Source organism: Taudactylus pleione, unplaced genomic scaffold (assembly GCF_031769625.1).
Source record: "Taudactylus pleione unplaced genomic scaffold, aTauple2 ptg000043l, whole genome shotgun sequence".
NCBI lineage: Eukaryota > Metazoa > Chordata > Amphibia > Anura > Myobatrachidae > Taudactylus > Taudactylus pleione.
This window is the reverse complement of record NW_028284445.1, coordinates 13,404,072-14,557,504: the sequence shown is the minus strand read 5'-3', so window position 1 is coordinate 14,557,504 and position 1,153,433 is coordinate 13,404,072. Positions and strand designations below refer to the sequence as shown.

The window sequence follows — 1,153,433 nt, the reverse complement described above, 5'->3', positions numbered from 1 at the left end:
CCAGTAGTAGTCCCCCCCTTGTAGTGCCCCCATTAGTATTCCCCCCCTTTTAGTGCACCAGTAGTAGTTCCCCCCTTGTAGTGCCCCCTGTAATAGTCCCCCCTTGTAGTGCCCCTAGTAGTAGTCCCCCCCTTTTAGTGCTCCCAGTAGTAGTCCCACCCTTGTAGTGCCCCCCCTTGTAGTGCCAACAGTAGTGGTCCCCCACTTGTAGTGCCCCCAGTAGTAGTCCCCACTTGTAGTGCCCATAGTAGTAGTCCCCCCTTGTAGTCCCCCCTTGTAGTGCTCCTAGTAGTAGTCCCCCTTGTAGTGCCCCTAGTAGTAGTCCCCTCCTTGTAGTTCCCCCAGCAGTAGTCCCCACCATGTAGTGCCCCCAGTAGTGGTCCCCCCCTTGTAGTGCCTCCAGTAGTGGTCCCCCCCCCTAGTAGTGCCTCCAGTAGTGCCCCCCCCAGTAGACACACGTAATAAAAATTAAAAATAAACACTTACCTGAATCCCCGCTCGTGCTCCCGCCGCAGCCATCCACTCCTCCGTCCGTCCTCCTGGGCCGGCCCGCGATGCATTATGGGAGAGACGTCATGACATCTCCTTCATTACCCACTGTGGGAGCCGGAAGATGGAGCTCATGAGTGAGCTCCACCTCGGCTCCAGCAGTGGATGCAGCAGTCATTGAGAGTCTGACAGACTCTCATTGGCTGCTAATTAAAACAAACACACTGCTGCCAGCGCCAGCAGCTGTGTGTTTGTCACTCACTGTGTAGTGCTGACCGAACTCCGTCTGGTCAGCACTACACTCGCGGTGCAGCTGTGTCACAGAGACACAGACTGCTCATGGGCCGGGACAGTATATAGCGCTGAGGCCCGGGGGGCACATGGCACCCTGCCCCCCGGCCCAGCCCACCTCTGGATGGGGGGCACCTATACAAGGATGACCCTATCATCGTTTGAGATAATCTGCTCACTGTATGTGCTGCTTCTGTTCCATGGAAATCAATTGTGTTTAAGCAAGTATCACTTTAAGTCATACTTTCTTACTTTCCCAGAAGTTGCGGGAGACACCTGAATTTGTGAGCAGTCCCTTGCACCCCTGGAAGAGTAGGCGGTCCTCCTGCATCCTGACCACTTCCTAACGAAGTGGGCACTATGGGGAAGGATAATGCTGCAAATTGCAGGTAAAGGGGGAGGGGACGGGGCCAACATGACATGTTTTTATGCAAATCACATCATATTGGGCTCGCCCCCTCACGATTGACCCACGAATTGTGGCATTCCCCGTGAGGGGGCATGGCCTCTCTACTCTCCCCCTTAACCTGATCTTCATAACATATTGGACAGTAAGTAGGTTGCTGGGCCAAATGGATGAGTTGGATGGTGTATACAGAAAATCTGACAATAAAAAGGTGGAGCTGAGGTCTTGCCCCCGACACCCCTTACCCCGCACCCTGTCCACGCCTCATGTTTGGAAATCTAACTACCCTAACCACCTGCAAGCTGATGTTAAATATATGACTTTTGGCACAGTCCAATAACTTTGCACTGTCGACAGTGTCGACTAGATAATTACTGTATGCATATGAAACATCCTGATCCGCCAAAACTTTCCAGCTTGACAAAATCAGTATTGTCCTTCACATCGGTGTAAAAGCAGGCAGGCGGGATAATATGGCCTGGATTTGGTAGCTATTGCATAGTCGGGCATTGCACGCTTTTCTGCCAATGCACCTAATTTGCTATTAGGTCCAGCTTTCCTAGGGTTTACATGTTAGGTTGTGGGGACTGTTATACATATGACCATGTACTGTATGACAATTTTTAGAAAAATTACCACAGTTCTGCTTATTATCATTGTTGGAGCACTTCTTAACCACAGCTTCCTCCTAAATACAGCTCAGAGCCTTAAATAACTCACTTTAGTGAGGGGCTGCCTACTTCCTGTGTACATTTTAATGTCCAAATTACTTTGGTTTATGTGTGCAGTTAAATACCCCTCTCTCATATAAAATGGGTATAGATGATGCAAAAGGCATGGGGGAACGACAGTCGGCTGCTTCACAGGTAAGAAGCTGATTGCTTCCGTTTCTCCATGTTTTTATCCCACACTCAGTGTGTAGCTCTGCGGGGAAATTAAAACCACTGAATGATTGAGAGTGTGTCACTCGTTCAATGTTGTAAGGGGCTGATGACTAAGCCTAGGGTTGCCTAAGTGTAGCACCGGCCCTGCCCTATATTCACAATGAGGTAATGCAATGAAAATGTTTCAACTCACCCACTTGAGAGAGGCTATCACTGAAATCAACAAATACATATTACCCAACCTTAGGGATGGCCATTGGTTGGGTGTTCATCGGTGGTTACCATTGATGGGTCCATCGGAGGTTCACCCCTTGCACCCCTCATTGCACCCCTCATTGGCCACCGCTGCGGTGGGGAACGGCAGGCTGAAGGCCAATCAAAAACAGGGGTGGGGCTTAGCCGGTGCTGGGGGGGGTGGGCAGGGCTAAACTCCGTCCCGGCCAGAAAAAAAATTGGCGCCTACCCATCCACCATTGGCTCTCTGCCATAACCATTCCTACTAAACATTCCTGGATGGAGGCTCAGACCACACCCTGGATTATCAAGCCCCATCCTCAATTGACCATGCTGAAGCCATTCCTAAGTAGCCACACCCCTTTATAACAGGCCAGTCCACTTCTGATTATGGGACTAAAGTAGAGATGGCCATCAGTGAATTAACCATGAATGGTGCCATTGGTGGTTATAACATCTATGGCATGAAACCATCAAGGGAGAACCATCAAGGGTGGCCCCTGCTATGGGAAATGACAAGTGGCAGACCAAACTGGGAAGGGGATGAGGCTATGTGGTGCACCGAGAGGTGGGGCTAAGCTTTGTGTTCCTGGCACTGAGAAAAGAAAAACCAAAACATCGGAGCCTCATGGCCATCAATGGTGGAGAACTATCAACCATCGGTGGCAAACCATCCCTAGGATAAAGTATAATTTAACATCAATTGCTGGTGGGTATAACATGTAGTCCTAGTATAATTTGCAGCTGTCATCCACACTATTCAGATTGGTTCAGTAATTTTGAGTTTACACAAAGGATATATGCATTGAGTAACATATGTAAACAGGGGCAGCGGCCATTATCCCAGCAATTTCCCTACTGCGCATGCGCAAAAAAACAAGAAAATGGCCGCGACGGCCATTTTCCAGGTGATTTTTACAGCGCTGATACCGCCGACAAGGGACTCTGGAGAGGTATAAAAGAATGGGTTCAGGGTGTGTGGGGTGGGCCCCCCTGGACCCAGGGACCCGTGTGCCGCACACCCTACAGCCATTATAGGTACACACCTGTATGTACAGTTCCATATATATTTGGACACTGACACAATTTTTGTAATTTAGCTGTTTACCAAAACATATTGAAGTTACAGTTATACAATTAATATGGTTTTAAAATGCAGACTATCAGCTTTCATTTGAGGGAATTCACATCCAAAGTGGAGGATGGGTTTAGGAATTACAGCTGTTTAATGTGTAGCCCCCTCTTTTAAAAGGGACCAAAAGTAATTGGACAATTGACTCAATGGCTGTTTCATGGACAAGTGTGGCAATATTCCTAACTTATTTCTTTATCAATTTAGCAGGCAAAAGGTCTGGAGCTGATTCCAAGTGTGGAATTTACTGTACATTCGGAAGCTGTTGCTGTAACTCCAAAACTTGCGGTCAAGGGAGCTCTCAATGCAAGTGACACCGGCCATCCTCAGGCTGCAAAAACAAAACAAAGCCCTCAGAGAGACAGCAGGAACCTTAAGAGTGGCCAAATCTACCGGTTGTACATTCTGAGACAAAAAGAGAGCACTGGTGAGTTTGTCAACACAAAAAGGCCTGGACGTCCACAGAAGACAACAGTGGTGGATACTTTCCTTTGGTAAAGATACACAACATCCAGCCAAGTGAAGAACACTGTCCAGGAGGTGCAGTAGGCATATCTTTATCCAAGTCTACCATAAAGAGAAGACTTCACGAGAGCAAATACAGAGGGCTCAACCACAAGGTGCTAACCATTCATAAGCCTGAGAAATAGAAAAGCCAGATTAGACTTTGCCAAAAGAAAACATCTAAAAAAGCCAGCCCCAGCTCTGGATCAGGACTCTTTGAACAGATGAAAGTAAGATTAACCTGTACCAGAATGATGGGGAAAAAGTACGGAGAAGGCTCATGATCCAAAGTATACCACATCATCTGTAAAACACTGTCTAGGCACTGTGATGGCATGGGTATGACTGGCTTCCAATGGCACTAGTCACTAGTGTTTATTGATGATGTGACAGAAGACAGAAGCAGCCAGGTGAATGCTGAAGTGTAAAGGGATGTTCTGTCTGCCCAGAATCAGAAAAATTCAGCGAAGTTGATTGGACGGCATTTCACAGTTCAGGTGGACAATGACCCAAAACATACTGCAAGAGCAACACAGGAGTTTTTAAGGCAAAGAAGTGGAATATTCTGTAATGGCCGAGTCAATTGCCTGATCTCACCCAATCGAGCATGTATGACAAAACTAAAGGCAGAAAGACCCACCAACAAACAACAACTGGAGACAACTGCAGTAAAGGCCTAACAAAGCATAACAAAGGAGGAAACCCAGCATTTGGTGAAGTCCATGGGTTCCAGACTCAGAGGATTCTTGACAAAAATTAACATTTTATTTATGATTATGTTAATTTGTCCAATTACATTTGAGCCTCTAAAAATAGGGGACTGTGGGCCTGATTCATCTTGGATCGCAGTCGCTAATATGCACGCAATCAGGCGATTGTTTTGCGTTCTGCACAGGAGTATGCATCGCAGTGCTCATACATGAACCAGCCACTGCGATCGGGACTGCGATCGCAGTGGCTACGCATGACCCATCGCAAAGTGTATGACAGAAAGTGCCATTTGTGGGTGGTTGGGGGGTGGGCGGCTGAACGCATGCGTGCCTGTGCGTTCGCAACATCGTTTCAGGGGCTTGCATAAATTATCCACTGTGAAGCCATACACAGTGTGAGGTCTCATAGCATGCGTGGCTGTTAGCAATTTCTGAGTGAGGTCAGGGCTTGTGCAAGTGTGCGTATGGATCCGATGTTACTCGATGTTACCGATTATTTTGCTACTTTTGCTCAAGTATATGGATGTGAGTAAGGGGAAGTGGGCGTCCGTATGTTAGGCTGCGATCACAATGCGAATGCAGTCATTTGCATATCACCGCTGATATTAGCAACTTACGTGCATTTTAGCAGAATAGCGATACTTGCTGAATCAGGCCCTGTGTGTAAAAATGGTTGCAATTCCTAAACGTTTCATACAATATTTTGTTAACCCCATAAATTAAAGCTGTAAGTTTGCACTTCAATTGCATCTCTATTGTTTCATTTCAAATCCATTGTGGTCGCATACAGAACAATAATTATGAATATTGTGTCAGTGTCCAAATATATATGGACCTGTGCATATATATATAAATACTCGTATATATATTTATTGTTTTTCCTACGCAGTGTTAACCAGCTATATACTAAGTTACACCATACAATATGCAGTACATATCTTACATAACTGTACGTGGATGTCCTTCCACCTTCCCCTCCCCTCAATCTCCTATTTCCCTGTTACCCTTCATCCTTCCTTTTCCCATAAACTGCTCAAAATGTAACAACAAACAAGAACAAACAGTAGACTTCAAAGTATTATTCCAGTTTCATGCACAGCTCTCAGAGGTCTTCAGGAGATATGGGAAAAGCTTGGTACCACAATGGTATGCACTAAGAATTATGCTCCCATACATCCCTGTTTTTCTAGAACAGTCCTGGCATTTGACACAGAAAGTCTTAAGCTTGCCGTGTTATATTGTTTGTAGGACCTGGAAAGGATTATCAGTAATTCAATAGTACTAGATTTATGGAACAGTGGGCTTGATTCAGACCCGGATGCTAAGCTGCGTTTGCTCGCTTTGAGCGATGGTCACTCGTCTGCACATGCGTATGCTTCGCCGTGCGTGTACACGAGCAAGTCACAGCGTTCGGGAATCGTGCGCTCGTAGACCAGAGTTATCAACGAGTGATATTCTTCTTATCACTCGTTACTAATATTAAATGATGCTCCAGCCAATCAGCTCCTAACTGTCATGAGTTTGAAAAATGACAGTTAGGAGCTGATTAACTGGAGCACCGTTTAAGATTAGTAACAAGTGATAACAAGACTATCACTTGTTGGTAAATTTGGGCCATTATTCCAGCTTGTCCAATTATGAAAATAAAACAGTCCCTATTTAATTTTTTATATATTTTTACGCCATGCATATTCAGTTATCTTACAGTTTTAGGGACCCATTCAATTCGATGTGAGCTTCTGTTAGAACCTTGTGCAATGTGTAGCTGTGCAGATATTCGGACATTGTGATACAGAAATCTTGCAGTTGTTTTGCTCGCACCTCTATGTACTGTATTACAATCACCCCTTCAGACTTTTACTTTATTATAAATTCTTGTTTTAGAAAACTGTACTTTGACAACTCCATACAGAAGAACAGAAAATTATTATCTATCACTTCATTTGGCATGCTCAGGATCACCAAACCATTGTATAAAGCAAGATCGGCACATAACTAATCCACTGCCAGGATCCACCAGCACCTGACCCGTTATCACCGGACCCTGTCCATTTCTGCCAAACAACCATCTCAGAGTCCACAAATCAGTAGACTCCTTCCAAAATAGGCAACCAATAGTCACATCAGTGGTACCCAAACTCATGTAACATGCAATAGGCTAAGCTTATGGCACAAATAAATGCACACTGTTTCCATGTACACTAATACAAATAACAGTATTTCTCGTACTTTTAGATTATGGGGATAGTGTTGGGGGTACATGGACTTATTCTAGGTCTTTGATAGGAGTCTCAGAAATTTAACATGATGTAAAGTTTGCTTAAAATCCAACCAACTTAATTCAATTTGTCAATTTGAATTTAGGGGCATTTTACACTACGTTCTAGTTGTAAAATTAGAACTAGATAAGAAAACCCAGAGCCTAAAGGAGCCTAGTTGAGTCAAGTAAGGTTTGTATTTAGTTCTACGTCATAGGCAAATGTTAATGGACAAAGTTATGTCATTGCCGTGCGTTTACAATTAGGAAATTATATTAAATAATTTTTATATTGAGCAGGGGTGTATCTAGGGGTCTGAGAGCCCCTGGCAGAGTAAGGGACTGGCGCCCCCCTCCCCCTGCTAGCAGTTAGTATACCTACACCTCCTCACCCCTCCTTCACCGTCCGGCAGTGATGCTTCTGACTGGGAGATCATCAGCAGCACAGACTTTTGACAGGCAGAACAGTGTGCTGTAAATAAAAATAGTAATACACCTTACCTATATGGTGGTTTGTCTGCGATGGGGAACCTCTGAAGAAATTGGTCCTCCTTGGGCAGACAGTCGGTATTCACTATTCATGTAGGAAATCTCATTTACCGGAAGATGCCTGTTTGTGTAGGAATATAACCAATGTCATTATCATACAACAGAGGTTCAATGAAACACGTGTCTCATGTCCCCTCCAGCCTCCTACCTGTGTCACTCCAGTCTCCTCCTCCGTGTCCAATTTATCCATGTGTCTTTCAAGCTATATGCCCCGTGTCTCTCAAGTCTTGTGCCCCGTGTCGCCTCCAGCCTCCTGCTCCATGTGTTACCTCCTGCTCCAAGTCCCCACCAACGTTCTGTGTCTCCCCAACGTCCTGCTCAATGTCGCCTCCAGCTCTGTCACCTCCTGCCCCATGTCCCTTCTAGCTTTCTGTGTCATCTCCAGCCTCCTGCTTTCTGTATCATGTCCTGCCCCATGAATCCCCCCCATCCTCCTACTCCATTTTGCCTCCAGCTCACTGTGATATTCCAGTCTCCTGCCCCTATGTCACTTGAGCTTCCTGTCCCACTCATTCCTTCCTCTGCTACCTGTCTTTCAAGTCTTCTCCCCCCACTTTATTTCCAGCCTCCTGCTCCCTCTGTATTTCCAGCCTCCTGCTCCCTCTGTATTTCCAGCCTCCTGCCCCCTCTGTATTTCCAGCCTCCTACCCCCACTTTATTTCCAGCCTCCTGCCTCCTCTGTATTTCCAGCCTCTTTCCCCCCTCTGTCAATCTTGCCTCCACCACCTCCTGCCCCGTCTGTAATTTCAAGACCGCCCTGCACAGTCTTACCAGCTTCCTTTCTGTCTCCAGTGCAGCCTGCATGGTCCTCTCTGTAGCCTGTGTGGGGCGTGACGTCGTAATCCGGCTCCCATGCAGTCCCGGAGGTAGGAGGTGCTGTGACTGTCATGCCGCCGAGCACCATGGTCCTGCTCGGCGGTGCAGGGCACTCTGGGGCTGGAATGAAAGGGAGAGACAGGAAACGAGCCGGGGAGAGGGCGGAGCACATGGGGCAGACAGCGCAGCGCTGCCCAGTCAGTGCCGCCGCTGTAATTGTAAAGTGTATTAGTAGCGGTGTGCCCGGCAGCAGATGAACCGGGCACACCGCTGCCTATATACATGTAAAAAAAACTAGTGCCCGTAATCGGGGGTTGTGGCGGCCGGTTCTGCCCGCAGGACATGAGCGGTTGTGGCGGCCACACCTGTTACGGCCCTGGACTGGCACTGCCGGGTGGCGCCCCCCCACCGGCCGGCGCCCCTGGCGAGTGCCATCCCGGCCAATACAAAGATATGCCCCTGATATTGAGCTGATCAAGAGATTATTATTAGTGCCAGCTGGCTCTTCTTTTAACAATTTCATTTGTGGTCCTTTAGCAGCTATTGTCTGCGGAATACCAGACAAATCACCTAGTGCTACAGAACAATGTTGTTTTCTACAGATTGAGGGGGAGGGAACATAGGGCCTGATTCAGAGCGGTCGCTATTTGCGGTAGTTCGTTCAAAAAAAAGGGGTGGCTATTCAAATGAACCATTCGCTCTTTGCGGTCTGTTCCCGCCTCTAGGTCTGAACGAGCGAACAAAACTTGCGGTCGTTTTTTGGGAAACTACGCCCCCTGGCCGCTCGCATCCTACGTCATGTCCGCTATTTATTAGATTAATCGAGTACATCGACCAGGGTATGAGCTGCTCGCTATTCTTGTGGTTGGTTTTTGCTACCACAATTTTGTGAGCAGTTCCGGCTATAAAATAACCCAGTGACGTGCACAATGACGCTGCTGTTTTAATTATGCACACCCATAAAACGCCCGTTTTGACCTTTAAGCACGCCTGCGTTCGGATCTCCACTCCCCGTTTTCAAGCACCTTCCCCTGTTACCACCCACATACGCCTCTTTCTGTCACTCAAATTATCAGGCATTCGCTATTTTGCGAGCACATGAATTTCAGCCGCACTGACTGGTTCGCGCATGCGTATAACGATCCGTACGCATGCGCAGTTGGGCAAACATCGCTTGGAGCGAACGAGCGGACGCTTACGAGCGGCTCTGAATCAGGCCCATAGTGCCCTATCTCCCCCATACTGGCCCACACACGTGGAGCAGGGGCGGATTAAGAGAGGAGGGGGCCAGTGTGCATCGACCTCCTCTCTCCCCGATGCAGTTGCGAGTAGACTTGAGAGATGTACTAAAGGCTACTAAAGGAGAGAGATAAAGTGGACGGCAAAATAAATAATGGGGCCCTGAACACACAGTTTTTAGGGGCCCCCCATCCCCGTTTCCCTGCAGCCAGCAGACGTCACGCGCTGCAGCGCAATAAACAAAAGAAATACTTTATTGCACCATGGTAATGATATTATTGCATTGTTATAGATATTTTAGCTAAAGATACAATGCATAATAATAAAGTGTAAAAAACTTTTGTACTTTATCTCTATTTAAAATATCTATATAACCATGTAATAATATATTTGCCATGACCTGCAATACCTTTATCCCCACACCAGTGCTAAAAATTAGGGGTGAGCGGGTTCGGATTTCTGAAATCCGAACCCCCCCAAGCCCCCCCGATCCGAGTCCGATCCGAGTCAGGCTCGACTTTTCCCGCCTGACTCGGATCTGAAATCGAGGCAAAACGTCATCATCCCGCCTTCCGAGTCTCGCGGGTTTTGGATCCTATATAAGGTACCCGCGTCGGCGCCATTTTCTCACTCGGCTGTGGACAGTGAAGAGGGAGGGTGGGAGTTAGGGCTGTGTAGTGTAGTGTAGTGTAGTGCTGCTGTTGTCCACTACTTCAAAGTCCATAGGGGCTGGCTGTGTTGTGCTGTGCTGCTGTTGTTAATAGGGGCTGTGTCCACTACTTCAAAGTCCATAGGGGCTGGCTGGACTGTGTTGTGCAGTCAGTTCTCCATAGGGGCTGTGTCCACTCCAAAGTCCTGTGCAGTGTCCCAGTCCTAAAGGGGTGCTGTAGTGTTGTCCAGGGGGTGCTCTGTCCATCAGGGGTGCTCCCCCCAAGTGCTAAAAAAATTATATATTTTCTGTGTTTGTGAATTGTGTGCGCAGTAGCCGCACGTGCATCAACAAAGTAGTGCCAAGCGTGCGCCTGTGTCATAAGTAAAGGGCCGGCTGGCTTGACCGTTAAGGGTGCTGTAACCCCCGAAAGTACACTCCAGTCCAAACCAAAAAAAAAATTATTTTCTGTGTTTGTGAATTGTGTGCGCAGTAGCCCCACGTGCATCAACAAAGTAGTGCCAAGCGTGCGCCTCTGTCATAAGTAAAGGGCCGGCTGGCTTGACCGTTAAGGGTGCTGTAACCCCCGAAAGTACACTCCAGTCCAAACCAAAAAAAAAATTATTTTCTGTGTTTGTGAATTGTGTGCGCAGTAGCCGCACGTGCATCAACAAAGTAGTGCCAAGCATGCGCCTGTGTCATAAGTAAAGGGCCGGCTGGCTTGACCGTTAAGGGTGCTGTAACCCCCGAAAGTACACTCCAGTCCAAACCAAAAAAATAATAATTTTCTGTGTTTGTGAATTGTGTGCGCAGTAGCCGCACGTGCATCAACAAAGTAGTGCCAAGCGTGCGCCTGTGTCATAAGTAAAGGGCCGGCTGGCTTGACCGTTAAGGGTGCTGTAACCCCTGAAAGTACACTCCAGTCCAAACCAAAAAAAAAATTATTTTCTGTGTTTGTGAATTGTGTGCGCAGTAGCCGCACGTGCATCAACAAAGTAGTGCCAAGCGTGCGCCTGTGTCATAAGTAAAGGGCCGGCTGGCTTGACCATTAAAGGGTGCTGTAACCCCCAAAGTACACTCCAAACAAAAAAAATATATTTTCTGTGTTTGTGAATTGTGTGCGCAGTAGCCGCACGTGCATCAACAAAGTAGTGCCAAGCGTGCGCCTGTGTCATAAGTAAAGGACCGGCTGGCTTGACCGTTAAAGGGTGCTGTACCCCCCAAAGTACACTCCAGTCCAAACCAAAAAAAAAATTATTTTCTATGTTTGTGAATTGTGTGCGCAGTAGCCGCACGTGCATCAACAAAGTAGTGCCAAGCGTGCGCCTGTGTCATAAGTAAAGGGCCGGCTGGCTTGACCGTTAAAGGGTGCTGTAACCCCCAAAGTACACTCCAGTCCAAACCAAAAAAAAAATATTTTTTCTGTGTTTGTGAATTGTGTGCGCAGTAGCCCCACGTGCATCAACAAAGTAGTGCCAAGCGTGCGCCTGTGTCATAAGTAAAGGGCCGGCTGGCTTGACCGTTAAAGGGTGCTGTAACCCCGAAAGTAGACTCAAGTCCAAACCAAAAAAAAAATTATTTTCTGTGTTTGTGAATTGTGTGCGCAGTAGCCGCACATGCATCAACAAAGTAGTGCCAAGCGTGCGCCTGTGTCATAAGTAAAGGACCGGCTAGCTTGACCGTTAAAGGGTGCTGTAACCCCCAAAGTACACTCCAAACCAAATAACAAAATATTTTTTCTGTGTTTGTGAATTGTGTGCGCAGTAGCCGCATGTGCATCAACAAAGTAGTGCCAAGCGTGCGCCTGTGTCATAAGTAAAGGGCCAGCTGGCTTGACCGTTAAAGGGTGCTGTAACCCCCAAAGTACACTCCAGTCCAAACCAAAAAAAAAATTATTTTCTGTGTTTGTGAATTGTGTGCGCAGTAGCCGCACGTGCATCAACAAAGTAGTGCCAAGCGTGCGCCTGTGTCATAAGTAAAGGGCCGGCTGGCTTGACCGTTAAAGGGTGCTGTAACCCCCAAAGTACACTCCAGTCCAAACCAAAAAAAAAATATTTTTTCTGTGTTTGTGAATTGTGTGCGCAGTAGCCCCACGTGCATCAACAAAGTAGTGCCAAGCGTGCGCCTGTGTCATAAGTAAAGGGCCGGCTGGCTTGACCATTAAAGGGTGCTGTAACCCCGAAAGTAGACTCAAGTCCAAACCCCAAAAAAAATTATTTTCTATGTTTGTGAATTGTGTGCGCAGTAGCCGCACATCCATCAACAAAGTAGTGCCAAGCGTGCGCCTGTGTCATAAGTAAAGGACCGGCTGGCTTGACCGTTAAAGGGTGCTGTAACCCCCAAAGTACACTCCAAACCAAATAACAAAATATTTTTTCTGTGTTTGTGAATTGTGTGCGCAGTAGCCGCATGTGCATCAACAAAGTAGTGCCAAGCATGCGCCTGTGTCATAAGTAAAGGGCCAGCTGGCTTGACCGTTAAAGGGTGCTGTAACCCCCAAAGTACACTCCAGTCCAAACCCAAAAAAAATTATTTTCTGTGTTTGTGAATTGTGTGTGCAGTAGCCGCACGTGCATCAACAAAGTAGTGCCAAGCGTGCGCCTGTGTCATAAGTAAAGGGCTGGCTGGCTTGACCGTTAAAGGGTGCTGTAACCCCCAAAGTACACTCAAGTCCAAACCAAAAAAAAAATTATTTTCTGTGTTTGTGAATTGTGTGCGCAGTAGCCGCACGTGTATCAACAAAGGAGCAGCGCCAAGCGTGCGCCTGTGTCCCATAAGTAAACAGCCGGCTGGCTCATTTCTTAAGGGCTTGTGTAACCCACAAAGTGCACTACTCTCCAGCAAAAATAAAAAAATATTATCTGTGTTTAGCCGCACGTATATATCAAATCGATATAACATAAATGGAGGACCAAACTTTCTCCGATAAAAATAAAATAGAGAAAGATCAAGAACCACTTCCTCCTAGTGCTGAAGCTGCTGCCACTAGTCATGACATAGACGATAACATGCCATCAACGTCGTTTGCCAAGGCCGATGCCCAATGTCATAATAGAGGGCACATACAATCCCAAATGACAAAGTTCAGGAAAATGACCTTGAAAAAAACATTTAAATCAGCTGAAGAGAAACGTAAACTTGCCAATATGCCATTTACGACACGGAGTGGCAAGGAACGGCTAAGGTCGATCCCTAGTATGTTCATGACTAGTGGTTCAGCTTCACATGACGATGGAAGCCCTCCTCCCACTAAAAAAATCAAAAGAGTTAAGCTGGCAAAAGCACAGCGAAGAACTGTGCTTTCTAAGAAGATATCACAAATCCCCAAGGAGAGTCCAAGTGTGGTGGTGGTTGTGATGCCTGACCTTCCCAGCACTGGACGGGAAGAGGTGGCTCTTTCCACCATTTGCACACCCCCTGCAAGTGCTGAAAGGAGCACCCACAGTCCACTTGCTGATATGCAAATTGAAGATGTCACTGTTGAAGTACAACAGGATGAGGATACTGGTGTAGCTGGCGCTGAGGAGGAAGTTGGCGAGGAGGATTCTGATGGTGATGTGGTTTGTTTAAATCAGGCTCCGGGGGAGACAGTTGTTGTCCGTGGGATGAAAAAGCCCATCACGGTCATGCCTGGGCAGAAGACCAAACATTCCACCTCTTTGGTCTGGCAATATTTCTATCCAAATCCGGACAACAACTGTCTTGCCATATGTACCATATGTAAACGAGGAATAAGTAGGGGTAGGGACGTTAACCACCTAGGAACATCCTCCCTTATACGGCACCTGCAGCGCATTCATAATAAGTTACTGTCAAGTTCAGAAACTTTGGCTAAGACCGTAAGCAGTCCAGGGACACCTAAATCCCATTGTCCTGTTGTATCCAAGCGCCTGCAAACCACACCGTCAACTCCCTCCTCGTCAATTTCCTCCTTAGTCAGGATCGGAAGTAGTCCTGCAGGCCATGTCACTGGCATGACTGACTCTCCTATCCAGGATTCCTCCGGAGGATCCTGCATTGCTAGGCCTCCTGCTGCCGCTGCTGCTGGTGCTGCTGCTGGGAGTCATTCATCATCCCAGAGAGGAAGTAGGAACACTACTACTTTTACTAAACAATTGACCCTCCAACAGTCCTTTAAGTACGACAGCAGTCATCCTGAAGCAAAACGTATAACTGAGGCCTTGACTGCTATGTTGGTGTTAGACGTGCGTCCGGTATCCACCATTAGTGCAGTGGGATTTAGACAATTGATGGAGGTAGTGTGTCCCCGGTTCCAAATCCCGTCTAGATTCCACTTCACTAGGCAGGCGATACCGAGACTGTACAGAAACGTCAACAAAAGTGTCCTCAGTGTCCTGAAAAATGCCGTTGTACCCAATGTCCACTTAACCACGGACATGTGGACAAGTGGAACAGGGCAGACTAAGGACTATATGACTGTGACAGCCCACTGGGTAGATGTATCACCTTACGCAGCAGCAGCGTCACCAGTAGCAGCATCTCAGAAACGCCAGCTCGTTCCAAGGCAGGCTACGCTGTGTATCACTGGTTTCAGTAAGAGGCACACCGCCGACAACCTCTTAGAGAAACTGAGGGAAATCATCGCCCAGTGGCTTACCCCACTTAGACTCTCCTGGGGATTTGTGATATCTGACAACGCCACCAATATTGTGCGGGCATTACATCTGGGCAAATTCCAGCACGTCCCATGTTTTGCTCACACAATAAACCTGGTGGTGCAGAATTTTCTGAAAAGTGACAGGGACGTGCAGGAGACGCTTTGGGTGGCCCGAAAAATTTCTGGCCACTTTCGCCATTCAGCGACTGCGTGCCGAAGACTGGAGCGCCAGCAAACACTCTTGAACCTGCCCTGCCATCATCTGAAGCAAGAGGTTGTGACGCGGTGGAACTCAACCCTCTATATGCTTCAGAGGATGGAGGAGCAGCAAAAGGCCATTCAAGCCTATACATCCACCTATGACATAGGCAAAGGAGGGGGTATGCACCTGACTCAAGCACAGTGGAGAATGATTTCCGTATTGTGCAAGGTTCTCCAGCCCTTCGAACTTGCCACACGTGAAGTCAGTTCAGACACTGCCAGCTTGAGTCAGGTCATTCCCCTCATCAGGCTTTTGCAGAAGCAGCTGGAGAAAGTGAAGGAGGAGCTAAGACAGAGCGATTCCGCTCGGCATGTGGGACTTGTGGATGAAGCCCTTCTTTCGCTTTGCCAGGATTCCAGGGTGGTCAATCTGTTGAAATCAGACCACTACATTTTGGCCACCGTGCTCGATCCTAGGTTTAAAGCCTATGTGGTGTCTCTCTTTCAGGCCGACACAAGCCTGCAGAGGTGCAAAGACCTGCTGGTGAAAACACTGTCAGCTGAAGCGGAACGTGACAAGTCAACAGCTCCTTCTTCATTTTCTCCTGCAACTGGGGCTGCCAGGAAAAAACTTAGGTATCCTAAGCAACCCGCTGGCGGTGATGCAGGGCAGGCAGGACCAAGTTTGGACATCTGGTCCGGACTGAAGGACCTGGCAACAATTTCTGACATGTCTACTGTCACTGCATATGATACTGTCACCATTGACAGAATGGTGGAGGATTACATCGGTGACAGCATCCAAGTAGGCATGTCAGACAGTCCGTGCCTGTACTGGCAGGAAAAAGAGGCAATTTGGAGGCCCCTGTACAAACTGGCTCTATTTTACCTGAGTTGCCCTCCCTCCAGTGTGTACTCCGAAAGAGTGTTTAGTGCAGCCGGGAACCTTGTCAGCGAAAGGCATAGGAGGTTGCTTCCACAAAATGTGGAGAAGATGATGTTCATAAAAATGAATTATCAACTCTTCCAGGGAGACCAGCCTCCAGAAAGTACAGAGGGACCTGTGGGGGTGGATTCCAGGGGGACGAGTTAATACTCGGTGAGGATGAGGATGTACACAACACTGAAGAGGGTGAGGAATCGGTGGATGAGGACGACATCTTGCCTCCGTAGAGCCAGTTTGTGCAGGGACAGATTAATTGCCAGCTTGTTTTGTGGGGGCCCAAACGAACCAATCATTTCAGCCACAGTCGTGTGGCAGACCCTGGCGCTGAAATGATTGGTTTGTTAAAGTGTGCAAGTCCTATTTATACAACATAAGGGTGGGTGGGAGGGCCCAAGGACAATTCCATCTTGCACCTCTTTTTTTTTTTGAATTATGTACTGTTTGGGGCCTAGTTTTTCAAACTGCCATCCTGTCTGCCACTGCAGTGTCACTCCTAGATGGGCCACGTGTTTGTGCCGCCCACTCGTGTCGCTTAGCATAGTCATCCATCTACCTCGGTGCAACCTTTTGGACATAAAAACACTATTGTGAGGTGTGAGGTGTTCAGAATAAACTGGAAATTAGTGGAAATTAAGGTTTTTGAGGTTAATAAGAGCATAGGAGCAGAAAAATCAACACATTCTGTGATTTTAGCTATTTTTATGCTTTTTTAAAAAAAATACAGATCCAAAACACAAAACCCAGAACCCCTCCCACCCACCCTTATGTTGTATAAACAGGACATGCACACTTTAACAAACCAATCATTTCAGCGCCAGGGACTGCCACACGACTGTGGCTGAAATGATTGGTTCGTTTGGGCCCCCACAAAACAAGCTGGCAATTAATCTGGCCCTGCACAAACTGGCTCTACGGAGGCAAGATGTCGTCCTCATCCTCCTCATTCACCAATTCCTCACCCTCTTCAGTGTTGTGTACATCCTCATCCTCACAGAGTATTAATTCGTCCCCGCTGGAATCCACCACCACAGGTCCCTCTGTATGTTCTGGAGGCTGGTCTCCCTGGAAAAGTTGATAATTCATTTTTATGAACATCATCTTCTCCACATTTTGTGGAAGCAACCTCCTACGCCTTTTGCTGACAAGGTTCCCGGCTGCACTAAACACTCTTTCGGAGTGCACACTGGAGGGGGGGCAACTCAGGTAAAATAGAGCCAGTTTGTACAGGGGCCTCTAAATTGCCTCTTTTTCCTGCCAGTACATGTACGGACTGTCTGACATGCCTACTTGGATGCTGTCACCGATGTAATCCTTTAACAGACAGACGCACCCTTGTCGCTGCTGCTTTGAGGATGCAGGTGCGGCTACAGCCCACACAATTCACAAAGACAGGAAAAAAATAGAAGAATTATTTTATTGTTTGTGGAGCGCACTTTGAGGGTTACACCACCCTTTAACAGACAGACGCACGCTTGTCGCTGCTGCTTTAAGGATGCAGGTGCGGCTACAGCCCACACATTTCACAAAGACAGAAAAAAAAGAAGAATTTTTTTATTGTTTGTGGAGCTCACTTTGAGGGTTACACCACCCTTTAACAGACAGACACATGCTTGTCGCTGCTGCTTTAAGGATGCAGGTGCAGCTACAGCCCACACATTTCACAAAGACAGAAAAAAAAAGAAGAATTTTTTTATTGTTTGTGGAGCGCACTTTGAGGGTTACACCACCCTTTAACAGACAGACGCACGCTTGTCGCTGCTGCTTTGAGGACAGTATCATATGCAGTGACAGTAGACTTGTCAGAAATTGTTGGCACGTCCTTCAGTCCAGACCAGATGTCCAAACCGGCCCTTGACTTATGACACAGGCGCACGCTTGGCGCTGCTACTGTGTTGGTGCACGTGCGGCTACATCGCACACAAGTCACAAACACATAAAAAAAATAGTTTTTTATTTTTTGGAGCACTTTGAGGGTTACACCACCCTTTAACAGACAGACGCACACTTGTCGCTGCTGCTTTGAGGATGCAAGTGCGGCTACAGCCCACACAATTCACAAAGACAGGAAAAAAATAATTTTTTTATTGTTTGTGGAGCGCACTTTGAGGGTTACACCACCCTTTAACAGACAGATGCACGCTTGTCGCTGCTGCTTTAAGGATGCAGGTGCAGCTACAGCCCACACATTTCACAAAGAGAAAAAAGAAGAATTTTTTTATTGTTTGTGGAGCGCACTTTGAGGGTTACATCACCCTTTAACAGACAGACGCACGCTTGTCGCTGCTGCTTTGAGGATGCAGGTGGAATCTAGACGGGATTTGGAACCGGGGACACACTACCTCCATCAATTGTCTAAATCCCACTGCACTAATGGCGGATACCGGATGCACGTCTAACACCAACACAGCAGTCAAGGCCTCAGTTATACGTTTTGCTTCAGGATGACTGCTGTCGTACTTCATCCTCCTCGCTAAGGACTGTTGGAGGGTCAATTGTTTAGTAAAAGTAGTGGTGTTACTACTTACTCTCTGGGATGATGAACAACTCCCAGCAGCAGCAACAGCACTAGGAGGAAGTGGTTCTTGATCTTTCCCTATTTTATTTTTATCGGAGAAAGTTTGGTCCTCCATTTATGTTATATTGATATATACGTGTGGCTAAGGCGCACACAAACACAGAAAATATTTTTTTATTTTTGCTGGAGAGTAGTGCACTTTGTGGGTTACACCACCCTTTAAGTAATGAGCCAGCCGGCTCTTTACTTATGGGACACAGGCACACGCTTGGCGCTGCTCCTTTGTTGATGCACATGCGGCTACAGTGCACACAATTCACAAACACAGAAAATATTTTTTATTTTGTTTGGAGTGCCCTTTGGGGGTTACAGCACCCTTTAGCGGTCAATCCAGCTGGCCCTTTATTTATGGGACACAGGCACACGCTTGGCACTACTTTGTTGATGCACGTGCGGCTACTGCGCACACAATTCACAAACACAGAAAAAATATTATTTTTTTTAGCACTTGGGGGGAGCACCCCTGACGGACAGAGCACCCTCTGGACAACACTACAGCACCCCTTTAGGACTGGGACACTGCACAGGACTTTGGAGTGGACACAGCCCCTATGGACAACTGACTGCACAACACAGTCCAGCCAGCCCCTATGGACTTTGAAGTAGTGGACACAGCCCCTATGGACAACAGCAGCACAGCGCAGCACAGCACAGCACAACACTACACTGCACTACACTACACTACAACACTACACTACACTACACAGCCCAGCCAGCCCTAACTCCCACCCTCCCTCTTCACTGTCCACAGCCGAGTGAGAAAATGGCGCCGACGCAGGTACCTTATATTGGATCCAAAACCTGCGAGAGGCGGGATGATGACGTTTTGCCTCTATTTCAGATCCGAGTCAGGCGGGAAATGTCGAGCCTGACTCGGATCGGCCTCGGATCGAGGGGGCTCGGGGGGGTTCGGATTTCCGAAATCCGAACCCGCTCACCCCTACCTAAAACATTACAGACTGCCTGTCACTAACCTACAGTAAACAGAAGAGCCTCAGTCCAGGAGTCACAGGCTGTGAGCCAGGGCAGCAGTATAAGCCGGGAAGAGTAGGAGGGGGCGGGGCCTCACGGCTCTGTCAATCACACTGAGACTAGCAGCAGCACAGCATGGGGCCGACTGTGCTGCTGTGTAAGGAGGCAGAGCGCGGCCCGATCAGCTGACTTGCTGACGGACCATCCGCCCGTGGCACCCCTGCATCAGCGCCAGTATTAACTGTGGGCCCCTCCAACTTCTGGGCCCCGGGACAGCTGTGCCCCTAGTCCCGCCCTGTCGCCGGGCCTGCCAATCATCTCCTAGCTGTCATTTTTCAAACACAGCCTCCAAAAAGGACAGTTAGGAACTGATAGGTTGGTACAGTGGCGTAAGTTCATCCCAGATGCCCGGAGGCAAGTTCTTACCTGGTGCCCCTCTGTCGCAGCAGCTGACACTGTAGGGAGGAGTGAGTCAAAGAGTTGTGGGTGAGGGGGCTGCTGAGGAGCACCAATGAGTAGGGACAGGCTATAGATAGACGGAGGCGGCAGCTGATGGTCTGACACGGAGCTTTCCACTAGTGTATACTATAGTGGCTTCTCATTTGCCAGGAAGAGGTGCCGCGTATTTTGCGGTCGTAACGGTACACTACAGCCCTAAGGGCAATATATTGTGGACAAAGGAGGAGGTGCCCCTTCAGTGATGGAGCTCGGCGGCAAGTGCCTCCATTGTCTCCTATAGTTCCGCCCCTGGGATGGTACTTTGGACCTCATTCAGAGCCGGACGCTATTTGCGGTCGTTCGTTCAGAAAAAAGGGGTGGCTATTCAAATGAACCGTTCGCTCTTTGCGGTCTGTTCATGCCTCTAGGTCTGAACGAGCGAACAAAACTTGCGGTCGTTTTTTGGATAATTACGCCCACTGGCCGCTCGCATCCTACGTCATGTCCGCTATTTATTAGATTAATCGAGTACATCGACCAGCGTATGAACTGCTCGCTATTCTTGTGATTGGTTTTTCCTACCACAATCTTGCTAACAGTCCTGACTATAAAATAACCCAGTGACGTGGTCAATGACGCTGCTGTATTAATTATGCACACCCATAAAACGCCCGTTTTGACCTTTAAGCACGCCTGCGTTCGGATCTCCACTCCCCGTTTTCAAGCACCTTCCCCTGTTACCACCCACATATGCCTCCTCCTGTCACTCAAATTAGCAGGCATTCGCTATTTAGCGAACAAACGATTTTCGGCCGCACTGACTGGTTCGCGCATTCGTATTACGATCCGTACGCATGCGCAGTTGGGCAAACATCGCTTGGAACGAACGAGCGGACACTTACGAGCGGCTCTGTCTGAATCAGGCCCTTTATCTCCATCCACTTTATCTCTCTCCAAGGCTTAGTACATAGACCCCCCCTGGCACTGTGTTGTGTTAAATAATTTATGTGGGTACTGCATAAACACATTATTGCTCTCAATGTTGAAATGTGATGAGCGCAAATGTAAAAAAATGGCTACAGCACAGGGGTGAGAAAAACCCCAGCAGGAGATGAAAAGCCTTGTTCCCTCTGCAATGTAAAATTATTTTCTTGCCATAGTGCTATTGAAAAGGGAGAGTTTTTAGAAGTGGAGATGTTGGCCCATAGCAACCAATCAGATTTTAGAAGATAATAGCTAGAATCTGATTGGTTGCTATGGGGCAACATCTCCACTTCTAAAAATTCTCACTTTAGTAAATTTGCCCCTTGCTGTTTATGTCACCTGGTGTTTCACTTAATGCCCTCCTCAATGTACTATGTTTTCAATCTTGATAAATAAAGATAAATAAAGAATAATAAAGAGGGGAAAAAAAATCTTTATTCTCTCTCTCCGGTCGGAAGGATAAATTTGCTCAAAATACCTATGACTCTGCTTATTCCTGAGCATGCACAGTGTGACTATACTATATTTGCAAAATAGACCCTTCAGAGTTTACTAATCATATTTAACACAAAATAAAGGTTGTACATAATACTCCAACCCCTTTAATGAACAAGCACAGGATTCCTGACTTTGTGCAGTGTCATGCCTACATTGCCTATCTGTATGCCATTTGCAAGCCATGATAAACGTGCCATGGCCTCAGTATTATACCGCTGGATTGATATCCATACAGATTACAATGAAACAGATTCTTTCCTACCATTGTATAGCTTTATTGACTTATTGTTTATTACTTTTATATGTTGTATCGTGGGCCAAATGTAATAGGGATACGATTTGGCAAAAGTACTGATTTCTGTGCGGTTTTGTTGTGGGATTTAATTTTAAAGCAGCGATTTTTTTAAAGGCAAAACCTTTACATTTGGTCCTTTGTCTTTCTGACTTGTGACAGAATTGATTATTTTTGTTGCCCAGAGATACGACCCAGGTTTTACTTTGCTGTCTGTCTGGGATAAAACTGTATGTAGACAACATACTTCTGCCCTTTCTGAGTGCAACAAAAATAAACAAATGGTCCCATTTCAAGAAAAGGAATGGCAGAGACGAGAAGTGTCTGGATCTCACAGTCACAGTGATTTAAAATCAGTCAGTAAATATATATATTTGTAAATTTGTGCAACACTCATCCCTGAAGTGCACTGCAAAAAAACGTCTGTACTACTCTGTCATGGATAACGAAATCCTATTTCTGAGAACACTGAAGCACACTAAAAAGCCAAAATATCTGCTGCTGTGAAGGTCCCAATGAGCACAGTGGCCTCCATCATCCGTAAATGGAAGAAGTTCGGAACCACCAGGACTCTTCCTAGAGTTGGCCGGCTGTCTAAACTGAGCGATCAGGGGAGAGGGGCCCTAGTCAGGGAGGTGACCAAGAACCCAATGGTCACTCTGTCAGAGCTACAGCATTCCTCTGTGGAGAGAGGAGAACCTTCCAGAAGGACAACCATCTTGCAGCAATCCACCAATCAGGTCTGTATGGTAGAGTGGCCAGATGGAAGCCACTCCTTAGAAAAAAGCACTTGGCAGCCCGCCTGGAGTTTGCCAAAATGCACCTGAAGGACTCTCCGACCATGAGAGACAAAGATTGTACTCTTTGGCATGAATGCCAAGCGTTATGTTTGGAGGAAACCAGGCACCACTCATCACCAGGTCCATTACCATCCCTACTGTGAAGCATGGTGGTGGCAGCATTATGCTGTGGGGATGTTTTTCAGCGGTAGTAACTGGGAGACAAATCAGGATAGAGGGAAAGATGAATACAGCAATGTACAGATACATCCTGGATGAAAACCTGCTCCAGAGCGCTCTTGACCTCAGACTGGGGCGACAGTTCATCTTTTAGCACACAGCCAAGATATCAAAGGAGTGGTTTCAGGACAACTCTGTGAATGTCCTTGAGTGCCCCAGCCGGAGCCCAGACTTGAATCCAATTGAACATCTCTGGAGAGATCTGAAAATGGCTGTGCACCAATGCTTCCCATCCAACCTTATGGAGCTTGAGAGGTACTGCAAAGAGGAATGGGCGAAACTGCCCAAAGATAGGTGTGCCAAATTGCTGCCAAAGGTGCATCAACAAAGTATTGAGCAAAGGTTGTGAATACTTATATACTTGTGATTTCTTCGTTTTTTTTTTAATTAAAATAGCAAAAATCGTAAAAAAAACTTTTTACACGCATTATGGGGTATTGTGTGTAGAATTTTGAGGACAAAAATGAATTTATTCCATTTTGGAATAAGGCTGTAACATAACAAAATGTGGAAAAAGTGAAGCGTTGAGAATACTTTCCGGATGCACTGTATGTTATTATGAGGTCTATTTATCAAGCAGTGAAAAGTGTGGAGAAGTGGACCAGTGGAGAAGTTGCCCATAGCAACCAATCAGCTTTGAAGTAGCATTTATCAAATACAGTCTATAAAATAATAGGTAGGAGATGATTGTGTGCTATGGGAAACTTTTCCACTCATCCACTTCTCCACACTTTTCACTGCTTGATAAAATAGACCCGTCGCTATGGGTCTCGCACCAAAGGGGGCGTGCTGTCGATGGTGAGTGACAGCATGCCCCCTTTGGTGGGCCTACCGTCTGGGTCCGGCCCCACTGACATCACTAGTGATGTCAGTGGGAGTGCTTTTGGCTCTGATAGAGGGGGTCTCGTCGCAAGCCCGACAGTTGTGATGGTCTTGACCATCGTGACCATCTTTTTGGCAGCTCGCATAAGCTGTGGGTGGTCACCCACAGCTATGCGAGCGGCCGGGAGGCCGCTCCAATTTTAGGTAGGAGGGCCCTGATTCAGAGCGAGCGCTCTTGTCAGAGCGTCCGGCTCTGAATCAGGCCCTGAGTCTGCACATTGGCCCCCTCCTCTCTTGAAAACACCCCTGCTCCTATAATAACTGTGCAAACAGAATCATGTAATAGTTTAAGTATATTATGGGTGGGTAGTGGGTACAGGATCCCGACAGTCACAATTCTGACAGTCAGAATATCGACAGCAGCATCCTGAAGGTCAAAATCCAAATGGATTTTGGTAAATATTCCCACCCTAACCCATCTCTCCCCTGCAACCTAATACTAACCGTCTCCTACTGAAGCCTAACTCTAACCCTCACACTAGTGCCTAATCCTAGCCCTCCCACTAATGCCTAACCATAAAGCTAACCCTAATTCTCATACTCACTGTCTTAGGCCCCGTATTCAATTTGATGGCGAAAATTCTGACATCATCGCAGGTTTGTCAGGGATAAAGTATCGGGTGCGTGCCCGCTTTATCCCCGTATTCAATTAGGATCCGGCAAAAACGGGACCCAGCGGAAAGGTAAGTATCGAAAAATTCAGGGAATTTTCGGGAAATGTTCCTGATCACTATGGGTACCCCCATTTTTGCCTGCTGAAGGTAATCAGGGTTTTTAAATAGCCGCGGCAGGCGCCCATGGGGTCACGGTGCTTATATACACGGAGGGCTAAGGCCCAAGGAGTCACGGTGCTTGTATACACAGAGGGGTAGAGCCCAAGGAGTCACAGTGCTTGTATACCATATATACAGAGGGTTTCAGCCCAAGGAGTCACAGTGCTTGTATACACAGAGGGCTACGGCCCAAGGAGTCACAGTGCTTGTATACAGTATATACAGAGGGCTACTGCCCAGGGAGTCACAGTGCTTGTACACAGAGGCCCTGATTCAGAGCCGGACGCTTTGAAAGAGCGCTCGCTCTGAATCAGGGCATTTTTTTGGGGGGGGGAGTGGCCTCCTGGCCACTCGCATAGCTGTGGGTGAGTCTAGACATAACCACTTTAATCAGCAGAGTAGTGCAGCATACATCAGCATGCAGTGTGCCCCCTATACACAGTCACTTAACAGCACAGCAACTAGTGAGTCTGGAGGCTGGACACAGGCTACAGCCACTTTATTCAGCAGAGTATAGCACAGCATACATCAGCGTGCAGTGTGCCCCCCTATACACAGACACTTAATAGCACAGCCACTTGTGAGTCTGGAGTGGACACAGCCACTTTAATCAGCAGAGTAGCGCAGCATACATCAGCATACAGTGTGCCCCTACAGTCACTTTACCAGCACAACCACTCTGCACACGGCCACTTTAACATATGCAGAGGGACATTGCAGAGCAGTGCACAGTGTGCGAGTGAACAGTGAAATGGTGCCGAGTCCCGATTGTGGCGCCTTATATAGAAACGAACTCTCACAAGAATGCGACGTCGGGAGGATGACATTCAGCCTCAAAGTGGGATCCAAGTCAGACGGGAACACCCAAGCCTCGGCTTGGGTGGACTAGGATCCCCGGTGTTCAGAGCAGAATCCAAACCGCTCATCTCTAAGCGTTACGGAGCATTTTCACCATAAGTCATTGGGCACAAATGACATCATTACTCTCCCGATATAAAGATATATTTTACTTCCATTTTTCTATATAAATACTACTTACGTCATTTAAGCACAACCTTTTTTCTTCTTAATTACATATACTAAGAAGGAAGGTCTTTTAATTTGCTGCTTCTAAAGGGTTAACAGAGAGTATGCAATGACTCAGCCCCCCACTGTCACCTGTGAGCAATGCAGAGGTCCTCCATGTAGCACGTACATTATAATTTTCGGACTCCTCTGCTGTGACTGTGTTTCTGCAGAATAGGGAACTATGGATAATCTGGGTGAGCCATTTGTAGTAATAGAGAGAGTCTTATACTAAATGTCAGGAGACGAGAGGAAGTTAGAGTGAAAAACATCTCTCTGTGGGAATGAGAAAGAAAGAAGTAGGAAATGAGAGGAAGGTGACAGTGGACAGAGGGAAGGATGGAGGTGAGGAAAAGATAAGAAAGCAAGAAACATGGGAAAGGACGGCACAGTGCTAATAACAGAACATGCTTTCTGACACTTACCATCAAACCGGCTCTACAGTAGTTACAGGAAGTTACTGCAACACTTTTCAGTTATTCATAGATTCAGAGAATTATTGTCCTTTACTTATAAATTACCAACAGATTACTCAGCAAAGTACAGAGAAATTGTAATCATCAGTACCTGCTCCTCTGCAGCTTACACTAAGGGGTATAGGGGGAGATGTATCATCGGCAACATCGCCGATGAGGTACATCCTCCCCGACTTCGCGTACATACCGCAGTTAATTACCGCGGCATGTACCAAGAATATAACAAAGAACAGCTCTCTCGATGAGAGCTGTCCTTTGCGATGCTGCCGGGCAGAGGGAATTCCGGGTTTAACACCCAGAAGTCCTTCTGCGCATGCGCAGAAGGCCGCGGGCCGCAGGGGCTCATGGGAGGGATCCGTCCGGATCCCACCCAGCCGCGAGCGTTGCGCTAAGAAGCCCATAGCCCTGAAGGTGTCGTTACCTAGCAACCTGAAGCAGCAGAATGCGCTTAATACATACAGGGAATGTATTTTCGGGGGTTTTACCGCATGTTTGCCGTTAATACATCTCTCCCATTTTTACTAAAGGTCATCAACACCATCGATGTTGTGTTTGTGGAGCTAAATCACACGTTTAATAATACTTAAAAACAAATTAAAAATTGTCTGTTAGTAAATGTGGGATTTAGGGGCCTATTCATCATGTTAATTATCAGGGTCCGGGTCCCTCATAATTAACATCCTAACTCGCCGCAGCTGCCGGAGCAATTAATTATTGCTCCGGCGCGGTGGCAGCTGATGTGATATCAGCTGCCCCCGCGAGCGGCTTCACTGCTCCTTTTCGAAGCAGTGAATCCTTTCACTGCTCCTGCCGCAGCAGTGACGGGAGTGCGCACGCGCGATCTACAGGTCACGCATGCAAACAAGAGCTCCGACATCTGGCGGAAGTAGCCGGACAGGGGCGGATGGATCCTAAAGGATCACTCTTCGCAGTCTGGACCTCCTTCCCATAGGGAAGGAGCGGGTTGCGATGCCGGAGCAGGAGCATTTCCCATCTGAAGATGGTGAATGCTCCCGCAATCAAGCTCCGAAAATATTATATTTTCGGAGCTTGATGATTCTGTCCCCATACTAGTGTATGGGGGCAGTGGGCCATTCTGACAGGGGAGATATCTGTGATACTAGTATATGGGGACAGCTGACCATTCTGCAAGAGGAAGGTAAGTAGGAGATATCTGTGATACTAGTGTATGAGGACAGCAGGCCAATCCACAAGAGGATGGTAAGTAGGTGATATCTGTGATACTAGTGTATGGGGACAGCTGACCATTCTGCAAGAGGAAGGTAAGTAGGAATTATCTGTGATACTAGTGTATAAGGACAGCAGGCCAATCCGCAAGAGGAAGGTAAGTAGGAGATATCTGTGATACTAATGTATGGGGACAGCTGGCCATTCTGCAAGAGGAAGGTAAGTAGGAGATATCTGTGATACTAGTGTATGAGGACAGGAGGCCAATCCGCATGAGGAAGGTAAGAAGGAGATATCTGTGATATTAGTGTATAGGGACAGCTGGCCATTCTGCAAGAGGAAGGTAAGTAGGAGATATCTGTGATACTAGTGTATGGGGACAGCGGGCCATTCCGCCAGAGGAAGGTAAGTAGGAGATATCTGTGATACTAGTGTATGAGGACAGCTGGCCACTCTGCAAGAGGAAGGTAAGTATTAGATATCTGTGATACTAGTGTATGGGGACAGCTGGTCATTCTGCAAGAGGAAGGTAAGTAGGAGATATCTGTGATACTAGTGTATGAGGACTACACTAGTATCACAGATATTTCCTACTTACCTTCCGCAAGAGGAAGGTAAGTAGGAGATATCTGTGATACTAGTGTATGAGGACAGCAGGCCAGTCCGCAAGAGGAAGGTAAGTAGGAGATATCTGTGATACTAGTGTATGGGGACAGCTGGCCATTCTGCAAGAGGAAGGTAAGTTGGAGATATCTGTGATACTAGTGTATGGGGACAGCGGGCCATTCCGCCAGAGGAAGGTAAGTAGGAGATATCTCTGATACTAGTGTATGAGGACAGCAGGCCAATCCGCAAGAGGAAGGTAAGTAGGAGATATCTGTGATACTAGTGTATGAGGACAGCAGGCCAATCCGCAACAGGAAGGTAAGTAGGAGATATCTGTGATACTATTGTATGGGGACAGCTGGCCACTCTGCAAGAGGAAGGTAAGTATTAGATATCTGTGATACTAGTGTATGGGGACAGCTGGTCATTCTGCAAGAGGAAGGTAAGTAGGAGATATCTGTGATACTAGTGTATGAGGACTACACTAGTATCACAGATATTTCCTACTTACCTTCCGCAAGAGGAAGGTAAGTAGGAGATATCTGTGATACTAGTGTATGAGGAAAGTGGGCCAATCCGCAAGAGGAAAGTAAGTAGGAGATATCTGTGATACTAGTGTATGGGGACAGCTGGCCATTCCGCCAGAGGAAGGTAAGTAGGAGATATCTGTGATACTAGTGTATGGGGACAGCTGGCCATTCTGCAAGAGGACGGTAATTAGGAGATATCTGTGATACTAGTGTATGAGGACTGCAGGCCAATCCGCAAGAGGAAGGTAAGTAGGAGATATCTGTGATACTAGTGTATGTGGACAGCTGGCCATTCTGCAAGAGTAAGGTAAGTAGGAGATATCTGTGATACTAGTGTATGGGGACAGCTGGCCATTCTGCAAGAGGAAGGTAAGTAGGAGATATCTGTGATACTAGTGTATGAGGACAGCAGGCCAATCCGCAAGAGGAAGGTAAGTAGGAGATATCTGTGATACTAGTGTATGAGGACAGCAGGCCAATCCGCAAAAGGAAGGTATGTAGGATATATCTGTGATCCTAGTGTATGGGGACAGCTGGCCATTCTGCAAGATATCTGTGATATCTCCTGCTTTACCTTCTTGATGAATGGCCTGATAACTAAATTTTCACAATTGCAGGTGAGAATGTGTATTTTCACCTGCTTTTGTGAAAATGAAGTGATGATGAATAGGCCCCCCAGCCCCAGAAATACAACTTCGATTTTGATCGATTTTGAAAAAAAATATATATTTTTTTTAAATATTTTTTTATTGAATACCATGAAGGCAAAACATACATATTGTAACTGATGTCATAACAGCTGATCATTGAATAAAATGAACAATTATATAAGTTTACATTTTGTATCTGTGAATATTTAAACAATTTGTATACAACAAGATATACACAGATATCATGGACCAAAAGCTTGTAAAATATAAAACAATGATACTTGTTGTACTCTTATTCATCGTTCTAATGATACATATAGCATTATGTATCAACCATCTAAATTAAAAAGGAAAGGAAAGCGGCTGCAAGGACAAGACGCCAATGGGGGAGGACAGGGGGGGAAGGAGGAGGCTCAGGTAAACAAAGCATTCTCCCTTAAAAGTCCAACCTAATTGGAGGATCACCAGATATGATTCGATGACAATTCCCTTGGGTAAATTTGAATGATTCATAAACTCTACGGGCCAAATGTAATAGGGTGAGAGTTTAGAAAATGTGAGAGTTTAGCAGTAAACTCTCACATTGGTTGAGTTTCATCTTCAAAATGGGAAAACATCTGAATGAGATTTTAAATCGTGAGAGTTTTTTAAATCTAAAAAAACATGCAAGTTCGCTCTGTTACTTTGTTTTTGGACTCTATTACATTAGCAAAGTTTAAAAAGTGTCAGAAACTCTCACTTTTCTAAACTCTCACCCTATTACATTTGGCCCTATGTCTCTGAGCTGAGGTCAGAGCTCCTTTATAACTCTCCCAAGAAAAATTTTCCCACATGAGCCTTTTTATCTATCATTGTCTCAACCAAATCCATGTTCAATACATGAAAGAGCTTTTCCTTAAAAAGACGAATGTAGGTTGAGAGGTTTCAATTCATGTCTGGAGTATTGTCTTACGAGCCACCGCACTAACAATGAGCAGAAGTCTTCTACAACCCCTCGCCACTCGCTGACCTTCCGGAAGTATCCCAAACAGAGCCCATATATCAGTGAATGGTACATAATTCACCAGGTGCTCAAGGACGTGTTACCTTACTTGTAGCAAAAAAGTTCTTAAAAGAGGATAAGACCAAAAATAGTGGTACAAATTGGCTATGGTGGACTGACAATGAGGGCAAGAGGCCGAAGAGGAACACGGGCCCCTGGGTCCAGGGGGGCCCCGCACTGCACACCCTGTACCCATAATAATACTTACCTCTCCAGAGTCCCACGTCAACGTGGGCATCCGGCGCTGTAAAACAACTGGAAAATGACTGCGGCGGCCATTTTCCCATCATTTGCGCATGCCTAGTATAGGGAAGATGTCCGCCGCGCCCATTTTCCTGGTGACCTGTGCATACACTATAGACTCTGGGCACACTCTAGTGCCCAGAGTCTATAACTCCGGCACTGGCTGCGCACAGCTCAGTGCACTCCCGGCCGCCGGCCGGAGAGGAGGAGGCCCATGTCGGAGACTGCACACAGGCCCCCTCCTCTCTAGAAACGCCCCTGTGGGGAAAAGTATGCTTTGTGAAAAATATTCAGAAACATTTCCTGGTATTGACTAGCTGGGAGTAAATTACGTGATAGGAGAAGAGCTTTGTTTAGAATTTCGCATGATAATGAGGGAATCACCTGCACCCACCTACTGATTTTGATAAATTTTAAATTAGTCAAAATCATTTAAAAAAGACCTTTAGTAAATTTACCCGTTTCTCTACACACACATACTAACATTTACCACTTAGCTACAGCAAAAACAAATATGGAAGCTACCAGACAGATCATACAAATTTTATTATTAAAAATATTAGCAGTAATACGCACAGATATCACAAAATAAAATCATAAAATTACATTTAAGAACAATATAATCCACTACAACTTCTATTTATTCTACATATAGCTACAAAAATATAATATTCTGCATTTCCTTACGGCTTCAAATTAAATTAATCACAGTTTGGTTGCCCAAGGTGCATACTCCACTTTTAACCAATTATAAACAATTAGTATACATAGGGAGAGATGTACTAAGCTCTGGAGAGTGAAAAAGTGCAGAGATAAAGTACCAGCCAATCAGCTCCTAACTGTTTGAAAAATGTCAGGAGCTGATTGGTTGGTAGTTTATCTCTATCAACTTTATCACTGTGCAGGGGCTTAGGGCCTGATTCAGCACAGATCGCCAGGCTGCGTTCGCACGCAGCTGGCCGATGTTTGCATTCTGTGCATGTGTATCGGGAAGCGTTCGCAGTGAGCACTCAGAGTTTTCACAGAGTGATTGACATGAAGTGACTGTTTGCGGGTGGAGTGGCGGGGTGGTCAGCGGAACGCAGGCATGCCTGTGCGTTTGAACGCTGATACAGGGGCATGCATAACTAAGTAGGGATGAGCGAGTCGGATTCTATGGAATCCAAACTGATCCGAACATCGGGGATCCGAGTCCACCCGAGCCGCGGGTCGGTGTTCCCGCCGACTCGGATCCCACTGCGAGGCCAATCATCATCCTCCTGCCGTCGGATCCTCGTGAGAGGTGAGAGTTCATCACCACATAAGGTGCTGAGACCGGGACTCGGCGCCGTTTCACTTACACGCTGCGCATTGCTCTGCTGATATTCTGTTCACTGGCTGTGTACAGGGAGTGGGACAAGTGGCTGTGCTGGCAAAGTGACTGTATATATATAGAGGGCACACTGCACGCTGATGTATGCTGCGCTATACTCTGCTGATTATAGTGTCGAGACTGTGTACAAAAAAAAGTTAAAAGTTTAAAAAAAAAAAAAACTTATTTTTTGGTGCTGTACTCCACTGTGTATACAGACACCATGACTCCTTGGGCCTTAGCCCTCTGTGTATATAAGTACCGTGACTCCATGGGCCTTAGCCCTCTGTGTATAAATGAAAAGAACCGTGACTCCATGGGCCTTAGCCCTCTGCGTATACAAGCACCGTGACTATGTGTGCCTTAGACCTCTGTGTATACAAGCACAGTGACTCCGTGGGCCTTAGCCCTCTGTGTATATATTAAAAGCACCGTGACTACATGGGCCTTAGCCCTCTGTGTATACAAGCTCCGTGACTCCATGGGCCTTAGCCCTCTGTGTATACAAGCTCTGTGACTCCATGGGCCTTAGGACCTGATTCAGACCCACTCGCAAGCGGCTGTCCGCTCACAAGTGGGTCGATGTTGTGCACTGCGCATGCGCACGATGGCGGGAGCTCCGTCGTGCGCATGCGCCAGACGTGACGAGCGAAGGACTTTCCTTCGCTCGTTGTGTCTGATCAAAGGGGGCGCGCTGTCGATGTTGATTTGGTGGGCGTGCCGGGGCGTGCCTCCCTGACGGGGGCGTTCCCAAGGGAACGCTTACCGTCAGAAGCCGGCCCACTGACATCACTAGTGATGTCAGTGGGAGTGATTTTGGCTCTGATAGAGCCAAAATCACTCCGGACCTTGCGGTTGAAAAACTCAACCGCAGGCTCCGGCTCGCAGTGGCGATGGTCGCGATGGTCAAGACCATCGCGGCCATCAAACTGCACGCTCGTATAGGCTGTGGGTGGTGACCCACAGCTATACGAGCGTCCAGGAGGACGCTCCATAATTATGGAGGGCGGCCCTCATTCAGAGCGTGCGCTCTGCTCAGAGCGTACGGCTCTGAATGAGGGCCTTAGCCCTCTGTGTATACAAGCTCTGTGACTCCATGGGCCTTAGCCCTCTGTGTAGCCCTCTGTGTATAAAAGCACCGTGACTCCATGGGCCTTAGCCCTCTGTGTATACAAGCACCGTAACTCCGTGAGCCTTAGCCCTCTGTGTATAAATTAAAAGCACCGTGACTCCATGGGCCTTAGTCCTCTGTGTATACACACACCATGACTCCGTGGGCCTTAACCCTCTGTGATACAAGTACCTTGACTGCTTGTTACTTCCATACGCTAGGAACAAAAAAAAGCCCAAATTATCTGATTTTAGCTTTTTTTGTCAATAATTGTAAAAAATCCAAATCCAAAGCCAGTCACGGCAGGTTTGGCAAATCCTAATCCGAATCCAAAACCGGACAACGAATCAGAGCCAAATCCAAATCCAGCAAAAATGGTCCGGCGCACATCCCTTAAGGCCCTTCGATTGTATATGCTGGCAGAGGTCTAGATGGCGGCAGGAAGTTTAGCAGTTTGTGAGGTAGGGTCAGGTCAACAACAACTGTGCGAATGGTTCCGATGTTACCGATGTTTTTGCTGACTTGCGGATGCATGTCATGGGAAATAGGCAGCTTTATACAGTGATGGGCGTCTTGGTATAGTGCTGCGGTTGCCGTACGATTGCATTCATTAGCATATTTTGGCAGCTAGCGTGTGCGTGTGAATGCAGCCGTGCAATCCGTGCTGAATCAGGCCCGTAGTATCTGGTGATTGCTTACTTTTGTACAAAGGGCCTGATTCAGATCCACACTCACATTTGCCATCGCAGCTGCGATATCTAACGGACCACAATTTCAAAAATATGCTAATGACTCACCCTTTGTCCAGTGCTTAGAGACGCCGACTGAAAGCATCTCCCATCCGCCTTGACACACACAAAACCATTGAACGTAGATCAGGCGGCCATCAGCCTTCTAAGCAAGTCTAAGCTGTCGCAGACACAGCAGGTCTCCAGACACGCAGAGGGCTCTCCTGCTGCGAGCAAGGATGCAGTGGCTAATTTATACACTCCCTGAAACCCAGTGGAAAACGCAAGATTTTGAAAGGGGGCTTTCCAAATCCTTGGTTACCGAACCAATGAAAAGACATCTAGCCACAAATAAATAGATAGACAGACAGAAACAGCTTACACAGGATTTAGGACCACTACAGTGACGGGGTACACACTAGAGATGTGCTCCGACTCGCGTGTTTTGGTTTTGGATCTGTATCTCCCTTGGTTTTGGATCTGAATCTGGTTTTGTATTTTTTTTCCTTGGTGTTTTGTCTTTTTGGTTTTGGTTTTGGATCTGTATTTTTTCCAAAAAATTATATAAACAGCTAAAACCACATCATTTGGGCCTGTTTTTGTTCCTCTAGTATTTATTAACCTCAATAACAAATATTTGAAGGCATTTCTGGGCATTTTAACCACCTCACAGCTCACAATATTGATTTCACTATTTTTCACCAATATAGGCCAAAGGCTGCAGCGAGCTGGCTGGCTAAACTAAGCAACAGAGCAGCGGCACAAACGCACAGCAGTTTAAAAAAATATAGGACATCTATGAAACATTGCCACACAGCAGTGGCAGACAGGATGGCAGTTTAATAAACTATAATAATGTCAGTCGGCAATGCCCCAAATTGTGCAAAATGTAAAGAAAATAGGTGCAAGATGGAATTGTCCCTCCCACCCACTCTTATGTGGGATATTAAAAAGGACATGCACAGTTTAACAAACCAAGCACTTTAGTGACTAGGATTGACACTTTTGTGGCTGAACTCCTTGGTTTGATTGGGCCCCCACAAAACATTTTTTGGTAGGGCTACCTTCAATTATTAAGGAGTAGGTTGATGATGAGGGTGTTGATGGTGGAGATTGCATGTGCTGATCCAAACTGCTAGTAGTTGATACTGGACTCCTTGTTATTAATTTACAAATTATTATAATTTTGTTAAACAAATTAAACAAATTGCATGAACTTGCTGCAAATGACGTACGTACAGTTGTGCCTTCACAACTGTTGTCAGAATTTAGATTAAAATAATTACACACCCAAGATGTGGCTTTTCTGGCTTTCTTCTTATCATGAGCAAGAACTGCTGCCACTGGTGGCTGATTTACGCAAACAACATCCTCGTCATCAACATCCTCTTTAGCGTCAGATAGGACACAAATTTCCTCCTCATCCTCCTTTTGCACTTCCTTCACACTATCATCCTCATTTTCTATTATTTCACCATATAATGCTAGTTCAGCCGTCATGGCATCAGTGATCCGCTGTGAAACTGGGTGACAGCTGTTATACTTACTTTCTCTATCAAAGGACTTTTTAATAGTCAATTGTTTTTTTAAATTACTACTAGTAGTAGACTTCATGGTCCCACCCCCAGCACCAGCAACAGGCGTAGCACTCAAGGATCCTTCTGAGGAATCACGGATAAGAGAGGAGTCAGTCATGCTTTTGAAATTGGATGCAGGACTACTTCCGATCACGTTTGAGGATGTTGATGATGATGCAGGTATGGTTGGAGGAGATTGCATGCACTTGGATCGAGATAGAAGGGAGCAGCTAGGTGACACTGGACTGATTGTTGTTAGTTTTTTTGTCCCCAAAGTTTCAGAATTTGAAAGGTCCTTACCTCTATTCACTGTTACTTGGCAACGGTTACAAATGGCTTGGAAAATGTTGTCCGGATTTGGGTGGAAATGATTCCACACATGAGATGTGGATTTTTTGGTCCTTTGCCCAGGCATGACAACAATGGGATTTTTCCCACCTTGGGCAACAACTGTTGCCTGATTTACAGTTTTTACACAAACATCCTCGCCATCAACATCCTCATCATCATCAACATCCTCATCATCCTTGTTGTTATTGCCAACTACATAAATATCCTCTTCATCCTCCTCGTGCAATTCCACAGAAGCATCCTCGATTTGTACGTCAGCATGTTGACTTGTGCTGCTCATCTCCACATTTGCAGAGGGCATGCAAATGGTGGAAAGAGGATCCTCTTCAAGTACAGTATTAAAAAGGTCAGGCTCATACATGGCAAATGCAGACACACTTGGACTCTTCTCAGGGATTTGTGATTTTTCGGAGCACACAGTTGGTTCCGGTGTCTTACTCGTCTTAACAATTTTAATTTTTTTGGTACGTCTCCTATAAGCAGAGGGGCTTAAAGCATCACTAGAACCACCAGTCATAAATAATAAAGGCCTTTCCTTGCCAGTTCGTGTAGTGAATGGTATATTGCCAATTTTTTGTTTCTCTAAATCTGACTTTAGATTTTTTTTTCTTTAACAGGGTAAAAGTTGTTTTTTTTACCCTGACTTTTTGGCGTAACTACTGCCCCTGCAGCCCCCGCGGTGGCTTGGAGGTGCCGGGTGGCTTGGGGATGCCGGGGGCCGTAGCTAATGAAGCCTCCAATCACTTCAGAGGCCAGCATCCCCAGTAATGCAGTCGGCCACGTCTACTGGATCAATTTAAATCCAGTCAGCATGGCAGGAGAAGTGACAGCCCGGATGACGCGCAGAGTGAGGTAAGTACTGGGGTGGGGTGGGTAGGGGGCATGACTACAGGAGGCACTACTGTAATGGGTACAACTACATGGGGCACTACTTGAAGGGGCACAACTACAGGGGGCACTACTTGAAGGGGCACAACTGTAGGGGGCACAACTACAGGGGCACTACTTTAAGGGGCACAACTAAGGGGACACTGCATATGGCACATCTCCGGGGGGCACTGCTTATGGGCACTACTTTAAGGGGCATTGTAAAAGGGGCACAACTACAGGGGGCACTACTTTAAGGGCACAACTACAGGGGCCACTACTTTACTACTACAGAGGGCATTGCATAAGGGGCACTAGTTCAACTGGCATTGCATAAGGGGCACTAGTATAGGAGGCATTGCATAAGGGCACTGCTACAGGGGGCCCTGCATAAGGGGCACTGCTTCAGGGGGCCCTGCATAATGGGCACTACTACGGGGGGGCCCTGCATAAGGGACACTACTACAGGGGGGCCCTGCATAAGGGGCACTACTACAAGGGGCCCTGCATAAGGGGCACTATTACAGCAGGCATTGCATAAGGGGCTCTACTACAGGGGGCATTGCATAAGGGGCACAACTACAGGGGACACTGTATAAGGGGCAGTAACTTGATATAAGCATTTTACAGGTTATAAACTATGTTCCCAATAATCCGGTTCTACACGGACATAAAACCGTGCAACCTGTCTTGAGCTGAGGTGACAGGCTGGCAGGAGCGGAGAGAAGGGTTGGTGAAGTAGACCTGTCAGGGTGGGATGTAATGGGATGTAATTACTGTGTGTCATTATGTGTTATATGTAGGGGTGAGCGGGTTCGGATTTCTGAAATCCGAACCCCCCCGAGCCCCCCCGATCCGAGTCCGATCCGAGTCAGGCTCGACTTTTCCCGCCTGACTCGGATCTGAAATCGAGGCAAAACGTCATCTTCCCGCCTTCCGAGTCTCGCGGGTTTTGGATCCTATATAAGGTACACACGTCGGCGCCATTTTCTCACTCGGCTGTGGACAGTGAAGAGGGAGGGTGGGAGTTAGGGCTGTGTAGTGTAGTGTAGTGTAGTGCTGCTGTTGTCCACTACTTCAAAGTCCATAGGGGCTGGCTGTGTTGTGCTGTGCTGCTGTTGTTAATAGGGGCTGTGTCCACTACTTCAAAGTCCATAGGGGCTGGCTGGACTGTGTTGTGCAGTCAGTTCTCCATAGGGGCTGTGTCCACTCCAAAGTCCTGTGCAGTGTCCCAGTCCTAAAGGAGTGCTGTAGTGTTGTCCAGGGGGTGCTCTGTCCATCAGGGGTGCTCCCCCCAAGTGCTAAAAAAATAATATATTTTCTGTGTTTGTGAATTGTGTGCGCAGTAGCCGCACGTGCATCAACAAAGTAGTGCCAAGCGTGCGCCTGTGTCATAAGTAAAGGGCCGGCTGGCTTGACCGTTAAGGGTGCTGTAACCCCCGAAAGTACACTCCAGTCCAAACCAAAAAAAAAATTATTTTCTGTGTTTGTGAATTGTGTGCGCAGTAGCCGCACGTGCATCAACAAAGTAGTGCCAAGCGTGCGCCTGTGTCATAAGTAAAGGGCCGGCTGGCTTGACCGTTAAGGGTGCTGTAACCCCCGAAAGTACACTCCAGTCCAAACCAAAAAAAAAATTATTTTCTGTGTTTGTGAATTGTGTGCGCAGTAGCCGCACGTGCATCAACAAAGTAGTGCCAAGCGTGCGCCTGTGTCATAAGTAAAGGGCCGGCTGGCTTGACCGTTAAAGGGTGCTGTAACCCCCGAAAGTACACTCCAGTCCTAACCAAAAAAAAATTATTTTCTGTGTTTGTGAATTGTGTGCGCAGTAGCCGCACGTGCATCAACAAAGTAGTGCCAAGAGTGCGCCTGTGTCATAAGTAAAGGGCCGGCTGGCTTGACCGTTAAGGGTGCTGTAACCCCCGAAAGTACACTCCAGTCCAAACCAAAAAAAAAATTATTTTCTGTGTTTGTGAATTGTGTGCGCAGTAGCCGCACGTGCATCAACAAAGTAGTGCCAAGCGTGCGCCTGTGTCATAAGTAAAGGGCCGGCTGGCTTGACCGTTAAGGGTGCTGTAACCCCCGAAAGTACACTCCAGTCCAAACCAAAAAAAAAATTATTTTCTGTGTTTGTGAATTGTGTGCGCAGTAGCCGCACGTGCATCAACAAAGTAGTGCCAAGCGTGCGCCTGTGTCATAAGTAAAGGGCCGGCTGGCTTGACCGTTAAGGGTGCTGTAACCCCCGAAAGTACACTCCAGTCCAAACCAAAAAAAAAATTATTTTCTGTGTTTGTGAATTGTGTGCGCAGTAGCCGCACGTGCATCAACAAAGTAGTGCCAAGCGTGCGCCTGTGTCATAAGTAAAGGGCCGGCTGGCTTGACCGTTAAGGGTGCTGTAACCCCCGAAAGTACACTCCAGTCCAAACCAAAAAAAATATTATTTTCTGTGTTTGTGAATTGTGTGCGCAGTAGTCGCACGTGCATCAACAAAGTAGTGCCAAGCGTGCGCCTGTGTCATAAGTAAAGGGCCGGCTGGCTTGACCGTTAAAGGGTGCTGTAACCCCCAAAGTACACTCCAGTCCAAACCAAAAAAAAAATTATTTTCTGTGTTTGTGAATTGTGTGCGCAGTAGCCGCACGTGCATCAACAAAGTAGTGCCAAGCGTGCGCCTGTGTCATAAGTAAAGGGCCGGCTGGCTTGACCGTTAAGGGTGCTGTAACCCCCGAAAGTACACTCCAGTCCAAACCAAAAAAAAAATTATTTTCTGTGTTTGTGAATTGTGTGCGCAGTAGCCGCACGTGCATCAACAAAGTAGTGCCAAGCGTGCGCCTGTGTCATAAGTAAAGGGCCGGCTGGCTTGACCGTTAAAGGGTGCTGTAACCCCCGAAAGTACACTCCAGTCCTAACCAAAAAAAAATTATTTTCTGTGTTTGTGAATTGTGTGCGCAGTAGCCGCACGTGCATCAACAAAGTAGTGCCAAGAGTGCGCCTGTGTCATAAGTAAAGGGCCGGCTGGCTTGACCGTTAAGGGTGCTGTAACCCCCGAAAGTACACTCCAGTCCAAACCAAAAAAAAAATTATTTTCTGTGTTTGTGAATTGTGTGCGCAGTAGCCGCACGTGCATCAACAAAGTAGTGCCAAGCGTGCGCCTGTGTCATAAGTAAAGGGCCGGCTGGCTTGACCGTTAAGGGTGCTGTAACCCCCGAAAGTACACTCCAGTCCAAACCAAAAAAAAAATTATTTTCTGTGTTTGTGAATTGTGTGCGCAGTAGCCGCACGTGCATCAACAAAGTAGTGCCAAGCGTGCGCCTGTGTCATAAGTAAAGGGCCGGCTGGCTTGACCGTTAAGGGTGCTGTAACCCCCGAAAGTACACTCCAGTCCAAACCAAAAAAAAAATTATTTTCTGTGTTTGTGAATTGTGTGCGCAGTAGCCGCACGTGCATCAACAAAGTAGTGCCAAGCGTGCGCCTGTGTCATAAGTAAAGGGCCGGCTGGCTTGACCGTTAAGGGTGCTGTAACCCCCGAAAGTACACTCCAGTCCAAACCAAAAAAAAAATTATTTTCTGTGTTTGTGAATTGTGTGCGCAGTAGCCGCACGTGCATCAACAAAGTAGTGCCAAGCGTGCGCCTGTGTCATAAGTAAAGGGCCGGCTGGCTTGACCGTTAAGGGTGCTGTAACCCCCGAAAGTACACTCCAGTCCAAACCAAAAAAAATATTATTTTCTGTGTTTGTGAATTGTGTGCGCAGTAGCCGCACGTGCATCAACAAAGTAGTGCCAAGAGTGCGCCTGTGTCATAAGTAAAGGGCCGGCTGGCTTGACCGTTAAAGGGTGCTGTAACCCCCGAAAGTACACTCCAGTCCAAAGCCAAACCAAAAAAAAATTATTTTCTGTGTTTGTGAATTGTGTGCGCAGTAGCCGCACGTGCATCAACAAAGTAGTGCCAAGAGTGCGCCTGTGTCATAAGTAAAGGGCCGGCTGGCTTGACCGTTAAAGGGTGCTGTAACCCACAAAGTACACTCCAGTCCGAACCAAAAAAAAATTTATTTTCTGTGTTTAGCCGCACGTATATATCAAATCGATATAACATAAATGGAGGACCAAACTTTCTCCGATAAAAATAAAATAGAGAAAGATCAAGAACCACTTCCTCCTAGTGCTGAAGCTGCTGCCACTAGTCATGACATAGACGATAACATGCCATCAACGTCGTCTGCCAAGGCCGATGCCCAATGTCATAGTAGAGGGCACATACAATCCCAAATGGCAAAGTTCAGGAAAATGACCTTGAAAAAGACATTTAAATCAGCTGAAGAGAAACGTAAACTTGCCAATATGCCATTTACGACACGGAGTGGCAAGGAACGGCTAAGGTCGATCCCTAGTATGTTCATGACTAGTGGTTCAGCTTCACATGACGATGGAAGCCCTCCTCCCACTAAAAAAATCAAAAGAGTTAAGCTGGCAAAAGCACAGCGAAGAACTGTGCTTTCTAAGAAGATATCACAAATCCCCAAAGAGAGTCCAAGTGTGGTGGTGGTTGCGATGCCTGACCTTCCCAGCACTGGACGGGAAGAGGTGGCTCTTTCCACCATTTGCACGCCCCCTGCAAGTGCTGAAAGGAGCACCCACAGTCCACTTGCTGATATGCAAATTGAAGATGTCACTGTTGAAGTACAACAGGATGAGGATACTGGTGTAGCTGGCGCTGAGGAGGAAGTTGGCGAGGAGGATTCTGATGGTGATGTGGTTTGTTTAAATCAGGCTCCGGGGGAGACAGTTGTTGTCCGTGGGATGAAAAAGCCCATCACGGTCATGCCTGGGCAGAAGACCAAACATTCCACCTCTTTGGTCTGGCAATATTTCTATCCAAATCCGGACAACAACTGTCTTGCCATATGTACCATATGTAAAGGTGAAATAAGTAGGGGTAGGGACGTCAACCACCTAGGAACATCCTCCCTTATACGGCACCTGCAGCGCGTTCATAAAAAGTTACTGTCAAGTTCAGAAACTTTGGCTCAGACCGTAAGCAGTCCAGGGACACCTAAATCCCGTTGTCCTGTTGTATCCAAGCGCCTGCAAACCACACCGTCAACTCCCTCCTCGTCAATTTCCTCCTTAGTCAGGATCGGAAGTAGTCCTGCAGGCCATATCACTGGCATGACTGACTCTCCTATCCGGGATTCCTCCGGAGGATCCTGCATTGCTACGCCTACTGCTGCCGCTGCTGCTGTTGCTGCTGCTGCTGGGAGTCGTTCATCATCCCAGAGAGGAAGTAGGAACACCACTACTTTTACTAAACAATTGACCCTCCAACAGTCCTTAGCGAGGAGGATGAAGTACGACAGCAGTCATCCTGAAGCAAAACGTATAACTGAGGCCTTGACTGCTATGTTGGTGTTAGACGTGCGTCCGGTATCCGCCATTAGTGCAGTGGGATTTAGACAATTGATGGAGGTAGTGTGTCCCCGGTTCCAAATCCCGTCTAGATTCCACTTCACTAGGCAGGCGATACCGAGACTGTACAGAAACGTCAGAAAAAGTGTCCTCAGTGTCCTGAAAAATGCCGTTGTACACAATGTCCACTTAACCACGGACATGTGGACAAGTGGAACAGGGCAGACTAAGGACTATATGACTGTGACAGCCCACTGGGTAGATGTATCACCTTACGCAGCAACAGCAGCAGCGTCACCAGTAGCAGCATCTCAGAAACGCCAGCTCGTTACAAGGCAGGCTACGCTGTGTATCACCGGTTTCAGTAAGAGGCACACCGCCGACAACCTCTTAGAGAAACTGAGGGAAATCATCGCCCAGTGGCTTACCCCACTTAGACTCTCCTGGGGATTTGTGATATCTGACAACGCCACCAATATTGTGCGGGCATTACATCTGGGCAAATTCCAGCACGTCCCATGTTTTGCTCACACAATAAACTTGGTGGTGCAGAATTTTCTGAAAAGCGACAGGGGCGTGCAGGAGACGCTTTGGGTGGCCCGAAAAATTTCTGGCCACTTTCGCCATTCAGCGACTGCGTGCCGAAGACTGGAGCGCCAGCAAACACTCTTGAACCTGCCCCGCCATCACCTGAAGCAAGAGGTTGTGACGCGGTGGAACTCAACCCTCTATATGCTTCAGAGGATGGAGGAGCAGCAAAAGGCCATACAAGCCTATACATCCACCTATGACATAGGCAAAGGAGGGGGTATGCACCTGACTCAAGCGCAGTGGAGAATGATTTCCGTGTTGTGCAAGGTTCTTCAGCCCTTCGAACTTGCCACACGTGAAGTCAGTTCAGACACTGCCAGCTTGAGTCAGGTCATTCCCCTCATCAGGCTTTTGCAGAAGCAGCTGGAGAAAGTGAAGGAGGAGCTAAGACGGAGCGATTCCGCTCGGCATGTGGGACTTGTGGATGAAGCCCTTCATTCGCTTTGCCAGGATTCCAGGGTGGTCAATCTGTTGAAATCAGACCACTACATTTTGGCCACCGTGCTCGATCCTAGGTTTAAAGCCTATGTGGTGTCTCTCTTTCCGGCCGACACAAGCCTGCAGAGGTGCAAAGACCTGCTGGTGAACACACTGTCAGCTGAAGCGGAACGTGACACGTCAACGGCTCCTTCTTCATTTTCTCCCGCAACTGGGGCTGCCAGGAAAAAACTTAGGTATCCTAAGCAACCCGCTGGCGGTGATGCAGGGCAGGCAGGACCAAGTTTGGACATCTGGTCCGGACTGAAGGACCTGGCAACAATTTCTGACATGTCTACTGTCACTGCATATGATACTGTCACCATTGACAGAATGGTGGAGGATTACATCGGTGACAGCATCCAAGTAGGCATGTCAGACAGTCCATACCTGTACTGGCAGGAAAAAGAGGCAATTTGGAGGCCCCTGTACAAACTGGCTCTATTTTACCTGAGTTGCCCCCCCTCCAGTGTGTACTCCGAAAGAGTGTTTAGTGCAGCCGGGAACCTTGTCAGCGAAAGGCGTAGGAGGTTGCTTCCACAGAATGTGGAGAAGATGATGTTCATCAAAATGAATTATCAGCTCTTCCAGGGAGACCAGCCTCCAGAAGGTACAGAGGGACCTGTGGTGGTGGATTCAAGTGGGGACGAGTTAATACTTTGTGAGGATGAGGATGTACACACTGAAGAGGGTGAGGAATCGGTGGATGAGGAGGATGAGGATGACATCTTGCCTCCGTAGAGCCAGTTTGTGCAGGGACACATTAATTGCCAGCTTGTTTTGTGGGGGCCCAAACGAACCAATCATTTCAGCCACAGTTGTGTGGCAGACCCTGGCGCTGAAATGATTGATTTGTTAAAGTGTGCATGTCCTGTTTATACAACATAAGGGTGGGTGGGAGGGCCCAAGGACAATTCCATCTTGCACCTCTTTTTTTCTTTGCATTATGTACAGTTTGGGGCCTAGTTTTTCTAACTGCCATCCTGCCTGCCACTGCAGTGTCACTCCTAGATGGGTCACGTGTTTGTGCCGCCCACTCGTGTCGCTTAGCATAGTCATCCAGCTACCTCGGTGCAACCTTTTGGACATAAAAACACTATTGTGAGGTGTGAGGTGTTCAGAATAGACTGGAAATGAGTGGAAATTAAGGTTATTGAGGTTAATAATAGCATAGGAGCAGAAAAACCTACAAATTCTGTGATTTTAGCTGTTTTTATGCTTTTTTTCAAAAAAATACAGATCCAAAACACAAAACCCAGAACCCAAAACACGGAAGGGTGGTTTTGGCAAAACCAATCCAGATCCAAAACACGAAGAAAGATCCAGATCCAAAACCAAAACACAAAACACGAAAAGTGGCCGGTGCACACCCCTAGTTATATGTGGCATTATTGTGTGGCATGTGTAAAGGGCATTGCTGTGTGGCATAATGTGCTGTAAGGGGCATTACGGTGTGGCATAATGTGTTATAGGGGAATTCCGGTGTGGCATAATGTGTTATATAGTGGCATTACTTAGTGTGTCATAATGTGTAAGGCAGAGGTTCCCAATCACGGTCCTCAAGGCTCCCCAACAGTTCATGTTTTAGTGACATCCATGGTTGAGCACAAGTGACTTAATTAGTACCTCAGTCATTTTGATTTAACCACCTGTGCTTAACCATGGATATCACTAAAATCTGAACTGTAGGGGAGCCTTGAGGACTGTGTTTGGGAACCTCTGGTGTAAGGCACAGTACTGTATAATGAAACCAACAGCTTAAACGTCATCTTGGGGTGTGTTTGTATTTTGGGTGGGGGGGGGGCGCCTGAAACTTTTTTGGCATGGGGGAGCAAAATTTATAGTTACACCACTGGCCTGACTTTAGCCCTGGAACATCGGCCTTCATAGATGACATTGAAGGCCTTGCATCGTCATCATGGCTGCTGCCGGCAGCTACAAGACTGGTATGTGGATACTGCTCTCCTGTCATGTGACTGTCCTCCATACTCACTGCGGTCTTGCAGCAGTGTCACCAAGCAATTATAGCGCAGCTAAGTTGCGGTGAACACACACAACCAACCACACACAAACAATATTGTTTTTATTTGAACACTGGTAGTGTGTGGCAGGCTAACACGCACACAAAAAATTGGTTTTATTGGAACTCCCTTATATAGTGTCCCAAGTAGTAGTCCCTCTATCAGTGGCGTAACTAGGGTATTTGGAGCCCAGGGCAAATTTGAAAAGGGAGCCACCCCGATGGGCGTGGTCACTTAAAAATGTGTCGTGTCAACATTGCACACCCCTTTATTTTCACGCTGAACATTCCTATCCATATGCACCTTAACCCCAGTAGTACCCCTTATACAGTACCCCCAGTATGCAGTTGTGGTCTCTCTTATGCAGGCACATAGTAGTACCCCTTATACAGTATCCCCAGAAGTGGTCACCCTTATAGAGCCCCCAATTAGTTCCCCTTACTCAGTACCCCCAGTAGTGGCCCCCCCAAATGCAGTGCTCCATGTAGTGTTCCCCCTTATGCAGTGCCCCCAGTAGCAGTCCCCACAATGCAGTGTGCCCAGTAGCGGTATCCCCGGCGCTGTGTTTGTTAGTGTGTAGTGCAGACCGAATTCAGGACCTGATTCAGACCCACTCGCTAGATGCGTTTGCATGCACCCAGCGTATGCAAATTCGGCTAAGTGACGGCACGGCAGGCATAAGCATGCCCACTATGTATTGGCATGTGATCACTTTGTGTATGTAGATGCCCACCAGCCTGTCTTAAGGTGCCCACTTGCGCACTTCATCTCCAGGAATTGTATGCAACCATCGGTACATCGGGTATCATCGGATTTGTTCGCAGTGCTTGAGGATGACTATACCCTGCCTCAAGCACTGTGATCACTTCAGTGTGAAATACAACCAGGTGACATGTACAATGACGCTGCCTGTTAATTATGCATGCCTCTGAAATGGCGTTGAGACGCTCAGGCACGCCTGCGTTCAAATGTCCACTCCCCCGTTTCTAGCAGCCAGCCCGTCACCACCCACAAACGGCTTCTCCTGTCACTCACTCTGCTGGACAGTCTATGCACAGCGAGCGAACGCTTTCTAATATTTCACACTGGATTGCGCACGCGCACTGCGATGCATACGCTGCGCAGATTGCGAACATCGGCGAGATACAAATGAACGCTTCATAGCGTCCGGGTCTGAATCAGGCCCTCACTGCGGTCTACACTACACTTTGTAATCAGCGGGCAGGGGGCTTTCTGGGTACTCACAAACCCCCCTTCCATGCAAGCCTGAAACCAGTGTGTAAACTACCCGACACGTCTGCGTTTTTCTTGCCCCTCCCTTGGTTACCTCTCCCAAGTGCTGACTACCTGCAGACCCTCCAACATGACCCGTTCCATTAGGTACAAAATGCTCTGCTCCTGGACTTCTTTCTTAATTTATGATTGCAGCCACCTGTGGTGAAACACTTGTGTCATCAATAACCTAGTTCAACACAGTCGCTGCAATCATACATTAGGTGGGAAGAACAGGAGCAGAGCATTTTGGACCTCATTCAGAGTCGGTCGTTCCAGCCGCTCGGTAGTAAAGTAAAAGGGGCCGGATATGCAAATGAAGCGCTCGCAAGTTGCGTCGTTAAGATGGGATCGTTAGCTGGACGAGCGAGGGAAGGATGCGGCCATAAGACTAAAAATAAGCCCCCTTCTCGTTTGCATTACACGTCATCTCCGGGCATATAAGGATTAATCGAGACCATCGGGAACCATCGGAGCTGGTCGTAGAGCTTAAGGTTGACCATACCCTCTCTTAAGCAGTACGATCACGTCAGTGTAAAAAGCTCCCATGTCGCATGTGCCATGACACTACTTAGTTAATTATGCACTCCCATAATACGCTGTTTGCATAGTCAGGCACGCCTCCCTTCGGATCTCCACTCCCCCGTTCACAAGCACCTTCCCCTGTTACCACCCACAAACGCCTCATCCTGTCACTCAAACTAACGACCTGGCCAAGTTGAAGGAGAGAGAAATTTCTGATCATAAAAGCTAGTTTGCGCACACGCATTGCGATTTTTACTCATGCGCAGTTTAGCGAACATCGGTGGCATATGACTGAGCGGCCGCAATGACTGACTCTGAATGAGGTCCTTTGTACCTAATGGAACGGGTCATGTTGGAGGGTAGGTACCTGTCACTCACTTTGCAAGTGAATCCTCTGTGTGTGCATGATTGCAAAACAATTTGGACTCATGGCCAGTGTGGCTTTCACACATGAGCAATGGCTAACAATCACGCAAACTTTGTAAATATCTGCATTGCATGAAGCCCAAAGTTCTTAGTGCCAACCACTTTAACAGACCCAAAAAGCCACAGTTTTAGTCGGTAGCAAGTAAAAACAGCCACAGGTTCCGACAGCCAGGGATTGTGCATTAAAAACACAATAAAGTTTTTTTTTATTCAATAAGCTGTGGGTGCCACTGGGAGCAGTGGCATTTCTAGAGAGGAGGGGGCCCGTGTGCAGTCTCCGACACGGGCCCCCTCCTCTCTGTCCGGCGGCCGGCAGCGCACTGAGCTGTGCGTGGCCAGCGCCGGAGTTATAGACTCTGGGCACTAGAGTGCACCCAGAGTCTATAGAGGATGCCTAACCCTAAGTTCCCCCCCGGGAGCCCCTAACCTTACCCCCGCCCCCCCGCGTGGCTATCCGCGCCCGGCTTACCTTTAATCGGTAAGCCGGGTGTCGGGCTCCCGGCGTAGATCTAATGACAGTGGTCGGGATTTCGATGCCTGTCACTAGACACTTTCCGGGATTAGACAGTCCGGATGCCAACGGTCGTCATTTAGACCGTCAGCATCCCGACTGCATACCCATACAAGCATAGCTGCCATGATAATAATTATTCAGAATGATAGATGCAAAAAACTAGAACAAAGGTGTGAAGACTAGTGCATCAATGGTTTTCACCAGGGACACCAGCAGGATGGTTTGGGCTTTGCTGTGTCCGTTACGCATTTTGTGGCCCCCTCCTAGCATGTTCAACAAGCAGGGTCAATACACGGAGTGGTGTCGTCAATGCCAAAGGGATTAGACTGAGAATGGTCAGGTCACATGTTGGGGTCAAATCAGGAGAAACAGGATGCAACCAAAAGGCTGAGACACGTAGTAGGTCAGAAAACAAGCGGATCCAGTATACAAGAGTCTGAATGCATCTTATTCTGACCTGGATATAAGTGAATATATGACTGTTAGGAGGTGTATCTTTTGTAATTAGCATAGGTCAGGTGCAAGTACTCACTAAGGATGATGACTTGAGGCAAACCAGGAGCATATGCTAACTATGCAGATGCATACAGCTCTATATATGTGCAAATATATGCATTTTTCCCTTTGATTTTGCCCAAAGTATGCCTGATTTACTTTCTTCCCTGCATCAGCCTCTATAACAGGCAGTGAGTGAGGCCCCTATACACCAGCGACGGATCGCACCAATGCGGCGATCTGCAGATGCCGGGTCGGAAGATCGGTGAAATCCAACATGTGATCCAACATCCATTAAAATATGCAAACGAAAAGTATGGTGGTCACTCACATCAGCTTAATGACATTGCACAGGTGCTTGTAAAGGGTGGGGTTTACACTGAACCACAGAAAAAAAGGAATATTCCCTCCAGCACACTGCAGCAATATCAACAAAAATACTTGAATCCTACATGATAATAGAAATTCAAAGGTATTTGTTACATACATTTGCAAATATATGAATAAGCGCTGGGCCAGCGTCAAGGCTCCTCTATATCGGTGACCCTAACCTTAAGGGGTTCACGTCCGAGGCACGGGGTACCCCAAAAGAATCCAGCCAAAGACCATCCCCAGGGCATCACACGGAAAAGGGAAAAAGGTGATAGTGAAGTGTAAAGTATAGATGTGTAAAGATAATCAATAAGTGTTAATATAATGAGAAGGAATTAAAATTACATAAATAATAAACAAACAAATAGAAAGGTGATGAAAATATATCTATGTGAATTAAGTGGTGATGCCCTGAAAATGGCCCAGCCAGAGCAACTCCGGGGGTCCCACACCCAAACGCTCACCCCAAAATAATTATTGCTACCTAATAGTAGTACTCACTCTGGGTCATATAATTACAAATTAATGTACTGCATAATAACAGCACATCTATAAGCCAAGAGTTGACTCACCTAGGAGGTACCCCAGAAACCTCCAAATGGCACTATACGGACCAGCACATTCTCCCAATGCTGGCTCCCTTCATGCCTCTCAGACCTGCAAACAAAAAGTATGGTGGTCACGCACATAAGCTTAATGACATTGCACAGGTGCTTGTACTAGTACTAGCACAGCCGTCATTGCGTCAATGATCCGCTGTGCAACTGGTTGACAGCTGTTATACTTACTACCTCTATCAAAGAATTGTTTAATAGTCAATTGTGTTTTTAAATTACTAATTACTACTAGAAGTAGTCTTCTTGGTCCCTTTCTGGGATGAAGATCCACCCCCAGCAGCAGCACCAGCAGCAACAGGTTCAGAACTCATGGATCCTTCTGAGGAATCACGAATAGGAGTGGAGTTAGTCATGCTTATGAAATTGGATGCAGAAGGACTACTTCCGATCACGATTGAGGATGTTGATGATGCAAGTGTTGGTGGTGGAGATTGCAGGCACTTGGATCTAACAGAGAGAAGGGAGCAGCTAGGTGACGCTTGACTGATTGTTACGTTTTTAGCCAAAGTTTCGGAATTTTGCAAACACTTTGGAATTTGATGAATGCGCTGCAAGTGACGTAACAGGGAGGATGTTCCTAGATGGTTAAGGTCCTTACCGCTACTCACTCTTGCTTGGCAAAGGGTACAGATGGCTTGACAACTGTTGTCCGGATTTTGGTGGAAATAACTCCACACATGAGAAGTGAATTTTTTTGTCTTTTGCCCCGGCATTATAAAGGGAGTATTCATACCATGGGCAACAACTGTTATCTGATTTACACAAACAACATCCTCGGCATCAACATTCTCGGCATTAACATCATCATCATCCTTGTTGGTGACAACTACAGAAATCTCCTCCTCATTCTCCTGGTGCAATTCCACAGAAGCATCCTCGATTTCTACGTCAGCATGTTGACTTGTGCTGCTCATCCCCACATTTGCAGAGGGCACACAAATGGTGGAAGGAGGATCCTCTTCAAGTACAGTATTAGAAAGGTCAGACTCACACATGGCAACCGCAGACACACTTGGACTCTCCTCAGGGATCTGTGACTTTTGACACTTCTACAGGGAGAAGGGCAGTGTCACCAAACAATAATATCGCAGACACACACACAGACACAAAAAAAATATATATTGTTTTATTTTTTGTGGATTGATAGTATTTATTTTATTTCACTTTTTTTTTTAACACTGGCGAAGAGCACCCCTGAATGAGGCAGCCAGGGCTGTAACTAGGGGAGTGCGACTAGTGCCATGGCACATGGTACCGCAGGACAAGGGGCGCTGTTCGGGCCTGTCAGTTTTCCTGTTTATTATCATTCTCACATGTAGCTTCCTCTTCTTTTATCCCCAGCATCTCCTGGCCTACCCTATCTCTTCCCTGGCCCTTCCCAATGAGGCCATGGCCCTTTTTCAGGTGCACTATCTTATGTCTGTATTTAAAGAATAGGGGGGGGGTCGCCAGTGCTCTCTCTCAGTGGCATCCCTCCCCGCAGTGACACCTGGTGCGGGGAGGGCTGCCTTGTGCGCGGCTAAGCAGCGTGCCCTCAAAAAAGGGGTGTGGCCTCAGGTAAGGGGGTGTGGCATCATGTAAGGGGCGTGGCCTCACGGCCTGTACCCGGTACCCGGCCCTTCTAGATTATGGAGAGTGGTGGGGGGTGCCGGAGGTGCGGGCAGTGCAGGCTCCCTCACTGTGACAGGAGCCGAATGCTGCACTTAATGATACAGTGCAGCACTCGGTTCCTGTCACTGAGCAGAAGACTGCACCTTGGTGTCCCCGGGAGTTTCCCGGGAGAGTAGGTAAGTAATCATATAATACATCTTTGATAACAACCACAGGGGCTGATTAAGAGAGGAGGAGGCCCATGGCCAGCCGCCATGCGGGCCCCCTCCTCTCTCGTTGACACATATGCCATGTAGACTCTGGCACTTTGCTAGAGTCTACTGCATATGCACTGATCCCTGGGAACATGGCGTCCGCTCAATTATCCCAGTGATTTATGCAGCAGTGTCGGACAGGTAGGTGCAGGGAGTGCGGTGTTGGCCCCGAGGGGCCCATTATAGATTTGCCCATGAACCACCACCTTCTGTGCATATAGGCTGCATGCGGGGAGAATGAGGCTTTGCGGCCAGCTGCCAACAAGGAAACACAGCGTATAAATGTGCCTTCTCCGTGGTTTGAATCTAATTTAAATATCTTGTTATACAAAACAAAATTTTAGTTTGTGCCTGTGTGGGCACAACGAGGGGCAGCCACGTGCCCAGCCCATATTTGTTATTATTTATTTATTAACAGTTTCTTATATAGGCGTTATGTACTCCTGATGTGTACCAAATGTGCTGAATTCGCAACTCCCACTTGAAATATTGATCTGTGCCATAAATATCCCTTTATAGCCAGTACATACAAAGCACAAAAACAGCATATGCACTGCTGGACAGCACTTCTGCATGTTCATCTGTACATGTCTGACTTCACCCCTGTGCGGCAATATACAGTCAGGTCCATAAATATTGGGACATAGGCCCTCATTCAGAGCAACTCGCAAACAGCAGTACGCTCGTTGCGTTCCGATGTTGAATAACCGCGCATGCGTCGGTGTAACACTGCGCATGTGCGTACGGCAGATTGCGAGCTTTTTTGGTCTCGTTCGTCAAATAGCGTACAGGAAGTGACATGTCAAATGTGATTGACAGAACAGGGCGTTTTTGGGTGTTGACGGGGGTGGAGATGGAAAAACGCAGGCGTGGCGAGGCGTTTTTGGGGCGTACATACATTAGCAGATGCGAGCGTAAAATGTGTTCGGACCGACTCATACGTCACTGGATGATCCTCTTTCCCTTCAAAATGCTCGCACAGCTTAGGGTCTGGATTACTCGACCACATTGGCGATGGCCTTCTCCTCCGTCCCGGGACTCCACGATGTTGTTGCGATTAATCGCGGGAGGGCTGAAAAGCAATTAGTGTTGGATTGAAAACCGGCTTGGTATGTGTTTTGAAATCAGTTTTTTGGGATAGCACAAAACCGTACGCAGGTGGAAATCTGAGCTGCTAATGTCAGGATGACACAATCAATTTGCGTACATTTGTGGGGGTTTATTTTGCCCTCAATTTGGTGGTTAGAGCCTATTGTAACAATAATGTCATCATGTTTTAATTTTCTCACCATTTTATTTTTGCCTCTTGAATTTGCCTCGTTATATGAATTTTTAAACGTTCCTTAAAGAGCCCTTTTTTTTATTAATTTTTTTTTTTTTTTTTTGGCAATTTTTTGCCTTTTGGTCCAGGATTAAATGTAACCCATTTGTACAATAATTTCACAATCCAATGTCAGATTTTTGGTGTCAATTTATTGGTCAAACAAAAATTAAATTAATAAAAAATTTGGGGACATCTTTTTTTGGCAAAGATCTGTCCCAAAATCCAACAAATTGGCCCAACATAACTGTTGACATAAACATACAACAAAAAATTAAAAACATTTCACAAGAAAGGAGAGGGAAATTTTGACCAGAAAGGAATATGAGCCAAGCACAGAAGGATTGTGGGAAAAGTCGCCATTGCTGTCACCGTTTTTTCACCCGTTTGGATGGGGGAGGGAGGGCGCCAGACCGGGTCCGGGATGTCATCGGGCTGGCCTGTCCAGAGGCAGATGTTGTGGCCTCTGCACTAGGCACAGGGCTAGGCACATTTGGAGGATTGGCTGATGTTGTGCCAGAGGTGAAGGATCCTGATGTTCCGGCAGGAAGGGAGGTCGGCTCCACCATGTGCTGGCGAACGAGCTGCTCCAGGGCATTGGCGATGCGGATGTTGGCCCAGGTATTTTCCGCCAGGGCCTGACCAATGGTCACGTTGGCCGCAGCATTTTGCTTCAGGGCCTCAGCCACCCGTACCAGACTGGCGTCCATCCTCTGCAGAATCTCCGTATGGAAATCCGATTTGAAATTGAGTTCTGTGAGGAGGTACACTGCCTGCGAGGGGGATTGCCCTGGACTGGCTTCTGCAGGGTCCTCAGCCGGATGTACTGGTTCCTCCCCTGCCGAACCAGCAGAAATTCGGCGGCCAAGGCTCCCCTCTGGAGCAGACTCATCCGCCTGTGTCTCTGTTAGGAAAAAAGAGAAAAGACTCACATTAGAATCTACATATTGGCACAATAACATTTCAGAGTTGGTGACATCAAAAGATTTACCTGGGACAACATGAGGAGCCGCAAAGTCTGGCATGTCCGTATCCATGTTGGACACGCCAAACACCTCCACAGGCTGCACACACCCCTGTGCCAGCTCTTCTAAATCCGTCAACTCCAATGACACAGGGGTGGGACCCCCACCTGTCCCCCTTGCATGCCTAGCCCTGTCCGCGAGTTTTTGCTTTAGGCGATATTTGAAGTCGCCCCATCTGTGGGAAAAAATGGAAGCCATTATCCTTTTGTTTAAAATGGTGTTTGTTTTTTGGGGGGGCAAGTGTTTACTTACCGCCGTTTGACATCCCGGGCTAGACGGACATAATCACCCACCCTATTGACAGCAACGGCTACCTCTTCCCACATTCTCCCCTTCTGGCTTAGACTCATATTCCTGTCTGCCTGTGGCAGTATGTCCACACACTTCTGTATCAAAACCTCCTTCTCTTTTCTTGTGAAATGTGGCTGCCTTTTTTTTTGGCAGCTTTGGCCGGAATACTTGGCCCAGCAGCCTCTTCCATGTCATCCTCCTCACCTATTTGTGTAAATATTCAGATTTCACAAATTCACAACTTGCCCAATCTTATGTTTCAAATTAATCATTGATACAAAATGCATGAAAGACTTACCGCCTGACTCTTGGGCATTGTTTCCCTGGTCTGTCGCCATGTCTGTGGTCCAAACAAGAAATACGCCAGAATTTTAATGTGTTTTCGTGACGTATTTATACATGCGTCCTTATTTTGCGGCCGCATCATTGATTGTGCGTTCCTATGATCCCTCCTTAATTTGTGCGGGAAACGAAACACTATTTATGGCTTGGTGTGTCTCGAGTCGAGGTGGCGTTTTTGGATTGTTGGAGGTTACCTTGGCTGGAGTTTCTTGTTTGCGGATAAAGGAGTTGGCGTTTGGAGTTTATTTTGTTTGCTAGATTTGCGTTTTTATTTTCCGTTCTCTTTTTTGGTATTTATTTTTTTGGCCTCGTTTCTTGATTTGGTAAGTTTTGTGAAGTCTAACTTTTGATCAATTGTTGTCTCATTGTGTTTCTTATTGTTTTTAATTTTTGGATCCATAATTTCATATATTTTAGCTTTTTATTAATTTCGGACCCAAAGACCTTTTGATTTGGACTCTTATATATTTGCTCTTGGTAAGTCCATTTTTTTTCTTGTATTTGTGAACTAATTAGCGCATTTTTCTCAGTTTGTATAGTGACTTGGATTTGCGAACTAATTAGCGCATTTTTACTACTTACTATTGTGACTTGTATTTGCGAACTAATTTGCGCATTTTTACTACTTACTATTGTGACTTGTATTTGCGAACTAATTAGCGCATTTTTACTACTTACTATTGTGACTTGTATTTGCGAACTAATTAGCGCATTTTTAAATGCTTATTAATCCTGTAAAATTATTTGTGGTTGCCCTTTCGCTTTTTTGGCAAACATTTCAACCCATTTTGATGTACTGTGTGCAATGTCGTTTTGCTCTTTTGCCAAATGTGTGTTTCGCATATTTTAATTTTTGTCTAGCACAAAATTTAGAAACAAAAATGCACAGAGTGAAATTTGTCAAATTATTTTTGTGATTAATTTCAGTTTGGACGTATCATGACAATACCCCGGCATGTAAGTAGCAATGGATGGTATCATCAAGCTAAGTTGTTTATAATTTTCTTTTGTGGTGGGTCCAAAGCCTTACATTCCAATCTTGCCATTTCAGGTTGATCTTGGGCGGATTGTTCTGGCCATGCTCCCGGAAGCCGACCAACCTCAATCTCGTCCCAGGCGTAGGCATCGTAGGCGTGCAAGGCCCCAGATATTTCGAACACGTGTCACCCTTTTTGGAATGCCTGATGATGAGGTTTTAAGATGCTACCGTCTTCCTCCCAAAATCATCATAGACACTCTCTCATTAATAGAGAGTGATCTTGAGCGGCAAATTGACAGTCCAACAGCAATACCACCACTTACGCAATTTATGGCGGTGTTACATTTCTGTGCCTCAGGATCGTTTCAAACAACGGTGGGAATAGTGGCGGGCATCTCACAATCCTCCTTTTCCCGGATCCTGAGGGCAGTGATGGAGGCACTTTTCAAGCACCTCCATCATTTTATTCAAATGCCTTTGGATATGGGTGCCCTTAGTGTGGCCAAGGCCAATTTTTACCAAATAGCTGGCTTCCCACACATCATAGGGGTAGTGGATGGTACTCACATACCACTTCAGCCTCCAGCACGGCTGGAGGCCATATTTCAAAACAGGAAACACTATCACTCCCTGAATGTAATGGTGGTATGTGATGCCTCCCTCCAGATCCTGTCCCTGAATGCAAAATTACCAGGAAGTGCACATGACTCCTTCGTCATCCGGCAATCAGGGATATGGCACAAATTAACCAACCTACAAGCTGGTGATGCATGGCTTCTGGGTAAGTGGAGACCTTTAGTACATAACAATGTTAAGCTTGATACACAGTGATCCTGATGTTGTCTATTCTTTTTCACAGGAGACAGTGGATACCCTTGCATGCCCTGGCTGCTCACTCCTTATTTGGCTCCCACACCAGGTCCACAAAGTGAGTTTAATACCGCACTTACAGCCACCAGGCAAGTGGTGGAGCGCTGTATCGGCCTTTTAAAAGGCCGATTCAGATGCCTCCACCGCTCTGGTGGCAAGCTCATGTATTTGCCGGATATGGTTTCGAAAATTGTGGTCCTGTGTGGGATCTTTCACAACATCGCCATAAGGAGTGGTGTTCCAATGCAGCCAGAGGATGCCTTACCTGAGGATGGCCCCCCCGAGGTTGGTCGGAGGTCAGTATGTGGGGGGGCCATACGCGATGATGTGGTGGCCCGATATTTTAGGTAATTATCGATCAAACAACAGTGTGTATACCCAATGTGGTACGGTTTTTTAACGTTCATCTTTTTTGATATTAATTCTTGCACCATCTTCTGTTTGTTTGCATAATCTTTGGCACTCCCACGATGACTACTTCCTGCTACCCTTCAAAAACCTTTCTGTTGAAACTTCGGGAATATATTCTGACACCAATATTGCAACGCCATATTTTTGACATCATGTGGGCATGGACCTTCGTCAACCAGTTCTTGATTTGTTGTGTGTTTGTTTAGTGTTTTTGGTATGTGGTGTATTTCTGATTATCACTGTGTGTTTGTTTGTGAGTGACCACTTTGTATTTTGATTTGTGTTGGGCACCTTAGAAGCAAGTGTAAACAAACTCCCAAACGTTAATTTTACCTAAGGGGTAACCCAGTAATGAAGCAAGTGGAGCTAAAATGTAATATGTTTTCGGGGTACTAACCAACACAACAAGGAATCGTGTACAATCAGTTGCCTTCGTAAGATTGTCCTAAGCAGTTTGGCCACCAAATAGGAACCTGAAAAATGGTGTAAACTATCATGTTGACCACCACAAAAAAGTAAAATGACATTGGTACTGGGAGGTGTTTCTTGTGCCTGTTTGCATTCAAAATACAACACACAATCTGTAGTGAGATTCTGTGGCAAACCTTGCTTGAAGAGTCTACTTATGTCAGTGTAAAGAATCTTGGATTTACTCCAAACGCATGAGACAGAGCTTGATTTAAAACTGATTTATTAAGAAACAATTTGTAAAAAAATTAAAAAAAAAACGAATTCCTAAGGAGGACCAACAGATGGTCAAGGGCCTGCATCAGCCCGGTGACCTGCTCCCGCATACGGCCCACACAATTAACGATCTCTTCCCGACGCCTCTGTTCCTCTGTGGGTGACAAAAGTTTGGGGATTAATAAATCGATAATGAAGCAACATTGTAAAAAAACACAAAACAAGCAAACCAAAACTTACAAGCTTGTGGGCCAAAAAAACATTACACGGATAAAAGCCAGCACCCCAAAATGTCTAAGGGCAAAAATACAAGGGCCCTAAAAAAAGGCACACAGGTGTGATATGTGTATGGTGACATCAGCAGGAACAGGTAAAGACAACCCCCAAAAATACCCTAAGGCGACAAAAAGTCTAAAAAAATGGGGACGACACATGATTACATACAAACAGTTTGTGGTGTCCAAAATAAACTTTAAAAACATACCGTTCTCCAAAACGACAGAGCCAGAAGCCACTCCCTGGACCACCTCGGAGGTGGCTACATTCCCCAACCCGAGGGGCAAGGTGTTTTCAGGATCCTGGGAGGGGGTATTTGGAGGAGGGACGGATGGAGGAGAGGGGGAATTGGGCTGGAGGGAAAGTAGGCCGGAAATTTCGGCCACAGGGTCTGGGGAGGAGGGGGTAATAGAGGAATTGGGGGTTGGAGAGAGGGGCCGGGACCGGCGTCTTGTGTGGCGATGCCGCCGTAGTGTTTGCTGTGCCCCTAAAAAATGACAAAAATATTGTGGTTAGTTTCAACAGGAAACCCAAAAAAAAAAAAAAAACGCAATAGGACAGACATGAAAACATGCACATGCAGATATGACTACAATGACTCAATAGGACAGACATGAAAACATGCACATGCAGATATGACTACAATGACTCAATAGGACAGACATGAAAACATGCACATGCAGATATGACTACAATGACTCAATAGGACAGACATGAAAACATGCACATGCAGATATGACTACAATGACTCAATAGGACAGACATGAAAACATGCACATGCAGATATGACTACAATGACTCAATAGGACAGACATGAAAACATGCACACGCAGTTAGGGCCCACAAGATAAACTTGAAAACCACAGTCCAGAACACTTACTTTCCGCAATCTGCATGCGAAAGCATGCCAGCAAGCGGGGCGTCCGCCGGTGCAGGTCCGACCACCTGCGCTCCAGCTGGCCAATATGTCGGCATGAGCCGAAGGAGCGCAGGCGTCGACGTACCTCCGCATATGCGGAACGCTTGCGCCTATTGGAGATGGGTGGAGGCTGACTGGTGATCCTCCTGTCCATCACCTCCGTCAGCACCAGCAGTTCGCGCCTGGTGAATGCGGCGGATCTCATGATGGCAATGGTGTTTTTTGGACAAAATATTTTTAATAAAGCACCACAAAACAATTTGATTGGCTAATGTATTTGGGAAATTAACAGGACAAATTCTATTGGTTAGTGTATGAGTCATGTGTTCGACAGGGCCACAAATCTCTTGAGAGTTATGATAGGCTTGATGCAGTGACATGCGTAAGCTAATTTAAATAAAGAAATGAACCACAGAAAAATTGTGGGGAGACAAACAAATAGAACAATTGTTTAATTGGGGCTAACATGTCTTTTGAACAATAAAAGCGAAGGTTTCAGCCGTACGTATTCTGCGAGCAAATACAAACACGGACAAGATTAAAGTTTATTGCATTGTGTTGAAAAAAAAAAAACAATTAAGCTAATTGATACATTGATTGGCATGATACGATTGAGGGAGGTATGCCGAAAAAACGAGCAGGTAATCGGAATCTGACAGTCCCACTTCCGGTTTGTACTTGTGCGTGCGTTCCCTTCAAGGCATTTCGGGGATGTACGCTCGCTATTTGGCACGCTCGTTAGTCAGAGGAGGGGTCGCCTGAGTTTGGGGTGGATTTTTAGCTGCGTATGAAAATACGAGCGAGGGCTTGAATTTAAATATTTTTTAACGTACGCCGAACGTGCGTACGCCCACTTGCGAGTGGGTCTGAATCAGGGCCATTGACAGAATTTTCATATTTTGGCCTCTATTCACCACCACAATGGCTTTGAAATGAAACAAACAAGATGTGATTTAACTGTAGACTTTCAGATTTAATTTGAGGGTAATTACATCCAAATCAGGTGAACGGTGTAGGAATTACAACGGTTTCTATATATGCCTCCCACTTTTTAAGGGGCCAAAAGTAATGGGACAAACTAAACAATCCTAAATCTAACTTTCACTTTTTAATACTTTGTTGCAAATCCTTTGCAGGCAATTACAGCCTGAAGTCTGGAACGTATAGACATCACCAGACGCTGGGTTTCATCCCTGGTGATGCTCTGCCAGGCCTCTACTGCAAATGTCTTCAGTTCCTGCTTGTTCTTGGGGCATTTTACCTTCAGTTTTGTCTTCATCAAGTGAAATGCATGCTCAATCGGATTCAGGTCAGGGGATTGACTTGGCCATTGCATAACATTCCACTTTTTAGCCTTAAAAAACTCTTTGTTTGCTTTTGCAGTATGCTTCGGGTCATTGTCCATCTGCACTGTGAAGTGCCGTCCAATGAGGTCTGACGCATTTGACTGAATATGAGCATATAATATTGCCCGAAACACTTCAGAATTCATTCTGCTGCTTTTGTCAGCAGTCACATCATCAATAAATACAAGGGAACCAGTTCCATTGGCAGCCATACATGCCCACGCCATGACACTACCACCACCAGGCTTCAATGATGAGGTGGCATGTTTTGGATCATGAGCAGTTCCTTTCCTTCGCCATACTCTTCTCTTCCCATCACTCTGGTACAAGTTGATCTTTGACTCATCTGTCCATAGGATGTTGTTCCAGAACTGTAATGGCTTTTTTAGATGTTGTTTGGTAAACTCTAATCTGGTCTTCCTGTTTTTGTGGCTCACCAATGGTTTGCATCTTGTGGTGAACCCTCTATATTCACTCTTGTGAAGTGTTCTCTTGATTGTTGACTTTGACACATATACATCTACCTCCTGGAGAGTGTTCTTGATTTGGCCAACTGTTGTGAAGGGGTTTTTCTTCACCAGGGAAATAATTATTTTGTCATCCACCACAGTTGTTTTCCGTGGTTTCCGGGTCTTTTGGTGTTGCTGAGCTCTCCGGTGCGTTCTTTCTTTTTAAGAATGTTCCAAACAGTTGATGTGGCCACACCTAATGTTTTTGCTATCTCTCTGATGGGTTTGTTTTGATTTTTCAGAATAATGATGGCTTGCTTCACTGATAGTGACAGCTCTTTGGATCTCATATTGAGAGTCGACAGCAACTGATTCCAAATGCAAATGTCACACCTAGAATCAACTCCAGACCTTTTACCTGCTTAATTGATAATGAAATAATGAGGGAATAGCCCACACCTGTCCATGAAATAGCTTTTGAGTTGATAGTCCCATTACTTTTGGCACATATTGAAACTGTTGTAATTCCTGCACCGTTCACCCGATTTGGATGTAATTACCCTCAAATTAAATCTGAAAGTCTGCAGTTAAAGCACATCTTGTTTGTTTCATTTCAAAACCATTGTGGTGGTGAATAGAGGCCAAAATCTGAAAATTCTGTCAATGTCCCAATATTTATGGACCTGACTGTATGATACAAATTGCACATGGAATTAGACAAAGGCGCTGACAGGGTTAAACATCACAGCTACAGTATGAGTAGACATATCTGCAGTCCTAATCTAAAGGGATGTAATAAAATATAATCATTGTTCAAATTTGAGAGAATCTTTTGTTGTATGGACAATATAAACGCCTGTAAGGATGTGAATAATAAGGACTTGTACTTATATAGTAACACTTTTTGTCACAAACACAATGCATCTTCATTCACTGAGCACATTTGTTCTGTTGTATGATACTGAAATATGTTATAATTTGCATAGGTGATAACAATGCATAAGGAATATGCATATGTACTAACATCACAATGTTTCACATCTGCTTCCGAGCTATGACCTTCGTTAGAGGGATACAATGATAACATTAAAAAAAATAATAGTTCTAGAGCCTGATTGTGAGTTTGCACCTAATGCCGATGATCATGGAGTTAAGCGGGTTGTTGCTACTGCGCATGCGCACAAAGCCATAAAAACTTGTGCGGAGCCTGCGTTACACTATGAGTACGCACAGAGGCGCAGTAACAATTGAGACGCATGTGCTGGGCAGGGCCATAGGGAGGATGGTGTGACCGGTGCCATCACACAGGGCAGAGAGCACAGTGGGCATCACTGTCACAGCCCTTCAGCTCCTGCACCTGGCAGCCAGTTTCAGTGCTGCAGTGCTGGGTGAAGCGTACTTCAGATGCTCCGGCCACGTACCCTAGAGATGAGGTGCTCCAGTCATGGCACTTCCTCTCACCAACTCCCTGGGACTCAGCCTTATGACGGCATGTGGTTAAGGGGAGGGGGCTGCAGAGCACAGGGCGCTTCGAAGACCTGTTACGGGGCTGGTGCTGGGCGTTCCTGGGCAGTAACTACTCAAACGCACTGAGTTGGGCATGTTATGGGCATGTTATGGAAGTGTTACGGGTGTAGCACTCAACTCAGATGTCTAATTGCTTATATTGAAGGCCATACTATGACGGAGACTCTACACCTAGTATGGGTCTGGTGGAAGTTTTGATAGTGCGTAAAATAATAGCATCTAAATATGCACAAAGTTGGCATCCTAGTCTTTGCGTATTCAGACACTAGGATGTACACAAGGGGTAGGGCTTATACTAGCATTAACATAAAATAAAATCTCAGATGTGACTATGACAAAAGACATTAAAACGGTTGCAGCAGTGCACAACTCAAAATCAGTCCCCTAGGCTCTGTTTGATCATTCTGAATATTTACTGCAGTTTGTAATAGATCCACAGCCCCTTGACTGCCCACAAAGAAGCCTAGGCAAAGCCCTAGGACAAATGAAGGAACATGTAGCCTTCTCATGAGAACAGTGCAGACACACAATGACCAGGTCTATGTTTCTGCTGATACAGATTATGCTGCTGTATAAAGTCATTAACACTGGCAATAGAAAAGTGTGGGAAGCCACAAAACATTATTTGTCAGAAAGGCGCTGTGTTTGAAATTGAACCATTCCAAAATCTATATCATATCTGCTAGATATTTATTAACAACGGCGGCTCAGATCTTCCCACCTGACTTGGATTCCACTTTGAGGTAAAACGTCATCCTTGCAGCATCGGATTCTCGTAGATTTTGGATTCTGTATAAGGTGCCTCAGATGCTGCTGTATGCTGCGCTTACCTCTGCTGTATAAGCTGTGCTGTTAGTAAATGTGTATATATATATATAGGGTACACGCTGCTGTACTGTACTCTGCTGTATAGGCTGTGCTGCTTAGCTAATGTGTATATAGGGGGAGGGGTGCACGCTGCTGTGCTGTACTCTGCTGTATAGGCTGTCCAGACTCCAGACTCACAAATCACAAATGACAGTTTTGCTTAGTCAATGTGTAGTGTATAGGTGGTGTACACTGCTGTATGCTGTGCTGTACTCTGCTGTATAGGCTGTGTCCACACTCACAAGTCACAAGTGGCTTTGCTGCTTAGTCAATGTGTATAGGGGTGCACACTGCTGTATGCTGTGCTGTACTCTGCTGTATTAGCTGTGCTGTGTCCAGACTCCATCAGTAAGACATTCATGAGCATATATAAGCCCTGTGACTCCATATAGTTTGAATAGAGCTGTGCCTGTGACATAAAAAAATTAAATTAAATAATTGTATTGTTTGTACTGGTTGGTGTGCTTTGTTTTGCTAACGTGTTTATTTAAGTCCTGTGGCTCCAGTCCATGCAGAAATAGAACTGCGACATAAAAGAAAAAATTATAGTATTGTATATTGTTTGTACTGTTTTGTGCACTTTGCTTTGCTCCCATGCATATAAAACCAATGCAGTGATCATATAATTGAAAAATGGATAACATATCGTTTAGAGAAGATGAACAACCAAATACTGTCGCTGCAGTTGCTGCAACCAGTAATGATGACAATGCTAGTCCTTCAACGTCATCTACTAAAGCCGATGCTCAAGGGCATAGGTCATCTATAATAAAAAATATATATATTTTATACAATATACAGTGCTAAAGAAAAAACACTAATAAAAGGAAAGTGTGTTGCAGAAAAACATAAATTTGCCAACTTGCCATTCACCATACACAGGGCCTGATTCACTATGGATCGCAATATAGCGTATATGTGTGAACAGTCTCGATCGCAATGACTGGTTCTCGCGCACGCACTGCAATGCATACGCATGTGCAGAACACAACAATTGGCCGATTGCGTGTGTATAAGCAACTGCGATCCAAGTTGAATCAGGTCCACAGTGGCAAGGAAAGACTGAGGCCTTGGCCTTTATTTATGAGTGGTGGTTATGCAAGTATCAGTGAGGCATCTTCCTCTGCCTCTCATGACGATGCAAGACCTTATCACTCAGAGTGTAAAAAAAAATGAAAACCACTAAGGCAGTAGAACAAATTGTGCGTTCAGAAACAGAAATGTCACAAATCACTGAGGAGAGTCAAACGGGTAAATTTACTAAGCTGCCGATTTCTATTCAACATCATCTGAGATCAATCTCGGATGACATCGTCCGTGTCCCCTACGTTGTTTGACCCTTGTATTTTGGCAACCAGGACTGGTTCTGAATAGCCTGGAGCTGGTTGTGCTTAATACAGGGGACCCCTATGCCGTTTGTCCCCTGTATTTAGCACAACCAGTACTGGTTCTCCAAAGCCTGGTGCTGGTTGTGCTTTGGTGGGGGGGGAGGCACACCTTTTAAAAAAAAAAAATTACACATGTTTTAATTTCTTTAAATACAGAAGGCACATATACGGATCTCACATAACCATCCATGCATCTGTGTCAGCTACAATGGAGTTGTCAGTGATGGGTATGTTGAGATGAGAAACTCGAATAGAAAAAGGTGTTCTATTTGAGATTTCTATTTGGGTTTCGTATTGGCATCTATTGCTGCCAATTTGCACTATGTATCAGCTGTGATGACAATACGAATCCTTAGAAAATTTCAAGGTCCTATTGCTTTCTATGTCAAAAGGCTGCCCAGTTGGACCGATAGTGTATGTGTTCAAAAACATGTTACCATCCTATTTGCGAGTGTTCTTGGCCAATATTAAGACATCAAATGGAGCAAAGGAGCTCATTCAGACCTAATCGCTAAGATGCAAACGCTCGCTGCTGCCGATGGTATGCATTGTGCGCATGCGTATGCATCGCAGTGCGTGTGCGCATACCTTAGCGAAAGTTCACAATGCATTCGCTCACTGCGCATAGACAGCCCAGCAGAGTGAGTGACAGGAGAGGCCGTTTGTAGGTGATAACAGGGGCTGGCCATTAAAAACGGGGGAGTGGAGGTGCAAACGCAGGTGTGCCTGAGCATCGCAAAGACGTTTTAGAGGTGTGCATAATTATAGGACAGCATCATAGTACACGTCACCTGGCTTGCTTTTACACTGATGTGCTCTCAGTGCTTGCGGCAGGGTATGGTCAACCTCAAGTGCTGAGATTGCATCCGATGTACCGATGGTTGCATACACTTCCTGGACATGACGTGCACAAGTGGGCTTCTTAAGACAGGCTGGTGGGTGTCTGCATACACTATGTGATTGCTCTTTAAGAAATACTGGGCGTGCTAATGCATTGCTGTTCGATTGCACCGCCTACACAATTTGCATACACATCGTGTGAGTGATCGCATCTAGCGAGCGGCTCTGAATCAGCTCCAAAGTTGGCAGAGTTTAGCCTTTAGTAAACTCCGAATATGCAGTTCATGGCCGATTTTGCCCAATTCAATGTAATTCGAGCTTAGTAAATGTATCCTTAAGTGTGTCCACGAGTACGATGTGTGAGCCTGACCTTTCTGATACTGCTGTACTCGCAGAGAAGCCGCCTACCACTATTTTTGCTTCCTCTGCAAATGTGGGGATGAGCAGCACAAATACAGCTGATGACCATAGGCGAAACTAGAGTTCTGGTAATGGGTTGTCTCAGTTTTAGCATATTATGTATATTTAATATAGAGTTGCAGGGGGCAGGGTGTGTGTTAGAGAAATGGGAACTTTTGCGTGGGTGATTCGTCTTTAGCAGCAGCAGAATCTAACAAACAACACCAGCTCATTCAGAGGCAGTATACTCTGTGTATCACCGGCTTCACCAAGAGGCATACCGCTGACAACCTCTTAGAAAAACTAAGGTATGTCATAGCAAAATGGCTTACCCTAGTTGGACTCCACAGGATTTGTGACTTCTGAAAACACCACCAAAACACCACACAATCAACTTGGTGGAACAGGGGTTTTAAAAAAATGACAGGGGTATGCAGGAGATGCTGTCTAGGCCCGAAAATTTTGGGACATTTTTGCTATTTAGCCACAGCATGCAGGAGATTGCAGCAGCTGCAATCGCAGTTGAATTTGCCCTGCCACCAACTAAAGCAAGAGGTGATAACCAGGTGGAATTCTACCCTTTTAAGGTGCTCAGACTCTTCAAAGTAGCCACCTGTGAAGTGAGTTCAGACACTGCTAGTTATTAGTCAGGTGATTCCCCTAATTAGGCTTTTGGTAAATCAGCCTGAGAAATTGAAGTTGGAAATTAAACAAAGTGATTCCGCTAAGTAGGTCGGACTTGTAGATCAAGTCCTTTGTTCACTTCGCCAGGATCCAAGGGTTGCCAATATCTTGAATTCAGATAACTACATTTTGGTGACTGTGCTTGAGCCTTGGTTTAAGTCATACATTGTGACTTTCTTTCCAACTGACCCAGATGCAAAGAGATCCTGGTGAGCAAGTTGGCAGCTCAAGTTGTGCAAGACAGGATTACATTTCCTCCATCAGTTTCTCTGGCAGCTGCCAAGAAAAAACTCAGCTTTCCCAAAAGACCCAGTGGTGATGCAGAGGAGATCATTTGTGACATCTGCTCACCACTCCATCTGATATGGTCCTATTGATACCTAATTAAAACCTCTATGCAATCCTGTCTATACCTTCTAAAATCCTGCCTATACCTTCTAAAATTGTCGCTATTTAGTGTAATGAGTCGCACAGTAAATAAATGCTTTCAGACTTTGAATGTGGTTCCAAAGCACAAAAAGTTATTATTCAATATAAAAACAGATGGTTACACGCTGTGATCTAAAGACAATTAGCGCAAATAAATCATACAGACCCAAGGTACAGTTGTTACATACGCACGCGCTCTGGGACCCAGATACCGGCATCAGCAATAGAAACCTCCATCAACAGCACAGCAAGAAGACTCAAGACTGGGTTCAGAGAGCGCACATATATACTCTTTACAGTGATAGTCAATACAATAGACAAGTTTCTCATGATTCCATTGGTTCTTCTTAAAGGTGCTTCTGTTACAGGATAGTTCATAGGTCCATTCGAATGGACACAAACAGCCTCCAACAACCCTTTGTGTCCTTTTTCCCGCTGCATGCTAATCTAAGCTGATAACATTACAGAGTACGTTTTAATGTTTTAACTCTCTATAGTCCATAGTTTGCAGATGCATGTTGTGATCTTCTCGCTGATGATACTGGAAATCTGTTGAGACACAGTGGATCAGTACAACACCAAACACAGTCTGCTTACCATTTACTAAACCTTAGATATCAAATAACCTTTATTACACAACATTAATAATTACTGCATGAACCTTGAATATTACACTTTAATGCTAGGGAACCTTTTATGTAAGTGTGCAGTGTGTAAGTATTGGGGAATTGGGAAAAGACGCTAGTTAGCGCTGTGCGACTATGTGTTTTGTGGAGTACACCATGGTACGTGTTTTTTAGGGATAATCAATTTATATGTATTAGTGGCTGTCTGTATTTATGTGGTGGGGAATTTTAACTTCTTTTTATTGCGTTGGAATCGCACGACGCTAAATAATAGCATCGCCGTATGTACTTATAATGGCGAGTTTCACTAAAATGGCACTGGGCGGCCAGTCGCAAAATGGCGTCTCATTGCCATTCGCAAAATGGCGTTGCCTCGATCTAATTTTAAACCCGATCCTGTCTCAGCCAATTATCCGGCTTCGACAGTACACATCCAAAAATGGTGGAGGATTATTTTCACACCGTACACATAGGCATGTCACAGAGTCCCTTTGACTACTGGAAAGACAAAAAGGCAATTTTGAGGCCCTTGTAAAGACTGGCTTTGCATTACATAAGCTGTCTACCCTCCAGTCAGTACTCAGAAAGAGTTTTTAGCACAGCCGGGAACCTTGTCAGCAATTGGCGTAGGAGGCAAATGCCTCAAAATGTGGAAAAGATGATGTTCATCAAAATTAACTTGAAATTCCACGAGGAAGACCTTTACCGCCAATTACATCAAAAAAATACAGAGGTACCTGTAATAGTGGATTCCAGTGGTGGTGAATTAATAATGTGTGAATATGTACACACTAATGAGGGTGAGGAATCAGATGAGTAGAATGACCTCTTCCAGTTCCAACTGTAGAGAGGATCAGGGGTGTATCTAGGGGTCTGAGAGCCCCTGGCAGAGTAAGGGACTGGCGCCCCCCTCCCCCTGCTAGCAGTTAGTATACCTACACCTCCTCACCCCTCCTTCACCGTCTGGCAGTGATGCTTCTGACTGGGAGATCATCAGCAGCACAGACTTTTGACAGGCAGAACAGTGTGCTGTAAATAAAAATAGTAATACACCTTACCTATATGGTGGTTTTTCTGCGATGGGGAACCTCTGAAGAAATTGGTCCTCCTTGGGCAGACAGTCGGTGTTCACTATTCATGTAGGAAATCTCATTTACCGGAAGATGCCTGTTTGTGTAGGAATATAACCAATGTCATTATCATACAACAGAGGTTCAATGAAACACGTGTCTCATGTCCCCTCCAGCCTCCTACCTGTGTCACTCCAGTCTCCTCCTCCGTGTCCAATTCATCCATGTGTCTTTCAAGCTATATGCCCCGTGTCTCTCAAGTCTTGTGCCCCATGTCGCCTCCAGCCTCCTGCTCCATGTGTTACCTCCTGCTCCAAGTCCCCACCAACGTTCTGTGTCTCCCCAACGTCCTGCTCAATGTCGCCTCCAGCTCTGTCACCTCCTGCCCCATGTCCCTTCTAGCTGTCATCTCCAGCCTCCTGCTTTCTGTATCATGTCCTGCCCCATGAATCCCCCCCATCCTCCTACTCCATTTTGCCTCCAGCTCACTGTGATATTCCAGTCTCCTGCCCCTATGTCACTTGAGCTTCCTGTCCCACTCATTCCTTCCTCTGCTACCTGTCTTTCAAGTCTTCTCCCCCCACTTTATTTCCATCCTCCTGCCCCCTCTGTATTTCCAGCCTCCTGCCCCCTCTGTATTTCCAGCCTCCTACCCCCACTTTATTTCCAGCCTCCTGCCCCCTCTGTATTTCCAGCCTCCTACCCCCACTTTATTTCCAGCCTCCTGCCTCCTCTGTATTTCCAGCCTCTTTCCCCCCTCCTTGTTTTACTTAGTATGACCCCTCCCTTTCATGCACCTGATTAGTACTGCTAGATTGATTGTGCAGCTGCCATTTTTGTTTGTCTTTCCCCCCTCTGTCAATCTTGCCTCCACCACCTCCTGCCCCCTCTGTAATTTCAAGACTGCCCTGCACAGTCTTACCAGCTTCCTTTCTGTCTCCAGTGCAGCCTGCATGGTCCTCTCTGTAGCCTGTGTGGGGCGTGACGTCGCAATCCGGCTCCCGGCAGTCCCGGAGGTAGGAGGTGCTGTGACTGTCATGCCGCCGAGCACCATGATCCTGCTCAACGGTGCAGGGCACTCTGGGGCTGGAATGGAAGGGAGAGACAGAAAACGAGCCGGGGAGAGGGCGGAGCACATGGGGCAGACAGCGCAGCGCTGCCCAGTCAGTGCCACCGCTGTAATTGTAAAGTGTATTAGTAGCGGTGTGCCCGGCAGCAGATGAACCGGGCACACCGCTGCCTGTATACATGTAAAAAAACTAGTGCCCGTAATCGGGGGTTGTGGCGGCCGGTTCTGCCCGCAGGACATGAGCGGTTGTGGCGGCCACACCTGTTACGGCCCTGGACTGGAACTGCCGGGTGGCACCCCCCCACCGGCCGGCGCCCCTGGCGAGTACCATCCCGGCCAATACAAAGATACGCCCCTGGAGAGGATTAACACAATACTGTTAGCTGCCCTTATGCCCATTGATAGCTTGTTTTGTGGGGGCCTAAACAAACCAATCACTTCAGTCACAAGGGGCAGTCCCTGTCACTGAAGATATTGGTTTGTTAAACTGTACATGTCCTGTTTAATATATAGAACATAAGGTTGGGTGGAAGGGCCCAAGGACAATTCCTTCTTGCACCTCATGTCTTTGCATTATGTGCTGTTTGCTGACTGACATTTTTATAGTTTATTAAACTGCCATCCTGTCTGCCACTGCTGTGTGGCAATGTTTCATAGATGTCCTATATTTTTTAAACTGCCGTGCATTTTTGCCACTGCTCTGATGCCTACCTTTTTTGTTTGTTTGTTTCAAACTGTATTTATTTCAGCTACAATCTTAAATAGATATACTTGCAAAATACTCTGATGCCTTTTTCAACCTTGATTTGTAGATACCAACCTGGTTGCCTTTTTTCTTAAACTTGCATTCTAATGTGTAACAACAGATAGGCTTGGCTTTCCTTGATCATAACAGCCATGTTTGGTCAAATGCAACTCAAGCACCAAATGGAGAGGATATTTTGTGATGGTATCTGGAGATGTTCTCCCCCCTCCACTCCCAGCCTTCCCATACATAGGGGTACATTTACTAAAGTTTGATTTTGCTTTTTGAGTGATTCGGCGTTCGATTTGCATTAGATTTTCATTCGATTTAGCATTTGGGTATTTACTAAGGACCAAATCGAATGTAATTGGTACTTTTGCACACAAATCCCTTATTTACTATCATTCAATTTGAAATCGAACACAAAATCGAACTTCAAATCGAACTTCAAATCCCAAAAATGAATAGACCTGCTTCATGCTTTCGATATGAGCATGAGCAGGTTGGGTTGACACAGATACATGCATACTTCAGTAAGGCTTAGTACATAGGCCCTCATTCAGAGCCGCTCGTAAGCGGCAGTACGCTCGTTCACCGAATGAGCGAGAAAATGTAAATTCCAGCGCTCGCTCGAAAGTTCGCTCGTAGCTATTCTTCCGTCCCAAAGTCTCCCAACCCCTCCTCTAGCTAATGAGCGAGCAAAATTGCGACCGTCCATCTCCCAATTTGGTTGCAGGGAACGCTCGCACAAGTCCAAACCGGAAGTGGGCCTGTCAGATTTCGATTACCTGCTCGTTCATTCTGCATACCTACTTTAATCGTTTCATGCCAATCAATATATTAATTAGCTTAATTGCTCTTCACATGTTTGCAATCCGTTTTTTTTTCTTTTTCAATAAACTTTAATCTTGTCCGTGTGTCATTTTTCCCGCATTTTTCCAACAATGTGTAACTTTCTTAAAAATACATGTTTGAACCAATGATCCTCTTGTTTTCCTGTGTTTGTGCTAGGCATATTTTAGTTTTTTAATTTCTTTATTTAAATTACCTTACGAATGTCACAGCATCAAGCCTATCATAACTAACATTATATTTTTTAGCCTGGAGGACACATGACTCATACACTAACCAATAGAATGGTTCCTGTTAATTTACCAACTACATTAGCCAATCAAATTTTTTCTCTGGCCTTTAGTAAAACTGTTTTTTTAAAAATCAACCATTGCCATCATGAAAGCCTCCGCGTTTACCAGGCGGGAACTTTTGGTCCTAACGGAGGTGATGGACCGGCGGATCACCAGCCAGCCTCCCCCCATCAGCAACCGCCAGAAGCGATCCGCCTATGCGGAGGTTCGCCGCCGCCTGCGCTCCTTCGGCTCACACCGACAGATCGGGCAGCTCGAGCGCAGGTGGTCGGATCTGCACCGCCGCACGCCATGCTTGCTGGCCTGTTTTAGACAGCGGATAGCTGAAAGTAAGTATTTGTTTGTTTTTTTTCCTTTATTTTTTGCGGCCCTATCTGCGTGTGCATGTTTTCAGTCTAGCCCTGTTGTGATTTTTTGGAAAGGCCTGCGTGTGCATGTTTTCAGTCTAGCCCTGTTGTGATTTTTTGGAAAGGCCTGCGTGTGCATGTTTTCAGTCTAGCCCTGTTGTGATTTTTTGGAAAGGCCTGCGTGTGCATGTTTTCAGTCTAACCCTGTTGTGATTTTTTGGAAAGGCCTGCGTGTGCATGTTTTCAATTTTTAAAATGTTCGAACATTTGTGTAGTTGTTAATTTGTGAAAAAAAATTACAAACATTTTCCGCTACTCATTTAGGGGCTGAACACAGAATCCGCCATCGCCGTAGGCACAGACGCCGGGCTTGGGCCCTCAGTCCAACGCCCAGCACAGCAGACACTCCTCAACTTGCTCCCAATTCCCCCTCCACCCCTGACCGGCCACTTCCTGAGGTACCTCCCTCTGGAATTTGGAGCCCCCCACAAATTCTCGACTCCACTCCCCCCCGCTTCTCTTTTCTTCACCCTCCCCTCCCCCCCCCGGCGCTTTTCATCACCATCAACCTGCTCCCAGATCTCCCCTCCATGGAGCCTACGTCACTGTCCCACCTCCGAGGAAGAGGAGGATGTAGGGCCTACAAACCCCCAATTCCCGATGACCGGTAGGTTTCCCTGTTATAAATTTTTCCATTTGTCGTGTTGACCTTTTTTTTTGGATAGACAATGTATTGTTTTTTTAGCCATGATACATATCACACATGTCCAAACACTCATACTTGTGTAGTTATTGTTTACCCTAACAAGGCTACTTCTTATTGTTTGTGGTTGCCTTTTTGTATTGTATTGTAATTTAGTATTTCTGCCATCTTTGCATTTTCCATTACTTTTTTTTCATCACAACTGGATCTTTGTTTACACTTTTTTTTTGGCCAGAATTGGTTTTTGAAACTTCTAACTTCTGTTTTTTTCTCTTAGTTTTTCCAACAGAGGACCAGAGGCGGATGCATTGTATCCAGGAAGGATTGGCCGCTTTGCGTGGCCACATGATTGCCATGTTTGTGGTCCTTGACCACATGGCGGCAGCCCTTCGGCGTTAAATTTTGGTTTTCCATGTTTTTTTGTGTTAATTTTTTGTATCGTAATTAAAAATGCGTTGCATTTTAACGAGTCTCATTCATTGTCTGAAACAATTACATTGTTTAACCTTCCATAAGTCCACTATTTGATCATGTTCTTTAAAGTAAGGTAAATTATATTGTACAAAGCGCTAGTTAGTATGTAAGCTGCCACATTAAACACCTCAACATACCAATAGGTTATTACCAAATCAAACATTTTCTTGTTTTTCTTTGGGTGGGTAATGTTTTTTTTTTCTAAAAACTGCTTAGGCCTAGTTTTTTAAACCTACTGATTCAACATAATACCTTTGAGGTTTTTGATACGCCAAAAAGCAGGTTCAAACACTGAAACATTTCAGACATTACAGGATTAGGCATTACAAAAGTTGGCCTTTTTTGTGCCAGGTTAAACGTGACTAGAATGTAGTGAAAAACAGTCTTTTTAATGACAAACAAAAATTTAATACACACCAAACACATACAGAAAGTGAATTGTGTCCAGCAATTCACACAGTGAAAAGACAATCCCCAAAAAACCCAACACCAAAAGCCAAAAAAATAAGAAACAATCAAGAACTGATGAAATAAGTAGCAGGACAACATAAAGCCACAAATGAGGCAAGGACATAATTGATTCCAAAGTAAGATCCAATGTGGCCACATGTACACAATTTAGTGGAGCAGGTAGTAGGCATCGTTTTGTCGTGGTGTGTAAAGGAAGACAAGAAAAGTTAAAATTAAAAAATTAATTTCAAAAAGGAACATTACAATGGTACATGTCGACATTGTGTCAATTAAGTTAATGTTTGACAATAATTACCTGAAAAAACGGGCCACCACATCATCGCGTATGGCCCCCCCACATACTGACCTCTGACCAACCTCAGGGGGGCCATCCTCAGGCAAGGCATCCTCTGGCTGCATTGGGACACCACTCCTTATGGCAATGTTGTGAAAGATCCCACACAGGACCACAATTTTCGAAACCATATCAGGCAAATACATGAGTTCGCCACCAGAGCGGTGGAGGCATCTGAATCGGCCTTTTAAAAGACCGATACAGCGCTCCACCACCTGCCTGGTGGCTGTAAGTGTGGAATTATACTCACTTTGTGGCCCTGGTGTGGGAGCCAAATAAGGAGTGAGCAGCCAGGGCATGCAAGGGTAGCCACTGTCTCCTGTGAAAAAACAAAAACAACAATCAGGATCACTGTGTATCAAGCTTTGCATTGGTTTCAACTAAAGGTCTCCACTTACCCAGAAGCCACGCATCACCAGCTTGTAGATTGTTTAATTTATGCCAAATCCCTGATTGCCGGATGATGAATGAGTCATGTGCACTCCCGGGTAATTTTGCATTCAGGGACAGGATCTGGAGGGAGGCATCACATACCACCATTACATTCAGTGAGTGATAGTGCTTTTGGTTCCTAAAAATGGCCTCCAGCCGTGCTGGAGGCTGAAGTGGTATGTGAGTACCATCCACAACCCCTATGATGTGTGGGAAGCCAGCTATTTGGTAAAAATTGGCCTTTGCCACACTAAGGGAACCCATATCCAATGGCATTTGAATAAAATGATGGAGGTGCTTGAAAAGGGCCTCCATCACTGCCCTCAGGATCCTTGAAAATGAGGATTGGGAGATTCCGGCCACTATTCCCACCGTGGTTTAAAAGGATCCTGAGGCACAGAAATGTAACATCGCCATTAATTGCGTAAGTGGTGGTATTGCTGTAGGACTGTCAATTTGCCGCTCCAGATCACTCTCTATTAATGAGAGAGTGTCTATAATGATTTGTGGAGGAAGACGGTATCGTCTTAAAACCTCATAATCGGGCATTCCAAAAAGGGTGACACGTGTTCTATATATCTTGGGCCTTGCACGCCTACGATGCCTACGCCTGGGACGAGGTTGAGGTTGGTCGGATTCCGGAAGCATGGCCAAAACAATACGAACAACATCAACGTGAAATGGGAAGCCAGGTAGTTAATGTTTGTTGAAAATGTAAAATCAAAAATATACTTATCTTAGGCGAAAAATCCAAAGATGCTTACATGCCGGGGTATTGTCATGAGTGCACCAACCTACATTTCCAAATTTGAAATTCAGGTTAGATTTTTGGGGGGCCATATTTGATTCTTTAAAAATACCAAAAATGCGTTAAAAGATAGGGGGGAGCACACATTATTTAGAAAATGCACCCTACATTGAGTGGACAAACAAGAATGGCCAAATTTATACCAAAACAAACATTAGTGCGCTAAATAGTTCGCATTTTTACATGGAGAATAAGGAAATATTAGTGCGCTAAATAGTTTGCATTTTTACATGGAGAATAAGGAAACATTAGTGCGCTAAATAGTTCGCATTTTTACATGGAGAATAAGGAAACATAAGTGTGCGCTAAATAGTTCGCATTTTTACATGGAGAATAAGGAAACATTAGTGCGCTAAATAGTTCGCATTTTTACATGGAGAATAAGGAAACATTAGTGCGCTAAATAGTTCGCATTTTTACATGGAGAATAAGGAACCATTAGTGCGCTAAATAGTTCGCATTTTTACATGGAAAAACCAAGGAAATATATTTGCCAAAACCTTACGCTATATTTAGTGTTAATACATGATAGATAAAAATATAAATAAGACATTAATGGTCAAAATATATGCGAAGACCAACACATCAAATTCTGAAAATAATGAAAAAATACAAACTTACCAAAAGTCAAACAATAAGTCACCGTCCAAAAACTTCTATGGGGCCCAGCCAAAATAACTGTAAAAAACAAACATAAAAATAAAAATTAATAAATTAGGTTTGTAGATCCCTTATTTTTAAAAGGACTTGTAAAAAATACTTACTCCAAAAAAAAGCAACAATCAAAATATCTGCAAGAGAAAAAAACGAACGGAAAATACCAAAAAAAAACAAAACACCAACTCCTCCTCCAACAATCCGCCTCAAACCACTAATCCCACCAACAATCCACTACTACACATGATACCTCCAACAATCAACACCCGCCACCTCGACTCGCGTCGCCCATAGCCATAAATAGTCTTTATTTTCCCGCTCAAATTAAGGACGGATCATAGGAGCGCACAATCAATGATGCGTACCAAAAATAAGGACGCATGTATAAATACGTCACGGAAAATCTAAAATGGTCTGGTGTAGTTCAAGTTGTTTGGATCAAAATGGCTACAGACCAGCAAAACGATGGCCAAGAGGCGCCCGGTAAGTACTTGTCTCTTTCTGATTAAAGGATTATTTACACCCCGAATTTAGAGAAAGTTGGACATCTAAATGTAAAAAATGTTTTTAAAAAAAGGTGTGGAGGATGCCATGGAAGAGGCTGCTGGGCCGAGTAGGCCAACAAAAGAAACCAAAAAAAAAAGGCAGCCACCATTCACAAGAAAGGAGATGGAGGTTTTGGTCCAAATGTGTGTTGACATCCTGCCACAGGCAGATCGGAATATGGGTGCAAGCCAGAAGCGGAAAATGTGGGAGGAGATAGCCAGTGCTGTCAATAGGGTGGGTGAGTTAGAACGTCTACCCCGGGATGTCAAACGCCGGTACGTAAAAACTACATTTTTAATATAAGTGGTTACAGGCCCAAATACTGCAGGAATAATGCAATTTTTTTCGCCCACAGATGGACCGATTATAAATATCGGCTGAAACAAAAACTGGCAGAGAGGGCTAGGCATGCAAGGGGGACAGGTGGGGGTCCCACCCCTGTGTCATTGGAGCTAAATGACTTGGAAGAGCTGGCACAGGGGTGTGTGCAGTATGAGGAGGTGTTTGGCGTGTCCAACATGGATACGGACATGCCAGACTTTGCGGCTCCTCATGTTGTCCCAGGTAAATGTTGTTATGTTACCAACTCAGAAATGTGTTTGTGACAATATGTAGATTGTAATGTTCCGCTTTTCTCATTTTACTCACAGAGACACAGGCGGATGAGTCTGCTCCAGAGGGGAGCCTTGGCCGCAGAATTTGTGCTGGCTCTGCAGGGGAGGAAGCATTAGATCCGGCTGGGGACCCTGCAGAAGCCAGTCCAGGGCAATCCCCCTCGCAGGCAATGGCCCTCCTCACGGATCTCAATTTTAAATCGGATCACCACACGGAGATTCAGCAGAGGATGGATGCCAGTCTGCTACGGGTGGCGGAGGCCATGGAGCATAATGCTGCGGCCAACGTGACCATTGGTCAGGCCCTGGCGGAAAATACCAGGGCCAATATCCAAATTGCCAATGCCCTGGAGCAGCTCGTTCGCCAGCACATGGTGGAGCCGGCCTCCCTTCCTGCCGAAACATCAGGATCCTCCACCTCTGGCACAACAACAGCCATCCCTCCAAATGTGCCTAGCCCTCTGCCTAGTCCAGAGGCCACAACATCTGCCTCTGGAGAGGCCAGCCAAAGGACCCCGGACCCGGTCAGGCTCCCACCCTACCCCAGCCAAACGGGGCAAAAAGCGATGACAGCACTGGCTAATTTTCCCACAATCCTTCTGTGCTTGCCCCATATTCCTTAAGGGCCAAAACTTCCCTCTCCTTTCTTGTGAATTGTTTTTAATGTGTGTTATTTTATTTTGGCCAAATGCCACTCTTGTTTTTTTTAAATTTTGTCATTTTTTTGGACGTTAGCCAGACCTGCAAACTGGCAAATGCACATGAAAATCTAAAAATGTGTGTAAAAAATAAAAACAATTCAAAATCTTCTCCATTGTATTGTGACATTATTCTAAAAATGGTTTTTAGGTAATCCCATCCCCAAAAAACAAAAAGAAACAAAAAAAAAATTTTTTATTCAGATTCCAAAGGGTTAAAAACCATTTAGGCGTTTAAAGGAACACTTTTCCATAACAAAATGGATGAGAAATTTCAGGGAACATTAAAAATGTGGCAAAAACACAAACATGATGACAATATTGTTGCAATAACAGAAAACCAAAATTAAAAATCCCCCCCAAAAAATGGTACGCTAATTGATTGTCTAATCCAGAAATTAGCAGCTGAGTATTTCACCTGCGTACGGTTTTGTGCTACAAAAAACAAACTAGTTGCTAAACACATTACAGGCAAGTTTTCTAATCAAAGTTGATTGCTTTTCTGGCTAAAATTGATAAATCGATGAAACATCGAAGAGGCACGGGGAGGAGGACGAGACCATCGACATTGTGGTAGAGTATACCAGACCACAAGCTGTGCGAGCAGTTTGAACGGAAAGTGGATCAGACAGTGACGTATGACTCGTTGCGATCACATTTGCCGTTCGCATGACATAATTTAGGGACGCCCACAAAATGCCTCGACACGCCTGCGTTTTCCCATCTCCACCCCCATCACCGCCCAAAAACGGCCTGTTCTGTCAATCACATTTTACATGTCACTTACTGTTCGCTATTCGACGAACGACTTAAAAAAAGATCACAATCAGCCGTACGCACATGCGCTGTGTAACACCGGCGCATGCGTGGTTTCACAACATCGGAACGCTATGAGCGTACTGCTGCTAACGAGCGGCTCTGAATCAGGCCCATAGACCCTTTAACCTTGCTTGTAAAATATCAGAATATTTGTAAATTCTAAATCGAGCGTCACAATTTGTGATCCCGCTCCTGACCCAAGTGTGACTGTGCAGTTTTGGCTGTGTCATGTAAGTAATAGTTAATTTCTGACTTTATCTATGACATATTCATGTGTACGCACAATCACAGGACAGTTAGCACTTTTTCGGAAATGTATTTCTCTATGCGACTGATCCTGTCAGAGTAGAGGAATAGAGGAAACAGAACAGAAACGCCTTAAGCAAAGTAGATAGTCCTTTTCCATATGACAGCTTTCATCAGAGTCTTATCATGAAGCTAGAACACAACTGGAATGAGTATAGGAAAAGAAGAAATATGTACGATGACCACGCCATCCTCTAACACCCAAATAATCTAAAGTACACAAGAAACAAGATAAGATGTTACTATCAAATGAGATGTGGTCAAAATAGCATGTAGCATGTAACAAAAAGAAAACAAGCAGTACAATGGGCTTAGGCAATTGGTATCTCTCCTGTTGTCGAACTACATATGACACAGCGGTTGGCTGACTAGTGGGATATAGTTATATAACAACTATAAAACCACAGGCGATCTATCCTTACTCATATAAAGTACAGCAAAGCTGGGTACACACTTGAATGTCCAAGCGATGTTGCGACGGTCCGATACGATGTAACAATATATATCGAGCTAACGTAAATACTGCATGACACGATATATTGTTACAGGAGTAATAGTACAGCTTCGCACGTCGCATCATCCCATCTGATGTGCAGCACATCACAAGGGAAGATATACGATGGTATTGTATAGTGTGTAGCCAATTAAAGGATTCAGGGCAAAATTTACTAAGCGGCAGGTTCTAAACCACGGCGGTTTGGTGGTGGTTTGACGGCGGGTTGTATTCGGTTTGGTGGTGGTTTTGCAGCGGTTTCTAAATAGCCCTATTCTATTCTAAAATGTGTTTTGACGGCGGTTTTGCAGCGGTTTTGGCCTTAGTAAATCTGCAAATAGCAAAACCACTGCCAAACCCCCGGGGTTTAGAACAGAATAGAACCCGCCGTCAAACCGCCGCTTAGTAAATTTTGCCCAATGTCTCAATCATCTGACATTAATATTTTGGTTTGGGTGTAGACTGCTAATAATCCTGAGATCACCAATTCACTCCATAGCTCTAGCTAAAGCTGCATACACACACAACGATTTTGTTACCAACGATTTTATGAACGATTTTATGAACGATTTTCTGTCAGATTATCTGTCAGATATTTTTAAAGTGTAATGAACGATTTTTTTGAACTGCAAACAATTTTTGCATATTCCCATAATGAAAATCGTTGCGTTGACAAGTCTGACTGAACTACAAACTGCAAACTACAAACTACAAACGTCAATGCGCATGAACGATAATCGTTCATCGTTTGACTCAGAAAGTGAACGATTTTTCCAAACTTTTATCGTTAAACGATATCGTTTAACGATAATCATTCAAAAAATCGTTGTGTCTGTATGCAGCTTAACAGTTCAATTGTTAGATCTCACACATCTTCAGCTTAGTAAAAACATATTTTTATAACAATAAAGTGGTGAAATAAGAAACAACTTAAGATAAACAATTCACTTTATTAAGCTAAGGAAGATCGGAGTCCTCCTGAAAGATTTAGGTGTTTTTTTTTACAATGTTATTCTACTTAATAAATTTTCCACTAAATTGAAGGTGCATCACCTGCATTAAATGTCAAGAAAGCACCTAGTCTGCCGGCAGACTCCACATCTACCGTATCTACCGCTGAGGAAATATACCCTGAATAGGAAGGTAAACCATTCCGTATATTGTATATCAATGGACTGGATCTTGGATTTATTGAGGTAGAGATATATATACGTTATTATCTCCCTCACATCCACACAGGATTATTTGGACACATTTTTATATACTGGGAAGAGTCCTTATCGTTAATGGACATTTGATACAGATGATAAGGAATCAATCACCCTGATCATCCTTAAAGGTGGCAAGTAATACGCATACACTACCAATTTGCCACTCTCTACATATATCTTATAGGTTAAATGTTATTCGTTATTGTCTTTATCATTTTTAGTAGTTTTGTTGTATACCGGTATTAGGACCACTATTGATTTACTATTTATACATATATGACTTGTATGCACTAATCTAATCATGCGTTTTATATATAATAAAATACAATATTTCTATTTACTACGATTTATCTACATTTTACATTGTATTGCGCTGGAAGTAATTTTTATTTATCCACATATTAAATGTTAGCTGTCTGCTTTTTGGAGAGGCAGTGCCTATTGTGCAGCTATTCCTCCTCACCTGCTCTTACGGGTCATTGTACAGGATGGATATCTTTGGATAAGCACTTTGCTTTGCCATCTTCTGTGTGTATTGTATTGTGGTATTTACAGATGTCCGTAGTGAACGTTCAAAGGTGCCCAAACACAGTGTACTCGTACTAACCGTCCAGGTCTCTCGAGGATTTTGGCATAAAGAGGCATATGCAGTTGTATGGCCAATTCTAAAAGAGGCTGCCGGATCTTATTGGGTAACATCTAATAACCACAAATGCAATCAGCGGCATCCAATCACAATTGCTATCTGTTCCCATCATAAGTCAAATAGGAAATATGGCCTTTTTAGGCCGATACAGGCCTAAAGCCGGGTACGCACCATACAACATATCGTCTGATATATATCATCCTGATGCAGATCAGAACTATATATATATATATATATATATATATATATACAGTGTGTGCACCTGATCCGTCGTTCCTGGCCATCTATCATTGAATGATCCCATCTGCTGTGCTGCACACTGCTGTGCTGGTATACGCAGTATGTAACGATACATTGCGCCATCATACGACAGATTGTGCAGTATGTATAGCGTGATCGATGCATCATAACATCGCTCGCTGCAACGCTGGGACGCACAGTCATAAGGTGAGTACCCAGCTTACAACATCCTAATTGGCTTGGCTGTTAAAATTGTATCATGTGGGAGCACATTAAAGTCTGCCAAGGTGTGTGACCTGTCTGTAATTGAAGAAAGAAGTATCCAAGAAAGTATCCATTTTCCAAATGTTGATGGGAATGTACCTGTGAAAGAGATGATTCTTATGTTATCTATAAACCTCAATTTATCAAAGTCCTATGCTAGTCAGAAGGTGAGAATCCTATTAGCAGAAATGTTACACAGTAGACCACTACACTTATTTCTCTTTCTCATATGCTGATATTTTGGCACCATTCTTTATTTATGGCTGTGTTCTTAGGCAAAATTGTGAGTGAGCCCACTCCCTTGGCTGAGAAGCAACCCCACACCTGAGTGTTCTCAGGATGCTTTACTGTTGGCATTACACAGGACCGATGGTAGCCTTTCCTTTCCGGACAAACGTTTTTCCAGACGCCCCAAACAATTCATCAGAGAAAATAACTTTACCCCAGTCCTCGGCAGTCCAAGGTCATGGACCAGCGCTTGACCAATACAGTGACCAATACAGTGCCCCCCATCACCAACCTTATGAAGCGGCTGGCATACATGGAGGTGCGTCGCTGTCTGCGTTCCTTAGGATATCGCAGGACCATCGGCCAACTAGAGTGGCGATGGTCGGACCTGCGCCGCAGGTCACCTGGCCTGCTGGCATTTCTGCGGCTGCGGATCCGTCGCAGTAAGTGTATATGTGAATGGTTCCATGTCTTTGCAAATTTTATTTGCATAATGTACTTTGCTAATGAAAATTAGCCTTAATGCGTGTGCAAATGTATATAAGCCTTAATGCGTGTGCATGTGTGCAGTATGGCCTTGTTTTTTTTTTAAATGAGACATTGATGTCATTTTGAATGATGTTTTATTTTTGTGCTTTTATCTTTTTTGGGATTAAAAGTATGTGAATATGTTTTGTTTTTTGTTTCTCAAACTCAAAATTATGTATTAATTAAAACTATGCATCATTTAGGGCAAGAGTGGATACAGAGACGCCGGAAAAGGCCTGCACGCCCACTATCACCCACTCCACCAATGCCATCCCATGCCCACTCCTCCCAAATTTCGCCAACCTCCCCTGACCTGGACATCCATAATTCCCCCCCCCCCTCTCCTGGACCATAATCCCAAATTACCCCTCCCTCTCCTGACCAACCATCCCAATTGTCCACTCCCTCCCCTTTGTCTGCCTCCCAAATTATCCCTCCTTCTTCACCCCTGCATTGGCCGACGTCCCCTTCTGAGGATGATTCGGCCCACTCTGCCCCTGTCCCGGAATCCTCAGGTAATTATTGTGCCTTTTTTTCAAGTTATTACAGTAAATGGGCCCTATATGCATACAATGTTGAATCCAGTATTCAAATGTAAGGCCATTCAAAATCAATTACTTTGTTTGGTGGTGGATTATCCATACTGTTTGGTTTTTCGAGTTTTTACTTTTAAAGAATTGGTCACATGGAGGCACTCACAATGTGATATTTTTGGTTTTTTTGCACCTTAATTTTGCATAAAATATGACCCATTCATTTTTTTTTATGTGGTTGTGTACATCCAAATTACATTGTTTTAAAATGCGGCATTTTTCTAAATAGATTACTTTGAAAATTAAAGTGACGTTTTTACATTGTGCATATGACACAGCCCAATACATGACTTTTGTGGCTGGCCCAGTTTTTTATTTTAAAAAAACATTGCTAATTGTGTTAGGCTTAGTTCAGATTCAAAAGAGATTGGTCTACCCACTCTTATCATGAGGTAATGCTTTTTAAATTTCTCTAATTTAATAATATACTGTTATGTAATGTTTTTTAAAATGGGGATTTTGCAGATTTTTGCCATTACTGGGAAATGGGTAACACAATTGGCTTGGTATGTTAAAATGTTTTCTTTGTTAATCATACTGTCCTTTTCAAAATATTATATTGTATTGTTTATTAATAAACAAAATTCTCTTTCAACTGAGCCACGGATGCGGGATGAAGCCATAGCGGCACAATTGCAATGCCTTTTAATCCAAATGGTTGTTTGTTTGGACCATGTTATTTCATTGTTGCACCATCCTTAATTTTTTTGTTTTGTTTTGTTTTGATTGTTTAAAAAATGTTTTGTTTTGGGAAAAAGTCTCATTCACTGCCTCACACATTAGAAACCAAGGGCAAACAATATGTTGGTATGTGTAGAATGGGTTTAGGTTTTTAAAAAAAAAATCATTTGAAAATCCAAACAATGTTGATTATTTTATTTACAAAACAACTTTGATATTTTTTAAACAATATCTTTACATACATTCTGGTTCTGTTTTGTTATATTTTGTTTAAAAAACAAAAACACATCATGGTTGTATTTGACATTAACTCCATATTGGTACTCCCTAATACCCATATGTAGCTAATGCATTGTAGACGCAGTTTTTTTGTGAAATGTGTACTCCAAAATACAAATATGTCTTTCGATTTTTAAAAACATGCTTAGAAATGGCAATTAAAAAACATATTACACAATTAAACATGCACATTTAGTAAAATCAGTTTACACTAGGCCCCAAACTACAAAGGTAAGGACAAATTGTTTTTGTGGCTTGTTAAATTTTAAGTAAAATTAAAAATTACACACAAGGTTTTTTTTTTTAATGCACACAACGGAATCAAACAGGTTTAATACACACACCAAAATTTTAAAAAATCAAGAACTGGTTGGAGATGTAGCATGCCAACATGTTGTCCAAAATCAGGCCAAAGTCACATTTGTCCAGGTGTAAAGTCCAAAATTTGGTCATATTTGTCACAGACGGTTTTTTTCAGGTAGTATGCAGGTTGTTGTTATGTGATGGAAAAAACACAAAGTTAAAAAAAAAAATTAAAGTCAAACATTGGAAAGTGAAAACACATAAATGTCCTTCTTCTATATGTATTAAAATAACAAAAAAAAATTATATTACCTGAAAAAACGCAACACAGCATCATCGCGTATGGCCCCCCGTACACTCTCCCATGACCAACCTCAGGGGGGCCATCCTCCGGCAAGGCATCCTCTGAATGCATTGGAACCCCACTCCTTATGGCGATGTTATGCAATATCCCACACAGGACCACAATTTTGGAAACCATAGCCAGCAAAAACATTAGGTCGCCACCAGAGTGATGGGGGCATCTAAATCGGCCTTTTAAAAGGCCAATACAGCACTCCACCACCTGCCTGGTGGCAGTAAGTGCAGCATTAATTTGACTTTGTGGCCCTGGCATTGGGATCAAATAAGGAGTGAGCAGCCAGGGTGTGCAAGGATAACCACTGTCTCCTGCATGAAAAATAATCCAAAATTAGCAACACATACCAAACAATCAATGTAAGGTCATAAATTTACGTGTCCAACTTACCTAGAAGCCACGCATCACCAGCTTGTAGGTTGTTTAATTTGGGGAAAAGCCCTGATTGCCGGATGACAAACGCATCATGTGCACTTAGCATTCAGGGACAGGATCTGGAGGGATGCATCACATACCACCATTACATTCATAGAGTGAAAATGCTTACAGTTCCTAAAAATAGCCTCCAGCACTGCTGGAGGCTGAAGTGGTATGTGAGTGCCATCCACAACGCCTATGATGTGTGGGAAGCCAGCAATTTTGAAAATTTTTTACTTAACCACAGCAAGGGAACCCATATCTAATGGCATATGAATAAAATGATGGAGGTGCTTCAACATGGCATCCATCACGCACCTCAGGATCCTGGAAAAGGAGGCCTGTGAAATTGCAGCCACTACTCCCACTGTTGTCTGGAAGGATCCTGAGGCACAGAAATGTAACACCGACATAAACTGCATTAGTGGTGATATTGCTGTTGGATTGTTAATTTGTCTTTCAAGATCACTCTTTATTAATGAAAGAGTGTCTAGGATCATTTTTGGTGGTAGGCGGTAACACCTTAACACCACATCATCTGGCATTCCAAAAAGGGTGACACGTGCTCAAAATATCTGGGGCCTTGCACGCCTATGAGGCCTATGCCTAGGATGATGTACAGGTTGGTCGGGGGCTGGTACCATCGCCACTATGATATGACCAACATCTATCTGAAATGTTACCCAAAAATGATTTAGAATCAAACTTTTAAAAATTATAAATAAACTTATCTTAGCAAAAAACAGGCAGAATCTTATAGGGTTGGGCAGGGACATCTTCATGAAACCCTACATGTTTTTTTTTTTTAAATTTAAAAAACAAAAGACTAGTGACATTTTTTGAATTATCAAGGCAGGCTAAGCCCACATCAACACCACTGCATGCACTACACAGATGAGGTTAAGATATGTTGTCCAGTAAAATCAATAAAGTACGCTTGACCTAAAGACATGAAAACGCAAAAAACAATGCCACAATTCCTATTATCGCATCATAGTACGCTTGACCTAAAGACATGAGAAAGCAAAAAACAATACCACAATTCCTATTATCACATTATAGTATGCTTGACCTAAAGACATGAGAACGCAAAAAACAACGCTACTTGATTACGCAAAAATTAATGCCAACACTTGTTAAAAATATAGGCAACACAAATTAGAAAATATTTGCAAAGAAACATGTTTTTAGGTACAACAATCTGCACAGGCTGATCATGAACAAAATATGTATAATTTATTAATATTTAAAAAAAAACCCTCATCTACTTACCACACCCAGACGAAACAACAAATTCCAAACTGGACAAACAAAAATAGTATCTTCGCCAATCCAACCACTAAAGAAATCAAAGTTAAAACTTTTTTTAAAACATAACAAATAAACACCATTCTAAAAAACAAATAAACTAAAAAAAAAACATGTACCTACCTTCAAGAGAACTGACAATACTTTTGTGCCAACAAACTCTGACCTCGACCAAAACCACACCAAACAACCTCATCGCACACCGAAAGGCTGAAACAAAAAACCCTTAAATAGGCTTCACTTTCCCGCACAAATCAATGATGCAAAATAGCCGCACACACAGCATGATGCGGGCGCATAATGCACACGGATCTCTAAATACGTCACGACAGGCCAAAATTGGTCTGCTTATAACATTTGAGGAAAAATTACCACGGAGGAGCAGCAAAGCCAAAATACAATACCTCCAAGTAAGTACACAGAAATGTTTAGCCCATGAATGAAAAATACACAAAAAATAAAAAGATAATCTTTTTTTTTTTTTTTTAAGGTGTTGAGGCTGAGAATGAGGATGCTGCAGGGGTCCAGTACCCAGGGAAGGCAAAAAAAAAAAGACAGCCACAATTCACAAGAAAGGAGATGGAGGTTTTAGTAAAAATGTGCTTTGATAACTTATCGCTGGCACACAGAAATATGGGTGCAACACAGAAATGGAAACTTTGGGATGACAAAGCGAGTGCTGTCAATGGAGTGGGCAATTTATACCGGTCGACCAAAGAAGTCAAAAGGCGGTACGTTAATGCAGTAACCAATTTGAAATTTACAAATTATATTAAAAATGTAGAAATAAAACACATTTTTATATAAACAGATGGAGCGACTTCAAATACCACCTCAAGCAAAAACTGGCTGATAGGGCTAAGCATGCAGGTGGGACAGGTGGTGGGCCAACCCCTGTGTCACTTGAGTTGACGGATTTGGAGGAGCTGGCACAGGAGTGTGTGCAGGACGAGGAGGTGTTTGGCATGTCCAATATGGACACAGACATGCCAGACTTTGCGGCTCCACATGTTGCCGCAGGTAAATGTTGCATAATATTTATATTTTGTTTAAAAACATAAGAATAAAAATTTTTTTAAAAAAATCTGTTTTTTACAGGCACAGAAGAGGAAGAGTCTGCTCCAGAGGTGACCTTTGGCCGCAGTAGATCTGCTGGCTCCGCAGGGGAGGAACCAATAGATCCACCTGGGGACCCTGTGGCGGCCACTCCAGGGCAACCTCCCTCACAGGCAGTGGCCCTCCTCACAGATCTCAATGAAAAAACTGATAAAAACACAGAGATTCTGTTGAGGATGGACGCCAATCTGCTGCAGGTGGCGGACGCCCTGGAGGAAACTGCTGCGGCCAATGGGAGAACTGCAACAGCCCTGGAGCAGATCGTCTGCCTGCACATGTTGGAGCCACCCTCCCTTCCTGTAGTACCATCAAGGCCCACCACTTCTGGCATAACATCAGCCATCCCTCCAAATGTGCCTAGTCCTATGCCTAGGCAAGAGGATACACCATCAAACAGGTTTAATACACACACCAAAATTAAAAAAAATCAAGAACTGGTTGGAGATGTAGCATGCCAACATGTTGTCCAAAATCAGGCCAAAGTCACATTTGTCCAGGTGTAAAGTCCAAAATTTGGTCATATTTGTCACAGATGGTTTTTTTTCAGGTAGTATGCAGGTTGTTGTTATGTGATGGAAAAACACAAAGTTAAAAAAAAAAATTAAAGTCAAACATTGGAAAGTGAAAACACATAAATGTCCTTCTTCTATATGCATTAAAATAACAAAAAAAATTATACTACCTGAAAAAATGCAACACAGCATCATCGCATTTGGCCCCCCGTACACTCTCCCATGACCAACCTCAGGGGGGCCATCCTCCAGCAAGGCATCCTCTGGCTGCATTGGGACCCCACTCCTTATGGCGATGTTATGCAATATCCCACACAGGACCACAATTTTGGAAACCATAGCAGGCAAAAACCTTAGGTCGCCACCAGAGTGATGGGGGCATCTAAATCGGCCTTTTAAAAGGCCAATACAGCACTCCACCACCTGCCTGGTGGCAGTAAGTGCAGCATTAAATTGACTTTGTGGCCCTGGTGTTGGGATCAAATAAGGAGTGAGCAGCCAGGGTGTGCAAGGATAACCACTGTCTCCTGCGTGAAAAATAATCCAAAATTAGCAACACATACCAAAAAATCAGTGTAAGGTCATAAAATTATGTGTCCAACTTACCCAGAAGCCACGCATCACCAGCTTGTAGGTTGTTTCATTTGTGCCAAAGCCCTGATTGCCGGATGACAAATGCATCATGTGCACTTAGCATTCAGGGACAGGATCTGGAGGGATGCATCACATACCACCATTACATTCATAGAGTGAAAATGCTTACAGTTCCTAAAAATAGCCTCCAGCACTGCTGGAGGCTGAAGTGGTATGTGAGTGCCATCCACAACGCCTATGATGTGTGGGAAGCCAGCAATTTTGAAAAATTGTTACTTAACCACAGCAAGGGAACCCATATCTAATGGCATATGAATAAAATGATGGAGGTGCTTCAACATGGCATCCATCACGCACCTCAGGATCCTGGAAAAGGAGGCCTGTGAAATTCCAGCCACTACTCCCACTGTTGTCTGGAAGGATCCTGAGGCACAGAAATGTAACTCTGACATAAACTGCATTAGTGGTGATATTGCTGTTGGATTGTTAATTTGTCTTTCAAGATCACTCTTTATTAATGAAAAAGTGTCTAGGATCATTTTTGGTGGTAGGCGGTAACGCCTTAACACCACATCATCTGGCATTCCAAAAAGGGTGACACGTGCTCGAAATATCTGGGGCCTTGCACACCTATGAGGCCTATGCCTAGGATGATGTACAGGTTGGTCGGGGTCTGGGACCATCGCCACTATGAGATGACCAACATCTATCTGAAATGTTACCCAAAAATGATTTAGAATCAAACTTTTAAAAATTATAAATAAACTTATCTTAGCAAAAAACAGGCAGAATCTTATAGGGTTGGGCAGGGACATCTTCATGAAACCCTACATGTTTTTTTTTTTTAATTTAAAAAACAAAAGACTAGTGACATTTTTTGAATTATCAAGGCAGGCTAAGCCCACATCAACACCACTGCATGCACTACACAGATGAGGTTAAGTTATGTTGTCCAGTAAAATCAATAAAGTACGCTTGACCTAAAGACATGAAAACGCAAAAAACAATGCCACAATTCCTATTATCGCATTATAGTATGCTTGACCTAAAGACATGAGAACGCAAAAAACAACGCTACTTGATTATGCAAAAATTAATGCCAACACTTGTTAAAAATATAGGCAACACAAATTAGAAAATATTTGCAAAAAAACATGTTTTTAGGTACAACAATCTGCACAGGCTGATCATGAACAAAATATGTATAATTTATTAATATTAAAAAAAAAAAAAACCTCATCTACTTACCACACCCAGACGAAACAACAAATTTCAAACTGGACAAACAAAAAAAGTATCTTCGCCAATCCAACCACTAAAGAAATCAAAGTTAAAACTTTTTTTAAAACATAACAAATAAACACCATTCTAAAAAACAAATAAACTAAAAAAAAACATGTACCTACCTTCAAGAGAACTGACAATACTTTTGTGCCAACAAACTCCGACCTCGACCAAAACCACACCAAACAACCTCAACGCACACCGAAAGGCTGAAACAAAAAACCCTTAAATAGGCTTCACTTTCCCGCACACATCAATGATGCAAAATAGCCGCGCACACAGCATGATGCGGGCGTATAATGCACATGGATCTCTAAATACGTCACAACAGGCCAAAATTGGTCTGCTTATAACATTTGAGGAAAAATTACCACGGAGGAGCAGCAAAGCCAAAATACAATACCTCCAAGTAAGTACACAGAAATGTTTAGCCCATGAATGAAAAATACACAAAAAATAAAAAGATAATCTTTTTTTTTTTTTTTTAAGGTGTTGAGGCTGAGAATGAGGATGCTGCAGGGGTCCAGTACCCAGGGCAGGCAAAAAAAAAAAGACAGCCACAATTCACAAGAAAGGAGATGGAGGTTTTAGTAAAAATGCGCATTGATAACTTATCGCTGGCACACAGAAATATGGGTGCAACACAGAAATGGAAACTTTGGGATGACAAAGCGAGTGCTGTCAATGGAGTGGGCAATTTATACCAGTCGACCAAAGAAGTCAAAAGGCTGTAAGTTAATGCAGTAACCAATTTTAAATTTACAAATTATATTAAAAATGTAAAAATAAAACACATTTTCATATAAACAGATGGAGCGACTTCAAATACCGCCTCAAGCAAAAACTGGCTGATAGGGCTAAGCATGCAGGTGGGACAGGTGGTGGGCCAACCCCTGTGTCACTTGAGTTGACGGATTTGGTGGAGCTGGCACAGGGGTTTGTGCAGGACGAGTAGGTGTTTGGCATGTCCAATATGGACACAGACATGCCAGACTTTGCGGCTCCACATGTTGCCGCAGGTAAATGTTGTATAATATTTATATTTTGTTTAAAAACATAAGAATAAAAATGTAAAAAAAAAATTCTGTTTTTTACAGGCACAGAAGAGGAAGAGTCTGCTCCAGAGGTGACCTTTGGCCGCAGTAGATCTGCTGGCTCCGCAGGGGAGGAACCAATAGATCCACCTGGGGACCCTGTGGCGGCCACTCCAGGGCAACCTCCCTCACAGGCAGTGGCCCTCCTCACAGATCTCAATGAAAAAACTGATAAAAACACAGAGATTCTGTTGAGGATGGACGCCAATCTGCTGCGGGTGGCGGACGCCCTGGAGGAAACTGCTGCGGCCAATGGGAGAATTGCAACAGCCCTGGAGCAGATCGTCAGCCTGCACATGTTGGAGCCACCCTCCCTTCCTGTAGTACCATCAAGACCCACCACTTCTGGCACAACATCAGCCATCCCTCCAAATGTGCCTAGCCCTATGCCTAGGCCAGAGGATACACCATCTGGCTCTGGCCAAGCCAGCCGCAGGACCACAAGGAAAACATCTTGTGGCCAGCAACAACAGGCCAAGCGCCCAAGAAGGCATTGACAGCACTGGCTAAATGTCCCATTTTTCATCTCTGTGTTTGCCCCATATTTGTGCCAAAAAAAACCTCCTTCTCCTTTCTTGTTTTTTTTTTATATTATTGTTTATTGTTTTTTTAAAAAAAAAATGGCTTTTTTACAATAATATTTAAGTTACAATTGTCTACAAAGAAACAGAAACTGACGTGGTTTATAAACTTAATTTCCTTAAAAATATAAAAAATATAATTCAAAAATTTGTCTTAAAATTCATTGACAACTGGGTAAAAGTTACTCTATCAAACATACTTAAAAAAATTACAAAGGTAACGTTCAAAAAATAAAAAAAAATAAAAAACAGAACTTTATGAACCAAAAAAAACTATCCAACATGTGAACGTAAGTTAACAGGTAAGTAAAAAAAAAACTACACAACAAGCTAACCAATTATTAGGTGAATGAGTTTGTGGCATAAAAAAAAAAAACTTGCGATCGTAGGTTAGAAAATACAACAGGTAAATTTCAAATGACATCATAACAAGCTAACCAATTATTAGGTGATTGGAATTGTGCCTTTTTAAAAAAAAAAAAATAGCATTGATTCCCTTAGGTAGCTACGAAGACACTATCGTCTTTGCGAGATCCAATACCCTACCACAAGCTGAACGAGCAGTCAGAATGGAAACCAGATCACAGTGACGTAACACTACTTCCGCTCACATTTTCCGCTCGCAGCAGATAATAAATGTACGCCAAAAAACGGCTTTGCACGCCTGCGTTTTCACATCTCCACCCCCATCACCACCCATAAACGGACCATTCTGTCAATCAAGTTACACAGGTCACTTCCTGCTCGCTGTGTATACAAGTGAAAGAAAATTGACCGCAAAGATACGGCCGCACATGCGCAGTGATACCCGGACGCATGTGTGGTTTAAAAAAATTGAATGCGTACGAGCGAGCGGCCTGAATCAGGCCCAGAGCCATGAATAAAGAATGGTACCAAATCATCCTCCAAGAGCAACTTCTCCCAACCATCCAAGAACAGTTTGGTGCCGAACAATGTGTCTGATTCAGACCGCTCGCTAGATATGATCGCTCGCTCCCAGCATATATGGAAATTCGGCTAAGTGACGTCAAGGCAGGCGATCGCACGGAAAGTCATAAGCCCGCCGACTATGTCTTGGCGAGCCATCACTTTATGTATGCAGATGCCCACCAGCCTATCTTAAGATGCCCACTTGCGCACGTCATCTCCAGGAAATGCATGAAACCATTGGTACATCGAGCACCATCGGATGCGAAGTGGACTATATCCTGCCGCAAGCACTGCAAGCACTTCAGTGTATATTTCAACAAAGTGACGTGTCCTATGACGCTGGCTGTTAATTATGCACGCCTCTGAAAGGGCATTAAAATTCTCAGGCACGTCTGCGTTCGCACCTCCACTACCCCGTTTCCAGTGGGGCTGTCTATGCCTGGTGAGTGAGTGTTTCCAGATCGCTCGTACTACTTTGCGCACGTGCAATACGAAGCGTACGCATGCATACATTGAAAAACATCGCTCGCTCCGAGCGATCGCTTGCTAGCGAGCGGGTCTGAATCAGTTCCTATTCTTTTTCCAGCATGATGGAGCATCTTGCCATAAGGCAAACGTGGTAATTAAGTGACTCGGGGAACAAAACCAAGAAATTTTGGGTCCATGGCCAAGAAACTCCCCAGACCTTAATCCCATTGAGAACTTGTAGTCAATCCTCAAGAGGCGGGTGGACAAACTATAATCCACAAATTCTGACAAACTGCAAGCATTGATTAGGCAAGAATGGGTGGCCATCAGTCAGTATGTGGCCCAGAAGTTGAATGACAGCATGCCAGGGTGAATAGCAGAGGTCTTGAAAAAGAAGAGTCAGCACTGCAAATATTGACTCTTTGCATAAACTTAATGTAATTGTCAATAAAAGCCTTTGACACTTATGAAACGCTTATACCCCAAAATCCTAATTCAATCCTGAACTCTATTTGGACTGGCAAATAATTTGGCCATCTGGTGACACCATTTGCCAGTATTTGTGGTCATTATCTGACTACCACAAACCAGCTCTCTAACCTTGAAAGGGAACGCACATTACTTCATTTCAGTAGCAAGTTACATGAATACATTTAATCAATGAAATAGACATCTATCTGTAATAACAAAACAGTTGGACTAATAAACAAGCATTATAAGTTATTATAACAAACAAATATGACAACAAAGTAAGAATGAGCTGGAGGCTACTAGTAAAATCTTTAATGGCCGCCTGTTGCTCATCACTGATATAGTCTATGTATGCAAAGTCCTGGGTAACCTAGGCACTCCCCCGTCCCTTAGATGCTTTAACTCATTGGGTGCATCCCCTCAGGACTGTGATTTCATAGCCCAGTGCCTCATTTCCAGCGTATCACTGAGGTGAAGCAGCAGGCAACTCCACAGGTGAGATTGTGCCGAGTCCTGCACTCAGCGTGGGAGGTGCTGTTTGGGAAATAAAAATACTGAGTGAGTGGCATAAGCAACCGCCTAGGTGTGTCTAGTGGCAGCACCGACCATGTACGCTTGTCACTAAAGGGACATATATGCAGCCAGTGGACTTAGCATGGAAAGTGTGTAATTGTGATATGATCCTCATGCAGCCTAAATATGAATATATCTGATCAATAATTTTTGGCTTTTAAGACCAATTGATACTTCGCACAAAGAGCCAAATAGTAATGGATGCCAGGGATATTAGCTGTGGAAAGATTATGGAATCTATTGTGTTCTGCTATAGTAATGGTAGTATTATACTTGCCTACTTTCCGGAATGGCCAGGAAGCTCCTGAAGCACTTGGAAATGTGGACAAATGGGCGGACTGTGGGCCGTCGATGCAATTCGCGCTTAATCATGTCATTATTGCCCCGCCCCCTCTATACAGTGCCTGTTTCCTCAGGTGATGCGATCGCGCCGCCATGCTTCTTTCACAGCCCACCTTTCCGGCCACCACGCCCTTTCTTTGCTGACCTGGCTGTCCCCTCCCAGAGGAAGAGGCAGCAAAGTCAGCAAATATGATTAATATATATAACATAATTCTGAATTGTAGACCAAGCACTTACTATTACAATACAAGTATACAACCCCAACTATTGACGTAATGTAGAATGCACAATAAGGGGCAATGAGAATTGTGGGGGAGTTACTCTTTGCATTGTTTGAGGGCTTACAATAACACACTTGCAGGGCTGGACTGGCCCACAGGGGTACAGGGGAAATCCCCGGTGGGCCCACCCACCCCCCTCTTCTAAGTGTCAGGTTCCAGACCTCAAATTATAGATTGCTACTCTATTAGACGCAGTTACCTCGAGGAGCATTGATCAGCATGGGGCTTGGTTCCCTTTTATAGAATCTACACCAAGATTTATCTAATGGTTAGCCAAGCATCTGTGGTGGCTGGCCAGACCCCCTCTGGTCCCTTAAGCAAGGGCCCCTACCACTGCATTCCCCTGGTGGGCCCTTCAAACCCCAGTCTGACATTGCACACTTGTATGCTCTCCACTCTTCCATACAGTCTCTAATGTTAGTCAAAACACTGGACACAAATCATTTATTTTCCTTAAGGAGTGGCCCCCTCACTTATTACTGTATGTCCTAGAACCTGACAGCAGACAAAAACCATTCAGCGGACAAGGTAACTTTCCATGCCTGCTTCAACCCCTCCATCTGTAACATATTCTCCTTCTATAACCAGATCTTTTGTCTGTATTCATTTTATAAAGTGATATAACAAAAATATATTGTATATATTTATAATATTAATGCTGCAGGTCATAATGACAGACCAGATTTCACATGTTGATTCAATTTTGAAAAATGTTGTATACTTGTTTACTTTACGAATCCCTGCTAATCCTTAAATGTATTTATTTTGATACATTATTATCCTTACACCCACCCACCATGTATTTAAAGTGTGGATGATCCGGCATTAAATGCAGCCACCGTTTTTGTTTACACTGCAAGATATGGCAGCCGCACATGCAGTATACCTCCCAGCATTCCAATATCTGGGACTGGAATGAGGACACCTGGCAGGGTGTGTGGTACTCATGGGCCCCCAAATCAAGGAGAGAAAAAGAAAACCCATGACTTTCAGCTGTGTATCACTCTGCCCGTGCATAGATGAATAATAGAGCTAGCTGAAGGAATTAGTGTGAATTGCAGGATACATTGATCATCCACACGCCCTGCACCCATTCAATATACAATATATAGCTTGTGCCCGCATCTCTGGGAAAAATGGAACTTGTGAATAGCAAACTTGAGAGAGAATTGTTTAGTGCAGGGTTAAGCCGGGTACACACTGGAGCGATGTCGGGCCGATATGCCGTTTCGTACGGCCTACATTGCTCATTGTGTTCCGGCAATTGTGTGCGCCCGCGGTCGCTAGCGACGGTCGCCAGGTTTGATGTGCTGCAGTCAGTGCATTGCTAATGAATGACATAACAGTGATCGTTCCGTCATTCATTAAAGTCATCCAGTGTCATGGGCATTCGTTCCCATGTCAGAATGAATGCCGCTGCTCCAGTGTGTACCCAGCCTTTGACTAACCAAGACCACCAATCTTGTCTCATTGATTGGACTCCAAGTTAGCTAACTTTAGAAGCTATGGGTTCACATAATTTTTTAGAAGCTATGGGTTCACATACTTTTTCCAAGCCACACTTTGAATGTTAAAAAATATGTATTGAAAATACACAAGAAATTTCCTGTGACTTGTGTGTTATTACTTTAAGCAGACTGTTGGCCTAATTCAGAGATGTATGCTAATGCCGCCACCGCAGCTGCGAATTTATATGAAGCGGTCGTGTAAAAATATGCAAATGTCGCAACCGCCGGGGTTTGTCTTGAGTTGCCCATCAGCGACTTTGCAAATCCAAACAACTTTGTACAAAGACGTAGTTCGGTCGCAGGTCAGCTGATAATGGGACTGCTGAGTAACCTTATGATCAAGCAGATAGGCCAACAGGACTGAGACGTCGGAGCCATTTTTTTTGTTCGTAAATGGTTGTGACAAGACTGCATTTATGTTGCCACCCACAAACGTTCCTGTCAGTTACCTTGCAAATAAATCCTAACTGCGAGCGAAGATGGTAATGGAAACTGACGCATGCGCATTGCGACTCAGACATATGCGCAGACCACGGATAATCGCTCAGTTGCAAACACATCGGCCTTGCATCCATCTCTGAATCAGTCCCTGTGTTACCTCTCAGGAACAGCCAATGAAGTCCACAGCTCTTGCTATGCTGATCTGGCTGCCCTCTCCTGGAGCCAGAATGTCAGCAAGCATGGTCATAATGTGTATAAGGAGTACTACTTGGTGGTATAATGTGTATAAGGAGTACTAATGTGTAGTATAATGTGTATAAGGAGTGCTACTGTGTGGTATAATGTGTATAAGGAGTGCTACTGTGTGGTATAATGTGTATAAGGAGTACTACTGTGTGGTATAATGTGTATAAGGAGTACTACTGTGTGGTATCATGTGTATAAGGAGTACTAATGTGTAGTATAATGTGTATAACTATAAGAAGTACTACTGTGTGGTATAATGTGTATAAGGAGTACTACTGTGTGGTATAATGTGTATAAGGAGTACTAATGTGTAGTATAATGTGTATAACTATAAGAAGTACTACTGTCTGGTATAATGTGTATAAGGAGTGCTACTGTGTGGTATAATGTGTATAAGGAGTACTACTGTGTGGTATAATGTGTATAAGGAGTACTACTGTGTGGTATCATGTGTATAAGGAGTACTAATGTGTAGTATAATGTGTATAACTATAAGAAGTACTACTGTGTGGTATTATTATTATTATTATCATTTATTTATATGGTGCCACATGTGTTCCGCAGCGCCTTACAAAGTACATAGACAAAAAAGTAACCATTGACTTACAATACAATACAATACAGGACATGGATAAACATTGCTATATTAGTGACATTAACGCCCGCATAAGCAGCCAAGTGTTGGTTGCCCTAGTGGCTAGTAAGAGATAAATTAAATTACAGTAGGGAGAAGCACAAGAGGGTAGAGGGCCCTGCTCGAAAGAGCTTACATTCTTTAAGGGAGGGGAAGACAAACAGGAGTGACACAGAATGGGGTGGGCCGGGAGAAAGGAAGATGTAGCAGCAAGTTAGGATGAGAGCGGGAAAGCTTTAATGAAGTAGTGGGTCTTAAGAGCTCGTTTGAAAGATGGTAGAGAGGTGCATAGTCTGATAGGGAGAGGGAGGGAGTTCCAAAGGTGAGGAGCAGCACGGGCAAAGTCTTGGAGGTGGGAGTGGGAGGAAGTAATCAATTGGCATGAAAGGTGGCATGTATTAAGTGAACGAAGAGGGCGGACAGAAGAGTGAAGGGAGATGAGATCAGAGATGTAAATGGGAGAGGAATGGGTGAGGGCTTTGTAAGTGAGTGTAAGAGCCTTGAATTGGGTTCTGAAAGGGAATGGGAGCCAGTGGAGGGCTTGCAAAAGAGGGGAGGCAGATGTAGAGCGTTTGGAGAGGAAGATGAGCCGAGCAGCAGCATTGAGCACAGACTGGAGAGGAGAGAGATGGGATTTGGGGAGGCCAGCTAGGAGAAGGTTACAGTAGTCCAGTCTGGAGATGACCAGTGAATGTACAAGGGTTTTGGTAGCATCCTGGGTGAGAAAGGGTCTGATCTTGGAAATATTCTTGAGATGGAAACAACAGGACTGTGAGAGGTTCTGAATGTGTGGTTTAAAGGAGAGGGAAGAGTCCAGGATGACTCCAAGACAATGCACTTTGGGGCTAGATGAGATAGTAATGCCATCTATTAATAAAGAAATAGTGGGACATGATGATATGTGGGAGGGTGGGAAGACTATCAGCTCAGTCTTAGACATATTAAGTTTGAGAAATCGCTGGGACATCCAGGAAGAGATAGCAGAGAGACAGTTGGAGATATGAGTCAGTATAGAGGGGGAAAGATCAGGTGAGGAAAGGTAGATCTGAGTATCATCAGCATAGAGATGATAATGGAGGTCAAAAGAGCTGATGAGTTTACCTAGAGAAGACGTATAGAGAGAGAATAGGAGAGGTCCAAGAACAGAACCTTGGGGAACACCTACTGTAAGAGGCTGTGGGGGGGAGGAGTCACCATGAGAGGAAACAGAGAAGGAACGGTCAGAGAGGTAGGAGGACAGCCAGGAGAGAGCAGTGTCACATAGACCAAGGGAGTGAAGTATATGCAGCAGTAGAGGGTGGTCCACAGTGTCAAAAGCAGCAGAGAGATCAAGGAGAATGAGCAGTGAGTAGTGGCTCTTGGATTTGGCAGCAAGGAGGTCGTTGCTGACTTTTGTGAGGGCAGTTTCAGTGGAGTGGAGAGAACGGAAGCCAGACTGAAAATGGTCAAGGAGGGAGTGGGAGGAAAGAAATGTGGTGAGGCGGTTGTAAACAATACGCTCAAGGAGTTTGAAGGCAAAAGGGAGGAGAGAGATTGGACGGTAGTTAGAGAGAATGTTAGGATCATGGTTAGGTTTTTTAAGAATGGGGGAAACACGGGTTAGGTTAGGTTTTTTAAGAATGGGGGAAACACGGGCATGCTTGAATGCAGAAGGAACAGTGCCAGATGAGAGGGAGAGATTAAGGAGGTGGGCAAGATGGGAGCAGGCAGAAGGAGAGAGGTAGCGGAGGAGGTGGGAGGGGATAGGGTCGAGAGGAGAGGTGGAAGGGCGGGAGGACTGGATAAAGGCCTTAACTTCCTCTCCAGTCACAGGGGAGAAGGATGTCAGAGTCTGTAAAATGGATGGGGAGGGGTGATCCGGGAAAGGAGGAGGTGGAGAGCTGGGGGACTGGTTGGATATGATGTCCTGATGTATGGAATCAATTTTAGATGTGAAATAGGTAGCAAAGTCAGTGGCAGAGAGCAAGGAGGGGAGACGAGGAGGGGGTGGACAGAGGAGGGAGTTGAAGGTGGAAAAGAGACGCTGGGGATTTGAGGACAGGGAGGAGATGAGATTCTTGAAATATGACTGTTTAGAGAGGGAAAGGGCAGCACTGTAGGATGACAGCATGAATTTGAAATGGAGAAAATCTGCCTGAGAGCGTGTTCTTCTCCACTGTCGCTCGGCGGTTCGTGAACATTTTTGCAGGTATCTGGTGCATTTGGAATGCCAGGGTTGAGGTGTGAATTTGCGAGGGTGAGTAGTGATCGCCGGAGCAACAGAGTCAAGAGCAGAAGTAAGGGAGGCATTGTATAGGGAAGCAGCTTGTTCAGCGCAGGAGAAAGATAGGATAGGGGAGAGAAGTGAGTCAAGTAGGGAAGAAAAGAAAGCAGTGTCGATAGCTTCAATATTACGCTTAGTGATGGTGGCTTTCGGACGTAGTGGAGGGGAAGGAGAGAGGGATAGGTTAAAAGAGAGGAGGTGATGGTCAGAGAGGGGAAATGGGGAATTGGAATAAGCAGAAATATCACAACGGTGAGTGAATACCAGATCAAGCAAATGCCCACTCGCATGGGAGGGTGAGGAGGTCCATTGGAAGAGTCCAAATGAGGAAGTGAGGGTGAGTAGTTTGGAGGCAGCAGATTCTGTGGGGATATCAATAGGAATATTGAAGTCACTGAGGATAATAGAGGGAAGGTCTGAGGAGAGAAAGTGAGTGAGCCAGGAAGCAAAGTTGTCAAGGAACTTGGAGGGAGGGCCAGGGGGACGGTAGATGACAGCTACTCTGAGGTGTACTGGTTGGAAGAGGCGTATAGCATGAACTTCAAATGTGGAGAATGTAAGGGATGGTTCTGATGATATATGTTGGTATGAGTAACCAGGGGATAGAAGGACCCCAACACCACCACCATGGTGACCCCCAGGCCTGGGGGTGTGGGAGAAGGTGAGGCCCCCATAAGAGAGAGCTGCAGGAGAAGTGGTGTCAGAGGGTAAAATCCAGGTTTCAGTAATGGCCAGGAGATTCAGGGAGTTGGAGATGAAAAGGTCATGGGTGGGGGCCAGTTTGTTACAGACTGATCTGGCATTCCAGAGGGCACAGGATAGAGTGACAGAGTTGATAGGAGAGATGTGAATGAGATTATCAGGGTTGCAATAGCGTGGAGATGAGAATACTTTGGGAGACCGAGATGAATAGAGTGTAGGGATCATGCGTGCTCCTGTGCTAGGAGGGGACCCTCTAGGAAGTGGGCAGGGAGGGACGTTAAGGAGACGTGAATGAAAGTGGGGCGAAGTGACAGGGAGATAAGTAAGGGAAGAAAGATTATCAGTGGGAGAGTAGGATCCTTGGGGGGTATAAGAGAAAGAAAATGGAGTAATGGGAGAAGAGGGGGAGGAAGGCAGAGAGAGAAGGGGAGATAGGAGGAGGTGGAGGAGACCAGGGGGAAAGGATAGAGGTGGAGTCAGAGGGCAGAACAAAAGATTAGTTAGAAACTGAGTGAAGGGAGGAGACAACATGGTCATGGTAAGGATGAGGTACAGTGTCAGCACAACAAAAATATATTATAGAGTTTAGAAAAAGTGGAGATAAGATGGGAGCAGAAATTGAATATTAGAGTAGAGAGTAGCAGTAGCTAGATCATGTAATACTAGACCAAAGTGCTAATGTAAAAAGACATTATTACAGAGTTAAGCTGATATTAACAGTATTCAGTAAGATTATCTGTTAAGCACGGAGTCAGCACAAATAGTAGCAAGTGATGGCCAGAGTTTTTGTAGCAATCAGAGTTCAGTTTTGAAAGTCCAGGTTATGCAGTCAGCAGGAGTTTGTAGCAGTGAGATTTTAAAATCACCTTTGTTGATGGTTTTTCTCCAAATCTAGATCAGGTTTCTAGAAGTGCAGATCGGTTGTTTTCCTTCTGTTCCACTTCGGTTCAACGCTGGTGTAACCCTAGTATTAATGTTAAAATGCACTTTTGAATAGTGCACTTCTGAATGGAGCAATTCCAGCCAGGCTATTCCAGCCTAATAATGTGTATAAGGAGTACTAATGTGTGGTATAATGTGTATAAGGAGTACTACTGTGTGGTATCATGTGTATAAGGAGTACTAATGTGTAGTATAATGTGTATAACTATAAGAAGTACTACTGTGTGGTATAATGTGTATAAGGAGTACTACTGTGTGGTATCATGTGTATAAGGAGTACTAATGTGTAGTATAATGTGTATAACTATAAGAAGTACTACTGTGTGGTATAATGTGTATAAGTACTACTGTGTGGTATAATGTGTATAAGGAGTACTACTGTGGCATAATGTGAAAGGGGCTTTACGGTGTGGCATCATTTTAATTGGTACTATTGTTTAGCCACACCCCTTCTCTCTGTGAGGCCATGTCCCTATTTTTGGCATGTGCATTTGACGCAAGTTGTCCATAATTAAATGGTTGGGGCTATTTCTGGCACAGGGCACCAAAATGTCTATTTACAGCTTTGCCCTGCGGTAACCACAGGGACGCACATGACACAGCACCGGCCAACTGCGTGTGGCAACAACACTGCATACTGTGTCATTAGGGGCAGGGCGAGACAGAGCGATCGCATCATCGTAGCCCCGCCCCCTTTTCACAATGGAGCCAAAAATTGCATTGTAAAGCAGTGGGCGGGGCTACTATGACGCGATTCAGTGTCACTCCCCCCCACCCCCCCACCCCAACACTGCTGGGGTTTATACAGCTGGCTCGCTGGGGCCCAGGAGGCTTGCCTGCCTTTCCGGGGAGCCGGGAGCGGCACCCGATTTTTGGCAGGCTCCCGGCGAATCGGGTGGGTAGGCAAGTATGGCCTGCATTGCATCACCATACTATTGTATGGTGAGTGCGATTCATAAAGGAATGGAAAGCTCAGCTTTCCGTTCCTCTCGAGCGGTACAGATTGGCCATCTGAGGATGGTGTAGTTTGTACCGCAAGCCGAACAGAGCAGGTAAGCTGTATACTTCCCTGCTGTCTACCCGGCATCCGGAACTGGCTCCGCCCCCTTTTCCCAGCATCCATTGCAGCAGGTCTGACTTGACCTGCTGCTCTCGGATGCCGGGGCATGCGCAGTGAGGAACATGCATATCGGGTTCTAGATATGTCTGTATCTCACTGCGTACAGGGATCGTGGAGGGGCCGGACAGCTCCCGAAGATGTCGGAGAGGTAAGTGTACATGAATGGCTACTAAACATCACTATATAATCGCATCGATCTTTTAATGTTGTACAGTACATGAATAGACTCCCAAATCTCAGAACGAAGCAAAGCATAATTTTCTCAGTAATGTGGGATCTCACGTGTTTTGGATTGGTTATAAAAGTCCCTTTCTCATGATCAGGTGCCATTTCACACAAGAAAGTGGAGGAAGAGGGTGTAAGATTGTGGTCTCTGCATAAAAAACATCACTAGGACACCTTTAAGGCAGAGAGAGTTGTAGTAGGTAAATAGTAATTGCAAAACAAAATATCTTTTTTTCCTGTTGTCTGCAAAAAAAAACTTAGTTTTTTCTAATTCAATTTAAATTGTATTTTTCAAGAAGTATGTGTTTTTGAGACGCAGCCTATATTACTGTTCTATCTGTGTGCATTGGAATCTTCATCATCTGCACCCCAAAATATTTCTTACAAAGACAGGCATGCCTGTGCCTAAAGGCCCTGAACAAATAACAAACTGACTCACAGCGCTCCTAGTATTAGGGTGGCACACTAATGATGTTATATTTTTTAACACAAAATTTTTTTTGTAGAATGTTTTAACTGTGCCTGAACAGAAAAAAGTGCCTTAGTAGGCTTATTCTTTACAGCGCTGCCGTTAATTCCTATGGCCTTTCTTGTGCCTCACAGAGCCCCTTATTCAGTGCTGCAGGCCCCACACCCTCTCTCTCCAGTCTCCACTGTGAAATATGCAATCCAAAACAACACGTGAAATCCGATACCAGAAAGATGAGATCCGAACATGGCGGGAACACCTGAGCCCCGACTCGGTTGGACTCATAAACCCTTTGGGTGTGTTCAGTTTCCATGGAGGTCAAACTACAAATAAAAAAAAAATACAAAGCACCAATAAAACGTCCATACAATGCAACATCCAACCTGGAGAAATATCTAAAAACTGTTTTTTCACAGTGCATAACGGTGGGTTTCGTTCTGATCGGAATGAAATAGTACACATGTGACCAATATGAGTGAGTACAAATGAACACACTTTATTTACAAGTAACAAACAAACGATAAACAAACAACATACAAAGTATACAGTATACTCAACTTTTGTCTAAGTATTCAGATGACACCGGTAAATCATCATCTTCAGCATAAGATGTACTTCATCTTATCTTCTCTCTGGGGAGCCCTCGTTTTCCAACGCCCAGATAATTCACTTTACATTGCAGGCACCTCTACTGCAGAGTCTTAGGTCCATACATGAGCTAATGGGTCCTTTGTGTACCTCTGGTTTTTATACCCTAAAATGGGGTGTTGGCTTGCCGGATATTAAGCCCATATCAATTACATACAGTGCTAGGTATCAAGCACTCATTGGTCCAGCATAGCATTGACCAAACTTATCTCTCTTGCACATGCTCCGTAAGCACTAAGATATATACTACCAGACAAAGACATACAGTAATGACGTATACTAATGTCTGGAGCTGGACTCTATTTCAAGGCTCCTTTGTATAGAGTCTGGACATCAGTTAATTACCCATAATGCTTAGCATCTCTACACAGCTTAGAGTGGAATGTGGTTCACTACTGATAAGAACATGTAGGCTATGAATGGCTCATTATACTTATAGTTGTAGAAATGGCAGGTAGAGCTAGGCCCCAATTTATGTCTTCTTTGACCCCAAAAGGTCATTTGACCATTCTATGGTAAAACAGCAACTGTATTAAGACAATCTCATTTCAAACCTCAAGAGGCCTAGCAAGGGATATATATGTGTGTTACAACTTACAACTTATATGCCTATGTAGAAATTAACTATTTAATCCACTGATTACACACAGTGTGTACATTTTGCAGAATTCTAGAAACTATTTAATGCAAATTTGTAAAAGCCTGTTGATTCACATATACAGTTGATTCACGTATACATGTAATGTAGAGCCACAGGATTTCTATCTATAGTTGTACAGGTTTGGGTATGGGATCCCGGCGTGGCGGGAATACTGACAATGGCATCCCGACAGTCAGAATCTTGACCCAATTAGGTAAGTGTCCTAACCCTAACCCCTAAGCCACCCCCTAACACACCTTTCCCAAAGCTTATTATTATCCTTTATTTATATGGTGCCACAAGTGTTCCGCAACGCCTTACAAAGTACATATATAAATTAGTGACCACTGACTTACAGTACAATACAATACAATGCAGGACAAGGACATGGATAAAATACATTGCTACATTGGCAACCATAACACCCAAATAAGCAACAGAGCATAAGCAACCAAGTGTTAGGTGCCCTAGTGGGAAGTAAGAAGTAGATGAAAGTAAAGTAAGGAGAAGCACTAGAGGGTAGAGGGCCCAGCTCCTAAGAGCTTACTTTCTAAAAGGGAGGGACAGACAAACAGGCTGTCAGGATCTGCAGCTTCTAGCCTAAAGCATTGCATTAATTACTGCCTGTCTGTGTGCAGTGTCAGGTGCATGCTAATTAATTCTCCTGTCTGTGCACAGCAGCACACTGGTCTATCATTAAGGGAGACTTGCTCTGTTTGGCCCTTGTTCCTGTTAAATTCCAGCTAGTCCATCACTCCATGCTGGTGATAAAAGTTTTTTCGCACTTCCGGTTCCTGTCTCCTGCATGTCAGTCGAGTTTCTGAGTCAGTCTAGCTGTGTTTCGTGTGTGCCGTTTACTCCATCCAGGTGACTCCACCTGCATCCCATCTACACGTGCTGCTTGTACCATCTGGGCAGCATGGAGTGCTTCCTATCCAAGAAGCGTCTGTCACAATCCGGTGGCCGGTGTCATCCCGGTGGCACTGGTAGCAGCTCTGCGTTCCAGGTGCGCAACCTCACACACCGTCGCCAGTGATATCTCGGCGGCAATGGTAGCAGCTCTGCATTCCAGGTGCGCAACTTAGCACATCGTCGCCAGTGTCATCCCGGCGGCATTGGTAGCAAGTCTGCGTTCCAGGTGCGCAAACTAGCACACCGTTACCAGTGTCATCCCAGCGACACTGGTAGCAACTTTGCGTTCCAGGTGCGCTGTTAAGCACCCCGTCACCAGTGTCATCCCAGTGGCACTGGTAGCAGCCCCACGTTCTTGTTGCATACCTCACCTGAGTGTCACCAGCCCAAAGGCTGCTTCACACCATTAGTCCCTTGGCCACAACTATAAAGGCCACAATCAGCCCCCAAGGCTGCTCTAACAGCCCAAAAGCTGCTTCACACCATCAGTCCCTTGGCCACGACTATAAAGGCCACAATCAGCCCCAAGTCTGCTCCAACAGCCCAAAGGCTGCTTCACACCATCAGTTCCTTGGCCACGACTATAAACAACCAGCCCCCAAGGCTGCTCCGACAGCCCAATGGCTGCAACCAAATACTTAACCCTTGGCCACGACTAGTACATTACATTCCAGCTCTCAAGTCTGTCATCAGTTGGCTCTACATTAATACCATTGATTCCCTCCAGGAATCATAACACAGGTGGGGTAGACAGGGAGGAAGGAGCATGTAGCAGCAAGTTAGGAAGAGAGCTAGAAAGGCTTTGATGTAGTAGCTCTTGAGAGCCTGTTTGAAGGATTGTAGAGAGATGGAGAGTCTGATGGAGAAGGGGAGAGAGTTCCAAAGGTGGGGAGCAGTGCAGGCAAAATCTTGGAGGCGGACGTGGGAGGAGGTAATCAGTTGGCATGAGAGGCCTATCCCTAACCCTTGTAGCCTAACCCTAATCCCCCCCTAGTACTCTCCCCCTAACCCTAATGCTTACCATCGGGATGCCGGCAGTCGGGATTCTGGCACTGGGATTCTGACTGCAATCAGGATTCCAGCACCGGTATTCTGAGTGCTGACAACTGGGATGGCCGGGATGGTAACTACATCCCCTTCGTACAGTGTAATACAGGACCATAGCTAGGGTAGTGCGGCCGGTGCCATCACATAGGGCACCACAGGTCAGGGGGCGCTCTTTAGGCCTGTCAAATTTCTGTTTATTATCATTCTCACTTGTAGCTTCCTCTAATTTCATCCCCAGCATCTCCTGACCTCCCCTATCTCTTCCCTGGCCCTTCCCCATGAGTACATTCCCCTTTTTTGGGTGCATTATGTCCCTTTGAAAAATGAGGGGGGGGCCAAAAAGTCTAGCTACGGCTCTGGTGTAATATACGACTTCTTTCAATATATCATGCATACTTACATCTGAGGCATTTGGGAAGTGTGTTAACTGTTAAGGATGAAACTCATGACAACAGCAGGAATAGAGAACGAACTGACAGCTGAAGGTCCCAGCACAGTGCCCGCACACTCGCAGCTGAGTTGTGCATCCGATGAGAGCAACTGGTGGGTCACTGGCCGCGGTGAACTGTAGATACATTAAAACGGGGATTTAAGGGTGGACAGGGAGCAGGAGGGGAGGATCAGATCAGCCTTAGGCTGCATACACCTGGGCTGGCTGGTCTATGGGGAACGGCCACTCCAAATTTATTGAATGTTGGATCCAACCACTTCCCAATTTGTCCTTTGGCAGAAACCATCTTGCTAAGTGCAGGGGATGTGGCCACCTACATAGCCTGGAGACTTAGGGGCCCGCACCCAATGTTGTTATCCCTTCGGGGATTAGGGCACAAACAGCAATAAATCTCAGTATAGGCCTTTTCCATGGTGTGTACAACACAATGCACCTGAAAAGCAGACAAGAAGCTTTCTCACAGTTGTATAGAATGTTGCAATTCTAAACATGTTAATTCAATTATACTATAAATTCCCAGATTTAGCAAAATGCATTGTCAGGACGAGCAGATGTTGGACATGCCATTTTTTCATCAAAACGGAAAATAACGTTAATTAAGAAACAGCCGTTGTGTTTTAGGACAGATGTTTGTCTGAATCACCTGCATAGTTTTATTATTTGTTTTTAGCATCAACAAAAAAATATTTGCAATAATTAACAACAGGAACGACATCCTTTGAAGATGATTACATATACAATGTGCAAAATATCTTGTGTAAATATAATTTTACATAAAAATGTTTTACATCATCACTTCTCTGATTTACAGAGCACAAACCATTTGCTGCGCAGTGCAATATCAGCTCTAGCCCTGCTACGTCCATCAGTTTGTACAAGTGTGGCAAGACTGTGCCAAGATGGATGTGTAGCAAGAGTTTTATCATTATTATGATTTTTTTTGTCTATGTTATAGAACCACAAGGGTTCCGTAGCAACAAGGTAATACAGAAATATATACCTTTGGCGGGGGCATACTCTCATGGCACCGTGGTATGTCTACACATCCTGCTCCCCTTTTTTGTCACTCTGAAGGCCTTCCGAGGGCTCCCCAAGCTGCTGGGCTGCACCCAGGCTCTGTCAGCACTGTCTAGATGCCACTGCAGCCCACAGGTGCAACCGCAGGACAGTGCCGAAAAGTGGGACTGTCCCAATAAAATCAGGATGGTGCGAGGATAGGTCCAAACTGTGGTTTTTCAGAAAAAGTTCCCTGTTTTTGAGTTTGCTAAGACTTTAGGTATTCTGTTTTTGCCAAGTACCTCAAAGTCACAGCACATATATAGGTGTACCCAGGGCTGTAGCTAGGGTAGTGCGGCCGGTGTCATCGCACAGGGCACCACTGGTCAGGTGGCGCAGTTTGGGCCTGTCAAATTTCTGTTTATTATCATTCTTGCTTGTAGCTTCCTCTTATTTCATCCCCAGCATCTCCTGGCCTCTCCTATATCTTCCATGGCCCTTCCCCATGAAGCCATGGCCCTTTAATGGGTGCATTATGACTCTTTGAAAAATGAGGGGGGTGCCAATGCTTTTTCTGGCTCAGGGCACCAAAAAGTCTAGTTACGGCTCTGGGTGTACCTGGCATCACTCACACTCCTGATATAGGCTTTGCTCCATTATGCAGGTGCTTAGATCTATTGCTGTGGACTCCAGTCTTGAAGTACCCGCAACAGGTCATGTTTCCAGGATTCCAGAAAAATAGATCAACTCACCTGTGCCTGATTAAATAAATCCAGAAAAGATGACCTGTTGGGGGTACTTGAGGACTGGAGTTGAGAAACATTGCTATATTGGATAACTGTTGTTGACCCTTATTTTGGTGTCCTGTCAACAGTCTTATCTCTTACAAGCGGTCAACCTATGAATCAATGTGGGCAGGGATTAACATCTGTATTCTTAAGGAGACAGTGATGACAAGTCAGATCCACTCTCTCAATTTCCTACTTTATATTAGGGATTAGTGCAATCAATGGAATCCCATACTTCTGGAGAAGTTAACTCCTTCCTCACATGTGGCAGATGCTTAAGCTGGCCACACACTAGACCAACTTACATTCAACCATCCAACTAGTTGATCGGTTGAAATGAAAATCTGGTAAGGGATGAAAGTAAATGACAATCAGCAATTTGCTCCCAAACGCCGGAAAATGGACTATAAATGGACTGTTGTTTGAACAAATTGTTTAGATCAAACATTTAACAAAATTGTCTGACGACCATTTTCATCTGTTTTCTGGCATTTAGGAGCAAATTACTGATCATCATTTACTCCCATAATTTACCAAATTTTCATTCCAACCAATCAACTAGTTGGCTGGTTCAATGAAAGTTGGTCTAGTGTGTGGCCAGCTTTACTCTGCTGCATCCTCAAACACATTACATTTGCTAAACCATTTATGCTATTAGGGCAGGGGTTCCCAAACGCGGCCCTCAAGGCTCCCCAACAGTTCAGGTTTTAGAGATGTCCATGGTTGACCACAAGTAACTTAATTAGTGCATCAGTCAATTTGATTTATCCACCTGTGCTCAGCCATGGCTATCTCTAAATCCTGCACTGTTGGGGAGCCTTGAGGAGTGCATTTGGGAACCTCTGTATTAGAGGTTTATAATAACAACTCGAAGATGGTCTTGCAATATGTATGTAAGCTTTTTCTAGTGTTAACCACTTAACTGGCTAATATTTTTCCCAATATATGTCCTCAAAATTGTTGATTTTTTTTTATTATTATCAGATTATCTAAATAATAGCTATCATTTTAAACCCGATTCAGTGTAGTTATATTAACAAATATGTAAAATTTGTTAATAAAATTATACTGAATAAGGGCTGAATACCTATTAATTACATAATTTGAACATTTAAGAAAACAATTCAACAATTTTGGGGAAGTTTTTGGAAAAAAGTGTTTTCTACAGTTAATAAAAAACTTGATATATACTGTCTAATATATATATATATATATATATATATATGTCAGTATGCAAAGCCACAATGTATGGCAGAACACAACGCGTCACTCCAGGATTTGATACAAAATATTTATACTGTAGCTTCATAAAAAATCTTGTGACACTGTAGGTCATTGATACCCCTGTGCAACATTTAAAATTGGTACAAATTGATGTGTGTGCTGTACCCCACTTCATTCGTGTTTGTTGATATGGAGAAGGATCAGTTGAGACTTGAGAGGAGAGCAGGAACCACATACTAGTGTGAGAGATGCTGCCAGTGCCACCAGTCATGACGATACTAATCCATCTACATCATATACTAAAGCCGATGCCCAAGAGCATACAGGGCTTAAGTCAGGGCATCTAAAATCAAGAACCAATCTTTTACAGTGGTAAAGAAGAAAACATCAAAGGGAAAGTTAGCTGCAGAAAGACATAAAAGTTTCACCACATGAAGTGGCAAGGGAAGGCTAAGGCCTTGGCCTTTATTTATGACTGTGGTTCTGCCTCTTATGATGATGTAAGCACAAGTGAACATGCTGACATAGAAATCGAGGATGCTTCTGTGGAAGTGCACCAGGATGAGCAGGATATTTGTGTAGCTGATGCTAATAAGGATGTTGATGCTGAGGATGTTGATGATGCTCCTGCAAAATTCCTCCATCACTTGGCTTCCTGGCTCTTAATCTTCAAATGGGCCCTCAAGACCCATTTCTTCCTCAATGCTTTCCAGCACTCATCCTAACCCACTACTCTATGCTCCCCATCTGTGTCACCCCTGTTTGTCTGACCCTCCCCTCAGAATGTAAGCTCTCGCGAGCAGGGCCCTCTTTCCTCACGTGCTTCTTCTTGCCTTACTTTTACTTTCATTTACAATGGCACCTAAAACTGCTTACTGACACCCTGCTGCTTATTTAGGTGTTATGCAGCATTGTTTATAATTCATGTACTGTACTGTACTGTTAATAACTGTCTTGTGTGCTCATTTGTTTCTGTACTTTGTAAGGCGCTGCGGAACCCTTGTGGCACCATATAAATAAAGGATAATAATAATAATAATAATAATAATAATAATAATAATAATAATAATAATAATAATGAGGATGTTGTTGATGAGGATGTTGTTTGTGTAAATTAGGCACTAGTGGATGAAACAGTTGTTGCCCATTATAAGGAAAAGCCCATTGTCATGTCTCGGCACAAGACTAAAAAACTTGGTTGTGTTGACTCATCTGCATCACCAGTGGGTTTTTTTTGGAAAAGTTTAGTTGTTTTTTTTTCAGCAGATGCTGGAGAAACTGACAGAGAAGCCACCGCTGCATCACGTGCCACTTGAGCTGACAATTTGCATACCCACAGCTCTTTGCATCTCTTCAAATCTGTGTCCATTGGGCAGAAAGACACAATGTCTTCATCCCTTCTGGGATGAAAATCCACTCCCAGCAGTGGCAACAGTAGGTGCAGCGCTCAAGGATAGAAAGATACAACATAAGACTTATACCTTAAATCTTGCATTTGCTCTGTTCAGCTTGTCCTGTGTTTAAGTGGACAGTGGGTACAATGGCATTTTGGAGGCCACTTATTAAGTTTTTTTTATTGTCCCTGTACAGGTTGGGAAATGCTTTTATAGTGAAGTGGAATCTTTGCAAAGGATTGTTTAACAGTCAATTGCTTTTTAAAGCATACTAGTAGTCTTCCTGGTCCCCTTCTGGGATGAAAATCCACTCCCAGCAGCAGCAGCAGGCATAGTGCTCTAGAATTCTTCTGGGGCAAGGACTGATGTGAACGAGTAAAATATTTTTTGTAAATGTCTCCCCTCCTCCCTCATAAATTGGCTTTGGAATCAAAAAATGAAATTAAATTTACTACCAATCAACCCTTCCTGTCCCTGCCTTCGAGCTACATACATATTCCAACTCCCTCCGGCCTCTTGAATAATAAAAATATTTGTTCCCTGATGTGCCATGTTGGTAGTTAAACTACCACGTGTTTGTGCCGCGCACTGCTGCCGCTTAGCTTAGTCAGCCAGCTAGCTTGGCGCAAATTTTGGGCCTAAACCGGATAAAAACAATATTGTGAGCTGTGAGGTGGTCAAAATTGTCAAGAAACCAGTGGAAATTAATGTTATTGAGGTTAATAATACTGTAGGAACAAAAATAAAAAAGCTAATTATGTGATTTTAGCAGATTTTATCAATTTTTAAAAAAAATACAGATCCAAAAACAAAACACGCAAGGGGCGGTTTTGGCAAAACCAAATCCAGATCCAAAACACAAGAAGATAAAGATCCGATCCAAAACCAAAACACAGGGTCGGTGCACATCCGTAAGTTATATGTATAATATATATTATATATATATTTATATATATATATATATTAGGGGTGAGCGGGTTCGGATTTCTGAAATCCGAACCCCCCCGAGCCCCCCCGATCCGAGTCCGATCCGAGTCAGGCTCGACTTTTCCCGCCTGACTCGGATCTGAAATCGAGGCAAAACATCATCATCCCGCCTTCCGAGTCTCGCGGGTTTTGGATCCTATATAAGGTACCCGCGTCGGCGCCATTTTCTCACTCGGCTGTGGACAGTGAAGAGGGAGGGTGGGAGTTAGGGCTGTGTAGTGTAGTGTAGTGTAGTGCTGCTGTTGTCCACTACTTCAAAGTCCATAGGGGCTGGCTGTGTTGTGCTGTGCTGCTGTTGTTAATAGGGGCTGTGTCCACTACTTCAAAGTCCATAGGGGCTGGCTGGACTGTGTTGTGCAGTCAGTTCTCCATAGGGGCTGTGTCCACTCCAAAGTCCTGTGCAGTGTCCCAGTCCTAAAGGGGTGCTGTAGTGTTGTCCAGGGGGTGCTCTGTCCATCAGGGGTGCTCCCCCCAAGTGCTAAAAAAATAATATATTTTCTGTGTTTGTGAATTGTGTGCGCAGTAGCCGCACGTGCATCAACAAAGTAGTGCCAAGCATGCGCCTGTGTCATAAGTAAAGGGCCGGCTGGCTTGACCGTTAAAGGGTGCTGTAACCCCCAAAGTACACTCCAGTCCAAACCAAAAAAAAAATTATTTTCTGTGTTTGTGAATTGTGTGCGCAGTAGCCGCACGTGCATCAACAAAGTAGTGCCAAGCGTGCGCCTGTGTCATAAGTAAAGGGCCGGCTGGCTTAACCGTTAAAGGGTGCTGTAACCCCCGAAAGTACACTCCAGTCCAAACCAAAAAAAAAATTATTTTCTATTTTCTGTGTTTGTGAGTTGTGTGCGCAGTAGCCGCACGTGCATCAACAAAGTAGTGCCAAGCGTGCGCCTGTGTCATAAGTAAAGGGCCGGCTGGCTTGACCGTTAAAGGGTGCTGTAACCCCCGAAAGTACACTCCAGTCCAAACCAAAAAAAAAATTATTTTCTATTTTCTGTTTGTGAGTTGTGTGCGCAGTAGCCGCACGTGCATCAACAAAGTAGTGCCAAGCGTGCGCCTGTGTCATAAGTAAAGGGCCGGCTGGCTTGACCGTTAAAGGGTGCTGTAACCCTCAAAGTACACTCCAGTCCAAACCAAAAAAAAAATTATTTTCTGTGTTTGTGAATTGTGTGCGCAGTAGCCGCACGTGCATCAACAAAGTAGTGCCAAGCGTGCGCCTGTGTCATAAGTAAAGGGCCGGCTGGCTTGACCGTTAAAGGGTGCTGTAACCCCCGAAAGTACACTCCAGTCCAAACCAAAAAAAAAATTATTTTCTGTGTTTGTGAATTGTGTGCGCAGTAGCCGCACGTGCATCAACAAAGTAGTGCCAAGCGTGCGCCTGTGTCATAAGTAAAGGGCCGGCTGGCTTGACCGTTAAGGGTGCTGTAACCCCCGAAAGTACACTCCAGTCCAAACCAAAAAAAAAATAATTTTCTGTGTTTGTGAATTGTGTGCGCAGTAGCCGCACGTGCATCAACAAAGTAGTGCCAAGCGTGCGCCTGTGTCATAAGTAAAGGGCCGGCTGGCTTGACCGTTAAAGGGTGCTGTAACCCCCAAAGTACACTCCAGTCCAAACCAAAAAAAAAATTATTTTCTGTGTTTGTGAATTGTGTGCGCAGTAGCCGCACGTGCATCAACAAAGTAGTGCCAAGCGTGCGCCTGTGTCATAAGTAAAGGGCCGGCTGGCTTGACCGTTAAGGGTGCTGTAACCCCCGAAAGTACACTCCAGTCCAAACCAAAAAAAAAATTATTTTCTGTGTTTGTGAATTGTGTGCGCAGTAGCCGCACGTGCATCAACAAAGTAGTGCCAAGCGTGCGCCTGTGTCATAAGTAAAGGGCCGGCTGGCTTGACCGTTAAGGGTGCTGTAACCCCCGAAAGTACACTCCAGTCCAAACCACAAAAAAATAATTATTTTCTGTGTTTGTGAATTGTGTGCGCAGTAGCCGCACGTGCATCAACAAAGTAGTGCCAAGCGTGCGCCTGTGTCATAAGTAAAGGGCCGGCTGGCTTGACCGTTAAAGGGTGCTGTAACCCCCGAAAGTACACTCCAGTCCAAACCAAAAAAAAAATAATTTTCTGTGTTTGTGAATTGTGTGCGCAGTAGCCGCACGTGCATCAACAAAGTAGTGCCAAGCGTGCGCCTGTGTCATAAGTAAAGGGCCGGCTGGCTTGACCGTTAAAGGGTGCTGTAACCCCCAAAGTACACTCCAGTCCAAACCAAAAAAAAAATTATTTTCTGTGTTTGTGAATTGTGTGCGCAGTAGCCGCACGTGCATCAACAAAGTAGTGCCAAGCGTGCGCCTGTGTCATAAGTAAAGGGCCGGCTGGCTTGACCGTTAAGGGTGCTGTAACCCCCGAAAGTACACTCCAGTCCAAACCAAAAAAAAAATTATTTTCTGTATTTGTGAATTGTGTGCGCAGTAGCCGCACATGCATCAACAAAGTAGTGCCAAGTGTGCGCCTGTGTCATAAGTAAAGGGCCGGCTGGCTTGACCGTTAAGGGTGCTGTAACCCCCGAAAGTACACTCCAGTCCAAACCACAAAAAAATAATTATTTTCTGTGTTTGTGAATTGTGTGCGCAGTAGCCGCACGTGCATCAACAAAGTAGTGCCAAGCGTGCGCCTGTGTCATAAGTAAAGGGCCGGCTGGCTTGACCATTAAAGGGTGCTGTAACCCCCAAAGTACACTCCAGTCCAAACCAAAAAAAAATTATTTTCTGTGTTTGTGAATTGTGTGCGCAGTAGCCGCACGTGCATCAACAAAGTAGTGCCAAGCGTGCGCCTGTGTCATAAGTAAAGGGCCGGCTGGCTTGACCGTTAAAGGGTGCTGTAACCCCCAAAGTACACTCCAGTCCAAACCAAAAAAAATGATTTTCTGTGTTTAGCCGCACGTATATATCAAATCGATATAACATAAGTGGAGGACCAAACTTTCTCCGATAAAAATAAAATAGAGAAAGATTTAGAACCACTTCCTCCTAGTGCTGAAGCTGCTGCCACTAGTCATGACAAAGACGATAACATGCCATCAACGTCGTCTGCCAAGGCCGATGCCCAATGTCATAGTAGAGGGCACATACAATCCCAAATTACAAAGTTCAGGAAAATGACCTTGAAAAAAACATTTAAATCAGCTGAAGAGAAACCTAAACTTGCCAATATGCCATTTACGACACGGAGTGGCAAGGAACGGCTAAGGTCGATCCCTAGTATGTTCATGACTAGTGGTTCAGCTTCACATGACGTTGGAAGCCCTCCTCCCACTAAAAAAATCAAAAGAGTTAAGCTGGCAAAAGCACAGCGAAGAACTGTGCTTTCTAAGAAGATATCACAAATCCCCAAGGAGAGTCCAAGTGTGGTGGTGGTTGCGATGCCTGACCTTCCCAGCACTGGACGGGAAGAGGTGGCTCTTTCCACCATTTGCACGCCCCCTGCAAGTGCTGAAAGGAGCACCCACATTCCACTTGCTGATATGCAAATTGAAGATGTCACTGTTGAAGTACAACAGGATGAGGATACTGGTGTAGCTGGCGCTGAGGAGGAAGTTGGCGAGGAGGATTCTGATGGTGATGTGGTTTGTTTAAATCAGGCTCCGGGGGAGACAGTTGTTGTCCGTGGGATGAAAAAGCCCATCACGGTCATGCCTGGGCAGAAGACCAAACATTCCACCTCTTTGGTCTGGCAATATTTCTATCCAAATCCGGACAACAACTGTCTTGCCATATGTACCATATGTAAAGGTGAAATAAGTAGGCGTAGGGATGTCAACCACCTAGGAACATCCTCCCTTATACGGCACCTGCAGCGCGTTCATAAAAAGTTACTGTCAAGTTCAGAAACTTTGGCTAAGACCGTAAGCAGTCCAGGGACACCTAAATCCCGTTGTCCTGTTGTATCCAAGCGCCTGCAAACCACACCGTCAACTCCCTCCTCGTCAATTTCCTCCTTAGTCAGGATCGGAAGTAGTCCTGCAGGCCATGTCACTGGCATGACTGACTCTCCTATCCGGGATTCCTCCGGAGGATCCTGCATTGCTACGCCTACTGCTGCCGCTGCTGCTGTTGCTGCTGCTGGGAGTCGTTCATCATCCCAGAGAGGAAGTAGGAACACCACTACTTTTACTAAACAATTGACCCTCCAACAGTCCTTAGCGAGGAGGATGAAGTACGACAGCAGTCATCCTGAAGCAAAACGTATAACTGAGGCCTTGACTGCTATGTTGGTGTTAGACGTGCGTCCGGTATCCGCCATTAGTGCAGTGGGATTTAGACAATTGATGGAGGTAGTGTGTCCCCGGTTCCAAATCCCGTCTAGATTCCACTTCACTAGGCAGGCGATACCGAGACTGTACAGAAACGTCAGAAAAAGTGTCCTCAGTGTCCTGAAAAATGCCGTTGTACACAATGTCCACTTAACCACGGACATGTGGACAAGTGGAACAGGGCAGACTAAGGACTATATGACTGTGACAGCCCACTGGGTAGATGTATCACCTTACGCAGCAACAGCAGCAGCGTCACCAGTAGCAGCATCTCAAAAACGCCAGCTCGTTACAAGGCAGGCTACGCTGTGTATCACCGGTTTCAGTAAGAGGCACACCGCCGACAACCTCTTAGAGAAACTGAGGGAAATCATCGCCCAGTGGCTTACCCCACTTAGACTCTCCTGGGGATTTGTGATATCTGACAACGCCACCAATATTGTGCGGGCATTACATCTGGGCAAATTCCAGCACGTCCCATGTTTTGCTCACACAATAAACTTGGTGGTGCAGAATTTTCTGAAAAGCGACAGGGGCGTGCTGGAGACGCTTTGGGTGGGCCGAAAAATTTCTGGCCACTTTCGCCATTCAGCGACTGCATGCCGAAGACTGGACCGCCAGCAAACACACTTGAACCTGCCCCGCCATCACCTGAAGCAAGAGGTTGTGACGCGGTGGAACTCAACCCTCTATATGCTTCAGAGGATGGAGGAGCAGCAAAAGGCCATACAAGCCTATACATCCACCTATGACATAGGCAAAGGAGGGGGTATGCACCTGACTCAAGCGCAGTGGAGAATGATTTCCGTGTTGTGCAAGGTTCTCCAGCCCTTCGAACTTGCCACACGTGAAGTCAGTTCAGACACTGCCAGCTTGAGTCAGGTCATTCCCCTCATCAGGCTTTTGCAGAAGCAGCTGGAGAAAGTGAAGGAGGAGCTAAGACGGAGCGATTCCGCTCGGCATGTGGGACTTGTGGATGAAGCCCTTCATTCGCTTTGCCAGGATTCCAGGGTGGTCAATCTGTTGAAATCAGACCACTACATTTTGGCCACCGTGCTCGATCCTAGGTTTAAAGCCTATGTGGTGTCTCTCTTTCCGGCCGACACAAGCCTGCAGAGGTGCAAAGACCTGCTGGTGAACACACTGTCAGCTGAAGCGGAACGTGACACGTCAACGGCTCCTTCTTCATTTTCTCCCGCAACTGGGGCTGCCAGGAAAAAACGTAGGTATCCTAAGCAACCCGCTGGCGGTGATGCAGGGCAGGCAGGACCAAGTTTGGACATCTGGTCCGGACTGAAGGACCTGGCAACAATTTCTGACATGTCTACTGTCACTGCATATGATACTGTCACCATTGACAGAATGGTGGAGGATTACATCGGTGACAGCATCCAAGTAGGCATGTCAGGCAGTCCATATCTGTACTGACAGGAAAAAGAGGCAATTTGGAGGCCCCTGTACAAACTGGCTCTATTTTACCTGAGTTGCCCCCCCCTCCAGTGTGTACTCCGAAAGAGTGTTTAGTGCAGCCGGGAACCTTGTCAGCGAAAGGCGTAGGAGGTTGCTTCCACAAAATGTGGAGAAGATGATGTTCATAAAAATGAATTATCAGCTCTTCCAGGGAGACCAGCCTCCAGAAGGTACAGAGGGACCTGTGGTGGTGGATTCAAGTGGGGACGAGTTAATACTTTGTGAGGATGAGGATGTACACACTGAAGAGGGTGAGGAATCGGTGGATGAGGAGGATGAGGATGACATCTTGCCTCCGTAGAGCCAGTTTGTGCAGGGACACATTAATTGCCAGCTTGTTTTGTGGGGGCCCAAACGAACCAATCATTTCAGCCACAGTTGTGTGGCAGACCCTGGCGCTGAAATGATTGGTTTGTTAAAGTGTGCATGTCCTGTTTATACAACATAAGGGTGGGTGGGAGGGCCCAAGGACAATTCCATCTTGCACCTCTTTTTTTTCTTTGCATTATGTACAGTTTGGGGCCTAGTTTTTCTAACTGCCATCCTGTCTGCCACTGCAGTGTCACTCCTAGATGGGTCACGTGTTTGTGCCGCCCACTCGTGTCGCTTAGCATAGTCATCCAGCTACCTCGGTGCAACCTTTTGGACATAAAAACACTATTGTGAGGTGTGAGGTGTTCAGAATAGACTGGAAATGAGTGGAAATTAAGGTTATTGAGGTTAATAATAGCATAGGAGCAGAAAAACCTACAAATTCTGTGATTTTAGCTGTTTTTATGCTTTTTTTCAAAAAAATACAGATCCAAAACACAAAACCCAGAACTCAAAACACGGAAGGGTGGTTTTGGCAAAACCAATCCAGATCCAAAACACGAAGAAAGATCCAGATCCAAAACCAAAACACAAAACACGAAAAGTGGCCGGTGCACACCCCTAATATATATATATACACACACACACACATATATATAAAATCATAAACTTTTTTAGTTGCATAAAACATAATTATACTTCCACTTCTTGCAGGACTTTACAGTCCTGCAAAAACATCAGGCTGGGGGCCATGCCTGGCGATCCACATGCCAGGCAAGTGGTTAATGGATATACAAGGCTAGACATGGATGTTAGCAGATATATAAAATAATTTGATTTCTTGAAGTCTCAAATAAGAGATCAGAACAATCAGGAAAAAAGTGAGGTTACCCAGTCAAATGTCAGGGCTCTGCTTTGGTAATGTTTGCCCAGAACAAAAAATCTTAAAAAGAAACTGAAATATATCAGCACATAATAGAAGATGTCCTAGACATATACGGGTATTCAATATGGGAGCGATAAGTCCTTTTTTTGCGTTAATATCGCTAATATCACTTTTTTGCATTAATATCACTGGTTTTAGTTTTACACCGTATTCAATTTCAAAGTCTTATCGCAGTTTTGAAAAGTCTTTGATAAAAACGGGGATAACTTTTCACCATTGAATAGGTGTCGAAAAAAAGTGCAGAATTGGGGTTTTGGGGTGCAGGCTTAAAAAAAATAGCCTGCACCCCTGAGAATGACATTTATAAAAGAACTGTGTCAAAAAAAGTAAAAAAAAAAAATAGGGACACCCCAAAAAATTAATTTAAAAATTGGGGTGCAAAAAACCAATAGGGAAATAGGTTCAGGGCTATTCTGCAAGTATGCGGCAGATGTTTTCTAGAATAGAATTATAGCGGCAGGTGCACAAATGCAGAATTTTTAAAAACTGACTTTAGGGACACCAAAATATGCTAGTACCCATTTTCATGTACCCCAAATTTGATGGGACCACTTAAAAAATGAAAAAAAAAAACCTAAGTGCTCTTCTGCAACACTTCTTCAATGTCGGGAAAAAAACATCTGCTGCGGCTATTTAAAATCCCCGACTTTCAATTAAAGGCTAAAACGGGGGTACCCATAGTGTTCCCCCACATTTTTACAACTTTAGGGGGGTCTTACAATTATTTTAAGGAAAAATTCGTAACTTTACTTAAATCCAACTTCGGAGTTTCCCGTTTTTGTTAATTTGATATTGAATACGGGGATAAGCGGGAGCGCGCAGCAGACTTAACGCAGATAAAAACTCCGATATGAAACGTTAACTTCGGCAATGAAGTTAACGTTTCATATTGAATACCCCTCTAAGTACGTGAAAATCAAGTCTTTATCTGCTAGGACACTATCTGACTTTTGCTTTCTAAAGAGAATTGTATTTAGTTTCCTCATTCACAGAATGGGTATGAACTCTGATGACTGCTTTCGGGTTTAGGAGGAGGAAAGTGTATTCTCATCTGTTTCTGGAAGCTGGAAGAAAAACTTGAACAATCTTCTGTGAGGATATTCTGTAATGCACTACAGCAGGGCCGTAGCTAGGGTAGTGTGGCTGGTGCCATCGCATAGGGCACCACAGGGCAGGGGGCGCTGTTTGGGCCTGTCAAATTTCTGTTTATTATCATTCTTGCTTGTAGCTTGCTCTTATTTCATCCCCAGCATCTCCTGGTCTCCCCTATCTCTTCCCTGACCCTTCCCCACGAAGCCATGGCCCTTTTTTGGGTGCAGTATGTCCCTTTGAAAAATGAGGGGGGCGCCAATGCTCTTTCTGGCACAGGGCACCAAAAAGTCTAGTTACGGCTCTGCACTACAGTATTACCATCTAATGTCTTCAGATCTGGGTGTGATGAAAAATTCTTCCAGCGATAGTGTTTGGAATAGTAGGTGATAATCCTTGTTTATTACACATGAATGTGAGACGGGTGTGTGCAGTGTGTGGTACAGGTGTAGTCGTCACTTAGTTTCTTCAGCCGCTCTCCCCTTTAGGACAGATGTGAGGACTGGGCAAGCACAAGATTATATGACATTGACAACATAAAGGTGACTGTTTATTCAGTAGGTGGGTCAAGTTATCATAATCATCGTCACAAGGCTGTTACCTCTGTAGGCTCGTACACACAAAGGTGACAATTGCCAGAAGCGCCCATCTGACTACCCAACTGACCTACAGGGAATGCCTTCAGTCTGTCCTAGCCATATGCATTGGACATTCTTTGCCTGCAGGGGGAAGACACACAGGGGTAAAGAAATGATCTGTCATAGCTCACATGTGCTTCAAGACAAGGCCTACAAAGAAAAACACACAACATAGACAAAAGACTCACACAGGTCACCTTGAATGATGTCAACTTCACCTGGAGCGAAACACAAGCAGCCCACACAGAGTGGCTACTACACCATAACTATCCAGATAGTATGTGTCACCCACCTAGCCAACTACTCAACAACAGTACACGGGCTCTACAATACTAACTGGTCCTAGTGAATATAACAATACCACTTTGATGCTCTATATGCTCTACCAGTACAGAAGCAAAACACACAGTACAGTGGAGAATATGATCAACTGACAAGACATGCAGACAAGAGGACACAACCAACACAACCAATATTACACAAAACACACTGGCCATAAGGAAAGGGGAAAAGAGCATGGCTCATTAGATCAAGACCTCTCTAAGCCTACACTCTCTATGCCCAGCGGCCAGGGGTGTTATGTTTTAGTGCCCAGTGCAAAATAACTGGGGTCACTTCCAAACAGTGACCAAACCTATATACCTTCTCAGTATAGTAGGCCTAATACCTACTACATACAGTAATTACCAGGGGGCTTTGTAAACTGTGCCAATGAGGCCTTAGGGCCAGCTATACTTAGGCCATGCTAACGCCTGAACCTAACCAACGGGTCCATGGGCCTAGTTCCCGATTATACAACAAAGTCTAATGCCCAGACTGGTATACAATCGGGAAACCGGCTGCCTTAATACCGACAGCCGCCTGTCATTTCCCCGACGCCGGGAGACAGACGCCTTGCATCCCGATCGAAGGGATTGCGGGCACCGCGAGCGGACAGCCGCAGGGGGGGAGGGTTAGGTTTAGGGCACCCGGGGGGGACTTAGGGTTAGGCACCCCCCCAGGAGGGTTAGACTAGGGGGAGGGAGGGTTACAGTTAGGCACCCCCGGGGGGGACTTAGGGTTAGGCACCCCCCCAGGGGACTTAGGTTCAGGCAGCGGGGAAGGGAGGGGTTAGGGTTAGGCACTTAGAGGGGGCATTAGGGTTAGGCACTTGGGGGGGAGGTTAGGGTTAGGCACCCCTAAGGAGGTCGGCGGTATTTCATATCGATTCCCCCAGACTAGATGCAATGGGCTTGGGCCTAATGCCTAACAAAAGTGGTGGACTAGTGAGTGGTTTAAGAAAAGAGGGTGGAAATGAAGAAACTAAAGGGACAGTGGACCTATTTCAGAGTCGGTCTTTGTGGCCGCTCGGTCGTAAGGGAAAAGGGTCCGGATATGCAAATGAAGCGCTCGCAAGTTGCGCCGTTAAGATGGGATCGTTAGCTGGACGAGTGAGGGGACGATGCAGCCGTAAGACTAAAAACACGCCCCCGTCTCGTTCACAATACACGTCATCTCCGGGCATATAAGGATTAATCGAGACAATCGGGAACCATCGGAGCTGGTCGTAGAGCTTAAGGCTGACCATACCCTCTCTTAAGCACCACGATCAAGTCAGTGTACAAACCTCCCAGGTCACATGTGCCATGACACTACTTAGTTAATTATGCACTCCCATAAAACGCCGTTTGCATAGTCAGGCACGCCTGCGTTCGGATCTCCACTCCCCCGTTCACAAGCACCTTCCCCTGTTACCACCCACAAACGCCTCATCCTGTCACTCAAACTAACAACCTGGCCAAGTTGAAGGAGAGAAAAATTTCCGATCGCAACAGCTAGTTTGCGCACGCGCATTGCGAAACTTACGCATGCACTGTTTTGCGAACATCGCTGGGTACGACCGAGTGGCCGCTTACGACCGACTCTGAATGAGGTCCAGTGTGCTGCCACATCCATAAGTCATGGCACTCAATAGGATGTATTAAAAACCAACTATGGTGCTAGTAGAAAAAGTGTGTGCCAAGTGTTACATTAAAAACAAGAAAAGAACATAACAATCCACTGTGCTTATTGATTAATAATTAGTTGCTATATAATATATTATATCTGCGTTCTGGATAAATACACCAGGATTTTCAGTTGAAACTTGAAATATGACACATTAATAACTGAAACATATACATGAATGAAAACGAATTAGATCAAATGCTAAATTGTAGGAGTAGCACTTCCAGTGATGTGTATAGAGAGGGATGCATGGGCTGTGGGAATAAATAAATAAAGCACAATAGTTCAGCACCCCTGAGTGTGTTAATAATATGTACAAATAGGTGTCATTGTGTCAATGTAGTTGTGTTGCACCATAAAAGTTTTACAGTTTATAAATGACTATGGAGGAGATTTAATTGTTCTTCTGTCAACGACTCAACATTAAAATAAGGGAGAAAAATGGGTCAAATGTTCTAATGACATTTCCAGAACAGACAACTATATTACCCTTAACTTATATAGAACCAATGAAATATTGATTCTACTTAGTATTTTATCTCTAGTAGGAAATGGGGGGATTTCTCACCAACATACAACTCACAGAGCGGCCAGGCAGTGCCGCGATGCCGTAATGGCACTGACCGTTCTTGTCATTTACACCATCATGACAAATAAACTCTTGTGCTTTAATAATAATTCTAACTTGTTAACCTCCTAGTTGACCATCAAGAATAAGGGGTCTATTTAGTAAGCCTTGGATGGAGATAAAGTGAATGGAGATAAAGTACCTACCAATCAGCTCCTAACTGCCATGTCACAGGATGTGCTTGAAAAATGACAGTTAGGAGCTGGTTGGCTGGTACTTTGGGCCTGATTCAGAGACGGATGGTAATGCGATCGCAACTGCATATGTGTATGCAACACAGGTGCGAAAATATGCAAATATCTGCAAAGGTCACCTGAGCATTAAGACGCCCACTGCTGCCTTCTCACCTGCGTGCGACTACGCATACCTACATAAACATGGGTAACATCGAAGTACATCGGCGGCCATCTTACCCTTGCGGAAGGTCTGACCTGCCGCAGGCTTGGGTGCTCTTCTGACACGCAGAGCTGCGTATGCAAATGCAGTGGCTAATTTATGCACGCCCATGTAACAGCATTTAAACGGACAGGCACGCCTGTGTTTGTGTAACCACTCCCCATTACCAGCCGGAAACGCTGGCAGTCTGTCACTCACTTGGCGATGGATTCCTCTGTGCGTGTGTGATCACAGTGCGGTGCATACGCATTCGCAATGGCAAACAATCGCTCGATCTGCGAGACAATTACATTTGCATCCATCTCTGAGTCAGGCCCCTTATCTCCATACAAGGCTTAGTAAATAGACCCCTAAATCACTTGCTCTTCACAATGTTTTAGACCGTCACGTGTAACAATATATAATAATGTCTTTCTCAATAACAACTCCAAGATAATTGGCCACAATAATTTTCCCAGACTCTAGTGTATTTGTGACCTTCATTTAACCTCCATTGTGTGTCTGTTAACGGAGAGGATGAGAGCTAGTGCATTGGCAGAGGGTGATTGGTGTCTTTTCCTGATAGTAGCAGTGCAGCACGGGTCATCAGGGAGGTGTTGATATTGGACCATATTCATTACAATTTTTTCTGTAGTGTTCCCCTCGATAGCTCCAGCAGGTCATGGTGAGCGATCTGCTCAGTCATCGCCTCCTGTTCCTTGGAGCTTTATTCTATTTCCCTCTTTCTTCTGGCACTCAGACATTTAGCGCTACAAGCTGTTATGAATAGCTTAGTGTTGAAAAACCTGACCATTCTTACTTCCTTATATTGTATTTAGAGTATGGTCCACACTCTCCGATAAGAAACAAAGAAAACATCTCCACATCTATATGAAATGGCAGATAAAGGAGTGAATATAGAACCTTGTATAGAGCCTTTTTCAATAATGTTTACATCAGAACAGATCTGTAAAGACTGTAATGCTGGGTACACACTACTAGATATATTGTTTGTTTGATCGGCGGGTGTGTACACCCAATATGTCTGTGAATGTCGTCGTTCACAGACATATCAAGTTGGTCCTGCAGCACAGCCGATGCCGATATATCATACAGATATATTAGTGTATCTGCAACCCGTTACCGCCCATTCACTGGCTGCATGGACTGCCGCATTGACAACACAACCGAGCGCAGCGGCATCACTAGAGGGGTGCGGGCTACTCTGCTATTTTGCAGAGCTGCTCCGCTATTTTGGTGTCACTTCCTCGTATGGTGTCACAAAGCGGCGAGCAGTGGTGATGGATGATGCACACATGCACTCGTCATCAATTCCTCACCCCTCTGTGTCTGGAGAAGCTGCCCCCGGAGCCTGGGCAAGACCCCACTGTGAGTAAGAGGTCATGGCCTCGAGGGAGTTGGAGGTGCCACACCAGAGGTGACGCCTCTGACTGAGCAGGCAAATTTAAATGCCCACTTTAGGTATTATGTCTGGCCAGACATATCAAACGCCTAATTGGTATGTCTAGTGTGCATAGCTGACCAAATCGGTCGTTCGGTCGGGGCAACAGCCAGTCAGCTGTTCTGTCAGGTAAGAGTGTACACACTTCTGCTGGTTATAATATTATAGAAAAGAGTTCCTTCATAAACCATTGATTGAAAAATCCTTAGTGCAAACTTGAATGTTGGATGGATATATAATTTTGTTGCAGTTTAATGTCGAATAAGGGGAACCAACATCCAACATATCAAACAATAACAATGCTTAGCTTTGTTCTGTGGTAATGTTAACTGTGGAATGATATTTATTTGTATTAACTTTTATGTATAAGGCACTATAAAGTGTATGCAGTGCCATACAGGGGAAATATAGATAACAGGAACAGGGTCTCTGTGCATATACAATACACAGTGGGAGACCATAGCATAAGAAGATAGAATAAGAACAATGAGGAGGGGTATGGAATCAGTAGTCCATAATCCTGTACCCCACACATGGGCAAGCAAATGGAATCAGAATCATGGAAGGAAAGAAGGAGACAAAGGAGGGGAGCACTGGTGACATGAATAGTGCTTGGGAAGATGGATGCCCCTGCCTGTAAGAGCTTACATACTAAAAGATACCATCGTTCATTCTGCCAATGCATACCTCATTATCCATACCTCATTATCTCATACCTCATTATCTCATACCTCATTACCTCATACCTCATTACCTCATTAGTTTACTAGTTCACTTTATGCAGGTTGCCAGACAGTATTTGCTTTAGAGGTATCATGTAATATACACTATTAGAACTATAGACTGAAAAACGCTACAAAACACTTTACCATATTGCTGATATTTAGCCAGCAGTAATATTCTGAGCGGTTCTCTCTGCCGTCTGCGCTAAACCCGACCTTTTATCTGCAATAGTTGCAAGTTCTATCATTATGAAATTGATGTATATTCTAGTTCCATCTGCTGCTTGCTATGTATACCCTTTCCCCTTACTTTCACTGTGACCCTGGAATCTGATGATACCTACAGCATTTCAATATCTATATTTTCTATATGATCTCTATAATTCTATCTATATTGAGGCCAGTCAGTGTAATAGGGATTTTACACATAACAAAGGACAAAAGGACCATTTTATTCACGATCTTGATGGCAGAGCTATAACTAGACATTTTAGCACCCTGTGCGAGATCGTAGTTTCAGAGGAGATGTGGCCAAACTACAGTGGGGGCCTCTATAAGCGCTAGACCCTGTGCAGTTCTCTTTCCTACATGTTCTCCTTGTTTCGACTAATGTACCTGAGCGCTCGCAAGCAGGTTAATCTTGAGGCCCTGCGCACACGCAGCAGCCGCACTGCGCGTGCGCAAGCCCCGGAGCAAGAGAGAGAAATTCTCTCGCTCTGAGGCTCACTACAAAAGGGGCGGCTGTCGATGGTGATGTTTTGTCGGTGCGGTGGCTTGCCAAATGGAGGCGTTCCGGAAGCGATGACAGTGGTGTCAGTGATGAGCTTTTGACTCTATTAGAGCCGAAAGCTCACTGGGGCTTGCGACAGACGAGACCCTACCACAAGGGTCTCGTTGAATGGCCCCGATGGTCGCGATGGTCTTGATCATCGCGACCATCAACCTGGCCGCTCGCTAAAGCTGTGGATGACCAGGAGGCCGGCTCATTATAGAGCATTTTGCGAGCAGCTCTGAATGAGGTCCCTGGTGCAGATGCTGGTGTCTTAAGCTCAGTTGCTGTTTAGCTGGATCCAGGAACATTGGTGCCCTGTTTAGAAAATATGTTCTGATCACCTCCTGCAAAACAGAGCAATGAGCTGACCAGCCTGACATGAAATCACTAGCACCCACTTTTAATATTTAGGGCATCTACTCTACATGCTGTAGCAGATCTATATTGTCATATTGTGTTATTTTTAAGAATTGTTACAATGTTTATGGTGATTGTTTAGTTATCTTGTAGCCACAGGTTTATACATTTGTACATGTGTTTCTTTTGGTAATGCATTACAATCACTAAGCTGGTTGTGAGGGTATTTAGGGCCTCATTCAGAGGCGGTCGGAGGATGCAAGCGGTCGCTCAGAAACTGGGCGGCCGCTTGCATCCTGACCGCCCGCCTCTGTTTCGGTCATTAGGCTGTGGTTTACACCCACAGCTCTAATGACCGCTAGGGTGATGGTCGCGATGGTCAGAGACCATTGCGAGCATCGGGGCTTACGATGAGACCTTAGGGTAGGGTCTCACTTGTCGTAAGCCCCGGAGAGCTTCTGGCTCTGTCAGAGCCGGAAGCTCTCCACTGACATCACTAGTGATGTCAGTGGGGCCTCCCCCAAATGGTAGGCGTTCCCATGGGAACACCTCCGTTTGGGCTGCCACCCCCCCGGCCCGCCTTCCAAACGGGGCGACAGCTCGCCCCCTTTGGAAAGAGACCCGCTACGACCGGCGCTGTCGGTCGTAGCGGGTCTCACGCATGCGCACGAAGGAGCCGGCTCCCTCGTGCGCATGCGCACTTGACAAACATCGAGGTGGCCGTGCGGTTGTAGACCGTACGGCTGCTTCTGAATGAAGGCCTTAATCCTGATATGGGCATTTGTTTGTTGTGCAAAGTGCTCCGGTGCTTAGTGCAAAATTTCTGTGTACCTGAATGAAGAACTTTCAGGCTCATCAGCTTAGCTGGATGTACTGTAAGGTGTATCTCCTCTTTAAAGATCTTAGTACTTCATAGGCACGTACGATACATATAACAAAAGACATGCTCCCATAGTGTGATAGAGTATAACATAAACAAATCAATTTATTTCACACATGTCCCGCGGGTGGGGGGGGGGAGTTGGGGGGAAGCACTGCTGCACACGGGCATCTACACAGTGCGGAGGAGTGTCTGGGGGCAGTCTGGTGTCTTTGTGAGTGCTGGGCATGCCCCCAGAGTGATCAAAACGGGAGCGTGCCGCGTGGCCATGGCCCTTGTCCATGCAGTCACACCCCTTATTTGGGCACGCACCGAATGGGAGGGGGCCAAAGCATATTGTTGAACCTGAGCCCCCTCTCACTAATTCCATCACTGATGCTGAAGTTTAAGTTTTAAACTTTAGGTGATTTGAATTGGGTTTGGGCTGCTTACCAATCCGGGATATGCTTATCCCCTTAGAGTCTATGAAGTGATTCTTTGCCCATGGCCCCCTCTGCTGGATCCTACTTCCCAGCTAGCACTCTTGGCCAGTGATCCATGACAACACTTGAACCCCTGCCAGATGCAAGGTAAGCTCCAAGCAAACTGAGCACTCCTCTCCCAAAATCCAGGCAAGCCAAATAGATACCACTGACCTCAGTCACTAACGCCGTCAGGGGAGACAATCTGTACACTCCTCTACTTTCAAACCTCCCTCAGCAATTGCCAAATGACACTTGGTGGTGAAGGTATCCATCACCTCTGACCCAGGATACCCTTATCTTCCCAGCCAATGGAACATGCCGGAACATTCCAGCCTTTTCAGTAGCTCACGCATGTCCTGAACCATCAAAGTATTTCTTTACAATTAGAAGGGTCAGCTGTGGCCCTTGGGTCAGCTGCATGTGGAAAGATACAAAGTGTGGCAAGTATTAAGTGTGATATGCATAACAGTTAAGGTGGGTATCCACTACCCAACAGTGAAAAGACTGAATGATAACAATATTGTTATCGTTCAGTTGTTCACTACACTGCAGGGTGCCCACACTGAACGATATGTTGTTCAGTGCAGGCACAATCAATCATCTGCAAACATGCTGAACCTGACGATATTGGCAGGTTGACCAGCATGTTTGCATGATGATAGATGTCTAAAAGACCAAATTTTCAAACGATTTTCAAATGATGTTCAAACGATTATCGAACGATTATCAAACGATCGAACGATATCGATATCGTTATCATTCAATTGCTCATTTTAATCGTCTAGTGGATAGGCACCTTGAATCAAACAGTTGAACAAACTTTGAACAACATTTGAGACCAGATTATGGCCCTGATTCAGACCCACTCGCGAGCGGCTGTCCGCTCGCAAGTGGGTCAATGTTCTGCACTGAGCATGCGCACGACGGAGGGAGCTCCGTCGTGCGCATGCGCCAGACGCGACAAGCGAAGGAAAGTCCTTCGCTCGTTGTGTCTGATCAAAGGGGGCGTGCTGTCGATGTTGATTGACAGCATGCCCCCTTTGGTGGGCGTGCCGGGGGCGTGCCTCCCTGACGGGGGCGTTCCCATGGGAACGCCTCCCATCAGAAGCTGGCCCACTGACATCACTAGTGATGTCAGTGGGAGTGATTTTGGCTCTGATAGAGCCAAAATCACTCCGGAGCTTGCGGTTGAAAACCTCAACCGCAGGCTCCGGCTCGCAGTTTCGATGGTCGCGACCATCGCGGCCATCAAACTGCACGCTCGTATAGGCTGTGGGTGGTGACCCACAGCTATACGAGCGTCCAGGAGGACGCTCCATTTTTATGGAGGGCGGCCCTCATTCAGAGCGTGCGCTCTGCTCAGAGCGTACGGCTCTGAATGAAGGCCTATATCAACTAAATTTGTCATTGTTTTATGTGTTTGCTGAACATGGTTTGGACTACAAGATGCCCTAACAAAACTCTTAAGACCTCATTCAGAGTCGGTCGAAGCGGCCACACGGTCGTACGCCACCAATGTTCCCTATACTGCGCATGCGTAAAGTTCGCAATGCGCGTGCGCAAACTAGCCGCTACGATCAGAAATTTCTCTCTCCTTGAACACAGCCACGTCGGTAGTTTGAGCGACAGATTGAGGCGTTTGTGGGTGGTAACAGGGGAAGGTGCTTGAAAACGGTGGAGTGGAGATCCGTACGCAGGCGTGTTAAATTATGCGAACGGCGTTTTATGGGAGTGCATACGGTTTATGGGAGTGCATAATTAACAAAGTAGCGTCATGGCACATGTGACATGGGAGGTTTTTACACTGACATGATCGTAGAGCTTAAGAGAGGGTATGGTCAACCTTAAGCTCTACGACCAGTTCTGATGGTTCTCGATGGTTTCGATTAATCCTTATATGCCCGGAGATGACGTGCAATGCGTACGAGAAGGGGGCGTATTTTTTTTAATTCCGGCTGCTTCCTCCCCTTGGTCGGCCAGCTACCGATCCGAACTTAGGGACACAACTTGCGAGGGAATCATTTGAATATCCGGCCCCTTTTCCCGTACGACCGTGCGGCCGCTTCGACCGACTCTGAATGAGGTCCTTAGAGCTTTGTATGCAAATGCTAGGAGCTGTGCTGATAAGATTTTCAGAATTAACTGCAATAATAACAAGGGATGATCTAGATATTGTGGTTATTACGGAGTCATATCCTGGATACACTCATCAGCTGGAACTTGGTGACCTGGCCGTGAGTCTATCCTCCCCGTCTACCCCATATGTGTCACACCTGTTTGTCTGCCCTACCCTTTTAGAATGTAAGCTCTTACGAGCAGGGCCTTCTACCCTCTTGTGCTTCTCCCTACTTTACTTTCATCTAGTTCTTACTCCCCACTAGGGCCCCTAACACTTGGTTGCTTAAGCTCTGCTGCTTATGTGGGTGTTATGGTCGCTAATGTGGCAATGTATATTGGGCCTGATTCAGAGCCGCTCGTAAGCGGCCGCTCGTTCGTTCTGACCGATGTTCGCACATCTGCGCATGCGTACGGATTGTAATATGCATGCGCGAACCAGTCAGTGCGGCCGAAAATCGTTTGTTCGCTATATAGCGAATGCCTGCTATTTTGAGTGACAGAAGGAGGCGTATGTGGGTGGTAACAGGGGAAGGTGCTTGAAAACGGGGGTGTGGAATTAGATCGCAGGCGTGCTTATAGGTCAAAACGGGCGTTTTAAGGGAGTGCATAATTAATACAGCAACGTCATTGACCACGTCACTTGGTTTTTTTTTACCCCGAACTGCTCGCAAAATAGCGGTTGAAAAAACCAGCCACAAGAATAGCGAGCAGTTCATACGCTGTTCGATGTGCTCGATTAATCTAATAAATAGCGGACATGACGTAGGATGCGAGCGGCCAGGGGGCGTATTTTTCAAAATTACAACCGCAAGTTTTGCTCGCTCGTTCAGACTCAGAGGCGTGAACAGACCGCAATTAGCGAACGGTTCATTTGAATAGCCACCCCTTGTTTTAGAACGAACGACCGCAAATAGCGAGCGGCTCTGAATCAGGCCCATTATCCATGTCCTTGACCTGTATTGTATTGTATTGTACTGTGAGTCTTTGGTCACCTATTTGTTTTACATACATTGTAATAAGGCGCTGCTGAACCCTTGTGGTGCCATATAAATAAATATTAATAATAATAATAATAATTATTATTATTATTATTATTATTATTATTATTATTATGTACCTCACCTCCTGCAAGAATTTTGAAAGTAGCACCCACATCTCATTTCACACAGCAAAGGCTGCTGGGATTTGTAGTCCTATGTGCTATTATTTTAACCAATCGCACATTGATATGTACTCGTATCAGAGTATATCAAGAGTATATCAAGTAATACCCCCTTATGCTACAGTTTTATATTCTGATCAGTATTCGTAGGGGGTGTTACCACGGACAGCTATGGAATATTACAGTAGACACAGGAGAAAGAAAGAGTTGTCTTATGTGGTGCACTGTGTAATATAAAACATAACTTTTAATATATTTTTGTTAATATAGAATAAAATTAAAACTAGCAATATAAAATTCAGAACATAGTTGAATTTTTTAGGCTGGTACCAGTGGCGGCTCCTACTCTTTTTGACGAGGGGCAGTGTCACAGCACCTGCCAGGTCCACTGCACATGCACAAGGGAATGCACAATGGATCTGACAGGCACCAGGACCGGTGGATGTGCACATATACTGGCTTCTAGGGACTACATCAACTGCAGCCCCTAGAAGCTGGGTAGGGCCCATGGAAAGGAAGTGGAGTGGCTAGGTTGTTTGGTTGTTTCCAAACTATAAATTTGCGCTGTACTCACCATCGCACAGTGATTGACAGGTAGTTAGCATTTAGGGGTGGTGACAGGGTTGTGGTCAGAAAAATGCAGGCATGCCAGTTCGTTCGCACGGCATTATATGGGCATGCATAAATTAGACACTGCGAGTGCATGTGCAGCATGAGAGCCTTCTGCGCGTGAGGAGAGCTGCAGAGTCTGTGGCTGATTAGACATCCCGCAATGGCAAGATGGGCGCTCGATGTGCGTCGATGTTACCGATATTCATGCGGGTATGCAGGCAGAAGTGGGCGTTTTTATGCTCAGGTGATCTTTGCAAACATTAGCATATTTCCGCAGCTGCCTTGCGTAGGAAAACGCTGCTGCGATCGCATTAACCTCCATCTCTGAATCAGCCCCAGAAGGCATACATGAGCATGTTGTACAGGTGCTGAGAGCGTCTGAAGATGAGATAAGGAGGATTCGCTTTTTCAGTTTAGCATTTTTATATAACACAGCAAATGGTTCTATAGTTGTTAGACTTTGATAAATTGCATATAGTAATTTACCAAACCAATGATTTGCTTTACTCTCTTAAGGTGCCCACACACATACCGATATACTTATGATCCGACGATGTGTCCGATTTGCCTTGAAATTGTCCCCGGCAGCTCAGCACACGATCAGCACACGATATGCACATGATATGCACATGATATGCTGTCCAATCTTCATACGATCTCTCCTGCAGCCAGACTTTTTTATAGTGCATTGTGTCCTAGATTGTCAGATCTGCCGTACTGCACGGCAGATCTGAAGATGCGATGTGCGACCTGCGGGGGCGCGCATCGCATCGTGATCGTGAGTGGGGACTCACAATTTGGGTATTTTTTACCCAATCTGTCGTTCCAATGTGTCGGAATCGTCCAGATCAGGTAAAAAGAATCGCTATGTGTGTGGACGCCTTTAGATTCATAAGACAAACCCAATCTGACTGGATCCATAAGAGAGCTGTGTTTTGCAACAATGAAACCTACAAGCTTCATGAACAAATTTTTTAAACTTGGCAAATAACATTAATTTATTAATACTAGGACTGATTGTGTGCAGTACTCAGACAAGGCAGGATGGGATTATCACTGAGATACAATACCACAAATATTATTTTATAAAGATCTTGAAAACCAATGCACAACTTTTATCTACTTCACAAAAATAATCCTGCATGCCCTCTAGACCTTTCAGGTTAGTTGGTATAGAGAAGACAAGTCAGGCCCCCAGAACACAGAGCCAATCAGGAGGCTCAAACTAGTTGTGTGATCACACATTGAGTCCTACACACCCGACAGCCTACCTGTGGGTGCTCACGAACATACAGTAACCACACAGGCACATAAGACCGGACTGTGACATTAGTACACATTAGAGATGAACAGGTTCGGATTCCAGAGTTCCGAACCCACCCAAATTTAGCATAACCGAGTCGGATCCAAGCAGGCTCGGAGTTTCCCGCCTTACTCGGAAACCGAGACAAAACCATAGAGACGGAAATCTCGCGGTTCGCGAGCTTTCGTCTCTATGATCAAAGTAGTACATAAGGGACCACGCGACGGACGCCATTTCACTCCGGCTGTGGAGACTGATCAGGGAGGGTGGGTAGTGTAGGACTGGGAGAGGTGCTGGTGCTATGTGCTGGGCTGGTGACTGCTGATTCATTCTGGTCTCTACGCATAAGCACATAATACATATAACAATGCAAAAGCTTTCCCACACTGGTCCTACTAATTTTCTCAACCATGTCCCCCACAGGGAATTGAACACAGTACTTTTTCAAGGGCTGTGCAGTATACCCGGTAATTGAAGTCACATGTTGTGTTGGCTCAGTGACAGTACCTTCTCCAACCTGAGCTGAGATTGTCATGCAATGGGTGGGCCCATATGCGATAGAATTGTCAGACGTGTTATGAAATCCCTTCACTTGATGTAATTCCAGCATTATCTCATTTGTATTGAAATGTTTGTTCCCTGATAGAAAAAAAAGCACAGTTCACAGTAGGATCTCACTCAGTGTGAAACTGTATTTATTTAATTAAAGCTCATTTTACAATAGCTTGGCAAAAATCAGAGAATAAATTATCCAAACATGAAATAAAAGAAAAATAGGCACATTAATGCAATCATATCTCATAGCTTCCTGAAACACAAAGTACCAGGATCAATCAAATGCAGCAATATTTCTTTTAATGGTTATTAAAGTTTGGCACCATCAACTATACATCATATTTTATAAAAGCAAATGAAGGAACGGGTTTTGCAGTGATCATATTGGGGTACTTGTTGTTATTGTTAAGTCATTGAGGATCATAAAACAAAAGTGTAAATATGTACACAGAGGGCCTGATTCAGACCCGGTCGCAAGTGCTGAGCGCTCGCAACTGGGTCGATGGTGGCCCACAGCGCATAGAGCCGGCTCCGTCGTGTGCATACACGAGACCCAGCTAGCGACGGTCACTCCGTCGCTCCGGGTCTCGCACCAAAGGGGGCGAGCTGTCAATGTTGAGTGACAGCTCGATCCGTTTTGTGGGCGGGCCGGGGGGTGGCTGCCCAAATGGAGGCGTTCCCATGAGAACGCCTGCCGTTTGGGGGCGGCCCCACTGACATCACAAGTGTTAGAGCCGAAAGCTCTCTGGGGCTTGCGATGAACGAGACCCTACCACAAGGGTCTCTTGTCGCAAGCCCGATGGTCGCAATGGTCTTGACCATCGCGACCATCATTATGGCCGCTCTCTATAGCTGTGGATGGTCACCCACAGCTATGCGAGCGGGCCAAGAGGCCGCTCCAAAAAAAAAAAGCCCGGCCCTGATTCAGAGCGAGCACTCTGTCAGAGCGAGCGGCTCTGAATTGTTACTTTTAATAACATGTGCATTGATTGCTGACTGCAGCAGGAAGAGGCTGGATTTAGGGCCACATGGGCCTGGGGCTGAAATGATCATATGCCTATAGTGAGAAGAGGGTGTGACCAGTGCCTTGTTTGCATGTACAAACCCCAACACTATCAGCACCAATCTCTCTCTAAATACATAAAAGTCATCATGCTGTCATAATGATGTTGTTACGAGTCACCACGGATCATAACTCCCGCGGGTCCCGGCCATCACTAGGCAGCTGGGACACCGTGTCTCTCCGACCGAACTGGTGCCTGGAGGGGGGAGACTGGGAGCGTTACCTGCCACACCACCTGTTTGCGTATCGGGAGGTGCCGCAGCAGTCTACTGGTTTCTCACCCTTTGAGTTACTATATGGTCGCAGAGTTCGTGGACCCCTCAACCTGTTTCGTGAGTCTTAGGAAGGGAAGCTGACTCCCCAGGATGCGTCCATGGTATAGTATGTGTTGAAGCTCAGAGATCAATTAGAGAATCTCATGGGGCTTGCACAAGCGAATCTTGCGAAAGTGGAGACCAAGCAGAAAACTTGGTATGACCAGGCTAGGGTCTTTGAAGTAGGGCAGAAGGTGCTGGTTTTGGTGCCCACACACCAAAAAAAAATGCCTATGTGGTGTCATTGGACAGCAAGGGTAGGAGGCAGCATACCTACCTTGTGAATATGTTGAAAGCATACCACAAGTGTGTGGAGGTTGTAGCTGCCGTACGTTGCTTATCGATGGAGGAACCAGGAAATGATCCAATTCCTGACCTCCTCGCGGATGCTAGAGGTGAGTGTGGTGTAGAAGTAAGCTGGAGCAAGGAACTTGGTAACCTCAAAAGGGAGCAGCATGAGTCAGTGCTGCAGTTCCAGTTCAGTAGGAAGCCCAATCTGACTTTCTTGCATGCACACCATGTAGACACTGGTGAGCACAGGCCGAATCGGCAACACGCGTATCGGGTCTCACCAGAGGCCCAGGTGAGTATTTACAATGAAGTTCAGGACATGTTAGTGCTAGGCATCACCCAGTTGCCTATTTGAGCAGGATACTACTATTGTGGGAGGTAGGATATGCTACAATTGGAATACAGTGGTTGGCAATTGTTTCGGTATTGTACCAACTTTAGCTCTGTGTGTGCAACTGGCTCCCCACAGTGGTAACTGACCAGCAACCTTTTCAGTGGCTGCAATCTACCTTGAGGGCAATTGACAGACTGTTGTGGTGGAGCCTGGGACTATTTAAACATTGTTCACCGGCAACGAAAGGCCCACTGCAATATGAATGAACTATCTAGGCCGGAGCAAGAGCCCCCGCAGGTAGCTTCCTTCATCAGAAGAGACTGCAGGACCAGGAGTCAAATCATTGGGACATGGTCATCTGGTGGCCCCCTTGAATGGGGGGGGAGAAGTGTGTGTAAATGGCCACCGCGGCACTGAAGGGGTCAACCCCTCTGTTGCGACACCATATTTAAAATGTGTATCGGTGCCAGGCGCCCATTTTAAATGTGTGCTCGGCGCTAGGTGCTGAGCATTGTAAAATGTTAATTCAAGCTGTTTGATGTGCAGTACTTGCCGACGATGGGTCAGACGGAAGGGAGCTACATGTTATGTTACATTCTGCAGCATGGCATCGTTAGCGACATTCCCCGTCGGCGCTGCAGCAGGGCTGATGGGTGATGTCGCTAGAGACTCGCAGGAGCGCACATATCATGAGTACATACTAGACGATGTACCCAATATGTAGCTACAATCCACGGGATCAGGAGACATATCGTCTAGTGTGTACCCAGCTTTAGATGCACCTTACTGATCACTTCGCTGGAGACCAGAAAAATAATTTCAACTTCAAAGAAAGTTGCAAGTTATACTTACGATTAAGGCCTAATTTTTCTGGTTCTGAAACCCAGAAAGTGGGACTAATTATTGCCTTGTTACAAGATGATCCGCAGACTTGGTCCTTTGGGTTAACCCCAGACCATTCAGCCTTGTAATCGATAGATGCCTTTTTTGAAGCCTTAGGTCCCTTATATGATGACCCAGACCGAGTTGCTTCAGCAGACTCACATTTACGTGCTCTAAAACAAGGCCAAAACTCTGCAGAAGTGCACCGAATTCAGGCACTGGTCCACCGGCAGCTGATGGAATGATCCAGCTCTCCATAGCCAATTCCGTCTGGGCTTAAGGAGCAAATAAAGGATTCTCTAGTCTAAAAATCTGTTCTGGAATCCTTAGACAAAGTCATGCAGCTCAGCATTAATTTCGATAGGCGTATCAAGGTACGGAAGATGGAGAAGGAATTGCCTTTCTATTTCCCTTGTGCTGCTATTCGATCAACTATGGAAGATGCAGTGTAGCATTCAGACTCAATGCTGAAGAGAAGATCAGAAGGCAGACTCTGGGGCAAAGGTCATCTTGCTTGTGACTGTCCACTTAAGTTGGGAAAAGACGAAACCTAAATGATGTGGAAGAGGACCATTTAGGTGTACATTTAGTCTTTCAAAACTCTGTATTAATACCTATTCAGATCTCCTTCAACAAGCATACAGCTAATATCTCCGCCTTCTTGGACAGTGGATCTGCAGGGAACTTTCTGGATGTCAATTTCACCCAGTGTCTTGGCATTCTTTTTATTGACTTAACCCCTACAATTACTATCTGTGGCCTCAATAGTAATCCTCTCTTGAATGACAAGATCACCTCACAGTCTCCTCCAGTCCATGTAACCATTGGTGTGTTACATACAGAAACTTTAGTCTTCTACCTCATACATTGCCCTATGGTCCCTCTCGGTTTAGGCCATCCTTAGCTAAAACAACACAATCATGTTTAACTTGGAGACTGGAGAGATTGTTCAATGGGGTTCAAACTGTGCTGCTGAGTGGTTGTTCTTGCTGGTATGGATCCTGCAGCAGATTATGGAGGATTACCTACTCAGTATCACAAATTTGTGGATGTAATTTCAAGAACAGAGCTGATACCTTGCCCCATCATTCTTGCTATGATTGTGCCACTGAATTAATGCCTGGTACCAGGTTGCCTAAGGGAAGGTTGTATGCCTTGTCCATTCCTGAAACTAAAGCCATGGACAATTATATCCAGGAGAATGTAAACAAGGGCTTTATCAGACCCCCTATCCGTGGGTACAGGATTTTTCTTTGTAGCTAAAAAGGACGGAAGCCTCTGACCCTGCATTGATTTCAGGGGTTTAAATAAAATCATGGTCAAAAACACTTAGCCATTATCTCTGATCTCAGTATAATTTGACCATCTCAGAGAAGCTACCATTTCCTCCAAGATTGATCTGCGGGGAGCATACAATCTTATTCGTATCTAGGAGGGTGACGAATGGAAAACAGCATTTAAAACCGAGTCCAGACATTATGAATATCTTGTTATGTTCTTTGGTCTCTCCAATGTACCTGCTGTCTTCCAAGACTTAATCAATTATGTCCCACATGAATTTCTGGGGAAATTCATATTAGTTTATTTGTGTAACATTTTGATCTATTCCCAGTCTTTGAAGCAACATCGAAATCATATCATAACCCCATAGACTGCTTGTCCTACAAATTTACAAAAGTGGCTATAAACATCATTTAACCACCTTCTTTTTTACAGGTATTGTGCTACACATTTGTTACACTATTCGATTTCAAGTGCTTGATTTATCTTTTATATGGTTTTTAAAAAATTTGTGAACAAGCAGCTTTTATTTTTCTTTCATATATACCTCATTAGCGCAGTAATTATAACACTAATACAGCATCGAAATCATGTCAAGTAGGAACTGAGAAAACATAATTTATATGCCAAGTTTGAAAGATGTGAGTTTGAAGTTGAAAAGGTTTCCTTCCTAGGATAGGTCATCTGCCCTAAGGGGTTCTCAATGGATTCTAGCAAACATCAGTCCATTCTTAATTGGAAACTCCCACAAACCTGAAAGCCATCCAAAGGTTCTTGGGCTTCGCAAATTATTATAAGCGGTTAAATCTTTAAATTTGTGTGCTGGCTTCTCCAATCACCACCTTAACCGAAAAGAGAGCAGATACCTTCGGACTATTCCCCACAAGCTATATAAGCTTTTGAAGTCTTGAAACAAGCTTTCATTTAGGCTCCACTTCTTTGACATCCAAATCCTAACTGACCTTTTATCATTGAAATGGATTCCTCTGAAGTAGGTGTTGGAGCTATTCTCTCTGAGAAGGACTCAGGAGTTAATAAGCTGCATCCTTGTCTCATAAATTCTCTAATGCAGAGGCAAATTATGATGTTGGAAACCTAGAACTACTCGCTATCAATGTGGCCTTTGAGGACTGGAGACATTGACTGGAAGAAGCTAAAAACACCTCATCATGGATCATATAAATTTGTTGGATATTGAGTCAGCCAAAAGTCTTAATTCTAGACAGGTACGTTGGGCATTGTTCTATACATGATATAATTTTGTCATTACCTACAAGCCTGGGTCAAAAAATGTCAAAGCAGATGCCTTGTCACGTAGTTTCCTTCTGGAGCATGAGACTACTATTACTAAAATATCTATCATCTCGGCAACTCCCATTCATCTAGCACAAGACTTCTCCACTCAGCTTCAGTCTATGCAAACTCAGGCTCCTTTTGAGACTCCTCAAGGACTTTTGTATGTTCCAGAATGATTGAGGGGAACTGTGTTATAAAACTTTTATTCTAACAAAGTGTTCGGTCATCCAGGGATTTCTAGGTCCCTGGAACTACTGTCTCGTTCTGTTTGGTACCCACAGCCCAGGGATGCAGGTAGGAGCCCCGGGCTTCAGACCAAGCCTGGGGTGCTGGGGGGACCCCTTCTTGGGGGTGTCTCCACCTCCCCAGAGATTCCCAGCTTCGCTTCAGTGGCTTGGGATGATAATGCTTTGGCCACGGAGCCCCAGTAATCGGGCTGTGGCATTATAGCCTGGCTGTTTTGGGTCCGGTGCTGGTTTTAATTTCAGGGGGACCCCTACGCAATTTATTTTCCCATATAACCAGACTGGTGTAGGTACCAAAATTACGGTGGAACCCTACTCGTTTTGTTCCCCGTAAGTTTAGGTACTAGAACAGGCTGACAATTCCGGGGCTGGTTAGGCCTTTGGGGGGGGACCTCACGTCATTTTTTTATAAAAATTAACCCTTTTTTTCTATTTACTGCCAGAAACATACATGGATCACAGTGATCTGTGTATGTTTCTGCCAAACTCGCAGATCTCAGGCAGGTGAAGTTTTTTCCCGAGTTTTTACAGAAGAGTTGTCCCTTCTCATGAGAGTTTAGAAACTCTCTGCTTGGTAAATTCCAGAATCCTATCTTCACTAGTGAAAAGGTTCTCGAGTTTAGCCAATGGTGAATTGCAGAGAGTTTGCTAACTCTCCAGTATTTTCCCGTAGCAAAGGAGATCTCTCTCCCAAGTTTGACATTAGTAAATTTGCAAGTGGAAAAAAATTCCCAAACTCTCCAGAAATAGCAAACTCTCACAAACTTGATTCTTAGTAAATTTACCCCCTACTGTCATGAAAGTTAAGACCTGGTGGCATCCTAAGTACCAGTGAATGTATCCAACTCTAAAGGAGCGCATCCACCAGGCGATGGGGCAACGACAGTACGATTACAACATTGTAATCATACAGTCATTCCCCATCCCCTGTAGTGCCTACACTGAAAGATTTGTTGTTCAGTGCAGGCACCCTCCTTCATCCCTGAACATGGCCAATCTGTCGTTATCGGCAGATTGACCGGCATGTTCAGGCAATGATTGATGTTGGAAACGACCAGCGGGGGTGCGCATTGCTGGTTGTTTCCGACATTATAGTGCACTATTTGTTCCCGATAAATGAGCTATTGAACGATTACGATGTTGTAATAATTCAATCGCTCATTAAAATCGCCTAGTGGATGTGCACCTTTAGGGAACAATGGGCGGTAGGTATAGGCAGAAGCCCTTCCTAATGTGACTCTAGGGGTCTTATATAAATTATTCAGTAGTATTATAACAGATGGGCCTATTTTTATACAGAGGCCTGTATTGCCATCAGTCACCTTGATAATCTGACCTTGCAGAAAGAACACATTTGTTTCATATTGTGATGAGTGATTCTGGTGAGGCATGGTAGAATAACTGCACCCCATACAGAATGCAGAACATTGGTAATAACATGGCTGATTGTGTGTGCAAATACAAAAAAATTATTATTTTATGTGGGACATTATATATTTATATTTTATAACATTATGAGGGGTGGATATGTAGCTTACTTCTAGAGCAATTAGGGGTCATTCAGTTTTTTAACACATGGAAACTTGAATGAAAAACTGATTTCATATGGAGTCATTCCCACTTAAGCCTTGCTGTACATTAATTTTTAATTAGTCTTGCAATTTGCAGCCATCCTCTTTTAAAAATCATCTGTTAATTTATTTAAATTTATGTAAAAAATATTACTTTCTTTATCAAAATGTGTCTGGTATACAAAATCGATGTCATTTACAGTTGTCTTCAGCTTCTAGGAGTAGAAACATCTATGTGTTTCTTTTGTGTAGAGCATATCAAATACTGGCAAATCAGAATAAGTCACCCATTTGTTTTACTATTCCTTTTGTTAACTTAACTCAATCCTAACCTAGAAATAAACACACTAACACATGTATATGGAATTAAAATAGGTCACAGCCAGAATTTATTGATCAAATTGAAATTAGAATAGGTGGCAAGAAAAAAGCAGTGCTCCGAGGCCACAGCCCGATAGAGACTAATACTAAATAATAGGGGCGGATCCCTGCCCTGCGTAGACTGACCTGAGGCAGGACCATCCTCCCTTAATTGGCACAGCTTAAGCCCCTCCCTTGAAATGGAGACCCGGTCCCCCCTTTAGGTCGGTGACCAATTTGCCACTCTCAAAGGAAAGATGCTACCACAGGCACTCCTGCGCTAATAATAGGCCGCCCAGGAGCACTGTTTCCCGCCAGGCTGCACCTCTATCTGTTGGGAGAAACCACAGACAAATACACAATCCAACAACAGAAAATTATACAACCCAGCTTAAACAGATGGGTGAGTGGGGTTGAATAAACTGGAAAGAGGAAGATGGCTCCACTCACCAGGCTATTTATATGGGACCTATAAGTCCTCCCTTAAATCCTACAATAGGCTTATACTCCTCAAGTGACCAATAACTAACCGCACCCCCCCTCCAGCATTTAACCCTTAACTTAAGTAACAAAATTACATAACAAACAGGTTGCTCATCTATCCTCAAACTTATTCAAGTATTCGGATGCATGAGTATGTTAAATGCGTTTGCATGAAGATATGTTTGAAGGGCATCAAGATAAACTTTAATCATATTATCATATATTGGAGATGCCAGTCATCATCATCAGCCTTGGCTCCTTCCACCTCTCTAACAAAGGGAGACATAAGTCGGATATATATGCAGAAATCTTAAATGTACACACATGCATTTTTATTGCCAATAAGAAATACCTCTTAACTGCAGTGTTGTGACCCTTAACATTCATTTATACACCAGTAATCACTATGGTTGTACAGTTTTTTCAAGATTACCAAGAGCAGGAGAGAAGACAGAGACTGTTCATCTGGAAAACATTTAAATAAAGTAAACATGCAAATAAACATTAAATCAAATAGAACATGGAAATCAATGTGAATAAAGTAAACATAATTAAAAAAACACAGCCAGTTCCATAAGAAACGGATCTATCGTAAAAATACATAGTATGAAACACTGTATTAGACATTAGGGGTAAATCAGATTTGGACTATTTTGCACCAACAATTATACAATCGAGGTAGGCTTATCTCTGCACAAAATTCCATAGACTGCAAGCAGAGATCTGCCTCTGAGACATATCCCGCAAAACTGCCAGACACTATTCTAGCGGGATGTAGTCATGTGACCGGGGTCTCCAAGGCCACCGGTCACAATCCCGACATCAGAATGCCGGCTATAGATTTATGTAAGTCCGGGGCACCCTTAGCGTTAGCCATGGGGAGGAGGGTTAGGATTAGGGAGTCTAGAGGGGCTAGGGTTAGGTTTGGGGGTAAGATTAGGGTTAGGCACCCCTAGAGGGGAGGGTTAGGCACCTCCAGGGAGAGGTTAGGGCTAGGCACCCCCCGGGAGGGTTAGGTTTAGGGAGTGGTAAGGGGGGGTTAGGGTTAGGCACCCCCCGGGGGTAGGTTAGGGTTAGGCACTAGGGGGGAGGTTAGGGTTAGGCACCACTAAGGGAGGGTTAGAGTACTTACCTGCCCCAGTCGTGATCTTGATCCTGTTGGCCATTCGCTGTCGGGATTTGAACCGGCTAAACAGCCGCCAGCATTTCAATACCATTCCATTCTAGCTGTGCTCACATAAACTGAATGTAGCCCCTTAGTGTGTTCATGTGAAAATCTGATATAGTGCAAATATATATGAAGTAATGAACTCAAGTTGGTTTAATTAGAGCTTGCCCTCATTATGGGGTGTGCGTGTTAGGCTTAGACACACAAGATACAGCAACGCAACCTAGTGCTGCCAGACTCCAGTCGTCATCAATCTGTGCTCTGGGCCCAAGTTCTGTACCTGAAAGAAAAAAAAAGAAATTGTCTTTTTTTGTCTAATATTTGTCGCTGTGTGTGCATGTTAGGCTTAACCGCACAAGATACAGCAAGTCAGCAATGCCACCTAGTGCTGCCCAACTCCAGTCATCATCAATCGGTGCTCTGGGCCCAAATTCTAGACCTGGAAAAAAAAAAAAAAATATATATATATATATATATATTGTCAATTTATCTTTTGTGTGTGTGTGTGTGCGTGTTAGGCTTAGCCGCACAAGATACAGCAATGCAACCTAGTGCTGCCCGACTTCAGTCGTCATCTATCGGTGCTCTGGGCCCAAATTCTGGACTGTCAAATAAAAATATATATTGTCAATTTATCTTCTGTGTGTGTGTGTGTGTGTTAGGCTTAGCCACACAAGATACAGCAACGCAACCTAGTGCTGCCCAACTCCAGTCATCATCAATCGGTGCTCTGGGCCCAAATTCTAGGCCTGGAAAAAAAAACTATATATATATATTGTCAATTTATCTTTGTGTGTGTGTGTGTGCGTGTTAGGCTTAGCCGCACAAGATACAGCAATGCAACCTAGTGCTGCCCGACTTCAGTCGTCATCTATCGGTGCTCTGTGCCCAAATTCTGGACTGTCAAATAAAAATATATATTGTCAATTTATCTTCTGTGTGTGTGTGTGTTAGGCTTAGCCACACAAGATACAGCAACGCAACCTAGTGCTGCCCAACTCCAGTCGTCATCAATCGGTGTTCTGGGCCCAAGTTCTGGACCATCAAAAATAAAAATATATATATATTGTCAATTTATCTTCTGTGTGTGTGTGTGTGCGTGTTAGGCTTAGCCGCACAAGATACAGCAAGTCAGCAACGCAACCTAGTGCTGCCAGACTCCAGTCATCATCAATCTGTGCTCTGGGCCCAAGTTCTGTACGTGAAAAAAAATAAAAATAAATTGTCTTTTTTTGTCTAATATTTGTCGGTGTGCGCATGACTGCACATGTGTGAATTTTGTAACTGCATCTTGGCTACACTATTGGTGCTTGTGACACTGCTTCAAGACCGCAGAAAATATGGAGAGCTGTCACATGACAGGAGAGCAAGGCCAAGAACCACATGTTGTAGCTGCCGCCAGCAGTGCAAGGCCGTCAACTTCCTCGTCCTCTATGAAGGCCCGTGCCACAGGGCTTAAGTCACGCCATCGATATGGTAAAGCTTCTTTTACTGAAGTTAAGAAAAAAAAATTGAAAGGAAATTTGCCTTTAGATAAACAAAAAAATGGCAATATGCCATTCACTACACGAAGTGGCAAAGAACGGATAAGGCCTTGGCCTTTCTTTAGGAAGACTGCTGGTTCTGATTCTGATAGCACTTCTGCTTGTAGTAGTAGTGGTGGTGGTACCATTAAAAAAATTGAAAGTTGTTAAGATGAGTAAGACAGCTCCAGAAAAACCAACTGTGTGCCCTGAGAAATCGAAATCTCAAATCCCAGAGGAGAGTGCAAGTGTGTCAGCAGTTTCCATGTGTGAGCCAGACCTAAATACTAGTGTACAGTTAGATCCTCCAAGTTCCAACATTTGTGTGCCCTCTGTAAATATGGGGAAGGGCAGTCAACATCTTGAAGATGTAGTCATCGAGGATGCTTCTGTGTAATTGCACATGGAGGAGGAGGATATTTTGGTAGTTGAAGGTGCTAAGGATGATGAGGATGTTGATGATGAAGATGTGGGTGATGAGGATTTTGATGATGAAGATGTTGGTGATCAGGATGTTGATGCCGAGGATGTCCTTTGTGTAAGTAAGGCAACAGCTATTGCCCATGGATTGGAAAAGCCAAAGCCCATTTTTGTCATGCCGGGGCAAAAGATAAAAAATCCTCACGTGTGGAATTATTTCCACCCCAATCCGGACAACAGTTGTCAAGACATATGTGACCGTTGCAAAGCAAAAGCAAGTAGAGGGAGGGACCTAAACCACCTAGGAACCTCCTCCTTATTACGTCACTTGGAGCGCATTCATCAAATATCAAAGTGTATGTCGCCAAGTTCCAAAACTCAAAACGTAAAAAGTCAAGTGTCACCTATCTGCTCCCTCTCTGTGGGATCCAAGAGCCTTCTATCACCAACACCTGCATCATCAACATCCTCATTCGTCATCGGGAGTAGTCCTGCTGCATCCAATGTTGTTAGTCGAAGCATGATTGACTCCTCTCCTATCCGTGATTCCTCAGAAGGATCCTTGATGACTACATCTGTTGCTGCTGCTGTTGCTGTGAGTGGATCTTCATCCCAGAAGGGGACCAGGAGGAAGACTACTTGTAGTGTATCCTCCAAAAAACAATTAACTGTCAAACAATCGTTTGCAAGGGCAAACAAGTATGACAGCAATCACCCAGTTGCACAGCGGATTACTGACGCCATAACAGCTATGCTGGTATTCGATGTGCATCCAGTATCCGCCATTACTGCAGTGGGGTTTCAATAGTTAATTGAGGTCCTGTGTCCTCGCTACCAGATCCCTTCTAGATTCCACTTTGCTAGAACAGCAATTCCAAGTCTGTACAAGGACATTACAAAAAAACCTTATTAATATCCTCAGAAATGCGGTCCACTTGACCACTAATATGTGGACAAGTGGGACAGGACAAACTAAGGATTTACATGACTGTGACAGCCCACTCCTCAGGATTTGTGATTTCATATAATGCCACCAATATTGTGAGAGCATTACATGTGGGCAAATTCCAACACGTCCCATGTTTTGCTCACACAATTAATTTGGTGGTGCAACATTTTTTAAAAATGACAGGAGCGTGCAGGATATGCTCTCGTTGGCCCACAAAATATCCGGACATTTTAGACATTCGGCAAATGCTTGTCGAAGATTGCATGACCAGCAGGTGCAGTTAAATTTGCCCTGCCATCAGCTGAAGTAAGAGGTAGTAACTCGGTGGAATCTACCCTCTATATGCTTCAGCGGATGGAGGAACAGCAAAAGGCCATCCAGGGCTATACAACGGCCTATGACATAGGCAGTGGAGGGGGAATGCACCTTACTCAAGCGCAGTGGAGAATAATTTCCGTGTTGTGCAAGGCTCTCAAACCCTTTGAACTTGCCACACGTGAAGTTAGTTCAGACACTGCCAGCTTGAGTCAGGTCATTCCCCTCATCAGACTATTGCAAAAAACAGCTGGAGAAACTGAAGGAGGAGCTGAAACTGAGCGATTGAGCAAAGTATGTCGGACCGGTGGATCAAGCCCTTGCTTCACTTCACCAGGATCCAAGAGTCCTCAATCTATTGAAATTTGAAAAATATATTTTGGCGACCATTCTGGATCCTAGGTTTAAGTCCTACCTTGTGTCACGGCTGCCGACACTTGAGACTCCTGGAGGGAGGCAGGCCTTCTAGGCACAATAAACTGGGGTGGTCTTAGGAATGACCTTTTCATAAAACTCAGTAGCACGGTATAAAAGTAAAATAGAATTTATTCACAACAGAAATATAATCAGCAAGGTCTCATATAAAGTCTCAAACAGCACAGAGGTTCACATATGCAATAATAAGTATAGGAGAAAATCCCCAAATATATATATGCAGTCTTTAACATATAAGAACTAACATGGGAGGGAACCCTGAGTCCAGTATGAGGCTAACACCTCAGGATGGCATTGAGGACCTTTGCCAGGGTAGAAATCTGGAGCAGAGCGAGCCCTGCAGAATAATATAGTTCTGGGACAGGGCCAAGCCCTGCATTGCAGTGAGAGATTAAGCAAACTTGAGCCTTGTGGTGTAGTGAAGTCGGAGCAAGGTTAAGCCCTGTAAGGCGATGAGATTCCATAACAGGGTTGAGCCCTGCGGCGTGGCTAGAGTTCAGAGCGGTATTGAGCCCCGTGATGCAGAGAAGATTGAGCAGGGTTGAACCCTGTGATGTGATGAGATTCCGGAACAGGGTTGAGCCCTGCGACGTGGCTAGACTTCGGAGTAGGGTTGAGCCCCGTGATGCAGAGAAGATTGTAGCAGGGTTGAGCCCTGTGATGTAATGAGATTCCAGAACAGGGTTGAGCCCTGCGGCATGGCTAGGGTTCGGAGCGGGGTTGAGCCCCGTGATGCAGAGGTGATACTGTAACGGTGCAGTTGACAACTGTAACAAGGATGAGATCAATATCCACAGGAACGGAAAGACAACAGGCAAAGTAAATAGTGCAGCAAATGATGAAACCACAGTGATGGAGCAGTAAGCAATACTTAGGCAATAGGAATGCTGGGCTCTGTAGTGCAGCGGGTAACTGGCATTAGAAGTTCATCTGGAATATAACAAAGTCCACAGCAATCCACAGGCACAGCGGGGATCTATCAGGAGTCCAAGAAAAGACCTGAAAGCAATGTTGCACAGACACTGAGACACATTTAGTAACAGGTTTTATACTAGAGGTCTGTGATCCATAGGAAGTTTCAGAACATGTGAGCCAAATGGAATCAGGTTTGAAATAATGAGCAATCTAGGAATCCCACAACCTGACGACACATGGGAAACAGATGATCACTTTAACACTCTATCCCCTGAATGAGAAGCATGCCAGCAAGCAGGATAGCGCCTCCAACGACCACAATGGAACTTTGGCAAAATAGTCTATCTTTATGTACTGAAATAGTCGCAGTCCTGACACCTTGTGAGTTTTTTTCCAACAGACCGAAATCTAAAACTATGCAAAGAGCTGTTGGTAAAAAAAATTGTCAGCTGCAGCCGTACGTGAAATGCCATCATCTCCTCCTTCAGTTTCTGCAGCTGCCAGGAAAAAACAACATTTTCCTTACAGAATGTCTGCTGGTCATGCAGATAGTTCACCAAAAAATTACTTTACACACGCAGCTGAGATTACTGCCTTCTAGTGACATGTCTTCTACCATGACTATGGTCCTGATTCAAAGCCGGACGCTCTGACAGAGCGCTTGCTCTGAATCAGGGCCGTCCCTCCTACCTTTTGGAGCGGCCTCCTGGCTGCTCGCATAGCTGTGGATCCGAACCCACCCAAACTTAGGGGATCTGAGTCAGATCCGAGTCGGCTTAGGTTTTCCCGTCTTACACGGATCTGGAAACGAGGCAAAACGTCATCATCCCGCTTTCGGATTCTCGCGGGTTTTGGATTCTATAAAAGGTCCCGCGCTCGCCGCCATTTTTCATTCCGGCTGTGGAGATTGAAGAGGGAGGGACCTGTGCTGAGGGAGCTGTGCTGTTCTGCTGTGCATAGGGGCTGGCTACTGTTGTGTCAGGGGCTGGCTGCTTATTATGTCCATATGTGCATAGGGGCTGGCTAGGCTACTATTGTGTCAGGGACTGGCTGCTTATGTCCATAGGGGTTGGGGCTGGCTGTTGTCCATATACTGGGGCTGGCTTGCTGTTGTTCTGTCCACTCCATAGGGGCTGGCTGTTGTGCTGTCCACTCCATAGGGGCTGGCTGTTGTCCTGTCCACTCCATACGGGTTGGCTGTTGTCCATAATATCCATATATACTGGGGCTGGCTGGTTGTTGTCCTGTCCACTTCATAGGGGCCGGCTGGCTGTTGTCTATAGGGGCTGGCAGTGCTGCTGTGTTGGTCAGGGGGTGCTCTGTCCATCAGGAGTGCTATTAACCCCCAGTGTGAAAAAAATTAAGTATTTTATTTTTATTTCTGTGTGTGTGCGCCTGTTAGCCACACTTATCTGCAATGTAGGTGCGCAGGGGTGCTGTGCTACCTTTGTCTCATATATCAAGGGGCTGCTGCCTCTTTCAGGGGTGCTCTTCACCCCCAGTGTGAAAAAAATAAAATACATTGTTTTGTGTGTGCGTGTTAGCCTGCCACACCACCAGTGTGAAAATAAAAACTATTTTTTGTATGTGCGAGTTATCCACACCACCAGTGAATAAAATAAAAGAAAAATGTTGTGTGTGCGTGTGGCTGTTAGCCACACCACCAGTCTAAAAGTAAAAACAAAAAATGCAGAGATTACCGGCATTGTGGAACAGGGGACGGGGCCACGATGATGCGATTCAGTGTAAATGTACCCATTCTTTCTTAATCTAACCTGTGCTATCAGCACAATATAATCAGTGCTGTCAGCACAAACTGTTAGTATCGCATCTTTAAAATTGTTACATACACAATAATATAAGAAGAATAGAAGGCTGTCGTGGGTTAAACCACAAGGCTATGGGTGGCTTGCATGAGGTCACATGGGTGACTTTTAGCCAGTTAGGTGTTAGTGGGTGGGGTTAAAGGTTAGAGTATTTAAGGCTTGGGGTCACATGGTACAAGCCTCTGTGAAGAATTTCCCTCCTGCGTGCCCTTTCGTTTAGTTAGGTTGTCTATTTTCCAGTGGCAGGAAATAACGGCAGGTCATCAGCTTGGGTGCAGTTGATTTGTATTTGGATTAGGGGTGAGCGGGTTCGGTTTTACTCGGATTTACTCGGTTCTTATCGCCACTTTACCGCAAATTCGGATTTATTATATTGGCTATCCAAAACACATGATAGGCGATAGCCAATAAAATGCCGTTTAAATATCCGAGTAAATCCGAGTAAAACCGAACCCGCTCACCCCTAATTTGGATGCACTCAGTGCCTGATTCAGCAATGATTGCAGTTGCAAATACGCACGCAATCGGTCGATTAATTTACATTGCGCATATGCGAACTAGCAATTGCGATGGGAAATGCGTTTGCAGAGGCTACGCAGACCCCGAACACAGTGATTGACAGGAAGAACCATTTGTGGGTGGTGACGGGAGGGGTGGTCGGGTGAATGCAGGCGTGCCAGTGCGTTGGGACAGCATTGCAGGAGTGTGCATAAATTATCCACTGCAATACCATCGCAGCCTGAGGCCTCATAGCGTGACCTGAAGTTAGCAAATCCTGAGTGAGGTCTGACCTGCCTTAACTGTGCGTATAGGTCCGATGTTACTCGATGTTACCAATTATTATGCTATGTTGCCCAAGTATACGGATGTGAGTAAGGGGAAGTGGGCTGTGATCGCAATGCGAGTGCAAACATTTGTATTTCACCACTAATAATAGCAACTGCAGTGCGTGCGTTCTAGCAGAATAGCGATCCTTGCTGAATCAGGCCCTCAGTTTTGTCTGAAGTCTAAACCATGCCACCGGGGGGCAGCACTACACCTTTCCGGGTGATTTTACTTATGTTGCAAGGTTGAGTTGGATACCCCTTTTTGTTAGTTGTGTTTTGTAAGCACCCATATGGCAGACTCCACCGGCAATGCATGTTTTGTGTTTGCGTTGGTGCATTTTGGGCTGCGATGATTATTGCTCGTCAGTTTTTTATTTTGTGATGTTTTCAATAAATAGCTGACCTTTTTTAATGCCATTTATGTCTCAGTGTCATTATTTTATATAAGTTTAATGTTATTGGGACCTAAGCACAAAACACACATCAGCCGTTAGGAGGGTTACAGGTAGATAGATAGATAGATAGATAGATAGATAGATAGATAGATAGATAGATAGATACTGAGTGCCACCTATATCCAGTTCCTTCATACTATTCTGTGACGTTCTCTTAATCTATCAGCAGGGCAATGAGGAGCAGTATTTTGTATGCAATCATGTGACCGTTACTCATTTGTTTTCATATAAGGAAAGGTGCTGTCTCTTTTAGTCCATAAGCTAGCAGACCTAAACCTATGATAAAAGCATACTTTGTGCATAAAATCTGTGTGATACCTGGTAGCAAAGGTATTTGTGAGACAGAGGGCCTGATTCAGAGATGGACCCTAATGCGATCGTAGCTGCAATTTCATACGCAAAGCAGCTGCGAAATATGCTAATGTTAGCAAAGATCACCTGAGCATAAAGACGTCCACTGCTGCCTTCTTACCTGCGTGCAACGACGCATACCTACGTAAACATCGGTAACACTGAAGCACATCGGCGGCCATCTTACCCTTGTGACAGGTCTGACCTGCCTCAGCCTTGGGTGCTCTTTTGACTCGCAGAGCTGTGTACGCAAATGCTTGTGGCTAATTTATGCGCGCCCATGTAACGGTGTTTAAACGGACAGGTGCGCCTGCATTTTTCTGACCACTCCCCATTACCACCCCTAAATGCTGACAGTCTGTCACTCACTTAGCGGTAGATTCCTCTGTGCGTGAGTAATCGCTATGCGATCGCAGTGCATACACACGCGCAATGGCAATCGTTCGATCTGCGTGAAAATTGCATTAGCGTCCATCTCTGATTTAGGCCCAGTGTATGGAGCGGCTCGAAGGGGAGACTATGACGCAGTTGGCCGGTTTGATAAATTATTGCAATTTTTTGGAACAAACATTCCCTGAATTTGAATGAAATATAGTTTGGAGTGTAATTAGGTGAGTGCAGAGCATGTATTATCACTCTGCAAAAATGTGTCTACAATTTATTGGTGCCAAGTAAAATATGGAAAACATACTATATAGTAATTGGTAATAAATTCAAAAAAAAAAAATTTCAGTGTCGTCCAAATAATTTGGATGGTCTGCTGTATAGGTTACAGACCTCTGGCCTGAAGTCAACCTTGACTTCTCAATTGCAGTTTACATGTGTTTCGGTTGTGACTGTACATATTTCTGTATAATTGCATCGCAGTTCAGGAAATGGCTTAAAATGTTGTTGTGGAAAAGGGAATTTGGGTGAGTCCTATTAGGATGTACTATTGTCTGTGGTGTCGTTTCCTTGTTATTTATATGATTGTTTTATTGTTTGTTTTTGGTCAGTTTCTATTCCGTGTCCTGGGGTGTCTGGATGCAGAGTGCTTTAAACTTGCTGCAAATAAATAAATAGCATTAATTGTTATGACGCAAATATCGGACCATGCATTCAGAGGACCAATGGCCACGGTCTTAACCAATTTTTTGAGAATATATTTAGTGACTTGGTTTTGAAAATGGGATGCGGCATGACGGGTGATAGATTATTTTTAACTCAGTCTTGTTTCATAATCAGTGTCTATGATTTTGGATAAACAATATTCCTATTTATATCAACATTCAGCGTCAGGTATGGTGATAATAAAAAAAAAAAAACAATCATTTAAATTTTTTTTAAACATTTATAAATTATAGAACAGTTCTCATACAGGAGGTTATGTAATAGGTTCCGAGATTATGGAACAGGTGTGATTTTGGTAACTTTGCCACTAAATTTAAAGCGGCAATCAGTTAAGGCAACACCAGCCTTATAACTGATAGTTGCTTTAAATGTAGAGGCAAATTTGCTGATACTGTATCTCGCTGGTTCCGTAATCACAAAACCTATTATAATACACCATATAGGGGTCTATTTACTAAGCCTTGCATGGATATAAAGTGAACGGAGATAAAGTACCAGCCAATCAGCTCCTAACTGCCATGTCACAGGCTATGGGCCTAATTCTATTAGTTTTGCATCAGCGAGAAAGTTTTGCTTGCCTGACTTTTAGATGTCTTCGCGTGTTTCGGACATGAAAACTTATCGTGCACGCTCCCAATTTACTCCGTATTCTATTGCCAAACAGGCGAAAACGGGACCCGGCGAATGTGAAACAGGCGAAAAGTGCAGAATGAATTGGGGGAATCACTTTGTACCCCAGAAAATGATGGGCTGACTTGGGAAATCATTATGGTAGTTTAGTATTAACCCTAATTGAACTAGTTAGGGTAATTAAGTGGTGGTAATTGCTTGCTATTAGCGTCATGGTAAATGTGGTGAAGAATGGCATAAAGCAGTGTTTTTTTGGAGAAAATAAGTAGTTCCATCAAATTTGGGATGCTTGAAAATGGGTACTAGCATATTTGAATGTCTCTAAAGGGAAGTTTTAGAAAAAGTAAAATTCATCCGTCATACAAGCGCCTGCAATCCCCAAAACCCTTGGCCCCTTCTAAGAGCACCCCAGAAGCTTATTTCACTAGTTTTTGAAGTTGTCCCCCCACTTTTTTAATTTTCGTCCCAAATTTATAATGCGATTTTTGGTGTGTTCCTGGATTATTTTTTTTTTTTTTACTTTTCTTGGGTGAATTGTCCTTTGGAGGGGGTGTACCAAGGGTTCTGAGTGGTTTCCCAACATCTGCACTCCAAAATATAGATTTTGCACTTTTTTTCTCCTGCTATTCTGTGGAGAAAAAGTATCGCCTATTTCAGTGCAGTGACTTCCCGCATAGGCGAAAACGGACTGGAATTGAATACGGAGAAAAAAAAAACAGGCAAAATTTTCTCAAAATAACATGCGAAAACAGCTTTTCGCTCCGAATTGAATACGGCCCTATGTTTGAAAAATGACAGTTAGGAGCTGGTTGGCTGTTACTTTAGCTCTGTCCACTTTATTTCTTACCAAGGCTTAGTACATAAACCCCATAGCAGGGCTTAAAGTGCTCCTGGAGAGGCGGTGTAACTCATCTTCCCCGCTGTCTAGGCCCAAGAAGCTTTTGGGGCTATGACAGTGTGAAATACATTTTAGATGCTTTTATTTAGCACTCCTGCCATTAGCTGAGACTACAATGTTAGATCACTTATAAAGAAAAAAAATTTCTATATCATCAGTGTTATTATTCTGCCGTGACTCTGAGTTTTTTTTATGGGGTCTTCACAAACTAGTCTATGTCACTTGGATGCCCAATGTTTTTTGCAACTATATGCTGGTTTCTCTGAAATGAGGGACCTCTGAAGAAATTGAGACTCCCTAGGTAGATAGTGAGTGTCTCTCTGTCTGTGGGACCTCTGTACAGGGACTTTGTGGAGGTGGAACTAGTTCCACCTACCATTAGAGGTGTCGGAACTCAGGGCCTGATTCAGAGCCGCTCACTCTGACAGAGTGCTCACTCTGAATCAAGGCCGGGCTTTTTATTTTTTGGAGCGGCCTCTTGGCCGCTCGCATAGCTGTGGGTGACCACCCACAGCTATAGTGAGCGGTCATGATGATGGTCGCGATGGTTTTGACCATCGCGACCATCGGGCTTGCGACGAGACCCTTATGGTAGGGTCTCGTTCATCGCAAGCCATCAGCCTCCTGATGTCAGTGGGGCCGCCCCAAAATGGCAATCGTTCCCTTGGGAACGCCTCCGTTTGGGCAGCCACCCCCCGGCCTGCCCACCAAAGGGGGCGAGCTGTCACTCAACATCGACAGCTCGCCCCCTTTGGTGCAAGACCCGGAGCGACGGATTGCCCGTTGCTAGCCGGATCTCGCGCATGCGCACGACGGAGCCGGCTCCGTCATGTGCATGCGCTGTGGGCCACCATCGACCCGGTTGCGAGCGATCAGCGCTTGCGACCGGGTCTGAATAAGGCCCTCAGTTCCACCCCACTCCTGCCCACTTTAACCCCTGCCCCATAGTCTTGGGCAATTCCAGTTTTATGTAAATAACAAATAGTTATGTAACAGTAGTTACTGTCTGTCACTACTACTTGAATATTTTTTTGTTTGATCAGACTTCCATTATAGTTCATCTTGCTATGAGGTCACCACTCCCAGCCCACAATTCTGCGGTGACATTCGGGACCACAGAGAGCTTGTATCACGCTGCCTACAGCAGACCCCAAAGTATAGTACCCTACATCTATAGACACGCCGCACACTGGAGGAGAGATTCCCAGCCTGACCATTGCACACAGGGAATAGAACTGTACACAACACGGATAGCATAGTGGTTAGTATTACTGCCTCACAGCATGGACGTCTTGGGGGTTCTATTCCCTCCCAGGCCCTATCAGTGTATAGTTTCTACCTTCTTGCTGTGTTTGATATCCTCCTACAGTCGAAAAACATACTGATAGTTTCATTGGATATTGACCAAAAAATTATTCCTAGTGTGTGTACATGTGATATGGAAGCTGGAAAGATGTGTGTGCTACATAACCAACCAGTAATAAATAAATAATACATTTACCCTCAACTATCCGGTACATGGGCATTTCTAGAGAGGAGGGGGCCCGTGTGAAGTCTCCGACATGGGCCTCCACCTCTCCACCCGGCAGCAGGCAGCGCACTGAGCTGTGTGTGGCCAGCCGGAGTTATAGACTCTGGGCACTAGAGTGTGCCCAGAGCCTATAGTGTATGCACAGGTCACCGGGAAAATGGCCGTGGCGGCCATTTTCTCTGTACTGTGCATGCGCAAACGATGGGAAAATGGCCGCCGTGGCCATTTTCCAGTCGTTTTACAGCGCCGGACCCCCGCGCCGACGTGGGACTCCGGAGAGGTAAGTAATATTATGGGTGCAGGGTGTGCGGTGCGGGGCTCCCCTGGACCCAGGAGCCCGTGTTCCCCGCACACCCTGCACCCATTATAGATACGCCCCCTGATCCGGTAATACCTAGCATACAGCGCAGTGCGTCTTTACACGGTGATTGATAGGCCAGTAAATCTGTGTCAGAAGATGAAGACACTGGCCCCTCCACTCCGAGAAAACAGGAACGACACGCTGCGGCTTAGGAGCACTGCGGCCATAGTGGCAGACAGAGACCAGCACTTGCGCAGATCTCCAACAATCAGAGTTGTACACAAACCATCGCCTTCACGTAAAACACTGAATATGGCCCTATAATTGGACAAAATGTGTTCCCCCTTTTAAATATTAGTAGCACATACACTTTACACTAGGGGTGGTCAATAAGCAGCCCCCCAGCTGTTGTAGAACTACACATCCCAGCATGCCCTGCAACATTTTTGCATGTTAAAACTGTTGCAATGCATGCTGGGATTTGTAGTTCAACAACAGCTGGAGGGTAGCATATTGCCCACCCCTGCTTTACACCATTATTGTGGTACTGAACCAGTTTTTAATCATTTACTAAATATAAGAAAAAAGTAGTACATCACTGATCTTAGGGCCTGGTGCAGAGTTGTACATATGCCAATGTTTTTGCAGTTGATCGATAATCGGCAATCTGTGCATGTGTGTAAGTTGCACTGCGCATACGTCAAGGTACATTCAGGGTTGTCTTAACAGCAGTGTGGACCCTGGGCAAAGCAATGCACTGGGGCCCGTACCCATTTTCAGGAAAAAAATTTAAATGGTCAATAAAATTAAACCCTCCTGCATGCCCATCAGACCTCCCACACATGCAGAGAGACTCTGTCTGACTGATCTGAAGCCGGCGGATGAAGTGAAACTGGGACTGAGGTGAGTACTTGTCACCGGGGGGGAGGTTAGATCGGAATACAGTGCACCGGCGGCCGTCTTATAAAAATATCACAAATTTACCAACTGACGGTGGCTGCAGGGGGGCAGGTTGGTGGGCCCCTACAAGCTTCGGGCCCTTGGGCAACTGCCCAACAAGCCCAATGGAAGAGATGGCCCTGGGTACATTACCATAGTCGCTCACAACGCAATGTGATTGATAGTCATGGAGCATTTGGGGGAGTTAGCAAGGAGTGGGCGGCAAAGGACATAGGTGTATCGCGACCGTTTCAGAGGCATGTCACATCCTGCGACTGCAATCCTGTACGTTTCAGTTCCCACGCCATTCTGCGTGACCATAGGCTTACTCAGGACTGCGACAATCTAATGATCTGTGACCTATGTTGCGTCTTTATACGCAGATGCTGCAAAATTTTATGCAGGTGCTTGGATTTGCAAAGCCGGAATTAGGTGTCTCAATACATCTCCCAGCGCCTGTGACATCTGCATATGTTAGCATCGCATCTGCGTATAACATACAACTCTGAAATCAGGCCTTTAGTTCCTTTACACACGTGGGTGGATGCCAACTGGTGCTTTATTAGTTTTAATCTTGTTTAGGTGTAACTGTACTTCAGCCTGTGTAATGCTGGGTACACACTGGCCAATATATTGGCCGATCGATTCATCGGCCAATCAGAGCCGTAACTAGACTTTTTGGTGCCCTGTGCCCAGGGCCGGCCCAAGCCTGAAATTTTTGGTAAGCAAATATAGATTTTGGCTCCCCTTGGTGAAATAAACCCTCATATATCAGTGCGGGCTCGCAATGATGCGATCGCGAGGTTACGCCCCCGGCCCACCCTCAAAACTGACATGCCCTCCAGCTGTGCCAAGCTGCCTGCCTCTTCCGGAAGAGGCAGCCAGACAGTCGGCAAGCCTGGTGTAACAGAGGGCCTGATTCAGAGCCGAACGCTCTGAATCAGGGCCCTCCTCCATGAAAATGGAGCATCCTCCTGGATGCTCGCATAGCTGTGGGCCGGCTTCAGATGATAGGCGTTCCTCCGTCTGGCAGCCACGCCCCCGGCACGCCTACCAAAGGGGGCGTGCTGTCAATCAACATCGACAGCACGCCCCCTTTGCTGTGAGACCCAGAGCGACGGAGACCCCGTCGCTATCCGGGTCTCGCGCATGCGCGCGACGGAGCTCCCTCTGTCGTGCGCATGCGCAGTGGGGTAACATCGACCCGCTTGCGAGCGTCCTGCGCTCACGAGCGGGTCTGAATGACCCCCAGAGTGCAGTAACTCATGTTGTCACCCCACATGGACTTTTTCCTGCATCAGACCATACAGAATCCTTGGTAATAATAACAATGGTCCCAAAAGGGGAAAAAAGAGACACTGCGGGGGACCCCACATGATAAAACACACATACATGTACAAGGTTTTAAACACCGGCAGTTTGGTGGTTATTTTGCTATCCACAGATTTACTAAGGCCAAAACCGCTGCAAAATCGTCGTCAAAACAAATTTTAGAATAGAACAGGGCTGTCATTTAGAACGCGCCATGAAACCGCCACCAAACCGCCGGAGTTTAGAACCCGATGTTTAGTAAATTTTGCCCATAGCCACTGCATGAAAAAAATAAAACGCATTAGCCTCCATGTGAAAATAAAACACATAGATCTTTGCAGAAAAAAGAAAACACACATAGGCCCCCACATGAAAAATAATAATACACATAGGCCCCCACCAGAGAAAATGTATGAAGTGTTATAGGGACATTGGGACCACCCTAGGTGCTATACCCAAAGATCCATACTCAGAGAGAGGGTGACAGCACTGAGTGACAGGGAGAGGGTGACAGCAGTGGGTGACGGAGAGGGTGACAGCAGTGGGTGACGGAGAGATGGGTGACGGCACTGGGTGACAGGGAGAGGGTGACAGCAGTGGGTGACGGAGAGGGTGACGACAGGAAGAGGATGACAGCAGTGGGTGACGGAGAGGGTGATGACAGGAAGAGGGTGACAGCAGTTGGTGACGGAGAGATGGGTGATGACAGGGAGAGGGTGATAACTGGGTGACAGGGAGAGGGTGACGACAGGAAGAGGGTGACAGCAGTGGGTGACAGAGAGAAGGTGACAGCCAGTGGATGACTATTATACAGTATTTCAATTATCTTACCTGTGCCCAACTGCAGTGCAGCACGTGGATGGCAGCCTCCTTACCAGCATCTAGATGCCCCTTCAGGTTGTTACTAGATCCAAGCGGACCCTGACGTCATCAGTTACGTGGCTCCTTTTTGGATGTAACGCCGGGGATGGTCACGAGATCGTGACATCAGATCCCCGGTGCCCAAGCACAGCCATCAGAAAGGGAAGGAAGCAGGGGAACATAACGTGGAAAGGGGAGGAGCTGAAGCGCACAGCCCTTCCTCCCCCTCCCGGCAGGCACGGGCTCCAGTAAGATGGCTAATGTCACTCTCGGGTAAAAGAGCTGAGGAGAGGGGAGGAGCAAAGAGGGCAGTCCCTCCTCCCTCTCCATCCGTGCCTGTACTGTGTGTTCATGCCGCGGCTGCAGCACTGTCGGTGGGCAGCGCAGCGGCATCCAGAATAATAAGTAATTGTGACTTATTGTAATGCCGGCTCCTGTGGGGGACAGCGGCAGGAGATGGCGCCCTTACAGCCTAGCGCCATACGCGGCTGCGTACTTGACGTAATGGGCCGGCCGGCCCTGCCTGTGCCAGAGAGAGCATTGGTGTCCCCCTCCCCCATTTATTTAAATAGGGACACCTGAAAAAGGGCCATGGCCTCATGGGGAAGGACCAGGGAAGAGATAGGGGAGGCCAGGGGACGCTGGGGATAAAAGAAGAGGAAGCTACAAGTGAGAAGGATAATAAATAGGAAAACTGACAGTCCCAAACAGCGCCCCCTGCCCTGCAGTGCCCTGTGCCATGGCGCTGGTCGCACTACCCTAGTTACGGCCCTGCGGCCAATATATTGTGCCCCCTTCGGCCAGTGTGTACAGACGATATGTCTGTGAACGACGTCGTTCACAGACATATCGCATTGGCTGTGCTGCACAGCCGATGAACAGATATGTCTGCAGACATATCTGTCCATCGGCAAGTGTGTACGGACAATCAGTCAAACGCCTGTACACACACAGTGGCAGCCGCGGGGAGGAGGGGCAGGGGCGGCCGGACCCACTGCAGCATGCAGATGATGGTCGTTTAGTGTATATGAACGACCATCATCTGTAGATATATCGCTATAGCGTGTACCCACCTTTAGACCAGTAACATGTAATCGTGTGCATAGAATACTGCTATGTTATTAATATAGACAAAAAAACTTGTTCATTGTCTACAATTATTTCCTTCTATATCACTTAGTGGCAAAATATTATTTTCTTTTTTTGTTGTATTCTAGGAAAAATGTTTTGAAATCCATTTCAGCTGCGATCTTTGTTAACCCCATTTCCTATTCACATATTTTGCTACATTCCTTGAGTTTCCATACTGCATTGTTAGGCCCATCTAATTTTAACAATGTAAATACTTTATTTTTTTAACCCATTGGATGCCTTTAAGCCTTGGAAATGTTGTTGCCATTGAAAGTATTTACTTAAAATATTGGCCCTCATTCAGAGCCGTACGCTCTGAGCAGAGCGCACGCTCTGAATGAGGGCCGGGCTCCATTTTCATGGAGCGTCCTCCTGGACGCTCGTATAGCTGTGGGTCACCACCCACAGGCTATACGAGCGTGCTTTGTGATGGCCGCGATGGTCGAGACCATCGCGACCATCGAAATTGCGAGCCGGAGTCTGCGGTTGAGGTTTTCAACCGCAAGCTCCGGAGTGATTTTGGCTCTATCAGAGCCAAAATCACTCCCACTGACATCACTAGTGATGTCAGTGGGCCGGCTTCTGACGGGAGGCGTTCCCGTGGGAACGCCCCCGGCAGGGAGGCACGCCCCCGGCACGCCCACCAAAGGGGGCGTGCTGTCAATCAACATTGACAGCACGCCCCCTTTGATCGGACACAACGAGCGAAGGACTTTCCTTCGCTCGTCGCGTCTGGCGCATGCGCACGACGGAGCTCCCTCCGTCGTGCGCATGCTCAGTGCATAACATCGACCCACTTGCGAGCGGACAGCCGCTCGCGAGTGGGTCTGAATCAGGCCCATTATTTTTAGATGTCCATTTTGGTCTTTTATTTAAGAGTATTCTTTACCTGCCCACAAGCTGACATGCTGCTCTAAGCTGAATAACGTTTGCAGCTATAAAGCTTATAGTTTTTGTAACTCTGTTACAGAATGTTTTATTGAAACTAATTACGAAGATTACTATTTTGTGATCATTAAGAGGTCTATTTATTGGATGGAGATAAAGGGCTCGATTCAGACCCGCTCACTAGATGCGTACGCTCGCACCCAGCGTATGCAAATCCGGCACACACCCAGCAAGGCAGGCGATCGCACGGCATGGTATAAGCGCGTCCACTATGTCTTGCCGTCCGATGGCTTTGTGTATGTAGATGCCCACCAGCCTGTCTTAAGACGCCCACTTGTGCACGTCATCTCCAGGAAGTGGATGCAACCATCGGTACATCGAGTACCATCGGAAGCAAAAGCAGCGCTTGAGGTTGACTATACCCTGCAGCAAGCACTGCGAGCACTTCAGTGTGAAATACAACCAGGTGACGTGTACAATGACGCTGCCTGTTAATTATGCACACCTCTGAAACGGCGTTAAGACGCTCAGGCACGCCTGCGTTCGCACCTCCACTCCCCCGTTATTAATGGCCATCCCCTGTCACCACCCACAAACGGCTTCCCCTGTCACTCACTCTGCTGGGCTGTCTATGCGCAGCGAGCGAACGCTTCCCGATCTCTCACACTGGTTCGCGCACGCGAACAATGCAAAAATCAGCCAGCTACGAGTGAACGCATCCTAGCGAGCGGGTCTGAATCAGGTCCAAAGTCCCAAACAATCAGCTCCTAAGTGCCATGTTACAGGCTGTGTTTGAAAAATGACAGGAGCTGGTTGGCTGGTACTTTATCTCCGTCCAAGGCTCAGTAAATAGACCCCTAAATCCTCTCTCGCCTCTACATTGGATATAATATAAAGGGCCTGATTCCGAGTTGTACACTAATCCTGTTGCAACTGCAACTTTTTACGCAGATACTGTGAGTTAATATGCAAATGTCGCAGCCGACGGCACATGAGTGAGACGCCCACTGGCGTCTTTGCAAGTTCGTGGGTGCATAAAAAAGTCACAGTATCTGCGGACTAAGACGCAGCATCGGTCACAGATCATCAGACCTATGGCTACTCAGAATGACTGATGGAACTAAGGGCCTGATTCAGCTTGGATCGCAGTTGCTAATACACACGCAATCGGCCGATTGTTGCGTACGCATCGTAGTGCACGAACTGGCCACTGCGATCGGGACTGTGATCGCAGCGGCTATGCAGACCCATTGCAGAGTGATTAAAAGGAAGTGCCATTTGTGGGTGGTGACGAGGGGGTGGTCGGCCGAACGCAGGCCATTAGCGTAAATCTCGGAATCAGGCCCTGTGTACGTTTAATATAAATAGTATTCGTGCTTATCTGGGTGGATCCATGATTTTCTCCATCATTTCTCATTGGCAGTGAGCACCAGTAGTTATACATATTAGGGACAGAATAAAAAGGGTGTGGGTTGATAGACAGTATCTAAATAGATCCCAGAAGGTAGACAGTAAATAGGTCGACAGGTTTAAAAGGTCGACAGGTAAATGGTTGACATGGACTTAGGTTGACATTGTCAAAACGTTTGACATGCAAACGGTCGATACAGAAAAGGTTAACCTTTTTTTCTTATTTTTTTAACCCACATCTTTGGAAGGTGGTGACTGCCTTCTTTTTGGCCCAGCATCCAGACCACCTATCCATAGGTGTCTTCAATCAGGACTTACAATCGCTGTAGGCATCTGAAATTGCTGCCACATAGTGGGCCTGATTCTGTGTTGGACACAAAGCCCATCTGTGGCTTTATTCAAATCCTGCTACAAACTCCTTCCCTTGTATATATCCGTGTGCCCGAATGTGCATGGGCTGAGACGCCCACAGTGTCAGCATCCCTGTACGCTGAAATACTAATTGGGGCGTTCTTAGGGGCTAATTCAGAGATGTGCGCTAACCCCATGCTTAACGCTCGTCTCCGATTGTGCCATTTTGCGCCGGAGCCAGATCTGTACTACACATGTGCAGTACAGGTCCTGCGTGATCGCACGCAGAGCGGCAGCAGACTGTCAGTGATTGACAATCTGCTGTCGTCTCTGGGTGGGAAGGGGGCAGTGACGGCCTCCGTCTCCCCAAACGGAGTAGCGTTTCCGCCGTTGGGGTGGAGGGAAGAGGCCAGGATCTCTGTCAGCTGACGGAGATTTCCTGGCCTAATCTGAGCAACTGCGTTCACTGGCTTGAGTGACCCCATGGTCACTCAGACAGCAGAGAAACACACAGATGTTCCAATGCTGCATCCATGGATGCAGCTCGGAACAGTAATGCATTCCTCCTGCTGCATTACCATAATAGTGCTATTGCAGCTTGTACCATGGTAGCAGCTGCAATAGCATTAGCGTTGGCCCTTCAATCACCCCCCGTGGTCGCATCATGCCGCTGGCCATGTTTCCTGTCATTATTCTACAGCGCATGTGCAAATTGTTGGGAAAATAGCCGCTGCACCATTTTCCCAGTGATTTGTGCAGCGCTGCCCACGCGGGACTCCGGAGAGGTGTGCGGTGTGGCGCCCCCCTGGACCGATTATTGATATGCCACTGGCCATGTGCAGTGACACATGGCCAGTTATTTTTTTTACTTACATGTTAAAATCATCCATGAAACAGCTATTGTATATTTTATCTTATCCGGAGAATATAGAGAAGGGGGCCCTAGACTGCACACCCTGAATATATATATATATATATATATATATATATATAAAATGGGCAGTGCCACCTGTGGAGACTATTGTTGCAAACACAAGAAGAACAAGTACAAGTGCACAACTCCAACATTACTAATTAATTATATATAATACATAATGCAATAACATTTTGCAATAAATAGAGGTTTTAGCATAATCATGGCCATGGTTGTGGGCCTACCCACCACTACCAGGTAGGTCCCTGACATACTGGGGTTGAAACCCAGAGCGAAGGACACCCCCAAACAGGCCCAGCTGAGACACTAAGGAGAAAAGGTGAAGTGTAAAAAGTGTAAGATAGATAAGAGCAGCTACTGCTGCATATATAAGAAGGTGAAAAATAGAGGTTTAAAAATAATACATATATATTAAACAAACAATAGAGGTGCTAAAAGTGGAAAAAAAAGAAAAAGTGTTTATAATGCGATGCCCTGAAGCAGCCCAACCAAAGCAATCCAGGAGCCCAATCCTCCAAAAATTAACCCATAGCTGCACTGCAGTATAACAATTTACAGGACTTACCTAGGATTGTGCATTGTACTAAGGTGCAGTCAAAATGCCAGAATCCCTGCTTAAAACCAATGGGGGAGGGGTGCTAATCTAGGTTGAAGGCATCTCATACCTTCAGGTGTGCATGGGAGCACACTAAATAGAGTATTGAGAAGTCAGAAGAGAATATGCAGGACTGTGGCGATAGGGGCAGGGCCAGACTATTCGTAACTTTAAACCCCACCCCCGAGATGATCATAGAGTTGCGTCATTAGGCCCCGACCCCTCTTCACGGACTAGGAAGTGAGTGGGATGCGAGAGTTGTGCCTACTCTTCCAGGAGTCGGGGCTACCAAAAAAAATAAGGAGCCTCCCACAGGTTTCTGGAGAGTAGGCAAGAATGCATAAATTGCAAATGCAGAATAGGTTCACATAAATAAATGTACAGTTACGTACATAGGCTGAGTACTAAGTAGGGAGGCCAATCCCATGATCGTCGGAATCCTGGGATTTTGTCCTAAAATTGTCGGGATTTGAGCTTCCAATCTCGGGATTTCAGGATTAGTGAGCGCATTTACAGTTTTGTTTTCTTGTGCAGTTCAGTTTTCTTTATACCAAGCAACGCTGTGCACAGCATGACGTGGCATTAGAGGTCACGCTATGCAGCCCCACGCCAGCCCGCCCCTTTAGCCGTGGCCGTCTGCCCCATTGACCAACTCTATCACATTGTCTTCTCTAGTACTAAAATACGTGCAAATCAATGTATGTGATTGTGCGTGAATATTATTAAGTATATCACTATTGTGATATGATCGGGGTAAGGGTCCCTCTCCTGGGGTAGATGGACACCTCCTTACGCACAGCAGCCACGAAACAGCACTCTAGTCATGGGTTTTCGTGCAAGCTGGTTGGCACCAGTTTTTATTGTGCAACACCAATAATCAAATAAAACAAAACATAAAATTAATCCTAGCCCGTCTGGGCTCCAACTATATAGTAGGTTCCCTCACTAACAGAGCACAAAACAAGTTCACGTCCACAGTACCTTCAGGTTTGTATCAAGCAGCGTCTCAAAGCAAGCTAACCTGCGGCCTGCTCTCCCAGGTGTGAGACACTGCACCAAGACATTACACAGCTCTTATGAGCCACTTCCAGGTGTAATCACTCATTAGCCTGCTCTCAGGCTGAAAGGCCTAACACAAGAAAAGGCCCTGTGGATGGAGCCCTCCCTTATCTCTCACATCCACACCCCCAGGACCCATTCTCTGGTTTTTACCAAAAGTCGACACTCAAATCTGTTTGTAAAACAGACTTCTCCTGGGGGCTAAAACACATAGGACAGGAACCTGGGACACACATATAAGCCATTCCACACTTCTCCAGGGCTTCTATCACATATCCCCCCCTTTGTTTCAACCTATGAGGCGGAACTGCAGCCCCCAAACAATGGACACATGACAAAGCATCTGCATTGGCCAGCTGGCTTCCTGGCCTGTGTTCTACTGTGAATTTAAAGGTTTGTAATGCCAAGAATCACCTCGTTATTCTCGCATTGCTGTCTTTGTTTTCTGACATCCACTTCAAAGGGGCATGGTCAGTGATCAACCTGAACTTCCTTCCCACCAAGTAATACCTGAGAGTTTCTAATGCCCACTTTATGGCCAATGCGTCTTTCTCGACCGTAGCATAGTTTCTCTCATGTACATTTAATTTCCGGCTTAAAATAAAAAATTGGGTGTTCTTCACCCTCTTAGCTTTGGGACAGGATCACTCCTCGCCTACATCTGACGCATCAGTTTGTACAACAAACTCTCTGTCAAAATCAGGGGTCGCCAGAACTGGTTGGGTACATAATGCTATTTTTAACTCCTGGAAAGCCTTCTCTGCTTCAGGACTCCATTCCACCATGACTTTCTGTTTGACTTTGGTAAGGTCAGTCAGTGGGACTGCAATGGTGGCAAAATTGGGTATAGACCTCCTATAATACCCAGTGATCACTAAGAAGGCTCTCACCTGCTTCTTATTCAGGGGTCGTGGCCAGTTTTGGATTGCCTCAATCTTATTGAGCTGTGGCTTTATCAAACCTCTGATAATGGTGTATCCAAGATACTTTACTTCTTCCATCCCTAGACAACACTTTTTTGGGTTGGTTGTCAATCCTGCCTTATAGATGGAGTCCAACACTGCTTGTACTCTGGGCAAGTGAGACTGCCAATCAGGACTATGAATGACCACATCATCCAGATAAGCAACAGCATACTGTCTATTGGGCTGTAGAATCCTATCCATCATTCTTTGAAAGATAGCAGGTGCCCCATGTAGCCCAAAGGGCAACATCTTGTATTGAAACAACCCCTCTGGTGCAGAAAAAGCTGTCTTTTCTTTGGCGTTCATAGTTAACGGCACTTGCCAATACCCTTTGGTTAAGTCAAGAGTGGTTAAATATCTGGCTGTCCCCAGCCTTTCAATTAGTTCATCCACCCTAGGCATAGGGTAGGCATCAAATTTTGACATACTGTTCAATTTCTGGAAGTCATTGCAGAAACGCACACTCCAGTCGGGCTTTGGAATAAGCACAATGGGACTTGGGATTCTTCAATTACACCCAACTCTAACATTTTTTTAATTTCCTTCGACACTGATTCTATTTGGGCTTCTGGTAATCTATAGGGCTTTATGTTAACCTTAACCCCTGGGTCAGTGATCATGTCATGTTTAATGACCGTGGTTTTCTCTGGTATGTCAGAAAACAGCACCCTATTTCTGATCAGAAATTCCTTAACTTCCTGCTGTTGACTTGCTGACAGGATTTTTGCCACTGTCACTTTGGGAACCACGGGCCCTGGGATTACTGGAGGGGCTCGGACGGCTGACAGTGCTGCTCTATCCTTCCAGGGTTTTATACGATTTACATGGTTTATCTGTTCTGGCTTTCTTTTCCCTGGCTGGTAATATAATTTATAATATATATCTAATTGACCTGCCCCATTTTTTCTAAGATTTCAAAGGGTTGTCATTTAGCTAAAAGTTTACTTTCCACTGTGGGAACCAACACCAAGACTCTGGAGCTTATTCAGACCCGGTAGTTAGCTATACGAGCTCGCAACCGGGTCGATGTTGCTCCAGTGCGCATGCGCATGACGGAGCTGGCAACGTCGTGTGCATGCGCGAGACCCGGCTAACGATGGGTGATCCATCGTTAGAGGTCTCGTAGCAGACAGGGCGAGCTGTCGATGTTGAGTGACAGTTCGCTCCATTTGCTGGGCGGGCGGGGGGAGTGCCCGGCCAAAAGGAGGCGTTGTTGTCGGAATGCTTGCCGTTTGGGGGCGGCCCCACTGACTTCATCAGTGATGTCAGTGGGGATCTTCCTGCTCAAACAGAGCAGGAGGCTCCCTGGGGCTTAAGGTTGACGAGACCCTACCTTAGGTACTCGTCGTAAGCCCCGATGGTCGCAATGGTCTTGACCATCGCGACCATCACCCTTAGCGGTCGTTAGAGCTTTGGGTGTTAACCCACAGCCTAACGACCGACATGGAGGCGGCCATTCAGGATGCAAGCGGCCACCCTGTTTCAGAACGACCGCTTGCATCCTACGACCGCCTCTAAATGAGGCCCTCTGTCCCCAGGAGCAAACTTGCGTAATGAGCATTGCGGTTGTATACCCTCTGCTTGTGCCTGTTGGGCCTGTTCCAAGTGCTCTCTCACTATCGGCACCACAGCAGCAATTCTTTCTTGCATTTGGGAAACATGCTCAATAACTGTTTTATACGGACTGGACTGCCCCTCCCATGTCTCTTTGGCAATGTCTAGTAACCCCCTTGGGTGTCTCCCATATAACAAATCGAAAGGTGAAAACTCAGTGGAGGATTGGGGAACCCCTCTTATGGCCAACAACAAATAAGGCAACAAGTAATCGCAATCTCTACCATCCTTGTCGACTACTTTTCTTAACATAAGTTTTAACATCTTGTTAAACCTCTCCACCAATCCATCGGTTTGGGGGTGATAGACCGAAGTTCTTAACTGTTCAATTTTGAACAGGTGGCATAACTCTTTGATGACTTTTGACATAAATGGGGTACCCTGGTCAGTGAGTATTTCCTTAGGTATCCCCAACCTGATAAAGACATGGACTAACTCTCTAGCAATGGTCATGGTTGACGTATTGTGCAATGGTATCGCTTCTGGGTACCTGGTAGTGTAATCCATTATCACCAGAATATATTGATGGCCCCGGGCAGACTTCATTAAGGGTCCAACCAAATCCATAGCTATTCTTTCAAATGGCACCTCTATAATAGGTAATTGTCTGGGAGCATGATATTGACATTCAGGGCAGGATGCACAAAAGTCAGATACCTCTTTCGGGACCCAGGCCAAAAAAACCTCTGCAAAATCCGCTCAGTGGTTTTCTCTACCCCCAGGTGGCCTGCCGTTATATGACCATGAGCCAGATCTAACACTGTTCTTCTGTATGCTTTGGGAACTAACTGTTCCACAATATCTTCCCCTGTCTTAGTCACTTAATACAAAAAATCCCGACATACTGCCATGTGAGGATATGACAGAGGACTATCGGGGTGTATGGGTGTACCATCGATCACTTTGACATTCTCCCTGGCTTTTGCCAGAGTAGGATCAATTAACTGCTCAACAGCAAAGACCTCTCTTATGACCTCTAAATCAGGCAGATGATCAACTGGCTCACTAACACTTCCCACCTCAGTGGGAGGCGCATCACTTGGCGAGCCACCATCATGCTCGCATTCTCTAGTTCGTCAATCATACTAGAAAAAGGATACATCTCTGACTCTAAAGAAACTTCCTTTGCTACTACACCAGTAACCGTCTCAAACGGGTCAGGGTAATTTAGCTCTGTTCAAAATCGGCTTTCCCACAACTTCCAGAAGTGAGCAAAGTCTCTCCCCAATATTGCATCATACATTAAGCTATGTACCAAACCCACAGAGACTATCGCGGAACCACATGGTGTCTCGATGTTCACTTCTGCAGTAATATAATCCCGAGTATCCCCATGTATGCAGGTCACACCAACAGTTTTCCCCTAACACTTCAGGGGGTTCACCAGTTCAGCTTTCATAAGTGTAACTAGGCTACCAGAATCTAACAGCGCTTCTACTCAGTTGCCTTCTACAGTGAGTACACAAATGTGTTTATCTGTCTCAGCCTGCCGGTCAGCAGTACAGGCTGGCTGTGCAAAGAAAAACACCCTGCGGTTGATATGAGCAGTATCACATTGCATAGGTTCAGAGGTAAGTGAACAATTAGCTGCAATATGGCCGAAGCCACCACATCGGAAACACTGAATCATATTATTATTAGGGGTGAGCGGGTTCGGATTTCTGAAATCCGAACCCCCCCGATCCGAGTCCGATCCGAGTCAGGCTCGACTTTTCCCGCCTGACTCGGATCTGAAATCGAGGCAAAACGTCATCATCCCGCCTTCCGAGTCTCGCGGGTTTTGGATCCTATATAAGGTACCCGCGTCGGCGCCATTTTCTCACTCGGCTGTGGACAGTGAAGAGGGAGGGTGGGAGTTAGGGCTGGCTGGGCTGTGTAGTGTAGTGTAGTGCAGAGTAGTGTTGTGCTGCGCTGTGCTGCTGTTGTCCACTACTTCAAAGTCCATAGGGGCTGGCTGTGTTGTGCTGTGCTGCTGTTGTTAATAGGGGCTGTGTCCACTACTTCAAAGTCCATAGGGGCTGGCTGGACTGTGTTGTGCAGTCAGTTCTCAATAGGGGCTGTGTCCACTCCAAAGTCCTGTGCAGTGTCCCAGTCCTAAAGGGGTGCTGTAGTGTTGTCCAGGGGGTGCACTGTCCATCAGGGGTGCTCCCCCCAAGTGCTAAAAAAATAATATTTTTTGTGTGTTTGTGAATTGTGTGCGCAGTAGCCGCACGTGCATCAACAAAGTAGTGCCAAGCGTGCGCCTGTGTCATAAGTAAAGGGCCGGCTGGCTTGACCGTTAAAGGGTGCTGTAACCCAAAAGTACACTACAAACCAAAAAAATAATATTTTCTGTGTTTGTGAATTGTGTGCGCAGTAGCCGCACGTGCATCAACAAAGTAGTGCCAAGCGTGCGCCTGTGTCATCAGTAAAGGGCCGGCTGGCTTGACCGTTAAAGGGTGCTGTAACCCCCAAAGTACACTCCAGTCCAAACCAAAAAAAAAATTATTTTCTGTGTTTGTGAATTGTGTGCGCAGTAGCCGCACGTGCATCAACAAAGTAGTGCCAAGCGTGCGCCTGTGTCATAAGTAAAGGGCCGGCTGGCTTGACCGTTAAAGGGTGCTGTAACCCCCAAAGTACACTCCAAACCAAAAAAAAAATTATTTTCTGTGTTTGTGAATTGTGTGCGCAGTAGCCGCACGTGCATCAACAAAGTAGTGCCAAGCGTGCGCCTGTGTCATAAGTAAAGGGCCGGCTGGCTTGACCGTTAAAGGGTGCTGTAACCCCCAAGTACACTCCAGTCCAAACAAAAAAAAATAATACTTTCTGTGTTTGTGAATTGTGTGCGCTGTGGCTGCACGTGCATCAACAAAGGAGCAGTGCCAAGCGTGCGCCTGTGTCCCATAAGTAAAGAGCCGGCTGGCTCATTTCTTAAAGGGTGGTGTAACCCACAAAGTGCACTACTCTCCAGCAAAAATAAAAAAATATTTTCTGTGTTTGTGTGCGCTTTAGCCGCACGTATATATCAATATAACATAAATGGAGGACCAAACTTTCTCCGATAAAAATAAATTAGGGAAAGATCAAGAACCACTTCCTCCTAGTGCTGTTGCTGCTGCTGGGAGTTGTTCATCATCCCAGAGAGGAAGTAGGAACATCACTACTTTTACTAAACAATTGACCCTCCAACAGTCCCTAGCGATGAGGATGAAGTACGACAGCAGTCATCCTGAAACAAAAAGTATAACTGAGGCCTTGACTGCTATGTTGGTGTTAGACGTGCGTCCGGTATCCACCATTAGTGCAGTGGGATTTAGACAATTGATGGAGGTAGTGTGTCCCCGGTTCCAAATCCCGTCTAGTTTCCACCTGCATCCTCAAAGCAGCAGCGACAAGCGTGCGTCTGTCTGTTAAAGGATGGTGTAACCCTCAAAGTGCGCTCCACAAACAATAAAAATATTCTTCTTCTTTTTTCTGTCTATGTGAATTGTGTGGGCTGTAGCCGCACTTGCATCCTCAAAGCAGCAGCGACAAGCGTGCGTCTGTCTGTTAAAGGGTGGTGTAACCCTCAAAGTGCGCTCCACAAACAATAAAAATATTGTTCTTTTTTTTTCTGTCTTTGTGAAATGTGTGGGCTTTAGCCGCACTTCCATCCTCAAAGCAGCAGCGACAAGCGTGCGTCTGTCTGTTAAAGGGTGGTGACACCCTCAAAGTGTGCTACACAATCAATAAAAATATTGTTCTTTTTTTTCTGTCTTTGTGAAATGTGTGGGCTGTAGCTGCACCTGCATCCTTAAAGCAGCAGCGACAAGCGTGCGTCTGTCTGTTAAAGGGTGGTGACACCCTCAAAGTGTGCTACACAAACAATAAAAATATTGTTCTTTTTTTTTTCTGTCTTTGTGAATTGTGTGGGCTGTAGCCGCACTTGCATCCTCAAAGCAGCAGCGACAAGCGTGCGTCTGTCTGTTAAAGGGTGGTGACACCTTCAAAGTGTGCTACACAAACAATAAAAATATTCTTCTTTTTTCTGTCTGTGTGAATTGTGTGGGCTGTAGCCGCACTTGCATCCTCAAAGCAGCAGCGACAAGTGTGCGTCTGTCTGTTAAAGGGTGGTGACACACTCAAAGTGTGCTACACAAACAATAAAAATATTCTTCTTTTTTCTGTCTTTGTGAATTGTGTGGGCTGTAGCCGCACTTGCATCCTCAAAGCAGCAGCGACAAGCGTGCGTCTGTCTGTTAAAGGGTGGTGACACCCTCAAAGTGTGCTACACAAACAATAAAAATATTGTTCTTTTTTTTTTCTGTCTTTGTGAATTGTGTGGGCTGTAGCCGCACTTGCATCCTCAAAGCAGCAGCGACAAGCGTGCGTCTGTCTGTTAAAGGGTGGTGACACCTTCAAAGTGTGCTACACAAACAATAAAAATATTCTTCTTTTTTCTGTCTGTGTGAATTGTGTGGGCTGTAGCCGCACTTGCATCCTCAAAGCAGCAGCGACAAGTGTGCGTCTGTCTGTTAAAGGGTGGTGACACACTCAAAGTGTGCTACACAAACAATAAAAATATTCTTCTTTTTTCTGTCTTTGTGAATTGTGTGGGCTGTAGCCGCACTTGCATCCTCAAAGCAGCAGCGACAAGCGTGCGTCTGTCTGTTAAAGGGTGGTGTAACCCTCAAAGTGCTCCAAAAAATAAAAAACTATTTTTTTTATGTGTTTGTGACTTGTGTGCGATGTAGCCGCACGTGCATCAACATAGTAGCAGCGCCAAGCGTGCGCCTGTGTCATAAGTCAAGGGCTGGTTTGGACATCTGGTCCGGACTGAAGGACGTGCCAACAATTTCTGACAAGTCTACTGTCACTGCATATGATACTGTCCTCAAAGCAGCAGTGACAAGCGTGCGTCTGTCTGTTAAAGGGTGGTGACACCCTCAAAGTGTGCTACACAAACAATAAAAATATTGTTCTTTTTTTTTCTGTCTTTGTGAATTGTGTGGGCTGTAGCCGCACTTGCATCCCCAAAGCAGCAGCGACAAGCGTGCGTCTGTCTGTTAAAGGGTGGTGACACCCTCAAAGTGTGCTACACAAACAATAAAAATATTCTTCTTCTTTTTTCTGTCTTTGTGAATTGTGTGGGCTGTAGCCGCACTTGCATCCTCAAAGCAGCAGCGACAAGCGTGCGTCTGTCTGTTAAAGGGTGGTGTAACCCTCAAAGTGCGCTCCACAAACAATAAAAATATTCTTCTTTTTTTTTTCTGTCTTTGTGAATTGTGTGGGCTGTAGTCGCACTTGCATCCTCAAAGCAGCAGCGACAAGCGTGCGTCTGTCTGTTAAAGGATTACATCGGTGACAGCATCCAAGTAGGCATGTCAGACAGTCCGTACCTGTACTGGCAGGAAAAAGAAGCAATTTGGAGGTCCCTGTACAAACTGGCTCTATTTTACCTGAGTTGCCCCCCCTCCAGTGTGTACTCCGAAAGTGTTTAGTGCAGCCGGGAACCTTGTCAGTGAAAGGCATAGGAGGTTGCTTCCACAAAATGTGGAGAAGATGATGTTCATAAAATGAATTATCAACTCTTCCAGGGAGACCAGCCTCCAGAACGTACAGAGGGACCTGTGGTTCCAGCGGGGACGAATTAATACTGTGAGGATGAGGATGTACACACTGAAGAGGGTGAGGAATCGGTGGATGAGGAGGATGAAGATGACATCTTGCCTCTGTAGAGCCAGTTTGTGCAGGGACAGATTAATTGCCAGCTTGTTTTGTGGGGGCCCAAACGAACCAATCATTTCAGCCACAGTTGTGTGGCAGACCCTGGCGCTGAAATGATTGGTTTGTTAAAGTGTGCATGTCCTGTTTATACAACATAAGGGTGGGTGGGAGGGCCCAAGGACAATTCCATCTTGCACCTCTTTTTTTTCTTTGCATTATGTATAGTTTGGGGCCTAGTTTTTCAAACTGCCATCCTGTCTGCCACTGCAGTTTCACGCCTAGATGGGTCACGTGTTTGTGCCGCCCACTCGTGTCGCTTAGCATAGTCATCCAGCTACCTCGGTGCAACCTTTTGGACATAAAAACACTATTGTGAGGTGTTCAGAATAGACTGGAAATGAGTGGAAATTAAGGTTATTGAGGTTAATAATAGCATAGGAGCAGAAAAACCTACAAATTCTGTGATTTTAGCTGTTTTTATGCTTTTTTTCAAAAAAATACAGATCCAAAACACAAAACCCAGAACCCAAAACACGGAAGGGTGGTTTTGGCAAAACCAATCCAGATCCAAAACACGAAGAAAGATCCAGATCCAAAACCAAAACACAAAAAGTGGCCGGTGCACACCCCTAATTATTATCTAGTCTTTTACAGGGTAGGAACCTTCCTGGCCTGGCTGGCCTGTCTCCAGGTTCCTCACCCCCGGTCTTAGGTACATTCCAACGCCCAGCACCCTTCTCCCTTGCAACAGTCTTACCAGTGTCGATGGGAGTTCACCGACGCGCCTTCGGGGCTCGGTGGGGTAGACTCAACAGCTCCTCGGCCACCACATACCTCTCCACCAGTTCAACTAACTGGTCTGTGGACTTAGGGTCTGCATGGCTCACCCACTTGCACAGAGTTGCAGGCAGTGATCGCAGATACTGGTCCATCATGACTCTTTCCATTATCTGTAGTCCTGTCAGCGTCTCGGGCTGTAGCCATTTTGTGGTTAGATGGATGAGGTCATGCATCTGTGAGTGTGGACGCTTTTCCATTTTGAACTCCAGCGGTGGACTCATTGGTCACGCACAAATGTGGTGACTCCCAAGCGAGTTAGGATCTCTCGTTTTAATTTTACATAGTCCTTTGCATCAGCCAGGCACATAGGCCTTTTGTGGTTCTCCAGACAGGAAGGGTGTCACAAGACTTGCCCACTGTTCCTTGGGCCAACTCTTCCTTTCTGCGGTTCTCACAAAGGCCGTGAGATACGCCTCAACATCATCACTTGGAGTCATCTTCTGTAAAAAATGACTGGCGCGTATGGAGCGAGCATGGGTTGGAGGGTCAATGGAAGCATCTCCAAACCAGGCTACTAGGTGTTGTACCACCTCCTTTAAGGCCTGGCTGTTTTCCGCTATGGCCTGGTGGGTTTCCTTGATGGTGCCTCTGGACTGCCTTCAAGGCCAATAGTTGCACTTGGGTGGATTCTTGCTGAGCTCTGGTAGCTTCCTGCTGAGCCCTGGTATCCTGAAGCAAGGCTTTTACAATGTCCTTCATGTTGTCTTTAAGAATAAGCTGAAAGCAGAACCTGGCCTCTCTGAGCATATGTTGACGCCGCCTTCATGGATTTCACAGTTGATATCTAACACAACAAATTGTAGTCTGTCACTTTAAATTTTAAATGTAGAACTTTTCCTCTTGCTGCAATTTCCGGTGTGCATTGCCCGCATTCTCCACCAATTGTGATATGATCGGGGTAAGGGTCCCTCTCCTGGGGTAGATGGACACCTCCTTACACACAGCAGCCACGAAACAGCACTCCAGTCGTGGGTTTTCATGCAAGCTGGTCAGCACCAGTTTTTATTGTGCAACACCAATAATCAAATAAAACAAAACAAAAAATAAATCCTAGCCCGTCTGGGCTCTAACTAGACAGTAGGTTCCCTCACTAACAGAACACAAAACAAGTTCACATCTACAGTACCTTCAGGTTTGTATCAAACAGTGTCTCAAAGCAAGCTAACCTGCGGCCTGCTCTCCCAGGTGTGAGACACTGCACCAAGACATTGCACAGCTCTTATGAGCCACTCCCAGGTGTAATCACTCATTAGCCTGCTCTCAGGCTGAAAGGCCTAATTCCTGAAACGGCCCTGTGGATGGAGCCCTCCCTTCTCTCTCAAATCCACACCCCCAGGACCAAAAGCCGACACTCAAACCTGTTTGTAAAACAGACTTCTCCTGGGGGCTAATACACATAGGACAGGAACCAGGGACACACATATAAGCCATTCCACACTTCTCCAGTGCTTCTATCACGCTATGCTATTATTATGCCAGACATTATCATTTTGATGATGATAAGTGTTTTGTTGTAATTAAAAAAAAAAATTATAATATTTTTTAAAAGATACAAGACCTGCTTCAGACCCGCTCGCTAGGAAGCGTTTGCTTGTAGCTGGCCGATCTTCACATTCTGCGCATGCGCACACATCGCAGTGCGTGTGCACGAACCAGTGCGAGCATTTGGGAAGCGTTTGCTCACTGGGCTGAGTGAGTGACAGGAGAAGTTGTTTGTTGGTGGTGACAGGGGCTGGCCATTGAAAACGGGGGAGTGGAGGTGCGAACTTAGGCGTGCCTGTGTGTCTTAACGCCATTTCAGAGGTGTGCATAATTAACAGACAGCATCATAGTACACGTCACTTGGTTTCTAATTCACACTGAAGTGCTCACAGTGCTTGCAGCAGGATATAGTCAACTACAAGCTTGGCGATCGCATCCGATGGTTCTCGATGTACCGATGGATGCATATAGGTCCTGGAGATGACTTGTGCAATTGGGAGTCTTAAGACAAGCTGGTGGGCATCTGCGTACACAGAGTGATCGCACGCCAAGACATAGTGGGCATGCTAATGCCTTGCCGTGCGATCACCTGCCTTGCTGTGGGTTGGCTGGAATTGCATACGCTTGGTTCTAGTGGACGCATCTAGCCATACATGCCTACTCTCCCGGGAATCGCGGGAGGCTCCCGATTTTTCGGATAACCCCCTCGTACCTCCGGAAGAGTAGGCATAGTGAAGTGGGCAGGATGGGGAGACTTTACCGGAAGTTTTTGGGTTCGTAGGGAAGGGGCGGGGCTAAGTTACGCTAATCGCGTCATTTAGCCCCGACCCCTCATCACGGATCTGCAAATCGAGGGGGTTTTCTGTAAAGGGGTGGTCCTAATGCCGTCTATCTGGCCCAGCCCCCCAAAGAGGAGAGCAGCATGTCCCCTCCTGCTGCTCCAGGGAAGCTGCCCAGGAATGTCGGCAAGTATGCATCTAGCGAGCGTGTCTGAATCAGGTCCACAGTGCTATAGTCAGAGGGAAAGAAAATGTTCCCCCTAACATAAAATTTGTTACCAGTGGCGCCTACAGGTGGATAGCAGTAGATCCAGACCCCCATCAACCTTTACACTAGCAGCTGCGGAGCTGAGGATGAGCTGCCCTGCAGACAGGAGAAGGGAAGGAGGGGTGGGACTACACAGGACAGGGTACAGCCACTGATTCCTGCCTGCACCATGGTGACCACTACCCTGCCTGTAAGGTAAGAGGGAGAAGGGAAACCTTATTCTGTGCCCCAATCTCTGTAGCGGTGTGTGTGAGAATAAATAAATAGCAAGAAAAGTGAGCGGAAATGGGATGAATATAGAAAGAATATGTATTTATTAGTATTAAACCATATACTGTAGGTTTCTTGCAAATATGTAATACAATATGAACTGTATATCTATTGAACTGACATATGTAACCATACAGTAAAGATAATGGCCCTGATTCAGAGCCGTTCGTTAGAGGCAGTACGCTCGTTGCGTTCCGATGTTAAGTAACCACGAATGCGTCGGTGTTACACTGCGCATGTGCGTACGGCAGATTGCGAGTTTTTTTTGTTTCGTTCGTCAAATAGCGTACAGGAAGTGACATGTCAAATGTGATTGACAGAACAGGCCGTTTTTGGGCGTTGACGGGGGTGGAGATGGAAAAACGCAGGCGTGGTGAGGCGTTTTTGGGGCGTACATACATTAACAAGTGCAAACGTCAAATGTGTTCGTACAAACTCATACGTCACTGGATGATCCTCTTTCCCTTCAAAATGCTCGCACAGCTTAGGGGCTGGATAACTCGACCACAGTGGCGATGGCCTTCTCCTCCGTCCCGGGACTCCACGATGTTGCATCGATTAATCACGGCTTGTCAGAAACTCAATTAGTGTTGGATTGTAAACCGGCTTGGTATGTGTTTGGCAAGCAGTTTTTTTGGATAGCACAAAACCGAACGCAGGTGGAAATCATAGCTGCTAATGTCAGGATTACACAATCAATTAGCGTACATTTGTGGGGGTGTATTTTGGCCGCAATGTGTTCGTTTTTGGACTATTGTAACAATAATGTCATCATGTTTAGGTTTGGTCCCTCATTTTGTGTTTGCAAGGTGTTTTTTACTCCTTAGGTAATGTTTTAAACGTTCCTTAACGAGCACTTTTTTTACAATGTGTAATTTGTGTTTTTGAACGTTGTTGGCTTGTGGGCCCGGATTAAAAGTAACCCATTTTGTTAAGAATGTCAGAATACAAAGTCGTACATTTCTGGAAAATTTATTTGTATCCACCCATAAATAAAAACACATATTGAACTACAAAATTTTGGGCAGTGTTCCACAATATTTATTAATTGTGCAAACAATAATTTTTGAATAAACGTAAATGTAAAAATTAAAAACAATTCACAATAAAGGAGAGGGAAGTTTTGGCCAGAAAGGAATATGAGGGCAAGCACAGAAGGAGTTTGGGAAAAGTAGCCAATGGTGTCACCGTTTTTTCGCCCGTATGGCTGGGGGAGGGAGGGCGCCAGACCGGGTCCGGGATGTCATCGGGCTGGCCTGTCCAGAGGCAGATGTTGTGGCCTCTGGACTAGGCACAGGGCTAGGCACATTTGGAGGATTGGCTGATGTTGTGCCAGAGGTGGCGGATCCTGATGTTCCGGCAGGAAGGGAGGTCGGCTCCACCATGTGCTGGCGAACGAGCTGCTCCAGGTCAGTGGCGATGCGGATGTTGGCCCTGGTATTTTCCGCCAGGGCCTGACCAATGGTCACGTTGGCCGCAGCATTTTGCTCCAGGGCCTCAGCCACCCGTACCAGACTGGCGTCCATCCTCTGCAGAATCTCCGTATGGAAATCCGATTTTAAATTGAGTTCTGTGAGGAGGGACACTGCCTGCGAGGGGGATTGCCCTGGACTGGCTTCTGCAGGGTCCTCAGCCGGATGTACTGGTTCCTCCCCTGCAGAGCCAGCAGAAATTCTGCGGCCAAGGCTCCCCTCTGGAGCAGACTCATCCGCCTGTGTCTCTGTTGGAAAAATGAGAAAAGACTCACATTAGAATCGACATATTGGCACAATAACATTTCACAGTTGGTGACATCACAACATTTACCTGGGACAACATGAGGAGCCGCAAAGTCTGGCATGTCCGTATCCATGTTGGACACGCCAAACACCTCCACAGGCTGCACACACCCCTGTGCCAGCTCTTCTAAATCAGTAAACTCCAATGACACAGGGGTGGGACCTCCACCTGTCCCCCTTGCATGCCTAGCCCTGTGTGCCATTTTTTGTTTCAGGCGATATTTGAAGTCTTGCCATCTGTGGGTTAAATTGGAACCATTACTTTTTATTTGATTTGGTTGTTGGTTTTAGGGTGGTCAAGTGTTTACTTACCGCCGTTTGACATCCCGGGCTAGACGGACATAATCCCCCACCCTATTGACATCCACGGCTACCTCTTCCCACATTCTCCACTTCTGGCTTGCACTCATATTCCTGTTTGCCTGTGGCAGGATGTCCACACACTTCTGTATCAAAACCTCCATCTCCTTTCTTGTGAATTGTGGCTGCCTTTTCTTTTTGGCAGCTTTGCCCGGATTACTGGGCCCAGCAGCCTCTTCCATGTCATCCTCCTCACCTATTTGGGGTAATTTTAAGAAATCTCAACTTCCCAACTTGCACAATAATATGTTTATAATTAATCATTGAGTCAAAATGCATGAAATACTTACCGCGGGACTGTTGTCCATTGTTTTCCTTGTCTGTATCCATCTGTGTTGTTCCAACTCCAAATACACCAGAATTGTGTTTTTTTCTCGTGACGTATTTATACATGCGTCCTTATTTTGCGGCCGCATCATTGATTGTGCGTTCCTCTGATCCTTCCTTAATTTGGGCGGGAAACTAAACACTATTTATGGGTTGTGGCGTTTCGACTCGAGGTGGCGTTTATTGAATGTTGGAGGTTACGTTGGTTGGAGTTGATTGTTGGCTGGTTTAGGAGATAGCGTTTATTGTGTTTTTTTCTTGGGTTAGCGGTTTTTCTTGGTTTTCCGTTCCTTTATTTTCACTTTTGTTTTTTTGGCTCGTTTCCAGTTTTGGTAAGTTTGGGGAAGTATAACTTCGGGGAAATTTGTCTCTCATTGTGGTGTTCATTTTTCTAATATGTTTTTTCCGTCATTTCATCTCTCTTAGGTTTTTTTTTGGCTCTGCCCCAAAGACATTTTGGTCCGGTTTCTTAGCTATTAGCTCTTGGTAAGTTCATGTGTTAAATTGTTTAGGGAATGTTCTTGTTTGTCTGTACGCAACTTTGGTTGGCCTTCCACATGTTACGTTGTTTTTTGCCAAATCGAACTCTGTGTTTTTTGTTACTTTTTTTGGCGGCGTTATTGTGCCCTGTATTTGCGAACTAATTAGCGCATTTTTACTACTTGCTATTGTGCCCTGTATTTGCGAACTAATTAGCGCATTTTTACTACTTGCTATTGTGCCCTGTATTTGCGAACTAATTAGCGCATTTTTACTACTTGCTATTGTGCCCTGTATTTGCGAACTAATTAGCGCATTTTTACTACTTGCTATTGTGCCCTGTATTTGCGAACTAATTAGCGCATTTTTACTACTTGCTATTGTGCCCTGTATTTGCGAACTAATTAGCGCATTTTTACTACTTGCTATTGTGCCCTGTATTTGCGAACTAATTAGCGCATTGTGAAATGTGTATTCATCCCTTAATAATGTTTTTTGTCGCCTGGAGCATTGGTTGATTACATTTGGCCTCTATTTGACGTAGTGTGCGTAACGTCGTTTTGCTCTTGGGCCAAATGTGTGTGTGTCCCCTTTTATGTTTTGTGTTGCTTAATTTTGTGATAATGACATGGCCAGCATAAAATGATGTATATTTTTGATGTTATTATTTGCAGTTACAACATATCATGACAATACCCCGGCATGTAAGCATCAATGGATGGTATTTGAAAGCAAAGTTACATATATTTTTATTGGTTGTTGTAAAAAGGCTGACCTTCCAATGTTGTCATTTCAGGTTGATTTGGGTCGGATTGTTCTGGCCCTGCTCCCGGAAGCCGACCAACCTCAATCTCGTCCCAAGCGTAGGCATCGTAGGTGTGCAATGCCCCAGATATTTCGAACACGTGTCACCCTTTTTGGAATGCCAGATAATGAGGTTTTAAGACGATACCGTCTTCCTCCAAAAATCATCATAGACACTCTCTCATTAATAGAGAGTTATCTTGAGCGGCAAATTGACAGTCCTACAGCAATTCCACCACTTACGCAATTAATGGCGGTGTTACATTTCTGTGCCTCAGGATCGTTCCAAACAACGGTGGGAATAGTGGCGGGCATCTCACAATCCTCCTTTTCCCGGATCCTGAGGGCAGTGATGGAGGCACTTTTCAAGCACCTCCAGCATTTTATTCAAATGCCTTTGGATATGGGTGCCCTTAGTGTGGCCAAGGCCAATTTTTACCAAATAGCTGGCTTCCCACACATCATAGGGGTTGTGGATGGTACTCACATACCACTTCAGCCTCCAGCACCGTAGAAACCGTAAACACTATCACTCCCTGAATGTAATGGTGGTATGTGATGCCTCCCTGCAGATCCTGTCCCTGAATGCAAAATTACCAGGAAGTGCGCATGACTCCTTCGTCATCCGGCAATCAGGGATATGGCACAAATTAACCAACCTACAAGCTGGTGATGCGTGGCTTCTGGGTAAGTGGAGACCTTTAGTACATAACAATGTTAAGCTACATACAGAGTGAGCCTGATGTTGTCTTTTCGTTTTCACAGGAGACAGTGGCTACCCTTGCACGCCCTGGCTGCTCACTCCTTATTTGGCTCCCACACCAGGGCCACAAAGTGAGTATAATTCCGCACTTACTGCCACCAGGCAAGTGGTGGAGCGCTGTATCGGCCTTTTAAAAGGCCGATTCAGATGCCTCCACCGCTCTGGTGGCGAACTCATGTATTTGCCGGATATGGTTTCGAAAATTGTGGTCCTGTGTGGGATATTTCACAACATCGCCATAAGGAGTGGTGTCCCAATGCAGCCAGAGGATGCCTTACCTGAGGATGGCCCCCCCCGAGGTCAGTATGTGGGGGGGCCATACGCGATGATGTGGTGGCCAGATTTTTTAGGTAATTATTTGCAAAAAACCAGTGTTGATACCTAATGTGTTTGGGTTTATTTGAGAGCATCTAATTTTTTGCTAATTTGTTTCTCCCTCTTCTGTTTTTTGACATGTTTGGCACTCCAACGATGACTACTTCCTGCTACCCTTACCAAACCTGTATGTGGATATTTTGTGGCTATATTCTTGAACACTTATTGCCACGCCATATATGTGGAATCATGTTGGCATGGTCCTTCGTCAACCAGTTCTTGATTGTTTTTTTTTTATGTTTGTTTTTTGGTATGTGTTGTATTTGAGATTATCACTGTGTGTTTTGTTTGTGAGTGAACACTTTGAATTTTCTGTTAGGTTGGTAATAAATGTTTTTAGAGTGAAATGTTGTCCCTTTTTTGTAACGTTACCACCAAGTGTAACCAGGTTCACACACGTAACATTTGACTAAGGGGTAATCCAGTACTGACGCCATTTGAGCCAAAATGATTCCTTTATTCAGGGTCCAAACCAACACCAAAAGGAAGCCTGTACAATCCTTTTGCTTCGTAATATTGCCCTAAGCTGCTTGCACACCAACTAGGAACCTGGAAAATGTTGAAATATCTAATTGTGACTACACCAAAAAAGGGAAATCAGATTTGTACTGTTAGGTGTTTCTTGTGGCTGTTTGACCCAAAAATACAACACACACTCTTATTGGCCCAAATGTGAAATCCTTGCAGGAACACTCTACTTATGTCAGGGTAAACAATATGTGTTTGGGACAAAACGAATGAGCCAGAACGTAACTTCAAACAAAACAATTTATTTACAGAATGTTGAAAAAAAAAAAAACTACTCCCTAAGGAGGACCGACATACGGTCAAGGACCACCAGCACCCCGATGATTTGGCTGTGCATCTGGGCCACACATCCGGCTAAATTTGCCCGAAGCCTCTGTTCCTCTGTGGGTGAGAAAAAATTGGGGATTAATACAACAATAGTGAAACCACATAAAAAAACAATTAATAAAAAAAAAACAACAAAAAACATTTTTACAAAACTGCATTAAAAATCATCAGACTAAAATGTTGTAGGGCAAAAATACAAGGCCTATGTCCAAATTCAGACAGGTGTGCTATGTGTATGTTGAAAAAAGCAGTAACAGGTTACGGCAATCGACCAAAACCACTTCTTTTTGGATTAAACACACAAACAACAAAAAAATATAAACAAAAAACAAACAGTTTGTGTCGATAAAAACCAGCAAAAAAAAACATACCGGAAGACCCAACGCCAGCTACAGAAGGCCCTCCATCGTCCTCCTCGGAGGTGGGTCCATTCCCCAAAGATCGGGGCGGTGTAATGACCGACTCCGGGGAGGGGGTCATTCGAAGATGGGGAATTGGGACGGAGGGGAAGGAGTCCAGAAAAATCTGGCTGAGGGTGTAGGAAGGCTGGGGAGGAGGGGGGAATAGGGGAAGGAGTGGAGTTGGAGTGTTGGCTGGGGGTGGGGGAGAGTGGCCGTGCTCGCCGTCTGGCGGGACGCTGATGGCGTAGTCTTCGCTGGGCCCCTAAAAGATGGAAAACAAATTGTGGTTAGTTCCAACACAAATCCGCAAACAAAATCTATTTCAAATGCACCCCCAAACCCAAACCAAAAAAAAAAATAGAATGAATACATCTGAAAGACAGGGAAAACATGGCCATGCAGATATGAGGAGAATGAATAAATCTGAAAGACAGGGAAAACATGGCCATGCAGATATGAGGAGAATGAATAAATATGAAAGACACAGAAAACATGGCCATGCAGATATGAGGAGAATGAATAAATATGAAAGACACGGAAAACATGGCCATGCAGATATGAGGAGAATGAATAAATATGAAAGACAGGGAAAACATGGCCATGCAGATATGAGGAGAATGAATAAATATGAAAGACATGGAAAACATGGCCATGCAGATATGAGGAGAATGAATAAATATGAAAGACACGGAAATCATGGCCATGCAGATATGAGGAGAATGAATAAATATGAAAGACACGGAAAACATGGCCATGCAGATATGAGGAGAATGAATAAATATGAAAGACACGGAAAACATGGCCATGCAGTTAGGGCCACAAAGACAAACATGAAAACCACAATCCATTAAACTTACTCGCAGCGATCTGCATGCGAAAGCATGCCAGCAAGCGGGGCGTCCGCCGTTGCAGGTCCGACCACCTGCGCTCCAGCTGCCCGATATGGCGGCGTGAGCCGAAGAAGCGCAGGCGGGCCCGAACCTCCGCATATGCGGATCGCTTCTCCCGGTTGGTGATGGGTGGAGGCTGGCTGGTTATCCGCCGATCCATCACCTCCGTAAGCACCAGCAGCTCGCGCCTGGTGAATGCGGAGGCTCTCATGATGGCAATGGAGTTTTTCTAAAAAATCATTTTTGATAAAGTGCTCAAAAATTTTATGATTGGCTAATGTATTTAGGATATTAACAGGAGCAATTCTATTGGTTAGTGTATGAGTCATGTGTTCGACAGGGCCAGAAATCTGAGGAGACTTATGATAGGCTTAATGCAGTGACATGCGTAAGCAAATTAACATAAAAAAATAAACTCCATGAAATATGCGGGGCTAAAAACAAATAGACCAATTATTTAATAGGGGTTAACATGTATTTTGACAAATAAAAGCGAATGTTTAAGCCGTACGTATTCTGCGGGTAAACACAAACACGGACATAAATAAAGTTTATTGCATTGTGTAAAAAAAAACAAAAAAACAATTAAGCTAATTGATATATTGATTGGCATGTTACGATTGAGGGAGGTAGGCAGAATAAACGAGCAGTTAATCGAAATGTCTCAGGCCAACTTCCGGGTAGTACTAGTGCGTGCGTTCCCTTCAAACCACTTCGGGGATGTACGCTCGCTATTTGGCTCGCTCGTTAGTTAGAGGAGGGGTCGCCTGAGTTTGGGGAGGATGTTTTGATGCGAATGAAAATACGAGCGTGTGCCTGAATTTAAATATTTCTTTACGTTCGCACAACGTACGAACGCCCACTTGCGTCCGGGTCTGAATCAGGGCCAATATGTATACAATTTTACTGAAGTATATAAAAAACTTCTCAAATATATAAAAAAACCTGTCAATTCATAAATTCTCAAAAGACCCTATATAGGTCAGACTCTTTGGGCGGGATGTAATAGGGTCTGAGGGTTTTTTTGCGGGATCAAACTCGCAGCCTCTCACACATTTGGAAGGTGCAAATTTGCCCCTAAGCTCACAGATGTAATAGGATGCAAGTTTCTGGGTCCGAGTTGAACTGATATGTGAGTTAAACTGCAGTTAAACTTGCACCATGTAATGCAACTTCCATTACAAGGTGTGAGTTACACAGAGGCATGCACAGATCAGTGTGATCTGTGCATGCTTCTGTGTGAAAATAATTATCAAAGTGTAAAAAAAAAACATGGTGTCCCCCTCTGAAAGCACAACCAGCACCAGGCTTTTTTGAGCTGGTCCTGGTTGTGAAAATATGGGTGGAAAAAGACATAGGGGTCCCTCGTATTTTCATCAACCAGCACCAGGCTCAGTGAGCCAGTCCTGGTTATGGAAATACGGGAAACAGAATAAGTAGGGGTCCCACGTATAAGCCACAGCCACACCGGACTCTTTCTAGCATGGGTGTAATGCCACAGCTGTGGAACCTGCTTCACCGGGTCCACTGGCCAAAGCATTCGCACCCCACGCCTGTCAGTCCAGGCCGGAGATCCCTGGGGAGGTGGGGACCCCAAAAAATTAGGGGTTCTCTATCGAGTCCACCCCAGTCCCTGGGCGGTGGCAGCCGGGTTGATTGTGTAAAAAAATAGAATAAATAATATTGTCCTTTACAGGACCACCCCCGCATTCTGGTACTGGGAGATCCACAAGTGATCTGCATCAGCCAATGAAATGAACATTTAGCCAATGCATTTCTATGGGAAATGGCCTTAGTGGACAGTGGTATGTCCGCTGGGTCTGGGCTTGCTGTTTTTTTATTTTAAGAACATGGTGGGTACCTACATGGAACAAAGAGGACCGGAACCAAGGGGTAGGTGAGTATGGTATTTTTTTTACAGGTCCCAATCAGGATTCTACTGGACAAGGGGACAGACCAGAGCTAGGGACAAGGTAAGTATGTAGTGTGAGTACAGGTGAGTGAATGTGAGTGTATGTGACCTGTTGTTTTTTTTATATTTCTTTTGCAGGTGAACTAGAGGTACCAGCGGGCCCTTAATGCCCTGCAAGCTGGTACTTGTACTTCTCCAAGTACCATCATGTAGGAGAGGCTTGCTGTGACCTCTAGTTCTCTTATAAAGGACAATATTATTTATTCTATGTTTTATACAATCAACCAGGCTCCCACCGACCAGGGGTGCCGGAGATAGCCCTGGCTATCAGTCCAGGCCTGGGGTGCCCTGTAGAGGGGGAACCCCTTTATTGGGAGGTCCCCACCTCCCCAGGAAATACTGGCCCAGGCTGATTAGTGTGGGGTACAAATGCTTTGACAGGGGGACTCCATTTTCATGGGAAAACATCTGGAATGCGAGTTTCAGCACTGCGAGTTGCAAACATGCGAGTAACATGTGAGTTTGCATGTTCTTGCATCCAGGGGCGTTACTAGAGAGGAGGGGGCCCGTGTGCAGTCTCCAACACGGGGCCCCTCCTTTCCATCCAGCAGCCGTCTGCACACTGAGCGGTGCATGGCCACTTATAGACTCTGGGCACTAGAGTGTGTGCAGAGTCTATAGCGCATGCACAGGTCACCGGGAAAATGGGCGTGGCTGCCATTTTCTGTCTTCTGTGCATGCTCAAACGATAAGAAAATGGCCGTGGTGGCCATTTTTACAGGTGCAGACACCAGGGCTGACGTGGGACTCCGGAGAGGTAAGTTTTATGGGTGCAGGGTGTGCGGTGTGGGCCCCCCTGGAGTTCAGGCAGCAGTGGGCGTCCCTATGCTCAGGCAGCAGTGGACGTCCCTATGCCCAGGCAGCAGTGGACGTCCCTATGCTCAGGCAGCAGTGGGCGTTCCTATGCTCAGGCAGCAGTGGACGTCCCTATGCTCAGGCAGCAGTGGACGTCCTTATGCTCAGGCAGCAGTGGGCGTTCCTATTCTCAGGCAGCAGTGAACGTCCCTATGCTCAGGCAGCAGTGGACGTCCCTATGCTCAGGCAGCAGTGGACGTCCCTATGCTCAGGCAGCAGTGGGTGTCCTTATGCTCAGGCAGCAGTGGGTGTCCTTATGCTCAGGCAGCAGTGGGTGTTCCTATGCTCAAAGAAAACATTTATGTAACCGGCGCCAATTAAACTACAAAACTAGATAGTCTGCTGCTTTCCAAAGAAGGGGATTTACTCAATCCCTATAAATAGAAACTAAAAAAAGGAAGGGAGAAGGAAAGCGCTAACTCACAGTTTTTATATATAAGAAAAAAACATTTATTAATAACTTTCCTCAATGAAAAGATTTTACCAGCTATTTAGCAATTGATACTAAAAGAGTTTAGAAAAGCATACTGTACATTCACCATTAGTAAAAACAGATCAGAAAGAAATACTCAGAGAATATTTGCAGTTTTCTATTGTCCTTTTAAGGATAAAAAACAAATATAACATCTGGGTATTTATTGTATAGCCACAAGATCCTTATTATTATAGAACCCTTAGCAAACTATTACCTATGAGTCACAATCACAACTGTGATCTCTTTAAAACATACACTAGGGAGCAACAGGTTCAATTTGTAACTGTTATCAAAAACTGATTGGTAGATGATTATAAAAACCAACATACAGGTTCATCATTTCGGCAATCCTAGATGACCAAAGGTTGGTGGTGCACCCCTAGACTTTGTGCAGGACACATAAAGAAACACTTTTGCTCGAAGCAAAAGCAGAGGGAAAGACAAATAATGTCTATATGGGGGCACTCTTGAATATAATATAATAGCAGTAGTATGATGATATGAAAAAAAGTTTAAAATTTAACTTTTAATAAAGAACCTTAAAAGAGAAAAGAAGGGGAATCTGAAAATACACTGGTTTGACAAATGAATAGGTAATTAACTAATTATCCTAGTCATGGAGTTAGTTAAGAAAAAAGAAGCAAATTAAACATAAAGATATGTCCAGTGAAATCCATAATAATTGACATACACATTTAACACAAATAAGTATACGTCATCTTAATCAAGAAGATAACAATCAAACTTGTGATACTTAAGTATATAGAGATAAATTCTAGTCATGGAAAAAACATATATTGTGACACACATATAATGACTCTGTTGTACAACAATTACAAACATATGAATGAGAATAAAGAGTACATTTATCTCATATAGATTCAAATCATCTAATCAGAGTGATGATAATCAAATTCATGGTACCTACAGAATTTCACCAAATTCTAGTCATAAGAGAGACAATTATTATGACACATACAATGACTCTGTCGCACAACAAATGTCAAAACATATCATAAGGCGAGAATATTACTGATGCGACCCTCAAAAAGACCATTTGTATAGGTCAATTTAAATGATACCACACAAAAAATAGGGACATGTAATATGTAAAGTGCTGCGAATAGGGATCATACGCAATTTTGAAAAAATATTCAATAATAGATGTACTTTTGATTAATACATTAATTTGAAAATAAATGTTTTGTGATCCCTTTAACACATGTTGATAACCTAAACCAGAGGAAGAAAGCAAGACCTGGGATGAAAATACAGGTACAAAAACTCCCCCCTCTCCTCACATTTTGTTTGTCATTTTCCATCTTCTTGATATGTTTTCTCTTACATTCACCTCAACACTTATCTCCTTGCACCATAGGTCTCATGAGAACATTAATTACAATTGGTCATCACGGACTGATTACACATGTCCTTGTTCGTTTCAAGATTTTTTCCCCTATATCTCTTGGTATGGGAGCCTCGTTCACATTTACACATTACTTTTCCTTTCTACACAATTCTCCCAATTCCTTCATGGTTTTCACCTTTTAATATTTTGTTTACAACTATCTACAATTAGTCACATCTCATCTTTGAGCCTTTTAGCTCCATATTATTATTAACACATTTAAATAGTCCCTTCACTGTTCCCTCTCCACTCATCTTTTTTATTTAGGTTCACCCATTCTATTTTTCTTTTACCCTCCTTTTTCCCTCATTTTTCACTTTTGTTTAATTTTTATATATTTCCTTTATTTATTTATGATTTTTTTATATTTATTATTCACTATTTAGTTTCAACATTTATATATTTCCACCATATAATCTTTGGTAATAGTAAGTTTATTGCCCTTCATTAATTGTATTTTAAGAGATATATATACTCTCAACATTATCACTTCAACAATACCATGCTCTCATTTAATTAATTTTCTTTAATAAAAAATCTTTTTAATTGTTAATTTTTGGACTTTTGCTATATATAGCTCTTATTATATCCTTCTTCCTTCTAGCATAATGGGTTAATTATCCATTTGGATGATGATCCTCTTAGATTACTTTCTTACGATTACGCAGTTTCTATCTATGTACCACATACTTAAAAATAGTTTGTCTTCGAAATAACCCTGCATAGGAAGCGCTATTTGTTTACATATGGTAATTCCCTTCTGCCAGAATATTTTCTCCTCCCCTCATTGTTTATAGGCTGATTAACCTGCCTATACTCTATTGGCTGCTGGTGCAGTCACTCCAAACTTATAGTAAAGTGATTGGTCATTCAACAGTTTAAACAGGAGACGCTGTAAAATGCTCAGCAATCAGGTGACCGAGCTCTCCGGCGAAACGCGCGTCCTACGTTTGTAACCTGCATGCTGCCCTCCACACACTCGTGCTGCTCCTTACCTTCCAGACCACAGGTACTTATCTATCACTCCACTGCGACGCTATACTGAGGACATCGGCGGATGACTCCCCCCTGCAATGCCCGACGGCAACAGGGTAGAGACACAGCTGACATCTCTGTTGGTAGCGGCGCCACTTCTTTTTCTCCTGTGACGCTGGCGGTTACCTCTCTTCGTGTCTCCCGTTTGATATAGACTGGGGACATTGGAGTGGGCCCCGCTTCTCTATGGTCACAGGACTTACTTCTTTCTTTTTTTCTTCCCATTACAAAATTGTCATTTGACGGTATTTTTTATTTTTAGTCTCCCTCTCTATGTGTGTCCCTTATTTGTCAATCATCAGTTGCACATATACATAGTCCCTATTTTTGGTGATAATATCCAACATTCTGTACCAATATGGTCTATTAACTCATTTTATGAGACCACAAATTCTCAGGTGCAGTATAGCACACATCTTCATATCTTCTCTATCCCTCTAACAAGCTCTCTCATCTGGGTTTCCCTTTTGTTACTCCCTCTGCAATGCACATTGTATCAGAGGAGAGATACACTCAGATATCCCAGAAAGCAGAAGCGTTGCCTTCCTCTTCACCTGGGACCAACGCATCAGACACTCTCTCATCCCCTGTCTGATATAGACAGGTGACAGTAGAAGTGTATATGCGCTATTTTCATCCCAGGTCTTGTTTTCTTCCTCTGGTTTAGGTTATCAACATGTGTTAAAGGGATCACAAAACATTTATTTTCAAATTAATGTATTAATCAAAAGTAAATCTTATTGAATATTTTTTCAAAATTGCGTATGATCCCTATTCGCAGCACTTTACATATTACATGTCCATATTTTTTGTGTGGTATCATTTAAATTGACCTATACAAACGGTCTTTTTGAGGGTCGCATCAGTAATATTCTCGCCTTATGATATGTTTTGACATTTGTTGTGCGACAGAGTCATTGTATGTGTCATAATAATTGTCTCTCTTATGACTAGAATTTGGTGAAATTCTGTAGGTACCATGAATTTGATTATCATCACTCTGATTAGATGATTTGAATCTATAAGAGATAAATGTACTCTTTATTCTCATTCATATGTTTGTAATTGTTGTACAACAGAGTCATTATATGTGTGTCACAATATATGTTTTTTCCATGACTAGAATTTATCTCTATATATTTAAGTATCACGAGTTTGATTGTTATCATCTTGATTAAGATGACGTATACTTATTTGTGTTAAATGTGTATGTCAATTATGGATTTCCAAGGACATATCTTTATGTTTAATTTGCTTCTTTTTTCTTAACTAACTCCATGACTAGGATAATTAGTTAATTACCTATTCATTTGTCAAACCAGTGTATTTTCAGATTCCCCTTCTTTTCTCTTTTAAGGTTCTTTATTAAAAGTTAAATTTTAAACTTTTTTTCATATCATCATACTACTGCTATTATATTATATTCAAGAGTGCCCCCATATAGACATTATTTGTCTTTCCCTCTGCTTTTGCTTCGAGCAAAAGTGTTTCTTTATAATGCTGGAAACACACTGGCTGAAATATCGCCCAATATATCAGGTGCCGGTTGGCCAGTGTGTCCCAGCAATATGTCTGTGAACAACGTAGTTCTCAGACATATCGCAACGGCTGCACAACCGATGCCCAATATATCTGCAGATATATTGGGCATCGTGCTGAATGTACGGGTAGTCAGCCGACTGCCCCTACACTTGCAGCAGAGGCTGCGGGGAGGGGGGCAAGACACCCCCCCAGCCAGCGGGACTGCGGCCAGATGACAGTTGTTCAGGGTGTATGAACAACCATCATCTGCAGATATATCTGTAAGTGTGTACCCAGCTTAAGGCTACTCAGCATAGCCGTCTCATCTCTGTAGCCGAGGTCTGTGTTGGAAGACGCAGACACTGGCCTCGGCACTCCCACAAAATTTAGAAGACAACTTCATTTTGGTAAACAGTCCTTTTCACTGCCCTCTCCCTGCCCCCAATGGCCTCAGCATGTCCATCAAGTGGCACATGTATGGACAATGTAAAGGGTATTTCCACTAGCAGGGGCGTAACTAGAACTAGGGGGGTCCCATAGCAAAATTTTCTTGGGCCCCCTAGTTCCCCCCCACCTTCCGCACTCTCCCCGACTTACATCTGGTGGATGCGTCCTCCTCCAGCAGTGTGCTGCGCAGGGCAGGCACACCTCCTCTCGGACGGCTCCATCTCTCCTTACTGACTGATGCTGGGAGCAGGCAGCCAGGCCTCCTCCCAGTATCAATGAGGAGAGCCGAAGGCAGAGCCGACCAGGAGGGTAGATGTGTCCAGGACCGTAGCTAGGGTAGTGCGGCCGGTACCATCGCACAGGGCACCACAGGTCAGGGGGTGCTGTTTGGGCCTGTCAAATTTCTGTTTATTATGATTCTCACTTGTATCTTCCTCCTATTTCATCCCCAGCATCTCCTGGCCTCCCCTATCTCTTCCCTGGCTCTACCCCATAAGGCCATTCCCCTTTTTTGGGTGCATTATGTCCCTTTGAAAAATGAGGGGGGCGCCAATGCTCTTTCTGGCACAGGGCACGAAAAAGTCTAGTTATGGCTCTGGATGTGTCTGCCTTGCTCAGCACACTGCTGGAGAATGCAACCAAGGCTGACCTGGCACAGTAGGTGCAGGGGGAGGGCCGGGTCCCATAGCAGCCGCACCCCTTGCACCTACGGTAATTGCGCCAGTGTCCACTATCATAAAAACTTATTCCATCCACTGCCTGAGGTTTAGACAAACATTTTAGTGCCCCTTTTGAGACTCAGCAGGTAACATTTCTTCACATGTGTAACATCTGTTGCTATTATATACATCCCAGGCTTCTGCTCTCTGCACCCAGGAGATCACCCTGCATTGCCATGCTGCTATGATGTGTTGGGTAGAGGTAGTCTCCTGGGCAGTAGCCTTGGATGTACACACAGTAAGGAAATAAAAACAGATGTCTCCAGTATAAAACAAATGTTATCTTGTTGTGAAAAAGTGGTTGATATGGTGTGGATGAGAGAGGACTGCAGCTGCAGGACATTCTAGGAGAGGGCTGCGGGGCATTCTAGTAGAGGGCTTCGGCCTGCGGGGCATTCTAGGAGAGGGCTTCGGCCTGTGGGGCATCTAGGAGAGAGCTGCGGGGCATCTAGGAGGTGATGTCCAGCAGTTAGGCTTTGCCTACAAAGCATGGTAATATTACCTCCTAGACCCATACATTAACTAGGCATAAGAGAGCAAAACATTCCAAAAAAAACTACTTGTGTACTTTACGGTCCCAAGTGTCCTACACTCATTATTATTATCAATCATGACAAAGTCTAAGGGCCTGATTCAGAGCCGGACGCTCTGACCAGAGCGCTAGCTCTGAATCAGGGCCCTCCTACCTAAAATTGAGACCATCGCGACCATCGGGCTTGCGACGAGACCCTGTGGTAGGGTCTCGCTGCCGCAAGCCCAGGAGTGCTTTTGGCTCTATCAGAGCCAAAAGCACTCCCACTGACATCACATTGGAATGCCTCCGTCTGAACAGCAACGCCCCTGGCACGCCGCCCAAAGGGGGCGTGCTGTCACTCACCATCGACAGCACGCCCCCTTTGGTGCGAGACCCATAGCGACGGCTGGCCGTCGCTATGCGGGTCTCGCGCATGCGCACGACGGAGCTCCCTCCATCATGCGCACTAGGGCACCATCGACCCGCTTGCGAGCGCTCAGCGCTCGCGAGCGGGTCTGAATCAGGCCCTAAATCCCCTTCGCGGAGGACTCTGACGTCATAAGCCAGTGTCCAGCATCATTCCCAGTGTCCAGCGTCATTCCCTACCATCCAAGTGGGCATAGAGGGGGAATATAACCTTGTGGCGAGCGCAGCAAGTCACCAAGCCCGAAGCGTGGCGAGCGCAGCGAGCCCGCGAGGGGACAACTTTCTTCTTTAGGTGGGGACAACTTTCGGTACTTGTGTACATAAAGTACACAAGTACCATTTAAAACATTCATTGGGTTCTCTCTGCAATGAGTCCGTAAAGTACACAAGTACTGAAAAAAAAAAATATAGCCTACTTAAAGTACTGCTGTTCACATGTACAAAGATCTATGGGCCTATTCATCATCACTTAATTTATAAAAAAGCAGGTGAAAATTAACATTTTCACCTAAGCGTCAGCCCCATTCATCAATCATGTAACGCAGGAGATATCAGTGACATACTTTAGTATTGGGGTGTGGAAATTGTGTAATTCATCTAGTTCCGAAAAAGCATTTTTTTCGGAACTTGTGAGTGATACTGCACGCCACCCTGAGATGGCGTACAGCATCCGATAACATGCACAAGCTGCCGTTTACACAGCAGCTTGTGCAAGAGAAGTGATCTATTCAGATCCCTCCAGCTGTCTCTACTTACCACCGGCGTCTCTGGCTGTCACTGGCTGTGTGTAAAGAGAGGGAAGGCACGGCGGGGCAGATGCTGTGGGTAAGAAGAGGGGTGACACGGGGAAGAGACTACGGGCTGGGAGGGAGGCAGCACAGATAAAAGAGAAAAGTATCACAATTCCAAAAAACTGACTCCGTAAAAAGAACAGCTTTTCAGAAGTGATACTTTTGTTAATGAGGCAGCGAGTTTAAAACATAATTATCACAAATGAAATGATAATGATGAATAGACCCACTAGAAGTGACTTCTATGACTTGTTTGTTTTCCGTAATATGCTTTGTACTGTAGCTCTCATTTGTTGATTCCGCACTCCCTCTAGTGGTGAACAGTATTCATTAATGTTCTACTTGAAAACTACTGTACCATGGCCTTATAATAGAGATGACCATAGTGTTTCTAGGATTTGTACCCAGGCCTCATCCTTTATTTATAAGGCGCCACAAAGTTTCTGCATCACCATACAGAACATATAAATAGTAACAGTAAAACAGATCAATGGTAAAGTAAGTGTAAAATAACATATCATTGGACAAAACAGGAAAATAAAACTGACAAACCAGGTCAAGGCACGGACTATAAAACAAGGGTTAGGAATCTACTGTTTCTGGACAGGTAAGTGGGGGCAGTCAGATCAGCACTCCATAAACCTGTATCCATCGAAGGGCAATCACACAGAGACCGAGTCACTGTAAGGAACAAGGAAACAAGGAACACTGGAAGCTTGGGGTGAACATGAGGAAGGAGGGTCCTGCCTGTAAAGCCTAAGGATACTGCCTTTGAACCTCTATATACCCCTGTCTATACCTTCTAATATCCTGCCTATAAACCTCTAAGTATGACGCTAATTTGCGTACGCAGTCATACAGTAAATAAAGACTCCAGACCTAGAACCTGTGGTTCCAAAGCACAAAGTATTATTCAAGTAAAAGTACAGCAGTTACACACTATGATCCTCATATAATCTTAGCGCAAAGAGATTATACAGACCCAAGTACAATTATACATACGCAGAGCTCTCTGGTCCAGATGTTAGGCATCAGCAAGAAACCCCTTGTCAATCAGCACGAAGACTAGGAACCCAGGGTCAGAGCACACATATTTATACCCCCCAGGAATAAACAACACAATAGAGAAGTTTGTTGCTAATACCATTGGTCCTAAAGGAGAGGGCATATGTTACAAGGCATTTAACAGGTTGGTTCAAATAGACACAATCCAGCCTCTAACAACTGGGGGTCTCTGGTTTCCCGCCTCATGCAAATCCTAACAGTTGTTCATATAAGAGAATGAGAATGCATGTTGCGATCTCTCCATCGATATTCCCGGAATACTGTTGAGAGAGTACGCATCAGTACAATACCAAACATGGCTTACTTATCACGTATAACACCTTAGTTACGAAATAACCATTATTTCCTAGCAATGATAATAAATGTGCATACTCGAATCTTATACCTTAAAGCTTATGGAACCTTGTATGTGAATATGTAATGTGTGAGTATGTGGGGTTTGATGTAAAGATGGTAGTTAACTTGGGGCAGATGCGTGTGCATGGAGCTAATATTCAGCGTTTTCATACAGGGTCTTATGCATTCGCTAATATGCGACTAGTTAACAGCACAATTGTGCGTATTAATGTGTGTATGAGAAATGGTGCACTTAAACTCACAGTGATTACGCAATTATAGCATGAGCCTCTACAGGCACGTGAATTCATTAGAGCACAGAGATAACGCTGATATGAAGTCTTAGAGAATCTGTGTGGAGGGAGACCACCATAGACCGACATGGGGAGCACTTCTTCGCTCTCAGCTATCTCTAGAAGTGAACACCTAGCAGTGTGGAATGCTGAGCATTATAGTTCCATGACTTGCTCATGCCCCAGCAGCCTCCACCCTTTTCAGGCTCCAAAATACTGGTCTTTGTTCTCCCAGGGCCTGTGTAGATGCAAATTAGCACAGCTACAAGACCCGAACCTCAGATACCACTGTTGGCTTTGAAGGTATTTTATTGTAGGAAGCCTGCTAATGTAAGGTGCTACAAACGACCCTCTTGCTGTATTCGAGCAGGGCCACCTGGAGTGAGAGCAGACGTTATGTCCATGAAGCTTGTCTTCACAGGCTAGTTGTCACGTGGCCATTTGCTCTGTTTAGCTAATGCAATCCAATTTTGACATACTGTACACCCATTTCTGAAATATGGGGGTTATTCAGACCCGCTCGCGATCGCAGGACGCTCGCAAGCGGGTCGCTGTTCCCCCACTGCGCATGCGCGAGACCCGGCGAGCGAAGGGCTCTCCATTGCTCTGGGTCTCGCACCAAAGGGGGCGTGCTGTCAATGTTGATTGACAGCACGCCCCCTTTGGTGGGCGTGCCTGCCAGATGGAGGCATTCCCATGGGAACGCCTACCGTCTGAAGCCGGCCCCACTGACATCACTAGTGATGTCAGTGGGAGTGATTTTGGCTCTGATAGAGCCAAAACCACTCCAGGGCTTGCGGCAGCGAGACCCTACCACAGGGTCTCGGTCGCAAGCATGATGTTCGCGATGGTCAAGACCATCGCGACCATCATCATGGACGCTCGCATATGCTGTGGGTGGTCACTCACAGCTATGCGAGCGGCCAGGAGGCCGCTCCATTTTCATGGAGGAGGGCCCTGATTCAGAGCGAGCGCTCTGGTCAGAGCGTTCGGCTCTGAATCAGGCCCTATATCCTTTAGGGGAATTATAATAACACACACACTTTATCCAGAGCACCAAAACTACGTAAAGTCATGAAATGGGCTTTTGATGAATCGCTGTAACTTATGGCGATGGTCACAGATGCAATCGCATGATGCTAATAGTAATATCGCCACATGTACTAAAGTGTATCTAAAATGGCGCTTAGGCGGCCATTCGCAAAATGGCGTCTTGCGATCTAATTTCCAAGATAGCGTCTTGCGGCCAGTCGCAAGATGGTGTCGTTGCGATCCAATTTTAAACTGATCTTGTCTCAGCCAATTATCCAGCTTCGACAAGCCATGTATCCACTAGCAGATATTAATGAGCGATTACAACTTCGTAATCGTGTAATCGCTCATTAATCGTGAATGAATCGGGCATGAAAATGTCAAACGACCATCGATGCACGCTCCAGCTGGTTGTTTTCGACATCAAACATCACCTGACCATGCCGGTCAATCTGCCGATAATGACAGATTGACCATGTTCAGGGATGAGGGAGGGTGCCTACACTGAATGACATATCGTTCAGTGTAGGCACTGCAGGGGAAGAGGAACGATTGTACGATTGCAATTTTGGAATCTGCTAGTGGAGGATGAACTGAGGAGAAGCAAAATACAGGGAGGAGAGAAGAGTGAGGGGTTAGGAGGAGGAATGGTAAGCTTTGATGAAAAGCTGTTTTGAGTGAACATTTGAAGCTAGAGAGATTGGAAGAAAGTCTGATTTGGCAAGGGAGAGAGGCCCTGATTCAGAGCCGTACGCTCTGACAGAGCACTTGCTCTGAATCAGGGCCGTCCCTCCTCCTTTTTGGAGCGGCCTCCTGGCCGCTCACATAGCTGTGGGTGACCACCCACAGCTATAGCGAGCGCCCAAAATGATGGTCGCGATGGTCAAGACCATTGGGCTTGCGACGAGACCCTCTATCAGAGCCAAAAGCACTCCCACTGACATCACTAGTGAAGTCAGTTCGTCCGGCCCCAGACGGTAGGCGTTCCATTGGGAATCACCATCAACAGCATGCCCCCTTTGGTGCGAGGACCATAACGACGGCTTGGGCAAGATCGACCCACGCGCGCCCAGCGCACGCGAGTGGTCTGAATCAGGCCCAGAGTTCCATAGAAGTACGGGAGAAATCTTGGAAGCAGACATGGGAGGGGGCAACTAGATTGGAGGTTAGGTGACAATCGGTAGATGGGAGGAAGTGAGCGCAGAAATTAAGCTGGACATGTAGAAGGGACAGAGCTATTGAGTGCTTTGTAAGTGAGGGTCAGGAGTCTGTCTGAACTGGATTTGGAGGGGGATGGGGAGCGATGCAGTTTAGCTGGTTGCAGAGGGGGGAAAACAACACAGAGCAGTTAGACAACAAAATTAATCAGTTTATGATGGATTGATACAGGGAAAGGTGACAAGTGGGGAAAGCCCACGAAGAGGTGGTTACAGTAGGCAAGGCGGCAGATATGAGTGCGTGAACAAGGGTTCTCGTGAGAATGGGATTGATCTTAGAAATGTGTCTGAGTTGAAAATGGCAGGAATGAGATATAGATTAGATGTGCAAGCATAGTTGCCAAGTCCGCTTATAACAAGTGGAATTGGGCTTGTTTTGTTTTTGCAAGTTGCTTGTTTTTGGGCTTGTTTTTTTAAGGTTGCTTGCTTTTCGGCTTGTAATTTTTGTGTATTGCCGAGGCACCCCTAGAGGTAAGTAAGTGTGTTTCTGTGTGTTTTTTGCACTGGTAGTGACCGAGGGAGGGGGGAAGGTTGTGTCTGGGGAATAGAAGGCAGTGGACGGGGTGAAGTTGGAGGGGGCAGGCATGAAGGAGAGGAAAACTAGATGATAGAAATGAGGCAGGTACATGGGGGTGAGTTCAAATTACTGAGGCTGTTAAAAAGAGGGGATAATGGAATTAGACAGGTGACAGGAATGAAGGAGGTAAAGAAGAGGGGTGAGAGAAATGCGGAGAAGAAGAGTCAGGTAAAGGAAAGGTGGGTACACGCTAGACGATATGTCGCCTGATCCTGCTGATTGGGCCAACATATCGTCCACATCGGCCAGTGTGTACCCACTATGCATGACCCTGCGCACTCCTGCGGGTCATCCAATTGGGTCTGCATGTAGAGCCGATGGAACGACCCATATGCCGATGCTGGCATAGTGGATGGAGCCGGTGCCCAACATATCGGGCGTTCGGTCACCACATCGTGCAGTATGTATCGACAACCCAATATATATTGCGTGGTTGGGTGTCGCAACGCTGGATACACACATCGGCAAGTGTGTACCCAGCTGAAGACTGGCAAGGGAATGAGGTATGAAAAAAGGGAAGAGGCAAAAACATGGAGGCTGGTGTAGAGGGAGAAAAGCAGTCTAGGCAGATAAGGCTGTGCATACACTAAAATATTTAGGTTAGAGAAGAGGGGGAATAAAGGAAGTTAGGCAGGGAGAGAGTGAGGACAAAGAGACACACCCATAAATTGGCCTTTTTTATTGGGCTTTTTAGGATTGGTTTGGGCTTATTTTGGGCTTGGTTTTTACTTATAGGTTGCTTGTTTTCCATTTCAGAGTTGGCAACACTATGTGCAAGGTGAAGGATAGGGAGGAGTGGAGTATAACACCCAAGCAGCGGGCTTGTGGAACAGGAAGGCAGGAGATGTTGCTGACAGAAAGAGAGAGAGGGGGTGTGAGGATGGTTCCTTGCAAGGGGGGAAATGCTGGGGGAAATGTAATAGCCTGTGACTTGAAGACATCCGCAAGATTTCAGCTGGTCTGCCCAATGTTTTAAACTGGTGTTTTGCCTTTTAAATGATTGTCACTTTAAAACATTGGGCAGACTCAACTGGATCTTGGCGATGCCTGCAATCCGCAGGTTATTACACTTCCCCCGATGAGTTCTGATTTGGACATAGAAAATGCGAGACATTCAGGAAGAGATGGCCGAGATGCAGGATGAGAGGCAGCGCTGTACTTCTTATAGTGAGTGAGCAAGGCTACTGCCAAGTTGCCAATAGGGAGCAGGCTGGTTGGGACATTATTTACAATTAGGGTTTATTACCTTTTTGTTGGACAGGGAGGTATTACCCTCTCTGTGGTCTCTGCCTGTCCACTGATCCCTCTCCTTTCCATGCTCCCCTCTTCTGTTGCCTCCCGTCTAGGCTGCAGGGACAGCAGCTGCAGGAGCTTAATACTGGAGTAAAGGCCTATTATAATCTTATTCTGAGGCATTCTGTGCAGTGTAGTCTCTATAGTCTATGTCGACCAGTACTAGGGTGGGCTCTGCATTAAGTATTGTTTTTTTGGTGAGTGGGAAGAACTTTTTCAAGCTTTACCCTGGGAGCCAGTTTGGCCAGAATCTATATTAGTCAACCGTTTTTAAGACTGTGTCACTGGAAGGAGGTGCCTATGGCTCATATAGGACACATGTCATGTGACTTAGATACTGGCCTGAACAAAAAAAAAAGCAGGTAACAGATAGTGGAGCCCAATTTGCCATTCATCTTCTTACATTTTCAAGCTTAAAAAAACCAAAGCACTACCATACTGTACTATGGCCCTGATTCAGAGCCGGACGCTCTAACCAGAGCGCTCGCTCTGAATCAGGGCCCACCTCCATTAATATGGAGCGTCCTCCTGGACGCTCGTATAGCTGTGGGTCACCACCCACAGCATATACGAGCGTGCAGGATGATGGTCGCGATGGTCTTGACCATCGCGACCATCGAAACTGCGAGCAAAAGCCTGCGGTTGAGTTTCTCAACCGCAAGGCCAGGAGTGATTTTGGCTCTATCAGAGCCAAAATCACTCCCACTGACATCACTAGTGATGTCAGTGGGGCCGGCTTCAGACGGTAGGCGTTCCCTTGGGAACGCCTCCGTCTGGCAGGCACGCCCCCGGCACGCCCACCAAAGGGGGCGTGCTGTCAGTCAACATCGACAGCACGCCCCCTTTGATGAGACACTCCGAGCGAAGGAAAGTCCTTCGCTCGTCGCGTCTCGCGCATGCGCACGACGGAGCTCCCTCCGTCGTGTGCATGCGCAGTGCAGACCATCGACCCACTTGCGAGCGGACAGCCGCTCGCGAGTGGGTCTGAATGAGGGCCTATATACACTATTTTGGCATTTGAAAGTACCTGCTGTAGGTAGGATTAAGGGGAAAATTAAACTTATACCCCTTTTACACCGGAGCTAAAATCCAGGTTATTGCATGGTTAACCCGGGCAGCTCCTTGGTGTAAAAGAGGTGAGGGTTGGATCGCCGGGTCGAGTAACCCGGCAATCCAACCCAGGTAAATAGCAGGGTTTAACACGGGAGTAACCCGTGAAACCCTGCTGTGTGTACGGCGCACTCCGGGTCTTGATGACCTACAGTGCGCCGCAAGCCGGCCGATTGGTCCGGCTTCAGTGGCGCTTGGAGATGACGTCATCTCCAAGTGTCCACTTTTACGCCGGTAAAGCCGGGTCTCTGCAGACCCGACTGCGGTGTGAGCGGCGCCAACTCGGGAATATCCCGTGTCGGAGCCAGCTAAATTCCGGGTCTTATCCGGATAGGAACCCTGGGCCTGATTCAGAGCCGGACGCTATTTACGCTCGCTCGTTCAGAAAAAGGGGCTGGCTATTTAAATGAACCGTTTGCTCTTTGCGGTCTGTTCACGCCTCTATGTCTGAACGAGCAAACAAAACATGCGAACGTAATTTTGAAAAAAACGCCCCCTGGCCGCTCGCATCATACGTCATGTCCGCTATTTATTAGATTAATCGAGTACATCGAAAGGCGTCTGAACTGCTCGCTATTCTTGTGGTTGGTTTTTCCTACCATAATCATGCGAGCAGTTCTGACTATAAAACAACCAAGTGACGTGGTCAATGACGCTGCTTTGTTAATTATGCACACCCTTAAAACGCCCGTTTTGACCTTTAAGCACGCCTGTGTTCGGATCTCCACTCCCCATTTTCAAGCACCTTCCCCTGTTACCACCCACAAATGCCTCATTCTGTCACTCAAAAAAGTAGGCATTCGCTATTTAGCGAGCACACGATTTTCGGCCGCACTGACTGGTTCGCGCATGCGTATTAAAATCCGTACGCATGCGCAGTTGTGCGACCATCGGTAGGAACGAACGAGCGGCCGCTTACGAGCGGCTCTGAATCAGGCCCCCTGTTCCAACTCCGTGTCAGACCCGGAATTTTGGTGGAAAAGGGGTCTGTTAGTAACCTATGCGCAAGGGGGCATATTCATGAAGTATTGCAAATATAGATGTGTGCGCTGCAGAATATGTGTGTACGCTATATAAATAACTGGTAATAAATGATAAATAATATGAGATATGGTAAGAACTTACCCTTGTTATCTCTATTTTTACGAAGTCCATAGGGTTCCACAGGATACCTTGGGTATAGGTGTGACGTCAGTCGCTGGGCACCATAGAGTTAAGCTTTTCAGCTTCCCAGGATGCACTAGGGTCCCCCTCCTATACCCCGCCCCCGAGCCAAGGCACCTCAGTTAGTTATCAAGCCATAGGCCGGAGGAGGAGAAGGAAGAGAGAGAAAAAAGATCTGGACACATACAAGAATCACATTCTCACCAGAGGGAGACGGAAAACCGGTGACCAGAGCAAAGCCCATCTGCAGCACAGGTGCGACAGGACGGGAGTCCTGTGGAACCCTATGGACTTCGTAGAAATAGAGATAACAAGGGTAAGTTCTTACCATATCTCATATTTTCTACTTCAGGGTCCATAGGGTATCCACAGGATACCTTGGGGATGTCCCAAAGCAGTATCCTTTAAGGGTGGGGACGCTCCTGTGCAGAAAGGAGAATCCGCCGCCCGAAGGAAGCATCCTGAGAGGCGAAGGTGTCAAACCTGTAATACCTCACGAAGGTATGGACAGAGGACCACATAGCAGCCTTGCAGATCTGAACTGCCGAGGCACCACGTCGAGCTGCCCACGAAGGACCCACAGACCTAGTGGAATGAGCCTTCAGAGAAGGAGGGACCGGTAGGCCTTCATGAAGATAAGCTTCAGAAATAGCCATACGGATCCAGGCTGCCAAAGTTTGCTTTGAAGCAGGCCAACCCTTTTTACGGAAGCCATAGAGGACAAACAAAGCGTCCGACTTCCTAAACGAAGAAGTGCGGTCAACATAAGTCCTTAAGGCCCGCACAACATCCAAAGAGGCCTCACCCACGGAAAGACCCGGTGAGTTAAAGGCCGGAACAACTATTTCCTCGTTAACATGAAACTGGGAAACAACTTTGGGAAGAAACTCGGGCCGAGTGCGGAGCACTGCCCTGTTCCCATGAAAAACCAAGAAAGGGGGTCTACAAGAAAGAGCCCCTAACTCAGAAACACGTCTGGCCGAAGCAATGGCCAGAAGGAAAACAGTCTTAGCTGTTAGCCATTTAAGATCCACTGAGCCCAGTGGTTCAAACGGCGGTCCTTGGAGAGCCCTCAGGACCACAGCCAAATCCCAAGGCGCCACAGGTGGAACAAAGGGCGGCTGAATGCGGAGAACACCCTGCATAAAGGTGCGCACATCCGGGATTGTAGCAATCCTACGGTGAAACCAGACAGATAGGGCCAAAACCTGTACCTTCAAAGAAGCAAGGCGAAGCCCATGATCTAGTCCCGCTTGCAGGAAGGCGAGAATCCGAGACAGACGAAACTCCCGCGGTGCATAACCTCTCGGTCGACACCACTGGAAGAACGTATGCCACACGTGATGGTATATCCTCGCGGAAGACGGTTTCCGAGCTCGTAACATGGTACGCACCACAGAGCTGGAAAACCCCCGGGACCTCAGCATGGCCGTCTCAACAGCCACGCCATCAAAGACAGCCGAGTCAGGTCCGGGTGAAGGCAAGGACCCTGAGACAGAAGGTCCGGTCGTAGCGGCAACCGCAGAGGACTGTCCACGGACAGACCCTGAAGGTCTGAGAACCAGTGCCGTCTGGGCAACGCGGGAGCTATCAACAGGAGCGTCCCTCCTTCCTGTTTGAATTTCCGGATTACCCATGGAAGAAGGGAGACCGGAGGGAACAGGTATGCGAACCGGAACGTCCACCGGACGGACAGAGCATCCACCAGAGACGCCCCTTCGTCTCTTGTGCGAGACCCGTACACCGGCAACTTGTTGTTGTGCCGGGACGCCATGAGGTCGATTTCTGGAAGACCCCACCTGTCCACCAGTAGTTGAAAAACGTCCGGGTGCAGGGACCATTCCCCCGGATGAACGTCCTGGCGACTTAGAAAGTCCGCCTCCCAATTTAGCACTCCCGGGATGAAGACCGCTTATATGGCCGGAAGATTGCGCTCCGCCCAAACCAGGATCCGAGAGACCTCTACGAGAGCCGCCCGACTGCGAGTTCCTCCTTGCCTGTTTATGTAGGCCACGGTGGTAGCGTTGTCCGACTGGACCTGCACCGGGCGACCCTGGAGAAACCGCTGTGCCTGCTGGAGAGCATTGAAGACCGCACGGAGTTCCAAGATATTTATTGGAAGCTCCGCTTCTGTCGGCGTCCACCTGCCCTGGAACAAGTGTGGACCCGAAACTGCTCCCCAGCCCCGAAGACTGGCGTCCGTTGTCAACAGGACCCAATTTGGAACCCAGAACGGACGTCCCTTGTTGAGGTGGGTCGTCTGTAACCACCACGCAAGGGACAGGCGAACCTCCTGGGTGAGCACAATCGTCTGGGACTTCAGAGACTGAGGCAGCCCGTTCCACTTGGACAGGATCAGGTGCTGCAGAGGTCTGGAGTGAAACTGGGCGTATTCCACCATGTCGAACACCGACACCATGGAGCCCAGTAACCTCATCGCCGAGTGTAAGGACACCCGGCGGCTGTGCAGGCAACTGCGCACCCTTGACTGTAAAGCAGAGATCTTGTCCTCCGTCATGAAGATCCTTTGCTGTCCCGAGTCCAATAAGGCTCCAAGTTGCAGAATCCTCCGAGACAGGATTAGAGTGGACTTCTGCCAGTTGATTAGCCAGCCGTGCCGTTGCAGCAGTGCAATGGTCAGGTCCAAGTGGCGTAACAGGAGCTCTGGAGATCCTGCCACCAATAACAGGTCGTCCAAATACGGCAACATGCGGACTCCCTGCAGCCGCAGAGAAGCCGCCATGACCGCCATCACCTTGGTGAAAACACGTGGTGCTGTTGCCAGGCCAAAAGGTAACGCCCGAAACTGGAAGTGGTCGCTGCGGATTGCAAACCTGAGGAACTGTTGATGGCGCAAAAGAATAGGGACATGCAGGTAAGTGACACCATGTAGTCCCCAGGTTCCAGCACCAGAATGATGGACCGTAGGGTCTCCATCCGAAACTTCGGGACCCGCAAAGACTTGTTGAGTGCTTTGAGGTTGAGAATCGGACGATATGACCCATTGGGTTTCTGTACCAAAAATAGATTTGAATAGAAACCCTGGCCCCTCTGGGAGAATGGAACAGGCACTATAACTCCAGCCTGGAGCATAGTGTGCAATACCTTCCGCAGCTCCGTAGCCTTGTTCCGGTCTGATGGTAGACCCGTGGTGAAGAAGCGAGCCGGGGGTCTGTGCCGGAAGGAGAGGGCGTATCCGTGGGAAACCACCTCCAGAACCCAAGTGTCTGTCGTAGTGGTCGACCAACACTGGGCGAACTGTAGCAGGCGGCCTCCCACCCTGGGATCCCCCAAAGGGAGGCCCGGACCGTCAGGCCGCAGGCTTGTCATCTGGCTTGGGGGCCGGACGTCTGGTACTCCATGCCTGCTTCCGGGGCTTGACCGATTTCTTAGGGCCAGCCTGTCGAGGAAACGACTGTGGTTTGGGCCTGCCCTGGGCCCTAGATGACCGAAAGGACGATGGTCCCGAACCAGAAGGAGCAGCGGCCGACGGGAGACAAGCAGATTTGGCTGCCGCCAGCGTGGCCACAATCTTATCCAGATCCGGACCGAAGAGAACTTCTCCGGTAAACGGCAACGCTTCCAGACCTTTCTTGGAATCTGCGTCCGCCTTCCAGGATCGCAGCCACAAGGTGCGACGAGCAGCTACCGCTGCTGAAGAAATTCTAGACACCAGAGTACTAATGTCTAGAGCTGCCTCGTTGATGTAGGTGGCCGAATCACGGAGATTGCCAATCAACTCCGCCTGTTCGGCCAGACAGTCGGATTCAAAAGAAGCCTCTAATGAATCCGCCCAGCGCTCCATCGCTCTGGCAACCCAGCAAATGGCCATAGCCGGCCGTGCTGCCCCCCCTGCAAGGGAATAAGCGGACTTCAGGCAGATTTCTACCTTGCGGTCCGTAGCATCCTTAAGGGAGGACATGGATGGCATCGGCAATGTGGCACTACGGACAAGACGGGTCACGTGAGAATCCACCTGTGGAGGGGATTCCCACTTAGCAAAATAATTATCCGCGAACGGATAAGCCACCGCCAGGCGTCTCTGCGGCTGGTATCTTTTGCAAGGTTGTTTCCACGCCTCTTCTAAATGGTCCACCAACTGACCCGAAAGAGGAAAGACTGTGGCATCGCCCTTCACATCTTTGAAAAAGGCATACTTAGATTTAGCCGCTGGGGGAACTTCGTCCTCAATCACCAAGGCTGTGCGGACCACCCGAATAAGTCCAGGAATATATACTTTGGACTTAGCATCAGCGTCCTTAGTATGGAGAGGTTCCTGATCGTAAGGATCCAGAATCTCCCCATCATCAGACGTCCCTTCGTCATCCTCATAAGGAGCGGACAGAGACGCCACCGGCCTTTTATGAGGCCGCATCACAGACTCCCCTTGCAACACATCCGACAAGTGCTGTACAGAACTCGTCAGGGAGTTAACCCACGCTGGCTCCTGAGAACCCGGGAGCGGGGAAATAGGGAGACTGTGGGGTACCACCAATTGTCGTGGGAACCCCTGCATGGGTGACGACACCACAGACTGCTGGGACAAACCCATCGGAGTAAACGCGGGCTGCGGAGCTAACTGGCCCACTAAAGCTGTTAACGCCTGAGCGAAACAAGCCCAGGGCGGCTCCTGTACCGGTGCTGTAACCGTAATAGGCCGCGCCATGGACAAACACTGCCGGCAAAGGCCCTCCGCGCTACCCTCCCCCTCCGCTAATGGTACTTTGCACGTGGTACACTGTAGCCGGAGGGGAAAATCACTTTCAGACATGATGGCACCACGTATGTGACCTCTCTCACCAATTAAGTATTAAATAGGCGAGAGACCACCCTGCAGCACCGCACCGCAAGGGCTTTAGCAGAAAGAACAGGGACAGTAATAAAGCTGACAGTTTAGAGAAGAAAAGTTACAGGCAGCGCTAGCACAGTCACATACAATGCAGAGAAATAACAATTCCTGCACTACCAGCGCTGATCACTCAACTACACAGACACAGGGCCTGGTAGGACACAGCGCTGCATACACAGACCTGAGCCACAGAGGAGGAGAGGTATGCGGGGGGACCCAGACCACGATGCTTCCGTCCAGCGCTTCCAGCAGCGTTCACCATGCGTTCTGGAGAAGATGGCCGCCGAGGAGCAGAGAGGAGGCTGGCCTGGGGGAGGAGCGCTGCCACAGGACCAGTCGGCAGCATGCAGAGAGGGCTGTGTGCAGCGGGGGAGGCGCCGGCTGTGAGACAGGGAAGGCGCGCTCCCCTGGCATGCATTTAACCCCTGGGACGCCGCAGCGCTACCGCTCTGCTGCGGTCCGCTGTCCCAGGGGGTAGTGGAAAGCGCAGGTTGGTCGCCTGGCTCCACGCTGCAGCCAGTCCCCAGGGACTTAGGACCACCGCGGGACCCCGCTGCTTACCTTTGTCCCCCTTGGATCCGGCCATGGTCTGGAACATCTGGGGTCACCGCTAGCTGTGACCCCAGATGCTCACCAGCATCCCCGGATCGGTACCGGCGTTTTGGTACCGGCGGGGGTGTAGGGAAGACAGCATGGACGTCAGGACTGACTGTCCATGCTGTACATCCAGATGTGCAGCCACAGCTGCACTGAAGAAAGCTTCAGGGGCTCTTCTAGCCCCCCACTCCGACAGGTGCACCCGACGCCGGCCGGGCACCAAACTAAACTGAGGTGCCTTGGCTCGGGGGCGGGGTATAGGAGGGGGACCCTAGTGCATCCTGGGAGGCTGAAAAGCTTAACTCTATGGTGCCCAGCGACTGACGTCACACCTATACCCAAGGTATCCTGTGGATACCCTATGGACCCTGAAGTAGAAAATGTGTCTAATCTCACCAAGTAATCCTGTTTGGCGCACTTTGCGATTTAACAGTACCAAGGATAATTTTTCTTAAAATTTGTCTTATTCGCACCACTATAGGGATACAACTACATTACAAGCGTACACTGACCGCGGGGGCAGGCCGTACTTGTACTTCTGTGTGCTACTAAGCAACAAATCTGTGTCAAAATGGTTCCGATACAAGTGGCTGCGACCATTCCTCTCGCGTTCCGTTGTGCTTAATCTGAGACTTTATACAGACGCTAGGTGTATGAGGGCACATCTGTATGCCCCAATAAATATCAACCGTTATCGCCACGATTCTCATTCCCATGACATAAAGGGCACATTCTGATGACATAAGAGTATATTCCTATGACATAACGCTATATTCCTATGACATAAGAAGGTGCAGTCCCACGATATAAGGGTGCTCGCCAATGATGTCATTATTCGGCTATGTAATCCTGCTATACCTGGGCTCCTCTATCTCAGCAACAGGTTGTACAGTTATTTTTATCTGTTGCTTTATTTTCAATCACATTCTCTGCAAATTCATCCATTACAATAGAGAACCATAGACAAGTAGGGTCTTCTCCAGTAAAATCTGCCATCTTCAAGCTCATTTGTTTCTAAACTTTATGATGATGTTTGATATTTGGTCAGGTCCTAATACATACATATGCGCAATGGCTAATAAACGCTCAATCTGCATAGACAGCATTTGCATACAAACATGAGTCAGGCCCTCTACTGCCAGAAAGTTTGCCATATGTCAAGATTAGGGAGTGAGGCCTGTGGGACAGACAATGTCAACAATACGTAATCTGCTAATTATATTTTATACAGGGTGTTATCAATAGGGATACTGAGGTTTAGGGTCTCAATTAGACCCGCTCGCAAGCGCCGATGCGCTTGCAAGCGGGTCGCTCCGGGGCTTACTACAAAAGGGGCGGCTGTCGATGGTGATCGACAGCTTGCACCGTTTGGTAGGCGAGGCGGGGGGGGTTGGCTTGCCAAACTGAGGCGTTCCCGACGGAACGCCTGCCGTTTGGGGGCGGCCACACTGACATCACTCGTGATGTCAGTGATGAGCTTCCGGCTCTAATAGAGCCAAAAGCTCACTGAGGCTTGTGGCAGACGAGACCCTACCACAAAGGTCTCATCGCAAGCTCCGATGGTCTTGACCATCGTGACCATCATCCTGGCCGCTCGCTAAAGCTGTGGGTGGTCACCCACAGCCTAGCGAGCAGCCAGGAGGCCGGGTCGGAAAGTAGATGCGGCCGCCCTCATTCAGAGCGAGCGCTTGCATTTTGCGAGCGCCTCTGAATGAGGTCCTTAGTCTGATTCTTGAAGCTATTGGTTAAGGTATAAATTAGTGAGGCCATTAGTGGAGGCAATGGAAGACATGGAACTGTTTTCCAGGAAAATAGAGATGGGTCTATAATTATTTCTTGTCCTTGGGCCTTCGGCATGACAACTATAGTTGTACACGTAGTATCTGTGCGGAAGGAGCCACCTCGCTTGATTGTATTAATCAGAGCTACCAAATGTCTCAACAAGCCTGCATGAAAGTTTATGCCATAAGAAACAGATAGGCCATCAGGATCTAGGGGTTTGGAAGATTTTTTGAGATGTCAGCATGTCTGCCATTTCCTCCTACCTCAGATCAAGAGTCAGTTTCAGGAGATTACAAGGAGCAGAAGAGGAATGGTCAAGGAGGTTGTATAAAGAGCTGTAATAATTATATAAGAACTCAGTAATAATACCTGGGTCGTAACTAAAGCAACTATGTTTGTCTCTAAGAGACGTTATGGGCCGCACAGTTCTCTTGGCGGTCAACCTGTGTTAACCAGTAAAAAATTAGCCGCAATGAGTTCTCAAACAAAATTTGAGTCACTACAGGGCCCTCTTTGTTTTCTCAGGGCCATTCAGTTGAGGTCAAAGTATTCCGGAAGCTGGGAAATAATCTGGTCCCTAAAGTGAAACAGCCTTAGCAAGGTCCCATTAAACCTCCAACCTGGGCAGCCGCTAAGACTGTGTACAATAGTAAAATCGAGTACTCAAGCTGCGTATGCCGTCGCAGTGGCCAATTTCTGCACACCCATGCAACGGCATTCAAACGGACCTACGTTTCTTCAACCACTCCCCCGTCACCATACCGAAACGCTGACTACCTGTCAACCACTCTGCTATGGCTTACCGTGCTCTGCGTCATCGTAGTGCGATCGCAGTGTAGCCATCACACATGCGCACTGCGACGCATACACATGCGCAGTATCCAACAATCGGCCGACTGTGTATTTTGTTGCAGTTTAGAGCCGTAATGAATCAGGACCTATGGCCCTCATTCAGAGCCGTACGCTCTGAGCAGAGCGCACGCTCTGAATGAGGGCCGGGCTCCATTTTCATGGAGCGTCCTCCTGGACGCTCGTATGGCTGTGGGTCACCACCCACAGGCTATACGAGCGTGCTTTTTGATGGCCGCGATGGTCGAGACCATCGCGACCATCGAAATTGCGAGCCGGAGCCTGCGGTTGAGGTTTTCAACCGCAAGCTCCGGAGTGATTTTGGCTCTATCAGAGCCAAAATCACTCCCACTGACATCACTAGTGATGTCAGTGGGCCGGCTTCTGACGGGAGGCGTTCCCGTGGGAACGCCCCCGTCAGGGAGGCACGCCCCCGGCACGCCCACCAAAGGGGGCGTGCTGTCAATCAACATTGACAGCACGCCCCCTTTGATCGGACACAACGAGCGAAGGACTTTCCTTCGCTCGTCGCGTCTGGCGCATGCGCACGACGGAGCTCCCTCCGTCGTGCGCATGCTCAGTGCATAACATCGACCCACTTGCGAGCGGACAGCCGCTCGCGAGTGGGTCTGAATCAGGCCCTATATTCCCTACCACATACTCACACTATGGTTAATTTTTGTGAGGAACCAATTAGCCTTCCAGTATATTTTTGGAGGAAACTGGAGCGCTCGGAGGAAACCTAACACAAGCACGGGGAGAATATACATACTCCACACAGTTTTGGCAATGGTGGGAATCAAACCCTAGACTTCAGTGCTGTGGGGCAGGAATACTAACCATTACACCATCCGTGCTGCCCAAATTCAAAACTGACAATATTTGGGATGCATACAAACTCTGGGCCTGATTCAGAGACAGACGGAATTCCAGGGTCACACACAAGCGATTCTGCAATTCTGTCTATCTTAAATGCAAATGCAGGAGGTGTCGGACACCTCCTTGCTGCATCTGCGTGATCCCAGCACTGCGACCGATGTTCTCCCTTTGGCCAGGCTGTGGTAGCTAAAGCCTACCGCAGCCTGACCGGGTCCTGGAGGCTTGCGAGAGCAGGAAGTCTGCATCTATGGATAACGAGGACGATATGTTGCAGTTTCTGGGAGTGCTGCCCCTGCTCCGCCCCCCAAATGGGAAGTTCTGCGAGCGAACCCACAGATGGAGGCCTGCACATGTGCAGTACACATCCTGCGCATGCGCAGTCCTCCCACAATCAGAGATGTGCGCAAACTCTCGGGTAGGAATACATCTCTGAATTAGGCCCTCCATGTACTGTTAATAGGATGCAATATTAGCCAATAATGTTTTATACTAAACAATAAGATATTTGTGGGCATATTCAATTAGCCGCGAAAAGTCCCGGACTTTTCGCATGCCGGACTATTCGCTGACATCGCTGGTTTTGCAAGGGAAAAAGTATCGCGCTCGTCCCCACTTATCCCCATGTTCAATTCCAAATCAGCAAAAACGGAACCCGGCGAAATCGAAACCAGCGAAAAGTGCTGTCAGATTTGGGAAAATCAGCCTCACACTCCCCAAAAGATGCACTGACATTGAGGATCACTCTAGATACCTCCAAATAGCCCCGCTGAAGGTATTTGGGGTACTTAAATGCTCTCAATAGCTGCTAATTAGCGTCTTTGCAGAAGTGGTGAAGAATAGCATTTAGCAGGGCTTTTTTGCTGAAAATAACTAGTCCCAGCAAATTTGGGGTACATGAAAATGGGTGCAGGCATATTTTAAAGTTGCTAAAGGTTTTAAAAACTGTTAAAAATCCACCTGCCGCAACCACCTGCAAACGTAAAAACACCTGGGGCGTACTTGGGGACCCTCCTGGAGTCTATTTCGCTAGTTTTTTAGTTTGGCCCCCAACTTTGTTTTTTTTTTGCCCCCAAAATGAAAGTACTTTTTTGGGGTGTTCTTAGGGGTTTTTTTTTACTTTTTCGACCCAGTTTACCTTTGGGGCTGTCCCAAGGGTGCAGGGTGGTTCCCGCAAGTTTGCACCCCAAAACCTCAATTCTGCACTTTTTTCCGCCTAGTTTCATAAAATTCATAGGCAAATCTTTGAAATTGAATACGGGAATAAGTTTATGCCTGGCGAAATGACGTCACCGGCGAAAACTTTTAGCCAAAAACGGCTTATCGCAGCTAATTGAATACGGCCCATAGACATAGGCAGACAAAATGATCTATAACAATATCCAGTAGCCATAAATTCATTGGAATTGCATTATCTTTTCTTGCCGTTTATTTACTTTTTGTTTCTTCTTTGTTTTTGTCTTGCTGTACTCATCAGCAATTGTAAAAGATCACCCTATTCATGTAAAAAAAAAAAAAAAAGATAAATTATAGTTGAAAAGCCTCTACTTCAACTTCTGGGTTATATAACCTATCCTATTATGGGATATAGAGCCTGATTCAGAGATGAACACAGTGGCTATTACATACGCAGATCGAGTGATTGTTTACCATTGCGCAAGCGTAGAAGATACACTGCACGTGCGCTCCATTCACATTGCGATTACGGATGCACTGCACAGTGATTGACAGGTTGTCAGCGTTTGGGGGTGGTGATGGGGGTGTGGCAGAAAAACGCAAGCGTGCCTATTTAAACGCCGTTACATGGGTGTGCATAAATTATCCCCTGCGAGTGCATACTCTGTGTGAGAGGAGAGCTCCTAAGTCTGCCACAAGATGGCCAAGCTGTGAGTCAATGGTACCGATATTTACGCAAGTATGCGTCGTCACGCGCAGGTAAGGAGGCAGCAGTGGGCGTATTTATGCTCAGGTGATCTTTGCAGACATTCGCATATTTTCGCAGCTAAGTTGCGTATGAAAACGCAGCTGCGATCGCATTAGCCTCCATCTTTGGATCAGGCCCATAGATGGATACTTGAAAAAGCCTCAGAGCCACTCAAATAAATGTGTATGTTGCTAACTGTTATCCAATTAATAATGTGGGCCCCTACACTTAGGGGTATATTTACTAAAGTGCGGGTTTTTAGAAGTGCTACTTATAATTTATCTAGCACCTTCTAGAAGATAATAGCTAGAATCTGGTTGCTATAGGCAACAACTCCACTTCTAAAAACCCGCAGTTTAGTAAATATGGGATGGGTACGGGATCCTGGCGGTCAGAATTCCGACGTTGGCATCTTGACAGGATTAGGATACCGACACCTGTCAGAAGGTATCCTAACCCTCCCTCTATCCCTACTCTAACCCTCCCTCCCCGGTGCTTGTACCTAACCACCCCCTCACTGCACCCTAAACCTAACCCTCCCCCTTTAGTGCCTAACCCTCAGAGATGTGCGGTGAAGTCAGTGGCTGGGGAGGCACTGGCTAGTATCAGAGCCAGATTCACACACACATATTAACCTGCCCCACTTGCACAGATCCCCCCCACACACAGATTCCCCGTAGCACAGATACCCCTCATACACATCTCCCACTAGCACAGAAGATCCCCCCTAGCAAAAAAGATTTCCCACACACACACACAGATCTCCCCTAGTAACGAACCCTCCTCACCTTTTTCTCCTTAGTGTGTTTCCTCTGTCTGCATATGCCAATTTCCTTCCCTCCTCAGTGCTGCCGCTGAGCTCTGATGCCTGAGTACTTCCTGGACTGGTCACCTGATCGTCAGAGGTGTCCATCAGAGCTCAAGTAATGCCCCCTCAAAGTGAGGCATGCCTTCATTAGCTCTTTTTCGCTGTTTTTTTGGCTGTTTTCGTGGCCCAGTCCCCAGCTCCAGGCAGTGTCTGAGCTATCAGAGATGAGGCTGAGCTCTTACTGCCTCATGTCTCGTCTCTCCCTGTATTTCCAGGGAATTCTGCAATTTTGGTGAGTTCTGCCTATAAAAAGGATCAGAATAATACAAAGAAAATATTTATAAGTTATAAATATCATCTTTGTATTATTCTATTCATTTTTATAGTCAAAACTCTGCAGCCTGACAGGGAGTATGACAGGGGGGGGGCTCTGCCTCCCCTGACTGCATGTCCCTGCTAACCCTCCCCATAGTGCCTAAACCTAACCCCTAACTCTAACCCTCCCCCTAACCCCGATACTTACCTACAGGATTCCGGTGGTGTTAAGATCACAGGAAACAGAGGACCTGATTCAGACCCGGTGGCTAAGGCACGACCACTCGCTCTGAGCGTTTTTCGCCCATCTGAAAATGCGTATAATTTGGAGTGCGCGTGCGCAAGCCATTCATTGCGTTCTGATTTTGGTTGCACGTAAGTCACTATCAGGTCGCTGCTTTGAGTGACAGATAGTGCCGTTTGTGGGTGGTAACAGGGGAAGTGCTTGTGAACGGGGGAGTGGATGTGCGAACGCAGGCGTGTCAGGCCGCCCAAACGCTGTTTAAAGGGCGTGCATAATTAGCAAAGTAGCATCATTGTACACTGCACCTGTATGTATTTCAGCCAGCACTGATCGCTGTGCTTGCGGCAGGCTAAGGCAACCCCAACGGCTGCGAGCAGCTCCGATGGCTCTCGATGGTTCCGATTAATCCTTCATTTCCCGGAGATGACGTGTGTTGCGAGTGTCAAGGGGGTGTCTATAGACACTTGCGAGCGGACTTTGCTGTAGCTTGCTAAAACATAGTGGGCGTCCTTGCGCGACGCAGTGCAAGCACTTAATTTAAATATCCGGCCCCTTTTTGCCAGCGAGCGGGTCTGAATGAGCTCCAGAGTCTGATGTCAGGCCTGAGACTTGATTCGTTTTGACTAGACGTGGCCAATGGTCAAATGGTGTGATGCAGCCTTTGGGCTGAAGGAGCAGCCTTGAGGGCTGGTTTGTATTGACTAGTTGTGGCCAAAGGTCTAAAGCTGTGATGCAGCCTATGGGCTGTTGAAGTAGCCTTGAGGGCTAATTTGCCTTTGCTAGTCGCGGCCTGTGGGCCGAGGGTGAGATGCAGCCTTTGGGCTATTGAAGCAGCCTTGAGGACCGATTTGCCTTTGCTAGTCACGGCCTGTGGGCCGTGGGGGAGATGCAGCCTTGAGGGATGATTTGCCTTTGCTAGTCGCGGCCTGTGGGCCATGGATGAGATGGCCTTTGGGCTGTTGAAGCAGCCTTGAGGGCTGATTTGCCTTTGCTAGTTGCGGCCCGTGGGTGAGATGCAGCCTTTGGGCAGTTGAGTCTGTGATGGAGTGTGCACACTGACATGAAGATGCTACCAATGTCGCCGGGTTGACACTGGCAGTGATGCGCCAGGTTGCGCACTTGGAATGCTGAGTTGCGACTAGTGTTGCCGAGTTGACACTGGTGACTGTGCGCCGGATTGCGCACTTGGGGCGCTGAGTTGCGACCAGTGCCGCTGAGTTGACACTGGCATCGGTGTGCCGGATTGTGCACTTGGGATGCTGAGCTGCGACCAGTGCACTGGCGACCATGCACCAGATTGCGCACTTGAGACGCTGAGTTGCGACCAATCCCGCCGGGTTGACACTAGCGACGGTGCGCCAGATTGCACACTTGTGATGCTGAGTTGCGACCAATGCCGCCGGGTTGACACTGGCGATGGTGGTGCACTGGATTGCGCACTCACGTTTGAGGAGTGCAGCTGGTGTCGCCGGGTTGACACAAGCCGCCAGATGAAGGTAGGCGCTTCAGGACAAGGAAGCGCACCGTGCCGCCTAGATGACACAAGCAGCACGAGCAGGTGGTAAATGGACTGGGCCGTCTGGATGGAACAAACGGCAGCAGACAAACACAGCAGAACTGGACTCTGGAACTCGACTGATACACAGGAGACTAGAACAACCGGAAGCCCAAGCAACTCTATCACCGGCATGGAGTGTAGGGCTGGCTAGAATTTAACAAAAACAGGGCCCAACCAGAGCAAGCTTCCCTAATGAGAGACCAGTGTGCACCTGGACTGTGCACAGACAGGAGAATCAATCAGTGTGCACCTGACACTGCACACAGACAGGCAGTAATTAGTGTAGAGCCTCAGCAGCAATCAAGACTGGAACTGCAAACAAAATGCTGCTACCACAGAATCTAACAGGAGGAAGGAGGAGACTTCAGCGAATGCTTGTCCAGCATTCACCCCGCACAGCATTGGCAGCACGGCGGCTTGTGACAGTACCCCCCCACTTGACCAGGAGTTAAGGAACCCCTAAACCCAGGTTTGTCAGGAAAGTCCTCAAAAAAAATTCTCCTCAGGATAGGAGCATGCAATGATCTTTACGGAATCCAGGAGCGCTCCTCCGGTCCGTATCCTTTCCAGTGCACCAGAAACTGGAGACAGCCTCTGGAAATACTAGAGTTCAGGATCTTTTCGACGACAAACTCTTGGCACTCCCTGAAGAACTGGTGGTGGTCTGAACGAACGTCTGAGAGAATATCTGGTGAAGAAGGAAACTGGTTTCAGAAGGGAACAGTGGAAGGTGTTATTGATCCTGAGAGACCAGGGTAATTTTAGATGGAAAGCCACAGGATTTATATGAGCAATGATTGTGAATGGCCCGATGAATTTGGGTCCCAACTTCTGTGATCGTTGGTGCAGATTGATGTTCTTGGGTGACAGCCAAACCAAATCCCCCACCTTCAGACTGCACGGCCTACGGTGCCTGTCTGCCCAGACCTTGGAACTACCAGACACCTGCAGAAAGGATTTATGTACTTTCCTCCAGACAGATCGCAACCTGGAAACAGATGAAGATGAAGGAACTGTGTTAGAAGAAATCTCAAAATAATTGCTCCTGCGATGAATCCTGAAATTACAAAAAAATGGAGACACTGAGGATGTAGAGTGGCAGGAATTGTTGTAGGCAAATTGAGCAAAAGGCAAGAGAGAGATCCAGTTGTTCTGAAATTTGGCGATGAAGCAACAGAGATACTGCTCCAGAGATTGATTGGCCCGCTCCATCTGCCCATTGGATGCAGATGATAACCCAAAGACAGACTGACCTTGATGCCCAGATCAGCACAAAAGCACCTCCAGAACCTAGCCACAAACTGGGTACCACGGTCAGAGACGATGTCCAAAGAAAGTCCATGTGTTCTGAAGACATGCTGAACAAAAAGAGCTGCCAGCTCTTTGGCTGAGGGTAGTTTGCCGAGAAACACGAAATACACCATCTTTGAAAATCTGTCAACAATAGTCCAGATAACAGTACAATGAGTAGAAGATGGAAGATCCATCAAAAAGTCCATTGTCCATATGTGTCCATGGTTTAAGGGGAGTTGACAATGGACACAACAGACCTGTAGGCTCAGTACGGAGAGTCTTGTTCCTAGCACAGACATCGCAAGCTGCCACAAACTCGCGAACATCTCGAGGCATGGACTGCCACCAAATGGAACGTGACAGAATTTCTAGCATCCTGGTAACACCTGGATGACCCCCAGCCTTGGACGAGTGGAAATCCTTAAGGACAGCCTTGCGGGATATTTCCAGAATAAACATTAATCCTCTGGGCATTTCCGGAGGAGCTTCAGCCTGAGATTGTCTGAGAGAGTCTGCCAAGGTTCTCATCATGGCCAAATGGATCCTGGTAGAAGGAATGATGGTCTCTTCCTTATTAGTTGAACAATGATCACCAGGAAAACTACGAAACAGGGCGTCTGCCTTCACGTTCTTAAACCCAGGCCGAAAAGAGATGGTGAAGTTGAACCAAGGGACAAACAAGGCCCATCGCACTTGCCTGGCATTCAATCTTTTGGCGGACTCAATATACTCCAGGTTCTTATGATCCGTCAAAACAGATATCACATGGTTAGCTCCCTCTAACCAGTGTCGCCAATCTTTGAATGCCCACTTAATAGCTAGGAGCTCTCGGTTGCCTACGTCATAATTTATCTCCGCCGATTTAAATTTCCAAAAGAAGACGGTACAAGGATGTAATTTATTGTCCTTCATGTCCCTTTGGGAAAGAATGGCCCCAACTCCAACTTCAGAGGCGTCTACCTCCACCACAAAAGGAAGGTCAGGATTGGGATGACGGAGGATAGGAGCACACACAAAGGTTGACTTGAGATGATTAAATGCCTCTATGGCTTTGGGAGACAAATTGCAGACATTCGCCCCTTTCTTGGTCAATTCCACGATAGGAGAGACGATAGTGAAGAAACAGTTGATGAAGTGGCGGTAGTAGTTAGAGAATCCAAGGAACCGCTGTATGGCTTTCAGGGACGTGGGTGGTTCCCAATCTAGAACCTCCTTCATCTTACTTGGGTCCATGGAGAACCCCCGAGAGGAAATAATGTAACCCAAGTAGGAGATCTTTTCCACCTCTAATTCACACGTCTCCAACTTGGCGTAAAGACTGTTATCCAAGAGTCTTTGCAACACCTGCCTCACGTGTTGTCGATGTTGTTCCAAGGACTTCGATAAAAATGAGAATATCGTCCAAGTATACTACAGCGAAGATTCCCAGGAAATCTCTCAGGATCTCATTAATAAAGTCTCGGAAGACAGCAGGGGCATTGGACAGACCGAATGGCATTACTAAGTACTCAAAATGCCCCGAGTGGGTGTTGAAAGCTGTCTTCCACTCATCTCCTCTGCGGATGGGGTTGTAGGCTCCACGCAAGTAAATTTTTGAGAAGATAGATGCCTCCCGTAGTTGGTCAACAAGAACCAAGATCAATGGCAAAGGATATACATTTTTCACCGTCACTTTATTAAGCCCACGAAAGTCTATGCAGAGTCGGAGGGACCCATGTTTTTTCTGAACAAAAAAGAAACCGGCACCTACTGGAGATTTGGATGGCTGAATAAATCCATTCCCAAGAGCGTCTTGGATGTATTCCTGCATAGCCTTATCTTCAGGAATAGACAAGGCATGCAACCTACCCTTAGGAAGTCTGGCATCAGGTAGTAGGTCAATGGCACAGACGAAGGGGCGATGAGGTGGCAAAACTTTGGCTTTTTTCTTGGAGAAAACTTCTGCCAGATCGCGGTATGGAGCAGGAATCTTAGGAGTGTCTGCTGAAATGACTGCGGCAAGACGAACTGGATGGGACAAACAATGAGCAAAACAAGATGAACCCCACTGGAGAATCTCCCCAGTCTTCCACTGGATAACAGGGTTGTGTTTTTTTAGCCAGGGTAAGCCTAATACAGCAGGAGCCATCAGACACTGGAGGAGAAGAAATGAAAGCTCTTCCTGATGCAGAGCACCCACAGTCAACTGTATAGGTGGTGCCCAGAAAGTTATTGGTACTGAAGAAAGACCCTTCCCATCTAGAACAACCCAAGGTCTCGAAGAATGCCTGGTCCATAAAATTTTCTGCTGCCCCACTGTCGATAAAGGCAGATACAGGAATCTGGCCGTCTGAAGATTTAATCAAAGTCGGGAAAAGGATTGATTTTTTGGAGAGATGGACGCAAGGCCTAGATGTAACTCTCCACCAACATTTAGACCTTGTCTATTCCCGACTTGACAGGACAGAGTTGAGCCATATGTCCTATACCTGCGCAATGCATACACAGTCTTAGTATGTGCCTCCTCCATTTCTCTCCTGCAGGAAGACTGTAAGCCCCCAACTGCATCGGCTCCTCCTGTTCTGCAGCAGGAACCCAAAGCAGGGAATGAGGAGCTTGTGGTGGTAGACTCTTTTCCAACCTACGCTCCTGGAGACATCGGTCTTTACGAATAGATAAACTCATAAGGTCATCCAGGGTGTTCGTGGTGGGATGTTGGACTAAGATGTCCTTGATCTGGTCTGACAACCCCCATCGGAACTGACTCCGCAGTGCAGGGTCATTCCATCCAGAGTCCACGGCCCACTTTCGGAACTCGGCACAGTAATCCTCTGTGGCCCGGTTGTCCTGCTTCAGGGACGGAGGGCTAGCCTCAGCCATAGCTGTCTTATCTGGGTCATCATAAAGCAGTCCCAAGGCAGAGAAGAAGGAGTCCACCATCTGAAGTGCCGCAGAAGTAGAAGGAAGACCAAAGGCCCAAGTCTGCGGGTCCCCCTGTATGAGGGAATAATAATCCCATCTCGTTGAACCTCGGAGCCAGAGGAGTAAAGCCTGAGTCTGAAATAAAGCTTGCAATCTTCTATTAAGAAAGTCTTTACGACTCCCTGAAAAATGGTTTGGGCTCGCACAGCATGGGATGAATGTGCGCTGCGAATGTGCGAAAAGGTTCCTGAACCTTTTGGGTTAGCACCTGAATCTGGGCTGCCAGAATTTGTGCTGGATTCTGTCCCGGTTCCATGACTACCCTGTATAATTTTGGCCGGTGATAATGTTAAGATCACAGGGAACAGAGTCTGATGTCAGGTCTGAGACCTGATTCGTTTTGATTAGTCATGGCCAATGGTCAAATGGTGTGATGCAGCCTTTGGGCTGAAGAATCAGCCTTGAGGGCTGGTTTGTATTGACTAGTTGTGGCCAAGGGTCTAAAGCTGTGATGCAGCCTTTGGACTGTTGAAGCAACTTGAGGGCTGAGGGTGAGATGCAGCCTTTATGCTGTTGAGTCTGTGATGGAGTGTGCACTGACATGAAGATGCTACCAATGTCACTGGGTTGACACTGGCGGTGGTGCGTTGGGTTGCACACTTGGAACGCTGAGTTGCGACCAGTGTCAGTGAGTTGACACTAGTGACAGTACGCCGGATTGCGCACTTGGGACACTGAGTTGCGACCAGTGCCACCGGGTTGACACTGGTGACGGTGTGCTGGATTGCGCACTTGAGATGCTGAGTTGCGACCAATGCCGCGGGGTTGACACTGGCGATGGTGGTGCACTGGATTGCGCACTCACGTTGCAGTAGTGCAGCTGGTGTAGCTGGGTTGACACAAGCCGCCAGATGAAGGTAGGCGCTTCAGGACAAGGAAGCGCACCGTGCCGCCTAGATGACACAAGCAGCACGAGCAGGTGGTAAATGGACTGGGCCGTCTGGATGAAACAAACGGCAGCAGACAAACACAGCAGAACTGAACTCTGGAACTCGACTGATACACAGGAGACTGGAACAACCGTAAGTACAAGAAACTCTGGGCCTGATTCAGAGCCGCTCGTAAGCGGCCGCTCGTTCGCTCCGAGCGATGTTCGCACAACTGCGCATGCGTATGGGTTGTAATACGCATGCGCGAACCAGTCATTGCGGTCAAAAATTGTGTGCTCGCAAAATAGCGAATGCCTGCTAATTTGAGTGGCAGGATGAGGCGTTTGTGGGTGGTAACAGGGGAAGGTGCTTGAAAACGGGGAGTAGAGATCCGAACGCAGGCGTGCCAAACGGTCAAAACGGGCGTTTTAAGGGTGTGCATAATTAACAAAGCAGCGTCATCGACCACGTCACTTGGTTGTCTTTTAGCCTGAACTGCTCGCATGATTGCGGTAGGAAAATGCTACCACAAGCACTGCGAGCAGTTCATACGCCTTTCGATGTACTCGATTAATCTAATAAATAGCGGAGATGACGTAGGATGCGAGGGCCAGGGGGCGTTTTTTTTTAAAAAAGCGAGCGCATATTTCGTTCGCTCATTCAGACATAGAGGCGTTAACAGACCGCAAAGAGCGAGCGCTCTATTTAAATATCCGGCCCCTTTTTCTGAGCGAGCGCAAATAGCATCTGGCTCTGAATCAGACCCTCTGTCACCGGCATGGAGTGTAGGGCTGGCTGGAATTTAACAAAAGCAGGGCCCACCAGAGCAAGCTTCCCTAATGAGAGACCAGTGAGCACCTGGACTGTGCACAGACAGGAGAATAAATCAGTGTGCACCTGACACTGCACACAGACAGACAGGCAGTAATTAGTGTAGAGCCTCAGCAGCAATCAAAACTGGAACTGCAAACAAAATGCTGCTACCACAGATCCTAACAGGAGGAAGGAGGAGACTTCAAAGAACTGTTGCCCGGCGCTCACCCCGCACAAGCAATGGCAGCGCAGTGGCTTGTGACAGGTGGACAGGATGATGGCGCCAGGATTCTGACCAGTGTCGGGATTTTGGTGCCGGCATTATGAGTGCTGAGATAACCGCAGTCGGATTATATTGACCGCATTCCATAAATATACCCCTTAGCCTCTCCACACTTTCCAGATGCGTCCTCTCTATTAGAGGGGGAGAACAGGTGCGTACATGTCCCGAGTCCCATTGTGCATGTCTGACTCGAGACAGACTTTGTTGAATTATTATATAAACCATAACTATCATTATCAGTTATTCTTCTATGGAAGCTTCAAACGCAGCCTTCACAAAGAAAGAGGTGATTCCCAGCAAGTGACCTACAGATGGAGTTGATACGACACCATAAGAAAGTTTTTTTATATATTGCATCAGTCTTCCATCTTCTAATGTAGCCGTGGATGATACCATCTTCTATTGTTTTAAACCTGGTAAATTTCATTCAGTGATGACCACAAACACCTGCCTACTAAGCTTGTCCTGTAAGAATGGAGATACCATTTTGAGAGGACATCTCATCCCATCGACATTTACAAGAATTTGTTGAACCATTAGAGCCTGTTGCCGAGTAGGAAGAAAATCGGCCATATGTGGTCCCACATTGCGTGCACCAACATAAATGTGTATATTCATCCGTATGCATAGTCAGACATATCTTGTGGTGCACCTGCTCCCTATCCATACACTTGGGGCCTGATCAGCAGTGCATGCTAACTGCACGCAATGCCAATGTGCACACAGTTGGCCGATGCTGGAAGTACCGCACATGCCTGGAAAAAGAGGTATTTACGTCCAACTCTGCATGGTCCACCCTGTTCCCACATCCAAAATTACTATCCTGTTCTCACAAATCTAAATTTGTTGCACAGCCAGGAGTTAAATCCCTTGACAAACTCTTCACACTGTACCCATAAGTTACTGTGGCCTGGCCTTTGAATTGATAATTAATTATTTATTTCTGAATGAGAACTACACAACACAAAACTTACTCCCAATGATCTGCTGGTCCTTAGCGGCCTCTTTCTGTGCCTAGCAAACCATGGACTCACATTTCATTGGATTATCACTGATCTTCCCTCTTCAAAGGGGTTTACTGCTATATGTGTAATTGTCAAATGTTTCTCTAAGACGTCCCCTGCAGCAGGGAAGGAGGGAAAGCCTGTGCTTGGCAAAATCACAGTAACAAATTCAGTTTTTTTTATGGTAGACTTGACATTGCTCTGGGGATAGTAAAAGTCTTTGAAATGTCCTTATTTCCTTCCCCTGATTGGTGCTGTTCAATAAACATTTCTCAGATTTTCTTTGAACGTTTGATCTTTATGATGCAGCTCTTTCTAGGAAAGGCAGAGAGCATCTGTAAGGTTCTGGTAATTGTAGCTGGTAGGTTCCAGTTGTAGAAGAAAAACACAAATCCTTTTTAGGTATAAAAGGGTTTTAATAAAATATCATCAGAGTTAGACAAACATAACAGCATTCATATATCTATGGGGGGGAGTTCAATTATTTTTCAGCACCCGTGCGTAATGGGTGCCCGACCGGCTATATTCAGTTGTTTTGCTGATGGGCACGAGTGCCCCGTATGCCTATTCTGTATTGCACATATCGCTCCCATATGCACCGGGATTAGATGCACATGCAAACTACTGGGTGCCATGAGTTTGGGCATCAAAAACCCAACTTTTGGTGTATTTCTGCCAACCACCTCGAGAAGAAGTGAGCAGGAACGATGGGCGTCTGTGGCAATCACGCCCAGTGGAACAAACAATTGAATAGCTCCCATCACTTTAGATGGGATCTGCAGTCATGTTTAGACAATTGAATCCCCCCTATATATCTCTACTGTATACATATTGTAGTTATGGTACTAGAGTGTCCACAGAAAGAATATGTATCCAGGAGCCAAGTTAGAAGGGAAGGCAGGGATTAATGAGCTAGTAAAATAGCCATCCATAGCCAAAGTCTAACACAAGTAAGCAATCTAAAGCCGGGTACGTACTAGACGATGTGTGTATCCAGCCATGGCAGATGCGACGGCACGATATATTGCGCGGTCCATACACGCTAAACAAATATTTACGTTTCTGCGCTAGTAGTAATCGGAGTCTGGTATAGAAGTAAAAAGACACACGTGTTCCAATGTATATAAAAAAATAAACAGTTTAATAATCCATACAATGGCAACCAGCTGCAATACCAATAATCAATATATAGTATATTAATACATAAATTGCTTAAAAAACAAATATTAAATTCAATTCATTAAATTACTCCACTGTTGCACAGGTGAAAAAAAATTATTTTATGTATTGAGTTTTTGTCCCACTTGTGGATGGAAATTACAAAGTCCACATATGAATGATAAAGTGGTATAATGTCCATACCTATATTGAAGAATTTTTTGCCTGTAAATTCTGGCGTAGATCGTGTCCTTCTCCAGGTAAATGGACAGTAGATGAATAAATGTAATGGTCCTGTCCTCTGTATAGTTTAATGGCTCCAGCAGCCTGCGCTGTAAGAGGAAAGTCACTCTCAAATGACAGGCTGAACTATCTCTATCCGGCTCCAGTGCTATGAGGGAGAGATAACCGGCTCTCATTAGCGTTGGAGTTTCAATGTCTCCATGTCATATCTCCTAGGGCTCAATCTCCAAATCCTCCAGGATGAGCACTCTTTCAGAGGTACAGTATTATAGCCTTTCTCCGCCTTTGGGGGATACCAGTCTAGTGGGCAGCTAACGCGTTTCGCTCCTGTAACGGGAGCTTTATCAAAGAGTAATCTTGGTGAGCGTTATGTCTCTTATACCCGCTATGTCCGAACACACTGCACGTTCTGGTGTACAACTGCCCGATATATATCGTTCCCCCGCCACATCCAAAAGCATGGTGTCGGCCGCCTGATCTTCAGATTGGCCTGCACTGCAGATACGACGAACGATGCACAGGAGCGCGCAATAGTGCGTACACATTGGATGATTTGTCATTATAACTTGCCTCAAAACGAAAAATCGTCCCATATATTGTCTAGTGTGTGCCCAGCTTAAGGGAGTCTTTCAGTAGATCAGGTCCAAGAATTTGAAACAATAAATTGGCAGCTTGCTTGTTCCCAGAAGCCTGTTTATATAATCCTGAGCCTGTGGTGACAAGCTGCATTACCAGAAGCAGATCATAATGTCATTCATAAGGTAGGGGGTCCTTGGATGCTTTGCCACGGTGTTCCCTCCCTGCTTCTTTAGGCCCCCTCTCTCATGGGTTTGAAACACTGCTGTCCAGTTAAATTCCCCTTCTAAACACAGTATGACAGGTATCCCCCTTCACCCCTGTCTATTTGTTTTTGCTTCTCCTTCTCCTGTCTTATTTGCAAAATTGTTTATTAGTTTTTCGTGTGGGTATTGTCACTCCTTTCTCTGTGCACATTTGCTTCTCCAATAACTAATTTAATACTGTTCTTATGAATGTTATATGTTATATATTCATGCTCCTCTGCATAGGAGCATAATACATTATCTGGCAATTTCTGACTGACTACACATGTGCAGTACGGATCCTGCGTGATCGCACGCAGGCCACCGTATACCTCTGCCTAATTTATAGGTAGAGGCATTTATGGGGTGGTGCGGGGGCAGGGATGGCCTACATTCCCGGAAACGGGGTCATGTTGCCACCGTTTTATGGAAGGGACAAGGCCAGGATCTGCGTCCATGAACGCAGATCCTTTGCTTCGCATGCCAGCCTGCGTAAGCCGAGGCTTATTCAGCTGGCGTCAGCATCCAACATCATGACCGATGGTCGCGATGGTGATTACAGGCTGTGACCTCAGTAGCAGCGCTGCAGCCAGGTGTCAAAGATTTTAGCAAGGATGGAGTGGCAAAGCTGCTTGTGTGCGGCTTTCGTCCTATGCTGAATCAGGCGCTATGCCCTGTACCTTTCTTGAAGCCCTTAATAAAATTTATTGGAAAAATAAATGTGAAAAATGCCAGAGGGGCAAGCAAAGACTAAACAAAGGACATTAGAATTGTATATGCAATGTATCTTCCAACATTTTAAATATCCCAATCAGGGGCAAGGCAGCATGATGTTATGGGCATGTCTATAATGAGGATGTGTTACCGGGGCATGTATACCGCTTCTCAAGTGCTAGACCATACCCAACTTTCATCACCTGAAAACACCATTGAATTGCATCATACACTGGGAGCACCATGGTGAGTAGGAACGTAACTCCCAACCTCCTGCAAGTCAGGACACGCATATCTGTCACATGATGGTTGGACAGTGCTACTTTGAGGATATTGGGACAGTTAGGGGAAATCCAGGTTTTAGGGGGTCACTTGCACTTTGATAGAACAATATAAATGCTCACTGTGTTTTTACTTTGAGATTGCCACTGCTCTCTTGCACGTTTGTGCTTGCAGGTCCCGCTCCCACCTGAAGTAACATGTAAATGCTCTATTAAAAGATGTCCCATGTGGTAATCAAATAGTTAAAAATATATCTGTAAACATGTTGCAGTTTAATGACCACTGTGACAATTTTCTTCTCAACACTTTCCCCAGTTTCAGGAAAGGGTGGGTCACATTTAGGGGTTTCCTGAGCTTTTTTATAGCTCGATCTGTAACACAGACACATGAGCACCAACACCCCAGAGAATCTTGTTTTGGAACACACAGACTCCCACACACTCTGTTATGCAAGGATTCATTCTACACTTTTTCAGCTTTTTTGCATTTTTGAAATGTAACACATACTCAACGAAAACATATTGGGTTCAGGTTTGCCGCAATCTCACTTACATTGCGTGCGCGCAACTAAATGTCCATATGCTGAGATGTACAGTATGCATTTAAGCAACCGCCCCGGTCCTGTCCATATCCTTGGTATCATTAGTATCACCATACTTGCACTGGCCCTATGTTTGGTGTATGAGATGACTTCTGAACACAGATGAATTTCTGCATATGGACAGCTTTCCACAGAATTGAACTGAAAAGCAGACAATAAACTTAGACTGACGTGTATACAAAGCAGAATCTCCTGAAGACGCGGCCGCTCGGCTACAGAGCATGCTCAGTGCTAGAAACAGCAAGATTCATCCACAAAACAGACTTGTGTATAACTGCGCATCAGCCCTATTGTGTCCGGGCAAATAACAAATTGGAATTACACAAATAACGTAATAGTAAAATACTAGACACACAGTAGGCTGTCATTTTGAACATAGGGGTAAAATTACAGTCACAAAATAGCCCAGTCCAAAGTGCGTATTTTGATTTGCAAAATGTATCTTAGGATATGTACAATTGTAAATACTCAGGGACTGATCTGAGTCGTATGCATCTGCAGAACAGGCGCATCTAGAACTCCAAATGGGGTCTGCACATGCATCGTGCAGCAGTAAGTAGCTCAGCCCATGTCGCATGTGGAGCGGGCAGAGCCTAGTGTGACATAGACATTTCTGGGCGTCATTTATTAGGAAACACAGAACTGCATCGTCTCAATTGCCTTTGTCTTTGGTTCTGATCTTCCTGGTAATATTCTGCTGAATGATAAGAATATCTCCGGTATTCACGCTCTCACTCTACTGCCCTTCAGATCTATACTCCACCTCCTTATCATGCCCCATCTGGACTATTGCAACCTTGTCCTTATTGGGCTTTCACTTAACTGCTCCTTTCCAGTACATCCAATTATCTGTCTCACAGTCTGCTTCTTTACTCTGCAATCTCCTGCAAAGCATGCACATACCAAATTAAAGTTTTAACAATAACCTACAAAATTGCAACACACTTCCACACAGGACGGAAAACACATTTCTCCCCATATAAAGACAACACCTCCCCCTACTGGTAAAATCAAGTTCATTTCGTTCAGTACAGTCTGAGATTCAAATCAGTTCACAACTACTGGGAACAGAAGTAGTAATAATAGTTAGAGATGTGCGCGGACCCCCTTGTGTGGGTTTGGTTCTAATTCATCATCGAGTTTTGGTTTTGGCAAAACCACTCACAAGTGTTTTGGGTCAAATTCAGCCTTGGTTCGGTTTTGGATACTTTCAAAAATCGATGAAAATCAATTAAAAAAAAAATCGATACAACAGCTATTTTGGACATGTTTACATGCAATCCAAAACCCGAGTTCGGTTTTTAAATCCAAGTTCCAAACTGACTGAAAACCGAACTGGGACTCGGTTCGACTCGGAACCCCAAAGTGATTCCGAACTAGGACCTAGGACTCAAAACCGAACCACACAGCTCTACTAATAGTTATACTGAATTAGGTAATAGAATGATTTTCTTAACTCAGTCACAAAGTGCCTGGTTTTGCACTTATGTGGATTTCCATAGGGCTAATGCGAGGCTCCTTGCGGCTTAAAGTGGGCAGCAGCTCCGCCCACTGTTTTTCTATCCACAGCTGCAGCCGTCATCAGTGGTATCAGCACTTGCACCAGCCTCATGCTATGCACAAGAGCTCAGACTAGAACAGGCTTCCCCATATGCAGGACTCCGAATAGCACAGAAATCTAGCAACATTCCCGCGGCACCACTCCCACTAGATGGAACAGTACTGTGCGATCACATGGATGCCGCCCAGTACCCACCCTGACATGCCTATTTCACACAAAGCAAGATCTGCCTGGAGCATCCACCCTACAGCCTGTACTCACACTCAGAACATCATAAGGACTCTCTAGGCAGTGCTGTATTACCTAGGGCCAGTCCTGCTCCGGCACTGGCAACTGGTTATCAATCATGCTGCCGACATTATCAAGTGAGAGATACAGAGGCATGGCAATATGAACTGTAACCCCCCCACTCCAACAGAGACTTTAGTAGCGCTAAGATGAAGATATATTCATGAGATGAAAATAAATAACATGTTACTTTAATATACTAAAATTCCAATAAAATCAATACAAATTAAATATATAATATAAATGCGAGCAACTATCTCACCCTAGTGAAAATCCACACAAACACAATGCCTGTTCATATATACTAACTTCCAGATATATAAAGATAATTGTAGATGGTAGTAAATAACCCTTTCACAGTTTGGAATGGGACTGTCCAGTATAAATTTACCAAATCCTTACACCGATAGAGGGGTATTCCTTCTGACATAAGAGTTCCATATGCAGCACTTAGAGCCCTCGAAAGTTCACAGCTCCAAGTGCCGCAATATGGTGATAGTTCAAAAGCTTACCCGAGCATAGGTACGCCCACTGCTGCCTTCTTATCTGTGTCCGACATCACGTACCAGCGTAAATAACTGTAACATTGATGCACATCGACCAGCCATGCAGCAGGTCTGCCCTGTCTCAAATACAGTGGCTTTCCTGACATGCAGAGCGCTCTCATGCTACGTATGCAAACGCAATGGCTAATTTATGGATGCCCATGCAATGGCATTTAAAAGGTAAGACACACCTGTTTTTTTTGCGCTCCCAGTCTCCTGCACACGCCCCCTTCACCCCAACCGGCGGCTGTCCACACCAAAAGTCGCCCATTTATCGAGCAAAAGTGGGCATTCCGTGGAACGATGACTCGATTTGTGCTTAATCGCGTCATTGTAGCCCGCTCCCCATTTTACAATGCCTGGGATGTTGGCACTAAATAGCGGGGGGCAGAACCACAATGACGCTATTGCGCCACCATGCCCCCCCCCCGCACCACCCACCAAAGCTGCTGCCACATCCCTTTTTGTGCCATCCAGGTTGCCCCCTCCAACAGCAGGCAGTCAAAAAGTCATCAAATATGCCATAGACCCTGCGCCTTAGCAGATGGCGCCACTCCTTCCCCTCCAGGATGTAGTTAATATACCTACATGTGGCATCCCGGCTGATGAAATCCCGGAATACCGACAGTAGGTGACATGCCGACACCGGACTCCTGATAGCTGGGATGCCGAACGTACGTATAGCGAGCTTGTTAGGTCTTAGCCGCGGGGGGTGGTGGAGGCTTAGGTTTAGCCATCATGGGGGGATTAGGCTAGGGGGATGATAGGGTTAGGTACCCCCAGGGGAGGGTTAGGTTTAGGCACTAATAGGGAAGGTTAGGATGGGGTGGAGGAAGGGTTAGTGTTAGGATGTAGGAACAGAGGGTTAGGGTTACCATACATACCGGACCCTTGTCGGGATCCTGAGCATCGGGATGCCATTGTCGGTATATTGACAGCAGGCATCCCGACTGCCGAGATTTCATACCCATTCCCTTCATCCCTAGTTACTGCCCTGGTATAAGGCATACATGCCTACTCTCCCGGAAGTCGAGGGAGGCTCCGGATTTTTCGGATAACCCCCCCGCACCCCCTGTAGAGTAGGCATTTCTCCCCCATTCTGCCCACTTCCTAGTGAAGTGAGCAGAATGGGGTGAATTTCCATGGCGATCGCGGGTCCCTGTGTAGGGGATGGGGCTTAATGACGCGAATCTTCATGAATCGCATAATTTAGCCCCACCCCTATTTAAATTTAAATAGTAGGAATAAAAATATTCAGTTTATTAAAATAAATAAAACTAAAATAACACACATTTCATATATAAGAATAATAATTCATGTTATATATATATATAATATTAACACCTGAATCTTTAGCACAATACTTCCTATATATAAATATTTAGAATAATTCCTATACAATTTTATACTCAATATTTCTAGTGCAAATAATTCAAGCTTTTATAAATAATTTTGTTCACAAAGATACATTTTCCAAACACTCATTAAGATGCCTTTAAAAATAGCATGCTTATGATTTGTTGCAAAAAATAAAGGAAGGACTTTCTTATATTAAAAAATAGTCACTTTGTAACCATAGGCTTACAATATCCTTTTATCCAATTATTGATTGTATATTTATAGTTATTTTATAATACTGCACTTTACGATAGAGATATATCATCTATTCTCTGGCAGGTTCCTTATGGTACAGTAGCTGTAGAGGAACACAATCCAGACTCCCATAGAGTACTTAATCAGTCACTTATACTTCCTGCTGCTGGTTGTTTGTACCAGAACACACAGCCAATCTGGAGTAAATTTACAAAATATAGTGTATACTTCTCTCCTGGGTTTGGTCATCTGTTTAGTAATCCAACTGTGCAGTCTCCTGTGGATAGTGGGCTTGATAACGTGTTTCTCCACCTATTTGTGATATCAGCGGATTCTTCAGATGTAAAACTAGTCCCCTCTGAACCAGTATTTATAGCGGGGGTCTGTCCTTCCTTGTTAGCCAGTCTTACGTTATGCGTTCCAAGCCTCGCTTTGAATGCGGTCCTTAAATAAACTCCGGCAGCCATCTTGAGATGTACTCCAAGTCCCATTTTCAAGCTCAGGCGGCCATCTATAAATGTACTCATTTTGAAGCTCCGGTGGCCATCTTTATCTAAATGCCTCGTGTCGGCATCATTATTGGACTGACTCCCGCGGCCATCTTTGTATGTTTTCCAGGCTTCGTTTTGGCACTGTAGTGGCCATTTTTAATTTCCAGGCATCACTTTTACATTAGCACATTCCGGATCTGTGTTTGGAAAATGCTTATGTATCTTTGTGAACAAAATTATTAATAAAAGCTTGAATAATTTGCACTAGAAATATTGAGTATAAAATTGCATAGGAATTATTATAAATATTTATATATTTTTATATCCTTATATATGAAATGTGTGTTAATTTAGTCTTATTTATTTTAATAAACTGAATATTTTTATTCCTACTATTTAAATAGCGCCTTCACTTCTTTTTGAAGTTTTTCTGATTGTATTATTTAAAAGGGAACGAAGGCTGCAATTTGACTAGTAACGATTGTCACCAGATAGACTAGCGCCCTAATAATTTCTTGATTGTCTTGGTGTACCGATTTAAATTTGCATCAATAGCAAAAATTTACCGCGAAAGGGGCGAGGCTTAATGACGTGAACCGTCAGGCCCCGCCCCTGTCGCAACGCACCTGCTGCTCCTCCCTGGGCTTCTCCCAGGAAGGAGAAAAAAAAGTAGGCAAATATGGTATAAAGGAAGGTGTTGCTATAAAGACGCGGCTAACTCTGAATACAGATGAAGATCCACATTAAGTTAAAAAAGTGCAATATGGCCACATTACTCTCCAGGAAAAGCTGCTTGAGAAGGATGATGTAGGATGGTAGGGAATGACGTTGGACAGTAGCTGATGACGTCAGGGTCCTCTCCGCGAAGGGTATCTAAACACTACCGATGAATGAACGTGAGGACAAATGCAAGAAAAAAACACCTAAACTACATATAGGTTGGGAATGCCGGTTCCGGTTTGATGGAGTGAGAAAGCCGCTGATTCGGGCTCGGTCTCCGACCACCGGGATATACTTGTTAAAGGCAATTATCTGCCTCCACCTGCCGCCCGTATCACTCCCTACCTTCCGCTGCACAGAATGGACCGCTACGTCCTCTCCGTCTCCCAGACGCTGCAGCAGCAGAACCGCCAGGAGAAAAGGCGCGCGTCTGGCAATATGGCGCCGACCACGGGTCCCGATCCTGCCTCTCCCAACTCCAAAAAAACAATAGTGGAGTCTGACATTTCAACAGCGCCCCAGGTAAGCCGCCCACCGGACTCCCCTGTCACATATGGGGATGTTGTGGAGGCTATACCATCGGCCATGGCCCCGCTGTTACACAAGCTGTGCAGGATATATCACAGCAGCTGCAGCGCTTAACAAACAGAGTCACACATGAAGAAAATCAGATGGGAGCGACAGTCCATGAGGTTGAGATATTGAAACAATCTGTACAAAAGCTCACCGTGGAAAATCACCAAATCCATAATAAATTAGATAATATGGAAAGCCGTCCCCGTAGAAACAATATACGCCTAGCGGGACTACCTGAATACGTAAAAGGGGCCTCCCTGGCATACTTTGTGCGTAACACATTACCATCCTTATTGGTGATCACTCAAGAATGTAGTGACTTAGTCATTGAAAGAGTCCATAGGGTGGGACCCCCTCCTTCTCCAAGCAAGACACACGCTCCAGAGTCACCCTCTTCAAGTGCCTTAACTATCTGCATAAGGTAGCATTCTGGTCAGCTTCTCGCCGTATCAAAGACCTGACATGGGAAGGCCACAAATTATGGGCCTGATTCAGAGCCGGACGCAAGTGGCTGCTCGTTCGCTCCGAGCGATGTTTGCCCAACTGCGCATGTGTTCGGATCGTAATACACATGCGCGAACCAGTCAGTGCGGCCGAAAATCGTGTGCTCGCAAAATAGCGAATGCCTGCTATTATGAGTGACAGAATGAGGCGTATGTGGGTGGTAACAGGGGAAGGTGCTTGAAAACGGGGAGTGGAGATCCGATCGCAGGCGTGCTTAAAGGTCAAAACGGGCGTTTTATGGGTGTGCATAATTAAAACATCAGCGTCATTGACAACGTCACTGGGTTTTTTTTTAGCCAGAACTGCTCGCAAAATTGTGGTAGCAAAAACCAACCATAAGAATAGCGAGCAGCTCATACCCTGTTCGATGTACTCGATTAATCTAATAAATAGCGGACATGATGTAGGATGCGAGCGGCCAGGGGGCGTAGTTTCCCTAAAAACGACCGCAAGTTTTGTTCGCTCGTTCAGACCTAGAGGCGTGAACAGACCGCAAACAGCGAACGGTTCATTTGAATAGCCACCCCTATTTTCTTGACGAGTGAGCGCAAATAGCGACCGGCTCTGAATCAGGCCCTATATGTTTTTCAAGATTATTCTGTGGAGCTCAATAAGGCTAGGAAAGCGTTTTCGCCCACATTCTCAAAGCTAAACTGAGAAGGCCACAAATTCAGTTTATTGTATCCTGCTCCCCTACGATGGATCTTCACATGTCGATTTTAATACCCCAGCTGATGCATCAGGGTATTTAGAGGAATTATCCCAAGCTGCAGATGCCGATATTGGTGACTCTCCTACGGGCTAAGGCTCATCATACCATTTAATCCACGAGTTTCTTCCATAATATTGTCTATATCCTCAACTTAATACCAATCACGGTATTGTGATATATTTGTCCTCTTTCTCAGAATGCTTAATGCACAAATTATTGCATTTTAGTTGTTATAAGAACAGATATCTACTTATTCTGTGTCTAATAATTTATAATAATATTTTGTGGCTGACTCATTTGTAAGCTGATGCTTAAAGTTATACTTATGACTCCATAACTCTTGTTTAAGCATGGGCTGGTGCTACATGTTAAATGTTTTATGTTAAAATCCTGGTGGTTGTGATGGAACCGGACCTCACACACACCGGCAATTTGTATTACAGTTATTATTTGTTAACTATTTCTATACAGTCTTGTCTCACGGAAGTATAGGGTACTACCCGTATAACATTGTCAATTCCATATTCTTTTTTTTTTTTTATAATAATGTTTTTGCTCTTTTTGTCTTGTCTCCCCTTTGACCCCCCTTTCCACCCTCCCTTCTTTCCATTCCCTTCCCCCCCTTATTGGTATGCTACTTTTTTCTTGAATGTTGATTGGCCTATGACACCATTAATCTTATTACTATATTATGACTGACCTAAAGATTGGTACTTTAAATGTAGGGAGTTTCAATTCCCCGGCAAATCGGAGGAAAATACTCCTCTATCTGAATAAACAAAATGTAGATTTGATCTGTCTACAGGAGACACATCTAGTCCCCGGGGAAATCGCGAAGCTGAACATACTTAATTGGAAGGTTCTAGGGTCCAGCTCTTTTAATTCCAAAGCCCGAGGAGTGGCTATCTTAATAAAACGCCACATCCCTGTGGAAGTTTTCCAAACTCACACAGACCCACATGGCAGATTTGTGACTCTGTATATTAAGATCAGAGGTTGTGCATATATTCTTTCTAGTGTCTATGCCCCAAACCAATACTCCAAAGTATTTTTCCAAAAGCTATTAGCTCATTTATCTCCTCTCCTCCAGATCCCCCTAATCCTATGTGGAGATTTCAATCTAATTTCCTCTGAAATTTTAGATAAATCCCAACACATACGGCGCCCCCCTCTCTTACCTAAACTGGGCATTGCCTCTATAACACAACATCTTCAAACTATAGATGTCTGGAGAGCCCTACACCCGATAGATAGGAAATATACCTGCTTATATGCAGCACATCATACTCTATCTAGGATAGACTACATCTTCATATGACAGGTATTGTTTCCTAATATCACAGACTCCCAAATAGAAGCTATCTCGGCTTCTGATCATGCTCTGATAATGGCCACCCTGCATATCCCTGAGTCATCTGGATCCTCAAAATCCTGGAAATTTCCATCCTACCTAGCAAAATCTATTAGATTCCAACAGAGGTTGGAGACAGTGTAGGAGGAATACAAAAATGACAATATCTTACACCTTGAGAATGACCCACTTTTGTTTTGGATGACGGCAAAAGCTGTTATAAGAGGTGAAATAATCTCATATGTCGCAGACATAAACAAAAAATATGCCACGCAATATTTGAAATAACAGTCAGATCTCACAACAACATACCAACAATATAAGTCCAACCCCTCCCCTCGTACTAAACAATTTTATGTCTTGGCCAAGACACACTTTGATGAATTTTTAGGGGGAATGGGGGAAAAATATCTCTTTTCTGTAAATTACCGATACCATAAATTTGGCAACAAGACGGGGAAATTCCTCACCAACCTACTCAAAGGATCCCGTCTTCCTGCAGTGGTCCAGCCACTCATAAATGATCAAGGCTCTCTCACAACATCCAACAAAGAAATAGTAGAAATACTACACTCCTTTTATACCAATCTCTACTTTTCCACCACATCCAGTAATCACACAACTCCCTCAGATGCTCCAACCCCTCCTGCTTTCTGGGACTCCCTGCCTTGTCCTCAAATCACTACAGACATGTCACAATCTCTTATGGCTCCAATAACATTGGAGGAAATACAACACACTGTCCAACACCTCAAAAGTGATAAAGCTCCAGGCCCAGATGGGTACAGCGGAGATTTTTATAAAATATTGTTGCCCCGCATAGGTGATTCACTAATACTAGTACTAAACTCCCTGCTCAAAGCTGACACCTTACCTCCACATTTTAACTCCGCTATCCTAAAAGTCCTTCCAAACCCTGAAAAAGATCTCTCTCCCAGGCTCTTACCGCCCGATCTCCCTTCTAAATTTGGATTATAAATTATTAACGAAAATCCTTGTGGACCGGGTTAAAGTTATCCTCCCACACATAATCCATACAGACCAAACCGGTTTTATATGGGGAAGGCACTCGGAAGTTAATATCTGAAGAGTAATCTCAGCTATATATGCATCCACCTTGAGCAAACATACACAAACGAATGCAACCCTATCCCTAGATGCCGAAAAGGAGTTCAACCTAATCGAATGGGATCATTTGTTCAAGACACTTTCCACCTTTGGATTCCCCGAGCCTCTCATAAAAACACTGAGAACTCTATATTACAAGCCCCAGACACAAATTATCTGTAATGGTTTTACATCCCCATCTATCTTCATTCAGAAAGGGACAAGGCAGGGGTGTCCTCTCTCTTCATTTGCGGTAGCATTGGAGCCATTGGCGATAGCCCTTCGGGCTTCACCTTCCTTTACAGGTATAAAAATTTCAAATGTCCTTCTGAAAGTATCCCTATTTGCAGACGACATGCTTCTCTTCGCCTCAAACCCTCTATCCTATATTCCAGAAATCCTAAAACTGATAAGATTCCTTTAGTAAAATTGCGGGATACCGTAATAATATTTCTAAATCCGAGTTATTATACCTCAACCAACCCAACGACACAAATCTTCTTTGCTCCCATCTATTCATATTCAAAATGGCTCCTAATAAACTCACTTACCTGGGAGTCCAGATCACAGCCAATCTCTCTAAACTTTATGAGGAAAATTTTTCTCCCATGATTTCCAGGGTACTGGGGATATTAAATAATTGGAGATTACTCCCTCTCTCACTCCTAGGCAGGGTAGCGATACTCAAAAGCATTATCTTTCCAAAAATCTTTTACCTCATGAGAATGCTACCGATTTCTCTGAAAAAAACAGGACATTTTAAACCTACGCTCGGCTATGAATAAGTTTATGTGGCGTGGGAGAAAACCAAGAATTGCTATGACTAAACTTATAACTCCCAGAGGTAAAGGGGGAATGGGAGTCCCAGATTTTGCTTCCTACTCTCTCTCTGTGCTATCTAGATATGCGATAGACTGGATCTTGGAAAAAAATACATTCACTGATACCCAGTTAGATGAGACTCTTTTTTACCCACTGTCCCCAGGAGCTTTACTCCACTCAAAACCCTCGCTAATTCCCTCTAACATTCTCCAAAATGTATTATTTTGTGACATTTATTATACATGGATCTCTCTAAACAAGAAACTTAAGCGAAACCCACTCTACTCCGCATATATCCCTCTATGGGGCAGCCCGGCCTTCCCTCCCTCCCTTTCCAATAATAATTTCTCACTCTGGAGAGAGAAGGGCCTAACAAACTCATCTCAAGTATTTGATCCGGGAGGACAAATATACCAATTTTCAGATATTAAAGAAAAACTCAACTTACCTCAGTCACACTTCTATATGTACCTACAGGTGAGACATTACCTTTCATCGGTACAATATATTAAATGCAGATATTCCACAAATCCCGACTTATTACAATCCACCATAAGCCTATGCGAAAAACTCACATATCGCATTCAATTTATCTACCTCCCTCTAGTCAACAGCTTCGCCAGTTCTGGTGAGAACAGAACATTCAAACAATGGCAGAGAGATCTCCCAAGTTTATTGTCTTCAGACCAATTGTTTGATCACTATGACTTGACGTTGAAAATCCTTAGCTCTTCGTACCTACACGAAGTACATTTGCGTACTATACAAAGAGCATATACTTCTCCTGCACAACGCTCCCATTTCACCCCACACCTTACAGGAGAATGCCCTAAATGTCAATGTATATCTGCATCTTTCTTTCACTGCTTCTGGACATGCCGGAAAATCAAACGTTTCTGGAATAAAGTTGTAGCCTATATTAATGAGTTATTATCCACACGGTTTTTACCTGACCCTCTGGCTTGTCTATGCGTAAACGTCTCTCAATGGAACACGACCTCCCCCATTAGCCCTCATATCCCTATTATTACTATGATAGTGACGATATCGAAAAAAATCATACTGACACATTGGATTTCCAGATCCTCTCCCTCTCTTGCTGAAGTTAAGGTAAAACTTCTCCAATTTATGTATTTTTATAGGAAATCCACACAACCACACATAGAAAGAGGGGTTGTGTGTATTTTTATAAAAAAAATGGGGTCTCTATATTGATAGATTGGAACAATCTACTCAAATCCAAATCTATATAATTTTTGAGACAACAGAATGGTTTCTTTACCGGCAAATATCATTAGCCCCCTTAACAACCTCAACAATCTCTAGAGCATTGTATATGTGATTATTCTTCATTGTATGGTCACAATTGTGGAATTTCTCAGGCCTTATGTCAAACAATTTTTGTTAATATAATCTCAATCCCCTATCTTCCCTTTGTGTTCTTCTCTACCCCTTCCTGTATTTGTGTATATGTTGCTTTACTACTCTGGGTATCTTAAACAATTACTTCAGAATATTGTTACGGTACTTCTTTAACATTTTTTCTTCTTTTTCTCCATAAGTTGGAGTAAAGGATGATACATGCCAACGGGGAATTCAAATACCATCTGTCTTAGCTTACACCCTATATCCCCTTGTTGCCCTATGCTCATTAGAAACAAACGCTTAATAACAATATGATATTATATTGTACAATATTTTTTTTGTTGTGGCTTTTAAGCAATATCTCAATCGGATATGCAGATCCCATAGTAATTGTAACTTATTTGTTTTTTCCCCTTTTTTGCTGTATGTCTTATATATTTGAAACACTCAAATAAAAAGATTTAAAAAAAAAAACTACATATAGGTTTCACAGAACAACTCACTCACTTATTCCTCAGCCATCACATGTGACCACTCAAGAAACCCGCGCCAGTGACTAACTGACCATACAGCTTCATAAATGAGCAAGAAAACCCAGCCAACAAAATGGAGGCAACCGTGGAAGCGACTATTTTCAGCAGACCCCGCCCACCTGTACGTCCTGACGTACTCGAGGCATGACTGAGATCTACGTCTTGCACATGCGCGGTGGCAGCCGGAAGTGAGTCGGTGGTATCTGCATTATTGCCGCTTGGTACCGGAGCCGTATATAGTACACAGCGCAGTGTTCCCGGCAGCAGCATGGTGAGCGCAGCCCGGTACCCCGCCACCGGGGGTCCCTCCAGATGGCAGGATGCAAGGAAGAGGAGACCGGGCTCTGGTCACCGGTATTTTCCTGCTGTGTCACTGGCCTGGTGTGTGGGTGCCCCGGGCTGGAGACACGGCCCCCTATGTGCTGTACACACCACTCAGTCATCCCTGCAGGCAGCCTATATAGCATATGATTATATCTATATATCATTGTACAGCAGGCAGCCTATATAGCATATGATTCTATCTGTATATCATTGTACAGCAGGCAGCCTATATAGCATATGATTATATCTGTATATCATTGTACAGCAGGCAGCCTATATGTATGATTATATCTGTATAAGATTGTATGGCAGACAGCAGCACCTAGGGCAGATAACAGGAGGGTTAGGTGTAGAACGAGGTGCTGTAAAGGACCTCTGTCACAACCACTTGACCCGTGGCAAAAGGGGGAGGAGAAAAGTTCAGAACAGGGGGCCAAAATTGTTTACTCGCCACGCTTTGGGCGTGATGGGTTGCTGCTAGATCCTATTTGGAGAAAGGACCTCTGTGATGTATCAACCATGTGACTGCTGAGGGAGGGCTGGACCGCTCCTGTGTTACCATCCACGTGGGCATAGAGAGGGAATAAACTTTTGTGGCGTGCCACCGTAGCGAGCTCGCGAAGGGGCACTTTTGGTCCCTCGTTAGCAGCCCCGCCCCTCACCCTTTGATGCTGGGTCACGTGGGTGTGATGTCACTGGTCCATTAGAGCTCTCCAGTCTAGACCTAACTGGGCACGGTGGCTTGCTTCGCTCGCCACAGGCTTATATTCCCCCTCTGTGCCCACGTGTATAGTAACACTGGTAGCTGACTGGCCCTGCTGTAGTGTTCACGTGTTTTGTGATGTCAGAGGTCCTTTCTCCAACTTGAATCTAGCAACAGGCATAACGGGAGTGACGATAGCACTCATGCCAGGCACTTTCACTTTCATTTTTAGACTGTCCCATTAGCTGCAGTAGGTAATCGTTATGTTTCACTGTGAGCTACTGATGGGCATCTATTGACGCCATAGAATTGTTGTGGTGTTGCTGCCATCGGAACATTGCTTTATGATGGCATGTATGCCAGTGCCTGTCAAACATTCAGGGGTCTATTTACTAAGCAGTGTTAGGAGACAAAGTGATAAGGTTTGAGCCAATCAGCTCCTAACTGCCATCTCACAGGCTGTGTTTGAAAAATGACAGTTGAGAGCTGATTGGCTGGCACCTTATCACTTTCTTATCACTTTTCACTCTCTCCTAACACTGCTTAGTAAATAGGCCCCTCAGTAGTTTCAGTATTGATAGTATACTAGCGTGCACTCATGATGGAAAGCACTAGCTTGTGCTTGTTCCAAGGATCTCTGATACGGACACACGATTTCTCCTTCCTCGTGTACACAACAGGAGTGATGCCAGCTGCCACTGCTACGAAGCAGGTGATGGTGGCATTCCTGGAATCATCAATGTGTTGCTAACCATAGGTTTCAATGGACATCCCTACTATACATTATTAGGAATTAGAAAATTCTACTGTAGCATTGAATATACTATTTAACTATTTATATGATACCTACTTGATCTATATTTCTCAATATAAAAGCTGCTTGTGTTTGAATTTTACAACTGGAGCCTCTGTACATCAAGAGCTGGAGATAACTAACATTACAGCATTTTGGGGACCGTAATGGGCGACTATATAAAGCCTCTTGTTTGTTAATCCCATCCAGTAGTTACTTAATAGCAGGAGAGCGGTTTTCCTTCTCCCCTATGCAGTCTGCCCAAAGGTTATTCTTCTCATCCAGCTATTAATAGAGACCCTACTGTAAATCATGTATGTAGTTTTGTTTGATGCATTGTACTGATACGTGGCTTGTTTGTTTTTCAGAATACTAAGGCACTTTCATCTCAGCTAAAGGACAGTATCCCAATAGCTGAACTCTCTACTCAGTATGGGGGGTATGGAATACAGGACACCATCCGTACAGGGTATGTGGTTATTTGTTAATATGTCACTATTTTTTTATTATTATTATTCAACTTTTAACATAAATATATTTGTAATGTTTAAATTAAATACAAAACTTTGGGTCTTTTTGACTGTTCAGTATGTCTAAAGGGCCAACATTTTACACAGAGCTGTACAATGACTAAAATGCATCCGATTCGCGAATAAGACGCAGAAGCAGACTACACTGATTAAACACTATGTGACGTGTATGTTCTGTGTGCGACTGCAGCTGTATCTGTATATGAATGCTACATTACAGTGTAAGCATCTGTTTTCCACCCCACGTTCCGTTGTGATGATTTTACAGACTCAGACGAGTAGAAAACAGCCACTGACACTGTAACGTATCACTACGGACACAGTGGCACACAGAACATGCACATGCCGCATATCATTTTAATCAGCAAAGTCTGTGTGTGCGTCTTATTCAGATGGCATTGCGAATAAGATGCATTTGTGGCAAAAAAGACTCATGAAAAGATGCTCGGCATGAGTAAACTCACGCGGGATTAGGCGCGACTAGAAGGGACTGGTTAACGCGACTGCAACGACAAAGACAGAGAACACATCTGTACCAACCGATCGTCTTTTGTCATTTTTCGTATACAGCCTGTAAAATGGCAGTTAGAAGCTGATTGGTTGGTACTTTGGGCAGGATGTACTAACCCTAAAATGGGATCTAACCTCCAAAAACTGGCAGTTTGCCACAGTCCTCATATGTATCAAGCACTGGAAGGCAGAACTTTTTGTTTTGAAGCTTGTGCCTGATAGGCAACTCCATCTATAGATGGCATTGCCTATAGAAGCATATGGGCTTTTTTTCGCAACAAGGAATTCCTCTGTGCCCCTTTACCCTCCTTGCGGCGCTCTCATGCACTGACCAACGCTTGCGTAATGGGACTCCCAGATCATAAACCCGGAAGTCCTCTCATTGTGACGGACAGCTCTTATCGGAAGAGCAGTCCACAGCAAAACTGTGTCAATATTCATGCATATGGCTCTGATAAACACTGCTATACATGCCATAGGGATGGGATTTATTGTATAGAATATGCAAGTCATGGTACATCGTGGTTTGTTTGTTTTTTTACTCTCTCCAAGATTTGATACATCTCCCCCTTAGATGGAACATAAAGTGGTTTAAAAGAACATTAACAGCAAGAGTTAGATACATGGAGCAAAGTAACATGGCAATTACCATATTTTATTTTCTTACATCATGTAATCAATATGGATTTGCCCATTTTTTTACTACTGATGAGCACATAATACTCTAATCAAATAATCATAAAGAATAATGTTTAAAAAAATTAAATAAAATACAAATCTAAAAACTCTAAAAGATAACATAGATATTCTCCCATTTTACTAAAATAAATCTAAATAATTAAATGACCTGTGAAGCCAACTGAATCCATCAGGGTTTAAAAGTCTGGAGTCCACTTGTCTTTTAATTAAAGTCTTTTAGTTGATTTTAAACTAAATGACACATTTCCTGTGAGAAGCTGCACATGTGCTTAGTCCATACAAGAATACATTAAGAAGACATGGAGTTGTATTCAATTTGAGGCGAAAAGTCCGGATCCGCAATACTTTTTCGCCGATGGCATCATTTTCGCCTGTTTTGAGTTTCCTTCGTATCCAATTTGGAAGACTTTTCGCCTAGGCGGAAAATCAATGCAATGTAATAGGTGAAAAAGTTTCGCCTATGAATAGCAGGCGGAAAAAAGTGCAGAATTGCGGTTTTGAGGTACAACATTGTGGGAACCCCGTGCAGCCTTAAGACAGTTCCCTAAAGGTAAACGGCATCAAAGTAAGTTGAAAAATATTCTGGGCACCCCAAAAAAGTTTAATTTTGGGGGTAAAAAAAATAAATAAATAGGGGAACAAAGTGCCAAACTATCTAAATTAATTCAGGTTTGGTCCCCATGTATGCGGCAGGTGTTTTCTTCATTGCGGGGACAATCGGCAGGTGCAATTTTGCAGATTTTTAAAAATAACTTTAGGGACTTAAAAAAATTGCTTACCCCCATTTTCATGTACCCCAAATTTGATAGGAATAGTTATTTCCCCCCCCCAAAAAATCTTAGTACTATTCTTTACCGCTTCTTCATAGCTGCAAAATTGTACCTTGCGCGGCTATTACAAAACCCGACTTCCTTCAGCAGGCAAAAATGGGGATACCCATAGTGATCCCCCATGTCTGGACATCTTTAGGGGGGTCCCAGGCATATTTCCTGAAAATTCCCGTTTTTTTTATAAATGGAGCGAAGGGTCATTTTAAAAAAACAGGGATCATTTTTCAATTACCTATAGCAGGTGAAAAAAAGTGCAGATTTGGGGTTTAGGGGTGCAGGCTTAAAAAAAATAGCCTGCACCTTTGGGAATGCCCCGTTAAAACGAATTGTGCACAAAAAAGAAAAAAAAAAAATCGGGACACCCCCCAAAATATATATATGGGGGGGGGGAGGGTGAAAAAAAAAACTAAAAACTACTTTTCTAAAATAGACAAATTAAATCCACAGGGGTTCCCTTATATGCGGCAGGTGTTTTCTTCATTGCATAGAGTAGCGGCAGGTGCATTTTTGCGGAATTTTAAAAAAATTAGTTTAGGGACTTAAAAATATGCTAGTACCCATTTTCAAGTACCCCAAATTTGATGAGACCACTTTTAAAAACGAAAAAAAAAACTAAGTGCTCTTCTGCATCACTTCTTCAAAGTTGAGGAAAAAAGCACCTGCCGCAGCTATTTAAAAACCCGACTTTCTTGTGCAGGCAAAAACTGGGCTACCCATAGTGATCCCCCAGGTCTGGACATCTGGGGGTCCTACAATTATTTCCCAAAAATTCCCGTATTTTTTCGCTGATCCAAGTTTCGCCTGTTACCGTTTTCGCCTACTTTGGAATTGAATACGGGGAATAGCGGGCACGCGCGTGATACTTTTCCACCTGGAAAACAGGCGAAGGAGACGAAGAGTCCAGACTTTTCACCTCAAATTGATTACAGGGCTTTGTCTCAAAGCAAATCTGAGTCCAGGTTATTAATAAAGCAGCAATTGGCAGAAGGATATAGGATGTTTTAAAGATTTTTAATATCACCTGGAGCTCTATGTCAAGTGTGTCATATCTAAATAGAAATAACATGCCACCAGTGGGCATTTGTCTAGGTCCTCCAACCAAAACTAATTGGCTACGATAGATGTTGTGTATAGCTAAAATGTAGTCTAAAATCGTGGTCACTCCCGGTGGCTTCCTCCTATGTTACTGCCCATCTCCTCTGTGAGTGTAGGTGAGCACCTCCAGGAAGCGAGCAGGTTACTGCACACAGCGTTTCTATATATAATATCAATATCTCTCTATTAAGCATAGGAAGGATGGGTAACTTTAGTTTGTGTTAAATATAATATATATTTTTTAAAATGACAAGTTCTTCTATAAAAAATGACAAACTATTAAAGTACATGCCTATTACATTACTTTATGTCACTCATGTAATCTCCCATTTATGAACTTTTCTAATTGCAGATTTACCAGTGCTCAAAGTGAGCTATTGCCAAGTCATCCTTTAGAACTGTTAGAGAAAAATGTAAGTACCTGAGAGCCTCTTGTGGATGTACATGAATACAGCACCCACCATCATTTGGGACTTGTAGATAGTTGTCACATTCTGTACTGATGAAGACAGCCTGCTTGTATGTTCTGTTTGGAGATGTTCATGAATTAAACACAGGATGTTAAGATCTCCATTTCAGATCACCTTCGCTAATCCCAACCATGTACAATAGCACCTATGCCAGTGCACACCTTGATATGAGAGTTGCTGCTTACCTATAAAATAATAGAATTCTAGGATGTGCTAGAGAATATTGCTCAGCTCCCCATGTCTCTGTCTAGTTCCTGTGTATTTTCAATGCAAGTAGAGATTTTATTTTCAGAGTCTGTTGTCACTTCCCCTTTCGTCCAACTATTAAACTGTAAGGAACCCAAGAACTGGTCTGAACATTTGACTGGATGTCAGAGAGCAATCTGTGTGTTACAATGTAGTATTGCAAGTTTTCTTTTTAAGTCACTGATGCACTGTTGTTGTTTATCAGTAGCTCCTGAAAAGTCACTAAGCAGTGACCACTTATTACTTTGATCTGCCACCTAGATCGTGTACTTAAAAATTGGGCTTGATTCAAAGTCGTGTGCAATCCCCATGTTCTCAGTTCAGCAATTGTTTTTATTTTTTTGCTACTGCGCGTGCACAAAAATGTATGAAAACTCATACGGCACATCCATTACACTGTCACAGTAGCAATTGGGACGCAAAGTTTGGGAAATGTATTGGAAATGTGCTGAGCGTTCCTGGGTGACTATGCAGACATATGGATATGTGCAGTCTTATGGGAGTGTTGCAGGCGTGTGAACTGGTTACGAACTCGGATGGGTAATCGCTCACATTGGGGGCCATAGTTCAAAGCACAATCTGCACCTAGAATGGGGTTGGTATAAGTTTCGATGGTGCTAATGATGGTTGCATTTAATGATGTACCGAGCGGGATTACCAAATCTATGTATCGAACAGTGAAAAGCGTGGAGAAATGGACCAGTGGAGAAGTTGCCCATAGCAACTAATCCGCTCCTATGATTTTTTAGACTGATCTTGATAAATGCTACTTCAACGCTGATTTTTTTGTTATGGGCAACTTCTCCACTGGTCCTCCTTCTCCAGGCTTTTCACTGCTTGTTACACAAACCCCTTAATCTAAAGACGCTCCTAGTAAGCGTCCCTGTCCTTGCACACTTGTGCACCTGGGGAAGGGCTGATATTAGCATAAAGTCGCAGGCACAACTACGGCGATCACATCAGCGTGCCAACTTTGAATCGGCCTCTTAAGGTGCCCACACACATACCGACTTTACATCCAATTTGGCCGATTTCGACGAATCGTGACGACAGATCATGTAAAAAATTGCCAGATCGTGAGTTTCTACTCTTGATCACGATGCCGATGCTCCTCCCCGCTCGTCGTACCTCGCATCTTCAGATCTTCCATGCTGTAGGGCAGATTAGCCAATCTGGGATACAATGCACTGGCTGCAAGATAGATCTTTAGTCAGATTGGACATTTTTAACGCCAAATTGTGACCACAACTGCCTGGGGAGAGTTCAGGGGAAATCGTGTACATCGGCTGATTGGGAGCAAGTCGGTATGTGTGTGGGCACCATTAGTGTCTTCTGAGCACTCCGTCCTCCAGCGGATTGTAGTAATGCAAATCTGCTATTAGAGCAAGTGATATTAGTGTCTGAATTACATTGGCAGTCCTATATAAACATGAAGAAACCTAATCATGTTGGTAACTATTTTATTTACTAATAAAGTTAATATTTTAGTTTCAGTCAAACAAAGAGAAAGTCAGTATGTCTACTCTAAGGAATATCCAAGGCTTGCACGCTCCTCTGAAACTACAAATGGAGTTCAAGGCTGCCAAGCTGGTGAGTTTTATATTGTAATAGTGTAACCTGTAGTGTAAGTGATTGGGGTGATGGAAGTCGCTGTGGAACTCGAGTGTTTCTTACAAACCACTAATTGGGCGACCTTTGTAAAGTTGTTGTTTTTTTTTTAATGTCAAATATTTTGCATGTAGCTAATGAAGGGCAAACAAAAAGTCTCTGAGCCCTTTATATATCTCACTATACAGGCTGTACATCTAATAATTCTACTACTTTATCCATTACCTAGTGATAGTCGGAGATGCTTAGAGAATATCTTAAATTATATTGGGGGCAGCTCAGAAACAATAAGGGGCCTCCACCATATTTGTACTTGGAAAACCCTTGTTTAATTTACAAGGAGCCTAAAGCTGTGTACACACCTATACAGTTGTCTGATAGATCATACGCACCCACAGTCATGTTTTATCTCAAGAAAATCAGTTGCATCTGCTAATCTGGTTTATGGAAGTCCTAAAATGTATGCAACGTAATTAATCCTTCTGTCCAATTCTTCTGCTGAAGCTCCTGCAGTCACAAACTTTTCAGCAGATGGTTTCAGGAGATGATGGCACAGATTGCATGGTAAATTGTAAGAGTGTGTACAGCTGAACCTGCATGTTCCTCTAGACTTTCAATCATAAAGCTGGGTTCACACCTGAACGATGGAACAAATTATGCGACTGTCATTCCAATTTCACTTACAACCATACGGTCTCAGAACACACAATTTTGGGCATGCACACTATGCCACCTTCTGGACGACGGCACGCTATATCGTGTCGGGTGATTGTATCCAATTGTTTCTACTGTTTACTATGGGCCAATGGTCTACATACAGTGTTTTCCGATCTGCGCATGCACAGAATCTGTACTGCACGTGTGCACATAGGTGTCTGATATGACGGTCGCAGTGCCCCCTAAGCCGCAGCAAGATTGACATGCTGCGGATGTTTGGGGTAGGGGGAGGTGACGGAGTTCATTTCATTAAAAAATGGAGTGTCTTGGCCCTGTTTTCAAGGCGTGCTGAGGCAAGGATCTGTATCTCACAACGCAGATTTCCTGGCCTCTTCAGCATGATTACACCGGACATCCTGAGTAACCTGAGGGCCTTTGTGCGGAATCGCACCTCAAGTATGATTTTAAAATTATCTACCAAGCTTAAGGCAATACAAATACAAAGTTTTCAGTATAATGCACTAAATATGTATAATTTGTCTGTTGCTATGTGTACATAACACTTTATAATAAGCATGCATTTGCTGTCCTAGTTAAGTGAATAATAATGTCAATATCCAGTTTAGTACTGTATTTGTTCCCCATAGTAAAACACTGCAGAATATTCTGGTCTGTGTGAATAAATGAAGAATAATAAGCATTTGCAGCCATACTTATCACAAAATGCTAATAGGAAAGTCCAAATGTGACTTTAAATGTTATATCCAAAAACGTTCCCCAGCCTTTCCATGTGCACAAACACTTACTGTGAAGTGCAGAAACCCTCTATAGTAATGCACAGGCGCTGCAGAACCCTTGTGGCGCCAAATAAGTAAAGGATGATGATGATGGTAATACTATTTTATCCCCTATCACATTGCTAATGTTGGTGTAGAAGCAGAGCAGTTTTAGCCTTTACGTAAAGCTTGAATCAATGTACTGACATTCTACACTTTGCGATCTGATACCCTGTGAATGAATCCAAACTTTACATAGAGCATTTGTTAATCGGGAGACTGCAAGTTTACATCTTGGATTGTGAACTGCTCCTGAGTATTAGAAGGCAAAGGAGCTATCTACTTAATGCAGGGATTCTGACTTCACTTCTTTGTATCTACCAAACACCAATCTCGCAGCTACTCTATGTACTGTAGGTGTACAGTGCAGGGGTTACACCTATCCTCAGTCTGCTGTGTCTGGGTTAGGTGCCGAGATGTGGTCTCCTGATACAAGGGGAGACAGACCATGTGACTATGTGCCGGTGTATATTGTAAACAATAGGTTTGCTCACTGAGGAATCCTTCTCAGTTGAGTTTCCTCCTTCATGTTTGCAATTGCAGCAACTAAATCTAGGTACACATCTGAGCGATTTTACTTACAATCCGCCACTGTTTTTATTTTTTTAGTCCCCACCTCCTAGGTGGCAGATTAACTATCTCCAATACCTGCCAACATATCTGTGACATACTATGTTTACTACTGAAGAAATGTCATACGACCGGATTCTCCTAGTTTGTTTGTTTTTTCCTCCAGTCTAAGAGGGGTATTCAATATGAAACGTTAACTTCACTGTCTTTTCTGCGTTAAGGTATGGTGCGCGCTCCCGCTTATCCCCGTATTCAATATAAAATTAACGAAAACGGGAAACTCCGAAGTTGGATTTGCGTAAAGTTACGAATTTTTCCTTAAAATAATTGTAAGACCCCCCCTAAAGTTGTAAAAACATGTATGGGTACCCCCGTTTTAGCCTTTAATTGAAAGTCTGAGATTTAAATAGCCGCAGCAGGTGTTTTTTTCCCGACATTGAATAAGTGATGCAGAAGAGCACTTAGGTTAATTTTTTCGTTTTTTTTAAGTGGTCCCATCAAATTTGGGGTACATGAAAATGGGTACTGGCATATTTTTAAGTCCCTAAAGTAAGTTTTAAAAAATTCTGCATTTGTGCACCTGCCGCTATAATTCTATTCTAGAAAACACCTGCCGCATACTTGCAGAATAGCCCTGAATCTATTTCCCTATTGTTAAACAATTTTTTCCCATTTTTTTTTTTTTACCCCAATTTTTTAATTAATTTTTTGGGGTGTCCCTAATTTTTTTTTTTTACTTTTTTTTTTTTTTTCAACAGTTCTTTTTTAAATGTCATTCCCAAGGGTGCAGGCTATTTTTTTTAAGCCTGCACCCCTAAACCCCAATTCTGCACTTTTTTTCGACACCTGAAAAGTTATCCCCGTTTTTTATCAAAGACTTTTCAAAACTGCGATAAGTCTTTGAAGTTGAATACGGTGTAAAAGTAAAACCTGCGATAATGACGTCATACCTCCGATATTAACGCAAAACCGATGTTATCGCACCCATATTGAATACCCCTGTAAATCTGATATTTGATTTATGCCCTGTGAGCCTTATTTTTATAGCTCTAGAAGTTTGTCCTACATACCAGAAACCACAGGGGCTTTTTTAACATAAATATTACAATTAATGTCTTTTTTTTTTTTTTCAACCGGTAGTAGTATCCGGTAACACTGTACTGACAATGATGTAAATGCTTTTCTCACATGTCCTATATGCAAATGTATCAAATTGTGATTTAAATGAAAATCTTTAATTTATTGTATCCTCTTTTATTTGAGAATAATGGCCATCCATAGATCATTTTACATAATGAGAATCCACTTTCATCTGTTTGTATATAGTCTCTTTAATATATTTAGATTAGCGGTCTTAATGGCATTCTAGTCTAAGGGGTCAACCCAATTTCCGCTAAAGGTGCAAGCTTTTGTTGCCATGGCTTTAAAACGCCGGCAATGGCACCTGATCTCGGCTGTTCCACTGAATTCCAGCCCCCCAAGCAGAAGTGATGCCGGCTGAGTGACAGCGAAAACTGGGTGCGTCTTATAGTCTGTCCCTGATGGAGAGCTCCCTGATTGTGACGGGTGTAAATCCCTATTTCTGCTTGTTCTCCCACAGGTTCAGCGTCTCCCTTTCCTTCCAAGCTCTAACATTGCCCTGGACACCTTGAGAGGGAGCGATGAGTGTATTGACTTTGAGGATGTTCTTAATGGTAAATATTCTACGTATTTCAGTGCCCATGCTACTAAGGTCGACAATTCTGTATCCAAGTTGCTTCTATACGTTCTGCTTTTATAGTCACGTAAGTTTTTGTCTGTGCATTGAAAACAATTGGACTTTATTGAAACAGCAAAGACAAAAGAGTACAGTGTAAAGCTGGCCACACATCTAAAGATTATCTGTCCAACCAGCCAACTAGTTGATTGGTTGGAATGAAAATCTGGTACGGTATGAAAGCAAATGACAATCAGCAATTTGCTCCCAAACGCCGGAAAATGGACCAAAACTGTTGTTTGAACAAATTGTTTAGATGAAACATTTAACAAACTTGTCTGACGACCATTTTCATCTGTTTTCTGGCATTTAGGAGCAAATTGTTGATCATCATTTACTCCCATACGTTACCAGATTTTCATTCCAACCAATCAACTAGTTGGATGTAAGTTGGTCTAGTGTGTGGCCAGCTTTATTATAAGCACAGTATATAATTATAGTATATGTATGTGTATGTATGATATATTTGTATGTTTAATATGCCGAACCATTATGACTGGTGGACACATTTTGCTTCTAGATGGAATAATATTCTTATTATTATTACCAGTTATTTATATAGCGCACACATATTCCGCAGCGCTTTTACAGAGAATATTTGGCCATTCACATCAGTCCCTACCCCAGTGGAGCTTACAATCTATATTCCCTATCACATGCACACACACATACACACTAGGGTTAATTTGCGTTGAGAGCCAATTAACCTACCAGTATATTTTTGGAGTGTGGGAGGAAACCGGAGTAACCGGAGGAAACCCACGCAAGCACAAGGAGAATATACAAACTCCACACAGGGCCGAGGTGGGAATATATTTAAAGGAGGCGGCAATGATTATTTCAAGGGTCAGAACATGCGTTTTTTTATGTCAAATGAAATGTTAAGAATAAAATGTGATTTATTGCAATGGTGCAAATTTCATGTAGTGTTTCTACTGCCTCAGTGGTGTCCTAGTCACTTCTTATTCTGCGTTCTCATGAATATTGATGCCAGACAAACTGGCTGCATCCACAAGGCGTGAACGTTTTCTAGGATGCCCTCCGTAAACTTCATGGAGTTATCCAACATATGATTAAATGGGACAATTGCTTGTTCAGTTTGTCTCAAAAAGGTTTCCAGTTTCTCTCTCTCTTTCCCTTGATGTGTAAATGGTGAAGGCTATCCTCTGGGTAAAGTGCTGTGTTTCAGGTCATGAAATAACCGGTTTAACAGACAACGGCCACTAACTGTGTGTTTCTGTTTGCGCTGCAGATCCTTCTCAGAGTGAGGTAATCGGAGAACCGCATATGATGATGGAATACAACCTGGGCTTATTGTAACTTATGCTTTCAGCTGCTTCTTAAATAAAATGTCTTCAGTTCTTTTGTAATTGCCTCAGGTCTCCATTGTCTATAGTCTTGCTTTACGCTGCACTATATATAAACTGTTACTTGTTTAGTGCAGCATATTCCGTTGCGCTTTAAAATTGGGAACGAACAGTAATAAAACAAGACTGGCTAATAACACACAGACATAGAGGTAAGAGGACCCTGCTTGCAATCTTACAATCTATAGGGAAATAGACATTGATACACAAGGATAGTTGCTACCTATTGTGTAAGGACCAGCCAGATTGCAGAGGTTCTTGGTGGACTGTATGACCCAGTCGCACACAGGATGTGAAATTGAAGAAAGAGAAATGTGTGCACTGTATAGTGGGATGTAATTTGGAAGAATAGCCTATGTGGGTCGTTGGAATTTGATAAGCTTGTCTGAAGAGACGAGTTTTCAAGGAACGCTTGAAGGTTTGAGACTAGAGAAGTCTTATTTTGTGTGGAGGACACTCCACAGAGTGGATACAGCCCAAAAAAAGTCCTGCAACCATGAAAGGGAGCAGGTGATGTGTGTGTATGAGAGGTTCAGATCTTGTGCAGAGCAGAGAGGTCGGGTTGGGAGATATTTTGAGATGAGTGAAAGAGATGTATGTCGGTGTAGTTTGTATTTTATATTGAATTTTGTAGAATACAGGTTACCAATGGAGAGATTGACAGAGCGCATCAGCAGAGTATGAACTTTTGGCGAAGATCAGTCTTGCAGCTGCATTCAAAATGGATTGTTGCGGAGAGAGTGTTTTGGGGAAGACCAGTATGGAGACTTGTAGTAATCACTGCGGGAGATGAGTGCATGAATTAGAGTTTTTGCAGTGTCTTGTGTAAGATGGGGCCAAATGTAATAGGGTCAGAGTTCTGGATATGTTTTTTTTAGATGTATGTAAGAGGATTTGGAGACATATTGAAGTGGAGAACAGATGATGGGGTGGGTTTGATTGTCGAGTAATCAGTGATAGAAATATCAGGTTGGTAACTACTATTGGCTGGTGGAAATAATATTATTAATTCTCTTTTAGAAATGTTACGTTTGAGGTGGCGAGATGACCTCCAAGACGAAATGGCAGAGAGACATTCAGTAATGCTGACAAATCTGGGGAGGGTTGAGTATCATCCACATACAGGGTACTGAAATCCAAAAGAACTCAGAAGTTTCCCAAGCAATGTGGAAGCAGAGGACCTAAGACTGAGCCTTGTGGTACTAGAACTGATAGAGATAGGCAAAAAGGGGGTGGATTCATAGAAAAGAACATTGAAAGAGCGATTAGATAATCGGATGAGAACCAGTGTAGGGCTATGTCCTGCAGACCTAGGGATTGTAGTGTTTGTATGAGAAAGTGGTCAACAGTGTAAAATACAGAGATCCAGAATAAAGGTGCATACACACGATTTTTTGAACGATTATCGTTAACGATATTGTTTATCGTTCAATCGTTGAAAAAAATCGTTCACTTTCTAAGTTAAAGCGATGAACGATTATCGTTCAAGCGCGCTTGCGTTTGTAGTTCAGTCAGACTGACCAACGCAACGATTTTCAGTAAGGGAATATGCAAAAATCGTTTGTAGTTCAAGATATAGTCATTCATTATATTTAGTAAATTAACGATTTTCGTCAACTATTTTCTTTCATTTTTAGTTTACTAAAATTGTTCATTTACAAAATAGTTTGTGTATGCAGCTTAAGAAGTAGGTTATGGCCTTTAAGGTGCATATCCACTACACGATTAAAATGAACGATTACGCCATAGTTATCGGTAAATCGTTCATTAATCGTGCAGTGAATATGACGGCAGCGACCAGCGATGCGCGCTCCCGCTGGTCGTTATCGGCATCTGTCATAGCCTGTACATGCAGGCCAACCTGCCGATATCGACATGTTGTGCTTGTTCGGGCATGAGGGAGGGTGCCTACCTATCGTTCAGTGTGGGCACAATATCTATTGAACAGTATGATGAACGATTACGATGTTGTAATCGTACACTCGTTCTACACTCGTGTAGTGGATATGCACTTTTAGACTTGGCAGTGATCAGATCATTCACTACCTTAGTCAGTTCTGTCTCTGTAGTGGGGGCCTGATTCTGCAAGGATCGTAAATGCAAAACTGCACGCAGACAGCTTTGCAATTGCTGTCCTTGCAAATATAGTAATGCAGCCGGAGGCATCATGCCTCCTGTGCATTACTTATCCGAGCTGCGTTGTCCAACGCAGCATTGGATAATCTGCATACCATTGGCCGGCTGCAGTGAGGAAGAGGCCAGGAAATCTGTCAGCCGACGGAGATCCTGGCTTCTTCCCACCCCCGCAACTGCGCAACACGTCTGCGAGGGAGTTAGCAGGACCCATTCTGCACTCGCAGAATGGGGCCTGCGCAGATTCCCTAACGTGCACTGCTGGATCAGGCCCTGGGAACGAAAGCCTGACTGAAGTGCATCCAACAAGTTGTGTGAGTTAAGAAAGTGTGTGAGGCAAGTAGGAAAGTCTGGAGGGGCATGGGAGCTGAGATATTGGACGGTAATTTGAGAGAGAGTTTGTCAGAATTGTTTTTGGTTTTTTTGGCTTAAATACTAATGGAAATATACCAATAGATGGAGAGATTACAGATTTTAGTTAAGGTTGGGGTGAGCACAGGAGGCAGAGCTCTACTGATTTTGTGAGGGTATAGGATCAAGAGGAGAGGTAGTAGAGTAGGGATCAAGTGAAGCGAAGCTGCCAGAGGGTTCAGGGAAGCAATTGAGCAGTTCGCTGGCTGAGGAAGAGCATATCATTTCATTTTGGTTCTTATCAATCTTGTCCTTGAAATAGGAAGGAAGATCTTGTGCACTGATAATAGCTGGCGGGTTTAGTGTGGGAGAGGTAAGAAGTGATTTAAATGTATTAAATAGTCTCTTTGGGTTAGAAGCTTGATTAGAGTTTGGAAATATGTTTATTTGGCTGTGTCCAGAACTGTACGATAGGGGTGGTAGATAGTCTTATATGTGACTAAGTCACTTGGAGGACGAGATTTATGCCACTGACTATCTGCTTTACGTGAGTTTTTGCAGGTATCTTGTTAATTTAGAATGCCATGGTTGACATTTAATTCCATGTGGAGTGTAATGTAATGTGTAGTTGGAGCCACTCCATCGCGGGCTATGTTTAGAGTCTGGATCAGGTGTGATACAGCAATCTCGGGAGAAGTAAATGTAGAAATTGTGAGTAGTTCTTGCAGAGAGGTGGAAAGTTGTTGAAGATTAATAGCATTAATATTTATGCAGGTTTGAAGAGACTTGCTAGACTTCAGTGACGCTGAGCTTGAAGTGATGGAGGAGTGGTAATGAATTCAGAGACTGAGAATAGTCAGGTGAATACCAGATAAAGGCAGTGGCCCTCCTGATGAGTAGATGAGTCAGTCCACTGGGAGAGGCCAAGAGAGGAGGTTAGAGAGAGTAGTTTGGAAACACAAGGAGATTGTGGACTGTCAACAGAGATATTGAAATCACCCATGATGATGGTGGGGATGTCTGATAAGAAGTGAGGGAGTCGGGCAGAAAAGTGTTAAAAAAATTGTTGGTATGGCCCAGGTGGGCAATAGATAGCATCAACACGCAGAGAAAAAGGGCTGAAATCCAGCCCCACCTCCTTTACGGTGACCAGGCCTGGAGGTATGTGTGAAAGTGCTGCAGGGGAGACAGTGTCTGATTGTGTGAGCCATGTTTCTATTATTGCCAGAAGGTTGATGTTGGAGATAAAGAGGTCATGGGTGAATGTTAATTTGTTACAATGGGCGGTATTCAATTGTTTCGTCCCTTTATACACCCGACAGGAGCTATTCAATTGTTGTTCCTGTCGGGCGCGATCAGCTGCCAGCGCACCATTTCAGCTCGCAGCCCCAGGAGGGTGCGAGTTGAAATGGGCAAAAAGTGACCTTTGTGATCGCGCCCAGCACTTTGGTCGGGAGTAGCCATTTCACGCGGCTAAACCCAGCCACTTTAGGCGCGATCAGCACGAAAAACAGCAACAATCGAATAGCGCCCAGTGATCTCCCGTCACTTTAGACGGGAGATTGGGCACGCTATTTCAAACGAATACCGCCCAATGTTACAAACATTTGGATTTGGAGGGTAATGGGACACACATGATGTTTATGAGGTTAGCTGGATTAAATTTGAGTATCAGCTGTATGTGAGTGAGCCATGTGTGTGGGGCCAGGATTTGGTAATATGTCACCAGCTAATAGAAGCAGAAGGATAGCGAGATAAATATAGTTGTAAGGTTTGGAAATAGTTTATGGCGACAGTTTGAGGATGTTGTAGTCATTGCATAAAGATGAGTAAAAAGCTCATGAGTGTTAATAAGAGAGGAGTGGGTTATTGAGGAAGCAATGTGCACAGATGGGTGAGATGTAGGGGGACTGAACGATGCTATAGCCTTAGAGATGATATGAACTTTGTAAGGGAAACAGTCAGGAAGCCGATGGACGGATTCCCGACTGTATAATACCGGCAAGGGTTAAATGACAGGTGTCGAAATCCTGACGCCTGTCATTTTTTCCTACGCCGGGAGCCCGACACCTGGCTTACCGATCGAAGGTAAGCCGGGCGCGGACAGCTGTGGGGGGGGGGGGGGGGTTAGAGTTCCCAGGGGAGACTTAGAGTTAAGCACCCCCCTGGGAGGTTAGGTGTAGGCGGTGGGGAGGGGGGGGGTTATGGTTAGGCACCCCTAAGGGAGGGTTAGGGTGTAGAATAGGTTAGAGAATACTTACCAGGGGACCATCGGAATTTTCAGTGATGCCGCTGTCAGGATTTGAGCTGAATCCCTTTGTACATCCTCATCCACCACATGTAATGGTTACATGCTGCAGAGCTTACTTACATCCCTGCCTTCTGTATGTGTCTTACATCCAGCTGTTTAGAATTCATTGTGATTGTAGAAACTGCTGACAAATCAGCACAATTGTTTGAATTGTCCTCTTTGGGACTTTTTCCTCTTCATTACTTTTTTTTTTAAAATCTAGTAATCCCTGTCAAATACGGACCACCAGCCAATTTAGACCTAAATTCCAGGTCTGACCCGGAGGTTGGAACAGGGTTCCAAACCGGATCAGACCCAGATTTTAGCCAGCATCGACCCAGCTCTTCTGGCGTGGAAGTGGACACTTGGAGATGACGACGTCCGCTCCCAGCGCCACCGGCATACGGTGAGCTCCAGGTCATCGTGACCCGGATTGCGCCATTTACACTGCAGAGTTTCATGGGTCATTCCTGTGTTTAAACCCTACAAGTTACCTGGGCTGAATTGCCGGATCACTCGACCTAGGAATCCAACCCTGTCCCCTTTTACACCAAGGAGCGAGCTACCCGAGTTCACCCTGCAATAACCCGGGTTTTAGCCCTGATGTAAAATGGGGTATAATACAGGATGGCTCCAGTCCTACACATATTCTCAATTCTAGCCGTGTGCCTAATCCCAGGATGTCTGTGCACGGCTCTGAGTCTCTGGACCATCTTTCCCCTTATGCTTTTATATACAAGGATACTAGTTGTCTTCATTAATATTTGACACTTATCTAGTTAAATAGTTTCTATGTATTTTAGGCATGGCCTGCTAAACCAAAATGTCCTTTGCTCCAGATTCCGTAGGTAAAAATGACCGTCACGGTGGCTAATTAGCATTACTGCCTCTTGACACAGTCTGAATGAAATTATTATTATTCTTTATTTATATGGCGCCACAAGGGTTCTGCAGCGCCTTACACAATACATAAACAAATGAGCACACAAGAAAACCGATATTAACAGTACAAACAATGGAAAACAATACATGATTTATTCATTGCTGCATAACACTTAGATAAGCAGCATGGTGTCTGTAACCAAGGGTGGGGTGCAGTTGTAAATTAGAGTATAATTAAGTAAAGGAGAAGCACATGAGGAAAGAGGGCCCTGCTCGTGAGCGCTTACATTCTAAAGACATAGGGGGGCAGCCAAACATGGGTGACACAGATGGGCTGGAATCAAGGGTCACAATAATATAACATCTATGGAGAGGTTAGTCTAAACTTAAGAGTAAAAAACAATAAGTAGAGCAAAATTGCACCATGTCTCATGATTTGGGGGCCACAACCGAGGTCCATTTGAGGGGTCATCTTGCTGCGTCGTTCAGTATGGCATAGTTGGAGTGGATAAGCAGATTGCATGGGGAGATCAGGAGGGATGCGGGCAGCATTGGAGGTCCAGGTAATCCAAGTCATCATGATTTACATGGCCTGTACCCGTGTTTGTGCAGATGTTCTTGTGTATTCTGCATGCCTGGTTCTACACACATGGTATAAAAGTAGGTTAATTTTTTTCTAACTCTAAAGATGCATACGGAATCGGTATGACATACCACCGGGCGCATGGCCGACAGATGAGCAGAGCCTGGCAGCGGAAGCCCGACAGCGCTGGAAATCCTGATCGTCGCTAAGGTAAGTATATACTACCCTAACCCTCCTTAGGGGTGCCTAACTCTAACCTCCCCCCCAAGTGCCTAACCCTATGCCCCTCCCTGGGTGCCCTAAACTTAACCCTCCCCCCTCCCCGCGGCTTTGGGGAAATGTCAGGTGTCTACATCTAGACGCCCGGCATTTCACCCTCGCCGGGATATGACAGTCGGGAAGCCGGCTGCCGGTATTAAGGCAGCCGGTTTCCCGATTGTATACCCTGCATACACACACAACAATTTTTTTGAATGATTATTGTTAAACGATATCGTTTACCGATAATTGTTTGAAAAAATCCTTCACTTTCTGAGTCAAACGATGAATGATAATCGTTCATGCGCGTTCACGTTTGTAGTTCAGTCAGACTTGTTAACTGAACGATTTTCATTAAGGGAATATGCAAAAATCGTTAGTAATTCAAAAAAATCGTTCATTAAACTTTAAAAAATCTGACAGAAAATTATGTATGTATGTATATGTATGCATCTTGATGGTTTGCATGTGGAAGGGAAATTAGATTGTCAGCTCAGGTGGGGCAAGGGCTGATTGGCCACAGGTAACTTCTGTCCAGCACTGCAGAACTGAGCATGCTAATCCAGATGATTTTTTGTATTTTATTAAGGGTGCCATGAATTTATTAGTTTATTCTACTGCATGAAAGTAGGCAGGTATTCATAGATAATACTGAGCTAAGCCAGATTGTCTGTCTACTTTTAGTATAAATGAGATACATTAGTAGGAGTTAAATGAGCATAAGACCGAAGTCCTTATTATCGGATTAATTTACTGCAAGTCATTATTCAGTTCCCACGAGAGGAGAACCATATTTACACTGGTTTTCTTTTCAATTCCGAAGCTCTTTGTGATTCTGCAGATTGCATATCTGCAAGGTCATCTAAATTTCCTGGTGCATGAACTGCTTAGTCACTGCTGTGTAAGATGGCTGGAGACCTCGGCTAATCTATACAGGCAGCAGGACATGTTTCTTACTGTGATTAATCAAGCAGGTGACCACAGAATTAAACTGCTTAGTAAGCACATTTCTTTCAATTCAGAGTGAAATTGGGATTCAAAACAGCTCTTGTGCTGCATAACAGCCAAAGTAAGGCAAGTGGCAAATTGATAGAATATTTAATTAGACGTGTAAAGGTGCACAATTTTATATTCTTTCGCTATATATATATATATATAGTCAAAACAATAACCTAAATCCATGCAGATCTACCAGCTATGGCAACGCAGAAATGCTCTAGGGTGAAATGAAAGCAGCGAGGGGAAGCGAGGTAAAACACTATCCTCTTAGTTGAGAAGAACTTGTGAATGTATGACTCAGGTTTTATGTGATCATGCTTTTGGGTCATGGTAATATGTTCTCAAACATCTTTTATACATAGATGCCTACCAGGGACTTCATTTTATACTGTCTGTTCAGGCTAATCTCAAGAACCACTGGACGGATTTTGATGCAACTGTCACTATTCTATAGAACATTTGTTGAGGAAGGTTTAGGTGTATGAAACATTACTGTATGACAAAAGGGAGCTGAGCAGTGACTATTTTAGTGGAACAGGTCAATGAAAAAATGGATGTCCGAGCGCTTTCATGCCTTACGCTGCCTAAACTGTTAAATATAAATGCACTTTGTTATACCATGTAGAGATTGATACAGATTATCCTGGTTTCTACTGAAAAATGTATGTAAGCCCTGTTTACTGATGCAACTTTAAGTTTCTTCTTCAGGGTCCATAGGGCTCCACAGGGAGACATTGGGGTGTAGGTGGGACCTGGAGGACCGGACACCAACAGCAAAGCTTTATGCTCCAGTCCTTCCCCCTATACCCCGCCCACAGCCTGAGGGCACTTCAGTTTCGTTGGTGTCCAGCAGGAGCTGGACCACCATTATAATGGGGCTGCATTAAGCAGCCCAAGCTGATTTATTTTACTTTTATCATAACGGGTGAGCAGCACCAAACTGTCCTCTGGACGTTTGTGCTACCGCCCCATCTTCCCTCTGCAGCGCCATGACGCCAAGCCTGTGCTAGGTACTCCCGGCAGGGCTCCGAGGGGACTAGCTAGCAGGCTCCCCAGACTGCAGCCTGGAATGCAGAGGACAGGTAAGGCGGAACCCCGTTTGCGGGGACCTGCCTATTTGGTGCAGTCTTGAGAGAGACCGGAGGTGCTGATGTGGACACTGGTTCGCTCACAACTCCATTAGACCACCGGGGCACAAATATATTGGCACAGAGGCATATTATAAAGGCCAGGGGACCCGGTGGTTAACGTCAGCCAGAGGATAAGGTGCTCTCCCTGCAGCCTCTTCTCCAGCTCAGGGTGTCTTTCCACTCCGGTCTTGGTGTTCCCTGAGCTGCTCCTCCCTCACCCTCTGCCCCCTAAGACATGCGGCAGCCATTTTATGCAAGCAGGTCTCCGGGAAACGCTGGGTCAGTCTCCCTGTATACCTCACCCATGAGCCAGGTTATACAGTGCTATATCTTACCAGCCACTGCAGTCTGTATAGTTGATTTTAGTGCCCATTGCAAACATGTAATGTTTTTTTTCTGCGTTTATGTCACTTGTGCTAGCGCGAATCTCTATTTCTACTTCAGGGTCCACAGGGTTGACCTTGGGGTATAGGTTGGGAACCAAATCCAGGCACCACGCAGTTAAAGCTTTCAGCTCCCAGGATGCACTGGGTCCACTCTCCCTATAACCCTGCCCCCAAGCCAGAGGCACCTCAGTTTTAGTTGGTGCACAGTCGGAGTCGGGTACCCTTGGTGCAGGGGGGCTGCTTAGCAGCCCCTAAGCTTAAATTTTATTTTCAGATCCGGCATCCCGGGGGTTATTTGCTAGCCAAAGGAGGCAACCTTCCCTGTCTAGCGGCTCCTTCCCTCAGCTCAGCGCGCCTTTCCAGCGCATGGTCCGGTGTCCCTGAGCTGCTTCCTCCATGGGCCACGCTTCCTTTGAGGTCTCCAGGCGGCCATTTTCCTCTATGGATGCAGCAGATATCCGAGGATGTCAGTGAGTCCAGTCCTCCTGCGTACCTCACCATTTAGGTCAGTGTACACAGCGCTATAGCCTTCCCAGACACTGAAACTGGGCAGTTGAATGTAGCAACATCTGCAGCATATTATAAAGTATGTAATGTTTATATATATTTCTGCATTGTACGTGACTTATGCTAGTGCTGACTGTCTGTGGTTTTTCTCTCACTTGTCAGTGTGTATCTATCCCTTTTCTTTACAATTTGCCCTAATACAGGTGTACCTAGGGTGGTTCTGAGACCTCACATATATAAACTGTATGTTCAAGCAATGTTGTTTTTGCAATCTGTTTTGTTTTATAGATGTGCCCACTAAGTTCCTCATCGTCATTTGCTGGATCCTCTTCAGTTTGTGGTGTTTCTTAGTGTGAAGGACATGTTGATTAAACACTGGGAACATATGAATATTTAAATTTACTGTACGCTTACTAAATTAAATATTTCATAGCCATGGCATATTACCATATGTACTGTATGTCAATCTAATTGCATTGATTTACACACATCTATATTATAATGTTATATTCTTTATAAACACAAAGACGTTACAATTATAAAGTACATACATATAACGATAAACAGTCATGCATATCAGCGTCTTCCAGGATTCTCTGCAACTCATATTCCAAAATGCTGGTTACACACCTGCAGATAAGATTCTGCAGATCCAATAAACGATCTGACCTGATTAGTGGTTCGGTGTGCACCTGTACAAACTGAGCAATGTTTAGCTCAGTGTGTGTTGCCTGCAGATATCTTCAGTGGTATCGGAGGTCAGGTACGAGATAGCATGTGCAGCAAATCAGATCCCAACCTCCTGATCTGACCGTCGCAGGAGCATTAGAAGCTGTTTATCAGCTAACGTTCCTGCATACCCGTTATACAATTACCAGGCTGATCATACAATTACCAGTTAATTGGCCCCATAATTGTATAGTACAGAGGTTCCCAAACTCCAACATTACAATCCACATTTTAAGGATATCTTGATATGCTTGAGCACAGGTGACTCATACCCCTTTTACATCAGAGCTAAAACCCGGGTTATTGCAGGATTAACCCGGGTAGCTCCTTGGTGTAAAAGGGCACAGGGTTGGAGTCCCAGGTCGAGCAATCCAGGTAACTTGCAAGGTTTAACACGGAATGACCCGTGAAACTCTGCAGTGTAAACAGCACGATCCGGGTCACAGTGACCTGGAGCGCGCCGCGTGCTGGTCGATTGGCCGGCTTCAGTGGTGCTTGGAGATGACTCCTCTCCAAGCGTCCATTTCCATGCCGGAAGAGCCGGGTCACTGCAGACTCTGCTCCGGTGTGAACGACGCCGACTTGGGAATATCCTGGGTCGGCGACGGCTAAATTTTGGGTCTGATCCGGTTTGGCACTCTGTTCCAACCTCCGGGTCAGACCCGGAGTTAAGGTATAAAAGCAGTATAAGACAACTCCGGATTGCTATTTGGAATTTGTAACTGCATTGTAACTGTTATTTGAGTTTGAGATGAATTTACATCTCTATAACAAATATATATTGCTGTCACTCGGCAAAGTAATATTCATTAGAACTGTACTACCAATTCTAATACAGTAATTCAATAACTTCTTACTAACTGACTTGGTGACCGTCTGCTGCGACAATATTGGAGCATTTGTGCTTCGGGATTGAATTATATTGGCAAAAATATTCTCATTGCTTCTCTTATATTAAGCTATTTTTGTTTTTACTTTTATATGTCGGTTTGAATATATTCTTTGAATATTTAAATGAATTATTAAAAGTTAAGTTTTAAATGCAATAGATAACGAGTGCCCCACCAAAAAAGTAGAGTTCCTTTTCTCCAATTCTTTGTTCTGTTCCACATTTTACTCTCAGGAGTGCACCCACACATGTGTGATATTGGTGATAGATATTTGCCTAGGATCCATCTTGATTAGAGGGCAACTAATAATTATGATGTAATCTGTATTACTATCTTGTCATTTTATGTGACCCGGAATTTAGGTCTAAAAGCAGTATCAGTTAGTTTTAACCATCTGGTCTCAAGTATGGATATCCTTAAAACCTGGACTGTAATAGTGGAGTTTGGGAACCTCTAGTATAGTATATACCTAGTTTTAAGGGACCCATACATCCGCAATCACAAAAAAGATGCACAGATTGTTTTTTTTTTTCCCAAATCCACCAATCTGCACCCACACATTACAGATAGATTTCAGTGATTTGTAGATCATTTTCAGGAAAGACAGATCTGCCACTCATGAAAGGGTAATCGTTTTACTAGTAACGGTCTGAAAATCAGCTGATTGTTACCATACATACCAATATACAGCCCCGATTGGTCTGTGAAATCCACCATGTTGGACAACATGTTTCAGTAATCCAGTCACTTTCTGATCGGAATCTGTGAGCCTCGTATATTGCCGATTTTTTTTATTTTCACATCATCATCATCTGCAGAACACAGAATTGTCCCAATTGGTTGCTGATGTACTGTATGAGGGGCCTTTGGGCCTGATTCAGACCTGGTCACAAGCACTGAGTGCTCGCAACCAGTGGCCCACAGCGCATGCGCACGACTGAGCCGGCTCCGTCGTGCGCATGCGCGAGACCTGGCTAGCGTCGGGCACTCCGGGTCTCGCACCAAAGGGGGCGAGCTGTCTATGTTGAGTGACAGCTCGCCCCCTTTGGTGGGCGTGCCGGGGGATTGGGGTGGCTGCCCAAACGGAGGCGTTTCCATGAGAACGCCTGCCGTTTGGGGGCGGCCCCACTGACATCACAAGTGATGTCAGTGGGAGAGCTTCCGGCTCTGTTAGAGCCGAAAGCTCTCTGGGGCTTGCGATGAACGAGACCCTACCACAAGGTCTTGACCATCGCGACCATCATCATTGCCGCTCACTATAGCTGTTGGTGGTCCAAAAATAAAAAAGCCCGGCCCTGATTCAGAGCGAGCGGCTCTGAATCAGGCCCTTTATCCTCACAGAGATTCTTTCTCACCCCACCCCTTTTGATGACTGAATGTTAGTGCCCCACAGTGTGTTTTAATGCCCTAACTGCACTGACAGCACTGTACACACCAGTCTACAACTGCTGTTGTATAATGTTTGAAGCCTAGCTCCCTACGCTCTGTGTGTAACAGGCCACTTTGCCCAGTTCAGAGTTGTATGCTATAAAAATTGCGGCTGCGGCTTTGGACACAGCAGCAAAGCTATAATATGCTAATGCCGCAGGTATGTGATTAAATGCCTCCTAAAGGCTTCTCTGATCCGGTTCTGAGTCCGATGATGCAGCCATCGGATCGTTTGCGTGAACATTGGCCATAGAGTAACCCTCGTGTTACGCAAGATGGGCAATATTTTCACGCAGCCGGGGCCAGTGAAGCTGCATCAGAAGACACATACACTGGTCTCAGCACACCCAGAAAGTGGGGCCGTCACGCCTCGGTTTTCTGGGACGCTGGTCGTCACCCTTTCCCCACTGCCCACTATAATTAAAAAACAAATAAAATAGTCTTCCTGGCTTCTAATTTCCATTTAATTGAAAACAAAGTAACACAGACAGAGGATTGATCTTATGTGGTTTAATAAGAATAATTATAATTAAAAATACGTATTTCATTTGACAATTACTTTGGCTTTATTTTATACATCATCTTTTTACACACACACACACACACACACACACTTTCTTGTACATATCATTTGTGTTCATATATACAAGTTTAATCCTCTTTATCCGTAAATAACGCTTGTATTAAACAAATATAAAATGCGCTCCAGTTTACATAATGTATTTAAAATCTTCGGCAAATAAATCCAATTACCACACTCTGAGCTGAATCATAAGCTCTCACCTCCTCTGGGGCTTATGTGACAATATGGTGTAATGTGCAATATTTGTGCAGTATGATAAAAAGAATATAAACTGTGGGAAAAATGAGACCTGAGCTTATAAACCTCATGATGAGCCTGATCACTGTATTTCCTGCCTGCAGCGTGTGCACAGGAAGCTTACTGTAAGTGCCCCATTACCACAAGTGTGCAGTATTCTCATGACTGAGACAGCTGGCTTAGACACGCACTACTATTGCTGGTGACAGAAGCGTTACATCACTGGGCAGGTGACCCTCCAGTAAATGTTTTTGCATAGGTACAACAGTGCACGTCTACTGTTAAAGTAGCAGTATGGATGCAATAAAATTAATAAAATCATCTCGATTTAGGTTATTACACGGTCTACTTTGGGAGACGTTCTGGTATGTTTCATGCAGGGAAAAGATGGTAAAACACTGACTTAGAGCCGGATTCAGAAATCTACGCAATGCTGATATTTGCACAGTTGAGCGGTTATCGTCTAACTGCGCATACGTCACGGTCGCACTGCGCACGCACCAAGGCACCTTATCAATGCCACTCACAGGGGTCTATTTACTAAGCAGTGTTAGGAGACAAAGTAAAGGGAGATAAGGTGCCAGCCAATCGGCTCCCATTTTTCAAACACAGCCTGTGAGATGGCAGTTGGGAGCTGATTGGCTGGCGCCTTATCACTTTTCACTCTGTCTCCTAACACGGCTTAGTAAATAGACCCCACAGATTGGATTGTGATTGACTTTCATGAACCGTTTGGGGGCGGTTAGAGTAAATGGCTGCAAAAACGCAGGCGTGTCGCAACCCTTCTTGGGGCATTTCAGCCTACAGCTGCGATCCTGTATGCTGATAAAGGGGTTCCGACTTTTCAGTTCAGGCGGCCATTCTACCATAGGGCTACCCAGCTGGCCGAATACCGAATGAGCTGCAGCAGCGTATGTGTACGCAGTTGCTTGGATCTGAGATAGCCCAGGTGGGCGTCTAATTACATATCCCGGCGTCTGTGACATTTGCATATTATCGCACAGCAGCTGAGAGCAGGATGGCAGCTGCGATTGCATTAGCGCACATCTCTGAGTCAGGCCCTTAGTCATGTCTGTATAGTGTGCTCTAAGTATTTCAGTATAAATGTCTCCATTAAGTAAGGAAGGGTCACTTTGTGTATACTTGATGGCGGACATCACATCGGTCACGGCCATATATTCCTCTGCAGATACCCGTGTTGCAATACTTCATATTATACATTGTGCTAGGAGCTCTCCTAAGGTGCCTTCCATCCAGCAATCCTATAAATCAAGATTCCTCTTCATTTACAAGAAGAACATGGTCCCTTTCCTGGTACCCGATGCACAGCAGGAGCCTGAAAATAACCAGATAAGTAGCGTTTAATGGTAATATTGTTACTTTTCGGTTGAGGTGACAAAGAATCTACTCCAAATAAATTCAGCTTTTCCTTTTTATTTTCCGTCCATGAATAGGTTAACACCTTAGCTAACTTAAAACAGGAAAAAGTAAAGAACCCTGGCTGGAAGGTATATAATGTGACTCCTTCTTCTCTTTGGGGTCTCTTTCCTGTGTCACAGCTGTGTAGGGTGAGTGTGTGACTGTACCCGGTGAGACCTCCAGCAGTGCAGGCAGGGACAGGGCGGCTTCCAGGGAGTTGCTACTTTTAAGTAGAGATGTGTGGGTTCCATTTTTATCCGGTCCTTATCGCAAGTTTGGATTAGTTCTGATTTCTCTTATTGGCTATCCAAAACACGTGACAGCCGGATAGCCAATATGATGCCGTTTTTGATATCCGAACATACCCGAGTAAAACCGAACCGCACATCTCTACTTCTAAGTAGCAAACCTGGGGCTGGCGATTCCAGCACCTACTGTACATGACTTCACTACTGGGTAGCACCACTGTGCTGACAGCTGGGAGGTTGTGTGCACACAAACTCTGCTGAGAGGTCCAGCAGCAATGAAGATTTCTGCACCAATTCTGCCATCCCCGAAAAAAACAGAGCACCATTTCTATGTAAGCCCTTCTTAGGGGCGCTGCATTAGAAAAGCAATTTTAGTATAGTTTAGTGAGCTGTTATAATCATCAGATCACAATACTTGTATTTCACATTGCCAAATCCAGGTCAACAAGTGATTAATTGAACAGGAAAAGAAGGGGAGAAGAATACAACTGTAACAATCTAAGGGCCTGATTCAGACCCGCTCGCAAGCGGGTCGATGGTCCCCCACTGCGCATGTGCACGCCGGAACCGGCTCCGGCGTGCGCATGCGCAAGCCCCAGCAAGCGACGGCAGCTCCGTGGTTCCTGGGCTCACTACAAGATGGGGCGACTGTCGATATTGATTGACAGCTCGCCCAGTTTTGTAGGCAGGGAGGGGGGGTGGCTGTGCAAATGGAGGCATTCCCGAAGGAACGCCTGCCGTTTGGGGGCGGCCCCACTGACATTACTCGTGATGTCAGTGGTGAGCTTCCGGCTCTATTAGAGCCGGAAACTCACTGGGGCTTGCAGCAGACAAAACCCTACCACAAGGGTCTTGTCGCAAGCCCGATGGTCAAGACCATCACGACCATCACCTGACCACTCGTAAAAGCGCTTAGCGAGCGGCCAGGAAGCCGGCTCCAATTTTAAAAAAACGCCCTGATTCAGAGTGAGCGCTCTGAAAGAGCGTCCGGGTCTGAATCAGGGCCTAAGTTCAGAGCCACTGAGAAAGCACATTGTTCAGAAACGCGTCTGCAGTATTTGTGGATGTCACTGAAACTTGTGACTCTCACTTCCAGTTTCGGCAGGGACAGGTAGGCAGAGCCTCTCCTGTCATACTCCTGAGATTTGATATACAAATGATTGGAATAATACAAAGAAGATATTTAGAACTTATAAAGATCTTCTTTGTTTATTGTAATAACTTTTATAGCTAACACTCACCAGCTTTGTGGAGCTCCCTGGGACTGCAGGGAGACGAGAGATGAGGCAGCAACAGCTCAGCCTCACTTCTGTATAGTCAGCCACTGCTTGCAGAGCTGGGGGTGGGGCCACAACATGGGCAGTAAGCTGCACAGAAAGGGAGCTAATAGAGGAATGCCTCCGAGTATGGGGGACGTGCCTTGAGCACTGATGGTCACCTTGGATGTGTCATGTGACCAGGAAGTGCACTGCAGTGTTTGGAGATCAGGGGCCAAATGTAATAGGGTGAGAGTTTAGAAAAGAGAGAGTTTCTGATACTTTTTAAACTTTGCCAATGTAATAGAGTCCAAAAACAAAGTAACAGAGCGAACTTGCATGTTTTTTTAGACTTAAAAAACTCTCACGATTTAAAATCTCATTCAGATGTTTTCCCACTCACATTTTCTAAACTCTCACCCTATTACATTTGGCCCCTGATCTCTGTCAGCAGCAGCGAGAGAAGACAGTGATACACGTAGGAGAATCAATGGACACTGAAGCTTAGTGTAGTGAGGGGAGAGTTACAGTGAGTAGGGGGAGAGACAGGCTCCAAGCACTCAGACCCATCTCCATGTGTGCCTCCCCAGCCATTAACCTCTCCACATGTCACTGAGATCTGGGTATTGGCTATTACAGCATTCTCACAACTATTTCCAATGATGCAAACACCATGGAGTAAATGTAATAGTCTGCACGATGCAGGCAACTGCGAGTTTCTGGGAAGTCTGTTTTAAAGTGGGCAATCATTTAAAAGGCAATTCCAACCTGGTCTTGCCTTTAAAATGATTGCTCCTTTAAAAAAATTGGGCAGACTTGGCAGAAACTCACCAATGCCTGCATCGCGCAGGCAGTTACTTTTATCCCCATGTGCATTGTATTGTTTTTAAGATGTATGTGAGATAATATATTGTTGGTAAATACATTTTCTCCTTTTTTACAATTGGCTTATTTTCCCTCTTTTCCCCATTTAAATATCCGTTGACTCCGCACAACGCCACTCTGCACCATATGCCAAACAAATGTTTTGTAAGACACTTAGCAGAATCCATTGACTTGAAAGGATATTAGCTATCGTAATGGCTGCCTCCATTGTGTATACCTCACAAACATCCACATTTTTGTAGCACAATCCTAATTTGAGGGCTCTATCCTAAAGTCACGATCAGGAGTGCATTGTCCTGATTGGCCTGACAGTGGATGAGGTATGTTCCATTTACTGCCGCTCTGCATAGCGCGTGATAGTGATACTGTGATTGGCGGGGACAGGAGGGTGATAAGGGGCAGTCTACCAAACAAGTGCCCATGTGAGTAATGCTTGTGACATGGACACGCCCCCTGTCTCAAGCTTTTAAAAATATCTTTTACGTTAACTGAAAAAAAGTGTTCAACGGCTTGTAAGACTGGACGTGCAGTGTAACATTATGCCTTTGCTGCCATAGGAGTTATTAGATTGTAAGCAGCTTGTTTTTATTGTTATCGTCAGTGTATGGGGACCAGAACCTACTACCTTGAGCCTGCTGTGTCACAATTGGTGTCTGCGAGTTACCTGTCTCAGGTGGTGATCGGATTTCAACGGAGGCCGGCATGACTGGAATCACAGATAATGTAAATAGCTCTATTTACAAGACTTGGGTAGCAGTGAAAACTGCCTTTGATGATAAATGACAGGAACTGGAGGGACCGGACTGGGACCGGCAGGAAGACTTGTTGAATTGAACTGATGAGCTTGGAACTTGACTCTGGACTGGAACAACGTGGACTGAACTGATGAGCTTGGAACTTGACTCTGGACTGGAACAACGTGGACTGAACTGATGAGCTTGGAACTTGACTCAGGACTGGAATGACGTGGACTGAACTGATGAGCTTGGAACTTGACTCAGGGCTGGAATGTGACAATGGCTGAAGGGAAGTCAGGTAATGCTGAGACGAGGGCTAAACAGGGTAATCTGGAATTACTATGACAAGGCTAGAACTCAGGTGCAGGCTGGACAGGATAATTGGAAATAACAGGTTTCAGGAAGGATTGGGTAGGTTTGGGAATTTGCAGGCTGGACAGGATAATTGGAAATAACAGGTTTCAGGAAGGAATGGGTAGGTTTTGGAATTTTAGGTTCAGGGAGGGAATAGGTAGGTAACAGGGGCAGGAGTTGATCCACAGCAGGAAGCAAGGCAGGGTGACACGATGCAGGTTTACAGAGTGCCAGGGACCAACCAGGAGTAGGACTAACAGCATAGCACAGGCCAGGTATGCTGTAACAGGACGTCTGGATGCCAGGTATTACTGTAGCAGGTTTTCGGAATGCACCAGGGGTTGCTGTCAGCAGGCTTACTGGATTGCCAGGTTTGGCTGTAACAGGTTTTCTGGAAGCATCGGGGGTTGCTGCCAGCAGATTTACTGGATTGCCAGGTACAGTTGAAACAGGTTTTCTGGATAGCGCCAGGGATTGCTGTAACAGGTTACAGGGATAGACTTGAATGCAGGAACAGCATGAACCATACACCACGGGAAGACGAGATGTTCAGGCCCAGAATGCTATCAGGAGAGGATATATATATATACCATGGGTCTGGCAGCAATTGGTGGATACGGACAGGTGGTCTGGTAGTAGCATTCTGAGTGGTGGAAGGCACAACATGCAGAGGGAGTATTCATCTCTGCAGCTCTGAGAATCAGAACCACACCTGTGATTCCAATCAGGGCTAGCAGTGCTCTCAGACAGAGGAGAGACCAGGTGCAATAATCAGAGCAAATCCTCCAGGCAAATTACACACACAGATCCATGGGGGAGCTGACAGGGGTAAGTCCCAAGGCAAAAAGGTGACAACTAGACAGGGTCGTGACAGTACCCCCCTCTTTATGGGTGGACTCCAAACACCAAAACAAAAACTTTCTTCAGACATCTTCCCAATTTCTTGGGATACTTGGAGTGGAAAGTCTACAAAGGAGATAGTTCAAGACCTTCGCCGATTCTTCTTTTTGCTGCGAGAACGTTTTGTGCCAACCAATGGACCAGGAATCTTTGGTAACTCCTGTGGAAATATGTGGCTGGGAAGGACAGGATCAGAATTTTGGGAGGAACAGTAGCAGAAAGGGGACAAGGAGGTGTGTGCACAAGTCATGTTCTGGGTTACAGATTCAAAAGTGCTGCTCTCTTGGGATGCCTGGAATTCGGCACGCTGGCCCTTGAAAACTTGACCTTGTTCGGATTTCAGAGGAGTGGAGGACGAATTCTTGGTAGCATAAACAGAGTGCTTGGACAATATTTTGGAACTGAGAACTTCACTAGAATTTTGGTTTACAGGGTAAGGACCAAATTCTTTGACAACAGCTTCACTGAAAGTCTTTATATTTTGAAGCATTGGATCTTTGGAGTTATAAATAGGGGCAACCCAGTCCCAAGCTTTACCTTGAAAAGATGAGATAACAAACTCTACAATATTAGTAGACTTGACTCCACATGGCAGAGAAGAATTCATCATACCGAAGAATTGTTTCAATAAAGCATAGTATTGAGTTAAGTCCCCATCAAAATAAATGCATGGTGAAGTATCTGACAAATCCTGTGTGTTCAAGGATTGTGGAGTACTTTCAGGTGCCTGGCAGGAGGAAATTTGAGGATGCTCCGATTGATGAGGAGTCGAAATAACTGAAGCTGACCGATGTTCGGAATTCGGACCAATTGATGGAACTGGAAGGAGTCCTGGGGAGCTAGAGACAGTAGCATCAACAATCAAAGCTGAGAACAGACTACAGAGATTGTCATCTTCTGGAACAATATATGCAGGAGACGGTGAACAGGAACCATAATCAGATTTTGTAGCACAAGACACTTCTCCCTGATAACAGGAACTTTAGACCCCCTCCTGGGGCGCGAGACTTGAAACCCCCTCCTGGGGCACGAGACTTGAAACCCCCTCCTGGGGTACGAGACTTGAAACCCCCTCCTGGGGTACGAGACTTGAAACCCCCTCCTGGGGCACGAGACTTGAAACCCCCTCCTGGGGTACGAGACTTGAAACCCCCTCCTGGGGTACGAGACTTGAGACCCCTCCTGGGGCCGCTGACTGGAGTCCCCTGCTGGGACAAGCAGAATCCAGGCTGGAGCCGGAACGGGCAGAATCCGGGCTGGAGCCGGAACGGGCAGAATCCGGGCTGGAGCCGGAACGGGCAGAATCCGGGCTGGAGCCGGAACGGGCAGAATCCGGGCTGGGACCGGAACGGGCAGAATCCGGGCTGGGACCGGAATGGGCCTGGGGTACGAGACTTGAAACCCCCTCCTGGGGTACGAGACTTGAGACCCCTCCTGGGGCAGCGGACTGGAGTCCCCTGCTGGGACAAGCAGAATCCGGGCTGGGACCGGAACGGGCAGAATCCGGGCTGGAGCCGGAACGGGCAGAATCCGGGCTGGAGCCGGAACGGGCAGAATCCGGGCTGGAGCCGGAACGGGCAGAATCCGGGCTGGAGCCGGAACGGGCAGAATCCGGGCTGGGGCCGGAACGGGCAGAATCCGGGCTGGGACCGGAATGGGCCTGGGGTACGAGACTTGAAACCCCCTCCTGGGGTACGAGACTTGAGACCCCTCCTGGGGCCGCTGACTGGAGTCCCCTGCTGGGACAAGCAGAATCCGGGCTGGGACCGGAACGGGCAGAATCCGGGCTGGGACCGGAACGGGCAGAATCCGGGCTGGGACCGGAACGGGCAGAATCCGGGCTGGGACCGGAACGGGCACTGAGACGTTGACACTTAGAACCACTGCTGGAGTTGCAAAGGAAACAGTCTTTAATGAAGTGGTCAGAACTCCCACAATAGAGACAGAGCTGTAAATCTTTGCGCCGCTGGCGTTCGGCCACAGAGAGCTTGGGGCGTGGGTAACTACGATGTCTGACAGTACTTGGTTCAGAAGAATCCTTGTTTCTTAGGGATTCCAAGGCAGAGGTTTTAGTCGGGACAGAGGCAGCTCTAAGAAATTCAGGAATGATCTGAAAAATTTTGGTGAGTAGAGCCTGAAGCTGTTTCAGCAGTCGATGGAAGGTAGTTAGGGGTTCAGGTAAGGTTTGGGTAACATCTAGCCGGCTATTCAGGATTTTCAAAAGCTGTAGCACTTGATGCTGTACGGCCTCCTGTGAATCCAAGCGGGTGACCAGGTTACGGAAAGCATCTAGTCCCTTAATAGGTGCTTGATCCGCCACCATCGTTGGGCCTGAACATTCTGTCACAATTGGTGTCTGCGAGTTACCTGTCTCAGGTGGTGATCGGATTTCAACGGAGGCCGGCATGACTGGAATCACAGATAATGTAAATAGCTCTATTTACAAGACTTGGGTAGCAGTGAAAACTGCCTTTGATGATAAATGACAGGAACTGGAGGGACCGGACTGGGACCGGCAGGAAGACTTGTTGAATTGAACTGATGAGCTTGGAACTTGACTCTGGACTGGAACAACGTGGACAGAACTGATGAGCTTGGAACTTGACTCAGGACTGGAATGACGTGGACTGAACTGATGAGCTTGGAACTTGACTCAGGACTGGAATGTGACAATGGCTGAAGGGAAGTCAGGTAATGCTGAGACGAGGGCTAAACAGGGTAATCTGGAATTACTATGACAAGGCTAGAACTCAGGTGCAGGCTGGACAGGATAATTGGAAATAACAGGTTTCAGGAAGGATTGGGTAGGTTTGGGAATTTGCAGCCTGGACAGGATAATTGGAAATAACAGGTTTCAGGAAGGATTGGGTAGGTTTGGGAATTTGCAGGCTGGACAGGATAATTGGAAATAACAGGTTTCAGGAAGGAATGGGTAGGTTTGGGAATTTTAGGTTCAGGGAGGGAATAGGTAGGTAACAGGGGCAGGAGTTGATCCACAGCAGGAAGCAAGGCAGGGTGACACGATGCAGGTTTACAGAGTGCCAGGGACCAACCAGGAGTAGGACTAACAGCAGAGCACAGGCCAGGTATGCTGTAACAGGACGTCTGGATGCCAGGTATTACTGTAGCAGGTTTTCGGAATGCACCAGGGGTTGCTGTCAGCAGGCTTACTGGATTGCCAGGTTTGGCTGTAACAGGTTTTCTGGAAGCATCGGGGGTTGCTGCCAGCAGATTTACTGGATTGCCAGGTACAGTTGAAACAGGTTTTCTGGATAGCGCCAGGGATTGCTGTAACAGGTTACAGGGATAGACTTGAATGCAGGAACAGCATGAACCATACACCACGGGAAGACGAGATGTTCAGGCCCAGAATGCTATCAGGAGAGGATATATATATATACCATGGGTCTGGCAGCAATTGGTGGATACGGACAGGTGGTCTGGTAGTAGCATTCTGAGTGGTGGAAGGCACAACATGCAGAGGGAGTATTCATCTCTGCAGCTCTGAGAATCAGAACCACACCTGTGATTCCAATCAGGGCTAGCAGTGCTCTCAGAGGAGAGACCAGGTGCAATAATCAGAGCAAATCCTCCAGGCAAATTACACACACAGATCCATGGGGGAGCTGACAGGGGTAAGTCCCAAGGCAAAAAGGTGACAACTAGACAGGGTCGTGACATGCTGGACTCATAACCTGTTAGCAGAGTAGCGGTAGTGAGGATGTGCAGCAGAATGACACTGGGTTGAATTAAGGTTATGTAGATAGTCTAGTGTTCCCTTTAGGTCCGGCACCATAGAAAGGGCACTCCAGCGCATGTCCAAAAAATGGACGTAACCAAACCTTAAGACACACACCCTTTTATCACTCTTGTGGCATGCCCAGCACTTACAAACATGCCGGGCTGCCCCCAGCTCTCCTCTCTCTGTGAATAGATGCTGTGCACATGCACACGGCTTCGATGCACCGCAATTTTTCCCACCCGCGGGGCGCATTCTGCCCTTTTGAAATCAGGCAGGGCGAGGCCCCACACTAAAACAGCCTAGCGGGAACGCTATAGTCCCACTAAATAACAGCCAATACACTGGGCCAGAGTGCATAAGGTGGCAAGTGTGCTGCGCAGGTGACCTGTGGCGATTAGTCCACACGTGTGGCACAGCTTAACTAGGTCTTAGGTCTACTGAACTAGGTAGAACAACAAGTAGCATAAGACACCATGGATATATTAGGTGTTCAAATAGTAGTATTGATGCAGCCTGGTGCATTACGGTATTGCTGAGCATTGTAGTACACTAGGAGTCAAAGTGGTAAAAACACATGCGTATTGTAGTACTCTGTGGGCTCTGCAGGGATAGTATATCTGTGGGAGTCCATGCACTAGGAACACCAGGAAGGAAAGACTTGAGAACAAGGTGCGAATGTTGGAGGTCATGCCTCCTGCTGAGCTCCAGCAGGTTCTAGAGACCGTCGGCTCTCTTGCGTGGTTGCACTGAGGATGGAGGCAGTGCAAGTGAACAGTTTTCGGTAAGGAGGGCTTACATTCGTATGTGCATTATCTTTAACAATAAGCAGCTATTCCAATGCCCCCTACATGAAGCATTTCATGGTAATGCCCCCTAATCATCTCACTGTTGTACAAGATTTATATTCAAATTCTACAGTCTACAGAGAATGTACAGTACAAGCAAGTATAGGTACAGTACACAAACTCTCACTTCTGCATTACATATGTTCTGTATTTATACAATGTGCTTCTCCTTCCATAATGTAATCAGGAATAGAAGAAGGAACTTCTCTTTCCATAATGTAATAAGGAACTGAGTGCACAGCTCGTGCTGGCTGTTCATCATACACAACAATGCTTTCATTATCTTAATTTAGTCATATCATCTCCAGCAATTAAAAAATAACTTGGTTTACTTAATGAAGCACGTCAATGAATAAAGAATTTTGCAGACAGAGATTAGAAGGTTCTAAGCATAAGGTTTTCTTACCATACTACACCGAATGGAATTAAGCAGAGAAGAGCTGATAACAGGAAAGAAAACCCGGGGAACCACAGGATTGTGGCTGCGTAGATGCCATTGAAGACAGCAATCGTGATGCTTCCGGTTAAACTCTCCAGACACGCAATGCAAGCAAAGAGTGCTCCTGTAATACAGGAAATACGCCAATAGTGTTATATAGGGCAGAAGGTCAAGCGTCTAAAAGACTAAAAATGATCTGTTCAGCTGCTGACTGTACTGCGGTTGGAAGGACCCATAGTCCAGCACTTCTGAAATTAGTTGAAGGAGATGGGAATGGAAACATAGAATGTTTCGTTTTCATAGAACTATTGAAACTCTGACAGCTGCAGACAACCATTTTTTTCCCCTCAAGTATCGTTCTTTTATTCAAAGAATTAAGTTTCTGTATATCTTCTCTAATTCCAGAGCAGGGTTCTTCTCTTCAGAGTTTTCCATATCAGGGTATTAGCAGATATCAGCATATTCCAGGCCCCACTGAATATTGTTTGGAACTTATAGTAACTATATATGTATCATTTCATATTGTGATGTATCAAGGAATAGAAACTACGGTGTAGAGATTATGCCCTTTAAGCTAAACTAAAGAGGTGGCTTATTTTTAAATACTCCCTTCTGGGAGATCCTTAAATGGAAGTAGAGGTGGTAGGGGGGGATAATAGCGCACAAATATCATCATCATTGACGCATCTCAAGCTGTGCAATTTTGCAAAATTTGGGCCATGATGATGTGATTTGCTGCAAAGCGCGTCATCAAGCCCCTAGAGTTCCCACATCACTGGGGTAGTGGGCTGGATAAAGGAGGCTTGTATACTATCCAGGGAGTATTGGTGAACACCAAGACATTTGGGAGTTTCCTGGACATTCTGGGAGAGTAACCAAGTATGCTGACAGTGGGTTGGGTATGGGGTCCCGGTGGTCGAGATGCCGCCAGTCACAATGTCGACAGCGGCATCCCGACAGTCAGAATCCCGACACCTTCAGGTTTGTTCCCTAACCCCTACCCCTCCCCCTCCCTGATGGCTGAACCTAACCTCCCCCTAGTGCCGAAACCTAACCCCCCTTCCCCCTTAGTGCCTAATCCTAACTCTCCCCCTAGTGCCTAAACCTAACCCTCCTCCTAACCCCAGATACCTTCGGGATGCCGGTGGTCAGGATATTGGAGCCGGGATCCTGACGCCTTCAGGATTCCGCCGCCGGTATTTTGCAGGTAATGCACGCCATCACAGAAGTAGTATTATCAGTGAGGGTTATAGCCTTTCACATGACCCATTATGTTCTCAAAAAACATTTTATTTTTATCTCTATGCGACTGTATATACAACTTTCATGGAAATTGATTTGACATAGCAAACATTTTTTTTACAATTAATAGAACCACAGTGTAAGACAAATCATTATAAAATACACACATTAACCCCATTTTGTCTGGTCCTGCATCTTTCTTGCATGTTGCGAGCTACCTCATTTGAAGTATTATGTATCAATAATGGACGTTGTAACCGTTCTATCTTAGATTTAATTACAAAATGTCTGATTATAGTAGCTTTACATGAAACAGGAATTTTTTTCAAATGGTCCCATTTAAATAGGGAAATTTAATTCAGTGCGATGTGATGATGCCGGGTTTGGCGGTCCACATTACGGCTTAATACAGCAGCCAAACATTGGTCATTTTCCTGCACACCACTATGGGAAGCAAGGGAAAATTAACAATGTTACTGGTGCTCGCAGACCATTCCGGAGGCACTTTGTGGCCATTGCGCTAAATTACATACCCCGCTCTCTTTTTTTCTATCATGAGGTATAAAAATACATACAGTTGTTTCTGATAATACCTTGTTCATTTTCTAAAACCACTTTGGACATCACTGACCTCATCACAGGAAGAGGCATTGCAGAAAATAGCATAGGAATTCTCACTGAAAAACACAAGTTGGATATGTGAACGTCCCAATGTATAAAAATACAATTAACAGCACAATTATCCCACACACAGATCCTGACATCAGTTCTGTGATGTTTGAGAAGCTTGTTCACTTTCTAATTCTCAGTCTGTGGCTTTCTGGTTACCTCTTCACACGGTGGATCTAGTACTCTCACATGTAACCCTGTCCTTAGGACATGAGGGGGACACTTTACAACAAGATCAGCAAGCCCTTGCTTCTGGCTAGCAGACCTTCTCACATGCCTCATTATGCCCTTCAGACCTGCCTTACATACACATCAGACTAACCCACATGCCACTAAGGGCCATATCCAAGTAGCCCCGAACACTGTTCGGGCGCTAATTGATCCCCGCGATCGGCGAAAAACAGGGATTTTTCGCCGATTATCCCCGATTTTCGACGATATTTTTTTTCTCTCCCTATCCTATTATTTTGGGCGAAATAATAGGATAGTTCACACGTTAACACTTAGGAGCCGCTATAAGGTCGCAGACCTATGTGTTCTCTCCCTTTTTGGGCCAAAAGAACGGCACTTATCGTGGATTATTTTTCGGGACACATCAGGTCCCGAAAAAAGAACCCTGATAAGTGACGCTGTCAGGCCAACTTCGGGGCTAATTGGATAGCCCCGGGCGAGCTAATTAGCCGCGGTAATTTACCACGGCTAATTGGATATGGCCCTTAATGTCCTTCAAACTTACGAATATGACCATCAGACATGAATCTATATGCTCCTCAGACCTTCCAACATGCCATAAGGCCTCCCCAAATTGCTACATACTCACAAGGCCTCTTACATGCCATTCAGACTCCCTACAAGTCCATAAGAGCTCCCCTTATGCCTCTCACACCTCTCCCACTTACCTCTAGAAATTGAGCTCACAGAGCAAAGGGTTACCTAGCAGTTCTCACCATTGAAGTCAATTGTGAGAACAGTTCATTGGCTGAGAGAGGCACATGCTCGCCTCTCTCAGCCAATGAACGCTCAGCCCATGCATTTCTAAGTGAAATGCCGCAGCTGAGCTGACATTCGGGAAGTACTGTCCTTAGAGGACGGTACTTATGTCTGTGGGCCGGGACTTTGCATTTTTTTTATTTTAGGAAGACGTGGATGTGTACATGGAGGGTGTGTTATAAGAGATAGACAGTAATTAGTTAGACAATGTCTAGATAGACACCAAATGTTAAGGCCCCCATACATCAGAGATTGATTGCAGCAATCGTGCAATTTGCAATCGATTGTGTATAAAAATCTTTGCCTTTTTCAATCGATTGCAGATTGCAGAATTTCCACAATTGATTGAAAAAGGAAAAGATTTTTATACACAATCGATTGCAAATTGCACGATTGCTGCAATCAATGTCTGATGTATGGGGGCCTTGAGACAGTGAATAGTTAGACAGAGACAAAAGTTCAACAGGGACAAAAGTCAGACACACTAAAGTTAGACATGTAAAAAGGTAAACAGGTACAAAAGGGTCAAAAGTTCAATATGAACATGGTTGATACAAAAATGGTAGACAATTAATATTATTATTTTTTTTAGCCCTAATCTTCACCCTAACCCGAACCCTCCCCTTGGTGCCTAACCCTAACCCCCCCTCCAGGTGCCTAACCCTAACCATTGGGGTAAGTGCCTAATCCTAACCCTCCAGTAAGTGCCTAACCCTAAACCTAAAAAATGTGTCGACCATTATCATGTAGAACTTTTGACCCTGTCAACCTTTTTACATGTCTAACTTTAGTGTGTCTGACTTTTGTCCCTGTCAAACTATTCACTGTCTAAAATCTGGTGTCTATCTAGACAATGTCTAACTGATTACTGTCTATCTAAACTCGGGAACCCGTACATGGATTGTAGGTGAGTATGTGTGAGTTGAATTTTTAGTAAGTTTTGGGATTTTGTGAGTGATATATACATTCGATTTAATTTGATTTTAAGTGAGTTAAACATAAATAAAATCTAATGCAAAATCAAACTTTGAGAAATATACCCCTTAGCCTCTGCTCTATTACAAAGCATAGAAGTGATATTTGGAATGCTGCCAGGGCTGTCTTGGCCCAAGACAGGCCTGGCAGCATTCCTCCCATGCCACCATCCAGAGTACTACATTTCTGCTCCCAGCTGGAAGCCAAGCAGTAAGTATACTTGAGTTTTGGTTGTTTTGCAATTGCACGTACAGTTATGGTGTGCAGCTTATTTAAACATTTCGGAGGCATTTGTTGCATTGCATTGTTTCTTTTGTTTTGTCTTTAATTACAAATGCATTTTTGACTAACATTCGTAACAGCAAGAGCACAGTGTGGTGTAAAAATCAAGGACACGTGTTTTAAATTCTATATGTCTACTTTATATAAGTTATGGTTTGGGTGGCTGGGATGAATTTTGGAGTCTGTAATACATGTTGTATTGGTAAAGATGTCAATGTGAAAACTGTCTCTGCCACTTGGACTTCTTGCTGCAATAGGCTTAAATCCACTCATTAGATTTATATCTATTGTGCTATGGAATATAGGGGCAATTTGTAAATAAATGATGATAATGCACAATACTTATTGCATGAAGATTTAGGGCCTGATTCAGACCCACTCGCAAGCGGCTGTCCGCTCGCAAGTGGGTCGATGTTGTGCACTGCGCATGCGCACGACGGCGGGAGCTCCGTCGTGCGCATGCGCCAGACGCGACGAGCGAAGGACTTTCCTTCGCTCGTTGTGTCTGATCAAAGGGGGCGTGCTGTCGATGTTGATTGACAGCACGCCCCCTTTGGTGGGCGTGCTGGGGGCGTGCCTCCCTGACGGGGGCGTTCCCAAGGGAACGCCTACCGTCAGAAGCCGGCCCACTGACATCACTAGTGATGTCAGTGGGAGTGATTTTGGCTCTGATAGAGCCAAAATCACTCCGGGCCTTGTGGTTGAAAAACTCAACCGCAGGCTCCGGCTCGCAGTGGCGATGGTCTCGATGGTCACGACCATCGCGGCCATCAAACTGCAAGCTCGTATAGGCTGTGGGTGTGTGACCCACAGCTATACGAGCGTCCAGGAGGACGCTCCATAATTATGGAGGGCGGCCCTCATTCAGAGCGTGCGCTCTGCACAGAGCGTACGGCTCTGAATGAGGGCCTTAGTTAGCAGCAAATCCAGCTGAAGGGTGCAGTTTTGCACCTGGACAAACCAAGTTGTGATGCAAGGTGTGCAAATGCTAGTTTTGCACACATGTAGCACATAAGTACTGGACAGCTTTAGCATGGCAATTTAGAGTTTAGCTTGGAAGAGCCCCCATTTAAACTCTACCATTGCGGAATAACATGGTTTTGCCAAGATGCTAAATTCCTAAATATTGGTTTATCAAAGTCATCAAGATAAAACGGTGATTGTAATACACACAAATTCGGCAGCTTTGAAAAAACAAAGGGCCTAATTCAGACTCACTCGCGAGCACATAGCGCTCGCAAGCGGGTCGATGGTGGCCTAGTGCGCACGTGCGGCGTGCTCAAGCCCCGAAGCGAGTGAGACCTTCACTCACTCCTGAGCTCGCAGCAAAACAGGGTGGCTGTCGATGTTGATCGACAGGTCGCCCCGTTTTGTAGGCGGGTAGGGGGGTGGCTGAACAAACTAATGCTTTCCCGAAGGAACGCCTGCCGTTTGTGGGCGGCCCTACTGACATCACTCGTCCACTTGGCATTGCGAGTGCAGAGACCCTACCACAAGGGTCTCCTCGCAATGCCGATGGTTGCGATAATCGCGACCATCGCCAGGCCGCTCGCACAAGCTGTGGGTGGTCACCCACAGCTATGCGAGTGGCCTGGAGGCCGGAATTTAAAAAAATAGGGACGCCCTGATTCAGAGCAAGCGCACGCAAATAGCGTTCGCCTCCTAATCAGGCCCAAAATCTTTAGTAACTATACTGACAAGTACAAAAAAAAAATCATATTCAGTTGTGCCTAGATGGAAAGGGCTGGTTAATCGTTTTTCTGTAAATAAATTACCTTTCATTTTTCATGCCAGTCAAGAGTAAAATCAATAAATAACATTTATATTCCGGCTTGAAGTCTCTGTAAACTTTGCAAAACACAGAACACTAAAGTTGGGTACACACCTTTTCTATCAGCTGATCAGGTTAAACTCTTCCGATCGGCCGTGCAATGTGTCCCCAGTGTGAGCGCATCAGCTGCCTGTGAGCCCCGTACACGCTGTGCAGACATAGTTCAGTGTGGATGTGTTTCTATGGGATCGGGAGGTTGGCCCGACAAATATTAAACAGCCCATAAGATGCAACCTCCCGATCCCAACAGTTGTAGGAGCGTTATAAGTCATTAATCAGCTAATGCTCCTGCAACAGTACAGCAGACACACCTATACAATCATCGTCCCGATCACTCAATATCCCTAAAAGCTAGATAATAACAGCTGGGCCACTTCTCATATATCTGATTATGTCTCTATGGCATTGTTAAGAAAATATAAATTGGTTTTGATAATGCATTAATATGCTTTAATAAAGATAAAAATGAAAACACTTCTGTACTTCAGGGAGGTAGGAACCGTATTGTTTAGGGCTTGTCAAAATCTTTTTGCAAGGGTACAGTAACATGTCGACTGGAAAATCCACCACGGAAAACTGGGCTACAGGGGGCAGCCAGCCCAATCAGCAATCAGCAACCAGCCCAATCAGAATGAATCGTTGCACACGGATTCACTATCAGCCTGTCACTCACATCCAGTACTGCGGAGCGACATAATCTGTGCGAGACATGAACACAGTCTCACATTGTGATCCTAAATGTAGAACTGCAGTAAGATATAGCTAAAGCTTCTTCTGTTTAAAAATGGGCTGCTCCAATTAAATAGATGGAAATTCATGTTATCAGAGGGAGTGGCGGCAATAAACGAAGGCAAAAATGCAGCATATAGTATATAAAATAATAATTAAAAAAAACACAGAAATAATAATCAATAGAAAGCACGGAACATTATACAGTCATTGCAAACACAAGTCTGTAGGTTGTATCCCTCATGTGGGGTGCTCACCGTTGTTTAAAATCCAAAAAGGTTGCTGAATGAAAAATGCATACTATTTATATGAACAAACTTTTAAAGGATCATTCATACATATCAAACACACTGCTGCTTACTGATAACAAGGTGCAATATGCAAAAATGTGCAGTAACCTACAACATCCACATGGTCATTTTAATTTTCTAAACTTTGCCAGAAAGATTACAACTATGCGTCTAATTAGTACTGGTTAGCCATCAAATGAGCCCCACAGTAAGTATGGTGTCACTACAATGTGACTGCACCTAGAACACAGCACGCCAGGAAACTGATCAATGTGCTGTTCCCAGTCTGGATGGGTGTTTGGGGGGGGATGTACATCAGTTATGCAGGAGGGAAGCTATCAGCTCAATGCAATACGTTGAGAAGCACAGCTGTAATTGAACCCTAACGGTAATTTATTAAAAAAAAAAAATAGGTACACAGTGTGGGAGTTGTTCCCAACTCTCTGGGTCACTGGCTGAATGTTTTAAAATGTTTTAAGGCACACATCCACTTGCAGAGCAAAATACGACTGCACGATTACGACATTGTAATTGTGCAGTCGTTTGACAGTCTGTGCTGTGCCTACACTGACCGAGCAGTCGTTCAGTGTAGGCACATCAATCATCCCCTAACATGTTCAGCCTGACGTTATCGTCAGGTTGTTCAGCATGTTAGGCCGATGACTGATGTCGGAGATGACCAGCAGGGGCGCGCATCACTGGTCGTTTCCTACTTTAATGTGGCCGAATCATGCACGATTCATGAGCGTTTTAACGATAATGATATCGCTCATAGAAATCGGCTAGTGGATGTGTGCCTTAAGGCCTGTGTCATACCTGCCGATTTTGACCGGCCAGCAAAAAACCAGGCAGAAGCTGGACGTTTTTTTCAGGCACTCAGTGCCTTTCACAAGCAGCGGCTTTGAGCCGCTTTTATGTTTGTTTGTTTTTATTTATCTATTGGGCATACGCAGCAGCAGCAGTTGCTGTACACGCCGGTCGTTGTGTGTGAAAGAAAACATTGTTTCCTATACACTACTGGCTTGCAGGGACGACCCAGGCACGGCATGGCAGCCGTCCTTCTCAGTGGATATTTCCGGCTGTAACACGGCATCCGGGCAGTGTGAAAGGACCCACCGGCTTCCCTGCATTACTACATTTCACACCCGACAAAAAAACAGCTGTTTTTTTTTACCGGCCGATCAAAACCAAGAAGTGTGAAATAAGCCTTAGGGAGCTGACTGGCACATTTGGTTCACTATTTCATTTAGAAAGTAGTAACAGACAAGGACTAGAATCTTGAAAATAATCTGGTACAAGAAATCTTGTAGGGACATAGGTAACACTAACTGGCTTATCTTTACCGCACTTTGCACAGTATTAATTGCTCGTATACGAGTATAGAATTATGTTAAGAGCTACATCTGATTGACTTTGACACCTGGGTGCATATAATTAAATTAGCAGCTTTGGAAAGCATTTAATAACCATGAGGATCTAATCCTATGGTTTAGGAGGAAACGCCACACAGATGTTCAACCTGATATATCACACTACTACACAGGTTCTCAAATTCGGTCCTCAGGACCCCAAACAGTGCATGTTTTCCAGGTCTCCTCACAGAATCACAAGTGAAATAATTAGCTCCACCTGTGCATCTTTTAAAATGTGAGTAGTGTATACACCTGTGCACCTGCTGGGTGACCTGGGAAACGTGACCTGTGTGGGGTCCTGAGGACCGAGTTTGAGAACCACTGCCCTACTACACTGATATAGCTTTGGACAGAACATTGGTAGAACTTAATGATACATAGTATCTATATGTACAGTATAACCTTGCATTGTTATAGTGTATGAGACACACTGATAAAATGAATTAGAAACATTTTGATGTAAAGACCACACAATTATTTTGTATATATAGTGAACCTTTTTGTTGATGATAAGAGCAGGTTGTTATTTAAATACACTGATTTCTATTCTTTTCACTTTCTGTCATCTTTATTTTATATCTCGCTTGTGCCTAACGTGGTTGTGAAACCATACTTGCTTATAACAGCATTACATATTTTCATATGAGTTTGATTTCCCATGACATTTGAATGTATATAGAGCTAATAAATGGCATGGTTTAATATTAGATTGTAGGGGTGTGTGCACCCACACAATAACTCTTTTTACTCTGTGTATGACTTTGATACCTGTACACATACTTTACAAATCTGAGGAAAACACCTAGTTGTTTAATGGCTGCTAATGGCTTGGTGGCTGTCTTGCCTCTAAAAGACTTGTGTGCAGATGAGCTTCCAGCCAGGAAGAACATCTTAACCGATGTACTGTGTCTTTGTACGCAGATGCTGCAACTTTTTACGCAGATGCTTGAATTTGCGAAGCCGCAGATGAGCGTCTCAATACACGGCTGTGAAATTTGCAAATTTTCGCATAACAGCTGCGTAAAATGATGCAGTCACGACGGGATTAGCGTACAACCTTAAATCAGGCCCTACATGTCTTGAATTTTCACTAATTTATTGAAGGGCCTTATGTATAGTTTTGCTTTGTCCAGCATTATATTGTGTTACAATTTCTAATACCCATGATGCCTATGTTAAAATAAACCCAAAACTTTAGGTGTACCTTTAAAAAAATTGCTGCAAAAATTGGCCAAATTCATTAAATAAGCCCCTATAATTCAGCACATTAAGGGCTAGCAGCGTCCTTTTTTACAGTTGCTGCCTTTGAGCGCCAGAGCACCACTTAAGGTTATTTGTTCATTGTGTAATACAACATTTCCGTTGTCTTTAGCAGTAAAAAGTTAGACCGTACCAGGGACATTATATTAACTCGACATGTATTGATCCGCTCAGCCGCAATATAATAATAGGCCTGAATCAGAGTTTTACGCTGTATGGTAATGCCGCACTGCTGGCATTGCAGATCCGAGTGCTGTGTCCAAAGAGAGATCGGAAAACACTGAAGTTGTGCGTTAACCATCGGGTTGAATCAGGCGCAATGCCAACATTAGGATTTAAAAAGAAACTTAAATAATGGGTTTCAGGCAAATCGATTATGCAACACTACGATGAATGCTGTAGAGAATCCATACGATAGTCGCAGACGCAACTACGGCAGTAGCCACTAAAACGGTCGCAGCAACATACCACTCAGAATTAGGGAGAGATGTATCAAGCTTTGGAGAGAGATAAAGTGAGGAGATAAAGTACCAACCAATCAGCTCCTGTCATTTTCCAAACACAGCCTGTAAACTGAGTTAGGAGCTGATTAGTTGGTACTTTATCTCTCTCCAAAGTTTGATACATCTCCCCCTTTAGGTTCTAATAGCAAAAGGGAAACAATAGATAAGATTTTGTTGGCCAAATCCTAAAGATTGAGTTGAACCCTAGAATTGTATCTGTATTTAATGTGTCCTCCTATTTGTTTCCATTTTCCAAATTTACATTGTTTTTGTTGTTAATTGCAAATGAACAACTCCCCCTTTATGCTGCAGCGTGGTGTCTTATTATAGGTAGGAAATATGCTTTTAACAGATCATTTAAAATTGGATTTGCATTTTTCATCTCTAGTGAGTGTTAATGGAAAGACCTCTGGTCTAAGCCATTATCTGCATTCATTGGGGTCATCGGTAATAACTAGTCAGGAGCTTATGTCACATCTCTTGTGTGGCAGCACAACGTGTATATTTGCAAGCAAAACAAAAAGTCATTAGACTCCTATGAAGATGCCCACAGGCTGCAGCGCTAATCTGTTAATGTACTTATTAAGATGCACCATCGGCTGCACCAGCCCTATGGAGAAGCAGATTTCTGAATATGGCCGCCTGTGTCAGCTGACCCCTACTTTACCCTGCCCCTGCCCGAGGCCACCCTGCCATGCTTTTATTTTTTTTTATAAAAACTTGTCGGGGCAATGGGCCTGCCAAAATGGTTACTAGGCAAGCTGTGCACCCAGGCCAGCTGTCACCGTCTACCCAACCCGGTCTCCTCCCCCACTCGCTGCAGCGGTGATTGTGACAGACTGGCCTCATCTCCCGACCTGCAGTGACAAATTGAAGAGGACATAAGGTTAGTGAAGGGGGATGGTCATAACTACAATAAATATATAAAGGGGGCACAACTTAAGTTCTACGGGGGGGGTCAGGTGGTACAACTTAAATATATAGAAGGGGCGGCAGGTGGCACAGCTTAATTAAACATGTAAGGGGCAATGTGGCATAAATTAATTAAAAAACACATTCATTAGATATAAAAGGGGACAGGTGGCACACATTAAACACTCAATGTCTCTCCCTGCCTCTCCATAGTTACCCACTGCCTCTCCCTAGTCACCAATTGCCAACCTGTTACCCTCTGCTTCCCCGTGCCACCCTGACTCTCCCTAGTCAACCACTGCCTCCCCATCACCCTCTGCCTCTCCCTGCTTCCCTCTGCCTCCCCAGTCTCCCACTGCCTCTTCTTGCCACCCACTGCTTCTTCCTGTTGCTCTCTACCTCTGCCTGTCACCCACTGATTCTCAGTTACCGTCTGCCTACCCAGTCACATACTGCCTTCCCGTCACCCTCTGCCTCTCCCTGTCAACCTCTACTTATCCATTCACCCACTGCCTCCCTGTTACCCTCTGCCTCCCCCTCCCTCTCCCTGCTTCTCACTGTTTCTCTCTGCCTCTCCGTCACCGAATGCCTCCTCCTGTCACCCTCCACCTCCCTAGTCTCCCACTGCTTCTCCCTGCCACCCACTGCCTCTCACTGTTTCCCTCTGCCTCTCCCTGCCACCCACTGCTTCTCCCTGTCACCCTCTATCTCTGCCTTTCACCAACTGCTTCTCCCTGACACCCTCCACCTCCCCCTGTTACCCGTCCCAGTCACTCGATATCTCTCTCTGCCACCCCCAAGGCCTGCACAGGGGGTATACATGTAACATTCTCATAAATGTATCAAAAATCACATGCAGAGACAGGGGCTCTAAAAGGAGCTCTACCCGGCAATGATTTAGAGATGTAGTGACTGCATTAGTGGTCACTTCACTTCTGTTTTGTGCCTGTGCAGCGCCATTGTGCATGCGCAATCTGCCGCACCCATGTGTGATGGCGATTCTGCGGCAACTTGCTGGGATCCTGTAATCATTTTTATTTATTTTATTAGAGCAAAATAGTTTGAGAACCACAGCCTAGATATAGATATGGCACTGGCCGTACGTTAGGAGTGATTCCTTACATAAAAGGTATAAACATGCAGCTATTCATTGTTAGTAATGCTCTTCCATATTAAAGTGTATAGAAGTAGGAACATATTGAGGCGTAACACTTTCGCCTGTGCTAGGAGTGCTGGTAATCACAGATATCTGATCTGCATTTGGACAGGGAAGAGCGATAACATAACGCAACTGCCTCAATGCGGTGTAAGTGTGTATTTATTAAAACTGGTGCAGATATAACTGTAGAAATAATCTGTAACCCATAACAACTAAACAAATGGGCACACTGAAATGAAAGACATATGTTTTGTCTATGGAGTTTGATATTTTCAATCCAGATAATACATTGGCTTACAATATACAGTCATTTCTTCAGTTCGTTCACCAGTTTTTATAAACGCTCAACTGAAATGCACATAGGAAGTGATAGCAGGTTTCTCTAATGGCAGAACTCAGCAAGAACACATAGCAGATTCCAAAACTTACCTGTACTTTCAGCAAGGGGCACTGAGAGGGAAGTGGGGCAGGTACTGATTACCCAGGCTTGTCTGGGGGGCCAGGGCTGGCCATTGAGGAAACACCACCCCTCTGCGCGCACTGTAGACTCACGGCACCCGACATAAAGCAGTATTCAATGTGAGGTGAGCCGCGATACTTTTGTGCGGCCCGGACTTTCTGCCTACTTCGCCTGTTTGGCAGGTGGAAAAGTATTGCGCGCGTGCCCGCTTTACCCCGTATTCAATATGAAAGTACGTGAAAACGGCACGCGGCGAAACTGAAACAGGCGGAAAGTGCTGTCAGATTTGGGGAAATCAGTTTGATACCCCCCAAAAGATGCTCTGACATTGGGGTTCCCTATGATACCCCCCGATTTGGCTTGCTGAAGGAATTTGGGTTTTTTAAAAGGGCTCAATAGCTGCTAAATAGCGTTTTTCAATACGTGGTGCAGAATAGTATTCAGGAGTATTTTTTTCTGAAAAATAACTATTCCCATCAAATTTGGGGTACTTGAAAATGGGGGTCTACATATTTAAAAGTTGCTAAAGTGAAGTTTAAAAAATTGTGAAAAATCCACCTGCTGCAAGCACCTGCAATCCAAAAAAAACACTTGGGCATACTTGGGGACCCCCCAGAGTCATGTTCGCTAGTTTTTAACTTTGTACCACAATTTTTTTTTTGCCGCCCCCTTTTTCAAAATAATTTTTTGGGGGGGTCCTTAAGTGTTTAAAAAAAATTTGACACAGTTTACCTTTGGGGGGACTGTCTGAAGGCTGTAGGGGGGTTCCCGCAATGTTGCACGCCAAAACCACTATTCATAGGCAAAACTTTTTCGCCTATTACATTGCATTGACTTTCCGCCTAGGCGGAAAGTCCTTCAAATTGAATATGGGGTAAAACCAAAACAGGCGAAAATGACGTCACCCACGAAAAGTTTCGCCAAAAACACTCAAACGGCTTTTCGCTCCAAATTGAATACGGGCCATAATCTTTATAGTGAGTCTTTTCCCAATCAGGCATGTTCACGCTCCCTCTCTAACGACAGGGTGCACTAGAAGTCTCAGTGGCCATGCTTTCAGTGAGGGGCACAGGAAGACATAATGCATATTTACATACCGACGGAATACTGGGAGTGTTAGAAATGTGTGCTATTGTTAGGTTTGAATCTACAGCTTAAGACTTTTTGTTATAGGTAATCTGTTTTAAAAGAGCCATTCTGTCCTCTCCCCAAATAAACACAGATATAGGTACAAAACCCCCTCAGCACCCTATTCTGCTGCCAATTTTCTGTAAATGACACATAAATGACATAACAAATACAAATTAATTATATCAATGAAGAAGGGCAAGAAATTCCTCCTTGATTAAACCCAGATATGTACATACACTTTTAATACAAAAAGTCCTGAAAAGATAAACCATCATTATGAAATCTTATCTCAAACATATAACAGAACAGTCATTTCAGGCATCTCCTTGGACAAAGATCAACATGTTAGCACCTATGTAACTGGGTCAATGTAGTTAAAATGAAATAATCTGGGTGTGATCTACTAAAGGTCGTAGAAAACATTATTAAACATTTGCTTTTATGTGTGCTTTACAGATTGATTTTCCTAACCATATAATCTATTAACCAACGGCATATCAACCTATAAATCACATTGCAATAAACACAATTGCAGGAGTAGCAAATGCTTGCTCTCAAATTCTGTACATTTATTAAGTGGCAGCTTTCCAAAGCCACCGCCTGTCAGGGTTCAGGTTGCGGGATTTAAAACAGCAATAAGAATATATGCAAAACACGTCTGGTTTTGCATCTAAGATTATTGCCGTTTAAAATCTCCATGGCCAGAACAGTCAAGTGGTGGACCAGAAAAGCTGCTCCTAAATCCATTGGTATCTACTGCCTGTACATGTAATTTAACTTCAGATGTTTTACCTGTACTGAAATTCATATGTAGACCATCCAACCACACTATAACTTACCTAACATCATGGTGACGGTTGTTGTCGCAAACGCAGCCATAATAATCCCTGCAGTCCACGATGCTATTCCAATGAAGACAATGTAAGCATCTTTCAGGCAGCGGGTAAACAAGTACACGCCAAGGAAGCTGCCCACAAAACAAAATGTGGACAGGGCGGACCCCCATCCAACAAGGACTGGATCCCAGCAGAGAGGAGAGTCCAACTCGTAAAGAGTAAAAAGGCCTAAGGCTCCAATATTTGCAAACAAATATGCCATAAAGGCAAACAGCAGGAGGCTGACGGCAACCCGTTTTTTGCCAGACGCATTCTTAAAAAGTAAGTAAACTCCAGAAAAAAGTTCCTTCACCCCTTCTTTGCTCAGCACACGCTGCTGAAAGTCTGACCTTTTCACAGTTTCTTCCAAGATAAAAATTGTATACAAAATGTTTATAATGTATAGAGCTACTGGTATGGCAAAGGACCATCTAAATCCTAGTCCTTTAATAGTGTACCCCGATGTGATCCCAGCAATGCCACTTGACACCCCCAGGACCATGTCCAGAAAAGCTATGCGTACATTTTTTTTCCGGACATCCTTAGCAATGTCGGCTATATAAGAAAAGCAGCCTCCAATTATCGTTGCAAAGCCGCCCAGGAATCCACTGATAAATGAAGACAGGTATAAGATCTCAAGAGGCAAGTCAAAGAACGAAGCTGCAACAAATCCAGTGATAGACAGTAAGCCACCCACGCATGGCAGCAATATGGATGCTTTACGGCCATGCTGGTCACCATAGGATACCAGTATTAAAGCCATTAAAAGACTTGGAATGAGTGAACTTAAATCAAGTGTTGTAGAGAAAATGGACGCCCGTTTTTGAACCACCTAAAGAAAGAAAACAGAGAATGGATTAGTCATGTGACTTTAAACGTTCAACCGGCTACAAGTTCAGGACCACCACCCATTAGTCATTTTAACTCTTTTGATTTTCTCCTAAAATCCGTCTCTTATTGACTTCTGTTATGCATTAAATTATTTAATAAAGACATGATGAATCAATACTGCATTAATTATAATTTGTGGGTTAAGAAAAAGTTTGTTGCAGTGGGGTCCAAATGCAGTTTCCCAGTAAAGTAGAACCAAAAGGTTCAAAGTCTTTGAGACCTGATCTCCGTGACCTCTGAGGAACCCAAGGTCACAGAGTTTAAGGTCTTTTGAAAGAATGAAAAGGCATTTGCCCTCTAGAAAATTTTGAGAACATCCCTGAAAAGGTGCCTTCACTCAATTAACTAAACTTTAATACCCTCTTGGCCTGCTGAGCCATGTGTTCCCCTTGGAAACAACACTACGTAGACAAGGGATCCGGTCAATATTCCTGGCACATGGGATGCTGGCGCTTAGAATACCGGCACCGGAATTCCGACACCTATCAGAATCCCGGCACCAGCAACCTGAACGCCGGCATCCCAAAGGTAAGTAGCCGGGTTTAGGGGGAGGGCTAGGTTTAGGGTGCTGGGAGGGGAGGTTAGGTTTAGGCACTACAGGGGCTAGGGGTAGGAGGAGGGTTAGGATACCTACCAACAGGTGTCAGTATCCTAACCCTGTCGTGATACCAGCGTTGGGATTTTGATCACCGGGATCCCGAGTGCCAGCATCCCGTACCCAACTCGTAGACAAAAGTGATTGGACACCCCCACACAAGCGAAATGCATACCATTGCCCACAAGTTCAAATGGCCACTAATGTGGTGGTTTCGATAAGAACACTTTGTAGGGAGGCCCATGCACTTGCAGTTCTATGGAAACAACTAATGTTTTCATGATGACAATGTCACCTGTTATGTTTCCAGGGCGACGCTGGATTGGTATACAGAAAATTCAGTAACCCGGATGGACTGGCTAGCTCAGAAACCAGATCTTAACCCCATTGAGAACCTCTGAGACGAATTGGAGCGACGGGTATGTATAAGGCCGACTTAACCTTCTTCGGTATCACAGTTGGAATGGCAAAACATACCGCCTGCTGTTGTCCTGGAACTTGTGGACAGTTTGCCTAAAAGGGTGTCTGCAGTAATTACTGCACGTGGTGGACCTACAAAGTACTGACGTCAATAAAATCTTGTTGATCTATTTGCTGTCAGTGTCTAATCACTTTTGTTTACATGAGAACAAGAGCCTTTGCACCAGATACGTTCACTTAGCAGCTCACAAAATGACCTTTGGTTTTTTTTCTGTTTAATTTTGAAAGTGAAAATATACATTTCAGCCACAATACAGGTGTTTTCCAGTTCTGCTACATTGTCCTCATAACATAAAACAGAACAGTAACAGAGGCGCTTGGTACTGTATTAGGTTACAAACTTCTTTGCCCTACACATAAACAGTAACAAGTATTATGACTTGAGAGCCAAATTAATATATTTTGGTGTTGCAATTCCCTTCCTGACATTCAGTATTGGTTATAGACCCTGTATAGCAGAGCCACTAATTGTACATGTATTTTTATGGGGCCTATAATATAATGCTTTTTGTGGGGAAATAGCTGGGTGTAGTAACAATACAAACTGATGTGTGATATTAAGTGGGGGTACAGGCTGGCATGTAATCTCTGCCAATGGGCATGGCTCCCTACCCTAAAAAATGTTCTCAGTATTGCAATTATTTTACTAAATGCTGGCTACTAACCTTTGAAACTGAATCATAACTTTTGGATACTTTTATCTAGGCCTACTATAATGATCCATTGTATTAGTGCAGGAATTCTATAGTGGGTTAAAAGAACTGGCATCAGGCCAGACAGTGTGCTAGTGGAGGACAGACTTATTCAGGGTAAATCATTCAATAACAGGCCCCTGTAGAGCAGAGATTATATAAATGGGTACCATTAGAGCCGCTCTCGATTATAGAATCTAACCAATAATAAAAGATAGTAAAGAAATTCTATTTACAAAATAGTGGACACGGGGGGTGATTCAGCAAAGATAGCAATTGCAGGCAGATGTGCAAATAGGCTTGCTAATATGCACAACCCTTCTTTCTCTCATAATATGCAAATGCAGCAGGAGGTGTATGACAACTCCTGCTGCATTTACGATCCCAGCACTGCGACGGAGGTTGAAGGCTGGGATCACCATCGCGACCATCGGTGGTCAATGGTCGCAATGGTGCCTGGCCGCCAGCCAGCTGAGTAAGCCTCAGCTTACTCAAGGATAAAGCAATATGTGAGGCGCTAGTCAGTAAAAAGGTGTATTTAATTCATATATATCACATAAAAATACCATATAAGAATAAACTATATCAAAAAAGTAGAAAAAATATATTTAAATAAAAATAAAAACATGAGAAATAATAACCAATATATCAGATAAAAAAAATAATAAAAGGAAAAATGTTTTAATTAATATAAAGTTGACATGTACCAGCTTACTCAGGCTGGCCGGCTTGCAAGGCCAGGAAGCTGCGTCGGACGACACAGTCCCTGGCCTTGCTATTCCCGGAAAACGGGGCCATCGTACCTTCGTTTCCTGGAGCGCTGGCCGACCCCGCTTCTGCAACGCCCCCTAAATGCCCCTGCCTGTCAATCAGGCAGAGGCATCAAAGGGGCTGAATGCGACTACGCAGGATCCATTCTGCACACTCGCAGAATGGGTCCCGTGCACCTGCAGATTCCCGATTAATTGGGAATCTGCGATCAGCAGTGCACGCTGAATCAGGCCAATAGCCTTTATCCTCACTACTGGACATAACTTTATACTGCAGCATGTGCATTACTGAGTTAACATACCAAGGATAAATGAAGAGTTTAAACTATATACAGGGTCGGACCTGCCCAAAGGTGTACAGGGGAAATCTCAGATGGGCACCATTTTCTGAGGGCCCCACTCCCTCCTCTAGCGATCAATAACTTGGTGAAACAGGATCATGGATGAACTTGGGTGCTTGGTTGGTTTCTATGGAAACTGCACCAAGATAAGTCTTCCTGCCAAGCAAGATGGGCAGTCCTGAAACACCCCTGTCGCCTCCTTTATAAAGGGCCCTGTTCTTGGCATTACCTCTTTACTAGTTGGTCAAGTCTCTCTGTGGTGGCCGGCCACACCACCTCTGGTGGCTGACCACATACTATAAGCTTGGGCCCCTACCACTGCATTCCCTGGTGGGCTCTTCATGCCCCAGTTCAACAATGACTATGGGGCAGATTTACTAAGCTCTGGAAAGTGGTAAATTGGAGAGTGTTAAACTACCAACCAATCAGCTCCTAACTGTCATTTTTCAAACACAGCCTACAACATTCTCCAATGTATCACTTTCCAGAGCTTAGTACATCTCCCCCCAAAAGTACCTTATTTATTTCATTCCCCTGCTGACGGTTATGTTGTGCCTCCCCATGCGTAAAGGGGACAAGACAAAGGATCTCTCCCCACTGTTAGCAGCCTAATAGCCAGTACCATTGTACCGGTATCTCGTGACACACTAATTTTTCAAGAATGGCTATCTTAAAAAATGTGTAATCTTTTGGTCAGTGTTTGGAACAGTTGTCAGCACATGACTGGATAGCCAGGACACCATGCCAAGACATTAGTCATCTATGGTGTTCTTGTTCTCTATATGTAGTGAATAGTGGGGTAATAGAGGAATGAAGTGAACTTCTATGGTAGTTATTTGGAGTGGGGAAGTCCTTAGCTGGACAAACCCTTTGTTTGCTGATAAGTGCATCTGTTGTACAGAAGACAATGCCCACTCTACTGAATGATGTACACTACCGTTCAAAAGTTTGGGGTCATCCAGACAATTTCATGTTTTACATGAAAACTGACTTTTATTTATCAAATGAGTTACAAAATGAACAGAACATATAGTCAATACATTGGCAAGGTTAGAAATAATTATTTTTATTTGAAATAATAATTTTGTCCTTCAAACTTTGCTTTCGTCAAAGAATGCTCCTTTTGCAGCAATTACACCATTGCAGACCTTTGGCATTGTAGCTGTTAATTTGTTGAGGTAATCTGAAGAAATGTCACCCCATGCTTCCTGAAGCACCTCCCACAAGTTGGATTGGCTTGATGGACACTTCTTGCATACCATACGGTCAAGCTGCTCCCACAACAGCTCAATGGGGTTGAGATCTGGTGACTGCGCTGGCCACTCCATTACAGACAGAATACCAACTGCCTGCTTCTTCCCTAAATAGTTCTTGCATAATTTGGAGGTGTGCTTTGGGTCACTGTCTGTTGGAGGTCGAAATTGGCTCCAATCAAGCACTGTCCACAGGGTATGGCATGGCGTTGCAAAATGGAGTGATAGCCTTCCTTATTCAAAATCCCTTTTACCTTGTACAAATCTCCCACTTTACCAGCACCAAAGCAGCCCCAGACCATCACATTACCTCCACCATGCTCGACAGATGGCGTCAGGCACTCTTCCAGCATCTTTTCACTTGTTCTGTGTCTATGTGTGATCTAAACACCACAAACTTCGATTCGTCTGTCCATAACACTTTTTTCCAATCTTCGTCTGTCCAATGTCTATGTTCTTTTGCCCATATTAATCTTTTTCTTTTATTGGCCAGTCTCAGATATGGCTTTTTCTTTGCCACTCTGCCTAGAAGGTCAGCATTCTGGAGTCGCCTCTTTACTGTAGACGTTGACACTGGCGTTTTGCAGGTTCCATTTAATGAAGCTGCCAGTTGAGGACTTCTGAGGCGTCTATTTCTCAAAGAGACTCTAATGTACTTGTCTTCTTGCACAGTTGTGCACCGGGGCCACCCACTTCTCTTTCTACTCTGGTTAGAGCCTGTTTGTGCTGTTCTCTGAAGGGAGTGGTACACACCGTTGTTGGAAATATTCAGTTTCTTGCCAATTTCTCGCATGGAATAGCCTTCATTTCTAAGAACAAAAATAGACTGTCGAGTTTCACATTAAAGTTCTCTTTTTCTGGCCATTTGGAGAGTATAATCGAACCCACAAATGTGATGCTCCAGATACCCAACTAGCTCAAAGGAAGGCCAGTTTTATAGCTTCTCTAACGAGCAAACCCGTTTTCAGCTGTGCTAACATAATTGCACAAGGGTTTTCTAATTATCCATTAGTCTTCTAACGCGCTTAGCAAACACAATGTACCATTAGAACACTGGAGTGATGGTTGCTGGAAATGGGCCTCTATACACCTATGTAGATATTCCTTTAAAAACCAGACGTTTGAAGCTAGTATAGTTATTTACCACATTAACAATGTATAGAGTGTATTTCTAATGAATTTATCTGACAAAAACAGTGCTTTTCCTTAAAAAATAAGGAAATTTCTAAGTGACCCCAAACTTTTGAACGGTAGTGTACTCTGCATGTAGACTAAAGCTATGTACACACCTAACAGATATATATGCAGAGGATGGTTGTTCATACACACTGAACAACCATCATCTGGCCGTTAATTAGTCTATTATCTGATGGTCAAGATGGAATTTCCAGCCAAAAGCAGAAAAACACGTATGATTAATGTCTAACATCCTTCTTATAGTACAGTATCCAGGCTTCCCCTGTACAGGAAAACACGTATGATTAATGTCTAACATCCTTCTTATAGTACAGTATCCAGGCTTCCCCTGTACAGGAAAACACGTATGATTAATGTCTAACATCCTTCTTATAGTACAGTATCCAGGCTTCCCCTGTACAGGAAAACACGTATGATTAATGTCTAACATCCTTCTTATAGTACAGTATCCAGGCTTCCCCTGTACAGGAAAACACGTATGATTAATGTCTAGCATCCTTCTTATAGTAACATATCCAGGGTTCCCAGGCATAGAAAACACTTATCAGCCAGCAACACCGCAGCTTTCAGTGTAACACTCCCTACTGCTAACCGCCATAACCACTGATTACATAAGACACTGTGTCTTACAGCAAATAAACATGTAGGGCCAAATGTAATAGGGTGAGAGTTAGAAAATGTGAGAGGTTAGCAGTGAACTCTCACATTGGTTGAGTTTTATCTTCAAAATGGGAAAACATCTGGATGAGAGTTTCTAAACGTGAGAGTTTTTTGAGTCGAGTGGGAGTTTGCATGTTCTCGGACTCTATTACATTGGGCGAGTTTAAATAGTGTGAGCGTTTACTGCTAACCTCTCACATTTTCTAAGCTCTCACTCTATTACATTTGGCCCGTAGTCTCCCTAATACTGTACTTTTGCCCAGATAATATCTGCTATGCAGCCTCAGAGCATGATGGTTTAATACATTAATATAACACATCAAATGACTTTACAGTGAATCATAATTATTTAACTGTCCAATTACAGATTCAACTCTACTTCTGGACAATCCCACTTTGCTACAATGTGCATTATAGGGGAAGGCAACACCTTGGAATATAACCAAAATGTGAAATAGGTTTTTACTACTGTTTGAGGCATACACCCACACCTGTTTAGCACACATTATCGGGGAATAGGCACAGATGAAAGGGAAAATATTGAATTCTGCAATCTCCTTGGCCCAGGCACAAAACAGATCTGTGTTTTGGGAATGTGATCCTTTTGTCTTTACACCTTAGGATAATACAAATGGATGATACAAATGTACTGACTTGTACATATCTTCCTTTACGTTTTACTAACTACATTACACTATCTTTTTGGATTAAGATTTTGTTTCATCTGTGTGTTTATGTCATCAGGCAGAGCTGTTTATTTTCATTGCCACGGGATACGTTTGCTCTCTATATGGAATACAGCTGTGGTATACAGGGCAAACCACTCGCCCCTGTGTTTACCTCTGGCATCTTCTCCCCAATGGCAGATCCTTCACGCTCTGTCTTATCCCCCAATCTCACTTCCTTAAACACTAATATTTTCACTGGCTATTTTAGTACATGTAAAATGTATGTTCTTTACTAGTATGCATCAATTGTAATGTTTTGAAAACAATGTCTAAGGCAGATTTAATTAGCCGTGGGTTGCGTTGCATGGTCTGTTGCAGCAGGTAAAACGTCTCGGTGGCCATTCCATCGCTGAGAACAAAATAAGCGTAAACTCCTGCCTTGAGGCTGCACGACTGTTCATTGCAGATCTGTAATAGCATAGCTTCGGGCATTTTTTTACCTGCGGGAACAGACAGCGCGACTCAAACCGTTAATCAAATCTGCCCCTAAATGTTTTGGATAATACCAATCTGGAAATGTAAAACTGAAAAGAAAATATTTTGGCGCACTCTTACCTTTTGATGTATATAGTTGGGGTTACTCTGGTTTGTTTCGCAACCAGTTATGCTATTATTGAACATGACAGTAGTATTAAACTCGTCCTCCCACAGCCTGTGATAAACATACTGCTGCATTAATGGGTAGCTCACAAAACTTGCAAAGCAGTAGATTGCCATCACTGGCTCCACCAGCTGTAGCTTTCCCATTTTTAATTCCTTTTCCGTGATACTAATTCATGAGGAACATTCCATTATTCCTGAAAAGAAAAAAAAAAAAAAGACATCCAATGCAATTTCCAATACTAAAAACATGACATCTCTAAGGTTTCATTCGCTGTTGGGACTGAGAAAAACGGGAATGAATTTAAAGTTCATGCTATGCCCATTGGCTTTTCAGAGCATTTAAACATTTTCCTTAAAGTTTGTATTTATTATTTTAAAGCAATAACCACATCAAACTATAGACCTAGATTATCATTCACTCTTACGTACATGTGAGGCCCTTATTTGACTGGAAACCTCCAAACGTAATTTGAAACACAGTTCAGGGGTGGATGTTAAGTATAGCGATTAAATCTTAATTTTAATGGTTTTAAAGGTAAGCCATTCTAAAATAATGACTGTCACAAGTACGTGAGTACATTAGTAATGCCGTCACATCATTCCAAACCTGCCCCTTACCCAGAGAATAAATGAGCACCCTTGCAGAAGACTGTATATTCTAACGAAAAAACATGCTTATTCTATGTTGCAATATATTAGTGCTGTGTCCTAAGATATAAGTTCAAGTTCTTAACCAAATATAGAGGAGTTTAATGTCTGATACACAATAAAAGTGTCAAATCGATAGGATATCCTTCTATTGGATTGGTTATTCACCACCGGAATTCATATGCAACATCATATATGTAGGAAAGCGGAGTGAAAATATTGAATAATATAATAGAACAAATTGTTCTCAGTATTCATAGACCTCCAAAATGAATCTTTGCTGTATACAAGGGGTACATAAATGCTCACCAACAGTAAGTACCATAGAATTCTCGTTCATATAGTATATATAAATAAATATCACTCTCAAACCCACAGCGTTCCTGTAGTCATGCATGCAGGGACACACAAACATATAATGATGCGGTATACTGAGTTTAAGGATATTTTCTCATATAGAACCAGCTTAATGGTACAATGTTTTTTAGATATAAATGTATGGATAGACAAGCATATAGTGGTAGAGGTAGTATTATGCTATAATTTCTCTTCTCTTGGAGAAATATTATCCAACCATCTAGATGACAATTATGCATATATTTTCTTACATATATGAGAAGTTAATCAATAATACAAACTTAGGGTCTCATTCAGACCCGCTCACAAGCGGGTCGATGTTTCCCAAATGCGCATGCGCACGACGGAGGCGCCTCCGTCATGCGCATGCGCGAGACCCGAATAACGACGGGATAGCCGTCATTATGGGTCTCGCACCAAAGGGGGCGTGCTGTCTATGGTGATTACAGCACGCCCCCTTTGGTGGGCGTGCCGGGGGCGTGACTGCCCAGACGGAGGCGTTCCATGGGAACGCCTACCGTCTGGGTCCGGCCCCACTGACATCACTAGTGATGTTAATGGGAGTGATTTTGGCTCTGATAGAGCCAAAATCACTCCAGGGCTTGCGGCAGACGAGACCCTACCACAAGGGTCTCGTCACAAGCCCGATGGTCGCGATGGTCTTGACCATCGCGACCATCACCATGGAGGCTTGCATAAGCTGTGGGTGGTAACCCACAGCTATCCACAGCTATGCGAGCGTCCACGAGGCCGCCTCGCTAAAAAAAAAAACACGCCCTGATTCAGAGCGGGCGCTTGTTCAGAGCGTCCGGCTCTGAATCAGGCCTTTATATCAAAAATTGGTTGAGCTATGCATTACTTCTAACACTTATCCTCGTGTTTACTGCCTACATCTGTGTCTGGCTGGTGCACACGCCGACCACCTCCTCCTATCCTGGCATGTATAAAGGGTAATCGTATCACTTCACCCAGACCTCCGTGTCTGCACCCTTGAGTTGTTATGTTTTTGTTGTCTTGCCTCAGTATCTGGACAATTGTCACATGTACACACTCTGTGGGTGACTGATGATGGCAAGGGCATACCTTTATTATACACACTCTGTGGGTGACTGATGATGACAAGGGCATACCTTTATTATACACACTCTGTGGGTGACTGATGATGACAAGGGCATACCTTTATTATACACACTCTGTGGGTGACTGATGATGACAAGGGCATACCTTTATTTATACACACTCTGTGGGTGACTGATGATGGCAAGGGCATACCTTTATTATACACACTCTGTGGGTGACTGATGATGACAAGGGCATACCTTTATTATACACACTCTGTGGGTGACTGATGATGACAAGGGCATACCTTTATTATACACACTCTGTGGGTGACTGATGATGACAAGGGCATACCTTTATTATACACACTCTGTGGGTGACTAATGATGGCAAGGGCATACCTTTATTATACACACTCTGTGGGTGACTGATGATGGCAAGGGCATACCTTTATTATACACACTCTGTGGGTGACTAATGATGGCAAGGGCATACCTTTATTATACACACTCTGTGGGTGACTGATGATGGCAAGGGCATACCTTTATTATACACACTCTGTGGGTGACTGATGATGGCAAGGGCATACCTTTATTATACACACTCTGTGGGTGACTGATGATGGCAAGGGCATACCTTTATTATACACACTCCAGTAGAAATATCATACAGCAGTTGTGTTCTGAATGTGTGCACTAACAGACTAGTGCACATATAAAGAGACCAATAGACATCAGAAGCTACTCTATGGAGAGATAGCCCAGACATAGCACTTCATTTCTACAAATATCGTGTGCATATATACAGACATTGGCATTAAGATGGGTGATATATGTATGGGCACACTGACCCATACAGATGTAGGCAGTAAACACGAGGATAAACCGTGTTAGAAGTGATGCATAGCTCAACCAATTAATTTTTGATAGAAGTTTGTATTATTGATGAACTTCTCATATATGTAAGAAAATATATGCATAATTGTCATCTAGGTGGTTGGATAATATTTCTCCAAGAGAAGAGAAATTATAGCATAATACTACCTCTACCACTATATGCTTGTCTATCCATACATTTAGATCTAAAAAACATTGTACCATTAAACTAGTTCTATATGAGAAAATATCCTTAAACTCAGTATACCGTATCATTATGTTTGTGTGTCCCTGCATGCATGACTACAGGAACGCTGTGGGTTTGAGAGTGATATTTATTTATATATACTATATGAACAAGAATTCTATGGTACTTACTGTTGGTGAGCATTTATGTACCCCTTGTATACAGCAAAGATTCATATTGGAGGTCTATGAATACTGAGAACAATTTGTTCTATTATATTAATTCAATATTTTCGCTCTTCGCTTTCCTACATATGATGTTGCATATGAATCCCGGTGGTGAATAACCAAACCAACAGAAGGATATCCTATCGATTTATCACTTTTATTGTGTATCAGACATTATACTCCTATATATTTGGTTAAGAACTTGAACTTATATCTTAGGACACAGCACTAATATATTGCAACATAGAATAAGATTCTTTGTATTGAATTGTCTTGTATTGTTTTTTGTATACCTTGAGATTCTATTTTAATGGATCATATTAAAAGCTAAATTTTAATTTTTAACAACTACACATAAAGAGTGCCCCACAAAGAGAGCCTTCTTTTCTCTTTTCCTCTATTTACACAAGTGCACTTTGGCTCTGGGGAGCACCACCAACAGGAGCTAATTTCTAGACCCAATTTTCTTTGGGTGATAATTGTTATTGATGTTGGTAATTAACACATTGTAATATAATTAGATACTCTTCTGTGCGGATAGAACTCTCCTTTCCCTCGAAAAAACATGCTTGTAGGTTTCATAGTTGATGCAATAGAGAACACAACCATCAATGTACCTAAAATGATTACAATTAAACAGTACAAAGTTAGTAATTGGTAATAAGAAGCTACTCTTGTATGATCCTCGCCAGCTGTGGATCTATGGAACAAACACAAGACAAGACAGGAAGGCACTCATATAGTATCTAAAACACCACTTTCTGTTTTTTAAGGGTGAGCATTAAGAGTAAAATAAAAGTGAAAATAAGCTTATCTGATAGCACTCCACTTTAATTTATGAAATTCAATACAGTCTTTGAATGGAACACTTAAGGTGCCTACACACTAGACGATGTGCTCACAATGCATTATCGTGAGCGATTTCCCTTGAACTCTCCCCGGCAGCCCCCCGGCACTCCAGGACACGATATGGTGCTAAAAAGTGTCCAATCTGACTAAAGCTCTATCTTGCACAAAATCGTGTATGAGATTGGCAAATCATGCCTGCAGTAGGCAAGATCTGAAGATGCGATGTACAACCAACGGGTACGCGCATCGGCATCGCGGACATATTTTACATGATTTGTAGTTCCAATCCGTCGAAATCGGGCGTATCGTGTAAAATATCGTCTAGTGTGTATGCACCTTTATATGGAGATTCAAAGGTAGACTCAGGGAAACCATCAGGCGCAAGGATTCCCTCTGTCACATACAGATATACAAGTATTACATATAAAATGAATCAGCACAGTCTCCTGGTGCGTCCCAGTCTAATCAAATTACGACTTAGACTCATTTTCGACAAATAAAGATGCAAAAAAGACACCCAGTGCTACAGAGTCTCACGGGACCTGGCACACACAGAGGGGCTTTTTACAGCGACTGTAGCAAAGATGTATACGGACAAATCCGTACTTCACATACAGATGTGTCCACATACATCTTACTTCCTTGCAGGTTAAACTGCCCTTATAGTAGCGCCATGTCCTGACTCTGTATCGCTGAGCGTCTTTGTGTGAAAATTTCTACATTCAAATGTGTTTTATATTTATATCTATGCGAACAGGACGCAAAAGCAACTTCTGCTGATTAAAATGATATGCGCCATGCCTATATTTTGTGTACAACTGCGGGTGTATCTGCATGCAAAATTATACGTTACAGTGTCAGTGGCTGTGACACTGTAACGTAGCATTTTGCATGCAGATACAGCTACAGTCGCACACAGAATATAGGCATGGCGCATATCATTTTAATCAGCAGAAGTTGCTTGTGCATCCTATTTGCAACGCTTTGAACATAAGACACATTTGAAGTTAAAAAGTTTCACGAAAAGACGGTCAGCGCTACCGAGTCGCATGATGCTCACGCGTTATGTTGCAACTTGTAGTGCACGGAGGTAAGATGTATGTGGACACATCTGTAGGTCGCTCACTGCAGAATTAAAACACGGCATCCACGACTTGCTGTTTCAGATTGCACTGCATGAAAATATCCCGCAAAATGTGTGTAATGTTAACCTGCGAGCATAAGGCACAAAAGTGCAGCTAACTGAAGTGGCCCCAAAGACAAAGATGATATACAAAAGGAGATTGTTAGCCTTGCTGTTAATAAAACAAAGCATCAAATAAAAATCACAGATAAAAAAAAAAATCTAAAACTAAATTAATCCCACTAATTATTGGGTTTAGCTGTAACGAGAAAGATTTGATATTGGTGGTGTATCCGCGTTATCTCCTTAAATGATGTAGGAAGATGGGGGGAAGGAAAAAATAATGGGGGGAGGAGGAGGGAAAGGAAGGGGATTTGTGTTCCTCTAAGGCTGCCACAGACCTCTGTGATCCCTTTCTAGATCACTAAGATATGTGGGGTGGGTCTTATAGGGCGCACAGAGGTGTATTCTACCAATAGAAATTATGATATATAAGTGAAATAAATGTTGTTAGATGAATTAATAGTATATTTTAATGTTTTCCTGATAAAATGTGGTCAAGAAAAATTTGTACATTGATATACACATTAACATAAAATCAAAATTTATATGTGCAATACAGGTGTCAATAGCAAAATGACAGCAATATAAATATAACGTTTATAGCAGTATGCCCAAATGTGGACAATTAGGTGTGTACCAAATGCCAATGTCAGTAATAATCCATGTAGTAGGTTCTAATCCTTAATGGAAGAACCTGGAATATCTTGAGTTAATTGTAGGAGGCAAATAGTCTTTTGATGTAGACAGGTGGTATTCCAAACGTTTCTGTTACTCACAGAAGAAAATGGCAACTTTGTATCTAGAAATGAAAACAGTGCCGAGTGTAAAATAAACCTCTTTTTGTAATGAGAAAGCTATTAACTGAGACTTGAAGCGTGACATCTTATTAATAGACCCTCTACTGGTCAATTTACCCCACCCAAAAACCAAATTTTTTTAATAAAGGAATCTAAAAGACGTAGGGGGGAATTCAAGCTACGTGCTGTTCCGGTACAACAGATAGTGTCCATCGGCATCAGAAGTTTCCCCGTAGAGGTGTGAAGGAAAACTTGCGATGTCTGTCCTACCGTAACTGGCCGATATGTTCACAGCTGGGCATCGCAAAGAATGTAATTCCCCCAATAGTATCACTTTGTATGCTTAGCAATGCGATGTAGTTATAATCTCGACAGTCGGGAATCCGGACACCTGTCAGAATCCTGGACAACAAGGATCCAAGGACAACACAGAGACAAATAGTATATTGTATATATTTCTCAAGGGTTTCTATGTCAGAACTAATATACTATTTGTTTGTATTTGGTGCTTGAGTGCTGCTGGGCACTGGGCAAAGTATTCATACAAAGGAGTGGAGTACCAACATTAACTTTGACATATACATTTTAATAACTGGCTTGTATATTGTTAATTATGGAAATTTTCTTAGAAAATGTGTGTGGGCTAACAGTACATTGCATCATTACATCGGGATATATACACTATATACAGTATAGTATAAGCCTATTTACCTTGCTTTTATGTATGTGCAATAAAATGATATTACTTTGCTACACGACATTGCTGCTACTTTTTCCTGTGTTCTGCTATGTGCCCGCGCCGAGGATGAGGCACTGGCATATCAGACAGTCAGACACAATAAATGAGTAAATATTGACAACAAACACCACTTTTTTGCTATAAACATAGTCACAATATTAATGAAAGAATCACGTACTCAGACATCCGTTCCAAAGTGTCTTTGAATACAAACTGGTTGAGTTTACAAGCTGGAGCCTATAAATGTGGTAATTGTGCCAATTGCAGATTTATGCAGACTAGAGAGGTCTTTCGCATACCACACGGGGCAGCAGATATAAATTACGACACAGAATGACATGTGAGTCTAAATCAATTTGCCCCTGTAAGAAATTATACGTGGGCAAAACGATTCGCATGGTGATTCACAGAGACTTCTGGTGCATACACACGGTACAACCTGCACAACTATGGATATCGCTGATAGATTTCCCTCCAACTTTCTGTAGTGCAGGGCAAACGAATTTGGGTAGATATCTATGATAGATATTTCAGTGAAGTCATGTCTTTACAGGCAATTCTTGAAAAAATCGTCCAAGTTGGCCTGCATTTACGGTCAACCATAGATATCGTTATCGTACATGCGGGAACGCCCATCGTTGGTCGATTGTTCACCGCATAAAAGTGGACGATATGAACGATTTATCGTTGAATGATATCGTTAAGGAAAGTCGTCCAGTGTGTATTCAGGGCCTGATTCAGACCCGTTCGCTATCTGCGTACGCTCGCTAGATGCGTATGCAAATTTGTCAAAGTGACGCCACGGGAAGCGATCGCACGCCAAGGCATAACTACGCCCACCATGTCTTAGCGAGCGGCCACTTTGTGTATGCGTAAGCCCAATTGCACAGGCAGAGCCGCCCACCAGCAACACGTCATCTCCAGGAAGTGTATTAGAACATTGGTACATCGAGCACCATCGGATGTGAACGCAGTGCTTGAGGTAGCTTTACCCTACCGCAAGCATTGCGAGGAAATCAGTGTAAAAATATGGCAAGTGACGTGTACTATGACGCTGCCTGTTAATTATGCATGCCCCTAAAACGGTGTTGAAACACTCAGGCACGCCCTGCTTTCGAATCTCCAACTCCCCGTTATCAGTGTCCTGCCCCTGTTACCACCCACAAACGGCCTCTCCTGTCACTCATTACCCTGGGCTGCCTTTGCTGGGCGAGCGAATGGGTTGCGATCGCAGTGTGTAGTTCGCGCACGCGCAGACCGAAGCGTGCGCATGCGCGTACACAGAACAACGGACCGCTTGCAAACGCACAGCGCGAGCGAGCGGCTCTGAATCAGGCCCTCAGTATTTCTTTCTAGTACTCATCTCAATAGGACTGAAGGTTTTGAATTGAAATACAAAGGTAAACATGGAGATTAAACCATGATGTGTTTCTCTGTATATTGCCTGTTTTATGTGTTGGTGTTTACTCTTTAAGATCGAGAATGTTAGCTGTGGTTTTTTTCCTACCCTATGGGATTGATGGGGGAGAAAACTTAGCTTGACGCAAGGCAGATTTAGCACCTCTCTTATCTGGTTCATACTCCCTATATCTTTGTAGTGTGTGATTTACTGCATTGGTTCAGCTTACTCAGATAAAGACCGCAAGCCACAATAATGGCAATAATACCAGTCACGGTGTTGTGCCTGTAGTCACAGCATAATAAAAAAACCAGAGTGTTTTTTGTTTTTTTTTAAAACATTTGGTTTAAACCATGGTTTAAACGGCAAGGCCGCCAGTCTCAATACCGACATCCAAATCCCAACAAGGGATTTAAGATAGGCGTCGAAATACCAACGCCTATCTTAATCCCAATGCCAGTATGCCGAAGGATGCCAGATTGAACAAGGTAAGTCCGGGCACCCTTAATGTTAGCCGCGGAGGAGGAGGGTTAGCTTTAGGGAGTGTAGCAGGGTTAGGTTTTGGGAGGGGGGAAGTTAGGGTTGGGCACCTCTAGGGGGGAGGGTTAGGGTTAAGCACCCCAGGGGGGAGGTTATTATTAGGCACCTCCCCGGGAGGGTTAGGTTTAGGGTGCGGTAAGGAGGGTTTAGGGTTAGGAACCCCCAGGGGGAGGTTTGGGTTAGACACTAGGGAGGGGGAGGTTAGGGTTACGCACCACTAAGGGAGGGGTAGGGTTAGGGGGGAGAGGGGTAGGGATACTTACCTGTCCTGTCGAGATCTTCTCCCTTCAGGCTGCCAGTGTCTGGACATGAACCGGCCGCCGGGATTTCATACCCATTACGTTGTGATACCTGGCTGCTCTTGTATGTAAAATAATATATGTTGTGATACCTGGGTGCTCCTTTATGTAGAGTAATATATGTTGTGATACTTGAGTGCTCCTGTATGTAGCATAGTATATAGTGTGACACATGGCTGCTCCTGTATGTAGAATAGTATATAGTGTGATATATGAGTGCTCCTGTATGTAAAATAGTTTATGTTGTGATATACAGGTGCTCCTGTATGTAGAATAGTATATGTTGTGATACTTGGCTGTTCCTGTATGTAGAATAGTATATAGTGTGATATACAGGTGCTCCTGTATGTAGAATAGTATGTGTTATGTTACCTGGATGCTCCTGTATGTAGAATAGTATGTGTTATGTTACCTGGATGCTCCTGTATGTAGAATAGTATGTGTTATGTTACCTGGATGCTCCTGTATGTAGAATAGTATGTGTTATGATACCTGGATGCTCCTGTATGTAGAATAGTATGTGTTATGATACCTGGATTCTCCTGTATGTAGAATAGTATGTGTTATGTTACTTGGATGCTCCTGTATGTAGAATAGTATATAGTGTGATATATGAGTGCTCCTGTATGTAAAATAGTTTATGTTGTGATATACAGGTGCTCCTGTATGTAGAATAGTATATGTTGTGATACTTGGCTGTTCCTGTATGTAGAATAGTATATAGTGTGATATACAGGTGCTCCTGTATGTAGAATAGTATGTGTTATGTTACCTGGATGCTCCTGTATGTAGAATAGTATGTGTTATGTTACCTGGATGCTCCTGTATGTAGAATAGTATGTGTTATGTTACCTGGATGCTCCTGTATGTAGAATAGTATGTGTTATGATACCTGGATGCTCCTGTATGTAGAATAGTATGTGTTATGTTACCTGGATGCTCCTGTATGTAGAATAGTATGTGTTATGATACCTGGATTCTCCTGTATGTAGAATAGTATGTGTTATGTTACTTGGATGCTCCTGTATGTAGAATAGTATGTTTTATGTTACCTGGGTGCTCCTGTATGTAGAATAGTATGTGTTATGTTACCTGGGTGCTCCTGTATGTAGAATAGTATGTGTTATGTTACCTGGGTGCTCCTGTATGTAGAATAGTATGTGTTATGTTACCTGGATGCTCCTGTATGTAGAATAGTATGTGTTATGTTACCTGGGTGCTCCTGTATGTAGAATAGTATGTGTTATGTTACCTGGGTGCTCCTGTATGTAGAATAGTATGTGTTATGTTACCTGGGTGGTCCTGTATGTAATATAGTATGTTTTATGTTACCTGGATGCTCCTGTATGTAATATAGTATGTGCTGTGATACTTGGATGCTCCTGTATGTAATATAGGGGTCTATTTACTAAGCAGTGTTAGGAGACAGAGCGAAAAGTGATAAGATAGTGATAAGGTGCCAGGAAATCAGCTCCCAACTGTCATTTTTCAAACACAGCCTGTGAGATGACAGTTGGGAGCTGACTGTCTGGCACCTTATCGCTTTCTTATCACTTTTTACTCTGTCTCCTAACACTGCTTAGTAAATAGACCCCATAGTATGTGTTGTGATACCTGGATGCTCCTGTATGTAATATAGTATGTGTCGTGATACCTGGATGCTCCTGTATGTAGAATAGTATGTGTACCTGGATGCTATTGTATGTAGAATAACAAATGTTTTGATACTGTAGTCTGTGTGACTTATATTAAGGGACACATGGGTGGTATAGGAATCTAGCTACAGAACCATAATAGCTGGAAAAAAGTGCAACAGCCCAGGTCTATCTCTATCATACATACATACATATACATTATATATTTTATTAGCGCACATTCCGTTGCGCTTTACAACTGAGCACAAACAGTGAAACTGTGTAATATAGACAGTTGAACAACAGTAAACACACACACACATACAATAATATGCACCACCATGCTATACACCACCTGTAACCCAGACAGCACCATGTCACCCTGGGGTACTTACTTACTGCCTCTGCCAGCCTGTGCCCAGCGGGGTAGTAGTGCGCTGCTGTTACCCTGCTGCTGCTGCTGCCGCCACCATGTAGTGTAGAGCGCTGGTGACCAGCAACAATCGTCTATTCTGCAGCACAGACAGCGCCGCGGGTTTCAGCACATACACAAGTTAAAGTCAAGTACCCAGCATTTGGCAATTTAGCTGTCTGTCCATGTCATTGGTGCACTAAAATCCCCGCCTAGTCAGCTCAGCTTATACTCTGCATTCATAGGATGCTGCCGGTGTCACTCACTGCAGACCGGCCCCAGTGTTGTGTTCAGTCAGTGTGTTCCTGTTGACAAGTAGTTGACATACACTTTATCTATATAGCTGTGTGTGTGGGTAGTACATAGGATTCCTATGCTCTGACTATAGAGTAGACTCACTCGGGCGTGTAATATAGAAAGCGGAAATGGAGGCAGACAACGCAGGGAAGCGCGTTAATTAATCACTACTGAGGGGCCTATTCATCATCACTTACTTTTTACAAAAGCAGGTGAAAATGTACACTCTCACCTGCAATTGCGAAAATTAAGTTATCAGGCCACTCATCAAGAAGGTAAAGCAGGAGATATCACAGATATCTCCTACTTACCTTCCTCTTGCGGAATGGCCCGCTGTCACCATACACTAGTATCACAGATATCTGCTGCTTACCTTCTAATTGCGGAATGGCCCGCTGTCCCCATACACTAGTATCACAGATATCTCCTGCTTACCTTCCTCTGGCGGAATGGCCCGCTGTCCCCATACACTAGTATCACAGATATCTCCTACTTACCTTCCTCTGGCGGATTGGCCCGCTGTCCCCATACACTAGTATCACAGATATCTCCTACTTACCTTCCTCTGGCGGAATGGCCCGCTGTCCCCATACACTAGTATCACAGATATCTCCGACTTACCTTCCTCTGGCGGAATGGCCCGCTGTCCCCATACACTAGTATCACAGATATCTCCTACTTACCTTCCTCTTGCGGAATGGCCCGCTGTCCCCATACACTAGTATCACAGATATCTCCTACTTACCTTCCTCTTGCGGAATAGCCCGCTGTCCCCATACACTAGTATCACAGATATCTCCTACTTACCTTCCTCTTGCGGAATAGCCCGCTGTCCCCATACACTAGTATCACAGATATCTCCTACTTACCTTCCTCTTGCGGAATAGCCCGCTGTCCCCATACACTAGCATGGGGACATAATTCAACAAGCTCTGAAAATATAATATTTGTGTATTTAAACAAACCAAGGACCCAGACACACCATCAATCCCGCCCAGAGGAAGACCCCACGTGGGTCGAAACGCGTTGGCCACACTATCTCTAAAGAATCAAGGAAGCAAGGAACCGGACACCACAAGGACACTACACGCGAGCAGACAGCGCCTAGCGGATATCCAAACCAGCAGCTGACTCCGCCGAGAGACACCGGAGAAGAGGAGGACGCGATTACAACACGCCGGCAAGGGGAAGAGCGGACTCTGCTGAGTCCCTGGGAAGTGAGTCCACAGTGGAGGTAGGGGAGACGGTGTCTGGTTTCCAGCACCACAACCGTCTCTCCTCCTCCTGCTGCATACCTGATTGCGGACCGGCGGGACACATTGCAAACTACCTAGTACTGATGGGTGAGCTGCGGGTGTGCTCTGCGGCCATAAAAAGGTTTGGATACACACCTCCACACACTCGGACTAGGGTCCGTACTACTTACCCCGGGAAGATCTAATTAATAACAGCCAGCTGTGGATCATCCATCAGCAGCCCCATCTATTTAATTATTTATTTACAAGTGCGGGACGCCGCACCAACATTCAATCATATCACAAAACTGATTGTGAACTTTATGGTCTCCAGTTCCTGCTTCACCACTGAAGCACCATTGCTTCAACAGAACAATTATTGATTGATTTTGCTTTTTTTCTTGTTTTAATCAACCCCCCTCTTTTTGCCTTCAGACACTGAACATTGCCAGTATACGGCTTATATCCCACAAATTGACTGTCATATTCAGTAAATGAACTACCATCCTTTTAGTTTATTAGCTTCCATCTCTACCCTAATAAAGTCTTATAACAATAAATCTAGTTTCGAAATATCAGTAATTCACATACCTACAACTAAACACACACTATCCAGTTATAGGTTCTGAGCGCATTGTATTGATCTATGACCATAGATCAAGTATTTGCATGTTTCTGTTTACTCCTGGCATAGACCTGGCGCATACAGTATGTTTCTGTTTACTCCTGGCATAAACCTGGTGCATATGCTTCTGTTTACTCCTGGCAGGGCCGCCGTCAGAGGGGGACTGCCGAGCCCGGAATTCCGGGCCCGGAGAGAGCGGGGACCCGGGTGACACTGCAGAATATATGAATGGACAGCCGGGGAGACACAGTACTTATAATATAAACCTGGTGCATATGCTGCTGTGTACTTATAGTATAAACCTGGTGCATATGCTGCTGTGTACTTATAGTATAAACCTGGCGCATATGCTGCTGTGTACTTATGGCATAAACCTTGTGCATATGCTGCTGTGTACTTATAGCATAAACCTGGCGCATATGCTGCTGTGTACTTATGGTATAAACCTTGCGCATATGCTGCTGTGTACTTATAGCATAAACCTGGCGCATATGCTGCTGTGTACTTATAGCATAAACCTGGCGCATATGCTGCTGTGTACTTATAGCATAAACCTGGCGCATATGCTGCTGTGTACTTATAGTATAAACCTGGCGCATATGCTGCTGTGTACTTATGGTATAAACCTGGCGCATATGCTGCTGTGTACTTATGGTATAAACCTGGTGCATATGCTGCTGTGTACTTATAGTATAAACCTGGTGCATATGCTGCTGTGTACTTATGGCATAAACCTGGCGCATATGCTGCTGTGTACTTATGGTATAAACCTGGCGCATATGCTGCTGTGTACTTATAGCATAAACCTGGTGCATATGCTGCTGTGTACTTATGGTATAAACCTGGTGCATATGCTGCTGTGTACTTATAGCATAAACCTGGTGCATATGCTGCTGTGTACTTATAGTATAAACCTGGTGCATATGCTGCTGTGTACTTATGGTATAAACCTGGTGCATATGCTGCTGTGTACTTATAGCATAAACCTGGTGCATATGCTGCTGTGTACTTATAGTATAAACCTGGTGAATATGCTGCTGTGTACTTATAGTATAAACCTGGCGCATATGCTGCTGTGTACTTATAGTATAAACCTGGCGCATATGCTGCTGTGTACTTTGTATTGATCTATGACCATAGATCAAGTATTTGCATGTTTCTGTTTACTCCTGGCATAGACCTGGCGCATACAGTATGTTTCTGTTTACTCCTGGCATAAACCTGGTGCATATGCTTCTGTTTACTCCTGGCACGGTGCCGCCGTCAGAGGGGGACTGCCGAGCCCGGAATTCCGGGCCCGGAGAGAGCGGGGACCCGGGTGACACTGCAGAATATATGAATGGACAGCCGGGGAGACACAGCGCCCCCAGCGGTATTTGAAATATGGTGCCGGCTGCAAGACATTACAGCTTGCAGACCGGCAGCCAATCAGGAGCAGCCATTGCGGCCGCTCCCCAGTCCAGCCTTCCCTGCCAGGTGCCTCCCCCCTAGTCCAGCCAGCTTTCCCTGCCCTGTGCCCCCCAATTAAGGTCCAGCCTTCCCTGCCTTGTGCACCCCTAGTCCAGCCTTCCCAGCCCTGTGCCCCCCATGCCCAACTGGGTTATGCACAATTGACGTTCAACCCCCCCCCCTGTGTAGCTCCTCCCATAGCTCCACCCACCTCTGCGCCATCCCTCGGGGAGCCCGGCTTTCTTTGTCAGTACCGGGCCCCACGATATCTGATGGCAGCTCTGACTCCTGACATAGACCTAGCGCATACAGTATGTGTCTGTTTACTCCGGACATAGACCTGGCGCATACAGTATGTGTCTGTATACTCCTGACATAGAACTAGCGTGTACAGTATGTGTCTGTTTACTCCTGACATAGACCTAGCGCGTACAGTATGTGTCTGTTTACTCCTGACATAGACCTAGCGCATACAGTATGTGTCTGTTTACTCCTGACATAGACCTAGCGCATACAGTATGTGTCTGTTTACTCCTGACATAGACCTAGCGCATACAGTATGTGTCTGTTTACTCCGGACATAAACCTGGCGCATACAGTATGCTTCTGTTTACTCATTGCATAAACCTATCAAAATATGTTAAACTCTCTATGGTTGATATGTGCATTATACCTTACAGACTTAACACAACTAAATACTTATCTAAAATAAACACACGGACAACAGGATTTGGATTTAAAATTAAAGGTCAAATTTATTTGACATCAGATTATTAATATTTAATTAATAATTAATAAAATATTGAATTTGGGCTATTTAATTAGATAATTAGAAGTTGCCCATTGAAATTCATTGTGAGATTAAAGTTAGTATGGTGGCGGACAACAAAGAACGGACACTCCCACAAAACACACGCAGACCAAACACATCACCATTGGTGTTCAACTCTCCAGCAAAAAGCACGCCCGGACGGGCTGTGTCATTTCCCTGTAGTGACTTTTCTGGCCTATCATTGAACAAGGAGAGCGCACCCATCTAATTTGTATAACTAAAAACACACTACCGTTCTTTCCGCCAAAGCAAGGCAACTCAAGCCGCAGCCCGCCACCAAACAAACTCAACCAACTCCACCATCACCTTAAAGAAAGCCTCCACAAACATAAGCAAAACTGCCTCCGACAAATGGTCCCCGTCAGACCTAAACAAACGCACGTCTTTGATCCTGAGTGCACGATGAACCACAACTCCACCATTATCTCCATACAAGTGCACGATCACTTTAGGCCAACCCAAACATTCGCACTGTAGGCATCAGACGCCCCTTCAATTCACACCACAGCATTCCTCTAAAACCCAACCACCTAAACCATGGGCCGAAGCAACGGAGCTTAAGTCATGTGCAGCAAGCAGACTTAACGTCCCAATAAATCAATGGATGGCCAATAAACTAGACTGTTCTGTCATCATACAATCCAGTAAGAAAATAATAATATAGTTTATTTAAGAAAGGTTTTGAAGAAAACACAACACTCAAACCACACCATGCACACCTGCCATTCGCAGACATGACAACATAAAACCACAATAAGGATGTTAGTGAAAAACACAAGCATGCCAACCAGGCTGGAGGTAAAAACAAAAACATACTAGGATCTTTTCTACTTATATGGGAAAACTATTTGTTGCCTCCGTAGGAAAAAATAAAAATCCCTCCAAACCCCTGAAAGCGAGTACTCTAATCCCCTGGTTAGCATGCCAAATAAGTGCTAGCAAGCACCCTGACCGGACGCACATAAGGACGGAATGCTCCGGATGTCCACCTACCCAGAGCCTGAATCTCTGACAGTGCAAAATCGGAAGCGGCAGCAGACGTGGCATCCCCAATTCATAACGAATGAGTGCCATATTCCTGCGAAGGGAGACCGAGAGCTACAATACACCACTGCAAAAACTGACCAAATTGGTATTTACTAACTGGAATCATCCTGATGCACCAACCACTCTTCCCCACACTCTGGACACTGCTGCAAATATTCATGCTCCAAAAAACACCGGGCAGATCCCAGTGTCCTGACACTTCTGTAAAGCTAGCCAGCGACCCCGGCCAATCTGGTCAGTTTTAGAGCGATGCATTTTGCGCAACAGAGAATCCTCGCGCACAATACGTCCCGACGCAGCATCACAGACGCCGAAGCGCGCGCAGGTGCCACCAACTCACGAAATGCACCGTGAACGCCGTTGCAAATGTCACTTTGAGCAAATGAACTGCAATAGGGGACAGTTAAGCTCCAACAAACTAAAAGGTAAGAGGTAGAGTAAGGCATACCTCCAACTGTCCCGGGACAGTCCCATTTTTCTGGGACTGTTCCGCTGTCCCACCCTCGGGCCACAGTGTCCCCCGGTGGGGGGAAGTTGGGGGAAGCATACACCGCAGAGCAGCGGGTATACAGCATAGCAGAGCAGCGGGTATACAGCATAGCAGAGCAGCAGATATACAGAGCGAGAATAGATGCTGTGCGGTACACAGTACGGGGGAAGCCCAGGGGCAGTCCAGCAGCTCGGAGATGCTGGGAACGCCCTTTTTCGGACACGCGTGGGACTCCGAATTTTGGGAGGTATGGTAAGGGAAAGAGGATAACAAAAATACTGGGCACAAAAAAGACTGGGACAAGAGGAAAGAAGAGAATAGAAAGGTTAGAAAAGAAATAAAGGGCAAGAAAAACAGACTATGCACAAACTTTATACAAGCAAATTGTACAGACCACTACCCTGACTCCTGGGCTAGAAATTTCCAGAAACAAAGAGGCTGAGTCTTTGGATAACGAACATAATAAACCTGACGCATATGTTTCTGTTTACTCATGGGATAAACCTGGTGCATATTTACTTATGGCATAAACCTGACGCATATGCTTTTATTTACTCCTAGCATAAAGCTAGCGTATATGCTTCTGTGTACTCCTGGCATAAACCTGGCGCATATGCTGCTGTGTACTTATGGCATAAATCTGGCGCATATGCTGCTGTGTACTTATGGTATAAACATGGCGCATATGCTGCTGTGTACTTATGGTATAAACCTGGCGCATATGCTGCTGTGTACTTATGGCATAAACCTGGCGCATATGCTGCTGTGTACTTATGGCATAAACCTGGCACATATTCTGCTGTGTACTTATGGTATAAACCTGGCGCATATGCTGCTGTGTACTTATGGTATAAACCTGGCGCATATGCTGCTGTGTACTTATGGCATCAAATTGCTGCTGTGTACTTATAGTATAAACCTGGCGCATATGCTGCTGTGTACTTATAGTATAAACCTGGTGCATATGCTGCTGTGTACTTATAGTATAAACCTGGTGCATATGCTGCTGTGTACTTATAGCATAAACCTGGCGCATATGCTGCTGTGTACTTATGGCATCAAACCTGGCGCATATGCTGCTGTGTACTTATAGTATAAACCTGGTGCATATGCTGCTGTGTACTTATAGTATAAACCTGGTGCATATGCTGCTGTGTACTTATGGCATAAACCTGGCGCATATGCTGCTGTGTACTTATGGTATAAACCTGGTGCATATGCTGCTGTGTACTTATAGTATAAACCTGGTGCATATGCTGCTGTGTACTTATGGCATAAACCTGGCGCATATGCTGCTGTGTACTTATGGTATAAACCTGGTGCATATGCTGCTGTGTACTTATAGCATAAACCTGGCGCATATGCTGCTGTGTACTTATGGTATAAACCTGGTGCATATGCTGCTGTGTACTTATAGCATAAACCTGGTGCATATGCTGCTGTGTACTTATAGTATAAACCTGGTGTATATGCTGCTGTGTACTTATAGTATAAACCTGGTGCATATGCTGCTGTGTACTTATAGCATAAACCTGGTGCATATGCTGCTGTGTACTTATGGTATAAACCTGGTGCATATGCTGCTGTGTACTTATAGCATAAACCTGGTGCATATGCTGCTGTGTACTTATAGTATAAACCTGGTGCATATGCTGCTGTGTACTTATGGTATAAACCTGGTGCATATGCTGCTGTGTACTTATAGCATAAACCTGGTGCATATGCTGCTGTGTACTTATAGTATAAACCTGGTGAATATGCTGCTGTGTACTTATAGTATAAACCTGGCGCATATGCTGCTGTGTACTTATAGTATAAACCTGGCGCATATGCTGCTGTGTACTTTGTATTGATCTATGACCATAGATCAAGTATTTGCATGTTTCTGTTTACTCCTGGCATAGACCTGGCGCATACAGTATGTTTCTGTTTACTCCTGGCATAAACCTGGTGCATATGCTTCTGTTTACTCCTGGCACGGTGCCGCCGTCAGAGGGGGACTGCCGAGCCCGGAATTCCGGGCCCGGAGAGAGCGGGGACCCGGGTGACACTGCAGAATATATGAATGGACAGCCGGGGAGACACAGCGCCCCCAGCGGTATTTGAAATATGGTGCCGGCTGCAAGACATTACAGCTTGCAGACCGGCAGCCAATCAGGAGCAGCCATTGCGGCCGCTCCCCAGTCCAGCCTTCCCTGCCAGGTGCCTCCCCCCTAGTCCAGCCAGCTTTCCCTGCCCTGTGCCCCCCAATTAAGGTCCAGCCTTCCCTGCCTTGTGCACCCCTAGTCCAGCCTTCCCAGCCCTGTGCCCCCCATGCCCAACTGGGTTATGCACAATTGACGTTCAACCCCCCCCCCTGTGTAGCTCCTCCCATAGCTCCACCCACCTCTGCGCCATCCCTCGGGGAGCCCGGCTTTCTTTGTCAGTACCGGGCCCCACGATATCTGATGGCAGCTCTGACTCCTGACATAGACCTAGCGCATACAGTATGTGTCTGTTTACTCCGGACATAGACCTGGCGCATACAGTATGTGTCTGTATACTCCTGACATAGAACTAGCGTGTACAGTATGTGTCTGTTTACTCCTGACATAGACCTAGCGCGTACAGTATGTGTCTGTTTACTCCTGACATAGACCTAGCGCATACAGTATGTGTCTGTTTACTCCTGACATAGACCTAGCGCATACAGTATGTGTCTGTTTACTCCTGACATAGACCTAGCGCATACAGTATGTGTCTGTTTACTCCGGACATAAACCTGGCGCATACAGTATGCTTCTGTTTACTCATTGCATAAACCTATCAAAATATGTTAAACTCTCTATGGTTGATATGTGCATTATACCTTACAGACTTAACACAACTAAATACTTATCTAAAATAAACACACGGACAACAGGATTTGGATTTAAAATTAAAGGTCAAATTTATTTGACATCAGATTATTAATATTTAATTAATAATTAATAAAATATTGAATTTGGGCTATTTAATTAGATAATTAGAAGTTGCCCATTGAAATTCATTGTGAGATTAAAGTTAGTATGGTGGCGGACAACAAAGAACGGACACTCCCACAAAACACACGCAGACCAAACACATCACCATTGGTGTTCAACTCTCCAGCAAAAAGCACGCCCGGACGGGCTGTGTCATTTCCCTGTAGTGACTTTTCTGGCCTATCATTGAACAAGGAGAGCGCACCCATCTAATTTGTATAACTAAAAACACACTACCGTTCTTTCCGCCAAAGCAAGGCAACTCAAGCCGCAGCCCGCCACCAAACAAACTCAACCAACTCCACCATCACCTTAAAGAAAGCCTCCACAAACATAAGCAAAACTGCCTCCGACAAATGGTCCCCGTCAGACCTAAACAAACGCACGTCTTTGATCCTGAGTGCACGATGAACCACAACTCCACCATTATCTCCATACAAGTGCACGATCACTTTAGGCCAACCCAAACATTCGCACTGTAGGCATCAGACGCCCCTTCAATTCACACCACAGCATTCCTCTAAAACCCAACCACCTAAACCATGGGCCGAAGCAACGGAGCTTAAGTCATGTGCAGCAAGCAGACTTAACGTCCCAATAAATCAATGGATGGCCAATAAACTAGACTGTTCTGTCATCATACAATCCAGTAAGAAAATAATAATATAGTTTATTTAAGAAAGGTTTTGAAGAAAACACAACACTCAAACCACACCATGCACACCTGCCATTCGCAGACATGACAACATAAAACCACAATAAGGATGTTAGTGAAAAACACAAGCATGCCAACCAGGCTGGAGGTAAAAACAAAAACATACTAGGATCTTTTCTACTTATATGGGAAAACTATTTGTTGCCTCCGTAGGAAAAAATAAAAATCCCTCCAAACCCCTGAAAGCGAGTACTCTAATCCCCTGGTTAGCATGCCAAATAAGTGCTAGCAAGCACCCTGACCGGACGCACATAAGGACGGAATGCTCCGGATGTCCACCTACCCAGAGCCTGAATCTCTGACAGTGCAAAATCGGAAGCGGCAGCAGACGTGGCATCCCCAATTCATAACGAATGAGTGCCATATTCCTGCGAAGGGAGACCGAGAGCTACAATACACCACTGCAAAAACTGACCAAATTGGTATTTACTAACTGGAATCATCCTGATGCACCAACCACTCTTCCCCACACTCTGGACACTGCTGCAAATATTCATGCTCCAAAAAACACCGGGCAGATCCCAGTGTCCTGACACTTCTGTAAAGCTAGCCAGCGACCCCGGCCAATCTGGTCAGTTTTAGAGCGATGCATTTTGCGCAACAGAGAATCCTCGCGCACAATACGTCCCGACGCAGCATCACAGACGCCGAAGCGCGCGCAGGTGCCACCAACTCACGAAATGCACCGTGAACGCCGTTGCAAATGTCACTTTGAGCAAATGAACTGCAATAGGGGACAGTTAAGCTCCAACAAACTAAAAGGTAAGAGGTAGAGTAAGGCATACCTCCAACTGTCCCGGGACAGTCCCATTTTTCTGGGACTGTTCCGCTGTCCCACCCTCGGGCCACAGTGTCCCCCGGTGGGGGGAAGTTGGGGGAAGCATACACCGCAGAGCAGCGGGTATACAGCATAGCAGAGCAGCGGGTATACAGCATAGCAGAGCAGCAGATATACAGAGCGAGAATAGATGCTGTGCGGTACACAGTACGGGGGAAGCCCAGGGGCAGTCCAGCAGCTCGGAGATGCTGGGAACGCCCTTTTTCGGACACGCGTGGGACTCCGAATTTTGGGAGGTATGGTAAGGGAAAGAGGATAACAAAAATACTGGGCACAAAAAAGACTGGGACAAGAGGAAAGAAGAGAATAGAAAGGTTAGAAAAGAAATAAAGGGCAAGAAAAACAGACTATGCACAAACTTTATACAAGCAAATTGTACAGACCACTACCCTGACTCCTGGGCTAGAAATTTCCAGAAACAAAGAGGCTGAGTCTTTGGATAACGAACATAATAAACCTGACGCATATGTTTCTGTTTACTCATGGGATAAACCTGGTGCATATTTACTTATGGCATAAACCTGACGCATATGCTTTTATTTACTCCTAGCATAAAGCTAGCGTATATGCTTCTGTGTACTCCTGGCATAAACCTGGCGCATATGCTGCTGTGTACTTATGGCATAAATCTGGCGCATATGCTGCTGTGTACTTATGGTATAAACATGGCGCATATGCTGCTGTGTACTTATGGTATAAACCTGGCGCATATGCTGCTGTGTACTTATGGCATAAACCTGGCGCATATGCTGCTGTGTACTTATGGCATAAACCTGGCACATATTCTGCTGTGTACTTATGGTATAAACCTGGCGCATATGCTGCTGTGTACTTATGGTATAAACCTGGCGCATATGCTGCTGTGTACTTATGGCATCAAATTGCTGCTGTGTACTTATAGTATAAACCTGGCGCATATGCTGCTGTGTACTTATAGTATAAACCTGGTGCATATGCTGCTGTGTACTTATAGTATAAACCTGGTGCATATGCTGCTGTGTACTTATAGCATAAACCTGGCGCATATGCTGCTGTGTACTTATGGCATCAAACCTGGCGCATATGCTGCTGTGTACTTATAGTATAAACCTGGTGCATATGCTGCTGTGTACTTATAGTATAAACCTGGTGCATATGCTGCTGTGTACTTATGGCATAAACCTGGCGCATATGCTGCTGTGTACTTATGGTATAAACCTGGTGCATATGCTGCTGTGTACTTATAGTATAAACCTGGTGCATATGCTGCTGTGTACTTATGGCATAAACCTGGCGCATATGCTGCTGTGTACTTATGGTATAAACCTGGTGCATATGCTGCTGTGTACTTATAGCATAAACCTGGCGCATATGCTGCTGTGTACTTATGGTATAAACCTGGTGCATATGCTGCTGTGTACTTATAGCATAAACCTGGTGCATATGCTGCTGTGTACTTATAGTATAAACCTGGTGTATATGCTGCTGTGTACTTATAGTATAAACCTGGTGCATATGCTGCTGTGTACTTATAGCATAAACCTGGTGCATATGCTGCTGTGTACTTATAGTATAAACCTGGTGAATATGCTGCTGTGTACTTATAGTATAAACCTGGCGCATATGCTGCTGTGTACTTATGGCATCAAACCTGGCGCATATGCTGCTGTGTACTTATAGTATAAACCTGGTGCATATGCTGCTGTGTACTTATAGTATAAACCTGGTGCATATGCTGCTGTGTACTTATAGTATAAACCTGGTGCATATGCTGCTGTGTACTTATAGTATAAACCTGGTGCATATGCTGCTGTGTACTTATAGTATAAACCTGGTGCATATGGTGCTGTGTACTTATTGCATAAACCTGGCGCATATGCTGCTGTGTACTTATAGCATAAACCTGGCGCATATGCTGCTGTGTACTTATAGCATAAACCTGGCGCATATGCTGCTGTGTACTTATAGCATAAACCTGGCGCATATGCTGCTGTGTACTTATAGCATAAACCTGGCGCATATGCTGCTGTGTACTTAGAGCATAAACCTGGCGCATATGCTGCTGTGTACTTATAGCATAAACCTGGCGCATATGCTGCTGTGTACTTATAGCATAAACCTGGCGCATATGCTGCTGTGTACTTATAGTATAAACCTGGCGCATATGCTGCTGTGTACTTATAGCATAAACCTGGCGCATATGCTGCTGTGTACTTATAGTATAAACCTGGCGCATATGCTGCTGTGTACTTATGGTATAAACCTGGCGCATATGCTGCTGTGTACTTATAGTATAAACCTGGTGCATATGCTGCTGTGTACTTATAGTATAAACCTGGTGCATATGCTGCTGTGTACTTATGGCATAAACTTGGCACATATGCTGCTGTGTACTTATAGCATAAACCTGGCACATATGCTGCTGTGTACTTATGGCATAAACCTGGCACATATGCTGCTGTGTACTTATGGCATAAACCTGGTGCATATGCTGCTGTGTACTTATGGCATAAACCTGGCAAATATACTACTGTACAGATCTGGAAATATTTTGAGATACATTTTAGGCATACTGTATATGTATTTATCTGCCGCATTTTACACCTTTTGTTTTTAATGTAAAATGCATCTAGCTCTACAATATTAGCCGCACAATAGGGATAATATTACGGATCGCTATTGCGATCGCAGCTGCAATTATGCATGTAGTCCCACTGCGAAAATATGCTAATGAATGCTATCGCAACGTCATCGCAGCCTAACATAAGGACGCCCACTTACACACATCCATAATACAATAGTCATAATACAATGCAAGTCTGCTAAACCATCGGTAACATCGAGTACCATCGCAGCCTCACGCACACTTGCACAAGGTCTGACCTTACTCAGGAATTGCTAACCTCATCACGCGCTGTGTATGGCATCGCAGTGCCTAATTTATGCACGCTCCTGTAACGGCTTTCAAACGATTTGGCACGCCTGTATTTTGCCGACCACCCCCCCGTCACCACCTCCAAATGCTCACTTCATGAGTCTGCATAGTCTGATCACAGTGGAGCCTTCGCGCAGGCGCACTGCGATGCATATGCATGCACAGAATGCAACATATGTCCGATTGCGTGCGTAATTGCAGTTGCGATCGGTAATGAATCAGGCCCAATATCTCATTTCTGACTCAAGATGGCTGCCTTTATGAAGTTGGTCAAGTCTTGGGAATGTATATTGATGAGCTCTTGTACATACATTTACTAAATGAAGTGTAGTGAATGATAATCACTGTCTATCCTGTTAACTCATTACTCTAAGTATTAGCAAGTGCAACATGTTTCCTATATTCAGTTAAACTAATTGGTGGCACACAATTCTCTTAAAGAATAAAAAGAGTTGTTCTATATAATTAGCCAGCAGTTAAAATAACATTACAAAAAAAAAAATCTGTGAAGTAGGGGTGAGCGGGTTCGGATTTCTGAAATCCGAACCCCCCCGAGCCCCCCCGATCCGAGGCAGATCCGAGTCAGGCTCGACTTTTCCCGCCTGACTCGGATTCTGAAATCGAGGCAAAACGTCATCATCCCGCCTTCCGAGACTCACGGGTTTTGGATCCTATATAAGGTACCCGCGTCGGCGCCATTTTCTCACTTGGCTGTGGACAGTGAAGAGGGAGGGTGGGAGTTAGGGCTGGCTGGGCTGTGTAGTGTAGTGTAGTGTAGTGCAGAGTAGTGTTGTGCTGTGCTGTGCTGCTGTTGTCCATAGGGGCTGTGTCCACTACTTCAAAGTCCATAGGGGCTGGCTGTGTTGTGCTGTGCTGCTGTTGTTAATAGGGGCTGTGTCCACTACTTCAAAGTCCATAGGGGCTGGCTGGACTGTGTTGTGCAGTCAGTTGTCCATAGTGGCTGTGTCCACTCCAAAGTCCTGTGCAGTGTCCCAGTCCTAAAGGGGTGCTGTAGTGTTGTCCAGGGGGTGCTCTGTCCGTCAGGGGTGCTCCCCCTAAGTGCTAAAAAAAAAAATATTTTTTCTGTGTTTGTGAATTGTGTGCGCAGTAGCCGCACGTGCATCAACAAAGTAGTGCCAAGTGTGCGCCTGTGTCATAAGTAAAGGGCCGGCTGGCTTGACCGTTAAAGGGTGCTGTAACCCCCAAAGTACACTCCAGTCCAAACCAAATAAAAAATTTTTTTCTGTGTTTGTGAATTGTGTGCGCAGTAGCCGCACGTGCATCAACAAAGTAGTGCCAAGTGTGCGCCTGTGTCATAAGTAAAGGGCCGGCTGGCTTGACCGTTAAAGGGTGCTGTAACCCCCAAAGTACACTCCAGTCCAAACCAAATAAAAAAAAATTTTCTGTGTTTGTGAATTGTGTGCGCAGTAGCCGCACGTGCATCAACAAAGTAGTGCCAAGTGTGCGCCTGTGTCATAAGTAAAGGGCCGGCTGGCTGTACCGTTAAAGGGTGCTGTAACCCCCAAAGTACACTCCAAACCAAATAACAAAATATTTTCTGTGTTTGTGAATTGTGTGCGCAGTAGCCGCACGTGCATCAACAAAGTAGTGCCAAGCGTGCGCCTGTGTCATAAGTAAAGGGCCGGCTGGCTTGACCGTTAAAGGGTGCTGTAACCCCCAAAGTACACTCCAGTCCAAACCAAATAAAAAAATATTTTCTGTGTTTGTGAATTGTGTGCGCAGTAGCCGCACGTGCATCAACAAAGTAGTGCCAAGCGTGCGCCTGTGTCATAAGTAAAGGGCCGGCTGGCTTGACCGTTAAAGGGTGCTGTAACCCCCAAAGTACACTCCAGTCCAAACCAAATAAAAAAATATTTTCTGTGTTTGTGAATTGTGTGCGCAGTAGCCACACGTGCATCAATAAAGTAGTGCCAAGCGTGCGCCTGTGTCATAAGTAAAGGGCCGGCTGGCTTGACCATTAAAGGGTGCTGTAACCCCCAAAGTACACTCCAAACCAAATAACAAAATATTTTCTGTGTTTGTGAATTGTGTGCGCAGTAGCCGCACGTGAATCAACAAAGTAGTGCCAAGCATGCGCCTGTGTCATAAGTAAAGGGCCGGCTGGCTTGACCATTAAAGGGTGCTGTAACCCCCAAAGTACACTCCAGTCCAAACCAAATAAAAAAATATTTTCTGTGTTTGTGAATTGTGTGTGCAGTAGCCGCACATGCATCAACAAAGTAGTGCCAAGCGTGCGCCTGTGTCATAAGTCAAGGGCCGGTTTGGACATCTGGTCCGGACTGAAGGACGTGCCAACAATTTCTGACAAGTCTACTGTCACTGCATATGATACTGTTCTCAAAGCAGCAGCAACAAGCGTGCGTCTGTCTGTTAAAGGGTGGTGTAACCCTCAAAGTGCGCTCCACAAACAATAAAAAAATTCTTCATTTTTTTCTGTCTTTGTGAAATGTGTGGGCTGTAGCTGCACCTGCATCCTTAAAACAGCAGCGACAAGCGTGCGTCTGTCTGTTAAAGGATTACATCGGTGACAGCATCCAAGTAGGCATGTCAGACAGTCCGTACCTGTACTGGCAGGAAAAAGAAGCAATTTGGAGGTCCCTGTACAAACTGGCTCTATTTTATCTGAGTTGCCCCCCCTCCAGTGTGTACTCCGAAAGAGTGTTTAGTGCAGCCGGGAACCTTGTCAGCGAAAAGCGTAGGAGGTTGCTTCCACAAAATGTGGAGAAGATGATGTTCATAAAATGAATGATCAACTCTTCCAGGAAGACCAGCCTCCAGAACGTACAGAGCGACCTGTGGTTGTGGATTCCAGCAGGGACGAATTAATACTCTGTGAGGATGAGGATGTACACAACACTGAAGAGGGTGAGGAATCGGTGGATGAGGAGGATGACGACATCTTGCCTCCGTAGAGCCAGTTTGTGCAGGGACAGATTAATTGCCAGCTTGTTTTGTGGGGGCCCAAACGAACCAATCATTTCAGCCCAGTCGTGTGGCAGACCCTGGCACTGAAATGATTGGTTTGTTAAAGTGTGCATGTCCTGTTTATACAACATAAGGGTGGGTGGGAGGGCCCAAGGACAATTCCATCTTGTACCTCTTTTTTTTCTTTGAATTATGTACTGTTTGGGGCCTAGTTTTTCAAACTGCCATCCTGTATGCCACTGCAGTGTCACTCCTAGATGGATCACGTGTTTGTGCCGGCCACTCGTATCTCTTAGCATAGTCATCCAGCTACCTCGGTGCAACCTTTTGGATAAAAAAACACAATTGTGAGGTGTGAGGTGTTCAGAATAGACTGGAAATGAGTGGAAATTAAGGTTATTGAGGTTAATAATAGCATAGGAGCAGAAAAACACACAAATTCTGTGATTTTAGCTGTTTTTATGCTTTTTAAAAAAAAAAATACAGATCCACAACACAAAACCCAGAACCCAAAACACGGAAGGGTGGTTTTGGCAAAACCAATCCAGATCCAAAACACGAAGAAAGATCCAGATCCAAAACCAAAACACGAAAAGTGGCCGGTGCACACCCCTACTGTGAAGTCTATTCAGCATTTCTGTAAGGTATTAAAGCAGTTTAATTTTCTACTCCCTCGCCTCTGTAGTAATACATTATCCTTGCTCACCACTGTAGTAACACATTTCCCTCCCTCGTCCATGTTACTTGTAACACATCCAACATTCCCTCCCTCACACCTGTAGTAACACATTATCCCCACTCACCCCTAAGGTAACACATTCCTCTCCCTCGCCAGTGATGTAACACATTAACCTACCTCACCCCGTAGTAACACATTTGACATTCCCCTCCTTCACCTGCGTAGTAACACATTCCCTTCCCTCACTTTATAGTAACACTCCCTTCTCACTGCTGTTGTAACACATTTTTCTCCCTCACCTGTGTAGTAAAACATTCCTTCCCTCACACCTGTACCCTCCCTCACCCGTGGAGCCACACCAACTTCCAGTAAAATTTGGCAGCATTCAGGGGTGGTATCTGGTGTGGCTCCACTATTTGAATATTGGATGCGCTGCAGCCACAATGAGACAGTCAGTCAGAACATTGCACAGGGGGAGGAAACATTTTACCCCTTTTCACACCCTTAGGAGTCAAATTTCTAAACTCCTTGCTTAGTGGGTGTCTACATCATGGAGGGAATATTCTGCCCAATTTTCATGTTTCTAGAATTAATGAATCAGTCAGGACATTTGATTTTATATATATAGAGATATATAACAAAATAATTGGCAAAACAATGTATGTAAAAGACATAAAGGTATAAGGCAGGATGGACTCATACCCATAAAAAACCTAAGAAATATTGTAATAATACATCTGGGTACCTCCTGGATGTGGTCACATAGTCCCAGTCTCCTTCTGTAAGGTCTACCACCACAAAGCCAACACGTTTCATTGTATACTGGCCCTGATTCAGAGCCGGACGCTCTGACAGAGCGCTCGCTCTGAATCAGGGCCGGCCTTCTTGTTTTTTAGAGCGGCCTCCTGGCCGCTCGCATAGCTGTGGGTGACCACCCACAGCTATAGCGAGCGGCCAGGAAGATGGTCACGATGGTCAAGACCATCGCGACCATCGGGCTTGCGACGAGACCCTTGTGGTAGGGTCTCGTTGCCGCAAGCCCCAGAGAGATTTCGGCTCAAACAGAGCCGAAATCTCTCCCACTGACATCACTCGTGATGTCAGTGGGGCTGGCCCCAAACGGAGGCGTTCACATGGGAATGCCTCCGTTTGGGCAGCCACTCCCCCGGCCCGCCCACCAAAGGGGGCGTGCTGTCACTCAACATCGACAGCACGCCCCCTTTGGTACGAGACCCGGAGCGACAGTTTGCCCGTCGCTATCCGGGTCTCGCGCATGCGCACGACGAAGCTGGCTCCGTCGTGTGCATGCGCACTGGGCCACCAACGACCCGCTTGCGAGCGCACAGCGCTCGCGAGTGGGTCGGAATCAGGCCCACAGTGTGGCAGCTCTATCCCAAGGCATAGTGAGATGGTGGTCGATGGGGCGTTACATACCCTAATAGTTATTTACTTCCGGTTCACAGGTCCCAAACCGGAAGTGATTCACATAAGTCAGTTTTTTGTATAAAAGTTTGTTTGTATCTGTAACATTGCAACGTTCAAAGTTCCATCTCTAAATCGACACCTTCATAATTGGAGTATGCATGGTTTGCGTCACTGGGTGGACTTCCGAAATATGTGGTTTGTGAGTGTTGACATGGCCATGCCTCATCTGGTGCCCTGTGCAAAAGCGGCCACATCATCTTGGGGCATGATTACACCTGATAGGCCTCCTAGAGAGGTCGACCCCTCCTCTTGTCTGTGCCAATGCATAAATGTTTTTACAGCTGTAGATTTGCCCCCAGGGCTAATGTGCTGTCCATCTCTTACTCAGGCTCCTAATTTATACATTCTCCAGCAACAAAATGGTTCAATGCAATATAGAACAACTTGCTTATTTACCACTACAAATATTCTGTTTATTTCACGGTTTCTTAAACATTTATATAAGACATTTTGGACAATTTGTGTAAACCGAATGGTCCATAAGCTGTAAAGTATTCTAATGTTTAGGGGAATCCTTGCCGCCTCCCAGTAGACTGCTCTGCGCATCACATAAATTTAATGTCACTCATTTCTCTGTTGACAATTGGTTTAAACTTTCTGAAAATAAGCAGCACCTCATTATAATAGTCATAGACAGTGCTCAATATAATGAGTGAATAAACAGAAGTACAGTAATGATGATGTGAATACTCAGAATCACAGTTAAGAGGGTGGGCGTATATGAGAACCGTTAGCCTTGTGATTCAGCACTGCCTATATATAGTTCTTCTCTAACATGACCTTTAAATTGGAAAAAATCCCTTCACTAATCACTAATCACAAACATACCCTGAAAATGCTGCACACTTGAACCAGGGGTAGGAAGGAGAGAGCTTGCAAGCAATTGGTGAAGGAACGTTCTTTGATGTAGAGAAGCTGGAAATACTGGTTAGTTTTGTAAACGGAGAAAACTAAAAAATGTTCCCTGGGAAAATAGGTGGCTGGAAAAACTGAACTAAAGAAACATTGGAGAAGATTTATCAAAGTTTGGAGAGAGATAAAGTACCAACCAATCAGCTCCTAAGTGTCATTTTACAAGCTGTGTTTGAAACATGGCAGGAGCTGATTGGTTGTTACGTTGGGGTAGATGTGCTATGCCTTGGGGAGAGATAAAGTGGAGAGAGATAAAATACCAATCAATCAGCTCCTGTCATTTTTCAAACACAGCCTGGAAAATGACAGTTAGGAGCTGATTGGTTGGTACTTTATCTCTCTCCACTTTATCTCTCTCCAAGCTTTGTAAATTCCTGCCATTGTTATTTTTGAATAGGTCTATAATGGGTGCAGTTTACCTGCAGAATTAACTTTCATGTAAAACATGAAAACTGTGATAATAACTGGTTGATGCTTGCAAAATATATGCAGGGCCGGATTAACAATGGGGCGGATGGAGCTTCAGCTCTAGGCCCTCCAATGAAAATAGGCCCACACCACAAGGATCCGCAGGGAGACAGGGTTGGCAGGTAAAAATAAATTCCTGTCACAACCAGCGGCCATTTGAGACTGCGCCCATTCCATCCCCTTGGGCCCCCCCCCATGAGAACCTCTCCGTACTTCCTTAATCTCAGATACCGGTGCAGTAGAAAGCTTCAGAGGCCCTCCTTGCCCGCATACTATCGCAGCCTCAGCGCGTGCCTCGAGCTGGCACGTTGAGTGACGTCACTTAAGGGGCGGAACTAATGGACATGTGTCTCCTCCGGTGCCCCAGATACTGGAATTGATTTTGCACCACAATTAGCGCTGTGTAATCCAGGCGATTGGCTGAAGAGGCTCATGGGTCCAGGCTCCCCAACAACACCTGACATCATCTCTGCTATGATGAGGTCTCTACACTGCTGCTGCCTATCGGACGAACCCTTTCAATGAGGATAGAAAACAATACAGCCTAAGGTAAGTTACCTACTGGAGAGCTGTGGGACCACAGTATAGATAGAGAAGGAGGAGGGGGGGGAGTTAAACAACACAGTGGGGAAAATACAGACACTGGGGCACAATACATTACATATGGGTGGTTAAGAGTCACTAATAAATTTATAGATGGGGCTGGCGCACAATAAGGAACATACTGGGGCATTACGTACACAATAAAGAATATACAGATTGGGATGCGGAGCAAATTAAGGGAATGAAGAGCTCAGAAAGGAAAATACAGGTGGCGGTGATAAGGAGTACATATAAAAAAAAACAGATGGGGAACAATAAAGAACACAAAAAGGGGGAACACACTACAGAACGTGGAACAGAAGGTAGCACAATAAAGACCATATAGGTGGGGGGTGGGGCGGAATACAAGACATACTGTAGAGGGTCACATATGGACATAGAAGCATTTACAGACATACAAGGTCACATCTGGACATATAGGGGCACATACAGACATAGAGGGGCACATACAGACATAGAGGGGCACATACAAACATAAAGAGGCACATCCAGATATATAGAGGCACATACGGACAGTGAGAAGCATTTACAGACATACAGGGTCATACACAGACATAGAGGGGCACACACAGATATATAGAGGGGTACACACAGACATAGAGGGGCACATACAGATATATAGAGGCACATACATACAGACATAGAGGGGCACACACAGACATAGAGGGGCACACACAGACATAGAGGGCACACACAGACATAGAGGGGCACACACAGACATAGAGGGATGCACAGACATAGACGGGCACATACAGATATATAGAGGCACATACAGGGTCATATACAGACGTAGAGGGGCACATACAGACATAGAGGGGCACACACAGACATAGAGGGGCACACACAGACATAGAGGGGCACACACCGACATAGACGGGCACATACAGACATAGAGGGGCACATACAGACATAGAGGGGTACACACAGAACATAGACGGGCACATACAGACATAGACGGGCACATACAGACATCGAGGGCACATACAGACATAGAGGGTCATACACAAACATAGAGGGGAACATACAGGCATAGAGGGGCACATACAGACATAGAGGGGCACACACATATATATAGAGGCACATACATGGTCATATACTGACATAGAGGGGCACATACAGACATAGAGGGGCACATACAGACATAGAGGGGCACATACATATATATAGAGGCACATACAGGGTCATATACAGACAGATGGGCACACACAGACAGAGGGGCACATACAGATATATAGTGGCACATATGGACATAGAGGGGCACACACAGACATAGAGGGGCACATACAGACATAGAGGGGCACACACATATATATAGAGGCACATACAGGGTCATATACTGACATAGAGGGGCACATACAGACATAGAGGGGCACATACAGACATAGAGGGGCACATACATATATATAGAGGCACATACAGGGTCATATACAGACAGATGGGCACACACAGACAGATGGGCACACACAGACAGAGGGGCACATACAGATATATAGTGGCACATATGGACATAGAGGGGCACACACAGACATAGAGGGGCACATACAGACATAGAGGGGCACACACATATATATAGAGGCACATACAGGGTCATATACTGACATAGAGGGGCACATACAGACATAGAGGGGCACATACAGACATAGAGGGGCACATACATATATATAGAGGCACATACAGGGTCATATACAGACAGATGGGCACACACAGACAGATGGGCACACACAGACAGAGGGGCACATACAGATATAGAGGGGCACACACAGACATAGAGGGGCACACACAGACATAGAGGGGCACACACAGACATAGAGGGGCACACACAGACATAGAGGGGTACACACAGACATAGAGGGGCACATACATATATATAGAGGCACATACAGGGTCATATACAGACAGATGGGCACACACAGACAGATGGGCACACACAGACAGAGGGGCACATACAGATATATAGTGGCACATATGGACATAGAGGGGCACACACAGACATAGAGGGGCACACACAGACATAGAGGGCACACACAGACATATGGGAGCACACACAGACATAGAGGGGCACACACAGACATAGAGGGGCACACACAGACATAGAGGGGCACATACAGATATATAGAGGCACATACAGGGTTATATACAGACAGATGGGCACACACAGACAGAGGGGCACACACAGACATAGAGGGGCACACACAGACATAGAGCAGCACATACAGATATATAGAGGCACATACAGACACAGAGAATATTGTAAAATGAAAACAATAATTCAAAACAGAATATATATTATGATTACATTGCTAATGTTAGTATAAAATATAGGCTACCTATTGAAATATATAAACATCAAAGCATATAGGTATACATGGTCTGTATATAGAATAGATCAGGGGTTCTCAAACTTTTTTGCTCTGGGACCCCGTCTAACAATAAAAATTATTATAGGACCCCAGCATGCTACTGCAGAATGACTGCCACACGTGTGGTCAGCAGACCGCTCATGCACAGTAACACTATGGAGACACAAAACTGTAAGGTGTCCGATAATGCGATCATTTCATTTTTTACACATTGCAGGGACGAGCTCTTTTCGAAGCCCCTGTCCATGCAAGACTGAGGAGACAGTGGGTTACTGGTGAGGCAAAGGGTGAAGTAGGAGGAGAAACTGTGGGTGACAGGGAGAAACAGAGGGTGATGGGGTGAGGCAGAGGATGGCATGGAAAGGCAGAGGGTGACTGGGGAGGCAAGAGGTGATGTAGGAGGCAGTGAGTAATAGGGAGAAGCTGTGGGTAATGGGGAGGCAGAGGGTGCCGGAAGGTGATGGAGAGGCAGGGAGTGGCAGTGGCTGGCAAGGAGCAGCATAGGGTGGCAGGGGAGACAGTGGGTGACTGGGGAGGTGGTGAGAGGCAAAGGGTGACATAGGAAGCAGTGGGTAACAGGGAGAACCAGAGGGTGATGAGGTAGGCAGATAGTGGCTGAGGGTGAAGCAGAGAGTGGCATGGAAAGGCAGAGGGTAACTGGGGAGGCAATAGGTGATGTAGGAGGCAGAGGGTAATAGGGAAGAACGGGGAGGCAGAGGGTGTCTGTGGGTGATGGAGAGGCAGTGGGTGGCAGGGAGAAGCAGTGGGTGACAGGAAAAGGGAGTGGGTTGCAGGAGGAGGCAGTGGAAGGCAGCAAGAAGCAATGGGTGACGGGAGGATGTGGTGACAGAGAGAGGCAGTGGCTGGCAAGAAGCAGCAAAGGGTGGCAGAGAGAGCCAGAGGGTGGCAGGAAAGACAGTAGGTGACTGGGGAGGCAAATGGTAACATAGGAGGCAGTGGGTAAGAGGGAGAACCAGTGGGTGACAGGGAAAGACAGAGGGTGGCAGTGGGTGACGGGGAGGCAGAGGGTGACAGGGGCAGGCAGTAAGTGAGAAAGACAGAGGGGGAAGTGCATTTCAGGGGGGAGGCAGTGGATGACAGGGGGGAGGCAGTGGGTTTTTAATAAATTCATTTATTTTCTGTTTTCCCCCCTCCAGTTCCCACACTATGTGTTACCCCATGGGTCTGTGCTCAGCACTCCCCTCATTCCTCATGCTCCCCTGCTGATGTTTCTTCCCCTTTCTTTCCTCCACAGCAATCATCACACATTCTGTGTCCCCCCACCCTGGCAGCAATGGTCCCCCAGGCTGCACTTACATAAGAACATCTGCACAGACTGCAGAGAGAGTCCAGCAGATGGCTCCTCTGGGTCTGTCTGCTGCTGATGCTTCCATCCTGTGTGTCAGTTTCTGCTGCTGGGCAGGAGGACAGGAGACGCTGAGCACTGGGGTGGGGGCGGGGCTGCCTGATGACTCCTCGGATCTCTCAGCCAGTGATCCGAGGTGTCTGAAATAACAGACAGTTCAACTGGTTTCACTCTCCTCAGATCACTGGCTGAGAGATCAGAGGAGTCATCAACCTGACCCCATGTGAGTCGCGACCCCAAGCTGGGATGGCCGCGACCCACTTTGGGGTCACGACCCACAGTTTGAGAACTGCTGGAATAGATAAATGACAATTACTAATGTAAATATCCTTTCTAACTACAGAACTCATTTACCTTCTCTATAAGATGTTTAGAGATTAATACTGTATGTTAGACAGCTATTATACTAACTTTTTGCAATCAACATAACTATTGCAGTCATGTTATATGTTCAATTTATGTGTATATTTTACATTTTTGTCTTTTTTGAAGCCCCCCTCTGTTTTTTTACCAAGGCTGGTGCTGGATAGAGCAACAGCGTCAGAGAAATGGAGTTCCATTAGGAGGCAGAAAAATGTAATTAAAGAAATAAAAACATTTTCTGTAAGTTTTTTTTTTTTCCCGGGGAAGTGTGGGGGGGAGAGCAGCTCTATGTAGGTGACATCCTTGTGACTGGGTATGTATGTCATCATGGTAATTCCTGAGATCTAGGGGTAATATATTACATTAGGGCTATCTGCTGACTCTCCTAGGTCCTGAGAAAGTCAAAGAAAAGCCCTAATATAATACAAGCAGTGCTCACAATAGGCCCTTTTTACATTTCAGCTCCAGGCCTATGTGGACCTTAATCTGGTACTGAATATATGGTAATAGACTATTAACTAGCCCAATAAAGGCAGTAAGATCTTGCATGCAGGAAAGTATGCAGAAAATACACACTGATCCTCCATTAGTGCGAAAGAAAACAATGGACATATTACCAAGTCAAAATAACTTCAAATATACAGTAAATGTCCATGTTTCAGACATAAGATGCAGGTATAATGATAGAGGAGATGGGGCTTCAGTCATTCCTATGTCATGATAAACAACAAACAGTAATATGCAAGTAATGTATCCGTTACAACTTTTTGATCACCCTGCAAACTGTCAAATCACAATCCCTTAGGTCTCAATGTATTTCCCCCTGGGAAGCCTGAAATCATCTGATCTTTGCTAATTATTCAATCGTTTTGATGTTGTGTCCTGCAGTAATATTAAAATGCATTACTTCTAATTCAAATTATAGCACGTCTGCTTCAGTAGACTCTATACACCCATCCTCTGTAGAACTGTCTTTATAGGCTGCCTCTTGCAATTACTAACGCAATTCACAGAAGCCGGCAACATGCTGTTTCTGTGCAGGCTCCACTTGAAATACATGATATATTTAAAAAAGAAAAAGAAAAAAAAGATTCTAACTTCAAATGCATTTGCTGATGAGTAAGTTCTTTAAATATTTGTAAGTGTATATTTTCTAAGACACAAGCTAGGAGTTTATAATTATCGTTAGCCAGTACATTTTGCCGAAAGAAACAAGAAAAAAAAATAAGAATAATCCAGTATTGTAAGTTAACTAAAGGTGAAAATGAAAAAAAGGAAATCAACTTTAAAAACTAACTTTTTTTGTAATTTGTCAGGCCATCAGTAACTGTAATGATCAGATAGCTGCCCATTATTATTAATATTCAGTATTGCTAATGACCAGGAAGAAGTTCCCTTATGATGTACAGAAGTGGTTTTGCGCAGCTCAAAGCAGGTTCCTACACTGTGGGCCGTTACAGGGAACAAATGCCCCCTGTGGCAGTCTTGCCCCCTGAGTACAAAAGGGGCTGGGCTGGCAGCACCAGTAAGTGCAGCGATGACCGGGCGTCCTGAGTACGCCTGGTCAGCTTCACAAGCTGCAGTGTGCCCATCTGGCTGCAGGGGCCATGGTGCGGAGACAAAAAAGTACAGAGTATCCAAAATGCATTAAGTGGGACAATCTCACCTGGGACCTCCCTGCTGGATTCAGAACCATTGTTTGCTACCTTTGAGAACAAGGGAAGGACTTTTGCCTACTGAGGTTTGTCTGATGTATTTGGGACATTAGATTATTTGTTATATATATATACTGTACCTTTATTACATCTTGTAGGCATAATACCAAAAGGTCATGTGTTTGATCATATGGATGGTTTAGGTTTTAATCTTATTTTTCAAGTGTTTTTGTTATTAAACAATTTTAATATGCAGTATTGCACTATTGGAAGTTTATTTTCTCTCCGAGGGCGGAATTCAATTGTTTTCGCGGCCCGCATCTCCCATCTAAAGTGACAGGAGATCGCGGGCCGCTATGCAATTGTCCAAGATTTTCATGCTGATCGCGTAAAGCAGCTAAACCCGACCAAAGTGCTGGGTGCGATCGTGAAAATTGATGTTTGGGCGCCCAAACATGTCACTTTTCGCACATTTCAGCTCTCATCCCCCAGGGGCTGCGAGCTGAAATGTAGCGCTGGCAGCTCATCGTGCCCGACAGGAGCAAGAATTGAATAGCTCCGTCGGGCGCGATAGGGGCTGGAAAGAATTGAATTCCGCCCCATATGTTTATGAGAATATGGTGTGATGTTATATAGAGGAATATCTGGAATTATTATGATGTACTCATTATAAATAAAATATACTTGTATGGATTGAAGATCACATGTTTTTCAGATTAGCATCAGAGTAGAGATAAATACCCTTTTTTGAAAGAATTTATGTGGTCTCAGCAGTAATGCAAGTAAAGCGGTACAGGCCGGTACGGCGTACCTTAGCCAGTACGCCAACCGATCACCTTACCATTAGCTGAACACCTGTGCCGCTGAGCGAGTCACAGCACTCAGTGCTCCCGGAGTGCAGAGAAACAAAGCATGTCACGCCGCCATGCTGTATGGCCACGCTCCTTGTGATTTGTGGCTTTGCCCATTTTGTGTGTGCGCCTTTACCACAAAGGAAAAGATTTTAAGGGATCCAGTGAGGCTCAGGGAGTATTATCAGTATTAAGTTAAGGCAGTGTCAGACTGGGGCATAAAGGACCCACCGGGGAATGCAATGGTAGGGGCCCTGGCTTAAGTGTGTTACCAGTCACCAGAGGGGGTGTGACCAGCTACATCAGAGGGACTTGGCCAGCTATTAGAGAGGACATAGCCACCCTGCGAAAAACAGGGCCTCTTTATAAAGGAGGGGACAAGGGTGTGTCAGGACTGCAAACTTTGATTGGCAGGAGGGCTAATCTAAGTGTACTTTCCATAGAAATGAACCAAGCACCATACATGGACCTGCTCCACCAAGTTACTGACTTGGGAGGCCAATTCCAGGATTATGATTGGCGGGATTATTTTGGCCCAAAAATGCAAGGATTTGAATCCTGGGATTGGTGCTTCCAATCCCGGGATTTCTGGGATTACAGTGCGCATTCGCAGTTCAGCCGGGCAGCGCTGAGCACTTGGTTTACAGTAAGATATGCTGCCCTGGCCCGGGCAGTCTGTGCGGGCTGTGGATGAGAGGCTATGCATGATCGTGACATCAGAGGTTACGCTGCGCAGCCCCATGCCAGCCTGGTGCCTGCCCCTTCAACAGCCACACCCTCGGTGAGGTGACATAACACAGTAATGGTGCGTACACACTGGGCGATTAAAGTGGACGACTGAACGATAACGATATCGTTATCGTTCAGTCGTCCACTTTATCGTCCATTTTTAACACAAAAAAGATGAACGATGACGACGACGCGCGTTCCCGCGGGTCGTTCGTCATCATCGTTCATCGCGCTGACATGCAGGCCAACCTGACGACCTCGTCAGGTTGCTGCATGTCAGGGAATGGGTGAGAGAGCCCGGCGCTGAACGATATCGCTAATGATATCGTTCAGCGGCTGTGCTCAATGTCATGAACGACATTGAGCACAGCCTGCCGGGGACACACTAGACGATATCGCTCAGGGAGCATATCGTCTAGTGTGTATGCACCTTAAGTGCCGTGGCCACATGGTAGGTGACACAGTGAGTGACAGACACTGTAACTGTGTCACAGGCAGTTAGTCACCGCCGGGTACCACTACCTGCTGCCTGCAGTCATGCGCCAGTGAGTGCCTGGGCTGGCCCTGTCTGCACTCTCTCTGCTGCTCTGCCAAGGACCAAACTAAGTAGACTAGTGGAGCTGATGCTTCAACTGAGGGTGAGTCTATTTTCATTGATCAACTCAATACCGTGTATCCCAGGAATCCCGATTGAGATGGGATTTTTTCCCCCCTGGAACCTGACCCCTAGAGGAGGTGTTGTGGCCCTTAGACAGTGGGGCCCACCAGGGATTTCCCCTGTACACCTGTGGGTCAATCCGACCCTGAGTGGAAGCAACAGGGATCAAGAAGAACGAACAGTGACAGAGAGAAATGAATATATATTATAGATAAATATTATAAATATAGAGTAACAGGGTAACTTTCATATTCAAATCTTCTTTAGCTTTGTTGTCGGTTGCTTTTCTCTGTAGTGTAAAGATTTGTCATTGCAGAGTAATTTCTATAGTCAGATTTATTAAAACCTCAACATCTCCAAAGCCTTCATCCATAAAATATAGCCATAATGAAAAGGATAAAAGACGCAGTAATAACCAGCAAATGTCGACTGAGCTAAAAACGTGCATAAATGACAATAATTGTCTGGGTGCGATTTTACAGACAACTCACAGCAATAGCAACATTGCCATAGTTCAGTGTGCACAACATTATGAATAACGCAACACTGCCATATATAAATATATAGTTCAGTGTGCACTATAGATGAGCGGGTCTGGTTGTACGAAAACCGGAACCACCCAAACATAGGGGATCCAAGTCAGGCTCGGGTTTCCCACCTGACTCAGAATCCAAGACGAGACAAAACGTCATCCTCCCGCTGTCGGATTCTCGCAGGTTTTGGATTGTATATAAGTTCCTCCCAGCAATGATCGGCGCCATTTCGTTGCTGAGTCCTGGGCTGTGCTGTGCTCCATCCAAAAGGGGCTGCATGACAAGGGAGCTGTTGTTCAATCAGGGGCTGTGACCAATCCAGGGGTGTGCTGGCAACGTTGTTGTCCAAAACAGGGGTGTGCTGTCGCTGCACTCTGTCTGGTGGGCTGTTAAACCGGGGGATGCTGTGCTCTGCCCAGGATGGGGGGTGCTTTTCAATCAGGGGTGGCGTGCCCAATCCAGGGGTGTGCTATCCGTCCAGGGGCAGGAAAAAAAAAGTTACTAAAAGTTTTTTTTTTAAATAATGTTAAAAAAAAGTGATTTTTTTTTTTGTGCTGTACCCCAGTGTATCCATATAAGCACTGTGATGCTGTATGCCGTACTTCCCCCCCAGTGTATCCATATATAAGCACTGTGATGGTGCTGGACATACCACAGTGTAATAATCATAAAAATATTGTGACGCTGTAGGTTATTCATACCGCAGTGTAATATTCATAAAAATATTGTGACGCTGTCATCCATACCGCAGTGTAAAATTCATACAAGTATTGTGACGCTGTAGGTTCATCATACCGCAGTGTAAAATTCATAAAGTATTGTGAGTGACGCTGTAGGTTCATCATTTTGCAGTGTAAAATTCATACAAGTATTGCGAGAGACGCTGTAGGTTCATCATACCGCAGTGTAAAATTCATAAAAATATTGTGACGCTGTAAGTCATTCTCAGACCGCAGTGTAATATTCATAAAATATTGTGACGCTGTTGGTCAGTAATACCGCAGTGTAATATTCATACAAGTATTGTGACGATGTTGGTCAGTAATACCGCATTGTAATATTCATAAAAAATTATGACGCTGCCATCCGTACCACAGTGTAATATATCCATAAAAATATTGTAACGCTGTTGGTCATTCATACTGCAGTGTAATATATTCATAAAAATATTGTGACACTGTAGGTCATTCTCATACCACAGTGTTATATTCATAAAAGTATTGTGACGCTGTTGGTCATTCAGTGTAATATTCATAAAAGTATTGTGATGCTGTCGGTCATTCAGTGTAATATTCATACAAGTATTGTGACGCTGTTGGTCATTCAGTGTAATATTCATAAAAGTATTGTGATGCTGTCGGTCATTCAGTGTAATATTCATACAAGTATTGTGATGCTGTCGGTCATTCAGTGTAATATTCATAAAAGTATTGTGACGCTGTAGGTTCTACTCCAGCGCATTCACATAAGCGCTGTGACTGCGCAGTGTCGTTTGTGAACAAAGTTTACAATAAAGTTAAAATTTTAAATTTTGGTACAAATTGATGTGGTTGCTGTACCCCACTTTGTTCCTGTTTGTTGATATGGAGAACGATCAGTTGGGAGGAGAGCAGGAACCACATAGTAGTGTTGGAGCTGCTGCCACCAGTGATCATACTAGTCTGTCAACGTCATCTACTAAAGCCGATGCCCAAGGGCAAGGAGGGCTTAAGTCAGGGCATCTAAAATCAAAGAACCAATCTTTTACAGTGGTAAGGAAAAAAAAATCAAAGGGAAAGTTAGCTGCAGAAAGACATAAAATTAGCAATATGCCTTTTACCACACAAAGTGGCAAGGAAAGGCCTTTATTTATGATTGGTGGTTCTGCCTCTTATGATGATGTAAGCCCTTCTCCTTGCAGACGTTTCAAAAAAATTTAAATTGTTAAGGCACAGGAACAAACTGTGTGCTCAGAAACATCACAAATCCCTGAGGAGAGTCTAAGTGTGTCTGTGGGTGCCATGTGTGAGCCTGACCTTTCCATTACTGTACTCAAAGAGGAGCCTTCGTCCACCATTGTGCGCAAATGTGGGGATGAGCAGCACAAGTCAACATGCTGATATAGAAATTGAGGATGCTGCTGTGGAAGTGCACCAGGATGATTTAATTCTTAGGTGTGGAATTATTTCTAAACAACTCTGGACAACATTTGTCAAGCCATCTGTACCCTTTGTAAAGCCAGAGTAAGTAGAGGTAGGGACCTTAACCATCTAGGGACCGCCTTCCTGCTATTTTATTTGCAGTGAGTTCATGGAACATTTTTGGGAATATCAGAAACTGGTGCTAAAAAAATAATGACAGCATCAGTTAGCTCCCTTCCCTCAGCTACATACCAGCACCTGCAATCTCCACCATCAACACCTTTGTCATCAGTATGCTCACTAATGTTCAGAGGTAGTTCTGCATCCAGGATAAGGGTAGGTGACTCTTCCCTTATCCAGTATTCCTCAGAAAAGTCCTTGAGCGCTAGGCCTACTGCTGCTGCTGGGGGTGGATCTTCATTCAAGAGAGGGACCAAGAAGATATCTACAGTAGTAGTAGTAGTTTAAAAAAACAACTGACTGTTAAACAATCCTTTGATAGAGGAAGCAAGTGTAACAGCTGTCACGCAGTTGCACAGCAGATCACTGACGCCATGATGGCTGTGCTAGTATTACATGGTGAAATAATAGAAATTGAGGATGATAGTGTGGAGGATGTGCAAAAGGAGGATGAAGTGGATATTTATATCCTATCTGACGCTAATGAGGATGTTGATGATGAGGATGTTGTTTGAGTGAATCAGCCACCAGTGGTAGCAGTGCTTGCTTGTGATAAAAAGAAAGATATTGTCATGCCTGGGCATAAGACCAGAAAATCCATGTCTTGTGTGTGGAATTATTTTAACCCAAATCCTCAAAACAGTTGTGAAGGCATCTATACCATTTGTGAAGCCATAGTTAGTAGAGGTAGGGATGTTAACCATCTAGGTACCTCCTCCCTGTTACGTCATTTGCAGCGAGATCATGCAATTTATTTAACAAAATCATAATCATTTGTAAAGTAATAACAAGCAGTCCAGTATCAGCTACCAGCAGTTTGGACCAGCACATGCAATCTCCACCACCAACACCCGAGGTAGTCCTTCCAAAAAAATGTTTTTTAGGGGCCCAAACAAACCAAGGACTTCAGCCACAAAAGTGTCAGTCCTTGTCGCTAAAGTGCTTGGTTTGCTAAACTGTGCATGTCCTTTTTAATATCCCACATAAGAGTGGGTGGGAGGGACAATTCCATCTTGCACTTCTTTTCTTTGCACTATGCACTGTTTGGGGCATTGCTGACTGACATTATTATACTTTATTATATTTCATAGATGTCCTATACTTTTTAAAACTGCCGTGCATTTGTGCCGCTGCTCTGCCGCTTACGTTAGCCAGCCAGCTCGCTGCAGCCTTTGGCCTATATTGGTGAAAAAAAAGTAGTAAAAACAATATTGTGAGCTGTGAGGTGATTAATAATGACTGGAAATGCCTGAAAATATGGTTATTAAGTTTATAATACTGTAGGAACAAAAACAGGCCCAAATTATGTGGTTTTAGCTGTTTTTATTATTTTTTGATACAGATCCAAAACCAAAACCAAAACATGCAAGGGCAGTTTTGCAAAACCAAATCCAGATCCAAAACCTCGAAGGAGATACAGATCCAAACCCAAAACCAAAAAACGGGGGTCGGCGCACATCTCTAGAGTGCACAACATAATGAATAACGCAACACTGCCATGTATAGATATATAGTTCAGTGTGAACAACATAATAAATAAGGCAACATTGCCATGTATAAATACATAGTTCAGTCTGCACAACATAATGAATAACACAAAATTTCCATGTATAAATACATAGTTCAGTCTGCACAACATAATGAATAACACAATATTGCCATGTATAAATACATGGTTCAGTCTGCACAATATCATGAATAACGCAACATTGCCATGTATAAATATATAGTTCAGTCTACACAACATAATGAATAACACAATATTGCTATGTATAAATACATAGTTCAGTCTGTACAATATCATGAATAACGCAATATTGCCATGTATAAGTATATAGTTCAGTGTGCACAACATAATGAATAACACAATATTGCCATGTATAAATACATAGTTCAGTATGCATAACATAATGAATAACACAATATTGCCATGTATAAATACATAGTTCAGTCTGCACAACAACATGAATAACTCAATATTGGCATGTATAAATACACAGTTCAGTGTGAACATAATAAATAATGCAATATTGCCATGTATAAATACATAGTTCAGTCTGCACAACATAATAAATAACACAATATTGCCATGTATAAATACATAGTTCAGTCTGCGCAACATAATGAATAACGCAATATTGCCATGTATAAATATATAGGGCCTGATTCAGAGCCGGACGCTCTGATAAGAGAGCTCGCTCTGAATCAGGGCCGTCCTAACCAAAATTGGAGCGGCCTCACGGCCGCTCGCATAGCTGTGGGTGAGCCACCCACAACTTATGTGAGCGGCCAAAAAGATGGTCGCGATGGTCAAGACCATCACGAGCATCGGGCTTGCGACGAGACCCTTGTGGTAGGGTCTCGTCTGCCGCAAGCCCGGAGTGCTTTTGGCTCTATCAGAGCCAAAAACACTCCCACTGACATCACTAGTGATGTCAGTGGGGTCGGCCCCAGACGGTAGGCGTTCCCATGGGAACGCCTCCGTCTGGGCAGCCACGCCCCCGGCACAACCACCAAAGGGGGCGTGTTGTCACTCACCATCGACAGCACACCCCCTTTGGCGCGAGACCCATAGCGACGGCTTGGCCGTCGCTATTCGGGTCTCGCACATGCGCACGACGGAGCTCCCTCCATCGTGCGCATGCGCACTTGGGCACCATCGACCCGCTTGCGAGCGCTCAGCACTCGCGAGCGGGTCTGAATTAGGCCCATAGTTCAGTCTGCACAACATAATGAATAACGCAATATTGCCATATATAAATACATAGGCCCTCATTCAGAGCCGCTCGTTAGCGGCAGTACGCTCGTTCCGAGCGATGTTTGCACATCTGCGCATGCGTACGCTTTTTAGTACGCATGCGCGAACCAGTCAGTGCGGCCGAAAATCCTTTGTACGCTATATAGCGAGTGCCTGCTATTTTGAGTGACAGAATGAGGCGTATGTGGGTGGTAACAGGGGAAGGTGCTTGAAAATGGGGAGTGGAGATCCGAACGCAGGCGTGCTTAAAGGTCAAAACGGGCGTTTTATGGGTGTGTATATTTAAAACAGCAGCGTCATTGACCACGTTACTGGGTTATTTTATAGCCAGAACTGCACGCAAATTTGTGGTAGCAAACACCAACCACAAGAATAGCGAGCAGTTCATACGCTGGTCGATGTACTCGATTAATCTAATAAATAGCGGACATGACGTAGGATGCGTGCGGCCAGGGGGCGTTTTTTAAAAATAAACGAGCGTATGTTTTGCTCGTTCGTTCAGACTTAGAGGTGTGAACACACTGCAATGTGCGTACGGATCATTTACATAGCCACCCCTTGATTTTAAACGAACGACCGCAAATAGCGTGCGGCTCTGAATGAGGGCCATAGTTCAGTGTGCACAACATAATGAATAACGCAATATTGCCATGTATAAATACGTAGTTCAGTGTGCACAACATAATGAATAACGCAATATTGCCATGTATAAATACGTAGTTCAGTGTGCACAACATAATGAATAACGCAATATTGCCATGTATAAATGCATAGTTCAGTGTGCACAACATAATGAATAACGCAATATTGCCATGTATTAATACATAGTTCAGTCTGCACAACATAATGAACAACAACATTCAATATTTTGCTGACAATTCATAAGGGTGAAGATTTCTATAACATCTATTTTCTGAACAATGGGTCATGTTCTTTCTGTGCGTTATAGACCATGAAAGAAATATCTGAATTATTTAGAAACCAGTAAATGTGGGCTCTTCAACCAGGGGAAATAACCTATAGTTCTTCAAAGGTGGAATGTGCCGCCTCATCTGTTTTACAGTTGATTCTGTTTCAGAAATTTTAATTTAAACCATTGATTTGATGTGTATGGTGACTTTTCTATCCTTTTCTAGACATCTTGTGACTTTACTCCTATACACCCTTAATGGAGTTGTCGTATAACATTTCCGATGTCAGTACTTCCTTGAAACGATTTAGAAATCCAGTGATCTTTTTTTTCAAAGCCACAATAATCTGAGTGTTCAAACAGTACTTTTGCTTGGATGATCTCTCATGTACTTTTAAGTGTCCTATTCCCCAAATACTTTCTGACACCGCGAATATTTTCCAGCCCACTGCTTGGAAAGACATGTGAGTTATGGCATTTGCCATAGCGGTTCAGTTTGCCAGCACAATGTCCAAATCATTTAATCACGTCAACTATTTTTAAAGAAACATTAACTGTTTTACTATTTAAAAATTGTAGCAGAAACCTTGTGTATTCTCTGTATTTGCAATACCTGAGATACAGCTCTGTGAAAGTATTTCAATAACAAATAAAAGAAAGATACATCAAACCTGCTAATTAGGTTTAGCCTTTTATCTCAATGGGTTTTCAAATTCAGTTTTTGATGTTTTCCTGACGAAATCCCGACCGCTGGCTTTCCGACTGTCAAATCCCGACAAGGTACTAATGACAGGCGTCGAAATCCCGATGTCTGTCATTAGACCTACGCTGGGACAGCTGCGGGGGGGAGGGTTAAGTTTTAAGGCTCCCGGGGTGAATTAGGGTGAGGCGACCCCCCGGAATGGTTAGGTTTAGGCTAGGGGAAGGGGGGGTTAGGGTTAGGCATCCCCAGGGGGAGGTTAGGGTTAAGCACCCCCCAGGAGACTTTGGTTTAGGCTGCGGGGACGGAGGGGTTAGGTTTTGGCACTTAGAGGGGGGTTAGGTACTAGGGGGGAGGTTAGGTTTAGGCACCCCTAACGGAGGGTTAGGGTTAAGGGGGGAGATTAGGGTTACTTACCTTTTTCAGCAGTCGAGATCTTTACCCCTGCCGGCGGTATTACATACCAATCCCGTTTTTCTGTTGGTGTGTTTTGTAGTATAGTATAGTAGTAGTATTGTTTTTATTATTGTCTTAGGGCCTGATTCAGTACTGATCACAGGTGCAACTATGGATGCACATCGAGCGATTGTTTGCCATCGCACATGCGTATAAGCCGCACTGTACGTGCGCAGTGATTGCACTGCGATTATGCATGCACAGAGGAATCCATCGCAGAGTGAGTGATAGGATGTCAGCGTTTGGGGGTAGTGACAGGGGAGTAGTCAGAGGAACGCAGGCGTGTTTGTCCATTTGAACGCCGTTACCTGGGCGTGCCTAAATTAGCAGCTTCGATTGCTTATGCAGCTTGAGAGTCCTCTGCGTGCGAGGAGACCTGCAGTGTCTGCGGCTGGTCATACCTACTGTAAATGCTGTATGAGTGGCCATTGTGCGTCGATGGTACCGATGTTTATACGGGAGTGTGACATTGGATGGATGGGAGAAAGCAGTAGTGGGCGTCTTTATGAGGGCTGAGCTTTGGCAAACATTAGCATATTTTTGCTGCTGCTGTTCCGTATATGTATTCGCAATTGCGATCCATACTGAATCAGGCCCTTCATTAAGATGGATTAATTTTTGCACCCATTCACGATACTTACCTCTCCATCGGCACCGCTCCCGAAGATCTGCGCATATGCAGTACTGATCACTGGGATATTGTGCAGTCGCATGTTCCTAGAGTTTGGCGCAGTAGATACTAGCACAGTGCCAGTTCACATTATGTCAAACAGTGCCTCCAGTCCACATAATGTTACACTGTGGTGCCCCAGTTTACATTATGCCGCACAGTGCCCCCAGATCCAGTTATGCATCCCCACTGCTATTCACCTCACTCAAATCTGGGAATCTGCAGGCTGCAGCAGGATCTTTAAAGGAGCATCTGTCACACTGCAGCCATACCACTGGTGCCACCTGGGACCTTCTTGTTATTCCTCCTTGCCCTTCCCACTCTGCTCCTCCTGTCGACAATAACATTGTTGCCTATCACAGCGTCATATGTTGCAGTCTGCACCCTACTCCCCAGAGTGTGGACTGCCCAGTTCCACTTGTCGTCCGGCCCACTCCCACCAATCATCTGGCCAACTCCCACTCATCGACTGGCCCACCCGACTTGTCATCCAGCCTCAAACCCAAACACCCACCTCACACACACGCTTGTCCATCACTTACAAATATTGATATGAACTATTGTTGTAGCACACAGGTCAGTGTGATAATATTGTAATCCATAGCAATCGCAATGCAGCTGCAGCACTACATAAGGACGCCCACTTTACTTTACACGCACATCTGTAATGGTTAGCAAGACTGCGAAAACATTGGTACAAATGAGTACCATCTGACCCATGTGCATAGTTAAGGCAGGTCAGACCTCACTCAGGGGGTCATTCAGACCCGCTCGCGAGCACAGCACGCTCGCAAGCGGGTCGATGTTACCCCAATGCGCATGCGCACGACGGAGGGAGCTCCATCGTGCGCATGCGCGAGACCCGGACTGCGACAGCCAAGCTGTCGCTCCGGGTCTCGTACCAAAGGGGGCGTGCTGTCGATGGTGACTGACAGCACGCCCTCTTTGGTGGGCGTGCCTGGGGTGTGGCTGCCAGACGGAGGTGTTCCCATGGGAACGCCTACCGTCTGAAGCTGGCCCCACTGACATCAGTAATGATGTCAGTGGGAGTGATTTTGGCTCTGATAGAGCCCAAATCACTCCTGGGCTTGCGGCAGCGAGACCCTACTGCAGCGTCTCGTCGCAAGCCCGATGGTCGCGATGGTCAAAGACCATCGCGACCATCTTTTTGGCCGCTCGCATATGCTGTGGGTGGTCACCCACAGCTATGCGAGCGGCCAGGAGGCTGCTCCATTTTCAGGTAGGAGGGCACTGATTCAGAGCGAGCGCTCTGGTCAGAGCGTTCAGCTCTGAATCAGGCCCTCAGGCTGCGTAGGGTATCGCAGTGAATAATTTATGCACGCCCATGCAACGGCGTTGAAACGCACTGGCACGCCTGAGAAGATTATCTTCACTGCTCCTGTACTGTACCCTCCCTATGGTTCTCATACCAGCCTATTGATTCTCTCATCAAGTTGTCCTATACCATAAGGCAAGACAAATAAAAGCAGAGATTAGGGCTTATGAAGGGAACCATAGTTGACTGTTGTTTCTAGAGGTGATGGCACTAATGGATCTCACACTTTTTCTCCTATTATTTTTGTATGTTTTATGTAGCACTTTGGATTGTTAGAATCTAGATTTAATGTGTATTTACTTACTGTATGTTGACACTGTCCTTTCACCCTTTGTCATAAATTTATTGTGTTTCTTATGAGTACATTTTAAGTAAACTATTTCTAAATATTAAAACTTGTTTTAATTTTTAATTTATATAAATCTTCAGATGTAATAAGAGAGTGCACCCCTGAAAGTGTACTTGTGTTGGGTCCCCTTTTGAACCCACACCCATCTTTTCTCGATTAAGGTTTCTAAACTCTGGGTAGCACCATCACATCCATGTATTAAGACAGCGTGGACCGCTATTACAAGCAACAAAATACGGTGGTAATTACATATGCATATAACATCCTCAGACAAATCCTGTTGATTGGTGCAGTGATTTCCCCTCCTCCCCTTGTTACCCTATATTTTATGACTTTCTCATGGCCACTAGCCACCTTATTTGCCACTTTTTGGAGGGTTCAGGATGTTTTTCTCATTCTTTCATGCACTTTGCCTAGATTGCACACTGCAGAATTAAGGTGCGTGATGGACACACTTTGATCTTTGTAATGGAATCGTACAACTTGTTTTGATATTAAACACATAAACACATAAATCTAAACACATAACTCTAACGCATAAATCTAACGCACACATTGCAGAACTTGCAGGAAGACAGTTTTGCCTTGTTGCTTATTAAGGCGCAGACGCCTTATTCTTAATTCGGAACCCTTGTGAAAAGCAGCTCAGTTGGCCTCACACAGTTCCTCTAAGAACACTGTGTTACTGACTGGTTGAACTCCTCTTGGAATTACATAGGCCAGGAACGGTTAAGTCCTTTTTGTTTTTCTGCAAATCTGCGTCTGTCTACAACCCTGTGTTAAAGGGTCGATGTCCACAGAGTATTTGCTGAATAAAACATACCTGAGCCTGTGGCTGCAAGTGCCCTGTTTTCAAGTGGAAGAAAAGATACAAAGAACTAAGGTACAATAACCATTTAATTTTCCACAGTATTAGTTACATTTCTGTGTGTGTTTTTTGTTAATTACAGCCGGGTACATATCAGAATGATGGCCAATCGTGAAGGTGGTCGGGGGCAATTCCCTTCACTCCGGACCATCACGCTACATGATTTAATGAATGATGGAATGATAACAGCCCAGTATAGGAAAAGGTCTGATTGACTGTGCAGCACGGCCAAATAAAAGATCTCGTATGCAATCTGCGGGATCGTGCAATTGTGGGTACACACTAAATGATGTAGATAATAAGTTGTTCAAATATGACACATCGTCCCAATATTGTCATAGCGTGTACCTGGCAGCTACAAAGCCCAGTGTGCCTGGAGGCCATTGGGGGCCAGGGGGCCTGAGTCCAGATCTGCAGGAGGCAGGGAGGGCCGAAAAACTCAGACTCTGTATGTGATATTGAAGCAGCTAAGCTGCAGGCTAAGGAAGCCAGAGCCTATACCTGTAGGAGACAGGGAAGGCAACCAAGACTAACTGTGGTTTGTGTAGCTGTGACAGCCAAGCCAGGCTGGAGCCGCTGATAAACCTGCAAAGAAACAGGCAGAGACTTTGTGATGCAGACTAGCTGTCAAAGGTAGTCAGGGGTGAAGAAGTGAGTCAGTGTCCTGAATGGGGGCTAGGCTTTTGTTATTTTCTTTCTACAGTATGCTGACAGTAAAGCACTTTTATTTATACCTAAAAAGATGTGTGGACCCTGACTGAGCACCTGTTATGGCTGTCTTGGGGGTCCAGACGACCAGAATACCTTAAGGAGAGACACCAGGAGACGTAGGGTGAAATCAAAGTAAGTGACTTTATTGTCACAAAAAACAGACAAGAACATATAAAAGAATAGTCCAAAGTACAAATGGTGTGGCTGAACGCCGATGGTGCAGCTGAATGCCGATGGTACAGCTAGGGAGCTGATGGTGCAGCTAAGAAGCCAATGGTGCGGCTAAGGTGCCGATGATGTGGCTGGAGAGCCAGTAGAGTGGCCGGAGGCCGATGTTGTGGCTTGGGAGCCGATGATGCGACTTAACAGTCTGTGCACTGGTGAGGCTTGGAAGCCAATGAACAGTGGGGGTCATTCAGACCCGGTCGATGGCCCCCCACAGAGCATGCGCACGACGGCGCCGGCGTGCGCATGCGTGAGGCCCGCTACGACCGACAGTGCCGGTCATAGCGGGTCTCAATCCAAAGGGGGCGAGCTGTCGATGTTGATTGACAGCTCGCCCCATTTGGAAGGCGGGCCAGGGGGGTGGTAGCCCAAATGGGGGCGTTCCCATGGGAACGCCTACCGTTTGGGGGCGGCCCCACTGACATCACTAGTGATGTCAGTGGAGAGCTTCCGACTCAGACAGAGCTGAAAGCTCTCCGGGGCTTACGACAAGGGAGACCCTACCCTAGGGTCTCGTCGTAAGCCCGATGGTCGCGATGGTCTTGACCATCGCGACCATCACCTTAGGCGGTTAACACCCACAGCCTTACCACCGCAAAGGAGGATGTCTTGAAAATTCAAGACGTCCTCCCCTCATTCAGACCGACCGCACGCTCTGTGCGACCGGCTCTGAATGAGGTCCAGTATGTGCACTGGTGCAGCTTGTAAGCTGAGAAACAGTCTGGGTACTGATGTTTAGACAGTATAACTGGCACAGAGTGCAGGGCTGGCTGTAATTTAAGAGAAGCAGGACCCAATCAGAGCCGTCTCCAGCAGATAGTAAGTCCTGATTATAGGCTGGTGTGCACCTGAGATCTGCAGAGAGGCAGATGATTAGTAGCACCTGAGAAAAACACACAGACAGACAGGAATGACAGGCTATGAACTGAACAGAGACAAAACAGGATTAGATGCAGTCTCCAGTAGTAACCAAGAAAGCACAAAACAGCTATGTACAACACAAAAACAAGACATGCACTTTAATACACAAATGTGATTTAAAAGAAAATTGCAACAATGACTTGGTTGAAGTGTGCCTAGGAATTCAATTTTACACAAAAGTGTAACTGTAAGTTGTAAAATGTGTTTCACTGAAAGTATAGGGCACTACCCAATATCCTACAACTCAAAGGTAAAAAAAAAAAATAATTAATCAAGTCCTTTTGTGAGTAGTAAAATACTACGCAATGTGCTGCAAGGCAGATAACTTTCTCCCAAATGTTCCCTCTACGTCACTTTATATCACCTAAATAATCACATCCAGAAAACCCAAATGTTCCCTCTACATCACTTTATATCACATAAATAATCACACCCAGAAAACTGAAATTATAATTTTATTTGTTGGTGCAAAAGTAGACTCCCTTGATAAACATTCATCATGGATCCCAAACTCGCCAAGGACCTTCCTTGCTCAGAGATGCTGTTTCTGTGCACAAATACATTTGGTTATCTACTACTATTGGTGCATTTGTGTAAAAGTAACATAAGTATACATTCTCAAAATAGTATTTGTACTGTTGCAAAAGAGCCTTACTGGGTTTGCTCTCCCAGGGTTTCCCTTCAGTACCATAGTTCTCAATCATTTTCCACCTGAGTAGCTTCTGGTAGCCCATTTGCATTATTTGTACCCTCAAATTTGTGATATTTGTACCCCAAATAAGATATTTGTAGTGAATATAATTGCTATTCAAGTAAATGTCTAGGCATCGCTATATATAAAATAAATAAATGTGTTATAAAGAAGATTTAAAAAATTCACAAGAATAGAGTGAATTATAAAATATATTTCTCATATATTACAATGTAAGAAAATGTAACAGTGATAATAAAGCTACAATCCACATTCAGTATGCTTTCTCACTATTTTTTAAAGCTATGCTATGTTCTAAATATTACATGGATGCAGGGATGGACTTTTACACCGTCCACTGGACTTAGGTTACTAATAAATAGAACGTTAGCTTGCTATTATATAAATCTGCACCCATGTCTTTTTGTGAAAGGAAGGATTGTCATCATTTATTTGGAAGGCACTGGTCAGATAGAGTTATAAAGAATACAAAATGAAACGTGAGCATAAAATAGATAGAGCTTAAAATATTGCACTGTGGATCTGATTCGGAGTTGTACACATTAACTATGCAAATGCTGCTTGTGTAAAATAGACCTCCTGCCAGCTTCTGTGATCCGCTGCTGCGTCTGAGGATCATCTGTGAAAACATTGGCAATCTGAGTAACCCCCAGGATGCACAAGATGGCTGGTGTTTTCACTCTGCCAGGGTCAGAAAACCTGCGTCTGGAGATGCAGACACTGATCTCTGCACGCCTTGAAAATGGGGCCGACACTCACCCGTTTTCAAAAACGCTGACCATCACCGTCCCTTCCCTGTCCCCAAACGATCGCGGCATGTCAATCATGCTGCAGCTTAAGGTCGCCTGTGACCACTGTTGCAGTCAGTGATCAGCACATGTGCAGTACAAATCCTGCGCCTGCGCTGATCATTAAACATCAGAGTTGTACATAAACCATAATGTTTACATACAACTCAGAATCAGGCCCTATAATCATAAAACTTCAACTTAGACCTAAAAGTGAACATAATAGGTCAGGTATATATATTTATACATATACTGTGTATTACAATCAATTTGTATAATATGTCATTTGGATGCTCTCTTTATTGTAATATACTCACTGAGGTGCTCACTACTGTATGGCGGTTATTGAGATGGTCAATATATTTTATGGCTATCACTGGAATGCTCTCTATACATTGTGGTGGTCACTTGGATTCTCTCAGCATTGAATATATATTACTGGGATGCTCTCTGTATTGTATGGCTCTCACTGGAATGTTCTCTATTGTATGGCTGTCTTTGGGATGCACTCTGTATTGTATATCTTCAAGTGATTCTGTAACAGTCGTTTCTCGGTCATTACTGAGTGTCAAGAAGGCGGCAACTGGGCTTACGCACGTAAGGGAATCATCCCCAGGGAGTGCCATGGGCGTGTAGTGGGCATGTAGCTAGATTAACTATATTCTGAGTAGTGCTTAGCATGGGGTAGATATAAGTGCTGATAATAATGATAATGGCGGCTCTAGTGGAAGGAGGTGCTGGGGGTGGAGCAGTCACAGAACTGCATATAACTCTGAGTGCCAGCGGGTGTACGGAGTACCAGCGGATACTCACGTTCTGATCACATCGGGTGTACGGAGTACCAGTGGATACTCACGTTCTGATCCCATTGGGTGTATGGAGTACCAGCAGATACTCACGTTCTGATCCCATCGGGTGTATGGAGTACCAGCAGATACTCAGGTTCTGATCCCATCGGGTGTATGGAGTACCAGCAGATACTCACGTTCTGATCCCATCGGGTGTACGGAGTACCAGCAGATACTCACGTTCTGAACCCATTGGGTGTATGGAGTACCAGCAGATACTCACGTTCTGATCCCATCGGGTGTACGCAATATTGGCATGCGGTTCAGAACCAGCAAATCTGTTCAGATCAGAGTAAACTGATTTGAACTGATTCAGTCACCTCATTAGGGATATATATTCATCCAGTAATTAATGCCAAACGCTGACATTCAGAAAACCATAAAGTTTGGCTCAATGGTGATGCCGGGAGAAACGGTGATTAATACAGTAAGCTGGTTGGTAAAATGTACAAGTTCAGTTTGATGAACCGGCAGAGAAGCTGGAACTGAACATAAAGCATATAAGTGTTGCTGTGGGAAGGTGACAGCATATTTGTCTCACAGCAGGATTCTTTTATATCTTGCACTTCTGCATTTTAAACAGTCAGTAAAACATATAAAGCAATTTACAGCCTTTAATGTCTTAGCTGTGCAGCATCAGACTGTGACACTTCTGAGAACCCTCTTCATGTGCACTAATATTCAGTCATTCATCTCTTATATGCTCGTTCTTATACAGGCAGAACAAACCATACCAAGCGCACAGCATTATACACGTCATACACGTATGAGCAGGTGTGATTATTACATGCTCTGCTTATTTCTTACTGGAACTATAAAAAAAAAACAAAAAAAAAACATACTTTATGGGCCTGATTCTGATTTGCATGAAATCGATGTTTTAAAACTGCACGTGCGTCTAAGGCGCTAAAAAGTTGCACAGCGCCTGCATCCCGTGCACATTCCTGGCTGGTGCATGTGATGATGCACCGATGGTGGATTGTCCAGAACCATCTGCAGTGTTACAGCGTGCACAGGTGCCGCTTGCAAATTCCTATGCACGCTAGTATACAAGGGGGAGGCTGAAACTAGCATTGGCAGATTATCGCTCCGGAGACCAGCAAAATACACAGGTGTGACAGCTTGCAAGACTGAATCAGGCAATAAATGTTTGTTTATTTTCTTTGCCCTTGTCATGCTTCTTCTTCACATTGCCAAGATTTGTCCTTTCCTCTCCCTGGTTGTCACAAAGTTCCTCAGCTACACTCTTATATTCTCCTGCCTTGATTATTTTTCCTCTTCTCTGTCCTATATATTATACATCAGTTATTTCGTCTTGCATTCATTTATGTACTGATGCCATTTTTTCACTTGGTTTGATTGGACAGCATTGCGGAATCGGTGGCATCTTATAAATATATTATGTTGATGTATGGCCTTATTCAGAGCTGCTCACGAGCGCACAGCTCTCGCAGCAGCTCAATGATTCCCCCTGCGCATGCACCGCATTTGGCGTGCGCATGCGTGAGCCCCGCCAAGCGACTGAACTTCAGTCGCTGTGGGGCTCACTACAAGACGGGGCAGCTGTCGATGATGAGTGACAGCTCGCCCCGTTTTGTAGGCGGGGAGGGGGGTGGCTGCACAAACTCAGTCGGTCCTTTAGGAATGCCTGGCATTTGGGGGAGGCCCTACTGACATCATTACTGATGTCAGTAGTGGACTTCCTGCTCTATTAGAGCAGGAAGTCCACTCGGTCTTTCGGTAGCCTAGACCCTACCACAGGGTCTCATCGCAAGACCGATGGTCGCGATAATCGTGACAGCCTCCTGGCCACTCGCATAAGCTGTGGGAGGTCTCCCACAGCTTAGCGAGCGGCCAGAGAAAAAAAAAACACGCCCATCAGACCCTGCAAGCTGCCTCCGGCAGTGAACGGGTCTGAATCAGGGCCTATATGTATCTGAAGGACATAAATTTGTGTCTTCAAAAATTATGATGGTTGGGTGTTAGCATGATTGTACATTTGTTATTTATTCAACCCGCCCCTTGCCCATAGGTTTTGTGCCTGGCATACATAAGGTGTATTATAAAGTGTGTAGATTTACACCACACGGTGGCATAGGTAAAGCGACCTTTTACACCAGAGCTAAAACCCGAGTTATTGCAGGGTTAACCCGTGTAGCTCCTTGGTGAAAAAAGGGACAGGGTTGGATTCCTGGGTCGAGTGACCTGCAATCCAACCCAGGTAACTTGCAGGGTTTAACACGGGAATAACCCGTGAAGCCCTGCAGTGTAAACGGCACTATCTGGGTTACGATGACCTGGATCGTGCCGCATGCCTGCTGATTGGCCGGCTTCAGCAGCGCTTGGAGATGACGTCATCCCCAAGCGTCCACTTCAACGCCGGAAAAGCCAGGTCACTGCAGACCTGGGTCCGGTGTGAACGGTGTTGACTCAGGAATATCCTGGGTCGGCGCCGGCTAAATTCCGGGTCTGATCCGGTTTGGAACCCTGGGCCTGATTCAGAGCCGGACGCTCTGACCAGAGCGCTCGCTCTGAATCAGGGCCCTCCTATCTAAACTTGGAGTGGCCTCCTGGCCGCTCGCATAGCTGTGGGTGACCACCCACACATATGCGAGCGGCCAAAAAGATGGTCGCGATGGTCAAGAACATCGCGACCATCGGGCTTGCGACGAGACCCTGCGGTAGGGTCTCAGTGACCGCAAGCCCTGGAGTGATTTTGGCTCTATCAGAGCCAAAATCACTCCCACTGACATCACTAGTGATGTCAGTGGGGCCGGACCCAGATGGTAGGCGTTCCCGTCTGGCAGCCACGCCCCCGGCACGCCCACCAAAGGGGGCGTGCTGTCACTTACCATCGACAGCACGCCCCCTTTGGTGCGAGACCCATAACGACGGCTACCCCGTCGTTATTTGGGTCTCGCGCATGCGCACGACGGAGCTCCCTACATCGTGCGCATGCGCACTAGGGCACCATCGACCTGCTTGCGAGCGCTCAGCGCTCGCGAGCGGGTCAGAATCAGGCCCCCTGTTCCAACCTCCGGGTCAGACCAGGAATTTAGGTATAAAAGCAGTTTAAGAGATGAGGCTTGATCATTTTGGAAGTATGTGCTAAAGTTGTGTTATTCTATTTTTACATAATATATTATGTAATGAAGCTTCATGTACACAACAAATAATAATGTCATGACAGAGTAAATAATGAGGGGTCTATTCAGCAATAATCACGATATTGTCCTAAATATTTTCAGCCAATATTGACACGATTATTACCATTTTTCACTTACTTTTATCCCCCTGTGCAGCAAAACACTTCACAGGGACAGCGTTTTACTAACTCGAAGTCCCTACAAAGTCACCGCCAGCAGTCTTTTCTGACAAATGAAAAGACTGTCCTATCTGTCTCAGGCAGAACATCCTGATGCCATATATATAAATAAATATATACTGTACATATAAAAACACTCACCCAATCCAAATAGATAAGGCAGAACCAGAACTTACTTAAATCAATGAAGAAGCTTTATTCACATGTATGCATTATGGGTATACATTCAGAGGGTGCCCAACGGTCCTCAGGGGCCACTGGCAACAGTTGAAACAGACTGTTGGGCACCCAGTGAATACCACCTCTGCATGTATACCCATGAGGCATATTTATATGTGAATAATGCTTCTTCATTGATTTAAGTGAGTGCTGGTTCTGCCTTATCTGTTTGGATTGGGTAAGTGTTTCTATGGATTATGGACCTCATTCAGAGCCGGACGCTATTTGCGCTCGCTCATTCAGAAAAAGGGGCCGGATATTTAAATAGAGCGCTCGCTCTTTGCGGTCTGTTGACGCCTCTATGTCTGAGCGAGCAAACGAAATATGCGCTCGCTATTTTGTAAAGCGCCCCCTGGCCGTTCGCATCATACGTCATCTCCGCTATTTATTAGATTAATCGAGTACATCGAAAGGCGTCTCAACTGCTCGCAGTGCTTGTGGTTGGATTTTCCTACCGCAATCATGCGAACAGGCTAAGAGACAACCAAGTGACGTGGCTGATGACACTGCTTTGTTAATTATGCACACCCTTAAAACGCCCATTTTGACCGTTTGGCACGCCTGCGTTCGGATCTCCACTCCCCGTTTTCAAGCACCTTCCCCTGTTACCACCCACAAACGCCTCATCCTGTCACTCAAATTAGCAGGCACTCGCTATTTTGCGAACACGCGATTTCCGACCGCAATGACTGGTTGGCGCATGCGCATTACGACCCAGACGCATGCGCAGATGTGCGAACATCGCTCGGAGCGAATGAGCGGCCGCTTACGAACGGCTCTGAATCAGGCCCTAAGTTTGAACCCTGCACTGTGCTGTTTTGCATTGGATTGAGTGCTACCCATACTTGCCAACTCTCCCTGATTGTCAGGGAGACTCCCTGAAATAGCACCAATATTCCTGACTCACTTAAGAGTCTACCAATCTCCCTGATTGCACCTTAACCTTATTATGAAGCTGTTATATATATATAAAAAAAAGAGATATTGTAACCCCCCTTTACCCTCTAAAGGGACACCAGGTTACTAACTCCTATGTAATCTCTTTTTCCCACCCTTAAACTCATTGTTAAGTGGTGTACCTCCTATTACTATTAAATCAGTGCCTCCACCCAAGTATTGGTAGTAGACTGGGCCTACTTGGGAAAACCCATATGAGGATAAACTCACACTTAAACTATATCACTGCATGTTTATAATTTTACTTAAGCTCACAACTGACACTCGCAAATAATAACATCTTGTATAGAGTTAGACATTATGGAATCACATAACCGAATTACAATATGAGTAGTAAAATTTAACTGAACAGAGTAACACTCAATCCTTGTATATAAATGAATAACTTAGATGTATATAGTGGTAATACAAGTCATATTTTACTGTAACACCTGTGGTCATAAAGTAGTTGATACATTGCAAGTCCTCAACTTGTTTAATACGGGGTAAGCACTTTACACCACTGTAAGTTTGTAGTCCCTTTGACACTTGTCGATAATATGCTGTTCCTAACTTTTAGTTTATAAAAGTTCTGTTGTCGGAATATCCTTTGACGGTAACTTTTCCTGTATGCTGCTGTCTATGGGCCTGATTCAGACCCACTCGCGAGTGGTTGTCCGCTCGCAAGTGGGTCGATGTTATGCACTGAGCATGCGCACGATGGAGGGAGCTCCGTCGTGCGCATGCGCCTGACGCGACGAGCGAAGGAAAGTCCTTCGCTCGTTGTGTCTGATCAAAGGGGGCGTGCTGTCGATGTTGATTGACAGCACGCCCCCTTTGGTGGGCGTGCCGGGGGCGTGCCTCCCTGACGGGGGCGTTCCCACGGGAACGCCTCCCGTCAGAAGCCGGCCCACTGACATCACTAGTGATGTCAGTGGGAGTGATTTTGGCTCTGATAGAGCCAAAATCACTCCGGAGCTTGCGGTTGAAAACGACCATCGCGGCCATCAAAATGCACGCTCGTATAGGCTGTGGGTGGTGACCCACAGCTATACGAGCGTCCAGGAGGACGCTCCATTTTCATGGAGGGCGGCCCTCATTCGCTCTGAATGAGGGCCTATATCCACTGAAGGATAAATAAAGTTGATACCTCTGTTGCAAATGTTTCTAAGAGAATAGCATTTAGTTATAATCCACCTCCTGAGTTTTGAAATATTTCCTGAGTTGGTACAGTAGTTTGCCTTATACCTTCAAATGTATTATTATCCATATATATATATATATATATATATATATATATATATACAGTATATGCATTTCTCCCTCCCCAGCTATTTGCTAAGGCTAGTATTTTAGGGAAGTCTATCCAGCTCAATGGCTGGTAGTACAAATGTCAGCCATCAATACTAGTGTTATTTTTCCTACTTGCACTCCTGTGCTACTAATGTACAGTAGCTATGTATGTGCAGAGCTTGGAGTCTACTCTCTGATCAGCATTAGTATTCATACCACCGCCTTTATGGAACTGAGGATTTCTCTGACGGGGCTCTGCTGCCATCACTATCCCAGCTGCCGATTAAAGAGCATATGGTGAGGTTTCAATACACTAACAGCGTAACCCCAGCCTTGTCCGATAGTAGCCTGCCTCCTTCCTACATCTGCCACCTCTCATGTCTGGTTCCACACCTCCGCTGGCCGCTACTGCTGCTATTCTGCCTCTGCCTCAATTTTATGACCATACGTGCCCACCTTCTGGAATGCAGCCACTCAGCTGCAGTAATGGGCCATGTCTCCGGCCCCTCACAGCCTCTGCTCACCGCCGATCCCACCATGCAGCTCCCCCATTGGGACCACTGCTGCTGCTCCATCCCCATGACCTCGGCCTCTGACCCGGCTCCTGGGACCAACACTACCAGTCACTCCACTAAAGTGCCGCACGGTGAGCTGCTTACTGGGATGCCACTGTCAACCTGCTTCCCCAGCTCCAGCTGGGCTCCCTCTCCAAATCCACCCCCCTGTGCCCAGGAGCCTATCTACCACTCAGCTGCCACCTGGGACACAGGGGGTGAGAACTCCAGCCCTCTCAGTCCGCTGGCAGCTCCTCCTCTCTGTCTCTGTCACTGCCCTTCTTTTTCTGACAGGAACCAAACCACACCTATCTAAATCACTCTGCCCTTCTTCTAGTGTGTGTATCCCATACAATGAGAAACATCCCCACCAAAGAAAGAAGTACCATATAAATTTACATGTAACTACATGAATTAGATATACTGTACCTGTATACATAAATTATAGAAGGGCCATGTACATGAATACAATAAATACATCTATATACATATACTTTACCTCACAAATTGTACATTTATAAATATTACAATCATTTATGAGTACAGTACTTATTTTAACCCTTAACCAGGGTTACAATATAAATCATATTGGGTCATTAGTATAATTTCTCTGCATTGGTTATAAGGCACAATGGGCCCGATTCAGACCTGCTCGCTAGGCTGCGTTCGCACGCAGCCTGCCCATGTTTGCAATCTGTGCATGTGTGTGCATCACAGTGCGCATGCGCGAACTAGTCCATGCGATTGGGAAGCGTTCGCTCGCTGTGCATAGACACCTCGCTAGAATGAGTGACAGGAGAAGCCATTTGTGGGTGGTGACAGGGGATGGTTAATAGAAACGGGGGAGTAGTGGTGCGAATGCAGGCGTGCCTGAGCGTCTTAATGGCGTTTCAGAGGTGTGCATAATTAAGATGCAGCGTCATAGTACACGTCACATTGTTGTTTTACACACTGAAGCATTCGCAGGGCTTGCGGTAGGGTATGGTCAACCACAAGTGCTGCATTCGGTTCCGATGGTACTCGATATTACCGATGGTTGCATACACATCCTGGAGATGACGTGCATAAGTGGGCGTCTTAAGACAGGCTGGTGGGCGTCTGCATACACACCGCGATCGCACGCCACGACATAGTGGGCGTGCTAATGCCCTGCGATCGCGGATTTGCATACTTTCGCTGCGTGCGAACGCATCTAGTGAGCGGGTCTGATCGAGCCCAATGATCCCTATGGCTACTTGCATTTTCTGAACGTATCAGTGTGTTTTCATCAACAAGTAGATCGTACTAACTGCTTTGGGGCTCATTTATATGTGGATGAAAGTCAATTTTATGGCACGTCTCACAGATGTAACAGTACTCGCCCACTTTACCGCCACGCTCATAGGTGTCGCTTTCAAATCTCCCTGAAATGCTAAAAGCAAGTAGGCAAGTATGGGGCTGCCTCATAACCCATGTACAGCTATCTAATAAGCAAGAAAGTCTGTCTGTCTGTCTGTTCGTATCTGCATGATTTAAGTAAAATTGTGCTTGTTGAGTAGACCCCTTAAACAGTGTATAAAGAAGCTCATACTGTAAGTGCTGTATGTTTCTCTGCTATAACTGCTCCTGCTTTGTGACTATACAGTATTTCTCTTATGGGCTTATCCACCAGCGTCTGATCTACATTTTACATTATCACCTCTTCAGCAAATCTCTGCCTCCACTCACATCCTTTGTCTGACATGTCCTCTAATTCCCTGAGATTATAAACACCTGTGGGCAGAGACCCCCATGCTCTGGCTTGTGCTGATTGTTAGAATTGTTTGTGTTTCAGGGGCCAATTCATCAACACTAAAATAACGTTTTTAAGGACATTTTCCTTAAATAATGTTATTTTAGCATTCATGAAGAGACTTAACACAGGAGATATCACTGATTTCTCCTTGCTAAGTCCCCCTGCGTTAATTTCCACACTCCCCATACATTAGTACATTAGTATGGGGATATGGAAATCATGGTATTCATCAAATTCCGAAAACTATGTATTTTCAGAATTTGATGGAGTCACTATTCGCCACTGTGAGGTGGCAAATAGCAGATAACACTTACCTGTGTCAGTGTGGGCAGGTCCCCTGGCGTCTCTCTCCGGCGCTCTGGTCTCTCCTCTGGCTCCGTCTGCTATGCTGTCATTGTGTTCTCCCCAGCAGAACACAATAAAGTTTATAAAAGACAAAAAAAAAAAATTTTTTCTAAACAGTACTGTGTGCTGTTGGGAGACCACATGACAGCATAGTAGACGGAGCTGGAGGCTGCTGCGCGGACAGGTAAGCGCTGGACACGGGGGAGGTGAGCGGGGGAGGAGGGGGGGCAGGTGAGCGGGGGGGATGGGGGGCAGGTGAGCGGAGGGGGGGACACAAACTTACCATATCTGTAGGCAGTGCTGCGCTCGTGCTGGTTTTACAGATGTAACAGCGCACGCGCAGCACTGCTTCCAGCTGCGGTAAGTTAGTGTAGTGAGGAATAACTGTCTATTTCCTGAAAAGCTGTCATCGCAAACATGACAGCTTCTGGGAATAGATAGTTATGGGGAGGAGGAATGATGAATTCCTCCGGTAATTAGGTAGAACTCCATGCGAGTTCTAAACCTAATTACCTCCAGAGAAAGTTTAGTTATGATGAATAGGCCCCACAGTCTCCAATACTGAACCTCTATGTGCTGGTATTTTGTTAGCGCTATAATAACTGTAATTAGCTGTTCAGTCATCATAAAATAGAAAGATCACATAATAATTTTTCATTTATAAAACCTAGAAGACAATATTTGTGAAATACCCCTTGTAAGAAACATATATTGTCATGCAGTACAGTACTGTACTCCAGTGCTTCTCAAATCCAGTATTTGGGACACACTGATACCCCTTTTACACCAGAGCTACACACGGGTTATTGCAGGGTTAACCCGGGCAGCTCCCTGGTGTAAAAGGGGAGAGGGTTGGATCACCGGGTAGAGTGACCCGGCAATCCAACCCAGGTAAATAGCAGGGCTTAACACGGGCATGACTGTGAGAACAGCGCACTCCGGGTCACGATGACCTGGAGTGCGCTGCTAGCCGGCCGATTGGTCCAGCTTCAGTGGCACTTGGAGATGACGTCATCTCCAAGCGTCCACTTTCACGCCGGGAAAGCCGGGTCTATGCAGACCCGACTCCGGTGTGAGCGGCGCCGACTCGGGAATATTCCGAGTCGGCGCCGGCTGAATTCCGGGTCTGATCCAGATAGGAACTCTGGGCCTGATTCAGACCCGCTCACGAGCGCTGAGTGTTCGCAAGCGGGTCGATGTTGGCCTAGTGCGCATGCGCACGACGGAGGCGGCTCCAAAGGGGGCGTGCTGTCGATGTTGAGTGACAGCACGCCTCCTTTGGTGGGCGGGCCAGGGGCGTGGCTTCCCAGACGGAGGCATTCCCATGAGAACGCCTACCGTCTAGGGCCAGCCCCACTGACATCACAAGTGATGTCAGTAGGTGGGCTTCTTGCTCTGTAAGAGCAAGAAGTCCACTGGGACTTGCGGCAATGAGACCCTACCACAAGGGTTTCGTCGCAAGTCCGATGGTCGCGATGGTCTTGACCATCGCGTTCATCATCCTGGCCGCTCTCACTAGCTGTGGGTGGTCATCCACAGCTATGCGAGCGGCCAGGAGGCCGCTCTAAAAATACAATAGGCGGGCACTGATTCAGAGCGAGCGCTCTGAAAAGCGTCCAGCTCTGAATCAGGCCCTCTGTTCCAACTCCGGGTCAGACCCGGAATTTTGGTGGAAAAGGGGTATAATACCTCTTTTCCACCAAAAACCTGGGTCCGACCTGGGTTTTCAGACATGGGGCCTGATTCAGAGTTGGGAATAGAGTGAGATATCTCTCTCAACTGTGAATCTGAACAAACCATATTGCAATGCAATGGGTGTAAATACATAAATTTTTTTACATGTGGGGTAAATACTGGCTGATTTTGCATGTAGCCCACAAATACTGCACAGCTTTATTATTACTCTACAATTTAGATGTCAGTTTGGAAACACTCCTCCCAAATCTATATTCTCTCTGCATATTTTAAATCTGCCCCACCTGGGACCATTTTAAACTGAGCTGCGACCTGGGTAGACCCAGCAAAAACCCAGGTTTTTGCTCTGGTGTAAAAGGGGTATAACAGTGCATGTTTCCCAGGTCTCCTTACAGAATCACAAGTGAAATAATTAGAGCCCTCTGTGGAACTTCTAAAATGTGTCAGTGAGTAATGAATATACCTGTGCTCCATCAAGGAGATATGGAAAACATGCACTGTTCATGAGTCCCAATGGAATTTATACAGTAATTGAGTAAAGTCTGACCAAGCATATACAGTAGTTTGCAGGAATCTATGACCTGCAAACTTTCTTTGTTCTAGGGAATAGGATTGCCACCTAGCAACAGCCAGGGGCGCCGAGAGGGGGGGGAACGGGTACAGATTACCGTGGCCAGGGCTTCCTGAGGGGCCCGGCGGGGGCCCGGGTCCGGCGCCGCTCCCCCTCCCTCACAGCAGCCCAGCACACAGCGTGTGCTGAGCTGCAGTGGAGACTGCTCGTGCCTGCTGAGCAGCAGCCACAGCAGTCTCCTATGCCTGTGGGGGGGAGCGATCACACTGATCGCGCCGCCCTGGCTTTGAGCAGGGCTGAGGGGGCCCAGAGCACCCCCCTCCCCAGCGCGAAGGGGCGCTGCAAATCTTTTTTTTTTTTCGGGAAGGGGGCATGGCCATGCCTCCCGCGATTAGGCCCCGTGGCTCTCAGCGGGCCTGGCAACAGCTGGTGGCTGGATGAGCAAGCTGCCCGACTATCGCTGGAACAAGGTAAAGTGAAATTTTTTTTTTCATTTACTAAAGGTGCCCATCCACTAGCAGACATGAAACGACTGCACGATTACGACATTGTAATCGTGCAGTTGTTTGTCAGTCTGTGATGAGCCTACACTGACCGAGCAGTCGTTCAGTGTAGGAACATCAATCATCTGCAAAAATGCTCAACCTGACGTTATCGTCAGGTTGACCAGCATGTTTGCATGATGATAGATGTCTAAACGACCAGCGGGAGTGCGCATCGCTGGTCATTTTAGACATTTTTGCAAACAATTTTCAAACGATCTATGAACGATTGAACGAATGTTATACTCCCCTAGTTGCGGCCCTGCTTTAAAACCTGTCACTCGCATGTGAACATAAAGATTAGTCAACTTCAGGGCAAATAGTGTGGGTGTATCTGGGAGCCCTGTATTACTCCTTAAACCCAATTTGTTATTTTTTACTAGGGTTGCTCTGCAGCAGGGGTGGGAAATAAATGGCTCCTTAGACGCTGCTTAATCACACACCCTGCCACAGCCTTAGCATGCCCTTATAGCAAAACTGAGGCAGGGTGTACTGAAATGCACAATCCCACAGCAGCTGGAGGGCAGCCACCCACCGCTGCTCTACAGGCAAGGCTGAAGAGGCTGAAGACCTAGTCACCTTACTCACAGCCCACTGAAGAGGGACATTGTAAACATACATACTCGGAGAGTTTAATAGTGGAGCACTGTGTTGGGGATCCCTTCTGTCTTAAATGGGTGCCCTAATAGTGCCAGCTTCGAGCAGAGGTACTGTGCAGGTATGTGCATGAGAAATGTGTCTCCGGGCAGGGGCGTAGGGAGGGCGGTTCCACCGGAGCGCAAGCTCCAGGTGCCTTAGTCGCCAGAGGGCGCCCTGAAGTCGGACTCCCGAAGCAGCTGTCAAGTAGCTAAAAGCCTGCCGGGTGTGTGTCCAGCCTGCCGGGTGCTGTGATACAGAGCAGCAGCACCTCCTGTCCTGCCTTCCTGCTGCGGCTCTAGTGAGAGACTCCGTGGTCAGAGGAGCTTGCGCTGAGCCCTGATTGGTGGAGCTTAGCACATGTTCATCTGACCCCAGCAGAGGGCGGGGCTACAGCTGCATGTCGACGAGGAAGCATCTGCAGGGTCCTCATTAAGGTGAGAGAGGTACCCCAGTTATGTCTATCACACTCCCTGCCTGTATGTGTGTATGTGTAACCCTTCATGCCTGTATGTTACCCTGCCTGTATGTGTATGTATGTATGTATGTGACCCTGCCTGTATGTGTGTGTTTGTATTTATGTGTGATCCTGCCTGTATGTGTATATGTATGTATAAATGTATGTGTGACCCTGCCTGCCATGTCTGTATGTATGTATGTATGTGTGACCCTGCTATGTGTGACCCTGCCATGTATGTATGTGTGTATATTTATATATACATACAGTGCCTTGCAAATGTATTCACCCCCTTTGCATTTTTCATGTTTTGTTGTCCCACAATCTGGAACTAAAATGGATTGTTTGAAGGTGTGCATCGTTTCATTCACAGAACATGCCTACAACTGTGAAGTTGTGTTTTTTTTTATATTGTGAATCAGACAACATTTAGGACAACATAATAGAAAACTTCAGCGTGCATAACTATTCACCCCCCTAAAGTCAGTACTTTGTCGAGCCACCTTTTGCGGCAATTACAGCTGCAAGTCGCTTTGGATAAGTCTCTATGAGCTTGCCACATCTTGTCCCTGGGATTTTTGCCCATTCCTCAAGGCAAAACTGCTCCAGCTTCTTCATGTTGGATGGTTTCCGCTTGTGAACAGCAATCTTCAAGTCTGACCACAGATTCTCAATTGGATTGAGATCTGGGCTTTGACTAGGCCATTCCAACACATTTAAATGTTTCCCCTTAAACCACTGGAGTGTTGCTTTAGCAGTATGCTTCGGGTCATTGTCCTGCTGGAAGGTGAACCTCCGTCCCAGTCTCAAATCACAGGCAGACTGAAACAGGTTTTGCTCAAGAATATCCCTGTATTTAGCACCATCCATCTTTCCCTCGACTCAAATCAGTTTCCCAGTCCCTACTGCTGAAAAACATCCTCACAGCATGATGCTGCCACCACCATGTTTTACTGTGGGGATGGTGTTCTTGGGGTGATGGGATGTGTTGGGTTTGCGCCAGACATAGCGTTTTGCTTGGTGGCCGAAAAGTAAAATTTTTAGTCTCATCTGGCCAGAGCACCTTCCTCCATACATTTGGGGAGTCGTCCACATGCCTTTTGGTAAACTCAAATCGTATCTTATTTTTATCACTAATGGCTTTTTTCTGGCCACTCTTCCATAAAGCCCAGCTCTATGGAGTGTACGGCTTATTGTGGTCACATGCACAGATACACCAGTCTCTGCTGTGGAACTGCAGCTCCTTCAGGGTTACCTTTGGTCTCTGTGCTGCCTCTCTGATTAATGCCCTCCTTGCCCGGTCTGTGAGTTTTGGTGGGCTGCCCTCTCTTGGCAGGTTTGTTGTGGTACCATGTTCTTTTCATTTGATGATGGTGGATTTGATGGTGCTCTGGGGGATCATCAAAGATTTGGATATTTTTTTATTACCCAACCCAGAATTGTACTTCTCAACAACTTTGTCCCTGACTTGTTTGGAGAGCTCCTTGGTCTTCATGGTGTGATGCCTCTTGCTTAGTGCTGTTGCAGCCTCTGGGGCCTTTCAGAAAAGGTGTGTTTATACTGACAGATCATGTGACACTTAGATTTCACACAGGTGGACTTCATTTCACTAATTATGTGATTTCTGAAGGTAATTGGTTGTACCAGAACTTTTGAGGGGCTTTATAGCAAGGGGGTGATTACATATGCACATGCTAATTTTCAGAATTTTATTTATAAAGATTCTTTTTTATATATATTTTTCTCATTTCACTTCACCAAATTAAACTATTTTGTGCAGATCTATCACATAAAATTAAAAAAATAAATTACAGGTTGTAATGTAACAAAAAAGGTAAAAAGTCAAGGGGGTGAATACTTTTGCAAGGTACTGTATATATAGCAATATAGCCATTATATTATATTGCACACACTTTTGGGGGGGGGGGGAATGCTGTAGCACGCTCGTGCTCTGGGTGCCCTGGCCACATGCTACACCTCTGCCTCCGGGCGATTACAGGGAGGATCAATTTGTGCTCGAACAGGCATCCCTGTGTAAGTTATCCCCCGGTATGTAGTTATGCGACCGGTGGCCGCAAGGCTGCCGGTCACAATCTCGATGGTAGAATGCCGGCTAGGGATTCATGATTGACATCGAGTTACCGACGCTTATCATAATCCCGACGGCGGAGTCCAGGACGACGCCGGCCCGAGTGAGGTAAGCCCGGGTGCCTGTCCTCTTAGCCGCAGGGGGGAAGGGTTAGGTTTAGGGCACCCCAGGGGGACTTAGGGTTAGGCCCCCCGGGGAGGGTTAGGCTAGAGGAAGGGGTGGTTAGGGTTAGGCACCCCTCTGGGAGTGTTAGGTTTAGGGTGCAGGGCACCCCTGGGGGGAGATTAGGGTTAGGCACTAGGGGGGGAGGTTATGGTTAGGCACCCCTAAGGGAGGGTTAGGGTTAGAGGGGGAGAGGGGAGGGTTAGGTTACTTATGTGTTGCTGTCGGGATTTTCTACCTTCGGGCAGCCGCTGTCGGGATTTGAATCCTATTCCACTTCCCCCATATTCACTTTTGCAAATCATATTTTCGCCAACGTTGGATAAATTCAGGGGCTGCTACATTTTTGCCTGATCGGGTATCCGTGAATAGTCTTTGGAGGGACAGGTGTCTTTTGGCAGTGATTTTGTACCTCAGACTGTGAGGTAGAAAAAAAATATTTCACTTATTACCAGTATTATTATTACCAGTTATTTTATATAGCGCACACATATTCCGCAGCGCTTTACAGAGTATTTGTCCATTCACATCAATCCCTTCCCCAGTGGAGCTTACAATCTATGTTCCCTATCACATGCGCACACACATACACACTAGGGTTAATTTTTGTTGGGAGCCAATGAACCTACCAGTATACTTTTGGAGTGTGGGAGGAAACCGGAGTACCCGGAGGAAACCCACGCAAGCACAGGGAGAATATACAAACTCCACACAGGTAGGGCCATGGTGGGAATCGAACCCATGACCTCAGCGCTGTGAGGCAGTAACGCTAACCATTACACCATCTGTGCTGCCTGTACTTCACTTGCTGTACTTGATAGAAATATATATATATTTACATCATGATTAACAGTTTAAGGGGCCTATTCATCATCGAAGGCCATATGGCCTCCGATGATGAAGGATTGATCTCACTGCGAGGGATACATAAGTATCCAACTCGCATTGGGGGAAGCGTGACACCGAAGCAATTTATCATTGCTTCGGTGAGGGGACAACTGCTCTGAAAAACTTCTGTAGCTGCGTTACTTACCTGCTCCCTGTCATCCCAGCTACGCATGCGTGACCTCACGACAGCGGAGCAGTTGTCCCCTCACCGAACCTCAGGTCACACATGTGCAAAGCCACCGGGAGGGAGTGAGGAGGCGGCGGAGGGATCCACTCAGTTCCCTCTTCGCATCCCCGGAACTCCTTCCCATAGGAAGGAGCGGGGATCCGAGAACAAGCGTCATCTGAAGATGGTGCTTGTTCTCGGCAGCAAACTCTGAAAACTGAAAGTTTTCTGAGTTTGCTGAATACCGGGGGCATCCTGTCGGACTCCTAACGATGTTTCCGCATGGTTACTGGGCCATTTATCTTATGATGAATAGGTCCCTAAAAGCCACTTTATTTTTATCTCTTGAACAGAGGAGAGAGGTAACTTTAGGCAGTGACTTCTACCTCTGAGGTAGAAAAACAAACAAACATTATACTCACCTGATTTTTTTAAATAACAGTTTAAAAGATAAATAATCACTGCCAGCACTGTTTAGTGGCTCTCCCGTCACAAATATGGCAAAACAAGGGAGGACAGCCAGGGCTGCCATCAGAAATGGTGGGGCCCGGTACTGACAAATTAGGCAGGGCCCCCCGCGATATGGGGCAGAAGTGGGCGGAGCTGTGGAAGTGGGTGGGGCTACTTTGGGGGTGAGAGACAGGGAGGGCTGGACCTATTGGGGGCACAGATTAATCGTTCGTAAATTCTGTTGTATTATTTGCTGTGCTGACATTTTTATTTGCATGTTTTTAATTTAATATATCTAAGCACAAAATGTATTGTGTGTGTATATATATATATATATATATATATATATAACATACATACACAAACAAACAGAGCCATAACTAGACTTTTTGGTGCTGCGTAGCTAAGCATGTAGGTGTCAGCACAGCAAGTAATATAACAGCACTTACCTACATTTATGTGTGTGATTTTATATATATATACATATATACACACACACTGTATATATACTATATGTATACATATAAATATATATACTGTGTATATATATATATATATATATATATATACACACACAGTATATATATATATATATATATATATATATATATATATACACAAACTTACCTGGACACTCTGCCATCTTCGTGACTCTGGGAGCTCAGAGGACAGCCAGCGCAGAGTGATGTGCGGTACCGTGTGTCACTGGTGGAATGCATGCACCGGCAGCTGCCAGAGAAGAGAGGAAGAGTCTCGGTGGCATTTAATACATGGAGCCGGTCGCAAGCCAATCACAACTCGCTGAACGGCAGCCAGCCAATCAGCAGCGGCCACTGCTGATTGGCTGGATGTTGTTTCACGAGCTGTGATTGGCTCGCGGAACTGCAGCCAATCAGCAGCGGCCGCTGCTGATTGGCTGGCTGCCGTTCCGCGAGCTGCTGTGATTGGCTTGCGGACGGCTCTATGTATTAAATGCCACCAAGTCTCTTTAGTTCTTTGGCTGCCCCCAGTGCATTCCAGCAGTGATGTGCGGTACCGCACATCACTGCATTTCACACCACCGCTACCCGGGCCCCCTCTCTCTCCGGGCCTGGGACTGGAGTCCCCGCAGTCCCCCCCTGATGGCGGCCCTGAGGACAGCTATAAGTATTCTGTCAGAGTAACAGACCCAGCTTCTTCCCATGTCTGCACTGTAGAAAAATCTACCTGAGGGCAGACCTGAGCGGTTACATGACCATTAGGTCAGAGAGCAGTTGCTCGGCCCCACTCTCCTGTGTAGGTACAACCTCATATCACTTTTATACCTAAATTCCAGGTCTGACCCGGAGGTTGGAACAGGGGAGCTTATTCAGACTCGCTCGCTAGATGCGTTCGCTCGCACCAAGCGTATGCAAATCCGGCAAAAATCCAGCAAGGGAGGCGATCGCTCGGCAAGGCATAAGCACGCCCACTATGTCTTGGCGTGCGATCGCATTGTGTATGCAGACGCCCACCAGCCTGTTATAAGATGCCCACTTGCAGACGTCATCTCCAGGAAGTGTATGAAACCATTGGTACATCGAGGACCATCGGATGCGACCGCAGCACTTGAGGTTGACTATACCCAGCCGCAAGCACTGTGATCACTTCAGCGTGAAATACAACCAGGTGACGTGTACAATGACGCTGCCTGTTACTTATGCACGCCTCTGAAACGACGTTAAGACGCTCAGGCATGCCTGACTTCGGACCTCAACTCCCCCGTAGTTAATAGCCAGCCCGTCACCACCCACAAACGGCTTCTCCTGTCACACAATCTGCTGGGCTGTCTATGCGCAGCGAGCGAACATTTCCTGATCTCTCGCACTGGTTCACGCACGCGCATTACAATGCCTGGTGGTGTATTCCATAATACTATGGGGCATATTTATTAAATATTGGGTTCTAGATCAGATAATTAAAATGTCATAGCGACGCTTATCGCAGCAATATGAAATGAAGGATCTCGCCAACGTATTACAAACAACCCACATTGTGTAAGAACGGATGTGATCGCTATAGGCAACAATGGCTAACGCCAGCTACCGGAGCCAAGACTAAAGATATCCCGCAAATGTTAATTGATAAATTGGGCCTTGTATCACTGCTCACCTAAGAAATGAGCCTGGATGGTAAGAAAACTATTGTATAAGCAACTAATCACGTACACTGTCGTATACGTTATCATCGAACCTATTAGACATATATAAATGAGGATCAGATTTGAAATATTCATTTACATTGTGGTAGCTGGATAATAAATTAGATGAGATTAAAGAAAATCTGGTTGACTTCATTCTATAAATAGCAATGTTATAATGGAGTGCGAGTTAGATGTAACATATAAACTAGCACAAATGGAAAAAAGAAAACAGAATACATTAAAGTTTTCCCACAATAATGAAGCGAACAGCCTTGTCCTCACTTTTCACTTATCAACATGTTATTGAGGAGCAGTGCTTAAAGCCTCCAGCAGAGGGAGCTCCGGTCCATGGGCTGAAGCAGCCACTGAATGTTGCAAGCTTCCAAGGATGAGCATTATTATTAATTCGTGCATTGCAGCTGCTTCTCCTTCCATCCCTGGCCAGTGAAAGCATCAGGCAGCTTATTATGAAGGTGGAAGCATCTCTGGCTTCTCTGCAGGGTCGGTGCTGCTGGGGAGCATCCTAATCCCAGCATCAGTCTCCAGGTTCCCAGGCTCTTTGTCTGTGAATGGAAGGTGACGCCTCCAGGATAGGTCTCTTGTGCTATCACCCACAGGGCGAGCATTGCAGGAGTGCCCGGAGGAGCTAAGGTGAGCAATGGGATGGGAGCGAGCACCTTATATCTCATGGTCTGTGCATGCCTTAGTTCTGTACCTGCTGGCAATTCTATTCCATTTCCCTTCCCAGCACAGTAAGAAAGTTGCATCTGATCTCTGTAAATGAAGATGCCATTCATTCTCAAACAATCAGCTACCCTGCATCTTATACATATTGCCCTAAAATGGTTTATGTCCTATTTATAGTTGTCTGGTGCTAAAAGCTGCTTGTGCTAAAGTTCGGCTGGTGGTAAATGAGTTATCATTGTATATTTGAAGAAAGATAGAAAAATTATGATTCAGCCTTTCAATGATTCAGTGTAAACATTGCAGGGAAGATGATGTGTTATATAGCGGCTGAGTGAGGCGAGGACTGTTATGTCTCCTACTGTTTTGTTTGTAGTGCAGTCATTAACCCATAAGTGCATGGATCAAAAATTAAGATCAGCAGACTGCTATCTGGCTGCAAAGAAGGAATAGAACTGGGTGCTATTATATAAGGTGTTTGAGTGACCTGACATTACCACTCTGGTGTGTTTGTGTATATGTGTATGTATGTATGTATATATATATATATATATATATATATACACACATAGTACCTAACGACAAACAGCATTGCAAGACTTATCAGTCTGTAGTTCTGTTGCAATGGGCGTCAGTCTTTGTAATTGGATCAAGCGGCTGGGAGTTTTGTTGTCCTGAGGTTTTCTAACTCTATGTATTTGTTAACTGTAAAGTTGAGTTATAAAAGGAACCCTGCTGGCACATATGTCTTTGTTCTTTGAACAGTGGCGTTTGGGAAAGCCATAACAAGCGCACAGTGATGATAATATACAGGTGAGGTTGGGGAAACTGTATCTATGGGTTATAGACCAATGAAGCTCTTGAGATCTTTACATTAACTTTGTTTCACAATCCTCCAGATAAACTTTAAAGAGAAAGACTCACCAAGTTCCTTATTGCCATTTAACCAGCAGCAGTAGATGGTGACTGTAGAACTGTATGAGAAGGGGACATATATTATTAAATAGGACATATGTCTAGGAGAACAACCAGCGACCCTACAATTGGATCTGCTTGTAGACAGTTGCACTGAATTGTAGTGTAGTTTATAACAATGATAAAACTGCAGTCAAAAAGATCATTTTGAGTTTATGGGAGTTGTGGTATAACAGATGAGGATCCATTGTTTCACATTGTGGAACTTTGCCTTAAAAAAAAATTATTGTTGTCTTTATCACTTATAACAGGCATTCACGCCAACATATTAAGTACTATACTTATAAACCGTTCTAGTCGTGGAACAGGACAATACAAACAATATTTTCTGTAAGCTCCCTTTGCCTTTCTAAATGTGCAGTTGTATTGTAAATTATCAGTACGTGTCTTTAATAAATAATACAAAAAACTGAATCCATGGCAATGATTAATAAAACATTCCAATGTGAATGTGAATAATTATAGGTTGTCTCTGTAAAGTGTTTCATGAGTACGGTACGGCTGGGGTCTTATGTTCCAGTCCTCTGTTTCCAGTTCCACCATGCGATCCAGCACACTAGAAAACATGATACAGTGTCATAAATTCATTTACTCACATGAATCTGCTATAAAGTGTTTTTTTTTTCCAACTACTATTTTGTGTTATTATTTATTTACCCTGGAACATACCTATCATTTGCAGATGGTGTCTTTTCGTACATAAACCATATATGAATGGGAGTCCTGTTACAATGTAGGATAATAACAAGCAGGATAATAGGTACCCAGGGCTGGCAAACGTATGGCAGCGTATCTGGGATTGTATAGACGGAATGGGAAGCAAGGTTCTAGTGATTAAGTAGCGATGTATTACTCCTAAGGAAGAAGGGTATTGTACCCACAAAATGTCAAATGGTTTAAATTTTAATGTATATTTTATTATATTGACAGTTTGGTTTTAATTGTGTTTGTATAAAACAGTCTGCACAGACTTTTTGAGCACTTTGTTATAAGCACATTTACTCTCTGTAGTGGGTAATTAAACTCCATCTGGATTCTGTTTCATCACCATGAACCATGGTGCGATGATAAATTGTATCTCTAAGAACGTGGTTCGTATTCTGCCGACCCAGTCCCAGGCCGCCCTGCGAGACGTTTGCCGGTGCTGATTGTCTATCATACTGTAACACACTATTTATCATTAGTAAATATGTTAAATCACGTTTATTCCTGGTATATTTGTGACAGCACCGACCCTGATCAGTTACTCCCAGTATTCTATGCAGAACTTATCAAGCATTACTTTGAAATATCAAAGAGCTTCTTTCCCTAGTTGTGTTTCTGCTCCGTAAAACGTTCCTGTCCGATGTGACACCATGCTCAATCCTGCTAGTTTGTATATTAGTATGCCAACAAAATATAATAAAATAAAATACTTTGTTAAGAGAGGTTGGGTATGGATGCTGGCGCTCGGGATCCCAGCAGGGTTGAAATACAGACAACGGCCAGTAAGTACCCTAACCCAACCCCCAAACCTAACCCTCCCTCCCCATACCCTAAAACTAACCTCCCCCTAGTGCCTAAACCTATCCCTCCCCCCTAGTGCCTAACCCTAACCCCCCCTAGTGCCTAACCCTCCCCCCCAGTGCCTAACCCTAACCCTCCCCCCTAGTGCCTAACCCTAACCCCCCCCTCCTAGTGCCTAACCCTAACCTTCCCCCCCTAGTGCCTAACCCACCCCCCAGTGCCTAACCCTAACCCTCCCCCCCTAGTGCCTAAACCTAACCCTCCCCCCTAGTGCCTAACCCTAACCTTCCCCCATAGTGCCTAACCCTAACCCTCCCCCCTAGTGCCTAACCCTCCCCCTAGTGCCTAACCCTCCCCCTCAGTGCCTAACCCTAACCTTCCCCCATAGTGCCTAACCCTAACCCTCCCCCCTAGTGCCTAACCCTCCCCCTAGTGCCTAACTCTAACCTTCCCCCCTAGTGCCTAACCCTAACCCTCCCCCCTAGTGTCTAGCACTTCCCCTAGTGCCTAACCCTTCCCCCTAGTGTCTAGCCCTTCCCCTAGTGCCTAACCCTCCCCCCTAGTGCCTTACACTAACCTTCCCCCTAGTGCCTAACCCTAACCCTTCCCCCTAGTGCCTAACCCTCCCCCCTAGTGCCTTACACTAACCTTCCCCCTAGTGCCTAACCCTAACCCTTCCCCCTAATGCCTAACCTTCCTCCTAGCCCCACTACTTACCGTTGGGATGCCAGAGGTGGAGATGCTAGCGCCGGGATTGTGACTGGTGACGGGATTCCAGCAGCGGCATTCTGAGCGCCAGTATCCTGACAGCTGCAGAATCAATGGATACTGTCCAGGACTGTTTTTAAATAATTCATACTAATATCTGCGCAAATTATGATCATATTGTTGTTATATATACTGTATATTTAGTTTGTCAGTAGTAATTTAGATCCAGGCACTTATCATTGTTTTTATGCTACTATAAAAGTGAATTGCAGAATTTCCCCTTGAATGAGCCGTTGAGACTTATGCACTGTGGGTCTGATTCAGACCCGCTCGCGAGCGCGGTCTGAAAATATATCCAATACTCAAGTTTGTTTTGTGTGACTGGTGAGGCAATGCTTATAGACAATGGGATATACTTTTATACATGACAGAGCTGCCTTGCTACACCTACATGTACAATCTCAGCAGAGTGCCTGCAATTGTCTGCCGTTTGGAATAGAATCATTTTGCTGAGCATTAAAATCAACTTTTATTACTAACAGATGTTCCATGTTACAGCGATACCCCAGCCAAGATCCAATGCAAACTAGTTAGTCATGGTGATAGAGGGAAAGCAGAGGACCCCTGAGAGAGGTAAACAGAGTTTCTACCAGATGCATCATCGTCTCTTCAGAAGCCTCCCTAGCAATTGCTCTGTTCCATTTCTCAGCACTTCTCACAATGCCAGACGTGGGTGACAAGTGCAGAGTTCATTACTAGCTGCGATATACATTCCGTGCAGCCGTGATAGCGAGGATGGGGAGATTGAATCATGCATTCTGTGAGCATGTGACACATTTCTTGTATTTAACTGATTTAACTGTTCATGCGTCAATTGTTGACTATATTATATAATACCAGCTGTAAACTGTCAGTGGTCTATCTAATATGAGTCAATTTCCAGCAATAGTGATAAAGATCTATAATGTACAGTTCAATTTGCTAATCCCTAAATAAAGGTAAAACTTCATATAAATCACCACATGAAATGAAGGGGAATCTATTATTATTATTTGTTTTTTACTAGACATTTATATAGTAAAATATTTATATATTACGCAGCGCTTTACAGAGTATATTTTGCCCATTCATATCAGTCCTTGTCCCAGTGGAGCTTACAATTTATATTCCCTACTACATGTATACACACATACACACTAGGGTCAGTTTTTGTCTTGAGTCAATTAACCAACCAGTATATTTTTGGATTTTGGGAGGAAATCAGAGTACCCGGAGAAAACTCACTCAAGCACGGGGAGAACATACAAACGGCACACCTATAGGGCCATGTTGGGAATTAAACCCAAGACTACTATAGACTACTTTGAGGTAGTAATGCTAACTATTACACTAACCATGCCAAATTTATGTAAGATTGATTAGTAAATTGCTGTGGAAATCTCTAAAACATGTTATACTGGTTTGAGACACTTGAGATCTTTTCAAAACCAGTGAGAGAAATTTTCCCATTCATTTGAATGTCTGAGTCATTTCCAAGAGGTTTGTACAAGATTAAATAAAACCCTTTGAAAGAAAAGGACCATTCGGTTCTGTGGTCCATTCATTTCATTGGGGGTTTTGCATGCTGGAACTCCCATTGAAATCAATTGACATTTGAAATGAATGGGCCATTTAAATGAATTAAGCATAGAAATTAATGTGAAAATCAGCAGTAATAAAAAAAAAATTTTTTAAATCACCATAATTTTGTTGATTTTGAAGAAATTTGCATTTGTGTAGATTAAAGAGCTTGGACAAGAAATTCACAAGTTTTGGGGCCATTCTGATATATTAAAAAACAGTGAGGGAAATCAAAATTAAATAGATTCCATTCGTCACATTCTTTAAAGGGGTACCTTTTTTGTATTTGAAATGTTTTGACATTTAAATATAAAATACATATCGGTGTTTGGTAAAAGATTTTGAAGTTACCATTATTTCCTGTCTTTTATTGATTTATAATGATTGTTTCTCAATTAGGGCCAAATGTAATAGGGTGAGAGTTTAGAAAATGTGAGCGTAAACTCTCACACTTTTTAAACTTGGCCAATGTAATAGAGTCCGAGAACATGCAAACTGGTATGTTTTTCAGACTCAAAAAACTCTCACAATTTAAACTTTCATCCAGGTATTACCTATTTTGGAAAGACAACTCAACCAATGTAATAGTGTGAGAAGTTACCGCTAAACTCTCACATTATCTATACTCTCACCCTATTACATTTGGCCCTTAGAGTCAACATCCAATCCAGGCATTTTTTATTTTTTTTGCATGCAGAGTAACCACTGCCTGCTTTTGCATGTATCAAACCATTGGAGCTGTCCAGCTGCTCTTTGTTTACACCGGTATGCAGTCGTGAAGCTAGCGGACTTAATTCCGTTTCCACCACAGTAGTTAGGTGTGACTTTATATCTGTTTACTCCATTTACTTATACAATAATACTGTAATATGCTTCTGTTGCAGCTTAGTGAAAAATGATCAGACAATCATATAGAGGGAAGCACCTGTAAACAAACAAACAAAAAATCAATAACACTATTGCAACTCCAAAAATAAAACCCCAGATGGTTATGTTTAAACTTGAATTTAAACTGTAATGTTGAATTTTAGCGTACATGAAAGTACATAAAATTAATTATAGGTAGTGTTGGGTATGGCCGAGTACACATTAGGACATCCGGCAATCGTGCAGATGGTGGGGGTGATTTCCCTTTGCCCCGGACCATCACAGATTGCCGGTATTACCTAGACGATTTAATTAATGACGGAATGATACCTCGTTCCTATCCCCTTTAAAATGCACTGCCACACACACAATATAGTTCGATTGACCATTCAGCACATACAATCTCATATGTCATCTGCGAGAGCGTGCAATTGTGTGTACACACTAGACGATGTAGACCAGTGTTTCCCAACCTCGGCCCTCAAGGCACACCAATAGTCCAGGTTTTAGTGATATCCATGCTTGAGCACATATGGTTAAATCAAAATAATTAAAGTACAAGTATGGCTATCCTTGAAATCCTTGAATGTTAGTGTGCCTTGAGGAACGTGGTTGGGAACCCCTGATGTAGACGGTTTATCATTGCAACACTTCAAATCGTCCCAATATCGTTCCAGTGTGTACCCACCCTAAGGGAGCCTTTTCAAATTTTAATCAGCCATAAGACCAAATATACTCAGTAAGCCTGTGATTACCAAGGGAAATGGGTGTTGTTGTATTATAGCAGCAGCTACGGATTGTGTGCCCTTTTATAATATACTGTATATGTTTATTGGCTTTGATCTACCTGCATATGAGATGCCCAAGCACACTCGCTAGTTGATGGTGTAAATGCACCTGGTTTTGTGCTATGTACCTGCCTTTACTAAAGGAGACTGGATGTGCACAAGAATGAAGATCACAAGAAGCCAAATTTTTACATCTGGTGTCGAAATGGTGATAACAATGGTCCTGACTCAGGGCCTGATTCAGAGCCGGACGCTCTGACAGAGCGCTCGCTCTGAATCAGGGCCGTCCCTCTTGTTTTTCAGAGCGGCCTCCTGGCCGCTTGCATAGCTGTGGGTGACCACCCACAGCTATAGCGAGCGGCCAGGAAGATGGTCGCGATGGTCAAGACCATCGCGACCATCTGGCTTGCGACAAGACCCTTGTGGTAGGGTCTCGTTGCCGCAAGCCCTAGAGTGCTTTCGGTTCTACCAGAGCCGAAAGCACTCCCACTGACATCACTTGTGATGTCAGTGGGGCCGGCCCCAGATGGTAGGCATTCCCATGGGAACGCCTCTGTCTGGGCAGCCACGCCCCCGGCCCGCCCACCAAAGGGGGCGTTCTGTCACTCAACATCGACAGCACGCCCTCTTTGGTACGAGACCCGGAGCGACAGTTTGCCCATCGCTATCCGGGTCTCACACATGCGCACGACGGAGCCGGCTCCGTCGTGCGCATGCGTGCTGGGCCACCATCGACCCGCTTGCGAATGCATAGCGCTTGCGAGCGGGTCTGAATCAGGCCCTCACCCCCATGCAATCCACACGCAATGCAGATGTTCAAGCAAAATGGTCCATTCAGACGGCTTGTTATGTGCGTGTCAGGCCATGGTCAGACGGAGAGACTGCACATGCTATAGGGCTGGAACATGTTTTGATGGAGCAGCCAATGGTGGTACATAAGGACTCAGCAATCGGTAATACAGCGTGCATGGAGGCTGAAAGTTGGCGTCTCACTCCTTGCACATTCGGCCATGTGGATATACACAGGGGAAGGAGTTTGTAGTGGCATTTGCAGAAAGTCACAGATCGGCGTTGGCCAGTAGATGCTACCACCTGCACTTCTGCGTGCTACTTAGAATCAGGCCTAATGTGGGAATTAGATCACTTGATATTCAGCTTGTGAGCACTAGGAATCAATGTCATTACCAGGCTCAAACTGACAGACAAGGAACATTAAGGTTACACAGCCAGTTTATCCCCTTACTACTCTGATTTGTTTAATAATAACAAAACGTTGGTGAAATGGGAATCTTTACGTAAGCTCCTTGTTGGAGTTGATATATTCTGTTTTATCCGCCATCAAATTCTGTGTGTCTGGAGGTATTAGGGTGATCCATGAGATGACAGGTGCACAAGGCTTAGACGTAACTTCTGCACCTATAGAGGATCTGCAGACTCGTCCCCTTTCAGATGACAGAAAACATCGGGCTAATGAATGCGCTTTGTAGGTAGGTGGGCATATCTGTATGTACAAGGTGGACATGGCAACCCACGATAAAACAACATACAGTAGGTATGTTTCATCATTCTAATTGAAAGTGTATAAGGAATGACTGTCTCAATAGAAATATAGACAAAATAAACTAATAAAGTAAATGATTAAACACAAAAAGAATTACATAACAAATTGGATGTTTAGTACCATATAGGCATCTTTTAAAGTACTGTACAGTATTAAGGTAATATTAGTGACAGTCACAGTGATCTTGGGCAGGCCTGGCATAGCATGAAGACTGTTGCTGATGGGCACTTTAAGTATTTTGTACTACTGCTTGTACATGAAAGTTTGTGATTGGCCGATAGGTGCTGTAACCCAGGCAGTGAGACAGAGAGGAAAGACAAGTCAGCTAACAATGAATGGGCAGGAGTGTGAGCTTTATGGTGAATGGGAGAATATTTATTTATTTTTAAAATATTCTCCTCCCATTATCAAGTAACTGTGTTCCTGTATTTCTGCTGTACTCATTGATATTGGCATATGCATGACACTATATTAAAATGAACACTGAGAATTGTAATTCATATGCTGACTATAAGCATATACATAAATTCACTGAAGTACATATTTTAGAAGAAGAATATCCGATAAAAGTCACAGAGTCTGGAATAGGAATCAAAAGTGTTAAAGGAGTTGGGAGTGACCGGAGGGACCTTACATAGATCTATCATGCGCCAACTTTCATTTGAATTATCTCCAGGTTTGCCTAGTATCAGGGCCGGATTAACAATGGGGAGGGTGGAGCTGCAGCTCCAGGCCTCCTCATGATAATAGGCCCGCAGGATCAGCTGGAGAGTGGCGCAAGTAAGATGTTACTGGCCGGCGCCGTACCACCTTACTTACTGCCTACTCAAGTGCCTGCTGGACGAGTGTCACTGACTGTCAGCAGCAGGGAATACAGGCCGCTTCATCTAGCTGCTACACACAATAGGCTCCTCCTGCTCCTACAGCAGAGCCGCAGCGAATCGCCTGCCCAGTGGCGCGGCTGTACTGTACCTGGAGGAGCGGCAGCGTGAAGGAGCACAACAGTGCAGATAAAGACCGATAACCGAGGGGGGACTACAATGTGAGACAGATTGGAGGGGAGAGGACATTGCAGGACAAAGGTCAGGAGGGATGGAACAATGGGCCTGATTCAGAGCCGGATGCTCTGAACAAGCGCCCACTCTGAATCAGGGCGTGTTTTTTTTAATTGCGAAGCGGCCTTTTGTACGCTCGCATAGCTGTGGGTTACCACCCACAGCTATGCGAGCGTCCATGATGATGGTCGCGATGGTCAAGACCATCGCGACCATCGGGCTTGCAACGAGACCCTTGCGGTAGGGTCTCCTCTGCCACAAGCCCTGGAGTGATTTTGGCTCTATCAGAGCCAAAATCACTCCCACTGACATCACTAGTGATGTCAGTGGGGCCGGACCCAGACGGAAGGCGTTCCCATGGGAACGCCTCCGTCTGGGCAGCCACGCCCCCGGCACGCCCACCAGAGGGGGCGTGCTGTCACTCACCATCAACAGCACGCCCCCTTTGGTGCGGCTACCCCGTCGTTATTCGCGTCGTGCGCATGCGCATTTGGGGAACATCGACAGCGTACAGTGCTCGCCAGCGGATCTGAATGAGACCCAATGAAAGAAAGAGGGGAGAGGACAGTGCCAGATAGCGGGCAGGGGGAGGTAAAATGTATGACAGAAGGGACAGGACAATGCAAGACAGAGGGCCGGGGGAAGGAGACAATACAAGATATAGAGGGGTAAGGGTGGGAGAAGTAGGGTTGCCACCCATTCTGTATTGTACACAAGCTTGCCATTATAGCCCTTTAATCTGGGACACCTATGATTTACACAGATTCTGATTTATACCAGGTGAAATCCAAGATTGAATTTAGCCAGCCACATAACCTGTGTAATTCATATGTGTCCCAGATTGAAGGGATATTATGGCAAACCTATGCATATTGCTACATGCCGCATCACTGTCACTAAGAGAGTCATGCTGCATGGCCGTGCAGCAGCAGCGTGCAGGCAAAGGCTGAGGACAGAGCATCCATGCAGCAGCAGCACAGAATTACTCTACCCCCATGGATGGATGGATCCCCGACTGCCATAAAGGTGGCTGGGGTGGCAGGAGTCTGGTGGCAGAATGCAGTAGAGAGAAACAGGGATAAGGAGGCTGGAGAGACACAGGGCAGGAGGTTGCGGAGACACAAAGGGCAGGAGACTGGAGAGTCACAGGGCGAGAGGATGGAGAGACACAGGAGTCTGGAGAGACACAGGGCAAGAGGATGGAGAGACACAGGAGGCTGGAGAGACAGAATTGTTAAAAAAGGAAAATATAGTGGAGCGCTGACTGTGACTGTCCAGACAATATTAATTATTTAAACACATTTAATTCAGGTAAACATATTGAAAAATATAACTGTAGTAGGACCACAGATGATAAAAAATTCAATCACATAAAAATACAAACAATCACAGAAACATGTACACTATACACAACATGTATTACGAATGGATCTCGTTTAAAAATTGCAGTAATGTCAACCAGGGTTGATAATTAAAGACAAATAGATATGTCTATATATTCTGGTCAATATGGTTAGTAGTCAAAGCAAGCAGATTCAGCAGCCATTCAGTTAGTAAGCCTTCAGAAAATCCCAAACTGGCATAAGCAATGTCAATAGTAAGGTCTGGGTATGCACAATAAGTCCTCCTAGTGTTGATCAGACACTAAGGAGTTAATAGAACATAAGGTGCAGATGCATTCAAGCAAAATCCATGCTAAAGCAACACTTATAGTATTGGAGATGACTATACTCCCATTCATCGGCAACTCAGATGTTGTTATGGTAACTCCACTGTTGGGAGGGAGTTACTCACTGTGCACAGTGTTCCGGTGAATGTGGCGCCAGTAGCTGACATTGAGGAGCCGTTTGGATAGCCGTGTCTCAACCTGCACGCAGTCCTCGATGCTGTATAAGGAACAGCTAAGGACTCTGCAGACTCGTGGCTCACAGCGTGTAACGCTAGCTGCAGCTGCTTGTTTCCTGTGAGGGGGCGTGGCTTAACGCGTTTCTCGGTCAGGCACCGTTTCGTCAGTGGCAGAATGCAGTAGAGAGAAACAGGAATAAGGAGGCTGGATAGACACAGGGCAGGAGGTTGCGGAGACACAAAGGGCAGGAGACTGGAGAGTCACAGGGCGAGAGGATGGAGAGACACAGGAGGCTGGAGAGACACAGGGCAAGAGGCTTGAAAGACAGAGAGCAGGAGGCTGGGGAGACAGGGGGAACAAGTCTTCTTGAACCTCTGCCATATGATAATGACAATGGCTATATTCCTGCACAAACAGGCATCTTCCAGACCATAGGATCTCCTACATGAATAATGATTACCAACTGAAGTCACTGCTCAGGGAGGATTAATTTCTTCAGAGGTCCCCCGTGGCAGAGAAACTACCATATAGGTAATGTGTATTTTTTATTTAGTACACACTAGACCAGAGTTTTCCAAACTCCTCTATTTTAGTCCAGGTTTTAAGGATATCCATGCTTGAGCACAAGTGGCTTAATTACTTTTTCAGTCAATTTGATTTAACCATCTGGAATCAAGCATGGATATCCTTAAAACCTGGACTGTTATGGAGTTTGGGAAACTCTTTTATAGACTTTTTACCACTCCTGGGGTTTTTGAAGGGGCCCGGCCCGGGCTTTGGTCAGTTGCTGAGGGGAACATTGTCTGCAGCACGCAGTGTCCCCAGCACAATGTAGGCCATACATATGGGGGGATAGACAGCACAATGCAGGACATACATATGGGGGGATAGACAGCACAATGCAGGACATACATATGGGGGGATAGACCGCACAATGCAGGGCATTGGGACGGGACAGACAGCACAATGCAGGACATTGGGATGGGACAGACAACACAATGCAGCACATACAGATAGGCCCGCTGAGAGCCGCGGCGGGCCCGGGTAATAGGGTGCGTGGCCTAATCGCGGGAGGCGTGGCCACACCCCCTTCCCGAAAAAGAAGAAGATATGCAGCGCCACGAAGCGGCGCTGAGCGCTGGGGTGGAGGGCGCTCTGTGCCCCCTTAACCCTGCTCAAAGCCAGGGGGGCGCGATCAGTGTCATCGCTCCCCCCCACAGGCATAGGAGACTGCTGTGGCTGCTGCTCAGCAGCCACGAGCAGTCTCCACTGCAGCTCAGCACACGCTGTGTGCTGGGCTGCTGTGAGGGAGGGGGAGCGGCGCCGGACCCGGGCCCCCTCCGGGCCCCTCAGGAAGCCCGGGCCCCGGTAATCTGTACCCGCCCCCCCCCCTCTCGGCGCCCCTGCATACAGATGGGGAGAGGCTGATAGCACAAGTCAGGATATACAGAAGCGTAGGGGACAGACAGCACAATGTAGGAGTCATAGGACATATGGATGGGTGGGTAGGCACAATGCCAGACATACAGATGAAAGGCAAAGTACAGAATACAGAAATGAGGGGTAGCACAATACAAAACATATAGGGAGGAGGCTTAGTACAACAAAATCAAGATTTGTCATAAACATACATGCCTACCTTCCCGGTTTTCGAGGGAGGCTCCCGATTTTTCGGGTAACCCCCTGCACCCCCGAAAGGGTAGGCATTTCTCCCGCATTCTGCCCACTTCCTAGTGAAGTGGGCAGAATGAGGAGAATACCCGCTGCGATCGCGGGTCTCCGTGATGGGGGCGGGGCTTAAGATGTGATTCTGCATGAATCACAGCATTTTGCCCCGCCCCCTATGTAAATTTTACCCAATTGCGGCAGTTTTGCCGTGAGAGGGCGGGGCTTAATGATGCAAATTGTTAGGCCCCGCCCCCATCGGCCCCCTGCTGCTTCTCTTACCCGGGCTTCTCCCGGGAAGAGATTATAAAAGGTAGGCAACTATGGTTATACTAGGGCCACATCAACAAGGGGTGCTTCCATTGTTCATTGATAGACTCTCACATATAACTATTGATATAAGTGCTAGCTGTGCTCTTCACAGTGCTAGCCACACCCCACACTCCCTGTACAGACCACATCCCCATATTACCAGTCACACACCCCGATATTGCTCACATCCTCTGCCGCCACACACAGTAGGCCTTTCATAAATTTCAGCTCCAGGCCCTTGTGAACCTTAATCTGGCACTGCCTAGCATATATACTTGTGAGGCTGCTGTGTCTCCCTAATAGTGACAAACTGCATAGGGGACAATTTCTCTCTAAATTTAGTGACATGGAAAATAAATAATAGAGCATTTAATCTAAGAAGAAGAACTCCACCCTGATGAAATGTTGAGAATCTGCTACACACTAAAACCCTGAACCATGGATTATCCATAACAAGGTTTTTTTTTTTTTTAAATGCTGTAATGCTCAGTCTAGAGTAAATCATCTGGGACAAAAGGGTTTGTACAACCATGTACCAAAAGACAGGCAATTTAATTAAATGTACAGTGTATTTTATGAACACAATGCACAATATTATTATCTATTATATCAGCCATCCTCATAACTCACCACTCATCTCCTCTACCCTCCAACATGTATTCTCCTGATTTCACTCTCCTTCCCCTAAGTATGTGAGCGCTCATGGGTAAGGTTAGTTTACCTTTATTCTGGCCCCTAGCAATACCTATGTCACCAGTGCCATACCCCCTTGGTTCCTACTCCCCTTCAGCCACACTGACACTGTTTGTTTGCCCAGATGCCCATACGATGGGTACAGGATAACTAAGGGCTTTGCTTACTCCCCCTTGTTGTACTACACAGCTTGTGTCTCTATGGCAATGTTTTGTACTTATGCTCTGTGCTGACAGTTTGATTATCTGATAAGCTCTGTATTTTGTATTGCATTATTTATGTTTTACCCTCTTGTATGGTGCTGCGGACACTTTGTGGCATCTTAGAATGAAATTAAATAATAAAAAATAATAATGATGATGATGAAGACCACTTGTTTATTCTGTCCATCCATAAACAATTTAATCTCTCCAATTGGGCCACCCACATGTGTGTTTAAATTAGATACATATCTGGTTATTCCACCCCTTTGTCTTAGACCATAGGTCTTCAAACTTGGCCCTCCAGCTGCTGTGGAACTACACATCCCAGCATGCACTACCACCTTCTTGATATAACAGCATGCTAAAACTATGGCAGTGCATACTGGGATGTGTAGTTCCACAGCAGCTGGAGGGCCAAGTTTGAAGACCCTTAGACTGTAAGCTCTCATAGACACCACTGCGTCTTTCTTCCCCTGTCTCCCATCCTATGACCCCACCAGTGACTCTGATCCTGTCTGTCCACCCCTCATTGGGTACAGGATCAGTGAGTGCTGATTTACTTCTAATTCTCCCACCCATGTAAATTATTATTCTTGCTTCTACTAGTCATTGTGAGTTGCTCTACACTACCCTTCACTTACCGCATACGTTCCTCTCTGTGCTTGGTTGTATCATTGTGTTAACAGTTATCTTATGCATTTATGTACATTTGTTAATACCTGTAATATTTGCAGACTCTTAGGAGTATATTTACTAAAGTGCGGATTTATAGAAGTGGAGATGTTGCCCATAGCAACCAATCAGATTATAGCTATTACCTTCTAGAAGGTGCTAGATAAATGATAAGTAGACTCTGATTGGTTGCTATGGGCAACTCTATAAACCAGCACTTTAGTAAATATACTCCTTTGTGACATTATAGAAATAAAATATAATAAATCCACTTTCTTGACAAATTACTGTATTCATTCATATGGATGCAGCTTAACTAGCTAACTCATTTGTGAAGAACTGTGCAATTTAAAAGTTATAAATGACTGTACATTGTATTAATAACATTAATAGCAATTGCATTTGTAATGTGGAACATGATGTGAAGCACTTAGAGACAGACAAGCAATGCAGGGAAATTACAGGCAGCTGTCCATGGTGCTGATACGGGCACGTTAGATCTCTTACATTTCCCATTCTCTCTAAACAGAGTCATGTGCAATGTAAAACTTTGTGTAAGTTCTTTAGGAAAGTGGAAAGAATGAGGATCAGTAATCTCTTAAACTTTTAAGAGGAATCTCTTCAAGATCTTGTAAACTCTTCATGACATAAACTCTATTTGCTGTAAGGAGTAACTATGTAGTCAAACTGATTATAAGACTGGCAATGGACAGTCCACCAGGAAATCCTCCAACATTAACCCCCTGATGGCCATGAATATACTTTGTGTGCCTCCTCCCCTATTATACTAGACTTAATTTATAAACACTGCTATCACTGTTATTCCATAGTAGCAGGGTCCTGTCTCAGCTATAGAGCCAGGCATTCACTGACACTAGGTCAGAATGTCCACTCCTTTTTATACCAGAAAGGAATGGCAAGTATTGGCAGATTGCAGAATTTTCATAATAGAGTTTAATGGCAGCCCCATACTAAATACTGTTTCATTAAACACTGCACTGTTTCATGACATTCACAGTCATAGGGGCAGACAGGGCCATAACTAGGGTAGTGCAACCTGTGCCTTGGCACAGGGCACTGCAAGGCAGGGGGCGCTGTTTTGGCCTGTAAATTTTCCTGTTTATTATTATTATTACTTGTAGCTTCCTCTTCTTTTATCCCCAGGATATCCTGGCTCCCCCTATTTCTTCCCTGGCCATTCCCCATGAGGCCATGGCCCTTTTTCAGGTGCACTATCTTATGTCCCTACTTAAAAAATGGAGGGGGGGGTCGCCAATGCTCTCTCTGGCACAGGGCACCAAAAAGTCTACTTACAGGTGATAAACGACCAACCAATCACCTCCAACTATCATTTTTCAAACACAGCCTGTAACATGGCATTGGGAGCTGATTGGTTGGTCGTTTATCACTCTGCACTATCACTTTCCAGAGCTTCATACATTTGCCCCATAATCTCTTGTGTAAAGACTGGCAGAGGTTTGAAGCATTCCAGTTTGTGCAGTCATGCATGCCCTTGCACGCTTGGCTGTACAGCTCATTAGCCTTCCATAGCAGGGCTTCTAACATTAGAAGAAGGGTATTTAAGATGATGGGAGTTTGAATATAAACTAAAAATATATGTATAAAAATTAGGTGCAACCAATAAAATACAATAATAACCAATTGTTAGCTATATAGCAGCTCCCAATAGTAGTGCTGGAAACACTACTCAAGATCAACATAAACCAAATGAGTATATATATATATATATATATATATATATATATACATACATATACACCCAAGGGAGCGCTGGATTAATTGATAATAAATGTAATGCATATATAACATAACATGTAAATACATCAATAAAATTAAGTTAAATATACAGTATAACCACTGATGACTGGCAAATATTAGTTGCTTGAAAAATGTCATTCAAAGGATCCTGTGGAAATCCACTAGTGATATAGAAACTTGATTAGCAGAGCCAGTGTGTTAGTATGATTTGCATCCATATAGTCTCACCACTCTTAGGGAAATCCCGAGCAAAGGCAAAGTCCCCAGATAGTAGTGGTAGGGCAATCCTCTGTGAATTACGTTCCCCCGTCTGATAATCAGAATCGCCGTTTGCCAATATGATGACATCATCAGCAGTGGGAGCAACACATCAATGCCCAGATATGAGAAGAAGTCACGGTTCTTGCATAAAGAACGGAGGTTTTGCATCCGTAACGCCACAATGTATAAACAGATCCACTTGTCAAGCAGCCAGTATTAAGTCCACAAGCTTAACATGTTTCTCCGTTATTAGACCATACAACGGTTTCCTTCCTTCGGGGATCCGGAGAGATCCGAGGCACCCCTCGGATCTTTCCTCCTGCCCCATATCCCTAATCGAGGCAAACCTCTCGATCCTCTGTCGGATCTTGAGCCTTGAGCAGCCATTTTTAAAAATCCCTTTGCCTTCAATGGGCAAAGCGCTGATTGGCTGACAGAGGCGTCTGTCACGGCTCTCAGCCAATCAGGGTTAAGCCCATTGAATGCAGGGAAAAAAGAAGATGGTGCTGGTTCCCGTGGCCGACACCCCCTGCTGCCAACACACCTGCTGCCGGCAAGCCCCACTGCTGACATCACTGGCTCCCTGCATTGTGAAAACCCCTGCACTGCCGACACAGTCAGCAAACCTGCACTGAGGACACCGCTGGCACCCCTGCTCTGCCGACATCGCGGGTACCCTGCACTGAGGACACTGCCAGCACTCCCACACTGCCATTCCATGTACTGAGGATACCGTCAGCAACCCCTGCACTGCCAACACAGCCAGCAAATCTTCACTGAAGACACTGCTGGCACCCCTGCTCTGCTGACACCGCTGGTACCCTGCACTGAGACGCTGCCAGCACCGCAGCACTGCCATTCCATGTACTGAGGACACCGTCAGCAACCCCTGCACTGCCATCTCATAGGCTGTGTTTGAAAAATGACAGTTGGGAGCTGATTGGCTGGCACCTTATCACTTTTCACTCTTCACTTTTCACTTCTCCTAACACTGCTTAGTAAATAGACCCCTGTATCTGTGTTGGAAATTGGAAGCTGAACTGCCACATGTTAGTGCCGCCCACTGTGTCACTTAGCTTAGCCATCCAGCTAGCTGGATGCAACCTTTTGGCCTTAACTAGATGAAAAAAATAATATTGTGAGGTGGTCAAAATTGATTGGAAATTACTGTAAATAAATGTTATTGAGGTTATTAATACTGTAGGAACAAAAAAAGGCCCATTTTATGTGATTTTAGCTGTTTTTTTTATTTTTTAAGAAAAAATCAAGATATAAAAAACAAAACCCGAAAACAAAACATGGAGGTGAAGTTTTGGCAAAACCAATCCAGATCCAAAACCAGGGGAGATCCAGATCAAAAACACGGGGGTCGGCGCACATCTCTACTCTAAATACAACTTCTGTGTATAGTGCCTGCCCGTAAAATATCACAGTGGTTATACTTGGTCATTTTTTGCAAAACATTATCTCTATCAACAAAGCAGATGGGGTAACTCTCCCCCCGATTAGTGATGAAAGCACTATTAACTGATGACAACTGAGAAGCCACGTTTGAAATAAAACTTGTGCTAGAGCTCTTATCCAATACCATATTGTTTTGCATAATCACAGTATTATCCTAAATAGATTTTAAAAGGCTGTGATATGTCATAAGCATTTCCATCAAAATGACCTCAAAGTTCCATTTAAACTTTGCAAACTTCCCTTATGAAGGTTACAGATCCTGGAACAGATGTCTGTGCGGTGCCCATGATATTGCCAATTGCCTGGACAATAAGCAGGAATCCACAGAGCCGAGCATATATAAAGGAGAAAGCTTTGTTTTAGATTACCTTGGGAATGAAAGTAGCTGATAATTGGTTACAAACCAAACACAATGAAAGTATATGGTGTAGAACATTGCACAAGACCTTTATCTCCAAAGGAATAACAATTAAGAGCTCATCTGTATTCTACCTTCTGCTTGTCTGAGATGGCTAACACAAAGCCTTACAGATGAAAAGAAACCTGGCTATATGAAATGCAATTTATCATTTAACACTTTTTCCGTGATATCCTTCACAAATACAGATTCTTAAAAATCCTGTAGCCGCTCTACAAATGTCCTTAAGACAATATCATGAATATTTAAGCACAGAATACACTGATGTTTTAAAATATGAGATTGAGCAATTACATATTACTTATTAAGGTCGTCTATGTAAGAAACTAAGATTAGATTTGGTGGATCTCTGATCCAGAAACCATTCACACAGCGTCTTCCACAGATGAGAATGAGAGAGTAAATAATTGCTGAAATTTGGTAACAATATCAGGACCATAGACAGATTGATAACTAATCATGTCCTCCTGCAGTCACTGATAAAAACATTTTTTAATACCTAATGCTTTTCATTTTCTTTCTCTTTCCTCTCATTCTATCTCATTACACTCTCTCGTTAATTCTTATTTGTCTCTCACACTCTTTCCTCTCATTCTACAGTATCACATTACACTTCTCTATATCATTCTTAGAGGTAAATTTACTAAAGGGAGAGTTTTTAGAAGTGAGTTTTAGAAGTGATGTTGCCAATAGCAACTAATCAGATTCTACTTAACATTTAACTAGCACCTCCTAGAAGATAATAGCTAGAATCTGATTGGTTGCTATGGGCAACATCACTTTTAAAACTCACTTCTAAAAGCTCTCACTTTAGTAAATTTACCCCTTATTTTCTTTCATTCTCTCTCTTGTCTCATTCTATCTCATTACACTTCCCTTTTTCATTCTCAATCTCTCACCCTCTCTCCTCTCATTCTATCTCGTTATGCTTTTCTCTTTAATTTTCATTTTGTTTCTCACCCTCTCTCAAATCATTACACTTCTCTCTTTCATTCTTATTCTCTCTCTCTCATCTCATTCTCTCTCATTACACTTCTTTCTTTCATTCTTATTCTCTCTCTCTCTCATCTCATTCTATCTCATTACACTTCTTTCTTTCATTTTTAGGGGTATATTTACTAAAGTGAGAGTTTTTAGAAGTGGAGATGTTGACCATAGCAACCAATCAGATTCTACTTATCATTTGTCTTGCACCTTCTATAAGATAATAGCTAGAATCTGGTTGCTATGGGCAACAACTCCACTTCTAAAAACTCTCACTTTAGTAAATATATCCCCCATAATTCTCTCTCTCTCTAATCTCATACTATAATTAAATTTTATTTATATTTAGTACATTTTAACTCTGTTCCCCTTCTATGTATTCCCCTTCTGCATCCCCACACCACTGCATTCTTATTTTCCATTGGTGAAAACTGTGCTGTAGCTCATTATCTGTCAGTTTTCTCAACAGCTCTGTTGTGTACTTCTTACCTCAGTAACTGATGCAAAACGGATTCTCTTGAGTAAAGATTTGACTTAAGGGAAAAGAAAGAAGTCACACAGTGCTAGGTCTGGCGAGTATGGAGGGTGTTCTAGCACTGCAATCTGTTTCTTGGGCAAAAACTGCTTCACAGAGAGAGCTGTGTGGGCTGGTGCGTTGTCCTGATAGCGGATGAAACCATTTGACCTTTGGCCTCTTTCTTCTGATTTTTTCCCGCAAATTTGCTAGAACCTTTTTGTGGTAATGTCAGTTCACTGTTGCACCTTCTGGTACCCAGTCTTCTAAAATTATACCCTTGATATCAAAGAAAACAATTATCATGGCTTTGAATTTCGATTTGCTATGACGTATTTTCTTCATTCTTGGTGATGATGGTGTTTTCCAATGCATGGACTGACGTTTTGGCTCAGGATCGTACTGGAAGATCCAAGGACGAGCGCTCTGAATGAGGGTGGCCGCTTTTCTTTTGAAACGTTACCACCCACAGCTTTAGCGAGTGACTAGGTGATGGTCGAGACCATCGCGACCATCGGGGCTTGCGACGAGACCCTTGCAGTAGGGTCTTGTCTACCACAAGCCCCAGGTAGCTTCCTGCTCTAACAGAGCAGGAAGCTCTCTACTGACATCACTGGTGCCTCCATTTGTCCGGAACGCCTCCGTTTGTTCGGCCACCCCTCCACCCCCACCTACAAAACGGGGCGAGCTGTCGATGAACATCGACAGCCGCCCCTTTTGTAGCAAGCCCCGGAGCGAGTGCATTTGTCACTTGCTTCGGGGCTTGCGCACGTGCAGTGCGAGCGCTGCGCATGCGCAGGACCTCACCATCGACCCGCTTGCGAGTGGCTCTGACTGAGGTCCCATGTTTCATCACAGGTAATAAGTTTATCTAAAAAAATTTGAATTTGTTGCAAAATATCTGTACAAATGTTCATTCTTTACTTTTGAACTAAGCATTTTTACAATGAACGGGAAGAGACACAACTTCTATGAACACTGTGTGACAGCAAACTATCTGTGCGAGGGGGGTGACACTTGCAAAACCGTTTTGGGATAGTCCAAGGTCAATGTTCCCCCACTCCCTTTTAACTCACACTGCATGGTTTATTGTTTAGAAGTACAGTCTTGTTATGTAATAGCCACACCTCGTATCTCATTACACCTCTCTTACATTCTCATTCTCTATCACACTCTCTCCTCTCATTCTAGCCCAGTACACTACTAGGTTTCATTCTGACAGCGACTGTGGCAAAAGATGCAGTGGCACTGACAGAGGCGGCCATGTTTAGATGGTGAAATTGCACCTGACATAGGGCTAGTGCAATCTGTGATGTTGCGACCGACGGTGCACCAGTGGTGCACATTAGCACGCTCCACTACAGAATAGCGCCGCAGCCAGTGGGCGTCTCAGTAGGCTGAGAATAGATTGTGGCATTAGCATAAAGATGCAGCAGTGCCTGCATGCCCCTCGGACTCAGGCTTGCTGTATGATAAACAGACCAACCAGCCGAGAAGTAGCACACTTAAGTAGTAGATCCACTATACTGCAGTTTGCCAAAGCCATAGGTCATTGGTGGCTTTGACAGATAGTTTTAAAATGGCAATAGGAATTAATGCTAAATTAAGCTTGTGTTGCGGTCATTCCCATTGCCGTTTTAAAACTATCTGTCACAGCTGCTGATGATTGGCGGCTATGACAAGCCACGGCATAGTAAATCTCCTTATTCTCTTATTCAGTTTTATATATTTTAAAACTGGTTCTTCAAATTAGAGCAAAACGCCTGATACAATCTTATTCATTCTCATTCTCTGTCTCATTCAGTCTCTCATATCCTAATTCTGTATCATTCTCTCGCTCATTTTCTCTTACCACGGAGGTTTTTTTGTCCTGATTAGGAATAGCTTATTTAAACACATGGAAAAACTTTTCACAATTCCTAAAACATAACAATGTAATATTCTTTTGCATTGAATATTAAAAAAAAAATCACTTTGTGTTCAGTTCTTATTATGTTAGGTTAGAATATTTACCTTAGTAGCATTCATTACAAAGAAGGCCAAAAATGGGAGCGCAATGAGGTTCATAAACATTTATTAGCAAAATATCTATAGATTCTAGTTAAAATTAAAATACATATAAAACATATTTATAACCATCATAGTCTAGTAAAATCACATTTAAATTAAGCCTCAATAACTCAAATGTCACTCAGGCAAAATGGATATTTTTGTATACTCAGAAGATACAATAATATATTGCAAATAGAGACAGATGTAAATTGTTGCAATTATCCAATGGTCTTAGACGCTGAAAAAAAATCACTTTAAAAGTAAAATGACACCGTTCTCAGTTCTCAATAATCCTTGCATGTGGTTAAATAAAAATATGCAAAAATCTTGTTTACAAATTCAATCAATATTTTCAGTGCTGGTCTCATTTGTTACAGTATGTCCATTCACCGAAGTGCAAACTTTCACAAAGGAAGGGATAGAAAATATAGCTTTAAAGTTTTATGTCCTGTATAAAACTATTTAAATTGGTATAGATCTTACCCAGACAGGAGTAGTGATTGTCACTTTAAATAGCATTTGGTATTCAGCTGCTCAGCTGTTGTTTTATAAACAATCTTTGTTAACCTGATCAGTGTGCCGCCCTAGCTCAGTCCTCCTGTATGCGTAGGGCAGTGTCCAGATTGCCACTCCGATATTGAAAGGTAGCCGTTTGGAGGAAATCCTCACCTCCGGTCTGAGAGTGGAAGCTCTAATCACTGGGCACCAGAGCAATGAGGGTGAAAGTAGTTAAGCTGGTCAGCTCTTACTCTTTTCTCGCTGTATCAGGCTTTCAATTGTGATAATGCTGAGCATCCACCGGTAATCTGGGTTGTCCCTTAAAACATGAATCGCTGTATATTCATAAAGAAGTAAGGTGACCAAACGCGTTTCTCGGCCCTTGTTTATCTGGCCGTTTCCTCACATTGCCTCTGAGGAAACCTTTATTCTGACTCTAAACCACAGTGCCCTTTATTTTCACAGCATTCATTATAAGTAGGTAAAGAGACTTGATATTGCATTTTAACTATTATGAAGCTTCAGTAGTCACACTCCAATGGGTGTATGGTAGCAGGAATTATACCAGACATATGAACTGCCTTAAATCAATAATATCTCCACTGAAAAGTAACAAGACACTTAGATAACTGTTTGTTACTGCGCCTTGTAGCTTAAACTCACTGTGCTATCAAGTTGTCTGTAGTTGTATAAACATGCGCGTGTGTGGCCCAAATAACATAACTGGTAACAAATAAAGCTTCTAGAGACATCTCTGATCTTATAAATCAATGGAATTAACAATGTGTCAGTGACTTAGTGAAATTATAATTAACTGCAAGAGCAAGAAAGCCCAAATATAACTCATTTACCATATATTGCCACAGAAGGAGGTTGTGGCTATCCTGTCTGAAATGCTCAGCGAATTCTGGTGGTTTCATGAACTAGGGCAGTGCTTTGACTTTCTTCACACCCACTTAGGGGGAGATGTATCAAAGCTTGGAGAGAGATAATACCAACCAATCAGAGTCTGTCATTTTGTAAACACAGATTGTAAAATGACAGGTTGAAGCTGATTGGATGGTACTTTATCTCTCTCCACTTTTTGTTTTATCTCTCTCCAAGTTCTAAAGATCTGGGAGGTGGATTCTGCTGCCTGTAATGGAAAGGGGAGGTACAGTAGTACTCCATTACCTTAACGTCTAACTTGACTTGTTAAAGAGCTAATCCAGATACAGTTTGACACCTTAATATATCAAAGGAGTGTTTATCTAAAAGTTATGCAAACACACACAAAGACCTAGGGAGACATGCCTAGCTGGGGTAGTAGTGTACGGCCTATTGCATACCTCCCAACTTTTCATCCTCCCAAGGAGGGACAGGTCACGCAGCGAAGGCGCCCGCGTGTCCGAATTGGGGGCGTGGCTTGCACAAAAGGGGCAGAGTCTACTGAAAATGGGGCGGAGCCTTGCGGCTTCCCCCGTTTTCGTCACTATGGGGGCGTGCCCAGCACTCTCCGAGATGCTGGGCAGCCCCCAGGCAGTCCTAACACATGAGAACAGATGCCTTGCGCATGCGCACGCGCACGGCATCTGTTCTCCTCCTGCACGCATAGCAGCGTTATGTGCTCTCCCCAACTTCCCCCCGTGGGACACTGTGGCCCACGGGTGGGACAGCGGGACAGCCCCAGAAAAACAGGACTGTCCCGCTCAATTCCGGACAGTTGGGAGGTATGCACATTGCATGCGCCTCTGGGTCCTATGGTTTTTCTAGGTTAGGAGGAAGGGGCCTCTCCAACTAAATAGACAGAGAGTGACTACCAGCTAGGCAAACTTTGCAATAATGCTGGAGCACACAGGCCCTTATTCAGAGTTGCAGCTTTTTATGAGTGAGAATGTGCCTCTTTATGCATAGCACGGTTTTTCTGACACGCAATTTGGTCTAGCGACCGTGAACAACGAGTGGGCTGGGATGGGGGTTGAATGGAAGAGTATGTGCAGATGAGAGGCTGAGTGGAAGTGTATGTGCAGATGAGAGGCTGACTGGAAGTGTATGTGCAGATGAGAGGCTGAGTGAATGCTGCCATAGTACAGTAAGTTGTTGTGCCAAATAGAGGCAGTTGCGCCTGCTTGGTGGGACCTGACTTGTGAATGCACTGAAACTCTGGTGCAAGTTACGAACTGATGATAATGATGATGTCGGACGCAGGTCTACATCTGATTGGATGAAAGTGACTAAAACACACCCATTAATGCAAATTTAGGGAAACAGCAGCAACAGTATGTAAGTCAAATTTCACTGCAAATTTTACTCAAATAAACTATGGTTCCAATTCTGTCAGGCAAGGGATAGGCTGCCCAGATGTTTTTGATTGGTGCTATTTAAAATATATATATGAATATTTGTGAGTCTTGTTAGCTTAGCATTTCAGATGCACCAAAGGTGCTTATTATCTACGCTATATGGACATTTAATGTAATGTGTATGCATTGCCAGACTGGGGCATGAACAGTCTGCAAGGGAATGCCTTGTCAGAGGTCCACTAAAGGAGCGTAGGTCATTCTTGCCGACATTCAGCTCCCTCCTTTCAGGAGGGAGCTGAATGCTTGCATACAGTGGGGGGGCGTGGCTGGGCAATGACTCCGTATTGGGGGCGGGGCCAGGGGCGTGACCACACGATCACTTCATCATGGCCCCACCCTCTCTTCACAATGCCGAAATTAAAGGCATTGTGAAGCAGGGGGTGGGGCCACGAAGACGCGATTCAGTGCGAATCACATCATTGCACCCCTCCTGCTCGCTATGTGGGTTTCTATTAGTAGTCCCGGGGGGGCAGGCGGCAGCTGGGAGGCACCCGATATTCGGGAGTCTCCCGACCAAATCGGGAGGGTAGGCAAGCCTGGTGTAAGTATGGTTAACAGCTAAAAGAGCATATCCATCCCATGAAGGACACAGCTTCATATTGTGCAGCCTCAGATTTACAGACACATCACTGTGCCCCCTTTAGTCTAATACATTTTATCTGTGCCTCTTTTAGTCTAATAATAATAATCTCCACCTTTAGCTTAATAAATATAATCAGTGCCCTTTTAATCTAATAATAATAATGATCTGTTCCCCTTCAGTCTGTTCATAATAATAATACGTGCCCCCTTTAGTCTAATAATAATCTGTGTCCTTTTATTTTATAATTATAATCTGTGCCCCTTTTAGCATGCTAATAATAATAGTTATTAAACTATCAGAATAGTTTTAAATACAATGTGTGTTCCCATCAGTATAATAAATATTTAAATATAATGTCCCCTTTAGTATATTCATAATACTGTATATCATCTGTGCCAATTTTTTATATTTTAAAATTACCACTTGTATTATAATAATAATTTCTCTGATAGGTGGACAAAAAGAGATGTAAAGCATCAGCAATAATGGTGAGAATATATTTGGAAGAGAGTTCAAAGAGTAATTAAACCTCACCATTGGCCTATATCAGGGAGGGGGAACCTGCGGAATCATTTGGTCCGGCCCTCTGAGCTTTATTCTGCTAGCCTCATCTGACTAGCAGGGTGCCTAGAATGGCACCCTGCAGCCAGAATCTATGGAGCAGTGCTGCCTGGAGCGTCCTTAGGACACTTCAGACGTTCACACCGCTGCCCTTACAGCTCCTCAGTGCATCCTCAGGATGCTTTGGGCAGAGCCGGCCCTAGCCAAATCAGTGCCCTAGGCAAGATTTTGGGTGGTGCCTCCCTCCCCGTGGGATCCTGAAAACAGGAGTGGCCAGCACAGCACAGTATTGGCACCCACCCTCACCCACCACCACTGTCCCAGCAGAGCACCCCTCTCCCTGCAGTCAGCACCACAGCACCCCAGCCCTTTCCCAGTTCCAAACTTACTTTACTTGAGCGCCGCCTGCAGAGCTGTCCGACTCAAGGTACAGCAAAATGCGGGTGGCGGACACGCTTTACCCATCTCTGGCTGGCAGGCTGCAGCTGTGTGTGATGATTGCTGGAGATGGGGCCCAGAGCCGTGAGGTGTGACTCGCTACTCCGAGCTCTGCAAAGGCCCATGGTGCAGCAGCCCTCCCGCGACCATTTACTATAGTCCTGAATGCGCCTCTGCCCATGCGCAGAAGCTCATTCTGATTGTGTGACACCGCCGAGCTGGACTGGTGCTAACTACTAGCCGCCATCCAGGTGCTCAGCCCCCGCAAACTGCTACCAGCTGTTCCACTGCTGCCCACTCACTGTTTGCTGCTGCCAGACTCAATCGGATCTGTCAGCTGAGCTTCGATCGTGCACACTGTGCAGTGGCAGTAGCAGCTGCCAGAGTCTCTGCCCAGCCAGCAGAAGGTGCCCCGGCCGTGCCTGCACCAAACCTCCACCAGGCCTAGGCAGGCTTGGATGCCCCTAGACATTTCAAATGCCCTAGGCATTTGCTTAGTTTGTCTATGCCTAGGGCCGGCTCTGGCTCCGGGCATTGCTGTAACCACAGGCGGTTGTGGTTCTGCCCCGTGTGATGTCACACAGAGGGGGCGTGGCCTCCACCAGGCCCACAAATAATGTTATATATATGAAAATGGCCCTCGGCAGAAAAAAGGTTCCCCACCGCTGGCCTATATGATTCAGTTTTTACTTAGCAACATGTTTTAAATTGAACTTTTGTCAGCAATGTTATCCTTCTTTCTCACCTATAAACGAACACAGTATTTTGTAGTTTTGCCGGAACATAAAGTTTCTGACCCTTTAAACTACATTGTGATGATGCATTCTGTGTAACTCAGCGCTAATCATCAGCTTATAAATAGAACCTACAGAAGGGCCTTCTAATTAACACATAGGTACCATATGCTAATTTATCCAATGGAGACAAGATTTTTTTCTCTTTAATAACAACTTATATATGCTTCTTGTAAGTGTCATGGGTCTAGGATTTTATACTGATACAAAATCTAATGAGGTACTCGAAAGCATCTTACAAATATGTGTAAAGCCTCTCTGTATAATCTCTATTGCTCATTCCTCTGAATATGGCAATAAAACTATTGATGCAATAACTCTTAATGCGCAGAGGATTTCTTGTAACTGAATCAGAGACGCGCTAAGTCACCAACATAGACGCCTGATTATGGTTTCATAATAGCTTAGTTCTATTCTTCAGCACAACACATCATAGTGGGAGCTTGTCACTTCTATGAAAAATGGGGAGATATGCTAATCTCACGCTGCTTCCCTGACAGTGTTAATAATGCTGACTTAATTAATTTGTAACCCTGAAGGAGGATAAATCGATATGGCTGTGAGAGCTATAAGGCAGCATCTGTTATTTATTCCAGTATATTACACACACACAAATGCCCACTGACAGTTTTTGATTCTGGCTCCACCTCTCCCTAAGTGATAAGTTTATAAACTTTTCCAACTAAACATCTAATTAATAAAACTGATTTTAGAACAGTCGTTTTGTTATGTCGTGTGGTGGGCTAGAACTAGCTGTGCAAAATATTTTTCTGTGTAAAACAAAAGGCAATGGCCACTCGTCACGGGGGGGCGGGTCCTCATGACACGCACCCGTTTCTTGGCACGCGGGGGGCATGCAGTCAGGGCAGGGAGCATGACGTGATGTCATGACATTGGCACTGCGCTCCCGGGAGCCGTGGATCTGATAGTCAGGTGTTATAGTGGCCTTCTTCTTTTTTGGTTAGTGTTAAATGACTCAGAGACCCCTATGCGCAATTTGCCCTTGGCGTATAAAGCGCTGAGTACCGCTCCCCGACTCTAAAATGAAATGTTAATATGGGAGTCATACGGAACACACTGGTATGCATTAATATATCAATAATGTTTTCATGTACCTTATTTGTAGTACTGGTATATCCATATAGAGGGGCCTATTCATTAGGGTTACACATTCGGAATCAGTCATTTTCACAGCGTGATTGCGGGAATTGACGCTGCCCGGAGGTATCCTCGGCCTACTCTGGCCCACTCTGTGCACACGCGCTCTTACACTACCAGTCAGTGTAAGCTGTCACTGTAACTTGTTAGCGGCAAAACTGTCAATGCAAGGAATCGCGGCGCAACTGCTTTTTTGGATGAGCAGTAAGAGTGGATTGCTCTGGTACGTTAGTAAATGGACACTTGAATACGTGCTCTAACCATGAGAATAAACTTGGGTATTTCTAATTGTCAAACAAAAATGGCAGCTGCTCAATCAATCTAGCAGTACTAATCAGGTGCATGAAAGGGAGGGGTCAGACTAAGTAGAAAAAGGAGAGGGATTTAACCCCCTATTGTACCTCAGCACACTGAATAATACCTGCAACAATATATGAAGACTATATGGTCATAGAAATTCAGAGTTATTAGTTGCATGCATTTGCAAATACATGGGAGGCTGCTGGGCCACGTCACGGCTTCTCTGTTACCAGCAGTCCCTAACACTAAGGGGTTCACGTCCGGGGCGCAGTGCACCCCAGCCCAGGACCCCCCCAGGGCATCACACGAAGTCTGACCCCTCCCTTTCATGCACCTGATTAGTACTGCTAGATTGATTGACTGGCACCCCAGGGGGAAGGGGGGGGACCCTCCTCCAGGACTGCCTATCTGGCTGTAATTAGAAGGGAGTGCTAACAGTGGGAAGTCACTGCCATTGCTAGACAGTCTCTGCGGGTGACAAATTGTACTGAGAGAAGGGGGGAGGGCAGCCCCTAGGTAAAATCCATCACTGTTCCTATGTAATAAAAACACAACAAAATCCCCCATACTGCACTAAATATATACTGCTACAACCCAGTATAACAGCTAGCATTCTAAGTAAATAAAATGTAGAAGACTTTCAAATATTTTAGCCACTCGCCTCTTCACCGCACATCTGCTAAGAGTGGTCCTAACTCCATACTTACCTACTCTCCTGAAATGGTCGGGAGCCTCCCGAAAATCGGGTGGTGATCCTGACCAACCGGAAGACTAGGCAAGTCTACAGGAACCGCCCCCCCCCCCCCACTTGCTGCCCGACCTGGCTGCCCCTTCCCGGAAGGGGCAGCCTAAAAGTCAGTAATGAGAGTCACTATGGGGGTCATTCAGACCTGGTCGTTAGCGCCGATGCGCTCGGACCGGGTCGATGGCCTCCCACAGAGCATGCGCACAACGGCGCCGTCGTGCGCATGCGTGAGACCCACTATGACCGACAGCGCCGGTCGTAACGGGTCTCGATCCAAAGAGGGCGAGCTGTCGATGTTGATTGACAGCTCGTCCCATTTGGAAGGCGGGCCGGGGGGGTGGCAGCCCAAACGGAGGCGTTCCCATAGGAACGCCTACCGTTTGGGGGCGGCCCCACTGACATCACTAGTGATGTCAGTGGAGAGCTTCCGGCTCTGACAGAGCCAGAAGCTCTCCGGGGCTTACGACAAGGGAGACCCTACCCTAGGGTCTCGTCGTAAGCCACGATGGTCTCTGACCATCACCGGAGCGGTCGTTAGAGCTGTGGGTGTTAACCCACAGCCTAACGACCGCAACAGAGGAGGGCGGTCAGGATGCAAGTGGCCGCCCAGTTTCTGAGCGACCGTTTGCATCCTCCGACCGCCTCTGAATGAGGGCCTATATATGACATACATTCATTTGTTAGATTTAGTGTGTCCCATTTTATGCTTCTGTAAAAGTGTTTCCCCATGTATCTAGCCTAGAGGCAGCTTTGCTGTATGCTCTCATCATTAGCATCAGATTTCTCATTATTAATAATTTGCATAATTCCAAGTAATGGCAGCAACTGTTTATTTCGCTCACTGTTGTGCTGCTGGTGTTTACACTGCTTTGTGCATAAACAGGATTTTACATTCCAGTCAGTCTATTCATTTTCTGCCTCACAGAATTTTAAGAACATTTCTATGAGGTTGACATTGCCGGCCACTCAGAACATGGCAATAGCTGTATGTATTGTTCTATTCTGCCAGCTCCGGAGCTGATTTACAGTTACTGTAGCCGCTACTAACTAATCGGGAAAAAAATAAAATTTTGTGCTGCAGGGAAAAATGTAAATAGCTAAACTTGATTTATATGTGTAAGGGGGTCACAGCTCTAATATGCAGCATAAGTAAAGAGCTGGTCAGTATGTGTATGCAGCATAGGCGTGTAGTATTTGCTACTTGGCTGTGACTAGAGGTGTGACTGTGAGAGTGGTGCCGCAGCCCAGGGCAAAGGAGCGCAAAACAGTTGAGAACTCTGACAGGCCAGGGTACTAGAAGGTACTAGAAGGGGACATGACCAAAGCCCCCCCTTCCTCGCCCCAAACATCCTAGACAAATTACTATGCGCGAGCTCAGCACAGGCGGTCAGCTCCAGGAGAGGGGGTGATCAGGGAATTGGTATGAAATACCGCCGGCCTTGATTCCCGGCAGCGGCAGCCCGACATCAGCAAAGATCCCGGCAGCGGAAGCCCGACAGCGCTGGAAATCCCGATTGTGGATAGGTTATTGTCTAACCTAACCCCCCTAACCCTAACCCTCCTTAGGGGTGCTTAACCCTAACCTCCCCCCCAAGTGCCTAACCCTAACCACCCCCTAACCGCTGCCTGAACCTAAGTCCCCCGGGGGGGTGCCTAACCCTAAGTCCCCCCCCCGGGGTGCCTAACCCTCCCTCCCCCTAGCCTAAGCCTCCTGGGAGGGTGCCTAACCCTGTCCCCCCCGGGAGCCCTAAACCTAACCCTCCCCCCCCCCTGCGGCTGTCCACACGCAGTGCCCGGCATCACTACGATCAGGGTGCCGGGCGCCAGTCTCCCGGCGTCGGGGAAATGCCGGGTGTCTACATCGAGACGCCCGACATTTCACCGTTGCCGGGATATAACAGTCGGGAAGCCGGCTGCCGGTATTTAGGCAGTCGGCTTCACGATTGCATACCGTAATCAGTGCTATCACTCCCAGTTGTAACAGCCAGTGAGAGAGAAGTCTCCGCTCTCTGACTGCCTGATGTGCGGCTGCTCTGCTATACCGGAGCAACCAGCAGTAGTGGGCTGACCCGGGCCCCTCCAGCGGGGCCCAGATAATTAGTACCTGCTCCCCCACACTCTCAACGTCCCTTGCCCCGTGGCACCTGCATTTGCCTGCTGTAGCCTGTAGAGTTGCCTGACACTTCATTAGGATGCTCCAAGCTCTCAGTTGCAGCTTGCAGAGCCGCCCAGCAATAGCATCCTGAAGACACTCTTGGCATCTCTCTTCTTGCTGGATTCCAGCAGCCTGCCCCCTCGTTGTGATGTCATGATGTTACATGTATGGGACAGGCCTTCACAGGGCTTAATTTAGCACTGCTATGGCCCTGTCACTTCTGCATTACGGAAAAAAATTCCAGATAACAGCCCTTTATTGGCCTTTTTGATCCAAATGAGATCATATTACCAGGTATCGTCATTTCAGGATGGCAATAACAGATAGGTTGCAGAGAAAAAAAAGGTATTACTATTGACATAAAGCATTTTATTCTCATAACAATGGTATTACATTTATTTTTACCTTTTATTTTCATTTATATTTTTGAAGAATCTGCACCTGGAAGCCCATGGTGTGTCACGTACACTGAGCAGGGATAGCAACTGGCCAATGTGCAGTAAGTTACTGATTACTGCTGCTGGTCAGTATCGCCAGGGAGCTGGAAAATGCTCAGCTGCCCAGCAATCAGTGGCGTAACCAGGGTCTTTGGAGCCCAGGGTAAGATGAAAATTTTCCCCTCCCCCACTTTGTGTATGCGCCCCAAAAAGTGGGCATGGCCACATGCCACAATGGGCATCACCACTGAAAAATGGGGACATGTCAACTTGACACGCCACTGTTTCTCGTCACTCTGGAAACATTCCTTTCCATTCCATATGCACCTTAATGCTCCTCGCAGTAGTGCTCCCTATACAAGCCCCCAGTAGTAGTGCCCCTTATGCAGTGCCCCCAGTAGTAGTACCCCTTATGCAGTGCCCCCTGTAGTAGTACCCCTTATGCAGTGCCCCCTGTAGTAGTACCCCTTATGCAGTGCCCCCAGTAGTACCCTTTTGCAGTGTCACCAGTAGTGCTCCTTATATAGTGCCCCTCATACAGTGCCCCACTAGTGCCCCTTATGCAGTGCCTCCAGTAGTGCCCCTTATACAATGCCCCTTATACAGTGCCCCTTAAACAGTGCCTCCAGTAGTGTCCCTTATACAGTGCCCCAGTAGTGCCCCTTATACAATGCCCCTTAAACAGTGTCCCTTACATATAAAACACACAGACACACACAACACAAAACACAATACTTACCTGAATCCCCGATCCTGGACCCGCCGCCACCCGCTCGGCACTATGGGAGAGACGCGGGAGCCGGAAGGCGTAGCTCATGAGTGAGCTCCAGACCGGCTCCAGCCCTGGGTGCAGCAGCCAATGAGATTCTGTCTGACTTTTACTGGCTGCTAAAACAAACACACCGCCGCCGGGTAGTACACTCAATGTTAGAAACGCCACTGCTGGCAATATTGCTTTAATAAATAGTCACTACAAATATATTCTATCACTGCGATGAGCGGTGTTTAAAAATTGCTGTGATAACAGAGATATCTCCTGCATTCTCCTGGAATACATACGTTTGACAGTGAATATAATGGTATAATGCAGACATGATTGTAATGTTAGTGGAAGCATTTTAACCATGTCAGCATTATAACTTTAAACTGGATGCTTACGATCATGTTTCACGTTATAATGCCAACACTGTTAAAATTCTTTATCTAACATTACAGATCATCATTATGCCGTCTGTATTCTCCTGATTTCATACAGATGTGTCCACATACACCTATCACCTGTCCTCAAATCACACCACAAAGCCCCATTTTGACTTTGACCATGCAATTTTTTCTTAAAATATGTGTCTCAGGGATCTATTCATCATCCCGCAAGTTCTACAGAAGTGGGAGAAAATTAAACTTTCCCCAACTTTAAAAAAAATGAAGGGTCAGGGCTATTTATTAAGCACAAATATCTCCTGCTTACAATTCTCCACCGATAATTTCCACAGTCCCCACACTTTAGTATGGGGACGTAGAAATTATGCAGATCAGACACCGGTAGCCGTTGGAAGGGGGGGGAGGGTCGATGAGCGTTGGCCGGATCAGACACCGGCGGCCCTTATCTCAATGGAAGCCATAGCATTGGGCAGCAGGTAACAGTGGACTCATGCCGGCGGCCAATCAGCGAGCAGCCCACCCGCGGCCGCAGAGTCTGCAGGAGTCATTAAACCTGACACATGCTGTACCACAATCTCAGCCCCCAGTCCCGGCTGCTGCTATACACACTGCGTCTTTCCATGGCACCGCCAACACACACTGCTGCTGCTACAGGGTTGTGCTACTGTGTCATTATTACTAGTGTACATAGGGGGGGCCAGCGATGCACACCAGTGGTCGCGGGGGGTGGGGGTAATATTGTCTGGGGTGAAGGAGAGGGGGGGGCAGACACAGTGTGAGGAAATCCTTATGGATACTTCAGCTGCAGGGAAAAAGTATCACTTTTCTGTAAAGGGGACTCCGTAAAAAGAGCAGCTTTTCGGAAGTGATGCTTTTGTTAGTGAGGCATGATGAATGATGAATGCCTCCAAAAGAATTTTTAAACTCGAAGAGAGTTTAAAACTTAATTATCACTACTGATAATTATGTCATGATGAATAGGCCCCTCTGTGTGCTACTTTATATCAATTCCTTTGCAACAAGAATATACTAACCCTGAGTACTTAATCACTATTAGCGACTTAGGGCCTGATTCAGAGCCGTTCGCTATTTGTGGTCGTTCGTTCAAAAACAAGGGGTGGCTATTCAAATGATCCGTTCGCAAATTGCAGTCTGTTCCCACCTCTAAGTCTGAACAAGCGAGCAAAACATACGCTCGTTTATTTGATAAAAACGCCCCCTGGCCGCACGCACCATACGTCATGTCCGCTATTTATTAGATTAATCGAGTACATCGTACAGCGTATGAACTGCTCGCTATTCTGTGGTTGGTGTTTTCAACCGCTATTTTGCGAGCAGTTCTGAGTTAAAAAAAACCAAGTGACGTGGTCAATGACGCTGCTGTATTAATTATGCACTCCCTTAAAATGCCCGTTTTGACCTTTAAGCACGCCTGCGTTCGGATCTCCACTCCCCGTTTTCAAGCACCTTCCCCTGTTACCACCCACATATGCCTCATTCTGTCACTCAAAATAGCAGGCCCTCGCTATATTGCGTACCAACGATTTTCGGCCGCACTGACTGGTTCGCGCATGCGTACTAAAAACCGTACGCATGCGCAGATGTGCGAACATCGCTCGGAACGAGCGTACTGCCGCTAGCGAGTGGCTCTGAATGAGGGCCTTAGTACACTATTAACGACTTAAGACACAAACCTCAGGAAACAGTTCGTAATCTAGATAGATTAAGCAACATTATAATTAATCTGCTACTTTATACTGATTCCTTTGCAACAAAAAATACTTATTTTAAATACAGTACTTAGAGCCTGATTCAGATTTGGGAATAGAGCAAGGATCACAATTGCAAACCTGCACGCAGGCTCTAGATATGATGTACAGTATGCAAGCAGGCAGCTTTGCAATTGCGATCCTTGCTATTATGCAAATGTAGCAAGAGGTGTATTATGCCCCATGCTGCATTTGCGATCCCAGCACTGTGATGGAGGTCGCAGGCTGGGATCACCATTGCGACCATCGACCACTGATGGTGGACGGCGCTGGGCCTCCGGCTAGCTGAGTAAGCCTCAGCTTACTCAGACTGGCCAATTTGCAAACCCAGGACCCTGCGTTGATCAAAGCAGATCCTGGGCTGGCCACTCCCAGAAAACGCCAGCCGCCCTCGCATCGCCCCTTAACTGCCTCTGCCTTTCAATCAGGCACAGGCATTCAAAGATCTGCGTGCGACTATGCAGGACCCATTCTGCACGCTCACAGAATGGGTCCTGCGCACGCGCATATTCCAGATAATCGGGAATCTGCGATCAGCAGTGCACTTGTGAGCACTTATATATAATATGCCACTCTCGGTGTGCGGTTGTGCTTATTATGCTTCCCCATCTGAATAACCAGTAATTTTCTCCCCTTTCCTATAGTATAGAATGTAATGTGCCCTCCCCTTCTCCATAGCATAGAATGTAATGTGCATACCCCTCCTTATAGTATAGAATGTAATGTGCCCTCCCCTTCTCCATAGCATGGAATGTAATGTGCATCCCCCTCCTTATAGTATAGAATGTAATGTGCCCTCCTCTTCTCCATAGCATAGAATGTAATGTGCATCCCCCTCCTTATAGTATAGAATTTAATGTGCCTCACCCTCTCCATAGCATAGAATGTAATGTGCATCCCCCTCCTTATAGTATAGAATGTAATGTACCCTCCCCTTTCCCCATAGCATAGTATGTAATGCAGGGCCGAAACTAGGATTTTTGTCACCAGGGGCAAGACAGTAATTTGGCGCCCCCCATGTAATTCCCCCTGCAGTAGTGCCCATATTGTAATGCCCCCATAGTAATGCCCATATGTTAATACCCCCATAGTAATGTAGTAATGCCCCTGTAGTGCCCACCATACAGTAATGCCCCTGTAGTGCCCATGCTCCCATATTAATGCCCCTGTAGTGCCCATGCTTTCATAGTAATGCCCCTGTAGTGCCCATGCTCTCATAGTAATGCCCCTGTATTGCCCATGCCCCCATAGTAATATCCCTGTAGTGCCCTTACAGTAATGCCCCTGTAGTGCTCATGCCCCCACAGTAATGCCCCTGTGGTAATGCCCCTGTAGTGCCCATGCCCCAATAGTAATGCCCCTGTAGTGCTCATGCCCCATTATTAATGCCCCTTATTGCCTATGCCCCCATAGTAATGCCCCTGTGGTAATGCCCCTGCCCCCATAATAATGCCCCTGTAGTGCAGCTTATTAAAAAAAAAAAATACTTACCTTGAACCCCGCTCCTGCATCCAGCGTCGCGTCCGGTCCGCCGGCTGCTCCTTGGAACTATGGGGGAGATGTCATGACGTCTCCCCCATAGTGCCCGTAGGGAGAGCCGGAAGCTGGAGTTCGGGAGAGAACTCCAGCCTCCGGCTCCGGCTACACCGCGTCGCTGCAGAGAAGGAGCCGGGCGCCCGCTGGTAATAAATATTACCAGCGGACGTCCGGCTTGGAGCCTCTCTGCAGCGCCGGGCTGGAGGTCACTGGCACCAGGTACAGCGGCTCACCCGGTGCACGTGCACCTCCAGCCCCCCCCTAGTTGCGGCCCTGTGTAATGGCCCCCATAGTATAGAATTTAATGTGCCTCCCCCTCTCCATAGCATAGAATGTAATGTGCATCCCCCTCCTTATAGTATAGAATGTAATGTGCATCCCCCCTTATAGTATAGAATGTAAAGTTCCCCTCTCCTTATAGTATAGAAGGCAATGTGCCCCTCTCTATTTATAGAATATAATATGCCTATCCCATAGTATAGAATGTAATGTGCCTCCCCCTGCCTATGGTATATAATATGCTTCCCCCATAGTATAAAATGTATTGTGTCGCCCCCTTCCACATAGTATACAATACGATGTGCCTCCCCTCCTCTATAGTAAAGAATGTAATGTGCCTCCCCCTCCCTAGTATAGAATGTAAGGTGCCTCACCCTCCCCTATAGTAAAGAATGTAATATGTAATGTGCCTCTACCTCCCTAGTATAGAATGTAAGGTGCCTCACCCTCCCCTATAGTAACGAATGTAATGTGCCTCTGCCTCCCTAATATAGAATGTAATGTGCCTCACCCTCCCCTATAGTGAAGAATGTAATGTGTCTCCGTCTCCATTATAGAAAAGAATGTAATGTGCCTCCCCCTTCCCTATAGTAAAGAATGTAATGTGCCTTCCCATCCCTAGTATAGAATGTAATGTGCCTCCCCCTCCCTAGTATAGAATACAATGTGCCTCCCCCTACCCTATAGTAAAGAATGTAATGTGCCTCTCCCTCCCTAGTATAGAATGTAAGGTGCCTCACCCTCCCCTATAGTAAAGAATGTAATGTGCCTCCGCCTCCCTAGTATAGAATGTAACGTGCCTCACCCTCCTCTATAGTGAAGAAAGTAATGTGCCTCCGCTTCTATTATAGAAAAGAATGTAATGTGCCTCCCCCTCCCCTATAGTAGAGAATGTATTGTGCCTCCCCCTCCCTAGTATAGAATGTAATGTGCCTCCCCCTCCCCTATAGTATAGAATGTAATGTGCCTCCCCCTCCCCTATAGTAAAGAATGTAATTTGCCTTCCCATCCCTAGTATAGACTGTAATGTGCCTCCCCCTCCCTAGTATAGAATACAGTGTGCCTCCCCCTCCCCTTTAGTAAAGAATGTAATGTGCCTTCCCATCCCTAGTATAGAATGTAATGTGCCTCCCCCTCCCTAGTATAGAATACAATGTGCCTCCCCCTACCCTATAGTAAAGAATGTAATGTGCCTCCCCCTCCCTTGTATAGAATGTAATGTGCGTCCCTTTCCCTAAGGTATAAAATATGCCTCCCCCATAGCATAGTATGTAATGTACCCTCCCCTTTCCCCATAGCATAGTATGTAATGCCCCCCATAGTATAGAATTTAATGTGCCTCCCCCTCTCCATAGCATAGAATGTAATGTGCATCCCCCTCTTTATAGTATAGAATGTAATGTGCATCCCCCCCTTATAGTATATAATGTAAAGTGCCCCTGTCCTTATAGTATAGAAGGCAATGTGCCCCTCCCTATTGTATAGAATATAATATGCCTATCCCATAGTATAGAATGTAATGTGCCCCTCCTCCCCATAGTATAGAATGTAATGTGCCCCTCCTCCCCATAGTATAGAATGTAATGTGCCCTCCTCCCCATAGTATAGAATGTAATGTGCCTCCCCCTGCCTATGGTATATAATATGCCTCCCCCATAGTATAAAATGTAATGTGCCTCCCCCTGCCTATGGTATATAATATGCCTCCCCCATAGTATAGAATGTAATGTGCCTCCCCCTGCCTATGGTATATAATACGCCTCCCCCATAGTAAAAAATGTAATGTGCCGCCCCCTTCCACATAGTATAGAATACAATGTGCCTCCCCTCCTCTATAGTATAGAATGTAATGTGCCTCCATCTCCCCTATAGTAAAGATTGTAATGTGCCTCCCCCTCCCTAGTATAGAATGTAATGTGCCTCCTCTCCCTAGTATAGAATGTAAGGTGCCTCACCCTCACCTATAGTAAAGAATGTAATATACCTCCGCCTCCCGAGTATAGAATGTAAGGTGCCTCACCCTTCCCTATAGTAAAGAATGTAATGTGCCTCCGCCTCCCTAGTATAGAATGTAATGTGCCTCACCCTCCCCTATAATGAAAAATGTAATGTGCCTCCGCCTCCATTATAGAAAAGAATGTAATGTGCCTCCCCCTCCCCTATAGTAAAGAATGTAATGTGCCTCCGCCTCCCTAGTATAGAATGTAATGTGCCTCACCCTCCCCTATAATGAAGAATGTAATGTGCCTCCGCCTATATTATAGAAAAGAATGTAATGTGCCTCCCCCTCCCCTATAGTAAAGAATGTAATGTGTCTTCCCATCCCTAGTATAGAATGTAATGTGCCTCCCCCTCCCTAGTATAGAATACAATGTGCCTCCCCCTACCCTATAGTAAAGAATGTAATGTGCCTCCCCCTCCCTAGTATATAATGTAATGTGCCTCCTCTCCCTAGTATAGAATGTAAGGTGCCTCACCCTCACCTATAGTAAAGAATGTAATATACCTCCGCCTCCCGAGTATAGAATGTAAGGTGCCTCACCCTTCCCTATAGTAAAGAATGTAATATACCTCCGCCTCCCGAGTATAGAATGTAAGGTGCCTCACCCTTCCCTATAGTAAAGAATGTAATGTGCCTCCACCTCCCTAGTATAGAATGTAATGTGCCTCACCCTCCCCTATAATGAAGAATGTAATGTGCCTCCGCCTCCATTATAGAAAAGAATGTAATGTGCCTCCCCCTCCCCTATAGTAAAGAATGTAATGTGTCTTCCCATCCCTAGTATAGAATGTAATGTGCCTCCCCCTCCCTAGTATAGAATACAATGTGCCTCTCCCTACCCTATAGTAAAGAATGTAATGTGCCTCCCCCTCCCTAGTATATAATGTAATGTGCCTCCCCCTCCCTAGTATAGAATGTAATGTGCCTCCCCCTCCCTAGTATAGAATGTAATGTGCCTCCCCCTCCCTAGTATAGAATGTAATGTGCCTCCCCCTCCCTAGTATAGAATAAAATTTGTCTTCCCCTACCCTATAGTAAAGAATGTAATGTGCCTCCCCATCCCTAAGGTATAAAATATGCCTCTCCCATAGTATAAAATATAATGTGCCCTCCCCCCCAGTACATACCGTAATGGTCGTGTCTAAATTCCCTTCATGGAGAGGACCCTGACGTCATAAGCTACTGTCCAACAGTAGTGATAGTGACCTTTATAACTTTATTGCCAACCTCTTCGCCAGAACAGAGGGCCTGATTCAGACCCACTCGCGAGCGCTGAGCGCTCGCAAGCGGGTCGATGTTGGCCAAGTGTGCATGCGCACGACGGAGCCGGCTCCATCATGCGCATGCACGAGACCCGAATAACGACAGCCAAGCCGTCGCTATGGGTCTCGCACCAAAGGGGGCGTGCTGTCGATGGTGATTGACAGCACGCCCCCTTTGGTGGGCGTGGCTGCCCAGACAGAGGCGTTCCCATGGCATCACTAGGGATGTCAGTGGGAGTGCTTTTGGCTCTGATAGAGCCAAAAGCACTCCAGGGCTTGCGGCAGACGAGACCCTACCACAAGGGTCTCGTCGCAAGCCCGATTGTCACGATGGTCTTGACCATCGCGACCATCATTTTGGCCGCTCGCCAGGAGGCCGCTCTTACATTCAGAGGGACGGCCCTGATTCAGAGCGAGCGCTCTATCAGAGCGTCCGGCTCTGAATCAGGTCCAGAGTCTCCTAATGGAGCTACTGTCCCAGCAAGGTTCCTTTGCTAAATAGCTCTGAGAAATCATCCCTTATCGCCTCAGATGGAGCTATGATTATTATTTATTACACGTGCTTACTGGTTATGGTGAGTTATTTTGACAAGAAGGATTTCCTAATATACGATTATCTTTTCCTATGACCAGTACTGCACCAGGAAATGTTAGTGTCTCAGCATCGACACTTTGCGCTGTGGTTTTAAACTTTATGACTGTAAGAGAATTGCGTTAAATACTTACACAAAAGGATTAATACTATGCAGTTCAACAGTAACAAAAAGGGGTACAACATTTATCAAGAACACATCTTTAAAGCTGAGGCTGCACTTACAAATAAAGAACATTTTACATCTGAGTAATTTCCATTGTACAGTGTGAAAACTAATTCCCACTTAGGTTGAGAGAATTATAACTAAACATTTGAAGTTCTGGTAATTGCTCGTTAGGAGTTTAGCACCCCTTCTACTTATATATTAGGCTATGACGAGACACCTTATCTTATTAGCACATATAGATAAATGTGGTAAATCTAATGATTATATAGCACATACACCACTGGAAGGGAGTGTGGTCTATATGTTATGATATTGCAGGCTTGCCTACCCTCCCGAATATCAGGTGCCGCTCCCAACAACCCGGAAAGGCAGGCAAGCCTCCCAACTGCCGTCTGCACCTAGAAACCCCCGCAGCAGGGGTGGGGGGGGGGCGAGGACGCAGTTCGCGCAGAATCACGTCATCGAGGCCCCGCCCCCTGCTTCACAATGCCTTTAATTTTGGCATTGTGAAGAGGGGGCGGGGCCAGGATGACACATTCGTGCAGTCACGCTCCTGGCCCGCCCCTAATACGGAGTCATTGCCCGGCAATGTCCCCAGCTGTATGCAGGCATTCATCTCCCTCCTGGAAGGAGTGAGCTGAATGTCGGCAAGTATGTGATATTGATTATATCATATACAAACATAATAGTGTATCTGATGACTATGCTGGGCTCGCCCCCACTGTGATGTGAAATAGGGACATGCGGTCATACTCCAGGAGGCATGACCTAGCAAACGTAAGGTCACGCCACCTTACAGGCGCAGATGCCTTCAGTGTGTGCACACAGGGCCTGATTCAGCTTGGATCGCAGTTGCTAATACGCACGCAATCGGATGATTGTTGCTTTCTGCACATCGCAGTGCACGTGTGCGAACCAGCCTCTGCGATCGGGGCTGTGATCTCAGTGGATACGCAAACCCATTGCAGAGTGATTACCAGGGAGATCAATTTGTGGTTGGTGACGGGAGGAGTGGTCGGGGAAACGCAGCCGCGCCAGTGCGTTCGCACGCTGTTTCAGGGGCGTGCATAAATTATCCACTGCAAAGCCATACACAGTGTGAGGTCTCATAGCGTGCGTGGCTGTTAACAATTCCTGAGTAAGGTCAGGGCTTGTGCAAGTGTGCGTATGAGTCCGAAAGTACTCGCTTGTACCGATGGTTTCGCTATTCTAAGTATTACGAATGTGCATATGATAAAGTGGGCGTTCTTATGTGGTGCTGAGTTTGCATTGTGATCGCAGTAGAACTGCCTGCATAAGCAGTATTGCGATCCGTATTGAATCAGGCCCAAAGTCCCGCTTCAGGATATTCTGATGTTTGGAGGTATGCTTTGTTGATGTAAACAATATTTTGCTTAGAACTTTATTTTATTAAGTGTTTTAATACAGAATACTAGCTGACAGTTCAAGCTATTTATTGCAGATGATGATGAATTTTAATTAATTTAATTAATCAATATGCATCACCCTTAATTTTGTTAGATGTGCAGACTCATGGTAAATTATTAGGCTTTGTTTTCTAAAGCACTCTGGGCTTCATGCAGAGGCGGCCGTACGGTCTAGAACCGCATGGCCGCCTCGATGTTTGCCTAGTGCACATGCGCACGAGGGAGCCGGCTACTTGACCATCGCGACCATCACCCTAGCGGTCGTTAGAGCTGTGGGTGTAAACCCACAGCCTAACGACCGAAACAGAGGCGGCCGGTCAGGATGCAAGCGGCCGCCCAGTTTCTGAGCGACCGCTTGCATCCTCCGACCGCCTCTGAATGAGGCCCTCTGACTTTATAAATTAAAATATATTACAAGGATCTTTGTGGATTATAATTGGAACATTTGTCTACAGTTACCAAATTTACAGTAAATACGTACGGACTAATTAACGATAACTATTACGTAATAACCTAGGTACACTGAATATAGAGGCCAATAGATGCAAAGGAACAATGGCCCTCATTCAGAGCCGTTCGCTATTTGCGGTCGTTCGTTCAAAAACAAGGGGTGGCTATTCAAATGATCCGTTCGCACATTGCAGTCTGTTCACACCTCTAAGTCTGAACGAGCGAGCAAAACATACGCTCGTTTATTTGATAAAAACGCCCCCTGGCCGCTCGCACCATACGTCATGTCCGCTATTTATTAGATTAATCGAGTACATCGTACAGCGTATGAACTGCTCGCTATTCTTGTGGTTGGTTTTTTCAACCGCTATTTTGCGAGTAGTTCTGAGTTAAAAATAACCCAGTGACGTGGTCAATGACGCTGCTGTATTAATTATGCACTCCCTTAAAACGCCCGTTTTGACCTTTAAGCACGCCTGCGTTCGGATCTCCACTCCCCGTTTTCAAGCACCTTCCCCTGTTACCACCCACATACGCCTCATTCTGTCACTCAAAATAGCAGGCCCTCGCTATATTGCGTACCAACGATTTTCGGCCGCACTGACTGGTTCGCGCATGCGTACTAAAAACCATACGCATGCGCAGATGTGCGAACATCGCTCGGAACGAGCGTACGGCCGCTAGCGAGCGGCTCTGAATGAGGGCCAATGAGTAGAGATAATAAAAAGCATGTGTAACTGTAAATATACAATATGTGTATGCATTTAATAACAAACTCTTGGAAATTGCTTATAATGCTCAGTACCTGTAGCTAGAACTTTGTGGGCCCCATAGCAACATTTTGTAGGCATCCCAATCCTAATATTTATTGCCACAATCCCAAAGAAATAATAAACATAAAAAACTTCATACATAAAATACACGGATAACTCACTTATAAAATAGAACTGAAAAAATTTGACACAGAATGGTAACTGTCAATACAGCTTAATAGTATCTTTTAAAGGTACCCATCCATCAGCGATGGAGTGCCGCGATCCTGCGATGCGATCGGAAATGCCGATCTGCCGGGTGGAAACACCGAGCAGTCAGCATCGATGTTCAGCGATTCGTCGCAGGATCGGTGAAATTGTACATGTTAAATATCCCTGATTGATCGCGTTCGTCATATCGGGAAAATCCAACATGTTGGATTTCTGCGATCCTGCGATGCTGGGTTGCAGCATCGCAGGATCGCAGCAATCCATCGCAGATGGATGGGTACCTTATCTTTGTTACTATATGCTCCTGACGATGGTGCTAAACAGCACGGAAACGCGTTGAGCTTACTATCTAACTACTGAGGCCCGTATTCAATTTGAGGTTAAAAGTCCAGACTTTTCGCCTGCTGGACTTCGCCTGTTTTCCAGGCGGAAAAGTATCGCGTGCGTGCCCACTATTCCCCGTATTCAATTCCAAAGTAGGCGAAAACGTGAACCGGCGAATCTTGGGTCTGCGGAAAAATATGGGAATTTTTCGGGAAAAGTTTGTAGGACCCCTCCTAAAGATGTCCACACATGGGGGATCCCTATGGGTACCTCTGGTTTTGCCTGCAGAAGAAAGTCGGGTTTTTGAATAGCCGCGGCAGGTGCATAAATGCGGCTTTGAAGAAGGTGATGCAGAAGAGCATTTAGAAGGGTTTTTTTGGTAAAATAACTATGCCCATCAAATTTGGGGTTCTTGAAAATGTAAAAAAACGGGGATAAATCTTTGCCAGCCTTTTGCTGGCGAAAAAAGTGCAGAATTGGGGTTTGGGGGTGCAGACTTAAAAAAATTAGCCTGCATCCTTGGGAATGGCCCCTTAAAACAATGTGTCAAAAACAGTTTAAAACAAAAAATAAGGACACCCCAAAAAAATTAGTTAAAGTTTGGGGTTAAAAGAAAAAAATAGGGAACACACTTATAAATTAGTGGAATGGAGTTCAGAGGGGTTCCCTAATATGCGGCAGGTGTTTTCTTCATTGCGGGAGTAGTGGCAGGTGCATTTTTGCAGAATTTTAAATAATCATTTAAGGGACTTGCACCCATTTTCATGTACCCCAAATTTGATGGGCATAGTTATTTTTCCCCAAAAAACCTTCTAAATGCTCTTCTGCATCACCTTCGTCCAAGCCGCATTTATGCACCTGCCGTGGCTATTTAAAAACCCGACTTTCTTCTGCAGGTAAAAACAGGGGACCCATAGTGATCCCCCATGTGTATACATCTTTAGGGGGGTCCTACTATTATTTCCCAAAAATTCCCGTTTTTTTTTTGCGAATCCAAGTTTCGCCGGTTCCTGAAGTTGCCTACTTTGAAATTGAATACGGGGAATAACGGGCACGCGCGCGATACTTTTCCACCTGGAAAACAGGCGAAGGAGGCGAAAAGTCCAGCAGGCGAAAAGTCTGGACTTTTCGCCTCATATTGGATCCGGGCCTATGTGTCAAAGTGTGTTATCAGTGTATTTTATGTATGAAGTTTTTTATGTTTATTATTTCTTTGGGATTGTTTCAATAAATATTAGATTGTATATAGAGCGAATACTTTATTTTGTATTAATCAAATGATTGCGCAGCCAATATTTCAATACATGTTTTGGAGAATATTGCAGGTTTTTTTGTTTTGGCATCTGCACCTTATGGATTATCTAAACCCAGAATGCATTGTGAGCGCCAGAATTAGCTAGAGCTTTGTGTCTTTTGTTATCCCAATCATAATGCTTCTAGAGACACCTCTCTCCACAGCAGTTGCTCATTTTATGCTCCATGGTAGTGCCCTAGTTTATTTTATGCCCCACAGTAGTACCCTAGTTTATTTTATGCCCCACAGTAGTGCCCTAGTTTATTTTATGCCCCACAGTAGTACCCTAGTTTATTTTATGCTCCATGGTAGTACCCTAGTTTATTTTATGCCCCACAGTAGTGCCCTAGTTTATTTTATGCTCCATGGTAGTACCCTAGTTTATTTTATGCCCCACAGTAGTGCCCTAGTTTATTTTATGCCCAACAGTAGTGCCCTAGTTTATTTTATGCCCCACAGTAGTACACTAGTTTATTTTATGCCCCACAGTAGTGCCCTAGTTTATTTTATGCCCCACAGTAGTGCCCTAGTTTATTTTATGCCCCACAGTAGTGCCCTAGTTTATTTTATGCCCCACAGTAGTGCCCTAGTTTATTTTATGCCCCACAGTAGTACCCTAGTTTATTTTATGCCCCACAGTAGTGCCCTAGTTTATTTTATTCCCCACAGTAGTGCCCTAGTTTATTTTATGCCCCATAGTAGTGTCCTAGTTTATTTTATGCCCCACAGTAGTGCCCTAGTTTATTTTATGCCCCACAGTAGTGCCTTAGTTCATTTTAGGCCCTGTAGACTAGTTCACATCATACCACACAGTGGCCCCAGTTCATATTATGCCACATTGTAGTGTCTCTAGTTCACAGTGTGCCACATTGTAGTGCTGCCAGTAGATATTATACCACACAGTGCCCCCAGCCACACAATGTCACCAGTATATATTATGCCACATTGTAGTGCCTGCAGTTTATATTATGCCCCATTACAGTGCCCCAATTCAGATTATGCCACATTATAGTGTCCCCATACATTATAACATCCATTAGATGCTCCCTGCTTATCTAATGTTCCATCCCTATTGGCAGCTTTGGAATCGTACATGGCAGCCCCACGTCTGCAGAGCCTCCACAGCTGAGAAGATTTCAGTTTAAAGTGAGTATAAAGACAGGAGAGAAGGGGTGAGAACCAACCAGCTCCTGTCTGAGGGGGATACTTCCTAATGATGGAAATTCCATTTTCAGTGGAGATTTTCTTAATTTCTCCACACTGTCCCTTTCTGGGACAGTCCTAATATCGAGGATCAACCCCACCCCCAGCTCACTTCACAAATGCAGTGATCAAGGAGAAGCCTACTCTCCGACAATACCGGGCTCACTGATTAGCTCAGCTATACCTGTGAGGGTGAAATGGGAGTGCGGGAGATGGATTCTATCAGTGTGGAGCTTTACTGAGAGGAGAGACAGAGATTGCTAACTACTATATATAAGCACTGATGACTCTCCTGTTTTAGGCCAGGCAATGGGCCACACCCAATTGCTTAGCAGGCATTTTGAGAAACCCGATAGACTACTATATGACATACAAGTGGTGTTGTATGTCATATAGTAGTTGTAACGCAGTTGTAGATGCTGGTGGCAGTTAGTCAGCACTTGACACAGCTTAAGCAGTTCTTAAATATATTGAATCAAATCCAACAACAAGTAGCATAAGACATAGGCATGTCAGGTGTAACAGCGGTATGTCGATATATATGTAAGAGTAGGTTGGAGCTTAGGGTGTTACTGGGCATTGTAGTGTTCTGGGCTTGGCTTGATAAATGCACTGGTGGATGGTAGCAATGTTGTCCCCCACTGAAGTGGTGGTGATACAGTGTACGTGCAGTGTCCAGCGTGGGCTCTGTATGTCTCTGCAGCTGGTGAGTCTCCTGGGTCTGTCCATTCTCATGGAATGCCAGGGCAGAAAGACAAGCGGAGACGGCACGCATGTCAGAGGTCAGGTGTGCCTGGCTGAGCTACGGCAGGTCCTAGTGACCAGGAGTCAGCTTACCTTGCAAGGTACTGGATAGGAGGCAGCATAGGAGCGCACTCCTTCCAACAGCAGCAACTCACATTATGAAAGTTAGAGAATGGGAGGCAACGTTTCAAAAAAGTTGTACAACGCATATGCAATTGGTATTACTGGCAGGTTATTGTATGGGCAGAAGTTCTTAATTTATAAGTGAACTATATGTGAGCATAGCTGACTGTCTGTGGTCATCACACAGGTCTCAGTTATTGACAGTGTCTAATTATACAGAGGAGAAAAAAGTATGCAGACCAATTATATTCCAAATCGTAAATGATGTGTCACAGTGGAACAAAACAAAATGAAAATAAGAAGATATGTTAGGCCAGGGTTGGCCAACCAGTCAGAGTCAAAGAGCCCAAAATATCTGTAGGTATATCAAAGAGCCGAGATCATGCACACGCAGAAAGCGAACATGCAAAAAGGGGTATGGCCTTGTGCCAGCTAGGCCACACCCCATGCATGATTTTTGTATGAGCATGTAAAAGTGCATGCGCACAATCACCGTGGAGGTAACTATTAAAGGGAAAGAAAAAGCCAGAACAATATAAAAAAAACATTGGAACAAACAGATCCACATGAAATACAATGAAACAAGCCAGATCCACATAAAATACGCTGAAAAAGCCACATCCACAAATAATACACTGAAAAAACCACATCCATACAATGAAAAATAACCAAAACAGATTCACATAATACAATCCAGCCCTCCACCCCCACCCCACTCCAGACCGGGGGATATTGAATTAGCCGTGGGGTCTACCCCGCAACTAATTGCCAGCCAAAATACCAGCAGCATGGGTCTCACACGTTAACTGTGGAATCAATGTTTTTTTTCCTCGCACTCAAGCCCGATTTGGTGTTTTTTCCGCTGACTTTACCTCGCAGCATGAGCTGTGAGGTTGAGTCCAACTGCAGGGACTCACACACAGGGTAATACCTGCTTTGAATAGCTCCGGCATGGCAATTAGCCACGGGGTAAACCCTGTGGCTAATTGAATGCCCCCCATGTGTCACTCCAGCCCTCCATGTGTCACTCCAGTCCCCTTCATGTCACTTCTGCAGCCTCTCATGTGTCACTTCAGCCCCCCATTTGTCATTTCAGTAGCCCCTCATGTGTCACAACAGCAGCCCCTCCATATATCACTCCAGCATCCCCCCATGTGTCACTCCAGCAGCCCCTCATGTGTCACAACAGCAGACCCTCATGTGCCGCTTCAGCCCCCCCCTCTCTCCCTAGGCCGCTCCTGTCCATCCATCTTCTTCCACACTCCCTCCCATTCCACGGGCCACTCCAGCCCCCCACATGCCACAAATATAAAAAAAAAAACAAATGAAAAAGCCTCACAGCTCTTGTTGTGGACTGTCTGTGTCAGGTAGGTAGGCTCTGGTGTCTGCAACCGCATCCTCCTCGTGCCTGCAGGTTCAGTCACAAGTTGAGCTCCGCCTCCTGTTTGCAGTGTGACGTCGCCACGTCAACACATACATGTCTCCGGAGCAGAGCAGACTGCTGCAACAAAGGAGGAGCCTACTCTGAACAGCTGCATTCCCATCAGAGGAGGCAGTCAGTGTCAGTCAGGGGAGCCGCATCAGGATAATGGAAGAGTCGCATGTGTCTCAAGAGCCACAGGTTGGCCACCGCTGTGTTAGGTATTAAAAACTTGTTTTATGATTCCATGATTTTGTATTATTGTATTTATCTAGAAATATTTTTTTCCCAAAAATATGTAAAAATAGTGTTTAAAAGAACCTGCATTCCTTTGGTTACTTAGCTTAAATATACCTAATAAATGGTACTCCTACATGCCTACTCTCCTGGGACGGCCGGGAGGCTCCCGAAAATCGTGTGGCACCCCTGGCCCCCCGGAAAAATAAGCAAATGTATTGGCCGACCGCCACCCCATTGCATCCCTCTCGCATCGCCCAGGACACACCCCCACAGCGGCAGGGCCGATGACTAGATTTGCATTGACTCGCGTCATCGTGACCCCGCCCCCTGTTTCACAATGCCGTTAATCTTGGGATTGAAAAGTGGGGGTGGGGCCACAATGGCGCAATTGCACGGTCACGCCTCCTGCTCTGCTAGCCCCCAATACTGCATTATCTCCCCTTATGCCCCCTTATGCCGTGCCACGCCCCCCGCCATAGAATCCTGGCTGCCCCCTCCCGGAAGGAGGGGGCTGAATGTTGGCAAGTCTGATGGTACTTCACCTGCTGATTGTTATAACTGATTTATTTCTAAAATAAAACGTAAAATGTCCTAAATATAGGGCAGTATTCTGTTAACTGCGTTAAGTTACAACGGCTAATTACCTCGGCCGGGGGTATCCAATTAGCCCCGATACAGGCACTCTTCAGGGATTTTGTTTCGGGCAGGTGAAATCAAAACCGCGATAAGCAGCCCACTTTCCGCAATTGCGGCAGCGAAAATAGATACACTAGGTTTGTGACTTTTCGCGGATCCTGTGTTTTCGAGAGAAATTTTTTCGGACGTAAAAAACAGGGTTTAATTGGATACCACTGAAAAAAATTGGCGAAAAACACCCGTAAATTGTCGATTCCCCCCCCCCATCCTTTTTTTTCATGTCTGAAAAATGTTCTCTGCTAATAGGATATCAGCCCTAGAGTCTTTACAAAGTGTATTACTCTGTGGCTTGATTGTTATTTAAATCTTTTTGAAAACCTCATATGTAATATATAATGCTCAGCATGTACTCCTATTGAGTCTTCATGTTGAAACCTGAGGCGCTGGAATATAAAATCTGTTGAATTTCACACATTTGGTTCTCTGGGGAAGTAGTGCTAAACACGGTGTTCTTTGCTCTTAGCTGTGTGTGTATATATATATATATATATTTAAAACTATCTAATATTATGTAGGTCCCCCTCGTGCCGCCAGAACAGCTCTAACCCATTGAGGCATGACTCCAAAAGACCTCTGGAGGTGTCGAATGGTATCTGGCACCAAGATGTTAGCAGAAGATTCTTTAAATTCTGTAGGTTGCTAGGTGGGGCCTTCATGGCACAGGACTGTTCTTTCAGCACATCCCGCAGATGCTTGATTGCATTGAGATCTGGGGAATTTAGAGGCCAAGTCAACACCTTGGAATCTTTGTCATGTTCCTGAAATCATTCCTAAGCAATTTTTACAGTGTGGCAAGGTGCGTTATCCTGCTTAAAGAGGCCACTGCCATCAGGGAATAGCGTTATCATGAAGGGTGTACTCAGGGTCAGACCGACCCACAGGGGTACAGGGGAAGTCCCTGGTGGGCTCCACTGCCTGAGGGCATGTATTTTGATTTTACTAAACCTAATGCAGTTATCCTAGAGGTCTAGACATGGCTGGTAAGTATGGGGTCCCCTATCAGATGTGCACTGCATTAATGTGGTATATATAGACTGGATCACTATCGTGCTTTATTGTTCTACATACTGTATGTTACATTATACTGCTATCCTAGGACTTTGGTGTATTCATTACAGTGCATAGCTGTTATCAGTCTAGTACATTATACTACATGCACTATCTGTATAAAGTCCAGGTTGAGTTGTTGCTCTATAAAGAGAAAAGTACCCAGGCGCTAAAAGGGTTAATTTACACACCCTGAAGTAACACGGCTGAAAGGGATAGTCAGTCCCAGTAGCAAAGAAACAAGCTATGTGAAAAAACAGCCGGTGTGTCAGGGGTATAAGTAATATATGACAAGGTTCGTATATTAAAATAAATACATTTATTGACAATTAAAATTATATATAGGCATATATCCCTGGATAATCTGATTAAAAAGACTGTATATTGAAACACATTAGCAATCTTTCTGTAAGTTTACCAGTGTCCAGATTGAATAGCTGCAGGCCCGCTGGCTGTGAAAAAAAGTATCCGGGAACTGATGATACAAATTGATACACTTGCCACCACTGTATAAAGAAGTGATTGTGGATGTTCCCTTTGAATAGCAGAGGAGATACTTCAAATATGCCGATATTGCCTTTTGTGAGATGAGCAGTCTGCAGTACGGTGTCACGATGGAAAGCTCTCACCTGTATCTAGGGAGCTTGGATCTCCGTATGACGGCTCTGTTTGCAGCGGCAACGATTCCCGTGTTGGAGACTCTCAATCTCCACAAGCAGCTTTCAGCATGAAGCGCGGGAGGCACAGCTGGTGTTTGCTGACCTCCCCCTTGTTGTATTCAGCAGAGGGAACGGGCTGTACAGGCGTTGAAATGGCTTGCAGCGACACAGCTCAACCCAGGTGTGGGGAACTGGAAGTACCTGTGTAGCCTGGGCCAGTGGAGATCTCCGTGCTGTATAGCAGCCAAGGTGGTTCAGGGCATGCGTGTAAATGTCTGGCAGCGTTGGTGGTAATTGCCATACAAAACAGGTGTCAGAGTATCGTATTGATAGTCCAGGGATAATTCAAATACTGGCACCTACGCATTTCGACGCTCTTCAGGCGTCTTTGTCAAGGAGGGGAGCAAACACCAGCTGTGCCTCCCGCGCTTCATGCTGAAAGCTGCTTGTGGAGATTGAGAGTCTCCAAAACGGAGCTCAGGCTGTGCATAACACACGCATCGCCGCCAGCGCTGGCGGCGATGCGTGTGTTTAACAGCAGCCAATGAGAGTCAGATAGACTCTCATTGACTGCTGCATCACACACTGCAAGAGCCGGGCTTCCGTCCGGCTCCTGCAGTGGGTAATGGGACAGACATCATGACGTCTGTCCCATAATGCTGAGCACGCCAGCCCGGGAGGACTGGCGGGCGGCAGCGGGAGTGGTGTCGCGGACTGGAGCAGCAGCAGCGTGGATTCAGGTAAGTATATTTTTATATATATATATTTTTTTTTAACCTATCTTCACTACTGGGGGCACAACGGGGGAGGGGGGTGGCTACTTCTGGGGGGACCTCTACTGGGGGTGGGGGCACAACGGGGGAGGGGTGGCTACTACTGGGGGCACTATTATTGGGAGGATCTCTACTGGGGGGGTCTACTACTGGGGGCACTTAATCGGGAGGGGGAACCTCTACTGGGGACTACTACTTGGGGGGGGGACTACCACTGGGGGCATTATAAAAGGGGCCTACTACTAGAGGCACAGCACTGGGGGGACCACTACTGGGGGCAATAATAGGAAGGGCCACTACAGGGGACACTGGATAGGGGGGATCACTACTGGGTGCCTGCATAAGGGGACCACTACTGGGAAAACTGCATGGTGGGGACTACTGCTGGGGGCACTATATAAAGGGCACTGCATAGGGGGGACTACTACTGGGGGCACCATATAAAGGGCACTGCATAAGGGGATACCGCTACTGGGCGCACTGCATTGTGGGGACTGCTACTGGGGGCACTGCATAAGGGGGAACACTACATGGGGCACTGCATTTGGGGGGGCCACTACTGGGGGTATTGAGTAAGGGGAACTAATTGGGGGCTGTATAAGGGGGACCACTACTGGGGATACTGTATAAGGGGCACTACTATGGGCCTGCATAAGAGGGAAGACAACTGCATACTGGGGGTACTGTATAAGGGGTACTACTGGGGTTAAGGTGCATATGGATAGGACTGTTCAGTGTGAAAATAAAGGGGTGTGTCATGTTGACACGCCCCATTTTTAAGTGACCACGCCCATTTTTTTGCCGCCGGCGCTGAAGGCGTCCGCGCACATCGGGGTGGTGGGGGTGGGGCTCCCTTTTCAAATTCGCCCTGGGTTCCAAATACCCTGGTTACGCCACTGGTCAGTAATATCAGGAGATATAACAAAGTGGCAAAGCTGTGACTTGAGTACTGGTCCGGGTAACAGGAAACAGCTGCAGACTTGCAATTACAGACACAGCTGGGGTGAACATACTTTGCGTCAATAGACAACCACAGACAAACAGGCTGGATGTACACAGAACCAGTAATGCAGGATACAAACAGGGTTGTAGCAGGGCCAGTTACTCAGGATTCTAGCTGGAGTATAGCAGAACCAGCTATGCAAGATACGAACTGGGTTGTAGCAGGGCCAACTACTCAGGATGCAGGCTAGAGTTGTAGTAGGGCCAGCTATTCAGGGCACAGGCTGGTGTAGTAGCAGAACCAGTAAGACAGGATACTAGCTGGAGTTGAAGCAGATATGATTGAAATGACAGGGTGAATCCACAGGAACTCGCTGAGACTGGACACAGACCGGAGGTGACACGGAAGATAAGCTGGAGGGTCTTGGCAAGGCACAGAACCAGAGCTGGGATGGACACAGGATACGGATACAGGGCAGAATTCAGCAGGACTGGCAGGGACTACACACAGAGGACTGAGGCAAGGTTCAAGGATGCAGCTATACAATGGCAGGATACCAGGACACAGGAACAGACGGAGAGACTGGAAACTGTTCAGGGTACAGCGACCGCTTGAAGAGATCACTAGAATTAGGAACTAGGAAATAATGGGGTATTCCAAACAGGTGAGCTACTGCACGTAACAGCCAGCATCCTAATTGCTAGGAAACAGAATACAGACAGGAAAGAGCAGCAGCAGCCAAACATAACCTGGACGCGCAGTGCCTGGAAGGCCTCGCTGAAGCCAGAAAGGCTGCTGCCGAGTCCCCATTGCCTACAATGGGGATCGTATACCTCTCACCATATAAAGATGGCGAGAGCGAGACAGTGACAAACAGTGATAAACTTAGAATACCGCTGTTTGTTCAATTTTGAAAAGGATGACATAACCTCTTTGGCGAGTGCTAATGGGGTTATGTATCATTGATAAATGGGGCCCTTAGGATTTGTATCTAATACTAACAGTCACACTTAGGGCCCTATTTATCAATATTATTCTTACTAAAAAAAATGTGGAAAAGGTGTGTTTTGTTTTCACTCCCATTGCACATTATTTTAGTATCACATAAATGTATCAAAGGGCAATCGGAGTAGTATTCCTGAAAAGCAACTCCAATCCCTTCAATTCACATATTAAAAAAAAAAACACCTGCATCAAGGGACCATGGGGGGTTGCGGGGGGGGCAATTGCGGAGTGGGGGGTTGGTGACCAAAAAATACAGTAAGATGTGTGCGGAAGGCATTCGCAGGGACAGAGCTTTATAGCAAGCCCTGTCCCCTTCAAGGGATTTTTGATAAATTCCTGTGATATTTCCTAAATGCGCAATGTGAATTTAGGCGAAAAATATTATATTACTGCCGCATTTGAAATGTGGAAATAGGGTCTTTATACAGATTTGCATTTGAGCAGTAAGCAGTTATTAGCATTTTTAAGACCCCCGCAATACAGATACAAATACTAATTAAATTCTGACACATGGAACTCCCAACCTTAATTACTTGGCTGCCAGATACGAGAGGCGTTAGAGCTAAGTCAGCTGAGTATGAGCCAAGTCTGATAAACATATAATAGCAATGAAAATAAAATATAAAAATATCAGGTTATGGTTGTCATATCTTTTGAGTTCCTTTTACCCAGGGCCGGTGCAAGGTCTGTCGGCACCCTAGACAAAGCTTCAGCCTATCACCCACACTCCCAGAGGGGTATAGAGGTGGTCACTAGTGTGTATATATATTGTATATATTATATATATATATATATATATATATACATACACATCCAAAGCTGCAGCACTCTCAATAATAAATCCAAACTACACCAGCGTGTAATAATCAATGTTTCAGTACTTTATGTACTATCTTCAGGATTACAGATAGTACATAAAGTACTGAAACATTGATTATTACATGCTGGTGTAGTTTGGATTTATTATTGAGAGTGCCACACCTCTGGATGTTTCTATTTTTATTACTGTGAGGGTACCTCTGCAAGTTATTCATTGTTGTTGGGAGTTCCGGACTTCTTGCAACATATATATATATATATATATATATATATATATATATGGTTCAAAAGGTGTGAGACTTTGGCGCACTCTAGTATATGAAATCCTGTATGCCACTGTATTGTGGTTGGAAGCTTTTTCTCTTTATAAGGACAACTCCCATGTAGCAGCGCTCAGAAAAAAGGGGGGTGGGAAGGTAATAAATGTGTATTAATAAAAGGAATAAATCTTATTCAAATATAAATACCATCACCCACACGTGATATAATCTTCATCCAGCAGCGCACTCTGCTGTATAAAATAGTGCACTCATATCACTCTTACTGCAACAAAGTGCTATGTGCAATGAAAAAAAACAGTTATATATAGTGCTATGTGCAAAGAAAAAACTGCAAACAATAAATTCCAAGTGCACCGTGCTTGTGCAAAAAAGATTCCACTATGCCAGCAGTCCTTATTAAACCAAAAATAAAGTGCAAGTGCTCATACCAGCGGACTTTCACTATGTCGTCCTGCCATCCACACTGTCACTCATATATAGTATATGGTTTGGACAAATATAATACCAATGAGTATTATGACAAATACATTTAATAAAAAAGAGCATCTAAAACATACATTCAAGTTCAAGGAGATCAGCTTATCTGTTAGTAGAGTTTGGATCAATATCACCACATAACCCTCAACGTGTTTCATCAGCCACAAGTATGGCAGGACTTTTTCAGGAGGATATTTGGATGCCACCCAAAACCCTACTTATATAGCTATAGTAATGTAAAATAATTACCCTAATTGGCCAAAATGGCGGATCCAGCGTCAGGATGAACCTGAGCATCATGGGAGAAAGGTCAAAAATAGAGGACTCAACTGAAATGTAAAATGTAAGTGGACATAGGGACCCGTGTCCCACACTGTAATCGGTGTTTAGATACCTGGCCTTCCGGTCACCATGACGTGCCATTCCGCGTGTCCGCCGCCAATAGGATCCCCCCACCACTGTTTGAAGGGGCTATGTAGTGCTGAACGCGACATAAACAAGTCGCGTCTCCCTAATGCACTGTATGATGATTCGACGTCTAGCGCGTCCACCATAAAGAGCGTCACACTGTAGTTACAATCACGGTCATTGCCGGGAAGTGTAGTCCCGAGTGGGTATAATCGTCATGGCTCCCAAAACACTTAAATAGAGATACACAACTGTAAAACTAATTTATAAGTCGCCGCTGGAGGATTAAATAATGTCCATTGTGCCACAGAATAACTACTAATATATGGCCAAAATAAACTTATTATATATATTTATATTCATCTCAGACTACTGGGGTCTGCATTATGATGAGTCATGAAATGTCTTGCCACTGCATGAAAGTCCTGTTTATTTTTGATACTTCTTATATGCTTCTGAATCCGTATCTTAAGTGGGCGTTTCATCTTCCCTACGTATTGCTGCCCACAACCACATTCCAGGAGATATACTACATTTGTTGTATTACAATTACAGAAATCTTTCATTTGGAACTTCACCAGACCATCAGACTTCAGAAAGATACATGGTGTAGAGCGTGCAAATTGGCATATGTTACAATGCCCGCATTTATAAAAACCTTTAACTTTATGTCCCCAGATGCCTTAATTTTTACTAGTGGGACCCAGTAACATACTAGGAGCTAGAATGTCCTTCCAGTTAGGTGCTCTCCTATATACTATCTTAGGTTTATTGGGTAGAATATCAATAAGGAGCGGGTCATTCTTTAATAAACCCCAATGTTTTTTAAAGATTTTTCTAATTTTTTTGTCTTGATCATTAAAGTTTGTAATAAAAAGAACTTGGTCCTCTTTTTTTCAAGATTTTTATTCTTCTAGACCAATAATTCATCCCTCTCTATATTGTTTACCCTCACAGTTGCTTCTCTAATAAGGTCTTTTGGATATCCCCTTTCTTCAAATCTCTCATTAAAAACAGAGTTGTTTTTGAAATTCTTCTTTTGTGTCACAATTCCGCTTTATCCTATATAATTGTGAAAAGGGTATATTATCCTGTCAAAACTGTGCATGCCCACTCTTATAATGCACATAACTGTTTATATCTACAGTTTTTATATAATTTGAGGTATGTATTAAATTTTTATCTGTTGATATGGTCAAATCTAAAAACTCTATAGACTCCTTCTGAATATTAAAAGTGAATGATAAATTATAATCTTTCTGGCCAATATATGACATAAAGCTAGTAAAATCTTCCAAAGAACCCTCCCATATCAACAAGATATCATCAATGTAATGTTTAAAAAGGATGATGTTCTTCTTAAAAGGATGATCCCTCCCAGCTTTCCATATGGAGGTTGGTGAAACTGGAAGCAAAAACTGTGCCCATGGCTGTGCCACAAACTTGTAAGTAAACATTCTCCAAAAACTTAAAATAATTGTATTTTAAAATATATTTAATCAAAGCACAAATAAAGTCTCTATGTTGTTCATTAAGTGTGGGGTCAGCATCCAAAAATTCTCTACATGATGAGATCCTCTTTTCATGAACTATGGATGTATACAAAGATTGAACATCCATCGTGGCCCAATAATAATTTTCTTTCCATAAAAGTCCCTTTAAAATCTTTAAAACTGCCATAGTATCTTTAATATATGAATCCAAACTGGACACATATTTCTTTAAAAAATAATCCACATATTCCGAGGTGTTTGCTGTAAGAGAGTCTATTCCCGATATAATTGGCCTCCCCGGTGGGTTTATTAGCTGTTTGTGAATTTTTGGCAGGAAATAAAATATTGGGATAATTGGGTTATTTATATTTAAAAAATCAAACTCCTCTTTTCTGATAATCTTATCCTTAAAGCTTTTAGCAATTAGGGGTTTGAATTCATCCAGGAAAACATTTGTAGGGTCCTTTGAAAGAATTGGCATCCCCCAGTAATCTCAAGGCTTCTTTTTCATAGTCGATGCAATTCATTACAACTAAGCCACCCCCCTTATCTGCCTGTTTAAAAAAAACATTATCATTAGATTTAATTTTTTTCAATGACCATTTCTCAAAGTTACTCAAATTATTCTTAGTGTTATCTCCACATAGATCTTTCTTCACATTCTGATAACATTAATCTATATGACTACTTTTAGATTCTTGTGGGTAAAATTTAGAGACTGGTTTTAAACCAGATCTGGAGTTAGTCTCATAATTTTTAAGAATACCTGAATCTTTTGTGATAAAATGTAATTTTAAAGTCAATTTGCGAACAAATTTATTTAAATCAGTAAAGAGTTGAAATTTATTTAGTGGTGCCACAGGTGCAAAAGATAAACCCTTTTTTAAGGGAGAAATGTCTGAATTTGAAAGATCAGAAAGATTGAAAATACCAATTTTTGGGGGGTCTTTCTCTATTACTGACTCATGTTTATCCTTCTCTTTCTGCTGTAGTCTCTTTCTTCCTCCTCTCCTCCCTCGTTTTCAATATAATCTCTTTTTATAGGAGGTGCTCTGTGCTGGTTCTCTCTCAGCATAGGGTAAGGTTTTTTTCGGACGAAGGGGGCAGCCGGAGAAAAAAACTCATTATCAGTATCAGAGTTTAATCTATTAAAAACAGAGAATCTATTATGTGTTTTTATTCTTGGCGTTGTCTCATATTGATCAAATTGCCTTTTGGGCTTAAAAGGGATTGTGGTCCATTCACTATATTTTTTTGTTTTTAAGTGTTCTTTCCCATTGAAATGCCTTGTGTTATTATTCCAATGTTTGATTTTATTGTTAGTGTAATCTAGTTTATCACGAAAAAAATGTTTCTCTTTGGTGTATATGATCTCATCCTCTATTTTATCTATTTTCTTACATAGAACTATCTCATTAGCCTTGAATTCTTCACTATTTTTGGATGGTTCTAGCATACTTTCCTTAATCTTAATCTCCTTTTCTAATTGATCTAGTTCCCTCTTTCTTTCTTTCTTTCTTTCTTTCTTTCGTAATTAATTGCATTCATTTTATTGAGCAATCATGAAGTATCAAATCCCAGTCCTTCTGGAACTGATAAATTATTGTGGGGAAGCTGGGTTTCTTTAAAATCCTTAGTCCCCTGGGGATTCTGTTGACCTTGATGTATTGTTCTAGACTCATAATATCCCACCATAATTTAACTTCTTTGGTGACCAATTTCTCAAGGTTCCAGAAAGTATCATCTAAGGATGCATTTGGATTATCCTTTATATTGCTCTGATTTTCATTAAAAATCCTTTGGACAATATCAGATCTTTTTGTGTTTCCACACCCATGGATTCTAAAGCGACTCATACTGTGCAAATATACTAATGCCCAGTCAGCAGCTATTACACCCTGTAGAGCAACCGTAAATACAATATATAACAAAAAATGGTGTCCAGCATTACAAATAAATTAATAAACTGTCTCTCTTAAAAAGTCTGTTTCTTAAATGTCCCAAAAACAAATAGAAAGTACACTCCTCATCAAATGAGTGGCAGCTTCCGTGGTCTACAAAGACAGACTGTTGCTCAAATAGTCAGCAAGTAAATATGTTCAAAAGGTGTGAGACTTTGGCACCCTCTAGTGTATGAAATCCAATATGCCACATTATTGTGGTTGGAAGCTTTTTCTCTTTATAAGGACAACTCCCATGTAGCAGCAATCAGAAAAAAGGGGAGTGGGGGGGGGGGGGGATGGTAATAAATGTGTATTAATAAAAGGAAAAAATCTTATTCAAATATAAATACCATCACCCACACGTGATATAATCTTCATCCAGCAGCTCACTCTGCTGTATAAAAAAGTGCACTCGTGTCACTCTTACTGCAGTTCTCGAAGTGGGAATTTAGAGTTGGGGGTATGGAGATTTGAATGCCCCCCCTCTTTGGCCCCTGCTTCCATATCACCCCCTGCACCTCTTGCCCCCCTTTCTTACCCCCACACTTCTCCCCTACTCCTACCCTCTCTCACCCCCAGCCCTTTTCACTGATTCCTTCACACTCTTGCCCCATACACCACTATCTTTCTGCTTCACTCTGTATACCCCTCTCTCTATTCCCTCGCTCAAACCCTCCCTGAGTTGCCTCTCTCTAACTCCCTCTGACCTGTCTCTCTGCACTGGAATGGAGGTGGAGCCAGCAGGAGCATTGGGTCCTACTCCTAGCTGCTGCTGCACTGAAGTTTACAGTCAGGACCGGCCGCCAGACAATCCTGGCTCGTAGACCGGTTCAGACTGCAAATCAAAAAAGCAAAGGCCAGCCGCAAGCCAATGAGAAGCAGCATTTTGGCAGCTTCTCATTGGCTGGCGGTTAGTGCTTACCTTAAACTGCAGTGTAGCAGGGACCCGATGCTCCGTCTCGGCTACGTGGCAGCGCCGATCGAGATGTGTTCCCAGTGGCATACATCTCTACACAATGCTGCTGCTGTTTCAGCGATGGGATCCCATACTCTCTTCTGTAGCTGAAATGAAGTGGTGGCAGGAAGCGGCAGTATGTCATACTGCCATATACCGCTCCACTTCGACCACTGATCAGACCCGCAGCTGCCTCCACTGTGCACTGTAAAGAAGGATGTCTTGTACATATTTCAGTTTCCTGAATGATTCAGTGGCGCCTTCCAGGGGCCAGCACCCTTAGGCAGCTGCATAATGGTAGTGCCGGCCCTGCTTTTTCCCAATATTGCATTTACATTTAAGTATCAAACATGCAGGAAAGATTGTAGGATAAGACAACCACGATTCCTAGAAGTAAAAGTACACTGTTAACAGCAAAGTAGGGATAGACATCGACTGATGATTTGCTACTGATGGTCAATGGTTTTGTCAATGGTCCTCCGCCATCGATGGCAAAGAGAGCAGCATTTTTTTATTAGCTGGCGCAGGGGAAATGGAACTTAGCCCAGCCCCTTTCCTGATTGGCTGTCAACCAAACATTGTTGTGCGCAGCTCATGTCATTACAATGTGTACACCCGGGAAAATCTAGAGAGTGATGGTCGGTGCTGAAGGATGCATCTAGCACCATCCCAGGCATGTCTGTCACTATTGCCATAAATCCCCCTCTCATTATCTTGTTCCTCCAATCTCCTCCATACCATGCCCAACACAATTTCCACCGGGATGCAGTCAGCCGCCGGTCACAATCCCGACAGTGTAATCCCAGCAAGGGATCTAACATAGGCATCGAATTACCGACGCCTATGTTAATTCCAATGTCGGGACCTCAAAAGGATGCCGGACTGATTGTCCAACGCCGGGTGTAAGTATCCACCTAGCCAGGGATGGGGGGCATGGGTTTAGGGACCCCCAGGGGGACTTAGGGTTAGGCACCCCCCCAGGGAGGGTTAGGGTTAGGCACCCATGGGGGGAGGTTAGGGTTAGGCACCCCTCCAGGAGGGTTAGATTTAGGGTGCGGGGAGGGGGGGTTAAGTTTAGGCACCCCTGGTGAGAGGTTAGGGTTAGGCACTAGGGGGGGGAGGTTAGGGTTAGGCACCCCTAAAGGTTAGGGTTAGGGGGGGAGGGGAGGGTTAGGTACTTTACTTACTACCATCGGGATCTGCACTGTTCGGCCTGCCGGTGTTGGGATTTCGAATGCCGGGCTCTCGGCCACCGGTCATTCATACCAATCCCTTTCCACCCATATCATAAACTCCCCCATGAATTCCCCAACTCCATCACCTCACTTGCCTATGACAATACTATGCCATACTGTGCTGCCCCCAATTCATATTATGCCTAATAAAACTGGACGGTATATTTATATACATATACAACTCACTGCACTGCTCTATTCTCAGCCCCAAATGGGGTGGAGATAATTAGAGCTCAAAGTGAAGGAGAGAGTGCCACTGCACTGCTGCATCTTGTGAGTCGTTGAGTGATCCACTCACTGACACTATCAGCTCATTGAGACGCTGGCAGCACTGGCAATTTTTCTAGACAGCATACACCCGGCTTCCAATATGAGGGTGTGTCTGTGTATACCCTGGGCCCTATTTTTGCATGCCTATGAGTGCAAACCATGGGTGGTTTCCTGTTGGTGGCTTCTTGCCATCTATGTAAAACACTGATAGCACTATTAAATTGCACTATTGATCGGGATCATCAATGGTGAATCATACAATGGTCATCCCTACAAATAAGACAGACTACACATGGACAACTTAAGACGCAGTGCCACCTTTTTCTCCTCCAGTGTAGCTTCTCAAGTATATTTTACCTATAGCTTTTACCATACCCAAACGCTATTCACGGTAAGCTGTGTGTATAGTTTAGTAAGGAATGTTACTTTTGAATGCATGGAGCATCTCTGTTTGCCTTCATTCCGTCCAATAAGTAAAGCCCTTTTTTTTCTCTAAAACTTGACTGGACAGGATGACAGTAAATACACACCACTAGCTGTTGAAATGTTCAATAAATCAAATCCTTTGTATTCACCAGCTTTACAACTCTCTATTTGAAATAAGTCAGCAGCTTCACTGATATGTTATTTGGAAGTAAAAACACTTTGCATATTCCAAAATCTTCATTGTGCAGGATTGAACCGTGTGTACGCACCGTAACAAGTAAAATTGCATTTTGGATAATAGTCCAGCAGAACCATATGAAACATTTAAGGGATCTCCACAATTCCATTTAATTCTATTCTGTTGGCTTTCCTCCTTTTTCCCCTTCCCCATCTTTTCTATAATCCCAATTATCATACCCAAAGAGCCGTGAACAGCACAAACTCAGCCCTACGGAAACATTTGACATCAAACATAATGTGTGGGAAAGATGTTTTAAAGATTTACATTTAATTAAATAACATGTTGTTTAACCTGAACGCTGCAGATCATCAAAGCACAAGTGCAAATGCGTTTGAAGTTTGTGATTTGTTCTTTAAAAAACTAGACTCACAGAATGTGTACATTTATTGTTTTACAGGAAGGAAAAGTGTGCCACCTGTAGTTGTCTGATATTTCATTCTCACTTAGCTTTGTTATATGACTAGTGGTTACAGAACCCACATATACAGTATTCAGTATGGTACGGGAGAGTCGTGTGTGTTCAGCAGCCTACACACAGCGTGTATGCACTGTATGCAATAACATACTGTACATACAGCATGTATCCTGATTTTAAGAATACAATATGGCAGTGGTTCTCAAACTCGGTCCTCAGGACCCCACACAGGTCACATTTTCCAGGTCACCCAGCAGGTGCACAGGTGTGTTCATTACTCACTGACACATTTTAAAAGCTCCACAGGTGGAGCTAATTATTTCACATGCGATTATGTGAGGAGACCTGGAAAACATGCACTGTTTGGGGTTCTGAGGACCAAGTTTGAGAACCTATGCAGTATGGTAATAAGCGCATTTCTTATGTTTAATGATTTATCTAACTGTAATTTTTTTTTTAAACAGTATTATTAATTTTTTTTAAATATTAACGATTTAATTCCGCCTTCCCATCGCAAGAATGGCATATTGAAGCCTGGGCTGTTGAGGCATCCATGGTACAGAGGGGGAGTGGGCTGATACAGGAGGCGTGGCCACACTCCCTCCCCCATAAAATCAATGCAAAATACTGTGCATGTTACCGCAAAGCGCTGAAAAGAGGGATATATGTGTCTCCTCAGCACCTCATCTGTGACCCAACTGGGTGACGATAACAGGGCCGCACCCATTTTATTGGTACCCTTTCCTCCCTTCTTGGCGCCACTAATTGCAACCAGCAATGCCACTAGTTTTTCCTCTCACCCAATAGAGGTGCACAGGACATCTATTGATGTTAAGGGTTCTGTATACGGTGGATATGGCTATGTTTGTGGCAAAGGGCCTGATTCAGGAGAGATCTCAAATGCGATTACGCATAAGATCGGCCGATTGTTGCGTTCTGCACATGCATATGTATCGCAGTGCGCGTATACTCCACTGCAGTGACTACGCAGACCCATTGCAGAGTGATTGACAGGAAGTACCGTTTAGGGGTGGTGACAGGGGGGGGGAGTCAGCAAAACGTAGGCGTGCCAGTGCGTTTGAACGCATTTGCAAGGGAGTGCATAAATTAGCCACTGCAATGCCATACGCAGCTTGGGCTTGCACTGCATGCGATGAGGTTAGCAATTTCTGAGTGCGGTCAAACCTTGTGCAAGTGTGCGTGAGGCTGCGATGGTACTCCATGCTACCGATTGTTTTGCAGTCTAGTTAAGTATTACAGATGTGGGTAAGGTGAAATGGCCGTCCTTATGTAGTGCTGAGTATGGCATAGTGATTAGCATATCTTAACAGTGAGACTGTGTGCGTAATCGCTATTGTGATCACAGTTGCGATCCGTACTGAGGGCCTGAATCAGACCCGCTCGTGAGTGCATAGCGCTCGCAAGCGGGTCGATGTTTGGCCCATGCGTCACCTCCGGCTATGCATGCGCGAGCCCCAGCGAGCAACGGCAGCTCCGTCGCTCCGGGGCTCACTAAAAGACGGGGCGGCTGTCGATGTTGATCGACAGCTCACCCCATTTTGTAAGCGGGTTGGGGGGGTGGCTGCACAAACGGAGGCGTTCCCGAAGAACGCCTGCCATTTGTGGGCGGCCCTACTGACATCACGAGTGATGTCAGTAGAGGACTTCCTCCTCTATTAGAGCAGGAAGTCCACTCGGCATAGCGAGTGCTGAGACCCTACCTCAGGGTCTCCTCACAATGCCGATGGTCGCAAACAGCTTTGCGAGCGCCCTGGAGGCCGAAACTAAAAAAAAAGCGTCCCTCCCTGATTCAGAACGAGCTCTCGCAAATAGCAAAGTTAGGTGGCACATCCCACAGAATTGAATTTCCCTATAATTGTCTTTGCTCATAGAATTCTTTGCTATTCCTCTTCAAAATCCTATGCAGAAATAATGTGATTTGAAAGTGGTAAGAGGGTAAGCTTCTGGCTGAAAAAAAAAATATAATTAAGTGTATTTTAAATCTGATGATTATATGTCTGAAACCAGCGTACTGTATACAGATGTGTCCACATACATCTAGCGCATTAAACAGTCCTTCTAGTCGCCCCCAGGGCCGGATTATGGTCTGTGGGGGCCCCTGGTCAACAAACTTGTGGGGGCCCCTATATAGCAATGTTTCTTCTCACCCTAGGAACATTTATTTTCTTTCTATTCACCTTAATGTCCCCAGTAGTAATGCCCCTCTTGCAATGCCCACTGTAGTAGTACCTCTTTTGCAATGTCCCCAGTAGCAGTGCACCTTATGCAGTGCCCACAGTAATAGTCCCCCTTATGCAGTGCCCCCCTGTAGTAGTCCCACCTATGCAGTGTCCCCTGTAGTAGTGCCCCCCAGTAGTGGTCCCCCCTGTGCCCCTTATATAATGCCCCCAGTAGTGGTCCCACCTATACAGTGCCCCTAGTAGTGGTACCCCCTATACAGTGCCCCCAGTAGCACCCCTTATATAGTGCCCTCAGTAGTGGTCCCCCCCTATGCAGTGCCCCTTATACAGTGCCCCCAGTAGTTGCCCCCCTATGCATTGCCCCCAGTAGTAGTCCCCCTATGCATTGCCCCTAGCAGCGCCCCCCATACAGTGCCCCCATGAAGCGGCCCACCTATACAGTGACCCCTGTAGCAGCCCCCCCTATGCAGTGCCAGTGCCCATAACACACACACACACAGACACGAAAAAAACAAAACACAACTTACCTGAATCCCCGCTCCTGACGTGACTGCCGCTGTCCGCTCCGAGTCCCGGGCTCTTCTCCTGCACTATGGGAGAGACGTCACCTGCTGCAGGGAGAGCCAGAAGACGAAGCTCATGAGTGAGCTCCAGCCGGTTCCCTACGTTGATGCTGCAGCCAATGCCGGCGTCTTTGTGTTTGTCACTGTGTAGTGTGGACCGCGCTCACTGCGGCTACACTACACTAACGGCGGGTGCAGACAGCTGCACCACTGCTAGTGGGGGCCCAGCTACGACCACCCCTGTCATCCCCTCTTAATCCGGCCCTGGTCACTCCACACTGTGGCGTTACTTGGTCTTGCTGAGCGTCTTTTGGTACAACTTTTTACCTTCAAATGTGTCTTATTCGCACAGTGAGGCGAATAAAACGCACAAGCAGCTTCTGATGATTAAAATGATTAAAATGATATGCTTATATTCCTTGTGCTATAGCGGGTGTATCTGCATACGAAACGTTACGTTACAGAGTCACAGCCGCTGACAGTGTAACGCGTTATATGTAACACGACTTGTAGCGCACGTAGGATAAATGTATGTGGACACATCTGTACATTAGAAAATGTGCCCGGACCCTGTGTTTTGGTTTTACCAAAACCACCCTCAAGTATTTTGATCGGATTGGTTTTTGGTTTTAGATTTCTTTAAAAATTGATAAACAGCTAAAATCCTGTAACTTTGTTTTTGTTCCTATAGTATTATTAACATCAATAACATAAATTTCCAGTCAATTTTGACCACCTCACCTCACCTGAAATCACGATGGAGGGAATTGAATTCAATCCAAAACACGCAAGATCCGATTTTTAAGTCTGAGTTTCAAATTGCGAGAAGACCCTAGATAGTACTCGGTTCTACTCGAAACCCCATAAAGTGGAGATAAAGTACCAACCAATCAGCTGTCATTTTACAGGCTGTGTTTGAGAAATGGCAGGAGCTGAATGTAGACAGTGGTACCTGTATCCCCATTGTGAAAAATATATTGGCTCTCAGCCATCAGTCAATCAGTGGCCACTGCCATGAAAACCGGCTGCTGATTGGCTGAGAGCGGCCGCTGCCATAGTAACGGCTGCTCCGTTATAGTCAATGAAGCTGACGAGGATCTTAAGTAATTTCGGATGGCAGCAGGAACTGCGATCACGAACGGTTTGTTATTTGACCAAAACCTAGGACTTCTACTGGAGAAGAGGACCGACCTCCTCTGTAGTTCTACAAGTGCCAAAGAGCAGGCTGGCTGTTACCAGGAGCTCCGCTGTGTAGCACAATATTATTACTTCAGTTAACCTATTACCATTGCATCCACTGGCTTTCAGCCCAGAGCTGGTTAATATTTGAGCAGGGGACCCCTTTTTTTTGGGGGGGGGGTCCCACTTTTCAAGGATTGTTAGCCCTGGGCTGACCACTTTGAGGCTAGTACAATGCTTCGGCAGGAGGACCCCAAGCAATATGTCCTTTATCACCCTGTCACTTTATCACCCTGGCTGGTTCGGCCTGGTACTGGTAAATGGAAAATACAGGGAACTCCACGCTGGTTTTTCCCCAAATGTTTATTTAATTTACATTACAATAGTATTATAGGCCTCTAGATGATGACTCTGGAGCTATCCGTGTTGTGGTCTTAAGCTAGGTACACACTATGCGATCCGTCTTACGATATATCATACCATCTTACGATATATCGTTCCAACGCGTATAGTGTGTATGTCTGCCCGCTTGTACATGGCGGTCGTTCATTGCATCGTCTCATCTGCTGCAGGTGGGACGATGCAATGAATGACGCTATGCTGCTAAATGCAGCATGAAACAATATACGATGTGGTCAAATACCGGATCACGTAGTGTGTACAGCCGGTGCGATGTATTATGCCATCGCTGGGTGCACACATTGCATTGTGTGTGCCTAGATTTAGCTTTTAATACACGTGTGTCTGTATTATATTTATCACATGAGCTGATGAGTTTTACGATCTCCTTAGAAATAGGGTACATTTGGCCTTTTTAATTATTCCAAATTAATTATTGGTTCATTCTTTTAAGCTAAACTGTTAACAAGCCATTTCATGAGCCTAATGATCAAATTGATTCACTGATCTATAATTAGCGTATTTTACTCAAAGCAAAGTGGCTTATTCAGGGACACGCCATCACACTGTTTTCTCCCTTCACTGACACTTGGATTTATTATTCCCAGTCAGTCTCTGTGTTATAAGAAGAATAGCTGAGGGGACGAAAACAACATTATTCACCTTACTGGGGAACAACTCAGAAAGCAAAGTGTAAGACCCCAGCAGAAATCACTACTGCTCTAATTGAGTAATCTATATCCCATATATAATTATCAGGATACTTGTGCAGTCAGTGTGGCCATAGTATATGGTTAATATACCTTTACCATAAATTAGAATGATATTATAAATCACAAGGAAGCTCTGAGACTATGGGACTTATTCATTATGTTAATTATCGAACCCCGACCCCGATAATTAACATTCCATCTCGCTGCGAGTGCTGGAGAAATTCAACATTGCACCGGCACGGAGACAGCTATTCCGAAAATCATGAGCCAAATCATCAATGAAGATGGCGAATGCTCCTGCACTCAAGCTCCGAAAATATTGTCTTTTCGGTGCTTGATGAAAGCTGTCCCCAAACTAGTGTATGGGGACAGCGGGTCATTCCTCAAGAGGAAGGTAAGTAGGAGATATCTGTGATATCTCCTGTTTTACCTCCTTGATGAATGGCCCGATAACATTTTCACCTGCAATTGTAGAAATTAAGTTAATTTTCACCTGCTTTTGTAGAAATTAAGGGGTCTATTTACTAAGCAGTGTTATGAGACAGAGTGAAAAGTGATAAGAAAGTGATAAGGTGCCAGCCAATCAGCTCCCAACTGTCATCTCACAGGCTGTGTTTGAAAAATGACAGTTGGGAGCTGATAGGCTGGCACCTTATCACTTTCTTATCACTTTTCACTCTGTCTCCTAACACTGCTTAGTAAATAGAAACCTTAGTGATGATAGGCCACTATAACCAAGAACAAGGCTGCAGACGACTTATAAGATCTGTAATAATTTACAGTGTATAATATACAAGTTTTCCTTATAATCCTCAAGTGATGACATCAATTTGCTGACTGTTGGCAATGACATTAGAACTCAGCATCTATGCAGATTAGTTGCGGTAACTTACAGAAGTTTTGTATTACTTGTATGATATTGAGGCAGATGATACATTGAGCTATTGACGTTCCACAATAACTAATTCATAGACAACCCAAGTACACTCTTTAGCAAAACACCATCCACATATAAAAGAAAAAGAAGAAGCTTTGGTGTGTAGTTAATTTGTCAATGTGTTTGTCATGTTATATATCGTTTGTTGAGGAAAATGGCATAAATCAGGCACTGAAATAGGTTTTCGCTGCTATCATGGAGTTAAGCTTCGCCTGTGATATGTTGTGTCAGCTGTTGAAGATGTAGTGTGCCTATTTAACAGGCATGGCAGGAGGTAAATGTACAGCCGCAGTCTTTCCACTGTTATCGTCATCTCAGGAGGCCGACAGCAGAAATAAGATCAATTTAAAAAAGACTTTATTATTATTTATATAAAGAATTATTTAAATTGGGATTTCTTTTGACATATTTCCACTTCCACTGTGCATGCATGAACCAGCTACCATACCCATGTTTATCCTTATGGCTATTGCTCTCATGCCTCTCCAAGACTTTATTAGTATATTATTGTGATGGGTCATTTTCTATCACTGTGATTAGTGCCATTAGAATACCGGCCCTATCGGCCATAGATTGATAAATAGGCCAACCAGTGACATTGGGCCTGATTCAGAGATGGATGTGATGCCGATGTTTATTGTTTACCCAGATAAGCGATTATCGGTAGTCTGTGCAGACATCTGCACATGCATCAACTTTCATTGACGATTTTATCCGCAGTGAGGATTTATCCGCAAAGTGATTGACATTCAGCGACCATTTGTGGGCGGTAATGGGGAAGTGGCGACTAAAACGTAGGCGTGTTGCGAATGTTTCAGAGTGTATCTCTGATTGCGATTGCGATCCTGCAGTCAAAATGGCTCCGATGTCTTAGTCCCTGCCGCCATTCTGCATGACCAGAAGTCCGATGATCGATTGATCTGCACCCGATGCTGCATCTTTGTTCGCAGACGTTTGTATTTGCTAAGCCACCAGTGAGTGTCCCAATACAATTCCGGGCGGCTGTGATATTTGCGGCATTAGTTTGCTATACAGTCACACCACAACATGCAATAAATTTATTATATGATTATTTCTGTTATAGTAGGAAGTACAAGAACTCTGGGCCTGATTCAGAGCCGCTCGTAGTCATCCGATGTTGTACAACCACGCATGCGTCGGTGTAACAGTGCGCATGTGCGTACGGCTGATTGCGTTCATTTTTTCAGTCGGTCGTCGAACAGCTAACAGGAAGTGACATGTCAAATGTGATTGACAGAACTGTCCGTTTTGGGGCGGTGACGGGGGTGGAGATGGGAAAACGCAGGCGTGTCAAGGCTTTTTTTGGGCGTACATAAATTATCTGATGCGAGCGGCCAATGTGAACGGTACAAGTGTTACGTCACTGTCTGATCCACTTTCCATTAAAACTGCTCGCTCAGCTTGTGGTCTGGTATACTCTACCGCAATGACGATGATCTCTTCGTCCTTCCCGAGGCACATCGATGGTATTCCGATTTATCAATTAAGGCCACAAAAACAATCATCTTTGAATTGCAAAAATGCTTGTAAGGTGTTTAGCAAATAGACATTTTTTAGTAGCTAAAAACCGTACGCAGGTAAACTACTCAGCTGCTAATTTCTGGGTAATACAATCAATTAGCTAACAAATTTAATTTAATTTTGCGTGTTTTTGCAATATTTGTTTTTTATTTTTTTTAGGGAAACAATATTGTACGCATGTTTGTTATTTTTCTTCATTTTTTGGGGGCCAAGAAAACAATCGTCCTCTTGTGTTAATTAAAACTCATAAATTGTTTTTAACACTTGTTTTTTTTTAATCAAAATTAATGTTTATATTTCTGTTGGATTGTTTGTAATTTTGTTTGCGGGATTACCTTTTAACCAGTTTTTGAATAAATTAACAATAGAATTTTGCAGATTTTCAAAATATTTTTTTTTATTATTATTTTTGTTTTTTTTTGTTTTTTCCATTAAAAAATCTGGATAACGTAAAAACAAATAACAAATGATTTTAGCAACACACAAACAAAATAAGTGGCATTTGAAATCCACAAACAAACAACATTAAAAAACAATTCACAAGAAAGGAGAGGGAGGTTTTGGGCATAAAGGAATATGGGGCAAACACAGAGATGGATTGTGGGAAAATTAGCCAGTGCTGTCATCGCCTTTTGGCCCGTTTGGCCGGGGTAGGGAGGGAGCCTGAACGGGTCCGGGATGTCTTTCGGCTGGCCTGTCCAGAGGCAGATGTTGTGGCCTCTGGACTAGGCATAGGGCTAGGCACATTTGGAGGGATGGCTGTTGTTGTGCCAGAGGTGGAGGTTCCTGATGTTCCGGCAGGAAGGGAGGCCGGCTCCAACATGTGCTGGCGAACGAGCTGCTCCAGGGCATTTGCTATTCGCACGTTGGCCCCATTATTTTCCGCCAGGGCCTTAGCAATGGTCACGTTGGCTGCAGCACTTTGCTCCAGGGCGTCCGCCACCCGTAGCAGACTGGCGTCCAGCCTCTGCAGAATCTCGGTGTGCTGATCCGTTTTAATTTTGAGATCAGTGAGGAGGGCCACTGCCTGCGAGGGGGAATGCCCTGGACTGTCTGCCACAGGGTCCCCAGCCGGATCTACTGCTTCCTCCCCTGCAGAGCCAGAAGAAAATCTGCGGCCAAAGCTCCCCTCTGGAGCAGACTCATCCGCCTGTGTCTCTGTGAGAAAAAAGAGAAAAGAGTAACATTATAATCTAGATATTGTCCAAAACACATTTCTGAGTTGTTAACATTACAACATTTACCTGGGGCAACATGAGGAGCCGCAAAGGCTGGCATGTCGGTATCCATGTTCAACACGCCAAACACCTCCTCATCCTGCACACACCCCTGGGCTAGCTCCTCCAAATCTGTGAGCTCCAGTGACACAGGGGTGGGACCCCCACCTGTTCCCCCTGCATGCCTAGCCCTATCAGCCAGTTTTTGCTTAAGCCGATATTTGAAGCCGCTCCATCTGTGGGTTAAAAAGTTGTCATTATTCTTGCAGTATTTGGACCTGTAAACACTTTTTACTAAAATGTAGTTTTTACGTACCGGCGTTTGACCTCCCGGGTTGAACGTTCAAACTCACCCACCCTATTGACAGCACTGGCTATGTCATCCCACAGTTTCCATCTCTGGGTTGCACCCATATTCCTTGGTGCCTGTGCCAGGTTGTCATTGCACATTTGCACCAAAACCTCCATATCATTCCTTGTGAATTGTGGATGCCTTTTTTTTTTGGCCCTAGTTTGCCTACTAGGGCCAGTAGCCTCTTCCATGGCATCCTCCACACCTTTTTTTAAAAATGTTTAATAATTTTTTTAGTAAAATGTTTTAAAATGTAATATTAAACATACGCATGTTCCCATCAAAAATAAAAACACTTACATGGTGCCTGTTGGCTAGTACTTTGCTGCTCTGTGCTCATTGTTTTTTCGCAATGTAGCAGACCGATTTTGACCTTCAGTGACGTTTTTAGACATGCGTCAGCATTATTCGGCCACATCATTCCTTGTGCGCTCCTATTGTCCGTCCTTAATTTGAGCGGGAAAATAAAGTCTATTTATGGCTTGGTGTGACTCGAGTCAAGGTGGCATGTTATGATTGTTGGAGGTATTGCGTTGGAGTTGTTTCTTGGTGATTTGTGGTTGTGTAGAAGGCGGACTTGGTTTTTTTGATCTTTTTGCTTATTTTCTTGTTTTTTTTCCGTTCGCATTTTTGTTTATTTTTTCGCTTTTTTTATTTGAATTTTTGAGTAAGTATTTAAAAAAACCACCTTAAAAAATAATAGTAAATAGTTTCCATTTTTTTTTTATTTATTTATTTTTTTACAGTTATTTTGGCAGTGACCCAGTGATGTTTTATAACTTTGGGATATTTGTCTTTTTCTGGTAAGTGCTTTTGGTTTCATGAATTTACAAATTTGATGTGTTGGTCTTAGCATATGTTTCGCTAAGTAATGTTTTTTTTTTTCTGTGAACAATCATGTCTTACCACTAAATGTAGCGGACTATTTAGCGAACTAATGTTTGAGTGGTTTTAAATGTAAAATTAACGTACTATTTAGCGAACTAATGTGTCCTTATTTAACTGTAAAAGTAGCATACTATTTAGCAAACTAATGTGTCCTTATTTAACTGTAAAAGTAGCGTACTATTTTGCGAACTAATGTGTCCTTATTTAACTGTAAAAGTAGCGTACTATTTAGCAAACTAATGTTTTTTTTGTTTGTAAATGTAAAATTAACATACTATTTAGTGAACTAATGTTATTCGAATTTTTCAGTGTAAAATCATGTCTTACCACTAAATGTAGCGTACTATTTTCAGAACTAATGTGTGCTCCCTTCTCTACTTTTTCGCAAAAGAAATTTGTTTACAATCATAGTTTATTAAATTAATCTTAAAAATATTTTCTACTTTTGAAATGTAGGTTGTTTTGCACATGACACGTCCCAGGCCTGTAAGCATCTTTGGTTTGCTTTGAAAAGATAAGTATATTTTTCTTTACACATTTGTCTAAAACAATAACTACCTGGCTTAACATTTCAGGTTGATGTTGGTCATATTATATTGGCCATGGTTCCAGAACCCGACCAACCTCAACTTCATCCCAGGCGTAGGCCTCGTAGGCGTGCAAGGCCCCAGATATATAGAACACGTGTCACCCTTTTTGGAATGCCAGATGATGAGGTGTTAAGGCGCTACCGTCTTCCACCACAAATCATCATAGACACTCTCTCATTAATAGAGAGTGATCTTGAACGGCAAAGTGACAGTCCTACAGCAATACCACCACTTACACAATTAATGTTGGTGTTACATTTTTGTGCCTCAGGATCCTTTCAAACCACTGTGGGAATAGTTGCTGGAATATCCCAATCCTCCTTTTCAAGGATCCTGAGGGCAGTGATGGAGGCCCTTTTTAAACACCTCCATCATTTTATTAAAATGCCATTGGATATGGGTTCCCTTAATGTGGCGAAGGCTAATTTTTACCAAATAGCTGGCTTCCCACACATCATAGGGGTTGTGGATGGCACTCACATACCACTTCAGCCTCCAGCAAGGCTGGAGGCTATATTAAGGAACCGAAAGCACTTTCACTCGATGAATGTAATGGTGGTATGTGATGCCTCCCTCCAGATCCTGTCCCTGAATGCCAAATTCCCCGGCAGTGCACATGATTCCTTCGTCATCCAGCAATCAGGGATTTGGCACAAATTAAACAACCTACAAGCTGGTGATGCGTGGCTTCTGGGTAAGTTGAAACCTTCTGTTGAAACCAATGCAAAGCTTGTTACACAATGGTCCTGATGTTTTTTGTTATATTTTCACAGGAGACAGTGGTTACCCTTGCACGCCCTGGCTGCTCACTCCTTATTTGATTCCCACACCAGGGCCACAAAGTCAGTATAATTCTGCACTTACAGCCACCAGGCAGGTGGTGGAGCACTGTATCGGCCTTTTAAAAGGCCGAATCAGATGCCTCCACCGCTCTGGTGGCGACCTCATGTATTTGCCGGCTATGGTTTCGAAAATTGTGGTCCTGTGTGGGATATTTCACAACATCGCCATAAGGAGTGGTGTCCCAATGAGCCAGAGGATGCCTTGCCTGAGGACGGTCCCCCCGAGGTTGGTCGGAGGTCAGTATGTGGGGGGTCCATACGCGATGAAGTTGTGGCCAGATTTTTTAGGTAATTATTTCCTCATAATGTTTAAGAATGCCACAATGTAGACATGTAATATTTTAAAGTACACTTTTAATTGTTTTTTTTTGGTTTTGTTTTTATTCCCTCAAATGACCCTAAAAATCCATGCCTACTACCTGATCAACACAAATGACTTTATGTGGACACATTGGATATAACTTTGGAAACAATGATTTCTTCTCCTCATTTGTGGATTCATGTTGGCATGCTACTTCTTCAAACAGATCCTGATTGTGTTTTTTTGGGGGTTTTGGTGTGGTTTTGACTTGTGTGTGTGTTTTGAATGTTTGAATTTATTGTGTGTATTCACTTGGTGTTTATTATTTGTGTGCATTAAAATTTTATTTTACGTTAACCAACCATTTCCATCGTAAATTACAACCAAGTGTAACCTGTTTCTAAAAATGCAAAGTTTCTTAATGCCTAATACTGTAATTTATTATTTTGAAAAGTTTAGTACCCTGCTTTGTTGCTAAAAACAAACACCAAAGGTATTATGGTGAATCAGTTTGTTTGCAATTGTAGGCCTAAGCAGGTAGCTTTAATTTTATCATTACCCACACCAAAAACTAATCTCATTTTGAGGTTACTTCTCCAAACCTATTGGTATTGTTATGTGTTTAATGTGCAAGCTTACATACTTACTTGAGCTTTCGACAAACAAATTTACATTTCTATAAAAATCAGGGACAAATAGTAGACTTATGTAAGGTTCAACATTCTAAGATTTACACACAAGGAATGAGACTTAAATAAATCAAAATAAATTTAATTTTTTACAACATTTTTTTAGCGAAAAATAAAAAAATTAGTGGCGCAGGCGCGCCAAAATCTGATCCAAGGCCACAAGCATGGCAACGACATGGCCCCTCAAGATCTGCAAGCCAGCATAAATTTCTGCGTTACGCCTCTGGTCCTCTGTGGGTAAAAAAAATGTGCGGATTACTAAAATGACACCTTAATTTATATTTTACAAAACAACTAAAATATCAGACTATACAAAAAAAGGTGAAAAAAAAAATCTCCAAAACAAAAGGAATGCCAAACGAAAAGATTTGCAAAAATAACACAAAAGAGAGTTACAACTACGCAAAAATACAACATTTGTTGGTACCGTAAACAAGAAAGACACAAGTATGAGTGTTTGGACATGTGTCATATGTGTAAGGGGAAAACATCCTAGACATTGTTTCACAAAGATATATATCAAAAACATTAGAAATACTTTACAATTTTGAACTGCACAGGCAAAAGGACAACATCAACCAAAAACAAAATAATGAAAAAACAACCATAGTTTAAAAGGGAAACATACCGGTCATAATGCTGACTGGGCCTGGAGCCCCAAAATCGACCTCATCAGAGGTGGGCCAGTGCAGCACGGATGGAGGAGAGGTTATTTGGGAGGAAGTTGAGGGTGAGAAAAAGAGAGAGGGGGTGGAGGGGAGTGTGAAGTTGGAGGGATGAGAATGTGAGGAGAGGGAGGGGCCTCACGGTCGGCCAGGTCTGGGTTGGAGGGGGAATTTGGGGAAGAGTGGGCAGAGGATGTTTGGGTGGGAGTGGGGGATAGGGGACGAGCCCGACGTCGCTGGCGTTGGAGTCTGCGCTCAGCCCCTAAATGATGTAGAAAAATTTATATTATTACATATTTCATTTTTTGGGAAAAAAATGTACACACCAAAAAAAAAAAAAAAACCCAGGGCTATACGGTAAACATGCACACGCAGGTATGTTCAAACTAAAGAAACAGGGCTATACCGTAAACATGCACACGCAGGTATTTCCAAAATAAAGAAACAGGGCTATACCGTAAACATGCACACGCAGGTATGTCCAAAATAAAGAAACAGGGCTATACCGTAAACATGCACATGCAGGTATGTCCAAAATAAAGAAACAGGGCTATACGGTAAACATGCACACGCAGGTATGTCCAAAATAAAGAAACAGGGCTAAACGGTAAACATGCACACGCAGGTATGTCCAAAATAAAGAAACAGGGCTATACCGTAAACATGCACATGCAGGTATGTCCAAAATAAAGAAACAGGGCTATACGGTAAACATGCACACGCAGGTATGCTTACATTTTAAATAAAATAAAAAAAATCACTTTCATGGATCTGCTGTCGCAAATTGGCCAACAGGCATGGGGATCTGCGCCTCAGATCCGACCACCTGCGTTCCAGTTGGCCAATATTTCGGCGATAGCCGATGGAACGCAGGCGGCGCACCTCTGCATATGCCAGACGCTTTTGGAGGTTGGTGATGGGGGGCGGATGCTCTGTGATTCTCCGGCCATCACATCAGTGAGGACCAGGAGCTCACGCCTACAAAAAGCTGAGGCTCTCATGATGGCAATGATTTTTTTTACACAAAACAGTTTTAATAAAGGTCCTAGAAAAAATTTGATTGGCTAATGTACTTTGTAAATTAACAGAAACCATTCTATTGGTTATTGTATGAGTCATGTGACCTACACCCTCACAAATATAATGTGAGTTATGATAGGCTTGATGCAGTGACATGCGTAAGCTAATTTAAATATTAAAAAAAAACTTGAAAAATCGGGTTATAAAAAAAAACGCAAAACAATAGTAGCATTCAAACCAACTTTTAATTTTGAACAACCATCCCCTTGGTACAACCGTACGTATTCTACGGAAGCAATGACACACACTAACAATAATAAAGTTTATTGACATTGAAAAAAAAAAAAGGATTGCAAACATGTGAATAACAATTAAGCTAATTAATATAGTGATTGCCATTAATCGATTCAAGTATGTTTGCAGAATGAAATGGCAGGAAATCGAAAACTGACAGGGCCACTTCCGGAATTGACTTGTGCGAGCGTTCCCTGCAACCAAAGAGAAGACGGACGTTCGCTATTTAGAACGTTCGCTAGCTAGAGGAGGGGTTGGGAGACTATGGGGCGGAAAATTAGCTGCGAATGAACATACGAGCGAGCGCTTGAATTTACATTTTTTCGCTTGTACGGCGGACGAGCGAACGGCCACTTGCGTCCGGGTCTGAATCAGGCCCTCTGTATCAAATTCAAGTTAAGTGTCTAGGTTACCTAATAGAACATCCAGCAGATAATGTTGTTAGATATATTAAAATTGTTGTTCCCTAGACGCAGTGCTTACCTCTCTGTATTTCAATGTGCAATTTCCTGACTTTTTCCATGCAGAATATAAATAATTGTTGCCTGATTTAAACATCCAGGCTTCATAGTGCTTTCTGTGTGGGAGCAAGTCTGTGCTGCCTGGAATCGTGACACAAACTTCATGTCTATTAATGCCACAATTGAATGGCTACTAGCAATAATTCTCTCCTGTCTTATTAGAAAATCCTCCAGATAATAACAATGCTACATTTACATTTGGTGCTTCCTGGTTAAAGGTATAATCATGGTGTAAGGGGTTATTTACTTATAAATGTGAAACATATTGCTAAATGTGATAAAAAAAAATTAAAAATAAACATGTTCATTACAGTCCAGTTCCTAATCTCTGTGCCCCAGCGTTCCAGTGTTATATAATGGAGAACTATATACAATTCTATAAATGACACTATTTATAGCAAAAGTAGCTAATATGTTAGTTAATAAATAGCCCATAATATCCGATCAGGGATGTAGTCAAAGGTTGACAATAACAATGTCTACATTCATGATGTTGACACTACAATGTTGCCAGTTATGATGGTGACAGTGTTAAAATATTGACAGATGAAAAGTCGACATTGTCAGAATGTCGACATTAGGGTGGAAGGATTAGAGTTATACTGCAGGGGGAGGTTAGGGTTAGGCTGCGGGTGGAAGGGTAAGAGCATGCTTGCCAACATTCTGGCAGCCCCCTCCATAGGGGGCAGCCAGGTCGGCATAGCGGGGGGGGCATGGCACGGCATAGGGGGCGCAACTGAGAATACTACCTGGCATTAGGGGTGGAGTGGGGGAGTCGCCACGCAATTGCGACATTTTTTTTACCCCGCCCCCGCTACACAATGCAGAGATTACCGGCATTGTGAAGCAGGGGGCGGGGTCATGAATCACGTCAGGGGTTTGTGTGGGAGTTGCGGGGGAGGACCGAGGGGGTAGGTGGCAGGCTGGGAGACTTGCCTGCTTTTTCGGGGGGTCAGAGGCTGCGGGGGGGGGAGGTTAGGGTTAGGCTACAGAGGGGGAGATTGGGTTAAGCTGCGGGGGAGGTTGGGGTTAGGCTTCAGGTGGAGGTTAGGGTTAGGCTACAGGGAAGGAGGTTAGGGTTAGGCTGCGGGGGGAGGTTAGGCTAGGGTGGGCAGTTAGTTAGGGTTAGGCTGCGGGCAGGGCCGGCGCTACCACTAGGCAAACTTAGGCAGCTGCCTAAGAGCTCCGGCCCTGCAGGGTGGTAGTGTGGACCGCACATAAGTGTAGTCTGCACTACACTATTAGTATAACAAACACACAAACTTTATTGGGTAGTTGTACTAAGGGGAAAGTTGAGAGAAAAAAAACTAAAAAAAAGACATAGCAGCTCGATATGTACCGAAGAGTTTTCTCTATCTTTTACCTGCGAGCACTAATAGCAGACTAGATTATTGCCACCGCCATAGGCGCCCCTACCCTCCAACATGACCCGTTCCACCAGGTACAAAAGGGAAGCAATCGGGAAGCCGCCTGCCTAAATACCGGCAGCCGGCTTCCCGACTGTCTTATCCCGGCATGGGTGAAATGCCAGGCGTCTAGATGTAGACGCCCGCATTTCCCCGATGCCGGGAGACCGGCGCCCGGTATCACGATCGTAGTGATGCCGGGCGCCGCGAGTGGACAGCCGCGGGGGGGGGAGGGTTAGGTTTAGGATTCCCGGGGGGGACTTAGGGTTAGGCACCCCCCCAGGAGGGTTAGGGTTAGGCTAGGGGGAGGGAGGGTTAGGGTTAGGCACCCCCGGGGGGGGACTTAGGGTTAGGCATCCCCCTGGGGGACTTAGGTTTAGGCAGCGGGGAAGGGGATGGTTAGGGTTAGACACTTGGGGGGGAAGTTAGGGTTAGGCACCCCTAAGGTGGGTTAGGGTTAGGGGGGTTAGGATAGGTTAGTGTATACTTACCTATCCATGATCGGGATTTCTAGCGCTGTCGGGCTTCCGCTGCTTCTAACTCTGCTCCTGTCGGGCTGCCGCTGACGGGAATCGAACCCGTTCCGGTACAAAATGCTCTGGACTTCCCTCTTTATTTATGATTGTGTTGAAGTATGTAATTGATGAGACAGGTGTTTCAATCCAGGAGGCTGCAGTCATAAATTAGGAGGGAAGTCCAGGAGCAGAGCATTTTGTATCTGGTGGAACGGGTCATGTTGGAGGGTTTTGGCACCTGTGGTGGCGCTAAGTGACACAGGTTTTCCTAAAATGAAACGTCACTTAAAGGTCCATGTAGTAAAGGGACATAAGGAACCAAAATGAAAAGAGAGAAAATCCCTGTACATATCATTTCTCAATATGTACTAAGGGATTTCCTCTGCCTTCTGCCTGCTAGTGATAACAGAAGGCTCCAATATTGCCCTGCCATATGCACCTATGGTGGTGCTAAGTGTCGCAGCTTTCACTCACCATTGGTTGTCTTCTCCAGCGCCGGCTTCGTCACCTCCAGCTACCGATATCTCATTTTCCTCAGTGTAGAAGTAGAAAGTGACCTCTTTTGTTTCAATAAAGTTTGTTTAAAAAAAAAAAGTCACTGCTGCAGTTCAACGTGAGAGAGGTGAGATTCCACGGTCTCTGCTCCGCTGCCTGACACCGCCGCGGGGTGAAATAATGTTCACTCTCTTCTGCAGTCTATTTTTAGTACACAGCGTGGTAGCTTTATATAGTAGCTCTAGCAGGAGCGGCTTTAACACAGTGGTAAGAGTACTAATAGTGCATAGACCACTTAGGGGTCTAGTTACTAAGCAGTGTTAGGAGACAGAGTGAAAAGTGATAAGGTGCCAGCCAATCAGATCCCAACTGTCATTTTTCAAACACAGCCTATGAGATGGCAGTTAGGAGCTGATTGGCTGGCACCTTATCACTTTTCACTCTGTCTCCTAACACTGCTTAGTAACTAGAACCTTTAATGTTGTGTGTCCTATCCAGCGCCGATTTCGTAACCTGCAGCTGACTACTGCTTCTACTCAAGTGTAGAGTGTGAGGGAAGCAGGAAGTGATCTCTGTCCATTTCCCAATGAAGACTGTACGGAATTAAAAATAAATTCCCCATTGAGCAGTTGCTAGGTTAACAAAAGTCTAGTCCGCACACCGCGCATGTGGAGTTTACACATACTACGCATGCACGGACATCATGTAAGACGCACTATACATCTCTGCCGGCACTGGCGAGAGGGGGTAACTTTTAATTCACCATCTTCGGTGCGCCTCTTCTTCATACACGTTGCGGTAACCGTTTCCTGCTTAGCTGCAGTAATAGGCAGAGCAGAAGCTGCATTTAGTACATGTAGCCCCATGTCTATTTGTGTAATGTATTCATAGGCCCCACTTTTCAGCGTTAAAATGCTATTATGGCGCTTTTCGATATAGGCTGTAGTTCATTATTATCACCACATTTTGCTTTCATATGGTGTTTTTTTCAGTGCAACATCGATGTTACAGAAGGATGCCATTACAGTAGAGGACTGTACAGAATTACAGTGGCAGATTTAGAGGATAAACTATTTAAGGTAAAAATAAATGTGTGCTCCGCATTTATTTTGGCAGCGTAAGCATGTTATCTGCATTACTCTGCATTTCTGAATAAAAAAAGGGGCAATGTTGCATTTTTCTGCAGTTTTGGCTGTTAGGCAAGGAACCAGAACACAATACGCCATATGTGCGGGGGCCTCCTGTATTACAGTGCTGGGCGATGCATTGCGGCTCATGTACAGTAGGATAGGGGGCTTATGCTAATGAGCACATCCTGTTTTAATTAAATGCTTTGCAGTTTTGGAATGTTGTCAGTGTAGGATAAATTACTCATTACAAACAGCATAGTTAAATATCTAGTAGTTTGCCAGAATATTGCTATAGAACTTGTTAACTATTGCAAAGAGACATATCACTTGCGGTCTACTTCAAAGAACTTCACTAAATGTAATTAGATATTCTTAGTCTGACCCTATGATAAAGACCATTGCTAAGAACATATACTTTTAACAAGTACATTCATTAAAAAATCACCAACATTACAATGGACTGCATTGACCTATAAAGTCGCACCATGAAGTTTGCAGTATATCTCTATCTTTTAATTTACAAATTATTAGTCAACTAATCTGCATAACACAGCCCTGATCTAACTACTCCATGCAAATAATTCATATGTTTGTCTCTATTTACCCTTTGTACTGTACAGTAAAGCCGCGTATCCACTTATAGACATACAAACAAGAGCACGATTACGACATTGCAATCGTGCTGTCGTTTGTATGCCTAGACTGAGCATTCACTCGTTCAGTCCAGGAATATCCATCATTCCCGTACATGCTGGACCTGACGGGATTGTCAGGTTGACCAACATGTACGGGTGATGGTAGATGGCAAAAACGACCAGCGGGCACGTGCATCGCTGGTCGTTTTTGTTATTTACATGCCCGATTTGTGGGCGATTGCACGATAACGACGTTATCACCTGTCAAAATCGCCTAGTGGATATTACCTGTCAAAATCGCCTAGTGGATACCCGCCTTAACTTCTTTAAATTGAGGACAGGAGTGAGGAAGTGAAGTGCAGATAGGGACAGTTAGGTTCTCACACACGCTACCTTCCACTGCATGTTACTTTGTTTATATCTAAAATTGGAACCCTGGATACAACATAACACTAACTGTTCACATCTGCAAAAGCAGCTATAAACATGCCATATTAACCTTTTTCCACAGGTATTGTGTTAACCTTATTTAAACAGACACAAGCGCTTGATTCTATTTTTATATTATTGTAAGTTATTAAATGAAGTAGCTATACCGATATACCATCCATTAGCGCAGTGATTTTCACTTTGATTCTTTAAATTGATTGAGGAAGCAGACGTATCCGGGAAACGCGTAGCAAAGTGATCCATTGTCAGACTTTTTACATTATGTTATGCTTTGTTTTTGCATCTTTTATACATTTTTGTCTGTTTATTTAATTTGTCAATATTGCCACAAATCTTCTACTGAAACTATGAATTGAATTGTTGCTGCTTTTTTTTGGATTACAAATAGTCATGTACCTACAAATAGAATGAGTCCTGGACATTGAAACTTCAATGTTTTGGTATATTAAAATAAAACCACTAATGTTTCTATGGAATCTATACTGAATGGACATTCTCTCATTTATATATGGCTCATTACTGAGTAAAGAAATTTGCACCATCAGATTGGGATGGGTACGTGATGCCGGTGCTCGGGATCATGGCGGTCATAATCCCAACGCTGGCATCCCGACAGGGTTAGAATACCGACACTTGTCAGTCAGTATTCTAACCCTCCCCCTCTCCCTACCCTAAACCTAACTCTTCCTCCATGGTGCCTGACCCTAACCTCCCCCGCTAGTGCCTAAACCTATCTCTCCCCCCTAACCCTCCCCCTAGTGCCTAACCCTAACCCCTAACACTAACCCTCCTCCTAACTCTGCTACTTACTGTCGGGATTCTGACAGGTGTCGGGATTCCAACGCCTGCATCTCGACTGTCAGGATTTTAACTGCATCCCATCAGATTTACTGTGATTGTATTATTCTGGTTCTCAAATACATTCACGTGATAGATACCTGACACCTTTGTTAGTGCTAGAGAAGACATTCGTTGTTGCCTGCTCTTTGTGGGGTATTTCGGGAAGCCCCTCTCTCCTCCTTGGCTGCAGACGTAGGTGTCCTCTTCCATTGGGTGCCAGCCACAGACTTTCTTCCCTTTGTACTGTAGCTTGTTTAAATTGCTTGGAAAAAAATAGTTTTATTTTTCTCTCATCTTTGTGTTCATATTTTTTAAATCATTAAACATGCAGAATTCCAGATCCAGCCGACTTTGAAGGCAGTGCTTTATGTCTCCAGAATAGACGCCATCTTGAAGGGAGGTTTTAGAGAGGAGGTGGCCCGTGTGCAGTCTCTGTGTGGGTCTACAGCGCATGCGCAGGTCTCCGGTAACATGGCGGAAGCTCCATGATCACGGAGACTTCTTTACTGCACACACACAATCTCCAGAAAGAAAGCCTGCTGCGCCATTTTCCCAGTGATTTGTGCTGCTGTTTCAGCGCCGATGTTAGACTCCGGAGAGGTAATTATTAAACATGGGTGCATGTTGTTTGGTGTCGCCACCTTGGATCCAGGGTACACCCTGCACCCATTATAGAGATGCCACAGCCATCTTGTTTTATAATATCCTTTGCAATTACGTACATACAGGTGAAAAATGCCACAAAAGCAGAAAAAAAACACTGTCACTCAGCTGGGTTGTGTGGTATAGTCACAAATGATTACCCCTATTTACTACATTAAATAAGCTCTAGTGAGATGCTTCTACTCTCATACTGTACAACCAGGAATGCGCATCAACCCGTTTGTGGACATGTGATGGTGTCTGAAGCTTTACGATAGGCTCATTGCTCATTTACATTTTTGTTTGTTTAGTTTGATTCTAATATTTATTTCATCCTAAATTCTGTGTGAATCAGAGCTGATTTCTGAATGAATTGTGTACATATTTAATATTTTGTTCAACTGATTATCTCATCTCTTCCACCTGTGGTTGTTTTTTCACAATAGAATTATTAATTCTTGTGCAAATTTATTTCATGGCTTTGAGTCATTACAATTCAGCTCTCCACTACCTGAATATCTTTTTCTTTGTCCAACCAATCTTAAAAAAAATGTAAGTATCACCAGGGTCTTATCAAGAGAGAAAAGGGCCCGTGTGCAGTCTCCACATGGGCAGGGCCGCCGAGAGCTCCAATGGGCCGGGTTCTGGGGAGCGGCATTGCTAAATCTGGGAGGCGTGGCCACGCCCCTAAAGCCCAAAAATGTAAAGTAGTAGTATGTGCAGCGCAGCACGCTCAGAACAGGGGCTGCCTGGGGGGGGGGGTTTGATTAGTGTGATCAGCCCCTGTCATACCCACCTGCAACCAGGTGCTGTATGGTAACACAGCGGCACGTCCGACAGTAAGAGAGAGGATGCTGCTTCTGCTCAGTGGCAGCTGTGTCCTCTCTCTTTATACACTGCTAAACATTGGTAGCAGCTGACCTGGGCCCCTCCTACCAGCCCAGATAAGTAGAACCTGCTCCCCCAATTCTCAGTGCCCGTGCTTGTAAACACCCTGCTCTCTAGTTGGCAGCGTAGGTGAGTAGCTTCTGGCACTGTGCCAGAGTTTACTGCACATGTGCAGGTCTCCTTGAACGTAGCGCCATGTGCAAATCACTGGGAAAAGGGTCACCGCTCATTTTCCCAGTGATTTGTGCAGCGACAATGACAACATGGGATACTAGAAAGGTGAGTATAAAACATGGGTGCAGGGTGATCACCCTGCACCCATTATACATACCCCACTGAGTATCACTGTCGCCCACTTAACACTTGTTTTTTAGGATTTTATAAATGTGCAGTAAAACACACTTATTTTTCTACAGACACCCTTGTTCCGCTATATAATGTGTAACCCATACATCCTACCATTGTGGCTGCTCTTTTAAGGGGAGCTGGTGTCTTTTTTTTTTTCTCATTCATTATCAGGGAACTTCACATTTATTTTTGTATTATTGTTGTTCACACAGTGTGTACTTAGGTTTTCTTTCTTGTTTCAAAGTCTGACTGGATTACCTGTTGCTGAGAGATATGCTCTCTGGTCTAACGGCTTCAGTCTCACCTATTAATAGGAGAGTGTGGATTATGTACTCTGAGAATTGTGTTACTGTACCGTACACACTGTATATATTTCCCTCTCACCTCGGGGTACCCTCTGCAGCACAGACACTTCCCATATGAGCAATAGAGCAGAGTTACCCAGGGGCCAAATGGTTGATGTATATATATTTTGTATTTCATTAAAATAATGTACATTGAGATTCCTTTAGGATGGATATAAACGTGTTAAATATTTCTATTGTAATAGGAGGACTAGCTCTGTTAGCAGCCTGTCAGATTCAGATGTGTGTTCTAGTGTGAATTAAAGGTCTCCAGCCAGCAACTTAAACTTTAAACATATAAATGTTTTATTTGTTAACATAAAATAATCAGAAAATAATAAACCTAGCCCCATAGGGAGTGCGGACTCACTTCTTGGCACCTCTGTAGCCAGTGGGTAATTAGGCCGCTTACAATACTATATCCCTAGCAGTGAAACTCACATTACTGCCGCGGTGCCTCAATGTCACACTGCCCTGCTTCAGCTAGAGGACATGGACTTGGCTCTTCTTGGTTGAGCAGTTACTTTTATTTTTGATATATGGATTGTCTTGTCTTTAACAAGTTTACGCATCTATCCAATTGACTGGCCATTTTCACTATGGGTCTGATTCAGAGGTGGACACTGCTGCATCCCCTCTTGCGTCTGTTGCTGGAGTCGTGGCTGCGATACTTTGCAGGTATCGGCCCTTCCCCCAGTGTAGTTGCCTGCGCCTGGATGTGCAAGCACTGAGACTCCCACTTGCAGCGTCTTTGCTGCTGTAATACTGCTGGTGATTCTTTAAATGCCACCACACGTGCACCATCGCTATGTGCATCAACCCTATGGCATGTGCAGTTTGTCCATCTTAACTTGGCCTCTGCTGGGAACTCAGCTGGTTTCACGGACACGCCTACAACACTCCTATTACACGACCATGAGACTTTTAGTTTACATTTATTGCAAGCCGCCTCTCAGTCACCACCCAGGAACGGCCATCACTTTGCCTCCCCATTTCTGATAACTTCTATGCCGATTGCAACAGCATCTTTGTGTGTACACTCTGTGCAACGCATGCGCCGTAGTGGTTTTCATATTTTTTTTGGCGCATGTGCAGTTGCAAATATTCACTCAACTATGTAGATATTGGCATTACATCCATCTCTAAGTTACTCCCTATATGTCACAGTGTCTCGATGGTGCTAGATATACATGGTCTTTTCCATGGGTGGATTGCCCATAGGGCACACCAGGAGTTTTCCCGTTGGGCAGTTAGCCCGATGGGGCCAAGTGTCAGCCCCACTTGTTCACTTTACTTTTTTAATACTGGCAGTGTGAAGGAGGCGTTGTGGCTGATGGCGAGTTGGTAGGTTCCAGTGCGAGTCTGGGTTCCAGCACCAGCCTAGAGAAGGCAGCCTTGGCACTGATGTGTGACAAGCAAATTGCCTGTCATAGCAATCGCCCCACAGAGCTTTTAATCTACCTTCTCCATGTTTGACAGTTGGTGTCTATTTGTCAAGTGGTTGCTTCCCGGCGGGTTACATCCTGAGCATTACAATTTTGGACTTAAACACTCTAGAAAGCCCAGTTGCTTAGTAAGCCAACCACACACAATGGGGAACCATCCTTTTCCCTACTCTACAGTGTGCATAAAACTTACATGATGAACCAAAGATTACAATTCTATAGATTGTTTGGTCCAGAAAACCTTCTTCCAGTCTTCAGTTGTCCACTGATGTTGCTCTGTGGCACAGGCAGGGCCGTAGGGAGGGTGGAGCGGCCGGTGCCTCCGCACAGCGCGGAAGCCTCCAGGGTCACCGGCCACACACTTCCTGGCTCCAGAGGTCTGCAGGAAGAGACCTCCGGCAGTGGTGCGCAGCACACCAAGAACAACGGCGGAGGATCCCGCCCTTCCTCCACCCCCTGGAGGGAAAGGTAAGCGATCAAGGGGAGGAGGGGGGCGGGGAGAGCAAGAGGGCGGCAGTGCTGCACAGGGCGCACTGCAGTCCAGATACGGCACTGGGCCCAGGCAAGCCTCTTTTTCATTGTTGAAGAACAGCTATAAGTTCTTAACCATTACTTGTTCCATTAAACTCTGACATGTGCATTATTTTTCAGGTTTTGCTAACCTGAACTTTTTTTGTATCCTCTAGCAGTTCCCCGTTTGTCTTTGGACCATTTCAGAGTATTTACTCAACTGGAATTGCTTAAAGTTCAGTCAAAACTGCAAACATGGGAGTGTACTAGAACTTCTGACCAGTGGTATATATATATGGTCTATAATTTAATCTTCTCAGGTGCATTTGAAAGTGTGAAAACTATGTGTAAAATGAGCAAAATCACATTCATTTGTATAGCAAACATATATTTACATAATTGAAATGCTGATCTAATGCTCTGTGTTTCTGCTGCAACCATCTGGGGTCTCTAGACACGATTACAAGTCACAGTATGAGTCCAAAACAAGGTTTTCCCTCTGCAGTGTAGAATCCTATGGTATCAGTCTATTCCTGTATTTCTTTTGGAGGTACGCAGCATCTATACTTGCCTCATTTTCCTTTCCTTACAAAGAAGCAGCAACTTTTTCATTATGGAAAATAAAAAATGATGTATACAGTAATTGCTCCATTTAATATATCTACATACATTTGTGAGTCTCCCGGAAATTCTGAGATAGTATGCAAGTGTTCCCTTAGAATGTAAACTCCTATGAGCAGGGCCCTCTACCCTCTTGTGCTTCTACTTACTCTACCTTCATCTACTTCTTACTCTCTACCAGGGCACCTAACACTTGGTTGCTTTGCATTGTTGTTTATCTGGGTGTTATGGTCGCGAATGTAGCAATGTATATTATCCATGTCCTGTATTGTATTGTATTGTACTGTACTGTAAGTCACTGTAAATCAATCTATTTATGTACTTTGTAAGACGCTGCGGAACACTTGTGGTGTCATATAAATAAACAATAATAATAATAATACTTATATATGTGGTTTTTGTGATTTTTGCAAACTTAATAAAAAAAGAACTAAGAAATCACACGTAACGATTTTTTGAACGATTTGTCGTTAACGACGTCGTTATCGTTCAAAAAATCGTTCAGTTTCTGAGTTATAACGATGAGCGATAATCGTTCAAGCGCACTCCCGTTTGTAGTTTGTAGTCAACGTTCATCGTCCATTTCAGACTGTCCAATAACGATTTTCATTAAGGGAAGGAACATTTTTCGTTAATCATTGTAAAAATCGTTCATTACACTTCAAAACATCGTTCACTTTTTCAGGGGAAAATCTGACAGAAAATCTGACAGATAATCGTTGGTTACAAAATCGTTACGTGTGTATGCACCATCAGTATTCACAGCCTTAGCCATGAAGCTCAAAATTGAGCTAAGGTGCATCCTGTTTCCACTGATCATCCTTGAGATGTTACTACAGCTTAATTGGAGTCCACCTGTGGTAAATTTAGTTGATTGTACATGATCCAATGTATTCAGTCGTCAAACGTTTTCAGGATCTCAGCCCCGACATCCGGACAATACACACATACATATGTGTGTATTGTCCTGATGACGGGGCTGAGACCCTGAAAACGTTTGACGACTGAATACATTTGAAATGAATACGTTTGACGACTGAATACAATGGATTTATAACCTTTTGTTGTCTCCGAGTGGTATTCATTCTGAGAACTGGATTCAACTGTTGCATTGTGCACCGGAGCAGGTTGCTGATTTTTTATGAGTGCCGGCAGACTGTGATAGACCTAGATATAAATATATATATATATATATATATACATACATGTTTTGTACTGAATTTACTGCTCACAGATGGCATGTGTTCAGATACCATGGAGACCTGCTATCTAATGGGCCCTACGGGTCCAGACTGAGGAACAACTGAAGAAAACAGACTGCTCTGCAAAAAGTATACAATACACAAGAGTTTTGCTTAATTAGTCCCATGGTAATTTGTCTGCAAGTAACGATACTTAGAAAGTCTGTTGTATCTGTCTATATATCACTCAGTAACTATCTGCTTGTAGCTGTCTATGGATATATTAATATCTTCTGTATATCATATAGAAAAGAACATTGCAGACTTTACCTAACAGAATCAAGAAAATATATATTTTACTGAAGAGATCAAACAGGATCTAATCTCCAGAAGAGTGAAATCACTGTAACACTGTGGGGCCTATTCATTAAACGTAAAAATTCAATGGAGATAATTAGCTTTAGAACTCTCATGGAGTTCTAGCTACAGTAATTATAGGTGTAATTCATCATTCCACCTCTCCATAAGTATCTATTCCGAAAAGCTGTCATTTTTGCGATGACAGCTTTTCGGGAAATAGATACTTTTCCCTGCCTACACTACCTTATCGCATCTGGAAACAGTGCTGCGCATGCGCTGTTACATCTGTAACACCAGCGCATGCGCAGCACTGCCTACAGATGCGTTAAGTTTCGTACCCCCCCCGACCCCTCCCCACCCCCCTCCCCCCTCCGCTCACCTTCCCCCCCCCCGACTTACCTGTCCGCGCAGCAGCCTCCGGCTCTGTCCTGCTGGTCTGTTTCCCAGCAGACCACATGACAGATTAGAAAGAAAAATAAAAAATTTCTTTTTCTAAACTGTCTTGTGCTCTGCTGGGGAGCACACATGACAGACCAGCCTCCGGAGCCTGAGGACGGAGCAGAGCGCCGTTCATGAATACCAAAATAACGTTATTTAAGGAAAATGTCCTTAAAAACGGTATTTTAGTGTTGACGAATAGGCCCCTGTGTGTGAATCGGGTCTCTCAGCAGCACAGGTGCGCAGTTCTGGTGATACAGGGGATGATGACAACTGGAGTGTACACCTATTTGCTTAGTGTAAAATTTTCATGCCTGATGTACTGTAAGCCTGACGCGTATGCTACTTATGCAGTGCTGGATGCATCTTGCGGTGTCTACACCTATGGTCGTAAATACACTATATAAGTACTTCATTTTAGAGCTTTATTTTAGAACATTAATCAGAGTCGATGATGTGATATGATGACCCTGGCCAGGTTCTTCAAACATCATATTTTGAACGTGATACATCCCGCCACTTGCATAGCATAGATTATTAATGCTGTATGCATGTACAGAACATCAGAGCTATCCTTTGTGGTGCAAGGACTACCGGGTTTATGACCTGGGAGTCCTACTGTTCATGCACGGACATCGGCCAGCACAAGGGCAAACCACAGGGGGCCCAGGGAGGGATCATATTGGTTCCCTTTAGGGCAGTGATTCCCAACTTCAGTCCCCTAGGCACACTAACAGTCCTGGTTTTAGTGATATCCATGCTTCAGCACAGATGGTTAAATCAAAATAACTAAGGTACTAATTAAGGCCCTGATTCAGACCCACTCGCATGCGGCTGTCCGCTCGCAAGTGGGTCGATGGTCTGCACTGAGCATGTGCACGACGGAGGGAGCTCCGTCGTGCGCATGCGCCAGACGCGACGAGCGAAGGAAAGTCCTTCGCTCGTGGTGTCTGATCAAAGGGGGCGTGCTGTCGATGTTGATTGACAGCACGCCCCCTTTGGTGGGCGTGCCTCCCTGACGGGGGCGTTCCCACGGGAACGCCTCCCGTCAGAAGCCGGCCCACTGACATCACTAGTGATGTCAGTGGGAGTGATTTTGGCTCTGATAGAGCCAAAATCACTCCGGGGCTTGCAGTTGAAAACCTCAACCGCAGGCTCCGGCTCGCAGTTTTGATGGTCGCGATGGTCACGACCATCGCGGCCATCAAACTGCACGCTCGCATAGGCTGTGGGTGGTGACCCACAGCTATACGAGCATCCAGGAGAACGCTCCATTTTTATGGAGGGCGGCCCTCATTCAGAGCGTGCGCTCTGCTCAGAGCGTACGGCTCTGAATGAGGTCCTAAGTCACCTGTGCTCAACTATGGCTATCCTTAAAACCTGGACTGTTAGTGTGCCTTGAGGGCTGTGGTTGGGAACCCCTGCTCTAGGGGGATACTGTGGAAATTAGGTTTATAACTCGCATGGAGTTCTACCTAATTACCGGAGGAATTCATCATTCATCCTCTCCATAAGTATCTATTCCGAAAAGCTGTCATTTTTGCAATGACAGCTTTTCAGAAAATTGATACTTTTCCCTGCCTGCTCCTACCTTACCGCAGCTGTAATCAGTGCTGCGCATGCGCCACTTCTGTTCAGAGAAGCAGCGCATGCGCAGCACTGATTACAGCTACGCTAATTGAATATAATATATATATATATATATTATTTTTTTTTGTACTAATTTATGTTCTACCCGCCGCTGATGGGAAGCATCTCCCCTCTGTTCCCTGGTGGCACTTAGAGCTGCTAGTTCAATTGTTAAGCTTACTTATAAGCGGCAACAGGGAACGTAGGGGAGACGCTTCCCACCAGTAGTAACATGCACCGGCAGGTGCAGAAAGTGCTGCAGGAGCCAAAGCCCGAGGGACCTGCGGAGAGATAGGGACGCCGGAAGCGGGAGCCCGAGGGACCTGCGTGGAGAGAGAGACGCTGGAGCCAGGAGCCCGAGGGACCTGCACGTAGAGAGAGACGCCTGAAGTGGGAGCCCGAGGGACCTGCGCGGAGAGAGACACGCTGGAGCCGGGAGCCCGAGGGACCTGCGCGGAGAGAGAGACGCCAGAGCCTGAGGGACCTGCGCGGAGAGAGAGACGCTGGAGCCGGGAGCCCGAGGGACCTGCGCGGAGAGAGAGACACCGGAGCTGGGAGCCCGAGGGACACGTCGGAGGGAACAGAGAGACCCGAAGGAGCAGGAGCAACCTGGAGGACCTAGCCGATGGAGGGGCCTGGAGGAGGGAGCTGAGAGCTCGTAAGTACCGCCCCTTACCTATACAAGTTGCCGTGTAGACGGCAGCTTGTGTACACTATTGGGGGCTATACGCCACCTTAATTTCCATATCCCCATACTAATGTATGGGGAGTGTGGAATGAACACAGACAGACTTAACCAGGGGATATCTGTTATATCTGCTGCATTAAGTGTGTTAATGAATACCAAAAAATGGTAATTAAGGAAAAATGTCCTTAAAACCGTTCGTTTGGTGTTGATGAATAGGCCCCTTTATCTCTCACCCTCTTTCTTCCCTCTCTCTCCCCCTATTCCTCCCATCTCTCTCTCTCTCTCTCTCTCTCTCTCTGTGCCTCCATCCAGTTACCACTGCGCCTACGCTAGATGGACACTTAGGCACATTATATAATAGTCACTGGTGTCAGTTATTATAACTGACAGAACCACTCAGATACATGGCAGCTATAATACTGCAGGTTTCCCACTCATAATAAACATTAACTTGAAGACAGCACTATGTACAGATTACTCTAAGAACATAACAAATAAGAGAGGCCAGCAGAAGCAATACTTAGTGATATCTCCAGTACTTCCTGTTATGGAAAAAATGGTGCCATCACTAACCTAAAGTTACAAGTTGATACAAAATGTATAATACCTCCCATACTCTGGACACTTATATTAGTGTCGCCACAGCAATGATCCTGGCTGCGCTAGACAGTAGCAAGGGCCATGGGTTATCAACAGTGCCGTCCGCAGAGCTCTATGCTCTGCTTCTAATTCAGAGATGGACACAAATATCATTGCAGCTGCGATCTCACGGACCGCAATTGCGAAAATATGTATCATGCATCTCCCACACACGCACAAAACCGAAAACATGGAACGTAGATCAGGCAGCCATCAGCCTTTGGAGTAAGCCTAAGCTGTCGTAGACATAGAGGGTCTCCAGCTTTCCTGCTGCGAGCAAGAGCGCAGTGGCCAATTTATGGATGCCCAGAAAACAGTGTTTAAATGGTCCCGACATTCCAGACTACATTCGCTCAATCTGCGTAAATATCGGCATTGTGTACATTTCTGAATCAGGCCCTCTGTGCGCCGGCAACTATCGCACACCCCTAGTTGAGGCCCTGTTGGTCGCACAATCAAAACCTGTACCAGCCCTATGGAAGTTGCAGGCCTGTAGAGAGCCGGCTCAGGCCACGGTACTCTCAGAGTCAAGGGCAAATTGCGGGAGATTTTGTTTTTATTTAAAACTGAGCTGTGCGCTGAGGAGGGGGGAGCCCATCATCTAAGGGCAGATCCAGGGGGGGTTGTGATCAGTGTGAACGCTTCTCCCTCCCCCCCCCACAAAGGCAGAGGATACTGCTGCTGCTGATCAGTGGCAGCAACATCCCTGGCCCCACAGCAGCCCAGCAAACAGCAGCGTGGGCTGACACAGGCTACTGTCAGGTAAGAAGGAGGGGGGACAGCGGACCCGGGCCGTGCCGAATATCTCCAACAAGCCTGGATAATTAGCACCTGCTGCCGCCCCTTCTCGGTGCCCCCAGATGCAGGAGTATGGCCTCCTATTTCAGCACCTGTACATCACATTACCAGGCCCACAACACTCCCATAACATACCCATAAGACAGCGCAACAAAGTGCATTGGATAGCCACCTCCCAGTCATCACCCAGGAACGCCCACTACATTTCCAATACATTTCTGAGACCATGCATCTCAAAGGATACTGCGCGCACACACTATAGGATACATGCAACTTTTTAGCTACTTAATCGCATGCAAACATCGACCATTTGAGCAAATTTCGGCATTGTGGCCAATTCCGAGTCAGGGCCAATGCTTCTAGACAATTGTGCAAGTAAGTTTGCACATGTTCAAGTAAAATTTTCACATTTATTATTTCGAACAGTGAACTTTGAACACAAATGGCAAACCTTGAACGAATGTGATCACAGCATGCTCGCAGTTAGATTGAAAATAAAAATTATAAAATACTTTTATTACAAATAAAATTTTTATCTCATCTTTAAAGATGTAAAAAAAAGTTTTAATTCATTTTCATTAGGAACTTCAACGATAGTAACCTGTAAGCAAATCCTTTCAGATAAAAAAAACAAAAAACCCGCCAGGTTTTATTAAGCGTTAATATAAAACTTATGTGGTATATTTATAAAGATAAATTAGTATTACTATGGTGGTGGTCTGTTCTGTATCTGACATGTCCAGTTTACTTTAGTTACTCTTTGCTCTATTCAGAAATGTACAGATGTACCATGAAGGCAAAATTGGCACAGCCCGAGGACTTTTTATTAATAATAATAATTATACTAATTATTATTATTATTATTTTTATTAATAATAATCATACAAATAATAATACACTGTAATAATAAATTATTATTATTATTATTATTATTATTATTATTATTATTAGTTAATTTTTTTTATATATTTTAATTTGATATTATTTTTCCTTAACAACAATTCTTATGTAAATGTATGGCATATGGGTTTCTGGATAATGAGGAAATAACATTTAAGTGCATAATTACTAATTTAGTGTATATTTATTCACAATGCCAGGGCAGTGTTAACTCTACCTACGACCTAGCTGGCACACTCTATTTTACGTATAGATGGCAATTTAGGAAGAAGCTAATGCTTTACGCTCAGACAAGATTATTTCTATATATTACTAAACAAAAACAAGTAACAAGAAAATAAAGCTACAAATAAAGTCTGCAACTGACTTCTTTACAAGCTCTGCCAAGTAAACCTGGAAGGTACATTGAGATCAGTCACCACGCAGAGCTCCATTGCAAGCCTTGTAACATCAAAGCACGTTGTAAGTGTAACATGTCTGTTCGATCAGCTGCAGGGCACAACAACATGTATTATAAGACCAAAGAGGCTTGGTGGATTGATGACAGTTTAAGGTCAGCAATAACTGACACATATTCTACAGTCAGTCGGGTCAATCTTGGCTGACATTGAAATAAAGCGGAGAGTGAGAAGCTGAATGACTTGTACAATTCACGTGGAGATAACAGGTAGAATATATATTTTCGATTGGACATTTAAAAATACAGCACACAGTAAGGTGTTATCAGGATGCAACTGTCAAATAGGAACGTAGTTTTCATTGATACAAATAAGGCATGTGTCTTATAATAAAAATTTCCCTCAATTGTACAGATTTTATTAGTACGGTCCCATTTAATGGCTACCAAAAGAAGTTTGGTCAGTGGTTTCGTGGATTGGAATTTGATTGGTAAAGTATGCCAGGGGTATGATAACATTTTATTCTGATTTTACCCCTCCAAAATGTTTTGAGGTATTCGGAAGACTTTTTTTTTTTAAATTTTTAAAATAAGATAACATTTTTATTTGTAATAAAAGTATTTTATCATTTTTATTTTCAATCTAACTGCGAGCATGCTGTGATCACATTCGTTCAAGGTTTGCCATTTGTGTTCAAAGTTCACTGTTCGAAATAATAAATAAATATGAAAATTTTACTTCAACATGTGCAAACTTACTTGCACAATTTTGGCATTGTGGCCAATTCAGAGTCAGGGCCAATGTCTACAAGCATGGGCCCTGAATCTGAGTTGGCCACAATGCCGAAATTTGTGTAAATGGTCGATGTTTGCATGCTATTAAGTAGCTAAAAAGTTGCACAGCGCATGTGTCCTATAGTGTGTGCGCGCAGTATCCATTGAGACACATGGTTTCAGAAATGTATTGAAAATGTAGTGGGTATTCCTGGGTGATGACTGGGAGGTGGCTATCCAATGCACTTTGTTGCGCTGTCATATAGGCATGTTATGGGAGCTTTGTGGCCTGTTAGCGAGATGTACAGGTGCTGAAATAGGAGGCCATACTCCTGCAACCGGGGGCACCGAGAAGGGGGGGCAGCAGGTGCTAATTAACCAGTTATCTGTTCGAAATAATAAATAAATATGAAAATGTTACTTGAACATGTGCAAACTTACTTGCCTAAGTGTGAATTAGCACATAACCAGACGTGTTTGTACCTGTTCTAAAATGGGGATGTAGTGGATATGCCGGCGGACGGGATGATGTCCGTCGATATGCAGCCGCCCGAATCCCACCGCCCTGCAAAATGCCAACACCACTATCCCAAAGGGGATCAGGGTACCGGCATCGGCATCTCGACCGCCGGATCCCCAACGATGATTCCGGATAAGTATGCTCCCCTGGGAGGGTTAGGTTTAGGGTTCAGAAAGGGGGGTTAAGAGTTAGGCACCCCCCCAGGGAGTTTAGGGTTAGGCACCACTAAGGGAGGGTTAGGGGAGGGAGAGGGTTAGCTTACGTACCACTGCCATCGGGTTTCACCACCTTGGGCCTTGCACTGTTGGGATTTAAACCGGATAGTCAGCCGTTGGTATTTCATACCCAACCCCTAAAATGGGAGATATTCTAACAAATTTCCAAACCAATTTGCTGAACCAGTTTGAAAATAAAACTGTAACCGGGTATATATTCCTTTACCTGTGTCTGACTCCTATACACAGTGAAAGTACCTACGAATTTTAAGGGCTGATTGAGAAGTCAGCCCATTTATTTACCAGGACCTAGTGATATCATTAGTATGTGTGCTCTATCTCTGTATCCACCTCCCCCCATCCATCCTTCCCGTGGGGTTTTTCTCAGAGTTCTGACCTTTAACCTCTGCTCTCTTCACTGAACACATATTCTCTGGGTGTACTTATCAGTTCCTTAAGCTTCCAGTATTGCCTCTATGCCGAGGACACTCACCTCAACCTCTCCTATCCTGATTTCTCCTCTTCCCTCCTCTCTCGGGTGTTCAGTTGCATCTCCGTCATCTCCTACTGGATGTCCAAGCTCTTTCTCAAACTCAAAATGGCCAAAACTGACCTCAATGTCTTTCCTCCATCTAGAGTCTCCTCCCTTCCCGACCCCTCTTTTACTGTTAACAACTCCACTATCAGCTCTGTTCCCCAACTTCACTGCCTGGGACTCGAGTCATTCTGGACTCTTCCATCTCCTTCCTATATTCATGAGCCAATGAGATATATTAATTGAGGAAGAGTTTATCCAAACAGGTCTGTACATCAGGATCCATCGAAATAAGAGGTGTAGATTGAACAAAAAACAATATTATTAAAGTAAATTCAGGAATAAAGGAAGAAGAAATATTAAAATAATCTAAAAAATTACTATGATTAATTATCGGTTTATTGATTGGTAGGGTGCATGATTTTTTTTTTGCAATAGAGTGTCACTGGAACCTACTCTGAGTGCATAGAAATTTATTATTCGATTTATTTCTTTTTGGATTATGACCCACAGTAGCCCTGTTCTAGTTGAATTGCTAAACTCTTTAGTGGTCATTTATGTAGTGCAAATGAGCAGGGTACAGTTGCTATGCTCTGCACCTCTACTTGCATAAATGTTCTTAGTGCATAAGTCTTAGGGATGGCCGTCGACCATTGATAAAACATTGATGGTTTGCCATCAATAGTCAGTGGTTTTGCTATCAATTGCAGAAATCCAAGGCACAAAAGTAGCAATGTTTTTTTCTCTTTCTTCACTGCATGAAGCTTAGCCCTGCCCCCTTTGTACCATTTAGCCCCACTTGGTGTACACGTGTACATCTGAATGTACAAGGACTTTGTACATCTTTAAATAGCAACAATCCCGCTTGGTGCATTTTTAGACGCTGCCATCGCACTGCCCCATGCTAGGTGCAGATTCTCTGTTAGAGTAAGGCCTCCAATATAAGTGATTCAAGGCAGGTTGAGGGCAGCTCACATAACTGGTTGCAAAGTCAGATGCTTAAGGGCCTCATTTATCAACGAGTTTTATCATTCACAACGAGTGATAAAACTTGTAGTGTATGATAATGGTGCTCCAGCCAATCAGCTCCTGTCATCTGTTTGAAAAATGACAGTTGGGAGCTGATTGGCTGGAGCACCATTATCAATTATCATACGCAATGAGTTTTATCACTCGTTGTGAATGATACAACTCGTTGATAAATGAGGACCTTAAGCATCTGACTATGCAACCAGTTATGTGACCTGCCCGCAACGCTCCATAAGACATTTCCAATACATTTCAATCATTACTGTGAGTCAGTGCGGACACACAGTGGGACATATGCGCTGTGCAACTTTTTAGCTACTTGGACACATACGCAGTTGAAAAACATCGACCATTTGCATGAATATCGTCAGTGCGTCTGACTGAGAATCGGGCCCATAGACACCCTTCTAGTCTGCATACCTAAAGAGAACAGAGTAGGTATACACCTCATGTATGCTGGACAGATGCAGTTGGGACTACAGTGAAGTGATGGGCCGGGTCTGCTGAAAAGCACATCATCATAGCCCCTACACTTGCCCCTGGACCTCGTGGAGCAGGACTCTAGTCTATTTATGAATATATTATATACAAAGACAGATTACATACCTAGAGTGTTCCATCATTCTTGTCATAACATGATGAATTAATCATATTTATTAGCAACTTACCCCATGATTTGTAATCTAAATTGTGTTTATATAATGCTCTTCACTAGTGGCAACCATAAGCTACTGTTATTGTAAATCAATGGCAATTTCCTGTGATAGAGTATAAACTGTTTACTCTAATATACAATCCCCAGTGTGTTGTGGCCATAACTATTACTTTAGGCTTCCAGATACAGATTTATTGCTACAGCAGTCCTGCTATCCCTGATGCTGTGAGACTGGCTGAGAGCTCCAGGATACATCTATAGATAAGGGGATGTGTGGGAGGTAGATCACCAATTTCATATTTGAATGTGGCTATAATACCAAGCGTAGAATTGCATCTAACCTAATAGCAAAGAACTCTCCTCTCCACCCAGCACCCAACCCGTGTAGACTCTGCCATCTTGGTATACAGATCTGTGTACATTGTCACAAAATTAGGAACATGACATCAGAAAACATAATTTGGCCGGTTCACAGCTTTGCACTTTTAAAAAGTATGTTTATTGTTAGAAAGAGATTGGTTAGATCACATACAGGGTCGTGGTCAAATTGCTTTGCAAAGTGCATAATTTTGCACCAGTGAATGGCATACTTGGCCGTTCCCTGCATCTGGGTGGCCTGTGCGAGGCTGTGAATTTTATTATTGTGGCCACATCCTCCACTGTGCGATGCCATGAATCATGGCATAACAGTGGGGGAAGGAGCCATGATGACATAATTTGCTGAAAATCACATCATCATGCCTCCGTACCGCCAATCAGCAGCATAACTGGGCTTCTGTGCTCCCTGTGCTGGTTCTGCCCCCTGAGCACATGACAGCATGATGTCGCACAGATGGGGTAGGCTCGACAGCACCAGAAAGTGCAGCACTGCCAAGAGCCTGGAGAGGGGGTGTTGGCAAAGCATTTTGGAGATTGGTAAATTGCTTCATTGCTAATAATGGGGACTGCGGTATTCTGTGTTCCTTAACTTTATGTAGGAGATGCTTTCAGCCTTTGGTAAGATGCAGGGACAACATCAGGGACATGAATTATGTGGAAACTACTGTTTCTGCATGATGTAAAGGGGAAATAAGCTTGACATACAGATCCCTCACAAAGCTTTAAACAGGTCTCACTTGTACTGTCCCTGATCCCGGCCATACACCCCACACCACTCACTCTGATGCGGAACTCTCTAACTTCTACCACATTTAGAGGTCAATTCAATTAGGGGCAAAGAGGTGAGTTTCCGTTGTTATGGCACGTGTACTCCACCACAGATCCCCCCCATGGCCAGGGTTGTCTTAACAGCAGTGTGGGCCCTGGGCAAAGCAATGCACTGGGGCCCCTACCCACCCATACACGGGAAAAAAATTTAAATGGTAAATAAAATTAAACCCTCTTGCATGCCCATCAGACCTCCCACACATGCAGAGAGGCTCTGTCTGACTGGTCTGAAGCCGGAGGATGAAGTGAAACTGGGACTGAGGTGAGTACTCGTCAACTGGGTGGGGGAGGTTAGATCAGAATACAGTGCACCGGCGGCCGGATTATAAAAATATCACAAATTTACAAACTGGCTTCGGCTGCAGGGGAGCAGGTTTGCTGGCCCTTACAAGCTTCGGGCCCTTGGGCAACTGCCCAACAAGCCCAATGGAAGAGATGGCCCTGCCCATGGCCCAATCTCTCCCCGGACAAAGATCTGCGAGTCCAGCGGTACCGTAAGTGCAGCATATAGCCGCTTACTTGCGGCCACAACTATGTCACACCTAATTGAAATGACCCCTTAGTGTCACCAATATAATACTGGAGGTGACACATATAATAAATAATATGTTTTGTCATAATATATCTCACAGAAATTACCTGTTGGAAGAAAACATTATTTGCAATATTTTTACTAGAAAATCCGAATCACCTGAAGGAGTGTCCCCCATGTCAGACTCACAATACAGACACACAATCACACAATATAACATGAACAATAACTTAACTAAAAGGAGACTTGTGATTTGGATTAATCAGGGTTGCCGACAATTTGGCTGGCTCTTCCGGGAGGAGGCAGATTGTCAGAGCAGGGGGGGGAGGGGTGATGTGAATTAGGGGGTGGGATGGGGGGAAGAACTGCGTAATCGCGGCCACGCCCCCACTACAAATTGCCGAGATTACAGGCATTTTGCAGCCAGGGGCGGGGTCACGATTACGAGATTCAGCACTAATTTAGTCATCGGCTCCCCCGGATGGACAATCACATGGCAGAGCAAACGGCAGGGGGCTGTGAACGGCAAGGGGGTGCAGCTTGGTGGCGCCGGCCGGGAGACTTGCCCACTCTTCCAGGGGGCCAGGATCGCCACCCGATTTTCAGGAGGCTCCCGACCATCCCAGGAGAGTAGGCAATTATGGATTAAATTATAGACCAGAGTTTATTTATGCAAGTGTAAATTAAGTAATTAATGGAATTTTAATTATAACTATTAAATGTATGTTAGCAAAGAAAGGATAGCTATTACACAGCAAACCATTACCATGCTCAACCAAACTAACAAACATACTGTAAACTGCAAAGGTAGACCACTCCATTGTTTGAAACCAAGAAGAATAATGGGTATCCAACTCTTCCTTCTAAACTTGACTATCCATCCTGTTAGGGAGATGTTGCTGACACCGTAAGGGTGATGCAGCTCTCATAGGCACGAAAGTAAGTGCACCTCAAACAAACATATATAACTATGGGGCCTATGTATCAAAGCTTGATGAAAGATAAATTTGTGAGATATAAATCACCAACAAATTAGCTTCTAACTTACATTTTATAGGTGTTTGAAAAATGACAGTTAGGAGCTGATTGGTTAATACTTTTTCTCTCACGATTTTATCTCTCATCAAGCTTTGATACATAGGCCCCTATAAACGTAAACTTGCACCCGTTTTGTTGCTTTGCTGTACTTTCCCGCCGGCAAAAAAACTGACAAAAACACCACCAAGGACTGCAGAACATAAAAGGGAAGGGCAGAAAAGAACCAGCAAACAAAGAGACCCGGGTCAAGCAAGACAGCAAACTAAGGGCCTGATTCAGAACCGCTCGCTCTGAATCAGGGCGTTTTTTTTGGGGGGGGGTTTCCGCCTTCAGGCCGCTCGCAAAGCTGTGGGTGACCACTCACAGCTTGTGCGAGCGGCCTGGCGATGATCGCGATTATCGTGACCATTGGGTTTGCGATGAGACACTGTGGTAGGGTTTCGGCTCCCGCAAGCCCGAGTGGACTTCCTGCTCTAATAGAGCAGGAAGTCCGCTGCTGACATCACGAGTGATGTCAGTAGGGCCACCCACAAACGGCGTTTGTGCAGCCACCCCCCCCCGCCTACAAAACGGGGCGAGCTGTCAATCAACATCAACAGCCGCCCCGTCTTGTAGCGAGCCCCGGAGCGACTGAACTTCAGTCGCTCGCTGGGGCTCGCGCATGCGCGCGCTGGACGAGGCGCATGCGCAGGGGCCAAACATCAACCCGCTTGCGAGCGGGTCTGAATCAGGCCCTAAGAACCTAATTACCCTCCCATAAAATCTATATTGGCTAACACAGCGTGACTTACATGAAGGGCATCCCCAGCCATGTGGTTTAATCCACTTCTGGCATATTCTGCTCTCAGTTACCCTTTGTAAAGCATTTACATTAAAATATACCGTATGTTCTAGTACAGTATATGTATATTTTGGCATGCGTATATATGATTTTACAACTTTTTTTTATAGTCTCGCTCTCATGTTTAATGAACATCATCATTGATTTAACAATAAGTCAAGGTGTGTTGCTCACTTTGCAGTTTCATTTGCTAATGCCTTTCAATGACACAATTTGTAAATGTATCTATTTATATGAAGTAATACACGGTATATCTGATCACACAAACCAGAAGTCTGATTTTGGTGTCCGCGATCACTCTATATAACAGCTGCTGTGGTCTTGTACAAGGAAATGTGCTGTTAGTCGTAGTAAAATATTAAATAATATGCTATCATTATTCATCTGCCTGGGAATCTTGCTGAGCTGGATGCGGCCTGGGCAGAAGTAGTTTTTCCTGTGGCTTTGAGAATTGAGGTTCTCCCTACAGTGTCCACGTGAAAAGGAAACTGCACTACGGAGGTAACATGAAAGCTTCAGCTGCCGCGGATCTCTGTAATTGCTATTCTCCTGTGACTTGCATTCTCCGTGAACTAAAATGCTTCTCTCATGCAGAGCCAAGGTGGGGGTGGCGAGAAATCATTTGTTTCTTCAGCATAGCAAAAAGAAATCTGGTGCATTTTGCAAGAGTTTATTGTCGGCATCATTTTCATGCTTTGCTTGATTGATCTGGGCTCTCAAGGTCTCTCGTGATCACCCTCAGTGGCGCTAAATCTTGTCCGCAGTCTCTGTGCTTCTGTCTCAATTGTTAGACATTAACATTGCATGAACTCGCAGTTTAGTGACTCCCTAGGTAGGTGGTCCTGAAGCTAATTAGAAAGGAAATGGTTTGTGCCTGCACTTTACACGTGCGCTGTGCTTTATGGTTGGATTAAACAAGTGAGGAGAGTGCTTGGTGTTTGTTTACAGGCTGCAGTGCTCACGCTCCCCGGTGCTACAATAATCTCTATTGTGTGTCAGGATGAGACTGAAGGTAACAGCACACGATGCATGACTATGAGGTAGGGAGAAGCTTCCAAATCAGGTAAGTCCCAATACCAGCCTAGTATATATAGACCACAATTCTCTATTCTGTTATGGTGTGTAAACACAATGCCTGTGCTAGCCAGGTGACTCCTACAGTACTAGTGCTGTGCTGACATTCATCTGGATTCATGCAGAACAACTATTCAGTGATTGGTCCTCCCACACATTCCTGTCATTACCAGGAATTATTGTATCATTTGTGTCCTGCTATTAGGACAACGCAAGGCCAGACTGCTAATCTAAACAGGATCTGATAGCGACGAATGAAGATGTGTCCAAATTGTAAAAGTTACATTTTTGGTCGAAATCTTTGTGAAAAAGTTTCAGAAGATTAGAAATGACATTGTGATCTCTGGGGGAGAGTTATTTCATTTTCTGGTTTATGACTAAACTAGCCCCGGTGCATGCCAGTGTTTTCGTGCTTCTCTTACAGAAATTAGATTGTTAGCTCCACTGGGAGACTGTATATCATTGTGGTATAAGTTAGTTCCACACGACTTAAGGAATACTAATGATGCTCTAAATATTTTCCGGATGCATCATTTTCACCTTGAGCAGAGGTTCCCAAACTCCGCCATCACAGTTCAGGTTTTAAGGATATCCATGCTTGAGTCCAAATACTAATTAAGGGCTTGATTTAGAGATGTACGTTCATCCGAGGATGATCGCACATCTCTGATGGATGGGGGTTTGCGTCTGTGCAGGACCCATTCTGCGCATGTGCAGAACGGGTTCTGCGATCTCGCTCACAAGCTCCCCAAACTGTAGAATTATTGACATGCTGAGGCTTTAGGGGGTGGAGCGGGGACGTGTCTGGTCGCTGTTGCCGGAAACGGGGCATGTGGGACGAGACCAGGGTCTGAATTGGCAGATGCAGATTCCTGGCCTTTTCTTTGACAGGCACCGGCCAGGCTGTGGGGAACTTCAGCTCCTGCAGCCTGACCAAAGGAGCAACCATCGCGCCCATTGGGGTCACAGTGATGGGATCACAAATGCAACACTGTGATTTGCATCTGAGATGGATGGATTTGCACAGCTGCTTGTGTGCGGCTCTGTAAGTCCATCCATCTTTGAATTAGGCCTTCTATTCCCAAATCTGAATCAGGCCTGTACTGTACATCAATGTAGTATATGTTAGTACATGAATTAATAATGATTCTCTAAATATTTTACGGAGGCATCATTTTCACTTAGAGTATATGAAAAACAGGGCCATATTTTTTATATGTGCCAAAAAAACCTATTCTTTGGTTTCATTGTTACATACAGTAGGAGCTCATGTAGAGTTGGACATACGCCCATTTAGAGAGTGTATCTTGCATGTTTTCCCACTTTGCATGCTCCTGAATCAAACCTACCCAACTACAGGTGATGTAGAGTTGTACGTATTTCATAAACATCTCTACTTGCACTAGAAGGGGCAGAACTGGGCTGCCACAGGGTGTTGTCACATTGGCAATGTTCAGTGAGAGCGTGTTGATGGAATCGCAGGCTATGCACAGTTGGATGGAAGCGTAAATATGCCTGTATTTAGATGTACCTTTTGCACCAAGGATTGGGCTGGTGCCAGTGAGTACTGATACTGATGAACAGAATCAAACCAAGCTCAAGGATGGGGCAGCCCGCTCACAAAGATGCATACAAAACTGCATAGAGGTGAATATATGAGTGCAGCCATTCGCGATACTTAACGCTCTATCAGCACAGCAGAAATTACTGCAAAAAATGTCACCCACGCAATTCTCCCAAAGATCAGTGCAAGCGCAGTAGATGCTGGTACAGTGCCAGAGCCTTCTGGTGAAATGCGCCGATGAGAGAGAAGGTGATTGTACATGGGCCCACTTCTTTGTTAAACCGCCATTGTATATATGCATTTAGATCCGTGCGCCGAATACAGAAGAAATTACTTGAGTTCGGCTCTGTGGCAGTTTTAGATGGAACAAAGATGTGCTAATCAAATTGAATAATACTTGTTTTGATAACCTCCTTATAATGAGTTGTGCCAATGTTGTATGATGTCACCTTGCATTTATAAATGGAACCTCAAAATGACGGCCGTGTGTTTCCAGCCTGAACATGAGGAGAATACAGTTTAAAACTGTGGCATTTTGGTTTGTGAGGAATAGCCTGTAAATGTCCTGCTGCTTGTTTATTTCCATCCATGATTGTAATGAAAAAAGCAATGCTCTATCTAGTATCAGTTTCTATTTTATCATATACAGCAACATCCAATTTTAACTAGCAGCATAGTCAGTGTCTAACAGTGGCTAACGTCATCAGCTCTTAGGACTAGGTTACACTGAATCTTTCAGTGCTGATGGTAGGGGAGGAATGAGACTGGAACCATGGTTTAAATTATATCAGTTTATACATTGCTATCAAACCATGATATCCTGCTCTGTGGATCTGCTCACATGACCAGTAGAAATTTGTGTCGCGTGACCTGCAGTGGCTCCCCTGTTTTGCCCATAGCTGATGATGTTTTTCCCTGGGCATTCCATGCTGATATCATCTTAGTTACCATTGATTATGAATTATTAGCAAACTGAGCCTCAACAATCACCCCTCTTTCAAAGTTACAGAGGTCTCCTCTTGCAGTAATTTCATCACTTTTCACTCTGTCTCCTAACACTGCTTAGTAAATAGACCCCTAATTCTAGACATCCATTTCAGCATCTTTCTGAATGACCCTGATCATACTGGGATGAGATGAGAAGACCCTACTCACAAAATGACAATCTATAAGAAAATAGATAAGTAGATATATGAAGTTAACACCACATATTGTATATTTGTCCAACTAGATTGCATAAATTTTTATGACTCTATCATCCAATCACACACCAATGTTTGTTTTGGACGCCTGAGAGTTGTTTCAGTATGTTACATGTATCTTTTGTGTGAACCGCGTAGAGGGGTGGTATATAGGTAGATTAGCCTAGGAGAGTTATGGGGGGCATCAACTAGACGATTTTATCCCTGTCCAACCTCTTAACGATTTTCCCTTGAAGTTTCCCTTGAAATTTGATCTTCCACTGAACAATTTGCAAAAGATTTGCAAACGATTTGCAAAAGATCTAACGATAAACTATGTTGTTTCAATCTGTGATTGAGAGCTTTCAGCTATAGTGGGCAGATAGTGGTTCATCGTTTGATCGTTCAGCTTGAACGATGTGTAAACGATGTGTAAGCAATCAAGTGAAATTGACCTGCATGTTCAGTCGATGGAGGAGACGATCAAACGACCAGCGGGAGCGCGCATCGTACATCGTTAGAAACAATTACTGCACGATTTGCAAACGATGTTCAAACGATGTTCGGATGATGTTTGAATGATTATCGAACGATTTTATCATTATCGTTCAACTTTATAGTCTAGTGGATACCCCCCTTTAGAAAGGCAGTTTGGGAATTTGATGAGATGTATTATCGCAGAGCGCTTGAAGTTTTGGATACTTCAGGAAAAGCTTGTTGTACAGGACGGAAATGCTACAGAGAATGTGGAGCCTGTAAGTCCTGCAACCAGGAGGAATGGTGGACTAATGATATAGAGATACAAATGGAGATGCAGGCGACATACTAGCTGGGATGAGCATTAGAGAGTGACTTGGGTAAATTATCAAACTGACAGGTAGCAGGCGAAGAAGAGACTAGATACTTCATCTTCAGTTGTTGGATCGGATGAAGAGAAGATGCAAAACGGGCAGGGAAGGAATTAAGCAGACAGGGAAGAAGAAGCCATTTTATATTGGAGAAACAAGGTCTTGGCAATTTAAAGTAGTCAGAGGCGTTAGTTTGGGATAGTTGGGAAGGGATGCAGATGTAATAAAAAGGTGTTTGAAATTAGAAACCTGATTTTAGATTTGAGTCTTGCTGGTGTTTTTCAGCAGCCCAGAAATAAGGTTAAACACTGCAGTCACCCATGGCCATTCCCTGCGAAAGACTTGCACCAACGCACGACTTTATATAACATGGCTGCAAATCAATTTTCACTGTTGGGTCAAAATAACTCAATGATTTGTTTTAATCCCAGATGTATTTTCCTCAGGGGTCTCTGGTGCACAGGGCAGGAAAGAACAGTTTATTATTAAAGTAAAGCATTTTTCACTGAAAATAATATAGTAAAAGAATTCAATAAGTTCAGGCATGCAGTGCACTGTGTATAGATGAAGCGGTGAGAAGACTTGTACCACTGCCAGCCAGAGTCGCTGGGGAGCTGAGTATCATTTAGCTGAATTACAGTAGCAAAATTTTATTGGTCAAGTGGGTGAAAAACGATTTTCTATCACTGCGATAACGCCGATAAGTGGTGATAGTAAGTCTTTCTCACCGCCCACTCTCAATAAATAGGCCCTTTTTAAACCATTCTTTCTCAAATCAGACAGAGCACTTTTGACCCACAGTGATAATAATATATAATAATAAGTAATAATATATATATAGAAGTATTAATATATAACCTTCCAGGTTTAAACCATTTGCTTCCTCTGAAAATAAACTGTCTTAAGCCCTGATTCATTACCGATTGCAACTGCGATTCCGCACGCAATTGGCTGATTGTTGCATACTGCGTCAGGAGCGTTTTTAAGAGAGGAGGGGGCCCGTGTGCACTCCTCGTGTGGGGCCCCCTCCTCTCTCCCTGGTGGCTGGCAGCCGACTGATGCGGCTGGCCAGCCACCGGAGCATTAGTAGAATCTGGGCACTAGAGTTTGCCCAGAGTCTATTGCACATGCGCAGAACGCCAGAAAAATGGCTGCGGCGGCCATTTTCCTGCGTTCTGTAGACTCCGGGCACACTCTAGTGCCCGGAGTCTACTGCGCATGCGCAGAACACCGCAAAAGTGGCTGCGGCGGCCATTTTTCCAGTGTTCTGAGTAGCAGTGACACCCGACGCGGGACCTCGGACAGATAAGTTAAAAAAAATATGGGTGCAGTGTGTGCGGTGCGGGGCCCCCCTGCCCGTGAATAAATTATCCATTGCGATGCCATACGCAGCCTTAGTACTCATAGCGTGCGATGAAGTTAGCAATTTTAAGCAAGGTCAGAGCTTGTGCAAGTGTGCGCGAGGCTGCGATGGTACTTGATGGTACCAATGGTTTCGCAGTCTTGCTAAACACTACAGGTGTGTGTAAGGTAAAGTGGGCGTTCTTATGTACTGCTGCGGCGGCATATCGATCATAATGGATTAGCATACTATGGCAGTGAGACTGCGTGTGTAATTGCTATTGCAATCGCAGTTGCGATCCGTAATGAATTAGGCCCTTACATTTTGAACAACTCACAGATACATTGATTCTCTCCAAAGACAAAATGTTAATTTAATCTGTCAATTTTCTTTGTGAATAAACTTTGCATCACCTTTTACATCTTCACATGTACTGAATACATTTTTGTTTATGCTAAATTTTATATCAAAATTTGGTTACTCTCCTCCTCCCCCAGTATAAATGGTGACATCACATTTTCTCTGCTTTACACTGTGCTACTGTGCACAAACCCTGCAAGTCTGGTGCTGAATCCGCATACTCACACAGGAGTTGTTACCTGCACTAGAGATGCTATACCTAATTATTTCTATGTGTATATAAATCTACATAAACACAACACAGAGGAATATTGTGTATATCTATTCTAACTAGTGGGGGGAAAAAAACCTGTATATAATATAAAGGAGCTGATTCAGAATTACACGGAAGTCAGCTGCAGAGGAGGCCATATGCATGCTAGAAAGTAAATGTGTCTTTTTCAAATGTATTCAGAGTTGGCCATATATGTGCGGCTGCATTGTTCCTATACACCCGTTTGTGAAAGTAGCCTCCATCGCGATCAATGCGCATTTGCACCAGGCCCATCCTTGGTCATACATGCCTGCTCTCCCGGGAGTCGCGGGAGGCTCTCGATTTTTTTTGGATAAAGGCCCCCCCTCCCGGAAGAGTAGGTATATCTCCCGCATCCCGCCCACTTCCTAGTGAAGTGGGCAGGCTGGGGAGAATTTACACCGAAATTTCAGGTCCGTAGGGAAGTGGCGAGGCTAAATGGTGCAAAGCGCATCATTTAGCCCCGCCCCCTCATCACGGACCCACAAATCGCACAGGGGCCTAATGACAATTATAGTTTGCCCCCAGCCCCGAAGATGAAAGCAACAGCTCCCCTCCGGCTGCTCCCAGAAAGGTGCCCGGCAATATCGGTAAGTATGGCCTTGGTGCAAGAGATCAGTCTGACATCAGGCGGATTTCTGCACACGGTCACCTCTGCATAGCCGCATTTCTGTCTACACGCCTACGACATGTCCACAACATGCCCACGGAAAATGTACACAATGTGCCAGCAACAAGTGTAGGGGCACTGGAGATCGTGTCTTCTGCAGGACTTGGCATGTAGTACTGGAGGGGAGGGAGATTAGTAACCAATTGTAATTTATGGTATCTCTATCCATCTGCTAGGGTGTGTGTGTGTGTTCCCTGCATGGGCCTGTCTACTGGTCATAGTTGAATCCCTAATAGTGCACTTTTGTAAAACTTTCCCTCTTCCTAACTACGTCTCAACAAATGTATTAGCGTGAGATGCCATTAGCGCAGTGTGCGCCTGGCACGGGGATAGGACCACACTCATACCAAGCAATCTGCTTATCTGTATAGGAAAGGGAAGAGTGGCAGCTTCCTGCCTATGCTGCACCCAGGATGAACTCACTGCCAGCCTCTGGCTTCAGGACATCTCCATATTTGTCAATGAGAAAGGGGGTAGTGCTGCAAACTTGATCTTCTCCTTTAAATAATATGTGCACGTTACAATGATACATCAATAATCTCATATTATACAACATGACTGTCACAGTCAATGCTGTAGACATAGGGAAATAAATATCAGTATTTTCAGTTCACAATTCACTTCTGCAATTTTCGTGTTTTGTGTTACAAGAGCGTCACTATAATGGTACACCGGATTATCCATCTCCTTTTACTGCTCAATAATTAATTTAATGTAAAAAGCCATATAAAGCAATTACAATGGCTCTCAGCTTGAGTTTCATTTTCTTTGTTGCGCTGAACAATTTAGAAATGTACTGTGCTCCCGGTTATCAGCTTTTCTTTTTGCAGGCACAATCAGCAGAAGTTATTTTTAAATAAATTGTTATATAGTAAGGGTTCTAGTATGTACAGATAGTTGTGTTTCCATATACTATACTATATGTTCCCGTGTAATGTACTTAAAGCTCAACTGTTATCTTCACCCAGAAGAGGGAGTCGTTTTATGGGCAGAACCAATATGTCAATTCAACATGACTAGTCAGGGGCGCCGAGGGGGGAAGGGGAGTGGCTACTACTTTCCCAGGACTGGTGGGGCCCAGGTCAGTAGCATATCGGGCAGGGAGAGAGAGGGAACTGCTGCTGCCCTGAAACACATGCTGCTGTCTGCTGAGCTGCGGGGGGTCCAGGGTGATTATCCCTGCAAGTGTTACAGGGGGGGATTGCAGTCGCACTGATTTCTCCCCCCACCCCCTCATTGTCAGGGAGACTCCATGAAATAGTAGCAATCTCCATGAAAAGTGCATCCTACAGCTAGGGCCGGTTTAAGGGGAGGGTGACAGGGGCGGTCGTTCCGGGGCCCCCACACAAAGAGGGGCCCCCACCACTAGAGCACGCAGGGAGGGTTTCTGAGTACATAGAACCCCCCTTGATGGACTAATTCCCCCTTCTACCGTTGCCGAAATGGGGGCAGAGCCAACACATCAAGCCCCACCCCCATATGACCTGTAAATCGCGGTAGGATGGCGGGGCCTAATGAAGTGAGCAGCAGCTGCGTTGAATGTATGTGGACTGTTTTATTATTTATATATGTGTATATATGAGTTATTGTATATACAGTATATGTTTGTGTATATATATATACTGTATATGTGTATGTATGTGTTTATGTGTATATATGTGTGTGTTATTGTATATACAATATGTGTTTGTGTGTGTATGTATGTAATTATGTTATATACAGTATGTGCTGGTGTGTGTATACTGTGTATGTACAGTCAGGTCCATAAATATTGGGACATTGACAGAATTTTCAGATTTTGGCCTCTATTCACCACCACAATGGCTTTGAAATGAAACAAACAAGATGTGCTTTAACTGCAGACTTTCAGATCAAATTTGAGGGTAATTACATCCAAATCGGGTGAACGGTGTAGGAATTACAACAGTTTCAATGGGCCTGCCTACACCCATTATGAAGTTGCTATACATAAAAAAACATTCAAATGGGATCATTGGTATAATTTCCCTGCAATTGGTTATAAGGCACAATGATCCCTATACCAGTACATACATTTTCTGAACAGTATCAGTGCGATCTAACTAACTGCATTGGGGCTCATTTACATTTGGATGTAAGTAAATTCTATGACACGCCTCGCAGATGTAGCTGTACACGCCCACTTTAGAGGTCGTTCATAGGTGCTGCTTTCACAATCTCTCTGAAAAGCTTTTTCAAAAGTAGGCAAATATGCCCCCCCCCCCCAGAAAAAATAAATAAATGAAAAAAATCTGCCATCTGCCCCTGGCTGTGAAGAAGTACGATCGAGTGACATCACTAAGGACATACACTTAAATTATCCTGTGTTTAATATTGCGAAATTAGCCAAAGCAGGAAGTAACATTTTCATTACCAGTTACCTCTACAAATTTCATAGTTAGCAACCGCTGATTGGCTGTAACTCTCATGGCTGTTAATCAGCAGCCACGTGGGGCACAGCCAATCAGTGAGCGCTAACTGTAGAGCAGACTCTGATTGGCTGATGGGTCTGGAGAATGACAGAAACCACGCAGTTTCTGTCATTCACCAGGATAGAGATGTATGTGTTAACACATGCATCTCTCCATGTCCGATATTGTTTTATGAAGACCCGCCTACTGGACAAGGGGACAGAGCCTCGATAGGAGTTAAGTGAGTGTTGGATTTTTTTTCACAGGTAAATCGTTGGAATCCTACTGGACAAAACATCTGGTAGAAGGTAAGTACTGTATGTGTGAGTGTGTTAGGTATGTAATAAACTTTAAATTTCTACTGTGTGTGTGTACTGTCTTTTTTTTTTTTTACAATTTGTTTTTTGCAGTGGGGATACAATTTTAAAAAACAATAGTATAATTCTATTTTTCAAACTATTACCCCTGCACCCACCAGCCAGGGGTGCAGGGAAGAGCCCTGAGCTTCAGCGTAAGCCTGGGGTGCTCAGGAGAGAGGGGACCCTTTTATTGGGGGATCCCACCTCCCCTGAGATTCCCAGCTTGTGCTGACTATCTTGGGATGTTAATGCTTGGCCAGGGTGACCTGGTGAAAGGGTCCCCTGGTTGTGGCATTATACCCCGGCTAGAGTCCGTTACTGGTTTTAAAAATAGGGGGAACCCCACGCCATTTTTTTCTCCTATTTTTAAAACCAGGACTGGCTCTGGGAACCCAGTGCTGGTTCCTAAAATACGGGGGAACCCTACTTGTTTTTCCCCCCATATTTTTAGAACCAGTACTGGGTCAGGAGCCTGGAGCTGGTTATGCTTTTGGAGGGGGGGCACGTCATTTTTTTCTTTTTTTTCTTTTTTTCTACAGATTCTGATCGTTCATTCCCATGTTTAAAAATGGACAGACACAGGCAGGCAACAATTCTTAGTAAATTTACCGCTTAATGTACTATTCATTTTGGATTGTGGAAGGCAAAAACAGCCTAAGGCCCCTATTTATTAATGATCGCTATTGCAATGCGATCTGAGCATGACATTACCACCCATGATCGCATTGCAATATGCAATTATAGCACCCGGATGTACCGAAAGGAGTCCGTCCCTGCGATGTTCCCGGAGAGCTGCTGGGGCTGCTGCACATGCACAGCCACCATTGTCAGAGAGGGTTCTGGAGAAACCCTCCACCAGCTAGTTATACGCGGTGTAGCCCATAGGCTACAGCGGCAACTACGGGACCAATATCCGGGATGCATTGCTTTCCGGATGTTGGTAAATTTGGCAGCATCGCATCCCCCATAGAAACCTATTGGGGATGCGGGAATAGAGGGATCACAGCAGGTATCGAAGCCCCCCTGAATAGATCCAGGGGTATGCAGTCGGGATGCCGACGGTCTGAATACGACCATCGGCATCCCGACTGTCTAACCCCGGCAAGGGTCTAATGACAGGCGTCGAAATCCCGACGCTGGGTGCCCGGCATCCAGATCGAAGGTAAGCTGGGCGCGGACAGCCGTGGGGGGGAGGGTTAGGTTTGGGGCTCCCGGAGGGGACGACTTAGGGTTAGGCACCCCCCAGGAGGGTTAGGCTAGGGGAAGGGGGGATTAGGGTTAGGCACCACCGAGGGGAGGTTAGGGTTAGGCACACCCCCCCTGGAGACTTAGGGCTAGGCTGCAGGGAAGGGGGGGTTAGGTTTAGGCACTTAGTGGGATTAGACACTTGAGGGGGAGTTTAGGGTTAGGCACCCCTAAGGGAGGGTTAGAGCGGTTAAACCATACTGATTCTGATCCAGGTATAACTTAATATTTGTGGTTAACCCCCGAAAACTGGTGTTTTCAGGATTATAGCTCAAATATACAATGATAATTGGCCCCTAACTGATTGCTGCCTTAAATTTTGTGGCAAACTTGCTGAAATCACGTTGGTTCTTAGAGCCGTATTCAATTAGGTGCGAAAAAACGTTTTTGGTGAAAAAGTTTCGCCGGGGACGTTATTTCGCAGGCGAAAACTTATCCCCGTTTTCAATTCCAAAGACTTTTCGCCAGTGAGGAAAGTCAATGCATTGGAATCGGCAAAAAAGATTTGCCTATGAAAGCAGGTGGAAAAAAGTGCAGAATTGGGGTTTAGGCGTGCAAACTTGCGGGAACCCCCCTGCGCCCTTGGGACAGTCCCTGCAAGCTAAACTGTGTAAAAAAAAAAAAATTCTTAAGAAGACACCAAAAAGGTACTTTCGTTTTGGGGGCAAAAAAAAAACAAAGTTGGGGGACAAACATAAAAACTAGCGAAAAAGACTCCAGGGGGGGTCCCCAAGTATTCGCCAGGTGATTTTAAGATTGCAGGTGCTTGCGGAAGGTGGATTTTTAAAGTTTTTTAAAACTCCACTTTAGCAACTTAATATGCTAGCACCCATGTTCATGTACCCCAAATTTGCTGGGACTAATTACTTTGCTGAAAAAACATTGCCTAATGCCATTCTTCATCACATCTTCAAAGACGCTAATAGCAAGCTTTTGGAGAGAAAAAAAACCCAGATTAGCTTTATTAGGGGTACTAGAACACCCCTATAGTGGTCCCTTATGTTAGTGCAGCTTTTCGGGGGGTACAGAGTGTTTTCCCCATTTTTGACAGTACTTTTCGGCAGGTCTGAATTCACCGGGTGCCGTTTTTGCTGATTTCTAATTGAATACGGGGATAAGCAGGGACGCGCGCAATACTTTTCTGCATGGAAAACCTCGCCAGGCAAAAAGTTTTTGACTTTTCGCACCTAATTGAACATGCCCCTTAATCTCTGAACCTATTACATAACATTACCCCACAATGCAATATACATTGCACTGTTAACTGCTTACCAGAAACCTGTATCTCATCCCCGGCTTCCCTTAACTACAGTATGTTGAAATGCATGTATCTTAATGTAATATGACTTCACATTTGGGGTCATTCTTTGCTTTGTGGAATGACACAACTACTGTAGATATGCCCAGCTACATCCTTGCTTGTAGCGCAGCGAATCGCACCATGTGTAGCGCGAGACTGACTCCTTCGATCAGAGACGCGCATTTGCGTCTCCTTATGACTGAATGGAGATGCACTCCCACGATCGGGGATGCGCCACATTTTATCGTGGCACATAGCGCGATGCGCATGCACGTTTGTGTGGCGACCAGCCACAATGAACTTAGGCGCATCTGTACTTTAAAAGCTGGTGGAGATCGGGTCTCATGTGTCACGGCCAGGGTATTTCAGCATGGCGCTAGGCGGGTGTTACCTGTGAGGTCGTTGTGGCGTAGGCTGTCTGGTGGCGGAGCTGGTGTCTGGCGGGGGGCTTTGGCTGCGTGCGTTGTTGTGCGGCCCTGTTGTCACTCTGCGCTGGTGAGGCCTGGCGGCGTCTCCGTTCCGTTTGGCATGGGCGCCGCCATCTTGCCTTCTGGCCATGTGATGCGGCTGGCCAATCCTGGTGAGTCACATGTTCCAGTAACAGCACGGCATGGGGTATTTAGGAAGGGTCAGTGCCTTCCTTCTTTGCCAGTGCAACGTGTATCTCAGCCTAGCTGAGAGGGAGTTCTCTGTGCTTTCCTGTTCCTGTGAATTTGCTGTCTGCTAGTCTGCCTGTCAGCTCCTAGTTCCCACTGGACTACCCCGCTTCCTCCATCACCCTTGCCCATACCTGAGTGCCTGAGCCTGCTGACATCCTGCGCTTCAGTTCACTACCTGCAAACCTGGCTTGATTATTTTCAGTTCACTACCTGCAAACCTGGCTTGATTATTTTCAGTTTCACTACCTGCACACCTGGACAGCTCTAATTGTTTCTACTTTGACATTAACTTTTTTGCTCCCACCACAGAACTCTTGTGCACAGTTATATATTCCTGGACTTTTATTTACTGCCACATTATATGTCTACTCAAGCACTTATTAAAAATCCTAGTTTTATTTTCAAATCTGCTTCTGTGATCGCTCCTGCTACCACCCCGGGTCCACAAACAACCCAGAACATAACAGTTTGCACTGGCCCCATGGAGCCGGCCACAGATCAGGAGTCAGGAGTGGATTTGTTCCGGTGCATTTCTGGTCGTTTAGAAAATCTGGAAAACATGCAGCATCAGATGGCTCAATTTCTGCAAGAGATGTCCAAGCGACAGGATAGTTTGCAAACTTCCTTTTCTACCCCTGAAGTACCAGCATCTACATCCGCACCAGCGTCTGGGAATACAGGAGGCAGATCATCTCCCCGCTTACATCTTCCTTTACCAAGTAAATTTGACGGCAATCCTAAACTCTGCCGAGGATTCCTAAATCAGTGTGACATACATTTTACCCTGCAGCCTGACAACTTTCTAACTTCAAGAACTAAAGTGGCTTATATAGTCTCTCTGTTATCCGGCCAGGCCTTGGAATGGGCTTCCCCACTCTGGGAGCGCTCAGATCCGCTGCTGGATAATTACGCAGGCTTTGTGTCATCCTTCAGGAGGATTTTCGATGAACCTGGGCGTACTGTATCAGCATCATCAAACATCATGACACTGAGACAAGGGGTCCGTCCTGTCAGTCAATATGCCGTGCAATTTCAAATTTTAGCATCAGAGCTCAAATGGAATGAGGAAGCCCTCACCTCGGCCTTCTGGCATGGGTTGTCAGACCGACTAAAGGATGATCTAGTCACTCGAGAGCTTCCTACTAATCTGAACGACATGATTTGGTTGTGTATCAAAGTTGACCTACGCTTCAGGGAATGTCTGGCTGAAAAAAACAGAACTGACCGGCAAAGGTCATTTACCCCCTCCATTTCTACCCGACCCATTCCTTCTCCTACTGAAGAGGAGCCTATGCAGGTGAAACATACACACCTCTCCAAAGAAGAACGTCAGAGAAGAATGCAAAAGAACCTCTGTCTGTACTGCGGAGAGTCCGGTCACCTGCTGATCTCCTGCCCCCGTAAATCGGGAAATGCCAAATCCTAACCGACCCTGGAGACATCAAGTTAGGAGTTATGAACCCGTCTCCAAAAAGTAAAGATTTCATGATTACCCTAGCCTTTGATCTTAAACCCAAACCTGTCTTTGCTACTGCTCTACTTGACTCGGGAGCAGCCGGAAATTTCATAACGTCTAGTTTCATAGATAAATTTCAGATTCCTTGTTTGTCTCTCAACCATGCCATCTCTCTGACCTCTATAGACGGACGCCCTCTAACTAACGGGATAGTCACCAAAGAGACTCAACCAGTATTGGTCCGAATTGGAGCACTTCATTCTGAGTCCTTAAAATTCCTGGTGATATCAGAGGCCTCTCAAGAAGTGGTTCTTGGTCTACCCTGGTTACGTCAACATAATCCCAGGATTGATTGGAGTTCTATGCAGATTCTGTCATGGGGTATGGACTGTCAGAAATCCTGTCTTCCAAAAATTCGACCTGTGAGAAAGACAGTTCCATTAGTTTCTTCTGCCATTCCCAAGGAATATCAGATGTTCGCCGACGTGTTCTCTGAGCAACAAGCAAATATCTTACCCCCTCATAGGGAATGGGACTGTCCAATTGAATTGATACCTGATAAGATACCACCTCGTGGTCGTACCTATCCACTGTCCTTGCCTGAGACTCAAGCCATGACCGAGTACATCCGGGACAACCTGGCAAAGGGGTTCATTCGCCCCTCTACCTCACCTGCCGGAGCTGGTTTTTTCTTCGTTGGCAAGAAGGACGGTGGTCTAAGACCATGTATCGATTATCGAGGCCTTAATGACATTACTGTAAAGAATCGATACCCTCTTCCCCTGATTACTGAGTTGTTTGATAGGGTCAAGGGCTCTGTCATTTTTTCTAAATTAGATCTGAGAGGGACTTACAACCTCATTCGTATCCGAGCTGGCGATGAATGGAAGACCGCTTTTAATACCAGAGATGGACATTTCGAGTATTTAGTAATGCCTTTTGGATTGTGTAACGCCCCTGCTGTCTTTCAAAGTTTCGTTAATGAGATTTTCCTTGATCTGTTATATGTTTCGGTTGTTGTCTACCTGGATGACATACTGATTTTTTCACCCTCTATGGCTAAACATCAAGAACATGTTAAAGAAGTTCTGACCCGTTTGAGAGAAAACCACCTTTACTGCAAACTGGAGAAGTGCGTCTTTGGAGTGCCCAGTGTACCTTTTCTCGGCTATGTAATATCTGGCTCCAGTTTAGAAATGGACCCCAAGAAGGTACAAGCAATTCTGCATTGGACCCGACCTCAGACAATGAAGGCCATCCAGAGATTGTTGGGCTTCGCCAATTATTATAGACGCTTCATTAAGGGATTTTCTACACTGCTGGCTCCCATTACAGCCTTGACCCGCAAAGGTGCTAATCCTGCCCAATGGTCACCTGAGGCAGAGTCTGCCTTTCATCTTCTAAAACAGGCCTTTATCTCAGCACCAGTTCTTCGACAACCAGATCTGGACAGGCCTTTTTTGTTGGAACTGGACGCATCATCTGAAGCTGTGAGAGCAGTCTTGTCTCAACGTTATGAGGACAACCGAGTCCATCCGTGTGGGTTCTTTTCTAAAAAATTCTCACCTGCCGAAAGGAACTATGCCATAGGTGAGCAAGAACTACTAGCTGTAAAGTTGGCGTTGAAGGAATGGAGATATTTGCTAGAAGGCGCCAAGTTTCCATTTACTGTATTTACGGACCATAGAAATCTCCTATTTCTCAAAAACCTCCAATGTGTGAGTCCTCGTTTGGCCCGCTGGGCAATATTCTTTGCCAGATTTCAGTTCACCCTGACCTTCCGGTCTGGAGCACTTAATCAGAAGGCTGATGCCCTATCGAGATCTCTCCTCTGTGATGATCAATCTGAAAATCAAAGCAATACCCCTGTCTTGGAATCAAGAGTTTTCGCCGCATTACAAGTTCAGCCTCCAACGGGAAAATCATTTGTGGCCCCAGAATTAAGGAAGCAGCTTCTCACTTGGGCACATTCCTCTCGCTTCGCAGGGCACTCAGGTACTCGGAAGACCTTGGAGTTCCTGAAAAGACACTATTGGTGGCCTTCTATGAAGGCAGATATAATGGAGTTCATTTCTTCCTGCTCCTCCTGTGCCCAGCATAAATCATCACGACAAGCTCCAGCTGGGGAATTGCTTCCATTACCTACTCCATCACGTCCATGGATGCATCTCTCCATGGATTTCGTCACAGACCTGCCAGTCTCTCAAGGTTTCAACACTATCTGGGTTGTAATAGACCGATTTTCTAAGATGGTCCACTATATACCGTTGAAGAAGTTACCTTCTGCCCCTGACCTGGCACAGTTGTTTGTCCAACACATATTTCGTCTACATGGCCTTCCTGCTGAAATTGTCTCTGACCGTGGTGTGCAATTTACTGCAAAATTCTGGAGGGCTTGTGTTCTGTTCTTCAAGTGAAGTTAAACTTTTCCACGGCCTACCATCCGCAAAGCAACGGCTCCATCGAGAGAGTTAATCAAGATCTAGAGACTTTCTTAAGAATTTTTATGTCATCTTCCCAGGACAATTGGGCTGCCTTGCTGCCATGGGCTGAGTTTGCACATAATGCTTCCTACCACTCATCAACTAACCAAACGCCATTTCAGGTTGTATATGGCCTTCATCCTCGTGTTCCCGAATTTCGAAGCCTGCCTGTTTTCGATGTTCCGGCCGTGGAAGACACGGTGCGGAATTTTGCTGCCATCTGGACTCAAGTATGGTCTGATTTGTTGAAGGCATCCTCTCGCTATAAGACCCAGGCCGATAGAAAGCGTAGAATAGTTCCACGCATGCAAGTAGGAAACCAGGTCTGGTTGTCTACTCAGAACCTTCGTCTAAGAGTACCATCTATGAAATTTGCACCCCGCTTCATCGGTCCCTTCACCATAACAGAAGTCATTAATCCAGTGGCCTACCGTTTACAGTTACCCCCATACCTAAAAATTCCCAATTCCTTCCATGTTTCCTTATTAAAGCCCCTAGTTCTGAATAAGTTCCATAATGCTCTACCTGCTTCTCCTTGAGTCCAGACGGAGAGAGGAGTTGAGTTTGAAGTCGCCCAGATCTTGGACTCTCGTCTGCGCAGAGGTCATCTTCAGTATTTGTTGGACTGGAAAGGTTACGGTCCAGAGGAACGTTGCTGGTCCGATGCTCGTGATGTCCACGCTCCCATGCTCATCAGGAGATTCCATTCTGCCCATCCGGAGAAGCCTGGTGAGTGTCCTGAGGCCACCCCAAAAGAGGGGGGTACTGTCACGGCCAGGGTATTTCAGCATGGCGCTAGGCTGGTGTTACCTGTGAGGTCGTTGTGGCGCGGGCTGTCTGGTGGCGGAGCTGGTGTCTGGCGGGGGGCTTTGGCTGCGTTGTTGTGCGGCCCTGTTGTCACTCTGCGCTGGTGAGGCCTGGCGGCGTCTCCGTTCCGTTTGGCATGGGCGCCGCCATCTTGCCTTCTGGCCATGTGATGCAGCTGGCCAATCCTGGTGAGTCACATGTTCCCTCCGGCCAGTAACAGCACGGCATGGGGTATTTAGGAAAGGTCAGTGCCTTCCTTCTTTGCCAGTGCAACGTGTATCTCAGCCTAGCTGAGAGGGAGTTCTCTGTGCTTTCCTGTTCCTGTGAATTCGCTGTCTGCCAGTCTGCCTGTCAGCTCCTAGTTCCCACTGGACTACCCCGCTACCTCCATCACCCTTGCCCATACCTGAGTGCTTGAGCCTGCTGACATCCTGCGCTTCAGTTCACTACCTGCAAACCTGGCTTGATTATTTTCAGTTTCACTACCTGCACACCTGGACAGCTCTAATTGTTTCTACCTTTTGCTCCCACCACAGAACTCTTGTGCACATTTATATTTTCCTGGACTTTTATTTACTGCCACATTATATGTCTACTCAAGTACTTATTAAAAATCCTAGTTTTATTTTCAAATCTGCTTCTGTGATCGCTCCTGCTACCACCCCGGGTCCACAAACAACCCAGAACATAACATCATGCCTTTACTTACAGTAACATGCACTTTGCCCAAATCTTGTGCAATTTGACACTAAAGCACATTTCTAGGTGCAAACTGCAAAGTAAATAGAAAAGTTTCAAACAAATAAAAGTGTCACATGTAATATACCATCCCCTCACTCTCATTATTATATTTGTGTATCAGAGGCACCTAGAGGAGGGGTTGGTACAAGGTACATAGCCCAGGACATTTCTGGGGACCCGTCCACAAAGGATGAGTAACCACACTCCCAAAATAGTGTGGGGCGATGTTCCCTTCAACACAGTGCAGAGGGGCCTCTATGTTTGCAAGGGGAAATAGCAAAAGTTGAAGGCCCCATAGCAAAGGTCTGTAAGGGCCCCTATGTACAACCCAATGGTGAAAAAATGTATATAACACATTTAACTTTGGCAAGGAAGATGGGCCCCATAGCAGCTGCACCCCTTGCACCTACGGTAGTTACACCCATGCCTCATTTGTTTGTTGTCCATGCGTACATTAGTATGGGGCATGGCAATTCTCTTGGATGCCCATATGTTTGTATTGTAAACTTTTGCTGCCATTATTTTTTTTCAGGTAGCCATTAATTGTGTTTCATCACATCAACCTATCCATTACCTCTTAGCATAGCTATGCATGGGACAAACATATGGCTCTTTTATGGGCCCAGTTAAATTGGCTTACTTTATTTAACTACCGGGGTTACGTTCTCAGTAAATTTCTTTTCTGTCCATACTATAGTACAATGACTGAAAACAATGGAACCCAATATTCCACAATTTTATAATTATTTAGCATTTTTACTTGTGTTTGGGTGTATGGCATCAGCATTGAGTAGCAGGTTAGCGTACACAATCCAATGGCTTGCGTACATCTCTGATGTCAGAAAATCAGCGCATGCGGTCTGAGACCTGGATCTGTACTGCACATGTGCCGGTCTTCTCCTGCGAGATCTCTCGCAGTTCCCCAAAGCAGCAGCTTGTTTGACAGGTTGCAGCTATTTGGGGGTGGGGAGTGGGTGGAGCCGACCTGTGTTCTCAGAAATGGAGGCATCTTGCCCCCGTTTTCTGGGATGTACCAGGGCCAGGGTCTGTGTCTTCTGATGGAGACTTCCTGACCATGGCTGAGCAGTTCCGTTGCCGATTCTGAGTAAGCTTAAGCTTACTCAGATGGGTGATTACTACGGCCATCGTGACCGTTGTTGATCCAGTGCTGCATCTTCAGGCGCAGCGTTCGGATCTGGAGATGCTGGCAGGAGGCGTCTTTTTCCTACAGATGCCTTTTGCTGCATTACCATATGTTAGCATTACTGCTGTGACCAAGGACGAAACAGCGATGCTAACTGCGTCCATCTCTAAACCAGTCCCAGAGTAAGCAACACTTTTTTTTTTGTTAAATTTAAATTTTAACCAGTTTAGACTCTTCACAATCTTTGCCATAGTAGCCAACTAATGATTTTGTTCTATACGGTGTTTATGACATAACTATTCATCTGCAAAACAATTTGTGCGCTCAAGTCTAAAATTAACAGAATGAGCATCCCTGATCCTTGCTGTTTCATTAAATGTTTGTGGTTCTATATTAATAAGCCTTTTTGTTTCCTGTGCTATTTTTATAATGTGTTTCATTTTCAAGATAATTTAACAGTGACAGCGTCCCCTTTTCAACACTATGAAATTCCCATTACTTGTAATGCTATCCTAACCTATTTACAGTTCCGCAAGGAGTCAGCCACTGTGAAATCACTAGAAACACTAAAATGTATGGGTTCTTTCATCTTAATTATATAAGATAGTTCCCCACAGGGGGAAAAAAAAAAGAAATATCCAGACAAGAAAAGGAAACAAAATTAGATGCTGTATGCAACAGCCCAATGTGTAATACACCCTGAAATCTGGCAAAATTCAAAAAAATTCAAATTAATTATCTAAAATAGAATTGTTCATTATACCATGGATAACGCTGTGGCTCACCAACAGCAATTATAATAGGAATTACATGCTAGATATTCTCCTGAAGGTCCATTATGATCCGGTACATTCACCTTTGAACTGTTTAATCTACCTGGGGCACTGCTGGATAATAGAACAAAACAGGAGAAAGCTAAGAAAACGTTTTGTGTTCGTGAAATACATGTATGATGTTTTTATATGTTATTAGGTTAGAATTATGCTGATGTATTCCAATATTTAAACCCACTTTAACGTAGAAATCGTCACTGCTCAATAAAATGTCCACATGGGAGAACAAATAGGTAATGCAAAATATAATAGGAAGATCCAGGATGGAGCGTATAGGTCCAGGGTCCGCCCCCATCCCCCTTTACTGTCAACAGCACACGCCTATGTCTCTCCAGCCCAGTAAATGCTGCTGTGTGCTGGGCTGCAGTAAGTCCATGGGGGCTGTGCAGTGGCAAACGCAGGATTTCCAGAGGGGGGTTTCCAAAGGCTTAATTATAGAGTGAGTGCGGCCTGTCAATGAAGAGGACAGAATTAGTACTTAACCAGCTTTAATAAGTGTCATACAAAGTGTATTGTGTGTATTAATTCCAGCATATACAGGACCAGTGATCACAGTAAGCCATTAGATGCGTCAGTAGGCCATCCTGCCTGGCTGAACGTATTTATTTTAGATGTGGGCACCATTCCAGACTATTGGAGCAAGTCCAGGAGACTGGTGGAGCAGCAGAAGAACCTAGCACTGTCCTGGACATACTGTATATGTACATATTGGGCTCTATAGCAGTGAATCTCTAACAGTGCATGTTTTACAGATCTTCTAGTTGGTGCACAGGTTAGTTATTACTGGCTGATACATGTTAAAAGATCCACAGGTGGTGCTAATTATTTCATTTGTGATACTAAGAAGAACATGCAACACTAGTAACAATCTATTATATTACTATTACTATTGTGGTCATGGTGTGGGCTGGGGAGGGGGATTCCAGGCAGCCGGAACCCCCCCTGCATTTGCCCATGGCTGTGTGTGTGTTGGCGGGGGGGATACACGCAGGGGCTGAACTATGGGAGACAATGGAGACGCCTGCCGCCCAATACGTGGCACTTCCTGGCACCTGAGAAGCCACCATACACTAGTAGAGAGCTCCGTGTCAGACCATCAGCTGCTGCCTCCGTCTATCTATAGCCTGTCCCTACTCATTGGTGTCACTGCTCCTCAGCAGCTTCTTTTGTTAGTGTGACGCGTCCGGAACCCCCGTCACCAACAACTCTCTGTCTCACTCCTCCATGGCATGCCTATATTCTGTGTGCTACCGCAGGTGTATCTGCTTGCAAAAGCTACATTACAGTGTCAGCAGCTGTGACATTTACAGGGCAGCACATTATCCTCAGTCTCACCAACAAGTAGAATTCATACTTCAGTAATCACACATCAGCAGGCATTGTAAACAAGCGTTACAAGCTACAATATAATGAGAAATGATGATGACAATGCATAATTGAGTTATAGGCTGCAGGTAAACACTTGTAGTCAAGGTCGTAACTAATGGTGTGTGACATGTGCCGTTGCATACGGCGAGAGCCCTGCGGATGGTACCGTCGCTGTCCCATGTCCCTTGCTGCTCACTAGCAGGCTATCTGGTACGGCACCCTGCAACCAGTATCGCTGCTGCAGTGCCACCCGGAACGTCCTTTGGACTAATCAGACAGGCATCCTGCAGCCTGTGCAGCCACTCAGAGCGTCTTCAGGACGCTATGTGCAGTTCTGCGCTTCCTGGTATTGGCGGACGCACAGCCAGCTTGTTATGGTGCTGTTTGGAGGGTCATACTTGCAACTCTCTTAATTAAAATCTTATGACAACAAATGGCAAACATCAGATCCAACATAGCCATGCCAAGGTTCCTAAGAGCCATGCACCGATATGTCCAAGACAACACTTGCTTCCTTAATAACTGCACCGATGGCCATGTTGTTTTCAAGTGCATCTTTTTGGGGTGTTCTGGCAGGTTTCCTAATTTCTGACAACACTTTCCGCTTGTTCCGACTTCGCGGGTTGCCATTTTCGCGTGTTTTGGAATTAAAAACGGTGAATAGCAGGGACGCGCACGATATGTTTCCGCGTCAAAAACACGTGATGTTGGCGGAAAGTCCAGCAGGTGAAACTAATTGAATACGGGCCTATGCTTGGAAAATCAGAACTGTTGGCAGGTATGGATACAGTATACAGAAAAAAAAAAAAAAAGATTTGCCCCCCAGCACACTGCAGCAAAAACAATACTTAAATCCTACATGATAATAGCGATTCAGAGGTATTAGTTACACACATTTGCAAATATATGAATAAGCGCCAGGCCAATCGTCAAGGCTCCTCTATACTGGCGTCCCTAAAATTAAGGGGCTCACGTCCAAGAAGCAAGGCACCCCAAAAAAAAAAAATGTATACAGTATACTCAAAAATCATAAAACTAATAGAAACTGATGAGTTCTGTAAAATCTAATATGATTTCTAATATCCTTATATGTTTGCCCTTACAATACTAAGATTGTATTTAAAATACTTGAAAAATAGTTGGACTACAACTCAGTCTTCCTTTTGCAAGATGGTTCTGTGCGGGAGACATACTGTATACGGCTGCTATAGTCTCTCAGCTGAATTGCATTTGTGGTTTTGCACACAAGCTGGTTCCCAAGGAGCGGATACACCTGATCTGAGTCAGAACCTTCCTTCATATGCACGATGGCAATGGGAGTGGGGCAATTGTGCTGTCAGTGGTCATGCTAAGAGGATGAGCTTTCCAAAGCCTCTATGCTGACTGCAAATGTTAAGTGACTGTGATTGCGTGGTGGTCATATGACAATTGGTAAACTGACAATCATTAATAGCAGCTTGAAAAGAAAAATATGGAAAATAGAGCAGCTCCATAGGTTTTCTTACAGAGACATTTGTGTTCTAAATTTTTTTTTAATGGGATTGCAACCTTAGAAAGTATTTTAAAAAGTTACAGGATGTTGTAATTAGGCTTGCCACCTGTTCAGGTTTCATTGTGCTGCGGTCAGCACAGCAGCGAATGGGGACTGTATTTCCCTGTGGTCAACATTGTACAGTGTTCATTGGAATATAATCTGTCACAGGAATCTCCGTATTTCATTGTGGTCAGCAAATTATGGGCTCTGTGGTTCATTGTCTGTGTTTTTTGCACCTTAGAACTTGTATCATGCTTTGCCAGGTGTGAGGATGGTTTATGCACTGCAATCTGATTGGTTATCTCACTACTGAATTAAACAACAGAATATAATGCATGTGACCTTTTATAGATGTATCTAGCCCTATCTAAACTTTGTATCAGTTGAACGGAATATATTGGCTGACATGATTTACTCAGTTTAGGTTGCCTTGAGAATTCCTGTAGTTTCGAAGTAACAAATATAAGTAATGTCCAATACTGTTACAATCTCATTGTGAAACTCAGGGTATTGGTTAGGAACACAATGTTCATCTCTGTATAATGTATATTTATCCTACTATAGAATATATGGATGCTACAAGTGAACTAAGATTTCTCTTGTACAGTATTTAGAAGTTGCAAAATCTTAGAATAAACATCAGGAGAAACCATGGTCTTCCCAAATTATCCTCTTACATACTTGGAGGCAGAGGCGTATCTTTTGTTAGCAAGGATGGCATTCACCAGGGGCGCCTGCCGAGGGGGAGCGCCACCTGCCAGTGCCACCCACGGCCAGTTCTCTCTGTCAAAAGTCTGTGCTGCTGTTGATCTCTGAGATAGAAGCATCAGTGCTGGATGATGAGGGAGGGGAAGAGGGGGGGGGGTGATCGCCATCCGTACAGCCACCACGGTGTCTGCTTACTAACTGTCTGGATAAGATCGCCTCCCTCCTCCACTCCCTCCTCGTCCAGCGCTGATGATTCTGACTGAGAAAGCAGCAGCAGCAGCAACACAGACTGTTGACAGACAGCTGGACAGTCTATCAGAGCCCACCCTCCCACTGATCAGGTGTTACATACAGCACTTGTCTCACCCACGAAGCATATCTCATAGAGGAGGGTGGGGACAGGCGCCAGCCCCTTACTTTGCCAGGGGCACTCAGACCCCTAAATACACCCCTGCTTGGAGGCTAAGCTCCCTCGTCTGGAGTACCCTTAAAGAGGCAATACAAAAACATGCCTGGTTTATATATTGTTTACAATTGCCCCCTTAAATTCAGCGTGCAAAACAGCTGAAGACTGCTTTGAAAAGTGCAACATAGTATATTTAACCCAATGTCATTATGGGGGTGATTCACTAATACAGGAGTGAAAGTGCATCAGTATCACTGATCATTGATCAGCCTCCTTCAAAACTAGGCATGCATGTGTGCCTTATCCTCAGGGGCGTATCTACCCATTGGATGGCACTCGCCAGGGGCGCCGGCCAAAGGGGGGGCGCCGTCCAGCAGTGCCCCCAGCAACCAATGGGTGGACTACGCCAGGGGCTTGAACTAGTCCCCCGGGCCCCACAAGTGTAGGGCAGACCTCAGTGAGAGAGGTCTGCCCTACACAGTAACAAACACACAGCCGCCAGCGGCGGCATGTGTATATGTTTAGAGCAGCCAGCCAATGAGAGTCAGACAGACTCTCATTGGCTGCTGCATCGTCCATGTAGGGAGGCGGCTGGTGCTCACTCATGAGCTTCGCTTTCCAGCTCCCCCTGGTATGACATCTCTCCCATCCTACAGTGCAGAGTGAGAGCAGGCCCGGAGGAGTGGACAGCGGCGGACATCGGCAGGAGCGGGGATCAGGTAAGTTGCTTTTTTTTTGCTTTTTTCCTGTGTTTATTTTCTGGCACAGCACAAGGGGGGGGAGTGTGGCTACTAGGGGGCACTGTATAGGGGGTGGCCGCTACTGGGGACACTTTATGGGGGGGCGCAACTGGGGGCACTGCATAGGGGGGGCCACTACTGGGGGCACGTTATGGGGGCATGGCCGCTATTGGGCACGCTGTATAGGAGGGACCACTACTGAAGGCATGTTAAGGGGGGGGCTACTGGGGGCACTGTATAGGGGGACTACTACTGGGGGCAATGCATAAAGGGGACTACTACTGGGGCACTTCCTGAAATTATGGGGGCCGCCAGTTCATTTCCTTGCCAGGGGCGCTCGGATCCCTAGATACACCCCTGCTTATCCTCACCTTGCAAGGAATGCCCTCATTACACCCAACTCTTGCAGACACTGCCATCTTGTCCTGCATGCAGGGCTGGATCTACCATTAGGCAGCTGCCTAAGGGCGCCGGCCCCTGGGAGACGCCACTGAAGCCATCAAACAACAAAACACAATGGCAGGACACCTGTATGATACATCCTCCTTTTACGTTGCACTGGCGTTTGCAAGTATAATCAGATACAGCCTTTGCTATCAAGCTGCGCTGCATAGTGCCGCAGCCTCAGTGCTTCATCCCGGCTGGCACATGTAACATCATGTCACATGACAGCATATAGAAGGCTGTTGTAAATAGGGTTCCCAATGAGCATCACTATGGTCGCCCCTTAGAGCATGGATGTACCTTCTGCAGACACTTGGATCCCAGCTCTCCAGCAGCACGTGACTACTTATCTGCACCAGGCAGTGTCGCTTTAATGCTGCTGCTGCTGCTGCTGCTGCCTGTCAGAGGAACCTTGCCAATGAGGAGAGAAAACAAGAAAACTGCCTAAGGTTTTTTTACAGACCATACAACAGTACAGATCTTACAGCCCAATGGGTGGGAGGTGCACTAAGAACATTAGGGAAAACCCAGACACTGGGGCACAATACAATACATATGGTGGATGGAGGTCAGGAATTAACTTACAGATAGGGAGGATGGAGCACAATAAAGACTATAATATATAATATATATAACCACTTATTATCCAGGCATTCAGCAAATAAGTAAAATTGGCCTTTGTGTCCTACTCTAACATACTAGCTGCATGTATACATTAGCAGAAAAAAGGGTCAACACTTTTAAAGTTAAAGTATACACTCTTTCACTCGAAAACTCCTTGAGTGATATCTCTTTTCTCTATGTGTGTGTTTGCGTATATATATATATATATATATATATATATAATGACACAATTCACCCCAGCCCATCCAGTGGCCCTCTACATTCCCATTGGAGCCTGGGGGGGGGCTAGGCTGAAGCCTTGTCTAGGGTGCAGAGAGATCTTGCACCGGCTCTGCCTGCATGCAACACTGGTAGACCACCACAAAACTGGATGACAGAAGGGGGCCACTCTATTGGGGCCTGAGCCAGCCAACCGGCGGCAATTGATTTTACCTGGCACCAAATGGAGCTTAAAGGCACATGTGCTGACGATGCACAGGAGGCCACTCGAGAACCCGGCATCAGCCTTACCTGCCCACCCATGCACTTTCCCATTATTGTGGTCTGTGCTTTATAAATTATCCATATGTGGGGTACACACCTGCCCGACCCAGTGTCTGGCTGACCAAGCTACCGATTTTGTACACACCTACCAATCGACCTCCTGATATGTCTGCCACACATCACAACTGGAAGGGTATTTAAATGTGCCAGTCCAGTTATTATGTAATTGTCAGCATTTCTGCGGCCAAAATAACGGGTCGGCGATCAGTCGCCCATACAAACAGGCAGATGAGTTCGATATATCTGCAAGATATATCGCATCTGCCGTGCTGCATGGCCGACATGGTATATCTGTGAACAGCGGTGTTCACAGATATATTGTGTACACAGTACACACGAACTGATGCACTGAATGATATAACGTTCGTTGGCTGTATGAACGATATATTGTACAGTGGGCCTGATTCAGAGCCGGATGCTATTTGCACTCGCTTGTTCAGAAAATAGGGGTGGCTATTCAAATGAACCGTTCGCTCTTTGCGGTCTGTTCACGCCTCTAGGTCTGAACGAGCGTACAAAACATGCGGTCGTTTTTTGGAAAACTACGCCCCCTGGCCGCTCGCATCCTACGTCATGTCCGCTATTTATTAGATTAATCGAGTACATCGACCAGCGTATGAACTGCTCGCTATTCTTGTGGTTGGTGTTTCCTACCACAATCTTGCGAGCAGTTCTGGCTATAAAATAACCCAGTGACGTGGTCCATGACGCTGCTGTATTAATTATGCACACCCTTAAAACGCCCGTTTTGACGTTTAAGCACGGCTGCGTTCTGATCTCCACTCCCCGTTTTCAAGCACCTTCCCCTGTTACCACCCACATACGCCTCCTCCTGTCACTCAAAATAGCAGGCATTCACTATTTAGCGAACAAACGATTTTCGGCCGCACTGACTGGTTCGCGCATGCGTATAACGATCCGTACGCATGCGCAGTTGTGCAAACATCGCTCGGAACGAACGAGCGGCCGCTTACGAGCGGCTCTGAATCAGGCCCTGTGTGTACCCACCATTACTCTCTCTGTATACCGTAGTTTATTTGAAACCTACAATATAATTAAATGTTTATTGTAACAGTGTGAATAAGAACCTGTTCAATTACATTAGTTTGCTACTTCGTTCACATTCAGTTGTTTATACATTCTCTTTCCACATTGTAACAGATTGTAACTCATTTCTTATATTCAGTTGTTACGAAGAACAAACGTTATTAAATAATATTTCAACTTTGCTGTTATAATGATAATGAACATATTACATTTTGCTGTATCAACAGATTAAAGTTTATGTATGTGTTTTATTCACGGCCGAGCAAGAGGCAAAAGTAGCTGAAACTCCTAGAAGCATCTCTGGCTGCCAGAACCCGTCATTGTAGACCTGCCTCTACAGCAGTTACTAAGCTTAAGAGATAATAGAGAAGACACTAGGGGAAAAACAAACAATCAGAATAGGGAAGAGAAATACAATGCAGATATCCATCAGGCCTTGTGCAGAAGGTGGATTTCTATCTCTCTCATTTAGGAGAGTTAAAATGCTGCATAGCCCTAAAAGTCCTCGTGGATGCACTGACAAAGTGTGTATTTAATTAAAGCAGTCTTTGTTTGGACAAATTGTGCAAGTTTGCTTTTTTATGCTAGCAATACAGTAGATACAATTATCTTCCTAACAAATGGGAAATGCTATGTTTACGTCTCTTTTTTCCAGGAGACGTCTGCATTTTTTTTGGGAGGGGGGTCCACACGGATTCATGATAGTTTAAGTCACTCTCCCACAGGGCCTGATTCAGAGCCACTCGTAAGCGGCCGCTCGTTCGCTCCGAGCGATGTTCGCACAACTGCGCATGCGTATGGGTTGTAATACGCATGCGCGAACCAATAATTGCGGTCGGAAATTGTGTGCTCGCAAAATAGCGAATGCCTGCTAATTTGAGTGACAGAATGAGGCGTTTGTGGGTGGTAATAGGGGAAGGTGCTTGAAAACGGGGAGTGGAGATCCGAACGCAGGTGTGCCAAACGGTCAAAACGGGTGTTTTAAGGGTGTGCATAATTAACAAAGCAGCGTCATCGACCATGTCACTTGGTTGTTTCTTAGCCTGAACTGCTCGCATGATTGCGGTAGGAAAATCCTACCACAAGCACTGCGAGCAGTTCAGACGCCTTTCGATGTACTCGATTAATCAAATAAATAGCGGAGATGACGTAGGATGCGAGCGGCCCGGTGGCGTTTTTTAAAAAAAAGCGAGTGCATGTTTTGTTTGCTCGATCAGACATAGAGGCGTCAACAGACCGCAAAGAACGAGCGCTCTATTTAAATATCCGGCCCCTTTTTCTGAACGAGCGAGCGCAAATAGCGTCCGGCTCTGAATCAGGCCCACATTCCACTGACTTCCTATATAAATGGGCATTACAGGGAGGGGATGCTCAAGGTTCCATCGCCCGCACTGACTACCTGCATCTCCTTAGGTGTGGATTAAGGATCCAGAATAAAAAGGTCGACAGTGTCTAGGTAGACACCAACTGGTAGATAGGCAATAGATCAACAGGTACAAAAGGTCAACATTTGAATGTTGAATTTTGTTTTCTAACACTAATCTTAACCCTAATCCTCCCCTTGGTGCCTAACCCTAACCGTCTCTGCTACATCCAAACCCTAACCCTAAAAAAAAAAACACAACAAAAAAGTGTTGACCATTTTGTTGACCCTTTGTACATGTCGACCTTTTGTGAGTTGACCTTTTGACCATGTCAACCTTTTATATTGCTTGTCTACCATTTGGTGTCTACCTGGACACTGTCAACCATTGTACTGTAGATCTATTGATTGCGACCCCATCTCCCCATAAGAATTACCAAGAGGTAGAACAAAAAAGTTAAGTATGGTTATCTGCACTCTGAGAGATGAATAGCTATGGTCAATATTTGGACCTGCCAAATTGTGGCAAATCACTATTTTTATTCAGTTTATTCAAAGATCATCTGACCTACTGTAATAGCTGTTATGTTATGCTGCTCCCTAGTTCTCCCATTCCTATGCTCTATTGCAAGTGGTTGGGGGGTCCAAACAGAGAGAAACTGATGACCGCCAATTACACTACCCTTGAGGACCCCATTTGGCACTGTGGGTACTCTGAGTAAGGCAAAGAGCAGGTATCTATATTATATAGATTCATATACCTTCATACAGTATATTCTATGATAGCAAAAGAATTACCAATATTTTGGCTATATGGGGGTATATTGGCTATCAATAGCTACATGAGGGGATGCAGTCATTAGGTCTACATTTACAATGTCGACATTCATAAAATATCAACAGGCACCATGTCGACATTCTCAGAATGTCAGCATGTGAAATGTCGACATTGTCTGAATGTCAACATTAGGGTCAGGCTGTGGGGTGGGAGGGTTAAGATTAGGCATTAGGGGGATGTTAGGGTTAGGCTGCGGGTGCGATGGTTAGAGTTAGGCTACAGGGGAGGGAGGTTAGGATAAAGCTCTAGAGGGAGGATTAGGGATAGGGATAAGGGTTAGGGATGGGGTAAAAATACTTAACGGTACACTGGAACTTCAGATGACTCTGCTGAAAGTGACGGTCCCATGACGGACGAGACACGGAAACCACTGCAGGAGACGCTGCTGCCAGGAGCGGTTAAGTGACCGCTGGGCCACCAGGGACGATATGTCAACATTCTAACATGTCGAAATTTCATAAGTGTCTACTTTATTTATATCGACATGGTCATCATCGACTTTATAACCATGTCAACATTCTCATGTCGATATTATGAATGCCAACACTATGTTAGGGACCTACCCTACATAGGCTACCTGGATAAGGTGGGTAGGCCCATAACCTTGGCCATGATTATGCTGAAAACCTCTATTTATTTATTGCTAAATTTTATTGCATAATGTATTTATATATTAGCAGTAATTTGGAGTTGTGCACCAGTGATTTGTCTGTTTCTGTGCCAGTAGTAATATGAATCAACACACACACGTGCAATGCTGAATCAGCCCCACAGAATATTCTAAAGAATTAGAGCATCCCCATAGTAAAACAATACAGTAAAATATTTTTTACCTACTGAAATAATTAAATACTGTAAACAATGCCCTGTTTAAGTGCTCTTCAGAGCAGAATTGAGGGCATGAAACCCCAGTACCAGTTCTGCTATAACTAACAGCCATGGCAGCTGCAACATCTGGTTATATAGATGTGATTGCAGTTATCCAATTGCAAGTGATAGCTGCAGACACCTCTGATCAGCTTATCCCCTGTGTATGCACTTGGATTGACTCAGTCTCATTAGGCTTCTTTTAGCAATGGACTCCTGAGCAAGACAGGAATGCTAAATTTCCCATAAATGTATTCTTGCTACGTTATATCTTGAATTATGCACGATTGGAGGAAAGCCTTTGAGTGCATGTCATTCAGGATAACTGACACACTGATTGTGAACCTGAGAGTCAGGACAGCAGACATGGAGAAGGAATCTGATCTCAAGGATTTGGTAAACAAATCTCGCCCTAGCAACCTCTTTCTTGTCAGCTCCGAAGAACCAGAGGGGAAGTAAGAATAATATTTCACTGATTTCCTCTGCTGAAATCATTAGTAACGCTCGGTACATCTCATGAGTTTGGAAGTGCCAGATGCCACCAATTAAACACATTTGTCACAGTCTAAATTATTAGACGTTTCTACATCACACAAACTATGAGAGAATAGAAATTGATCCTAAATACCTCAACATCCACATGCCAAGTCACAGCAAACTTTCCTATGCCTTTCTATTAGAAATATTTTATATAGAGATCTTGGCACAGTATGCGGGTTATCTTTTATTATTTTTTTAACACAAATTAAAGCCTCACTCACTTGTTCTAAATATAATGGGGGAGATTTACTAAAACTTGGAGGGAGATAAAGTGGTGAGAGACAAAGTACCAGCCAATTGGCTCCTGTCACTTTACAGGCTGTGGGGTCTATGTACTAAGCCTTGGAGAGAGATAAAGTGGACATAGATAAAGTACCAACCCATCAGCTCCGAATTGCCATTGTACAGGCTGTGTTTGAAAAATGACAGGAGCTGATTGGTTGGTCCTTTATCTCCGTCCACTTTATTTCTTTCCAAGGATTAGTACATAGACACCTGCGTTTGAAAAATGACAAGAGCTTGGTTGGTACTTTCTCTCTCTCCAAGCTTTGATAAATCTCCTCCTCTATGGGGGGCAAATTGATTAAAAGCGATGGATGGACAAATGGTCATAGTGCCAGCATCTCACAGCAACCAACATGGCACATTGCTTGCGAGCAGGGCCTTCCTACCTCTATGTCTGTCTGTTATCACCCAGTTTTGTTCTATTAATGCTTCCAATTGTGAAGCACAACAAAATATGTCGCACTATATAAGAAACTGTTACTAAATAAATAAATACATTTACACTTTCACCCTATATGTTGGGTGAGATGTTGGGTTATCCTAATTCTCAGGGGCACCGAGAGGAAGGGGGTACTAATTACTTGGGCCCATAATTGTCTGAGGAGCACGGGAAGCTGTGGAGGAGAAGAAATGTGCCCATCCGCAGCACGCGGCGACATGCAGAGTATTTTGTTTTATTTTTTTCTGAAGGGATGTGGCCCCGCCTCTCAGAATTTGGCCACACCCCCTGCCTAGCCACTGCTTATAGTTTGTCTTGGAAGCCCTGCACATCTCCACTGCACATAGAGATAATTGGAATGTGGTAATTTTCAAATCTTCAACGCAAATGTTTTGTGAGGCCATGTGTCTAGTTTAGCAGAATTGCATCCATTTAAATGGGAGTGTTCAAGGCTTAGAACATCAGAGGCATTAGCAGTGGAGGTACAACACTTTGCTGCTTCCATACTGCAGTTGACTGGGGGCAGAAAAGTGCCATCAATGCAAAAATTATAATCTTGTATTAACAAAAAAGTTGATTAAATAAGCTTGGAAGGAGTGGAAAGCAGGAAGAGCATTTATTGGGAAAATAGCAATGTAATAAAAAGTTTAATATGTAGGAATGCTATATTATAATTATTACTATTACTATTAGGAGTATTATTATTATTATCATTTATTTGGCATCACAAGGTTTCTGTAGCACCATACATGGGATAGACATGCGCGGTGACTCCCGTGTTTTGGTTTTAGTTTTGGATCTGGATTTATCTTCATGTTTTGGTTTTGCAAAACCACCCTCAAGTGTTTTGGTTTTGGATTGGATTTTAAAAACAGCTAAAATCATGTAATTTATGCAATCCAAAACCCGATTTAGATCAGAATTCCGAACCACGAAAAGATCAGAACTTCGACTTGGATTTACCAAGAACTCCAGAGGAGATCAGAGCCGAGACTCGGATTCACGAAATTCGGGTGGATTCGGATTTCTGGAGAACCGAACCGCACATCTCTAGATAGAACATACAATAAGATAACATATTTACAAAATTACCATATTAGAAGATTCCAGACAAGTTCTCAAATTAACCTCTATACAAAATTAGATAATTAAAATCGGTGAATTTTACACTTACATAAAATAACCAGAAGGAAAGAGAGCTCTGCTCACTGATGCTTACATTCTAACACAGTCAGTGTCAGTGGCGCCACAAGGGGGGTGTCACCAGCCGAGGGGTGAAACCAAGGTGCAGACTCCCCCTCAGTGACAGGAGCCGGGTGCTGCACTATAGTATTAAGTGCAGCACTCGGCTCCTGACACTGTGAGGGAGCCAGCACTGCACACACGGTAGTCCGCACCTCCTGCACCCCCCCCAGTAAGAAGCACAGGGGTTCGAGCAGTGAGGCCACACCCCTTCCTGTGTGTACACGCCCCCTTCCTGTGAAACTACTCCCCATTTTCGGCGGAGCAAAAATTATTTTCCACGGCTCTGTCAGAGTAAAAGCTGGAAGAGTATCCTCTCAAAGGTTATTTGGCTATAATGTCAAACATGTATAATGCACCCTTCACTAAAAGACCACCACAGGCACTGTACCACTGGAGTGGAAGCCAGATATTTCAATTTACTGCCACTCCTGTTGATAAAAAAAAAAAATCAGTTTCTGTGCAGAATACAGTAATGTTTGCTCTTATTTTTGAATTTTTTTTGTAAATAGAAACCATAAAGAAGGAAGGTGGAATTCTGAAATTAATCTGTAATTTGTATTCTGGTGCATTTCAAACATATATTTTACACACATGCATCATGTTATTGAAAGCCTGCTACAGCACTAATTGGTGACAGTTGGTCTACACCTGTAAACATTCTAAAACACTACCTACAGATCAGTCACACCCTGTGAACATGTTACTGCTCTGATTGGTCAAGTGTTTTAATATCCCCATAGACACTGTATTGCCATCATAGGCATGTGCACCTGGTGTGCAGGGTGTGCACCCGTACACCACTTAAGCAGCCTCAACCCCTACCTAAAGCATCTTTTCTCCGTTGTTGACGGCTCCCAGGGAAAGGACAGCCTCCTGTTTAATCCAAGATGGCCAATGTGAAGCTGCTGCATCCACGTAGAACAGTTTCTCTTTGGCCATCTTGGATTGAGTAATGTCAGTAATGAATATGCCCCTGGGATGCAAAGAATGACAGATGTAGCATCATGATACGGTGATACTACTGCAGCATGGGTTGCCATTTTTTAGGGAATTGATGGCAAGATTAATGATGTACATTGCAGACAGAATATGCACAACCTGCTAACCTGTGACAAAAAAACTAAAAATGGGTGAGCAAGAGCAGGACTGGTTCTAGACTTTGTGGAGCTCAGTGCGAAGGTTTCCTTTGATGCCCTGAGCTCAGGGAGTATGGAATGATCAGGGCATGGCCTTGGGCGCAAATTTAAAAAAAGTTTACCTGAAGTGGGGCACTGTTTGCCCATTTTGTTACCTTGCGAAAGCAGATGGACCCCTCCTCCTTGCTGCTGCTTCTCCATCCTCTCTCTGGCAGCCACTCCCAGAATGCCATGCGCGACAACGTCACATCCGACACCAGCATTCTGGGAGACTTGGACTCCCAGTGGCATAGTACAAATGGTTGTAAAGATGGTGGTGGGCAAGCTCCATCAGATTAGATGGTGGTGGCAAGGTGACCTGCTGCGCCCTCAGGCCGCTCGGGCGATAGCCCTGCTTGCTCGCCCCTCGAACTGCCACTGAACAGGAAAATGATCCAAAGCACTCTACAAGACCACTGTAGTGTCCTGAAATGAAGACAACAGATGTCTCTGAGCTTCCCATTCTGAGGCTAATGTAGAGTTGGACACATTTTACTTACAAAATTCAGGTGTATAATGCACCAGGACAAATTCATTTTGTGCAGTATGCTGAGTGTAGTTCCAGTTGTGTGCCAAGAGAAAACATTAGCATGTGCCAGGTTTATGCTTGAATTGAAACAGTAGTATATGCACTTGGAGTGGCATGACAGTGTTTCAGTATTATTACTATTATTATCTCTTATGTACATGGTGCCTCAAGGTTTTTTGGTGCCATACATAGAGACAAGAACGTACAACAAATTGCAGTGGGCAAACTCTTCTACACGCAAGTTCACAATTTTACATATATACATCATTTCAGTCTGCAGTGAACCTAATTATGTAGAGAAAAAAGGGTGCCCATTTTCACTAGAGACTAGACCCACATCCACTAGAACTAATGTGCCTATTTTCACTAGAGACAAGCTCAATATTCACTAAGGACTAATGCACCCATTTTCACTAGAGACTAGCCCCACTTCCACTAAGACTAGTGCACCCATTTTCACCAGGGACTAGCCCCACATCCACTAGGACTTGTGTGCCCATTTTCACTTCAGACCAGCTCAATATTCACTAAGGACTAGTGCGCCCATTTTCACTGTAGAAAAGCTCAATATTCTCTAGGGACTAGAGCACCCATTTTCACAAAAACTGGCCCCACATACATTAAGACTAGTGCACCTATTTTCTCTAGAAACAAGCTCAATATTCACTAGGGACTAATGCGCCCATTTTCACTAGAGACTAGCCCCACATCCACTAAAACTAGTTCACCCATTTTCACTACAGATAAGCTCAATATTCACTATGGACTAGTGTGCCCATTTTCACTAGAGATTAGCCCCACATCTACTAGGGACTATTGTGCCCATTTTCACTAGAGACAAGTTCAATATTGGAAAAATGCAGGTGTACCTGCGCTATCTCCTTAGTTGTAATGGGAAACGGGGAGGGGGGAAAGAAAAAAAGGGGGGGGAGTTAGAAAGTGGCAAAGTAGATGGAAAACAATATTAGGTTTGGTGTAACTCTTTGGCTGCCACAGACCTTAGTGATCCCTTCCTGAATCACTAGGATATAAACATAATTAACAAATGGGGTCTTGAAGGGCGCACAGATGGTGTTTATGGCAAATGAGGTGTTTGTTTCTTAAGATATATAGGAAATGGCAAACTATTAAATTTGAACTTATTTAATATGTAAATATTGTATATATATATATATATAAAAATGATAGCATGAATGAACAAATAATCTTTAGACGTACATGGGTATAGAATAAAATTGGCAGCAATTTAACAGATGTGAATGTATCACAATAAAGAAAAAGAAAACATTGTTGAAACACTGATAAATTGGTTTGCAAAAATGAAATAAAGTGAAATAAGATAAAATAAAATAAAATTCAATAGGTGCACACAGGTTAATGTAAAATCCTTAAAGTAAGGAAAGTTCCTTTAGAATGAACTCTGTATACCAGGAAAAAAGCATGTGAGTAAATCCGTAAAAAAATTGTCCTGGGGTGCGCGCACCTCCTACCTTACTCAATGCTGCTATACCAGTTGGTGAGGGTGGTTAATTCTGATTGTGGTACCGTTGCTGCAGTAAACTATATTACTCAGTCCTTGTCGGTTCCTGTGTTCAGTGGCTGTAAACCTTGCGGATGAATAAGAACAGCGGGGTGATGGTTTGTTTCTCCCGGTCGGGCTTCGTTGGACACACCTACTCCACATCTAATCAGCATCAGTTCACAATTCATTATTGAAGCTGAGACTACACAGGAAGCACGGGAGCAGAAAGGCCGACCGCGAGGCAAGAGCTCTGCCGAACGGGACCGCTCTGACGGCAATAGCCGCCGCAACCATCACCCCGCTGTTCTTATTCATCCGCAAGGTTTACAGCCACTGAACACAGGAACCGACAAGGACTGAGTAATATAGTTTCCTGCAGCAACGGTACCACAATCAGAATTAACCACCCTCACCAACTGGTATAGCAGCATTGAGTAAGGTAGGAGGTGCGCGCACCCCAGGACAATTTTTTGACGGATTTACTCACATGCTTTTTTCCTGGTATACAGAGTTCATTCTAAAGGAACTTTCCTTACTTTAAGGATTTTACATTAACCTGTGTGCACCTATTGAATTTTATTTTATCTTATTTCACTTTATTTCATTTTTGCAAACCAATTTATCAGTGTTTCAACAATGTTTTCTTTTTCTTTATTGTGATACATTCACATCTGTTAAATTGCTGCCAATTTTATTCTATACCCATGTACGTCTAAAGATTATTTGTTCATTCATGCTATCATTTTTATATATATATATATATATATATATATATACAATATTTACATATTAAATAAATTCAAATTTAATAGTTTGCCATTTCCTATATATCTTAAGAAACAAACACCTCATTTGCCATAAACACCATCTGTGCGCCCTTCAAGACCCCATTTGTTAAACAAGTTCAATATTCACTAGGGACTAGTGCGTCCATTCTCACAAGAAACTAGTCCAACATCCAATAGAGACAAGTGCACCCATTTTCAACAGAGACTAGCCCCACATCCACTAGGGACTAGTTACGCCCACTTTCACAAGAGACAAGCTCCATATTCACTAGGGACCGGCCACATTTACAAGGAACTAGTTCAACCCCACAGTCACTAGGAACTAGACTTGCCTACTCAATCGGGAGGCTCAGAAATCACGAGTGGTGATCCCAGTCGACCGGAAGAGTAGTCAAGTCTACCGGGGCTGCCTGCGTCCACCCGGGACTTGCCCTTTTCTAAGTGAAGTAGGTGGTCCTGACCAGGGCTGCCACCAGAAATTGTGGGGCATTTTACTGATAAAATAGGCATGGCCCCTCGAGGAGGGGGAAGGTGAGCACAGGGCGAGGAAGGCTGGAGTAGGGGGGAGGCACAGGGGAGGGAAGGCTGGCTAGAGTAGAGGAGATACACAGGGCAGGGAAGGCTAGCAGGACTTGGGGAAGGGGGGGCGCAGTGCATTAGGGCCCAGGTGCTTACCAGGCTCTCTCTCAGGAGAGAGCGGGGGCCCGGGTGGCAGCGGTTAAGTTATGCACTAGCAGCCACTAGAAACAGTGCAGGTGGCAATGGCATTTAAAATATGGCACCAGCCGCTAGCCAATCACAGCTTGTGGACCGGAAGATAATCAGGAGCGGCCGCTCCTGATTGGCTACCGGTCCGCGAGCTGTGATTGGCTCGCGGCCGGTGCCATATTTGAAGTGCCGCTGGGGGCGCTGTTTTTCCTGACTGCCGGTGCATAACTGCTGCCACCCGGGCCCCCACTCTCTCTGGGCCCAGCACTATGGGCCCAGCAGTCCCCCCCCTGATGGCGGGCCAGGTCCTGGCAGCTAATGACAAGATCCGTGCTGAATCACATAATTGTAGCCCCCACTTTACAATGCCAGTTTCATTTGCAGTAATGCCAGTAATCTCCATATAGCACGGGTGGGGCCACAATGACGCGATCGTGCAGACATGCCTCCTGCACCACCCACCTATGCCATGCCCCCCACTGTGCCAACCTGGCTGCCTCCACATGGAGGAGGCAGCCACAGTCAGCAAGTATGCTAGGAACTAGTTCAACCCCACACTCACTACAACCTAGTTTAGCCATTAACTTTGCGTAGGAGACACATTCTGTATTATATCTTTTGCTGCTAGTACAGTGATATGGTTACTATTGATAATATCTATATGACTGAGTGCAGCATTAGATTAAGAATGATGAACAAGTAGAGGGTGTAAACTATAGTTGGTTTAAAATAAAACCCTAATTATGTATTTCCTTTATTTACAATAGTACTTTGTATAGGTTTACTACAACTACATACTGTATGCAGCGGAACACTGACCATTTTGTACTTTCACAAGCAACATCTATATAACAGGTAGAAACGTAAATTACAATGTTATTGAATGAAAGGGTTTAGCTGTGACCTGTGCTGTCACTGTATGTGACAGAAGAGCAGATGTGATGTTCAGTCATTATGAGTGTCAGGGATTTAGTTTGCACCGTTGTAGGTTGAGGCACAGAGAGGTAGCATATGCTGGTATGATGATCTATGTTGTAGTAACAAGGTAATATATGATGGCAATATGGCTATCATGCTTGTTATTACTAGGTATTATTAGTACTGGCAAGCACACTGGCCCATACTAAAGAGACATCATTAACAGAAAGGAGTATAGATGAAAAATTCTTTCATTAGGGAAATGTCATCCTCTTTTATTATAAGGACAGAAGATTCGCTGTAATGCCATAGCCTGCCTGTAAAGAAAAGATCAGCTGTGTAATCCTACAAGACATTTTATTACAGGCGGAACGCCACTGCAATTTCTCTGTAAAAGATTAGCATCCTAATCATCCAATACAGTTACTGAACATTAGTGTCTCTGGGAAAATAACCTGAAACATTTTAATTTGATATAAAGAGATTTGAAAACAAAGGGGATCTTTCCTGACAATAAACTTGTTCTTTAGCATTTAATACATATATATAAAAAAAAACTCTTCTAGATTTAAAACTTTTACACAACTAATCCAGAAAGAGACTACAAAATAATGTCAAATAGGAAATGCTTAACCCTTTGACTGCCTGCTGTCCTGCAGTTGATGGGTCAGAATAAAGTTCAGCGGTCACTGCCCATCGTGATCGGTGGGTTTTCTTGGTGGGTTGCATGTGCGTGTGGTGATGTCTCTATTGCCTCATTTGTCAGGAGAAAGTCCCATCTTTCACAATACAAGACCATTAAAATAGATAAGACAAGGAAGAAGTTCAGATATCACTCCCCAGCTCCATAATAAAATGGGCTGTCCTCTTTCAAGCAAGGGTTCTTCTGTTTAATTACTGTCCGCAGATTGTTGTTAATCATAACACTTCTCCACCACTTATGAGTAAAGACAGTAATCATAAAGACGGTAATACTGTGGCAGTTAGTGCTAGTCCATCAGCGCGGTTTGCATGCAATGGCCAAAATCATGCAGCGCCACCCTAAACCAGACGCTCCTCTCGGGGGGTGCACGTTGTAAATACAGTAGGGCTCATACAGCGGGTTAGGTGCCGAACCCTCACTGAAAATAAAGTTGAAAAGCGGTATATTGATATTTTTTCCTATTGTAAATGCAGCCATAGACACGCATTACTAAGTTTAATCATTTTTATCTTGGCATTTAAAGTACAAATCCTATTTTTATCGCCACTACACTCAGATGCCATTGTCAGAGCCGTAACTAGACTTTTTGGTGCCCTGTGCCAGAGAAAGCATTGCCCCCCCATTTTTTAAATAGGGACAAAAAATAGTGCACCTGAAAAAGGGCCGTGGCCTCATGGTGAAGGGCCAGGGAAGAGATAGAGGAGGCCAGGAGATGCTGGGGATGAAATAAGAGGAAGCTACAAGTGAGGATGATAATAAACAGAAAATATGAGGCCCAAACAGCGCCCCCTGCCCTGCGGTGCCCTGTGCCATGACACTAGTCGCACTACCCTAGTTACGGCCCTGGCCATTGTAAATACTGTACTGTAAATAGCGCCTTTCTCTGACGTCCTGTTGAGCATGACAGGCTATGCAAAAATACATAAAGAACGGAAAAAGCACAAAAATAATGTTGATTAAAAACCGCTGCATTAACTGAACACTGAGATTCGGTGCGCAGAAAGGAGAATGCTACTGTACGCCCTCTTCTTTGTCTGGATATTAAGACCCTGTCTTGTTTTATTACTGTGTTTGTTCCCAGTTGTCAAGCGCGGCTTAGTGTACTGGCCCTGTATAAATAAATGTTATAATACTAATAACAGACGTAAGAAGATAATTGTAAGTAGTTAGTCCCAATGTGATGTCATGAAAATGACCTGTATAGTGCGGGATGTGATGTTTATGCTACTAATATTTCCTGAGTGGCAGCCACAACATTGATTTTCTTGAGGATGAGACTGAGCATTCCAGGGTGATTCATCTCTACTACAGTATATTCACCAACTCCTCCCTCTTCTTATACTATAATATTGAAACCCGATGAAATCAACAGTTAACGGCCACTTCATGATGAAGTTAACTGATCCAGGCCAAAATATGGCTTTAAGACTTTTAGTTAGTGAAACTACATTTTTTTGTTGCTAATGTGAACTCATAATAGCACTCTAGGCCATTTTATAATGAAACTATATCTAAAGAAAACAAATGGCAACACATTATGGGCTTATTGGTGAAATAACTTAGGTAACTTAATTTCCTCACTCAAATTTTAAAGCGTTTCTTGCAAGCAGGGAGCGACTTTATTACTCTGTATTATTACAGATGCCCTAACCTTTATCGCAATGGCTTTTATTATATACGTACACAATTATTATTTTTATTCTATACAGAAAGCAAGGGTAGAACCTAAACACATTTGTAATTCACATCTTTTTTTTACATATACAAAAAACAACTTACACAAAGAAGACTAAAGTGTGGATAACTGCAAACTTTTTTAATTACGTTTGTGAGCATTAATTTTCCTATAATTTTCCTGAGATCTCTATTAAGCAGGAAAAATCCCTATCTCTGACTCGCTGGAGATGTTCATTGTCACCTGCTTGTATAGAAATGAAGTGATGATGAAAAGACCCCCCCAAGTATCCTTTCATCTTTTATGTTCCTTAAATGACATTTGTGAATTGTATTCGTTGTTATTGTTATTTATCATCTGCCTCACTTTTGATCGCCTTCATCTTACCACACTGATTTTTAGCCTTTATTATTATTATTATTATTATTATTTTTATTATTACTACTATCCTTTATTTATAAAGCACCAATATATTTAGTTGTGCTGTACTTTGAGGTGCTGCCCCATTAAGTTTATAATTGTAAGAGGTCTGGGGTGCAACTGCTTAATAAGGTTTTGAGAATACCAAACGTAGCGGTGCTGAAGTGTGTGTGTACTAAAAGGCAGAAGCATTATCAACTGCCAATAGTAACACTAAAACGTTTGTGCTTGGCATTTCTGTGCTGCTATCGGTGATGTGGTTGCAATTTGGAGAAACCATGGAAGATGGAAGATGAACTAGTCATTGTAGGAATCTCATCTGCTGAAAACCATGCCTGGTTGTCACCATTTATCTAAGTTGAACCCTCTTTCCTCTTATAGTTGTGGAGAGAGCTTTTGGTTATGTGCATCATGGCCTCTCTTTTAGTTATCTATGTAGTATCTGTGTGTCCGGTATTTTTCTTTTTCCATCATAATCACTGCTAGACAGAGAGCCAGGACACTTGTTCGCCATGTTTTCAGAAGTTGTGGAGATTACCAGTGGAGGAACAGAGATGGCAAACTGTAATGACCATCGAACTCTACAGCAGAGTACAAAGTCAAACTAGACGATATATTGGCCGCATTGGCGTTTTGAAGTGAATCGGAATGAAAAATCATCCACATTGTCTAGTGTGTATGCAAAATCGCGCTCCTGTGTGTCGTTCATTGTATCTTCTGATCTGCGGTGCAGTGGGTAGTGGCAGTGGGTAATGGGAGAGACGTCGTCATGACGACGTCTCTTCCATAATGCAAAGCGGCCGGAGGAGCCAGTAGCAGCGTCGGGACCAGGAGCGGGGTTTCAGGTAAGTGGTTTTTTTTTTTTAATTACATCTCTCTACTAGGGGGGCTACTACTGGGGGCAGTACCAGGGGGGGATTACTACTGGGGACACTACCAGGGGGGTATTAATACTGGGGGCACTACCAGGGGGGGATATTGCTACTGGGGACACTACCGGGGGGGTATTACTACTGGGGGCACTACCAGGGGGGGTATTACTACTGGGGGCACTACCAGAGGGGGAATATTACTACTGGGGGCAGTACCAGGGGGGGATTACTACTGGGGCAGTACCAGGGGGGATTAATACGGGGGGCAGTACCAGGGGGGGATTACTACTGGGGTCACTACCAAGGGGGATTAATACTGGGGGCACTACCAGGGGGGGATATTGCTACTGGGGGCACTACCAGGGGGGTATTACTACTGGGGGCACTACCAGGGGGGTATTACTACTGGGGGCACTACCAGAGGGGGAATATTACTACTGGGGGCAGTACCAGGGGAGGGATTACTACCAGTAGCTGCTGCATTTCCCACCCTAGGCTTATACTCGAGTGAATAAGTTTTCCCAGTTTTTTGTGGTAAAATTAGGTACCTCGGCTTATATTTGGGTCGATTTATACTTGAGTATATACGGTAATTGATAAGACAGGTGTTTCAGCACAGGTGTCTGCAATCATACATTAAGATGGAAGTCCAGGAGCAGAGCACTGTGTACCTAATGGAACGGGTCATGTTGGAGGGTCTGGAACTAGAAGTCCTTCTGCGCATTCCTCGAGTGACATACATGCTGCAGTCAGTGCTGGGAGGGATCCAATTGTATCTCTCTCACAGCACTTAGCGAATAGAAGCCCATAGGCTTCTATTGTTCTATGTGTATCGCATCCCAAGGCTTTGTGCATATGTGGTAAGTTACCAAACCTTTGAATACGTCATTTTCGGAGGTTTGACTGCAAAAACCGCATTAGTGCATCCCGCCCTTAGTATTTCCTGCTCACAGCATTTATAGGTAAGTGTACTCAAGCAATGGCAGCAGACACAACGAGAATCACCTGACATAAGTTGGATAAGTGATGTTGTTGCATAAATTGTTCCATCTGTTGATTTGGGCAGCAATTCCTCTTGTTAGCACCAATGTATTTGCTTTGTCTCATATGCAAGGCTGTTTACGGATGTTAATCAGTGTTATTGTGATTGTGCACCGCTTTCCTCTAAACAGCCTTGATTCTTCATTCCACTTATATGTGACAGCTGATTTCCGTAACTGAGCACTCGCTGTAGAAGTATTTTTGTCTAGAAAGGAGAACACCATAAGCTGAATGTTAGATGTTCTCCTCTCAGTGGCTAGCCCATGTCATTTTGCAGCTCTTGCATACCCTGAAACAGCCCAAGATTTTATTTTCACCTTCTTATAACTTGTACGTGCTTTCCTTCAATATTTACTGCAAATATTGCTTAATGGGTTTTTTTACTTGCTTCTGGACTTTTCAGTAGCCAAAATTGTTTCTTTTCATAGAAAGTTGATCATTACAGTGTCGTACAGATGGAGCACGTTTTCGTTTGGTGTATGACACAATCCAGCCTTCTCAAACTGCAGAGGATAATGTGTCTCGAACCCCTCACACTCTGTGCATTACAGTGGTAGCGCAGCACCGTTAGAGGCATCTGGGCCATTGATGCAGCATGTGACAGGCACTCAGGTCTTGCTGTTTATCCAAATAAAATGTGCTCCATCTGTATCTCTGGGCAACAAAAATAAACAGCTCTGTCTAATTATACAAATACATGGCGGAAAGGAAGCCAGAAAAATAATGCAATTATTTTGAAAAAGTTGCGGGAGAACATGTATGAAATTCCCGAAAGGTGGACAATGCCATTTCTTCTTCTACCAGTATTTCAGGGTAACTGGGTGGCACGGTGACACAGTAATTAGCACTGCTGTGTTACAGAGCTGGCATCATGTACAGCAGCAGAACTTTGGGCCACGCGCCTGGAGGCAAGATAATCCAACATCTCCCCCAACCCTGAGACAAGAACATCCAATGTCCAACCCCTTTGGTAAAAGACTCATCTGCCTCATCAGACTGTGGCAGCCACAGAACTTCATCCTAGACTGGAGGGGTTGAGAATGCAGTGTGCAAATAACTGCATGCCTCCTCTCTACAGTTGGGTACACACTGACAGATATATTGGCCGATGAATTGATCAGCCAATATATCTGCTGCCCATCGGCCAGTGTGTACCAGTGATATGTCTGTGAACGACATCGTTCACAGACATATCACATTGGCTGTGCTGCACAGCCGATGAATAGATATGTCTGCAGACATATCTGTCCATCGGCAAGTGTGTACGGGCGGTCTACAGACCGCCCGTACACATGCATCAGCAGCCACGGGGAGGGGACGGACACACCCCGCCCCTCCTCCCGGCCAGCGGGACCGGTCCCCTTCTACACACTGAACACAGATGATGGTTGTTCAGTGTATACGAATAACCATCATCTACAGATATATCTGATTAGTGTGTACCCAGCATTACACTACGGGCCTCTGGGAGTTACGACACTGGTCATGTGTTTGATTCTGACTAGGTCACTATCTACATGCAGTTTGTATGTTCTGTATGCTCTCCCTGTGTTTGTGTGGGTTTTTTCTTTAGTACTTTAGTTTCTATGTGTATGTGTTTGCAATTGCATGGTAGGGAATCCTAGACTGTAAACACCAATGAACCAGGAACTGGCGTCAATGATTTAATATCATCTGGAAAACTCTGTGTAATGCAATGGCACTACACCACAGGTTCTCAACCTCGGTCTTCAGGACCCCAAGCAGTGCATGTTTTCCAGGTCTCCTCACTGAATCGCAAGTGAAATAATTAGCTCCACCTGTGGATCTTTTAAAATGTGTCAGTGAGTAATGAATTCACATGTGCACCTGCCAGGTGACCTGGAAAACGTGAACTGTGTGGGGTCCTGAGGACCGAGATTGAGAACCACTGCACTACATAAATAAATGAAGATACATAAAAGGTTACAATAGTTACAGAAATACTTCTGAATACAATTGTGTTTCTTTCCTTGTCTAAAAATATTAAAACTAGACATAAAATCATCTTTGGACCATAACCGATAATCTGTTCCAGCAGTTTAGTAATAAATACAGTGTATGCTTTAAATGTAATTTCTGTAGGATAGTTTGATGCTCATGTCACAGATGTGTCATCAACAACTGCTTGTAATTAAGAATAATGTATTGCCAAACAGAGAGCAGCGTTGTGTTTAGGAGTCCCAGACTGCAGATAAAGGAGGTAACGCAGCAGACCAGAGCAAAGATACATGTTATAATCTACAGTCTGTCGGTTGCTTTTAAATCTAGCAATGTAACATTAATTGGATAAAGGTGTGCTCAGGAACCAAGATCATTAGTCCAATAAGTTCACTTCTCTTCTCATTTATATTATACAATATCAGAAACAGGAAAAAAAATACAGAATTAGTACAAAAGGTTTTTTTTCCCATGTTGTATCGCCACCAATTAAAAAAAAAGTGCAGAACATGTAAAAGAACTGAATGGAATGGAAGTTACATAACAAAGATATACGGCATTCATTATATTCATTGTCAGACAAAGGTGCGCTGAATTATCACAGAATTCAGTGCATACATGGTTTTAGACATAGACATAGAAATACAATAGAGGTGCCCCCATCTGCCAGCAACAGAGCCCTACCACACAATGCTTTATATAAGGAGTACAAATGTTAATTAATGTACTTAGAGGAACAGAATGTAATGGGTTACAATTCATAATACGGTAACAAAAGAGCACAATTACAGGTTGACAATTGTTATTCCCAGACAGATGGGACATTCACATACATGCGTTCCAAGGACAAAAGTAGCAACACATTGGCCACGCCTCTGATGTTCCTGATCCATGCACAGATCTGACCAATCCAGGACCATATTTACTGGTGTCACACCTCCAACATTCTAAACCCATCCCCTTTTGACTCCAATATTCTTGAATGCCCTGGAAAATATGTGAATATCTGTGGTGTGCAATCAGAACATGAACGATCATCAAAATAAATAAAACCCTAATCTTGTGCATACAAAAGGTCACACACCTTGAAGTAGTAGTGATGATATCACAAATAAACCCTTTAACAAAAGAGGTCCTTTGCATGACGAAAAAGCTGTGCAGTGCTTTCATAATGTAACTATTTATTATTTTCAAGGCTCTGGCACTGTACTTGGTGCATAATGTACATAATTGTAACTCATTTGTTATCTTTAAAGGATATCCCACTTTGTACAGATCAGCCAGTCACCTGAGCATACCAGGAGAGTTGGCGAGTATGACTTAATAAGGAGAGAGGGTTATTTATTGTTACTTAAAAATATATTATATAAACAGTGTATACATATTGAATAAGAACAGCGAATGTATAGAGTGAGCCTGGGGCGTGAACTGCGAGAGTGCGAGCTGCAAATTTCAAAACCACAAATTCACGTCAGGTTCCATTGTTAAAACTACTGAGAGCGTGATCAAATTATGAACTGCTTTGAAATTTTCAAGCATCTCTACAAATGACACAAAACCACAAGAGTTAGTTACACAGTTCATGCAAGTTATGCTCAGTGTGACAAGTTTTACAAAAGATGCATAGGGCCTCATGTATCACCGAGTGATATTCTTGTTATCGCTCGTTACTAATAATAAATGGTGCTCCACCCAATCAGCTCCCAACTGTCATTTTTCAAACACATGACAGGAGCTGATTGGTTGGAGCATCATTTAAGATTAGTAATGAGTGATAACAAGAATATCACTCCTTGATAAGTGAGGCCCTTAGTTAGTTATGCAGCACAAGTCAACTTCCACTAACTCTAACCCCCAAAACTGTGATCCACTCTATGTGTTCTTCAGTTGCAAAAGCGGAACCTATTAGATTTCACTCCTAGGGGTATATTTACTAAAGGTCAAATTTATGTTTTGAATCAATTTTAAATTGATCAAAATTGACCTTTAGTAAATATACTCCCTAGTGTCCACCAGTGGTAGAAAATAAGTCCTTTTCTGGGAGAAGTAAGGCTGTGCGCACTCCACACAGCAGATACCAGTCTTGTGCATGCACCCTCTCCATTGTTTTATATCCTTTCAATAATTACATCCTTTAAAAAATTAAATGGGTGCAAAAGTAGGGTCCCTAATGCACCTCATTCATAGTCACCAAGGAATGTCACCAATCACACCAACTGCTCCCATTTGATGTACGGCAAGTACTGGTAGTACCCATACAACAGGTGCCTTTGCACAAAAGTTAGAGAAAAGAAAATGGCACTCGTATATCCATAGGCAATACAAATCGAGCTGTAACCTAGCAGACACTATGGGCCTGATCCCGATTCAGACGCTGCAGCAGACGTGTGTGCATGTTTGTTGGTGTTGCTTCTGGGACTCTGTGCGCTGTGTGACTTTTTAGCAACTTAGAGGCATGTGCAGTAGCAAAAAATTGTTAAACTCAGTGAACATTGCCATTGAGTGCGGCTCGGAGTCAGCCTTATGGCTCCTACATTTCGGACTGTAATATGAAACTGCAGCACAGTAGGTAAAGGAAATGTGGCACTTTGCAAAGTTTTGTGTATTGTTGTGAACATTGTGAACCAGTAGCCAAAAAACGCTCACTTCAAAATAGACCAAGTTTGCTACATCTAAAGTGAGGTCTAGGGGGTACTGTGGAATCGGCCTGGTGAGGGCTTCACTTGCTTTACTGATAGGGGACATGACATCATCACATATGCATTGACTTTGCGGCTGTATAGGTGGGCTGTGCGGGGGGCATGGCATCATGATCGCGTCATCATGGCCCCACTATACAGTGCCAAGATCACAGGCATTGAATAGCGGGGGCAGTGCTACAATGACGCGATTCAGTGCGATACCCGCCATCGCCCCCCCCAGACCACCCACTTGTGCTCTGCAAGTAGGTGGCTGCAGGGGGTGTGCGGGCAGCTAGAGGGGGGTGCGGGACACTTGCCCTATTTTCCAGGCGGCCAGGAGAGCCACACGATTTTTGGAAGCCTCCAAGGCTTTCCAGAAGAGTAGGCAAGAATGCATCGTCATTGGCTTTGATTTCCTTTTTGAAAAAAAATAAGCAGAGAAATTATAAGTGAATATTTTTTGTATTGGGACAAAAAGCAACAGAGGAAGTGCTAGAAAGTTTGACAACGCCTCAAACCCGGTGTTCGGGTCCTGAGGTGACTTCTGGTATATCTGATCTGAATAGGCTAATTGTGAGGATGCCCTTGGAGAATATAGAGGACCTTTTTTATACTCATTTCGATTACTTTATTTTCATTGGCTCTGCTGAGGGCTGGATTAAAATGTTCAAGGGCCAATCATGAGAAAGGGAGGGGCTATTACCAGCTCAGTGCGGGTGTAACTAGAACAATGTAAGTGTGTACATCTATGGCCTACACTCTCAGCCCCACTGTCTACCTAAACACATAAAAATAGAAAAGCTGTATAATCTTGTGAGGAAACTAGCAAAAACAATGTTAATATTTATGCTTAATAGCCGACTGTGTGGCCAGCTAGGCTGCTGTACATCATCATGCTGTCATAATGATGGGCCTAATTTTATGTGGGGGCCTGGAGCTGTAGCTCCATTCGCCTCATTATTAATCTGACCCTGGCTTTGCTGACAGAAGACAATGAATGCTAGTAAATTGCTACCAGCATTGCTCAGCGTTAGCAAAAATATTTAGTTCTATTGTCTCTTAAAACTACTGAGGGCCCTTCTCAAATTTTCTATTTTTTTAAATTACTTCATTTGAGATTATGTTTCAATTTTGCAGGGATTAAGGGACAGGTTTTGGGAGTTTTAGTAAACTGGTGCCAAAGTGGATAAGTTGCAGTTGCTTCAGTCTTTGCTGGGCTGCTGGAACCATGCTTGTTGCGTGTGATATCTATAGGAAGGCCTGTATTGACTTAGGCGGAGTCCAGTCGTTAATTGAGTTAAACCTTCTCTTCATAGTGTACTTGTGCCTGCATTAGGATTTACACGTGTGGAAAACTTTTTCGTCTGGCAAATTAGGAAATCGTCAGGAAGCAAATGTTAATGTGAAATTAAACCCCTATAGATGCCGTTGTTTTTTGAGCTTGTTTGTGTGATGCAAGGTGTGCTGAGAAGCAGACAGTAAATTGTTTGATGAAGGTCCAAACTGGACTCCAAGCTTTTTGGGATTATTTCCAATTGTGCTGGCTGACATAGTGTCAGGTACAGTGACTGTGTTTAGTGTGGACCAACTGATCAGTAGGCAGACTGCATCTTGGTTGTCAGTAGGTCTTTGGTTTAGGTTGTTGGTACTACCATAGGCAAACGCAGGGGGGGTTTCCGTCTGCCTGGAAACCCCCCTCCCCATCCCACACCATGACCACAATAGTAATAGTAATATAATATTGTTACTAGTGTTGCATGTTCTTCTTAGTATCACAAATGAAATAATTAGCACCACCTGTGGATCTTTTAACATGTATCAGCCAGTAATAAATAACCTGTGCACCAACTTGAAGATCTGGAAAACATGCACTGTTAGAGATGCACTGCTATAGAGCCCAATATGTACATATATAGTATGTCCAGGGCAGTGCTAGGTTCTTCTGCTGCTCCTCCAGGCTCCCGGACTTGCTCCAATAGTCTGGAATGGTGCCCACATCTAAAATAAAACCATTCAGCTCAGGCAGGATGGCCTACTGACACATCTAATGGCTTACTGTGATCACTGGTCCTGTATATGCTGGAATTATGACACACAATACACTTTGTATGAGTACTAGTTCTGCCCTTTTCATTGACAGGCCACACTCGCTCTAAAATTAAGACTTTGGAAACCCCCCCTCTGGAAATCCTGCGTTTGCCACTGTCTACTGTGCAGTGATATTTAGTTAATAACTTGGCATGTACCAAGTTTTAGATATTACATTCATAGGCAAACGCAGGGGCTTCCAGTTGCCTGAAAACCACCCTTCAGCCCTACCAGCAGCTGGAATCATGACCACAACAGCAGTAGCATATACAGTGCGAGTTTACTAGAGCTACAACCGCATGCTCAATGGCAGAGGCTTCTCCTACATGTCTGCTCTGTGTGTGGATGTGAGCGCTCAATCAATGCACCATGGGCCTGATTCAGCAGCGGACGCAAATACAATCGCATCTGCAATCGTCTAGCTGACATAAAGACGCCCATTGCCGCCTACTCATATCCATGCAATGGCGCTCTTCTGCGTAAACATCGGTACCATCAATGTACATCGGCCAGTCACGCAGCATTTACAGCAAGTCTGACCAGTTGTAAACACTGCAAGTCTCCTCGCACGCAGAGAGCTCTCATGCTGCATATGCAATCGCAGTGGCTAATTTGTGCACGCCCAGTTAACGGTGTTCAAGTGGTCAGACACGCCTGCGTTTTTACAACAACCCCCTGTCACCACTCCCAAACGCTGACAGCCTGTCACTCACTTTACGATGGATTCCTATGTGCATCCGCAATCGCAATGCGATAGCTGCACACGACCAGTGCGGTTTATACGTGTGCCTGATTGCAAACAATCGCTCGATCTGCGTCCACTGCTGAATCAGACCCCATATCAGAGAGACCAGAGATCATTTTTCTGGCACTTGCACTCATTAAATGGGAGTATCTTAAATGACAAATCAGTTTTGTTGCCATGCTGGATTAGGCATAGCAGTGGAAATGTGGGATAAAATAACCCAACATCAATATGATAAAATAGTAATCTGAAAAACATAGAACTACGCAACATGATAAAACTGCAACCCCTTCACCATTACTATGTAACTATGGGTTAAATGGTAGAATCCTGATTGAATAAATGAGACTCTCTTGCAGATGAATGCTCTGTAAGACAGCGTACACTGTACTGGAAGGTGCAGTAATGGTAATATCATAACCTCACATAACCTCACATGCACTGCTTTCATTAAACACGTTGCAGGCTCTCTCTGCAGTACATCAAGGAGTTTGCATTCCCTGTAGCTGCTAATAGTGCCAGCTTCGCTGCTCACAGGCTGCAATTGGACCTGACTGCTTTATTTTATAATGATAATGCCCCAAATGACTTCAGTCTAGCTGTGCTTGCAGCTTACTTTGCTTGCTAGGTGATGTGCTGAGCCTGAAACAATAAATAAAATTCTTTTTTTTTTTTTGTAGGTGATTACATTGGTATTCATTTTTTGCATCTCCTAGATAGTAATATAAAATGTGTGCTTATTTTATTGCCTGTTTCTTCCTTTTTACCTTATAATAACATACAAAGGGAGAGATGTACTAAACTCTGAAAAGTGATAAATTAGAAAGTGATAAACTACCAGCCACTCAGCTCCTAACTGTCATGTTATAGGCAGTGTTTGAAAAATGACAGTCAGGAGCTAATTGGTTGGCAGTTTATCACTCTCCAATTTATCACTTTCCAGCGCTTAGTACATCTGATATTTCAATGGCCGGCGTTGCGTCCACTGTGGTGCTGTTCTGCCCTCCTTCGGGCCCATGCTGTGATGTTCTGAGCATGTAAGTGGGCTGGTACATCTGAATGACCCCCACGCTTGTTCAGAAGTGCAGAGTGGGGACATCTTCTGAGCATGTGTGGGGCCCCCCACAGTACAGTGTTTCTCCCCTTTGCTAGAGCAGTTCTGGCTTTGCTGATTTAAATCAGTAATGTTGAGTATGTTATGCCACAATATAGATATATAAATATTCTGATTTTATAAAAGCTTCTACAGTATCTCACCTAATTAGTAATCAGTGCTGGATATATGACATTTGAATGTGATCATACAGGTATTACTTGCCAACTCTACTGCAATGGCCGAATATCGTTCAGGTTCTCCCGGTCTCCCGCAGGTGATGGCAAGTCTCCCAGTTTGGCCGCCAGCCCCCTCTTCCCCCCACCCTTCCCCTGTACTTACCTGTCAAAGTGGGTGGTCCGGAGGGGTCCAAGGACGCTAGTCATGCAGAATGGCGTCATCGTAGCCTCGCCCCCTGCTTTACACTGTCAGGAATCTCATTATTGTAAAGCAGGGGGCGGGGCCATGATGATGTAATCGTGCTGCTATGCAGGGGCATATTTATAATGGGTGCAGGGGGGGGGCCACACCGCACACCTTGCACCCATATTATACTTACCTCTCTGGAGTCCCACGTCAACACCGGTATCAGCACTGTAAAAGCACCTGTAAAATGTCCGCCACGGCCATTTTCCTGTCATTTTGAGCATGCGCAGTACAGGGAAAATGGATGCCGCGGCCATTTTCGTGGTGACCTGCGCATGCGCTATAGACTCTGGGCACACTCTAGTGCCCAGAGACTATCAGTGCGGCGCTGGCCGTGCTGTGCTCAGTGCGCTGCTGGTCGCTGGACTGAGAGGTGGGGGCCAGTGATGGAGACTGCACACGGGCCCCCTCCTCTCATGAAACGCCCCTGCTGCTATGCCACCGCACTGCCCACTATTACAGCCACCACCCTTCCTGCAGCGCCGACCCGGCTGCCCCCTCCCGGAGGGGGCAACCAGAAAGTCAGCAAGCATGTAAATGAGATTGTGACGTTCCAACCTTTCCCCCCTGCCCAGAACATTGCAGCCCACAGGTGGGATGGCAGGACAGTTTCCAAATAGTGGGACTGTCGTGCCAAAATTGGGACAGTTAAGATATCCAGTAGAGGGCAGAAGGTGCACGCCTAGCTCCCCTCCACCTCACCTGTACTTTGGGTTAAGTGAATATCAAGCTACTGTAACATCACATTAAGATAAACAATTGAATTTTTGCTGTCTGACGGTAGCTCCACACTGTACCCAGCTTAGTAAGTGGCTCTATGCTTTGGGCACAACAACTTTACAGATAAACATGCTGTAGTTTCAGAGCCGTAACTAGACTTTTTGGTGCCCTGTGCCAGAAAGAGCATTGGTGCCCCCCTCATTTTTCAAAGGGACATAATGCACCCAAAAAAGGGCCATGGCTTCATCAGGAAGGGCCAGGTAAGAGATAGGAGAGGCCAGGAGATGCTGGGGATGAAATAAGAGGAAGCTACAAGCAAGAATGATAATAAACAGAAATTTGACTGGCCCAAACAGCGCCCCCTGACCTGTGGTGCCCTGTGCGATGGCACCGGCCGCACTACCCTAGCTACGGCCCTGTGTAGTTTATAGAAACAAAATATTTTTTAACTTGGTGTAAAATGACCGGCTGACTTTTGCATTGGTTTACTGGATAATAAACATATTTTAAGTCTGTAAAAATGGACCAAAGTATAGAAATAATAACCCACCACCCTCATTTCAGAGAGATTTATGGAGAAGCATATTTCAGATGTTTGTGGAGAGAACACTGTTACTGAGGTGAGCAGAGGCATATTCATGATGCTGAGGTAGACAGATACTTTTATTTTCTATACGACTTGCCGTGGAATAAATATAAGTAGAGATATGCCGGCTCATATTTCAGAGTAACATCACTTCTCAATGTACTTCTTGACAAGATGCCAAAAGGAGCGCTTGTGCCTCATGAATAAACACCAAATAACAGATGCCCGCCCTGTCAATAAGAACTGATTCGTTTCCTAGTGTTTACAAGAACCCTTTGAAGGTCAAAAGAGAAAGGAGAAATAGAAATCTAGAAATGTTAAATATAAATTAGCAAAATGTTCATGATACGCATGGAGTGGATTAGGGTTAAGGCTAAGGGGTCTATGAAGGACTACATTTTGCCATGTTAATTAACATCTGTTATCATTGCTATGCACAGCGATAACAGATTTATTACATGGCTATTTATCATTTAAGTCATCCCAGCACAGCACAGCCGAGAAGAGGCGGTCCTGGCCATGACTTTCCCCCAGTACATGCTCCATTATCACTTGCTTGTCGGTGATGGAGATATTTGTTCTGGGCTACAGTGCATACTGACCTACTCTCCCGGAAGGTACGGGAGACTCCCCCGCACCCCCGAAAGAATGGGTGTATCTCCCACATCCTAGTGAATTGGGCAAGATGAGATAATCCTGGGAATCGCTGGTCCGTAGGGAGTGGGCGGGGCTACAATGATACGAAACGCGTTTTAACTTCGCTCCCTCTATCTAATGATGTGAGAGCTCGGCCCGGTCTCCTTAAGTGGTTTACTGCTTGTTCTCTCCGGGCTTCACCCGAGAGAGAATTTAAAAGTAGGCAAGTATGCTAGAGAGGTTAGAGCCGTCTAAAGATGACATTAACTACCAGGGCCAAGCTAAGCTTTTTGGCGCCTTGCAAATCGAAAAAAGGGGAATGCGGTATCCTGCGTTCAGCTAAGTAGCCAGGATACCACAGTCCCCATTTCCTCTGACATTTCTTGCTTTCAGGGTTTGGTGAGTAGCATGGGTACTGAAATCATGTTTAAAACTGCATTTCCATGTGATTTTCATCAGAAAAGTAAAGTCAGACACATTGAGAATTTTTTTAATATGGGAAACATTTAACAAACAAATTAGGGGCCACTTGGGAACTGGAGAAAATGTGCTCCTCCTAGAACCCAACTCATAATAATCCTTTTCTTTTATACAGCATCAAACTACTCTACAGTACTGGGCAATTAGAGAACGTTATTGGGTAATATCAGTCTTTGCCCAAGTGGAGAGTAATATTCCTGCAACAGGCACTCAAAATAGGGGAAATGTCATCATCAGCCATTTACAGTAGTAGAATCGGTAGCTGAGTGGTTAACACACCCGTTTCCATGTGAATGGCTTTTTCCAAATTGAATACAAAGCTCTATTTGGAAATCTTTTGATCATTACAGTAAATTGATGCTCAATATTTTTATGTGAATCTAAACTAAAATAATCAAAGCAAATATGATCTATTAGCATTCCAAAACTTAAAGAAGAAAGGGAATGCAAAATCAATTATAATTTATGATCCTGGATGAATATTTTTTATCCTGAATTCGTTTGACCTAATTAGATTATCCCACGAGATTAGGTCACAGAAAGATAACGTTTGCCCTGAGGAGTCTGATCAGAGAATTAGGTTAAAGTATAAGTAAGTGAAATGCATATTATTATCTACGAGAAGCGAGTAAATTATAAGCATATAAGCGTATTACAATTTATAATGAGCATGTTCACCACATATATAAATCCATTTATATCATTCTACATATTTCTTAAGAGAGCTCTTGGAGTGGATGGTCGACATTCGGAATGTCGACATAGAAATGTCAACATGGACTGATATCGTCGACATAGGCATTATGTCGACATGTGATGTTGACTCACACCATGTTAACATGGTCAAAATTTAGGCATTGTGCATGTCGGCAGTTGGCATGTTAACATAATGTTTTTTTAGTGTTAGAGGCCTGACCCTGCCCTAATCCTAAAGACAGTTGGCCCTATCTCTAAATCTAACCCCGTTTCAAGTCATGTCGACATTCTGATTGTCAAAAGTCAGCCCATGTCGACATTCTGGTGTCGACAATCTAAATGTTGACATAATGACTACATACCATTTTACCAAAGACAGCTACAACAATCTAAGAACAGCATTCGTAAGTGCTGAATAACATCCATATGGACATGTTAAGGTTACAGTTGCAGAGGCACTTTTTGCACCTGCTCCAGTATGTACTAGAAAAAGGTGTATAAAGCATAGGACTATAATGCATGTGCACACAAAAGGGGCCAAGCGACACTATCCTGTAGCCTAATAACATTTCTGCTGCATCATTTTCTTGTGACACAAGAGGAACATTTCTCCTTCACTATAATGTGTCACCACAGTAGTGATCCAGCTCTTGTGAATGCTGCATTATTCTAGCAGGTAAAAATGAACACGATCAGCATTTGTAGAAAAAAAATTTTTTTTTATAGGGTATGCCTCCCAACTCCCCCCCATGCCCACACACAAACAGAAATTGGGACAAAGGTCCTGACAGTGGGACAGTCCCAACAAATTGGAACTGTCCCACTGTAAGAGAACGATTGTGGCTATGGAGCAAATTTCTTTTCCCTGCCTACCAACTGCTGGGACTGCTAAGAGAGAGTGTCTGATTCCCTGGGGTGGACGTGTGCCATACACTGCTGTGTTTGTTAATTCAGGGGTCTTTTAAAGAAGAGGATACTCCTGAAGTGCCAGACACATCAGCAGGGGACATGACTTGGCCTTTAGGTAAACAGCAATTCTTAATTCTTAATTGGGCGCAAATTTACCTTATCTCCCATCTATAGTTTACCTACTCAAATGTATGTGTATGTGAGGTTGTAGTAACTTGGGGGTCCATATATATGGCTACGGTGTATGCATATTCTGTAAACCACGTATGCACAGGATCCCCAGCATAGGACATGAGTGAAGAGAATGCTGACGTGGTCACTTCACTCCCAGCACATGGCAGGGACGGGCTTCTTTAGGAGCCCCTGTCCCTGTGGGTGCATTTCTGTGGGATCATCCCAGCAGTATGATCGCATCATGTAAAGTGATCACAGGGTGCTTATATCGAGCCCAGATCGCATTGCAAATATGATCTTTACTAAATCGACCCCTTGACATGAGCTCTCCAAGTTATTGTGTTCTATATAAGAGAAAGTTGCTCCATTGGTAGTCGATTATATAACCTTAGTACAATGGACCCAGCACATGTCTGTTCACCAAAGCCGGGCCCACACTCCACCGCATCCAGCCCCTTCTCCGTGCTGTCCCCATCCCCTCCCCACTATACTCACCCTCATTGCCAGCCTCTCTACTCCTGGTGATCTCTCCCGTCCCTGTTATGCGCCCCAGCTCTCACTACGTGTGTCAGAGACAGGACAGATAACCTCCAATTATTATATAGATTGTATGTGCAAGGGAAGACAATATCACAGGGGAAAGAAATATGACCCACCTGTGCTTTGTAAAACATAGGACGGAGAATGTGAAGGCTTGTCCATCATGAATAGCATTAAAGTATATCCCAGCAAACTGGGGCAGGAGCAGAGAAGAACAAATAAATACGTAACTGTAGGAGAAGATTTAGGACAAACAGCTAATCCAGGATTCAGTGTTTGTCTGGTAAACAATAAATGACTTATTAAATCAATATTTCTGGCTGAGACATCTAAAGGATGTGCTGAAAGTCACTTTCATCTCAGAGCTTTATACTGAAAGGAATTACCTAAATGAGAAGATTTAAACCCTTCTATTTAAATCCTTCTATGGCAAATATACTTTTCTAACCAGTTCTTGCTGATAAGCGTGACTGATTGCTTTTATTCTAGATATGTTTCCATGTAAATTCTGCCCACTTGTAATGGAATTTAGGCAGCAATGATAAGAGATGTATCACTAGCAGCAACAGTATTTGCCAATGTTACATCTTAATGTAGATAATAGGCCCTTTGTTTACAGCTTGTCCACCTCTATGAGCGTCTGTATGGTTTGGTCCACTTAGGGGTCTATTCATGATGTTATTTAACATTCTAACTTGATGCAAGCGCCGGAGCAATTCATCATTGCTCGGCGCGGAGTCAGCTGATCCGATAATCAGCTGTCTCTCCGAAGTGTTTCACTGCTCCTTTCGGAGCAGTGACCAGGGGTGCCGAGAGGGGGACAGAGCGTGTACAGATTACCCGGGCTTCCTGAGGGGCCCGGCGGGGGCCCTGGTCCGGCGCCACCCCCCCTTCCTCCCTCACAGCAGCCCAGCACAGCAGTCACAGGTCACTCATGTGCACAAAAGCCCCGACATCCAGCAGAAGGAGCCAGGCAGGGGTAGAGGGATACGAAAGGATCCCTCTTCGCAACCCGGGACTCCTTCCCTAGGGAAGGAGCGTGTTGTGATCCCGGAACGGAGTTTCATAAATTCTGTCCAAATTCTAGTGTATGGGGACAGTGGGGCATTCTGCGAGAGGAAGGTAAGCAGGAGATATCTGTGATACTAGTGTATGGGGACAGGGGGCCATTCCGCGAGAGGAAGGTAAGTAGGAGATATCTGTTATACTAGTGTATGGAGACAGCAGGCCATTCCGCGAGAGGAAGGTAAGTAGGAGATATCTATGATACTAGTGTATGGGGAAGTGGGCCATTTCGCCAGAGGAAGGTAAGTAGGAGATATCTGTGATACTAGTGTATGGGGACAGTGGGCCATTCCGTGAGAGGAAGGTAAGTAGGAGATATCTGTGATGCTAGTGTACATTCCGCGAGAGGAAGGTAACTAGGAGATATCTGTTATACTAGTGTATGGGGACAGTGGGCCATTCCGAGAGAGGAAGGTAAGTAGGAGATATCTGTGATACTAGTGTATGGGGACAGTGGGACATTCCGCGAGAGGAAGGTAAGTAGGAGATATCTGTGATACTAGTGTATGGGGACAGTGGACCATTCCGTGAGAGGAAGGTAAGTAGGAGATATCTGTGATACTAGTGTATGGGGACAGTGGGCCATTCCGAAAGGAAGGTAAGTAGGAGATATCTGTGATACTAGTGTATGGGGACAGTGGGACATTCCGCGAGAGGAAGGTAAGTAGGAGATATCTGTGATACTAGTGTATGGGGACAGTGGATCATTCCGCGAGAGGAAGGTAAGTAGTAGATATCTGTGATACTAGTGTATGGAGACAGCAGGCCATTCCGCGAGAGGAAGGTAAGTAGGAGATATCTGTGATACTAGTGTATGGGGAAGTGGGCCATTCCGCCAGAGGAAGGTAAGTAGGAGATATCTGTGATACTAGTGTATGGGGACAGTGGGCCATTCCGTGAGAGGAAGGTAAGTAGGAGATATCTGTGATGCTAGTGTACATTCCGCGAGAGGAAGGTAACTAGGAGATATCTGTTATACTAGTGTATGGGGACAGTGGGCCATTCCGAGAGAGGAAGGTAAGTAGGAGATATCTGTGATACTAGTGTATGGGGACAGTGGGACATTCCGCGAGAGGAAGGTAAGTAGGAGATATCTGTGATACTAGTGTATGGGGACAGTGGACCATTCTGCGAGAGGAAGGTAAGTAGGAGATATCTGTGATACTAGTGTATGGAGACAGCAGGCCATTCCGTGAGAGGAAGGTAAGTAGGAGATATCTGTGATACTAGTGTATGGGGAAGTGGGCCATTCCGCCAGAGGAAGGTAAGTAGGAGATATCTGTGATACTAGTGTATGGGGACAGTGGGCCATTCCGTGAGAGGAAGGTAAGTAGGAGATATCTGTGATGCTAGTGTACATTCCGCGAGAGGAAGGTAACTAGGAGATATCTGTTATACTAGTGTATGGGGACAGTGGGCCATTCCGAGAGAGGAAGGTAAGTAGGAGATATCTGTGATACTAGTGTATGGGGACAGTGGGCCATTCCGAGAGAGGAAGGTAAGTAGGAGATATCTGTGATACTAGTGTATGGGGACAGTGGACCATTCTGTGAGAGGAAGGTAAGTAGGAGATATCTGTGATACTAGTGTATGGGGACAGTGGGCCATTCCGAGAGAGGAAGGTAAGTAGGAGATATCAATGATACTAGTGTATGGGGACAGTGGGACATTCCGCGAGAGGAAGGTAAGCCGGAGATATCTGATACTAGTGTATGGGGACAGCGGGCCATTCTGCAGGAGGACGGTAAGTAGGAGATATCTGTGATACTAGTGTATGGGGACAGCGGGCCGTTCTGTAAGAGGAAGGTATCTGTGTTATCTCCTGCTTTACCCACTTGATGAATGACCCGATAACTTAATTTCTACAATTGCAGGTGAAAATGTTAATTTTCACCTGCTTTTGTAGAAATTAAGTTATGATGAATAGGCCCCTTAATCTGCCCATTTAATTACCTAGGGCCCCATTTAACAATGATCCTTATTACCACGCTGTTGCTGGCAGTGATAGGCATGCGTAGCAGCCAGTCTGCGCATTTGCATGGCACTTTCACCTGGCGAGGACTCGGCAGTACCCTTAAGGCTTCACTGAAGCAGGAAAGGCTGTTGCTGGGTCCCCATTTTTCGGCAATGGGGACCATATCTCTATCACCATCTATAAAAATCCCAGCACTCTCTGCTCACCCCCACTGATGTAGAAGGTATTTCGGTCACCATTGGATCAGTACTGCAACTGCAGAGCTTCTTAAAAGATTAAGTCAGGCTACTAACAAAAGAAACAATGTTTGCACAAAGTGTTCATTCCACTGCTTTCTGGACACTTGTGCTGTAACCTGTAATGCTGGGCATACACTGCCAGATAAAATGTCTGTCAGATGATAGACATTTTATCTGGCAGCCTGCCTGCCAGCCGCAGATGTCGCCAGCATACACTGTGAGATTTCTCTCAGTGTATCAGCCCGACATCCGCGCTCCGCCCCCGGGGGAGGAGACATTTCCCTGTTCCTTCCGTAGGAAGGAACACAGGAAATGTCTGTCTGTCGGCCGTGGCTGGGCATACACTGCCCGATGCGGCCGACAGTTTACCGGTAAATATCGAATCGGACGGACATACTGGACAATCCGGCATGCCCGACCAAGCAATATTTAACCCTCGGTTGCCCCCACACACGCTACAATTATCGGGGCGATCCGCCGATATCAGGCGGATCGCCCCAATAATTGTAGCGTGTATGGCCAGCTTAAGTAACCTCCCTGGCAGCTTATTGGCTGAATAATCCCAGCGCTGTCTGCTCACCCCCAACAACTGACTCAGGGACAGCAAATAGGGTATGAATTTTCTCTGCAAAACGGACCTAATTACTGGACTGTCATTTGGTGGATAAGGAGTGAGGATTCCTCCTCATTTATATCACTACCTTTAATATGTGGAAGAGGGAAGGTGGGAAATTAATCAAAGGGGAGGTTTTTTTTTTGCTTATGCCTGCTGACAGGGACATTTGGCAGACAATGGCTCCTGTTGTGCAGGAGAGCACGAAGGACGAGCCGCATGTGGCAAGAAGGCCTGCGTGCGTCATTATAAGGGAGAATGGAGGAAGCTGGAGGAGGACCAGCGCTTTGTAAAGTGCTAGTCATGTGCCCTGAATGATAGCAAAAATAACGGGAGCACTTGTACACAGCTGCTGGCTTGAAAATAATATACAAATTTATTCAACAATCCATCAAATACATTAAAACAATGCAGTATCACGGTACACAGATGGAAATGGTCTAGAAGGCCTATGGCCACAATAATATATTATATTGATTAAATATTGCACGGATCCAGCTAAAAGCATAAAAATAATAACAGAATTGCATGATAGACCTGTTAGCAGCAAAGCATGGAAATGGGTTGTTGAATAAAAGTTCAGTCACAGCAGGTGTTAGTGCAAATAAGCAGGTCCTAAGAGTAGATGGTAATTAGCAACAAAGCATGCAGGTTAGTGGTTTTATATAAGTTCAGTCACTGCAGAAATATCTCATCATTCATTTATAGTCATGGAAATCTCACTTTGGGGGGTCTATTCAGCAACAGTGATGATGTTGCCCAGAATATTATCGGGCAAGATTTTATTAATTATGATAAAATATGGAAGCTATGCAGCAATATTTTGAGCAGGGACAGCGGTTGCGGTAACACGCTGTCCCTGCGATGTCACAGAAGGTATTGTTATAGGGATTCCGAAAACAATCCCTTCTGTTTGTTCCTCTGACCATGCTCTGTCATGCGCTTGGGAACAGGCTCCGTCCCTGCTTGCTGTGACCGCGGAGGGGTAAGTACAGCTCCAGCCTCCCGAAACTGATTGATATGTGTATACAGGTTTTATACTAGCCTGTATACATGTATATTTATGTGCTTTTATATTTAACATTTATATATAAATTAAATATAATCGCACATAAATATACATGTATACATACTATACAGGCTACATATCAATCAATTTCGGGAGGTTTAAAAGGCTCTAGAATGACATACCTGCCGCCGATCAGCGTGAAGCAGGGACAGAGACTGGGCGGAGTTACAAGATGCTGCAGGGACTTATGGGAAAATTTCCCTCTGTCCCTGCAGTTTTCGGGATATTTAAGTATTTTCTTTGTATAATGCCATTCTGAAATGGCGTAATATAAAGGAAATATTTATTGAGTGATTTAACACTTTTTGCTTTGTTGAATAGCAAACAGTGTTAAAGCACTGTAGAGATCAATGGCTGATCCCTGCAGTGCGGTATTCAGCGAGATTTGAATCAATGGAGAAGATAATTGCGTTATCTTCTCCATTATCCCATTGCTGAATAGGGGAGTTGCCTAAGAAATACAGAAATCGGGGCGTTGCTTGGCTCTTTTCGGAGCAGGCAGCTGGTTGCATGAGCTTCTGCTAAGCATCCGTGCTTTATCCTGTTCCCCTGGTGTTATTGGTCTGAAACTTGAACCACAGGTGCATTACATATCACTGCACCTGCGGTGGTAGTTTTGTCCCCCTGCGTACCTGCTAATTATACTAACCAGCTCCGACGCTGAAGACAGTATCCTGGCCTAGATGAGTTCCCGGCAGTGTCTACCTTTGCGCTGTTCCCGGCACTCCTGTGCTGTCTGGTCCGGTCTGGTGTTTGATGTGTGTGATCCGAAAGTCATGGCTGCGGGTGGATGCTCTGGCTCCTTACTGATGTACCAAGCTGTCAGTCTGTCCTGCGACCATTTTAGGTGAGGGGGCTGTTTACAGTCACTGCCCAGTTTCACTAAGGTTGCTGGATCGTGAGTACATGTGGAGGGGCAGTTTCTAGGCAAGATTGCCCACACTGCAATCCTTGGTCATATAATTCTTGTTTGGGCCCCACCCCAGCCTCCATTACACAGCTCCTATACCCAGTCCTTGCTGATTTTCTGCTATCATCACACCTGTACAAAACAAACATGGAGGCCTCTCTGCAACAGATCCTGCAAGCTATCAATGCCTCTGCTCAGAGACTTATCAGCAAAGTTGGGAATTTACGAATTGATATTCTTGTTTCCTGATGTATCCATTGGCAACCCCGAGAGGAGACTGAGATGTCTGAATCTCCATTGTTTGTTCCTGCAGTTCACATTTCATTTGAGGAAAATCGGTTCATGTATTTCTCCTTCCATATATCTGTGGTTCTCTCTGCATTAGCCAAGTTCAGATGTTTAGCCCTGTGGGGTCTGCCGTGGTTCCAGGACTTGCTGCTGGTATATTTTATGTACTGTACTTCCCTGTCGGTTTTTGGGCATGCTGGAACGGGACTGCTCATTATGGTGCATTTTCACAGGGTGCCGAAGCTTGGTCGGACTGATCTGCATCAATCTATTATTTTGCCTTACCAGTTGTTATATGCAAGTTGTTAGTAAGATATGACCTGCCATAGTATATTTGAAGATTCTTCTGTAATTGCCTAGTACTTTTTAGTATTTATATATATATATATATATATATATATCCTTTTTATCACATATTTGTATGTCATTTAACATAATTTGTGATTATTATATTTTATTTGGTTATGTTTGTCATATGAGACTTCTGCTATATCTAGATATTCTGTGTTAAATATATTTTGCTGTGGCTATTTCTAAGCTTCTGTCTATATTATGGGATTACCCTGCTTTCCTGGTAAAGGTAGTTTTCTCTGTTAAAGTACCTTAGATATACGTAGTCTGTTTGTTTTTAGCCTATTATATTTCAGTATTTCTGTATATATTTCTAGTCATTTTACGAAAATGTGGGAAAGTAGTTTATGGGAGGAGCCGGCTGCCTGCTCCATCCTGGATATGGCCATTTTTGTATTTTTGCCACAGTCAGTTATCCGAATATCTATCCTTTCAAACGGGGGGGGGGAGGGAAGGGGGGACTGTTAGTACTAGTAGTAGGTTAATTTAGTTAGGTGGGAGGGAATTGCGGGATCCAGGTATACCTGAGTTGGGGATAGGCTATACAGGGTGGGGGGTTATAGGGTATGTTTGCTTTGGGTGTATTTTGTATTTGTTTAGTTATTATTTTTATTATTTTTACGGGTGTGGTCAGTGTTATGGTGGGACATTTATATAGGATTTCCTTGTTTTTTTTATGCACCTCCTATGCTTGTTGTTTTTGGTTTCCAGCTCCTGCTTCGGGAACCCGAATGGCGCCTTCGGGTACTCGTTATGCTTTCTTTTTTTTCATATATTACCTGAGACATGTATGTATATCCTAAATAATATGACCATACTTTATACTTTGCTTCGTCTGTATGTATATGTCACAAAATTTACTTTTCATACTTGCCTCACTTGCTTTTATTATTATTACTATTTTTTTATTGGGTGTATTTTCAAAACTTTAAATAAAAAGTACTTGATTTAAAAAAGAAATACAGAAATCATAGTTTCCGTATTTTTTATGTAAAAAAATCAATGCTGAATACACACCTCTGTGTCTATTACACAAATTGAAGTAACGGCTCAGTCATTGTCTGTGTAACTCAGGAGAATCCAGTGATATCCCCTGCTTACATCACGTAGTCCCCACACACTAGTATAGGGAAGTACTAATTTTCTAATTCAATAAACTCCGAAAATACATAATTTTTGGAATCTGCCAGTGCAGTTAAACGCCATCTCAGGACCATCTTGTAAATCACTTTTTCAGCTGCAAAATAAAATGTATTAAATATTTAAAAAGTTACAGTAGTAGCACCAGCAGTTAGAAAACATTACAGTGCATCACACACAAAAAGATAACAGAATACAAAGTATAGTAAAATATTTCACAAACTTCAACTGCCAAATATAGAATACAGAGTATTGTAAAGTGTTTCACAACCTTCCATTAAGCGCAAAGTGCTGTGTGCCTATCCTGTCATGCATCTCGGCCCGGAGTGTGTGTGCATGCCATGTGTTTGACGTGTGGGCATGTAAGGAGTGCATGCGCTTGTACCTTTTACACGTGACCTGGCAGATGACAGCTGGGGTGTTTGGCAGGTCAGGCAGCAGAGAACAGAAGGGAGAACTAGAGGGAATCACAGACAAAAAGTGAAATCTGGAACTTAGTAAATATGCCGTCGGTATTATTGTGACCTGCCAAATATCAAGTAGGACAAGTGGAGCGAGTGAATCAACCATGTGAAGAATAGATTGCCCAATGTAAACTGGTTTTGTTTCTGTTCACCAACTGCTTTTGGCATTTATCTTTGAATATTACAGGGTCATCATTGTCTGTTTCTTTGAACTTTTTGTATCTTGCCCCTTTACTTGCACATTTATATTATAATGTGTTTGTTGATATGGGCAGCTGCTCCACTTGTCCACTCTTTAGAAGGAACAAGATAAATACAAAATATATCTAATTCAGGCACAATTTAAAATCTTATAGCAGTATAAGTTTTAGCAAGTAGATTAAATAACTACTTTAGCCGCTTTGCAGCTCCCAATAAGGTTTCTGGAAACACTAATATATAAACAAACATATAAATAGACAAAAGGGAGTGCAAAATGTGAAGTAGAACAGATTAATTTAATATAGTGCAATTGTTAAAACATACAATTGGACATAGAATATCGATTTAAATCACAAACAATAACATAAAAATAACCCAAGCAAGAAGAATTTTTTTTTTCTTAATGCTTGACATATCCAATAGGAGAAGTATAACAGGAGAAACACGTTAAGGATTTGAGGACTTTTATGTATGCTGATCCATCATTATGGTGACTTCTTAGCGCTAAGCCCTCATTCCATGGGGACTTTCCTGGATATCCTGGCTGCCGCTATAGCTGCTGCAATCTCTTCATCCACTGGTCGTGACGTGTTGCTCCCGTTGATCTGGCTCCACTGTAACATCGGTTGGCTGCCGTCTACTTTTCTAGGGGAGTGTGATTCACTGAGAGCATGCACCCCTCCGCTGCCGCTAACCGGGACTATCACTGGTGAATAATATCTACAGCGGAGGTGAGGTACATTTACGGCAGAATATATTATCAGCATTTGGCTAACAAAGGCATTCAATCATCCCTGTCCTATATTAAATGGATCTGTACAAATATACTGGATTTTGAGAGACTTTGGTGGACTGCTTATTCTTATATATTCTTTACCAAGGAATTTATATATATATATAAATATATATATATATATATTTATTTATTTTTATTTTTTTTTTCATTTTTATATTGTACTTCTATTATATATCTTAAGCATTAAGAAGAAAAAAAAATTCTTCTTGCTTGGGTTATTTTTATGTTATTTTTTGTGATTTAAATCAATATTCTATGTCCAATTGTATGTTTTAACAAATGCACTATATTAAATCAATTTGTTCTACTTCACATTTTGCACTCTTTAGAAGGTTTGATCCATTTCCCCCTATGTTACAATATGACGGCTCGCTTCTTCACGTTGATGGCAGGCACAACTGGAATATTATTTTAATAAATGTATCTGATTTTTACCATACAGAATGAATTTATTCCTTCTGAGATTTCCATATATGAATTTGTAAGAGTCCAATGAAAACAATATAACTAAATACAGGCAAAAAATTGCAGATCCAAATCCAACAAGAGCAGTCTATACATTTTAATCTGACCTCCAGAACCGGAGGGGGTGGTAAGGTACCACATACAGCCTAACACAGCTTTTTGATTAATGCAAGCCAATGTTCCTTTTGCAATAAGAGAGAGAGAAAAAAGAAAGCGGAAACAATATGCTCACTTTAATTAAAACCATTGGAAACTTTCCAGCACTTGTAAATTAGTGAAGGATATAAATAATCATTCAGAGACAGGCATTTATTTTTCCAGCCAAAAGGAATTGAGACAGTTTATCAACTGAAGCAGAGTTGTTTTCTTAGGCAATTATGTCCTATAGAGTGTTAATGCAAGTAGTTAATGGACCAATTAATCTAAAAATAAGAGGAATAATTAATTTGAATGTCTTGTTTATATTTCTTTTACTATTAATTAGTAAATTAGTAATTAGCCCCAAATGATGGATGGATGGAAATAGATAAATAAAAAGATATATAGATAGAATATCTAGGGAGGGCTATTTATTAATGTTTTTTTACTAAAATAATGTGAAAATGGGTGTTTTCACAACCTTTTCACATTATTTCAGTATCAAAGGACTTTTAGAGCAGTTTTCATAAAGAAAACTACTTTTCACATTATTTTAGTAAACAGATCGCATTTCCCATACTTATAATGGGAAATGCGATCTGTTCCAGATTTAATAAAATAAATTGTAAAAAAAAATACCAGGAGGGCGCCCTGCAATAATAACGCTGCCTGGAGATGGTATTATGCAGGCACCCCCTCTGTTTCAAATACTCCAGCCAGGGAAAGCAGAGCCTGGAGTAGGCTTATGTGATCAGCCATGTGTATCTAATAGACCACAGGGTGATCACGGTCAAAAAAAAAAAAAAAGTTAGAATTAAAAAAAAAAAATTACACTTACCTGCACCCAGGGAGCCAGTGGCGCATGCTCAGGCATAGTCTCAAGGTATTTTTTGCAAAAAATGCCCTGAGAAGTGCGGGAAGGGAATTTGCTTGCTCACAACCTCTGTCCCTGTCTGCAAATTTTAATGCATTCATGCATGAAGGGAAGGTATCACAATTTTGCCTTAATTACAGTAGAAAACTAAATGCCATGTTATAAATGGTTACAATCACTCATATTAAGGAAACAGTTTTCTAATGCAAAACAGGCTGAAATCAACGCAAATAAGTTAATTCTGTGTTAATTTCAGCATTCAAATTGTACCAGCTGTAACTGTCCAAACCTCCATCTGTACCGTGATTATAAGAATACAGCCTCAGCACAGCACAGTTCTATTTAAATGTGCTGATGTGTGTGTGTTTTCTTGCAGCGTTATCAATATATAATAGCATATGCATTGCAGCATGCAAAGACTTAATTACCTGTCTGGCCACCCAAAAGCCCAGCTATGACTTAATGGAGGAACTTTATTGTTGAGGGAACATTAAACGTAAAATTCCAGCTTTTATTTACAGTAACTACGAATAGCTTTTAACTTCTACATATTTCTGGAGCTAATCAGACCTTAACATATTTCAGCAGGGCCGTAGCTAGGGTAGTGCGGCCGGTGCCATCGCACAGGGCACCACAGGTCAGGGGGCGCTGTTTGGGCCTGTCAAATTTCTGTTTATTATCATTCTTGCTTGTAGCTTCCTCTTATTTCATCCCCAGCATCTCCTGGCCTCTCCTATCTCTTCCCTGGCCCTTCCCCATGAAGCCATGGCCCTTTTTAGGTGCATTATGTCCCTTTGAAAAATGAGGGGTGCCAATTGTCTTTCTGGCACAGGGCACCAAAAAGTCTAGTTACGGCTCTGTATTTCAGATAAGGGTTTTATCCTGGGAGGAGACGCTTTTTTGCATTCACATCAGAAATACTAGCTGCAGTGTTAAGGGGCTTATCCATTTGCCGACTTTCTGCACGATGCGACCAAAACCAGGAGGTTTTGGTCGGAACGTGCAGAAAGTCTGCAAGTAGATAGCCGGCAAGGACCAGCGATGCGGGTGCATGCTGGGTCCTTGCTGACCCCAACTATCTATCGAACATGCCCGTCAACCTGACGATGGTCGTCAGGTTCGGCATGTTAATAGATAGGGAGGTTGGGCTCCTGCACGGAAGACGTTCAGTGAACGACTTTCAGTGTGGTGCCCGCACCTCAGCGACATGAAAGTCTGAACGCTGGATGTTCAGACTTTCATGTCGTTAAATGGATAGGCCCCTTTAGGTTTTGGATATACAAAGTCCCAAAAATTTTTAAAGCAAATGGACCTGTACACACAGGGCCTGATTCAGCACGCAGGCAGCTTTGCAATTGCGATCCTTTTAGATATGGTAATGCAGCAGGAGGCATCACGCCTCCTGTGCATTACTTATGCGAGCTGCGTTGTCCAACGCAACATCGGATAAACTGCGTAACATCGGCCGGCTAAAGTGACCCATGGGGATGCAGTCAGGAAGCAGACGGTTGAAATGACGACCGCCGGCTTCCCGACTGTCAAACCCCGGCAGGGTACTAATGACAGGTGTCGAAATCCTGATGCCTGTCATTAGACCTATGCCAGGAGCCCGGCTTACCTTCGTTCGGTATGCCGGGCGTGGACAGCCACGGGGGGGGGGAGGTTAGGTTTTAGGGCTCCCGGGGGGACTTAGGGTTAGGCACCCACCCAGGAGAGTTAGTTTTAGGCTAGGGGAAGGGGGGGTTAGGGTTAGGCACCCCGAGGGGGAGTTTAGGATTAGGCACACCCCGGGAGACTCAGGTTTAGGCTGCGGGGACGGCTGGGTTAGGTTTAGGAACTTAGGGGGGAGGTTAGGGTTAGGCACTAGGGGGGGTTAGTATTAGGCACCCCTAAGGGAGGGTTAGGGGGGGGTTAGGATTAGGTTACTTACCTTGATCCGCTGTCAGGATCTTCACCCCTGCCGGGCATCCACTGTCGGGATTTGAACCAACATACTGATTCCAACCCAAATGGGTAACACAGCGGGCCGCCACGCAAATTAGAGGAAGAGGCCGGAGATCCTGGCCTTTTCCCTCTCCCCCCCCCCCCCCAACGGTGACGACCAGCCTCCGTTTACGGTAATGGAGGCTTTTGCCACCCCCAAACGGCATCAGACTGTCAATCACTGACAGTCTGCTGACAGTTGACGTGCGGCCTCGCAGACCCGTTCTGCACATCGGGAATCTGCTGACTGTCTTTTTTCATGTTACTTGCCCACTCTCCCAGAATTTCTGTGAGTTCTGCTGTCTCCTGGGCAGGGCCGGCTCTAGGGGTGTTAGACCAGTGCGGTCGCACAAGGGCGCCACCCCTAGAGGGCGGCACCCTTCCCCAGCATCCCAATTTCAGCGGGACAGTACTGTCCCGCTGCTCCATCCGCGGGCTGAAGTGGCCCGCAGGTGGTCTAATTGGGTGGTTGGGGACCCCCACCGCTGCAGCTGTGTGAATGGACCGCCACCGCCGCCCCCGGAGTGTGAATGGATGCCGCGCGCATGCGCACGGCATCCATTCACTGACGAAAGAGGGCTGGGGGAAGCCCAGCCAGTGACGGATAGCTGGGCTTTACCCCCAGCCTGACGTTATTTGGAGGCGTGCCATAGGGGGTGTGGCCTATGGTCTTTAGGTCACGCCCCCAAATTCGGTCTGCGCGCGATGAGAGGGCGCCATATGATGGGCTGGCACAGGGTGCTCTGACCCCTGGAGCCGGCCCTACTCCTGGGATAGTGGGCGACTCTCCTGCTAGCTTGCCACTTCTCCTGTGCAGTGGACACAACAATGGGCGTGATTACGGGATTCGCTATGAATCATGTAATTTCGTCCCCTCCCATGAGCAGTGATGTCGTAATTTACAACTAGAATTTGCGGGAGGCTGGAACCGCGATGACACATATTGTAGCATTGTGTCCCGCTCCTTCCTGGACCTCCCACAGAATGGAGCTTTTCCTGCACATCATTCCCACACACTAATGGTCAGCAAAATACAATAGTGTTCTTTGGGAAAGTTCACATATAGAGTAATACTCACCCCTCCTTTGGGAGAACATTGGAGAACAGCAGTTACTAGATGCAAAGCCAAAGAAGTTTTATTCAAAAGTAAAGTACATCAGGGGATCTGCCTGACGTCCGTTTCAACTGTAAAACTGTTTATTGTTTTTTTCTGTTTTTATAGCATGAATAGACCTGAAACTTTTATTCTAGTTACATGCTCGCACCAGGCCCCCGCACATTCTGTGAGCAGAGCAGGGGCTCCAAATGAAAGAGTAACTGCTATTGCTCTTGATAGTTTTCACCATGGAAGCTATCACTCACCCCCTGATGATGAAATATTCATAAACTGCGGGGAAAAGTAACTTTTATCACCGCAATACGCAACAATGGAACATTATTCCTCTCACCATGGTGTGTGTCGCCTTGATAAATTGTCCCTATAGTATATTAATCTTAAGGAACGCTTTGAGAATGTGCTTTTAATGCTTTGTTAAAAAGTGTGAGGAGAAAGTACAAGATTTTATCAAGAAGTTTTAACTAGTGTGGTTTTCACAGTGCTGTGCATATAAACCCATCCAGTTGGGCTATACTTGTGCCTTTCTAAAACATCTGAGTTTCTTAACTTTCAGCTTAAGTAACTGGGAATCTCCTACTTTGGTGCCCAATTGAACAAGGAATTCAACTGAGGTTCCCCTTTTAATTTTGGAATTGAGGTGTTGGTGATTCCAAATAACTCTTTAGCCATTGCCTTGCTAGATGCAGCCAGTATTTTATGCAGTTTACTTTATTTTAGTTTACTTAGCATTTAATTATAATCAATTATATGCTTAATGAACTTAAATCTTTTACCAGAGACTCTGCTTTATGTTGGGCATACACTATACAATTATCTGTCAGACATCTGTCCAATCTGGCTGGCTGGAATGAAAACTTGGTAATGTATGGGAGCAAATGGCATTTCAACTCTGTGGTCCCAAACTCTGGAAAATGGACAAAAATGATTCTTCAAATTGGTTAGATTTGTTTGATTTAACCAATTTCTCTGAATAACCATTTTTGTCTGCTTTACAGTAGTGAGCAAATGGTTGATTGTCATTTGCTCCCATACATTACCAGATTTTTATTTCAACCAGCCAGATTGGACAGATGTCTGACAGATAATTTATGCCCAGCAGTGGTCACAAACTGCAAGGTTCTCAGACCTCTAATTAATAATGAACAGGAATAGCACAGACTTTATATTGCCTCTGAGATTTTAGTCTAAAGATGTAGGACGGAGTGCATTTCACATGCATGGAGGTAATTAAACACCCTGAGCCTGTGGGTGTCGGCCTCTGGACAAGAAGGGGCTAGTTGTTTAGTGAGGCAGTGTTGTGGGGTGGAGTTAGGATTGATTAGCCTATAGGCTTGGCCAGGAGGTGGATTTTTCAGTGCTATTACAGAGTTGCTGCTTGGCAGCCATTTCATAGAAATTTATGTGGTCGGCTGTTTCCCACCCGCCCTCCCTTATTCATTGAGTTGTTTGGTGTTGGCTTTTCTTGTGGCGGGAAAGAACGGTAGCAGTCGCCATCTGTCTTTGGAGCTTGAGGTGCTCTTCCTTCCAATACATGGCTTAGGCTGATTTTACCCTACTAGGGGCAGCGGCAACTACCTAGCCAGGTGGGCCTCACGTTGTGTCATTGGGGTGGGAGGTGCATACCTTGGGCGTGGTAATGGGCTGGTTGCTCGCCTCCCATTTAGAAGATCAGTGTGAGTATGCAGTTGGTGATCTTGCATTGTGGGGCCGTTCTTTCTGCGCCACAATACTTTGTCTGTCTTTCTTTCTTCTTTTAAAAGTTCAGTTATGTATTAAATAGTTTAATTAGTTTAAAGATAAATAAAGCTGACCTTCCTTCCCCCTTATACAAGTCTCTGTGGCGTTATTTCATTATGATTATGGTTGATGGTTTACCCTGCACTGTTAGGAGGGAACACGAGTCATCAGGCGATGGGGAGTTTATAATATGACAAGTGTCACAGTTGGTGTTAGTGAGTTACCTGTCTCAGGTGATGAACTGGAATCACTGGGGGCCGGCTGGACTGGAACCATGGGGAACATGAATAGCTCTTTTAATATAGGAATTGGGTAGCAGTGAGAACTGCCTTTGGTGATGAGTGACTGGAACTGGAAACTAGCAACGTTGGAGTGAGACCAGAAGGAACTTGGAGGGACCGGACTGGGATCGGCAGGTAGGCTGACTGAGCTGGTCGGGGTACCAGTAGATGAGCTTGCAGATGGATGGTAGCATGGAAGCTATTTGGTGCAGCTAATGAGCCGTGAGGTGAGTGGACTTCGAGGAATCGGACTGGGACCGACAGGAAGGTTGACTGAGCTGGTCGGGTTACTAGTAGATGGGCTTGCAGATGGATGGTAGTGTGGAAGCTACTTGTTGTGGCTTGGGAAGCCGTGGGTAGGCGTTGGTAGCTGGGTGGCTATGTGGAGCGGCTGGATAGCCGTGGGTAGACACTGGTAGCTGGGTGGCTATGTGGAGCGGCTGGATAGCCGTGGGTAGACGCTGGTAGCTGGGTGGCTATGTGGAGCGGCTGGATAGCCGTGGGTAGACGCTGGTAACTGGGTAGCTACGTGGAGCGGCTGGATAGCCGTGGGTAGATGCTGGTAGCTGGGTGGCTACGTGGAGCGGCTTGGGAGCCGTTGGTGAGAGATGGTAGCGTGGAAGCTACTTGGAGCGGCCTGGGAGCCATAGGTGAGAGATGGCAGCGTGGAAGCTGCTTGATGCGGCCTGGGAGCCGTGGGTGAGAGATGGTAGCGTGGAAGCTACTTGGTGTGGCCTGGGAGCCGTGTGGAGAAGCTGGTAGCGTGGAAGCCACTTGGAGCGGCCTGGGAGCCGTAGGTGAGAGATGGTAGCGTGGAAGCTACTTGGTGCGGCCTGTGAGCCGTGGGTGAGAGATGGTAGCGTGGAAGCTACTTGGTGCGGCCTGGGACCCGTGTGGAGAAGCTGGTAGTGTGGAAGCCACTTGGAGCGGCCTGGGAGCCGTAGGTGAGAGATGGTAGTGTGGAAGCCACTTGGTGTGGCCTGGGAGCCGTGGGTGAGAGGCTTGTAGCGTGGAGAGCTGAAAGCAGCAGGCTTACGGATAGCACTGGTCTAGGAACAAGCAGGAGCCTGGGACATACTGGTACACAGAGGTAAAGCTATAGCACAAGTAGTACACCACGGAACGTAACAAGATGTTCAAACACAGAGTGCTATTAGAGGAGGATCTATATACCTAGAGTCTGGCAGCAATTGGTGGACACAGACAGGTGGTCTGGCAGTGTCATTCTGAGTGGAGCAAGGCACAACATGCAGAGGGAGTAATCATCCCTGCCGCCCTTGAGAATCAGGACCACACCTGAGATTCCAATTAAGACTAGCAATGCTCACAGACAGAGCAGGGTCCAGGTGATTAATCAATCAGTGTGGGAAGGAGAGCAGTCTGCACACACAGAGATGTCACAGCCAGCATGATTCAGCCAGAGCAGATGTCCCAGGAGAATTACAAACACAGATCCATGGAGCAGCTGGCAGAGGTAAGTCACATAAGGTATTGTGACAGTACCCCCCTCTTCATGGGTGGACTCTGAACACAAAAATAAATACATAGGAGAACATGAAAAAATGAGACACCCCGGAAACTGAAGAACTTTCTTCCAAACATGACATTACAGGAGCTTCAAACATAGGGACACCATCACTCTTGAAACATCTCTTTAGACATATTCAAAATTCTTACATTTATTGGGATACCAGGAGTGGAAATTCTTCAAAGGGGATGGTTCAAGACCTTCGTCAATTCTTCTTTCTGCTGCGAGAACGTTTTGTGCCAGCCAACGGACATGGGACCTCTGGTAACTCCCGTGGAAATACATGACTGGAAAGGACAGGGTCAAATGGCAGATGGTTTTCAGGGAATGGAGAATTATCATATGCAGGATCGAGTTCAGACTCCGAGTCAGTAGCTAAAGGTAAAATCGAAGGTTTAGCAGGACTTAAACATTGATAGGACTCCTGGGAGGAATTAAGCGAATATAACCAATTTTGATGGTGTTTTTGGAGGTACCGCAGTATGAAGAAGACAAGGAGGTGGGCGCACATCTCATGTTCAGGGATGCCGATTTTATAGCGCCACTCTCCTTGGATGCTTCGAATTCACCACGTTGGCCCTTGAAAACTTGACCTTGTTCGGATTTCAGGGAAGTGGAGGACTCAGCAGAGGATGATTCCTTAGTAGAACCAACAGACTGCTTGGACCGATTTTCAGAACTGAGAATTTCACTAGAATTTTGGTTGACAGGTTTAAGAGCAATTTCTTTAATAACAGCTTCACTGAAAGTTTTTATACTTAGAAGCTCAGGATCTTTTGACTCAATGAAAGGGTTGGCCCGGTCCAAAGCCTCACCACTAAAGGAAGCGAAAAGGTACTTAGTAAAGTTGGTAGGAGTGATACCACAAGCTGGATCTGCTTCCATTATTGCAGCATAATGCTTCAGTAATGCGAAGTATTGCGATAAGTCCCCATCGAAATATATGCATCCTGGAGTATCCGATGAAGTTTGTGTGCTCGAAGATTGTGGAGCACACTCAGGTGCAGTGCTGGAAGAGACTTGAGGATGCTCCGATTGATGAGGAGTCAAAACAACTGAAGTTGACAGCTGTTCGGTACTTGGACTAACTAAAGGAACTGGAAGGAGTCCTGAGAGGCCAGAGACAGCAGCTTCAACAATCGAGGCTGAGAACAGACTACAGGAACTGTCATCCTCTGGAATGATATTAGCAGGAGACGTTGAACAGGAACCAGGATCAGATTTTGTAGTATAAGACTCTTCTCCCTGATAACTGGAACTTGAAACCCCCTCCTGAGGCATGAGACTTGAGACCCCCTTCTGGGGTGCGCGACTTGAGACCCCCTCCTGGGGTGCGAAACTTGAGACCCCCTCCTGGGGTGCGAGACTTGAGACCCCCTCCTGGGGTGCGCGACTGGAAACTAGCAACGTTGGAGTGAGACCAGAAGGAACTTGGAGGGACCGGACTGGGATCCGCAGGTAGGCTGACTGAGCTGGTCGGGGTACCAGTAGATGAGCTTGCAGATGGATGGCAGCACGGAACTATTTGGTGCAGCTAATGAGCCGTGAGGTGAGTGGACTTGGAGGAACCGGACTGGGACTGGCAGGAACTGGTCGGGTTACTAGTAGATGGGCTTGCAGACGGATGGTAGCGTGGAAGCTACTTGTTGTGGCTTGGGAAGCCGTGGGTAGGCGTTGGTAGCTGGGTGGCTAATTGGAGCGGCTGGATAGCCGTGGCTAGATGCTGGTAGCTGGGTAGCTACGTGGAGCGGCTGGATAGCCATGGGTAGATGCTGGTAGCTGGATGGCTACGTGGAGTGGCCGGATAGCCGTGGGTAGATGCTGGTAGCTGGGTGGCTACGTGGAGCGGCTGGATAGCCGTAGGTAGACGCTGGTAGCTGTGTAGCTATGTGGAGCGGCTGGATAGCCGTGGGTAGACGCTGGTAGCTAGGTGGCTACTTGGAGTGGCTGGATAGCCGTGGGTAGACGCTGGTAGCTGGGTGGCTACGTGGAGCGGCTGGATAGCCGTGGGTAGATGCTGGTAGCTGGGTCGCTACGTGGAGTGGCTTGGGAGCCGTTGGTGAGAGATGGTAGCGTGGAAGCTACTTGGAGTGGCCTGGGAGCCGTAGGTGAGAGGTGGAAGCTGCTTGATGCGCCCTGGGAGCTGTGGGTGAGAGATGGTAGCATGGAAGCTACTTGGTGCAGCCTGGGAGCCGTGTGGAGAAGCTGGAAGCGTTGAAGCCACTTGGAGTGGCCTGGGAGCCGTAGGTGAGAGATGGTAGTGTGGAAGCTACTTGGTGTGGCCTGGGAGCCGCGGGTGAGAGATGGTAGCGTGGAAGCTACTTGGTGCGGCCTGTGAGCCGTGTGGAGAAGCTGGTAGCGTGGAAGCCACTTGGAGCGGCCTGGGAGCCGCGGGTGAGAGATGGTAGCGTGGAAGCTACTTGGTGCGGCCTGTGAGCCGTGTGGAGAAGCTGGTAGCGTGGAAGCCACTTGGAGCGGCCTGGGAGCCGTAGTTGAGAGATGGTAGCGTGGAAGCTACTTGGTGCAGCCTGGGAGCCGTGGGTGAGAGGCTTGTAGCGTGGATAGCTGAACGCAGCAGGCTTACGGATAGCACTGGTCTAGGAACCAGCAGGAGCCTGGGACATACTGGTACACAGAGGTACAGCTATAGCACAAGTAGTACACCACGGAACGTAACAAGATGTTCAAGCACAGAGTGCTATTAGAGGAGGATATATATACCTAGAGTCTGGTAGCGATTGGTGGACACAGACAAGTGGTCCTGGCAGTGGCATTCTGAGTCGAGCAAGGCACAACATGCAGAGGGAGTAATCATCCCTGCAGCCCTTGAGAATCAGGACCACACCTGAGATTCCAATTAAGACTAGCAATGCTCACAGACAGAGCAGGGTCCAGGTGATTAATCAATCAGTGTGGGAAGGAGAGCAGTCTGCACACACAGAGATGTCACAGCCAGCATGATTCAGCCAGAGCAGATGTCCCAGGAGAATTACAAACACAGATCCATGGAGCAGCTGGCAGAGGTAAGTCACAAAAGGTAAAAACTAGCCAGGATTGTGACAACAAGTATTTGTTTCTAGATTTATATCTTAGGCGTATAATACTTTATCCACAGGTCTATTAGACTTTATGTATTTTCCTTCATATATGGGGGCCTATTCACCATGAGAAAAAAATGTAAGGAGATAATTATGTTTTGAACTCGTATCGAGTTCAGAGCAAATTTCTGAGGCATTCATTATCATGCCTCCTTTAATAAGTTATCACTTCCGAATAGCTGCTCTTTTTGCAGAGACAGCTTTTTGGAAGAGTGAAATATTTCACCTGCTTCCTCCATTCCTCCATTTCCTTTGCACAGACTCCACACTCCCTCCCGCATCTTCTCTCCCCCGGTGTCTCCTCTCCCTCCCTATATCCTCTCCACTGGTGTCTGCTTCCTCTCCGGAGCGCATTCTTTTACCCGGTGTCTGCTGCCTCCCCACAGTGCATCCTCTCCCCCGGTGTCTGCTCCCTCCCCACAGTGCATCCTCTCCCCCGGTGTCTGCTCCCTCCCCACAGTGCGTCCTCTCCGCCGGTGTCTGCTTCCTCCCCACAGTGCATCCTCTCCCCCAGTGTCTGCTCCCTCCCCACAGTGCATCCTCTCCCCCGGTGTCTGCTCCCTCTCCAGAGCGCATTGCCTGTCTGCATACTCTCCCCAGTTTCGCTGCAGATTCAATCCAAGTATTAGATGCATTCATCATGCCTCTTACACTTAATTATCATTTCCAAAAAGCTGATCTTTTTGGTGAGACAGCTTTTCAGAATAAGGGGACTTTTCTCCTGCTGCCTGGACTCATCGCAGCCTGCCTTGAGAAGAGACAGTGAAGCAGCAGTAGAGAAGACGGAGGAGTCCAGCCCCCCTCCCCCTACCTGCTCCTCTCCGCTCGCCCTTGGCCAATCCCGCTGTCTGTCCCCTGATCCCCCGCCCCCTGATCCCCGCTGATACCGCGCACCCCTGCAGTGTCAATCCCCTGCTGCCACTGCTGTGCCCTCTCCCTTGGCCCTGGCTTACAGGAGAAGAGCTCAATGAGCGGGGAGGGAGCTTCATTAAGGTAAGAGGACAATGCAGGGAGAGATCTTTCAGATCCCTCTGCTGTATCGGGTGCTGTATGCCATCTTAGGATATTACACCCCTAACTCTTTTTTTCTTTTTTTCTTCTCTCTTAATAAACATTGCACAATGTGAACTTGTAAAGTTTTTTTTTGCTGTTGATTTTCAATGAAAAATTTAATTTTTTTTATAAAATAAAATCAAAATAATACATGTTAGAAAACCTGTTTAGTATTATTTACAAACATATTAAGTATTATTGCATTTTACTGTATAATTAGAAAAAAACATTCTGAGAATAAAATATTTAAAAATGATTTTTCAGACAATGCTAAAACATTCAGTTACTTTTTAAAATATGCAGTAAAGGGATTAAGAAATAGGCTGGTTATTTCTGCAGGTAAAATGAGGCTTTTGGAATTACATAGCAATTAATCCTGTAACAATTCACTTTCTATGTTAGTGATAAGAATGGAGTTGCCTAGATTCACTTGTTAAACCCAAGTGTAGTTTTAATTGTAAGTGACTTTTTATTACGGAGTCATTGTTCATGAAATCTAAATGACTGCTTAGAGGACTTTCATCTATATTAATTGCATTGATGGAAGGTATTTCTTTTTGTATCTTGCTTCTTGGTTTTTACCGACAGGTCTGGGAACAGGCACTGATTGCAGCCTGACCTCAAAAAGGAACTAATTGCCCAAGAGGAGGACTTGGCTTAAAAGAGGTTGCTGTAAACTTATGGAGAGAAAAAGAAATGTATTAAATATCTGTATGGGAAATTCACTTTCTTACATCGCTGGGGTAATTGATAAATATTAAGCACATACTTATATATTGTATCATATATTTTTGATAGACGGAAGTCTTTCGGTTTGTTGGAAGGTTCCAATATCGGAGCAGGGCTGTTTTGCACCCTGTGCTGACCCTGTTCCCGAGCATGTGACATCACGCTGTCATGCTGAGGGGGCAGAACTGCCAGTCCCAGGAAGTACAGCACTGACTGAGGGGTCTATTTACTAAGCAGTGTTAGGAGACAGTGAAAAGTGATAAGTCAGTGATAAGGTGCCAGCCAATCAGCTCTCAACTGTCATCTCACAGGCTGTGTTTGAAAAATGACAGTTGGGAGCTGATTGGCTGGCACCTTATCACTTTCTTATCACTTTTCACTCTGTCTCCTAACACTGCTTAGTAAATAGACCCCTCAGTGTCCTTAGGATGCTTCGGGTGGTTGTACAGGCTGCAGGGTGAGTGCACACAGATGCACAGGGTGTCTCTGCAGCAGTGCTACCGGCTGCCGGGTGACATACCGAGCACCATGCTAGCCAAATGCAGGGGTTGGGGAGCAGCAATGGTCCTATCACAGGGCCCTTAGCCCAGGACTAAGTCAACGCTGGCACACCCCTGGTTATGGCCCTGGTAAGCACTGTATGATATTTTCATGTTACTAGTGAATTTATGTGTTTATCAGAGAATCATGTCCTGTCCATCCCCCCACAGTGATTGGCTGCATTCCCCCTCCGAGGACTCCCGGAGGGAGACATTTATAGATGGCAAGTATGGTATGTTTGGTAATGCAAGACAAGCAATATATTTCTCTTTCATGAATGGAAATGGGCTGACCAGGGAGTAGATGTGTACAATAAGACTGGATAATACTTACCTGTATTTGAACAGAAGAACTTTACTGAAGTCTTTGCATGTTGCTTATGGAGGAATTATACTGCTGACCATACAAGTCCCAGAAACTTCCTGTATATGTCACAGTCCCCAGAGATCCTTACAAACGTTTGCAATGTGTCATGGGATCCACCACTGTATGCAGGTTATTATTACAAGCAAGCATACTTACCTGCTCTGCCTCCCGAAATTTAGGGTAGTCCCCACCCCCACCCCTGGAAGAGTGTCGGGATCCCCTGCATCCCACCCACTTCCTAATGAAGTGGGCAGGATGGGGATATCATTGCCATGATTTGCGGCTCCGTATGGAGGGGAACGGGCTAAATGACGTAGAAACGTGTCATTTAGCCCTGCCCCCTCCTTGCGGTCCCATGATTTGCAGCAGTTTACCATGGGCGTAATGACATTGGAGCCCGGCCTGGCCAGCTGCGTCTCCTCTCCAGACTTCTCCAATAGAGGAGATATTAAAAGTCAGCAGGTATGCAAGCAAGCACTGTAATCATACTAGCCTACTCTCCTGGAATCTCTGGGAGACCTCCCAGAGTCCTGGCAGACTAGGTTGCCTCCCGCTTCCACTTCACCTTCTTCTGAAGTGGGTGGGGCAGCGATGATGTGATATCGATGCAAATATCATAATCATGGCCTCGCTCTTACGGCACAATTATACGAGTAGTCTAGTTGTGAAAGTGGACAGGAACTGATAATGTAACTGGCATCATCACATCCCCTAAACTTCACACTTGGACCTGCCAAAATGGAGGCAAATATGGTATCCCTGGTTTTGAGCACGGATACAAAGCAAGATTTATATTCTGCATGTAATGAACGTGAAGGGGAGGAGATCTCTTATATTCCGAGGCTCCTAATTTAGCTCAAGTGTACAGAGCCTGGACAGATATTTACAGCACATACTGTATAAGACTTGTGGTGATTGTAACGGGAAGCAGTCGGGAAGCCGGCGCCTGTCATTTTACCTACGCTGGGAGCCCAACACCAGGCTTCCCGATCGAAGGTAAGCCGGGCGCGGACAGCTGCGGGAGGGAGAGGGCTAGGTTATAGGTTAGGGGCTTCCGGGGGGGACTAATGGTTAAGCACCCCCCCCGGGAGGGTTAGGTTCAGGATAGGGGAAGGGGGGTTAGGGTTAGGCATCCCCGGGGGGGGGGGGTTAGGGTTAGGCACCCCCCTGGGAGTCTTAGGTTTAGGGAGCGGGAAAGGAGGGGTTAGGTTTAGGCACTTAGAGGGGGAATTAGGGTTTGGCACTGGGGGGAAGGTTAGGGTTAGGCACCCCTAAGGGAGGGTTAGGGTTAAGGGGGGGAATAGATGAGGGATACTTACCTGAAACTCAGTTCGGCATTTTCACCCTTGTCGGGCTGCCGCTGTCGGGATTTGAACCGCGGCCGGCGGTGATTCATACCGATCCCGATTGTAACCAGTGTTTTTCTTCTAAGAAAAAAACTGCTGGTACTCAGAGGAAGAAAGTACAAGTAATTTCCTAAAGGTACAAGCTGAAGCAGGATTTATAATGGTTTCCATACTCTGGACAAGTCTTCAGATGCTTATCTTATTAATTTGTTAAATGATTTCACCGATTTCTTCCTGTTTCTGGAACCAGTTATAAGAATGAATAATTATACTTTAATAAAGGTGCTGGTGCTGAATACCATGGATTACCTTCAGAAAACAGCACAGATTCTAACCCACCAACTACTTTCAAACAGACTTCACAGTGGGAGCACATTAATATTTTGTACATAAATGAATTTTATATTTTAAGTAATAGAATAGACGCATTGGGACATATAACACTTGTGCTATATCTCAGCATAGTTTCTGGACTGTAGGGGAGATGTATGAAGCCTCTAAAGCATGAACAAGTGGAGAAAATGCCCAATCAGCTTCTGGCTATCATTTATCAAGCACATTCTATTCTATTGGAATAACCTATTAGTGGAACCTGTCACAATAGGTCATATTTGCCTATTCTCCCGGAAGTTGAGAGGCTGCCGCACCTCTGGAATAGTGACCGGATCTCCTGCATCCCGCCCACTTCCTGCTGCGGGAGATAAAAACAGGAATCAACGGTCTGTATGGAGGGGGCGGGGCTAAAATTATGTAAAATGCATAATTTAGCCCTGCCCTCTCACACGGACCTGCAAATCATGTAATTTTGCCATGATGAGGGCGGGGGCTAATGACATCAGAGCCCAGCCCTGCCCCCCAAAGTAGTAAGCTGCATCTACTCTGTGGGCTACTCCTGGAGAGGAGATGGAAAAAGTAGGTAAGTACTGTATGCAATAGGTGCCAGCAGAATCTGAAATGGAGGTTAGTGCACGCAGGTGTCCTTAACCAGACTGTTTGGTTTATTTGGTAACAGGTGGTATACACAGGGTTAGCAGCAGTGACAGCAGTCTGCACAGTAAGCACAGGGTTAGCACATACTTGCCATCTCTCCCTCATTGTCAGGGAGACTTCCTGAGATGTCTCCCTGAAGAGGCTAGTAATCTCCCTGTTTGCACCTTACCCCATTATGAAGCTGTTATATAAAAAACCCCAGAGATATATACATTCAAATGGGATCATTAGTATAATTTCCCTGCATTGGTTATAAGCATGCATACCGACTTTCTGGCAGCCCCTTTCGGGAGGGGGCTGCCTGGTCGGTCCAGCAGGGAGGGTGCGGGCGGCTGTAATGGGAGGAGCAGGGGCGTGTCTGTGCATTTGCGTCATCGCGGCCCCGACCCCCACTTTATAATGCTGATATTACCGGCATTACAAAGCAGGGGGCGGGGTTACGATGACGCGATTTAGTGCGAATCGCGTCATCGTCACCCGAACCGCCCACTTTTACATGCGGTGTCGGGGGGGTCGCGGGGGGCGGCAGATGATGCGGGAGACTTGCCTCCTCTTGTGGGGTGTCGGGAGTGGCACCCAATTTTCGGGAGGCTCCCGACAGTCCCGGGAGAGTAGGTAAGTATGGTTATAAGGCACAGTGATCCCTATGGCTACATGCATTTTCTGAAAACTATTAGGAGTAAATTTACTAAAGTGAGAGTTTTTAGAAGTGAGTTTTAAAAGTGATGTTGCCGATAGCAAACAATCAGATTCTAGCTATTATCTTCTAGAAGGTGCTAGTTAAATGTTAAGTAGAATGTGATTGGTTGCTATGTGCAACATCACTTTTAAAACTCACTTCTAAAAACTCTCACCTTAGTAAATGTACCCCTTAGTGTGTATTCATCAACAAATAGATCTTACTGACAGCTTTTGGGCTTGTTTACTGTTGAATGTAAGTCAATTTTGTGACACGCCCCTAAGATGTCGCAGTACACGCCCACTTTAATGCAGCTCTCATAGGTGTTGCTTTCACAATCTCCCTGAAATGCTTTTTCAAAAGTAGGCAAGTATGGGTTAACAGTGGTAACAGTAATGGCTATGGCAGCGGTAATCAGGTCTCACTAGCAGGAGCTATAGTCCTATAGATTGTAAACTTGCGAGCAGGGCCCTCTTACCTCTGTGTCTGCCTGTTATTATTACCCAGTCTTGTTCTACTACTGTTTGTTCCCAACTGTAAAGCACAACAGAATATGCTGGTGCTATATAACTAACTGATAATGATAATAAATAAAATAATACTGCAGCACTCTACACAGTGGGCCCAACAGAGCTCGCGCATCAGTGACGTCATCCCACAGGCCTGTCACAGCACAGTGAGGAGACTGCACAGGAGCACATTCCTCTCCAATACATTCTACAACATCATAGCCAAAAGCTGATTGGTTGTTATGGCCACTTGTCTCTCTCTAAGGGGCCTATTCATCAACACTAAAATAAGGTTTTTAAGGACATTTTCCTTAATTACCATTATTTTAGTATTCATGAAGAGACCTAAGTCCCCCTGCGTAACTTTCCACACTCCCCATACATTAGTATGGGGATATGGAAATTATGGTATTCATCAAATTCCGAAAATTTGATGTAATTACTATACGCCACTGTGAGGTGTCGAATAGCAGGTGAGACTTACCTGCTTCCAGCTGGTGAGGTCCCCCGGCGTCTTCCTCCGTCACTCTGTTCCCTCCTCTGGCACCAGTGGCTGCTCACACACTTTGCTCTTCCAACAGAACACAATAAAGTTTAGAAAAAAAAAAAAACTTTTTTTTTTCTAAACTGCACCGTGTAAGCATAGCAGACGGATCCGAAGGCTGCTGCAGAGGGCAGATAAGTACGGGACGCTCGGGGAGGTGAGCGGAGGGGGGGGAGCACACAAAATTACTGCGGCTGTAGGCAGTGCTGCGCATGCGCTGGTTTTACAGATGTAACAGCGCATGCGCAGCACAGATTCCAGCTGCGGTAAGGTAGTGTAGAGAGGGATAACAATCTGTTTCCTGAAAAGCTGTCATCGCAAAAATGACAGCTTTTCGGAATAGATAGTTATGGAGAGAAGGGATGGTGAATTCCTCTGGTAATTAGGTAGAACTCCATGTGAGTTCTAAACCTAATTACTTCCAGAGAAAGTTTAGGCATGATGAATAGGCCCCTAAATTCTTTAGAAGGATCAATTGTTAAATGTTAAAGCTGCACGGTGTGTAGGTGACATATGCACTTCAAAAGTTCTTTGCATGATGTTCAGTATGCTAACGTGTTGTCCTTTCTCTTATAGGTTACCCAGAAATATCCAAGAGCCGCAGACAAGATTATAAAGTCAATGACTGCAAATCAACCAATCAGAGTTTACATATAAAGTGCACCTCAACGGCAGCTTTGTAACAAATGATCATGGGTTTAATCACTGCTTTGCATACATGGGAAGAAGTAGCCTAAAAGTTCTGTGTAGCTGCATGCGACAGTGACATCCAAAAATGAGTATTCCATTGGCTCCAAGCAAGGCATGCTGCACTGAAAAGGAGGAGAATAGCAATGAAGACAAAAATGACAATGAAAGTGTCACCAGCTTAGGCGATTCTAATGCCAATCAAATTTTCTCAACCAGGACGCATGGAGAAAAGGAAGAGATATGTAGCACAGTGGATAGAACTGGGGCGTTGTGCACTGGGCAGTCGGCGACTATCATGCAGTTGAACAAGGAACACAGTAGGCCTGAGAACATTGGCCAAGTGTTTCCATCTAGCGAACGAACGTTTGGTGACCTAAGACTACATTCTCCAACAAGCAGGGACATTAGCAAAAATTACATGACTGATGATATAAAGGACAGTATAAAATCGTTTGGCAGTACTGCACAATCCCCTATAAATTCAAAAGCCAGTTTATATGACAGAAGCCCCCAAGTTCCCATTAGCAAAACACATGAATCTCCTACATGTATTTATAGTAATAATGTTGGTAACATAACCCAAGGTGAACGTTCTAAGGTAAAACCAGGTATTCCTTCCCATAAAGCAGAACCTTTTATAAGAGAGCGTATTTCGCCCACGCCATCTACAGATTCACCTCCTAGATTTTTACAATACGTTGACCCATCCAATTGTGGGATCAGGACCACAGACAGATCTTCGCCAGCTGACCATTTATTCGGAGTATCCTCTCATAATCTCAGTTATACCTCAGAGGAAAAGAAGATTGTATTTTATTCCAAACCACCTACCTCAAATATCACTGGCCCAGATTTCTCAATGGGTGATGGAACCTTAACCCATGTAAAGCAAAGCACATTGTCACATCCCACGAATGCTGATGATCACTCTCGTTCAACTTACAAACCTCAGGTAATTTGTAATGTACCAGAAGCACAATTATATCAGGGTCACATAAGCAAACCGCCAGAACTGAAAGATTCAAAAATTCTACTGTCTAAGTTGACCTCTCCACAAAAACTAGAGCAGATAACGCTGGTTGTCGTGGCCGGATCCAAAAAAGTGGACAGCGTCTTTGATACCAGACGATTTCCTCTGTCTCCTCCCTGTGGCCAGGCCGCTGTGTCACCTTCGAGCCAAGCCGAAAAGCATGCTGGGACCTTTCTGTCTACCAGTCCTTCCAATACCAGGCCACACGACGTTAAAGCTGATGTATCTTACAGTGAAACAAAAGCTCAATTCTCTCAGGTCTGTGAAAGTCTAGCCGGACAGGAACTGGAATTCTTAAAATACAGAGAGTCAAGTTACAAGCCTGTGATCAGAAAAACAACATCACTCACCGACTCTGTGGATAATAAGATACACGCGAATAAAGACAGATATTCAGTACAAGATTACATCTGTCAGGACAGTGACAATAATTTTCTTTCAAGCAGCAGTGTGGCTTCCTTAAAAGATAGAACGGCTTTAGTTGACAGCAAAAAGACATCACTTGGTCGCAAACATCAGTTGGATGTTTTAAAAGGCAGTATGAAAGAGAGCCACAAGGACCCAGGCGATTCAGCTTTCTGTGCTCCTACTCTCTCCTGCCCAAAGGCGGCTGTTAATATTAATGATCAGCGCTTTGCCTCACCAAGCAGATTTAAGGATCTCAGCGCTGCTCATGTTGATAGATTGTCACCTTCCTCAGTGCTACCTCCTATTGATAGTACACAGTTGTTCAACATATCACCTAAAGCTACAAACAAGACACTTTGTAACAGTGGAATCCCTAAACCAATACTGGTACATTCCAAATCTTCCCCTACAAACCAGGAAGAGACAGAAATAAATCATAATGTCAAAACAGAGGAGGCGATGGGACCTACCCTCATTGCCCCTAAGCCCAAACATGTGCGGCCTAAAATCATCACCTACATTAGAAGGAACCCTCAAGCAATTGACAGATTGCCATTTGGACAAATGAGCATGTCTTACGGGTCCCCATCTTGCAATGTTCCTCTACCAAAGGAACATGATTTATTGAGTAGCGACATTAAACCCTCAAATGTGTTGTTAGATAAGTACAAAGCTGACATACATAAACCGAGGATATACAGTGCTGGATTGATGGTTTCCGGGATACGACCCCCTGGACATCACTCATTAGAGGAGGTAAATAAACAGTTTTTATATGCTCATTATTGTGATGCGATTAGGTTATATGAGTGTATACATGTAGATCTATTCTTGCTTAATAAAACAATGGCACTGCAATGTCACAGAGAACGATAATCCTTTATGGTGATTTTTCCAAAATTGATCACTGTTTAGAACTGTGGGCCCGTTTCAGAGCCGCTCGCAAAAAGAGAGAGCTCGCTCTGAATCAGGGCACCGCTTGTTTTTTTAGTTGCGGCCTCCTGGCCGTCCGCATAGTTTGGGTTACCACAGCTTATGCGAGCAGCCAGGTGATGGTCGCTATGGTCAAGACCATCGTGACCATCGGGCTTGCGACAAGACCCTTGTGGTAGGGTCTCGTTGCCGCAAGCCCCAGTGGACTTCCTGCTCTAATAGAGCCGGAAGTCCACCTACTGACATCACGAGTGATGTCAGTATGGCCGCCCACAAACGGCAGGCGTTCCTTCAGGAACGCCTCCGTTTGCCAAGCTACCCCCCCTCCCCGCCTACAAAATGGGGTGAGCTGTCGATCAACATCGACAGCCGCCCCGTTTATTGCGAGCACCGGAGCGAGTGCTTTTTGCGCTCGCTCCGGGGCTCGCGCACGTGCAGTGCACACTGGCTCACAATCGACCCGCTTGCGAACGACTCTGAATCAGACCCTGTGAACGCCCTGTTAGTGATAGCGTGGCTTTGTTACAGTATTTGTCGCTGTGACTGATTTGCTTCTCCTTCCACTGCTGCTTCTGCCCTGCAGTTCTTCCCAGTACATAATCACACTCTACTGGGCATGCATTGTGGAGTTCTCAGTACAGGTTCAGCCAGTTGCCCGTGCTACAGACAATCTGAAGTAAGTAAAGGGATCAGTAGAGATAATTAACTATCTCTTGGCCGAGGTCTCTGTTACAAATATTTGTAATCATGTACACATTTAGGTAGGCATTTTTCTCTCATAACCTTAATGTTACTTTAATTCCCCTTAAAAACATATTTTCCGGAAACAAATGATTGTCGTGCTCATCTAAAACCCATTTATAGTCAGACGCATGGTTGTTCCATTTTCCGATCACACTCTGCTATCCTTGGCGGCCACCCCAAAGCTCTGATACAACTGCTGGAAGCTTAAGGCTCTGCTGTCATTTTTTCTTATCAAGAGCTTCCATCTATAACACAGGTTCTCAAACTCTGTCCTCAGGACCACAAACAGTGCATATTTTTCAGGTCTCCTCACAGAATCACAAGTGGAATAATTAGCTCTATCTGTGGATCTTTTAAAATGTGTCAGTGAGTAATGAATACAACTGTGCACCTGCTGGGTGACCTGCAAAATGTGACCTGTGTGGGGACCAAGTTTGAGAACCACTGATCTATAATATCATTCAAAGCCAGGTAGGGAATGTGCGTAAAGGGAATCGGTATGAAATACCGCCGGCCGCATGGTTCGATTCTTGGCAGCGACAGCCCGACACTGGCACAGATCCCGGCAGCGTGAGCCCGACAGCGCTGGAAATCCCGATCGTTGTAAGGTAAGTATAGACTAACCTAACCCCCCTAATCCTAATCCTCCTTAGCGGTGCCTAACCCTAACCTACCCCCCAAAGTGCCTAACCCTAATCCTCCCTGCAAGTGCCTAACCCTAACCCCCCCCCCTTCCCCCCTGCCTAAACCTAAGTCCCCCGGGGGGGTGCCTAACCCTAGGTCCCGCCCGGGGGCGCCTAACCCTAACCCTCCCTCCCCCTAGCCTAACCCTAACCCTCCTGGGGGGGTGCCTAACCCTAAGTCCCCCCCGGGTGCACTAAACCTAACCCTCCCCCCGCAGCTGTCCGCATGGGGCGCCCGGCATCCCTTCGATAGGGATGCCGGGCGCCGGCCTCCCAGTGCCGGTGAAATGAGCGGCGTCTACATCTAAACGCCGGGCATTTCACCCTCGCCGGAATATGACAGTCGGGAAGCCGGCTGTCGGTATAATGTCAGCCGGCTTCCCGATTGCATCCCGCGTAAAACTGCATACACACGTAAAGATTTTCTGTCCAACCATCCAACTAGTTGATTGGTTGAAATGAAAATCTGGTAACGTATGGGAGTAACTGATGATCAGCAATTTGCTCTTAAATGCCTGAAAACAGATGAAATGGACGTTCAGACAAGTTTGTTAAATGTTTGATCTAAACAATTTGTTCAAACCAGTGGCGTAACTAGGGGGGGTCGGGCAGGGTGCGTGCCCTGGGCGCCGTCCGGCCCGCCCTAGTTAGCCACAAGTGTAGCGCCGACCGCAGTGATTGCGGTCGGCGCTACACATTTACACAGGACCGGCGCTAGGCTTCCAGCGCCGGTCCTGTGCTGCACACCTGAGCCCGTTCCCTCCCCCTGAGCACATGCCCAATAGCGCCAGGAGGCGGGCTCAGGCTGTGCATAACACACGCATCGCCGCCAGCGCTGGCGGCGATGCGTGTGTTAAACAGCAGCCAATGAGAGTCAGATAGACTCTCATTGACTGCAGCAGCACCCACTGCAAGAGCCGGACTTCCGTCCGGCTCCTGCAGTGGGTAATGGGACTGACGTCATGACGTCTGTCTCATAATGCTGAGCGCGCCAGCCCGGGAGGACTGGCGGGCGGCGGCGGGAGCGGCGGTGCGGACCGGAGCAGCAGGTAAGTATGTTTTTATATATATATACATATATATATTTCTTTTAACCTATCTGCAGAACGGGGGAGGGGGGTGGCCACCTTTGGGAGGACCTCTACTGGGGGTGGGGGCACCATTATTGGGAGGACCTCTACTGGGGGGGGCTACTACTGGGGGCACTTAATCGGGAGGGGGAACCTCTACTGGGGACTACTACTTTGGGGGGAACTACCACTGGGGGCATTATAAAAGGGGCCTACTAGTAGAGGCACTGCACTTGGGGGACCACTACTGGGGGGCAATAATAGGAAGGGCCACTACAGGGGGCACTGGATAGGGGGGATGACTGGCACTACTATGGGCCTGCATAAGAGGGACCACAACTCCATACTGGGGGTACTGTATAAGGGGTACTACTGAGGTTAGGGTGCATATGGACAGGAATGTTCAGTGTGAAAATAAAGGGGTGTGTCATGTTGACACGCCCCATTTTTAAGTGACCACGCCCGTTTTTTCGCACATGGGGGGGGCCTCCCTTTTCAAATTTGCCCTGGGCTCCAAATACCCTAGTTACGCCACTGGATCAAACAACTGTTTTTGTCCATTTTCCTGAGTTTGGGAGCAAATAGCTGATTGTCATTTGCTTTCATTCCTTACCAGATTTTCATCCCAACCAATCAACTAGTTGGATGGTTGCACAGAAAATCTTTACGTGTGTATGCACCTTAAGTCATCCATTAAAAATGCGTACTATCACATATTGCAGTCCTCAACAGCACCCCCTAAATCCCCGCCTCTCCCAGCGCTGCTTAGGCAAGTTCCCGTAACTCTTCTCTCCTTTTATCTGTGTATTTGACTTGCACATTTCCAGACGTCGGCAAGAACCAGGTTCATTTGAGCAGTACTTTATTCTGCACAGTGCTTGAGCAACAGGCTTGTATTGCTACCTGCCCTTTTTGTAAGAACATATAAAATACAATTCTGCGCTGGTGTGTTTGTATAATTTAGAAAAAGTATTTATTCAATAATACATATCACATAAAAGTAACAATATTAAGTTACATTGGGGCCTATTCATCAACACTAAAATAACGTTTTAAAGGCCATTTTCCTTAAATACCGTTATTTTAGTATTCATGAAGTATCTTAACACTGGAGATATCACTGATATCTCCTGATTAAGTCCCCCTGCGTTAATTTCCACACTCCCCATATATTAGTATGGGGACATGGAAATTATGGTATTCATCAAATTCCGAAAATTATGTATTTTCGGAGTTTGATGGAGTTACCATACGCCACTGTGAGGTGGCGAATAGCAGGTAACACTTACCTGTGTCAGTGTGGACAGGTCCCCCGGCGTCTTCCTCCGTCGCTCTGGTCCGTCCTCTGGCTCCGGAGGCTGGTCTGACATGTGTTCTCCCAGCAGAACACAATAAAGTTTAGAAAAAAAACAAAACTTACAGCTGCGGTAAGTTAGAGTAAAGGGGGATAACTATCTATTTCCTGAAAAGCTGTCATCTCAAAAATGACAGCTTTTCGGAATAGATAGTTATGGGGAGGAGAAATGATGAATTCCTCCGGTAATTAGGTAGAACTCCATTGAGTTCTAAACCTAATTACCTCCAGAGAATATTTAGGTATGATGAATAGGCCCCATTGACACAATTGTATATAGATGTAGCACAGAAAACTGCAACTAAAAATAATAATAAAGAGTAAAGGAAAATGTCCATTGTTATAAATTACACCCCTGTGACCGAAACACGTAGTTGCTCCGTTATACTGGTAAATCCCTCCAGCACATGCAGACCCTGATACACCGGGACTAGCGGCCGCGGCAGTGAGCCCACTGAAATCCCTGCCCGCTAGGCAATACAGCCGGCTTACGCTGAGAGACATCTCACATTCACAGCTGGCCAGAGGCACAAGTGACCAGCGGATGCTATTGAGGTGAACATACTGGGGGACACGCTGCAGCCGTAGCAGACTCTGCATGCTAACCAATAGTGAGCCCTTTCTCAAATAAGGACACTGAATAATATTAGAGGTCCTACTTACCGTGAGTATTCCCAGCGTTTAAAGACCAGGGCTAAGACACTCAGGGACCCATTTAACAAAGTGTATTTGAGGTATAAGCCCCGAAAACACACGTTTTCAGGGGTTTATCTCAAATATTAAGTATCCCCCATATGTATAAGGAGGAACCACAGCAGTTAACTCCGATACCTGCTGTGATCTCTCCTTTCCCGCTGGCAGCTGTCTCCCCCATAGGTTTCTATGGGGGATGCAATGTAGCCTAATTTACCAATATTCGTAATGCGATGCTTTCCAAATATTGTCCCCCGCAGTTATTGCCATCTGAAGATGGCGTTAGACACTGTAACCTATGGGCTACACCGTGCATAATTAGCCGACGAAGGGATCCACCGAAACCAGGGGCATTTCTAGAGAGGAGGGGGCCCGTGTGCAGTCTCCGACATGGGCACCCTCCTCTCTGGCCGGCGGCTGGCAGCGCACTGAGCTGTGCGCGGCCAGCGCCAGAGTTATAGACTCTGGTCACTAGCGTGCGCCCAGAGTCTATAGAGGATGCGCTGGTCGCCGGGAAAATGGTTGCGACGGCCATTTTTCCAGTACTGCGAATGCACAAACGACGGGAAAATGGCCGCGGCGGCCATTTACCAGTCATTTTTACAGTGACGAACCCCCGCTCCGACGTGGGACTCTGGAGAGGTAAGTAATTGTATGGGTGCAGGGTATTCGGTGTGGGGGCCCCCTCGACCCAGGGGCCCGTGTACCCCGCACACCCTGTGCCCATTGGCGGATGTGCATGTGCAGTTGGCGGGACTGCGCATGCGCAGCAACCCTGCACTGTCCGGCAGCTCTCCGGAGACATCGCAGGGACGGGCTCTTTTCGGAGCCGTTGTTCCTGCATGTCCCAGATGATACATCCGGTCGGTACGATCGCATTTTGCTGTGCGATCATGGGCGTTACTGGTATGCCCTGATCGCGTTGCAAAAGCGATCTTTGATTAATGGGGGCCTAATACACTATACTGGAGGATATTACTACTCTCATTAACTGGCATAGAAGGTTGGAACTTGTGCATCTAGTACTATATTAAAGCTACTACGCTAACATATTATCATTTATAACAACAGATATTTTCCTTTTCTCTTTATTATTATAAAGAGAATTGTATTTTATATGTTCTAGTGATTGTGTGAGTTGGGCAATTACCTCTTAATTATTCTGCAGCAGGTGTGGTGGTGTTATTAGCTTAGGTGTAGAACAAGCACTGAGAATATATTGGACTGCCCTATTTGTCATTTGCTTGTCTGATCTCCCATTACTGCCCCAGCTTGTTGCTAGTAACATATACATACCTTATACATTCAAACCCAGACTAAAGCCACATGGGACCCTAGGCAAGGTAATAGTTTGTGGTCTTCACTCCTTGTCCTGTTCATCCATGCCAAATTACTTTTCCACCATATCACTTTAGTTACAATATTACCCTATGTATATCTCTAACATTATGTAGCTTTTTCCTCCCCTGATTTAAAAGGGATGGGTACAGGATGCCGGCGCTGTGGATCCCAGCAGTCAAAATCCCAACACCGGCATCCCGGCAGGGCTAGAATACCGACACATGTCGGTTAGTATTCTAACCCTCCCCTCTCCCTACCCTAACTCCCCCCCTAGTGCCTAAACCTAACCTCCCCCTCCACGCACCCTAAACCTAACCCTCCCCCTAGTGCCTAAACCTAACCCTAATGCTAAGCCTCCCCTCAACCCCGCTACTTACCTTCAGGATGCTGGCACCGGGACTCTGGAAAATGTAGGGATTCTGGCGCCGACATTCTGAGCGCCTGATTCCCCGCGGCCGGGATATTGACTGCTGCTCGATTTAACATTATGGGGTCTATTCCTAAAGAAAAGTGAAATGACAGGAGATCAGAGAGGAGAGTAGGGTAGGGAAGGCACACATCACAGGTCTATGGCACAGCTCATAGGTGGCTGGACCCAGTTTTGGGACCAATAACTGACAAGTACAATTATAGCAAACTCAGCCTCTACTAGCAGTGTGTGTCCCCAATAATCAGAATGTGTATGTAATCCCGGCAGTCGGGATGCCTGCTGTCAATATACCGACAGCGGCATCCCGATGCTCGCGATCCTGACAAGGGTCAGGTAAGTATACTTATCCTCCCCCTTCTCCCCCTAACCCTCTGTTTGTACATCCTAACACTAACCCTCCCCCCACCCTATCCTAACCCTCCCCGTTAGTGCCTAAACCTAACCCTCCCCCTTTGGTACTTACACCTAACCCACCCCCGTTACTGCCTAAACCTAACCCCCACCAGTGGTGCCTAACCGTAACCCACCCCCAGGGGTACCCAACCCTAGCCTCCCCCTCCCCTAGCCTAACACTAACCCCCCTGGATGCTTAAACCTACCCCTCTACCCCCCCCCCCCATGCGACAAATTCCTAACCAGCCCCGCTATACTTACGTTCGGCATCCTGGCTGCCTGGATTCCGGCAACGGATGTCACCTCCTGTCGGTATTCTGCCGCTGGTTTTCTAGCCGGTATGTCTTCAGCCGGGATGCCGCACATCGGTATTCTAACTACGGTACATCCCCAATAATCATAGGGCAGCCTAGACCGGAGCTCCTGGCCCTTACTGCACTCCTTCGTACATACCAGAATCTCGGTGCTACTCACAGTTGGTGCCTTATTGTAATATTAAAAGAACGTAACCAGTTAACCCATGCAGCGGGAGTGCCCTAAGTATGTAATGGGCCCTGGACACTTACATACTGTGGTAAAATAAAAGATCTGGCTCTGTGTTCATACTATAACCCCAATAAGACTAAATATATTAACATTTTCACCTGCTTTTGTAGAAATAAAATTTTCGGGCCATTCATCAAAAAGGTAATACAGGAGACATCACAGATTTCCTGCTTACCGTCCTCTCCCGAAATGGCCCGCTGTTCCCATACACTAGTATGGGGATAGACAGAAATTCATCAAGCTCCGAAAATACAATATTTTCAGAGCTTGATTGCGGGAACAGTCGCCATCTTTAGATCGCGGGGCTGTTGTGAGTCTGCGATACCTCTAGGTCACGCAGACGCACTAGTTTCACTGGTCCGAAAGGAGCAGTGAAAGATCTGGGGAGACGGAAGATTTTTGCATTAGCTGTCTCTTTGTGGGAGCAATAATGAATTTCTCCTGTGCTCGCGGCGAGTTGAAATGTTAATTATCGGGGTTCGCTTGGACCCTGATAATTAACATAATGAATAGTGCCCTTAAAATTAAGCACTATAAACAGTTATGTGAATTAGGCAGATTGCCATACCTGCACACTTGAAGTACTAAGCCAGTGACATAGCTCAACCAGTCCCAACCTTAAATCAATAGAACCATTTAATAATTATGCCTCCTTACCAGCAACAAGCCCTAACTTTAAATTATCACCATGAAGTTTTACTTAAAAAAAAAGCCTATGTGACCTCCCACAAATCTGGGTTTAATTATAAAAGGGAACAGTTAGATTTAATAGCTAATACAGTATGTTGTAAAAGTACCTGTAAAATGTTATATTATCTTAGGAAAGAGTAGTACCTAGGAGGAGACACTGAAATCTGAATATCGATGTATTTTTTATGCCATGTTAATACGGAACAATGTTTTACGCCACCAATATAATAAAACCAATGCAATAATGAGATGCTGGTGTGCAGGAAATTTCCCCAGATTGTTCTCCCAGTGTTCGCCTGAGGTACGAGCGTTGTGCTATTCTCAAAACGTTTTTCTACAGCCTGGAAAGCAAACAGCTTGAGATGCCACTTCCATTGTTGTCTCTCTGCCTCCCGGCACATTGGGAGATAACTTACTCCCCATTACTAAATCATGACATCACTGAAACCTATTCATAACATGTTTCCCTTCTGCAATCTAAAACAAGACATTTCATGCTGGTGTGACACTTTGCATCAATCTATGATGAATAAACAAAAGGAGAACCATTGCTAATATATTTTAATAGCAGTGGACAGGTGATTCAATGTGTTTTTTATGTATTTTTGGGGGCGGGGGGGGGATTTATTTCATTCAGACCACAATGGATAGTGTTTGCCTAGTATTAATATTATTATTATTATCATCCTTTATTTATATTATGCCACAAGTTGTCTGCAGTGCCTTACAGAGTACATAAACAGAGAACAGTACAAGAAAAAAAGTGACTTACATTACTAAACATTGCAGAACATGGACAAGGTTTATAAACTTACTGTAGCTACAGATATATGTTATTGGCTATCCAATACACATGAGAGCCGGATAGCCAATAAGATTCCGTTTTTCAGATCAGAGTGTAACCGAATAGAACCAAACTGCTCATCTCTAGTCCTAAGGGGTTTAGTACAGCCCAGTCACCAGACGATATGCCATAGAGCACTATCCTTGTGCTGTTTTTACTATGGCAGGCATGACCCGGCTTCTGGACTAAATATTATAGTGCCTAGCACTGAGGCTGGTTAAGGATTCGGGGAAGGGGACATGTTGGCTATTTTTAATTATTCTATTATTTTTTTTTTTACGTTCAACAGTGCACTGTACTTGGAGACACGTGGCAATTATATGTGTGAAGATGTATTCACTACTTGGAGTGTCACAACAGGCGCAAATTAATCCTGGCGCAAAACAGACTCAGTATGTATATATATATTTATATATATATATATATATATATATATATATATATATATATTAGGGATGTGCAGGCTCGGATAGGTTCGAGTTTGCACGTGGAGTTCGGATTTTTCCCTCCAAAAAAACGGAACTCAGAACGAGGCAAAACGTCATCTTACATGGACGAACATCATCATTCCTGGACAAAAGACCAGGAATGATGATGTTCGTCCATGTAAGATGACGTTTTGCCTCGTTCTGAGTTCCGTTTTTTTGGAGGGAAAAATCCGAACTCCACGTGCAAACTCGAACCTATCCGAGCCTGCACATCCCTAATATATATACAGTCAGGTGCATACATATTGGGACATTGATAGAATTTTCATATTTTGGCCTCTATTCACCACCACAATGGCTTTGAAATGAAACAAACAAGATGTGATTTAACTGCAGACTTTCAGACTTAATTTAAGGGTAATTACATCCAAATCAGGTGAACGGTGTAGGAATTACAACGGTTTCTATATGTGCCTCCCACTTTTTAAGGGGCCAAAAGTAATGGGACAAACTAAACAATCCTAAATCTAACTTTCACTTTTTAATACTTTGTAGCAAATCCTTTGCAGGCAATTACAGCCTGAAGTCTGGAACGCATAGACATCACCAGACGCTGGGTTTCATCCCTGGTGATGCTCTGCCAGGCCTCTACTGCAAATGTCTTCAGTTCCTGCTTGTTCTTGGGGCATTTTCCCTTCAGTTTTGTCTTCATCAAGTGAAATGCATGCTCAATCGGATTCAGGTCAGGGGATTGACTTGACCATTGCATAACATTCCACTTTTTAGCCTTAAAAAACTCTGTGGTTGCTTTTGCAGTATGCTTCGGATCATTGTCCATCTGCACTGTGAAGAACCGTCCAATGAGTTCTAAAGCATTTGACTGAATATGAGTATATAATATTGCCCAAAACACTTCAGAATTCATTCTGCTGCTTTTGTCAACAGTCACATCATCAATAAATACAAGGGAACCAGTTCCACTGGCAGCCATACATGCCCACACCATGACACTACCACCATCATGCTTCACTGATGAAGCATTTCCTTTCCTTCTCCATACTCTTCTCTTCCCATCACTCTGGTACAAGTTGATCTTTGTCTCATCTGTCCATAGGATGTTGTTCCAGAATTGTAATGGCTTTTTTAGATGTTGTTTGGCAAACTCTAATCTGGTCTTCCTGTTTTTGTGGCTCACCAATGGTTTACATCTTGTGGTGAACCCTCTATATTCACTCTTGTGAAGTCTTCTCTTGATTGTTGACTTTGACACATATACCTCTACCTGCTGGAGAGTGTTCTTGATTTGGCCAACTGTTATGAAGGGGTTTTTCTTCACCAGGGAAATAATTCTGCTGTCATCCACCACAGTTGTTTTCCGTGGTCTTCCGGGTCTTTTGGTGTTGCTGAGCTCTCCGGTGCGTTCTTTCTTTTTAAGAATGTTCCAAACAGTTGATTTGGCCATACCTAATGTTTTTGCTATCTCTCTGATGGATTTGTTTTGATTTTTCAGCCTAATGATGGCTTGCTTCACTGATAGTGACAGCTCTTTTGATCTCATATTGAGAGTCGAGAGCAACTGATTCCAAATGCAAATGTCACACCTAGAATCAACTCCAGACCTTTTACCTGCTTAATTGATAATTAAATAACGAGGGAATAGCACACACCTGTCCATGAAATAGCTTTTGAGTTGATAGTCCCATTACTTTTGGCCCCTTAAAAAGTGGGAGGCACATATAGAAACCGTTGTAATTCCTACACCGTTCACCTGATTTGGATGTAATTACCCTCAAATTAAATCTGAAAGTCTGCAGTTAAAACACATCTTGTTTGTTTAATTTCAAAGCCATTGTGGTGGAGAATAGAGGCCAAAATATGAAAATTCTGCCAGTGTCCCAATATTTATGCACCTGACTGTGTGCATATATATATATATATATATATATATATATAAAAACAGATATATACAGTCAAATGGGATCATTAGTATCATTCCCCTGCATTGGTGATAAGGCACAATGGGGTAGATGTATTATAGCGGCACTTACCGTACTGCTATAACGCTTCCCGCTTCGCCTCTTTACCAAGGCGAAGCAGGAAGCACTACCGATGAGATGTATAAACATCTCATCGGCCGGAGAGGGGAAACGTTAACTCCCCCCTCCGGCGCTACCCGCTAGAGACAGCAGCGCATCAGCCTAGTGCTGATGCGCTGTGTCTCTGTCCTGGCCGGCTCCACTGAGCATGCGCGGGATCTCGCAAGTATCGCGAGATCCCCGCATGGAGCCTGGAGCTGGTAGCCGCCGCAGCAGGGACAACGCTGTCCCTGCTGTGGGGATAGGCTGGCGCCAGGCTGTAGCTGTCGATAGCGACAGCTACAGCCGGCCGAACGGTCAGACGATCTGACCGTTCGTACATAGCCCAGGCTATCGGCGCTGCTATCTTGTATCTTGTAGATAGCAGCGCCGATAATGACAGGGGCGCATAGCGCCTCTGTTATTTACCGCCCAGACCCCCGATCATACATCGGGGAGAAGCGGTATCAGCGCACATAACGTGCGCTGATACCGCTTCTGGGCTTCGTACATCTACCCCACTGATCCCTATGGCTACATACATTTTCTGAAAAGTATCAGTACGTTTTCATCAACAAGTAGATCTTACTAACTATTATGGGGCTCGTATGCATTTGGATGTAAATCAATGTTATATGACACGCCTCTCAGATGTAGCAGTACACGCCCACTTTACCTCAGCGCTCGTAGGTGTTGCTTTCACAATCTTCCTGTAATACTTTTTCAAAAGTAGGCAAGTATTGGTAAGATTATGGGGTCTATTCATCAACACTTAAATGGCCAGTTAACCATGAAGAAACAGTAGTTTACGCATATTTAAGTTACTGGGCCATTCATCATCAGGGGTCCAACAGGACCACCTGATATTTACCAAACTCCGAAAACTGAACGTTTTCCAAGATTGCCTGCGGGAACAAGCATCATCTTTAGATGGCGCTTGTTCTCGGAGCCCCGCTCCTTCCTACAGATCCCTCACGCATGCTTAGAGGCCGGCCACGGGAGAGGTAAGTAACACAGCTACTTTTGTAGCTGTGCTACTAATCGCGAGGACAGCTGCTTTTTGGAGTTGCTCCGGTGTTAAGTATCCCCTGCGGCAGGGGTTAAAGTGGGCCGGAACGGGGCCGCCCTGCATTCCATCACTTCTACTTACTTGGAGGCGGAACCAGTCCCGTCTCCTTGGACACACCTTAGCCCGGCACCACAGGGAGGCACCATTTGCCGAGCGCCCATTGAGATTTTGTTTCCAGCGGGTACCCGGCTCCCTCCCCGCAGCGCCATCGGCAGCCGGAGGCTGGAGCTCACTCTTGAGCTCCGGCTTCCGGCTCCGCTCCCCCCACATGGGCACTATGGGAGAACTATCTCCCATAGTTCAGAGGACTCAGAGCAGCCAAGCGGCCCAGAGGCACGCAGGAGCAGGGCTTAAGGTAAGTATTGTGTTTGTTGTTTTTGTGTAAGTGGCACTATAGGGGGCATAACTTCAGGGGCATTACACAGGGGGCACTACTACTGGGAGCATTACTATTGGGGGCACTACTATTGGGGGCATTACTACTGGGGGCATTACTACAAGGGGCACCACTCCTGGGGGCACTGCATAAGCGGCACCACTCCTGGGGGCACTGCATAAGGGGCACTACCACTACTGTGGGCTCTGCATAAGGGGCACCTCTACTGGGGCACTGAATAAGGGGCACTACTATTGGGGGCACTGAATAGGGGCACTATCACTGTGGGCGCTGCACAAGGGGCACTACATAAGGGGCACTACCACTACTGGGGGCACTACATAAGGCGCACTACCACTACTGGGGGCACTGCATAATGGGCATCACTACTGGGGGCACTGCATTAGGGGCACCACTACAATGGGCATTGGTTTTGCATAAGGGGAACTACTGCTGTGGGCATTATGTGTAAGGGGCACTACTGCTGTCGCATTGTATAAGGGGCACTACTACTGTGGGCATTGTGGATAAGGGGTGCAAATGTGGGCGTTGTGTAAAAGGGGCACTGCTGTGTGTCATACATGAATAAGGGACACTAATATGTGGTGTAATGTGCATAGGGGTGAATCAAGATTGTGCTACTGTGTGGTGTAATTTGAATTGGGAATACTTTTGTGTGACCAGTCCCCTTTCTTTTGAGACCACGCCACTTTATTTTCGACGCACGCCGACGCATATATTAACCCAGTGGTTTCCAAACTTTTTTGAATCACGGCGCCCTAGAGTATCAGCATTGTTTCCACAGCACCCCTAAGTTAAAAATTTGTTATTGAGAATTTTTTAAGAAAATAAAATGTAGTAAAGTGAAGTAAAATGTGCTTACATGTCATCCTTAGGGTCAGTTATGTAGTGGGTGACAGGTTTGTTCTTATATTTGTCCACATATTTACATTACATTGACCAAAAATAATTTGAATTGGTGCTGGACCACCAATCTGAGGCACCTCTGCAAGTGTCCTGAGGCACCCCAGGGTGCCGTGGCACACAGTTTGGGAACCACTGAATTAACCAACAAGGTGTAATTAATATAATTTCAATAGACAGTAAAGGATGGAGTTGTTCCCTATAAATGGAGCAATTGTAAACAAAATGAGGTATGCTCACCACTTGAACAGGATAACTTGGAATGCAACTCGAAATTTATGTCTAACTAATGTAAACCAGCTCTATATTAGTGCAAAATAAAAGTAATTTTGCAGAGTTGGAATGGATGTGAATGGCAAGGAACACCCTGAATGTAGCACCCCCTTATCTCATAATCTCCCTCCACAAAATGTTCTCTCATTTCTTCACTACTCCATAAAACAAGGCGTTGTAGTGCCGGTTACTTTATCCGAAACCCGGTTAGTAGCAATAACTCACCCCTCCTCTTCTTGGCTGGAGGCAGTTGTGAACTTGCATAAATACAGGTCCAATACTGCATTTATACTGTGGAACAGATGTTTTTGCGTAATAACTGATCTTCATTGTTTTTTTACATTTGATTATCTTTAATTACCAAAGACTTTAAAACAGTCCAATTGTGTAATTGTGTTGCCCTTATATACTGTATAACTGATCAGGTTACATAATTGAATCCAAGGCATACATGCCTACCCTCCCGGAATTCGCGGGAGGCTCACGATTTTCCGGGTAACCCCCCGCACCCCAGAGAATTTCCGCGGCCATCGTGGGTCTCCGTGCAGGGGATGGGGGCTTAATGACGTGATTCTTCATAATACACATCATTAGGCCCTGTCCCCTATTTTAATTTGAGCCAATCGCAACACTTTCAGTGAGGGGCGGTGTTTAATTACGCAAATTGCCAGGCCCTGCCCCCCAGTGCCACCCTCCTGGTTCTCTTACCCGGCCTTCTCACCCGAAGAGAAAAAAAGAAGGTAGGCAAGTATGATTCCAAGGTCTGTCCTTGGAAGCCTCTCTAGAATTATGGTTTTTAATATGACATAAACCTGTTGTACTGCCACAACCTGCACTGGCTCCTGTTTCCAGGCTAGAGTCATTTGCAGCCACCTCTATGTGGTGGCGAGCAAAAATGAGCTATGTTTATTGCCATAAACTTCCCGTGGAGACGGCTACAACAGGACCTTGCGCTTAATTGACTGGATTCAAGGAATATAAATATTTTGGTGAGCTGCGATGTTGGACTGTAAGAGCAAAGCATGCACTTGTCCCTGTAGAAATTTATTATTTCAGAGAAATGATTGACTCTCTCAGCGCTGATGCCTGCAGGTATTATATTCTGAATAAGACAATTGTTCAGCATCTTTGCATAATGAGTTCTTGTTATTACCAAGCTGCAGGTTCCTGTGATAATGGATGTCATATTTTTTTGCATATTCAGATAGTAATGTTGGAAGTTCTCCAAATGTTTGTTGAATAGTCAACAGTTCTTCAGAAGGAGAGGTTTTTTTTTTATTATTCAATTTTACATATACAGATACAGGAAGTTCGGAAGGTCCCTCCACAGTCACTGTGAGCTAAGTGTGTGATGACAGCCCAAAATTCAAATAGGGGAGCCACACCAACTGCCAGTGAGTCCTGGTCGGCGATGTTTCTTTCCAGTGTCAGACTGGGACATGAAGGTGCCACAGGGGGAATGCAATGGTAGGGGCCCACTGAAGGGAGGCGGTGCAAAGCTAAAGGGGTGTGGCTAGCCAGGGGTGTGACTAGCCAGGGGTGTGACTAGCCAGGGGTGTGATTAGCCAGGGGTGTATCTAGCTAGCAGAGGAGCATAAGTAAAATGTAAAAAAAATGCACAGGCCCAGGGCCAAATTAACAATAACAACAATAACGCTGAATCTGGTACTCTAGTTCTAGTTTAAAACCAGGTAAGTAATAATTGTTCTATCCAGTCTCCTGAAGGCATAGGGTTTAGAAGCTGTAGCTGTAGTCACCCTGGGATAGCTTGGATACAGCCATCAGCACTGTACAGTCTGAAATGTATGTACGGTGAGGTAAAAACCCATTGTTAGTCCCATTACATTAAGGTGCCAGCGTCTGCGGCACTTTGTGCCGCATGCAGTTATCACATTGTTCACTATATAATGCAGAGAGTGTCACAGTGACCGCCATATTCATAATATAGAGTGTCACAGTGCCCACCATATAATGCAGAGTGCCGCAGTGCCCACCATATACTGCAAAGTGTCACAGTGCCCACCATATACTGCAGAGTGTCGCAGTGCCCACCATATACTGCAGAGTGTCGCAGTGCCCACCGTAGAATGCAGAGTGTCACACACTTTGTGCCGCATGCAGAAAGTTATCACATTGCTCACTATATAATGCAGAGATTGTCACAGTGACCGCCATATTCATAATATAGAGTGTCCCAGTGCCCACCATATAATGCAGAGAGTGGTGCCACAGTGCCCACCATATACTGCAAAGTGTCACAGTGCCCACCATATAATGCAGAGAGTGCCGCAGTGCCCACCATATACTACAAAGTGTCACAGTGCCCACCATATAATGCAGAGTGTCGCAGTGCCCACCATAGAATGCAGAGTGTCACACACTTTGTGCCGCATGCAGAAAGTTATCACATTGTTCACTATATAATGCAGATTGTCACAGTGACCGCCATATTCATAATATAGAGTGTCACAGGGCCCACCATATAATGCAGAGAGTGCCGCAGTGCCCACCATATACTGCAAAGTGTCACAGTGCCCACCATATAATGCAGAGTGTCGCAGTGCCCACCATAGAATGCAGAGTGTCACACACTTTGTGCCGCATGCAGAAAGTTTTCACATTGCTCACTATATAATGCAGAGATTGTCACAGTGACCGCCATATTCATAATATAGAATGTCACAGTGCCCACCATATACTGCAAAGTGTCACAGTGCCCACCATATAATGCAGAGTGTCACAGTGCCCATCATATAATTAATGCATAGTGTCACAGTGCTCACCATATAATGCAGAGAGTGTCGCAGTGCCCACCATATAATGCAGAGTGCCACAGTGCCCACCATATAATGCAGAGAGTGCCGCAGTGCCCACCATATAATGCAGAGTGCCACAGTGCCCACCATATAATGCAGTGTCGCAATACTCATCATATAATGCAGTGTCGCAGTGCCCACCATATAATGCAGAGAGTGTCGCAGTGCCTACCATATAATGCAGAGTGCCACAGTGCCCACCATATAATGCAGGGTGTACTGCAGTGCCCACCATATAATGCAGAGTGTCACAGTGCCCACCATATAAAACAGAGTGTCACACACTTTGTGCCGCATGCAAAAAGTTATCACATTGCTCATTATATAATGCAGAGTGTCACAGTGACTGCCATATTCATAATATAGAGTGTCACAGTGCCCACCATATAATGCAGAGAGTGCCGCAGTGCCCACCATATACTGCAAAGTGTCACAGTGCCCACCATATAATGCAGAGTGTCGCAGTGCCCACCATATAATTAATGCATAGTGTCACAGTGCTCACCGTATATGTAATGCAGTGTCACAGTGCCCACCATATAATATAATGCAGAGTGTCGCAGTGCCCACCATATAATTAATGCATAGTGTCACAGTGCTCACCGTATATGTAATGCAGTGTCACAGTGCTCACGATATAATGCAGTGTCGCTATACCCACCATATAATTCAGTGTCGCAGTGCCCACCATATAATGCAGAGAGTGTTGCAGTGCCCACCATATAATGCAGAGTGCCACAGTGCCCACCATATAGTGCAGGGAGTACTGCAGTGCCCACCATATAATGCAGAGTGTCACAGTGCCCACCATATAATGCAGAGAGTGCCACAGTGCCCACCATATAATGCAGAGTGCCACAGTGCCCACCATATAATGCAGAGAGTGCCACAGTGCCCACCATATAATGCAGAGAGCCACAGTGCCCACCATATAATGCAGGGAGTACTGCAGTGCCCACCATATAATGCAGAGTGTCACAGTGCCCACCATATAAAACAGAGTGTCGCAGTGCCCACCATATAATGCAGAGAGTGCCACAGTGCCCACCATATAATGCAGAGTGCCACAGTGCCCACCATATAATGCAGGGAGTACTGCAGTGCCCACCATATAATGCAGTGTCACAGTGCCCACCATATAAAACAGAGTGTCACAGTGTCCACCATATAATGCAGAGAGTGCCGCAGTGCCTATCACATAATGCAGAGTGCCACAGTGCCCACCATATATTTACAGAGTGCCACAGTAACCGTGTGGCCACTTACACTTATCTGCCCACAAGGAGGATATGACTCTCAGTGATGGATGGACCTGGCTCCTCTGCTCTGTGTTGTGTAGTGACTAGTGAGCGCCTGCAGCAGCCTGGGCTCCTCCCCCCGTTGGCTGCGTGTGACATCACAGGGTAAATGGTCAGACCCTACTATACTCTGGAAGTGGGCAGAGCTTTGGCGAAGCTTAATTGGCCGTGGGCGGGGCTTCCGACTGTCAGGGGTCTAGAGCTTCACTTGCCCATTGTTAGTCCCTGATGGCAGCGTACCCCCGTTCACGGCCCGCTAAGCCCCGCCCCCTCACTGAAAGGCGCATGACCACAATGCACTGAGGCCCACCGGGGTATTACTCGATTCCCTGGCAGCCCAGTCCAAGCCTGTTTCTCTCTATAGTGCAACTGCTAGTGTGTACAGCAGATGTGTCTCTGAACGATGCTGGTGTGTATGGGTGACCCGCCGATCGTATGTACACATGCAGCAGGGACCCAGCGTTGAGTGACAGCTCAACTGAGTGGGCAAACTTAAATGCCCACCCAGTTCTGACATAAGGCCCGACACATCGGGCGGACAATTGGTAATGTGTATACAATTACAAATCGTCAGATAGGTCGGCGGGTCGGCCTAGTGTGTATCCAGCTTTAGGTTAACTTTTGTTTTATGTTAGTACAAAGAAAAATCCAAGCATTGTTTCTGGCCCTATAACTATCTTAAACTTTGCCAAATGTATAAATATTGCTATTCCTATACCAGGAACAACTAGGCGTTAGCATTTTGGTGTGGTGTTCTGGAAGCATTAAATGTGTAAAAGTAACTATTAGAAGAATTCATTAAAAACATTTTTACCCTAAGGCCTATTTCACACCTGCCGGTTTTTTGTCGGGTGTAATATTTTATTAACCAAGGAACCTGGTGGGTCCTTTCACATGGCACGGGCACGGAACGGTCGCCGTGTAACAGCCGGGAGTATCCACTGAGCTGTCGTGCCGTGTCCATGCCGTCCAAGCAAGGCAGTGGAGTATAGGAAACAATGTTTCCTTACACACACACCGGCCGGCTTGCACTGCAGCTGCGTATGCCTATAGAAGAAGGGAAAAAAAACACATTAAAAAGTCTCAAAGCCGTTCCATGTGAAAGGCACTGAGGGCCTGATTCAAACCCGGACGCTAAGTTGCGCTCGCTCGCTCTGAGCAATGGTCATCCGTCTGTGCATGCGTATAAGTCGCAGTGCGCGTGCTCAAACTAGTACGAGCGATCGGATTTTGCTCGCTCGCCCTGAAAAGACTGCCCAATGGAAAGAGTGACAGCGCCGTTTGTGGGTGGTAACAGGGGAAGGTGCTTGTGAACGGGGGACTGGTGCTGCGAACGCAGGCGTGTCTGACCGTCAGAACGGAGTTTAATGGGTGTGCATAATTAGCAAAGTAGCGTCATTGAACACGTCACTTGGCTGTTTTTTACCCTGAAGTGCTCGCAGTGCATGCGGGAGGGTAAGGATACCTCAAGCGCTGCAAGCAGCTCCGATGGCTCTCGATGTTACCGATTAATCCTTCAAATACCGGAGATGACGTGTGTTGCGAGTGGCAAGGGGGCGTCTTTAAACACTTGCGAGCGCAATATGATGTCGCTCGCTTAGACATAGAGGCGTCCTTACACCGCAAAGAGAGAGCACATGATTTGCATAGACAGCCCCTTTTTGACAGCGAGCGGCCGCAAATAGCGACCGGGTCTGAATCAAGCCCTGAGTGCCTACAAGAAAAAAAACGTCCAGCTTCTGCCTGTTTTTTGGCCGGCTGGCCAAAACCGGCGACTGTGAAAATAGCCCTTACAGTGTATCTAATGTCCATAAAATAAGTGTCATTAACCCAATTTGTTACTAAAGGAAAAACCTAACACTGTAACAAAATCAATCTAATATTCATTTAGCTAAACTAAAATAACTGTTATTACCGCGCAGTAAGCACAGAGGGAATGTGCAAAACCAGTTGTAATGCAAACTGCCTCCAGTCATTAAAGGGTTAAGAGCACTCTTATTGGTGGTTTTGTTTCATACTTGGGTTGTTTGTAGTATATAGACCATTGAGCACCATCTGTAGATTTGTAACTAACTGTTTTATTCTCTTGTTTATATTACACTTGGGACTATTTTTATTCTGAGTTTTCCTTAATCCCTTTAAGCGTGACAACATAACATATGGCTAAATACATGAACAAAGGGCATGGAATGATGTAACAGCATTGTGCCAAAACTTTACCTCCGAAAATAAAATTTTTGCATCCGGGATGGTATGTGCATGGTCTGGTCACATTTTATGGAGACATGGGGCAAAATGTACTAAGCAGTGTGTTCTAAACCCCGGCGGTCTGATGGCGGGTTCTAAACCCTGGGGGTTTGGTGGCGGTTTTGCGGCGGTTTCTAAATGACAGCTCTGTTCTATTCTAAAATGTGTTTTGACGGTGGTTTTGCAGTGATTTTGGCCATAGTATGTCTATAATACAAAAACAAAGTATTACGTCAGTGCGCTTAAGACCTGCTGCCTCCTCACTATTCTAGACTATATAGAGTAACACCATACTCTTAAAACAATAAGAACAAATAGAAAATGTTTAGAAATGTGAGATGGCTCTGGAAAACGGTACAACAAAAAATGGTACTTATTCCTTTCACTTGTGGAAATGATCCATCAATACTGTTCAGATGAATTCACAATAATTTTCTCCCAGATAGAATCATACAGTAAGAGGAATAAGAAAGAAAGAAAAAAATAAAACTTTGTCACAAAAACATTTCCACAGAATGATACAAATAGTAAAATAATAAATCAAAGTAATTGAGATGGCATAACCCACTCACAATAAAGTGGGGGAATAATCCACTTGTAATAATCCACTTTGTAAAGGTTTCTTTTATCTCCCTGGAAACTATAATGCCACGTTTTTCAACCACCTTTCAAGTAAGCATTTTTTAGAAAGAGGCAAGAAGATAATTAAGTACAAATAATTAAATACCACAGTAGAGGTAAGAGGGGAGGAAAAAAGAAGTGTAGAAAATCCCCCCCCCAAAAAAAACAAAAACAAATTGAGATTACCAAAAGTTACAAGATGTATGGATACCAATACACATGCAGTACCCCCTAATCTAAGGGAAAAGGTGAAGATTTTTCACTTAAGTTCTCATATTCTTAACGAACAGGAATTATCATTATTAAATAAAGGTTTAAAATATGTCCCAGCAACAAAAATCAACGAGTTTGAGCTTTTTTGTCGACGTACAAAAATATATAAGAAAACTTACCCTGAAATTTCTTAACAAAGAGGGAGAAAGTTCTTTGGACCAAACAGAGGATGGGTCTCCATCTACATTTAGGCCTAGATGTCCATTTTTTCCCACTCATATGAAGGAAAGTTTTCTTGAAACTTTTTCGGTACATATTCTGGAAGACATAAAAAAACTAGGAGATAAAAAAATAAAGTTCAACCTAACCTTCAAAGAGAGAAATGCCCTAAAAAATCTAAAAGATCGTAAGGATCTCATCATTAAGCCCGCTGACAAGGAGGGAGGCATTGTCCTTCTAAATGTCGAGGACTATGAAAAAGAAGTCTATCGACAACTAGAGGACGGGATAACCTATAAAAAATTAAGAAAGGATCTCACAGAGAACTTCCTGAAGGACATTAAGGCACTTATAGCTGAATATCTGATCAATGGAACCTTAAAGCTAGCTGAGTCAAAGTTCTTATTTAATGAAAACACCAACCATACCAGTTTTATACATATTACCTAAAATGCATAAGGACCCCATTAATCCTCCGGGGAGACCGATAGTCTTAGGGGTCAATTCCATCACTGCTATTTTCTCAGAGTTCATCAACTTTTATCTGCAACCCTTGGTTCTTCACAATAAATCACATCTTAAAGATACGGGGGATTTTCTAAAGAAACTGAGGGATCTTAAGTGGAAACAAGATTTTATTCTAGTCAGCGCGAATGTAAGCTCACTATACACTATCATCAAACATGAGCAAGGAGTAGAGGATGTTACATCTCATTTACAAAGATCAGATTACAATTCACATATTCAGGACTTTTTAATTAAGGGCATTTTATTCATTTTACAGCAGAATTATTTCCTTTTTAAAGAGGATTTCTGTTTACAGAAAATTGGGACTGCAATGGGCACCAGGTTTGCTCCAAGTTACGTGAACATCTTTATGGTGTCCTGGGAAGACCAAAACATCTGGAACAACAACCCGTTTGGAGCAAACCTGGTGTCTTGGTCCCGATATATTGACAATATTTTCTTTATATGGAAGGAAGACAGAAGATTTTTAGCAGATTTTTGTACTTTTTTAAACCAAAATGACAAAAATATTAACTTAAATTTTGATATTCAAGAACACAGTATTCATTTTTTAGATATTACTGTATATATTGATCAAGGTACATTTCAGATTAAAACTTACAAGATGTTCATCCATGCTGAAAGTTGTCATCATCGCAATTGGTTGAACTTTTTTCCTGGGTGGACAGTTTAAAAGACTAAAGAGAAATTGTATGGATCCTGTGGTATTTGGAAAACAATCCTAGGATATGAAACGATTTAACATGTGGATATAAGTGGAAACAAGATTCTATTCTAGTCAGCGCGAATGTAAGCTCACTATACACTATCATCAAACATGAGCAAGGAGTAGAGGATGTTACATCTCATTTATAAAGATCAGATTACAATTCACATATTCAGGACTTTTTAATTAAGGGCATTTTATTCATTTTACAGCATAATTATTTCCTTTTTAAAGAGGATATCTGTTTACAGAAAATTGGGACTGCAATGGGCACCAGGTTTGCTCCAAGTTACGTGAACATCTTTATGGTGTCCTGGGAAGACCGAAACATCTGGAACAACAACCCGTTTGGAGCAAACCTGGTGTCTTGGTACTGATATATTGACAATATTTTCTTTATATGGAAGGAAGACAGAAGATTTTTAGCAGATTTTTGTACTTTTTTAAACCAAAATGACAAAAATATTAATTTAAATTTTGATATTCAAGAACACAGTATTCATTTTTTAGATATTACTGTATATATTGATCAAAGTACATTTCAGATTAAAACTTACAAGATGTTCATCCATGCTGAAAGTTGTCATCATCGCAATTGGTTGAACTTTTTTCCTGGGTGGACAGTTTAAAAGACTAAAGAGAAATTGTACGGATCCTTTGGTATTTGGAAAACAATCTTAGGATATGAAACGATTTAACATGTGGATATATGGAGGGCAAAATGGACAGAGAGGATCTATGAAAACCAGAAACAAATCCTCTGAAACCGAATAAATTCCAGTGGGCATTAATTTAAAGTTTTAGCTCACAACATAAAGAGGTGGAACACATCTTGAAAAAACATTGGCCCATTCTTCAGAGGGATCCAGTGATAAAGAAACTTATTCCCACTAAGTCCATATGCATTTATAGGAAAGCTGCAAATTTAAGAATGAAATTGACCAAAAGCGCACATTTTGATACTAAAAATAAAATATCAGAGGTCAAATCAACGGGCTTTTATAGATGCGGGCTGTGCCTTGGCTGTAGAAATGTCAAAAAAAGTTTTAATACTAAAAAAGTAGATGAACTAGACATCAATGGAAAAAAATAAAAATTGAGAATTCATTACATGTAATACATCAATTGTCATTTATGCCATAGAGTGCAGCTGTGGCAAATTTTACATAGGGAGGATGACAAGAAATGTAAAAACCCAGATTGGAGAGCATCTCCATAATATTTGTAAAGGTTTAGAGACTCAATCCCTATCTGCCCATTTGAAAGCAATGCATAATTGTTCTACTACTGATATAAGAATTTTTTTATGGCATTAAATCAATAGTTCAAAGTGGTGTAAAGATCATTTGGGCCCACTGTCTAAAGAAGAAATTACACTGATTTTTAATTACAAAACCCTGATTCTAACAGGTTTAAATTCAGATTTCGAAATTAAATGGTTTTTATGATTACATGTAAATTTGTCTACCCCATGCACTTTATTGTCCCCTTATTACATTGTATATCCTATATGAGATTTGTATATATTTTTTATATATTGGCTCTTATAATACATGGTTTTTATATATTTCCCTTTTAGTATGTATTTTGGTGTGTGTGTATATATATATATATATATATATATACATATATATAAAATAGCTGGAGTACCCGGCGTTGCCCAGGATTTTAAGACTGTTTACACATCATCCTCCAACAAACCTCTCCTTAGGCAGGCCTCACGAAAAGTGTGACATACTTCCCCATCCCCAGTCCTAAGGTCTTCAAAGGAAGTAGGACATGTAACGGTGTAAAGCAAACTGCGGCGATAAAAGCATTCAAAATTTGTCGGATGTACAGTGTAAACATGGCCAAGAGCTTCTGTTACTCTAATACCAGGACGACTGTGTACTTCCTGGTTGCTGGATCGCACTATGAAATGCACAGCTTCCAGTTCCTTGTGCAGCTGTTTCCGGCATTCAGGTTCTCCACGGTGTATAAAATTCATCCAATCGGTTTTACCCTTCAGGGGCTGATAAAGGAATGAAGCGGAAGTAGACTCTGTGCGTTCCATAGTACAGTCCAGCATCCAAGGAGGTAGACAAAAAAGTTTGGTCGCCACTGTTGACACCATCTAGTTGTGTAAGCTCATGCATGAGCAAGTATAAATTAAAATTTGTGCTGCAGAGCTGCGTTTTTGCATCGCAGTATAGTTGCCATCTTTATGGGCCTGATTCCAAATCAGATGATCTCTCCTCATGGATGCAGATAACAACTTTTACCATATTCAGGCTCATAATAAGCCTGGCTTAATATCAATAGTAGAGATGTGCGCCGACCCTCGTGTTTTGGTTTTGATTTTGGATCTGGATTTCCCCTGGTTTTGGATCTGAATCTGGTTTTGGATTTTTTTCCTTGGTGTTTTGTTTTTCGGTTTTGGTTTTGGATCTGGATTTTTTTCTTAAAATATCATAAAAACAGCTAAAATCACATAAAATGGTCCTGTTTTTGTTCCTACAGGATTATTAATCTCAATAACATTTATTTTCAGTCTTTTCCAATCAATTTTGACCACCTCACAATATAATTTTTTTCATCTATTTAAGGCCAAAAGGTTGCATTCAGCTAGCTGGCTGACTAAGCTAAGCGACACAGTGGGCGGCACTAACACGTGGCAGTTCAGCTTCCAAGTTCCAACACGGATACAGTGTGTTATACAGTGTGGATTAGATACACCAATAGTGCACTTACTGTGACAGCAGTGTTGGCAGTGCGGGGTGCTGGTGGTGTCCTCAATGCAAGAGTGCCAGTGGTGTCCTCAATACGGAAGTGCCGTCAGTGTTGGCAGTGTGGCGGTGTTGGCAGAGCGGGGGCCCTGGCAGTGTCCTGATTGCATAGTGTCGGCAGAGCGGGGTTGCCAGCGTTGTCCTCAGTGCAGGAGTGCTGACAGTGTCAGCTGTTCAGGGATGCCCTCAGTGTGGGAGTATCGGCAGAGCGGGGTCACTGACAGAGTCCTCAATCCGTTGGGCAGTAGTGCGGAGGTGCTGGCAGTGTCCTTAGTGCAGGGTGCCGGTGGTGTTAGCAAAGCAGGGGTGCCAGCTATGTCCTCATTGCATGTGTGCTGACAGTGTCAACAGTGCAGGGGTGCCGGTGATGTCCTCAGTGTGGAAGTGCCGGCACTGTCGGCAATGCTGGGGTTGCTGACGGTGTCCTAAGTACATGGGATGGCAGTGCTGCGGTGCTGGCAGTGTCCTCAGTGAAGGGTACAGTTGATATCGGCAGTGCGGGGGTGCCAGCGGTGTCTTCAGTGCAGGTTTGCTGGCTGTGTTGGCAGTGCGGGGGTTGGTGGCAGTGTCCTCAGTACATGGAATGGCAGTGTCCTCAGTGATGTTGGCAGTGCGGGGGTGCCAGCAGTGACTTTAATGCAGGTTTGCTGGCTGTGTCGGCAGTGCAGGGGTTGCTGATGGTGTCCTCAGTATGTGAAATGGCAGTGCTGCGGTGCTGGCAGTGTCCTCAGTGAAGGATACCGGCGATGTCGGCAGTGCCAGCAGTGTCCTCAGTGCCGGTTTGCTGACTGTGTCGGTAGTGCAGGGGTGTTCTCAATGCAGGGTGGCGGTGGTGTCGGCAGAGCTGGGGTGCCAGCGGTGTCCTCAGTGCATGTGTGTTGACAGTGTCGGCAGCAGGGTGCTGGTGGTGTCCTTAGTGTGGGAGTGCCGGCAGTGTCGGCAGTGTGGGGATCACTGATGGTGCTCTCAGTATGTGGGGCATTAGTGCAGGGGTTCTGGCAGTGTCGGCAGTGGGGGATGCTGCCAGTGGGTGTGTCGACAGCGGGGGGTGCTGGCGGTGTCAGGCAGCGGGGGTGGCGGGCGCCATCTTCTTTTGCTTCCTGTGTGCATATTAATTGGCCTTAACGCTGATTGGCTGAGAGCCGTGACAGACGTCTCTCTCAGCCAGTCAGCGTTAAGCCCGCTCAATACAAAACCTTGCGACCCGTCAGCGGGATCGCAAGGTATTGCCTCGGGTGAGGGATCCGGTGCAGGCAGGGAGATCCGAGCTTGGCTCGGATCCCCCCGGATCCCTGAAATTCTGGTGGGTTCGGTTCTCTGAAAACCCTAATTAATAGTGGTTATAAATTCATACAGTATTTAAAAGGTACTGTAAACTCCATGTGAAAGCCATAGTAAATGATGTTCAGTGACTTAAATTATATGCTACAGAGTAAAATTCCATAATTCCTTAGTATGTAGCAAAATGCATGTTATAAAATCAAATTATTGACCTTGCAGATGGCCCAAGAAGAATGGTGTCCAAATCTGCATCTAACAATAAACCAAACAGGACAATGCTTTTATTCTTCTTTGGTGTTTAAGGTGTAGAACCATGAGAGATCTTGGCTTGTAAACTGTGGCTTGTAAACTGTGGATTTTTATAGAAAGACAGAAGGAAAAATTTTGCTTTTATATAGTAGATCAGTGATTCCCAACCTCGGTCCTCAAGGCACACTAACAGTCCTGGTTTTAGTGTTATTCATGCTAAAGCACAGATGGTTGAATCAAAATAACTGAGGTACTAATTAAGTCACCTGTGCTCAAGTACGGCTATCCTTAAATCCTGGACTGTTAGTGTGCCTTAAGGACCGTGGTTGGGAACCCCTGTAGTAGATAGTAGAGATAGAAAAGAAAGAATTAGATAAGCTAAATCCTTTTCTAATTCCGTACTTGACCTGTAGAGGGCGAATGCTATGCAAAAATTGTGTTTTTTAATTCATTAAAAATGAACAGTAATTAATGTCGATTTCAAATTCTTTTTAGTTGCCTCCGCCGTGTTTTAATACGCTCGTATGTAAAATTTCCCGATCTTGGCTTGTAAACTGTGGATTTGTATAGAAAGAAAGAAGGACAGAAGTATATATATATATACTCCCCAAACAGTCCTTAATAAGAACCAGGCGGCACTCCAATGCACAGTGTAAAAAAGTTGTATTCAATAAAATATCAGAGACATACTTATCGACGTTTCAAAGTCCGCAGACTTTTTCTTCAGGATATGTCACAGTGAGTGAAATATATATCATATATGATTTTAATTTATTGATTTCATTTTTAGCATATGAGATCGCTATTTAATAATTAAATATTATAACTAATTTATCTGAACTCCCACCTATTTGAACTGTTCCGATTTATATGGACATGGTTGCCATGAGAACATGGCAGGAACAGGGAAGCAAATTCGATGCAGACCGGATGTTGATGTCCATAAAAAAAAAAATTGAGTTGCCTAAACTAACGAAAAAGTTGATTTGGGGGTAATTGAGGTCATTTTTTTAACAACCACAAATGACATGTAATTATTGGGCAAATTAAGCTAATTGTAAATTTCCAAATGGCTAATTATTCATTAGCGGTTCTGCACTGTGTCCTAACATCTTTACCTTAAATAAAGATTTTCACACCCTCACTGGGGGTGCGTACATAGAAATGTGTGTTTCCTCTGGGAAAGCAATGCAAGTTTGGAACTGGAATGCAACTGCAATTTGTGGGAGTGATTAACAGATAGGCAGTAAAAAGGTAGATAATGTCTAGATAGACACCAGATGTTAGACAGTCAATAGGTTGACTGGGACAAAAGGTCGACGGGGACAAAATTGTCGACACACTGAAGGTCGACATGTAAGAAGGTCAACATGTACAACTGGTGAACATTGTCAAAATGTAAACGTGAAAATGATTGACACTTTTTTTTATTTTTTTTTTTTAGCCCCAATCTTCACCCTAACCCTAACATTGGTGCCTAATCCTAACCCTCCCTTCTGGTGCCTAACCGTCAGTGTAGGTGCCTGACCCTAGCCGTCCCTTCTAGTGCCTAACCCTAACCCTCTGGTAAGTGCCTAAGCCACCCTCCTGGTGCCTAATCCTAACCGTCGGGGTAAGTGCCTAACTTGAACTCTCTGGTAAGTGCCTAACCCTTAAAAATAAATAAATCATGTGTCGACAATTTTTTTTGTGCCGACCATTTTCATGTCGTCCTTTTGAGCCCGTTGACCATTTGTACCTGTCGACATTCTTACATGTCAACTTTAGTGTGTCCACCTTTTTTCCCTGCCGACCTTTTGTCCCAGTCAACCTATTGACTGTCTAGCATCTGGTGTGTATCTAGACATTGTCTACCTTGTTACTGTCTATCTATAGTCCTGCACCTGCAATTCGCAGTATGTGTTTGCTGTGAAAACAGCTTGCACAAGCCAACTCGCACCAACTCGCACCTATGTAGATAGACCCTTAACTGTCTGATAAGTTGGTGTCACAGCTTGGAAGGGGGAGTAGCCGCCCACTGGTCAGTGATGGAAGAGGAAATGTGTATACTCTGGCCCTCATTCAGAGCCGTACGCTCTGAGCAGAGCGCACGCTCTGAATGAGGGCTGGCCTCCATTTTCATGGAGCGTCCTCCTGGACGCTCGTATAGCTGTGGGTCACCACCCACAGGCTATACGAGCGTGCATTGTGATGGTCGCGATGGTCGAGACCATCGCGACCATCGAATTTGCGAGCCGGAGCCTGCGGTTGAGGTTTTCAACCGCAAGCTCCGGAGTGATTTTGGCTCTGTCAGAGCCAAAATCACTCCCACTGACATCACTAGTGATGTCAGTGGGCCGGCTTCTGACGGGAGGCGTTCCCGTGGGAACGCCCCCGTCAGGGAGGCACGCCCCCGGCACGCCCACCAAAGGGGGCGTGCTGTCAATCAACATTGACAGCACACCCCCTTTGATCGGACACAACGAGCGAAGGACTTTCCTTCGCTCGTCGCGTCTGGCGCATGCGCACGACGGAGCTCCCTCCGTCGTGCGCATGCTCAGTGCATAACATCGACCCACTTGCGAGCGGACAGCCGCTCGCGAGTGGGTCTGAATCAGGCCCTCTGTTAGTATATTACTAGGAAACGTATACCCCTTTTACACCGGCCTAACAACCCTGGATTTTGTTGGTGTAAAAGGATCCAGGGACCCGGGGATCCAGCTCGGGTACTTTACAGGGTTGGCCACGGGTCGGTTTTGTGCCTCCCTGCAGTGTAAACGGCACGTTCAGGGGCACGATGACCCTGATCGTGCCACATGCCACCCGATTGGCTGGCTTCAGTGGCGCTTGGAGATGATATCTTTTCCAAGCGTCCACTGCAGACCCAGCTCCGGTGTGAACGGCACCGACTTGGGAATATCCTGGGTCGGTGCCACAGTCTGAAAGGGGTTAGTTCCGGGTCTGATCCGGATTGTAACCCTGTTCCAACCCCTGGGTCAGACCCGGAACTTTGGTATAAAAGAGGTATAATACAGACACGTGATTACTACTGCTAGCATATTACTAGGAATTACTGTTGTGACATTATTGGGCCACTACTACTGGAATATAACTATTACTGATGGTATAATTGTAACACCCCCATGGAGAGAGAATGAGGCCCCGCCCCCTGGTGACACCGAATCACCATGTGACAGTGGCAGTTAGAGCCAGTAGGTGGCAGCAGTTGGGAGAGATCTCCTGTGTTCCCTCAGAGAGGAAGAAGGACGGGCATGATGCCTATCCAACACCCTGTAAACAGAGAGAGTCATGAGGGACACCATAGAGGGAGAGGAAGAGGGGTAAGAGCTAAAGTATTGACAAGCTACAGAGGAAGATAGAGGGGAAGTATATGCCCTTATCTAAGGTTTTGTAAGGCAGTGTGGCTACAGAAAAGGCTGTGTGAGTGGAAGCCTGTGTGTGGGGAGGCTACACGTGTCTGTATGGTCCAATTTTAGATGGGATGCACAGAGATACAGACTTTGGGGTAGGATGCACCTGCATGTTGTCTGCTGAGGAGCCATGAGAGGCAGTGTGCAATGTGCTGACATATATATAGTTATTTACACACTGCAGCCTAAGTCATGTGCTGGAGTGGAAGTACAGGAGCGTAAATGAAGTTCACACGGTTGAAATGAAGAGTTTGTCTGGTGCCCAACTTACTCCAACAACTCATTGTTCTGCCCAGCAGTCATCACGTGCTGTACCTGAGAAGGTGTGTTTTTCCTCTGTTTGTTTGTATTTCCCTTTCCACCTGGTTTTAATCTCATATTCTTAAAGCAAATGTACTATTTTTTATAATTTAATAAGTTATCATAATTAATAACCATTAATAGCTTACGGAAGTGGGAAAAATGCTGGAGAAATGCCTACTCTCCCGTGGTTGCGGAGGGGGGGGCTACCCCAAAAATTGGGAGCCTCCCGCGACTTCCGGGATAGTAGTCATGTATGTGTGTGTGTATGTGTGTGTGTATGTGTGTGTGTGTGTATGTGTGTGTGTGTGTGTGTGTGTATGTGTGTGTGTATGTGTGTGTGTGTGTATGTGTGTGTGTGTGTGTGTGAGGGAGGACAGGACACCATGGAATCCTTTTGCTTAGGACACATGGCGGCAGCCATTTTGCAACAAACTACAGACAACATAACAAACTGTTAATTCATCTCCCATGATAACAAACCTATTTGAAGAACTATACAATCACATCTATTCCTATTACACCAATTAAAGACTAGGATTATAACTATGATAATATATCACATTATAGACACTTCACAATATTATCATAATGCAGCAAGTAATTCACAACCCTTATGGAACCAAACACTTGGTTCAAAGCCTTAAAAACATATGGCACTAGCCATTTTGTTTCAACAAACTACAAATTATCCGATTTTACCTGGAAATATACACATTCTACAGACTACAATATATTTAAATCAAATTATTATATAGTATTTCAGAAGATATAAATTATCAAACAGTGGGCAGGATGCATGACGCACCTGACGTCTGACCGCATGAGAAGTCAGGGGAAGTTGGCGCTGTGGTGAGTAACGGCCGATCCTGGGCCAAAACCTGACATATATACTGTATGTGTATGTTGTTGTGTGTATACTGTGGATGTGTTAGTATGTATATATGTGTGTATGTATGTGTTAATTTGTATACATGAGTTAATGTGTGTATACTGTGTATGTATATGTGTTATTGTGTATGTATGTGTTTTTGTGTGTTAGTGCATATGTAATATATACGCCTGCACGATATATATATGTGTGTGTGCATGTTTAATATATATATATATATATATATTATATCAGTACAAACAAGCGGCGGCACTCAGAGATTTGCTCATAATTGTATAATTGGTATAATTGTGGGAGGGGAATGGGGCGTGGTGTATGCCCCCTTAGTCTAAAAATAAAATGTAAAAAAGGGGGGCGCTGTGACCCCTCAGCCAGGCGCACAGCCAGGGGAGTGCGCGGTCAGTTTAATCGCCTCCCCCCCACAATAGGAGACTGCTGCGGATGCTGCGAGCAGACTCCCACTGCAGCCCAGCACACAGCAGCGTGTGCTAGGCTGCTGTGAGATAAGTGGAGGGTGGCGGAAACGGTCTTGGGCCCCTGCCGGGCCCCTCGAGTAAGCCCGGGCACGTATAATTAGTAACCGCTTCCCCCCTCTTGGTGCCCCTGGCTCCATGCCCTGTGCGGGCATGGAGCTCCAGATGACCGCTCGACTTAGAGAAAGGAGCAGGTCACAAGACATAAAGAAATAGCTGGGAATACTGCTTTAAAGTCATGTGGTGTAACTACAGTTATATTATAGAGCAGGCAGAGTGCAGGTGATGAATTATTCTGTGCAGTACAGGGGATTTGTTGCCAAAAATACTAATTTTGTGGTAGATAAATGTGTTTTTGCCATTTTATAATCGCAGTGCAATTGCGCTTGCTAAAGGTCAGTGTAAGCTGCCAACAGACTGAATATGAATGGCTTGTCAGAGACAGAACATTGTCAGAGACAATGAATACATTCATCATTAATATACTGCCAAACTCTCTCTTGTACATTTTTTCTATGAAGTTCAAAGCATTGTGTAGGAACACTCTCCGTTTATTGCTTCTGGGTGTTGTAGTACTGACAAAAGCTATCCATACATAACAATAGCCGTAGTGACATCTTCAGGCTAGAAAAAGGTATTGTACTGTATGAAACGACATAAAAGCATCTGTGTCATTGTTTAAATATTTCAGTTCTGATTAGAATCCGTTAATATAACTATAGAAAATATTCAGTAAATACAATTACCAAATACAGTATAATGAACTAAAGGGTCTCTATTTATTAAGGCTAAATCCATATAGAAATGGATGTTTCCAAATGGTTTAGGCCAGAGGTAGGCAATCTGTGGCACTCCAGCTGCTATGGAACTACACATCCCAGTATGCCCTGCCACAGTTTTAGCATGCCTTAACATCAAAACTGCAGCAGGGCATTCAGGGATGTATAGTTCCACAGCAGCTAGAGTACAACAGGTTACCTACCTCTGGTTTAGGCAATTTTCAGTATACCTACATTTATAACAAATGCCTAACACAGGAAATATACAGTAGAAGATATTTCCTGCATTATCAAACTAACACCTCAAACCCATTCACCCTCCTCAGCATAATCATTGTCTACACAATCCACTCTCCATCCTATCCTACTCATAGTCCACCCTAGCGAGATGTCCTCATCATCATATTCACCTCCTCAGGCTCTCTCATGTTTCACCTTCTTGGGTCTCACCCTCTCAGGAATTCTTCCCCTGAACGATGCTCACATCCTTTCGGGGTTTGTCCACCTTCTCTTCCTTTCCGAAGGTTCCTTCACCCCACTACAGTGTCCTTACTCCCCCAATCCACTAAGGTTTTTTTTTTACTATTGCCCACCTGGGTTTAATTTTCCTCACTCGCCAGAGTTCTAATCCTCTGCAGGGTTCTCTCACTTCCTCCCCTTTAGCAATATCTTACTTTCCCTCAGGATTATTTCACTCTTCCCCTCTTGGGTTCTCTCTCTTCAACATTCTGGATTCTCCCTGTTCCCTCACATTTTGTGTTTTCTCACCGACCCACATCACCCCTTGATGCTCTAATCTGTCCAGAGTCCTCAAACTATACCCCTTCAAGGGTCATCTACAGCCCCGTATCCCCTCCCATAGCTCTCTTACCCTCAGGGGATCCTTTTAAAATTTTAAGGGGGTCATGAGCCATTAGCTGAATAGATTGTTTCAACTAAAGGTGCATACACACGGTATGAATGATAGCTCGTTCATATCGTACATTTTTATGCAGTGAATGACCAACGAATGTCAAACAATGCGCGTTCCCGCATGGACGAAAATTATATCTATGGTCGTCCGTGCATGCAGGCCAACTTGGATGATTTCATCGCAATTTGCATGTTCAGATATGTGGCAGGATGACTTCACTGAAATATATCTACACCCAATATCGTTTGTCCTGCACTACAGAAAAGTTCAAGGGAAATTGTTCAGCAATATCGTTGGTTGTGCAGATCGTACCGTGTATATGCAGCTTAAGTGAATCCATAGATTGGTGGAATGGATCATCTGTAGGTTAGGTAGATAGACAGAAGCGTAACAGCTATAGGAAGCCAAGTACAGTGGGATTGGTTTGATTCCCGGCAGCGGCAGCCCAACACTGGAACAGCGCTGGAAATCCCGATCGTCGTAAGGTAAGAAATGACTAACCTAACCCCCCTAACCCTAACCTTCTTAGGGGTGCCTAACCCTAACCTCCCCCCCAAGTGCCTAACACTAATCCCCCCTGTAAGTGCCTAACCCTAACCCCCCCTTCCCCGCTGCCTAAACCTAAGTCCCCCGGGGGGGTGCCTAACCCTAAGTCCCCCGGGGGTGCTTAACCTTAACCCCCCCTCCCCCTAGCCTAACCCTCCCAGGGGGATGCCTAACCCTAAGTCCCCCCCGGGTGCGCTAAACCTAACCCTTCCCCCCCCGTGGCTGTCCGCTCGCGGCGCCCGGCATCCTTTCGATCGGGATGCCGGGCGCCGGCATTTCACCCTCGCCGGGATATCACAGTCGGGAAGCCGGCTGTCGGTATAATGTCAGCCGGCTTCTAGATTGCATCCTAGTACGGTATGTATTCCCAGGAAGGTGACAACCCTTATCATGTGTGGTGCCTGGGTAGATGCAGAGTTTGTCAGATTTTGTTTCAGTTTTTTTATTTTTGAATATTGGGACCTGTGAGTATTCAGTGGCCACACTAGGATGTATAGAAACCTGAATTGTATTTATGTATATTATTTGATTCACATTACCGGACATAACTCCATGTACTTCCTTTCCATGGCATTAGAAAACAGAGCTCATGTATTATTAGAGGTGCTGACCATATAACAATGAATAACCTAAAAGACTTAGGCCCTCATTCAGAGCCGTACGCTCTGAGCAGAGCGCACGCTCTGAATGAGGGCCGGGCTCCATTTTCATGGAGCGTCCTCCTGGACGCTCGTATAGCTGTGGGTCACCACCCACAGGCTATACGAGCGTGCTTTGTGATGGCCGCGATGGTCGAGACCATCGCGACCATCGAAATTGCGAGCCGGAGCCTGCGGTTGAGGTTTTCAACCGCAAGCTCCGGAGTGATTTTGGCTCTATCAGAGCCAAAATCACTCCCACTGACATCACTAGTGATGTCAGTGGGCCGGCTTCTGACGGGAGGCGTTCCCGTGGGAACGCCCCCGTCAGGGAGGCACGCCCCCGGCACGCCCACCAAAGGGGGCGTGCTGTCAATCAACATTGACAGCACGCCCCCTTTGATCGGACACAACGAGCGAAGGACTTTCCTTCGCTCGTCGCGTCTGGCGCATGCGCACGACGGAGCTCCCTCCGTCGTGCGCATGCTCAGTGCATAACATCGACCCACTTGCGAGCGGACAGCCGCTCGCGAGTGGGTCTGAATCAGGCCCTTAGATTTAGTCTTAGAATTTTTTCTCACCCAGGCAACATAGCTACAGACCTATGTGTCTTCATTCACCCATCATTTTAGTGCCATATGGCATGAGACTCAGGGTGTGATTAAGACACTCCAACTCTGGTAGTGATTCCCAAACTTTTGGGGCTATTTTTTACACAATTTGAGGATAGTTGTATGTGTGGACCCATCTGTATGATGTCAGCCCCAAATACTCATTGCTGCTGTTCCATAGCCCCAACACCTCCATCACATCCTTTGCGCCATATTTATATAAACAAATAAAGGCAATTTAGAGTTCAGCTAGGACACACCCATCCCATATCTAAATCTGTCTGCACATTTTGGGCTCTATTTATTAACATTATTTTTACTAAAATAAAGTGAAAAAGGGTGTTTTCACAACCTTTTCATATTATTTTAGTATCACCTACAGTAACTAAAGGGCAATTGGAGTAGGATTCATAAAATTCTACTCCAACCCCTAAGTATCACTTATTTTTAGTAATCAGATTGCATTTCCCATAATTGTAATGGGAAATGTGATTTGGCCAAAGTTACTAAAAATAAATTGTGAAAAAATACCGGGGAAAGCCCTGTGATAATAACGGCACCTGGAGGTGGCGTTATCCAGGGTCTTCCCCGGTTACCGGACTCCTGCTCTGCTCTATTATGCAGAGCAGAGCCGGAGCCGGCCCCAGTATCAGCTGTGTGGTCTGAACAGACCACACGCTGATTCACTGTCAATAAAAGTAAAAAAAAAAAGTAAAAAAAAAAAACTTACCTGACTCCAGGGACCGGTGATCGGGGCTCCGGTGATGTCCTCTCTCCGGTCAGCTGGTCTCCCATGCTGCACTGCCCGGTTGTCACTTGACAGGGTCCTAGTGCATTATGGGATGCCAGCTGACCGGAGGACATGGAGGACATCACCGGAGCCCGGGTACATCACCCCGAGGGGGGTAGCAGCAGCGGCCGGTCGGTGCATGTGCACCGATTTTATTCTTTTTTATAAATGTACCGCTCAGTGTGCAATATCCAAAAATGAGTATAGGTATGTTGAATTGGATGTATGTTTATTTTATTTCTTTATGTCTTACTGCAGTTTTCAAATATAAACTACGCTGCCCTCCGCAGTATTACTTTGTTTATTATTTGCAGCCTCTGACATTTGGAGTATGCTTTCAGAGTCAAGGAACTGTACCAACATACTGTAGACAGTGTTAAAGGTCTTGACAAAAGTGCTGCATGATATTTAATCCAGACAAGAAATGTAATGAAGCTGCCTTAGCAATCATCAGTCTCCTGCTCCGTTGAGTTTTGCTTCAAGGACAAATAAAATGTAATTTTCTTTGAAGTGCACTTTTAAAGCTTGGACAAATAAAACAGTTTACTATTATCTATTGTTTGTGTGCAGACAGGTGAGAGGCAGAGAAAAGATGACTTCTGTTCCTCCACGTTTCCTCATTATGAAGTGCCACCCAGCTTCTACAGATCCACCATGATCCTGAGACCGCAGCTTGGACTAGGGGCAGTCTCCAGACTACCATCGACCAAGGGCAGGATACTGATTGCAAGCCAGCGCGCCTCAAGTACCTCTATACCTCAACAGGAGCTAGTGTCAGCTGCTGGAGCTGTCAGCAGCTCCGATACCGCAGGTACGGTAGATTTACTGTCACTTATCATTTCACCTTTATTTTAAATTATGAAACCATTTAATATTTTGTTATTTTTTCATATGCCTGCGTTACAACAACATACAGCAATTGATCATTAGATATAAATGGACAAACATTGCATACTGTACTTTACTTATAATGATATTTCTGAAGGAAACACCAGTGGTTAATTTGGATACTACAAAATAGCCTGTGTTTCTATGGAAATGTGTATTTGTTAATTATAATTAAAACAGTAGACCTAAGCTCAGTTGCAGTGTTATGTAGTGTGGGTAAGAGCGCCTCCATGCTCACCAGCCACTCAGGGATACACTGCGATCTTGACTTGAATGATTATTGCGTGTGTGTTATTGCTTCAAGTCTATGGGTCTGATGGGCCTTTATTCATAGATGGACGGTATTGTACAGCCACGGGGAAGTTGCTATGCAATACCGTCCAACTAAAATGCAAATGCAGCAGGAGGTATCTGTAAGTAATAGACACCTCTTGCATGCATCTGCGATCCGATTGCAGCGTCCATAGACGTTTGCGATGATTGCTGCATTGGCCAGGCTGCGTAAGCTGAAAAATACTCAGACTGGCCGTCGGAACTGGAAAGCCCAGTCCAAGAAGTCTGCGTCCGTTGAGGCATACCTTGGGATCTGCACACCTCCAAAACGGGGCAATATGCCCCTGTTTTGGGAATGGTCCTTGTGTGTCCCCCCCCCCCCCCCCTGCTACCCCTTCCAAATGCCACAGCATGTCAGTGATGCTGCGCCTAAGGGGGGACTGTGAGTGCTCACCCAGGACCTGTTCTGCACATGCACAGACCCCCAACAATTGGATATGTAGTAAATCATCAGGTTTGCGTACATCTATGAATCAGGCCCTATGTCTACATCCTGTGTTTGGGCGCTCATTGCACTGAGGTGCCTGTTTATGTAACTGCACCAAAACGCAGCAGTTACAGACAATTTGTACTGCTGCTTACAAACACATTACCATTGCCATTAAATTATTTCATCCCCTCCTGCCAAAGCAGATGAAACCATGACCCCTACACAAAAACCTACGGCGGTAGAGTAATGCTCTGGCATAATCTGGAAACCTATGAGATCTGCTCTGGCGATTGACACAAGAGTGACCACAGTAGATAGCGGAGATGTCTGTTGTGCGATGCCCCTACTAATACATGCATGGAAATGCTCAGAAACAGGCAGCTTTCGGAGGATTTTTAACAAAATGCCTTTAATAATTAGGCCTAACAGTGTTCTGTTATAGCCAATGCAATTCCTTATCCTATTGAAACCCAGTGACAACATCATTGTGTCCCCCTGAGTTTATCATAGCTGCCAATACAGATGAGCCAAGTGGAGTAGGGCTACTCTTGTTTGCTATGAACAGGGAGGGAGGGGGGCTGCTCTTGCTCCCACCCAACATTTGAGAAAGGCGCCAGTCAATGTACTGGGTCGCAGTGCGCCAGTAAATACAGGAATGGACGTAAGACACAGGATTTATTATTAGGCTGCCTTTCATTGATTTGTCCGGTTTGATTAAGTTAGGAAGGCAGTCGGCTTCGCGTTGATGATGGTCTCTCTAGTCCCAGAGTGAGACTCAGTGCACAGTAGCAATAAGCTCCTAAGCCTACACCAAACTACAACTCCCTGCAGCATGCAGGTAACCGCCTTCCTCCTCTCCCAGAGCTGGTTGGATAACGTGTCTGTAAAGGGACGCGCTATTGGCTGCATATGTTTCCGGGGCTGCCCCATAGCGCTGTGTCAGTGTTGTGTCTGTGACTGAGGAGACTGGGAGAGAGCAGTGATGTCCGAATCCAGAGGCCAAATCTGCAATACCAAAGACCCCTCAGGCTTACTGATCTCTGTCACAAGGCAGGTGGTGAGGCGGGTAACTCCAGCTGCTGCTGAGGGGGTAATATTCAGTGATTTAGGGGCGCCAAAATAAGATGATATCTTCCCCACCAACCTAAAACTGTTGTGGCACCCCTGATTACATCCATGTCATACTAGTTTGTAGTGCTAGACTGAACCAGCATGTATGGCAAACATTATATTCTAAATATACAAGAGACATTAATTGGGCCTCAGTAGGGGATCCAGTCAAAGTACCGACAGTCGGGATTCCGGTGCTTAGAATGCCAGCAACGGAATCCCAACACCTGTCAGAATCCTGGTGCCAGTATCCCGACTGGCGGCATCCTGACGGTAAGTACTGGTGTTAGGGGGAGAGTTAGGGGTTAGTGTTAGGCACTAGGGGGAGGGTTAGAGTTAAGCACTAAGGGGGGAGGGTTAGGTTAAGGGTGCGGAAGGTTAGGTTTAGGCACTAGGGGGGAGGTTAGGTTTAGGCACCGGGGAGTGTTAGGGATAGGGAGAGGGGGAGGGTTAGGTTAAGGGTGCGGGAGGTTAGGTTTAGGCACTAGGGGAGAGGTTAGGTTTAGGCACTAGGGGGGAGGTTAGGTTTAGGCACTAGGGGTGAGGTTAAGTTTAGGCACTAGGGGGGAGGCTAGGTTTAGGCATCAGGGAGGGTTAGGGATAGGGAGAGGGGGAGGGTTAGGTTAAGGGTGCGGGAGATTTGGTTTAGGCACCGGAAGAGGGTTAGGGAGAGGGGGAGGGTTAGGTTAAGGGTGCGGGAGGTTAGGTCTAGGCACTAGGGGGAGGTTAGGTTTAGGCACTAGGGGGGAGGTTAGGTTTAGGCACTAGGGGTGAGGTTAAGTTTAGGCACTAGGGGGGAGGTTGGGTTTAGGCACTAGGGGGGAGGTTAGGTTTAGGCACTAGGGGGAGGTAAGGTTTAGGCACTAGGGGGGAGGTTAGGTTTAGGCATCGGGGAGGGTTAGGGATAGGGAGAGGTGGAGGGTTAGGTTAAGGGTGCAGGAGGTTAGGTTTAGGCACTAGGGGGGAGGTTAGGTTTAGGCACTAGCGGGGAGGTTAGGTTTAGGCACTAGGGGGGAGGTTAAGTTTAGGCACTAGGGGGGAGGTTAGGTTTAGGCACCGGGGAGGGTTAGGTATAGGGAGAGGGGGTGGGTTAGGATACTGACTGACAAGTGTCGCTATCCTAACCCTGTTGGGATGCCGGTGTCGGGATTCTGACGGCCACGATCCCAAGTTTCCAAAATACAATATTACAGATAAATGGAGGAATGATATATTCATTGGCATGACAACATTTCAGAATCTGTAGCAATGCAGTAAACCCGTAATGACCAGTCCAAATGCTGGGATTGCGACGTCTGTCACGATCCCCCAGTACAGATAGGCGTAAAATTGGTATTAATCTTATCAGCGGCACAGACATCAACATAACCTTCTAGCAAGATTTAATGCATTTTTGTTTTCAGTTTTTAAGCAATGTTTATGCTTGAAGTAAAAAGTCTAATTTAATTGCATTATTAGTATTCGCTGACATTTATCTTTCCCAGACTGCAGTATGTGTCCGATTGCTGTTTGTTGCATAATGTTAATTTGCAGAGCCATTAGGTGTCAGACTATATTATACCTTCTGCACATTTTAATATGTAATTGCCTCACAGACTTCATAGAAACATATAATTTAATGTCATATGAGGTATAATTGGCCCATCAAAATTTTCCATAGGAACATTATTGCTCATGGCAGACCCATCCTGCTGGCCGAATGCCTAAGGCCATATCTGATATACATTGGGGTTTTTTGTATGTGTTTTTTTGTTTTTTTACTGAACTATTTATCTAATCAACGGCCATTGCAGTTGATTAGTTTTTAGGAACACTCATGGGCCTATTCATCATTGGGGGTTGTTCTTAAGTATCCGACTCGCAGCGGGGGAAACTTGCCACCGGAGCAATTCATCATTGCAGTGGCGTAAATTCATCCCAGATGCGTGGAGGCAAGTTATAATTTGGTGCCCCCCCGTTACAGCCGCTGACACTGTAACGTAGCATTTTGGAAGCAGATACACCCGCAGTTGAACACAGCATATATGTATGAGGAGTGAGATAGAAAGTTGTCTGTGAGGGGGACGCCGGACGTGTCACACTGACAAAAGAAGCTGCTGAGGAGCAGCAACACCAATGAGTAGGGACAGGCTATAGATATACAGAGGCAGCAGCTGATGGTCTGACACGGAGCTCTCCACTAGTGTATGGCGGCTTCTCAGGTGCCAGGAAGAGATGCCATGTATTGGGCGGCCATGACGGTACACTTCGGGGACTTAATTAAAGCCCTAAGGGCTCTATTTCTACTGCAGGGTCCATAGGGTATCCACAGGATACCTTGGGGTATAGGTGATGACGTCAGTCTTCAGGCACCACAGAGTTAAAGTTTTCAGCCTCCCAGGATGCATCTGGGTCCCTCTCCTATACCCCACCCCCGGGCCAAGGCATCCCAGTTTCGTCGGTGCCTGGCCGGAGTCGGAGGCACTGTGCAGAGGGGGGCTATGAAGAGCCCCTGGTTTGTTTTAAAGGCAGCGCTGGCTGCACATCTGGGAGTACAGCATGGACAGTCAGTACTGACGTCCATGCTGTCTCCCCTACACCCCGCCGGTACCAGAACGCCGGTACTGATCCGGGGATGCTGGTAGATATCTGGGGTCACAGCTGGCGGTGCCCCCAGATGTCTTGGACCATGGCCGGATCCCAGGGGATAGCAGGTAAGCAGCGGGGTCCCGCGGTGGGTCCCCGCTGGTCACATGGTCCTGAGTCCCCAGGCAGTGGGCTCCCTGGGGACTGGCTGCAGCGTGGAGCCAGGCGACCAACCTGCGCTTCCACTACCCCCTGGGACAGCGGGCCACTGCTGAGCGGCATGCGCTGCGGCATCCCAGGGGTTAAATGCATGCCAGGGGAGCGCGCTTTCCCTGTCTCACAGCCGGCGCCTCCCCTGCTGCACACAGCCTCTCTGCTCTGTCTAATTGGCCATGGTGTGTCAGCGCTCCTCCCCCAGGCCGGCCTCCTTCATCCTCTGCTCCTCGGTGGCCATCTTTGAAGCATGGTGAACGCTGCTGGAAGCCTGTGAGCAGTGGTATTGCGGTCTGGGTCCCCCAGCATACCTCTCCTCCGTTTGTCACAGGTCAGTGTATGCAGCGCTGAGTCCTACCAGCCTGAGGGTCTGAGTAGTTGAGAATCAGCGCTAATAGTGCAGGGATTTGTTTCTTCTGCATTGTATGTGACTAATCTGCTAGCCTGCTGTCTGTACTTTCACTTTCTACTGTCAGCCTTATTACTGTCCCTGATCTTGCTCTGCTCAAAGCCCTTGCGGTGCGCGGTGTGCAGGGTGTTATTCACACTATACCAATACGTATAGGTGTGAGTGTCACATACTTACCATCATGTCTGAGACTGACTTTCCTCTCCAGCTCATGTGTACTAAATGTAAGGTACCAATAGCGGAGGGGGAGGGTGACGCGGAGGGGTTATGTCCCCAGTGCCTGGCACTGTCACGGCCGATTATGGTCACGGTCCCGGTACAGGAACCTCCCTGAGCTTGTTTCGCTAAGGCGCTTACAACCCTTGTGGATCAGCTAGCTCCGCCACCTGCGTTTACCCAGACGGGTTTGTCCCAGCAGTCAGTGGTGTCGTCACCCATGCGGGAGTTCCCGAGACAATTGATGGTACCCCAAAGTCTCCCTGTCCCTTCCCAGGTTTCTCCGGAGCCTACGTGGGTTAATGCTCTAACTACATCGGTTCAGCATTTGTCCGATGTTTTACAGGGGGAGTCTGTGTTGCGGCCTCATAAACGGCCGGTGGCGTCTTTATCTGCTCCTTATGGAGATGACGATGAGACGTCAGATGATGGGGAGATTCTGGATCTATCTGACCAAGAACCTGTCCGTACCAAAGAGCCGGACGCTAAGTCCAAGGTGTATATCCCTGGTCTTATTCGAGCGGTCCGCACGGCTTTAGTTATTGAGGATATTGATCCTTCGGTGGCCACATTCATATATGCCTTTTTAAGGATATTAAGGGTGAGGCTACGGTGTTCCCTCTTTCTGATCAATTAGTGGATCATTTAGAGGAGGCGTGAAAAAATCCAGGTAAACAGTTTCAGCCCCAGAGGCGCTTAACCGTGGCTTATCCGTTTGCGGTCAATTATTTTTCTAAGTGGGAATCCCCTACGCAAGTGGATTCACATGTCACACGCCTAGTCAAAAGTGCCACGTTACCTATGCCTTCGATGTCATCCTTGAAGGATGTCACTGACCGCAAGGTGGAGATCTGCCTCAAATCCGTTTATTCCCTTGCAGGGAAGCATCCAGACCGGCTATGGCTGTGTGTTGGGTAGCCAGAGCTATGGAGCGCTGGGCGGATAATTTGGAGGCGTCTTTGGACTCTGACTGTTCGGCTGAACAGACCAAGTTGGTGGGCAATCTCCGAGACTCGGCCACTTACATTAATGAAGCGGCCTTAGATATTTGCATGCTCACCTCTAGGATCTCCTCTGCAGCCGTGGCTGCTCGTCGCACCTTATGGTTGCGTTCTTGGAAAGCGGACGCGGATTCCAAAAAGGGATTAGAAGGTCTGGACAGGTACTATTTGGTCCAGATCTGGACAAAATAGTAGCTACGTTGGCAGCAGGAAAATCTGCATGTCTTCCGTTTGCTACGATTCCTTCTAGTGCTGGTGGGTCGTCCTTTCGGCCTCACAAGGCCCAAGGTAGGCCTAAAGTACAGTCCTTTCCACGGCAGGCTGGGACCAAGAAATTGTCCAAGCCCAAGAAACAGGTCTGGAGTACCAGACGTCCGGCTCCTAGGTCAGATAACAAACCTGCGGCCTGACGGTCCAGGTCTCCCTTTGGGGGACCCCAAAGTGGGGGGCGCCTGCTTCAGTTCGCTCAGTGCTGGTCGAGGACTACGACAGACACTTGGGTTCAGGAGGTGGTCTCTCACAGGTATGCCCTCTCCTTTCGGCACAGGCCTCCATCCCGGTTCTTTACCACAGGCCTTCCGCTAGACCGGAGCAAAGCCTCGGAACTGCGGAAGGTTTTGCACACTATGCTCCAGGCCAGAGTTTCAGTGCATGTTCCAATTTCCCAGAGGGGCCTGGGTTTCTATCCCATTCTATTTTTGGTGCAGAAACCCAATGGGTCTTACCGTTCAATACTAAACCTAAAGGCCCTCAACAAGTCCTTGAGGGTGCCTCTGTTTCGGATGGAGACCCTGCGGTCCATTATTCTGGCACTGGAACCTGAGGACTACATGGTGTCATTGGACATCCTGGACGCTTACCTGCATGTCCCAATTCTTTTGCGCCATCAGCAGTTCCTCAGATTGGCAATCTGCAACGAACATTTCCAGTTCCGGGCACTGCCTTTTGGCCTGGTGACTGCTCCACGGGTATTCACCAAGGTCATGGCGGTCATGGCGGCGCTCCTGCGGTCGCAGGGAGTCCGACTGTTGCCTGATCTGGATGACCTTCTGTTGATAGCGGGGTCTCCAGAGCTTCTTTTACACCATCTGGATCTGACGATTGCGGCACTGCAACGTTACGGCTGGTTGACAAACTGGCAGTGGTCCACTCTCACCCCGTCTCAGAGGATCCTGCACCTCGGGGCCTTATTGGACTCCAGGCAGCAGTGGATCTTTGTGACGGAGGAAAAGATCCTTGCTTTGTAGTTGAGGGTGCGCCGTTGTCTGCATTGTCGTCGAGTGTCGATACACTCGGCAATGAGGTTATTGGGCTCAAGGGTGTCGGTATTCGACATGCTGGAGTACGCCCAATTTCACTCCAGACCTCTGCTGCTATTGATCCGGTCCAGATGGAATGGATTGCCTCAGTGTCTCAAGTCCCAGACGATGGGGCTCACTCCGGATGTTCGCCTGTCTCTAACTTGGTGGTTGCAGACGACCCACCTCAACAAGGGTCGCCCGTTCTGGGTGGCGAACTGGGTCCTGTTAACAACGGACGCCAGTCTCCGGGGCTGGGGAGCTGTCACGGGTCCACACTTGTTTCAGGGCAGGTGGACTCGGGCGGAAGCGGAGCTTCCAATAAACATTTTGGAGCTCCATGCGGTGTTAAGAGCTCTCCAGCTGGCACAGCCGGTTCTCCAGGGTCACCCTGTGCAGGTCCCGGTGGCCTATTTAATCCAGCAAGGAGGAACCCAAAGTCGGGCAGCACTCGCAGAAGTGTCCCGTATTCTGGTCTGGGCGGAGCACAATTTCCCAGTATTATCAGCAGTGTTCATCCCGGGAGTCCTCAACTGGGAAGCGGATTTTCTCAGCAGGCAGGACGTGCATCCGGAAGAGTGGTCTTTACACCAGGACGTCTTTCAGAGTCGGGTGGACAAGTGGGGTCTTCCAGAGATAGACCTCATGGCGTCCCGGCACAACAACAGGTTGCCGGGGTACGGGTCTCGAACAAGAGACGAAAAGGCGTCTCTGGTGTATGCCCTGTCCGTCCAGTAGACGTTCCAGTTTGCCTACCTTTTCCTTCCGTTTTCCTTTCTTCCGCGGGTAATACAGAAATTTAAATCAAGAAGGAGGTACGCTACTGTTGATAGCTCCCGAGTGGCCCAGACGGCACTGGTTCTCCGACCGCCAGAGTCTGTCAGTAGACGTTCCTCTGAGGTTACCATTACGACCGAATCTGCTGTCACAGGGTCCTTGTCTTCACCCGGACCTGACTCGGTGTGGCTGTTGAAACGGTCATGCTAAGGTCCAGAGGGTTTTTCTGGCTCCGTGGTGCAAACCATGCTAAGAGCTCGTAAACCTTCCTCGGCAAGAATCTACCATCGTGTGTGGCATACTTTCTTCCGGTGGTGTAGACCTAGAGGGTATTCCCCTAGGGAGTTCCGCCTATCTAGGGTGTTGGCTTTCCTACAGGTTGGACTGGATCATGGGCTTCGCCTGGCTTCTCTGAAAGTGCAGGTGTCTGCCCTGTCAGTCTGGTTTCATCATAGGATTGCTGCTCTCTCTGATGTGCACACCTTTATGCGAGGTGTTCTTCGCATTCAGCCACCTTTTGTTCACCGGTGGCGCCTTGGAATTGGGCTGTGGTCCTGAGACCAGGGACCGCCGTTTGAACCACTGGACTCAGTGGACTTTAAATGGCTTACAGCTAAAACCATATTCCTTCTGGCCATTGCCTCGGCCAGAAGGGTTTCAGATTTAGGGGTTCTCTCTTGTAGACCCCCTTTTCTGATTTTTCATAGGAATAGGGCGGTACTTCGCACTCGTCCGGGATTCCTTCCCAAAGTGGTATCCAGTTTTCACATCAATGAAGAAATTGTTGTGCCGGCTTTCAATTCACCTGGACTTCCAGTGGGTGAAGCCACTTTGGATGTTGTGCGGGCCTTAAAGATTTATGTGGACCGCACTTCTTCGTTTAGGAAGTCGGACGCTTTGTTTGTCCTCTGTGGCTTCCGTAAAAAGGGTTGGCCTGCTTCAAAGCAGACTTTGGCAGGCTAGATTCGTATGGCAATTTCAGAAGCTTATCTCCATGAAGGTCTTTCAGTTCCCTCCTCTATGAGGGCTCATTCCACTGTGTCTGTGGGTCCTTCGTGGGCAGCTAGACGTGGTGCCTCTGCAGTTCAGATACTGCAAGGCTGATACGTGGTCTTCTGTCCATGCTTTTGTGAGGTATTACGCTTTTGACACCTTTGACTCTCAGGATGCTTCCTTCGGGCGGCGGATTCTCCTCTCAGCACAGGAGCGTCCCCACCCTTGAAGGATACTGCTTTGGGACATCCCCAAGGTATCCTGTGGATACCCTATGGACCCTGCAGTAGAAAATAAGAGATATGGTAAGAACTTACCCTTGTTATCTCTATTTCTACGAAGTCCATAGGGTTCCACAGGACTCCCGCCCTGTCGCACCTGTACTGCAGATGGGCTTTATTCTGGTCACCGGTTTTTCCGTCTCCCTATGGTGAGAATGTGATTCTCGTGAGTGTCCAGATCTTTCTTCTCTCTCTTTCTTCTCCTCCTCCGGCCTATGGCGGGGTATACGAGAGGGACCAAGATGCATCCTGGGAGGCTGAAAACTTTAACTCTGTGGTGCCTGAAGACTGACATCATCACCTATACCCCAAGGTATCCTGTGGAACCCTATGGACTTCGTAGAAATAGAGATAACAAGGGTAAGTTCTTACCATATCTCTTATTTTATTATCATTATTTTTACTAAAAAAAGTGAAAAAGGGTTATTATTTTAGTTTCACCTAACGTTACTATGGGGCAATTGGAGTAGAATTGGTAAAATTCTACTCCAACCCCTAAGTATCACTTATTTTTAGTAATCAGATCGCATTTCCCATCATTGTAATGGGAAATGTGATCTGCCTGGTAGTTATTAAGGATAAATTGTGCAAAAAATACCGGGAGAAGCCCTGTGATAATAATGCCACCTGGAAGTGGCGTTATCCACGGTCTTCCCCGGTTACCGGACTCCTGCTCTGCTCTAACAGGCAGAGCAATGCCCGGAGCCGGCCCCAGTGATCAGCTGTGTGGTCTAAACAGACCACACGCTGATTCACTGCTCCGGTGATCTCCTCCCTTCTGTCAGCTGGTCTCCCATCCTGCACTGGGACCCGGTCATCAGGTGACCAGGTCCCAGTGCATGATGGGATGTCAGCTGACCGGAGCCATGGAGGACATCACTGGAGCCCCGATCACTGCAGGTAAGTCCAATTAAGTGAGGTTGCAATCGCGGGGGAGCTTGGCTTAGCGACAGGGGGCGGGGCTTTATGGCGGCCGGTTGGCGCATGCACGGGCACTTGTCACGGTATTTTTTGCGAAAATACCATGATAAGTGAGCGGAGGGGATTCGCAGGGACAGGGCTTTATCGCAAGCTCTGTCCCTGCAAGGGATTTTTAGTAAATCCCTGTGATATTGGCTGAATTTGCAATGCGAATATCACACTATAATCTGCATAAAAAATGCGGATTGTAGTAAATAGAGCCCTAAGTGAGGTGAATATATTGTGGGAAATGGAGGAGATGCCCCTTCACTGCTGGAGCCCGGCGGCAGGCGCCTCCATTGTCTCCCAAATTTCTGCCCCTGCATCATTGCTCCGGTGCGGGGACAACTGCTCAGAAAAGCAGCTGTCCCCTCGGTTAGTATCGCATTTACCGAAGTAGCTGCATTAGTTACTTCCTCCCCGTCGTCCCGACTACGCATGCGTGACCCGAGGTCACGCATGCGCACAGCCGCCAGGAAGGTAGTGAGGAGACGGCGGAGGGATCCATAGAAAGGAGCGGTGATCCAAGAACAAGCGCCGTCTGAAGATGGAGCAAACTCCGGACCCCTGATGATGAATGGCCCAGTAATAAAAATATGCAGAAACTAGCGTTTCCGCATGGTTACCGGGCCATTTATCGATGATGAATAGCCCCCTGAATCCATTATATCTGTATCATATCGAAGAGTGCTTAATCCGACAGTAAGGCAGCAAGTAGACACCTCTCTTCTACTGTCCTACTGTCAGATCATGCAGGTTTTTGGAAGGTATCAGGAAGTATAGGCCCCCATACATCAGAGATTGATTGCAGCAATCGTGCAATTTGCAATCGATTGTGTATAAAAATCTTTCCCTTTTTCAATCGATTGTGGCAATTCTGCAATCTTCAATCAATTGAACAAGGGAAAGATTTTTATACAATCAATCAATCTCTGATGTATGGGGGCCTTATGAGTAGGGGATGGGGAGTGATGGCCTCCTGTATCACCGTCTTCTAAACAGTTCCCACTCAGGATCGCAACCTAGGATTTGGAGGATTTATTAAAAATATTGGGCCTGATTTTGAATTGGGAGTAAAACAAAAAATAGCAAGTAACTGTGCACATTGGGAATGCTATGTTACTAATGGCGTATCTATATTGGGTGCAGGGCATGTTTGCCAACTTTCTGGCTGCCCCCTTAGGGAGAAGGCAGCCAGGTCGGAGCTGCACAGGGCGTGGTGGCTGTAATAGTGGGCAGTACAGAGGGCATGGCAGCGAGATCACATCATCGCGACTCAGCCCCCTGCTTTACAATGCCGAGATTTCCTGCATTGCAAAGCAGAGGACAGGGCTACGATGACGCGATTCAGCACAAATCGTGCCATCGGACCCCTCCAGACCGCCCACTATGACAGGTAAGTAAGAGGAGGTGCAGGGGATGCCGGCCAGATATGGAGACTTATCCTCTTCTGCGGGGGTTTGGAAGCGCCACCCTCGGGATCCTCCCTGTGCGACCCACACTGCCACTGAGAGGGCATAAAGCACAACATAAGAGGACATATAACACAAGATATGCATATGGCATACAACACAACATGCACAAAAGATGATATACAATACACACAAAAGATGACATGTAACACAACACAAACATAAGTGGAGAGATAACACAATGTACTGTACACATATGTGAACAGACAACTAAACTTAACCCTCCCCCCTTGGTGCCTACCCCTAAAGCCCAGTGGTGCCTGAACCTAACTCTCCCCCATAGGGGTGCCTTACCCTAACCACCCTCCCCAAAACCCTAACGCTAACCCTGCTATCTTACTATACCTAACCCCGCCCCCCCCCCCCCTGCTGTTATCACAAAGGGCACCCCAGAACTTACCTTCGTTTGGGCTGTTGCCCTCCTGGATTCCAGTTTTGGGATTAAGACAGGCGTCTGTATTTCTACACCTATCTTAAGTCCCTTGTCAGCCTTCCAGCGTTGGGATTGAGAGCGGTGGCATCGCGGCCGCCGGTCTCATAACTACATCCCAAATATAGGACAGGGTTTACTGTCACTTAAACACTAATGCTGGGTACATACCTGGGCAACTTGTCCGACAAACCACAGATCCACCGACTGAGCAGCCGCTCGATATGTCTGGCCTGACATTACAATTTGCCTGTCCAGTTGAAATATCAGTGTCGGCGGTCCCTGCAACATATGTGCAGGCGGTTGGCGGGTCACCTGTACACACAGCCAGATGTACCGATATACCTGCCAGATATATCGGTATCAGCTGTGCTGCAGGACCGATGTATATGAATGACGTCAATCACAGACATATCTTCTGTACACAACTACAGATACACTATGCAATATGTCGTTCGTCGGCTTATTGAATGACATATAGCATAGTGTGTACCCAGCATTAGATAACTGACGTATTTGTAAATAAATAATAATATATATTAGGATATGAGGTATGTCTATAAAATAACGAGACTGTGATTCCACCTAGTAAACAAAGCAGTCAGAACCGGTTCTCACTGCATACGTAGTAACCTTGAACTTGTCTGAACCTGCATGAAAAGCAGCAACACTCTATGACGTTCAGATGATTGTGAGTCGCCATTTAATTTGGTTGTGTTTTCTGTAGAGTGCCGAAAAAATGCTAAGTTTAAAAGTTGAACAACGTGTTCTCAAACCAGAGCAAAAAGAACGTTGCAAGGAATGTTGTGGTGACATTCTGCAGCAACTTGACGCAGATCCAAACCTGTTTCATAAAGTAATCACTTGTGATGAGACCTGGATCTTCCAGTACGATCCTGAAACCAGAAGACAGTCAATGCACTGGAAAACACCGTCATCACCAAGAATGAAAAAAATTAGTCAAAGAAAGTCAAAATTCAAAGCAATGTTCATTGTTTTTTTCGATATCAAGGGTGTAATTTTGCAAGAATGGGGTCCCAGAAGGCACAACAGGTAACCAGCATTATTATAAGAAAGTTTGGAAAAAGCTGAGAGAAAGAGTCAGAAAGAAACGGCCGCAACTGTGGAAAAATGGTTTAGTTCTTCACCAGGACAATGCGCCTGCTCACCAGGACAATGCGCCTGCTCACCAGTACAATGACCCTGCTCACCAGGACAATGCGCCTGCTCACATAGCACTTTCTGTGAGGCAGTTTTTGACCGACAATCACATGACTACACTTAAACATCCTCCATATTCGCCCAATTTAGCACCTTGCGACTCTTATTTTTTCCTAAAAGTTAAATCAGTGCTTAAAGGGACACATTTTGAATCAGTTGATGCTGTAAACAGCAGATATGTTGAAACAAGTAACAGAAAATGATTTCCTCCATGCCTGCCACCAGTGGAAAACAAGACTACAGCGATGTATTAGTGCAAATGGGGAGTATATTCAAGGGGACAAACATTAAATTTGTAATACCAATAAATAAAGATGAGTTATATGATCAGCCTCGTTATTTAATAGACATACCTCATATTCCTCTGTCCCTGACACAAATTTCAGTTCAGAAACAAGCCGTGACTTCTTTAGCCAGAAGCGTCATGGTTCTCCGGGACCCCCGCCATACACAATTACTAAGGACTTGCTCCGGCCAGTCTCCAAAACCCTTTCTGTGTGCCACAGGTGGAAGTGATCTGACCAGGAGAGCGTCATGCTGTCAGGAGCCCTCTACCACTTCAAATGATCAAATTAAGTTGCAGCACTTAGGTGATAACCCCCATTAATGTCAGTGTTTATCCCAGGAACTCATCTTTTGCTTCTTATTAATATGTCATTGTGGGTAACTAGGTATGTGATTGTATTAGATAAGCCTTGTAAATATTGGCTGATAGAATCTGGCAAAGGCAAAGAATCATGCATCACAGAAACAGAAGGTTGGCAGAGCCCTCACGCTGCCAGCTCCACTGACAAATGAAAATATAGAAACCATGAAAGTGACATTTACACACTGGATGGATTAAGGTTCTTGCCGGATGTTCAGACCCACAGAATATTTAAATCCTATTCATTTGATTCAGCCAGCTGCCTTATATTAAATCTAAGCCTGGGCAGTAAGTAGGCTGTCAAGTCTGGAAAGAACACTTTAGTGTTTTCACAGCAGACTGAAACCTAAAAGGACAGGATCATTTTGAGACAAGACATTAGAATAGAGGCAAGTTGATGCCATTGAAGCTATTTCTTATAAATTCTCTGTTGGTTTCATCTAGAAAACATGTACTGTCAGAAAGCTATACAGTATACATTGAGTATAGTACGCCAAAAATCAGAAGATTATTTACAGACTACTGTAATTAATAAGGACATTAGCAGGCACAGGGGAGTTCAGCAGCCACATAATATACCAGTAGGACCTGATTCAGTACCGATTGCAAGTGCAAATATGGATGCAGATCGAGTGATTGTTAGACATTGCGCATTGCGTATAAACCACACTGTACATGCGCTGTGATTGCATTGCGATTACGGATGCACAGAAGTATCCAGCGCGAAGTTAGTGACAGGCTGTCAGAGTTTGTGGGTGGTGACGGGAAAGTGGTCTGGAAAACGCAGGTGCGTCTGACCGTTTGAACGCTGTTTCATGGGCGTGCATAAATTTGTCACTGCGATTGCATACGCAGCATGAGAGCTCTCTGCGTGTGACGAGACTTGCAGTATCTGAGGCTGGTTAGACCTGTTGTAAATGTTGCGTGACTGGCCGATGTGCATCGATGGTACCGATGTAAACACAGAAGAGCGAGGATGGGCGGAGATGAGAAAGCAGCAGTGGGTGTCTTTATGCTGGCTGTGCTTTGGCAAGCATTAGCATATTTTTGCAGCTGCGATCTCTAAGCAATTGCAGTTGCAGTCGCAATTGCGATCGGTACTGAATTAGGCCCTGAGTGCTTATATATCATTTAGGAAAGTTTAAGGTGACAATCTCATGTCCTTATACTTTACACTGTAAAGTTTACAGTATAGAGTGCATTATTTCCAATTGTTAGGTGTCATGTCATGGACCTCAAATATTGTCGCTATGGTCAAAAAAGTGTTACTGAAAGTGTGTTGGCCTATTGCATCTCAGTTTGGTACTGAAACAGCTCTAAAGCAGATCGTAATCTCTGAGAGGGATGTGAGGACGGCAGAGTATGTTATTGTTACTAATCAGCTGCCCATTGATGAAATGTATGGGAAAAATTGCTTAAGGAAAAGAAAGAGTATTGTTAGGATTGTAATCATCCAAACCACCATGTGTTCTCTTTACTACAGTAACTTCAAAGAGACGGCTCAGGTGTATGAAATCACGGACAGTGAGGTTTAAAAAGCACTCAGCCTGATAGCAGTGGTCAGTGTAGAGAGACGGGCATCTGCACACAACCTTATAGCAGTGGTCAGTGTAGAGAGACGGGCTCCCGCACACTGCCTGATAGCAGTGGTCAGTGTAGAGAGACGGGCTCCTGCACTCAGCCTGATAGCAGTGGTCAATGTAGAGAGATGGGCTCCCGCACACAGCCTGATAGCAGTGGTCAGTGTAGAGAGATGGGCTCCCGCACTCAGCCTGATAGCAGTGGTCACTGTAAAGAGATGGGCTCCCGCACACAGCCTGATAGCAGTGGTCAGTGTAGAGAGATGGGCTCCCGCACTCAACCTGATAGCAGTGGTCAGTGTAGAGAGACGGGCTCCCGCACACAGCCTGATAGCAGTGGTCAGTGTAGAGAGACGGGCTCTCGCACTCATCCTGATAGCAGTGGTCAGTGTAGAGAGACGGGCTCCCGCACACAGCCTGATAGCAGTGGTCAGTGCAGAGAGATGGGCTCTCGCACTCAGCCTGATAGCAGTGGTCAGTGTAGAGAGACGGGCTCCCGCACTCAGCCTGATAGCAGTGGTCAGTGTAGAGAGACGGGCTCCCGCACTCAGCCTGATAGCAGTGGTCAGTGTAGAGAGACGGGCTCCCGCACTCAGCCTGATAGCAGTGGTCAGTGTAGAGAGACGGGCTCCCGCACACAGCCTGATAGCAGTGGTCAGTGTAGAGAGATGGGCTCCTGCACACAGCCTGATAGCAGTGGTCAGTGTAGAGAGATGGGCTCCCGCACTCAGCCTGATAGCAGTGGTCAGTGTAGAGAGATGGGCTCCTGCACTCAGCCTGATAGCAGTGGTCAGTGTAGAGAGACGGGCTCCCGCACACAGCCTGATAGCAGTGGTCAGTGTAGAGAGACGGGCTCTCGCACACAGCCTGATAGCAGTGGTCAGTGTAGAGAGATGGGCTCCCGCACTCAACCTGATAGCAGTGGTCAGTGTAGAGAGACGGGCTCCCGCACACAGCCTGATAGCAGTGGTCAGTGTAGAGAGACGGGCTCTCGCACTCATCCTGATAGCAGTGGTCAGTGTAGAGAGACGGGCTCCCGCACACAGCCTGATAGCAGTGGTCAGTGCAGAGAGATGGGCTCTCGCACTCAGCCTGATAGCAGTGGTCAGTGTAGAGAGACGGGCTCCCGCACTCAGCCTGATAGCAGTGGTCAGTGTAGAGAGACGGGCTCCCGCACTCAGCCTGATAGCAGTGGTCAGTGTAGAGAGACGGGCTCCCGCACTCAGCCTGATAGCAGTGGTCAGTGTAGAGAGACGGGCTCCCGCACACAGCCTGATAGCAGTGGTCAGTGTAGAGAGATGGGCTCCTGCACACAGCCTGATAGCAGTGGTCAGTGTAGAGAGATGGGCTCTCGCACTCAACCTGATAGCAGTGGTCAGTGTAGAGAGATGGGCTCCCGCACACAGCCTGATAGCAGTGGTCAGAGTACAGAGACGGGCTCCCGCACACAGCCTGATAGCAGTGGTCAGTGTAGAGAGATGGGCTCCTGCACACAGCCTGATAGCAGTGGTCAGTGTAGAGAGACGGGCTCCCGCAGACAGCCTGATAGCTGTGGTCAGTGTAAAGAGATGGGCTCCTGCACTCAGCCTGATAGCAGTGGTCAGTGTAGAGAGATGGGCTCCTGCACTCAGCCTGATAGCAGTGGTCAGTGTAGAGAGACGGGCTCCCGCACACAGCCTGATAGCAGTGGTCAGTGTAGAGAGACGGGCTCTCGCACACAGCCTGATAGCAGTGGTCAGTGTAGAGAGATGGGCTCTCGCACTCAGCCTGATAGCAGTGGTCAGTGTAGAGAGACGGGCTCTCGCACACAACCTGATAGCAGTGGTCAGTGTAGAGAGATGGGCTCCCGCACACAGCCTGATAGCTGTGGTCAGTGTAAAGAGATGGACTCCTGCACTCAGCCTGATAGCAGTGATCAGTGTAGAGATATGGGCTCCTGCACTCAGCCTGATAGCAGTGGTCAGTGTAGAGAGACGGGCTCTCGCACACAACCTGATAGCAGTGGTCAGTGTAGAGAGACGGGCTCCCGCACTCAGCCTGATAGCAGAGGTCAGTGTAGAGAGACGGGCTCTCGCACACAACCTGATAGCAGTGGTCAGTGTAGAGAGATGGGCTCCCGCACTCAGCCTGATAGCAGTGGTCAGTGTAGAGAGATGGGCTCCTGCACTCAGCCTGATAGCAGTGGTCAGTGTAGAGAGACGGGCTCCCGCACACAGCCTGATAGCAGTGGTCAGTGTAGAGAGACGGGCTCTCGCACACAGCCTGATAGCAGTGGTCAGTGTAGAGAGATGGGCTCTCGCACTCAGCCTGATAGCAGTGGTCAGTGTAGAGAGACGGGCTCTCGCACACAACCTGATAGCAGTGGTCAGTGTAGAGAGATGGGCTCCCGCACACAGCCTGATAGCTGTGGTCAGTGTAAAGAGATGGGCTCCTGCACTCAGCCTGATAGCAGTGATCAGTGTAGAGAGATGGGCTCCTGCACTCAGCCTGACAGCAGTGGTCAGTGTAGAGAGACGGGCTCTCGCACACAACCTGATAGCAGTGGTCAGTGTAGAGAGATGGGCTCCCGCACACAGCCTGATAGCAGTGGTCAGTGTAGAGAGACGGGCTCCCGCACATAGCCTGATAGCTGTGGTCAGTGTAAAGAGATGGGCTCCTGCACTCAGCCTGATAGCAGTGGTCAGTGTAGAGAGATGGGCTCCTGCACTCAGCCTGATAGCAGTGGTCAGTGTAGAGAGACGGGCTCCTGCACTCAGCCTAATAGCAGTGGTCAGTGTAGAGAGACGGGCTCTCGCACTCAGCCTGATAGCAGTGGTCAGTGTAGAGAGACGGGCATCTGCACACAGCCTGATAGCAGTGGTCAGTGTAGAGAGATGGGCTCCCGCACTCAGCCTGATAGCAGTGGTCAGTGTAGAGAGATGGGCTCCCGCACTCAGCCTGATAGCAGTGGTCAGTGTAGAGAGATGGGCTCCTGCACTCAGCCTGATAGCAGTGGTCAGTGTAGAGAGACGGGCTCCTGCACTCAGCCTGATAGCAGTGGTCAGTGTAGAGAGATGGGCTCCCGCACACAGCCTGATAGCAGTGGTCAGTGTAGAGAGACGGGCTCCCGCACACAGCCTGATAGCAGTGGTCAGTGTAGAGAGACGAGCTCCTGCACTCAGCCTGATAGCAGTGGTCAGTGTAGAGAGATGGGCTCTCGCACTCACCCTGATAGGTGTGGTCAGTGTAAAGAGATGGGCTCCTGCACTCAGCCTGATAGCAGTGGTCAGTGTAGAGAGACGGGCTCTCGCACACAGCCTGATAGCAGTGGTCAGTGTAGAGAGACGGGCTCCTGCACTCAGCCTGATAGCAGTGGTCAGTGTAGAGAGACGGGCTCCTGCACTCAGCCTGATAGCTGTGGTCAGTGTAGAGAGATGGGCTCCCGCACACAGCCTGATAGCAGTGGTCAGTGTAGAGAGACGGGCTTCCGCACTCAGCCTGATAGCAGTGGTCAGTGTAGAGAGACGGGCATCTGCACGCAACCTGATAGCAGTGGTCAGTGTAGAGAGACGGGCTCCCGCCCTCAGCCTGATAGCAGTGGTCAGTGTAGAGAGACGGGCATCTGCACGCAACCTGATAGCAGTGGTCAGTGTAGAGAGATGGGCTCCCGCCCTCAGCCTGATAGCAGTGGTCAGTGTAGAGAGACGGGCTCCCGCCCTCAGCCTGATAGCAGTGGTCAGTGTAGAGAGACGGGCTCCCGCCCTCAGCCTGATAGCAGTGGTCAGTGTAGAGAGATGGGCTCCCGCACACAGCCTGATAGCAGTGGTCAGTGTAGAGAGACGGGCTCTCGCACTCACCCTGATAGCAGTGGTCAGTGTAGAGAGACGGGCTCCTGCACTCAGCCTGATAGCTGTGGTCACTGTAAAGAGATGGGCTCTCGCACTCAGCCTGATAGCAGTGGTCAGTGTAGAGAGACGGGCTTCCGCACACAGGACCTGATTGAAACCCGCTCGCAAGCAAGCGGCCGCTCGTTCAGACGATGTTCGCTAATATGCGCATGCGTGTAGTTTGCAGTACACGTGTGCAAATTAGTACGAGCGATCGGAATGTGCTAGCTCGCCCTGCCATGGCAGCCCAGTGGAATGAGTGACAGGAGAGGCCGTTTGTGGGTGGTTACAGGGGCAGGGCAGTAGTAACGGGGGAGTGGAGTTGTGGACGCAGGTGTGCCAGAGTGTTTCAACGCCGCTTCAGAGGCGTACATAATTATCAGGCAGCGTCATAGTACATGTCACTTGGTTGATTTTTACATATCTTGGACCATGCATTATTCTTACATACCTTATACCCCATATAGGCACTATGATGTACAGTCAAGCAGAACGGTATGCTTTCGGCATCCCGGCGGTCTGGATGCCGACACTTACATTACCGTCACCAGAATACTGACGCCGGTCAGAATCCCAGCGTCGGTATCCCGACCGCCGGGATATCGAAGGTAAGTAAAGGGCGGGTTAGGGGGAGTGTTAGGGTTAGGCACTAAGGGGGAGGATTAGGTTTAGGGTGCGGGGAGGTGGGAGGTTAGGTTCAGACACTAAGGGGGAGGATCGGGTTAGGCACCAAAGAGGGAGGGTTAGGGTAGGGAGAGGGGGAGGATTAGCATACCGAACAACAAGTGTCGGGATCCCGGCGTCGGGATTCTGACCACCAGGATCCCAACTGTCAGTATTTCATACCGATTCCAGCAGAACAATTAGAGGAGACCATTATTTTACCATTACCATTAACAGAATATGCAATATTTCAGAGAATACAAAGCCTTTCATCACTGTGATTTTATAAACTATAATTTATTTAACAGGGGCATTTATATTCTGCTGTGATACCATACTTACCTAGAGATGCTGCATTCTGAGCCTTCCACGGTGGCTACTTGGGAATCTCACCTGAAGCAGTGTAATCTTGAGGATAGCAGATATTAAGTTTTCACCGGGTTTCCAGTCTATTAACTTGTTTCTTCTCTCTGCTCTGAGTCCTGTTCATACTGTATGCTCTTTGCAATGATTGACTGCAGGGCGAAGCACAGGGTGACACCAGCCATCCATATTCCATGCTACAGTCACTGTATTAGTGCACTGATTGTCAGTTCATAATGTCAGTCACCACTATGTCAAAATACTTGCAGGAAGAAGCTCAGGTGATTGGTGTAACACCTTGCACCAAGGCCTGCAGGGTGACAGGATTGTGGGGGGTGGGGGAGTGTAGATATGTGGCCTTGAGTAGCACAAAAGGGTAGGATGCCTGATTTTATGTCTCTTGGCCCAATGCATGATCCTAATTTCTCTACAGTGAAGGGAGATCTCATATTGATCATAGGTTTTGCACTACTATATCTACCAGGGTCGTCAGTATGATTTTATGTTTGAGGGGGGCAAGATATAATTTAAATTTGCACCCCCCCTCCAACTTACCTGTTGCTGGGTGGAGGCGGGTCGGTAGCACTGGGGAGAAGGCTGGCACCACGGAAGGGGAGGGCAGAACCAACAGGGAGGAGAAGGCGGCACCATAGTGGAGCAGGAGGCAGGGGCTGTGCATTCTAGCAATAGAGTGCACAGCGCCTGCCCTGCATGGAGGAAGAGGTACAATGTGCAGTCTTTTAACTTAAAGACTGCACATTACACCTCCTCCTCCTCTATACAGTGCAGGGGCAATGCAGCCTATTGCTATAATGTACAGTCCCTGACCGTCTGCAGCCACCGCTCCACTGGTGCCTCTGAAATGGTCGGGGGGACGAGCCGCCCCCTCGCCCCTCTTTTTCTGGCGCCTTTGATATCTAGGGAATTATAATATTAAAGATTTCTCAGTCACTGCAGACTTCAGATTTAACACTTTTGAGTTCCAATGACTTGGCTTTAGGTTTGCATAGTAATATATAAATCCATTCAATTAATTTTGCTCTATGTTTTTTCTCTGCTGGTTCCCATGGGGAGTATGATCATGCTTGAAATGTTTTGTGCCTGCAGGAGAAGACCGCTCTGTCCTGGATTTTCCAAATGACATATACTCATTACATCTTCTGATTTTATTATTCCTTCCACATGTTCTGATCTCTGAGTCTCGTTTTCTCCCTTTGCGTACGTACAATTAGATGCAGTTTGTCAATTAATCGTGAAAGTTTCAGCTGTGACACTTGTATATATATTATTGATAGTGAACGGAGCCGCAAACTGCTTCTCATTAACAGGCCTGTCTGTCAATGAGAAGCATTTAGTGACCTGCATCATCAGCATTGACGGGCTACCCACATCATCCTGGCACACTTACATCCGTACCCCCATACCCCCATACCCCCATACCCCCCAGACAGCAGCCCTAGCCAATAACAGACTACAACCCTCTGCATCACAAAGCAGAATATGACTCCCTGCACCTCACAACATGGAATTGCTCCCCACCTCCCCTAACTGAATAGAGCCTGATTCAGCACGGATCGCAAGCCTGCAATCGCACGCACCCGCTCGCTGGGAAAATATGCTAATGAATGCAATCACACGGCAATCGCAGCACTGTACCAAGTAGCCAATCACTATATAAAGCCGCCCACTTCCCATAACATGCATCCGCAAATCAGCGGAAACATCGGTAACAGCTAAACCATTCGTACAGTTGTGGTTGATCTGACCCTACTGCACAAACTGCTAAACTTCCTGTCGCCATCTAGATCTTTGCCAGTGTATGCAATCGCAGGGGCTTAATTATGCACGCCCCTGTAACGGCGTCCAAACGCACAGGCACGTCTGCGTTCCGCCGACCACCCCCCCTCTCCACCCCCAAACGGCCACTTCATGTCAATCACTATGCGATGGGTCTGCGTGCTCACTGCGATCGCTTCGCAGTCGCAGTGGCCGGTTTGCACACTGCAATGCATGCGCAGAGCACAAACATCGCCCAGCTACGTGTGAACGCAGTCTTGTGATCCAACCTGAATAAGTCCCATGGCCCCCTCCTCTCACCCCAGATCAGTACTTCCTGCAAAAATTTGGATCCCTCCGCCCCTGTCCGGCTCTTTCCGCTGGATCCTGTCGCCATCTAGATCTTTGCCAGTGTATGCAATCGCAGGGGCTTAATTATGCACGCCCCTGTAACGGCATCCAAACGCACAGGCACGTCTGCGTTCCGCCGACCACCCCCCCTCTCCACCCCCAAACGGCCACTTCATGTCAATCACTATGCGATGGGTCTGCGTGCTCACTGCGATCGCTTCGCGATCGCAGTGGCCGGTTTGCACACTGCAATGCATGCGCAGAGCACAAACATCGCCCAGCTACGTGTGAACGCAGTCTTGTGATCCAACCTGAATAAGTCCCATGGCCCCCTCCTCTCACCCCAGATCAGTACTTCCTGCAAAAATTTGGATCCCTCCGCCCCTGTCCGGCTCTTTCCGCTGGATATCGGGGCTCTTGTACGCATGCGTGACCGAAAGGAGCAGTGAAGCCGCTCTCGGGGACAGCTGATTTTCAGATCAGCTGTCTCCACGTTGGAACAATGATTAATTGCTCTGGTGTCCGCGGCAAGCTAGAATGTTAATTATCGGGGTCCGTTTGGACCCCGATAATTAACATCATGAATAGACCACTAATATGCTGATAAGACAGCAGCTAAATCAACATTATTAAGGGGCCTATTCATCAACACTAAAATAATGTTTTCAAGGACATTTTCGTTATTTTAGTATTGATGACACTTAGCACAGGAGATATCACTGATATCTCCTCTCTAAGTCCCGCTGCGTTAATTTCCACACTCCCCATACATTAGTACATTAGTATGGGGATATGGAAATTATTGTATTCATCAAATTCCGAAAATTATGTATTTTCGGAATTTGATGGAGTTACTATTCGCCACTGTGAGGTGGCGAATAGCAGGTAACACCAGAGTTGTCTTAACAGCAGTGTGGGCCCTAGGCAAAGCAATGCACTGGGGCCCCTACCCACCCATTCACGAGAAAAAAATGTAAATGGTCAATAAAATTAAACCCTCCTGCATGTCCATCAGACCTCCCACACATGCAGAGAGACTGGTCTGACTGGTCTGAAGCCGGCAGATGAAGTGAAACTGGGACTGAGGTGAGTACTCGTCACCGGGGGGGGGGGATGGGGTGGAGGAAGTTAGATAAGAATACAGTGCACCGGCGGCCGGCTTATAAAAATATCACAAATTTACCAACTGCCCGCGGTTGCAGGGGGGCGGGTTGGCGGGCCCCTACAAGCTTCGGGCCCTTGGGCAACTGCCCAACAAGCCCAATGGAAGAGATGGCCCTGGGTAACACTTACCTGTGTCAGCGTGTGCAGGTCCCCCGGCATCTCCCTCCGGCGCTCTGGTCCGTCCTCTGGCTTCGTCTGCTATGCTGTCATGTGTTCTCCCAGCAGCACACAATAAAATTTAGAAAAAAAAAAACTTTTTTTTTTCTATACAGTACTGTGTGCTGCTGGGAAACCACATGATAGCATAGCAGACGGAGCCGGAGGCTGCTGTGCGGGCAGGTAAGTGCTGGACAGGGGGGAGGTGGGAGGTGTGCGGGGGGGGGAGTGGGGGCAGGTGAGCAGGCGGGGGGGACACAAACTTACCGCATCTGTAGGCAGTGCTGCGCATGGCCCTGGTTTTACAGATGTAACAGCGCATGCGCAGCACTGCTTCCAGCTGCGGTAAGTTAGTGTAGTGAGGGATAACTATCTATTTCCTGAAAAGCTGTCATCACAAAAATGACAGCTTTTCGGAATAGATAGTTATAGGGAGGAGGAATGATGAATTCCTCCGGTAATTAGGTAGAACTCCATGCGAGTTCTAAACCTAATTACCTAATTAAAGTTTAGTTATGATGAATAGGCCCCTAAGTACTGTATTTGGAAATACCATAGAAAAGAAATGTCAGTGCTCAGTTATTCCCATGGGTACCAGCTGCATGGCAGTATAAATACTCTTCACGGGTACATTACAGGTACATTCTGGTGTCAACATTTGAATTGGCGACATTCTGAACAAGACGACATTTTAACCATGTCGACCTAAGGACCTCATTCAGAGTCTCTCGCTAGATGCGATCGCCTGCCCCCAGCATATGCAAATTTGTCAAAGTGACGCCACGGGAAGCGATCGCTCGCCAAGGCTTAAGCACGCCCACCATGTCTTAGCGAGCGGTCAGCGTACGCCAAATCGCACAGGCAGAGCCGCCCACCAGCACACGTCATCTCCAAGAAGTGTATTAAAACATTGGTACATTGAGGACAATGGGAAGCGATCACAGCGCTTGTGGTTACCTTACCCTACCACAAGCACTGCGAGGACTTCAGTGTAAAAAACAGGCATGTGAAGTGTACTATGACGCTGCGTGTTAATTATGCACGCCTCTAAAACGGCGTTGAAACACTCAGGCACGCCTGCGTTCGCACCTCCACTCCCCCGTTATTAGTGTTCTGCCCCTGTTACCACCCACAAACGGCCCCTCCTGTCACTCATTTCACTGGGCTGTCTTTGCTGGGCGAGCGAGTGGCCTGCGATCGCACAGAGTAGTTTGCGCACATGCAGAACGAAGCGTGCGCATGTGCGTACGCAAACCAACAGGCCGCTTGCGAGCGCACAGCGCCAGCGAGAGACTCTGAATGAGGTCCTAAGTGTATGTTGACATACTGTTTGTCGATCTAACGCCCATGCCGACATTCAGAACCTGTTGACATTCTGAATGTGGACTAGAGTAGGGATGTGCACCGTGTTTTGGTTTTGGATCTGTATCTCTTTCAAGGTTTTGGATCTGGATTTGGTTTTGCAAACCACCCTCAAGGGTTTTGGTTTTGGATCTGGATTTTTTTAAAATAAAAATTAGATAAAAAGTTTTAAAAATAGCTAAAATCATGTAATTTATGCAATCCAAAACCCGAAATTTGGATTTAAAATCCAAAATCCGAACTGCAACCCGGAATTACCCGGATATCCTCAGGAGATTAGAACCGCGAGTTGGATTTACCCGGATTCACGAAATTCAGGTGGATTTGGATTTCTGGAGAACTGAACCGCACATCACTTGTAAAGAGCAATCATTGGCCCTCATTCAGAGCCGCTCGTTAGCGGCAGTACGCTCGTTCCGAGCGATGTTCGCACATCTGCGCATGCGTACGGTTTTTAGTACGCATGCGCGAACAAGTCTGTGCGGCCAAAAATCGTTTGTACGCTATATAGCGAGTGCCTGCTATTTTGAGTGACAGAATGAGGCGTATGTGGGTGGTAACAGGGGAAGGTGCTTGAAAATGGGGAGTGGAGAACCGAACGCAGGCGTGCTTAAAGGTCAAAACGGGCGTTTTATGGGTGTGCATAATTAATACAGCAGCGTCATTGACCACGTCACTGGGTTATTTTATAGCCAGAACTGCTCGCAAATTTGTGGTAGCAAACACCAACCACAAGAATAGCGAGCAGTTCATACGCTGGTCGATGTACTCGATTAATCTAATAAATAGCGGACATGACGTATGGTGCGAGCGGCCAGGGGGCGTTTTTAACAAATAAACGAGCGTATGTTTTGCTCGCTCGTTCAGACTTAGAGGTGTGAACAGACTGCAATTTGCGAACGGATCATTTGAATAGCCACCCCTTGTTTTTGAACGAACGACCGCAAATAGCGAACGGCTCTGAATCAGGCCCATTGTTTCTTGGCTACCATTTTTTTGTCATTTTCAAAGTTACACCTTAGTAGTCATCAAGAAAAAGGAAAAACAATGCAGGAAAAAAATATGAGTAAACAATCTACGATCTTTACATTATAAACGAGAAATACAAAAAGACACAAATACTGCATTGATGTCAACAAAACATTGCTAAGTTCAGCCCTCCAGTAACGTTATACATTTATTTCCTTTCTGTTCTGGGCCAATTAAAGTTTATCCTCAAATCCTTTTAGTCCAAAGCAGACCTTGATTTTCTTTGAAATACTCTGCAATTTATGATCAGTCATTTTACTTAAGAGAAAAGCAAAACAGTTGTGAGTCTCTCTGATTGTTCTGAGCTGCAGTGAGTCAGGAAAAGTGCTGTTACTATACTTGTATTGGCTGTGGTTATTTCCACTGACTCTTTCAGTGAACATTACAGCAATTTTGAAAAGAACATGTAATATGTGGCTATTTAGCGAGCTCAAAAATAATTTGTGTTCCCTTGGCTCTGCATTAAAACTTCAGAGGTTCCCGGTTGTGTATGAAATCAAATTCTGTTACCGTCTTCATGATGTGTTAGAAAGTGATTGTGTTGTTCTGTTCTCCATTGATTTTTGCCGTGTTCTTATAGATGCTGGCGCAGCCGGCTTTATAAGGGCATCTGCCAAATACTCAAGGTACTGTGTACTGTATAGAGCTACCAGCTCACAGACCCAGGGGAATATCTAGGTGTTGGGAAGAGCATCACTAAAACTTGCATTATGTATTATGGGGGAGATGTATCGGTTTGGTTATGAAATACTGGCTCAGGATCCCGTCAGGGGTCGGTTAAGTATACTAACCATCCGTCCTTCTCCCCCTAACCCTCCCTTCTTGCACCCTAACCCCAACCCTCCCCACCCCGCACCCTAAACCTCCCCGTTAGTGCCTAAACCTAACCCTCCCTCCTAAGTGCCTAAACCTAACCCTCCCCCTTAGTGCCTAACCCTAACCTTCCCCAGTAGTGCTTAACCATAATATCCCCTCCCCCCAAAGCCTAGCTCTAACCCCTCCTTGGTGCCTAAACCTAACCCTCCCACCCCGCGGCTAACATCTAAGACGCCCCGGTATACCTTTGTTCAGGATGGCGGCTGTCGAGATTCCGGCGTCGGGATATAGACTGGCGTTGGGATTTTGACACCTATCTTTAGCCCTGGGTCGGCCTTCTGATGTCGGGATTTCGACGCCCAGCATCCGGTCTGCCGGCAGTACTATGTACTAACTACATTCCGATGTATTAAACCATTATATAAAGGAGGACAAGTGGAGAAGTTGCACAATCAGCTTGTAGCTATCATTTATTAGGTACATTCCATAAAATGATAGCTAGAAGCTGATTGTTTGCTATGGAAAACTTCTCCACTTGACCTGTTTAGTCTTTTTAAGTTTTTGTCTGTTTTTCCAGTGTTTATGTGTAAATGAGCCCCCAAAAGTGAAATTTTTATAAAACCTCTTGGAAATTTCTATTTATAAATAACCGAGGTTTGCATAGAACAGAGGTCATATAAACCTCTAGACAGGGATGGATGGGGTTAATAAAGTACAGGGATAGGTTGTTTGTTGTTAAGGGGGGGAGTGGTTAATGGGCTTATCAGTAATATCTGTAGGATATTCAGCCTCTTTGGTGCATCGGTATGGGTGTTGGATACCACTCACTTGCTAGAAAGGGATAGTTGGCCCTTGCAAGTATTTTATATTGGCATGGGTGTCTTACTTGCTTAGTAAGGGAGAGTTGGCCCTTGCAAGTATCTCACTCACCATTAAGGGATAGTTGGCCCTGGTAAGTTGTGTGACATCTTTTGCCTAAGTCAAGCTGGCGCCGGTGGTTTGCCGTTCTTTCCTCTGCTACCATACTCATTGTTATAAATAAAGCTGACCTATTATTTTAAATGGCATTAACTTGGTCTGTGTCTTTATTTTTTGAGAAAATATGGTTTGAAAGAACTCGTGTTTAAATCCATCATCTGATAATAGAGAGTTTACTATCTATAAGAACCATGAATAGCTCTCATTTATGGCAGAAACTCTACCCTACGTGACTTATTAACCACTGGTTCCTGTTCAAGCTGCTGACCAATCGTTCCCTTCCATATGTGACATCCAGTTTCCTGTCTCATAGGATACTTCAGTGATCCCACCTGCTGACCTTGAAGTTCTACCTACCAAGGTTACTCTGTTCACTGGTGCAAAAAATAACCATCTCCATCAATGTAAGTTGTCTGTAGAGCCCCAGCAATATATTTAGCTGCCCAAGTCACGCACAATTGGATTTTGGATTAGTTCTCATCAAACCAGCTGAGACTTGTACACAGATCTCCACCATTTCCATATCATTACACATAGGCAAACCATACTTCATAAGAGTTACCAAGTTACCCGAAAAAGAGGTCATTTAGTATGCAAAAACGTGGCGAGCAAAGTAGTTTTACAGACAAATACTTTAGTGCACTGAAAAAGTAATTTTAGCCCTTATTTATTATTTCAACCATCTGTCTAAAACCTCGTACACACTGGACAATGTGTGTATGGAGCGATGTCAGATGCGCCGGGCCCGGCGGGGGTGCGGGCATCGGCAAGTGCATACACACTTGCCGATGTCGGCAACGACGAACAACGGCGGGGGGCCATGCTGCATTCGTCAGCATGGCATCTCTAACGATATCCCTAGATTGGACTGCATGTAGAAACAACTGGGGATATTGTTAACGACTAGCGGGAGCGTGCATTATTCGGCGGTAAGTGCATACACACTGGACGATTTGAACGATATAGCGTTCAAATATATAGTTATCGTTCAGATGAATCTTCCAGTGTGTACAAGGCTTCCCGTATGGTAATATTTGCAGATTTTTCTGGGCAGACTTGTAAAAGCTGAGCCTTGCCCTCTCTAACGTTTGCTCCTGGGTAATGCTCAATTGATGTCCAACTGCAAAAGCAGAATTGATCTTACTGTATACACTCGAGTGTGCAGCTTTGTTGGCGTTTGGTGCTTCATTGGCACACATGTATTATTTATTACATAAACCTTCTATCGTCAGAGGGGTGCCCTGTGTCACACCATGTAATAAAACACCTTCTTAATAAATTATATGAAATAAAGACTCAGAGACATGATATTTGGCAGAATAATTAGTTAGCTATTTATTAAAATTATATCATTATTATTAAATTAATCTTAACTGGTCGAAAGTATGGTGGCAAAGAAAGGACGACAAAATTCAGCTTACTCCAAACATGCAGCACACAGACAAGCATACCAGCGGACACCACCCAAGGTGCAGAGCAACCAAGAACTAAACAACTGTCAACAATAGGTATACACTCAACCCTCTAACATGACTACCCACCCGGTAGGGTGATGACACTGTCCCCGGCAGGGTGATCCAGCTAACTAACAAGTCAATGAAGGTGAGCGCACCCGAAGACTATAACACTAAAAAACTGAATGAGATTTGCACCCTAAGTGGCGACTTGCCGTTCTTTCCCGCCAAAGTGAGGGTCTGGTTACAGGACCAACGCACCGTCACCATACCACCACTAAAGCACCGAAGAAATAACCTGGAACAGATCCTCAACAAAAATCAAAAGCCCCTCCTCCATCAAATGAATCCCATCTGTCCTATATACAGTAGATAGGAATACCGGAAACGTATCCTGGCATGCCCAACCACACAACCACCAGCGGCCAACACATGCTTAGCAACTGCTGCATTCACCTTCTTTCTGGCTTCATCAATCACCCTACTATTCTGCACACCACGCCAGACCAGCTTAGGCACAATAAATGACCATATGATCTTGCAAGAAGGCCAAGCTGACGAAATCCTAGCAATATCGTCAGTAATGGAGCTCCTCAACTCCAACCCAGTCATTTTACCAAGATCGGTACCATCTAAATGAATAAGCAAGGCCTCGGGAGTACCAAAACATTTTGCGGCCTCCAAAAGCTTAGGACACAAAGCCTGCCACATCATCCCTCTCACACCAATCCACCGCAGACCACTGAAATGAAGGAGCACCACTTGAAGCCATGAATCTAGCAGCCCAAAAAACGTGTGGCCAACAATCCATACTTTAAGAGAGTCAAGCTTAACACCGAAGGAGTGAGAAAAAGAATTAAAACAATAAATTAATTTGCAATTAAACTTAATGAAAGGAGGATCTGCCAAAATTAAAAATATTGGTGTAACCAGCTGCCAGGCTGAATTTAGACAAGCTTCAGTGCCAATTCAAAGCAACATAAAGACACATGAGGGTAAATGAGGAATAGGATTAGAAAAGAACAGAAGAAGAAGAGGATGGGGGGGGGTAGGGGGGCTTCTGAGAAAACACGAATAGCTTGGCCGGATGGAAAAATGAAAAACCTGCTGAGGGACATATGAATTATAATTAAGGTCCGTCAGTTGAGGCAAAAAAAAAAGCCAAATCCCTCCAGACTTCCGCTGACACAGCGACAAGTAGCTAATCCCAGAGTAGGGTAGAAAAGGACAAAACAAGACACACAAGACCACAAGTTTAAGGTAAACAAACAAATAAACATGAATAATATAAATGCACACATTGTTAACCCAATCAATACAGAGGCCGAATGTAGCGCTTATAACTGGATGATTTCCAACGGCCTAAAGCCTTAATTTCGGATGCAGAAAATCCCGCCCTGATACAAAATGAATGCACACCGAAATCCCGGGGGGAGAGGCCTACACAAGAGACACAACGCTTCAAAACCCGTCCAAACTGGTATTTCGTCAAAGGAGAGCTATCACCATGCATAAGCCAGGAGCCCGCAGTAGCAGACCTGACTTCCACATAATGTTTGGCAAGAGCAATGGGGCAATTTCGCAAGTCCTCGGAAGACACCAGCGAAATCCAACGGCCTCTACCAGCTGATCAGTCTTGGAGCGCCTAAGCCTACAAAGCAACGACCTCTCCCCCACCAGGACATCCGTCTGGAGTAGAGCAGCATCGACCCATTTGGAGGCTGCCACCAAATCCGAAAATCCTCATGAAAGGCCATCGAGAAAGCTAATCTGCCACGTCCACTATGGCCGCGAGGATTAAAGGAAGGAGGGAAACATCGATAGGACGTCTCTTGTCTGGTGCAACCGGAACCGCACGAGCCCAACCTTGCAAAGCCTTCTGAATCAGAAAACTCTTGGTAAAGTCTGGAAGGCTAGCTTACAGAAAATATTAAATGCCAGCTAAATAACGAGATACCACAGCTCTGGATCTGCCAGAGACATAGAGAGCCAAATAAAAGAAAGCATCAACGGATGCCTGCTCTTACCTCCATGTTTGTGGCTATGGGAATACTCTTCCCACTCTTCTCAAGCATGGCGGTAAACTCTCAGAGTACCCGGGGTGAGAGACCTCTCTGCTAAGCCCTCCATGCTGGCTTGATGACCTGCCAAACATAAGAGGGGCAAAGCACACCAGTAGCATCAGCCTCAGGGGCCAAAGACCGAAACCTAGGCCACTGAAAACCGAGACAATGCATCAGCTATTTCGTTCTCTGCCCCGGGAACATGCTGCACTCTAAATAAAATGTTGCAGCGCAAGCAAGTTAAGACAAACTGTGCCAAAACTTGCAACACTAACAATGATTTAGCATGCTGCTGGTTAATCGCATTCACAACGCCAAGGTTGTCACACCTAAGCACTATACTGCGATCATGCAAAGCTCGCCCCACACTTCCAATGCAACCATGATTGGAAAGAGTTTGAGAAGCAAAAGATCCCTTGCGAGACCCAAACGCACCCATTCTTCGGGCCAGGGTGCAGAACATCAGGACCTGGCAAGATAGCAACCAAACCCAGTCGAACCCGCCGGATCGGTGAAAAGCTGCAACTGAAAATTGTCGACAGCGAACCAAATGGTGCGGCCTGGACGCCCCAGCCGTGGACCGCTCCAGCTTCCAATGAAAAACTCTGCCCATCAGGATAACCCTACAGGCAAAGTTCAACAGACCCAACAGCGATTACGCCTGTTGCAACGTAATTCTACAAGCAGCCAAACATGCAGCAATAACATTGCGCAGTTTCACCACCTTGTCCTGAGGAACAAAAGAGGCTTTGTCTCAGCCCACACAGCATCACATACCTAAGCAAAACACACACACCTATCCTAATAGGGAAAATTCAGTCACATGGTGTTACCCAAGCCAGCCCCCAGACTTGAGGTTTGACCCACTCCGTTTGCATCCAATCACTCTGTTTATCTTCTGATGCACTTTTATGGATCCAGGTCTGGCATTATCTATTCATCCATTATAGGTTATACTTTGCTGTTATCTCAATGATTCTTACTAATTATTTTAATATTGATCTATTCTTGGCTAGGGGCCTATTTATCAAGTAATATTTGTGGGATATTCTCTGAAAACACCCGTTTTTGGGGGATATCCGCAAATATTAACCATGGAGGGACCGCAGCAGATATCTCCGATATGCTTTTGCGATCATTTAACTTCTTTACATACCACAGGGACTTAAGTACATTCGGGCACATGGAAATTTCTTATTGCCGCGAATAGCGCTGATAACAAATTCTAATTATCGGATCTAAAACCCGATAATTAGTAAATATATCCCTAAAGATTTACAAATTCCCATTTGGATGCAAAATTTGTGATTGGTGCTGATTTTTGTAACATATTGTTTTACCCAGTCTTCAAATTTGCAATGTTTTGTGGAGTAGAAGCAAGGGCATAGCTATATTAGGTGCAGAGAGTGCAGTTGCTACAGGGCCCAGGCCACCTATTAGGCCCAATCCTCTCCCTGCACTGAGTTACACTGCTATCCCCTGAGCCCCAGCTCACCAAAGTGCTGCTGCAGGGCATCTGGGCCGAGAGCTGATGTAAGCTACAGCCATCTCTAGCTGCTGCCTGCATGCATTGTGATGTCACAATGCAGGTCACTGCCCTATATAAAGGATGGCAAGCTACTGGCAGACATTTTGTGGTTACACTTTTCCTACATTGATACTCTCTGAGGTGTTCCTGCTTTATATAAGCGACTTTGGATAACATCTCCCAGAAATGTCCTGAACAGCAACATCTTCAGAAAAAGAATCTCAATAACATCTTCAGGTAAGGACTATATAACAAGTTTTGGCCTGTCACCCTGACCTCCTTACATTATATCTGCAGTTTTTAGTTTAGAAACAGTGGATAAAGCAAATTATTCATCTGATATGACATTGCATGACTTAAGATGGGTACACACATACCGCTGAGGATCCAACTCCGAACCAGACTGTTGTTGACACAATCCTACTGGAGACCTGGTTGCAGATTCAAGACCAAATATATGCCTACACACAGGTCCAATGTGCCAGCAGATCTCAGACAGTAGGTGCAGAGAATGAGGCCCAGCCGGCTCCAACTCTCCTCACTGACACCCCTTTTACTATGGCCAAATAACCTGGGTTATTGCCGTGTCAACCCGGGTCGTGGCTCAGTGTAATAGGGGCCAGGGTTGGATCCCCGGGTTGAGTGACCTGGCAATCCAACAAGGGCAGCGAGCAGGGTTTAACACGGGAATGAGCCATGTAAGGTGAACAGATGACCCAGGTCATCCGACCATGAGCATTATTAACACACTGCGGAGAGCCGGCTCACCAGCGCTAGGAGATAATGTCATCTCCAAGCACCGGCATAGGGAAATCTTTGGCAATAACCCGGGCAGTGGCGTCACAAGGGGGGTGTCACCCGCCAATGGGTGACACCAAGGTACTGGGCGGTGGAATGTGCTGCACTGTATTTACAGTGATCCTGCATGCCAGCTAAGTAGGCAGATACTGTAGTGCAAATATTAGATAATTTACAATCAAAATGGATAAACTGCTAAATAATTTGCAGAGATTGGGCCCTGTGAAATTTTTGCTATGGTGCCTACATAGGTCTATATCACAAAGTGGCTATATGCTATTCCACATAACATGGATCACTACTGCTATGCACTATTCACCCACTTATCATACTATAATCTCAGTCAACAAAATTAATTCTTACTGTATTTTTGCACAATTCTTAAGTCTTTCCATTGGCAAGTACAAATGCTGCCATGTTGCCCTGAAACCAATGTGGTAGTAAACTGATTGCAGTAATGCAAATCAAAGTGACCTCACTGTAGATGATTTTGGCCCTTTTTCCTGCTGCGGAATGGCACAATTCCTCACAAAGCAGGGGCGAACTTATGGTGCAGCGTCATCAGAAAGCAGTGAGGAAGGACTACAATGAAGCAGTTTACAGGGAATAGTGTTATTAAGACCCTAGCAGGACCCAGGAGGGTAGCATACTCTCCCTGCGCTCGGGGGCGCCTTGAAATTTGTGAGGCTCACTGACATTCCAGAGGAATTGACAAGTTAGCTATTACACCACTAGATTTGCCATCTAGCAAGTAAACTAGTATAGCTTGCACTCAGCGTTAGATCACCTCTGTGAACTACTTCTCATTTGATGTTTTATATTTTATAGCATAGGAAAGTCAGATGTCATTGAGTTAATATATCATATGTTATTATATAACGTTTGGGTTTATGTACGTATGAGTGTGCTTTCTCTATATAATGCAGTATAAACTGTGCAAAAAATGTGTTAGTGGGAAAGTTCTAATTACCATCAATGGTATAAAGACTTGTTTGTTCTGTGTACCTTGGAGGTTACCCACCCAGTCTTCTATTATACCTTGTACTGTAAAGCAAGATATCCATGGTCATGTTGTCATGGATATTCCACATATCATATCCCTCATCCAATAACTTGAACAAATAACTGCTCATCCCGCAATCACTGTCTTCATAATTGGAAATAATTTTCAACTCCCCATTACCTGATAGCATCCCAATAAGTTAGTTGCATACAGCTTCCTCTCTTATACAGAGGTATGCTGTAGCTTGGGCACAATGATTCTTATTTGGAGCTAAACTGTCCACTAACTACTGTACTTTGGGGGAGATGTAATAAGACTTGGAGAGTAAAGATAGATAAAGTAACATCCAATCAGCTCCTAACTGTCAAGTTACAGGCTGTGTTTGAAAAATGACAGTCAGGAGCTGATTGGTTGGTACTTTATCTCTCTCCACTTTATCTCTCTCCAAGGCTCAGCACATCTACCCCAAAGAGAACGGTATACAGATGCGCACAGTTACATTGTGGCTGATCGCGCCACAAACGTGCGCACGCATCACGCCATGCGATTCTCCGCACCTACATACGCTACACTATGGTGTGCACTGCGATCGCACCATGCATCTCAATGGAGGCCCGGTCACTTATGCAGTGCGCGTATATGCTCGCAGGTGCGCATCTCACGTCTCATGCTATGCGCCAGCTGCAGCAATATAGCTGGGCATATCTGTATATTCTTTGTTGTTTTGTGATATGAATGACCCTTCAATATTCTTTAGCTAGTTATGAGTCTGGCATAGTATTCACAGTTTAAATTAATAAACGTGTGAACTCATTTTGTGGTGGTTTCCTCAATGCCTGGAGGGCCCACTGACAAGCAATCAGTACCTGAGAGAGTTACACTGATGTCTAAGAGAAACCTATGGAGGTGTCAAGAAAAAAATTAGTCATCTGTTCTTTAGAACACTTTCTTAGTAGCTGTACTATAAATCATTTGGTCACATCTTACAGTAATTTAGAATAATTCTCTCTCTGTTCAATCCTCTATGGAATGTTCTCAATGCGCTCTCAATATTTCTGCTCTGCCTCCTAGTTACATTTCTTGATTGTATTACATACATTTTGGGACCGTGTACCTCCCCAAGGCAATGTCAATTATAAGCTAAGGTAGATATATATATATATATATTTATTGTGATAGAAGCACTGGTAAAGTGGTCAATGGCAGGTACATTTGTCCTAGGTTTTTGGCCTATGTGTTCGAAAAAACCCCAGGAGAAGTCTGTTTTGTAAGCAGACCAGAGTATCAGCTTTTGGAAAAGCCGGTTTGGGTCCTGGGGTTGTGGATGTGAGGAGAGGGAGGGCTCCATCCACAGGCCACTCCAGGTTTTGGGCCCATCACCCAGGTAGTAGGCTCATTAGGGCTTACACCTGGAGGTGGCTTATAAGAGCTGTGTAATCTTTTGGTACAGTGTCTCACACCTGGGCGAGCAGGCCAACTAACCTGTTCAGAGACACTTGGTATATACTCCTGTAAGTACTGTGCATGTGTTTTGTTGATGGTGAGGGCAATAGGCCCTACCATTATTGTAGAGAGGGAATCTACTGTGTGACAGGCTAGGTCTTATGTTTATGTTTATTTATGTTTACGTATTTGGCACATTAAAGACTGGCTCCAACCAGCTTGAAAGAGGACCCGGTCTGGTGTACTGTTTCCCGGCTGCTGTGTGTGTGAAAGAGAGAGTCCATCTACCCCAGGAGAGGGACCCCTATCCCGACCTTATCACAATATGATTCTATATGTGACTCTAATTAAATGGATATTAGAGCACACCTAATGTGTTTGTGTGTGTGTGTTATACAGTCCATTAATTGCACATACATACATCATTGAGAAAGTAGGTTACACGTTAAAAGAAAAGATCCAGACAAAAACAATTCATAAACCCACACACGTAATATATATGGAAAAGTAACAAAAATATTTATTTCCACATAGAGTTATAGAGTTAACAGGCCAAGCAATGCAGCACATACTGTATACCACACACTTAAGCAGCTTTAGCACCATTTATACTCATCTGTGGCACTTTGCCCGCATATGGGTGACCCAACAGTTGTTTCAATGCAAAGCAAGGAATGTCACACAGCTAATACCACTTTTCCACCACAATCCTGGTTACATCATCTCCAAGCGCTGGGAAATGCGGCTCTCCCTATGCAGTGAACGAGACCCAGGTCAGATGACTCGGGATACCCGTTTCCACTTAGCCTTACGCAGGTTTTACCCACGTAAAACCCTGCTGGAGACCCTGGAAGGAATGCTGTGTCAGTCGACCTGGGTTTTTTTCCTAGGAGTCCTTTCCACTGAGCTACAACCCGGGTTGACACGGCAATAACTCAGATTTTAGCAGCAGTGGAAAAAGGGTATAAAAGAACTAACTTTACCTTCATAAATACCTGCTGGGAAGCCAATAATCAGTGCACACCTGAGTAAAAAATATATATAAGTATATAAACTTTTGCGACTGGGTACCAGCATTACTATGGAGAGCACCAGCTCTCTGATCCACTGGAAAGCTGAAACAAGGGCAGTTGAACTGTCGCTGAAGTTTTGAACAAGGTCCTGTATCAGATATAGTTTTGATTTTCCTGTTACCTTCCTCTGTGGTCTGTTGAGGTGGGGGTCGAGAACCCAGGACGGAACTTTCATAGCGGAAGACTCTGCTGAGGCTATCTTGAAAAAGCTCCAAGAGAAGAGCGAAACGCGTCAAAGGGGTTAAACAATGTGAACAGTGTTCAGCAACTCAGCAGTTTGGTCCCTGCCACCATTATCCACGAGGCACTGAGAGACGGGAGCTCCCATTTATCGGAGCGCATCAGCTGGCGGCATAGGTACTGGTGTTTACCGCTCTACACATTGCTTGCCGTTAACAGGGGAGTGACCTGGGTCTGCGGCGCAGGACAGGCGCCAGTCCCAACACAGCCGCTACACTACCATCTCCTCCAAGTGACATCTTACGGCTCCGTTACCACTGAGGGCTACGTCCAGCATATTGCCTGACGGCAATGGGGGATATACCCGGGACTGTGATACAGAGCGGACATCAGTTCCAGTTCAGCCGCCAATTGCCAGGTGGCATTTCACGGCTTTGTTACTACTATATTTATTTTAAGCACATTCCGGTGCACTACAAATATCAACTGGAAATTAATTTACATCAAGCCTTTGCCGAATACTTCTATTTTGTGTATGTGATTAATGGTGAGCATTTGACCCGTTATTTCTCATTAATTGAACTTACAACAAAGAACTATTCCGTATTGGGTAAAGATCTACAATCGGATACTTCTAAATGGCTATATGAGTTGTTGTAAAAATTGTATTATTGTGATTTATAATTTAGAGTTACATTTTATCTAGTTACATTTTATCTATTTTTATTATTGTGTGTCTAATAAATGTTGTTGAATATTTATTGATTCAAAGAGGCTAAAGTGTTATTCATCTGATTAATCCAGCACATGTTAGTATCCAGTCACAGCAGTGCAGTCTACTTTTTCCTTCTTTTTCTATGGTTGTATTCTTTATGTCAGATAAGCAACTGACATTTAGACTTTGCAGCACTGTGAACTGAGATACACAAACAGCACTTTTTAGATATTCTACGTATTTATTGGTTCTTTTTAGTGCTGGGTGTCGACTGGAGTCGTCTTTCTATGGAGTGACCTCAGGTGACATAGGTTGTTCTAGTTCTGCTGAGGAAATGCTTCCTCCACCAACGGTTTTAACAAGTTGACGTGGTAGACTTGCTCTAATGGCCGTCTACCCAGCCGCTGTACTCAATCCCTTTACAATTACTCAGGGAGAACAGCGTACAGGTGTTATAGCAGTCTATTCCTTCTTGATGCCCAAAAAGATACACCCATACAGAGCAAGCAGGCTCTTCTGTTATCTAACTCCAATAAACATCACCACAGGGGGTAAGTCTGCCCTATGGTTTTTACCCAATCAAATTAAGTGCATGTGCCTTGCATGCAGAAGGCATGCACACCTTTACTTTTGTCCCTAATGGACAGTGGGGAGTGGTCTCTCCACTGTGCGTGAGCCCACCTGTAGGGCTCGTCCCCGCCCAGGCGCCATCATGTCTAGGATGAAAAAAATTTCCCTCCAAAATGTACTTCCAGGAATCTGCTAAGAGACCAAGCCTGCCACCTCTAGCCTGAATCCGAGCTCCAGAGATAGGCAACCATGGTCTCCAGGCAGGGATTCCTGGCCATGGCAGGGAAGCTCCTTGTAGCTCCCTTAAACCACTTAGCTGATTGTGTTAGGAAGCCTTCCTTCTACCTCCTCATACCACTTTCCGGTGTGATGCTGCAGAGGAAGGCACAAGGTAGGTGCAGTTTTACTTTAAAAACATACATTTAAATTGCATTCGAGTACATTTGAAATACATTATATATGTTAAAAATATATATACACTGAGCCTGTGCCCTGCAACAGGCTTTCACAGAATGCAGAACTGCAGCTCAGAACTGCTCTCCTGGCTCAGTGCTACACATACCTTTTATAACACTTATTTATTTTATTAAACACTGTATTTCTGTTATACTTTGTGCAACAATAGGCTTCTAACCATTTTACCACTGGAGGTACCAGGAGCTACTCTCCCAATCCATAGCACACTTGCAACAGCCAGGCTCCCCCTCCTGCAGCCTGAGTAGTGGGGCTTTAATTGCCCTAGTACTGGTGGCACCAGGAGCACTCTGCAGCGCATGTAGTGCCCGGCACTCAGTGCTGGGCTCCCCCTGCTACCTGCTACCCGGTCCCCAGCGCGGAGCACTCAGATGCTCCTTACTCCTAGTCCCCCCGGTGCAGCCGCTGGGGGAGATCCGGGCTGTGGCACATAATAACAAAATTTTTTCTTTTTTTTATAAACACTGGGTGCCTAGCACCGCCAACAAACTTGAAATTGGTGCCCTGCATCTGCAAAATCCTTTTAGCCATGTGGGGGGAGCGGGGGAGTTGGCTGGTGAATAGGACCTGGGCACAGGCAGCCTTGGAGCCATTGCTGCCAACACCACCATTTGTTTCCTAACAGTAACAGAAAGATAAACACGGTAATATTCCTCGGTGTCCCCGTGGACACATTACTTTTACTGGTGGTAGCTGGACCATCAGGTCCTCCGGAACTAGAATGCTGGTATATAAATAAAACAGTAATTGTGGAAACCAAATGGTCCCATGTCAAAAATGGAAAGATGAACCATACGGTGCTTTTTTGAATCAGAGTTTCCTACAAGAACATTACCTATCAAGAAATTCTTAAAAATTCTATGCAGCAGCTCAAAAAAAGGTAGAATCACAATCATACGGCACCCAGCCAAAAAAATCATATTTTATTCCATACAGGACGAATGCAAATGTACGTAAAAAAATGGTATAAGCAGGTTATCTGTAAACTTCTCAACAGAGACCTCATCGACATACAATACTAATCAATTCATGGCCAACGCATTTCACCTCTGACACACAGTGTTGTCGGTATGACTTCCTCAGGGGTAATATGTTAATATGTGTGTATATATACTGACATAAATAACAGTAGCAATGGACAATAATTCCTCTGGGTAGACAATGGCTGCTTTTGAGATGATCTCTTTCTCTCACCCTGCCAATCCAAACATACACATCAGTTGTACATACAAGCCTTCCCTGCACTAGCTAACACCAATTTAGATCCTAACTAATACTAAGCATTTTCTTCTTCAGGGTCCATAGGGATCCTCAGGGATACCATGGGGTGTGTGTGGTTGGAGTGATCGGGCACCAAATAGTTAAAGTTTTAGCTCCCAGTATGCAGCGGTCCTCCTGCACATATACCCTGCCCTCAGCCAAAGGCATCAGTTTTATGTTTGGTGCTGGTAGGACCGGTCGCACCTTTAGACAGGGGGATTGCTTAGGCAGCCCCAAGTTTTATTTTTATGAGTTTTTTATTATTTATCTAAGCAAGCAGCAAGGCATCCTAATGGGCGCCTGTGCTGCTGTTCCAACTACCTCCGCCACACAGGTGAGTGGTCCGGTGATTACGGCGAGCGCCAGTGGGGCTCTGCTATCCATTCCACTGGGGTCCCAGGGCTGCAGCTGGACAAATGGAGAAGAACAGGTAAGGTGATTCTCTGCTTCGTCCGCTCCCCCACTAGTCCATAGGGGCAGTTAAAAGCTGGTATCGGGGACCATGTAGAGGCCAGCGGCACCCGACGGTTAATGCGGCAGCGGGGAGATGGGTTCTCCCCCAGCAGCCCCTTCCCCTAACCCAGAGCCTGATCCCTCACAAGAGGTTTCCCACCTCTGAGCTGCTCCTCCTCCTCACCCTCCTCCCTATATGAGAAGCTCAGCAGCCATTGATCATGGCTTTTCTGAAACTACAGGTCTCAGGAGATTCGGGTCCAGTTTCCCTGTATACCTCTCACTAGGGCCAGGTTATACAGCGCACAAATCCTTCCAGCCCTTGGAGGCTGGAGTAGTTGATTCAGTGCCCATTATAAGTATATTTATATGCATTGTATGTGACTTATGCTAGCTCTGCTGTTGTGATATACTGTCTTAAAACTTTCTCAATGTCAGTTATATCTATCCCTGCTGCTCTTGTTTAACCCTCAACTATCAGGTGTGTAGGGGTTCATTATTACCGTACTTCACATTTACTTGTATTTGTGAAGTATGTCATACTGCATTACTAGCCATACACTGATTTTGTGCTGCTGGCTGGTTATTACTATGTCTTCTAAGGATAAACAGGAGCCTGAGCTCCCTGTGCTGTTTACTTGCGGATCCTGTTCAGCGGGCTTGTCCCCTCAGGATTTCGTACAGGATGGTCTGTGTGCTATTTGTTATGTACCACCTCCCCAGTCCATCGTACCAGCTCTCGGCAGTGTTCAACCTGGAGTCCTCAACAGGGAAGTGGACTTCCTAAGCTGTCAGAACATACATGCTGGAGAGTGGGCTCTCCACCAAGATATCTCTGAACTCCTGGTGGACAAATGGGGCCTACCGGAAGTAGACCTCATGGCCTCATGTCACAACTACAAAGTCCCCAGGTACGGGGCCAGGACCAGAGACCCCTCAGCCACCTTCGTGGATGCTCTTGCAATGAGTTGGGACTCCAATCTCGCCTACCGTCCTGAGGATTCTCCGAAAGTTCAAACAAGAAGGCAGCACAGTGATACTAATAGCCCCAGCCTGGCCCAGGCACCAGTGGTTCACCGACCTATGGAGTCTCACCATAGACTCTCCTTTTACAAATCCTCTACAGCAGGATCTGTTAGCGCAGGGCCCTTGCCTGCACCCGGACCTACCTCGTCTGTCTTTGATGTCATGGCTCTTGAGTCATCCCTCTTTAAGAGCCAAAGTTTTCTCTCACTCTGTGGTCTAGATGATGCTCAGGGCACTTAAGCCTTCCTCAGCCTGCATCTATTACAGAGTTTGGCACTCTTACTTTCAATGGTACTCCCCCAGAGGCTATTACCCTACAGTTTTCAGGGTCTCCTGGGTGCTTGCCTTTCTGCAGGCTGGGTTAGACCTTGGCCTCCGCCTGGCCTCCCTTAGAGTTCAGGTTTCTGTACTATCAGTCTGGTTCCAGCAAAGGATCGCTCCCCTGTCTGACGTTAGAACATTATTTCAGGGTGCTCTCCGTCTACAACCTCCCTTTGTCCCTCCAGTGGCCCCGTGGGATTTGTCCTTGGTTCTCCGGGCTCTACAGGATTCCCCATTTGAACCTCTGGACAAAGTAGACATCAAGTGGCTTATGGCAAAGACGCTCTTTCTCCTCGCTATCTCCTCTGCAGGGTATCTGGTTTGGCAGCGCTCTCCTGTCGCTCACCCTTCTTGATCTTTCATTCGGTCAGACCTGTCCTCCGTGCTCGGGGTGGTTACCTTCCTTAAGTGGTATCCCAGTTCCATTAAAATCAAGAGATTGTGGTTCTGGCCTTCCAGTCCTCGGATCTCTCTGCAGGTGAAGCCTCTGGATGTGGTTCGTGCTCTTTGGATCTACGTTGATCATACTAAATCTTTGAGGAAATCAGATTATCTTTTTGTGTTGTATGGCTTTCACAAGCAAGGTGTCACAGTGCACCAGACACCGGCTATTACTTACCAGGTCCAGCAGCACTGTAACCGCTGTCAACAGCGGGCAGCGGGGTCGGAGAGTCCCCGGCGCCCGCTGCCATGACATCAGCTCCGGGTCCCCCTCACAAGTACAGGCGGCCGCAGCTCTCCTAGCGTGTGCGCCTACCTGCAGGAAATTTAAAAGGACAGGCTTCATGTTTGGCATGAGATTTGGACTTCTCCCTATAAGAGGGAGTCTCTGGCACCAGACAGGTGCCAGAGTATAGGCTCCATACCATACTCCAGTGTTCCAGTACTTACCTGTTATCCTGATCTTGACCTTGGCTTGTTTGTGACTCTGATATCGCCTGACCCCTTGTACTGCTACTGATCTGGTTCTGACCTTGGCTACTCCCTGTGACCCGTTTGCTCCCTGGTACCGTCTCGTCTGTTTGGTATTGACTTGCCCTGTTGACTACGTTATTCTTCTGTACTACATCCAGTACTCACCAGCACCTGTATAGGGGAACCTAACCTGAGGGCTGCGAACTGTGGCCCTGATTCAGAGCCGGACACTCTGACAGAGCACTCGCTCTGAATCAGGGCCGTCCTTCCTGATTCTAGAGCGGCCTCGCAAAGCTGTGGGTGACCACCCACAGCTATAGCGAGCGGCCAAAAAAGATGGTCGCGATGGTCAAGACCATCGCGACCATCGGGCTTGCGACGAGACCCTTGTGGTAGGGTCTTGTTGCCGCAAGCCCTGTAGTGCTTTCGGCTCTTTCAGAGCCGAGAGCATTCCCGCTGACATCACTAGTCAGTCTAGCCAATTCCTTAAATACGGGCCTCATCCACAATCCGTCCAAGAGTTGTGACACAAGGCTAGCCAGCTAACAAACAGGCTCTGGCTCTTGGGTCCGCATGAAAATCTGTCAGGCCTACACGCAAGCTGGTCGTACTGTTCCAAATGGGATTACAGCACATTCTACTCGGTCTGTGGGACCCTCGTGGGTGGTTTGACGTGGCGCTTCTGCTTAACAATTGTGCAAGGCGGCCACGTGGTCTTCCATCCACACCTTTCTCAGGTTTTATGCCTTTGACACCTTTTGCCTCTCAGGATGCTTCCTTTGGGTGTCGGATTCTCCTTTCTGCTCAGGAGTGTCCTCACCCTTAGGGGAAACTGCTTTAGGACATCCTCATGGTATCACTGTGGATCCTTATGGACCCTGAAGAAGAAATTAAGAGTTATGGTAGACTTACCTTTGTTAACTCTATTTCTTCGAAGTCCATAGGGTCCACAGGGCGCCCACCTTGACGCACCTGGCTTCATTGGGTATTTTTCTCTTGGTCATGGATTCCCTCATCTTTTGTGAGAGTGTTTCTTGTATACATTGTTCTTCCTTCTCCTCTCATCTGCTCCGGCCTTGGGCTTGTTTACAAAACTGATCTGCCTTTGGCTGGGGGCGGGGTATATGTGGAGGAGGAGCGGTGCATCCTGGGAGCTAAAGCTTTAACTGTTTGGTATCCCAGTGGACCCTGTGGACTTCAAAGAAATAGAGTTAACAAAGGTAAGTCTACCATAACTCTTAATATTAATCTACACTTACTAAACAATACTGCAGTATGAGCTTGTTGGTTACCGATGCTTTTGCTGGTGAACCCAGGCCATGTGCTGTGTAGTGCAGCATTTGAACTTGTATAGTAGCTTGGTATCTAACAGTCTTTAAACAGATCTATGTCCAGATGTATTTCACACTAAACTTGCAGGGCGATTTCAAACAATAATAAATGACTGCCTATCTGCCTGATGCTGAAGTAATTCAAACAGTTGCGCAACCGCAGGTCCAGAACCTCCTCTTATAGTTGTCCTCACAGTTCACCCGCTATTCACCCATACCCGGAAACTCCCTCTCAGGTAAGGGGCTCGCTTAAAATATTGGCAGTATCTCCCAGGGTGACAGGGTCTGGAACCCAATTTAAGCTCCTCCAACTCTAGTAACATATTATAAAGTCCTACCAGGTTAACTCGGCTGGATACTCTTCCTTTAATACAGTTATCAGATAACAGGCTAGCTGGGACCTGTTGTCCGACAAGATGGCTCTACTAAGCAGTATACAGTTTTCAACTTACAGTCTGACTTGCACCATTTGTTCCACATGCTGTCTCTTTTCAGGTTCTGTAGCTCACGGCTCTTCCCACACTTTCTCTTCAACAGCTCAATGATGGGGTTGTACAGGCTCTCCTCCATTCTGGAGCACTCATCACCTCTGCTGTTTCTGTTTCTCCCCTCACTAGGGATGGCTGTGGGTTCTAGAGCCTGATGATGACACCAGCAGGGCTATCCAGCTGCTTCTGATTGACTGTTTGGGCATAGAACCCTCCAGTCTCTAGTACGTCATTAATACCCCTTTTATACCAAAGTCCCATGTCTGACCCGGGATTTGGAACACGTTTCGGACCCGGATCAGACCTGAGACAGACCCCTTTTACACCGCGGCTCTTCCGGCGCAGGTGAGCAGCGCTTCTTCCCCTACCCTCTTACCACACTCCGCAGTGGTTCAGAGTCAAGGACGGCGGGTGGGATGCTCTGTTCCGTGCTGGTCAGTCTGGCCCTGGTTGCAGTGGATGCTTAGAGATGATGTCATCTCCAAGTGCCACTGAAGCTGGCCAGTCAGGCGGCATGCGAAATTATCGTGACCCGGATCGCGCCGTTTACACTGTAGGGTGAGACAGGAATGGCCCGTGGCCAACCCTGCAAAGTACCCGAGTTGGTTTCCCGGGTCCCTGGACCCGGGTAGATCCTTTTACACTGACAAAAATCCTGAGTTGATACGCGTTCACGTGCAATAATCTGGGATTTTCAGGTCGGTCTAAAAGAGGTATAATTAACATTGTAGCTATATTAAATTAACTTATGACAGTCATTTCCATTTGAACTACTGCTAGATAGGAGATTCCCATTGGATCTATAAAACGGTAAAGGACAGATGTGTGGGTGTTTGTATTTCATTAGGTTTGTATAGAAAAATGCTACTTTCACATTTATTCATAACATTGTCAAGACACTATCAGCTGACACTCTCCAATGGACAGCTACCTAAGGGTATAAAGCAGGACTCCAGAAAACAGGAAGTCGCCTGAACAACTTCACTTCTCCAGTAGCTGCTAGCTTCGAATTGCTGATCCAGGCTCCGTGCTGTTGTATTCTCAGTGCGCTTCACCAGTCTCTGTGATATTCTCCAGTGATATTCAGCATCGGTCACCACCGATACTCCTCAGTGATATTCCACATCACTCACGACCAATACTCTACTGTGATATTTAACATCAGGCACTACTGTTGTTCTCCAGTGATATTCAACATCATTCACTACCAATATCCTTCAGAAATATTCAACATCGGTCACTAACGATACTCTTCAGGGATATTCAACATCGGTCACTACCGAGACTCTCCAGTGATATTCTACATTGGTCACTACCGATAGTCTTCAGTATTGTTCTACATCGGTGATAATCTCCAGACACCCAGTTGTCTTTCTTATCTCCCTGTTAGTTGCTAATTCCTGGATCCCTGATCATGGGGCCGCAACCTGCTCCTTGGGCGCAGCTAAACCCATATCCCAATTGGAGGGGTCACCAGTGAAAACCACATATGAGTTAGACTCCACGCCTCTGGTCAGGTCTCAACACCCGGAATTAACCTATGATGAAGTTGTATGTACTTCCTCCTCGTCTACTGCTGCCTCCCCACCTAGTCACCCCTGCTCCCAGTCCTCTGTCTGGAAACCTCAAGGGCCAGGTCGTGACACATCGGAGATGTACATACTGTAAATATTGGGTTTACGTACATCTCTGAATTAGGGGCCTGATTCAGAGCCGCTCGTAAGCGGCCGCTCGTTCGTTCTGAGCGATGTTTGCCCAACTGCGCATGCGTACGGATCGTATTCGTAATACGCATGCGCGAACCAGTCAGTGCGGCCGAAAGTCGTTTGTTCGCTAAATAGCGAATGCCTTCTATTTTGAGTGACAGGAGGAGGCGTATGTGGGTGGTAACAGGGGAAGGTGCTTGAAAACGGGGAGTGGAGATCCGAACGCAGGCGTGCTTAAAGGTCAAAATGGGCGTTTTATGGGTGTGCATAATTAATACAGCAGCGTCATTGACCACGTCACTGGGTTATTTTATAGTCAGAACTGCTCGCAAGATGTGGTAGGAAAAACCAACCACAAGAATAGCGAGCAGTTCATACGCTGGTCGATGTACTCGATTAATCTAATAAATAGCGGACATGACGTAGGATGCGAGCGGCCAGGGGGCGTAGTTATCCAAAAAACGACCGCAAGTTTTGTTCGCTCGTTCAGACATAGAGGCGTGAACAGACCGCAAAGAGCGAAAGGTTCATTTGAATAGCCACCCCTTTTTTCTGAACGAACGACAGCAAATAGCGTCCGGCTCTGAATGAGGTCCTAGGCTCCGTGTAACTGAGTTCCTTTTATACTACATGTAACTTTAATTGGCCTTCTCTTAATGGGCTTACAATTAGTTCTTGTGTACTGATAAGTGAGAGTAACTGTTTGCAGAGATTGAATACTGTTATTCACAACACTAAAGTGGATTGTACAGGCAACTGGTAATTGAACATCACGGCTTTGCGTCTACATTTAATAATTAGTGTTTGTCATACCTTTATTCGCTTGAACTGTCACCACAATTATAAAGGTCTCGCTAACTGTCTCGCCAGTAAACACTGCCATTGTATTTTAAAGGTAAGAGCTCTGATCAAAAGAGATCATTATAAAGATTATTATTATTAAGTCATAGGCAAATAATATCCACATTCTTGGTATGCAGATCGTGACTGTATGTAGACTACATTGTTTTTTTACCTTTAGTAATTTTTGTTAACATTTTGGTGACACATCATCAAAAACTTAGGGAGAGGGAGAGGAGTACAAAAAAGGCAGGATATACAGTACATACCTATTTTACCTAATTGTTCCATAAAACTTAATAATATTCAGTAACTAACGCACGATGTATCACTAAAGTATTTTTATATTGATTTTTAAAACATCTGAAAATGTGATTTTAGTAAGAAAAGGCTACGAGAAAACAGCACAGAGGACAGTTTTGCTAAATAAAAAAACAGATTGATTTCTATGCCACAAGGAATAAATCGTCATTGACACTGGTACTAATGTGATGTGTATAAAACGACATAACTGGTGATTTGTTTTGCTTTTGCTTACAAAGCAACAAACATGATTCTTTTACCAGGACATGTACAGTATGTGTTAATCATAGCTGCATTTATTATCAATAATCAGTAGGGAGAAAAAATCTCTTAAGTTATCATTTTCCATGAAAAGACAAATAAAATGTCTTCAAATGGTTGAAATAAAATTTAGCATCTCCCACATGAGGGTTTTAATGCAGAATGACTGATGCATTAACTTCCCATATAAAGACAGGGAAATGTTTTTCAACAAGGTAAAGTGGCCTCTCAAAATGTAATCTGTAATCTGTGAAACTGACTCATGAAATATCCTCCCACCAACAAAAGGAGACGACATATTGTGAATAGAACCTGTTAATTAATCTAGGGTTTCCTTGATTTTATCATAAAATGAATTGACTTTTGTGATCAACCATGGGAAGATTGCAGCATATTACTTTAGACATACAGGGCTCTATTTATTAACATTATTTTTACTAAAATAAAGTGAAAAAGGGTGTTTTCACACCCTTTTCACATTATTTTAGTTTCACCTGTAGTTATTACAGGGCAATTGGAGTAGAATTAGTAAAATTCTACTCCAACCCCTAATTATCACTTATTTTTAGTAAAGCAGATCGCATTTCCCATAATTGTAATGGGAAATGTGATCCGACCATAGTTACTAAAAATAAATTGTAAAAAAATACCGGGGGAAGCCCTGTGATAATAACGCCACCTGGAGGTGGCGTTTATCCAGGGTCTCCCCCGGTTACCGGGCTCCCACTCTGCTCTAACGGGGAGAGCAGAGGCGGGAGCCGGTACCAGTAATCAGCTATGTGGTCTAAACAGACCGCAAGCTGATTGCTGTAAAAAAAAGAAAAAAAAATTGAAACTTTTTTTTTTACTTACCTGAATCCAGGGACCGGTGATCGGGCCTCCTGTGATGGCTCCTCTCTGGTCAGCTGGTCTCCCACAGTGCACTGCTGCCCGGTCATCAGGTGATTGGGTCCCAGTGCAGTATGGGAGATCACCTGATCAGGAAGCCCGGAGAAGATCACCGGAGGCCAGGAGGATGCAGGTAAGTGTAATGAAGGGAGGGGGGGTCGCGGGGGTCCGCGATCGTGGGGGGCGGGGCTTAGCATCGGTGGGGGGTAGCAGCGACGGTGGGTCAGCGCATGCTCAGGCAATATCACAGGGATGTACTACAAATCCCTTGCAGGGACAGAGCTTGCGAGAAAGCTCTGTCCCTGCGAATCACCTCCGCACTCTAGTCACAATATTTTCGTAAACGAAATACCGTGACTAGTGCCCCGCACATGCGCCGACCGGGCACCGCTGCTACCCCCCCGGCGCTAAGCCCCGCCCCAGCACTAAGCCCTGCCCCCACAATCGCGGAAAATCCCCCCCGCGACCCCCCCTCCCTTAATAGCACTTACCTGCAGTCATCGGTGCTCCGGTGTCATCCATGCCTCCGGTCAGCTGATATCCCGTACTGCACTGGGACCCGATCACCTGATGACCGGGCCGAAGTGCAGCATGGGAGACCAGCTGACCAGAGGGGAGTCATTACCGGAGCCCCGACCACCGGTCCCTGGAGTCAGGTAAGTGAATTTTTTTTTTATACTATTTTTTTTTTTGCAGTGTATCAGCATGTGGTCTGTTTAGACCACACAGCTGATCACTGGGATTGGCTTTGGGCTCTGCTCTGCCTTTTAGAGCAGAGTAGGAGGGCGGTAACCGGGGGAGACCCTGGATAACGCCACCTCCAGCACCCGGACATCTCTTGCGTAAAACAAGCTGCCCCAACGAAGACTTTTTTTGTGCAGTTTTTAATGAGCTTTTTCGCAAATGCAAAAGACATTTTAAATGAAATTCAGTATTGTGCGTAAGTGCCCAGCTGCTGTACATAGCGTATGCCACTATCTTTACTCAAGAGGGAAGACAGCGTGGCCAGCAGCTCTTCTATGTCACTGGAACGCAGTAGTATTAAAGAGATGTGTTTTTTATTTTCCCCACTACCCAGAGGCTGCCTGGTAGACTGATGAGGGGAGGGGCAGCAGATGTACCATGGGAGGAACCAAGAAGAGACCACTCTCTTCATTCTTTTCTCCACTTCGGGTGTATGTAAGTGGACATAACGCCATCTTAGATGGCATTATGTTTTCGCTAAAAGCAGATCTTTCCTGTACTTAATAAATTAATGCTCAGTCCCCATTGTCCACTACGGGGACGACACTAAAAAGTGTATTCAATTTGTGGAGAAGAGAAATGTATTGATTGTAGCTGGAGAAAAGCATCTTGATTGCTTAACCTCTTTGCTGCAGAGGATGAGTAGAGCTCGTTGTCGTTATACCTTAAAACTGAGAATGATGAGTCCCACTAGACGTCCACAGAAAAGTGACCCGTGGTTACTTACCTTCTCCCCAACGGCACTAATCACCGGTGGGGAGTCCAATCCTGTACTGGGGCTGATCCCCCCCTTTTTTTTTTTACTTTAAGAGATGGGGGAGGGAATTTAAGTTCCTCAATCTCCCCAACTCTGGCGCATAGAGTGATGGAAGCACACCTTTTTTAAAGAGTGGAGTCCCCATTTTCAAACTTTGTGCCCCCATAGGGATTTTTTTTTGTTGATCTGTGTGATCACCAGGCAAAACCTCCTGCACTACATAAAAATAAGGGTCTCCCCCCAACATGGCATCCATGAAATCAGGATACCATATTTTAAAAGAGGGGAATTCCCTTTTTCTAATGACGGGTCCCCTTAGTACTTACTGTCTGGTGATCAACTATGATCACTGGACACTAAACCCTTGTCTCATCCATCTTGTGCCAAATAAAAAAGTGATCCCTCATTTAAAGCTGTAGATTGTCTAGTTTTTAAAATGTTAGGCCTTGTTTGGCTACAATATTCTTCCTACACACAGGGTCTCATTCAGACCCGCTTGCAAACGCTGAGCGCTCGCAAGCGGGTCGATGTTGAGGCCATGCCCACGCGCAGCGGGCGCACTGCACGTGCGCAAGCCCCGGAGCGAGAGAAAAATTCTCTCGCTCTGTGGCTCACTACAAAAGGGGTGGCTATCGATGGTGATCGACAGCTCGCACCGTTTTGTAGGCGGGGTGGGGGGGTGATGTCAGTGGTGAGCTTCCAGCTCTATTAGAACCGAAAGCTCACTGGGGCTTGCGGCAGATGAGACCCTACCACAAGGGTCCCGTCACAAGCCCCGATGGTCGACCATCGCCACCATCAACCTGGTCCTTCGCTAAAGCTGTGGGTGGTCACCCACAGCTTAGCGAGCGGCCAGGAGGCCGGATTTCAAATGTGAAGCATTTTGCGAGTGGCTCTGAATGAGGTCCACAGAGCGCTTGATTCTGAGATGGGAGTAAACCAAACAAGAGCAAGTAACTGTTGGCCTGATTCAGAGCCGGACGCTATTTGCGGACGGTCGTTCCAAAAAAGGGAACGGCTATTTAAATTGAGCGCTCGCTCTTTGTGGTTTGTTGATGCCTCTATGTCTGAGCGAGCGAACGAAAAATGCGCTCGCTATTTTGTAAAGACACCCCTTTCCCGTTCGCATCACATGTCATATCCGGTATTTATTAGAGTAATCGGGTACATCGAAAGGCATCTGAACTGCTCGCAGTGCTTGTGGTAGGTTTTTCTTACCGCTATCACTGCGAGCAGTTCAGGCTAAAAGACAACCAAGTGACGTGGTCGATGATGCTCCTTTACTAATTATGCACTCCCATTAAACGCCCTTTTGACCGTTAGGCACGCCTGCGTTCGGATCTCCACTCCCCCGTTTTCAAGCACCTTCCCCTGTTACCACCCACAAACGGTACATTCTGTCAATCAAATTAGCAGCCCCTCGCTGTTTTGCAAGCGCACGATTTCCGACCGCAATGACTGGTTTGCGCATGCGCATTACGACCCATACGCATGCGCAGTTGTTCGAACATCGCTCAGAGCGAACGAGCGGCCGCTTATGAGCGGCTCTGAATCAGGCCCTGTGCACCTTGGCAAAACCATGTTGCACTGCAGGTTGCGGATTTAAAAGGTTGAGAGAGATTTAGATTTGAAAAGGGGCAACGTTCAAAAACAGCCAGAATTTACCCTGCATGCAAAAAACAAACAAACATGTATTGGCATTGCTACATGGAATGCAAAGTTACTTTCTTCTTTTTGCTTTGCTCCCAACTTATGCGGTCCATACACGATGCGATTTTTTGCACGATACCAATCATATTGACCAATCGTGTGTGGTATTTGTAAGATGACGATGCGCTTCCCCGCTGTCGTAATTCTGCATTGTAATTCTTATGGAAAAGCGGTAATATTTCGTCCTATCGTGTATGATGTGATACACATCGTATGCTGTTTTGCTGGTGTAAGATCCGACGTGCGATGTACGAGTAAAAGACTACTGGTATTTTCTGAGAATACAAAGGGCGGTATCCTATTAGCTGCGGTAAATTACTGCGGCTAATTACCACGCCAGGGCTATCCAATTAGCCCCGATGCCAGCACTTATCTGTGATTTTGTTTCACCTGCCTCAGGCAGGTGAAACCAGACCCGCAATAAGAAGCCCTTTTTCTTGTGATCACGGCAGTGAAAATACATAGGTCCGCCACTTTTTGCGCATCCTATGGGCGGTATCCATTTAGCAGCGCTAAAGTAGCGCTGCTAATGGATCATCATGGAGCTATCCAATTAGCCCTGAAGTGCCGTCCGAAGCCGGCATTTATCCTGGATTTTTTTTGGGACCTGATAAATAAATAATCCACGAAAAAGTGCCGTTTTTTCACCGCCACATTAGCGAAAACACAAAGGTCCGTGAGCTTATCATGGATCCTATATGTTTTCAGGCGATATATCCTATTTTTTTGTCCAAATATAATAGGATATGGGGAAAAAAAAAATTGGGGAAAATCCCCGTTTTTCACCTCCGACATAATTTCGGGCTAATTGGATACCGTTCGTTGTGCTTTCGCGAGATTAATTGAAATGTTTCAGACGTAAAATACTGCGGTTTAATAGGATGCTGCAAAAAGAAAAAAAAACGATGAAAAACACCCGTATATCGGTGAACCATTCCCCCACCTCCCTTCCCGTTTTTGTTTTTTGCGTCCACAGATATTTTTGCTGCTAATAGGATACTGGCCAAAATTTTCCGAAAACAAAAACAAGGTATACCTTGTGTGGGTACCATATAGCCGTGATATTAATGGTGGAATGTGAAGAGCACTAACCTCAGAAAATGGCGCGAGGTTGAGTAAACCCTCAGCAGCGAAAGGGGTTAATACTGTAAATAGACCCCTTAATCTGGTTACATATAAAGTATATCTGCAATTTTCCTGATGTATGCTTTTGTATCCTGATAATCAAAACACTGCATTTTATAGGTGTGGTATCATCAACTTCATATATCTAATCCAGGTTACATAAAGCTAAAAACTGTATCGGTATCCGGAGGACAGAGAGACTAAATATGACCTTACTTTATAATTTAAGTACATTCTAAATATAAGCTTCTAGCTGGAATTACAGACATCATGTTAGAAACTGGCAGGAAACCTTTAAATGCCTACAGATACGATTTGTAGAGTGAAGTGTTAAGCCTGAAAACGGTGGATGGGAATCTCAGCCCTAGGCTAATGGCAGCCGGTACTTCTGAATAACTTTAGTGAGCTGTCCCTGCAGACGTTTCTTCTCTGTTACACAAAAAACTTTCATAGAAAGTTAGACTACTTTTACTATTTATTCCTTAATCATGAATCCATTAGTCGCAAAAATGGTCACTGACTGTATTACTGTACATATCACTGTACAATGCTTTTCTAAATATTTTTTTTTTCCATATACAGTACATTCCTAATTAAACTGTTTTAATTTAAATTCACTTATTTTTCTTATCTCCAAAAGTAAAATATTGTGAAAGTAATCAACTATTGTATTGTGATCTGTCCATTATTCCTTATATATTTAATATTTTACACATATATTTGAGCTTACAATCAATTGTGTTGGTGCCTGGGATGTATACATTATCTTCATAATTGACATGTATGTGTCAGGAGAATGTAAAACCAGCGCCCATGTCTAAATGTAAGTTCCCAAGCACAGAAATTTCATGCGTCATTTTTTATTCTCTTCTCAGAAGATCTTAAGAAAAGCTCCATTCCAAATGGCGCAAAGTCTAATCTTCCTAAGCCTTGCCAGTCTGGCCTCCGTCATCCAGGCTACGCCAGATTGCCTGCTGCTAAGCTTGCGGCCTTTGGATTTGTCCGAAGTTCGAGCGTGTCGTCACTGTCAAGTAACCAGTCCAGTGAGAGTATACAAAGTGATCATAACAGGACAACTAACAGTGAGTACACAACATTCTCTTATGCAAAGTTACTTATGTTACAATGCATGCATAGCAACTGAATGGTAATGTCAAGGAGGTGACTATTTAAATATACAGTACATTATTTCTGTCTTAAACAGCATTTTTTTTTATGTGGCGACATATTGTATAAGCACATTACCTTTCTTTCTTTTCCCAATGTATGATTGGCTATAAAACAAAGGGGCTTATACAAAGTAGAACGTGCGCCTGTTTGCGGAGTCTCTCTTGCGCACTGCGTTTGCTCTGGAATTGAGCGCACGAAAGTACAGTGGTCGCTTTTCAACCGCATCTACACTTACGGTCCAGCTGCGTTCAGTTAAGCATAAGCCCCAATTAAGCGTGTGACTGATGAATGATATTTTATTTATACACAAGAAATAACTGATATATGTTAAGATTACAGAGTGTAAATAATACCTGTACTAGACAGCAGCAACCTTTGGCTATTGAGGAGAAAACAACCAAGGGAAATATATTCTCTGCTCAAATACACATGATTTATTTTAATGCTATAATTCGACAAGTGTTCAGCTAAAGGGCACAAGTCCCTTTGCACTTGTATGGACATATCTGCACTTATCAGCTTCGCACAGATTGCTGAGACAAACTGGAGTGAAACATTATCCATAGACTTCAATAAAATAATGCCCCTAGTTATTGTTGAAAGTGACAGCATACTTACTAAGCTCTATTTGGCATTAGCTTTGTAACATTTTATCGGTCATATATGAGCGTAGCCTGGTGGGTGATCACCTGGAAGAGACTTCACTTGTCACGCACATGTTGATTTTAGAATATGTAAAGTATCAGTTCTGTCCCCTGAAATTAGAGCTCCCATTATACTGAAAATTAATTCTGTGACACACATGTAACATAACATTTTCTCAGGTCTTAAGCTGGGTACACACCATACAACGGTGCGACCCGGCGATGCAGCAATGCATTGCGGGCGTTGTACACGCTGTACAATCCAGCATGCGACGGTGCGATGTATCATTACATGCTGCATGTAACTATACCACACCGTTCATTGCCTTGTCCCATCTGCCGTGTAGCACAGCAGATAGGATGATTCAATGAAGTACACAAAAGAAACACAGTAATTACACTGTAGAATTGCTGAACGGGGCACAAAAGTAACAAATGAACAAAATATAAGTAACAACGTAGAGCAGCTGTATAAAAGAGGAAAGTCAGTCCTCAAGGAGTAGTGCAAAAATAGAAAAATAACAGCGTTCACTTTTAATTAAAGGAAAGTACTAATTTAATAACGCATGCAATGTATATTTGACAATGAATAATAATAATAAAAATAGAATATATAAATATATAAGATGTACATAAAAACAGTCCAATCCACCAATCACACCAGTCTCTTATAGGTGCTTGGAGGCTTAAGTTGTAATCCAATAGTATTGAGCGTGTAAAGTTTTGAGTGTCAGTCCAGACTCATAATTACCAAATCCAATGTCCAGTTTAATTGAGGGGTCCTAATGGATGGAACCCCGACCACCGGCTTCCCGGCAAGGGTTAAATGACAGGCGTCGAGGTCCCGACGCCTGTCATTTTCCCTATACCGGGAGGCCGACACCCGGCTTACCGATCGAAGGTAAGCCGGGCGACGGGCGCAGTCAGCCGCAGGGGGGAGGGTTAGGCTTAGGGTTCTCGGGGGATTTAGGGTTAGGCACCCCCCGGACAGTTAGGTTTAGGCTAGGGGAAGGGGGGGTTAGGGTTAGGCACCCCTGGGGGGTAGGTTAGGGTTAGGCACCCCCCGGGGGACTTAGATTTAGGCGGCAGGGAAAGGGGGGTTAGGTTTAGGCACTTAGAGGGGGGATTAGGGTTAGGCACTTAGGGGGGAGGTTAGGGTTAGGGTGTAGAATAGGTTAGTGAATACTTACTTACTGCAGCTGCAGCTGTCGGGATTTGAACCACCGGCCACGCGGCCGGCGGTAAATCATACTGAATCCCTTTGTACGCAGAGGTTTTGCAAAAATATGCAAATGCCGCAGTTGCAGGGATTTGTACTGATACGTCCATTAACTGCGTCTCTGATCAGCCGTTTGCGTACAAAGACACTCATTGGTCGCACCATAAATCCTCTGATCAACCCTATGGTTGCTTACAATGTCCAAAGGGGACATTGTAACTGCGTGCACATATGCAATCGCAGCATCACACCACTAAACGGTTGCAACACACCGGCATTTGGCTCGCCATCCCGTTGCCTCCCACAAATGCTCACTGGCTGTCAATCACTATGAATCCAAATCTTCTCCACCGTTGGTAATCCATCGGGTTGCATGCACAGTGCGATACAGATGCATGTGCAGTACCAAATTAAATGCTCAACTCCGCAAACACCAGCATTGTGTCCACCTCTGAATCAGGCCCACAATGACTGCAGGAGGAAGAGTACAGTGACACACAGCTCCAGTCCTCAGACAACCTGATACTTCTCTACCTTTCTACAGTATGTGGAAGCTGATGCATCCTCGGTGAGCAGTGATGCCGTCCTCTCTCAAAGAGTCACTGATGGGAAATTGCTTCCCGTGTGGGTTCTTGTCAAAGAAATGTTTTCCTGCTGATGTGAATTTTACCATAGGAGACAAGGAACGAGTCCTGTCTCTGTGCCTGGCTCTGGAAGAACAGATACTTGGTGGGTTCCACATTTCCAGTGACTATTTACAATGATCACTAAAATCTTCCTTTTCTACAAGCAGCACAACTCTTTTGCTTTTACTAAGGATCAATATTCTCCCAAAATGCGACCCATTATTGATTCCAAGTGTCTTCAAGCAATTGTGTAATAAAAGCAAATTCTTTTATTTTTGCTGGCAACACTGGTATTCACAAGACTCTAGAGCTGCTTCCTTGGAACTTTTGGTGACCTATTCTTGACCAGGGGGTGGAATAATTAGTTTCAGCCTCCTCCAAATGTGCTCAGCTCAAGGTTCCACATCAAGCTCTGCATCCTCTGCCCATTCTAACCAGGTATTGGATCCATCTTGCAAAGGATTTCATTACAGACCTATCTCTTATCAAAAAGTTTGATACCATCTGGGCCATGATGGACCATTTCTCTGAAATTACCCATTTCATTCTACTCACTGGCCTTCCTTCAGCTACAATACTAGCAGATTTGTTCTTCGGGAAATATTCTGCCACCTTCTCCTATTATAACTGTATGAGATACAGAGGATGCACAAAAGTGGAAGGAGAAGCATTATCTCACATCAGCCCCCTCCTGCTGTCATCTTCATACCAACGCTGCAGAAGGAAATGTTTGATGCTGTCAATAGGGAGCTCTGCAATAATCTGAAACACCCCTAACCATAAAACAGCAAAAACATGAGTGAGAAGATATGAACTAAATAGTATAGATGGATAATGCCTTCAAAACCACGGGGCATTACAATTTTCAAATTATTAGATTTAAATGTGTTTATCTACCTGAAGATGAAACTGGTATAAATTTCTTACTTTTGGGTCACCAAAAAAATTCACAAATTGGGTTTAATGTGGATGAGATTTATGGGGAGATTTATCAAACTGTCTAAAAAGGACAAATGGAGCTGTTGCCCATAGCAACCAAACAGATTGTAGCTATCAATTATCTAGTACAGGGGTTTCCAACCACGGTCATCAAGGCACACCAACAGTTCAAGTTTTAAGGATAGCCATACTTGAGCACAAGTGTCTTAATTAGTACTGCAGTTATTTTGATTTGACCATCTGTGTTCAAGCATGGATATCACTAAAACCTGGACTGTTAGTGTGCCTTGAGAACCGAGGTTGGGAAACACTGATCTAGTACATTCTATGAAATGATAGTTATGGTGCATACACACAGGACGATCATCAGCCATAACGATCTCCCTGCACCTTCCCGGTGTGCTGGATGATCGATATTGATCCAGCACACCACCAACCCATCAACGATGGGTCAGCGACCCGCGATCGTCCCTATGTAACCTGGTCGATATCGACCAGGTTGGCCTGCATGCATGGGCGATGGACGATATTGTTATAGTCCATACGTGCCTGCGCATTGCAGGTCGTTGGTGGGTTGGAAGGCACCAAAAAATACACAATATGAACGATAACGATATGATCGATATTGTTCATATTATGCATTTTTATTGTACCGTGTGTACGCACCATTAGAATCTGATTGGTTGCTTTGTGAAATACCTTCACTTGCCTATCTATCTCATATATATCTCCTATCTATCTATCTATCTATCTATCTATCTATCTGTCTATCTATCTTATATCTATCTCCTATCTATCTATCCATCTAATATATATATATATATATATATATATATACACACACATGCATACATATACATACAAATGTATATATATTTATATTTTTCTAAAGAACATAAAGATTCTCTCCAAAAATAACAATAATTTTCTTCCCTGTATGAGTCAGAAATAAGAATGTAAAATTAAGCGATTAAAGTGTTACATTGATTGCCAGTTTCGGGGTTAAGGTTCTTTTGGTAATTCATAAGATTGCAAATTCTTCCTAAATGCACTGAGAGTACAGACAGAACATGTTTATCTTTTGCTCTCTTTATCCATAGTTCGCATTTATTTAATTGCCTGAAGGTCTGACACATCAGAGGAAATATATGGCATTTGGAATATTGAATGTAAAGCTCTTTATATACTCTGATTGTACCGCTGCTGATTGCTTACACTTGACTCCTCCGGATATGTTCTTGCAATGTCGATAGCTCTAGTAATGCATGCAAAATCTCATCCGAGAATTCATTCTGTATTAGAAAATGATTCACTGCCTACCAATCAGATCTCATAATGTAACCTTTCTAGCCCGCACCAGCCCCTCAAGCAGGAAGGGGATTAACCATTCCCCCAACTCTACAAAGTATATCTTTTTCTGGATATAACAGTGAGAAAAGAGAAGTGATAAGGAAACATTCCCCAGAGTGAAGTCTCTTATCTGTATTTTCCTGTGTATTTTTTTAAAGCATCACAAATGCTGCTTAATGATACAGTTTGGTTTTATGACCACGAAGCTGAAAGGCATCTTGTACTTATCATGTCCTTGTTATACATGTTTGTTTAATGTATCTACTGATTTCATTTTTCGTTTATGATTTTATCACGTGTTGTCAGGACTGCACGCTGTGACATTCTCTTAAAGAATCCAAATGAATACAGTTGTATCAGCTGGCGTGATACAGGCTGCTTCCATAAGATAGAAATACCAGATCCTGATAGGACCTCCTCACTAAAAGGGGAGATGTATCAAACCTTCAAGCGAGAGAGATGATGTGGAGTTGTCCATAGCAACCCAACAATCCGTTTCTAGCTATCGTTTATCTAGATCAGTCTAGAAAATGACAGAAGCTGGTGGGTTGCTATGAGCAACTCCTCCATTTTATCTCCCTCTAAGGTTTGATACATTGATATTAATACTCACTGCAAGAGAAACACTGGATGTCTAGCGCCTTTTCAGACTTTTGCGAGCAGCTGAGATGCGTAGGGAGAAGCAAATTACTTCTATTAACAAGCAACCAAACATTCAGCTGCCAGGTGGATGTGGTTACTGATAAAGCACCTGGCCCAGATGGCATGCATCCAAGTGTGCTAAAGGAACTTAGGGCTTGATTCAGACCCGTTCGCTAAGCTGCGAATGCACGCTATGGGCGATTATCGTACATTTGCGTATGCGTCAAAGTACGCATGCGTGAAGCAGTCACTGCGCCGGGAATCGTGCACTCGTAGTACACAGACTGGACGCTACTTTGAGTGACAGCGCCATTTGTGGGTGGTGACAGGGGAAGGTGCTTGTGAACGGGGGAGTGGGGCTGCGAACACAGGCGTGTCTGGCCGTCAAAACTGAGTTTTATGGGCGTGCATAATTAGCAAAGATGCATCATTCTACACGTCACTTGGTTGTATTTCAGTCTGCAGTGATCACAGTGCTTGTGGTGGGGTAGGGTCTACCTCAAGCGCTGCGTGTAGCTCCGATTGCTCTCAATGTCACCGATTAATCACACACTTCCTGGAGATGACGTGTGCTATGTAAGAAAGGCGGGCATCTTTATACTCCAGCGTGCGCTCACTGCCGTCGCTCCCTAAGGCATAGAGGGCATCTTTTCACCAGACAGTGCTATCGATACCCCTTAATCTATATACCCTAAATGTCGCTGTTTAGCGATACAAGTTGCATAAGAAATAATTGCTTTCCAGACTTATATTGTGGTTCCAAAGCACAAAACTTCTTATTGAAATAAAAGAAAGTTACACGCTTTGATCTAGCACAATTAGCACAAAAGACAAGTAAATACAAAAGGTACAAGCCGATACATACGCGTGCGCACTGGTCCCAGTAAACAGTCGTCTCTCCAGAAGTCTGTGGTCATCCAAGAAGAATGGCTGTGTACTATAACCAGTAAGCAGGCTATATACCTTACAGAGCAAAGAAACTAGTTAACAGGTTTCCATTGGGTCTTGCTCCTGGACATTCTGGTACGATGCAGGTCATTGGACAGTTCATACAGCGTCACTAGGGGTATGTCCCAGTTCCTCAGATGTTACTTTGTGTGGTTTTCCCGCCAAAGAACTGGTTTAAACTAGTAAAAAACACTTCATACAGCTTTACATTCTATCCACTAATTTCATGTAGTTCATATCTTGCGAATGCATGGTGCGATTTCCTTGCGGATAGAACCAGAAATCTGCAAATAAGCAGTGATTTAGAATGATAACAAACATGATACGTCTACTAGCTTATGTACCTTAAATATCGTATACATTACATTTCACAACATAAGTATTGGCTAATAAAACCTCTAATATTAAGCTTAATGAGGAGGAACCTTTTTATAAGTTATTGTCAGAGCCGTAACTAGACTTTTTGGTGCCCTGTGCCAGAAAGAGCATTGGCGCCCCCCTCATTTTTCAAAGGGACATAAAGCACCCAAAAAGGGCCATGGATTCATGGGGAAGGGCCAGGGAAGAGATAGGAGAGGCCAGGAGATGCTCGGGATGAAATCAGAGATAGCTACAAGCAACAATGATAATAAACAGAAATGTTATGCATACACAAAGTGATCGCATGCCAAGACACAGTTGGCATGCTTATGCCTTGCCGTGCGATCGCTTGCCTTGCTGGGTGTGTGCCAGATTTGCATACGCTGGGAGCAAGCGTACGCATCTAGCAAGTGGGTCTGAATCAGGCCCTTAGTTCAGTAACAGTTAAGGTGAGTACACACTGGGCGATTAGGAAAGACAGTACGATTACGACATCGTAATCATACCGTCGTTCCTGATCCCCTGTAGTGCCTACATTGTACGATCAGTCGTTCAGGCATACTCCATCATTCCTGCACATGACCAATCTGTCGTTATGGACAGATTGGGCTGCATGATCAGGCGATGAACAATGTCGGAAACAACCAGCGGTAGCGCGCATTGCTGGTCATTTCCAACATAAAAGTGCACGATTTGTGCACAATTACTGAGCGATTGCATGATTACGATGTCGTAATCGTGCAATCGCTCAGTAAAATTGCACCTTAAGAGTAATACCGGGTACACACGGGACGATCTGTTCAGCGAACGATAACGCTGAACGATCTCCCTTGAAATTCCCAGTGTGCTGGATGAACGATATTGTTCATCCACACACCAAAGATATCGTCAGCGACCAACCATTGTTCTCCCATATGGAAAATTAACAATATCGTCCAGGTTGGCCTGCATGCATGGATGATGGACGATATAGTTATCGTCCAGTGGGAGCTCGCATCGGTGGTCGTTCACTGCATACGCACGGAGCGATATGAACGTTATATCGCTGATCGATATCATTATTGTTCATATCGTTGAAGATATCGTTCCATGTAATTTAAAAAGGCAGACTAGATGGGCCAAGTGGTTCTTATCTGCCCTCAAATTCTATGTTTCTAACTGATTAAGCACTATTTCTTTTTTACTAGTCATTGACATGAGATTGGGAGAAAGCAGATGTGGTACTAAAATCAGAACCAGGATATTATAGACCTTTGAGACTGACTAGTTTTGTTTAATTGGGAAAAAAGATGTGGCCTAACTAATATGTACATTTAAGAATAGTACAATTATTCGTCAAATACATTTTTATACATTTTGTACCGTGCAGGGACAACACATTTGAAGAAATGATTTTTTTTTATGTAAAGGGTGTTTAGGCTGAGAAACAGAATCGAAAACTAATTTGGATGACTTTCCATAATGAAATTGTACAGTATCTGTAGTTTTTAATTAGTAAAGAACAGAAAGGATTTTGTACCACTGAGGCTGATTTGGAAACTGTCACCTAGGCAGGTTGCACAGAAGCCGCCAACTATCAGGTACTGCGTAGGTGCAATATGCTGATGCTGGCCGTCAGGAGGTGTACAGTCCGTTTGATCCTCCCCTTTCAGCTGCATTCGAATGGAGTAGAAGCGTTGGGCATTCATTGTTAAAGCATAGCTGAATTCAGCTTTTTAAGATCGACGACGGCCGCGGGTCGCTATTGCGCATGCACAGTGTTTGTTATCTAATATTTTTGATTTGATGGGTAGTTATCATCACATCGTAAGTTTTGTTGGTGGAAGACCAGTGCTTCCGATATCAGTCTCCCCTGACAAGCCTTTTTTATTTATAGTGAAAGCTGCTATAGAAAAACAGTAACTTTGGGGTAAATGTAATTGGGTGCGGAGTTCTGACATCATCGCGTCCTGTGCGAGACTGTCCGATGTAATCGTTATTTAACAGGCAAAACCAGGTTGATTTTGCCTGTTAAACAACTGCTACTTTGAAACATTGGGCAGTCTCGCACGGGACTCGCCGATGTTAGAACTGCGCACCCAATTATATTTACCCCTTGGGTCTTGGTCTTTTACTAAATATCTGATGTGCATTTGTCCAGGAGAGAGCACAATACGCTATTATCAAAACATAGAACAGAACATGTATTGCAACCAGTAGTGTAACTAGGGTATTTGGAGCCCAGGGCAAGTTAAAAAACAGAGTTCCGCCCCGCCCCCCAGTATGTGCGCACGCTGAAAAAGTGGGCATGGTCACATGTCACAAGGGGCGTGGCCACTGAAAATGGGGGCGTGTCAACATGACACACCACTGTTTTTCGTCACTCTGGGAACATTCCATAAGCACCTTAATGTCCCAAGTAGTAGTGCCCCTCTTGCAATGCCCACTGTAGTAGCGGCCATTATGCAATGTACCCAATAGCAGTGCCCGTTATGCAGTGCCCCCTGTAGTAGTGCCCCCTATACAGTGCCCCTTATACAGTGCCCCCTGTAGTGCACCATTATACAGTGCCCCCAGTAATGCACCCTTATACAGTGCCCCCAGTAGTACCACTTATACAATGCCCCATATGCAGTGCCTCTTTAACAGTGTCCACAGTAGTACCACTTATACAGTGCCACTAGTAGTGGTCCCCCTATGCAATCCTCCCAGTAGTTGTCCCCCCTATGCAGTGCCCCCAGTAGTGGTCCCCCCTTATGCAGTGCTCCCAGTAGTGCCCTTTATACAGTGAACCCAGTAGTGGTCCCCCCTATGCAGTGCCCATTATACAGATCCCCAGTAGTGGTCCCCCCCCCTATGCATTTCTCCCAGTAGTGCTCCTTATACAGTGAACCCAGTAGTGGTCCCCCCTATGCAGTGCCCCTTATACAGTGCCACCAGGAGTAGTTCTCCCTATGCAGTGCCCCCAGTAGTGGTCCCCTTTATGCAGTGCCCCTTATATAGTGCCCCCGGTAGTAGTCTTCCCTATGCAGTGCCCCTTATATAGTGCCCCCAGTAGTAATCCTCCTATGCAGTGCCCCTAGTAGTGGTTCCCCCTATGCAGTGCTCTCAGTAGTGCCCCTTATATTGTGCCCCCAGTTGTGGTCCCTCCTATGCAGTGCCCCCAGTAGTAGTCCCCCTATGCAGTGCCCCCAGTAGTGCCCTCCCTATGCAGTGCCAGTGCCCCTTACATATATACGGACCAAGACACGGAAAAAACAACAGAAAAATAACACTTACCTGAATCCCCGCTCTTGTGACCAGCGCCATCCACTCCTCCGTCCTCCCGGCCAGCTCTGCACTATGGGAGAGACGTCATGACGTCTCTCCCATCACCCACTGCGGGAGCCGGAAGATGGAGCTCATGAGTGATCTCCAGCCCAGCTCTGGCAGTGGGCGCAGCAGCCAATGAGAGTTTGACTCTCACTGGCTGCCAAAACAAACACACTGCCGCCGTATAGTACGAGTGTACTATTCGGCGCCGGTGTTTGTTACTGTGTAGTGCACTACACTGACCAGCGTCCTGGTCCGCGGTTGGTGGCGCACCAACACACGCTCCATGCCGCCGGTCCGATGTCGCCCAGGGCACATGCCCTGCTCGACCCCCCCTAGATACGCCACTGATTGCAATGGTGACTGCTGTGATGCTAAATTGGCTTTCTGTGCAAGCATATGACCCCCCTACCCCTTTTCCCCCACTTCCCTAGAAATCCTATGTTTACCCCTGCTGGGGTTTTTGTTTTGTTAAAGCTGATGGACTATGTAATTATGCAACTACGATATACTAAATCATTAGTACCTGCTTTTGCAATGTACTTTACAAAGTTTAATATTTTGGCCTGAATAGTAAATAATAATGAGAATACAGTTCACCTTGTCATTAGATGGATATACACCATTAATCTTCCATTGAATTGGCCTTTGTAAAACAATGCTAGTCAGAGAAAACAAATAAATGCAACTGTTCTATAAAATAAAACATTTATTGCAAATCCTAAGGGCTTAAATCATGACTCTAGAATGGTCTGGTGAAAATATATATTGCAGCCCTTTAACAACCTTTTTATATTGGAGTAAACATTGGAAAAATGTTCATGTCTCTGAGAACCCCTGCAGAAAAATGATTATAAAGATAGGCTTTAATGTAAATAATGGTTATAAGTAGAGTCTAATTTATATAATTTGAGGATTGAGAATGTAGCAGAGTTTCTGTACACACAAGCGGGTGCCTTAGAGCTACGAACAGCCCAGTTACTTAACCAGTGGAGTTGTTTATTGGTGTTACACAGTGTACAGTTGTACTCACTGTTGTACACACTCTGGTCATGGAGTGGAGCTTGAGCGAAGCAGGATGTCATACAGCTCATCAGCCAGTGAGTGTATGCAGCTTGCGGGTAGTGGTGCAGGATGCTGGAAACCAGTGGCAAATTAGGGCTGCAGTGATAATGTGTTTTTCTGGAAGAACACTTCCAGACTTAAGCAAGATAAACTTTAGTTACCCTGCGGCTGCCACCATTGAGTTCAATGGAGAGAGACATTCGTTGGCTGAGAGGCGATGCCTGACCTCTCTCAGCCAATGAACGCTCAGACCCGGTGCTTCAAAGGAGGAAGCCACGTCTGTGCGCTTCATACAGGATGGAATAATCATCCTTGTTAGGACGGTTATTGCTTATGTACGAGGTCGCGTTTATCGTTTTGTTATTTTAACAACACCTTGGATGCCTACTGGACAAGGGGACCACTCGAGGTAATATAGGTGAGTATGTGTGAGTGTGTATGTATGTATGTATTAAACTTATACTGTATAAGGTGTGTGTGTGTTTCTTTCAACATTTCTTTACAGGTGAACTACAGGTCCCAGTGGGTCCTTAATCTCCAAGTACCAGCATGCGAGGGAGGCTTGCTGGGACCTGCAGTTCTACTGTAAAGACAATGTTTATATTCTTCGATTTTTACACTACACTAACACAATCAACTCACCACCCACTGCCCAGGGGTGGCGGGGATAGCCCCGGGCTATCAGGCTAGGCTAGGGGTGCCCTGGAGAGGGAGACCCCTTTATTGGAGCGGTCTCCAACTCCCCAGGGATCCCTGGCCTGGGCTGACTAGCGGTCAGGGCTGTGGCTGGGGGGCCCGGTGATAGGGCTCCCCTGGCTGTGGCATCAGTCCCCCATTAGAAAGGGTCCAGGGCTGGTTCTGTGAATTATAGGGAGACCCTACGCAAATTTTTCCCTGTAATTCCAGAACCATCCCTGTTTCCATAGGCCAGTGTTGGTTGTACTGAGTACAGGGAGACTCTACGTAATTTTCTCCCTGTACCTAGTCAACCAGACCTGGGTTTGAACAGTCTGGGACTGGTTGTGTTTTGGGGGGGAACCTCACGTCATTTTTTTTTAAGTTTTAACTCTTTATTTACATTTTACAGTCAGATACATGCAGGCATCACACTGATGCATGTATCTGTGTGAGAACGAACTGCTCATGCTGAAAGTGAAAGCATGAAGCAGTTCTATGCTGTCGGGTATTTGCAGTTCAATTTGAAGTGTGATTTGCCGTTCGATTTGTACATGAACATGCCAAATCGAACAGCAAATCACTGCTCAAAATCGACTCAAATCGAATAATAGTAAATCTGGCAAAATCACTGGTTTTGCAATATTCCATTTGAGTCGGTTTGAGAAGAGCTAAATCACTCTTCAAAACGACCTGCAAATCGACCATTGATAAATTTACCCCATGGGGTGGATTTAGTGAAGACATTTTTTTTAATGTAACTTTTCTAAAGAGTCACCAAACCCTAAGGCTGCATACACCCTTAACAATATGCTCCATGAGCGATATCGATAAGTGTTTACCTTGAACTCCCGGGCTCAATGTCGTTCCTGACATTGAGCATACACAGTGAAGGATATCGTTAATGATATCATTCCGTGACGGCACCCTTCCTCATCCCTGAACTTGCAGAACCTGATGATATTGTCAGGTTGCCCTGCAAGTACGGGCGATGAAAGATAACATTAACGATCCGAGGGAACGCTGATCGTTAATGATACTGTGCATAAACATCGGACAAGCTGAACGCATATTAATGATATCGATATCGTCCAATTTATCGTCTAGTGTGTATGAGCCTTTAGAGTTGTAAACTCACATGTAAGCACCACACAATTTCCTAATGTCCCGATTTTCATAACTATGGTGCGGTGCTAACACCAGGAAAACACGTTTGAATTGTTCTTAACTTGTTATTTTGAAGTAGAGGCTGTTTGAGTTTGAGGCTGAGTTAGGAGTACCCTTTCTGTCTTTAGGGATTCCAGCTAGCAACAGGACCACCATAACAAATGTTGGGTCCTAGTACTTTTAGGGGGAGTGGCTATGGTATGGAGGCGTGGCCATGAACCATTATGAATATCAGGCCCATCTTGTGGATGTGGCTGCGCTCTCTTGACAGACCTGGGTACTTTGTTTCCTTCACTCTCTGTGCTGCTAGCTAGTAGTATACAGTACAGTCTAGTAGTATTTGTACTAAAACAGGGATATATGCGAGCAAGTTTGCAGTTACAGTATATATTGCCCTAGATCTTTTGTTTATGCAGTAAGACTCAAGTGCTTAGTACCTAGCGATAGTGCTAGGGGACACCACCCAAGATCTTGCCTAGGGCATCAAACTGGTTAGGGCCGGCTCTGTCTGTAGATAACACATTGATATAATGTACAAACAAAAACTAGTTCTGAGTGATAGCACAATTGTATGCTGACTAATAAAATATATGTATCTACAGTATTTGGCAATAATATGTTTCCCCCCTATCTTCCCAGCTTATAGAACATGTTTTGGTTGGGGATGGAGGGGTAATTTTTACACCCTGTCTTTTTTCTAAAATGAAACTGATTTTAATCAACAGTATGTATAAACATTCAGTTATAGATTTATATTCTTTCCCCCAATATCTTCTTTCTTTTCAGTCTCCCTATGTTTCCCCCAATGTATGGTAATTCTGAGATGTGGTGTACATGAAGAGCACTCTTTTCACTTAGTCAAAAAAATGTTCCCTCTCTGCTCTCTTCTTCCCAACTTTGCCAATGTTAGCTTGGCACTAATGGCTTAAAGGGAAGCGTAAAATATTTAATGAATAATAAATATTTTAAAAGTGCACACAATTTTAAAGTGGCCTTACATTGGTGTCTTTAATATTGTGTCCTAAAAATAGACTTAGTAATTATTGTTTCATTTCGCTCCCAAGAAGAAAAAACTGGAATATATTTTTACTAAAAAAAAGGGGTATTACTGTAGAGAGCTCAAAAAGGTAAAGAGACACCCCACATTAAGACAGCAATGTGCAGTGGTGCAACACTTTCACTGGCGCCCGGAAGCAAGATACCTCCCCCCCGTTTCTCTAAGTGTTAGGGACAAGGTCTCCCTCAATGTCCTGTCGTCCCCCCCAACCTTCCAATTTATTTTACTAATGCTACAGCAGGAGGGGGCAGGAACCCAAAGACACAATCAGCTGCAGTACAGCCTGTGTAAATGGTAGCACGCTGTCTCTCATAAGCTACAGTCAACACACAGGCCAGACTACAAGGCCTCAGTTCTGCACATGCCATCCCATTTTCTCAGCATCCCTGCTGACTCCGTACCTGGAGGTGAACGTTTCTGTTCCCTCTTGGAGTTATACCTCTGTAATGTTTATGGCAGCCGCAAGTCTACATGAATAAAGTACAATGAATTAAATTGTGATGCACTTGAGACAAAATGAGCCGAAGTAGTTGACAATAAGCCTGATTACGAGGTTCTGCGATTGGGAGCACAGCCGCGACAATAGGTCTGATTACGAGGGTCTACGATTGGGAATGCAGCCGCGACAACAGGCCTGTGATTCTGAGATTGAGAGCGCAGATGCACCCCAATAACACGCCCACAGTCCAATCTCTTTTTGTGAACACTTTCAGCCACCTCCCCGACACCACCCAGGAATAAACATGGGTCACAGTGGTTTGTTCAGGACTTCCGATCACAGTGACACTGCGAATGATGTCTCAAGCTTTAGTTCCCGCGTGCACTGTGGGACTTTCCACAGTGTTTTGCACATGCACAGCAGGAAATAAATCACTGAAATGCGTTAACATCGGCACAGAGTAAAACTTCATCAGGACCAATATTATTACACATATGGATATGTACCTAAGGGGTAATGCAGATCTAAGCTGTCTTGGTGGAATGGTGTGGGAACGCTTCTACAGCTTGCACATCGCAACCACAACACCGCTCAACGTATCCTTGAACCCCCTCCCCCGCGATGTGTGCAGTTGTACTTTGTGATACACCATCAGCCCAAATTGAACTGCCCCCTAAGTGTATGAAGCTTGGCGGCCACAATGAGGTCCACTATTATGCAAGTTAAGTTACTCATCTTGACTAAAGGAAAGGCAGAGGCGTTGCAGCACCCTGCTTCACCTGTGTCATTCCCTGTGTCATGTTGGACCGCCTATTGAGTTTTTATGTGAACTGATTGAGTTAGTACTAGGTTGCAACCATTTTTGTTATGGGGGTGATTATTACATCCAATTATCTGGTACGGCGATGGGGTCGAATTTGGCCTCATCCTATGCCAATTTGTACATGCAAGCTTATGAACAGAGAAATATTTTGGGCAAATTTGGACATAAAATTATGTGCTATAAACGTTATATTGACAATCTGTTCCTTATTTGGCACGGGACAGATGTAGAGTTTTCGATATGGTTTCGATTCTCAATGCATTAGATAGTCCCATTCGTTTTACCGCTGACATCAATAAGGATTGTATAAATTTTTTGGATGTGACCATCACACATCAGGGTACCAGACTGAGTTCTACCCTGTACCGGAAACCAACAGACCGCAACACACTTCTCCATGCATCGAGTCATCATGCGAGCAGACTTAAGGAGTCCCTTCCAATATCTCAGTTTATCCGAGTCTTACGGAATAACACTTCTCAGCAGGCTGCTGAGATACAATTAACTGATATGTGTACCAGATTCCTAGAGAGAGGCTACTCACCTTCAGTTGTTGATCGATGCTTGTTGAAAGCACGACAGAGACATTTAAATATTACAACTAAAAAGGAGATAGATCCCTCATGAATGATTTATCCTGCCACATATGATTTAGCTGGTTCAACTACCGATAAGGCTATTCGACGACATTGGTCGGTTATCACTACGGATCCAGCATTTAAGAGTATGAGCAAAAGACCCCCTATGATGGCTTACCGCCGTGGTCCCAGTCTGCGACAGTTACTTATGCGGCCGATGAAACAACCTATGACGCTACAGACAAACTGGCTGTCGACTCGCTGCCCAGGCTGTTATAAATGTGCAGATTGCATTACCTGTCGTTCAATGACAATGGGGGCATGTTTTTCTCATCCGCATAATGGCAAGAAGATAGCCATTCACCATCGATTACATTGTTTGTCGGACTTCGTAATATATATTTTGATGTGTCCATGCGGTCTCTACTATGTAGGGATGACTACAAGACCTTTCAGGGACCGCATGGCCAATCATCGTTCTACTATTTGGGCTGCTTTACTTACCAATAAGTCCGATAAACCAGTGGCTAAACATTTTGTGGCTTGTGGACATTCTGCGGCCTCATTAAGATGTATGCTTATTGACCATGTCCCACCACCTGTACGTGGTGGTGATAGGTAGCTTCTTCTCAAAAAAGTGAGGCAATGTGGATCTTTAAGCTGGATACTGTATCCCCAAAGGGCCTCAATGAATACCATCCGTATAATATCTTCTTGCGGTAATACCCATAAGCCGCTTGCGACCGATGCTTTGTGGTGTGCCTTATACGGTATATGAGGATTTCGATTGCTGGAATTGATATTTTATTTTTATTTTATTTTTTCTTTTTGTCTTGTTTTGCAATGTCAGCACATGGTTAGTTATTATTTTTTTATTTTTTCATTCCACTTGGATTATTTGGTGATTATTATGTTTTTGTATTTGTATATTAGTGACAGTCTAATTTTCTGGATATTTAACCCTTTAATGTGCACTTCGGTGCTTGCTTTTATATATTTGGTGTCTAATATGTTATTTTTGTATGTTATGTGTGTCTCCATGTGAGTATCCCTTTGTTGCCTGTTGATCTAGCCACCTATAGTATTCATTGTTGTATATAGTGATGTTTAATATTCATCGATGGTTTCATCTTTGACATCGATGGTTGTTGTTGCCACTATTTTGGCAATTGTCCATTTGAATGGTTTGTGTAGCTCTGTCTTTGTAATTTAGTGTTGTTTGTCTTTTTTGTAGTAATTGTCCCAATGTAGTTTGCAGTGGTGAACATCCTCGATTTACAGTTCACTCTGATATGGGTTTGCTGCTGTGCCACGTTACTTAGTAATTATCTATGCGATCTATCTGATTGATCTTATTCTTTCTGTGTAGTGTGTTTCTTATGAGGGGATTGTCCCCATGCTAATTGTAGTTGTGATTATCTATGATAGGCCATATAGTACATTACTGGCTTAGTGTTATGTTGTGTTACCTAGCAACTGCTTAAGCGTGTGGCTGGCGATGACCTGTCGCGTCACTTCCGGGGCTGGTGCGTTCCACTTGGTGGAGCGCATGCTACTTCCGGTTCTGACGCGATGCAGGCATGAACTGTATTTGTTTTGTTGACTAATAACATGCTAGCGGCTGATGCTGCACTAGCGGCATGTCTGCTTCGCACAATATAGTGTTGTAAGTATTCCTATAGTGTTCTGATGCAGTGTATGTTATAGTAGTTTCCTTATGTTCACTCATTGTTGATTGACAGTGTGGAGCTTACTAATTGATGTGGCTATATCAGCAGGCACAGGGGATAGTGTTCTGTGTGTCTTGTTGGTGGTAGCTTTGTGGCGATTGTCTCTATCTTGACAAAGGTCCTGGTAGGACCGAAACGTCGATTTCATCATGCTATATATGTGAGTTATTAAAGATTCCTTCTACTGAATGGTGAGTGCTTATTCTCTCTTCCTTATGCTTTGGACTTTGCTGTCTCTAAATAGAGCACCCCACATGGTGAACTGGATGCTATGAGTGTGTGTGTATATATATATATACAGGTTGAGTCTCCCATATCCAAAATGCTTGGGACCAGGGGTATTTTGGATAATGGAATATTCCGTATTTTGGAATAATTGCATATCATAATGAAATATCTTGGGAATGGGACCCCAATATACACACAGAATGCATATATGTGTTATATGCACCTTATACACATAGCCTGCAGCTCATTTATACAATATTTTCAATAATTTTGTGGCTCAAGCAAAGTTTGTGTACATACATGAAATAAATTTATGTTTCATTTACACCCTATACACACAGCCTGAAGGTAATTTTATACCATATTTTTAATAATTTGTGCCTTAGACAAAGTTTGTGTACATTGAACCATCAAAAATCAAAGGTTTTATTACCTCAGTCATGCCAAAATTATTCCGTAATTCGGAATATTCCGTATTTTGGAATATTTGGATATGGGAGACTCAACCTGTATATATATACATATACAGTCAGGTGCATAAATATTGGGACATTGACAGAATTTTCATATTTTGTCCTCTATTCATCACCACAATGGCTTTGAAATTAAACAAACAGGATGTGCTTTAACTGCAGACTTTCAGATTTAATTTGAGGGTAATTACATCCAAATCAGGTGAACGGTGTAGGAATTACAACGGTTTCTATATGTGCCTCACACTTTTTAAGGGGCCAAAAGTAATGGGACTATCAACGCAAAAGCTATTTCATGGACAGGTGTGGGCTATTCCCTCGTTATTTCATTATCAATTAAGCAGGTAAAAGGTCTGGAGTTGATTCTAGGTGTGACATTTGCATTTGGAATCAGTTGCTGTCGACTCTCAATATGAGATCCAAAGAGCTGTCACTATCAGTTAAGCAAGCCATCATTAGGCTGAAAAATCAAAACAAACCCATAAGAGAGATAGCAAAAACATTAGGTGTGGCCAAATCAACTGTTTGGAACATTCTTAAAAAGAAAGAACGCACCGGAGAGCTCAGCAACACCAAAAGACCCGGAAGACCACGGAAAACAACTGTGGTGGATGACAGAAGAATTATTCCCTGGTGAAGAAAAACCCCTTCACAACAGTTGGCCAAATCAAGAACACTCTCCAGGAGGTAGGTCTGTATGTGTCAAAGTCAACAATCAAGAGAAAACTTCACAAGAGTGAATATAGAGGGTTCACCACAAGATGTAAACCATTTGTGAGCCTCAAAAACAGGAAAACCAGATTAGAGTTTGCCAAACAATATCTAAAAAAGCCATTACAGTTCTGGAACAACATCCTATGGACAGATGAGACAAAGATCAACTTGTACCAGAGTGATGGGAAGAGAAGAGTATGGAGAAGGAAAGGAACTGCTCATGTTCCAAAACATACCACCTCATCAGTGAAGCATGGTGGTGGCAGTGTCATGGCGTAGGCATGTATGGCTGCCAATGGAACTGGTTCCCTTGTATTTATTGATGATGTGACTGCTGACAAAAGCAGCAGAATGAATTCTGAAGTGTTTTGGGCAATATTATATGCTCATATTCAGTCAAATGCTTCAGAACTCATTGGACGGCGCTTCACAGTGCAGTTGGACAATGACCCAAAGCATACTGCAAAAGCAAGCAAAGAGTTTTTTAAGGCTAAAAAGTGGAATGTTATGCAATGGCCAAGTCAATCCCTTGACCTGAATCCGATTGAGCATGCATTTCACTTGATGAAGACAAAACTGAAGGGAAAATGCCCCAAGAACAAGCAGGAACTGAAGACATTTGCAGTAGAGGCCTGGCAGAGCATCACCAGGGATGAAACCCAGCGTCTGGTGATGTCTATGCGTTCCAGACTTCCGGCTGTAATTGCCTGCAAAGGATTTGCAATAAAGTATTAAAAAGTGAAAGTTAGATTTAGGATTATTTAGTTTGTCCCATTACTTTTGGCCCCTTAAAAAGTGGGAGGCACATATAGAAACCGTTGTAATTCCTACATCGTTCACCTGATTTGGATGTAATTACCCTCAAATTAAATCTGAAAGTCTGCAGTTAAAGCACATCTTGTTTGTTTAATTTCAAAGCCATTGTGGTGGTGAATAGAGGCCAAAATATGAAAATTCTGTCAATGTCCCAATATTTATGTACCTGACTGTATATATATATATATATATATTACATATATAAATATATATATTATATATAGTATATGTGTGTGTATGTGTGTGTGCGTATATATATATATATATCCACTTTTGTCCGGCTTTCCTACCAAATATAACAACACTCTGAGCCACATTTATAAACAAACGAAAATACCAGCGGCAATTTTCATTTAGTATCACTGATACAAATGAAAATGCCACTGGTATTTATCAATAGTTACTCCTCTAGCGAGGTCCCACGAAGTCCTCCTCATTGGCGGGGTTCTCCGCTCACTGGTGGGCCAGTGTAATACACATGCACAACGTTCTGTCTGCACATGTGCATGACACGGGGACCCGGCAGCACGTGGAAGGCTTCGCTGAAGCCGGAAAGGCACCGCCGGGTCTCCATTGCCAGTAATGGGGAACGCATCGCTCTAGAGTGATGATTGACAAACAGTCAGCATCACATAATCTTATGTTTCCGTTGTTTGTTAAAACCAGAAAGGGAGGCATAACCCCTTCAGCGAGCGCTAAAGAGGTTATGCTTCATTGTTTAATGGGGGCCTCTGTCAGTGGATAATGGACGACGGACAATATGTTTGAATTTTTCCCTGTTTGGGGCAGTGTATTTTTCCTGTGGGGGCAATGTATTTGCCAGCCACCATGCACAGGAATGACTAGGAGCTGGGGAAACAACTGCAGGGGCGGCAGCTCTTAAGAGTGAGTTTTTTACTATGTCAGCTCAGCATGAGTGAGGGGTGATGAGCTGACTTCTGTGAGAGGTGATGTGTGCTGGCCGGGTGAGGGGTGATGGGTACTGCAGCTGTGATCTGTGCTGCTGGGTGAGGGGTGCTGCGGGTGAATATGATGGGTGTTGCTGGCTGCTGCTATGATCGGTGCTGCTGGGAGTGGGGTGCTGGGTTAGAGGTGGAACTTGTGGCGGTGCTAGGTGGCACGCCAAAATCTTGCCTAGGACATCAAATTGGCTAGGGCCGGCCCTGGTCATTCCATTTCCTCCATTCCCCCCACCAACATTTTCTGCAGCTAGAATTACACACTAATACAAGTCCTTGCATCCACTACTGCAGTCTCTTATTGATGAGTGGGTTGACTGAACAGCAGGATCAAATGGAGAGAAAGTATTCCTCTTCCCCTCTAGCTCTTCTCCTATTGTCAGCCTCCTTGTTGATTGTCTTAAAAAAACAGCATCATTTATTAAATAAGCCCCTTATAATAAGAGCAAGACTGAAGCTCATGAGTATATTTGTACCTTCAACGTAGCTACATTGCTGCCGTCCACTCTATTATATAGTCGCTGTTCTAAGACAGGCACAAATATGACGGATAATTATTCACAGAGATTGTTTCATATATGAACTAAAATGTTTTTATTATAAATATATATTTATTCCTTTTTACTGTGTTAATGTTTAGGGCTATACAGGTTATTGTACCATACTAACTGGGTATTCTGTTTAAATCCACATTTTCTGATTGGCCATTTCTATCACCGTCACTGATGTTCATCATTTTGTTCTTGTATAAATTCTATTAACACATCAAATACTTGATTTTATCTGTGTCACTTGTTAATTGAATCTGATGAATGGTTTCCTCAAGGCAGTGACTGTAAGGAGGCTGACAAGACTGAGAGTAAGGAAACCTTAAACCATTAAAATAGAAGATATTAACATGTTTATTCCTAGGTTTAGCTATGCTGTTATAGCAGAGCCGAATTTAGACCTCATGGGGCCCTAGGCAAGATACCAGTTTTGCCCCCCCCCCCCCTCAAACAATCCATAGCACAATATTTAAATTTCTGATTCATGCTCGTGTACAGCACCCTGAAGAAAAGGTCTGCTCCGGCCTTGAAACGTCGGCCATATATGTATGAGTTGTGCACGGGATGTGCTTCCCAACAAGGTTAGGAAACCGATACCTGCCGGTAAGTATCCTAACACTACCCCTAACCCTCCCTCCCCACAAGCTAAACCTAACCCTCCCCCCCACAGCCTAAACCTAACCCTCCCCCTCGCAGCCTAACCCTGACCCCTTTCAGCACAGAACCCTCCTCCCCTCACAGCACAAATCCCCTCTTTCTCTACATCACTGACCCCTCTCAACACAGTACCCCCCTCCTCAAAACACAGACCCCCTTTTTATTCACTTCACTGACCCCTCTCCCAACACAGCACAAACCCCCTCTTTCTCTACAGCACAGACCCCACTCCCCACTCAGCACAGACCCCCCTCGCCTCTCAGCACAGACCCCCCTCCTCTCATAGCACAAACCCCCTCTTTACTCACATCACTGACCCTTCTCCCCTCTCAGTACAGACCCCCTCTTTCCACACATCACAGACCTCTCTCCCCTTAGCACAGACCCCTCCCACCCATCACAAAACAGACCCCCTCTTCCTCACATTACTGACCCCTCTACCCTCTCAGCACAGTACCCTCACAGCTCAGACCTCTCTCCCCTCCCCTTACCTCACCTCTCACAGCATAGCACAGTACATTTCTCCCCTCCCTGCTAGCTCCAGCAAACTTACCTGCTGGCCGGGTCCGCGGGCCTGTCCTGCATGGATCCTCGAGCTCCGCCTCCCAGTAAGTATAATTGCGACGTGACTTGATGACATCACGTCGACCTCACGGAGCAGTGCTCCTGAATAGGGATGGGGGTGTTCTCAGAGGACCGCATACCCTGCCTAGGGCCGGCCCTGTCCTGCACTCCACCCCCCCCTCCCCACAACCTGGTAGGGCAGGGCTGCTGGCTGCTGCTGTGTCCTATTGCAGTCCTGTGAAAGCAGCAGCAGCTCAAAATGCAGGTTTCTCTCCAGGGCCAGATACCGGAGGGCCCGGCCACGGGCCCCTTGGGACCCGCCGGGCCCTAGGCATCCGCATAGGTTGTCTAGCGGTAAATCCGGGCCTGTGTTATAGAAGTAAAAATATTATTTCCATATGGTTTTAATTTGGACATATTAGTACTCAGGTGTAGATGTCTCAAGGCTTGGAGAGAGATAGAGTACCAATCAATCAGCTCCTAACTGTCATTTTACAAACAGCCTGTAAACTGACATTTAGGAGCTGATTAGTTGGTACTTTATCTCCATCCACTTTATCTCTCTCCAAGGTTTGATAAATCTCCTACTTACTTAGGGGCCTATTTAAAAAGCTTTTTGTCATATAATCACCGTATAATCACCATCATCTACAGATGGTGTAAACCGCTTTAAGCCTATGGAGACTTAGAAGCAGGAGAGAGATCTTCGATTCTTGTTCTGCAGCCTCGGGCTAGTGGCGGATACAGGGGGCATGCGCAGTGTCAGATTCCCTCGGAGGGGTCTTTCACAAATTGTTAAGGACTTCTATAAAATGCTGGGAAAGTAACTCACAGGAACATTGATTATTGCCACCATTTTCCCTGCGGGTTTCACTTAGTACATAGCGAGGATATTTTCATTAAGAATGAACATATCCGACACTAAACAGATACTTGATAATTGCTGCAGTTCTGTGATTATTAATACATAGGGCCCTAAGAGTGCATTGTCATACCTGCCCACTCTCTCAGTGGCCAACCTTTCCACATCCCGGCACTCTTCTGCTGGATACACACTGATGATATGTCGTCTGATCGGAGCGACATATCGGGTACATCCTCTAGTGCAGGACAGAACCCGAGGGCCAGGTCGCCATGGCGACCAGATTTGGCTGCCTGGCGACCAGATTTTCAGCAACCCCAAAACCCGAGGGCCAGGTCGCCATGGCGACCAGATTTGGCTGCCTGGTGACCAGATTTGACTGCCTGGCAACCATATTTTCAGCAACCCCTAGGCCCTGTACTGCAGACCGCGAGAGCGGTCCACACTATAGAGTAACAAACACACAGCCGCCAGCGGCGGCTGGATATTTGTAATAGCAGCCGATGAGAGTCAGACATACTCTCATTGGCTGCTGCGTCGTTCACAGAGTGAGCCGGGCAGGAGCTCACTCATGAGCTCCACCTTCCGGCTCACCCCGCAGCAGGTGATGGGAGAGACGTCATGACGTCTCTCCCATAGTGCAGAGTGGGCCTGGAGGAGCGGACAGCGGAGGTCGTCGGCAGGAGCGTGGATCAGGTAAGTTGCGTTGTTTTTTTTTTTTAAGGGGCACTGCATAGGGGGGGGTGGCCATTACTGGGGGCACTGCATAGGGGGAGGATGGCCATTACTAGGGACACTGTGGGGGCACTGCATAGTTTGGGTGGGCGCTACTATGGGGGCACTGCATAGGTTATGGGTGGCCGCTGTTGGGGACACTGTATGGGGGGACCACTACTGGGGCACTGTACAGGGTGGGGCAGCTACTAGGGGAAATGCAGAGTGGGGACTACTACTGGGGTCTACTACTGGGGTCACTGCATAGGGGGGACTACTACTGGGGGCACGGGGCACTGATTAAAGGGGCACTACATAAGGGGCCACTACTGGGAGCACTGTATATGGGGACCACTACTGGGGGCACTGCATAGGGAGGGTGGCCGCTACTGGGGGCACTGCATAGGGGGGGTGACCGCTACTGGGGACACTGTATAAGGGGGGGTGTTACTAGGGCACTGTATAGGGGGGCGCTACTAAGGGCAATGCATAGTGGGGACTACTACTGGAGGCACTGCATAGGGGGACTGCTACTGGGGGCACTGCATAGGGGGGATTACTACTGGGGGCACTGCATAGGGGGGACTACTACTGGGGGCATTGCATAGGGGGACCACTACTGGGGGCACTGCATAGGGGTGCCCAAAGCATATTCTTGCATCTGGCCCACCACTCTCTGGTTTGGCCACTGCTGGCGGTGGCTTTGCTTGCCCGGGGTTTTTTGGCTGCGGAGGGGTGGTCTTTCTGGGGGTTGGTTGCCTGGAGAGGGGTGTTAGCTGCTCAGTAATGTGGCTGTGGGAGGGTGGTTTACCTAGGGTACCCCATTAGTTGTGTGGCCATGGGGGTTGGTTGTCAGGGGCATAGGTGCTCAGTAATGCTGCCTCGGTGGAATGGGGGGTCTGGCTCCTACACTTTCGTCCTGGCTCCTAGGTTTTAGAAAAATTTGTCATGCCCTGCTCTAGTGTATACTTATGATACAGATGTGTCCTCATACATCTAGCGGGTTAAACAGCCCTTCTAATTGCGCCATGCCAGGACAAGACTTGGTAGCACTGTTTACAGAGAACATAGACATGCTGCATATTATTTTAATCAGCAGAAGCTGCTTGTGCTATGTATTCGCATCACTGTCTGAATAGGACGCATTTGAAGGTAAAAATTTGCACGAAAGACGCTCAGCGCTACCGAGGCACACAGAGCTCCTGCGTTAAGTGTGTTGCGACTTGTAGCGCATGGAGGATAGATGTATGTGGACACATCTGAATGCACGCTATTATGGGTCGCTAGCGTCATCGCCTGTCGGCTGCTGCACGGCTGACAGGGGATGGCGCTAACGATGCCATGCTGCAGATGCAGCATGACATGTCCTTCTCCCCGCCGGACCCTGCATACACACCTGGCGCATGCCGGTGCCATCGCCAGTGATGTTGTGCTGTGTACACATCATCTAATGTGTACCTAGTTTTCAGGTGAAATGAGTGGGGAACCTGATATCACGATTTGCTTTGAATTGTATCATAGTTGCAGGGGCAGGGCCAGAATAAAGCTATTCATAGCACCACACCCCCTCGACACACCTGGACCTACCCTCATCTCCCAGAGACCAGATCAGGGAAGTAGGTATATACAATTTAGGTGCAAAATGTTCACAACCACAGCAACATCTTTTTATAGACTGATAAAAGCTAACTGCTGTTTGGTTATTGAGGTTCAGTGATGTACAGTAAAATAATTCTACTGACTGAGGGCCTGATTCAGAGCCGGACGCTATTTGCGCTCGCTCGTTCAGAAAAAGGGGCCGGCTATTTAAATTGAACGCTCGCTCTTTGCGGTCTGTTGATGCCCCTATGTCTGAGCGAGCGAATGAAACATGCGCTCGCTATTTTGTAAAGACGCCCCCTGGCCGCTCGCATCCTACGTCATCTCCGCTATTTATTTGGATAATCGAGTACATCGAAAGGTGTCTGAACTGCTCGCAGTGCTTGTGGTAGGATTTTCCTACCGCAATCATGCGAACAGTTCAGGCTAAGAAACAACCAAGTGACATGGTCGATGACTCTGCTTTGTTAATTATGCACACCCTTAAAACGCCCGTTTTGACCGTTTGGCACGCCTGCGTTCGGATCTCCACTCCCCGTTTTCAAGCACCTTCCCCTGTTACCACCCACAAACGCCTCATCCTGTCACTCAAATTAGCAGGCACTCGCTATTTTGCGAGTGCTCGATTTCCAACCGCAATGACTGGTTGGCGCATGCGCATTACGACCCATACGCATGCGCAGTTGTGCGAACATCGCTCGGAGTGAATGAGCAGCCGCTTACGAGCGGCTCTGAATCAGGCCCTGAGCTGTAACGACCTCTAATCTGAGTTTAATATTGCGTACAATATGGTTAGAGTACTGAGGTCAGCAAAACTGTTTGTTATTAATTGAAAAAGCAGCTGTATTGACAATGCTGGTGAGAACTCGTGGGAGGTAAATCCTGATTATAGCACAATGCTAATGAGATCTCACTGGAGCTAATTCCTGATTTGGGCAATGCTAGTTAATTCTCATAGGAGGTAATTCCTCACCCTGAGTTTCCAATGCACCTGTATTTAAAAGTAAGCTGGGAAACGGGCAACTTGCACCGTCCTTCATTCCATATAGCTGAAGCCATATCCCACAGCATTAAGGCATTGTCAGAATGAGTTGTGATATACGGCTCTTAAAGTCACCATGCAAATCCTACTCTGTATAAATTCACCCAACTGCAGCTTGTGTATAGTATTTCTCCTGTCTTGGAGACTTGGGAGTTAATGAAGAGTTGGAATCAAATACAGTGCCTGATTCAGACCCGCTCGCAAGCGGGGCGATGGTGGGGCATTACGCATGCGCGGCGTGCGCAATGTGCGTGCGCGAGTCCCGGAGCAAGTGAGAAATTCACTCGCTCCGGGGCTCACTACAAACGGGGCGGCTGTCGATGTTGATTGACAGCTCGCCCCGTTTTGTGGGAGGGGGGGTGGCTTGACAAACGGAGGCGTTCCTGAAGGAACGTCTGCCGTTTGTGGGCGGCGCTACTGACATCACCAGTGATGTCAGTAGTGAGCTTCCTGCGGGGGTCTCGTTGCAAGCCCGATGGTCGCGACCATCACCTGGCCGCTCGCAAAAGCTGTGGGTGGTCACCCAGAGCTTAGCGAGCGATCAGGAGGCCGGGTCAAAAAAAAAAGCGGCCGCCCTGATTCAGAGCGAGCGCTCGCTTTTTGTGTGCGCCTCTGAATCAGGCCCACAGTTTGCACTTTTTTTATCCCCCTGCAAATTATGTTTTTTATCCACTGCGTATGCTCAGCAAAAATAGTTACGCATTCAGGGCCTGATTCAGAGCCGGACGCAATTAGCGCTCGCTCGTCCAGAAAATAGGGGTGGCTATTCAAATGAACCGTTCGCTCTTTGCGGTCTGTTCACGCCTCTAGGTCTGAACGAGCTAACCAAACTTGCGGTCGTTTTTTGGAAAAATACTCCCCCTGGCCGCTCGCATCCTACGTCATGTCCGCTATTTATTAGATTAATCGAGTACATCGACCAGGGTATGAACTGCTCGCTATTCTTGGGGTTGGTTTTTGCTACCACAAATTTGTGAGCAGTTCTGGCTATAAAATAACCCAGTGACGTGGTCAATGATGCTGCTGTATTAATTATGCACACCCATAAAACGCACGTTTTGACCTTTAAGCACGCCTGCGTTCTGATCTCCACTCCCCGTTTTCAAGCACCTTCCCCTGTTACCACCCACATACGCCTCCTCATGTCATTCAAAATAGCAGGCATTCGCTATATAGCGAACAAATGATTTTCGGCCGCACTGACTGGTTCGCGTAAACCGTATGCATGCGCAGATGGGCGAACATCGCTCGGAACGAGCGTACTGCCGCTTACGAGCGGCTCTGAATCAGGCCCCCATTCCCATGCTGACTTAGTCGCATTTTGCTGCTTTGCATCCAGGCACATCATATAAAGCTTGAGCCCTTTCCTTAAGACAGGTGGAGCGGGGTTTAAGTAGGGCGTAGAAGGGTGACCAGTGTATAGTAAGTGAGTGTTTACACATGATGTGGCCCATGATGCCTATAAGGAAGATGAATATGCACCTGCCAGAGGGTGGCTCATGCTTTACCCCTGGTGCAATGTGCGAACTGGTGAAGCTGGCATACGCAGACCGCTTCTGATTGGCTGAAAGCATCTGAATTCCTCTCCCAGATACTGTTACTATATAGCATACATGCAGACAAGCTGGCTGCCTCTTCCAGCGGGGGACGTGGTGCGGGTTTAGAGACGGAGCAGAGGGTGTGACTGCGCAATCGCGTGTTCACATAGATTCCCATTTGACCTTGTAAAAGGGATATTTGTATTCACTTGGGCCTAATTAATACTTTCATATTGCCTTTAATGATAAAGGTGCTAGTATAGCTCCGAAATACCGTTGTGCCACTTCTGATGCCTTGCATCTAGACACATCATATAAAACTTGCACCTATACCTGGAATCTATGGTGTGTTTTATTTAAACAAATAGAGTGTTTTAAATGTAAGCAAGTGCCAAATGTACTCCTAATTGGAGGCTGGTAAATATGTGCCTCCAAACCGTGTTTGTGAAATAAATTATTTGTGGATATTATACTGATAGCATTTGCTTCTCGCTGGGAGAAGGTCAGATAATCTTGTATTTACTTTGAAAGTTAAGCCCCAGCTGGAAGCAGGAGATGCTTTATGAACATCATCGGGAGAGCTAACCTCATCAGCAGGCTAACTCTGGGTGAGAGGACCTGCTGGAGGCGCGTACATAATTTGCAGCTAGAAATATGTGACGTGGCTTTCAGAACTACTCCAATCTGGCAGTGTCTTACTGACAATATGCTATTTATTAAAAAAAATTGCCTTTGTGGATACATCTACAGTAAAACGAGAAGTGAAATTGTCTTTTTGAAGTACTATAAAATATACACTTATAAGTAATTGGGTTTTATGCCATTGATGTGTCATTTGCAGCAGACCGGGGTATGTAATAATGACAGAGCCATAATAAGCCATCACTAGGGTAACACAACATTTATTTAAAAGCTTTATTTGTTGGTATATGGTAATGTGTGCACTAAACTTTGTCTCAAAACATATTTGTTTCATTCTATACCCTATTGACCTGTTGTTACAGTCATCACAACACTATACTTGCTATTAAGTATCTATCCTCATTATGTGACAAATTTCTCTAAGCACTTTAACCCTATAGTATTTCCCTCTGTTTCTGTATAAAGCACAAACCTTTTGTGAGATACAACGGGTCATACATGACAGTAGAACTGCAGATGCCTGGTGCCAATTCTTTCACCATTGTGTGATGTTGTGCACTTATGTGTCTGTAACTGCACTGTATGTAGAGGAAAGTGTAAGAGAAAGGTCTTTCGCACAATTCTATTTGTTAAATGACCTGCAAATGGAATAACTGTGTCACTTGCTGCACAACCAGGAGGCCACTTTGCCTGCATCTGGGGACATCTGAGTGACCTCTGCTCCTAGTAGCTGAACTCAGGTACTGAATATGGCATGCAATATATCACACACAGAGGAAACAACTGAAGGTGCACAACGGACAAGAGATATAAAAGGTTCTACACCAATAAAATATATGTCTGGTTACCGTTCTTCATTGTGACAGTGCTATGCTTGCAAAAATAATATAATGACAACTCTTACATCTTGGTTTGGTAGTAAAGGTAAATCTAAGACCCCAGCTCAGCCTATCAGACTAACTTGCTAAAGGGGGTTGTTTACTTTTGTATAACCCCTTAGCTTTCAGTTCTGCTACTTCTCCACTGGTACTTTGGCAGGACCTCTACTGTAATCAGTTTCCAGCAACCATTGAGTCCTTTTGGAGAAAAGTGCTATCTAAATATATTATTATTTCTAGGAGGAAGGTGAAATGCATCTCTTTGCATTTGATAAGACTAAATATTTCCTATAACCGCAGTCCCAAAGTTGCTAAAAAGTATTGCTCCTTCAGTACTGGATTTATTTTCATGATTTTGTACTTAGTTGGTTTTATTAGGAATAATTTATTAATTTCTTAATCTATCCATTTAAAACTTTCAGGGGTCTATTTACTAAGCAGTGTTAGGAGAAGTGAAAAGTGAAGAGTGAAAAGTGATAAGGTACCAGCCAATCAGCTCCTAACTGCCATCTCACAGGCTGTGTTTGAAAAATGACAGTTGGGAGCTGATTGGCTGGCACCTTATCACTTTTCACTCTTCACTTTTCACTTCTCCTAAAACTGCTTAGTAAATAGACCCCTAAATCTTGCCGCACTTCTCCCTACATGTTACACTTTCCTTTCCTCCTATATCTGCTAACTGAGTTGCTCTATTTTAAAATGGCAACGTCAACAGGCAAGCCACTGACCCGACATCATCTTTTGGTGGATGCTTGTGATTGGTTCTCCCACTCACACTATCCCCATTCCCCCATTTTTGGGGTCATGGATGTGAGAAGAACTGGAGGAGGCAGAGCCCTGATAATAAAGGTCTGCATGGAGTAACCCCCAGGGCTTGGGCTGGAAGAGAGAGCGCATGTAGGTGGTTGTGTAGATTTAGAAGAATAATATTTCATCGAATCTTTGTTAAAAACAAAACAAAAAAACATTATAAACACTTTTAATTAAATGTATAAGCATTTCAGTGAGATAAATGAAACAGGTGTAAATATTTTGCTTGTGAAATTAACATAAATTTCCATGGAGGATCTAACAACCACCAAACTGAGAAAAGGACTATCTCATCTGGGGAACTGACGCATGCCTGAGAGTCAGATTCTGCATCAAGATCTTTATCTCTCATTAGCTAGCAATTTCTGTATATGAAATCAGACTGGGAAATAGTCAGAAAATAAGAAAGAACATCATATAATGTGCAAGGTGAGCAGACCATTGCTACTACAACTAGCCTCGGGCCTACAGTATGTGGCTTTTTCACAAATCCAGACCTGACCCTGGCAACACTTCACCCAGAAGCCATTTTGCTTGTTAGCCAAGAGTCCTATGCACTAGACAGTGCTGTATGTAGGAGCACAGGAGCCCCTGGCAAAGTGAAGGACTTGGCACCACCCAAAATTTGAAACAATTCAAGTATTTGCTCTTAAAGTAGATTACTACAGAAACAACATAGTGGTTGCCTAGCTGTTTGCAGGCAACTTCTAATACATATGCCAATATTTAGCTATGCACATTTTTCCATGTATTATTTGTCTGATAAGTTCAATTAATTAACATAAATCTGGGGCGTAAGTTCATACCAGTCGCCCGGAGTCGAAATAGACTGAGTATTCTAGCTACAAATAGAGTCTAGGTGGTTGATTTATTTTTATGGAGCTTCTCCTGAGCCTTATTAATTATAAATAATAATGCATTCCAGTTCAGTGAATTACTATCTAATTAATATTAAGATAAGTGAGTTTTACTTTGCATTAATATTAATGGAATAGGTCTTAACTTATGTATGGAAAAAAAATAATGTTTCCCCACTCCCAGTAAATTCACATCCTATGTATGTATTGTTTATAAAACCCTGCTTTGTGTATTTATATACATAGAATATGAATCTTATTTGGCATTAAACAGTTAGGGTTTCTTCTCCACTAGCTTGTGCACAGTACATAATAAAATTGTATTATTTCTCTTGTATTATTCCTCCATAGCTGCCGGTACAATACGTCATACTGTACTTGCCTACTCTCCCAAAATTCCTGGAAGACTCCTGATTTTACTGACTAACCCTCTTGAAATATGTCTGACAAATTTACTTTAAACCATAGAACCCATCAGACACATACTATAATTGTCTAACTTTGGCAGATTGTTATGATCTGCAGTTAAGCAAATCTTATTGTTTGCAGTTTCCAGCCTTAGTTGCTACTGAGGCACTGCGCTAATTACTGCCTGTCTGTGTGCAGCATCAGGTGCACACTAATTGATTCTCCTGTCTGTGCACAGCCCAAGTGCACACTAGTCTGTCAATAAGGGAGGCTTGCTCTGGTTGGGCCATGTTTCTGTTAAATGCCAGCCAGCCCTTCACTCCATGCCAGTGATAGAGTTACTCGTGCTTCTGGTTGTTCCAGTCTCCTGTTCATCAGTCAAGTTCCAGAGTCCAGTTCTGCTGTGTTTGTCCGCTACCGTTTGTTCCATCCAGGAGGCTCAGTCCGTATTCCACCTGCTCATGCTGCTTGTGTAATCTAGGCGGTGCGGTGCGCTTCCTTACCCTGAAGCGCCTGTCAACATCCGCCGGCTTGCATCAACCCGGCGATGCCAGCTGCATCTCTGCATCAAGGGTGCGCAATCGATTGTACCAACGTCAGTGTCAACCCAGCGGCACTAGTCGCAACTCAGCGCCCCAAGTGCGCAATCCGCCGCACCGCCGCCAGTGTCAACCCGGTGGCACTGATCGCAACTCAGCATCCCAGGTTCGCAATCCGGCGCACCACCACCAGTGTCAACCCAGCGGGACTGGTCGCAACTCAGCGTCCTAAGTGTGCAATTCGGCACACCACCTCCAGTATCAACTCGGCGACATTGGTAACATCTCCACGTCTTTGTGCACACTCAGATACTCATCAGCCCAAAGGCTGCATCTTACCCTCTGCCTTCAGGTCACAACTAGCCAAGGCAGACCAGCCCTCAATGCTGCTCCCACAGCCCAAAGGCTGCATCTTACCCTCGGCCCTTAGGCCACAACTAGCCAAGGCAGACCAGCCCTCAAGGCTGCTTCCACAGCCCAAAGGCTGCATCTCACCCTTAGCCCATAGCAGGGCCGTAGCTAGGGTAGTGTGGCTGGTGCCATCGCACAGGGCACCACAGGTCAGGGGGCACTGTTTGGGCCTGTCAAATGTCTGTTTATTATCATTCTCACTTGTAGCTTCCTCTTCTTTTATCCCCAGCATCTCCTGGCTTCTCCTATCTCTTCCCTGGCCCTTCCCATTGGGGCCATTCCCCTTTTTTGGGTGCTTTATGTCCCTCTGAAAAATGAGGGGGGTCGTCAATGCTCTTTCTGGCACAGGGCACCAAAAAGTCTAGTTACGGCTATGATCCATAGGCCACGACTAGTCAATGCTAACCAGCCCTCAAGGTCCTCAGACTTTATCCTGCCTGTTTTAGCCTCCCTTTCTAACACAGATAAAAGCTAATTGCTGATTGGTTGAGGCATACTCTGCATATGTACATACGTCGTCAACTTATCCCACTGCAAACAGAGCCAATATTATTGCCTGTACCGTGCTAGACATGGCAGTACAAAAGTGTTTTCTTATCTTACAGTACGGATAGTCTGATCTAAAAAGCATGATTTTTGGCACCTGCAATTCCCACTTGTGCAGGTTTATATAGTGTCCATTTACTACACTACTTTTGTAATTGCTTCCTATGTTGTATTATTGTTGCTGCACTGTATTTTGTTTGTTTTGTTATAGGAACAAAATTAAGCTTCATAGGCAGTTCTATTGGCAGTTCTATTCATATAGTAACTGACCTTGTTTATGAAATATGAGCCATTTAATTGACACGGATTCATTATATATACAGCAATGAAAGCTTATGCAAAAACTATATTTCAATGCTAAATTAATGAGAAACTGATCCAATTAAATGTGAAATTGCACATTTTCATTTTCAGATGGGGCTTTGTTACAGCTCATTTAAACTATAACTTTACCCATAGAATAAAATTAGTTCATGACTGAACCTCTATTTGGGTTCAAATCTTTCAGGCTCATTTTCTACACAGTCCTTATTTATTTACTATAGTCCGAGGGGACTTTTAAATCCCCCATGTCCGCCGGGCAATATGATTTTCACTCTCCTTATACAATTGAGGGACTTTTCTCTTTGCCCATTTGCTGCAGGCAGAGTGACATCACAGTGAGAAGTGATTCATTTGCATCAGCTCAGGTTCAGATTAACAATGGGACAGATGGCACTACAGCTCCAGGCCTTCGCATAAAATTAGGCCCATCATCATGACAGCATGATGATGACCAGATAACCGGCCATAGATCATAAGTATTAATATTGTATTTCTAATTTCCTTACTAAGTCCCTGATTCAGAGGTAGACGGAGTGTTGATGTTTGCACAGTTGACCGAAAAGTCCGGGAAACCCCTACAGAGCTAACATACCTACTCTCCCAAAAGTTGCGTGAGGCTCCCAAATATTTGGATAGCCTCCCGGAAGAGTGTCTGGATCTCCCGCATCCCTCTCCCGAGTTAGTTGCCGGGAATCCCGGCATAATTGCTAGTTATTGCGGCCCTGTATAAAGGGGTTAGGGCTAAATGAAACCATGTCATTTAGCTCCGCCCCCTCCTCATAGTCCCGCGATTCGCACCAGTTTGCCATAATGGGGATGGGGCCTAATGAAACAGGAGCCTGGCTCCGCCCCCCAAAGTGGCCATCTGCGTCTACTCTCCGGGTATCTTACAGGGAGGAGTGATAAAATGTCGGCAAGCATGTTACAGAGCATGCATACCACCGAGTCTACACACAGAGACCACTGTTCCATACGGGATCTCCTCTGTTTGAGCTGGCAACTGAAAGCCATGGGCATTCCTGGGACGTTACTGGGAGGTGTCTTGAAGTAAACGCCAGGGCCATAACTCATACAGATGGGCCCAGCTACTGTAGTTTGTTACTCATAGCGTGACATTCAGGTTTCTGGAACGTTGGTGATGGATGTACTGTGGCGCACCGTTGCGTTCTACAACGTAAGAGATTCCACTGCATGTAATACACCACTTAACCGCTGGGTGGCGAGTACTCCACTGATTAAATTTGTACTACTGAATACCATACAGTAGAAGTGGATGGATATCCCTGACATGCGGGCCAATCACGTTCACGCAGTGTATTTGCATGTTGCATGTTCGCACAACCAATCTTTTTAATACTGTAATCTTTTTAATGCTCGGGACACAACAGTAGTGTAACTGCTGTGTTCTTATGACAGTATAACCGATACATTAACAAGACTCACACACAGCTTTCAATAAGACAGGATGAATTATTATTCACTAAGGATGGGGTTATGTGTTTACATTTACTAGTATATTATTTTGAAAGGAAGACATATTTTTATTATTATTATCATTATTATTGTGCTTCCCTCAATGCGACCCTCCCTAACTGCAGCGGGTGGGTGGAGTGCACAAGGATTCAGTAAATGGATGTGGAATTCTTCTTGGCCTAGTGGTAGCGCAGTGGTTTTACATTACCATGGTTCAAATCCCACCACAGCAAATATTATTTTGTAATCATGGATCACTTTAGATTCTTTTCTCTATTTGTTTTTTTTTATACCATCCGCACTAATCTAGTTTCAGACGCACCCACAAGTGTTGGGGTTCAGGGACTCGAACGCAACCTCAGTTTTAACTAAGACAACATGATTTCCTGTTCAACAGTGTTGCAGTGGTGGATTGAAGGCACTGCATTGCTCCACAACCCCACGACACACCCATACAGCTATGGGGTGCAGGGGCTCCAGTGTCTCGTTTCAGACGCACCCTCAGCGTCAGGGGCTGAGATAGGTCAGACGCACCCACAGTGTCAGGGGCTGAGGCAGGTCAGACTCACCCACAGCGTCAGGGGCGGAGGCAGGTCAGACTCACCCACAGCATCAGGGGCTGAGGCAGGTCAGACTCACCCACAGCGCCAGGGGCGGAGGCAGGTCAGACACACGCACAGGGTCAGGGGCTGAGGCAGGTCAGACGCATGCACAGCGTCAGGGGCTGAGGCAGGTCAGACGCACACATGGCATCAGGGGCTGAGGCAGGTCAGACGCACCCACGGCGTCAGGGGCTGAGGCAGGTCAGATGCACCCATGGTGTCAGGGGCTGAGGCAGGTCAGACGCACCCACAGTGTCAGGGGCTGAGGCAGGTCAGACGCACCCACAGCGTCAGGGGCTGAGGCAGGTCAGATGCGCCCACAGCATCAGGGGCGGAGGCAGGTCAGAAACACGCACAGGGTCAGGGGCTGAGGCAGGTCAGACGCACCCACAGCGTCAGGGGCTGAGGCAGGTCAGACACACCCACAGCATCAGGGGCGGAGGCAGGTCAGACACACGCACAGGGTCAGGAGCTGAGGCAGGTCAGACACACCCTCAGCGTCAGGGGCGGAGGCAGGTCAGACACACGCACAGGGTCAGGGGCTGAGGCAGGTCAGACGCACCCACAGCGTCAGGGGCTGAGGCAGGTCAGACGCACCCACAGTGTCAGGGGCTGAGGCAGGTCAGACTCACCCACAGCGTCAGGGGCTGAGGCAGGTCAGACGCACACAAGGCTTCAGGGGCTGAGGCAGGTCAGACGCACCCACAGTGTCAGGGGCTGAAGCAGGTCAGACGCACCCACAGTGTCAGGGGCTGAGGCAGGTCAGACGCACCCACAGCGTCAGGGGCTGAGGCAGGTCAGACGCACCCACAGCGTCAGGGGCTGAGGCAGGTCAGACGCACCCACAGCATCAGGGGCTGAGGCAGGTCAGACGCACCCACAGTGTCAGGGGCTGAAGCAGGTCAGACGCACCCACAGTGTCAGGGGCTGAGGCAGGTCAGACGCACCCACAGCGTCAGGGGCTGAGGCAGGTCAGACGCACCCACAGCGTCAGGGGCTGAGGCAGGTCAGACGCACCCACAGCTTCAGGGGCTGAGGTGTACTCAAGGCGTACTGTGTGGCGTGAGAGTGTTTGAGGTCACTGGTAGATTTGCACTGTCCACGGGCATTGAAAGTGGGCATTTCAGGGCTTGCACTGTCCGGTGCACATAAGTACACAATGGGAGGCTGAAACCAGCATTTGCATATTACCGCGACTCTGAAAATTTTGCAATTGTGAAAGCACTAGCGTCCAACTCTGAATCAGGCCGTAAATTATGCAGTTTTTCTTTATGATCCCGTGATTTGTGGTATTGTGCCACGTGGAACGGAGCCTAATGACACAAAGTTCCTGGATCCACCTACACTGTTATCTCATGTATCTCTCCTCTGGAAACTCTCCTGGAGGGGAGAAAGTTGTCAAGCGTGCTACTGAAACTAAAATAAAACTTGTCTAATAATAAAACACTGTAACATTTACAAATATATACTTTAGTTCTAAGCTGGGTACACACTAAACGATGTATAGTACGATATATCGTTCCAATGCAAATAGGAATGAATTATCATACACATTGTATAGTCGTCATTCACGATGGTCGTCCCATCTGCTGTTCTGCACGGTAGATGGGATAATGCCGTGAACGGCACGGTGCAGTTACATGCAGAATTTAACCATGCATTGCGCTGTCGTACGCCGGATTGTGCAGTGTGTATGGTTCGATCGATGTATCGTTGCATCAAATTGCACTTTCACTGGATCGCACCATCGTACCCAGCATTAATAACTTATCAGGGGACTAATCAGTTAATGTGCAAAATTCTTCAGGACAGTAGTTTACACAGCTGAATAAAAAGGGAATGCACAATACATAACACCTCACTGCCAGGGAACTGCACCAATTACAGCAAGCAATCTGTGTATCTTTATGCATAGTCTATCTTAGTAAATATTCTTTATTCTTGAAATTAGATTAAAAAAAAACAATTTTCACCTACATTTGTAAAACTTTAAATGCTGACCCCACTCATTAAAGAGGTAACGCAGGACATTTCCCTGATTACCAATCATCCCCAAAGTGGAACATAGGGCTTGATTCAGACCCACTCGCGAGCAGCTGTCCGCTCGCAAGTGGGTCGATGGTGTGCACTGCGCATGCGCACGACGGAGGGAGCTCCGTCGTGCGCATGCGCGAGACGCGACGAGCGAAGGACTTTCCTTCGCTCGTTGTGTCTGATCAAAGGGGGCGTGCTGTCGATGTTGATCGACAGCACGCCCCCTTTGGTGGGCGTGCCGGGGGCGTGCCTCCCAGACGGGGGCGTTCCCAAGGGAACGCCTACCATCAGAAGCCGGCCCACTGACATCACTAGTGATGTCAGTGGGAGTGATTTTGGCTCTGATAGAGCCAAAATCACTCCGGGCCTTGCGGTTGAGAAACTCAACCGCAGGCTCCGGCTCGCAGTGGCGATGGTCGCGATGGTCAAGACCATCGTGACCATCAACCTGCACGCTTGTATAGGCTGTGGGTGGTGACCCACAGCTATACGAGCGTCCAGGAGGACGCTCCATAATTATGGAGGTGGGCCCTGATTCAGAGCGAGCTCTGGTCAGAGCGTCCGGCTCTGAATCAGGGCCATGGTTCCCTCCTCACTTCCCAATTCATTAAACTCCAAAAATACAGAATTTTCTGAATTCCATTATGGTAATGGCCGCCATCTTCAAATGCCGTTCATTCTGGAAGTCCCTCTGCTTCCTATACGAAGGAGTCCGGGTTGTGAAGAGAGTTTCATTGGGATCCCTCTTCCCTCGTCGGCTGGCTCTGTACGCATGCACACTAACACTGCCGGGTGAGATCCAGTAATGTAGAATCGCGGTGCTACTATATAGCAGCATAATTGGCGTATTAGAGATTGTAGAGACATCTGGTTTACAAAGCAGCTGTCCCTGCACCAGAGCAACGTTGAATTGATTCAGTCATCTTATATCTGCCCCAGCAACTAGCGGCAAGACGGATACATATATTAATTGGGGCCACCATGTTTTTTTTATGAATAGACCCCTATATCCCTTAATGATTCACCTAAGATTGAAAACTTTGTAAATTGGGTAAACTCTTCGAAAACAAAAATAATTGGTTTTACTATATTTGATTGTGGATCATTCGTTCTACAGTGGAATTGACAGCTAGTGCAAGAAAAAAGTGTTAGGTGCAGAAGTATTGACATTCTAATGAAAGCAGCGCCATAACTTCGAGTTGCGGCGCCTGGTGACGGCCACACCCCCATCAGCGCATGACTTCAAGGTGTCATGCACGGGGGGCGGGGCCACAATCGACCGGAACAACAGCGCTGCCTGGTGCATCCTCAGGATCAGAGACGTAACTATACTTTTTGGTGCCTTTTTCCAGAAAGAGCATTGGCGCCCTCCCATTTTTTTAAATAGGGACATAACGCACCCAAAAATGGGGAATGGCCTCATGGGGAAGTGCCAGGGAAGAGATAGGGGAGGCCAGGAGATGCTGGGGATGAAATAAGAGGGAGCTACAAGTGAGAATGATAATAAACAGAAAACTGACAGTCCCAAACAGCGCCCCCTGCCCTGTGGTGCCCTGTGCCATGGCACTGGTCGCACTATCCTAGTTACGGCCCTGCTCAGGATGCTTCCGAGGGCTGTTATGGCTCAAGTCTGCCGTTTGGAGCATACAGAGGACGCGCCAGGCAGCACTACATCTGCAATACCGGCTGCAGAGTGCCGTTCTAGGCACCCTGTTAGCCAGATACATGGACTGTGGCTGGTCGGTGGAGCCCCCACGGAGCACCACGCTCTGTGTGGCGGCACCGGTCGCCTATAGCTAGTTACTGCCCTGAATAAAAGTAATGGAGCATCTTTTGAAGCTGAAGTACGACAAGCAAAAAGAAAGTACTGTACTTTAATCATATTATAGGACAACGTAATTTTTGTTAGTGCTAGATATATTGTATGAAATGTTTTCTATTAATAGGCGTGTGTACAGTGGCATGAAACCACTTCTAATGTGGGAGACAGCTTCACACATCAGACTGGTGGCTAGGCTGGTGCTACTGGTTTACAAACCTTGTTATGTTTTATGATGAGACTGGTAATTTGATAAAGTTCATCTTAAGTTTATTGCTGCAGGTCATATCTGGGGGAAAGTTTACATTTCATGCAATCGTATTTTTTGTTGTTTATTCGCTAAAAAATAAGCACACTTTTACTTCTTATAATTATTCAATTGGTAATAAAATAGAAAATAGAAATGGTTTAATCTGTTATCTATTGGCATAATAAAACGCTCACTTGATAAAATAAAGCTGGGTACACATTAGACAATGTGTAGCCAGCACGACATCATTGGCTACGGACCCGGCATCGGCAAGCGCATACACACTTGTCGATGATGGGCAGCGATGGTGGTGGTGTGGGGGAGTTTAGCGTAGGTCATGCTGCATTCGATAGTGACATACTCAGATCTTTCTGCATGTACAAAAGATCTGAGGATGCGACAGACGACCTACTGGAGCGCGCATCGGCATCGTGATAGTGGGTACACACTGCACGATTTGAACGATTTGTCATTCCGATGCGTCAGAATCGGTCAAATCGCTCAAGATATCGTCTAGTGTGTACCCACCTTAAATGTAGGTGGTATGAAGACAATTTCTAGATTTATAAAATGTATAAATGCAGTTATGATAAAAAGAACCATATGGTTGACATGGTCATGATGTCGACTTGCAGCAAGTTGACACTGACCATGTCGACAGCCATCATGTCGACACTGATGAAATGTCGACATGATAGTGGCCCAGTGGTCACTTAACCTGGTCCTGACAGCAGCAGGGCTCCAGCAGTGTCTTCAGGGTCCCATCGGTCATGTGACGGTCACTTCCGGTGGAGCCATCTGACGAGCAGCGTTCCAGTGAGTATACGCCCCATCCCTAATCCCTACCTCTAATCTTCCCCCTAGTGCCTAACCCAAACCCCCCTCTACGTAGCCTAACCCTAACCTCCTCCTAGTGCAGGGATGGGGAACCTCAGGCTCGGGGGCCGTTACACAGAATCATTTGGTCTGGTCCTCTGAGCTATTTTCTGGTAGCCTCATCTGGCTAGCAGGGTGCCTAGAATGGTGCCCTGCAGCCAGAATCTGTGCAACAGTGCCGCCTGGAGCGTCCTTAGGCTGCTTCAGATGGTCACACGACAGCTCCAATGCTCCGGGCATTGCTGTAATCACCGGCGATTGTGACCCCCCCCCCGTGTGATATCACATGGATATGGCATGGCCTGCACCGTACCTCAATTAAAGTTACATATATCAAAATGGCCCTCGGCAATAAAAAGGTTCCCCACCCCTGTCCTAGTGCATAATGCTAACCTTCCCATCTCACAGCCTGACCCTAATATCAACATTCTTTGAATGTTAGGATTTCACGTGTCAACATAATAACTATAAAAGTTTCACATTGTTACTGTCGACGATATGACTGCATCCTGCGGTACTTTAGTACATAGGTGTGTTTTTGTTATGGACCAGCACGTTAGTGTGTGTGTGTGCCTTACTAGTTTAATCAGTGTTTTGTATGGTAATGTGTTTCTCTAATCATGCTGTGTTTATGTGGTCCTTACCTACTTTGGGAACTTATGTAGTACACATGCTTATTAGTTGCTGACTTGAACCATTAGATACACCTATCCATTTTACCTGTCATGCCCATAGAGAAAACATTCCTTTCTTGGATGTATAGGTGTACTCTTCGTTTGGTGGTCTTGAAACAACCCTTTATAAAAAAAAATCCAACAAATGTAATATGATTTTAAGTGCCCATAGCCACCATCCACCTGCACTTAAGAACGGGGACCCAGTGTTGCCATACATGAGGGTGCTTAGAATAAATTCAGACATGAACATTGCAGAGCAACAATTAAATGAGATGGCGCAAAACTGTTTTCAACAAAGTTACTCACCTGGAATACTAAGGCACATTTGAAGGTAAAAGTCACACTAAAAGACGCTCGGCGCTACCAAGTCGCACAACACTCACGTGTTAAGTTTACAGCAACTTTTAGCGCACGGAGGAAAGATGTATACATACACATCTGTATCAAGTCGGCCCTGCAGCACAGCTGATGCCAATCTAACATGCAGATATATCGGTGCATCTGGCTGTGGGCCTGAGTCAGCACGGATCGCACGGCTGCGTTCGCACACACCCGCTAGCTGAGAAAATATGCTATAGAATGCAATGGCGCAGCAACAGCAGCACTATACCAAGACACACATCACTGTATAAAGCTGCCCACTTCCCATGACATGCATCCGCAAGTCAGCGAAAACATCGGTACCATAAAGTAACATCGGAACCGTTCGCACAGTTGTGGGTGAGCTGACCCTACCTCACACACTGCTAATCTTCCTGTTGCCATCTAGACCTCTGCCAGCATATATACAATCTCAGGTCTGTAAAGTCAAATTGCATTTTATTCTTACTGTAGTAGCTTATAAGACTCTGCATATAAGACTTGACATTAGAGATGGCCCTTTATATTAGATGTCGGATCTGAGTATTAAAAGTGACATTGAACATGCCATAAGAGAACATGCATGTTGAACATGGCATAAGAGATGACTGCATATTACAATTGGCACCAAATACTGTTACTGTTATTAGACTTGAAACCAGATATGCTCTGTATATTATATTTATATTACCGGATGTAGTGCTGTACATTGATGTCATCATATTACAAACAGATGACAATGACAAATACTGTACAATGAAGGACCTGTCCATATGAGCTTACAATCTAAGAGGTGTGGGAACACTTGACACAAAAGGTAACAGGCAGTTGGTGGACACAGACACCACGTCTGACAGGACTTTGCATGCTAAAGTTTGTAGCAGAAAGAGCTGTGCATCTTAGACTTGACACCCGACAGGGGCGTATAAATAACTGGGGCGCCCATGTGAGGTGCCCCCCCCCACAATGAAACGTGCCCCTGCCCCCATACCTAATGCAGCGGTGGTCCAGCTCCCTATACTTCTCCCCTGGCGCCATCTTTCTGGTGATAAATTCTGAAAGATGGCGCATGCGCAGATGTGAGCGAAGACTTGGTCCTGTTCCAGAGTCTTTGATAACTCATGTTTGATGCCATTTTTTTAAAAAATACATCACTAACAAGTTGGCACCACGCGAGAAGCACAGTGGTCAGTCCTGGGTGCAGGGTGTGCAGTGCAGGACACCCATGGGCCCGTATGATTCTACATTTTAAGGTGAGGTATAGGGGCATTGGTGCTCCCCCCCCCCCCCCACATACACACACACCTCACCTCTAGTTCTGCCACTGTGCTTCAGATCCCCATGCAGTTTTTACACGGTTACAGAAGCTGTCCATCAGCGGTCCCCAGTCACACAAGTGCAGGAACCCTGTTACCGTTAGCAATTGACAGGTGTTTCATAGAGAGTTATGCCGGGTACTGACGAGATATCGTCCAATCCGGCTGGATCGGACTAAATGTCTAGTGTGTACCCTCAATGTCACTGACGGTGTGCCCTCCTGCACATCTTCAGTGACATCGCAGGCCCGACGGGCGACATCGTCAGTGAGGGTCATACTGCCGAATGCAGCATGGCCCCCCACTGTCGCTCCTGACATCGGCAAGTGTGTATGCATTTGCCGATGCCAGGACCCCCGCTGGGTCCCGTCGCACGATAGGTCGGCTGGGTACACATCGTTAAATGTGTACCCTACCTTACCCACACCAGTGTAGTAGTATGGGGTAAAGGCATACTGACAGTGAGATCTCTTATATGATATACTGTATGGATGTAGTGTTAACAATTAAATCAGTCATTGTAAATCTGCCCATTCCGCCCATTACATACATATATCAGTGTGTGAGAGTATTAGTACTGTATAGTCAGGTAATACAGCATCCACAGCAGCACAATGTGATTAGAATGCCAATATTAATTACCCGGCAACATGTGTTGTGGTTACTGTGTAGTGAGAAGCCAGAGAAGCAGTGACATGTTTGCAAGCTACACGTTAAAGAATAAACACTACAGAATAGCTGAACTAGCTTGTCTTTATTACCCAGATTACGCAATTAAACAAGCAGCATTTAGAATCCGCATGAAGAGCTTCCATATACAGAGGTTACTGTAATGCAGTGACGGGAAGCACAGACTAAGCCTAATACTATACTGTCCTAAGGACTATTACTTACAATACAAGGGGCATAATTATCACACACATGACAGTTTGTGTTCAACTAACATAGGAATTAGTTCTTTGTTTTAGGATTCATGTTAATATTTGCCAGTTATGCTAATTAAACTAGGGGTGTGCACCGGCCACTTTTTGTGTTTTGTGTTTTGGTTTTGGATCTGGATCTTTCTTCGTGTTTTGGATCTGGATTGGTTTTGCCAAAACCACCCTTCCGTGTTTTGGGTTCTGGGTTTTGTGTTTTGGATCTGTATTTTTTTTTTAAAAAGCATAAAAACAGCTGAAATCACAGAATTTGTTGGTTTCTCTGCTCCTATGCTATTATTAACCTCAATAACCTTAATTTCCACTCATTTCCAGTCTATTCTGAACACCTCACACCTCACAATAGTGTTTTCATGTCCAAAAGGTTGCACCGAGGTAGCTGGATGACTATGCTAAGCGACACGAGTGGGCGGCACAAACACGTGACCCATCTAGGAGTGACACTGCAGTGGCAGACAGGATGGCAGTTAGAAAAACTAGGCCCCAAACTGTACATAATGCAAAGAAAAAAAAGAAGTGCAAGATGGAATTGTCCTTGGGCCCTCCCACCCACCCTTATGTTGTATAAACAGGACATGCACACTTTAACAAATCAATCATTTCAGCGCCAGGGTCTGCCACACAACTGTGGCTGAAATGATTGGTTCGTTTGGGCCCCCACAAAACAAGCTGGCAATTAATGTGTCCCTGCACAAACTGGCTCTACGGAGGCAAGATGTCATCCTCATCCTCCTCATCCACCGATTCCTCACCCTCTTCAGTGTGTACATCCTCATCCTCACAAAGTATTAACTCGTCCCCACTTGAATCCACCACCACAGGTCCCTCTGTACCTTCTGGAGGCTGGTCTCCCTGGAAGAGCTGATAATTCATTTTGATGAACATCATCTTCTCCACATTCTGTGGAAGCAACCTCCTACGCCTTTCGCTGACAAGGTTCCCGGCTGCACTAAACACTCTTTCGGAGTACACACTGGAGGGGGGGCAACTCAGGTAAAATAGAGCCAGCTTGTACAGGGGCCTCCAAATTGCCTCTTTTTCCTGCCAGTACAGGTATGGACTGTCTGACATGCCTACTTGGATGCTGTCACCGATGTAATCCTCCACCATTCTGTCAATGGTGACAGTATCATATGCAGTGACAGTAGACATGTCAGAAATTGTTGCCAGGTCCTTCAGTCCGGACCAGATGTCCAAACTTGGTCCTGCCTGCCCTGCATCACCGCCAGCGGGTTGCTTAGGATACCTACGTTTTTTCCTGGCAGCCCCAGTTGCGGGAGAAAATGAAGAAGGAGCCGTTGACGTGTCACGTTCCGCTTCAGCTGACAGTGTGTTCACCAGCAGGTCTTTGCACCTCTGCAGGCTTGTGTCGGCCGGAAAGAGAGACACTACATAGGCTTTAAACCTAGGATCAAGCACGGTGGCCAAAATGTAGTGGTCTGATTTCAACAGATTGACCACCCTGGAATCCTGGCAAAGCGAATGAAGGGCTTCATCCACAAGTCCCACATGCCGAGCGGAATCGCTCCGTCTTAGCTCCTCCTTCACTTTCTCCAGCTGCTTCTGCAAAAGCCTGATGAGGGGAATGACCTGACTCAAGCTGGCTGTGTCTGAACTGACTTCACGTGTGGCAAGTTCGAAGGGCTGGAGAACCTTGCACAACACGGAAATCATTCTCCACTGCGCTTGAGTCAGGTGCATACCCCCTCCTTTGCCTATGTCATAGGTGGATGTATAGGCTTGTATGGCCTTTTGCTGCTCCTCCATCCTCTGAAGCATATAGAGGGCTGAGTTCCACCGCGTCACAACCTCTTGCTTCAGGTGATGGCGGGGCAGGTTCAAGAGTGTTTGCTGGCGCTCCAGTCTTCAGCACGCAGTCGCTGAATGGCGAAAGTGGCCAGAAATTTTTCGGGCCACCCAAAGCGTCTCCTGCACGCCCCTGTCGCTTTTCAGAAAATTCTGCACCACCAAGTTTATTGTGTGAGCAAAACATGGGACGTGCTGGAATTTGCCCAGATGTAATGCCCGCACAATATTGGTGGCGTTGTCAGATATCACAAATCCCCAGGAGAGTCTAAGTGGGGTAAGCCACTGGGCGATGATTTCCCTCAGTTTCTCTAAGAGGTTGTCGGCGGTGTGCCTCTTACTGAAACCGGTGATACACAGCGTAGCCTGCCTTGTAACGAGCTGGCGTTTCTGAGATGCTGCTACTGGTGACGCTGCTGCTGTTGCTGCGTAAGGTGATACATCTACCCAGTGGGCTGTCACAGTCATATAGTCCTTAGTCTGCCCTGTTCCACTTGTCCACATGTCCGTGGTTAAGTGGACATTGTGTACAACGGCATTTTTCAGGACACTGAGGACACTTTTTCTGACGTTTCTGTACAGTCTCGGTATCGCCTGCCTAGTGAAGTGGAATCTAGACGGGATTTGGAACCGGGGACACACTACCTCCATCAATTGTCTAAATCCCACTGCACTAATGGCGGATACCGGACGCACGTCTAACACCAACATAGCAGTCAAGGCCTCAGTTATACGTTTTGCTTCAGGATGACTGCTGTCGTACTTCATCCTCCTCGCTAAGGACTGTTGGAGGGTCAATTGTTTAGTAAAAGTAGTGGTGTTCCTACTTCCTCTCTGGGATGATGAACGACTCCCAGCAGCAGCAACAGCAGCAGCGGCAGCAGTAGGCATAGCAATGCAGGATCCTCCAGAGGAATCCCGGATAGGAGAGTCAGTCATGCCAGTGACATGGCCTGCAGGACTACTTCCGATCCTGACTAAGGAGGAAATTGACGAGGAGGGAGTTGACGGTGTGGTTTGCAGGCGCTTGGATACAACAGGACAACGGGATTTAGGTGTCCCTGGACTGCTTACGGTCTTAGCCAAAGTTTCTGAACTTGACAGTAACTTTTTATGAACGCGCTGCAGGTGCCGTATAAGGGAGGATGTTCCTAGGTGGTTGACGTCCCTACCCCTACTTATTTCACCTTTACATATGGTACATATGGCAAGACAGTTGTTGTCCGGATTTGGATAGAAATATTGCCAGACCAAAGAGGTGGAATGTTTGGTCTTCTGCCCAGGCATGACCGTGATGGGCTTTTTCATCCCACGGACAACAACTGTCTCCCCCGGAGCCTGATTTAAACAAACCACATCACCATCAGAATCCTCCTCGCCAACTTCCTCCTCAGCGCCAGCTACACCAGTATCCTCATCCTGTTGTACTTCAACAGTGACATCTTCAATTTGCATATCAGCAAGTGGACTGTGGGTGCTCCTTTCAGCACTTGCAGGGGGCGTGCAAATGGTGGAAAGAGCCACCTCTTCCTGTCCAGTGCTGGGAAGGTCAGGCATCGCAACCACCACCACACTTGGACTCTCCTTGGGGATTTGTGATATCTTCTTAGAAAGCACAGTTCTTCGCTGTGCTTTTGCCAGCTTAACTCTTTTGATTTTTTTAGTGGGAGGAGGGCTTCCATCGTCATGTGAAGCTGAACCACTAGTCATGAACATACTAGGGATCGACCTTAGCCGTTCCTTGCCACTCCGTGTCGTAAATGGCATATTGGCAAGTTTACGTTTCTCTTCAGCTGATTTAAATGTCTTTTTCAAGGTCATTTTCCTGAACTTTGCCATTTGGGATTGTATGTGCCCTCTACTATGACATTGGGCATCGGCCTTGGCAGACGACGTTGATGGCATGTTATCGTCTATGTCATGACTAGTGGCAGCAGCTTCAGCACTAGGAGGAAGTGGTTCTTGATCTTTCTCTATTTTATTTTTATCGGAGAAAGTTTGGTCCTCCATTTATGTTATATCGATTTGATATATACGTGCGGCTAAACACAGAAAATAATTTTTTTTTTGGTTTGGACTGGAGTGTACTTTGTGGGTTACAGCACCCTTTAACGGTCAAGCCAGCCGGCCCTTTACTTATGACACAGGCGCACTCTTGGCACTACTTTGTTGATGCACGTGCGGCTACTGCGCACACAATTCACAAACACAGAAAATAATTTTTTTTTGGTTTGGACTGGAGTGTACTTTCGGGGGTTACAGCACCCTTAACGGTCAAGCCAGCCGGCCCTTTACTTATGACACAGGCGCACGCTTGGCACTACTTTGTTGATGCACGTGCGGCTACTGCGCACACAATTCACAAACACAGAAAATAATTTTTTTTGGTTCGGACTGGAGTGTACTTTCGGGGGTTACAGCACCCTTTAACGGTCAAGCCAGCCGGCCCTTTACTTATGACACAGGCGCACGCTTGGCACTACTTTGTTGATGCACGTGCGGCTACTGCGCACACAATTCACAAACACAGAAAATAATTTTTTTTTTGGTTTGGACTGGAGTGTACTTTGGGGGTTACAGCACCCTTTAACGGTCAAGCCAGCCGGCCCTTTACTTATGACACAGGCGCACGCTTGGCACTACTTTGTTGATGCACGTGCGGCTACTGCGCACACAATTCACAAACACAGAAAATAATTTTTTTTTGGTTTGGACTGGAGTGTACTTTCGGGGGTTACAGCACCCTTTAACGGTCAAGCCAGCCGGCCCTTTACTTATGACACAGGCGCACGCTTGGCACTACTTTGTTGATGCACGTGCGGCTACTGCGCACACAATTCACAAACACAGAAAATAATTTTTTTTATTGGTTTGGACTGGAGTGTACTTTCGGGGGTTACAGCACCCTTTAACGGTCAAGCCAGCCGGCCTTTTACTTATGACACAGGCGCACGCTTGGCACTACTTTGTTGATGCACGTGCGGCTACTGCGCACACAATTCACAAACACAGAAAATAATTTTTTTTTTGGTTTGGACTGGAGTGTACTTTGGGGGTTACAGCACCCTTTAACGGTCAAGCCAGCCGGCCCTTTACTTATGACACAGGCGCACGCTTGGCACTACTTTGTTGATGCACGTGCGGCTACTGCGCACACAATTCACAAACACAGAAAATAATTTTTTTTTTGGTTTGGACTGGAATGTACTTTGGGGGTTACAGCACCCTTTAACGGTCAAGCCAGCCGGCCCTTTACTTATGACACAGGCGCACGCTTGGCACTACTTTGTTGATGCACGTGCGGCTACTGCGCACACAATTCACAAACACAGAAAATAATTTTTTTTTGGTTTGGACTGGAGTGTACTTTGGGGGTTACAGCACCCTTTAACGGTCAAGCCAGCCGGCCCTTTACTTATGACACAGGCGCACGCTTGGCACTACTTTGTTGATGCACGTGCGGCTACTGCGCACACAATTCACAAACACAGAAAATAATTTTTTTTTGGTTTGGACTGGAGTGTACTTTCGGGGGTTACAGCACCCTTTAACGGTCAAGCCAGCCGGCCCTTTACTTATGACACAGGCGCACGCTTGGCACTACTTTGTTGATGCACGTGCGGCTACTGCGCACACAATTCACAAACACAGAAAATAATTTTTTTTTGGTTTGGACTAGAGTGTACTTTCGGGGGTTACAGCACCCTTTAACGGTCAAGCCAGCCGGCCCTTTACTTATGACACAGGCGCACGCTTGGCACTACTTTGTTGATGCACGTGCGGCTACTGCGCACACAATTCACAAACACAGAAAATATTTTTTTTTTTGGTTTAGACTGGAGTGTACTTTGGGGGTTACAGCACCCTTTAACGGTCAAGCCAGCCGGCCCTTTACTTATGACACAGGCGCACGCTTGGCACTAATTTGTTGATGCACGTGCGGCTACTGCGCACACAATTCACAAACACAGAAAATAATTTTTTTTTGGTTTGGACTGGAGTGTACTTTCGGGGGTTACAGCACCCTTTAACGGCCAAGCCAGCCGGCCCTTTACTTATGACACAGGCGCACGCTTGGCACTACTTTGTTGATGCACGTGCGGCTACTGCGCACACAATTCACAAACACAGAAAATAATTTTTTTTTTGGTTTGGACTGGAGTGTACTTTGGGGGTTACAGCACTCTTTAACGGTCAAGCCAGCCGGCCTTTTACTTATGACACAGGCGCACGCTTGGCACTACTTTGTTGATGCACGTGCGGCTACTGCGCACACAATTCACAAACACAGAAAATAATTTTTTTTTGGTTTGGACTGGAGTGTACTTTCGGGGGTTACAGCACCCTTTAACGGTCAAGCCAGCCGGCCCTTTACTTATGACACAGGCGCACGCTTGGCACTACTTTGTTGATGCACGTGCGGCTACTGCGCACACAATTCACAAACACAGAAAATAATTTTTTTTTTGGTTTAGACTGGAGTGTACTTTGGGGGTTACAGCACCCTTTAACGGTCAAGCCAGCCGACCCTTTACTTATGACACAGGCGCATGCTTGGCACTACTTTGTTGATGCACGTGCGGCTACTGCGCACACAATTCACAAACACAGAAAATAATTTTTTTTTTGGTTTGGACTGGAGTGTACTTTGGGGGTTACAGCACCCTTTAACGGTCAAGCCAGCCGGCCCTTTACTTATGACACAGGCGCACGCTTGGCACTACTTTGTTGATGCACGTGCGGCTACTGCGCACACAATTCACAAACACAGAAAATAATTTTTTTTTGGTTTGGACTGGAGTGTACTTTCGGGGGTTACAGCACCCTTTAATGGTCAAGCCAGCCGGCCCTTTACTTATGACACAGGCGCACGCTTGGCACTACTTTGTTGATGCACGTGCGGCTACTGCGCACACAATTCACAAACACAGAAAATATTTTTTTTTTTGGTTTGGACTGGAGTGTACTTTGGGGGTTACAGCACCCTTTAACGGTCAAGCCAGCCGGCCCTTTACTTATGACACAGGCGCACGCTTGGCACTACTTTGTTGATGCACGTGCGGCTACTGCGCACACAATTCACAAACACAGAAAATAATTTTTTTTTTGGTTTGGACTGGAGTGTACTTTCGGGGGTTACAGCACCCTTAACGGTCAAGCCAGCCGGCCCTTTACTTATGACACAGGTGCACGCTTGGCACTACTTTGTTGATGCACGTGCGGCTACTGCGCACACAATTCACAAACACAGAAAATAATTTTTTTTTTGGTTTGGACTGGAGTGTACTTTCGGGGGTTACAGCACCCTTAACGGTCAAGCCAGCCGGCCCTTTACTTATGACACAGGCGCACGCTTGGCACTACTTTGTTGATGCACGTGCGGCTACTGCGCACACAATTCACAAACACAGAAAATAATTTTTTTTTTGGTTTGGACTGGAGTGTACTTTGGGGGTTACAGCACCCTTTAACGGTCAAGCCAGCCGGCCTTTTACTTATGACACAGGCGCACGCTTGGCACTACTTTGTTGATGCACGTGCGGCTACTGCGCACACAATTCACAAACACAGAAAATAATTTTTTTTTGGTTTGGACTGGAGTGTACTTTCGGGGGTTACAGCACCCTTTAAAGGTCAAGCCAGCCGGCCCTTTACTTATGACACAGGCGCACGCTTGGCACTACTTTGTTGATGCACGTGCGGCTACTGCGCACACAATTCACAAACACAGAAAATAATTTTTTTTTTGGTTTGGACTGGAGTGTACTTTGGGGGTTACAGCACCCTTTACCGGTCAAGCCAGCCGGCCCTTTACTTATGACACAGGCGCACGCTTGGCACTACTTTGTTGATGCACGTGCGGCTACTGCGCACACAATTCACAAACACAGAAAATAATATTTTTTTTGGTTTGGACTGGAGTGTACTTTCGGGGGTTACAGCACCCTTAACGGTCAAGCCAGCCGGCCCTTTACTTATGACACAGGTGCACGCTTGGCACTACTTTGTTGATGCACGTGCGGCAACTGCGCACACAATTCACAAACACAGAAAATAATTTTTTTTTTGGTTTGGACTGGAGTGTACTTTCGGGGGTTACAGCACCCTTTAACGGTCAAGCCAGCCGGCCCTTTACTTATGACACAGGCGCACGCTTGGCACTACTTTGTTGATGCACGTGCGGCTACTGCGCACACAATTCACAAACACAGAAAATAATTTTTTTTTTGGTTTGGACTGGAGTGTACTTTCGGGGGTTACAGCACCCTTTAACGGTCAAGCCAGCCGGCCCTTTACTTTTGACACAGGCGCACGTTTGGCACTACTTTGTTGATGCACGTGCGGCTACTGCGCACACAATTCACAAACACAGAAAATAATATTTTTTTTGGTTTGGACTGGAATGTACTTTGGGGGTTACAGCACCCTTTAACGGTCAAGCCAGCCGGCCCTTTACTTATGACACAGGCGCACGCTTGGCACTACTTTGTTGATGCACGTGCGGCTACTGCGCACACAATTCACAAACACAGAAAATAATTTTTTTTTGGTTTGGACTGGAGTGTACTTTGGGGGTTACAGCACCCTTTAACGGTCAAGCCAGCCGGCCCTTTACTTATGACACAGGCGCACGCTTGGCACTACTTTGTTGATGCACGTGCGGCTACTGCGCACACAATTCACAAACACAGAAAATAATTTTTTTTTGGTTTGGACTGGAGTGTACTTTCGGGGGTTACAGCACCCTTTAACGGTCAAGCCAGCCGGCCCTTTACTTATGACACAGGCGCACGCTTGGCACTACTTTGTTGATGCACGTGCGGCTACTGCGCACACAATTCACAAACACAGAAAATAATTTTTTTTTGGTTTGGACTAGAGTGTACTTTCGGGGGTTACAGCACCCTTTAACGGTCAAGCCAGCCGGCCCTTTACTTATGACACAGGCGCACGCTTGGCACTACTTTGTTGATGCACGTGCGGCTACTGCGCACACAATTCACAAACACAGAAAATATTTTTTTTTTTGGTTTGGACTGGAGTGTACTTTGGGGGTTACAGCACCCTTTAACGGTCAAGCCAGCCGGCCCTTTACTTATGACACAGGCGCACGCTTGGCACTAATTTGTTGATGCACGTGCGGCTACTGCGCACACAATTCACAAACACAGAAAATAATTTTTTTTTGGTTTGGACTGGAGTGTACTTTCGGGGGTTACAGCACCCTTTAACGGCCAAGCCAGCCGGCCCTTTACTTATGACACAGGCGCACGCTTGGCACTACTTTGTTGATGCACGTGCGGCTACTGCGCACACAATTCACAAACACAGAAAATAATTTTTTTTTTGGTTTGGACTGGAGTGTACTTTGGGGGTTACAGCACCCTTTAACGGTCAAGCCAGCCGGCCTTTTACTTATGACAAAGGCGCACGCTTGGCACTACTTTGTTGATGCACGTGCGGCTACTGCGCACACAATTCACAAACACAGAAAATAATTTTTTTTTGGTTTGGACTGGAGTGTACTTTCGGGGGTTACAGCACCCTTTAACGGTCAAGCCAGCCGGCCCTTTACTTATGACACAGGCGCACGCTTGGCACTACTTTGTTGATGCACGTGCGGCTACTGCGCACACAATTCACAAACACAGAAAATAATTTTTTTTTTGGTTTAGACTGGAGTGTACTTTGGGGGTTACAGCACCCTTTAACGGTCAAGCCAGCCGACCCTTTACTTATGACACAGGCGCATGCTTGGCACTACTTTGTTGATGCACGTGCGGCTACTGCGCACACAATTCACAAACACAGAAAATAATTTTTTTTTTGGTTTGGACTGGAGTGTACTTTGGGGGTTACAGCACCCTTTAACGGTCAAGCCAGCCGGCCCTTTACTTATGACACAGGCGCACGCTTGGCACTACTTTGTTGATGCACGTGCGGCTACTGCGCACACAATTCACAAACACAGAAAATAATTTTTTTTTGGTTTGGACTGGAGTGTACTTTCGGGGGTTACAGCACCCTTTAATGGTCAAGCCAGCCGGCCCTTTACTTATGACACAGGCGCACGCTTGGCACTACTTTGTTGATGCACGTGCGGCTACTGCGCACACAATTCACAAACACAGAAAATATTTTTTTTTTTGGTTTGGACTGGAGTGTACTTTGGGGGTTACAGCACCCTTTAACGGTCAAGCCAGCCGGCCCTTTACTTATGACACAGGCGCACGCTTGGCACTACTTTGTTGATGCACGTGCGGCTACTGCGCACACAATTCACAAACACAGAAAATAATTTTTTTTTTGGTTTGGACTGGAGTGTACTTTCGGGGGTTACAGCACCCTTAACGGTCAAGCCAGCCGGCCCTTTACTTATGACACAGGTGCACGCTTGGCACTACTTTGTTGATGCACGTGCGGCTACTGCGCACACAATTCACAAACACAGAAAATAATTTTTTTTTTGGTTTGGACTGGAGTGTACTTTCGGGGGTTACAGCACCCTTAACGGTCAAGCCAGCCGGCCCTTTACTTATGACACAGGCGCACGCTTGGCACTACTTTGTTGATGCACGTGCGGCTACTGCGCACACAATTCACAAACACAGAAAATAATTTTTTTTTTGGTTTGGACTGGAGTGTACTTTGGGGGTTACAGCACCCTTTAACGGTCAAGCCAGCCGGCCTTTTACTTATGACACAGGCGCACGCTTGGCACTACTTTGTTGATGCACGTGCGGCTACTGCGCACACAATTCACAAACACAGAAAATAATTTTTTTTTGGTTTGGACTGGAGTGTACTTTCGGGGGTTACAGCACCCTTTAAAGGTCAAGCCAGCCGGCCCTTTACTTATGACACAGGCGCACGCTTGGCACTACTTTGTTGATGCACGTGCGGCTACTGCGCACACAATTCACAAACAGAGAAAATAATTTTTTTTTTGGTTTGGACTGGAGTGTACTTTGGGGGTTACAGCACCCTTTACCGGTCAAGCCAGCCGGCCCTTTACTTATGACACAGGCGCACGCTTGGCACTACTTTGTTGATGCACGTGCGGCTACTGCGCACACAATTCACAAACACAGAAAATAATATTTTTTTTGGTTTGGACTGGAGTGTACTTTCGGGGGTTACAGCACCCTTAACGGTCAAGCCAGCCGGCCCTTTACTTATGACACAGGTGCACGCTTGGCACTACTTTGTTGATGCACGTGCGGCAACTGCGCACACAATTCACAAACACAGAAAATAATTTTTTTTTTGGTTTGGACTGGAGTGTACTTTCGGGGGTTACAGCACCCTTAACGGTCAAGCCAGCCGGCCCTTTACTTATGACACAGGCGCACGCTTGGCACTACTTTGTTGATGCACGTGCGGCTACTGCGCACACAATTCACAAACACAGAAAATAATTTTTTTTTTGGTTTGGACTGGAGTGTACTTTCGGGGGTTACAGCACCCTTTAACGGTCAAGCCAGCCGGCCCTTTACTTTTGACACAGGCGCACGTTTGGCACTACTTTGTTGATGCACGTGCGGCTACTGCGCACACAATTCACAAACACAGAAAATAATATTTTTTTTGGTTTGGACTGGAGTGTACTTTCGGGGGTTACAGCACCCTTTATGGGTCAAGCCAGCCGGCCCTTTACTTATGACACAGGCGCACGCTTGGCACTACTTTGTTGATGCACGTGCGGCTACTGCGCACACAATTCACAAACACAGAAAATAATTTTTTTTTTGGTTTGGACTGGAGTGTACTTTCGGGGGTTACAGCACCCTTAACGGTCAAGCCAGCCGGCCCTTTACTTATGACACAGGCGCACGCTTGGCACTACTTTGTTGATGCACGTGCGGCTACTGCGCACACAATTCACAAACCCAGAAAATAATTTTTTTTTTGGTTTGGACTGGAGTGTACTTTCGGGGGTTACAGCACCCTTAACGGTCAAGCCAGCCGGCCCTTTACTTATGACACAGGCGCACGCTTGGCACTACTTTGTTGATGCACGTGCGGCTACTGCGCACACAATTCACAAACACAGAAAATAATTTTTTTTTTGGTTTGGACTGGAGTGTACTTTCGGGGGTTACAGCACCCTTAACGGTCAAGCCAGCCGGCCCTTTACTTATGACACAGGCGCACGCTTGGCACTACTTTGTTGATGCACGTGCGGCTACTGCGCACACAATTCACAAACACAGAAAATAATTTTTTTTTTGGTTTGGACTGGAGTGTACTTTGGGGGTTACAGCACCCTTTAACGGTCAAGCCAGCCGGCCTTTTACTTATGACACAGGCGCACGCTTGGCACTACTTTGTTGATGCACGTGCGGCTACTGCGCACACAATTCACAAACACAGAAAATAATTTTTTTTTGGTTTGGACTGGAGTGTACTTTCGGGGGTTACAGCACCCTTTAAAGGTCAAGCCAGCCGGCCCTTTACTTATGACACAGGCGCACGCTTGGCACTACTTTGTTGATGCACGTGCGGCTACTGCGCACACAATTCACAAACACAGAAAATAATTTTTTTTTTGGTTTGGACTGGAGTGTACTTTGGGGGTTACAGCACCCTTTAACGGTCAAGCCAGCCGGCCCTTTACTTATGAAACAGGCGCACGCTTGGCACTACTTTGTTGATGCACGTGCGGCTACTGCGCACACAATTCACAAACACAGAAAATTATTATTTTTTTGGTTTGGACTGGAGTGTACTTTCGGGGGTTACAGCACCCTTAACGGTCAAGCCAGCCGGCCCTTTACTTATGACACAGGTGCACGCTTGGCACTACTTTGTTGATGCACGTGCGGCAACTGCGCACACAATTCACAAACACAGAAAATAATTTTTTTTTTGGTTTGGACTGGAGTGTACTTTCGGGGGTTACAGCACCCTTAACGGTCAAGCCAGCCGGCCCTTTACTTATGACACAGGCGCACGCTTGGCACTACTTTGTTGATGCACGTGCGGCTACTGCGCACACAATTCACAAACACAGAAAATAATTTTTTTTTTGGTTTGGACTGGAGTGTACTTTCGGGGGTTACAGCACCCTTAACGGTCAAGCCAGCCGGCCCTTTACTTATGACACAGGCGCACGTTTGGCACTACTTTGTTGATGCACGTGCGGCTACTGCGCACACAATTCACAAACACAGAAAATAATATTTTTTTTGGTTTGGACTGGAGTGTACTTTCGGGGGTTACAGCACCCTTTATGGGTCAAGCCAGCCGGCCCTTTACTTATGACACAGGCGCACGCTTGGCACTACTTTGTTGATGCACGTGCGGCTACTGCGCACACAATTCACAAACACAGAAAATAATTTTTTTTTTGGTTTGGACTGGAGTGTACTTTCGGGGGTTACAGCACCCTTAACGGTCAAGCCAGCCGGCCCTTTACTTATGACACAGGCGCACGCTTGGCACTACTTTGTTGATGCACGTGCGGCTACTGCGCACACAATTCACAAACCCAGAAAATAATTTTTTTTTTTGGTTTGGACTGGAGTGTACTTTCGGGGGTTACAGCACCCTTAACGGTCAAGCCAGCCGGCCCTTTACTTATGACACAGGCGCACGCTTGGCACTACTTTGTTGATGCACGTGCGGCTACTGCGCACACAATTCACAAACACAGAAAATAATTTTTTTTTTGGTTTGGACTGGAGTGTACTTTCGGGGGTTACAGCACCCTTAACGGTCAAGCCAGCCGGCCCTTTACTTATGACACAGGCGCACGCTTGGCACTACTTTGTTGATGCACGTGCGGCTACTGCGCACACAATTCACAAACACAGAAAATAATTTTTTTTTGGTTTGGACTGGAGTGTACTTTCGGGGGTTACAGCACCCTTTAAAGGTCAAGCCAGCCGGCCCTTTACTTATGACACAGGCGCACGCTTGGCACTACTTTGTTGATGCACGTGCGGCTACTGCGCACACAATTCACAAACAGAGAAAATAATTTTTTTTTTGGTTTGGACTGGAGTGTACTTTGGGGGTTACAGCACCCTTTACCGGTCAAGCCAGCCGGCCCTTTACTTATGACACAGGCGCACGCTTGGCACTACTTTGTTGATGCACGTGCGGCTACTGCGCACACAATTCACAAACACAGAAAATAATATTTTTTTTGGTTTGGACTGGAGTGTACTTTCGGGGGTTACAGCACCCTTAACGGTCAAGCCAGCCGGCCCTTTACTTATGACACAGGTGCACGCTTGGCACTACTTTGTTGATGCACGTGCGGCAACTGCGCACACAATTCACAAACACAGAAAATAATTTTTTTTTTGGTTTGGACTGGAGTGTACTTTCGGGGGTTACAGCACCCTTAACGGTCAAGCCAGCCGGCCCTTTACTTATGACACAGGCGCACGCTTGGCACTACTTTGTTGATGCACGTGCGGCTACTGCGCACACAATTCACAAACACAGAAAATAATTTTTTTTTTGGTTTGGACTGGAGTGTACTTTCGGGGGTTACAGCACCCTTTAACGGTCAAGCCAGCCGGCCCTTTACTTTTGACACAGGCGCACGTTTGGCACTACTTTGTTGATGCACGTGCGGCTACTGCGCACACAATTCACAAACACAGAAAATAATATTTTTTTTGGTTTGGACTGGAGTGTACTTTCGGGGGTTACAGCACCCTTTATGGGTCAAGCCAGCCGGCCCTTTACTTATGACACAGGCGCACGCTTGGCACTACTTTGTTGATGCACGTGCGGCTACTGCGCACACAATTCACAAACACAGAAAATAATTTTTTTTTTGGTTTGGACTGGAGTGTACTTTCGGGGGTTACAGCACCCTTAACGGTCAAGCCAGCCGGCCCTTTACTTATGACACAGGCGCACGCTTGGCACTACTTTGTTGATGCACGTGCGGCTACTGCGCACACAATTCACAAACCCAGAAAATAATTTTTTTTTTGGTTTGGACTGGAGTGTACTTTCGGGGGTTACAGCACCCTTAACGGTCAAGCCAGCCGGCCCTTTACTTATGACACAGGCGCACGCTTGGCACTACTTTGTTGATGCACGTGCGGCTACTGCGCACACAATTCACAAACACAGAAAATAATTTTTTTTTTGGTTTGGACTGGAGTGTACTTTCGGGGGTTACAGCACCCTTAACGGTCAAGCCAGCCGGCCCTTTACTTATGACACAGGCGCACGCTTGGCACTACTTTGTTGATGCACGTGCGGCTACTGCGCACACAATTCACAAACACAGAAAATAATTTTTTTTTTGGTTTGGACTGGAGTGTACTTTGGGGGTTACAGCACCCTTTAACGGTCAAGCCAGCCGGCCTTTTACTTATGACACAGGCGCACGCTTGGCACTACTTTGTTGATGCACGTGCGGCTACTGCGCACACAATTCACAAACACAGAAAATAATTTTTTTTTGGTTTGGACTGGAGTGTACTTTCGGGGGTTACAGCACCCTTTAAAGGTCAAGCCAGCCGGCCCTTTACTTATGACACAGGCGCACGCTTGGCACTACTTTGTTGATGCACGTGCGGCTACTGCGCACACAATTCACAAACACAGAAAATAATTTTTTTTTTGGTTTGGACTGGAGTGTACTTTGGGGGTTACAGCACCCTTTAACGGTCAAGCCAGCCGGCCCTTTACTTATGAAACAGGCGCACGCTTGGCACTACTTTGTTGATGCACGTGCGGCTACTGCGCACACAATTCACAAACACAGAAAATTATTATTTTTTTGGTTTGGACTGGAGTGTACTTTCGGGGGTTACAGCACCCTTAACGGTCAAGCCAGCCGGCCCTTTACTTATGACACAGGTGCACGCTTGGCACTACTTTGTTGATGCACGTGCGGCAACTGCGCACACAATTCACAAACACAGAAAATAATTTTTTTTTTGGTTTGGACTGGAGTGTACTTTCGGGGGTTACAGCACCCTTAACGGTCAAGCCAGCCGGCCCTTTACTTATGACACAGGCGCACGCTTGGCACTACTTTGTTGATGCACGTGCGGCTACTGCGCACACAATTCACAAACACAGAAAATAATTTTTTTTTTGGTTTGGACTGGAGTGTACTTTCGGGGGTTACAGCACCCTTAACGGTCAAGCCAGCCGGCCCTTTACTTATGACACAGGCGCACGTTTGGCACTACTTTGTTGATGCACGTGCGGCTACTGCGCACACAATTCACAAACACAGAAAATAATATTTTTTTTGGTTTGGACTGGAGTGTACTTTCGGGGGTTACAGCACCCTTTATGGGTCAAGCCAGCCGGCCCTTTACTTATGACACAGGCGCACGCTTGGCACTACTTTGTTGATGCACGTGCGGCTACTGCGCACACAATTCACAAACACAGAAAATAATTTTTTTTTTGGTTTGGACTGGAGTGTACTTTCGGGGGTTACAGCACCCTTAACGGTCAAGCCAGCCGGCCCTTTACTTATGACACAGGCGCACGCTTGGCACTACTTTGTTGATGCACGTGCGGCTACTGCGCACACAATTCACAAACCCAGAAAATAATTTTTTTTTTGGTTTGGACTGGAGTGTACTTTCGGGGGTTACAGCACCCTTAACGGTCAAGCCAGCCGGCCCTTTACTTATGACACAGGCGCACGCTTGGCACTACTTTGTTGATGCACGTGCGGCTACTGCGCACACAATTCACAAACACAGAAAATAATTTTTTTTTTGGTTTGGACTGGAGTGTACTTTCGGGGGTTACAGCACCCTTAACGGTCAAGCCAGCCGGCCCTTTACTTATGACACAGGCGCACGCTTGGCACTACTTTGTTGATGCACGTGCGGCTACTGCGCACACAATTCACAAACACAGAAAATAATTTTTTTTTGGTTTGGACTGGAGTGTACTTTCGGGGGTTACAGCACCCTTTAACGGTCAAGCCAGCCGGCCCTTTACTTATGACACAGGCGCACGCTTGGCACTACTTTGTTGATGCACGTGCGGCTACTGCGCACACAATTCACAAACACAGAAAATATATTATTTTTTTAGCACTTGGGGGGAGCACCCCTGATGGACAGAGCACCCCCTGGACAACACTACAGCACTCCTTTAGGACTGGGACACTGCACAGGACTTTGGAGTGGACACAGCCCCTATGGAGAACTGACTGCACAACACAGTCCAGCCAGCCCCTATGGACTTTGAAGTAGTGGACACAGCCCCTATTAACAACAGCAGCACAGCACAACACAGCCAGCCCCTATGGACTTTGAAGTAGTGGACAACAGCAGCACTACACTACACTACACTACACAGCCCTAACTCCCACCCTCCCTCTTCACTGTCCACAGCCGAGTGAGAAAATGGCGCCGACGCGGGTACCTTATATAGGATCCAAAACCCGCGAGACTCGGAAGGCGGGATGATGACGTTTTGCCTCGATTTCAGATCCGAGTCAGGCGGGAAAAGTCGAGCCTGACTCGGATCGGACTCGGATCGGGGGGGCTCGGGGGGGTTCGGATTTCAGAAATCCGAACCCGCTCACCCCTAAATTAAACCATATACTTATTTAATTGAAACCTCTGCTGTTTGATATTTTACAGATAAGCACTACAATTGTGTTATATAATTGTATTATGACCACATTTGGTTTTCGGGTCATATCGGAAATTTGCAGTGCCCAGTCAGGGCTGTAACTAGGAGTGTGAGAGCGGTGCCACTGGTGAGGGGGTGGCACCATCACTGCCCTGATGGCACCTGTATTTGGTTTGCAGGGTGCCTGGAATGGTGAAAGCAGGTGTTTGCCCTATACAACAAAGGCAATCCAGAGCCAATAACCTTGATATTGCCACATACTTGTGCACGTGTAACCTAATTGCTATTGCGCTGGTACTTAGTCTACAACAAAACTTATTCTGTTATTGCCATCTCATAACAGATGACAATTATTTAAAAAAAAAAATACTTAATTCCTTGAATAAACCACTGTTTTAAAGTCAAAGGGGGGAATTCAATTAGCCGCAGGGGTGTGTATGTTAGGGGGGATGGCAGCGTCGGACCCGGGCCACTGCAACTGTTCACGCCAGGTGGCAGCGTTATTATTATTACTATTATTATCATCCTTTATTTATACGGCACCACAAGGGTTCCGCAGCGCCTTACAATATACAAAAACAAATGAGCACACAAGAAAACCGTTATTAACAGCACAAACAATGCAGGACAGATAATTGATTAATACATTCCTGCATAACACTTAGATAAGCAGCATGGTGTCGGCAACCAAGGGTTGGGTACTGTTGTATATTAAAGAATAAGTAAGTGAAGGAGAAGCACATGAGGGAAGAGGGCCCTGCTCGTGAGAGCTTACACTCTAAGGGAGGTTATCACATAGGATCCGTGAACTTGTCAAATACAGATGTTTTTGGGGGCGAATAAGATGGGATCTAATGTTTTATTCGCCTGAAAAAATATCAGGTTTATTGAATTACACCGTAAGGGCCTTATGTAATAACCTGCGAGATGCAGTTAGACACGGTCGCGATTTTGGTGAGTCTGACAGGTCAGTTTAGTTTTTTAAATTATTGCCCATTTCAAAATACGGGCAGACATGCTGGAATCACTCCTGTGTCTGCATCACATAGGCTACAGTATTACATAAGGCCCTAAGGGTTCTAAACATTTATTTACCAAGTGGAACTTAAAAGCCACATGTGGGCATTCACTGCATATACACATGGCACCATGCGCCTGTTTAGCCCAGCAAAGCAGTCAATTAACCCTTATTGCTCTGGTGAACTATGACATGTGGACCATTGGCACACACGTGGGCCACATATCAGTTTGTCCCTATTTGCATTTAGAAAGTGTTGGATTTATATAGCAAAACTACGCTACACTCATTTAAAAAATACAAATGTTTGGAAGTGACATTGTGGTAATGAATACATTAATTGTGGATGTTTTACTAATAGACACATCCATCTGTAACTATATAACTATAGAGATATGGCATCTCTTATCCAGAAGCCTGTTTATCTGAGAGTTCTGAGAAACATGCAGAAGAAAAGTAAATAATTGCTGTTACACTGCAAATATGTAATACTAATAGCTGTTTCTATGTCAAACACTGTGAGGAGCACTGCTAAACAAGAGACAAGAATGCCAGGGTCAGGATGTGGATTCAGTTTTAAACGTACTTTAGGCGTGATGCTCCAAATTTTTGTGGAATAAAAAAAATGCCTAATTTGGTAAACCTAGTTAACAAGCATTCTGAATAACAAACTGTAATACCTCTTTTATACCAAAGTTCCAGGTCTGACACGGGGGTTGGAACAGGGTTCCAATCCGGATCAGAACTGGGACACAGGGGTTTATCTTCCTATTGGCCAGTATGGCACTTGCCAAGGGCGCCAGGCGGTGGGGGGGCACCGGTACCGCCCAGCAGTGCCACCTGCAGCCAGTTCTGTCTGTCAAAAGACTGTGATGCTACTGATCTCAGTCAGAAGTACTAGTGCTGGACACCGTGGGAGGGAGGGTGACCGCTGCCCGTACAGTCACCACAGTATCCGTTTACTAACTACCAACAGGGGGGGGCAGTCCCTTAATTTGCCAGGAGCGCTCGGACCCCTAGATACACCCCTACCGGGACTAGCCCCTTTCATACTGCGGCGTCGACCCTGGATATTCCCGAGTCGGCGCCGCTCACACCGGAGGCAGGACTGCAGTGACCTGGCTCTTCCAGCGTTGCAGTGTCATCTCCAAGCGCCACTGAAGTCGGCCAACCGGGCGGCATGCAGCACGGTCCGGGTCATTGTGACCCTGATCATGCTGTGTACACTGCAGGGTGCCACGAGAACAACCCGTTGCCAACCCTCCAAATACCCAAGTTGGATCCCTGGGTCCCTGGATCCGGGTGGATCCAAGTATACAATGCACATCAACCCGGGATTTTTAGGTCTGTGTAAAAGGGGTATAAGCTTGCTAATACCCCTTTTACACCAGAGCAAAAACCTGGCTTTTGCTGGGTCTACCCGGGTCGCAGCTCAGTGTAAAAGGGTCCCTGAAAAATAACCTGGGTCAAGTGACCCTGCAATCCAACCCAGGTAGCTACCAGGGTTGGACCCAGGATGGACCCAGGTACTGGTGCAGTGTAAACGGTGCAACCCGGGTTATCTGACCTGGATCATGCCTAAAATGAGCGGATTGGTGGTTGTGGAGCATTCACCTCCCACTTTTTATGACCTCACAGGTTTAGCAGGGCAGACCTGAGTTCAGTGTGAACAGGGCTGACCTGGGAGTAACCCAGATCAAAGGTGCAGTGTAAATGGGTATGACCTGGGTCTGACCAGGGTTGGAACCATGTCCAAAAACCCAGGTCGGACCTGGGTTTTTGGTGGAAAAGAGGTATAACAGAGCCCTCTTACCTCTATGTCTGCCTGTTATTATATCCAGTCTTGTTTTATTACTGTTTGTTCCCAATTGTAAAGTGCAACGGAATATGTTGGTGCTATATAAGTAACTGATAATAAAATAAAACTGATAATAAATAACAGATACATGTTCATAATGCAGTTCTACTGTACCTTTACTCTTCGCATCAAATACAGGGCAGCCTACTGTATAAAACAGAATGATGACTCACAATAACTAATGTGCTTGTTCCATCATTTGAATCCTAATGGCCAGTCTCCTAGGGGGATGTTTATATCTGTTGTTAGGCACCATCATTTCCTGGTTGCAGGTGTGTGAATAGGTTAATATCACTCACAGGACTATTGGCAATAATACACCATGCTCTTCAGGCTGTGAGGACCGTCACGTATAAACCTAATGAAGACCATCAGTGCTGCTGGCTTTGGCATATTAGATGCAATATTTCTAATTCTCAGTGTTACTTTCTGGAATGCTGTTGATTTATTTTCATTGATGTGCAAACCGTTCTACTCAATACTGTGGAGACATCAAGGCATGAAAAGTAGGTAACTTAACATACTCTATATTATTGTTTATATACAGATTGATGAATTACTTTCAGGATTTAATTAGATGTTTATATGAAGAAATTTCGGGCACTCTTATGCGCAGTGTCTGAATGTAATAACAAAATATATTAGATCAAAGCTTTTTAATGTGCTAAAGCAATACAATCATTATAAATTGTGTGCTTTTGTTACTCTTAGTTTTTAATTTCAAATGCCAATATTCCGTATATGTGATTGCACTTTACAAGATTGCAATTGGTCTTTTTATTTTAAGTAATTTTAAATTATTTGTGCATCATTTTATTTTCAAAGGTATAACGTACCTGTCATTCTGGGGATATGCTAATCATACTTAATGTGGGTACACATTAGACGATATTTTATCCTGTCGATTGGGCTGACATATCGTCCACATCGGCAAATGTGTACCCTCTGTGTCAGACCATGTGTGCTCCCGCAGGTTGTCCATCGGGATTGTTCCGTCTGCATGCATGTAGGGCCAATGGAATCACCCAGCTGCCCACGCCAGGTAGGTGAATGGAACCGGTGCCCGACAACCCAATATTTCGGGCACAAGCTCCATTCACCTGCCTGGCATGGGCAGCTGGGTCATTCCATTGGCTCCTACATGCATGCCGACGTGTAATGTGTACCGGCCGCCCGATATGTCGGATCATTGCATTGCTGGGTACACACAACGGTAAGTGTGTACCCTGCTTAGCATCCCTGATTTGCTCTGCGGGAGGTCAAGGAAAGGTGAGGTCCAGGAGGGTGGGGAGAGATGCGTGCTATTAATTGCATCATCGTGGCCCCATCCCTCCAGTATGGATTGCTGTAATCCTGGCACTATGTTGCGGATGGCAGGGAGGTGATGCTGCAATTCATAGCAAACCCGTATCCCACCCTCTTCACTGGGAAAGTGGAAATTCCTGGAAAGCAGGCAAGTATAATTCTAATGAGACAGACATTAGACCAGTGGTGAGTACCAGACTGGATGGAATTAGAGCTGAGCGGGTTCGGTTCCCTGATTACTGAACCCACCCAAACTTTGGGGATCCGAGGCAGATCCGAGTTGGCTCGGGTTATCCCGCCTGACTCGGATCTGAAAACGAGGCAAAATGTCATCATCCCGCTGTCGGATTCTCGCGGGTTTTGGATTCTATAAAGGTCCCGCGATTGCCGCCATTTTTCATTCCGGCTTTGGAGCGTGAAGAGGGAGGGAGCTGGGATCTGTTGCTGATGCTGATGCTGACCATAGGGGCTGGCTGGCTACTGTTGTCCATATAGGGGCTGGCTGGCTACTGTTGTCCATATAGGAGCTGGCTGTTGTCCTGTCCATAAGGGCTGGCTGTTGTTGTCTATCCTGTCCATAAGGGCTGTTGTTTATAGAGGGGCTGGCTGGCTGTTGTCCGTCCATAGGGGCTGGCTGGCTGTGTTGTCCAGGGGGTGCTCTGTCCTTCAGGGGTGCTCTTCACCCACCCCCAGTGTGGGAAAAAAAAAGTTTTTTTCCTGTGTGCGTGTTAGCCACATTTGTCATCAGCGTAGGTGTGCAGGGGTGCGGTGCTGCTGTCTGTCAAGGGGCTGCTGCCTCTTTGAGGGGTTCACCCCAGTGTTAAATTTTTTTTTTTTTTTTTTCATGTGTTAGCCACACCTGTCATCGGTGTAGCTGTGCAGGGGTGCTGTGCTCCTGTCTGTAAAAGGGCTGCTGCCCAAAAAATAAATAAACAATTTTTTTGTGTGCTTGTTAGCCACACCTGTCATCGGTGTAGCTGCACAGGGGTGCTGTGCTCCTGTCTGTCAAGGGGCTGCTGCCCAAAAAAAAAATAAACAATTTTTTTGTATGCGTGTTAGAAACACCTGTCATCGGCGTAGCTGTGCAGGGGTGCTGTGCTCCTCTCTGCCAAGGGGCTGCTGCCCAAAAAATACATAAAAAAAATGTTTGTATGCATGTTAGCCACACCTGTCATTGGAGTAGGTGGGCAGGGGTACTGTGCTCCTGTCTGTCAAGGGGCTGCTGCCTGAAAAAAAATAAACCATTTTTTTTGTGTGCATGTTAGCCACACCTGTCATTGGCGTAGGTGCGCAGGGATGCTGTTCTGCTGTCTGTCAAGATGCTGCTGCCTCTTTCAGGGGTTTATCCCAGTGTTCCAAAAAAAAACCAAAAAACATTTTTTTGGGTGTGGTTGTGTGCATAGTGAGTATGGAGGACAGTCACATGACCGGACAGCAGGATCCACATACCAGTCCTGTATTTGCTGTCAGCAGTCATGATGCTTAAGTCAGGTCGAAAAGTCAGGCTAAAAAAATCAACTTTTACCCTGTTAAAGCAAAATAAAAATTAAAGCTAAGTCAGCTTTAGAGAATCAAAAAATTAAGACACCAGAACCAACTGTGTGTTCTGAAAAATCACAAATCCCCGAGGAGAGTCCAAGAGTGTCCGCTGTTGCCGTGTGTGAGCCTGACCTTTCTAGTAATACTGTACTTGAAAAGGATCCTCCTTCCACCATGGATGGTTCTGTGAAACTGCACGAGGAGGATGAGGAGGATATTTATCTAGTTGGCGATAACAACAAGGTGATGAGGATGTTGATGATGATGAGGATGTTGATGGCGAGGATGTCTGTGTAAAAACTGTAAATCAGGCAACAGTTGATGCCCATGGTGGGAAAAATCCCATTGTTGCCATGCCTGGACAAAGGACCAAAAAATCCACTTCCATTGTGTGGAATTATTTCCACCCAAATCCGGACAACCTTTGCCAAGCCATTTGTAGACATTGCCAAGTAACAGTGAGTAGAGGTAAGGACCTTAACCATCTTGGGACCTCCTCCCTGTTACATCACATTCAGCGCATTCATCAAATTGGAAAGCAAATTCGAAAACTTTGGGGACAAAAAAACGAACAACAATTAGTACAGTGTCACCTAGCTGCTCCCTTCTATCTGGATTCAAGCGCCTGCAATCTCCACCACCAACACCTGCATCATCATCATCAACATCCTCAGTAATCGGAAGTAGTCCTGCATCCAATTTCATAAGCATGACTGACTCCTCTCCTATCCGTGATTCCTCAGAAGGATCCTTGAGTGCTACACCTGTTGCTGCTGCTGTGGTTGGATCTTCACCCCAGAAAGGGACCAAGAAGACTACTACTAGTAATTTAAAAAAACAGTTGACTATTAAACAGTCCTTTGATAGAGGATGGAAGTATAACAGCTGTCACAAAGTTTCACAGCGGATCACTGACGCCATGACGACTGCGCTAGTATTAGATGGTGAACTAATAGAAAATGAGGATGATAGTGTGGAGGAAGTGCAAAAGGAGGATGAGGGGGAAATTTGTGTCCTATCTAACGCTAATGTGGATGTTGATGATGAGGATGTGGTTGGCATAAATCAGCCACTAGTGGCAGCAGTTCTTGCTCATGATAGAAAGCCAGAAAAGCCACATTTTGGGTGTGGAATTATTTTAATCTTAATTCTGACAACAGTTGTGAAGGCATCTGTTCCATTTCTAAAGCCAAAGTTAGCAGAGGAAGGGTCATTAACCATCTAGGCACCTCCTTCCTGTTATGTTAATTGCAGCGAGTTCATGCAATTTGTTTAACAAAATTATAATAATTTGTAAATTAATAACAAGCAGTCCAGTATCATCTACCAGCAGATTGGACCAGCACATGCAATCTCCACCACTAATTGAAGGTAGTCCTTCCAAAAACAGTTTTGTGGGGGCCCAAACAAACCAAGGAGTCAGTCCTAGTCGTTAAAGTGCTTGGTTTGTTAAACTGTGCATGTGGATGGGAGGGACAATTTCATCTTGCACCTCTTTTCTTTACATTTTGCACAATTTGGGGCATTGTCGACTGACATTATTATAGTTTATTACACTGCCATCCTGTCTGCCACCGCTGTGTGGCAATGTTTCATAGATGGGCTGTGGGTCAGAGCGGGGAGAGGAGGGCTGTGGGTCAGTGCGGGGAGAGGAGGGCTGTGGGTCAGAGCGGGGAGAGGAGGGCTGTGGGTCAGAGCGGGGAGAGGAGGGCTGTGGGTCAGAGCGGTGAGAGGAGGGCTGTGGGTCACAGCGGGGAGAGGAGGGCTGTGGGTCACAGCGGGGAGAGGAGGGCTGTGGGTCACAGCAGGGAGAGGAGGGTTGTGGGTCAGAGCGGGGAGAGGAGGGCTGTGGGTCAGAGCGGGGAGAGGAGGGCTTTGGGTCACAGCGGGGAGAGGAGTGCTGTGGGTCAGAGCGGGGAGAGGAGGGCTGTGGGTCACAGCGGGGAGAGGAGGGCTGTGGGTCAGAGCGGGGAGAGGAGGGCTGTGGGTCACAGTGAGGAGAGGAGAGCTGAGGGTCACAGCGGGGAGAGGAGGGCTGTGGGTCACAGCGGGGAGAGGAGAGCTGTGGGTCAGAGCGGGGAGAGGAGGGCTGTGGGTCACGGCGGGGAGAGGAGGACTGTAGGTCACAGCGGGGAGAGGAGGGCTGTGGGTCAGAGCGGGGAGAGGAGGGCTGTGGGTCAGAGCGGGGAGAGGAGGGCTGTGGGTCACAGCGGGGAGAGGAGGGCTGTGGGTCAGAGCGGGGAGAGGAGGGCTGTGGGTCACAGCGGGGAGAGGAGGGCTATGGGTCAGAGTGGGGAGAGGAGGGCTGTGGGTCAGAGCGGGGAGAGGAGGGCTGCGGGTCAGAGCGGGGAGAGGAGGGCTGTGGGTCACAGCGAGGAGAGAAGGGCTGTGGGTCAGAGCGGGGAGAGGAGGGCTGTGGGTCAGAGCAGCACCCAGCAGCTGTCAAATCAATGTGCTGACAGTCTGCAGGGGCTGAACTATATAACAATCCTCCTATCTACAGCCCTGTCGGCGGGCCCCCTGGGACCCGCCGGGTCCTAAGTGGCCTCTTGCATTGCCTAGCGGAAAATCTGTTACTGGGGGGGGGGGGTTGCTCGTCACCAAGGGAGGGAAGGGGAGGGGGAGGTGGCCTTGTGGATCGGAACACAGGGCCTGATTCAGAGCCGGACGCAATTAGCATTCGCTCGTCCAAAAAATAGGGGTGGCTATTCAAATGAACCGTTCGCTCTAAACTTGCGGTCGTTTTTTGGATAAATACGCCCCCTGGCCACTCGCATCCTACGTCCTGTCCGCTATTTATTAGATTAATCGAGTACATCGACCAGCGTATGAACTGCTCGCTATTCTTGTGGTTGGTTTTTGCTACCACAATCTTGCGAGCAGTTCTGGCTATAAAATAACCCAGTGACGTGGTCAATGACGCTGCTGTTTTAATTATGCACACCCATAAAACGCCCGTTTTGACCTTTAAGCACGCCTGCGTTCGGATCTCCACTCCCCGTTTTCAGGCACCTTCCCCTGTTACCACCCACATACGCCTCTTTCTGTCACTCAAAATAGCAGGCATTCGCTATTTAGCGAACAAACGATTTTCGGCCGCACTGACTGGTTCGCACATGCGTATTACGATCCGTACGCATGCGCAGTTGGGCAAACATCGCTCGGAACGAGCGTACTGCCGCTTACGAGCGGCTCTGAATCAGGCCCACAGTGCTGTAAAAAAAAAAAATTACCAGCTGCTCGCGACTGCAGGGGGGCTGGCGGGCCCCTTCAAGCCCAATGGAAGAGACAGCCCTGTAAGGACGCCCACTTTACCTTACACACATCCGTAATGTTTAGCAAGACTGCGAAAACATCGGTACAGTCGAGTACCATCGCAGCCTAAGGCACACTTGCACAAGCTCTGACCTTACTCAGGAATTGCTAACTTCATCGCTAACTTCATTGCAGTGAATAATTTATGCACGCCCATGCCACGGCGTTCAAACACACTGGCACACCTGCATCAAGCCGACTACCCCTCCATCACCACCCCCAATGTGTCAATCACTTTGCAATGGGTCTGCGTAGTCACTGCGATCGAAGTCCCGATCGCAACGGCTAGTTCACGCACGTGCACTGCGATCCATACGCATGCGCAGTACGCAACAATTGCCCAATTTCTAAATCAGGCCCAGTATTCTCTATTTTGTGCCATGCTCCCTCCTCTATCTCACTCTGGCTTCCTGTTTATCTCCATTACCCTCCTGTCCTTACTATCACAATCACACAGGAGGACAGGTCAAAGGGTAACTTTGTGGACTATGGGGTTTATTATTAAAGGGTGAAAATCCTATCTCTGACAAAAATGGGTGTTCTTGCTGGAGATAGGGCTTTTCCCTAAACATCCAGTGGCACCACCCTAGAGCAGTAAAGGTGCCTATACAGTAGACGATTTTATGCACAAGTTGGGCGATTCTGACGCATCAGAACGACAAATCGTACAAATCGTGTAGTGATAATGATGCCGATGCACTGGTCATTTGTCGTATCCTCAGATCTTACCTACATGCAGTAAGATCTGGCAATCTCGTTAATGAGATTAAGGTCGATGGTCAGATTGTACAGTTTCCTGCACTATATTGTATGTCTGGGAATGCCGGGGAGTTGCCGGGGAGATCAAGGGAAATCATTGACGACATTGCATGGTTTGTGAGTCGTCTAGTGTGAAGGCACTTTAAGATTTGCCGGGCCTCTCCAATGAGAGCTTCCCCACGTAAATTGTTGCGATCCTTTTTCTTTTCTTTTTTTTACAGTTTTCTTAAACATTTTAAGAATTTTTTTTACAATTTAACTTTTATAGTCTTTCTTTTTTTAGTCAATGGAGCTAAAAACACATTCCTCCCCTTGTGTTTTTTTTTGTTTCATAGCTTCAGTATTTCCGTCCGTACTTTTTGGCACATGGCTTCACCACAGGCATCATATGTAATATCTGATCACTGTCAAGTGTTTGGGTTCGTTATCCATATTGTGTTTGCCTCACTGTGAAAGTGAGCATCTGTTCTATGGCTAGTTCATGTCTTACTTACCTAAATTATGCATTGTAAAAGAAAATATTAACACCTGCATCAGTAACCTAGCACACGGCGAAGGTGATATCCGTATGCTGAATGTGCTCTGTACTTACATATTGTTGAATTTATTCTGTTTGACATTTTCACTGATGTTGAAAAGAAAATCTTGTAAGGATCAGTGGCGTGTAAATATCCAAATCTTTTGTGAATGATCTTTATGGTGCTTTTGATTAAGTTCTAAGCATCTTTCTGCTATAAGTTTTCATTGCCTGCTCATATGAATGTACTGTACCTTATCTTTAAGTGGGCAGGCATAGAACTACCTGTAGCCAAGCCAGGGCCGTAACTAGGACCGTGTGAGCGGTGCTGGGGCACAGGTGGCAGCACAGTCATTTGACTTGCAGGGTGCCGCAGCTTGTAGCAGTGCTTGTGGTCAGTGCTGAACTTCCTGGTACCTGTGTTCCAATCCCCTCAGCATTGTCATGTGTTTGGGGGCGGAGTCAGGCACTGAAATGTGAGCGGGGTCGGTAGTGTAGGGCCTGGTCCGGCCCGAAATCCAGGGACCGCTGGACCAACAGGCGTCGGCGGTTCAGGCAGCGCGGTGCGCGGCGGGAGACGGGGCTAGACGAGCTTGCATCTGAAAGGATTCAAGCTCGTCCAACCACCAGCGCGGATTTTGAATTTGGCGCCGCTGGCGAGCCAGTAATGGCGGACTCTTCATCAGGACCTGTTACGTCCCTGCCTTTTCCCAACTTCAGCAGAAAGGGACCTTATACCTGACGTCGTTCAGATGACTCGCGTAATGAGGAGATCACGTTGTCCACTCCGGCCGGAATGGGCAACCTTGAAGAAGAGTGGTGGACACCCGCAGAAATTCCTACTGTGAATGAAGTCGACGATGTTCCAGAGGTGGCGGATGTAACACCCTTACCTAGACGTTCTCAACGATTCAATCGTGGCGTGCCTGGGCCTCGATATGCTGATCCCGACTTTGTCTGGTCTCAGACCTCCTTTGTAGGGACTACAAAGGACACAGGGGGTGGAAATGTGAGCGGGGTCGGCAGTGTAGGGACTGGTCTGGCCCGAAATCCAGGGACCGCTGGACCAACAGGCGTCGGCGGTTCGGGCAGCGCGGTGCGGTGGCGGGAGACGGGGCTGGACGAGCTTGTATCTGAAAGGATTCAAGCTCGTCCAACCACCAGCGCGGATTTTGAATTTGACGCCGCTGGCGAGCCAGTGATGGCTCGCGGGCGGACAGCCAATCCGAATCTGGCACGGCGAGCCAATTGTGGCTCGCCGCGTCATGGCTCAGCCCCCTCGCGGCTCCATATATTAGGCGCCGCTGAGCGGGGCGAGTCAGTCCGTCGGCGGAGAACAAGCCAAGAAGATCGTCCGCGGAGAAGAAGAGTTCCAGAGGCGCCGGAAAACGCCGGAAGACGTCGTGCTCAACTCCTGAAGACGGAAGCACTGCTGCTGGAGCCGGAAGACGGCGGCGGGCAGCGGTCAGCAGAGCCGAAGCTGAGGACCGGAGAGCTCTGCAGTGGAGGGAAGTTAAAGAGCTTATCGAAGTTCCCCACTGCAGGCTCTCCCAACGGACAGGGTAGGCAGCCGTGGGCCACCCTTACTTACCTTTAAAATCCAGTAAATTATTTGTTGTCGGGCTTAAGGCCCGTGGGAATAATCAGGCACTAGGCCTGTGGTCACGTAGGAGGGGCACAAGGCCCCGGGGATAGCAGGGGGCATTAGGCCCGGTTTGAGGAGTTGTGCTTCATTGCACAACCCTAGGGTAGCCCCGCATATAAAGTGATCTGGGCATTAGGCCCAGATCACTGCACCACCCTCAGGTAGCCCCGCCTATAAAGTGATCTGGGCAGTAGGCCCAGGTCACTGCACTACCCTCAGGTAGCCCAGCGTGTAAAGTGATCTGGGCATTAGGCCCAGGTCACTGCACTACCTTCAGGTAACCCTGCGTATAAAGTGGGCTGGGCATTAGGCCCAGTTCACTGCACGACCCTCAGAGGCGGCCCTGCATATAAGGTGGTCTGGGGCATTAGGCCCGGTTCACTAAAAGACCACCAGATTCACCAGAGGTGGCCCAGCTTCAGAGTGATCTGGGCGTTAGGCCTAGATCCCTAGGGATCGGCCGAAGGAAGGTGGGTCTAAAGTGCAAGGCGTCCTGGCAAGAACCGAAGCGATCAATTACAGGTCGGCGGACCTGTGCTGCAGAGTGACCGGCGCTGGAGGTCTGTGTCACTGGGTACAGAGTGCTGGTAGGTGGTTCAAGGAATAAAGTAATCCGAGTAATAGACCCGGATCACCCGCTTTAACCCCCGCTGGGTGAGGTTGAGTACTGGGCATAGGCTATTGAGTAAGCTCTCTCGGGAGTCAGTGCAAGGGGCTGTGCGGCTCCGGTGCTGAACCCCTGTAGGGGGAACTCTGAAGATTCAGCCTAGTAGATCAAGGCAGCGGTGTGTTCATAGGAGGGTACAGACAGGGCCGGCCGGCCGGGAAGAGAAAGGGATGGACAGCTGAAATGAGAGTGTTTCCGCTAGAGGTGTATTGTTCTCAAGCTTAGTTAATATAATGTGCAAGGTGACGTTTATTTGTTGTTTGCCCTGAATCTTCTCGTTATAGTAGAGAGTTTACGGAGAAAGTTTCTGGAAGAGAAGTTCAAGCTTCCAGACATACAAACAGGTAACCCAGTTGGTACAGCATTGTTTGCGTGTTTGTTCGTGAAGTTAGGGGGATTGTTTTGTTTGATTCTCAGGGGCGGCGGACGACTCGTCAAGGTGACAAGGGGTCTAGTGTGAGTATCTCTCAGTGTCTGTCCGTCTTTCAGTGGAGCGTCCGATAGGGGATCTCTCACAACGGTGAGAGATCCAAACATTCTATACTTTCTCTTCTTCTGTCTGTTCTTCCCTTGAACACCGGTTAGGGGATCTCTCACAACGGTGAGAGATCCAAACTACACCTGAGTGTGTGAACACTGTATAGGTGAAAACTGGGTAGCTGAGGCCCCGTGCCAATGATGACCATTCACCCATCCGGTGAAGGTCGCGTTCATCCCTAGCGGTTATTGTGTCGCCAAGCGTAGGAGGATCATTATTGAATACTCCATTCTCTTACAGCTTCAGGCTGGTTTGAACCTGATACTAAAACGGTGAAGAAGTTCCGGATCGTAGATCAGTTGGCAATTTGGGAACGAAGGCTCTAGGACTCTGCCGCGGAAAAGTGGTGAGTGTTGGCTAACGAGTTATCGCTAGGGCCTCACAGAACCAATCAAATCATTTAGAAAGGGAAGTGTACTGATCTTGTGGGTGGCATTGACCTGTTGACTCATGTGATTGTGTAGGTATAGTGGAAAGAGTAGGGTCATAATAACACAGGAGAGCTGAGTGATGTAATTCAGCTCCTGCCAAACTGTTGCAGTTATCTCTCACTAAAGGGAGGTATTAGAAGAAAGACTGAAACAGTTTTGCTGGTTGGGCTATAGTGGACCTGTCACCTACGCACATGGGGGCCGATTCAGAGCCGCTCGCAAGCGGCTCGATGTTATAGTCCTGTGCACACGCTGCGCCCGGTGTGCGCATGCGCGAACCCCGCAGAGCGACTGAAGTTCAGTTGCTCCAGGGCTCGCAACAAGACGGGGTGGCTGTTGATGTTGATTGACAGCTCGCCCAGTTTTGAGGGCGGGTAGGGGGGGTGGCCAGACAAACGCAGGTGTTCCCTTAGGAACGCTTGGTGTTTGTAGGAGGGCTTACTGACATCACTAGTGATGTCAGTAGTGGACTTCCTGCTCTATTAGAGCAGGGAGACCACTCGGGCTTGCGTCAGCGATAATAGTCACCCACAGCTTTGCGAGCGGCCTGGAGACAAAAAAAAGAAATGGCCGGAGACCCAGCCTGCGGCTGCGAGCGGGTCTAAATCAGGGCCATAGTGTTCACTCTAGGTGCAGGTTGCTGATCAGTGAGGAATAGGGCCGTATAGAGATGGCCCAGGGAAGGGGGCATGGGCTAATCGCGGCGGCATGGCCATGTCCCCTTAGAAAAAAAAACCTTTTTGTGAGCCTCTCAGCCCGGCAAAAATCCATGGAGGGGGCGCAAGCAGTGTGATCGCTCCCCCCCCCCCCACGAGCAGAGGAGACTGCTGCTGCTGAGCAGCAACGAGCAGTCTCTCACTGCAGCCCAGCACACAGCAGCGTATGCTGGGCTGCTGTAAGCCAAGTGGGAGGGGGTGGGGTGTCGGACCCGGGCCCTTCCAGCAAGCCTGAGTCCAGGTAATTAGTACCCGCTCCCACCTCCCCTCTCAGTGGCAAACGCAGGATTTTGAAAGGGGGGTTTCCAAATAATTGGTTACAGACCCAATGACAAAAACGTCTAACCAGAATAAGCTTACAACATACACTTTACTGAGTACTTCAAGTGTATTAATATAAATAATAAATAATATAAATAACAAGGCATCTGGGCATAATTTAACAGTACTTTAAATGTCAAAATGTCCCAGTTCCATTCTAAGGTTATGGAGGCCAATAAACTCTGCCAGGACATGATCTACAGCAGGAGGGGTTTTATTATGTATATGGAGCAAAGCTAAACCATTCAGACGGCTTTGCCCCATAGTGCTGCGCAGATGGGTTTTTAGAAGCTTTAGAGAACTAAGGCCCTCATTCAGACCCACTCGCAAGCGGGCGCACGTACGTTAGGCGTACGTACAAAAATATTTAAATTCAATGGCTCGCTCGTATTTTCGTTCGCATCTAAAATTCCTCCCAAAACTCTGACGACCCCTCCTCTAACTAACGAGCGTACGAAATAGCGAGCGTACATCCCCGAAATGGCTTGAAAGGAACGCACGCACAAGTATAAACAGGAAGTGGCCTTGTCAGATGTCGATTACCTGCTCCTTTATTCTGCCTACCTCCATCAATCGTATCATGCCAATCAATGTATCAATTAGCTTAATTGTTTGTTTTTTTCAACACAATGCAAGAAACTTTACTCTTGTCCGTGTTTGTGTTTACCCGCAGAATACGTACGGATGAAACATTCGCTTTTATTGTTCAAAAAACATGTGAACCACAATTAAACAATTGTACTATTGCTGTGGATCCCCGCATATTTCCCTGGGTTCATTTCTTTATTTAAATTTGCTTACGCATGTCACTGCATCAAGCCTATCCTAACTCTCCAGAGATTTCTGGCCCTGTCGAACACATGACTCATACACTAACCAATAAAATTGCTCCTGTTAATTTCCAAAATACATTAGCCAATCAGAAAATTTTTACACACTTTATCAAAAATGATTTTTAAGAAAAACACCATTGCCATCATGAGAGCCTCCGCATTCACCAGGCGCGAGCTGCTGGTGCTTACGGAGGTCATGGATCGCCGGATCACCAGCCAGCCTCAACCCATGACCAACCGGCAGAAGCGCTCCGCGTATGCGGAGGCACGGTCCCGCCTGCGGTCCTTCGGCTCACGCCGCAACATCGGGCAGCTGGAGCGCAGGTGGTCCGACCTGCAACGGCGAACGCCCCGCTTGCTGGCATGCTTTCGCATGCAGATCCTGGCAAGTAAGTGTTATGTATTGTGGTTTTAATGTTTGTGTTTGTGGGGCAAACTGCGTGTGCATGTTTTCCTGTCTGTTCTATTTATTATTTGTACTCATATCTGCGTGTGCATGTTTTCCTGTCTGTTCTATTTATTATTTGTACTCATATCTGCGTGTGCATGTTTTCCTGTCTGTTCTATTTATTATTTGTACTCATATCTGCGTGTGCATGTTTCCCCTCTATTTCTGATTTATTAATTCTACTGCTATTTGTTTTTTTTTTTTTTTTTAGTTTGGTTGCCCGGATTTGTCCATAAACTAAACGCAATTTCTTTGACATATTTTAGGGGGACAGCCAAGACTCCGCCGTCACCGTCCGTCCAGACGGCGTTCCCGGCCACTATCCCCAACCCCCAGCCAACACTCCACCCCAAATCTTTCCCCTATTCCCCACTCCTCCCCATCCTTCCCAGACCCTCTCCCGGAAATGTCGGGCCTCCTTCCCCTCCGTCCCACTTCCCCCTCTCCTCCACCCACCCCTCTTCCAATTACCCCCTCCCCGGAGTCCATCATAACTCCGCCCCATTCTTTGGGTAATGACGGATCCTCCGAGGAGGATCATGGAGGTTTGCCCGGAGCTCCCGTTTTGTCTCCCGGTATGTTTTTTTTTTTTTTAAAGCACAAACTGTTTGTATGTAATCATGTGTCGTGCCTTTCTTCGTGTTTTTGTGGCTTGACTTTTGGTGATTGTGAAGGTTTGCCTTTACCTCTTCCTGGTGATTTAAACATACACATATCATACCTGTGGGAATTTGTACCTAGGCCTTGTATTTTTGCCAGCCCCCCCTTTTTTTTTTTTGTTTTGGGTTTAGGAGTGTTTTGGTTGTGTTTTTTTTTTTTTATGTGGATTCCCTATTGTTGTATTAACCCACACACTTTTCTCACCCACAGAGGAACAGAGGCGTCGGCAAGAGGTGGCGGATGTTGTGGGGCAGATGCGCCAACATGTCATCGGCATTCTGGTGGCCCTCGACCGGCTGTCTGGCCTCCTTCGGCAGTAGTTTTTTTATTTTTGTTATATTTTCCAATTAAATTTATTAAGACAAATATACGTTGTGGCTCATTTTTAAAAACCCAAACCAAGATAGTTTAGCATGACATAAGTAGACTGTTCCTGCAAGGATTTCCCTTTTTTAAAAGTTAGATTGTGTTTTGTCTTTGTATGTCAAACAGACACAAGAAACACATAACAGTAACAATGTCATTTCCCTTTTTGGGTGTAGTGTCAATTACATATTTCTACATTTTCCAGGTTCCTACTTGGTGCGCAAGCTGCTTAGGCCAATCTTACAAATCCCAAGGTTGGGCCAGGCTTCCTTTTGGTGTGGATTGGGAAGCTGAAAACATTTTTCAGTTTAGCTCAACTGGCGTCAGTACTGGTTTACCCCTTAGTCAAATGTAACTTGTGTTAACCTGGTTACACTTGCTGTTAACGTCCCAAAAAAGGAAGACCATTTCACTCTCCAAACATTTATTCACAACATAACAGAGAAAACAAAGTGGTCACTCCCAAAAAAAAAACAGTGATAAATTCAAATACAACACATACCAAGAAATAATTAAATAAAAACACAAAATCAAGAACTGGTTGACGAAGGACCATGCCAACATGATTCCACAAACATGGCGTTGCGATATGGGTTCCAGAATATATGCCCAAAAGGACCAGATCCAGGTTTGGTAAGGGTAGCAGGAAGTAGTGAGCGTTGGAGTGCCAAAGATTATGTGAACAAACAGAAGATGGTGAGAAAAATAAAAATAAATTAGATGTTTGCAAACAAACACAAACACATTAGGTATAAACACTGGAGTTTTGTTCAAACTTACCTAAAAAATCTGGCCACCACATCATCGCGTATGGCCCCCCCACATACTGACCTTCGACCAACCTCGGGGGGGCCATCCTCAGGTAAGGCATCCTCTGGCTGCATTGGGACACCACTCCTTATGGCAATGTTGTGAAATATCCCACACAGGACCACAATTTTAGACACCATATCCGGCACATACATGAGTTCGCCACCAGAGCGGTGGAGGCATCTGAATCGGCCTTTTAAAAGGCCGATACAGCGCTCCACCACTTGCCTGGTGGCTGTAAGTGCGGAATTATACGCACTTTGTGGCCCGGGTGTGGGAGCCAAATAAGGAGTGAGCAGCCAGGACATGCAAGGGTATCCACTGTCTCCTGTGAACAAAAATAGACCACATCAGGAACACTGTGTATCAAGCTTAACATTGTTATGTACTAAAGGTCTCCACTTACCCAGAAGCCACGCATCACCAGCTTGTAGGTTGGTTAATTTCTGCCATATCCCTGATTGCCGGATGACGAAGGAGTCATGAGCACTTCCGGGTAATTTAGCATTCAGGGACAGGATCTGGAGGGAGGCATCACATACCACCATTACATTCAGGGAGTGATAGTGTTTCCTGTTTCTAAATATTGCCTCCAGCCGTGCTGGAGGCTGAAGTGGTATGTGAGTACCATCCACAACCCCTATGATGTGTGGGAAGCCAGCTATTTGGTAAAAAGTGGCCTTGGCCACACTAAGGGCACCCATATCCAAAGGCATTTTAATAAAATGATGGAGGTGCTTGAAAAGTGCCTCCATCACTGCCCTCAGGATCCTGGAAAAGGAGGATTGGGAGATGCCCGCCACTATTCCCACCGTTGTTTGAAATGATCCTGAGGCACAGAAATGTAACACCGCCATAAATTGCGTCAGTGGTGGTATTGCTGTTGGACTGTCAATTTGCCGCTCAAGATCACTTTCTATTAATGAGAGAGTGTCTATGATGATTTTGGGAGGTAGACGGTAGCGTCTTAAAACCTCATCATCGGGCATTCCAAAAAGGGTGACACATGTTCGAAATATCTGGGGCCTTGCATGCCTACGATGCCAACGCCTGGGACGAGTTTGAGGTTGGTCATCTTCCGGGAGCAGGGCCAGAACAATTCGCCCCAGATCTACCTGAAATTCAAAGTTTACAATGTAAGGCTTTTGAGCCACCCCAAAAGTAAGAAAAAACAACTTAGCTTTCTGATACCATCCATAGCTGCTTACATGCCGGGGTATTGTCATGATACGCATAAACTGTAAAAAAGCCAAAAATGAGACTTCAAAAATTTAGAGGGTGATTTTTTTTTTTTCAAATTGTTGCAAGCCAACACAGAAAATAGCCGAAACACACATTTGGCCATCGATGAAAACGACATTGCACACCGTACGTCAAATAGGGTTCAAATGGACCCCAAAAATGGAAAAGGGAAAAGCAAAACTGGTTTACATGATGAATAAGCCGCCTAAAATGCGTTAATTAGTTCGCAAATGCAAGTCACTACACCAACAGTCAAAAATGCGGTAATTAATTCGCAAATGCATGTCACTACACCAACAGTCAAAAATGCGGTAATTAATTCGCAAATGCAAGTCACTACACCAACAGTCAAAAATGCGGTAATTAATTCGCAAATGCAAGTCACTACACCAACAGTCAAAAATGCGGTAATTAATTCGCAAATGCATGTCACTACACCAACAGTCAAAAATGCGGTAATTAATTCGCAAATGCATGTCACTACACCAACAGTCAAAAATGCAGTAATTAATTCGCAAATGCATGTCACTACACCAACAGTCAAAAATGCGGTAATTAATTCGCAAATGCAAGTCACTACACCAACAGTCAAAAATGCGGTAATTAGTTCGCAAATGCAAGACAAAAAATGGACTTACCCAACTCGAATATATAAGATTTCCAAAAAAAAGGTCTTTGGGTCCGAAAGCCAAAACAAACTAAAAAAGATGAAATTAGTGTTAAAAAAATTAACTAACCAACAAACAGAAGAAGACACCAATTGGCCACAAATTTGACTGCACAAAACTTACCAAATCAGGAAAGGATGTGGAAAAAAGGAAAAAAATGCGAACGGAAAAACAAAAGAACTGTAGCAAAAACAAACAAAAAACCAACTCTGCCAAATCCACCAACCGCAAACAACCAAATCCAAACAACTTAACCGCCAACAATCCAACAACCCCACCTCGACTCCACACACACCAAGCCATAAATAGTGTTTATTTTCCCGCACAAATTAAGGATGAATCATAGGGACGCACAATCAATGATGCGGCCGCAAACAAAGGACGCATGTATAAATACGTCACGAAATCACATTGAATTTCTGGTTGATTTCATTCTGGAAGCAGAAACATGGCTTCAGACCAGGGAAAAAATGGCCAAAAATCCGGCGGTAAGGCCTTCATGCATTTTGTCTCCATGATTATTTTAAAACAAATATATTGGTCAAGTTGTGAAGTGGCTAAATCTGCATATTTACCCAAATAGGTGAGGAGGATGACATGGAAGAGACTGCTGGCCCCAGTCAACCCGCCAAAGCTGCCCAAAAAAAAAAGGCAGCCACATTTCACAAGCAAGGAGATGGAGGTTTTGATCCAGAAGTGCGTTGACCTCCTGCCCCAGGCAGCCAGGAATATGAGCCAAAGCCAGAAGTGGAGAATGTGGGAGGAGGTCGCCGTTGCTGTCAATAGGGTGGGTGATTATGTCCGTCTAGCCCGGGATGTCAAACGGCGGTAAGTAAACACTTTCCCATCCTATAAACAAACCCCATTGTAAAAAAAAGGATAATGGTTCCAATTTCATTCCACAGATGGGCAGACTTCAAATATCGTCTCAAACAAAAACTTGCCGACAGGGCTAGGCATGCAAGGGGGACAGGTGGGGGTCCCGCCCCTGTGTCATTGGAGTTGACAGACTTAGAAGAGATGGCACAGGGGTGTGTGCAGGCTGTGGAGGTGTTTGGCGTGTCCAACATGGATACGGACATGCCAGACTTTGCGGCTCCTCATGTTGGCCAAGGTAAGTCTTGTGATGTCACCAACTCTGAAATGCTATTGTGCCAATATGTAGATTCTAATGTGAGTCTTTTCGCAAATTTCCTAACAGAGACAGAGGCGGATGAGTCTGCTCCAGAGGGGAGCCTTGGCCGCAGAATTTCTGCTGGCTCTGCAGGGGAGGAACCAGTACATCCGGCTGAGGACCCTGCAGAAGCCAGTCCAGGGCGTGCCCCCTCACAGGCAGTGGGCCTCCTCACAGAACTCAATTTTAAATCGGATTGCCATACGGAGATTCTGCAGAGGATGGACGCCAGTCTGATACGGGTGGCTGAGGCCCTGGAGCAAAATGCTGCGGCCAACGTGACCATTGCTCAGGCCCTGGCGGAAAATACCAGGGCCAACATCCGCATCGCCGATGCCCTGGAGCAGCTCGTTCGCCAGCACATGGTGGAGCCGACCTCCCTTCCTGCCGGAACATCCGGATCCTCCACCTCTGGCACAACATCAGCCAATCCTCCAAATGTGCCTAGCCCTGTGCCTAGTCCACAGGCCACAACATCTGCCTCTGGACAGGCCAGCCCGATGGCATCCCGGACCCGGTCTGGCGCCCACCCTCACCCAGCCAAGCGGGCGAGAAAACGGTGACAGCAATGGCGACTTTTCCCACACTCCTTCTGTGCTTGGCTCATATTCCTTTCTGGTCAAAACTTCCCTCTCCTTTCTTGTGAAATGTTTTTAAATTTTGTATTTACGCTTATGTTAGCAGTTATGGATTTTTTTTTTTTTGAACAAATATCTTTGCCACAAAAAAAGGCAACAAAATATTAGGCCAATTTGTTTGTGTTTAAACAATAAATTAAAAACAAAAAAATGAGATTGTATTGTGACATTATTGTACAAATGGGTTACATTTAATCCTGGCCCTAAAGGCAAAAACTGACCGTCTTAAAACCAAAAAAAGGCCTCTTTAAGGAACGTTTCAAAAATCACATAGCGATGCAAATTCCACAGTAAACCAAAAAAAAGGGGAGCTAATTAAAAGATGATGACATTATTGTTACAATAGGCCATAACCAACAAATTGTGGCCAAAATAAAACCCCAAACATGTACGCTAATTGATTGTGTAATCATGACATTAGCAGCTCTGATTTCCACCTAGGTACGCTTTTGTGCTATCCCAATAAACTGCTTTCCAAACACATACCAAGCCGGATTTCAATCCAACACTAATTACTTTACTGACCAGCCGCGATTAATCGCAGCACCATCGTGGAGTCCCGGGACGGAGGAGAAGGCCATCGCCAATGTGGTCGAGTAATCCTGACCCTAAGCTGTGCGAGCATTTTGAAGGGAAAGCGGATGTTTCAGTGACGTATGAGACGGTCCGAACACATTTGACGTTCGCATCTGCTAATGTATGTACGCCCCAAAAACGCCTCGCCACGCCTGCGTTTTTTCATCTCCACCCCCGTCAACACCCAAAAACGCCCTGTTCTGTCAATCACATTTGACATGTCACTTCCTGTACGCTATTTTAGGAACGAGAGAAAAAAAAACGCAATCTGCCGTACGCACATGCGCAGTGAAACACCGACGCATGCGCGGCTAGTCAACATCGGAACGCAACGAGCGTACTGTTGTTAACGTGCGGCTCTGAATGAGGGCCTAAATCTGCGCTCTGCTTCACAGGTAGTGACTGGAAGTACACATAATATCTGAAGTAGGGTATTTATATTGGGGTATGCCAGCTTACTAGCATGGCTTAGAGATTCAAAAGGTATGGAGGGGAGAATGGCTGTATCCTGAGCTTTCCAATGATTTTTCCATAGCATCACATCAGCTCAGCATGGAATGTTCTTGGAGAAGGAAGATCATCCTCATACATATTAGTGAAATTAGTTATCATTTGGCTCTGATCTGCACTGTCTGTAACAATTACAGATGGAATGATGGTCAGTTCTGTCATGGCTTTTGTCTGATGATCAGAGAAGCGAACATCAAGCTCTGTAATAAGATGGTCAAGATACGGGACAGTAATGACATGCCTGTAATAGATTTCAGGATTTTTTGCTGGCACATTGCTTCTATGGGTTTGATGAGACTAGGTGTAACTCCTAACATTAATCTAGGGGTGAGCGGGTTCGGATTTCTGAAATCCGAACCCCCCCGAGCCCCCCCGATCCGAGTCCGATCCGAGTCAGGCTCGACTTTTCCCGCCTGACTCGGATCTGAAATCGAGGCAAAACGTCATCATCCCGCCTTCCGAGTCTCGCGGGTTTTGGATCCTATATAAGGTACCCGCGTCGGCGCCATTTTCTCACTCGGCTGTGGACAGTGAAGAGGGAGGGTGGGAGTTAGGGCTGTGTAGTTTAGTGTAGTGTAGTGTAGTGCTGCTGTTGTCCACTACTTCAAAGTCCATAGGGGCTGGCTGTGTTGTGCTGTGCTGCTGTTGTTAATAGGGGCTGTGTCCACTACTTCAAAGTCCATAGGGGCTGGCTGGACTGTGTTGTGCAGTCAGTTCTCCATAGGGGCTGTGTCCACTCCAAAGTCCTGTGCAGTGTCCCAGTCCTAAAGGAGTGCTGTAGTGTTGTCCAGGGGGTGCTCTGTCCATCAGGGGTGCTCCCCCCAAGTGCTAAAAAAATAATATATTTTCTGTGTTTGTGAATTGTGTGCGCAGTAGCCGCACGTGCATCAACAAAGTAGTGCCAAGCGTGCGCCTGTGTCATAAGTAAAGGGCCGGCTGGCTTGACCGTTAAAGGGTGCTGTAACCCCCGAAAGTACACTCCAGTCCAAACCAAAAAAAAATTATTTTCTGTGTTTGTGAATTGTGTGCGCAGTAGCCGCACGTGCATCAACAAAGTAGTGCCAAGCGTGCGCCTGTGTCATAAGTAAAGGGCCGGCTGGCTTGACCGTTAAGGGTGCTGTAACCCCCGAAAGTACACTCCAGTCCAAACCAAAAAAAAAATTATTTTCTGTGTTTGTGAATTGTGTGCGCAGTAGCCGCACGTGCATCAACAAAGTAGTGCCAAGCGTGCGCCTGTGTCATAAGTAAAGGGCCGGCTGGCTTGACCGTTAAGGGTGCTGTAACCCCCGAAAGTACACTCCAGTCCAAACCAAAAAAAAAATTATTTTCTGTGTTTGTGAATTGTGTGCGCAGTAGCCGCACGTGCATCAACAAAGTAGTGCCAAGCGTGCACCTGTGTCATAAGTAAAGGGCCGGCTGGCTTGACCGTTAAGGGTGCTGTAACCCCCGAAAGTACACTCCAGTCCAAACCAAAAAAAAAATTATTTTCTGTGTTTGTGAATTGTGTGCGCAGTAGCCGCACGTGCATCAACAAAGTAGTGCCAAGCGTGCGCCTGTGTCATAAGTAAAGGGCCGGCTGGCTTGACCGTTAAAGGGTGCTGTAACCCCCAAAGTACACTCCAGTCCAAACCAAAAAAAAAATTATTTTCTGTGTTTGTGAATTGTGTGCGCAGTAGCCGCACGTGCATCAACAAAGTAGTGCCAAGCGTGCGCCTGTGTCATAAGTAAAGGGCCGGCTGGCTTGACCGTTAAAGGGTGCTGTAACCCCCGAAAGTACACTCCAGTCCAAACCAAAAAAAAATTATTTTCTGTGTTTGTGAATTGTGTGCGCAGTAGCCGCACGTGCATCAACAAAGTAGTGCCAAGCGTGCGCCTGTGTCATAAGTAAAGGGCCGGCTGGCTTGACCGTTAAGGGTGCTGTAACCCCCGAGAGTACACTCCAGTCCAAACCAAAAAAAAAATTATTTTCTGTGTTTGTGAATTGTGTGCGCAGTAGCCGCACGTGCATCAACAAAGTAGTGCCAAGCGTGCGCCTGTGTCATAAGTAAAGGGCCGGCTGGCTTGACCGTTAAGGGTGCTGTAACCCCCGAAAGTACACTCCAGTCCAAACCAAAAAAAAAATTATTTTCTGTGTTTGTGAATTGTGTGCGCAGTAGCCGCACGTGCATCAACAAAGTAGTGCCAAGCGTGCGCCTGTGTCATAAGTAAAGGGCCGGCTGGCTTGACCGTTAAAGGGTGCTGTAACCCCCAAAGTACACTCCAGTCCAAACCAAAAAAAAAATTATTTTCTGTGTTTGTGAATTGTGTGCGCAGTAGCCGCACGTGCATCAACAAAGTAGTGCCAAGCGTGCGCCTGTGTCATAAGTAAAGGGCCGGCTTGCTTGACCGTTAAAGGGTGCTGTAACCCCCGAAAGTACACTCCAGTCCAAACCAAAAAAAAATTATTTTCTGTGTTTGTGAATTGTGTGCGCAGTAGCCGCACGTGCATCAACAAAGTAGTGCCAAGCGTGCGCCTGTGTCATAAGTAAAGGGCCGGCTGGCTTGACCGTTAAAGGGTGCTGTAACCCCCGAAAGTACACTCCAGTCCAAACCAAAAAAAAATTATTTTCTGTGTTTGTGAATTGTGTGCGCAGTAGCCGCACGTGCATCAACAAAGTAGTGCCAAGCGTGCGCCTGTGTCATAAGTAAAGGGCCGGCTGGCTTGACCGTTAAGGGTGCTGTAACCCCCGAAAGTACACTCCAGTCCAAACCAAAAAAAAAATTATTTTCTGTGTTTGTGAATTGTGTGCGCAGTAGCCGCACGTGCATCAACAAAGTAGTGCCAAGCGTGCGCCTGTGTCATAAGTAAAGGGCCGGCTGGCTTGACCGTTAAGGGTGCTGTAACCCCCGAAAGTACACTCCAGTCCAAACCAAAAAAAAAATTATTTTCTGTGTTTGTGAATTGTGTGCGCAGTAGCCGCACGTGCATCAACAAAGTAGTGCCAAGCGTGCACCTGTGTCATAAGTAAAGGGCCGGCCGGCTTGACCGTTAAGGGTGCTGTAACCCCCGAAAGTACACTCCAGTCCAAACCAAAAAAAAAATTATTTTCTGTGTTTGTGAATTGTGTGCGCAGTAGCCGCACGTGCATCAACAAAGTAGTGCCAAGCGTGCGCCTGTGTCATAAGTAAAGGGCCGGCTGGCTTGACCGTTAAAGGGTGCTGTAACCCCCAAAGTACACTCCAGTCCAAACCAAAAAAAAAATTATTTTCTGTGTTTGTGAATTGTGTGCGCAGTAGCCGCACGTGCATCAACAAAGTAGTGCCAAGCGTGCGCCTGTGTCATAAGTAAAGGGCCGGCTGGCTTGACCGTTAAAGGGTGCTGTAACCCCCAAAGTACACTCCAGTCCAAACCAAAAAAAAAATTATTTTCTGTGTTTGTGAATTGTGTGCGCAGTAGCCGCACGTGCATCAACAAAGTAGTGCCAAGCGTGCGCCTGTGTCATAAGTAAAGGGCCGGCTGGCTTGACCGTTAAAGGGTGCTGTAACCCCCGAAAGTACACTCCAGTCCAAACCAAAAAAAAAATATTTTCTGTGTTTGTGAATTGTGTGCGCAGTAGCCGCACGTGCATCAACAAAGTAGTGCCAAGCGTGCGCCTGTGTCATAAGTAAAGGGCCGGCTGGCTTGACCGTTAAGGGTGCTGTAACCCCCGAGAGTACACTCCAGTCCAAACCAAAAAAAAAATTATTTTCTGTGTTTGTGAATTGTGTGCGCAGTAGCCGCACGTGCATCAACAAAGTAGTGCCAAGCGTGCGCCTGTGTCATAAGTAAAGGGCCGGCTGGCTTGACAATTAAAGGGTGCTGTAACCCCCAAAGTACACTCCAGTCCAAACCAAAAAAAAAATTATTTTCTGTGTTTGTGAATTGTGTGCGCAGTAGCCGCACGTGCATCAACAAAGTAGTGCCAAGCGTGCGCCTGTGTCATAAGTAAAGGGCCGGCTGGCTTGACAATTAAAGGGTGCTGTAACCCCCAAAGTACACTCCAGTCCAAACCAAAAAAAAAATTATTTTCTGTGTTTGTGAATTGTGTGCGCAGTAGCCGCACGTGCATCAACAAAGTAGTGCCAAGAGTGCGCCTGTGTCATAAGGGCCGGCTGGCTTGACCGTTAAAGGGTGCTGTAACCCCCAAAGTACACTCCAGTCCAAACCAAAAAAAAAATTATTTTCTGTGTTTAGCCGCACGTATATATCAAATCGATATAACATAAATGGAGGACCAAACTTTCTCCGATAAAAATAAAATAGAGAAAGATCAAGAACCACTTCCTCCTAGTGCTGAAGCTGCTGCCACTAGTCATGACATAGACGATAACATGCCATCAACGTCGTCTGCCAAGGCCGATGCCCAATGTCATAGTAGAGGGCACATACAATCCCAAATGGCAAAGTTCAGGAAAATGACCTTGAAAAAGACATTTAAATCAGCTGAAGAGAAACGTAAACTTGCCAATATGCCATTTACGACACGGAGTGGCAAGGAACGGCTAAGGTCGATCCCTAGTATGTTCATGACTAGTGGTTCAGCTTCACATGACGATGGAAGCCCTCCTCCCACTAAAAAAATCAAAAGAGTTAAGCTGGCAAAAGCACAGCGAAGAACTGTGCTTTCTAAGAAGATATCACAAATCCCCAAGGAGAGTCCAAGTGTGGTGGTGGTTGCGATGCCTGACCTTCCCAGCACTGGACGGGAAGAGGTGGCTCTTTCCACCATTTGCACGCCCCCTGCAAGTGCTGAAAGGAGCACCCACAGTCCACTTGCTGATATGCAAATTGAAGATGTCACTGTTGAATTACAACAGGATGAGGATACTGGTGTAGCTGGCGCTGAGGAGGAAGTTGGCGAGGAGGATTCTGATGGTGATGTGTTTTGTTTAAATCAGGCTCCGGGGGAGACAGTTGTTGTCCGTGGGATGAAAAAGCCCATCACGGTCATGCCTGGGCAGAAGACCAAACATTCCACCTCTTTGGTCTGGCAATATTTCTATCCAAATCCGGACAACAACTGTCTTGCCATATGTACCATATGTAAAGGTGAAATAAGTAGGGGTAGGGACGTCAACCACCTAGGAACATCCTCCCTTATACGGCACCTGCAGCGCGTTCATAAAAAGTTACTGTCAAGTTCAGAAACTTTGGCTAAGACCGTAAGCAGTCCAGGGACACCTAAATCCCGTTGTCCTGTTGTATCCAAGCACCTGCAAACCACACCGTCAACTCCCTCCTCGTCAATTTCCTCCTTAGTCAGGATCGGAAGTAGTCCTGCAGGCCATGTCACTGGCATGACTGACTCTCCTATCCGGGATTCCTCTGGAGGATCCTGCATTGCTACGCCTACTGCTGCTGCTGCTGCTGCTGTTGCTGCTGCTGGGAGTCGTTCATCATCCCAGAGAGGAAGTAGGAACACCACTACTTTTACTAAACAATTGACCCTCCAACAGTCCTTAGCGAGGAGGATGAAGTACGACAGCAGTCATCCTGAAGCAAAACGTATAACTGAGGCCTTGACTGCTATGTTGGTGTTAGACGTGCGTCCGGTATCCGCCATTAGTGCAGTGGGATTTAGACAATTGATGGAGGTAGTGTGTCCCCGGTTCCAAATCCCGTCTAGATTCCACTTCACTAGGCAGGCGATACCGAGACTGTACAGAAACGTCAGAAAAAGTGTCCTCAGTGTCCTGAAAAATGCCGTTGTACACAATGTCCACTTAACCACGGACATGTGGACAAGTGGAACAGGGCAGACTAAGGACTATATGACTGTGACAGCCCACTGGGTAGATGTATCACCTTACGCAGCAACAGCAGCAGCGTCACCAGTAGCAGCATCTCAGAAACGCCAGCTCGTTACAAGGCAGGCTACGCTGTGTATCACCGGTTTCAGTAAGAGGCACACCGCCGACAACCTCTTAGAGAAACTGAGGGAAATCATCGCCCAGTGGCTTACCCCACTTAGACTCTCCTGGGGATTTGTGATATCTGACAACGCCACCAATATTGTGCGGGCATTACATCTGGGCAAATTCCAGCACGTCCCATGTTTTGCTCACACAATAAACTTGGTGGTGCAGAATTTTCTGAAAAGCGACAGGGGCGTGCAGGAGACGCTTTGGGTGGCCCAAAAAATTTCTGGCCACTTTCGCCATTCAGCGACTGCGTGCCGAAGACTGGAGCGCCAGCAAACACTCTTGAACCTGCCCCGCCATCACCTGAAGCAAGAGGTTGTGACGCGGTGGAACTCAACCCTCTATATGCTTCAGAGGATGGAGGAGCAGCAAAAGGCCATACAAGCCTATACATCCACCTATGACATAGGCAAAGGAGGGGGTATGCACCTGACTCAAGCGCAGTGGAGAATGATTTCCGTGTTGTGCAAGGTTCTCCAGCCCTTCGAACTTGCCACACGTGAAGTCAGTTCAGACACAGCCAGCTTGAGTCAGGTCATTCCCCTCATCAGGCTTTTGCAGAAGCAGCTGGAGAAAGTGAAGGAGGAGCTAAGACGGAGCGATTCCGCTCGGCATGTGGGACTTGTGGATGAAGCCCTTCATTCGCTTTGCCAGGATTCCAGGGTGGTCAATCTGTTGAAATCAGACCACTACATTTTGGCCACCGTGCTTGATCCTAGGTTTAAAGCCTATGTGGTGTCTCTCTTTCCGGCCGACACAAGCCTGCAGAGGTGCAAAGACCTGCTGGTGAACACACTGTCAGCTGAAGCGGAACGTGACACGTCAACGGCTCCTTCTTCATTTTCTCCCGCAACTGGGGCTGCCAGGAAAAAACGTAGGTATCCTAAGCAACCCGCTGGCGGTGATGCAGGGCAGGCAGGACCAAGTTTGGACATCTGGTCCGGACTGAAGGACCTGGCAACAATTTCTGACATGTCTACTGTCGCTGCATATGATACTGTCACCATTGACAGAATGGTGGAGGATTACATCGGTGACAGCATCCAAGTAGGCATGTCAGACAGTCCATACCTGTACTGGCAGGAAAAAGAGGCAATTTGGAGGCCCCTGTACAAGCTGGCTCTATTTTACCTGAGTTGCCCCCCCTCCAGTGTGTACTCCGAAAGAGTGTTTAGTGCAGCCGGGAACCTTGTCAGCGAAAGGCGTAGGAGGTTGCTTCCACAGAATGTGGAGAAGATGATGTTCATCAAAATGAATTATCAGCTCTTCCAGGGAGACCAGCCTCCAGAAGGTACAGAGGGACCTGTGGTGGTGGATTCAAGTGGGGACGAGTTAATACTTTGTGAGGATGAGGATGTACACACTGAAGAGGGTGAGGAATCGGTGTATGAGGAGGATGAGGATGACATCTTGCCTCCGTAGAGCCAGTTTGTGCAGGGACACATTAATTGCCAGCTTGTTTTGTGGGGGCCCAAACGAACCAATCATTTCAGCCACAGTTGTGTGGCAGACCCTGGCGCTGAAATGATTGATTTGTTAAAGTGTGCATGTCCTGTTTATACAACATAAGGGTGGGTGGGAGGGCCCAAGGACAATTCCATCTTGCACTTCTTTTTTTTCTTTGCATTATGTACAGTTTGGGGCCTAGTTTTTCTAACTGCCATCCTGTCTGCCACTGCAGTGTCACTCCTAGATGGGTCACGTGTTTGTGCCGCCCACTCGTGTCGCTTAGCATAGTCATCCAGCTACCTCGGTGCAACCTTTTGGACATGAAAACACTATTGTGAGGTGTGAGGTGTTCAGAATAGACTGGAAATGAGTGGAAATTAAGGTTATTGAGGTTAATAATAGCATAGGAGCAGAGAAACCAACAAATTCTGTGATTTTAGCTGTTTTTATGCTTTTTAAAAAAAAAATACAGATCCAAAACACAAAACCCAGAACCCAAAACACGGAAGGGTGGTTTTGGCAAAACCAATCCAGATCCAAAACACGAAGAAAGATCCAGATCCAAAACCAAAACACAAAACACGAAAAGTGGCCGGTGCACACCCCTACATTAATCCTAGATCACTGGCTTTCTTAAAGAGCATGGGATGCTCATTATCAATATCTTGTCTGATTTCTGCCATTGTAACTTTTAGAACCTCAACTGCAGAACAGGCCTTCACAATGTCATTTGCTTTAGCTTGTAGTAAGACAGTAAGGGCTCTATTTATCAACATTATTTTTACTAAAATAATGTGAAAAAGCAAAAAGGGTGTTTTCACACCCTTTTCACATTATTTTAGTATCACCTATAGTTATTACAGGGCAATTGGAGTAGAATTCATAAAATTCTACTCCAACCCCTAAGTATCACTTATTTTTAGTAAAGCAGATCGCATTTCCCATAATTGTAATGGGAAATGTGATCCGACCAGAGTTACTAAAAATAAAATGTGAAAAAATATTGGGGGAAGCCCTGTGATAATAACGCCACCTGGAGGTGATGTTATCCAGGGCCTCCCCCAGTTACCGGTCTCCTGCCCTGCTCTAACGGGGAGAGCAGAGCCGGGAGTCGGTCCCAGTAATCAGCTGTGTGGTCTAAACAGACCGCAAGCTGATTACTGTAAAAAAAAAAAAATAGTAAAAAATTTTTTTTTCTTACCTGACTCCAGGGACCGGTGATTGGGCCTCCGGTGATGACTCCCCTCCGGTCAGCTGGTCTCCCATAGTGCACTGCTGCCCAGTCATCAGGTGATTGGGCCCCAGTGCAGTATGGGAGATCACCTGACCGGAGGAATGGAGAACATCACCGGAGGCCTGGAGCATGCAGGTAAGTGCTATTAAGGGAGGGGGGGGGAGGGGGGTTCACGGGGGGGGGCTGTGATCGTGGGGGTGGGGCTTAGTGCTGGGGGCGGTGCTTAGCTCCGGGGGGGGTAGCAGCGGCGATCAGTCGGCGCATGCGCGAGCACTTAATCACGATATTTTTTGCGAAAATACCGTGATAAGGCTCCGAAGGGGATTTGCAGGGACAGAGCTTTATCGCAAGCTCTGTCCCTCTAAGGGATTTGTAGTAAATCCCTGTAATATTGCCTGAATTCGCAATGCGAATTCACTCGGTAATATCACACTACAATCTGCATTCAATATGCGGATTGTAGTAAATAGAGCCCTAAGTCCTTTAACAAATGACATACAGTGCTGTACTACTACCAAAGTAATGATGTGGTCAAAAGTAGTCAAAGTAAGGTGCAGAGATTTGGCATCATCCACACTATATTTGCTCCAGGATGCTGGATTTTCTGATGGTGGATTATAAATGTCCACAAAACATTTCACTATTGCAGGATACAAGTCAAGGAAGGTCTCCAGTGCATGATGCCGTTCTATCCAATGGGTCCTGCACAGAGACTTCAACCTTTTTCTTGTAGCTTCTGGGCACTCACTAGAAATAGCAGCCTCAAGAGCAGTTTGGCGTTTTGGGTGAGCGTCAAAAAAATTGTGTACTCGATCCACAGCACCAAACATATTGCTCACCATGGGAATATTAGAAGCTGCCATGATGGCTAGGTTTAAAACATGGGAGCAGCAATGGGTATAGACCGCCTTTGGGTACTGACGAGATATAATTGCAGCAGCACCTTTCACCTTCCCTGCCATTGACCCTGCACCGTCATATGCCTGACCACAAAGTTTGTTCAAAGAAAGTCCGGCCATATTAATGCCTGTGAGGATTTGTTGTGCAATATTTTGCCCAGTGACCCCCCTCGCTGCATTCTATAAATCTTGGGAACTCCTCTCTAATTAAACCTTCTTTACTGACAAATCGAATGACAAGAGCTAGTTGTTCTTTATTGCTGATGTCAGCTGTTTCATCAGCTATGATGGTAAAGAATTTATCCAACTTTGCAACTATCATCCTAGTCAGAATGTTTCCACAGATGTCTATGATTTTGTTTTGAACCCGCCAGCTAGTGTACCTTGAATTTTTGGCTGACTTACTTAGATGTTCTCTCAACTCACTGTCTCCCTCACTTCTGTAATCTAATATAGCCTTGAAGTTGCCTTTGTTAGCAGAGTCACCTGCGTCACTGTCTCTATGGCCTCTTAGTGCAATATTTTGTCGCCCACACAGAATGATGGCGCTAATTATTGGTCTAAGCTTTGCTCGATTTTCTTCAAAATTCCTACCCCTTTCTGCATTTAGATAGTGGTCCACTGGCTTCTGGATTCCCTTATAAGTGTTTTTAAACTCTGTGCCTAGTGATACAGCATTCATATGGGTTAAACTCACTTGGTGCTTATTTAATGCGCTAGCCATTTTTGTCCAGTTAGAATATGGCACAGATACAATGTTTTCTGCCGCACCACTTGGCAGAGAGAAAAGAGTACAGAAAACACAAAGTCCAGCATCAAGGCATTTGGAATATGCCAGCCATTTGAATTGTGACAGATAGTCATGTTGGAACTTGCGTTGCTTTCCATACAACAGCTTCTTTGGAAATTGAAAATCTTTTGGGGGTTTATAAAAATTCTCTAGAACATTGAACTCTGCATCACTCAGGGAATGAGATAGGGCAATGCTGATGTCCGGTTGAGATGGATTAAGCTGTTCCACAAGTAGAACGCTCGGTGCATTCCCTGTGTCTTCCTCATTATCTGAGCATCCTTCTGAAAGACCTGGACATTCGTCTAAGTTTGTTATTGATGTGGTTATTTCAGCAGAGGATGCTCCTGCCTCATTCTCAGAGTTTCCCTCCAAAAGAACCGTGCCAGGGTGTTCTACCAAACAGCTTTCAGAAGCAGTGGAAGCCATCACTGTAGCTTTTGAAGCTGCTTTAAAATATTTCTGGATAGCACCCTTTTGTTTACATGGCCGCTTTGACATTGTTCTTATGTCGGAAACAACTTGTGACTTTTCTATAAGATACAATTAAAGTAAAATATGTAAAAAAAAATTACAAATTATATGGTATTATCATGGATAAAAACAAAACACATCCCTACCACATACTAATGGTGCGTACACACTATCAGATAAAGTGTACGATTTAAACTATAACTATCAGATCGTTATCACTCAAATAGTACACTTTAATCCCCCCTCAAACGACGCTCAATGAGCGGGAACGAATGGTCGATAACGATATCTACCATCGCCCATGCATGCAGGCCAACATGGTCGATAACGACCATGTTAACCTGTTTACTATAGGGACAAAAATATATAAACATACAACACCAGGCGCTATTTTAAATATAAAATAAAAGTTGTTGGTAAATAATGTATAAAGAGTCGCTACCCAATAAATAGCTCTGATATTACTACTTCACAATATACAAATTAATAAGAGGTGGTATCTGAAATTATTCACCTCAGGGTGCGCTCACATAGACATAAGGATACATATAATACAATAAAATATTTTATTAAAAATACACAGTATTAACATATAAAAAACAAAGTATATTGATACCACCCTCTCGGTATATTTAACCAGCTCTCCTCTCCCTGACGTCTGTAGGGGCACTGCTGGTCCGAAATGCTGCTGTTATCTTGCTATTGCAAAGGTGTAAAATCCCTTTCTCCGTATGGTTGCAGGGGGATAGATGTCTGTGTGTGCTCTCACCTCACACAGCAGGTTCCCGTTCTCACTGCAGAGCCACGGCTTGGGACAGGAGACAATGTTGTAATCCGGATTTGTGAGAATAGCATATCCCTAACGCGTTTCCCTGTCACGTGACAGCTTCTTCAAGAGGGTGGTATCAATATACTTATTATACAGGTGGACATTTGATTGTTCACACACGCAATTATTGATCCATTATGATGAATATGTGAGAATGGCCATTTAGATTCTGATTTATAAATGTTTTTATATGTTAATACTGTGTATTTTTAATAAAATATTAAATTGTATTATATGTATCCTTATGTCTATGTGAGCGCACCCTGAGGTGAATAATTTCAGATACCACCTCTTATTAATTTGTTTACTATAGGGACCTACGATCAACAGTAGTAGGGGAGTTGCTGCATGTGCTGTATGCTCGATCCAGCACATGCAGAACGATCAGACAACGATCGTCTGATCATTGTCTGAAACAAGCAATGATACCCCCAGTATTGATACTGCACAATCAAAATAACCCCTCCCCCTTAGCCTGCACACTACACAATACTGACACAGACTAGACAGATACACATACACACGCCAGCACTCCCCTAAAAAAAACATGAATGCAGTCAAAATACATATAGGAGTGATCTGGCATCATTTATTAAATATTATCCTCCAACCCCCCTGGGAATAACATACAGCAGCTGGCATCATCTAGAAATTATTATCCTCCCATTCCCCGGGAATAACATACAGCAGCTGACATCATCCAATAAATATTATCCTCCCATACCCCCCGGGAATTACATACAGCGGACAGCTGGCATAATCTAATAAATGTTATCCAGGATAATATTTATTAGATTATGCCAGCTGTCTGCTGTATATTATTCCCGGGGGGATGGGAGGATAATATTTATTAGTTTATGCCATCTGTCTGCTATTCCCAGGGGTGGGGGGATGGGATGATAATATTTATTAGCTTATGCCAGGCTGTCTGCTATTCCCATTCCCCCACCCCCCTGGAATAACATATAGAAGACAGCTGGCGTAATCTAATAAATATTATCCTCCCCCCAGCTGTCTGCTATTCCCAGTGGTGGGGGGATAATATTTATTAGATTATGCCAGGCTGTCAGCTAATCCCAGGGGTGGGGGGATGGGAGGATAATATTTATTAGTTTATGCCACCTGTCTGCTATTCCCATTCCTCACCCCCCTGGAATAACATACAGAAAACAGCTGGCATAATCTAATAAATATTATCCTCCCCCCTTCATCCCCCCACCGCATACAAGGAGCAATCGAATGTACCTCTCGAATGTACCTCTCCTCTCCTCCGCCGCCTGTACCTCTCCTCTCTCTGCTACACACCACGCCTGCCCGCGCCCCCCCCCAAGCAGTAGAATAATATGGCACCATTCAAAAGAAAAAATACTGGGACCCGCCCGACCGCCCCCCCCCCCCTCCCCCCAGCAGCAGCAGTAGAATATGGCACCATTCAAAAAAAAAAATACTCGGACTCCCAGCCCCCGCCTCCCGCCCACAAGATCCCCGGCGCTCCCCCGACACATACTGCACCTTGAACAATTAAACATTATCCCCCCGGGCGGGGCGGCACCCGGCAGCCACTTACATCTTGCGGCCCGGCCGAACTCAACAGCTCCGGAGGCGCAGTCCACAGAGCGCCGCTGACAGTGTCCAGGGCGGCATGAGAGGCGCTGATGTCACGGTGCCTGCCTGGGAACTGGCTGGGAGGGGCTTGCGCGCTGCAGCTCCCCCTACAGCCAGCCCAGGCAGTGTCACTATTTCTTAAAAAAAAAAAAAATTTGTTAAGCAGCGCTGCTCGCTGGGTCGGACAGGGGGGTTTCCAGGGACTCGGAAACCCCCCCTGCGTGTGCGGGTGCCTCTCAGCCCCCCTGGTGAGGAAGGCATAGTTAAATATTGAAGGACAGCATTTTAGATGTGATGTATACAGCATATATAAAATTTTGCCCTTCAAAATTTAAATATGCCCTCCTCACTGATCAGCACCCTGCACATAGACCTTGCAGGGATTTTAAAGTATACAACAGATTTTTTATAGGCTATACATGTCATCTGCAGCCTTATTTCTCTGTATATATATTTTTTTATAAATGTACCATGTATAGAAAGTACCGGGGCTTGTAGTCTAGCATTCAATGTAGTTGCAAAAATTAAACCATGACAACAATCATTCAGCAATTAGACATTTATTGACCACAGAGAGAAGAGCCTTGAGGGGCCTATTTATCAATTATTATCTGTGGGATAACCACAAATAACAAGTATCCCTCGAATGTATGTACAGTGGACAGCGACAGATAATCTTCTGCAGTGTCCCGTTTTCACTCGTAAAAGCAGCCCCCATAGGACTTCTTTTAAGCTGAATTTACGAAACTCAATGCCTATACTTTTCGCCATCCCCATAGACAGGGCCTCATTACTGATGAGGGTGTGTGTCCAAATTGTGGGAGACGTTACGCCCAATTAGAAGGAAAAAAATCCCTATTTGCTGCGACGCAAAGCATTGCTGAGCACTGGTAAGGGAGGCGCTGTGAGCCTCTCAGCCCGGTGCACATCCAGGACAGGGGGGGGGGGCGCGATCAGTATGATCGCTCCCTCCCACAGGCAGAGGAGACTGCTGCTGCTCAGCGGTAGCAGCAGTCTCCCTGGTCTCCCACTGCAGCCCAGGTAACAGGGAGGGGGGTGACATCGGACCCGGGCCCCTCCAACAAGCCCTGGCCCTGGTAATTAGTACCCGCTACTCTCGGCGCCCCTGCTCATAGAGACATTTCTGTGAGATGAGCTATACATAGTCTTTATCTATTGCATGGTGAGCTTCCTTTAAAACTGTTTCTATTTTTGTAAAGAAAGAGAGACATTCGCAGTATAAAGCTATCTGACAGGCATAGTAAGAAATAAATCCAGTGAAAAATCCCTTCAAATATATACTTGGAAGTTCATCTTAGAAACTTCCCTTCTCACTGCAGCCTCCATTAATAGAAACGCTCAGCTCGATTGGCTTTCCTATAGACTGCTCTAATGAATGTTCCTTTCCACTGAATAGGGTGATGAAAAAGGTCAATGACAGTCACCTGCTCAATAATGTTTCTTTGGTTGGATGCCAGTGAAATGCACAATACCTCCATGCATTGAGCAGTTATGTTAACATCTCCAGGGTTCATATTCTTTGAAGTGGACATGAGTAATAAATGTATGTTTTGATCTTTGGGACTCTGCAAGGTAGTCACATCCAGGGGCCTATTTATCAAATGGTAAAAAAAAAACGAAAAAACCTTGCAGTAGCCGTCCTCATAGTTCTCTATAACACAGGGATATAAAGTAGCAGTAAAATTGTCAGTCTTACCATTCATACATGGATGTGAGAAGATGTTTGTACTGTATACAGCAGCAACTGTCTGTTTCTCTTGGAGTCAAGATTCAGGTGAATATTTCTGTCCTGGAACATTTGATAGTTACAATGTGATTCTCCAGGGCAAGTAGAACTCAGCAGTTTTAACACTACACAGCCTGCTTTATCATGATCTGGGTCATTGCTTTACTCTAACAGCGACCCGCTGAGACAATATTCTTTATGGCCAATAAACTCTGCTCATCCCTTATGATATCATGACTACATTTGTTATTATAGAGTTTCATTAAATGGGGAATAGGAAAGGTCTGTAGCCATGTATCCATTGAATAGAATCACTGATGAAGCACATTTCTATAAAGAGAGGAAAAGCAGTCAGACCCAACAAAACAGTCTCTGGGGTCAGATGGAAAAAAAAAATCAGGTTAACAAATATTCAGTTTGGATTCAGTATGATTTACCGCCGGCCGCATGGAAAACTAACCATATACGTATGACACCCCCTGCTGCATTTGCAATCCCAGCACTGCGACCGAGGTTGCAGGCTGGGAATACCATTGCGAACATTGGTCGTGATGGTGGACGGCACTGGGCCGCCAGCCAGCTAAGTAAGCTGCGGCTTACTTAGGCTGGCCGGTTTGCGAGGCCAGGAAACTGCGCCCGTAGACGCAGTCCCTGGCTTTGACACTTCTGGAAAACAGGACCGGCAGACCCCCATTTCCGGGTACGCCAGCCGTCCCTGCCCCCGCACCGCCCCTTAAATGCCTTTGCCTGTCAGTCAGACAGAGGGTCTCATTCAGACCCGCTCGCGAGCGCAGGATGCTCGCAAGCGGGTCGATGGTGCCCTAGTGCGCATGCGCACGACGGAGGGAGCTCCGTCGTGCGCATGCGCGAGACCCGTATAACGACGGGGTAGCCGTCGTTATGGGTCTCGCACCAAAGGGGGAGTGCTGTCGATGTTGATTGACAGCATGCCCCCTTTGGTGGGCGTGCTGGGGGCGTGGCTGCCAGACGGAGGCGTTCCCATGGGAGCGCCTACCGTCTGGGTCCGGCCCCACTGACATCACTAGTGATGTCAGTGGGAGTGATTTTGGCTCTGATAGAGCCAAAATCACTCCAGGGCTTGCGGTCACCGAGACCCTACCGCAGGGTCTCGTCGCAAGCCCGATGGTCGCGATGGTCTTGACCATCGCGACCATCTTTTTGGCCGCTCGCATATGCTGTGGGTGGTCACCCACAGCTATGCGAGCGGCCAGGAGGCCGCTCCAAGTTTAGGTAGAAGGGCCCTGATTCAGAGCGAGCGCTCTGGTCAGAGCGTCCAGCTCTGAATCAGGCCCAGAGGCATAGAAGGGTCTGTGGCCCTGATTCAGAGCCAGACGATCTGACAGAGGTCTCGCTCTGAATCAGGGCCGTCCCTCCTCATTTTTGGAGCGGCCTCCTGGCCTAAGGTAGGTAGGGTCTCGCTGCCGCAAGCCCTGGAGTGCTTTTGGCTCTATCAGAGCCAAAAGCACTCCCACTGACATCACTAGTGATGTCAGTGGGGCCGGCCCCAGACGGTAGGCGTTCCCATGGGAACGCCTCCGTCTGGCAGCCATGCCCCCGGCACGCCCACCAAAGGGGGCGTGCTGTCAATCACCATCGACAGCACGCCCCCTTTGGTGCGAGACCCATAACGATGGCTTGGCCGTCGTTATTCGGGTCTCGCGCATGCGCACGACGGATCAGCCTCGTTTTGCAGAAAAACGTGCTGTGATATGCAAAATCGGGAGGCATTTTCGTGTTCAGAAGCCAAAAATCTAGAAGTATCACAAAAAATCGTTAAAAAAGGTTTTTCATGGCAGACCTGTATAATCGAGTGAATCACATCATTGTGGCCATTCTCTATATTTTTAACAGCACTTGTGATGTTGGCCTGATTTCCCAGTAGTGGGCCCCAGCTTTGAGCCCCTGTTTTAAGGTGCTGGGGCTGAGTTCATACGACCGGTTCCAGGTCCTTATGGTCAGGATTCCAGTTTTGTATCCAGGGGCAGAGTCCAGTCCAGGGTTGCTGCCTCGAAGCCCGTGACACAGCCTGTCCTACATAGGTCACCCTTTGTACCAACCAGGTGACATTTATGAGCCCTTCGTGAGCTATACTTGCCTACTTTTAAGGGAATGTCTGGGAGACTTCCTCCCGCATCCTGTCCACTGCTGCAGTGAAGTGGGCAGGGCAGTGATCACATGATTGTGGCCATTCTCTATATTTTTAACAGCCCCAAGACGCTCCCACAGTTGCCGCTGGGAAACCCTCAAAGTCGATGACTACGTACTGGACTGGCAGAACTTCTTCCACAATTAGAGATGCAGGATTTTTAAACTAACATAAATATTGTATATAGCAATGTAACTTCATTGTGGACATGAGTTGTTCTTTTTCCCTTATTTCCCCACACATACTCATATGAAAACAGTACAACAGGGAAAGAAGTAGTAAAAAGTCTGTGTTAAGGATACATTAAATAATTCACACCTCTTAAATATTGGAACAGGAAGGTATTCCACAAAGGCCAGCATTTCCATATCTGCATGTGCATGCATGAACAAGTTACTGTTCTTAAAGTGAGAAGCTTTCACTAGGCACGCGATCGCATACTTATATTTTGCCAACATTTAAAAAAAATATTTTTTATAAAATATATATATATATATATATATATATATATATATGTATATAAATATTATACACACACCCATACAATTTTAGAATTAAATATGCACACACACATTTATAGCTGTATATGAAATGTGTTTATTATACTGAATATTTCATATGTATGAAGATAAATATACATTGTACATAGGCTTGCCACATTACATAACTGTAAGGTGATGCCTATTTGTCTACTTGGCATGTGTCATGGTGCACGCCGGCCGCCCACTTCCCGATCTTTTTGAAAAATCAATCCGCACCAAGCTTTGTGGCATGAAAATTAGCATGGTAGAACAAGTAAAATGTTGCTACAATGTCTAACCTATTACATATCTCCTAAATGTTCCAAATCAGGGACCTCAAACGGAGTGCAGCTTTTAGTTTTTACTCCTAAAGTAATGCTGAGTTTATCGTATTAAATTAAACATGAGAGTGATGGGACCTAGATGCTGTATATTATTACAGTGTGTTTGAATGGTTTTATTAACAGGTCTAAGCATTGTAGAGCTCTAATACAAATAACTGTTTGCAGAAATGTCCTGCTCTGCTACAGTGAAACTGGGAGGTGCAAATTAGTGTCTTTTAGAAGCCTATGGTGCTTTGGTTTCTGACAACTTGGAGAAATAGCTCTTTTCTGGGGAGAAAAGTCTGGGCACTCTCATATCAGCACCATGGAACCTCCACCTCCAAAATCTCCTGGAGACCAGAAGCAAAAAGCAGATATTATTTAAACTTAGGGCCCTAACCAATGGTGGGCAAGCAGTCCCACCGCCCAGGGCGTAAGGCACCTATACGTGAGTGCAGCACCTTAACCCCATGGCACCTATATTTGACTTCCATGGAGCCTGGAATAAACCCTTCCTGGTTTTGATAGCGACCCAGCCCCCTCTTCGTGAAATTGCATTATCACCCTGCTATGACTCTGTTTAAACTAGACAGACTTCTGTGACTAATCCACACTATGGGCCTGATTCAGCAGAGGACGCTAATGCCATCACAGCTGCGATTTCACACGGAACACAGCTGCGAAGATATGCTAATGCCTGCCAAAGCTCAGCCAGCATAAAGACGCCCACTGCTGCTTTCTCATCTCCATCCAATGTCGCACTCCTGCCTGCAGCATGTACGGCAAACACTGCAGCTCGCCTCGCACTCAAAGAGCTCTCATGCGGCTACTGCAGTCTCAATGGCTAATGTATGCACACCCATGAGATGGCGTTCAAACGGACAGACACGTCTGTGTTTTTCTGACCTCCCCCCTTTTACTACCCCCAAATGCTGACAACCTGTCACACACTTTGCAATGGATTCCTGCATCATTAATCGCAATGCAATTGCATGTGCGCAGTGTGGCTTATACGCATGTGCGATGGCAAACAATTGCTCGATCTGTGTAAATATCGGCATTGCGTCCGCTCCTGAATCAGGCCCTTAGAGGTCTATTTATAAAACAGTGATAACCCTTTTTTCGTTTGAGAAGGTGTAATCACTGCTTCAGAAAGTTTACCAATAGAGAAATGTAGGCAGTGAAGTCACTGACTTCCTCCTATGGTCTCTTTAATTTAATAATGCCCCCATAGCCTGGTATAGAGACTGCGATATCTGAGCAATTTATCAAGCTGTGTTGAGCTCTGCTTATTACCATACTTACTGACTTTTTGCTGCACCTTTCCGGGAGCAACCGGAGAGGACCTGCTGCTCTCATCTTTGGGGGCGGGGGCCTAACTATAGCTGTCATTATGCCCCACACCCTTAAAACCCCACGATTCGCAGGTCTGTGAGGAAGGGGCGGGGAAGGGGTAAATGCAGTGATTCGCATCTTTTAGCCTTGCCCCTTCCCTACGGACCCGCGAATTGCTCGGAAAATCTCCCTATCCTGTCCAATTCACTAGGAAGTGGGCGGGATGCTGGAGATTTGCCTACTGTTTCTGAAGTGCTGGGGGTTCCCCGAAAAATCGTGAGCCTCCCACGACTCCCGGGAGTGTAGGCAAGTATGCTTATTGCAGATACTGATAATAACATCATACCATTATGGATGGCATTATGTATACTCGCTATGTGGACCGAGGGCCTGATTCAGAGCCGAACGCTCTGACCAGAGCGCTCGCTCTGAATCAGGACCCTCCTCCCTAAAAATGGAGCGGCCTCTTGGACGCTCGCATAGCCGTGGGTTACCACCCACAGCTATAGCGAGCTTCCATGATGATGGTCGCGATGGTCAAGACCATCGCGACCATCGGGCTTGCGACGAGATCCTGCGGTAGGGTCTCGCTGCCGCAAGCCCTGGAGTGATTTTGGCTCTATCAGAGCCAAAATCACTCCCACTGACATCACTACTGATGTCAGTATGGCCAGCCCCAGACAGTAGGCGTTCCCATGGGAACGCCTCCGTCTGGCAGCCACGCCCCCAGCACGCCCACCAAAGGGGGCGTGCTGTCACTCACCATCAACAGCACGCCCCCTTTGGTGCGAGACCCCGAGCGACAGATTCCTCGTCGATCGCCGGGTCTCACGCATGCGCACGACGGAGCTCCCTCCGTCGTGCACATGCGCATTCGGGCACCAACGACCCACTTGCGAGCATCCTTCGCTCGCGAGCAGGTCTGAATTAGGCCCCGAATTCCTAAGTCTTCTTTGCACAGTTTTCACTCTTGCACATCCGCAGTACAGAAACTGGTACAGAACTGGGACATGAGCAGCCTTATCTGCTCAGGCATACCCAGTATGGGACTAAAGCTGGGTAAACACTAGATGTGTACCCGGCTGACGCACGATGTGATGAACGACCGCACGATTTATGTAGTTCACCAGCCGCCTCCACAAGCATGGGGGTCGTACATCAAATAGACAGATTGAACAGCATGTAGGCTTGATCTGTCGATGCGATAAATGACCCCACGGAAGTGCACATGATCGGTCATAGTGCATACACACTTGCCGACATGGACGATATGTTGTCCCAATCCGCTGGATCAGGCGACATATCGTTCAGTGTGTACCCAGCTTTAGGTTGCTTTTCTTTATGCGGACGTGACTCTCCGGCCTGTGCATGCGCACTAAGGTCCTGATTCTGAGTCGCACGCATCTTTGTTCACGGTCGTATTTGGTGAGCTTTTGCATACAGCACATGTGCAGATGGGAATTTACGCATTTTGCACCTGTCCGTCCTATGATGGCTGTGGTGGCAGCCGGCATAATCTCAATGAGTGGAACTGTTTTCCACTTGCACATGCATGAACTCTGCATTAGTTGAACGTATACTGTCATTAGCCCTACGGACTCTGGCATGAGCGCAACATAGTAAATCAGGCTTCCGCGACTTTCCGCAACTACAACCACATTGTGTGTGACTTAGAATCAGCCCCTAGTTCATTGCTCAAAGAAGCCTTTCGCAGCACTGCGCTACCACTAAAAGCTCTTTACTGTCTCTCTTCGTAGACCATCTCACGGATGGTTGATATTAATAAATTGCGATGGTACAACATTCGGTATCGGTGCAGAGTTCAGCATTACAGAATGTTCTGTACCTCCATTCAAAATCTGCATCTTCCCTCCTTTCAGAATATTCCAGTTTCTATACCCTGCATATTGTACACCGCCTGCATACTTCATCCAGAAATCCATGCACTTACCTGACACAAAAGAGCATTTCAGCTTGTTACAGGTCCTTGCTGGCTAGCACTGGGAAGCAGAATCAAGACAGGAGGCTGCAAAGACTGATAGGCCCCAGGAGGCTGTAAGCAGAAGAACTGACAGGACCAACCATGCTGTCTTGTTACAGAATGAAAGCATAAGATCATGTATTATAATAAGAAAAATAACATGTTTTGCTTTGCTTGAGTTACGCCTTTGTTGTTGGCAGGATTTACTTGCACAATACAGATATTATTTCAGTTGTTATTTTACATTAAAATGAAGTCCGACCTTTTCTCAAACTAGAGCGTATAAAGATGGGATGCTGAGCGAAACTATTTTGATAACTGCTGAGATCTCATATTTCCTCTAATCATCCATCTGTCAGCCTGATAGAGGTCTGAAGCTCATGCTGATGTAATCCTCTCACTATTCAGATAATTATGGAGCGCAGGAACTATATCAAGGACCCGGGAAGCTAATTTAGGACTGTTATTTTAATCAAAACAGTAATTTACGCTGACTAGTTCGTGGCCATGAGAGTAAGGCACAAAGCTTTGATGGGAAGATTTGTTTCCTGCTCACAGTGTACCAGGCCGCTCCCAAAGGCTAAACTCTCCCCTCCCTTGAGGCAAGAACATCTGATGCCCCTGATGACCACCCCCATCCTCCCCAATAAAAGACTCACCTTTCTCAACAGTGACGGAACCTCTTCCTGGACTTGAGGGGCAGGAACAATAGGCAAATGGCCTGACGCTGCCTTTCTGACACTACAGACATCGCAATGCACAGGACTACAAATATATACAATGCCATTATTCTTGCCCTCCAGTCAATGCCCCTGCCAACCTCCTTCCCACCATACACACACCTGGTACACGGGGGTCAACTCATCTGTTGACTCTGTAAGTTACACCACACACTGTCCTCCTGTGTCATAGTTACTACACGTACATAGATTCTAATAGGGGAATTCAATTGTCGGCAAAGGGTGTGAATTACCATTGCCACGGCATTTAAACACTGGCAACGGCAGCCTGCCTCACACCCTTCGCCCAGCCCGCTGAATGTCCGATTCGTACAAACGTGCTCGCTGCCCTATACAGTAGCGAACACTTTTGTGTGAGATATCGCTACCGTAAAGCGTGACGGGGGTTGCGCAGATTTGGCTTTGTGAATGGATACACCCTTAATTAAATTAACCCGCAAAGTTCTTTGGTGCATTAACAAATTCTCTGCAGGTGTGCTCATGGTATTGTTATACTGTATGATTGGCAGATAATTTTTATATATTGTTTGTATATTACACTCACCTGATCTTTGTGTCTGTTCTTAACCTAAATACAAAGGCCACTCACAAGTAGTGCAATGAAATCACTTCTACAATGAAGAGTACCTATGGTTGCAAAACCTGGGTGAGCACATACTTTTAGTAGGGAGATTTCATCATGACAATTTCTCAAGTGGAAAAATACCCACATTTCCTTTTTTTTTCCACAGTCCAGATCAGCCTGTGTGTGGTCGGCTGTACACAGCTGTTTAGGACCACTTTAGCTGGCCACAACTCACCCAGTTCATCAATATATAATTGAAGCACATATGTTACACAATAACTTTTATTTACATCATTTGTCAAAAAACTGGCGGTGTTAAAGAAATTACTTCATAGACATACTAATTTTGATCTACCCCCTTTTCTGTAATCTGCCTGATTGATAATTGCATGATTACAACATTGCTTTAAGAAGGTTTTCCATCAAATATGTTGATTATCCATCACTTTGGCCATCAGTGTTTGATAGTATTGGATCAACTATCACCCGCACACGCCTGTTTTTGAACATTGTTATATTATACAGTATGTTCATATTGCATGATCAAACTCTACTATCGCTGGCCTCACATGTGCCAAACTAGCCAGCAACACGGGTTTGTGCCCAGGTAGGCTGGTAATCACCCGTCTGTCAGTGAGCACTCCATGAGCATCCTTGTCTACGTTCACGTTTATTGAATTCTGAGCAATATGTATAACTAATTATGATGTCATAAAAGCTCACACTCTAGATGGAGGTACAGTAACACAGGTGACAGGCCTAGCTTTAAAGATGTGTACCTAAATAAATGCTCTTCTGCTCTCCCATAGTACATCTGCTCTGCCATAGCACAATCAAGTTATTATATGTATGCATAATTCAATATAAGTGTTTCAAATAAAATACTGTTGTATTAAGTCGGTTATTGATATCATGCCAAGGAGTGTAGTCAAATATCCTTTAACAGTGCACTGTGTTTGATGTGCTTATTATAAATATAATTTACCATCAGAGCCATAGCAGGGCACAATGGCTCCTTGGGGTGCATGTGACATCATAAAACATATTTGGAGGAGCAGGAAGATCAGTGCCAGGCACTTCCTATGGGTGTGCCCTGTGCCTTTCTAGGTAGTGCCGTGCCACTCCAGGCAGCCCGCAAGCTGCAAACGTGTAACATCAGTCTTTGACCGTGCTACCCTGCTGGTCTCGCTCCTTGGCTGAAAGCACTGGTCGCTACCCCTCATTGCAGCCGTCCATTCACCTGACCAGAAGTAATGGAATTCAGATATTGGCATTTATGGAACAGATTTAACAAGTAGAACAAGTGTTACATTTGACTCTTAATGACCCCTCATACATGTTCCCTTATGAATACAGCTGATACTCACACATCCAGCAGAATATCTTTATCACCTCTAGCATGAAAGAGAAACTGAACTATTTTAATATTCGTCAGCTACAATTTGTTCTTCAAAGAGGAATATTGTTACTTGCCAATTTAATTGCATAAGGCACAACCATTATTTTACCCATTACTTTCCCACCTGCTATTCTGCTTTGTAGAGTATGGTGTCCCGACCTAAATGTAGAAGGAACACAAGGATTTCAACTTTTTCATTGTTTTATGGAAGCTATAAAAAAAAAATCTATATGTCTTTTTATTGCACAGTTTTGCTCAGCGGGAACAACTTCTGTGCTGCTGTTTCACTTTCATCCCCCTATTCTCTTAATCAAAAAGCAGCATGCATGTTAAAGTGACAAGCCTCAGCTAACCTCACCAGTAATCATCTGCTCTAAGCACATTCATTTTTCATCAAACCAGGGAATTTAAAGCCTATCTGTCAAGCACTTAACTCCAATTTTATGTTAAGATAACATCAAATTTTGTTTTTCTCCCAGGAAGTATAATGATTTTCACTCACTGATTCCTGACGCTGGTGTGGGTGACAGGGGAGCAAAGATCTCTGCAGAGTATGATCTAGAAAGCTCTAAAAATTAAAATATTCTCTAAGTAATCTCTAAGTGTCCTGGCGTTCCCAGTACAGTTCCACTTTTTAGGCAGTGAAAGTCTTTATGGTAAACCTGTCAGCTGTCGCTCTGATGCTATGTTTTTAGTTGAAAGGATATGTCTACTTTCAAACAGTTTCCCATTAAAATTTGCTAAATATATCTCCTAAGTACACGGTTTCTCTGAGTTCTAGTTTACAAGATACAGATCTGTCTACCTGCTGTGGAAGGTCATGCTTGCAGGTATTCGTTCCTGTTCATTCTTGTGAGACTTCACCCACCTAAGCAAGGGATGCAGCAGGGCCCAGGTAAATGTTCCCCCCTACAGCCATTACAGTGCTGACACTAGCTCTAGGGTTGCCAAAGGTTATACCCCTTACTACTCCAGTCATTCATTGCACCCCCATCCCTACTCCTTGTTACCTTAGAAATCAGAGCAGCAGTTAATTATGTCGGGTTTGGTACGGGAATCCTGATATCGGCATTCCGACAGGGTTAGCATACCGATACTTGTTGGTTAGTATGCTAACCCTCCCCCTCTCCCTACCCTAACCCTCCCCGGTGCCCGACCCTAACCTTCCCCCCTCTAGTGTCTAAACCTAACCTCCACTCCCTGCACCCTAAACCTAACCTTCCCCCCTTAGTGCCTTACCTTAACCCTCCCCCTAGTGCCTAACCCTTAAACCTAACCCTATCCCTCCCACCAACCCCGCTACTTACCTTCGGTATCCCGGCGATCGGGATGCCAGCGCCGGGATTGTGACCGGTGTCGGGATTCAGGCGCCGGTAATGTAAGCATTGGCATCCCGACCACCAGGATGCCGAACGTATCCCGTTATGCCACCATTTAAGTATTTTTCTATTCTTTGTGGTGTAGTGCAGATGGGCCAGGTAATCTCTGGCATTGTTTCCCAAATCCAGTCCTCAGGGAGACCACTAACAGTACATGTTTTACAGATGTCCTCATGGTGAGTCCCACATACACAAAATAAACTACAGCGGCAGTGAAGGAGTTTGCTGACAGAAAAATGGAAACAAGACAGGTCTACTCTAAGGCTTGCCGTTCAGAGGCAGATCGTATACAGGGTGTTACACTCACTATTGGCCCCAAAGTTTTGTGGCGTCCACATGTCTGGGGCCACTAGCGAGTGAAACACCCTGTAGTTCGGCCAGAGAGCTGAGCACCAGGATTTGAGAGACCAAAACTCATATTGACGTAGCAATGTGAGCACACTGCAGTACAACCTGGACATTCATTTAGGCTTGTTTACTCCATTTACACTAGTCTTCGAGTGGTGCAGCAGAGTAACAAAGACCACAGGATAAATGCAAACCTTCTCAGTGTACATACTGTATAATATAACAACAATACTTGTGACTGTCCTGATTGTGGGACAGTCCCAATTTGAGGGCTCTTTCCCTTCCGCAGACCTGTCTGTACTGCTATGGGATAGTTGGGAGCAGTGGCGGCTGGGATGCAATCGGGAAGCCGTCTGACATTATACCGACAGCCGGCTTCCTGACTGTCATATCCCGGCGAGGGTGAAATGCCCGGCATCTAGATGGCGCTCATTTCACCGCCGCCGGGCGCCGCGAGTGGACAGCCTCGGGGGGGAGGGTTAGGTTTAGCGCACCCGGGGGGGACTAAGGGTTAGGCACCCCCCCGGGAGGGTTAGGGTCAGGCTAGGGGGAGGGTTAGGGTTAGGCACCCCTGGGGGGAACTTAGGGTTAGGCACACCCCCCGGGGCACTTAGGTTTAGACAGCGGGGAAGGGGGGGTTAGGGTTAGGCACTTACAGGGGGGATTAGGGTTATGCACTTGGGGGGAGGTTAGGGTTAGGCACCCCTAAGGAGGGTTAGGGTTAGGGGGATTAGGTTAGGTTAGTCATTACTTACCTTACGACGATCGGGATTTCCAGCGCTGTCGGGCTGCCGCTGCCAGGGACTGTTCCAGTGTTGGGCTGCCACTGCCGGGAATCATACCAGTTCAGTGGTGGCTCCAGAGGTGGGGCTGCAGCACAGTCCAAAATTCAAAAAGGGGAGCTACACTAACTGCCAGTGAGTCCCGGCCATCTACAGTATGTTTGGCAGTGTGTGAAATGGCAGTTAACGTGGTTCCCCTATTTGAATTTAGGACTGCGCTGCAGCCCCACCTCTGGAGCCGCCACTGGTTGGGAGGCATCTCCCATTCACTGTTACTCTGCATAGCGCAGGTGCTGCTCTGCATGGTGCTGGGCGGGGAGGTGGCTAGGGGCAGCTTAGTACTTCACACTAGGCATGCCCCCAATGCAAGGCGGCCACACCCCCATCATTACGTGGTCACAACCCATGTCTCTATTCCTGGGTCTAAAATTTGTCATATTAATTTACATGATTGATAAAGGTTCAGTATTTTAGGTTGATGGTGACCATGTCGACATTCATAGTGTCGACATGATAATGTTGTCATAGCCATAATGATGACAGAGAACAATTTGACATGTTCATGATGTCAACATTCACCAAGTTGAGAATCATGTTATCGACACTGAAGAAATGTCCACATGGTCACAATGTTGACAATGTATTTGTCAGGTAACCCTTAACTCCCAATGCTAACCCTAACCCCTCCACCCAAGCCTAATTCGAACTCATTTTTACTATGTCGACATTATGTCCATGTCGACTTTTCCAAATGTCAAAATGTTAGATGTCGACATTTTAACCATTTAGATATAACTGTTCTGGTGTAGACATAGTGATTGTCGATTTATGCTGGATACACACTACAACAGCGGGTAGGTCAGAAGATGACGTTTCTGGCCTGACATAACAACTGGGCGGGCATTCTAATTTGCCCACTCAGTTGAGATGTCAGTGTTGGTGGTCCCGGCAGCAAATATTCCGGTGGTCGCCAGGTCGCCCGTACCCACATGCACTTTCAGATATATCGGCATCGGCTGTGCTGCATGGCCGGCCTGATATGCAATCGACGTCTTTCACAGACGTATCTGATGCACACATGTGCCGATTCGCTACCTATATATAATTTGTCAAATGGGGCGAACGATATATCGACTTGTGTATATTAACTAAATAATACAGTGTCACTTACTGCTAATTGTATCAGGGTTTTTTATTGTTTCTTTTATCTTTTTCTTTTTAATAAAGCTTAATATGATTCTACAATGTAAATGGAAACTTATAAAGAAAAGTCTTTACTTTTCTTTCCTTTACTTAATTTATTTATTGTTAAGATATACAGATAAAATAAGACTTTGTAGGGGATTATGTATTTTTTAAATCTACGGTACGTGTGGTGCTAAGTGAGCAGTATATGTCATTCAATAATACAGCGTGCATTTTAAATTACCAACAGCAAGACTATTAAATTATTTAGCAGCAGCAATCTGATGTGTGTGTGGCGTTAATAGCAATGATAAAATTGGGCGTATGTTTTCAGATAGCGGAACAAAAACTCTCTTTTTTTCTCTCCTATGTTGGAAATAATTGAATCTTTCAGGGAATTTCGAAATGCCAGGGAGAGAAGCAGTCTTAGTGGAAACTTGCCTTTTAATTTACATATAAATTATTTTAAAGCATTGTTTGTGATAAACTATTCTGCTGATTTGCCCCCCAAAAAAGGTAAAATGTAAAAATATTCATTTAAAAAGAAAGAAAACACACATTTATATCTGAAGACGTAGAAGTTTATAATGTAACTTATAAGGTGTTAACGCATTAAAAAGATACTTTGTTTATTTTATCCTTGGTTGCTGGATTGCACCTCACAGAAACAATATAAAAACAGAAAATCGGCACCTACCGTAAGGCTGGTGCAAGTTTCGATGATGCGATCGATGGCCAGGGGAAGGGCTGTTACTAGCATAAGTATAAAATCACAGATGTGACTACAGTAAAAGAGGCTCTAATTGTTTTTTTTATTTAAGCAAAGCTCTTATAATTCAACAAGTGTCATATTGGAAGCAGCAAACCTGTAGGTCTAGTTTCAATTATTATTTTTTTAAGTAATGTCTGTTTTGGAGCTAGTATACCAGTTTGGAGAACTACAGCCATGGACGAGGGCGAAGCCAGGTCAGACAAAATGGACTATGAAGGCAAAATTGTAAATCCAAGTTGAAATTCATGGGCCAGAGCAACCCTAAGACTCACCATCAGGATTCTGACCGCCAGGAGCCGGTACCGTGATGACCAATGGGATTCCGGAGTCAGTATTGTGACCGCCAGGATGGTCACCGCCACGATCCTGACTACTGTACATACCGCCAGAACATTGATATAAGATTACGCAGGTTTAACACATATAGAATCACCCCAATATTATCAGGAAGCAATACTCACCACCTTGAACCTATCTGTTCTACAGTCTAGTCGCAAACAGAAGATTGTTTATCACCCCACTGTGCTGCAACAGATGGCGATTTCTGTCATTCTTGTAGATCATGTCTGTAGGGCTTCTGTCTCATGGTAAAAGCTGCTGTCACGCACAAGCTGCTCTCCAGCATTATTCCTACCTCATCGGCTGTAGGTTGTTTTTTTCTATACATATCCTACCTGAGTTGATTTGAAACTGGAACTTCAATAAGACTCTTTAGTGATCCCTATCAGTACAGTGCAATTTGGTCCCACACTCTTCTCTGTGTGATCTGGCTGTTAAGTTTGGATGAATTAATTATCTTTATTTTTATATTAATGAGAGTACATACCATCCCGCCCTACAGCATACTTACTGACATTCTGGCAACCCCCTCCGTGAGGGAACCGCCAGGTTGGTGCAGCAGGGAGGGTGAGGGCGGCTTAAGTGGGCAGAGCGGGGGCGTGCTGGCGCGATTGTGTCATCGTGGACCCACCCCCACTTTATAATGCTGATATTACCACCATTGTAAAGCAGGGGCGGGGCTACAATGACTATATTCAGCGCATATCGCGGTCATTGCCCCCCCCCCTCGAACCGCCCACTTTCACATGATTTTCGGGAGACTCCCGGCAGTCCTGGGAGAGTAGACAAGTATGCCCTACACGTCATTCTGACAAAATAATCCATACCCCTGATCTGCCCCAAACATTGCTGAATCTGGCCAGAAAAGACCTGTACACAAGCCTGGACTGTCCTTCCAAAATTGGGGCATTTGGGAGGTTTGACATCTGTATTTCCATTTTACCTAGGTCTTAAGCTTGGTACACACTTAAATTATATCAGCCCAAATTGTCATTTCTGGGCAAATCAGAACAACAAATTGGGCATATAGTTAAGTATGCCTGATTTGCGAGCTCCCACGGTCGCAGGCGACATCTACTGGTCGGCCCTGCTGCAGAAGATATCGCTAACGATGCCATGCTGCTGAATGCAGCATGGCATGTTAGATCGCGCCATCGTCCCCTGCATCATGCTATTATGTATGCACTGTACGATGCAGGGTCCCATGGCCCGTCGGATCGGCTGGCTACACATCGTTGTAATGTGTAGCATGCATTAATTACTTATAAGATTAATTGTTTAAGTTATATAAATATTTTCTACAAGCTTATTATCATACTATTTCTACTTCTCTTAAACCATAAGACTGGCCCATTCATTTGCTGAGTTGCCCAACACTCACCTGTATGACTATCACAGCCCTGGCCCTTATTTTATAAAGATTACAGTACATTTTCCTGCTCGCATGTCTGCTGTCACTTTCTCAGTCGGCTTTGACTGGGCCCGTTCCTGCCATCTGACTCACTGCCTTTCATGTGCATATTTTGCATATTCTGTTTAGATGCAATCAAGATCACTGTGACAGGGTTAAAACAGGAAAGACTTCTGTGACATTTAATGAGACCTTTGTCTTAATAGATCTGTTAACTGCCCTTTACTTATTCTGGAAAGGTATATAGGCTTTGGAGCAGTTATCTCTCAGCCTTACGTGCTGCTGTCAGTCAATGTTTATGGAACTGCTTCTGACATTCACAATGTGAATCATATCATGGAAAACCAGGCGAGAGATTATGTCAGAAAAGGATGATTACTGTGCAGCCAACATAATAGTATATTAGATGGCTCGGGCACTACTAATTGGCTTTTATGGATGAAATAAATCCATTCTCAGAGCCAAACACCAATATAATGTAGGCCAGTTATGCACGGACTAACCCTTTTAATTCTATTAGTTCAAAGCATTGGAACGGTATCTGATTACTGGGATGTAGTTGAGATCCCAGCTGTCGGAGTCCCGATACCAGTCAGAATCCTGGCTCTGGCATCCTGACAGAAAGTAGTCAGTTAGGGGGAGGGTTAGTGGTTAGGGTTAAGCACTAGGGTCGCAGGGTTAGGTTTAGGCTGCGGGGAGGGAGGGTTAGGTTTAGGGGTACAGGAAGGGTTAGGATACTTAACTGCAGTGCTAGACTCGTGTACTTAACTGCAGTGCTAGACTCGTGTAAGTAGGTTTAGGAACTAGGGGGGGAGGTTAGGTTTAGGCTCTAGGCGGAAGTTAGGTTTAGGCTCTAGGGGGGAGGGTTAGGAAGAGGGAGGTTAGGTTTAGGCACTAGGGGGGGTTATGTTTCATAATAATAATTATAATAACAATTGTATTTATATAGTGCCTTTCTCCCAAAAGGACACAAAGGACCTGATTCAGAGCTGCTCTAAATCGTTGTGCGCCCGCTAGCGGCCCGATGGTAAGCGTACACACATGCGTACGCTTCGTTCTGCGCGTGCGCGAACTACTCTGTGTGATCGCAGCCCGCTCGCTCGCCCAGCAAAGACAGCCCAGTGAAATGAGTGACAGGAGAGGCCGTTTGTGGGTGGTAACAGGGGCAGGACACTAATAACGGGGGGAGTGGAGGTGCGAATGCAGGGTGTTTCCACACCGTTTTTAAGGCATGCATAATTAACAGGCAGCGTCACAGTACACGTCACATGACTGGTTTTTACATTGAAGTTCTCGCAGTGCTTGCGGCAGGGTAAGGCAACCACAACCGCTGCAATCGCATCCGATGGTGCTCGATGTACCAATGTTTTAAAACACTTCCTGGAGATGACGTGTGCTACGGTAGTGGGTGTCTGCATACACAGAGCGATCGCCCGCTCCGCCAAAGTGGGTGTGCTTATGCCTTGGCGAGCGAGCGCTTCCCGTGGCATCACTTTGACAAATTTGCATACACTGGATGCGAGCGATCGCATCTAGTGTGCGGATCTGAATCAGGTCCAAAGCACTTTACATTTGCATGTTATAAAAAAAAAACATGATACAAGATAAAATTAATTTAAGTGGTAAGAGATTACAAAAATGAGAGCTAAGCATTTGGCTTTTTTTTTCCTTTTTTATTTAAATCTTTTTATTAAGTTCAAAAGGGTAAAATAAAAAGAAATTACATTTTAATAAATTTTTTTCTTTTTTTAAGAAACAAAATTGGCAATATTGAAATGCGTGAGTAAGGTCAGTTTTTGAATGTGTCTGGAGTGGAGGACTTTCAAACTGTGCAAATCAGCGATTTCCATAGAGTCAGAGCCACATAGTTACCAGTTCTATCCCCAAATGAAATAAGAGAAATTGTAGGTGCTACTGTTAGTCATTAATTTGTTGACAGAACTAAGTGGGAGTCTAAAAAGCTGCTTTAAGTGGGGTGTAGTCAAAAGGTCGACACTGTCGGTAATCATAATGTTGACACCACAGTTTAGGCAGTTATGATGTCGACATTGTGAATGTCGACAGACATGACGACTTGTGAAATGTTGAAATTGTCAGAATGTTGACATTAGGTTAGGCTGCAGGCAGGATGGGTTAGGGTCAGGCTGCAGGCAGGATGGGTTATGGTTAGGCTGCTGGGGAGGTTATGGTTAGGCTGCGGGGTTGTTTATGGTTACGCTGCGGGCAGGAGGATTAGGTTTACGCTGCGGGGTGAGTTTAGGGTTAAGCTAGGTGTAGGGATTAAGGATAGCAGAAAAATATTTACTCCAGAGGTTCCGGATTCGGAAGTGACGGTCATATGACCACTGCAAGCTAGAAGCCGCACTGGAGCCGCTGCAACAGATAAGTCACTGTTGGGCCGCAAGGGACAATATGTCGACATTCTAATATATAACATTTCACCACTGTCTACATGACATTATGACTTGTCGACATATGTAGCATTTCATTTTTTTGTGGGATTCTCTAACTGGAAATTACCCTCCATACTACCTCTTTAGGAGTACCTCATGGATTGCTCAATGTAGTCTTATTTAAGTTTTAATTAATCATCAGGTCTATATTTTTACATGATTCATTTTTGTATGGTTGTATTTTTTACATTAACGGAAATGGTCATAGAATTTTCGGTCAATATGGTCAATAGAAGTTATTTTTTAAGTACAAAGGCGTTCCAATGACGTACAGGTCGCTATCTGGTTACTATATCTCCTGTGTCTCCTGTGTTGAGGAAATGCTCTGTGGATCCCTTCTAATCAAGGAATAATGCCTCTACCCCACCCTCTCCAATGCAGCATTTTCACTACTTCAGTCTGATTTAAATAAATATGTCCTGCAAAATGAAATGTTGCTAACCTTTTACTGATACTGCACATGCTCTCCTATTAGGCCGCGCATGCACAATGTAAATTTCCAGTAACTAACAGAGAGGAAACTGGAGGCTGTCAGACATCCCTCTCCAGTGATATTGCCCTCATAGACTTAAAGCGGATAACTACTAGATAATGGGAGCCAAGCTCTTTGGTAAATAGGGACAGACCACAGTCACCATTTATAATAATCGTGTCTATAGTGTTATGTATCTGTGATACATTGTTGCCAACTCTCCCTGAATGTCAGGGAGAATCTCTGAAAAGTGGTAATCTCTCTGACTCCCTGGGAAGTTTAAAGCTGGGTACACACTAGACGTTATATTTGAGAATTTGTCATTTTGAGGCCAATCGGAACGACAAATCGTCTATATCATCTAGTGTGTACACACTATTACACACTCCCGTGCGTCGTTCATTGCATCTTCAGATCTGAAGATCTGGCGGCTGACCCCATGCTTCTGGATATGGCTGGGGAACAAGCAGCAGTGCAGAGTAACAGAGGCAGTAACACCAGCTGTAAAAATCCCCTATAATACTAAGTAATAAGGCAATATTATTTACAACTGTAACATTATATTAGATGTTTCTTTGTGTTTTGTACTTTTTTTTTCTTCTTCCAATGGCATTTGCGTTTGAAGCCTCTTCTGTATCCATGATTATTTTTATTTTAATAATTAATTAAAAATAAAATGAATATGCCCAAAAAAATTAGTATAAGGGTAGGTAGGGGAGGGAGTTACGGCAGAAAAATACTACAGCCCTCCCCCTACACCTAGGGCTGGCTGGAGGTACGCCCGGATTTCCTGCAAGGCCACGCCCCTTACGGTGAGACACACCCCTGCAAAATTATTGTTTATTTTGAAAATCCCATGAGGGGGAGGGGCGCATTTTGACTGTTTGCACTGGGAGCCAGATTGTCTAGATACAGCCCTGCATTCACTGCCATAAAATCTAACCCATCTGTAAATCAAAATTGAAGCATTGTACTTAGTGTTCCCTGTCCTCAGTATTGAAAATGCAGGGTTTATAATTCCATGCTGACATCAGTTACCTGTGCAAGTAGTTTCCAGTGCTCTGTGGTGCAGCCATCTGGTATTAGGCTGACAATGTAACAAAAGAATGAGATGAAAACATGAAGCTGAAAAATGTCTATTTTGATCCACTAAAAAACCCTGGAGGTTTACGTTGTATTTATTAAAGGCCTTGACGCCGGCGGTAAGTGTCTCAAAGCTTCCCCAGGGAGCATGAGGAAGTTTATTTAACCAAAATTTTATCGCCATCTCGGGAGAAAATTACTTAAAATATGCTTTATTATTTGAAAAAATATTATTTTTCCATTCTACAATAGTTTTTAAACATATACAGTATATAACCTATTTTTAACTATTATTATTATTTTTACTTCTACTGTCAGTAGAACTGAAAACCCAAGCCTGGGCATTCAGTTCCACTGCACAGATGTAACCCGGCTACCAGTTACACCTGTGCATATCCACTGAGACTAGCCTGGCGATGTGTTACTGTATCTGTGATAGTATCGCCGAGGCAGTATTGCTCAGCTGACTTGGCGATAGATTGTGACAATAAGTGGCAGTAGAAAATCAGCCTCATCACCACCTTATAAACAACCTTAAGTCTTGTAGCAGAAGGACTTTTTTTCAATCTCCCTGTGACCGGATAACCTCGCTCCGCCTGGCGATCCCAAATATTTGTCACTGATAGAACAGAGGGTGGTTACTCGTCCCTGAGTAACCTGAGTGGGCTTACTCCACCATTTCTGGGGCATCCCTCTCACTGTCAGTAACTGCCTTTCTGACTCCTCCCACTGCATAGTGGACAGGTAACTCACTGTCTCCACCAAGCTTCTACACAGGCAGCTGGAACCACCGGCGCCTATAGCCCCTTACTCAGGGCTGTAGCTAGCTATGGGTGACCAGTGCCGTCGCGCAGAGGCTCTGTGGGTGGCCCCATCGCCGCCCCATGGCCCTTGCTCTTGGCTAGCAGGACACCGTGCACAATATATGCAGCCGATCTGGCATGCTGCACTTACCATAGCTGCAGATTACATCCCCTTCTGAGCAATGTAATGGCATCATGCTCAGGGGGCGGGGCCAGCAGAGGGCGCAACTCTGCCTTGCTGGGTATGTGTGGACCTGCTGCAACACCTCCTGTTTGGTGTTGGTTAATATACCCACTGGTCCTTCACTATGATCCAGTCTGCACTGAGTAGCTGGCAAATGGGTTTTAGTTTAGAGACACTGGACTCAATCCAGAATAGCAAGAGAAAGGAGTAGCATTTTTGGCACTACTCAGGATACAAGCAGATGCAGGCATCTTAAGGCAAGATGTTTATTGCTCAAGGACTTTAAAAAGACAAATCCCTCGATAAAGGTGCTTGAGACAATTACAGCATACAGATGTCACAGGTGCACAATCTTTCCTGATGCTGAGAGAATACACACTATTACAAAGTCACATCAGCCCTTTATATTGTAAGAAGACACAATACAGCAGGCTGTAAACTTGTCCATATACCTCTAAGACTAATAGACAAATCAGGCAGCTGCTCCCAAAATATAAATATATCTTACAAATCACAGAAACTGAACAATTGCCCTATTCCTTTCATATATCTACCACCCAGAATCGCCAGTATCTATTTATTATTTTATTTATTTATTATCAGTTATTTATATAGCTCACACATATTCTGCAGCGCTTTACAGAGTAGTATATTATGTTATCTATGTGGTTTTTAATAGTAATGGAATTAGCATACAACTTAATAAAATATACCTGCTGTACATGTTACACCACTTTCAGACCAAAGTCGGGGCTCTGACCCTGCTTTTTCAAAATAGAGCAGGAGACAGGGGTCTTGTGTTAACTAAAAAATCTTTATCCATCAATCCAGGACCCTTTTTGAAGCCCCAGCAAAAAAACCAAAAACCCCTGCAGTTGGTGATGAGTTCCTTCAGTGTGTGCGGCTGTGGATGCGGTTTGAGCTTTCACCCACAGGGGATCTTGCGAATCCTCTCCAGCTTCACAAATCCTCTATAGATGGGTATATAGTAATACCATCTCAAGATGCCTATTAAATTGCAGTAAGCCTCAGTCTGCATAAAGATCAATAGGGACTAAGGCAATCAGCGAAACTTAGTGAGAACTAGAGAAATCAGAGATTTCTTCAGAGTTACTGTACCCTGTTAATAAATTGAGAAAAGTTTCATTAAGCTATTTGTCCAGTGAAAGGGTTTTTCTCAACATAAGTAGACCCCTGGGGGTAAATTTACTAAATGTTTCAATGTCAATTGATATATTATTTTATTTATGCACAATAATTCCCTAATCATGATGGAAAATCGAAATGCAATATGTAGAGTATGTTTTACCACAAAAAAAAAGTAAAGTTTTTTTTGTCAACACAGTTGCATGATTGCAAAAATCCCATATTGGGATGTTTTCAAGGGGATGCAGTCAATACCCTGACCGTGGGGATCTCGGCGGTCAGAATACAGGTGCCAGAGTCCTGACACCAGTCAGAATCCCAGCGCCTGCATCCCGACTGCCGGGCATCCTGAAGGTAAGTAGCAGGGTTAGGGTGATATGAATAGCTAATGATCTTTACACCCTAAATGTTGCTATTAAGCGTTATAAGTCGCACAAGAAATAATTGCTTTCCAGACTTTGATTGTGGTTCCAAAACACAAAAAGATATTGTTCACCAAAAAGCATATAGTTACACACTGTGATCTAAATACAGTTAGCGCAAGCAAATTATACAATCACTAGGTACAGTCGAATACATACACATGCGCTCTGAATCCAGATTTCCGGCATCAACTATGAAACCTCTGTCAACAGAAAAGAAAGATGACTAACTATCAGATTCAGAGTGCCTGCTTATGTACCCTTACAGAGATAGGCAATACAATAGAACAAGTTGGCATAATCCCATTGGTTCTTCTTCCTGCTTCTTCTATTATGATGCAGTTCATAGGTTAGTTTGTATTGTAATAGTTCAGCCTCCAACAGTTCTATGTGTCCGTTTTCCCACCGAAGAACTAGTCTAAACTGGCTAATAAACATTACAATACAGAGTACATTTCAATGCCTATCTCTCTATGATCCATAATTCACAGACGCATGTTGCGATTTCCTTGCCGATGGAACCGGAAGTCTGCAAATAAACAGTGGTTTAGAATAGCACCAAACAAGGTCTGCTTATCATGTACTAAACCTTAGATCTTAAATACAGTCAATTCATAACATAATTAATAATGAATATAACCTTGAATATTAACCTTAATGCTAGGGAACCTCTCTATGTAAGTGTGCAATGTGTAAGTGTAGGGATATTTAAGAAAAGACGCTAGTTAGCGTTGTGCATCTACATGTTTGTGGAGTACACCGTGGTACTTGTTTTGCAGGATTGTTCATATTATATGTTTTAGTAAATGTATGTACTTATATAATGAGGTCTTGTAACATTCTTCTATTCCGTGGGAATCGCACGATTCTAAATAATAACATCACCATATGTATTGATATTGTGTGAGATTCGCTAAAATGGCGTTTCGCAGCCATTCGCAAAATGGCGTCTTGTTGCCATTCGCAAAATGGCGTCACTCAGATTTTCATTTTTAACAGATTCTGAGGGGTATTCAATATGAAACGTTAACTTCACTGTCGAAGTTAATGTTTCATATCAGAGTTTTTACCTGCGTTAAAGTTTGGTGCGCGCTCCCGCTTATCCCCGTATTCAATATAATATTAACGAAAACGGGAAACTCCGAAGTTGGATTTGCGTAAAGTTACGAATTTTTCCTTAAAATAATTGTAAGACCCCCCTAAAGTTGTAAAAACATGGGGGAACACTATGGGTACCCCCGTTTTAGCCTTTAATTGAAAGTCGGGGATTTAAATAAGCCACAGCAGGTGTTTTTTCCCGACATTGAAGAACTGTTGCAGAAGAGCACTTAGGTTATTTTTTTCGTTTTTTTAAGTGGTGCCATCAATTTTGGCGTACATGAAAATGGGTACTAGCATATTTTGATGTCCCTAAAGTAAGTTTTTAAAAATTCTGCATTTGTGCACCTGCCGCTATAATTTTATTCTTCAAAACACCTGCCGCATACATGCAGAATAGCCCTGAACCTATTTCCCTATTGTTTAACAATTTTTTCCCCTTTTTTTTTTGCACCCCAATTTTTTTATACATTTTTTGGGGTGTCCCTATTTTTTTTTTTTACTTTTTTTGACACAGTTCTTTTTTAAATGTCAATCTCAGGGGTGCAGGCTATTTTTTTTAAGCCTGCACCCCTAAACCCCAATTCTGCACTTTTTTTCGACACCTATTCAATGGTGAAAAGTTATCACCGTTTTTTATCAAAGACTTGTCAAAACTGCCATAAGTCTTTGAAATTGAATAGGGTGTAAAACTAAAACCTGCGATAATGACGTCATAATTGCGATATTAATGCAAAAACGATGTTATCGCTCCCATATTGAATATCCCTGTGTGTCTCAGCCAATCATCCGGCTTCGACAGCCACCCTTTGATAGCAAATAATATGCTATCACACTAAAATTAATTTAGGCTTACACTATGACATATTATTTAATGTTATATTATGGGATGGCACAAGGTGGTTCTTACACCATCAATAATGAGTCTCTAAGGGGGACATAAAACTACCCTTATACGCACACCGCGGATCTTGGGAGATCATGGGAAAGATGTGGGGATGCACCAAACCTATAAAGGAAGTCTTGAAGGGGATAGGGACTTACAATATTTAGGATGTTTAAAACAACATTTCATAATACATGTCATGCATGGCTAAATCTATACATCATCTGATGGTACATTCTAGTTCAGGGTTGTAATGCAGTCCTTCATTTACCTCAGTATTCATATTGTTACTACTGACCACCATCATAATTTCATTCCTTCGATTAACTTTAGTTTTACATTTTCCACATTTCAACACAGTAGGAACACACCTGACACATAATCCAATTACTAACCAATATAAGGATCAGGAGTTTACCTATACTAGCAACCATTTCCTGGACTCAACCTCCTAGACCGGAGAACCATTTCACTGGGTTCAACCATGAAACCCATTATTCTACCTTCTCCTCTACTTCAGCCACTGAAGCATTATGGTTCTTCCGAAATTCCCACTTCAGCTGCAGAATTTATCCATCTTCCGGTCTATCACCTCCTTGGGGTCACTAGTATTATTTGTAATATATGTGCAACATTTTACACCAAATTGGGTGGCCAAAGTTACACAATACCCTCCAGTGACAGCTGTTAAATAATTTAACACTAGCCTATGTTGCACAAGTTCTTTCTTATAAGCTTGTAACTCCCTACCTGTATACCTGAATGTGTCATCATACATCTCGGTGATATTATCTATTAATTTAGCAAGATCTTGAATATATCTGAAATTTAGAGTACCCCGAGTGATCCTGGTGGGATCCAATGCAACTAAAACATGAAAGCCAGTTGTTTCACTAATTAACTGTGTGGCTTTATGTACATCACCACGTATCATGTTTCTCTTGTCCCGGTGTTCATACTGTGTGTGAAGATATTGTGGTGGTGTGTTTTTATGAATACCAAGCATTTCACAATGTGTAAGGGTCATAATTTCTGGAATTACTCCCAGGTAACACAAACCTTCAGAACTCGGAGAGAGCCACTTATACGCTTTTCTACCACATATAAAATATACATCATCGGGGAGAACATAAGGGATAGTAAACATCATTATCGTCAAACACATTTCCCTAGCCAGTGATCCTATTTCAGGTTCTCCCATTTGACTCATACACGTTTTTGGTTGTAATACCTTGGCACAGTACCCTTCTGGTACTCTACCAAACATTTCCTTGGTGGAACTTAGTGTATATTTATACCGGAAGTGTCTTCCACCTGTTTTAATTGTGCGTAAAAGTTTAAAAAGTTATAAGTTCACTATCAGCTCAAAGTGAGAATGTCATCGTCTGGTTATTCCCAGTCACCTTCCAAATTCCTGGTTTATTGAAGTTGGTGAGGTTCATACATAAAAGTGATCTATCTACTTGGTACTGGTGGAGTTTGAAATGAGGTGGTTTGGACTTAAGACATTTTCCATCCAGTGGATCCATCTTCTTTGCAATTCTAAAACCTCAGAGACATTTAATGGAAATGGCACTAACTCTACATTATGCTGTCCTTGAGGCACATGAGGGCATGGCATGCCCAACAGTCAGTTTGGTTTAAAACTTTGCCCACCATGGTATGATAATTCTCTAAAGGATACCCACCCGAATACGGGTTATACTTAGGTTGACACCGTTGGATGCATATCTCATCAACTAGGGACCCACAAAACTCACACATACAATATACCTCAGACGATAAACCTTCACAATGTCTCCCGAGTTTCCAAAATGACAGATCTCTTAACAATTACTGTACTGGGTTTGGTCAGATACCGCCCTTGTGACTATATTGCTCCTTCTCCAAACACCACTCCATTGATATCACCATCAGCTCCCCTCTCCGTTCTCTGTCCTCCGTCACAGAAACCAGAGATCCCGAAACAACCCAGGATGATGAAAACTCTGGGAGAAAACACAAAGATAACCACAGCAGGCCACTCCATTGCTGAAAACAATGATCTACAAATTTCTTTAGCTCAGGTATCTCACCTCAGCTTTAAACCTCCGGAACAGGGGGGGGCGTGGCCTGTCTGCTGAGCCGAGTAGATGCACTCCTAATGAGCTCTTGCCCAAAGCCTGATTAAATCCTGGTTGTGACCCAAAACGCTAACAATATACAGCATACCCATACTAGAGCCTGCTGGGGCACCTGGGACCTGGACTGTGAGTTTGGATAGGACCCACTGGCCCTCTGCGATCTGAGGCCTACTCGCGCCAGGAAGCCGGGAGCTCAATTAGATGTGTGACCGGCTGGACCTCTTCGGCGCTGACCGCGATTAGAGGCAGTTCCCCCTCTCCTTACTGCAGCTCTTTGGAAGTATTCAAGAGCCGCGGCCTGGCTTGCGGACTTCGTGAACGTGCCTTATTCAGGTACGGATACCCTCGTCGCTTGGACGCTATCTGGGGTCTCCTTGGGCATCCCTATCCAGGCTGCCCTGTCTGACTGGGCTCCCGCAACCCCACTCCCCTCCTGACCGAGACCGGTGATAGTCTCCCGAAACCCGGGACTCCCTGGTCTACCTCTCTGATAGATGCCGTGGCCTCCAGTTACTGCTCTCCTGTGACGTCATCGTTCCAGCCATGCAGTGCTTCCCTGTGCTCGGGCGGATCTCCGACTGCTACCCGCTGCCCCCGCTGACCTCTGTGGCTTCTCCCCTGCTAGTGAAGGTTCCTTGGGGTGAATGGGGATTTCCTGCAGCCCTTAAACAGTGCCGGGAATCACGGGAGTCGGCCATTTTGTTTTTATCAGCCGGCTGGATCTTCACAACCAGTGCCTGCAACAACAGTGATTCCAGCAGGGAAGGTACTGTGCCCCGGTCTGTCACTCCCGCAAAGGCCATTGCTCCGACGGCTCCCTCCTGTTGGTAACTACTGGGCGGTGGGCTGGTCCACCGCTCTGGTGACTCCTGCCTGCGCACTCACTGCTGGTGCTCTGATCCCCCTGGAGCAGCATCCGAATGAGTCAAATCTCACTGGGAGCTCATCTTTAAGGTCAGTGGCCACTGGTCTCTCCGGGGACTTTGCTGCCTTCCCCATTACCGGAAGCCCCAGCCTGGACTTCCTCATTGTGCCTGCATTTAAAGTGTATTTTATATTTATTCCGCTGATGCTTAACCTGCCTTGCTAGTCTATATGATGTGATCACCCTGTCTGAACCCCGGGACCTGGTGACCCTTTACATGTTCCAATAATAACCAACACACTGCAGCTTATTATTACATCTTCAGTTGCTCGATTGAACAGGAAAACAATTGATTACAAACGAGTTAACGGGAACTACCAGTAGCTTCAGTTTACTCAAGCTTGACCTACTATTTACCTATCTGCATCATGTCTGAAAAGCCCAAAAAAGCAGCGCAGAACTCATCTACTAACTTTTTTGGCTCTAAGAGTAAATCTACCCCGTTGTCGTCTGATCATCCGGACGCTTCCAGCTTGTCGCCGCCAAGAGAGGCTGAAACTGTAATTGATCCTCAAATACAAGCGGTTATGGTAAATCTTTTGGAGGGCGTCAAAACCGCATTTGCTCAGGAACTTGCCAAGGCTGTCAACGACTTTAAATCGGAACTGTCTTCTCTAGGCTCCAGGACGGACGCCCTGGAATAAAAAACGGACGATCTCTGTCGTCCCCAAATAACTCTGGATAAAGAGCTCTCTCGCCTTCATGCTGAAGTGGAATCCCTTAAGGAAAAACAAGAGGACGCAGAAAATCGCTCCCGTCGCAATAACCTGAGAATACGTAACGTATCTGAATCCGTCTCTGCCTCGGACTTGGAGTCCTTCTTAGATGTTTTTTTTTCATCACATTCTCCCTGATCTTTCTGCAGCGGACTGCCTCATGGATAGAGCTCACAGAGCCCTCCGAGCCAGGCCCTCTTCTTCCCAACCCCCTCGCGATATTATTGTCCGATTACATTATTATCGTACCAAAGATCAAATACTCCGGGCGACTGGAGATACGCCCGTCATTTCTTACAAGGATATGGACATTCAATTATTTCAAGATCTGGCTCCGTCTACTATCCAGAAACGACGAGATTTACAACCTGTTACTAAAATTCTGAGACAACATAATATTAGATATCGCTGGGGCTTCCCCTTTCAGCTACAAGTATTCACAGCTAACTCTTCGTTTTCCGTGAAATCCCTTGAACAGGGTCAGGATTTACTCTCAAAACTGAACGTTCTCCCTGAATCAACGTCCTCTAGACTTCAGTGTTCTCGTCCGCCGGCTCCAGAATGGTCCACGGTCACGAGACGTCAGGACCGCGTTACTGCTCCTACATGAATCTCCCATTATCTCTCTTTGACCACTTCAATTGTTTCCACCTGAGCCTCCCCCGTAACTATACATTATGGTTTCTGGCTCAACGGCTGGACTTTCATTTCACTGTTTGAAAATATTTTTCTTAGGTTGTGACCTACTGCTACTAGCTAGGTCACACATATTCTCATTAGCTCGTTTTCTGGTTCTCATTAATATGTCTTTGTTTTCCACAGGTTTTACTTAGATTGTATATTTTTGCGAACGCATTTTACAGATGTAATATCGTGTATTTAATTCTTTCTGCAAAGTGTTTTTGGGTTCCTGTGTTTAAGGGTTGTCGCCCGTATTCTTTCTCTTCTTCTTTCCCCTTATTCTTTCTCTTTTTTTTCGTGGCTTCTCTTTTCTTTTTCCTCTTCCATTTTCCATACTGCCTGTCTTTGGGAACAAAGGGCCTGATTCGGTTCCCATGGGAACGCCTACTGTCTGGGTCCGGCCCCACTGACATCATTAGTGATGTCAGTGGGAGTGATTTTGGCTCTGATAGAGCCAAAATCACTCCAGGGCTTGCGGTCACCGAGACCCACAGCTATGCGAGCGTCAAAAAGGCCACTCCATTTTTAGGGAGGAGGGCCCTGATTCAGAGCGAGCACTCTGGTCAGAGCGTTCGGCTCTGAATCAGGCCCAAAGTTCCTTAATATTTGTGGCCCTCATAATGTTTCTTCTTTTGCAGATATTTTCTTTTTGGTACCATGGCCTTGAAGTTATTGTCAATTAATGTCAATGGCCTCAACTCGCCACGTAAACGTACTATCACCCTGAGTGCCTGCAGGAGGGAAAAGGCTGATATTGTGTTCCTTCAGGAAACCCATCTTACAGGTACTCACACTCAATTACAGGGAAAGCAGTTCTCTCAAACTTTTTTTGCCTCGGAGGATTGCAAGAAACGGGGTGTTGCGATACTTATTCACAACAAGATCCCTTTCCTGCACTCTTCCACATTATCAGACCCCGAGGGTCGTTTCCTCATAGTTGTTGGTACATTACGCTCCATTATAGTCACTTTGGTTTTGGTTTATGCTCCGAACCAGGGACAAGGTTCCTTTTTCTCTAGACTGTTTAGATGCATTGAGCGACGAGTTCAGGGTCATCTCATAATAGCCGGGGATTTCAATGTTACACTTGACCCAGCCCTTGATAAATCCCCATCACCAACTGATAAAGCTAATATTTCTCCTTGCACGGACACTCGGACTTTATCTTCCTTGCTTAAACAATATAATTTATATGATTCTTGGCACCTTAAAAACTCGTCAGCACGTGATTATACTTATTATTCGGTCCCACACCATCGACATGACGCGCATCGACATGATGTTTATATCCCACTCGCTGATTCCTGAGACTTCTCAAGCCGGAATTACCCCCCTTTCCTGGACAGACCACGCTGGAGTCTTTGTTACCCTTGATTTTTTACAACTTTACCCTCGCCCCCGTAGATGGCGTCTCGATGATGTGCTTTTAATTAATCCATCTACTTTTACCACCATTAAACAGGCCATATCAGACTATTTTACGTTCAATTCATCTTCCGATATAGCACCTGGGATCATGTGGGAAGCCCATAAAGCGACCATCTATGGCCAACTCATTAGCTCTGCCTCAACGGCCCGCAAACATGCCGCTGCTGAGATATCCTCTTTAGAACAATGGTTATCTACACTCCTCGACGCCCATAAGCTCAACCCGACTAGTGACTTATTACTTCAGATTGACTCTATCCGAGGCCAGCTAAATACCTTGCTCTCTCAGAAAGCTGCTTCTATCCTACAAAAACTCCAGCAACGTTTCTACGACAAAGCTGACAAGGCTGACTCATTGTTGGCTAAAAAGTTCCAAAAGAAACGTGCGCTGAATTTAATTGATAAAATCCATTCTCAGAGCTCTGATTCCATTACTTATGACCCCTTAGCAATTGTCAAAGAATTTACACAGTTCTATACCTCACTATATAATCTTCCGACCCCTCCTCAGGACCCCCCTCCACGGTGCGCCGACCTGGAGACGTATCTAGCTGACATCCCTCTCCCTAAACTGTCCCTGTCCCATCTTTCCTCTTTAAATGCTGACATTACGCAGGACGAAGTACGCGCAGCCATTAAATCTATCAAAGGTTCTTCTGCCCCTGGCCCCGACAGTTTCTCGGCCCAGTACTATAAAAAATTTGCCGAAAGTTTAGTTCCCCATCTAACAGATTTCTTTAACAGGGTATTAGATGGTGCCCCATTTGACTCCGCAACGACACAAGCAATTATTGTGGTGATACCAAAACCCGGGAAAGACCCCTCACTTTGCTCTAGTTACCGCCCTATTTCTCTACTCAATGTAGATCTAAAACTTTACGATAAAATTCTGGCTACTAGATTGAATCCCCTTCTGCCATCCCTAATACATCCTGACCAGGTGGGGTTTGTCCTTGGACGTCAGGCCCTTGACAATATTAGGAGGACCATCAACTTAATACACACTATCCATGAAGGTAAAACTCCTTCATTACTGATGTCACTGGATGCCGAGAAGGCCTTTGACCGAATTTCATGGCCTTTCATGTTTGGTGTCCTTGGGTCGATGGGCTTCTCTGCCAAATTTTTGCAGGGTCTCTCAGCTCTATACCGCTCTCCCTCAGCTACCGTTTCCGCTACCGTTGCCCACATCCCTTGGACCTCCAGACTGCCTTTTCCTGAATGGAACACAAATTTTGCATCTCAATTAATCTCTGCATATCAATCATTTGAAACATCATTTGGTTAATTGGCAAGTTCACTTTTAACCCTGCTGCCAATTTGGCAGCTTCGTCTGCCCTGTTACTGCCCAGTGACACCGGATCGTCCTCACATGTATGGGCTTTACACTTAATTACGCCCACTTCCTTAGGCAATTGGATCGCTGTCAGTAGTACTTTTATATGTCTGGAATGTGCAACAGATGTGCCTGCTACTGTCATAAAATTTCTCAGATGCCATAGAGCAGTGGTTCTCAAACTCAGTCCTCAGGACCCCACACAGGTCACCCAGCAGGTGCACAGGTGTAGTCATTACTCACTGACATATTTTAAAAGATCCACAAGTGGAGCTAATTATTTCACTGTTGATTCTGTGAGGAGACCTGGAAAACATGCACTGTTTGGGGTCCTGAGAACAGAGTTTGAGAACCTGTGCCATAGAGCACCAAAATCATGTGCTACCCAGAAGGCGTACCTAGAGTCAGTGTAGATATTAGCAGATTTGCCTTTTGCTAATTCACACGCTCTTCTTAGTGCCACCAGCTCCGCCACTTGGGCCGAGTGAGGTGGACCAAGAGGTTCGGCTTCTATGATGTCTTCGTCATTTACAACAGCATAACCTGTACATAACTCTCCAGTGTCAGTCTGTCTATGACAACTCCCATCCGTGTAAAATGTCACATCTACATTTTCTAAAGGTGTATCCCATATGTCAGGTCTTGCAGTAAAGGTCTGATTCAAATATTCCATACAATCATGTGCATCAATATACCTGCAGAACTCACCTTCCGCCAGCGACTCACCACTCTCCACCCTTTGTGCATCCTGAGGCACATATGGTAAATATGTTGCTGGATTTAACGTACTGCACCGCTTAATGGTGATGTTTGCAGGTGCTATTACGGCTAGTTCCTATTTGGTGAACCTAGCTGAGGAGACATGTCTGGTTTGGGCAGAATTTAGCAAAGCAGATACAGCATGGGGTGTATAGACAATCATATAATGGCCTAATACTACATCCTCACTCTTACTGACTAATAAAGCAGTTGCTGCTACACTTATTAAACATGTTGGGAGTGATCTTGCCACAGTGTCCACTTGTGCACTGTAGTATGCTTCGGGCCTACTGGCATCACCATGTTTTTGTGTGAGGACACCTGCTGCGCAACCATTAGCTTCCGTACAGTACAAATCAAAAGGTTTTTCATAATCAGGTATTCCCAATGCAGGTGCTCTTGTCAGACTATCCTTAAAGTTAAGGAAAGCCTGCTCTGTTTCCTCTGTGTGTACGACACGATCGGGCTTTGAGGAAGAGACTAAGGACCTCATTCAGAGTCGGTCGTAGCGGCCGCACGGTCGTACGGGAAAAGGGGCTGGATATGCAAATGATGCACTCGCATGTTGCGTCCCTAAATTCGGATCATTAGCTGCCCAACCAAGGGGAGGAAGCGGCCGGAAGACAAAAATTACGCCCCCTGCTCGTACGCATTACACGTCATCTCCGGCCATATAAGGATTAATCGAGACCATCGGGAACCATCAGAATTGGTTGTAGAGCTTAAGGTTGATCATACCCTATCTTAAGCTCTACGATCATGTCAGTGTAAAAACCACCCATGTCACGTGTGCCATGACACTACTTTGTTAATTATGCACTCCCATAAAACGCCGTTCGCATAATTTGGCACGCCTGCGTTCGGATCTCCACTCCCCCGTTTTCAAGCACCTTCCCCTGTTACCACCCACAAACGCCTCAATCTGTCACTCAAACTACCGAACTGGCTGTGTTCAAGGAGAGAGAAATTTCTGATGGAAGCGGCTAGTTTGCGCACACGCATTGCGAACTTTACGCATGCGCAGTTTAGCGAACATCGGTGGCGTACGACCGTGCAGCCACAACGACCGACTCTGAATGAGGTCCTAAGTCCTGTAATGGTAAAGCCAAAGTAGAAAAACCTGGGATCCACATTCTGCAGTATCCACACATTCCCAAGAAGGTACGGATTTGCTGTTGGTTCTGCGGCAGAGTCATGGTCTGTATGGCCTGGATTCTGTCAGTAGTCAGATGTCGTAATCTCTGCGTTAGACAGTTTCCTAAGTATTTAACCCTGGACTGGCATGGCTGTAGTTTGTCCTAACAACCTTGTGTCCTGTTTGCGAGAGATGAAGCAATAAAAGTATAGTATCATTTAAACATGACATAAACGAATCAGAACACAACAATAAATCGTCCACATATTGTATTAGAACAGATCCATTGGCAGGTTGAAAAGATTGTAAACAGTCGTGTAAGGCCTGGGAGAAGATACTGGGGCTGTCTATGAAGCCCTGGGGCAATTGTGTCCATGTGTATGTAACTGCAAATAGGTACTGACAGTCAGGGTGAAGAGGGACAGAGAAGAAAGCAGAACAGAGGTCAATGACAGTAAAATGGGTTGCATTTGGTGGGATCTGCATGAGGATGACAGCTGGATTCAGCACTACAGGAATTTGGCTCTCTACTACCTTATTAACCCCTCTAAGGTCCTGTACCAGCCTATAACCCCTCCCACCACTCTTCACAGGAAAGATGGGACTGTTGGCTACACTCGCTGTACGGACTAATGTTCCCTGTTGTAGTAACTGCTCAATTATGGGACAAACCCCTATCTCTACCTCCTGTTTTAATGGGTACTGGGGAATTTTTGGAGCTTGCCTACCGCTTTTTAGATTTACCCGGTATCTGAGATAACATTTGTTCTACTTGAGATTGATTTTTATCTGAAACAGTAGAGTGAAACATTAACCTTTGGGGAGTGTCCAGTATATCCCTCACCTCGTGCGCAACTCTCTCTGGGATATAATGAAATATACCATCGGGGTACAATAAATGACACATCCCATTTTACATAGCAAATCCCTTCCCAGTAGGTTAGTAGGGGCTGCTGCTGCCAGGGGAAAGGCGTGCCTGGTATGCAATGGACTGATATTAACCTCTGCAGATTTGGTTAAAGGATAATGTTGCACTTTACCCGTTGCTCCCATTGCTGATACTGTTTCGCTGGTCACCTGTAAATTAGCTGGAGATTTTATCACTGATCTGGTCGCCCCTGTGTCTACAAGAAAAGGATGTTTAGTACCAGCTACATCAATTAACATTACAGGTTCTTCTCTAACATCCCCAGTTAACCTGACAGACTGTAGACTACAGGTGTGACCTGACTCCTAGAGCTGACTATCTTCTTCCAGCAAAGCATTCACTGCTGCGACATGAGCAGGTGATGGCTGGAATTGTCCTTTCTGTGGTGGGTGCCCCTTCTGTGGGTATGTCGGTGTTCCCTAGTTTGGCGTTTCCCATTTCCTAGCCTTACATAACTTACTTATGTGGCCATCCTGGTTACATCTATAACACCTTTGTAGTTGACGTGTTGTAAAAGGTTGTTGTTGTGTGGATTGGGGAATGAGGAAAGATTGTGGTTGTGTACAGGGATAGGGGTTTGAAGGTTGTATGGGATGGGTATATTGTGGCTGAGTGTGGTAAGAGTGCTGTGGTGTTATTTGCATTCCTTCCAGAGCTTGGATACTAACAGCCATTAGTTTCTCGCTCTGCATTTCTCTCTTCCTATAGATGTTTTTGTCATGCTCAATTGTAGATTCCCTGAGTTTGTCTACTGTAACTCCCCTCCACCCAGGAAGTGAGGTCTGAACCCTGGTCTTTAGAGTGTCTTTAAGACCATCCATAAGCACTGTGATTGTCATTTCCCTGTGATGGGTGTTGTCTTTTATATCCTCTATACCTGTGTATTGGGTAATAGTCTGCAGCACTCTGGTAAAATAATCTGCTGCAGACTCACTCTCTTTCTGCTTAATCATGAAGATTTTACTCCAGTTAACAATTAATGTGAAAAATACAGCCAATTGAGTGACAATGTAGGTTATATTGTCCTGATTACCTGTATCAGTTATGGGACTATCTCCATCCATTACACAAGCAGTGATAAACTTCTTCACATCGGTATTGTGTGGAAGACATGCCCGTAATACCACTCGCCAATCTTTATTGGTTGGCTCATGAGCATTACCTAAATCTTTTACAAATCTCTGGCACTTTACTAGTTCTTTCCTAGGGTCGGGGAAATCTGTCATTATAGAACATAGTTCTGCTCTTGTCCATGAACAATGCATCGCTACATCCCTTGTGGCCACTACACTATGCGCATCTGGATTCCCATTGGGAACAGTTATTGTCCGGACGGGATGGATGCCTGCCATAATGCTACCTTTGGCCTGATTACCTAGTTGAGGGTTCAGCCTACTGCTACTACGTATGGTATTATTAATCTCCGCTACTGTTAAAGTGAGTGTTAATACTTCCTGTACTAGTAGGGCTACCTCCATTTCTGGTACTAGCGGGGCAGCTACCTGCTTGCTGTGGTGGTACATTTAACATTTGTGCAACATGGGAGCGGACATCACAACAGGTTCATCATCTGCATCATAAACATGTTCCTTATAGTTACATAGAAGAGGGTACAAATTACTTGTTAAATTTTTATGAGATGTTAGATCGACTGTACCTTCACCCCCATCCGCATAGGGCGGTGGTGGTGCGAGTGAACTACTGACATTACCTTCCGCAACGCTACCTTGCTTTGAGTGTACGCTACTTTGCGGAGCACACGCAACGCTATTTGCATGCGCGCTCCCTTGCATCGTGCACGAGACGCTAGTTTGCATCGCGTGCACACCGCTAAGCCACATATCCCCTTTGTGTTGCCACAACTTCAAGCAATCGTTAAACTTTACCCTTTTCGTCAGAGACTTCACTAAACATATGCTGTCTCTGAGATTGTTCAGAACCTCCGAATCAAAGCTACCAATCTTAGGAAAAGGTGTTTTACATTTCTTGGTCATTTTGACCCATATGTCGCAATACGCTGTAGCATACGCACCATACTTTTTAAACATAACATACCTGGCCGATCCTAACGGCCCTTCCATTTGCAGCACATCATCGACCATTACTAGAGATTGCCTTGCACCCATCTGGGAAAACACTTAGCAATTTCTAGATCATTTCGATTGGTGAACGATTTTCAAAGAGCTACGTTCACTCACTCCCTCCCGTTATACACAGCAGACCCGCCTGGCGTTACAGCTGACTTCCAGAACGAGGAGCAGACTAACCACCTATTGTAAATTATTCTACTTGCAGCCGTATTAAACCAAGCTTCAGCCGCTCGCTCCTTCCCGCTATACCGCACTTCACTGCTACGTTATGATCCGTGTGTATACACGAGGAGTAAAGAAACCGCCTTGTGGTGAGTTTAACTCCAAGTTTCACCACTAGTTTCCTACTTCGAGTTTACTCCCACTGGTAGCATCTAGAAGTTCCAATAACCCCTAATCTTGCCAGCAGTTTCACTCCCACGACACCCACTTCACAATCACAATTTATATAACCATGCGGTCCGATTGCATTGCCCGAAGAACCTAACTGATCAATGGACTTTGCGATTAATGGATGCCGGACCAAGAAACCCCTTAGTTTCTCGATAACCTAAACCACAATGCACCTGCTTTGTACACTGGTCCAGTAGTTTGTACTGCCCCGTCGGGCACCCACCGAGTATACACTGAGGTTTAACAGACAGTAACCTCCACTTACACTTAGGCTTAACAAACAGCAGCCTCCACTTTGCAATCACACGTTTCAATTACACATCTTTTCTGCGCAGAAAATAAAAACCTTTTTCTCTTAATATGGCAGTATAATTCAGAGGTTTTAAAAAGCAATCACGCTATACATACAATGACTGTTGAACACGTGGCAGCAATACAGTAAATATGCATACGCTATTGTGCGACTTCCCTTTTTAACACTAACCTTTATCAACGAAGGAAAACAAATTTTTTCCTTCCTTGTCCCTGGATTCTAATCACCGCTCCTTGAACTCACACAATAACGGATAGCGGTCTCTCAGCATCAAGTGGTAGCAGGTTTTCGAAGGCACAAGGCATTCTTTTCTCCGTATGGCGCCTCCACCCTTTGCTGAGAGATCGATAACCATGTGCTACCGTGTAAATTGGTAGCGTGATCTCACTCTACGAGCCCCCAACTATGAATACCTAATGATCTATACACCCTAAATGTCGCTATTTAGCGTTATAAGAAGCACAAGAAATAATTGCTTTCCAGACTTTTATTGTGGTTCCAAAACACGAAAAGATATTATTAACCAAAAAGCATATAGTTACACGCTGTGATCTAAGTACAATTAGCACAAACAAATTATACAGTCGAATACATACGCATGCGCTCTGGATCCAGATTTCCCGGCATCAACTATGAAACCTTCGTCAACAGAAAAGAAAGATGACTAACTATCAGATTCAGAGTGCCTGCTTATGTACCCTTACAGAGATAGGCAATACAATAGAAGAAGTTGGCATAATCCCATTGGCTCTTCTTCCTGCTTCTTCTATTACGATGCAGTTCATAGGTCAGTTTGTATTGTAATAGTTCAGCCTCCAACAGTTCTTTGTGTCCATTTTCCCGCCAAAGAACAAGTCTAAACTGGCTAATAAACATTACATTACAGAGTACATTTCAATGCCTATCTCTCTATAATCCATAATTCAAAGACGCATGTTGCGATTTCCTTGCGGATGGAACCGGAAGTCTGCAAATAAACAGTCATTCAGAATAGCACCAAACACAGTCTGCTTATCATGTACTAAACCTGAGATCTTAAATACAGTCGCTTTATTACATAATTAATAATGAATACAACCTCGGATATTAACCTTATTGCTAGGGAACCTTCCTAAAGTGTGCAAAGTGTAAGGTTATTAAGAAAAGACGCTAGTTAGCGTTGTGCGTCTACGTGTTTGTAGAGTACTCCGTGGTACATGTTTTGCAGGATTGTTCATATTATATGTTTTTGTAAATGTATGTATTTATATAATGAGGACTTTTAACATTGTTCTATTGCGTGGGAATCACACGATGCTAAATAATAACATCGCCATATGTACTGATATTGTGTGAGATTCGCTAAAATGGCATTGGGCGGCCATTCGCAAAATGGCGTCTTGTTGCCATTCGCAAAATAGCATCGTTCAGATTTTAATTTTTAACAGATTCTGTCTCAGCCAATCATCCGGCTTCGACAGTGAGGTTTAGGGATAGGCACTAAGGGGGATGGTTAGGTTTAGGGTGCGGGGAGGGGAGGGGAGGGGGAGGTTAGGTTTAGGCACTAGGGGGTAGGTTAGGTTCAGGCATCGGGAAGGGAGGTTTAGGGTAGGGAGAGGGGGAGGGTTAGGATACCTGCTGACAGGTGTCGCTATCCTAAACCTGTGGGGATGCTGGCATCTGGACTCTGACTGCTGGCATCCCGTACCCATCCCGTTTTCAAGCCCATATATTGAAATGAAGGCCCGTATTCAATTAGCCGTGATAATTTAGCCGCCGTTGGCAGAATCTACTTTCCGCCTACAGCATGTGTTTTGGACACGGAAATTTATCGGGCGCGCCCCCGCTATTCGCCCTATTCAGTTCCAAAGGACACGAAAACATCAAGCCGCGATGTCAGGAAAAGAGGAAAGTGCAGTCAGAAATGGGGTAATCAGCCTGAACCCCCGAGAAAAAGGTGCACTAACAACGGGAATAAATATAAATACCCCCGATTAGACCTAATAAAGCTGTTTGGAGTTCTTAAGTTGTTTCATTGGAGGAGATGTATGATGCTCAGAAGCGGTATCAGCGATGTATGATCGGGTTTGGGCTATGCGCCCCTATCATTATCAGCGCTGCCATCTACAAGATAACAGCGCCGTTAGCCTGGGCCATGTATGAACAGTCATATTGGCTGACCATTCGGCCTGCTGTAGCTGTCGCTATCGTTGTTGCTACAGCCTGGCGCTGCCCTATCCCCACAGCAGGAACAGCGCTGTCCCTGTTGCGGCGGCTGCCGGCTCCAGGCTGCGCGCGGGGATCTTGCGATACTTGCAAGATCCCGCACATGCTCAGTGGAGCCGGCCGGGACTGACACATAGGGCCTGATTCAGAACCGCTCGTAAGCGGCCGCTTGTTCGCTATGAGCGATGTTCGCACAACTGCGCATGAGTATGGGTTGTAATGCGCATGCGCAAACCAGTCATTGCGGTCGGAAATCGTGCGCTCGCAAAATAGCGAGGGGCTGCTAATTTGATTGACAGAATGTACCGTTTGTTGGTGGTAACAGGCGAAGGTGCTTGAAAACGGGGGTGTGGAGATCCGAACGCAGGTGTGCCTAACGGTAAAAAGGGCGTTTAATGCATAATTAGTAAAGGAGCGTCATCGACCACATCACTTGGTTGTCTTTTAGCCTGAACTGCTCGCAGTGATAGCGGTAAGAAAATCCTACCACAAGCACTGCGAGCAGTTCAGATGCCTTTCGATGTACCCGATTAATCAAATAAATACCGGAGATGACGTGTGATGCGAACGGCAAAGGGGCATCTTTACAAAATAGCGAGCGCATTTTTCGTTCGCTCGCTCAGACATAGAGGCGTCAACAAACCGCAAAGAGCGAGCACTCAATTTAAATAGCTGGCCCTTTTTTGGAACGACCGTCCGCAAATAGCGTCCGGCTCTGAATCAGGCCCACAGTGCATCAGCACTAGGCTGAGTTAACGCTCCCCCTCTCCGGCCGATGAGATGTTCATACATCTCATCAGTAGTGCTTCCTGCTTCGCCTCGGTAAAGAGGCGAAGCAGGAAGCGTTATAGCGGCACGTTAAGTGCCGCTACAATACATCTACCCCATTAGCTTCTAATTCGCGTCTTTGCACAAGTGGTGAAGAATGGCATTAAGCAGTATTTTTTTGTGACAATAAGTAGTCTTGTCAAATTTGGGGTACTTCAAAATGGGTGCAATCATATTTTAAAGTCTGTAAAGTGAAGATAAAAATATTGTGAAAACCCCACCTGTTGCAAGCACCTGTAATAAAAAAAACACCTCACCCCTACTTGCAGACCCCCCCCCCCAAAGTCTATTTCACTACTTTTTATGTTTGTACCTCAACTGAACTTTTTCATCCCCATTTTAAAAGTCATTTTTCTGGGGTGTTCCCCTCTTTTTTTTAGGGATTTTCTGATGCTGTTATCCTTTAGGGGGCTTTCCCAAGGGTGCTGAGTGGTTTTCCGAAGTTTGCAGCCCTTAACCTCAATTCTGCACTTTTTTTCCGCCTGCTTTCATAGGCAAATCTTTTCCGCCTATTACATTGCATTGACTTTCCGCGTATGTGAAAAGTCTTTGCAATTGAATAGGGCGAAAAGTTTCCGCCTGGCGAAATGACATCACCCACAATACTTTTCCGCGGATTCGGATTTTTCGCCGCTAATTGAATACGGGCCTAAATGTCTTCACCCAGCTATTTTCCAGTGGTAGTTGGTACATATGTAAAAAGATGCAATCACAGAAAAATAGACACTACATTTTTTTCCAGGTTCACAAATGAAAATGAGCCCAGATATGGATGCATGTGTGGATAGCAGGGTTTAGCATAAGTGTACATGTTAACAATCTGCGCAGATTATAAAAACATCCTAAACATAATTCTGTGTGTTACTATTCCACGTTGTTCAAACTTAATACACTTTAAGCCACACAATATCTTCATTGTCTTTCTTCCTTTAAAGTGTCCTTCGTGGATGTTCTGCTAATGATCAGTTCTGAGCATATAGATTAGAATCAGAGGTTTTCTGAGAAATACAAGCCAGCGCAGGCTATTTAACATTTCACTGTGAGTCTCCTGAACACCCGAGGACTGCCTTCAGGAATTAATCATTTACTATTATAATACCAAATCACTCTAATCTTGCGTGAGGCCAGTAAATATTGTATGGACCACCAAGCAAAGAAATGTAGCAAAACTGTGCTAGATAAATCCTTATTCGGGGGGTTATTATTTATTAAAGGTAAAACCATTCGAAAACAGCATGGTTTAAGTAAATGCAATTTAACAAAGCCTGAACGGTGGAGATATCAGAGATATCCCCTGCTTTAGGCTAACTAATTCTACAGACTGTAGTCCCCATTATTATTAAACCTGAAAATCAAAACGGAAAACTTCTTGCCAGGGGTTGCCCGTATCAGAGCTGTTCGCCCAGTAAGGATTTGTAATTAAATATCTCTGAAATATTATTTCTTAAACGGGGGTAAGCAATAACAGGTTTCAGGTGCCCACTGCCACCAATTGAAAAAAAATATATTTTTTTATATATATAATATATTTAATATATATATATACACATATATATATATATATATACACATATACATATTAGGGATGAGCGGGTTCGGATTTCTGAAATCCGAACCCCCCCGAGCCCCCCAGATCCAAGGCCGATCCGAGTCAGGCTCGACTTTTCCCGTCTGACTCGGATGTGAAATCGAGGCAAAACGTCATTATCCCGCCTTCCGGGTCTCGCGGGTTTTGGATTCTATATAAGGTACCCGCGTCAGCGCCATTTTCTCACTCGGCTTTGGACAGTGAAGAGGGAGGGTGGGAGTTAGGGCTGGCTGGGCTGTGTAGTGTAGTGTAGTGCAGTGTAGTGTTGTGCTGTGCTGCGCTGTGCTGCTGTTGTCCATAGGGGCTGTGTCCACTCCTCCAAAGTCCATAGGGGCTGGCTGTGTTGTGCTGTGCTGCTGTTGTCCATAGGGGCTGTGTCCACTCCTCCAAAGTCCATAGGGGTTGGCTGTGTTGTGCTGTGCTGCTGTTGTCCATAGGGGCTGTGTCCACTCCTCCAAAGTCCATAGGGGCTGGCTGTGTTGTGCTGCTGTTGTCCATAGGGGCTGTGTCCACTCCTCCAAAGTCCATAGAGGCTGGCTGGACTGTGTTGTGCAGTCAGTTGTCCATAGGGGCTGTGGCCCTGATTCAGAGCCAGACGCTCTGACAGAGCACTTGCTCTGAATCAGGGCCGTCCCTCCTCCTGGCTGCTCGCATAGCTGTGGGTGACCACCCACAGCTATAGCGAGCGGCCAAAATGATGGTCGCGATGGTCAAGACCATCGCGACCATCGGGCTTGCGACGAGACCCTTGCGGTAGGGTCTCGCTGCCGCAAGCCCTGAGGTGCTTTTGGCTCTATCAAAGCCAAAAGCACTCCCACTGACATCACTAGTGATGTCAGTGGGGCCGGCCCCAGACGGTAGGCGTTCCCATGGGAACGCCTCTGTATGGGCAGCCACACCCCCGGCACGCCCACCAAAGGGGGCGTGCTATCAATCACCATCGACAGCACGCCCCCTTTGGTGCGAGACCCATAACGACGACTTGGCCGTCGTTATACGGGTCTCGCACATGCGCACGACAGAGCTGCCTCCGTCGTGCGCGTGCGCACTTGGGTAACATCGACCCGCTTGCGAGCGCTCACGAGCGGGTCTGAATCAGGCCCTGTGTCCACTCCAAAGTCCTGTGCAGTATCCCAGTCCTAAAGGGGTGCTGTAGTGTTGTCCAGGGGGTGCTCTGTCCATCAGGGGTGCTCCCCCCAAGTGCAAAAAAAATAATATTTTTTCTGTGTTTGTGAATTGTGTGCGCAGTAGCCGCACGTGCATCAACAAAGTAGCGCTAAGCGTGCGCCTGTGTCATAAGTAAAGGCCCGGCTGGCTTGACCGTTAAAAGGTGCTGTAACCCCCAAAGTGCACTCCAAACAAAATAAAAAATTATTTTCTGCGTTTGTGAATTGTGTGCGCAGTAGCCGCACGTGCATCAACAAAGTAGCGCCAAGCGTGCGCCAGTGTCATAAGTAAAGGGCCAGCTGGCTTGTCCGTTAAAGGGTGCTGTAACCCCCAAAGTGCACTCCAAAAAAAATAAAACTATATTTTTTTGTGTTTGTGAATTGTGTGCGCAGTAGCCGCACGTGCATCAACAAAGTAGCGCCAAGCGTGCGCCTGTGTCATAAGTAAAGGGCCGGCTGGCTTGACCATTAAAGGGTACTGTAACCCCCAAAGTGCACTCCAACAAAATAAAAAATTATTTTCTGTGTTCGTGAATTGTGTGCACTGTGGCCGCACGTGCATCAACAAAGGAGCAGCGCCTAGCGTGCGCCTGTGTCCCATAAGTAAAGGGCCGGCTGGCTTGTCCGTTAAAGGGTGGTGTAACCCTCAAAGTGCGCTCCACAAAAAATAAAAAATTCTCCTATTTTTTCTGTCTTTGTGAATTGTATGGGCTGTAGCTGCACCTGCATCCTCAAAGCAGCAGCGACAAGCGTTCATCTGTCTGTTAAAGGGTAGTGTAACCCCCAAAGTGCTCTCCAACCAAAATAAAATAATCTTTTTTTTTGTGTTTGTGTGTGAAATGTATGCGCAGTAGCCGCACCTGCATCCTCAAAACAGCAATGACAAGCATGTGTCTGTTTGTTAAAGGGTGGTGTAACCCTCAAAGTACGCTCCACAAAATATAAAAACTTCTTTTTTTTTTCTGTCTTTGTGAATTGTGTGGGCTATAGCCACACCTGCATCAACAAAGTAGCGCTAAGCGTGCGCCTGTGTCATAAGTAAAGGCCCGGCTGGCTTGACCGTTAAAAGGTGCTGTAACCCCCAAAGTGCACTCCAAAAAAAATAAAACGATATTTTTTTGTGTTTGTGAATTGTGTGCGCAGTAGCCGCACGTGCATCAACAAAGTAGCGCCAAGCGTGCGCCTGTGTCATAAGTAAAGGGCCGGCTGGCTTGACCATTAAAGGGTACTGTAACCCCCAAAGTGCACGCCAAACAAAATAAAAAAATATTTTCTGTGTTTGTGAATTGTGTGCACTGTGACCGCACGTGCATCAACAAAGGAGCAGCGCCAAGCGTGCGCCTGTGTCCCATAAGTAAAGGGCCGGCTGGCTTGTCCGTTAAAGGGTGGTGTAACCCTCAAAGTGCGCTCCACAAAAAATAAAAAATTCTCCTTTTTTTCTGTCTTTGTGAATTGTATGGGCTGTAGCCGCACCTGCATCCTCAAAGCAGCAGCGACAAGCGTGCGTCTGTCTGTTAAAGGGTGGTGTAACCCCCAAAGTGCGCTCCAACCAAAATAAAATAATCTTCTTTTTTTCTGTGTTTGTGTGTGAAATGTATGCGCAGTAGCCGCACCTGCATCCTCAAAACAGCAACGACAAGCATGCGTCTGTTTGTTAAAGGGTGGTGTAACCCTCAAAGTACGCTCCACAAAATATAAAAACTTCTTTTTTTTTTCTGTCTTTGTGAATTGTGTGGGCTGTAGCCACACCTGCATCCTCAAAGCAGCAGCGACAAGCGGGCGTCTGTCTGTTAAAGGGTGGTGTAACCCTCAAAGTGCGCTCCACAAAAAAAAAAATTCGTCCTTTTTTTTCTGTCTTTGTGAATTGTGTGGGCTATAGCCGCACCTGCATCCTCAAAGCAGCAGCGACAAGCGTGCGTCTGTCTGTTAAAGGGTGGTGTAACCCTCACAGTGCGCTCCACAAAAAATAAAAAATTCTTCTTTTATTTTTATGTCTTTGTGAATTGTGTGGGCTGTAGCCACACCTGCATCCTCAAAGCAACAGCGACAAGCGTGCGTCTGTCTGTTAAAGGATTACATCGGTCACAGCATCCAAGTAGGCATGTCAGACAGTCCGCACCTGTACTGGCAGGAAAAAGAGGCAATTTGGAGGCCCCTGTACAAACTGGCACTATTTTACCTGAGCTGCCCCCCCTCCAGTGTGTACTCCGAAAGAGTGTTTAGTGCAGCCGGGAACCTTGTCAGCGAAAGGCGTAGGACGTTGCTTCCACAAAATGTGGAGAAGATGATGTTCATAAAAATGAATTATCAACTCTTCCAGGGAGACCAGCCTCCAGAACGTACAGAGGGACCTGTGGTGGTGGATTCCAGCGGGGACGAATTAATACTTTGTGAGGATGAGGATGTACACAACACTGAAGAGGGTGAGGAATCGGTGAATGAGGAGGATGAGGACGACATCTTGCCTCCGTAGAGCCAGTTTGTGCAGGGATAGATTAATTGCCAGCTTGTTTTGTGGGGGCCCAAACGAACCAATCATTTCAGCCACAGTAGTGTGGCAGACCCTGGCTGAAATGATTGGTTTGTTAAAGTGTGCATGTCCTGTTTATACAACATAAGGGTGGGTGGTAGGGCCCAAGGACAATTCCATCTTGACCTTTTTTTTTCTTTGCATTATGTACTGTTCGGGGCCTAGTTTTTCAAACTGCCATCCTGTCTGCCACTGCAGTCTCACTCCTAGATGGACCACGTGTTTGTGCCGCCCACTCGTGTCGCTTAGCATAGTCATCTATATACCTCGGTGCAACCTTTTGGACATAAAAACACTATTGTGAGGTGTGAGGTGTTCAGAATAGACTGGAAATTAGTGGAAATTTTAGGTTATTGAGGTTAATAATAGCATAGGAGCAGTTCTGTGATTTTAACTGTTTTTATGCTTTTTAAAAAAAAAAATACAGATCTAAAACACAAAACCCAGAACCCAAAACACGGAAAGGTGGTTTTGGCAAAACCAATCCAGATCCAAAACACGAAGAAAGATCCAGATCCAAAACCAAAACACAAAACACGAAAAGTGGCCGGTGCACACCCCTAATACATATACATATACACAGTCTGTAGCACCCGGCACTCCTTGACTGGAAAAGTATGCTGCGGTGCCCTCCTAGTGTCTGTAAGCCCATACACATGATACCAAAATAGGCGACACGCTGGAGTCTTGTATTCAAGACACTAGTGAAAAAATCCTTTAATGTGACACATTAAAGGATTTTTTCACTAGTATCTTGAATTCAAGGCTCTAGAGTGCCGCCTATTTTGGTATATATATATATATATATATGTATACTGTATATCCTTTATAAGATGTGTCAACCCTTATAAACAGGACAAGTAGAGAAGTTATTCATAGCAACCAATCATCTTCTATCATTTATCAAGTGCATTAAATGCATGCAATGATAACTAGGAGCTGATTGGTTGCGATGTGCATTTTCTTCATCTGTCCTCTCTAGAATGATTGATACATTTTCCCCTTAGTATTTTAAAGAAATGCATTTAGGTTTACAACAAAATTGTACGTTGGTCACAAGTACTACAAACTCTGAGCACTGAGCTTTGCAGAACTACAGCAGTGGTAGATACCAATGTATAGAACATGCTTTAATTATTCTATATATGGAAACTGTTCTTAGAAAATTAACTTTTGCAATCCATGGTCTTCCATGTAATAATTTAATTAAAATCCTTGCAGTCTGACATTGTCTCTTCAATGATTTGACCTTTCCAAAAGCAGTTTGTCATTTCATCACTGATACGGAACAGTCTACTCATTTGACTCTAATTGTCTGATTTGGGCTGTAGGCTTAAAAAGTGCATCCGTGTGTGTAAATGTTACTGTAGCGTAACACCAGGAGCCAGATCCTACAAAATCTGACATTTTAGGCAGCTTAAACATTTTAGGCATAATACTTGGTTATCCATAGAAGTACAATTTTGCTTGTGACTTTAAAGTGAATCATCTACTGTTCAATTGTAATAGGCTGATAATTAGTTTGGCCCACAAAATGGCTGTCTCTATTATGTGTAGGGTCCACTTTAAGATTCATCAATTATCGCTATAACACCTAAATATATGTGTTGTGTTCAGGGGACCAGGAATGATGGCTCATGCTGCAAGAGTTACATGTTGTACATACATGGGCGTCAGAACGGGGGGGGGGACAAGTTGGCGAACCCCCCACATGTCTGAAAGGAGCGGCGACCGCGGACGGTCAGGGGCTGTGCTTTATACAATAGGTTGCACGGCCCCTGCACCGCAAAGAGGAGGAGGTGTAATGTGCCGGTCTTTAGGTTAAAACACCTCACATTACACATCCTCCTCTGTGCGATGCAGGGGCTATGCAGCCTATTGCTATAAAGCACAGCCCCTGACCATCCGCAGGTAAGAGGGAGGGAGGGGAGAGGGGGCGGAGTGGGCGCTGGAACGATTTTATGATGCTCCCCAACATGAAATCGTTCCAACGACCCTAAGAACACACTTACATGTATGACCTTCTCCCCATCCATTTCCACATTGTTTAAAGCTTGATAAATAGACCCCTCAATATCTATTACTGAAGTGAAGTATTATATACATTCTGTCTTATGTATATAATACTTCATTAAAGTATTACGGGCCTGATTAAGAGTTATACGCTATTACACATTAGCTGCATTTTTGGAAGGAGCTACTGTGCAATAACATGCTGATGCCGCAGGTAGCGTCTTGTGTGAATATACGCCTCTGTGATCCGCAGCCGTGTCCGGGAAAGCAGCATTGGATCACTCTGTGTGACCATCGGTTATCAGGTTACTCGTGATGGCTGGTGGTTTCACACAGCTGAAGCCAGTGAAGCAGCGTACAAGGAGGCAGTCACTGGTTTCAGCACGCCCAGAAAACGGGGACATCGGCTTCCTGGTGCCGCATCCAAACGATTAAGGCGTGTGAATCAGGCTGTGGCATCTGGGCACTGCGAGCGAGCTCACAGAAGGAGATCTGCACATGCACAGTACTGATCCTGAGCATGCCCAGATCCTCTAACATTGGAGTTGTTATACAGAAACCGATGGTTTGCATATCATTGTGAATCCGGTCCCATATCGTGTGCACATTGTGTCAGTTTTTCATCTGTATTTTATGCCTGCATTTTCTACACATATTGTGTCCATCTCTATCAAACATTATATTATAGAATTGTTATTGACAAAACAGGATTTTTCTAGTGTGGATACATATCAATTAGATCCTGTAATTATTTAAACTCGACGCATTTCACATTATTCTTATTCATTCACTGTAGACAACATGCATGTTTAGGCCGTATTCAATTTGAAGCGAAAAGCCGTTTTCGCGTGTTTTTGGCAAAAAACTTTTCACCGATGACGTCATTTTCGCCTGTTTTGGTTTTACTCCGTATTCAATTTGGAAGACTTTCCGCCTAGGCAATGTATTAGGCGAAAAAGTTTCGCTTATGAATACCAGGCAGAAAAAAGTGCAGAATTGGGATTCTGGGGTGCAACGTTGCGGGAATCCCCATGCAGCCTTCAGACAGTCCCCCAAAGGTAAACTGTGTAAAAAAAAACAAAAAAAAAAAACACTTAAGGACACCCCAAAAAATCACTTTGAATTTGGGGGCAACAAAAAAATTTTGGGGAACAAAGCTAAAAACTAGCGAACTTGACTCTGGGGGGGTCCCCAAGTATGTCCCAAGTGCTTGCGGCAGGTGGATTTTTCACGATTTTTTTCAACTTTAGCAACTTTTAAATATGCTGGCCCCTATTTTCAAGTACCCCAAATTTGCTGGGATAAGTTATTTTCTTGAAAAAATTCTCCTGAATACTATTCTGCATCACGTATAGAAAAACGCTATTTAGCAGCTATTGAGCCCGTTTAAAAACACCAAATACCTTCAACAAGCCAAATCGGGGGGGTACCATAGGGAACCCCCATGTCAGAGCATCTTTTGGGGGCTGTCAGGCTGATTTTCCCAAATCTGACAGTACTTTCCGCTTGTTCAAGTTTCGCCGTGTCCCGTTTTCGCGTATTTCCATATTGAAGACAGGGTAAAGCGGGGATGGCCGCGATACTCTTCCGCCTACAAAAGACGCGATGTAGGCGAAAAGTCTGGGAGGCGAAAAAGTATTGCGGATCCGCTCTAATTGAAATTAGTCTACTGTGTTAATAGTAGTAGATGAAATACAGTGTTGAATGCCCTGTAGACTTTCCTTTAGGGAAGTATGGTAGAAAATAACTACAGCTATGAGGAAATTAGGTCGGTATGAAATGTCCAACTGTCAGGTCACAAATCATCCCAATGACTAGGATAGTTTTCTTACTTGTTAAGCCATGAGTGTTTGCAGCTTGCTGACAGACAGCAGAAGCACAGGGAATGCTGGGTGATCTTGTTGTGAGGTAGGAATATTCTGAGACGTCAGTACTGTGAGCGTGCGTATGACCTGGCAGCTGTTACTGGTCTCCCCTATGGTAGAACATTCATTTATAGAAGACCATATGGAACTGATGCAGATAAGAAACACGTGCATTCAAATGTGTACATGGAGCTTCTGTATAAGACAAAAGTGCTTAATGAATTATGCTGGGCATACACGACCAGATAAAATGTCTGTCAGACATTTTATCTGGCCCGCTGCCAGCCGCAGATGTCGCCGGCATACACTGTGAGATTTCTCTCACAGTGTATTCGCAGACATCTGCGCTCCGCCCCCGGGGGAGGAGACATTTCCCTGTTCCTTCCGTAGGAAAGAACACAGGAAATGTCTGTCAGTCGGCCGTGGCTGGGCATACACTGCCCAATGCAGCCGGCAGTTTACCAGGAAATATCACATCGGACGGGCATGCTGGACAATCCGGCATGCCCGACTGAGCATGTAGGTGTGAAAACACCCTTTTTCACTTTATTTTAGTAAAAATAATGTTAATAAATAGAGCCCATAGAGAGCCCACTGAACCTCTAGTAATTGCTTCATAACACCAGTAACCCCTTGCATAGAGGCAAGCTTCCCCACTACTTTTCAATTACATATTGCAGGGCTGTAACTAGTATGGGCAACTGGTGACACGGTCCTTGTATCTGGCTAACAAGGCACCCGGAGCGACCTGTAGATGCTGCAAATAGCAGACTACAGTCATAACAGCCCTCAGAGCATCCTAAAGATGCTCCGGGCATCGCTGTTGTTCCGGTTGCTGGTGGCCCCGCCCCTGTGGCATGACATCATGCGTTGAGGGGCGTGGCCGGCCCTAGGCGCCGTAACTCAAAGTTATGTAGCTGATGTATCGGGTTTGTAGTAGCTGGGAATAGGTCAGGATCACTTATTCTAACATTGGACACCTGTGTGTAGAGTTGCACAGTAAATACACCTTTACGTGAATGTTCTTGGAATTACTATAGTTCTATTACAACTTCATCACAGATAATAAATACAAGTTTTGCAAGGATTACAACTTTATTTTGCTGGTACAGATCAGCAGATGTCCCCGTCTGGATATACAGTGCCTTGCAAAAGTATTCACCCCCTTGGCTTTTTACCTTTTTTGTTACATTACAACCTGTAATTTATTTATTTATTCTGAATTTTATGTGATGGATCTGCACAAAATAGTCTAATTTGGTGAAATGAAATGAGAAAAATATATATAAAAAAGAATCTTTATAAATAAAATTCTGAAAATTGGAATAAAGTATGTGCATAAAGTATGTAGTCACCCTTTTTGCTATGAAGCCCCTCAAAAGTTCTGGTGCAACCAATTACCTTCAGAAGTCACATAATTAGTGAAATGAAGTCCACCTGTGTGAAATCTAAGTGTCACATGACCTGTCAGTATAAACACACCTTTTCTGAAAGGCCGCAGAGGCTGCAACACCACTAAGCAAGAGGCATCACACCATGAAGACCAAGGAGCTCTCCAAACAAGTCAGGGACAAAGTTGTTGAGAAGTACAATTCTGGGTTGGGTTATAAAAAAATATCCAAATCTTTGATGACCCCCCGGAGCACCATCAAATCCATCATCATCAAATGGAAAGAACATGGTACCACAACAAACGTGCCAAGAGATGGCCGCCCACCAAAACTCACAGACCGGGCAAGGCGGGCATTAATCAGAGAGGCAGCACAGAGACCAAAGGTAACCCTGAAGGAGCTGCAGAGTCTGGCGCAAACCCAACACATCACTCCAAGAACACCATCCCCACAGTAAAACATGGTGGTGGCAGCATCATGCTGTGGGGATATTTTTCAGCAGCAGGGACTGGGAACTGATTTGAGTTGAGGGAAAGATGGATGGTACTAAATACAGGGATATTCTTGAGCAAAACCTGTTTCAGTCTGCCTGTGATTTGAGACTGGGACGGAGGTTTACCTTCAGCAGGACAATGGATCTCATTCAGAGGCGGTCGCTCGGGAGCGATCGGTCGCACCCAAAGTGATCGAAAATATGCAAAATGAGCGCTCAATCGCAACGCACATCGTAAGCGCGGAAACACCCACAACAATGAAAGCACACCTCCTATCTCTACGGGCTAATTCAGAGTCGGTCACAGGCGGCAACCTACGTCAGCATGATTAACACCTGTTACATTGTTAATTGCCTACAGACATCGGCTGAGGCCGAAACCATCGCCTGCACTCGCAATGCTTAAGGCAGACCCTGGGCCTTTAGCACTGCGAGCAGTACCATCGTTATTGCAACGATATGACGTGTGTGATGACTCGCTCAGTAATATATGCACGCCCTTAAAACGCCCTTTTTAAGGTCAACCACATCTGCGTTCGCGCCACCACCCCCCCGTTTACAAGCGCCTTCCCCTGTAACCACCCACAAACGGCACGAAATGTCAATCACAGCTACGACCTTGTAGTGACTAGCGAGCAAGAGGATTGAGGTTGGAAAGACAGGCTTGCGCACACGCACTGCCATGTGTACATATGTGCAGTTGAAAAAACCATCGCTCGCTACGTCCAATCGCTTTGTGCGACCGCCTCTGAATGAGGTCCAATGACCCAAAGCATACTGCTAAAGCAACACTCCAGTGGTTTAAGGGGAAACATTTAAATGTGTAGGAATGGCCTAGTCAAAGCCCAGATCTCAATCCAATTGAGAATCTGTGGTCAGACTTGAAGATTGTTGTTCACAAGTGGAAACCATCCAACATGAAGGAGCTGGTGCAGTTTTGCCTGGAGGAATGGGCAAAAATCCCAGGGGCAAGATGTGGCAAGCTCATAGAGACTTATCCAAAGCGACTTGCAGTTGTAATTGCTGCAAAAGGTGGCTCGACAAAGTACTGATTTTAGGGGGGTGAATAGTTATGCACGCTGAAGTTTTCTGTTATGTGGTCCTAAATGTTCTTTGATTCACAATATAAAAAAAAACACAACGTCACAGTTCTGTGAATGAAATGATGCACACCTTCAAACAAGCCATTTTAATTCCAGGTTGTCAGGCAACAAAACATGAAAAATGCAAAAGGGGGGGGGGGGAATACTTTTGCAAGGCACTGTAAATTCCTCAAAGGAAAAAGGTAAATTCATACAATACACAGGTTATTACAACTTTACCATTTTTGCAGATTGAAAATCAGGACTGTACCTTGGAAATCAGGACAATTGGGAGATATACAGTTATTTCATATTATGACACACACATAGGCTTTGATATATATTACTATCCTAAAATTACTTTTATGCCTCTTTAATAATTTCACATTTTGCTATCAAATCATATCTTTGCATTTGTATTTCTTATCTTGTAAATCCTGAAAGCAATGTTGTTTTATTTATTCAAGGCCAGGAGAGATTTGAGAGTTGTCTGAATCAATTATCATTTCAGAAGTGCAATTCGGAGATTTATTCTGAAAGAGATCAGGGTGTAGCTGCCTCGCTCTTAAACTGCTCATCACACATCTGCCATCCTGCACTTGTGCAGTCCACCAGAGCACTGTGTCTCCAGCAGATGTCCTGTCACCATGGCGCACTCATCCTACTTAAGTAGAAAAGGTTTAATCATTTCTGTCATTGGAAGCTTATTACTCTCTATGAACTTAATATATGACCATTTGTACTGCTGAACGTTTTGCATACACTCCGGAGGCAGCTTATGAAATTTCACTAGCACAGAACTAAAATGAAGTCTCAGCACTAATCACTTTATAGAGAATAGGACATACCTGGCCATTGTGGGTCTGATTCAGAGAGCGTGGGAAGCCATTCCTCTGTCTTTTGGGCAGCCCTACCCGGTTTCTAGGTGCTGCAGCTGATGCAGTCCCTAGAAGCCCTGGTCCCCACACCGCTTGTGCGCATATGCCGTCTCGGCGCCTGCCAGATCCACTGCGCAAGCAACGAGACCCGGCCAACCCAGTACTGTCTCCTCCTCTCCTCCTGCAGTGCAGGCAGCAAGGGTAGCAGCAGCCCCCCTCATCCAAGAGGTTAGGAGCCGCTGCTGCACAACATATAAATGATATAGGTAAAGGAATTTAGCAATGTCCTATAAAAGTGTATAGCTATGTTTACTGCAACCATAGAATGGACACATTGCAAACAATTGCTAGGAACGTTTTGCCTTTTGTCAGCTGTGACTCCTAACATTCTACTATAACTATTCATCCTCCGAGGTATCACCCAGCTGTTACATTTGGCAGAACTAATGCAATGGATGAGTGTTGTACAGTATGCAAGTTCCTGTATGCATATGTCATAAGATTGTGTTATATCTAAAGTATGTAAGTGAGGTAGGGAGCATCATCCTCGTACACAGGGCCGGCGCAAGGTTTCGTGGCACACTAGACAAAACATCAGCCTACTGCCCCATCCCCCACCACCCGAAATACACACACACACCAATTAAACATTTTCCAGCCAGTAAGGTAAAAAGTACGGCATCTTATACGAGCTGTATGTTCCCCAGCGGGCTGCCTCCATTGAGTACAACATGGATGTCTCTCTGAGAGACATCCTTAATTATGTGATGGGCAGACCCATCTCCCCAGATCCCGACGCTGCCTAATGGTATAGCCAGCCCTGCCAGTGTTACTCATAGTTGTGTTGTCTTAATAATCTTGTGACCATATGCAGCTTCTTCTGCTATTGCACAGTGACACAAGTAATAGACATAACACTGTGATTATACATGGCATAGATATCTGTATGTATACATACCATGAGCAAGTGATACACACAAACTGATATACATAACACTATGACATATACCTGTATATCAGGGCTTGACACATTTTTCTAAAATCTAGGAGCCAGGATGACATTGTAGGAGCCAGACCACCCCCCCCCCAAAAAAAAATTACAGGAGTGAGTAAGGAGCACAGCGCTGTGTGTTATGCAACCTTTATACACACTATACTAGTCCACAAAATGGTCACAGTTGAATGGATACAGTAAAATGGAGGCTCCCTCACTGCTCTGCACAGCTCCCCTGCTCCACTCTCCAGTACTAATAACGGACCACATTTCACATAAAACAATGGTGCCAGAAAGTACAACAGAACCCCCTTCCCCTCGTGGTCACACCACTATCCCTCTGAAGCTGCTCTGCAATCCCTGGCCATGCATAGACCCTACTACCGGAGACCTCTATGCAGCCGGAGTTAGGAGACAGTAGACAGCCGGGACGTACAGGAGGATCAGAGTAGACTGAGACAGACAGCATGGATCAGAGCAGGCCAGGATGGAGAGAAGTAGTCAGCGCAGGTCGGGACGGACACAGGCACAGCAGTCACTCCTGTGCATGATATGAACACCGTACTACTATAGGCACGAATCTCAGCCAAGGCTGATGAGGATCTGCTTCCTCCCTCACTGCAAAATCTGGTAGCCATGCAGCAAAATCTGGTAGCCATGGCGACCTGAGCCCTGGGATTTGTCGAGCCCTGCTGTATATGTTGACATGACTGACACACTCATGATATACGAGTTATACACATAAGTATATATGACAGCAACTCACACACTGGTATACTTGACAAACACATATTTATATATAACTGACATAATCAAATCCCACACACAGTATGACATGATAGGATGCATTCTCAGATCGACTCAGTCTGGGGTCAGTCTGTTAACTCCACTGGTGTGTACCCAGCTGGTGCTTTAAAATGTTCACGGGAAGCGGAGGGGCAGAGTGATTGCAGGGGCAGCGTAGGAGTTGGAGATTGCTAGGAGACCTGTTCATCCCTTTGAAACTGCCTGGGAGGTGAGCACCAGAGGTGGTCTGGCGATGCTAAGTCCCGTGGGCCGAGGCCCCCACCTTCACCATGTAGAAGAAGATGATTTTTTTTCATAGACGGCTCAGTGGCACCCTCCAGGGGCCAGCACCCTAGGCAGCTGCCTATTTATGCAGTAGGGATGTGCAGGCTCGGATAGGTTCGAGTTTGCACGTGGAGTTCGGATTTTTCCCTCCAAAAAAACGGAACTCAGAACGAGGCAAAACGTCATCTTACATGGACGAACATCATCATTCCTGGACAAAAGACCAGGAATGATGATGTTCGTCCATGTAAGATGACGTTTTGCCTCGTTCTGAGTTCCGTTTTTTTGGAGGGAAAAATCCGAACTCCACGTGCAAACTCGAACCTATCCGAGCCTGCACATCCCTACTTCTGTACAGTAAACAGTCTCTGTACTGACACACTGTGCTGGAAACTCTATGTGCTGTCCTTACTCTGTGTATTGTAGCATTCTGCATGTGCCTAAGATGGCACCTGTGTGCTGCTATGGGCGTCTTAGTAACTTGGGGCCTGTATGTTTAATTCTTGTGTACCTGGGCCCATAACCTGTTGAAAATGTGTGTGTACAGGTGCAGTGGTCTTTCAGAGTTATGTACACACCAGCGGAATGTATTATCACTACAGAGCCCAATTGCTTAACCAGTAAGATGGTCTATTGGCAGATATGTGATGTACAGCCGTACCTACTGTGATACACTGGTTAGGATGGAGTGGATCTTGAGCGGAGCATCGTGTGATACAGCTCATCAGCCGGTGACTGTACAGTATATAGCTTCCGGGTAGCGGTGCAGGATGCTGGTAATAACGCCGGGTTTCTCAGAGCTAAGTGGGAGTCTCTCACTGTGTCAGTCACACTAACAAGCAGCGCATGCGCAGTACTAGGGCCGGTTGCCATCTTAATTAGGGACTTGAAGCCTCCCTGTAGGAGCCTAAGCATGGAGTATGTGCAGTAGCGCTCTCTCTTATCACCAGAGGAGGCAACGGCATTAGGATGTCACCGGCTGATGATGCTGTGACTGGCGTGGTCGGCAATGTGGGAGCTGCAGCTGGGATCGCGAGAGTTGGAGCCAGTTGTCTGCCGGGCCACCATGGAACAGGTGACGAAGGGGGCTCTGAGCCATCCCCGGCTGAGAATGCAGCCGGTGATGCGGGTGGAGTTGCCGGCAACAGGAGAATGGCTACAGAGAATGGCCAGGGGACCTGGCGCGTTTGGAGGGCATTGAAAAGGATTCCAGAACCAGCCGAGCAGACAATATGCACCAAGAGACCAGGAGCCAGGGGCAGAATATGCCCCAGTGGCATCGCCATCCCCGAAGAGGGAGGAGGCAGAAAAAGGGAATATGAACTGGTGTTCAAGCTAAATTAAGGTTCTAGCTTTTCAGTCCCTCTTTGCCCAGTTTGATATTAGCAAATGTTAGATCTTTACCAAACAAGATGTACAAAATTAAATTGAAACTAGCTTGTCACCGATCATTTATGAACTGTCCGACCCTGATTTTTATCGAAACCTGGCTGGGTGGCAACGACCCTGATTCTGCCTTCCAGCTCCCGGGGGAACTTTGTTCAGGGCAGATAGAAAATCAGAATCAGAAGCAAAGGAGGTGGTTTCTGAACCTGCATGAATGGTGCACAAATGTTAAGTTAATTGGGACCCATTGTACTGCTGTTTTAGAGTCTTTAATTTTGCAGTGTAGGCCATTTGATCTACCTCGGGAGTTTACTGTAGTCTATTTGGTTGCAGTTTATATTCCTCACAGGCGAATATTTAAATAGCTGTAAATGGAGGGTGCATTCATTGTGGCCAGGGATTTTAACCAGGCCAACCTGAAGTCTTTGCTCAAAATTCTACCACAACGTGGCCATAATATTCTTGACCATGTATATTCAAATATCAAGGACACATTTAAGACCATTCTGTGTCCACTTTTTGGTCAATCAGACCACTCTTCCTTGTTTTTGAAACACAAATACCATCTGCTGATGAAAAGGGTTAAACCAGCATTTACTCACATTAGTATTTGGTCTGAAGGAGCAGTGCCAGTATTGCCTTGAATTTATGTTTTTTTGAGGAAGTCACTGTAAACTCTTGAGTACTGTCACGGATGTGTTAGTCAGCGGATCCGGACTAGGTTGAGTAGCTGGAATGGGGTTGGTGAAGCTTGGGCAGAAAAATGGAGGTTTGATGTAACTCGTCTTCATGCACTCTTGGGGGTAGCGAGAATAACGTAGAACTTTAACAGGTTTCACAGACGGGCAGAAAAATTTGCAGATGCTAGATAAATCAGCTAAACAGGAACTGTCTTGCAAATACTGGGAAATCCAGCTATACAGGATTTGTCAGGCTTCAGCAGATGGTGGGATAGATCCAGCTATTCAGGAACTGCTGACCAGATACTGGGATAAAGCCAGTTATTCAGGGACTGACAGATATCCTCTGGAGCTAGGGATTGCTGGAGGTGGTCACTGCACAGATAGTCCTGAGGCTGGATACTCACTATAGAGAGATAAAGATCACAGTCGCTCAGGGGACATAAAAGCACTGGCAGCTTGGGAGTGTTCAATAAGCTCCCTATATACCCTAGGCTGCCCATGGATTGGCTGAGAGTATCATGTGATTGCAGACTGGCTTCTGGCTAACCACCTGATCCTGACTGTCATGGCTCTGCCCATCTCTGATTCTGGAGGGAACTCTGGCATGGAGCACACTGTGGATATGCAGAGAGAATGGCAGGCACTAAGGACTGAAAACAATACGTCCACATGAATGCTGTTCAGGTCCAGCAATAATCTGCAGACCTCACAGACAGAGTGACTCTCAGATGCATAATCCGCCTGGAAGGGAATCCAGCAACGCAGACACATGCTGCAGTTTGTATGCTGAACAGATCTCACAGGCTAATCTGGATATCCTTAACTTGCAGGACATGTGAGACAGAGCGTGGCTGGGGAGACCTGGTCACCGCTGCTTTGTGACAAATAAATATTGACCGTATGGCATCCTTTTATATTTTTATATATTCAATGTTGTATTGAGAGTGTTACTGTGTAGAAAACTTTTCGGGTTTTCCCATATGAAGAACCCTGGATGAAAAGTGAAGTCCGCACTTTGTTACTGTACAGTAGGTCTCAGGGATAGGGGATTTAAGACCAATGATGCCGAAGCATATACTGTAGGACAGCACACTTAAATGTAAGGAACGGTATTAAGTTAGCAAAGGAGGCTTACTTTAGGAAGATTGAAATTAATTTTAAGGAAACTGGAGATGCTAGGAACATCTGGCAGGGGCTTCAGCAAATCACAGATTATAAGGGTAAACCTTTTGCTCCAGTTACAGGGCAGGGATCGCCGTCTGTGTTAGAATTAAATTAATTATTTGCTAGGTTTAATAAAGTTAATAACATCCCATTGGTTATTTTGGATTATGTAGATGATGCTATTTTGACCATTATTGAAACGGAGATAAGATCTTGTTTACATAGAACAAATATTCGTGAAGCCCCAGATCCTGATAGTATTCCTGGGAGGGTACTCTGTGATTCTGTGGAACAAATAGCAGGGTTTTAACTTGGATTTTTAATCTCTCATTAGTGCAGTGTACTGTTCCAAAATGTTTTAAAACTACTGCAATAGTTCCAGTCCCCAAAAGTACTGTATTGTTGGACCTGAATGATTTTCGTCTCATTGCCCAGGGGCCAGTGCCAGATTAAGGTCCACATGGGCCTGGAGCTGAAATTTAAGAAGGGCCTACTGTGTGCCGCAGCAAGGTGTGTGACCAGCGGCGTGAAAGTGTGACAAGTTATATGGTGTGTGTGACCACTCTTGCGGAGGTGTGGTCTGCACAGGAGGTGTGGCCTGTGCCAAAGGGGTGACTAGCACCTACAGTACCTTCAAAAACACAATCTTCCTCCCCTCTTCGCTTAATGTGCCTACAAATGAACAAAGGGAAAAACCCATTGTTAATGTGACTGTAATATGCCAAAATAGACTAATAGCTATAAGAGCATATCTATTAAAATATGTGGTCTGTCCTTCAATAAGAGGCCGTCCCACGATCAGGAAGAAATAAAGTGAACTTATCCGCAATCTTTACTATTATCTATGGACCCCCTTGCGGCTACTGGAAAGCCACGTATGCCCAGTAGCCGCAAGGGTGCAGAAGGCAGAAGTAAATTGTGTACCTGAAGCTCTTAGGGACGTGCTACAGCCCACCAGAGAGGGATTGCAGGGCACCCCCATATTAGATGAAGATGGCGTTAGCCCAAGCAGGCAACATCCACAAAGCAGAGCTTTACAGATCTTGTTAAATATTGTCCCTATAGAAAATGGGTGCAATAGATGCTGCATGAGCAGGCGGACATAAAGCTGGATATATCTCTGATACTGTATCTGCTGCTTTCCTCATTTGGCAAAAGCCGCAAACCATTTTGAACATAGTGTAGCAGACCAGAGAGGGATATATATACACACACACACACAACAGTCCCTGATGAAGCACAGCGTCAGTGCCGTATCAGGACGGCAGTGCTACCTGTGCTGCACTGCCGCCTCTCTCGCTCCCCTGCTAACTGCAGAAATGTAACTATTACTTATTTAAAAATTGTTGTATCCAGGGGCGTATCTATAATGGGTGCAGGGTGTGCGGGGAACACGGGCCACTGGGTCCAGGGGGCCCCACACCGCACACCCTGCCCCCATAATATTACTTACCTCTCCGGAGTCCTACGTCGGTGTGGGGGTCCGGCGCTGTAAAATGGCCGTTGCGGACATTTTCCCGTCATTTGCACATGCGCAGTATAGGGAAAATGGCCACCGCGCCATTTTCCCGGTGACCTGTGCATTCATTATAGACTCTGGGCACACTCTAGTGCCCAGAGTCTATAACTCCGGCGCTGGCCGCGCACAGCTCAGTGCGCTGCCGGCCGCCGGGCGGAGAGGAGGGGGCCCGTGTCGGAGACTGCACACGGGCCCCCTCGTCTCTAGAAACGCCCCTGGTTGTATCTATTAATACATGTGCTTTTACAACAATAGTGCCAGTGGTGTTTTATAAAATTGTAACTACTTTGGTTTTTATACAGTATGTATGATCCAATGTTCTATGAATTATTTTGTTTATAAACTGTTTTTATTTTAACCATGTATTGAGATACATAAAGCATATTTTAATTTGTACAATCTGTATTGGTCTAATACATATTAATTATTTACATAATTTTCAAGTCATTATTTGTACAAGATATATATATATACACACACACACACATGTTTATATACATATATAAGCACCTCACCTTGGGGGGACTCAGAAGGTCACACCCTGCAGTGCTGCTGCTGTCACCAGGTCACCTTCACAGAAGTGCTGTGACTGAGGCTGAGCGGCACCTATGCAGCTGGTGGTCGGTGCACAGGGACGGGCTGCGTGAGGGTGCGGCGTTGGCGGCGGGTGGCACATATGTGACGTCACACGCAGTGACGTCACGTGACGCGAAGGCGGCGCCGCTGCCAAGTCTTTGAGTGCTAGTGCCGCTGGAAGGGCTAGTTAAGCCCAACTCTCCATTGCGCTGCCAAACTGTTTATGCATCGGTGCCCCGGCCGTTGAGGAGGGCCTGGGGGGGGGAAAGTGGGTCCTCAGGCTGCTGTAGACAGAAAAGAAAATCCTGTCTACAGCAGCACACATAGGCGGTGGGCCTATTCTGATCATGGGCCTGGAGCTGTAGCTCCATCAGCCCCATTAGTAATCCGGCCCTGCCAGGGGCGTATATCTATAATGGGTGCAGGGTGTGCGGGGAAAACGGGCCCCGCACTGCACACCCTGCACCCATAATATTACTTACCTCGCCGGAGTCCCACGTCGGCATGGGGGTCCGGCGCTGTAAAACGACTGGAATATGGCCGCGACGGGGCCATGAAGGAGTTTTTAGATGTGAATATATTGAATGACCTCACTTGGGCTACTCACATCTCTTTTCCCGTCGTTTGCGCATGCGCAGTACAGGGAAAATGGCCGCCGCGGTGACCTGTGCATACATTATAGACTCTGGGCACACTCTAGTGCCCAGAGTCTATAACTCCGGCGCTGGCCACGCACAGCTCAGTGCGCTGCCGGCCACAGGGCGGAGAGGAGGGTGCCAGTGACGGAGACTGCACACGGGCCCCCTTCTCTCTAGAAACGCCCCTGTCATTGCCCTAACCTCTCTTATGAAATGTTTTGAAAGAGTCATTATTATCTGAAATGTGGCATCACTGTGGGCTTTGCTTATAAAGCCAACAGGTCCACAGAAGATGCCATTCTGATAATGCTTCATAGAAAATACAAGTTCTTATGTTATACTTTTATTTAGCTCGTCATTTATTACTATTGTCCCTTCATTGTTGATGAATAACTTATGCAATATTTGCTTCAGTGTTCCAATATGTAAATGGCTGTTGGACTTTGTCAGATCGCCCCCAGTCTGTTCGAATCTGTGCTAAAAGCAATGGCGTCACTGGGTTTGGAGTCACCCAGTGCGTCTACTACTCACCCTGTCACGCCCGCCGTTGAATCCTTGCGCAAAGACACTCATGAAAGAGGTGTGACGCCCCCTGTAGGAAGACGTTTTGGGAGCGTGACCACGTGTCACACCCCCGTTCCTGTCTTGTCCCCCCAGGGTCTTGCCCAGCGCTCTGGTTGCTGCTCGGAAGCCCCCAGCTTCTGAGGACACAGTCACAGTATGGGTAATGCTCGTATCATCCATCACCGCTATCACCGTAGCTTGGTGACACCATCCAAAGGGGGTGACACCAAAAATAGCAGAGCAGTTCTGCAATTTTGGTGTCACCCCCTTGGATGGTGTCACACAGTGCGGCCCACACCCTCTTAGTAACGCCACTGGCTAAAAGCTCTGCTGATACCATCAGTACTGATGTTCCCCTGGGATGGGTTCTAAGCACATTATTATATTGTTTGTATTCTTCCGATTGTGTTTCGTCTTCTAATCAAACATGTTTGTAAATTTTGCAGACGACACCACTGTTGTGGGTTTAGTTAGCAATGGAGATGAAGGCGCGTATAGAGCCGAGGTTCAACGTCTTGTACATTGGGGGAAGGTAAACTATATTTATATCTTATTCTTAACAATAAAAAACATAAGGGATTAGTGGAGAGGGTGAAGGAGTTTTTAGATGTGAATATATTGAATGACCTCACTTGGGCTACTCACATCTCTTCTACACTGGGAAAGGCACAACTGACCTTTTCTGCTTACGTAGGTTGTGTGCTGCAAGTCTGCCTAGGAAATATGTTAATGCATTTTTACAGATGTGTAATGGAGAGCAGACTGACGTATTCCATCTTGGCGTGCTATGGAAACTGCTCCCTGGTACATCGTAGATCTATAGATAGTAGTTGAAGCAGCCGAGTCGGTGATTGGACAATTACTACCTCGGTTGGAAGAAATCTACTTAGAAAGGAGTGTGACAAAGGCAAATAAGGTTATCGTAGATAATAGTCATCCATGTCATAATCTCTTTGATCTTTTACCGTCAAATAGGAGATTAAGGAGCATTAAAACTCGCACAAGCAGGTTCAGGATTAGCTTCTTTCCTTCTGTGATTTTTAGATTACATTTACATTGAACTGTTTTTTTTTATTACATGTAACCATTGTGTTCTATAATACTGTTTGTAATTTCACTTCATTGCATTTGATGTTTTGTCGTGACAATAAATAATTGAATTGAATTAACTATAGCACAGTAATAGTTACTGCAAATCAATGCTGTAGTTGGGTCAGGGGCTTTTTAAGAGCGGAGGGGGCCCGTGTGCAGCCTCTGTGCAGGCCCCCACCTCTCCAGCAACACAGTAGACTCTAGCTTTGTTCCAGAGACTGCTGCACATGTGCAGGTCTCCGGGAACATAGCCCCCGCACTATGGACCTCATTCAGAGTCGGTCGAAGCGGCCGCACGGTCGTATGGGAAAAGGGGCCAGATATGCAAATGATTCCCTCGCAAGTTGCGTCCCTAAGTTCGGATCGGCTGCTGGCCGACCAAGGGGAGGAAGCGGCCGGAAGACAAAAAAATACGCCCCCTTCTCGTACGTATTACACATCATCTCCGGGAATATAAGGATTAATCGAGACCATCGGGAACCATCGGAACTGGTCGTAGAGCTTAAGGTTGACCATACCCTGTCTTAAGCTCTACGATCATGTCAGTGAAAAAACCTCCCATGTCACATGTGCCATGACGCTACTTTGTTAATTTATTCACTCCCATAATCCGTATGCACTCCCATAAAACGCTGTTCGCATAAAAAGGCACGCCTGCGTTCGGATCTCCACTCCCCCGTTTTCAAGCACCTTCCCCTGTTACCACCCACAAACGCCTCCATCTGTCACTCAAACTACCGACCTGGCTGTGTTCAAGGAGAGAGAAATTTGTGATCGTAGCGGCTAGTTTGCGCACGCGCATTGCGAACTTTACGCATGCGCAGTATAGCGAACATCGGTGGCGTACGACCGTGCAGCCGCTTCGACCGACTCTGAATGAGGTCCTATGTTCCTGCAGACATCTCTAGTGCTCATGCGCAAACCACCGGGAAAACGGCTGCCGTGCTATATTCCTGTTGATTTCAGTCTGTGCAGAACCGGCCGACTCCAGAGAGCTAAGTATAATAATTATATGGGTGCAGGGTGTGCGGTGTGGGCCCCCATGGACCCAGTAAAATCCTTATAGATGCTCTGCTTTATAAACTGCTTATTTTATAGACTGATCCTGGCAGAAGTTACTATGTACACATGTAGCACACATCAATCTATTTATTAACATTATTTTTACTAAAATAAAGTGAAAAAGGGTGTTTTCACACCCTTTTCACATTATTTTAGTTTCACCTGTAGTTATTACAGGGCAATTGGAGTAGAATTAGTAAAATTCTACTCCAACCCCCAGTATCACTTATTTTTAGTAAAGCAGATCGCATTTCCCATAATTGTAATGGGAAATGTGATCTGTGTGCAAGTTACTAAAAATAAATTGTAAAAAAATACCGGGGGAAGCCCTGTGATAATAACGCCACCTGGAGGTGGCGTTATCCAGGGTCTCCCCCGGTTATCGGGCTCCCACTCTGCTCTAACGGAGAGAGCAGAGGCGGGAGCCGGTACCAGTAATCAGCTATGTGGTCTAAGTAGACCGCAAGCTGATTACTGTAAAAAAAAGAAAAAAAAATTAAACATTTTTTTTTTTCCTTACCTGAATCCAGGGACCGGTGATCGGGCCTCCGGTGATGGCTCCTCTCCGGTAAGCTGGTCTCCCACAGTGCACTGGGGCCCGGTCATCAGGTGATCGGGTCCCAGTGCAGTATGGGAGATCACCTGATCGGGAAGCCCGGAGAAGATCACCGGAGGCCAGGAGGATGCAGGTAAGTGTAATGAAGGGAGGGGGGGTCGCGGGGGGGGGGGAGGGGGGGTCGCGGGGGTCCACGATCGTGGGGGGCGGGGCTTAGCGTCGGTGGGGGTAGTAGCGGTGGTCGGTCGGCGCATGTGCGGGCTCTTAGTCGCGGTATTTTTTCCGAAAATACCGCGACTAGAGTGCGGATGGGATCCGCAGGGACAGAGCTTTATCGCAAGGGATTTATAGTAAATCCCTGTGATATTGCCTGAATTCGCAATGCGAATTCACTCGGTAATATCACACTACAATCCGCATTCAATATGCGGATTGTAGTAAATAGAGCCCTTACTGTATCATCTTGTAGTTATTGTGATGCAGTTTCTCTGTTTTCTGTTAACGTTAAATACCAAAGGGTCAATTTACTAATAAGCACTGATAGAAAACCTCCTACAGTATCATCACTATTTATCAACAAAACATCACCAGCTACCCCGCTATTCTGGACGGCAGTGGTACTCTTTTTGCTTTGTCAGCTATCCTAGAAGCCTCGGTGTCTGCATGACCTGACTTAACAATATATAATTGAAAAAAAATAGCAAATCTCAAATTGGACAAAATATTTTATTTAAATAATATATATATATATTTTTTATTTTACCCATGGATCCTCAAGGTTGTACTTCCCACTGAACTTTGATTACATCTCAGTTCCGGCATTTATATAACAGTGCAAAGACAAAATAAAAAATGGGCGCTAGGAAATGTTATGAAATAAATTGACTACTATTATGCACTTAAAAAAAGGTCTGCCCTTACAGTATAGGTCTGAAAACCTATATAGACTGAAAATATAAATATAAAAATAATGGCGCCTTCGAACATGGTGGTTTCTTCATAGGGATCGTAGTGGTCGAAAGCGGAGAAACGCGTTGGTAACTTCCTGTGACTGACACGCATCTGGAATGCAGGGTGGGAGCCAGAGCATCGAATTTGCGAGGTTGTAAAACTACAGCTGCCAATAGTATTTCTGCCTGCCGGACCTGGTCAGTAATACAGCCACACAAGGGAAGACCCGCTCTGCCGCACAGTCTATCAGTCACGTAACCAGTGCAGCATTGGTGTGATCAGCCACTTATTATCATCAGTGCATCTCCACAGTGGTGTGCCAGGAGCAGGGATATTCAGGGACACAGTCTACCTACTAATCTTTACAAGAAGGCAGCTCCCTAATAGAATACAGTGACTATGTGAATTAAACATCAATTTACCGATCAGTCTATTATTGCTGCTAATTAACCATCTTCAACTCTTTTGCTACAATTAACCATTCCAAGGCTTTGCTGCTCACTAACTATATCGAGCTTCCTGCATGTTATTCTAATTGCTATTAGACTTTGACTTTGTCTGTGGCCACAGAGTTATATCATACATTAACAACATTTTTGATTGTAACTGATTAATAGTTCTTGGTCCTGTGTGACCGGATAGTGTTTTTTAGACATCTTTTATCTGTATATTATTGTTAGAAGAATAAACATTGTTATATTTATTTTCCAAAAAGCATCTTTATATAACGGTGACTAGAATTCGCCACGTGATGAGTTTCTGTCACCATGCGACCAGATGTGTGATTGGAGTGTGTGTACATGAAATGGAAAACTTGCGTAGATTTTTTTTGCACAAGGCTCTTCTGCAATGACGTTGTCCATAAGTCATAAGATATCTGTATTACAGGCCTGGCTAGCATATGGGATTAGTGGCAGCAGAACATGGTGCAAAAAGACTGTTTTGCCCTAAAATCCATGAAACATGGTGCAAAAAGATTGTTTTCCCCTAAAATCCATGAATCTTGTGGTGAATTCATCTTGTTTTTGGGCTGTGAGACATATTCACTGCCTATGTGCATTTATGTTTTATACAGTGTTCTATGGTCTAGTCTCCTAGTATCATCTACTGCTAATTATTTCTGATGCCCTCTGCAGTTTGTGATTCCTACCCATACTGTATGTGCTCACCTCACAGCAGTACATGCCCTATCTTGCCACTGCTGGTTACTACAATGACCCCCTAAAATGGTCCCATCGCTGGAGCGGAATAAGGGAGTTACGTCTGCACTTGCATTTGGAATAGAACGAGTACGTGACTGATAAGATTGCAACAGCTCAAATTGTATTTGTGACTGGACACAGCTCAGTTCCCCTCATGTACTGTGCATATGCATGAAATGACAGACAGACGGTAGCAATCACTGTAAACATATAAATATAAATTTGTGGCAGATGGTTATTGATAACTTTTTATAAATATTTCAAGAAACCATTACATTCTCCTTGTTTGATATAATGAATGATACAGGCTGTCAGCCTCATCCGCTCTGTAAGCAACTGAAATGTGTTATTTTTATTAATGAGATAAATTTAACTGTATTACTCTTGAGGTCCACTTATATCGAAATTCCCATAGGATATTCATCTTCCTCCTGATAGCCATGTATGGTCACCCACCCACTCTGTGTCTGATATATATTCTAACGCTTTTCAGCTGTCTGGCATGACTGCTGATTTTACCTGTAAGTGTAATTAACGATTCAAGTTGTGTGCCTGTTTGGTCTGCCACCATATAGTAACATCCAGGCAACAATAGGCATGGAATCCTTGTAACGGTGAAACGCCGTAGTAATTATAGTGTACACTGGTCCTAATTCACTACAGATCGCTAATGTGATCGCAGGTGCGATTATGCATGCAGGTAAGCTGAGAAAATATGGTAATGACTGCAATCACAAAGCTATTATAGAGACGCCCACTACCGCTTTCGCACATCCGTAGTACCTTGCAATCCTGCGTATACATCAGAAATTGCTAATCTCGTTGCACGCAATGAGTACACAAGCTGCGTATGCCGTCGCAGTGGCTAATTTATGTACGCCCAAGTAACAGCGTTCAAACGGAAAGGCACGCCTACGTTTCTCCGACCACTCCCTGTCACCACCAGGGTTGTCTTAACAGCAGTGTGGGCCCCGGGCAAGCAATGCACTGGGGCCCCTACCCACCCATTCACGGGAAAAAAATGTAAATGGTCAACAAAATTAAACCCTCCTGCATGCCCATCAGACCTCCCACAGATGCAGAGAGACTGGTCTGACTGGTCTGAAGCCGGCAGATGAAGTGAAACTGGGACTGGGGTGAGTACTCGTCACCGGGGGGTGAGGTTAGATCAGAATACAGTGCACCGGCGGCCGGCTTATAAAAATATCACAAATTTACCAACTAGCTGCGGCTGCAGGGGGGCAAGTTGGCGGACCCCTGCAAGCTTCGGGCCCTTGGGCAACTGCCCAACAAGCCCAATGGCCCTGGTCACCACCCCCAAACGCTGACATGACATCACTCACTCTGCGATGGCTTTGGATCTGCATAGGTGATCGCAGAGCGATCGCAATGCTAACTCACGCGCGCTCACTACGGTGCATGCACCGTATGCACCATTGACCGATCTGCGTATGCGGTTGCAATTGCGATCCATGATGAATCAGGCCCACTGTGCATTAAAAATATGCTGAACTCTACTGTTTTATAGCATCTTAAATGCCACCTCTAACTCTCTCCCTTCCACCAGATTTATGTAACTAGTGACACATTGCCTGTAATTCATCACAAATCCTTGGGCACACAGACACTCATGTAGTCATCAGTGTGCTGGAAAGTGGCAGCCATTTTCTAGTAGCACACATCATCATTATTTTTCTTGCTAGTGTTTCCTCCATGGCGAGAGGAGAGTGATGAAGTTATCACTGTATGGCATCCACTACTCTGCCCAGCCTAAGAGGGAATGCTAGACTCTTTAGGGACTGATATTATTGCATACCTCCCAACTTATTGCATACCTCCCAACTGTCCCGCATTTAGCAGGACAGTCCCGTTTTTCTAGGACTGTCCTGTTGTCCCACCTGCGGGCCGCAGTGTCCCGTGGTGGTGGGGAGTCGGGGGAATCACACACAGGTGCTCTGCATAGCAGAGCAGCGAAAGAATAGATGCCATGCACATGCGCATATCATCTATCCACAATGTAGGGGGAGCCTGGGGGTAGCCCAGCATCTTGGAGAGTGCAGTCCCGCATCCAGGAAGAGACAAGTTGGGAGGTAGTAAAAATGACTACATACTGTACTGTATACAGTATATGCGCCATCAGCTAAGTAAACTTTCTATCCTGTCAGTTTGATTCAACAATATTTGTATCAGATATTACTTAAGCTGCATACACACACAACGATTGAGTTAATGAACGATTTTAGTAAACGATTTTCTACCTTGAAAAAATTAACTAAAATCGTTTACTAAAGTTGTTCATTTACTATGTTCATTTAAATGTAATGAACGATTTTTATGAACTACAAACGATTTTTGCATATTAACTTAATGAAAATCGTTGAGTTGACAAGTCTGACTGAACTACAAACTACAAACGTGAACGCGCATGAACAATAATCGTTCATCGCTTGACTCAGAAAGTGAACGATATTTTCAAACGATTATCGTTAAACGATATCGTTAAACGATAATCGTTCAAAAAATCATTGTGTGTCTATGCACCTTAAGACATACTTACCGACTTTGCAGGGCACCATTCCGGGAGTAGTTGGTGAGAACCTGCTTCTTTCATCTTCAGGGGACGGGTCCTGACAATAGCCGACATTAGGCCCTGCACCCTTTAAAGGAAACCCCCACGATTCGTGTGTCCGCGGGGAGGGAGCATGGCTAAATGACGCAATTTGTGCAATTTAGCCATGCCCCCTCCATACGGACCCTCAAATGTCTTGGAAAATCTCCCCATCCTACCCACTTCACTAGGAAGTGGGCGGGATGCGGGAGATTTGCCTACTCTTTTGGGGGTGCGGGGGGTTACCCGAATAATCGAGAGCCTCCCGCGACTTACGGGAGAGTAGGCATGTATGTACTTAGATATGATGTTGACTTGATTGGCCATATATGCTAGAATAATAATCATACCAGCATATGTCAAACTGTACAATTACATCAGGGCCGGCTCTAGGGGTGTTTGACCAGTGCGGTCGCACAGGGGCTCCACCCATAGAGGGGCTGCACCCCTCCCCAGCATCCCGATTTCAGCGGGACAGTATTGTTCCGCTGTTCCACCCGAAGTGGCCTGCGGGTGGTCAAATCGGGAGGTTGGTGCCAGACCCCCGGAGTGTGAATGGATGCCGCGTGCATGCGCCCGGCAACCATTCACTGATGGGAGAGGGCTGGGGGAAGCCCAGCCAGTGACGGAGTGCTGGGCTTTACCCCCAGCCTGATGTTATTTGGAGGCGTGCCATGCGGGCACGCCTCAAAATAACGTCACACAGGGGGTGTGGTCTATGGTAATTAGGCCACGCCCCCAAATTCAGTGGCGTGTGGCTTCGCCACGCGCGATGTTAGGGCACCTTCTCATGAATTACATCCACATGTATGGTAACATTAGAAAGTCCCTGCTTCCCTTTTCTAGACAGTCACATTCTAGTGTTGTGCCAGTCAGTGAGTGGGAAGTTTCTATTTGTGTAATATTTTAATCCAAAATAAATTTTGGTTATGCAAATAAATTTAACTTGTGATGTATTTTTTTTTTATAATCGTGTGAAAAGGACTAATTTATACATTCACGTATATTATGTTTTATTAACACCAACTGATCTGAGGGTCTTACTCCTTTACATCATTTCATGTAATAATTGCCAGCGCAGTACATTTTTGTTTCCTGTAACATCCTCAAACAAACGCTTGTACTTAAGAGTTAATGAGCACTGGAACATTTTTATCTTTTATTGGGGAATGTAAGAAATTGTCTCACATGAATATAGTTGATGATTTTTGAAGTGCATACTAATAGGAATGAACTGATTTAATTTGTCTTATGTTAACTTGTTAACTAGAGTTGTACGGAGCCCAACAAATTAACTGTAATTCAGCCGAATTTGGGCTCAAAGCAGGGGCGTAAATTCATCCCAGTCGCCTTGAGGCAAGTTGGAGTTTGGCGCCGCCCTGCTCCCCCAAAGAAAGGGAAAACAAATATGCATATACATGCGGTGTGATAATGGCAGCACGACATACACCATGCAGTGTAAACACCAGGACCTACGTAGATCGGTGGTGTTAGTTACATGGATATGCTGCACTGGCAGCACTGACACATATCGCATACAGCATCCGATCCCACTCATGACTGCTGGGGAGCCTGCAGCGCCCTGTCACTAGAACACGTGCTACAGTACACACATGCTACATACAGTGGGGCCCATGTATCATTAAATATTTGCAGCTCATTCCCCAAAATAACCCTATCCCTCCATTTCCGCCAGCAGCCAGAAACCCCATAGGTTTCTATACGGGATGCAATGCTGTCAGATTTATCAAGTTCCGGAATGCAAAGCATTCCTGTACTTGGTCCCCGCAGCTTACGCCATATACAGATGGTGTAAGCCACTGTAGCTTATTGGCTACACGTTGCAAAACTATCCGCTCATGTCTGGTCAGTAGACCGCACATACACAAGATTCCTGGGCACATGAGTGGAGAGACTGCTGACGCAGCACATTGCAGAGACAGGCTTCTTTTGGAGCCCCTGACTCTGCGGGTGCATTATGTTACTTTCTGGCACTATGATTTCATCCTGCAATGCAATCATGGGCACTAATATTGCACCCAGATCGCATTGCAAATGTGATTATTAATAAATGGGCTCCAGTGTCTCTCTCATAATGTGGGTATCACCCATGTCACACCGTGTCTCATCATATCTATAACCCATGTCACACCGTGTATCACCACGTGTATCACCTTTAGTTGTTACTACTTTGGCACATGACTCCTGCACAGAAGAGAGTGGGTGGATGAGCACAGGCTCTATATTATAAGGGCTGGGGGGGAGTCATTCTTTGTCTGCCACATACATCACCCCCATCCTGCCTGATCACAGGGTGGCCCTCACACATTACAGCAGTGCAGGGAATTCTATAACACTGTCAGAGGTGGTGGCAGTGTGTGTGAGGCTGGCACTGACCTGTGTGTGTCCTCAGATGCGCCTTCAGATGGAAGGACTTGCCATACACATTTCTGCTGCTGAAGTAGGGACACTAATGCTTTTTCAGGGATGATTTGATCACGTTTGCCGGATGCAGCAGCCACACTCTTCCCTGGCTGGCACTGACCTGTGTGTGTCCTCGGATGCACCTTCAGATGGGAAGACTTGCCATACACATTTTTGCTGCTGAAATAGGGACACTAATGTTTTTTCAGGGGTGATTTGGGGTCAGCTCTTCGTCTGAGGCTGGGCTGTGGTTGAAGGCGAGGAGATGTGGCCGCTCTGTCCTCACGTTTGCCGGATGCAGCAGCACACTCTCTCCTGGCTGGACCCCAGCAGCCACAATGCTCCCCGTCCTTTCCTCAATGGCCACAGATCCTACTGGTTGAGATCAGCCAGGATCCGGGCTAACACAAAGAGGGAAGCGTTATCCCTCAAGGCCTTGTCCTCACTGGTGGCTGCTGCCCATCAGACACACTGTTTGCCTGGAGAAGCCCCTTCAGGAGCCTCCATTGTCTTCGGGAGTTCCACCCTTGGCTCAAAGGAAGCAAATAATAGGGCTCAGGCTCAAAAAAATAAATAAAAAAATTAAACATTCTGCCTCAAACCCAACTAAAAAAATGACTTCTAGATGGACATATCAGTAGTGTATCAAGATAGGGGATGCCCCATGTGCATCCTCCATTATAGCTCCCCCCTCTCTTTCACTGGCTTTATTTGCAGTATACTCTGGCACTGGCACCATTTTCTGTAGTGCGCATGCGCAGATCTCCAGAAACGTGGTGTCTGCGGCACAGATGGAGAAGTAAGTATTTTTAATTGTGCAGGGTGTGCGATGTGGGCCCCCGGACCCTTGGGTCATTGTGCATCGCACACCATGCACCTATTATAGATACGGCCATGGGGCAAAGATCTGATCTCTAGAAAAGCCCATTTGCAGACACAAACCAAACTGGTCCGTTCAGGGCTGGTTTCTATATTGATTAGCACAAAAGAACACTGTGCCCTCTCTCTAAGTCTTTGAGTCATGAGATAAAATACACAGAGGTTCTTCCTGAACCTGCTGGGCTGTAGAGTTCAGGGTAGTTAAGAATTTTGAAACCCAAGAAATAGCAACCATGGCATCTCAGGGTTTCCAATAAAAAAGTCAGTGGTCCCTAAGACCCTCTGTCTGGAGGAAGGACACTCGTCTGAAACGTGTTGGTGATTTTGGTGCTTTGTGGAACCCTCAACTACCTGGCTGGACATAACATTCTTTAGAGAGACGGGTTCTGTTCCCCTATCTATCCTGAGACTTGTTGAGGAGGATTTTATACCATGCTCTCTATATCCATATGTCTGGGATGGAATGACACTAAAGACAGTCATTGAAGATTTCAATATATTGGAGGAAGATGTATTTCTATATAGTTTACTAACCTATTCCACTGGTTGTAGAAGGAAACCTTTATATGAATGACCACCACCTTTTTTTAGGTGAGTGCTTCTACTGTGTGTTCTAAACATTAGAATAATACCCTCCGAATTTCACTATTGTGTCTCTCCTTCTTACATGGATTGATGACAACAGGAAGTGAAAAGCATATCCTAGTATTAGAGAAATACATCTCTAATGGTGGGTACACACTGGGCGATATTACTGAGCAACTGCTCGATTACGACATCGTAATCGTGCAGTCACTCAGTAATCGTGCACAAATCGTGCACTCTTATGTCGGAAACGACCAGCGATGCGCACTCCCTCTGGTCGTTTCTGACATTGTCCATCGCCTGAACATGCAGCACAATCTGACAACCTCGTCAGGTTGCTGCATGTTGGGGAATGGGGGAGAGAGCCCGGCGCTGAACGATATCGTTAATGATATCGTTCAGCGGCTGTGCTCAATGTCATGAACGACATTGAGTACAGCCTGCCGGGGACACACTACACGATATCGCTCAGGGAGCATATCGTGTAGTGTGTACGCACCTTTATCGTATTATATAGAAGTGAAACAAACTGCATGTTTGGCCTATCCATGGTATTTTATGAGTGGGAACACAGGTTACAAATATTTTATTATCTTATTATACCAAAATAGTAAAAAAAAAACAAATACGCAGAGAGTTGTCAAATCACTTTAATAGGACAAAAGACTGCTTTCTAGATCACCACTAAATGATAAAAGCAAGGACTGTCCTTCACTGACTACCAATTACAAATGACTACCATGGGGAAAACTTGTGATTGATTGCCAGAGAATGTTCTAATGATATCAGGTTTCAATCAATTATCTTATCCTCATTTGTCCCCCTAACCACTATACCCAAACATACCTAAATAAATAGATAATTAGTACAATTTTTTAACTGTTTATTTACAGGGCTGAAAAACATCCCCCACCTCAGCCCTTTGTTTTGAAATCCTTCCTAACCCAACTTTGTTTTTAACCTCACACACTTCATGTCTCTTTCACATCTACCACTCTCTCAATCTCACTCCCCTCTCCAAATAAATATTGTTATTATTAGTATTACTATTATTATTATTATCCTTAATTTATAGTGCATCTAAAAGTACCCCAGATACACTAACATATCAACCTATTTGAAACTATGGATAGAGGTGGATACTCTCATATGGAGAAAGTTCCAATGGTGGGCAGGAGCACAGGAGTGGGATGAGGTAATCGTTTGAAAAAGGCATCAGTCGTTGACAGTGTGAAATGGGTGTGTGGTAGTGTGGGAGATGATGAGGTTAGTAATGTAGGGTGGATTAGATTGGGCCATAGCTTTTACAGATGAGTGTGAGGAGTTTGAATTGGGTTCTGTAAGGGAAAGTGATCCAATGTAGGGCCTGGTGGAGAAGGGAGGAAGAAGCAGTGCGGTTGAGAGAAAGACGAACCAAGCAACATAGTTGACAATGGATTAAACTGGAGTGAGGTGGTAGTCAGGAAGACCAGATACAGAAAGGGGAAGTTGTAATAGACCAGTCGACAAATGACCAGTGAGTGTGCAAGGGTCTTTATTGCCTCCAGTGTGAAAAAGGGTCTGATCCTGGAGATATTTCTAATGGTAAAAGTGGCAGGACTTGGAAAGGTCTTCAATGTGTTTTTTGAAGGAGATGGCGAAGTCAAAATAACTCCTAGAGAGTGGACTTGTGGGATAGAAGAGTTTGTGATGTTATTGATAGATATTGAAAGGGAGGAAAGAAATGCATTGTGCAAAGATGATGAACTCAGTATTTTACATGTTAAGAGTATGAAAGTGTTGTGATATCCATGAGGAAAAAGCGGAGGGACAGCTAGAGACTTGATTGAAGAGAAAGAGAGTATATTTGAGTATCATTAGCATAAAGATGATATTGAAGGCCAAAAGAGCTCTTGATTTTGCTCAGTGAGAAAATATATATTAAGAAGAGAAGGGAGCTAATAACCTTGAGGGACACCAACAGGTAGTGGAAGAGGAGTAGAGGTGGAGTCATGAGAAGAGACAGAGATAAAGCTGTCGTGGAGAGATACTGTAGGAGGACAGCCTAGAGAACATGCCTCAAGGCTGTCAACAGGTCTCCTGCTATGTATAGACCAAAGCCAACAAAGATTTCTGCATTCTATTTCTGACACTAACATGTCAGCCATTGTTAGAGAAAGGCGACCAAGCAGCCTTCTTCTGATAGATTTCAGAGCTGGAGAGACCTAGCCTACTATATAGCTCAATTAATTATGAGAGGCTGTCTTCCACTTTGAGGTTGTTGAGGAACCTGATGTTTCCTTTAATCCAGTGGTCATTAGCTTCTGCGTGGGTACCTGGAGGACACAGTTGGTTTTTCAGGCAGGTATGAAATTAAAGGGTTGTGAAATTATTTTAAATGATTTGTTACATGAAACCTAAACTAGTGAAGAGAAAGAAACTACTAGATATATTTATATAATTTAATGCCCAAGGGCCATTTTTAATGTCTTCTTTTAGATTGAATGTTATGTACAGGCTGGGTTCCAGTAAAGGAATCAGGAATTTGTAACATGTGGTTTAGGACCAGTGGCGGCTCCAGAGGTGGGGCTGCAATGCAGTCAAAAATTCAAATAAGGGAGCCACACCAACTGCCACCACAAACGCTGCCAAAGATTGTCGGACGCAACTGACTGGCAGTTGGTGTGGCATACCTATTTGAATTTTGGACTGCTCTGCAGCCCCGCCTCTGCAGCCTCCACTGGTTAGGACCAAAAACATAGATTGGTAAGCCAATTAAAGTCAGTCATTATGATCATCCCTTTGTTGATCTATTGTGTTCTATCAACTAGCATTCTGATTACTGAACAAACTTTATTATTATTATTATTATTATTATTTTTACAAAGCCCATATTACAAATTTATTATACTTCAATATTGAATTGTACAAAATTTATAGACAACAGCAAATTCAATCAAATCCCATATGTCATAAATTAGTAATCTAACCATTGGCTGCAACACTTATTCATAGAATTCTCTGTATCAAATAGTACAATAGAAGATGCTATATTAGTTACTGACACTGTTAGGTCTATTTCATATTAGGTTGACATAATGAAGTTTGCAATGTCTCCTGACTTAAATGAATTAATTAATAAAAAATGTATTACCAAATCAATACAAAAGTATTAACAGAAATACAAATAGTTTACTTTTGTGTAAAAATATATTTTTCAAAACAAACTAAATATGTATGAATAAGATAGGGATTTATTACCCAACTAATCATCGAAAGCTTAAAATAGTTCAGATATCTGTTCATCAGCACTATTGTTACAATTCTCTCAGTGTTTAAATATTTCAACTCTCTTTAAAATAATCTGCAGCTGCTGTCATTTCCCAAAAAATAGTACAGATTTTCTCTTTTATTGAAAATAAAGAATCATAATTCATGCCTATCTCTCTATATAAATAATGCTTTAATTTAGTTTCCAAGGGCATACAACTCATTTGTTGATTTTCCTTTCAGCCATGGTTTAATTGATTCAGAAGTTTGCCTGGAATTTTGATCAGGCTAAATTGGCAGGAATATGAGGCAAGTTAATGCCTGCCAGATGAGCCGCTTAGGACTTCGTACAAAACTTTATTCTACAGTACATCAGTAGTTTCAGTGACAATTTTAGATTTTACCGAACACCATGGTTGGATGGGCTGGTCCGCCGCCGGAAATGTCTGGCCAAACAGCTCTGCCTCCTGGCGTTCTGCTCAGCCAGCATGCTGAGAGGGGCAGTGCCGCAAGGCCACACCCACATGACTTGCCGCATACCCTGGTGATCCGTGGCCTTCAGCTCCCTTGCAAACATGAAAAATGCAAAGTGCGATTTTTGCCCCCAGGCCGTCCCTGCCTAACACCACTACTATTGCATGACACAGAATAGGTAGCAGCTGCTAATTATATGATGAAAAGAGCTCAGCCCCAGCCACAAAGTGGTCATTTGCATCTCCTCTCAGGTCAGGGTTTCTCCCAGAGAGGAGAATGCAAAAGTAGACATGAATGGTTCTTCCCTCCTCGTCTGTCCTATCTCCATCACAGGCAGAGGGAGCCGTTGTGGGAGGGGGCGTGCTCCTGCTCTCATCGTGAATGTGTGACTTGAGGCAGATCTTATAGAAATATTATATAGCTTGGTAAATTGACCAGAGTCACCTCAGTCTGCCTGCAGCTCCGCCCTCCCCCACACTGCCCCGCCCCCTTCCCACCGTATATACCACAGACTAGTGAGATCCTCTGGTAAGGTCTGTCCAGCTGTGCTGCAGTGCAAGCTGTTGGAGGGGCAGAGCATAGCGCATAGCGCAGGCATGCATGCATCTAGGAGACAGTACAGACCTTACCAGATTATTTTAAAATGCTGACATAATATGACATTTCAGCTGGCCTGCTTCAGCACCTACGTACAGCAAACATTTAAAATTATTTTAAACTTTAAATGTAACGTTTTATAAAAAGTTGTTATATAATGCTGTCTTGTCTGTCTGTGTCCCAGCTATCCATTCCGAATCCTGCCTCTTCTCTAGGATATATGAGTGACTATGCTTCAGACTAGTGCCTGGGAAAGTGCTCGTTTTGTTCTTCTTACACCACTGTCTTCATTATGGTAACTGGGACCAACAGGTAGTTGAGAAAAGGCCAAATAGAAATCAAATGAAACCTGAAGGGAAAAGATGGTAAAACTTTACATATCATCCGAGCAATGTGCAGCAGTGACCGTGCCGCCAAATCTGTTACCAAAGGCTGCTAATGGCAGCCAGCCCCAAAGATGAGGCTGCATCCTTGAGAGCACAGTTCTATCTACTGTAGGAACAGAGCCCAGACCCCTCAAGCAGGAGCTTACTGGGAAGGCATTATCAAGGCTGCAACAAGTAGTATTTTAATGAAGTGTCTGACCCAAACGTAAGGCAAGCAGTACTTTGAGGTAAGTGAAGTTATTATTTTTAGTGGCAAAACATATGTCCACGACAGCTCTTTTAGGAGCTCTTGCCATAATAAAACTTCACAAGGATCAGAAATAGGAGTCCCACTAGATCTGTAGCCTAGTCCTAGACATGCACAGAAGTCCTCTCAATGGTGGGCGCACTGCTTGTATCCATTCGGCAACTTGTCACCGCTTCAAGTGTTGACGTTTCTGCTTTGTAAAATGTGCACTGTCCGGCCAATATGGGGAAGAGACTCTATACAATTACCTGGCAGTCCATGAATAATGCAAAGATATCGCAGAGGTCATGAGTGGGATTCCAAGAAAAATCATATATGTGTGGAATTTGTATGTTGTATGTTTGCTATGGGAACTGCTCACTTCAATTTTTGTTTGAGCTTTCAGGTATTACCAAAGTCAATGAATGGTGTGTACACAGCCTATGTGGGTGTGATCGTGCCGACCTATAGAAAGCTGCAAGTTCAGTCCTGGTAACTTCTTATTGGTCCTCACGTACACACTAAATTTTTTTAGTGGGCATTTAACAATAGCAATCATGTTGCAATGTCACAGTAACCAGAAATGCAGCTTTACCGCTACACTGGCACTGCCTGATATCAATGGTTGTTTTTTTTTTTAAATTGTTGCTGACAAATTGCTATAATGTAACACATAGGCGCCGGAACTGGGAAGTGCCATGGGCACACTGAGTGCACTGCAAGTGCAGTGCATTCCTGTGAGCTGAGTATGTCCCATGAGACACCACAAAAAGTCAGAGAGGCATGTGCTGATCTCTGATTGGTAGAGCTCATCACATGCTTCTTTGACCAGTGGAGGAGATCAGCACAGCAAGCAGCCTCATGGTAGGATTCATCAGAGCCAGGCACCACTTGCAGGGTAGGGATGGCCATCAGTGGGGTGTACATCGATGGGTCCATCAGTGATTACCATCGATGGCACACAAACCATCTATGGTGAACCATCGACGGTGTACACCCCTCGATGGCCATCGCTGACCGGGGAACGTCGGGCCGCAGGCCAATTAAGCATGGGGCGGAGTTTAGCGAGTTCTGGGGGGCAGGGCTCAGCTCCATCCAGTCCAGAAAGAAAAAAACCAACCATCACTCCCATTCAACAATCGATGGCTAAGAACCACTGGCTCTCTGCCATCGATGACAAAAGCATTCGACATCAGTCATAAACCATCGAGGATTTTGAATCATCGATGGTCGATGGCCATCCGTATTGCTGGGTCTGTGTAACCTTTGCTGAATGCTAAGAATGGAGCCACTGTAATGAGCAGAAGAAGTGAGGTAATTACTATGTTGGATACACATATACAGCTGTATGTAAAATGTCTGACTTATTAAAGGACACAGTTCAGGGAAACTGCATATTTGTTTATTTTTTACCATAGTGGCAGGTCACAATACATACTATTGACACCTCCTTTAGGGAATGGGATTGAAATACTGGCGGTTCAAATCCCGACAGCGGATGCCCGACAGGATGAAGATCCAGACTGGGGCAGGTAAGTACCCTAACCCTCTCCTGTCCCCCTCCTAACCCTCCCTTAGTGGTGCCTAACCATAAAACTCCAGGGTGGTACATAACCCTAAGTCCCCCCTAGGGGTGCCTAAACCTAACCCCCCTGCCCTGCACCCTAACCCTCCTGGGGGGTGCCTAACCCTAACCCTCCCCCCCAGTGTTGCCTAACCCTAACCCCCCTTCCCCTAGCCTAACCCTCCCTGGGGGGTGCCTAACCCTAAGTCCCCCTGGGGTTGCCTAACCCTAACTCCCATTCCCCCCCCGCTGCTAAGTGTTAAGGATGGCTGGACTTACCTTGATCGGTCCGGCGTCCTTCAGCATTCCGGCGTCGGGATTAAGATAGGCGTCGGTATTTCGACGCCTATCTAAAGTCCCTTGTCGGGCATCTGGTGTCGGGCTATAGACCGGAGCCATTTAGTCTGCCGGTCTATTAACTACATCCCTCCTATAGTATTGGGACAAAACCAAATTATATGTGCAGCTATTTATATCCTACTAAAATCTGTGTGTTGTTTTTGTTTTTAATAAGAACATTTTTGTTGTTGGTTTTTGGTTATTATAAGGTGAAGTATGAGCATGTCTACCTCTTTTGAGTGTAACCAGCCCAGCATAGTGTGTGTAGTGGTGTCTGATAATAATTCCCATGTGTGGCATGGATGCAATATGTACTGCACCTATTGTGCTAAACTTATTGCTTTATTAGTTGTTGCATGACTTGTTAGATTGGAGCGATTAAAAGCCCCTATATCTGGATTTGGGTGGAGTCTGACGTTGTAGCATACTTGTCTACTCTTACGGAATCTTCGGGAGGCTTTCAGTTTTTCGGGTAGCTCCCCGCACCTCGGGAAGACACTTCAGCATCCCCCCCACTTCCTAGTGAAGTGGACAGAATGGGGAGAATCTTACCGGGAATCCGCGGTCCTTCGTTAGAGGGCGGGGCTTAATTACACAACTATATGATAATCGCATCACTTGGGGCATAATGCTATGAATGGTCGGGCCCCACCCCTCCATCACTGCCCAACTGTAGCTCCTCTCTGGGCTTCTCTTGAGGAGGACAGATCAAAAGTTGGTAAGGATGCGTTGTAGTCACTATATGGGCATGGTCATATCTGTACTGTACATAGGGCGGCCAGATGGAGAAAAGTTTGTGGTGTTTGATAGGTATATTTGTTTTCATCCTTGAATTTGTTTCTTGTTTTGAACCTACAGAATATTAGCAGTGGTGTGGGTGTATAGTACAGGGAATAGGAGGGTACATAAACTGGGCTCGTTCGTATTAGTAGGGTCCTGTGAGCCGTTCTCATGTCAAACTCGTGTTGCATGATGGCCTCTGTAGTCATAGAGCGAGGCTCAGTGCACTGTATCGATAAGCTCCTAAGCCTACGCCAAACTTCAACTCTCAGCAGCACGCTCGTAACCGTCCTCCTCCTCTCCTGGTGCTGGTTGGATAAATTGTTTGTACAGGGACACTGTTTTGGCTGCATGTGTTCCCGAAGCTGCCCCATAGCGCTGTGTCAGTGTTGTGTCTGAGTGAGGAGACTGGGAGAGAGCGGTGATGTCCGCATACAGAGGCCAAATCAGCAAAAGCAAAGACCCCTTAGGCTTACTGATCTCTGTCATCAGGCAGGTGGTGTGGCGAGTTACTCCAGCTGCCCCTGAGGGGTTGACATTCAGCGATTTAGGGGTGCCAAAATTAAATTAAATGTTCGCCCCCCCCCCACCTAAAAACGTTGTATTTCCTCGTATGTAACAGTATAATGCATAACCTACTCACTTCAACATAGAAATCTACTCCTGATTGAAAGTAATGAAACTTGTTTTGAATCTACAAGCAGCCATTTAAATAATCTCTATAATATGTACAGTTTAAAATACAAAATAAATTGTTTACTGCAGTAATATAAGGCTTAAAATTGTCTAAAAATAGGCCTTTTTCCAATAAAAGTAGACTGTACAGTATAAGGAGTATTTAGTTGATAACAATGGCCCTCATTCAGAGCCGCACGTTAACAACAGTACGCTCGTTGCGTTCCGATGTTGACTAACCGCGCATGCGTCGGTGTTACACTGCGCATGTGCGTACGGCAGATTGCGTTTTTTTTTCTCTCGTTCCTAAAATAGCGTACAGGAAGTGACATGTCAAATGTGATTGACAGAACAGGGCGTTTTTGGGTGTTGACGGGGGTGGAGATGAAAAAACGCAGGCGTGGCGAGGCGTTTTTGGGGCGTACATACATTAGCAGATGCGAACGTCAAATGTGTTCGGACCGTCTCATACGTCACTGAAACATCCGCTTTCCCTTCAAAATGCTCGCACAGCTTAGGGTCAGGATTACTCGACCACATTGGCGATGGCCTTCTCCTCCGTCCCGGGACTCCACGATGGTGCTGCGATTAATCGCGGCTGGTCAGTAAAGTAATTAGTGTTGGATTGAAATCCGGCTTGGTATGTGTTTGGAAAGCAGTTTATTGGGATAGCACAAAAGCGTACGCAGGTGGAAATCAGAGCTGCTAATGTCATGATTACACAATCAATTAGCGTACATTTTTGGGGTTTTATTTTGGCCACAATTTGTTGGTTATGGCCTATTGTAACAATAATGTCATCATCTTTTAATTAGCTCCCCTTTTTTTTGTTTTACTGTGGAATTTGCATCGCTATGTGATTTTTTAAACGTTCCTTAAAGAGGCCTTTTTTTTGTTTTAAGAGGGTCAGTTTTTGCCTTTAGGGCCAGGATTAAATGTAACCCATTTGTACAATAATGTCACAATACAATCTCATTTTTTTGTTTTTAATTTATTGTTTAAACACAAACAAATTGGCCTAATATTTTGTTGCCTTTTTTTGTGGCAAAGATATTTGTTCAAAAAAAAAAAAAACCATAACTGCTAACATAAGCGTAAATACAAAATTTAAAAACATTTCACAAGAAAGGAGAGGGAAGTTTTGACCAGAAAGGAATATGAGCCAAGCACAGAAGGAGTGTGGGAAAAGTCGCCATTGCTGTCACCGTTTTCTCGCCCGTTTGGCTGGGTGAGGGTGGGCGCCAGACCGGGTCCGGGATGCCATCGGGCTGGCCTGTCCAGAGGCAGATGTTGTGGCCTCTGGACTAGGCACAGGGCTAGGCACATTTGGAGGATTGGCTGATGTTGTGCCAGAGGTGGAGGATCCGGATGTTCCGGCAGGAAGGGAGGTCGGCTCCACCATGTGCTGGCGAACGAGCTGCTCCAGGGCATCGGCGATGCGGATGTTGGCCCTGGTATTTTCCGCCAGGGCCTGACCAATGGTCACGTTGGCCGCAGCATTTTGCTCCAGGGCCTCAGCCACCCATATCAGACTGGCGTCCATCCTCTGCAGAATCTCCGTATGGCAATCCGATTTAAAATTGAGTTCTGTGAGGAGGCCCACTGCCTGCGAGGGGGCACGCCCTGGACTGGCTTCTGCAGGGTCCTCAGCCGGATGTACTGGTTCCTCCCCTGCAGAGCCAGCAGAAATTCTGCGGCCAAGGCTCCCCTCTGGAGCAGACTCATCCGCCTCTGTCTCTGTTAGGAAAATTGCGAAAAGACTCACATTAGAATCTACATATTGGCACAATAGCATTTCAGAGTTGGTGACATCACGAGACTTACCTTGGCCAACATGAGGAGCCGCAAAGTCTGGCATGTCCGTATCCATGTTGGACACGCCAAACACCTCCACAGCCTGCACACACCCCTGTGCCATCTCTTCTAAGTCTGTCAACTCCAATGACACAGGGGTGGGACCCCCACCTGTCCCCCTTGCATGCCTAGCCCTGTCGGCAAGTTTTTGCTTGAGACGATATTTGAAGTCTGCCCATCTGTGGAATGAAATTGGAACCATTATCCTTTTTTTTACAATGGGGTTTGTTTATAGGATGGGAAAGTGTTTACTTACCGCCGTTTGACATCCCGGGCTAGACGGACATAATCACCCACCCTATTGACAGCAACGGCGACCTCCTCCCACATTCTCCACTTCTGGCTTTGGCTCATATTCCTGGCTGCCTGGGGCAGGAGGTCAACGCACTTCTGGATCAAAACCTCCATCTCCTTGCTTGTGAAATGTGGCTGCCTTTTTTTTTTGGCAGCTTTGGCGGGTTGACTGGGGCCAGCAGTCTCTTCCATGTCATCCTCCTCACCTATTTGGGTAAATATGCAGATTTAGCCACTTCACAACTTGACCAATATATTTGTTTTAAAATAATCATGGAGACAAAATGCATGAAGGCCTTACCGCCGGATTTTTGGCCATTGTTTCCCTGGTCTGAAGCCATGTTTCTGCTTCCAGAATGAAATCAACCAGAAATTCAATGTGATTTCGTGACGTATTTATACATGCGTCCTTTGTTTGCGGCCGCATCATTGATTGTGCGTCCCTATGATTCATCCTTAATTTGTGCGGGAAAATAAACACTATTTATGGCTTGGTGTGTGTGGAGTCGAGGTGGGGTTATTGGATTGTTGGCGGTTAAGTTGTTTGGATTTGGTTGTTTGCGGTTGGAGGATTTGGCAGAGTTGGTTTTTTGTTTGTTTTTGCTACAGTTCTTTTGTTTTTCCGTTCGCATTTTTTTCCTTTTTTCCACATCCTTTCCTGATTTGGTAAGTTTTGTGCAGTCAAATTTGTGGCCAATTGGTGCCTACTTCTGTTTTTTGGTTAGCTATTTTTTTTAACACTAATTTCATCTTTTTTAGTTTTTTTTGGCTTTCGGACCCAAAGACCTTTTTTTTGGAAATCTTATATATTCGAGTTGGGTAAGTCCATTTTTTGTCTTGCATTTGCGAACTAATTACCGCATTTTTGACTGTTGGTGTAGTGACTTGCATTTGCGAATTAATTAACGCATTTTTGACTGTTGGTGTAGTGACTTGCATTTGCGAATTAATTACCGCATTTTTGACTGTTGGTGTAGTGACTTGCATTTGCGAATTAATTACCGCATTTTTGACTGTTGGTGTAGTGACATGCATTTGCGAATTAATTAACGCATTTTTGACTGTTGGTGTAGTGACTTGCATTTGCGAATTAATTAACGCATTTTTGACTGTTGGTGTAGTGACTTGCATTTGCGAATTAATTACCGCATTTTTGACTGTTGGTGTAGTGACTTGCATTTGCGAATTAATTACCGCATTTTTGACTGTTGGTGTAGTGACTTGCATTTGCGAACTAATTAACGCATTTTTGACTGTTGGTGTAGTGACTTGCATTTGCGAACTAATTAACGCATTTTTGGCGGCTTATTCATCATGTAAACCAGTTTTGCTTTTCCCTTTTCCATTTTTGGGGTCCATTTGAACCCTATTTGACGTACGGTGTGCAATGTCGTTTTCATCGATGGCCAAATGTGTGTTTCGGCTATTTTCTGTGTTGGCTTGCAACAATTTGAAAAACAAAAATTCACCCTCTAAATTTTTGAAGTCTCATTTTTGGCTTTTTTACAGTTTATACGTATCATGACAATACCCCGGCATGTAAGCAGCTATGGATGGTATCAGAAAGCTAAGTTGTTTTTTCTTACTTTTGGGGTGGCTCAAAAGCCTTACATTGTAAACTTTGAATTTCAGGTAGATCTGGGGCGAATTGTTCTGGCCCTGCTCCCGGAAGACGACCAACCTCAAACTCGTCCCAGGCGTAGGCATCGTAGGCATGCAAGGCCCCAGATATTTCGAACACATGTCACCCTTTTTGGAATGCCCGATGATGAGGTTTTAAGACGCTACCGTCTACCTCCCAAAATCATCATAGACACTCTCTCATTAATAGAAAGTGATCTTGAGCGGCAAATTGACAGTCCAACAGCAATACCACCACTGACGCAATTTATGGCGGTGTTACATTTCTGTGCCTCAGGATCGTTTCAAACAACGGTGGGAATAGTGGCGGGCATCTCCCAATCCTCCTTTTCCCGGATCCTGAGGGCAGTGATGGAGGCACTTTTCAAGCACCTCCATCATTTTATTAAAATGCCTTTGGATATGGGTGCCCTTAGTGTGGCCAAGGCCAATTTTTACCAAATAGCTGGCTTCCCACACATCATAGGGGTTGTGGATGGTACTCACATACCACTTCAGCCTCCAGCACGGCTGGAGGCAATATTTAGAAACAGGAAACACTATCACTCCCTGAATGTAATGGTGGTATGTGATGCCTCCCTCCAGATCCTGTCCCTGAATGCTAAATTACCCGGAAGTGCTCATGACTCCTTCGTCATCCGGCAATCAGGGATATGGCAGAAATTAACCAACCTACAAGCTGGTGATGCGTGGCTTCTGGGTAAGTGGAGACCTTTAGTACATAACAATGTTAAGCTTGATACACAGTGTTCCTGATGTGGTCTATTTTTGTTCACAGGAGACAGTGGATACCCTTGCATGTCCTGGCTGCTCACTCCTTATTTGGCTCCCACACCAGGGCCACAAAGTGCGTATAATTCCGCACTTACAGCCACCAGGCAAGTGGTGGAGCGCTGTATCGGCCTTTTAAAAGGCCGATTCAGATGCCTCCACCGCTCTGGTGGCGAGCTCATGTATGTGCCGGATATGGTGTCTAAAATTGTGGTCCTGTGTGGGATATTTCACAACATTGCCATAAGGAGTGGTGTCCCAATGCAGCCAGAGGATGCCTTACCTGAGAATGGCCCCCCCGAGGTTGGTCGAAGGTCAGTATGTGGGGGGGCCATACGCGATGATGTGGTGGCCAGATTTTTTAGGTAAGTTTGAACAAATCTCCAGTGTTTATACCTAATGTGTTTGTGTTTGTTTGCGAACATCTAATTTATTTTTATTTTTCTCACCATCTTCTGTTTGTTCACATAATCTTTGGCACTCCAACGCTCACTACTTCCTGCTACCCTTACCAAACCTGGATCTGGTCCTTTTGGGCATATATTCTGGAACCCATATCGCAACGCCATGTTTGTGGAATCATGTTGGCATGGTCCTTCGTCAACCAGTTCTTGATTTTGTGTTTTTGTTTAATTATTTCTTGGTATGTGTTGTATTTGAATTTATCACTGTGTTTTTTTTTTGGGAGTGACCACTTTGTTTTCTCTGTTATGTTGTGAATAAATGTTTGGAGAGTGAAATGGTCTTCCTTTTTTGGGACGTTAACAGCAAGTGTAACCAGGTTAACACAAGTTACATTTGACTAAGGGGTAAACCAGTACTGACGCCAGTTGAGCTAAACTGAAATATGTTTTCAGCTTCCCAATCCACACCAAAAGGAAGCCTGGCCCAACCTTGGGATTTGTAAGATTGGCCTAAGCAGCTTGCGCACCAAGTAGGAACCTGGAAAATGTAGAAATATGTAATTGACACTACACCCAAAAAGGCAAATGACATTGTTACTGTTATGTGTTTCTTGTGTCTGTTTGACATACAAAGACAAAACACAATCTAACTTTTAAAAAAGGGAAATCCTTGCAGGAACAGTCTACTTATGTCATGCTAAACTATCTTGGTTTGGGTTTTTAAAAATGAGCCACAACGTATATTTGTCTTAATAAATTTAATTGGAAAATATAACAAAAATAAAAAAACTACTGCCGAAGGAGGCCAGACAGCCGGTCGAGGGCCACCAGAATGCTGATGACATGTTGGCGCATCTGCCCCACAACATCCGCCACCTCTTGCCGACGCCTCTGTTCCTCTGTGGGTGAGAAAAGTGTGTGGGTTAATACAACAATAGGGAATCCACATAAAAAAAAAAAAACACAACCAAATCACTCCTAAACCCAAACCAAAAAAAAAAAAGGGGGGGCTGGCAAAAATACAAGGCCTAGGTACAAATTCCCACAGGTATGATATGTGTATGTTTAAATCACCAGGAAGAGGTAAAGGCAAACCTTCACAATCACCAAAAGTCAAGCCACAAAAACACGAAGAAAGGCACGACACATGATTACATACAAACAGTTTGTGCTTTAAAAAAAAAAAAAAAAAAAACATACCGGGAGACAAAACGGGAGCTCCGGGCAAACCTCCATGATCCTCCTCGGAGGATCCGTCATTACCCAAAGAATGGGGCGGAGTTATGATGGACTCCGGGGAGGGGGTAATTGGAAGAGGGGTGGGTGGAGGAGAGGGGGAAGTGGGACGGAGGGGAAGGAGGCCCGACATTTCCGGGAGAGGGTCTGGGAAGGATGGGGAGGAGTGGGGAATAGGGGAAAGATTTGGGGTGGAGTGTTGGCTGGGGGTTGGGGATAGTGGCCGGGAACGCCGTCTGGACGGACGGTGACGGCGGAGTCTTGGCTGTCCCCCTAAAATATGTCAAAGAAATTGCGTTTAGTTTATGGACAAATCCGGGCAACCAAACTAAAAAAAAAAAAAAAAAAAGCCTAATAGCAGTAGAATTAATAAATCAGAAATAGAGGGGAAACATGCACACGCAGATATGAGTACAAATAATAAATAGAACAGACAGGAAAACATGCACACGCAGATATGAGTGCAAATAATAAATAGAACAGACAGGAAAACATGCACACGCAGATATGAGTACAAATAATAAATAGAACAGACAGGAAAACATGCACACGCAGATATGAGTACAAATAATAAATAGAACAGACAGGAAAACATGCACACGCAGATATGAGTACAAATAATAAATAGAACAGACAGGAAAACATGCACACGCAGATATGAGTACAAATAATAAATAGAACAGACAGGAAAACATGCACACGCAGATATGAGTACAAATAATAAATAGAACAGACAGGAAAACATGCACACGCAGATATGAGTACAAATAATAAATAGAACAGACAGGAAAACATGCACACGCAGATATGAGTACAAATAATAAATAGAACAGACAGGAAAACATGCACACGCAGTTTGCCCCACAAACACAAACATTAAAACCACAATACATAACACTTACTTGCCAGGATCTGCATGCGAAAGCATGCCAGCAAGCGGGGCGTTCGCCGTTGCAGGTCGGACCACCTGCGCTCCAGCTGCCCGATGTTGCGGCGTGAGCCGAAGGACCACAGGCGGGACCGTGCCTCCGCATACGCGGAGCGCTTCTGCCGGTTGGTCATGGGTTGAGGCTGGCTGGTGATCCGGCGATCCATGACCTCCGTAAGCACCAGCAGCTCGCGCCTGGTGAATGCGGAGGCTCTCATGATGGCAATGGTGTTTTTCTTAAAAATCATTTTTGATAAAGTGTGTAAAAATTTTCTGATTGGCTAATGTATTTTGGAAATTAACAGGAGCAATTTTATTGGTTAGTGTATGAGTCATGTGTTCGACAGGGCCAGAAATCTCTGGAGAGTTAGGATAGGCTTGATGCAGTGACATGCGTAAGCAAATTTAAATAAAGAAATGAACCCAGGGAAATATGCGGGGATCCACAGCAATAGTACAATTGTTTAATTGTGGTTCACATGTTTTTTGAACAATAAAAGCGAATGTTTCATCCGTACGTATTCTGCGGGTAAACACAAACACGGACAAGAGTAAAGTTTCTTGCATTGTGTTGAAAAAAACAAACAATTAAGCTAATTGATACATTGATTGGCATGATACGATTGATGGAGGTAGGCAGAATAAAGGAGCAGGTAATCGACATCTGACAAGGCCACTTCCTGTTTATACTTGTGCGTGCGTTCCTTTCAAGCCATTTCGGGGATGTACGCTCGCTATTTCGTACGCTCGTTAGTTAGAGGAGGGGTCGTCAGAGTTTTGGGAGGAATTTTAGATGCGAACGAAAATACGAGCGAGCCATTGAATTTAAATATTTTTGTACGTACGCCTAACGTACGTGCGCCCGCTTGCGAGTGGGTCTGAATGAGGGCCAATGTCCCCAAAGTGCTCTGGCAATGCTAGAACTCTGTGGCCACCACCATTTTTCCTTACACCCCATAGACGTACTCAGGAAAACGGGTGATGTTGGGGTACCAAATGTGACCGAAAAGAGACTCACATCGCGGAGAATAGAATATCTTTGTATATTTTTCAAAACATTATAGAGAACAATGTGAATTTAAAGCAAAATATTGTTTTTGCAGTGTGTATTAATTAAAAAGAGAGAAGAAAATGTGAGATTAATAAAACAGTAAAAGACTGTGCTACTTCTTATTGCTATTATTATTATTATTATTATTATTATTATTATTATTATTATTATTGCTATTATTATTTTTATTATTATTATTTTTCACTGTGCCTTGAACTCATATCTACCCCTATTATCCACATAATACAACCTTTATCACCACTCATGTGGGATAGATTGCTGCCCCAAGCTATGCTTCTCTAGCTTCAGCTTGATAATATTCTGCAAATAAATAGCTCAGCTGGATGCCCACAATACCTGGAGTAAAGTCGGGAGGAGAGGATAATAAAGGAATCCAAATGTAAATGTAATGTGTACCATTATTCATGTAGGATGTCTTCATTCTAAAACTGGATAAAATATAGTATGATTTCACATGGAACGCCTTCATTATTAGAATTCTGGTCCTATCTTTGCCTCTTTTATTCCCAATAAAACATAAACACATACAGTACATATGCACAATATATTGCATAAAATCAGTGCTAGGGAATTCAGCAGCTAAAACTCCAATTTCTTCACTAGTATGAAATACATATCCCAATATTATGGGTACAATGCATCATATCCCCCCCTCCATCTCCGGTGACCATTTCCAGTGACCAGCTTAAGGTATAGGTATCACCAGCTTAAGGTATAGGTATCACCAACATATATGTCACTGTATCAAGAGATTTCATGACACATTATTACTGTATATAATAGTAACACTATTTCCACTGCCACGTAACTAAATTACATTCCACACTCTGTAATCCCTTGCTACTGACACGTTTACTCTATCACTGTTATCAGTGTCGCAATATTGTTACACTATCTAAGGTATCTGGCTCACTACATACAGTACTTCCCAACCAGCGGTGGCTGCAGAGGTGGGGCTGCAGAACAGTTCAAAAGTCAAATAGGGGAGCCACACCAACTGCCACCCCAAGCGCTGCCAAACATCGCCTGCCGGGACTCACTGGCAGTTGGTGTAGCTCCCCTATTTGAATTTTGGACTATGCTGTAGCCCCACCTCTGGAGCCGCCACTGCTCCCAACTGTCCAGATTTTGGTGGAACAATCTAAATTTGAGGGGTCAGTCTAGTATGAGGACCTTTTAGAGCAACAGTAAATCGTGGCCACACTCACACTAATGGGGCACAGTAATGAACAGGTGCGGGGAGGGGAGGTGGCTAAGGTGCAGATTAGAACTATATCTTTGCAGTCTTCCCTTTCTCTCTTCTCTCAGTGAAACGAGTCAGGGTAACCCATAGAGAATACACCATTGCTTCTTGTCATAGGGAGGGTTGGCTTGTCTTATGAAGCATCAAATAACGATCACAAAATTCTGAGACTACTGTAGCAGCAGCAACAATAGACTACGGGCCTGATTCAGGTAAATTGCAACTGCAATTACGCACGCTATCGGCTGATTGTTGCGTTCTGCGCATGTGTATGCATCGCAGTGTGCAAACCAGCCACTGCAGTGACTACACAGACCCATCGCAGAGTGATTGACAGGAAGCACCATTTGTGAGAGGTGACGCCAGTGCATTTGAACGCCTTTGTAGGGGCGTGCATAAATTAGGCATTGTGATGGCTTACACAGCCTGTGCCTGCATACCGGAAGGTTAGCAGTTTCTGACATTGTGCAAGTGTGCGTAAGGCTCTGATGGTACTTTATGTTACCGATGGTTTCGCAGTCTTGCACAGTATTACGGATGTGTGTAAGGTAAGGTGGGCGTCCTTATGTTGTGCTGCGACGGCATAGCGATCACATTGGATTATCGCATCATCGCAGTCAGACTGCGTGCGTAATCGCAGCCACGACCACAGGTGCGATCCAACCTGAATCAGCCCCTATGTTCATTTGCATAACCGTACTGTAGAGGAGCAGCAAAAATGCCTACACATATGTCCATACTGTATGTATATTTCTGGGTATCATTGACTTGCAAAATCTAAATATTACGGCATACATTTATTAAAGCAGGTGCGCCAGGACAGGGCTTCCAAAAAACATATTACTTAGCTTGTGGGTTTGGTCCCAGCGCGTGGACTGTGCCTGCCTGGCCCTTCGCCTGCACATGCGTCACTTCCTCAGATCCCTTTCCAAAAACAAATAACAGCCACGTTTCACCAAATGTGCCCCCCCCCCAGCAGCTAAACCCACCTTCCTATGGCGAAGGTGTAATAACGCACAACGATGATGTTGACTATCAGCAGCACTATCTAGCTGATTCTTATTGTCAGATTGCGTATTGATCCCTCCAGGTGATGGATCATTAGCATCTTCTCTATATTATATCAAGCTGCGGCCGTCTATTAGCATTTCTTAATAACCATTTCCAGTTGGACTACTGCAGGAAAAAGTACATTTCCCATTTATTTTTCTAAAGAGTAAAACAGCAAATGTTTTTGTGAAATTTAATATAAATTGTATTTTCGATTTGTGTTTGTATTTAATTATATTGAAAATGTGACTTTTGCATTTAGTGATAACTATCAAGACAATATTCTCTGTTAAGTATATGACCATGTAATATTGTGTATAATAGAGTAATTACAATTTCCATTTACTACTAACTCCACATTGTCAAGCTGCATCTGTACGCTACAGTGGAGTGTGCACACTTGTGTTCCTACCCTATGTGTGTTTATGACCAGGATGCAGTTTGAGGTGTTGCTAGTTGAATATTTCTTTGTTTTGTTTTTTTACTTGAGTAAAAATGAGGATGTACCAAAGCTATAAACACTGAAGGTGGCCTCATCATGTAGGGGAAATGGGGCTTGGCTAAAACTCTGGGACATGCGTAGTGCTGAAGTGAGCCATGCTCTCCCTTATCTGCTTCTGATCCCCCTTCAACATCTTTGCTGCTAAAAAGCTCCTCTCGGCGCGCCAGGTCCTGCGAGACACTGCTAGCGCCAGGCGTCTTTTCTGCTTCTTTTTGGCAAAAATGCGTCTTAGACACGATGCGATGTGGCTAGGATGCACCAGCAGACTGTGCTGATTAATTTGATATGCCACACTTATAGCTGTATATATGTGTGGGACTGAGTCTCTGAACGTGCTACAATGTAGCAGCCGCAACCTTTTTCATTCCAAGTTCTGTTGTGATTCATATACAGACTCAGGAGCACGCAGATATGCAAGTGTCACATATCACATTAATCAGCACAGTCTGCTGGTGGGCCCTTGTCGCATTGCGACTTAGACGCATTTTCAGCAAAAAAAGACGCCCAACGCTAGCAGAGGTGCACGGGACCTGGCAGCTCACTCACGCCAGGGTAGACACGCTGCGTGGCGTATTGAGGCGTCTGAGGACACATCTGTATCATCTGTTACCTACTGCAATCCCAGTGACATCTGTTCACTGCTTATCTAGTATGGAGACCATCAGTCAACAGACATATCTCCCCAGATGCCCAGCTATCAGGACAATGTAGTATCAGATAATGACAGTAGGACAAAACCCTCAAATTGGGACTGTCCCACTGAAATTGGGATGGTTGGGAGGTATGTGAGTTTTTTCCCATGTCTACATGAGTCCCCAATACTATTACCAAAAGGTGTAGAAAAATATTTTACGCCTCAACTTGCAATGATGTAACTTTGCACTGTTATATATTATATTATAAACTAGCAGCAAGATTACTTTGAAATGAAAAAAGTAAACATTGCTTTGGCTCCCTCCATGATAAGGCCCAACGTATCTCTTCTTTCCAATTGAAGCGGCAACAAAACAACATTAATTTTCTTGGAGTTTATGGAACTACCTCCATGACGCTTTATACAAGAAGAATATCCCCCGCTCCTGAGTAGGATAGCCAGGAAAATGGCTTTAACATTATGGCTGCATAAGATCATCACTTTCAGACTCTCCCATTCTCTGTCCTACACTAAGGATCTCATTCAGACTAAAGTTGGGTACACAGTATATGATCCATCGTACAATATATCGCTCTGTTGCAGATCGGAACGATATATCGTGCAGTGTGTACGGCCGATCCGTCATTTGCGATTGACGTTCATTGCATCGTCCCATCTGCTGTGCTGCACAACAGATGGGACAATGCAATGAAGGACGCCGTGGTGCTACAAGCAGCATGGAACGTTACATCGCCTTGCCTTACACTGGATCGTGCAATGTGTACGGCGCGTGCAACTGTTACATTGTTCTGTTCCGTCGCTTGGTACATACAGTGTATAGCTTTATACACAATTGTGTCTAAGTGCTAATATAAAGGCTGACTCTGAATCTGGTGGATCTCTGGGCCCAGAAGCAAAGTTTTATCATACAGCGCAGATGCAGATTTATGTCTTTTTGTGCATCTCCATTCGGTGCCGGACTGAACTTGGCCAGAGCTATCTTTCCGCGAAATGGGCGTATTGGGGCGGAACCTGGGAGGTGACTACATGATCGCACGGAATTGTTCAGACTTGAGGCAGTGTCTTTGGCGTGTTGTTGGGCATGTAGCTTGAGTTCTGTGCGATTCTGAGCCGTGCATACAAGGAAGGGAAGCCAGTTTCTGATGGATCTCTTTCATCAGACATGAGGATGGTGCACGTGCTGATACTAATGATGAGTTGTGACCGCTGGCGTGAAATCAGTGGGTGACACTGCTTCCCGCTTACAGACTCACAAATTCTCCTATTAGCCCTATGGAATCTCACATCACCATAAGATATTAAAACAAACTTCCGCGACTACCTGCAAATATAGCCAATTTGTGTTCAAATCACAATCAGCCACAAAATGTGCACAGTGAACGTCAGATGCAGATTGTCTAACCCTGCAAATAACTGACACACCAGGAATACGTAGGAGGTGTGGATTCAATCTGAGTACAAAAGATCCTCAACAAACACTGTGCCTGATTCAGAGCCGCTCGTAAGCGCCGCTTGTTCGCTCCGGGCGATGTTCGCACATCTGCGCATGCGTATGGGTTGTAATAATGCGCATGCGCCAACCAGTCAGTGCGGTCGGAAATCGTGTGCTCGCAAAATAGCGAATGCCTGCTAATTTGAGTGACAGGATGAGGCGTTTGAGGGTGGTAACAGGGGAAGGTGCTTGAAAACGGGGAGGGGAGATCTGAACGCAGGCGTGCCAAACGGTCAAAACGGGCGTTTAAAGGGTGTGCATAATTAACAAAGCAGCGTCATCGACCACGTCACTTGGTTATCTTTTAGTCTGAATTACTCGCATGATTGCGGTCGGAAAATGCTACCACAAGAATAGCGAGCAGTTCATACGCCTTTCGATGTACTCGATTAATCTAATAAATAGCGGACATGACGTATGATGCGAGCGGCCAGGGGGCGTCTTTACAAAATAGCGAGCGCATGTTTCGTTCGCTCGTTCAGACATAGAGGCATCAACAGACCGCAAAGAGCAAGCGCTCTATTTAAATATCCGGACCCTTTTTCTGAACGAGCGAGCGCAAATAGCGTCCGGGTCTGATCAGGCCCACAGTACACAATTCATATACGTTACAGTACGGAAAGTGTAGATAATAAGTACCAAAGTCACTTGGTGCATGCTCAATGCAACATTAACATGATGCAAATATAAAATGACCCACTCCTCCCAACTTTGTAGAAAGGGAAATCAGGACACAGATTTGCAAAGGGGGCATGGCCTCAGGGCAAGGGATGTGGCCTCACGGGAAATGCTGTACACTCAAGCCACTTCCACATTTTCGTCATGCTGGGGGCATGTCAAGGGTTTTGGGAACTGCTGGCCATGCCCCCAGTCAATCTCTCCAGTGAATAATAGACGTCATGTGCATGGCATCTACAGACCCTCCAACATGACCCCTCCCATCAGGTACAAAATGCTTTGCTCCTGGATTCCTCTCTTAATTTAAGATTGTCGTCACCTGTGTTGAAACAACGTTCTTATCAATTAACTAGTTGGACAAAGGTGACGGCAATCATAAAGACAGAAGTCCAAGAGCAGAGCAGTTCATACCTGATGGAAGGGGTCATGTTGGAGGGTCATCATTGATCTCCTTAGCAGAGCAGTGGAGGAGACGGGGTCTCAAAACCTCCCCACTCAGCAGGATACCGCTGCCCACGGCCCCGACAAATCGGACTGCCCTGCCAAAATAAGGACATATGTGAGGTATGAATTACCTACTACCTATATGATAGGCCCAGGGGCGTATCTATAATGGGTGCAGGGTGTGCGGGGAACACGGGCCCCTGGGTCCAGGGGGACCCCGCACCGCACACCCTGCACCCATAATAAAACTTACCTCTCCAGCGCGGGCGTCCGGCGCTGTAAAACAACTGGAAAATGGCCACGGCGGACATTTTCCCATCGTTTGTGCATGTGCAGTACATGGAAAATGGCCGCCGCGCCATTTTCACGGTTACCTGTGCATACACTATAGACTCTGGGCACATTCTAGTGCCCAGAGTCTTTAACTCCGGTGCTGGCCGCGCACAGATCAGTGCGCTGCAGGCCGCCGGGCGAAGAGGAGGGGGCCCGTGCCGGAGACTGCACACGGGCCCCCTCCTTTTTAGAAACGCCCCTGGATAGGCCTGATCTCTTTAGCATCTTAGCTTTTCAAAGACAGTCGCCCCTTTCACACTGGTCCTGCCTTCAAAACAGCCAGCGAAGCTAAAATCCTTACCCTAAATATTATCACCTGGATATACTGCCATCGCCTGCTCCGTGTCTTCCCCATCCCTTCCAAGCCTCCCCATCTCCCTTTTTCTTATGACGTGACACTGTTATATTTTGTTTCCTCTTTCTATGTTTTTATATTTTAATTACAATTTGGACGGTGTAATTGATGTGCTTTTTGTGTTTTCCATTGTTTTCACTTTTTGTATGTGTCCTCCCAAATTGATAAAGTTTTTATTAAAAAAAAAAAGCACAAAAAAAAACATTTTCTTCCTCCTTTAGCCAAGTGTCTCCCAGTATGCCACCATTATTGAGATTTGCTACTTGCCCACTGATATTGACAGGAACTAACAGACTATTAATTAAAAAGAGTGGACATTTTCATCAGTCGTTGTCAGTGAGAGGCCATTAACCTGTAAATGAACTTGAAGAAGAATGTTACATCCTCCTTTTTAATTATCAGTAATCTCTCCCCAGAGAGGGAAGGAATAAGGTTTACCAACACGGATGTGAAAAACATATGAAAGCAAACAAATGACACTCAGGGGTCTATTTACTAAGCACAGCCTGTGACATGGCAGTTGGGAGCTGATTGGCTGGTACCTTATCACTTTTCACTCTGTCTCCTAAAACTGCTTAGTAAATAGACCCCTCAGCCAGGTCAGTGACTGACTGACTTAGGTGTAATGTGTAAAGGATGAAACATTTTTACCTTAGTGAATAAAATACGGACATGTTTGTTTCCACTCAAGCATTGCTTATTTACATATGTCTAGCCTATGTCAGTGTTTTTAAGAACTTTTTATACTGATATGTAATGGGTTTTTTTGTTTAGTGCATCTTTAGATCAGGGTTGTTATGGGATGCAGCAGTAAATCATGGTATTGTTTTTATTTATTCTTATTTTTTATAATATTTTCATTGAACAAGAGTGATACACAGCACTTCTTGGTATATCAACGACGTGACATAGGGAAAACAAATAATCTAATAAAATGAAATACAAATATCTCACATAAGAATCGGGATCATACAGTGACATATCATGGAATACAACATGATGGTATTGTATTTATCAATAAAATTATGACAAATAGCTTGGGGGAACATTAACATTTTAAACATGCACAAGACCTTAATGACGTTTAATAAGAAAAGTTAATGGATATTATGGCCAGCATACAGAGCAAAGGAGTTAGTACTAAAAAGTGCATATTTGTGCACCCATAGGAGTAAATATACTAAGATTCAAGTTTGGTCGATTTAGCATCCTCTGGAGAGTTTGGACATTTTCTTCCACTCGCAAATTTACTAATGTCAAACTCGGGAGAGAAATCTCCTTTGCTACAGGAAAATACTGGACAGTTAGAAAACTCTCTTCACTTTCACCATCGGCCAAATTTTAACTAGTAACTTTTCACTAGTGAAGAAAGGATTTGGGAATTCACCAAGATGAGAGTTTCTAAAATCTCATTAGAACGGATAAAACTCCTGTCCAAATTCGTGAAATCAATTCACTTGCCTGTGAGCTGCAGAGTTCAGCAGAAACATACACAGATCAGTGTAATCCGTGTATGTTTCTACCTGTAAATAGTAAATGAAGGGTTAATTTAAAAAAAATAAATATATGACATGGGGTCCCCCGCCAAAAGCATAACCAGCCCCAGGCTGCTCAGCCAGTCCTGGTTCCTAAAATGACAGGGAAAAAAACGTGTAGGGTTCCCCCGTAATTTAGGAACCAGCCCCTGGCTGCAGGGCCAGTGCTGGTTTTAAATATAGGGAAAAAAAATATAATTTTAATATTTAAAACCAGCAACGGACCCAAACCGTACGGGGTGTAATGCCACAGCCAGGGGACCCTATCACCGGGTCTCCCCAGCCAAAGCATTCATACCCCAAGCCGGTCAGCCCAAGCCGGGGATCTCAAGGGAGGTGGGGACCTCCCCAAGAAGGGCCCCCCCCTCTCCTGAAACCCCAGGTTTAGTCTGAAGCCCAGGGCTCTTCCCCACACCCCTGGGCTGTGGGTGCAGGGGTAATAATGGGGGAAATAGTTCAAAACTATTGTATTTTACAGTGGAACTACAGGTGCTAGCATACCTGTCCTTTTGCACTTGTGGAACTACAAGTGCCAGCAGGCGGCCAGCACCCGAACCCCCACTGTAAAATAAATAGTTAAATAACCACAATACACACACTGTATACAGTATAACTTTAATACATACACCTATCCCACTCACAAATACTTACCTGCTACCAGCTGTTCACGTCCACTTCTCCCGTAGAATCCACTGGGAGTACCTGGAATAAAGATCTCATACTCACCTACATCCTGGCGCTGGTCTCTGTAGCATCCCCGGCTCCTGACTGCTCAGTGTGAAGTGTCAGGAGCCGGCAGCCAATCAGCGGCCGCTGTACAGTTTGCAGCCGCTGATTGGCTGCCGGCCCCTGACAGTTCACACTGAGCAGTCAGGAGCTGGTTAGCAGTGTACGTGGTCACACACATATACCGCTAAGGTAAGTGTCTGGTCTGGATCACTCGGGGATGCTACGGAGACCAGCACCAAGATGTAGGTGAGTATGGGATCTTTATTACAGATACTCCCAGTGGATTCTACGGGAGAAGTGAACGTAAACAGCTGGTAGTAGGCAAGTATGTATGAGTGGGATAGGTATATGTATTAAAGTTATACTGCATACAGTGTGTGTACTGTGGTTATTTAACTATTATTTTACAGTGGGGGTATGGGTGCCGGCTGCCTGCTGGCACTTGTAGTTCCACAAGTGCAAAAGGGCAGGCATGCTGGCACCTATAGTTCTACTGTAAAATACAATAGTTTTGAACTAATTCCCCCATTATTACCCCTGTACCCACAGCCCAGGGGTGCGAGGAAGAGCCCCGGGCTTTAGACTAAATCTGGGGTTTTGGGAGAGGGGGGGGACCCCTTCTTGGGAGGGTCCCCACCTCCCCTGAGATCACTGGCTTGGCCTGACTGGCCTGGGGTTGTGAATGCTTTGGCCGTGGAGTCCCAGTGATCCTGGCTGTGGCATTACTCCCTGGTCGGTTTGGGTCCTGTGCTGGTTTTAAATATAGGGGGTACCCGTACACTTTTTTTTCCCCTATATTTAAAACCAGGACTGGCCCTGCAGCCAGGTGCTGTTTCCTAAATTACGGTGGAACACTACTCGTTTTTTTTTTCTTAATTTATTGGCACCAGGACTGGCTGAGCAGTCCGGGGCTGGTTATGCTTTTGGAGGGGGACCCTACATCATTTTTTTTTTTTTTTATAAATTAACCCTTCATTTACTATTTACAGGCAGAAACATACATGGATTACACTGATCTGTGTATGTTTCTGGCAAACTCCGCAGCTCACAGGCAAGTGAATTGATTTCACAAAATTTTACAGGAGTTTTATCTGTTCTCATGAGAGTTTAGAAACTCTCATCTTGGTAAATTCCTAAATCCTTTCTTCACTAGTGAAAAGTTACTCGAGTTTGGCCGATGGTGAAAGTGAAGAGAGTTTGCTAATGCTCCAGAATTTTCCCGTAGCAAAGGAGATTTCTCTCCCGAGTTTGTCATTAGTAAATTTGCGGGTGGAAAAAAATGTCCAAACTCTCCAGAGATTGCAAACTCGAGCAAACTTGAATCTTCGGAAATTTACCCCTTAAAGTGGGGAATTCTATTATTGGTGATGTGCGACTATGTACAGCTCTGAGAATTACAGTATGTGCTACATCGCTCATATTTGTGTGTGTGTGCATCTCTTATATATAGAACATAGAATAGAGGAAATGGTCTAATAAGAAGTGGGGCTATATATATATATATATATATATGTGTGTGTGTATATATATATATATATATATAGCCCCACTTCTTATTAGGCCAATTCCTCTGTTCTGTGTGTTCTTAGAAATGCACTCTTAGGGGATGATTAAGAGAAGAGCCCACAGCTGCGTCTGTTGGTGTACAGCCGTGCATCCAAATGTGCAAGGACTGGGACGCCCACTTGCTGCGTCTATACACGCAGTAACACCGATTGGTGCTTCCTTAGACACCACCATCAGTTGCATCATTGAAACTTACACCAGTCCAGGGGCGTCTTAAGAGAGGAGGGGGCCCGTGTGCACTCCCCATGCGGGGTCCCCTCCTCTCACCCCGGTGGCCGGCAGCTGACTGACGCGGCTAGCCAGCCACCGGAGCCTTAGTAGACTCCGGGCACTAGAATGTGCCCGGAGTCTACTGCGCATGCGCAGAATGCCGGAAAATGGGCGCGGTGGCCATTTTCCGGTGTTCTGAGCAGCGCAGACACCCGATGTGGGACAACGGACAGGTAAGTCTAACATAATATGGGTTCAGGGTGTGCGGTGCAGGGCCCCCCCTGGACCCGGGGGCCCGTGTGCCCCGCACACACTGCACCCATTATAGATACACCACTGCACCAGTCCTGTAATAGATGCAGTTTCTCCGTGCAAGTATGGCCTCCTGTGTTAGCTTTTCAGCACCTATGTACACAACCACTCTCACCGACACGTCCGCCGTGTTTCAGCTTTTTGGCTATTGGAAAAAGGGAATGCCAGGGTATCTCTCAGTAGTGGTTCATTGCCTGTGTCCTTCTGCAAAGCTGTCATTCTTCCGAATATTCCTCTCCTAATGTCCTGTAATAAAATATGTTATATTGTTGTTGTGATACTTCAAATCTTATACACTATATAGTCTGATTTTTTAGTTATAATAATTACAAATGTGCACTGTTTTCATTTCCAGCTAGTACAAGCTTCACAAATGAAGAGCATCCGACTCAAAATACAGTCTTACCATCAAAGGAAATCCCCAAGGGTACGACTAGGACAATACTGGAAGTGTGTAGCAGCACAAACGCGCCCCGCAGGAGTTTACTTCCAGCAAAGAAAACAAGCACATCACCTGCTGGTAAGCAATTCCACTCCAGATAACATCCCTGCCATGCCTGCCATACCTGCCATCCCTGCCATGCCTCTCCATCTGCATTATCCCACTAGGGAGAAAACTATTTCTCATTATGTTAAATGAATCCATTTTTTTTTTGCCTGTTTTTTAAAATAGCAAAAAAAAAAGACCTTCAGTCTGTCTCCTGGGATTTTGATGCCTAGAAAGTAATGCAGGTGTCAGATAGATACAAAAATGTAAACTGGGGATACCGTGTGATATTCATAGAAATAGAGCATTGATCTTCGTTATTCTGCACTGTATAGCCAACACATTTCCCTACGAAAATCACAATAATGTATCGTTAGAACAAATATTCATTATTCAGTATTTGTATGAGTCACTGAATTCTGACTGCAAATCAGGCTTGAAATGTAAGTATGTATTAAGTGAAATAAAAATTGTTACAGAAAGAATATTCACTTATATCTGCATAATTCTAAATACAAAAAAAATCGTTCTGGTTGTTGTTCTCCGCTGTTCAATATTAACCAACAATACAATGTAATATATAGATTGACCCTTCCTGCTTTTCTTTTCTTTCCAAAACCTTTAATATCCTTCCAAATTTACTGCCCAATCATGTGTCGTATTTGGCTATGTTTCTGTTACACCCACACCCCCTTACACTATGTAAGATGTGTATAAGGCACGCTGCTATGTTTATTAATGTAGTCGTGTCTATGACTTTATGCTATTGCTAGTAAACACCCTTCCCCTGGTGTACAAGTGTGCGTCTGACGGTGCAAGGACTGGGATGTCCACTTTACGCTTATTTACACACAACTATCTTGCATCAGCCCCACGCTAGGTGCAGAACCCCTGTCCGAGTATGGCCGCAGCATTCCCATAACACGCCCATAAGACAGTGGGTCTGAATAGCCACCTCCCAGTCACTGCCAAGGAATGCCCAATACAATTCCAATACATTGCTGAGACCATGCATCTTATTTGCTACTGTGACTCCGTGGGCACACACCGCGGGATGCATGCGCTGTGCAACATTTGATTTAATAGTTGAAAAACATTGACCATCTACGCGAATATCGGCATTAGATCTGACTCAGAATTAGGCCCTTAGGGATTGATTTGATCTGCGGATCGATGCCAACAAGGCCCACGATCTAGTGCCCGCATATGCCACAAGATATTTTTCTACACAGCCAGATGGGGCTGCAAAAAAACCCCAACTGTGTGCCGTTGCTGATGTTTACAAGCCGTTGCAAGGGCACATCACGAGCATCGCCCGCTATTGCATCGACCCCATTGTGTGTTTCCATATGGACATGCAATCCCAAAGAAGGTCACACAGAAGTCCTGAGTTGTGCTGCCATATTGCATGCTTAGAAATAAATGCAAATAACCACCTGTTCTCAAAGAAATCCGCATAAATGCGACCGCATCGCCCCATCTCTCCGTTGTGGACTTATGACAGCCCTATCCTACAGTAGGTACAAGAGATCCAGCTGAAATTAGCGAGATCTCTGCTTACGCTCACCTCTGAATAGTCTGCAATTCTGACTACATGACATGATGACTCAGGGTTGCATAAAAATCAGATTTAAAAAAAAAAAAAAAAAACCATAAAAAATGGATTTATTTGATTTAAATCAGATTTTTTGGATTTAAATAGGATTTTTTATTTAAAATTTTTTTAAGTAAACGTTTTACATTTTTAGACGTTTATTTAAAAAAAAATGTAAATCCTATTTAAATCTAATAAATACTTTTTTAATTGTTTATTTATTTAAAAAAAAATCCAATTTTATGCAACCCTGCATGACGTGCCCATTATCTAATTGTTGTACACATGAAATCCCAGTTTAACCCTCACACAGGGCCAGATTTAGGGAAGGGCACCTGGCGCAAGTGCCCCAGGCCGCCCAATCTGGTTGGGCCACCCACAAGTGTGCCAACTCCTGCACGTAGCATTACGTGCAGAACTCAGCTCCTGACACATTGAGGGAGCCAGCACTGCACACAGACTGGTCCCCGGGGGCAGTCCACACTCCGGGGGCAGCCCGGCTTTGCCACGCGCACTACAATCCTATCCGCACAGGGTGTCACCACGGGGAGGGACGCCACTGCCACTCACCACAGAATGGATCTTCAACACTGCTCTGATCCGCAGCCACTGACAGCCGTCATACTTATGGCGCCACAGAGCAGTGGTAGGCTGCCGGTGACTGTCCAATGGGATACAATGTGGCAGCCTGCAACTGAACAGGCTCTCAGTGTAATCAAACTCACTGGCCGCGGCACAGGCTGCTGGAAAGGAGATGGTGGGCCTGTATCAACCACCCAATTTAAGTTAGTAAGCAGCATTGCAGCCGCCTGTTTGATGGCTCCCCTCCATCTACCCCAGTGTCTCTCTGCTTCATATATTGTGTGCTGCTGTTGATGGGAGAGGGAGACTGGGTTACCAGTGCGGCCGCAGAGCACAAAGATCGAGTTGGCCTGAAAGTGTGTTATAGCAACGGGGTGGGACACCTAGACCTTCCAGCTGTGCAGCCTCAGTCCAAGGAGACAGGAATTGCGCTGAGCCCTTATTGGAGCTCAACAAATGCTCCACTGACCTCTTCTAAAGAAGAGCTGACCTGACAAGGTAAAATAATGAATGTAAGTTTTCAGGACATGGTGGGGGCACAACTATGTGTATGTGTGTGGTTGTGTCTTTAGGTTTAGTGATAGCCTACCCTCTGTTACAGAGGATTACAGATGTTACAAGTCAAGCTGGTTCAGTGACTTGATTAAAAGACATTTGGACCTGATTCCGTACTGCTTAACTGTGCATGCGTCCTGATGGTTACCCCATGGGGACGCAGAGAGTGTGGATTTTAGTGGGCATTCCTGGGAGTTAACGGGGGTGGCTAGGCAGATACGGGTGTGTCATTGACAGTGACTGCATCTAAAGACGCAGAACTGTTCACACGGGATGCCATGTTCAGATGGACTGTGCGTGCCATAGGGCTGGTGCAAGTTTTGATGGTGCGTCCGATGGTGCATCTGAACACGCAGCGAGACTGCTTTGCACCTCTGCAAGTGGACATCTTACTATTATCAAAATCGGCTTCGGCATTAACATAAAGACGTAAACGTGGTTGCAGCAAAAGATGCTGCCGCGGCCATGTCTGTGCCCAACTCTGAATCATGCCCATTAACTCCATCCTCATTAGATTGCTCAGCTGATGGGAATGCTAAGACAAAATAAACCTCAACCCTTAAGGTGCCCACACACATACCGGCTTGCTCCCAATCAGCCAATGTACACGATTTCCCCTGAACTCTCCCCAGGCAGTCGTGGTCACGATTTTGAGTTAAAAATGTCCAATCTGACTTAAGATCTATCTTGCAGCCAGTGCATTGTATCCCAGATTGGCTAATCTGCCCTACAGCACGGCAGATCTGAAGATGCGATGTACGACGAGCGGGGACGTGCATCGGCATCGTGATCAAGTGTAGAAACTCACGATTTGGCCATTTTTTACATGATCTGTCGTCACGATTCGTCGAAATCGGCCAAATTGGATGAAAAGTCGGTATGTGTGTGGGCACCTTTACTCTGATCAAGCCACACCCCTTTTAAAAAAAGACCACACCGCTTTTTATGAGAGACAACCCCTCTGCTGCTGTTGAGTGGTGGGACTGCCCTAGAACAATCAGGGTTGATTGCATATATGTAATCTGTTGTAAAATGGATGTATAAACGGGATGTAGTCTCAGCTGTTGGGAGGCCAGTGCACAGAATACCGGTGCCGGAATCCCGACTGCCGGCATCCCGACAATAAGTATTAGGGTTAGGGGTTAGAGTTAGGCATTAGGGGGAGTGTTAGGCTGCAAGGTGGGGAGGCTTAGGGTTAGGGCACTTACTGTACCTACTTGTGCCGGCAACCCCACCACCGGTATCTCGTACCCAACCCATATGAAACCCATATAAACAGGGAGCCTGCATATGTGTGTTTTATATCTATATATCAAATAAAAACAGTGCTAAATTAGTTTTCAGAGATTGACCAGTTTGTCATCAACCTTCAATTTAGGCAGCAATTTTTTCACAATTACAGCACGTTATTTTGCGATCCATAATATCCCTGTCCAAATTATACCTTCCGCTGCGCTGAACAAATTTCAAGGTCATTAACAGCTGTGCACTGGGATTATGCTCCCTCTCTGAGAGCGATAGATCTGGGCCCTGGATATCATAAATGTAACAGAATTTATCTGTGAGGATTGGTGGAAATAATCACAGAAGGAGATACTGTAAATCAGAATGAGATCTACATTTCGGCATCATGTGACACAAATGTCATCAATATGATTTGTGTTATGGAGAGATAAGCTGTGACCCCAACATATAGCTACATCATGTGTGAATAGTAAATCCTGTGTTATTCATTCACGGGCAGGATCAGAGCAGCAATGGTTGGCAGTGATGAAAATTGACATTGGCACGTGGAGAACATCCATGTATGGCAAATGAATGTTTTCCGGCTGCCAGTGTCACATTTTTTTTATTGACATAAACCATAGCAAATGGATTTGTTCCACAAATTGAGTAAATATATTTATTTATAAGGGCATAGTAATTATGTATACACACAGGCAGACAGATGGATCAAGGGAGCAGCATACACGTGTCTTTCTTTAGACAAGACCCATAGAATGCAGCAAACAATCGCCTTCTATTTAAAAAGTATTTAGAATTGTAAGAATTAAGGCAGTTTACACCTTTGTAGTTATTGGATTCTAAATGTCAAATTGCACTATATACAGTACATTACTTTTCTTTACCTTCCTAGCTTAGGCGCTCATTCAGACCCGATCGCAAGTTGCGGCCGCTCGCTTGCAAAAAGGACACCCTCTGTGTTTTAGCGAGCTACGGCAAAGTGTGCTCGCAAGTGTATAAAGATGCCCCCTTGCCTCTCGCAACACGTCATCTCCGGGAAATGTAGAATTAATTGGGAACATCAAGAGCCATCGGAGCTGCTCGCAACCCTTGAGGTTGCCTTAACCCGCCGCAAGCACAGCGATCAGTGCGGACTGAAATTCATGCAGGTGACGTGAACAATGACGTTACTTTGTTAATTATGCACGCCCTTTAAACAGCGTTCTGGTGGCCTAACACGCCTGCGTCCGTAACACCACTCCCCCGTTTACAAGCACCTTCCCCTGTTACCACCCACAAAAAACAGCACTATCTGTCACTCACTAGCGACCTGATAGTGGCTTGCGAGCAACCAAAAACAGATTGCAAACGCGCACTGCGAATTATACACATGTGCAGACGGGCGAAAATCGTTCAGAGCGAGCGCAACTTAGCGACCGGGTCTGAATCAGGTCCTTAGTTCTGTGTTTTATGACAATGTACTTATGCTTACATTTAATGTCCAGATCTTTGGATACATCTTATCCCAGTGATGGGCAGCCCCATGTGCAGCCTTCCAACCTCCAAGCCTCAAACAGGACCTCAGATTACCTTAAAAAAACACCCAACCTTGGCACCCGCACATGACTGATCCCAAAACAGTTCAGGTCCATATGCTTGAATCAAAGCCATCCAGATTAAGACTAGGCAGGACAGTCTTTGGTGTTGAATACCCAATTGATGTGTGAGTCCATGCCAAAGTTATCCAGTACACTCTGCCAGATATAGACAAGAAACTGGTGAGTCACCTCATCACCTTGCATGTTCCCTACCTACTTGAACTGTTTTTGGAGGTGGCAATCTGGATCAGCGGTCAGTCTCATGGTCCACCACTCTTCTACTCATACTCAATGTTGATGAGCTTCGGAAATCAGGGCAGGGCAATGGAGATGCTCGCTCAGCTCTTTGCAGTTGTAATAGTGGTGGTATGCAGCAGATGAAGGAGGGAGAACATTTGGCGCAGAATACACTGCACTCTCTCCTATTCTAATTGGATGTGCTTCATGAGCTTCCTGCAAAGTAAGTCGGCAGTCGGCAACTCCCATTTGGTCTTATTCCTTACTTTACTAAAAGTAAAAAGGAAAAGAGGGAAAGAAAGGGCTAGTCGCTGGGGCACTCTTAATGACAAATGTCCACTTTAAATAATAATAAAATTAAATTTTAATACAACTTTGATTAAAAGTTAATTTTTAATGATAGGAATTTTGTTGGATTATACATTGTTAATGCGTTCAAATTACCTACCTCTCCTATTTGCAGCTTATATATGGTTGTGCAACATTTGTACTATGTAGGGTGTATTTGTTACCATCCTTAATAATTAACTAGTCAATATTATTTAAAGTGGACATTTGTCATTAAGAGTGCCCCAGCGACTAGCCCTTTCTTTCCCTCTTTTCCTTTTTACTTATGTAATACTGGGCTGTGGGAGCACCACCAACAAAAATTATTGATACAGTTGTATCTAAAAAATTTAACGGTTGGTTTCTACTAATGATTATTACTATTATCCTTACTTTGAGTTCTGTGCGGAATTTTCTCTTTTTTCTTATTCCTTACTTTACTACTAAGCTGACTGGATAAGTCAGGTCTAGATAAGACGTCCGGAGGCCGCAGGTGAAGGCTCGCATCCTCCTGTTGCCAATAGCTGACTTATCCAATACAGAGTCATGTCGTATCCCTGGACAACAAAAAGAACCTGATTGTATAAATACTGTACATGCCTCAAGACAACAGTAGGCAGCTGATAAGATAGCAACAATATATTTAGTAAAGTTTACTGGTTTAAAAACACTTTAACCGGTGAACACTGTGACACTGATGTCTCTTAAAGATCTCAATCGCGATTAACACAATGAAACATAAGGGCTGATACAAAGTTGTGTGCAAGTCCATTGTGATGGCAGATCTTGTGCATGTATAACATTCAGCAACTACAAGTGATAGGAATCAAGGAGTCATAGGAATCTCAGTCGTATCTCTACTTGTTGCTGAGTGGCAGTAACTGGGCGACAGCAGGGTGTTCACACATCGGATAAGTGCTCTGAGGGCGTGTAGGTGGCGTATAAGCAGAATTGCGGCCTATTTAGAATTGAGCGTAGACAGTGATCTTTTGATCTCAGATGAATCTCTTGCATCAGGTACACCTGGTGCAAATGTGCACTAATAGTGATAAAAGCTACTTTCACAAGCGGAATGATACGGGGGTGCAGCCGTATGGCTGCAGCAAACTCTGAATACAGGCAAATGTTTCTTTCGCATGCAATGTGGCTGCCACTCCTGCACTCAACTCTGATTCAAGCCCATAATCATTTAGTATAACATTAAGAGCAGCTGGTTTTATAGAGACATTGATTGCTAACAGCCCTGGGGCACCAGTGCTTCATCTCCTGGGTATACTATACAGTAGATAGTCATTTCAAGGGTCAGCCTCCAAATGACTAATAAGCTAAAAGCTACAGCTCTATATATAAATCATGTTTTTTACTGGTCCATGAAGGAGTATTTTGGCAACACACATCCAAAGAGAATGAATGAATGAGGACTAAACAATATTTAAATAAAATATATTAATACAGTAATTAAATTCTCTGCTATTTCGATTATTAATTATTTCCAATTATGGTGATAATGAAATGGACACATTTTTGCAGTAGGTATATCTGACAGCAACAACTGGTAATCTACGGGGAACCCCACAATGACTGTACAGAAAGAGAGATCTAGGATGTAACCATGGATATAGGAAACTCCTTTCTTACTGCAGTATAACTGCTATCCTACTGCCTTATGTAATAATGACATCCTACTTATTTCATTCTAACTGCCAATATATTATTTAAGAGCTGAAAATAATAAACTACATATACAAGACAAACGCCGCAATATACAATGCTATAGAAATAGACATATGGGAGTCAGTGTGGGAGAGTATATCCAGACAGAGACATCCTTTTACACAGTACTACAGGAATAGACATATGGGAGTCAGTGTGGGAGAGTATGTCCAATCAGAGACATCCTCTTACACAGTACTACAGGAATAGACATATGAGAGTCAGTGTGGGAGAGTATGTCCAATCAGAGACATCCTCTTACACAGTACTACAGGAATAGACATATGGGAGTCAGTGTGGGAGAGTATGTCCAATCAGAGACATCCTCTTACCCAGTACTACAGGAATAGACATATGAGAGTCAGTGTGGGAGAGTATGTCCAATCAGAGACATCCTCTTACACAGTACTACAGGAATAGACATATGGGAGTCAGTGTGGGAGAGTATGTCCAATCAGAGACATCCTCTTACACAGTACTACAGGAATAGACATATGAGAGTCAGTGTGGGAGAGTATGTCCAATCAGAGACATCCTCTTACACAGTACTACAGGAATAGACATATGGGAGTCAGTGTGGGAGAGTATGTCCAATCAGAGACAGCCTCTTACATAGTACTGCAGGAATAGAACTGGACAAATGGGAGTCAGTGCGCGAACTAGCCATTGCGATCGGGACTGCAATCTAAGTGACTACGCAGACCCATCGCAGAGTGATTGACAGGAAGTGCCATTTGTGGAGGGTGAAGGGGGGGGGGGTCGGGCGAATGCAGGAGTGTTAGGGCATAAATTATCCAATATGATGGCCTACGCAGCCTGAGGCCTGATAGCATGCATGGAAGTTAGCAATTTCTGAGTAAGGTCAGGGCTTGTGCAAGTGTGCGTGAGGCTGCGATGGTACGCAATTGTATTGATGGTTTCGCAGTCTTGCTAAACATCACGGATGTATGTAAGGTAAGGGGGGCGTCCTTATTTAGTGCTGCGTATATGGCATTGCAATCACAAATTAATTAGCATACTATCGCAGTTGAACTGCATGCGTAATCGCCATTGCATTCGCAGTTGCGTTCCGTAGTGAATCAGGCCCATAGACATATAGGAGACAGTGTGGGGGAGTATGTACAATACACCAGACAGAAACATCCTCTTATAAAGTACTACAGCAATAGACACAATACTTATATCTGGTGTATTGAACATGATGGACAAGACAGAAAAATAAATATATTAATTGGGTTAATAGTATTAAATGCTTTAATTGTACAATATAAGTATTTACTTCAAGGGAGCATTATTAAATTATTTTTTGTCCCATTTTCCATTTTACTTTAGGGCAGTTTTTTCCACAGTTTTTCAAAGCAAGATAAACTTGCAATGGTTTCAGCCATGTGTCTGTCATGTGTCTGTCATGTGTCTGTCATGCGTCTGTCATGCGTCTGTCATGTGTCTGTCATGCGTCTGTCATGCGTCTGTCATGTGTCTGTCATGTGTCTGTGATGCGTCTGTGATGTGTCTGTCATGTGTCTGTCATGTGTCTGTGATGCGTCTGTCATGTGTCTGTGATGCATCTGTCATGTGTCTGTCATGCGTCTGTGATGTGTCTGTCATGTGTCTGTCATGTGTCTATCATGTGTCTGTTATTTGTCTGTCATGTGTCTGTCATGCGTCTGTGATGTGTCTGTCATTTGTCTGTCATGTGTCTATCATGTGTCTGTCATTAGTCCGTGATGTGTCTGTCATGTGTCTGTCATGTGTCTATCATGTGTCTGTCATGTGTCTGTCATGTGTCTGTCATGTGTCTGTTATTTGTCTGTCATATGTCTGTCATGCGTCTGTGATGTGTCTGTCATGTGTCTATCATGTGTCTGTTATTTGTCTGTCATGTGTCTGTCATGCGTCTGTCATTTGTCTGTCATGTGTCTGTCATGTGTCTGTCATGTGTCTGTCATTAGTCTGTCATGCGTCTGTCATGCGTCTGTGATTTGTCTGTCATGTGTCTGTCATGCGTCTGTCATGCGTCTGTCATGCGTCTGTGATTTGTCTGTCATGTGTCTGTCATGTGTCTGTCATGTGTCTGTCATGTGTCTGTCATTTGTCTGTCATGCATCTGTCATGCGTCTGTGATTTGTCTGTCATGTGTCTGTCATGTGTCTGTCATGATCATCTTCATTTTCTTGGCGAGTTTGTAACTGTTTACTAAACCTCCATTTAGTAAATTGGACATTTATTCTTTTCTATAAAACAAAAATCTAAATGGCAATGTGTAGCGGGCAGCTTCTAAAGTTTGGTGGTTTCACAGCAGTTTTACATTTAGTATATCGGCAGTTTACTAAACCACTGGGAATAGCACCAACACGCAGCTGCTTGTCCAAACCAACGCTTAGTAAATGTACCTGAAATGTATTACCTTTTGTGTAGTATGAAAATATGGTCCTGATTTACAGTTGAACGCTATTGCTGCCGCAGCTGTAGTTTTATTAGCTGTGGATATGTGAAAACATGCTAATGAAATAGCCACCGGGACTTGTAATGAGACGCCCACCGGAGCCTTCGCAGCTGTACGCAACTGTTTACACATACACAGCATCAGACGTGCATCCGGCAAACATCGACTTCTTCAGTGATTCCAAGGTCACTCAGAATGGGCGACGTAATTGAGACGCCGGATTAATGTTTCGTGCATACGAGTTCGCAGATGCAGGATTTAATATGCCTCTGAAATAGTAAAGACACACCTGCTTTTTTTTTTTCTTCACATTACCGTTGCGCCCCCTAAACAGTCTTTGCCTGTCAATCACACTGTGAATACAGACTAGCAGTGTACGAGTACAATAATGTAACTTGACGCACATGCAGTACAACTCAGACTCATGCATGGTGGCAAACAATCGCTCGATTTGCCAAAACATGGCGATTGTGGACGACTCCGAATTAGGCTCTATGTTAAATAATACTTTAACTTTGCTGTTTTCTTTGCTTTCATTGCTTCTCTTGTTTTGTTTTGATACATTTATAGCTACTTTAGCATTTATTTGTAGCTCTCTGGAGGTGTTGATATGATAGTGAATCTGCTCAGGCAAAAGTGCCATAGAGCGTGACCTTTAAAACACCTACTGAGACCTGCAAACCAAGTCCAACTGCAATCAGAACTGGAAAAACAAGAGCTATAGATAACATGGAGGGTAAGATTCTGTAGGTAGTGTTATTTCTCTTAGCCCCTTGATTATAGTATATGGAAGTGAACTGTTTATGATTCTTCCTCTGCATAATATACAGAAGTGATGTTTGAAGTATCTCAATTTTCAAATGATAATGTGCGATGGCTGATGGAGAATGCATTTAGCTCTAGAAAACATAAAAGAGTAATGATCATAATAGAAAACAATAATAGCAGCAAATAGATCTGCCAGGAATAACAATTTGAGAGAACCCGGGTTTGCTGAGCGGTGGATGAAGACACCAATATGAAAATAAGCACAGAGGCCACTCACAGCGACATCAGTCACACAATTTCTGTCTGCCTCAGTCAGTCTGGGAACAGAGGATCCCCACAGTAATAAGTAAACATCTAGTGCCTCATTACTTTTGTGTAACCTTTGATAACTTGTTTCTCAGCCCCATTACAAATTTAATTTTGTTCTGGAGTTTTTTCTAATTTATCACTTAACAAATGTCACAAACTGACAAGAGATTCTTAACAATATTAAAGAAATGTCAAGAGAATGGAGCAAGCTGGAGGTATAACTACTTCTTCACTTGTGCTGCAACTTCACTTCAATCTGGCTTTTCCACTGGGATCTTCTGACAAAGACCTTGAACAGCAGGCACAGGGGAAGCTACAAGACAAGTTCCGAGATGGCTTAGCCGATGAAAAGTTAATTATTTTAGCTTTCAAATACTGGTTTTCGTTGTATGTGTTGGAGTCTTAAGGCAGCTAAAAAAAATAAGACTCTGTAAAAGAATATTGTCAATTTATAACCTAAAGTAGAACAATCAGACAGTCAATACAATCATTTGTCTGATTAATGTTTAATAGTACAGACTGTGTATATTTTTTCCACTATAGCAGAGGTTGAAAAACTCTGCCATTACAGTCCACGTTTTAAGGGGTGAGCGGGTTCGGTTTTACTCGGTTTTACTCGGATCTTTTTATTGGCTGTCGCCGAACACGTGTTTTGGATAGCGAATAAAATCGAACTGAATTTGCGGTAAAGTGGCGATAAGAATCGAGTAAAACCGAGTAAAACCGAACCCGCTCACCCCTAGTTTTAAGGATATCCATGCTTGAGCACAGATGACTTAATTAGTACCTCAGTCCAGGTGCATAACTAGGTATTTGAAGGCCCCATAGCAAAAGTTTGTAAAGGCCCCTATGTATCACCCAATGGCTGTAAAATGTATATAACACATGTAACGTTGACAAGAACGATGGGCCCTCCTCAGCTCAGGGCCCCATAGCAACTGCACCCCTTGCACCTATTAGTTACGCCCATGCCTCGATCAGTTTGAATTAACCATTTGGACTCAAGCATGGATATACTTACAACATGGACAGTAATGGCGGAGTTTGAGAACCTCTGCACTATAGGATAGATGGTTTCAGCAATGGAATGTGAAGATGGACAATGTCTTATCTGGTTTAAATGTAGATTGAGTACAGTACTTCAACACATGGATACTTTAGGTATCTACAAGAAATAATATCTCCAGCTACAATTATCATAAGGAATTATTAGTGTGACTTTTCCTGAGAAATAATCTGATTGTCAGTTATGTGGCCAGGAATGGGAATAGATTGACAGTTGCCTTATTGAGTTTAGTGCTGCACGTGTCCAGGAACTCCTAACAGCTCAAAAAACCCCGGAAGTGATCTCCTATCGACGACCGGGACGTTCGTTACAGATGAGCCACTGCAGCTCGTGACACTGAGGCATTCTTGTTGGTATGTTGACAGATCTTGGATAACCACAACCCCTCCCTTGTCCGCGCTAGGAATCACAAAGTCATTCCTTGTAGACAGGGATTTTAAAGCCTCCGACTCTTCCTTATTTAAATTATGGTTAGAATAAGTTTGTTCTTTATTAAGACCTTCCTGGTCTAATAATCTGGAATATGTTTTTACTGATGAGTTATTACACATTGGTTCAAATTTAGACGTACTGTAGGTAAGAACTTCTTTAATTATTGGGGAATAATATCCACCCTTGTGCGGGGACTTTCCCAAAGTGCTCCTTAATTTTTAATGTCCGATTAAGTTTATAGGAATACATTTTCCAGTAAAAAAAAATCAGGTTTGGTGGTAGGTACAAATATAAGGCCTTTGGACAAAACTTGATCTATTACTGGTGTAGGGTTTGTAGGGTCTTAAAAAGTGGGAGGCACATATAGAAACCGTTGTAATTCCTACACCGTTCACCTGAATTGGATGTAATTACTCACAAATTAAATCTGAAAGTCTGCAGTTAAAGCACACATTGTTTGTTTCATTTCAAAACCATTGTGGTGGTGAATAGAGGCCAAAATATGAAAATTCTGTCAATGTCCCAATATTTATGCACCTGACTGTATATATTTATATAATAGTATATTGCTAGAGTTGATGGCAGTAACAGCAGCAGCTAGGTTTCTGAACACCACCTTTATGGGAATATTATGTCTCAGGACTCCGGACAGTGTTCAGGATTTCCAGACTGCCGGAGGAATCCAGGATGGGTGGTAACCTTAGCTATAACTGGCATGAGAGGCTGGGCTTCCTGCCTTATAAAGAGCAGAGAGCCAATGGGAAGGCTTCTGCTAATCTGGGCCCCCTTCATAATGATTCACTGCAGTGTGATCATGTGATTGCATTATTCTGTTCATCCGGTAACTTGAGGGTTGCTTTGGCAAATCAAGCAAGCTGGGAGAAACACCCAGGGATTGTGGCAATGGGCATCCTGACAATTATATGGAAGGGCATTGGGCAAAGAATCTTATAGTCTGTGAAAACTGGTGGATGCCCAGGCAACAATAATATCCATCTGCTTTCACCAGTGAAGGCTTTCCAATCCATTTGTATTCTGGTAAAGATCATTGAGTAAAACTTTGTGATCCAACACATTTTCTTTTTCAAATTCCCCTCCTGGTGGGTTGTCCTCCATAATAATCTGCCCTCTTAGCTAGCTAGTAGAGTGTCCCATCTCAGACAAATATATACATTAGGTACTGTTATGGTCCTATTGAATTGTTTTTGTGAATTTTAGATTTATACTTTTTCGCCACTTTCTTAAAATAAGGCAGTCACAGATATAATAATTTTGAAAGTATTTTCCCATCCTGTGACTGTTTGAAGAATTTACTTCTAAAGAAGATGAATATAATTTCAGTTGTTACAATAAAGATATGGACGAGCACCTGTTTGTTTATTCTCAAAGAACATCTGTTTCTTTTGTACATTACCAAACCTACACATACTAGTTTACCCTTAAGATAATTGCTCCTTTTAAAGTCCATAGAGTGGATATAATAAAGAAGTAGGTTTTGTGCCAAAATATCTTCATAGTTGGCGGTAATGATTATTCCTCTATCCTGACTAGTGCCCCTTTCCCAGCTGAAGAGAAGCAGCCCCAAAGCATGATGCAGCTGCTACCACAATGCTTCACAGTACAGTAGGTGCAGTGTTTTTTGGGCAAGGGTCTGTGCTGTCTTTGCACCATCATATTTGTTAGAATTAAGGCAAGAACGTTCAACCTTTGTCTCATCAGACCATGAGACATTTTCCTTTATATATAGATTGTGGTGATTTAATGGATTTTTATTTATTTTTTTTTGCAAAATTTAGATGTTCCTTAAAGTTTTTTTCTTTTTTTGATAGAAATGCCTAATGTCACCCGTCTTCATCACCCAGACATGTGCCAAATAAGGGAGAGTCTGGTCACATCCAGGGAATGACCATTTCCCAACAATAATAATATAATGTTGCCGTAGGCCTCTTGGTAACCCCCTGATTGTTTTTTTTTTTTGTCCTGACATCAAGACCCATATTTATCAATGAGTGATATTTTTGTTATCAATCATTACTATTCTTAAATGGTTCTCCAACCAATCAGCTCCTGTCATTTTTCAAACACATGTCAGTTAAGCCCCGTATACACTTGCCAATTATCGTTCAATCGCTCTATAATCGTGCACAATTCGGGCATGAAAATGTAAAAAACGACCAGCGATGAGCACTCCCGCTGGTTATTTTCGACATCAATCATCGCCTGAACATGCCGGTCAATCTGCTGATAACGACAGATTGGGCATTTTCTGGGATGAGGGAGGGTGCCTGCACTGAAAGACATACTGTTCAGTGTAGGCACTGCAGGGGAAGAGGAACGACTGTACGATACAATGTTGTAATAGTACTGTTGTTCCAAGATCTGCAAGTGGATATGCGGCTTTAGGGGCTGATTGATTGGAGTAACATTCAAGATTAGTAATGAGTGATAACAAGAATATCACTTGTTGATAAATCTGGGTACAACTTTGGAGGAACATTCCGATCTTGGCAATGTCCCTGTTGTTCCACATTTTCTCCGTTTATTGATGATAGTCTCCATGGTGTTACATGGTACCAAGATATTCAATTATGTCCTTCTCCTGATTGGTACTTTTTACCAATTAGACGCTATAAATGTTTTGAAAGCTCCTTGCTGGCTATGGTTACACTGCAAACAAAAAACTGCTAATTAAATCCTACAGGAACAGATGACTTTCATTTGGGTTTAATCGTAATCACTTTCGTTGCAGGCTTGTCTCTGATAACTAAATTTGACCTTGATTTTGATTAATGTAATTGGCTAACGCTGAACACAACTGCAACCTCATTATGAAAGGGTATGCACACTTATGCAACCAGTGTATTGTATGTTTAGTATTTCACTAATTTTTCTTAAAAAATGCATTTTGATTTTCCAATTGAATTTGTTGGTTATCCAGATTATAGGTGGATAAAGTTCTGATGTGATTTATACTGTACTGATTTCAATCTTTAATCACAAAAAAAAAGACATTTCAATAAGGGTGTGTAGACTATTTAAAGCCAGTGTAAGAGGTATATAGTCAAAAGATCATCAATTATCGTTGTCCATCTGAATTATGTTCTTTTATATGTGTATGATGTTTCTAAAGGTGTCAGACATTATTGTCACATAGTACGGGCTTGGAGCAGGATTGATAACATAATATTAATGTGGGGTACACACCTGAACATCAAATCGTTAGATAGATCAACCGCCCTCATGACCAATCTAATGATTTGGCAAGGTTATGCACAAACATCCTTGTGCATACTCGCTTATCAATCGGCCGCCCGATATGTCTGGCCAGACGAACCAGCTGTGATGTCATTATCGCTGGTTCCTGTGGCCAGCATATGGGTCGGTTGGTTGGTCGTGTGCACACACAAGCAGATGTGAAAGATATAACTTTCTGATATATTGCATCTGCCATGCAGCACGGCCGATACCATATATCTGTGAATGACGTCTTGCACAGATATATTGTGTGTATATACTGCCAGATGGACTGAACGGTATATTGTTTGTCGACTCTATGAAAAATATATATATCACCTAGCGTCAGTGGCGTCACAAGGTTGGTGCGGTGGGTGCGGGCCGCATCTGGTATCACCCTCTAAGGGGGTGACACCCAAATTCTACTCATCCCCACACTCCCACCTGCCGCCACACTACTCATCCCTGCATCCCCACCCACCGCCACACTACTCCCCCCCCTCCTTCCTTTTGCCGGGCGCCCGCTGAGATTGTGTTACCAGCGGGTGCCCTGTTCCTTCCCCACAGCCGGAGCCCAGAGGCTCCTGAGCTCCGGCTTCCGGCTCCCACAGTGGCACTATGGGAGAGTCGTCATGATGTCTCTCCCATAGTTCCGAGGACAGGGCGGGGCCAGTCACACTGAGTGGTCGGACGCAGGAGCGGTGCTTAAGGTAAGTATTCAGGTTTTTTTTTGTGTGTGTGTATAAGGGGCACTGGGCGCATTACTAAAGGGGGCACTACTACCACTGGGGGCACTACTAGGGGGCACTACAACTGGGGGTACTACTGTGGGGGGCATTCCTACTATAGAAGGTAGTACCACAGGTGAACTACTACTGGGGGGCATTACTTCTGGGTCAATTCTATAGGGGGCATTACCACTACCACTGGGGGCACTAATATAAGGGGCATTACCTCAGGGGACACTACTACCACTGGGGGCACTACTAGGGGGCACTACTGCGGGGGGAATTACCACAGGTGGACTACTACTGGGGGCAATACTATAGGGGACATTACTTCTGGGGGAAACACTATAGGGGGCATTACCACTGCCATCGGGGGCGCTATTAGGGGGCACTACTAATGGGGGCATTTCTACTGAGGGCATTACTACTGGGGTCACTACTATAGGGGCACTACTAAAAGGGGCATTACTTCTGGGGACAATACTATAGGGGGCATTACCACTACCACTGGGGGCACTATTAGGGGGCACTGCATAAGGGGTACCACTACTGTGGGCACTACATACGGGGCACCACTACTGGGGGCATTGTGTAAGTGTGACTGCTGGACTGGTATTGGGGAAGAGTTTGCGGAACTGTCACCATGAGTTACAGCACCAGGTGACACCAACCCCAGTGACGCCTATGCCTAGCATGTACCCAGCATTAGACTTACAGGGTATCTCTCTAAAATTTCTATCACAAAGTTTAAGTAAATATGTTTCCTGGTCATCAACCCTGTCTGAAATTAGCAACTGGGAAACAATCTCTAAATATTCAGTGGGTGAGCACACGTCAACTGTAACAGGTAATTAAAATCAATGCTTGTAATAAAGAAATCAGTCTTAAGACTAGTTCCCTGTTGGTAGACAGCAGGGTCTATAAAAAAAATCACTATCAGTGGCAAACGCAGGATTTCTAGAGGGGGATTTCCAAATGCTTGATTATAGAGTGAGTGTGGCCAGTCCATGAAGAGGGCAGAATTAGCACTTAACCAGCTTTAATATGCGTCATACAAAGTGTATTGTGTGTCATAATTCCAGCATGTACAGGACCGGCGATCACAATAAGCCATTAAATGTAGCAGTATGGCTATCTTGCCTAAGCTGAATGTTTTCATTTTAGATGTGTGCACCATTCCAGAGTATTAGAGCAAGTCCGGGAGTCTGGGAGCAATCTAGCACTGCCTTGGACATATATGTACATATTGGATTCTATAGCAGCACATCCCTAACAGTGAATGTTTTCCAGATCTCCTAGTTGGTGCACAGGTTATTTATTACTAGCTGATACATGTTAAAAGATCCACAGGTAGTGCTAATTATTTCATTTGTGATAGTGAGAATAACATGCAGCACTTATAAAATTCTATTATATTACTATTTCTATTGTAGTCATGGTGTGGGCTGGTGAGAGGGGTTTCCAGGCAGACGGAAACCCCCCCTGCGTTTGCCTATGACTTTGAGACACAGTATTTTTGATATGGAGAATTAAATCATTGATCATTTTGTAATATAATTTTAGAGAGTCCAATTCACCCCCTCGTGCAAAGAATAAATCACCTGTATTAGACCACAACTGTGTGTTTTTCTTGTGCAGAAGACTGAAGAAAGCATAAGTATGGTATGAAATGGTGACACATACTGTACAACACATATATGTAACGAGAGACATGGGGTGAGGGGGCTTGCCATAGTACTAATGGCACCTATCTATGTAACGAGAGACATGGGGTGAAGGGGCTTGCCATAGTACTAATGGCACCTATCTGTGAGAACCCTGAAAGTACTATTCTTTCATTTAGGATTTATTTGAAACTATGGGTCCTCAGAATTATACACTGTGCCCAAATTTTCCCAGTTCAGCAATTATTGGTAAACTGCACATGCGTCAAGGTACATTACTGTAATCGCTCTCAGCAACTATCTACTCGCAGTGTGATTGACAATCAGGGAGCGTTTGGCGGAGGTAACAAGAAGTGTCGGCAAAAAACGCAGACGTGTTGGAACAGTTTCGGGGGCGTGTCTCACCCTGCGTCTGCGATCCCATAAGCAGTACACATGACTACGACATCCCAGTACACGCGGCCATTCTGCACAACCATAGGGCTACTCAGGAGGCTCATTATCGAAGGATCTGCAGCCAATTATACGTCTTTGTATGCAATTGCTTGCATTTGTGAAGCTGCAGGTGGGCAGCTCAATGCGTTCCTAGGTATCTGCGTCATTGGCATATTTTCGCACATCCACTGCGAACACCGACACGGCATCGGCGTACAACTCCGATTCAGGCACAATGTCAGGCTACAGCATGTTTTCTACCAACCTATCTGACATTGTTCTGCAAATTCCTGCAATGAGTTTAATTATGAAAGAGAAAAATGTGACACTCCATGTGACCCAAGGTTCTCTCCGTCCATTACAGTAAGGCCAGCTCTTATTTTCACTTGAGAATGACGTTAAGTAAAACAGTCAGAAGATCCTGTTAGAAAAAGTCATGTTAATTTACTGCATCAGGAAGCTGAATTCTAGGAAAATGAACACGATATGGCAGAGTGGTCAGCATTACGCATCACAGCTCTGAGGTCATGAGTTCAGTTCCCTGACCAAGGCCCTATCTGTGTGATGTTTGTATCATATTATATATGATTGGGCAAGATGTTTTACTACCATAGATGTATGTGATTGTGCAGTCTGAAATATGATGCACTTTTATAGCATCCTAAAAGACCCCCTTCTACCTCTCTCCCTTCCACCAGATTGATGCAATTCATCACACACCCATGGGTACACAGCCACACAAGTATCCATCAGTGGTCATTATCTTTTAGCCTCACATCCTCCTGATTTCTTTCCTCCATGGTGGGTAAAGAGTGATGATGTAGTTACTGTGTTGTTCATACCTAGCCAATCCACAGGGAGATTGCTAGACTCTTCAAGGAGTCAGGAAGATCACAGCTATTTCATGGCGTCGGCAAGTATGGTTTGTATGTTCTTCCATGTATGGGGACAAAATTAGCCAAATGCTGTGGAAAATGCTGGCACCAGATTAATAAACAATAATAATAATATTATTTATTAAGTTATTTATTAACAGTTTCTTATATAGCGCATCAAATTCTGTTGCGCTTTACAATTTGAATCAACATTAACATTTTACTGGATTGTAAAATACAGACAGACAGACATACATACATACAAGACACACGTAAAAGACATACATAAAGGTAAGAGGGCCATGCTTGCAAGCTTACAATCTATAGAATAATAATAATAAAAATAATAATAATAATAAACATTTCTAATGGCAAACACCTATCTTCCGACATTTCTGAGGAAAAACACTGGTGTAAACCGGTAACTTCTTCAGTCAATCATGTCCCTTATCCAGCCAGCTGCACCCAAACTCATTTTGACAGCACCTCAATTTGACCAAAGTCCCTTGTTTTCCATTTCACTGGTAGAGATTCTGCAATACCCTGATATAGGATTTAAGGGGAGGGGTCTATTCAAAAATCTCTGTGTCGTTTATGTTGAAACAAAGGAACAGTAATACATTTCCTCACAGACGATCATTAATAAGCTTATTTACAATGATGGTTTTCTTAAAATGACATATTTTGGAGCATTATCATTTTCATCATCATCCCATTCACACAGTACAGCCATGGCCAAAGTATTGAGAATGACACAAGTATTGGTTTTCACAAAGTTTGCTGCTGCAGTGTTTTTAGACCTTTTTGTCAGATGTTACTATGGTTACTATGTAACTGAAGTTAAATTACAAGCATTTCATAAGTGTCAAAGGCTTTTATTGACAAGTACAACAGTAAAGCATCCTAAGACCATTCAGGTGTGGGGTTGCTTCTCAGCCAAGGAAGTGGGATCACTTCCAATTTTGATTAGGAACACAGCCATGATTAAAGAATGGTACCAAAACATCCTCCAAGAGCAGCTTCTCCCAACCATCCAAGAACAGTTTGGTGACGAACAATGGCTTTTCCATCATGATGGAGCACCTTGCCATAAGGCAAAAGTGATAACTAAGTGGCTCAGGGAACAAAACATCGACATTTTGAGTCCATGGCCAGGAAACTCCCCAGACCTTAATCCCATTGAGAACTTGTGGTCCATCCTCAAGTCGCGGGTGGACAAACGAAAATACACAAATTCTGTCAAACTCCAAGCATTGATTAAACAAGAATGGGCGGCCATCAGTCAGTATGTGGCCCAGAATTTGATTGACAGCATGCCAGGGCGAATTGCAGAGGTCTTGAAAAAGAAGGGTCAACACTGCAAATATAGACTCTTTGCATAAACGTAATGTAATTGTCAATAAAAACCTTTGACGCTTATGAAATGCTTGTAATTTTACTTCTGTATACCATAGTAACATCTGACAAAAATGTCTAAAAACTCTGAGACAGCAAACTGTGAAAACCAATACTTGTGTCATTCTTAAAACTTTTGGCCATGGCTGTATAGCATGTTTGCAAATAAAAGTAATTTAAAGATTATATTGGTAATCAATACAAGCATTCACGTGTCTAGGACCCATTCATATAGCAGGTTAAATAATCTATTCTGCCAGCAGGGGCGTATCTACCCATTGGCCAGGATGGCACGTGCCAGGGGCGCCGTCCGGCAGTGCAACCAGCAGCCAAGGGGTGGACTACCCCCGCTAGCTCCCCGGCCCCACAAGTGTAGGGCAGACCGCAGTCAGTAGTGGTCTGCCCTACACAGTTTACAAACACACAGCCGCCAGCGGCGGCTGTGTGTTTGTTATAGCAGCCAGCCAATGAGAGTCAGACAGACTCTCATTGGCTGCTGCGTCGTACTCGGAGGGTGCCGGCTGGAGCTCACTTCCGGCTCCCCCCACTGCGGGTCATGACGTCTCTCCGATAATGCAAGAGAAGAGCCAGGACTCGGAGCGGACAGCAGCGGTCACGTCAGGAGCGAGGATCAGGTAAGGTGTGTTTTTTTGTTCTCCTGTGTGTGTGTGTGTAAGCCTGGCACAGTAGGGGGGGCACTGTATAGGGAGTGGCCGCTACTGGGTGAACTTTATGGGGGGGTGCCCGCTACTGGGGGCACTGTATAGGGGTGGCCGCTACTGCGGGCACTTTATGGGTGGGTGCCTGCTACTGGGGGCACTATATAGGGGGGCTGCTACTGGGGGCACTTTAGGGGTGGTGGCCGCTACTGGGGGCACTGTATAGGAGGGACTACTACTGGGGGAAATGCAGCATAGGGGGGACGACTACTGGGGGCACTGTATAAGGGGTGACTACTACTGAGGGCACTGTATAGGAGTTACCTGAGTTGAAATGCCTGCCCGGGTTATTTCAACTGGCCCCGTTTACACTGCATACAGAGATCATTTACGGCCTTTATTTTAATTTTCACCACTATTCTATATAGGCCCGTATTCAATTAGTTTTGCGTACGCAATAAAGTTTTGCCTGCCAGACTTTTCGCCCACATTGCGTATTTTAGCTGCGGAAACTTATCGTGCGTGTACACGCGATTCACCCTATTCAATTCCAAAAGGCGTGAAAATGGAGAAACACGAAGTCAGAACAGGCGAAAAGTGGTGTCCGAATCGAAGAAATCAGCCTGAACCCCCCAAAAAGATGCAGAAATATTGGGTATCAATGTAGTAGTGCCCGATTAGCCCTAATTAAACTGTTTGGGGTACTTAAGTTGGTACAATTGCCTCTAATTTGCGCCTTTCCACAAGTGGTGAAGAATGGCATTTAGCAGTTATTTTTGGAGAAAATAATTAGTCCTGTCAAATTTGGGGTACTGGAAAATGGGTGCTAGCATATTTAAAAGTCGCTAAAGTGAAGTTTTTAAATAACGCACCTTAAGCAAACACCTGCAGTCAAAAAAACACCTCACCCAGACTTGCAGACCCCCCAAAATTCTATTTTGCTACTTTTTATGTTTGTACCCCCACTTTGTACTTTTTTGCCCCCAATTTCAAAGTGTTCCTCACTTTTTGGGGGGGATTTTTTGATGCAGTTATCCTTTGGAGGGCTGTTCCAAGGGTTCTGAGTGATTTCCCCACATTTGCACCCCAAAACGAAAAAATAAAAAGGAACTTCTTTTCTCCTGCTATTCAGAGGCGAATCTTTTTCACCTATTGCATTGCATTGACTTCCCGCGTACACGAAAAGTAGATGGAATTCAATACGGAGATAAGTTTTTGCCTGGCGAAAAAGTCTCAATTGCCGAAACGTTTTCGCGGATCTCGGCTTTTCGCTTCTAATTGAATACGGGCCATAATTTTACTTTGCTGATTTTACAATACTGTTTATTAAAAATATCTATTAAAGGTTAAGTTTTAGAAATCGACTTTGCATCTATGCTATTTGGATTACTGTTTCTATGTTGATACCCTTTCACACTGCGCAGTAACCCAGGTTATTTGATGGCAGTGTGAAAGGGGTATTTACTAAAAGAAAGCAAACACTTACATCCATATGCAGATTTGGTACCTGTGTCACCTAATACTTAGCGAGGAGTAATGGGGAAGGGAAGGGGTGTCCAAACCTAGACTGAACAGTAAGGGCACGTTTATGTAAATGCGAACTGAGGTAGATCTGCAATGAGACACATATACACCCGTCACTAGCTATATCACTTGTGGGTGCCTGGGAGCTGGTGCATACATGCTGATGATGATGGGCGCCAGCACGAGCTTGCCGCTTCTGATTGTTCGAGTTCGGATTGACCTCTAAGGCTGATGGGTACTTTCTCCATTGATGGTGACTATCTATACATTGTATGAAATAAAGTCCCTGGTATGCATCTGTCTGTTTGGGATTTTTATGCAGTTTTCACTATTCTATAGAGCATTTGTCGAGGATGGTTTAGGTGTAAGAAACATTAATGTATGACAAAAGGGAGCCGAGCAGTGACTATTTTAGTGAAGCAAGGGCATGAAAAAAATCGGATGTCCAAGCACTTACTTGGCTCACGCTACTTAAACCGTTAACGATATATCACGATGGACTTTATTTTATACCATGTAGAGATTTATATGTATTATCTGGTTTCTCCAGAAAAATTGATGTAAGCCCTGTTTACTGATACAAAATTAACATTTTTCCATTTTTTACCCTTCCTATTTCATTTTACTCTATGTGAAAACAATTCTTTAATTTCAAACTAGTCCAATTGCAACAGTGAGAGTTTAGAAAATGTGAGAGTTTAGCAGTAAACTCTCAGACTTTTAAACTCGGCCAATGTAATAGAGTCTGAGAACAGGCAAACTTGCATGTTTTTAGGCTAAAAGAACTCACGATTTAAACTCATCCAGATGTTTTCCCATTTTGATGATAAAACTTGACCAATGTGAGAGGTTACTGCTAAACTCTCACATTATCTAAACTATCACCCTATTACATTTGGCCCTAAATCTTTTCATGTTAACGTAAGGAGGAGAAACAACTACAAGGCAATCATAAAAGATCTCAGTTAAAAAAGACTTTCGCCGTAAATTCAAAATTGCTCCCGTGTGAAGCCGGAGTGGGTCGCTAGTACTATATAATTTTGTGTGTATTTTATGTAGGTTTTTTGTTACTTTCAATCACATGTGAGAAGGAAGATTGTACATGTTGTATTATAGAGAGCATTTTTTGCTATTAAAACAATTTTAAGAAACTTTACTTATGGCTGGTCGGCTGTCAGTGTATCTGGGTGTAATTACCCCTGACATAAACTGACAAACAAATTCTATTGTGCCTGCTTTGTGATGCCTACAAAATAAATATTTTCTAAATATTCTACTTTTACATGCATATGAGTATAAATCAGTGTCTGCCCCATGATGTTTAAGAACAAACAATATAGTATTACTAGTTAAGGGACCCAGCCACTGGCATCAGAAGGGGGGTGAGGGCCGCACCCGGGTGTCACCAGTCGAGGGGTGACACCAAAGTACTGGCTGCCCCTCAATGATAGGAGCCAGGTGCTGCATTACTTGGCTCCTAGAACATTAAGGGAGCTGGCACTGCACACAGGCTGGTCCCCGGGGGCAGCCGGCACCCCCGGTGTGACAGAAAAGGGGGGTTCGGGCTGCGAGGCCATGCCCCACCCAGGAGGCCATGCCCACTCACACGAGGCTACTCCCCTTATTTGTCGGCGCATGGCTACGCCACGCGCAGTACATACTACCCGCACCGGGTGGCAAGAAAGGTAGGGACGCCACTGAACCCAGCATATGCTGAGTCCCCTCAGTCCGCTTGCTGCGGCGGCCTGCCCTCCACTCTTTTCACTGCTTTGTCTCACCCCCAACACTGACCTGCCCCTCCCTGCTGTATATACAGTACTTACCCCTTCCTAGCACAGAGCAGTGAGTTCCTCCGGCTAAGGTCTGTCCCATTTTGCTGCATTGGGAGCCATTACTGCGGTGTTCGCCCAGACTCCCACTGTGCATACATGTTGGAGATGAGACAGACCTTACCAATTATTATATACGAGGGCTGATTGAAAAGTAATGAGTTTTTTTCGCCAGAATCAGATGACTCCACAGCATCTGAAAGTTTTTATTTTTCAAAGTAGCGTCTTTCACATTCAATATATCTTTGCAGCGTTTCAACAACGATTCAAAGACGTGCAGTAGATTGTTTTGTGACATCACTTTAGTGTTGCAGTTGTGGCATTTTTCACTTCATCATTTGTTGAGAACTTCTTTCCGCGTAGTTATTTCAGGGTTGGGAATGCCCAGAAATCACAGGGCGCTAAGTCCGGGCTATATGGAGGGTGCTCCAGTGCTGTCCCATTAATTTCAGTCAGTGCTGCCAATGCAACAGCAGCAACATGTGGTCGGGCATTGTCTTGGAGCAAAACACCTCATGGCTCCACACAAATGGATTTTCAGGACATTTGCATAGTAGTCACCATTAATTGTCTATCCACGGGGAACCCAGTGCTGTAGGATCATACCGTGTGCATAAAAAAACAGCAGAAGCATGACTTTACACGCCGAAGGAATCACACAGAATTTTTGGGCAGAGGCGATTTTGCGTGTTTCCATACACTGCACAGTTGTTTGGATTCCGGATCATAATGATGAATCCACGATTTGTCACACGATACAATCAATGTCAGGTTATCGGGTATCCTCACCGACATTCGAACTGTGTTCTTACATGATTCAACTTGTTGTCGCATCTGCTCTTCTGTGAGATTTCTGGGTACCCACCTGGCACACACGCGATGCAATCTCAGTTCCTTTGTCACAATATACTGAACCCGTTTGAATGAGATACCAAGTGAAGCCGAAAGTTTGCATAAAGTTAACCACCTGTCATTTTGCAACATCTCCGCAGCTTTGGCAATGTTGACATCTGTAACCACAGTGTATGGTCTCCCAGAACACGGTTTGTCATTCACTCGCGTATTACTCTCTTTGAAGTGCATGGCTAATTGTTTCTCCATCATATGCTTGCCGTAACGTTTCATGAGTCATTTCCGTTTTTTCCAAGTTTAACACAAAATTCAATCTCACAAACGCGTTTCTCATCCGCCATGACGAAATGTACAAAGATCTTCCACTCGCTGTGACCAAGCAAAGAAGACTACGGCAGTCCAACCGCAGGTTCAGACACATCGTGTCTGTATGAGCTTCACAATAACCAGCATTGCCACATCTACCTATGGGACAGAAAAACAGAGGTAGACTCATTACTTTTCAATCAGCCCTCGTATATATGAGGGCTGATTGAGAATGACAGATCTACTTTAACACATTTCATAATTTAACATGTTTGAGCTCTACGGGAAAACTCTGACATTCTTAAGTGATGTTACATTTTAGTTCATCAAGGTAACTGGATTTTCTCTTTTTCCCTAGATTAGAAACTATTTGTAGTTTTATAGCGTTCTAGCAACTACTGTCCAACACCAGCAAAAACTTCTTTATAATTGAAAACTCATTTGGTATTGAAGTCTGAGTAGTTATTTTTTAATGCAGAGGAAACAGCTTCGTTCAGCTGGGTGAGCAGAGATTATATTTTTGTTGAACAAACTCTTTGCAGTCTGTAGCAAATTTATTTTCTGTATATGTATAGTACTGCCAGCTTGGAGTGATTTTATCTGTATGAAAAAAAGGTAACATTTGTTCTTCCTGGTTGGTTTTAAAAATTGCAACTCAAGTTCAATCCTCCGGAACCTTTCAAGATAAATTTTTATGGTTGCTGAAGTTGTAACATATAACTGTTGTCTAGTTTTCTTCTTAAGGATGTGTTTTTGGAACAAAGTAAAGAGCTCTTTTTGCTAAATATTCGCTTGTTTTGTTGTTGCACTGTTTTATATAATCACTAATAATTATTCTTCACAGAATAAAGAAAAAATACAAAATGAATAATTTATAGAAGAAAATACCTTGGGGCATATTTAAAAAGCCCAAAAATCATGTATGTTTTTACAGTAGACCACCATTTAATATCGGGTTATATTAGGTTATAATAGGGATGTTTGGGACATTACCCTGCAGCTCAGATGGTCCAGACTTTCTTTTTACAAAATCAGCAATGCCGTCACAAAAGATGAATTAAGCTTTGTTTGACGGCTTCACTGTGTATTCCAAATAACTGGGCCGTATATTATATATTTTTATAACAACATGCTTGGAGCATAAAAGCCAAATTAGGAGAGACAATGGGGTAGATTTACAGTATAAAACCTTGGTTTACCAGAGCCGACAATGATCGTCTGCTGTCATCTATGGGTTTAAAACCACAACTGTAATTTATGCTAAACAAGCCTGAATTTTTTTAAATTTTAAATTGTTTTAAATCCATCGGGCAAAGTTGCTAATCATCGGCAATATGAAATTACAATATTTGAAGTGAACTAACTTTTTATAGCCAGACAAGAATATTTAGGGGCCAAAACCAAGGGTAGGAGCACGACTCCAAATCGTCAAGCAGGCACCAAGTGAATAACAGTGTAAAGTTACTGTCCAATACAAAATAAATATAGGAGTTCATACACACCTTTGACTCCATTTCTTGGACTTATTTTTATGAAATCTTTTTCCACAGATGTTTTGGTACCAGTTGTATCAATTTAATTATATATATATATATATATATATATATATATATATTTTTTTTTTAATGTTCTGACTGACTGATTCACAGATGTGTATTCAAGTAGGTGTGAGAATAGCAAAAATCCCCCATCTGTGGGGTTTTTCCTGTAGGTGCGGGACTTTTGCTATTCAATCCGGTGCAGAGTTTTTAATTTTTTTATTATTTTCTCTCTCACAGCCCCAGAGCATGACCAGTTTTTTCTTATAATCCATATTTTTAGGAACCATGGTCGGGAATTGCTCTGGGAACACTCCCCCCCCCCCCCCCTCCCCAATGCCTAATTAAGCAATTTGAAGCTTCCAATTAGCTTAATTAGTCAGTAATTACTCACCTTCTGAAGCCGTGTCTTCTTCCTCCAGCATCAGGATCCGGTCTTCTGCAGCGGTGTGTGTAAGTATTTGTAAGTGTGTGTAAGTATATGTAAGTGTGTGTAAGTATGTGTGAGTGTGGGTAAGTATGAGTGTGTAACACCCCCGGAGGCACCAACGTCGAGCCCGAACCCCTGGACCTAGAAATATGAAAATTACGGACTATATGCCTTCCATTATGTAGGTGCCCACTAAGCAGGGATTTTTTGAAATTCGACTCCTAAGGGGGTGAATAGGGCTAAAATGTTTCCTCCACCTATGCAGTGGACTGACTGACTGAATTATCGTGGCTGCAGCACAGCTCAATATTCAAATAGGGAACCCACACCAACTGTCACTCCATCTACTGCCAAACATCACTGGCAGTTGGTGTGTCTCCCCTATTTGAATATTGGACTATGCTGCAGCCGCACCTCTGGAGCCACCACTAGCCGCATGATCCTGACATGGCTTATGAGGCAGACAGCACTGCAAAGGGGTAAAATGTGATTTTCTTAGGCCACAGGTGAGGGAGGGTAATGTGTTGGTACAGGTGTGAAAGAAGGGATGTGATACTACATAGATGAGAGACGAAAATGTGTTACAACAGCAATGAGAGTAATGTGTTATAGAGGTGAGCGAAGGGAATGTGTTACTATAGAGGTGAGGGAGGTGAATGTGTTACTATAGAGGGACGGGAATATGTTACTACACAGGTATGGGAGAAGAATGTGCTGCATTAGAGGCATGGGAGGTGAATGTGTTGCTATAGGGGTGAGTGAGGGTAATGTGTCACTACAGATGTGAGGGAGGGATTGTATTTCTACACAGATGAGGTAGGGAAATGTATTACTACAGAGGTGAGCGAGGATAACGTGTTACTACAGAGGTGAGGGAGTGAAATGTGTTAGAGTACATTTGAGGTGAGGGTAATTATAGCAGAGAGGGAGGGGCTTCATTACTACATAGGTGAAGGAAGTAATGTGTTACTGGTGTGGTGAGATGGAAATGGTAACAGTAAATGTCAAGGGTCTACCCGGGTGAAACCGGGCACATCAGCTAGTATTCCTATAACTCTCTCACCGCCTATTGATCTGTGGCTTATTGGATCAGAGGATTGGAATGACTTGACATACAGTACCCGCTAGGGCTGCGCACTTGCTCCTTTATTATTATTACTTTGTTGCTCTCCAAACTCATCAACTTTTGGACTGTTTCTGTTTTCACAATCAATCTAGATAAATCTGAACTATATTTGAAAGGCAGAGGCAAACGCAGGATTTTTAGGGGGGGTTTCCATATTTCATATATATTATTATTATTATTATTATTATTATTATTATTAACAGTTTCTTATATAGCGAAGCATATTCTGTTGCCCTTTACAAATGGAAATAACGTTAATAGAAACAAACTGGGTAGTAACAACAGACAGACAATAAAGGTAAGAGGGCCCTGCTCGCAAGCTTACAATATATATATGGTATGAAAGCACCTGACGCAAAAGCGCTGACAGCTGAGTAGGCAGCGGCGGTGCAGCTTCGATCATGGGTGGTCCTCCGGAAAAAAAAATTGGTTGGTTGGGGGGGGTTTCTGGGTACTCAGAAACCCCCCCCCCTGCATGAGCTAGTGAAAGGGAATCTAACGTATTTATCCTAAGCCAGTTATTTGGGGCCTACCTGGGCCCAACACTGTAGGCCTGATTTTGAGCAGCACACAATCCGCACACAATGACAATTTTCACATAGTTGAGCAATATTTTGCAACTGCACATGCACAAAAATTTTTGAAAACTCCTACGGTGCTTATGTTACAAAGAGTGTGCGCATAAAGTTGTTGTTGCAATTGGGATCAACGGTATCATAAATGTGGTGAAAAAGTGATGGAAATTCCTGGGCAGTGACTGGGACGTGCCAATACAAACAGCTAGATTCACAGACGCACAGCTTCAGACACAGGAGGCTGTATTCAGGCAGAGAAACTGCACCTGCCATGGGACAGGTACATGTTTCAATTTTGTGTCTGATGGTGGCGTAGAAAGACGCACCACGCAGTATTACAGCGTGCACGGACGCTTAAAGAGGTAATCTCAGACCGTGCACATTCGGCCGCATGGAAGTATGCAAAGGCAGGAGTTTGTAGTGGCATTTGCATAAAGTCGCAGACGGATGATCGCCAATAGACAGCGCTGTGTGTGCTTTTGCATGCAATTCATAATCAGGCCCTATTTCTTTATCATCAAGGCTGGGGGATACTGGACCATGGGGTTGTCGCTGGGTGAGCAGGAGCTGACACTTAACTACTGTAACTTTAAGAACAATAGCTTCTCCCCTGCAACCCCCAGAAAGCCAGTGTTGTGTAAGTGCCCGTAGGAGTTGGGCACGTTTGGTGGGGGCTGCTGGGCAGCCCCAGTTTTAGTTAGAGTTTTATAATCTTGAGCAATTTTTTGTCGATCCTCAAGTGCACACGGTGCACAAACGCCTTCTGTCTGCCATGAATTCAGCGGACATCTTGGATTCAAAAGAGTAGGAGGGCGAAAGTGGTCCTCTCTGAGGTTGAGGACTTGGACTCTTCCTCAGGGCACGACATTGCTGACCTCATTATGGGCGTTCCAGCAGCCTGGACTACTTAGAGATTGCTGCCCCGGCAGAGGCGGTTGGGCAATTTAAAGGTCGGCGCAAGGTGGTCACTTTCTGTGCTTCATCAGATCTTTTCGGATCTTGTTGACTAGGCCTAGAAATTGCAGAATAGAAGGTTTTATGTCCCTCGTAAATTGCTCTCTTTATCCACTAATAGCGGATCATATGACTAAGTTGGAACTGTCTCCCGAGGTGGATGGCCCGGTGGCTTGCCTAGTTCAGCATAAGGTGCTTCCGGTGCAAAGTACGGCGTCCTTTACAGTTCCTTTAGACTAGAAATTTTGAGGATGTCTTATGTCTATCTTTTTGGGTTCCAGGGTGGTTATCTGGCCCTCATTGGCCTCTGCATCTGGCCAAGCAATGGAGACTCGGGTCGACAAAATTGTTGTAGGCCTAAATAGGGCCGTGTTCTGGGATTCCTTGCTGGACTTCGTGGAGCAACTCCTTGCCGCTGCGGACTATGTTGGTGAGGTGGTGCAAGACAGGTTCAGATAGCACCATGGGTCTCCACTATGGCTTGCCGCTCGGCAGGCCCTATGTCTCCGCGCTGGGGAAGCATATTCTGAATACAAGCGCTCCTTGGAAGCGCTTTAGTGCCAGAGTTGGATGCTATTCTTTCCCAAGCCACTGCTAGGAGGAGAACTTTTCTTCCTGGGGCTGCCCCAAGCAGCGTGTCCACGTTTTTGTGCTCTTCCTTTCAGGGAGTGGGGGCGCCATCTAAAGGACTACTCACTGGAGCTGTGTCTTTTCCCTGCAGGGGTTCTGTGCCAAAGGGACGTTTTTCTGGGACCTATAGACACTCAGGACCCAAGGCTCCTGAGACACCTAGCGTCTTTAGATGCCTGAGCATCATTTTGAGGGGTTCAATATTCAACCTCAGGATCCTCCACCACAGCGTTTTGTCACCACCAGTCTCCCCTGGGATGCGAAGAACAGTGGCCTTAGACCAGGCTGTATATACTCTGCTTTCCAAAGGAGTTATTACTCCAGGTCCAGTGCTGTGTTGGAAATTGGGTTTCTACTCCACTCTATTCCTCATTTGGAAACCGAACGGCTCCTTCCTGCTGATTTGGAATCTGTGGGCTTTAAACAGCAGGCTTTCGATGGACCATTTTCAGATGTAATCTCTCCGATCGGTGAGCCGATCAACACATTTTTGGCCTCACTCCATGTCAGGTACACGTGCCTTCAAGTTTTCTATTTGGGCAGTTAATCGCTCTGTCCTCCAGTTTGCGGTCGGCACAGCTCACTATTAGTTCCAGGCCATGTAATTTGGTTTAGCTGCAGCTCCGCCCGGTTCACTAAGATCATGGCAACAATGGCAAGCCTTCTGCACAAGGAATGTATAACGGTCATTCCTTATTTGGACTATCTGCTCATGAAGGCTGATTCAGCTTCCCGGTTGCAGGTACAGGAACTTCAGAATCCCAGCTGTATCTGGAATTTCGAGAAGTTTCACCTAATACAGCCAGCACCTGGGGGGTGATCTTCACCTCCCTCCAGCGAGTCTTTCTACTAGTGTCCGAAGCCCGGACCTTCCAGGATTTGGTCTCTGTGGTACTGTCGGTGCCTCAACTATCCATCTTGTTGTGCATGAAACTGTGGGGCACTAGGGTCTCTATCTTCGAGACCTTTCAGTACACCAGGTTCTACTCCCAGGAATTCCAGTTGGAGATTCTCTGGAATGGGTCCAGGTTCACGGAGTCCCTCTTGTTCTTTCTACTTGATCTGTCTGCCAGCACTTGTCTATACCTCCGTTAGTGGCTGGTTTTCGATCATCTGCTCTTTGGTCGATCCTTGGTCACACTGGCTTGGGTCATTGTAACCATTGGCGCAAGTCTCCTCGATTGGGGTGCCATGACATTCTGTCTTCATGGTCTTTGGTGGTCATTGGTAGCTGTCCTACTGATCTTTGTGCTCAAGCTCCAAGACATCTGTCTAGCTCTTTTGAATGTCCAGTCTCTCCTGGCTGGCCAGCCAGTTTGGGTTCAGTCAGACAACGAAGATAACTGAAATGTCCAATAGGTGGTGCACTAGAGAATCCTTATATTAAATTAAAACATAACTTTTATTATTGTTCAATAATATAAAAAAATAAAAAATAGATAGCGAAAATTAGTTAAAAATATAGAGTGACAAAGAATAGAATATGTGTATTAAAATTAATGCAGTGTCCTCGCTATTCTCCCAAATTTCTTATTACCGATTGTATGGCGTTATTAAATCTCTGTCTATATTTATTTTTTATACAGTTCAAATGAATTATACTTTCTACATTCGATCAGAAACCATATATCAAAATGACAGGTTATATGAGTTAGAGGATTAGCGCCATTTAATAGATCAGCCAGTATCTAATGTATTATATTCAAAAGTGACAGCTAAGCGAAGATAGTTTGTAGTAAAACACTTAATTCTATATGGTTCCTTACAGTAAATAACAGGAATCCATTTATTCAATACACAATATATGAGAATCAACCATTAATTATACCAGGAGTATGTGTATTTTCTGTACACACTGTTGTCAATAAAGTATTGATAAGTGGTTCTCCTAAAACATTGTTATCCTAATAGTGAATATTTATTGAGGTGTGATTGGTGCTTTTACATATCAGTTCACATTAGTTAGGAGTAAATGGTAACATACAACATATGGAGCGTTTCATTCAGAACAGTATGAACAATGGCCCTCATTCAGACCCACTCGCAAGCGGGCGCACGTACGTTAGGCGTACGTACAAAAATATTTAAATTCAATGGCTCGCTCGTATTTTCGTTCGCATCTAAAATTCCTCCCTAAACTCTGACGACCCCTCCTCTAACTAACGAGCGTACGAAATAGCGAGCGTACATCCCCGAAATGGCTTGAAAGGAACGCACGCACAAGTATAAACAGGAAGTGGCCTTGTCAGATGTCGATTACCTGCTCCTTTATTCTGCCTACCTCCCTCAATCGTATCATGCCAATCAATGTATCAATTAGCTTAATTGTTTGTTTTTTTTCAACACAATGCAAGAAACTTTACTCTTGTCCGTGTTTGTGTTTACCCGCAGAATACGTACGGATGAAACATTCGCTTTTATTGTTCAAAAAACATGTGAACCACAATTAAAGAATTGTTCTATTGCTGTGGATCCCCGCATATTTCCCGGGGTTCATTTCTTTATTTAAATTTGCTTACGCATGTCACTGCATCAAGCCTATCATAACTCTCCAGAGATTTCTGGCCCTGTCGAACACATGACTCATACACTAACCAATAAAATTGCTCCTGTTAATTTCCAAAATACATTAGCCAATCAGAAAATTTTTACACACTTTATCAAAAATGATTTTTAAGAAAAACACCATTGCCATCATGAGAGCCTCCGCATTCACCAGGCGCGAGCTGCTGGTGCTTACGGAGGTCATGGATCGCCGGATCACCAGCCAACCTCAACCCATGACCAACCGGCAGAAGCGCTCCGCGTATGCGGAGGCACGGTCCCGCCTGCGGTCCTTCGGCTCACGCCGCAACATCGGGCAGCTGGAGCGCAGGTGGTCTGACCTGCAACGGCGAACGCCCCGCTTGCTGGCATGCTTTCGCATGCAGATCTTGGAAAGTAAGTGTTATGTATTGTGGTTTTAATGTTTGTGTTTGTGGGGCAAACTGCGTGTGCATGTTTTCCTGTCTGTCCTATTTATTATTTGTACTCATATCTGCGTGTGCATGTTTTCCTGTCTGTCCTATTTATTATTTGTACTCATATCTGCGTGTGCATGTTTTCCTGTCTGTCCTATTTATTATTTGTACTCATATCTGCGTGTGCATGTTTTCCTGTCTGTCCTATTTATTATTTGTACTCATATCTGCGTGTGCATGTTTTCCTGTCTGTCCTATTTATTATTTGTACTCATATCTGCGTGTGCATGTTTTCCTGTCTGTCCTATTTATTATTTGTACTCATATCTGCGTGTGCATGTTTTCCCTCTATTTCTGATTTATTCATTCTACTCCTATTTGGCTTATTTTTTGGGTTTTTTTTTTTTTTTTAGTTTTGGTGCCCGGATTTGTCCATAAACTAACCGCAATTTCTTTGACATATTTTAGGGGGACAGCCAAGACTCCGCCGTCACCGTCCGTCCAGACGGCGTTCCCGGCCACTATCCCCAACCCCCAGCCAACACTCCACCCCAAATCTTTCCCCTATTCCCCACTCCTCCCCATCCTTCCCAGACCCTCTCCCGGAAATGTCGGGCCTCCTTCCCCTCCGTCCCACTTCCCCCTCTCCTCCACCCACCCCTCTTCCAATTACCCCCTCCCCGGAGTCCATCATAACTCCTCCCCATTCTTTGGGGAATGACGGATCCTCCGAGGAGGATCATGGAGGCATTTCCGGAGCTCCCGTTTTGGCTCCCGGTATGTTTTTATTTTGTTTTTTTTTAAAGCACAAACTGTTTGTATGTAATCATGTGTCGTGCCTTTCTTCGTATTTTTGTGGCTTGACTTTTGGTGATTTTGCAGTTTGCCTTTACCTCTTCCTGGTGATTTCAACATACACATATCACACCTGTGGGAATTTGTACATAGGCCTTGTATTTTTGGCAGCACCCCCTTTTTTTTTTTATTTTTAGGTTTAGGAGTGATTTGGTTGTGTTTTTGTTTTTTTAATGTGGATTCCCTATTGTTGTATTAACCCACACACTTTTCTCACCCACAGAGGAACAGAGGCGTCGGCAAGAGGTGGCGGATTGTGTTGGCCAGATGCGGCAACATGTAATCGGCATTCTGGTGGGCCTCGACCGGCTGTCTGGCCTCCTTCGCCAGTAGTTTTTTTATTTTTGTTAACGTTTCTAAATAAATTTATTCATACAAATATACGTTCTGGCTCATTTTTGAAATCCAAAACCAAGATAGTTTAGCATGACATAAGTAGACTGTTCCTGCAAGGAATTCCCTTTTTTAAAAGTTAGATTGTGTTTTGTCTTTGTATGTCAAACAGACACAAGAAACACATAACAGTAACAATGTCATTTCCCTTTTTGGGTGTAGTGTCAATTACATATTTCTACATTTTACAGGTTCCTAGTTGGTGCGCAAGCTGCTTAGGCCAATCTTACAAATCCCAAGGTTGGGCCAGGCTTCCTTTTGGTGTGGGTTGGGAAGCTGAAAACATATTTCAGTTTAGCTCAACTGGCGTCAGTACTGGATTACCCCTTAGTCAAATGTAACTTGTGTTAACCTGGTTGCACTTGCTGTTAACGTCCCAAAAAAGGAAGACCATTTCACTCTCCAAACATTTATTCACAACATAACAGAGAAAACAAAGTGGTCACTCCCAAAAAAAGAACACAGTGATAAATTCAAATACAACACATACCAAGAAATATTTAAATAAAAACAAAAAATCAAGAACTGGTTGACGAAGGACCATGCCAACATGATTCCACAAACATGGCGTTGCAATATGGGTTCCAGAATATATGCCCAAAAGGACCAGATCCAGGTTTGGTAAGGGTAGCAGGAAGTAGTGAGCGTTGGAGTGCCAAAGATTATGTGAACAAACAGAAGATGGTGAGAAAAAAAACACAAAATTAGATGTTCGCAAACAAACACAAACACATTAGGTATAAACACTGTAGTTTTGTTACAACTTACCTAAAAAATCTGGCCACCACATCATCGCGTATGGCCCCCCCACATACTGACCTCCGACCAACCTCGGGGGGGCCATCCTCAGGTAAGGCATCCTCTGGCTGCATTGGGACACCACTCCTTATGGCAATGTTGTGAAATATCCCACACAGGACCACAATTTTAGACACCATATCCGGCACATACATGAGCTCGCCACCAGAGCGGTGGAGGCATCTGAATCGGCCTTTTAAAAGGCCGATACAGCGCTCCACCACTTGCCTGGTGGCTGTAAGTGCGGAATTATACGCACTTTGTGGCCCTGGTGTGGGAGCCAAATAAGGAGTGAGCAGCCAGGACATGCAAGGGTATCCACTGTCTCCTGTGAAAAAAAATAGCCAACATCAGGAACACTGTGTATCAAGCTTAACATTGTTATGTACTAAAGGTCTCCACTTACCCAGAAGCCACGCATCACCAGCTTGTAGGTTGGTTAATTTCTGCCATATCCCTGATTGCCGGATGACGAAGGAGTCATGAGCACTTCCTGGTAATTTAGCATTCAGGGACAGGATCTGGAGGGAGGCATCACATACCTCCATTACATTCAGGGAGTGATAGTGTTTACGGTTTCTAAATATTGCCTCCAGCCGTGCTGGAGGCTGAAGTGGTATGTGAGTACCATCCACAACCCCTATGATGTGTGGGAAGCCAGCTATTTGGTAAAAATTGGCCTTGGCCACACTAAGGGCACCCATATCCAAAGGCATTTTAATAAAATGATGGAGGTGCTTGAAAAGTGCCTCCATCACTGCCCTCAGGATCCGGGAAAAGGAGGATTGTGAGATGCCCGCCACTATTCCCACCGTTGTTTGAAACGATCCTGAGGCACAGAAATGTAACACCGCCATAAATTGCGTCAGTGGTGGTATTGCTGTTGGACTGTCAATTTGCCGCTCAAGATCACTTTCTATTAATGAGAGAGTGTCTATGATGATTTTGGGAGGTAGACGGTAGCGTCTTAAAACCTCATCATCGGGCATTCCAAAAAGGGTGACACGTGTTCGAAATATCTGGGGCCTTGCATGCCTACGATGCCTACGCCTGGGACGAGTTTGAGGTTGGTCGTCTTCCGGGAGCAGGGCCAGAACAATTCGCCCCAGATCTACCTGAAATTCAAAGTTTACAATGTAAGGCTTTTGAGCCACCCCAAAAGTAACATAAAACAACTTAGCTTTATGATACCATCCATAGCTGCTTACATGCCGGGGTATTGTCATGATACGTATAAACTGTAAAAAAGCCAAAAATGAGACATCAAAAATTTAGAGGGTGATTTTTTGTTTGTCAAATTGGTGCCAGCCAACACATAAAATAGCCGAAACACACATTTGGCCATCGATGAAAACGACATTGCACACCGTACGTCAAATAGGGGTCAAATGGACCCCAAAAATGAAAAAGGGAAAAGCAAAACTGGTTTACATGATGAATAAGCCTCGAAAAATGCGTTCATTAGTTCGCAAATGCAAGTCACTACACCAACAGGCAAAAATGCGTTAATTAGTTCGCAAATGCAAGTCACTACACCAACAGGCAAAAATGCGTTAATTAGTTCGCAAATGCAAGTCACTACACCAACAGGCAAAAATGCGTTAATTAGTTCGCAAATGCAAGTCACTACACCAACAGGCAAAAATGCATTAATTAGTTCGCAAATGCAAGAAAAAAAATGGACTTACCCAACTCGAATATATAAGATTTCCAACAAAAAGGTCTTTGGGTCCGAGAGCCAAAACAAACTAAAAAAGATGAAATTAGTGTAAAAAAAAATATATAAAACCAAAAACCAGAAGTAGACACCAATTGGCCACAAATTAGACTGCACAAAACTTACCAAATCAGGAAACGATGGAAAAAAATAAACCAAAAAAATGCGAACGGAAAACCAAAACAACTGTAGCAAAACAAAAAAAAACCCAACTCCGCCAAATCCTCCAACCGCAAACAACCAAATCCAACCAACTTAACCGCCAACAATCCAACAACGCAACCTCGACTCCACACACACCAAGCCATAAATAGTGTTTATTTTCCCGCACAAATTAAGGATGAATCATAGGGACGCACAATCAATGATGCGGCCGCAAACTAAGGACGCATGTATAAATACGTCACGAAATCACAGTTAATTTCTGGTTGATTTCATTCTGGAAGCAGAGACATGGCTTCATACCAGGGAAACAATGGCCAAAAATCCGGCGGTAAGGCCTTCATGCATTTTGTCTCAATGATTCTTTTAAAACATAATATTGTGCAAGTTGTGAAGTGGCTAAATCTGCATATTTACCCAAATAGGTGAGGAGGATGACATGGATGAGACTGCTGGCCCCAGTCAACCCGCCAAAGCTGCCAAAAAAAAAAGGCAGCCACATTTCACAAGCAAGGAGATGGAGGTTTTGATCCAGAAGTGCGTTGACATCCTGCCCCAGGCAGCCAGGAATATGAGCCAAAGCCAGAAGTGGAGAATGTGGGAGGAGGTCGCCGTTGCTGTCAATAGGGTGGGTGATTATGTCCGTCTAGCCCGGGATGTCAAACGGCGGTAAGTAAACACTTTCCCATCCTATAAACAAACCCCATTGTAAAACAAAGGATAATGGTTCCAATTTCATTCCACAGATGGGCAGACTTCAAATATCGTCTCAAGCAAAAACTTGCCGACAGGGCTAGGCATGCAAGGGGGACAGGTGGGGGTCCCACCCCTGTGTCATTGGAGTTGACAGACTTAGAAGAGCTGGCACAGGGGTGTGTGCAGGCTGTGGAGGTGTTTGGCGTGTCCAACATGGTTACGGACATGCCAGACTTTGCGGCTCCTCATGTTGGCCAAGGTAAGTCTTGTGATGTCACCAACTCTGAAATGCTATTGTGCCAATATGTAGATTGTAATGTGAGTCTTTTCGCAATTTTCCTAACAGAGACAGAGGCGGATGAGTCTGCTCCAGAGGGGAGCCTTGGCCGCAGAATTTCTGCTGGCTCTGCAGGGGAGGAACCAGTACATCCGGCTGAGGACCCTGCAGAAGCCAGTCCAGGGCGTGCCCCCTCGCAGGCAGTGGGCCTCCTCACAGAACTCAATTTTAAATCGGATTTCCATACGGAGATTCTGCAGAGGATGGACGCCAGTCTGATACGGGTGGCTGAGGCCCTGGAGCAAAATGCTGCGGCCAACGTGACCATTGCTCAGGCCCTGGCGGAAAATACCAGGGCCAACATCCGCATCGCCGATGCCCTGGAGCAGCTCGTTCGCCAGCACATGGTGGAGCCGACCTCCCTTCCTGCCGGAACATCCGGATCCTCCACCTCTGGCACAACATCAGCCAATCTTCCAAATGTGCCTAGCCCTGTGCCTAGTCCAGAGGCCACAACATCTGCCTCTGGACAGGCCAGCCCGATGGCATCCCGGACCCGGTCTGGCGCCCACCCTCACCCAGCCAAACGGGCGAGAAAACGGTGACAGCAATGCCCACACTCCTTCTGTGCTTGGCTCATATTCCTTTCTGGTCAAAACTTCCCTCTCCTTTCTTGTGAAATTTTTTTAAATTTGGTATTTACGTTTATGTTACCAGTTATGGCTTTTTTTTTTATTTTAACAAATATCTTTGCCACAAAAAAAAGGCCAAAAAATATTAGGCCAATTAGTTTGTGTTTAAACAATAAATTTAAAACAAAAAACTGACATTGTATTGTGACATTATTGTACAAATGGGTTACATTTAATCCTGGCCCTAAAGGCAAAAACTGACCCTCTTAAAAAAAAAAAAAAAGGCCTCTTTAAGGAACGTTTAAAAAATCACATAGCGATGCAAATTCCACAGTAAACCAAAAAAAAGGGGAGCTAATTAAAACATGATGACATTATTGTTACAATAGGCCATAACCAACAAATTGTGTCCAAAATAAAACACCCAAAATGTACGCTAATTGATTGTGTAATCATGACATTAGCAGCTCTGATTTCCACCTGCGTACGCTTTTGTGCTATCCCAATAAACTGCTTTCCAAACACATACCAAGCCGGTTTTCAATCCAACACTAATTACTTTACTGACCAGCCGCGATTAATCGCAGCACCATCGTTGAGTCCCGGGACGGAGGAGAAGGCCATCGCCAATGTGGTCGAGAAATCCTGACCCTAAGCTGTGCGAGCATTTTGAAGGGAAAGCGGATGTTCCAGTGACGTATGAGACGGTCCGAACACATTTGACGTTCGCATCTGCTAATGTATGTACGCCCCAAAAACGCCTCGCCACGCCTGCGTTTTTTCATCTCCACCCCCGTCAACACCCAAAAACGCCCTGTTCTGTCAATCACATTTGACATGTCACTTCCTGTACGCTATTTTAGGAACGAGAGAAAAAAAGCTCGCAATCTGCCGTACGCACATGCGCAGTGTAACACCGACGCATGCGCGGTTAGTCAACATCGGAACGCAACGAGCGTACTGTTGTTAACGTGCGGCTCTGAATGAGGGCCAATATCCTGTTTTGATTATGGAAACTGGATATTGTGGGGAACTTTAAAGACAAACATTATACTCTATAATTCTTGTCAATGCAATAGCAGTTGCGTATGTAAATTAGGCACCAGGAGCGTGAGGAGGTGGCCTTCGTTCCGGAGGTCACAGCAATGTTCATGCCATGACGGTTCCATAGGACTTCGGTCTGGCCTATCTTTTTCCCCCAAATCCGATGTTGCCTCAGGTGCTCAAGCGGGTCACGGATCAAGGGGTGACTGTGATCTGGGTGGTTCCAGACTGGCCGTCCAAGTCCTGGTACGCTGATGTTCTCAACCTGTCTGTAGGTCCAGATGGTGTCTTCCACTGCAACCATATCTCCTGCTGCAGGGTCGGTTTCTGCATGAGGATCTTCCTCGGTTGGCTTTTGAGACCGGGCTCTACAAGGCTGGGGGTTTCCTCTTTCAGTGATCCATACTATGTTGCGGGGTCGGTAACCGGTTTTGTCATACACTTACTACAGGGTCTGGAAGATCTATATCAGGTAGTGTGGAAAGCAAGCAGAATTCATGTTTCAAGGTTTTGCCTTTCATTTTTTTTGCCATTCCTTCAGAAGCGTTTGGAGGCTGGTTTATGGCTTCCTTCTTTGAAGGTGCAGATTTCGGCGCTGGCTGCTTATTTCTGGCTGTAACTCACCCTTCTTGCAAAGGTTTGGTGGACCTTATTTACACATTGTGTTACGGGTTCAGCCACCGTTTCATCCGCCGTTAACTCTGTGGGATCTTGACCTGGTCTTCTAGGCTCTCAAGCAGGCTCCTGTTAAGCCTATGGATTCGGCGGACCTTCAGTTCGTTACTTGACAGTTAGTCTACCTTATAGCTTTTGCCTCAGCTCAGCGTGTTTCTGAGTTGGGTGTTTGTCTTGCAGGCCACCTTTCTCTCATATTCCATGACGATGGGGCAGTCCTCCGTACGGTTCCTATATCCTGACCGAAGGTGTTTTCGGCTTTCCTCTTAAGCCAGGAAATTGTCTTTCCGGTATTTCCTCAATCGACGATTTCCAAAAATGGGGATGATCTGGCTCTATTAGACGTAGTCCATGTCTGGCAGATCTACGTGGATGGGACTTTCTTCAGACAGATTCTCTGCTTGTTCTGTACAACACCCAGAAATGTGGTTGGCAGACCATAGCATGTTGGATCCACTCAGTCATCACTCAGGCTTATTCCAGTGTGGAGCGACCAGCACTGGACCGACATTCTACACAGGCAGTGTCGACCTCCTGAGCAGCGTGGCACAGAGCCTCGGCAGCACAGCTCTACCGTGCAGATACCTGGTCCCAGGGCTGCCATCAGAAATTGTGGGGCCCGGGACTGCCAAAATAGGCAGGGCAGGGCCCCCCTCCCTCGAAAGTATGGAAACTTAATACCACCCCCCCAGGTGATCCCGCCCTGTGTGGCCGCACCAGCCACATACCCCTGCATATCGGTATATACAACTGCATCTGCGCATGCAGCATATGTGCCTAGTACACACACACACATATTATAACAGTACATACAATATATATATATATATATTCTCTCCAGCCCTGCGCAGTGTTCTTGCAGCCCCCAGCTAGGCAGCATCTAAATCTTACCCCGGGCCTTTGCTCCAGGGCCAGGCTGGTGATGGCGCGGCTCCTCTCTTCTTCATTAGAGCGCGCCGGATAAGGAGCCCAGCACCTTCCATGAACGGGAGGCCTGTCTGCCTCTTCTGCCGATGTACAATAAAGTTACATCGGCAGAAGGGACGGACAGGCACCTAGTTCGCAGCGGGCGGCAGGCTCCCTTGGGGACCAGGAAGCAGGGGTGGGTAAGTGGCCCCATTCATCCAAAGTAGCAGCGGCGGTGGGCGAGTGGTAGGAGCAGGCCGGGCCCCCTTTTTTGTCGGAGTGTCCGGGCCCGGGACAGTCCCCCCCTGATAGCGGCCCTGCCTGGTCCTCTATCCACATGTTCACAAGTTTTTACAGTTCAGGTTCTTGCCTCCAGCAGTACCCACTATGGGAGTACAGTTCTCCGGCCAGGCAGCCTGAGCGTTCCCTCCCCTGGGGGCAGCGTTTGAACGTCCCATGGCCCAGTGTCCCTCGGCCCTGATGATAGAGAAAAAAGGATGTTTGGTTACATACCGTTGAATTCTATTCTCTGAATCAGGCTGGGGGACACTGCGTTCCCTCCCTCACGTTCAGTTGTGCAGTGGTTTGTTGTTCTTTGTCCTTTCCCTACGATTCTGTTTTGTTGTTGATTCCAACAGTTTCACTGGGTTACTGCTTCTCCTTGACAGACTCATAAGATTGTACTGGCCTTCTGGTGATTGCAGAGGGAGGAGCTAATGTTCTTACAGTTACAGTAATTAAGTGCCAGCTCCTGCTCACCCAGCGACAACCCCATGGTCCAGTGTCCCCCAGCCTGATTCAGAGAAAAGATTTCAATGGTAAGAAACCAAAAATCCTAATGTCTCTATATAGAAGCATACATAACCCTAATATTTGACTCTTCTTTGGTCTTAACATCTATTCAGCATTTTCTAAATTAAGTTGAAGACTTGGAGCAGTCCGTGCCGCTCATATGTGGTCAGATATAATCTTTTGGAAATGGTATCTTCTCTTAAGCTACAGTACTGTACCCCCTCCCCAACCCCCATTTTTTTATGAGACCGCTGCTTTAAATTTTCAACTTGAAAAAGGTTGGATCTGAAAGAATATATTAGCGGCAGTCACTGCAGGCTGGTCATAATTATGGAGCAGTGCGATCATATTTTGTTGCATTTATAAATGCTTTTGATTTTTATAAAAGATACTGAATGATTCAGAAGATGGTCTTCATCATATAGTGGGATTAGAGAGTGCTGCAGCAATGAAAGGAGCGTGGTTCTATCAACTGATATTGGAAAGTTGATATTTACTCAGAGTTAAAATAAATTACTTTTCTTTCCAAAGACCCTTGTAACTTCTAACTTGAAAGTGAAAGTGAATAGAGAAGAACCACAATGGTCTGCAATAATACATAGCCCCATGCTTTATATATATAAATTAATAGAGACTAGTGTTAGTGGAGTTCTCTTAAAATGTTACAACCTGCAGAAATCATCATATATAAATATAAACATTGCCATGCATAAGCTGGATAAACATCTAATTGAATATGGATATGGTATTATTACGGGATGCAGTTTATAGATTGGCGGACTAAATGCCGGCGTTCTATATGCCGGCGGTCTATATCACGACAGCCTGACGGGGGACTTAAGATAGGTGTCAAAATACCGACGCCTATCTTATACCGAAGCCGGAAAACCCAAGGACGCCAACCCGAACGAGGTAAGTCCAGGTTGTCCTTAGCGTTAGCTGCGGGAGGGGGAGGGTTAGGTTTAGGGAGTGTAGCGGGGTTAGGGTTAGGTTTTTTGGGGGGGATATTAGGGTTAGGCAGCTCTATGGAGGAGGGTTAGGGTTAGGCACCCTTGGGGGTAAGTTATGCCTAGGCACTCCCCCAGGAGGGTTAAGTTTAGGGTGCAGGAAGGGGGCTTAGGGTTAGGCACCACCCCGGGAGTTTTAGGGTTTTTTCCCTTTTTCGTGTGATGCCCTGGGGATGGTCCTTGGCTAGATTCTTTTGGGGTTCCCTGCACCTCGGACGTGAACCCCATAATGTTAGGGACGCCGGTATAGAGGAGCCTTGACGTTTGCCCGGCGCTTATTCATATATTTGCAATTGTATGTATCTAATACCTCTGAATTTCTATTATTATGTAGGATTCAAGTATTTTTGGTGATATAGCTGCAGTGTGCTGGAGGGAAAATCCCTTTTTTTCTGTAGCTCAGTGTAAACCCCACCCTTTACAAGCACCTGTGCAATGTCATTAAGCTGATGTGAGCGACCACCATACTTTTTGTTTGCACCCCTGGGGGTAGATTAGGGCTAGGCACCCTCCCCGGGAGGTTTAGGTTTAGGGTGCGGGAAGGGGGGGTTAGGTTGCAGGCACCCCTGGGGGGACTTAGGGTTAGGCACCACCCCTGAAGTTTTAAGGTTAGGGGGGGAGAGGGGAGGGTTAGGGTACATACCAGCTGGCGTCGGGGTCTCCTCCTGTCAGGCTTCTCCTGTCAGGATTTGAACCAATGGCTAAACAGCCACCGTTATTTCATACAGATCCCTTTATTACAATATGAAACAAGTAAAGCCCCTCCGTCTAGCACCTGGGCCCAAAGTATGTCTCGTTATGCACTACATGTGCACAGTGCCACACAGTCTTTGCTGTCACTGTGGGGCACCATCTTTCTGAAGAAGTCACTGGGAAGATGGTGCAGCGAAAAAGGGGTGCCTGCTTGCCGGCACCAAGTCGGTTTTCTCTGGGTGCAGCGAGGGGGCTGCTCTAATTATTTTATGGAGACAATAAAACAGCTGACCCTAGTCAGAAATATTTTGTTAAGGTGCTATTCTCTAGGGTTTGACCATGATTTAAGTCTTCACCTGGGACAATATAAGTGTGTGGGGGTTGAACAATGTTTAGCAAATAAGCTATTGCGTTGTTGAGTGTGTTGATCTAGTAAGAGATGATGACCTCTCCACTCAAGTGATTGTGTTAATGAGTACAGTGCTGCATGTAACAGGAGAAGTGTCATGATCATACCTCCCAACATTAGTATATCTAAATTGGGAACATTTTACTTGTGGTGACTTACGCCAGAGGGAAGAATGGTATAAGATCAGAATTTACTGCCAGGCAAAGTTCACCAACTGGCCTTCTGTAGACAGTTCATAGGAATAGGGTTGAGATTATCTGCCTCTAACTGACTCTAACTACCACTGCCCTACTGACTCTAGCTACCTCTGCCTACTGACTCTAGCTACCATTGCCCTATTGACTCTAGCTATCACTGCCTGCTGACTCCAGCTATCACTGCCTGCTGACTCTAGCTACCACTGCCCTACTGACTCTAGCTACCACTGCCCTACTGACTCTAGCTACCACTGCCTACTGACTCTAGCTACCACTGCCTACTGACTCTAGCTACCACTGCCCTACTCAGTATAGCTGCCACTGCCTGCTGACTCTAGCTACCACTGTCCTACTGACTCTAGCTACCACTGCTTGCTGACTCTAGTTACCACCGCCCTACTGATTCTAGCTACTGTACCACTACCCTACTGACTCTAGCTACCACTGCTTGCTGACTCTAGTTACCACCGCCCTACTGATTCTAGCTACTGTACCACTGCCCTACTGACTCTAGCTACCACTGCTTGCTGAATCTAGTTACCACCACCCTACTGACTCTAGCTACTGTACCACTGCCTTACTGACTGTAGCTACCACTGTCTGCTGACTATCTATTTCTGCCCTACTGATTCTAGCTGCCAAGGTCTGCTGACTAGAGCTACCTCTGCCCTACTGACTCTAACTACCACTGCCTGCTGACTCTAGCTACCACTGCCCTACTAACTCTAGTTACCACTGGCGTACTGACTCTAGCTACCACTGCCTGCTGACTCTAGCTACCACTGCCTGTTGACTCTAGCTACCACTGCCTACTGACTCTAGCTACTGTGGGTTGCTCTACCCTTCCCCTTGTAATGTATAGCATTTACACGTTGTACTCACTGCTGTGCATTGTATTTATGCTTTATTTTATATGTAATTTTTGTATGGTGCTGATTACACCTAGTGGCTCCTAACGAATAACAGATAATAATAATAATAATAAATTATTATTATTATTATTATTATAATAACAATTATTATAATTATTATTAAAATTAATAATAATAATAATAATAATAATAATAATAATAATAATAATAATAATAATTCTGCCACTTTCATATACTTATAGAATAATCTTTCCTATAACGTTTGATAAATATTCAAATATTTAAATATATTTTGGTACAAAACAAAAATAATAGTGCACACTGATTGTGAGCTTTCTGGGTAAGAATGTCTCATTTAACTCACCTTGTCAGATGTGATGAGCATTCATTTTAAATCCCAATGTCTCAAACAGTGTACAGTATCAAGCAGTGTACAGTATCAAACAGTGCATAGCTAGTCTATTTCTTGACAAGGTATATTTATGAAAAAAAAATCCAACACTAGTTGTGTATAAAACTAATGGAATATTTATTAATAATAATACAGTATCTAATCTTGGGTCAAATTCATTCCATGTCAAGAACAAAATTGGTGTGTGATTCCAAAATGCCTAATACTGGTATACAACATGCATTCTCAACAAGACCAACATACAAAGAAAAAAGAATATATATATATTTTCTAAATTGCTGAAAAAAATTAAGAAAAAAATTTGGGGAGTAGTCAAGACAAAATTCTCAACTCAGTTGTCAACATGTAACAATTATCTTACAAAGTAAAAGGTTTAGATTCCAGATCCATCCATCAACATGCTAATAGTCCTTGTATAATCCAAATAATGGTCTGTCTGAGGATGAATAGTTGGTGTGATAAATATCAATAGAATTGTACAAATTACAGCACAATCTCCAGATAGCAATAAACAAAATGTTAAGCAGAGTATGTACAATTGTAGCTCACAGACTGGTAGGACAGCAACTTCACAGTATAGTGGGCTAGCCGAATTTAGGAACAATATTGTATTAACCCTTTTGCAGTGGCACGCTGGCGAGTTCCTTCAAAAACTGTTTGCAAGTGTACCTAGAAGAATTGAAGAATTTATGCTGTTTTGAATGGTGGTCACACCAAATATTGATTTGATTTAGATTTATCTTCTGTTCATTCACTTTGCATTTTGTTAATTGGTAAAAATAAACTGTTAACACTTGTAATTTTTTAAAGCATTCTTACTTTGCAGCATTTTTTTCCACACCTGCCTAAAACTTTTGCACAGTAGTGTGTGTGTGTGTATATATATATATATATATATATATATATAGACAAGAATCACATAGACCGGGTAAAATCCTTCAGCATCTTTGCATCTTTATTTCTCACCATAGGCAGGTATACAGGATACGGCAGTTTCACAGGCAAGATGTTACACAAAGTCTTCAAAACAGCAATATATTCTTCATAACTGGCAAATGGCGGCACTCGCGGCGACTAACAAACTGCACAAAATCCCGTTGATATTGTCAACGTTTCAGGGACCTTTATTATCCCTTTTGGCAGGATATAGAAGACATAAGACAAAGAGAACATCCTACCTTAATTACCATCACCCACGAGTGAACAGACGCCAGGAGCCCGTCGCAGACGCGGCTTCATCATGACGTCATCATACTGTGACTCACCCATCACCAAGGAAACAAACAACACATACACAGACGGAAGCCTAGGAGGAACAAAAATAATCCAATTAGGTACATTATAGATATATTGGAACAAATGTTACTAGACAAGCCTGCCCTAGTAATTAATTACATTATAGTCATTGGAAAACTTTCAATTTCATTGTAATTATTCAACATAGTTGATATAGATAGGTTAGATAGCCTATAAATGCAATAGATTATATTAAAATACGGCAAAGAGTTACCTTAATAATAGAACCAGATAAACACATATCAGAAACAAGGTATCAAAGTCCTTGATTATTAAAGATCAAGAAACCTGATATAGACGGTCACAGAAAGCATTGTAGCCCTAGTTGTTCATTTAATCCCTTAGGGGTCAGTGTATCTAATAAAAAAATCCACTTGGATTCTAATTTTAGTAGCTGTCGTGACCGATCGCCCCCTCTAAAGTTAGGTGGGACGTGGTCAATAATTTTATACCTGATCGAGGCCAAACTATGTTTCGCCTCCAAAAAATGTTTGGCCACTGGTTGGTCACTGGATCCCCTTTCAAGTGCCAATCTAATTGCACTTCTGTGGAGTGCCATCCGCTCCTTGAACATCCTATCCGTCTTCCCGACATAATTTCTACTACACGGACAGGTTATCAGATAGACCACATATTTGGTGGTACATGTCAGGAAATGTCTAATCGTGAAGGATTTACCTGTCAGAGGATGATAAAACAGGGAACCACTGGTCATATACCTACATGTTATACAATTAACACACTTGAAGCATCCTAAGTTTTTGATAACCAAGAAATTACTTGACGAGCTTTGTGGTTTAGAGGTGACATCCGATTTGACCAGTAAATCTTTTAAATTTTTACCTCTCGTATAACAAGACATAATTCTTTTGTCTCGAATATTAGATAAGTTCTTATCACTTGAGACAATGGGCCAAAGCCGTGATGTAGAGCGTTTAATGTTGTTACTTTCAGGGCTATAGTGGTTAACCCAGACTATGCGGTTTTCAATTGTTTTATTTACTTTAGGGGTGAGCAATTGCTCCCGAGATCATTTTAATGCTTTGTTCTTCTGATTAAGTAATTCACTTAAATTATAGCCTCTCTGTAGAAACTTGTTTAACATTTTATCAAGTTGCGGTTCTACTTCCTCTCTATTGCTGGTAATTCTACACACACGTAGAAATTGAGAGTATGGAAGACCCTGTTTAAGACCAATAGGATGGAAACTTTTTGAGAGTAACAAGTTGTTTCTGTCAGTTGTTTTAACAAATAAATTAGTCTTAACATGTCTGCCATCTTTCTGGATGTTTACATCCAAAAAATGTATCGAATGGAGATGATGTTCAAACGTAAATTTAATTGGATGCAAACTATCATTCTGGGACGTAAATATTTCACAAAATTTATCCAAAGGACCATCCCAAAAGATCAGTAGGTCATCTATATATCTCAAATATAGATGCAGATGCTGACTGATCTCTTTACTAGCAAAAAATAAATCTCTTTCCACCATAAACATGTAACTATTGGCGTATGACGGTGCCACTGCTGACCCCATAGCACAGCCCCTGAGATGAAGATAGTAATTGCCATCGAAGTAAAAATAATTTCGTTTGAGTGTCAATTCAAGTAATGTAATCACTAGGTCAATATCGGGACCCTTGTAACAAGGGTTATTAGTCAAAAGTTGTCTTACTGCCAATAAGCCACTTTGATGGGGAATGCTCGTATAGAAGCTTTTGACGTCTGCTGTGCACAAAAATAATGACTCTGGTAGTTCCGGTAGTTCCTGTAATCTCCAAGGAGGAGATCTATAGTACCTGTCAGAGGTGCCAGTAGCACCTGTTCCCGGGAGAAGGCTCTGCAGCTGCGGCTATTCTATTGCATGCGTGCTGCTGCATCAGCTTTCTAAGGGGGACAGGGGGCCACTGGCTTCACAATAGCGCATGACCACCGACACACATTCCCTCCCTTACTGCCCGCATTGGGGGTCGAGCCAATACATCAAGCCCCACCCCTGTGGCGTATGCCGCGATTTATGGGAATATTGGGGTGGGGCTTGCCTATTTGGCTCCGCCCCCAATGCGGTCAGTGGGAAATAAGTATATCGGGGTCATGCCTAATGTAGGAGGAGAAGCCTGGGTCCGTTTGCCATCTGTACCAGCAGCAACTGCTGCTTCAATAGTAAGAATGTATGTACTGCTTTAGTGTGTGTATATATTAATGTGTTGTTGTGTATATGTGTATACTGTGTATGTATGTGTCAATGTGTGTATATGTGTTAGTGTGGGTATGCTGTTTATGTGTATGTGTGAGTGTTTGCCCCTGTCTTCATGTGGCCATGGGGGGGGACCTCCGTGTGGGGCTTTCGGGGGGGGGGGGAGGAAGGCTCTATGCTGCTCGGCTCTGTGTGTCTTGAAGGGGGCCCCCACAACTTAGTTGCCCTGGGGCCCCCACAAGCCTTAATCCGGCCCTGTGGATTGGTTTTGCCAAAACCACCCTTCCGTGTTTTGGGTTCTGGGTTTTGTGTTTTGGATCTATATTTTTTTGGAAAAAAGCATAAAAACAGCTAAAATCACAGAATTTTTTGTTGTTGTTGTTCCTACGCTATTATTAACCTCAATAACATTCATTTCCACTCATTTCCAGTCTATTCTGAACACCTCAATATTGTTTGAGGCCAAAAGGTTGCACCGTGGTAGCTGGATGACTATGCTAAGCGACACAAGTGGGCGGCACAAACACGTGGCCCATCTAGGAGTGGCACTGCAGTGGCAGACAGGATGGCAGTTTGATAAAATAGTCCCCAAAGAGTACATACTTGGCACTGCTACTTTGTTGATGCACGTGCGGCTAACGCACACACAATAAACACTTTTAAAATGTTTTAATTTTTTGGGGGCACTTTGAGGGTTACACCGCCCTTCAACAGACACCTGGCCCTTGACTTATGAGACAGGCGCACGCTTGGCGCTGCTACTTTGTTGATGCACGTGCGGCTAACGCACAAACAAACACAGAAAAATAAACTTTTTAAATGTTTTAATTTACTGGGGCACTTTGGGGGTTACACCGCCCTTCAACAGACCAGTTGGCCCTTGACACAGAAAAAACAATTTTTTTTTTGCACTTGGTGGGAGCACCCCTGATGGACAGAGCACTCCCTGGACAACACTACAGCACCCCTTTAGGACTACAGTGACACAGGAGCCACTGAAGCCCCCCTCTTCTGCACACAGCTCCTATGGACAACACAGCCGTTATGGGACAACAGCACTGCACAACACAGCCCAGCCAGCCCCTATGGACAACACAGCCTTTATGGGACAACAGCACTGCACAACATAACCCAGCCAGCTCCTATGGACAACACAGCCTTTATGGGACAACAGCACTGCACAACACAGCCCAGCCAGCCTCTTTGGACAACAGCAGCACCAACACAGCAACCCCCACCCTCCCTCTTCACTGTCCACAGCCGAAGTGAAAAATGGCGCAGACGAGGGGACCTTTTATAGAATCCAAAACCCACGAGAATTCGACAGTGGGATGATGACGTTTTGCCTCAATTTCAGTTCCGAGCCAGGCTGGAAAGCCCGAGCCTGACGGTTCCCGGCTCGGCTCAGGGGGGGGTTTGGATTTCTAAAATCCAAACCCGCTCATGCCTAGTTTCAAGTAATATTATGAAGAGCATAAAGTATAGTAGTGAAGTTCAACGCAGCCCAATTTTGTAGACAACATGTAATGTTTTTCTTTCTGGCACTAATATATACAGATTGCCACCACTTGAAACTCATGAACAAGCAACATAAAGCTGTCCATGAGAAAAAGAAGACGTCTCCAAGTGTATGCCTGCCCCTTTCAGAGTTTGGCCCTGTGATTTGTTGATGGACATGGCAAACTCTAGCTTCAGGGGGAATTGGAGACGCTTAAATTAAAATGGTAGATCCGTAGGTATTATGGGTATCATGCGTACAGTGCCGTAACTAGGCCTCCCCTATCTTTTTACTCTGGCCTTTCCCATGAGGCCATGGCCCTTTTTCGGGTGTGTTATCTCCGTATTTAAAAAATAGGGGGGGCGCCAATGCTCTTTCTGGCACAGGGCACGAAAAAGTCTAGTTATGGCTCTGCCTGGGTATGAGTACGTTTTCTCCCTTTGCTGATCCTGCCAAAATGGTAGCTCCTCGAATATTTTTTTAGAGACTTGCAATACGAAATCTTGTACCGTTACATAGTTTGCACTCTTCCTCCATCTTCCTGATTGTTATTAAAGGATGAGAGGATCATAGTGAAATTCTGCCTTTAGCATAGAAGCCCAATTAGTCCTCTTCAAATTAGCACGTGTAACCCTTTGCTGTTGAAGCCTTGCATCGTGCTGTTTGTCCAATTGGAGTGCTCGAAATAAGATTTGATAGTCATCAGCAGCCTGTTGATGCGTAATAGGCTGCTCTTGGGTCCCAGTGTGTGTGTGTGTGCGAAATTATTTAAGCACCACTGGAAGCAAACTATACTGGAAAGTGCACAGCACCCTCTGCTTGGGAAAGATAGTAATGCTATTTTCTTGTAATGCTATATTCTTCTTTTTTTCTAGTGCTTTTCAGTGGGTTATGGGAAAACATATAGCTTATGTTCTAATCCAGCATCTAAACTATTCTTATACCAATTTTCAAGTCAATCGATTGAAAGGTTTGGACTTGATTGAGCAACAAACATGCATTTCATTTTTATATATTAGTAGGGATATCCCCACTTCACGTATGCTCCACAGCGCAGGACAGCTGCTGGTATTCAGAGCTGTTTCCTGACCAAGAGCTGTTTCCACCTCTGCTAATAGCCGGCACTTCAAGAGAGGTTTCCCTAGCACTTGCTGCTTGTTCAGCTTTGGGGCAGATATCCTTAGTCTCCACGTTCTACTGATGGCTCAGGGTGATGGAGGCTTTGACATGTTTAAAAAATGTATTTTTAGCCTAAATATGCCTTTGGGATTTTAGAGTATAACCTTACCAAATTGTTTTTTTACTAGGAAAAAGTCCCTGCAGTTTAAAAAAAAACTTTGCTTGTAACACATAATCCTCTTCCCAACCGCCGCACGCCTTCTGTTTGAGATGTCAGCTGGACAGCTGAGGATTCACAAAGAAAATCTCTGAAGACAAATAAAGGCATCCTGTAAGTGTCAGTCTTCTCAGAAAAGTGTCTAGCTGGTTAAAGCCAGGATCAGAGATCAAGAAACCCTTTATCCATTAACTGTATTACTGAGGGATGAACCCTGACTATCTCTATTCAGTCTTCAGCTGATATACACATTTATTTTTAACATGATCAGATTCTTTTTTGTTGATTTTTTTTTACTCACCACCTGGGCATTGTAAGACCAATTGCTACGGTGGCTGCATGTGGCCAAGTCATAATTAAGGGGAAAGGTATATTACATACAAAGTTATATGCGCACACATGCAAATGATTCACACAATGGCATTTATCATATTGGGTCAATAAAAATAAATGCTAAATCATTTTTTTTATCATTCATTTTTATTACCATTCTAAATCTGATGATCAGAAGCTTTGACAACCCACTGGTTAGTAAATAACTAAATGTTTACACCATAAAGCATTTTTCTGCATATGGGGAAATACCTGTTTACATAATTCTACCCAAAGTTACTATTACACAATTAGGGTAACCCCAAAATGTAATCCACTGCTTCTCAGGGCTATAAGAATATCTACTATGTGAACTTTTCTCTACGTCTTAAGTAATGAGGCCTAAAATCCAATGTTTTATTTATATTCCCCCCCCCTAACGTGCCAGAGAAACCACTTCCCCAAGCCAACACTATTTGCAGGGATTCTAATGGTGCTGGTAAGGGTCTCTACAGCAATCATGGTAATGTATAAGGTCTACTGAGGAATCTACTTCTCTCTGACAGTTGGGTTGGCAGGAGGGAGGGAGATTCCTTCCAGACGAGTCTTGGCTCAGTCAAAAGGTTTCTTCTATTATTCTGGTAGCAAGAAAAAAATATATTATCTTGATGGCTTAGCTGTGATAATGGCCACTTGCAAAACTTCCCCTCAGGCATCGCTTTATTCCCCCTGGTCTCCAACCCGTCTAATGCCATGAATTTCTGATATCTGTATCCATTAATATTCAACGTACTACATCAAGGAGACAGCCACCATTTATTATAATGCATCTGTATTATATTATTGTTTCACCACAATTTAACTTTATTTGTTTTTTTGTTTCAGGGCTAAAGAAAGAAATCCAAAAAGATCAAGAAGTAATTAAACCTGCTGTTTCATCACCAAAAAAACAAGTCACCAGGCTACACTCGCCAGGTAGAGAATCTATAATAATGGCTTATTATTATCTTAATGTAAAATGTTGAGCTTTATATTATTATATATGGTTTGTTTATGTTTATTCAAAAACCTCATACACATCGGCACTAATTTAATGCTTTAAAGTCAAATCTATGCGCTTAGATGCTGATACAGTAATGTAAGCAAATAGACTTACACGCACACACAGTTTGACAAACACACTCTTCACTGTGCGACAATTTAAAAAATGCCCCCAACATTTAGAAGTGCTAATGCTATGTGCATAATACAGTGCTGATCTAAGACAAATATTGAGACACATTTTCTTGGAGGAGCTTTGAATGCCCTATTAAAACAGGGAAAACTTTTTCCTGGTTTACTTAACTCTATCTAGATAATTTATAGGTATGAGCAAAACTATTCTGCAAAGTTTTTGATTCTATGAAGCTGAGCACTTCAACATTGGTCAATCACTATGTCAAATTGGGGCTAAAGTATAATCTGAATAAAACCAGATTTTTATTGATTCTTTTAGCGCAACAAATTAAAAAAAAAATAACTGAGCAAATTTTTTAATTACTGTTATTGCTTGGACCAATAATAGAAGATTGATGTTTAATGTTGTTCAAAATAGAACTGTCAGTCCATTATAGCAAATCCTTCAGGGATCAGAACCACAGGAGATGTTCAGATAATATTTACAAAAACAGAGACATTGCTATACAAATTAAGTATGATCAACAATGTAGCTAAAACCAACAAATAACTCACCGACCCACAGCCAAAAAATTCAAAGTTGATGAATTGTCGACCAGGAAAATTGATTCTTAAAATGTATGGAAAAAGATAAGACATGGATATAACCGGACAGTATTATAAATTTTAAATTCACAAAAGCAAAGAAGTGTTTGTGTTTCAAAAATGTATATTAAGCATTTTTTAAAAGCATTTGTATACAGTAATTATTATTGTTTTTTTTTTTACTTAATAAAATAATTTCCACCACATTTCAAAATGATGTTTCGATACTGTATATATAGATTTCCCGGAAAGGATTCACTGAGCCTTTACTAGCCAAACCGTCGCAGCAACAGCTGAGAAAAAACTAGAACAAAATCAAAGGGACATGAGTTTTATCTGCACTGAAGTTTTCCTATTACAAATTAAAAAAGACAATTTAAGTATGACACTTAGCATAACGTATGCGACCCCAAACAAACAAACTCGGGAGCATATGTGCCACTGTCAGGCTATTCAATGTGGCAGATGTTCTAATCTACCTGGCAACTGCAGATACATCACACAGTGAGACAGAAACATTCTCCCTTCTTCTCACTCTCTCAAGTGGGTGTTAAATATTCAAAATGATTATAAAGATTCTGAAATAGATTATGAATATGCATGTTCCTTTAGCTTTTTATTGCTGAGAGATTTGAATTTATGCTTGGACCTCATCAACATGTCTTACCTAATACAATGAGCCTCAATCTGTACTGCCTTTTATTGTATTATTATTCTTTATTTAAAACCTAAACATAACTTCATACTTTACAATGTGTTTCACACCACAATAAATTATTCTGGCTTAGCCAAAATCACCAGGAAATGGAGCTGTTTATTGGAATCCCTTTGGTACCAGCCTAGGGGTGGCTTCACATGCCACATGAATCTCTGAGGTTATAGGGAGGGCTGGCAATAGCTGATGCTCTCAGGGTGGAAATGGCATTAGTAAGTCACATGTTATAAAATAATATAACAGGGACTCAGCAATTTAAGACTTTAATATAGTTTGATCAGAGATTACCACTGAGATTACTATAAATTGCCAATTTGGGCTGTGCAAGGCAGGCTTTTTAAAGGTAGGGTATATTAGCTCTGATACCCCTTTGTAGGGCTGTTTAGCAAATAACTAAAGCAGACCTCTTGGCCACAGACTCTTTCTGCCTTAATGGGGAACCTAACTAGTAGCCATGATCGATACCACACTAGTGAGATTTGAGGACCAACTGTTCTAGACATTTGAGCTTTTGTCATTTGGGAACCATTCATTTCAGTCACTAAATCCATTTTTAATTTCAGTCTTTACTGTGTAACCCCAGACTCCAATCCCTTACCCAAGTCCCCTTTATACCTTTCACCGGTACCCTGTCCTTGACATCTTATCTCATTCTCGATCTCCATACTCAGTCCCTAAATACTGTTCTTGTTTATTAAAGCCCAAATGAATAGAATAGCAAATAACATGTATAAGACTAGAGCCTAAATTACTTGAAGCCAGAGCAAATTGAGGCCAAATAAACTGGAACACAAGTAAGATGGAGCCCAGATGGTAGTCTCCAAATACCGGAGTGTAAACGTTGGTGCATGGAAAACTGCTACATTTGTACATTTGGAATGTGTTGTTATTATTATAGAATTGTTGCTTGTTAGCAGTTAAAATAAGTTTGGGTTTCTCTGACCCATAAGAGAATTTGTACCTGTTTGTTGGGAGCAAATGGCTGTGCTTCTTCCCATAAAATGTTCCCTATCCATTGCTGCAAAATGATCCCATCCCACAAATACAAATCTAATTTTTCCACTTAAGTGCAAAATGTACAAGACAAATGATAGCTATAATCTAATTGACTGTTATGGGCAACATCTCTGCTTTCCCTCTTTATGAGGTCTGATAAATCTCGTCCATGGTCTTCATCACACAAGCTGACTGGAAAGCCATATACTGTACTCTACACTTAGGAACTTGTAACTTTTAGTTGAAGGAGCATTATACACTGATTTGGCCGAATAAAGCCTTACACTACTCAGAATTCCACATTGCAAAAGGAAATTGAAGCTGAAAGCATCAGATTTTAATATACCATGTTTGTTTATACCACCGAAGAGAAGTGACAGGTGAGTCCCATGTGAGCGGTAAGAATAGCTCCTGGAACTGGCTGTTATTCACTTTACAATTTCACTTTTTCAGTAATACTCGGACACAGCGGAGCTGCCTAGGTGTGAGATCTCTCAGCACCACAGTTGTTAGGGAGTCAATTTTACAGTAACCTCCTCACAAATGACAGTGCTTTGAGTAGTTAATTCTTCATTATAGTATATGTCACCATCCCCACTGATTACATACTAGCGTGTACTTTCCATGCCAATGTGTTTTCATTTGCATTGCATTTGTGTCTCCTTTGTGCCATGCATTGCGTTATTGTGGTGCTGCTGTGTGCACTGCACTGTTTTGCAGTCACGCTGTGACAGTGGTTTACCAGTCGGTAGGTCTGCAGTGAAAGTGATAAAAAGAGATGGATTCCACCAAATTCCTATCTCTGATTTCAGCACCATATGCTTGGACAGCTCTGCATAAACTCCCGTCTGGATATATCAGTCTACAGTGGTTAAGACGCCTGTTGGCAGTGTTACTGCTAACAAACTTCTCCACAGTTGTCCTGCTCCCTGGCTAATCTCACTCTAATCTGTATGTAATTTCATTAAGGCAAAATGAGCCTTACCAATCTTATTGGCCTTATAGAGAATGAATCCTGGTCCCTATCAAAGCACTTAACCCACTAAAAACAAAAACCAACAAAGTAAGATTGTGCAGATTCTAAAAACCAACAGCAAATGCATGGGCAGAAAACACAGCTTTGCAACCTCCAAATGGTACGTAAAAAAAAAAAAAAAGGTGCAAGCCCAGGGGATGACTTTAACCACAATCAAAGATAGGGCAATCGAACCCTTATGTTTAGTAGCAAATACGTTTTGAATATTAATTAAATGTGAAAATAGTACAAACACATAGACAAAAGAAAACCTATTACACATGAGGTCTAAATGCAAAATACCTAAAAAAAACCCTGTATTGGTCATTAAAGTCAAATATAAGAATTAACATGCCTAAACTAGTAATAATAAAAAAGATGGTGCAGATAAGTAAATATACTTTGTATAAATGTTCCTTTATCTTTTTCTGCATAATGTCACACATATTTTTAAAGGTTCTGTTTGAAGGTGGGTTATTTTACTGCAAAGAAAAGAAAAAAGTAAGTAAATTTTTGATGTATTAGCACGACCCACATGTAGCAGGCTGTTCCTCCCCTCCAATGACTGGTACTGCGCAGTTGAGTGCTTAGGAGGTAGAAGTCACCAATGACAATAATAATATTGTTACATTATGTTGGTAAATTAAAATACCTCAAAAGTGTTTTTTTTAAGGGACACAGCCCATTTTAAATTACTCAAACCTCGTAATGCTTATTAGTAAATGGGGGTTGGATGTCACAGGTTTGCAACATATTTACTGACCTACAACCCATTATTATATATTTGCCTTCAAGGACACCCCAAGCTGAAACCGACCATTGCAAAGAACGGCTATGCAGCCAAGCCAGAGGTGCATAGCCGGGACGCCGATCGGCAGATTGTACAGAGATTGAAGGAGAAATACGAGGAACAGACTAAGGAACTTGTATGTGTCCGAGAGGAACTTAAGAAAGCGAGTTGTGGATTTGTAGTTTTTGCCGTCACAACACAGTATTTCTTTAATAAGGTAAGAAAGGAAAACGTATTTACATCTTTATGTATTTGTTATATTTATAACACCAGTGTGCCGCTTGCTTCTTGTGGCTTTTCCACAAATCTAGGCCTCATAGCGTCTAATAGTAAATGGAGGGTTGGAAATCACAGGTCATAGTGCCTCTGCCATTAATGCAATATTGTTGTGACTGTCATCCCCCACACACTGGGATTCTCCTTTAAATACACGCTGAGATCTTTAGGAAGACATTATTAGCAAGTGGGAGTGTATTATATCAATACTGACAGGCATGCCACTTGCTGTGTCTCTAACAAGAGATAGAACAGAACGCCAGAGGATAATTTATATGTGGAGTGGAAGGGAAATTGAAGCAGACACAACAGAAGACAGACCTGTGTGCACATGCTGACATGTACTGGTGTGTATGAGTTCTTTCTGTTTCTTCAAACACCTATATATATATATATATATATATATATATATATATATACTACCGTTCAAAAGTTTGGTGTCACTTAGAAATGTCCTTATTTTTGAAAGAAAAGCACTGTTTTTTTCAATGAAGATAACATTAAATTAATCAGAAATACACTCTATACATTGTTAATGTGGTAAATAACTATATTAGCTGCAAATGTCTGGTTTTTAAAGGAATATCTACATAGGTGTATAGAGGCCCATTTCCAGCAACCATCACTCCAGTGTTCTAATGATACATTGTGTTTGCTAAGCGCGTTAGAAGACTAATGGATGATTAGGAAACCCTTCAAAACCCTTGTGCAATTATGTTAGCACAGCTGAAAACAGGTTTGCTCGTTAGAGAAGCTATAAGACTGGCCTTCCTTTGAGCTAGTTGAGTATCTGGAGCATCACATTTGTGGGTTCGATTATACTCTCCAAATGGCCAGAAAAAGAGAACTTTCATTTGAAACTCGACAGTCTATTCTTGTTCTTAGAAATGAAGGCTATTCCATGCGAGAAATTGCCAAGAAACTGACCATTTCCTACAACGGTGTGTACTACTCCCTTCAGAGAACAGCACAAACAGGCTCTAATCAGAGTAGAAAGAGAAGTGGGAGGCCCCGATGCACAACTGTGCAAGAAGACAAGTACATTAGAGTCTCTAGTTTGAGAAATAGACGCCTCACAAGTCCTCAACTGACAGCTTCATTAAATGGTACCCACAAAACGCCAGTGTCAACGTCTACAGTAAAGAGGCGACTCCGGGATGCTGGCCTTCTAGGCAGAGTGGCAAAGAACAAGCCATATCTGAGACTGACCAATAAAAGGAAAACATTAATATGGGAAAAAGAACACAGACATTGGACAGAGGAAGATTGGAAAAAAGTGTTATGGACACACACTTTAAGCTTGAGGTGTTTGGATCACACAGAAGAACATTTGTGAGATGCAGAACAAGTGAAAAGATGCTGGAAGGGTGCCTGATGCCATCTGTCAAGCATGGTGGAGGTAATGTGATGGTCTGGGGCTGCTTTGGTGCTGGTAAAGTGGGAAATTTGTACAAGGTAAAAGGGATTTTGAATAAGGAAGGCTATCACTCCATTTTGCAACGCCATGCCATACCCTGTGGACAGCGCTTGATTGGAGCCAATTTCCTCCTCCAACAGGACAATGACCCAAAGCAGACCTCCAAATTATGCAAGAACTATTTAGGGAAGAAGCAGGCAGTTGGTATTCTGTCTGTAATGGAGTGGCCAGCACAGTCACCAGATCTCAACCCCATTGAGCTGTTGTGGAAGCAGCTTGACCGTATGGTATGCAAGAAGTGCCCATCAAGCCAATCCAACTTGTGGGAGGTGCTTCAGGAAGCGTGGGGTGAAACTTCTTTGGATTACCTCAACAAATTAACAGCTAGAATGCCAAAGGTCTGCAATGCTGTAATTGCTGCAAAAGGAGCATTCTTTGACGAAAGCAAAGATTGAAGGACAAAATTATTATTTCAAATCAAAATCATTATTTCTAACCATGCCAATGTATTGACTATATGTTCTATTCATTTTGCAACTCAAATGATAAATAAAAGTAAGTTTTCATGTAAAACACGAAATTGTCTGGGTGACCCCAAACTTTTGAACCGGGGTGTGGTTATATATACATATATATATATTTACAGTATGTATATATATTTACAGTATATATGTGTATATATATATATAAATATATATATATATATATATATTAGGGGTGTGCACCGGACACTTTTCGTGTTTTGGTTTTGGATCTGGATCTTTCTTCGTGTTTTGGATCTGGATTGGTTTTGCCAAAACCACCCTTCCGTGTTTTGGGTTCTGGGTTTTGTGTTTTGGATCTGGATTTTTTCTTAAAAAATAAAAAAAAACGCTAAAATCACATAAATGGGCCTTTTTTTGTTCCTACGCTATTAATAACCCCAATAACATTAATTTCCACTCATTTCCACTCTATTCTGAACACCTCACACCTCACAATATTGTTTTTAGGCCAAAAGGTTGTACCGAGGAAGCTGGATGACTATGCTAAGCGACACAAGGGGGCGGCACAAACACGTGGCCCATCTAGGAGTGGCACTGCAGTGGCAGACAGGAAGCCAATCAGCGTTATGGTGCCCATTTGCATGTAGCACGAACCCGGGAGATCCGTGCTACATGCATCTGTGTGATTGGCACAGAGCAATGACAGGTCCGTGAGACCCGTCTGTGCTGCTGTGGTAAAAAAAAAAAAAAAAACCTGTGTAAAAAAAGAAAAAAATGGCGTGCACCCCCCCAAAAAAGAGCAACCAGCCCCGGGCATTAGTAACCCAGTGCTGGGTGTGCTTAAATACAGGGGACAAACGACGTAGGGGTCCCCTGTACTTAAGCACAACCAGCACCGGGCTAGTCAGAACCAGCGCTGGTTGCCAAAATACGGGGACAAACGACGTAGGGGTCCCCTGTATTCTGCGCAACCAGCTCTGGGCTCTGATCCGGTCCTGGTTCTGGAAATATAGGGGACAAAAAATGAGTAGGGTTCCCCTGTATGTTCCAGAACCAGCACTGGACTTTTTCTAGCGGGGGGCTGATGCCACAGCCAGGGGAGCCCTTTCACCGGGCCCCCCAGCCGCAGCATCAACCCTGACCGCTAGTCAGCCCAGGCCGGGGATCCCTGGAGAGCTGGGGACCCCCCCAATAAAGGGGTCACCCTCTCCAGGGCACCCCAGGCCCAGGCTGATAGCCCGGGGCTATCCCCGCCACCCCTGGTGGTGGTGGGTGGTGGGTTGATTGTGTGGTGTGGTGTAAATAAAGAATATCAAACATTGTCTTTACAAGTAGAACTGCAAGTCCCAGCTAGCCTGCCCCGCATGCTGGTACTTGGAGAACCACAAGTACCAGCATGCAGGGCATTAAGGGCCCACTAGTACCTGTAGTTCACCTGTAAAAAAAATGTTTAAAAAAACACAGGACACACACACCGTGACAGTATAAGTTTATTAAACATACATACACACACACACATGTACACATACTCACCTATGTAACCTGTAGCATCGGTCCACTTGTCCGGTAAAGTATCCCTAGGGGACCTGTGAAAAAAAACATACTCACCATCTCCTATGCGAGGTTCTGTCCTCTTCGTTCCAAAGTAGGCATCCCCGGACTTGGCAAAAAAAAAAACGAAAACGCGATCCACGAACTTAGTACCGTTCTATAGAACGGTACTTCCCGAATGAGAGCTTAGCGGCGGGGTATCACCATGGAAACCCCGCTGCTAAGCGTTCATTGGCTGAGAGAGGTCATCTCCCGTCTCTCAGCCAATGAACGGCTCCCTCCATTGTAGTCAATGGTGGGAACCGCAGGGTAAACTTTAATAACCTTGCGGCTCCCAGCATTGACTACAATGGAGGGAGCCGTTCATTGGCTGAGAGAGACGGGAGATGGCCTCTCTCAGCCAATGAACGCTTAGCAGCGGGGTTTCCATGGTGATACCCCGCCGCTAAGCTCTCATTCGGGAAGTACCGTTCTATAGAACGGTACTAAGTTCGTGGATCGCGTTTTCGTTTTTTTTTTTTTGCCAAGTCCGGGGATGCCTACTTTGGAACGAAGAGGACAGAACCTCGCATAGGAGATGGTGAGTATGTTTTTTTTCACAGGTCCCCTATGGATACTTTACCGGACAAGTGGACCGATGCTACAGGGTTACATAGGTGAGTATGTGTACATGTGTGTGTGTGTGTGTGTGTGTATGTATGTTTAATAAACTTATACTGTCACGGTGTGTGTGTCCTGTGTTTTTTTTAAACATTTTTTTACAGGTGAACTACAGGTACTAGTGGGCCCTTAATGCCCTGCATGCTGGTACTTGTGGTTCTCCAAGTACCAGCATGCGGGGCAGGCTTGCTGGGACTTGCAGTTCTACTTGTAAAGACAATGTTTGATATTCTTTATTTACACCACACCACACAATCAACCCGCCACCCACCGCCATCAGGGGTGGCGGGGATAGCCCCGGGCTATCAGCATGGGCCTGGGGAGCCCTGGAGAGGGTGACCCCTTTATTGGGGGGGTCCCCAGCTCTCCAGGGATCCCCGGCCTGGGCTGACTAGCGGTCAGGGCTGATGCTGCGGCTGGGGGGCCCGGTGAAAGGGCTCCCCTGGCTGTGGCATCAGCCCCCCGCTAGAAAAAGTCCAGTGCTGGTTCTGGAACATACAGGGGAACCCTACTCATTTTTTTCCCCTGTATTTCCAGAACCAGGACCGGATCAGAGCCCAGAGCTGGTTGCGCAGAATACGGGGGACCCCTACGTCGTTTGTCCCCCGTATTTTGGCAACCAGCTCTGGTTCTGACTAGCCCAGTGCCGGTTGTGTTTAAGTACAGGGGACCCCTATGTCGTTTGTCCCCTGTATTTAAGCACACCCAGCACTGGGTCACTAATGCCCGGGGCTGGTTGCTCTTTTTTTGGGGGGGGGCACGCCATTTTTTTCTCTTTTTACACAGGTTTTTTTTTTTTTTTTACCACAGCAGCACAGACGGGTCTCACGGACCCGTTAGTGCTCTGTGTCAATGACACAGATGCAAGTAGCACGGATCTCCTGGTCCGTGCGTGCATCTGTGTCATTGAAATACACAGCAGCACAGACGGGTCTCACTGACCCATCTGTGCTCTGTGTCACTGTCAATCACACAGATGCATGTAGCACGGATCTCACGAGTCCGTGCTACATGCAAATGAGCACCATAATGCTGATTGGCTGAGAGCCGTGACAGACGGCTCTGTCAGCCAATCAGCACTTTGCCCATTAAAGGCAAAGGCATTTTTTTTAAAATGGCCGCTCGAGGCAAAACCTCGAGATCCGACAGCAGATCTCGAGGTTTTGCCTCGGGAGAGGGATCCGGGGCAGACAGGGAGATCCGAGCTTGGGCTCGGATCGCCCCGGATCCCCGAAGTTCGGGTGGGTTCGGTTCTCAGGGAACCGAACCCGCTCATCCCTAATATATATATATATATATATATATATTATTTAGGATGACAGAGTGGTACAGGCTGGTAGGGCAGGTATATTACTTCCAAGATTCTGCCCTATGTGAGCTGAGCAAGGAGATTGTTCCAGGGTTCACGTGAAGATGATTTCCCTTTTTAAAAGGGGAATGGGTATGTTGCTCAGTGATTATTTTTGTAGATTATGCCCAGAGTAGCTGCTGACTTTGCTTTCCTTTTACATTTGATCTGTATGCTACCCTGGGAGCTGTACTTACCATGATGCTACTAAAACTCATCCTAACTAATCTACTGCATTAAACTTGTCAATTTTCTGGATTTCCCCCAGGCTGGCTTTGCGTCATCTCAGCCCCACCCCCTGCTATACCATGTCACTATTACAGGCATTGTAAAGCAGTGAGTGGGGCCAACATAATGTTATTCAGCGTGGATAGTGTCATCAAACTTCCCACTTCACCCAGGAGGTGGGCGGCCTCAGACCTTAGGAATGAATGGTTCCACCACTGAATTAATGACAATATGTAGTTTTACCCAGAATGTGTGGACAGGATGACCATATATGGTGGTACAGACTTCCCCTATAAGTTATATAAATAGTGTGGGCAGCAGCAAACATCTTAGATAACAGTTTCTCAAACTCGGCCCTCAGGACCCCGAATAGTACATGTTTTCCAGGTTTCCTCACAAAATTACAAGTGAAATAATTAGCTCCACCTGTGATTTTTTTTAAATGTGTCAATGAGTAATAACTACACCTGTGCATCTGCTGGGTGACCTGGGAAATGTGCGTTGTGTGGGTCCTGAGGAACGAGTAGGGGAACCACTGTCTTAGATAATTAGTATTACAATGCCATCTGTACTAGAGTTTGTACATGGTTTACTTACTTTGGGTACAGTAGACTGCGAGTAACCCCTTCTTTTATTTCTTCCCAGCTGTATTCCATGCTTTTCTGTATTACTTTATACTAATGGATCCTTTTTGCCAGGTTGCTTTCTACTCATGTTTGCATCTTTGTAAGTTTGCTTTATGCTTTTAACCAGCAGCGGCTCCTATCTTGGATGAGGTTGGATGAGGGGGTTGTAGACTGTGGTAATTTCCCTGCATGTGTGGTATGTTCAGTCTGAGCTTCAGTCACCTGCATAGTCGTTGCCAGTGATGTCTAGTTGCTGATAACCAGCGAAATCCCAAAAAGTGTGGTGGAGCTGGGTGGTATAGTAAGTCCATCCCTTCAGACAAATATTACAAATGAATGATAAGCCCAGGATGAAGAGATGGATTACGACTTTGGGGGGCCAAGGGCACTTAAAACAGGTCGATTCACTATGGTCTAATATTCAGAGCATCATGCACCAAAGAGTCCCAGGGGAGAGACCAGCCACAATGAAGTAATTGCAGATCAATCACTGACCCGTCACGCGCATGTCTCATCACATGCACTAAATGCCAGGAAAATTACAGCCGCGGCCACTTTCAGGCATTTTGTGCAGGGCTGAGATACCCAACGGGGGACATATCGGAGAGGTAAGTATTGGAAAATATGGGTGCAGGGTGCGGGGCCCGTGTGCACCACACACCCTGCACCCATTATGGATATGCCCCTGACCACTCCCTCTGCTGGTGCCCCACCCCTATTGCATTTATAGGCAGCCCAAAGGCCTTGTTCATCTAACACAGGGGTGTCTAACTTGTGGCCATTCAGCTGCTGTGGGACTACATATCCCAGCATTCCTGCCACAGTTTTAGCATTCCCTAATAGCAGTGTTTGCTGGGATGTGTAGTTCCACTTCAGATGGAGGTTGATCTAACAGATGATCCGGCTCTGGGTACTGATGGCCCCCCACGCTCTGCCTAGACAGAAATGGACACAGCATATCCCATTCACTTGTGTTGTTCATTTTGATTCCTTGTGTGTGTTGGAAATATGTGTGTACAGGGGAATCGGTATATAATGCCGGAGGCTAAATCAAATACCGACAGCGGCAGCCCGGTGGGTCGAAATCCAGACACCGCGATGTGAGTACCCTAACCCTCCCCACTCCGGCCCCTAACCCTAACCCTCCCTTAGGGGTGCCTAACCCTAACCTCCCCCCTAGTGCCTAACCCTAACCTCCCCCCCATGAGTGCCTAAACCTGACCCCCCCCTCCCGCACCCTAAACTTAACCCTCCCGGGGAGTGCCTAACCCTTACTTCCCCCTAGTGCCTAACCCTAACCCCCCCTTCCCCTAGCCTAACCTTAACCTTCCCTGGGGGTGCCTAATCCTAATTCCCCTCGGGGGTCCCTAAACCTAACCCCCCCATCCCCAGGCTAAGTGTATATTTACCTGGCAGAGAGGACGATCGGTCCGGCGTCCTTGGCTTTCTGGCGTCGGGGTTAACATAGGCATCGGTATTTAGACGCCTATGTAAAAAATCCCTTGCAAAAATGCACCTGCCGCTACTCCTACAATGAAGAAAACACCTGCTGCAATTAAGGGAACCCCTCTGGAATCAATTTTGCTATTTTTGAACTGTGTTCCCTATTTATTTATTTGTTTACTCCCCAAAATTAAACATTATTTTTGGGGGTGTCCCCATTTTTTTTATTGGTCATTCCCAGGGGTACAGGCTATTTTTTTTAAGCCTGCTCTCCTAAACCCCAATTCTGCACTTTTTTTTCGCCATGTAAAACATGGTGAAAAGTTATCCCCGTTTTTTTACATAGACTTTTCGCACCGGCGAAAAGTCTTTGTAATTGAATATGGGCATAATTGAAACATGCGAAAATGACGTCATCGGCATTGCATTCAAATTGAATACGGCCCTATATAGCTATGCGGTAACATTGCAGGATGCTGGAACATCAATGTCGCGTGTAATACACTGGGTCTCTTTGGAGCTAAATTGTAGATGTCCGTCTCCCAACATGTCACTGTTACACAGTGGCAAGATGGCACCGCGCATACTAGTTAGGTCAGTGGCCATCTTGGTAAGGGAATGAAGTTTACCCTCAGGAGCCAACATGGAGTCTGCGCAGAAGCTCACTCCATTGCTGTTACTGCTTTGTCTAAAGTTGGGAACACACTAGACGACCTGCAAATTTTGCCGATGGTGGAGAAACTTACCTTCACTCGGGCCATGCAAGATTGCCTGTATACACTAGAAGATTTATTGAATGACGGAACGATGTGTTGTTCCGTCCTTCATTAATATGCACTGCACTGTATGCGATATCTTCAGATTGGCCTGCACTGCAGCCATTAGATTCCCACTGTATTTGACAGTGACACCTGGAAACAGTGGTACAACGGGATTGGTACCCCTTCATCATCATATGGGATAAATCAGATTTGTCATGACCCTTACCCATTAGGCCACAGCCCTTTTTCACGCGTGTGTCTCATGTAGCTATTTGAAGGGGGGGGGGCACTAATGCTCTTTCTGACCCAGGGCACCAAAAAGTCTAGTTACGGCTCTGGTTTAGTTTACCCTATCTGCAGCGCCAATATCGTTACGTGCGCCAAGTAGTGAGTGCATCTCAGACCAAACGTATGGTAGAAACATGGAAAGCAGCTGTGTGTATATATGAGAGCCTATTATCCTGTTTGGAGTCTCGGGAGACATTCCCACTGGGCTACTAATCAAGGGAAGAAATACAGCCTTTAAAGTCATTACTTTTAACTCAGTGTTGCTATTTTCTTGCACAAAGCTTCTTTGCACATCTATCAGGGAAAAAAAATCCTGTGGGTATTTACGAAAATCAGCATAAATGACACGGTATAGTTATTGCATGTGTACTGGATAGTGTTGACCTTTGACCCCAACAATAGTTTTCTCTGCTATGCCCATGTACTCCAGTGACAGCTCGGTCTGAATATTATCACTGTTGCACAGAATCTGATGTGCACAAAACTTTTTCAGGAAATTAAACAAACTTCTATTTTTTCTTCCTCTATGAAGATCCTTTGAGCCATCGCAGGTTTAAAAACCACAGATGTGATGCAAACAGGTTTCATTCTTTCAGAATGTCGATGTCAGCTCCCTCTTTATTAAAGCACAGTTCTCCATAATGACCTAAGCATACACTGGGAGCCAGAAGTCAATGGCACTTATTGTCAAGTATAATCCAATAAAGATTAATGATTTTTTTTTTTTTAGCTAATGACTGAAGATCTGTGGTGGCTACAGTGTAACTTGTATAAAAGGTCAGATACACTGTAGGATTAGTAATTAATTAGGGACCTCAAATCCTTTCTCACATTCTCACTTCACATACAGTATTTGACATTATTCTATTAAAATATACGTAAATCATTACCATCATTTATTCATATGGCTCCACAGATTACGCACGGAGTATAGTAAGTAAAATATGAATCTATATAATAATGAAGAAGAGAAAGGTTCAGGAGCTGACCGGTAGGCACGCAAAGAGAGGTGGGCTTCGCGGAAGCATTTGAAATCTTTAAAGAGTTGTGCAATTTTGGACGATCCCCCTTTTCCATCTTGCCCCTCCACCACGTAGCAGATACCACTTTAAAAGCAGTTAGTAGTTTTGCTTTCTATGAAGATTTTTGGAGTGCATAGTAAATATTTACAAATACAATGAAGCTGCAGACAGCAGCCGATTTGCTGGATTGTAATTCTCAGTGGAGGTGTGTAAGTGTAGAATGTTGTGTAATCCGAGTGCTGGTAGTAATAGTAGTAACCAGTCACAGTGTTAGTCAGGGCCGCCATTAGAAAGGATGGGCCCCGGTATGAAGGGGCATGGCCATGTGGTGGAGGTTGGCATAGTGGTTAGTCTTACTGCCTAAGCTCTCGGAGTGCTAGCCATGCCCCCAGTGTGACAAAAATGGGGGAGATGTGCGACTTGCGGGGATGACATTTCCAGTGAGGTCACGCCCATAGCAACTAGGTTTATGCCCCTCTTTGGCGCACACAAAAATCCCTACCTCTATTCAGAGAATGTTGGGAAGTACGCCTTTCGGACCCCCTTTTCCTGCATGTGTATATTAATAAATCCGGACAAATGTTAATTTCCAATTGCCGCAATTTGCATCAATAAGAAACTGCAATTGTCAGGTCTAAAGCCCGATAATTGATAAATATGTCCCTAGGTCTGAAATAATAATAGGGCAGCTCTTATTATTTAGGGAATCAGTTTGATTTACCGCCGGCCGCATGGCTCAAATCCCGACAGCGGAAGCCCGGCAAGGGTGAAGATCCCGAATGTCCAAAAGGTAAGTATAAATATAAACTAACCTAATTCTACCCCCTAACCCTCCTTTAGGGGTGCCTAACCCTAACCCCCCCCAAGTGCCAAACCCTAACGCCCCTCTAAGTGCCTAAACCTAACCACCCCTTCCCCGCAGCCCAGCCCTAAGTCTCCCACGGGGGTGCCTAACATTAACCCCCCCTTCCCCTAGCCTAACACTAACCTTCCGGGGGGTGCCTAACCCTAAATCCCCCCCGGGAGCACATAACCTAAAAGAGTCTGTCCGCGCCCGGCGCCCAGTTTACCTTTGATCGGTAAGCCGGGTGTCGGGCTCCAGGTGTAGGTCTAATGACAGGCGTCGGGATTTCGACGCCTGTCATTAGACACTTGCCAGGATTATACAGTCGGGAAGCCGGTGGTCAGGATTACGACCGTCGGCTTCCCGACTGCTTCCCTTATTTAGATAGGCCTCCCCTGGTCTCTCTCCCTGCACTGCCCTCTGCTGGGAAAATCTCTCAATAATCTCTCTGGATTTATGTTACTATTATTAATACATTTTGATGCAACTAAAAATTTAGAGAAGCCAACTGACATTAAGTATTATGTGAGCGTGCTAATATTTTCTATTGTACATTAAAACTACTCCGGTTATTGCACCAATGTTGGATCATATCTGTAAAACTGATGATCCCACATAATCCTGAGATTCTCCATGTGTTTTGATGCTGCAGATTTATGGGGCTTGAAAAGAGCTCTGGTGACATCTACAGGTCAATGTGCAGTACTGTGTAACAAAATTGTTACTGCAACTCATACCAGGGGGTAAATTTACAAAAGTGAGAGTTTTTAGAAGTGAGTTTTAGAAGAGATGTTGCCCATAGCAACCAATCAGATTCTAGCTATTATCTTCTAGAAGGTGCTAGTTAAATGTTAAGTAGAATCTGATTGGTTGCTATGGGCAACATCACTTTTAAAACTCACTTCTAAAAACTCTCACTTTTGTAAATTTTACCCCCTGTAGTTCATAAAGGACTTTTGACTTTTTACTGATTTCAGTTATACACATGTTTAATGTAGTATGTGTTATATCCCTGAACTGAAATGTTTAGATGTTATTCTTCCCTGTGTAATGTGCAGTGTACATATGGTAAGGAATATAGGCCCTCATTCAGACCCACTCGCGAGCGGCTGTCCGCTCGCAAGTGGGTCGATGGTCTGCACTGCGCATGCGCACGACGGAGGGAGCTCCGTCGTGTGCATGCGCGAGACGCGACGAGCGAAGGACTTTCCTTCGCTCGTAGTGTCTGATCAAAGGGGGCGTGCTGTCGATGTTGATTGACAGCACGCCCCCTTTGGTGGGCGTGCCGGGGGCATGCCTGCCAGACGGAGGCGTTCCCAAGGGAACGCCTACCGTTAGAAGCCGGCCCCACTGACATCACTGATAGAGCCAAAATCACTCCTGGTCTTGCGGTTGAGAAACTCAACCGCAGGCTTCTGCTCGCAGTGGTGATGGTCGCGATGGTCAAGACCATCGCGACCATCATCCTGCACGCTCGTATATGCTGTGGGTGGTGACCCACAGCTATACGAGCGTCCAGGAGGATGCTCCATTTTAATGGAGGTGGGCCCTGATTCAGAGCGAGCGCTCTGGTCAGAGCGTCCGGCTCTGAATCAGCGCCATAGATTGTAATCTCTACTGGGACAGACTGATATGAATGGACAAAGCGCTGTAGAATACGTGGGTGCTATATAAATAATTGGTAATAAATTGGGGAAACCTCTCATCATTTATGCTGGGAATACACTATACCAGACATTCCTAAATGCGGTCCTCAAGGCCCCCCAACAGTTCAGGATGTAGAGTTATCCATGGTTAAATCCAATTGACCGAGGTACTAATTAAGTCACCTGTGCTGAATTATCTGTGAGATATCTGTCCAATCTGGCTGGTTGCAATAAAAACCTGGTAATATATGGGAGCAAATGACATTCAAACATATGGTCCCAAACACTGGAAAATGGACAAAAACAATTGTTCAAATTGGTTAAATTAGTTTGATTTAACCAATGAACATGTTTGCCTGTTTTCCATGTTTATGATGAAATGGACGATTGTCATTTGCTCCCATACATTACCAGGTTTTCATTGCAACCAGCCAGATTGGACAGATGTCTGACCGATAATTGTATAGTGAAGGGTTCGACAAATCCTGGGGGCCATGGCAACCAGATTTTGCTGCCTGGCGACCAGATTTTGCAGGGGGAGAGGTAGCAGTTGTCAGCCCCAGCAGCGATCGTGGGCGTGCCAGCCCGTTGTACTGTGACAGCCATTTCATGTACAGGAGTGCATGTGCTGAGTGTCCCCTGCACTGACTCTTCACCTGCGGTGACTCCTGTTAGTCCCAGCCTGCGGTGCCTCCTGTTAATCCCAGCCTGCGGTGCCTCCTGTTGTCTGTCCCGTTCTGCACTGACCACTCCAGGGTGTCCCGGCTGTCTCCCGGCTGCATAGAGCTCCGGTAAGAGGGTCTATGCATGGCCGGCGGGTCTTTGTTTGCCTGGGGTTATTTGGCTGCGAAAGGGTAGTTTGCCTGGGGGTACCCACTTAGTTGTGTGGCTATGAGGGTTGCTTGCCTGGGTGGGATGGGTGAGCTGCTTAGTAATGTGGCTGTGGGGGGGTTGTTTGCTCAGGGGGGAAGCTGCATAGCAATGTGGCTGGAGAGGGGTGGTTTACCCCATTAGTGGTGTGGCCGTGGGGTTTGGTTGCCTGGGGGGTAGGTGTTCAGTAATGCTGTCCTGGGGGAAGGGGGTTCTGGCTCCTACACTTTCATCCTGGCTCCTAGATTTTAGAAAACTGTGTCGAGCCCTGGTATAGTGTATGCCCAGCATTAGACGCACCATGGTACTGGATTATCACTGGCCTCCTCTCAATTGATCATTTGCATCCTCAGTAATATTATGCTATTATTATGCCTCTGATGTCAGTCACTGTTTCTAGTTAAATAATCGCACATTATACATAGAGCATATTTTCCCTTTAAATATTATTCACTTCTCTCTTCTAATGACATTGTCTTTTATTCTTTATGTGTCCAAACACTGGTACTAAAATGATTATAATTCACTTGAGGAATGCCTTCTGGTTGTCATTTGTATTCAATACTATTATATCTTTGTCTGTTAATACCCTACCCAGCCTTGATTTATTACTATATTTGTACCCAATTGTAAATGTATATGCTGAATAAATTATTAATATTTTTACCATGATTATCGTCATCGTCAATATATGGTTAAAATGACGAAATCTAAATGAATTGAATGTCCCAGCCATTTGTACATGTAATTGCTGATTTATCATTGTTGATTCTGTGATGATTTGTTTATCTCTGGCAATCGCTCCATGTTGCGTGGTAGCCAGTAATATCTTGTTAGTGATGAATTGTGTCATTAGCATTTGTGGTCAGTACATGTCTCGTTTCAGCACATAAAAGCTGACTGATGCGCCAGATGACCTCTCACCTCAGGCCCACACTGTATACACTTATCATCTCTCCACTTAAACTAAATGATATGGGACAATGCAGACAGGCATTCCAGCCTCCCGGGTCCCCCAGGGTCCCATTCTCACTGGTGTCATGGGGAGGACAAGTGTCAGGAAGGCAATACAAGCACTGCCAGACAGGTTACAGATAGTTGCAGTTGGCAGTTTAGTTACAATAACAGGGTGCTGCAATGGGACTGAGGGCCCCTCTATAACCCCAATACGATACATAGGCTCACAGCATCTTAGGCCCTCATTCAGAGCCGCTCGTTAGCGGCAGTACGCTCGTTCCGAGCGATGTTTGCACATCTGCGCATGCGTACGCTTTTTAGTACGCATGCGCGAACCAGTCAGTGCGGCCGAAAATCCTTTGTACGCTATATAGCGAGTGCCTGCTATTTTGAGTGACAGAATGAGGCGTATGTGGGTGGTAACAGGGGAAGGTGCTTGAAAATGGGGAGTGGAGATCCGAACGCAGGCGTGCTTAAAGGTCAAAACGGGCGTTTTATGGGTGTGTATATTTAAAACAGCAGCGTCATTGACCACGTCACTGGGTTATTTTATAGCCAGAACTGCACGCAAATTTGTGGTAGCAAACACCAACCACAAGAATAGCGAGCAGTTCATACGCTGGTCGATGTACTCGATTAATCTAATAAATAGCGGACATGACGTAGGATGCGTGCGGCCAGGGGGCGTTTTTAACAAATAAACGAGCGTATGTTTTGATCGTTCGTTCAGACTTAGAGGTGTGAACACACTGCAATGTGCGTACGGATCATTTAAATAGCCACCCCTTGATTTTAAACGAACGACCGCAAATAGCGTGCGGCTCTGAATGAGGGCCTTAGTCCTTTCATTGACTTGGTAACTATAGAGGCACCAGCACATAACAGGTTTTATAAACTAGTAGCACTATATAATAATGTCCTGTCTACAGCTCAATGGGCCTTTATCTATATAACTGTATATTGGCCAGCAAGCTTAATTGAGTGAGCTACACTTTTCATTACCTGCGTATTGTGTAGACATAGGGCCTGATTATGAGTCGAACGCAGTGACTTCTGTGTCTGCTTCTGTTTCCCCAGTCACATCTGCGACTTCATACTAATACTATTATAAGTAGAGATGTGCGCCGACCCTCGTGTTTTGGTTTTGGATCTGGATCTCCCCTGGTTTTGGATCTGAATCTGGTTTTGGATTTTTTTCCTTGGTGTTTTGTTTTCGTGTTTTGGTTTTGGATCTGGATTTTTTTCTTAAACCATAAAAACAGCTAAAATCACATAAGATGGGCCTGTTTATGTTCCTACAGTATAATTAACCTCAATAACATTTCCAGTAATTTCCAATCAATTTTGACCACCTCACAATATTATTTGCTTCATCTAGTTAAGGCCAAAAGGTTGCATCCAGCTAGCTGGCTGACTAAGCTAAGTGACACAGTGGGCGGCACTAACATGTGGCAGTTCAGCTTCTAATTTCCAACACAGATACAGTGTGTTATACAGTGTTGGTTGGATACACCAATAGTCCACTTACTGTGACAGTAGTGCAGGGTTGCTGACGGTGTCCTCAGTTCATGGAATGCAGTGCTGCGGTGCTGGCAGTGTCCTCAGTGAAGGGTACCGGTGATGTCGGCAGTGCGGGGGTGCCAGCGGTGTCTTTAGTGCAGGTTTTCTGGCTGTGTCGGCAGTGCGGGGGTGCTAGCGGTGTCTTAGTGCAGGTTTGCTGGCTGTGTCGGCAGTGCAGGGGTGTCAGCGGTGTCCTCATTGCAGGTTTGCTGACTGTGTCAGCAGTGCGGGGGTGTTCTAAATGGAGGGTGCCGGCGGTGTCGGCAGAGCGGGGGTGCCAGCGGTGTCCTCAGTGCAGGTTTGCTGACTGTGTCAGAAGTGCAGGGGTGCTGGTGGTGTCTTCAGTGTGGGAGTGTCGGCAGTGTGGAGGTTGCTGACGGTGTCTTCAGTATGTTGGGCAGCAGTGCAGGAGTGTCGGCAGCGGTGGTGTTGGCAGCGGGGGATGCTGCCAGTGGGGGTGCCTGTGGTGTCGGCAGCGGGGGGTGCCGGCGGTGTCAGGCGGAGGTGGATTGCGGGTGCTATCTTCTTTTTATAATTTGTGCTGTTTTCAATGGGCTTAACGCTGATTGGCTGAGAGCCATGACAGACGGCTCTCTCTCAGCCAATCAGCATTAAGCCCGCTCAAAACAAAAAGGTTTTGCCTCGGGTCAGGGATCCGGGTCAGGCAGGAAGATCTGAGCTGCGGGTAGTTTCGGATCTCTGAGATCCGAACCCGCTCATCTCTAATTATAAGCTCTATCCTGGTGTACATTGTTGCCTTTGAATGTGCAAGGACTGGGACACCCACTTTGTGCATCTTTAGACGCAAGCATCGGTCGCACCGATATCTGGCGCAGATTCTCCGTCAGCGTGTAGCCTCCAACGTGAGAGATTAAGCGTCTGAGATCACAACCAGTTACGTGACCTCCCGGTCACCGCCCAGGAGCTATTAGCAGAGTATTTGGTGGCAGCAGGCCACCAAATACTACCCTTCCTGTTTTCGCAGGAGGCTCACGACTTTTTGGGTAACCCCCCCCCCCCCCCCGCACCACCAAAATAGTAGGCACTTCTCCAGCCTGGGCAGAATGGGGAGAACTTCTGCGGCGATCGCGGGTCCCCGTGCAGGGGGTGGGGCTTAATGACGCAATTCTGCATGAATAGTATCATTTAGCCCCGCCCTTATGTAAATTTGCACCGATCGCGGCAATTTTCAGCGAACGGGGCAGGGCTTTAATGGCGCGATACATCAGGCCCTGCCCCCCGCCGCGACCCAGTCTTTCTCCTCCCCCGGGTTCTCCCGGCAAGGAGATAAAAAATTTAGGCAAGTATGGTGTAATCTAGTAAGCAGAGTGAACTGTCACAGTAATGTACAACTGATGTGCTGGGAGCAGTAGTCCTCCAGGCAGGTTGATATAACAGGGGTCCTGATTCAGAGCCGGACGCTCTGACAGAGCGCTCACTCTGAATCAGGGCCGTCCCTTCTCCTTTTTGGAGCGGCCTCCTGGCCGCTCGCATAGCTGTGGGTGACCACCCACAGCTATAGCGAGCGGCCACAATGATGGTCGCAGTGGTCAAGACCATCGCGACCATCGGGCTTGCGACGAGACGCTGCGGTAGGGTCTCGCTGCCGCAAGCCCTGGAGTGTTTTGGCTCTATCAGACTAGTGATGTCAGTGGGGCCGGCCCCAGACTGTAGGCGTTCCAATGGGAACACCTCTGTCTGGGCAGCCACGCCTCCGGTACGCCCACCAAAGGGGGCGTGCTGTCAATCACCTCATTATTCGGGTCTCGCGTATGCGCACGATGGTGCCGGCTCCCTCGTGCGCATGCGCACTTGGGCAACATCAACCCGCTTGCAAGCGCTCAGCGCTCGCGAATGGGTCTGAATTAGGCCCAGGGTACACTAAATCTGTCCAGAATTATATTAGATGCTGAATATGTGATGCAGTTGTTGGTGCTGATGGTGGCTAGTGCACACCTGGTACAGCTTAACCAGTTCCACAGGGACATCACAGGTATAACAGCATTATGCAGAATATATAGATGAGAGCAGCCTGGAGCTTATTATAATAGTACAAAAAATATTATTTATTTATTAGGTGCCACAAAGTATGCAGTGCTGTACAGAGAATATTAGATACTGCCCAATATTAGATTAGACATTACCTTACATTTGCCCCTAATACTTGATCCCTCATTTCCCCTTTGCTGTGAACTGTCCTCTTCTTTTTTTTTTGCTTGGAAATTATATGACATTACTTACCACATTGCTGTGGCTGTGACTATATGACCCTTTTGATAAGATGATTTGCAAATATCTCTTATTAGCTTCTTTGCAGAATTAACTGTCTTGCATTGGTTTTTGTTGTCTGACAACTTCTTTTATAGTGAATGGGCAAAAGAGAAGCATGGCATAGCTATTTATCCAGGGATCCACATGCTGGAAAGATGGCTGCCACACACCAAAGTACATACCACAAACCTCAGCCTGACCTCCAGCTGTCTTGGAGCCCAGTAATAAGAAAAGGAACAGACGATTCGATTCTGCCTATGAAGCTTATACAGGGAGCATTCAAAGTGAATTCTGTCTGCTACAGGACCAGATTAACAATAGGATGGATGGGGCTTCAGCTCCAGGCATCCACATAAAAATAGGCCAATCATCATGACAGCGAGGGATGGACTGGGGCTGTAGATCTGCCCTGGCAGTCCGCTCGGTGCGGCACGCCCCATCTCTTCCTGGCCAAGAAGAGCGCACCAGCCCATCACTGCCGCCACCTCTTCCGCCTGAGCTCACATAGTGAATCCGGCCGCAGGGGGTGAAGGGCGGGGAAACTTCCGCCCTACTCGAGCCTGCCCTGAGGCCATCAGCCCTTCTGGCATTTGCCTTGATGACAGCAGGATGATGACCAGCTGTCCGGCTGGAAACATTGTCGGCCTTATTGATATGAATTTAAATTGTATTTATATTTTTCTCACAAAATGATGCAATTATTTTAGTTTTACCTATGTAGGGTGACATTGGGGCTGATAGTGTAGGGGGTGTACACAGCACCGGTCACACCCAACTGCACAGGTCATGCCTCCTGGGCACAGGTCACGCCTCCTCACAATAGGTATTTTATAATCTTTAGCCCAAAGCACATGTGGCCTGTGTATCAAGCTCTTTGTTACATAACATTTTGCAGAAACTGCAGTTCCTGCATAACTTTGTGTTGTATGTACAGTACTAATGGCACAATGCAGATTTCACAAAAATCTCTGGCAAAGTTCTAGTTAGCACTGCAGATTGCAGTCCCCATTATTATCAATGGAGACTACGATCTGACCCCTACAGACTGTACCAAACTCCAAACAGTAAAGCTTTTCGGAGTATGGCCCCAGTGGCTTAGGAGCAGGGGGGTAATCTTTCGATATCTCTCTCAAAGCCTCCGGCCGGCGGCAGAAGCTGACACTGTGGGCATGCGCAGTGTCAGATTCCACAGGAGAAGTCTATCACAAACGTGAAAGACTTCTACAATTTGCTGAGGATATAACTTGCAGGGAGAGTGGTTACCGTAAGCACTGTCGCTGCGAGTTCCCCTTTGTACATAGGAGGGATATTTTCATTAAAAATGAAAATATCCCCTGCGATATGGATAGATAATAATCACGGCAGTTCCGGGATTATTAGTACATAGACCCCTTGGACTGCGTGGTACAGAAACAATGAAGGCTTTTAGATTCTACAATTTCATGTGTGTGCCTAACTGTAACTCTTATGGATTACAATAGGAGGGGGAGAGCGAAGGGTTCAGAAAACATCAGGGTTACACCATACTGCAGGGAGAGGTTACAGTTCTCCATACTGTTATTCAAACTGAATACATAAAACACATACTGTAAACTGAAATCTCCAGGGTTAAAAACAATACAGTATATGCTTATTTTTCTACCAGAAGGAGGCAGAATGATTAACAAATTGCACATACTCTTATTATCTTTGGGATTTTTTTTTTTAATGTAATTACATTTTCTTTGTTCTCCAAAGATAAAGTGGAAGTGATCATCTCTCCATGTGACACTCTCTTCTCTCTATCATGTGCATACAGTACAGTCTGTACCATAACTGACGGATAAGACAGAGGGAGACTGGTTAAGACAGACATCTATAATTGGAAGCATATCTGGAACAAATGACTAGCATGACATCCTGTATACAGTATTATTGATTTAAAGAATTTACATTTCCCCTTGGATGCTCTACCGGTCCAGCGCAGTGATCCTCTTTCCTACTACTGATTGCCTGACTCAACTATGAGTCTGTTTTATAGGGGCATATTTATCAGCAAATATTTGCAGGCTATCCCTTGAAACCTGCAAATACTAAGGATCCACTGTATGTATGTATGCAAATACTAAGGATCCCATGTATGTATGTATGTATGTATGTATGCAAATACTAAGGATCCCATGTATGTATGTATGTATGTATGCAAATACTAAGGATCCCCTTGTATGTATGTATGCAAATACTAAGGATCCCCTGTATGTATGCAAATACTAAGGATCCCCTGTATGTATGCAAATACTATGGATCCCCTATATGTATGTATGCAAATACTAAGGATCCCCTGTATGTGTGTATGTATGTATGCAAATACTAAGGATCCACTGTATGTGTGTATGTATGTATGTATGTATGTATGCAAATACTAAGGATCCCATGTATGTATGTATGCAAATACTAAGGATCCCATGTATGTATGTATGTATGTATGTATGCAAATACTAAGGATCCCCTTGTATGTATGTATGCAAATACTAAGGATCCCCTGTATGTATGCAAATACTAAGGATCCCCTGTATGTATGCAAATACTATGGATCCCCTATATGTATGTATGCAAATACTAAGGATCCCCTGTATGTGTGTATGTATGTATGCAAATACTAAGGATCCACTGTATGTGTGTATGTATGTATGTATGCAAATACTAAGGATCCCCTGTATGTATGTATGCAAATACTAAGGATCCACTGTATGTATGCAAATACTAAGGATCCCCTGTATGTATGTATGTATGTATGTATGCAAATACTAAGGATCCCCTGTATGTATGTATGTATGTATGTAAATACTAAGGATCCCCTGTATGTATGTATGCAAATACTAAGGATCCCCTGTATGTATGCAAATACAAACGATCCCCTGTATGTATGCAAATACTATGGATCCCCTATATGTATGTATGCAAATACTAAGGATCCCCTGTATGTGTGTATGTATGTATGCAAATACTAAGGATCCCCAGTATGTATGTATGTATGCAAATACTAAGGATCCCCTGTATGTATGTATGCAAATACTAGCGATCCCCTGTATGTATGCAAATACTAAGGATCCCCTGTATGTATGTATGCAAATACTATGGATCCCCTATATGTATGTATGCAAATACTAAGGATCCCCTGTATGTGTGTATGTATGTATGCAAATACTAAGGATCCCCTGTATGTATGTATGCAAATACTATGGATCCCCTATATGTATGTATGCAATTAATAAGGATCCCCTGTATGTATGTATGTATGTATGTATGTATGCAAATACTAAGGTAGTGTTCACTCTAGCTCCGGCGACAGGCAGGGCGCCGGAGCCAGAGAGGGCACCTTTGTGCACGCGACGAAGGTCATTGAAAAGGGGGCGTGTCTATAAGACTCATCCCCCTTTTTGTCACTCTTGGGGCGTGCCCGGCACTTACGGACATGCCGGGCAGCCCCCAAGCGCTGCAGACAGGGAGAATAGATGCCCGGCGTCTATTCTCTGGCGGTGACCGGGTCACCTCACATTTCTCCACCTGCGTGACACTGCGACCCGCGGGTGAAGACGACACCCGCAGGCTGTGAGGGCAGGGCGCTTTTTGCCCTCCTTCTTGAGGGCAGGGTGCTTTTTGCCCTCCAGAAGGAGGGCAGGGCGCCGCGACCCGCTAAAACAGCCTAGCGGGAACACTACTAAGGATCCCCTGTATGTATATATGCAAATACTAAGGATCCACTGTATGTATGTATGTATGTATGTATGCAAATACTAAGGATCCCCTATAAGTATGTATGCAAATACTAAGGATCCACTGTATGTATGCAAATACTAAGGATCCACTGTATGTATGTATGTATGTATGCAAATACTATGGATCCCCTATATGTATGTATGCAAATACTAAGGATCCCCTGTATGTATGCATGTAAATACTAAGGATCCCCTGTATGTATGCAAATACTAACGATCCCCTGTATGTATGCAAATACTAACGATCCCCTGTATGTATGTATGCAAATACTATGGATCCCCTATATGTATGTATGCAAATACTAAGGATACCCTGTATGTATGTATGTATGTATGTATGTATGCAAATACTAAGGATCCCCTGTATGTATGTATGCAAATACTAAGGATCACCTATATGTATGTATGTATGTATGCAAATACTAACGATCACCTGTATGTATGCAAATACTAAGGATCCCCTGTATGTATGTATGCAAATACTATGGATCCCCTATATGTATGTATGCAAATACTAAGGATCCCCTGTATGTATGCAAATACAAACGATCCCCTGTATGTATGCAAATACTATGGATCCCCTATATGTATGTATGCAAATACTAAGGATCCCCTGTATGTATGTATGCAAATACTATGGATCTCCTATATGTATGTATGTGTGCAAATACTAAGGGTCCCCTGTATGTATGTATGTATGTATGTATGTATGCAAATACTTAGGATCCCCTGTATGTATGTATGTATGTATGCAAATACTAAGGATCCTCTGTATGTATGCAAATCCTTCTGCTTTTTGCCCTCCAGAAGGAGGGCAGGGCGCCGCGCCCCGCTAAAACAGCCTAGCGGGAACGCTACTAAGGATCCCCTGTATGTATATATGCAAATACTAAGGATCCACTGTATGTATGTATGTATGTATGTATGCAAATACTATGGATCCCCTATATGTATGTATGCAAATACTAAGGATCCCCTGTATGTATGTATGTATGTATGCAAATACTATGGATCCCCTATATGTATGTATGCAAATACTAAGGATCCCCTGTATGTATGTATGTATGTATGTATGTATGTATGCAAATATTAAGGATCCCCTATATGTATGTATGTATGCAAATACTAAGGATCCCCTGTATGTATGTATGTATGTATGTATGCAAATATTAAGGATCCCCTATATGTATGTATGCAAATGCTAAGGATCCCCTGTATGTATGTATGTATGTATGTATGCAAATACTAAGGATCCCCTGTATGTATGTATGCAAATACTATGGATCCCCTATATGTATGTATGTATGCAAATACTAAGGATCCCCTGTATGTATGTATGTATGCAAATACTAAGGATCCCCTGTATGTATGTATGCAAATACTATGGAGCCCCTATATGTATGCAAATACTAACGATCCCCTGTATGTATGCAAATACTAACGATCCCCTATATGTATGCAAATACTAAGGATCCCCTGTTTGTATGTATGCAAATACTAAGAATCCTTTGTATTTATATATACACAGAGTCGACCCTAGCCAAATTAGTGCCCTAGGCAGGATTTTGGCTGGTGGCCCCACCATGTGGGTTCCTGAAAATGAGTGTGGCATCACAGAAGGCGTCATGGTATTGCTGTGCTGTGCTCCCTTCCCCCATGGTGCTGTGCTCCCATCCCATGCAGCCTCATTCTCACCTTATGCCTCTCCAGCCCCAGCCCAGCATCTTGTGTAAAAACATTTCTAATAAAACACTTACCTTTGTTTTCAACTCTTTGCTCCTTCTGTCTTCTCCAGGGCATCAGGTACCTGATGTTCCTCTCTCTGTGTCAGGCTCCTCTTCAGCCGTCTGCCATCACAGAGCCTCCTGCTATCTTCTCTCATTAGGGCAGTGCGTCTGACATTCTATAGGGAACATTCTCTTCTCACAGGACAGCACTCTAGGCTCAACCCTCACTGCACAGCACCCCTCACCCAACACAGCACCCCTCTCTCAGCACAGAACTTCTCACCTAGTACCCATCTCCCAGCACAGCATGTCAGCACCCCTCATCCAGCACAGCATGTCAGCACTCCTCTCCCAGCACACCCATGGGCACCGAGAGGGGGGGGAGCGGGTACAGTTTACCCGTGCTTGGGCTTGCTAGAGAGGCCCGGCGGGGCCCGGGTCCAGTGTCATCCCCCCTCTCCCTCACAGCAGCTCAGCACACAGCTTGTGCTGGGCTGCAGTGCAAAACTGCTCGCGGCTGCTGGGGGGCTTACTGCGCCGCTGCAAAAGTGATTTATTATTTTTTTTGTCAAGGGGGCGTGGCCACACCTCCCACGATTAGGCCACACCTACTCCTTTACCTGGGCCCGACCAGGCTCTCTGCGGCCCTGAGCACAGCACCTCTCATCCAGCACAGCATGTTACCACCCCTCATCCAGCACAGCATGTCGGCACACCTCACACAGCTCCTCCCCCAACACAGCACACCTCACCAAGCACCCCCCTCCCAGCACAGCATGTCAGCACCCCATACCTAGTATCAATTTCCCAGCACAGCATGTCAGCACCCCTCACCTAGCACCCCTCCCCCAGCACAGCATGTCAGCACCCCTCTCCTAGCACAACATGTCAGCACCCCATATCAGGTACCAGTTTCCCAGGACAGCATGATCACAGCAGCAGCTGAGCCAGCAACACCCATCACCCATCACCCGGCCAGCACACAAAGCACTGTGAGATTGAATCTGGAATGCCGACATGTTAATAATGCAATTTACAGCATTTTAACTGTGTCGAATTTACAGCGTGATGGTAAATCTTTATGCTAGCAGTTGTAAAGACTATGCTGAATCCGGCTGTCGGCGTGCCAGGTTGAACTGCATAGTGTCAACATTTTAACTGTTGAATTGTACACTACATACCATTGGAGATAGCTTATGCTGGGTCTCTCTGCTGAAAGCTTCCCCAGGAAGCCAACTTACCTGTCTACCTTACGCTACCACCGTCTCTAGATGGCAATAGCAGCAATATGTAGCCAATCCTGTCACTGCTTTTAAATAAGAGCCCTATCCAAATTGGTCCAACACCTCTTTTTCATCCAAAAAGCAGGACTATTCCAAAAAATCTAAATCCTGGAATATAATAAATCACACAGACCATGAGAAACAAATGCTCATGACTAGAATTTCATTATACACACTCTAGAGGGTTTTTATAGATCTTTTGAGCAAAAATGTCTGACGGTCTTGCAAAGTGCACCACATAAGTAGGATAAATGGTGAACCATGACCATGGTACGAGATGACTCATGTGGCGTCTCGCTATAATCTTACTATAGGGTGTGATGATGTTACTGGATGAGTCAGTCATCGCAGTCTAGAACTCTCATATATACAAGGGGCTGACTAATACTAGGGATAAGTAATGTCACTGGATGTTTTCCGGGAACCTCTGTGACTGACTGTAAGTGAGTAGGCTCATTCTCCCAAGAGACCTCTTTCAATGACTATACAGGATAAAGATGGCATGAGTCACAGCATGGCATACAGTAATGAGGTGCTTCTAGCCCTAGCTTTCATAAGGAACAATACAGTAAATCTGATGTAAAGTTTTCCAATATTGTCTACAGTACGTTATCAATGCTATACACACCATACAGACCTTCTCCTGGGGCCACTAAATATATTTATGCTGCAGAGACTCATCCTGGAGGTCAGAAAGCAGTGAGTAGATTACTGTGCTCCCTTCTCTGCTGTGTGACAGTGATATATATATATAAATGTGTGTGTGTGTGTGTGGCATGGGAACAATAATATACACATTAAATGGCAAAGGGAAATACAGTTTAATTGGCCTTCATATAAAGTTTTATTGCCCACCATACACAATTACATAGCCAGCATAATAGTTCATGTCTACAATATAATATAGAACCTTATGGTAAGCTATACACAGGCCATTCGATAAGTCTGGCCTGACATCACAACTGTTGGGCATTTAAATATGCTTGGCTTGCCCAATTGAGCTGTCAATGTCAGCGGTAAGTTGGTCACCCATACACACATGCAGATGCCTTGATATATCTTTCAGATATATAACGGCATCGGATGTGCTGCAAGGCTGACATGATCTGACATATTGGGTGTACACACCCACCAATGCACTCGCGATGTATCGTTTGTCAAACGATATATCGCCAAGTGTGTATCCAGCATAATAAATAGATAGAGGTCTGTAGCACATAATCAAATCTCTTCAGGATGCCAATATATAACCTCATAATGTTGCCACTTAACCACTGATATAGAATTGTACAGTCTCAGAATGCCACCACAGTCCCATGGCCAGATTCACTTCGAAGCAATGTAGAGCACTGAGGGTCATTTACAAATCACAAAAGTGTATATTGTATAAAGAAGTAATGCTCTGTTGTGACATCACAGGACTGATTTTCTGCCACTTTCACACCTAAATCCTGGGTCTGATCCAGGTTAATGAACATTTTTGGTAGCCGTATGACAGCTGTTCAAACCCCTTTGACACCGCACATTTTAGCCAGATTATTCCCGGGTCTTCCCCTTTCATACTACAACATTGTCTGCCCTACAAAACTGATAGTCATTAAAAGTGGACGTTACATGCTCACCAAGATGAGTCATGAAAAGTGGGCACTTTCAATCCACCAATGAACAGCTTGTAAACCTAACCCGGGTAGAATAACCTGGGTCACCCCTTTCATTCTGCAGTGTATGTGGGTCGGTACCGGGAATAACCCTGGTCATGACCAGGGTCGAGTTGGGACAGACAAAACCAGGTTGACCCTTTTTCACCAAGCCAGGACCCGGGTTGTCCTGGGTCAGGAGCTCAGTGTGAAAGGGATATAAGTGTGCATCTTGGCTACTAGCATGCCTAGCTTTGCACTGAAGTTGTCTCATGAGATAATGGTCTTGGGAGGGAGCTTGGACACAGCTGTTCTCTCCATTGCAGGAGGGCACACAGGATTTTCCTTCCTGTAGAGGGTTTAATATCTCCCCGACCTCCCACACATCTGGCATGCTCATCCACCAGAGGAGGTGTGGCCAGCCACCACCGACACTTGGCTAACCAACCTTGGTGTAGTTTCTATAGAAGGAAACTAAGCCCCCATGTTGATCAGTGGCCCTGATCCACCAGGTAACTGATGTCAAATAGAGTAACAGTCATTAATTTCAAGTCTGGAACTTGAAACCTAGAAGACGGGGGTGGGCCCACAGGCAGTGGGTCCCTCTGGGAATTTCCCCTGTGGGCCAGTCCAACCCTGGCTTCAAGCATACAAGAGACCCATGTAGTAAAGGACTGATGGCTCCTGACTCTCCTTGTGGTGTGCACATTGTGCCCTTCATAACTGACTCATACTGACTGTGAATAATAAGCACTCTGGGTGCTATGCTTGGTTACAGCGTACAGTTATAACTCCAACAGGAATCAGTATGATATACTGCTGGCCGCATGTGTGAAGATCCCGAAGCTAAAAAAGGTAAGCACAACTAACCCTATTCTACCCCCCTAACCCTAACCCTCCTTTAGGGGTGCCTTACCCTAACCCCCCTCTAAGTGCCTACACCTAACCCCCCCTTCCCGGCAGCCTAAACCTAAGTCTCCCAGGGGGGCGCCTATCCCTAACACCTCCCCTTCCCCTAGCCTAACCCTAAGTCCCCCCGGGAGCCCCTAACCTAACCCTCACCCCCCCCCCCCCCCCCCCCCCCCGCGGCTGTCCGCTCCCGACGTCCGGCTACCTTCGATCTGATGACAGGCATCAGGAGTTCGATGCCTGTCATTGGTACCTTGCCGGGATTTGACAGTCGGGAAGCTTGACTGCATCCCCTCCAACACTATAGCACAGAGGCCCTGATCCAGAGCGCTCGCTCTGAATCAGGGTCGGCCTTCTTGTTTATTAGAGTGGCCTCCTGGCCGCTCGCATAGCTGTGGGTGACCACCCACAGCTATAGCGAGCGGCCAGGAAGATGTGGTACCCTTGTGGTAGGGTCTCGTTGCCGCAAGCCCCAGAGAGATTTTGGCTCTCACAGAGCCGAAATCTCTCCCACTGACATCACTCATGATGTCAGTGGGGCCGCCCCCAAACGGAGGCGTTCACATGGGAACGCCTCCGTTTGGGCAGCCACTCCCCCCGCCCGCCCACCAAAGGGGGCGTGCTGTCTCTCAACATCGACAGCACGCCCTCTTTGGTACGAGACCCAGAGCGACGGTTTGCCCGTCGCTATCCGGGTCTCGCGCATGCGCACGACAGAGCCGGCTCTGTCGTGCGCATGCGCACTGGGCCACCATAGACCCGCTTGCGAGAGCATATCGCTCGCGAGCACATCTGAATCAGGCCCAGAGTCGGCTCTTATTGACTTCAGTTCACTAAAACTAGTCCAACTTTACCTTTAACCAGTGACAAAGTTGAGGCTGATTCCTATTTGATGTCAGGAACCATCAATGTAATTGTTTTGTTATTGCCAGTGAGCAGCCCTCCATGATGTGCTCCTCTCACTGGTTGGAGTGTGACAAATTCCCATATGTCACATTGTCAGGCTTGATGACGATACTTTGTATACTTTACTATACAAAACTAACAAACCTTAAACAAAAACAAGCAGGAATTTCTAAGACATATTGATAATACCTTTATTTTTATGACAGTGCCCAGCTGGCTTAAATCTATTATACATGTTTCTTACTTTTAGAACCTGTCCAGTTTGTTGTTTTCCGTTCCTTTAAACAGGATAGTATACATGTTAAGCATTTAATTTATATGAAGCGTGAGATCCCCTAGGCGCTTTTATGTAATTTCTGGTTTAACTAGGATTACAAAACCCAGCATACTGACTTACATAGGAGTACTGTATATCAGTGTACTTTTTGCTTGTGTTATAAACACATTTGTACAGATCATTGTCTATTAAATTAACTTTGGACACATTCATATTTCTCAATTGCATTTATGATTAAAGGGCCTATTCATCATCGCTGGCCGTATGGCCCCCGATGATTAAGTAATTATCTCGCTGCGAGGGATACTTAAGCATCCAACTCTATAGATTGTAAGCTTGCAAGCAGGGCCCTCTGACCTCTATGTCTGTCTGTTATTACCCTGTTTTGTTCTATAAATGTTTCCAATTGTAAAGCGCAACGGAATATGCTGCGCTATATAAGAAATTGTTAATAAATAAGTAAAACTCGTAGCTGTGGAGCAATTCATCATTGCTCCGGTGCGGGGACAGCTGCTCTGAAAAGTAATTAGCGTTTCCGCATGGTTACCGGGCCGTTTATCGTTTTTGACAATGGGCCTGATTTAGAGTTACATGTAATTCAATCTAAGGGCCTAATTTAGAGGTGTACATAAACCCGATGTTTTCGGACATCTCTGATGATTTTAGATCTGTGCATGTGCAGAAGCCGCACTGCACATGTGCAGATCCGGGGATGCGATGTCGCTTGCAGTGCCCCTAATGCAGCAGCATGATTGACATGCGGCTGCCATTTGAGGATGGTGATGGGGCAGCGATAGGCAGCCTTACAGAAACCAGGCGTGTGTCTGCCTCGTTTTCTGGGCATGCTGAAGCCATTGGCTGTGTAAATGGACACAGCTTCACTGACTTCAGCAGCATGATTTCACCGTCAATGTTCACGCAGATGATCTGATGCTGCGTCCTCGGATGCAGCAGCAGATCAGAGATGCCAGCAGAGGGCATCTATTTACGCAAGATGCCTCCTGCGGCATCAGCATTTTATCACACAACCGCTATGTACAAATAGGCATCGGCTGTGTGATCTGTTTCCATTTCTGAATCAGGCCCTATATATGGATCTTGTGAATTTAAGCAAACTGCACATGGAACTTAGAGCAATTGCATACAATACGGAGTAGTAGGGCACTCAGTAATATCACTTGCACCTGAGTGGGTGTAACTGAGCAGCAATGTGGCATTCACACGTAGTTACGCATGCTGATGATGAAGATGATGACTGCTTTGCACCAGCAGACAGATGGGACAGGGCAGCAGCATAGATGGGCTAATCCTGAATACAGGCGGAAATCCGCATTTATTTATGAACATGTGCAGTTCTGTATCCAGCCCATTATGATTATTGTTGTATTAAAAGCTTTCTTGACATTGACATATTGTTATATTAATATTATTATTTAAATGTATCTCCTGCCATTATTAATATTGATATATTCAGAATAATATTATTAAATTTTATTTTTATAGCACCAACATTTTCAGTAGACATTGTGAATATGGGCTCTATTTACTACAATCCGCATATTGAATGCAGATTGTAATGTGATATTATCGACTGAATTCGCATTGCGAATGCAGGCAATATCACAGGGATTTACTACAAATCCCTTGCAGGGACAGAGCTTGCGAGAAAGCTCTGTCCCTGCGAATCCCCTCTGCAAACTAGTCACGGTATTTTCGCAACAAATACCATTACAAAGTGCCCGCACATGCGCAGACTGACCGCCGCTGCTACCCCCCACTGGTGCTATGCCCCGCCCCCATCGTTAAGCCCTGCCCCCGTGACTGTGGGTCCCCCCCCTCCCTTAATTACACTCACCTGCAGTCATCGGTGTCTTCCATGCCTCAGCTGATATCCCATACTGCACTGGGACCCAATCACCTGATGACCGGGCCGCAGTGCATCATCGGAGACCAGCTCACCGGAGCCCCGACCACCGGTCCATGGAGTCAGGTAAGTCATTTTTTTTTTTTTTAGCAGAGATCAGCTTGCGGTCTGTTTAGACCACACAGCTGATCACTGAGACCGGCTCCGGGCTCTGCTCTGCCTTTTAGAGCAGAGTAGGAGCTCGGTAACCGGGGGAGACCCTGGATAATGCCACCTCCAGGTGGCATTATTATCACAGGGCTTTCCCCGGTATTTTTTCACATTTTATTTTTAGTAACTCTGGTTGGATCACATTTCCCATTACAATTATGGGAAATGCAATATGCTTACTAAAAATAAGTGATACTTAGGGGTTGGAGTAGAATTTTATGAATTCTACTCCAATTGCCCTGTAATAACTATAGGTGGTACTAAAATAATGTGAAAAGGGTGTGAAAACACCCTTTTTCACTTTATTTTAGTAAAAATAATGTTAATAAATAGAGCCCTATATCACAAAAAAAATATTGAATCAGGCAATACAACAACAGACGGTTAGAGCAGAAGTTCACAAACTCTGTCCTCAGCACCCCACACAGGTGACATTTTCCAGGTCACCCAGCAGGAGCAAAGGTGTAGGCATTACTCACTGACACATTTTAAAACATCCACAGGTGCTTTTATTTCACTTGTGATTCTGTGAGGAGACCTGGAAAACATGCACTGTTTGGGGTCCTGAGGACTGAGTTGAGAACCTGTGGGTTAGAGGATCCTTCTTGTTACAGATTGCATGCTAGAATATATCCAGAATGATACAAATTACACAAGTTCATGTTTTGTACTTTGAATCAGCCAGCTATAGCCAGTATAAACATTTTCATGTGTTGAGTACAGTAGTACTGGATACACTAGCTGCTGGTAGCACTTATGGATACTGTAACTTAACCAGGCTTCAGGTGTATTATTTATATATAAATGGATTGAGGTCCTATTTGTTGCGACAATCAATACATTTTTCCTGGATTTGTACCTCTAATAAAGTCTGTGAGAAGGACGAAACGCATATGGTCGGGGTGCCGCTTATAACGTTCATGTTTATGTTCAGCCTTGGAATCCAAAAGTCAAAGGGATAATCACCAGGCTTTCTCTATACCTTCATATTGGCGTTATCAACGCCACCTCTTTTTATACATTTTATGTAAGCAATTGCTTTTTATGCTAATTTTTAACATTTAATCAAGAATAAAATTATTCTCATGTACTAATATTTGGCCATTGGTCATATTGTTGGGTGATTTCTTTGGTGAGAGGGTATGTTCACAGAACCAAATGGACATCTCACACATTGAATAAGAACCTTGGTGGCCAAATCAGAATTCTTCAATGCAAATATCTGTCAGCTGAAAGTTTTCAGTGGTATCTCCTTTGTGAAGTTTGTATTGGTATTCCATTTGTTAATGCCCTCTAAGTATTGAGTATTGCGTTTGTGTGTATATATATATATATATATATATATATATATATTTGTATACATACATACAGGGAGTTTGTTATGGTATTCCATTTGTTAACGCTGTCTAAATATTGTGTTTGTGTGTGTATATATATATATATATATATATATATATATATATTTATTATGGTGTTTAGTTATGAGACCGGCGGACACATGGCCACCGGTCTCAATACCGACAGTGTAATCCCGGCAAGGATCTAACATAGGCATCGAAATACCGGCGCCTATGTTAATCCCGACACCGAAACTCAGACAGGACGCCGGACCGATCATCCAACGCCGGGGGTAAGTATCCACGTAGCTGGGGATGGGAGGGTTAGGTTTAGGGACCCCCCGGGGGGACTTACGGTTAGGTACCCCCCCCGGGAGGGCTAGGGGAAGGGGGGGGTTAGGTTTAGGCACCCCCCGGGAGGGTTAGGTTTAGGGTGCGGGGAGGGGGGTTAGGTTTAGCCACTAACAGGGGGAGGTTAGGGTTAGGCACCTCTAAAGGTGGGATAGGGTTTGGTGGGGGAGAGGGTTAGGAATAGTAAACTTACCTCCGCTGTCGGGATCTCCTCCATCGGACTGTTGGCGATCAAACATACTGATCTATTTATTTATATATATATATATACACACACACACACACACACACACAGTTTGGAAAGTCCCTCTGCAGTGACTGTGTGCTAAGTGTGTGACAGTCCAGGATTCGAATAGAGGAGCCACACCAACTGCCAGTGGTTATGGCCGCGTTTGGCAGTGTGTGGGGTGGCAGTTGGTGTGTTTCCCCTATTTGAATTTTGGACTGTGCTGCAGCCCCACCTCTGGAGCCACCACTGACTGTCAAATACTTAGCACACAGCCACTGTGGAGGGATTCCCCAAACTCGCTATATATAGCCAGTGGCGGAAGTAGCTTTTGGCTATTAACAGTGGTGGTGATATAATGGATATAGCAGGTTCTTTGTCCTATATATACAGTCTTCTTGCAGGGGCATGTCCTCTTACAATGGAGGACGCTCATAGGCAATTTCTCTTACAATGGAGGATGCTCAGGAGCACGTCCTCTTCCAATGGAGGATGGAGGAAAGAAGACACACGGGAAACGACAAGGGTCATCTGTCTGTCATTAGCGCACCTTCATCATTTTTTTTTTTTATTCTCTTTATTTTTTAAAGGCAAATAAAAAAAGAAAAATTATATACAGCCATAAAAAGGAAAACAATTAGAGACATCAAACTACCTTGTTTTCTTGATTTTGTTTTTTTTTAAATTTGGTATAAAAACCAATAACATCTAGTAAATACAGTAGTGAATATAAAATAAGAGAAAATGGATGAGAAGGGGGAGGGGGGACACCATGCAGCAGAGTCGATAAAATAATAAAACTAAATAAATAAAACAGTTCTAATAGTTCAAAATGAGGGTCAAACCAGACCTGGAAGGTCCTATTAAAGTAAGAGTACCAGGGGGTCCACACGTCATGAAATTTTTGGCATTTTGTCATGGAGGAGGGCAGTGATATATTCCATGGAAGCAGTGTACCAGATTCTATTGAGTAATACAGAAATGGGGGGTCAATACGTTTTTTTACAGTTAATAGCAATCAAGATTTTAGCAGCGTTAAATACATGACCACATAGTCTGTTATAGGGTTTAGAAGTATCGGGAAATGGTTTACATAGCAAGACATGTAATGTATCCTTAATAGGTGCAGAGCTAACGATACTGCCTAACAGTGACAAGACTTCATCCCAGTACGTTGAAATAAGTGGACAGTCCCACCATATGTGGACGTAGGAACCTTTATGTCCACACTGATGCCAGCAAAGGTCTTATGTCAATGGGTAGATGAAGTTTTTCAGGGACCATATATCTTCTGGTATAAAGTTTGTAAGCAGTTTCTTTAAGGTTGGTGTTAATGAAAGTCTTAGAGACCATCTGACGAATATCTGACCACTCTTCATCATCTAGATTCCTAACTAGGTCAGTCTCCCATGCTAGTTCAAATGGTTCTTTAAATTCAGGGGGGGACCCAGCTAATAGAGAATGGAAATAGCACTTTTACGACCAGGGTCGTAAGTGCAGAGGCGCTCAAAAGAGCAGAGTACCCTGAAGGAACGTGATTTACTGAGGGAATTGATGAAACTAGTGATCTGTAAATATGCAAAGTGGTATTTCGGTTGTAGGCCATATTTTTCGCACAGTTCCTCAAAAGTTCGAGGGGCAAAGTCCCCAACAACATGTAAGACTCTAGTGACACCCACAGCTAACCAGGGGCGTGAAGAGGGGCCCACACAACCCAAAGGGAACTGAGGGTGTCTCCAAAGGGGTCTCAAGGGGGATGGGTACAAGGCTAAGTCTAACCATTTATTCACTCTGTCCCAAATACTCAAAGTGGCCTTAACACATGGAACAGCATGCACCAAGGCTGGTCTCAGATGTGTAGGGAGCCATGGGAGAAAACCCACCCTCTGGTCCCCAATCAAATCGCTTTCAATATCCACCCATTTTTTATGTCCAGGGTTTAGATGCCAAGACATAATGTGGCTAAGCTGTGCAGCAAAATAATAACGTTCAAAGATAGGGAGGCCTAAACCACCGTTAATAGAGGATTTAGCCAGACAATTTCTGCGAGTACGAGGTATTTTACTCTGTCATATGAAAGTACCATATAGCGACTGAATGGTGCGTAGAAACGTAGTCGGGATAGCGTTTGGGCTTGTTTGAAACAAATAAAGCATTCTGGGTAAAATATTAATTTTAATATAATTGATACGTCCAATCCAGGAAACATAGAGGGGAGCCCATCTGGCCAAGTCCGCTTTAATGGATTGCAAAAGGAGGGATATAGTTAGCGGCATACAACTGGTCATACAGTTTTGTTATCTGGATACCAAGATAAGTAAGAGACTTCGGTCGCCAGAGATAACCAAAATTAAGTTCCAATAATTTGGAAGCGGAAGGGGAAAGGTGGAATGCCAATGCCTTCGACTTTAATCCATTTATTTTATACCCCGAATATGTACCGTACAAGGCTACTTCAGCCTCCAGGTTGCGAACTGAGGTCAGGGCAGAGGAAAGGGTCAGCAATACGTTGTCCGCAAATAGTGATCATTTCTATTCCTTATTTAAAATAGAGATACCTTTGATATCAGGGTTTTCCCGTATCTTGGCACCAGGGGTCGATACTTAAGGCATAGAGTAAAGGAGAGAGGGGACAGCCCTGTCTGGTTCCATTATTTATTTTGAATGTCGGGGACGAGAGCCCATTAGTGGATACTATTGCAGTCGGATTGAAATACAATGCTCGGACTGCCTGCAGGAAACTACCACAAAAACCATACGCCTGTAACGCCTGAAACATGCGCATCTTCATCTTTAAGGAACAGAGACCACAGAGGGAGAGGCAGCGCAGAGCACACACCCCTCTCAACACCGGTCACACAGCTATTTACTCAATAACAGGAATTAAATGCTTTTCAGGAGCTCCAATTGGCTGTAATAATACATTGGGGGCGGTAATTAATCGGCGCCGAATATTGCAATTCAATTGTTTTGGGCGCCCATTAAATATCACGCTCTTCGCGCCCAATTAGACCAGGTTTAGTCTTGTTTGGGCTCTCAAAACCAGGATTTATCACACATTTCTGCTCGCCTCCTCAGGAGGGGGCGAGCAGAAATGCCTGTGTCGACGGCTGTTCACATTCTAATGGAGCAAAAATTTTAATTGCTCCGTTGAGCGCCGACACTACCAGCCGCTGACAAAAACAATTGAATCACCCCCATTTAGTGAAAATGAGGTATAGCATTAATTAATTAAGATAACTTTCTGCTGTTTTTTTTTAATTTATCAGCAGACTGAGAGATACTAAATTGGTCAAATAGACTGTTGGGTAATGGGGTATGGAGAGATGTTTAGTCATAGCATATGCTGGTCAAAGGGGCACTGTGTACTGTAAGCTGGACATATGGAGGTGGATTGAAAATCGGTTGCTTGGGGCTACAGTATATGATATTATATATAGAATTCACTCTGGGATCAGTGTGATTTACCGGCCGGCGGTTCAAATCCCAACAGCGGAAGCCCGGCAGTGAGATCCCGACAGGTAAATATTTTTTTCTATTTGCTAACCTCCCCCCCTAACCCTCCCTTAGGGGTGCCTAACCCTAACCTCCCCCCCAAGTGCCTAAACCTAACCCCCTTCCCCGCAGCCTAACGCTAAGTCTCCCGGGAGGGTGTGCCTAACCCTAACCCCCCCTTCCCCTAGCCTAACCCTAACCTCCCTGGAGGGGCCTAACCCTAAGTCATCCCCCGGAAGCCCCTGACCTAACCCTCCCCCCCGCAGCTGTCCGCACCTGGATTATCTTCGATCAGTAAGCTGGGTGTCGGGCTCCTGGCGTTGGTCTAATGACAGGCATTGGGATTTTGACGCCGGTCATTAGACACTTGCCGGGATTAAATAGTCGGGATGCTGACGATCGGTATTTAGACCGTCGGCATACCATCTGCATCCCTTCACTCTCTTGATGCATGCAGATAAGCCTAGAGTTATTTTTTTTAGTTTCTGGCATTAGAAAGAAGCATTGGGCTGTTTTATGTGTTACATGGGTGTCTAATTGTTTATAATGATGTCATGACTTAGGGTATAGGGTGTGGTTGATAGAGATCAACAGACATGATGTCAATATTCACCATGTCAACATGAGAATGTTGAGATGGTTTGAATGCCGATGTTGAAAATGTTGACAGGGTTTGAAACTTGACAATTGTCATGTTGACATTCACTATGTCGACACTGACATGTCTCCATTATGCATGTTGAATGCTGACGGTGTGAATGTTGACACCAGTGATGCAAGTAAAACAAATTTCTTAGTGGTACTGTATGCAAAAAAAAAAAAGTGTGGCCACATGTCCCAAGGGGCCACTCAAAATGGGGAGGTGTCAGAATAACATGCCATCCATTTCTCGTCACTCTGGGAGCATTCCTCTCCATTCCATTCCATTCCAAAAATACCTTACCTATATGGTGGTTTCTCTGCAATGGGGAACTTCTGAAGAAGCCGATCCTCCCAGGGCAGATGGAGTCTTCAATTGGTATTCACTATACATGCAGGAGGTCACATGGTCCAGAAGATGCCTTTTTGTGTAGGAATATAACCAATGTCATCATCATACAACACAGGTTCAACCAGTCTCATGCCCTATGTATCCCCTCCAGCCTCCTGCCCCTTGTGTCTCTTCAGCCTCCTGTCTTTACAATGTCCTGCCTCTTGTCTTTCCAGCTTGCTGCCCTGTCAATCCAGCCTCCTGCCCCCTTTGTCGCTGAGTCTCCATCTTTGCATCTTTCAGCTTCCCCATGTTTCTCAGCCTCCCCCTCTGCATCTCTCAGCCTCCCCCTCTGCATCTCTCAGCCTCCCCTTCTGCATCTCTCAGCCTCCCCTTCTGCATCTCTCAGCCTCCCCCTCTGTATCTCTCAGCCTCCCCCTCTGCATCTCTCAGCCTCCAGCCAGCCCCCAGTGTCTCTCCATCCCCCCAGTGTCACTCCAGCCAGTCCCCTTCTGTTTCTATAACCCTCCAGTGTCTCTCCAGCCAGCGGCATTGTCTCTCCAGCTCCAGCCAGCCCCCTTCTGTTGCTCCAGACCGCCAGTCTTTCTCCAACTCTAGCCATCCCCGTCTTTCTTTTCAGCTCCAGCCAGCCCGCAGTGTATCTCCAGCTTTAGCCAGCCCTCCCAATGTCTCTCCAGCCCCCCAGTGTCTCTTCAGCTTCGGCCAGCCCCCTACAGTCACTCTAGACCCCCAGTCTCTCTCCAACTCTAGCCAGCCCCCTTCTGTCTCCAGTCCCAGTCAGCACCACAGTGTAACTCCAGCCAGCCCTCTTCTGTTTCTCCAGCCCCAAGTGTATCTCCAGCCAGCCCCCTTCTTTCTTTCCAGCCCTCCAGTGTCTCCCCAGCTCCAAGAGTCTCTCCAGCTCCAGCCAGCCCCCTTCTGTTGCTCCAGGCCCCCAGTCGCTCCAAATCTAGCTAGCCCCCTTCTGTCTCTCCAGCTCCAGCCCCCGCATCCCTCCAGCTCCAGCCCAAAGATACTTACCTTCTTCTGGGTCTTTTGGCCGCTACTCTTCACAGCTCGGCTTTCAGTGGTGCAGCGCCATGTGACGCACTGTGTTGCAAATCTTCAGGCAAGTTTTTCTCATTTATGTGACTCGTAAACTTCACTGGGACATGGACTGATGTGAATAAAGTATTCTCTTTGAAGCAGCGCTGCACAATATAGGTATAAAGGAATTTGCATGGCATATACTGTTTTACCCAGAGCAATGCACAGAATTGTGCCAAGTGCAGGGAATCTGTACCTAACAACGCAAGAATTTGTATTCCATCAGTGACATGCTAGCTTTGGTCAGCGCTCAGAAATATGCTGAACACTGGGCCTGATTCAGACCCGCTCGCGAGCGATGTGCGCTCGCAAGCAGGTCGATGGTGGCCCAGGGCGCATGCGCGAGACCCAGATAGCGACGGGCACACCGACGCTCCGGGTCTCATACCAAAGGGGGCGTGCTGTCGATGTTGAGTGACAGCACGCCCCCTTTGGTGGGCGTGCCGGGGGCGTGGCTGCCCCGTCGGAGGCGTTCCCATGGGAACGCCTACCGTCTGGGGCCGGCCCCACTGAAGTGATGTCAGTGGGAGTGCTTTTAGCTCTGTTTGAGCCGAAAGCACTCCAGGGCTTGCGGCAACGAGACCCTACCACAAGGGTCTCGTCAAGACCATCGCGACCATCTTCCTGACCGCTCACTATAGCTGTGGGTGGTCACCCACAGCTATACGAGCGGCCATGAGGCCGCTCTAAAAATGAAGAAATACGGCCCTGATTCAGAGCGAGCGCTCTGTCAGAGCGTCCGGCTCTGAATCAGGGCTACAGCCCATACTCTACGTAGACTAGGATTATTTCTCCTATATAACCTAACATGGTAGCCTTAACCTCAGAGCTATTCCTTTTCCCATTGACAGTGTGTGATGTAGAGTTGATTTACAGATGAATCTGGGAATGTTCTTGCATGGTGACAGCTAATTTACTCCAGTATAATCTTCCTTTTCGCTTTGTTAGAGCCCTTTGAATAAATACTGTATTCCATGCAAGATTTTTAAATGGATACATGAGAAGTCATCAGTGTGGAAAGCCTTTTTTAAATACAAACATCACTGCTGGTTTCTGCTTGTAGCTGTTCGCTGAGCACATGATTGACATAAATGATAGCACTTTGAATGCTTTATGTACAGTGGAAATAGACTATAAACCAGAAGGCTTAACACAATACAGCATGCTAATAAATAATTCCCAAGTGCTCTGTATTGTGCTTCCTAGGAGAACGTATTGCATATTTGTCTAACACTAGTAATAGAATAACAGGATTGTAAGTTAACTCGTTTTTCAGTTTTGGGCAACCTATGGAACTACAAGTTCCTGCATGTTCTGCTAGCCACCAACTTCATGAAATTGTATTGTACTTGCAGCTGGCCTGGTTTTTATAGTTTCACAACAGCCCCCATTTGTAAACATTGATGTAATGTGCAATACAGACTTAATTATTCAGTGTTTAGGTTGAGTTTATCATCAGTGATTAACATCAATGGCATGAATCTTTCATTGGTGAATTATCGATTGTTTGCACCCATCGATTGCCATTCCTGCTGGGGAGCACAGTGTGCTGCTGACCGATTAGGTACAGGGCTTAGCAATGTGGAAATGGGGCTTAGTCACACAGGGCTGGGCTCAGCAACGTGGGGACAGGGCTAAGCTCTGTGTACACTGCCTCAGGAAAAAAAAAACATTGCCGACAGCCATCCATTGCCAATTTCTTTTTTTTTTAATCTTTGCCATCAATTGCAAAACCATCGACCATAGGTGAAAAAAACATTGATGGTTTTTAACCATCTATAGTCGATGGCCATCCCTACTGTGTCTGAGCCAGTCGTCAGCGAATATTTGTTTTGGGGCAAGAACACCAAAAATTGTATGTGCACTTTTTGTCAAGGTCAGGGAAATATAGGGAAAGAAACTGGATTATGTGACCCTACTGACAACATTCCTCCTTCTTATAGCAGCCACTATAGCCAGGTGTGGAGGAGTCATACAACTCTTTAGTTTAGTCAAATGCTAAATGCTTCTGACTGCAGTCTTGTCCTCTCTCAATACTCAAAGCTCCACCCTGCGCACTCTGCGCGGCCTCATTCAGTGGTGAGCGCTATGTCGATGCTGCACAATGTCTTCTTTTTCACTTTCAGGCTGTGTGGGCTGTGCATTTGCGATGGAGTTTGTAAACACCCCAACATCAACAAAACCTCAATCGCACTATGACAACTTGCAGCAGCTTAGGTTCTACTCTAGTTACTCTCATGCGGGACCATCGGAATAGCGACCATCTCTGAATTAGGCCCTTAGTCATAACTATCCAACATAGGGCCTGATTCAGAGTTGGATGCAAATACTGTCGTGGCCATTTATGAGTCAAGGGAGGCCCACACCGTACGTGGAGTCACACGTCGGTCTTCACTGCAGTACAGCAGAAATCACTAGAAATCACTAGAAAAATGGTGCAATGTCCATTTTCCTGGTGTTTTGCACATGCGTGAAAAGATGTCTCAGAGAACGTGGCACGGGCGACATGTTTCAGAGATATGCGCAGTAGACACTGGCACAAAGCCAGGGAGGAGGGCCACGCACAGAGCCTGCACATGGGTCCTCTCCACGGGCATATTTATAACGGGTGCACAATAGCCCCTTGCACCCATATTATACTTACCTCTCCGGAGTCCCACGTCGGCACCGGTGTCTGGAAAATAGCCGCGGCGGACATTTTCCCGTCATTATGCGCATGCGTAGTACAGGGAAAATGGCTGCCGTGGCCATTTTCCTGGTGACCTGCGAGTGCGCTATAGACTCTGGGCACACTCTTGTGTCCAGAGTCTATCAGTGCGGCGCTGGCAGCGCTGCGCTCAGGGCCCGATTCAGACCGAGACGCTAGGCTGCGCTCACTCGCAGCCGTAAGGACGGCCAGTATGCAAATGCCGTGATTGCACACTAAGACATTAGGACGCCCCTTATGTCTTAACGTGCAATCGCCGGGTTAAGTTAGACGCCCACTAGCCTGGACAAAAGACGCCCACTTTCAGACGTCATATCCAGGAAGTGTATGAGAACATTGATAAAATCGGGTGACATCGAACCAGCACGCAGTGCTAGAGGTAGACCCTAGCCTACCGCAAGCACTGCGAGTGCTGCTGTCTTTATTTCACTCGAATGACGCGTATGCTGACGCTGCGTCTTAATTATGCACGCCCTTATAATGGTGTAAAAACGCACTGACACGCCTGCGTTCGCACATCCACACCCCCCGTTTCCTTTGTCCTTCCCCTGTCACCACCCACAAATGGCCCGTTCTGTCACTAGCGGGCTTGCTGTATGCTGAGAGCGATCGTCTCCCGATCGCGTTGATTGGTTCACGCACACGCACTGCGTGTTTTACGCATGCGCAGTTTGCAACAATCGGCTGGCTACGAGCGAACGCAGCCTAGCGAACGTGTCTGAATCAGGCCCTCAGTGCGCTGCTGGCCGACGGACTGGGAGGAAGGGGCCCATGACGGAGACTGCACTCGGCCCCCTCCTCTCTAGAAACCCCCCTGGTCCTCTCCTCTCTTAAAGCTCCTCTGCTGTGTGAAAATATGCAAGTGTCGCAGCCACTGGGATTTGTATTGAGACACCACAACCATTGGACGCACATCTGTCAATCATTGTACTTTTTATTATTATTAATAATATTGTTCTTTATTTATATTGCACAACGAGGGTTCCGCAGTGCCTAAGTACAGAAACAGAATGAGAAAAACAGGAAAACAGTGACTTACAGTACAAAAACATTGCAGTACAAGGACGTGCTATATAAACATTGCTACATTAGTGGTCATAATACTCAAATATGCTGCAGGGCGGCAGAAACCAAGAGATGCCATGGTAAGGAGTATGGAGTAGATGTAGTATAAGTAAGGGAAGGAAAAGCAGAATGGCCGACGGAACTAAGCCATCGGAACGAACAGGCTCCCCCCCCCTTTAGGTATGCAGTCGGGAAGCCGGCGGACCTAATCCCGACAGCCGGCTTCCCGACTGCTTAATCCCGGCGGGGGTTAAATGACTGGCGTCTAAATCTAGACGCCTGTCATTTTACTGACGCCGGGAGACCAGCACCCGGCATCTCGATCGAAGGGACGCTGGGCGCCGAGAGCAGATAGCCGTGGGGGGGAGGGTTAGGTTTAGGGCTCCCGGGGAGGACTTAAGGTTAGGCACCCCACCAGGAGGTTAGGTTTAGGCTAGGGGAAGGGGGGATTATGGTTAGGCACCCCCGGGGGGGGACTTAGGTATAGGCAGCGGGGAAGGGGGGATTAGGGTTAGGCACTGGGGCAAAGGTTAAAGTTAGGCACCCCTAAGGGAGGGTTAGGGGGTAGAATTTGGTTAGAGAATACTTACCTTAGGATGATAAGTATTTCCCCCTCTGCCGGGATGCCACTGTCGGGATTCCAACCGCCAGGCATGGGTCCGGCGGTAAATCATACCGATTCCCCCTTTTACCTCTCACAAACGGCCCCTTACTGTGAATCACTTTGTGAATAAATCCTCTCTGCGACCGCCGTCACAATACCATCGCAGCACATGCGCAGTACGACTCTGACACATGCAGTTGATAAAACATCGTCATTTTGTCCATCTCTGAATCAGGCCCATAGCCCAGTCATTGCCCAATGAAAAGTGGTTTTATAATTAGGGCTAATCTTATATGTATATATGAGATGTTTTATGCTTAATGTTTATTCTATACACCACTTGTAAAGTTACGCTTGTTAGAGATTTCTTTGTGCTGATGAGTGGGAGATTTGTATGCAAGTTTTTGTAATATATGATGCTTGTTATGTAGAAATGGATCAGTAATGATATGGTTTATAAACCCTGTATGCGTGTGTATATATCCCTGTGTGGAAGTAAATTTGCTGCTGCTTACTGAAAGATGAAAGTACTAGGTGGGAGGGAGCTTTATTGTGCTGTCTACAATATACCCTTCCTGGCCTGAGCAGTCTCCTATATTATTAGGGCTTTCATTATAACAGACTGAACATTCTAATTACATGTGTGGTTTTATTGGTATACAGTTGACTATTTTACAACATAAATTGTTTATGACAGCACACCCATTTATCATATACAGTAGAGCATGTGTCCTAGCTAGATAGTTAAGGACTGTGATAAGAACCCTGGATGGACAGGTCTCAGTACAGTGTATGCAGCGATAATATTCCAAGTGACTGTTGAACTAGAAAAGAACGAGAATGTTATGTCGAACATTAAAACCAAAATGTACACACTTTCACCAACAAACTATCCACATAAAAGTATAATACAGCACAATAAGATATTATAATGTCTAAAAAGAAAACAGTTACTGTCAAATAAATGAAATTGAAGAAAGACAAATAAAAATTTTATACAATAATACTCTACAGCAGTGGTTCCCAAACCAAGTTTGGGAAACACTGCTCTACAGTAATTAAAATAATACTATGGTGGTATCATGTCATATTTCTCTACAAACGCTTGCCTGCTTAGCGTTTGCCATTGACAAAGAGCTTGCAAACTGCTGTCAGAATGTAGCATTCACCCTGCCCCATAACAGCTGACTCTGCCCAATGATATCTCTGTCAGCCTCATTTATAGGGGAGATGAGAAGTGGTTTCCTCATGGCAAACACCTGTGAAGGAAACCTAAGAATCCTAATTGTAAGCAGTTCACATCAGGCATTATATTCTGCAATAAAATCATTTTACTCATAAACCCAGAACTGTAATAAATTATTGACTACCAATTTCTATATATTTATTATTTTTTTCCCTTAATTTGGAGATATATTTGTTATTCACTTTGTGATGATAAATCCATAAAAAAGCCCAATCAATAATTTAATATTTGTCGACCTGGTGATGTCTGCATGAGTGATTTTACAGACAAGGCACTGTGGGACAGGCAGTAGCTGCTTGCGTTTATGTTGCCTGGTAACAGCATTGTCTATATAAAAGACCAAATGATTCAGTCAGCAGAACTATAAAGCTGGGTATACACACTGTACAATTGTCTGTGCAATCAGCAGGGAATTCTATGATCGGGTTAGGTAAGCGATCCCGGCACTGATAATCCCAGCAGTCAGAATCCTGGCAGCAGAATCCCATTGGTGGAAATCCTGACGCATGCAGGTAAGTATTCTAACCCTAACCCACTCCTAACCCACCCCTCCCGCTATCCCTTACCTTCCCTAACCCTAACCATCCCGCCCCCGTCCACAGCCTAACCCTAACCATCCCACCCCCCCAACCACCACAGCCTAACCCTCCCCGCCCGCAGCCTAAACCTAACCATCCCGCCCCCCTCTCCTCCACAGCCTAAGCCTCCCTGCCCGCAGTCTAACCATAACCTCCCCTAGTGCCTAACTTTAACTCTCTCCCTAACCATATACCTAAGCCTCCCTCTAACCCTAATACACACTGTAGGGATCACAGCCATCGGGATTCTGACTGCTGTCGAGATTCCAGCCCCGGGATTCTGATCGCTGACATTTTGTGCGCCAGGATGCCGATTACATATCTTATGATCAGACAGAGAATTGTATAATGTGTAAGCATGTAGAATCTCCATTTATCGCAGATAAATTGGTCTGATTGCATGATTGGATCTTCACGCAAGCACATTAGATAAGAAAATACATTTGCATAAATAATACAAATAATAAGGAACGCAACAATCTTTAAAATCTTTACTAAATTATAACATTCAGTATCATAAAAACATTAGATACATATGAAACATATACAGTCAGGTGAATAAATATTGGGACATTGACAGAATTTTCATATTTTGGCCTCTATTCACCACCACAATGGCTTTGAAATGAAACAAACAAGATGTGATTTAACTGCAGACTTTCAGATTTAATTTGAGGGTAATTACATGCAAATCAGGTGAACGGTGTAGGAATTACAACGGTTTCTATATGCGCCTCCCACTTTTTAAGGGGCCAAAAGTAATGGGACTATCAACTCAAAAGCTACTTCATGGACAGGTGTGGGCTATTCCCTCGTTATTTCATTATCAATTAAGCAGGTAAAAGATCTGGAGTTAATTCTAGGTGTGACATTTGCATTTGGAATCAGTTGCTGTCGACTCTCAATATGAGATCCAAAGAGCTGTCACTATCAGTGAAGCAAGCCATCATTAGGCTGAAAAATCAAAACAAACCCATCAGAGAGATAGCAAAAACATTAGGTGTGGCCAAATCAACTGTTTGGAACATTCTTAAAAAGAAAGAACGCATCGGAGAGCTCAGCAACACCAAAAGACCCGGAAGACCACGGAAAACAACTGTGGTGGATGACAGAAGAATTATTTCCCTGGTGAAGAAAAACCCCTTCACAACAGTTGGCCAAATCAAGAACACTCTCCAGGAGGTAGGTGTATATGTGTCAAAGTCAACAATCAAGAGAAGACTTCACAAGAGTGAATATAGAGGGTTCACCACAAGATGTAAACCACTGGTGAGCCACAAAAACAGGAAGACCAGATTAGAGTTTGCCAAACAACATCTAAAAAAGCCATTACAGTTCTGGAACAACATCCTATGGACAGATAAGACAAAGATCAACTTGTACCAGAGTGATGGGAAGAGAAGAGTATGGAGAAGGAAAGGAACTGCTCATGATCCAAAACATACCACCTCATCAGTGAAGCATGGTGGTGGTAGTGTCATGGCGTGGGCATGTATGGCTGCCAATGGAACTGGTTTCCTTGTATTTATTGATGATGTGACTGCTGACAAAAGCAGCAGAATGAATTCTGAAGTGTTTCGGGCAATATTATATGCTCATATTCAGTCAAATGCTTCAGAACTCATTGGACTGCGCTTCACAGTGCAGATGGACAATGACCCGAAGCATACTGCAAAAGCAACCAAAGAGTTTTTTAAGGCTAAAAAGTGGAATGTTCTGCAATGGCCAAGTCAATCCCCTGACCTGAATCCGATTGAGCATGCATTTCACTTGATGAAGACAAAACTGAAGGGAAAATGCCCCAAGAACAAGCAGGAACTGAAGACATTTGCAGTAGAGGCCTGGCAGAGCATCACCAGGGATGAAACCCAGCGTCTGGTGATGTCTATGCGTTCCAGACTTCAGGCTGTAATTGCCTGCAAAGGATTTGCAACAAAGTATTAAAAAGTGAAAGTTAGATTTAGGATTGTTTAGTTTGTCCCATTACTTTTGGCCCCTTAAAAAGTGGGAGGCACATATAGAAACCGTTGTAATTCCTACACCGTTCACCTGATTTGGATGTAATTACCCTCAAATTAAATCTGAAAGTCTGCAGTCAAAGCACATCTTGTTTGTTTCATTTCAAAGCAATTGTGGTGGTGAATAGAGGCCAAAATATGAAAATTCTGTCACTGTCCCAATATTTATGCACCTGACTGTAACACATAATCACATAATTAGCATCAATGAGAATCCCACATCCTATTAGTTATCCCAATCAAGAGTAATTATTTTATATTATATAACTCTTGCAAATGGATATAAAGATAGACAATTTTTTTTAAAAAAAGAAGGTATTTGATATAATTGCTCCTTTGTTGTAATGCTTTAAAGAGTTCCTTTTATCCAGACGGTATATTGTATTCAGTCCAGCCTTTACCAAAGGGAATTAATTGCAAGTCCTAGATAAATATGATCAAAAAATGCAGATGTAATCATAGGCACTACCATCTCCCCTTCCTTTCAGCCGTTTCAGTGAGTGTTGAAAGCCCTTTTATGTAAGCAGGATTTTCCTCAGTCTATTGTGGGGACCGAACGTCCCAAGTTCTTACCGTTCCATATGACGATTGAGCACCTCATAAGGTTCAAAAGCAGTTCTCCTTGCAGCGGGGGAGGGAGTGCACCAATTGCCGACAAGGCGTCTGCGGTGTAGTCTGCTCAGTAATTTAGGATGTATGCAGGCATGGCTGGTTAGTCCCCGTTCACTTAACGCGTTTCTCCGCTGTTGGGTATTAGCGGTTTCTTCAGAAGGAATCGTATGTCATTAGATAAGATACATTTTAGTCCATACATTGTACACATAGGGGGAGATATAATAAAGCTTGGAGAGAGATAAAATTGGAGGTAAATAGCACCAGGGAATCAGCTCCTAACTGTCACTTTACAGACTGTGTTTGAAAAATGACAGCTAAGAGCTGATTGGTTGGTGCTATTTATCTCCAATTTTATCTCTCTCCAAGCTTTATTATATCTCCCCCATAGTACAGTGTGTATGCTATGACGACCAATACCTTTGCAGCTTGTGCAGGGAAATGATCTTTCCATCTATTCATTAGGACAGATAAATAGGAATGGAAGAACAATTAAAAAGTGTGTACACGTGAATATCACAGTTTTTCCTCACATGGACAAATCGTGAGTTCATCGCGTCTTAAGTAAAAGTTGCACAGCGTGTACCCAGCATATCTCATGAGACAGATGACGTTACCTGCAAATTGGTGGTTGCGTACATAGTCTATCATACTGCAAGACAAAATTGTAGGTAGTTATCGCTCTCTAGTCGCAGCACCTTGACTGAATGATACAGCTCAGATATCAGGATCATGGTGCAGATAGCTAAAGTTACATGTAATCTTTTTCTTCTAAATTTCTAAAATTATCCTCTGTAAATGTATTGTAGTAAACACAGCTGTCAAATAAAAGATCATTGAAATTAAATGTGTTTTCCACGTACTGGCCATGTGCAAATGCATATTTATTCATTCATGTCTGACATATCTCTTCATCTACGCTGGAGGGAATTACTGTACATTAGCAAGCAGGTGCGCACAGGAATTTCAGTGTTGTCAGCATACAGGGAAACATTTATAAAGCAAGACGCCATTCTGTGCAGGAACAGTGCTACAGTAATTCCCCTCCAGAAATTTACCTTCTACACAAATATTATAAAACAAATTCAGTTTTTTTTTACTTTTATCTGATATAAACGAGGCTTGCCATAGCCAGCAGGGGCGGAGTACTGAATCGCTGGGTACCAGGGATATGGCCTGTCCTACTGCAGCACCCACCCATTCTGGTCTTCTGGGCATGTGCAGGAAAAACTTATTACATTGCTGGATTTATCAAACAGACAAAAAAAATCCATAAACTCATTTGTATTCCTATTAATGTCACATGATATCATTTCTCTCTCCCATATATTAAAGTTTTTTTATTTACATGTCTTTCATTATTATCTTCATTACTTGCATCACAATTAAAAATTAGGGGTCGAGGTCTTAAAACATAATGACATATAGAGACATAGAATATTTTTAAAAGTCCTAGGATGTAACTAGAACACAGAACTTCAGAGGGTCCTGACAACCCTGGTGGTGAGTGGCAAAGCCCTTACCGTATAAGAGATACAAGTGAGGAGCATACTAATTCTTTCTCCGCAGTCCATGCATTCCAGCTGCCAGTCACCAGCAAACTTCTCATATAGGGGGAGATGTATCAAACCTTGGAGAGAGATACAGTACCAAGCAATCGGCTCTTAACTGTCATTTTTCAAACACAGCCTGTAAAGTGACAGGAGCTGATTGGTTGGTACTTTCTCTCCATTTTAACTATCCAAGATTTGATACATCTCCCCCATAGTGATTGAATGATTAGTCTGGGCCTGATTTTAAGTCAGACACAGTGGCGTTGGTGTCTGCGTCTTTTGCCGGTCGTACATCATGACTTTATGCAAATGCCGCTACAAGCCCTTCCCTGGAGCACACGCTTGCAACTGAATGTGCAAGGACTGAAACACCCACTTGCCCACTTTTTTAGATGCCGCTTGGTGCTTGGAAACTTGCACCAGCCCCATTCTAGGTGAAGATTCTCCGTCCGAGTATGGCCTGCAATGTGAGCGATTAAGCATCTGAAATTGCAACCACCACAGCGACATGCCCACGTTATTCCCATAACGCGCCCATGAGACGGACCATCTCTGTGCGTCCGCTAAGCCATCTCCCTGTCACCGCCCGGAAATGGACAATACAGTTTCAAGACATTTCTGAGACCGTCGTCTCAATTGCAATTGCGACTCTTTGCGCAGAATAATAAAATTGCTCAACTGCGTCCGACATCGGCGGTCCACCCAACTCATCCGCTCTGTGTGATATCATGCATCTCGTGTAGTCGCTATGGGCCTAATTCAGTGTTGGGCGCAAACAGAACTTCAAAATGTGACCTATTCAGAGCTGGAAGCATAAAGCCAGTTTGTAACTGTGGCTCTCTCCCCTGCATGTGGCTGGATCAGATGCGGATGAGATATGACTGGAGGTGTGGCTTCACTTTGGGTTCTAAAAACCCTATCATCACAGGGGTTGGGTACGGGATGCCGTGCACAGAATCCCGGCGGTCAGAATTCCTACACCGACACCCCGACTGGATTACATTGCCGACAACTGCAGGTATGTATACTAACACTAACCCTGCACTAAACTTAATCCTCCCCCCGCAGCCTAAACCAAACTCTCCCCCCCCCCGCAGCCTTAACCCCCCCCTCCCCACAGCCTATCCCTAACCCCTAATATCAACCCTAACTCCAATACTTACCGTTGGGATGCTGGCGCCGGGATTCTGACTGTCAGAATTCCGACACCAGTCAGCGATGAACTACATCCCCAGTTCATCATCTTTCAGTGACAAAAGGTAGTATTGAGGGCTGTTTCTTAACAGTTTTTAACTCATATATATATTAGGGGGGGAAATAAATTATTTAATAAGGTGGTTCTGGGATGGTGTCAAACCTGCTTAAGTTGGGTACACACCTGAACGATCTAACGATCTTGCGTTGGGCGGATACGATGTAACAATATATCGTGTCCGCTTGCACACTGCATGATCCACCATATAACTACACAATGTATTGTAATTGTATTAATGTTAGCGAACTGCATTGTACATCGTATTATCTCATCTAATGTGCAGAACATCAGATTGGAAGATGCAACCAGATCATTTGTTAAACAATGAATTGGGTGTACACACTACACGATGGTCATTGCCATCCATCTCAGATCGAAGATTAGCCATTATATGGTATAGTGAGAACATAGCTTTATGGGAGCATTGGCCCAGACATCCCTCATTGGCCCAGACATCCCTAGGTGCAGGGCCCCAAATTCAGGTTTAGGCCCCCTACCTATAACAGCGGTAGTTTTCCTTAAACTACATGTGATTTGCACCTTAAGCCTCCTGGCAACTGCATAATACATCTGCTAGTAGGGGGAGAAAAATTGCCACCTTTATACAGCAGTTGAAAACTGGAATTACCTCTATAGCCCCACAAACCACAAACTAGTTAATATGTTATAGATCATGTGCGGCGATGAGGAATCTTTTTTCCTCCAGAACTCTCTCCCGGTAAATTTAATGAAGTGTAGCCCATAGGCTACAGCATCACAGCGCCAGCTTCAGATGGCGTAAGCTGCGGGGACCAAACTCCGGAATGCTTTGCACTGTGGAGCTTGGTAAATCTGACAGCATTGCATGCCCCAGAGAAACCTATTGGGGTTTGCGGCTGCTGTCGGAAATGGGGGGACAGCAGAGATATCTCCGATATCATATATAATACTACATCTTGGTGATACTAAATATTTGCATTATTCACAAATATTTAATAATAAATAGGCCCCTATATCTTATGAATTATGACTATGCTCTTAATTTTAGACAATAGGGGCCCCCCTATTTTAAGTGCTCTGGGTCCCCCAAATACCTAATCCAGCTCTAAATAGTTTGCATTTTAAGTGAAGTCTGAAATGTGTGTACCCTACCCTACCAGCTTTAGAACAGAGAGTGGACCCTGTAGAACGTTTGGCACAATCTATGCTGTAGATTATTAGTGCTGCACATACTGTTACTGTAAATGGTGATATCATATCAGAGGCTGAGACAGCAGCGACCAACCTTACTAGTCACATAAGGCTAAGCTGCTCGTCTGCAGCCAGCCCGAAGGGACTGGTAAATGCTACCTCATTATGCAGCCATCGATCAGCTGCTCTGCTTGTCTGTGAGTCTGGCTCCGGAGAGCAGAGTCCCTCCCATCTGCCAATGTGCTGCTCGCTGACTATAATAGCTGGCTGGAGCCTGGAGGTAACACAGGCAGAGTCAGACACACACACAGAGACTGGAGGCAGCAGCTTTTCTTTTGGACCTGGAACCAGCCCGATCCTCTGAATGAAGCTACCTCTCTCCCCGGGGATCCTGCCAGGATGGGCCAGTGCTGCTGCAAGCCCCACTGCTGCTGCTGTTGTGTGGACAAGACGGTACTTCCTTCCTATTTCTCCATATCAGGGATAAGATGAGGTTAATGTCTCCTTTATTGTCTAGCACTGGAGCCTGTGTGTAAAGAGGAGGAGCTGCAACACAACCGGTGGTTGCACACAAAATGCATGTACAATATTAATAAGTCGAAATTCTGAATGTCGGCAACGTCGACAAACTGACAGCAGACCTAATAAAGAGAGCTGGGTGCTTTGTCTGGTAACAAAGCTGCTGTTTTATCTGGGGTATCGGTGAAAGCCGGACTATTATTGTTATTTAATATTTCATAATTGTCTGTTTCATTTACCCTTATGGGTCCTTGGGGCATATGACAACCAGCTGCATATCACTTGCACAAAAGTTACTTTAATGATAAACAGTAACTTTATGCTGATTACTCCTATATTATGATATGAATAGAGAATGACTGCCAGTATGTGTCCTTGGTACAGTATTGCAGCATCTGTGCAGTGTATTAGGTGATGGTAGCCCTAATTTCTCAATGTGAACCTGCAAAGCTCTTCTTAGCCCCCAGTCCCACCTGAGGCAGAATTGCACAATGTTTTGCAGAGGGAACATTACCATGGAAACCAGAGGTCTCTCATACCATTAAATTAATGAAGAGACTAATAAACGGATCATTGTAAAGTAGTGTGTAATTGCAGTTATTTGCATTGTTCTGTGGTATGTGACTCCATGTGATCATTGAGTAGATGCATATGGTTTCCATTTGATTTACCATTCTGTTATAGTATACATGTACTGTAAGTGCTGCCAGTTTAGATCCTGCTTGAAAGGACTTCTATAGCCCTGCCCTGCTTTAGTGCATGGCATCTATGTTATCACATTATAGCAGACACCTGGGAATTTAGTGCTGATCAATTAGAGTTGTGAGCTGTGACCTATTGAAGAATGTAGGAAATATGGGACGGACATCAAAATATTGATTTCAGAGTTTTTATTTTTCCCTTCATTTTTGTTTCTAATATTGGAAGGGATTTCTCACATTATGATTCAGATTGTACAATATATTCCATTGCATGGCAAACTAGAAATATCAATTTATAAATATCTCAGTTTCTTTATACTGTACACCTATGGGCCTGATTCAGCAAGGATTGTAACTGCGATTACACACGTAATTGTCCGATTGTTGCGTTCTGCCCATGCATCGCAGTGTGTGAACCAGCCACTGCAATCGGGACTGCTATCGCAGTGACTACGCAGACCCATCGCAGAGTGATTGACAGGAAGTACCGTTTGGGGGAGGTGGCGGCGGGGTGGTCAGCGAAACGCAGACATGCCAGTGCGTTTGACCGACGTTACAGGGGCGTGCATAAGTTATCCACTGATATGCCATACGCAGATTGGGCTTTCACTCGTGCTCTGAGGTTAGCAATTCCTGAGTAAGATGTGTGTTAGGTAAGGTGGGCGTCCTTATGTTGTGCTGCGACCGCATAGCGATCGCAGTGGATTAGCATATGATTGCAGTGAGACTGCGTGTGTAATCGCTGTTGCAATCGCAGTTGCGATCCTTGCTGAATCAGGCCCTATGATAGCAGGAACTGCAGGTCTGACAATATTTTACAATGATTAAAAGAGCTAAATGGTTTAAAGTTCTTTGTAGTTTGTAACAGTATCCTAACAAGAATGAGAATATCTCCCCATAGTGACTAAGAAAATAATAACTTCCTTTTTTTTTATAAAGCGTACCCGTCATGCAGTTTAGAAAAATCAGTCATTAGTAGTAAAGCCTGAGTAAAAGTGTAAATGGTTCTACTTAAAGTTTTTGCAGGATTTAAGGCTCCTGCCAATTCATCAAAGTCTCCAGTCTGGTAATGACTGTAGCCAGCGATAGCCTTCTCAATGGCCCTCCTGCGCTGCTTCCCTCCAAATGTTTTACATTATCTCTTTGTGTGATCTGAAGTTCCTGCAACACTGAGGCCATGTGATAACTAAGAGCCAATGTATTGAAAGCTGGCAGCTTGGTGATGTCACAGGATGTTTCTCAAGCTCCTGCGATTATGTGGTTTGTTTATATTAATAAATATGAATAACTCCAGAGAAGATGGCTTCATGGGTCTAGATAATGTATTTATAACCAATTTAATCAACCTTGTAACAAAAGAACATCTGGAAAAATAGATTTAAAAGTAAATCTAATACCAATGAATCTCTACCATTGTGATTTTCATTATCTTTCTTTCCCCTCCATGCTTGATATATTTATTTTATACCCTGCTACAGTCCTTGCAGGGAATACAATCCCCTACCCTGGGTGGTCACATGACCTGGCTCCCCTCCACGTTATCACAAGCACCTCTAACCCCCTGAATGTATCCAGTATTTGTTCTACATGCAATAACCCAATAAGTATTACCCTGCATGCAAACAAAAATAATAATTAAATGTAATAATAATAAAATTAATAATTATAAAGTAATAATTACATGTATTTGCACCCCGTTCATTGCAACATGGTTTGTTCCATTTGCAAAGTTACTTGCTAAGTCTATATGATGTTACTCTTACTCTATCTATAATACAGTGAATACATGCAATGTGCCTCTCAGGATAAGAGGAGAGTGCTTTTATGGGTATAATTGCATGTACACATATCCAGAAAGGTTACATATCCTCTTTCTAGCCCTTTAAAAATGTGCAGTGCAGAATAAATAATTACAATTATATTCCAATGAACAGTTAATATAATTGTAATATTTTTTATAGCACTAACTGTTTATTCTGTGCAATATATAGAATTCAGTCTCTACCTCAGACAACTAATCTAATTCTGTGTGCCTAGAACACAGGGAGACTAACTGACTGGTACATGGTCACAAGGAGCCAACACTGGGTTCCTACCAGGGTCCCCGGCAAACCTCTCAGTCAGTTTACTTTTGGGCCTGATTCTGACTCGCTCGTGAGCGCTCGCAAGCGGGTCGCTGGTGCCCAAATGCACATGCGCATGACGGAGGCGCCTCCGTTGTGCGCATGCGCGAGACCCGAGTAACGACGGCCAAGCCGTCGTTAAGGGTCTCGCACCAAAGGGGCTGTGCTGTCGATGGTGATTGATAGCACGCCCCCTTTGGTGGGCGTGCCGGGGGCATGGTTGCCCAGACGGAGGCGTTCCCATGGGAACGCCTACCGTGTGGAGCCGGCCCCACTGACATCACTAGTGATGTCAGTGGGAGTGCTTTTGGCTCTGATAGAGCCAAAAGCACTCCTGGGCTTGCGGCAGCGAGACCCTACCGCAGGGTCTCGTCGCAAGCCCGATGGTTGTGATGGTCTTGACCATCGTGACCATCATTGTGGCCGCTCGCTATAGCTGTGGGTGGTCACCCACAGCTATGCGAGCGGCCAGGAGGCCGCTCCAAAAAGGAGCAGGGACGGCCCTGATTCAGAGCGAGCGCTCTGTCAGAGCGTCCGGCTCTGAATCAGGGCCTCTGCACCCTAAGGCCACTTAGTGGAACAATGCTCTCTTTATGATTGCAGGGGATTGTTGCATTCTTTCGTGTCTTACTGTAGACATTTTCATTCATAATCCATGTTGTTTGGTGCTTAAATTACACTAGCTAAAGAACTTTATTTTTTCTAGTAGGAAATGCCAAAGTTGGTACATGTAAATATAGGGCACTCTTGAAATAGATAATTCCATTAACTGTGCAAGAAACTACAAGATGACTTATGCTGGCCATACACGCTACAATTATCGGGGCGATCCGCCTGATATCGGCGGATTGCCCCGATAATTGTAGCGTGTGTGCGGGCGACCGAGGGTTAAATATTGCTCGGTCGGGCATGCAGGATTGTCCAGCATGCCTGTCCGATGCAATATTTACCCGGTAACTGTCGGCCGCATCGGGCAGTGTATGCCCAGCACGGCCGACAGACAGACATTTCCTGTGTTCCTTCCTACGGAAGGAACAGGGAAATGTCTCCTCCATCGGGGGCGGAGCGCAGATGTCGGGCTATACACTGTGAAATTTCTCTCACAGTGTATGCCGGCGACATCTGCGGCTGGCAGCCGGCCAGATAAAATGTCTGTCGGTCTGACAGACATTTTATCTGGCTGTGTATGCCCAGCATTAGTTAGCATTTAGTTCTCCAGTTGTAAGTAGACTTTGGCACTGTGCCAGGGTCTACGGCGCATTGTCAGGTCTCAGGGAACATGTTCCTGGTGATCACTTTGCATGCTCAGGTCTATGGGAACATGTTCCTAGTGATCTCTGTACTGTGCATGCTCAGGTCTCTGGGAACATGTTCCTGGTGATCACTGTACATGCTTAGGTCTCTGGGAACATGTTCCTAGTGATCTCTGTACTGCACATGCTCAGGTCTCTGGGAACATGTTCCTAGTGATCTCTGTACTGCGCATGCTCATGTCTACGGGAACATGTTCCTAGTGATCTCTGTACTGCGCATGCTCAGGCCTCTGGGAACATGTTCCTGGTGATCACTGCGCATGCTTAGGTCTCTGGGAACATTTTCCTGGTGATCTCTGTACTGCGCATGCTCAGGTCTCTGGGAACATGTTCCTAGTGATCTCTGTACTGTGCATACTCAGGTCTCTGGGAATGTGTTCCTGGTGATCTCTACTGCGCATGGTCAGGTCTCTGGGAACATGTCCCTATTGTTCTCTATACTGCGCATACTCAGGTCTCTGGGAACGTGTTCCTGGTAATCTCTGTACCTGCATGCTCATGTCTCTGGGAACGTGGCATCCATGCCATGTTCCCGGTGATTTCTGTACTGCGCATGTGGAAATCGCCTGGATATTGTCAGCCATGGGATTTCTGCAGCTCAGGAGAGGTAAGTAAACTATATGAGTGCAGTGTTTATGGTGCACCGCACACCCTGCGCCCATTGTGTATATATAACACTGGTTGAACAGTACACGTCATCTGTGCCATCATTTTGCAAGAATCCAATTAGGTGCGAGTTTGCAAATGCAAGTTTGTTTTATGATGCTCACAAACATCGCGTGAATGCGCACTCCCGAGAAATTCCTATTTGCACTACTCGCGGCAAGGGTGTGCGAATTTTCTATTACATGCGACTTGGGAGAAATACATGAAAAAGTGGGGAAACCATCGTGGACCCCAAAAATGTGACAAGAAGGCTGTTAGTGAGCATAAGGAAAACACTGGAGGTTTTTAAACAGTGTCAAATGGCTGATTTGTGCATTTTTTTTAATAAAAAAATATAAAGAACCCTTTTTTTTCATTTATATACGAATTAAACGTAAAATAGTAACAAAAATTAGTAGAAAAAAAGTGATTTTTGTGGTAATTTGAGGCACCTACATTTTTAAAAATAAATTGTTAAAATATAAAAAGCAATGATTTTATATTTTAAAAGATACTTTAATTAAAATTGGGGTGTATAAACTAATGAAAAAATTGATTTGGGGGTAATTTAGGCCATTTTTTTAACATCAAAAATTACATACAATTATTGGACCAATTAAGCTAATTTAAAACTTCCAAATGCCTAATTAGTCATCAGGGGGGAGGGGTGTCCACGGGTTCTGCAGTGTTTCCCGGGCGCAACAGGCCGCTGGCTCTGGGAGGCTTTCCCACTCTTCCAGGTGACCGGGAGTGCCACCCGATTTTCATGAGCCTCCAGGCCATTCTTGGAGTGTAGGCAAGTATGGCACAAAAAAATGCAAATTTCCTTTGGAAAACCAATGCAAGTTTGTAATTAGATGTCAATGGCAAATCGCAGTGTGAGTTTGCCGTGAAAACAGCTCGCACAAGCTAACTTGCACTTAATTGAATTGACCCCTAGGAATTCTGTGAATAGGCGCAATTTCGGCGATCTTGGCTGTAAATTTAAAGTGCTAATTATTTATGAAGCTGTTGTCCCGGCAAGAGTTTCTTCTTAAAAAGCCCTGATATTTAGTAAGTGATGAAAACCCAAGCGTTGCTTACCCACTAACACAGTGCCATCTGAGGATGGCACTATGGATGGCACTATGGTTACCTACTAGTCCTACTACCACTAGATTTCTTTGCACATGCACCGTTCATTCTGTATGAAATATTGCAGTTTTGCGAGATCACGCGCATGTGCAATGTCACCACTGGGAGTCCATCAGCACTAGGCTGATGTGATTACAGGCAGGACAGAGGTCGCAGGAGTGGTGAGTTACCATAACACCTCCCCGTCGACTCCTTTTGTAATGAATTTCAGCTCTAAGTAATCTTGTGTTTTATTGCAATAAGTGATGATGCAGGCTGTCTGTTAGCGCTGAGAAAAGGGACAATTTGATACATTGATCCCATAGTTGTAAAACTGTGTGGGGTCATTGCATAGTTAAAAAGGGTTGGGTACAGGATCCAGGCGGTCAGGATTGCCGCAGTCAGAATACTGACAGTAGCATCCTGACAGTCAGATTCCAGATGCCTGAACGTAAGTAGCATAACCTAACACCATACTTGCCGACATTGGAGATTTCCTCCTCTCGGAGAAGCCCCCACTCGCGGATCCTCTGCTCCGCAAGAAAATTCTCCTTATTCTGCTACTTCACTAGGAAGTGGGCAGAATGTGGAAGAAGTGCCTAACCTTCTGGGGGTGCGGGGGGGTTACTAAAAATCGGGAGCCTCCAGCAACTTCCACCTTTCCCGCAGCCTAACCCTAACACCCCCACCCACAGCCTAAATCTCCCCCCCCCTCCCGCAGCCTAACCTTACCCCTAGTGCCTAATCCTAAACCTAACCCTGATACTGTCGGGATGCCGGCGGTCAGGATTCTGGAGCCAGGATTGTGACTGCTGTCTGGATTCTGGCACCAGTATTCTGAGCGCGTCGGCATCCCAACTGGAACAATATATGGCTAGTGTAAGTGTGCCAAATAGATTTATACAACTCTGCATATGCAGGGCCGGTGCAAGGTTTCTTGGCAGCCTAGGCATTTCTTCAACCTTGCGCCCTCCCCCCCCCCCCCTCGGGTAGCTGCAGAAACCCTTATGCAGTACCCCCAGTAGTGCCCCCAGTAGTGGTCCCCCTATGCAGTGCCTCTTATATAGTGCCCCTGTAGTAGTCCCCCATATATAGTGCCCCAGTACTAACCCCCTGGTGCAGTTCCCCCAGTAGTAGTCCTCCCCCAGCAGTGCCCCCAGTAGTAGTCTTTCCCTCCCCAGCAGTGATCCCAGGGCCAGACAGACACGCACGTTAACAAAAAGCAAAAAAAAACCCCTCCATTTACCTGAATCCCCGCTCCGGCGTCCGCTCCTTTTCCCCCCAAGCCGGCCCGCTCTGCATGATGGGAGAGACGTCATAACGTCTCTCCCATCACCCACTGCGGGAGACGGAAAATGGAGCTCATGAGTGAGCTCCAGCCCGGCGACGGCAGTGGGCGCAGCAGCCGATGAGTCAGTCTGACTCTCTTCGGCTGCCAAAACAAACACACAGCGGCCGGCGCCGGTGGCTGTGTGTTTATTACTAGTAGTGTAGTACGGGCTGCACTTATGTACGGTGCGCACTACAAATTATTCCAGAGGCGCACTTCAGTGGCCAGCGCTCTTAGTTCGCCTAGTGGTAGCGCTGGCCCTGTGCATATGGGCAATTGGGATCAACTCTGCATATTTGATCTTAATGAATGAACTTGAGTTTAGGCTTTACTTCTTGTACCTGTCCCGGGATTGGTCAGCCTGGGATTAGTAGCATGCTTTGGAGATAGCTGTAGTGTGTCTCTCTGACAATTCACATTAATTAGTACGTGACTAGTCTGTTCGGTGATGACAATTACTATATACTGCATAAGACATTGAAAAACAAAAACAGACTGTCTCCTTTCAAATATAGGGCCGTATTCACATCAGCAAGAACTTTCCGCCTGCCTGCCTTTTCGCCGCCTTCGCCTGTTTTAGATGTGAAAACTTTTCGTGCGCACTCCCGATTTACTGATTTTGCCTGTTTACTACTGCTAAACAGGCAAAAACAGGACCGTGTGGATGAATTGGGGGAATCACTCTGTACCCCAGAAAAAGATGGGCTGACTTCGAAAATCATTACGGCGTTAGTATTAGCCCTAATTTAACTAGTTAGGGTAATTAAGTGGTGGTAATTGCTTGCTATTAGCATCATGGTAAATGTGGTGAAGAATGGCATAAAGCAGTGTTTTTTTTGGAGAAAATAAGTAGTTCCATCAAATTTGGGATGCTTGAAAATGGGTACTAGCATATTTGAATGTCTCTAAAGTGAAATTTTAGAAAAAGTGAAATTCCTCCGTCATACAAGAACCTGCAATCCCAAAAACACTTGACCCCCTTCTTAGAGCACCCCTAGAAGCTTATTTCGCTAGTTTTTGAAGTTGTCCCCCCACTTTTTTCATTTTCGCCCAAAATTTCTAAGGCGTTTTTTGGGGTGTTCCTGGGATTTTTTTTACCTTTTTTGGGTGAATTGTTCTTTGGGGGTGTACCAAGGGTTCTGAGTGGTTTCCCAACATCTGCACCCCAAAATATAGATTTTGCACTTTTTTTCTTCTGCTATTCTGTGGAGAAAAAGTATCCACTATATCAGTGCATTTTACTTTTCGCATAGTCGAAAATGGGCTGTAATTGAATACGTATATAAATTTTCAGGCAAAATTTTCGCCAAAAAACGGCTTTTCGTTCCTAATTGAATATGGCCCATAGCCTCAACTCTGTAAATTAAGTTTTCCAGGGTGGGTAACTTGTCTTCTTATGATAAGTAAATGAAAGCATATTATAGCAATACATTTATGCATGTTTAAAAAAATACTTATGTGGGCTACGTACACACATTACCGACCCAAATCTTGTTAGCCAAATCACTATTGAAAAAAATTTAAATTAATTTATTTAAAAGCAATGTCAGTTGCTGGCTGATCTTTACAACACCCCTAGACCCAGAACCCTAAGTGTAAATTGTGCATTTGCCGAAAATTTCTGTTGTGGGATTTCTTAAAGTTTCCTTTTTCTGAAAATAAATGAACAAATGATATAATAAAGAAATAATAGCCTAAATCTGATGACATCCTATAATCTGTGTAATGCAAAATTAATGGCCTGTAACATTTCGTTTTGCTTAAAGTGTGGTCCTTTGCCTGTTTGTTGCTAATAGCACATTTGGGACATTATTAGCTTTTGAGTGTTCTGTTGCACTGTTGATTATCTATTAGTGTTATCTTACGCCTCCTGTGACTTTTATCCGATGAGCTTCCATTATCTCTGCAAGCTGCATTGCTATAAATGAACTACGCTTGTATTCTTTTTTTTTTTTTTTTTTTTAGCTGTAGTCTTTTAAAAATGTAATTATGCTGTAACTACTAGTGTCGTAGTGTAACGATGCTGAAGCCCTTACCTGTTTGTCTGTGGATGCCATAAAAGTGATTGATATTATTTTGTTCCAATCATGTCAAATGTAAGAAACTTTAGGTGCATCATACTCTATAGGCCTAGGATTCTTGTTCAGTACTGTACATTTAGCACATCTACCAACATTTTGTGAACCTGGGTAAGGACAGGGGGAAGGGGGGTTGTGTTTCTATGTTGGGGGTGCTGAATACTAATAACACAAAAAGTTTGACCAGATCCTTGGAGACTTGGCTGCACTCTCTCCCCCTCGATCACCATTTCAAGGCCGCACACACAAGTGGCAGGAGCGTTCAGCCCTCCCTCTTTCACAGCTGCTCTGCTACATTCAGCGCAGCAATGAATGGGTCATAAAGCCCAACTTCTGGGCTGACCAGGGCGATACAGTTGCGATTGGACGACTGGACAGATCCTTCATATAAATTCTGGCTTACCAAAAGCGGGACAGTTGGGAGGTATGATTTAGTATTGCTATATGGTGGGACCTTATTCTTAAATGAACATTAAAACTACAAATCACACTGGCCTAATTATGGACCTCATCTGTAGGATCTCTTGGAGAGAGTCCAAGGGGCATGTGTGGGGGGAAAGGGCATACTTGTCGATATTTTGGCTACCCCTTCTGTGACACAGCACATTGAGGGAGCATGGTGGGGACATGATGTGAAATTGGGGGTGGAGTGGGTGCACGATCGTGGCTCAGCTACACAATGCCATGATTACCAGCATTGTGAAGCAGGGGGCGGGGCCACGATGACATGACTCAGTGCTGAAACACATTGTATCCCCCTCCCACCCGCAGCAGGGGTGTGTAGGGAGGTCGTCTGGACTGAGGGCATGCGTGCTGGTGGAGGCTGGATGGGAGACGCCCACTTTTCCAGGCGGCCAGGAACGCTAGTCAATTTTTGGGAGCTTCCCAACCATTCCGGGAGTGTAGACAAGTATGGGAATGAGTTGGCAATGCAATTTGCAGACTTCAATAGTGGACACTGCTGGAAGCTTCTTAAAGCCAACTTTTGCCAAAAATGCCAGTAACCATGAACAATGGCTTGTACCAGAGGTGTTCCCTCTTCCACTTTGCAGCCGGCTTCCCCCCTCCTCCATGCAGTGGGTTCCTGTGCCCATATCCATGCAACACCCCCCTCCCCCCAACCTATGTCTCCATCTCCCATTTGACATATGCTTTAATAGGCATTGCGCAATTCTAGAGTCTTTGCTATCACTTGTGGTAATGACATCTCTCAGATTATACATAATAGTAGGTGTATATTTGTATGCATGTGGTAGGCAATATCCATTGTAGGTTCTAGTCTAGTGAGGCAGAGCTGGAGGTGAAGGACTGTACAGTGTTGTGTAATATATTGGTGCTATATTCATAAAGGATGGTAATACTATGATAATAATAAAATACAGTACTGTGTATTATTTGAAGCTATTATTACTTTTGTTGAAATAAAAATGTGTTTCCCCTTTAATAATGCAGGAAAGGGAACAATTTGCAGAATGAAGCATAAACTTTCAGCTATTTTGTCCCCACCTCTCCCAGAGGCACCTCAGGCTGTACATCACCTGAGGCCATGCTTATGATGCTGCGTCTCCAGCCTTTCCAACTACAGATTGTGGAAATGTGCTGTTTCGACTAATAGTGAGAAGAAGGATCTGAGTGAAGAGCTGGTTGTGCTCGTCATCTGACATACAATCCATCATCTACTGACAATACAATTTGTTGCAGATTATTCTCATTTTGACTTATCACCACTTGTGCCCTCTTGGTAGCCTGTGTTGCCCAGTAACTGGGTAAAATGGGTTGCCCTGCACCTCTTTTATATTGGCAAAGGCCTTGTGTACTAGTAACTGATCTGACTAGAGCATGAAACATGTTTTCAGCATGATGGAGAAAAGTCTGTCTCTGGTGTATAAGGACTGTCTGAGCTAAGTACAACTCAAGACAAGTGGCTATAGATAAACACTATACTGAAGGAAGGCAGTGGCAAATGCAGGATTTCCAGAGGGGGGTGTCCAAATGCTTAATTTTAGAGTGAGTGTGGCCAGTCCATGAAGAGGGTAGAATTAGTACTTAACCAGCTTTATTAAGCGTCATACAAAGTGTATTGTGTGTAATAATTCCAGCATATACAGGACCAATGATCACCGTAACCCATTATATGCGGCCATAGGGCCATCCTGTCTGAGCCGAACATATTTATTTTAGATGTGGGCACCATTCCAGAGTATTAGAGCAAGTCCGAGAGTCTAAGGGAGCAGCAGAAGAACCTAGCACTGCCCTGGACATATATGTACCTATTGGGCAGTGCATCTCAAACAGTGCATGTTTTCCATATCTTTTGTTGGTGCACAGGCTATTTATTACTGACTGATGTATGTTAAAAGATCCATAGGTGGTGCCAATTATTTCATTTGTGATACTGAGAAGAACATGCAGCACTAGTAACAATCTATTATATTACTATTTCTATTGTGGTCATGGTGTGGGCTGGGGAGGGGGGTTTCCAGGCAGATGGAACCCCCCCCCCCCCGCGTTTGCCTATGGAAGGGTTAGTTAAAATGTAACCAGAACAAACTGTCCCTCCTCCGTTTGATGTGTCTGCCCGCTAGAGAACCATGCACACTTCTCATTCTCCATGATATTACTGTTGCGTGTCTCAGTTTGTAACAATCTATCACAGTGTTTGCACAGAGAATCTGTCATTTGCATTTCAGGCTCATACAATCTAATATACAATCTAATTAATTGAATAGAAAAACTGGTGTTAAAATGATCTTCTAAACAAATTACTACATTTAGTACCATAAAAGAAGTAAGAATTAGCTTTTTTGGGGCAAGCAATCGTAATGTAAGATGCAATGCTGACTTTCTGTTTGTAAAAGATGGATTAAAGATAGAACAATGTAGTTAATGGAAATTAATGATCTCTATGACATATTACGATGTGCATGTAATCTATTCACATGAGTCCATTAGATTGCTTTTCTTATACCTATACATATTCCACAGTAAACTTTACTTTCCTTCAATACTAAGTTTTTAGTTGATGAGGAGATATAGGCCCTCATTCAGAGGTGGTCGGAGGATGCAAGCAGTCGCTCAGAAACTGGGTGGCCGCTTGCATCCTGACCGGCCGCCTCTGTTTCGGTCGTTAGGCTGTGGGTTTACACCCACAGCTCTAATGACTGCTAGGGGCTTACGACGAGACCCTAGGGTAGGGTCTCACTTGTCGTAAGCCCCGGAGAGCTTCTGGCTCTGTCAGAGCCGGAAGCTCTCCACTGACATCACTAGTGATGTCAGTGAGGCCTCCCCCAAACGGCAGGCGTTCCGTTTGGGCTGCCACCCCCCCGGCCCGCCTTCCAAACGGGGCGAGCTGTCAATCAACATCGACAGCTCGCCCCCTTTGGAAAGAGACCCGCTACGACTGGCGCTGTCGGTTGTAGCGGGTCACACGCATGCGCACGAAGGAGCCGGCTCCCTCGTGCGCATGCGCACTGGACAAACATTGAGGCGGCCATGCGGTCATAGACCGTACGGCCGCCTCTGAATGAAGCCCATAATGTAGTGCAGGGTGGGCAATTATTTCAGCTTGGGGGAAACTTAACATGTTTTAGTAAACTGTTAAGGACTGTACACAAAATGTACAACACTACTGTCAAATTAATTAGGTAAAAATACACTTTTAACAGATTAAGAGCCGTATTCAATTTGAGCCGAGCCGTGATACTTTTTCGTGGCCCGGACTTTCCGCCTACTTCGCCTGTTTTGTAGGCGGAAAAGTATTGCGCGCGTGCCCGCTTTACCCCATATTCAATTTGAAAGTACGCAAAAACGGGAACAGCCGAAATTTGAACAAGCGGAAAGTACTGTCAGTTTTGGGGAAATCGGCCTGACAACCCCCAAAAGATGCTCTGACATGGGGGTTCCCTATGGTACCCCCCGATCTGGTTTGCTGAAGGTATTTGGTGTTTTTAAATGGGCTCAATAGCTGCTAAATAGCGTTTTTTGATACTTGATGCAGAATAGTATTCAGGAGTATTTTTTCCAGGAAATAAGTTATCCCATCAAATTTGGGGTACTTGAAAATGGGGGTGAGCATATTTAAAAGTTGCTAAAGTGATGTTGAAAAAATCGTGAAAAATCCACCTGCCGCAAACACCTGCAATAAAAAAACACTTGGGGCATACTTGGGGACCCCCCAGAGTCAAGTTCGCTAGATTTTAACTTTGTCCCCCAACATTTTTTTTTTCGCCCCCAAAATTAAAGTGATTTTTTTGTGGGGTGTTAAGTGTTTTCTAAACAATTTTTGACACAGTTTACCTTTGGGGGACTGTCTGAAGGCTGAACAGGGGTTCCCGCAACGTTGCACCCCAAAACCCCGTTTATGCACTTTTTTCCGTCTTCCCATTCATAGGCGAAACTTTTCCACCTATTACATTGCATTGACTTTCCGCGTAGGTGAAAAGTCTTTCCAATTGAATATGGGGTAAAAGCAAAACAGGCGAAAATGACGTCATCGGCAAAAAAGTATCATGAAAACTGACTTTTCACCTCAAATTGAATGCGGCCCATAATTTCAAAGACCACTGTAAAGTACAGAGAGCATACTAGTGACTACATGTAATACAGGGAATCGGTATGAAATACTGCCGGCCGCGTGGCCGGCGGTTCGATTCCCGGCAGCGGCAGCCCGACAGCGCTGGAAATTCCGATCATCGTAAAGTAAGTAATGACTAACCTAACCTAACCCCCCTAACCCTAACCGTCCTTAGGGGTGCCTAACCGTAACCTCCCCCCCAAGTGCCTAACCCTAATCCCTCCTGTAGTTGCTTAACCCTAACCCCCCCTTCCCCGCTGCCTAAACCTAAGTCCTCCGGGGGGGTGCCTAACACTAAGTCCCCCCGGGGGGGTGCCTAGCCCTCCCTCCCCCTAGCCTAACCCTCCCGGGGGGGTGCCTAACACTAAGTCCCCCCCAGGTGCGCTAAACCTAACCCTCCCCCCCGCGGCTGTCCGCTCGCGGCACCCGGCATCCCTTTGATCTGGATGCTGGGCGCTGGTCTCCCGGCGTCGGTGAAATGAGCAGCGTCTACATCTAGACACCGGGCATTTCACCCTCGCCGGGATATGACAGTCGGGAAGCCGGCTGTCGGTATAATGTCAGCCGCCTTCCCGATTGCATCCCTAATACAGAGCGCATTCTAATGATCGCCATGCAATGCAGAGAGCATATTAGTGACAATCATGCAATGCAGAGAGCATACTGGTGACCACCATGCAATACATAGAGCATTCTATTGACCACCATGTAATACAGAGAGCATACTGGTGACTGCATACAATGCAGAGAGCACCTATATACCGCTATAGAGTACTGAGAGCATACTAGTGACTGCCATACAGTATAGAGATCATCCAAGCAGTCCCTAGCACTGAAAACCCTAACATGTTTAGTACCAATGTTAGCGCAGAGATCTCCAGTATACTTTCCTTGAGCTGATCCTGATTACTAATAAAACCTTTCCCATAATAGCATTCAGTATACAGGACTTGTCTCTCTCAGGATGTCTCTTAGTCTGTGGCTACTGCTTCTATCAAGATTTCTCTCTCAATCTCTCTCAGGTAGTCTTTTGTCTATAGCTGCTCTCTCATCGATGTCTCCTGTTTGTCTCTCTCTCTAAGGAGGGCTCTCTCAGTAATCCCTGCTGTGCCGTAAGTGGCTCAGTACATCTTCACACACTGCGGCTACTCCATCCTCCTTGTCCCTTTTGTGCTCTTCCTCTCCTCCTTCCTTCTGCTGTGGGTACTGCTGGGAAATGTAGTCTCTGCCCCTGTGGTGGTCATTAATGATGGACTACTTCAAAGCAAAAGTTATATTAAAAAAAAATCAGTTGTGGACATAAGGTATCCTGAATAGCACACAGCCATGCCACATGTTCCCACCAATGATGTAGTAGATAAGTACAGGTATTAAAGGTCATTTACAAACTGCAGGAAATGCAGACTTTTTGGTTTTCTATGTACACAGATGTGCCAACTTGTCACCTAGTGCATATGAAGGTGCACATCCATTCCTGGTCCTGGGACATGCACCCGGAAGGAGGTTGCAGACAAACTTATAAATGTACATGGTGGAAAGAGTGAAATGTCATTATATAAAGTCCAACCTAAGAACACATTAGAATCACTACTTCTCGTCTAATTTACATTTTGCTCCTAAAACACTTCTCGGTATATCTTAAATGAATAATGACAGTGAGAAGACATTGGGTCTACATTTATTAAATGTCTGATTTGTTTTATTTATACATTTTATTGTGGCAAGAAATGAGCTTTCCTGCAGAAGGTGTAAAATGCATGTTGGAATTCCTTGCGTGCTCCTAATCCATTCACCATAAGAAAAGCCTCCAATCCACTATACGTTTCCTATCTGTATAAATACTCCCATCTTATTTTCCCTGTAGAATCACGTGTAGATCTGCCTCTGACCTGCGCCTCGCCTCTGACAACCACCTTACGCTCCTGCCTGGGAGACTTCTCCCGCATCATTACCCACTTATAAAAATTGCCTATCAGTCTCTCCCCCAGCCTTCCAATGTTTAAACGGTTTCCCAAAACCCACCTTTTCATTATGTATTACCCTACTTCCATCTGTACCAATGACACTTATACACCCGCAGTACTCCCCATCACACTCACTCCTCTGGTCTCCGCATACATAATAGAAGTAGGCATGTTACATTGTAAAGAGCATTTTACAATTGCTCTGTGATTTTGACATTTTACAGTTTGCAATTTATCTTTATTGACTACTAGCTGAAGTATCCGGCGTTGTCCGGGTTTAAACCTTCAAGATATTAAGTTTTATTATGTGATGTCAGCCAAATCCATCCAGTGGAAGGCCCAGTACAGGTTCCCTGGGTCTTCCCGGCGCACTCCGCCGTGAGGTCCAACCGGGATCCTAACCACTCAATTAGACATCCCAGACCAATTGCCACCCCTCTGTGAAGTTTTCATTCAAATCCATCAAGTGGAAGGCCCAGAACAGGCTCCCCACATCAAAGTTATGCCCAACGTACACTAATTGGGAGGTCCGACTGGAACCTCAACCCCCTAGTATGTCTTCTTGGATCCAATCTTACCACTCTGTGAAGTTTTCATCCAAATCATCCAGTGGAAGGCTCAGAACAGGCTCCCTGGGTTAAAGCTCTTCCCAGCGTACACCACTGGGAGGTCCGACCAGACCTCAACCCCCTAGTATGTTTTCTGGGATCCAATGTTACCACTTTGTGAAGTTTTCGTCCGCTGTGAAGTCCAACCGGGACCTCAACAACTCCATAAGGCATCCCAGACCAATTGCCACCCCTTTGTGAAGTTTTCATCCAAATCCATCCAGTGGAAGGCTCAGAACAGGCTTCCCAGGTCAAAGTTCTACTCAGCATCCCAGGTCAAACTTCTGCCCAGCATACACCAGTGGAAGGTCCGACGAGACCCTAACCTCCCCTAAAACCTGACCAGAATCCAACTGGACCACCTCACGTTGGTTTCATCTCAGTCGGTGCAGAGGTGTCCGAATGCATAACCAGACAAACAAGCAAAGTAGATTTAATGGGGACCAGGGGTACTAAAAGGGAAACGGTAGATTGTTGTGTCTCCTCCTGTAGGTTCACTTGGTTCACAGTATTGATATGTATGTACTACAAAAAAAGATTTACCATGTAAATGTGTGATGGGTTATTATATGATTATTTTAGAATTAGCTGACAAAGTATACTGTATGTGTTAAAAGCTTTTACAAAAATAAATATTTGTTTGTGGATTTGTATAATGTTTATGTACTTGTCAGCTTGTTCTTGTAACAATCCTGTGCACATTCTCTCCACAGAATGAAGCTGGGCTTGTGAAAGAAAGAGAGTTATCACTTGAACTTGCAACAATCAGAGATGAAGTGGGTAAGTAAACACTGATTATATATATTTATTTACCTAATTTACCTATAGATTTGAAAAAATTAATAATAATGTGATTTTTTATTTTCAAATATTGTAATGCAGAGTTACTCAACTTTTTGTAACCATATCCCTCCCTAATGTATATACATTAATACTAAGGGGCATATATATTAATATTATATTTACTAAAATAATGTGAAAACGGGTGTTTTCACACCATTTTCATCCTATGTTAGTATCTCATGAATGTATTTTTTCAGAAAAACGACTCCAATCCCTTCAATTCACATATTTTTAGTAAGCAGATCATATTACCCATGTTTGTAATTGGAAATGTGATCTACTCAGATTAACTAAAAATATATTGTGAAAAAATACTGGGGTCACAGACCAGAGGAGCCCCAGCGACCAGTTGACTTGAAGGTCAAAGGAGGGGGTGTTGGATGTAAGCAGGGAGGTGTAGCGGTAACCGGTGCTTATGCGCATTTACCTATAATGTGTGCAGGTTTTGCGGTGCACACGGGCTCCTGAGTTGGCTGCATCCATTTTTTAATACTTACCTCTCCGGAGTCCCCCATCGGCGGCAGCAACACTCCACAAATCACCGGGAAAATGGGGAAGCTGCCATTTTCCCAGTGTTTTGCGCATGCGCAGTAGGGAAATTGCCAAGAGAATGGCCGCCGTGTTATTTCCCCGGAGACGTGCGCATGCGCAATAGATTCTGTGCTCTTAGTTCTCAGAGTCTACTGCGCTGCCGGCTAGAGAGGAGGGGGCCTGGACAGAGACTGCACACGGTCCTCTCTTAATACCGCCCCTGCCTGTTGCATTTCATCCTGTTTGGAGTAGCCCTAGGAATTCATATTCAAGATGAGAAATTCTTGCTGTAAGGCGCTATTAGAGAACATGTTCTGCTGTTTAACCTGGCTGATGTGTACAAACTTCATCCAAAGTTTTTTTTTTTTTTACGTCCAAGACTGCAACTGCTATTATAAGTATTGGCACTTGCACCAGCCCCATGATAGGTGCAAGAGGTCCATCTGAAACAGGATTCCTGTCTCCGTACGCACAACTCAGAATAGCACAGAACTCAGAACACACTCCCACGCTTCTATGACACTCCCACAACACAGAACATCTCAGTACGATCACTTTGTCCGCCACTCAGTTCCCACCACAGAAAGCCCACCTCACGAAAAGCGAGATCCTGCAAAGATCCATCCGACTCAGAATAGGATGGAGATACCCAAAAATGCATTTTTGCAGGAGCTGTACGCTAACACTTGCTATTTGTGTCTGTGCAAAGAGATCCCCCCCAACTAGAATCAGCCCCTTTGGTTGTCTCTTCTCACTCACAGCGGAGGTAGTTTAGCTAATGGCTCTTGTATACGGTGGCAGACTGTCTCTTACGTTCCCACCAGTGGTTTATTCAATTTTGGTTTATTTTATATGTACTGTATTCATACTTCTTCTGGAGCCATGGGATCACCTTGTAGAACAGTATTTCTTTTCTACAGATGGAACAATTGTAATAATTTCAAATTTCGTTCATTTGCCTTTTTCTTACCATTTCTAAATGTCCACAGATTTTAGACACATCACGATATACTGTTCACTAATCTATTACTAGATGGGACATATTGCTGCTCAGAACCAAATGGTAAAGAGAGCAAGTAGAAAATAATAAATTCCTGTTTTACATTTCAATACAAGCAAATGCCCCAAGCTAGATTGTTGTTTTTATATTTTTGGCGCTTATAATTGCATTTATATTGAGTTTCATGACTCGGGCAAATACATTTTTTTTTTATTTGTTTCTCACTAGGGAATTGCATACACTTATATTGTGGAGTATAATTCTAAGGTCATGCAGAATACTGTCCTGTTCCATCTAATCCTTAGCCGATAGTCATATATTTTGCAGAAAACTGGATTTATTAGGACTCCTCATTTCTTCAACGATTTGATTTAGAGGGTCCGATTAATGCAGATATTTTTTGCAGGGACCCTGTTTATGCCCGGTCAGCCTTGCTTCCATTCCTGTTCTTAAAGTACTGCCCTGAAATCATTTAATAATTTTTATATCCTCATAGGTTTTTTCTTTTGCTTTTTTCCTTTAAATGCATATTTACACGTATGCAAAAGGTGTGAAAGCTTTATTCAAGACATAATGTAAATATTTAATCTAAATGTGTATATTCTACGGTAGAAAATAACTGTAAAATATGTATTCAATTTGTATCCATTTCAGTTTTCGTGGCTCTTAGTACAGGTTGAGTCTCCCATATCCAAAATGCTTGGGACCAGGGGTATTTTGGACAACGGAATATTCCGTATTTTGGAATATTTGCATTTAATAATTAAATATCTTGGGAATAGGACCCAAATATAAACACAGAATGCATTTATGTGTTAGATGCACCTTATACACACAGCTTGCAGGTCATTTTATACAATTTCAATAATTTTGTGGCTCAAACAAAGTTTGTGTACAGAAATTAAATAAATTTATGTTTCATATACACCTTATATACACAGCCTGCAGGTCATTGTATACATTATTTTTAATAATGGTTTCACTATCTCAATCATGCCAAAATTATTTCGGAATATTTGGATATGGGAGACTCAACCTGTACAGTATATTGACCATGATAATGTGCATGTGCTAATGGGTCCAGTTCAGTTAGAAAGAGAGAGATTCCTGCGATTTGTGAGAAGAGACTACTGACATTTCCTTTGTATGGAAGACAATATTATTGGTGACCAGGATACATATCACAGGGTGATGAAAATGTGGCCATAACAGGGTAGTTACATTTCTAATTAATAACAGCAGTGTAGTTACGTTTAGACCACCTGTTACCATATTAATGTGAAAGTAGTTTCCACTTCTAGTGACATGCATTTGCAAATGTCTCTTAGCTCTTATGTACAAAGGAAGCAGTAATTTATCGGCTGAACCAACACTTGTGAGAATGCAACCTATCTATACACTTTATGACTCACATATTTCAGACATTTTGGTTTCGATTGAAATTAGTAAGCTACATTCTCAGTGATATCATTGTGAACTTAATAGGCTGCATTCTCAGTGATGTCACTGGTTCCTAGTCAACTTGATAGCCTGCATTCTCAGTGATGTAATTGGTTCCTAGTAAACTTGATAGGCTGCATTCTCAGTGATGTCACTTGTTCCTAGTCAACTTGATAGAATGCAGCCTATCAAGCTTACAGTGACTTCACTGACACTGCAGCTATCAAGTTGACTAGGAACAAGTGACATCACTGATAATGCAGCCTATCAAGTTGACTAGGAACCAGTGACATCTCTTAGAATGCAGCCTATCAAGCTTACAGTGACTTCACTGACACTGCAGCTAAGAGATGTCACTGGTTCTTAATCAACTTGATAGGCTGCATTCTCAGTGATGTCACTGGTTCCTAGATAACTTGATGGCTGCATTCTCAGTGATGTCACTGGTTCCTAGTCAACTTAATAGCCTGTATCTCAGTGATGTCACTAGTTCTTGGTGAACTTGATAGGCTGCTTTCTCAGGAGTGTTGTTTAGCCCGCAAAATGGCTGCCACCACTGTGTGTGTAGAATCTCTTGGGTTGTCTTTCTGGACAGGAATAGCTATCAGCTGCTATTTGGATTACAAAAAAGCCCCTCATCTGTCTCTAACCCCTAAAGTATCTCCATTCATCCTTGGAAAAAATATCCTAATTGGACTGAATGAGTTTATATGATGAGATTATTCAATAGCCTGGCAGGAATGTGGCAGAATAAAATAAATATAGTTCTTTGTGGTGGATAATCAGAACTTGTGGGGACTTGCCTGTCATTCCCCCATAGTACTACACAAGTGTACACATAAACTTCAGATGAGGATGCCAGGTGGGCTTGCATTTTATTACGTTCCCTAGTATCCCTACTTAACCACAACACAATCAAATATTATACAGCAGTCTATGTCTAGATAAGTGACATTATAGAAATAGCCTCTCATCATCAATATAAAAGATTTTCATCTTCTCAAATATTTTGTGAATGTTTTTATGTGCTTTTCCTTTACAGCATAGCTGATAACCTATATTCATTTTACACGATCCTCATTGTGACCTTGTAAATATCCTTCAGCCGTTTGCCTTTGAATATTTAATCATGCGACTTGTACTGATTTGCTGTTTAATTATTAGGTAATATTTCTAGTACATAATAACATGCAGTCAGACATTCTTTCTTTCCAATTACAGTATTCAATCTATGAACAATAGCCAAGGATTGTTGTAGCCTGCAAATGCATTTTTATTTGGTTTTTCAAAGTTAAAGTGTAACCTGCATACAGTAAATAAATACGAGCTGAACACATACATACTATAGTCACAACAAATTTTGCAATCAAAGAGAACACAATGGAACCTGGCAGTCATTAGAGAGAGAATTTGGCTTTGGGGAACCTTCGCTGCCCTTGTACTGTTCTGTCATAATGTATTGGCAGGGAGTCAAAAAGGTGTTCAGGACACTGAACGAGACGGAAGGAGATGTAAGGTTTAGTGGGTAAGTTTCCGGAAAGAGACTAATGGTTTGTCTCAGTCATCCTCTCATTCTTGAGGTCATACAGCTGGTTTGGTGCTTTAGACAAATACACCTGAGAATGTTTGATAATAACTTTTCCAGTAGTCTCTTTTTCTTTTGATACGACAGATTTGCTTCATTTATCAGCAGTTTATAAGGAAACTTGTGAAGAGCTGTGTGACAGTGGATTTTGGTGACCAAATAGTTCTATTATATGTTGAACTTGAAATGAACAGACAAAGTCTACCTGCTTCTCAGTGACTTATTAATGTACAGCTCTAAAAGACCATTAAAGTTAAACATATGCTGGGAATATTACCTCTGACAGTATATTTTTTCTTGTATGACTAAAGAACAGTGTAATGGCTCTGTGTTACATTGGCTGCATGCATCTGTCTGTATATGGAGGCCAATTAGTCGTGGTTTATATTTTATTCAGAAATGGAAGTGAAAATTGGACAGATTCAAATCAAATAAGACACTTGTCATGTTTCAGTTTTCATACCTTCATTTGGGTAACAACTATGAAGTAAATCAGATAACATTTTATACACATGAGTAACAGTTACTTTACAAATGCCTGTGTGGTAATTCCATCATGGGGCATGAAAGCCGTAGAACATCTTGTTATTTACATTCCTCCAGAGATCCTGGATACTTTCTGCACACTGAACTATTGTAACCCAGATTATTTTGGCAATCCTGCCTTTGTTACATTATATTCACGTACATTTATTTGCAGCAGGATTATGCTTCTAATAATCTAGACAGCTGTAACAGTTGTTTGAGTAGCAAAATGTAGAAATATATAACAAATCCTCATGTTTTTGCTGTAGCATTTTTAATACATTTTTGGCTTGTACACACATGGGATTTTAAAGAAAACTCTTTAAAAGCGTAGATTAAATCTTTGTGCTTTCTTTTAGCAGATCATTCGATGCGTATTCTCAAGGTTCAAATTTGTTGGGCTCATAGCAAAATTTTGAAAGGACCTTAAAAAGTTTATCAGGTGGGGCTTGTCTTGTGCTCCTTCATCATTTTCATGTCATAAATCCCTCTATAACCTATGCAATCCCCAATCATCATGCCTCATCTCAATCCCCATATCATCTGGTTCCCATCATCCTCCCTATTGTCAGGTCCCTTATTCCCCATATCTTCATGGTCCCATCATCTATCATATCTTCATGGTCCCATCATCTCCCATATCATCATGGTCCCATCATCTCCCATATCATCATGGTTCCATCATCTCTCTATATCATCATGGTTGCATCATCCCCCTATATCATCATGGTTCCATCATCCCCCTATATCATCATGGTTCCATCATCCTCCTATATAATCATGGTCCCATCACCCCCCTTTATCGTCATGGAACCATTATTCTGCCTTTATCGTCATGGTACCATCATTCCCCAATATCAACATGGTCCCATCATCTCCCTATATCATCATGGTTCCATCATCTCCCTATATCATCATGGTTCCATCATCCCCCTATATCATCATGGTTCCATCATCCTCCTTTATAATCATGGTAACATCATCTCCCTATATCATCATGGTCCCATCATCTCCCATATCATCATAGTCCCATCATCTCCCTATATCATCATGGTTCCATCATCTCCCTATATCATCATGGGGCCTGATTCAGTAGAGTACGCATGTGCACATTAACTGATTGTTTATTATCGCACATTCATATAAGCCGCACCGCGTGTGCGCTTCAATCCCACAGCGACTACAGACGCACAGAGGAATCCATAACAAAGTGAGTGACAGGCTGTCAGCGTTTGGTGTGGTGATGGGGGGGGTCGGAAGAACGCAGGTGTGTCTGTCCGTTTAAACGCCGTTTAATGGATGTGCATAAATTAGCCACTGCAAGTGCATACGCAGCATGAGAGCTCACAGAGTGTGTTTAGACTGGCAGTGTCTGCAGCTGGTCAGACCTGTTGTAAATGCTGCATGATAGGCTGATGTGCATCGATGGTACCGATATTTATGCAGAAGAGTGATATTGGACGGATATGAAAAAGCAGTAGTGGGCATCTTTATGCTGGCAGAGCTTTGGCAAGCATTAGCATATTTTTGCTGCTGCTTTCTGTGTGACTTCACAGCTGCAATCACAATTGCGATCGGTACTGAATCAGGCCCATGGTCCCATCAGCCTCCATATCATCATAGTACTATCGTTCCCAATATCATTATGGTACCTTCATTCTCTATGTATATTTATAGACCCATCATCCCCATATCATCATGGTTCCATCATCCACCATATCATGATTTGCCCTATTATCCCCCATATCATCATTGTTCCATCATCTCCAATATCATCATGGTCCCATCATCCCCCTATATCATCATAGTCACACCATCCCCCATAACATTATGGTTCCATCATTCTCCATATCATTATGTCCTCATCATCCTTCATATCATCATGGTCCCATCATCCCCCATAACATTGTGGTTCCATCACCCCAAATATCATCATGGTTTTATCATCCCCTATATAATTATGTCCTCATCATCCTCCATATCATCATGTCTCCATCATCCCCTCTATCATCAATGTTTTATATCATCATGGCCTTATATACTGTAATCATGTCCCTATGCTCCCCCACATCATTATGGCTCTTCAGTCTCAATATCATCATGGCCCCATCTTCCCACAGAATATAATTCTATAGGCTAACAGTAACCAAATATAAAATCCAACAAAAGCTAATCTACTTAGTAACCGTTTAACACAGTGGTTCCCAAACATTTTCAAATGAAGAGTATTTTTTACACGGCGCCCCTGCACCTAAAGTTTCTTATTGAGAAATTCAGATAAAAATGAAATGAAGTAAATTGTGCTTATATGTCACCCTTGGGTTCAGCTATGTGGTGTTTTACAGGGCTGCGCTTCTTTTTGTCCACATATTTTGTGATTGGCAGCCATTAGCCCTGGTTTTTGTTTGGTGCTGGACCACCAACCCCATGGGAACGCCTCCGTCTGGGCAGCAACGCCCCCGGCACGCCCACCAAAGGGGGCGTGCTGTCACTCACCATCGACAGCACGCCCCCTTTGGTGCGAGACCCATAGCGACAGCTTGGGTCTCGCACCAAAGGGGCTCGCCAGCGGGTCTGAATCAGGCCCTGAGAACGCATGCACACTACCTGTTGCAGCATCAGATTTCTGATGGGGGCGGGAACTGCGCAGCATTAGGCCCCACCCCCCATACCCATACACCCACAAATTGCGGCATTATGGCAGCGAGAGGGCGGGGCTTCCATCCTCAGCCATGGTCCATAAGTGAGTGTGCTGTGATGATGCTGCCGGGAGCTGGTCAGGGTGGGTCCATGGTGGCCGGCTTCTGAGAAATGTTTGCGATAGTTTGGGGCCCCCCAATGTGTGAGAGAGAGGGAGGGGGCCAAGGGCGACACCTGTAATCCAGCCCTGCTGCAGGATAACTACAACATTTTCATGAACCCCAAACGTATAAAATGATGCATAAAACCTACTGTATATTAACCCTTTCGCTGCTGAACCCATTTTGGCTCTTTTTGGGCTGCTCACATTCCAGCATGAATATAAGTAATGATTTATACAGTACCCACACAAATTATACATTGTTCTGTTTTTTTCAGAAGACTTTGAATTTCCTGAAAATAGCATTTGTGTTCCTATTTCTTCTCGCAAGGCAAAGACAATCTACCCAAAATGGGCAAAAAAATTGCTTGTTTATTGATAATGCAAGACAATGAACTAAGGGCCTGATTCAGAGCCGCTCGTAAGCGGCCGCTCGTTTGCTCCGAGCGATGTTCGCACATCTGCGCATGCGTATGGGTCGTAAAGCGCATGCGCCAACCAGTCAGTGCGGTCGGAAAACGTGTGTTCGCAAAATTGCGAGTGCCTGCTAATTTGAGTGACAGGATGAGGCCTTTGTGGGTGGTAACAGGGGAAGGTGCTTGAAAACGGGGAGTGGAGATCCGAACGCAGGCTCGCTTTGCGCTCGCTCGTTCAGAAAAAGGGTCCGGATATTTAAATAGAGCGCTCGCTCTTTGCGGTCTGTTGACGCCTCTATGTCTGAGTGAGCAACCGAAATATGCCCTCGCTATTTTGTAAAGACGCCCCCTGGCCGCTCGCATCATACGTCATCTCCGCTATTTATTAGATTAATCGAGTACATCAAAAGGCTTCTGAACTGCTCGCAGTGCTTGTGGTTGGATTTTCCTACCGCAATCATGTGAACAGTTCAGGCTAAGAGACAACCAAGTGACATGGCCGATGACGCTGCTTTGTTAATTATGCACACCCTTAAAACGCCCGTTTTGACCGTTTGGCACGCCTGCGTTTGGATCTCCACTCCCCGTTTTCAAGCACCTTCCCCTGTTACCACCCACAAACGCCTCATCCTGTCACTCAAATTAGCAGGCACTCGCTATTTTGCGAATACACGATTTCCGACCGCAATTACTGGTTGGCGCATGCGCATTTCGACCCATACGCATGCGCAGATGTGCGAACATCGCTCGGAGCGAACGAGCGGCCGCTTACGAGCGGCTCTGAATCAGACCCTGTTTTCGCAATCCCTATAACAATCCCTTCTGTGATATCGCAGGGACAGCGTGTTACCGCAACTCTGTCCTGCAGAAAATATTGCTGAACAGCTTCCATATTTTATCATAATTGATAAAATCTCATAACAATGTTGCCCCGATAATATTCGGGGCAACATCGTCACTCTTGCTGAATAGACCCCAATGTGTTTAAATGAAACACATAAAGGCCCTCATTCAGAGTCGTTCGCTAGATACAAGCGGTCGCTCTGAATGAGGACGGCTGCTTGTAGTGTGAAGTGCGGCCTCCTGGTCGCTAGCTAAGCTGTGGGTTACCACCCACAGCTCTAATGAGCGACCAGGTTGGTGGTTGCGATGGTCAGGACCATCGCGACCATCAGGGCTTGCGACGAGTCCCTAAGGTTGGGTCTCGGCAAGCGCAAGCCCCAGGGAGCTTCCTGCTCTGATCGAGCAGGAAGCTCCCCACTGACATCACTGCTGATGTCAGTGAGGCCGCCCCGAAACGACAAGCGTTCCGTCGGGAACGCCTCCGTTTGGCCGGTCACCCCCCCTGCCCACCTCCCAAACACCATCGACAGCTCGCCCCCTTTGGTGCGAGACCCGTAGCAACGGAGCACCCATCGCTAGCCGGGTCTCGCGCATGCGCACGTCGGAGCCGGCTCCGATGTGCGCATGCCCAGTGAGCAAACCTCGACCAGGTTGCGAGCGCTCAGCGCTTGCGACCGGGTCTGAATAAGGCCCAAAATGTGTAGGAATAATGCGGTAGCTCAACGGGGCAAACCATTTTGTAACATGGACAACTTACAGCATCAAATGAGGGGATACCTGTGTTTATTGATGACAGGATGTGGGAGATCTGGGCATTAGATCCCCCTTCTCTGGACTTCTTAATGCTTTCTATAGTATAGGGTGTTATTATCTGGTGACAACCTTAAATTAACTACTAAGAGGGCACATTGTTAGAAAAATTTTATTCCCCTGTATTCACATTAGATTTGAATTTTCATCTGCTGAGAGGATTCAAATGAGAAGATAAAGGGGTTTATTTACGAAGCCTTCTGATCGTGTTCATGCCTAATATTTAAAAGGGCAATGCTTTTAACACGGCTAGTAAAAGCATTGCCCTTTTAAATATCAACCATAAACACAATCAGAAGTGCCTGGTTTTACTTCCCGACGCTTGTAAATAAATCCCAAAGTTTTATTGATGAGTTTTTCACAGATTGGATGTTGTGACCTTTTATCTACTGTACGTGGGAGAAGTTCCCACATAGGTAACTTGTCGATGAAAGCGGTTGCGTCTAAAGGCACATAGCCGCTCTCATAGTAGACCATAGTCAAATGGAGAAACTTCACCTTCCACAGGGCTGGTGCAAGTTTCGATGGTGCATCCAATGGTGCGTAACGCACAGACTCAGAAGTGCATAAGTCGCAGACGCGACTACGGGCAAAAGACACAGCTCGTCTCCGTCCGACTCAGAATAAGGCCCTAAGTGCCCTCTCCCATCTGCCAGGTCTACTAGAATGTTTGCAGTGCAGGTTGGTATTGTCTGCTGGTCAGACAGCAACCACTAAGGCAACACAGCTGTCATCTTTCATATAAGGGTGCCCCTGAGTTTATTGAAACCAGGATGGGCGATATATTCCCCCCTTCCTTGGCTCTATAATGATTTTTGCAGTGCAGGGGGTCTCTAATGATCACCAGAGACTCATATCTCAGGATTCACATTATTTGGAATAGAAGAATCCCCTCTTTCAAAGAAGTCTGAGTCTGTGGGGGCCAGGATAGGGGGGTAGAGAGCATTTTAAGTGCCCTTTTCTATAGATTTGAAGTGTTCTACATCATTTATCCTGGAAGGGATGGGACTTAATGATGTCATCACCATTCTGATTAAGCTCCACCCCTCCTGGACGTTTAGATATCAACTGTAATGGGGTACTTTTAGGTAGTCACTATCCCCCCCTCCCATTTCAACCCCTATAGCATTACAGGGGGTTAAACCTACTGCCATAAGTGGAAGAATGCCCCCCTAACTAGAATGCAATTTTTACTAATATACTCCATAGTATTTACAATACATCCTACACAATATATCCGCAGACGCCAACCCATCGCTCGCCAGCCACTAGTAGCTCGCGGCCAGAAGCATGGTAGCTTGCCTCACGGCAGTAGCACGGCGGGTCTATAGCAGTCCTCAGTGTCTCCCCAACAAAGCACAGCCTGCAGCTTCACCTCGTCCAATCGCCACCCAAGCAACGCCGTCCACCCCCTCACTGGCACTGCCTCCTGCATCCCGGCAGCCGCTAGTATATTACCCTGGGCTGCCGCAGGTGTTAGGGGCCAGCTACCTCTCTCCAGTGAGCCAGCTCTGTGAGCCTATATGTGACTTGCGGCTGCATGTAACATGACCTTCAGTGTCTTGTTGTAGTTCCACTGGGTACTAGACTTGCGCTGACCCCAGTCCCTGGCAAAAGCATCGGGGACTGGCGCAGGTGAACAGCCCACTCTTCCTCCAGTCTGCCCCGCAGCTTGAAGTTCCACTGTCTGGCTGATGGCATTTGTGCCTCTCTTCCCATCATGTGCTGATTCCCAGGCCACAGACTTTCTTCCATGATGGCCTCTCCACATAGTCCATGGGACATCACTCAGAAGTAAGCAGGGTAACTGGGATATACAAGGGATGCAGTCTGTAACTTGAAGTCCACCTATTGCTGTCCACGCAGGTGGCCAGGGAGGTGGACACTGCCCGGTACAGGAGGCAGTTGGAGGTCTACATCCAATTGATATCTACCCTTGACCCCCTCCCTATCCCCAGTACTGCCCCAGCTGCTGTCCTGACCCCCTCCCTACCCCCAGCACTGCCACCAGTATTGCCTGCCCCTAACCCCCTCCTTGCCCCCCAGTACTTCCATAGCTGCTATGTATCCTTACCACCTTCCTACCCCCAGCATTGCCTACCGCTAACCCACTCCTTACCCCCAGTACTGCCCCAGCTACTATGTACCTTTACCCCCTCCCTAACCCCAGTACTGCCTGCAACTACCCCATTCCTTGCCCGCCAGCATTCTCCTAACTGCTGTCTGCACTTACCCTTACCTTAAAGTGAAGGGTCCCTGGGACCCACAATTTGTTTTGCTCAGCGCAATCACTGATAGGCGGTGCGGCGGCGGCAGTGCACGACGGACACTGCTAGCAGCCTCGCCGCTGTCCGCATTAAGAGACACCGGGCACTTGTTTAGAGGGAGTGTGGGACCTGGTCATCCACTGTCCTGCCTGCTCCCCACTAACATCTATCAGGCATCAGAGGTAGAGTCTGGCACTTTGAAAGGGGGTTTGGGGCCTATCCATCCACTGTACCGCCTGCACAAACCATCCAGCAGCCCCCTGCTCCACGCTGACAGCTCTCCACATTTTATTTTCAAAATTAAAATCTGGCTAATAATTTAATTTTTCATAGAAAAATAACAATGCATTTATTAATAGTGATATTGATCACTGTATAATCACTGTATTAATAAATGCATTGTTTTGGTTATTAGCCAGATTTTAGTTTTCAAAAATAAAATGTGGCTCTTCAAGACGTCTCATTTTTCTCAAGTAGCTCCCACCCCAATTAAGGTTGGAGACCACTGAAATATTTGATATGATTACTTATATACCTACATGAATTAATCTTAGTTCTACAGGAAAAACTGAGCTTCTATAAAATAACTATTCACAGAACAGATAAGTTGTAGCTTCCAAACAGAGGAACAAACGCTTATATATGCTGACTATGGTGTAGGTTGCAGTGTAATGACCACCATATCCTTAGCTGATCTGCGCAAGAATAATCAGATAGGAGAGTCTGAATCTGAGTTCCATTTTCTCTTTTCTCTGCCAGCCGCCACTTCCAATCCAGATCAGTGTCTCCTGACGTGGAGGCTGACATGAATTATATTACATCCTCTGGTGACTTCTGGAAATCCTCCACACTGGATGAGTTAAATATACGTACAGTAGTTGAGCAACAAAGATCAATGCTGTGGCCTTGGAAAGATATAATTTGGGGCATAAGGACATAAATCCACTGTTATTTCTCATCACCTCTGCTAAGAAGTCTTGAAATAGGAACAAAGACTTACTATCATATACTGTATACAGCACTGACTGTTGATTTATTGTGTATAATGTACAGTAGGCATTTATACAGATTTCTTTTATTGTGTGTGTAGTATCCCCCAATTTTGTTGGCTTGGTTCTCTGAAAGCATGCCCACAGTCTCCGTGCATGCATGGACTGCATAAGGGTCCAATAGTTAGACAGTGGTTGGTTCATCATTGGGGCATTATTTTCTGTTTATGCCGGTGCTCTTGCTGTGACATATTACCATATTTTTCCATGTACCTGCCACTGAAACTTTATGGTGGTGCTGAAGGTCCAGCTCTTGTGAAATACATTTCCTACTGTATATTGTGAGGGGTGTTAGCAGAGCTTTTGTAGAGTGTGTCTTACCCGAAGCACTCCATATCAGAAGCCTAAGGGTCATTTATAAGACATTTCTTATTTGCTCTAAATATTTGAATAGATTGTCTAATATGCGTTAATTAACTGCTCCTCAGTGATACCAATGACGTACCAGTTTATTTTGTATGTCATGATTAAGCTGAGCATGTTGTGAAGATGGGTCCAGTGGTAACCACAAAGTAGCATATCTGGCACGTTTTGTTGTGAAATATCCCACAACATAATCAGATGAATTTGTTATACTATAGCAAAACGCGTCAAGACACTTCTTGGAACTACTACCTTATGAAACTTTAAAACCGCCTCAGCTTAGTCGTGATAAAAATTAAGTAATGCAAGTTACATTGCAGACAGGTAGCATGCAAACATTTTTTTTTCCTTGCAGGTTCTGATTATACTTTCCTTTATTACTTAATATTATATCATCTATAACCTCATAATTTCTACTTTACAAAGTGCCTTGTGTATTTGTTGTTGGTAAGTTTGTAAAATAATAATATACAAACTAATAGACAAAAACAAACAATCCTGAGATTTGAAAATCATTATTCAGAACCTGTCTGATCTGTTAATGATGAAATACAGGCCATACATTTCTGGTGACTCTATAATGCAGGCCATAAATCTATATTAATGAAAAATGCAGTCCTTTAGGGTGAGAAATATAAATGGTGGGCTTGTGATCCCATCTGTATTGCAATGTTTTCAAGGTGGAATTGCATCCCCGATACACCAAACTAATAACTGTCACAGTGTAGCATAGACACCCCAGATTTACCTATGACAGGTGTGTAGCTGGAAAGCACTGCAGGTTCTGTTCAGAAGGTCAAAATTAGTCAATACTGTGCTTTTGGCTTGGAACATCAATCCGCGGCAGGTCCCATCAGTTTCTAAACCCACCACTTAGTACATTTAGCCCATGATCTCTGGTTGCTTTATTATACAGCTTCCACCCATTGCACCAATTATTGTAGCTGCATAGTTTATGCAAAGTCACTTTTGTGCATGAACTTAATTCATTCTCCACCATTAATGTATCTTCATGTCTTGTACGTGTGTTACAGCCTTTAACACAGCGAGGTGCGAGAAATTACAAAAAGAGAAGGAGGAGTTGGAAATTAAATTTGATAATGAAGTGAAGAAACTTGAACAACATCAGCAAGAAGAACTTCAGGCTTTAAAGGAGCGGTTACAGCTACAGTACGATGGGGAAATTGAGCGTTTGCGACAGGAACAATGTGTCCATCTTCTGGGGATCCGATCTCAACACCAGGGGCAGGTCAGTGGCAGTCTCTGTGTGTGACATGATCACAGCCCTAATTTACAAACTGTTACCTTACTGACCCTTATCCAGGGGCACACATTTGTGTTAATTATGACATTTTGAAATGTTATAATAAATTATGCAGATGAACCGAAGATGTTAAATACAAATATAGCAGCACATATGACCCAAAAATAATCTTTCACACAACGGGCCTCATTCTAAGTTGGACGTAAACTGCAGTTGCGCCTTTTTTGGATTCAACTTTTTTTTTTCCTTTTCTTTTCTCCAGGCAACTTCCATTTGAGGCTCCCTACGACAAGGGAACTAGGTTGGGGGTTAGAGGGGGGCGGTGTAGACATGCCCAAAGTACAGTAAAGGTGTTTCTGTGGACGTGTTGACGTGAATTGTGGCCAAGATGGCCGGTAAAAGTCAGAGAAGTACCTGACTCACGGGACCCTGGTGCAAGTTATGAGCTAGTGATTATGGCGGCTGTCCCTGCAAGTTATATCCCCGGCAAATTGTATTAGTCTTTCACGTCTGTAAATGACTTCTCCGGGGGAAGCTGACACTGCGCATGCACACAGTGCCAGTATCTGCCGCCAGCTGTAGGCTGTTGGAGAGAGATCGATAGCTCTCCCTCCTACGCGTACACCTCCATAGGCTTACAGCAGTTTATACCATCAGAAGATGGTGTAAATTACCGGGCCCTAACTCCAAAAACATGTGCTTTTTGGAGTTTGGTACATAGGGTTGAGATCGGAGTCCCCATTGATAATAATTGGGACTGCGATCTGCAGCGCTAATTCGCACATTGCCAGAGATTTCTGTAAAATCTCCTGCTTTTTGCTCTTAGTACATAGCGACAGTTCATAAAATGATGCAGAAACTGCAATGTTACATAATTTTATGAAAAAAAACCCCCAAACCTTCATACACGGGCCCCTTACTCACATGCTCACATCCTTCACTCATAGGCGCAGTTTGTTACCATGCAGTGGGTCTGGAGCTGAGGCTGCACATTTCCTGCCATTATTTTCTGATTGGCTGTGGGAGCTAACTAAGGAAGAACCAATAACAGTGCAGGTTACATTTCCTTATTCAGTTTTATGTCCAGTCAGCAGAATAATACAATCACATACATTGGGGGAGAACAAAGGATGGAGCTGTGGGAGGGAGAAGCATTACAATTCTGCAGCCTTCATGATACATTTCAGTTGCAGCCCGGGCCCCGTCACTGCCACTGGGTCAGGTCACTGTTGCGAGCTCTGCGACCACTGTTACACACTACGGACTATCTGGATGCCAGGTTTCAGGATAGAAGAACCCAGGAATGTATTACATCCAGGATGGGTTGGTTTACTCTAACAGGAACGTGTCTCTGTGTCCCAGCTTTATAGGGTAGTTAGTACCTGGGCAGCTTTGCAATAGGAGCAACAGAAATTCACTAAAACCTCCCTAACTCCCTAACCTCCAAACGGCATCAGTATTTGTTTTTTTTTTTCATGCCCCCAGTGGATCTAATGTGAAGCGTGTTGTTGCTTCTGCTGTCAGCAGCATTCACTGTCTGATTAGTAATTATTATATAGAGGGTGAAAGAATTTGGACACTGCAGGAAGACAGATGTACGTACCCTCACAGAGCACCCAATAGCGAGTTGTTAATACCAGCGCACCAGAGACTCAATCCATCATTCCTACTAGAGTCTAAAAACAAAGTACACAGCACACAGCAGCTAACCATATATGTATTAGAGAGCCAGAACGGACGCAGAAATGCCTGAGCCCAGTAATTGGAAACATCTGACAACCTGACAATGGGCAGATCTGTACGGTATGAGTTCAGTAATAACAGCAGCAATATATCAGCACTGTGTCTGCAACATGTAATCAGGATTCTGTTTACATCTAGAGTATCAGAATTTCTAGATTTTCTCCACATACAGGGGGTCATTCAGACCCGATCGTTAGCGCTGATGCGCTCGGACCGGGTCGATGGCCCCCCACAGAGCATGCGCACGACGGCGCCGTCGTGCGCATGCGTGAGACCCGCTACGACCGACAGCGCCGATCGTAGCGGGTCTCGATCCAAAGGGGGCGAGCTGTCGATGTTGATTGACAGCTCGCCCCGTTTGGAAGGCGGGCCGGGGGGGTGGCAGCCCAAACGGGGGTGTTCCCATTGGAACGCCTAACATTTGTGGGCGGCCCCACTGACATCACTAGTGATGTCAGTGGAGAGCTTCCGGCTCAGACAGAGCCGAAAGCTCTCCGGGGCTTACGACAAGGGAGACCCTACCCTAGGGTCTTGGCGTAAGCCCCGATGGTCGCGATGGTCTTGACCATCGCGACCATCACCTTAGGCGGTCGTAAGGCTGTGGGTGTTAACCCACAGCCTTACCACCGCAAAGGAGGACGTCTTGAAAATCCAAGAGGTCCTCCCCTCATTCAGACCGACCGCACGCTCTGTGCGACTGGCTCTGAATGAGGTCCACAGACTCAAAAGGGGTATATTTACTAAAGTGCGGGTTTTTAGAAGTGGAGATTCTAGCTGGTGCTAGAGAAATGTTACGTAGAATCTGATTGGGTCATGTGGCACAGGCCATGGTTGTAAAATGAGCTTAGAACCGAGCAGCACTGAGCCTGCATAGCATATTGGGGTCACTATGCAGAACCCCCAGAACCCCTGTGCAATGTTTATTGCTGCCACCCTTGTTGCTGCACCACTAACGATGCCTAAACGGTGCATTATATAAAAGAGCTACAAATACTAACATCTACAGTTATTAATATTATTATAATTTTATATCACCTCCAGAGAATGTGTAGGGAATATTTGTCATGCACATCAGTCCGCTCCCCATTCACTATCGCACAAGCACACACTAGGGTACATTTTAGATGGTAGCCAATTAAGCTAGCATGACATGCAATGGAGTATAACCATTTACAGTGTTTGATACAAGGACAAATAAACGTATTTCCATGTACAACAAATTAGATACGTCACATACAGTAAATAGGGGCATTACTGGGTATGGTGGTGGCACCTGAAGCTGCCGAAATTATCTGCTGGCTATAAAAAAAAATTGTTGTCACCTCTGCAGAGGCGATTCCCCTCCGCACGGACGCCGCTTTGTGACATAATGCACTTTTTTTGCACACATGTGCCTAGATTTATAGGAAGCTTTTACAGTATCTACAAGTGAAAAGAGCATCAGAGAACTGCTTACAGGCTGAGGGCCTGATTCAGCAAGGAACGCACGGATGCGGATGCACGCACCCGGCCTCTGCGAGAATATGCTAATGAATGCATACACACGGCAATCGCAGCAGAATAAGCAGACGCCCAGCACTATATAAAACCACCCACTTCCCTTTACTAGCGTCCTCTATACCTGGCAAGACAGCGGAAACATCGGTAACATTGAGAACCATCGGACCCATACGCACAATAGTGGTTGACCCTCCCCTCCCGCAGACATAGCCATACTTCCTGTGTGCAACTAGACCTCAGGCTGAGTCCGCCGCCGCAAGGGCTTAATTATACATGCCCCTGAAATGCCGTCCATACGCACAGGCATGCCCGACCACTCCCCCGTCACCACCCACAAACGGCACTGCCTGTCAATCACTTGTCCCTGGGGCTGCGGACTCCCTGCCTATGCATACTCCTTCGCACTGGCCGGTTCGCTCATGCGCGCTGCGATGCATGCGCAGAGGAAAACCATCGACCAATTGAGTGCGTCTGCATCCGTGCGCTTCTTGCTGAATCAGGCCCTGAGTCACATAGACCTGAAGAAACAATAAAAATACAATAAACTGTATACAACTCCCCAACTTCCTGTACTATTCACCACCTTCTGACACTTGGGTGAAGGAGTTTGAGTTCCCTCAGGACAGAATTGCACGTGCCAATAAGTAATATCTCAGCAAATCAGAATCTCCAGGGTTAGGATGGAGTTTCTGGGCATTTTGTTCCAACTTTACCTGTATTTGCTGGGAGGAAAATCAGCAGCCAGTCACAGGCAGCCTTGAGTACACTTTCCTGGGTGCTGCAGGTACATTCCCACTCACTGAACAAGACTACAGAGAAGATTTGCAGCTCTTTGTGTAAGGCGGGAGAGAATAGCAGAAGGCGGCACGCTGCACAGTATATTGTACATGAGCACTTTTAAATGTGCAGTTTCATATATGTAAATTACATTTTTGCCTAATTAATGGCTGGCTGGGATTACACCCCACCTTTGCTTGGAGGGATGATCTAAACAGACATCTATTTCATTATTTACCATCAACCATCATTTATTTCCATTGACGATTCAAATTAGATGTATTTGCCCAGAGCTATTTATCCCCAGGACCCCCTGCCCATTGTATTACTCTCGCTGGCCAGATGAACATATGGGATTTTCTCACAGTGCAGCCAAAAAAATGATACTTGTCATGTTTGATTTAACGAGGCCATATGATTACATCTGACTGAATCACACAGCTTGTAAACAGTCCAAAGGAAACGTTTGCTGGTCTCCGTCGTAGGGACCTTGATAAGTAATATATAATTTACTCCTTTAGCCAGATCACATCTATTCATCGCCAACCTTAAAGAACTCCCCTGCCGTTGCCACCGTGCCCCTCACTCTAATGCAGCAGGGGGGGGGTTTGGTGCTTTGTGTCCAAATTTTAAACGTGCTGCTAAATCCATTGACTTGTTTCAGCCCTTAGTGGCTGAAAAGCACATTAACAACAGAAGTGGGACATACAGTAATTCATTACCTAAGAATTCCCTAACTTGTTTTAGTGCTGGAGGACAGCAGCTCCTTCAGCTTTGCTATTCCATGAGACTTTATTGCTAGGGTTCTATCAGGTTGGATGGCGATTGTCAGTGAAAATCAATTGGGGCCTGATTCAGATCCGCTCGCTACGATGCGTTCGCTCCTGGCTACCGATGTTTCACATTGTGCGCATGCTTACGCATCACGGAGCGCGAACCAGTACGAGCTAACGGGAAGCGTTCGCTCGCTGTGCATAGACTGCTCAGCTGAGTGAGTGACAGGACAAGCCGTTTGTGGGTGCTGACAGGGGTAGGCCAATGAAAACGGGGGAGTGGAGGTGTGAACGCAGGCGTGCCCAAGCACCTTAACGCCGTTTAAGAGGCGTGCAAAATTAAGATGCAGTGTCATAGTACACGTCACTGGGCTGGTTATTACACTGAAGTGCTCGCAGTGCTTGCGGTAGGGTATGGTCAACCACAAGTGCTGCATTCGCTTCCGATGGTCCTCGATGTTACCGATGGTTGCATACACTTCCTGGAGATGACGTGCATAAGTGGGCGTCTTAAGACAGGCTGGTGGGCGTCTGCATACACAGGGCGATCGCATGCCAAGACATAGTGGGTGTGCTAATGCCTTGCCGTGCGATCGCCTGCCTTGCAGTTAGTTAGCCGTATTTGCATACGCATCTAACGAGCGTACGCATCTAGTGAGCAGGTCTGTATCGGGCCCTAAAACCAATGAAAATCGATGCTGCGTTTCTGGGGCTAAATCACACTTTTACTAACAAAAAAACGAATCAAAACTTGTATTAGTAAATGTGTAATTTAGCCCCAGAACAGACAACATCAATGTTGATCGATTTTCATCAATTTTAAATCAATTAAAATCGATCTTTAGTAAATCTAAACCCTAGTGTCTATAGCAGTTGTGTGTCTCTTTACGCAACCGCTTTCAGCGACACAACCGCAACATGCCCGCAACAGTTCTGTGCGTCATATTAGCCACACCCTCTGTTGTCTCCCAGTCACGCCCCTTACATTTCTGCCACTGCACATCTAATGTGTTCTGCATCGCTTTGTGCAGCTCAGAGCACATCGGTCCACGGCGTCCGACTTCAGCGCTGCGTGAGGCTCAGAATCAGGCCTTTAGTGTGCTATATATACCTACGCATGTATGTTGTTTGCATGTACAGTATATTTCCAATATTAATTCTCTTCAGAGAACTGTTTTTATCTTTGGGAATCTAAGCATATATTAATAGAATTATTTCTCTATCTATCATATATATTTACATTATTAAATAGGTTTGAAAAATCTATGCAAAATCACTCATTTACTGCGTTATTGTCTGTGATTGTTATATTTGTACTATATATAACAGCATTTTGTAATCCGTCTGAGTGAGAATTTTATGAGATTTGCATATAAACAGCTTCCAGGGGAAATTGCAGTGTGATAAATATTGTTTCTGTGAAGTAGCGTAATGCAGTGTAATGGTATAATGCAGTGTAATGGTATAATGCAGTGTAATGGTATAATGCAGTGTAATGGTATAATGCAGTGTAATGGTATAATGGTATAGTGCAGTGTAATGGTATAATGCAGTGTAATGGTATAATGCAGTGTAATGGTATAATGCAGTGTAATGGTATAATGGTATAATGCAGTGTAATGGTATAATGCAGTGTAATGGTATAATGCAGTGTAATGGTATAATGCAGTGTAATGCAGTGTAATGGTATAATGCAGTATAATGGTATAATGCAGTGTAATGGTATAATGCAGTATAATGGTATAATGCAGTGTAATGGTATAATGCAGTGTAATGGTATAATGCAGTGTAATGGTATAATGGTATAATGCAGTGCAATGGTATAATGGTATAATGCAGTGTAATGGTATAATGCAGTGTAATGGTATAATGGTATAATGCAGTGTAATGGTATAATGCAGTGTAATGGTATAATGGTATAATGCAGTGTAATGGTATAATGATATGATTAACCTCCTCACTGCAGCGGAGTTAGGGTAAGTGGTCATTTCTCTGGAGCATGCACTGTAACACCTGTTGTAACATCTAAACCAGTCATCTAAACTTTGGTCACATTTCATACACAGATTGAAGATATGGCTGCAACTCACGAAGCTGCTGTGACGGAGATAAAGAATAGCCATTCCTCCGTCATTACTGCAATCCACCAGGACCACGGGAAAAGCCTTTGCAGTAAAACATTGAATTATATTTTCATTACTGTATAAAGATGAGCTCTTGTCACCCTGGCTGGCTGCTGTCACCCTGGCTGGTTGCTGTCACCCTAGCTGGCACTTGTCACCCAGACTGGCATTATCACCCTGGCTGGTTGCTGTCACCCTGGCTGGTTGCTGTCACCCTAGCTGGCACTTGTCACCCAGACTGGCATTATCACCCTGGCTGGCTGCTGTCACCCTGGCTGGATCTTGTCACCCTAGATGGCGATTGTCATCCTGTAGAAAAGGAGCTTTATTTTTAAATTAGAATGTTTGTTTGGTCGGTCATTATTTAGGTCTATGTGTACAATTCTGCTAAACACATTTATGTAAAGACTAGGGCAACACACATGTAAGAGTAGACCTGATTTGCGTATCATTAGCTGCATAATGCTGAAGTATTATATCACAGACCAGGCTGTATCACCCTGTTAGCTGGCGCTGTTAATGAAAGCGTTAACAGCAACTGCTGGATGGATTCCGGTATCATTAGTCCTGTCATATTCCAATGACTATACAGCGATGCTTATCCCCTGGTAACACTGGGAATGTAACATATGGCGATGCTGTGACCCTCTCATTGATGGGTTATAGCCTCACTGTAGGATCACTTGTTTCACATGTGGTAATGTCTATAAGGAAGAGCATTGCTAAACACAAGTAGCCTTCATTGAAAAGACAGATCCCTGAATTGTGTTCCAAACCAGTGCATACATAACTAGGGGGAGAGAGAGAGAAAGTGAGAGAGATACAGGGTGAGATGTATCAAACCTTGGAGAACACAAAGTGGGGAAAGATGAAGTACCAACCAATCATCCTCTGCCATTTTTTTTAACACAGCCTCTAAATGACAGTTAGAAGCTGATTGGTTGATACCTTATCTTTCTCCACTTTCTCTTTCTATAAGGTTTAAAACATCTCCCCCAAAGCACCAACCAATCTGCTCCTGACATTTTTTCAAATAGAGCCTGTAAAGTGACAGAAGCTCATTGGTTAGTACCTTATCTCTCTAAGCTTTGATAAATCTTCCTCCGTCAGATTCTTTCTCATCTCTATGAAGTTATTTAGATTGTTTTTTAAGAGACTAGTACTATTACACTCTGTACTGGTGTTCCCCAAACTCCTCAGGTGTCTACAGTAACCCATATTTTTAAACTGATGGAGCAGATCTGATCATCACTGACCCAATCAGATGGGTTACCTCCACTGTGCTTCACTAAAGGAGCCATGGTCTACAATAGGGATGGGCAATAAGCGGCCCCCCAGTGCTGTAGAACTGCACATCCCAGCATGCCCTGCCACAATTTTGCTATTTGGCCATGCTAAAAATGTTGCATGCTGGGATTTGTAGTTAAACAACAGCTGGAGGCCTGCTTATTGCCCCCCTCTGGTCTAGAACCTACTTCTAAACAACTTTTGTTATCATTCATTCCTCACTCACACCTAGGAAGTATACATCTGATTGCCAAAAAGGGCACCTGAAAGGGGGCTCAGATTTTCTCACCTAACACCCCCAATGAATAATTATCACCCATCACTTCACTGTAGATGTCTCTACTGTAAATGAAGTTATAATCAAATACAGCAATAAGGCATATACAGCTCTAAGGATAGATGTGTAGTATGTACAGTATTATGTACAGATCTCACTGGACCACTTTCTGTCCCCCCCCCCCCCCCCAGGATAGATCATGCTGCTATATGTATAATGCAATGTAACAAGCTCATATCCTGTCATCTCCCTGGTAGATACTGCTCTCATTATCCCTGTCATCTCCCTGGTAGATAATGCTCTCATTATCCCTGTCATCTCCCTGGTAGATACTGCTCTCATTATCCCTATCATCTCCCTGGTAGATACTGCTCTCATTATCCCTATCATCTCCCTGGTAGATACTGCTCCTCATTATCCCTATCATCTCCCTGGTAGATACTGCTCCTCATTATCCCTATCATCTCACTGGTAGATACTGCTCTCATTATCCCTGTCATCTCCCTGGTAGATACTGCTCTCCTTATCCCTGTCATCTCCCTGGTAGATACTGCTCCTCATTATCCCTGTCATCTCCCTGGTAGATACTGCTCTCATTATCCCTATCATCTCCCTGGTAGATACTGCTCTCATTATCCCTATCATCTCCCTGGTAGATACTGCTCCTCATTATCCCTGTCATCTCCCTGGTAGATACTGCTCCTCATTATCCCTATCATCTCCCTGGTAGATACTGCTCCTCATTATCCCTATCATCTCACTGGTAGATACTGCTCTCATTATCCCTGTCATGTCCCTGGTAGATACTGCTCTCCTTATCCCTGTCATCTCCCTGGTAGATACTGCTCCTCATTATCCCTGTCATCTCCCTGGTAGATACTGCTCCTCATTATCCCTGTCATCTCCCTGGTAGATACTGCTCTCATTATCCCTATCATCTCCCTGGTAGATACTGCTCTCATTATCCCTGTCATCTCCCTGGTAGATACTGCTCTCATTATCCCTATCATCTCCCTGGTAGATACTGCTCCTCATTATCCCTGTCATCTCCCTGGTAGATACTGCTCCTCATTATCCCTGTCATCACCCTGGTAGATAATGCTCCTCATTATCCCTGTCATCTCCCTGGTAGATACTGCTCCTCATTATCCCTGTCATCACCCTGGTAGATACTGCTCTCATTATCCCTATCATCTCCCTGGTAGATACTGCTCCTCATTATCCCTATCATCTCCCTGGTAGATACTGCTCCTCATTATCCCTGTCATCTCCCTGGTAGATACTGCTCCTCATTATCCCTATCATCTCCCTGGTAGATACTGCTCTCATTATCCCTGTCATCTCCCTGGTAGATACTGCTCCTCATTATCCCTGTCATCACCCTGGTAGATACTGCTCTCATTATCCCTGTCATCTCCCTGGTAGATACTGCTCCTCATTATCCCTATCATCTCCCTGGTAGATAATGCTCTCAAATGCTACAAAGCATTGCTTTAGGACACATTAATCCAGATATTGATAGGATTAGAGACTCAAAAGGAGAGGATTCCTAGTTGTATTATTTTTATTGCATTTCTACGGTTCTTATGTTGAGTAATTACATTAGTGATTTTCAACCTGTTCTCACGCACGGCACACTGAGCAAAGTGCTAAAACTGCCAAGGCACACCATCAGTGGAGAGGTTTTATCATTAAAAGTATTAAGATTGTTTTTAAAAAAGCAATAGATACAATTCTATTCATTGTGTTATTTAAAAACAAAATACAGGTCATTGTATGTTGCTATTTGGTATTATTTTGATTATATCAAAACTAGGGGTGAGCGGGTTCGGATTTCTGAAATCCGAACCCCCCCGAGCCCCCCCGATCCGAGTCCGATCCGAGTCAGGCTCGACTTTTCCCGCCTGACTCGGATCTGAAATCGAGGCAAAACGTCATCTTCCCGCCTTCCGAGTCTCGCGGGTTTTGGATCCTATATAAGGTACACACGTCGGCGCCATTTTCTCACTCGGCTGTGGACAGTGAAGAGGGAGGGTGGGAGTTAGGGCTGTGTAGTGTAGTGTAGTGTAGTGTAGTGCTGCTGTTGTCCACTACTTCAAAGTCCATAGGGGCTGGCTGTGTTGTGCTGTGCTGCTGTTGTTAATAGGGGCTGTGTCCACTACTTCAAAGTCCATAGGGGCTGGCTGGACTGTGTTGTGCAGTCAGTTCTCCATAGGGGCTGTGTCCACTCCAAAGTCCTGTGCAGTGTCCCAGTCCTAAAGGAGTGCTGTAGTGTTGTCCAGGGGGTGCTCTGTCCATCAGGGGTGCTCCCCCCAAGTGCTAAAAAAATAATATATTTTCTGTGTTTGTGAATTGTGTGCGCAGTAGCCGCACGTGCATCAACAAAGTAGTGCCAAGCGTGCGCCTGTGTCATAAGTAAAGGGCCGGCTGGCTTGACCGTTAAGGGTGCTGTAACCCCCGAAAGTACACTCCAGTCCAAACCAAAAAAAAAATTATTTTCTGTGTTTGTGAATTGTGTGCGCAGTAGCCGCACGTGCATCAACAAAGTAGTGCCAAGCGTGCGCCTGTGTCATAAGTAAAGGGCCGGCTGGCTTGACCGTTAAGGGTGCTGTAACCCCCGAAAGTACACTCCAGTCCAAACCAAAAAAAAAATTATTTTCTGTGTTTGTGAATTGTGTGCGCAGTAGCCGCACGTGCATCAACAAAGTAGTGCCAAGCGTGCGCCTGTGTCATAAGTAAAGGGCCGGCTGGCTTGACCGTTAAGGGTGCTGTAACCCCCGAAAGTACACTCCAGTCCAAACCAAAAAAAATATTATTTTCTGTGTTTGTGAATTGTGTGCGCAGTAGTCGCACGTGCATCAACAAAGTAGTGCCAAGCGTGCGCCTGTGTCATAAGTAAAGGGCCGGCTGGCTTGACCGTTAAGGGTGCTGTAACCCCCGAAAGTACACTCCAGTCCAAACCAAAAAAAAAATTATTTTCTGTGTTTGTGAATTGTGTGCGCAGTAGCCGCACGTGCATCAACAAAGTAGTGCCAAGCGTGCGCCTGTGTCATAAGTAAAGGGCCGGCTGGCTTGACCGTTAAGGGTGCTGTAACCCCCGAAAGTACACTCCAGTCCAAACCAAAAAAAATATTATTTTCTGTGTTTGTGAATTGTGTGCGCAGTAGTCGCACGTGCATCAACAAAGTAGTGCCAAGCGTGCGCCTGTGTCATAAGTAAAGGGCCGGCTGGCTTGACCGTTAAAGGGTGCTGTAACCCCCAAGTACACTCCAGTCCAAACCAAAAAAAAAATTATTTTCTGTGTTTGTGAATTGTGTGCGCAGTAGCCGCACGTGCATCAACAAAGTAGTGCCAAGCGTGCGCCTGTGTCATAAGTAAAGGGCCGGCTGGCTTGACCGTTAAGGGTGCTGTAACCCCCGAAAGTACACTCCAGTCCAAACCAAAAAAAAAATTATTTTCTGTGTTTGTGAATTGTGTGCGCAGTAGCCGCACGTGCATCAACAAAGTAGTGCCAAGCGTGCGCCTGTGTCATAAGTAAAGGGCCGGCTGGCTTGACCGTTAAAGGGTGCTGTAACCCCCGAAAGTACACTCCAGTCCTAACCAAAAAAAAATTATTTTCTGTGTTTGTGAATTGTGTGCGCAGTAGCCGCACGTGCATCAACAAAGTAGTGCCAAGAGTGCGCCTGTGTCATAAGTAAAGGGCCGGCTGGCTTGACCGTTAAGGGTGCTGTAACCCCCGAAAGTACACTCCAGTCCAAACCAAAAAAAAAATTATTTTCTGTGTTTGTGAATTGTGTGCGCAGTAGCCGCACGTGCATCAACAAAGTAGTGCCAAGCGTGCGCCTGTGTCATAAGTAAAGGGCCGGCTGGCTTGACCGTTAAGGGTGCTGTAACCCCCGAAAGTACACTCCAGTCCAAACCAAAAAAAAATTATTTTCTGTGTTTGTGAATTGTGTGCGCAGTAGCCGCACGTGCATCAACAAAGTAGTGCCAAGCGTGCGCCTGTGTCATAAGTAAAGGGCCGGCTGGCTTGACCGTTAAGGGTGCTGTAACCCCCGAAAGTACACTCCAGTCCAAACCAAAAAAAATATTATTTTCTGTGTTTGTGAATTGTGTGCGCAGTAGTCGCACGTGCATCAACAAAGTAGTGCCAAGCGTGCGCCTGTGTCATAAGTAAAGGGCCGGCTGGCTTGACCGTTAAAGGGTGCTGTAACCCCCAAGTACACTCCAGTCCAAACCAAAAAAAAAATTATTTTCTGTGTTTGTGAATTGTGTGCGCAGTAGCCGCACGTGCATCAACAAAGTAGTGCCAAGCGTGCGCCTGTGTCATAAGTAAAGGGCCGGCTGGCTTGACCGTTAAGGGTGCTGTAACCCCCGAAAGTACACTCCAGTCCAAACCAAAAAAAAAATTATTTTCTGTGTTTGTGAATTGTGTGCGCAGTAGCCGCACGTGCATCAACAAAGTAGTGCCAAGCGTGCGCCTGTGTCATAAGTAAAGGGCCGGCTGGCTTGACCGTTAAAGGGTGCTGTAACCCCCGAAAGTACACTCCAGTCCTAACCAAAAAAAAATTATTTTCTGTGTTTGTGAATTGTGTGCGCAGTAGCCGCACGTGCATCAACAAAGTAGTGCCAAGAGTGCGCCTGTGTCATAAGTAAAGGGCCGGCTGGCTTGACCGTTAAAGGGTGCTGTAACCCACAAAGTACACTCCAGTCCAAACCAAAAAAAAAATTATTTTCTGTGTTTAGCCGCACGTATATATCAAATCGATATAACATAAATGGAGGACCAAACTTTCTCCGATAAAAATAAAATAGAGAAAGATCAAGAACCACTTCCTCCTAGTGCTGAAGCTGCTGCCACTAGTCATGACATAGACGATAACATGCCATCAACGTCGTCTGCCAAGGCCGATGCCCAATGTCATAGTAGAGGGCACATACAATCCCAAATGGCAAAGTTCAGGAAAATGACCTTGAAAAAGACATTTAAATCAGCTGAAGAGAAACGTAAACTTGCCAATATGCCATTTACGACACGGAGTGGCAAGGAACGGCTAAGGTCGATCCCTAGTATGTTCATGACTAGTGGTTCAGCTTCACATGACGATGGAAGCCCTCCTCCCACTAAAAAAATCAAAAGAGTTAAGCTGGCAAAAGCACAGCGAAGAACTGTGCTTTCTAAGAAGATATCACAAATCCCCAAGGAGAGTCCAAGTGTGGTGGTGGTTGCGATGCCTGACCTTCCCAGCACTGGACGGGAAGAGGTGGCTCTTTCCACCATTTGCATGCCCCCTGCAAGTGCTGAAAGGAGCACCCACAGTCCACTTGCTGATATGCAAATTGAAGATGTCACTGTTGAAGTACAACAGGATGAGGATACTGGTGTAGCTGGCGCTGAGGAGGAAGTTGGCGAGGAGGATTCTGATGGTGATGTGGTTTGTTTAAATCAGGCTCCGGGGGAGACAGTTGTTGTCCGTGGGATGAAAAAGCCCATCACGGTCATGCCTGGGCAGAAGACCAAACATTCCACCTCTTTGGTCTGGCAATATTTCTATCCAAATCCGGACAACAACTGTCTTGCCATATGTACCATATGTAAAGGTGAAATAAGTAGGGGTAGGGACGTCAACCACCTAGGAACATCCTCCCTTATACGGCACCTGCAGCGCGTTCATAAAAAGTTACTGTCAAGTTCAGAAACTTTGGCTAAGACCGTAAGCAGTCCAGGGACACCTAAATCCCGTTGTCCTGTTGTATCCAAGCGCCTGCAAACCACACCGTCAACTCCCTCCTCGTCAATTTCCTCCTTAGTCAGGATCGGAAGTAGTCCTGCAGGCCATGTCACTGGCATGACTGACTCTCCTATCCGGGATTCCTCTGGAGGATCCTGCATTGCTACGCCTACTGCTGCCGCTGCTGCTGTTGCTGCTGCTGGGAGTCGTTCATCATCCCAGAGAGGAAGTAGGAACACCACTACTTTTACTAAACAATTGACCCTCCAACAGTCCTTAGCGAGGAGGATGAAGTACGACAGCAGTCATCCTGAAGCAAAACGTATAACTGAGGCCTTGACTGCTATGTTGGTGTTAGACGTGCGTCCGGTATCCGCCATTAGTGCAGTGGGATTTAGACAATTGATGGAGGTAGTGTGTCCCCGGTTCCAAATACCGTCTAGATTCCACTTCACTAGGCAGGCGATACCGAGACTGTACAGAAACGTCAGAAAAAGTGTCCTCAGTGTCCTGAAAAATGCCGTTGTACACAATGTCCACTTAACCACGGACATGTGGACAAGTGGAACAGGGCAGACTAAGGACTATATGACTGTGACAGCCCACTGGGTAGATGTATCACCTTACGCAGCAACAGCAGCAGCGTCACCAGTAGCAGCATCTCAGAAACGCCAGCTCGTTACAAGGCAGGCTACGCTGTGTATCACCGGTTTCAGTAAGAGGCACACCGCCGACAACCTCTTAGAGAAACTGAGGGAAATCATCGCCCAGTGGCTTACCCCACTTAGACTCTCCTGGGGATTTGTGATATCTGACAACGCCACCAATATTGTGCGGGCATTACATCTGGGCAAATTCCAGCACGTCCCATGTTTTGCTCACACAATAAACTTGGTGGTGCAGAATTTTCTGAAAAGCGACAGGGGCGTGCAGGAGACGCTTTGGGTGGCCCGAAAAATTTCTGGCCACTTTCGCCATTCAGCGACTGCGTGCCGAAGACTGGAGCGCCAGCAAACACTCTTGAACCTGCCCCGCCATCACCTGAAGCAAGAGGTTGTGACACGGTGGAACTCAACCCTCTATATGCTTCAGAGGATGGAGGAGCAGCAAAAGGCCATACAAGCCTATACATCCACCTATGACATAGGCAAAGGAGGGGGTATGCACCTGACTCAAGCGCAGTGGAGAATGATTTCCGTGTTGTGCAAGGTTCTCCAGCCCTTCGAACTTGCCACACGTGAAGTCAGTTCAGACACTGCCAGCTTGAGTCAGGTCATTCCCCTCATCAGGCTTTTGCAGAAGCAGCTGGAGAAAGTGAAGGAGGAGCTAAGACGGAGCGATTCCGCTCGGCATGTGGGACTTGTGGATGAAGCCCTTCATTCGCTTTGCCAGGATTCCAGGGTGGTCAATCTGTTGAAATCAGACCACTACATTTTGGCCACCGTGCTCGATCCTAGGTTTAAAGCCTATGTGGTGTCTCTCTTTCCGGCCGACACAAGCCTGCAGAGGTGCAAAGACCTGCTGGTGAACACACTGTCAGCTGAAGCGGAACGTGACACGTCAACAGCTCCTTCTTCATTTTCTCCTGCAACTGGGGCTGCCAGGAAAAAACTTAGGTATCCTAAGCAACCCGCTGGCGGTGATGCAGGACAGGCAGGACCAAGTTTGGACATCTGGTCCGGACTGAAGGACCTGGCAACAATTTCTGACATGTCTACTGTCACTGCATATGATACTGTCACCATTGACAGAATGGTGGAGGATTACATCGGTGACAGCATCCAAGTAGGCATGGCAGACAGTCCATACCTGTACTGGCAGGAAAAAGAGGCAATTTGGAGGCCCCTGTACAAACTGGCTCTATTTTACCTGAGTTGCCCCCCCTCCAGTGTGTACTCCGAAAGAGTGTTTAGTGCAGCCGGGAACCTTGTCAGCGAAAGGCGTAGGAGGTTGCTTCCACAGAATGTGGAGAAGATGATGTTCATCAAAATGAATTATCAGCTCTTCCAGGGAGACCAGCCTCCAGAAGGTACAGAGGGACCTGTGGTGGTGGATTCAAGTGGGGACGAGTTAATACTTTGTGAGGATGAGGATGTACACACTGAAGAGGGTGAGGAATCGGTGGATGAGGAGGATGAGGATGACATCTTGCCTCCATAGAGCCAGTTTGTGCAGGGACACATTAATTGCCAGCTTGTTTTGTGGGGGCCCAAACGAACCAATCATTTCAGCCACAGTTGTGTGGCAGACCCTGGCGCTGAAATGATTGGTTTGTTAAAGTGTGCATGTCCTGTTTATACAACATAAGGGTGGGTGGGAGGGCCCAAGGACAATTCCATCTTGCACCTCTTTTTTTTCTTTGCATTATGTACAGTTTGGGGCCTAGTTTTTCAAACTGCCATCCTGTCTGCCACTGCAGTTTCACGCCTAGATGGGTCACGTGTTTGTGCCGCCCACTCGTGTCGCTTAGCATAGTCATCCAGCTACCTCGGTGCAACGTTTTGGACATAAAAACACTATTGTGAGGTGTGAGGTGTTCAGAATAGACTGGAAATGAGTGGAAATTAAGGTTATTGAGGTTAATAATAGCATAGGAGCAGAAAAACCTACAAATTCTGTGATTTTAGCTGTTTTTATGCTTTTTTAAAAAAAAATACAGATCCAAAACACAAAACCCAGAACCCAAAACACGGAAGGGTGGTTTTGGCAAAACCAATCCAGATCCAAAACACGAAGAAAGATCCAGATCCAAAACCAAAACACAAAACACGAAAAGTGGCCGGTGCACACCCCTAATCAAAACAGATATCATTGAAAAATGTAATTAAAAAAGTGAGTAGAAATAAAATGTCTTCACTTATATTAAAATATCAATAACCTGGTCTTGGTGACGTCTCATGAGGTCTCCTGTGTGAGGTTGGATGGCTGACAAGCATACCCTCAAATCCTCCTCCAATGGTGGAAGCCGCGGCCTGTTCCTGCTCCTCGTTGTGCTCATGGCAGAAAAGCCAGCCTCACACAGATATGCGGACCCCCAACCCCACACCCAGCAGTGCCCCATGCTCCATCCAGCAAGAGCTGGCAGGCTCACTCACCTTAACCGCCCAACCAGGGAGCTGTCACAGATGCAGAAAGTGAAAGCCGAGTACAGGAGGCGGGATGGGGTATAACTCCTCCAGTGTTCGCTCCGTAGATCCGGCTACAGCACGGAAGCGTTGTGACTACTCACAGCAACCCGATAACTGCTGAAATACATTGTGTATGCAGTTATTTTTGCAATGTTCCTTTGTTTTATTTTGCATTAGCTGAAAATACACAACATGGGCGCAACACTTCATACACGCAAGGGGTACACAATCTCAACATGGCAATTTATTAAAAGACTTTTGTGATCAATACTCTGAAAATGAGCATTATCGAAGGTTTAATTTATTATGAGGGCCCCATGGCAGATATTAAAGATATCTGACTGTGGCAGTCACAAAGGCAACCCCCTTAGCTTTCTATGGAGACTTCAAAAATTGCTTGACATCCAGTAGCTAATACCATGGGCACGCATGCACTGTTCACCTTGACAGGGTCTTATCGGAGCCTGTGTCAAAGCAAGAGACCCTTAGTCATTTGCCCTGAAAAATGTTAATTTCTTATTGCCCCAATTAGTAATAGTAGTCATCAACGCAAAAAAACTACCCATATCTGCTCCTGCAGGTTAGTCTGTTGTGTACTTTTATCACAAAACTCTATGCAACAGTGCCCTCTAGTGGTGCAATGGGTTATTCCAGTTAAAGTAAAGTTTTAGACACATTGCTGAGCCTCCACACAACAAACCTACAATACTGGCTAATACCCCTTTTACACCGAAGCTAAAACCCGGGTTTTTGAAGGGTTAACCTGGGCAGCTCCTTGGTGTAAAAGGGGAGAGAGTTGGATCGCCGGGTCGAGTGACCCGGCAATCCAACCCAGGTAACTAGCAGGGTTTGACATGGGCGTAGCCCGTGAAACCCTGCTGTGAGAACAGCGCACTCTGGGTCACGATGACCTTGAGTGCGCTGCTAGCCGGCCGATTGGTCCGGCTTCAGTGGCGCTTGGAGATGACGTCATCTCCAAGCGACCACTTTCACTCCACAAAAGCCGGGTCTATGCAGACCCGACTGCGGTGTGAGCGGTGCTGACTCGGGAATATCCCGAGTCGGCGCCGGCAAAATTCCGGATCTGATCCGGATAGGAACTTTGTTCCAACTCCGGGTCAGACCCGGAATTTAGGTGGAAAAGGGGTATTAGTGAACATCGGAGTACTACAGATGTCGTCATGCCATAAAACTGAATGTGACAATAGTATGTTTTCTTGAATTATAAATACTCCTTTTACTCCTAAAGTGTAGAGAAGATGAATAGTAGGAGGAATACATTTAATAATCAGACAAAGAGGAACTGTAGAATGCAGTTGGTCAATACTGAAAATTAGGGACATTTCCAGACACAAACCACAAACATTGTGTATAATGTATAATTAAGACTGGTTTTATATACAGGTGTCTAGTTTAAAAGCCTACATTTATATTATTTTAATGTTGGATTAACTGTAAATTACGAAAAAGGCTTTTGTACCATATTGCTTTGGAAATTGCCATTAAGCATTTAATTCCTTCTCTTCCCTGTCAGAGCTGAAGGAGAGTCATGTATTGGAGAAGAACATGTTAGAGGATGGTTTTGAGAAGCTGCGGTTGTCATTACAGGTAACTATCCTGTGCGCTGAGGTCTCATACGTCTGGATGCAGTATGTGCACTAAATCAGAGCCACAGTCCTTTGGATCAATCCACTTAGGTGCGAGTCGCTATTTTCTCTTCAAATTCACATAACGAATTTATTTTGCAATCCAATTAGCAACTCGCACTGAATCAATAAGACTGAATTCACATCTTTCCATTCTCACCTCCCTGAGGGTGAGAGATGGAAAGGAAAATCTTTATTTTAAGGTTAAAATGTCGGGACACCGTGCTGAACCCCTTGGACACCCCCCTAATGACTAATTAGCCAATTGCAAGTTTCCAATAAGCTTAACTAGTCCAATAATTACATGTAATTTTTTGGGGTTAAAAAAATGGCCTCAAATTACCCCAAAATCAACTTTACTGTTAGTTTAGGCACCCCAAATGTAAATACAGTATTTTTTTTATTGAAAAATAGTTTTTTTACATCATTTTTTACAATTTCTCAAAGTACCCCAAAATCACCTTTTTTACTACTTTATTTTGCATTTTTTTTGTTCAATTTGTTTGAGATTAAAATAACAAAAAAAGTGTGCTTTTTAGCATTTTATTTTTTAAAAAGCACAAATCAGCTATTTGACACCATATAAAAACCTTCAGTACTTTCCTATTGCCCACAAACAGCCTTCTATATGGTCCTGCTAATTTTTGGGGGATCCAGGAGGGTCTCCCCACTTTTTCATGCACATCTCTCACATCACATTTGGCAGTCATTTCGCAAACCTCCCTTGCAAGTAGTGCGAATAGGCATTTTTATTGGACAGGAGAATTCTCGGGTGCGCGCATTCGGGCGAAGTCGTCGAGTTTTATGAAACAAACTCTTAATTCGCACCTAATTGGATTGACCCCCTAGTCTAGTTTGCTCTAGAACAGTACTGGTGGAGATGTATTAAGCCTAGGAGAGAGATAAAGTACCAACCAATCAGCTCCTGTCACTTTGCAGGCAGGGGCGCCGAGAAGATGGGTGAGCGGGTACAAATTATCCAGGCCTGGGCTTGCTGGAGGGGCCCGGCGGGGGCATGGGTCCGGCACCGCTACCCCCCCTCCTACATCACACAGCAGCCCAGCACACGCTGCTGTGTGCTGGGCTGCTCTAGGAGACTGCTCGCGGCTGCTATGAAGCCGCCACAGCAGTCTCCTATGCCTGTGGGGGGAGCGATAAAGCTGATCGCACTCCCCACTGGTTATGCGCCGGGCTGAGGGGTATCATTGCGCCACCCTTGCCAGCACGGCAAAACATTTTATTTTTATTTTTTTACCTAAGGGGGCGTGGCCATGCCTCCTGCGATTATGCCATGACCTCTTTTTACCGGGGCCCAGCACGGCTTTTGACGGGCCTGTTTACAGGCTGTGTTTGAGAAATGACAGTTAGGAGCTGATTGGTTGGTGCTTTATCACGTTCCACTTTATCTATCTCCAAGGCTTAGTACATCTAGCCCTATACAATTATTGGGCTGATCAGTTGATAATTGTAGGATTGGCCCGTAAAATGTGTAGGCGGAAGCATTAGCCGATAAACGTCTTCAATCACTCATGCAACAGTCAGATTGGGAGGTCAGGATTCGATTAGGGATGGCTATCCGTGTGTTAACCATCGATGGTACTTTTGGTGTGAAACCATTGACGGGGGTACTTTTGGTGTGAAACCATTGATGGGGGAACCATCGATGGTTTCACCCACCGATGGTCATCCCTGCCGTTTACTCACTGGGGGCGGGGCTTTGTGGGTTGCATCGAGAGTGGAGAGGCTCTGTGTACTGGCGCTAAGTAGTAGGAAAATAAAAACATTGTGGGATGGTGGAGAATCATTGGATCTCCGCCATCGATGGCAAAACCATTAACCATCAATGGTTGTTAACAGCAGCGGCTCTTACCCGAGGGGGGCTTCTGCTGCTTGCTGGTCTGACTGGCCGGCCAAAAGATCTAGCAGGCGCCGGGACAGGCACATGCGCATGAGCGCCGGTGGCAGCAGGTATGCGCATAACACCGGCTTCTGCATTGATTGCAGCCCCAAGAAGCCGTTTAGGGCTGCTCAAAAGGCAGCCTGTCCTGTGTGTGACTGGCAGGTGGCGCTTCCAATGGGAAGCCACTGCCAGTCAGTGTAGCCAGTGCAATCACGGACTGCAACTGGTTCACTGAAGTGGCAGATTTTACTGTGGGGGCTGCAGCCCTGCACCTCTAGGTAAAATCTGCCACTGGTCAATGACAATCCCTAATCTGATGTGCTGCACACACTATCTCATACACAAACTTCCCGATCCCATTGAAGACATCACACACTGAGCTAGAAATTGCTGTGTACACTGATCTGATCACTCTGTCGGTTCAGAGCTTGTATTGGATCTGCACAATTTATCTGCAGTTGTGTACTGAGCATCAGAGGCTGACTGGTTGCTTTGGGCAACTTCTCCACTGAATTTCTCTCCAAGGCTTGATACATCTCCCCTGCGTGGTTTATGGTTTGGTTTGAATTGCACCAGGAGGCGGCAGCATACCTGCCCTAATATACAACATTTGGGTGGCAGTTTTTATTCTGATTTACAGTGCAATAAGTGAGACCGGAAAAACACATCCAGATAACATTTCTGCATGAACATATAGGGGCATATTCAATTGGGCGCGAGGTTTAGCGAGGAATAAGCCTTACACCCAATTTTGGATTACCGCGGTTATGCGGTAATGAAAACCCTGCGCCACATGAAGAAAAAAATTCTGCAGTTACCTGCCCAGGGGTCTCTGGTGGTCTCTGCGGCTCCCGGTGGCCTCCCCTCTATCTTCTCATTAGAGAGGGGCCTGCTGGGAGTCCTGGGGGCTGGTGGAAGGCACCAGGGGTAGGTGGGAGGAGCAAGGGCTGCTGGGAGATGTAGTTCTCCCAACGCTCATTCCGGGGGGCCACACTGACACTGGGGAGGGAACACACTCATGCGCGCACACACTCACACACACACACTGACATACTCACCACTGCTGCTGGAGTCCAGGTCCTGATGCTGGCTGGATGCAGAAGACAGCACTTCGGAAGGTGAGTAATTACTGACTAATTAAGCTAATTGGATATTTCCAAAAGCTTAATTAGTCATTAGGAAGGGTACCGCCGGGGTCCCAGAGCAAGTCCCACTGATTTTTCCTAAAATTACAGATCTTAGAAAAAAAATCGCACTTGCTCTGAAGGTGCGACTATAAAAACCTCCCGGTGCGCAATATAGAAAAACAAACGCACCTAATTGAATAGCAAAAAAGCTGTACTGTACCTGCAGGAAAAACCTCGCAGGTGCGAGTTTTTTGCATTACTCACACCCAATTGAATATGCCCCATTGTGGCATGTAACAGTTTACTAATATTTAAATTCATTTGAAGAGCCACATTAAGAATTGCTATAACATATCAATAATGTGCTTTATGATCTTAGGTCCAATCATCTTAGTGCCAGCTGCCAGGAAACCTTTGTGTTGGAGGGTCTTAGAAATAGTGAAATAGAACTGATTAATTAGATGCCATTTGAGTTGCATATCTTGCATTAATGATCATAACGGTTACATGCACAAAAACACCCGACAGAACGTAAAAAACCCCAAAGTCCTGGAACAGGTTACACTTTTCAAATTTTGTTTTAGCAGAAGCAAAACTTTGAATTAATGACTGATGTTAATACCTGCCCATTATACAGTCATAGACATATTACATTAGTGACAATGCAGCATCCAATGACAAACCCCATATCAACCAATCACATCTCCCAATTTACCTCATAAAAGCAAGTCTGTGTTATAATCCATACCCACATATCTGCCCATGCTGGTGCTGATGGAATCAGTATGTTATACCGCCGACGCCGAAAGGCCGGCAGATGGAGATCCCGACAGGGTAAGTATTAACCCTATCCATACCCCTCCCCCCCTAACCCTCCCTTAGTGGTGCCTAACCTCCCTCCAGGGGTGCCTAAACCTAATCCCCCCCTCCCCGCACCCTAACCCACCCGGGGGGGGGCCTAATCCTGACTACATCCCAGTGCGCAGATATATTTCTAATACATAAGATATACTAATGTATGTGTAAGCTCCTATAATAATATCTGTATAAATGTTGAGTTCTGATCTCATCTAGTGAGAATAAGTCTATTATATGTAATAATAAACTTACTATGAGTATGAACTATTATGGATGTTATTATAAGTCACCTCAGAGATTGGTGACCTCTATAAAAGAACCTGCAGCCTTGTGCCTTTATATGGTAGCGGAACACCCCATGAACTTGTAATACCCTTATAGATTACAGTATGTGGTACATTATGCTATATAATATAAAGCTATAGTATTCTGCAGACAGTGAACTGTAACCCTCCTGGATGTTACGAAGGTGTGGTGATGTATTGGACATATGTACCTATGTGTGTATAATGATGGCTGATACCGTGATATTTACCATTTATCTCCCCCTTTACCCTGCCCCTGACAGGACCAGGTTGATACCTTGACGTTCCAGAACCATACACTAAGGGAGCGGGCAAAGATGTTTGAAGAGGCTTTAATGAAGAGCACTAATGAACAATTAGAGGTAATTCCATTAATCTTCGTGTCCAGTGTTAGGCAAAACATGATCGTTAGTAAATAATGAAAATAAATGGCACAAACCTCTTTTCCTGCAACTATCAGAAACCTCATTAGGCAGAACTGTAAGTGGTGTATCACCATGGGGGATCCGTGTCTTGGGAAACCGTGGTTAAGACCCAGGCAGCCCTTGACTCCCATAATCCTCTAGGCTAAATGCCTGGAGGTGCTCAACTACAAAGTTATATTGGTGAGCCGCAGGAGACCCCCAACCTTCCTGGGGACAGAAGGGGGGAGGAGAGAAATGTACATGGCAGTCCCTCAATATAAACCAAACTGGGTAAGTATTAGATTAATTGCCTTCGTTGCACAGGAAACCTTGCATACAGGTGTGTCCATATACATTTATCCTCCGCGTGCTACAAGTCGCGTTATACATAACGCGTGAGTGCCGAGTGAGCACCGAGCGTCTTTTCATGCGACTTTTTACCTTCAAATGCATCTTATTCACATATCAGTGCAAATAAACACACAAGCAGCTTCTGCTGATTAAAATGATGTGCGGCATGCCTATGTTCTGTGTGTAACTGCGGGTGTATCTGCATACTAAACACTACGTTAGTATCAGTGGCTGATACAGCCGCAGTCGCACACGTAACAAAGGCATGCCGCATATCATTTTAATCAGCAGAAGCTGCTTACTCTATCTATTTGCTGTGCGAATAAGACGCATTTGAAGGTAAAAAGTTGCATGAAAAGACGCTCGGCGCTACCAAATCACAGCATGGTGCGACTAGAAGGGCTATTTCATGCGCAAGGAGGCTAGATGTATGTGGACACATCTGTATGTGATCTTTTAAGACTGACATTCCTGTAAAGGTGCCCATCCACTAGCAGACATGAAAACGACTGCTGCATGATTACAACATTGTAATCGTGCAGTTGTTTGTCAGTCTGTGATGAGCCTGCACTGAACGAGCAGTCATTCAGTGCAGGCTCATCAATCATCTGCAAACATGCTCAACCTGATGTTATCGTCAGGTTGTCCAGCATGTTTGCACGATGATAGATGTCTAAACTACCAGCGGGCACGCGCATTGCTGGTCGTTTTAGACATCTTTGCAAACGATTTGCAAATGATTGAATGATCGTTATCATTCAGTCACTCAACTTAATCGTCTAGTGGATGGGCACCTTAAGAGTGAACCCAAATCATCAAAGTCCTTACACAGCTGGGGGAACATTCCAAAATCCCCAAATAACTACAAAGGAGCGTCCTACTTTCCACCGCTGCTCTCATCGTGTCAGGACCCCAGGAATCCACTTGGGAAAGAAATGACTGTAGTGAATAATCCTCTGGTTTCACCGTAGTGCCTTATACAGAAGTACGCTTCCCAGAGATGATTGATAGCATCATTTCACAGAACCCATTTTCACACTAAGAGTTGTCAGGACTGTCATAGACCTTTTTATAATGCAGTTTTGTTACAATAATGTAATAGCATGAATAATTCAGACCTCTATCGTTCATCTCTCTGAAAGTTACTGAGCTCCAGATGGGAGCTGTAAAAAAACAAAGGACCATCAAAAAGATCTGGTTATTATTGTGCGAGGCAGCAGAACAATGGATCATATGAACGCAGAACAATATGTAGTTTAATGTTATTGACAGTGGCATACGCTGTTTGGGGAAAGTAAATACTAATAGAGCTATGACATCAGAATTCTATATATTTTTAATTTGCTGACTAACCTCACAAATTGGAAAGATAAACCGCAGACTGTGGACCTCATTCAGAGCCGCTCGCAAAATGCGAGCGCTCGCTCTGAATGAGGGCTGCCGCTTCTCTATAAAGCGCCGGCCTCCTGGTGACAACCCACAGCTTTAGCGAGTGGGCAGGTTGAGGGTCGCCATGGTCAAGACCATCGCGACCATCGGGGCTTGCGACGAGACCCTTGTGGTAGGGTCTCGTCTCCCGCAAGCCCTTGTGAGCTTTCGGCTCTAATAGAGCCGAAAGCTCACCACTGACATCACGAATGATGTCAGTGGGGCCGCCCCCAAACGGCAGGCGTTCCGTTTGGCCAGCCATCCCCCCACCCCGCCTACAAAACGGTGCGAGCTGTCGATGACCATCGACAGCCGTCCCTTTTGTAGTGAGCCCCAGAGTGAGAGAATTTCTCACTCCGGGGCTTGTGTACGCGCAGTGCGGCCTCAACATCGACCCGCATACGAGCGCTCAGCGCATGCGTGCGGGCTTCTGAATGAGGCCCTGTGTTTGCAGAGGTGCTGAAAATTGCAGCAGCAGACCAGGGGCACATGCGGGATTTCCTAGGGGGGATGGGGGCTCTCTCTCTCTCTATCTATCTATCTATATATATATATATATATATATCTATATCAATCCTCCGGCACTCCTCCACACTGTGTCTCTGGACACGTAGTCAATCCTTAGGAGGACAGCACCCCCAACGCACAATGCACCAAAAACGTAGGCGACACTCCGAGACTGCTTAAACAATGTCACCCCCTCGGCAGAGGGACTTTATTAAGTCGACGTTTCGGGGTCTTCCGCCCCTTCCTCAGGACAACAGAAACGTTGACTTAATAAAGTCCCTCTGCCGAGGGGGTGACATTGTTTAGCAGTCTCCGAGTGCCGCCTATGTTTTTGGTGCATTATATATATATAATATATATGTGTGTGTGTGTATGTGTGTGTATATATATATATATATATATATATATATGTATATGTGCAGGTTGCTCATATCATTAGGCCCTGCCACCTCAGGAAGTAATGTCCCGATTCGTGGGGATATAGGGCAGAGCTTGCCTTATTGGCTCTGCCACCCACTGTGGCCAGTGTAGGGAGGATTCGTCTGCCAGGGGGGTTTCTAGGCGCTCAGTGCTGACTGTTCCTCGTGGAATACGGAGGATCGCTGTTGCGTCTAGTTTTGTGGAGAATTGCAACAAAAAAGTTTCGATTCACAGAGCAATATTATGGAATTGACATAGAGGGGGTCTCATTTTTAGGGGACTCATGTGTTGTGCAGAGTGTCTCACAGCCACTTCCACTCCACAAATGGATTTGAGTTTTTTCTAAACATTTAGGGGTATATTTACTAAAGTGCTGGTTTATAGAGTTGGATACTACCCATGTGGCGTATGTGTCGCATGTACCAATACTTACCATACTGCCCATGTGTCTCATGTACCAATACTTACCATACTGCCCATGTGTCCCATGTACCAATAATTACCATACTGCTCATGTGTCCCATGTACCAATACTTACCATACTGCCCATGTGTCCCATGTACCAATACTTACCATACTGCCCATGTGTCGCATGTAGCAATACTTACCATACTGCCCATGTGTCCCATGTACCAATACTTACCATACTGCGCATTTGTCACATATGAATCTTTATTAATGTATTCATGGCTCAGAGTCATACGCATTTCCGCCGTTTCTCCGTGGCCTGTAAATGGGATGTTTCTGAAAGGTATCTGGGCGGCCACAATGCGGACACACGTAAGAAAGCTGCTTTGTGTGCGTGTAGCCATAGTTATTTGTGTATACAGAGGGGTCACTAGGGCCAGACGAGTCTCCTGCACAGAGCATGGGGTGGATGTTAGTGCCGATGGCAATGACGACAGCTACTTACACATATTGGTAAATGGGGCAGTGAGTATAGTCACATCGGCAATCCATTCGCAGCTGGTGTCCGGAGCTGCATTCTCATTACATAGGAGTCTCTGTATCATTATATACATGCACAAGGAAGACCAGACATCGGGCTGCAGATTTATAAGAGTACGGTAAATATGTTATCAAACCTAGAAATGATCCCACAAAATACAGTTACATGATGCTAGGATGCAGCCTGCATACGTTCTTCCAGCACAATGTGAATACACATGGGTTTCTTACATTGCAGATTGCTCTGGCTCCGTACCGGCACCTAGATGACGACCTGATCAGCGTTAAACAAGTCTTAGAGATGAAAAACCAGTTAATCCATCAGCAGGAAAAGAGGATAATGGAACTGGAGAAACTGGTGAGTTCTATTATATATTTCATTCCATGTATCTATTTGGAATGCACAATGAATTTAAAGCCAGATCTTCCATAAGAAATACATCATGACTTCTTAATTAGGGAATGTGAGAATGATGTCCCAGGGTATTAACGAAGGGCCTGAATATGAGATGTCGGACACAAGTGTGTGCGAGTGCTGCGTCTTCGGTAGCAATGATCGGAGTTATATAAATGCTGCAGGTGTTATCTTTTGACTGCCGAGAAACAGCATCGGATCAACATCGAGAACATTGCACGGACCATCGGACATCTGGCAATCCTAAGGTTGTGCAGAGTGTACACAGAAACTAAGCTGCAGAGGCCAGTGAATCTGCTTCGGAAGATGCAGTCGCTGGCTTCGGCATGCCCCAACAATGGCACCAACACACCCGCCTTTTTCTTAAACTCTCCCCTTCCTCGCCCCCAAATGGCTGCAGTCAATCACGCTGCGACTGGAGCTGCAACACCATCGCAGCACATGTGCACTGTGGCTCTGGCGAAAGCTCAGAAAAGTAAACATTGGTCATTTGCGACCAAATCGAAAGAGTGTCCACCTCTGAATCAGCCTCTAAGTGTACAGTGATTGAAACAATAATTATACCCTGCTATTATATGGAGTTGATGTGAAGCGGTTGCATCCACTAAACTTTCATCCTTGTTGACAGCACTAATGACACCTGCTGGCTCTACAAGTGCACCAGCCATCGATGATATATAGGGTCTGAGCTAGTGTGTTGGGAATACAGCCAATGACACCACAGCGGCACTTCACAACTAAATACTCTTTGGGCATGGATGTCTAGAGCTAAATACACTATTTTAGGATCCAGCCAAATGCCTTCAACTGATTCCCAGTCTGAATCCTATCCCACATTAAAATGATAAAAATAAAAAGTCATGGAAGTCATACAATTAGGTCGTTTTTCTCCCCACTTCCTGTAAGTATTGAATTAACTAATTGGATTATTCGTTTCTGTCCCATGCCACCCCTGTCACTAACCAAGCCTTCGCTCCTACTCATGGCTCTAGCTCTTCGCTCCTACTCATGGCTCTAGCTCTTCGCTCCTACTCATGGCTCTAGCTCTTGCCCTACTCATGGCTCTAGCTCATGGTCATTTGTAGCCCTGCTCCAGGCTACAAATGACCATGCTTCAAAAAAAGTCCTCCCGCTGTTGTGATTAGTATGTGAACAATATATAAGGAAAACATCTGTTCTATTAGGACGCATCTGATGCGGAAATGCAGCGATAGCTAAAAGTATTTTTTAAAACAGTAGTTTAGAAACAAAGAGTTTTTATTGTCTGTGTTATCATAGTAATGGTAGTCCTGTCTGGATTAGTGCAGTGGTTATTTGGCATTTATATAGCTTGTAACTATTTTGGAGATATAAGAATTGTCCAATCAGCGTTCATTCCTTAAATTTACAAAATAAAATTAATCAATTTACAATCAGAAGATGTAGCCATTAATGCGGTCAAGTCATTTAAGAGCAATGTAAAATTGTGAGGTGCACAATATAAGGGAGATAAAGGTTGCCATTATCGGCATTCAAACGCTGTTACAATGGCACAATGGCGCCATTTCCCGTAAATTGCTTCTAATTGAATTGCCCCCAATATACCAAAGCTAACTCCTAAACTGTCAACGCTTCCCTAAAGACCACATAGGAGAAGAACACAGAAGAGTGAGGGCTATGGGCTGTAGACGTCCCACCAGCTATCCCAGTTTATAGCATTCATATCTGTTCTGACCATGCATAAATGTGAAGATGAGTTTCCAGTGGGAGACAGGCTTTACAGCCCACCAGGAAGGTAGTGGTTCTGGAAAACGCCATTATTGCTCAGTCTGCCCAGTCTTCACGCGCGGCGCCGCTACTGTCCTCAGGGGCACCGGAGCATCCTATCTCCAGGTAGACTCCTTTCACCTGACTCCCCTCCCCCTGCTCCTGATACGGTTGTGGGCTACAGACGGCTGGACCCTGGAGACTTTTCAGGCGGCCATTTTCTACAGCACTCCCTCCAGTGATAAGTGGAATCACTGACCCTCTAGAGAATCCCTGACAGAGACTAGCACCTAGTGGGTACCTGGCTGCTTCCTTATCTAGGTTTTTTGCTTGGGTAAGTCTCACACTGAGTGCCTAGACTGTGCATCCCATCCAAACACGGCAGACAGAGTCTGACTGACATTCTGCCACTCCTTCTTTGTGCAATATAGCAGTATATGAATGAATCATCAACCTTGCACCCTTTGTTGCTACAAAGATCCTAAATTTATTTCTACTGAATGCAATTCACTCTTCACACCATAATTCTGCAAAGGAAGAATTAACTAACTATTTAAATTCTTACGCCAACTCCACCCATATGTAGGTCAAATGGGAAAACACAGGGTTGTTCTCTGACTTGCTACTCGATGTGACTTGATGTCTGTATGACGCCAGGCCGCAGAGAGTCACTGTGTGCGGGATCCTTACCTTTGTAACATATATACAACCTGATGTCGCTAACTTTGACCTAAGCTACTATTTACGGCACTTTTCTCTGATGCTACATTATGGTCAAAAATAAAAAACCACCTCAAAAAGGCAACACACCTCAACCAAAGGGGCCTCGTTCTCAGGCAGACTTGAGACCATTTCTACATACCACTCCGGCCAAAGTCAGCAGATCTTACAACATCCAGCCCCCCTTCCTCCCCACCAATCCCCATGATGTCCCTATCTCAGGACGACCAACCTCAAACTTCCTCGAAAAAGGATAGAGATCTTCAGGATATTCTGTCCTTCATGAAGACCCTACCCACGAAACAGGATCTCCAAGACACCATCCGACAGGAACTTGCTGTTGTCTGGCAAGACATATCGCAGATTTCTGAGCCAGTTACTTTCCTGGAGGACCATCAAGACTCTACAGATGTTTGTTTAGCCTCCTTGAAAGATATGATTTCAGCCCAAACAAAAGAAATTCACGCTATAAACCTAAGGATGACAGATCTTGACAACAGGAGACGGAGGAATAATGTACGCATTAGAGGTCTACCAGAAGACGTCCCCCAATCTGGCCTAAAAGATGCACTCACAAAAATATTTAATGAAATTCTGGGAAATGACCCAAATGAACTCATAACCTTTGATAGGGCACACCGAGCTTTGAAACCAAGAGGTCTCCCAGCTGAGCGTCCTCACGATGTAATTTGTCGTCTACACTACTATGCACAGAAAGATGAAATTATACGCAAGGCAAGACAGTTGGACGCAGTAATCCAAATATTCCAAGATCTGTCCTGGCACACACTTCTACAGCGCAAATCCCTAAAACCTATTACTGACGAGCTTCACGATCGCCAACTGAAATATCGATAGGGCTTCCCCTTCAACCTCCAAGTATCTTCAGCCAGGAAAATACACTCCCTATCCTCGTTTTCTGATCTGACTTCATTTTGTTCCGGTCTCGGTCTGCCAAAGCTTGATATCCCCAACTGGGAATTCGACCTTCCTGCGTTACAACTTCCTCAAAGACCTGAGAATAACCCTCCTTGGAAGGAAGTTCACAGCTCCAAGAGAAGATTTCAAGCTTCACCGCCTTCATTGACTGAAGATGTTACCTGATTGATCTTATCTGCTTTTGGACTGGGTTCCTCTTTTGCCAATAGCTGGTGAGATCCATCTAATTACTAATTTTATTGCTTGCTAAGTATTTACCATATCTCCCAGTCTAGTTTATTTTTTGATTACTGGACAGTTAATATTTTCTCACTAAACCATCAGATTACTGTTTATATCTTTGCAATATTAGGTGTGGTTATTTCTATATTGCGATATGCAATGTTAAGTGTCTACATGTTGCGATTATGTTGTATATGCCCTTGGCATATATGCCTATTGGAATTCTGGCTCCCCAAGGTGTCAGTTTTTCCACAACGAGTTTTACCTTGTTCTCACAATTCCCGTTTTCTCCTTCCCATCTCATTTTGTGCATTCTTTTCTTATTAATTGGTTTTGTGTGTTTTGTTTTTTTTTCAATTTACCATTTTGAGGGCTAGAGTATTTTTTGTCCCTCTACGGCCTCCATGACTTCCCCAGGTACAATTAAAATATACTCGATTAATGCTCGGGGCCTTAATATACTCGAGAACAGGTCTACTTTATTAAGATCCTTATGGGCTGACAGAGTAGATGTTGCACTAATACAGGAAACCCATTTTAGAATTTCTCCCCGTAGCCCTTCCCTTACCAACCATCGTTTCCCACTTGCTTATTACTGCAACACCCCGGACAGTAACTCTAAGGGGGTAGCAATTCTATTCTCAAAAAACCTACAAGTGAATGTAATCTCTGTCCACAAACCTGTCCCCGGGCAGGATACTCCTATTAAATTGTAAGATATATAATCAACTTTATACTTTTATTGTAGTATATGCCCCCAATCAAGATCAAGCTTTCTTTTTTCAGCTTCATCTTTTAAAGCTTGAGCCTCTATGTTCGGGGATAGTAGTACGGGGGAGGGGGACCTCAACTGGACTCTTGACCCAACCCTCGATGTCTCGACCAACACCCCCAGATATTCTACACAGAAATATAGTAGGGTCAGGAAGATATTTCACAATCTCCAGCTGGCTGACTCCTGGAGGGTCTCTCACCCGACAGACTGGGATTATTCATTCTATTCCCACCCCCACCAAACATACACATGACTGGATTATCTATTTTTAAACCACAGACATCTTCCTCTCCTTTTAGACGCCTCGATCGTCTCAATTACCTGGTCGGACCATGCCCACGTATCAATAACTCTCTCAGTTCTGCATCAATCTCCTAGTCAGTGGACATGGCACCTGAATGAATCTTTATTTCAAGACACTGTTTGCAGAGATGACAACAAAACCCTGATTGACTATTTCTCCATGAATGATACCAACGATGTCTCCAAAATTACCATATGGGAAGCTCATAAGTGCGTCTTGCGAGGCAAGATTATCCAATTAGGCTTCCTTATGAAAAAACAAAGAATGCAACGCATAGCGAGTCTGTTGCAGTTGATTCATTCCTTGGAATCCTCACATAAGTCCACAATGTCTGAATCGGAGTATGTTGAACTGACAGAGGCCAGAGCGCAGCTGAAAAAACTGCTCTCTGTTAATGCCCAGCTTTCTCTTCGTAGATGTAAATGTAATACTACCAATGGGGAAACAAACCGGGACGCTTGCTTGCACAGGCACTTCGGTCCCAAAGAGCAAATTCGTTTATTAGCTCTGTGAAAGATGAAACTGGTTGTCTTCACTTTAAAACCCCAGAAATTGCCTGCTGTTTTAAAAAATATTATACAACTTTATATAACTTAAATAAAACCTCTAAAATAGCAACCCTGCTTCCTGTCTATTGCAAGCTAAAGAATATCTGAAGGCAGTAACTTACCCCACGCTCCCACTTTCTGATTGCGAGGCGTTAGAAAGACCCTTTACTATCCAAGAGTTGGAACATGTCATCTCGACTGTGCCATCGGGCAAAAGCCCAGGTCCAGATGGCTACACTATAGTGTACTATAAAACGTTTAAAGATGTCCTAGCCCCCAGACTTCTGCAGGCCTTTAATTGCATTTCAGCAGATACCCATTTCTCACCATAGTCATTGGAAGCTCACATAACTGTGATCCCTAAACAAGGTAAGGACCCCTCGGTATGCTCTAACTACAGACCTATTTGTCTTTTATATGTGGATATAAAATTATTCGCAAAACTAATGGCAAATAGAATGAACAGTTTACTCCCATCCCTAATACATAGCGACCAAGTGGGATTTGTCCTGGGCCGAGAGGCAAAGGATAACACAACTAAAGTATTGAACCTAATCCACTTGCTTCTAGAGGTCAGCTTCCCACTATCATGCTTTCTACCTTTCCAGAAAAGGCATTTGATGGGGTCAATTGGCATTTTATGAGGTCTGTCTTGGAGCATATCGGGTTGGGTCCTCAAGCATTGCATAGGATCTTGGCCCTGTATAGTAAACCCACTGCTAGGGTCCGTATTAATTGGTCTCTTTCTGATCCATTCTCGATAAGTAATGGGACGAGGCAGGGTTGTCGCCTGCCCCATTGATTTTTGTCATCTGCATAGAAGCACTAGCTAGATCAATTAGGGCTAACAAACATCTATCCGGCATCTGGATAGGAGATGTGGAGTACAAATTAGCCATGTTTGCTGATGATATTTTAACTTTGATTTCATATCCCGAAGCCTCCCTCCCGCAGGAGGGAGTGAATTAGATTTATATAGTACACTTTCTGATTTTAAAATCAACGTGTCCAAATCATGCGCCCTCAATATTTCAACTCCGCCATTATGCATAGCTGGGTTGAAACGCTCCTTTCCTTTTCAATGGCAGAATTCACATATTACATATTTAGGTGTCAAACTACCTCGAGACCTATCCTTATTAGTCTCTTTAAACTACCTTCCACTCCTTAAGGTTTTACGAGCTGACTATAGCAGATGGCACTTTAAACAGCTCTCGTGGTTAGGTAGGATTAGTGTTGTCAAAATGAACACCCTCCCCAAGTTACTATATGTCCTCCAGACATTGCCGATAAGCGTTCCTGACGCCTGGTTCAGCTCCATACAACTTTTGACGCAACAGTTTATTTGGTCCCGTAAGAGACCCAGGCTTAAACGTTCAACTTTGACGCGATTCACTCGAAGAGGGGGATTCCAACTTCCGGACATTAAAAATTACTATTATGCAACCCACCTGAATAGAGTGTTGGACTGGACCAGGAGTCGAGAGGTTAAGCAATGGGTGGAATTGGAGGGTATCTGTGCCAAGCAATATCCTGAGATATTCCCTTGGCTCCCCGCCATGCTCACTCTTTCATAGCCCACCCGACCATCACCCCAACCCTTTCAGTCTGGAGGACTTTACTTCACCTGCCTGATATATCCTCAGTTTTTGGTCCCTTAACCTCATTCCTAGCTAACGCTGATTTTTCTCCAGGTATGACCCTCTCACACTTCTCGGGATGGGCAATTGAGGGGCTCTTCAGGGTCGGTCAGCTGGTGACTTCCAGGGGTGTGAAGCAGTTCTCTGATATTAGGACTAAATGGGATATTCCACAAAGAGATTTCTGGAAATTTCTGCAGGTCAGACATTATCTTCAATCCGGTTCCAGACTCACTCTGGCATCTAGGGAGTTGACAGAGTTTGAGAAAATCTGTATAGCCCCATTAAATCCAACACATACGATTTCCACCATATATAAATTATTACAACATCAGGGCTCTCAGACCCCTCCTTATTTTATTTCAGCATGGGAAAGAGATCTAAATTTAACTCTCTTAGAAAAGGAATGGGAAAACATATTCCTCAAAGCCCATAGTAGCTCTGTATGTATTCAAACTAGGGAGACACAATATAACATTTTAATGTGTTGGTACAGACATCCCTCATTACTACATACGATGTATCCTTCAATATCAACTAAATGTTGGAGATGTCTAGATTCAGCAGGATCTCTATTACATATTTGGTGGTCCTGTCCTCTCATAGAATCTTTCTGGAATGATGTTATTGCAAATTCTCGTGATATACTTACAACCCCTGTCCCTACAGACCCAGCCTTCTGGCTATTAAATCATTCCTCCACCCCACTGTCACAATATAAAAAATCACTGCTACGACATTTGAGTAATGCTGCTCGAGCCTCAATACCCCCTCTCTGGAGATCATCATCTCTCCCTAACCGTAAAATATGGTTTTCTAAAATAGATTATTATATGTCTATGGAGGACCTTCTTTTATCTTCAGTAGGTAAACAGTCCGAATTCACGTCCACCTGGTATCCTTGGCTTGTTTACAAATCATTGAATACATATAACAATCATATTTCTAGTGGTGCAGACACAAACTGATTAATTATGAATAAAATGTATTGATTTAATTCGACGATTTTGTTCCCCTCCATGGTCAAGTTTTTTTGTTTTTTTCTTTCTTTATTATTTTCAGTTTTTGTTTCCTTATCTTTTCGTATAGAAATTTGAAATGGAAACATATTTTGATGGTTTCTTTATTTGTACATTGCTATGTTTAGTAATGTTGATAATTCTTCTCGCTGCGTCGAGACCTGATATGTTATGGAAAATGTTATTTTTCATCATCTGTATGGAAGTTGTATTACCTTGTTTTTTCCTATAAAAAACAGAATAAAAAAAAAAAGAACAGGCGCAGGCTAGCGGGATAGCCCGTGGCTGTAGCAATAAGTAGAATATCTTGAAGCAGACTGCAATTATTCTGAAACTGGGTGCGGGGAGCACAACTGAAGCAGGCTGCAGGAAACATTAGGGGGCAGATGTACTATGCCTTGAAGAAAGATAAAGTACCAACTAATCTGTGCCTAACTGTCACTTTACAGGCTGTGCTTGAAAAATGGTGCTTTATCTCTCTTCAGCGCCTCTCTCGCCAAGGCTTAGTACATCTACCCCTGGAGCTGAGTGCTGGAGCACTAATGGAGCAAGCTGCAGTGAAGTGCTGTGAAGCAATACTGGAGTAGGTGACCACAGGTCTCAGGAAAGCCGCAGGTGGTCAGCGGGGGCACAGATATCAGTAAGATGACACCCCCGGACCCGGTAACAGGGACCTGGACCCCGCTGTATTAATGTTAGGGTGAAATAGTACTGTTGACATGCATAATGCTGACATGTTAAACATGTCCCCATTATGTCAGTGTCGATTTTGTGAATGTTGACATGTCAGATGTTGACTGAGACAATGATATTATTCTAAATGTTGACATTCATACCATGTCAACATTCTGGTGTCAACATCCTGAATGTTGACCTCATATACCATAGCCAGGTACCAAGTAGAGGAATGTTGTCTGCTGTAAGTAAAGATCACAATTAGTCTGTTTCTAGAGACTCGTTCTGGTAGTTCCATGTTTGGCTTCATAGGAGCTTGCCAAAACCTATGACAGAGTAGGTACGTGATAAGATTGTTCACTTGGTGTGTTCAGGAGGAGAAGTAGATGTTAGAACCAAGGATTCATCTATCATTTATATTGAATCAAAAGTTTTCTGTCTGGTAGAGGGCAGCTTGGGCAAGTCACGTCCTATGTATCCTTCTAGTTATTTTTGCCTGGTTATAAGATGGAGGAAGATTGGAGGCTTCGCATCAGACACCTTAACACCGAGCTAAAGAAAGACATTGTTATGTCCCATTAGCGGTAATTTAAACTAGTTAAGGGGTGGTGCCGAAAATATTGTAGATCTCTCTGCTCTCTTAAAGATGATGAAAAGTATGTTAGTAACAGGCACGCTTAAGAAAAACCATACAATTGTAAATGCTCTGGGGCTGATTTAATGTACATACAGAAAAAACATATTTATGTGTATAGATGCATCCAGCTAAAAAGCCAGACATAAATTGTTAAAGAAAAACTGTTCCCCCAGCACTCTGCAATGAGACTTGGATACTACATGATAATAGAAATACAGAGATCTTTGTTGCATATATTTGCAAAGATATGTTTAAGCCAGCAGGCCGTGTCAGGGCGTCTCTTTTCTGGTGGTCCCTAACGCTACTTCATAATAGCACCCACTTTGGGTCATATGATTGCACACTGTTAGGCTACATGATAATAGCACATACATTAATAAATCTAAGTTGAGAGCCAAATCACCTGGAAGAACCCCAAAATCCTCCAAATGGCACTACAGGAACCAGCACACCCATGCCTCTCAGAACAGTAATAAAATAGTGGTTGCTCAAATCAACCTAATGGTCCTTCACAGGTGCATGAAAGGCAGTAACGTCACTGTGGGGGTGTGGGCCGCACACAATGTTGGCTCCTACCCAGTGATAGCAGCAGGGTGCTGCAGTGTGACATTCTCTGCTCCTGTCACAGAGGAGGAGCTGGTGGTGCAGGCACAATCTCCGGGGACATCCGTCGGAAGTTCCCGCGCGGCCATGCCCCCTTTATGGTAGGCCACACCTACATCGTGGTAGGGATTTAGAGTGCACACCGGATGTTGCCATACCCAGTGACGCCTCTGATGAAAGGGGAGGGGTTAATCTAGACAAGAAAAAGGAAAAACGTTCCGCCAGCACAATGCAAAAGACCAGCAAAGAGACTTGAATAATACATGATAATAGAAATACAGAGATCTCAGGGCCTGATACGTATGTGCACTGCTGAACGCAGATTCCCGATGGCGTCGGAGCCATGTGCAGTACGGATCTTGCGTTATTGCACGCAGAGCGGCAGCAGACTGTCAGTGATTGACAATCTGCTGCCGTTTCTGGGCGGGGAGGGGGCGCAAACAGCCACCGTTTCCCAAAAAGGAGGTTTGTTGCCGCCGTTAGTGGGGGGGGGGGGGGGGGGGGAAGAGGCCAGGTTCTCCGTCGGCCTCTGTGTTGTATCTGCAGCTGCCTGCTTGCGTGACCCCATTGGTCACTCAGCTGGCCGATGTATGCAATGCTGCTCCCAGTGACGCCTTCTGCTGCATTACCATAATGGTGCTATTGCAGCTGCGATAGAATTTGCGGCCGCAGCATAATCACCCCCTCAGTTTGCATATATTTGCAAATATATGTTTATGCCACCAGAACACGTCAAGGCTTCTCTGTTCTGGTGGTCCCTACATGATAATAGCACCCACTTTGGTCATATTATTGCATAGTGTTAAGATATTTTAGATGTCAATTGTTACAAGTGTCTGTGTAATAAACATCCTACATAGGGGCATATTCAATTAATAATAAACCCCGCAGCTAATTGTCGCGCTGGACAGGATTCAGTTAGCGGGGATTCCATGCGCGGGTGTCCCTGAGACCCCGCGTGCGAGTCCCCGCTGTTTGACTTTACCTCGCACCTCATGCAGGTGCGAGGTAAAATCAACGTGAGGCCGCCCTATTCGGCTTTGCGCGAGAGGTTATTACACACTGATTCCGCAGTGCTCGTGCGGGAGTCCCAATATAATGACGCCGGGAAATAGCTATTTAATTGAATAGCTAAACCCCGCGTCGCAGGATTTTAGCCTGTCAATTAGCCGCTGGTGAAATCCTGCGACTAATTGAATATGCCCCATAGTAGTAGAGTTTGCACCAGGCAGTAGTGTATATAATAAACACCATAAATCGCAGTAGCATAAAGGTTATTTCTACTTCTAGTGCACTGAGGCAGGGACTGATGTGAATGATTAAAATAAAAGATTCTTTGTACAGTGCTGGTGTTATATAAGTAAAGGTTAATAATGACAAGTGATGTAAGAGATCGTTTTGCTCCTGTAGCTATAACTGAGTCATGGTAAACTGATCACTTTGACTGGGACATTGTGTTAACAAGGCGTAAATGGAAATAATGAAGCAGGGAAAAGGGAATAGTTGCTTTTTATGTACAGAGAAAGATAAATGCAACTTAAATGGAAGAATGTGCAGATTGGATTGGGAGTATTTGGGTAAAACTAATTCTAATTATTTTTTCAAATAGGAGAAAATGTATAGCCCTCCAGGACAGGATGAGGAATTCTATATATCATGAATAGATTATTTCACTGAGATGGTAATTATAGATCAGTGGTTCTCACACTCTGGGCCTAATTCAGACCCGCTCGCGAGCGCTGAGCATTCGCAAGCGGGTCGATGTTGGGCCAGTGCACGTGCGCACGACGGACCCGGCTCCTTCGTGCGCATGCGCGAGACCCGGATAGCGACGGGCAAGCCGTCGCTATGGGTCTCGCTACAAAGGGGGCGTGCTGTCGATGATGAGTGACAGCACGCCCCCTTTGGTGGGCGTGCCGGGGGCGTGGCTGGCCAGACGGAGGCGTTCCCATGGGAATGCCTACCGTCTGGGGCCGGCCCCACTGACATCACAAGTGATGTCAGTGGGAGTGCTTTCGGCTCTGATAGAGCCAAAAGCACTCCAGGGCTTGCGGCAGACGAGACCCTCCCACAAGGGTCTCGTCGCAAGCCCGATGGTCGCGATGGTCTTGACCATCACGACCATCTTTTTGGCTGCTCGCTATAGCTGTGGGTGGTCACCCAGGAGGCCGCTCTAAAATCAGGAAGGACGGCCCTAATTCAGAGCGAGCGCTCTGTCAGAGCGTCCGGCTCTGAATCAGGGCCTCTGTCTTCAGGACCCCACACAGTTCACCTTTTCCAGGTCACCCAGCAGGAGCACAGGTGTAGTCATTACTCACTGACACATTTTAAAAGATCTACAGATGGAGCTAATTATTTCACTTATGATTCTGTGAGGAGACCTGGAAAACATGCACTGTTTGGGATCCTGATGACCGAGTTTGAGAACCTGTGTTATAGGAGACCCCAATATTCCTGGTGCAGACTGGAGTCTGCCAATTACTAAATCAGCCAGGGCTCTCTGTAATTGGCTAAGTAGTGCAAGACACAACGTCTGATTGGCTGCCAGGCCAGTAACTAGTTGGGCTCCCTGGATATTCAGTATGTGTGAAATGCATATTCTCAGGAGTGGTCCACCCATAGGGTTTTTTTTTTCTACTTTTTGTTATAAAATTGCCATTGAATGATAATGGACCAAGAAAGAAACAAGATTTATAGGTAATTATTATTATAGGGGCACCAGTTAATAAATTTTTTATGTAGGTAAAGTGTGTGTGTGTGTGTGTGTGTGTGTGTATGTGTGTGTGTATGTGTATATATATATATATATATATATATATACACGGAATCATTTTATTATCATTTTATTATTACTTGGGCAATCTGAGTCATTATTATTGATAAGAGCAGTCTTTATAATTATTAAGAAGGAACAAAGGCCCTCATTCAGAGCCGTTCGCTATTTGCGGTCGTTCGTTTAAAAACAAGGGGTGGCTATTCAAATGATCCGTACGCACATTGCAGTCTGTTCACACCTCTAAGTCTGAACGAACGAGCAAAACATACGCTCGTTTATTTGTTAAAAACGCCCCCTGGCCGCTCGCACCATACGTCATGTCCGCTATTTATTAGATTAATCGAGTACATCGACCAGCGTATGAACTGCTCGCTATTCTTGTGGTTGGTGTTTGCTACCACAAATTTGCGAGCAGTTCTGGCTATAAAATAACCCAGTGACGTGGACAATGACGCTGCTGTTTTAAATATACACACCCATAAAACGCCCGTTTTGACCTTTAAGCACGCCTGCGTTCGGATCTCCACTCCCCATTTTCAAGCACCTTCCCCTGTTACCACCCACATACGCCTCATTCTGTCACTCAAAATAGCAGGCACTCGCAATATAGCGTACAAACGATTTTCGGCCGCACTGACTAGTTCGTGCATGCGTACTAAAAACCGTACGCATGCGCAGATGTGCAAACATCGCTCGGAACGAGCGTACTGCCGCTAACGAGCGGCTCTGAATGAGGGCCAAACATCATTATTATTGACATGAGGAGCAATCCTTATGATTACAAGGATGGATATCCTGAAAACTTGGACTGTTAGGGTGCTTTGAGAACCGAGTTTGGGAACCACTGATACACTTAGACATTAAGCACCATTTATAAAACTTTATACAGTTTGTGACAGATGTAGCTACAAGTGATTGGAGGGTGACACTGACAATTATAGTTTAGGCAATAGGGCAGAATGTGACAACTATGTACCTGTGAGTGTCACATGAAAAATGAAATGTTGACTATTTAGTCAAACAAATGACCAGAACCATGGCAGCAAAGGGTTCAGGAGATCATGTCAAACAAATGTACAGTAGTAGATCAGTGGATATAGCGCCTTTAGATTTTAGCAAGGCATCGGTTACGGTATGCCACAATAATACCAAACTGACCATACTTAGAAACTTATTTATGCTGCTGTTCTAGTGACATGGCATTTACATCATACTCAATATCTATTTATCTGCTATGATATTGACAGTACCAATAACAATTGTTGTTTAAATACTCTTTATTTTAGTTTTTTATGTCCTTTAGGCACTTCGGCTGTTGTAGGACTTCCTAAAAAATCCACTTGTCTTTGTAGGCTGAAGTAAATGTTATCCTGGAGGAAAGGATCCAGGTTCTCCAGCAGCAGAATGAAGACATGAGGGCCCGCATTGATCAGAACGTTCAGGTCACCAGGTCGGTGTGACTGTTCTCTGGGGGTCATTGAGCTGTAACGATTTAGGGTTGCTGGAGGAGGACGGATATATTGGCATTTACTATGTCACTGGCGAAACGTCACCTCAAGTGTTTTGTACAGTTTTACAGGCCTCATCTTGTGATGCAATCTAGAAAAGGACTATTAAAATGGTGTATTAATTAAATTAGGAAATATTACAAGAGTTTACCATGCAGAATTTAGAACTGGGAATGGACAGAGGTAATGAGATAGAAACAATGAGTAGTCATAGGTGGACAATTTAATTCTCTGTGTGGTCACAAAGGCACTCTGGGCCTGATTCAGAGCCGGATGCTATTTGCGCTCGCTCGTTCAGAAAAAGGGGCCGGCTATTTAAATTGAGCGCTCGCTCTTTGCGGTCTGTTGACGCCTCTATGTCTGAGCGAACGAAATATGCACTCGCTATTTTGTAAAGACGCCCCCTGGCCGCTCGCATCATACGTCATCTCCGCTATTTATTTGATTAATCGAGTACATCGAAAGGCATCTGAACTGCTCGCAGTGCTTGTGGTTGGATTTTCCTACCGCAATCATGCGAACAGCTCAGGCTAAGAAACAACCAAGTGACGTGGTCGATGACGCTGCTTTGTTAATTATGCACACCCTTAAAACGCCCGTTTTGACCATTTGGCATGCCTGCGTTCGGATCACCACTCCCCGTTTTCAAGCACCTTCCCCTGTTACCACCCACAAACGCCTCATCCTGTCACTCAAATTAGCAGGCAATCGCTATTTTGCGAGCACACAATTTCCGACCGCAATGAATGGTTCGCGCATGCGTATTACAACGCATGCGCAGTTGTGTGAACATCGCTTGGAGCGACGAGCGGCCGCTTACGAGCGGCTCTGAATCAGGCCCTCTGTGCCAATGTACCTTCGCTCAGTCCTCTCTGCAAAGGGCAATAGTCCCTTCCCAACCTCTCCAGCCACACATCCCACCAAGAGTCCAAACATGTTTGTGTATATCACCTCTGGTGTCTCCGGTTGTCCACTATCTCCGGTTGTCCACCCCTTCCAATCACCTCAGGCATACACACACGTTCTTCTCTGGCCTCTATCTTATACCTCAGTCCATTGTCCCCAGCCAATCCCTCACAGAGACTCCTTGGGATGCATTTGCTAAATTGAGCGTTTTGCTTTTAACATGTTTGCCAGTTTTTAAATTTCAGTGGTTAAACTTACCGCTTATTAAATCTACCCCAGTGTGTCTGTAATATACCCATATATTCACAGCACTTACTTATACACCAAAAAACTCTCTGCTTTTATATGTCCCAATTTGTAAATTGGAATCTCCACGTCAGATTGTAACTAGTTTGTGCTGTCTTTTATAGGCAATTATCTGTTGAAAATGCCACTCTGCAAGAGAATGTAGAAAAAGAGAGCAAGGAAAAGAAAAGATTAAGTCGAACCAATGAAGAACTGGTTTGGAAACTCCAGACTGCAGAGTCCATGAGTCCAATAAAGCATCCATCATCTCCCATTAACCACTCGTCCTCTTCAAGTTCTCTATCGCCCTCTAAAGTCGGCACGGCTCAGAGATGACACGTCAGCTGTCAATAGTAGACATTTTTGTTTCCCATGCAGATGATTTTCTAAATGCACTTGCAGTAAGCGGTCCTCAAAGTCGTGTGACCACACGTGAAATCCGACGTACGTTTTTGTATACTCGATATAAGATGAGCACCTCCTGTCTTTCACATAAACTTCAAGCCAAGGAAACAAAAACATTCCACTGAAATAATTACTCAAAGAAACCGCATCAATATTTCAGGTTACATACAGTCCAATATGCTGGGTTATATAAACAGTATGTGTATTGTGCACACTTTACAGATGCTAATATATACATATGAAATGGAAAGTTTATGTTTTTTTCCATTTTTTTTTAAATGTTTTGCTTTTTTGGATAATTGCTGATGTGTTTGATCAGCCGTTTTCTAACCCGTGCCTGTCTTCTCTACCTACATGGGACATGTTCTGTCCATCCTATTTGTACTGCTTATTGTAACAAGGTAACACTGATCTATACAGACCTAAACAAAAAGCGCCTTCCAAATGGTACCACACTATCACCAGCTCTATCCAGTTATTACAGAACACATGCCACCTACGCAATAATCCAAGGCTTCGCTCGCATGTCAGGCCTTATGTTTCCTGTGTGTGGTTTGTACCAAGGCCCAACGTGGATGTTTGACTTCTTTTGGACTTAACATTGATGAGATTTAGGCTTTCATTACATGGCCATATGGGGCGCTGGGCTTTTATTTAAACATGAACCAGAATGAGACAAGCCAGATCTCTTGCTATGTACATACGTTAGATTTTACCTGCAAACTGTCAGTGGCTCCTCTTCCACCACCGCCTGGATCATTAAACAAAGACGTCATATTCCCATTGGCTTGGAACCTGTTACACTGTATTTATGAAAACTTTGGTGTGTTAGACCTAGATCCTGCTTAATCTTCCATGTTACCCTCCTTTGTTTAAGAAAATACAATGTTTACATGATAGATCTTTTTTTTTTTTTCCTGTAAATTTTGTAACGCACATGTGTATATAGGATTCTGCCTGCAGACAAGCACCTAATTTATAGTTCTGATTGGGAATCTGTTTGGTTTTATAGGTCAGGAATGCCACATGATAATAAATAGAAGCTCAGTAGAAATATTTATTTTGGAATGTAACGAATCTTATTACCAGTTACCTGCACTTTTGTACTTTGTTATTTAATCAGCCATATCTTTATAGACTTGCTGGCGTTTGGTGTTCACCTTTCCACTGTGAAATATGCTGTAGGAATCCTATTGGCTCTGTCCTAAAGTTCTAAGAATACAGCGCGCTCTGTGATACGGAGACCAGACCCTGCAGGATAACGGTGCAAAGCAGAAAAACGAGAAAAAGTGCAACTTTGATGGTGGTTATTTTAATTTATAATTCAACAAAGATAAAATTATATAATTAAAGAAAATACTTAAATACCTTTTAAGCTCTGTAATGGATGATGATGAAATATACAGGTATAGCTAATAAATAATATTCCTGCTGCACAGCTCCTGTTTTTAAAACTGTGTAATAAGACAGAGATATCTTTAAAACCGTTTAGAGAAGAGAATTTCTCTTTCCTAGTGGCTAAGCTCCCTGACATTGCCGGCACAGCTGCGAGCTTCCGTGACATTGCCGGAACAGCTGCAAGCTCCCTGACATTGCCGGCACAGCTGCAAGCTTCCGTGACATCCCTGGCACACCTGCAAGTTTCCGTGACATCCCAGCACAGCTGCGAGCTTTCGTGACATCCCCGGCACAGCTGCGAGCTTCCGTGACATTCTGGGCACGGCTGCGAGCTTCCGTGACATTCCCGGCACAGCTGCGAGCTTCCGTGACATCCCCGGCACGGCTGCGAGCTTCCGTGACATTCCGGGCACAGCTGCAAGTTTCCGTGTAACAACAGCCCTTTTGTGCAGTCCATTACCAAGTAAATGTCCTCAAGACATCAGGGTATAACGCTTTTTCATATAACAAATTGCAAAGTCACATAACAGCTATTGATTGGCTCGTTTCATCCATGATGGTGACATTATACAATGCGTGTTTGGATTTACAAAACAATATATTTTTAAAACCACTTCCCTCAGGAACGACCCATGTTATACTCAGTAAGAAGATTTAAACAAAATCTGTATTTTTACAATATGTTATTATTCAGTGTAGTGCCCTGTAAGCTGTTTCTGCATTACTTCTGCCTACAGATGAGCCATAATAATTTAGATGGACTTCACTGCATTTGCTGCCCCAGCCGCCATTGCCTTCCCGTGGGCAGTGAGGTCAGCGTCTGAGGGCACTGTATAAAATCAATCTGCGTTTTGCATGCAGCAGTGCCCTTACTGAGAAAAGGTTGGTGGTTGTGCCCTGTTCTTGCTTCTCCTTTCTATGATATTTAGGCAGGATTTATCTGTGGGACTATACAAAACCTCATTCATGGCCTGATGGATGCACTAAAGGCCCATTTCTCTGCGCATAGACAAATGGTGTCACTCAGCTACTGCTTAGGGTCTGTTGTACATTTGCTGCCTTCCCAACCCCCCCCTCCCCCCCAAGCTACAGAGGGAGCTATGGCCCCAATGTGGTAGCTACTTGAGCACCACCTTGCCGGGGTGGATTATATGTTACCTAGCAGAGAGGTACTAATATATAATTCCCCACTGATGCTGTATTCCAAGGTGGGCCCAGGTACCTCGCACCCTCTGCTGCTCCCCATGCCCCAATGCCTACCCAGTTCAGTATTTACCACCTCTGGCTCCTCTAATGATAACTCCTCAGCTGACCACTGTGAAAAGATTGTTTGTAAGAGTTGTCAATTACAGTCATTGGCCATATCCTCTTCATACATTGGAGACAGGCAGCCATTGTGTAGACTGAAGCAGTTATAGATGGGAATGCAGTATGTCAGTTTGTAGAAGAACACTGGGCCTAATTCAGACCCGGTCACTGAGCGCTCGCTACCGGGTCAATGGTGGCCCAGAGCGCATGCCCTCGACGGAGCCGGCTCCGTGGTGCGCACGAGCGAGACCCGGATAGCGACGGGCAATCCATCGCTCTGGGTCTTGCACCAAAGGGGGCGTGCTGCCGATGTTGAGTGACAGCACGCTGCTCCTTAAAAAAAAAAAAAAAAAAGACGCCCTGATTCAGAGCGTGCGCTAGTCAGAGCCACGGTGTCTGATTCAGATTTGCACACAGGTCCGTTATGTGGCCTGATCTGGCTATATTTAGCATTGTGCATGTGTCCTAGCCCAGCATATGCAACTATGAGAACTACGGCCACTAGGGTCATACACATCTTACCCATATCTCCACTTGTGGCTGAGTGGGTGTAATTGGTCTGCAACTGGGAATTTGTATAAAGGACATGTAGAGGGAATTGTGGGCTATTCAGAGGGGAGCATGAGCAGAGACATCGGCCGGATCTCCTGCACAAAGGATCGGGCTGGTGTAGATGCCTGCGGATAGTGATGACAGCTGCTTGCACCAGCGGCTACGTAGGTGGGTGGAGCTCTGACTACAGATGATCGTATACGCTTTTATTTTTCATCATCGCAATGGAGCCAGCTTGAATCAGGCCCTTTGTGTTGTCATGAATATTGGTTCCACAATAATGGCTGCCTCTTCTATGTATATGTAATAATAGGGTTCAGTTCAAGCCTGAGAGAAAAATTCCATTTACACAAATGGGTGCTCACCCAGGGGCCCACATGCTTAGATACATCACCAGCCTGTGGGCACTGTGGCAGATGTGACCTGGGGTTTGTGTGTAGCATAGTGTGATCTAGGTGCACTATAGTGTGTTTAGCACCTTTGTAGGGCTGGGAGTATTTACTAATTAATAACATATACTTTTTACTTATATCACCAGCCTATATTGGCAGTTTTAGGTTTGTCTGGGGCCCTAAAAACCCTAATATGCCCTTGGTTACCAGGCCAGGATTTAGTAGACTAGGACTACAGTACTGTAGGGTGAGAGGAATATTTAGTATTCCTAAAAAATGTCAAGATACAAGTTTATTTCCCATGTAAATCTAGATACACGGTATTTTATTTTGTAACTTATTTATCTGTAAATAATTAGTTTAAAGCCGCATACACACTACACGGTATGTGTACGCGGCAATATCGTCATCGGCGGGGGCGCCGGGCCCACATCGCTGGTCGGTTTTAGCATACACACTTGCCGATATTTTGAACAAAAACGATAGTTATCGTTCAAAATATCAGAAAGTGTGTACACAGCTTAAATTATTCTTGTTCATCATGTGCTGGTTCTTTAGGGGCCTATTCATTATCAAGCCCCATCGGTCCCCTGTAAGTGGCAGCAGATACAAAATTAACCAAAGCAATTTGGCATTGCGCCGAGTGCTGGACATCCGCTCAGAAAAGCAGCTCTTCCTCGAGCCCTAGCACTGACACTTTCACCACTAATAAGTAGCAGTGAGCCGGGAGATGCTACACACAGAGGGAACCAGAGGAGGCTGAAGGATCAAAATAGATCCTACTTCGCACACCGGAGCTCACTCCAATAGGAAGAGGCAGGATTCCAGGAACTGACGTCATCTGAAGATAGCATCAGTTCCCGCAATGTAACTCTATAAACATTCAGCTTTAAGGGCTCGGTGAATATGCGGCAGCCACATTGGGCTACTAATGATTAATTGGCCTGTTACTTAAAACATGCAGAAACTACTGTTTCCACATGTGTAATGGGCCCTTTCATGTCAATGAATAGGCCACTTTGCTGTTTATTACTTTATAATCTAATTACTACACTTTTCTCAAATAGCAACAGTGACATCTGCAGGTCATAAGTATGTACTACAACACAAGAGCACAATAATAAAAAAATGTTTAGTTTTGTTTTTGTAACCAACTCCCATTTGTTTACCTTATGGGGCCCATCTATCAGCAATCAATTGGGGCAATTCAGATAATTGTGTAAAAATATTTGTAATGTATGGGGTTCACCAATTGCCAATTCTGACCAAATAGTCATTGGAATCGGCAAATCAGGTTGTCCAACGTATTGGATTTCACCGGGGTTGTAAATTGTATAGTAACGATCAGCCAATTTGCCAACCGTTACTAGGAATATGATGAGCCTTCTGTAATTGGCAGATGCGTTCTTAGGTTTCAGTGATTTACAGATCATTTCCACCAATCAGTAATGTATGGCTGCATATTGGTGGATTGAGTTATCGTGACATCAGGGGGGTGAACGCAGAACCGTTTTTTCCGGATTGCTGATGTATGGGCCCCATCATTACAATTTAAAATCTTCAACATTACGTTGATAAATACCATTGAAACGTTAAGTAATGCAGTGAAAATGACTTATACTGTACTAATTATAATATTGTGATTTTTCCACTGATTGCCTGCATAAAACACAAACGGGGGCAGTTATAAAATTTGGTGCAAAGGAAAAAAGATGTTACCCATTTATCAGATGCTGACATGTTGGCACATTAGTCTGCGTGGTCACCTTGAACACTGGTCTTCCATGCTCTGGTGTTGTGCGATTTCAGCCCATGCTCCAAAACTGATCATTTACCACCTTGTGACTAATTTATGGGAGATTTATCAAACTCATAGCAACCAATCATATACTAGCTCTCATTCATTCAGTAAGTGCTATAAAATGAGCACCAGTATCTGATTGGTTGCTATAGGTAACATCTCCCCCTACATTTGCTCTGATGCATGTGTCCCTCTGCGAAGTTCTTAACCTTTATGTTGGTTTAACCAATAACTGCCACTTTTTATTCTACAGATACCAAAATGTAAGCAAACATTTGATCGGTTGCTATAGGTTACAGCACACTTTACATGACAACACTTTTCATAATTTTCGCCCAAGAAATTAAATTTGTCCCCCTATTAGTAACACCCATTTCCTCCGCTAGTATTTTGTATGAGCTATTAAACTAAATTAATACAATAGTTGTATCCTTCATTGAATGCTCATTGGTGTAACATTGCAGCTTACAAAGAAGATAGCAATAAGTATGGCTGTAAGGTGTGTCTGTAGCCTGTGCACCCTCATATAAACATTATGGTCTCCCCATTACAGATTTAACATGACTGACTTGTTTCATTAATTGCATCTTTTTTGAGCAACTTAAAGTTTGGTGATTTCCGTTGTCAGCAATAAAATTTCCTCGCAATATATTATTTTGCTTTGTCTCATCATAGTGGAAATCCCCACAATACCTTGCATATAAATGGGTTTGTGTGTGCATTGTAGGAAAATACATTATACAACAGTTACAGCAAAACATAGGGCTGGGCCAGAGTTATTTGTTGCAACTGCCTACAGCTAAGCACTGGATTACTGATACTTAGGTGCATGAAACCAGACAGTCGGTAATGTCCCTCTGTTTAGATCTAACAGCATTCAACCATTGAAAGCATTTTGTATCAGCCAAACGACCACATTGAACGATATGTTGTTCAGTGCAGACACCCTCCCTCATCCCCGAACACATTACCCATTTTGAGTGGAGTATTAACAGGTAGGACATGGACAGACTAACATACTAAGTACATATGTGTACATAATTGAAAATAAAAAACAAACAGTTCATAGCTTTTTTATTAGTTTAAATGGTCAATCATCAAAAGTGGGTTTATGACAAAATAATAAAATTAGGCAGAGGGGGGCAGCCAGTACTGTTGTCCCTAGGGGCGCCTGACCCCTAAAATAGATTACAGACAGGAGACCCTGTAGCATGAATCCAAGTTAGTCCTAGGATAGCTTCCAGGAAAAAATTCTCACTAAAATAATATTCTGCATAGAGCAGGGATGGGAAATAGGCAGCCCTCTAGCTGCTGATGAACAACACATCACAGCATGCCCTGCAACAATTTTAGCAAGTCTAAATAGACTGTAGCAGGGCATGCTGGGATGCAAAACTGTAGCAGGGCATGCTGGGATGTGTAGTTCTACAACAGCTGGGCAGAACGCTTATTGCCTTCCCCTGCCATATGGTGTTCAACTCATTCTGTGGTGCAGTAGATTTAGGGCCAATTTATTACACCCTTCATTTTTGCCCTGATCACAGCATATTACAGCAATAAGAAATTACTGCTCAGGGCAATTTATTCAGGGTCTCTTGCTGGAACACAAGTACCAATAAGAGCCTATCGCCACAAAAAGTAAAGCGTTGGCCGACGCTATAAAGTTTACTTGTGGGTTCAGACCGGGGGGTTTATTTACATGTATAACCATTGGGTGGTGCATGTGCAAGCAAGGTTCTGGTAACAAAATTGCAAAAACGTAGGCTGTAAGCCAAGCCTGGCCAACCAGTGACTCTCCAACTGTAGAAACTACAAGTCCCAGCATGCTTTACCAGCTGATCAGTTGCAGGGCAAGTTGGGACTTGAAATTTCACATTAGCTGGAGAGCCACAGGTTGGGCCAGGCCTGCTATAAGTTATGGCTAATGTAATCTAAGGTCTCTGAAAAGGCCCACAAAAGCTTGTAGACAAAAAAGCCCCAGGCGCATAGGAGTTTTAAAAAAATAAATCACCGGCAGCTGTGAGTCACAATGCAGGAAACTATAGGAAACAGCTCTGGTGAGCAGGGAATGTGTAACAATCACAATTTATTCTACAATGTTGCAAAACAATAAATATAAAATACAGCACAATATTTTAGTAAAAAACACAGTGCACCTCTAAATATAATGAAAAAATATGAGATATGGTAAGAACTTACCCTTGTTATCTCTATTTCTACGAAGTCCATAGGGTTCCACAGGATACCTTGGGGTATAGGTGTGACGTCAGTCGCAGGGCACCAAAGAGTTAAGCTTTCAGCCTCCCAGGATGCACTAGGTCCCCCTCCTATACCCCGCCCCCGAGCCAAGGCACCTCAGTTAGTTACCAAGCCATAGGCCGGAGGAGGAGAAGGAAGAGAGAGAACAAAGATCTGGACACATACAAGAATCACATTCTCACCAGAGGGAGACGGAAAACCGGTGACCAGAGCAAAGCTCATCTACAGCACAGGTGCGACAGGGCGGGAGTCCTGTGGAACCCTATGGACTTCGTAGAAATAGAGATAACAAGGGTAAGTTCTTACCATATCTCATATTTTCTACTTCAGGGTCCATAGGGTATCCACCGGATACCTTGGGGATGTCCCAAAGCAGTATCCTTTAAGGGTGGGGACGCTCCTGTGCTGAAAGGAGAATCCGCCGCCCGAAGGAAGCATCCTGAGAGGCGAAGGTGTCAAACCTGTAATACCTCACGAAGGTATGGACAGAGGACCACGTAGCAGCCTTGCAGATCTGGACTGCAGAGGCACCACGTCGAGCTGCCCACGAAGGACCCACAGACCTAGTGGAATGAGCCTTCAGAGAAGGAGGAACCGGTAGGCCTTCATGAAGATAAGCTTCAGAAATAGCCATACGGATCCAGGCTGCCAAAGTTTGCTTTGGAGCAGGCCAACCCTTTTTACGGAAGCCATAGAGGACAAACAAAGCGTCCGACTTCCTAAACGAAGAAGTGCGGTCAACATAAGTCCTTGAGGCCCGCACAACATCCAAAGAGGCCTCACCCACGGAAAGACCCGGTGAGTTAAAGGCCGGAACAACGATTTCCTCGTTAACATGAAATTGGGAAACAACTTTGGGAAGAAACTCGGGCAGAGTGCGGAGTACTGCCCTGTTCCCATGAAAAACCAAGAAAGGGGGTCTACAAGAAAGAGCCCCCAACTCAGAAACACGTCTGGCCGAAGCAATAGCCAGAAGGAAAACAGTCTTAGCTGTTAGCCATTTAAGATCCACTGATCCCAGTGGTTCAAACGGCGGTCCTTGGAGAGCCCTCAGGACCACAGCCAAATCCCAAGGTGCCACAGGTGGAACAAAGGGCGGCTGAATGCGGACAACACCTTGCATAAAGGTGCGCACATCCGGGATTGTAGCAATCCTACGGTGAAACCAGACAGACAGGGCCGAAACCTGTACCTTCAAAGAAGCAAGGCGAAGCCCATGATCTAGTCCCGCTTGCAGGAAGGCGAGAATCCGAGACAGACGAAACTCCCGCGGTGCATAACCTCTCGGTCGACACCACTGGAAGAACGTATGCCACACGCGATGGTATATCTTCGCGGAAGACGGTTTCCGAGCTCGCAACATGGTACGCACCACAGAGCTGGAAAACCCCCGGGACCTCAGCATGGCCGTCTCAACAGCCACGCCGTCAAAGACAGCCGAGTCAGGTCCGGGTGACGACAAGGACCCTGAGACAGGAGGTCCGGTCGTAGCGGCAACCGCAGAAGACTGTCCACGGACAGACCCTGGAGGTCTGAGAACCAGTGCCGTCTGGGCCACGCGGGAGCTATCAACAGGAGTGTCCCTCCTTCCTGTTTGAATTTCCGGATTACCCGTGGAAGAAGGGAGACCGGAGGGAACAGGTATGCGAACCGGAACGTCCACCGGACGGACAGAGCATCCACCAGAGACGCCCCTTCGTCTCTTGTGCGAGACCCGTACACCGGCAACTTGTTGTTGTGCCGGGACGCCATGAGGTCGATCTCTGGAAGACCCCCATCTGTCCACCAGTAGTTGAAAAACGTCCGGGTGCAGGGACCATTCCCCCGGATGAACGTCCTGGCGACTTAGAAAGTCCGCCTCCCAATTGAGCACTCCCGGGATGAAGACCGCTGATATGGCCGGAAGATTGCGCTCCGCCCAAACCAGGATCCGAGACACCTCTACGAGAGCCACCCGGCTTCGGGTTCCTCCTTGCCTGTTTATGTAGGCCACGGTGGTAGCGTTGTCCGACTGGACCTGTACCGGGTGACCCTGGAGAAACCGATGTGCCTGCTGGAGAGCATTGAAGACCGCACGTTCCAAGATATTGATTGGAAGCTCCGCTTCTGTCGGCGTCCACCTGCCCTGGAACAGATGTGGACCCGAAACTGCTCCCCAGCCCCGAAGACTGGCGTCCGTTGTCAACAGGACCCAATTTGGAACCCAGAACGGACGTCCCTCGCTGAGGTGGGTCGTCTGTAACCACCAAGCAAGGGACAGGCGAACCTCCGGGGTGAGCACAATCGTCTGGGACTTCAGAGACTGAGGCAGCCCGTTCCACTTTGACAGGATCAGGTGCTGCAGAGGTCTGGAGTGAAACTGGGCATATTCCACCATGTCGAACACCGACACCATGGAGCCCAGTAACCTCATCGCCGAGTGTAGAGACACCCGGCGGCTGTGCAGACAACTGCGCACCCTTGACTGTAAAGCAGAGATCTTTTCCTCCGTCACGAAGATCTTTTGCTGTCCCGAGTCCAATAAGGCTCCAAGATGCAGAATCCTCCGAGACGGGATTAGAGTGGACTTCTGCCAGTTGATTAGCCAGCCGTGCCGTTGCAGCAGGGCAATGGTCAGGTCCAAGTGGCGTAACAGGAGCTCTGGAGATCCCGCCACCAATAACAGGTCGTCCAAGTACGGCAACATGCGGACTCCCTGCAGCCGCAGAGAAGCCGCCATGACCGCCATCACCTTGGTGAAAACACGTGGTGCTGTCGCCAGGCCAAAAGGTAACGCCCGAAACTGGAAGTGGTCGCTGCGGATTGCAAACCTGAGGAACTGTTGATGGCGCAAAAGAATAGGGACATGCAGGTAAGCATCCTGTATGTCCAATGACACCATGTAGTCCCCAGGTTCCAGTGCCAGAATGATGGACCGTAGGGTCTCCATCCGAAACTTCGGGACCCGCAAAGACTTGTTGAGTGCTTTGAGGTTGAGAATCGGACGATACGACCCATTGGGTTTCGGTACCAAAAAAAGATTTGAATAGAAACCCTGGCCCCTCTGGGAGAATGGAACAGGCACTATAACTCCAGCCTGGAGCATAGTGTGCAATACCTTCCGCAGCTCCGTAGCCTTGTTCCGGTCTGATGGTAGACCCGTGGTGAAGAATCGAGCCGGGAGTCTGTGCCGGAAGGAGAGGGCGTACCCGTGGGAGACCACCTCCAGAACCCAAGTGTCTGTCGTAGTGACCGACCAACACTGGGCGAACTGCAGCAGGCGGTCTCCCACCCTGGGATCCCCCAAAGGGAGGCCCGGACCGTCAGGCCGCAGGCTTGTCATCTGGCTTGGGGGCCGGACGTCTGGTACTCCATGCCTGCTTCCGGGGCTTGACCGATTTCCTAGGGCCAGCCTGACGAGGAAACGACTGTGGTTTGGGCCTGCCCTGGGCCCTAGATGACCGAAAGGACGATGGTCCAGAACCAGAAGGAGCAGCGGCCGACGGGAGACAAGCCGATTTGGCTGCCGCCAGCGTGGCCACAATCTTATCCAGATCCGGACCGAAGAGAACTTCTCCGGTAAACGGCAACGCTTCCAGACCTTCTTGGAATCTGCGTCCGCCTTCCAGGATCGCAGCCACAAGGTGCGATGAGCAGCTACCGCTGCTGAAGAAATTCTAGACACCAGAGTACTAATGTCTAGAGCCGCCTCGTTGATGTAGGTGGCCGAATCACGGAGATTACCAATCAACTCCGCCTGTCGGAATCAAAAGAAGCCTCTAATGATTCCGCCCAGCGCTCCATCGCTCTGGCAACTCAGCAAATGGCCATAGCCGGCCGTGCTGCCCCCCCTGCAAGGGAATAAGCGGACTTCAGGCAGATTTCCACCTTGCGGTCCGTAGCATCCTTAAGGGAGGACATGGATGGCATCGGCAATGTGGCACTACGGACAAGACGGGTCACGTGAGAATCCACCTGTGGAGGGGATTCCCACCTAGCAAAATAATTATCCGCGAACGGATAAGCCACTGCCAGGCGTCGCTGCGGCTGGTATCTTTTGCCAGGCTGTTTCCACGTCTCCTCTAAATGGTCCAACTGACCCGAAAGAGGAAAGACTGTGGCATCGCCCTTCACGTCTTTGAAAAAGGCATACTTAGACTTAGCCGCTGGGGGAACTTCGTCCTCAATCACCAAGGCTGTGCGGACCGCCCGAATAAGTCCAGGAATATATACTTTGGACTTAGCATCAACGTCCTTAGTATGGAGAGGTTCCTGATCGTAAGGATCCAGAATCTCCCCATCATCAGACGTCCCTTCGTCATCCTCATAAGGAGTGGACAGAGACGCCACCAGCCGTTTATGAGGCCGCATCACAGACTCCCCTTGCAACACATCCGACAAGTGCTGTACAGAACTCGTCAGGGAGTTAACCCACGCTGGCTCCTGAGAAACCGGGAGCGGGGAAATAGGGAGACTGTGGGGTACCACCAATTGTCGTGGGAAACCCTGCATGGGTGACGACACCACAGACTGCTGGGACAAACCCATCGGAGTAAACGCGGGCTGCGGAGCTAACTGGCCCACTAAAGCTGAGCATCTGAGCGAAACTAGCCCAGGGCGGCTCCTGTACCGGTGCTGTAACCGTAAGAGGCCGCGCCATGGACAAGCACTACCGGCAAAGGCCCTCCTCGCTACCCTCCCCCTCCGCTAACGGTACTTTACACGTGGTACACTGTAGCCGGAGGGGAAAATCACTTTCAGACATGATGGCACCACGTATGTGACCCCTCTCACCAATTATATATTAAATAGGCGAGAGACCACCCTGCAGCACCGCACCGCAAGGGCTTAGCAGAAAGAACAGGGACAGTAATAAAGCTGACAGTCTTGTGAAGAAAAGTTACAGGCAGCAGCGCTAGCACAGTCACATACAATGCAAAGAAAATCAATTCCTGCACTAACAGCGCTGATCACTCAACTACACAGACACAGGGCCTGGTAGGACACAGCGCTGCATACACAGACCGGACCACAGCGGAGGAGAGGTATGCGGGGGGACCCAGACCACGATGCTTCCAATACAGGCTTCCAGCAGCGTTCACCATGCTTCTGAAAAGATGGCCACCGAGGAGCAGAGAGAAGGCTGGCCTGGAGGAGGAGCGCTGACACAGTGCCTGTCAGCACAGTGCAGAGAGGGCTGTGTGCAGCGGGGGAGGCGCCGGCTGAGACAGGGAAGGCGCGCTCCCCTGGCATGCATTTAACCCCTGGGACGCCGCAGCGCTACCGCTCTGCTGCGGTCCGCTGTCCCAGGGGGTAGTGGAAGCGCAGGTTGGTCGCCTGGCTCCACGCTGCAGCCAGTCCCCAGGGAGCCCCCTGCCTGGGGACTTAGGACCATGTGATCAGCGGGGACCCACCGCGGGACCCCGCTGCTTACCTCTGTCCCCCTTGAATCCGGCCATGGTCCGGAACATCTGGGGTCACCGCTAGCTGTGACCCCAGATGCCCACCAGCATCCCCGGATCAGTACCGGCGTTCTGGTACCGGCGGGGTGTAGGGAAGACAGCATGGACGTCAGGACTGACTGTCCATGCTGTTCATCCAGATGTGCAGCCACAGCTGCATGAAGAAAAAGCTTCAGGGGCTCTTCTAGCCCCCACTCCAACAGGTGCACCCGACTCCGGCCGGGCACCAAACTAAACTGAGGTGTCTTCCTTCTCCTCCTCCGGCCTATGGCTTGGTAACTAACTGAGGTGCCTTGGCTCGGGGGCGGGGTATAGGAGGGGGACCTAGTGCATCCTGGGAGGCTGAAAGCTTAACTCTTTGGTGCCCTGCGACTGACGTCACACCTATACCCCAAGGTATCCTGTGGATACCCTATGGACCCTGAAGTAGAAATAGTATTGTAGGATTAGTTGAATAACAAATGCTACAGTAGATATTCGTAAATAATCAGTCCAGACCCGAAAATAAATGTCCGGCTGCCAATTCCAATCATGAGATGACAGCAGCTCTGTGGCCAAAAGTAATTTGCCTCTTTCAAGTGTAAATGCTCAGTACAGTACCTCTCTTAGCTTCCTTATGTAGTGTATCCATCATTTCTTATCCCCCTGAATAAGGAACCTGTGGCCAGATGGTCGCAGTGAGTAGCGGCTTCATCTTAACGTGGTGAAAGCGCGATGATAAATAGCCGCGGGAGGGAGCACCAGCAGCTATTCAATGCGCTGTGTGCCTTGTCGGGAAGCAAGTAAGTCAGAGAATGCCGGTTCTCGCGACTTAACCTGGGTGTTAAGGCGCTGTAACCGGCGTTCTCCAACTAAAGTGCCGGGTGCGTGGCTGTTAGCACCACGATAAGCTGGCAAACAGCTGCGAGCCCGACGCTTATGTCGGATTTCTCGTCGCAGGGTGCGAGAAGAAATCCTTTGCCCGCCCAGACAGCGTGTTGAATTGAATAGCTGCGGGAGCTCTCTCCCGCAGCTATTCTACATCGCACGGAGGTGATAAATTTGATACATTTCACTGTGTATGATAAATGGTGTTCCAGCCAATCAGCTCCCAACTGTCATTTTTCTAACAGTTGACAGTTGGGAGCTGATTGGCTGGAACACCATTTATCATACACAGTGAAATTTATCACTCGTTTTGGTGATAAAACTCGTTAGTAAATGAGGCCCTGAATTAGGTGGTGATGGACCGGACACCACTGCTAGCAGCTCAACCTACCACGGGGAGCGTAGCATCAGCTGCTGGAGTACGGCCTCCAGATACGGTGGGTGGGCTGCCAAGTAATGTTCTCACCGGCAGTGCGAATGGTACCCGGAGGGGTGGAGCTGCAGTTACAGGATTGAGAAGTCCGGAAAAGAGGTATAATGAGCTCAATAAACAGGCCTAGAGATGGATAGAATCCCATATGATGGGGATAGGAGTAAGATACCGTGGGCTCAGCACCTTCGCGTTTCAGCAATCACCTGGCATCTTTAGACAAGGTTTTCAGCAATGTAAACTGCCTGTGGCAGACAACTCTATCATCTGCACTATTGTTAAATCACCCACATGCTAACATTTTGCAGAAATGATCCCAAAACAGCAATTTTAGGAGCATTTATCACTAAAACAGTTTAATAAATAGGCCCCTAAATCTTGGCACCAAATAAAGATCAGAGCCAGATGGGTCTATTCAGCAATAGTGACGATGTTGCCCAGAATATTATCGGACAACATCGTCACGAGATTTGATAAAATACGGAAGCTATGCAGCTAGAGTTTGTGCAGGGACAGCGGTTGCGGTAACACGCTGTCCCTGCGATGTCACAGTAGGGATTGTTATAGGGATTCCGAAAACAATCCCTTCTGTTTGTTCCTCTGTGCATGCTCAGTCATGCGCTTGGGAACAGTCTCCGTCCCTGCTTGCTGTGACCGCCGATGGGGTAAGTACAGCTCCAGCCTCCCGAAACTGATTGATATGTGTATACAGGCGTTATACTAGCCTGTACACATGTCAATCAATTTTGGGAGGTATAAAAGGCTCTAGGGTGACTTACCTGTCGCCGATCACCGGTAAGCAGGAACGGAGACTGGGCGGAGTTACAAGATGCTGCAGGGACTTATGGGAAAATTTCCCTCTGCCCCTGCAGTATTCAGGAAATATAAGTATTTTCCTCATATAACGCCATTCTGAAATAGCGTTATATAAAGTAAATAGCAAAAAGTGTTAAAGCACTGTAGAGGTCAATGGCTGATCCCTACAGTGTGGTACTCTGCGAGATGGGAATCAATGGAGAAGATAATTGCGTTATCTTCTCCATTATCCCATTGCTGAATAGGGGAGTTACATAAAAATATATGGAAACTATGATTTCCTTATTTTTTATGTAAAAAAAAAATAATTGCTGAATAGACCCCTAGTGACAGATCACAAGTACACCTACAGGCTGGTCCCTGTATCAGCTGAACCAGTGTTTTGTGTAGATTAACAAAAATAAGGTACAGTATAGACTATACCAGAGGACACAGAAGTAGGCAAGGAAGAATGTAAGAAAATGAGAAGCAATGCCATGACTTGCCTGGTGTTTATATGCTGCATAGAATACATTTTTGTATCTCATTAATGCCCCTTGCACTGATTGCTGTGGCAGATGAAATTCCTGCCGAGTTGGTGAATCTATGAGCTACTACGTGTAAAGTCAGTGACTTTCTGTTGCCTTAATGCTCCACACATTCTCAGCACCAACGCTAACACACTAATGTAAAATAAATGTGCTATACATTACACAGCAAGTTATACAACAGAGAAAGGAAAAGGACAAATGATTCGCAAGAACAGCAACTTTATTCTGAGCATATGCACAAAGCGCGTTTCGCAAAAAGTCCATTTCAAATATAACCCAAAATCTTTCCCTAAGGATTTTTCTATACAAATACAAAATTTAACCAATAAGCAAATTGTCTAACAGAATACTTAAATAAGATAAATACTAGAATTATATTTACAAAAGATTAAAAAATTTACATATCACTGAAAACTAATTTTCTCAAAAAGTTGACAATATACACAGATATATTGTAGGGTGAGGAAAAAAAAAAAGACTTCACTAAAGCAAAATACATAAAAGTAGAAAGTACACTGAAAAGAACGAAAAGGCACAATTTCAGTGGGACTCGACTTGGATATGACGAGGACTGCAGCAAGTAAGCGCTAATATTTATTGTTTGCATTAAAGATTAAATTGACAAGAGTAGCATTATGTAACTTCGCTCTGGGTAATGACTTGCACTGTAACGGGTCACTAAGACCTGTAGTTAGGAATTCCAAGATGCTTGTCGTTGTGTGCGCCCTGTGTGGTAAATTGAATACAAGAAATTTCCTTCTTAGCACTCATTTTAGGCTCAAAGATTCTAGAAAGCCATATATTTGTGTACATATGTAAGTAAGGTTTAATACAAAGTACATTAAATGTCAGGTTTAATTCATCCTTTAACGGATGACGACATAACATTTTCCTCCACAACGCCTCAAGAATGTTAGATGTAATGTAGGTATGTGGGCGCCACTGAGAAACTGTTCCAGCCAATTTCCATGTAATACACTCTATGACAACTACGGTTCTGCTGCCGGCAGCTAGACATTGTACACACCTTAGAAAAAACACATAGAAGTGAAATATAATATCACATTAAATATATGAAAGACATGGCCTTTACTGGCAGTGGGCTGTTGCCTGGCACTTTAAAAACTCAGCATCCAACTGCCACGTAATGCCAGTAAAATATATTGCAGTTTGTTTCTAATCTGAATACATTACATCAAAAGGACTCCGTTCAAAACATGTATTATGTTATATACTGTACACTGAGCAACAGAGGAGGGGAAAATAAACAAAAAACCCCACACTCTACGTAATACTTTGTTGTTGTTACTAGGCGCTGTCCAGTGCAGGAATTACATGCAATTACAAGTGGGCTGAACTTTTTTTTTAGGAATTTTTCTTTTGTTACAGCGCTCCTATATATAATGTAATGGTGCGTACACACGGTCAGATCTGTCAGATGAACGATGAAACGATTTTTACCATCGATTTGAATGATTTCAGACAGTATTAAAATGAATGGAATCGTCCAAATCTGACTGCAAACACATCAGATGTCAGATATCGTTATCTGACAAATGGGAACGCGCATCGCCCATCGTTGCAGGCACACGTCAGATTTTCTTTCAGATATGAACGATTTTTAAAATTGTTATCGTTCATATCTGACAGAAAATCTGACCGTGTGTATGCACCTTTACTATTATTTCTATGTTGGAATTTATCAGCAGAAATGTCAGGTGAAGGGACCAGAGCAGGTCACGTAAAAGCTGCATCTTTCTGCTCAAATGTTGCTGACTGGTGCTGTTGCATTCACTCGCCCCATGTGTTTGCCCAACATTTGTACAGCACATTCCATGGAAAATGTGACACTAATATACAATTTCCCCTTATACTTTAGCACATGAGCTATAAATATTGCTCGGTGATGGGCGGTTTGGAGCAATGTATCCGTCTAGCCTGCCTGTGACTCAGGGTACTGATGTGGAAACACAAGGCGCTGCATATACAGTAATCTTACACACAACATTTTGCAGAGCAGAAAGTGTGTAGTCTAAGCTTCCCAATATAGCAAATTGTTTAGGGGCATCTGGTCATAGAAATGAATTAATCTGGCTCCTCCCACTAGTGTGACATCACTAACAGATGTTCCCTGATTGGATAGACATTCATCTCTCTAGTTTTATGTACAACAATAATTAAAGTAAGAATGTTGTAATATACACACAAATCTCTGAGTCTCAGGAGAGGTCACAGCAGACAGCAGCTGTGTCATCTAGAAGACCTTGAGCTATGTAAGAGACATGGGCCCTCACCAGAATAGAAGAGGTTATGCGTTCATTTTTACAGCAGGTGAATAGACTTCACCTAAATATTACAATAAAAACAAGAGACCTATATAAAAAAAGAGATCCACCCTGTCCCCCCCCCCCCCCCCGCCCAAAAAAAAAAATAAAGTATAGAAAACTGGCTCTCAAATGTTTAACAAAAAGCTGCAAAATCTACGTATACACTCCTACTAACAAAACAATATTTACAGGAGGTCCGGGAAAGCATTTGGACTACTGTTCCAGCATATGATGCTCACTGAAACCAATTGATATACTACACCGAATTCATTCTTTAGACCAGGCCTAGCAGAGTTAACATATACTGAAGAAATCTAGTACCAGGTTTGGATATAAAACACTGTAGACCAGACGTTCTCACACGGAGGTCAGCCCACATAATAAGCCCTCTGCTGACTTACCCTGAGGAAAGGCATAAATAGTTTATTACACATCCACGTTTCCTAAATCCAGGTCTCAAGCTTTCCGATCAGACAAGGCAACCTAGAGGCAACTGCGCGGGTAAGTGTGTGATAATGACCGATGTGTAAAGGGGACAATGGGCCTGATTCAGCATGGATAGCTATTGCCATCACAACACCGTAATCGCACGGAGGTCTGCTGCGAAAATATGCTAATGAATTAAATCGCAGCACCAGCATAGGAGACGCCCACTAGCATTATCTCACATCCATAATACCTTGCAGTCCTGCGTATACATTGGTAACATCGTCCCCTCACGCAGAATTATAACAGGTCTGACCTGACGCAGAAACTGCAAGCCTTGAACGCAGTGAGTACTCAGGCAGCGTATGCCGTCTTAGTGGCTAATTTATGCACGCCCAGGAAACGACACTCAGACAGACACGCCCACATTTCTCTGGCCACTCCCCCATTACCACCCCCCAAACGTTCACAGTCTGTCACTCACTCTGCGATGGCTTTTATTCTGCTTGAGTGATTGCAATGCTAATATGCGCAGTACGCACCATCAACCTATCTGCGTGCACTGTTGCAGTTGTATTCAATGGTGAATCAGGCCCAATAATCTCAACAGGCAGCTCTACACTGTAAAAACTTAAGATCAGAATTTTTGGGTTAGAAAGTTTTATTTAATTGAGCTCATACAAAAATTAAAATACTTAGCAACAGTTATATTGTCTAATGCTCTATATGTCATTCAAGTTCAGAAGTTGCCAATTCCAAACTTGAATAGGAGACCTGAAAATATATGGGGGTATTATAGTTTATCCTTTAGAATACTATGGGGACTCTGTGTGTGTATGAGTGTATGTGTATGTGTGAGTGTGTGAGTATGAGTATGTATGAGTGTGTGTGTGTATGAGTGTGTGTATGAGTGTGTGTGTGTGTATGAGTGTGTGTGTGTATGAGTCTGTGTGTGTATGAGTGTGTGTGTATGTGTGAGTGTGTGTATGAGTGTATGTGTATGAGTGAGTGTGTGAGTATGAGTATGTATGAGTGTGTGTATGAGTGTGTGTGTGTGTGTATGAGTGTGTGTGATATGCGCCTCCAATACGTCACATGAACACCAAAGATAAACACCTTCCATACATCCCTAGACATGTTCTGCATATGGTTATCTGGCATCTCCTTCTGCCTAGAGAGACGTCACGGGTAACAGTGGGCGCAGTACAGCCGGGGGGGGGGGTTCTTAATTAGCCTTGGACGCACCACGATATAAATCTCATGTGTTGGAGGGCAGCCGCCATGATGATCAATGATGCAGATAACCATCAGTATAACTATCTACATGCGTCCGATTGGCTGATCGCGTCTTGGCCCATCCATCTGATGGATTAGCGCAAATGCGTCCACTTCTAAACAGGCTCCTATGAATATACCAGCAGGCATCAGGAGAAAAGATACAACTCATTTATAATAATCCCATAAATGTAATCATAAACCACTTCTTTCCAGCCTGACCCCATCTCCTTCAGGGAAAATAAAAGCAATCTGGATTAGAAACACAGACAATGCAAATACATCCCCTGGCAAAGTAGCATTACGCCCAAAAGCTGGGTACACACCTGAACGACAGGGCGACCCAGCAATTCATCGAACGATGTAACGATACATCGTGCACGCCATTCACAATGCACTGGCATACAATGGCACATTGTATCGTTACTTGCTGCCTATAACTGCACAGTGTCGTTCATTGCATCGTCCCATCTGCCGTGAAGGACAGCTGATAGGCCGTTGCGCTGAACGACGGATCAGGTGTACACACTATACGATGTGTACGATAGATCACTCCAATCTGCGTCGGAACGATACATCATACGATACATCGTATAATGTGTACCCTGTTTAAGATTTAAAGGATTAAGAGAGGTTTGAGAAAGCAAAAATCGCAACGGCAAGTCATGAGGGCGGCCTCCATTTCTGTAGGTTTCCATTCTACTGTGAATGTTCTTCTTAGATGTCCAACGTGAGGAGCTGGTTGCTTTCTCGTTGTGCGTCTCATAGCCAAGCACAGGGAAAGGGTTCTGTGAGTGATTGTCTATACCAGGGATGGGGAACCTCAGGCCCGGGGGCCGTATAAGGCCCGCGGAATCATTTGGTCTGGCCCTCTGTGCTTTTATCTGCTAGACTCATCTGGCTAGCAGGGTCACCCTACAGCCAGAATCTATGCAGCAGTGCTGCCTGGAGTGTCCTTAGGACGCTTCAGATGGTCACACCTCTGCCCGCCAGAGAAAATTGGCCCTCGGCAGCAAAAAGGTTCCCCACCCCTGGTCTATACCAACAAGTTACAGGTAATGTAGACTTTAATTGGTATTCTGTGGCGCATTCTAGTGCACATGTTACAGTCTGACAGATGAAATCAACCAACCAGATTGTAGCTATTTACTTTGTACATTCTAGAAAATGATAGCAACAATCTGATTGGTTGCTAGGGTCAACACCTCCACTTTAAAAAGGTTTGATCAATCCCCTCCGTATCCCTTATATAGCTACAGCATATCCACTAGAGCAGTGGTTCTCAAACGCAGTCCTCAGGACCCCACACAGGTCACAGTTTCCAGGTCACCCAGCAGGTGCACAGGTATATTCATTACTCACTGACACATTTTGAAAGATCCACAGGTGGAGACAATTATTTCACTTGTGATTCTGTGAGGAGACCTGGAAAACATGCACTGTTTGGGGTCCAAAGGACAGAGTTTGAGAACCTGTGCACTAGAGACACACACCAACAGCACAAACAGTCAGCTGTTCCCCAACTACAATTACTGGGCAAAAGATATACATCATGTTTTAACTAATATTAACGGCCAAGATGTCTGGACTTCATTAGATTATAATGTGCCAGAATTGGAGTACACCCTAATGAAATCTAATTGTGTTTGTTTTGCTGTGTAACAGAGGGTTAGAATTATAAATTAGCAATTTGGTTCTTTTCGCCAAATTAGAGCAAGTTCGGATTTATCTTATTGGCTATCCAAATCACAGAAAAGCTGGATACCCAATAAGATGCCAATTTTCTGATCCGAACGTAACAGAGAGGAACCGAACTGTTCATCTCCAGTTAAAATAGTAAATCTATATATAAAACGTAAAAGGAGTAAAATAAGTGCTCATTTGGTCAGGGTCATCATTACCATCAGTTCCATGTCCCTGTAAGTAATTTACTAGTATCAAAAACCCCGTCATGTACAGCGCTGAGTAACAAGTAGGCGCTTTATAAATAAAAAGTTAATAATTATCCCAAGATCTAGATGTGCGTCTGGTCAAACTAAACACAAAATGTGTGTTAGGTAAATATCACTTTAAGTGCTCTGCACATTATTATTAATAAAATAAAAAAGTAAGTTTAATAAATTAACTCCATATATAAAATGCACGGAATCGGTGCTCGTTTGTCTGTGGGATCATTACCCTGCCCAGATATGAATCTGTCAGCAGGAAACCCCCCCCCCCCCCCCCTTCAATTCCTAGGACAGATTTTGGAATATTTACCAATTACATCATCACCCTCTGACTATTTACAGACAGGAGAATGGTATCACACTCATATACCCACAGCAATATTCAACATCTGTGCCATTCACCTACAGAAAAACAATAGTAAAAAATAATATGTTTTCCCCTGGCTGTCGTTGTCATTAGTTGTTGGCTTTACATACGGCGTTCGGCATAACCGCGTCACGGCAGGCCTGGTACTTTAAAGCAAGATCCGGTCATTGTTTTGGGAGAATAGCAGCATTGATAGGCAACTCTGGCTCTACCTTCTGGAGGTACATCTATGTGGTGTAGTGTGATTTCTGCAAGCTTTTGGTAAAGTCCTTTTTCAATGGACAATGTGGTTGTGCCGCTCAAGCATCTTCCTCTGGGCCCCACACAGTCACTGAATTGGAGGCTTCTGGGTCTTCTAGAAAAGCTTGTTTCTCGTTATTCAACACATAAGTCCTTTTGTAACTATCTGCGTGACTTTCCGGTATGCAGTTACCCGCTTCCGTGCTGTGCCACATGCCGTAGCTGAAGTATATAATGAAACCTACGCACACACACATAAAAGAAAGACTGTTAGCCATCTATAAAACGCATCATAATGAAGGCAAGCACGATGATCATGTAAAAGCTCTGTATGACATATAAAAGTGCTATAAACCATGCAGACTTTTGAGTATCCACAAATACAGTGAGATTTAAGGAGGGAAATCTAAAGACCAGGAAGAGAGAACACATTAAGCGCTTGACCAAACAACACGTGTAGATCCACAGCTTTCTCAGTTGATAAATGATGACCCATATTAGAATCTTTCAATTAATAATTAAAGAATATCCTTTACCAGTTTTGATAAAGAAAAAGTATATTTAAGAAAACAGTTTAAAAAAGGTAGTGCTGAGCAGATCCAAGAGTTTATTACATTAGATTATACACGGACATGCCTAACAACATGGGATAGCAGTATGTATAGGTAATGGTAGGTATTGTTAGGTCTTGGAAATGCCCAGACCTGCAGTAGTAGTAGTAGTAATCTGAGATCTTGGGAGTCAGGCCCTGATTCAAAGCCGGACGCTCTGAATCAGGGCTGAGCTATTTTTTTTTTTTTTTTTTTAGAACGGCCTCCTGGCAGCTCGCATAGCTGTGGGTGACCACCCACAGCAATAGCGAGCGGCCAGGAAGATGGTCGCGATGGTCAAGACCATCTCGATCATCGGGCTTGCGACGAGACCCTTGTGGTAGGGTCTCGTTAGCGCAAGCCCCAGAGAGATTTCGTCTCTAACAGAGCAGAAAACTCCCCCACTGACATCACTCGTGATGTCAGTGGGGCCGCCCCCAAACGGAGGCGTTCACATGGGAACGCCTCCGTTTGGGCAGCCACTCCCCCGCCCCGCCCACCAAAGGGGGCGTGCTGTCACTGAACATCAACAGCACGCCCCCTTTGGTACAAGGCCCGGAGTGACGGATTGCCCGTCGCTATCCGGGTCTCGCACATGCGCACGACAGAACTGGCTCCGTCGTGAACATGCGCTCTGGGCCACCATCGACCCGGTTGCAAGAACTCAACGCTTGTGACCGGGTCTGAATTAGGCCCTCAGTTTGCACACCGGCTACGCTGCTCATGGCAAAGTGACGTGAATTATCAGAGTTGGAACGGGCTATGATAGTGGGTGCCCGACGGATAAAAGGCATACCACCCACCGTGGACAGCGGAGTGGCCGACCAACAGGTGCTGGCCAGAATTGTCCATGGTAACAGACCAGCGACAGCTGCTCAAATCACATCCACATTCAATGCAGGAGGTACCAGAGGCATATCCAACGTACTGTAGAAGACCCACCAGAGCGCCCCCCCCCCCGTTAACACTACAACACCGGACACAGCACCTCCCCTGGGCTTGCGACGTCGCTATTTGGACCCTGGAGGACTGGCAACATGTGGCGTGGTCCGATGAGTCACGCTTCCAGTTTTTGCGGGCTGATGGTAGGGTTCGGGTGTGGCGCAGACCCCATGTGGCCATGGACCCCGTTGTCAACAAGGCACCTATCACATGACTTTTGGCACATCCGTGTATTGTTGCACTGCTGGGAGGTCTGGTCCAAAAAGTTGACCCCTCATTCTCATTTTAAAATGTTCTCTGTTCACATTCGGTAAATAGATTTCTTATTATGTACTCCAAAAATATACTGGTAGGTTAATTGACTCCCAACACATTAACCCTAGTGTGTATGTGTGTGTGCATGTGATAGGGCATATAGATTGTAAGCTCCACTGGGGCAGGGACTGATACGAATGGCCAAATATTCTCTGTAAAGCGCTGAGAAATATGTGTGCGCTATATAAATAACTGGTAATAATAATAATAATAATATATTATGAGAAGATTAGCGAGCGTCTTCCCTCCAGAGGAATTTGGTACTCTGTGGGATGGCTTGGATATGTTGTGAGCGCCACAGTTTCTGCTACATACAGTGTGCCGAGTGGGTGGAGCCAATAGAGCGCAATGTGGCGTACTTTCAACACGCTGTCACCGGCGGCTCAGTCTGCCTTAATTAGGGAAACTTTGTAACATCAGCATGACAGATTCCAGATATCCAGATAAGCACATAGAAAACAAGCCAATGGGTTTATTTTTATACTATACCGTACCTATCACCATCCAAATGGCAAATCTTATCCAGGTGCCTCCGTCCAGCTGCATCATTAGATATACATTTACAAAAATACTGATGATGGGGAGCACAGGAAGGAACGGTACCTAAAAAGGACATACATATATGTTTAGCATAACCCACCTAGGCCTGGCCTACAATACATTTTACATATTTAATATATTTACATAAATATCAAATGAGAGATATTTTATTATATATATATAGACAAATATATCGCAATTAACATCTGAGGTAGAAAGGAATCGATTAAGGAATCCAGTTTATCTAAAATAATCTATTCTGAAAACCTGCTGCTATAATTTATAAAGACTTCCGCTGCTATGAATGTGAAACGCAAATGGAACGCACGGAAGTATTCCTATTGACTGGTAGTCTTCATACCCGGAAGTAGTCATGGCCAGAAATAAAGGCGGCCATCTTGGATCTGGTGCTTGGAACGCAGAGCGGAAACTGAAGTGGACAAATCAAGCTCTAGAGCCTGTAATAGATGTCACAATAAGATGCCTTTCAGCTGAACCTCATAGGAACGACTTAATTGGGAGGGTTATATAAAGCCCCATAACAGTGCAGCCACATCAGCTTTTGAAAAAGGAACTTGAAACCGAAACGCGTTAAGTGGTGGCTGCGGACTTGATACAGCAGACCTGGTGGCGATTCCATCTTCTCCCTTTTCGTTGGATGAGACAAGTATCCAGAACTGGGCTCTACCTTGGCTGTTTTTACATCTCAGCATTAGTGGGAGGACGTAGGCAGATAAGCAGAACATCTGCTAATGTGGCATGTTATTTTATTTGATATTCGAGTGTAACCGCTGAGAATGAAAAATTATTCTGTTTGTCTGGAGATCTCTGCACTATTGTTTTTCTGTTCATTTTCATATTTCCTGGTGTTCTCTGGTGAGGACATGAACTAAGGGATACCATCATTAAATATAGAAACGCAGAGAAGACTAATTACGGAACACTTTGTTCAAAAACATATGGATTTATGGTTTTCATGGTGATTCCTGAAAGCGCCTGAGTGGACACAAAAAAATCTTTTTCTCTAACATTACATTTATGGGAGAAAGGTGAAAACTTCCGTTATCTTTTGCACTCTACTGGCTGATTTTGGGGATGCACACAAGATCACCAAAATTTGTATAATCTGGCCTACAATACGGCATCTTTCATTAAAAGAGAATGCTTGTAAATGTCATATGGGAATAAGGTCCTATACATATTTTGCCATTATATATAGTTAACAAAAATCTTATATTACTTATATAAACGTGATTGAGTTGATCAGGTTAAAGGGCCCTGTCCATACACCTTTAGCCCATTATCCTGGTAGATTAGGGGTGGGCAATAAGTGGCCCCCCAGCTGTTGAAGAACTACACATCCCAGCATGCCTTGCCAGAGTTTTGTTATTTGGCCATGCTAAAAAATTCTTGCAAGGCATTCTGGGAACTATAGTTCAGCAACAGCTGCAGACCCTCTTTTAGCCCATCCCTGTGGCAGATCATTACGGAACCTATGATTCCCTCCTTCTATATTGCTTGTACTATGGTCAATAATATAAAAGCCACCGCATAGGGCACCAAGGGAAATTTACCACATCTGAGATAAAGAGATAGTGGAGAACAAGCTCATAGCAACCAATCATCTCCGAACTATCATTTTACAGGCTGTGCTAGACTTATGAAAGGTCAAAGCTGATTGGTTGCTATGAGCAACTTCTCCACTCAATCTCTCTCCAACATTTGATAAATCTCCCCCTAAATATCTAAACACACAAAAGGCCCCTGTCACCAGAATGTGCACATTACCTTAAAGGACAGCTTAGTTTTGCTCTCTGGTTGTCTCCAGATGATGATAGTGGTGATGAAACATAAAAGAAAGAGGATTACGAATGGGATAATAACGGAGGCGTTTCCATTCACCAGGGACTTTTGGCCGAAAACCGTGAGGCAACAAAAGGAGATAATGAGCAAACCTGGAAAGGCAAGAGGCACAGCATGAGACCCATGCGCATACAGGGAAGCACCTCAGGAGAGAGCTCCCCCTAGAGGCCTTGTTGAATACTATTCCAATGATAGGGTTGTTCATTACCAATCTGCTGAAAGCAACACATAGGATGGAGTGACATGACTGGATCCTGCACACTCAAAGCCACCCCTGCCCTGTGCCCTCCCCAGCCACATATCAGGCATTATTGTCTCTAACACCTCCTAAATATAGTGCTATTACCATCTCAGATAAACCAAATCCATTACAAAAAAAAAAAAAAAGTAAAAATTGTTGATGAAAATAAAATGATGCACGAGAGGCCTTTATCTATAAGCCGTCTGTACCTAGTGCTAAATCCAGCCCAGCTTACCCTAATCATTCAGCAGCTCACGCCGGTGGATTACCATCTCTCTATATTAGAAATTAGTGACCAGTTGACAAACATTTAGGGAGGAATGTACTAAGCTCAAAAATGCTGTAAACCCTGCATTTCCATATGTACTAAGCACAGGGACCTGGTGGGTAGGATGCAAGGCCCCTGCACCACATGGAGGAGGAGGTGTAATGTGGGGTCTAAGTTAAAACACCGCACATTACACTTCCTACTCCGTGCGGACATTATATCTCATACTCCGTGTGGTGCAGGAGTCATGCATCCTATTGCTATAAAGAACAGCTGGCCACCCGCCACTCAGTCAGGTAAGGGAGGGAGGAAGGGAAGGGGGTGGCGGGCGCTGGAAGGATTTTATGTTACCCCTTTCAACATAAAATCGCTCTGACACCCCTGCCGGCGATAATTGGCGGTGTGTACGGCATTGCGGATGTAATGCTTAGGATATCCAGTCCTTAAACTGAGAAAAATGTACCAGATTTAATTTACTCTCTGCACCTGAATCTGAAATACCTACAGCAGATCTCATAACCTCCTGCCATAGTACAGGTGTGACTATACATAAATAGCTTTATATGAAAAGAAAGCTATAAGTTTAATAGTTCTTTAAAAATAGGTGTCTGTATTATAGCACTTTTAATTGGTATTAAATCTGTTAAATTTTTTGCATACTTTTGTAATTAGTTTCATACAAGCACGTAATTCATACACACTCTCCTCAAAAAAGGAGTTATGGTAATACTAATGGAGCGTACACACGGTCAGATTTGTCAGACTTGTCAGATGAACGACTGAACGATTTGAACGATTTTACCAAAGTTTTGAACGATTTGAACGATTGAACGATTTTTGACTGCATTAAAATGAATGGAATCGTCCAAGTCTGACTGCAAACCCATCAGATGTCAGATATCGTTATCTGACAAACGGGAACGCGCATCGTTGATCGTCCATCGTTCAGGCATGTCAGATATGAACGATTTTCCTTCAGATATGAACGACTGAACGATTTTTAAATCGTTATCGTTCATATCTGAAGGAAAAATCTGATCGTGTGTATGCACCATTACCCTTGTTAACGCTCTTTCTTCTAAGTCCATAGGGTCCACAGGGGAGACAATGGGGTGTAGGTGGGACCTGAAGGACCGGACACCAACAGCGAAGCTTTTCAATCCCAGGTTGCTTTGGTCCTTCCCCCCTATAGCCCGCCCACAGCCTGAAGGCAACTCAGTTATGTTAACAAGCCAAGACAGGAGCAGGATAGGAGAGAAGGAAGACTGGTACACTGAAGAATCAAACTCTCACACAGAGAAGGAAACAAGTGACCAAGAGAAGAAACCCATAGAATCCAGGAGAATCAGGGCGGGTGCCCTGTGGACCCTATGGACTTCGAAGAAAGTGTTAAAACTTACCTTTGTTACCATAACTCTCCTTTTCTTCTTCAGGGTCCATATGGCTCCACAGGGGACACAATGGGGATGTCCCAAAGCAGTTGTTCAAGGGCGGGGATGCTCCCGAGTTGAGAGGATAACCCTGCGCCCGAAGGAAGCATCCTCAGAGGCAAATGTATAAAACCTAAGAAAGGTGTGGACAAACCACGTGGCCGCCCTGCATAGCTGTTCAGCAGAGGCGCCATGCCGGGCTGCCCACGAGGGACCCACAGAGCGAGTAGAATGAGCATATACTGTAGCGGGCACAATAGCGGGCTTGTTAGCTGGCCATCCCTTCTTTTGAAATCCATAAGATGAAGAGTGAGTCAGATTTCCTGATGGAACTAGTATGGTTCACGTAGATATTCAGAGCACGGACCACACCCAATGTAGCCTCACCTGCCGAGAGGTCTGATGACTGAATGGACCGAAACCACAATTTCCTCATTAAAAGGTGGAAACGAGAAGCCACCTTGGGAAGGAAGCCAGGGTGCATTCCAAGAGCAGCCCTGTCCTGATGAAAGATTAAAAAGGGGGAGCGACATGAAAGCGCGCTAAATCCCGATACCTTACAGGTAGATGCTATAGCCAGAAGAAACAGTCTTTGCAGTGAGCCACTTGACATCCACTGAAGTGTGTTGAGAATCACTGACAAATCCCATGGAGCCACAGTAGGGACAAAGGGAAGTTGTATACGTAGAACACCTTGTAGGAAACTGTGAACATCCGGTAGAGGAGCAATTCTGCGCTGGAACTAGATGGACAGAGGAGAGACATGCAGTTTCAGAAATGCTAGGCTGAGTCCTAGATCCATTCCAGCCTGAAGAAAGGAAAGAAAAGTATTCTAGAAACCTTAAAAACATGAGGGTCATAGTTTCTAGGAGCACACCAATGGAAATATGTATACTATATCCGGTGATAAATTCTGGCTGAGGCCGGATATCGGGCTCTAAGCATGGTCTGGACCACAGAGCTAGAAAATCCAATCCCTTAGCTGTTAAAGACAGACGGGCCAGGTCCAGATGTAGACAGGGACCCCGAGACACTAGGACAATTTGTATAGGTACCGTAGTACCAATGGCGTCTGGGCCAAGATGGAGCTATCAACAGGATTATTTCTCCTGTTTGAACTTCCGAAGAACTCGAGGAAGAAGGGATATTGGAGGGAAGAGGTACACCAAATGGAAGGTCCTCTTCACAGATAATGTGTCCACGAAGGCCGCATACACTGGAAGTTTGTGTTTGTGTCTTGAGGCTATGAGGTCCACATCCAGTAGTCCCCATTTGCCCACCAGGAGCTGAAAGACTTATGGATGTAGAGACCACTCCTGCATGCACGTTGTGACGGCTGAAGAAATCAGCTTCCCAATTGAAAATTCCTAGGATGAATACTGCGGAGATAGCTGAGAGATGGCGTAGGGCCCATGTGAGAATGCGGGATGCTTCTGCCATTGCAGTCCAACTTCGAGTGCCTCCTTGGTGATTGAGGTAGGCCACTGCCGTGGCGTTGTCAGACTGTACTTGTATTGGCCTGCCCTGAAGAATATCCTGAGCCAGAGTGAGACCGCCTCGGCTAGAGTCCGATGTCTGGAAGGAGTGCTGGCCTGGTACTGCGCCCCACCCGCGGATGCTTGCGTCCTTGGTGAGGAGTGCCCAGTCCGGGAACCAAAAGAGGCGTACCTTGTCTAAGTGGGATGTCTGTAGCCACCAGGCAAGGGAGAGGCTAACCTCCGGAGAGAGGCCCATCTTCTGGGATCTGAGCAGGTGGAACAACCGGTTCCACCTGGAGAGGATCAGGTGTTGTAGGGGCCTGGAGTGAATCTGAGCAAACTCTACCATGTCGAAGGTGGACACCATGGATCCCAAGGTCTGCACTGCAGAGTGAATTGACACTCGGCGACTACGCAGCAGTCTGCACACTCGGTGCTGTAATAGAGATTTTGTCTGCAGTTAGGAAGATTCTCTGAACTTGAGAGTCCAGGGGGCTCCCAGATGTACCATTCTTTGAGAAGGTGTCAAGGAAAACTTTTTCCAGTTGATCAGCCAACTGTGCGTTTGTAGAAAGGCAATGGGTACCTGTAGATGGCGGTGAAGAATTTCTGGGTAGCTGGCCAACAGCAAGATATCGTCCAAGTATGGGAGCAGTCTGATTCCTTGACAAATATAGGCCGCCATAATTGCCATGATCTTGGTAAAGACCCGAGGTGCCATTGAGAGGCCAAAAGGCACAGCCTGAAATTGGTGATATTGCCGTAGCACTATAGGTGCATGTAGGTAGGCGCCCTGACTGCCTAGAGACACCATAAAATCCCCAGGCTCATAGTCAGTATAATAGAGCGGAGGGTTTTCATACGAAACCTGGGCACCCTGATAAACTTGTTTAGAGATTTGAGGCTGATGATAGGCCGATGAGACCCGTTGGGCTTCTGAACTAAGGGCAGAATAATAGCCCTTTCCTCGCTGTGAGGAGGGGACAAGAATTAGTAAGGACTGAATGGCCTTTGGGGGAAGCAGGGCCTTGCTTGGGTTCGATGGAGGACTTGTGCAAAAGAGCTGCTGGGGGGGGGGGGGGTCGCATCAGGAAGGAGAAGGTATATCCATGGGAGACCACTTCTCTTACCCAGCAGGCATCTGGTAGGTGGACGTCTAGTAGCCCAAGTCTGTTTGGTCCTAGGCTTGGAAGTCTTAGTTGATGTCTGATGCCTTGAAAAAGGACTGACCTTTAGCTTTTCCCTGAGGACAAAAAGATGACATCCGAGGCTTTGCATTATATGTAGAGGGCAGGAACCGCCATCTTGGAAGCTGCCAAGGTAGTCACAATTTTGTCCAATTCTGGGCCAAACAGGATATCCCCAGAATAAGGCAGAGACTACAAAGCCCTTTTAGAGTCCGAATCTGCCTTCCATGAGCGGAGCCAAACAATATGACAGGCCACTACAGAAGTGGCAGATGCCTTGGAGGCTAGGAGAGCCGTATCCATAGCTGCTTCACCCAAATAGAAGGCTGCATCTCTAATGTGAGATATGTAGGACAGCTGTTCCTTCAAAGCATCAGTGGGAAATGTCTCTTCTAGGGCCTTTGCCCAACTCTCAATGGCTTTTGCAACCCAGGCCGTAGCCCTAACAGGACGAGTAATAGCTCATGTAAGAGTATATAGATTTTAAACAAGCCTTCATCCTTCTATCCGTTGTCTCCTTCAAGAAGGCTGCAGTATGGATAGGTAAGGTAGCATTCTTGACCAGACGTGTCACGTGGGAATCCACTGCTCTGGGAACTTCCCATTTAGTGCAATCAGTAGCGGGAAGAGAGTTAAAGGAACTTAAACGTTTAGGCAGCTGAAAACCTTTTACTGGGCATATTCCATGCCTCGCTCATATGATCAGATAGCTGGTTAGAGTGAGGAAACTCTGGTAAAACTACCTTTTGTCATTTAAAGAGTGGCTGTTTTGCATTAGGAGCGGGTTCTATCTCTTCTATTTGAAGAATAGATTTTACAGCTCTCACATGTGCAGGTATGTTAAATTTAGAGGAGGGTTCCTCGTCTCCCGAGGGGGAGTCACTGTGAGAGAGGTCTGCGTCTTCTGCCTCCCCAGTTGATCATTTAGAATCTGATAGCTGGGTGGACTGGGAAGATAACACAGCACGCTTAGTAGGTTTACTAGGTAAGGGTCTCTCTTTTTGCAGCATTTGCTGAAAGACTGTAGAGGTATCCGCCAAACTCTACACTGAAATAGAAAGTACATCTACCCATGGGGGAGGCAAAGGATTTGCAGAGAGTACCTGTTGTGGCCATCCCATAGGGGGAGCCATCACAGGGACAGCTGGCCTGCAATTTGTGCCAGCACCTGTGAAAATGTAGCCCAGGGTGGTTCCTGAGGAGAGGACACCGGGGCTGATGGGCCCGGGGCGGTATAACAAGTTGTACAAAGACCATCCTGAATGAGGTCCTCCGAAGCCAAGCCCACTGAGCAAGACTTACAAGACACCAGAGCAGGATCAGCAGCAGCCTGCTTGTTATTCTCGCCTCTGCCAGACATAGCTGCAAGAAAAATGAAATACACAATCTGACAGTGCAGTGAGCAACCCAGATGTATGTGTAATATGGCACAGTGTAGTGCGCAACAGCGCTATATAGTATGTGATAGACCTCACAAATATAGGGAGATGTGAGGTACAATGAACCCCCTATACCTTAGTATGCCAGGGTTATAGTGAATGGTATAAGTAGACAGTAATAGGAAAACAGATAGCGCAAGCACAAGTCCCATACAAACGCAGAATATACAATATAACTGCAGTCAGCACTAAAATCAACTACACATAGCGCAGTGGCTGGTAGGATTTAGTGCTGTATAAACCTAGCCCTTGGGAGATGTATATAGGGAGACTGGACACAGAGTTCCCGGAGACCTGCTTGTAGAAAATGACTGCCGTGAGTCTCAGAGGGGGCGGAGGGTGAGGGAGGAGCAGCTCAGGGAACAGCAAGACCGCAGTGGAATGGCGCCCTGAGCTAGGGGAGGGGCTGCAGGGAGAGCGCCTTCTCCCCGTGCTGACGTTAACCACTGCATCCCCTGGCCCCAAAATATGCCTCTGCTCCTGTATATTAATGCCCCAGTGGTCTAGTGGAGTCATGGGCGCACCAGTCCGTCTCCCAAAACCGCAGGCTAAACAGTGTAAAAAATTGGGCCCCCGCGAGCGGGGTCCGCCTTACCTGTCCCCTGGATTCCAGGCTGCAGTCTGGGTTCCGGGGAGCCTGCGACCTAGTCCCCCTTACAGCCCCTTCCGGGAGTACCTAGCTGGGGCTTGGTGTCACGCCGCCGCGTAGGGGTGATGGAGCTGCGACCTAGTCCCCCTTACAGCCCCTTCGGAGAGTACCTAGCCGGGGCTTGGTGTCACGCCGCCGGAGGGGTGATGGAGCAGCAGCGCAGACGTCCAAAGGACAGTCTTTTGCTGCTGCTCAGTTTAAAACACTAGAAATAAAAAGTAAATCATAAAAAGCAGCTTGGGCTGCTTGAAGCAGCCCCACTGTTCAGAATAGTGACCAAGCTCCTGCCGTACACCAAGTTGCCCTCAGGCTGTGGGCGGGGTATAGGGGGAAGGACTGGAGCATCCTGAGATTAAAAAGCTTTGCTGTCCTCCAAGGTCCCACCTACACCCCATTGTCTGCCTGTGGAGCCCTATGGACCCTGAAGAAGAAAAGACATTAAAATATATTTTGTACCAAACGGCAAAATCATGGAGAAGAAAAAGTCTGCTCAGAATTACACTAAAGTACTTACCTATAATACTCGCTGAATAGTTTACTATGGTCCCCGATAGTCTGGTTGGTTCTGTGTTTGGCGGAAACAAGAGCGCCCGGATGGCAAATTTCTCATCCTCTCCCAGGATTCCGTTTTGAGACTCACTGGTACTGGCAGATTCATTGATGATATCTATGTCATCATTCGTTCTAGCCATCTGGTAAGCAACATTTGGTTGTTCTGGCTGATACCTATAAAACCGCAAAATGACTGCATATTAAAAAATCATATAAAAACAATGCATACACAAAGCACATTACCAGTGACACCATAAAAGTGTTTGGAAGTGAAACTAAAGCATACAATAAACATCAGCAAAATTAATTAGAAGGGCACCGCCTGCACTGTTAAAACATCAACAATGTCTAGATAGACACCAGGGAGTAAGTTTACTAACATGGGAGTTCTATTTAAAAGTGATGTTGCCCATAGCAACCAGATTCCAGGTATTATCTTCTAGAAGGTGCTAGATAAATGAGAAGTAGAATCTGATTGGTTGCTATGGGCATCATCACTTTTAAATAGAACCCCCCTCTTAGTAAATTTACCCCCAGATGTTAGAAAGACAAAAGGTCGACAGGGACAAAAGATCGACATGGAAGGTCAACAGGTATAAATGGTCGCCAGGGCCAGAAGGTCGACACACAAATGGTCGACACCAGTTTTTTTTTATTAGGGTTAGGCACTTATCCCAACGGTTACGGTTAGGCACCAGGAGGGAAAGTTAAGATGAAGATTAGGGTTAGGAATAAAAAACCATGTTGACCATTTTGGAGTCGACATGTTGATCCTGTAGACCATTTGTACCGGTCGACCTTCCATGTCGACCTTTAGTGTCTTGACCTTTTGCCTTGTCGAACATCTGGTGTCTATCTAGACATCTTTTATACCACACCGCTACACTGAATTGAACCCTTGATGGATGCATATGACATGCTGTCTATTTACCAGAAAAAACAAGAAAAATACTGCGCTGGTGTGTTCCTGTCAAAACAACACCAATAAGCACATATTAAAGGTAATCACATAAATTTATTAAAATTGATCATATATTACTAATTAGTTAGACATTTTTCTATGTCTAACTAATTAGTAATATATGATCAATTTTAATAAATTTATGTGATTACCTTTAATATGTGCTTATATTTGTTGTTTTGACAGGAACACACCAGTGCAGTATTTTTTCTTGTTTTTCTGGTTAATTTTGAGGCTGGCATACCTCTTTTATACTGCTGCAGGGTGCCTCTAAATTTAACAGATGCTGACTATTTAAACAGGAATGTACCGTAAAGAAAAGTAAATTGATTTATTGTTACTTTCTGTATAAGTGATTAGAATAACATATGAGTAATTATTCCCAACAGAAAAAGTTCCATCACTGGATAATTGCCAATGACCATAAGCAGGAGCTGTCAAACTACCTTTGCGTGTTGCTATCAATTTAACCATCAGTCAAAAACAAAGAACTTCTCATTCATGGACATGTGTGCTTGTTTCTATGAAGACTTAACAAAACCCATAACTGGGGATTATACTATATAAATCAATTACTTTTCAAATAGAGCATAATACTGGTTTCCCAGCCAGTGCATCAGAACACATCCGAGTGTCACACGGACTTGCTGAAGGTCACAATAATGTACAAGTCATAGAATAACTATATGGAATAGAAAGTAATATTTTATACTGATAAAATTCACACAATTAAAGCCCATCTAATCTACAGCCATGGCCAAAAGTTTTGAGAATGAGTATTGGTTTTGGTTTTCACAAAGTTTGCGGCCTCAGTGTGTTTAGACCTTTTTGTCAGATGTTACTATGGTATACTGAAGTCAAATTACAAGCATTTCATAAGTGTCAAAGGCTTTTATTGATAATTACATTACGTTTATGCAAAAAGTCAGTATTTGCAGTGTTGACCCTTCTTTTTCAAGACCTCTGCAATTCGCCCTGGCATGCTGTCAATCAACTTCTGGGCCACATACTGACTGATGGCCGCCCATTCTTGCCTAATCAATGCTTGGAGTTTGTCAGCATTTCTGGGGTTTTGTTTGTCCACCCGCCTCTTGAGGACTGACCACAAGTTCTCAATGGGATTAAGGTTTGGGGAGTTTCCTGGCCATGGACCCAAAATTTTGATATTTTGATGTTTTGTGTTCCCCGAGCCACTTAGTTATCATCATGCTGGAAAAGGCATTGTTTCTCACCAAACTGTTCTTGGATGGTTTTAGAGAAGTTGCTCTTGGAGGATGTTTTGGTACCATTCTTTATTCATGGCTGTGTTCTTAGGCAAAATTGTGCGTGATCCCACTCCCTTGGCTGAGAGGCAACCTCTCACATGAATGGTCTCAGGATGCTTTACTGTTGGCATGACACAGGACGAAGACTTTTGCAGAATGGCCTTGTGTCAAGAAGGGCAGCAAAGAAGCCACTTCTCTCCAGGAAAAACATCAGGGACAGACTGATATTCTGAAAGGTACAGGGATTGGACTACAGAGGACTGGAGTAAAGTTATTTTCTCTGATGAATCCCAATTCAAATTGTTTGGGGCATCTGGAAAAACGCTTGTCCAGAGAAGGAAAGGTGAGCGCTACCATCAGTCCTGTGTCAATTTACTTCAGTATACCATAGTAACATCTGACAAAAAGGTCTAAAAACACTGAAGCTGCAAACTTTGTGAAAACCAATACTTGTGTCATTCTCAAACCTTTTTGCCATGGCTGTACAGACTAACAGCCTCATTTATCAACGAGTTTATAACTCAAAACTAGTGATAAATATCACTTTTTATGATAAATGGTGCTCCAGCCAATCAGCTCCCAACTGTCATTTTTCTAACAGTTGACAGTTGAGAGCTGATTGGCTGAGCACCATTTATCATACACAGTGACATTTATCACTAGTTTTTAGATAAACTCGCTGATAAATGAGGCCCAACTATCCCCGATGTACGTATTTATATACATAAGTCAATTGTTTATTACAATTAATGTAGGCTATGCTACGCAGTATGGATTTAAGTGCTAGGCAGGATAGATATACAATTTCATCCTTACCTTAAAACTAACACGCAGGCTGCCACCAAGGAATAGGCCATAAGTGTCCCGATGGACATCAAATCCACCAAGCTTTTTAAGTCAAACAAGAATGCCATCAAGGCTGGAAAGTGAGACAGGAAAAGAATTCTGGTTAAACCTTAATAAAATGATCTGAACAAATGGAGTTGGAGTTACTTAATTGCGATTTGTGTATTGAAGGTTAGGAGTTTCTACTTTTAGAAGGGGTCTCTGTTTAGGAGACATATAATTGGTGAATTTAATTACAACTTTAATCTCAAGATCAATACATAAAATTAAAACCTAATTATATAGTGGAAGATTCCAAAGACAAAAGAGAAAATGTATGTTCTTTGGATTGTGCTTTTTTACACCAGATTCAGACGGCCAGGTCTCAAAGTGATCACCAAACAAAGTAACAGAGCCAAGGATCTGACTCAGCGATACAAGATCTTGCATCAGGCAAGACTGAAAACAGTATTCTCCCACAGCTGTTTTTTGCAGGTGCACCACCCGGCACTTTGGGAGCCTGCAGGCGGGAACAGTATCTGGGAGCTAAAAAGGACCAGATCCTACAGACTGCAGCTTTTTCATAATTAGACGACTGGGCCTCTAATTAGAAAAGGAGAATATATAAGATGTTAGTTCAAGTTTAAATCATTATAAAAGGTCAGGGTTTAAAACATTTTATTATTGAGAAGGCCCCCACCCGGCTACTTCTTGATACCACCTGGCTGGAAAAAATTTCTGGGGAGAACACTGCGAAAATATCTTATGGGTGACTGGTGACATTTCCCTCTCTCCATGCCTTACATAGTCTAGTAATATACAGCCAACTGCCATTAGGCATCGTGTGGTACACAGAGATCTGCTTTATTTATTACGTTATTTATGTAGTGTACACATATTCCGCAGCGCTTTACAGAGACTTTCAGTCACATCAGTCCATGCTGGAGTGGAGCTTACAATCTATGGGATCTTATGTACTAAGCCTTAGAGAGAGATAAAGTGATGAGATAAAGTACCAACCAATCAGCTCCTAACTCACGTATCAGGTTGCGCTTGAAAAATTACAGCTGATTGGTTGGTACTTTATCTCCATCCAATGCTTAGTACATAGACCCTTTAGATCCCTATATTCCCATATTTTGTGTCAGAATCCAGTTAACCTAACAGTATATTTTCTGGAGATTTTGAGAAGAAAATCGGAAGACCCGGAGGAAATCCACGAAAACACGGGAAGAACATACAAACCTCTGGAATCTTGGGGTTCAAATATGAAGACAAGTTAACAGTTACTTGTGTCTCTAAGATCGCTCTAAACCAGATCATATTGGAATCCATGGCCCGTATTCAATTAGAAGCGAAAAGTCGGAAAAGATTTGCCTGTCCGACTTTACGCCTGTTTCAGAGGGGAAAACTTTACACGCGCGTCCCCACTTTACGTTCAGTTCCTAAACGGGCGAAAACGGAAAGCTGCAAATGCGGAACAGGAGGCAAGTACAGTCAGAATTGGAGAAATCAGTATTTACCCCCCAAAAAGATGCACTAACATAGGGAATCAATGTAGATGTGTACCAATAGCCCTAATAAGAGTAAAATACTGTGAGGATATGTGAAATGGCGATCCTGGGGATGAGGGAAAGTATTCCTCTTGCAGCCTAGAACTACTTGGGTCCTTTCACCTTTAGGACCAAATAAAGTATCATACACAAAACTGAGGGTAAGTAGTTCACTGGTGCTGCCTCTTCTGAATATAATTCAATATAGGACAAAGGTAAAATTAATAAATCACTTTAATGTTTTGCAAACACTCCCTCTAATGGGGGTAAAACAAGAGATATGGTAAGAACTTACCTTTGTTATCTCTGTTTCTACGAAGTCCATAGGGTCCACAGGGTTGACCTTGGGGTATAGCTGGATCTGGATCCACGGGCACCACGCAGTTAAAGCTTTGCTGCTCCCAGGATGCACTTGGGTCCGTCCTCCTCTATACCCCGCCCCGGCCACAGGCACCTCAGTTGGTAAGCAGCTAAGGCCGGAGGAGGAGACTAAACAGAGAGAAGGAAGACTGGAACACACAAGAAACCATACTCACAGAAATGGGAGACGGAAAACCGGTGACCAGCCACACAGCCCATTTGAAGCCAGGTGCGTCAGGGCGGGCGCCCTGTGGACCCTATGGACTTCGTAGAAACAGAGATAACAAAGGTAAGTTCTTACCATATCTCTTGTTTTCTACTTCAGGGTCCATAGGGGGTCCACAGGGTTGACCTTGGGGATGTCCCAAAGCAGTTCAACTAAGGGCGGGGACGCTCCTGTGCTGAAAGGAGTACCCGGCGCCCAAAGGATGCATCCTGAGAGGCGAAGGTGTCAAACGCATAAAACCTCAAAAACGTCTGAATTGAAGACCAAGTAGCCGCCTTACACAGCTGAACAGCGGAGGCGCCACGTCTAGCAGCCCAAGAGGGACCCACAGAACGAGTGGAATGAGCCTTAACAGAGGCTGGCACAGGTAAACCCTCCTGCGCATAAGCCTCACAAATAACTGAACGAAGCCAACGGGCTAACGTTTGCTTGTTGGCAGGCCAACCCCTCTTGTGAAAACCGAAGAGGACAAACAAAGAATCCGACTTCCTAACCGAAGCAGTCCGGTCCACATAGATTCTAAGTGCCCGGACCACATCCAAGGAAGCCTCACCAGCAGAAAGATCAGGTGACTGAAAAGCTGGCACAACAAGTTCCTGATTAATGTGGAACTTTGAAACCACTTTGGGCAAAAACTCAGGACGCGTGCGGAGCACTGCCCTGTCCTGGTGAAAAATCAGAAAAGGAGGGCGACAGGAAAGCGCCCCCAATTCTGAAACCCTCCTGGCCGAAGCAATTGCCAGGAGAAAAATTGTCTTAAACGTCAGCCACTTGAGCTCCACCGACTCAAGCGGCTCAAAAGGAGGACCCTGCAAGACCCTCAGTACCACCGTCAAGTCCCACGGAGCCACCGGAGGCACGAAGGGAGGCTGGATCCTGAGAACACCTTGGAAAAAGGTGTAAACATCTGGCAGTGTAGCAATCCGTCGCTGAAACCACACGGACAAAGCAGACACATGAACCTTCAGAGAGGCCAGGCGTAAGCCGAGGTCCAAACCCGATTGAAGAAATTCCAAGATTCTGGAAACCCGGAACACCTGTGGATCATAGTTTCTGGATTCACACCACTGAAAATAAGTGCGCCACACCCTGTGGTAAATCCGCGCGGAAGCAGGCTTGCGTGCCCTAAGCATGGTACCAATCACTGAACTGGAGAAACCCCTAGACCTCAAGACGGCTGTCTCAAGAGCCACGCCGTCAAAGACAGCCGACCCAGATCCGGGTAAAGGCAGGGCCCCTGAGACAACAGGTCCCGACGCTGAGGAAGAAGGTACGGAGCGTCGATGGAGAGGCACCTCAGATCGGAGTACCAAGGACATCTGGGCCACGCCGGAGCCACCAGCACGAGCGTGCCGCCGTCCTGCTTGAATTTCCGCAGAACCCGAGGAAGTAAGGATATCGGAGGAAACAGATACGCCAGGTGAAACGTCCATTTCACCGACAGAGCGTCTACCAGACAGGCGCCTGCGTCTCTTGTCCTTGACCCGTAAACGGGCAACTTGTGATTGTGACGGGAGGCCATCAAGTCCAGCTCCGGCAGCCCCCACCTGTCCACGAGTAGCTGAAACACCTCTGGGTGAAGCGACCATTCCCCGGGATGCACATCGTGACGGCTGAGGAAGTCCGCCTCCCAATTGAGGACTCCGGGAATGAAGACTGCCGAGATCGCTGGAACGTGACACTCCGCCCAAGCAAGAATGCGAGACACCTCCGACATTGCTGCCCGACTGCGAGTTCCCCCTTGGTGGTTGATGTACGCCACCGTGGTGGCGTTGTCGGACTGCACCTGAACCGCCCTTCCGTGAAGAGCGGGGCCGGACGACTGCAGGGCACTGTACACAGCCCGCAGTTCCAGGATGTTGATGGGGAGAAGTGCTTCTTCCGCAGACCAACGACCCTGAAGCGATAATGAGCCGGTCACTGCCCCCCAACCCCGAAGACTGGCATCCGTCGTGAGCAGGACCCAGTCCGGGATCCAAAAGGGGCGCCCCTCGACCAGATGCGCCGTCTGAAGCCACCAAGCCAAAGACTGCCGAACCTCCGCGGACAACACCAGCATCTGAGAGCGGATCCGGTGAGGTAACCCGTTCCATTCCGATAGAATCAGCCCCTGCAGGGGCCGGGAATGGAACTGGGCAAATTCCACCATGTCGAATGTCGACACCATGGACCCCAGAACTCTCATAGCTGAATGGACCGACAGGCGGCAACTGCTCAGGCAACTGTGTATCCGCAGCTGCAGGGAGGAGACCTTCTCTGGAGTCAGGAAAATCCGCTGCTGACGAGAATCCAGCAGGGCTCCCAAATGAGCCATCCGCTGTGATGGAATCAGGGAGGACTTCTTCCAGTTTATCAACCACCCGTGTGCTTGAAGACAAGCAATGGTCAGGTGGAGATGTCGAAGAAGCACCTCCGGGGAGCTCGCCAGCAGCAGAAGATCGTCCAGGTACGGCAACAGACGTAGACCCTGACCCCGAAGGTGGGCAGCCATAACCGCCATCACCTTGGTGAACACCCTCGGAGCCGTGGAAAGGCCAAAAGGAAACGCCCGAAATTGGTAGTGATGGTTCAGGATAGCAAACCTCAGATACCGCTGATGTGCCGGTGCTATGGGCACATGGAGATAGGCGTCCTGGATATCGAGGGAGACCATATAATCCCCGGGTTCCATCGCCAGAATGATGGAACGTAACGTTTCCATCCTGAACCTGGGAACTCTGAGGTATCTGTTCAGAGACTTCAAATTCAGGATAGGGCGATGAGAACCATTGGGTTTCTGTACCAGAAACAGAGTAGAATAGTACCCCGTCCCGCGCTGAGACTGCGGAACGGGAACAATGACCCCTGCTTGTAGCAAGGATTCTATAGCTACCTGAATCTGACCAGCTTTGGTCTTGTCCAGAGAAGGACTCGTACAGAAAAACTGGTGGGGCGGCCTGAACCGAAAAGACAGGGCGTACCCCTGAGAGACTACTTCTCGAACCCAGGCATCCGTGGTGGTATTGTGCCAACACTGGGCGAATTGGAGAAGTCGGCCTCCCACTCTGGGGTCCCCCAGAGAGAGGCCCATCCCATCAGGCAGCAGGCTTATCCTCCTGCTTGGAAGAAGGGCGCCGAGCACTCCATGCCTGCTTCTTGGGCTTGGGTGCGGCCTTGGTCGCCGAATGTCTCGGGAAGGACTGGCCCTTGGCCTTACCCTGAACCCGAAAGGACCGAAAGGCAGAGCTCCTCACTTTAGCCGGCGCAGAGGCCGAAGGGAGAAAAGCCGACTTGGACTTAGCCAAAGTATCCACTATTCTGTCCAAATCCGGACCAAATAGTAAATCACCATTAAAAGGCAAGGCCTCCAGACCCTTTTTTGAATCTGCATCAGCCCTCCAGGACCTCAGCCACAGGGAGCGCCGAGCAGACACCGCTGCAGCCGACACCCTAGAAGTGAGCAGGCTGGCATCCAAAGACGCTTCCCCAATATAGGAAGCTGCATCCCGCATCTGTCCCACTAACGCTCTCTGGATATCCGGAGCCTCATCAGGAAAGGTATCCTCCAAGGCATTGGCCCATGCCTCAATGGCTTTAGCCACCCAGGAGATAGCCATGGACGGGCGAGCCACCGCCCCGGAAAGAGAATAAATGGACTTTAAACAAGTCTCCACCTTCCTGTCCGTGGGATCCTTCAAAGAGGAGATAGACGGCAATGGCAGCGTCGCGCTTTTGATCAAGCGGGTAACGTGGGAATCCACCGCCGGCGGAGTTTCCCATTTCCTGCAATGAGCTTCAGGAAAAGGATAGTTCGCCGCCAACCTCTTCTGTGGATGGAACCTCTTACTAGGTAATTGCCAGGCCGCCGCCATATGATCCGATAATTGATCAGATAGGGGGAACACAGTTGAGGTCACCTTGGCCTTTTTAAAATTAGGAAACTTCGACCTAGGAGCCGGCGCATCATCCTCAACATGTAGGATAGCCCGCACCGCCCTAACTAAGGCTGGAACATTAATGGAGGACTTAGCTTCCACCTCCTGCCCCATGACATCAGAGTCAGAGTCCTCATGGATTTCTCCATCATCTGAGGACACTTCCGAGTCCGACAACTGCGCAGCTAGTGAACTCACAACCGGACGTTTAGACACCCTTGGTGGCACATCACCTTGCAACATGGACTGAAACGCCGAGGATGAAGCCGCCAGACTCTGTACGGAGCTGGATAGAACATCCACCCAAGGCGGAGGAGCCGTCGGAGCAAAACTCTGCAAAGGCACTACAGACTGACGCGTCCCTGGGGAAGACTGCACATACACAGGCAGTCCCGAGTAAGGACCCACAGTCTGGGCCCCTGGGGAAGACCGCAACATTTGTGGAACCCTCGGGGAATGGGGGATGGTGGGCTGCGGTAACGCCCTAGAAGGGACCGCTGATGGGACCGATAACCGGTCCGCAATAGACGCCAGCACCTGTGAAAACATCGCCCAAGGAGGGTCCTGTGATACAGGGGGGTTGGAGGGGCCCGGTACCAGCTGGCACCGCCCGCACAGACCATCCTGAGATAAGTCCTCCCCATCAACTCCAGCAGCACAACGTCTGCAGGAAAATAGCACAGGAGCCACAGAGCGCTCAGTCTCCTCATCAGACATGATACCGTAAATCACAAGAAATAGGTATCACCAGAGGAATTATGGTTTTAACACCCGCGCACTCACCAGTATGCGACACAACAGCCCAGATATGGTACTGTGTAGCACACAACAGTATGTGACTGACCCCACAAATACGTGTTTTATATAAGTGAGGGTCTCAGAAAAACGCCCTTCCCCCACACACCTGCCGGGCCGTAGGAGAAGGAAAGGGATAGTTATAAGCTGACAGTAAGGAGAATAAGTCACAGACAGGCAGCACTAGCAATAGTCACATACAATGCAGAAAAGTTAGTACTCACTGCACCTTCCGCTACAATCAACCGCCCAGATTCAGTGTCTGGGAGGGCTATAGCGCTGTGTACACTGTCCTTTTGCAGGGGAGAGGTACACAGGGGGACCGGTCCACTTGATACCGCCTGGGAGTCTGCGATGTGCCAGTAAAGATGGCCGCCGGAGACCTCAGAGGAGGAGTGGCCGAGAGATAAGAGCAGCTCAGCGACGCCAGACTCCTAGTTGAAAGGCGCGCTGAGCTGAGGGGAGGAGCCGCTAGACAGGGAAGGCTGCCTCCCCTGGCTAGCAATTAACCCCCGGGTTGCCGGTCCCGCTACCAGCCTGATACCCTGGTGGTCTAGCGTACACGCGGGGTATTCCTCAATTGAGGGGGAGCCCGCCGCCGCCGCTAGCGCCTCCGGTCTGTCCCCAGAGACCGGAGGCTCCTGACTGCATTGAAGTATCTTACCTGATCCCCGTCGCGTCCGGCAGCAGTCAAGGGAGTCCCCAGAGCCCGGCTAGTACAGGCTCTGGGGTCCCGCCGCGATCCCCAGAGCTGTACTGGCGTCGCGGCGCCAGCGGGGAGAAGGAGCGGCAGCGTGGACGTCCTAAAGGACAGTCTGATGCTGCCGCTCTAACAGTGTAAAAAAAGTAGAAAAAAATAAAAAATTTCTCTTTTAAAATAAAGCTTAGGGGCTGCTCCTGCAGCCCCACTGCGACAGGGTGACCCGACTCCGGCCGGGCACCAACTAAAACTGAGGTGCCTGTGGCCGGGGTATAGAGGAGGACGGACCCAAGTGCATCCTGGGAGCAGCAAAGCTTTAACTGCGTGGTGCCCGTGGATCCAGATCCAGCTATACCCCAAGGTCAACCCTGTGGACCCCCTATGGACCCTGAAGTAGAAAACGGTTATACCTATTACGTTTAGTCATTGTGACTAAGATAAAATATAAACAATGGTATCAATGAAAGATGGGATGCACATGAATGTGAATGGTAAGAGGTGTGAATAAATTGTCGTTTTCCTTTCATTAGATACTTGCCACAGAATCGCTATGTGAATAAAGTGTCCGTGCAGATGGGATGAAATATTAATAAGTTGGATTCATACCATCAATGTAAGTATGGGGTCCCTTAAGTTTTATGCTTGTCCCCCCACTTTTTTGCCACAAAAATGGGAGTACTTTTGGGGTGTTCTCCGGTTTTTGTTTTTGCCAGATTTGTCCTTTAGGGGACTGTCCCAAGGGTTCTGTGTTGTTTTCCCATGTTTGCACCCAAAAATAAAGATTTTGCACTTCTTTTCACCAGTTATTCATTGGATAAACTTTTTCGCCTATTACATTGCATTGAGTTTCTGCGAAGGCGAATTCCGCCTGGAATTGAATTTGGAGACAAGTTCTGAACAGGCGAACAGCGGCAATAGGCAAAACTTTTTCGCCGATTACGGCTTTTTGCCTCTAATTGAATCCGGCCCCAAGTCAGAGGAGTACACTTTAATTAATTATGAAGCAAGCAGACTGTGGGGAGGACGCTCAACAGAGGTTTCCAACACCCTAGACACAGGGGGAGATGTATCAAATAGAAGTGGCTCATACCAAACAATCAGCTTCTGTCATTTTTTAGCTCAGCCTGTACAACGACACTCCTACACTTTATCTCTCTCCAGGATTTGTTGAATCTCCCCCACACTCTACTTTGGGGATGACAAAAGTATCAATTACAAGAGAGAGGTTTACCGTTTAGTTATTTCATTAAATGCGGTGACTAATGAGAGGAATTATATATCATTTTGTATAAGCGATGTAAAAAGCTCCTCCGGTATTGTGTAGCCCGGGTAACATTTTTGTACTGACTGAATAATGTGCATCTCCATTCTTACCTGCAACAATTCCAGAAGAAACTGTGGCTATTACTGGAGTCTTGCTCTTCTCACTAACTCGGGATAAAACTTTAAATAGCAGCCCATCCTCTGCCATAGCATAAATCACTCGAGGCATGGGGAACATCGAGCCAAGGAGACTATACGGAACAAACAAAAAAGAAATTCTAAAAATAATCATAAACACACACATACATACATAACGTGTGTATATATAAATGTATAGCAACATTCAACACGGCTGTGATACAAATCACCTACTAAAAGTATTAAACACCCAGACTAGTTTATCATAGAATGCAAATTATGAGGCACACTGTAAAATAATATATCTTTCTGCACAATATTTACTCTAGTCTTATTTGCCAATGATGAATAAAATGTAAAATATGGTAAAAAAAAAAACCCTAAAACCTTTAGTTTGAAGTTTGTCTCTCCGCTGTCTTAAAGTTGTACTAAGACCGGAAGTAATGAACATCTGTGATGATCACTTCAAACATGGTCGCACAATAGGATGCGATTATTAGGGCTACTCAGCAGCCGCAGTGCCCATGATAGCGGCTTCTCATTAAGACATTCCGCCTACACTCCCTTATCCACGACGTCACATGGCTATAATGTCCCTCTCCCTCCTTAGGTGGTAGTGCAGCATCTATAATCATTGTGAATGGCTGTCGTGCACAGTGGAGGCACGCAGACCCCCAGCTAATGGCGCCTACAACAGGCCAGGACAACAAGACTATGACGCTGCCCGATATCAGTCTATGCAGGGTGCCAGGGGTTATACAGTAAGGAGACAGCCAGGGGATATACAGTATGGAGAGAGCAGAAATGAGAATATGGGGTAATTGGGGGGGGGGGGGGAAATGCAATTTGAGCATATTCTAAATTTTAATCACATTGTGAAGTAATGTACATTCCCGCAAATCATACATAATGACGTACCTGGCAGAAAGAGCACACAGGGACCCGACTGTAACTGCATATTTAGCTCCTTGCCAACCTATGTGAGCAAACGCCTCCGGTAAAGGGCTGACTGTATCCAGCAAACAATAGGGCTGCATGAGGGTAAGGGCTGCAGATACCCCAAAGTATGCCACAAAGCAGATAAGGAGAGACGCCACAATGCCAATAGGAATGGCTCGCTGAGGGTTTTTCACTTCTTCACCTAAAGCAAACAAAATAATAATAATAATTTAAAAAAGCAATACATTAATAAAAACAAAAATAGAATTGTAAAATAAATAAAAATTATTCTGACAGTGGTTGCACCTTATGTTACTAGCTGTGAGGGCACTTTTACAGTCATTCTAGTGTAAAGGCATTTGTGGATTGCAGGCTGTACCCACCTGTAGTAGCAATGCAATCAAAGCCAACAAACGCATAGAAGCAGGTAGCAGCCCCAGAAAGTACTCCAGAAAACCCAAATGGCATAAATCCGCCACTGCCATAATTCGAATTGTTGCAAACTGTACGACTAAAACGAGAATTTAAACAACAGATCACGTAACTCACACTATTAACTTACAGTACACACACATGGCTTACTCATGTTACATGGAACTGTGCATACACATGGTCAGATTGCTTATCAGATATGAACGATAACGACTGTAAAAATCGTTCATATCTTTGACATGTAGGGCATGCATCGACCACCGATGCGCGTTCCCGCATGTCAGATAACGATATCTGACAGACTGGTTGCAGACAGATTTGGACGATCTCATTTATTTTAATACTGTCAGAAATCGTTCATGAAATCGTTGGTCAAATCGTTCATCGTTGATCTAGCAAGTCTGACCGTGTGTATGCACCATTACAGAAAATTCAAATCAGAGACAAAAATGTATCCTAAGAATGTAGTGGTGCATAGCTTCTTCACAGCGCAACCAATGGGATGTGGCCACGCCTCCTCCAATATAGCGGCTTTCCGGGTCCATTGTTATCTCACTACACTCCTGTCAATTATCTGCCTTATATACTGTAGTACATATGCTGATCTGAACCTAAATTTAAAGTCCCCAGTAACTGTGCTTCTGATCCAGCGACGGCAAGTTATGGTAAGCCTCAGTATTCTTCAATATAGCTAAAATTACACTATAACTTATTAACTTTGCACACTGGGAAAGGTCAGCCCTGGGGGATTATTAGACCGATCTCATACAAACATGGAAAATGCACAGTAAAGACATTCTATACTAATTATATCATTATGGCTCCTCTCCACTAAGTAAAAGTGTGACATACAAGAGACTCCTTTCAACAAAGTGTAAAACAGCAGAGAGTTTCTGAGCGTACATGTCTAAGTGCGTCATGTTGGTTCCGTTGAATTTCTCGGAAAGCTGCCAGTTCTCAATTGAGCCTTTCACAAATCCGGAAACAATAACAAAACACAGGACCAGTACGTTGGCACATGTGAAGATCTTGTTGACGAATGCCGATTCTTTCACCCCAAAGGTTAACAGAGCTGAGAAGAAAAAAATATAAATTAACAAGAATAGGACGACAGTATTGGGTGAAACCATTTAGAAAGTCGTAGCTATAATGACGCTTGTATTTTTTTAATGCACTTTGCGTGTCTCTAATATTATTGGTGACAGAGAGATTATCTCCGAAGATGAAAGGGAAGCTACATTAAAATTACTTCTATTAAAGCACAAGTCAGTCAGAGTCTCTCTCTCTCTCTCTCTCTCGAACCACTGGACTAAGCATTAGTAAGTATATTGTGAATCAAACAACATTTAGGACAACATAACAGAAAACTTCAGCGTGCATAACTATTCACCCCCCAAAAGTCAGTACTTTGTTGAGCCACCTTTTGCGGCAATTACAGCTGCAAGTCGCTTTGGATAAGTCTCTATGAGCTTGCCACATCTTGCCCCTGGGATTTTTGCCCATTCCTCCAGGCAAAACTGCTCCAGCTCCTTCATGTTGGATGGTTTCCGCTTGTGAACATCAATCTTCAAGTCTGACCACAGATTCTCAATTGGATTGAGATCTGAGCTTTGACTAGGCCATTCCAACACATTTAAAAGTTTCCCATTAAACCACTGGAGTGTTGCTTTAGCAGTATGCTTCGGGTCATTGTCCTGCTGGAAGGTGAACCTTCGTCCCAGTCTCAAATCACAGGCAGACAAACAGGTTTTGCTCAAGAATATCCCTGTATTTAGCACCATCCATCTTTCCCTCGACTCGATTCAGTTTCCCAGTCCCTGCTGCTGAAAAACATCCCAACAGCATGATGCTACCTCCACCATGTTTCACTGTGGGGATGGTGTTATTGGGGTGATGGGATGTGTTGGGTTTGCGCCAGACATAGCGTTTTCCTTGGTGGGTGAAAAGTAAAATTTTAGTCTCCTCTGACCAGAGCACCTTCCTCCATACATTTGGAGAGTCGCCCACATGCCATTTGGCAAACTAAAATTGTGTCTTCTTATTTTTATCACTAAGTAATGGCTTTTTTCTGGCCACTCTTCCATAAAGCCCAGCTCTATGGAGTGTACGGCTTATTGTGGTCACATGCACAGATCCACCAGTCTCTGCTGTGGAACTCTGTAGCTCCTTCAGGGTTACCTTTGGTCTCTGTGCTGCCTCTCTGATTAATGCCCTCCTTGCCCGGTCTGTGAGTTTTGGTGGGCGGCCCTCTCTTGGCAGGTTTGTTGCGGTACCATGTTCTTTCCATTTGAGGATAATGGAATTGATAGTGCCCTGGGGGATCATCAAAGATTTGGATATTTTTTTATAACCCAACCCAGAATTTTACTTCTCAACAACTTTGTCCCCGACTTGTTGGGAGAGCTACTTGGTCTTCATGGTGTGATGCCTCTTGCTTAGTGGTGTTGCAGCCTCTGGGGCCTTTCAGAAAATTTGTGTTTATACTGACAGGTCATGTGACACTTAAATTTCACACAGGTGGCCTTCATTTCAGTAATTATGTGACTTCTGAAGGTAATTGGTTGCACCAGAACTTCTGAGGGGCTTCATAGCAAAGGGAGTGATTACATATGCACATGCCAATTTTCAGAATTTTATTTATAAAGATTATTTTTTATATATATATTTCTCATTTCACTTCACCATATTAGACTATTTTGTGCAGATCCATCACAAAAAAATTCAGATAAAAATAAATTACAGGTTGTAATGTAACAAAAAAGGTAAAAAACCAAGGGGGTGAATACTTTTGCAAGGCACTGTATATGATCTACTATAACCGGGAGGTAGTTAAAGTCAAAATGTCTCCCGCACAATGCCAAGCCAGTTGTAATCAATGTGAATTAAAGCATTTTAGCTGTGAACCAGTAAATACAACAAGAACATTCACACATTAGGGATTACAGAATGTTGAGTTGGGCACATTTGCACACCAAATGCAAAAGAGCATTTAAGGTACATACATTTGTGTTCTGGCAGACCAGATGCATCCAGCTGTACATCACTAGCATTTGCACAAGGTTTACGTCAGGAGTAACAAGTCTGGATACTCATGTCCCACAAAAACGAACAGATAAGTGTTCATTCTAGCACCCTGCACCTGTCACAACCTGTGCAGTTCCTCTTTCCTGCCTGGGGTGTCGCTATCTGCTCTTGTGCTTCTGTCACACTCTGGTCTGTATCACAGCAGATTATAGCATTAAGCTGAGTGTGCTAGAACCACCAGAGCAGAGACAGACACCCCAGGCAGGAAAGAGGAACTGCACGGCTTGCGACAGGTCCAGGGTGCTAGAATGAACACTGGAGATAGAGTAGTAAGTGCTTAAATCCAATTGCCCAATTTGTATACAATATAATAATGTAAATCATTTGCATGTAACAAAATAGAATTCAGTGCAAATTATCTAAGTAAATATTAATTGCAGCATCTTACAATACATACAGTATTTCTCATTAACTACATTACCTGTTAGTACCACAATTATGATCACTGAAAACAGATCGGGATATTCTGCCAGTACTCCTGGCACGTTCATGCTGAAATGCTGTAAACAGAACCCTTTAATCTGCTTGCCGGTCATATCATCGAAAGCTCCACTCCATGCGCGGGCTACACTAGACGTACCTTAAAACACAGATGGAAATGAAATGTAAGATTTATAAAATACTACCACAGACATAAAATGTACATTAACTTGAACTGGGCACTTTCAAGTCTCACACACAACAAATAATTTAGCATCTGTAGCTCTGTCTACTGTACTGTATATATAAAAGTTTACTCTGGTGCAGAACTGAAAAGTTTTACACTTTCTTTAGCTATATAGGAATAATAAACCGGAGGCAGCACACACTTTAAGGACATGCTTTCATGAGAGAGAGATTAAAACATAATATTAATTCAGGGGCGTAACAAATGATCACTGGTCTCCTGTTTGCTCTGCGCAGTGTGCCGCAGAAAGCTGTCATTAGTAAATGATCCCTGGTCTCCTTCTGTCTCCTCTGCTCTTATCAGTTTCCTCCATTGATTGTAGCCCTCATCCTCACGTGCTTCTCCTCCCCCTACTTATAGTATAGTTTACTCCTAACTCCCTACAATGGCACCTACCACCTGGTTGCTCATGTCCTGCTGCTTGTGTTTTACAGCTGAGTTTATAACCTTGTCCTTGTCCTGCATTGTTTTGTATTACTATTAACTGTTTTTCTTGTGTGCTCATTTATGTACTGTGTAAGGCGCTGCGGAACCTTTGTGGCGCCATATAAATAAAGGATAATAATAATAATAATAATAATAATGTGTATCAGGCTTCTTATATGTCCCTTTATATCAGAAACATTTAAAATGAGACTAATTTTTTTTTTTATAATATATCTCTTCTCCGACAATACCCACTACATACCAATCACCACTCACTAATTCCCATATGTCCACTTGCAGGAAAAGAGTGTAAGCACCACATCAACCACAATGCTCTATTCGCAAGATAATTTGCATATATGCAAATTATCTTGCCCACAATGCACCTTGTTTGTTATTGATGCCCTCTTTTCCTATGTTGTTGACATATAGAAATTAATAAACAGTGCTTGCATGTAGTAAGTGTTATAACTGATGCATGCCCTACATATATAATATATATATTAGTCTCCCTATTTCTACAGGCGTGTAAGTTGAACTACCCCCAGTGTAAGTACTAATACATTTATCTTTTCCTCAGTATGGGGAATTGACCATGATCTTTACAGATTGTGGATACTCAGGTGTCAGGATTAAGATATGCTCCTTATGGGCTGTTTTTATTATTGTGTGGGAGATAGCAATGGACCCGTGTGGGTGGTTTTACCGGTGAATTATATGGCAGAGTTAAAAAAGCATAATGCAGTGTACAGTCCAGTTTGAATATATGTAAATTATTTTACCCATAATGCATGTTTGTTTTTGATGCTATGTTTTCAAGCTTTTCCTGTGTCTTTTGGCATTAGTAAATAGTGGTTTGCATTAAAGTTCTGTAAAAAATATATATATTAAAAAGAGAAAAAAAAAATATTCTCCCTATTTCTACAGGTGTCTGAATTAAACTACCCCCAGTGTGTGTTATTTTATTTTTTCAAGTAGAAGCAGTCATTGGAGGGGGCGCCAGTCCCTTAGTTTGTCAGGGGCGCTCAGACCCCAAGATGCACCCCTGTTTTTATTTAGAGGGTTTAAAAATAAGGCACTGTGCACAGAACAGTGCCTTTCTAGTTTCAGCTGCCTACAGCTAGGCACATTAAGCAGATAGGATCTGTGCACGTGAACAGTCTATCAAGGACACAGGAGATTACACTCTCGATAGTAGGATGACGACAACACACCACATAATAACTACTGTAATACAACTACTGTAAAGGATCACAGCCTGGGCAAAAGTGGTTCTTACCATTTACCAGCACAGAGCGTGTCCCCAGATGAACCCATCCCTTTGTTTATAAGAGAACAGTGAGCCCCTGGGTTTGTGCCAGGGAAGCATTTTGTGTTTGAATGCAAAAATAATCTACTTACCAATAACATAAGACAGAATTAAATTCCAGCCTGTAACAAAAGCCAGCAGTTCCCCTACTGTGACGTAGCTATACATGTAGGCAGAGCCGGTTTTTGGAACTCTTGCACCAAATTCTCCATAGCACAGGCCAGCAAGAACAGAAGCCAGGGCAGCAATGAGGAAGCAGATTACAATGGCAGGCCCAGCATCGACCCGCGCCACAGCTCCGGCCAGGACGTACACCCCTGCACCAAGTGTGCTGCCCACACCCAGGGCTATCAAGTCAAACGTGTTGAGGCATCGGGCCAATCTGCTCTCCTTTGTTTCAGGTCCCACAACCTTGCGACGAAACAGTTGCTGTCCAAATCCAAGAAGTATGTTGCAGCTCATCTTCTTAAAATCTGAAAGCAGAGCAGAATCTGAATGAGAGAGGTTTTATGTACAGAGGTACCATTCCAACAGAAGGAGCAACAATGGGAAATGCAGAAGTTGTGCGTGGAAGTGATATGTAGACATGTCATACACTCTTGGGGCCTGGTTCTGAGTCGGATGCAGCCACTCATGTCTCCATCTTTTGGCTGCTGCCAGCCTGAGACTTTAGGCAAATGCCACTTCCCTGGTGTACATCTGTGCATCACAATGTGCAAGGACTGAGACGCCCACTTTCAGCATCTGTACATGGTGAAATACAGACTGGTGAGTCTTTAGACATATGGCAGGTGTAGTTCTCCATCCAAGTATGGACTCATACAGTATGTGAGCGGTTGAGCATCTGTGTACCCAACCAATTTCAGCAACACACCTGTGACACTTCCATAACACGCATCACCATGCGGTGACAGGGAGGGGGTCTTAGCGCACACATCACCATGCGTGCGCTAAGACCCCCTCCCTGTCACCGCCCAGGAATGCCCAATACACTTTCAATGCATTTCTGACACAGTGATCTCTCGTGTGCTTCAATCGCAACTTCGACTCGCTATCTGGAAACGTGACGCTCTACTGAGTCTGACATTGGCAGTGCGTGCGACTCAGAATCAGGCCCTTAGTCTGCCCGACACTTTACCAAGGCTGTCTGTGCTGTCCTACGTGCAGGCAATAGTTGGAATAGTTTTCGGACCAAACATGCAGTCTGGCTCATTCGCCAAGTGATAAAATGAACCGCTTTATCCTGTCCCCAAATAACATTCATAATCCACTCCAATCGAAAATTTAACCGTTTAAAAAACAAAATAAGCGCTCAGATAAAACTGAAAGGCCATACCTGATAGAAGCAGAGGTGCAGCTTGTGCATATTTATCAATATTCATTATTTTTTGTTTTATTACCTGTAATCCCTCATTTTATGATGCATTTATTTCTGTACAAACGTTGCCAAAGGATAGAAGACAGTAAAATTGTTTTAAAACTCCGCCAATTTAATCCTTTACACATAATTCAGATGAAACTACAAATTGTAAAAAGTGATTTAATTGTTTGAAAGAATTAGATCCCATCTAATGGCCGGGAGCAAATTAAATTCATTTGGGAGACCAGCCCCGAGGTGGCACTCCTCGCGGATTTATTCAGCGGTGGATGCAGACGCGCCAGAGTCATTTGGCGGTCGCTGTGACTTTACACAAATGCCACTAAAAAGCCCGTCCCTGGTGTACATCCAAGAGTATGACTGTGTAAGGACTGAGACGCCCACTATGAGACCCTGTAGATGCTGCAATACTGCGTCTTTAAACACCACCATCAGTTGCATCATCTAAACTTTCCGTCTTAGTACGGCGACATGCCCCTGGCACTCTCAAAACACACCCCTAAGATGGGCCATCTCCGTTTATCTGTTTTGTCACTGCCCAGGAATGCCCAGCACTTTTCCCAAAACATTACCCTTACCGTATTAATAGCGCCTTCAGGCATGCGCCATAGGAGTTTATATGGATTTTTGCACACGTGCAGCAGCATAGGAGCGCTCAACTCTGAACATCAGCATTGCCTATTGTCAGCAATTAGCTATACACACACACACACACACACACACGGGAGATATGAAGAGAAAGTTACAGCCCCATCACCGATCCCGGGAAAACATTCCTCAGCAAATCATACACTGTTCTAATTATCTACAGCAGGGATCATGGAACTTTTTTACCTTTTACCCCAAAATATATTTAGATATGCAGACGTTACCCCCTTGATTTGAAAGGAAGGAAGGAAATCCTATAGCAGTGCCCCCATAGTTATGCCCCTGTAGCAGTGCCCCCATACAAAAAAACAAAACAAAAAAACTTACCTTACTAAACTTACCTAATTCCCGCTCCTGCATCCGCCTCATTCCTGTTCGCCCGGCTGCTCCTCGGAACTATGGGAGAGACGTCATGACGTCTCTCCCATTGTGTGCATGGAGAGAGCTGGAAGCTGGAGTTCAGAAGAGAACTCCAGCCTCCGGCTAATACAGTGCTGCAGGGAAGGAGCCGGGCGCCCGCTGGTAATAACATATCAACAGGCGTCCGGCTTAGAGCCTCCCTGTGGCGCCGGGCTGGAGCCACAGGGAGGCCGGCTGGGTCACTGACGCCGGGTGCAGCGCTGCATCCGGCACCAGTGACCTCCATTCCTGGGGGTAATGGACTGACAACCGGGCATGCAATGATTCATATGCATGCCCGGCTGTCCGTCCATTACCCAATGTCCGTCCATTATTTCAGTTTTACCCCAAATGGGTTAATTTACCCCTGCTCCCCGACCACTGATCTACAGTACTGTGAAGTTATAGTAACTTGATACTGCCCTGTCCCTTCATACAGTATCTTGCATTGTATGTTTAAATAACTTGAAAGAAAAAAAAAAATGCTAATCTCCGCCAATAGAGACCGTTAACCTCCCTCATAATAAAACAACCACTAATTTTGTTTCATTTCTACAACGGTTTATCTTCGAGGCCTTGGAGATACTGGTGAGAAATTCTTACTAGAAATGTTATTAAAATAAGCACTAGCCACAATGTTCTGTAAATGAGGGGGAACAAGTCGATGCAAAATGTTAGCTAATAGAAATCTATACCCAATTTATAAAGCAGCAATTAGTTTTTATTTATACTGCCAAAACTCAGTCAGAAAAGCAGAAGTCCATCCCTTAAAGTAAATATGAAATACAGCTGCAAGGATTAGTCATTATACTAGTGCATTGGAAATTAAACAGTAAAAGCCGTGTAACATTCCATGAACTAGATACTAAGTTTGTATCGATTATCTGGCAAAAGTGTTAAAAAAATAAAAAATAATAATTAAAAGACACAGCCTCTCTATATTGCAGTTTCCAAGAACACAACTGTTGGCACCAATTAAAACTCATTAGATTCTGCTTTAAGAAAATGACGTAAATGAAGTGTATAGGATTATTATACATGCACTTGTTACCACCACATAGTGGGTAGATTCGCTGTTCACAAGTATGCCATCAATTCACTATCATATACTATAGCAGGGGTCTTCAACCTTTTACAGTGTTCGCCACATTAAAAAATTCAACGAAACCCGAGGGCCACTAAGCTATACGCCACACAGTAGCACAATCTTGATTCACACAATTCCCATTACACCACATAGTTGTGTCATACATGAATATGGGACACACAGCAGTGCCCCTTTTACACAATGCTCACATTTGTGCCCCATATACACAATGCCCACAGCAGCAGTGCCCCTAATGCAATGCCCACTGTAGTGGTGCTCCTTATGCAGTTCCCCCAGTAGTGGTAGTGCCCCATGTGCAGTTCCCCCAGTAGTGGTAGTGCAGTGTCCACAGTGGTAATGCCTCTTATGTAGTGCCCCCAGTAGTGGTAGTACCCTTTATTCAGTGCCCCCAGTAGTGCCACCCATTACGCAGTGCCCACAGTGGTAATGCCCCTTATGCAGTGTCCCCAGTAGAGGTAGTGACCCTTATGTAGTGCCCCCATTAGTGGTGCCCCCTATGCAATGCCCCCATTAGTGGTGCCCCAGTATTTGTGCCCCCAGTAGTAATGCCCCAAATAGAAATGCCCCCTAGTATTAGTGCCCCTAATAGTAATGCCCCCTAGTAGTAGTGAAGCCGCTTAAAAAAAAATAAAAAAAAAATATATATATATATACACATACACACACACACATATATATATATATATATACACACACACATATATATATATATATACACACACACACACACACACACACACACTACTACTAACCTTAAACCCCGTTCCCGCGTCTGCTGCCTCCGGTCCGCCCGGCTGCTCTTCTGTCTGAACTATGTGAGAGATGTCATGACGTCTCTCCCATAGTACACTGCGGGAACCGGAGCTCAGGAGTGAGCTCCAGCCTTCGGCTGGCGGTGCAGGACTGCAGGTAGGAACGGGCGCCACTGGTAACAAAATCTCAGCGGGTGCCCGGCAATTGGAGCCTGTTGGCTGGCTGCGGAGAACAGCTCCCCCCGTTCGGTGGGCCACGGGTTGAAGACCACTGTACTACAGGCTGCATCTTCAGGAGAGGGGGTTAGGTTTATCCATAAAAACAACAAAAAAGTTAATATATTATCGCAATCAACCAAAAGGATAAATATTTTAAATATATTATGGTGCAAACACACGGTTAGATAATCAGGACAATATAAACGATAACTATATCGTCCTGTTTATTAGCACCTTTCAACGACCAAATGATGGTCAATATCGACCATCGCCCATGCATGCAGGCCAACCTGGTTGATATCGACCAGGTTAGCCTGTTTACTATAGGGACCCTCGATAGTTGATTGAGGGTCGTTATAGTAGTTGGGGGGTTGGTCCATGTGCTGGATGTTCGATAACTATCATCTAGCACATGTAGGACGATCAGACAACGATATCGGATCTTTGTCTGATCTGACCGTGTGTATGCACCATAAGATAATGACTAATAAAACCTTCTTCTGATTTGGGAATCGCTGGCTGAGCAAGCTGTGAAGGGATGCAAGTTGACATCTGACAGTTATACTAATATCGCAGCACGTGACCATAATATATTTCATGTAATTCAAGGTTAGAAAAAAATAAATAAAAATGCAGAACTCTTGATGTATTCATTCAAACCTAGGATCCAAAATGCCCCCTTTTAGAATTGTACATACATGGGCATTGAGTGATGCAGTCACCATGTTGACATGTCAAGTGTCAACATTCCGACATTCCTGCTGCAGGTGGTTAGGGTCAGGGTTAAAGATAGGGATGGACTCAAAAGGCACCGCCAGAGCCGCTGAACCACTGGGACACGCAGTTATTGCATAAGTGTCAATAAGCTAAGCATGTTCATTTCTCACGTAGACATTATAAAGGCCAACAGAACATACCCAACTGCACATTGAAAAGGTTAAAAGTGCCAATCCGTCTGTGCCTTACACTGTCTGTAAGTGGGCGATTCTCTGTTTGACGCACGGGACAATCACATACATGAACTGTTTCAATAACACAAAAATATGAGATATGGTAAGAACTTACCCTTGTTATCTCTATTTCTACGAAGTCCATAGGGTTCCACAGGATACCTTGGGGTATAGGTGTGACGTCAGTCGCAGGGCACCAAAGAGTTAAGCTTTCAGCCTCCCAGGATGCACTAGGTCCCCCTCCTATACCCCGTCCCCGGGCCAAGGCACCTCAGTTAGTTACCAAGCCATAGGCCGGAGGAGGAGAAGGAAGAGAGAGAACAAAGATCTGGACACATACAAGAATCACATTCTCACCAGAGGGAGACGGAAAACCGGTGACCAGAGCAAAGCCCATCTGCAGCACAGGTGCGACAGGGCGGGAGTCCTGTGGAACCCTATGGACTTCGTAGAAATAGAGATAACAAGGGTAAGTTCTTACCATATCTCATATTTTCTACTTCAGGGTCCATAGGGTATCCACAGGATACCTTGGGGATGTCCCAAAGCAGTATCCTTTAAGGGTGGGGACGCTCCTGTGCAGAAAGGAGAATCCGCCGCCCGAAGGAAGCATCCTGAGAGGCGAAGGTGTCAAACCTGTAATACCTCACGAAGGTATGGACAGAAGACCACGTAGCAGCCTTGCAGATCTGAACTGCCGAGGCACCACGTCGAGCTGCCCACGAAGGACCCACAGACCTAGTGGAATGAGCCTTCAGAGAAGGAGGGACCGGTAGGCCTTCATGAAGATAAGCTTCAGAAATAGCCATACGGATCCAGGCTGCCAAAGTTTGCTTTGAAGCAGGCCAACCCTTTTTACGGAAGCCATAGAGGACAAACAAAGCGTCCGACTTCCTAAACGAAGAAGTGCGGTCAACATAAGTCCTTAAGGCCCGCACAACATCCAAAGAGGCCTCACCCACGGAAAGACCCGGTGAGTTAAAGGCCGGAACAACTATTTCCTCGTTAACATGAAACCGGGAAACAACTTTGGGAAGAAACTCGGGCCGAGTGCGGAGCACTGCCCTGTTCCCATAAAAAACCAAGAAAGGGGGTCTACAAGAAAGAGCCCCTAACTCAGAAACACGTCTGGCCGAAGCAATGGCCAGAAGGAAAACAGTCTTAGCTGTTAGCCATTTAAGATCCACTGAGCCCAGTGGTTCAAACGGCGGTCCTTGGAGAGCCCTCAGGACCACAGCCAAATCCCAAGGCGCCACAGGTGGAACAAAGGGCGGCTGAATGCGGAGAACACCCTGCATAAAGGTGCGCACATCCGGGATTGTAGCAATCCTACGGTGAAACCAGACAGATAGGGCCGAAACCTGTACCTTCAAAGAAGCAAGGCGAAGCCCATGATCTAGTCCCGCTTGCAGGAAGGCGAGAATCCGAGACAGACGGAACTCCCGCGGTGCATAACCTCTCGGTCGACACCACTGGAAGAACGTATGCCACACGCGATGGTATATCCTCGCGGAAGACGGTTTCCGAGCTCGTAACATGGTACGCACCACAGAGCTGGAAAACCCCCGGGACCTCAGCATGGCCGTCTCAACAGCCACGCCGTCAAAGACAGCCGAGTCAGGTCCGGGTGAAGGCAAGGACCCTGAGACAGAAGGTCCGGTCGTAGCGGCAACCGCAGAGGACTGTCCACGGACAGACCCTGAAGGTCTGAGAACCAGTGCCGTCTGGGCCACGCGGGAGCTATCAACAGGAGCGTCCCTCCTTCCTGTTTGAATTTCCGGATTACCCGTGGAAGAAGGGAGACCGGAGGGAACAGGTATGCGAACCGGAACGTCCACCGGACGGCCAGAGCATCCACCAGAGACGCCCCTTCGTCTCTTGTGCGAGACCCGTACACCGGCAACTTGTTGTTGTGCCGGGACGCCATGAGGTCGATTTCTGGAAGACCCCACCTGTTCACCAGTAGTTGAAAAACGTCCGGGTGCAGGGACCATTCCCCCGGATGAACGTCCTGGCGACTTAGAAAGTCCGCCTCCCAATTTAGCACTCCCGGGATGAAGACCGCTGATATGGCCGGAAGATTGCGCTCCGCCCAAACCAGGATCCGAGAGACCTCTACGAGAGCCGCCCGACTGCGAGTTCCTCCTTGCCTGTTTATGTAGGCCACGGTGGTAGCGTTGTCCGACTGGACCTGCACCGGGCGACCCTGGAGAAACCGCTGTGCCTGCTGGAGAGCATTGAAGACCGCACGGAGTTCCAAGATATTTATTGGAAGCTCCGCTTCTGTCGGCGTCCACCTGCCCTGGAACAAGTGTGGACCCGAAACTGCTCCCCAGCCCCGAAGACTGGCGTCCGTTGTCAACAGGACCCAATTTGGAACCCAGAACGGACGTCCCTTGTTGAGGTGGGTCGTCTGTAACCACCACGCAAGGGACAGGCGAACCTCCTGGGTGAGCACAATCGTCTGGGACTTCAGAGACTGAGTCCGCCCGTTCCACTTGGACAGGATCAGGTGCTGCAGAGGTCTGGAGTGAAACTGGGCGTATTCCACCATGTCGAACACCGACACCATGGAGCCCAGTAACCTCATCGCCGAGTGTAAGGACACTGTGCAGGCAACTGCGCACCCTTGACTGTAAAGCAGAGATCTTGTCCTCCGTCACGAAGATCCTTTGCTGTCCCGAGTCCAATAAGGCTCCAAGATGCAGAATCCTCCGAGACGGGACTAGAGTGGACTTCTGCCAGTTGATTAGCCAGCCGTGCCGTTGCAGCAGTGCAATGGTCAGGTCCAAGTGGCGTAACAGGAGCTCTGGAGATCCTGCCACCAATAACAGGTCGTCCAAATACGGCAACATGCGGACTCCCTGCAGCCGCAGAGAAGCCGCCATGACCGCCATCACCTTGGTGAAAACACGTGGTGCTGTTGCCAGGCCAAAAGGTAACGCCCGAAACTGAAAGTGGTCGCTGCGGATTGCAAACCTGAGGAACTGTTGATGGCGCAAAAGAATAGGGACATGCAGGTAAGCGTCCTGTATGTCCAATGACACCAAGTAGTCCCCAGGTTCCAGCGCCAGAATGATGGACCGTAGGGTCTCCATCCGAAACTTCGGGACCCGCAAAGACTTGTTGAGTGCTTTGAGGTTGAGAATCGGACGATATGACCCATTGGGTTTCTGTACCAAAAATAGATTTGAATAGAAACCCTGGCCCCTCTGGGAGAATGGAACAGCCACTATAACTCCAGCCTGGAGCATAGTGTGCAATACCTTCCGCAGCTCCGTAGTCTTGTTCCGGTCTGATGGGAGACCCGTGGTGAAGAAGCGAGCCGGGGGTCTGTGCCGGAAGGAGAGGGCGTATCCGTGGGAAACCACCTCCAGAACCCAAGTGTCTGTCGTAGTGGTCGACCAACACTGGGCCAACTGTAGCAGGCGGCCTCCCACCCTGGGATCCCCCAAAGGGAGGCCCGGACCGTCAGGCCGCAGGCTTGTCATCTGGCTTGGGGGCCGGACGTCTGGTACTCCATGCCTGCTTCCGGGGCTTGACCGATTTCTTAGGGCCAGCCTGTCGAGGAAACGACTGTGGTTTGGGCCTGCCCTGGGCCCTAGATGACCGAAAGGACGATGGTCCCGAACCAGAAGGAGCAGCGGCCGACGGGAGACAAGCAGATTTGGCTGCCGCCAGCGTGGCCACAATCTTATCCAGATCCGGACCGAAGAGAACTTCTCCGGTAAACGGCAACGCTTCCAGACCTTTCTTGGAATCTGCGTCCGCCTTCCAGGATCGCAGCCACAAGGTGCGACGAGCAGCTACCGCTGCTGAAGAAATTCTAGACACCAGAGTACTAATGTCTAGAGCCGCCTCGTTGATGTAGGTGGCCGAATCACGGAGATTGCCAATCAACTCCGCCTGTTCGGCCGGACAGTCGGATTCAAAAGAAGCCTCTAATGAATCCGCCCAGCGCTCCATCGCTCTGGCAACCCAGCAAATGGCCATAGCCGGCCGTGCTGCCCCCCCTGCAAGGGAATAAGCGGACTTCAGGCAGATTTCTACCTTGCGGTCCGTAGCATCCTTAAGGGAGGACATGGATGGCATCGGCAATGTGGCACTACGGACAAGACGGGTCACGTGAGAATCCACCTGTGGAGGGGATTCCCACTTAGCAAAATAATTATCCGCGAACGGATAAGCCACCGCCAGGCGTCTCTGCGGCTGGTATCTTTTGCCAGGTTGTTTCCACGCTTCCTCTAAATGGTCCACCAACTGACCCGAAAGAGGAAAGACTGTGGCATCGCCCTTCACATCTTTGAAAAAGGCATACTTAGATTTAGCCGCTGGGGGAACTTCGTCCTCAATCACCAAGGCTGTGCGGACCGCCCGAATAAGTCCAGGAATATATACTTTGGACTTAGCATCAGCGTCCTTAGTATGGAGAGGTTCCTGATCGTAAGGATCCAGAATCTCCCCATCATCAGACGTCCCTTCGTCATCCTCATAAGGAGCGGACAGAGACGCCACCGGCCTTTTATGAGGCCGCATCACAGACTCCCCTTGCAACACATCCGACAAGTGCTGTACAGAACTCGTCAGGGAGTTAACCCACGCTGGCTCCTGAGAACCCGGGAGCGGGGAAATAGGGAGACTGTGGGGTACCACCAATTGTCGTGGGAACCCCTGCATGGGTGACGACACCACAGACTGCTGGGACAAACCCATCGGAGTAAACGCGGGCTGCGGAGCTAACTGGCCCACTAAAGCTGTTAACGCCTGAGCGAAACAAGCCCAGGGCGGCTCCTGTACCGGTGCTGTAACCGTAATAGGCCGCGCCATGGACAAACACTGCCGGCAAAGGCCCTCCGCGCTACCCTCCCCCTCCGCTAACGGTACTTTGCACGTGGTACACTGTAGCCAGAGGGGAAAATCACTTTCAGACATGATGGCACCACGTATGTGACCTCTCTCACCAATTAAGTATTAAATAGGCGAGAGGCCACCCTGCAGCACCGCACCGCAAGGGCTTTAGCAGAAGAACAGGGACAGTAATAAAGTTGACAGTTTAGAGAAGAAAAGTTACAGGCAGCGCTAGCACAGTCACATACAATGCAGAGAAATAACAATTCCTGCACTAACAGCGCTGATTACTCAACTACACAGACACAGGGCCTGGTAGGACACAGCGCTGCATACACAGACCTGAGCCACAGCGGAGGAGAGGTATGCGGGGGGACCCAGACCACGATGCTTCCGTCCAGCGCTTCCAGCAGCGTTCACCATGCGTTCTGGAGAAGATGGCCGCCGAGGAGCAGAGAGGAGGCTGGCCTGGGGGAGGAGCGCTGCCACAGGACCAGTCGGCAGCATGCAGAGAGGGCTGTGTGCAGCGGGGGAGGCGCCGGCTGTGAGACAGGGAAGGCGCGCTCCCCTGGCATGCATTTAACCCCTGGGACGCCGCAGCACTACCGCTCTGCTGCGGTCCGCTGTCCCAGGGGGTAGTGGAAGCGCAGGTTGGTCGCCTGGCTCCACGCTGCAGCCAGTCCCCAGGGAGCCCCCTGCCTGGGGACTTAGGACCATGTGATCAGCGGGGACCCACCGCGGGACCCCGCTGCTTACCTCTGTCCCCCTTGAATCCGGCCATGGTCCGGAGCATCTGGGGTCACCGCTAGCTGTGACCCCAGACGCCCACCAGCATCCCCGGATCAGTACCGGCGTTCTGGTACCGGCGGGGTGTAGGGAAGACAGCATGGACGTCAGGACTGACTGTCCATGCTGTTCATCCAGATGTGCAGCCACAGCTGCATGAAGAAAAAGCTTCAGGGGCTCTTCTAGCCCCCACTCCAACAGGTGCACCCGACTCCGGCCGGGCACCAAACTAAACTGAGGTGCCTTGGCCCGGGGGCGGGGTATAGGAGGGGGACCTAGTGCATCCTGGGAGGCTGAAAGCTTAACTCTTTGGTGCCCTGCGACTGACGTCACACCTATACCCCAAGGTATCCTGTGGATACCCTATGGACCCTGAAGTAGAAATTAATTTTTTTCTGGTGTCCAAGTCTTAAATACAGGTGGAGTCTCCCATATCCACATATTCCAATATACGGAATTTTTTTGAGCAGACTGATATTAGCGAGACCTTTGCTTTCCGATGTTTCAATGTACACAAACTGTTTGATGCACAAAATTATTACAAATATTGTATATAAATTGATCTTCAGGCTGTGTGTATAAGCGGTTTATGAAACAAATGACTGTGTACTATATGTACACAAACTGTTTGATGCACAAAATGATTACAAATATTGTATATAAATTGATCTTCAGGCTGTGTGTATAAGCGGTTTATGAAAGAAATGACTGTGTACTATATGTACACAAACTGTTTGGTGCACAAAATTATTGAAAATATTGTATACATTTACCTTCAGGCTGTGTGTAAATGAAACAAAAAAAGCATTTTGTGTTTAGACTTGGGTCCCATTCCCAGGATATTTATTGTAGTATGCATATATTCCAAAATACCAAAAAATCCGATATCCAAAATACTTCTGGTCCCAAGCATTTTGGATATGGGAGACACAAACTGTACTTTGTTGGTAGAAAATATACACAAGAAAAAAAATGTCACTACAGTATACCGGTACTTCTGGAATTTTTAAAAACTCTGCGTTATGCACTTATCACTAGTGGCCCAGATTTATAAACGGGTGATATTCTTGTCATCAGTCCTTACTAATCTTAAACGGTGCTCCAGCCAATCAGCTCCCAACTGTCATTTTTCAAACACATGACAGTTAGCAGCTGATTGGTTGGAGCACCATTTGTGATTAGTAACGAGTGACAAAAAGAATATCACTCATTGATAAACCTGGGCGAGAGCTTTAAAAAGAAAATTCCAGAAGGAGCGGTCCCGTGCGTCACACAGAGTCACCCACGTAGACTCATTCTTGCACAACCTACCCAGCAGGGATCAACTTCCCAGACACCTTAATCCTCTTAGAAAGTGTATAATCTATTCCAGTGGTTCCCAACCCCGCTCCTCAAGGTACCCCTAACAGGTTTTCACCACTTACCTGGCATAGATGCAGGAGATGAGTTTTCCCAGACACAGTCTCATCAGATGCCGGTATCAGTGGAGCCCGTCGGCGGCTGCTGGAAGCTATTCTTCCAGCAGCTGCCGGGCTTAGACCACCAAGCTGGCCCCACTGTTGCCGCGACAACCTCCCGTAGCCATAAAAAAAAGAATATGCATAATTAAAAAGAGGACTGCAGAAATACTGTCTTCCTGCAGCTCGGTCTCTCATGTAAGCTGCCCATCTATACTTAACCCTTCCAATCGAATGACTTAATCCTGTAACTTTCCTGTATGATGACCATTTAGCTGATCGTATGGCCTGTTACATATGCAATGCTCATTTAAATACCTGGAGTGCACAAATAGTACTATAATTTAGCAGGTGTTCTTATACATAGCCCATACGCAACCAGCTCAGTACTGCATGTGCAAGACACAGGGGGAGGTTCACACTGAAAATTTTAGGTATCACTAACATTACCTGTCCTTTTAGGTCACATAGGGGTCTATTTACTAAGCAGTGTTAGGAGACAGAGTGAAAAGTGATAAGGTGCCAGCCAATCAGCTCCCAACTGTCATCTCACAGGCTGTGTTTGAAAAATGACAGTTGGGAGCTGATTGGCTGGCACCTTATCACTTTTCACTCTGTCTCCTAACACTGCTTAGTAAATAGACCCCTTGATGCATTAAAGCACAGGAGAATGGAACCATAAAAAAAAAAAAAAATTCTGGGATTCAATGTGTAGACTAAAACTGGTTGATTCAGAATTCATTTACAAAGCTGAATAGGGATTTTGCCCATCAATTAAATGGGTATTTGGTATTTTGGAGGGGTAGGAATTACACTTGCTGGGAAAAGGCTACCAGACAGGTTTACAGTGAACTGCAAATCCTCAACGTAGCTTTTCAGGGTGCGACATAACATTAAAGCTTAAAGTCTCGTTTCCAAATCACTTAAAAACAACAAATATTTCTTACTACCCATTACTGTACAGGACAACCCTACTTAAAAGCATAAAATACAGAAAAAAAAAACCAATCTTTTATTCAGCCGTCCTTTTAACTTTTGTTCCTAGTCTTTCTATGGTACAGTATTGGAAAGTGATGCTACGGAGGAACAAGATGGTTTTCAAATGATTTTCGGTCAGGCCTCCCAGCAGTTGCGCACATTGCAAGCCTGAAACACTAATATTTTCTGTTATCCTGTTCTTACTACATTCATTTCACGCTATTACAATGGATGCTTTCCAGGAATAAAAATAGTCACTTATTTTTTGCTAAATATTATGTGTTCTAGTTGGCTGCAGATTATTTTTTTTTTTCCAGTTTACAAAGTAATTACACAGAGTGATCAAGGACATAAACCACACAAGTGGGAGAAGGTGCTGAAGCGTTACCAAAACAATTCATTAACTTTTGCAGCAGATGACATAAGCAGCGGGTTTATCAAATCTTTGAACCAATGTCAAGTACACAGGTGTCTCAGCAGCAAGTCCATACACTGACAGGGCACTACAGCTGCTGGAAGCTGGATGATATCTGTAGGGAACATAGGCAGATAACGCCAGAGTATTTATTTGTATTAAGAATCAAGTGAGGCCTCAGAGGCTGCCTGCGATCAGTTTTAATTCCAAACAGACCAGCACCAGCAGAACACAGCCAAAAAGCACAATTCTGACAGCGTATTAGTCTTCGTGTGTTCGGGCCCTAAAAGGAGAACACGGGATTAGTTTTCCCTGTGGCTTGTTACACCAGTTTCCAGCAGGCAACTTTACCCAATGCAGCATGTTTCACCTTCTCCAAGCTTACAGCTATATCATTACTGGAGCAGGGGCACTGCTGGGGGAAAGTAATTGCCAGGCAGGCCATTCTATCACCTCAATAATATATATGCTCTTGGCTACCGTTTATTTAAATTATTGACTATCATGCATTAGTTTATCTCAGTGAAGTATGTAGGACATTGCGATATATCCTTTTATGTCTATTAATATGTTCATTTGTAAATAACCTGTATTTCCTTCATTGTAACATACTGCTTCCCTTTCTAAAGCACACACAGCATCTAAGTGTTTAGTCAGTCTATATGTGCCATACAATAGGTTCATTAATATTACATATTTTTGAGCGAGCCATGCACATCCTAGTGAGCCATTATTGATTGGTAACTGTTTCTTAATTTATTTCATGTCCTCTATTTGTAGTAACATATCTGATGGATCCCTTTTTGCATGTATGTATTGATATGTTATTCTCTGGATTTCTGTGGTTATTATAGTGTATTGCATTCTCATTATTTACACATACATGTGTTCTTTTTTGACTCCTCCCCCCTCCCTTCATGCAGGCAGCCGCGTAGCGTATTCTTTTGCTTCATCTCTCTTACCGTGTTGCCCACGGCGTCCAGTGTTTCCTTGGTTGCCTTCTCCTGGACAGCAGCCAGATGCGTCGCGACTTGTGATGTAGTGCACTGCGCGCCTCCCTGCCTGACGGCGTGTGAGGATGGTCATCGTTACACCTGTTTGTTCACGGTTATTTAAGGTAAGCCTCTTTCATTGTCACACTTTCACACCCTGATGACAAGACCGCACAGGTCTTGAAACGTTGGTGAATAAAGTCAGCGTCCTTCATTTACAAAGTCCGTGGAGTGCCGCCTGTTGCTGTTTTTACAGACCCCATATTTCTACATTATTTTAAGGAAGGCACCCCGACACTATCGTATTGGATTTGTGAGTGCCCCTCTACATGATATATATATATATATATATATACATACATATACATATATACATACACACACACACACACATATACATACACACACAGTAGAGTCACCTCCTGCATTTGACATCAGCAGAGTGTAACCCATGAAGTACATCACACGTGCCGTGCGCTGGCTTGGTGGGTATATAAGGTGTACGATAGGCAGTCTGCACACCTGCCGTCATGGGTAAAAGGGGAGATTTATCAGAGTTGCAAAGAAGGATGATTATTGGCTTTCGGGCCAAGGGTGGCAGTATTTCTGAAACAGCGCAGTTTGTGAACTGTTTGCGTATTGCTGTGGTGAAGGTGTATCGTGACTGGACAAATGGCACCATTGCGATTAACCGACATGGTAACTGCGGAGCACCACGTGCCATTGATGTGAGAGGTGAATGTCAGCTACAAAGGTGCATTAGGGCAGACAGACACACTACAGTGGAACAGCTCACCACCAAAATTAACCTGGGGGCAGTGGCGGATCCAGGGAGGGGGGGGCGATCGCCCCCCGTACCACACACAGCCCTAGCCCTGTCCACCTACTGATCCTGCAGGCAGCAGGGGCTGGGGCCAGTTGTGAGCGTCAGCCGGAACCAAAACGCTCCGGGCAGGCACATGCAATTGGGTGGAGAGACGGCACGCAGTCAGTCAGAGAAGTAGAGTGACATGGGATTTGTAGTTTTTTCTTGCACTGCTCAGACTCTGAGCAGTAAAGAAACTACAAATCCCATGAGTCATTGCATCTTTTGCAAAGATGGTCGCCACTGGAGCAACCCAGCATGTGGATATAGAGAATAAAGTAACTGACATGCTGACAGGACTGGGGCAGAGTGGTACACATTACAGACCACTTGGTTAGAACTTGAAGGGGGAGGGACCCTCCGCCATCAGGTAGGACCATCCAGTGGCTGATCCAAGGGAGGGGAGTTCAATATGCGCATTTCAGATACCATTGGTGATGGTAAAATAAATAAAAGGCTCCTGTTTTAAAATATGCTATAAGTTTAGGGGTTTTTTTTTTGCATATGTGTGTAATGTATGTGTCTATGTGTGGGATATATATATATATATATATATATATATATAGTATGTGGGTGTTATGTATATATGTGTGGGGAAGGAGGGATCCTTTAGTGTGGAGTTTGCGGAAATTAACGCAATGTCTATGCTTTACGTGACACAATGTACTGCATGGATACATTTATGGTCTCACTGTGTTTTGGGGATCAGAGGTCTGTGTGTTTATGGGGCTCCTGTGACATATATTAGATTGTATATGCAGTATATGTATTACAGAGATGTTATTAAGCTGACAGCACTGGTATCTGAGTAGAGTGCAATGTCCAGAGACAGAGCAATAGTGTACAATAATGTATTCTGTGTCAATTAAGGTTCTCGGGTAATGCTTATTTGGGTTGCCAAAGTTCCCACTGGTAGACCAAAACTGTTGAAACAACAGTCTAAGGGCCTGATTCAGAGCCGGACGCTCTGAACGAGCGCCCGCTCTGAATCAGGGCATTTTTGTGTTTTTTAATAGTGCGGCCTTTTGGTCGCTCGCATAGCTGTGGGTTACCACCCACAGCTTATGCGAGCGGCCATGATGATGGTCAAGACCATCGGGCTTGCGACGAGACCCCTGCCGCAAGCCCAAGAGTGTTTTTGGCTCTAGAAGAGCCAAAAGCACTCCCACTGACATCACTTGTCAAAGCGGGCGTGCTGTCACTCACCATCAATAGCACGCCCCCTTTGTAGCGAGACCCGGAGCGACGGCTTCCCCGTCGCTATCCAGGTCTCGCGCATGACGGAGCCGGCTCCCTTGTGCGCATGCGCACTGGGCCAACATCGACCCGCTTGCGAGCGCTCAGCGCACGCGACTGGGTCTGAATTAGGCCCTAAATTCGGTAAATGAATTTGGGACGATTCAAATGTTTTTTGGGAGCCCTGCGCAGCAATTCAATTGTTGCTCTAATCAGCCATGCATGCCACGGATGCCTATTTTTTCTGCTCACCCCCTACTGATTAACACAAAAAAGAGAGTCCGGAGCTGGAACAAACATTTGCATATTGCCTTGTCTAAAGTGTCGGGCGATATGCAAATATCGGCGTATAAAAAAATTTGAATTATCTTTGTGTATTATAATTTCAGGCAACACAGAAACTAACTTTGGGGGCAGGACTATAAGTGGGAGGAGCAATTAGAAAGGGGAGGAGTCGGTAATAAATTCTTAAACCACCCCCCCCTAAAGTGAAGTCTAGATCCGCCACTGCCTGGGGGCCACTAGACGGGTCTCTAAAAACAACAGTTCAGCGAACCCTGCTGCGTATGGGGCTCTGAAGAAAACGGATGGTCACTGCACCTATGCTAACGAAGGTGCATCGGCGGAAAAGGCTTCAATTTTCACGCCTGCATCGGAATTGGACTTCCGCTGATTGGTGCAGGGTTGCCTTCTCCGTTGAGTCACATTTTTTTGCTTCATCGAACGGATAGACGTTGGCGTGTCAGGCGAGAAACAGCGGAGAACAAACATCCTGCAACCATTGCTGGAAGAACACAACCTGGTGGTGGCAGCGTTATGGTCTGGGGAACGTCTTTATGGCATTCTCTGCGTCCACTCATCCACATGGAAGGCACCCTCAACCGATTTGGTTATGAATCCAATCTTGCAGAGCACGTACACCCATACATGCTGATTGACTTCCCTGAGGCAGATGGGATCTTCCAGCAAGACAATGCAACAGGTCACACGGCTAGAACTGTGGTTGGACGAGCACGAACAAGACTTCCAAGTACTTCCCTGGCCCCCTAATTCCCAGGACTTGAACCCAATTGAGCATCTGTAGGACCACCTCGTTCGTTGTGTTCGCTCTATGAATACCAATAATTCTGAATATATTTTCACTGTAACCCATAAACAAAAAGGACTATCAAGGTTACTTTAGCTCTACTGAAGGCTTTACTAGCCTATATGTTTAAAATCGAAAGTTATACATACATCTGGTTTATCAGGGAAGCCTGCCGGCGGAAGATGAGCACTATACAGCTTCCATGCTGCATAGAAAATTATAATGATAAACTGCTACTAGCTTTATTTTTCCCTCAATCCTGGCCAGTCTCCCTCTGTACTCGTCACCTCCCCCCCAGCTCCGTTTACGCCAACACTCAGGGATAGGAGTGACATATTGTTGCTGGATACATCCCAGGAACAACGATCTCCCTGCAGATCCGGTTGAGAACAATCTTCTCCCTACGCCCTTCATACCCAAAGCTAACCCTGGAGTCCTTGAAATGTTTCATGCGTGATGGCCAGTTGGCCCGGCCAAGTAACATATTTTTCTTTAAGACAAAGACATTTTGTCCAGAACAAAAAAGTGAATTCCTGGTGGTACAAAACTGTAGCAGATGTTTGAAGTTACAACATTTTATTGCTCTCTAACCACTAGGCCGAACAGCAAACATTGTTTACACAGGCATGGAAAATCAGAGTGTGAATAAACTAAATAATCTATAAAAGAAAAGAAAGAATCTTTTGTTTATAGATCAGAACCTGGATAACTCCCAGGAAACAGGGACTACTAATTTACCTTGCTGCCTAATTATTGGAGTGTTTGTTCCTATAAATCTCAATAGGATTACCTCTTTACTGACTCCTGTAATAGGATTTTAAATTCTTCCATGAGTATGCTCGCTCCGTGTAGGTCAACAAAGGAGATACAATTAAAGGGTGCAAATGTTGTATGCTCATTTACAGGTTGGATACACATTGTCATGTCTGTACTGTGACCATTCAGCTCTCCCCTATCCAAGCTGCAAGGAGGTAGATGCATTATTAATCAGATCACTGGTGCCTGTGTAAACTATACTCGCCTACCAGCCATTCACCAAACCCCCCACCATTTGCAGCAGTCACATACTGTCGCTACACATAAAAAGGAGCTGAATAATATGAGATATGGTAAGAACTTACCCTTGTTATCTCTATTTCTACGAAGTCCATAGGGTTCCACAGGATACCTTGGGGTATAGGTGTGACGTCAGTCGCAGGGCACCAAAGAGTTAAGCTTTCAGCCTCCCAGGATGCACTAGGTCCCCCTCCTATACCCCGCCCCCGGGCCAAGGCACCTCAGTTAGTTACCAAGCCATAGGCCGGAGGAGGAGAAGGAAGAGAGAGAACAAAGATCTGGACACATACAAGAATCACATTCTCACCAGAGGGAGACGGAAAACCGGTGACCAGAGCAAAGCCCATCTGCAGCACAGGTGCGACAGGGCGGGAGTCCTGTGGAACCCTATGGACTTCGTAGAAATAGAGATAACAAGGGTAAGTTCTTACCATATCTCATATTTTCTACTTCAGGGTCCATAGGGTATCCACAGGATACCTTGGGGATGTCCCAAAGCAGTATCCTTTAAGGGTGGGGACGCTCCTGTGCAGAAAGGAGAATCCGCCGCCCGAAGGAAGCATCCTGAGAGGCGAAGGTGTCAAACCTGTAATACCTCACGAAGGTATGGACAGAAGACCACGTAGCAGCCTTGCAGATCTGAACTGCCGAGGCACCACGTCGAGCTGCCCACGAAGGACCCACAGACCTAGTGGAATGAGCCTTCAGAGAAGGAGGGACCGGTAGGCCTTCATGAAGATAAGCTTCAGAAATAGCCATACGGATCCAGGCTGCCAAAGTTTGCTTTGAAGCAGGCCAACCCTTTTTACAGAAGCCATAGAGGACAACAAAGCGTCCGACTTCCTAAACAAAGAAGTGCGGTCAACATAAGTCCTTAAGGCCCGCACAACATCCAAAGAGGCCTCACCCACGGAAAGACCCGGTGAGTTAAAGGCCGGAACAACTATTTCCTCGTTAACATGAAACTGGGAAACAACTTTGGGAAGAAACTCGGGCCGAGTGCGGAGCACTGCCCTGTTCCCATGAAAAACCAAGAAAGGGGGTCTACAAGAAAGAGCCCCTAACTCAGAAACACGTCTGGCTGAAGCAACGGCCAGAAGGAAAACAGTCTTAGCTGTTAGCCATTTAATATCCACTGAGCCCAGTGGTTCAAACGGCGGTCCTTGGAGAGCCCTCAGGACCACAGCCAAATCCCAAGGCGCCACAGGTGGAACAAAGGGCGGCTGAATACGGAGAACACCTTGCATAAAGGTGCGCACATCCGGGATTGTAGCAATCCTACGGTGAAACCAGACAGATAGGGACGAAACCTGTTCCTTCAAAGAAGCAAGGCGAAGCCCATGATCTAGTCCCGCTTGCAGGAAGGCAAGAATCCGAGACAGACGAAACTCCCGCGGTGCATAACCTCTCGGTCGACACCACTGGAAGAACGTATGCCACACGCGATGGTATATCCTCGCGGAAGACGGTTTCCGAGCTCGTAACATGGTACGCACCACAGAGCTGGAAAACCCCCAGGACCTCAGCATGGCCGTCTCAACAGCCACGCCGCCAAAGACAGCCGAGTCAGGTCCGGGTGAAGACAAGGACCCTGAGACAGAAGGTCCGGTCGTAGCGGCAACCGCAGAGGACTGTCCACGGACAGACCCTGAAGGTCTGAGAACCAGTGCCGTCTGGGCCACGCGGGAGCTATCAACAGGAGCGTCCCTCCTTCCTGTTTGAATTTCCGGATTACCCGTGGAAGAAGGGAGACCGGAGGGAACAGGTATGCGAACCTGAACGTCCACCGGACGGACAGAGCATCCACCAGAGACGCCCCTTCGTCTCTTGTGCGAGACCCGTACACCGGCAACTTGTTGTTGTGCCGGGACGCCATGAGGTCGATTTCTGGAAGACCCCACCTGTCCACCAGTAGTTGAAAAACGTCCGGGTGCAGGGACCATTCCCCTGGATGAACGTCCTGGCGACTTAGAAAGTCTGCCTCCCAATTTAGCACTCCCGGGATGAAGACCGCTGATATGGCCGGAAGATTGCGCTCCGCCCAAACCAGGATCCGAGAGACCTCTACGAGAGCCGCCCGACTGCGAGTTCCTCCTTGCCTGTTTATGTAGGCCACGGTGGTAGCATTGTCCGACTGGACCTGCACCGGATGACCCTGGAGAAACCGCTGTGCCTGCAGGAGAGCATTGAAGACCGCACGGAGTTCTAAGATATTTATTGGAAGCTCCGCTTCTGTCGGTGTCCACCTGCCCTGGAACAAGTGTGGACCCAAAACTGCTCCCCAGCCCCGAAGACTGGCGTCCGTTGTCAACAGGACCCAATTTGGAACCCAGAACGGACGTCCCTTGTTGAGGTGGGTCGTCTTTAACCACCACGCAAGGGACAGGCGAACCTCCGGGGTGAGCACAATCGTCTGGAACTTCAGAGACTGAGGCAGCCCGTTCCAGTTGGACAGGATCAGGTGCTGCAGAGGTCTGGAGTGAAACTGGGCGTATTCCACCATGTCGAACACCGACACCATGGAGCCCAGTAACCTCATCGCCGAGTGTAAGGACACCCGGCGGCTGTGCAGACAACTGCGCACCCTTGACTGTAAAGCAGAGATCTTGTCCTCCGTCACGAAGATCCTTTGCTGTCCCGAGTCCAATAAGGCTCCAAGATGCAGAATCCTCCGAGACGGGATTAGAGTGGACTTCTGCCAGTTGATTAGCCAGCCGTGCCGTTGCAGCAGTGCAATGGTCAGGTCCAAGTGGTGTAACAGGAGCTCTGGAGATCCTGCCACCAATAACAGGTCGTCCAAGTACGGCAACATGCGGACTCCTTGCAGCCGCAGAGAAGCCGCCATGACCGCCATAGCGTCCTGTATGTCCAATGACACCATGTAGTCCCCAGGTTCCAGCGCCAGAATGATGGACCGTAGGGTCTCCATCCGAAACTTCGGGACCCGCAAAGACTTGTTGAGTGCTTTGAGGTTGAGAATCGGACGATATGACCCATTGGGTTTCTGTACCAAAAATAGATTTGAATAGAAACCCTGGCCCCTCTGGGAGAATGGAACAGGCACTATAACTCCAGCCTGGAGCATAGTGTGCAATACCTTCCGCAGCTCCGTAGCCTTGTTCCGGTCTGATGGTAGACCCGTGGTGAAGAATCGAGCCGGGGGTCTGTGCCGGAAGGAGAGGGCGTACCCGTGAGAGACCACCTCCAGAACCCAAGTGTCTGTCGTAGTGAACGACCAACACCGGGAGAACTGCAGCAGGCGGCCTCCCACCCTGGGATCCCCCAAGGGGAGACCCGGACCGTCAGGCCGCAGGCTTGTCATCTGGCTTGGGGGCCGGACGTCTGGTACTCCATGCCTGTTTCCGGGGCTTGACCGATTTCTTAGGGCCAGCCTGTCGAGGAAACGACTGTGGTTTGGGCCTGCCCTGGGCCCTAGATGACCGAAAGGACGATGGTCCAGAACCAGAAGGAGCAGCGGCCGACGGGAGACAAGCAGATTTGGCTGCCGCCAGCGTGGCCACAATCTTATCCAGATCCGGACCGAAGAGAACTTCTCCGGTAAACGGCAACGCTTCCAGACCTTTCTTGGATCTGCGTCCGCCTTCCAGGATCGCAGCCACAAGGTGCGACGAGCAGCTACCGCTGCTGAAGAAATTCTAGACACCAGAGTACTAATGTCTAGAGCCGCCTCGTTGATGTAGGTGGCCGAATCACGGAGATTGCCAATCAACTCCGCCTGTTCGGCCGGACAGTCGGATTCAAAAGAAGCCTCTAATGAATCCGCCCAGCGCTCCATCGCTCTGGCAACCCAGCAAATGGCCATAGCCGGCCGTGCTGCCCCCCCCTGCAAGGGAATAAGCAGACTTCAGGCAGATTTCTACCTTGCGGTCCGTAGCATCCTTAAGGGAGGACATGGATGGCATCGGCAATGTGGCACTACGGACAAGACGGGTCACGTGAGAATCCACCTGTGGAGGGGATTCACACTTAGCAAAATAATTATCCGCGAACGGATAAGCCACCGCCAGGCGTCTCTGCGGCTGGTATCTTTTGCCAGGTTGTTTCCACGCCTCCTCTAAATGGTCCACCAACTGACCCGAAAGAGGAAAGACTGTGGCATCGCCCTTCACATCTTTGAAAAAGGCATACTTAGACTTAGCCGCTGGGGGAACTTCGTCCTCAATCACCAAGGCTGTGCGGACCGCCCGAATAAGTCCAGGAATATATACTTTGGACTTAGCATCAGCGTCCTTAGTATGGAAAGGTTCCTGATCGTAAGGATCCAGAATCTCCCCATCATCAGACGTCCCTTCGTCATCCTCATAAGGAGCGGACAGAGACGCCACCGGCCTTTTATGAGGCCGCATCACAGACTCCCCTTGCAACACATCCGACAAGTGCTGTACAGAACTCGTCAGGGAGTTAACCCACGCTGGCTCCTGAGAACCCGGGAGCGGGGAAATAGGGAGACTGTGGGGTACCACCAATTGTCGTGGGAACCCCTGCATGGGTGACGACACCACAGACTGCTGGGACAAACCCATCGGAGTAAACGCGGGCTGCGGAGCTAACTGGCCCACTAAAGCTGTTAACGCCTGAGCGAAACAAGCCCAGGGCGGCTCCTGTACCGGTGCTGTAACCGTAATAGGCCGCGCCATGGACAAACACTGCCGGCAAAGGCCCTCCGCGCTACCCTCCCCCTCCGCTAACGGTACTTTGCACGTGGTACACTGTAGCCGGAGGGGAAAATCACTTTCAGACATGATGGCACCACGTATGTGACCTCTCTCACCAATTAAGTATTAAATAGGCGAGAGACCACCCTGCAGCACCGCACCGCAAGGGCTTTAGCAGAAAGAACAGGGACAGTAATAAAGCTGACCGTTTAGAGAAGAAAAGTTACAGGCAGCGCTAGCACAGTCACATACAATGCACAGAAATAACAATTCCTGCACTAACAGCGCTGATCACTCAACTACACAGACACAGGGCCTGGTAGGACACAGCGCTGCATACACAGACCTGAGCCACAGCGGAGGAGAGGTATGCGGGGGGACCCAGACCACGATGCTTCCGTCCAGCGCTTCCAGCAGCGTTCACCATGCGTTGCAGAGAAGATGGCCGCCGAGGAGCAGAGAGAAGCTGGCCTGGGGGAGGAGCGCTGACACAGGACCAGTCAGCACAGTGCAGAGAGGGCTGTGTGCAGCGGGGGAGGCGCCGGCTGTGAGACAGGGAAGGCGCGCTCCCCTGGCATGCATTTAACCCCTGGGACGCCGCAGCGCTACCGCTCTGCTGCGGTCCGCTGTCCCAGGGGGTAGTGGAAGCGCAGGTTGGTCGCCTGGCTCCACGCTGCAGCCAGTCCCCAGGGAGCCCCCTGCCTGGGGACTTAGGACCATGTGATCAGCGGGGACCCACCGCGGGACCCCACTGCTTACCTCTGTCCCCCTTGAATCCGGCCATGGTCCGGAGCATCTGGGGTCACCGCTAGCTGTGACCCCAGACGCCCACCAGCATCCCCGGATCAGTACCGGCGTTCTGGTACCGGCGGGGTGTAGGGAAGACAGCATGGACGTCAGGACTGACTGTCCATGCTGTTCATCCAGATGTGCAGCCACAGCTGCATGAAGAAAAAGCTTCAGGGGCTCTTCTAGCCCCCACTCCAACAGGTGCACCCGACTCCGGCCGGGCACCAAACTAAACTGAGGTGCCTTGGCCCGGGGGCGGGGTATAGGAGGGGGACCTAGTGCATCCTGGGAGGCTGAAAGCTTAACTCTTTGGTGCCCTGCGACTGACGTCACACCTATACCCCAAGGTATCCTGTGGAACCCTATGGACCCTGAAGTAGAAATTGTATTTTCTGAGGTTATAGTCAGTATAACATTACCACTTAAAGCAATACCGACAACTTACTAAACGGTGGCAGGGGAGCCACCACACCTCAAGGATTGCTACTTACGACACTCTATTATGTAGAATTTATACAATATTCTTGTACATAACTTTCTTGTTCACTTATTTATGTACTTTGTAAGGCGCTGCGGAACACTTGTGGCAGCATATACATAACAACAACAATAATAGCAATAATCTGGATAGTTGCAACAACTAAAACCGCAGTTTAATAAAGTAAAAAGCTGCACTGCCGCTAGTAAACATTGTAGTCTCTTATCCTCCCCCCCCCCTCCAGCTGGGGCTCCAGGGGTTGCTACCATCAGTTATTTTTATAGGTGTTACATGTAGAATAGCTGTTGCATTAACGTTTAATGCAATGCGTCGGCACTTGCAGATTCTTGCCACAGCTTTACTTTGTTATAAGCATTATTCCAGTCTAAAAGAGGGATTTCAAGCACCTGTTTGTCCCCCCTTCTCTTTGCCCACCCACGCACACCTCCCACACACAGCTAAATATATGCTCAATGTTCTTTTAGAACAGCAGCAGTTAAAAAAATTTATAAAAAACCATTTCCCCACCCTATTTGCTGCTAATGGACTTTTTGGTTCCCTTGCATGGCAAGTAAGTTGCACAGGATTAGGGGAGGAAAACAAACAAAAATTAACCAAAATTCTACAATTATGTAACACCTGCCAGCTTGGGAAATGCACTGCAATAAGAAAATAGAAACACTAGCAAGACATAGAAATCCAGCTATGCTACAACATGATTCACCTACTAAACTATTATCTAGTCTGAAGAGTACATCAACGTATCTTACAATTTGATTAGTTCCACAGGACAATTTTTGTTTTGAGATTGATTAAAAATCTGTACAATTTGTTTGCATGGTGTTTCAATAAATATTTCTTAAAAAACAAAAATATATATGACCAACATGTTTTCTATGCTTAGTGGTTTATGTTGCAGATTACACTGTGACAGTGGTGTAGACAGTGCTGCACATGTCGTCACTTACACTGTATAACGAAGGCTAATCGTAGCTTAACCTGCTCTATCTGCCATCTATATTTAGTGCTGACACTACAGACTACATCCCAGAGAAGCACATCATGTAAACAGATAAACATACAACCTGAATCAGCACCATTAAAAAATGCTCACGTTTTGTCATTTTTAGTAATTCTACACACAAAAAGGTTTTTCACTTTTATATGTTTAACGAGAAAAAAAATGGCCAGCAGGTCTTGCATCAAGTACATATACACCAGATTACACTGAGGCTCTAGGCTAAGCAAATAACCCCCTCGTGGCACATCAGGGTCCCTATGGAAAGCATATTTTTATTATTATTAGTAAGTTGCGTTTTATTCACACCGATAAAAACTGCAATAAGCGGCAAAACTACATTACTAATATACACTGGAGTTTGCGGTACCTGTACATCCGTGTTTAGATACTAGCGGCCGCTGCTATTCTTCCCTTGTTCACTTATTCTTTTACAAAAAGTTGCAACCTGGTACACTGTGAGCAGCTTAGCATGCAGCTACGACACGGGTAAAACGCGGTGTTTAGTGAAATGTTGTGCTACGCGTATAGTCGTATAGTGTAAAGACGCTAGGTATAAGAGGACACATCTGTGTATACCACATACACACGTCTAATAATATATGCAAAGAAAAAAATTATAATTTTTTATATTATATATACACACACGTAGTTACAATGGCCCTCATTCAGACCCACGCGAGCGGCTGTCCGCTCGCAAGTGGGTCGATGGTCTGCACTGCGCATTCGCACGACGGAGGGAACTAGTGATGTCAGTGGGAGTGATTTTGGCTCTGATAGAGCCAAAATCACTCCTGGCCTTGCGGTTGAGAAACTCAACCGCAGGCTTCTGCTCGCAGTTTCGATGGTCGCGATGGCCAAGACCATCGCGACCATCATCCTGCACGCTCGTATATGCTGTGGGTGGTGACCCACAGCTATACGAGCGTCCAGGAGGACGCTCCATATTTATGGAGGTGGGCCCTGATTCAGAGCGAGCGCTCTGGTCAGAGCGTCCGGCTCTGAATCAGGGCCATAGATGGTTACGATATAGTACATTCCATTGTACTACTACGCACAATCATTCTGGGCTGTTAGTATTGTGAGCCAATACATCACTAAAAAAAGACATGTATATAGTTCAGGGCTAGACAATGCAACACACTGGAAGATCTCCTCCTTTTGAAACAAGTTATTGTTGGGTCCTAACAGACCTGCACAAGCATGAATATGAATGTAGCCATTAAAATAAGCAGTTATCTGTTCAGAAGATGGTAAGATGAACAACACTGGGAAAATGCTGAAAGGGGCCAGGTAACAGGAGGAGACAAGATGATGTAAAATAAATAGTACCATGCTTTCTAATTAGTCATTTCTTTTGTTTACCCTAAGGGGCATATTTACCAAAAACCACATTTAAAATGTGGCTGTGGTGTGAAAATATCACCCAAACTCGCAAGGTAAATTGACACTCACATGTAACAATGTTGGGGAGCTGGGACAAAGCTTCTGAAATAAACCTGTGCCAGCATAGGGCTGAAAGCAAAGTGATAGTGGGTTATCACTTACTTCCCGATTTGGACCCAGCGAGCATACTGCACATACGTGGCTGTCCAGCTGTCAAGCATCAGTGAGGGTTGATGGGGAGGAAACAGTATAATTAACCGACGGACCCCTGGCCGGCGTTTCAAACCCCAACAGCGGCTGCCCGAACAGGATGAAAATCCTGATCGTCCCCAGGTTAAGTATTCACTAACCTATTCCCCCACCCTAACCCTCCTTTAGGGTGCCTAACCCTAACCTTCCCCCCAGTGCCTAACCCTAATCCCCCCTACAAGTGCCTAACCCTACCCCTCCCCCCTTCCCCGCTGCCTAAACCTAAGTCCCCCTGGGGGGTGCCTAACCCTAACCCTCCCTCCCCCTAGCCTAACCTCCCGAGGGGTGCCAAACCCTAAGTCCCCCCCGGGAGCCCTAAACCTAAACTCCCCCCCCCCCCGCCGCGGCTATTGGCAGCGGCGACCGGCATCACTTCAAACGGGATGCCGGTGTCGGTAAAATGACAGGCGTGTAGATGTAGATGCCGGTCATTTAACCCTCGCCGGGATTAAGCAGTCGGGAAGCCGGCTGTCGGGATTAGGTCCGCTGGCTTCCCGACTGCATACCGATGGGGAAGGGTGTTGTATAGATCGACAGGAAATAGATCGACAATGTATAGGTCAACACACATATGGTCGACAATTACATTTGTATTTTAAGCCTATGCCTCCCCCCCCAGTGCCTATCCCTCCCCCAAGTGCCATAAACCTAAACATAGCCTAACCAACCCTTCCAGCAGCATAACCCTAAAAATGACAAAAAAACAAATAAAAAAAGCATGTGTAGACCATTGGTGTGTCGACCATTTGAACGGTCAACCTGCCATCTGGATACTGATGGGGAAGGATACCTCACAAGTTAGAAAATATGAAACAGTAACCCATAGGCTACTATAAGCTAACACTATCTAGTTAAGTAATGTACTCAGGAAGCCGGCGGTCAAAATGGCGACTGCCGGCTTCCCGATAGTGAAATCCCGGCATGGGACTAATGATAGGCATCTAAATACCTTCGCCCTTCATTAGCCCCATGCCCGGCATACTGAATATAGTAAAGATGTGCGTCGGGAGGTGATAGCCGCAAGGGGTGGGGGGCGGGTTAGGTTTAGGGACTCCGGAGTAGGCACCCCCCCGGGAGGATTACTGTCAGGCTAGGGGAAGGGGGGGGTTTAGCATCAGGCACCCCTGGGGGAGGTTAGGTTTAGGCACCCACAGGAGGGTTAGGCACCCCTGGGGGAATATTAGGGTTGGGCACTAGGGGGGTGGGGAGAGGTTAGGGTTAGGCACCCCTAAGGGAGGGTTAGTGGTGGGCAGGTTGGGGGGGGGGTAAAGGGTTAGGGATCTTACTTACCTCAGTCGGAATCTTCATGTGCCGGCCCTCCAGCGTCAGTGTTTCATCCGACCGGCTTCTGTCTGGCGCTAATTCATACCGATTCCTCTGGTTAGCTGCCAGGGCCAAGTTCCTGAATGTGTAGCCAAATTTCACAAAGGATAGCAGTCCTATGGGGGCTATTTATGCGGTCTGAAATAGAGGGACTGCGGAGGATCTCGGAGATCAAATCCAATGGTGGCTGGACTGAGCATGAAGTGGAGTGGGGGGTGCCACGGAATGGTGGTCCAAGACCAAATTAAATTATTTATGGTCAATGTGATTGGCAGCCGACAGCACTAGTTTTGCCAATCATAAAATATGTGGACAAACAGGAAGCTCAACCCTGTCCACCACCATATAACCAGGACTAAGGGTGACGTACAAGTTACTTCATTTAATATCTTTGCTGAATTTCTCAATACGAAACTTTTGGCCTAGGGGTGCCTTTAGAAAAATGTAGATCATCTAGGTTGCCGTGATTCAAGAAAGATTGGGAACCACTGGGTTAGTCCCTTTTATAGCACTACTGGGGTGGTGTCAGTCACTGAGAGCAAATAACTATTATACATGTTTTAGGATAAATGTATCTTCTATAGATAAAATTAGATACTTAAATGCAACACACATTACACCTGTGTTAAGATCATTTCACAAGCTATAGCTTGGTCAGACATTTGTTACATGGTTAGAAGAACGCTCTTTTATACAGGACTATAAAAAAAAAAAAAGAATGGATCCGGTATCAACACAACTGTGACTGCACCATGTTTTGTGTAAATTAGATTTCAATGCACGCGGCTATCTGTAGGTTTAATTAATTGACAATCCTAATTCTGGTACGGTATGGTCACCATCTCATGTCAGAATCTGCATAGAAGGCACATGGGACATGAATAAAATACTCAGCAAATGACGTTGAGAAGCGCTGTAGGCGGGACATATTTTGTACAAGACAATGGGGGAATGGGGGGAGGGGGTTGGAGGATTTATCGTCAGCATTCACTATTAAATATACATGTCTAGAAAAGTTCATGAACGTTTGTTGGGTAATCTCCATACGGGTGAATTATCTTGATGTTAGAACAAAGTCAGGTGTGCTCAGTTAAGCAAGATACTGGCCAAGATTCTCCGTATCCCGAATGGAAGGCACAAGTCTTCCAGGAGCTAGTTTAAGTTTTTGGGAGCTCCAGGGCATCTAGTTTGTATGCATCAATGCTTGGAGATAGATGAAATTGTGAGAGATAAAGTACTAACCAATCAGCTTCTAACTTACATTTTACAGGCTGTGTGTACAAAATTCGAACGGTTGGTACTTTATCTTTCACAATTTATTCTCTCACCAAGCTTTGATAAATACCCCCGCCCCCCCAGTTTGTGGCAGTTCCTGCCGACACAATTGCCTGCAGTCAGATTCAGTCATGTCAGCCTCCTACAGTGACCCCCACGATGTGAGGGTCCACCCCCCAGCCCTGTCCATAAACTGGCCTGGGTGCTACCGGTTTGTATCTCAAGCATGGATGATTTAGAGGAACCAAACAATGGGCCTTATTTATCACGGATCGCAACTGCAACAGCGTATACAGATCGGCTTATGGTGTGTACCGCAATCACCTATGCAGATACAAAGCCATCACAGACTGAGGGACGAGACATCAGCATTTGGGGGTGGCGACGGGGGGAGTGGTCGGAGAAACGCAGATGTGCTTGTCCGTTTGAACGGCGTCGCATGGATGAGCATAAATTAGCCACTGCAAAGGCATACGCAGCTTGAGCACTTACTGTGTGCAACGAGGTTAGTAATTTCTGAGTAAAAGCAGACCTGTTGTAATTGTCCATGAGGGGCCGATGTTACTCCATGTTTCCGTTGTATACGCAGGACTGCGAGGTATTACGGAAACGCAATACTGTAGCGGTAGTAGGCGTCTCCATGCTGGCTGTGCAATGTGGCAATTTATTTTATTTTTATTTATTACCAGTTATTTATATAGTGCACACATATTCCGCAGCGCTTTACAGAGAATATATTACCATTCACATCAATTCCTGCTTACAATCTATATTCCCTACCACATGCTCTCAAACATACACACTATGGTCAATTTTGTGGGGACCCAATTAGCCTACCAGTATATTTTTGGAGTGTGGGAGGAAACCGGAGTACCCGGAGGAAACCCACGCAAGCACCGGAAGAATATACAAACTCCACACAGTTAGGGCCATAGTGGGAATCAAACCCATGACCTCAGTGCTGCGAGGCAGTAACGCTAACCATTACACCATCTGTACTATAGGAAATTCCATGTGAGTGGTACATCAGAGAGACCGTTTAACCATTACACTGCATATACTGTGCACCAATGACATTTCCCAGATGTCTATTAAATAGTAGTTGCTTAAATGTCTAGGATCACAAACCTGCAAACATTGTGGTGTATACAGTGAAAACCGTTGAGTACTGAAGCTTTATGTTTATAGTAAACTAATCTCCTCCAAGGTGAATGACAACAAATTCCACATTAACGGGCACACAGAGGACTAGTGCTAACAGCCATATGTGGTATATAGGTACACCAAAAAGCATCAAAGTACCATGTAAGGTCAACTACTGTATAACGTCTGAGATAATAAAAGGTAATGCGAACAAATGCCTTATTAATAAATCTATTGGCAGAACCCTATCACATGCATAGTTCTTGCAATGTGGGAAAGTTAAGCTCTGAGAATAATGCAGGACAGCCAAACATAGGATGGCTGCCAGTCAGTGATTGTAATGTGCGTAGAACGTAGTGATAACATGTACGGCATAGAAGCATGCTTTTATCAATATACTTGTATATACACAGGTCATTACAAGCTTAACCATTCATGACATATAATGACAAGCAGTCACACTGTCCTGAGCAAGATTACATGCATGGAATTCCTATATTTCACAGTCCCTGTCACAATCAACGTGTGACCCCGCCACCTTGCAATTACCAACACCCCATAAAAGCAGGCAGGAAATGTGCAGTATTGGCCTATAATAATCCTCAGGATTGTGCACAACACATTGCAGCTACAAGTCCCCAATAACTGAATTGCCCTTTCCTCCATGGTTAGACGACTAGTAATTTAGCGGACATCAGCGAGAAGTAGGCTCCTGCAAGCAGGGCCCTCTCTCCTCATGTATTTATGCAGGTTGTAATTATTTATCTATGCTCTATCTAAACTCTTACAGTGCCTTAGAAATAAAAACAATAAAAGCTGGCGTTTTTAGCGGGTTGGGTATGGGAGCCCGGCACTCAGGATGCCGGCTGTCAAAAGACCAACGGCGGCACCTAGCTGCTGAGAATCCCGATAGGGGATACGGAAGTAAGCTAACCCTCCCCCCTTTACCCTCTAACCCTCCTTTTCTGCACCGCAACCCTCTCCACCCCGTGCCCTAACCCTCCCGGTTAGTGCCTAAACCTAACCCCCCTGCCTGGAGCCAAACCCTAGCCTCCCTCCTTCCACAACCTAAACCTAACCCCCCCCCCCCCCAGCAGCTAACAGCTAAGTGTGCCCGCTATACTTATGATTGGGATCCCGGCGTCGGCTTTGCGGCGCCGATCTTCTGTTCGCGGTTCAGGATGCTGGCGCCGGGATTTCATCAGCAGTGATCGCGGTGAGTGACAAAATGTGGGTCCCAGGGACCCACCACTTTAAAAAAATTGGGTCCTACCTGACCATTTCTGGGTGTCATCATAATTTATGCTTTAGTGCTCCCCATATGCCTCTCAGACCTCCCCACATGCCCCTAAAATGCCCATCTGATACCCCCAACAGCATCAGATATCCCCACAAGCCCCTTAAATGCATGTTTTAATGCCTCCACGATTTTTCAGGTAATATGACTTGTCTGTTCACAAAACCCATAGTGAATAAGTAGGCTTACCATATCATCACTTTAAACTGGGACACTAACTAATGGATTACACAGGTTCTGTGGCTCATTAAAACCAGGTGAAATCCAGGCATGAAGTCAGCCAGTCACAGAACCTTTGTAATTAATTCATGTGACCCGTTTTAAAGCGATAGTATAGTTAGCCTATTAATAACGCTTTAGGTAATAGGCATATTTATCAAAGGATAAATGCCTGGTCTTTACACATTAATGCCCTTTACACATTATGCCACACAGCAATCCCCAGCCTTTACACATTATGCCACACATTAATGCCCTTTAGTCCCCTATGCATTGCCCCCGGTAGTAGTCCCCCTATGCATTGCCCCCGGTAGTAGTCCCCCTATGCATTGCCCCCGGTAGTAGTCCCCCTATGCAGTGCCCCCGGTAGTAGTCCCCCATATGCCTCTCAGACCCCCTATGCAGTGGAGGTAGCTGCCCCCCAAATAGGAGTGACCTGGGCATTAGGCCTAGGTCACTAAAGGGAAAATTGGTGGGTCAACAACTGGGGACCCACCTATTTGCCCTTTAGTGACCTGGGCCTAATACCCAGGTCACACACCTATTTGGGGGGAGGCAGATACCTTCAATTGGGCCTAATGCCCCCTATGTAGCCCGGGCCTTGTCCCCGCCTACATACCCACAGGCCTATTGCCTGCATTTATGCCACGGGCCTAGTGCCCGACAACCCTGTTGGTCTAGGGAGGAGTAAATAACGGAGGCCCAAGGCCACCTACCCGCACGGTGGAATAGACTGCGGGGGGGGGGGAGCTTCGTTAGCTCTTTTACTTTCCACCCTCGCAGTCCTCTCCGGTCCTCAGCTTCAGTCTTCTGCCGCTGGCCCGTCCTGGCCAGCAGCGCCGCCTCTTCCTTCTTGATCACACCATCTTCTGGCCTCTTACGCGGCCGCCGGAACTGTTGTCACGCCGCTCTTCACTCCTCCCCTCCGCGACAGACTGAACGTTCCCGCTCAGCAGTGTCTATTCAAGACGCCGTGACCGGGTGTGGCTATGACGCGATGAGCGGCTGATTGGCTCGTCGTGTCTGCCTCCTATTGGCTGCTGGACCGCGAACCAAAAGCTTGCGGCCAGTGCCAAACCACCGCTGCCGCTACTTGGCTTCCGGGCAGCAAGCTCCACTCAGCTCGCGCCTGGAGCCAAGCTTCTCCCGCCGACACTGGTGGTAGGGACCAGGCGGTCCCTTCACCAGGTAGCCACCGCAGTGGCTTACACGGCCCTGGGAACAAACACTGTCCCAGCGCCGGGCATGGACGCTGTGCCGATGCGGGGATCAGACACTTGATCCCAGCACGGCTTTCCACAGCAGCAGCCAATGAGAGTCTGACTCTCACTGGCTGCTCTAACAGACAGCGTTATGTCCGTCTCTGCAGGGGGACGCGCTGTGCTGCAGCCAGCTGTCAGGGATTGGCCACAGCACAGCGCGTCCCCGGGGACTTTAAAAAAAAAAAAGTGAGCCCCCAGTGCCCGATATTGGGTAAAATACGCACTATAGCGCGTATTTGCGAACACTGGGTGGTAGCTAATGTAACTACATCCCATTTTTAGCACTGCCTACTTCTCCTGGTTTATTTACTTATATTCTTTAGATGTTCAACACTACTCTATTGTTGGCATTAAATATATAACTGCATATAATTAGCATCTCATTCTATATTAAGGTTGAATATTTTATATGTACACTCATAGGGGTAGATGTACTATGCCTTGAAAAGAGATAAAGTGGAGAGAGATAAAGCACCAACCAATCAGCTCCTAACTCATTTTTCAAACACTGCCTGGAAAATGACAGTTAGGAGCAGATTGGTTGGTGCTTTATCTCTCTTCACGGCATAGTACATCTACCCCATAGTAACATAATTTGGGGATTCTGATATTTCCTTCTATATTGACAAAAATCCCAGGCCCTAAAAGTGAAGCACCCCATAGCATTATATTCTTGCCACCATGATTTGCGGTAGGGAAGGTGTACTCAGGTTGTGCAGTATTAGGCTAGCACCAAACAAATTCAATTTTAGTCTCAGCAAATCATAGAAATTTCCTCTACTTACATTAGTCTGTGGGCCTTCAACACGCTTTCTGGGAAATCCTGAGATTCTGCTATGAAATGCAGAATTATTACGTGCCCAGGCCATGCAATGGATTGTTTTTCTATCTCTGCCATGGAGCACATTAATGCCATCAAAGCTGCCAAAGTCATTGGTGGCCTCCCTAACAGGTGCCCTTCTCACACAGGTACTTACTTTTTAAAGGACAACCTGTTCTTGAAAAATATATCTTAAAAAAAATTAATGTTGTGCCATATTTTTTATCCATTATCAATTTCTTTAACTCTGTAGCATATGTTTTTGTTTTTTAATCTTCTACACTTTCTTTGATTGGGCATTTTTAATATTATTTTGCTTTGAATGTTCTTTGATCATCATGATGAAGCTGTCCACTGGAAATACATTATGGTATTTTATCTGAAATATTCTATTTATTTTGAAACACTGTTTATTTTCCACCCCAAGCTCCAGGTGAGGTGCCTACTTGTATTGAAAGTTGGTAGAGATATAATTATGCAAATTGCATCATCATATACCTTAGCTCACCCAGCTGATGATACAATTGGCATCATAAATGGGCCCGATGAGATCATTTGCTTTATTGTCAAGGGGGGCGCTGCCATTAGGCAGCTGCCTTGGGGGCCAGCCCCTAGCGAGAGCTGTTTAGTCTGTTTAATACTAAAATGAAGGCTGTCTCTGAAAGACATTCTGATCCCTCATCATTTACATGATCCTGGCACCGCGGTGGCCGTGGATGCCTTCAACAGCAGCTGCCACTAGTCCCCTGGTCTCTCAGCTAGCCACAGCAGCAGGACTATGTGACGTGTCCTGTGTTATCACTGTGTAGCTAGCCTGGCTCAGAGTCCCGACTCTATCATCGCCTCTCCTTCACCGTCAGCTCCCTAACAGATATGTGGAGGATAGGTAAGAGGGCGGGGTCTCATGGGTGTGGGCATGGCCTTGTGGGTGGGAGCGGGGCCTTGAGGCCCGAACCCCCGTTTTTTGTCACACCGGGGGTGCAAGCTGCCCCCAGGGACAAGCCTGTGTGAAGTGCTGGCTCCCTCACGTAATGCAGCACCCGGCTCCTGTCACTGAGGGGGAGCCAGCACTTTGGTGTCACCCCTCCGCTGGCGACACCCAGGTGCGGCCCGCACCCCCCTTGTGGCGCCATTGAGTGGGCGTCTTTATGTTGGCCTACGACGGCATTGCGATTGTAGTCATTAGCATATTTTCGCAATAGACCTGCGTGCATAATCGCAGTTGCGATACGTAATAAATGAGGTCCAGTGTGTTGTATAGTGTTCTGATTATAATGCATTTACATGAAAATGGGTTTATATTACTTAATGACATTTGCCGATATGTGTGTTTATGAGAGTTTGTTCTGAAGCCATAACTCAATGCCATCAATGCTGAGCCCAGAGGGACCTTTATGCACCACTAACGCTGCGCATCTCACTGATTATAAAATGTAGACAGTATTTTTGGCTGCAAGTTAACTTTTCACAGCCGCGTGCCTGGCTTGTGATTGTGAGCAACTAGGAGGCCGGGACAGGAGTGGGTGCATGTGTGAGGGGTTGAGCGGTACTGGGAGAGCAATGCGCGGTATTGTGTAGCTCTAGGGCTCTTAAGGTGCGTACACACTAGACGATATTTTCCACATTTCGCCCCCGATTTCGACGCATCGGAACGACAAATTATGTAAAACATGTCCAAATCGTGAGCGTCCACTCATGATCACGATGCACGCACCCCTGGGTAGTACATCGCATCTTCAGATCTTGCCTACTGCAGGCAAGATTTGCCAATCACATACAGGATTTTGTGCAATAGATAGATTTTGTGCACGATCTTTAGTCAGATTGGACACTTTTAGCACCATATCGTGCCGGGAGTGCCGGGGAGAGTTCAAGGGAAATCGCTCATGATATCGCATCGTGAGCACATCGTCTAGTGTGTACGCACCTTTACAAACCTTGCACCGGCCCTGTTTATTGTATGTCTAGCCCAAACAAAGAAAGCTCTCACTGCACTTGTGCTAGACCAGGGGTTCCCAATCACGATCCTCAAGGCACACTAAGGCTTGGTACACACTGTACAATGTATACCAGGCCAAAATATCGAACTTTGGGTACACATCAGAGAGATGTTATAAACGACTAAATGATCACTCGTTCAGACCTTCAATAATATGAATGGGGCCGCGTGCGATATCATGTTTGATATGCAGCACATCAAACCTGACGTAGCATGCGACCACGGGAGTCCACATATCGTGCATACACACTGCATGATATGCACGATTAGTCGTTAAGATTTGGCCACATCGACAGTGTGCACCCGGCTTAACAGCCCAGGTTTTAAGGATAGCCATACTTAAGCTAAAGTGTGTTAATTAGTACCTTAGTTATTTTGATTTAACCATCTGTGCTCAAGCATGGATATCACTACAACCTGGACTGTTAGTGTGCCTTGACTACCGAGGTTGGGAAACACTGTGCTTGACTGACACAGTAGCAGATTAAATAAAATAGTTACTAGGAAGAGCCATCGGTGAATTCACCATCGATGATTAACAACGATGGCACATAATCAGTGAACATCCCTGCAGAGGTTGGCAAAAATCGATATCTGATCACTGAAGAAGGTGGGTCTTAGTGGTGTGCCAAGTTCCGTGACCCTGGCACCAATGGGGGGGGTGCGGAATTGATGCCTCAAAGCCATCAGATCTCCACCGATCGCAAAACATTGATGACTGATAACCATTGATGGTCATCCACAATAGATACACAAATAAAATATTGCCAGTATGCATTCCACAGTGTGTGCTGACAAGTAGTAAAAAGTACTATATAACTCCCTATTAATACCATAATGTATGATAATAAAAATGTAAGCTAATACCAACAGGGCTGCTGCTATATACTTTTTTTTTTATAGGAATTTGAAATACAAATATGATGCACACTCCATGAAATAAGCCATAGTATTTCACTTAGCAACATCACACTGCCCTCTAATTGTAAACTCTGCTGTCTCATGTACCATGTACGATAACATGCTTAATCGCCACAAACTATAGTATTACACACAACTTCTCATGCAAAGCACTTATAGTAATATCACACATAACTTCCTCATGCAGAGCACTTACCCGCCAACATAGTACAGAAATATACACAGAGTATTATAGATGAAGGAGGAAGAGGAGATGCAATAAGGGGCACACACAGCACAGTCAGTGAGGGACAGTACTAGTGATGTCAGCAGGGCTTAATGCATTACTTATCTGCCATTTTACAATATTAACTTAATTATTCTCACTGTACAGGAACATGGGATAATTTCTGCAGCCCAACACGGTCCCTTTGGTGCCGACATATCTAATAATATATACAAATACACGTCACTTGTGCACAAGGCAGCTGATAGAGGGTGTGGGTAAACGCCAGAAACATAGTAAATGTATTGAAAAAAATCTGGAAATCATACTAAGGGCCATATCCAATTAGCTGCGATTTGGCAAAAAGTTTACACTTGTGCAAACTTTTCACCAAAAATGTGTATCGTGCCATCCTATTAGCTGCGGCTTTTCGCACATGTGAATTTTGCGCAACTAAAAGCAGAAAATAGTTTTTGCCAAAAAATTAACAAAACCCCTAATTTGGGCTAAAAATGTGGGGGCTGGGTTCAGAACCCTTGTGCTCGCCTGTCATCCTTAGGGTCAGTTATGTGGTGGTGGACAGGTTTGCACTTCTGTTTGTCCACATATTTACATTACATAGACCATAAATAATTTGATTTGGTGCTGGAGCAGCTTCAACCTGAGGCACCCCTGGGTGCCGTGGCGCAGTGTTTGGGAACCACTGGTCTATAGTGAGTCAGACTGTAGGCGCTACAGATATAGTGTGAGTGAGGCAGAGGTGTGTGTTTGAGAATATATATATATATATATATATATATATATATATATAGTGAAGCATTCCTGTAGTATATATATTATATAGTGAGTAAGGCAGCTCTGTAGTGTGTGTGTGTGTGTGTGATATATATATATATATTAGTGAGGCAGTCCTGTAGTATGTGTGTGTATATATATATATATATATATATATATATATATATATATAATATAGTAAGGCAGCACTGTAGTGTGTATATATATATATAATATAGTAAGGCAGCACTGTAGTGTGTGTGCGTATATATATATATATATAATATAGTGAGTAAGGCAGCCCTGGCCATGTAGATTTGGTAGGCTGCCTGAGTGGGCGGGGCCTGTGGGACTATTGCATCATGCCATATGGTACAGGGGGAAATGAAGCCGGAATACCGCGAATATTATTATTTCACCGCTCAGAGCTCTATACTATACGCCGGGCGGTTATATGTTACTACAGCGAACCTACATAATTATCATTAGCAGTAATGATACATAGCCGGTACACTGTACTATCAGCACTATTAGAATACACACAAATATATAACACCACAGTATTCCCTCATTGTTGGTGCTGCCAGAAGAAGCCTCCATCACCGTGCCCGCTCCCTGCACAGGCATGATGCGAGTCTCCGCTGTGCTCGGCCATGTGCTCCCGGCCGGCTGCACTGACTGATACAATGTAAATGTCACCGGGACACCTGAGCGTTCTATGATGACACTGGATGAGGATGGAACGCACAGGCCGTTGACACAATGTAGCGGGGAGGAGAGTACTCACCACGCGGGATGCTGGGGTGGGTGAGGAGGTCTCCCGGTTCTCTAACTGACACACACAAAGTCGGTACTGGCAGTCTGGGTAGAGGCAGCAGCGTGCTGGGATGATGTTGCCGGCGCCGCCTCTCTCCTGAGTCCCGCCCTCCTTGTCAGTAATGTACGTTACATCAGCCAGTGTCAGTCTCTCGTTATGGACATTGGTGAGCTTGGCTTACAGTAGGACGGACGGCTGTGCTACAGTAACACACAGGAGCCAGGGAGAGGAAGGGTTAATGAACAGCCACCCCTCACTGTCGGGTGTACAGGGTTCTATGGATACTAAACATACAATAAATTACCCCTCGGCCAAGGCCTGACTATATACATCCTGGCCCGAGGGTGTAAGGAGGACACATAGACTTTGGGGACTGTTCACTAATGGTGCATAGACAACGATCAGATAGCGTTGTCTGATCGTCCTACATGTGCTGGATGATCGTTATCGAACATCCAGCACATGCACCAACCCCTCAACTACTATAACGGGTCCCTACAGTGACCAGGTTGGCCTGCATGCATGGGCAATGGTCGATATCGACCATCTGTGCCCGCGCATCGACCATCATTTGGTCGTTTGAAGGGGCCCAAAACTGGTTGATTTGAACGATAACGATATATCGTTATCGTTCAAATCGAGCAGGTAAATCTGACCGTGTGTATGCTCCATTAGCCTTGGAGAGAGATACAATGGAGAAAGATGTCCTAGCCAATCAGCTCCTAACTCTCACTTTACAGGCTGTAGTTGAAAAATGACAGGAGCTGATTGGCTGGGACATAAAATCAGGGCCGGATTAAGGTCTGTGGGGGTCCCTGGGCAACAAACGTGTGGGCCTTATTAAATATGGACAAAATGGGGGCATGCGCAATGGGGACCGTATCGCTCGTAAGCGGTACATTAACAAACAGCGATAAGCTAATCTTAGTGCTGTTTGTTAAATACTGAAAGGAGGACATTTAGCGAGTGACATAACCCCTTTAGCACTGTCTCCCCAGAGAAATCAAACTTCAAACACACCCAAGAAAAAAATACAATATACACCCACAGAAAAAGAAACACATATAGGCACCCACATGAAATAATACTCACCAGTTGCACAATCTTATCCACATTACACCGCACATAGGGCCTGATTCAGAGCCACTCGCGAGCGGCTGTCCGCTCGCAAGTGGGTCGATGTTATGGACTGAGCATGCGCACGACGGAGGGAGCTCCGTCGTGCGCATGCGCCAGACGCGACGAGCGAAGGAAAGTCCTTCGCTCGTTGTGTCCGATCAAAGGGGGCGTGCTGTCAATGTTGATTGACAGCACGCCCCCTTTGGTAGGCGTGCCGGGGGCGTGCCTCCCTGATGGGGGCGTTCCCACGGGAACGTCTCCCGTAAGAAGCCGGCCCACTGACATCACTAGTGATGTCAGTTGGAGTGATTTTGGCTCTGATAGAGCCAAAATCACTCCGGAGCTTGCGGTTGAAAACCTCAACCGCTGGCTCCGGCTCGCAAATTCGATGGTCGCGATGGTCTCGACCATCGCGACCATCACAATGCACGCTCGTATAGCCTGTGGGTGGTGACCCACAGCTATACGAGCGTCCAGGAGGACGCTCCATGAAAATGGAGCCTGGCCCTCATTCAGAGCGTGCGCTCTGCTCAGAGCGTACGGCTCTGAATGAGGGCCATAGTGCCCCTGATTCACATTATACCACATGGTACTAGTACCCCTTATTCATGTTATGACACACAGTAGAGCCCCTTTTATAAAATGCCCACATTAGTGCTCCTTATACACAATGCCCACAGCAGTAGTGCCCCTTATGCAGTGCCCCCAGTAGTGGTGCCCCTTATGCAGCACCCCCAGTAGTGGTAGTGCCCCGTACACAGTGCCCATAGTAATGGTAGTGCCCCTTATGCAGTGCCCCCAGTAGAAGTGCCCCTTATGCAATGCCCCAGGTAGTGGTGCCACCAGTAGTGGTAGTACCCATTATGCAGTGCCCCCAATAGTGGTAGTACCCCCAGTAGTGGTGCCCCTTATGCTGTGCCCCATTACTGGTAGTGCCCCTTATGCAGTGCCCCCAGTAGTAGTGGTGCCCCTTATGCAGTGCCCCCAGTAGTGGTAGTGCCCCTTATGCAGTGCCCCCAGTAGAGACAGTGCCCACAGTGGTAGTTCCCCTTTTGCAGAGCCCACAGTAGTGGTGCCCTTTATGCAGTGCCCCCAGTAGTAGTGCCACCTCTATAAATGCCCCCAGTAGTAGAGCCCCCAATAGTAATGCCCCCTATAATGAAGCTGCTTGCACACAAAAAAAACCTAATACTTACCTTAAGCCCCGCGTCCGCTGCCATCCGGTCGGCCTGGCTACTCCTCTGAACTATAGGAGAAACGTTATGACGTCTCTCCCATAGTGCACTGTGGGAGCTCAGGAGTGAGCTCCAGCCTCTGGCTTCGGCTGCCGCTGTGGGGCGTGAGCCGGGCGCCCGCTGGTAACAAAATCTCAGCGGGTGCCCTGTAAATAGAGCCTCCCTGCGGAGCCGGGGTTAGGTGGGCCGGCACTTTAACCCCGGTGGGTGTGGGGGCCCAGGGACTATCGCCCCTGTCGCCACCCCATGAAACTGCAGTTTCTGCATAATTTTGTGTATGTAGTGAACCTATGTAATAATGCCACAATGCAGGAGATTTCACAGAATTATTAATGGGGACTACGATCTGAGCCCTATGTACTGAATAACAAAAAACTAAGGGCCTGATTCAGACCCACTCGCGAACGGCTGTCCGCTCGCAAGTGGGTCGATGGTGTGCACTGCGCATGCGCACGACGGAGGGAGCTCCGTCGTGCGCATGCGCGAGAAGCGACGAGCGAAGGACTTTCCTTCGCTCGTTGTGTCTGATCAAAGGGGGCGTGCTGTCGATGTTGATTGACAGCACGCCCCCTTTGGTGGGCGTGCCGGGGGCGTGCCTGCCAGACGGAGGCGTTCCCAAGGGAACGCCTACCGTCAGAAGCCGGCCCCACTGACATCACTAGTGATGTCAGTGGGAGTGATTTTGGCTCTGATAGAGCCAAAATCACTCCTGGCCTTGCGGTTGAGAAACTCAACCGCAGGCTTCTGCTCGCACTGGCGATGGTCGCGATGGTCAAGACCATCGCGACCATCATCCTGCACGCTCGTATAGGCTGTGGGTGGTGACCCACAGCTATACGAGCGTCCAGGAGGACGCTCCATATTTATGGAGGTGGGCCCTGATTCAGAGCGAGCGCTCTGGTCAGAGCGTCCGGCTCTGAGTCAGGCCCCAAGCTTTTCAGAGTTTAGCACTGGCAGTTTGCACCATGTTCAGATGGTGTAAACTACTGAAAGCCTATGGGGGCTCCAGGGGCAGAACAGAGATCTTTCGATCTCTCCCAAGTAGCCACCAGCCGGGATATTTTTATTAAAGATTAAAATATCCCTGGCGAGTTAGGTACATAATAATTACGGCAGTACTGCGAATATTAGTACATAGACCCCTAAGGCTTAGTGAATAGACCCCTAAGGCTTAGTGAATAGACAATGTAATACATTGGACCTGCTCTCTGTACTTGCAGCATTACATGTGTTTTGCTGTAGAGTCTGTGTGTTTAGGGTCTCTCGGATTTAAATGTGTGTAACAATCTATCAAATTGATAATGACATTTGAGCAGTGCTGGATTAACAGGAAGGCCAGGGTCATCACCAGGGGCTGCCTGGCAACTTTCAGCCTGGGGGGCAAGCACAAGCAAGTGGCCCTGGCACATTGCAATTCAAAAAATGGGTTTGACAAAAACTCTGTAGGTGTTGTTTATCTAATGTGGGTGTGGCTTAAATAGGCAATGACATAAGAAAAAAATGTTATGTTAAAAAGCTATAAATAAATATAACACCTTTGATTCTCATCTGACAAAGCAGAGACTACTGTAGTGACCACTATTAAAAACAGAGAATTCCTTCCATCTTCAGACGATGAAAGCCATTGTAGCCTATGGGCTACACTTTGAAAAACTCATCAGAAGAGAGATGCGTAGGATCCCTCACTGGCAATGGTCACACACACACATGCGCAGTCTGATGTAGCACAGACAGGTCCCGAACTTGGAAGTAAAGTGATCACATTAGCGATCACTTTACACATCACAGAGATGTGCTCCTTTCGAAGCCCCCATCCTTGCATGTGTGTATTAGTACATCACGGCGGAACTTAGGACTTCATTCAGAGTCGGTCGAAGCGGCCGCACGGTCGTATAGGAAAAGGGGGCGGATATGCAAATGATGCACACGCATGTTGCGTCCCTAAGGTCGGATCGTTAGCTGGCCGACCAAGGGGTGGATGCGGTCGGTTAGCTAAAAATACGCCCACTTCTCGTACGCATAACACGTCATCTCCGGCTACATAAGGATTAATCGCAAGCATTGTTTGCCATCGGAACTGGTCGTAGAGTTAAAGGTTGACCTGACCCTCTCTTAAGCTCTACGATCATGTCAGTGTAAAACCTCCCCTATCACGTGTGCCATGACACTACTTTGTTAATTATGCACTCCCTTAAAACGCCGTTCGCATAATGAGGCACACCTGCGTTCGGATCTCCACACCCCCGTTTTCAAGCACCTTCCCATGTTACCACCCACAAACGCCGCAATCTGTCACTCAAACTACCGACCTGGCGGTGTTCAAGGAGAGAGAAATTTCTGATCTTAGCCGCTAGTTTGCGCACGCGCATTGCGAACTGTACGCATGTGCAGATCAGCGAACATCGGCTGCGTACGACCGTGCGGCCGCTTCCACCGACTCTGAATGAAGTCCTTAGTATCTTATTGCCGTGAATAGCAGCAATAAGAAACTGAAATTATCAGGTCTGGTGCCATTCTGGAATGGCACATTGTGTCTGAAGCATTGCAAGTTTCTACTTGCCATGTCGGTTCTACTGTGCCCAGCCGGGTGCTGCATACTTTGCAGAATTTAATTCCCCCTCTGACTTTTGCCCGAGAGTAAACAAACTCTAACAACTACAAGGGGGAGGCCTTTACAAGCAAATACCACATTAATAATATCTGCCAGGTCAGAATAATGATAAACTCCACGGCAGCCCGACCATCAAAATAAACACCAATTTTTGAGATTGTGAACCATTAACCAAAACAGGAGTGCTGTACTATTACTGTGACACAATGCCAAATAACACACACATGCTCTCTCTCATATATTATACACACACATATATATATATATATATATATATATATATATATACACACACACACACACACACACACAATACTAATTAGAGACACATATGCTTTTCTGATCAGATAACCAATACAACAAAACCAGATAATCCCCAATCTACTTCATAGAAAAAAAGGTGCCTGTGGCAATGGCCACATACATAGCCCTCCTGCCCTCTTCCTCCCACACAATCAGCCTGTGGTCCCAATACTATTGCAGCTATGCCAGCAGCAGGGTACAGGGTATCCATTCCCACCCTCCCAGCACCCATTACCAGTGTAAGTAGTCGCACAACAGAAGCAGAATGAATAGAGGACTCCCAAGTTCCACTGCAACTCGGTACCCCAGCCTCCCAACATCTGCTGGCTGCAAGCTGGCAGAAACCTTGCTGGACAGTGTTCCCCCACCCCCACTCTCATGGGCAAGGTTACTGAGGGCCAGCATCTTATTCTGGTAGTTGAAGAACACCACCTCCCCTTGCTGCCGCTTCTTCTGAGTCCTGGCAATATTTTCCCAGAGCCTGCGGAGACGCCATCTTCCAGCCGGATTACGTTGTTATGACGTGCTCAGTGCATTGTGCTTTAGGGACTGCCTCCGGCCGGCACTTAGTCATGTGGTGGTGCGTGCACTTTAAACACTGACTGGATAGCTGTGAGGCAGGCTGATGATCCTCACTGGCCAACAAGCATATGCACAAGGGCGGATTGGGATGGAAAACCATCCCGGGAAATTATACACTTCTTTTTTTAGGCCCCCCCATCCCACTGCACTAGGTACAGGCCAGTCAGTTTGAAAGTCGTTTCTTACTTATATGGTGGTTTCTCTGCAAAAATTTGAGCCTCACTGGGCAGCGTCTTCAGCCAGTATTCACTATTCATGTAGAAGATCACATTGTCTATAAGATGCCTGTTTATGTAGAAATTTAACTAAAGTCATCATCATAATCTATAGTAGCAGAAGTTTTTGTGCAGGGCAAAATTAATTTTCCTGATAAAACAATTTATTTGTCTCCACATGCCCCTATGTCTATCCATCCCGGGCTCCCTTGTGGTTTTTCAGGCTCCCTCTGTCTATCCATCGCAACGACCCACTGTATCTCTCCATCCTCAGGCCCACCTGTATCTCTCCACTCCATCCCCAGGCCCATCTGTATCTCTCCATCCCCAGGCCCACCTGTATCTCTCCATCCCCAGGTCCACCTGTATCTCTCCATCCCCAGGCCCATCTGTATCTCTCCATCCCCAGGCCCACCTGTATCTCTCCATCCCCAGGCCCACCTGTATCTCTCCATCCCCAGGCCCATCTGTGGCTCTCCATCCCCAGTCCGACCTGTGGCCTCATTCTCCCAGCCCCAGTGTATCCCAGCCTCATTCCCCCAGCCCAATTGTGTCACAGCCTCAATAAGCCAGCCCCAGTGTGTCTCAGCCTTATTAAGCCAGCCCCAGTTTATCTCAGCCTCATTCCTCCAGCCCCAGTGTGTCTCAGTCCCCTTTCCCCCAGCCTCAGTGTGTCTCTCAGTCCCATTCCCCAGCCTCGGAGTGTCTCTCAGTCCCATTCCCCCAGCCTCAGAGTGTCTCCCAGTCCCATTCCCCCAGCCTCAGTGTGTCTCTCTGTCCCATTCCACTCAGCCTCAGTGTGTCTCTCAGTCCCATTCCACGTCTCAGCAGCTCTCAGCATCATTCCCACAGCCCCATTGCACTCATTCAGCCAGACCCAGTGTGTCTCAGCCTTATTAAGCCAGCCCCAGTGTATCTCAGCCTCATTCCTCCAGCCCCAGTGTGTCTCAGTCCCCTTTCCCCCAGCCTCAGTGTGTCTCTCAGTCTCAGTCCCATTCCCCTCAGCCCAGTGTGTCTCAGTCCCATTCCCCCAGCCTCAGTGTGTCTCTCAGTTCCCTTACCCTCTGTCATGACCCTGGCTAGTTTTTCACCTTTTTGCCTTGAGACTTAGCCCTGCCAACTGTCCCTTGGATCTGTATGTGTAATTCGCCTGGGAGATCTGCTCTATCATGCTGGCTGCAACACTTCTGTGTATACATTTGGACTATGCTCTGATTTCCACAGTGATTATTCACCTGGGCCCTTTTCTGTCTATGAACACTGCTAGCCTTGATTGAAATCGCAGGTGTAGTTCTGACTCTCAGTACTGCAGATATGATTGCTCCCTCTGCATGTTGTGCTCTCTGCCACTCAGATTGCTACTGCCTGACCGAATCCACCAATTCCTGCCAGACCCAGGGTATATACACCCTCCTCTGATAGCATTCTGGGCCTGAGTATCTCGTTACTTTCCGCGGTGTACAGATTGTGCTACTTCTGTCTCCCTGTGTACAAGTGTATTCCAGGCTCCTGCTGGTTCCCAGACCAGTTCATCCAGTAATCCTGCTGACAGCTACACTTGGCACATCCGGAAATCCTGCTGGTTCCCAGATCAGTTTATCCAGTAATCCTGCTGGCAGCTACACCTGGCACATCCTGAAATCCTGCTGGTTCCCAGACCAGTTCATCCAGTAATCCTGCTGGCAGCTACACCTGGCACATCCTGAAATCCTGCTGGTTCCCAGACCAGTTCATCCAGTAATCCTGCTGACAGCTACACCTGGCACATCCAGAAATCCTGCTGGTTCCCAGATCAGTTCATCCAGTAATCATGCTGGCAGCTACACCTGGCATATCTGGAAATCCTGTTGGTTCCCAGACCAGTTCATCCAGTAATCCTGCTGACAGCTACACCTGGCACATCCAGAAATCCTGCTGATTCCCAGACCAGTTCATCCAGTAATCCTGCTGGCAGCTATACCTGACACATCCGTAAATCCTGCTGGTTCCCAGACCAGTTCATTCAGTAATCCTGCTGACAGCTATACCGGGCGCATGCAGAAATCCTGCTGGTTCCCAGACCAGTTCATTCAGTAATCCTGTTGACAGCTTTACCGGCGCATCCAGAAATCCTGCTGGTTCCCAGACCAGTTAATCTAGTAATCCTGCTGGCAGCTACACCTGGCACATCCAGAAATCCTGCTGGTTCCCAGACCAGTTCATCCCGTAATCCTGCCGGCAGCTATACCTGGCACATCCAGAAATCCTGCTGGTTCCCAGACCAGTTCATTCAGTAATCCTGTTGATAGCTATATCTAGTGCATATGGAAATCCTACTGGTTCTCAGTCCAATTCAGCAAGCCTATCCACTGGTTCTCAGTCCAATTCTGCAAGCCCACCTACTGGTACCCTGTCCAGCTCAGCAAGCCTTCCTGCCGGTTCCTCCAAGTTTTCTACCGGTTCCACTCCATTACAAGTTTCCTGTTCCTGTCATTTATCATCAAAGGAAGTTCTCACTGCCATACAATCATATGCAAATAGAGCTATTAACATCATCCATGGTTCCAGTCAAGCCGGTCTCCGTTGAATCCAGTTTAACACCTGAGCCAGGTAACTCTCAGACACTAAGTGTGACACCCTCAGCCTCTGAATGTCTCTCAGTCCCATTCCCCCAGCCTCTGAGTGTCTCAGTCCCATTCCCCCAGCCTCAGTGTGTCTCAATCCCATTCCCCCAGATTCAGTGTGTCTCTCAGTCCCATTTCCCCAGCCCCAGTGTCTCTCAGTCCCATTCCCCCAGCCCCAGTGTGTATCTCTTGGCCCCATTCCGCCAGCCCCAGTGTGAGTCGCTCAGCTTCATTCCCCAGGCCTTGTGTGTTTCAGCATAATTTCCCAGCCCATGTCAACCCAGCCCTGTGTTTTCAGCTCAACCTCCCTCCCCCAGTCTTGTATCATCAGCTGAAAACTCAACCCCTATATCATCAACCCTCCCACTCCACCCTACTGCAGCCGTCGATGCCAAGACTTACTGTCTGCTCTTCTGACTGCACACTGTTGGTCTCTGTGCTGTGGCTGGCCTCCGTCATCACAAGCTGCATGCACAGAGTGGGGCTGAGCTGGAGGCGGAGCTGTCAGTCACCTGACAGGCTCTGCAAAGGCTTATGGGAGGAGCTGCAGCGGCTTCCCCGGTCTGCATTTTTTTTTTAACCATCAGTAAAACTTCTGTTGTACTATTAGTTGCCTGATTGGAGCTGAGCTTGATCAAGGCAGCGGGTGGCTAAGTTGAGGGCGGACGCCGGCCATAGTAAGAACCGGCCTGGCATCCCGTTTCGCCCCTGATGCTGGGTGTGCTATCGGCCCTACAGTAGCAGAAATGTACCAGCCCGGGGGGGCAGATGGCACCCTGCCCCCTGGACCGGCCTGCCCCTGGTCATCACCTAGGGGCCCCCACGCTACATCATGAGTGTTCCAGAATAATGTGAACTGGAGATTCTGTGTGGCATAATGTAGAGATGTGCGCCAACCCTCGTGGTTTGGTTTTGGATCTGGATCTCCCCTGGGTTTGGATCTGGATTGGTTTTGTCAAAACCTCACCTCCGTGTTTTGTCTTTCGGTTTTGGATCTGGATTTTTTCTTAAAAAATCATAAAAACAGCTAAAATCACATAAAATGGGCCTGTTTATGTTCCTACAGTATTATTAACCTCAATACCATTTATTTCCACTCGTTTCCAGTAAACTTTGACCACCTCACAGCTCACAATATTGATTTTTTTTTATCTAGTTAATCGCATCCAGCTAGCTGGCTCAAAACTGAGTGATAAATAGAGTTGAGGACTGTGCAAAGATGATGGTTGGGGTACCCCTTGAGGATTGAAGAATTGATAGTTGGCGCAGACACTGGCTGAAGTAAGAAGAGTTGATACTTGATAATTGGTGCAGCCACTGGCTGAAGAATTGATAGTTGGCGCAGACACTGGCTGAAGTAAGAAGAGTTGATAATTGGTGCAGCCACTGGCTGAAGAATTGATAGCTGGTGTGGACACTGGCTGAAGTAAGAAGAGTTGATAATTGGTGCAGCCATTGGCTGAAGAATTGATAATTGGTGCAGCCACTGCTGAAGAATTGATAGTTGATAGTTAAGTGTTGATGCAGCCTCTGGGCTGAATAGTAGTAGTGGAATACAGAGCTATGATTAGGAAGGACCCAGTCCTGCAACAGCCTTGAGGGCTTGAACTCTTGGCAAGTGGCAGTCGTTACAGCCTTGAGGGCTGGTGACGAGTGATGACAGGTGGCCTTTGGGCCGTGAAGCAGGATGCCATAGCAGGCCATAACACACACACCATGAATAGTAAAGATTTATTACACACATCCATCTATCACACATACTTACCTTCTACCAGATGTTTCTGTCCTCTTCCCCAATGTAGAATCCGTGGGAAATGGCCTGCAAAAAAGATCGTATATTCACCTCTATCCTGGCGCTGCTCTCCGTAGCATCCAGGGTCTTTGCAAAACCAAAAAACGACTTACCCGAACCAATTCGAACAAGTGTAAGTATATACTGTTGCATATACTTACACTACTTGAACTGACAGTTGATTGGAATCATCTGTTTTTTAACACGGCCTGCTGCCAATCAGCGGCCACTTTACATGTCGCTGACGCTCATTGGGTGGTCTCGCGTGGGTCCCAGCCAATGAGCGGCTGTACATGTAAAGCGGTCGCTGATTGGCCAGCGGGTCATGTAAATTTGCAAGTTGAAAAACAGGAAACTCACATGAGTTTCAGCGAGTCAAAGTGAGTTAAAAAAACCAAACTGTAAATTTACCCCCTAGAGTCACCCTCCTGCGCCAGATTTGCATCAGGAACCACAGTATGTACTTAGTACATCATCTGAGTACCATCTCCTAAGGGTAAAGTTACTAAAGTTAAAGTTTTTAGAAGTGAGTTTGAAAAGTGATGTTGCCCATAGCAACCAATCAGATTCTACTTAACATTTAACTAGCACCTTCTGGAAGATAATAGCTAGAATCTTATTGGTCGCTATGGGCAACATCACTTTTAAAAGTCACTTCTAAAAACTCTCACTTTAGTAAATTTACCTCCTAGTGTCATCCTCCTGTGCCAGTTCTGCGTCGGGGACCACAGTGTATGTACTCAGGGCCTGATTCAGAGCCGGACGCTCTGACAAGAGCGCTCGCTCTGAATCGGGGCCGTCCTACCTATTTTTGGAGCGGCCTCCTGGCCGCTCGCATAGCTGTGGGTGACCACCCACAGCTTATGCCAGCGGCCAAACAGAAGGTCTCGATGGTCAAGACCATCGTGACCATCGGGCTTGCGACGAGACCCTGCGTGAGGGTCTTGCTGCCGCAAGCCCAGGAGTGCTTTTGACTCTCTTTTGGCATGCGCACTAGGGCACCATCGACCCGCTTGCGAGCGCTCAGCGCTCGCGAGCGGGTCTGAATCAGGCCCTCAGTACGTTATCTAAGTACAATCTCCTAGTACCATTCTCCTGTGTCAGTTCTGCGTCTAAAGCTACAGTGTACTTTATACATCATCCAAGTACAATCTCCTAGTGCCATTCTCCTGTGCCAGCCCTGTGTCTGGATCAACAGGGTGTGTACCCAGTACATCACCTAAATGCAAAACTTCCATTATCATTCTCCTGTGCTTTCCCTGTGATAGTGTTCTTCCATTTCCAAATTTGCAACGGATACCTGACCAAATGGCCGCGACCTGCTTACTGGGTGCAGCTTAAACCCAAATCCCGCTTAGAGGGGTCACCATTTAACACCTCCCAGTAAGTTAGACTCCGCATCTATGGTCAGGTCTAGCTAACATCCGCTACTTGTGGATGAGGAGGGCATATATCCAGGCCCCTCGCCTCTGATTCCTTTCTCAACCTGGGTCCATGTCTTCCAATTCATCTACAGAGGACCACCTTAGCCCGAATATATATATAACAAAGTACAGAACAGCGGCACTCACAGGTCTTGCACTGAAGGATGAGACAACAGCTTAGTTGTTTGCTCAATGTTTCAGTCACCAAAGACTTTTATCAAGAACTTTCTTTAGTGTTCTTGATAAAAATCTTTGGTGACTGAGGGCCTGATTCAGGAATGCACGGATGCAGACTCCCGCAATTGGTCAATTATTTCGCATTGCGCATGCGTATGCATCGCAGTGCACGTGCGCGAACTAGCTATTGTGATGGGTACTGCATTTGCAGAGGCTACGCAGACCCAGAGCACAGTGATTGACAGAAAGTGCCATTCGTGGGTGGTGACTGAGTGTGGTCGGGCAAACGCAGGTGTGCCTGTGCGTTTGGACGGTGTTTCAGGGGCATGCATAATTAAGCCCTTGCAGCGACGGACGCAGCCTGAGGTCTAGTTGCACACAGGAAGTCTCGCTATATATCCGCGGGAGGGGAGGGTCAACCACTATTGTGCGTATGGTTCTCGATATTTTCCTCTATACCTCGCGACCTTCTTTTTGGCCGCTGAGTGCCGCTGTTATGTACTTTGTTGATGAGGTATTCTTAGCCGACTGATTGCACCAGGGCAAGTGATTAACCTAATTGTGGAGTGCTAGCCTATTGTTTTATATATATATATATATATATATATATATATATATACATATATATGAGAAGGGGTACCTTTGGTGCGCTACAACTTTGAGTATTAATTGAATAGAAGGAATTTCCACCACTTAGGAGGATTTATTGCAATATTAGCTGTTGGTCAAACACAACCTTCTAGTTAGTCTTCAAATCACCATAAGTTTATGTTTTGGATATTGTTCATAAAATAAAAGCCCTATGGTAGCCCATAATTCTTATACCTGAATATTTTTTTCTTGGTATACCAACAGAGGTAAATATATAAACAATTTACAATACAAATCAATACATAAATAGCATAAAACAACTTTTAGTAAACCTGCCACAGTACAGAAGGATAGATGTTATCTGCCACCTACACCTTTACAGGCGTGAGCTTTTAGGTGGACTTCTTATGTGGTAGGTGCAGGTTTTTCAAAGCGATTACCCTACGCGTTTCGTCCACCTATGGGACTTCATCAGGGGTAAACACTTTAAAAAAATAAAACATATGGTGATAAATACAATTGCATATTTACAGTGTATAACAGATATATTAATAATTATGTACTTGTAATCAATTTTGATTAATATTTATACAACATGAAGACAGAAGAGAAGGTTCAAATAACAGAAGTTTATCCAATCAGAGGTTTAACAATGGCTACTGACAACAGACACATAATAAAAGTACATACCAAAAATGGAACTGGTCTGAACAAACACTTGATGATATGGAACTGGTTAGAACACTCAGTGGTATAAGCTTATTTTCTGTCCCTTGATAGGGAGAAATTCCTAGAAAGGCTTTTAAAAGCCTAATAGGAGATGCAGAAAATTAATATTACATTATAAAATTTGGTATTTATTTTTAATATAGTCACATGTCACAAAAAAACATAAGAATAGAATTCAAGATAAATTCAGTATATACCAGATGGTTCTTATAACCCTTATATTGTAGTGATTGGGTCTGAATACCCCTCAATAATATAAGTTTATTTTCTGTCCCTTAGTTGGGAAAGGCCCAAAAAATGTCTTGCAAAAGTTTATAGAATAGTAGAATATTAATTCTACTTTATATGGGCTACTGTTAATTTTAAATATATTTATTAGGAAAAGAAAACAGGGAAGGTAGCAGCACACAGATGCAAGCTCGAATCTGAAAATTCTGTGATACCTGCATCTGTGTTTTAAAAAAAAACAAGCAAAGAAGCATGGACGGCAGTGTAGAAAGAAAAAAATTACATGGCCCCCTCCCCAAAAAACCAACCAGCCCCGGGCTTTGGAGCCCCAGTACTGGTTGTGCTAAATACAGAGGACAAACGATGTATGAAGCACAACCAGCACCAGGCTTTTCAGAACCTGGTTGCCAAAATGCGGGGTCCCCCGCATTTAGTGCAACCAGCACTGGGCTCTGAGCCAGTCCTAGTTCTGGAAATAAAGGGGTCCCTCTCTCCAGGGCACCCCAGGCCGAGGCTGATAGCCCGGGGCTATCCCCGGCACCCCTGGACAGTGTGTGCCGGGTTGATTATGTAAACTGTGGTGCAATTAAATTTAAAATATTATCTTTTGCTGTGGAACTACAGCTCCCAGCAAGCCTCCCCCACATGCTGGTACTTGGAGAACCACAAGTATCAGCATTATGGGCGTGCTGGTAGCTGTAGTTCCACAACAAAAGCAATATTAAAAAAACACACAACACACACCGTAGAAAAGTATTTTATTAAAATATACATTCACACACACATGTACTCACACATGCATACACACTATCTCACATACTCACCTACAGTATGTATCCCTTAAGCCAATCTGTTCTCTTCTCCAGTAGGTACCGTAATCCAATGGTGTACCTGTAATAAAAAAATTTCATACTCACCTCCTCCTCCTATGTGTGGATCTGCCCTCTTTGTACCAAAGTAGGCAAATCCTGGGTCTTGGCAAAAAAAAACACGAAGTACCTGAGCCCACGGACATTAATCGTGTCCTCTAATCGTGTCCTACCCGAATGATAGCTCCGCTGAGGGATTTCAGTCCAGAAATCCTGGTGCAGAGCGCTCATTGGCTGAGAGAGTCGAGCTTTCCACCTCTCAGCCAATGAGCGGTTCTCACCATTGAATTCAATGGTGAGAACCGAGCGTGCCCTGTTTAAAAATGGCCCCTCAGCGCCATTTCTGAAATTCAAAGATGGCCGCCGCGAGCCAATTACGGCTCGCAACGTCATCATCCCGCCCCCCTTGGCTGGCTTACATACTGCCAGCGCGAGTTGCTGTGCGCTCAGTCAGCGGCGGTAAGGCAGCAGAGAAGAGCTGCCGAAGACAGAAGATAAAAGATGCCGCGGAAGCCCTGGATGGGTGACGGCCAGGAATAAGAGCTTAAAGGCCGTCGCCCTCCAGGTGAAGACACCATAAAGTCCTGGGGGAGCGGCAGCCATGTAAAAGAGCTTAAGGCTGCCGCCTCCCAGGTGAAGGTCCCGCTAAATTAAATATTTTAAAAAACGGTGTTTGTTTTATTTTAATATTTCTTTTGCAGGGGTACTGTAGGTACCAGCTGGCCCTTAGTGCCCCACCTGCTCGTACTTGTGGTTCTCCAAGTGCCAGTGTGTGGGGGATGCCTGCTGGGACCTGTAGTACTACTGCAAAAGTCAATATTTATATATTCATATGTACCACACAACACAAATCAACCCAGCAAACACCGCCCATGGGTACTGGGGAAAGCCCCGGGCGATCAGCCTGGGCCTGGGGTGCCCTGGAGAGGGGGGACCCCTTTAATGGGATGGTCCCCAACTCCCCTGGGATCCCCGGCCTGGGCAGACTAGCAGTCAGGGGTGATGCTTTGGCTGGGGTGCCCGGTGAAAGGGCTCCCCTGGCTATGGCATCACCCCCTGCTAGAAAGGGTCGTGCTTCAGGGAAATAGAGGGGGACCCTATGCATTTCCCCCCCTATATTTCCAGAACCAGGACCGACTCAGAGCCCAGTTCTGGTTGCGCTAAATACGGGGGACCCCTACATCATTTGTCCCCCGTATTTTGGCAACCAGGACTGGTTCTCAAAAGCATGGTGCTGGTTGTGCTTCATACGGGGAACCCCTACATTGTTTGCCCCCTGTATGTAGCACATCCAGTACTGGGGCTCCAAAGCCCATTGCTGCTTGTTTTCTAGGGGGTGGGGCTGCATTCGTGCATCTGTGACTTATTCATTTGATTTTCTCATACGCACTACCAGTGAGCCCTCTGTCACCCACTGATGCCCCCTTTGCACTGCACCGCTGCCACTGCTCTGCACCACCTCTGATGCCGCTACCCCACATGCCTACAGCCGTCTCTCACTCTGCACCTCCCAAACCAACCTCCTGTGTGCTGTCCTCTCTTCCACCTGCATTGTGAAGGTCTGGGTTTGTTGTGGACCCGGGATGGTGACAGGAACAGACACAGAAGCAGATTTAAATAAAAAGGTGGAGTTTTTGATAAGTGATTTAGCAGACATGGGAATGGCAAAGAAAAAGTCCAGGTTTAGCACTAAAGTGCACTTGATAACTGTGGTGAAGCAAATGGAAGAATGTCCAGATAGTGACAGACAGGAAATGTCCAGTATGCAGGTTTGGTGAGCTGTAACGAAGTGCAGGCAGAGGTAATGAAGTCCAGCTGGGAGTTAGAGTGTGAGGCAAGGTGCAGGGAAACAGCAGGTTCAGGTACTCAGGCAGGGGAAAGGTAAATGGAGGGTGCAGGGTGAGTCCAGCAGGTTTGGAGCAGGCAAGGTAACAGGCTAGTAGTGCTTCCAGGCAGACAGGTAAGGCACAGGTACTCTCTCTCAGCCACAGCTGAGAAACACATTGCACTGGCAATGAATGAAGGCTCTGGACCTTCCTAAATGCCGGGTGCCGCACTGTGACTGGCTGGAAAGAGCACATGACCCACCAGGATTGGACAGCTTGAATCACATGACCTGAGGCAAGATGGCGGTGCCCATGACAAATGGAACGGAAACACCACCAGGCCTCAGTGACAATGTGCCCGCACAGAACCACGTGCAGCCAATGCCTCTCGCCAAACACCAGCACCGCTGCCAGAGACCCCTCACCACAATGACCTCACAGGTAATACCCAGTGAGCACCATGCCGAGAAACCCTGGCCATGACATGAGTTAGTGTACCATTTTGTTGCCCTTCTACCCTTCAGGTGGCCCGGTTTGCTCATCCAAACCCTGATAGTTAATACATTTTTAAAAAGCTATGAAATTCCATAGACAAAAAACCTTATGGTTTCACATTTCCATTAAGGCTGCTTAGACATGATCTGAAAACTCACAAAACCTATTAATTTTCTGCCACACAAACTCATAAAAGCAATGAAATTATGAGCTTTAAGGCTGATGCCTCAATGGATGTGTTCCTTGTGCAATACAGATATGGTATGCCATCACACCCTCTGGTTAACTGCAGATTCAGAACTCTCAGAATGAGATTACTGTCACTCACAAAATGGTGGAGCTGCTATTCACAGAATTGTGTGCTCATTGGAATACAAACATGCAGTCTATGCAACTGAGGTCAAAGCAGAAAATAGAGCTGTGCAGATGGGATGAAAGTGGTGTGGATGGGGGGAGGAGACACAGCAGCGTGGATAGGTGAGACACAAAGGCATGCAGAGGAGGGAAGGTTAAGTAGTGGAGGGGGGTAGCCAAAGTAATGCAGATGGGTGGAAAACAGTGGTGCGGATGGGGGGAAGTGGACAGCGATGTGGATAGGGGTAGAGAGTGGCATGGACATGGGAAGACAGAGTAGTGCAGATGGGTAAAGACAGATTGGTGCAGATAAGGGAATAAAGACTACCACAAATAGGAGAACACACAACAGTAGGGATTGGGAAAGACAGATTAGTGTGGATGGGTAGGAAGACAGAGTAGTGCTGGTGGGGGGAGGAGACATAGTTGCACAGTTGGGGGAGACAGAGTGGTGCAGATGGAGGAAGAAATAGTGCCACAGAGGAAAGGAAGACAACGGCGTGGCTTAGGGGAAGGCAGTGGTGCAGAAGGAAACAGAGTGGCACAGATGCAGGGTGGTGCAGATGGAGAAAGACAGATTGATGCGGCAGAGAAAACACAGACTACCATAGTTCGGAGACCACACAGCAGTAGGGGTTGGGGAAGACAGATTCGTGTGGATGGGGACGAAGACAGAGTGGTGCGGTGGTGGTGGGAGACAGAGTTGCACGGTTGGGGGGCCAGAGTAGTGCAGATGGAGGAAGAAAGAGTGCCACAGATGAGAGAAAGACAGCAACGTGGCTGTGGAGAAGGCATAGATGCAGGGCGGTGTGGCTGGGGAAAAACATTGGTGCAGATGAGGGAACACAGACTATTACAGTTGGTAGACCACACAGCAGTAGGGATTGGAGAATATATAGCAGCATGGAGGCATATAGGAGAAGAAAGTGTACATTCATAGACAGAGTATGATATTTTTAAAAATAAGGGAGCTGAACGTGTATTCTAAATGAGATAAATGTATGCAGTGAGAAGGATGTTGTAAGCCAGTGAGATTGTTTTGGTGATCAAATGGGAAGATTGTGGGCACTGAGTTGGATGTGGGAGCCACATAACTGCTCAAACCTCAGTTGCATAGACTGCATGTGTGTATTCCAATGAGCGCACAATTCTGTGAATTAGCAGTTCCACCATTTTGTGAGTGACGGCAATCTCATTCTGTGAGAGTGCTGAATCTGCAGTTAACCAGAGGGTGTGATGGCATACCATATCTATATTGCGCAAGGAACACGTCCATTAAGGCGTCAGCCTTAATGAACGTAATTTCATTGCGTTTTGTGAATTTTCAGATCATGTCTAAGCAGCCTTAATGGGACATGTGAAACCGTAAGGTTTTTTGTCTATGGAATATATATATATATTGGTGAGAGGGGTTGTCTCTCATCTGAATTGCCCATATCCTGGTGAGATTAGCTCCCTCCAAGGGAGAGGAACACAAGACCGGCACATTCTGCACCTGCAACAGAAGTTTGGAACTACGGGTTTTCTGGGCTGCACAGCTCAAACTGGAAATATAGAATTCCGGGTTTTCCAGGTCACCCAGAGCCAGCAGGAAGTCAGCAGGCCAGGAAGTGTTTAAAACACTCACACACCTGTTGCTCATTGCCCTGATACTGTCTAGTGGCCATGTAGTAGGATTACGTGTCTGTAGTGCCAGGGTCCAAGGGATATGCTGGGAGAGCATGGCCAATTGTGGCTGCAAGCCACTGCTGACTGCTAAGCACAAGGAGTGCTGGAACCTTTTATGTGTGTTTGCTTATTTTCTGTTATGTGCCTGTGTGTGTCCAGGCCGATGCTCGTGTATGCTAAAGTGCAATGTCTGCTGCCATTAAAAGACACTGCTTTACCGAATACCTGCCTGTCTGAATCCTCATTTCTAAACTACATGTTTCATTTGGTGGTCTGTACAGGAAATCTGCACTGCTATCTTGCAGCGCAATCGCTAGACGCCTACGGCTTAGCAAAGGAACTGACAAGGCAGAATGGTCGGTATACGTAAGTATGGTTGGTAAACCAGAATAAACGCAGTTATAATAAGGACATTGTGTTGCTTTCCTATTTCTTTTTCCCACTGAGATGCTTAAGACCTATCAAATGCTGATTAGTATGTTCACCAGCTAGTATAATTAAGTTTACCTGTTGTTTGAGCAGAGCAAGGCACACATTAGTTAATATTTGAGAGGGTGGCCAGCAGCTACTTGGACTGATAGACTTGCCACTGGTGAGGCTCAGAAAACCTATGCTCATTTGACCTATGCTGATGCAGAGAAATATGACCTAGTAAAAAGTGCCATTCTAGCTAGGTCAGGTTTCACTCCTTCTGGGAATGCGCAGCGCTTCCATGAATCGGCCCTACTACCAGGGGTCCCTATATGGAAGCAGGTTATAGAACTCGCCAGACAGGGGTAGAGTTGGCTCCAGCCAGAAGACCGCACTGCTGCTGCTCAGATTGTAGAGACGGTGGTTGTTGACAAGTGTGTAAAAACCCTAGGGCGGAATATGCAGCACTGGGTCACGCGTGGAGATCCTCAGAACTTAG

At 45.3% G+C, this 1,153,433-nt stretch overlaps 4 protein-coding genes across 7 annotated transcripts; 2 read left to right on the top strand and 2 right to left on the bottom strand.

Annotated features, from left to right (window-relative positions):
- Positions 1-238,933: 238,933 nt before the first annotated feature.
- Positions 238,934-251,658, top strand: POMP (proteasome maturation protein). Of its 2 annotated transcripts, none has more exons than XM_088460157.1 (6): positions 238,934-239,015; positions 240,850-240,950; positions 244,498-244,558; positions 246,350-246,451; positions 250,133-250,226; positions 251,541-251,658. In XM_088460157.1, the coding sequence occupies exons 1-6, from the start codon at positions 238,974-238,976 to the stop codon at positions 251,606-251,608; spliced, it is 468 nt and encodes a 155-aa protein (XP_088316283.1). In that variant the 5' UTR covers positions 238,934-238,973; the 3' UTR covers positions 251,609-251,658. The 2 variants fall into 2 exon arrangements, with proteins under 2 accessions (XP_088316283.1, XP_088316282.1); XM_088460156.1 differs by having other exon boundaries at positions 238,961-239,042.
- Positions 251,659-265,710: 14,052 nt separating this feature from the next.
- Positions 265,711-310,184, bottom strand: SLC46A3 (solute carrier family 46 member 3). Of its 3 annotated transcripts, none has more exons than XM_088460266.1 (6): positions 309,988-310,184; positions 298,749-298,990; positions 290,551-291,418; positions 277,702-277,785; positions 275,834-275,990; positions 265,711-266,377 (listed from the first exon to the last, which is right to left on the bottom strand). In XM_088460266.1, exons 2-6 carry the CDS (start codon positions 298,938-298,940, stop codon positions 266,311-266,313), a joined length of 1,368 nt encoding a protein of 455 aa, XP_088316392.1. In that variant the 5' UTR covers positions 298,941-298,990; positions 309,988-310,184; the 3' UTR covers positions 265,711-266,310. The 3 variants fall into 3 exon arrangements, with proteins under 3 accessions (XP_088316392.1, XP_088316394.1, XP_088316393.1); XM_088460268.1 differs by having other exon boundaries at positions 277,740-277,785; XM_088460267.1 differs by having other exon boundaries at positions 309,992-310,184.
- A 250,671-nt stretch (positions 310,185-560,855) lies between these two features.
- On the top strand, positions 560,856-1,047,237 carry MTUS2 (microtubule associated scaffold protein 2). The gene is made up of 14 exons (XM_088460265.1): positions 560,856-562,964; positions 599,940-600,180; positions 655,021-655,227; positions 854,818-854,982; positions 909,579-909,668; positions 913,976-914,187; positions 982,769-982,835; positions 997,562-997,776; positions 1,004,651-1,004,756; positions 1,016,666-1,016,739; positions 1,021,231-1,021,329; positions 1,025,264-1,025,383; positions 1,039,397-1,039,494; positions 1,040,869-1,047,237. The coding sequence occupies exons 1-14, from the start codon at positions 560,856-560,858 to the stop codon at positions 1,041,077-1,041,079; spliced, it is 4,014 nt and encodes a 1,337-aa protein (XP_088316391.1). The 3' UTR covers positions 1,041,080-1,047,237.
- Positions 1,047,238-1,062,924: 15,687 nt separating this feature from the next.
- SLC7A1 (solute carrier family 7 member 1) lies at positions 1,062,925-1,133,766 on the bottom strand. The gene is made up of 12 exons (XM_088460264.1): positions 1,133,673-1,133,766; positions 1,093,970-1,094,350; positions 1,091,897-1,092,055; positions 1,089,295-1,089,463; positions 1,088,343-1,088,470; positions 1,087,939-1,088,161; positions 1,086,994-1,087,133; positions 1,078,063-1,078,165; positions 1,074,983-1,075,194; positions 1,067,702-1,067,868; positions 1,065,868-1,065,976; positions 1,062,925-1,063,767 (listed from the first exon to the last, which is right to left on the bottom strand). Exons 2-12 carry the CDS (start codon positions 1,094,337-1,094,339, stop codon positions 1,063,586-1,063,588), a joined length of 1,962 nt encoding a protein of 653 aa, XP_088316390.1. The 5' UTR covers positions 1,094,340-1,094,350; positions 1,133,673-1,133,766; the 3' UTR covers positions 1,062,925-1,063,585.
- Positions 1,133,767-1,153,433: the final 19,667 nt, after the last annotated feature.

Excerpts from the sequence above, each read along its gene's own strand:
- POMP (XM_088460156.1), top strand. The coding sequence starts at position 238,974 with ATGGCAGGATGCAAGGAAGAGGAGACCGGGCTCTGGTCACCGGTATTT. Across the intron at positions 244,559-246,349 it reads TAGAACTGTTAGAGAAAAAT|TTTCAGTCAAACAAAGAGAA; the intron begins GTAAGTACCTGA and ends TTAATATTTTAG. Across the intron at positions 250,227-251,540 it reads CTTTGAGGATGTTCTTAATG|ATCCTTCTCAGAGTGAGGTA; the intron begins GTAAATATTCTA and ends TTTGCGCTGCAG.
- SLC46A3 (XM_088460266.1), bottom strand. The coding sequence starts at position 298,940 with ATGGGAAAGCTACAGCTGGTGGAGCCAGTGATGGCAATCTACTGCTTT. Across the intron at positions 291,419-298,748 it reads CCAACTATATACATCAAAAG|GTGGTTCAAAAACGGGCGTC; the intron begins GTAAGAGTGCGC and ends TTCTTTCTTTAG. Across the intron at positions 275,991-277,701 it reads GGTTTTAGAAAATGAACAAG|GAGCACTCTTTGCTTGCATT; the intron begins GTATTATCAGAA and ends CCTGTATTACAG.
- MTUS2 (XM_088460265.1), top strand. The coding sequence starts at position 560,856 with ATGAGTATTCCATTGGCTCCAAGCAAGGCATGCTGCACTGAAAAGGAG. Across the intron at positions 909,669-913,975 it reads CACCAGGCTACACTCGCCAG|GACACCCCAAGCTGAAACCG; the intron begins GTAGAGAATCTA and ends TTTGCCTTCAAG. Across the intron at positions 1,004,757-1,016,665 it reads CCACGGGAAAAGCCTTTGCA|AGCTGAAGGAGAGTCATGTA; the intron begins GTAAAACATTGA and ends CTTCCCTGTCAG.
- SLC7A1 (XM_088460264.1), bottom strand. The coding sequence starts at position 1,094,339 with ATGAGCTGCAACATACTTCTTGGATTTGGACAGCAACTGTTTCGTCGC. Across the intron at positions 1,089,464-1,091,896 it reads CATAATTGTGGTACTAACAG|CTCTGTTAACCTTTGGGGTG; the intron begins GTAATGTAGTTA and ends TTTTCTTCTCAG. Across the intron at positions 1,067,869-1,074,982 it reads CTATTCAGCGAGTATTATAG|GTTTGCTCATTATCTCCTTT; the intron begins GTAAGTACTTTA and ends TTGCCTTTCCAG.